Below are 867,893 nucleotides of genomic sequence, written 5' to 3'. Positions count from 1 at the left end.
CAGCCATCTCCTGAGAGTGATGAATGTGAACTCTTTTGTCACTGGGCAATGAACCTGTGGAGGGTGACGTTATGGAGCATCATCCTGGATGCTCCCAGACCAGCGCAGACTCCTGTCCTGGAGTGTACAGGAGGCTTAGAAATCCAGGACACTCAAAGAGCCACATGTCTGCTTGAATCTGAAGTCCCGAGGGAGCATGAAAGCAGTCCAGCCAGGGTCTGACCTGCTACGACTCCTGGGGTTGAAAACAAGCTGGAAAAGCCTGAAGTTGTCATCTCTTTTTTTTTTTTTTTTTTTAATAAAAAAACACACTGTGTAGGAATGAGAGCCTTGGCGGCCAGCAGGCCAGCTACAGCAGTAAGCACACGGCCATGGCTGGGTTCCTGGGAAAGCCTTCATTCTTCACTCTCAGGGTGTGCCGAGCTCAGGGCTTAGTCACACGAGGACCCACAGGAACAGTCTGTACAGGAACAGTAACTGGAGGGGCCCAGAAGGTGTACAATGTCACCCCTGTACCATGTCAGAGTTCTGACAGCACCCTAAGGGACAGAGTGGGTGGGAAGGTGGGCCCAGCCCACAGCACCTGCTCAGGGCTGTGTCCTAGTGGGTGCTGACAACTCTGTGGGAAAGCTGGGCGGTGGTGGCACACGCCTTAAATCCCAGCACTCGGGAGGCAGAGGCAGGTGGATCTTTGTGAGTTCGAGGCCAGCCTGGGCTACAGAGCGAGATCCAGGAAAAGGCGCAAAGCTACACAGAGAAACCCTGTCTCGAAAAACCAAAAAAGAAAAAAAAAAAAAACAAAACTCTGTGGGAAAGAAGGGAAAAAGAAAGGACGAGAGGGAGGAAGAAACAGAAGAAGATAGAAGGGTGGGAGAGGAGGGATAGAGAAGAGGAAAAGAGAGGACAGAAGATGCTGTAGGGCTTAATTGGCAAGAGGAGAACAGTGAGAAGTATTTGAAGATTTTTGTCCTCGGTTCTTTGGATTCCGAGTCCTGGCTTTTCACTTAGTGAAATTTCTCAGCAATAGACTTCTTATTCATGCATTCTGAAAACATTGTGTCATATTGCATCGTTACCAAGTGGTCGTTGCACTGAACAGGACAATGACGGCTCCGAGCCTTTAAGGAACCTTCCCATAGGGATGGTCAGGGCACAGATGGGAGAAGTCACCAAGGGCACTAAACAAATCGCCAGTGGATCTGTTAAGTGGGTCTGAGAAAAATTAGAGAGTTATAGCTCAAGAAATCTTCCCTAACTCCTGCTCAAGTCGGGGTGTGTGGGGGGGGTGGGGGAGGGGTGACTCCTCACTGTCCCTTGGTATCCCAGGAGAAAAAGGAAGTAGACACATTAGCAGGTTAGTGGAGGGTGGGGGTGGGGCTGAGCAGGTGCTCTCAGCCGAGGAAGCTGTGAGGTGTCACTCCTGTCTTGGTCTGTACCAGAACACCTTACATAGGATCATTTCTGAGCATCAGAAATCTGTTTCTCACAGTCTGGAAGCTGGAAAATTGAGGTCAAGGTAAGCTATCCTGTGTCTCTGTATTTCTTGTCATCTCCCCGTCTATATTTCTATCTAATACTTCCTCATTCCTCTCTCCTCCCCCCAGGAACCCTTTGACAGGTCGGAGCTGGACTCCTACGAAGATTCCCCATGGGAGAGGGGTCAGCAAGCTCCCTCGGGCTCTCTTTTATGAGAGCACTTATCCCATTCATGAAGATGTGCTCCTAATAGGATTTAAGCCCCATCCCCCCAAATAAAGTTGTATTTTGTTGTCATTGTGTTTTGTTTTGTGCTGAGGATGGGACCCAGGCTTCTCCCTCCATCCAAGGGCAGGGCATGTTGCAATGTATCTAAGGGGTTGGGAGAAAGGCAGGAGGATGCTTCAGGCCTTAGGTTTCCCTGGAGAGTATGAAAAGGGCATGTTTCCTGCCCACAGGCTCGCCCACTGGAAAGAACCCATACTGGAATCTTAGGTCTTGGGGTCTCCATAATGGCAGCTTGTATCCTCCAGCATCCCTTTACAGAAGGATATCCGGATATTAGAGGCCGGGGCACTGGGCAGGGAGGTAGCTGGCAGAGGTTCTGTTGCAGACTTGCTAGCAATTGGCTGGCGTGACCCAGTAACTCACTTTGTCTGCCCTAACTTTCCTTTTGGTGAAGCCGGAGAGGAAGAGGGGCTTACTTTCATTGGGGAGTTTTGACAGTGAAATGAGACAAAATAGAAAGCACTCTAAAAAAAGCCGGAGAGAGCTCCGTGTGTTCCATGCTAATTTTGATACCGAACCTTAACTCCGTGGAATTATTTTTATTACTGCATTATACAAGAAATAAGAAAACCCGATGGAAGTCCAGAACATTTAAAAAGTTTTGAAACTTTGAAAGTTTAGTATTTGAAGTTTAAAATTTGACCATCCTTCTGAAGTTACCATGTGCTCACTTTCCCTGCAGAATTAAAAAAAAAGATATCTTTAAAACATTGCACACAATTACTTATTTTATATCCAGGTTTTTCACATAATAGGATTTAATTTTCTTTTCAATGTCCATCAACTATTGAAAATAACGTTTCATAATTGAATGACTCCAGGAGCAATTGACAGCTGAGCTACATTTAAGCTTTCATTACAGTAAGTGATGGTGTGATTAACACGGTTTTTGTTGTAAAATTGACCTGTGTGTAGTGCTTTGTCTAATTGTGCTACTGAGAGACGCCATACTGAAAATATGGAGATCTGCTTTCTGAGAGCGAGACAGAGACAGAGAGAATCTCTTGCAGTTTAGGGTGGTTTCAAACTCACAGTGTAATCGAGGAACTCCTGCTGCTCCTGCCTCTGCTTCCAGCGTGCTGGGAATACAGGCACGGACCACCAGACCCAGCTCCATTCTCTTTCCCTGTGTGTACAGGGGCTCCTGTGTTTGTGCATACATACACATCACCGGCCTGATGGTGCATATGCAATGTATACTGTGATTTAAAATTGTTTTATCTATTTTACACACTACTATTGTGGTAAACAGTTAAGAGCATGAGGGTTAGAAGGTTGGAGCCTAGACTAATATGAACTTAATTCAAATCCAGCCCAGACGCTTTACCCTTTGGATTGTAAGCATTGCAGCTCGGATAGGAAAGATCCTGGCAGGCAGGAGACAAGGACTAATACAAAGCCCTCCTAAACGTAGCAGGTTTCCCCAATGTAACAACTCTGCCCCGGGAGGGAAGGGTTTCCCCAGCGAAGTTGTTACAGTTCTGCTCAGGTCCTCAGAGGGTAACAACTCCGAGCGGAAAGATTCCCCAGGGAAGGTGTTCCAGTCCTGCTCTGCTCTTCTCTGCCCAGCCTCCTTCTCTGCTCCGGCAAAAGAAAGTCATCCCCCAAACCTTATGCAAGAGATTTATTGGGCGGGAAGAAGCCAGCCACGCAGCTGACTCTGCCATGGTGGAAAAAGGCAGCAGTAATTAAATAAGTGCAGGGCTTAGATAGGGCTTCATAGGGGCGGAGTTTTTCCAGGCTGGAGAATTTCAGGGTAGGAATTGGTCAGATTTCAGTCCCTGAGCTTGGACAAGCTCAGAAGATTGGCTAGATTTTGTGCTCAGGGATTGGTTGGTTTTTGTGCTGAGCTGGTCAGTAGCAGAGTGTGTTTCTTTGGCTCTGGTTTCAGGGTCAGGGTGTGTTTCTTTGGCTCTGGTTTCAGGGTCAGGGTGTGTTTCTTTGGCTCTGGTTTCAGGGTCAGGGTGTGTTTCGTTGGCTCTGGTTTCAGGGCCAAAGTCTGTTTCTTTCTTTTCACTGTCTCCGGTTTCAGGGCCAGGGTGTTGTTTCTTTGGCTGGCCTTTTTACCATACACGGATAAGCTCTAAGTCTCTGTATTCATACATTAGCAATCTAGTTAACCCTGGGCAGCCTCCTTCTCCCAATCACACTTTCAGAGGGGTAATTATAGTACTTGCCTCTTCAAGGTTTAAGAATCATTCCATGGAAAGCCTTCATCAGAACTGGCTTACAATAAATGTTCCATAAATACTAGCCATTGCAGTTTTTTTTCCATGCATGTTCCAAGTTGTGAAGCATTCTTGAAGATAATTTTTTGTTGTTTTACTTTTTGTCTTATGTGTTTGAGTGTTTTGCCTGCATGTATGTATGTGGACTCTGTGGGTGTCTGATACTCCCAGATGCCAGAAGAGAGCGTAAGATCCTCTGGAACTGGAATCACAGTGGTCAGCTGTCATGGGTGCTGAGAATCAAGTCAGGGTCCACTGGAAGAGCACCCAAAGCTCTTAACTGTTAAGCCATTATTCCAGTCCTGAGTTCATCATTTCCAGTGACTTCCTGGTACTATGTTGTTTTATATACCTTAATTTACCCAGTGACACCCTATATTTTGTTTATCTTAATAATAAGGCAGTGATTTGGGGGTACCTAAAATTCTGCCCCAGTGTGAATTATTTCCACCCTAGACTTGTGTTAAATGAGTTAAAGATTTTTTTTTCCCCCACAGAGGGTTTCTCTGTAGCCTTGGCTGTCCTGGAACTTGCTTTGTAACCCAGGCTGGACTTGAACTTGTAGAGACCAGATTACCTCTGCCTCCAGAATTCTGGTACCACTGCCTGGATAAGAGCATCATAATTTTTTAAATAATTTATTTGTTTTATTTTCTGTGCATTGGTGTTTCAAATGCAGGTATCAATGTCTGTGTAGGGGTGTCAGATCTTGGAGTCTATGTCTGTGTGGGGGTGTCAGATCTTGGAGTTACAGATTGTTGTGAGCTGCCATGTAGGTGCTGGGGAATTGAACTCAGGTCCCCTGGAAGAACAGTCAGTGCTCTTAACCGCTGAGCCATCTCTGCAGCCTTGAGAATCCTAATTTTTAAGAGACTCCTAAAGCACATGCTAAATTGTTTCAACAGAAGGGATTTTAAGATCAGGGCTCAAGCGTGGTTTTCAAGCTGCAATAGCAGGAACTACAATCTTGGATCTTTCCATCCTTCCCTCGCCTCCTTTTTTGAAATTGTCCCGCTGGAAGGCATACACTTCAGATTCCTGCACTTTTGAGACGGTCCCTTGGTTATGAAAGGGGCCAGGGTGTGTGAGGGAGGAGGAGGCAGGAGCAGGTTTGAATGTCATAAACGCCCTGACTGACTGTCTTAGTAATTGTATCACGGTTGACAGATGCAGCAGCGGTCACGTGGCGTGAGCATGACCTCATAGCTCCCGGCTTGTGCCAGGCCCAGCAGCTGTGGGAGGAGGGGCGGGAAGCTCGCTGCATCACCCCAAGTTGGCAAGTTACTTAAAGGAGACTTGCCGGCCTGGAAACTCTTCTTGGTCCCCTAAGTGCAGAGGGTGGAGCTGTTCCGACTTTTCTGATGGACTGGAAAGGATAATTCTCTGCTTCATTAGCAACTATTTGCTGCGTGCAGCTGGATGCCCAGCTCCGACTGCAGGCCAACCTCTGTGCCAGGAGATCTGCCCATTTCCTCCCCCTGCACTCTGATTATCCACATCTTATTGCCCAGGAAATAGGCTTGGAAGCAGAAGGAGAAAACTTTAGGTTCCAGCCAAGAAAGTGAGGACAGGACAGGCAGCTTTAGAGACCCCCACCCGCACCCTGACCTTTGAGGCCGGGGCCCCCTGGGGTGCGGGAACTTCCTGAGAGAAAGAAAGGGCAGATGCAGGATGGGACGCTGCAGAACAGCAGAGCAGAATTACCCGGATATGCCGGGCAGAAAGGGCATTTCTCAGAGAAACACCAATATAAACAACTCAAAAGACCAAAGGACAATATTCCTAAAGTGAAAGAGCGCTCCCTGGCCACCTACCCAGAGCCTATGACAGTTCCACTTCCCTCTAGAGTGCCTGTGACAGTTTGGCAAAGACCCAGGGACATTTACAGCCCTAGATTTGCATGCATCCTAGACACCTTCCTGTTGCATGCAAATGCCAATCCCATCGCAGGCAAGTGTGCCTTCCAAAGCCCCTCTACCCTTCCCCCCCCCACACACACACAGAGACAGAGACAAGAGACAGAGACAGAGACAGAGAGTGAGCACTAACATTTTTCTTAAGACTTCATACAAAATAAACTCGTGTAGCTTCTGGTACATTTTTAGGTTCACACATTCAAATATTTTTCCTAAGTTTAAATAGTTACATGGAATACACTTTCTGGTATATTGCAAATATTGACATTTTAAAATAAAATGGTTACAGTACTCTGAAAGATGTTTCTAAATGCAATACCACAGTGGTGGGCTACCCACCACCATCCCTTTTTAAAAATACATGAACCAGTTGGAACCATTTCATTTTTTTTTCTCCTTCAACATACATTTTCATTCTACTTTTCATTTTTAGCCTACATTTTTATGAATGGAAGTCTCATACATCCCCTACCAAAGCCTTCTCTCTCCAGCAAAGCTATTTTTGTATACCTGTGTATGTATTCATAGGAAATGAGTTTGTTTAAAACACTCTTTTTTGTCATTTTAAAAATGATTTTTATAATACATTTTTGACAATTTTAGATTTGATCATATATATCCCCAGCACCCTCTCTAATCCCATTGAACCATTGAACCCCTTTTCCCCACAAGTTCCCTCCTATTTCTGTGTGTGTGTGTGTGTGTGTGTGTGTGTGTGTGTGTGTCGGGTTGTTTGGACGAGCACAGACAGCAAGCTAATCAGTGGCTACATTACTGATGAAAATGATTCCGTCTCCTACCCATAGACTCTTGTTAACATTTGGTCTGATTTCATATCATAATAACTCGCTCACAATCAAAGCAAGTGCTATTTCAAACTCATAGCTAGTAAGTGAGTAAAAACATAGTCTAATTGGAAACTCATGTATAAGTAGATGGAGCTTTCTTCCACTTCAATTAGTTCATATATCCGTAAATGGATATTACTTTTTTTTAAAAAGATTTTTAATTATGTGTACATGTGTTAGGGTGTATATGCAGGTGAGTAGGGATACTCCGGGAACTCCGAATTGCCCCATCTGCTGGAGCTGGTATCACCTGTGCTGACACAGGTGCTGGGAATTGAACTCTGGGCTGGGGTGGGGTGGGGTGAGGTGGGGGTGGGTGGGTGGGAAGCAGTCATTGAACTCTTTTGTTTTTTCATGGTCAATTGTGTTTATTCCTAGAGCACACCACTGATTTACTATACGAAAATTATAAAACTTAATATACCACATTATGAAAATGAAGGGGAAAATTCCACATGGTTACTTTTTTTTTAAACTGTGTGTATTGATACATGTCTGTAATCTTTTTTTATTTTATTTTTTTAATTTTATAATTTAATTTAATTTTACATATCAGCCACGGATTCCCTTGTTCTCCCCCCTCCCGCCCCCCCCATCTCCCCCCAGCCCACCCTCCATTCCCATCTTCTCCAGGGCAAAGACACCCCTGAGGATTGAGTTCAACCTGGTAGATTCAGTCCAGGCAGGTCCAGTCCCCTCCTCCCAGGCTGAGCCAAGTCATTGAACTCTTAACCACTAACCACTGAGCCACATCTCCAGGCCCCTTACTTGGTTTTTTGTTTTTTTTTTTTCTGTGTAGCTTTGTGCCTTTCCTGGATCTCACTCTGTAGACCAGGCTGGCCTCAAACTCACAAAGATCTGCCTGACTCTGCCTCCCGAGTGCTGGGATTTAAGGCATGCGCCACCACCGCCCTGGCTTCCCTTACTCGGTATTAAAAGAAGTTGAGTCATCATTAACTGTATTACTGTAGATTTTTAAAAACTGGTAACAAGAGTTGAGCTAGAAACGTTTTCTAAATAACTGCAAAGAAATGCAAGGACTTTTGTGACGTCTCTCGCTTAATTTTCTAAACTCTGAGTTATTTCACAAAAATGATTAAAACCTGTCAGCTGACCAATTGGAACAGATTCTTCCGCCTTCTATGAGACCGGTGAACCAGGGATGACTGGAGTTGCCCAGTCCTGTCCGCTCCTCCTTTTCTCAGCACACACCCCAGGACTGAGATTGTCACTGTGTTAGTCCAGCTGTTTCCCCCTAAATTGATGCATGAGGCTATAATTTAGGATGAGCAGTGTGTTTAGGAGCTAGGGGAAGGGGGTCATAAAAGGGAGACAGGAAGAAGAGCAGTGTCCTCCTCTACTCACATGGTCTCAGACAGGTCACCAGTACAGAAGGCTCTTGTGGAGGCTGAGGACTTTTCATGTGAGTCTCTTTAAATGATGCAGATCCAAACGTGTACCCTGTGTATCGCCAAGCACTTCGGTACCTTAGTTTGTAGGGACCCATTGCTGGGCTGGCAGACAAAGGAAGGAAGCATGATGGCTGAGGGGTTCTCATAGGTTCTGAAAGTCTGTATGTGGGAGTGGGGGTGCCCTCTTTCTGGAGGGAAGGTGGTCTTACCTTTGTAAGACCTCTGTAAGATCTTCTTTTCATAGGGGGATAGAAAAGCATTCTGAACCCCAGGTGTCCTGGCTGCTGGTGTCAGTGTGGGGGACCTGCCCCCACTTTACCCTGAGTACTCTTGAGGAGAGAGGGATAAGAAAATACCAGGTAGAATGATAGGCCTAGCCAATGAGAAGACAGACAGAAACATAGGCGAGCTTTAGGAGGATCTGGGTCAGTCCCCAAAGGCCCAGAACTTTGTTCAAGAGGGCTTTTTATAACAATGCCAAGGGGCAAGGCAAAAGCGCCCCCCCTTGCTAGATACAGCCAAGTGCAGACCCTTCCAAACACCTGGTAACCATACCCGTGGTCAAATCATCCTCTTAAGAAACCCTGCTGGGTAAAGCAAGCTCAGATTCTCTGACCTTGAGTAATTTGGGTGTCCACATGTCCGTCCTAGGTGTCTGTCCTCTCCAGACCCATCAGACTTCTGGTTGACTCTCACAGCTCTTGAAGTACTCTTTCTCATCATTCCATGCAAAACAGCTTTAGGGACAGGGTGGGGTGTGTATATGTCTTAGGGTTTCTGTTGCTGTGAAAAGACACCATGACCATGGCAACTCTTATAAAGAAAACACTGGAGGGGGCAGACTGAACTTCTGAAACTGTAAGTGAGCCTAGGGCAGGGTGTGGGGACAGTTGAGTTGTCCCAGTTGAGGCCAAGGAGCTGGCTACTGGCATCTAGTAGTAGAAAGAGGTCAGCAATCCTACAGACAACCAAAGCACAGGAGGGCCCTCTGCCCCTCCACCAACATGCTCAGCAAAACGTCATCAGCCTCACATGTCTGTCATACATGGGTGGGAAACTGCACCAAATGAGCTCGTGTGTGTGTGTGTGTGTGTGTGTGTGTGTGTGTGTGTGTGTGTGTGTGTGTGTATTGATGCTTTTAAACACATTTTATGACTTCGATATCAGTGTGAAGTCCTCGAGCAGATGGTGATTTAGCGGCCAGAGCATGTATCTGCCACGTCTCTATCCCTGATAGCACCAGCCTTAAAGCCCTCTGGGTTTATGGACACAGAAATTGACTTAAGAAAAAGTGATGAGCTGGTACTCTGTGGCCTGCCCAAGCCTTGTTCTTAGAGGTCCCTAGCCATCTTATGCTGTCAGGTAGACTCTATTGTTACATCTTAAAAAGGAAAAGTCAAGAAAGCCGGACAGACATGGGATTTCTTAGTCCAGCTCGTAGACCTCCTATCAGCTGGCATCTCACATTCCCAAATCTCTCAGCTCTGCTGAGACCAGTTGAGAGAAATCATTAAACTTCAAGGTTGCAGGCAGCTTTCTGTTTAGCCTGGAGCAAGAAATCTATGAACTGTGTTTTTGAAATCTGTAATCACAGCCTGGGAAACCTCACACCCTGATTCACTGGGAAGACTAGCTGGGATAGATTTCTCTCTCAAATGTGGCACTTTTTAGGATCGTGGCTCTTTACATTTATAGCCACACAGCAGAAGCTGACGAATGGAGTGCCACAAAACAGTTCAGCTGCAACTACGAAGTGGATGAACACACGGTCCAGTGTTCTAGCCTCTTATCCTGGTGAATCACACTTCGTAATGACCTGGAAGGTCAAGTTTATATTTGGAATCCGCATACTGCTCAGATGGCTTCATGAGAGCGAGGTGGCTGTGGGGAGAGCTGGCTCCGGCTGGAAGCAGCTCACGGTCCCCTCCTCAGCTGCGCCCCCAGCCCGTGGGTGGCTCTTCTTTCAACCCCAGCTCTGCCTCAGGCTTTAGAACTTGCTACATCCTGTCCACATGGAGAGTGGACCGGGAAGTACCTACAGATTCTGAAAACAGGTTCTAGGCCTTTGGGGTGGGAACTCCGGGGTTCCCTAAGGAATGGTCCAGGGTTCCGAGAAAGCTTGAGGGCGGTTGCATATGTCGCGTGGATAAGGTAGATCCCGTAAGGCTGCGCGTGGTGTGGTTTGTTCACATGTCAGTCTACAGTAAAGTCTCCGCGGTTTAGGACTGAGAGGCAGTCCACAGTGGTGGCAGCCACTTGATGTGCCCCGAGGTTTTCTGAGGCCACTCCCTGCCCCCACCCTACCACTCATAGACTGGGAACCTCCACAGCCTTGCCTTTTTGTTTTTCCTTTGGCAACAGTTTTATTAAGAAATGATTCACATAACATGCATTTTACCCGTTTTTAAAATGTGTGATTGAGATCCTTTTAGTACATTCACAAGGCTGTCTAACCAATTACCACCAGTCAGTTTCAGAACATTTCATCACCCCAAGGGAAGCCCTATACTCTTTAGCCATCACCCCACAGTTTCCCTGTTCCTGTAATCCTAGGCGACTACAAATACATTTCCTGTGTCTAGTGTCTCCTACTGTGGCTATTTCATATCAACAGAATTAGACAACATGCAGTCTTTTGTGTCAGGGTTTGACTTAGCGTAGGATTAAGTATTTTCTTTTTATTGTGGAATAGCATATCAATGGCCCACATTTTACTACCCCTCTACCATGTGATGGACGTGTAGGTTGCACAATGCACTGTATATCGGCAGCATCTGCTGTCCGCTGGGTTGCACAGGGGACTTGCCTTCCCAGCCAGGCCCCGCTGCAATTCCCTTGGCACCGTTACCAGCGCCCCCTCTTTCCATGCTAGTGCAGGGCTGTTTATACGAAAGAACAGAGGAGACGGCTGTCCCTTGCGGAAGGACACATGCTCTCACAGGTACCCAGGAGCTCTCCTTTTTGTGACTTGGAAACTCCCTTGTCTGGGCTCCTCTCTCCTCTTTCTCCATAGACGAGCTGGGGAAAGAGGCTACAATAATACCCCCTCTGTGCTGTTGTGGAGCCCAGGTGGCATCCTGGACGCCGAGATTCTGCCCTCCTGTGACTCAGAGTTCCTCCTTACAAGCGACGACGGAAATGCTGCTCAAACCAAACTCTGGGAAAGTGGAATGCTCAGGGATGTCTCTTAACTTCCAGAGGACCCAGTGCCTGAAGCATTCCCGGGAGGACCCACATTCTTCCTCCTCTGCCTCCTGTGTCTTCTCTCCTCTCCTGTAGCTTCTCCTCTCTCTGTTTCGCTTTTCTTTGTGTGGGCTCCATTTTCAGGTAGCTTTCCCCAAGGTGAGACAAGACAGCTGCCAGCAGTTCTGCACATTCCTTCTCCCAGCTCAGTACGATTCCTCAGTCAGAGAGTGAGAGGGGAATGCTGCCGCCCAGGAGACCACCTCAGTGTCCTCTTTTTTCATTCAGCCCGGGACCCCAGCTCATGAGTGACCCACGTGCAGGGTGGGGTTTCCCTCCTCATATAAGCCAATCTGGAAACTCCCTCAAAGGCACACTCAGAGGCGAGTCTCCTAGGTGAAAGGACCAAGCAGACGCCATAACAGGCTGCTCAGTCTTCTCTCAGAGATCAGGCCTCAATTTCAGTTTCCTGAGACTGAGCAAGCAGTCTCTGGGAGGGCCGTGAACAAAAGACATAGTCCTTGCAGTAGCTCCCTTTCTGCATGTACTCTGACTGCTCAAGGTTCAGTTAGTTGTTTACTGTCTGGGACCCCTCACCAACTTAGAGTTATGTGCATGAGTCAAGGACCGAGCCTGGACCACTGACCAGCCCCCACAGTCAGTACGTGCTAGGCCAGCCAGCCCCCATGGCGGCTCAAGGACAAAGCCTGGGACTTGTGCTGGACTGCCCCAAAAGTGATAATTGTAACCACCAACCAGTAAATTCAAAGGTTACATACCCTCACCCAATTAAAAGAGAACAGAGATAAAATAAACCAATCCGAGTTACACCCGTGCAAACCCTCCCAACCCCCCTGAAGGGCTTGTGGATTTTGCCTTTAAAAAGCTAGCCACACAAAGAAAGAGCAACTCCTGCCTGCCTCACTGTATTGGATGTAGGAATGAGTTCCCTACCTAGACTTGTATCTACAATAATAGATACAACTTGCTGCTGCATTCTGGACATCCAAGGTCTTCGGTGGTCTCTTTGGGGTCGCAATCTGGGCATACCGTTAGGTAGTTCAAATCCAGTCATGGTGACAGTGAGGATTAATTGCTATCCCCAGACCATTCCGGCCAGTCTGCCTTGATGGACCGTATCCTCTGAACTGTGAGCTGAAATGACCCGTCCTCCCTAAATGCCTTCTGTCACTTGGTTACAGACACAAGACAGGTAATTAACACAAGTCAGCTCACCTGACCCTCACAGAGAAAGAGGAAGCCCCCCCAAAGAAAGTCAGAGGGGATACATTTTGGGTCAACGCATAGCGATTGTCAGCACAGGAGCCATGCTAGAAGATGGCCTATCTGGAGTCGGCCTGCTAGTGGATCTTACACATTCAGAATTCTGGCGCGGGCATTCCTAGACTGAAACTGAGGTCCTTGCTGCACACAATGACAGCCTCCTTCTGAGAGCCTGAAAATTGATTACCAAGATATTCAACATTCTAATGAAGATTTACAATGGAACATAATGACTTAAGAATCCAAGAAATGCTGCTCCGTGGACTCATAGGCTTCGTGGCGGGACGGTACTGAAAACATTTTGAATCCAGGGGGTCTTTTGGAGACCCAGAGATTCACCACGTAGGTGCCCACTTACTTTATCCATGTTTAATATTGTTTTTCACTTAATTTCACAGTAACGGATTTATACGAGGGATGAGCAGAATCAGACAGGGCGTGGGGTCGTCAGCAAATTGAGGAGACTATTGTAGGCAGCAGCAAGATGCAGCTCTTCCTCCAGATTCCCCTCATTTTTTTCCCTTCCCCTTTCCTTCTTCCTTCATTACCATGGCAACTAATGATGCTTCTTCCTCTTCTCCTCCTCTCCGGCTCTCTCTAGTCCCCAGACCCCTCCTGTCTTTGTCTCACCAACATCAAAGAGCAGTTACCAGCATCTCCCATGTCACCGACCCCACAGCCAGGGCCCCCAGCCTCTGCCATGTCACAGCCAGGGTCCCCAGCTTCTCCCCGGCCTCCAAATCCAGCCTTCCTTAGTCTTGATCTAGGCTTTAGTTAAATTCCCGTCTATAAGAAGTTGTATGAAAATTAGATTTTTGCCACTCTAACCTGATTTGAAATGCATTAAGAGATCTGCCTCTTGGAACACCTCAAGGTGAGGCGGCTTGGGAAGGGAGGAAGAGTCCCCTTGCCGCCGCTCTGAGCTTAAACATCCTTAAACATCATTAGGGAGTGAGTCACACTCTATTTCTGTACCAGGAGTGCTTCTGTTTGAAGAAATTCCCCCAGCAGGTCTCTGAGGGAGACAGAATTTACCCTAAAAGAAACAGCGTCGAGTTCGGGACGATGAGCTGCTGGCCCCGCAGACTCCGCCAGGGCCCAGAGTGACTAAAGGAAATGTGAAAGCCAGCAGGTTCTCGCATGCATGTTGGAGCTGGCTGCCCTGGACTGAGGCGTAGTGTGCACACCTCCACACAGTGGGGGTGGGTAGGAGGTGAGTAGAGTTCCCTGTTTCCTGCTCTGCTCACTACACCTGGCCAACACCCCTCATGTACCTGAGGAACCCGGGTTTCCCAGGCATCCAAGTGTCTGAATGCTCACCCTGGGTTCTGCTTTAATAATCGGAACTCTACTGCAATGTGTGTGTGTGTGACATGTGTTCTGTATATGTTGTGTTTTTGTGGTGTATGTGTGCTATATATGTGTAGTGTGTTTGTGTGGCACAAGTGTGAGATATGTGTGGTACTGTGGTGTGTGTATGTGTGATGAGTTTGTGGTAGTATGTATGTAGCAGTGTGTGGTATAGTGTGTTTAATATGTATGTGTATTTGAGGTGTGTGTGTGTGTGTGTGTGTGGTATATGTGTATATGATGTGTATCTTGTGTGTTTGTATGGTATAAATGTGTATGGTACTGTGTGATATGGGTGATATGTGTATGTGGTCTGTGTAGTATGTATGTGGTCTACGTGTAGTAGTGTGTGCAATGTGTGATATATATGAGGTGTATGGTATATGTATATTGTGGTATGTGGCATGTATAGTGTATGTGTGGGTAGTGTGTGATATGTGCAGTATTTGTGTGGTATGTGTACTTGGGGTATATTGTGGTAGTATGTATGTGGTGTGTATAGTGTATGTTTGAGTACTGTGTGATATGCATGGTACATGTGAGGTGTGTGTGATGTGTGTGGTCTGTATGTGTGTGTATGTTAGTATGTAGTAGTAGTATATGGTATATGTATAGTGTATACATATATATATGGCATGTGTGGTCTGTGTAGCATGTATAATGCATAATGTACGTGAGGTGTGCATATGATGTGCAGTGTGTATGTGTGTGTAGTATGCCAATGTAGTATAGGGGTATGTGTGTATATGTATAATGTGTATGTGAAATGTTTGTGTGGTATATGTATGATATGTCTCTGTGTGTATGGTAGTGTGTGATAGTGTGTGACCTATATACATGTGTGTTATGTGTATATGTATGTGGTGCGTGTATTGAGTGGTGTGTATGTATGATGCATGTCTGAATGTTTGATGTATGTTTGTGTGTGTAGCATATGTCTAAATGATATGTATGTGGTATATGTCTACATGTGTGGTGTATGTATGTGTGTAGCATGTGCTGGGTATGTGTGGTGAGTAGTGTATATGTGTAATATGTTTTTAACCTCCTTGGTGCTGGGATTATAAGCATGTGTCACCATGTCTGGCTTTTTTATGACTGTGCTCTGGGTACTGAACTCGGGTCCTTTTACTTGCAAGGCGAGTGTTTCACGGACTGAGCCTGGAGTTAGGGCTTTTAAAGAAGTGATTAAGATGCAGCCTCAGTCCAGTCTTAATGGTGTCCTTGTACTCTCCTCCAGGCTGCACATAGCAATCACCGTGTAAGGCACAGCACTTTGGAGGACTCACACACGCCCTCTACAAGATCACACCTATTAGCACCCGGTGATGGAGGAGGCAGGAGGCTCCCAAGGCCTTCATCTTCAGCAGCTCTGCCCCACCCTAAGACTATGTGAGACGTGAGCTGTTGACTGAGGTGCGACTTCTGGGGGGGGGTTACTGCCTATAAATCACCCGGGGAACGTCTGAAGGGGCTGTGTAGCTGACTTTGGGGTACCCCCGCCTCTGCAAGCAATCCTAATAAATTCATTAGTTCACCAGGCTGAACTTCAGTGGAATTCTTTTCTTGGTCTCCAGGAGCCTATTTGGGATGATCAGACATGTCTTCATGTCTTTCCAGGAAAAGCCATGCAACAGGGATTTTTGGGCACACCGAGGGACATGTGAGATTTGTCTGCATAGAGGAAGGCCGTGTGCAAGCCCGGGGTGGGGGTTGGGGGCAGCACCTTGATTTTAGGCTTCCAATCTCCAGACCTGGATGAAATTCCTGTGGTTTAAGCCATCTGTGCCATTAACTGTGGCCGCGAAAACAGCCTAAGGCCATGGGGTGACCAGCCCAACGGAGGGCACTGGACAGAGAGACCACACAGAAAGAGTTTGTCAAGGTGCCCCCTTGTGAGACGCCATCCCACAGCCCGAGGTCCTTGTTACCTTTGCTCCTGTGGAATGGCCGCTGGGCCAGCCATTGGGTGGCTGTGTGCAGTCACACTAGTCACCGCTCTGGCACCTGCAGAATCCAAAGCTCAGAGTCTCCAAACCTTCTTGGGGGGAGGGGGAAGTCCTGACACCCCCCCACACACCCCCACACACACTTCTTCGGCAAGGTCTCCTTGCTCAGCTTCCTGGTGGCTGTCGTCCAAGGTCTTCCTTCTGTCCCAGGACGGAACAAAGGCCCCTTTGATGAAAAGTTTGAGCCCAAGTGACTGTCATCTGATACAAGAGGCTCGAGAGGATGAAAAGGGCAGCTTTCTTCTATTTTGGGGTTTTTCTAACCTGGAGAAGGAGTCAGCTAAATAGGGTACAAGGCAGGCGGAAGGCAGGAGGGAAAAGAGATGTCCCCCAAGGTGGCGACTGTGAGGTCTCTGTGAACCCGGTGAGGATGAGTGGCTAGGGACCTGCAATGTGACATGCTCGCTGACAGATGCCTCCCTCGTGCCCAGAGTCTGCTCCCAGAGCTGGATGTGCAGGTAAATGCTGGCCTCGAATGCCCAGAGCTGGGCATGCTCCAATGACACATTGCAGGATGGGAGCAGAGCCCAACACTTGCTTCAGTGCTCGCTGTCAGCATCAGGAATTATCCTATTACTATTGTTGTATGTGTGAGGGTGTGTGTGTGTGTGCGTGCGTGTGTGTGTGTGTGTGTGTGTGTGTGTGTGTGTGTGTGTGTGCTTGCACTAGTGCGAGAGTGTGCATATTTCAGAGGATAACCTCAGACATTGTCCCTCAGGTGCTGTCCACTTTATGGTTTTTCCTTCCTTTCTTTCTTTTTTTTTTTTTTTTTTGAGACAGGGTCTTTCACGAACTGGGAACTCATCAGGGAGACTTAGGCCAGCCGGCCAGAGCCCCAGGGATCGGCCTTGCTCCCCTATTTTACCTTCCTTCCCTGCCAGCTGAGCCTGGCTTCTTTATGTGGGTCCTAAGAAATGAACTCACTTTACCGGCTGAGCTGTCTCCCCGGCCCTTGGAATTGTTTTTGAATAAGGGACCCAGTGCTGTCCTGGCCCACTGAGCCCACAAATTCAGGAGCCCCCTCCTGCCTGCCACCCGCAGGTCTTACATTCAGGTGGGTAACCCCCTGCCCCCCATCTCCTGCTGATTACCCCTCACCTGCTCAACTCTGTTCTCCCCACCCCAGGCTTTTACCTCACGATCCTATCAATCACAACCCGGAGAGGGGCTGACATCTCTGAAGGGCCATCGTGGGGACCTGCCCAATGAGACCTTTTGATGTCACCATTTTGCTTTCAGAGGAACAAAAATACCTTTCCCTCTGACACCATCTCACACAGTGTGAGGAACTTGCAAGTCGGAGCCAATCCCCTGCCTTAATCTCTGATCCCGCAAAGTTTAGGCCGTACTGATAATGAATCTGCAGCTGTGCCCCTCTGGCTAATTAAATCCAAGCAAGTCACAGACATTAAATTATGTAACAGGGGTTGGCCAAAACGGCTTCAGAATGTGGGAGCCCCTGCTGTTTTGCTGTGCCCTGTGGGGGGAGAAATCCCATCTTTTAATCATGCTTAACCTTCCTGAAGGAACAGTGGCAAGCTTTAAATAATGAATGGATGGATCTGAGCAAGATTTCCCCAAAGCCACACATGGGAGACATTAAAATAAATAAATAAATAAATAAATAAATAAAGGAGGGGCAGACACAGGCCTGGGAGGATTCCAGAACTTTCTGGTGATTTCTGGAGTGCTGGATGAAATCAGTCGGCAGAGGGGGAGGAACAGATGTGCAGCTTCTAACCCGGGCGTCCTGTGGTCGGTCATGCTGCCAGCTCCTGCTAGCCCTTGCCTGTGCAGGGTATAGATGGAGGCCCTCACAGCACTTCTGGGACCACGCTCAGGTCTTCTTCTCACCTCATTTTCTCCCTTGTCCTTTTATCCCTTGGGAACATCGTCCTCAAGGCCAAGAACAAGGCCTTCCGATCAGAGAGAAGAATGGCGTCTCAGTCCGGGCCACAGGATCCTAGCCGGGGTGGTGCCCGTCACAATGTTCCTAACTCAGTGGGCTTGGCATCCAGGAAGCCACATTTTGTAAGGTGGCTCCCAGGCATCGCCGATGCTGCTGGTTCACAGGTGCTGGCTGCATGCTAGAATCAGCTGTGGGCACATTATAGAAGGTCACCTCCGGATACAATCGCAGCTTCCCTGTGTCTGATATGAGAGCTTTAAGCCTTTATGTTTCTCTCTGAGTTTCTAGGTCATTTCCAGGTCACTTAAATGAAGCCCAAGAGACTCAAAGGACTTGTAGTCATCTGTTCAACAGGGGTGGCAACAGAAAAGGTGGGGGAAGTAGCCTTTAGAAAAAATGCCTGCCGTCCTTCCCCTGCAGTAAATGACAGTGGTCTCTTAACTCTAGCTTAACCTTGGACTTGGGGTTGGCAATCTATGGTATTCTATTTAGGGAGCAGGCAAACTTTGGTGTCTTGCCCCTCCCCCACATACCGACTTGAAATGTGACTAGGGCTTCATTATCTGGGCTAAAGCAGAGTATACCTCGGGAATAAGTAAATCTTTAGCAGCTGGGTGTAGGACCGTGGAGTCGATTCCCTGGCTGGTGGTGGGCTGTGTTCTGTGGGACGTGAGATCAGAAAGGGGAGAGACGCTAGCCTTGGATGCAACTCTTGCATCTTTGGAGGATGTCTGACACTGATCTGTGTACCCTTCTAAGTCCCCAGGCTGGGCCACTGCCCTGGTGATGGAGGCCAGAGCAGTTCTAGGCACATATGCATCCAGGTGAAACCAAGACCTTCTCACTGTAGTATGCAGCTGTGGCCTGTTGTGCTCTTCCTCAAGTGGACACAGCATGGATTCAGGCCCAGATTGGCTGCTGCCAGGCTCCCCCTGCCTGTCTCAACCAATCAAGGCTTCTGACTCAGTAACTCATGCCTTCCAAAGCAGGAACGGTGGGCAGCTAGTTTCTTATTCAGTTACTAACTCTTGCCTTTGTCTTATTGGAATCCTACTTTTGTTTCAGGATGCAAAAGTGCTCAGGTAAAAACTGTGACAGGGCAAGACAGAGCAGAGGTTCCTCCAACTTGTATTCTTGCTGAGGCCATTTCAGTTTTAACTAGAATTTGATCTCCCTGATAGAGAATCACATAGAAAATTATCCAGCTCTATTCTAAGAACCCGAGGTCAAGATACCCCAGCTAACTTAACTTCTCTTTAACTGCCTGCTTGTGCAAACCTCCCCCTCTAGCTAACAGCTTATCTTAGCTTCTGTTCAACTGCCTGCTTGTGCAATCCTCCCCTTCTAGCTAACAGCTTATCTTAGCTTCTGTTTAACTGCTTGCTTGTGCAAACCGCTGAGTGAGATACCAGGATGTGCTTTTTGCCTTTAAAAGACCCTTGGTCTAAATGCTCAGGACTACACTTGGGTCCCTGAATACTTGAGTGTGGTCCCAGTTGGCTGGAGTAAAGACTTTGAATTGGCTGTAGACTGTGTCTGAGTGGTCACCTCTGGTGGGCTCCCCATACAAAACATCAGATGTCCTGTAGCTAGAAGTAGCCTCATGACTGTGTTTGATCAATGAGATATAATCAGAAATCTGTGCTTGGGGCTTCTTGGAAAGTCTTTTTGTTTCTTTGTTTGTTTTGGGGGGCGTTTTTAAAAAAGACATTGAGACAAGTTCTATATAGACCAGGCTGGCCTTGAACTCACAGAGCTCTGCCTGCCTCTGCCTCCTGAGTGGTGGCATGCTCCAGCACTCCCAGTTAGGAAAACTTTTAGAAAGTGGTCCTTCCTCCCCACCTGCTCTTGACCTGCAGACTTGGTGCCTGGAGCTGTGGTAGCACTGCAAGAGGATGAGGCTGAAGCCATCGGGGAGAATGAAAGCTGTTGTTAGAGGCAGTGGAGCAGCAGGAGCGAGAGTCCTCTACCGTTTCCATAGCACCTTCACCAGCCTCGGGCTGAGCCCCTGGAACTTCTCCGTTTGCACAAACCTAAAGCCTTGTTAAGCCGCAGTCTCTGTGTTTTGTTTTTGTTGTTGTTTTATAGTTGAGTGTTATACTCAGACTCTGGACCTCTAAAAGAATGTTTCTAGGCTAGCAATGGGAAAAGAGCGTGAAGGTAAGCGCAGTTTCCAGACTTTTTTGAGGGGTGGGGAGGCTTTTCTCTTGCCTCTTTTGTGTTGCTATTATTCTCTCCGAGCTCCAGGATGCCCAGTTTCCCAAAGGATTAAGTTCATATTCCTGAGACCAATATCCGAGATTCGACTAGGCTGGAGCAGTTGCCAACCTATTAGCCTTTACACCACTCATCTGAGCAAGAACATTCCATGCCTTCTGCATAGAGGATACACCTCCATGCTGACCTTGTGTGAGTCCTTCTTCCTCCTCCCCACATACCTTTTCCAGGTTTATCAAGCCCCTCCTGGCCAGGTGGGGGCTGCTCTTCTCTTACAAGAAGCCTTCACTGGCTCCAACCAACTCCCCTTCATCCCTGAGGTCTCTATGCTGTAAGCTACCTTAAGTGGTCTTGTGTTAAATCTGCATCACCAGGCAGGATTATGGGAACTTGGGAAGAGTTTGTGCTTCAGAGGAAGACTCTCTGAACCCTAGAATTCTCTTTGAGCTGGTTTTAGTACATGTCTCTGCCTCCCCGGGGTTTTGGCAAGCTGGCCTCCTTAAGCATTGAGCTGGGTACTTGGCACTGGAGGCACTCAGGAGCTGCTAATGTGTTGACTTGTTGCTAGGTTGGTGGCCATTTAGCTGTGTCTCTTTCCTGTCCTTTGTGGCTGATTTTCCGCCTTGCATTTCAACAAGGAGACTTGTCCTAACTTGGAGGGCGGCCAGGCAGAGTTGCATCTTCCTAAACTCACGTTCTAGACTGCCATCAGTCTTCAAACACTGTATCGGGGCAGAGGGCAAGAGAGAGTTTGTATCTCTAACCCAGGGTGTGCCATGCTAATTTAATGGCTTAAGAGAGTTTATCTTTCTCTTAGGAAAAGCAAAAGCATTTAGGTCCAGTGTTGCCAGGCGACAGGAGTGACAGGATGGCCTTAAGACATTTAGTTTTTACCCTGTGTGCACCTCTGTCTGTGACAGGTGAATAGGCAGGCCTGCAACTCTTTGCTATCCTAATCTCCTTGCCTCAGACTCATGCCAGAAACCCGGATCAAGTAAGTGATCTTGAGAATTGACCCATAGGAGGCATTCCCATCACTGAAACTTTAATGAGAAATGCCAGTCTTACCATTTGCAAATTCTAAGTGCCTATCACACACAGGCGTAAGTGGGGATGGATGCATTGAACTGGGCGGAAAATGAGAAGTCACTGTGGACATAAACAGCATGCTAATATATCCTGACAGTGTGGTCCCAAGACGATTTTCTCCGTTTGACTGAGCGTCACTCACGGTACCCAGCCAGCCGAAACGTATCTCCATCCCTCTTAAGGCAAAGCCCTGTGGCAGGAAGAGAACTGGGTTGAGACTCGCTGCGTGCACAGCTGCATCCAGCCTCTGCCACTTTGTGCCCTCATGTGGCTCTCAGTGCCAGAGCTGGCTGTCCTGCCGCTTGGGCTGGCAGGAGCAGACCAGTTGAGAGTCTATAAAGAGAGGTGTGTTGGGACCAGCAAGGGGGAGTTGCTGGGGGAGGCCAACTGTTCTTTGTTTTGCACACCTTGCAATTTTGCCTCTGGGCTCCTGATGAGACCTCTTCTGTTTACTCTGGAGATGGTGAACAGGCCTGCTACAGGAAATGATTTACTTTGATCTTGTTGGTGTGTTTGCATCTACATTTTTGAGAGTCTGTGTGCCTCTGTGTGTGTTATGTTGGTGTATGTGTGTGTGTGTTTATGTTATTGGGTTGTGTGTGTGTTATGTTGGGTTGTGTGTGTGTGTTACGTGGGGTTGTGTGTGTTATATTGGATTGTGTGTGTGTTATGTGGGGTTGTGTGTGATATGTTGGGTTGTTTGTGTGTTATGTGGGGTTGTGTGTGATATGTTGGGTTGTGTGTGTGTTATGTTGGGTTGTGTGTGTGTGTTACGTGGGGTTGTGTGTGTTATATTGGATTGTGTGTGTTATGTGGGGTTGTGTGTGATATGTTGGGTTGTGTGTGTGTTATGTTGGGTTGTGTGTGTGTTATGTTGGGTTGTATGTGTGTGTGTTATGTTGGGTTGTGTGTGTGTTATGTTGGGTTGTGTGTGTGTTATGTTGGATTGTGTGAGTGTTATGTTGGGTTGTGTGTGTGTTATGTGGGGTTGTGTGTGTGTTATATGGGGTTGTGTGTGTTATGTTGGGTTGTGTGAGTGTTATGTGGGGTTGTGTGTGTGTTATGTTGGGGTGTGTGTGTGTCATGTTGGGTTGTGTGTGTTATGTTGGATTGTGTGTGTTATGTGGGGTTGTGTGTGTTATGTTGGTGTGTATGTGTCATGTTGGGTTGTATGTGTGTTATGTTGGGTTGTGTGTGTTATGTTGGGTTGTGTGTGTCATGTTGGGTTGTATGTGTGTTATGTTGGGTTGTGTGTGTTATGTTGGATTGTGCGTGTGTTATGTGGGGTTGTGTGTGTGGTATTTTTAGTTCCTCCCATTTTCTCATAAAGTAGCAATGATGACCTCCTCCAGGCTCTCCTCCTTTCTGGGTCTTGGGGGTGTGGCTGTATTTTCCTGCCTATCTTACCAAGGGACACTCTGGCTGCTTTAGGGTCCCCTTTCCCACAGTTCTTACAAACCTATTCCAAGTCCCCTGGTGTATGTGTGGGGACATGTCAGTGTGTCCCCTTTTAATCGGTTGTCTGAAGGCTCTGGCCAAATGCAGAATGGATCTTGACAGCAGCGTGGTGTTGCCACCCTGACGTGCTGGCATGTCTGGAAGGGTCCAGGAGTCTTGGCTCCTATGAGGTTCCCTGCAGACTGGAACAAATTGCCATAGGTTTGGTGGTTAAAATAAAAAGACTTTTTTTCTTTACTATTCTAGAGTTCAAAAGTCTAACGTGGACTGGCAGGGCTGCTTCTTTCTGGAGGCTCCAGGGAGAATTCATACTCTGGATGTTTCTAGCCTCTAGAAACGGCCCACATTTGGGGCTGGGGGTGGGGAAAGAAACTGCCCACATTCTTTTTTTTTTAACCTTTTTTAAAAAAAAATTTTATGTGCATTGGTGTTTTGCCTACATGTATGTCTGTGTGGGGGTGTCGAATTCCCTGGAACTGAGTCACAGACAGTTGTGAGCTGCCATGTGGGTGCTGGGAATTGAACCTGGGTCCTCTAGAAGAGGAGCCAGTGAGTGCTCTTAACTACTGAGCCATCTCTCCGGCCCTCACACACACCCCTCACCCCCGTGTTCCCTGAAGTGTGGCCTTGCGTCACTCTGACCCTGGAGGATGGCTCCCCACACCTGTGATGATATTGGGCCCGACTGGATGATCCAGGCTCAGTTCCCACGTCAAGGTTCTTAGCATGTCTCAGAGTTGTATCTGTGGGCAGGAATGCAGACGTTCTAAACTAGGGTATGTGTGCTATCTCTCTCCTTTGGCCAGCAGACTACAGAAACAATAGACCAATTGCAATGTCCCCAGGAGTCTCATATTGGGAGAAGAAAGCTGAAGCCTGGAGATCATCACAGGAGAGCTTGTCTGGAAGGAGATTTCATATAGTTCTGACCATTTCCAGACCTTTCAGAGGATGTTGGCTAAGACAAAGATGGGCAGGGCCACACCCAGACCGCTTAATTATGCATACCTCTGGCTCCCCATTTGAATCTAAGCTTTGTGTTAAGACCCCCAAGATGCACCTCTTCATTTGTTCCTCTTTCTAATGTGGCCACATTGAATAAATCTCCATTTTCTGCTTTTCATCACTGTCTAATTGGCCTGTAGAGGACGCGTGGTGAAATCCAGTTTGTGAAGGCTTCCGGGACTCAGGCTCTGAACTAACAGCCTTAGTAACATTCTCAAGATTCTGGGGATTGGGACAAGAACATTTTTGTGGGGGGAGGGGCTCACTTTAACCTTGAACATGAGTAGATGTGGTGGGACCCAAGCCAGCTTGGTCACTAATTGATTCTATGATTCTAGAAAGGTTTTCCAGGCCCTCCTTGAAGATCCCCACTGCCACAACCCTCCACCCCCACCCCACCCCTGACTTCCCCACCTCCCCACCCCTCTACTCTCTCTACCCCTGCCTGCCCTGGGGAGGAGGCCTGGTCATCCCAGTGAGAAGCAGGCTGGAGGCAGGCTCAAGGCCTAGTGTCTTCACACTTAGGTGTCAGCAGCTGGCAGCTGTGCCATTGAGCCACGTTGCCATGGGAAGGGGGGAGTCTGGGGATGCATGGACGGACAGATGGACGGATGACATTGCGGTGATGAAGAAGCAAAGGCACTTGGAAGTAGGACCACAGGGTTTTAATCAAGCACAGCAAGATGGCCGCAAGGCAGAACAGGTAATGCTTGGAGAAGAGAAAGAAGACCATCTCCTTGGCAACGTAGATGATGTGGATGAAGATGAAACAGTACAGGAACATGGCGAACTGGTTCTGGGGGAGCAGGAGGTCCTGGAGGCCTCCTGAGAACTGTGGGGAAAGAAGACGGCGTGGGTGGGTAGGTGGGAACACCAGATCTGATTCAGTCCTGCCCTGGCCCTGAAGGTGACCTCAAGGAGGTCACTGAGTTGTAATAGCCCCCTCCCAAAATCACGAGGAAGAAGGAGAAGAAAAATGAAAAAAAAATCCTAGTGAGTGTTGTAGACTATCATTTTAAGGTGTGTTACTTTTGTTTATATTGCATTTGTTTAGCTCTGTGAAGCTGTGTTATTGTGCCTGTCTGAAACGCCTGATGGTCTGATAAAGAACCGAACGGCCAATAGCAAAGCAGGAGAAAGGATAGGCCAGGCTGGCAGGTAGAAAGAATATATAGAAGAAGAAATCTGGGAGGAGAGAAGTAGCCAGAGAAGGAGGAGGGCTCCAGGGGCCAGCCACCCAGCTACACAGACAGCCACGGAGTAAGAGTGAAAGTAAGATATACAGAAGTAAGAAAAGGAAAAGCCCGGATGCAAAAGATAGACAGGATAATTTAAAGTTAAGAAAAGCTGGCTAGAAATAAGCCAAGCTAAGGTGGGGCATTTATAATTAAGAACGAGCCTCCATTTGTGATTTATTTGGGAGCTGAGTGGTGAACCCCTAAAATAGCAAAAACAAGTGAGGTCACCATCACATAGAGGGATCTCGTTCATTGTGTATCTTGAGATAGCCTTCTCTCTCCTGACCCTGAGCACTAGGCCAATTCTGTCCTTTCTCTCTCTGTCCCATCTTGCCCATGTGAGCAAGTTCTCTAGGACCCCAAGGTTCCCAGATCTAGACTCTGGTTCTTAGAAGTATTCTTTGGATATTGTCTCCCGATAGACTAGATGTCTGCACAGTGATGCTCAAGGTGCATCCCTTGAGCTCAAGTGAGTGTCTCAGACTCCCTGTGTCTCGGCATATGTCCGGTGGTTAGTGTGTGGTCCTCCACCCCAGGGTTTGCTCTTTCCTGGGGCAGGTGGTTACAGTTATAGGCTCCCTGACCCTGCAGGGAATTGGGTTTTTGGATGGGTCTGACTATGAGCTGCTCTTTTCTGAAGTTGATAACTAGGCTTAGACTGACCCTGTTCTAGCTGTCATCAGCGTGTGAGGCAAAACATTTTGGTCTGAGCTAAAGAATTTTCCATGGTTTCTGCTCCACAATATTTTTTAAGATGTCATATTTTAACAGCTAAGTGGCAAAGACGGAGATGCCCTAAACTAGTGAGAAATATTAGTTTAGATATATTCAGTATAGTTCAATTTATCTATCCATTCATTCATCCTGCCTTTGGTTTTCTCTTTCCTTCCAACCACTTAGAAAAAGAGAACTATGGAAGGCTCTGTCGTCAAGCCAAGCTCCCTCAAGCCCCTGCCCCCCCCTTTTTTTTTTTTAGTAAATGCACCAGAAGTAAAACATTTCTGTAAAGGATTCCCACGGGCCCAGAACAGCTACAGAAAAGGCATCTGTATCAAGACATAAAACTAAAGGGATCGGAAATGATTCCAGCTACGTTGCCTCCTAGGTGAACAGTAAAGAAGGCAGGAGACCAGAGGAAGAAAGTCCACGCTTTCTAGACAGGGCAGCGCGCTGTCCTCTGGGGTTCTATGCCACGACTTCCGCCACACTCTGCAACCTGCATGCTGTTAGCCTGAAGTGAGGGGAGGAAGGAAGCTATGGTGTGTGTGTGTGTGTGTGTGTGTGTGTGTGTGTGTGTGTGTGTGTGTGTGTGTGATATGAGTTTATATATATATATATATATATAATCACATATATATAATATGCCAGTACAGTGACCTCTGTCTTGTTCATATTCTCTGTACATGAACACACACATATGTACATATACATATATACAAACATATACCATGCCCTTTAGACTTTTCAAAACACTACCCATGGTCTATCTTTTAAGAAGCAGAGGACTTGGGGGCTGGAGAGATGGCTCAGAGGTTAAGAGCACTGGTTGTTCTTCCAGAGGTCCTGAGTTCGATTCCCAGCACCCACATGGTGGTTCACAACCATCTGTAGTGAGATCTGATGTCCTCTTCTAGATAAATAAATAATCTTTTTTTTTAAAAGCAGAGGAATTTATAATAGGGACTTTTATATCATCCAGCAAGGAGAAACATTTTTCAAATTAAAAAGAGAGAAATAAATGTGGTTAGAAGACAGTGACCTACAAGACTGTGATCGCTTATTTCCCCAGTCACCTTGACAGGGCCTAGAATCCCCTAGAGCTGTGCCTTTAGACATTCCTGTGAGGTTATCTAGGTTAGGTTAACAGAGATGGGACTTCCCACCTAACTGTGGGTGGGCTGCATCCTGTGGGTTGGAGTCCTGGACTGAGTCAAAAGGTTATCAGAGCTCCAGTCCTGACAGAAGCAGTGGGATCAGCCTCCTCGGGCTCCTCCCTTGAGCTGTGAGCCAACAACTGACCCTCCCTTCCTTCTGTGTTTGTCGGGGGATCTGCCACAGCAGTCAGACAAGAAATAGTACAAATAGCATGTCTGATTTAAATAGTTTCTGGCTCAACTTTGCAAGAGTTTCCATCCTTGGACACTGAAAAAAAAAATCTAAGAACATACGAGAATCGGAAAATATCATGGAATGTGTGGGAATTCTAGAGAAAAGCAAATGTTTTCTAGATATTAGGAGAGGAAAATGTATTCCAGATGTCCCATTCAATAAGCTTGGCTTGGCTCAGTAATGTCATTTAATGTATAATTAAGCATGTAGCTTGTGAGCAAGAAAAAATAATTAGGAAGCCAGCATGTGTTCACTGAGAACAAGTCATGTAAAATAAACCCATTTTGATCTCTAAAGAATTGACCAGTCAATTGGACAAATGATTCAGGTAACGTAATGCCTGATTCCGGGAAGCCTTTTGACACTGGGCTCAGGGCAAGCTGCAGAAATGTGAGCTGGGGAAAATGTAACAGCACCGTGTTGATTGATGGAACCCCGGTAACCTGTAGCGGGGTCTGGGATTTACTTTGGGTCAGATCCTTCTCAACAATTATAGCAACAGCTCAGCTAAGGACAAACTTCTCAGAACCCTGGATGACTCAGAGCTGGGAAGCATAGCTAATACATCACCTCCCAATAAAACGGAGAAGTGATGAATGTAAGTTGCTGTGTGCGGGTCAAGAAGTGAATTACATGAGTTCATAAAAATGGTAATAGCTAACAATTACTGAGCACTTACCTAATGTGCTGGTTCATTGCAAAGCGGCTTGCATGCATTCTCTCTCTTCTTTACAAAGACCCCAGGAGATAGGTTTGACTTTGGTGATGAGCAAATTACGGCCCCAGGGGGATTAGGAGTGTGTTCAAGGTTAAGCGGTCTACAAAAGTGGTGGAGCCAGGGTTCCCCCCTTCCCCTGGAACCTATGGCTTTAGAGAGCAGGAGGCACCACTTTTAAGGGGTGACATCTTTCGTCATGAAGTGCTTATAATGGTCTGGTCACAGTGATAAGGACCTCACATGGCATTTCATCTCAACTTTTCTTTTGAAACAGGGTCTCATATAGCCCAGGCTAGCCTCAAACTTACTATGTCACCTTGAGTGGATCATTCTGCCTCCATCTCCTGAGTCCTGGAATCCTGGAGACCCCACCTAGGGTTTATTTGGTGCTGGAGACCGAACCCAGGGCTTCAGGTATGCTTGTCAAGCACTCTACCAGCTGAGCTAGATCCCCGTCCCGCAGATGAGCGTTTTTGTCCCCATTTAGTATGGTAGGGCTTGAGTTCACATTTCTCATAAAAACAACGTTGCGCTAGTTGGTTATAAGGCAGTGTGTTCAACAGAGAAAAACTCAGCCCTGAAAGGGAGGCCATGGTTCTGTTGACATCCAGTGGTCAGATGACAGGGACCGCTGGGTCTACTAACTAGCTAGCACATCTTAAGAGAAACAAACAGAGTGGAAAATCTGTTGTGGGGTGAGTATTGAAGACTCAGACTATCAAAAGGGGTGCTGGGCGGTGGTGGTGCACGCCTTTAATCCCAGCACTCAGGAGGCAGAGGCAGGCGGATCTCTGTGAGTTTGAGGCCAGCCTGGTCTAAAGAGTGAGATCCAAGAGAGACATCAAAACTACACAGAAAAGCTCTGTCTTGAAAAACCAAAAAAAAGGGGAGGGGGCTGCTGGGTAGAGGATGTGGTTTCAGGGTACCACCTCCTCTCAACTCTCTTTGGAGACTTGAATCTCATTGAACATGGAAATACAGTCAACCACACGGGCCAGTGGTCCCAGACCACCTTGCAAACTGACTGAAGGCACCAGGGGCTAGAGGCAGCTAGCGACATGGATGCTCATCACCTCTCAGCCAGACCTGGGACTGGCAGGTGAAATGCAAAGCCAGGCAGGTACAGCGAACTCTGTCTTGCCAGGGTCCCACAAGGATGGCCCTCAGCCCTTCTTAGCACGACTCCACTACCTGCCGAGGCAAGGCCTGCTGCTGCTGCTGCTGCAGCTGCTCCATCACCTCCTCATGCTGCCGCTGCCGCTCATTCTCCTGGTGCAGATACTTGAGGCGGGTCAGCTCAAACTCCATGCGCACCTTCTCCAGCTCCATCGCATTGTGGTGTTCTGTCTCCAGGGTTGGGGGCAGCTCCGAGGGTTCTGCTCCAGGCCCGTCGCCAGCCTGACCCTTGGTGGTAGGGCCAGACTTTGGGGACAGTGACTTAGGGGGCCCTGGGCAATCTCTGTCCTCACAGATTCCATTCTCTTCCAGGGTGGGCTGTTCTAGCTTTGGGGGTTCTGCATTCTGGGGTGAGGAAGAAGAGGTGGGATGATGGTGGAGTTAGTGTGGGGATCCCTACAACCACTCCCTCAGGACCAAGCCTCAGTAGCCTGGGGCATGTTGCAAAGAGTATCCAGGCCAGGCGGTGGTGGTGCACATCTTTAATCCCAGCACTCAGGAGGCAGAAGTAGGAAGATCTCTGTGAGTTTGAGGCCAGCCTGGTCTACATAGTGAGTTCCAGGACAGCCAGGGCTGTTAGACAAAGAAACCTTGTCTAGAAAAAAATAAGAAAAAAAAAAGCCCAAAAGCAAAGAGTGTGCAGATGGGGTTCCCGTTAGAAATACACTTAGAGATTCCAGAACAGGAGAAAGCAAACCGCTGTGAAGGTGTGGTGCCCAAAAGTTGTAAGGGAGGCATCATTGGTAAGTGAGGTAGGCATCCGCTTAGGTAACGGTTCTTATCACCGGGGAGGTCACTTTCCCATTCCCCACATTTTACCTGTGAGACAACAGGTCTTCCAGGGACCCCAGAGTGAGGAAGAAGCCTATAGGGTCTGTGTTGAGAACCAGTCAACATGTGTATATGCATGTGTGTGTGTGTGTGTGTGTGTGTGTGTGTGTGTGTGTGTGTGTGTGTGTGTCCTATTCACAGAGAGATGAAAGGTCCTCCCTCAGATGAAGAGAGACAGTTTTGTGTAACATTACAATCCCATGAAGGGTGGCTGGGTCCTGGTGGCAGCTGGGTACCTGTTGTGGGTACCCGTTATAGGGATGGGACATAGTCTTGCTCTTCTTGGTGGCGTCTGAATCTCATAGCACATACCCTTGGATGCTGGAGCTTAGAGTGCTCCCCCCGCCCCCAGCGGAATGGCTAGGGCAATCAGGAGAGGAATCCTCTTACCAAAGGAGCCTTTGACTTCCCCTCAGGTGTATTTTCACCAGGTGCCACCTTGGAGAGGGTGGGGCAACTTTCTCCTGCCCCTCGGGCTTCCATCGCCTCTCTGTCCTCCGTCGCCATCCAGATAACCACAGCGCTGCCGACTAGGGCCAGAGGACATATTTTGAGACTATAACATTTGGCTCTACTAGGTTCTGGCCACCATCATAATCCCCTATCCTCATAATAGCCACATTCTACCAGTTGCTAGGGCACTTTTGGTGAGAGGCTGTGACACCTTGGAGGAGTCATTGGTAAGAACTGCAAGTTAGGGGCAGCAAGACAGTCCAGCTAGAAGAGTTCCCTGCTGGCAAGCCCAATAACCTGACTTTGATCCCTGAGACCCATATGGTTAAAAAAAAAGAGAGAGAACTGACGCCCCATGTGTATGCTGTGGCATATGTGTACATCATATAACCCCAAATGAATATATGTAATAAAAAATTAAAAAAATAAAACTCAGCGAAGATTGAGCCTTTCTCACCCCTCAGGGCTGCTTTGAAAAACTGGAATGCCACTTATTGGTGCCAGAAGCCTACCGTATGAGATCCAATCCCTTAGGTTTGCCTTTTCAATACAGATTATATTGGGATGCTCGGTTTCCTCCTCCCCCAATCCTAGGCTGAATGCTCCCCAGTACCTTAGACTGTGACTTTATTTGGAGATGAGATCTTCATAGAAATTACTGCCTTGAGATGATGTCATTGCAATGGATCCTAGTGCAGTGTGACTAATGTCTTCAGAAGATAAGTACACCGATAAGTACTTCCATCTACCGAGGGAAGATGATCTGGGCACACAGCAAGAGAGAAGCCTTGTGTTGGGCTCCCCCAGAGGAACAGAACCAATAGGCGACAGAGGAAAAGAAACTTGAGAATTGACTCACGAAATTGTAGAGGTCGAAAAGTTTGTAGTCTCCCGTCTGCAAACTGAAAACAGGACCAAAGGGCTGGTCCTGCTAACTGTCACTGCTAGTCTGAGTCCAGAGACCTGAGAACGATGATGCAGGCCCTAGTCCAAGGGCAGAAGACCCAGGAATCCACTGATGTAGTCAGCCCCATTCAACTGCCCGTTTTGTTTTATTGAAGACCTCGGTGGATTAGATGAGGCTCACTCACACTGGGGGTGGGTAGTCTGCTTTTCTTACTCCATTTCCTTAAAGGTTAGTGTCTTCTGAAAACACCTGCAAGGACATGCCAGTAAACAATGCCTAACGAGATACTAGGCATCCCAGGGCCTGGTCAAGTTGACGCATAAAATGAACAATTATTGGCTTGGATCAGAGCCTTGTGTCCAGCATTTTGGGAAAAACCAAGCCTGCTGAGGCTTAGACTCCAATGTCTAGCTTTCAGAACACTGAGAGTATAAGGGTCAGCTGACTGAGGCGCCCAGTCCATTAGACCCTGTTGCAGAATCACCAGGAAATGAATACAGCTTGAACTAGAATACGTCCCGACGAGGGGAATGGATAGTGGAGGAGGGGGTGAGGACTCTGGAGGGCTGGGAAACACATCTTTTTCATCTTCGGTTTTATAAACACTTTAACGAAACACTTTCATTAGGTGGAGTCAGGGTCACATTACAGAAGGAGGAAGTGCTACATTTGAACTCCAGCTTCGTTCTGTGTGACAGCGGGTAATCATGGGTATCTGGTGTTCAGTGGCTTTGTTTATGAATGGGGAAATAAATGTGACAGCGCCTCCTTGCTACAGTACAGCAGTAATAGGAAAATGGGATGGTGTATTCCATAAGGGACTGAGCAGGTGATTGCCACCGTGATTATTGTGATAATAATAATAATAAGTGATTTTTCTACAGTGAAATAAGAGAAGTAAAATTGACCTTTTTGGAACTGGAGAGGTGGCTCAGTGGTTAAGGTTGCTTCCTGCTTATGCAGAGGACCTGAATTTTCTTCCCGGCATTCATATCAGGCAGCTCACAAGTGCGTGTAACTCCAGCTCCAGAGGATCTGATGCCCCCTTCCTACCTCCACAGGCACCAGCCCACCCACAGACACATGGGTGTGTAAATTAAAATCTTTAAAGATTTACCTTTTTGTGTATGCATATGTGAATAGTATGATATGTGTTCACATGCGTGTGGATGCATGTGTGTGTAGCAGCCTGAGTTGACAGTGGGTATCTTCCTGGATCACTCTTACATTCTGATGCAGGGTCTCTAACTGAACCAGGGGTTTGCAGTTTTGCCAAGTTTGGCTAGCTAGATTGCTTCTGCCATGCATGCTGGGATTACAGACTGGCTGCTGCTACCCATCTTTTACATGGGTGCTAGAGATCCTTTCAGGCAAACTCTTTATCCAAAGATCCATCTCCCCAAGATTTCCCCTTTGTCCTTACAGTTTAATTGAGCCATTGCTTTCCCTGACATGGGGAGCTACTTCAGAGCTACAGTGTGGGGTGCTTATTCTACTGTATAGGAGTAGGATTGCCAGATACATACAGGGTGCTCAGAGGAATTGAATTTTAGGTAAATAATTTTAGCATAAATATGCTCTAGGAATGGCACAGGCTCCTTTCATTCTAAAACCATCCATTAGCCGGGCGGTGGTGGCGCATGCATTTAATCCCAGCACTCGGGAGGCAGAGGCAGGCGGATCTCTGTGAGTTCGAGGCCAGTCTGGTGTACGGAGTGAGATCCAGGACAGGCTCCAAAGCTACACAGAGAAAACAAAAAACAAACAAGCAGATAAACAAAAAACAAATAAAACCATCCATTGTTTATCAGAAATTCAAATTTAACTGGGCAGCCTGTATTCTTATGTGCTAACTCTAGACCTCTTAGGTAGAAAAGCCCTAACCAAAGAAACATTATATGACCAAATAATCTTTAGAAACCACCACAGAAATGTACAGGAGGTGTTAATGGTAGTTACCAGCCATATATGAAATAACTATAAAATCTCAATGGCAAACAATACAGACATCTAGAGGCTGCCTGGCTTAGGCATCTGAGGGCTCGGCTCAGTTTATCATATATGCATCTCCATCATCATCATCATCATCATCATCATCATCATCATCTTGTGATCAGTGGGCTAGGCTGGGAAAACTCTTCATGGCAAGGAAAGGAACACACAGGGCTTTTAGAATGGGCGCATCATCACTTCCTTCTCACACGACTGCCTCAAGCCAGGTTCAAGAGCGGGAGATGGATTGTTAGTTAGCGGAACTTTGAGGAAGGGGCAGGCTGTGAGCCTGGAGTATCGCGGGGCAGGCCGTGAGCCTGGAGCCCGGCAAGTATCTCGAAGGAGTCAGAGGGGAGTCATGGTGTGACCGGAAAAGCTGGGGGAGGCTTGGTAGAAGAGGAGACATGTCAGGTGGAATCTGAATAAGACGAAAGGATGGGCGTGGGCAAAATCCCACTGAGTAATCATCCATTTTCACCCCTGCCCTCCTGTTCTTACCGTAGAAGGTGGATATTCGTGGAACTGCATTAAATCATTAAGCGAAACAGAACCTGAGACCTTTATTTCCCCTCTGTCAAAATCTGTTGGTCACAGCCTATCCTGTATGGGCTGCCCCAACATTGGAGAGATGGGTCTCACAAGCTGTGGGTTGTTTTTGTGTTCTTGCTTTTTTACGCTCATGGTACTGTGGAAAGAGCCCCTGATCTCAGAGGAAGCGGGGCTCTCAGTAAAGTCCCACGAGAAAGGAGTCAACACCACATGGGGTTCAGCAGCAAGGGTTGGGGTGACCTGGCCTCATAGGGATAGTTATGGGTTCGAAGCAGTTCTGAGACACAGGACCCAGGGCTGGTGTTCTTTGGTCGGAGACCCTTGCTTGTGTTTCACTGTCTCTATGATCTTGGCTGATTTTGGGGTCTCTGCTACCGTGCGGTTTGTTTACCCTGATCTTGCCTCATTTAAAAAAAAAATTGCTTCAAAGCTTTAGGATGTGCGGGTATCCGCTCCTTCCTGATTTCGGCTTATTCATGACATCAACTGCTAGTGGTCCTTCAGGGTCCTGACCATGTGGCCACTCTCTCTGCCTTCTTGTTGGTCCTAAGTCTCTTCTGATTTGCCTAGTAAGTTGTTCCCAGGGTGAGGATCAGAATAACCTGGCTCATTGGTACAAATGCACAGCCTCTCACTGCAGTTTCTGGCCAGCCTTACAGAAGGTGTCCAGTTCCATCTGAGGTGTGGGAATGGAAGGATGCACAGAGCACATGTCTTCGGTTGCCAAGCAGCGGGAGTGACAGGTGGGCCAGTTGCTCTGTGAAGGGGTGGGGCACACAGGACGCTGAAGACGGAGGACACATCATAAAGCATGCATCCATTAGAGGTTTGGCCAAGAATGTGATGCGTGAGTACAGCACTCTTGAGCTTTCATGCACATTGGGTTCCCAGGATGCTCCCTGTGAGGCAGTGGGAAGCAGGTGCAATTATTACGGACTAATATGCAGGGAAGCTGGGCATGCAGAGCAGGGAGGTGATGTGAGGCTCACCCCTGTGTTTCGATACAAGCCCATAAAGGTACTTTAGCTCTAAGACACCAGACGTTTTGTGCATCGTAAAAAGAAAAAAAAAAAGCTGGTGGATCATAGAGGAGTTTTACAACCCTATTTGTCATAGCAAGTTTGGGAGCCACTTCAATTTCATCAGAAGGAGCTGATTAAATAATCGGTGTCAGAACTGCCCAGCAGAGCCAGGGGCGGTAGTGCCGGCCCGTAACCTTAGCAGTTCGGGGGCTGAAGCAAGATGACCGAGAATTCAGGACCAGCGTGGGCTACATAACGAGATGCCGTCTCAAGCAAAACAAAACAAGGCAGATATTTTAAAGAACGATATGAAAAAAAAGACGGTAGCTGCATTCACACCAGTATCTTGTCCTCGGAGGGAGAGATAATTTAGAAAAGAAAACCCGGCAACCCTCTGTGCCCTAAAATGTGAAAATACGTGGAGTTCCTCGTCCATGTCTAGCACGTGAATTGTACTTAAGTTTCAGAACAGCCCATAAGTTAGGACTATCACTGCTTCTCTAGAGGTAGAAACTGCATTGTGGGGCGGCTAAGCAACCTGGCCACAGAGACACAGCTGGGAAAGAAACCGGGGCTCACACGCCAGTGTCCCTGTATTAAATCTCTTCTGCCTTGACACACTTGGAGTGGTTTCTGTTTTCTTAATCCAACCCTGCTAATGCAAGGATATTCAAGAGAGGAAGTGACTAATGACGCTCCGAGGCTTTGTGGAGGAAGGCGCATTGAAGGGAAGGCAAGCGGCTGTCTGAAGCATCCCGGAGGCCTGTAGGCTGTGTGAGTGTTGTAACCATCACAGGCAGTTAGCAGACAGAACCCACACAGTGATTCCAACAGTGAAGGAAGGAGAGAAAAAGAATTACTAGTTACAGCAGGTTGAGAAACACAAGAAATGGAGAAGGTAGCGTCTGGAGAGATGGCTCAGTGATTAAGAGCACTTGCTAGTTTTTGTTGTTGTTTTTTCCAAGACAGGGTTTCTCTGTGTAGCCCTGGCTGTCCTGGAACTCACTCTGTAGCCCAGGCTGGCCTCGAACTCACAGAGATCCGCCTGCCTCTGCCTCTGGAGTGCTGGGACTAAAGGCATGCGCCACCACTGCCGGATGCACTTGCTGTTCTTACAAAGGACCCAGATTTGGTTCCTAGCACCCACACAGAGTCTCATAACCACCTGCAACTCCAATTCTAGAGGTACTGACATCCTTTACTGGCCTTCCTGGCACCAAGCACATACAAGGTACACATACATACATGGAGACACACAAGGGACACATATATACCTGCACACACAATGTACACACAGAGACATGCAGACACCCAAGTATACACATTAAAAAAAGACTTTGAAGTTAAGGAGATGGCTGGGACATGGTGGTGGTAAGGCGCTTGCTGTACACACACGAAGACCTGACTTTGGGTCCCCAGCACCCATGTAGAAGCCGGGTGTGGTGGTGCGGGCCTGTAATTCCAGCACTGGGAAGGTGGAGAGGGCTGGATCTCTGTGTCTCACTGGCCAGCCAGTCTAGCTGAGTCCATGAGTTCTAGGTCGAGGACGATTTCCCATCTCCAAAAGTGATTGAGAAAGACACGGAATATTAACCTCTGGTTTCTGTACAAATTACAAGGACCTGCATGCATGTACATACCACACACACACACCACATACCACACACAAAACACACAATCACACTCATACACCATACACATAACACACACCACACACACAAAACACATACAACCACACTCATACACCATACACATAACATAGGTCACACACCACACACACACCACACACATACCACACACACAAAACACACACAACCACACTCATACACCATACACATAACATATAACACACTCACACAATACACACACAGCCACATACAACACACACAACACACACACAACCACATTCAAACACCATACATATAACACAAAACACACACAACCACACACACACCTCACACAAACAATATGCACATACCATACATACACAACACACACACACACACTACAGAAAACAAACTATCATGAGAGGTGCTCCTAGAGGCTGAGATTTAAACTTTCCAGGAGAGGGTGTGGTCGAATCCCTGAGGTCAAGGTCAAGGGGGTCAAGACAGGCAAGCTTGCAGGAATGCGGACAGAACCCCCTGGGAAGTTGCCCAGGAAGTCACCGCAGAAAACCTCAGCCTGGGCAGCCACAGGCGCTGCTGAAGCTCTGCCCGCGGCCACGATGCTTGGCCCTGGGTTCATGCCCTGCAGCATTTTTCAAGAAAGGCGCCCCAGAAAACAGACACCGGTCCAGTGATGGCGCGACTCCACCCTCTGCAGACACGGCTTAGCATCACAGCAGCAGGCCACAGAAACGATCCGGGGATTGTCAGCTTCACCTGCATGGCAAGAGCGGGCGATGAAGGGTGAATCCCTTTCAACACACCTGCCTCACCGCCCTGTCTGAGAAGTCACGGAAAGCTTCCCCCCGACTCTGACCCAGTTAGCACGAAGCAGCACTAGGGAGCCGGCACTTCTTGGCTTCCTGCTCCCTAAACGCGCATGGACACATGGATGGATGGACGGCCTGCCTCCCCACCTGCACCCGCAGACACTGCTCAGCCTAGAAAGCCCTCTTGGGGTGTCTCTGGCTGCTCCTGATAAAATGATGGTTTCATTTCTCTAGCTGGAAAAGTTGCTGCTGTGGGCACAGCCTTGTTCATGGTAAATGCCAGGGAAGGGGCTGTTCAGCCAGTGACCCAGCTAGGACCCTGCCTCCCTTCTGACTAGTAATCGTGGCATGGGCAGGCAGACCACGGGGTCACGAGCCATACCCCCACCTTGGGTCTGGACACCCCAAGGAGAACCGGAGGTCCTGCTTCTTTTCCTTTCACGCCTCACCCTTCCGTGGGTAAGTCAGCAGCAGACAATCCCTTTTACAAGTTCAGTTCGATTTTAAAAGCTTGGGCAACAGTGATAGGTGTTTTTGCTATTTAAAGAAACTGCTTTTTGCTTGTATGGTGTGTGCATGTATATGTACGTGCGCGCGCGTGTGTGTGTGTGTGTGTGTGTGTGTGTGTGTGTATAGAGACCAGAGGTGGATTTGGAATGCCCTTTATCGAGTTCTACCTTTATTTTTTTTGACACAGGGTCTCTCTCTGAACCTAGAGCTCACTGATTCAGTAATTCTTGCTGGCCATCCAGGCTCAGAGATGCCCCTGTTCTCACTTCCCCGATACTGTAATTATGGGCACGAGATTCCTGGCTTGCATTTTACATGTGCTGGGCCAGGCAGGAGATTTGAACTCAGGACCTTATGCTTGCCCAACAACTACTTTATTGACTGAATCATTGTCCCAGCCCTACTTATATATGTTTTTGAAAGAGGGTATCACTGTATGATCAAGACTAGCCTCAAATGTATGATTCTCTTGCCTCATCTTCTTGAGCGCTGGGACTAAGATCCAGCTTGTTTAAAGGAACTTTGCATAGTTTTGTTGTTTTAAAGCTGTTTTATCCCAATACATATTTATAGGGCCCCCGTTACTCCTCATATATTGGGTTTATGATAGCAGAGCCTGTTTATGGGCTGATTGAAGGAGCCCCATGCTCTAGCCAGGTTGGTGCTTCTGAAGGAGGGAGACTGGATCCCTCGGAGAGTCATGCTCCAAGGAAGCACCAGCACCAGGCTGGAATCCTGGATCTCCACACTTAAAGATGGAAGGCCCGGATTCCTTCCAGCCGGAGTGCCCAGTAACTCTCATTTTTACTGTCCCTCTTACTTGCACACAGTGGGAGTCACTGTATACAGTGCAGCTCTGCCACCAGCCCTGCCACAAGCTTGGCAGGCAGGCCACGGAGCACCCTGGTAGCCACGTGGGCAATGCATTGAAGCCTCTTGCTGGTTCTTGTGGGCCCTGTTTCTACCCTGTCACATGTGAGCCAGACTGCAACTGTGGGCCCAGCTCTTCGTTGGCCTTTCAGAATGAGCTTTCTTGGTTCCAGGTGCCGACCCAGCTCAGCTTAGTAATGAAGAGGTCTCTCCCTAAAAAGCCTCTTTGATGGTTCATCCGGTGCCCCTTTTCAGCACCAAGAACTCCATTCTGTCTTTGCACACTAGCCTCTCCTTCTGCGGCAATGGAGGGTGAGCCCAGCTCTGCTATATGGTGGGCCAATTCTGCCCTCTTGTGGCCTGGCCTTGTGGAGCGGTAGGTAGCTTGGTTTTCCCAGGGATTCCTGTCTCTTGACAGGTCACCCCCAGAGAAGCTGAACCCACAGACCCTGGCTGGGAGGGTTTCAGCTCCAAAGAATGCCTGATGGCAATCCAAACCTGTGTCCCCAGATTTGTGGAGGTCTGTGCTTTAGGGAGAAGAACCCCAGGCTGCTGTCTGGAGTACCTGGGGACTTCACGGACAGGCTGAATCGGATGGAACCCTGGGCATTTGGTGTTAGGGACATCAGCAGGAAGCAACCAGCAGCAGCAGCAGCAGCAGCAGCAGCAGCAGGCTTGTGAAACACAGACCCTAGAGGCCCCTTCCAGCCTGCAGGAGATGTGTTGAGCGGAGGCAGTATGTGCCTGGCTTTGCTTTGGGGTTTGGGTAGAGAGGGATCTCCAGCCCTATGAGGAATGTAGGTCTAAGAGCTGGGGACTGGAATCGGCAGGGAAAATAGAAAATACGAGGCAGGAGATGGGAGATCAGGCTTAAGAGCTAAGGCAGGAGAAGCACACAGGCCTTGAAACTGGGGTAGCAAGTGTGTTAGAGATTGTAGCCCAAGGCCCACCTGTGCCCTTCAGTGCCTGCAGACGGCTTAGAGGGCCCTGGATGGGCTGGGGTCTCCAGAGGTTTAGCTGAACCCACAGAGAAAGATGGAGTGACGAGGGGTCATCATCCCAGGCCTTTTTCTAAGATTTGGAATTTTCTAAGATTCCATGGAGCCTGAGTTTGGCCAGCACATGTTTCTTCTCTGCCAGCTCTGGCCCTGTGCTGTCCTTTCGACCGCCCTACCCAGAAGCCCCAGCTCTGATGTCCTTGTTAGGAAATCAAGGAGATCCGGTGTATCTGAAACACGCAAGGTCGCGGAGACTGAGGACAGACGATAACTCAAACACGACCCTTCCCGTGGATGTTTGCATTTGCTCCAGAGTCAAGGCCTCTTCGCCAAATGACAGCATTTTTTAGCTGTAGAGGTAGAATTATGGGGGCAGGGGATGATGAGATGGCGTGTTGGAGCTAGAGGAATGCTTCCCAGATGGATGCTTGTGTCTACAAGTCCTGAACAGCCCGGGGGATGTTGTCTGTAGGCCGGTTTGTCACTGACTTTGCTTCCTGGTGGGATCCAAATGGCTTAGGCTAAGCCAGGCATGGTGGGGCGTGCTTGTGATCCCAGCACTTGAGGGGTAGGGTGGGCAGGGGCAAGAGAATGGGGAGTTCAAAGTCATCTTCGTCCGCATAGTGAGTTTGGGACCAGCCTGGACTACTCAAGACCCTGTCTCAAAGAAATAAGCAAAGGCTCACATTGACAAGGGTGAAATGAGTGCCTTGGCCTCCCCTGCATCCATAGGAGTTTCAGATTGCCTCTTCTTTCCGATATCAAGCCTAGGGCAGCATTTTCCAGAGGGCGTTTCTCAGGAAGCCTGTCCTTAAGGGATGCAGCCAGAGGCTTGGGTGTCTCTGATCACCTGTGTTTAGGAAGTTCCCTCCGGGATGCTGATTCTAGATAGTGCTCACATTTCACAGTGGTAGAAGGTGGACCTCCGGAACCTAGTACCAGGTTCTCAGCCACACTCCTGTTCAGTGATGAGGAAGGCAAGGGACCCTGGAGATGGTTTCTCACAAGAAGTGTGCCGTTGAACACGGCTTGGCTGTAGAAAACGAAGCTCACCGACTGCTCTCTTGGTATTCAGGAATAGCTTCCGATTTGCGCTAAGCCTCTTCCTTGATAGCATTATTGCCTCTGTCCAGAAGATGGCGAGCAAAACCAACAGGAAGGAGAAGGCAGGCCTGAGTGAGCAGGTAGCTCTTCTCATGGACGAGACAGGGAAGGAAAACTGTTTGCCAAAGCTTATAAATATGCACCAAGGAGGCAGGTTTTCTGGCTAACCTTCATGAAAGGGAGCAGTTTAGAAAGGGTGGCTGGAGTGGAAAGGTCACAGCAGGTTGTGACTGGGTCTTCCTTCAAGAGGTCTCTAATGCTCTCCACAATTTCACTGTATAGCCGAAATAGCCTCAGAGTCTCAGCAGGCTGGGATGCCATCCTCGTCTGAGGTCACTTTGGAAATCAGTTCTTGTTTGTGGCCTTGGTAACTCTCCGGTGTACTGGAAGCTTCCAGGGGCTTCCCATTCATCTTCGCACGGGTCTTTTTACTGAACAGAAATTGGGAAAGACGTGCTGATTCTAGCTGGCTAGAAAGAGGTAACAGCCTAGCAGAGTGGATAGGCTGGGGAGGTTCCAGTTGGGTGGGAATTTGCCAAATAGCTTTTTAAAGGAGGCTGAGGAGGCCAGCCAAGACTGTATCTTCAAAGTCGGTGTAATGCAAAAGTAAGGTCAGCCAGTCCCACTGAGAGCAAAGGTGTGACCCTGGGGAGAGGTGAAATGCCTCCCCAGTCTTTAGAGAGACAGATTTCTGAGGCTGTAGCTACCGCTGCTGCCATCTACCCATCCCCCCATTTCTCTTGTGACCTAAATCCTCCCCTGAAGCCGAGCTGGGCTCTAGGCCAGGGTGTCAGTCATGGACAAAGGCACCCTGTTTTAAAGGCCTGGCCACTGTGCTTGCCTGTAAGGTCTGGCAAATGGTGGAGGCCTCCCCCAGCTGATAACATAGAAATATACAAAGAAGGCAGCCCCTCCCAGGACACTAGCAACACTGCCCCCTCAGGTTTCCACTGCATGGTGACAGAGCTGTGTCCCCGAGGCCACTTGGTTCTGGCTGATTGTGTGGTGGGTGCTGACCCCATTCTGGCTTTGTTTTTCCTGGCTGATTGTAAAATCCCCTTTCCTCGGGGTCTTTGGACCAAGAGTGAATAATATCCCAATGTGGCCCTCTTTCTCTCTCTGGCTGCTTTCTCCTCTGGCTTCCCAGCACCCGGGTGCCTCTGTCATTGAGGGGGCAATGGCAGAAGACCCAGCTGGGCTGGGGGACCCACTGCTGTGCAGAAGGGAGACGGATCTTTTAGTTCTGTAGGACGTTTCTGCTCCTGTGGAATACTGTCATCTGCCTGTCATCTGGTCACCGTGAAGGCATGGACAGTGCAGATGACATGTGAGGTGTACATTCAAGGCAATCAGGCCTCTCTGTGGGCCTGGAAGGTCCAGAAAGAAAGAGGAAAGGGTGAAAAATAGGCTGGCCTTAGATGCCTTCACTGTATGTGGGAGGTATGTTGGGTGGGAAATGGGGGCCGGGCAGGGCACAATGGCAGGAGTCTGTGAGACATTTCTAGGTGTCAGTAGGTACATCCTTCTGACTTAAACAAGAGCTGTGTATGTACATGTGCAAGAGAATCCGTGAGGAGGGGCAAAACCAGGAAGCTGGTGTGAGGGTAGTTATAGGGGCCATGTCATGAGCCATTACTTCACAGGGCATTGCAACTACTTGGGCAAAGGCTGTGTAGAAATTAGCATTTGGAGAATTAATGTGAATATAATGGGGAGGATTGGAAAGGCCAGGGGGAAGGGACCATTTAGGGGTTGTGAGTTCTGGACTACAGTGGATGACACAGGGGACTAAAAAGGTACCGAGGGACAGACATCAACCACATCCTGCAGGAAAAATTGACACAGGCCTCTGAGAGACCAGAAGGACCATGGTATTGAGGAAGACACAGAGAATCATGCACAAAAGCCTGGTGTGGGTGGTACTGAGGAAAATACACAGGGTCATGGAAGAATGTCTGGTGTGGGCAGAAGGCTTAGCCTCTAAAGTGCCCTTAAAGGGACCTTGTTCATCTGACCACTTGTGTGAGGAGGAAAGCGGAGCCCACAGTCAGATAGGACTCTCCCGTGCCTTCCTCTCACATTCTGGGCTCCTCTTCCAGAAGGTTCTCCTTAGCCTGACTGCACACTTGGCTCAGCTTCTGGTGCCAGCTAGTTTAAGGAGTAGGACTCTCCCGGCCCAGGCTCTCTGCTGAGCTCTGACTACAGCTTAGAACAGAGCTCTCTGGCTTCTCTTGGCTGAGGGCAGGTGTTCTGTCCCTCAGTGCCAGGATTCAGCTGTCCTGGAGGTGGGGAGAAAATGTAGCCCTGTTTGGAAGGCTCTGTTTAGGAAGTGAGACCAGGAGTTCTGTCTGAGAAGGAGGGAGGGAGAGAGAGAGAGAGAGAGAGAGAGAGAGAGAGAGAGAGAGAGAGAGAGAGAGCAGAAATAGAAGAGAACTTTCTGGAAGTTAAAACAGGCAGCCCGAGTCGTCTCTTTCTTCGAGTCCAGGTCCCTTGAGACAGCTGCTTGTATGATTGATGGTGACATTTATTTGCTGCCATTTTCCTGGGATCACAGATCTCTAATAAATGCCCATTGCCCTGCAGGAGAACACTGCTGGCATTGTGAGGAGTACATTTTCATTCTGAGGGAGTTGCAGAGGCAGGGCAAGACATTGAGTCAACAGAGAACTGGCAGGAGACAGGTGTAAGAGCCACCAAGGAGTTGGGGGTGGAGTAAAGTCACCCCAGCCTGCTGCTCATTAGCCACCCTCTCTCTGCACCTGTTTTTTCTTTTCTCAACTGTGTGATGAGGTTGCCACACCAGAGCATCTCCATGCTCCTCTTAGTACGTTGACGTTCTGTGACGTATGCTGTGATCCCAACCTGGTGTGGAGTTCAGGCATCAGATGAAGGGAACAATGAAAACGGCCCTTTGGAGACATGGCAACCCCAGAACTGGCCATCCTCAGCCTCTCAAGGACTTGGATAGGATTCTGGACTTATAGGCCACTGTCAGCATAACTTCATGTTCTTTTCTGAATTTCTCTTACCAAATTAAGAAAAATACGTTGAAGAGAGGTCGTTCAGGGCAAACTTTCAAATATTTTAAAAAGCAATTGACCCCTTGAAAGGGTTCAAAGGACATTTTATGTGGAATTGAGATAACATAGTCAGAAGTTTTCCTGTGTCCTGCCTGGTCCTGCAGCCGCTCGGATCCAAGTAAACACACAGAGGCTTATTATGTTACTTACAGATTGTATGGCCTAATGGCTCAGGCTTTCACTAGTGAGCTCTTGAAACTGAACCCATTTCTATTAATCTATAAGTTGCCATGTGGCCACCGTGGCTTACCGGTACTTTCACACCTTGCTTCTCCTGGCGGTGGTGGCGTCTCCCGCTCCTCTCCTTTCTTCTCTCCTTATATCTGCTTGGATTTCCCACCTGCCTCTAAGCTGCCTTGCCATAGGCTAATGCAGCTTTATTTATCAACCAGTCAGAGCAACACATATTCACAGCATACAGAAAGACATCCCCCAGCAAGATAGGGCTGATAAAACTCACCTGTTTTGGTAGCAGGGTCTAGACCAATGGTTCTCAACTTTCCTAATGCTGTTTAATATGGTTCCTCATGTTGTAGTGACCCCCACCATAGAATTATTTTGCTGCTACTTCGTAACTTGGCTATTGTTGTGAATCATAACATAAATATCTGATATGTGGGATATCCGATATGCAACCAACCTCCAAAGGAGTTATGACCCACAGGTTGAAAACTACTGGTCTAGAGTCTACTCAGCAGACCCTCTTGATGACTGCCCAACTCCCAGGCTCCTCCACAGAATCCATAGACCAGTGGTTCTCAACCTTCCTAATGCTGTGACCCTTTAATACAGTTCCTCATGCTGTGGTGACTCCCAACCATAAAATGATTTTTGTTGCTATTTCATAACTGTAATATTGCTACTGTCATGAATCATAGTGTAAATATCTGTGTTCTCCAATAGTCTTAGGTGGCCTGTGTGAAGGGGTCATTCAATTCTCTCAGGGCTTTGAGAACCACTGCCATAGACTCTGAGCAGGGTAGTTTAACAATGGCCAACCTAACGGCCAGATGCGCTAAAGAGAGACATGGGGATAAGCAAGGTTCTAGATTCCATGTTCATGATATGCAATGTCCTCCCTACAAGGAGTAGTAAAGGGAGTCTGCTGTGTCTGTAATGAGATGCTCATTGAAGACAGCCAACACGTGTTCATTGAACATCGCAGAGTGACTGTTATGGGAAGGTCCTCTCCCTACCATCAGACATTTCTTTCAGCAGTTAAGATTTGCAAAAACTTAGTCTTATTCTAAGGAACTGAAATGTTTCTCAGCCTTTGTTCTAAAATATCAGCAAGCTAACTTTCTTCTCCACTTAAAGGGATGTTTCTAGAATGAGTTGCATATCACAGACTGGAGCTTCACATCCAGTTTGAATTCCTTCTGTGTGTCTTCCTGCTCCTAGGATGCTTCCTGCTCCTAGGATGCCGGACTAAAGATGCTATCTGAAGGTGTAAGTGGATGGGAAGTCCTCTGTGTGCTGGCTCTTTTAGGAGTACCTACTGTTCTGGGTGTCGATCTTTCTAGAACAGGGACTCCATGTCCAGCCTCTTGCTCCATGAATATCATAGCTCATCAGTGGGTTCTTGTGTCTCTTTGACTCTGGTATTGGAGAATTGGTAGTGGGCTCTAGATTTGAGTAATTCTGTGCGTCACACTGAATTCTCTGCCATTCTGATGACAAGATGGGAGGTCTGGTGGCAGGTGAGTTAGGACCTGAGGGTGACTTCTGATGGCCCAGTTATTGCACCCATCACTTGCCTTGTAAACACCTAACTGTAGGATAGTCTTTTGTATAAAGGCACAAACATTGATGTTTTTGGCCCAGGTCAGCACTCCTCAGTAAGCAGGATGCTTTGATCGTCTTTTTGTTTGTTATTGAAGAGACTAAGGTTACAGAGTTTCGGTTCCCATCTCTTCTGCAGCAATAACCTCAATGTCTCATCGTCATTTGGAGCCTTGAACGTCTGCATTGGTTCCTGTATTCTCAATGACTAATACCTATTTCAGGATTGGAAGTCCTTTCTCCATTTATCACTTTCTCCTCACAGTTGCCATGGGAAGTCATTAGGGAAAGTTCACTGTAATTGCAAGATCCCAAGGTCATGGGAGGCATGTGGGAATGTGATGAGCTCCTGGGTAGGGTAGGATGCTTCATGCATGAGGAAGGATGTAGCACCTGAGTTTTGCAGAATGGAATGTGTGGAGGCAGATGGGCAGTAGCAGTCTTTAACAGTGTGGCCCGTCAAGGGAACTGTATAGAATCACGACTGCTGGTGTGGGATATGGAAAGGGTTGCAGCTAGGGCTGAGGCAACTTATGGGCCTCTACAAAGGGCCTGGCACTCCTGCACAAGGGAAAGGTATTTTTTATATTTTTATTTATTTTCTTGTTTTGAAACTTTTTCATATAATATATTCTGATCATGCTTATCTCCTCACCCAACTGCTCACCCATGTTCCCCACATCCCTAACTCTACTCCCTTTCTTTATCTTTAGAAAACAAATAGGCAAACAATCAAACAAACAGCACACACACACACACACACACACACACACACACACACACACACACACACACACATTAAACTGGAAACAATAACATACAAGCAAAAAGACCAATAAGACAAAAAAATGCCCAAACAAAGCAATATGGGACAAAAGTCTATGAAAATACCACCGAGCTCATTTTGTGCTGTCCATCTGCTGCCAGACACAAGACCTGGCCTGAAGTGTGGTTAACATACCCAGCAAGACTCCATTGGCAAAAACCATGTTTTCCTTTGAAAGCAGATGTCAATTGCAGATAGCTACTTGGTTAGGGGTGGGAGCTCATGTCTACTTCCTCCAAGGGCGATTTATTTTCTTCATAGATATCATTTATATCTCTTCACAGATAGAGAGCTATCTGACTAAAGGACCACACTTTGACAGGCAAAAGGAGCGAGATTAGAAGCAGAATTGTCTTTTAGTGCAGCAGCGGGGTAGCCATGCCTGAGAAGATAGCTACTGGAATGGATTTTAAATGCTCCTCCTCAGAGGACAGTGCATTCCCAACTACCCGGACCTGACCATTATATGTTGGGTACATGCTGTATACATGTTATACTCTACTTCCAACACACATATAGTTATTATGTTAAAAGAAAGAAGCAAGAGAAGGCAGGAGGCTTGATGGCCGTTCAAGTATGAGCTGGCTAACAGATGACAGAGGGAGCCAAAGGGGCTAGAGCATCCAACCAAAATGGAGGCTCATGGGAGGAGCAACCTAGGACCTTGACTAGTTGGGCCAATGGCACTCACTGAAAAAGGCAACTCTAGAAAAGGAGGATGTTTGGTTACACTGGTTCTGAGGTTACCTGGCAACCAGCTGGTTCATTGGTCTGGAACTTGAGGTCTGTTTGAAGGTGTACACTTGAGAACTGCTCTAGATTCTTAAACAGTAGTCAACACCCTGGGTGTGGATGGCTGAGGGGAACAAGGTTCTGGTGAGGAGGTAGGGTGGAGTGTTGAGATAGAGGAGGGAAATGAAAGAGAAGCCTAGGGAAAGCACAGTAGTCCACAGTGTAATGTGAGGCCTAGAAAGTTCGCTTTGCATTTGGAGGCCACTGGTAAAGAGGCAATTAATTTTCCACAAATGTATCGAGTGCTGACAGTAGACCAGGTACTGTTCCTAGACTCAGGCACCGGAGAATAATTCATCCTAGTGACAGAAGACTGCCAACAAAGAGCAGACTCAACCAATGAGCTCTCACATAGCGCCTGAGAAGGTGGCATCAGCCACACTCGAAGAAAAGATGCAGACCATATCAAGGGGTGCTTGAGAGCAGGAGGCCGGGGTTGAGGTTTCAAAGTTCCACATGAGCCAAGGCTTGGAAGTAGTCAACAGCTGTCTGTGTGACAAGGTAGCAATGTGGGGGTTGGGGGCTTACAGGGGGATGTACAAAATGTGCTGAACATTCCAGTATGGCTAGAGGAGAGGAGGTGGAGCTGGAAGGAGGTAAAGAAAGAGGCAGGACAGAGGCAATTCTGCTAGGCCCTGGTTGGTGGCTGCGGAGGTGGCTGCTGCTGCTGCTGCTGCTGCTGCTGCTGCTGCTGCTGCTGCTGCTGTTGCTGCTGTTGCTGCTGTTGCTGCTGCTGCTGCTGCAAGGGGTTTCCTTCCAGGAGTCCCTGGAAGGTTTTTAGCCAGTGAATAACATGGTCTAGCTTATGCTTTGAAAACGCTGGCTGCTGCATTCCTAACGACCACCAGACAGCAGCAGTGACTGTTGTGGTGATTGGTACTAAAGACGTGGGTGCCTTGGAGCGGGGTTATCACAGTTGAAATGGTCAGATGAGGTAAATGTTGAGGTATATTTGGAAGGCAGAGCCCTAAGAATCCCTGATGGATTGGCAAGTGGGATATGAGATGAGAAATGGATCAACCTGAACTTGTTAATATGAGCAACCGGAGGATGGCATTGCCCTCCAATAAAGTAGACTGTGGGTCAAGTTTGGGTTTGCGGGGCATGGCAGTGCACTTGGGAGGCAGAGGCAGGTGGATCTCTGTGAGTTTAAGGCCAGCCTGGTCTACAGAGTGAGTTCTAGGCCAACTAGAGCTATACAACCAAACCCCATCTCAAAACAACGACAATAACAAAAAAAACCCAAAAACAAATGAACAAAAAACCAACCAACCAAATAACCAAACAAACAAATCCCACAAAAGTTTGTGTGCAAAGACCAGTTTGGCTTTGGACGGATTGAGTTTTATCTTTCCAGTAGACACTATGTACCATTGTGGGACAGTGTTGTGGGGTATTTGTTCACACTGACACTCCCAGATTGCTAATAAAGTTTACCTTGAATTAGAGGGTGGAGTCAACAAGTGGCTGACCGGAATTAGCCATAGAGATTTTGGAGGACCCAGATAGGGGGGCACAAGGAGATACAGGGAGGGCCTTAGAAAGATTCTCGGAATCATGGAGAGTCAGGGTCAGCTGCTCTGCCACTCTTTGGATCTATCAGGTTTTTACCTCAATATCTGACTCCTGAGTTTTTATTAATAATAGAACAATATAAGTAAACGCTTCAGGATGAGGGTGTGGAAACTGGATTACCCTTGCTGGGGAAGCAATTGGAGGTGTAAAAGTGGAGACTAAGGTTGTGGGCTATGTGAAGATTATAAATGTGTGGCCATAAAAGAAAGATGTGCTGTAGGATGAAGTAGCAGCTGGCGACGATGGACCAAACAAGACTCAGGTATGAGCTCGTTTTCCAGGGGGAAGGAATGACCCCAGCGGGAACCCAGCAGCTGGCAGTCACAGAGGAGAACATGCTGCTGGGGGAGCCAGTCTCTGAGGATGTCAGTTACAGGGATGCACCCAGGGTACACCTCCTCTGAGGAGGACTGAGATCGAGGGCAGCCCAAGTGGACTTCTAGGTGATGACCGAGAGGGTTGGGAAATGGAGAGATTTTTATTCAAACTTCCGTAAAATAAGAAATGTGGTAAGTGATGCTGATGTGGTGGTGCACAACTATAATCTCAGCACTTGGAAGCAGGAGACATGAGAGTCATGGGTTTGAGGCCATCCTAGACTAATAAAAGAAGTTCAAGGCCAGCCTGAGCTACAGGAGCCCCAGCTTCAGGAACAAACAACAACAAAATATGTCAAACGAGAGAAAGAAGAGACTTCATCTGAGAACTTAGAGAAGACCATATCAGTTCAGAAGTGACCCTAAAGAGTGCTGAGCTGGTGCCACAAACATGGTGGTGACATTTTCTCCAGCAGCCCCAACCTCCTGGCTCAGGAAGTTAGTATTTAGATCATCCCTAGGGGTAGACGTGATGGCGAGAGAATGGTGATCCAGTTGAGGTGGTTGACAAGAAAACGGTTGACACAAACCCTCCATCCACAAACCCTGGATGCCAAGAGACTAGAGAGCCAGGCGGAGCACGGGGCTCAGGGGTCAAGGTGAGGTCAGAGTAGGTGCCGTGGGAGGTTCGAGAGCACAAGAGGACCAACATGTTGGGATATGGAGTGGCACAGAGGATAAGCCAGGAGCCATGGGTAGTTCTGGGTGGTGGTAAGAGAGAAGGCATGGGTGGGGCGTGGATGCCTCAATATGGAAGGCACTGAGGTAGAGAAGGTCCAAGGGCTCCAGACTGGAATGTGGTTATCATCCCCTTGGAAGCCGAGTTCTCTTGTGATGGAAGGAGGGAGTGGAGTATAAGTGGAAGTCAGTGAGATGAAAAGTGCCTCACTCAGAGATGTAGAGAGCCTGTGTAGTCTCTAAGGAGCTGGGAATGGAGACAGGAGGTTGAAGAGAATGGGAGATTGAACTTGACCACCATGTCAGCAGAGAGAAGTGGGGGCGGGGCTGAGGGGTCGCTCTAAAGCCAAAGAGGGACGGCCTGGTGACTTCGTGCCTCTTTCTGAAGGCCTGCATGTTTTTATGACTCGATTTTCTTTGGCCTTCTACTTCTGACTTTTCACAGGGCTCTTTCTTCTAACAGCTATGTAAGGTTTAATTTTTTGCACTTATCTTTATTTATTATGTGTGTGCACATGAAGGTGGAGAGAGTCAGTTCTCTCCTTCCAGCATGTGTGCTCCAGGGACTGATAGCAGATTGTTGAGCTTAAGTTCCCTTAACCGCTGAGCCTTCTTGCTCTGGATACATGCACGCACGCGCACACACACACGCGCACACACACACACACACACACACACACACACACAGAAAGAGAGAGAGAGAGAGAGAGAGAGAGAGAGAGAGAGAGAGAGAGAGAGATGCATACATTTCAATCTCTCTGTGCATGTATAAGAGATAGAGTATAGGTACACATTTGCTGTAGTGTATGTATGTACAGAGGTCAGATGACAACTTTGGGAGTTGGTCATGCCTTCTGTGTATTGAGGTAAGGTCTCTCTTGTTTCTGCCACTTTGTCATGCACTTTGGACTGGCTGGCCTGTGGGCTTCCAGGCAGTTTTCCTATCCACCATGGAGGTGCTGGAGTTCCAGACGCACACTCTTGCACCTGGCTTTTTAACATGAGTTCTAGGACTCTGAACTCAAGTTGACAGGCTGATACTGCCTACTGAGCCATACCCCTGACCCTCTTCTACAGCACTGTTAGATCCTTGAGAGCAATTATAACACACTCACACTATAGGTGAGTAAAGTCAACTTGCTAAAAAGCTAAAACTTTTTCTTAATAAACCCCATACCACTTCAAAGAAATTGGGAGGCTTGGTTAGCTTGTAGCTTGACATTGGGTCATTGCCTGAAACCAACTGAGGAGCACTTTCTTTAACTCCCAGCAGTTGGCATTTTTGACAGAAATGCCCCATTCCCAAAGTTTGAGGTCTGAGGATTGTTGAGCTTCCATGGAAAATAAGAGAGAGGCTAGTGTTCCTTGTGTGTTTCTCCGGAGACCCTGAGATCTAGAAATGTTGGTGAAATCGGAGTTTTCATATAATCTTAGAGCTCTCCAAACAAAAGGGGGCAGAAAGGATGCCAAGCCCTGCAGAATCTAACTTGCAGGATTACGTGTACAATAAACAGCAAACTGTAGGCCAAGGCGAATATTTAATTTGAGGTGGAGTTTTATTTCCCTCTCTCAGAATAACAGAACGCTTGGATCAAAGCCTCTGGGACTAATGACCAAAAAAATTAAATTATGTGTCATTATATGCCTCTCAAAGCCTCCTGGGAAGCCATCCCAACATGCAAGGGTCCTTTGTGAAAGCTGGACTTGGTTCTTCTAGATCGAGAGAGGAAAACTGAGGAGGAGGTGGGTGGAGGCGAGTAATTCTATTTGATAAACTCAATTAAAACTTCTTAGCAACTGTAATGGGTTCTGCTCTAGCAATGGAAAATTATCAGTGCAACTCCTTTGATGATTCAAACGAACAAAATAAAGATTAACCAAGTTTCTAGGGCCCGATAACTTCAAGGCAAGACCAGATCCTAAATTATGGAAGCTACTTCAGGACTCATTAATACACACTGGGCCGAGCCATTTAGCTTGTTGATGGGTCACGGGTATCCGAAATGCAGGGGACAGAAGTGTGGTCACCCTTGATTTTGATATCCCTCTGCGGTTGGCATAGGCGCTGTCCATGGTTGGCTTGGGGAATGTTCCATTTTGCTCGCTGAGTAAGGAGAATGCTGTCTTGGTCTTCCTCTAGCTATGTTCGAAGCTGCCTGTGTGAAGTTCTCATTGTGGAGGGGGTAAAAGACTGCTCTAGTTTACACACTGATTTGGTTTTGGCTTTGGCTTTAGAGACTTAGATCACTTAAAAAAAAAACACCAACAAAAGCCTGGATTAAGTTCTTTTAGCATAGGGGATTCAAGCCAAGAACGAGTTGTAACTTGATTGGTTAGCACCGTGACTGTAACAAGGGTTTTGCCTCCCTTGCCTTAATTCCTGTTTCTGTTCTGACATTCAGAGCTCAGGAATAGCCATTCACTGGCCTTTCATGGTCACTTCCTTCCCATTCTTCCTCTCTGAAACCTCCTCCTTCTTGCCACTTATTCCCTGAAGTCTTCCGTGGAAACTGACAACCAGGAATCTCATTTCTCTCTGTGTGTAAACAGTGGCTGCTTCCCGAGTGGCCCATCCCCATCCTCCTGTCATCTTTGTCCAACTCCAGTGGCGCAGACATTGTTTCTTGTCCATCCCCTGCCTGGGGACAGTCAGTCTCTGGTTGGCCTCCCTGACTCCACCTTTTGCCAACTGTCCTCTGTGTTGTCACTGGAAAAGTCTGAAAATAAAACAATGCTCATGGAGTGGGCATTGGTACCCAGCTCGGGTGTGAAGGGTTGTTGGGTTCTACTTCATCCTGGATGTGATTCTCAGTTATTTCACTGGTAAAATGAGGACTGAAAGTACTTTCCACTCTGGAGGTGTTTGCAAGGCTTCAGGGAATGGCCTTGCAGAGCATGCTTGGCCCAAGGGGTCAGCACTTGAGCACTGTGAGGACCTACCAGCAAGCAATATAGTTCCTAGCAATCCATCTCACAGGGCGCTCTGGGATGTCCCACATGTTGAACATGCTGAGGAAAGACCCGTGAGAGATCATTCATACTTACATCTCAACTTTTGTATTAACATTTTAAAATGAAAACTGAGTCTCTCATCCAAATTTTAAGTTTATGAAAATTCTATTTGACAATACAGGAAATACTTAGAGTTATATGACAAGGGCCCATATAATTTCCCACAAAGTACTTAAACTCTCTTAAAAATATTTATGTGCATGGGTGTTTTGTCTGTCTGTGTGTGTATCTATGCACCATGTGTGTGCCTGGTGCCTGTGAGGCCAGAGGAGGGTGTCAGGTCCTCTGGAACTGGAGTTATAGATGAGTACCAGCTGTCATGTCGGTGCTGGATATTGAACCCAAGTCCTTTGGAAGAGTGATAAGTTCTCTTAACCACTGAGCCATCTCCTCAGCCCCCACCATAAAATTGCATGCACTCTAATTTTTCAGTGTTTCATGTGTTTGACTGGCCAACATTGTCTTCTGAGATATCTCCTCTTTCCCCCAACTGTACTGAATACCTGAATATGTTAACTGTGTGTATTTTTTTTTTATAAATTTAAGAAAGCAGTTTTCTATTTAAATCTCTAGGTCTACAAGTAATATGTATTTTAAATCGAAAGCACAACTCTAACATATTAAGATATTCTAACATAGAAACTCTCCTAAACATGGTACAGAGTTGAGTGTTATATATCGTGTTCCTAAATTTTAATGTCTTACTTTTAGGAGCCTTAGTCATGTCTATACTTAAATTTAAACTGCCTGGGGTTAGAAAGTCAGGGACACAATAAGGAAAGAGTGGTATCATTTAAGTCAAGTGGCTGATGGCTTTGAATACTATGTTCCAAGTGTTTTAGTTGTGAGGTCAGAGCCCAGGCAGGGCACAGAGCTTGAGTCATGGCCAGGACACAGGAGCAGGGTTCTGGTCCCCAAGAGCCAGGGGGTCATAAGCCCCTTTCTCTGCAGTCACCATCAAGTTACACAGGGTCTAATATTTGGTGACTCTGCAACTCACACAGAATACAAGAAACCATCTCCTCTGCTAAAGTTGACATTTCTCTGGGTGTATTGAGGAGTCTACATGCATTTGCTTCTGATTCTACCCCTGCAGAACAGTTTTATTACCTTTCTTTTCTTAAGATTTATTTTGATTAATTATGTGCATGTGTGCCTGTGTGGGGATCTATGCGTGTGAGTGCAGGTGTCCACAGAGGTCAGAGGTATCAATCCCAATGAAGTTACAGACAGCCGTGAGCCACCCTTGGAACTGAACTGGAGGTATCGGTGCTTGTGAGCTTCCTGACTGCGTGCTAGGGACCAAACCTCAGTTCTCTGCTAGGGCAGTATGTGCTCTTAAGCATCTCTGTACACCCCATCTCCATTTTTTATCATTTCATGAACCTTATCATTGAATTTATGATGGATCATGTCTCATCTCCCCTGGCCCTCTGACCTCATATTTTTCGTTTGGGGATGGCTACTACTGTCCTAGATATCAAAATGACACTCACAGTTCACACTTATGCTTTTGTCTAATACAGTTTGACAGGGACTAAACTGACTTTCTTACCTGAAACTGCAACAACAAATTCTAAGAGACTCTATGAAGTAATGGCTCTCGAGACTTTGGATATTAGGTAGCAAAGGACAGTAATTACAGAGAGCCCTGCCACTCCCTGTCCCAAATAATCAAGATGGCTCCTGCAGTTTTCATAGCTGATGCACGGAGAGAGACCTGTAGCTGTGAGTTGGGGAGGGTGATTAGGAGCCATACACGGGTCAATCTCCTTAAGTTCCTGGAGCTACGGTAAAGAAGTCAAGATGTCCATCACAGGACAGAGAACAGAAAGGGGAGGATCACATTAGTCCCCGGATGAGAGCACTTTTCTCCAGTGGTCTGCTGAGTACCAATCAGTGCTGGCTCATGGGGAAAGCGCCTGACATTGATTAAGGCTACCTGAGTGAAAAAGAAGGACTCCGGGGGCTCCTTCCAGGGAAGCAGCTAGGCTGCCTGAAGGCCTCCACCCTTCCCTCAGTTCCTCTGAATCCAATCCCCCAGTCTCACCCCCAGCCCTGCAGCAGAACACCTGCATCCCCAATACCCCATCTTCAGACACTCATCTTAGGATCACATAGATCTTCTCTTCCCAACCCCCCCTCCACTTCTTGCTCTATCTCAGCCCCTTTCCTGGGAACCCACAGGCCACTCCAGTCATGGAATCAGGTAGGCTAATTGCAGATCTTTCTTCTCCACCCCTCCAAGTCCAATCCCCAGTCTCATCCTTAGCTCTGCAGCAGACCTTCTATTATGTCCTCTCTTCACTCTCTGCTCCAGTTCCCAGGGGACAAAGTAGACCTGGTGGAACATCTGCTTTCCTCCCTTTTGTGGACCCCCCTCAGCACCCCTCTTCTAGCCTATCCCTATTCCTAAGTCTCAGCTCCCAATACCTAGAAATACATTTTACCCGGAACCCCCCATGGCCACACCTATTAGAATCCCAGAAGAATTCCTCCAGCACGCAGCCATCACACTCTCCTCAGAACCAGAGAGGGCAACAGAAACCACGGAACAAAATATCCACCAATGAAGATAGGACCAGATATCAGCACCTGGAATCACAATCTTCCCAAACCCATATCTCTAGAGAACAATGTAAAAGCATGCTAATAGGCATCTCCACTAGAGCCCAGCAGCCCTACCACAGCAGGCCCTGAGGATTGCAACATAGCCAAAACACAAGAAAAGGACCTTAAAACAGTCTTTATGAATATGATAGAGGCCCTTAAAGAGGAAATGGATAGATCCCTTAAAGAGATCCATGAAAACACAAACAGTGGAAGGAAATGAATAAAATAGTTCAAGATCTGAAAGGGGAAATAGAATCAACAAAGAAAACCCAAGCTGAGGGAAATCTGGAAATGAACAAGTTTAGAAACTTGAACCGGAGCCCCAGAAGCCAGCCTCACTAACAGAATACAAGAGATGAGCACAAAACATTCAGGAAATCTGGGACACTGTGAAAAAACTAAATCCAAGAATAATAGGAATAAGTCAGGTGGTAGTGGTGCACACCTTTAATCCCAGCGCTTGTGAGGCAGAGGCAGGTGGATCTCTGTGAGTTTGAGGTCAGCCTGACCTACCAGGACAGCCAGGACTGTTACACAGAGAAACCCTGTCTCGAAAAACTGAATAATGATGATGATGATGATGATGGTGATGATAATGATAATAATAATAATAATAATAATGATAATAGGAAAAGAGGAAGGAGAAGAAGCCCAAGTCAAAGGTACAGGAAATATTTTGAACAAAATTATGGAAGAAAATGTCCCTAATCTAAAGAAAGAGATTTCTATACAGGTACAAGAAGCATACAGAACACCAAATAGAACAGAAAAGAAAGTCCCTCTGGCACATAATAATCAAAACACTAAATGTACAGAAGAAAGAAAGAATGTTAAAAGCTGCAAGGGAAAAAGAACAAGTAACATATAAAGGCAGATCTATTCAAATTAGAATAACATCTGACTTCTCAATGGAGAGTCTAAAAGCTGGAAGGGCCTGGATAGATGTTCTATCAACTCTAAGAGAGCAAAGATGCCAGCCCATATTACTATGCCCAGCAAAACTTTCAATCAAAATAGAGGGAGAACATAAGACATTCCAGGATAAAACCAAATTGAAGCAGTATCTGTTTACAAGCCCAGCTCTACAGAATGCACCACAAGGAAAATTCCAACCTAAAGAGGTTAACCACACCCAAGAAAACACAGTGAATAAATAATCTGAGACCAGCAAATAAAACAAGGGGAACACACACACACCACCACCACCACCACCACCACCACCACCACCACCACCACCATCACCACCACCAACAACAACAAAATAACAGGAAGCAACAAACACTGCTCATTGATATCTCTCAACGTCAATGGTCTCAGTTCCTCAATAAGAAGACAGACCAGCAGAATGGATGTGAAAACAGAATCCATCCTTCTGCTGCATCCAAGAAACACACCTTAGCATCAGGGATAGACATCACCTCAGGATAAAAGGATGGAACAAAATATTCCAAGCAAATGGAATCCGAGAAGCAAGCTGGTGTAGCCATTTTCATACCTAACAAAATAGACACTTCAAACTAAAACTAATGAGAAGAGGTGGGAAAGGACACTGTGTATACTCATCAAAGGAAAGACCCAATGAGAAGACTTAGCATCTGTGCCCCAAACACAAGAGCCCCTACATTCATAAAGGAAACACTACTACAGCTTCAATCTCATCTTGACCTCACACACTGATGGTGAGAGACTTCAATATCCCACTCTGGCCAATAGACAGGTCATCCAAACAAAAACTAAACAGAAAATGCTGGAGCTACCTGACATTATAAGCCAGTGGGTCTAACAGATATTTATAGAACATTTTACCCAAACACAAAAGAATATATCTTCTTCTCAGACCTCATAGGACTTTCTCCAAAACTGATTACATACTCAGACACCAAGCAAATCTCAACAGATACAAGAAAATTGAAATAATTCCCTGCATCTGATCAGACCATCACAGATCAAAGCTGGATTTCAACAAGAGAAACAACAGTTTACAAACCCATGGGAACTGAACAACTCATTACTGAATGAAAGATGATTCAAGGCAAAAAATAAGAAAGAAATTAAAGATTTTCTAGAATTGAATGAAAATAAATTCATGACATATGAAACTTATGGGACACAAGGCTGTTCTGAGAGGCAAGTTCATAGCATTAAGTGCCTACATAAAAAAACAAAAAACTGGAAGATGTCATACTAGTAACAGCACACTTGAAATCTGTGGAATAAAAAGAAGAAATGGCAAGAAATAATCAAATTCAGGGTTGAAATCAATAAAATATAAACAAAAAATACAAAGAAATCTTAATACAAGGAGTTGGTTTTTTGAGAAAATAAATAAAATTGACAATCACTTACTCAAATTGGCTGAAAGGCAGAGAGAGAACATTAGACACAGAGGGAATCCAGGGGGTCATAAAGATATCCTTTAAAAACCTGTACCCCACCAAATTGAAAATCTAAAAGAAATGGATAAATTTTCTTGATACATACCACTTACCAAAGTTAAATCAAGATCAGGTAAGCAATTAACAAACATATAACCCCTAAAGAAATAGAAGCAGCCACTAAGTGTCCCCTCCCACCTCAAAAGCTCAGGGCCAGATGGTTTTAGCAAAGAATTCTACCAGGATTTCAAAGAAGAGTTAATGGCAAAACTCCTCAAATTATTCGCCAAAGAAGGGACATTACCCAATTTGCTTTATGAAACCACTATTACCCTGATACCCAAACCACATAAAAAAATCCAACAAAGAAAATTATGAACCATTTCCCTTTATGAACATAGATGCAAAAATTATCAATACAGTACTTGCAAACTAAATCAAGAGCACGTTAAAAATGTTATCCACTGTGATCAAATAGGCTTCATCCCAGAGGTGCAGGGATGGTTCAACATATGCAAATCAATAAATGTAATACAGCACATAAGCAAATTGAAAGACAAAAACTACATGGTCATCTCATTAGATGCAGAAAAGGTCTTTGATAACATTCATGATAGAATTCCTTGAGAGATTAGGGAAACAAGGGACATACCCCAACGTAAGAAAGGCAGTTTACAGCAAGCCCATAGCCAACATCAAATTAAATGAAGAGAAACTCAAAGCAGTTCAACTAAAATCAGGAACAAGAAATGATTGTCCACTCTCTCCATACCTATTCAATATAGGACTTGAAGTTCTAACTAAAGCAATAAGACAACTGAAGGAGACCAAGGGTATACAAATTGGAAAGGAAAAAGTCAAAGTGTCCTTATTTGCAGATGTGATAGTATATGTACGTGAGTCAAAAAACTCCATCAGGAAATTCCTACAGCTGATAAACACTTTCAGCAAAGCAGTTGGATACAAAATTAACTCACAAAACTCAGTATCTCTCCTATATACAGATGGCAAATGGACTGAGGAAGAAATCAGAGAACCACCTTTCACTATAGCCTCAAATAATAAAATATCTTGTGGGTAACTCTAACCAAGCAAGTGAAAGACTTATATGATAAAAACTTCAAGTCTTTGAAGTAAGAAATTGAAGAAGATATCAGAAGATGGAAAGATCTCCCATGCTCATGGATCAGTAGAATTTATATAGTAAAACTGGCTATCTATCAGAAGTAATCTATGGGTTCGATGCAATCCCCATTCAAATTCCAACACAATTCTTCACAGATTTTGGAAGGTCAATTTTCAGCTTCATGTGGAAATACAACTAACTCAGAACAGCTAAAACAATCCTGAATAATAAAAGAAATGTGGGAGATATCACTATTCCTGATTTCAAGTTGTACTGCAGAGCCATAGCCATAGACACAGCATGGTATTGGCACAAACAAAGACATGTCAATCAATGGAATCAAATTGAAGACCCAGACATAAAATCACACACCCTTGGACACCTGATTTTTTTCTTAAATAAACAATTCAGAAATACACACTGGAAAAAAGATAGCATGCTCAACAAATGGTGCTGATCAACCTTGATGGCTACATGTAGAAGGATCCAAATAGAGCCGTACTTATCACCCTATACAAAATTCAATTCCAAATGTATCAGAGACCTCAATATAAAACTAGACACACTGAATCTGATAGAAGAGGCATTGGGGAATAGCTTTTAACTCATTGGTACAGAAAAGACTTTTGAAAAGAACACCATTAGCACAGGCACTGAGATCAATAATTAATAGATGGGACCTCATGAAACTGAGAAGATTCTGTATGGCAAAGGACACTGTCATTCAGATAAAGTGGTAGCCTATGGAATAGGAATTTTTTTTTTTTTTTACCAACTACTCATCTGATAGAGGACTAGTATCCAAAATACAAAAAGAACTCAAACTAGATATCAAGGAAACAAATAATCTGTTGTAAAATATTATTTTAAGGTGTGTTACTTTTGTTTATCTTGCATTTGTTTAACTCTGTGAAGTTGTGTTACTTTGCCTGTATAAAACACCTGATGGTCTGATAAAGAGCTGAACGGCCAATAGTGAGGCAGGAGAAAGGATAGGCAGGGTTGGCAGGCAAAGAGAATAGATAGAAGGAGAAATCTGAGAGGAAAAGGAAGAAGAAAGAGCAAGAGAACAAGGAGAGGAAGATGCTAGGGGCCAGCCAACCAGCCACACAACCAGCCACAGAGTAAGAGTGAAAGTAAGATACACAGAAGAAAAGGAAAAAGCCCAGAGGCAAAAGGTAGATGGGGTAATTAAGAAAAGCTGGCAAGAAAAAAGCCAAGCTAAGACCGGGCATTTATAATTAAGAATTAGCCTCCGTGTGTGACTTATTTGGGATTTGTGTAGCAGGCCCTTCAAAAGAGTAAGGAGCAAAAACAACCAACTACTATAACCCAATTTTAAAATGGGGGGTACCAGTATAAACAGAGATTTCCCAAAGGGGAAACTCAAATGGCCAAGAAACACTTAAAGAAATGTTCAACATCCTTAGCCATCAGGGAAATGCAAATCAAAACTACTTTGAGATTTCATCTTATACCCATCAGAATGGCTAATGTTAATAAAATTCCCATGCTGGGGAGCATATGGAGTAAGGAGAACACTCATTCATAGCTGATAGGACTACTAACTTGTACCATCACTATGGGAATCAGTGTGACAGTTCCTCAGGAAGGGGGGAATTGATGTACCTCATCATCCAGCTATACCACTCTTGCACATATACTGAAAGGATGCTTCATCCTACCACAGAGACACTTGGTCAATCATGTTCATTTACTGCTCTACTCATAATAGCCAGAAATTGGAAACAACCTAGTTGTCCCTCAACAGAAGAATGGGTAAAGAAAAAGTGGTACATTTACACCATGGAGTATTACTCAGCCATTGAAAAAATAAAATTTTGCAGGTAAATGTATGGAACTAGAAAAAAAAATCTTGAGTGAGGTATCCCAGACCCAGAAAGAAAGACAATATGGTGTGTATTCACTTACTTGTGGATATTAGCTGTTTAGTCAATGACAACCATGGCTACAATTTGTAGAAACAGAAAGGTTAGGTATAGACTAAAGGACTGGGGGTGGTGCAGATAGCTCTCATTAGGAAAGGGAAGTAGAACAGATAGTTATGGGTAAATTCCGGGGTCTGGAACAGGAAGAGCAGGTGGGGAGGGGGAAGGAGGAGGAGAATCAGGGAAGGATTATAGGAAGAGAGAAGAAAAATTTAGGGCCATTTGAGGGGTAGCATGAAAACCTAATACAGTAGAATCTTCCTAAAATATACACATACATGAAGGTGATCTAAATAAAACTGCCAAATAATGGGGAAACAGATCCCCAACTGGCCATCTCTCATCAACAAATGAAGCTTCCGTTACCAGAATTGGGTTACGTCTGAGTTGTTGGCCAAAGGGGTCCCATATGGGAACCCCCAAACAACACAGGCTGTTGCTGAGACTGTAGTTTGCTCTCCACAAACCAACAGCAAGGCCCCGTTGCTGAAGACAACACCTATACAACTCATTGAACACAGAGATGTGGAGCTGGTGCCTGCAGAGGGCCTTCACCCCCACGTTCTCGCCTCTTTGGTATAGGAATGTACTCTCCATGCTACCAAAAGAGTAATGTAGACACCAAGCCAGCTACAAACTCTTTGTTTTACAATGGTGTCCTACCTGCAAAATATGCTAGGGAAATGGGGGCACAAGGTTTGTGGGAGTAAATAACCAATATCTGGTTTGACTTAAGGTCCACTCCATGAGATGGAACCCATACCTGACTCTGCTTGGGGGACCAAGAACCTAAGACTAGATAGCCCAGGGACCTAGGGTAAAACCAAGCAGTACTGTTCTAAAAATAAATAGCAAAAAAAAAAAAAAAAAAAAAAAAAGACTCCTAATGACATTCTGCTAGACTCATAGATCAGTGCCGTGCCCAGCCATCATCAGAGAAGCTTCCTCCTGCAGCAGATGGGAACAACCGCATAGACCCACAGCCAGACATTATGTGGAGAGTGAGAGACCTTAGAACACTCAGCCCTAAACCGGATGTGTCCATCAAAGCCCTCCCTTCAAGGCGCAGGGATCCCCACTGAAGAGGAGGCAGAAAGAGTGTAAGAGCCGGAGGGGATGGAGGACCCCAAGAAAGTACAGAGACTGCGGCAGCCGCACAGGTCTGCACCAGGTCCTCTGCGTGTATGTTATGGTTCCCAGTTTAATGTTTTTATGGGACTCGTGAGTGTGTGAATGAGTGTGTCCCTGAGTGATTCTTGTGCCTCCTCTTGGGCTCTTTTCCTTCTGTTGGTTTGTTTTGTCCACTTCCGATGTTGTTTTTGATCTTATTATACTTTATTATCCCTTGGAAGCCTGTTTGTTTTCTAATGAGAGATTTAAAGAGAGTATGTCTGGATGGGAGGGAAGGGGGACTGGGAAGAGCAGAGGGAAGGGAAACCATAATATGGATATATTATGTAAGAAAAAAACTATTTTTAGTAAAAGGGGGTGGGCATGGCTCCAGGGAGCTGTAGCCAGAAATCACAGAGCGGAGAGATGTATTTAGTTGTAATTGCCAGACTGGAAACCTTTAAAACTCACGAGGTTGTATAGCTAACTTAGGAAAGAGTCTTTCTTTCTTTCTCTCCTTTATTCCAATTTAACTTTTTATTGATTCTTTGTGGATTTCACATCATGCATCTCGATCCCACTCATTTCCTTGTCCCTTCCCATCTGTTCTCTACCTTTGCAACCTCCTCCCGCCCCCAGGATAAACCAAAATCTCATAAATAAAAATCTCATCGTGGAAGCTGTAGTGTGACACAGTGTACCCTTTAGTCCATACATCTTTACTTGGAAGTGTTCATTGCAATGAGTCATTGGTCTGGTTTAAGGCCTCTGGTTTTTGCCACACTATTGATACTGGGCCCTCATTGGGGCTCCTCTTGGGTATTCTGTTGTTGCCTTGTGTCATGGAGATCCTGCAACTTGGGATCTGCAGGATCAGCCCCTTCACATGCTCCAGCAGATCATAAATTGGGTTGATGCAGGGATGGGCCAACTCAGCTCTGTTTCTGGGTCTGGTGGTTGCTGGGTTGGTCAGCCCACCAACTCCCTCCTCCACACCAGGGTGAGCTCTCCAGCATCATTTTCCTGCTCTCATGTCCTCAAGGCTGGCTTGTCCACACACACACACCACCAGGGCCAGTTCTACTGTGTTGCCTAGGTGAGGTATAGGGGCCACCATACAGCCGTAATGCTGCAGCTGGTAAGGGACAGGGCCAGCTCTCTCACTCTTGTGAACTCAGGGACAGCTTTCCCACTTACCACAGACCTCAAGGGACTCAAGGGCAGAGGGGGATTCTCTCCCTTGCCCATGCTACCTTATGGCAGATGAGGGGTGGGGACAGAACTTTCATGCTCACATTCTTGGGGCCAGCTCACCCTAAATCCTAAACTAAATGCTGGTCTGGTTTTTAGACCTGTACTCCAAAACAAAGCTTAAAAAGAATTCCAAGACTATAATATAGTGCACAACAAGACAAAACTCACAATGTCTAGCATCTAATAAAAATCCCATATATATATACATATAAATACATATGCATACATATTATATAGATGTATATTACAACCTTAATGGAGAGAAAGATCAGCCAATTGAAGCTGATCAAAAGTGATACAGATAACAAAATTAGGAGGCAGAAGTTAAGAGTTAGTTTGACTATATCCATCCTATGTGTTCAAAGGCAGAGAAGAAAAGATTGGATACATCATAGACTTGGAAGATAGTTTTTGAAGACCTAAACTGAATTTCCAGAGACTAAACTATGAGAAGATGAAAACACAACATACCAAGTAGAATTAAAGGTGACTTATGAAACGCACCAAAAAAATTAGTGAACTTGAAACGTAATAACCAATTCAAAATGAAACAAAGACAAAAGAAAGAATAAATATTAGTGAAGTGTTTAATTGCATGCGTTAACACCACAGAGGAGAGGAAAATTATGGCTTAAGATTTTCCAAGAAAAATGTGTGTGTGTGTGTGTGTGTGTGTGTGTGTGTGTGTGTGTGTGTGTGTGTCCCATAGTGTCCTTTCTGTTGTATGCTAAAACACTGATCAAAGGCAGCCTAGGGCAGGAAATGGCTTATTTCCATTTACAGCTCATCGTTACAGGAAGCTGAGGCAGGAGCCTGGAGGCAGAAACTGAATGAAGACCATGGAGGAATGCTGCTTGCTGACTTGCTCTTTGAGGTTTGTTCAGCCTGCTTTCTTACACACCCCAGGACTGCCTGCTCAGGAGTAGGACTGCCCATAGCCGGCTAGATCTTCCCACATCAATTATTAATCAGGATCATGTCCCATGGACTTGTCTATAGGCAATCTTACAGAGGCATTTTTTTTTTCAATTGAAGTTTCCCTTCCTCAATGACCCTAGATTGAATCAAGTTGAGAAAAACAAAAAGAAACAAAACCAACCAAACAAAGAACAAAATCCAACCGGCCAAAGGCTAAGGCCTACCCTGGGGATTGTCTTCAGGAGCTATGTACCTTGGTTGTGGAGATAATTTTGTGGGCCTGGAATTTATGGATTTGGTTAGCCCAAGATTTCCTAAACTTGATGAAGACTATCATCCATCCACAGAAACTCAGGAAAGCCAAGCGCTAGAAATCGAAGGGAACTGTAGAAAGGCGTGTAGAATGGTTTAGATTTGGGACGCAGACAAGCCAGTGAGGCACCCAGGAAAAGAAAAAGAAGCAACAATAAGAAAGACAACATTTCTTAGAAGTGATGGGAGGAAATATTGGGGCGGGGCCTTATCATTAAATCACTGAAACTTTTAAAGAGTTGACGCCGAGTTTCTTACCCAGTGATAAGATTCTGGGTAAGAAAACACATGAAGTATGTTTTCTGACCACAGTAGAATTGTTAGGGACCAATAAAGATACCTGGAATATATTTAATATTTGAAAGCTATGTAATGCACTTATAACTAATACCTGAGTTGAATAAGAAACCCCAAGAATATTAAAGTGTTTCAGACTAAATGGAATTGATATCAAGACTTTCCAATGCTGTGGTGTACAGCTAAAGCGGTAATTAAGAGGAAATTTATAGGCCTAAAATACTCATGTTAGGAAAGATTTCTAATCCATGATCTCAGCTTTTAGCACAAGAGAGAAGGAACTAGGGGTGAGGTGCAACTCCATGGTAGAGTACTCAGCTTGCTTGCATGAGGCTGCGAGTTCTAGCCCCTAGTGCGGAAGGATAACAGAGTAAGTGGTATAAAGAGAACCACGAAAATGTAAGCGCAAGAAAGGCAGCTGGAAAAACGGTGAGAGGTTCATGGAGACTGGGGCTTCACTGGATGAAGTGAAGACTAGGACCTGGGTTTGAATCTCCAGCACCCACACAGAAGCTGAGCATAGCAGTGTACTCCTGTAACCCTTGTGCTGGAGGTAGAGACATGAAGACTCCAGGCGTTTGCTTGTTGGTTGCTTAATGGAAACAGTAACCTCCAGGTTCAGGGAGAGACCCTGCCTCAAAAAGTAAGGTGGAGGTTAAAGAGGAAGACACTGGATGTCAACATCTGTCCTATACAGGGGTGCACCCTATAGTCATGTATGTAAGCATGTGTAACACACACACAAACACACACACACACACACACACACACACACACACACACACACACACACCACACAGCATCAATATACAGACCAAAGAAAATGCTAGTGCTGAGAGGTCAAGAAAAATGATAAACCCATCAACAAATTTACAGGAAAATAAAAACATAAATGACCAACATCAAGTATGAGAGAAATGATAACCCAAGAGTAGTAAGCTAAAATTAATTGCAATAAGGTATATTACAAATTTTATGTTAATGAAGTTTGGCAATTTAGACAGAATGGACACACATCTTGAAATAGTCCACCATTTTTTTTCCACTCAAGAAACGAAGGACAGCAGTGGAAGTGAAGGAGTCTGTATGTGCCTGAGCAGATCAGAATTGCACTTTTAGGGGATGGAGAAATGTTTCAGCAGTTGTGAGCTTTTGCTATTGGTTTGAAGGACCCCAGGCAGTTTCCAGCACCCAACCCCAGCAGATCACAACTGCTTGTAACTCCAGCTCCACAGAGCCATACCCTTTTCTGGAATGCTTAGGCATAAGCGCACATGTGACACACACACATGTGTACACAACCATTTGAAGAAATTCTTCGAAAAAAATTGCATTTTATAGAACAGGAAGATTTTCCCTGGGCTTGCCTTTTTCTATTTAAAGTAAGTGTGAAATTTTATGTGTCTTCGTGTGCATTTAAGTGCAAGAAATTTTGCATTTTTTTCCTAATTACAAAAAAGTTTCTGAACAGAGTCCTTTCTCATTCACGCCAAATCTTGAGGGGAAAGGTCTGTCATTCTGAGCTGACCTGTAGAAGGAGGCTTCCAAGGATGAGCCTCTGGAGATATGAAAACCTGACCCGCAAGATTCTTATTCAAGATGACATGCTTAGGGGGCTGGACACATGCCTTAGAGGTTAGGAGTGTGTACTGCTCTTCCAGATGACCAGAGTTCAGTTCCCTAAATGGTCTGCTTCCAGAATATCTGCAAGGACAGAGCATGTGTGGCCATTGCTTGCTCACTGTAAGGAGACCCCATCTCCCAAGGCAGAGAGAGGGGAGTGATTGCGTCCAAGTCTGCCCAGTGACCAGGGGACCCCTCGTTTCCTGGGTCAGTCCTGACTTCTCTCAGGAGAGTTTGAGAGGGGAAGCTAAGGCACTCGTATAATCTATGTGGGACACTTTCCTCCCAAATCTCAAACTATTTGAATTTAGGACATTTGGTTTCAGTGACGGGGAAGCAGCTAATGGGATTCTTCAGCTGTAGGTGAAGCCGGGACTCTCGCCTTGGATTACTCAGAAATGGTCAACAGAAAACACGAATGTAGTCGGAGGTAGATGCCCAAAGGCTGCTAAAGGAACAGAATAACGAGAAGGACTGAGATGGGGGTGTGTGGGAGTGGTCTCCAGGACATGTGTGCCTTGGGTTGTGAGGGTCTAGAAGGCAGGGAGGGCAGAGGCAGAACCAGCTGTGCCTTTGTGGATTCTTGGACATGAACATAGTTTTTTTCTGTTACTTAAACTCCTCTTCTGTGGTTAGAGCATATAGCCTGTATTTTAGATACACAGAGACCTGGCAGAGGGGACTACACCCACCAGCCTCAGCTCCAGTGCTACTGCCTGGGAGAATAGTGTGACAGGTAACTTGAATCTGTGCTACAGGTAAGCTTGTGGGTGACACTCTCATTGGATTCTTAAGGGCTACTCAGGGTGTATGGTAATGTCTCTGCTCCAGTTAAACTTCACGAGTGCCCAGAGAGTATATACCGCATGCTCCTATCCAGGGTTGGATTTCCTGGCTTGGACCCAGGTTTCCATAAAGGATTGATCTGAAGCAGGAAGATAGTTCTCATTGAAGTAAAATCAGAGTAGGTCAGATGATTGGCTCCGTGGGTTAAGGCTGACGACCTGAGTGATCTCTGAAACCAACATGGCGTTAGGAGAGGACAAACTCTCAACTCCAACCGACCTAGGTCCACTGTGGCATGCATACTCCCGCCAATAAATAAATAATGGAATTAAAATTATCTTTAAAAGAATTAAAGAGAGACAGCATTAACCCTTGTAGTGAAACCCATGCAGGAACCCATGCACAGGCAGGGCCTGTATGGGTTGGAATTTGGGGAAAAACCAATTTAGAGCTGAGTGGGACAAATGGTATGTTGGGCCAGCATGCTGTGACCTTCCTTCTGTTGTAAAATTTTCATTGACTCCAATAAAATGGATACGACTTGTGAACTCCACTGAAGAAACAGCAAAAGGTTTAGTAATTCAGACACTAGAAAAGTCTTGTATGGCTCTGTCTGGGAAGAGCCTTCAGGAACACCATGCACAGGTACCACTGGGTCCGGGGGAATGAACAGCCCAGGGAGCCTACACACGTATTCCTAGGCATAGTTTTCTCCAGAGAGATAGCACTGCTCAAGGCATATGGGCCTCCATCAACAACTTTGTTTCTAAGCAAAGTTCTTTAGATCTTCTTCATGGAGAGAGGGGTCCCTGAAGCTCTCACACTGCAGGGCACATTAGGGTGACAATAACTCGGGAACACTGAGGAAGAGGGGCTCTGTTTAAAAGGCTGCCCTGTGGTCTGGTTGAGTGCTTGTTTATAAGAGGTGAACACTGGCCCAGGCCATGGTGGTGCACACTTTTAAGCCCAGCACTCAAGAGGCAGAGGCAGGCAGATCTCTCTGAGTTCAAGGCCAGCCTGGTCTACAGAGTGAGTTCCAGGACAGCCAGGGCTGCACAGAGAAACCCTGTCTCGAAAAACAAAAACTACAACAACAAAAAAGTGAACACTGGAAGCTGAGGAGAGGGATGGAGACCTGGACCAAACACAGAGGATCCTGTTCTAGGGACTGAATTCAGGTTTGCATTTTGGGTACGAGCCCTGCTAAGGCTTAAACTGAACAAAAACCAAGGAATATACTACTTCCCCGAGAAAGGCTAGCAGACACCCAGAGCAGTATTCCCTGACATCTATATTTAAAAATCCTGTCAATTTCTAAAAGTTGTGTGTGTGGCAAATAGTAATTTAAGTATTAAGTTGAGACATTTGGCCAGTGGCTCTTTTAGTGCCCGAGCTCAGTCTGCCTTTGGAAAATTGTGCTTCCCTGACATAAGGGCTTTAGAACCTTTTCTTGGCTAAGAAAAACTGGGGCATCCACCTCACTGACATTATTGGCGGGAGTATGCATGCCACAGTGGACCTAGGTCGGTTGGAGTTGAGAGTTTGTCCTCTCCTAACGCCATGTTGGTTTCAGAGATCACTCAGGTCGTCAGCCTTAACCCACGGAGCCAATCATCTGACCTACTCTGATTTTACTTCAATGAGAACTATCTTCCTGCTTCAGATCAATCCTTTATGGAAACCTGGGTCCAAGCCAGGAAATCCAACCCTGGATAGGAGCATGCGGTATATACTCTCTGGGCACTCGTGAAGTTTAACTGGGTCTTATCTCATTCATAGAACCCTCAGTGGGCACTCTCTGAGGCTACTTCACACAGGAGTCAGATCAACCACACAAGCCCTTGTTGACACACGACTCTCTTTTCTGGGGAAGAAAACTGGCCTCTACGAGGTAGATACTGAAATGATCAAGTATTTGTATAAATTTCGACTTGCCATGCAAGCAATTTTGAGACACTGATGGAAAATTTAAGTACAGGTCTGGGTTGGGGGAAGGCAGGGGAACCTGCCCTTTCTTTAGCGGCTCCCTGACATCATTTCAACTCTTTGTCTCCGTTTTCTGTTCCTTTTATATCCACGTGCATTTGAGTGCGTGTTTTATAGAGCTGTCACCCTGTATGGTCACCTCCCCCCACTTTGTCCTGGCTTTTTGTTTGTTGGTTTGTTTTTCGAGACAGGGTTTCTCTGTGTAGTTTTGGTTCCGGTCCTGGATCTCACTCTGCAGACCAGGCTGGCCTCGAACTCACAGAGATCCGCCTGGCTCTGCCTCCCGAGTGCTGGGATTAAAGGTGTGCACCACCACCACCACCTGGCTGTTCTGGCTTTTCTACATAGATGTCTTGTGGATTTTAAATGTTCCTCATTTGAGGCTGTGTTGTAAGGCACCGGCCACTTACAGCAGGAGGAAACATCCTTCACACGAGGGAGAATTTGATTGTATGTTCTACTCGACACAGGATCGCCATCTCAAATTCAGTGGTTTCACAAGAAGGGCTGTTCTGAGTGCAAATCAGGGAGCAATTTGAGAAACGGAAGCCAAGCAAAGGACTCCAGTATAGGTGGGGAAACTTGAAACCTCCACTACCATGCTCCATTGTGGGCTGTTTCTTGCCGCCCTCGCTTGGCCCTTGAGGTGGAGTGATGTACTCCTGAACCCCTTGAAGTTTGTCCCTGGCTTGGGTAAGGTCCACCCAGGGTCTCTGAAAGAGAGAGTATTTCATTCTTCATCGCATACAAGAGAGAAGAGTTCTTGCCTAAGACGCTCTGACCCAAAAGCTACTTCTTCATTTTGCAGAGATAATTGGCTTATCCCAACTTGAAAGGAAAACGATCGCTATTGTATCTTATAAGATGCTCTGTCTACAAAGTGCTTCATGCCTGATCACAGTGGTGAGACTGGGTGAGGGAGCACATATCAGGGGAGCTTTCGGCCGAGGCATGGGCCTCTCTGCCCCACTTGAAGATCTATGGAAAAGTAGAAGCAAACCCTCACATATCACAGGCTCCAGATGACTACAACGTAGGCAGCTTACACACCCTGTAAAGTATGGGGGGCAGCACTGGCAGACTTTCAGAGTCACCATGGCAAGAGGGCTGTGGATCCCTTGTTTGGCTGACCACATTCTCTGGAGCCTCCTGGCAGATGACCATGAGGCCTGGTGGGTCAGAACCTTTTCAGAGTCAGGAGGGCCACTGCCCCCTTGAGCTGCCCTTGGAGGCTCTAATGTGGTAGTGCACTTGCTTTTTAGGTGCGTACTCCGGTAGGCCTGTAGAGTAATGCCAGACCTGTCTCCCCGTTCATCCTGCTGCTGTTACAGGACTATGCTCCCGTGTCTGGACCTTCCTATCCCACCGCATTCTTGTTTTTTTTTTTAGTCCTCATCAGACAAACTTGCCATTCTAGTTAGTCATTTCTAGGCAAAGTCCAGTTTGTTAACATCCCGTGACGACACTGCTAGGGTCAGACCTGGATGAAACATCCCATTCACAGCCTCGGCAGGCAGAGGAGGCCTCCTTCTAGTGCCTTTTTCTTCTTTGTGGAAATAAAAATACAATATACAAAAAATAAAATGAAATACAAATAAAGCCAAGAAATTGACACACTGAGTCAACACAACCCTAGTCACCCACTGGCTTTCTGATGACAGAGCCAGTTACTTGCCTGGTTCATTAGGGGACAGAGATGGAGACTGAATAAAGGGGATCAGAAAAGAAAGTTGGGCTCAGCTTGCTTTCCTCCAGCATAGAAAATAAGGCCTCCTTATTTGCAGTTCCGGAAGGCTGGAGCTGCAAGAGTCTTAGAAGTCACTTCTAGCATCCTCTGGAAATCTGGTACCCACACAGGTTACATGACTTGCCCCAGGTCAAACAGAGAGAGATTAAGGTCCTAAGCTAGAACCCCCAGCTTTAGGCTTCCTCTCCCCTTCTTCCTTCGTCTAGCCTCAGCCTGTCGCTCGGCACCTCCCCGGAGATCCAGTCTTTAGTGTCCCTGTTACCCCAGAGCTTCATTTTGAAAACACAAACATCAAATGGTGACAATGCTTGGCACTCCTTTTTTTTTTTTTTTCCCATGAGAATCTTCTGCCCTGCGGTTTGTGGAGGAAGCTGATGAGCAAGCTAGGTGACGTGGTGGTTATCAACAGAGAACAGTGGCCGTTAAGATAACACATGTGTCTAAATATGTCAGCAGGTGCAAATGGTGTGTTGTCCCACCGGGGGTACAGGAAATGTGTTCACCCAGAAGTGCAGGTCACAGATAGGTCATGGAGATAATATAGTGCCAGGGGTCAAAGCAGACACAGTGCGGTTTTTGTAGACAGATGTTTGTCACAGGTTAAGGGGTGTAAATGCCCATCTCTAGAAAATGCCTGAGTAGTCACATGGGTACCTCTAGGATGAATTACTCACTGAAACATCTCTGTAGCAATCAAGGGCTAGCTACTTGAATTTTATACTCAGATCTACTCACTGCTTCTAAATTATTTCTTAGGCATTTCAATTTATTCCCCCCCAAGCATTCATTCATTTATTCTGTGTGTGCATTCATTCATAAATTCATTCAACTAACTTTGAGTGACCCCTTTGGACTCTCAATGTTCTCTTCCCTTTCTGAATCCTCCTGGAAATTCTTCAAGAGCCTTCTGAGAGCCATGCATGCCATATGTGGGGTGCCTTTGCTCTCTACTCCACCCTGTAGAATTCCTCCGCCCCTGTCTGCATTGGGCACTTAAGGGAGTAAGCAATGGCAACTGACCTCACCAACTGGGTAAACAGACTAAACATTTTCAGGCAGTTAAGTTCACGTGTATGGTCTCACAGTAGCCAACAGGCATTGTTCCCATTCTCATTGTGGAGGTGAGGAAACAGGGCTCAGGGAGATTAGGAAACCTGCTTCTTAGAAGGGTGAGTGTGATGATGTAAGACTCACAACTTAGGCTTGTCTGTCTGACCCTACATCTGCTTTTTTTTTCTTTCATTATACTATTCCTGCCTATTCTTTTAATTCTCTGCTAGATCTCACATTATTGGCATGCAACTATAGACTGGTCTATTGAATTGTTCACAGCTACAGAGGGCATCTAGGAACCATGAAGAAAGTATGAACACATTGGGCTGAATTATGACCGTTTGAAAGAGCACATATTGTTTGGGCTGAGCCTAGAAGAGGAGAAAGAAGATGAAATAAATGTATTGTCATCTTAAAGTAGCTCATTAGTATTCAGCTACCACATTGTGCCCTTTCAGCCATACAACAGAGAAGTCAATGTCTGGACTAGCCTTGGGTAGAGGAGGCTGTAATGCAAATGGCCTAAACAGACAGGTCACCTTGGTAACTTGACATCTTATAGAGTCCTGCACCTTGCCTTTAAGTGTCTTGACATCCAGATCAACTTAGCTCAACCTTGCTGTTTACAGAGTTTAGCTATATCCTGGTCAGTTTATTTTTTATTTTATCATGCAGCCTCTGGTGGTCTGTACCATGAGCCTAATGAATTAGCTTTACTCTCTTGGTTCAGAATTATACCATTAAATTAATAAGGGTCTCTCCAATACCGGCTGTAGATTTTGTCTAATTGCATGGATAATCATGTTGTCTATGGAGAAAAATAGTTTCATTTTTTTTTCATTTCTTGTCTTATTGCAATGGCAAGTACTTTCAGTATGATACTAAAAAAGACTAGTAAGAGTGAATTGAGCATTATAATGTTGTTTCTAATCTCTTTCTCTGTGGAGCATCATTAAATGTGGTATTATCTATAGGGTTTTTGTTGATGTTCTCAATAAAGTTGATAAAGTTCCCTCTATTTTTTAGTTTACTGAGAGGTTTTGCTATGAATTGGTATTGGGTTTGTTAGTTGATTTTTCTGTACCAATTGATGTGGGCTTAAGACTTTTCTTCTTAGCTTCCTTTTTAGATTGTGTGTGTGTGTGTGTGTGTGTGTGTGTGTGTGTGTGTGTGTGTGTGTGTGTGTAGGGGGCAGTGTACAGGTGGATGTGAGCCGCCTAGTGTGAATGCTGGGAACCAAACTTGGGTCCTCTGGAAGAGCAGTAAGTGCTCTTAACTGTTGAGCTGTGTCTCCATCCCCTTCTTTAGCGTCTTGATGTGTTTTAGAGTATTTGCTTTTTCAAATGCTGAGCCCAGGATAAATCTCACTTAGTTATGGCGTATAAGTCTTTTTGTACATAATTGGATTCTATCTGATAATATCTTGGATTCAGACTGATCCATCTAGGGCAAAGACAGATATCAAGAGATGCAATAGTTCCCAAACACAGTAAACTAAAATGCAAACCTCTTAGTCATTCAAATCCTCCATATCTGGCCTCAATGTTTCTGGGCCTTTCTTCCTATGTTCGGGGAAGTACCATGGTTTCTCTAAGCCTCCTCTGTAGTTTTTGAATATCCTGTTTCCTCCATTTATAACTAGGCAAAACAACCAACTCTTTTCACCCCCATTTTCTGACCTCTGACTTTCCTTTGATACTGAGCTCTAATAGCGACCCCCTTCCACATCACCGATTATGTCCTTTTTTCATGTTTCTCCTGGAACATGATGCATCATCTATAAGGCTCTTTTGTGTTTTATTTTTGTTTTTCAAGACAGAGTTTCTCTGTATAGCAGCCCTGGAACTCACTCTGTAGACCAGGCTGGCATCAAACTCACCAGAGATCCACCTGCCTCTGCCTCCCGAGTGCTGGAATTAAAGACATGCACCACCATGCCTGGCTATGTATAAGGTTCTTAATGTACTTTTTTTTTTTTTTAAGAAAGGAACTTGAATTCAACTTTTGTCTCATTTCTTGGAATCTGTCTATTTTTTTAAATATTAGGTATTGAGATCATCTAATTTAACCTGTCATCCAGAGTAGTGGTTCCCCTATACTGACACAGACAGACTTGTTTCTGTCCTGAGGAATCCATTACCTCATGGTTCTACTGCTGGACTTTGTAATTATTATATGGCTTATGTGACATACTGAGTCAAAGTTAGCATGCCTGTGCCTTTCCCCATTGGTGTAACATTCAATGAGGGAACTTGCAGCTTTCTCGAAAAATTTGTGGTGAGGAAGCCTGGGGAATTGGAAAGAGTTTGAGTTTTAGCATTGGGCAGGCAGTGCTGGATCAAATCCTAGCCTCCTAGTGGCAAGCTGTGTCATCCTGGGTGAGTCTATACATTTTCCAGAGTCTCCATTTCCCCATCTTAAGAATGGGGATAGGACAATGTTCTAGGAGAATTTCTAGAATAAATGACAAAATGCATGCATGGAATAATTTTTGTGCAACATCAAATGCAACTCCTTGGATAAAGTAAGTGTTAAGTAAATGGCAGTCGCTCTGATTAAGTCCTATACTTACAACATTCCACTGAATTATAATGCTCTCCTATGTTACAGGAGGAGGGAGGGTGCTTTGGTGGGCCCTTCTCTCTTAACACCTTGAAGACTATTTGGAGTTGCTTCCCAAGTCCATTGATCTAGTTTGGAAAGATGGCGAGCTTTATTCTTGCACTTGGCCAAGGGATGAGTCCAGCTTGAAAAGCACATGTTGTGACTTCTGGTGGGATAGTATAACTTCTTGGAGTCGGAGGTGGCTTGCTAGAGTTAATTGATCTACAGTCAGTTGAGTTGAAATTGCTAGTGGTGGTTTGGGATGGCCAAACTCAGGGTGGTGCTTGGACAGGGAGGACAAATGGAGCAGGACTTTTAGGGTTTGTGGGGTGAGCCAAGTGAACTGTCTAGACAGTGAGATTGGAGGGAAAAAACACATGAGAATTCCTCAGAACTTTCTTTTCATGTCATCAAAAGACTTGTGGGTGCAAGTAGCTGTTTTCAAAGACATTTCAGAGTGTAGATAGGCAAGCCTTTTAAACATTATTCTACTCCCCTTTCTCATACCAGCGCTTCTGTTTTAGACCTTATAGAGATAACTGTACCCGGCCCATTGTGATGAGAACATGTGATTTTTTTTTTTTTAAAGCTGTGAACTAGTATTAGGATCCCAGTGTTCTGGATACTATAATAAGTGTTGGGGTCTTATGGAACAATTGGTAATGATTGCTCTGAACATTTTTTAAGCTACTGTGCTAGCAGAGAACTTCCAAACTCCAAAGCATGTGACTTTCAGAGCTTAGCCACACGCTGGAAGAGGTGTAGGACTAACTCCTTTGGGAAACTGCTGTTCATGTTAGCTCCCTTCTGGGTTTTGTGCTGATGATTCATGCCTGATTAGATTCTTTAACTTGGCAATGAGACCACTGCCCCCACTCTGTACTGGTTGATAATTCATGGCCTCTTTACTGGAAAAATGGATTATACAGACATCAAGCTTTTCTCTCAAAGTATTAGAACATTTAATGAGAGTTTTAATTAAAGATTTTCCTCAAAGCTTAAAACTCAGGGCTACTATTCTCTTCAGAAGATCATTTACAATTTTTTTTTAAGTTAAAAATGTTAGTGTGACTGGGTGGTGGTGGTGGTGGTGGCGGCGGCGGCGGCGGCAGCGGCGGCGCATGCCTTTAATCCTATCACTCAGGAGGCAGAGGCAGGCTGATCTATGAGTTCGAGGCCAGGTCTATAGAGTGAGTTTCAGGACAGCCAGGGCTACACAGAGAAACTCTGTCTTGAAAACAACAAAAATGTGTGTGTGTGTGTGTATGTGTGTGTGTGTGTGTGTGTGTATATGTGTGTGTGTGTGTGTATGTGTGTGTGTGTGTGTGTGTGTGTGTGTGTGTGTGTGTGTATTTAGGCATGTGCCTGTGAGGTGATTAGAGGATGAGCTGCAGGAATTGGCTCCCTTTTCTACTTTGTTGAGACATGATCTTCTTTATTTTGCTATGCTGTGTATTCCAGACTAGCTGGCCCACAGCCTTCTGGGTAATTCTCCTCTCTCTGTCTACCATCTCTCTGTAAGAGTGTGGGATTACAGATATCTGCCCTCAGATTCTGCTTTTTTATGTGGGTCCCAGGGATTGAACTCAGGTCCTCAGGCTTGTCCATAAGTGCTCTTCCTTGCTGAGTCATATTGCCAACACCAGAAGGTCATTTTAAAGAAAGACTCTTAGTGTCCGACCCAGGAATGACAGTTAGAATATAGACAATTAGATGTCTGTGGGCTGGGATGGCAGTACCTTAGACAACAGCCCCCTGGACAAGTTTAACTTTGACTGGTACCAAGAGTCGCCATCGAGGAATTTAAACATATTGTTGTATTCACTATGGACCTTTATTGAAGGCAGAACTCATTCCAGACCACGACACTGGGGCCAGGAGAAACTTCTTCCCAGCCCCAATGCTTCATGAAGGCTCATGTTTTAATCTTTTAGACACTGGGAAACTTGTAATCGACATGACCCTCTGTGGACTCTCCACAAGGACGTCCACCATCATATGTGGTCTCTCTCTTTCACATCCTGTCTTATTCCTTGACTCATCTCTGTTGTCTCTTTTTCCTTTGACCCATGTTTCTCACTGGAACACAACCTTAGCTGTACTGCCTGGGTGTCTGTAACTGCACCAATGTCTTTGAGAGCAAGTGGGGCGAGTGTCAGTTCGTTAAAAAGCCGGCTATCCTGGGGTGAAGGTCAGTACCATGTGTGGGAAAACTCCAGAGGAGAGGACAATGAGAAAATGGTCTCATCAGAGAACACAGGCCAGCACCTGCCTGCCTTTCCTGCAGATCCCATTTGGACCCTCACCGGTAACATATGGCATGTTCAGTCCAGGAGGTGGATTTTTCATAGTGCATCGTGGAAATGTTTCAGAAGTGGGCCTAGTTTCACCAGGAACCAGATCAGACTTTGTAGGTGGTTGGGGTCAACCACCAAACACATCTTGTCTCAAGACCCTGGAAGCACAGTCAACCTCACATCTGGAAGCAGCAGCAGCTTCTCTGGGCAGAACTCCTCTTTGAATGGCACAGTCTACGGAGTGCCAGACATATCTGTCACCTGGTTTCACTCTTAGATAGCTGATAAATTCATTTTATTTCACCACCCAAGAGACAGGAGAGCCTGGGAGTGTGGTATAGAAAGAGGTAGGTATTCGTGTGGTGTGTCTCACTGTTACTGAACTCAGGGTCATGGTCTGTACCCCAAGAAGCCAAATTTAGCTACCTGTCCTTGAGAAGCTAATGAAAACAGCCAAAATAATAGTAAAAAGCAGAAAAGGGGCATTTATTCAATGTGACCCCATGGGAAAGAGGGGCAAAGAGATCCAGTAGCCCTCTATACCCCCAAACTATCTTCAGGGTCCCTCAGTGAGATTAAAGTTTAAATGGAGGGCCAGGGATATGCACACTGAAGCAGTAATGATCAAGGGTGGTCTTGGCCACCACTGACCCATCACTGTCGGAGCTTCAGTCTCTGAAAGGTAGTGTGGCTAGTGAGGACTGTGTCAAATCTCCGAGAAAAAGGCCCCCTTTAGCTAAGGCCCTTTCCTTCTTCAAGAATGAAAATCACGGGAAAATTCCCACTTGGGAGTCAGTCTATTGTTTTAATAGTTTGACATCCATATTGAGAGACATGTATCTCTTTAGAATACCTTCATTTCTGCGAGGCCAATTACACCATGAGATGTCAATCTTCAAGGTGAGAAATGTATTCTTAGTTGGGGATTCTTTCCTTGTGATCTCCCCAAACTCAGCGTTCTTTCTCAGTCTACAGTGGTTCCACCCCTTTGAACAAGTGTGTCCATCCTTCATGGCCCCACACAGATCCTTCATAATTCTCTCCATAGTACTGACAGTTGTCCCTCCCCAGCCTGTGGTCTGGAACATGTTTGGCCCATGCATTCCTTGTCCCTGTGCCCAGACCATTTTATCTGACCATAGCACTGCCACTCCAATTAGATATTAAACTTATAGAGGAAAACATATGCATCTCGACTGTCACCTTGTATTTTTCGTAGACGTGATCATGATTCTATGTGTCAGTAGGAGAGCAGAAGATTAACCTTCCTCCCTCTCCTCTTGCCCTGCCATTCTGCGTGTCTCTTTCCGTGACTCTGGTGTGTTATTAGCTGTATGTGGGACTCTACAGTTTCTCCACTTGCAGGAGTAACAAGTCACCTCTGAGCATAAGCAGCTTAGAAGGCATAGGTTCGCTTCTATTTCATGAACATTCTGGATTAGCTGTGGCCCTATTCTATATGTCTTCTTTTTTTATTTTATTGGGGCCAAATATAGTTGAAAGGTTTCTCCAGTCCTGCCCAGCTCTGCGGTCCCTCAGTCATTTATAAAATAATCATTCAGAGGCTTAGTATTATTTATAACTGTTCAGCCATTAGCTCAGGCTTATTACTGATTAGCTCTTACACTTAAATTAACCCATAATTCTTATCCATATTTAGCCACATGGCTTGGTACCTTTTCTCAGTTCTGCCTTGTCGTCTTGCTTCCTCTGTGTCTGGCTGGTGACTCCTGACTCTGCTCTTACTCTTCCCAGCATTCCTTTAGTCTGCTCACCCCACCTATACTTCCTGCCTGGCTACTGGCCAATCAGCGTTTTCTTAAACCAGTGTACAAGAGCATTATCCCACAGCATTTCCCCTTTTCTTTTCTTTATTTTTTCTCATATTTACATCCCTACCTCAGTTTCCTCTCCCTCCCTTCCCTCCACTCAGCTCCTCCTCCTCCCTTCTCTCCTCCCACTCCTCCTCTGTTTCCCTTTAGAAGAGGGTGGACCTTCCAGAAATATCAACCAAACATGGCATATCAAGGTACAATAAAACTAGGCACATACCCTCATATCAACACTGAACAAGGTGACCCAGTAGGAGGAAAAGAGTCCTAAAAGGAGGCAAAAGAGTCAGAGGCAGCCCCCGCTCCCACTGTTAGGAGTCCCATAAGAAGACCAAGCTATACAACCATAACATATATGCAGAGGACCTAGCTCAGACCCATGGAGGCTCCATGATTGTTGTTTCGGTCTCTGTGAGTCCCTATGAGACCTGCTTAGTTGATTCTGTGGGCCGTGTTGTCCTCAACCCCTCCGTCTCCTACAATCTTTCCTCCCCTTCTTGTGCAGGATCCCCCAAGCTCTGCTTAAGTTTTGACTGTGGGTCTTTGCATGTACTCTAGTCAGCTTCAAGATAGAAACCCAGTACAATGGAAACTCCCAGGAATCTATGAGGGTAATCCTAGCCAAGACTCCTAGTGATGGGTTGTACAAAGCCTGAACCAACCATCTTCTGTATCCAGGCAAGGCTTCCAGTAGAGGGGTTGGGACACCAACCTAACCACAAAATCTTCGACCTACAATTAGTCCTGCCTGCAAGATGTACTGGGGTAAAGATGCCTCAGAAATTGTGGGAGTGGCCAACCAATGACTGGTCCAGCCTGAGACCCATGCCATGAGAAGGAGCCTATGCCCGACACTGCCTGGAGGGCCAGGACCCAGAGGCTGGACAGCTCAGAGCCTAGGATAGAACCAAACACAACTGGCCAATAACAACAAAAAGTCAAAGAAATGATTCGGATGACACTCTGCTATCCTCATAGACCGGAGCCTAGCCCGATTGACAACAAAGAGGCTTCATCCAGCAACTACATCTCATCGTAATAGAGATTCAGGATGAGGAAAATCTGTGGTAGGAGATGAGCCATGGCCAAGAGGAAGTGCAAACAACCAGGAACAAGCTCGCATCGTCTTGGAAACCCTTTTCATGGTCACTTCCATTTACCGCTCTATCAAGTCACACACTGAATCTGTCATGCACAGGGGAGGGTACCATGCCAGTAGGCGAGCATTCAGTTCAAAAGGTGGGAACTATGACCACATTCTAAGGAAGAGAGCCAAGAGATGGGAACAGTGCAACATTTTGCTGAAGTGTCTAGGTACCTTGGTTTGCCTGGTGCATTGGATATTGGATACTGAGGTTCAGATACTGTAGTCTTATGAAATATACCCATTTTAGTCCCGTTTCACCATAAGGAAAGCTTGGATAACTTCATCAGTCTTTAAATTGTGTATTTCAATTTCTCCTTCCTCCTGTGAAAACCTGCACCATCGTTTTCCCCTTTCCAGACAATACCACTCTTAGAATTTTCCACAAGGTCCTAGAGAATAATCAGTCTGAGTAGATCACCTCACACTAAGGGGCTTAAGTATTAAAGGGATCTAGGAATGTGCATGTGCTGAGTGGCAGAATGCTTGCCAGCATGCCAGCTTCCATTCCTAGCTCCACAGGACAGAATTATGTCTGGAGTAGCCTTCATTCCTGATGACAGTGGCACCCACATGTGCCTGGACACTGTACGTGTTCCCAGTCACTGGTCCAAATCATGACTGAGCCTTGTCTTGACATCAGTTCAGTGGGACGTGAAAAGTACTTTTTTCAATGAAATGGAATAGATTGGACAGCATCAGATTACACTGCGTGTGTGAGAGTTAAAAATTGTTTCACCAAGCCTGGATCTTGTATGTGTATATACAATGTAGATATGTTTGAAATGCACAGAAACCCGGAGTAAATTATTCTGCCTGGCAATACTAACACAACCAGCAGCATGGTTTCTGGAATAAAAAACAAACAAACAAACAACAAAAAAAACCAGACATGCACGCCAATGTCTCAGAATAGAAGACCCAGAAAAAAAAAAAAAAAAAAAAAACAGAAATAGTCGCCTTGCATTTGACAAATGGAGCAAAAATATACACTGGAGAAAAGACAGCCTCCTCAACAGGTGCTGCTGGGGAAAGTGGAAATCCACAAGAATAATGAAACTAGATCCCTATCTTTCACCCTGTACAGAACACAAACTGAAAAGAGACCAAAGACTTGGCTCTAAGACCCGAAATGTTGAAACTGCTAGGCAAGCATAGAGAAAACACAGAGGAGACCGTCTGAAAGGACAGGTAGCTCAGGGCAAGATGCAAGAATCAACCACGAGGGTTGCAGCAAATGACAGCGCTTTTGGACAGAAAAGGAGCCGATAACTCGAGTGTGGGCTGGGGGTGCAGAGGCAGGAAGACTGAGTTCAAGGTCAGCTGGACTACACAGTGAGACTTACCTCAAAAACGAACAAACAGGGAGCACTGAGGATGGACCGTGGAGAGTGTTAGCAGCACTGGTGGGGGGCATTGAGGGAAGATCGTGGGGGTCGAGGGCAGGAGGAAGGAGGATGGGAAGTATCTGGGGGCATCGAAACGTTTTGGAATTAAATAGATAGAGGTGGTGGTTGTACATCCTGTAAATGTACTAAACAGTATCCAGTTCAACACTTTCATGTGGTTGATTTTTTTAAATGAGTTTATTATTATTATTATTATTATTATTATTATTATTATTATTATTCCTGACTGGTTTCCCCTCTTTCCTCTCCTCCCAGTTCCCCTCCTCTCTCCTTCACCTACCCCATCCACTTTTCCTCTGTTTCTATTCAGAAAAGGGCAGGCTTCCCATGGATATCAACCAAACATGGCATATCAAGTTGCAGTAAGACTAGGCTCCTCCCCTCATAGTAAGGCAGGACAAGGCAACCAGTATGAGGAAAAGGATCCCAAAAGCTGGCAACAGAGTCAGAGATAACCCCTGCTCCCAGTGTTAGGAGTCCCAAAAGTAGACCAAGCTACACAAACATAACATACATGCAGGGTGCCTAGATCAGTCCTATTCAGGCTCCCTGGTTGTCGGTTCAGTCTCTGTGAGGTCCTGTGAGCCCATTGTTTATTCTGTGGGTTTTCTTGTGATGTCCTTGACTCCTCTGACTCCTTCAATCCTTCCTCCCCCTCTTTGGCAGGATTCTTCAGGCTCTACCTAATAATTGGCTGTGGGTCTCTGCATCTGTTTCATTCAGTTGGTGGATGAAGCCCCTCTAATGCCAATTGGGCTCAGCACCAACCTATGAGTATAGCAGAATATTGTTAGTCATCATTACTTTTTTTTTCTTTGCCAGTCATGTTTGGTTCTACTCTAGGTCTATGGGCTGCCCAGCCTCTCTCCTGGCACTCAGGCAGTGTCAGACGTGGACTCCCTCTCATGATAGGTCCCAAGCTGGACCAGTCATTGGCTGGCTATTCCCACAATTTATGCACAAGTTGTATCCCAGAACATCTTGTAGGTAGGATAAATTGTAGGTCAAAGGTTATGTGGCTGGGTTGATGTCCCAGTCCTCCACTGGAGGTCTTACCTGGTTACCTGGAGATGGCTAGTTCAGACTACATATTCCCTATTGCTAGGAGTCTAAGCTGGGGTCACCCTTGTAGATTCCTGGGAGTTTCTATTGCACTAGGTTTCTGCCTCACTCTAAAAGGCCCCCCTTTTCCATCCATCTTTTTCAGTTTTCTCTCCCTCCATCCCCCTGCCTGATCCCTCCTGTTCTCATCCCCACTTGCCCAAAGGCCACTCATGAAATCTATTTTATTTCCCCTTCCCAGGGAGATCCAAGTGTCCCCTCTTGAGCCCTTCTTGTTATTTAGCTTCTCTTGGTGTGTGGATTGTAGCATGGTTATCTTTTACTTTAGAGCTAATAAGTACTTATAGGTGAGTACATACCATGTTTGTCTTTCTGGTCCTGGGTTACCTCACTCAGGATGATTTTTTTCTAGTTACATCTATTTGCCTGCAAATTTCATGATGTCATTTTTTTCTAACTGCTGAGTAATACTTCATTGTGTAAATGTATCACATTTTCCCTGTCCATTCTTTGGTTAAGGGATATCTAGATTGATTCTAGTTTCTGGCTATTACAAATAATGCTACTATGAACATAGTTGAGCCAGTGTCCTTGTGGTATGAGTATATGCCCAAGAGTGGTATAGCTGGGTCTTGAAGTAGTTCAATTCCCAATTTTCTGGGAAACGATCATATTGATTTCTAAAGTGGCTGTATAAGTTTGCACTCCCACCAGCAGTGGAGGAGTGTTCCCCTTACTCCACATCCTTGCCAGTATGAGCTGTCACTTGTGTTATTGACCTTAGCCATTCTGAGAGGTGTAAGATGGAATCTCAGAGTTGTTTTGATTTGCATTTTCCTGGTGGCTAAGGATGTTGAACATTTCTCTGTTTCTAGGACATTTGAGATTCCTCTGTTGAGACTTCTCTATTTAGATCTGTACCCTGTTTTTTATTTGGATTATTTGTTGTTGCTGTTTTTTATGTCTAGTTTCCTGAGTTCTTTATGTATCTTGGAAATTAGTCCTCTGGCAGATGTGGGGATAGTAAAGATCTTTTCCCATTCTATAGGCTACCATTTTGTCCTATTGATTGTGTCCTTTTCCTTACAGAAGCTTTTTAGTTTCATGAGGTCCCATTTATTAATTGTTGATCTTAGTGCCTGCACTATTGGTGTTCTGTTAAGAAAGTTGTCTCCTGTGTCAATGCATTCAAGACTATTTCATACTTTCTCTTCTATCAGGTTCAGAGTAACTGGATTTATGTTGAGGTCTTTGGTCTACTTGGACTTGAGTTTTGTGCAGGGTGACAGATATGGATCTATTTGCATTCTTCTGCATATCAGCATCCAGTTAGACAAGCTCCATTTGTTGAAGATGCTTTCTTTTTTTCCATTGTATAATTTTGACTTCTTTGTCAAAAATCAGGTGTCCATAGGTGTGTGGATTTATGTCTGGGTCTTCAATCCAATTCCATTGATCCGCCTGTCTGTTTTTATGCCAATACCATGCAGTTTTTATTACTATAGCTCTGTAGTAGAGCTTGAGATGAGGAATTGTGATACCTCTGGAAGTTCTTTTATTGTACAGGATTGTTTTAGCTGTCCTGGTTTTTTTTTTTTCCATGTGAAGCTAAGTATTGTCCTTTCAAGGTCTGTAAAGAAGTGTGCTGTGGGATGGTCTGTATGTGCTCTGATTGGTCAATAAATAAAAAACTGATTGGCCAGTGGCCAGGCAGGAAGGTGGGACTAACAGAGAGGAGAATTGAGAGAAGAGGAAGGTGGAGGGAGACACTGCCAGCCACCGCCATGACAAGCAGCATGTGAAGATGCCGGTAAGCCACGAGCCATGTGGCAAGGTATAGATTCATAAAAATGGATTAATTTAAGATATAAGAACAGTTAGCAAGAAGCCTGGCATGGCCATACAGTTTGTAAGCAATATAAGTCTCTGTGTTTACTTGGTTGGGTCTGAGCGGCTGTGGGACTGGTGGGTGTCAGAGATTTGTCCTGACTGTGGGCCAGGAAGGAAAACTCTAGCTATAGAAGTGTGTTGGGATTTTAATGGGGATTGTGTTAAATCCATAGATTGCTTTTAGTAAGTGGCCATTTTTACTATGTTAATGCTACCAATCCATGAGCACGGGAGATCTTTCCATTTTCTAATAGCTTCTTCGATTTCTTTCTTCAGAGACTTGAAATTTTTATCATACAGGTCTTTCACTTGCTTGGTTAGAGTTACCCCAAGATATTTTATATTATTTGTGGCTATTGTGAAGGGTGTTATTTCCTTGACTTCTTTCTCAGCCCATCTATCATTTGAGTATAGGAGGGCTACTGATTTTTTTTAAGTTAATCTTGTATCCAGACACTTCGATGAAGGTGTTTATCAGCTGTAGGAGTCCCAAGGTAGAATTTTTGGTGTCACTTATGTATATTATCATATCATTTGCAAACAGCAATACTTTGACTTCTTCCTTTCCAATTTGTTTCCCCCTGATCTCCTTTAGTTGTCTTATTGATCTACATAGTTCAAGTACTATATTGAACAGATATGGAGAGAGTGGACACCATGTCTTGTTCCTGATCTTAGTGGAATTGCTTTGAGTTTCTCTCCATTTAACTTGATGTTGGCTATTGGCTTGCTGTATATTGCTTTTATTATGTTTAGGTATGTCCCTTGTATCCCTGATCTCTCCAGGACTTTTATCATGATGGGATGTTGGATTTTTCAAAGGCTTTTTCAGCACCTAATGAGATGATCATGCGGGTTTTTTTTTTAAGTTTGTTTATATGGTGGATTACACTGACATATTTTCATATGTTGAACTATCCCTTCTTCTCTGGAATGAAGCCTACTTGGTCATGGTGGATGATCTTTTTGATGTGATCTTGGATTCAGTTTGTGAGTATTTTATTGAGTATTTTTATTATGTATACAGTGTTCTGCCTACATACCAGAAGAGAGCATCAGATCTCATTATGGATGGTTGTGAGCCACCATGTGGTTGCTGGGAATTGAACTCAGGACCTCTGGAAGAGCAGCCAGTGCTCTTAACCTCTGAGCCACCTCTCCAGCCCCCTTTATTGAGTATTTTTGCATCATTGTTCTTGAAGGAAATTTATCTGTAATTCTCTTTCCTTGTTGAGTCTTTGTGGTCTCTTAAAATGAATTTGGCAGTGTTCATTCTGTTTCTATTTTGTGGAATAACTTGAAGAGTGTTGATATTAGTTCTTCTTTGAAAGTTTGGTAGAATTCTGAGCTAAAACTGCCTGGCCCTGGGATTTTTTTTTTTTGGTTTGGAGACTTTTAATGACTGCTTTTATTTCCTTAAGGGTTATAGGTCTATTTAAATTGTTTATCTGATCTTGATTTAACTTTGGTAAGTGATATCTATCAAGAAATTTGTCCATTTCTTTTAGATTTTCCAATTTTGTGGAGTACAGGTTTTTGAAGTATGACCTAACGATTCTCTGGATTTCTTCGGAGTCTGTTGTTATGTCCCCCTTTTGTTTCTGGTTTTGTTAATTTGGATATTCTCTCTCTGCCTTTTAGTTAGTTTGGATAACGGTTTTTCCAACTTAGTGATTTTCTCAAAGAATCAAACCTTTGTTTCATTGATTCTTTGTATTGTTCTTTTTGTTTCTATTTTACTGATTTCAGCCCTCAGTTTGATTGTTTCTTGCCATCTATCTCTTCCTCTTGAGTGTGTTTGATTCTTTTTGTTCTAGAGCTTTCAGGTGTGCTGATAAGGTTTTAGGATGAGCTCTCTCCAATTTCTTTATGGAGGCACTTATTGCTATGAGCTTTCCTCATCATTGCTTTCATTGTGTCCCATAAGTTTGGGTGTGTTGTGAGTTCATTTTCATTGAATTCTAGGAAGTCTTGCATTTCCGTCTTTATTTCTGCCTTGACCCAGTCATCATTCAGAACAGAGTTTCTCACTTTCCAAGAGTTTGTATGCTTTCTGTTGTTTCTGTCATTGTGATATCCAGCTTTAATCTTTGGTGGTCTGATAGGATGCAGGGGGTTATTTCAATTGTCTGGAATCTGTTAGGACCTGTTTTGTGACTGAGTATGAGGCCAATTTTGGAGAAGGTTTTATGATGTGCTGAGAAGAAGGTATATTCTTTTGTGTTTGGGTGAAATGTTCTGTAGCTATCTGTTGGGTCCATTTGGTTCATAGTGTCTGTGAACTCCATTATTTCTCTGTTTAGTTTATGTCTGGGTGACCTGTCCATTGGTAAGAGTGGGGTATTGAAGTCTTCCACTATCAATGTGTGAGAGTCAATATGTGATTTAAGCTTTAGTAATGTTCCTTTTACAAATGTGGGTGCCCTTGCATTTGGGACATAGATGTTGAGAATTGAAATGTCATCTTGATGAAATTTTCCTTGATGAGTATGAAGTAGCCTTTCCCATCTGTTTTGATTACTTTTTGTCTGAGGTCTATTGTTAGCTATTAGAATAGCTTTTAGGAGCCATTTGCTTGGAAAGCCTTTTTTCAAACCTTTTATTCTGAGGTAATGTCTACCTTTGATGTTGATGAGGTGTGTTTCTTGTATGCGACAGAGGGATGGATCCTGTTTTCACATCCATTCTATTAGTCTATGTCTCTTCATTGGGGAATTGAGTCCATTGGCATTGAGAGATATCAGTGGTCAATAATTGTTAATTCCTGTTATTTTGTTGTAGTTGTTGGTTTTGTGTGTGTGTTTTCCTACTTTGGGTTATGCTGATATGAGATTATTTATTGCCTGTGTTTTTATGGGTGTAGTTAGCCTCTTTGGGTTGGAGTTTTCCTTCTAGTATCTTCTGTTGGACTGGATTTGTGGATAAATGTTGTTTAAATTTGACCTTATCATGAAATATCTTATTTTCCTCTTCTATGGTGATTGAAAATTTTGCTGGGTATAGTTGTCTGGTCTAGCATCTGTGGTCTCTTAGAGTCTGCAGCATATCTGTCCAGGCCCTTCTGGGTTTTAGAGTCTCCATGGAAAAGTCAGGTTGTTGTTGTTGTTATTATTATTATTATTGACAGTGTTTCTCTGTGTAGACCTGCCTGTCCTACAACTCACTTGGTAGTCCAGGCTGGCCTCGAACTCACAGAGATCCGCCTGGCTCTGCCTCCTGAGTGCTGGGATTAAAGGCGTGTGCCACCACTGCCTGTTGAGAAGTCATTCTAACAGGTTCACTTTTATATATTTCTCGGCCTTCCTCTCTTGTGGATTTTAATATTTTTTCTTTGTTGTGGTATTTAGTGTTTTGATTATTATGTGGTGAGGGGACTTTCTTTTCTGGTCCAATCTATTTGACATTCTCTAAGCTTCTTGTACCTTGATAGGCATATTCTTCTTTAGGTTAAGAAAACTTTTTTCTATGATTTTGCTGACAATATTGTCTGGGCTTTGAGCCGGGATTCTTCTCCTTCTTTTATTCCTATTATTCTTAGGTTTGGTCTTTTCTTATTGTCCCAGATTTCCTGGATGTTTTGTGTCAGGAATTTTTTTGATTTAACATTTTCTTTGACTGATATGCATTTATTCTATCATGTCTTCAACACCCGAGATTCTCTCTTCCATCTTTTGTATTCTATTGGTGATGCCTGCAGCTGTAGTTACTGTTTGCTTACAGAGATCTTCCATTTCCAGAATTTCCTCAGTTTGTGTTTCCTTTATTGTTTCTATTTCAGGTCTTGAACAGTTTTATTTGCTTCCTTCAACTGTTTGTTTTTTCTTGGCTTTCTTGACATTCTTTAAGGGATTTATTGATTTCCTCCAATTTTTTTTTATTGTCTTTTCCTCGACTTCTCTAAGGGGTTTATTCATTTCCTCTTTAAGGACCTCTATCATCTTCATAAAACTGGTATTCATATGCTTCAGCTGTGTTGGGATATTCTTGCTGTAGCTGATGGCTGGGCTCTGGTGGGTAACAGAGTACCCTGATTGTTGTTGATTGTGTTCTTACACTGATGTTTAGGCATCTGAATTTAGAGTGATTATAGATCTAGGTGCTGATTTCTGGGTTTTCTTTGTTGGATGGGTGTTTTCTTCTTTGGTTTCTGTTTCCTCTCTGGTCTTCTGGCTGGAGTGGCCTGTGTTAAGTAGAGGATCTCCACTCGAATTGGAGGCTAGACTTCTGACATCCTGGACGACGACCTGTGGTCCAGCAGGGAGTTGCTGCCTAAGTTGGGAGTTGGAGTTCTGATAATGTGCATGGCCTCTGATCTGGCTGGGGGCCCTCTGGAGTTCAGGATGCTGGTCTGGACTCTGGTGGGTAGGAGGTGTGGGCTGGGATAGGGTGACAAGGAGAGGGGCTGGGGTTATGTTGGGCAGGCATGGGTGGGGTGGTGGGGCGGTCTTACTTGGGATGCTGGCCAGGCCTCTGGTCTGGTAGAAGGCTTCTACCAGAGGTGTGGGCCAGGATCATGTGGTAGATTTTTATGTTGTGTGCATTTTACCTCATCCAGGGACAGTCACACAACCTCAAAGGAAGACAGCCATATTGCTGCTTCTGAGAAATAGCCGGAAGCAGGGATTTGAAGGTCTTTCGGAGACAAGCTGATTCCTCTGCCTTCCTCATGTTATATCATGCTCCACGACTCTTCACAGAGTCTGGGGCAGCTGAGAGCTTCTGGGTGTGCAGCACATGACTGCCTCAGTCCCTGCTAAAGCGTGTCTGTATTGTCCCACTCTTCCATCATCTATGGATTAGATTTCCAAAAGAGAATAAAGAGGCCTCTGTACAGTAAGTCTCCTGGGCGAACTGTATACAACACACAAAGTAAAATTCACCTCTTTGGGGAGCATCTACCTCCTGGGTCTCCCCCTCCCCCAAAGTCAGCCTTGTGCATGGTAGACCCCTTACTAGAACGGGTCTGGAATTGCTGGAGATGCCAGGACTCTGAGGAGTTATCTTGTTCTTCATTCCCCGTACCTCCTCCATCAGTAAGTCTTGTCAGCCCTCTGCTCAACCCAGATCCCAATTCCCCCTAACTCTCCAAGAGGCCCTGAACCAACAAGCCCTTCTTTACAAAGCCTCAGACCTAGAGGTCAACTCGATCTGCTGTCAACTCCCCTGAACCCCTCAGCACCTTCCTATTGTAATTAGAATAATAAATAAATTATTAGAGCCTTTCAGTCACTCTGAGGTGCAGGGACCTTGGGTCAACTTCCACTGCCTCAGTCTTAAAACCACCTACATGCTTTCTAGAAACTCCCATGCCCTGCCTTCTCACAGATACTAAACCAGAGTCTGGGGTGGCTGGTGTTCTGTGCAGCTACTTCTGTGATGCCGTCAGCATTGAGAGGCACTGTCCCAGGGGCCTGGTGGCCATCTGCCTTTCTCAAGGCTCCTTTAGCACTGTTCCTGTCACTGCTCATCGCATGCCTGCTTCACAATGTCCAAGTCCAAACCAGCTCATCCAGACCCACAGCCTTTGCCCTGTCCTTCCCCTGGGCCTTGATCTGAGGTCTTCCATGGACCCGTCAATAACACTTTCTGATGGTGCTTAAATTGTGCCCTCTGATTCTGACCATTTGGTGTACAGTGGCTTCCACGGTTCTTTCCCCAACTGGACAGTAAGATACCCTGTATTTTTCTTGCTATGTGATGTGATGAAGATCCTTAACAAAAACAATTCAGGAAGGGGATGTCCGTCATGGCAGGAAGGACGTGGTGGAGAAGACATTCAATGCCACAGTGGGCCAGAATGTAGAGGGAAAAGGCTACACAGGAAGTAGCCAAGGTAAGATATACTCTCCAGGGACATGTCCTTCATCACTTACTTCCTCCAAGTAGGCCACACCTCCTGTCCCCATCATCTCCCAATAATGCTGCCATATTATGAATCCATTAATGAATTCATCTACTAGTCATGCCAAAGGCCCTGTGATTTAGTCACCTGACTAAAAGAGATGCCTCCGCAGACCCCCAGAGCTGTTTCTTAAGAAATCCAGTCAAGTTGCCCATCAAAATTAACCACTGCACTTGTTAGGAATAGTTTAGATCTCAAGTTGTGTGCTGAAATGGTAATCCTTTTATATATTGGGTTAGCCAAAGCATGTTATTAAAATTAGCCTTTGTTTCATTTTCCCCGTCTTGTTATGTGGATATTACATAATTTGAAATCATACACATGACTGCCATTCAGCTCCTGTTGGCAATGCTCTGTTGAGGGGGCTCCCCACCATCCCCTACAATTGCACAGTGCCTACACAGGGAGCTTCGCTCCAGGAAGACTGGTGACTGTACACTTCCTATGTCTACGGACAACTGATTGCAGAGTTGCCTGCCTAGAGGGCTTCATTAGTTTGGTTTGAGGCCTCTCCCACTTCTGTCTTCCCTCCCTTCTTCTCCACCGTTTCCTCGTTCTCTTCTTGAGTCTTTGTTCTAAACCAATTAGTAACCAACCCTTTCCGTCAACCACGGCTAACACGGCAGCAGCCCTTCCCATCCGAGGTTTTGCTTTCTTAGGTTCCAGTTATTCACAGAAACCATGGTCTGAAAATATTAAGTGGAAAATTCCAGAAATAAACAATTCATAAGCCTCAAGTTGCATGCTATTTCAGGTGGCATGGTGAAACCACTTGTCCTGCTTTCTCTCTCTTAGAACATTGGTTATTTGTGTATCCAGACTCTCCACACTGTGCAGGCCACCTGGCCTAAAGTCCCTTGGTACCTGTCAGTTATCAGCTCATTTGTTACTATGTCACAGTGCTTGTATTGAATCCTTCTTTTATTTAACAGTGACCCCAAGGCATGAGTAATAAATGATGCTGGCTGTTTGGATATGTCCAACAGATGCCATAAACACTTCTCTTGAAAGATGAAATATCTCAGTGAATATGTAGCGTTTGGTACTCTCTGGGGTCAGGTGTCCACTGTGACTCTTGGAACATATCCCTCTACAGATTATGGGGAAACTAATATATGCTGTTTGGAGGTCTTGCTTTTTCATTTTTGATTGTATCTTTCCTAAGAGATACAAAAAGAAAAATCATTAAAGACCATTAAAGAAAAATCAGAGTTATGAGAGCTGGAATTATGAGAGTTCTGAGACCAAACTCAAATGCAGACATTAATTGGGTATGTGAAATGTGACATATAAGCCACTCAAGTAGCCTATGACATGGTAGGTATCAAAGCATCAGCAGAACATGACAAACAATACATATGGTCAGGGATATGAGGGGAGGACCCTGGAGGCTGACATTGGTGTTGAAAGTGCACCTACAATAAAAAGGAGGCTTGGGTTTAGGAGATGGGAGCCTTCCAGGGATAGTAACTTCTTCAGGACTTTCTTAAGCCCTGTGGTGACCTGGGACCACAGGCATATTGGTTTTTCCAGATTTAGTCTTCAGAAGGAATTATTTTAGTAGCCAAGAGATTCCTGAGGATATGAGACACATGGTATTAAAATCCTTATTTTGAGGCAGGAGACATGGCTCAGTTGTGGAGCTCTGGTCTAGCATACATGAGTACAGTCCCAACACTGAAAAACATTCTTGTGTAAGTCAGTGGACCTCTAGGTGCATGAATAAATCCATTCACTTGTATAGGTATTTTCAGATGAGTGTTACTCATCTGTGAGTAACACAGGCTTGTATATTTCCTTACTTAAAATACTCTAAAGTTAAATTTTGATATTAAGGTCACATTGATCTTAGAAACTCTTTCAAAGCTTGTTTCTCTTTCAATACTATGGAAAATTTGTGTGAGGTTCCTAAATTATTTTAATTAAATATGGAGTATGATTCACTTGTAAGCATTTGAACCTAGAATTTTTTTTATTAGATTTATAAAGTTTCTTTAAGAGCATTTAACTTTTGATCTCTCTTCTATCAATTTTAACATATTTTATACTTTTACATATTTATTTTATTTGTGGTGCATCTTTGTGTGTGTATGTGCATATGTGTAGGTGTCCATGGAGATCAGAAAGTGTTGGATCCCTGGAGCTGTAGTTATAGGGAGCTGTGAGCATTCTGTTATAGGTACTGAGAATTGAGCTATGGTGCTCCGTAAAAACAGCAAGTGCTTTTAACTGCTGATTCATCACTCTAGCACATTTTTTTCTAGTAATTTGTCCATTTCTTTTATAATTTCAAGATTATTATTTTTTCTAATTAAAATATTTCTTTTGAGATATGACTGAGAGCATAGTCTGTAGGATCTGTAGTGATGTTCCTGTTTTCATTCTTAAAAGTAAGTACTTGAACAATCCAATCATGATTTATTAATTTCATTTGTATTTAAAAACAGTATTTGGTTATATTTATTCTCCCTATATGTAGAGGCCTACCCCAAGTTCTATGCCAAAAACATGAACTGATTGCATTTGTGTATATATAGTCGTAAGTCAAATTAAGAAACTGTTAAATAATGTGGTCTATTTTATCTCACAAGTAAAATATATATAACAAGAAGATAATATGTAAAACTGTAATTTTTATAGGTTAACATTATTAAAACATCATGGATTATTTATATTAGGCATGTCTGAGTATCCTACATATGGATCAATAATCTACTGAGGGGGAGCAGGTTGCTGAAAATAACCAATGTAATGTCTTAATGAAAACTTGCACTTTTGTGTTTTAAAGTTAATATGTTTTTAAAAATCAAGATTTGCAGAAGGGTTATATTTGATTGACATTAAAGTCAGCTTAGATGTCCCTTCCAGAGTCTAGGTAGTTCTCAATGTTGTTGTTGGAAACACCAGCTGCTGAGGTCATTGCAGTTGAATTGTCAGGGCGTTGCTTTGACCTGGTTGCAAACTTTACATACATGACACATAGGATAGAGTTGCATAATGCAAACTGTTTCTAAAGAAATGCACCACAGAATTTCATTAAAAAAAAACAAAACCTTATCAGTGTAAAACAGCATCTAGATCCCTATGGCTGTTGTTAAGGTCTGTTGTTTTCACACTTTACAATGCTTAGATACTATGATAAAGACGGTGCTGTGATCTGGAGCAGTCAGAGAACAGACTGTAAATGTTATTTTCCAGCCTCTTTGCTCTTGAATCCTCCTTCAGAAGCATGCACATAGTTTTCGGTCCTTGTTTCAAGCATGCTGTGGTGTATTGCAATGGCGTCCTTTGCATCTCTTCTTTCATTTCTTTTTTAAACTTTCGCCCGTGAGTTTGATGTGAGCTGGAGGGTTGCACTGTGTTGAGCAACATCCCTTCTGTACCTAGTTTGTTGAGACCTTTTTTGTCATGAACAGGTTATGAATATTGTCAAATTCTTCTTCTACACCATTGAGATCATCATTCATTTTTAGCTTTCATTTTGTTGATATAACATATCACATTTGTTGATTTATATACATGTCCCATCTTTACATCACATTGAGGGGTTAATTATACATGATTCTGATGAATAATATTTTACACGTTCAGTTGAATTTGGTTAGCTAACATTTTCTGGAGGATTTTTGCATGTATGTCCATCATGTTCTTTTTCTAATTTTTCTTTTTTTTTTTTAAAAAATCTTTATGTTTCTTTATTGAAGCAAGATTCCTGATGATACAGTGATGTATTTATTTATTAAACAAAGTTCTGTGCAGAAATCACACACTATCCATCTACACAGATTTTGGTTATATGTTGTCCATTGATGGAGTAGCTCCATTTATAAAGTTTCATATATCAAAAAGCTTTGAATTTTGACCAGGCTGTCCATTAATCATCTCTGAAAAAGTGACATTTAATTTTAGCTCTACTTTACAGCATTAGAAAGCTTATGCATCAGATAATGTCCCAAACATTATTCTTTGCCCAATGGCATTGAGCAGACAGAGCTCTTCACCCACTCAGATTCCCAGAGTCACATCTGAGAGCTTCTGCTGCAGACCCAGGACACAGCACTCCCGACCATCCCATGGACTGCTGACTCTGACAGCCCACTTTCTTGGCCAGTTCATGCTGCCAATGAAGACATGACAGCAGCTGTCTTTTGAATGGATGGCATTAGAGTAACAGGTCTGTGACAGGGTGGGAACAGGTGCTGTTGTGATATCCTGGTAACTAAAGGCCCATTTTAAAAAAGTGCCTAATTGAGATAAAAATCAAGGGTAAAAGTCCATGGCAGCAAACTGTACCCATATCTCTCAGTTATGGAGACATTAAGACACAATTCAAATCCCTTTAACTCCATCTGCATAGCCCTGAGGTCATCCTGCAAAGTGCCTATCAAAAACATATGAAGTTAGGGAGATGAAGTTTGACATGATGTCATTATGCAGGTCAAATGTAGAAGGTCATGTTGAGCATCTTCTCTGACAGAGAAGCATCCAGTCATTTGTGTACACACTGGTTTATTGTAACAAAGCAACTTGTACACTTCAACATTTAAAATGAGCAGCTTTTTCCTCCCAGTGAAAATAAAACAAAATAAAAATAAAAAAAATAAAGCTACAACATAGAAAGAATGTCAACTCCAAATAAAACCCTAGAGGAGCTGCTAATTCTCCCATTGAGTGGCAGGGCTCAGGTCATCATTAGGAGAGAAGTTTATTTTAAAAGTGTCAACTTAACCTGCAAGGATGTCCATTAAACATCACAATTAAACATGCCAAAGGAGAAGCCATGTTGTCAAAAATGTCCACTTAACACCCCCCCAGACACCTCACACTAACCCTTTGATGGCCTTCTATACCTCCTCCTTACCCTTTTTATTAAACGAGAGAAAGTAGACAGACACATGTTGGTAAATGCTAACTATATTCACATAGAGACACAGTGTAATCTCTGAGCCCATTATACAGAGAAAGGAAAAAGCTAGAATTCCATGCACTACCTCAGGGGCCTGGCACCCTCCACCCTCACACTCCAGCAGAGCCAAGGGAGCCTGAGAGCTTTTCTTCTTTCCAACAGAACATGGTGATGGTCTTGACTCCACAGTTTGATACAAGAAAAGGATAAAAATGAATTTAGAACAGAAAAGTGGAGATTCTTTTCCCCTTGTATCTTGCTCAAGGCATTTTCTCCAAAAATAAATTGAGAACCACGGTGCTGAGAAGAGAGAGACCTCAAAATCAGGGCAACTGAGCACAAGAGAGATTAGGAAGGGTGACTGCAATTTGCTCCCAGGGACTGGAGAAAATTAAAAAAGAGAAAATAAAAAAGAAGGCTGGAATCCATCAGTCTTCTGTGCTAGTCATCCTCATCTTCATCATCATCTGCATCTTCTTCACCTTCATCCTCATCCCCTTCTTCATCAATATCTTTCAATCCTTCCTCTTCTTTTTCACCACCACCACCACCACCACCACCACCACCACCACCACCACCACCACCATCATCATCATCATCATCTTCCATCTCTCCTTCATCATCCATATCAGGAACCAATAGTAAGAGATTTGGCCAAATACGATCTTTGATGTCCTCTCCTAACTCATCTGCACCTGCATCAGAATGGTCAATAAACCGGTAAAGAAGCTCTCTGGCTCTTCGTGCTGCTTCGTCCTGGGCCTTAATCTGCGTTTGACTTGAGTGTTTCATCAAATTCTTTCCAGATTTCCATTTGATTTCAGTGGATTTGAAGATGGGTCACCAGCTTCACTCAGATGAAATTCTTTGGAGGGAACTTTATTTTCAAAGTAAGGATTTCCATCAAAATAAAAATCTATTCTATGACCCGATTTAATGTCTTCCAATTCTGTCACTTCAGCTCTAATCAAATAATGGAGAGCCTCTTCGTCTTTCTTCCCAAAACATTAGTGACGGTCCCTGCTCCAACTGTTAGGAGTCCCACAAGTGGACCAAACTACACAACTGTCCTGTATATGTAGAAGGCCTAGGAACTCCCATGAAGGCTCCATGGTTGTCAGTTCAGTCTCTGTGAGGTCCTATGGTCCCAGGTTAGTTGATTCTGTGGGTTTTCTTGTGATGTCCTTGACCTCTCTGGCTTGTACAATCCTTCCCACCTCTCAGCAGGATTCTCTGAGCTCTGCCTAATGTGGGGATGATTTTTTCCTAGTTCCATCTATTTGCCTGCAAATTTCATGATGTCATTGTTTTTAATAGCTGAGTAATACTCTATTGTGTAAATGTACCACATTTTCTTTATCCATTCTCCAGTTGAGGAACATCTAGGTTGTTTCCAGGCTCTGGCTATTACAAATAAAGCCACTATGAACATAGTTGAGCAAGTGTCCTTGTGGTATGATTGAGCATCCTTTGAGTATATGCCCAATAGTAGAATATCTGGGTCTTGTGATAGATTGATTCCTATTTTTTTTTTGAGAAACCACTATATTGATTTCTAATGTAGTTGTACAAGTTTGCAACTGCCACCAGCAGTGGAGGAGTGTTCCCCTTGCTCCACATCCTCTCCAGCATGAGCTGTCACTTGTGTTATTGATCTTAGTCATTCTGACAGGTGTATGATGGAATCTCAGAGTTGTTTCCCTGATGGCCAAGAATGATGAACATTTCTTTAACTGTTTCTTGGCCATTTGAGATTCTTCTGTTGAGAATTCTCTGTTTAGATCTGAACCCCATTTTTTAATTGGATTATTTGGTTTTTTGATGCCTAGTTTCTTGAGTTCAATATATATTTTGGAAATTAGCCCTTTGTCAGATGTAAGGTTGGTGAAGTTCTTTTCCCATTCTGTAGGCTGCCATTTTGTCTTATTGACAATGTCCTTTGCCTTATAGAAGTTTTTCAGTTTCATGGGGTCCCGTTTATTAATTGTCAATCTTAGTGCCTGCACTACTGGTGTTCTGTTCAGGAAGTTGTCTCCTGTGCCAATGCATTAAGGCCATTTCACACTTTCTCTTCTATCAGGTTCAGTGTATCTGGATTTATGTTGAGGTTTTTGATCCACTTGGATCAAGGTGATATGTAGTGGGTAGCCATTCCAGCTTTAATCTGGAAGTTCCAACCCCCATTGAGGCTTCGGCAACTGTCACGCCTACAAGGAGGGGCCAAGAGAGGATTATTGTATATACTTGTAAACAAATTTAGTAAAATAGCAGCCTTAGATAATTTGCACTGTAATTTACACTGTTATGGATTCTTATATGTTGATACAAATGTAAACTATTTTTATATTCCTGTTTAAGATAATTTGTATATTGATACAAATACAGAACTATATTTATTATAATGTACATATATTTCTACTCTTATTTAAAATATTTGTATATTGATGCAAATGTAAATTTATATCTGTCATACTTTATGTATGTTCTACTTCTGTTTAGGATATTTGATATATTGATATATATTTAAGATTATTGTCATATTGCATATTACACTATATATTCCTACCTCTGTTATAAATATCTTGTGTATTGTCACAATTTTAAAGTCATCTTTCTTTACCATACATTTGCTTATAGACTGTTTACCTTGTTTACATGAAGCCTTAGTCCTTAGGTTATTTCGGTAGATAAGATTTATAGATTTATAGTCACCTATGCTTGTCATCTCTATAGTTGTAACATGCCATTTACCTATGCTCTGTACTTCTCTGGATTTTAGTATGTGTTTCTTGCTTGATATTGTTTGCATTGGTTGTAGTTCCATCTTATCTAGGTCATTATCCCTCATTATTCCTGGACAATATTTGACAACCATTCCTTTGTATATAGTCTTGTATTAGGTTAGAACCTTCTTATTTAGACAAAAAGGGGGAGATGTAGTGGGTAGCCTTTCCAGCTTTAATCCAGAAGTTCCAACCCCCATTGAGGCTTCGGCAACTGTCACGCCTATAAGGCAGGGCCAAGGGAGGACCCTGGAGACCCGAGATCGGGATGGGCCAGCTCTCTCTGTTCCTGGACCCTGGATGGTGGAGGTTGACCGAGAAAAGCTCCAGAGAACACTGCTGGACTGCAATACACCTTCCCCAGACCCTGCGACCTACCTATCCCTTCATTTGTAAGTTACCCACTAAATAAATCTTCCTTTTAACTATGTGGAGTGGCCTTAATAATTTCACCAATAGTGATAGATATGGATCTATTTGCATTCTTCTACATACTGACATCCAGTTATGACAGCACCATTTGTTGAAGATGTTTTCTATTTTCCGTTGTATAATTCTGACTTCTTTATCAAAAATCAGATGTCCGTAAGTATGTGGATTTACATCAGGGTCTTCAATTCAATTCTATTGATCCACCCATCTATTTTTATGCCAATACCATGTGGATTTTATTACTATAGCTCTATAGTAGAGCTTGAAATCAGGGATGGCTATACCTCTGGAAGTTCTTTTATTGTACAGGATTTTTTTTAGCTATCCTGAGTGTTTTGTTTTTCCATATGAAGTTGAGTATTGTTCTTTCTAGGTCTGTAAAGAATTTTCTTGGGATTTTAATGGGGATTGTGTTAAATCTGTGGATTGCTTTTGGTAAGATGGCCATTTTTACTTTGTTAATCCTACTGATCCATGAGCATGGAGGATCTTTCCATTTTCTTATATCTTCTCCAATTTACTTCTTCAAAGACTTGAAGTTCTTGTCATACAGAAAACATTTTAATTCTAAGATGACACTCTATCAGTGAAAATTACTGTGGTGTATATTTTCTCTGCCTTATTTTAAGACGTTTTCTTTGTTTCTGGTTTTATGTAAATTAGTCACTATCTGTTTTTTGGTGCCATTTGTTTTAGCCTATATATGTGTGTAGGGTGTGCGTGTATGTATGGGCATGGGCTTGTGTGTGTGCGCACACTTGTGTGTGTGTGTGTGTGTGTGTGTGTGTGTGTGTGTGTGTGTAGTTCAGAGGCTGATGTCAGGTGTTACTTCCATTTAGCATGCTGAGGCAAGGCCTTTCGCTCGAACCCAGAGCTCACAGAATTGGCCCATTCAGCCAGCCCACTTGCCCCAGGGATTCTGCCTCCCCACCCCTATGCCCTTGGATTACAGGCAGATGGCCACACCCACCAGGTATTCCTGTGTTGGTTGGGGATCTGAATTCTGGTCCTCACACTTGGGCTTGGCTAGTGCTTCTCCTGCTGAGTCCCCTCCCTTCTCTCTACTCATAATGTTTATTTTGCTTGGGCTTTGTTGAAACTCTGGTGTCTGTAGATTTACAGTTTGTATCATTTTGGGAATGTTTTGGCTACTACCTTCTCAATAGTATTTTTGTTCTCTTTCCTCCAAATAAATTTGCTTTGTTTACTTACTTTGCTGACATTTTTTTCTCCCATGGTCTTGAAAGATTTTTTTTAAAGCTTATGTCATTTTTTGTTTGTTTGTTTGGTCTACTTAACACAAGCTGGAGTCATCTGGGAAGAACTTGAACTGAGAAATTATCTCTATCACATTGACTGTAGGCAAGTCCCTTAGAGCAGTGGTTCTCAGCCTTCCTAATGCTATGACCCTTTAATACAGTTCTCATATTGTGGTGACCCTCAACCATGAAATTATTTCCTTGCTACTTTATAACCGTGATTTTGCTACTGTTATGAGTTGTAATGTAAATATATGTGTTTTCTGTTGGTCTTAGGCAACCCCTGTGAAAGGGCCATTCAACCCCAAAGAGGTTGTAATCCACAGGTTGACAATTACTGCTCCAGAGCATTTTCTTGATTTATTATTGATGTGGAAGGGAGGGAGGGCTCAGTCCATTGTGGGTGGAGCTACCCCTGAGCTGGTGGTCCTGGGTTCTATAAGAAAGCAAGCTGGACAAGCCATAAGAGCCAGCCAGTAAGCAGCACTCTTCCATGGTGTCTGCATCAGCTCCTGCCTCCAGGTTCCTGCCTTGAGTTCCTGCTCTGACTTCTCCTCCCGATGGACTGTAAGCTACAACAAGAAATATACCCCTTTCTTCCCAAATTGATTTTGTTCATGGAGTTTTATCACAATAATATAAAACCTAACAAGACAGCCTAAAACAGGTAATTGTTTTGTATATATGTATTTGCAGTGTGATATTTTGATCTAATCTGTGTGTCCATTATAGAAAAATTAGTCATGCTAGTTAGTATATCTATTACCTACACAGTTTGTCTTTCGGATATGTGGTGAGATTATTAGAAGTCAGTTTTAATGATGCTGAAATACTTGATTAACAGCTGTGGTCACCAGGTTGTGCAATAAATACTCTACTAAATTTGATTCTTCAGTCTTAACTACTTTGTGTCCCTTAATCCCTGTCTCCCATCTTTTCCATCTCATTTCAGACATTTCTGTGGCTTTGTCATCATTTCCGTTTGTGAAACTGTTTTCCTTTGGATTGAAACTCTTCCTCTTGGAGGGATGAGGGAGGGCCATCAGGGTCACAAAACTCACAAGAGACTCACAAGGCCTTTCCTCCAGGAGACTCTTGAATGGTACAACTGCCCGCAAGTTGCCCCAGCATCTCCAGGGATACAGGCTTCATGAGTCATCATTCCTCATTTTAGTATCCCCCCAACCACCACCCCTTCTCCTGCAAGTAAGCCCTCTCAGGCCATTCACCAAGCTAGATGTGGATGGAATTGTTTGTGTAGTCAATGTACTCTCTGGGATAAACGGAATTAGTCTCCCCAGAAGAAGTCTCACCACCTGTTTATCCTGTCTAGTGTTTATTTTTGGACACTGAGGTTTTTATGTTTAGAGTTTGACTTGAGTCTTTTCTACACTTTACTATCTCTTCTTAACATATTTGGCCTTCCTTTCAGCTTCTTGGGTGTATATGGTTATGTTCATTATTTTAATAGTTTTGCTTGCATTTTATGTATGTTTCTATTTAGTTTATTCCTCATTTTGTATTTTCCTCTTTTTTGCATGTAATCTTTAAAAACTTCAAACTCCAGACATTATGAATTTTATCTTTTTTAGGTGCTGTATACTTTTGTTTTTTCAAGACAGGGTTTCTCTGTGTAGCCCTGGCTGTCCTGGAACTCGCTCTGTGACCAGGCTAGCCTCCAAACTCAGAGATTGGCTTGCCTCTGCCTCCCAAGTGCTGGGATTAATGGAATGTGCCACCACCACCTGTTGTAGAATATTATTTTAACTATGTAAAGATGTGTTATATTTGTTTATGCTGTGGAATATTACTTTAATTGTGTAAAGGTGTGATACATTTGTTTATGCTGTGGAATATTACTTTAACTGTGTAAAGGTGTGTTACATTTGGTTATGCTGCATTTGTTTAACAATGTATTGATGTGTGTTTAATTATGTAAAGATGTGTTGCATTTGTTTCACCTTGCCTGCCTAAGGCACCTAATTGGTCTAAGAAAGAGCTGAATGGCCAATGGCTAGGCAGAGAAAGGATAGGCAGAGCTGGCGGTCAGAGGGAACAAATAGGAGAAAGAGGAGAAAAGAGAGAGAGAAGAGAATGAGAACGAGAGGGACACGGCCAGGGCAAGAAGCACTGAACCGTAAGATATACAGAAGGAAAGAAAAGTAAAAAGCCCTGAGGCAAAAGGTAGATAAAGAGAGACAGGTTAATTTAAGAGCTAGCCATGAATGAGAATAAGCTAGGCTGAGCATTCATAACTAATAAGAAGTCTGTGTCATGATTTGGGGCCTGGTTGGTGGTCCCCCACCACCAAAAGAAGAAAAAGCCTGGTACAACCACCCAGCTACTTTTGGATTCCTACAAATGTTCTGGAATTTTAGCCTAGGCTGTAATTAAATGACTTTAAAGTAGTCTGATAGTATCAAGGTTTCCTTTAGTTAGGAGAGAGCATGGGGCCTTTTGAGGACTGTCATAGGCAAAACCTCTTCCCAAGGTGAAACCCTCTATACTAACAAAAAACTAGGGAGCAATTAGAGTTCTGCATAATTTGCTGCAGTTGACCTCCATCTGGAAAACTGCCCAGGGCAGCACAGTTAGTAGGGGACGGAGCTGGGATGCAGATCCTGACTGTCCCAGAGTCTGAGTTAACCACTTTGTGGCAGGTAACTCAGATGGAATATGGTAAGTAGGTTTTTTGTGAACAAGCTTCTGCAAGCTCCGGTCCTCATTAACCTGCAGTTTTCCAGATGGAGGTCAACAGCCACAGCAATGCTCAGAATCTAATCTCCTCTTACCCTTATCCTCTTCACAGGCAGGGTCCAACCTCACTGCCTTGTGCCCTTTTGAAACTCTCTTGGGTCATCAACAAGTTTGACCCTTTGAGTGTTGCTTCTAAAATAGAAGTTGGTTTTTATGCAAGGCAGTTTCTGTGGAACAATCCTTCTGTAAACCGTGAATATATATTACTGTCATTGGTTAATAAGGAAGCCGACTGGCCAATAGCTGAACAGGATAAAGTTAGGTGGGAGGGCCAAACTGAGAGTGATGGGAAGAAGAAGGGCGGAGTCTGGAGTCGCCAGAGATGCAGAGAGAAACAAGATGGACATGCCGTACTGAGAAAAAGTACCAAGCCACATGGCAAAGCATAAATAAAAATATGGGTTAATTGAAAATGTAAGAGTTAGCTAGTAACAAGCCTGAGCTATTGCCCAGTCATTTGTAATTAATATAAGCCTGTGTATGTTTATTTGGGAGCTGCTGGTGGGACAGAAACTTCTGCCTACAGGCAGCCCTTCCTGGTCTAATGTTTTGTAGGAGGCTCAGGTAGGTTCGAGACTGAGCCTTTTCCATCCCAGACCACAGCCACTTCCAAGGAGAAACCAGGAAGGACTATCACAAATACAGTTCTCAACGTTGGGTCCTGAGCAGGAATCAATGATGGCCACAACCAAAGAATAGGGCTATTTAAATTATTTAGTTGAGGGCATGGTGGCATACATCTTTAATCCCAGCACTGGGAGGCACAGGCAGATGGATCTTTGTGAGTTCAAGGCCAGCATGGTCTACAAATTGGGTTCCAGAACAGCCAGTGCCCTATTTCAAAAAACAAAGACAGAACTCAAATTATTTAGCTGACAACTTTAAAACTATGCCTAAATATAGACATCTTCTTAGGAGATGAATTCAGTCAATGTTTTGTAGAATGCTAGGAAAATGTATCAGCCATATTATCTGGATTTATTTGACTGTATCATAGCCTTGTCTATTTATGCCAGCTATTATAGGACCTAAGCATAAATAACTTCTGTTAATTATAATTACATAGATACAAGTCTATAAAAAATACCAACACAACTGTCCACCACAATGAATTGAGGTGCTGATCTAATTAATTCATTTAATGGAATGTCAAAATAACTTTTGGTCTCAGAAAGTCATTCCAAATTTGCAGCTTTTATTTGAAAACTCATAATTTTAATGGCAGTATATGACCTAGAACAGCTTTTGGACAATATCCACAAGTCTTTTCCACCCAAGAGTAAGTATTTTAGCTCAAGTTGAAAAGGAACAGACAATATTTGGCTAGAGAGTAAGGGCTGGTCTATTTGTTATTTATACCACGGGTTTGTTTCTCTTGCTCGTATGTTTTAAATCAGGAATCTGAGAACTCCTGGCTTTGTTTTCTCTGGCATCGCAGGGCTATTCATCCTGGTGCTTGGCAGAGAAATGAGTTTGGAGAAATTCACTGCCCAAATTTCTTAGCCTTCTGGGGTTAGGCACAAAGCAGGTGCTCTTGGGATGTTTGTGGATTTTCCAGGGTACTTTTATAAGGAGGCAAGAATATGCCTACCCTGCCCATAGGGCTCATTTCCCAGGGTCTACCAGCACCAAACCTGTGTGTTACCCAGGTCTTTTCAGCCCTCCGGGACAGATGCTGACACTTGGCAATATGAAGGACCAACAGCTGGAGATTAGGAAGCCAGAGTCCAGGCTCTGGAGGGCAGGCTATGGGCCTCTACCTGATTCCCTGCTTTGCATATTAGAGGGGGTCTCTTTACCAGGTCCAGCTTTGCATCCTGGAGGATGGGCAGGTTCTCTCGCCTTTCAAGACTCTCGAGATTATACCTCCTTTGGTAGCTAATGTTTTAGCTGGGGGTGCCTTGCAAATGTGTTGGGAGTGTGAGAAGCAGCCACAGAACTTTGATCTGTGTAGGCGGAGGACCTGACTTCACCCTTTCCAATTCCTCTAGCACAGTGGTTCTCAAACGTCCTAATGCTGTGACCCTTTAATACAGTTCCTCACGTTGTGGGAACTCCCCTCCCCACAAAATTATTTCACTACTACTTCATAACTGTAATTTTGCCGCTGTTATGAATTGTAATGTAAATATCTGATAAGCAGGGTATCTGATATTCAACCCCCAAAGGAATCGCGACCCATGGGTTGAGAACCACTGGTCTAAAGTGTTGCCCATCTTGCTAGAGGAATGCAGCTGTGGATGTCAAGTAGTCTGCAGGAGCTTCAGAATCCTCGGACTCTCCAGTAATGAATGGCAGATACGTGGCTCCATAGTTCCACCTACCTGCTGGTCTCAGATTCAGGGCTATCAAACTGCAATTTATCTTATCTGATGATGTCAGCTCCCAGCCACGGAAGGCAGTCACCTTTCCCAAACACTTTACTATCTGAGCAGGGCCTCTGTCCCCTGCATGTTTTGGTGCAGGGCCTCTGTCACCTGCATGTTTTGGTGTGCTAACACTGCCCCCCCCCCCACCACTCCTTCTCCGCCCCCCATAACCGCCTCTCAGGCTGTGTCTCACCTTGAGGACTGTGGCATGTTAAATCCAGTCTCCTTAGCTGGTGATTGCACCCTGTTCTTCGGTCCCCAGGATAGCTCAGTTTTTTTTTCTTTTTTTTTTTATTTTGCAATACAATTCAGTTCTACATATCAGCCACGGATTCCCTTGTTCTCCCCCCTCCCACCCCCCTCACCTTCCCCCTAGCCCGCCCCCCATTCCCATCTCCTCCAGGGCAAAGCCTTCCCCGCAGACTGAGATCAACCTGGTAGACTCAATCCAGGTAGGTCCAGTCCCCTCCTCCCAGGCTGAGCCAAGTGATCCTGCATAGGCCCCAGGTTTCAAACAGCCGACTCATGCAATGAGCACAGGACCAGGTCCCACTGCCTGGATGCCTCCCAAACAGATCAAGCCAATCAACTGTCTCACCCACTCAGAGGGTCTGATCCAGTTGGTGACCCCTCAGCCATTGGTTCATAGTTCATGTGTTTCCGTTCATTTGGCTATTTGTCTCTGTGCTTTATCCAACCTTGGTCTCAACAATTCTCGCTCAAGAGACAGCCCGAACTGACCTACTCTGGTGATAGGATGGCCAAACACCCTAATTGTCGTGCTAGAAACCTCATCCAACTACTGAGGGATCTGGATGCAGAGATCCATGACTAGGCCCCGGGTGGATCTCTGGGAGTCCAATTATCGAGAATGAGGATAGCTCAGTTTTAATTAACAAATTCACTGTCAAGATAGCACCCCGCCATTGCCCTCCAAGTCATGCGGAGAGACAAAACAGGGCTTCTTTCTACACTGCTGACCCATCCTTCAGGTGAGTCAGCACTTGTCAGAGGAATCAAAACACTGAATCTGAGGCTCATCAGGCTTGTGCACTTGGACCGAGGATGTGAGCATGAATCTGAGTCTCTCTATCTGAGTCTCCTGGCTTCCCTTTGCGTGTCTGTTTTTGTTTTTTCAGAGCCTCGTGTATGCTAAGTCGGCTTCAGACTTGCAGTGTAGCTGAGAATGACATTGGGATTCTGGTCCTTCTGCCTCTACCTTCCAAGCGTGGAGATTACAGGGATGCACTACCATGCCTGGCTTTCAGGGTAGTAGGAATTGAACCCAGGGCTTCATGAATGCTAGGCAAACACCCGACCAACTGAACTACATCCCTATTCCCTTGGACATGCTACAGATTTTCTTTCTCTGCTGAATTCTTACGTTGTTATGACAACAAAGAGTGAAGAAAGCAGAGACTTCATACAGCAAAACCAAGCTCTTGGCGACCTAGAGGGACCTCAAGATAGATTGTCAATGAAAAGACTATGTCTCAGAGTTTTTAGGGCTTAAGTGAGGGAATGGATCTCATTGGTTTGTTTATGTGCAAATTAGGTGAGAAGGTAAGTACCAATGAGGAACAGGTTTGCCAAACAGAATAGAATTCTCAGTTAGGTCCCTGTGGCTCTTCCTTCTCCTTTTGTCTCTTGATGTTACAGTGGGTGTGGGGGAAGGGAGCTGAGAAAATGGGCCTTTCATTGTCTCAAGGCCTGGGAAGCAAGGGGAAATGAACTACTTATAACCATGGGTTTTTGTCAGGATCAGAGTCTCTGTGTTTGGTTCCTGACTGTAGAATGTTCCTGGTCCTTGGCTCATGTAATAGAAGGACACATTTCCATGGTAGCCATCACCCTTGTCCTTATCTGTCTTATTCTAAGGGTCTAACTACCTCTTACCTCTAACAGATGTGTGCTGTGGAGTAATCCTTTTGTACAGTCTGAAGATGTGTTACTCTCATTGGTGTAATAAAGAGCTAACTGGCCAATAGCTGGACAGAAAGAGGTTAGGCAGGAGAGCCAGACTGAGTGAATGCTGGGAAGAAGAAAGGCAGAGTCACCAGGGAGATGCAGAGGAAGCAGAAGATGAACATGCCATATTGAAAAAAGGTACCACTACCTGATGGAGTGTAGATAAGAAATATGGATTAATTTATGATGTAAGATCTAGTTAGTAACAACTCTAAGCTATCAGCTGAGCATTTCTAATTAGTAAGAAGTCTCTGTGTGGTTATTTGGGACTGGGCTGGCAGGACAGAAAACCCCACCTACAGATGTGGCTTCTGCTTCCCCACCCACCATTGGGAGCCGTGGAGCCGTGTGACTTGTCTGCTGCCCACATTCAGCATCTTTCTATTGTTCTACTAGCACTTTTGAGGATTTCCAAAGTTCTTCCTCTCTCTGTCCTTAGAATATTCCGTCTGTTCTCATACTGACTCTTCTCCTTCACTGGGCCATGCAGACACAGCTCCTGTTCAGCCTCTCACCCGGAAGTAAGATAAATCAGGTTTCATGAATGTAATATTCTGAAACAAACGTTCTGGCTTTGGCAATATTCTTTGCAACTCCATCCCTTTGGCAGGTGTAGAGCGGAAGCCTCCAATCCCTGTCATCGGAGGTCAGCTTCAGTTCTGAACCCTGGATTTCTATTAAACACACAGATTTCGTGAGTGAAAAATAAATAATAGTCAAACAACCAAAGGGACACAAGCCTCTCTTTAGAGCATGTCTTCTTCCTCTAAAACTTCAGCAAAGAATCATGGTTATCAAACCACATAAAAAGTAATGAAGAGTCCGAACCTAGAGCTGATGGCTGTCCTGTCCACTGAACCTATATACACAATACAGGAAGCACACCCAGGCAAGACATTTTGAAGATGCTACAATGTTCCCAAAGTATGCAGAACAGACACCTGTTGGTCTAACAGGCTGGCTTTGGGGTATCAGTAAAAATGACAATGGAGCACCTGTGAGGATATTTTATCCATGTCCCCCAATAAAGTTTATCTGAGGATCGGAGGAAAAAGCCAGCCACTATATTAAACATAGAAGTCAGGCAACAGTAGCACATGCCTTTAATCCTATTACTCGGGAGGCAGAGATCTATCAGTCTGGATCTCTGTGAGTTCAAGGCCACAATGGGAACAGAGCCAGGAGTGGTGGTACACAGCTTAAATTCCAACACTAGTTAGCCATAAAGTTCTAGAGGTCTGTACAGACAAACAGGAAGTGACAGAGCTGGGCAGGAAGAGGAAGTGATGTAGCTGGGCGAAAATGAGTTAGCAGAACAGAAAGGAATATAGGCATGGGTATACAGGAAGTAGCTCTCTTTGGTAGCGAGGTGTCGGTGAGGTGAGGTTGGCTGTGGCTTGTCCTGTTCCTCTGATCTCTCAGCTTTAATCCCAATTTCTGGCTCTGTGGTTTTTTTTTTTTATTAATAAGACTGTTTAAGCCGGGCGGTGGTGGCGCACGCCTTTAATCCCAGCACTCGGGAGGCAGAGCCAGGCGGATCTCTGTGAGTTCGAGGCCAGCCTGGGCTACCAAGTCAGTTCCAGGAAAGGCACAAAGCTACACAGAGAAACCCTGTCTCGAAAAACCAAAAAAAAAAAAAAAAAAAAAAAAAAAAAAAAGACTGTTTAGCAATTCATCTACAGAGTCCCTTCTTTGTGTCAGGCATGGGTTCAGGATCCCAGCAGGGCCCAAACTCTGGGAGTTGGGTTGCCATGTCTGTGATGCAGAGGAGGAAAGGAAGCCAGGAACTACTTTGTCCTCCAGACTCAGGGATTCTAATAACAAGGTTGGGGTTCTGTCCCACTGTGGCCCCCAGCATCTGCCTCCCAGCTCCCTGGAGGAAGTTAGTTGGAAATTAGCGGACATTAAGATCACTGAGGTTGGACACCCCTCCCCTCATCAGACTCAAGCCCCACCCTCTGCGTTCCTTGTAACACAGTGTTCTGCAAGTGCCGAATAGTGTGGTAGAGGGGAATGTCCTAATTGCTCCTGCTCAGAATTTGAGACGCCATGTGAAGAAGGGAGAAAGCATGAAATTTGTTCCCATTTAAAATGTGAAGGTACCATATTAAAGGACAGTTATCACTTAGACAAAAGGCAGAAGGCTTGGTTGAGGCCTGCCAGGGAAGGCTATTTGCCCCCATGAAGCATGACTATTCACAAACTCATCTTTTATTTTCTCTTTCTCTCTTTAAAATCTGCTTCGTTGCATGATATTTGGTGAAAGGAATGAGATCTGAATCCCTGGTCCTGGGTGGAGACATGGTTTTCTGAGTGGCTAGGGAAACTCTAAGATTGCTATTTAGCAAGAGGCTTTCTGGTAAGAACAAAGACATACCACTGTCCCTTAAGAGTTAATCCTAGGGCTAGAGATATGGCTCAGTGGTTAAGAGCACTGGCTGCTCTTCCAGAGGACCTGGGTTCAATTCCCAGTTCCCACATGGCAGTTCACAACTGTCTGTAACTCCAGCTCCAAGGGATCCAATATCTTCACACAGGCAAACCAATGTACATGAAATAAAAATAAATCACAAAAAAAAAAAAATGAGTTAATCCCAATGGGCCAGTTAGTAACCTGGACAGGAAATGCCTCAGGAAAACTCTTCTAGGGACTATAAGAAATAGTATAAAACTTGCCTAAGAATGCCAGTTAGTGCCAGGGTCCCCTTGGGCATTGCTCCTTCTCACTCCTTGGGTGTGTACTGCACAATGGTTTCTTCTGTCTTCTATGAGTCCATGAGAGCGTTTTCCTCTGCAGCAGTCCCTTAGCCCGTTGTGAGAACACCTTCACTCCTCTGCCATGATCCTGACCATCTTCTACACCACACTTGGTGCTTCTCATCTTAATCCTTTTGAGAGAGATCACAAGAGCTGGGGGAGCCAGGGAGAATCTAGGGACCTGGGCCCAGCAACAAGACCTGTGGCGTGTCTTACTCTCAGAGGCCCCCTGCAGCCTTTTGTCTATGCTTAGTGTGGGAGCTGAAGCTCAGAAAGGACTCTGGAATATTCTCTTAGACACCTAGGTCTGTCTGGTGTGGGTCAGTCAGAACAACCCTATACAAATTTGTTTGATCTCTTTAGGTTACTAAGGAATATGTCCCATGGGCCTCTGTAAGCCATCTTCCCTGATCTCGTTTGTCCCCCTTCCTAGTGACATATCCATCCCTGAGTTCTACAGATCTAGCTAGCTGTCATCTGCCTGTCTGTCTATCAATCTGGCATTTCAGTTAGTACAGATGTGACCAAATGGTCTTCTGGAAGTATTCACAATGTACACTTCCACCAACAACATAGAGTGCCTGTCTGCCTGTGTATCTGATTTCCCAGCTGATAAAATTTTATTGAGGTATAAAATTCTTGCACAAAAGCACCCAAATCAGAAGTTTTGGGGTAGGTGAATTTTCCCAACGTGCAACACAAAGCCGCTAATTCAAGTTACTGAGCATGAATGGTGTCTCAGGAGCTCTTTCCTGTCCCTCTTTGTTACCCATTACCCTTCTGCTCAAAGATGACTATGCACCGACTTTTAACACCGCTGGCTAAGGTTTCAGCTGCGCTAAACTTTTAGGTTTCATTCATATGACCTGTAGCGCTGAGCGGTTTGGAAATCATTGGTGTTCTTGCCGATGGCCTGCCGTTCATTCCCACTGCTGGGGCGCAGCCTGCTGTACACAGACAGGACAGCTCATCTTCGTGCTCTAGTGATAACCGTGCAGGTTGCTTTCAGTTTGGAGTCACTGGAAATAATGCTCCCATGAATGCCGTTTTTTGTTAACCAGTTTAAGTTAGGATCTGAAACACTGGGTTTCATCGTGATGTTTTCACCCAGGTGCATTGTTGGACTTTGCTGTGTTTGCCCCTCCACTGTCCTCTCTCTTCCTCTCTGCCGTTCCCCCCCACCCACGACAGTCCCTGAAGTCGGTCCCCTTCTGCTCCACGTCACCCAGATATGCACCTAGATGCCACACACGAGAGAAAGACGTGGTCCTTGTCTTTCTGCTCGTCCTCTGCCTGCCCTTGCTCTTTCCCCTTCCTGTTCATAGCCCTTTTGTCCCAAGTGCCCCCTTCTAATTTCATGTCATACATATGTGCTCGTGTACACACGTAGAATATTCCCTATTGTATGACATGAGAGAAAATGTAGGATTTACTGTCTTGAGTCAGATTTCTTTCGCTTGACAAGACAATCTCCTTTCATCCAGTTCCCTGCACATGACACAATTGTATTCTTCTTTAAGGTTGAATAATACCCCAGTGTGTGTGTTTGTGGTGTGTGTGTGTGTGTGTTTGTAGTGTGTGTGTGGTGTGTGTTTGTGGTCTGTGTGGTGTGACATTTTCTTCATTCCCCTGTTGAAAGTCATCTATCTTGGCTATTGTGTGTAGTACATGTGGATATGCATGTATCTCTGCGGTATGCTGATATATATGGGTGTACATATCAGCATATATACTCCATACTGGTTTCTATAGCATAGCCAATGCACACTCCCACCAGCAGTGATTTCCATCACTTAGTGTCACTTTTCTCTTGACAACCATCCTGACTGTGTATGATATAAGGCATTTTCTTAATTTTAGTGGTTGATGGGGGAGGGCCCAGTCCATTGTGGGTGGTGCCATCCTTGGGTTGGTGGTCCTGGGTTCTCTAAGAAAGCTGGCTGAGCAAGCCATGATGAGCAAGCCAGTAAACAGCAGCCTCTGTGGCCTCTGCATCAGCTCCTGCCTCCAGGTTCCTGCCCTGTTTGAGTTCCTGTCCTGACTTCCTTCAGTGATGGACAGTGATGTGGAAGTGTAAGCCAAACAAACCCTTTCCTCTCTGAGTATCTTTGGTCATGGTGTTTCATCACAGCAATAGTAACCTTCACTAAGACAAGTTGGTACCAGCATGGTGGGGTGTTGCTGTGACAGACCTGGCCATGTTTTGAGGAGGATTGTGAAAGGTCTTTGGAACTTTGGACTAGAAGAGCCACTGAGTATTGAGAGCTCAGTGGGATGTTTTGTTGCAGCTTTGAAGGTAAAAATGTTGACAGCAGTGTGGATGATGGAGGCCTGGCTTGTGAAGTTTCAGAGGGAAGCAAAGACTCTTCCAGGCCATTTGTGTGGAGAATCGGTGGTTCTGGTCAACTGGGGCTGAAGAATCAGCTGCGATTAACAAGAGACCAGAACCACTAACATAAAACTTTTATGTTACTGGGACAATTGATGCTGGTCAGCTGGAGCTGAGAAATTAGCAGTGATTAAGAAGAGACCAGCTTCACTGAGGTGAAGTCTTCTGGGAAGTGTTTCCTGAGAGTCAGCACATAGAAGCTGTGTGCCAGATGGCAGCCAAGGTTGTACCTCGTGTGGGTAGCAAAACTTGGCAAGTCATCCAGGTGGTACTGGTTTTGAAGGCATGAAGGAGTCATGGAGAGCAGCTGAGGCTTGGCACCAGGAGAGGCCATTGGTACAGGTGCAGCCTCAGTAGCAGTTGAAGACCCAGGATTGAAGGAAAGTTGAGGCTTAGCACCATGAAGAGAGCCTAGAAGAGCCTATTGGTGAAAGTGCAGCCCAGCTGCAGCATAGACCCAGCATTTTGGAGATGCCAGCACCATGCGATGACCACCAAGAACAGCAGCAGCAGTGAAGGGGGCCAGCTGGAGCCTAGAAGACAAGCTGTGTGTGCTGCAGAGGGCAGACCGGAGAAGTGACCCAAGCCCTCTGGAAGAGCCCAGAAGATGGTGAGTGAATCCCAGACATTGGACATTGCTTTGATCTGATTGTGACTGTGTCCTGGTATTTCCCTATTGATGTAAGGAAGTATTTAACTTATTTTTTACTTTACAAGAGTCCACAGATGAGGGACTGAATTTTAAAAGAGATTTGGGGTTTTAAAAGAGACTTTGGATTTTTAAAATAGATTGGCTATTTTAAAGGGTCTGAACTTTTAATGTCTTTGAATTGGTAAAGACTGTGGTACTTTTAAAGTTATTTAATGATTTTAATGGGAGATCTTGGGGACAGATAAGAAAGGAAGTGTTGTGGCTTAACAGTGATGTGTTTGTGTGTCAAGTTGACAAGGGGTCAGTTGTGCTGGTTAGTTTTAGGTCAACTTGACCCAAGCTGGAGTTATCTGAAAGGAAGGAACCTCAATTGAGAAAATGCCTCCATAAGATCCAGTTGAAGGGATTTTTTTCAATTAGTGATCATGGGGGAGGGCCCAGCTCATTGTGGGTGAGGCTATCCCTGGGCTGGTGGTCCTGGGTTCTCTAAGAAAGCAGGCTGAGCAAGCCAGTAAGCAGCACTCCTCCATGGCCTCTGCATCAGCTCCTGCCTCCAGGTTCCTGCCCTGCTTGAGTTCCTGTCCTGACTTCTTCAACAATGAACAGTGATATGGAAGTGTAAGCCAAACAAATCCTTTCCTCCCCCAGTTTCTTTGGTCATGGTGTTTCCTCACAGCAATATTCACCCTAAGACACTGACTGAAGTAGAATCTCAATGTAGTTTAATTTGCCTTTTTTCTGATAGCTAAGGAAGTTGAACCCTTTTTATATATTTATTGTTTGTTTATATTTCTTCTTTTAAGAACAGTCTGTGCAATTCATTTGCCCATATATTGATTGAATAAGTTCCTTTGGTGTTTAAGTTTTTGAGTTCTTTATAGATTCGAGGTATTAATCTCCCTCGGGTCTCAGTCGTCAAAGATTTTTCTCCCATTCTGTGGGCTGTCTTTTTATTGTGTTGATAATTTTCTTTGATGCGCAAAAACTTTTAAATTTTATGCAGTCCTGTTTGTCTGTCTGTCTGTCTGTCTCTCTCTCTCTCTCTCTCTCTCTCTCTCTCTCTCTCTCTCTCATCTAGCTATCAATCATCATCTATCTATTTAAGACAGAGTCTTACTATGTAGACCTGGCTGTCCTGGAACTCGCTCTGTAGTCCAGCCTGGCCTTGAACTCACGGAGCTCCACCTGCCTTTGTCTCCTGAATATTTGTCAGTTCTTTCACTAATTTCCTGAGCTATTGGAGTCCTACTCAGAAAATCTCCAGCTACTCACCTCTGTCTTGATGTGTTCCCCCTTTTCCTTTCTGCTATAGATGTTCCTAAGTCTTTTTTTACATGAACAATATAGCCATTTCTCATGCATATATCTAGAAGTATGAGAACCAGGTAAGAGCACCTGCTTGGGTCTACAGCCATAGCACCCAGATCATGCCTGATCTTGTCTGATCTCAGAAGGAGTCATGGCTGGGCCTGGTTAGTACTTGGATGGGAGAGACCATGCTTAGGGACTGGTAAGATGACTCTGTGGGTAAAATGCTTGCTGTACACACACAGAGAACTGGGTTCAGATCCCAAGCATCCATGCAAAAGACTGGCCATGGTGGCACGTGTCTGGAATCCCAGTGCTAAGAGAAAGAGACGGGGGAGGATCCCAGGGGCTCACTGGCCAGCCACCCTATCCTAATCAGTGAGCTCCAGGGTCAGTGAGAGACCTTGCCCCAAAATAAACAAGGTGCTAAAGAAAACCCCTGATACTGAGTTCTGATATCCAGAGGTGCATGCATGGGCATGTGCATACACACACACACACACACACACACACACACACACACACACACACACACACAGAGGTGGGGGACTAAATTAAATTAAGCTGCCTTAACTGGTCCCACCAATTGATCCCTTTACTGGTGATGAAGGGGAACTCCACTACATCTTCTGTAGGACTTGGTGCTGGTGACCATTTCCAGCTTCAGCCATCCTGGAAAGTGGTTTCTCATTCCGTTAGGATTACTGAGTTATACACTGAGCTTAAGCATCACTCTCTGCTCCAATTGTCCATAAAAACATTGTTGTTGTTGTTCTTTTTCAAGTCAGGGTCTAGCTATGTAGTTCTGGCTGTCCTGGAACTCTGTAGACCAGGCTGGCTTTGAACTCACAGAGATCTGACTGCCTCTGCTTCCCAAGTGCTGGGATTGAAGGCGAATGCTATTACTCCTGGCAGCTATAAAAAGTGTCGTGACACATTTAAGTCTTGTGCTTATTTTTCTGTTGGGTATTTTTTTTGATGGGCTGATATGAGGAATTACATATCCTGGGTGAAGCCTTTGTTGTATGTAAGTAAATACATGTCATGGCTCATCCTGGGGATGGTCTTTTCATGTCCAAGGAGCCTCATCTGCTTGCTGGTCCTGAACATATCATGCTCATCTTTTGGAAGCTGTATCTTTTACATTTTCCCCTCTGTGAATATGAATGTTTCATTTGTAGAGTGAAGAGCTAAGGCTGGTTTTCTGTATGGCAACCCTTTCCACATCACTCTACAGCATCACCCTTGTCGTAGAGAATGTCTGGATAGGAATAGGTCATTTTTGGACTGTTTTGTTCCATTCTATTGGCTCACTTTTTTTCCTTACACAATGCCATACTGTCAGAATTACTGTGATTTTTAAGTAGGTGTGTGTGTGTGTGTGTGTGTGTGTGTGTATGTGTGTGTGTGTGTGTGTATGTGTGTGTGTGTGTGTGTTATACAGTGTGTGCATATATGTGAGTTTGGCATGTATGAGAGGTGTCAGTTCTCACCTTCCACCTTATTTGAGGCAGAATGTCTTTGTTGTTCACGGCTGAGTTCGCCAGGCTCACAGCTGCTGGGGATTCTCCCACGTCTTCCGTTTCTCAGTATGAGCACGGGGATTGCCGATACATGCTGCTTTGTCTGGGTTTATATGGCTTCTGGGGATTCAAACTCAGGTCCTGAGCTTTCACATCAAGCAGTTTACCCACTGAGCAATCTCCTTAGCCCGAAGGGAAGCTTAACACACGGCACTATAAATTCAACAGTTTTGTTCCTCCTCAGTGTCCTTTCTGATGCTCTCTGCTGTATTTACACAAAATTCTTAGATCAAGTTTTTTTAGATTACTAACATGTGCTCGCACACACACACACACACACACACACACACACACACACACACACATGACTAAACTAGTGGTTTGAGTGAAGCTGTACTTAATGCCTGGATTTGAGGATAACTGACATCTCAAAATATGTTCGTCTATGAACATGGGAGAACTCTTTATTTTGGTATTTTGTTTTTCTTAGTATTTTTAAAGCTCTTTGTTTAGCTTATTGTAGAGCCTTTCACTGTTTTCTTGCTTTTTCATTGATTAGTGTATTATAACTCATTTAAAATGGAACTTTTCAATTACTAGTTGCTGTGTATAAAATGCAGTTAATTTTGTGTGTCATAGCTGAATCACTGATTTATCTAAATTTACTAATTAATCACAGTGATTGATCTGCAGGTCCTTTTGCATTTTGTATGTACACAATCATATAAGTTGTAAATAATGATATTTTTCCATTTATAATCTCCTGCATTTTTCTTTTACTATAGCATTGCTTAGATCCTTTACTATAATGTCTATAATATTATCAAATGTACAGTGAATCCTTATCCTCTTTTCTGTTTTTTTCGAGACAGGGTTTCTCTGTGTAGTTTTGGTGCCTGTCCTGGAACTCACTCTGTAGATCAGACTGGCCTCGAACTCACAGAGATCCGCCTGGTTCCACCTCCCAAGTGCTGGGATTAAAGGCGTGCGCCACCACCGCCCGGCCTTACAACCCTCTTTGCTAACAACTTGCAAAACCCTTGGAATTGTCAGAATGATGAGAAGCTAAGATGATTGGTTACCTGGAGGACCCTAGGTAATTTGAGGATTGGGATTGATCCCCAGAAAGACTAAGGCAGGATTAGTTAGTAAGGACAATCATCCCCTAAACTCTCGTGAAGGGAGGAACACAGAAGGTTGATGTTACGGTCAATAACTTAATAATGACAGAGTAATGAAGCTTCCACGAAGCTCCAAAAGCATAGGTTTCAGGGAGAGCTTCCAGACAGCTGAACATGTTCCAGGAACACGCTGAGGTCCCTAAAGGGGTGGGGAAGCTCTACCCCCTGCCTCGCTGTGCATCTGGCTGCTCACCCATAGCTTCTCTGACTTCTGTGGACTGTGCTAGCCATCTGGAAGTGGTTTCTGTGACTTGCTGCTGGCATCGGAAGCGGAGGCATTTCTTGTGGGACCGATAGGCGGGATCCGATGCTATCTCCAGCCCAGAGTGTCAGAAATGAATTGAGTGGTATCTTCCGGGGAATTGTTTGGTTGGTGTGTGGGGAAAACCCTTCCTGGAGTGTGTCAGAAGTGTGAGAGCAGGGCAGGAGAAAATGACCTTGGCTGTTCCTGTCTCACTTAAAGCTGAAGTGATATGGGTTAGTGTCTGTGTTTTGTTTCTCTGGGGAAAGTTTTCCATTTTGTTGATTTATTTTTCACAGTTAAATGTGAGCTTTGGTGCAAATTTTAATCAGATTGGAGAAGTGAGCCTCTAATTAAAAATAATGCATTCTAAGTTTACTAAACTTTTTCCCTATGCCTGTTGTCAAAAGTTTTCCCTCTGTTCTCTTAATACAGTAAACACATCGACCCATGGTTGTGTGGTAAATAACTTGGCATTCCTGTGATAACCCCAGCTTGTTCACAATGCACCGTCGCCATTTTATCGAAGATTCTTGAACTGATGTGGACGTGATACTGACGTCTGTAAGGTGTCTCTCCTGCTCTGTGCTTGATGAGCTCCGGCTCCTCAATGTCTCCAAGGCATTTCTCTCTTTTTATTCTCTAAGCGTATTTGAGATAGAGTGATGTCCCCCAAATAGCTGGGAGAACTCAATGCTGAAGACATTTGGAACTGAAGTTTTCCTCATGGGAAACTTTTATTTCAATTAAATTTGCTGGGACTGGAGATGTGGCTCAGTGGCTAAGAGCCCATAGTGTTCTTACAGAGGATCAGAACTCAGTTCCCAGCACCCACACAACGGAACTTACAACCACCCAATAATTCTAGTTGCAGGGATCTGATGCTCTCTGTGGCCTCAGTGGGCACCTGCTAACATGTGGTGCATATAAACTCATACACACACACACACACACACACACACACACACACACACACACACACACACAAATAAGTGAATAAACAAATAAATGGAGAATTCATGTACATTCTTCTTACTCTTGGTTAATTTGATTTTTTCAAAGAGTATATTTTACATAGTGTAGTGACCCAACGTTGATTATATTAACTTTACATTTTAATTTCTGTTATTAATTTGTACTGACTCTTTCTGATCAATCTTGCTAGCTGCTTACTATCTTCAAAGAACTAACTCTGACTTTGTTGATTTTCTTATTTCTTTTTTTTTTCCTGCTGTGTTTAAGTGCTATTTGCTTGTTAACTTTTGTTTTTATTTTGAGGCAGGGCTCTGCTGAGTAGCCCTGGCTGGCCTGGCAATTCATAGTGAACCACCTCCCTTAGCCTCCTGAGTGCTGAGATTATAATGCCAGGCTCAACTTTCCAACTTCTCGTTACCAATATGTATGTGATTGGTTTTCAGGCGGCCCTTAATTCTACCAGTCACATTGAAGGCTTTGGCTCTGTGTTTCTCTTTAAGGGTGGCTATACCTGGGTCCCAGAAGCTTCAATCCATTGTTTTCCAGTAATACTTAAGATATATTCCAGTTTTCTTTTGCTTTTCTTGAGATAGCCTTACTCCACAGGCCAGATTGGCCTGGTCCTCAGGGCACACTCTTCCTGCCTCAACCTCTACACAGTGCTGAGATGGCAGGTATGAGCTCTGTTTACTCACTTACCTGTTTTTATTTTCTGGTGGTGCTGAGGACTGAACCTCTAGACACCTGAGTATAGTGGGCAAGTACCCCACCATTCAGCTCCAGCTCCCAGTGGCTCCCCGATCTCCCTCTTCTCTCTCTCCCCCCCGTCTCTTCTTTCTTACGATCCATAGGTTACTTCAATACTTAGTGATTCTTAAACTTACATGTGGTTATTGATTTGTATCATAATTTCACTGTGGTCAGGAAATAGCTTCTGAGTAATTTTAAACTTTTGAGATGCGTTACAGCTTTCTTAGTGCTGGTATTGTGGCCATAGGAAATTACCATGTGCCCCTCAAAATGCCTATTGTAGTTGTTGGGCAAAGAATATTTCAAGTAGTTCTTGTTTCTTGTACTTTGACTTGTTATATTATTTGACTTTCATAGGGATAAAAATCCACATGCCACAATAGTTATCCTTTAAAATGTACATTTTAGTGGTTTTTAGTGTATTAACATAATTGTGAAACCATGCCTAATTCCACAACATTTCCAAAATTCCAAGGGGAAACCATCACCATGTCCCCTTCCTTTAGCCCTTGGGGGCCACGGATTTACTTTTTGTCTCTGTAGTTACTTATTCTGAACATTTCATCTGAGCACAGTCATGAAATACATGGCCCTCTGCTCAGCATCTCCCACTCAGCGTATTTTGAGGTTCTTCCGGGTCCCCCCATGCTTCAGCACCTCATTGCTTTTCTATAGTTGATAATATTCCCTGGTATGGATATACCCCATGCATCTTATTTTTTCATCAGCTGGTGGCTATCTTAGCCATTTCGACTTTGGACACTTATGAATAATGTAGCTACACACATTTGAGTTCAACGTTTCTGTGTGAAAATGTGTTTTAATTATCTTAGATTTGTGCCTTGGAGCAGAGCTGTAGGATTATATGGTGGCTCTGGTTAGAAGAGTTTCTAGAGGTTTCCAGCGGCCGGTACCATTTCATAGCCCACCCACAGCGTTATCCACTCGTCTTAGTGGTATGTGGCTGGTACCCCATTGTGGTTTTTATGTGTATTTCCTGACAATGACAGTGACTAGTGACTAAAGTTGGTTGATTCTGTGTCGATTCTCTTCAGAAAAATGTCTATTCAAGTCTCTTGACTGTTTTTTCAACTCAGCTATTTTCTTTCTAGTTGATGGTGTATAAGTATCCTTTATATATTCTGGAGAAGTGTCTAACAAGATCCTGGTTTTGAAAACAGTACCCCCATTTGTATGGATGTCTCCACTTTCTTGACCCTCATTTCTTTCCTGCTTTCTTGACCAGTCATGGAGAGACATGTGATATATAATCTATTGGGATCGAAGGTTTTCTATTTTTCTTAGTAGTTTATCAGGTACACATACATATAGTTTTATTAAGAGAAAGCATGTGTAGTATGTGCAAGGCCTTGAGTTTGAACCCACATCACTGCAAATAGAAAAATCAACAGGTAGGTGTAGCATGATTGCACCTTACTATTGAGAAAAATCAACAGGCCGATATGGCATGATTGCAACTTACTATTGCGTGGACCCTTTCATTGCTGTGAACCATTGGCTCATGTACATAGCTCTTGGTGTTTCTACTTTACTGTCTCCCTGCTAGGCACTGGTGTGGGTCTCAGGCACTGGTGTGGGTCCCAGGCACTGGTGTGTGGGTCCCAGGCACTAGTGTGCCCCTAGTGTAAACTCTTCTTGTTTTCTTAACTTGGTATGATGTGTGCCACTTAATGGTGATAGTTAGATTGCTTATGTTTTATGTAACTACTAATACATTAAATTGAATCTATCATCTTATCAGTTAGCTTCTATTTATCCCATTATCTCAGGTAGTTTTTCTCTTCCTATTCTTCTGAAAAAAAAAAATCATGTGTTTTTAAATATATAACTTAAATGTCCCTAGTTATCTTGTCATATATTACTTTAGAATTCTTCTGTGATTGCAACCAACGTGATTGCAATCTACACCCATCACCTTTGAAGGCCTGACACATGGGTATATTTACTACTTTCTAGATCATTCGAAGGCTGTACCCCACTTTATTCCACTTCTCTCCACCTTTGTGCTATGATTTTCTACATATCAGCCTTACATTTACTTTAAACTACAGGGTTATTGCTTTTTTAGATTTCTTTATTTAATGTTTACGTGTATACCGTGCCCACGTGTATGTATATGCACCACCTGTGTGCCTAGTGCCTGCAGAAATCAAAAGAAGGCACCAGATTCCCAGGACCAAGAATTACATATGGATATCAGCCACCAAGTGGGTGCTGGGACTCGAACCCTGGTCCTCTGCAAGAATAGCCAGTGCTCTTAACCACTGACCTATCTTTCCCCACAGTTTACTTCCACTTAGATGTGCTCACTTACATCCCCTCTTTGATGTAACTATTTTTGAATTAATATTGTTAACAGTTAATATTCACTTGGATTTGCTCATTTCATACTTATGCTTTGCATTCCTTCCTATATTTTTGTATATATATTTACCAGAGATCTTTTTTTGTTTTTGTTTTTTGAGACAGGGTTTCTCTGTGTAGTTTTGGTGCCTGTCCTGGAACTCGCTCTGTAGACCAGGCTGGCCTTGAACTCACAGAGATCTGCCTGGCTCTGCCTCCCGAGTGCTGGGATTAAAGGCCTGCGCCACCACCGCCCAGCTACCAGGGATCATTTTAAAAACAAATTTTTCTTTTGGACGAGTTCTTTGCAAAGATAACGATGAATGATTAGACTTGCCCGCAGCTCTTCCCCTCAACACTTTCATTACTAGGATACATTTAAAAAAAAACAAAACCAATGAACCAATTATTTGGAATGATATGACACGTTATTTGGAACAAAAGCCCTTACGTCATTCAGGTTTCCTCGGTTTCTCCAAATATCTTCGTTTCTGGTGTTGCATCCTAAGAAGCAACACTGTACTTGGTTGTCCTCTGGCTGTCCTTGGTAGAGACCATTTTCACATATTTGTTTTGGGAGAGACTGGCACTCTGAGAAACAGTGGTGAGGTTAGTCTGAAGAATTTCCCTCTTTGGGTTTTTTTGTTTTTTGTTTGTTTGTTTGTTTTTTGAGGCTTGTCCCACAGTTAGATCCAGTTAGAGAACTTTGAGTGGAAAACCCATTGAGGCATTTTGTCATTTTTTTGTCATGGAGGTACATGCTATTAACTGGCTCCTCAAGATCCAGACCTACCCCTGAATGTAGAAAGGACACGTACCCCGAGGATAACAAGAAGGGAGTGATGTGACTAATCAGACTTCTCTCACGGACTCTGTCACCTGCCCGCCTTCAGGAGGCATCTGCTGTGTCAACTGGACGTCTGCCAATGGTGCGCTTTCTTTACGTGTTAGCTCTTGATGTAAGTTAAATATTGCATCACATGCCTGTCCTAGGGAACTAGTCTGCTGACCTCAGAGGAGGGACCCACCAGGTGTGAGGTGGCGCTCCTCACGGCTCTCAGGGTCATTCTGACTTAATATGACTTGTTGTTTTAGTCACTGTATTGAAGTATAATTCCATAGTATCTCCACGGATTTGTTTTAAAAAACCACTTCTTAGAGAGCACACAGTCCAAATCCATAGTAATGAAGAAAAACACTTCAAAAATCTCTAATGAGCCGGGAGGTGGTGAGGCATGCCTTTGATCCCAGCACTCGGGAGGCAGAGGCAGGAAGACCTCTATGAGTTCGAGGCCAGCCTGGTCTACAGAGTGAGTTCCAGGACAGGCTCCAAAACTACACAGAGAAACCCTGTCTCAAAAAACAAAAACAACAAAAACAAAACAAAAAAAAAAAAAAAAAAGAAAAAGAAAAAAATCTCCAGTGAACATCCTTTTCAGAGTTTGTTCTGCTTCCACTTCCGGCGCAGGACCGTTCATTCCCCTCTTCCTTCTGGATCTCCAGAGCCAGCACATCTCTGAAGGCCAGCACAGCCTGCACAAAGACCCCAGGAGGGGTTGAAGGGACAGTTCTTAACCTTCCCCATCTCACGTCTCTGTAGGACATCCCGTTCTTCCTGTCTCTGCTGTACCTTCTCTGTCATACTAAGAAGAAACGAACACAAACGAGGTTCTGGACGCGGGGGCCCAGGCAGAGCCCTGCCCCTCATCTGGAGTGTCCATCCTGCGGAGTACCTGGAAGGACCTCATTTCCTGAGTCTCTCCAGGTGACTTCCTTGACTCTTAATTTCTCTGGAAAAACTTTCTCGTCTATTTTAATAAATTTTGGTGACATCGTTGGTGCCATTTGGGTCATCTTCCTTTGAACCAACCTCGTTTTTCTATAGCTCTGTTAAGGTATGGTGCCCAGAGAGGGATATGATGTGTAGGGGTGGCTACCTAGCTACCCATAATGCTGTAGGAGTGCCAGTTCCTTTTGGCTCAGTCCTGAGTTTTCATTAACGGCGAGCAGGGTCACGTTATTGTTATCTTATTAAATAAATGAGTCCTGCTCTCTTGCCAGCTTTGGTAACCCCCACCCCACCCCCACACTTAGCTCGGAAGTGCCCATCACTAGCCCCACCACCTGGACTCCTCCCAGAGTGGCTCTGAGTGTTCCATCAGAGTCCCCCTCAGCTGGAAGCCACCCTGGCCGGTGCAGCCAGTGCTCTGGGATTCGAGCAGCAGGAAGGGACACACAGATTCTGGCATTCCCAAACCTGCTCCTGCCAACCCACCCCAGTCTGAGTCATCCTCACCCTCCAGCGTTGAATGTTGGAGCCCTGCCTCGGCCCTTCATGAGGCTCCTGAACCATTGTCAATGTTCACGCTCAGCTGCCCTCGCCTCACCCAGGCTAATGAGGGTTGGGGAAGTGTCCTTTGTCTGGAGCCAAATGAGTCTCCCAGCTGCAAGTGTGTCCTTTTTCTCTGTGTCCACATACTGGCCCCCCTCCTAGGGGTTAAGCCCAGATCAGACAGAGAGGGGGCGAGCTACCTTGGCAACTCTTATACTTGCTTCTAGAAAACAAGGTAAACACAAACCCACGCGTGCAGAGTGCACATGTATGATGGCTCCTACATGCTATAGGACATGAAGGAGGCATGGAAATTTCCATAGATACCCAGGATCTGAAGGTTGACCTTTCAGGCTTCAGGAGAGGTCTGTCCCGGACTTGAGCCTCTGAGAGACCACCACAATGATTCACAATGTTCCTCAAGGATCTTTATCTCAGAAGTCAGTACAGACCAAGCCTTGCAGGCCACCGGCCACCACTTGGTCCATGTCCCCATGGTCCTACACGACTGCTACCCCCTCCCCCCCCCTCCCCCTGCCCTCCACTCTCCAGGTCCTTACACTTCTGTCTCCGGAGCTCCTCACTAGTGGTTTCTCCTCAGAGCAGCTAGCCCTGGCCTCCACCCTCCCTGGCTCCCACCTTTACTGTCCCCTGCACCTGGGCAAGCCTCCCTCAGATCTTCTCCTCCATTTATTTCAGCCACTTGGGAAACTTCAAATCTCGATCTCGGTTTTTTAAGTTCACACATTATAAAATCCCTTTCTGGTGTGTGTGTGTGTGTGTGTGTGTGTGTGTGTGTGTGTGTGTGTGCATAAATTCTCACAATCATCACAGATGTACATAGAATAATTCCAACGTATCAAAGAACTCTCTCATAGTGCCCCTTTAAGTTCAAACTGTTCCTTACCCCTGTGCTCTGGCAAAGACCTGGTCTCCATTTCAATTTTATTTTTATTTCTTTATTTAGCCGTTTAGAGTATGGCTGACATGGAATGTGGGTGAATGCACTGTTCCGGCCATCTTCTTTCCCTGTTCTTAACCCCTTTGGTGTCCCCATGCTGTTACTGGAGTCCAGCACGCTCCCCCTTAGTGCTCGGAGCATCCATTCCACTGTATGGCTGGTGCCACAACTGCTGTGATCTGCATGGACCCCTGTTAAAGTGCTGGCTTGTTTTACCTCTTGGAGATTATGAAAAATGCTGCTTAGACATCTGTGTGCAGAATTTGTATGAACTTGGCATTTCCACTTCTTTAGAATAAGTATCCTGTGGTTAATATGTGTGAAATCATCTTTCCTCTGCTTGATTCCCTCTCTCTGACTGTTAATTGACCCAAGAATTCTACAGTTTACTAATCCCACCATTGGTTTTCACTGGCCATCACCTCGTAATTGTTTTTTTTTGTTTGTTTGCCCGTCACACAACTTGGATTTCAGAGTCCATTGGAATACATTCTTATTGGAACATTCACTTGAAAAAAATTATTTATTTTGTGTGTGATGGGAAGGCAGGGGTTACCATGCTGTGGTGCACCTGTGGGGGTCAGAGGACAACTATAGAACTCACTTCTCTCCTCCCACCATGTGGGGCCTGAGGATCGACCTGGATCCCCAAGACAGAACTCTCTTAGGCTGCCAGGCCTGGCCACAAAGTGCCTTTTCCCACTGAGCCATCTCACAGGCCCTCTCTGCAACATTCTTAAGTCCCTCTCCTGCACCCTCCCGGCTGAGCCCTCACCCTGGCAGACTCGAGTCCTTGTCTGTTCTGTTTTCAGTAGAACAGGAAGGTGTACTTGGAGGAGGACACATTGACAGTGATAATAGGTCCATAGGTGGCCATGACACTGCATTACACTCCAGATGTTGGCCATCAACCCAAGCTTCTAATACGACTATCTCACACTTCTGTCTCTTCAAACCTGAGACTGCCTCACTCTCCCTCAGCTCCTGGTTTGCTCCCTGGAGGTAGAAGCAGCCAGACCCGAGCTAGCTCATCCTCTTCATGCTGTGGGATGTTCTGTATGGCAAATGTGTTGCTGATTAGTCAATAAATAAAACCCTGATTGGCCATTGGCTAGGCAGGAAGTGTAGGCAGGACAAGGAGGAGAATAAAGCTGGGAAGTGGAAGGCTGAGTCAGAGAGACACTGCCAGCCGCCACGATGACAAACAGCATGTGAAGATGCCGGTAAGCCATGAGCTACTTGGCAAGGTATAGATTAATGGAAATGGATTAATTTAAGCTGTAAGAACAGTTAGCAAGAAGCCTGCCACGGCCATATAGTTTGTAACCAATATAATAAGTCTCTGTGTTTACTTGGTTGGGTCTGAGCAGCCGTGGGACTGGCAGGTGAGAGAGATTTGTCCTGACTGTGGGCCAGGCAGGAAAACTCTACCTACATCTTCACATCCCTAATTCCGCCTGATTGTGTCCCCTTTCCATTCTCTGATGTCCCTCTGTCAGAGTGACGCGCTGCCCTGGCCTCTATCCAGAGCCCCCCCCCCCCCCCCCCCCCCCCCGCATCCCATGGTACACTGGCTTCTCTTTTCTGCCTTTATCAAGTGTCCCCTCCATCCCCACCATGTAAACATTTCCTAGTATAGATCATCAGCGCAACACCCCCAGAAAAAACCAACAAGTTTACTATTGGGAGAGCTAATGAACATGACCTCAGCTGAGGGGTTGAGGTTCACATCAGCTATGATAAGTCGTGGTGATGACATGGACCTTTGACACAAGGTGATAAGAATGGCACTTAGCCTCTGAGGTCCCCCTCCCGATGCCCACCACCAGAAGAACAAGAGAGAGATCTGAATTAAAGGATGTTCTGCAAAGCATGTGTCCCCAAAACCGCTAGGGTCACCAAAAACACAGCAAAGTTTATGAGAAGGTATAGGATACAGGCTTGCTCAATGGAATGTGCCTTGGATGGAATACTAAAACAGAAAAAAAGAAAAAAAAAAGAGGGAAGGGCAAGAAGAAGTTAGATTTAAAGCTAGAGAAATAAAAGTACAAACTTTACTGTCAATATTTTAAAATTGTATTTGCTTATTTTATGGGTATGAGTGTTTTGCCTGCATGTATGTATATGCACCACATGCGTGCCTAGTCCCTGTGGAAGCCAGAAGAGGGTGTCAGATCATATGGGGAAAGAGAGTTATAAGCCACCATGTAGGTGCTGGGAATTGAACCTGGGTCCTGTGAAAGAGCAGCCAGTGCTCTTAACTTCTTAGTCATCTCTCGCGTCCAAAAAGTGCAAACTTTAAATAATGTACCGATATTGGCTCATCAATTGTCACACACACACACACAAACACACACACACACACACACACACACACACACACACACACACACAATAGTAATGTTAACAAATGGGGAGCAGCGGGCAAGAAAATATAACACTCCTAGGACTTCTCTATAATGGTGAAACTCTAAGTTTATTTAATATTAAAAATGAAAGCCCACTCATTGCTGTGATGTACCTCTCCTTCCAGCCCCACTCTTTCCCTGCGTCCCTTCCCAAGAAGTCTCCCAGGGAACTCCTTGGGAGAGTTGTATAGTACTGCCAACCTTGCATCCCCACTCCAGCTTGCTCACTCAGCTGCTCTGTCCTCAGCTGCCCACCCAAACTGTTCCCTGAAGGTCAACAATGACCTGCATGGTAGCAAGTTCTAGAGGCCACTTGTTCTCCTTATCTTACCCCCATCATCCTGGTGTGAGGCCCACCCAGTTCAGTGTTCCCCTCTGGTGAAGCACCATTGTCTTGGCTTTTAGTATACTCATGGGCTGTTTCCTGTTCCCTGGTGGCTCCTGGGGAGTCTTGTTGCTCACTATTCCTTCTTAGTTCCACTCATTTCAGTGCCCTGGGCCCTGTCTGGAAGACTTCTACATTCCTTTGTCTACTCTCATAACCATTGTTCATCCCATCTCATGGACTTAAGCACCAACTACCTATTGTGTCCCCGAAGTGTATATCACCAGCCCTGGCCTGTGAGGCCAAAGGGGGTTCGGTCTGGAAGAGAAGGAACTGAGACTTCACTGAGGTTACAGAGAGGCCAAGCAGTTTCCTTAGGGGTCACTGGATTTGAAGGAGCATTTTGAAGAAGCAGAGTTGACATTTTGATCATTATAGAACTGGAAAGTACCCTTTGTAGATGAACAGGAAGACGCTGGAGACTTAGGAGACCATAATGGGGAATAGGTAATGCGTGGGAGGTCCTGTCTACAGGCTAAGAAAATTGGTCCTTGGCCCTATGATGCTAGCCTGGGCTCAGCTCTGCCTCTCAATCACTGTATGCCTGTAAGCAAGTCACTTACAGGCTTTGCTTCCCTGGGATTCAATCTTAACCTTAATATAGAATATATTAGTAATAAAATATAGAAGTTGATAACAGAGAATGCGGTTGGGTTCAAGCCTCTCTGGGCTCCTGTCAGCATCCACAGCCAATCTGGGTTAACACAGTCCCATCTCATGACCCTGCAGTACCCCGGCCTCAGGGTAGAAAGAACAGGTTAAGCTGACCACTCTTCTACAGCATGTACGTTCTTTTTTCACAAAAGCACAGGATGGGCAGGCAACGGGAAAAAGGCAGGAGGTGGTTGAAACTTAAACACCATAAAGGAAATGAGTCTACATCACATCTTCAGCCAAACCACAGGTCAGCATTTGACCAGTCTGTCCAGCATTGAAGGGGGTGGGGCTGGCCAAACTCTACAGGGCAAGTAGAATCTCTTGGTGCTCCAACCTAGGTCTGACTTTCCCTCCCAGAGAGAGTTCTAATCTGGAGGCTACCAGCTAGAGTGATGCCAAGATGGCATGTACCACTGAGAAAGAACACACCTACGTGCAGGAGGTACTCAAGGGACTCAACAGCTGTCACTTCTGTATAGGGGCCTGGTCCTGGGGCTGTGCGCATCACATGCAGGCATAGACCTGCTCCTAACCCACAATATGAAACCGGGAAGCGTCAAGCCAGTTTTTTTTTTTTTTTTTTTTTTGGTTTTTTTGAGACAGGGTTTCTCTGTATAGCTTTGAACCTTTCCTGGAACTCGCTTTGTAGACCAGGCTGGCCTCGAACTCACAGAGATTCGCCTGCCTTTGCCTCCTGAGTGCTGGGATTAAAGGCATGCGCCACTGCCTAAATTCCTACTGACCCACCAGAAACAATGACATCCTTTGCTTGCTTGCTGGAGTTGGAAGTCAGAGGTGTTGGACACTGTCCCCACTCTACCAGGGGCTGGAGGGTCAACCACAGCTTTGGGTGTATGGTTAAAGCCAAATGCTTTGCCCCAGAACAGCATTATAGGCCCCTCAGGCTCACTGAAGTCACTGGGGACCAGGAGAGTGCTCCTCCAGGCTTGAGTCCTGAATTTGCTCATGCTCTGAGTTGATCTGGTCCTCAAGGTGAAGTGCTTAGGAAAAGAAAAAGTGATGTTTGCAGGAAGCCTGAGATGGTGGATGAAGAGGAGGAAGAGCCTGGCAGGGTCCAGATAATCCAACTCAAGGTCCAGAAACCAAATCAGGATGAAAAGGGGACCAGAAGCAAAAAAAGACCCAGAAGCTCTAGAGTAAAACTAAGACTGACTGGGGTATCATTTATTTTTTAAAATTTCTTTTTAGATTTTTTATTATTTAATGTGGTATGTGGTTTGTGTGCATGTACTTATGTGTACCATGTGCATATCTGGTGCCTGTGGAGGTCGGAAGTGGGCATCAGATCCCCTGGGACTGGAATTACAGATAGTTGTGAGCCACCACGTGGATGTTGGGAATTCAACCCAGGACTTCCTGCAAGAGCAAGTGCTCTTAATCACTGAGCCAGCTCTCCCGCTCAGACAGGACTTTTCTATTTGAAAACGTAAATGGGCTCTAGCGTAAGATATATCTCATAGCCAGCTTTGGGGCACGAGAGGAGACCTGCACTAGACTTGAGCTGTATGTCTCCTAGAAATGAGCTGGGATATGTGAAAGTCTCTGAGTCCTGGTCTCATCCGCAAGATGCATATGCGCAGCATCCCTTAGGCTTTTGGAAGCTACCAAGGTAATAACGAACCCAAAACATCAGGTGTGCAAGGGGATGCTGGGACGGCTGGTCATAGGACTGTCTATAAAAACTGGGATGCTGCTGGCCTTCTCCCGTCCCTCCCCCACCACTCCAGAAAAATGCCTGTTGGATCACCAGAGGAGTGATTTTGACAGAAGTCACATTTGGAATAGGGAACCCATCAGGTCCATGCCTAGTGCTGGCCTTCTGCTGTGTTCTGTCTCTGGCTGAAGTCGTCTTTTTCTCTTTTATCCTACAATCTACCTAGGAAGACCTTGACCTCACGCTGAAGTGGAGTCCTCTCTGACCTTGGCCCAAGATGCCCTTCTCGGAACCTCTGCTGGATGTCCAGTGTGAAGCCACAAGAACCAGCACGCTCCTCAGTGCCTCCTGTGGATTTCTGAAGGTAGAGCCCCAGCTTCTTCCCTTCTTGTCTAGCCTACAGAGAAAAGGGCCCATAGGTCTCTGCAGAGACACACCAGTATCTGCAGACATGCAGATGACAGCGTATGACTTCTGGACTAGCCAGGTGCAAATGTTTCCCTTCGGTTATCAGACTTCCCATTGGCTGCTGTCAATCAACTGGTCCAGTTGGGTTCCAATGTTCATTTTCTGTGTGGCAGTGAGTAAGAGAGTCGTTTTAAATTGGCACAGCCCACGATAAATGCACAGGAAATGAGAGGGACCAGCAGGAATTGGATCAGAATACTTTAATAGATATCAGTGTCAAAATACATTTCCTTATAAAGTTAAGCTCCCGTACAGTTATAATGTCATCAGTAGGAATTTGACAATGCAATAATGTTCATGAAGTTGTTACATTGACAGGGAAGGTTAATATGAAGCTCGGAATATTTCTCAGAGTGTTTTTAGTTAAACTGCAAAGGGAAAATGCCCTTAATGCTGAGGCAACAACCCAAGAAATCAAATACCAGCAGTTACATGTCAATAACCCTTCAAGTTCCGTCACCGTGCGTCAGGCCACACCGTGCACCAACGTGCGACTTGGACAACACCATGCCTAGGTCATTTTAGGTAGATTGACTTTGAAAGTTAATTTTTGGTTTGGGCAGTAAGTCTCTTTAGGCTTACTATGTTCTGGCCTAATGGGCTTTGTGTGTATTTAAAGTTTTATTGTACCCAAGTGAACAACATCTTATGTTGATTGGTATCACACACCCCAAAGGTGGCCTCCCTCTTCCCCAGTGAGTTACAAAGTGCTCCGGGAATACTATTTTCAGTGCTTCCTACCTATTTACGTCACTTCACGTGACTGAGACCTCCGCTAGAGGCTGTCCCCAGAGGTCTGCCTGCTGCTTGCCCGCAGTGGGCCGCTACGCCTAGGCTTGGCAGGGCCATCTGCCCTGCAAGCTGCGGGTGTGGCGGGGTGCAGGGCTGGTCAGACGTGGCACCGGCTCCTAGTTTAGCTCCAAGGACTGGGTGGCTGCATTATTTGTGAATCCCCACTCAAACCATCTCATGGTAGCTGTGGAAATACCCAAATGTGCCGCATGAGGGAGACAGGTAGAGTCACATAGCTCAGTGTGCTTGAAGGGCTAGGAACACGACCTGAACAAAGGAAAAGCGCTTCCTTCCCATCCCCGACACGTGCCATTGAAGCAGCCCTCGTGGCAGCAGTCACACGCATACGTACAGAATACACAGAGAACGTGAGGAGAGAAGACAGCTTGCCATGCTCTGCCTTAATGACTCCACTCCCGGGATTGTTTGCCACACCCATGGCATATCACAGAAGCAAAAAGTCACCAGAGAGAGAGAGAGAGAGAGAGGAAAAAAAAGATCTGTAGCAGTGTTAGTACAGGCATGTGGGAGTACTGTACAGTTCTACAGTGTCCAGAACACTGAGAAAAATAAAACCAACAGCCCTAAAAAGATCTTAAAAGTGATTTTGTGAGCAGGATTCCATATCTAAGTTTTTAGATATTATAAAGTACCCCATATATATGATAAACACTAAACCCAGATATAAATTTTCCTTTAAAAAAAACCCCCTCAGTTTTGCTTTTGAGTAATAATAATAAAAAAATCCCCTGAACCTGGGGTGTGATGGGGGACGCCACCAAACGGTTCAGGAAAGCCACTGTGTGGCTTCACAGGTAACCCTGGAGTTTACCTTTCACATTGCTTATTTTTTTGCCCCATAAGTCATATCAAAATCAGAGCGAGGAGTTGGCTTTTTAAAAATCACACTGAATTTTACAATATGGTGATTAGGTATGTGTGTGAGAGGGAGACACAGAGATAGGGAAACAGAGAATCCACAGTAGAGCTTGGAAAGCAAAATCCTTTTCTCTTTGGCAACAACAACCACCAAACCACTTCAGTTGAACGAAGCCCAGGCTTCCCCTAAGGAGAGGCAACGTCCACCCATGCTTGTTAGTGCGGATACTGAATGTGAGAGAGAAACCTTGGGGGAATATAAATTAGAAATCATTCAAGGAAGGGAGGGGGGAAATCTTATCAAATTTCAGAACGTTTTCATCGACGGAAAAACGACTACGTATTTTGAAAACATGGATAATAAAGTGAGCATGTCAGGTAAAGGCCACTGCTTGGTGACCTGGGCAGATCGGCCAGGTCAGTACATCTCTTAAGAAGTGTGCTGGTGTTAGAGATACCTAATTGCAACACAGACAGAAGGTGGAGCTGGCAGACAAGACGGCAAGGCAGGAACGTGCCCAGCCAGAGGCCCTGGCTCAGGTGGCCTGGTCCAGAGCCCTGAGAAGATCTCTCCCTTGCAGGAGTGTGGAACTTCCCAGCACAGGGACATTCACCTCACAGTCATATCGGGTCAGTTCCGGCAACAGGTAAGGCTCGAAGGACGGCCCCAGCAGTCGACTGGCCATGCCTGCAAGAGGGGGTGAGGGTGGGGGAGGGGACTTTAAAAGCCTGACCCAAGCACTGGCACAGTACCTCCCCCACTGAAGACAATCAGGGAGAAGGGCCCGCATGGCAAGAACAGCGTCTCCATGCCAGGCCGGGAACATCAGGTACCAAGGCCATCTTGCCCTGGGCTGCACTCCCCATTCAGAGGACGGAGCCAGAAGAGAACATATCTCAGCGGTGCTGAGATCCAAAGTAGGTGCTAGCAGCGACAGGGGTCTCGTAGCTTTGGTACAGGGCAACATCCCGGTGGCCTCTCCCTCCTGGGGTCCACCTGCTTCCCGTTCTTGCCTGCATTCCTATGAACAGAGGCCTCACCCCCTGTTAATTTCACCTCTTCTTTCAGTCATGGTCAGAAAGTGATCTAAGTTGAAATTATTTTTGCTTTGGTTTCAACCGCCGGGGGGAACCTGTCATGTGCTGACTACTGCTGACCAGATGTGTACCAGGGGGTGAGTGACACATGGTTCTCTCCTTTCAACTTTTGGGCTTGCCTGCCCACCTGCTGGTAAACAGTGGGACTGGGATATCAAGCCCAGGGCATCTGGGGTTCCACAGACTGAGAACCCAACTATACGACTGTAGGCAAGGTTCTGGCATTCCCCACCCCCCACCCCAAAGCCACAAATTATAGATGCCAAGCAGGGGCCTCTGTGGGAGCGCATCTGGGTTTCAGTGGCAACAGCTGAACTTTTCGGATCACCAAGCTACCCTGCTGCCAGTGAGTCCCTGTGCATGCTTTCGGAGAGATGTTGTGTGTACACTTCAGCAATGAGGAGCTAAGGAAAAGACAGACGTACGCCAAGAGCCTGCAAGTGACCTGCTTATTGGAGGATTCCTTCTAAAGCCTTCCAGCCTGCCTTTCCATAGCAGCAAGCTTGTCTCTGCAGACCCCACTCCACATCAACTGTCTTCCTCAGAAGTCCATCACAGCCCTGGGCTCCTCACCGTCCCAGCCGCTTCCCTCTCCCGAAGCTTCCCTAGCCTGAGTTGGTCAGAAGTAACTGTAGCTCTGCCCTCTCTCTGGGGCCATGCACATCAAGAGAGCGATTTCTCCTTCCTCTCTCTCTCTCTCTCTCTCTCTCTCTCTCTCTCTCTCTCTCTCTCTCTCTCTCTCTCAGTTCAGATTCTCATTGAGGGGGGCCTTCAAGAGATTCTTTGAACAAGTCATTGTCAAACACTTCCTGGGCCTGGTACCACGCAGGTCCTGGCTAATCCATCCTCATACAGCCTGTCTGGATGCGCTGTAACTAGTTGCCTGAGGCCTGAGCAGAGGCTCCAAAGGCGACCTGTCATCCATGCAGAGCTGCTGTGAGTGGCCGCTTCCCAGCTTCCTGTCCAGTCAGGCCACCTGTGTGCATCAGACCCTGGGTATGGCACAAGCTCCCGAACACTCACCTGACCCCTTCTGGGCTCCTGGAGGACTGTAGTCCTGGAACTGGGAGGCATAGCACTGTGGCGGGAACCCACTCTTGACATTCTCCCCTGGGCTCACAGCAGATGGTGGCTGTGGGGGTGGCAGGTGTCTCAGTGGTTGGCCCAGGCCTCTCATGGAGTTTTGAGTGAATTCATCTGGAAGGATCCAAGCCAGAGAGTGAATATGGTGCCGTCTGATAGGACAGATGGTAGCTCTCAGCCTGCTTTTTCTTTTCAGGGGCCGTGTAGAGGCCGCAGAACCTGGAGCCCCCTCGTGGCATGGACATGGCCCGTTCTAACAAGGTTCAGGGAACGGGCCCTGAGCCTCCAACCCTCTAGACCCCCGTTTAGGCCTGCTTACCAGGGGCCATGCTTGCGCTGATGGTCTTGTCAGGCGTCAAAGGACAGGTCCCACCCATGAGGCTCTTCATACGTTTCCACATCAAATGTGAACTGCTGCTGGTGCCCGGAGGGTCCCCCTGCAGATGTGAGGTGTGGATGGAGGCAGAGGGCTAGGGGTGGGGTGTGGTGGGTGGGGGCACCCGACAGACCCAGCAGACGCAGACACAGGGAGATGCTCACCACTGGCATGAGCTCTTTGCATCTCTGCCCTAGCCTCGCTTCCCGCCGAGGAGGCGGCTTACCCCGCTCGCGTCTTGGAAGGCGTGCTCCTCGTGTTCCAGCTGGCGCTTCAGCTTCAGCTTGTTGGAGAGGGCTATCATGGCGGGGCTCATCATGTATGGGCCGCGAGCCCCGAAGTCCTTGGCCGACCTGCCAAGCCCAAGAAAAGAGGGCAGGTGTAAGGGAGTCTATGGCCTCCCACCTGGTGTCTTCACAGGACCGATACTCAGGACCAAGGCGATTTATGGACACAGAATATGGAGTGCCAAAGGGCCTGAACAGCTGTGGCTCTGCCTTCTGTTCCTCTACCTGGTGAGATGCCAAAGCATTCAGGCACCTGTGCCTCCCTTCACACACCTGTCTATTACCTCAGCTACTCTCGGGCAGTCCTGCCCTCATCGGTGACTGTCCCGCTAGATGACATCAGTCTCTACAAGGACTGCTGCTCAGTGCCTCCCACCCAGAGGACCATCTGGGTGCTTTACGAAGGGCACACACGACAGACGACACACCCCAGCTTCTGGGACTTAGACCAGTGAGCACCTGGTGTGGTGTGGTGAGATAGGAAATGTTGGGACCTGCATGTATCCCGCAGAGGCTCTCGGGTAGAAGCCTGGGTCGGCGGAAAGCACGGGATTATGGAGAGAATAGAGAAACTGTCACTCAAATACCTGTCTGTGCCCAAAGATGAACCCTAAGGTGAGTAAAGTACCCTTGGGGTGATCAAACGGTAGACACCAGGTTTGAGATACTCAGTGAGCCCTTCCTCCTGTAATCTGGGGGTTTGGCCTTCAAATATCAGTTCTCTAACTAGGTAGGTAGAGTGCCTGCTGCCTGCAGAGTGAGGGGATATGGTGGGGCGGGAAGCCTAGGTGGGGCTCCAGAGCACCCACTGGTGGGTGTGTACTTATACCTCCTCCCTGCCCAGTAAGACCCCTCCAGCCTGGCATCTGCCACTGACCTCATCTTGAACATGGAGACGTGAGGTGAGGTGTTGGGCGGCTCCACCTGTGATGGCCCCAGTGGCAGGGTCCCCAAGGATTCACTGTTCTGATCTCCAGCAGGCCACTTGGTGGGCCCGAAATGTAATGGTGGGTCTGGAGGCCACTGAGTGTTGGATCTGCCTCCCATCGAAGAGAGAGGAGTGCTGGCTTGGCCACAGCATGGAGGCAGGGACCCTTTGTTCCCAGCGTCAAAGAAGATGGAGGACATGGGCCAGTGCTCCGGCTCCGGCTTCCTGCTTTCCACCTGCTGGGGGTACTTGCCCAGGAAGAAGGGGCTGTGGGTGGCCCCCAGGGCTAGCGGCTGGAAGATGCTGGTCATGGTACTGAAGCAATGCTGGGCGTTGGGCTGGGGGCTCTCTGGCATGTGGGGCTCCTCCGGGCAGATGGGGCTTAGCTGGAAGTCCTCCCCATCCATCGGGATGTAGGGTGCTAGAGTCTCCAAGTCCAGCTCATTGAAATCCGTCTGAGGAGATACAGAGCAAAGCTGCATTGCCGTGGCTGGCCCAGCCCATGCCTTTCCCGGGCCTTTTCAAAGGGTCACGCCTCCATCCAAACACTTGTATTGGAAACTCTCGGATTTGCCATCGAGGGCACAAGACTTTCTGTCGATGCACTTATCCCTTCACTCCGTGCTCTAAGCTTCCACCCCTGACCTGCAATGCCCTCTTGCTCCATTCTTTTCCAGTCAGGCAAGCTCCATGCCTCCACGGCATAGGCTGCTCCTTCATCCTATTCTCGCTACCCTTGAGCTCCTGAGATGAAGGGCAGCTTCTCTTCCCCTCCCTCCCAGGCCCTGTAAAGGGACTGCCGTTCTCAGAGACCCGCATTGGGTTCCCATTGTCGTACTAGAACACTCATAAACAGAGACACAAGCTGTGGCTACAGTTAGTGACGGACCCCTCACTGCAGACAGACCTCTGTAATTAGTACCCAGAGAACGGTACTGAAGCAACACTGCTTGCTTGGGCTAAGGAATGCCACAGGTGCACCCAGGAAAAGGGAGATGCACAGAAACGATGAAAAAAATTTGCAGGCCAGGGCGACGGCACACACTGAGGAGCCAGGTAGAAGCCTGGATGGAGAACTCGGTCTGAGACAGACTGGGGTATGAGGATTGCCCCTGGGGCGCTGGCCGCCACCACATCCACCCACCTCATCCACTTACAATGTGTGTGCAAAAGCATGTGGCCCTGTGCAATAAATTGTCATTGAATATACAACTCAGGAGCATTTTTGTCAATCATTTAAAGTGAAATGACTTTTTAAAATGCATCGATTGAAGAATTTGGACGTGCCTCCGTAGAGGTTTGGTGGCGTGAAAAAGTGAGAGGAGGGCTGGTGGCAAGCTCCCTGTCCCCGAAGCTTTGCTCAGCACCCCGGGGACCTCTGACCAGGGACGCAGGAGCCTTCATCATCCACACGGGGCCTACCTGGGTGCTGCACTGGTCCTTCGCCTCCGTGTCCATGGCAAAGAGTTTCTCGATCACTTCAATCTTCAGGTGATCCTCCAGAGATGAGTAATAGTCTTCAGGGCTGCTGGGCTGGAGACCGAGAAGGAGAGGACCGAGTCAAGAACATGGTGCTTGTCTCCCCAGAAGTAAACGGACAAGTGTGTTTCCCGACTCATTCGGCTGCATTCCACAAGGAATGAAGGGGGCTACTATTTACAAGCTGTGTGAAGTAGATCCGTTCGTCAGCCTCTCTGAACCTTGGTCTCCCCGTAAGGAGACATTTGCCTTACTTCCTAGAGCAGGGGTTCTCAATCTTCCTAATAGATAAATAATAAAATTACTTTCGTGGCTACTTCATAACTTTTTGCTACTGTTCTGAATTGTTATGTAAGTATTTGTGTTTCCTGGTGGTGTTAGGTGGCGAGCCCTGTGAAAGGGTCACTCAACGCCAGGGGTCACGAACCACTGTCCTAGGGGTGTCTTGCCGTGCACGTTGGATAGAGGCTGTGGCCAACAGGGCTCTGTGACTGAAGCCTTCTGTCTGCACAGAGACCAAACTCGGTTCTCACTGCCATTCCAGGCATCGCTACTTCGACGGGGCTGGGGGGACAAGGACTAAGAGCCAGCGGTCAGCTCTATGGTCCCTGGAAGACTGGCCTCCCAGCATTCTTAGGGGGCACTGCAATAACTTCAGGGGGACAGTAAGTCTCAGAATGTCTTTTCAGGCATCTGGCAGCAGAGCACGAGGGGCCCGCCCGCTCTGTGTGCTCCCCCCGAGGGTGGGGCTCACCGTGGAGCAGCTACTGCTGCTTGTGGTCCTGGGGGTGGTGTTCCCTGGGGTGCCTGCCTGGGGCACAGTGAAGGCCGGCAGGCTCCCAGACTCACTCTGGGCACCGTGGCTCAGCTCTGCAGCCCAAGGCTGGCCTGGGGGCAGGGCGGCCTTGCTGTAGGCTGATGACTCATCAAAGTTCTGGTTTCCTGTAAAGACAAGACATGCTTGGTGAAGAGTCACGAGGTCTAGGCTCTTCCCAGGGAGGAAGAAGCCCAGAAGTTTCACAAAGGTCCTAAAAGGGTCCTGAAAGTGGGCCTGGGATGGACACCCTCAGTACCCTGGAGCCTAGCTAGGACCAAAGAGCCTTTGACCAGAGCTGCGATTCAATATGGGGACTCCTTATAATGAGACCAGTTCCCAACAGCGTTTGGCTTTCAGAGTCGACTAAACTTACTAGAAGCAGCTGATCCCTCAGAACACTCCAGAATGTAGATGAAGTTACCAGAGACTGACGGGGCCATTTGTCTTAGTACCATCATGAAGCTAGGGGCTGCAAGGTGTCTCATGCAAGGGCTCATTGACCTTTATCATTCTCTGAGACATCAATTTTCCTGTAGCCTCTGAATCGCACATATCACAGGAGACAAGAAACTGCAAAGACCAGCAGTCACGGTTGGGCTAGGGGCTGGGGGGAGACATGGGGTATGGTGTGACCTGGAAGAGGCCTTTCCATGTACACTCCAGGAAGTCAGAATAGCTGAGGACTCTGCCTGGACCACAGTGACTTCTCTTCCAGTGAGACAGGAGAACATTCTAATGCAGACAGCCTTGAGGACTTCATCCTGTGCCTGGATGTCCTCACTGGTGTTTTTTGGCTTTATTCCTTAGCCTTCCACTTAAATAAGGGCGTGTACTCTGAGATACGTGAGGGGATCTACCATCTCTCTAGACAGGCCCAGAAAAGCCTCTCTCCCTCAACTCAGACTCCCACAGCCAGGTGGAGAATGGACCCATCTCATTGTCCACCTCCTTTTACCCCTTCATGAGGGCATATAACTCAGTGGCCAGGGAGTTTGGGGTCCTTTTGTGCCTGGCAGAGCCTGACCGTGAACATGTGATTGGCACATGGGCAAGGGTCAGGTGTAGCTCTGGTTTAGAGAAGGTGTGTCTGCGGAGGCTTGTCCTAAGAAGAACTGTTCCCAGTCTCAGAGGGGTCAGGGTTCAGCTAGGGCTAGGAAGTGCTCACCAAAATCCAGAGAAATAATGGCATCTCCTGCAGTGGGGGCCAGCTGGGCAAGCTCCTCGGGCTCCTCCTTCAGCTTGGTGAACAGGTAGTTACTCTTCTCAGATGTGGCTACATCGTCACTGCTGTCAAAGATGCTGTTCATGGCCATCAGGTGGGGCTTGAACAGGGATTCAGTCTGGTCCATGGAGAACACCACATCGTTCTTCTCAATCTCACTAATGGCATGAGAGAGCTGTTCAGAGCCAAAGCCTTTGGCTCCCCCAGACACAGAAAGTCCGATAGGTAAACCTCTCAGACCAAAAGAGATGGGCAGGGATACTGGTGACATTTTGGAAAGGATCAAAGTCTGTGAGCCATGGAAGCAGAGACACGAGAGTAACCTCTGCCGATGGGCTGTTTCAGATGGCTACACTGTGCGTTGAGCTGCTGGTGTACAAGAGGCCGGGATGCTATGTCAATTTCCTTCATAATAGCTATGGCTGCCTGTCATGTTCTTCTGGGGGTGGGGGAGGGGTGGGACATAGCCTCCGAGCAGCTCTGGTTTCCCATTCACACGATACTATGCAACTGCTGTATACAATCTTCACCCCTTAACACAAGTCAGAAGCATGACACCATAACAGACAAGGCGAAAGGTAGATGAGAAACCTCTAGAACTCTGCTCCTCAGATCTCAACGAAAACCCCTCTCAGAACGATTCCCACCCATGGCCAACAGCTTTTGGAGGTAGTGCCCAGGGCACGGAGAGGCTGGGTGCCCCGCCCCCTCCCCTCCTTACCTCAGGACGTAGTTGATACACATGATACACTGAGGCTGCAGGTTGCGGGGGTTGTAGATGACTGTCCCCTGGGTCTCCAGCCACACGTATCCTCCATGCTTGGCTAGCATCCGGTACTGGCCAGACACCACCTGCCCCTTGGTGCACACTAGGGAAGAAAGGGGGCCGAGATGAGAGAGGTGGAGGAGCATGTGCAGCACACATTCAGACCCCACAGGAAGTATCACCTGTGGGGGGGGGGGGACGGGGAGTGCGGGACGGACAGAGCTGCCAGATAGACACCAGGCACTGGAAAGAGAGAGCTAGGAGGGAGGCCGGAGGTCATTTCAGCCAACTCTTCATTTTAAAAAGGGGAATAGGCGGTCTGAAGGAAAGCAGACCGTTGCCTGCCCAGTGCGGGAGTGACCTACTCTACAGCTCTGCCATGCCCCCTCAAAACCCTCGTTATCGGATTCCCAGGCAGCTCAGTGGGAACATAACCAAGAGCAGCATCCTGCTTCTTCACAGGCTTCAATCACCCTCTGCAGGCGGTAGCGGCTAGAATGCATCTTGGAGAAAGGTCCACTGCAGGGCTGCAGACCCGTCACCATTCCCCGACTGTGAAGGACAGCGAGCGGGTCTCACACACACACTAGGCAAGTGCTCTACCATGGAGTTACATCCCCAACTGTCCATTTTCATTTTGACTCAAGGTCTCTGTAATTGGTCAGGCTGGCCTCCAACTCACTCTGTAGCCCAGGCAGGCCTTAAACTTAGCATTTCTTTTGCCTTAGCCTCCAAAATAACTGGGACTCAGGGTTGTGCCATGAGACTCAGCTGAGGTCTGGCTTTTTTTTTAATTGTGACCTTTGAACTTTCAAGGTCATCTGTTAGGTCTGTCACTTAGGGGGCGGAGATAGTGTCAGCCGGGGTCAAGAAAGGCCTGTAACCCAGGACCAGTAGCCTCCTCACAGCCTCCTCAGCCACGAGAAGTTCTTTAAACTTGTCTCCCAACTACCCACCGAGACTGCTGGCTTGGAGTTCTTTCCTCTTCTAGATTATTCTAAGAGTTCATTTCACATGTGTTATCACTGTCTAAAAACACCCCAGACTGTCCTCTTCCCCATTTCCAAATGCATTTTCCATTTTTGTTAGAGAAAGAGAGAGAGAGAGAGAGAGAGAGAGAGAGAGAGAGAGAGAGAGAGAGAGATCAAAAGCTCCTGTCCCCTAGTGTCTGCTGACTTCAGAAATGTCTGTTAGCTTTTTAAACTATCTGCTCCGATCTTTTGGAAGTTCATTGTTGGGAGCTCAAGCCCAGGAGTGCACAGGTCACAGAGAACTGAGGAGAGGTCTGATGGAAGGATCAGGAAGTCTTGCTGGCATGGGGAGTTTGGGGAAGGAACAATCCTGGTGTGGTTTCCTCCTCTGCAAACTGTGGTATTGAGACTAGTAATGTCCATCATTGTCATTGCTACTGCTGTTGTGCTGAGGATCAAATGGACTTGCCCGCCTTGTCAGCTACACAGATGTTTCGAAGTCTCCTCGTCCCTTGGCTATTAATGTCCAGTGCATAGACACTGCCCCGGTTGTATTACTCAGAACTGTTTACAGGCACTGTCTTTGGAGGCTCTATGAGAAAACATCCAGGCTCCCTTAGACAGTCTCCCCGGGTTTCCTGGTCAGCTCATGGGCCATCTTCCTATCCATCAGTCCTGCATGGTAGAGGGACACGGCCTCGTGCATAGTCATGCTGATCATAATCTGTGTCTCGGCACTTCTCACCCTCTTGAAAATCTTAACCAGCACCAGTGAGGGGCAGGAATGGCTGAGAGTTACATGTATGCATTGCTCCGCAGAGCCCATAGCTGCCTCGTGAGATGAATTCAAGTCCTTGTGACAATGAGCTCTGGGCCCAGTACATAGTGCACCTGTGGAGATCAGTGTCATGGTCGCCTCCCTTGACAAGCGACAGCATGGGTTATCATTAACAGGTAAAACACCCATTTCACATCTGCAGCGACTGAAGCCCTCACAGATTTCCTTTCGCTAAACATTATTGCTGACTTGCACAAAAGTCTCAGACTCAAGAGTCTAAGTTAGAGTCTCATTGTCAACTTTATTTGCCTTTCCCTAACAAGCTTTACTGGATTTTCATTTACCTTCCATGGACATGTACCCATGTTAAGCATACAGTACAAATGTAAATACTATCACAATGTAGCTATCACCTCAGCAAAGGCACAAAGCACTTCATCTCCCCCAGCGCCAAGGCCCAGATGCCTAACTAATCCTAGTTCCAACCTCAGAGTCCAGACAACCACTGTAGACTTTTTATAGGGTCGTTCAAGTTTATTTCACGTGCCTGACTTCATTATACTTGATCAGTGGGTTCTTGAGGTTCCCATCGCTGCTGGTGTTTCTTGTGTCTCCTCCCCTTTTCATGGGGGAGTAGTATCTCACTGTATGGGCATACCACAACTAGTTCATCCCTTCGTCTGGACGTTTGAGTTTTCAGTTGTTGTGAATAATACTGCACATAGACCTCTGTGTCCGGATCTTTGTTTGGACTTAGTTTCATTTCTCACAGGAGTGTAGCTAGAAGTGAAACTTTTAGAGGAAATGCCATGACCAGGTTTTTATTATCAGAAGCAGCCAAATTATTTTTCAAAGTAAAGGTTGTGTCATCCTAATCTAATCTTTTCAATGGAATATTGTACCGTAGGGAGGAGCGACACCACCCTTTAACATGAGGAGACTCAGGCCAGGAAGGCTGTGACTCGATTCACACTGCACGGGACAATAGTAACAGCGTTTAGATAGTCGGTCTTTTGATTCCCGGGACAATCCACCCTCCCTGACTACGTATGTCGAGCCCAGAAACAAGTGAGAAGGCAAAATCTGCTACGGCCACTTTGTGAAACCATCATGGGCTCCTTGGGCCAAGAAGGAACTTTGGTCTTCTCTGCTGCCCCTTTCTCTGGAGACTACCTAGCTGCGGGGAAACGATTCTTGCACGGTTTCAAATCTGGAGTTAACTCATTTAGACAGTTCTTAATGCAAACCACATTCAAGGCTCTTAGTCTTTTTGATGAAACAGTTCACCAAGCAGAGGTTGTGACTGCACTCCTGGTAATTGCAGGCAGGGGCCTGCTCTATCAGTAGAATCTAATTCACACCAGCATTCTAATCATCTCATTAATGCCAGCCTTGGTGAGGGGCCTGCTACTTGGTAGGGAGATAGGCTTTTTATGGCCTTTAATCTTGTTTTCCTAAGAGCACAACAAAGAGAATCCACCCCCCCCCTCCTTTGAGAGTAACAGCGTATGAATTAGTAATCCATTTGGAAATGATGACTTTCAATTATCGAAATCTGGTTGAGGACTGAGCTTCTCCAGGCATTTTGATGGGAAACACGTACAGGCTGAGACACACAAGGGTGAATTGGAGACATGTAACTTCGATGCACTTCTAACCGGAGCCTCCACCTTGGCCTCGGGATGAGTGTCCATCTATAGTCCAACTGTATTTGCAGGGGGAGGTGGGGTGGAGACCCCTCTCACAACGGACACTGACCCTGTTTCCAGCCCAGGTAACCTTGGCTTGACGTACAACCATTGGCTGAGCAGAGGCCTCTGTGCTCAGGGCAGCTTTACTTAACGCCACCAGGAAGCAACAATAAAACCAACCAACCAACCAACCAACAAACCCCGAGTCTGTACTTTATATTTGAACTGTGAGTTTTCTTTAAGTGTGCTGGGGGATTAAATATACGGAGTAAGTAAAAACAACTCCAACCAAAAACTTTTTCCAACGTATTTCCCCCAGGAGTTAGCCTCAAAACTGATAGGGCCAACATTTTTGTTGTTAGCTCTTTTTATAGATCAAGGAGTTCTAAAGGGGGAGGAGCATTTCCATATGGCTGTTCCCACTGACTGTGCTTCTTCTGTTCACCCCTCCCCAGAAGACAAAGTGCGGTACTGTCCAATCCCAGAATTCCCAGATACTTAGAAGCCAGACCTCGAGGCACTAGCTGCTGAGCTAGGCCAGAGCTGGGCAGTACAGCTGTGTGTTTCTACCAACCTGCCATGGGAGTGGGGAACCCCTGGGAAACACAAAAGCATTGGACCCTCCAAGAGAAGGCTGCGATCTCTACCTGGGCCACAGTGATAGCATCCGGGAGCACCCTGGTCTCTCTCTGGGCCCTGAGTGGGGCTGGATCGAGGCTGTTGTCTTTGGGTATTTTTTTTTTTCCTGAGATCACAGTGGGAGACTTGTCTGTGGTACCATAATGGTCCCTGCTGTATTATTAGATCAGACGAAACTCAAAGGCCACAGGGAGGAGAGCATGCTGTACCCAGCTTGTGGAGTTGCTGCTCAGTTAGTGGATCTGAGCTCTAGCTGTCCCGACAGTGAGACAGAGGAACGGGAGACAGACTCGGGACTAGGAACTGAAAGCCACACTTCCGCTTCCTGTGCTGTCAGTATGGCTGCCAGGAAGCTTCTCGGGGTTTTGCCCATTTGACTCCTCCTATCCCACCCTCTTATCAACCCTGTCTGGACCAGTGGCAAGGCTGGATGCTCTCTCTCCCAAATACACTTCTGTCTATGAGATATTTTTCACTTGGTTATTGTAATGCCCTCTGACACTATGAGAGATGCTAAGGTTAAAATCACCCAGCTTCAGGGAGCTCAGCCTCCTTCTTCCTCCACAACAAGACCCCTTAGGGAAGAGATCAAGTCTACCAATCCCTAGTCCTCAGAGGGCCAAATACAGGTTCTTACATGGTGATGGGGTTTATGGATTCAGAGAAATTACCCTGGAGCATCTAGAAATGAGAAGACGACATCGGGAAGCTGGCCGAGGGACCACTACAGAACCACCCTGTCCAAGAAAGTGGTCACATGCCAAGTAAAGCTACTTAAATTCTTGAAAAATCAAACTTAGCAAAAGCATCTCCTTGCATCAGCTACATTTCAAGTACCACCTAGGTCATGTGTGGCCTATGAAGACACAGAATGTTTCCATGACAGAGGTTCGACTGGATGCCTCCATTCCAGAGTCCCTTCACCATGCAGGCTTTCCCTGCATGCTTACACTGCGCTGGCTGGACAGCCCTCTCCCTTAACACCTTCTCTGTTTAGCCCTCTCCTCCTCTGCTCTTGCAACGGATCCAGTGCAAGCCCACTTTCTTCTGAACTCTCCCAGACCCCTCTTCTCTGCTGAGGTACTTGCTGCTCTAGCCCGGGCCCAAGCTGGTTATACACTGACTTGTAGATAGATGTTCTTCAGGGCTGCCCCTTAGGGTCATACAGAATGCGGACTGCCTGAGAGGAGCCCGGAGTCTTTCCTTAATTTGCATAAAAGCGTTGACAGGCTGGTGGCAGCTGGGATTCTCAGACCATCTTGAAGGTATCTCCCTTATCTGCCACCCAAGATGGCGACTCTGGGAAGGAGGTAATCAAGGCTATGCCTTGCTAATCATACTCCTCAAGGGCAGATGACAAGGACACAGGGGTACTCTAGGAACTCACAGTTCTGGTGACTTTTGGTCATGTTCTCCGAGTCCAGGGCGTGATAGAACTCGTAGGCAGAGCGGCCAAGTAGCTCCTCAGGGTGGTAACCGATCAGTTCCATGATTCTGAATTAAAAAGAAACCAAGGTGAGGAGGAAAGACCAGATGAACTTGGAGAGCATGCAATCAGGGGCTCCAGACGCTCAACCGAGAAAGTCCTGGTCACACCATTTATTTATTCAAGCAAAACCCCATCACACTGGGCCTGCAACTGGGGGTCATCCCCACCCCACACCTCCTGCCCTTCCTGAAGTCCCAGCTCAGTGGACCCACTGCACACACATCCTACTATCTAAGAAGTCCTGGGGTCAGGAAGGGGCCACACAGCTCCACCTCCCGGTTCATGCAGATGAATGCGTGGAGATCCAGGAGGGTCCAGAGTTGGTTTGATCTCTGTGTAGGTTCCCAGGTCAGAACAAGAACAAGAGCTGAAGCCTCCTGACTCCCAGCTCGAGCACATTCTAGCAGAGGTTGGGGAGCATTTAAACGGGAATCCTGTGGTCCAGGTGGGGAGACAGCTTGGCAAGGATGAGCCGGGCAGGGAGAGTACCTGTGCTGTAGTGTCACCCCCTGATGCTTCTCAGGTGCCATCTGGGACCCTAGGTATGTCTCCAGTGGCTGCTCTGCTCATCTCTCCTCATCTCCAGGAGAGGAGAGGACAGAGGTTGCTAAGGGGAAGAAACATAAAACCAGTCCTCGCAGGTGAACAGGCAGCAAGGCCGGAACAGGGCAGGACTGCACCGAGCGGGGATGTGTTCATTCTGCATGGTGTCTGGTTTTGGTGGGAGCTGGCACATATGGAGAGCCATGGAGAAGCATTGAAGCCTTCTGTGTGGAGACAGTGAATGAACAAAAGCCTGCCCTAGAACCACTGTACTGGCAACTGTCTCTGTCACAGGTCATGCCTGTGCCCTATTTCTCCATCTTTGACACAGTATACGTTTTCTCTCATGAGTGCATTGTCCGGTTTACCCAGCATATTACAAGTCAGAGCTGATGATAGGGTCTCATTAAGATAATCCTACCTGGAAGCACATTCCTTAGGACACACTTGTGTTTGTGTCCCCTGGGTGTCCCCTGGCTAAGGACAAGGAGAGGAAAACAAAAGTGACATGTGCTCACTTTGCTGTTCCGTATTCTTTCCATCCACACGGGTAACATGCATGTGGCTCTCACACTCCATCCTTCTGAAGGGTCATTTCAGGCCTCCTACTCTCTGTGCTAGGGAAAACTGACCGGGTTCTGGGTGTCTCCAGAGTCCAGTCTTGGTTTCCAAGCAACTTTTCAGCTCACTTGCAGTGTGCCGTGTACCCTCTGTCCTGGCCTCCTCTCTTCCAACTGTCTGAAAGCCTTAACTCTTGCAGGGTCTGCCTGAGGCCTCTCTTTCTCCACAGAGCCTCCTCCAGTTCCTTTAGGCCCTGCAGAGTCCCAAAGACCATGTGCAGTGGCCCTAGGGAGGATGCATGTGTCTCCTACAGCCTGTGCTTTCTCCTCTTAGCACAAGGAGTGCTAAGTAAGCACTGAACTGATGGCCTCTTTGTAGCTAAGGTACCACTGAGGCCTGCCAGTCCAAGACCATTAAGGAACCTGGTCACTGTTACCTCCTTTCCTTCCTTAAGCATGACTGGCCACCTCATTGCACACATGTTTATATGTGTGTGCACATGCATGGACACACACAAGTACCTCTAGCAGCTCGCCATAATCTTCAGCCTATCCTTCCATTCTGCATGGTGCCTGCTATTGCGTGAGCAGAGAAGAGGTAAGTTGTCTGACTAGATACAATGCTGGAGGTCCAAGTTGTGTCAAACAAAGGTTAGCTCCACCGAGCAAAAGGCTCAAGTGCAGCTGGCTCAGCCCCGTGGTTTCCCTACGAGAGGCTGGCCGAATACGTGTGCCAGCTGCCATCTTCACAGCAGGATGATTCATCCCCGCTTGGTCTCCAGGCTCACTGACCATGGACATGTTACCAGTAGCCTCGACCCTGGAGTGGGCACCCAAAGGCACGTAAGCCCAGATGAAGTTGGGGGAGGGCGAGGAGAGAAGAGTGTTGTCTGTGAACCCCACCATATGGCATTCTGGGTAAGTCAAATACATTTCAAACTTTGCCTGGGAATCAGAACTGTAGTGACAACAGAGTGACCACTTATAGGGTCACTGATTGGCCAGTCCGACTGCGCAGATGTAGAATTTTCCAGAAACCCTTAACACTGAATCCACTGGCCTTCTAAGAAAGAGATAATTCTCTCTCCTGAAGGAATCCCATTTCCTTTCATGATTAGGATCTTTCCATCAAAAAGCTCCAAGTAAATATTATAATTAGCTTCATAATAAGACACTTTTATCTAATTACTGTATCATCCATTCAAAGGCACACAATGGGAAAGTTCTGGAAGACAAACAAACCTGGATTTCAGACTTGCCAGTTATCTTCCCACTAGCAGCTTTCATTTATCTTGTCAGCCAAAATAAATATTTAATATCCCTCTTCGTTCCTTTAAACAGACTACTGTAAAAACTGGGAAATAGACACAGCCCAAACACAATCACAGAACATTTGGGTCGTCAAGACTTCACAAAGCCAGGAAGCCCCAACTTGGAGCTAATGGCCATTTGCCCCCAAGCACAGGCACAGCGACGCCACAGAGAGGTTAAGGAACTGAACTTGTTTATAGGGTCGCTGGGACGGCCCCTGGGACCTTCCCAGCTCATTTCCCCGGCTGCACAAGAGCGGGGCCCGATAGATAAGAGTGGCATCTGCTCTCTCCATCAGGGCGGAGGAACCACTTCTTTCTTCCTAATTAGAGAGCCTTGACTCACTGGGAGAAGAATCAGTTGGGGTCACCCATGAACTTGAGAGTCAACTCAGGGCTGCTCTGAGAGGAGAGGGAAATGGGTAAAGACTGAATTCATCAGATCCCGAAGCTGAGGACAGAGTGTATTCTTTAACAATGAGCAGAAAAAGAAGTGGACCAAAGATGAAGGGAGCAGAGACAAGGCCAGGCAGCTACAAGGAGGCTGGAGAGGAAGGAAAAGAGGAAATAGACAATGCGTAGTGAAAAGGTTACTTGGTTCTGAAGTCAGTGTCACACCGAGAAAGTATGTGGACCATCGAGGGCTTCGACTTTCCAAGTGAGATGCGCCTGTAAAGTGTGCTATGACTTACTCAGGTCCCCAGCCCCTGTCTAAAAAGCTGTTACAAGGCAGAACAGGTCTGTAACCCTGGTGCTGGGGTAGGAGGTGGTGTGGTGGTAGAATAGGCAGATCCTGGCAGCTTACCGGCCAGACAGTCTAGCCAAAACCATAAGTCCTGGCTCACTGCGAGAGCATTTCAAAACCCAAGGTGGAGAATGAGAGAGAGAGAGAGAGAGAGAGAGAGAGAGAGAGAGAGAGAGAGAGAGAGAGAGAGAGAGAGAGACCCAATGTTGACCTCTGACCTTAGAAGCATGACCTCAGGCAAGCGAACCATACATACAAGTATACACAGACGCACACAAATAAGGCATGGTGTGTTAAAAATACATGTCTAGAAGTGCTGTAAAGAATGGCCTACCAGAACAAGGCTAGGAAGAGAATTACTTTCTGAGTGTCGTCCCCTCAAGAGGCAGGAGAAACCAGCCACATGCCTCACGGGCTCACTTTATTCGTCCTGGCTGTTAACCACCATAGGTTGTTCATGAGCGGGACAGAGCTCGCTGGTTTCAGATGCCACTGCCTGGAGACAAGGAAGACCTGGGTGCTATTTACCCCTGTTCCCTATAGAGGTAAAGGGTTTCCTAAGCAAATTAATCATGTAAACGAGATGTCTATGGAGTACTGGAACTCTTTATGATGATGAAATTCCTGAGCACCTTTGGACCACCTACTTGTTTTCCCAAGAATGCTCCCACTAATAAATGCTTCCACTCAAGTCTGCATTTTCCTTCCACGCTTTCACAACCCTGGAGACACTCATTTTACTTTCTGTATGTTTATAAGCATTGGCAATGCATTTCTTTAGTGATATCTAGATCATTCACTGCTCAGACTTCAAGACCTATTCATTCCAATACATTTTTATATAGATTGTATTTGTATATTGTATTGTATTTGCGTTAAGTAACAGCCCTTAAACCTTGCACGTCACTTAAAGTACTGCCCAGTTATATGAAGTCTATCCAGTGAGCTCTGTGGTTAATGGAAAATCTATTTCTCTTCTCTGTGTGAGATGTCTTGTCTGTTTGTAGGGTGAAGTTATATAGCGGAAGGTAGCGTGCTCTTTCTTCTAGACCAGTCCTGCCCTGCATGCAGGTTCAGTAGACAAAACCCTACAAACAGTACGAGAGAAATGTGAGAAGCAGATCATGGAATGGTTCGAGCTGTGAGATCTAGGAAACTCTGAGATAAACTCCAGAGAGAATTTGTAGACCATTTCCAGCAGTCTAGATGAGGCAGGATAACACATGAGTATTTTTACACATTCAAACACGGTTAGGGCTAATTCCAGAACACTGTCAGCTGAGCAGGTACAAGGACACAGAGCACATTAGAGCCTAACTTTAGATCTAAAGAAGCACATGATAACCCCTGAGAGGGACGGGCCTGCAAAAGTACTTAGAATCTATTATGTATACACCAGAATCCATGCACAGTCCTTGCAAAAGATAACCCTGAACTTAAGACAGTACCCTCCTATAGAAAAAGCAGCAACAAGTTTATCAAACATCGCCAATGTGCAATAAAGAACATAATATCTTACAATTAATTTGCTTGAAGCCAGTCTGTTTTATTCTTGAACTTAAAACACCTCGGGGCTGTCTTCACACATCCGTGTCTCACACCTTTTGATTCGTTATCATTTCCTCCTTAAAACTGCATTTATGTGTATGTATGTGTGTGCGTGTATGGGTGTGCATGCCATGGCATGTGTGTGGAGGCCAGAAGAGCACTTGTGAACGTTAATCTGTCCTTCCGCCATGTGGGTTATTCTGGGGGTCGAACTCGGGCTCTCTGGCTTGGCCGCAGGAGCCTCTCTCTGCTGAAACATCTCACCAGTTACTTTATGGGTATTCTTTTCATGAGCCTCAACTCTCCCCTCACTTTAGTCATCTTATTGTTCCTGGGCTCTTTGACTAAAATGAATTCACCATAAATCTTTCTTCCAAAGGTTTACTTTGTGTGTGTGTGTGTGTGTGTGTGTGTGTGTATACATGTGAATACAGATGCCAGAGGTTGGATTCCCCTGTAAGTAGAGTTACAAGTAGTTGTAATTATATGTATGTCGGGGTGGGGGTTGGGGGCCAGACGGACCCAATATTCAGTTTCTCTGCAAGAGCAGTATGTGCTCTTAACTGCTGAGCACATTGCTTCTTGAGTTGGCTTTCTTTGCTGTTCTTCTACTTGGCCGCTAGATGGCATCTCCACATGAATTTAAAATCCCAGCCCCTTTAAAAGATTTGCCAATGACTTTGGTCTTCCTTGGATGAATGGCATGTTCTGTTTTGTACTACAAATTCACTGTGGTTTTGTTAAGCTGCTTGTATCTCAAGCTCAGAACTCTTAGCCACCCTTTCTTCCTTCTCTGATATAATAGTTTCGATACATGGTATTTTAAGAAACAGACTAATAACTCCTATGTTTGAGTGCTCAGTAGAGAAGAGTATCCTTAGCACTCAGGATGCTGGGGCAGGAAGACTGTTGCAAATCGCTGGCCATCCTTGGGAGGGTGGGTGCTGGAGGGAAAGACTTTTTCCTCAACCTGGCTAAGCAACTTTACATGCCATTGTCCGGGCGACAGCTGTCAGTGGTAAACAGGCTGAGCACCCTTCATCTGAAAAGCGGATGCTCAAATGTGCTGGCATGGCATCTGAAAAGTTTCGGGTTCTAGAGCATTTTGGATTCTGAATTTCCAGGTTGACTTCGGAAAGTCTATATACAACATTTCTCCCAAATTCTCAAATTCTGAAACATGTTTAGTTCCAAGCTTTTCAGATAAGCAATAATGTCTGAGTCATGACTGTGCCCTGTACATAACTGGGAATGGAAGAAGTTATTGGAGAGTTTTTAAAGTATTTACTGTCTCAAATAACTTTTAGAGAACATCAGGCACCCTCTCTCCCCACTAAGGGACAGTAACTGCGTTTTGAACCACAAGTGCATCAGAAGCAGCTGTTTGAAATGGATTGATTGTGGAGATCTGGGAGCTCAACAGTGAACAGCAACTTCCTGGGCTGCCTTTCTCCTTCCTCTCTTCCCTTCCTATGCCCCCCCTTTTTCTTTTATTAGGTATATGAAGTCCATAGACACAAACAATCAAAGGAAAATAGTCAACTGCCTCCAATGTGACTGTGGATTCAAACTGCCTGCCTTTCTCCAGATCCTTTCTAGCTTTCCCGGGGAAAACCATCTCCTTTGTGCCAGATGTCACTAAACCAGGAGCATTCACTGGGTAAAATGGCGGAGCCCTGCCCTGCACTCGCCATCACATGTAGGTGCTGGGTTTGTAGCATATCTCTCAGAAGGGTATGGTAGTGTGTGTACGCACACCCACACACTGCTCCCCATCCCTACACAGTGAAAACAGAACTAGCCCCTCCCCCCAGCCCAAAGCAATCGAGAAATAACACTGAGGGATTAAACACTTAAAATAGTCCCTTCGTCAGCTGGCATGCCTGTCCCCTGGTTACCTAATCCGCTAATCGGTTAAACACCGTGTGGCACACACTGTGTGTGTGCATCCCTCTGCAATCGCCTCTCCAGCACGCCATCAGCTTCCTTGAAAGGCAAGGTTGTGCTGAAGATACAGTGTGTCCCTAGACGTCACAAGCAGCATCTCTCTCTACACGATGAGTCACAAAGTCCTAAATCACAGGATCCTTCAAGGGAGGATCCACTCTGCCTGTCAGTCCCGAGCCAAGCTGAAGAAGTCACCACGGTGCCCCTCCCCTTCTCTGTGTACAGAGTGTCTTCAGTCCCTTTGGGGACCTGTTTCTTGTACTTTCCCCTTTAACCCAAGGCTAGCGCTTTTGCCTAAACCCATTCAAACCACAACAATGACTGACCAGATTAACACTGAACTAACTTTCCAAGGGATAGATCCCTCACCTTAAAACTAATCCAAGTCTGAGGGTCCCTTTTTAAAACCTTTATTTTCTGTTATCTACAGATGGCAAGGGGTTTGAGGACAATGAGGGTTTCCTTGCTTATGAAGCCTGGGGATGGCTGAGATCTACTCAGAGGCACCCCCGACTTCCATCACCCACAGCGCTGGCCACTCCCAGGCGACTGGATAAGGGTCCCAAGTACCATTTCACCTCAAAGCTGGTGGCATGGATCAGACATTGGGATTTCCAAGGGTATCTCAGAAGACTGCTGAGAGCAAACACCATAGAGCTAGTGTCTTCTGCCTAGAGTGTTCATGTGGACACGAGAATCCTATGTGATGAACAACCTTCTGCTGAACGGGGATCCAAGGACCACCACCATAACAGCAGCGGCAAGACTAAAATGACTCTCAGAGCTGACTAATGAAGTTCAGGTTTCTCTCCCCACAAGGTTGCAGTGCTTTTCCTAATTACTTAATAATAAACTTACTTAATAAACACTACCTCCCACCGCCTTGAGTCCTAACTCTGATGTGGTCAGAACTAGGAGATAGGAATATGTCAAGGATTCTTTTACATAAGTTCCGAAACGGAGCCATAAGTGATGGCCAATCCCGAGATGAGGACATTAACTCACACCAGGTCCATTTAGACTCAGAGTGAAGAATTTGAGCTAATCTGGAAAGCAGAACTGCTTCCCTGTAAGAACCAGGTGCTGCTAGATGTCTGGATGGGAAAGAGAGGAGCTGGCCTGAGGCTGGCGGGAGCTTCTGTCTTGGGCCTTGGAGGCCTTCTGCTATTGGGGAACACCAGGCAGTTACTTGCTCATGTGGGCCACAGGCTTTCAGAAGTAAACTCATTTCCTTGAGCTCAGGAGGAAGATCTTTGCTTTGGGGAGACCAGGGACGGGTATGAGCTGAGACACAAAGCCTCCTCATTCTACGGAATGGCATTGTGCTTTTCCAAACACATTCACAGCTGTGACCTCTTCTCATAATGACCCTATGGAGTACATCAAGAACAAATCATTCCCGTCAGAAGGAGTGGCCCAGAGTTTCAGGTCGTATGGAGTTGACTTGGGACAGACACTGCAGAGTTGAGGTCACGCTGGGTAAGCTAGTTAGGCATGGTGGTGCCATCTACTCAGGCTAGGCATAACCCAGCCCAGTCCTCATGGGCTTTCCTTCCCCTGGTGCAAGCCACTGCCCATCACAATCTGTTCGGTCTTTCTCCCCCAGATCCCAGCAGCAGGACAGGAGGGGGTTAGGAACTGTGGTGTAGTCTACACACACCTTGCACCTAATGACAACCCCAATGATAAAGACAGCATACCTTCCTTGTGTTATCTTCTGTGTGCTCCCAACTTTCATAAAGGTGGGAACAAGAGCTTCCACTGACCATGTATGAAGACAACAGAGCCTAGGCTGTCTTGTCTATACTCTCGCTTCTGGGTCCCCCAAGAGAATGTCCAATTGCCTTGAAATTAGGGATCAGAGTCCAGTCTAGCTCACTTCAAAGTCTTCACAAGGAGGCTAGCTGCTTAGAATAAGTCTATACATAGCAGGGGCAAAGGCTGAGTGAAACCTTCCAGTCATGGAAAAGAACTGGAGAAAGCCAACTAGTGTAGGTCAGGATCCAGGCCAGAACCCTACTCTTCTGGCTAGTCTTTGAATCAGAATACTTATAAAATTTCTTCTAGACTCTTGTCATATGGGGCAAGAAACAGCCCTTGAAAATTTCTTCAGACCCTAGATACGTAAGTGAACAAATTGCACATACCATAATAATGACAATAATCACCCCAGAACAGCGCTGCAGACAGACCCAGAGGCTGTGTCAATGGGAGACTTCAAACTATGATGCTCTGGACCTGTGAGCAGGACTGGTAAAATGACGTAAGTCTAGAAACTTGCAACCAGCAATCCAACACTTAGGTCCCAGTCCCATCCCTGTACTGAAGGTACACTCTCATACACAGATACACTCAGGTTAAGACCCACCCTGGTCCTTGTTCATGCCACATATTGTCAACACTTCACCTGTCATCACAGTAGGTGAACTTCATGTCCATGCTGTGGCGGCTCAGGAACGTCTTGCTGTCCAAGGGGATGTCCATGTGGGATGGGTGCTGGATTGGCTCACACATGATGATGAGGCAGGACAGCAATGGCTCCTTGTAGCCACAGAGGCTGCTGTGAGGGGGGCAGTTGTTGTAGACCCTCACTTGACCAGTGCAGTGCAAAACCTGGGGACAAACGACAGCAGTCAGGAAAGTCCGAGAATGCCGAAAGCAGGGCCAGGGCTTTAGGTACCCCTGCTCCCACCTCACACGTGAGACTCGAACCCACAGCTAACAGCCTACCTTCCAGGTGGCTGACTTGAGGTTGACAGTCCGGCCTCTGTTGGTGACGGTGCACTTCATCCTCATGAAGAAGTCGCGCTCGGTAGACATATCTTTGCTTTTCTTCCCAAAACCAGAGCCTGAGTGGGCAAGGGTGTGGGAATCAGTTGAATTAGTCCAAATCACAATGTTTCTAGGCAACTTGTGTCTGTGTTTCCTAGCGGTTTGCCGTCTAGTGCTTGCAGTCTGCCATGGGCACAGAGTCCTTCAGCCTAAAGAGTAATGGTACCTCAGCTGCCGCATGCACCTTAAGCCCTGCCTCGCTTATGGTCAGAACTAAAAGACAGAAATATGTCAAGGAAGCGTTTTACAAAACTTCTAGTGACGGCCACTTCCACTCAGGGGCCATGGGCTAACAGCAGCTCTGTGGAGACGCAGAGTGGATAGAGGGGCAACTGGAAGGCAGAGCTGCTCTCCTGAAGAAACCAGATGCCCTTGATGCCCATCTTGGAGAGTCGCCGGGCCTGAGGAAGGCTGAGTAGAAGCTCCTGTGTTACTGAATCCCCAGAAGCACCAAGGTCCAAAGGCAGGGGTTGCACCATCATCTGGTACCCACTGCTCTTAGCAGGCAGTCCCTTAGTGCCCTCAGTGTTGTTACTTGAGAGCATCAAGCTCAGACCACACTTCTCAGCGGCCTCTCATGGGGCAGGCCGGGTCCTCCAGTGGGAAGTCTGAGGGAGACCATGGTTACTCCAAGGACATGAATCTGTCCAGTTAGAATATTCCTTCCAGTTAGACTTATCCTTGGACACTCCTGTGCTCTCTTTCTAACCCATCTCCCAGGAACATGGACCATCTATATCCTATCTGCATCCCGGAACCACTATGTTCTGGATAATGTACCATCAGTTTTCTCCTTAAGGTGTCATGTGTCAAGGAGGGATGGGGAGGGAGGTGAACACACACACACACACACACACACACACACACACACACACACACACACACACACACACACACCTTCTTTTAAATGGAACTGGGTGGACAAGTCTATCTTAAAGATGTTCTTGACAAAGATCAATTAGATCACCTTTCATCCAGGATTAAATAAATCACTGAGACAAAGAACATGCAGCGTACAAGTCTCCAATGCCTGCCCAGTTTTTCTGCTTCTTGTTCTACAGAGTGGTACATACAAGGCCAGGTGTGTCTAAATTGTGTCTTTACCTCCAGCTCCATTCTGGGCCTTCACAAGCCCAGCATCACAGAGCAATCTAGAGACTTCCTTCAAATAGCCACACTGCTCTTTCTAAGAGAAGCTGCCAACATCTGCACTCACACCTCTGAGGAACCTTGATTTCTTTGACTGACACAGTCTAGAAGAGCTGTGTAACCAAAGAATCAGGATCCTTGAACTGAATTTAAATATGTTTTGGGGAACCCACTAAGTGATAGACTGAATGTTGTTCTGATAAACCATTTCTCCCATAATTATGCTTCTTATAATTTTAGTTTTTAAGTGGGGTTTGTGTATGATGAATTGTAGCTGTACTGGGGGAGCCCCCGGAGTTAGGGATGAGGGGACCAGAGATTCATTTGCGGCTATTTGTCTGGGTTGCTATTGTGGGCTCCTAATTCTCTAACCTTCAGTGTCTCCCCATTCTGGTTTGATAGTTTAAGCCTCAGCTTAAACATTTTCAGTAGCTCCCAACTGTCTGCAGGGCAAACGGTTGAGGCCTTCGACCTCACCAGCAAAACATTCCACAGCCTGTCTCCCAGTCTTTCTTCCTCTAGGAATCTACCCTGACCCTTTGTTTTTAGACCATGAGTCGAGTCGATGCAGACTGAAACCTTCCGTGAGGATTTGTTGATTCACTGGGCTTGACTGGTCCCAACTTCCATTCATGAATCAAAAGACGTAAAATTCTACTCAGCTGAGCAGAGGGCACTTAGCTGTGAGCCAGCACATCTGGAAGCTAGAAAATGCTGGACTTGGCCTCATCTTTTGCCATGGATTTGAAAAGGTCATGGGCAGCACAGGAGTGAGATGCTTCGTTCAGCTCACAGAATCAAACAGATTTCAGTCAGTATTGAACTGAGGCCAAGAGCCCAGGGGCCAGTGAGTTCATTCGTAAGTGAAGAGACAGTAAGAGACATGTAACATGAATTGCTAAATGGTCTTTTAATAAAGACAACAACAACAACAAAAACAACAAAACAAACCCGGAGCCTGATATTAGGGTAAATGCTGATAGATCAGAAACAAAGGAACAAGTCACTGCCACAATCCCTCATCCTGAAAAGCCTTCAGTTCCTGTCTCCTCAAGCCTTATATACCTCTCTTCACCCAGCCATCACTTCCTTCCTAGTGCTGGGATTAATGGTGTGTGTGCTTCCCAAATACTGGGGTTAAAAGGTGCGAGATCTCAAGTGCTGGGATTAAAGGCGTGTGACTCCCAAGCATTGGAATTGAAGATATGTGCCACCACTGCCTGGCTCTGTTTCTCCCCTAGACTGAATCAATCTCATGCAGTCCAGGGTGACTCTGAACTCACAGAAATCCAGATGGATCTCTGCCTCCCCAGTTCTAGGATTAAAGGTGTGTGCCACCACTGCCTGGCATCTATGTTTAATCTAGTGGCTGGTTCTGTTCTCTGATCTTCAGGGAAATTTTATTAGGGTACACAATATATCGTCACAGAGACACCTCTTTAGAAAGTGCTTCTGAACGCTTGCAGGTGAAAATGAGTGGACTAAAGGGTAAACTGTGTGTCTCAATGGGCCACACTACAGCTTCCAGGACAAGATTCTTCTTCTTTTTGTTTTTGTTTGGTTTGGTTTGGGTTTTGGATTTTCTTTTAAATTTGGTTTTGATTTTGGGTGGAAGGGGGCAGTGATGGGGAGATACCAGAATGCATGATGTGAAATCCACAAAGAATCAATAAAAGGTTTTTTGTTTTTTTGTTTTTTTAAAAGTGCTCCTGAAACCCATGTGTGTTAGTGTATGTCTGTAATCCCAGGATTTGGGAGGGAGGATTACAAATTTTAGGCCAGCCTGGGCTACTCTGCAAGAGAAAGAGAAGGAGGGAGGGAGGGGAGGAGGGAGGGAAGGGGGGAAGAAAATGCCAGTATGGTAGCACCTTCACCATAGAGAACCAATCATTCTATATAGTCTAGAATTTCTCAGCAGCACAGACAAGACATTAAATAAACTCATGGTGGTCTCCAGCCTGTGTCCTCTGGGATCCAGTAGGGGAAGGCCTTCAGACAGAAAGCAATGATCCAGGTGAAAGGTCGGGGCAGCATTGGAAAGGGAGGTGGTTATAATTTTACAAAGCTTTGTAAGCCCAAGTGAGGATTGCAATACTCTGTACCAAGAGCGGAGGTAAGCCCATGAAACGTCAGCTTTTGCAGCGTGCATGTGATGAGAAAACCCTGAAGGTGTGGTACCTGCCTTTGTTATTCAGGTTGGATGAGCACACGCCCCATGGTAGTGACAGGTGAGAGATGAGAAGGGTGATATCTTGATGGGCAGTCTGTCCAGCCCAGTGATAGGTGCTCGGGTTCAGAGAGGATCTTGGGCAGTCACTGGGCGCTACTGCTGCCTACAGCTATGGCTCATTTTGTTTAGTTTTGAAAGATTGTACTGTATTTTTATCCATGTGTTTGTGTGCACATTTGTGCAAGTGCCCAACAGAGGCCAGAAGAGGGCGCTTGACCTCCTGGAACTGGAGTTCCAGGTGGTTGTGAGCTATGGGTTGTGGGAGCTGGGAGGCTTGCTCAGGTCCTCTGGAAGAGCAGTCTGTGCTCTTAACCACTGAGCCATCTCTCCAGCCCCAAAGTTTTAGTGCTTCTGAAGATCCCCATTCATGCCTTTTTGTTGAATGTTCTTAGAGATGAAGCCAAGTGCCTTCTGCCTTTGCAGACTCTCAGACCCACTGGCACTCACTGGCTAGATACCCATAGAGTTCAGTACAACAGAGGGTTTAAAACCTTCCCCATCAAACCTTTCTGTGCCATGTCTCATCACCATAGGCTCCATTCACTACATGACTCCTGTAAGAGCTAGTCTTCAGTGGTGATCCTAAGGGCCGTGCCTCCTGAGACACACCCAGCCAGGGTAGGCTTGAACCTTTCATCAACCAGCAAAATAGGAATAGAAGTGATGATGTCCCAGTTTCAGGACTCAGGTCTGGGAAGGTCTGTCTACTTCTACTGCTTCAGTTTACAGAGAGAAAAGATCTACATGGTCCTGAGCTGCCATATAAGATGGCTGTTCTGGAGTCCCCTTATGAAGAAGGCTACTATGAAGCTCTATAGTGTGAGCTGTGGTCACTTGTGTCCCAGCTACAAGCCACAGGTGAGCCATGTTGATCATGTCAGCCTAGTCCAGCCTCTGGTGACTGCAATCCAGCTGATGTCATATAAAGCAAGAGACCTGCCCACAGAACCCACAGGAACTTAGGAGATTGCTTAAGCCTGTGTTTTGGTTGGTTTGATATACAACAAAAGACATCCATAGCATTTCCCATAAATAATCTGGCATAGATGAAGTTATTGGTTTGGGTGGTGTCACTTGGCAGAGATAATTGATCTCAGGTGATGAAACCTCCTAGAGATGGCACCCTGACTTGAAGGAGTACCCTGGTAGTATGACATCAGCTGTCATGCATGGTCCCCGGGAGCTTTTCTGAGTCCTGGGTCATATAATCTCAACTCCAAGGCTGCATATCCACCCAAGAGCTAGTCCAACTGGAGCTTATGGAGGTCAGTTTTCCCAGCACCTACCATAATCCATCTGGCCTATATGAGTCGGCTTGGGGGAGGGGATCACAAGGAGAGTGGAAACACAGAAGAACACATTACCATTTTTGAGAGTCAGGTTCTCGCGGATCTCCTCATGGTCACAAGGATGCGTGAAGTCAAAGATGCTGTGTCCTGTTAGCTCCACCTGTTTTAGAAGCAAGGTTGGACTTCGTAACTCCTAACAATGACTCTAAGAGGGAACTAGGAGGACTTCTAGATTTGGAGACAGGGAGGAGAATGAATTGAGTGGTCACTGACAGTCTCTGGCCAATATCAGGTCCATGGGCTTACAGATGCAGCCGAGTGCTATTGATATCGACAGGGACTTGGTTCCCAAGGGCTGCCATGTTAATCTAGCTACAGGACCTGCTAGGATGGTCACCATGCCATCAGGAGCGTGTTCCTACGACTTGTGGCTCAAGGATTGTAATCATCAGGATGGGCACATGTAAGGAGTCATCAAGAGAGATGGTGGCCAGGACCCGCCCATTAGTTTCTATCCCCCAAATGAAGACATTTGTCCCTTCTGAAGGAGGCAGAGGAGGAGGTCACCTGGGTAAGTCCCATGAACTTGCTGATGTTTTCCGACAGAAAGATCATATCACCGTCTTGGGTCACCACGGCGATGAAACCCTCCAAGGCTTTCAGGTACAAGTTATCCATCTGCTGGTCAGCCTCAGCTTCGGATTCATTCTCAGAGCAGACTGGAAAGAGAGGGACAGACAACGTTTCATGAGTATGGTCTTAAAACAGACACCACTGAAGGGACAGAGGACTGCCAGGCATGGTTTTAGGGCACAAGGTGGACTTCTTGGGAAATGCATATTGCCAACTTAGTGTCTGCCACATGCCTGATGAGTGGACACTAGATGAAACACCCAGAACACACTGATGATGATTTGGGGATAGCATGGTTGTCATGGTAACAGTACTTACACTATCAGTAGTAATGGTGGTGGGAGAAACTAGAGACATTTTAGCTGCTAATATATGTGGAGCAACAACCACAGGCAGACACAGTACTAAACATAGGTTACAATGACTCACGAAGTAGGGACCATTCCTTAGTCTCGTTTTCCAGAGCTAGACTTACAAGAGTTAAGCCATTTGCCAAAGACTGTGAAGTCTAGAAAGTTAGCAAGCCCCGGGGGCTGGATGCAGTGGCCACATTCAGCCATCTTGCAGGCTTTGGAGTCAAATAGCGTATCTATTCCTAGCTCTGTCTCCTACTGGGCTATGACTCTGAGTAACATCTGTTTGAATATCAGCGTCCTCCTCAGCAAAGCCAGAAGAGTGATTTCCATCTCCTTGGTTTCAACAATTGTGACCTCTTTCCCCCATCTGCTCCCTCTAAGACATCGCCACTGTCCTCGAATTGTTCAGAGCCAAGGTGGAGAAGTCATAGCGCACACCTCACAAATCTAAATAAACACTCACACATACTACAGTGAGGCACCCAAGTGGGGGTACAGAGAGCAAGTGCTCCCGGAGTCAGAGGAGGAGAGTGAGTTGGCAGTGATGAGAGATGATTCTTTCCAAAGAAGCAGGATTGAGAAGACTCCTGAAACAGAGTTCACTGTAAGATACAAAGAGAAGCTTGTCAGTCGGGACAGGATTGGGCTGCCATTCCAAAACACATGGGGCAGGCTTCCTCCTCCCAGGACTGAGAAGAGCCCACCTGGATGAAGACGATCCATCTCCCACTATCAGAGACTGGACAAGAAAAGAAAGCCCAGTGTTCTGAAGGACCTCCTCTTCCAGCCCAAGGAGCAGAGGTGGCATCTTAAAGCACCATTGGGGGCATTAGTCTGGGAATAGCATACAGAGTCGTTTATAGAAAATGAAATTTAGAGGCACAAAACAGTGAGAGTGCAAGTGGCAGATTAAAGAGGCAGATGCTGGGGGTAACGTGGGGATAGACCTACCCTAAACCATGCACTCTGCATACCCTGGACTGCCAAGCACACCTTTGCTAGCTGCGAAATATAGGCTCTGCTCTTGTCCAGACAAAAAGAACTCTCAGGCCCCGGCCCTTGGCCGTTATCCTCAGAATACAGACTGTTCTAGTGCATTAGTTAATGCCAAATGTATGTGTGCTTTGAAAATCTGCATTCGACCAGGTTGTGGTAGCGCAGGCCTTGAATCCCAGCTCTCAGGAGGCAGAAGCAGGTGGATCTCTGAATCTGAGGCCATTCTGGTCTACATGGTGAGTTCAAGGCTAGCCGGAGCTACGTAATAAGACCTTGTCTCAAAAAATAGAAACAACAACAACAACAAAATATGTATTCATCTAACACACGCATCAGTTCAAGAGAGCCTGGCCTAACTTACAGAATGAGAGGTTTTGGGGCTAGGATACACTGACGTAAAAAGAACCTTTCAAATGGAGACTCCTCAGGGGAGCATAAAGTGCCATTAGATAGACTGGCCACTTGACAAGTGACATCACTTATGCTGTGCAGTCAAGATCAAAGACCCTCGCAAAAGCAAGGACACTGAGCTTGTTCAGTTCTCCTTTCTTCCTTTCTGTGAACCCTCAAACATGAGCATCAGCAGAACAGCCCCAGACGAGCAGACGCTCCCATGAAGGGTCTTTGGTGGGATTGCTGGGGACCAGCTACTTTGCAGGGCCCAGAATCAGAGACCGTGCAGGGAGTCCCGGACCCTGCCATTTCTGCAGAGGAATAGAATGGGACTAGTCTCCTGGTAACTTTCCTTTAGTTTACCAAAAGGATGAGGCACAAGGAAGGCAATGCCTTCTCTTCAAACCTAGTTCAAGCGGCTAGAGCTTTCTACCACCTACCTATGCCATGCCGGATACCCTCCTAGGGGCTCAGTCCGATGCTCTTTGGCAGCTAATCAGTCTTCTGGACTAATGAGGATGAGCTCATTATGGAGGAGGAAGCGAAGCAGCTGCCGATGTTGGCACTCCCGGGGAGCATCCATGCTTAAACAGGGGTGGTAGGAGGGAGGGCAAACTCGGTGGGTACGTCAGGACCCCGCAGAGGTTAAGAAAGAACTTCTGGGCCCAGGACTGCTATGCAATTTATGGCGTTTTGTGCAACGGAAAAATGTGGAAACTCTTGCTGAAAAATTAAGCCAAGCCCAAGACCCTTGCCAGTATGAGAAGAAGACTACACCCCATTCAGGATGGTGCTGGAGGGGTACACTTCCGGGCTTCCTTCATAATTCAGAGGAGCTAGAAGTGTGCTTTTCTCCTTCTCCTCCTCCTCCTCCTCTTCCTCCTCCTCCTCCTCCCTCTTCTTCCTCTTCTTCTCCTCCTCCCCCTCCTCCCCCTTCTCCCCCTCCTCCCCCTCCTCCCCCTCCTCCCCCTCCTCCCCCTCCTCCCCCTCCTCCTCCCCCTCCTCCTCCTTTCACCATGTTCAAAGGGTGTCAAAGCTGCTGCTCCAGGAACCACATGCTGCAGACTATCTCAACTTCAGGTTACATTACTAGCCCCTGTGTAGAGAACCAGTCTGGGCAGGGGTACCTGATCTAGGAAATGGGCAAGGAGAGGGTTTCAGCTGCATTTGGGTTACACTAACTAGATGGCCACTTTCTCCAGACAAGCAGAGACCAGCCCTGAAGCCTACTGAGAAGTTATTTTCTCCTCAGCTTCTTTGATCTCAGTGGTAACACTGACTTCAAAATCTGGAGTAATCCCAAGACAGTCTATTTGGGTTAACTAGGCCCAGGGAAAATAGTTCTGCTTGAAGTTGCCTGTTTCTAACAGGCCCAGCACAGCCAAGCGGCTTTCCACAGTGTCCAGTCTGCTTCCTTCCAGGAGGTGGCGAAATTGGCTCCAGCGGCGGGGTGACCAGCCTTTGGAGGCAAAGGAGGGAGAAGGGTGCTCTGGGGCCACGACGAGAAACAGAACATCTTGAGACTGAAGTCACAATGTCTACAGGGTCAAGGACACCAGCAGCCCTCCCCCCTCTTTCCCTGGGACCCTGGAGCAGCCAGGCTCAGGCGTGGCCTCTTCCTTCAATGGAACTATTTGCTCCTACAGCACCTGCTTATCCCCCTGAGAGTTTCCAAAGGAACTTAGCCAAGCCACTCCCAGCCTGGACGAGGGAGGCAGATGTCCCGGCTCCTGCACCCAGAGCTCTGAGCCTCATGTCACATCTCTGCTGAACACTGCTGTGCCTTACCGCTGTGTGCATCTGGCCTCCCGCTAGATATCAATATTTGACCCTGTACTGGGCGTGGGAAAAGAGGTGATCATTACAGTCACTAAGAGTTTACTTACTCTCTGTCTGTCTGTCCTGGGCTGGAGAAAAGTAATCGGCTCACCAATGCCACCCATGACACACTCAGTCCTGTCCTGCGGAGAACTGGGGATACTGAAGAATGAAAGCAATCCTACTCCCTCAGGGATCAAGACTTCCAGGGAAGCCATCGGCTGAGAGGAGTCTAGACTCTTCTTGAGGAGAATGAAGCAGGTGCTCACTAAGGTACTGGCTGGATCTTTTATTAGCTTGGGTTCGACATCCTGGTCACTTGCTTCCCAAGACCTGTCAGGGTTCAAATCTCCAAGAAGGACTGTGGTATATAGACCAGCCGCCTCTGATGAGAAGGGGCATGGTCAGCGAGGGAGCACAACATTCTTTAATGCTAAAAATAGCGCCAGTAAACAGGCTTTGATGACTCCCCACAGCCAGGATATGTGCAGCTGAGGAGGTTTGGGAGCACCTTTTCCGGAGCACCGCTCACATCCTTCAAGGCAGCACCACCCATGTTGGGTGGCACACCAGGATGGTAGGAGCCGGCTGTTTTTGGGTAAACTGGCAGGTGGCAGAGCAGGCAGCTTCTGACCGGGTCTCTGAGGTCCAGCTGTGCCAATGGTGAGGCTGGCCAGGAGGCTGGCTACAGTCTTACTCTACCAGGGTTATCCGTCTCAGCATTTCCTTCTTCAAGAAATTCTGGGACTGCTCGAGCAGTCCTAACAAGGTCAGATACAGGCTTCCTGCTGCTCCAGGGGTGCTTGGCGCTTAGTTATCTCTGCAGGGTCTTTCCTTTCAATAGCTCTGCTTAGGCAGTTCCTCCGCTCCCAGCACCGCCACAGACCTCATGCCCTCCAGGGACACTGACTGCAGACCGAGTTCCACACATGCCACAAGGACCTGAGTGTGAGCCACTTACTGTATGCACCTGATACCCCACTGTGGGCAGGCTTGGGCGATCTCACACTTTGGGCTGGGAATAGATTTCACCTGATTTCTTTATTTTTTTTCTTTTCTTTATTTTTTTCCCTTTCTTTTTCTTTATTCTTTTTTTTTTGTTCTTTCCATATCTGCTCATCCTATCTTCCTTCTCCATGCTAGCCTCCATAAAATGCCATGTGGGGCTACATTCAGTTGATATCTATTGACTGACTAGACCGTTCGCTTTAAGAAAATGTTGTGAACAAGGGTAGTATTTCTTGAAAGGGCTGCTGGCTCTCTCGACCATTAACATCCTGGCATGAATCATCTTACTGGCTTGCTTCCAAACAGGACAGAAAAAGGCCTTGATTTGGAGTATAGGTGGGGCGAGGGGGTGCAACAGCAAAACAAGTGGGATGGAAACCAGGGAAAATAGGTCTGACCATGAGGCATAAGCGGGTACAGAAACCACATCAGCTGCCATAAGTTTGGGCCCTTTGTCCTACTTTTCCTGGCGGAAAGGTCGTGGTGGAAACTTTAAAATAGCATTACCATCTTTCCCTGAGCAATCTGGGGGGATCGCGACACCATCATCTCCTGTGAAGACTCTGTGTCTTCACTACGCAAATGCCAGGAATCAAAAAATGAACCTGACACTAATCTCTAGAAACCTGGCTTTGTGTTCATGGCCAATGCTACAATAGAGAGAATTTGAATTTTACCAGGTATGAATCTGGGGAGGCCTCAGATCAGTTTTAGAGTGAAAAGCCCAATTTTGCACATTTACTGTTGACCTAAAACTCCTGGGATGCAGAAGTGACTCTCCTTCAGTCCCAGAGTGCTGGGCTCATCTTGGAAGAGAATTTAAGACAATCAAGCGATATTTGCACTCATGTTCCCGCCAGAATGTGTTCTGTCCCCAGCCCAGTGTGGAAGAGGGTATCATAAAGCCATTGTTCCAGTCGGCTTCCTGTGATACGAATCTCAACTGTGGCCCCGACTCACAGCCTGGATTTCTCAGTGTTGAAGCTTCCTCTCCAACATTCCCACACACAACAGCCTACTGTGAGAATCAAAGGGAAGTGTGGTACTAAGTAAAGAAGAAATCCTAAAGCCAAGCCTGGTATGTTTCAGCCGTTTGAACTCTGAGGCATACAACCTCAACTTACACAGAGAAGGAGTTTGCACTTTGTTTTGACTTGGGAAAGTGTGTGCTGTAACACGGAGACTGCTGAAGGGTGGGTCCAAGGACATTAGTTTCACCCTGGTTTTTCTTTTACATTTCTCCAATTTAGTGAAATTATTTCTAAACTATAACTTTCACAGCGGGCTAGTGACTAAGGTCTTTCATATCATCCAACACTGTTGCGGGTGAATATCATCATTCCCTCTGTGCTATAAAGAAACCAAGGCCGAGGCAGAGAAAGATGTGTACAAAGTTGCAGGGAGAGATGGCAGCCACACCAATACTCCAAATTGGGGAGGATATTGGCTCAAAGATCCTGTCATGTTTTAGTCATGTACAAAAACCAAAACAGAACAAAACATAAAAACTTAGGACTCAGGGTTGACAAGCTGGCTCTGCAGTGTGAGTTAGATCCCTAGAGTCCATGGTGGGGAGAGAGAACCAACTCCCAAAAGTTGACCTACACACACACACACACACACACACACACACACACACACACACACACACAAATAAGTAATATTTTAAAAACAATTATTTAGCTGGGCATGGGCAGCATATAACTTTGATCCCAGCACCTGGGAGACAGAGACAGTTCAAGGCCAGCCTGGTTCACAAAGCAAGTTCCAGAACAGCTAGAACTACACTGAGGAACCCTGTCTTAAATGATAAAAAACAAAAACAAAACAATGAATTAGAAGAAAAGAAAAAGAGGACCCCGGGGAAGCAGTTAAGTGCATAAAAACACTAGCTTTACAAGCATGAAGGGCTGAGTTTGAATCCCCAGTGTTCCTGGAGAAGCTGAGCTTGGCTGTGTGTGCCCAGGACCCCAGAGTTGAGGGGCAGAGGTGGGTAGCTCCTGGGAGTTTGCTGGCCTACCAGCCTAGCCAAAAGAGCAAGCTTTGGGTTGAATGAGAGACCCTGTCTCAAAGAAATGAGGTGGAAGCAGCCGAGCAAGGCCCCAACGTCCTCTTCTGTCTTCTGCAAGAGTGTGCATGCACACTCTACAACCAAAGGGAGGGCGGGGAGGAGAAAGGTTGGTTCTGAAAATTTCTACAACTGGTCCAGAGAATGCCTGGTAGGAGCCTCTGAGAAACGATAGAGAGAAAGGAGAACTAAGCCGTCACTTCCTTCCCTGGGGGGTGTATTTTATGAGACCTTCCCCTTCAAGGACACCAGGGCCAGATGACCAGAAGTAGAAACTTTTTTTAAATTATCATTTTCTGACTTTTCTTTCTTTGGGAAAGACAGCCCTAGAGCTGATGTGCCAAGGGCTCTGGCCTGTCCGTGCTTGGGCTGTCTAGAAGGTAGCAGTCCTTGTGGTCAACGCTCAGAGTTCCTGGGAGGTGTGATGTCTGGTCCTGGATCTATGACTTCATGCAGCATGCGGAGTGTGGGAGGGGTTGTACAAGATACGTGAAGACAGATATGCTCAGAAGACCCAACCCTACCCGAGACCTCAGCGAGTCAACCTCGCAACCACCAAGGAAGACACACAGTGTCTGTGTGGGCGTTCGCAGACAACGTGTTCCTGCTCCAAGAGCAGGACACAGCCCTGACTCTGAGAACCTCCTGTCCCCCCCATTGCTCGTGACTAGTCCTGGTCAGTCTCCAAGCTGCTTCCCTTGGACATTGGCTCACTGGCTCTTCTCAACATCTTCGCCTGGGCAGCTTCGCAGAATCCTACAAATCACCTACATCTGTCTTTCTCACTGCTCCAACGGGACAAACCTCTGTGTAAGAAGAAAGGCATGCATGTGACCTGGGATGGAGTCTCCAGCAGTCTGCCTTTTATTTGGCAATCCAAGCTTTATGGGGCCTTAACCCGTGCTTCTCTCTGCCATGTGCACCAGCAACTGAGTGCTTACTCTTGTCCCACGGCCTGTGCACCATCCCTGCCCTCGATCACCTCCAGTATCTGCTGTCTCTGCGACAGTGCAGTCGCCCGACCTCGAGGCACAGATTTAGCCTCCAGCCTCTGGGCCCCCGAGCAGTCATCCTCTCCTCCAAAGGTCTTTCCCGTGTATCCTTCCTGTGCACAGGGCCCAGAATAGCACTGGCCAGTCTGGCTTCCCTGCCTCACTCTGGATTCCCTCTGCCAGGGGGGCTCTTTCCTAAAATAGTTCTGTCGTTACAGGATGGCAGAAGGAGCCCGTCTACGGAGGCCACACTCACTTTGGAAAACTGAAAAGGAACTGCAGGATCTCTTTGTCTCCTTGACGGCCTCACTCGCTCGTGCCCTAAGACACTGCCCAACCATAGTGCCAGTCCGGCTGCTACACGCTGCCCAGTCTCCTTACAGAACGGATAAACTCAATAAGATTGCACAGAGGATCTGAAAGTGGAAATCCCAGGCTGCCTCTTCCTGGTGGGGGCCTAACAGGAAATAGGTTTTGAAGAATGTCACTCTGAGAAAGGAAAAAGAAATATATATATTTTTTTTTATGGACTGCTGTTGCAGAGACTCTAGGGAAAGGAGACGACACGGGCTGGCTGAGGCAGGTGATGCCTGAGGCTGTCATCCACCAAGGGGCTATCTCAGCAGGAATGGGCACAGCTAAGCCACTGTCTCCATTAATTCCTACAGCCCTCCCTGGGCAGTAAGCATGGATAATTCCAGCGTATAGGCAAGGAGACCAAGGTGCCTTCCGAGAGACCAAATGGCCTGCCTAACTGGTTAGTAGGAGGGGATAGATGGATGAGGCCCACCCCTGCCACCGATGTCCTAGAGATGTGTCAGGATGACGAGGATGACAGGCTTCCTGCAGAAGCAACATAGTGGGGAACAGGGCCCACAGCCAGATGTAGCAGAGCTGGGTTTCTAGCAGCTGTGGCCTGCTCTCCCGGCCCCTTTCCTCTCTTGCTTTGGGTGCTCATACTCTTCCCTCGGTCCTGCCCTTGACCTCTTCCCCTGGGTGTACTCATGATGAGACCATTGACAGAGAGGAGATGGCTAAAATGAAGGAACAGGGCCAGTGTGATGGCTCAGTGGGTAGAGGTGCTTGCTGCCAAGCCCGACACCCTGAGTTCAAGCCCCAGAACCCAGATGATGAAAGAAGAGAACAGAACGGACTCTCCAAAGGTGACCTCTGACCTCCACATGCACCCACATACATACGCTCACACACAAACACATGTAAAACTGAAGGGCCCTTGTTGGTCTTGTTGTGGGTGGATGTTTGTAGAGCACTAGGTCTGGGAGTGAGGCCTAGGGACATGCCAGCCCCAGACAGGACCCACCAGTCTTACCTGAAGACAGGAGCTTGTGTGTTCGCAGGAAGCTGATGGCTAGTCGCATGATGGAGGCTTTATCCAGGTGGGAGCTCACACTGTGAGGCAGGGGTAACTCATGAGCCAGTTCATAGAAGACCTCCGTCTCCTTGCTGCGCCGGCACCTTGCGGCATCTCGGGATTTCTCCTTCCTCAGCTCCGAGCTGCTCCTAAATGAAGAAACAAGGGGTCAGTGCCCGGAACATCCCTGTCATCCTCTCACACTCCTGGTAGACTCATGCTCGTGCCCCTATCCACGGTAATGTCAGTTCTCCCACTGAGCCAATCGGGGCTCAGCCCAGAGGAACCACGAGCAAGCTGCTTTTTGTTACTGGCTCTGCTTGTGTGTGTGTTGGTGTCTCCTCAAATGGCTTCCTTCCCCTACATCCCTGTGGGGGCCAGAACTGGGCTTCACGCAGGTAGAGTTTCAACGAAGACTTGATGATGAAATCAATTAACAGACCTTGGGCACAGGGGTCAAAATTCCAATGATGGAAAGGGAAGGATGTAGAAACTATGGTCAGTGGCACACATGGTGTTGTCCAAAGCCCTGGAGAACAAGGCTCTCCTTTTTCTAGGTAAGATGTACTCGGTGAAAACGAAGCCCAGTTCTGGACCCTGATCCTGATTCAGATGTGAGAGAGATGCCAGAGCAGAGACTGAAAACGCCAGCAAGACCCAAGGAGAGCACGAGGCAGACACGCCTCAGTTTGCACTCCCAATGTGTGTGCCTACAAGGGGTGAAAAAAGGCAGCGTGTACAAACCCCACTGGCCTGAGCCACCAGACCGACTCCTGCTCATTTTCCTCTTTGTTGCAGGACGGAAGAGGAATACCCACACCCACACTCAAATCCACCTCTCTCAGGAGGTCTAAAGATACTGGGATCATCTTACAAAACTCACGTCAAGCACTAACATGGGCGAGTCAGAACCCACGGGCCAGAAGTCTTAACTTCTCTGCTAGCTGACTCTGTAAGCTTCAAGGCACTTAGCATCCGCTCAGTGGTACCCACCTGACTGTTACTGTGAGGACTTAATATGATCATTTATGTGAAACCTTAGCTCCAGGCACATCCCACTATAAGCAATCAACATTAGCTTAATAGTATTTAAAAAAAAAAAAGACAATCTGTCCATGAGAACATGACCTATCATATCAACAGCATAGAGCGTGTCCTCAGAAAAATGCACGCACTACATGTAACATTTTTCTGTTATGTCATACAGCTAGAAATACAGTAAATAATAAACATTCTTACAACGGTCACGGTCTCACAATTACACTGTTTGATATAGATCAGCTACGATTTTAGACAGTACGGTGTTAGCCTCTTTAAATTTCACAGCTTGCTGCGAGAGTAGCAATTATTAGCATCCCTGATTTCCAGATGAGAAAACAGGCCCACAGAGGCTAAATAATTCACCTGTGGCTGCCTGCTGATAAGTGGAGAATTGAACTCTGCCCTGGGCAGGGCAATTCCAGAATCCAGGCACTTAGTCATTAATGACTGTTAAGAGCTGCAAAGTAATGGAGTTAGGGAGCCCCAACCCCCCATTACGCCCCCGGTCCCTGGCCTACTGAGTGATTATCTCTGTTTTCTTGTGTTTCTATAAATAACACATATTGTATAATAAAGAAATTGGTTTGTTTTTTGTTTCTGTAGATGTTCAATGTGTTTTGTGATTTTCAGGGCTTGATCTAATCAGCTCCAGCCTGGCTCAGTCTACCTTGCCTTCTGAGGTTGCCAAACCCAGGGGCTGCTTTCCTTTTGTTAGGCTTTGAGCCTCTTGTTATCTGGACAGAAAATCACTATTTGGGGATTCCTGGAATGCTGGCGTGCCTCCCACCCCCCTTGCGGATTTAAGGCAGAAGCCCTGGGTTGACTTCCCAGCACGCTTCGTTGGCGGACACAGCTCCCTGGATGGATGATGGACTACCCACTGGGTACCAGACTGCAGGGAGAACCGCACAGCACTCTGATGGTCGGCCTTGTGAGGAACTGTGAGATGAGGGACTTGGGGTTCCTTGTCCTCTCTCCCCTGTCTGTTTCCCTCATCTATCCCTCTCTTCCTCCACTCTCCCTGGCTTTCAGCTCTCAGGAATCCCACACCTCTGTACCCCATCCATCTCACCCGCCAGGAACCTGCCCTTTGGGAGATTTCGCATCTTCTACCAGACTTGACTGGTCCCCAGATTTTGCATCTTCATCCTGAGTTCACCGGGGTGGGATGTGTTGAGGGCTCACAGGCTTTTTGGTTTAGGAAAGGCAGGCAGGATGGGTACCTACACGGGATCACTACAGCTCTGGGTCATGAGATCCAGGCAGGAGATGCTGAATTTCACTCTTCAGCACCAGCCCTCACGCTTCCTGACAACAGCTGGGTCAACACATGACCTAGTCATTAGAAATATCTAAAGCAGCCATGCTGGGGGTGGAGCAATCATCATCACAGGCTATGGATTAGCAACAACACCTTCATGGACAAAGCCCCTCACCTTGTCCAGACTCCTACCTTAGAGAAGAAGAGCTCCAGGGCTGAGGAAGAGCTGTGGGGAAGAGGCTACCTAGAGACAGGGTTCTGCTTGGCATTAGGGATTTGAGTTGTACCACATTCCTTCAAAAACACACACACACACACACACACACACACACACACACACACACACACACACACACACTAATACGGCATGTGTTCAGCCACTGCACCAAGAACTGTACACACCACCCCATTGTAGTCTTCTTCATGACACAGCTCAGTAGACACTGTGCAATTTACAGACAGGTAAACTGAGGCTCAGAACATACTACACCATTTTCCCAAGGTCTTAAAGCCAGAACCTACATAAGCCCTTGGAGGGGTTCCAATTAGGGAGCAGGCAGGCTGCCTAATTTTTATCATTGCAACCATATGAGGAGAGCAGGCAGATGGTACTCATGCCCCCATTTCAGAGACCTGGAAACTGAGAACCAACCAAGTTAAGTTGCTTGCCTAGAGCTAGGGCTAAAATCTTACCCCCCCCCCACCCCTAGTACTCAGTGTTTATCTGCAGGAGAGCAGTACCCCTCCTTAGCAAGAAAGAGGAAACTTCCACATCTTAACCGTTTAGAAGAAGAAAGGCTGAGAACCTGTGGCAGACCCTTGGTTTAAAAGTTGTGCACTCCATTTTAGCTACCTTATTTTTACAGTTTCACTCTAGAACTAGCTTGATTTTAATTAGATCCCCTAGTTGACCTTGACATAGTCCAGAGATGTCTAATGTTGACTCTTAGAAAAATAGACAAAAATCTGTAACACTGAAATCATTTAATTAACAACCCTGAAGAACTGGAATAATTAACATGAAGGTACAGGTACCAGAAGCCCAAGCTTGTCCATTGGCCACAGTATACCCATCTAACTTTGGAGAAGAAAATACATTCTTTGGGCTCTGCTCCCCTCATCTGTAAAACAGGAAGAAGACTCCATGTCTTGTCAGGATAAAATGAGGTCAGTGTGGACGCTCTAGAAGGTTCTCTGGCAAAGAAAACTATCATGGCAGATTGAAGATTCATCTGACTACCATGAGCATCGGTTACATTTGGACTCTGCCATAACACCTGTCCTTTCTCACCTAGCAGGCTGCCTGGGGGTACATGGCTACATCATGCAAGCTGATCCTGGCCTGTCCTGCATGTCACATTTGGGCATCTTCCTAGGCTGACAAAGTGTTTCATTTTCTGAAATACTTTTCTTCCAAGATGGGCCCAACAATGATCGATCACAGTTTGTTTTTCTTTATTGAGTGACAATCTTGAAATTTACATGTTAGAATCCACTGTCTTCTCTGAAAAAGTTATCATACCCTGAATATTTAGATAATTAGAAATGACTTAAGAGTTTCTTACACCACATTGCTTTTTTTTTTCCTTCCATCCTTGGGGACTCTCCTGTTCCCACAAGGAGGTCCTGTACAGCATGCGGTGTATGACACACATTACCTAAATGCCCCTCTGCCTCCTGTCCTTACACACACCGAGATGTGCCTATTGGGCCCCGGGCTGGCTCCTGTGGTCACCAGAGAGTGAAGGAGCCCACAAGCCTCGCTCTCCAGGAGCAAACAGTCTAGTTAGGGGCAACAGCTACACTTGTCATCATTAACTAGAAAAATAAATAGGGGCAAACATGTTAACAGCAAGGACAGGGACTCAGAGAGGCAGGATTCCAGTTAATCTAGGATAATGACTACACCCTTACAACAACTTAGGAGTTTGGAAACTATTTTCTAAAAAAAATACATGTAATCTCCTTTGAGTTTCACAATAACCCTTAAAGACAGGAGCTAGAGAGACTAAATCATTTGTCTCCATCCTAGCCAACACCCCGGCCCCCCAATGTTTTCCCCTGGCAACAAGGGAACTATTGAACCATTCTGACATGCCCAGTGTTATTCCAGACTTTCCTACAAAGCAGATCCTCATCCACACTATGGGAAGAAGAGGGTTGAGACTTAAAAAAGACACAGTGGCAAAGACTCCGTGGAGCTCGGATAGCTCTGTCTTTGAATCAGCACCCAAGAACCTTAGGGAAATCCTGGAACCCTCGGAGGAGAACCAGTATTGCAGTTGAAGCTGGGGGGAGTAGGAAGGTGGAGCACAGGAGCCCCCATTGCTGGAGAGCTGGCTCACAATGAGGTGCTGTCTGACGGGAGTCCAGGGCTGCAGCAAGCAGCCCTGTACACTCCCTACCACACCGCAGCCAGGGGTGGGAGCCGCTTCTGATTTGCAGGAGCTTCTCTGCCCCTTCCACATTCATTTATAGTCAGTTGCTCTCCCGGGGGGGGGGGGGGGGGTGCGGGGGAGCACACATGATTCTGAAAGATTTAATCCCAAGTAAATGAAGTAAGCACTTCAGGACTAAGCAGCAGGCAAGAAGTAAAACATACTTGACTGTCCAGAAGCATTGATTGGTCAATAGATAGGTATAGGTGCAACTGTCCCTTTGCTAGTGGATGGCTGGCTTTGGGACCCCTCACAGACATCAAAGTCCTCAGACTGTGAACATTATGTTAAGTAGTTATTATACTGTATTATTTAGGGAATGATAATAAGAAAACAAAAAGACTATACATATTCAGCACATACATAATTTCTTTCCAAATATTCTAGATCTGGTTAGTTGAATCAGAGGATATGGAACCTCGGAATACCAAGTGATAAATGCAGACACTACCACTCAATCAGGCAAAAGAACCTTTAGTCAGAACACACGACGCTGTAAGTGTGGCAGGGGATGCCTGATGCATTCATCCACAGTGACCTACTCTTGGCCCAGATGAACCTTGTTTCTGACCTCCAAGTGACCAGAGCCTGAAGGGGAGCCTAGCTGTCTCCAACACCACCAGGAAGTTGGTTGCTCAGTTTGCTTTAGACTCCTAACTTTTACTGGGACTGGGGTCATCAGGTATCTAAGCCATATGTCCATTACCCTATAAGGTCAGGTAGCCGAGAAGTCAAGCGAATTTCAGTAGGTCAGAGAGAAGGACGAGGCTCATTAAACCAGCCTGGGTCAAAGTGTTACTTTGACCGAAAGTTCTAAACTAATGCTAAATCACAGTGGGATGTCAATGAAGGAAAAAGGGGTCAAATGAAACTGGGAAGGAGGTGGACTCTTCGATGAGTTTGTGAAGCTGCTGTACAAGAACTGCCTGGTGGGAGAAACACCAGGTTCGGGCTGGAGAGATGGCTCAGAGGTTAAGAGCACTGACTGCCCTTCTAAAGGACCCGGGTTCAATTCCCAGCACCCACATGGTGACTCACAACCATCTATAGCTCCAGTCCTAGAGGATCCGACACTTTCCTTTGTGGGCACTGCAATGTACATCGTACACAGTCATAGAGGCAGATGAAACATCCATACACATAAAAATAAATATTTTTTAAAAAGAAAATACCAAGTTCACAGGTCCTAGGGGGGATCAAGAGCCACTTGGACCTTGAGCTTAGCAGTTAATTACTTCACAGATGAAATCAGTACAGAAACAAAGCCTCTGGGGTTCTTTATCTTGGCTGTTCACTGGAAGAGCCTTAAAAATGAATCCTGGGGTCCTGGCTCCAGAGACTTGGATTTGATGTGTGTGAAGTACAAAAGGGGCATCGTGACCCCAGCTCCTTTCTGTTCTTATGTGGCAGGCACAAAAACCACTGTTAACAAAGTGGTCAGTGTTTAAAGGTCCCTTATGTTGATTTTTGTGTGTATTACATATGTTGGTCTGGAGTCATGGATGTCTTGGAAATGCAAACAATTTACCCTTTTTTCTCAAACATGTAGGAAGAAGAGAAAATGGTGTTTATGGAGCTGTGGAGTACAGTGCTTTTTCTAAATGATTTCATTTGATCACATTTACATTAGATTGTTGTTACTGATGTCAGTTTGGCAAAACAGTCATTTTCAATGTTAGCTTGTATCAGAATCACCTGGAGTTCTTATCGATACAGATATCTGGGTCCATTAGCATTCATCACAGGGGTCTTGAAGCCCAGGGCTACATCTGAGACCTAGCCACACCCTTCTCCTCTACCTTACATGGTGTTCATAATCATCGCATCTAGCAAATTTGAAGTCACTATCATAAGCTAAACAGATAATATCCAGGAGCTGATGGGGCCATCGATCTACTAGATGTTATAGCTATCGGAAGAGATCAAAATAATGATATAGAGATTTGCACTGTCATACCAAAAGGTGGTGACCATTACAAGAGTCGCTTCAGGAGAAGGCTCGGGCTTATTCTGGCGAGGTGGCCACTGCTTTAAGTATTTTGGAAGGTCATTTTGGAATTAATATTGGAGCCACACAAGAATATCAGTTACAACATTTAATAGTGTTGATGTCATTCTAAAGCCCTGACTATCTTCCCCAACTTATCCACCCTTTTAGTCACCAGACCAGGCTGTGGCCAGCTCATAGTTCTTGGAAAGAATAAAATGTGCTCTCAGCTGATAAGGTTTTGCCCAGCTGGAGGTACTCAAAAGAACAAGGCGACTCACAAAAATTTCTCGGAGGGTAATTCTAAAGGCTAGCGAGAATGTGTTCTATGGGGACAATGTTCTGATGGTCCACTTTCTGGGAGCATTCTGATATTTGTCCAAACAATGGCAATAGTGATCGGCATCTATTACAAAGAGAGGGAAAAGTTTGAGATGGAAAATACCGAGTTACGAACTCAGGAAGAACTGAGACCTGAACAAGACGAAGCCATATCAGTGCACTCAGACAAACAGACCTTCTGTAAAGAGGATGGTCTCTATTCTGGAAGACAAGACTAACAACACAGAGTGATTGCTGGGGTGGCTGAAGTGAGGGTGAAGCTTTCATGGCCCTGTCTTTTTCTGAAGGAAAAGTCTAGATAATTGTCTTTCAGTCCAACCTCCTCTCTCGTGGGGAGTTTAGCTCCCAGCTGCCTGACCCTCTCTGAGGGTCAGCGTCCCTGGAGCAGCAGGCCTGGACTGCATTCAGAGCTGACAGTAATGTCCAGAGCTCACCCCACTTGGCCCTCTAATGGTCAATTCCACACGGGGCGACTGGAGATGCTTATCACACAGTCTCCCCTGCCCCAGGCAGCCTTGCAGAAGACAGTAGCAGATTCAATTACTACGCAGCCCATCTGGGGACCCAGACACCCAGCTCCTTCCATCACCTTAGGTCATGTGGAGTCCCCAGCCCTTCTGGGAAAGCTGGACATGGACAGGAGTCCTGTGACAAACGGCTGTTGGGCTGGCCTCACTCTCCCAAGTGCCCTGATCCGAATTTTATGTCTCCAAAGTTCATGTCGAAATCCTTGCCTCCAATTTGAGGGTGGAGCCCTGAGGATGAGATTAATACCCTTATAAAACAGGTCCAAATGGCTCCCTGGAACCTTCCATGATGTAGCCACAAAGAAGGTGCCATTGTGTGAAGCAGAAAGTGGGTCCTCGGCAAACACAGGGTCTGCTCACACCTTGATCTTGGCTGCCCAGCTCCCAAGGAGCAATCAATCTCTGCTGTTTGAAAGTTCCCAATCTATGGTTTTTGTTTCAGCAATCTGAATAGCCGACGACACTAGGCAACCACTACATATCAGTGAACAATACCGCTTTACATTGGAATCACACAGGACAGCTTCTCCGGCACTTTATGCTGAATCTACAAGGAAGTAAATCTTACATTGTAGGCAAGAAGCCACTGCTCTCAGGACTTCCATTTTAGAGAGGAGGGACACTGAGGCTCAGAAGATGGAAATGGGCGGGAGTGGATGAACTAACTGCCTCAGATATATTTTCATGGACTCAGGAAGGGTCTGTCGCCAACCAGCTCTAGGCGTGCACCCCACGTGGAAGGAGAACTTCATCATGTGTTTCCTGTAACCTGGAGGTAAGGCCAGTGCATACTTGGTACAGGTAACTTGGAAAACACACAAATGTCTACAGTAAGGGCTCTCATTGGCTGTATGGATTTCCCCCCTGACCTTTTTACTTAACATTTTGTATAATGCTCAGAATTCTTTCCAAACATTCCTAAAAGCCAGCGCGAGCATACTGTGTGAGCAGAGATCCCAGTACTTTGCATGACTCCCTTCCTGTCGCTTAGGTAGGGGTCCCAACACTTAGGTATTATAAATAACACTATGACGTGTGCCTATGCACCAAGTATTGCTTTGTAATTTATTTTTTTATAATAAAAATGACAGGTATCCAACTCCCTGCCGACTCTATGTCCATAAGCCACCTCACAGCTAAGTAGATAGATGTGGCAACATCAGCTGCCTCAGGACTAAAGCCTTCATTCCTGAGTGGCTGCAGAGGAAGACAGCAACAGAAAACAACAACAGCAACAACTGTGCTTGCATCCCCCGCCCCCAGGCTCCCCATTCTCTTAGGCCTCCTCCTTTCCTTAGACCTAGGTTGAAAAGGCTGAAGAGATACGACCAATGGCACAGAAGTGGGAGGCTGCCTTAAATCCAGTCCTGAGACGATGGCCACCTTGAGGGGCAGCAACTCCTCTTCCCACTTCCCGCACAGTGAGGGCTGGAGAGGACTTTTAGAAGTTTACCCACGAGAGAACAGAGAGCGAGCAGCAGTGGGGCATTTATCTGTCCAGGCGTTGCTCTTGGTTGGCCTCCGATGCCCAGTACTGCCTGACCCCCGCCACTGTGCAGGCTCTAGCTACGGGATTAATCAGTATCCGCAGACTGATATGTTGCTGTAGGTGCAGCTAGCAAGTAACCGCAGGCCATATTTCCCACTTAATAACCATCACTCATCCTGCTGCCTCTGAGGTCATCCTCAAGTCTCACGAGGTGAGGATGGCCTCGGGTGACATGACATGAAGAAGCAGCCCCCAGAGATGGAGGCCAACATGCTCAGCACTCACCCTGTGTCAATGGGCCACCCATACCACCCTGGTTTGTAATTGGGCCATCCTCCCCAAATGCCAGTCAGCAGGCCCCTCTTGTAGCTCAGAAGGCTTTACTGAGCTGGGCACATGGAGGGTACAGCCCTCTAAGGATACTGAATTTGACGAGCCATTGAAAACATACCCTCTAGTTTAGGAAGCAGCAAAAGGGGACAACAGGGTCACCTCCTGCTCTAGGCCATCACTTCAAGGGGCAAACATGCCCTGGAGGGAAAGTTTATGTTTGTTTGGAGAGCTCTGTCTAAAGACAAAAAGATGAAGAGAAAAATGAAAGAGGAAGGAAGGAGAGGAGGAAAGGGGATGAGTAGAGACAGAGCGAGCGATGTGGGGACGGTGTTTAGCAGGTGCACGGGATGTCACTGGTAAGCACTTCTTTCTCCCTAGACTATTTGTTTCGGGCCTCTTCCCTAGGTCTGGGCATAAGCCCCACGCCCTAAGCTTGTTGCCAGAAGGGTTCCAGGGCTTTTCCTTGGGGCTTCTGTGTCCTCACAGCCTTCTTCTTTTGGATCCCACGAGCACCCAACAGTACAATTTGTGGTTTGGCTCAAACCACACCACATGGGCAGCCTGTTCCTACAGCTCTGCTTTCAGCTAGGAGAGCTGACAACACTGAACAGCAGAAGAGGCAAGGAAAGGGTGACCCGTGTGTAAAATGGACTCCCTACCATGAAGCAAGGCTCTGTGGCGTGGGGAACAGCTGACCAGCTCCCTATGACCCCTACAATTTAGCTGGAGCCACTGACACTGCCCACGGCCTTCCAGAATGTTTCCTCTTCCCTGTCTTAGTCTATCTATGCCGAGCTGCTCCTCGGTTCACTCCACAAGGAGTCCATTTTTTTTCCCCAAGAAGGCCCCGCCTACCCTGACCTCGCTACATCACCCTGCTCCGGAGATTCCACACTGCACAGTCAGCCCTGTACTGTTCTCCCTTTTATTTCAGCCCATGTAGACACGTTCTTCTGGGAAGGGCCCCCACCCTTGGTTCTCTCCGAGTCCTCTAAAGCACAAGCAGTACTAACTGAAGACATAAAAACCGCCTCAGTGATTCCTGCTGTGTAAATTCCTCAAAGTTGCTCACTGTTCTAAATCCTTCCTAAGAATCCTAATCCAGTACGTGATGAGAGCAAGAAGTTTCCACCCGGCAACAGTTAGTAGTGCGGAGATGTCAAAGGTAAAAGGGAGTGTGTGTGTGTGTGTGTGCATGCACGCGTGCACGTGCATGTGATCTATTCTCTCTGAAGAAATACTGGGGTGTGAACGAGAGATGCTGACATGGGCCTATGATGTCACCTACTCTGCACACACAGAACACTGGGGACCTGGATCCAGCCCACTGCTCAGTTCAGGCGGTCTGGGCCAGGGCATGAGGGGCTATGTTTCTAGCACCATCCTGGTTGATGCAGATGCTGCTCAATCTCACACACTTCCATAGAAAGACTCCCAGGACCCTTACCATCTTGAGGCCAAAGATACAGTGGAGTGTGTCTGCTGCCTGGATGCCGTCCTCGGCCAAGGGTACTTAGTATCTAATGGATTGGACCTTTGCTGTCAAGAGAGAATCCCATTCCCTTTGCACATTTCTTTACGAAGCGTCCCTAAGCTGGTTTGATGTCACTCCCCTCTGACTACCATTTCATCTCCGCTTTCTTAAAATTCCACGCCTTGTCTCCTCCAGCAGCGTCCTTGGTCCCAGCTCCCTCGGGTACTTGGTGCCCCCATTAGCGGATGCCCTGTCCTGCTGGCTTTTCTGTGCAAAGGCCCTGCGGCTGTTAAGGACTGTGGAGGCAGAGACACACCACCTTCTACTTCTCAATGGTCTCCGTAGGACCTTAGCTCTGGGCAAACCGGGTAAATATCTGCTAATTGATGTAAGGGCGGTTCAGACGTGCCCTTCACTCTCTCTTCCTTTCCACCTCCCCGAGGAAAGGGAAAGTGATCCCAGCTGTGTTGGCCTCCAGCCTTAGCCCCCAGCCACACTCCCTCCTCTCTCCCGGGGGAACTGCAGCTGGGCCTGCTAGGGTTTTCTTTTGCTCTCTGCAGCTCCCCTTCCCTGCAGGGAAGAGTTAAAGCCCTGGGAAGGCTGCTTCCCACTTGGAAATCTCCATTTCCTCCTGTAGCTTGAACAAGAGAACTCTATGGGCAGAGGCTGAGCAGGCCAACTGCACAGGGAGTGAACTCACTCTGAATGAGGCTGTTCTCAGGCCGCCAAGTCAAGTCATTAAGATGCCGGCCCTGAGGAGCAGCCCCCAGCGTCACCTCTGGAGAGCGGTATCCTCAAGGCCAGGCCCAGCGGTGGATGAATGGCCAGCACAGAGCCAGAGAAAGCAAGCGAGTTCTTTCATGAGCAGGCATGGAGAACCTCAGCTCTTTCTAGGGTGGGGGTAGGGTGCTGCAATGGTACAAAAGGAGAGAGACATCCCCCTCTCTCCCCACCCCGTCTTCACCACCGAACTAAAATTAACTCTCTGATTTTACATGGAATTGCCAAAAAACTGAGTGCTCCTCAAAAGGCAACGAGAAGGGTGGAGGAGGTAATAATAACATTAGAGAAGACATGTGCAATGCCAAAAATAATCACTGTGTCATGAGAAAACAGAGCTGGGTTGCCTCTGGGGCACGCAGTGGGTATATGCAGGAAGGAGGGGGCAGAAATCCCCCTCCGAGTGCTAGACATTTGAATGTTCTAAATGAAGAAGAAGGGGCGGGGCGTGGAAGGGGGAGGAGTCCTCAGTGGAATAGATGGCTGCTGGTGGCAACTCTTCTCAAACACAGATTATAATTACAGGGCTCGGTCAATCCTCTCTTTACTTCAGACACTTGAATTTTAAAAAGAAAAAACATCGGAGTGTTTGGCCTCTTCCTCAGGACTGACTCTTGGCCGCATGCTCATCCAACGCATATGCCAGAGCTTGTGGCACCTGAGGTGATTGGAAACAAGTGAAGACATGGAGACAGACCCTGCAGGATGTCCACTCTCCAGTCTACGTCTCCACTTCTCCACACACTATTAAAAATATCCAAAGGGCTGAGGATGTAGCTCAGTTGGTAGCGTGCTTGTCTAATGTACAAGGAGCCCTGAGTCAGATCCCCAGCACCATGTAAACGAGGCGTGGTAATGCATGTCTGTTATCCCAGCACTCAGCAGGTGGAGACAAGAGGATCAGGAGTTCAAGGCCATCCTCAATGATATACCAAATTCAAGGCTAACCTGGGCTACAGAAGAGCCTATTTTTAAAAAAAGAAAAGAAAGAGAATGAGCTGATGGAGAATCTGGTCCTATTGTAAAGAGCTCTGGTTTGTGGCCTATTTCCATGGTCACATGCCTGGCATTCTGGGTTTGATTCATGGCCACACTGCAGACACTTGTTTTCTCCCAAATTTGTCCCTTCTCGTTCCTATGAGAATTGACTAACTGTGCATATTTAGGAAGCTATACTCCATTCCTTTGCAAAGAAGTCATCCAAAGCCACGGGAAATGCCAAAAGGCTTCCCCTCAAGTGGTAACCCTGAGCAACCTGGGAAAGCAGGCTGTCTTCCCCAGGAGGGGTTTATCCCTCCACTCTTCCCACAGACTTGACTCCCTCCTCACAGGCTGGGTCTCGGAGCAATAGAGTGACACGTGGAGATGACTCCTCTGACATCGGGGAGCCTGCAGAGAAGTGAGGGGTTAGACTCCGGAGGGCTGGCTTACTCCTCAGTCAACACCAGTGGAGGGCGAGGGGAGAAAGTCGCAAAGGCTGGAGACAGAATTGGAAGGTGGAGCTGAGAGGGAAGGAAGACAGAAAAAAAAGGACACGGATACTGCTGAGAAAAGAGCAGCGGCCAGTGGCCAGGGGACAGGAAACTGGCAGGGGTAAGGTGGCCAGTCAGAGTGGCCACCGCACACTGACATGTACGGACATTGCCAAGCAACCAATCCGAGGCTGCTGTAAGAGGCGGCGGCAGCCCACTTCGATCCTGTTCATTTTGTTGATCGTGCTTTGGTCACATGGGACAGTACATACGAGACTCTCTCTTGACACCAAGGCCAGGAGAAATGAATCTTTGTTAGAAGATTTTGAAATTTTTTTTTTTTTTTAGAAGCAGTCATGGCTGGGCTGCCATGGGCTGGAATCTGGCTGGGTCCACAGAGACCGTGGCAAGGCATTCTTGCTGAATTAGAGAGGACATCGTGTCTGCTACCCATGGGATGGAACACACTATCTTACCCAGGCTATACCCCTGCGTGGTATGATTTCCACAGACATCTACCCCTGCCTTCCTGCCGTGTCTCTTTGGCCCTCACCTGTTTATTATGGATCAAGAAGAACGTAATTGCCATCAGACCTCAGAGAGCACAGCTCAGGAGCCTGGTGCCCTTTCTCCCAAGCCACTCCCCAAATGCTGTTTCCTTCATTAGGACAGGAAGAGGGTCACAACTGCCCTCATGGGGAACACACTCAGCATGCCCTTGGAGGCCTCCTAGCCCCAGCCTCATTCTCTAGACTCGGGTTCGCTCATCTGAGCCCCAGTGGCCTGTTCCAGCCAGACTGCAGTGAATCCCCCAAGTGCCACCCTCTTCGGCCATCAAGCCAGGTTCCCGGCTGTTCTGCTTCAGTTGAGAGGGTCTCCTTCCATCTGACCTTCCAAGCCCTCTGCTTTAAGGTCCAGCCAAGCCTGCTGCCCTGCAGAGGCTCTCTTGGCCCTCCACCCTGTCCACATGGATGCTTCCTCCCTTGCCCTGGCCTGAGTACTGAAGTCTGATGGTGTCACTTAACTGTGAGGTACTGGCCCTTTTGCTATTCCTTATCTCGCCCCCCCCCCCAGGGACAGGCAAAACAGCAAGCTTGTGAATCATATACCTCCTGACAACATTTAGCATCAGGTAGCTCTTTCAGATATGGTATGGTCAGCTGGTATGAGGTTGTAGACAAGCCATACTCCTCCAGTCATGGGAACAGTAAGGCAGAGTTTTAATGCTTTGGTACTTCCTGCCCGCCCCCCAAATGTATGGGTAAAGGGAAATAATGGTGGCTATATTCATGGCCAGGTTATTTAACACCCAAGGACTCACTGTCCCCAGGGAACTAACTGATTCACATATCCTGGGGATATCTTCACATAGAGGTGGTTGGTTGCCTGTGCCCGCTACCTACATCTGGGTGTTTCAGTGAGCCAACTGGCAATCAGCGCCCACTGGTGCAGGGCAACAAGCCCGGACAAGGGCTGCCCTCTCCCCAGCCCTTTCCTAAGAACCCAGTTCCTTGACATAACAGAGCAATCTATCACTCAGCATCGTCCGTTGTCCAGAGCCTTTATATCACATGTGTAGGTGCCCTCCCTCCTCAGAGTCATTTCTGGCAGGGAGGATGCTGGGGCTTGGCCAGAGTTCCCACCTTCTTTTAGTGATGTAACATGGAGGTGGGAAAAGAGGACAAGTCAACATCCCACAAGCGACTAAACACAACCCCCGACTCTAAGAAACACCACCAAAACAAGCACGTATAAAACTCAGTGACAGCCGGGCGTTGGTGGCGCCCGCCTCTAATCCCAGCACTCGGGAGGCAGAGGCAGGAGGATCTCTGTGAGTTCGAGGCCAGCCTGGTCTACAAGCGAGTTCCAGGAAAGGCGCAAAGCTACACAGAGAAACCCTGTCTCGGAAAAAAAAAAAAAAAAAAACCATAAAAAACAAACAACAACAACAAAAAAAAAAAAAAAAACCCTCAGTGACAACCTCAAAATCATTAAGTAGTTTTAAGGAATAGGCAACACTTAAAACAAATTCTCTCCATTAGCCTGACTCTCTCTCTATATATATACTCTCCACCCAGCCTTCAGTTCATACCAGACCTAGACACACGTGCCCCCGGGAGGAGGTGGTGCAGCCAGCTGCTTCCCTTATCTGTCTACCTGCTAATGCAAGTCTCTGCTACTGGGGTGGTCAACAACCTCTGCAAATCACGTTTATTAGGGATAATCTCATTTTGACATCATTATCTAGCCCAGCAGTCAAAAAGAAAACAAGTTGGTTTTTTTTTTTTTTTCTATGCAACACTGTTTGTGCCTATTAATGCTGACAGGTGACAGGCAACGGGCTTCCCATGAGATCTTGTCCCCAGGCCAAGCAGTTGGGGGGGGGGGGGGGGCCTGAACCTCTTCCCAGAGCTACCGAAGCAGGGGCAGATTTCTAGGCCTATAATCCTCCCTGCCTCAGGAAGAGACAGTAACGACACAGTGACCGGTCACTTGAACAATTCTACTGTGTGGGAAACAGCAGAGAGAGGCTGTAAAACCCACGGAGAACCTGCAGCCTCAGAGGCAGCGCTGTGTCCCACCAAACCATTTGGCAAATGACCCTGAGCGTGGGGAGGCCTGAGTGGAGGGGGGCTGTGTGACCCCAGAGGCTCGCCTGAGTTGTCACTTAGCTATGTCTATGACCTTCCAAGACCTGTTAATGGGTGGAAGGCAAGGCTCGCCCGCCTGGCACCACCGACGAAATCCTCTTTCCTGCTCTCCTGCTCGCTTCCCTTAATTATTTTTAAGATGTCAGATGAAGCTTTGACTTCATTGAAATAACTTCTAATGGCCCCCAATGTTCTGACAAAAACATTGTCCTTTCCGCCACGGCAGTCTGCCAAACCCCACAGCTCTGTCTACACTGCCCAGAAAAAGAGTTTTGAAGCAACCAGAGCCCTAAAGCACCATCCCTGGACCAGCGAGACAGCTCAGCAGGCAAAGGCACTAGCTACCAATCTGAAAGACTGGAGGAGTTTGTTCCCTGGGACCCACAGGATGGAAGAGAAAAATGACTCCTGTCGTCCTTGTCCTCTGACTTCCACGGATGTGCAGTGGTTCTCTCTCTCTCTCTCTCTCTCTCTCTCTCTCTCTCTCTCTCTCTCTCTCTCTCTCTCCCTCCCTCCCTCCCACAATGTAATTAAAAAATAAATAACAACAACAGATAAACATCACCCCGACTTTGCTACCATGAAAAGCTAAGGGCTCCTTTGCATTTCTGGGGCTTTGTAAACCGCATGGCTCTTTGGAATTTAAATCCCTCCAGGTGTTGGTGAGTGGTGAGCTTTGGCTTACTGAACATCTGCAAGTGCCCAACTACTAGGTGGTAACGTGGGCCTTTAAGAGGACAAAGCCTAGTGCGGGAGCCAGACAAGCGGACAGCGGACAGCAGACAGCGGGGCAGCCTGGGCCTGAGGGCCCTGGGCGCTTGCTCTGAACTAGGGCAAGTTACTTTAGCTTTCCTGACAGGCCTCTGCTCCATTGAGCGCTGGAGAGGAAGAAATGGCACAGACTTGTAACATTCTCAGAACAGTGTCTGATGCCTAGGGAGCACTCCAACGTGTTGGAGCTCCCGCGGCTCTCGCACAAGTCAGCAGCAAGTGCTCTGGGCACAAAAAGGGGGCATATAACCAGAAGGGGAAGTTGCTACAGGGGATTTTCTCTTTTGAGTTTCAAAGAACAAACAGGAGTTAGCCCGAGTACAGGGCACTGTCAGGCCTGGGGAGGCTCGGGTGGTAGGTGTGGGCTTACGTAGGAGCCCACACCTTATGAGTCAGACGATGTTCAGGGTGATGGGATTGAAGCTCTGAGGTGTCCCAAGGTGCCCTCAGCTGGGAGCAGAGTGGCTCACTGAGCCACGGGCAGCCCTATTGTGGCGGGCACATCTTCTGTTCCTGCATTCCTTGCGATTCGACAATGAGATGATTGTGTGGATATTACAAGAGGAGATTATCTCCATGGGCACTGAGCCCATTTTACTGCAAAGACCCAGCCTTGCCAGAGCCAAGATTTCTGAGCTCACAGCTAAGTTGCCAATTCTAGAGAACCCCCGGCAAACCTCTGATCCATCAGAGAAACTGCCCGCGGCAGGGATGCCTCGCTGTAGAGGCTGGGCTCTGCCGAACAGGTGCTTGGCAGGAGGAAGACTAGGTACGCATGGGATCGTTTCCATCCAGGAAGAAATCTATGCAGGCCTTACTTCATGTGTAAGCATTGAAGGAAGGAAACATTACAAATAAAGAGACAGCCCAGGCCATGAAGTGGTAAGTGCAGCTCAGCAAAGGCCATCATGTTCCTAGATTTTGGAAAGCCTTTTGATCTCTGCTCTCGTTCTCTAGGGGACTCCAGTCATGCTCAGGTCCTGGAGGACAGCAGGATGTGACGCAGCTTATTCGACTTAGGTGTGAGTAAAAAAAGCATTCAAATGAAAGCATGGAGGAAGATGCTAAGAAAAGGAAAGAACACTTCCCGCTACAGGGCATGAATGTTCGGAGACCTTAATCGGGATTTGCTGGAGTTATAGCGATACATCCTTAGTCAGATTCCAGTCATTCTGGGAATGATTTATGCCAATGGCTGGAAGTGAACTTCTTGTCTCTGAGGAGGAGGCTGGGGAAGACTCAGATGTGTAGTACTCCAGACAAGCAGGCAGAGGCAACCCAGGCTGAGGGTATGTCTCTCAGAACATGATTTCTGTTATTCGAAGAGGCGAGGTCTCTGGGCAAACGAGCTTGTCTGGGTGGGACAATCCTCAGTTGCTCCCCTTTAGCTGCGAGAATCCCGTAAGCATCATCCTGTTCCTTCCTAGGTCTCCCCGTCTCAGACTCCCCACAGGGACCATCAGAAAAGATTCTGAGTCCTTGGAAAGAAAGAACATTCTAGAAACAGGGCCTCCTACCCTATTGTTGCCTAGCACCCAGATAATAATCCCTAAACTAGGGTCAGTAACCAATCCTAGGTCTCTACTTTCGGACATGGCCTAATTATCCCGGACAGAGTTCTGGACCCGTCCTTATTAAGGAAAAGAAATGTAATACATAACCCAGCTTAAAAACCCAGGAAGTTCTAATGCTCTATCAAGTTCCTCCGACTTTTTCTTTCCTCCATAATCCTCAGCTGAGTTCAAAGGTGAGCACTTTCCCAGAGGCTCATTAGAAATAATGTTTATTTCATATATTTGGAGGTTGCTTATTTGGAAGAAAATAACTTTTTTATGAACAAAAAGGGGAGGGGACGGGAATGAGACAAGACTGACATTTGGGAGAGCAGTTCTTAAGGAGGCCTCCTGGAAGGCGGGTTTCTGTCCAGAACAGAGGGCTTCAGCAGCAAATCACTGTCCCTCTCTGAACCCCAAGACTCCCTCCACCCTGCCTACTGCTTTGGGCGCCTGCACGAAGGGGTATTCTCATGGCAAGGGTGGCATGTCCTTGTGCCACATCGCACCAGGATTTCTGGGGTCTCTACCAGGAAAGAGACTCAGTAGAAAGCTGTGGTCTGCTGAACTGAAGCATGGAGCAAGACCATCTCTGACTTCTCGGGCGATGAGCGGGAATTACCAGTGAGAGGGCAAGACCAAAGAGTTCACCCACCTCATCCGCTGTTTCCATCGCATTTCCCCCAGAATAAAACACCAGGTCCAAATGCATCGACTACTTTCTATGCTTGGCTAGTGGGGAGTAGTGTGTGTGTGTGTGTGTGTGTGTGTGTGTGTGTGTGTGTGTGTGTGTGTGTACGTGTTGGGAACAGGGGAGTGTGGCATGGGAGGTAGTTGAGGCCTCCACCTATCTATCTCCCAACATGGCCTCTTTTCACTCATCAAGACCTGCTCGTTTCTTGCTCACTCTTCCCAATTCTCTAACCGAGATGACCTGACCTATCTTTTATTCCACTGCTCTAGCCATTAGGAGTCTGCAAACGATCCATTCCCATGTTGCCCGGGTCAACCAATTTGCATATGAACTCTGAGGAACTATGGTTTGGTTTGTTATGAAACCAACTCGAGTGGGTTTCCTCAAACCGTAGATGTAGACACTGCAGGGGAGGGACTGTCTATACTCCCCTCCTCCAAGACAGGAAAAGCTTAGGCACTGGAAGAATTCATCTTAGAAAAATCTGGCCCAGGAAGCACAGGGCCAGAGGAAGCGCTTCTCCAAACTATGATGAGATGGGTATTGTCTGTGCACTGCCCTCTAGAGGTGGGGCTGAGAACACTACCTGTTGTTGAATCTGAAAAATGTAGAGCCCTGGATTTTCCCAAAGTGAATTCTTCTGTGCCTGCCTTGGGCCAGACACACTGTTCTATAGAATGAACATCCAAGAACATATAAGGAACCTGTTTGAACCACTTCATACTTTCAGTCTATACTGCTATTACAAAATTGGGTCTTTCTAGGTTCCAAATAGGTGGCTGTTTTTCCACAGTTTTGATATTAATGCCAAAGTTCTGAGTGTCAGAATTCTGGGCCGTGACACACAAGTTGGAGAGTTGCTGTCAAGTCTCCTCACTCTGAACTTTCTTACTGCAATAGTCTTCAGATTCATGCCTCAAGTATTTGGGTATTTTATTTACTTTTGTTTTATGTGTATTGATCTTTTTGCCTGCCTGTATGTATATGCACCACAAGCACACCTCGTGCTTATAGAGGCCAGCATCAGATCCCTCAAAACTGGACTTAAAGACAGCTGTGACTTAGCATGTGGGTGCTGGAAATCGAACTCCAGTCCTCTCAAAGAGCAGCCAGTGCTCTTGACAGCTGAATTGTTTATTCAGCTATGTCTCCAAGCTTTTAATTATTAATGTTCTCAAATGTTCTGTGTACTAGTGCCCTTTCCTCATGTAGACAAGATCTTAAGGACAGGGACCCCTATTGTCTACTTTTACTATTCAAGCATGCCCAGTTCAGTACTGGAACATACAACAGACACTTAATATTAATTCAACCATAGAATCGTCTCATTTTAGAGTAAATAAAATGTTACCATTTATCTGATCTTATCCCTTTACTGTATAGATGAGGAAACAGACCTGAAGACTGGTTAAGCCAAAAACTCAAGGTTAATACAGCTCTTCCTCTGGTGTCTTGGAGCTAGGACCAACCTTTATAATGACTAAGCCACTACCCTCTGATTCAAGTACAACAATGGCCTCCAGGTTGTAGTTTAAACACTACTTTCCCAAGACACCTCAGCTAAGAGGCAGACCCAAGACTTGAACCCAGGTACTCCATCTCTAAAACATGCAAGCCTAACACCACTCTGCCCTGTGACGCCTCTCCCGAAGTTCTAAAGCCATCTGTCCCATATCCATATGTTGGCATTGACTCTCTCCTACCTGGTCTCATTCTCCCCACCCTCCACTTCCCCACAACTGCCACAGGAAGGACAGGGGATGCCATCTTTAATCTTCTGAGGTCTTCAGCCCAATGCTCCCCCTATCACGGGTGCTTAGTAAATAAAACTCCACTGGTTTTTGAGAAGGCAATCCATGTTGTCGAAGATGTTGTACAGATCTCCTAATACTTGTTTATCCCCCATGGAGGAGATAGAAATCTATTAGGAGTGAAAACGCCTTTGCCAAGATCTCTCCACCCTGGCCAAATGTTGCCCAATTCTTGCACAACCATGAAGTCACGTGGGTGGCTCATCCCCCAGGCAGGTGATGCAGCCACTCCTTTCTGCACCCATTCACGGTCGGTCGGTCATACTGCAGACTCATCTCAGCCCTCAGACTCAAGCGGAGCTGCTCCCGGAAGCAATCACTCTCGATCATACACACCTGGGCCTGGAAGCCAACAAGGAAAAGCATCATTCTCACTTCCCCAGCTCCTCCTCGGAGTAAAAGTTGGTTCCCTGCTGGTGGACAACAAGACAAGATTCCAGTGGTTCCGAAATCCACCAAGGAGAGGAGACTGCTCTCAAGGGGGGGGGGGGTAGGGGGGATGCCTGGAGGAACTAGCCCTGCACAGGATCATTTCCTTTTCATCTTGATTATCCCTCTGTTGTCAGATAGCCAAAACAGCACCTATGTTAAGCCAGACTCTCCCTAGGGAAGAATAGCCAGTTTTCTCTGTAGGGACTAATCACAGTAGCCTGGGAGATTATCTCTTTAGGATTTAAATGATGTGCAGGGGGTGGCTTTCACTAACCTTAAACATCTTGGGTTTCTGCTTCTACCTCTTTGATCTCTGTTTTGAAAACAAAAAGATCTAGCGTGAATTCTGAAAAAAAATCACAGCGGTAGAATTTCAATTTTTTTTTTTCACTGAAATTTCCATGCACACACCAGACATGGATGGACATAAGGCACACTTGAAGTGGGAGTGCACAGCCCATTGGCGTAGCAAGCTGTCTTGTTGGACTATCTTTAGACCGCCAGCCTGCAAATGATGACCCGGAGACTTATTATTAATTATGAAAGCTTGGCTTTAGCTTAGGTTTTTTCCCAAGTAGCTCTTATAACATAATTAACTCATATTTTTTTAATCTATGTTTTGTCATGTGGCTCGGTTACTTCTTCTTAGTACAGCACATCTGACTTGCTCTGAGTCGGCTGGCTAAATCCACACACTTCCTCCTCCTCTTCCTCTCTTTCCCAGGAAATCTTGCCTATCCTCTTCTGCCTAGTTATTGGGCAGTCAGCTCTTTATTAAGCCAATCAGAAGGCACCTTAGGCCGAGACACATCTTTACAGTGTACATTAATATTAGCCAATACAATGGAGTTTTATATAACTTGGAAAGTATAGAGACAATGGCTTACGGAACTCATCCCCCGTCTGGTGCCACCAGCACCCAGGCCAGAGTCTTGCTGATGACCACTAGAAAGGCTGACCAGTCCCAGATAGCCTACCTCTTCTCATCTGACTTGCTATGCTCAGCTGAACCAAGAGGAAGTCAGCATGAAATGAGTCACGGCACCCTTCACCTGCCTACAGGATATTCTTAAACAGAGGCCAGTAGGCTTTTGCCATAAAGGAAGCACACCCTTGGTGCCTCTCCCTGTCCCTTGGCCCCAAGCGAACACCCACATCAGCAGAATTTGCTTTATGCTCTCCTCCCATCTCCAATGGACAACAAAATAGCTTTCCCTCCAAAGGTAATGACCTAAAAACCTCCACAGGATATTAACATTCTGATGTAACTCAGTAATGGTTTCCACAACCCCTATCTCTAAGTTTCCGACCTAAGCATACAGAACCATTGCCCAGCAGAGAGCACTGGATCTAATGGGTCTTAGGAGGCTTAGGTGGGCTTTTAAGTAGAAGGGGGCTCTGACAAAGACCTAACCTTAGGAAATCTCCCCGCTCAATTAGGAAAGTTTAGCCCACCCCAAATTATACCCTATTCCTCCTCTTTCAATGAGCCCCTGAACATACCTCCCTAATAAGGACCCTCTCTGCTTAATCCAACACTTTAGCAACGGCCTGTACCCGAAGGTACCCTATAGGAGGCAAAATAAGACCAGGGAATGTTGTGAGCCTGGCTTTAGCCCAACCCATTTGCAGCGTAAAGCAGAAATATTAATCGGCTTTAGGTTTCTGTAGTCTTGACATTTAACAAAACAGCTCTGAATTATGGACTGTGCCACTCTTGTGAAGTCTTTTACAAGCTGCAGCCAGATACCCACTTATGTAAGTGTTTTTAGTGTGTGACTTTAAAAACATATCGTGACGGGCAGATGGATGTCAGTGGAAAAAGACTTGCTTAGTATATGTGAAGCCCTACATTGGATCCCCAGCATACAAAACAATTTTTAAATATGAAATACAATTTGATGTGGAAAACCCATGGCATCTGGGAGTTGCCCAAGGATGTCCATTTTTCATTCTAACTAGTTTTTCTCATTCTTCTCCACCACAGGACATATAGCCAAAGTAGGGCATCTGTGCTCCTGAAAGCATTCTGGTTCACCTGCAATAGTCTATTTGCAGACACCTCTCCTCCCCAGTAGACATGGATGTTTTTATCTTTTCATAAATTAAATTTGCACTTAGAGATAATATTTCATATAGTGAATATTGACATATAATATTTACTATACTTGTGCCTCACTAAGTAAGTGATGCAGGGAGAGGAACACACACACACACACACACACACACAACCATCACCATCAAAAGCAGAGTTTATCTTGCCCTGCCTGGCTCCTTTCATCCTGACCCCATGCTAAAGATCAAACTCAGGGCCCTGTGCATGCTGAGCAAACACTCTCACCAAGCTATAACCCCTAGCCCTCCCCTTGCTTCTAAGCTACTTATAAACAGTTCCTGAGACAAGAGATCACCCCATATACACAATGGTCACAGACTAAATATTTGTTATTGGTGGTAATGAGGAACAGGCATCGTGTGTGTTGGCACAAATATCTGAAAGATGGCGTTAGGTTATTTCCAAAGCCAGAAGAATCACGGCTATTGCTTAGGAGACTCCTGAGGTACGCAAAACCCCCACTTTGGCTTCATCCTCTCCTTGTGGAAAACACGTAGTGAGCATCTTAGGGACAGAACAGTGGCAACGGCCACTACAATTCATGAATTTTTTAAAATGTCTTCTAAGATTTTTATTGTGTCTATTCGTATGCTTTGTGTGTATGTGTGTGTACATTCATTTTATTTTTTAGGAACACAGAAAAGACACAAACCCAAGGATGACTTTAGGGCCAAATGTGTCTCATAAATTCAAGGTGCTATCCTCTTATTTGATCTTGTTTATCCCTCCTGCTCTTTGGTTGAAGATTTCATCATATTTACACATAGTTGCCTCTGGCACCGACTATGTTTACCTTTCTTAGCAAGTATTTATTGAGCACGATTTTAATATCTGTCACTATATTGAGTGCCAAATAATGGAATGTTTGGAACATAGGAGACGTGAGTTAAGAAAAACAATTGAAAACATAAAAAACAAAGCAAAACAAACCACCACAACAAAACTGTCTTTAGTGACTTCATCTGTGTCTTCAACCTTGTGAGCGCCCTGTGTTGCCTGAGTCCCAGACTCTCGCTGTGGTCTGTTCAGGCCTAGCACAATTTGAGGATGCCATGTTCCTCACATTTCCAAGCTACCAAACACTTCCCTCCTAAGCAGCTCCGACTAGAGCCTAGATGAAGTCTTCTGTTCAGTCATCATTGGCTGTTGTAGCAAAAGGCAGCTCCAATGACGAGTGGGTATGGCTGTGAGCAGCAGGCCTCCGAGGTCACCTTTTGCTACGATAGGTTAATACCGTGTATACTTGGAATAGTGCCAGAGGGATGCTCCAGCAGGTGCTTTAGAGTCCCACCCATATCAAGTTCAAGTTCTATCCCCTATAGTGTTTAAGATGCCAGTCATCTGGCCTCTCTCTGTCTTGTTCCTCATTTCTCAGTGTCAATGTAAAGCATCAGTTCTCCAAGTCTGGACTGAGTACCAGCAATGTCAATGTCTCCTGGGAATTTGACAGAACGGCAAAAACCTCAGACTTCTTCAATAAGAAACTCCGAGGACATCCAGCACCCAGAGGTGTTTTGGAGTGTGTGTGTGTGTGTGTGTGTGTGTGTGTGTGTGTGTGTGTGTGTGCATGCGTACACGTGTGCATGTGAATGCACATGGGCCCTGATCTTTCTCTATCACTCTTCACTTTATGTTTTGAGACAGCACCTCTCAATGAATCTGAAGCTAGCCTTTTTGGCTAGGCCAACCGGCCAATGAACTCCCAGAATGTGCCAGTCTCTGCCTTCCCGTGCTTAGGGGTCACAGACATGCAGGGCCAAGCTTTTACATGGATGCTGGTGATTCAAACTCGGATCCTCTTGCTTTCACGAGTGCTCTTAACCACTAAGCCATCTCCCCAGCCTGCACTCTGAGTTTCGATGACCCCCGTACGGCTTGCATGTATGCTCCTGTGCTGGATTCTGTTTTAAGGAAGAGATCTTTAGTTAGAAGTCCTGTAGTACTTCCTCTAAGGACAGAGGCTAGGTTTCCATCCATTACAAATGGCTAGAAGTTCTTTCAGGTTCACAGCAGGTATCCCACAAGTTCTAAATCTAGGCTGCCAATTTAACATCCCAGGAGTGGGGAAGAGGAAAGACTTATATCTTGCTTCAAGTAGAAAAACTTGATAGCAGAATGGTTCAAAGTCCTAAGCAAGGGCTTGGCAAGATGTCTGGGTGATTTTTTTTTCCCCAAGAAGAGTAAAGAAAATGAGTCCAGGCTCCTATAACAGATGGTAACAACGCTTGTTCCCTGGGAAGAGGAATACTCACTCCTACCTGAAATGCTAAACCAGGAGGGATTACCAGGGTAAAGCCAGCCTACCGCATGCTTGCTTGAGTTAAAACTTATTCGGAGAGTGTCTGCCATGTAAGTCTCAAAGGCCTCAATTTCAAATCATTTCATCTGCCTCACCGTAGGTCCCCAGAGGTGCCTGAACCAGAGATGGAGGTCACATGGGCTCTCCTTCCCTCCTTACACCCTTCACTCCCCGCCCCCAACATTACCTTGAAAAGCCTCATTTGTCTCATAGGCATAAACAATGGGTCAGTGGTGTCCAGTCCCACCCAAGCCACATATGTAGGGGTGCCAGGGCCACACGTCTATAATGACAAATACATTGGTAATTATTAGGAAAAATGAGAAACCACTTTGCACTGACTAAAAACCAGAATTTAATTGGTGGGAAATACGAAGAAGCTAGAACCCTTGAGCATTGCTTGGAATGCAAGATAGTATAGTTGCTACAGAAGACAGTATGGTAGTGCCTCGAAGATTAAATAATTAAGTTGCTGTATGACCCAGCAGTTTCATTTCTAAGTTAATATGCCCTAAAAAACTAAAAACAGGGACTCAAGCAGAGGTTGGTAAACCCACACCCACAGAGCACTGCTCACAACTGCCTAAGAGGGAGACAACCAAAATGTCCCATTGATGATCAGTAGAAAAATACCACGCAGTACATACATACAATGTATTATCCAGTTTTAAAAGGAAATGAAGTTTTGATCATTGCTATAACATGGACAAAATGAAAAGTTGCTAAAGTTGTGAAAAAAAAAAAAGACCCAAAAGGATACTTTATATTTTCATTTATATGAGGTACCTTTGAACTGTCATAGCCACAGAGAAAGTAGAATGGTAGTTACCAAGGGCAGGTTTGAGCAGGAGTAGAGAATTACTGTTTAATGAATGCAGAGTTTCAACGTGGGATGAGGAAAGGGTCCTTGAGATGGACAGTGGTGATGGCAACATAGCAAAGTGTGTGTGGTTAATACCACTGAATTGTACAATTAAAAATGGCTGAAACCAGGAAAGGACGAAGCTAATTGATAGAGTGCCTGCCTAGTATGCAGGAAGCTCTGGATTCAGTCCCCTGTACCACACAAGCTAGGTACTATCATCCCAGCACTCTGGATTGGAGGCAGAAGGATCAGAAGTTCAAAGTCATCCTCAGCTGTATAGGGCACTTGAGGCCAGCCTGGGTTGCTCGAGACCCTGTGTCAACAAACAAACCAGAAACAAAAACAAACAAACAACCCCTCTCAGAATCCAAACAACCAACCAAAAACTCACCAACCAAACATGACTAAAATACGCCAGCCATGTCAGCCACTATAACGGCCCCTGCCCCATCACCACTAAGGCAAACGAAAACACAATGCAAAGATCTTACAGTTCCTTAAGATAAACTTCCACCCAAAGTCAACGTGTTGAACAAGAAGGACCCTGAAACCTCTCCATGCCTAAAACTGAAAATTAGGGCTGATGCCTAGGCAGCTAGCTTTCTACTGTACTTGGGTTTGCCACACTTGAAGCTCATCTCCCGTGAAAAGAGACACTTAGCTGAAAACGGAGACTTGGCTGTGGCGCTCCAGCTTCACCCAGTGGCTTCAAACTCCCCATCCTCCCTTCCATTAATGAGGCTTTGCTTCAACCTTTCCATTAGCCCACAAACTACTATTAAAAAAGCCATTTATCAAATTAACACGGAGGACTGCTAAAGTCATCTGCGAGCTCCGTGCACTTTGCCACGTAGGAGTTGCCATGCCAACAGCTGCCGCACGTTCATTGTACAGACCTATCAATTTTAACAAAGTCCTGTTTCATAATTCTGACTGCCGGTTCAGGCGTCGTGTCCCTCCCTGCCTCCCAAATGCGCAGGCGCGACCCGGAATCCAACAAAATCAGGTACTGACCGAGTAAAGAGAGCAAGCAGTCTCAAAACTCACTCACTAAATTAGTCCATGCCAAAGATTTTGAAAAGCAGACAAAGATCATTAATTCCTCTCTTTAACTCTTAGTCCCATCATTCCTCAGGAATACAGCATCAAGGAATTTGATGTAATAACAGTCTGGCCAGTAAATCTAGAATAGGGAGTGCAGGGTGAATAAGTTGAAGGAGAGACTGTAATTATGCAAATTGTTACAATAGATCATTTGCCGGCGACTATCAACAAAATGAGGTAAATCCTTGCAGTCTACCGCTGCCAAGTTTTGTAGCAAGTTTTTGTTTAAAAAGCTGCCTGAGAGGTTTAAAGTAAATGTGTTTAAGCTGAGAGACATTCTCCGGCTTTTTGATTTAGGTAAAAAGTTTAAGCCAGAGAGTTTAGGAAACAACTTGTCTTGACTCAAAAGCAAACCTTACAAGCAATTCCCAATGGCAAGTAATTAAGCCCAGTCTCAAACTGTAACGTTTAGCGCGCGCGCACACACACACACACACACACACACACACACACACACACACACACACACACACACACACAGGGCAGAGGATGTGGCTCAGTGGCAGGGCACTTTCCTAGCAGTTCGTGAGGCCCTGGGTGCAATCTCCAGTACCAATTTGGGAGATGTTAATCCAGGTTAAAGGACAATCCAAACAGGCAAATGCTATAGACACCCAAACCCAGTACCCAGACGTTCACTGCGCTGATGCTTACCGTGGATCTGTTACCCTTTCAGCATGTGGAGCGCAAATGCTCATCACCACCCTTAAGAAAGTACAGTTTTCTGAGGCAAGGTAGAAACCCTGTATCTACAGCTTGTTTTTGTTTTTAATAATCAAATGCTTCCATGTTCTCATACCATCATAACAACACTGGACAAGGAAAGGTCACTTCTTTAAAGACATGGATTGTGTTACAAATTTTCAGGAGGGTGACCGCCAAGGAAAATTTACAGGGAGCTTCTTTAAAATCTTGGGCACAGGGAAGCCACCAAAGCAAAACTTGTTCTTCCAGCTAGTGGGCTCCTTGCTTAACGCACACACGCGGTCCTACTGAAAGATCGCTTTCCCCAAAGTGAGACTTGGCCCAGCCCTTGGGGCTGCCATCGGGCACAGCCTCCTCCCGTGTGATCACGTGAGTTATTCTAAGCCTACAGAAAGGCCTACACAGGCTTGTACCCTTTTATTTTGCAGTTACTTCTGGGACAGCAGCATAGTGGTCAGAACTTCAGGAGGGACGTTGCTTTTCAGGTTTGAAAATAATTGTTGGGCTGGTTACTACTTGCTTTTTGAGCCTGGAAATGCACCAAATAGGAGTCTCATGAAGATGCACCTCTGAGCGGAACTTAATACAGCTAATAATACCGATGTCCCATAGCCCGTGTACCAGTCAGTGTTCCTGACATAGGAGAAGCTGTATTCTCTCTGTTAACGGAGCTTGTTATAGTGGGGTGGTAGAACTTTGGGGATTTTCACCTTAAGGCTTCTTGTATGGCTTGTATGGGAATAATTCATATTTTTTTATGATCAGAAGGAAATAATTTAACTACTTTAACAATTTTACAGGCGAGATGATTCATGAATATAAGACGGGGGTATGTGCATGTGCGAGAAAGGGTGTGTATACGTCTGCAGTGTTCCCCTGACTCCCTTCCTATTAAAAATCTTCCATCAAACAGTTTGAGGGGCTCTGTATCCGTGGCCCTCAACTAACAAGACCCAGAGCACCCATAGGTTAGATCCAGATACCACCCATCCGCCCTCCACATCTACTCTCCATCCAGCAGGGCCAGCGAGCTGCCCCCGCGCTGGGGCCAGCCATTCAAGAGGCAAGGAAATATTATGCAAGAACACAGGAAGTCAGAGGAGACAGGATTCTGGGCAGGCCTGGCAAGGAGTCTGTGTGAACTCCAGCGAGCAAGCGGACTTTGCTCAGCGGGGCTGAAGCCAGCAGAAAGCCTTCCCAGGGCAGCAAAGCAGAGCTGTCCACATCATGTCTCTGGCCAGTGGGTGGCCATCCAGAACTTGATGTACCTGATAGAAGGCAGATAAACTCAAGTCTCAATATTTCCACTTTTTTGGCCCAAGTTCAAGGTGACTCCCCAACACTCTTGCACTGTGACTCACCTCTGTCCTAGAGCGTGATTACCCCCTCCCCCAGCACAGCATGACTTCATTCAATAATTTAAGCCTCTTTCCCTCAAGGCCTCACTGGCTTTCTAGCTCACTTCCCCCTCGGTGCTTCAGGCTGATGGACACAGTATTTTCAGGCTGCTGGTGTCAATCAATTCATGTTGTCAGCAGGCCTGAGCACGCCATATATACTCACATATAGGAATCATAGTAGCGATGACCCCTTCCTTTGCAGCAGTTTATATTTTTAAAGCTCTGATCCAAACGGTTGGGAATAGGACAGTCGCATGACAGATGTGTAAACTGAGGCACAGAGGTAATGACCCACCACTGTAGAGTGATGGTGTCAGAGCACCCATTTTCCAATCTTAGTGTCCTCTCTCACCCCAGAAGCCTGGATCATCAGGAGATGGAGACATGGCCCCTACTGGTCACCCAGCTGTCCCCTTTTGGGGACCCTCTTTCATATCACAGTCAGCTTTTTTGGTAGGGTGTCAGTCCTGCTGGACTCACAGAGACGGGCTGAGCCAGACCCAACAACAACTCCTGATCAAATGGAATATTTTTTTGGAGAGAAAGAGTTATAAGAGATGGAAAGACTTCTTCAGCCCCTGCCCATAACCCTCAACTTCCCTGGAAACAGGAGGCCAGACCACTAGAAATCCCCTTCAGAGCGGAGCTAGAACCCTAGAGAACTATGAGGGTATCTGCTCTGGTTCCCATTTACTGTTTCATTTTGAAGGTGGAGAAATTGAGGCCAGGGATGGGCATCTAGCTGGCTAGTACCCATCTCTTCTCAGAAAACTCACTAAACACAGCACATCTCCTTCCTGGCGAAAGTCCATACTTCAATGTGAGTGGGAGGGCCACAGTGGGCATTCATGGGGCTGTGGTGCCACCCCCACCCCGTAGAATCGTAGAACCTGCTGCATAGGGGCAGCACACACCCCACTGCTGCTCCTGGCCTGACAATTTCTAATTGTGGTAAGAACGGCAGTGGCCATTCCCCTGGGACTCTGCTGTGCATTCCCAGACGCTACCAGCACACAATGGCCCCTACTTGTCCGGTGTAAACATTGCCAAATATGACAAACAATAACATCGCCACAACAGAAAACTAAGGTGCCAAGAGAGGCAGCATGGGTCTTTGCAAATAGTCTGGGACTAGGAATCTGTTCACACAGGTGCTGCCAGTTCCTACCATGGTCATTATTCTCTTGGGTCTCAATGACCTCATCTACATGCTAAAAGTGACAGTTCTTTAAGTTCACACCAAGAACTTTGGAAAGGGCCAAGTGTGGTAGCATCCGTGTAATCCCAGCACATGGGAAGCCAGCATGGGCTACACAGCAAGACCCCGCCTCAGAAAACAAAACAAAATCAACTTTAGGAAAACATTAAACACTAAACAACTGCAACGCTCCAGCAATATCAGAGCAGTTATTTCACTGAATGAATATTTAAGAAACACCGACATGCGCAGGCTCTGTCCTTAAACACTGAGGACTGAGGTATGTGTGGAGCCTGCTCCTTCACAGTTTAACCCCGGCAGGGGAAGGCCATGACAGATATAAGCAAATACGTAAATTACAACATGTGGGAAGTGTTCAAAAAAGAAATAGGACAGGGCTAGAGGTCAAGTGAAGGAGGTCAAGAAAGGCTTCCCTGAGGAGGCGATATTTAAGCTGAGACCTAAGGCTTGAAGTCCGCTGGCCAGTCTCCCGGGTGTGGCTGAAGGAAGAGCAAGTGCAGAGGTATGTGGTTCAGATGTGATACAGATGATGATGGGTCTGAAGCCAGAGCTGAGTGACCTGCCAAGTCTCATGGTCAGTGTGTGGCACAGTCAGGCCTCTGCATCCAAACCTTCCTGCTCACTTCTAGCAACTCAGGAGACCAAGGTCTCTTTCAATTACCCATACTCACTTCTGTTTCTAGATTGTCATTGACTCTCTTTGGCATAAAGCAACAAGAACTTGAGTGTCTATGGCACCAGCAGCCCTGGAGTCTACAGATTCGGTGTGCTGCATGGAAGGAACCCTCATCCTTGACAGGAACACTGGCCTGTGACCTCTCCTTTTCTGCAGCTGAGGGGAAACAAACCAGGCATGGAGGGGGTATGATCTGATACTTGCCAGGACTTTCTGCAGTCCCTTGGTATTAATCTGGTTTCCTCACTCTCAGGGTATGGACAAAAATATCACTGAACTCAATGTCATGATTGGCAACAGCCCACAGGCCCCAAAAGTCCAGACAGAGGGACACTCAGGGGCCTGGAAACCAGAGTTTCCATTTTAGACTCTTCTGAGGCTTCCTTCCAACTACAGTCCGTTCACTTTAAGAGGTAATAATATGCCTAATGATTATATTGCAGTGCTTTTTAATTACAATGCCTTGAAGGTTTGTACTTTATACTTTTCAAAGTTCTTTCCATTGAGATAATGCTTACAAAGTGAGCTTTTAAGTATACTTTTAAAATGTGTGGTCTTATTAAAACATTAACTGGTTTTAATCCCTTAATGGTATTCAGAAAGACCTGCACATACATCTAGTACTCATGGGAAACACCCAGAGGGGTGAAATCTCCATCCTAGGTCACGCAAAACCAGAAAGCAATACAGAGCAGTCTTTCAGACTCCTAAAGACTCCTGAAAGTGTCTTTGAACTTCCTGGGGAGGCAGGCTTTGCCAGGGACATAAAACAAGAGAAGGTGGCCCCAAGAGCATTTAGAATCTGTTTGGCAAAACAAAAACGAAGAAACACAGAATGCTTGTGGTCATTCGGACGCTATTTGGAGGCCAAGGAATTCAAGTGGGTGAAGCTTGTCACTCCCTAAAATAAACAAGGGCCCTAGAGACCTAACTCAAGGAGAATTAAGGTGAAGTCACCACCCTTGCTGTGATATTTGTACCCATACAAGGAACTACAGGTGGCTAGGGCCACAAGGCACCTGTTGAGCTAGACGGAACACAGTTTCTAATGTGCTTAAGTGATGGCTGAGGGTTGAAAGAGCCATGCTCAGTCACCCAGACAGCTGCCTGGCTCCTCTAGTCCTCTGGCTCTCCCCACAGCCTCAAGCTAGCTAGAGAACACGGGGACAACACTAGCTTGAGATATATATACCTAGACCCTAGCATTTCACTGACCAAGACCAGACAGAACCTGCTTTAAATTCAGGAGAAACAAAGATTTTTTTTTTTTAAGGATGTTTTACTTTGGAAGAGAAAATGAATATGGAGACTGGTGAGATGGCTTAGTAGTTAAGAGCACGTACTACTCTTGCAGAGGCCCAGTTCCCAGCACCAATGCCTGGTGGCTTGTAACCACTTGTACTTCCAGCTCCAGGGAATCCAACTCCCTCTTCTGGTCTTTGCAGGTACCTGCATGCATACAAACACTTGTGCACGCACATACATTTTTTTAAACATGAAAAAAAAACCACATTTAGAAAATAAACACAGATGAGTAGACATGGAGGCATTCACAGGTTGGCAGATGTCTAGTCACAGGTGAACCTGGCTAAGGCGGCTTCCTTTTTTCCTTCCTGCTGCCTGGAAGGAGCGATGGGAATGGAGTTGCTAGACTCACAAAGCGTGGCAAGATCTGAGCACATGCCACTCTATGGTCTTGGGGTTTCTTAGAGCTTCCCAGAGGCTTCCAGAGGAACGCCCAAGGTCTCGGTTAGCCTCTGGATAAGGACCAGTCTGTGCTGGGTTGCAAAGCTCCATTGCCTCCTGTCTCTTTCTGGTTCTGGCAAGGTGACTCAGGCTCCCTGGCTCCAGAAGACCCTTCTCTGGGCTCAGGTATGATGCTCATACAGCGGGCACAGTAAAGCAAACCACTGGCCTAACCAACCTGCCAGGACTGGGCAGCGGCTTCTCCATTCTGCAACCAATTACCAACCACAGGGGACAGAAAAGAACTGAGTTGAGACCTACGGTTGTCATTGTGAGGTTACATTTTAAGCTAAATGCATTCAGGATCTATAGCTTCCCTTGAAGCACCATTGGGCAGGGTAAGCTAATGTAACTAGGATCAGAGCTGCTGGCCTCTGCTGTCCCTAGAGTGGGACCTCATCCAGGGATTTGGGATCTTTGACTGACTCCTGGCCCACAAATGTTCAGCTGTGACCTTAAGTGCTTCTAAATTCCTCCAGGGAAAAGGTTACACCTGCTTGCGGAGAGAAAAGGGCTCTGACTGTCCTACCCAGGTGACTCCGAAAGACGATTCCTTTTTTCCCCCAACTCTTCTGGCACCAGCAGACCCAGAACATCAGAGCTGGGTTTTAGGGAGTGGTGTGGCTATGTAACAGACAAGGAGAAGGTCACAGAGCCACTTGGCCAGAGCACTCTGGGCAGGATGTGTGATGAAGAGCTACTAGTAGAGACTGACTTGGCCCTGGCTGTTGAACTCCCTCACGTGGTAGGTTCTGAAGGGATGTCTTATCTTTCTTTAACGAGACAGGGCAAGAAGGGATGGGATGAATGACCTCACCAAATCCCCCAAGGGGACAAAGGCTGTGGCATCAGAGCGAGAATATGAGGATGCAGGGCACTGCCGTTTTAGGGTCACAGCAAGCCATCCCCCTTCTGGTTCCCATTCTGAACTCTAGCACCCATTACTCCCAAGTAGCTGTGCAAGCAACAAAGGACCATGTACCTAAACGATAGCCAGTTTCGTAAGACCCGTGGGTGTGTGCTTCAGGCCACTGTTGTGGAGGACCACCAAGGCTGCCTTCGGTCACTCCTAGGGGCTCACACTCTAGCTAGGCTCCTGGGACAAGGAGAAGGACAGTGCTCTGAATAGCTACTGTCCCCAAAGAGGACGGGCAAAGATTCCATCCACTGACTTGAGAAGGCCTGTCCCCAAATTGCCCAGGTCCCGTCTCTTCTATCACGAGAGCTAGCATTCAGCACCGGAAGGGGCACTCGCCAGCCCTGGCCTGTGTACTTCTGCCTTGCCATCGGCTCCTTCCAAGTCCATCTCCATCGAAGCAGCCTATGGTCACTGCCTGTGCAAACCCGAATCCTAATCTTCAAGACTGAGGTCTTAATTAACGCTCTTCTCTCAGACCGTTGGGTCCTTTTTAACTTTGCACAACACAGAGCTCTCAGTTCCCATCCATCTTCTGCTTCTGGCTCAATGCTTCGTCTGGACCAGCTTTTTACCCCATAACTAGATGGCAACATCCTAAAGACGCAGCTAGGATACTCATCCATGTCAACTGCCACACAAGTCATTTGAAGAGGCCAGAGCCGGTCAAATGCCTCATTGTGATCTTTCTGTGCAGCACAGTCCCCAGATTAGTAGATAACCTGGAAACACATTGGCTCAGCACAAGGCCACCGTTACCACAAACCTCATCACTTGCATGATGATTATCAAATAAAGATGGGTTAAGCTGATCTGGGCCTGTGTTTTTCCATCTCTCTCCACGAAGGTCCCCATATTCCTGAATTCCCTCTACAAACAACTACAGATCACCTAAAATGGAGATAAGAAAGCAAGCTTTAAAATTATTATGCAAATTAAAAAATTCAGACTCAAGACCAAATTGATACAGGGCTACAGTGTGCTGCTGACTGGAGAAGGCTTTCCAGGGAAGAATCTCTCTGAGAGCTGGTATCTATCTGCACAACTTTTCATCCAGGCAACTGGTTAACTTCTGAGTTAGGCTGGGGAATTCTGCTATTTAGCTGGTATTTGCCTTAGAATATTGCACATCCTTGATGCGAGCCATTGACATACTTCCTGTCCGACTCTCGCATTTGATAGCTAATAATGTTCATCTGGTCCATGCGCACCCCCCATTATTTTCTTTTCTGTTCTTTCTAAGCAAAAACAGGTGAAGGAAAGTTGTGTGGATGGAGACAGCTGAGCCCAAGAAATGGACTTTGTAAGTAACCCAAGAGTCCATAACAAATCAATTCTGTAATTTTTTTAAAAAATGGAACACGATTTTAGAGAGAAAGGAAAAGGATCGAGGTTTTATAGGTCACATCAGAAAATCAGACATCCCTGCTCTTGAGCAATGGGTCATCTTCTTGGAAAGGCAAGAACAAATGAAATGTCATTAGATAACAAGGAAATATAATTGCCTCTTTGGCAAACATAAGTGCAAACGGAGGGGGAAGTGGCAGAGAGGAAATGACTATGGCATTCTATGAAAGGAAGAGAGCTTGGGTTCATGTTAGGAAAAATGTGAGCCATCTGGGAAGAAAGAGAGGAAAGCCAACCAGGAGTGGACTAATGTAAAGAATCAGGCAGAGATGAGTACGACCGCAATGCCTTTGTGGCAGAGGAAAGAGGCTTATGACTGGAACTCAGGAGGCATCACGGGTAATAGTGAGTGGAGCAAGCAGAAGACCTGGGGCGGGTTCCTCATTGTCAGCAAAGCCAACTGTCACATAGGTTCCCCTTGGAAAAGACTTTGGGTCAAGTTCCGACCTCTTCATTTAGGCTCTGGGTATCTAGTGAATCCTTGGAGAACACCCAAGTCTGCATAGAACTCCCTTGCCACAAGGAAAATTTGCTGTGCTCCCAGGACAACAGAACAGGGCAGTACTGGCACCATGTAAACTCGTCTTGAGAGCCTAGGAAAACCATGCGAGTGCCAGGGCCTTTCCTAAGTAAATGCATGGGTAACCAATTTCCATAGAATGCCAGATGATTCCAGAGTGGGGCCACAGAGTGTACCAGGATTCCCTCCTTGACCACCACAAAAGACTTCACCAAATGGGTGGGGCACATTGACTGAGCCAAAAAAGCATAGTGCCAGCAATAGAGCCAGAAAGAGAAGCTGAGAAGGGCCTTGGCTTCTCATGGTGCCCCACCCACCATTAATTCCCTTAAGTCCTGGGTATAGAATAAAAGAGACTCCTGCTACACGGTGATACGGTTACAATTATAGACGCTCCCTTGTCACCAGTGAAATGTGACCTTAATATTTTCCTTATCTTAATATCTAGGTAAACATTTGTTGGGCAAGTACACAAATAAAGGTTCTAAAGGTGAAATGTGGTGTGTCTGGTAACACCACACTGCTCTGAGCCCAGGACAAGAAAGCCTTTTGGCTCTGCACATGATTTCTCTCTCCCTTTACCCTAGACACCAAAATTAGCTCCATCGACCTTAGCCAGGGCTGGAGTGAAGGCTGCCATTCTAAAATAGCATCTGAGAACTCTTGGGCACACCAGAGAGAGACACAAGGGTACAGTGGCTCGCAGAAACTTGCTCAGAAAGCTATTTCACTGGACTCATTGTTTAAAAACTAAATATATAGGAAATGGGAATTATGAGAACTTCTGGAACTTAGGGAATTGCCCATGTGGCATATTTTATATATCTTGATTTACTCTATTAAGCCCTACTACTTTCATTCAGAAAGCACTGTGGGGCCATAGTTTCATTAAAAAAAAAATTGCAGAGGTTGCATGGTTATAAAAGTATTTATGTAATGGCTACGCTTCAACCCAAAGTTTTACTTTATAAACATGCACAGTCTTATTTCTAGGTTGCTCTACAAACATCACAGAATCTGCTTTTCTCATTCGTCTAGGAGTTGAGAATTGATTTTTAAAACTTTGTTTTGAAAAATGTAAGCTTCTCAGCTCCATGAGGTATAATGCTGTTATTCCCACGTAGAATTCATAAACAAAGCTAAGTGACTCTGTGTGTGTGTGTGTGTGTGTGTGTGTGTGTGTGTGTGTGTGTGTGTGTGTGTGTATGCTTAAAGGCACTCTTTTCCTGCAGCCATGTATGACGTATTTTCCAGAACAATCTTTCCCAACACTCCAAAGTGCTTCAGCAACAGGAAGTCGTAAAGGTAGGAAGGAGGCCTGTAAATATTTGCTGTAATTACTCATTAGTAATGAGAGGAGTTAGTGCAGCAGTTTGATTTGATCCTTTGAGTTCCTGACTAGCCCCCCCCTCACACACACACACATACACACAATGAAACAAAACCAAACCAGGAGCCCAGGTGGTATCCTGGGGCCAGCCTTGCCACACCTAGATCCACGGCTAGGTTTGGCTTCAGATGGCGTGGCTTTCCACAGCTCTATTTCCCAAATGCAAAAGGACAATAATGTGCTGTTCTCGCTCCTTCCCATCCCCTACAGGAGGCAGTCAGGACAAATCTCACACAGTGATGACAGTCTGGGAGTTTTTAATCATGAGTAAAGTATGTATATTTGTTAAGAGTAATAGGCCATCAAAAGACAGAACACTACATGGCTAGACACACAGCATAGTGGTTTAAATTATTACCAGTCCCAAATCATATACTGTAGCTGACGTATTTTAAAGGACTTATAAAACATTCTGAACTTTCTCAGATGGACTCTCTGTTTCCTCTTATTCTTAGCAAACTACTGACTTCCCACAGTTAGAGGCCAACTAACTATGCACTTCAAACCAACAGGAGACCAAAAGAGGCCATTGAAATTACTTATTTACATATGAGAGTGACAGTGGTCGTACCCGGGCATTTGGGGGTAGCCAACAGGGCAGTAAGGCTCAGTCTCTAAAATAGTGGTTCTCAACCTTCTAATGCTGTGCCCCTTTCATACAGTTCCGTAGGTTGTGGTGACCCCCCAACCATAAAATTATTTTTGTTGTTACTTCATAACTGTAATTTTGCTACTGTTATGAACTGCAGTGTAAATATCTATGTCTTCTGATGGTCTTAGGCGACCCTATGAAAAGGTCATTTGACACCCCCCCTGTGGGTTGAGACCCACAGGTTGAGAACCAGTGCTCATGAACATCATGGTCAATAGGGCGGCATGGTAGAACCCTGTTTGTGTCTACATGGGAACCACGAGTCTTCTGATCCTTTCGCACTTACCTATGACATTTAATTTTTTTTTTCAATTGCAAGTTGTCACTAGAAGAGTGACGGTGAGTGAAGAGTGCAGTGAGTCACTGGGGGGACAGGGGGAAGTTCTAACGGTTCATTTCCATGAATTTGTAGAATTAAGAAAATGATAGATGGATATATATATATATATATATATATATATATATATACACACACACACACATATATATCTATATATTGTTTTTAATTATGGTGGGGGGGAGAGTGTGCAGGTGACAGAAGTGACTGCATCTGGGTGTTAGATCCCCCAGGAGCTGGACTTAAGAGGCAGTTATGAGCACATAGGTGCTGGGAGCCAAAACCAGGTCTTCTGAAAGATCAGTAAGTGCTCTCAAGTGTTGAGCCAGCTCTCTAACATGCATGCATGTGTGTGCACAGGTGCACGCATGTGCATGCACACACATACACACACACACTTTAATGTGGTTGTTTTACTTACCAGCAAGCTATTCTTTCTGAAACCTCATTCTGTATGAGAAAGTGTCTGCTTCCTAGGATCTGGCGTACATATTACTTATAGCCTTAAAGAATTTTGTGCTCAGTGGTAGGTGACACTGTATTACAGGAGCCTTAAGGATGTAATGGTGGCCCCTGGAAACAGCCTGAGGCCATAAGCAAAGCAGTATTTCTTGAGTGATTAGGAAAAGAAAGGCCACTCAGACGCTCATAATAACATTCTGGTCACTGTCACACTTATCTCTTTGGTTTGGGGGATCTCAAAGGACCTCGACATTTTTCTCAATCGCATGCTTTCAGATCGGTTCTGTGTCTTTCAACTAACAAGACCAATGACATCAAATTGCACACTAACTCTACCTGAAAACTGCAAGTCTTGCCAGCTTCATATATCCACAGATGTCCCCCCAACCCCCCCCCCCCCCACACACACACCCTGACCCACAACTGCTAATACGGCGGTAGCTTCTCTTTCTGTTGTGATATGTTCTGATGCAATCATGGTTTGTGGCGAGGAAACTCCAAAAGACCTCAAGGTTCTTAGTTACAGGGGCTGGTGGTGCTTACCAGAGATAGGGTTCTATAAAAATACAAAATATGATCACAACATCATAACCATTCTTTATCCCCCCATCCATTCTTTCCTTCCTGTGCTTGCAATTTCAAAAGATCAAAGAGTCAGAGGAAGTCCTGTTCATCTTGATTTGTAGATGGTTCTTCAGAAGCCACAGAGGAAGAGGGCCTAACAGGTCCCCCTGCACAATGGAGTCCGAAGACTGAGGAGTTATTGAAGTCTTGCCACCAGCAAAGGGTGGGTGGAAAGCTTTGAACTTCTAGGGGCAGTGGAGAACTGTCTCCTGCTCGAGCTGAAGGGGGAAAAATATCTATAAAAAAAATAAGAAATTCCAGGAGTTCCAGGAATACCCTTTGGATCTTCAGTTCCTGCTTGTGTGTGAGGTTTGATACACAGGATGAGTCACAAGAGAGAAAGTCATTATAATAATTATAAACACAACAACAGAAGAAGTTATCATTTATAGAGTGCTTACCACATTCAGACATGGTATTAAGTGCTTTATAGGCCTCTTAGGCAAGGCCAGGAGGCATGGAACAATTGCTAAAACTGTGGACTCTGGAGACAGTTTGCCAAGCAGTCTCAGCTCTACTACACTGCCTGGGACGCTGGGCAGCAGCCTTGCTGTGCTTGAGTTCCCATCGGTGAGGTGGGGATAATGACAGGGCTTATCTCACAGGGTTGTTACCAGGATGAAGAAAGCTAATCCACGTAAAGTTCTGAGGCCAGCGCTGGCTCAGGGAGGCTCAGAGCTCAGCTTTTTGTCTGGTGTTCCTGCGTATATGGGTTCATTTCTCCTAAGATCACATCCATTTCTAGAGTACGAAAGAATCTCCAAAGAGCGGGGAGTAAGAGAAAATGTGAATGTCAGTTTCTTTCCATAGGTACTCCCCGGGATAAGGAAAGACACTGGCATGGAAATGTACCTAGGCAGTCTGAAGCTTCCACCAAAAGATCCTAAAACTCAGGGTAGCTCTAGGCTGCTAAACAAGACAGCCAGGAAGAAGGCCTTGCCTCTTCCTGATCACAGCACCTTTGAAAAGCTGCTAGGAGCCGAGCAAGGGATAGCGGTAGAGCTCAGTGGTAGAGAATGCTTGCCCAGCATGTACAAAGTTCTGGATTCAATCCTCACAGCGAGGGGAGATGGAGTTGCTTTTTTTTTTTTTTAATGCACTTAATAGAATTTTAGAGATTGACTACTACACTGGAGGCCAATTTACAAAGTGTAGGGAAAAGAGCCCACTTCCTTTCCAGCCTTCATGGAGTCACAGTCAACTCCACTGCTGTCCTCAATGGAAGCAGAAACCCCCAGTTGTCACTGTGGAGGCCTACAAGAGTTCTCCCTACATATCCTTCACCCAAAACAAGTGTGCACATGAGTTAAATTCAGTAGCCATTTTGTCTGTGGTACCAAAATTCATGATAGAGAACTCCCTTGAAGCCTCCATGTTTTACTTATATTATCCCCCCTGGACTATCTCTGGGATCTAGTTTACACTGGTGTCCAGCATCTATCCTTTATTATTTCAGGAACACTGGGAGCCAGCTTCCCCACTCACACCAATGCATCTAGACACCAATGTGTGTGGTTACCAAGTGAAATGCCACTCAAGAGCTTCTTTTCTTTAGTTTCAAATATTTGAATCCTACAAAAGAAAAATAATATGGGTGCTGCACCTAAGATTGCTTGGGTGGTTCTCTCACTCCTGCTCCCCCAGTACAGACCAAGCAATTGAAAGTACAGAACATATTCCCCATTTCTTAGTTTTCAGCATTTTTTTTAGACTAGGAGTGTTTTCTCTGTGCCCGTTGTTACCTTACTGGTTAATATCGTGTATGAATCATCATGAGAATCGACAACATGAGGCTGTAGTGGGAAATACAGGTAAAGGATAGTTAGGTCCTGGGAGAGAACGGTACTGACTCAGCATCAGGGTAAAAGTTCAGTAGGTATACACTACACAACTTTGCTTAGCTTGGTCAGGACTCAAAACTAAGTAAAGCTCCCTTGGGGTAAAATGAAAAGGGAAACTATTATATTGATATAGGGCAGAACTCGAGGAGATTAAAAAAAAAAAGCAAATAAATGCTGAATAGAAAAGATTTCCTCAAAAGAGGAAAAGCCTAAATGTTGAAAGAATTAATCACAACAACGACTTTCAAATGCATTGGTCTGAAGTCCAGGAGCATTAGGAATTACCTACTTGGTTCCTTCTATTTCTAAACACTTTATACCATAGATTCCTAGAGTACTGGGAATCACCATGCGTACACACACACACACACACACACACACACACACACACACACACACACACACATAGAGGCAGAGAGGCAGTGACTGACAGAGAAACTGATTTACAATGTAAATAAAGTAGACTGTGTTCATCTCCTGACTTTCATCCTGGGAAAACGCCTAATCTCACCATACAACAATCTGGTAGCTCTGGAATGTCCTCTACTTCACAAAGCAACTAGTGACATCCAGGAACTGAGGAGGGTCCTTGCATTAGTTTTGCTCAATGAGGTCTACCAGAGCAGTAGTTTTTGTTTTTGTTTATTGTTTGTTTTTTTTTGTTTTGGTTTTTTGTTTTGGTTTTTTTTTCCTTTCTACCTGTAACAAAGGAAAGCTACTCAAGCAATGGATTTACATTTCCCTAAGTTTGGAGACACAGAGACCAGTGCCGACTGACTGGTTGGCATCATTTCTGCCATGGCTGGAAGGCTCTTGCGATTATCTAGGAAAGTAAATCTCCCATTTTGAAGGTTCAGAGGTCTGGTGGTAGTGGTGGTGACCTGCACTAAGTCTTTGGAAACCCCCAGTGGCTAGAAGCATGTCAGGGCTGGGGGGCTCTGCTGGCCACAACTGACTGACTGTAAGGAACTAACGTTCTGCTTCTTATCAGCACTAATTTTCCTGGTGAGGAGAGGAGCCATTTTCCCTTCCCTGGGCCTTATCCAGAAAGAGAAAATATTTTTATGGCTTCCATGCGTGTTTATAAAATAATCTTAAAGTCCTCACAATAAAACAAAAAGCAAACAACAAAAACAAACCTGAAGTCATGACACCTTCTAAAAACTCTGTGAAAGCTGTATGAAGTACAGTTTAAGTGCCCAGACGGATAGTGTTCCCCACAAGTCTCTAGCATTCTACAGGTCTGGTAATTCAATGAAAAAATGCTGACAAGTGCTGAAGGAACTCTAATTAGAAAATAAGCTTCCACTTGAGAAAGCCATCCAGCACTGTTGCCTTGACTTGGAAAACTGATAGACTTTGGTTTCATTTTCCCACCAGCATGAGAAGCAAGCCGCAGTTTGGAACTGTCTCCAAGTCCTTGCGCACCCTTGCCCTGGCATCAAGCACCAGAAGAGCACGCCTGAAAGGTACTTGGACCAGAGTCTGGCTTAGGGCCTGGACTGGGATTCCTGACCATCCAAAGACCTCACTTGCATTTATCTTAATTTCTCTGCTCTGCAAATTTCCACTTGAGACCATCCACACTTGGCTCTTCCTAGAATCAGGAACCTTGGCAGATGGATGAGACCTCTGCTTCATCTAAACTCAAGATTGTTGAGCATGGTTCCCCCTAAAGCCTGTGAGCCAACCAACAATTAAAAGGCCAGCTCTTAATTATTATGGATTAATACATCCACCCACACAGGGATGTTTGGGAATAAAACAATCCTTCTGGCTTCTTGAGGGGCTGTTTCTAGAATGAAAAAATACAAATGTTCAATTATGTTCTGGAGAAGAAGCAGCTCTTAAACCAATAAAAATACAAATCTTTCAGAACCACTAGTGGGTGGAATCACTAATCCAGAAGCCCTGCAGCTCACATCAATTTCGTGAGGTGTTCTGGGAAGCTTGGGACAGCCACTTAAGAGATACCAGCTTTCAATGCCCCGCTTCACAATTTTTAACTACATCTCAATGCTCCAAGAAACCAGCCAACACAACCCAAGTCTCAAAACTATTAGCCTAACAGACTTTGGGCGGTGAGGGAATTCCACAAGGCTGGTCCTGCCTTTCCTTAACACACACACAAAATCCCTGCTGGACTACCACTAGGGCGCTGCACCACCCGCAGCTGGCCTCCTCAGGAGGTTCGCAGGCCAGGCGGTGTTTCACTGGTTCTTAAAGTGGCCGCTGTCATCGATAGTTTGTGGTATCATTACACAACTTCTTCCAGCTCCTACTGCGGCTCCCATACTCAGGACAGCCCTCTGCTAAGGAGGCTCTGTAAACCAGCTGGCTATGGAATCGCTTTCCCCTCTCTTCCCTGTTTCTCCCAACGATTGGTAGACCTAAGAGCAAGATGACACTTCACACTGATTACCATCAGGCCTCATCTCTGTAAATGCGACAGTCACCCATAGGCACCGCACTAATAAAACGTTGTACGGTCCCCTGGCGGCCCTGGGCTGTCTAACTTCGCGGGTTTGATTGTTTATGATTGCATTCTGATTGGCTTTACAGCTCGAGTCTTTCCCCCTTGCTTCTCTACCCTCAAAGGACACAGCACCCCAGAGCTGTTTGGTGGGTGACAATAGGGAATCTAGAACCGGACTCAATACCTTCCCCACCCCTAGAGATCCGCCAGCGCAGGGCGCGGGCTCCCGGCCAGGACGGGTGCGATTCGCTCGTGTTTATCAAATCCTTATCGGTGCCCTGAGGTGGGAGCCGTCGCTTTCGACCAGAGGATACACTGTTCCTGGCTCGGGTCCCTAAGTGGAAGTCCAAACAAAAGCCAATCTGCTCTGGGGCTGAGTCCTCAACGCAGTCCTTTCCAGCCTGACTGCGCGTCTCCCGCGGCTCGCACCACTCTGCCGTCCCGCGTTCGATTCCGGCCACCCTCGCTAAGTCGCTGCGGAGCGGAGCGCAGTGCCGGACGCTCTAGCCCAAGGCTCGCACCGATCGAAACAGGAGCAGAGGGCCAGGCGACCAGCCACAAACTTTTGCAGGAGGCGAGGGTGTACCCAGGTCTGCGAGGCCGCTTGGTGCGCTCCCACCCAGGCTCTGAGAGAGCCCAGTGCCGCCAGATCCGGCGGCGCAGATTGAAGGAGGCTCGCGGGCAGCGCGAGCTGGCCGGAGTTGCCTCTCACCCAGTGCCCACAGGTTCGCGAGGGCAGGCCTTCGTGGCTGCCCTTCTCTGTCTTCTTAAGAGTCAGACACTCGGAAAGGCCCGGTGTCGCCGTCGTCCTCTCCCTGCACACTAAGACACCTGCCCCCGCAGGGCAATCCAGGTCACTACCCACTCTCTGGCTGAGTCGCGGTGCAGGGCGAGGGAAGGGGGGGGGGGTTCTACAAACTTGAGTGCGGTCCGGAGCAGGACACTTGGCCATGTTCCGGCTCCTCGGGCCAGGGCGCGCCCCCGAGTTGCGCTTTGCCCTCCGTCCCGTGCTAGTTTGGGGCGCAGAGCTCGCCTGGGAGCGCTCTCGGAAAGACCTTGGAGGGGCGTAGGAAAAGAAAGGCGTGTCTGCTGCTCCAGCAGGTAAAGCCTGAGAAAGTCGAGGACATCAGCCCAAGAAACATTTCAAACCCCTGGCTGGGGAAGCCTGGTGCTCTGGGGACGACAGGCTTTGGAAGGCGCCACGGAAGCACCCCTGACCTCCAGGGCCATCTCTCTGGGTCTCAAGGTCTCGGAACTATGGGGTTCGCGACTCGATTGCGAAGCCGCAGCTCCGCGTCCCTAAAGCCCGCACCTGCTCGCTCACTCAACCCCCCCTACTCCTCCCCAAGAGCGGTCCTCCGGCCTCCGAGACCTCTCGCACCCCTCCAGCAACTGCCCGGGGTCGCGCCCGCCTCGCGCAGTTCCGCCACTGCCCGGGACCGAGTCGGTCGCCGGCTCGGACGCCCGCTTACCTTTTCTTCTCCTTGTCAGCTGTCATTGTCGCCGCGTCCCTCCGAGACCCGGAGCACCTGGGTTCTTTAGGGCGGCGGCGGTAGGGGCTGCAGCCGCTGCCTTCTGCTGCGGCCCTCGGCGGCTCTCTGTCGCCCCGGCAGGTGGGAGAGGTCTTTAGTGCTCGCAGGTCCGAGTGTCCCCGCACAATCAGGTGGAAGTTTGCGGACGGCTGGCTAGGTGCGGAGGAGGAGGAGGAGGGAGGAGAGGGGTGACGGGGAGGAACCTGCAGGAGGGGGCGGGGCCGGGGAAAAGGAATGGGAGGAGGTGGTAAGACGCCAAAAGGAGAGAGCAGCGACAAGGGACCAGAAGTTCCGTTTATCCCCGAAGCAGAGTCAGTTTTCTGGGATCTCACGAAACAAAACCAACCAAAAAACAAACAAACAAAAATAGTGGCTCGACCAGCGCCAGCTGGAAGGAATCCGGGGCCAGGCGAGCGCGGCCGCTGAGATGACCATACAGTCTCAGGACACTGCCGAGGATTGTACGGCCGCCTCAGGAGAGCTGGAGCGGAACGCTGGGGACTCCGAAGCTGTGCACCGGCCGCTCTCGAATGTCCGGCTCCCTCAGCTGCCAGCCCACTTTAAAAACTCGGACGGCCCGCCCGCGGGAGGGCGCGAGGGGCGCGGGAGTCCCACAGCGGGCCGGGGGCGGGCCGAGGGCGGGCCGGGGGCGGGCCGGGGGCGGGGCGACAGTCAAGCTCCGCCCCCGCCCGCTAGCGGCCTGTCTGGGCTTCCCACCGCGTCCGGGCCAATGGGGAGGCGCGGCCACAGGCTCTGCCTTGACCCCGGCCCGCCCCTTTCTCCCGGGCTGCGCTCCTGCGGCGCTCGCCCAGCCCTACCTTCTCCTTCCGCAGATCAGCGACTTGTTTTTATGGTCTGCTGGGTGGCGGGGAGCTAAGTGGGACTCGGAGCGCGGAGGCTCAGTTAGCGCCGGGCTGAGTAGTGACGGGGGTCTGCTACCCGAGCCGGAGTGTGCTTTCGATCCAACGTCCTCTCAGCGGCGCATTTCCCTGAGAACCAGGGCAGGACCGCGGGGTCACGGGTCCCACGCGCGGCTGGGGCGTGCAGCGCCACTCCCGGGTGCTGCAACGCGTCCCTGGCCCAGCTGCGTGGCTCCCTCCGGCCGGTGGGAATAATTCCCAGGACTCCGACCGCAGTGCTGCTTTGCCTGCCTTGCCGGTGCGCTTTTTTTTTTTTTTTTTGGCGAAGCGCAGCTGACCTTGACTTCTGAATCCAGAGAGGCAGCGGGGGACAAGCGTGGGAGAAAAATGTGACAAAAATGATCTAGGGTTGCTCCTGCCGGTGTCTTTTCCTCAACTGGTTTATGGGTTGTTTGAGGTGCTCGCGGTAGGCTGTTAGGTTACTACACAGGCCAGAGAGGAGGGTCTTGGAGCCCTCCTGCCTGCCGCTGCCAGCTCTCAATAAATACCCCAGCGTCACCGTGGGTTCCCTAGTGTGATCTTGGGGGTGAGAGTTGATAGCACATCCCTAAGTCACTGGATCGGCCCGCCTTCTAAGGCTCCAGGGTTATGGAACTGCGGGAAGTGGTGTTCTAAAGTCCCGCATCGTCAGGCAGAGAGCTCTTTGGCCTTTTCCACCTGTGAGATACCCCTGCCCTGACACATTCCATTTCCTACCTAGGTGATCCAGCAGGGAACAAGGGAAGCCATTGATTTTTGAAGACTTGGGGAAAGGCCCATGGGCTTCACATGTGTCAATTCCCAAGAAAGCAAGCACCTGCAAACTGAGCCGCCCTGGGACCCAAATCCTGCACTGGTCTTTCACCAACATTTCCTAGTAAAATTATAAGCAGAAACGGGGTGTATGTGTTGGGGCGGGGGCAGATCTTATGGGCATAGGCACACAGGAAGAGGGGCACTTTTCAGGAGTCTTGGGAAGGTGTCCGAAAGAATGGGGAGGGTAGAAAAATCAGAAATGAGAGACATTTTGCTTGAGAACTTGGAAATCAATGACACAACTGACTGTGATTTCAAAGACAATCTGTTTCACTCTATGAAGCTGGTGGGTGATTTCCTACAGCACTTCTCCATCCAGACAACTCTAGTGGACACATTTATTTGTCTTAATGAGAAATTCAAATCGATAGACATGGTCATAATAAACTATAAGCATATTTACTTCACTTGAGACTGAAATGGAGGAAGGGTGAAAAACCAAACATCAATTAAAAAAAAAAAAAAACTCTAGCACTTTGGCAGTATCGGGGGGCCTCTAACATTGTTTTCCACCAGAGCTCCCAAATCCTGAGCTGTGCTTGACAGGTGACTGAGCAATACCTCTAGCCCGCAGGGAACATTTCAGCAGGGCTGAGGTTATGAAATTTGTTTGGGAGATATTTGTTTTTAAGAGGAAAGGCAGGGCCCAGAGGTGCAAGCATGTGTCGGGCCCTGGGTTCAATTCCTAGGACACGAACACTCCAAAAGTAAGGGGTCACTCAAGAACACAGCAACCACATCAGTATAGCCCCTTCCCTATGGTAGCATCCCCTCTTTCTAACTGGGGTTTTAACCTGTAAATGAAATGTACCTGTGTGATTCATAGAAGGACCCAGACTTGCTTAGAGCAGAGTCATCTGGCCAACCTAAAGCCTCTTAAGATGTCTTCCAGAATTCAGTCAACTTCTGTAAGGAGCTGAGGGTGTAAGCTAGACACGGCATTCTTTGCAGTTTTAGTGTCCGTGGAAAACTAAAGTGCTGTAGATATCATTCTGTATAAATAAAACACTGATTGGCCAGTGGCCAGGCAGAAAGTATAGGCAGGACAAGGAGAGAGGAGAATTCTGGGAAGTGGAAGGCTGAGGGAGTCACTGCCAGCCACCGCCATGACAAGCAGCTTATGAAGATGCCGGTAAGCCACGAGCCACGTGACAAGCTATAGATTTGTAGAAATGGACTAATTTAAGATATAAGAACAGTTAGCAAGAAGCCTGCCATGGCCATACAGTTTGTAAGCAATATAAGTTTCTGTGTTTACTTGGTTGGGTCTGAGCGGCTGTGGGACGGACGAGTGACAGAGATTTGTCCTGACTGTGAGCCAGGCAGGAAAACTCTAGCTACACTAAAGGGGACAAGCTCTGAAATAGATGGTAGGTGTAGGGGAGTGGCTTTGGAGAAGTGTCTCTAGAGGCATTGATGTTAGGCCACAGAGCAGAAGACATCCTGAGGTAAAGCTCCCAAACTGCTTAAAAGGGACACAAATGGCCTGTCTCTTAGGAAGTACCCCCACCTGTCTCTTGGCTCCCTGATGCACTACTTGGAGTCAACAGCTATGGCATCAAGGGACTGTCTACTTGTTTTAATAAGGGATGAGACTGGGCCTTTGGTTCCCTCTCTCCTTCTGGAGTATCCCATTGGAAGGATGAGCTGTTGATCAGGGCTAACCTAGAAAGCAGGTATTTGGGATGTAGCAGGAAGGTGCGAGGATGCCTTGGCCATGATGTCAGAGTGACAGACTCCACCCAGGATACGGTTTGTAATCAGGTTGGAGTGGGTAGGACTTAGCAGAAGTGACCGTGGAAGGCTGGGCTATCGCTTTAGTGTTTGACAAACTTTCAGCTCCTTGTCACAAGGGGATCAAGAAGAGACGAGAGTGGCCCCTGGGACTCAGAAATTGAAGGAGACACTCGAAGTCACAAAACCCGGCACTTACCACTGTCCTGCGTGTAGCCTGTCTCATGTGACAGCCCTCTGATCGCAGGCTGACCACTTTGTTGGCTTGGAATTGTCAAGAACATGGGAGGTAGCAGAGAGGAAAGGAGCGGCTGTCCTCCTCCCGGAAAAACCTTTCTGACTCACCCCCAAGAGTTAATCTGCGGTTGTCAACTTGATTGGACTTAGAATTTCTTTGCCAACACAACTCTGGGCTTGTCTATGAGGGTGTTTCCAGACGCTATGAACTGGGATCCAAGACCGAGTGGAAAAGAGGAAGTGACCTGAACACCAGCATTCATCTCTCTCTGCTTCCTAGATGAAGATGGACACGATGTGACAAGCCGCCTCGTGAAGTCACACCTACAGCGATTCTCACCTCTACACTGTCCCCAACATGATGGCTGGTCCCCTCAAACTGTGAGTGGAAGGACACCCACCCTCTCTTAAATTGCTCTGGTCAGTTATCACGTCACAATAACAAGAAAAGTTTTTACTTTTACTCATATAGGCACACACAGCAAACAAAACAAGCTGGGTGGTACACCTCCATAACCCTAGTGCTGGAGTCGGGGGACATAGGAGGAGGGACCCCAGAGACTTGTTAGCCAGCTGGATTAGCCTAATCAGCAAACTCCGGGCTCAGAGAGAGTTCTCATCCCTACCCCCCCCCCCCCACCCGCCCCAAGGAGAGTAACTGAAAAAGGTATTTGATGTTGACCTCTGGCTTCCTCATGCTCACCCCCTCCCAGTACACACACACACACACACACACACACACACACACACACACACACACACACACACCTCCATTCCAAACAAAGCCAACCCGTTCTGTGACTTCACAGAACCTATTTTCTACATTCACACTCTAACCCTGAACTCTAGTACCAGAAAATCATCCTCCGGTGCATGGCTCCTGGCCAACATCCTGAGATGGTTTCATAGACACATGCTATTAAATATTCTGAGTTTTGGTCCGTATACTCAGGATTTGTTGTCTTTCTAAAGAGGTTCTGTGATTTTATTTTGAGGAAGGGGTCAAACAGTTTTTTTTTTCAACTCGACTGTCTAAGTGACTCCTGACAGAGCTGTTTGGTTACAACCAATCCCACTGAGGCGCCTTCACACCTGGATTGCCGGTGACTTAGAGGCCAGTGGCTTCTGCTGCCAGGTCTAGGAATAAGGTTGTAGCAGTAAGAGGTTGTATGTGTTTCTCCCTGCGTCATTTAGCCAATGAAGGAATCACTGATCCACGGCTACGAGGCTGTGCTACTCCATGGAAAACATAATTCGTCAGCCTCGGTCCCTCCCTTCCGGTGGACCCAGCCCATTTGTACAACACTGCCTGTCTCAGATTATGAATGTACATTGGCTCACCTTTTAAGACTTTTGAAGCCAGCAGACAACTTTTAAGTGATAATAATACTTTTTGCTTCCTCCAAATAGTTTTTAAATTGGTGAATGAATATAATTGTACTGGTTAGTTATTATTATTATTCTTATTATTTGTCAACTTGACACAAGCTAGAGTCATTTGGGAAGAGGAAAGCTCTGCTGAGAAAATGCCTCCATCAGAGTGCTCTTTAGGCAGGTCTGTAGAGGATTTTCTTAATTAATGATGATGAGGTAGCCTAGCCCACTGTGGGTGGTACTGTCCCTGAGCTGGTGGTGGTCCTGGGCTATATAAAAAAGTGAGATAAGCAATCCCTGGAGAGCAAGTCAGTAATCAGCATTCCTCCATGGTCTCTGCTTCATTTCCTGCCTCCAGGTTCCTGCCCTGATTGAATTCTCGCCTTGGCATCCCTCTGTGATGGGCTGTAATCTGGTTTACATAAAATCCAAATAAACCCTGTCCTCCAAAGTTGATTTTGGTCATGGTGTTTATCATGGCAAAAGAAGGCAGACTAGACCAATAATGAATATACTCTCAAGAGTCTCTTAAATATGAAAATTGAGCACAAACCATACCCTAACTCTCAGAACAATAGGTATGTAAGAATTTGGTTGTTGGAGGTGGGGTCGGGGGGGTGGGATGGGGGGGTGGGGGGTGGGTAGGTAGGGGTAGAGTGAATGAGAATGAAAGGCAGAAAAATCTAGAATCCAAGCTGTGTCCACTCCTAGGAACCAGAGACGCTTAGCCTGGACTGGCCAGGCAGCAGGCTGGTGGGTGTGCCATCTGAGGTGATAAAGTAACGCTCATGTGAGAAGAATGGCCAGTAGGAAAGAAATGCTAGCCCCACCTTGGAAAAAGCATGAACATAAATGAAACTTCTCTTGTCACTAAAAATGATGCTTCTGGGCCCAACCATCCCTGCCCTGGAGCCTGGATGACCCCAAATGGCACAGAGTAGGGGTTAGAATGACCCCTCAGCTAGTTAGAGTAGCCTTGACCTAGAACAGGATGTTAAAGCGAGCCTCTTTGATCTCTATTGAAACCAAGGTCCAAGACACTGGCTGCCCACTGCCCCCATTTCCAAAATGCAGAACACAAGAAAGCTTTGGAGAATGGTTTTGAGTGTTTTCCCCAGCCACTGTCCACCTCAAAGGAGTGTGTGATTTCCCATAAGGAAGACTAACAACTAGATTTCCAAGTGCAGTTGTAAGCAACATGGTCCACATGTTGAGAACATGTAAGAACATGGAGACCACATAGGGAGCTCATGGAAATTTCCGGAGCTTGGGGGATGCAGGGAGTGCAGAAAAGCTGGCTATATCCACATGTAGAAGTGATTTCCAGTTGCTTGTGTCACAACAACGGAACAGGTTGGGTTCCCTGGAATCTGTCTAAGGGGCAAGATGAGAGTTCATGGGAGGTCTATTTAGGGCATGCTCTTGCGTGACACTTTAGTGAGATAACAGAGGAAATAAGACTACACAGAGGGAGAAGTGGAGTTTCTAGGCAGCTTCAATAAAGGCCTCATTCAACTTTCTAGAAAGATCTGAAGCCGGATTGGTCCAACTGAGTAGTCCATGGCAATGTGAATAGGCCTTGTGACCCCCTGCATCGAGCAGTCGTTAGTGATGGATTTGAAGTGTATGATCTTTGGAGATAACATCTGGGTAAGTGGGTGGGTGCGTAAGTCTATCTTTTATTCTGGAGGAGAAGTCAGAGTAGCATTGGAAAAGGTCTCATATGAAGCATGATACTCAGGGCCAGATATGGAATTCACAAGATGAATTTCACCTGGAATATTTAATGAGAGGCTGTCTGCATGAATGTCCTTGAGAAGTTCTCAGAAGAAAAGACTGACTATGTGGAGGCAGAAGCTGAGGGAAGATCACCAGGGGCAGCTGAGGGAGAATCCCTTCTGGAACCACAAGAATTTCAGCAGGAAGGGACAAGTCCGGTGATTGCAAGGATAACATATGGGTACCAAAGAGAGACGCACCTGCTGTGGCCAGAGGAAACCAGAGAGAGAGAGAGAGAGAGAGAGAGAGAGAGAGAGAGAGAAAGAGAGAGATTGTATCTGTGCTCAAAAAGAAGGGCGTTGGGTAGAAAGGAAAGGAGGAGGGAGGGAGGAAGGGAGATCTTTCCTCCTTGCCCCCATTTCACCTCAGGGCTAGGGCAGGCTGAAACAGGGATAGAGACACTAGGTGGCAATGTATATTGGTATCTTCAATGGCCATCAGGGTACCTGGCACGAAATGAGCACATGATAAATGACATACAGAGTGAAAAATGTTTGCCCCTTCATGGTCTCCCGTGGCTTGCATAAGAGCCGCGGCATCGGCATCACAATGGGTACAGAAACCGGGCCTTGGTGTAGGGTGGAGGTGTCCTGTCTGAGGAAAAAGAAAAAGGGCAATTCCTGAAGCACACACAGCATGCTCCTAAAATCACTTGTATACACATGCTCACTCATGCTCAGGTACCTCTGCAGGTGCCACACCAAGAAATAAGCTCCCACACAAACGGAGTGCATACCTCTGTCTTTGCCCTTTGAAGAAAACCAGGAACACAATGTGGAGAATGCGTCTGTAAATACTTAAGATTTTCAACCCTGAGAATTTTCTCTTTGTCTCCTCAGAGGATTGAAGGTTCTAGTACATGAATCCTGGGGGAGCGGGAGGGGGGGCGCTAAGGCCAGCTATGCCCAATGTGCTCAGTGTCCTGTCTGAATGGGAGAATGGAGAGACGTGGATGTTTCAAAACCTTTAGATAATAGGGCATGCTCTGCGTTAATTGCTGATTTTACATCATTGTAGGTTAGTTCTAATTATTTCTATTTTTGCCAGACTCATGTGGGTCCTGCTTAGATAGTCATTTATGGAGGCAAGATGCTTTCTGGCCTAAAAACATGTTAGAGGTAACACTCAAAGCAGGTAACTCCAGGATAGACAGTCCAGAGTTCATGGTCTATCTATAGCTTGCAGAGTGAAACTTGTATGGCAAGGTTTTAAAGAATAATTAGAGCCATGATTGCAAAAGTATTGGGAAAATAACCCATAGGTGATTCAAGCTAATTATACCTATTAAGAATATACACTTCACTTAAAAATTAATAAAATGATAGTGTTGAAATAACACAGTATTCCAAGCTTCCCCCCTTAAATTCTGTTGAGGCAATATCCCATTTGACTGCATTTTTGTGACTTGGCTTAAGTAGTTTATCTCATCCACTCATTCTGTGTCAGCACCTGAGCGTTTAGCCCATGCTCATCACATGGTTGATATTCACCTCCGAGAGATGAACAACATGTGGTCCTACCTACTAAACCTCACAGTTTGCTATTGGAGAGGGATGTCCAGACAGGTGAAATACCACACCTCGGAGTTAAAAAGCCTGCTGTTCTAAGAGCTCAGGCTGGGAAACGAAATAGAAGAGGGAGAAACTAGGGAAAGTCTTTAGAAAAGGTAACATTGTGACTGGACCTTGAAGGGTGACCAGGAGTTTCCTAATAAGAGAAGCTGAAGCAGAGCATTCTGGGTAGCAGATAGCAACTGGGTCTTTTCTTCCAGACCCAAAGCCAAGGACCAGCCCTACAAAGGCCATCAAACCTTTGGCCGAGTGCTAGTTATCGGCCATCTTGGATTTCCAGTTTTTGCTGGTTTCTACAGTGCCGGGGACATTTAGGCCAGTGGCTACCAGATGTGTAGAGTGGGCTGTGGTTTCTCTTCTGCTCCATGTGAGCTGGTCAGGACCTTCACCTTTCAGACCTGGCATACCAGCTTTCCCATCTTGGATTCTGTTCCTGGTAATTTAGTGACCACTGAGGCAGGAATGACAGCTAAGCGTAGCAGTGACTGAGCATTCTTTCGGCAAGCAGCAGCTAGTCTGCAGGCGACCTTGGCCCACGCAGCTCCTTGCGCAGTTAACCAGGAACTTACTTCAAGTCCTTCAAGAGAAAAGTTTACATTAATTTTTTTGTTGTTGTTCAGCATAATTTTTACAAACCCCATTCTATTCTTTTTCCACTGGCATTTTGCACAATAGGCATTCACACCAGAGGGAAATTTCCATGAGCTCCAGACCCTCTGAGAGCCAAGTACTCTGAGCAAAGCACCACTTTCTGCCATCCAGGGTACATGTGGCGCTGAGGTCTAGGTACTTGACTGTACCGTCTTAGGGATGTTAAATGGGTCAAAGGCAAATCAAAGTGTCTCCAGGAGATTGTTTGTAGGTATGTATGGCAGAGGGAAGCTCAGGGCCTTGGAGAGGAGGTATCAGGGGAATCCTGGAACCTTATAAGTTTTAATTAAACATCCTATCTGGAATACACACCCCCTGACCTGTGCTCTCTGTGTGTCCCCCTCCCCACTTTCCTCTCCTCTCCCCTTTTAATTCTCTTTCCCTGTTCCTCCTTCCTAGTGAATATCTTTTTATCTCCAGAAGCTTCTACAGAGGTTAGAGGTGTCAGTGAGCACACTGGTTATAACCCTGCTGATCGCTTAGATAAGGAGGCATTGTCCAGTGCTATTTCCCTGTGGGAGACAGCAGGGTCCATGAGGCTCCCGTGTATGAAGAACAGGGAGCGGGGGGGAGGGGGGGAAGACAGCTAGGTGCCATGTTCTGAGCCAGCCTTTGTGGCCTTAAGTCACTTGGGCTAGCACCGATACCTTGGCTCTAGGTTGGACCTCAGGGCGGCTCTCCGGTGGGTGTGGTGTCAGGGGCTGCTGGAGAAATGTGGCAGAGAAGGAGCCGGGAGAGAGAGTCCCCTTCCCCTATTGTTCCTAAATCAGTTTTTCTGCTACAGCGAAGGAAGTCCCTCTTCCTTGCGCGGTGGAGGAGGAAATGACAGGCTGGAAAAAGCGGAGAGCACACGTTTGAGAGCTCAGACGGGAAGGATTCAAGTCTGCGAAGGTCAAGGCGCCGAGTGCTGCTGGGCTGGCCATGCAGCCAAAGGCAGTTTCCACACCCATCGTCCTGCTTTGGCCTAGAAGTTCAGGGGGCTTGCCGCTGGAAGCCTGCAGCCCAAGTTCTGGGCTCCACTTTTTAGGGTAGCTCAGGTTTAAGTTGCCACAACCATGTCCAAGCCCCAGCTTCCTCGTCTGAAAGAGAAGATTCTACCTCATGGACTTAGAGACACGGTCAAGTGTCATAGCCCAAAGGCACTTTAAAATATAACTCAAATATGGTTATGATGATCTATGTCCTAGCGCTTCTTACACCATAATATCCTTTTTCTTTTTCGAGACGGAGTCCTATAGTGTAGGCTCATCTTATGATGATCCTCCTGGTTCAACGTTCCCTCCCTTCTCCAGGTGGGGATTGCATTCTTCAGCTCCCATAATGAGTTTTCAAAGGCAGAGTATGAAGAAGATAAAGGACTCTGGGAGGGAACTGAAAAAAAGCCAGTCTGGTTTGGTTTGGTGTTTTTTTTTTTTTTTTTTTTTTTTTTTTTCTCTTCAAGACAGGGTTTCTCTGTGTAGCCCTGGCTGTCCTGGAACTTACTCTGTAAACCAGGCTGGCCTCAAACTCACAGAGATCTGCCTGCCTCTGCTCCCGAATTCTGGGATTAAAGGCATGTGCCACCACCACCACCCGGCCAAAAGCCAGTTTTATATACCGAAGTAACACAAGTTTAATACATTTAAAGACTTAGTTTGCAGGCCAGGCATGGTTGTGCAGGCCTTTAATCCCAGCACTTGGGAGGCTAAGGCAGATAGATGTCTGCGAGTTCTAGGCCAGCCTGGTTTACATAATGATTTCCTGGCCAGCAAAGGCTACATAATGAGACCCTATCTGAAAATAAGCAAACAAACAAAAATACCCAAGATAAGTAAATAAATAAAAATAAAATCTTAATTTTGGGGGCTGAGCACGTAGCTTGGGAGGTAGAGTACTGACCTACAATGCTCAAGGCCTTCAGTGTGATCTCCAGCATAAGATCAGGTGTGGCAGTGCACACCTGTAACCTCAGCACTAGGGAGGTGAAGGACAAAGTCATCAAACTATTTAGCAAGTTCAAGGCCAACCTGGGATACGAGAAACCATGTCTCAAAAAAACAAAAACAAAACAAACAAACAAAAGCCCAAACTTAGACTTCTTTTTTTTTTTAAGATAATTTAAAATCAGTTTTTATTAAAATTTAAAAGGATTTTCTAAGTACTGGGAAGGGCCTCCCTTCCCGGCTCTTTCATGGTAAGCCTCTGGTTATGTTTTTAAAGTAGAGTTGACAGGAGATGCAGGCAGATGGCTAACCTGACAGGAAGGGCAGGTTTTTCTGCTCTCTCTCCTTCCCTGCCTGCCCCACACCCAGCCACTCTATCACCCCAGTGGAACTGTTGGCCCAGCCCACCATAGTATATACCACAGCGTAGTATACTGTGCAATATTTCCACTATCTACGCTCCTATGGTTTTCTCTTCGCTGCAGGGACCTCTTCACACCTGGAAAGAAACCTCTACTGCGGACTCCGCTGTTTCCACCCAGGCCCTAGCCAGCCTCAGTCACTTTCCAAGCTTCAGCTCTGGAGAAGAAATGGACAGGGGGGCCTGTGGCTTGTGCCTCAATCGCCTGAACAGAACTGACCTCTTGGGGGCTTGTGTTGGGTACGTCCAGCAGCCCCAACCTCCACTTCTACCATGCTCCAGACGGATCAAGAGCCAGGAGACAAAGAAATCAGGCCACTTGGCTTCCAGGAGATGGCGACTGAATCAGTGGTACCATCCATCTACCCGCTGCACCCTACAGCCCTTGGCTCTGCCTCACTCAGTCAGGTCTTCTTCCTCTGTGACCATCCCCACCCTCTTATAGACCCATGCCTCCCTTGCTCCACCAGATCTCTCACACACAGGCCTTCAAGGCATCTTGGGCTGATTGCTCCTTTGTCTTCTGAAGGATAGAGTGGCCAATCAGTCCCAAGAGTTCAGTTTGTCCTCAGTTATCCCTGGCCTGAGAGGTTCCTAGGATGTGGGGAGCAATGGCCTTTGTAAAAAAGAGAGCTAGAGAGGTGTAGCAGATACTTTAGAACTGGAATCTGAGGACTGGAGAGCCATCTCAGAATTATACTGACTTGGGCTGACTAGGCCAACTTCTCTTAATAGCAATTTCCTTGTCCGTCAGCTGGAGATACAACTGAGGATGCTGTGAGAGTCCGCAGTGATTTGTTCAAAATAAACTACACCCCTACCTGAAGCATCCTTATAGAATACTTCTCGCTTTTTAAATTTTACTTTGTGGCACACAAGGCGAGTCTTCTACCATTGCCTCATGTCCTCATGTCAATGTCTGTTTTCTTATTTTTTTTTAAATGTCTGGTTATTTTGTATGTGTAGATATAGGTATATGTGTTTAAACAAAAATCTCTTTACTGAGATCTGGCCTGCAGGGCTGAGGTTGGGCACAGGTGATATTGCTGGAGGGTCACCACTAATTACTGTGGCCTTTCCTGACATGCTCCAGGCTTTATTTCTCAATCCTCTGACAGCAGGACTAGTTAGCCTTCAGCAAAAAACAATAACACTCCTGAGGGGTTTCTGATGACCCCGTACCCACTCCCGGCCCCCACTAATTGCTTCCGAGAAGAGAGGCAGTGGGGTAGCTTGAAGCAAATCTCTGGTGTCGGATACAGCCCTTGTTTCTTGACCTAGGGGTGGTGGTCTCCATGGTGAGGGACGGGGCGGGATTATCTCCATTCTTTCAGTGAGGTCACTGATGAGCAACAACACCCTATTCAAAGCCATGGTTGGTTTGGAAACTGAGGGGAGGAATCTGGTAGGTGCTGGGGTCTCATCGTTGAGTTTGGCCTCATTAACCAAATCAGTTAACTAACCACAGTGTGAGTGATGTCTGAAAAGCCACAGCGTTCACAGTGGGAATTCACTCACTTTATCTTACAGATCCTGGTTAGCCAATTGGATTAGCAAGTGTCCAGCATGTGGAGGAGGACAGATAAGCACAGCCCATTGCTCTTGTATGGCCCTTTGTTCTGCACAAGTAACTTTTTAAACATCCTATCACCGATTCCCACCGAGCCTCTATGTCATAAATAGTGTAGATATTTCCAATGGCCGTTTACAACCAGATAACCACACAGATAGATTAGACTAAGTGACTGACACATCTAAACATCTCAGTTCACAAAGTGTATTGAGGAATCCAGGGCTCTTATCTCTCATTGTTTTCTTCTATTTGCTTCTCTCTTGTTAGTGCTACAGGCTATTCTCCACAGTGCAAGCCTCCATTGGCTTCCCACCTGAGATACATCCAATCCAGGGGGCTTACCTGGCTCAGCCATCTGGCTCCTGTCCTATCCCCTCCCACACCATGCCCTTTCTCAAGCCTGCATTACCTAGGCTTTCCTTCCCACCGCTTGTTCTTCAACCCCTTCCTGCTCCTCAAACCCCAGACTTCCAGATCAGTCTTTCTCAGCTGCCCAGCTTTTGCTTTCTGAGACCACTTACTGGCTGAACACGAGTTGCCTGTCTTTAACTAGCAGATCATCAGCTCCTCATGGTCATGGAGATTGTTTTGTTCCTGCAGAATCCCTAGGATCTAGAATAGGAACTGCAGAGACGGGGTAAGCGGGGAGGGCTTTTTGAAGAAATGGATGTTACACAGCATTCTTCAGAGTAAGAGAGACAAAGTCCTGGAATTAGCCTGACCTTGGCCGGAGATGCGGGACAAAGAGGCTGGTTAGCAGTGGGAAGCACTGTGCCTAACTTAGGAGTTGAGTGGGCTCACTCTACAGAAGACAGAAGACTGCGTGGTGTTGTCGGCCCGTCCCTGTCCAATCGAAGACTCCTGAGCCTGCTCTCCTCCCTCCCTGGACACCGGACTGACAAGCCAAACCTTGCCATCTCTCCTGAAGCTGATTCTGTCTCCAGCTCAGCATCACCGTACGTTGGCCTGCCAGAACCAACATCTCTTTTGGCTTGAACCCTGAGTCTAACCATTCCTTTAACTTGATACTCTAGTCTGAATGGCCAACCTGAACCCCTAAGTACAGTCCCCTTTACTCGGAGGGCCAATCACAGAGCCAGACTTTATTTCTTTCCTTTTGGGACAATGTTATAATTAATAAATGGGATAATTTATTTTCTATTTATCCCATTGGGTCTCTGACCCCTTGTCTTGCCTTCTCTTGGTTCAATCAAGTTTTAGTTAGTAATTACTTTCTATATTCACCTTTTATCTAAATCTCTATTTTTTAAGTGTTTGTTCTTGGATCACAATATATAGCTTTAGTTTATTATTTATCTTGAATTTACTAAACCAGGGTAGAGTGGATAGGAGTGGTTGCTACACAAGTTTGAAGATCTTGTAGCACGAATCTTAGAGGTCTTATTAATAAAAGCAAAACTGGAGCCAGGTATTGGGGTGAACGCTGGAAGATCAGAGAGACAGAACAAGCCACAGCTAACCTCACCTCGCTAATTCCTCAGCTGATCCTGTTTCCTCAGACTGGAAGCCTCTGAGTCCTCATCTGAATAGATCTCAGCTGAACTGCTACTAAAAGCCTAAAAGCTTAACCAGGCTCTAGTTCCTGGTCCTCAGGCCTTATATACCTTTCTGCTTTCTGCCATCACTTCCTGGGATTAAAGGCATGAGTCACCATGCCAGGCTGTTTCCAGTGTGGCTTTGAACTCACAGAGATCCAGATGGAGCTCTGCCTCTGGAATACTAGGATTAAAGGCGTGTGCTACCACTGCCTAACCTCTAAGTTTAATATTATGGCTGTTCTGTTCTCTGACCCCCAGATAAGTTTATTGGGGTGCACAATATATCAACCACAAGATCTGAGTTCAGATCCCATTACCCATGTAAAAAGGTGGACAAAGCCATGTACATGTCTGCAACCCCGGGTCTGTCAGTGGTGGAGACAGGAGACTGGCTGGGACTGGCTGGCCATCAGACTAGCTCCATGTACACTGGGAGACCCTGTCTCAAAGGAATAAGGTGGAGCATGGTAGAGCAGGACACACAATGTCCTCCTCTGGCTTCCATGTCCACACAGGAAGGGTACATGTGCACACATGTGCAAACAGCAAACACCACACATCCACAAGAACCTAAGTAACACAATCCCCCTTTACCGGTCCAGTCCTTTATTCTACTGTTGCCAAATATGCCTTACAGGAGTGTAAACCCCGCCATTGTTTTTGTTATTGCTTAGAAAATTGTCTTTTCAAGTTATTAAGCCTTAAAAATATAACACTTTGAGCCAGGCAGGGGTGGCACATGCCTTTAATCCCAGCACTTGGGAGGCAGAGGATCTCTGTGAGTTCGAGGCCAGCCTGGTCTACAGAGTGAGCTCCTGGATAGCCAGGGCTACCCAGAGAAACCCTGTCTCAAAAAAACAAACAAACAACCCCCCCCACACACCAAAAAAACCCAAGAACAAAATCCCCAAACAAACAAAAAATATAACACTTTAAAAAATATCCTGCATATTTAAAGTTTCTGTTGCTTCTTCCTCTTTTCTGTCTTTACATTTTTAATTTTTATTTTTTATTACTGTGGCTGTGTGTGATGTGTATGTGTGCAGGGGCGTGTGCACCACAGCACATGTGTAGAGGTCAGAGGACAACTTTCAGGAGCCATTTTTTTCCTTCCAGCATGGGACCTGGGACTTGAACTCGGATTATTAGGCTTGTGCGGCAAGCGTTTTATGCATGTCGAGCCATCTTGCTAGCCCACTTCCTTCTTTCCCCTGAGTCGTTTCCATTTGATCTTTGGTCAAGTTTCCCTCTGTGCTGCAGAACCTCCCAGTTCTCTTCGTCCCTGTGACCTCTGCCGCCTCCTGAGGCTGTCAGCCTGGCTTCCACAGATCTGTACCTTCACCCGGTTTTAAACTCCCTGCAGCTAGATCCAGGTAGAGCTAGGAGAGAGAAAGAAGAAAGCAGAGGACAAGTGGCCCCTCTTCTTCCTCCTTCTGATCCTGGCTCTCCCAGCCTCTCTGACTCTAGAAAGTCAGGGGTGAGGGACTTCAGAGAGGTCAAGGAGCTTGTGGACTCATCAGGAGGCCCCATGTACCCATCCTGACGTCCGCAACCCAGTCTCTCTTCCCTTCTCTCTTCCTCTTATTTTCCTATCAGTCGGCAAAAATCAGTAGAACTTCAGGGAGGAATAAATGTGATTGGGTAAGGCAAGATGATCAAAGAAATCTGCAGGGCAGTGGTGGCACATATCTTTAATCCCAGCGCTCGGAAGGCAGAGGCAGGCGGATTTCTGAGTTCGAGGTCAGCCTGGTCTATAGAGTGAGTTCCAAGACATCCAGGGCTACACAGAGAAACCCTGTCTCAAAACAAACAAATGAACAAACAAACAAACAAACAACAAACAAGCAAAGAACCCAAACAAACAAAAAGAGAAATCCATAGAGTCTGCATTCAGTTGATGCTGCTGCCTCTGAAGCCCTGCCATTTCTAAAGAGGACACAAGAGCTAAGAAGGAGCCACTCAAAGATTTGGAAATCTACAACAGAGGGCAAATCAATGCTTGCCCTGCTGTGGGCACCACAGATTTGAAGAGCTTTCCAGCACGTGGCTGGAGGCCATTCTCTGAAGGGTCGCTGAAGGGAGAGGGTGCAAGGAAACCATTCCTGAGCCCAGAGGCAACAATTAGAAAGATACACAGCTGGCAAGGACCAGACTCCTTCCTGGCCCCTCTGTAACTTCTCCTCCGTAAGTGTCAATCCCTCTGACAGTTCACCTTTAGTGGTCCTACCAAACACACTCCCCATTAAGACTTCCACAGCTGCTATTGCTTACCTCTCCCTCCCTATCTTCTTTTTCTAATTAAGAGCTCTGGAACAAGTCATACTGAAGTTCAAATCCCAGCTAGACATTTGCCAGTTAACTGACTTTAAATAATCCATGTCCTGCATTAAGTTGGGGCTTCTTTGTCTATAAAAAAGAAGATTTCTCCTTCTTCCTCCTCTTTTGAGAGATCTTCTTCATTTGGAAAAATCCTCAAGAATGAATATAATTGGGATAGGACTGAAACACTTAAAATATACATAAAGAGGTAATCTAAAACAATGAGAATATTCTAAGACAAAAACAAGTAGTTAGGAGTCTATAACAGGTAATTCCCAAAGATAATAAAACAAGTAATTAGGGGGCTGGAGAAATGGCTCAGCAGTTAAGAACACTGGATGCTCTTCCAGAGGACCTGGGTTCAATTCCCAACACCCACATAGTGGGTCATGACTATATGTAGCTCCAGTCCCAGAGGATCCAGTGCCCTCTTCTTGCCTGCATGGGTACCAGGCATGTACATGGTGCACAGACATCCATACACACAAACATCCATACACATAAATTAATACAGAGTTATATTTTAAAAAAGAACAAGCAACCACATTTCAAATATGCTTAATGACAATAACAGTAGGTATGTATATACATAAAATGGCTAGAAGTATAACTCGGGGGCCAGGGATGTAGCTTAGTGATAGAATGTGTCCTTGGCATAAATGAGGCCCTGGGTTCAATTGGTGGCATCAGGACAAAAAGAAAACAAGCACATTTTGCCTATGCAACGCTAGAGCAGGTTTTTTTATTTTTCCGTTTTGTTTTGATTTTTGGGTTTTCAAGACAGGGTTTCTCTGTGTAGTTTTGGCTGCCCTGGAATTCACTATGTAGAATTTAATCCCTAGTGCTGGGATTAAAGGCATGTCCCACCACTGCCCAGCTGCTAGAACAGTTTTCAGTCTTTAATAATCAGGATCAGACAGGGTCTGGTTCCATCTTCCTCTGTCCTAGGAATGTTTCTGAGAACAAAGTTTGGCAATATGTACCAAGAGCTTTAACAATGCACATACACTTTGACCTAGTAATTTCACTTTTAAGGATCTGTTTGAAGGATGTAATCGGAGATGAGGTCAAAGATTAATATTCACAGATGTTCAGATGTTCATCATGGAGTTATTAATAGGAAATGTTTAGAAATGAAAATCTAATTGGTCATGAGTAAAAGAATGCTTAGCTTGTTAATAGTGCTTGACTTGAAATCACATAGCTATTAAGATATTTTCAAAGAAAATAAGGATATGATGGTTATAATACAATGCTTGCAGAAAAATGAGATGTTACATTGTAAATAACACAAGTTTCAATTTTGTACAGCTATAATTTTTATACTGGCATCCAGATGCCTTAGAGAAGAAAGTGAAGGGACTGGAGAGGTAGTTCAGTGTGGTAGACTGTTTTTTGTGCACAAAGCCCCCAGTTTGAATCCCAGCACTCACATCCAAAACTGAGCTGTGGGGGATGGAGACAGGAGGATCCCTAGGGCCAGCCTAGCTCCATGTGGGTTCCATGAGAGACCCTTCTCAAGGGAATAATGTGGAAAGTGATAAAGCAAGACATCCAACACCCTATTCTGGCTTCTGCTCATGCATGGATGGGTACATACAAATGCACGTATACCACACTCACACAGATACACACACACACACACACACACACACACACACACACACACACACACACACGCATACACATACAGTGAGAGACAGAGAGAGAGAGAGAGACAGAGAGAGAGAGACAGAGAGAGAGAGACAGAGAGAGAACTGAAAAATACTCCCATCCTAAACATTAATAATAGTAATTTGAGAAAGGATATGGTTTTCTCCTTATTCATATTTTTTAAAGTTTTCCACAATAAGTAAGTATTACTTTTAAAAATAGAAACAAACTATTTAAAATCAGAATTAGCCCAATTGACCCTGTAATCAGAAACTCAGCACAACTGCCCATATTGGTGGATATCCCTGTGTGCTTTAAACATATGTATAGGTTGTGTAATGCTCAAATCAGGGGAAGCATGTCCCCACAAACAATTGTCGCTTCTTTTGGGTGAGATCATCCAGAACCATTTCTTCTAGATTTTTCCATTTAATCTGAATCAGTAAGATGAAATACCATCTCTGTCCCCATCTGGCAGGTGAGAGCATGGGAGCTGTGATGGCCCATGCCTTGGGAAGGATTGAACCTCTGCCCTGATCTTCTGACCCCAGATCTTCCCTTGCCTCCAAGAACAGGAATCATTTGATCCGGGAAGCCTTGAAACAGAACATTTTCAAATAATCTCTCCTTCTTCCAAATCTTTTTGTTTTAAAGTTACATAAAAATTACTAAAAAAAGAAAAGAAATTTCGCAAAAGATATTGGTACAATGATGCTATTGAACTATTATTCATCATTTGGAGAGAAAGAAAAACAGATGTCCAGATGCTGGGGACTGATGTGGAAACTAGTTGTATTTACATAGGCTACTGGGAAGGCACAAAAGATGACTTTTGTAGAATTTTTAATGGCATGAAAACATTTTTGTTGTAAAGGCCACTGAGCAAGTACAACGTTCTGCACACCATGTGATGATACATATGTTTAAAATGAATGTCAAAACTTGGAATTTACAACACACTTGAGGGCTGCAGTGTTGTGCCATGACCACGGGGACTATATATGCTCTTTGTTTCCTTGCATAGACTTTTTATTATTTCCATATACTGTGCCTGTAATGACCACTGATAACTTTATGGCCAGAACTGCAAAAGAAAAAAAAAAGTGAAGTAAACTTCCGTGCTTGGGAATGTTGCCAGCCAGTAAAACTGACTCCCAGGATTGGTGGGACAATCAGATGATGTCATAGATGCAGATGTGCCTGGCCTGGTGCCTGGCACATAACAGCTGCTCAAGAAATGCAGCTTTATCCCATCTGCCTCCACACCTACTTTCTTTACTCAAAACTCACATCCCCTTGACAGTTTATCTCTACCTCAGTCTCCGGAGTAACATTTACCTCCCAGCAGGCATCTTGCCCCGAGAGACTGATGAGCTACTTCCATCAGAGCAAGGTAGCAGCACAAGCCCTGGGTAGCCTTGCTAATGAGAGCGACAGCTGCTTCCCTCCACCTGATAACTCATATATAGGTTTTCTTCTCAGGGCAACAGTCAAGGACGTGAGGTTTGCGTGGCCTTGGAAGAGAAAGCAGTAAGTTGTTTTTATTTTTGTGAATGGTTTCTTTCTCTTCTGGCTGTCCCCTAGTCTAAAACTGACAAGAATATACCCAGAGGAAGGCAAGGAGATGGTTCCTATACCAGCCATTCTTTCTCCACTGATAACTGACACCCTACTGTCTGGGCTCAATGGTGGTAAATGATCTTCCTTCTGGACACCTTTACAATGTTCTCCCTCTGGAGAACAAACCTATCAAGGCTCTGAGCTCTCGATTTGCACTTATTGGCCATCTCTCCTTCAAAAGGCAGGTTTTTGGAACACCAGGATATGGGAGCCAAATATGAAACAAGTGAGAAGAAATGGAGCCCAGCGGTGAGGATCTGGACTCTTTCCACTAGTAAACTAACTCGGGATAGGTAAGGCTCAGAACTGACCCATTGCTAGGAAGAGATTGGGGGCTAGAAAGAGATTGGCAACGGGGAGCAGGGAGACAGGAGACACATACACCAGGGATTTAGGGTCAGTTTGCAGAGAACCTGGAATTCCAGTCTTGAGTGTTTGGACCTTGTCCTTTGGGCAAGCCCTTACAGGTTTCTGAGTAAAGAGGTGACCTGAAACGGGAGCTTCAAAAAGTCACTCTAAGCCGTGAGTCAGGGACATTCCATTCCATCCAGGTGACATGTCAAGGTGACATGGATGAGGACTGTTCGGACAGGAATCAGAAGACAAGGACAGTGGCAAGGACCTTTCAAGGGAAGGCCAGGTGATGTTGGGTGGGGGAGGGGGTCAGCAAGTGGTAGCCAACCAGCCGGCCCAGCACATGTTTATAAGAATTTGGCCTCTGTTTCACAGGCGCCACAGCCCCAGGAGTGCTCAGGTCCCTAGGGGACCGAAAGGAAGCACATTGATGACCAGGGTTTCCAGGAGTTGTGTAGCCAGCCCAGACTGGCACCCAGGGCAGGGGTGGAGTCAGGGAGAGGGGTGGCTGTTCCTATTCTCTTGGACACAATGCCTCTTGAGCCAGCCATTTTCTCTAATGAAAATGAGACTCTTTCCCCAACACCAGCCCCTTGCTCACAGGAAGTCTGTATCCTAGGAGTCCACAGCTGTGAATAGAGTTTGTTAAATAGCTATAGAAGCATGGTAGATGCTGCCCATTGAAGGTTTCCAAAGCCCTCTCTGGGGACCAGAGAAGTCAAGCACCGCTCGCCCCATCATTCTGCTTTCCATTATTGAGATCTACTCTGTACCAGGCAGGGTACTGGCTACTGAGAACTCTTTGGGGCCGGGGGAGCATAGCCAGTCAGAGCCAATGGGGTCTGCCAATGCATCCTCTAGTATGGCCAGACACCAGTGGATTTCTGCACCAAATGTCATATCAGCAGAAGACAGCTAGAGTGGTCTGGGGGGGCGTGGCTAAAGGGAATGTGATGTGGTACAGAATATCAGAGGAAGAGTGAACTGGGGGTGGGGGTGGGGTCACATGTGGGATGAAGAGGTTTTGCACTCAGGAGATGACCTGGGTCTGAAGCACTGCGTATCTACTGAGCCCTGAGCCCACCTGCACCCTCACTCCCACCCCCAGTTGAGCTGCAGGCCCTAGAGGGGAACACAACTGAAGAGGTATATCGGGTCCAAGTGATGTGGATATCAGCAGGCATCACGAAGTGGATACAATGTATCCCGGCAATCACGAACCACTGGAAAACAGACATGGCTGTTCCCCATGACTGGGAGGGCAGGGGTTGGGGGGGGGGCGCTGTTGCACAGCTGTCCACTCACATCCTGCCAGGCAGGCTCCCCAAGCTGGGTGATGTCCCTTCTCCTTTCTCCACCTGGAATGCTTCTCCTAGAGAGTGGTCTGCTCCCCACTTACCCATCCCCAGGCACTGCTCATCACCTACTGTGTGCATGACCTCTATGGTTAACTAGTGGCTAGCCCCGCCCTCTGACTCCAAGAAAGCTTTATTTGTCTGAACACAAACAAAGTATCACACAACATTGTCCGCTAGTCTTTGTCAGTCTGTCTGCTACAATGGCAGCTTCAACAGAGCATGGATATATATATTCCTCATTCCCTACTCCCCAATCCTTGTTCGGTCCCCAACAGGCAGATGAAGCTCAGCAACTGTTTGTGGATAGAGTGAATGACTGAATGAATGAATGCAGTGATTATTTTTTTCTCAACACAGAGCCCTAAGAAGATGCATACAAGTGTCCTCACTTGTGGGAATCAAGGCAGTGAAAAAAATGCCCCAGCTCTCTCTAAGCCTTCAGGGTCTGTTTTGGGTCCCAGTGGTGGCACAGTCCCCTCCCCATGCCCAGCAGGGCACTTGGCATAGCCCAGGGCGACGTGCCACTCCTCGGCAAGCACTTCCTCCCTCAGTGGGCCCCGCCCTGCCAGGCTGCCTGCTCAGTGCCTCCCGGAAATGCCTCCCTGCAAGGCCGGCTGGCTTGGTCCTCCCAACGCGACAATGGCTTGCAGGAAGGGCCAGGCTGAGGAGGAAGCCTGGGCGGGGCTTTCTAGGAAGCGGCCTTTGCGGGCCTCCTCTTGTCCCACCCGAGGAGACCCAGATGGGGTCACTGGGGGCCCTTGACTGCTTTGTGCCAGCTGCAATACTCCCTGCCAAACCGTGTGCCCAGACACCGGAGATCTTCTGAGCAGGGCCCTTGACACTGGAAATATCCTGGTGTTCCTGCATTGATTCATAGTTTTAGGTTTAATTTATACTTAGATGAAGAAAAAAAAAAGTCACACCGGCCTGTTGGGATAGTTATAGGGGCGCAATAACAAAGGCACCAACCCGCCAGACTTTGTGTACAATAAAATGATAGGAGACAAAGTGAAATCTTGGCTGAAACTTTAGGTGGTAAAAAGTAAGGGTGTTCTTTAAATTATTTTTTCCACTTTCCTGTAACTTTAAAAGTACTTGAAGATGAAAAGTGAAATAAAAGGCTGGAGAAACGGCGCCGCTGTTCAGAACATATATTGCTCTGGTAGAAGACCTGAGTTCAGTTCCCAGCATGCCCTGGGCCGCTCCCAGCCTCTGGTTAGCTCCAGCTCCCGGGATCAGATGTGTCTGGCCTCTGCAGATAGCAAGACTCACACCCGAGACCCACAGGAACATTCTCATAATTAAAAAGAATCAATCTTTTAAAAAAGTGCAATGGAGAGTAGCCAGATTCAAATTTTCTTTTCCATGACGACTACTTGGAGGTTTGCTGACCTAACGTCCTGGATTTGAGCTTTTGGCAGCGTTCCTTAACCATCTGTGAGAGCAAGGTGCCATGCTATCTGCTGCGGGGAGCGGGGGAGCAATAGGGTTTTCTTCCTTCCCCCGCCCCCCCCCCCCCCCACTTTTATTTTAACCTGGGTTTAAAGGCATGCACTACGGCAACCAGCAAGAATCATTTGCGTTATTTTAAACTATGTGTATGTGAGCGTGTCTGTGTGGAGGTATGTGCACACACGTAAGTGCAGGTACCCACAGAAGCCAGAGGCATTTGCTCCCCTGGACATAGAGTTACAGACTTGGGTTCTGGGAACTGAATTTCGCTCTTCTACAATAGTCTAGGCTGTTAACCAATAAGCCCCCGAGGCATCTCACCAGCTCACGAAAGGAGTTTTCTAATGCCTCTGGAGACTCACCAACAGAAGTACTGCATGCTTTTCCATGCAAAGGGCCAGCCTTGGCTACTTGGCTCCCTGCGGAGTTTGTTTCATACCTCTGATCTGGACCTCTGATGTTGGCTCACGAAGGAGGCGGTAAAGAACAAGCCTGAAGCACTGTCTGACCATGGGGACCCAGCCAAGGTCCCTTCAGGGTTTCTCAGGTCTGTCCTGGGCAATCTCCAGTTAGTGGGGCTGGGGGCCTTCAAGAACATTCTCATGAACTCATGGATCCCCTCCATCCTCTTGTCTGGTTCCTTCCAGGTCTCAGGGAAACACAAATTTGCCAGATTCCCCTTTTCCTAGAGCCAATAAAAGCTATACATATTTTTCCCTGCTTTCGAGAAGTTAGGAGAGCAACGCTCTCTCTCTCTCTCTCTCTCTCTCTCTCACTCCTCTCATCCTCCTCCCTCCCCTCTCTCCCCTCCATCCCCCTCTCCTTTCTGCTTTCCTCTCCCCTCCCCTCACTTCCCCCCTTTTCTCCTTCCTGTCTGTTTCCTCTCTCTCCTTCCTTCTCTTTCTCACCCTCTCTCCCCACACCCCCCATCCCTCCCTTTCTTCATTTCTTTTTTTGTTAGTGTTTCTCTTAGCCAGGGCTGGTCTCAAACTTCCTGAGTAGCCAAGACGGGCTTTAAACCCTGGTCCTCCGGTCTGTACCTCTCAAGTGCTAGGGTGACAGGCGTGCCTCACCACACCCAGACCTCTCGTTCCTTTTACTGTACCCACAGCATCTCCTGCAAGGGCTACTGCAAGATGTTAGACCAGTGTAGACTCAGCTCCATCTCTTTAACTGCCATGCAATCGATGACTCTTAGATGGTGTCTACCTCAACTCAAGTTACTGTGACCAAAGTGCCACAGACTGATGGTATTATCTACACAATTTATGCTTCTCTTCTTTAAGGAGGGGGGGACATTAATCTCACCATGGCTACTCTACTCTCATGACCTCATTTTACTATACTAAACTGTACTATACTATATCCCAAAGCCCTGCCCCCTAGTGCCCTGAAATTGGAGGTTAGGACTTCAACATATAAGTTTGGAGGGAGCATACACTTTCAGTCTATCATAGGTTGGATTTTCTTGGGAACCAACCATCCAGAGTGACACAGGCAACTCTTCTGTGTCCCCTGACGATACATCTGCTGTCTTTCTTTGAATGTTTCCATGGCAGGAGCTCATCATACTGCCCTCCACCCCCACCCCTCCAAATCACTTCACACAGTTCTGCTGCCTGGGATGTGTTCAACATCTTTGTCCATTCCCATACCGAGAAGTCTTCTCTCCAGACCAGGTTCTTCCCATAAGTCCCCTTCTCTCTTACTGGACAGATCTAGCTAATGAGAATGAAAATCCTAAGTATATTTTTATACCTTAAAGAGAGTTGAAATAGATATTGAGGATGTAGCTCGGGTGATAGAGTGCTTCATAGTACACACACATCCCTGGGTTTGATGCTCACTGGGGTGTAATAGGTAGGGCATAGTGGTCCATGCCTGCAATCCTAGAGTTTAGGAGTAGGAAGAACAGAGTTCAAGCTTTAATTACACAGTGAGTTTGAGGCTACTTTGGATATAGAAAACCCTTATATAGAGGAGAGAGAGAGAGAGAGAGAGAGAGAGAGAGAGAGAGAGAGAGAGAGAGAGAGCCTGAACTCAATCCTTCTGCTACCTCAGAGAACTGAGACTTGGTTGGGATTGTTTTGGTTAAAGGACTATTCTATAAAGATTGGTAAATGATCAAACTCCTGTCTAGGGCAGTGACAGCTTATGGCCAGCTAAGTCATAAAAATCACCTGAACTAGGTACTTCCTGGTCAACTGGGGCCATAGAGTTTGTTGAAGATAGAGTGGCCTTCCAGAACGATTTAGTTGTAAGCTCATCTTAGGATCAAAATCCTAGAATTTCTTTACAGGAATAGCTCTCCGTGAAAACTGTCCCTGGTTGTCGCCTTTGGGCATTAGAAAGCTAAGAGCTTGGGGTATGGTTAAGAGGTAGAATACTTTCCTAGTTTATCCACCATGTGCAAGACCCTGAGTTTGAGTCTTATATTCCCATCACCAAAAGGGGGAGACGGATATATGCTAAAAAAAATCCTTTACAATTGGCTCAAAAGCCAGGCATGGTGGTGCAAGTTTATAATCCCAGCCCTCAGGAAGCTGAGGCAGGAGGATTGCTATGAGTTTGAGCCAACCTTGTGTTATAGAATTAGTTCCAGGTCATCCCGGGCTACAAAATGAGAGCCTGTCTCGAAACAAAATAGGAAATACATACATTAAACGTTTGGTTTGAGCCAAACCCTTCACATACATCTTCACATTCAGATGTCCCTCCACTGTGCAGCACTCTAGGGGGTAGCCTCGAACAGTATCTGTCTGTGGATACGCTGGGGTTATTTCATCACAGGAAAAGAATGAGCCCACCCAGAGCTAACCCAGGTCCTGAGGGTTCCTGCACACCTGCCACTCAGCCAGAATCTTCCTTCAGAGGCTGTGGGCACAGGAAGTGCAGTCTTGCCACTAACATGTTTCACTCTGGATTGCTTGCTGACTCATTTTGGCCCTGGGCAATTACATTGGGTCTTTCACAGTGGCAATTCCATACTATGTAACTCCCAGGGCCCAGCTCCAGCTCCTTACATGTCAAGAGGCCTTGGGGAGGCAGAGCCAGGACATTTAGAGACCTAGATGGCTGCAATGTAAAATATGGATCTGGGTCCTGGGAAAACAACCTACCATGTGCTTTTGGCCATAAGATAGTTCATACAATTGTTTTGTTTCCTAGTTTTCCCCATGTCTATCAGGAATTGAATCAATATATACTTCCTGTATTCGCCACCTGAGTTTTGAAATACAGAATCAACAAATGGAGTGAAAAATCAGCTCTCCTACGGGACAGAGCCCCTGAAAACAAAGGTGTTCTGCCGAGGTCCTTCTCCAGGGGAGCAACCTCAACAAACAGCCAGCCATAGGTCCCTCCGCTGGGTTAGGTCCTTTAGAGAGCCTGGCAGAGCCGCAAGGGTGCAAGCTGCTTGACAAATCCACTTGGCCCTATGCTGCCCCCGCTAACTGTTGGGTTAGACGATCCCCACAGTTCACCTGGGTGAGAGAGAAGTGATGAGGGACTAGGTGGCCAGCCAGGCGGACATAGAAGATTGCCTCTTCATGAAAGACAAAGAGACCACCCCTCTCTCTATAGTTGGTTTCGCAAATGGCATTGGTTGAAATGTGGGATAGAGAATTTGGGTTAGGCATCGGCTGAAGAGAGCTGGAAAGTGGTGATTCGAGCAGCTGTCAAGGGTCTCTGGTAGGCGGGGAGGAAGTTTTCAATTCAATTCCACAACGTGTTTTCAGGATCGGTTCCGTTACCCGTGCCAAGATAGTCTGGGAAATACAAGAACTGCAAGATCCCTGCCTTTGACCTTCTCAACTGCAGAAGCTCATAGTGTGCTGCCTAGAACTGAGAAACGAATAAAGTGCATACGGAGGGAGGAAGCAATATTTCTACAGGGAGACAGCTGAAGAGAGGGTGTTATAATAATGGCCCCGACAAGAGACGCTGCGTGCAGGAAAACAAAATTAAAGCCACCATCTACCTTAATGTCACCCTGTGCGGCAGTCACGGGGCACTGTGTTCGGTAGATCACATTTTCAAACCCCATCCTGTAAATGTGTTTGTGCTTATGGCAGTAATCCCGCCCCCACCCCCCGGAAAACAATAGTTCAACACAGGTCCCTCAATCAGCTCCTCTGCTGTGCCCAGGGACTCTGAAGGATTTGGAGGATGCTGGTACCCTACTTGTGTGTGCTTTCTCACTGGGGCCCCAGGTGGGTACAGCACAGGTTTTCTTGCTGAGGCTGTGGGGAGGCCTCAGATCCACTAACAGAGGAACTAGGGTCTTCACAACACGTTTGTGATACTGCTCTTCCGAAAAGGCCTAGAAACCAAACACATCAGGTTTAGAGAAGTGTGTTTCATTGGTATTCTCCCATTCCTGTTAGAATCATTTTCTCTTCGGGACCAACATGCCTTTGGACTCTAGAGAAGGCGCCAATTTTTCCCAGCAGGCATCCTTCACCATCACACTCCCACTTATTTGCCTGACTATGGGGCTGACCAGACCTCCCAGGTCCTGACAATGGCCCCAAGCTAACTGCTGCTACCACCACACCCAGGCAAACCAAGGTGTTGGCTTCTGTCCCCAGAACACAATTATGGCCAACCCTGGAAATCCATCATCTCCACCAGCACTCACATGCCAGTTAGGGTCCGCCCCGATTTAATAATATGGTAATGTTGAACAATAACAAAGGATTAACTTCTGCAAACAGAGAAATCTGAGCTGGGACGCTCTGTGCGCTGAACTGACTTGTCTCATTTGGGGCCACAACCTGTTCTTTGGCAAGGCTGGGTCTTGGGAAGTCATGGTTGGAAGTCACTCTTGTCTGTGGAGGGTGACATCAAGGGTGTACGGGTGAGACAAGGGGGGGCAGTTGTTCACAAGGCAAGGACAACCTAGGCAGCTTCCATTGCCCAGGAATTTGCCCAGTAGAGCAAATCTAGAGAGGACCTGAGAAAGTGAAAGCCGGGGCCTGAGATCTCCTTTCTCTGGGACTGGTTCCTCACCAGGTCTAGGGGCAGGAAGACATTTCTCCAGGGAGGATGCTTTGGGCAGGGTGTAATGAGTATTTCACTTCCCTTTCGTCTTCTACAGTATGCAGAAGGGTGCTCAGGGTTTACAAGCTACTTAACCAAATAAATATTTGTTGAACAAATGTATGAATTCATCTATTTCCTCCTAGCCAGAAACTCCCTAACCCCAAAGGGAAGCAAGTCTTGGGTGAGTCACAAGTAGTCCAATTGTTATATCCAAGACCCTCCATTTCCATATTGTCTACAGTTCTAGGAGTTTGCTGAGAAACCGTCACACAGCAAGACTTTGCTTTCTGCGGGAACAATGCTTCTGAGAAGTTGGGTGTAAGTCAGACTTTTATACAAACAATTTAGCCTTGTAAACACACAATGAGAATGGACTATTTTAAGAATGCTGTGAATCTGTGTAGAAAGAGAACAATTTGGTAAACTAGTAAAAGGGCCAGTGCAGTCAAATCTCAGGAGTTATGCACACCTGTGGACACCGGCTCGCTACCCTCTCCTACATCGTTCTTTAACTGTTGCTAAGAAACTGATTTTAAATAAAGATTTCACTACATTATTCAAAAAGTAAATCTTACTCCTGCTGTTACTCCCCTTCTCCCCAGCATGGGGATCGAACCTGGGGCTTCACGGATGCACATATCCCCAACCTCTATTTTACCTTTTGAGACAAGGTCTTCCTAATTTACCCAGGCAGACCTTGAACTTTCAATCCTTCTGCCTCAACTCCTTGATTAGCTGGGATTACAGGCCTGCTTCATCAGCTCCAGCTGGTGTTAAAAATCAAACAACTGTGTGTGTGGGGTGTGCACCTGTTAGGTCTGTGCATGTAAATGCACACATCAAAGGCAAAGGTTGATGCTGGGTGTCTTCCTCTATCATCTCCCTCACTGAACCTGGAGCTCATCAGTTTGGCTAGCCTGGCGAACACAAGACACTCCTCCTGTCTTTGACTCCCTGGCGCTGGGATTGTAGTCATGCACCACTGTGTCTCGCTTTTTGACATGGGTGCTGGGGATTCTAACTCGGGTCCTCATAGTTGTTCATCCTTATCAGCTGAGCTGTCTCCCCAGCCTCTGGTGCTTTTTTTTTTTTAAATGTGTAAACCATTCAGGCATTGTGGTTCTTGGCCCCCAATCTCAACACTCTGGGGCCAAGGCAGGAAGATTGCCACCAGTTGAGGCCAGCCTGGGTTATACACTGACTTTCCACATCACTGGGCTACAAAGTGGGACCCTGTCTCACCAAACCAAACCAAAACAGTACAACATGACACAATTAAAAAAAGCCGGGGGAGGAGCATAGAACGATAACCCAGTACTTTGGAGGTGGTGGAAAGATCAGGGGTTCAAGGCCAGTCACAGTTAGATACTAAGGCCAGCCTGGACTTCATGAGCTCCTGTCTCAGACAAACAAATAAAACTAAACAGCCAATCAACCACAAGCGAAACAGCAAAACGCCTGTTTCAAAAATGCCTGTTATTGATAATGTTTTCCTCATCTTCCAGGATTGCTGCTGCTGATTCCGAGTAGTGGTAGAGGGGAAACAGTCCAGGGATCATTCACCACCAGCTGTTGATTAGCTGCTGGGAAGCCAGTGAGTCACAGGGGCCCCAGCAGGCAGCCTGGATGCGTTCCTCACTTGGAGAAGGATGGATGTTAAGTGAGAAAATCCAGCCTGAAATGCACAGAGCAACAGGGAGACAAACAGACTCCAAGGTTGTAGGGAGACTTCTTCTTCTTCTTCTTCTTCTTCTTCTTCTTCTTCTTCTTCTTCTTCTTCTTCTTCTTCTTCTTCTTCTTCTTCTTCTTCTTCTTCTTCTTTTTTTGGTTTTTTGAGACAAGGTTTCTCTGTAGCTTTGGAGCCTGTCCTAGACTAGCTCTGTAGACCAGGCTGGCCTCAAACTCACAGAGATCCACCTGCTGGGATTACAGGCATGTGTCACCACCGCCCGGCGCAGGGAGACTTCTACACCCAGGCAAACTGCTCCCTGGTTTTGAGTCCTTACCTCCAGGCAGCAGAGGTTCTCCCAGTGGGAGAAGTATTCGTGTGTGTGTGTGTGTGTGTGTGTGTGTGTGTGTGTGTGTGTGTGTGTGTATGTGTGTGTGTGTGTGTTTGTGTGTGTTGGAGGAAGTGTCTGGGACTAGCTTATCCAGCCTCCAGTTTTACCTGCCTTCTGGGGACTGAATGCATGTGTGTGTGTGTGCAGGGGTGCGATGGGGGGACCTGGGGGTGTGGGGGGGAGTGTCCATGATGGCTGAGAGAGACAAGGAAATAGACTACCAGCGTTCACTGTTCACTAGTAATCAACAGCACTCACACTGCAGGAAGATCATGCAATCATCTCTTACTGTTCAAGGGGGATTGGCCACAGAATCCCTTTGGATACAAAGATCTAAGAATAATCAGTCCCTTATACAGAATGTCCCAGCATTTACATATAATCTATATTCACCATTCTTCCCCTTTACTTGAACTCATCTCTAGATTTCTTAAAATGTAATGCTATGGCAGTAGTTGATACTCTGTACTGTTTTATCATATGACAAGAAGTCTGCATAAGCTTAGAGTAGATGCAGCCCAGCCTACCTCCCCGCCTACTACAATACTCCCATTCCACATTTGGTTGAAATCCTGGAAATAGACCCAGGAACGTAAAGGGACAACGTAATTCCTCTCATGTTTTAAGTTACTCCTGGACATGTGACATGGCTCAGCCTCTGAGGTTTTAAGCCTTTGAAATGTGGGCCTGTAGACTGCCACACATAATCCTGTGTATGCAGACAGGTTAAGCTTAAACCCTACAGGAAGAGCTCACAGAGACAAGGGACACACTTTTTCAGGCTGGTTCCCTAGGCAGGCAGGGATGGCGAAGATCATCTATCTCCCTGGTTACTCCCCATCCTGAGTCACCAAGCCTCAAAGATCTGAAGGAAGTCTTGTCTGGTCTCTTGGAGATTAAGATAATCTTCAATGAAACCTGGCTACTAGCTTCTCTCAATGAACAAATGCATGTTTTCCTGATCCGAACCCTGACCTTTCTCATTGTGAATTGATCTCTATCTATGAATTGTGTTTAACCTGATACCCAGCCTGGTGCTGCCTTACAAAGTGAGGTATGACCCAGGCCTGACCACTTGCTTGGAAAAAGTTTAATCTGCAAGAAACTTGCCCAAGGAAGAGAGAACAGGCACGCACGTCAAATTCTGCAGCCCTTAAAAAGGGGGGGGGGTAAGATACTCATAACATGAAATACACTGTCTTAATCACACAGTTTGGGAGTACAATTCAGTGCTATTAACAACATCTGTGCTGCTCGGCAGTCCTCCCATCATCTATTCACAGCAACCAGCAGTCCTCCTGTCTCCCCCCACAGCATCGACGTTATAAGTGCTTGGGATCACTCCTGACTTTTTATGTGGGTTCTGGGAGTTTGAACTTGAATCCTTAGGCTTATGCAGTAAGTGCTCTTACCCACGGAACCAACCCTCCCTCATTTATTTGTTCAATTTTTTGACTGTATGTCTCCATCATAGGCAAAGAGATAAACACACGGATAGTCACACAGCTTAGTGTTAGTCTCAAAAACGAGCAAATTCTGATCACGTGATGACATGGATAAAACCAAAGAGTGACGTAAGCAAGCAAGGCACAGAAGAAAAACAATCTTGCAATTCCATTTACACGAAAAGACACAGTCACTATGCCACATCCAACCCTTCTGCCCAGCCAGATCGTACACACCCATTGCCAGGATCTAGCCAGGTGGAGACGGTTACAGAAAACCCCAAGAGATCAAATGCAAAGAACAAGAGATCTTGTGGTGCCTAGTCCCAACCGGTACATCTACAACGTATTTCCTACACTCAAGGCTCAGGGATCACTTCAGAAGAGGGAGAGGGACGATCCTGGAGAGCCAGAGGAACAGGAAGTTTGCTGTGTGATTGTGTGTCTAAAAATGTCAGAGAAGCTATAGAAGTCTCATCCACATGGCTGCCTACATGAGACCTGAACAAGGAAGCCACCAACAGACACGGCGACAGAGAAGTGGGTAGGTCAACGAGCATCAACCCTAGACAAGGAACTACAGGCCATTGGGGAATGCTGAGCGAGGGAGAAATGATCTTCCCAGAAAAGATCCTCCCTCCGACTAGTGATCCAATACCAAGTAGTCAGCACTGAGATTAAAATACAGATACCCAAATAACATTATACAGCCAAAACCAGTTGTATTTATGTATTTAGGAACACACACACACACACACACACACACACACACACACACACACACACACACACACTTGTAACCACCACTGAAGAAAAAGAGGACGTGAATTTGAGAGAATAAGGGGTTGGAGGGAGGAAAAAGAAGTAGGAAGATAATGTAATCATACTGTAATTTCAAAAAATATTTTAAAAAAATGACAAAAAGACAAAAAGTAGAATAGTGGTGAGTGAGTGTCAAGGAATAGGGAGTTACCGTTCCTTTGTTACAGAGTGTATTGGGGATGATGAAAAATTCTAGAAATGGTCGCATAACATTGTGAATGTGCTGAATAGGCTGAATGTTACTGAATTGTACAATTAAAAAGATTAAAATGATCAGCCTGACACTGTGCATTTTACCACAAACAAACATGACTTCATGCTGATACCTCCGGATCCCACACAATAGAGTCTATTCTGGTGCCCCTCTCCTCGCCGGTTACTCCTTCCTCGGAGAGCGAGAGACTGCCTCTCCCCGTCTACATTAACTTACTGTTCAATCGGGGTGTCCGTTTTCAGAACTGCCAACACCTGTATCTGTGAGACACAAATGTATTAACGACACTGTTTGTTCGCAGCCTGACTCCAGTTCCCTTCCCTGGCATAACACCAGAGCATAGGGATGGCATGTCTGGGGGGCTCTTTATTCACCACGCCCTTCCGTGCAGTGGTGACATTGCTTATTTATGATATAGTTGGGTTCGTTTGTTATAGTTTCTGTCCTGTTTTGAGTTTCAGCTCACATTCTAATTTTCTTTTTAAACTGACATCCTTTCATGTTTATTCTTTGGGTTTTAACCAACACCTGGAGCTTCTATCAGTCACTAGACATAGGGCGAGCAGTCTGTTCGCCCTTACGCTCGCTGCCTTTTGCTGATTGACTCCTCCCAATGCCTGGCACCCACTGACCTCTTCCCTGCTCCTCTGGATGTTCCTCTTCCAGAATGTCAAGTAAATGGACCCATATAATACAAGCCTCTTGGCTTCAGATGACCTCACTTGGAAAATACATTTAGGATTCACCCCGGCTGTTATTTTTGTCCCTTCTATGGCTGGGTAGTATTCCATCATCGGTCATACAGATTAGGACCTTTGTCTACTCAATGGACATGAGTAGACACGCATTTCTTCTAGTTTGGGCAATTATAAGTAAAGCTACCAAAAGCATTCAGACATAGTTTCTTTCTTTTTTTAAGATTTACTTTATTTTTTAATTATATGTTTTTGTGTGTGTCCATATAGTATGGGTATATGCACATGAGTGCTGGTGCCTTCAGAGTCCCAAAAAGGGAACTGAATCCCCTGGGGCTGGAACTACAGATGGTTGTGAACCACCAAACCTGGGTGCCAGGAACCAGACTCAGGACCCTGGCAGAGCAAACACACTCTTAACTGCTGAGTCATCATCTCTCCAGCCCTCGGACACAGGTTTTAATGTGGATATGAGTTTTAATCCCTCTAGGAACATACCCTCGAATAAGATCACCACATCCTATGATGAGTGCATGTTTGCATGAAACTTCAATACTAGAACGCAAAAGCTGTGCTGCCATTTGCATGCACGCAGGCTCACTGATAATACTGTTACAGGGCTATTTGCTGTTCCAAGCTTTGTGCCGCTTTAAGCTAGTCTAACGAGTATACAGTGGTGTCTCCTTGTGGTTCTAACATGTTACCAGTGACTAATGGTGTTGAAAATCTTGTCTCTGTATTTCACATTAATAATAAACATCATTAATAATAAATGAGGAAATCTTTAAGTATTTCTAGTTTTATTGCCTTGCCATACAAACTCCTGACGCTTTGGAGGCCATTGCTGTAGGGGTGACTAGGGAGGAACTTGGTCAGGGCTGAAGAGGTTGAGCATAAGCCTGGGCGATGTGCATCGAATGGTGTGGTGGCCCGAGCTGTTTAACAGTGGGGAGGACCCAGGCAGGCAGAGGCTAGCCCAGTCGGTGCATACAGAATCCCAGTTGCTGGCATACATGGTGGACTGGAAGTCCTTCGGATGGACCAAGAAATAAGCTCAGGGGCGCATGCTCATCATTCCTATCTCTGATGATTCCCAACCTGATCACATTACCTTGATAAGGGGGTTTGTACATTTTGCACACACAACCACCATTCTGCTTCAAAAAGGCACTTGGAACTGGTTGTTAAGCTCACTCCCATTTTACAGATAGGGGAAGCCGCTGGGAGAGGTTAAGTAACCGACACAAGATGACTCAGGAGAAGCCAGCTACTATAGGCAGCAGAGTGAGTGCTCCGATTCAGGCCACTTCTGGATCTGTGGGGTTGTTTTTTGGCCATCATCCTTGCGTGATAGTGTGTGCTGGAGGGAGGGGGAAGGCACACTATTGTCATCACAACAAAATAAATTCTGAGTTTATTTTTATAGCTATGTCTACATGCTCTATAAAGGTGAATGAGTCTCCATCAGTGTAAGCAAGCCCCTCCTGAGCTGTGTGGGACTTCAAAAACGAGTAAGACACTACGCTGACCTAGACAGACTTATGTGCAACTAGTATAAAATGGATGATTTTATATGATGACGGTGATGATTTATACTCCAATTGATAGCGTGGCCTTCTTCCCCAAATGCCTTGCTCAGACACAGCTGCCCACCCGACACCTCTACATGGATATGACTAAGAGATTTCTAAATTCAAAACCCCTCAAGCTGGTTTTCTGCTCTTTCCCAAATACCATTAGCACTTCTCAGCTTCCCCTCTGGCAGTGATGACCTGTCCAAAGCCTTGGGGTCATTCTGGGTCTCTTTCTTTCATATCCACATTCCACTCATTAGCATGACCTGTGGGCTCTGAGTTGAGACACAGCAGAAGCCACCCTTGTGTCACACCTATGTACACCCCAGCCACTCTGGCCCATCTGCTGCCATTTCTCCCTCTGCCCCATACAGTATCTCGTCAATGTACACAATCTGATGAAAGTGAGCTCAGACCATGTCATTCTCCCTATTGAAAACTGTGTCTATCTCATTTAAAACAGAGGCCAGTAGACTTTCAATGGCCCCTGAAATCCTGAAGCATGTCATTCTGATCTCCTCTCCTTCCACTCGGCCACATGGCCCCTGAGCTCCACTGGGACCTCTTGCTGTAGGGCTCTGATGATTCACAGTCTCTATTGTCTGGTCTACTCAGTCCAGAACTTCACGTGCCTGGCCTGCTCAGTCTTCTCAGGCAATCACTTCTCACCTCACGTTGCCTGATCTCTTCTATGTTGCTTTCTCTGTGGTTGGTGTATTGCAGCATCTGATGTTTATTCGAGATACAGCAAGTTTTATTTCTTTATGTGCGAAAAGCCCTCTAGGGCATTGTTTAATCTGCTTTGCTCTCTGTACGTCCATAACCCCTAGAACAGAACCCAGAGCACTCATTACATGCACCGAACAAGTCATTCTTGAGCGAAGGAAACGGCTAATAGAAGATGAACATGATCCACCACACAAGTTGGAGGTCAAAACAGATGCTTGGGAACTGTTAAGGGACAAGGGAACCTCCTGGGTCTTCATGAGGGAGGGACTGTAACAATGTGAGAAAGACGCCTTTCGTCATCCTGGGTGTTTACTGCTACACCTTGTATTGTTTCCACTGTATCTTTCCGACTCTTTCTTGTTTAGCATTCAGATCGGGATCACAGTGGTAATCTCTGAAATGTTTACTGTTCTTAGCACACACACACTCACGTGAAAATTGTTTTTAACAAAGTGGCTGATTTTCAGGTGCCCTTCCCTCTCCTGTGAGTGTCCTTCCAGTCAGGGGTGTCCCCATCCCAACTTCCTCCACGCCCAGGGCTGCCTCAGCCCCATGCTACTTCCCAGTTACTTGGCCATTTTCTCGCCACTTTGCTTGTTACTTTTTTGTTTTCTTTTAATTTCTACTTCCATCGCCTAATGCCGTACCTGGCCTTTTCTCAGTCTCTAGAACATTCATTTGGCTGTTCAGGATGGAGACTGCTGCATTTGGGGAGGTGGGCCACTTCCTTGTCATCCATCTGTGCTGCTCAAGCTGAATCTGGTTAGCTGATACTCTGTTCCAAAGCAGAGCACTGGGCCCCTCCTGCCCACATCATCCCCACACCAAAGAAACACAAAAGAGGCCCCCAAAGGGAAAGCAGGAAGTGTTGCAGTGTCCTTTTCTCATTTCACTTGGTGAAGCCAGGAGTAGTGGTTGTGGAGGCCCCTCTCATCAGACGGCAAGTCAAGTGTGGGGTTCATGCCTCAGTGGCTCTTAGATCTCTGGTGGTGGGTGAGGGGAAAACAGCACAAGCCAGGGCTCCTCCCCATCAGTCCCTGACCCAGGCCCTTCCTGCTCACTCCCGGGACCATCTTTCTCCACAGAATAACACAGCTCATACAGGTCTGGCCATCCACCAACACCAGACCCAGGGAAGAGCCTCCCAGTATCTTTCCAGGGCTATCGAGGGAATGCCCATTGTCCTGTTAGCTGCTTATCAACGTAACCAAAGCTGGAGTTATCTGGGAAGAGGAATTCCAACGGACAATTCTTACACAAGTCTGTAAGGCATTTTCTTGATTAAGAATTGGTGTGGGAGGGTCCATCTCGATCAGGGTAGTGCCACCCTTGGGCAGGTGATTCCGGGTGGTATAAGAAAACAGACTGAGCAAGTCATGGGGAGCTAGCCAGTAAGCAGCATTCCCTCGAGGTCTGTGCTTCAGTTCCTGCCTCGAGTTCCCTTCACGATGGACTATAAAGCGTCAGCTGAAATAAACCCCGTTCCTACCCGAGTTGCTTTTGCTTGTGGTGTTTATCACAGCATTAGAGGCCAAGCTAAGACACACATCCTTGGTCCTGTGGAAGTCTACAGCTCAAGTGCCAGGTCTCAGCCGTGGATGCGGTAAGGCAAGAGTCTCCTAGGTAAGCCGTTTTGGGAGCTCTAAAAACTGAATGAGGGGCAAGGAGAAGTCTGAAGGAAGGCAAGGTGACTGTGATAAATAGCAATAATTGACTAGATGACAGTAGTCTTTCAGTACTTCTTCATGTTTTCTAAGCCTCCCCACATATATCAACAACATCCTTATAAACTAGGTATGGCTGCAGACAATTATCCATAATTGATCAATGAGGTTCACATGGAATACGGGCCTCACCCAGCCTTGGAGACTGAGTCACGGCTAAAGCCACAACTAGAATTGGGGTTTTGTTTCTACACCAATGACAAAGACATTATCCTATTTACAATGATGTCATGTGAGGTGTGTCTGTGTCTCCTAGTTAGACTCATATGGGTCAAGTAAGTGTGAAGTGTTCCCTTGCCCTAGTCTGGAGAGAGATATGCGTAATTGGTTGGTCAAGATGATGAGTACCGTGGATTGGCCACAAGTATCTCACAGACTTCTGAGGCAAAAATTTTTTTTTAGGCATAGTTATTATGGTTGGTCATACATCAGTGTGGTCAAGATTACTAGAACGTTATTTGGATGCCTATTGTCAATGACACGCGTCTTGGCAAACACCATTCTCTGCAAAGAGCATAAGGCTTATATGCAGTCTGTGATCGCCAGAAGCCCCCCATCTGGTAAAGGCAGGACTAAGATGAGGTGCAGTCTGATTCTTTTTGTTTGTTTGTTTTGTTTTGTTTTCCCAGGGTTTCTCTGTGGAGCCCTAGCTGTCCTGGAACTTGCTCTGTAGACCAGGCTGGCCTCGAACTCACAAAGATCTGCCTGCCTCTGCCTCCTGAGTGCTGGGATTAAAGGCATGTGCCACCACCACACAGCAGAGCCCAACTCTTCTGACTCACCTGTGTGAAGGAGTAATGTGCTCCAATTATTTGGACACGTTGGCTAGCTGGCTGTGCAGATAACCCAGCCTAAGTTTCTGAGGAATTTTCATCCAGAACCTTCTACTCCCCATATGGAGTTTGAAGTAAAAGAAAGTCCTCCTGCATCAAGGCTTTCCTGGTTAGTTGCTCCCACATCCATGAGTGGGAAGACCTAAGCAATCATCCTGGGGGAGCACGGGGATCCCCTCCTAGACAGAATCCACACAGCACACCAAGTGCCACTGTGCCCAAAATCGTGGGTATCATGTGGCCCAGTCTGGTAGTTTTCTTTAAAAAGTTGAGAATTACATTTCTAAGTGAAAATTTCCCAATATTTCAATTCTGATTCAAAAAAAAAAAATCTAAACACTATAAAACTTAAGTGCTACATTTCTTTGGCCTACATGTAATTTACTTTTATTTTTCACAACGTTCAAAATTTTCAGACCTTGGAAAGTTGAAAAACTAGGGTGACTATCTCCACAACCTTTACCGACCCCACCTTTGGCTGGCGTTTTACATATTACCGGCCCCCCGCCCCTGCCCTGACACCCACACACCCACACATACACACTTACACTTTTTTTTTTTTGGTTAAATGGATTGAAAATAGCAACACCATGATCTTCCATCCCTCAGTACTGAAGCCTGTCATTTTGGAACAGGGATACACTTTTGCAAGACCACAGAAATCCTGTTTGAAAAACTAAACATGACAAGATGGTATTTAATATACAGGCAATACTCACACTTCCTCAGTTACACCTTTTCTCTGAAACTTTTTTAAAAGTATTTTTATTGTTTAATTACGTGTATGTGTGTGAGCCTGCATATGTACCCAGGCTCAAGTGTATGAGGAGGCCCATGCAGGCCAGAAGAGGATATTGGATTCCCTAGACCTGGAGTTACAGTAGGTTGTGAACAACCATGTGAGTGCTGGGAACCACCTTGGTCTTCTGCCAGAGTAGTAGGTACTCTTAACCAAAGAGCCACCTCTCCATGCCCGTACATTTCCTTCCTTTAATCCACAAATTAATCACGTATTATAATTAGCTGTCAAGCTCTCTAGCATCCTTCAAGAGCCGTGGGTCACCTACCTTCTTTATCTTTCACAAAGTCCACCGTTTAGAAGAATCTGGACTGAAGACGGAGTCTGGATTTTTCTGAGGATGTTTTTGGCACAAACACTGGAGAGCTGATGTCGTGCCCTTCGGTGCAGTACTGTGGGAGACAAACGTGATCAGTTTACTCAGTGATGGGTGAGGCCAAGTCAAGGTGGTTTCCACTGGCAATCTCCGTTGTCAAGTGACCCCGTTTCCCTTTGTAACCAAGAAGTAGTCCTCGGAGTGATGTTTTGAGACTGTCACCTCTGGTTTATTTGGCATCTTTGCAGGTGTTTTGAGAACACAAAAGTGACAGTGATATCAGAATAAGCAGTTGTCTAGGTTCCTAAGGCCAGATACACTGGAACTTGGGGTGCCTATACCTGCTGCTGGTCTCTGCACCTGGAGGCTATCATCTGTGACCATTGGAAGTGAGGACCGTATTTGTCACAGAAATCAGAGGATTGCCAATCCAAAGCATGTAGGCACACTAATTAACCATACACTCAAGTACGGTGGATTGCAGCTGTATAAGTTAGACATCTCAGATAACAGCAGCATACTTCCAACATGCATGTAAAAACAGAAGCTCAAATGTAGCTACAACAATGGCAGGACCCCACTTCTCATCCTGGACTTCAGTTTTCTCTTCTGTACAGTGGACTCATCCAAGTTATTCCCTAATGTCTGTTTCAGCGGCACCATGCTAAACTATTGAACACATTCTGTTTGCTGGACATGTTCCCATCGTGTAGCTCATTTAAACGGTCAAAAGCTCAGGTTTCGCACAGGAGTAATCTTATGTTGAAGTTTTACGAAACTTCCTGTAGCCACACACCTAGAATGCAGATGAAGCAGGATGTCCATCTTGGTGTGTCTTAGCACAAGAATGGTACACACCAAGTCCCAGAGGGGGAGAGCAGGAAGTGGTTAGTTTTGATATGGTCATATCTAACATATCTGGCATATCTACATGTGTTTTGAGAACACACAAGTCGGGTGGTGGTGGTGCACGCCTTTAATCCCAAGGCTTGGGAGGCAGAGGCAGGTGGATCTCCATGAGTTTGAGGCCAGCCTGGTCTACAGAGTGAGTTGCGGGACAGTCAGGACTGTTTCACAGAGTAACCCTGTCTCGGAAAAACAAACAAACAAAAAAACAAAAAAACAAAACAGAGAGAGAGAGAGAGAGAGAGAGAGAGAGAGAGAGAGAGAGAGAGAGAGAACTCAAATATATTTAATATCACATCTAGTCTTTCTAACATAATTAGAATATCATGGTCCTTGTTCTGAGGAGATAGGCTGAAGTACCAAGGAGTGGAAGATCATGGTGTTGATTTTTCAATCCATTTAACAAACAGAAAGTATGACTGTAGAGGGAGGGAGAAGAGAATGTATAAATCATATAAGAGAACATTCAAGAGACTATGTACATGTGTAAACTGCAGCCAACAGCGGGCGGAGTGAAGGAGCTAAGTGTATCCATCCTATTCTTTTTCAACCTTCCTAGGTTTGAAAGTCTTGAGCATAATAAAGTTATGGAAAATCAAAGTAAAGTGTGTGTTGGCCATAGAAATGTAACACACAAGCTTTAGAGTCTTAAAAAAAAAATGAGCCAATATTTAAAGGGTTGGAAGAAGGCTTGCTTTGGTTTGGTTATAACGTATCTGCCCAGATGATTTCTAGGACGTAATCAGACCCCGAGGACTCAGACCCAACCAAGGAATTACTCCTTTTGACGGATTCTTAATCCATAGTCACATGGCATTGTTAGCCATGGAAACTTCTAGAAGTGAGGCCTAGTTACCAGAAACATGCCACTAGGGACATGTCCCTGGGGACTTTATTTTGTCCTGGGCCCTCCTCTGTCTCTCTACTTTCCTCAGGCTATGAGGTGAGTTCTGCTCTATCACACACTCTGGGCCAGATGCAGGACCTCAGGCCCAAAACAATCAATCCCCGCTGATGTGGATTGAAACCTCTGAAACAATGAGTCGAAATCAATCTGTCCTCTTTTCCATTGTTTCTCCAAGGAATTTATTACAGAAAGGAAAAGTATTACCAGCGCCAGGGGAGGGATGGGGGCTGACTGCTTCCTGACTAGAGTTCCCCTTCCTGACAATGCCCAGACTCAAATGGCAGTGGTCTTTGAGAAACATCATGACTGTAATAAACATCACAAAGAACTTGAATCTAGGTGGTGGCAGCGGCAGCACAAGCCTTTAATCCCAGCACTCAGGAGGCAGAGCAAGGCTGGCAAGGCAGATTTGAGTTCGAGGCCAGCCTGGTCTACAGAGTGAGTTCCAGGACAGGCTCCAAAGCTACAGAGAAACCCTGTCTCAAAAAAACAAAAAACAAGCAAACAACAACAACAAAAAAAAACAAATTGAAAAAAATTTAAATGATAAATTTTACATTATATGAATTTTACCTTAACTTTTAAAAGCCACCAAAGCAAGCAAGCAAGCAAGCAAGCAAGCAGATAAACAAAACCAAGTCCACCTTTCTTTGTACTATATCAACTTCATAGATAAACTAAATTTTAATTACAAATATGAGAAGATTTGTGGACAAATTCTAGCCCCAATATTCTTCATAAAAATGGCAGTTTGGAAATAACCTAAATATCCAATAATAGAAAATGAATTACCTAAATTATGAGATTAAAAAAAAAAGAGACTATCATGGAGCCATTCCAAATCATGTTTTAAAAGAACTTTGATGGGGCTGGAAAGACGGATCAGTGATTAAGAGTATGTATTGCTCCTGCAGAGGAACTGAGTTCAGTTCCCGGCACCATGTCAGAGATCTCACAACCAACTGTAACTCCAGCTCCAGGGGATCTAACACCCTCTGCTAGCTCGGTGGGTATACCACTCCTGCGTGTACACACACACACACACACACACACACACACACACACACACACACACACTTAAAAATAATAAATATAGGCTAGAGAGATGGCTCAGTAGTTAAGAGCACTTGCTGCTCTTCCAGAGGACCAGGGTTCAATTCCCAGTACCCACTTGGCAGCTCATAACTGCCTGTTACTCCAGTTCCAGGGGATCCAACACCTTCACACAGATAGACATGCAGGCAAAACATGAATGCCCATGAAATAAAAATAAATTAATAATTTTTAAAAAATAGTAAATGTAAATAATCTTAGCACCCAGGAAGCAGATATAACCAAAACTTTGTGAGTTCAAGGCCAGCCTGATGTACGTAGTGAGCTCCAAGTCATCCAGGGCTTCCATAGTGAGACTCTGTCTCTCAAAATAAAAACAAACACACAAAACAACTGACTTTGAGTGACATGGGAATGTGCTTATAATAGACCATTCATGGAAAAGGCAGAGGATGCAGCACGGCCTATGATTATACAAATGCATGTGTACATGATTAGGAGATAGACATGAATTCATGGCAGCCTGTTAACACTAGGTGGTAGAAACACAGACAATTAATTTTCTTCTTTACACGTTTTGTGTAGTTCGAGTTTTCTCTAACAAACATTTGTCTCTTTTATCATAAGAAAAAAAAGAATACAGTAAAAGTTATTCAAACAAATTCAGCCTAGTTTTCCCTGTGCTTTCTCTGGCTCTGGGCATAGTTCCCAGGACCTCTTCTCCCTCCTCCTCCTCCTCCCCACCCTGCCCTGGTAAATAACAAGCAGATAAATATTTCAAAGGTCCTGCTCTCAGATGCTGCCCAACCCCATCAGCCAATTAAAGGGACACTGCCTTGCTCAGAAGCCAGATCTCGCTGTGGCCCTGGATCTCCCTGTCTTTCCCCTGGAAGCCCGAGAGTGCCTTGTAGGAATGGGACAGACCTTGGGATGTGGGGCATGGATGCAGAAGGCCCCTCGGCCCCTCCTGCTCAGGACTAGAGTGTCTCATTGGAAGGCTTATCTGTCATTTACACTTCAGTGTGACTTAGTTCATCCCTTTGCAGACGATGCATTGATTAGAATAGAGGCCATCACATTCCCAAGAACGACAAAAATCTTTCCTTTAGATTCTTGGATGCTGACTCGTAGGGAAATGACTTTTAATAGTATACACAGTTAGCAAAGATTGTTTCAGGGCTTTTTGGGGACAAGTTCTCTCTCCATACTACCTGAACGCTGGAAACTTGTCAACAGAATTGACTGATGCCCATCAGCACCCATAGAGATTTGGATATCATTGGCCTCAAGTTGAGCCAGATAAGATGTTTTTGAGACAGTATCTCATGTAGCCCAGGCTGGCCCCAAACTTGCCATGTAGCAGAGGATCTTAAACATCTGAGCCTCCTGCCTCTACCTCCCAAGTGCTGAGCTCACAGAGGTACACCATCATACCCATTTTATTCTGTGCTAAGATTGAACCCAGGGCTTCCCATACACTAGGCAAGAAGAACTCTACCAAATTAGCTACATGCTTGACCCTTAACCGTATTTTTCTTAACATGTCACTCCCAAGATTCCAGTCAGGATTGAGAGAAACTCTCTGCTGTTAAGAGTAATTAAACTGATAAATTAAGGCAGGCGTGGTGGTACACACCTTTAGTCCCAGCACAGAGACAAAGGCAGGCAGATCTCTGTGAGTTCCATACCAGACTGGTAAATAGAGCAAGTTCAAGGACATTTAGGGGCTACACAGTAAAACCCTGTCTGGAAAAACAAACAAACAAAAACCTGATTAACTAATGTGTGTGTGTGTGTGTGTGTGTGTGTGTGTGTGTGTGTGTGTGTATAGGGGTTAGTGTTTGTACCATGTTGTGTGTACAAATCTGAAAACAGCTTGCAGGAGTCAGTTCTCTGAGTCCTGGGGACTGAACTCAAGGCCTTAGGCTTGATGACAGGTGCCTTTTATCCAATGAGCCATCTTTACTTGCCCTTGTTAAGTGTAATTTAAAGAGTGCTACTAATAAAAACATCCAGACGCAATTAGCAGTAGGCAATCCTTTTTGTTCCGAGGACTAATTTAGTATGTCAAAGATAAGCTTTACACTTGTGCATACGCAGGGGCCGCAGCCAGGAACAGGACGGACAAAGTCAGCAGAGATATTATTTATAACAGCAAAGATCTGGAGACAACACTATCATGTGTTGGTTTTGAGTTTTCTGAAACCTGGGACAAGTTGAGATTGGTCAGGAAAACAAGCAGGCAAAAAATTATGAGCAACATGCTCCATTTTCAGTCTGGGGCCTGAGGATGGAAGGCTCTGTGTGTTGGTGCCTTCTCTTTGCAAACCTGAGAAGAGTTCTTTGGGTTAACTCCAGAATGAGGTTTTTGGGGAAGGACACAGAGACAGGAAGAACAGGAAACAACCTCAGATGCACTGAAGTGCGCATCTCAGGGAGGCTAAGCCACCAGCAGAAAATACTTCGTTTAGGAACAACACAGCTGTCAGGACATGGTATTTATGCATCCCCTTAGCAACAGACAGCGGTTCTTCTGTCACAGCCAGCTATCAGGGTGCCTGGGCCACCCTCCTTCCACTGTGTTGAACCTTTGGTCATTTTTTAAAATTCATTAAGTTAACAAATATTAACCAGGTACTGTTTAGGCACCAAAGACAGTGTATTAGGCCAGCTGTTCTCAACCTGTGGATCATGATCCCTTTGGGGTCAAATGATCCTTTCACAGGGGTCACTTATCAGACATCAGATCAATGCATATCAGATATTTACATTATGATTCATAGCAGTAGCAAAATTACAATTATGAAGTAGCAATAAAGTCATTCGCAGCATTAGGAAAGTTGAGAACCACGGCATTAGGCAACTAGGGTGTTCCTACTCTACCAGAGGAAGACATCACAATCAACAAAAAAAGCCACATGTAGAACAGAGGGAGGCAAGGAGACAGATTCAAGTCTCCCATGTTTACTGCGTAGACATCCACACTGCAAAGGCAGCCAATGTGCCTGAAACTGGAGTTTCCTGTAGGGAGTCAGGCGAGCAGGTGACCCTGTATAAGAAAGACGGGGACTCTGTACATGTCCGGGGAAAGAGATAGAGTGGCCAGCGTGGCTATGGTGGACAGGCAAAGCTGGTTCTCTAGAAGATACCCAAATCGCCAAGGCTATGCTGAGTTGTACGTTCATTGAGTCTACCAGTTGATGTGAAAGGAGGCTGCCATGAAAAGATGGAAGCACTCTGGACCAGAAGGGGATAGGACAACAGAGCCTAGGTGGTCCAGTTCTGAGCTTCAGTTATGTTTTTGTTGTTGTTATTTTGTTTTGTTTTTAAATTTGAGGGGAAATACAGTTACAGAAAAAAAATGACCCATAGATAGGAAAAGAAACACAGTGGTATTTAAACTTCCCAGAGAGAAGAGCATAGCATCAGAAAAGGAGAGATAGTGTGGTAGTTTGAAAGAAAATGGTCCCCAAGGGGAGCACCATTAGGAGGTGTGGCTTTGTTGGAGTAGGTGTAGCCTTGTTAGAGGAAGTGTGTCACTGTGGGGGCGGGCCTTGAAGTTTCTCTTTTGCTCAAGCTTCCCTCAGTGTGACACTGAGTCAACTTCCTGTTACCTGCAAGATGTAGGACTCTCAGCTACTTCTCCAGCACCATGTCTGCCTGAATGCCACCGTGCTCCCCACCATGATGATAAAATGGACTGAACCTCTGAAACTGTAAGGAAGCCCCAATTAAATGTTTTCCTTTATAAGAGTTGCCATGGTCATGGAGTATCTTCACATCAATAAAAACCCTAACTAAAACAGATGGTAACAGGTGGTACCATGTTTCATCGTGCGCAATGGACAAACTGGACTTCAGGTGAGAACTGAGGCAGCAGGAAGCAAACCAAGGAAACACTGAGGAGGAGCTTTCCAAACTACAGGAAGAGGAAACACAAAGTTCTGGGAGGGGGAAGCTGGGAATTTGCTTGTGTTGAGGCAGAGCAAAGACATGTAGCTGGTACACACAGGGCAGGGAGAGGCTGGGAGATGGGGTCCCAGGTGAGACTGGTGTCACCTGAGTTTAGAACAGAGGAGTGATAGAAATACCTTTGTTGTTAATTGTTTAACAGATGAATTTTACTGGTACAAGATTATACACAGTGATGAGTTTGATAAAGACAGCTTCTTTCAAGCATGTCCTGTACCTTGACTCTATTCACCCACACAACTTTTGTAGATGACATTTCAACAGCACAAAGGAAACAGAGAAAGCACTGGAAGTGGAGCCAGGCTACAAACACTCCAGGCCCACCCGCAGTGATGTACTTCCTCCAGTGAATTTCCACATCCTGAAGGTCCAATGACCCCCTCAAACAGTGCCATCCACTGGGACTTAGTGTTCAAGTACAGGAGCCTGTAGGAGACACCGCTCACTCAAACCGTGGCATCAGCTGAGGTCTACAGTTCATATTAGGGTTTTCACTTTGAGCTGAGTATTTTGTAGGCCTTGACCAATGGGCGGCACAATCTACTTTTATTTCAGGAAGACCCAGGCTGCTGGTGTGATGGGGGACAGGATCTGGACGGAACAGTGCATGGAGAGGCTGCTGATGGCCTCTGAGTATAATCCAGGTGATTTGGGAGTGGGCTGTGTGAGTTGACAAGAGTTGCTGATGATTACCAGGGCAGGGGGGATGAATTAAGGCATTAAGGATGACTACAAGATAACTTAAGAATGACAACAGGCTTTGCTTGAGTAATTGGAAAGGTTGCTAAAATGGGGAACTACAGGAGAGGAAGAAGCAGGAAATAGAGATTTTTTTTTTTTCCTTTTTGGATAAATTGAGTTGGAAATGCCATCCAAAGGGACATTTCAAGCAAGAGTTGAATTATGAGTGGCATTCAGGAGAAAGGCCTAGACTTACACAGACATTTGGGATCATCATCCTCTATGTAGCAAAAGCTGGGACTGGATAAGGTCTATCAGAGAGTGAGTGTGGATGAACAAGAGAAAGATCTACAGCTGAACCCTGGCATCCTCTAATATTCAAGGACCGAGAATATGAAGTAGAAGCTACAAGGGAGGCTTGAGAGAGTAGCCAGTGGAGCTGTAGGAGAAAGCAGGAGCGAGGCCCAGAACTCGGAGGAACTCTCTTGGGAGATCGACTGGGCCCTGTGTTTCGAGAAAGTAGAGTGGGTCTAGAATTGACCACATGCACCATTGGTGGCTCTGGCAAGAGGAAAAGCTGGGCCAGAGGACCCAACTAGGGCAGGTTTAAGAAACAAAGAGAGGAACCCCTCCATGCAGGAGCCAGAGTGGAGACAATAACTTCAAGGGATTTTGAAATAAAACAGGAGAATGAGGCCACTGCTGCACAGGGTGGTGGGAAAGGGTAGGAGACCCGGTGAGAAATCCTACACAGTTAGCATCCTGGGGCCAGAGATCTCACACCTGCTCCCTTGCTGGCCTGGAGTTACCCTTGTATGTCTCTTGCCCTTTTGTCTGTGGCTACATTAAATATTCTAGAGCCCTAATTGGATGCCCTAAGGAACTTCCCAAGGTGTGAGCACAGGCTGCATACAAGCTGTATGGCTAATCTAGGATGATCTTTTCTATTAAGTGAACGATATTTCTCTTTTCAAATCAGGATCTCACTCATTGTGCTCAGTCTAATCTTGAAATTGTGATCCTCCTGCATCATCCTCCCAAATGACATATTGTAAGATAAATCTAAGAAAGATACCTCTTCACCATAAAACATGTGCATGCTCCGGAGTCTCACAGCCTTGTCTTCACAGTGACAGAGCAACATCCACATGGGTCCCAATGCTTGTTCTGCAGGGGGACTTCATGCTCTTCCCACCCTACTCTGGGGTGTCCAGGAGGTGAGTGTGATTTCCACGGTGCTCCTCATTTTAAAGTTGAGGCTTCGGATGTTGGAGACCTGACCAAAGACAGACAGGAAGCTGGGATTAGGGTACAGGTATCCAGATGCAAGATCCATAATCACAATGGCAGCAGGCTACCTGGGTGGCCAGCAGGCTCTGAACTCTGAGTTAGTTATTAGCAGAAGATGTTTCATCTACACCGAGTTCAGGATGAAGTCATCCCTAAGAGCCCTACATGTGCTTTCCACATGGAAGCAAGACAGATCTCCTCAGAGGTCTGTCTAGAGAGCATCATCAGGAAACCCAGACCAGGCAAGGGATCTACTTGGTTTTCAAGGAGCTGAGAGAGTCATTATTGCTTAAGTGACCTCCAAGACATGAGAGTCGGATGACACTCAGCCTAGCATCTTGGGTTAGGCTTGCTGTTCCTCTTTCTTCACAGATTTTCTTCAATGGCCTACTCTGGGTTTCTCACTGCTTGTTTCTTGACAGCAAAGGTGATGGGACCATGGCCATTTTCAGCTCTGTAGGCCTTGCTGCCCTCTTAGACTTCTCTCCTTGGGAAAGTTTTCTCTTTCTCAGGGGCCCAGTGCCTTATTACTCTACCCTAGATGCAGCACAGCCTCTAATATTACCTGCACTTACCCTCTTTTCCAACCCTTCCACCTTCCTACCCAGACCTCTGAGGATTCCATCCCAACAGAGAGCAGTCACACTGCTGAGGGAATAGCCCAGAAAGGCATACATCTAGTGAGAGCATTGGTGGGACTCCCCAGAGCTCTCTGGAGAAGAGGGCCTTCACACTCAGCTCCATGGACTCTCAAGCCCCTGCCCTGGATACTGAGCTTTCCTTCCCAGTGATGAAGTCAGCCTTTCTTGGCCTTCTCCATCTCCTTCTCTCTCTCTTCCCTGGCTCATCACCCACCACCCTGACTGACTCACTCGGAAAATGTGAGAAATTACTTAATAAAGAACTGCCCTGAGGAAATGGACAGGTAACAGGCTTTAGAGAAATGATTTCATCTCATGCTTCATTTAGTAAGAACTATGCTCACAATCTTGCCATTGGTAAGCAAGATAGACAGCAGATAAGCAGGGGAGATGGACAGGCTGCCAGCAGAACTTTCTTGTAAAGTCAAGTTTCCCTTTCTGTGTGTGAGTGGAGCCGTGCCAAGGAAAGTCACTCTGCCTTGCTCTGTACGGTGAAGCAGGGCCTGGGACTCAGGCCAGCCTGATGGCAATCATGGAACTAACATGAGCTATGTGGCTTTGGGTAAATGACTCCATGCCTCAGTGTTCCATGCAGAGAAAGGGGGTGACAATAGACATTTAACTTTTGCACCATGTATGCATGTGTGTCTGTGTGTGTGCATGTGTGGGTGTGCGTGCATGTGTGTGTGAGTGTATACACATGTGTGCATGTTTGTATGTGCCAAGTGCCAAGCATTATGCTAAATGTGGTAGACAAGACTGAGCATTATTTAGGAACTCTACAGGCTGCAGGGGCAGAGCAAGAAGATGGAATAGGAGGGTGGGAGCCAGTTGACAAGGGGGCTGGTGAACCTTTATTGTCAAAGGTTAAGAAGTGCCATTAGTAATGGATGATGTGACTCCGGAATCCTGGAAGGATAGATTCCCGTCCTGCTGATAATTTCTGTCTGTCTTTCAGCCTCATAGAACAGGAGTCCAACAGGAATCAAAATTGCACCGACAAGTGCAGGCCTTGGGCAAAGGTGGGCTAAAGTATGATGTAGACTCCATGCACAATGAGGCTACCTACCCGTCCCTAGGTCTAGTCCGAGGCTTATGAGCACATCAGCTTCCGGCTGGAAAGAAACCAAGGGCAGAAAAGAGCCATACAAAAGGTCTGTAGAGTAAGATTGGTAACCCTTGCCCAGGGAGCTAGTCATAGAAAAACACAGCCCAACACTCCTGCCGACATTCCCATGAGACCAAATCAGTGATTATCATTACCCAACATTTAGGCTACCACTTCTCCTTAGGGGAGAGCTGGGAGGAGTGCAGGGGTAAAATTAATAATGGAGCAGAGATAAACACATGGTCCTTTCTCCTAAATGAGCCAAGTGAAGAATCTGGACACCTAAGGGGCAGGTCCAAAGGCTGTTGAGACAGGAATCACAAGGTGCGATTTGTATCTTTCTAGCCTTTTTCTCCCAAGACTGACCCAGGGGGAATCATGAGGTGAACAACTGTGAGGACGTCCCAAGCTGATAGGCATGACTTTTGCTTATGTGGGAAGTGGGACCATGGTCTGGAACTAAAATCACTCGAGCTTCCAGCCCCCAAGCATTCTGCTCTTGCTTTCCATGTCCATTTTCTTGCATCAGAGGGGACCTGGCCTCATATTTATGATGCATCAGAGGTATGGCTAAGCCAGTGTAGGTAAAATGGATGGGGATCAACTAACTACTTTTCTTTCCTACCTATTTCCTTCCGGCTTTGAAGGCTGAGGCATTCTCTTCTCAGGTGAGTGTCCAAATAGAGTTTCTCTCTCTGGGGCATCAAGGGAATGAAGACCAGACCCAAGGTGATGCCGTAGAGTAAGCAGTGACTGACTGCATTTTATGGATAGTATAGTACTTTCCTGGTCTTGTGCCCAAACTATTTTATGGCTGTGTTGATATGAAGATGACCATCATCTAGATTGGATTTGATATTACATATCTACTGCTATTATGTTAATTTCTTCCTTCTGATAGCAATTAGAAATGAAACATTTTTATGAGAATTTAAGAATAGCATGATGAGCTCAGCCTGGTGGCACAGTCCCGTAATCCTAGAGGATAGTAAATTCAAAAGCTGTCCATGCTGCATACCAAGGTGAGTTCAATTCAGTAAGATCCTTTCTAAAAATAAAAAAAAAACGAAGAAGGCTGGGGATATAGCTCAGTGGTAGAGCACTTGTCTACCACGTCCAAGGCTCTAAGTTTTATCCTAAGCACAAAATAAATAAATGATAAATAAATATTGAGGGTTCTAGGTATTGCTTGTGCTATGACTAAAAACTAAATTGTCCTTGGGTGGGGATTGTGGTTTTCAGGTACCTGGAGCCTGCTCCATTTAAGGTTTATTCATTCACCTGCAAGGTCAAGGTCTATGGTCTGGCTTCCTCACTCCAATTTTACTTCCCAACACAGCAGCCAACACCCTACCACCACCACCAAATATATAAGCCCTAGCTCAAATGGGAAGCCACTGGAAAACCTTAGAGAGGAGAAACCAAGAAAAAAAGTGTAGTTATATGCTTGTACTGTTTCTATTACTTTCGCAGGAGTTGGATAAGTAATAGAATGATACCAAGAAATGATAGACCAGAAGATGAAATTGAGAAACACTCAAGCAGAAAAAGGAATGAAAAATAGGAGATAAGGTTTTATATAAGAAATGCTAAATATCTGGATAACTGGAGTTATCAGAAGAGAAATCAAACTGGAAAAAAAATAAAGAAAACTTATAAAATAATACAGATAAGTTTCCTGAAAAAAAATTGAAGGATCAATCTCAGATAGAAAAAACTCAGGCTGAGACAGAGATTAGCGAAAACCAAATTCATCTACAATGGAGTGAAATTTTAAAGTATCAAATATTCTAAAAGCCTAGAAAGTTCATTAAATGCCTGGTTACAAAATTAGTGAGTGAAAATCAGTGATGCTTTTTCTGTTTGTTTTTTGAGACAAAGTCTTTCTACGCAACTCCGGCTGTCCTGGAACTCATTATATAGACTAGATTTGTCTCAAACTCACGGAGATCTGCCTGCACCTGCATCCATGGGATTAAAGGTGTTCAACGCCACACCCAGCCCAAGTGATGCTTCTTATACCAGCAGCAAATAACTGGAAAACTCATTTGAAGAGATCTCATTTACATATCATTAATGAGTATGCATCTGTAAGAATAAATCCAACAAAAGACACTAAAGAATGAGAATGTTACTAATCAATATTTTAAAATCATAACTAGAATCAGAGAAGCTGATTATCCTAGAGATAGCGAGTCTTTCCAGTCTGACCTATAAATTAAAGCAATATCAGGTTGGCAAGATGTCTCAGCAGGTAAGGGTGCCTACCACCAAGCCCTTTGACCTGATTCAATGCCCAGGTCATAGAAGGAGAGAACCGATTCCTCAAAATTGTCCTCTGACTTCTATACTCACACTCTAAATGCACACACACACACACACACACACACACACACACACACACACAGAGAGAGAGAGAGAGAGAGAGAGAGAGAGAGAGAGAGAGAGAGAGAGAGAGAAAACAAATAAAGTAAATACAATAATTAAAAAAAACCCTATAAGTAGCAAATGCACAGTCTAATTGAAAATGGGCAAAAAGAGAAAAAAATGTCAACAGATACCACTAAAGACAATTATATGGGTGCCCCATAAGCACATGAAAAGAAATTAAAGCCATTATTCATTAGTGAAAAGCAAATTAAAGCCACACTAAAGACCCATAGTGTGGGTTTTAATTTTAGTGTGTCTAAAATTAAAAACCGATGTGGCACGTGTTGGTGGGGAGGTGAGACAAGCAGATTGTCTTGGCTCCTGGAAGAACTGTAAACTAGAACAATTACTTTGCCAGAGAGTTTGGCAGTGAGTGTCCCAGAAGGCTGAACCGACCTTACCATATAAATCATCCCCTCCACTGCTAACCTCTTCACCACAGAGGAATGAAATCGTATGTGTGCACAAAGATGCTCACAGTGGCTACATTTGTAAGAGCCCCAACTGCCATCAACACCAGGTCTATCAAGAGAATAGATAATCAAATAGTCACACACATCTACAGTGGAATACCACCCAGTCATGAGACGTAAACACGACACTGGTGAACCTCAAAATAATGAAGCAAAGTAAGAGAATCCAGAAAAAAAAAAAAAAGAAAGGAAAAAAAAAAAAGAGTTCATACTACGACGGAAGATGGCTTATTGGGTTAGGCTGAGGATTTGAGTTCAATCCCTAGGAGGATACACTTTGTCTGACCACACACCACACACTCCCTGCCATGGTGCAGTATCTCTTTGTCATAGCTAAAGAAGGCTGACTAACACACTGTGGGAATACACTCAGTACTGCCCCTGTCAGCAGGGAATGTGCTAAAATCAGAACGAGACAGAAAAGATGAGACTGTGCGAGCATGACGTGATTGTGTGAAGCATTCTGGGTTTGAACAATGAAGACTGTGCTGAGACCCGAGTGTGTGGAGCTCACCTGCAGATCTAAGACAGTGCTGGCTATTCAGAGATGTGGGCACTTTTGAACTGGAGAAGACAAGGAAAGAAAGGGCCGGGAAGCCAGTTCTGAGTTGATTTGGTGATGACGACAAGAAGACCATGAGGTTATACTCACTTCAAACCCACAAAACATAAAGTTGGCCATTGTAGCCATCTCGTGTGTACAGCTCGGTAGACTGTATTCACGTTTTTGTCAACCATCCTCATAGCCACCTCTGTAGCCTCCCATCTTGTAAAAATGGAGACTCTGTACCCATGACTGATGCTTTGCAGCCTCCCCTCCCGCCTCACAGCCTAGGCATGGCATAGTGTCCAAAGCACCATCACCTTGAGCACCCGTGACTCTTTGAGGACCACCTTCTAGGTCCTCCAGCTTTGCTCGGCGTCTGCTCTGTCCTGTCTTCACATCCTGCTCTCTGTCCCGGCTAACCCCAGCACTGCCCCATCTGTGGGCCGAGAGTGATGTAGGGTCATGATTGATTTCCTCCTTGGCGCCTGTCCTTTGCCATGTCTTTGGCTATGTGCTGAACGAGAGAAAATAAGGTTCCCCAGCAGCTAACTCTAGGTCTCTCAAATGCTAGGCTTCTCAGAAGCCAGGCCTCAGGGCAGCTATTGTTAGGTGGGCTGACACATTACAGGCCAGACTCTAGGCTATGGTCATACACCTGGGGCCCCGGCTGCCCCATGGGGTTGGCTCCACCTACTCCAGGCCTCAGTGCGAATGGGATTTCTGGCTCTACTGGAAGGACTACATAGTTCTGTGGATAGCCTTAGAAAGAGGATGAATGGATGAGGCCCTCTCTCCTCCCTCCCACTTTCCTCTCTTCCCTGGCTAGCTAAGCCCAGGGCTCTGGAGGCAGAGGACTAGGGCTGGCTAGAATGCAGCTCCAGGAGAGGAATGAGTCACTGATTTATTGCTTTCACCCAGGGGATGTCCCCAGTCCAGCGAGGCCCCTTGGTACAGCTAGGCAATGGCTGCCCAGATCTACTGAAGCAGGTCACTTTCCTACCAAGGACAGCAAGAAGAAAGGCCCAGAAGGCCCAAAGTCAGAGACCCAGCACAAAGCGAACCTTAGATATGTACTCTACTGTCTACAAACTGCCATGAGAGCTCATTGGATATTTGATAGAATAAGGCACAGAAAGGAAGTAACCAGCCCAAAGTCACATGGCCACATAGATGTGCCCAGCAAGAGTAGAGAAGGCACTTGGAGACTCCATACTGCAAGCTGTGGATGAACTGAGTGCCAGGCTAAGATGCTGGCCTGTTCATACTGAGAATTGCTTTTGTGCCCTTTTGGCACCCTATCCACACTCCACAGCATAATCACTGTGCCTCCAGCCCGAAGGAAGGTAGAGCACCCTATTTCCACTTAACACAGTGGTTCTCAACCTTCCTAATGCTACATCCCTCTAATACAGTTCCTCATGTTGTGGTGACCCCCACCATAAAATTATTTTCTTTGCTACTTCATAACTGTAATTTTGCTACTGTTATGAATCATAATGTAAGTCTCTGTGTTTTCTGATCATCTTAGGCGACTCCTGTGAAAGGGTCATTCGAACCCCAAAGGGGTCGAAACCCAGAGGTTGAGAACCAGTGTCTTAACAGATACTCAGTCCTGCACAGGTGCTCAGGGCTGGACACAGACACCAAACTGCACATATGCCCATACAGTGGGACATGCAGACACACAACTATGTACAGAGCCGGATTGTTGAAGTGAGCTTCCCCTGCCATCACAGGGCTCCTCCCCCACTTGCATCCTACCTCACACACGTGTGTGCTGGCTAGTTTGATGTCAACTTAACCCAAGCTAGAGTCATTTGGGAAGAGAAAGCTCACTTGGAAATACTTCCATAAGACTGGTGAGTAGGCAAGTTTGTAGGTCAGCTTCTTGATGGATGATTGATGGGGGAGTGGGTGGGGCCACCCCTGGGCTGGTGGTCCTAGGTGTTATAAAAAAGCAGAGCGAGCAAGCCATAGAGAGCAAGCCCGTAAGCAGCACTCCTCCATGGTTTCTGCTTCAGCTCCTGCCTTGAGCTCCTGCCCTGACTTCCTTCAATGGTGGACTGTGATGTGAAAGTATAAGCAAAAAAAAAAAAAGTCCTTTGCTTCTCCAGCTTCTTTGGGTCATGGCTGCTACACGGCAATAGAAACCCCAAGTCAACACTGGGCAGGTGCAGAGGCCCTCCCAGGCTACCCATAGGCCCTCTGGTTTGGAGCTGAGGACTGGTTGTCTGTCTGTCAGTCTGCCCCTCGCTCTGCCACAGCAGCTGTCCATGAGAAGCCCACAACAGGAGTCAGCAAGCCAGGTCTTGAGCGCTTAGTGAGTTCACTTGGTGAGCGCCACTGTCCTTCGCCCTACCATGTGCCCCTCCAGCACTCTCCTGGCTGTTCTCAGCTTCCATCTTGCCAAGACCTTTCCCCCTCTTGGCACTATGGGAGCAGCTGAGCTGTGAGCTCCGAGGAGCTCACCCTGGGTGGCAGGTGCCATTATCTCTCTCAGTTGGCAGAATGGGGCGGTTGGGGGAGGGGAAGCCCTGGCCTAACCAAGGTCCAGCAGCCCTGAGCAGTAGACCTTGTGTCATGAAGGCCAGGCCTTTCTCCAGCTAACTGTGCAGGACTCTGCTCTCCTCTCTCTGTGTACTGTCCTTCCTGAGGCCTGCAGAGATACTGCAAAACGACATAGGCAAGTCCATGATGGGCAGAGGAGAAAGAAGCTGGACACAGGGGCCCATGCTGAAGCTGAGAGGGAAAGATAAAACTCATCAGATGTCTTCTTTCTTTTTTAAAGATTTTTTTTTTATTTATTATGTATACAGTGTTCTGCCTGCATGTCAGATCTCATTACAGATGGTTGTGAGCCACCATGTGGTTGCTGGGAATTGAACTCAGGACCTCTGGAATAGCAGCCAGTGCTCTTAACCACTGAGCTATCTCTCCAGCCCTATCAGATGTCTTCTTATACCTCCTTGTTGCTCCTTTCTGCATCCCCACCTCCAGAGCATGCATAAAACTTACAAGCTAGAGCTAGGTACTGTAGAGACAGCCCCCCCCACCAGGCCTTAAGACCTTAGAGGCCCTCTTAAAGCAGGATGCTGGTGAGCACCACGCAGATTATAGATCATCGTTTATATAAGGCTGGTGGTAAGCCAGGTGGTACCGACCTCAGACATCAAGATTTTCTCTCTCTGAAATTGCAAGGCAATAGTCTTGAATCCAAGGAAAGGCAGCCATCGTTCTGAAATATATTAGGCCATACTGGCTCGGGGCGGGGAGGGGGGCCTGTAAAGTTATACACACTTTCTTTGGCTCTCAAAACCAACCACTGTGCTTTGTTTTGAGGAAGGTTCTCACACAGTCTAGGTTGACCTCAAACTTACCATGCATGTTCCTATGTCTGCATCTGGGTCCTACCACTCTTCTCTCTCCCTCTCTTCCCCTCTCCCCTGCATTCCTCCTTCCTCCTGCACCCACCCCCTTCCTTTTCTCAGCACTGGAAACTGAGTGCATACATGTAGCACTCTATCCCTGAACTTCAGACCCAACTCCAGTCTCTCCCATCTTTAAGATTGAGGCAATGCTAGTGACCTCATCTGACTGTGGTAATTTTCAGATAAAGTCACATTCACAGGACCAGGGGTTAGGTATCCATCCTGGAACACAATTCAGTCCAAATATGGGACATTCTAAGGCAGCTAGGGAAGCAATGTGAATGGGGGCTATATAAGAGTATCTGTTTTACCTTTCTGGTACTGTAACAAAACACCTGAGGGGTGGACAACTTAAAAGAAGGAAGGTTTCTTTTGGCCCACGAATCATTGCTTTGATGAATGTTGAACATTGCTGCAGGATCAAGCCTTCCTTCCACACAGAGGTTTTTAGGGACATTATACATTAAACTGTAACAGGCTAAAGAGCCTGTTCTAAACAAAAAGGCCAGAGAGTAGGAAACAATGTCATAAATCCCAGCTCATGCCTAGGATCATCCCACAGACCCATCATGTCATGGGGTCCTCTCATCCCTCCAGCCCTTTTCCCAGGCCTCTGGACACCAATGGGGTCGTCCCTAAATTTAATCCAAGATGTAGAAAAATGGCAGATTCACCAGGGAAGTGCTCCTTCCGGACACAAAGGGCTGGTTTGCAGCATGCATAAGTGGTATGTGCACCTAAAGTCTGAAGACAGATCTTTGCTTCAACCTATGGCCAGAAAATAAAAAGTTTCCAATTATTAAACAATTAACAATTGTTTAATCAAACAATCCAACTAAGATGACTTTGCTTCTTCTTGGCATGCACAATTCAAATCACCTACTTAAAAAAAAAAAAAAAGACATAATTGGATTTATTTGTATTTGGCCCTGGCGCACACATGCCCCAATTTTCAGAGGTCAGAGGACATCTGGGAGTTGGTTCTCTCTGCCTACCATTTGGGTCCCATGATTCGATCTCAGGTCATAGAACCCCACTGTGTTCTCCCCCAAAAGCTTTGGCAAAGGACTTTTATCCAGAATAGAGAAAGAGTTATTACAACTCAGTGATAAAATAATCCAATAAAAATGGGCACAGTATTTAAGGAGCTGCTTTTCCAAATAAGATACCTGGAAAAGAAAACAAAAACCCAAGAAAAGATGCTTATATCATCACCCCCCAGAGAAAGGAAAGGAAAACACGAGGTACTGTGCATACCCATGTCTATCATGAAAGAGACAGACGGTATCACATGTCGACGTGAATGCAACTCACTTTTTTCACAGAACTAATTAAACAACCTCACAGCAAGAGCAGTGAATCCTAAGTGAATCTGTGTTTGTGGTGAGGCTGGGTAAGTGTGAAAGAAGTAAGGAGAGTGGGGACACACACACACACACACACACACACACACACACACACACACACACACACACACACGATGATCATACAGGAACACCAGATGGACGGATTGGTGGGGGGCTAGATAGAGAACTGGAATAAGAAGACAAAGGGCAGCCTGTATAGACCGCATGTACCTGGTCACCTGGTGAGGACAGTCACAGAAGGAAAGGGATCTCCTTCCAGTTAGTTCTCTAGAACGTTCTAACCCTAAGTCCAGAAGGGCAGATCTGAATGAAACCCCAGTTCAGGGAAGCAGCTGCCCTACCTCAAAATGTCTGTTCCACTACCTGTCAGGACCCTGACCTCTTCCACAAATTCAAAATGAGGGAGTGGTGGTGTCCCCCAAAGCCTTCCAATCCCCAAACCCATCCTCTCACATTCAGATAAGTTCACTCCCATCCGTTCTCCAGGGTTTTAGTGAAAGCCAATTTGAATGGGCATGCAAGCACACCACCAGGGTACATTCCTGGCTCTGCTACTGATTGGCTAGAGACTGTTTTCTTAGCCACAATATAAGGGGAAAAATATTTTTGTACAAAGAAAGAAAATGCTTGTTGTGGCTTGGTACTGGCTGGTGGCCATATAAAACACCCAGGAACATCCCCTAATGTCATCTCTGAATAAATCAAAAAACTTACTTAGTCTTGTGTATACCAGGATGCATGTCATCCCATGTATCTTGTACATATTGCTGGGAGGACAACTTGGGAATCTGGAGTTAATAACTCTCCACAAATGCTTTCTGGTAGGACAAGCAGATGAGAGGAAGTTTCTGATGCTCCACTCCCATGTGGCTCAGGTAAGGTTTGACGAAGGAAGACAGATGAGGAACTGATGACACTTTAAATTCAACCAAGAAATCTCTTAGTATTCCACATGGAAAAATTCTAGTAAGTTCGGTGAGGCAACACAAATGCCTCCTGTGGTGGTTTAAATAAGAATGGTCCCCATAGGCTCATATGTTTGAATGCGTAGTTATCAGGAAGTGGCACTACTCGGGAGGGATTAGGAGGCGTGGCCTTGTTGGAGGAAGTGTGCCACTGGGGATGGGCTTTGAGGCTTTAAGGACCCAAGCCAGACTCAGTGGCTTTCTCTCTTTTTATGGCCTATGGATCTGGATGTAGAACTCTCAGCTCCTTCTCCAGCATCATGTCTGCCTACATGCTGCCATGCTTTCTACCATGGGGATAATGGACTCTAAGCCTCTGAAGCTACAAGCCAGCCCTAATTAAATGCTTTCCTTTATGAGGGTTGCTGTGGTCATCACAGTGTCTCTTCACAGCAATAGAACACTGACTAAGACATCACCGTTTTTTATGATTCCTCTGAGTCTCAGCACTATTTGTCTATAGCAATTCTGTCATATCTCTCATGTTTGACTATACCTCTTTTGAGCTCCTGGAAGGAGAGACTGAGTGTCTTAGTCAGGGTTTCTGTTGCTGTGACAAAACACCTTGGCCAAAAGACAAATTGAGAAGGAAAGGCTTTATTTGGCTTACACTTCTATATCACTGTTCTTTATTGAAGAAAGGATAGGAACTCAAACAGGGCAGGAGCCTGGAGGCAGGAGCTGATGCAGAAGTCATAAAGGGATGCTACTTTCTGGCTTGCTTCTCATGGCTTGCTCAACCTGCTTTCTTATAGAACCCAGGACCACCAGCCCAGGGATGGCGCAATGGGCTGGGCCCTCCCCAACTGATCACTAATTAAGAAAATGACGTATAGCTGGATATTATGGAGACATTTTCTCAATTGAGATTGCCTCCTTTCAGAAAACTCTAGCTTGTGTCAAATTGACCAGCCAGCACACTGAGTCAGTGTGGGCCAGGAGCCCCTGGTACAATGCCTTGTCTAAAAAGGCACTGGAGGCTTTCTGGGGGAAATGTAGCTATGGAGACCAGAGGACCGAATGCTTCAACTTCTGGAAGGATCTTCCTTTGCAAAATGAAAGGCCTTTCATTGGCTGAGGCTTTCTACCACTGTTACCTCATTTGTCCTTGTGGTCCCCGTGGGATATGCAGGAGAGGTCTGTGCCCCAGTGGGATGACTAGGAGACAGTGTCAGAGAGTCTATGGGCTGAGTTCAAGGTCACCCGTCAGTGAGGAGCAGAGCCAGGACTGGCACCCGAGTACACTGACTCCTTAAAGGTCAGCTGATGCCTTCTTGGGTCAGGAAAGCACAGGACAGCTGGGGAAGGAAATGGAGGATATTATGTTCTAGATTATTTTTTTAAGCCAATGAATTATATAACTTTTAAAGAAAGCTTATTTAAAATTATTCAGTATGTAAAATCTACAAAACACATAAAGTAGACTCTTGTATTTATAACTTTTCTAAATCAAAGTCGATCACATGTAATCACGACTAAGTTGATCAATAGAAACAACAAAGCAATATGAAATCCAGATTCTAAACCACTGAGCTGAGCTTCCCTGCCCAGTGCATTTTATTAGTTTATATTTTGCTGTGAAACGTCACTGCTTGGCCTTACAGCTCCATAGGGAAGTTAGTTAAGACTTTCTATTGGCCACCAAGTAGGTGCCTGATTGTTATGGATGTCACTTGTCTCCACTGGCTGCACGGACAGTGTCATGTTATAAATACTGTCAGGATGAGCAAAACGCTTCCCACACAAGCATGAGGACAGGAGTTTGATCCCAGAATGCATGCAAAAAGCAAACAAAACAAGCTGGGTGGTACACCTCCATATCCCTAGTGCTGGAGTCGGGGGACAAAGGAGGAGGGACCCCAGAAACTTGTTAGCCAGCCAGTTTAGCCTAATCAGCAAACTCCGGGCTCAGGGAGAGTTCTCATCCCTGACCCTCCACCCCCACCCCCGGCCCAAAAGGAGAGTAACTGAAAAAGATATTTGATGTTGACCTCTGGCTTCCTCATGCTCACCCTCCCAGTACACACACACACACACACACACACACACACACACACACACACACACCTCAAAAACCTTTTTAAAAGGTAATTTCAGATATCTTGTCCTCTTCCCCATCTGAGGACTCAGATCTTGGCAGCACATGGAATTCCATTAGAAGGCAGCATCGTTAGCTAGTTTGGTACTGAGACATTTGTGTTATTTCCAAGGAGTGCCCTCGACATGGACAGACACTTTCATGAGTATACCGTTAGAATAAAGAAAGAGCAGCTTACACAGAAGGCAGGCACTCGGTGTGCCTTCATAGGCAGTCCAAGCTAGCCTTCAGTGTTTGCCTAATCCATGTGGTCATTGCCAAGTCTGAGCTTGCCAATATCCTCCAACGTTGTGTGTTTTTTTCAGTTGCCAATATATAGCCTTGGGACATTTCTTTAATTTGAATGTCTTTAGTTATTAAGGAAGTAGATCATCTTCCTGTGTCTATTGACGACTATATTCCTTCCCTATGGTGTCTATTATGGGTTGTCAAGTTTAATGAGCTATATGCTGGTTTCTTTCTTTTTCTCTTTGTGTGTGTGTGTGTGTGTGTGTGTGTGTGTGTGTGTGTGTGTGTGTGAGAGAGAGAGAGAGAGAGAGAGAGAGACAGAGACAGAGACAGAGAGAGAGAGAGACAGAGAGATAGACAGGTGTGGGAGAGGGAGAGAGAGAAGGGAGAGAGAGACCCTGGATGGAACCCAGAGTCTCACACATACTCACCACAGGTTCTACCACTGTGTGATATCTCCTACTCTGTTCTTATCTTTCTAAACTGTTTCTCAATGTCCAACACAATTGGCCACCCCCTACTCTATCCTTTTTCTTGGGTTTACGAGGTTTTAGCTTTATTTGCATGGAAATGTCTATGACTCTAAGGCGGAACAGTGAAGTTTCAGAAGGCTTACTACAAACGAGAGCGACACTTCTTTTGTGCCCTCCTCTGATTACTGCTTGGTAAAGGCGACCAGACGCAAAGACTTCAAGTTGCTCACAATGCTTTTTCCTTCACATCTCAACATGATATGATGATGTTTCTGCTCGTGGGCTTTCCTGTTGTAGATAATGTCCATTGACTTCCCAGTGTGGAAAGTGTAGATTACAGCTATCTTTTCATCACCGGCCTCGTCACGCAGGCACACACTTTTCGTTCCCCAGTCTTCCAGTCTTCCCGTAATGTAGCTAGATCAATAATAGTCTGGGATTTTGCGTGTGTGACTTTGTAAACACTGGTCCTGGTGGAGGTGTGTAGCAAGCTTTGATTGTTTTGTAGTTCCTCCAGTGTCGTTTTCCTTCTGGAACTGGTGCTCAGTTTATTTTTTTCCATTGTCTTATTTCTTGGAATGATATTGACAATGTATGAGGGGGTTTGTTTTGTTTTATTTTGTTTCTTTGCTGGGGCAGAGCATGCTGAGTAACTTGAGATAAACGTGAAGGTTTTCTTCCGCATTCCCTCATCCTCATGAAGACCAGGCTGCACATGGGAACACAACTGTCCTTCACCAGCAGCCTGAGGTGCTGTCATCTGTCTCAGAGAAGACAACCAAACGAGGAATCTAACCACACCTGGTGGAACCGCAAATAATTTCTCCCCCTGGAGCCCCATCAAATCCCAAGGAAATGGCAGAGCGGTTCACTCCTCTAGCAATCGTTCCCAAGCCCTGCAAACTCTCCACATTCTCTCACTCATCCACGGAAGAACAAAACTTGCCTGGACAACATTAAAGAGCAGCAGCTCATCACAGGAGTGGGATGCACGCTTTTTGCATCATCTAATTTTATATGTCATTCTCTCTAGTTAATCTTTGTCTCTTCGCTCCAGGGAATAAACTTCAGAGAGCAGAGAGGGAATCTCCCCTTACACTTACAGGAGAATTCGTCACTGATTCAATTTCAAATCCCAGCGTGGGTTGTGTAAAACTCCTCTGGATGTGTTCAGGTCCATCAGATGTTCTCTCCACGGAAGCTCTGCGTGGAGCAGCCTCCTGAGTCTCCCGACCTTGTCAAGTCCGTTCTGTTTGAACTCTACACTTGGCACATTGCTGTTGTCTTGGGCAACCCTGTCTTCATCGTTCTGGTGACCTTTTTCTCTTCCTTGTATTGAATTCCTTATTTCCTGGACCCCATTTCCCCAGGATTTCTGAGAAAGGAATTTTTAAACTTTGTTTTTTATTTTTTTTAACTAACATTTAATAAATGATTCTTCTTGGGGATAAAATTATAGGCTTAAATAATTTCTTTCTTTAGACTTTTTACTTTGTTATATTATATTATGTCCTCATCCGTTATACATGGCATTATATGTCATATAATCTTGCCATTAAGAGACAAAATGCCACAGTCATTCTACATGTTTGCATGTGACATCTTTTATGTTGCTTCTTAGAATCTTATGAAGTTTCCTTCTTAGTTTGAAATGTTCTGAAATTTTATACTGGATGAGGGTCTATTTTATCCACTGTGATTGAAACTTGAAGAACCCTTTAATCTGGAATCTAATAACTTCTCATCTAGGAAATTTTCTTCTATTATTTCTTTTACCTCTTACAGTAAGTGGTGGAAGTGATGGCGGATGACGTCATCAAGGGTATTTTAGGCTTTTGTTGCTATTCTCTTGATCCCTTGCTTTAGGGAAGGAGCCCCCTGTGTCATGAAGGTACTCAAGCCATTTCATAGCCCACATGGTAAGGAACGGAGGCCTTCTACTATCAACAAACAATCTGGCTAGTCCCGGGAGCTACTGGAAATGAATTCTCTAATGATAATCAAGTCTTAAAAAGACAAACTGTATATCTGTCCCATACCTAGTTGACCCTCATGAAGCATCTTGAATTAGAACTACTCAGCTAAGTCATTCCCTAACTCACAGCCACAGAAAGAATGGTGTGAATGTTTACTAGTGTTTTAAGCTTCTGAGTCTGGGCATAATTTGTTTTGTGTTAATTTGTTAAATAATGTATATTTTTTCTGTAGCCTCCAAATACTGGATGTTGGATCATCTGGCCCTGGTTCTTTAATTTTATAATCTTGGTGTTTCTATTCATCATCTCAGCATCTCTTCGTTCTGCTGTCCTGAAAGTTTCCTCATCCTTTTCTTTAATTGTTCTCTTTTAGATTATAAAGTAGGGGAGTGGAGAGAGGGCTCAGCAGTTAAAAGCACTGGCTGCTCTTCTAGAGGACCAGGGTTCGATTCTCAGCACCAGCATGGTGACTCACAAATGCTTTCAACTCCAGTTCCAGGAGATCCAACAAACTCTTCTGGACTCTTCAGGCAATTCACACATATAGTGCACAGACAAAAAAAATAAAGATAAAAAAGATTATGAAGTAGTATCAGACAGGACATGTACAATTTTGGGAGAAAAAAACGACTTTTTCTGTTTTAGTTTGGATACTAAATCGTGCAAGGATATAAATCTTAAGGAAAGGAAGCAGATGAATGTTTATCTGTTCATCCAGCATTGTTCTTGTAACAACCATGGATGCCTTCATAGAGCCAAGATACTTGTTGTAGGCCTGGACACCTGGAAATCTCACACCAGAAAAGTCTAAGAGGCTGTTTGAGTGGCCACTGATACAGGCCATCACCACATTGACTGTGCATACACCTTTTGGAAGGAGAATGAAGTTGGAGAGCCTGCCTTGAGAAGGTCCAGGGGAGGGTACAAAGAGGAAGAACCTCTTCACTGTCAGCAAGTTGTGCTACATCTTCTTTGAGAGAAAACCGCTGAAGGATGTCCATCTTAAGACCCCCAAGGATCTGAAACTGGACACTTACAGTCACTTGCCACAAAGATCTTAGCCTAAGGAGGACTTACTCCCCAAAGATGATAAAGACCAGGTCCTCACTGGTAGATTTAACATTTACAGATGCTGGGAAGGCCATGCAGGAGAGATAGTGGATGAGGAGCTGGGGAAGCCCTGTGTCTCCAACATCAGATCGAAAGGCTCGTGAGCAAGCCTGGACTAAAATACAACCAGTGACTAATCAGGTTGAGTGTCACCCATCTCTCGCCCCAGGACAAAAGAATCCAGTGCTGCTGTTCTAACGATGTCAATGTCACCGTCTATAGACTCTCGAGCTCTCTAGGTAGACATTACACCAACCCAGAGGACCTTTCAGTACTGGAGAACCCACGATGAGAAAGGGTGTTGCAAAGCTGAGGCTCTGATACAGTTCCGAATCCAGAGGAATTCGCAGAGATTTCTAAAGCTGTGACAACCGCACACACATAATTGAAACCCCTTGTGTCTTGATTTCAAACTGAGCGACAAGGAGCCAGCTACTCTCCTCAGCTTTAACAGAGGCTGGGGGGCCTGTGTCATGGCTGACACTGTCAATTTGGAGGATCATCCCTTCCCTGTAGACAATGAAGCTGGAATTGTCCAATGGGCTTACCTGATGGGGTCCCTCTTTTTGCTGGCATGGAACTCGCTCGCTCTCCCCTGTGACCTGTTTTAGTCAAGCTTATCTGACATCACACTGTGTCTACCTTGTTGTAGGGCCAGAATCTTTAATGCAATATAATCCTACATTTAATTCCATGTGTTTAATTAGGACCAGATTATCACAGGGAAGGATAATCCGGATGTACAGATGATAATTTCTATTATTTATTTGATCTAACAAAATGCTTGTTGAACACAGGGAAATCAGGTAGCACTGAAGATATAGAGGTAAAAAGAATTAAAGATAGTAATGATGGAAAATGAAGAAGACAGAAAAAAAAAGAGAAAAAAATTAAGACTCAGAGTTGTCCCAGAGGTTGATAAATATTTCTGTAAAGAATCAGGAAGTACATGTGGTGGTCTGAATAAAAATGGCTCCCATAGGCCCATAGGGAGTGGCAGTATTAGGAGGTGTGGCCTTGTTGGAGTAGGTGTGGCCTTGTTAGAGTAGGTGTGGCTTTGTTGGAGGCTTTCTTTACTTCCTGCTGCCTACTGATCCAGATGTAGAACTCTCAGCTCCTTCTCCACCACGATGTCTGCCTGTGTGCCACCATGCTTCCCGCCATGATGATAATGGACTAAATCTCTGAAACTGTAAGCCAGCCCCAATTAAATGCTTTTCTTTATAAGAGTTGCTGTAGTCATGGTGTCTCTTCACAGCAATAGAACCCTAACTAAGACAGTACATATTTGGAGTTTTGTATGGTTCTATGAAAATGATTAAACTCTGCCAATATGGCAGGCAAGCCCTAGGCATATGGAAATGAACACCATGGCTGTGCTCCAATATAGCTTTGTCTTAAGAGCAGACAGCAAGCCGGGCGGTGGTGGTGCACGCCTTTAATCCCAGCACTCAGGAGGCAGAGGCAGGCGGATCTCTGTGAGTTCAAGGCCAGCCTTGTCTACAGAGTGAGTTCCAGGACAGCCAGGACTGCTTCACAGAGAAACTCTGTCTTGAAAATCCCAAAGAGGAGGGGGGGGGGGCAGACAGTAATTCTGAATTATGGGCTGTAATTTGTTGCCCCCTGCTTTAGAGAAAACAACTCAGTCTCCAAACTATGTTTGCCATAAATTGCAGCCTTCAGTGAAGTGTTAGTAACCATTCAAGAAAATGAGGAAAAGAAGATACTGATCAGGAATTTTGAAAAAGGCAGTAAGTAGACCTAGGGAAGATGTAATCAATGGTGTGAGCAGACAAGAATTCCTAAATAAGTATGACTCATACAATATCAATACAGAGGGACAGTAGCTAGATGGTAAATGATGACAGGCATCAACAGAGAGTTAGGACAGCTAGAAAAAACAACCAGCATTCTAAAAGCTGCTTAATGTGTATCTGAAATTAATAACTGCCCGAAATGAAAACAGGAAGAAGCTGATGCTTAGGCAATTGCAAAGAGGTGAATGTGTGTGCTGCTCTTGGAGGATGCAGGATCTGAGAATGGGAGGGAAAGATATAAGACAGAAAAAAGAGAGAAAAAAATTAAGACTCAGAGTTGTCCCAGAGGTTGATAAATATTTCTGTAAAGAATCAGGAAGTACATGTGGTGGTCTGAATAAAAATGGCTCCCATAGGCCCATAGGGAGTGGCAGTATTAGGAGGTGTGGCCTTGTTGGAGTAGGTGTGGCCTTGTTAGAGTAGGTGTGGCCTTGTTGGAGTAGGTGTGGCTTTGTTGGAGGCTTTCTTTACTTCCTGCTGCCTACTGATCCAGATGCAGAACTCTCAGCTCCTTCTCCACCATGATGTCTGCCTGTGTGCCACCATGCTTCCTGCCATGATGATAATGGATTTTTATCTTTAGAGGTAGAAGTGTTTAGAAAATGATTGACTTTCGGCACTGAATCATGGATTCTTAAGTGAGTCTGATTGGTGGCCATTCAGAGGTATGGTTACTAAACTAAGTTGTAATCAATTAGGACAAATAACAGCTTTGGTGGCTGCCTGTTGAGGAAGAGATCAGTTCCTCATGAGGAAATATCAGTCTGTTCATTGTGAGGTTAAGCAACAGTAGACACAGACAAGACGAATTCAGGAAACCCAGTGATTATTGTTTTTTTAAACCTAAGCTGAAGTCCAGAAAGTAAGAGATGAATGGGGGAAAACAGAAACAAGTGTGAAAAAATAAGACACATTGACAAATATCCACCATACACACAAACAGGCTATCAGAAGAAAGGATGTGGAATAGATGAAAAGCAGGATTTGAAGAAATAGAGGTTTTTAAAGACATTCTTTTGCGCTTCTATGCTACTGGGTATTTATTTATTTATCCATTTATTTATTTCTTTGTTTATTTTGGTTTTCTGAGACAAGGTTTCTCTGTATAGTCCTGGCTGTCCTGGAACTCACTCTGCAGACCAGACTGGCCTCGAACTCAGAGATCTGCCTGCCTTTGCCTCCCGAGTGCTGGGATTAAAGACTGGCTTTGGTTCTTTATTTACTGCCCCTACTAGCCCCCCACAAGCTAGGCACTGTGGTACATGTCAGAAATTCCAGGACTTGGGACAGTAAAACAGGAGAATTGCTTAAGAGTTTGAAGCCACCCTAGTCTACATAGTGAACACCAGACCAGGCAGGGCTACATAGTAAAATACTGCCGCAGAAAAAAATATAAACCAAGTATTAAACCAGAGAGAGAGAGAGAGAGAGAGAGAGAACAAAATACTACATAGACTTCAAATATTCCTCTCCTTTGTAAAACAAAACAGAAGTTCCTAGACCCCTGCTTGTGCTTCTGAATCAGGCTCCTCTTGCCTCCCCCTCCTCTCCCCTGCCCCCCACCCTTATCACCCCCTCCCCCCCCCTCCCCCCCCCCTCCCCCCGGAGTGCTGGGAGGACAGACATGAGCCAGCAAGCAGGACTTGGTACTGCTAGTTTTGTTTTGTTAAGATTGCAAACTCTCTTATCTGAGAATATCGTACTCTCTGTTTTTTGACTTTCTCGTGTTTTCTTCTCATAGTCTCTTTGTATTTTTTTCCAAACTATGTTTTGTTTGTTTCTGTTTGTTTTCTAAGACGATCTGATAAATGCTTTGGAATAAGAACTTCAGGATGTTCAAGCAACTAAATGAGACATGGCTTTCATTAGTGACAAAAATTATAGACAAATATAAGCCAGTTGCGGGTAGCTATTAAAAAATAAAATGAGCTAGGCATGGTGGTACGAGCCTTTAATCCCAGCACTCAGGAGGCAGAATCCAGTGTATTTCTATGAGTCTGAGGCCAGCCTGGTCTACATAGTGAGTTCCATGATAGCCACGGCTACATAGTGAGACCCTGTCCCAAAAAAGGAAAGACATAGTAAGTATTTATAGCTCCACTCCAAGTTCTGAAACTCTAAAATTCCAAATACTAAAATTTTCTTTATAATTCGTTTGGTGGTGAAATATGATTTAAATTGAATTTATTTGGTGGTGGGAGGTGAAAAACTTGAACTAATATGAAACTATACATCCTGGTTTTAAATTTTATATTTTCACTGTAACCTCAGTCCATATAATCAAGATGTACCACTCCAGAACTTACTGTTTTATTTAATATGTGTTATATAATATGCACTGTTATTTTCCAAACAGGAAAAAGGCTCTGAAATATAGTAACCTAACTCCAAAAATTCAGATAAGCACTTGTCAATATTAGAAACATTAGAAATTATTAAAAATGTATAACAATCAAATTAAAAACACAGAAGGCCCACTTCAGAGGCAGATAAAGAGACAATTAGTGGACTATTGGAAAGTATTGTGAAAATTCACTTTGTGACACAAAAAAAGCAAAGAGTTAAAAAAAAGTTAAAGAGCAATAACTTCACGCAGTTACAGCTGAGCAGCTCACTTCTAATCCCAGCACATGGGAGGCAGAGGCAGGCAGATCTCTGCATTCAAGGCCAGCCTGGTCTACAGAAAGAGTTCCAGGTCGGCCAGGGTTACTAGGAGAAACCTTGTCTCAAAAAATAAAACAGCCGGGCGGTGGTGGCGCACGCCTTTAATCCCAGCACTCGGGAGGCAGAGCCAGGCGGATCTCTCTGAGTTCGAGGCCAGCCTGGGCTACCAAGTGAGTTCCAGGAAAAGGCGCAAAGCTACACAGAGAAACCCTGTCTCGAAAAAAACCAAAAAAAAAAAAAAAAAAAAACCAAAAAAAAAATAAAACAAAACAAAAAAAGATGAGTATAAATTGAGATTCACCTGAACAGTCCTAAAGGAATTTAGGTAAGGTAGAAAGGAGGGATAACGGAGAAATGGTATTTGAGAGATAATAGTTGAAAGGTTTTGAACAATGAAATGATGATCAAAATATTGGGCAGAAATACATCCTAAGTATAAGCTAGATAAAATAAAATGTTTCTGAGAAGACATACTAAAATTACGGGCTGTCATAAGTAAAGAGGAAGTTGGGGTAGTGGCACATGCCTGTAATCCAAGCACTCCAAATGAAGGCTGAGGCTGGAAGATTGCTGGCAGTTCAAGACCTACCTGGGCTACTTAGTGCATTCTGCTCCAGGCCACACTGGGTTCTCTAGCCCCAGTACTCTAGAGCAGTGGTTCCCAACCTTCCTGATGCTGCCACCCTTTAACACAGTTCCCCATGCTGTGCTGACCCCCAACCATACAATTATTTTCATTGCTACTATTTCATAACTGTAATTTTGCTACTGTTCTGAACCATAATCTAAATACCTGTGTTTTCTGATGATCTTAGGTGACCACCATGAAAGGGTCATTTGATAACCCCCCCCACCAGAGGGGTTGCGATCCGGAGGTTGAGAGCCACTGTTGGAGAGTCTTCTGATTGTCACATGCATGAGGCATACATGGTACACACATACACACGAAGGCAAACTACACGTAAAACAAAACAAAACACAATAAAAGCAACCTTAAAAAAAAAATCCCATTCTTTGCATAGAGAAAGGTCTCTGGAATTTGAAGAAAGCGGAGGCTGTGAGCAGGGAGCTCATGACAGAAAAGCATAACAGAGCATTGGGTAATAATGTCTGCAGTTCGGGGGCAGTGGCGCTCAGAGAATTCTGTCTGAGCACACACCCCTGCTGCTGAGTCCCACTCTGCAATGCCTAACACACATCCAGGCTCTGAAAAACACAGGGGAGAAATAAGACAGAAGTCCCGGGAAAGGAGGCGCTGGGTGGGGAGTGTAAAGCATGGAGGAAGAAAAACAAAGCAAAACAAAACAAAAAAGCAAGCAGAGAACCGAGAAAGAGCCTCCGGGTAGCAGAATGCAGAAAATATCAGTCAAAGTAACTCAGTGACTTGGTAAAGAGCTGGTCCAGGAATGTACTGGTCTGTAGAGGACAGCATTCCGGAGTGCTCACTCGGGCCATAAGGCCCAGGAAAAGATGCAGAGTCTAGGAAAGCGTATCGCTGCTTCTTAAAAATTAATACCCAACAAAGCAATCGTTTCTTTGACAAAAGACTACAAAGAAGCAGCAGCAGCATGCAGGGATGAAATGATAAGCCATCAAAAACGGATGGTGAGGTCATACAGGCAGTGAACTCGAACTGACACCATTTGGGAAAGAGAAGAGAGTACAGGAAAACACAGAGGGAATGGAGGAAGCCGAAACAGCCATGCCGGGAAATAATCCACGGGCTTCTAAGGAATTTTAAAAACGTGCCACAAAGTGAACCAAAGGCCTGGCAAGACGGCTCCGTGGGAATAGGCACTTGCCACCAAGCCTGATGGTGATCTGGGTTCAATCCCCAGGACCCCCATGATGGAAGGAGAGAACTGACTCCTGCAAGCTGATCTCACCCACCCCACCCCCACCCCACAGATACACACAAATAAATGAATGAATGGATGGGTGGATGAACGAATGAAGTAAGGCAGAAGTTGTTCAGGGAATTGCGGAGACCTTCAAAAGGCAAAGCAGGTTACTATGTGTACACTTTGAATTACCTGGGATTGAAAAGGAAAAAGGAAATGGAACAGATATATGAATGTCCTAGAGAGAGAGAGAGCGAGCACAGGATTCCCCTGACATGAAAGGCAGCTAAGGATGACGTCCAGAAGTGCTCTGCACGCCAGAGCAAACTAATTAACCCAGAATGGTCAACATGGAGACCTAAACATCAAGTCAACATTGGGACAATAAGAGACACCATCTTTGTGGTCAGCCACACAAACAGATTAAGTTGTTTCTTAAAGGGGGGAAAAAAAATCAGATTGGCTCAGATTTCGCTACATCTTTGGATGAGTTAACTGCTTCGATCTATGAATGTGCTGAATGTTTTCATTTTTGAATATTCTTTAGTGTCTCTTAATGTTTTATCATTTTCTTGGTATTGTATTTATTTATTCCTGTTTTCTGTAAAAGAATATTATTGTTGGTCGTAACTTTTTCATTCTTTTTTAACTCTTTTAAACAGCGGCTCACACTGCCGGGGCTGGCCTCTGTCAGGCTCACTTGGTGTCGTTTTTACCCATGGGTTGTTTCTGGAAGCTTGAAACTGGCCCGGGTCTATCTATAGTAAGGTGTCTTTGTCTAAGCCTCCTTCTTCGTCTTAGAGAATAGCGTGAGGGTCTCACATTCTTTTGTGTCTTCAGAAACCACTGCCTGGATCTTATTGTGCCACTATTAATACGGGGAGTTATACTGATTGACTGTAGAACGTTGTCTTGTCCAAAGGATCACTTGGCAATGTCTGCGGACAATGTCACTTGTCACAAATGCAGTCGAGAGAGCCAGTGCATGCGGGCTAGTGATGTCACTAAGCAGTCTATAATAAACAAACCAGTCCCCCACAGTCAGACTCATCCAGCCCCACGTGTAAATGTATCCCGGTTGAGAAACCTTATACTAATCAGACCTCTTCTTACTAACAGAATCCTAAACTGCTAACCCTTTTTAAGCAGGCATGGTGATGCACACTTATAATCCTAAACCATAAAGCTACTTCAGGGCCATCCTGGACTACTTGAGATCCTGTCACATAGCAAAATAAAACAAAAACTTAAATACAAGCCTGCAGACTCAGGTGTGATGGCCCACACCTTTAATTCCAGCACTCAAAAGGCAGAAGCAGCCGGGCGGTGGTGGCGCACGCCTTTAATCCCAGCACTCGGGAGGCAGAGGCAGGCAGATCTCCGTGAGTTCGAGGCCAGCCTGGTCTACAGAGCCAGATCCAGGAACGGCGCAAAGCTACACAGAGAAACCCTGTCTCGAAAAAAAAAAAAATTAAAAAAAAAAAAGGCAGAAGCAGAAGGATCATTAGTTTGAGACCAGCTTGTGCTCCATAACAGATCCTGTTTCAAAAACAAAACAAGATAAATGATCTATCTATTCATCCACACAATAACACAATCAGGTCTCTGTATATACGTATATCCATTTATGTATATATATGCATATATACCTGAATTCAATTTTTAAAAGTTTGTTTAGGAGTTTTGTATTTGTATTTCTTGAATGAAATGAACCTGTAATTTTCTTTTTCCATTCACTGAGGTTTTTGTTAGTTTCATAAATGAGATCATTTTATGTTCTTTTCGTTTTCTGTGAAAGTTTATGTAATAAGATTACATCAATTTGAGCTGGGTGGTGGTGGCACATACCTTTAACCCCAGCAGTTGGGAGGCAGAGGCTGCCTGATCTCTATGAGTTCAAGGCCAGCCTGGTCTACAAGAGTGAGTTCCAGGACAGCCAGGACTACACAGAGAAACCCTGTCTTCAAAACAAAACAAAACAAAACAAAACAGATTACATCCATTTAAGTTGGGCTCTGTGGTAAACAACTAGAGTCCAAGCTGCCAGGGAGGCTGAGTCAGGAGGATTTCCCAATTTAAAGACCAATTTAGGCAACAATCTGAGGCCACCATCTCAAAAAAAAAAAAGATTTCTGACAATTTATTCATTCGATGAAAGACAGAACTTAGTGCCACTCACAGGCCAGGGTTTCCTTTGTGGCAAGCTTTTTTTTTTTTTTAACATTTTTTAATTTATGCACTGTCATTGTGTGTATGTTTAATGTATTGCCCGAGTTACCCTTATGAAATAAGCTTTGGAGATATGCGAAATGAGAAATTCAGTCTTCATTTTTCTCAAGAAGCATGAGACAGGGTCATGAGTTAAAAGTGGGTGGGATCTGGGTGAGAAGCTGTCAGACTTTTGGCCAGAGGGTAAGGGACTGACTAATCCTGCTCTGGAGGAAGACAGGAAGCTGAAGACCATCCTGTGACTGCCAGGAAAAGTGAAGTTCTACTGTGTTTGGTGGCCATGAATATAAAGGAGAACCCTGTGACCCTGAATTTGACGAGCACTATCAAACTGTGCTTAAATCTTGTTTAGGATTTTGCTAGATGAGGAACCCTGAGTTGCAAGAGAGCTGAGCATGCTTGGAAGAGAGTTTTATGATGATGGTGGATTCTAAGCTGGCTTAAGAGGGAGATGGCACACCGAAAAATGATGGGGGCCCACACAATGGAAGCTGAGAACTGGGGTATACAAAAGTCACATGCTGGAAGACTCCAAGATTAAATAGGAATGGGGTGTGGGAACCCTGGAGGTAGAAGAAAAGTCAGAGGCATGGTGGGCAGGGACCTGGAAGACCAGTTAGGTGGGGTGGCCATGTGGGTGGTAGTCTCAATGGAGAGAATTCAGGGGAGAGAAGCAATAAGCTAAGGACCAGACAGGCAAGTGCTCAGAGGAAAAGAGGCGTAGAAAGTCCGAACCATACAGCAAAGTGGGTCGAGAGTCACAGGAGCTGGGATGTTAAAATGAACAGGGAAGGGAGGGTCCTGGAGGGTGAGGAGAACAGACGGAGACCCAGGGCCAACCTGCCTGTCACGGAAGGGCTGGTGGAAGCCACCAGGGAGCTTGCTGATGATGGGTTGAGGGACCCAGATGCCCAAAGGGGACTAAGTGCTCACCCTCACCCCAGTGAAAACCACAGTGGTAAGACCCAGGAAGACAAAAGTTTACAGTGAAGGAAGTGGAGTTTCTTGGGAGGAGCTCAGAGAAAATGTTTCAAATAACCACCTTAAATACTTTTCTTGGTGCTTCCGTGACAGCACAAGAAAACTTGTATCAACGTGAATGAAATGGCGGATGATGGCCTGGTCAGGAGGGTTCCTGCCTCCATTCTGGAGAGAAGTTTCCAGGTAGGGATGTTTCCAGACAAAGGCCAGTAGGGGAGGAAGGAAAAGACCCTGAAGGGGTATGTGAATCAATAAGCTTACAGTCCAAAATCTCATCCAGGTTGCAGAGGGTCAGAGGACCTCAGCCTGTGGGGCAAAGCTGTGTGCACAGGCTGGGTGTAAAGGTGTTAGGTAGAGATAAGGTTGAAGACATGGTCTTCTTCAACCCTTGAGTGGTGGCCTGAACTCTTGAACCTGCCCCTACCTTAACAATAGATTCCAAGAATGCTCCTTGTTTGGGCTGGGCCCAGAGAAGCAATCCCAATCACACAAACATTAATTTCAAGGAGCCCCTAGGGCTTGGGCTGAGAAAGGGGAATTTAGGGAAATGGCTGTGTCGGACTACATCTCCTCACTCCTGTAAATGGCCTAGTGGTTACTGACTCCTGTCCTGTGGTGATCCTCGGTCCTGTGCTCTCGCACTGAGTGTCCCTACGTCTCATTTAGTCCTTCAAATATTTATTGGACACCCACCATGTCAGTAACTCAGTTAAAACCTGGGGAACATCCTGCCCGTAGGAAGACACAGTCATATTTCTCCATCCAGAAATCACCTTTAAGCCTTGGTCCTGAGTCTGACCTCATCGGGCAAGGGGTGGAGCCAGAGTTCTTTTACACTTAGCCTTATTTGGAAATCATAATGCTACCTTACATTTGTACAAGGTTGGGGAGGGGAAGGGAAGGTCCCCCTTGGGCCACCAGCAGTTGGAGGGAAGGAACCTGCTTTCCTTTTCTGCTGGGCTCTCCTCTTTCATAGTATGGTAGAGTTCAGCCTTAAGCAAGACTGGAGTGAAGTTCCCTGGACTTGCTCTCCCCCAGGCTGCCTCAAACCCCACCTTCCAGGGTCGGTTGGGTGAAAGTTTGCGCTTCCTTATAGTGCAAAGGTCTCCCTGCTGGGCTGGGGAAGGATGCAGGAAAAGGGTGGTCAGCTCCTGACAGCTGGAGCTGCAACTGCTAAGAGGGAGTTATCTGGGTTGCACTGTTCTTGGTCCTAGTCCTACAGGTGAGACCAAGGGGAGAAGGAACAGGATCTGTCTTCTTGGAGCATCTGAAGACGTTGGGGAGAAGAAGGGGGTATATTCATGGCTCAGCAGGAGGGAGCCTGGAGCATGAAGGAAATAAAAAAAAAAAAAAGGCTTTACCACAGTCCCAGGATCTGAGAAGGACACAGACAGTACAGAGAAAGAGCCCATGAGGAGCTAAAGGGCATCAGGGGTAACAAGAAAGGCTCTACAGATCTTTAGTGACTTGAAAGAACAATAATGGATACATGGAGGGTGGATGGAAAAAGAGGAGACGAGCAGGAGGTGAGCAGGGAGCAGGCCCCAGATGAACTTCTATTTAGAGGAAAGGGTCTGCCTTGAGGGATGAAGCTGGGGCCATGCTGAGAATGCCTAGGGCTGGGCTGAGGCCGCTCTCTCCTGGGCAGAGGCCCTCCATGATCCCGGGAGAAATCTGCCCTGTCCCGAGGTGTCCTCTCTCCCCACACCTCCCATCAGCACACAGCAGGCAGGGACATTTGAAGGTGTTCAATGCCTATATTGCCCTTGGTTCCAGCCAGCAAGTTGATCCCATGTTTTCTTCTTTCTCCTTTTCTCAGAGGTAATTAGGAACCGCAGCGCCTCACTGGGCAAACTAAAAAGCAAAATAAAGAATTACATCCTTAAAAAAAAAAAAAAATCCAAGATCAACAGGAAGCCGAACAGGAAGTTCCCATAGAAGATGAAAATATCTGATATTTGTGCTGAGAGCAACCGGCTGAGGGGATCTTAAGGATACACAGTCACAGAGGTGTTTGTGGTCTGCACCAACGCTTTCCTTTCCCAGAACACCCCTAGACCTGCCAATCATTCCGGCCCACTCCCAGGGATTCCAGACGTACATGTGCCTAAAGAAGCACACACATGCATACATACAACACATCCATGAATGTACATGCACACTCCTGAATGTACCAACAGACATGCATGAGGATAAGCACATGAATACAGACAATACAAATCTGCTAAGAGATGCTGTGTGTGTGTGGGGGGGCGGGGAGTCAAGACAGCAAAAGCTGGAGTCTGGAACCTCCCCTCACTTGCTCTTAACCACTGAACCATCTCTCCAGCAGCCCCTTGTACAGCTCTATAAATCTCTTTAGAGAGCAGTTTAAGGAAGACAGCTAGGTTCACATATCTGCTTCTCCCCTAAAGTTTCAATGATGTACTTTGGCTGACATATTTAAAAAAAAAATCCAGTGTCATAGAGATGAGACAAAGTTGAGAAAGAGAGGCCCTCCCGGATTCCTTTTCCCGGATAATTTTCAAATTATCTCCCAGAAATTCCCTCCCCAAAGGTGGAGTGACCTACTTGATGGGATGTCAGTTTGAAGATTAAGTCACTCTCAGTGTGCCTTTTCTGCCCTTCAGCTCAGACTGGGCTAGCCTGTTCTAAGCAGCACTGTAGAGAAGCCCCGCGGAGGAGGATCCAAAGATGCCCCTGGCATGAACTGAGGCCTCTCTGGTCAGCTGACTCCAGCAAGAGGAGAACTGCGAGTTTGAACCCCCAGCACACACAGTAGCAGTCCTGGCTTTCCCCTCGTAGCACGTTCCACGAAGGACAGTGACTTGGGGACCACGTGTCATCTTTCCAGATCTTTCCCTGGCTGAGCTTTCTAATGATCCCAAAGCTCAGATGACAACTTGATCAGAGCCCATGAGAGACTTGTGACTTCCGCAAAGCCACAAAGTTACTGAGTTACTGGGATATTGTGGGACCCATAATTCTTGTTTGAAGATGGTACTTTTGGGGGGTGATTTCACAGTACTCTAGAAGGCATCTGAAGGATGCGAGGCGTCCTCCGATCTCACTTGGAGGGTTGTTCCTCTGGTTCTAACCTTACCTTCCTGAGTAGGTTTCATCCAATAGGCATCTGCTTCTTTCAGGTCCTCCCGTCAGGAGTTACAGGAAGGGAAGGTGAGCAGGGCAGGTAAAGGTGCACAGCCAGCATCTGGGCAGGACAAGGCCTGCTGCTCCCTCACGGCAGGGCTTGCAAGTCTTGTGCGGTTAATAAGCCAGTAAGCAGTGTCCAGGGGGATGCGTGCCTGGATCACGGCCTCTTCCCTCAGCTGATCCTCCCCCATCCCTGGTGTCAGTCAGGGAACTAACCTGCAAACCTGCAGCTCCTCTGCTTGGCCTCGGCTGGCCTTAATTGTGAATCTCATTCCTGCTACCTTTGCGGTGCCCACACAGCCAGAGTCTGACTTTGCTTTTCAGCCTGCATGTGTGTTCACAGTATGTCTGCCCTCCAAGGACCCTGAATTGCTGGTGCCCGCTCTTTTTTTCATGAGGCGGGATGAAGGATCAGTAGTACCACCCAGGGCCCCACAGTACATGGGAGAACCAGGGAAATGACTTTCAAATACGAGGGATTCCTTTAGCCCCATCTGCCATGCAGAAGATTGAGTTTCCCTTCTCCTAAGTCCTGCCAGTTCCAGCACCAAACGAAGCACCGCTACCTCTGCTTCTCCACTCCTGGTGTGTCCACTAAGGACAAGGACCGGCTGCGGTTGACAGTCAGTCAGCAGAGTTGACACTGTGCAGGGCCTCAGACTTCCCCCGCCTGCTGACCAACTCCCCTGGGCTGTGGGGGCTGTGAGGACTGCATTGGGCTCACACCCCTTGGTGCTCCGTAGAAGGACAGAGAACAGCTGAAGAGGCCATCAAGCCTCTGAGCTTTGGCCTCTGGCCAGTGTTAAGCTGCTAGAAAAGGTTAGTTTTCGACAAGGTCAAAAAGAGAGGGTCAATCTGCAGAGAGGAGAAGCCAACCACGGAAAGTGCTAGGGGTCAGCCTCTGCTGGGGGTCAGCCCGTCTTGGGTCCCCGTACAGAGCTCAGTCTGACCCAGTGAAGTTTGCATTCACACCAGTGTCTGGATTCTTGCAAAGCGGACTGGCTTATCTGGTGCTTTGTGTAGCATTTCTGGAACCCAGAGCAACCTCGCCCACTCCAGACTATCCAACATGCTGCGCGGGGTGATGATCAGACTCCGGAAGGACAGGGAACTCAAGAGTGATACCAAGGATCCCATACTCTCGGGGCTGGGGGTTGGGGTGGCTCTGCTTCCAGATTGTCTACAGCAGCTGGCTGGGGACACAGACCCTGCATGAAGGGCGCAGCCACTAAAAAGGCTTCAGACCTTCGGAGGCATTTCCTGTTTTCCAGTGAACTGGAAAGGGCTTCCTGCTTGGAATAGTCCATGGGGACGGTTTCTTTCTTTCTTTTTTCTTTTTTAGTGGTGGGCGTGGTGTCTGGGCAGAGGATGCAGGCTTTGTGGGACTTGAGGACCAGCTCTCAGGACCCTCCTCCGTGGTGGCATGGGAAGAAGGTTGGGAAAGGAGAGAGAAGAACCCTGGATGCCTTCCTTGTTTTCTGGCTCCGCTTCTGTGTGAGAGACCGCACAAGTCTAAGGCTCAACTTCATATAATTCACTGCGCTCCTCTGCAGAGATGAAGCAAAGCATCCGTAAGCTTGCATTGAGATTTGAACTAGGAACACATGGAAGAGGCTGCATCTTCAGCCCCAACCAGCCCCAGATTTAAGTGATTAAGTACACAGATCTGTGCCCCATTACCACCACACTGGGTGTGTTGCTTGGATAGTTTCTGCCCTCTCAGAGCCCACAAGGGGCGTCAGAAGAGGGTCTCTATCTCTTCCCAGATGAAACAGGAGCCAGCACCATAGGAGGGATGTAAAAGGATGTGTTTCCAAGCTCCCAGTGGGATCCCCAGCTGCCCAAATCAACACTCCTAGCTGGGGCGATTGACCCCCCACTGGGTCCTCCTGCCTACTTTCCCACCCCTGCAGCCTCATTGAGGCCTCCAGCTCTGCCCTCCACTCAGTACCAGCTCAGCTCTTGCCTCCGGGGGTCGTCAGCAGCGGAAAGCGGCGTCAGAGGGTGGAGCTTCCCTTTGGCCCCACCCACCTGCCTTCAGCCACCTTTGTCCTCCCCAGGCAATTCCTTGCCCCAGGCTCCCGCTGAGAACGCAGGTAAAACACTCAGGGAATGAGGGAGTGGAAAGCAAGGCTCAGGGACTTGAAGGGGGCATTGGCTGGTCAGACGAGGACTACTCCTAATCCTCGTGGCATAGCCCTGAGTTGAGAGGCACCAGCCTTGGCCAAGAGGGAAGGCCATGAAGGAGGCCGAGGAGGAAGCACCCGCTGAGCCTCTGCTGGGACTCCCCCTGCGCTCAGTGTCTGTTGTATCACTGACCTTGCCTCTCAGTGACAGCGCTCTGGTTGGCTTCTTATCCTTCCTTTGAAGAGGAACCTCCTCCGAGCTACCTAGCGGCTGCAGGGACTGGGTCAGTGACTTTGCTGAGGTCCTGGGCTCATCTGAGCAATCAACAGCCTACCTCTGGCCAGGGCTCTGCTCTCCTCATCTTTCACCTCCTTTGCAAGTCCTTCCTTCTCTCCAGCTCCCTCTTTTTTTTTTTTTTCTTTCAACCTCTCTTTCACAGAGAGCAATAAAATGAGAGCGAGCTTCCCCTGGTAAATCTGGAAACAATGTCAACATTTGATAGTGCCTATGTAGACACGGGCAGTGACATAGCTCGGCCGTGGCCCTGGATTAACATATGGTTGTAAGGAAGCTCCTTCAGAAAAACAGGCTGTAGGCTGGAAAAGCTGACTCAGTGGGTGAGAGCACTGACTACTTTTCCAGAGGACCCAGGTTCAATGCCTGGCATCCACACCATTGGCTCACAACTGTGATGCCAGTTCCAGGGAATTCAGCGCTCCTTTCTGGCTTCCACAGGTACCGACAGCGTGCGGTACACAGACATACAGTCAGGCATTCATAACATAAAATTAAATTAAAAAAAAAAAACTCAAATAAAGAAAAACAAGGTGGCTCAGAAAAGTAGAAAGGGGGAAAAAAAGAAACAATGAGGAAATCAATTCTAAAATTCATATGGAAGCATAAAAGAGGAATGTTTTAAAAGGTGTTATAATCATTAATTTCAAATTATGCTACAAAATCACGGACATAAAACCTGCATGGCACACGTGGAACAATGGCATAGAAAGACCCAGAAATGAATCCACACGGCTACAGCCACCTGATTGCTGGCAAAGGTTATCAAAAGGCACGTGCTGGAGAATGACAGCCACTTCAACAGATGGTCCTGGAAATACCCACTAGCCGCGGAGAAGAGCAGACCCAGACACCCACTCCAGACGAAAACCCACTCAAAATGAATGGAAGCCCTTACTCCAAAGCCTGACATATTGAAACTGCAGGAGGAAAAGCACTTTAAGGTATAGGCACATGCGAGGACTGTCTGCATAAAACTGAAATAACTCAGGAAGCAATGGCAAGAACTGAAAAGTGAGATTGCATGAAATACCAAGACTCTAATGCAGCAAAGGAAGCAGTCGCCGGAGCGAGGAGACAGTCTATAGAAGGGGAGAAAAGTCTCTGCCAACTGTATATTTGACAAAGGACAAGTATATATCATTTATGAAGGCCTTAAAAACTTAAACACCAAACAAACTAATGAACAGATGGATAAATGAACTGAATGGACATTTCTCAGAAGTACAAATGGGACTGGTGATATGGCTTAGTAGGTAAAGGAGCTTGCTGTCAAGCCTGATGAATCTCAGTTCAATACCCAGGCCCCACATGGTAGAAAGAGAACCAGTTTCTGAAAGTTGTTCACTGCCTTCCATACACATACTGTGGACAGACACAGACAGACAGACAGACACACACACTAATAAATAAATGGGAAAAAATACAAATGCTCAATAAATAGGGGAAAAAGTATATCCTCCTTAATTGTGAAGGAAATGCAAAGTAAAACTCCACTGCGTCGCCAGCTCGTCCTAATAAGAATGACTATCAACGGAAAACAAACAAGGAGGCAGCAGCAGGCAGCCCTAGGGAGGCTGAGGCAGGAAGCTACATAGCAAATCCAGCACCTCCCCCGTCCCTGCCTGCCCCCAAGAAAAAATCCAACCACAGGAAGCAAACACCAAATGCTGGCGTGATGAAGGAGAAGGAAACTTATCGACTGTGGGTGAGAATGTAAGTCAGTTCTCACAGGACATCAGCATGGAGGTCCCTAAAAGAAAAGGCAGCCTGGTCTATGCAGAGAGTTTCAGGACAGTCAAGGTCCCTAGAGAGATGCTGTCTCAAAAAAAAGGGTGTGTGTGTGTCTTTGTCAGGGTTACTATACTGTGATGAGACACCATGACTAAAAGCAGCATGGAGAGGAAAGGTTTATTTGGCTTACACTTTTACATCATGTCCATCATTGAAGGAAGTCAGGGCAGGAACCTGGAGGCAGGAGCTGATGTAGAGGCCATGGAGGGGTGCTGCTTATTGGCTTGCTGCCCATGGCTTGCTCAACCTGCTTTTTTATAGAACCCAGGACCGCCAGCCCAGGGATGGCACTACCCACCTGTAGTCAAAAGTTTTCTCTGGTCCCCTCTTGACCTGTGGTCCTGCAGCTGCTTATAAAATAATCACTCAGAGGCTTAATATTATTTACAAATTGTATGGCCTATGGCAGGCCTCTTGCTAGCTAGCTCTTATATCTTAAATTAACCCATTTCTATTAATCTATGTTTTGCCACGTGTTCTGTGGCTTTACCGATCTGCTGGCATGTTGCTCCTTGGGTGACAGTCTGGTGTTTCTCCAGACTCAATCTTTCTCTTTCCTGTCTCTCTCCTTGAATTTCCTACCTGCCTCTAAGCTGTCTTGCCATAGGTCAAAGCAGCTTATTTATTAACCAATGGGAACAACATATATTCACAGCATATAGAAAGACATCCCCCAGGACCCACCATGGACTGGGCCCTCCCCCATTAATCACTAGTTAAGGGAATGCCCTACAGGCTTGCCTATAGCCTGATGTTATGAAGGCATTTTCTCAGTTGAGGTTCCCTCTTCTCCAATGTCTCTAGTTTGTGTCAGGTTGATATAAAACTAGCAGCACACAGGAGAAAAGGAGAGATGCCATACACCATTTTTAATTATTTTTTTAAATTACATTGTAAAACTCCTGCATTATTTACCTGAAGGATCTAAGCATACAACAGAGATAGCTAAGGACACATGCTTATTACGGCATATTTCTAATAGCCAAGTTATTTATGGGGTCAGTCTAGACATTCATGAATAGCAAAAACTGAGGAAATATCAGCAGTCCCTAGTTCTTTGTCACACCTAAGGTGCTTTCACTGGCTGGGGAAAGCCTTTGGTTCCTTCATTCACTCATTCTCTTAAATACAAATGTAATCTCATATAGCCTTAGGCAAATGGCATCCACTTCATCCCACACCCAGGATCCTTCAGGCTTGACTTTCCTCTCTCCAAGCAGGCTGCTTTCTTCGTGTAGTCCTAGATAGTGGAGGAAGTGCTTGGACCAGGACATGAGGGTCCATGTTTTCAGGCCCCAGAGGCTGCTGTATTTGCCTCCATAGATTTTGCCTTTCTCAGGGTAATCCAACCCCCAGCCTCACACCTCTGACCAAGGGCTTAAATGGACACTGGATGTGGTGACTGCAGTATCTCAGTGTGTGAGTCATAGCTGGTGGTAGGAAGGAGGGACCTCTCGCCAAGGTCAGCTGCATCCCTGGGAACTGGTACTTACATGGATCTCGGTATGTATTCTAACTTCGAGTCTGGTATTCTAAGTTGTTATGAACGAGTATTTTTCAAGGGACAAAGCTAAGACACATTTTGTTTAACAAATAGTTTGATTTATAGCCTAAAAGTATTTAAGTGGGCTATTTATACTATTGTTTAAACATTAAGGACAGTTTGGATTTTCTAACATTACATCATTATTTATTTTTTATTTACATAATTTACTTAATGATCATGTTTATCACTTGATTTAGTCTGTTGTCACACCACCCCCCACGTAAGCCTGTAAGGGCAAAGATTGTCTCTAATACCCAGACCAGTGGTTCTCAACCTTCCTGATGCTGTGACCCTTTAATACAATTCCTCATGTTGTGGTGACCCCCAATCATAAAATTATTTTCATTGCTACTTCTTAACTGTAATTTTATTACTGTTATGGATTGTAATGTAAATATCTGTGTTTTCTGAATGTCTTCGGCAACCTCTGTGAAAGGGCCGTGTGGTGATATATTGTGTACCCTAATAAAATTTACCTGAAGATCAGAGAACAGGACAAGCCACTAGATTAAACATAGAAGCCAAGTAGTGGTGGCACACACCTTTAATCCTAGCACTTGGGAGGCAGAGATCTGTCTGGATCTCTGTGAGTTCAAAGCCACCCTGGACTACATGAGATTGACTCAGTCTAGGAGAAAAACAGAGCCAGACAGTGGTGGCACACACCTTTACTCCCAGCACTTGAGATCTCATGCCTTTGCTTGGGAAGCACACACGCCTTTAACCCCAGGAAGTGATGGCTGGGTGGAGAAAGGTATATATGGCGTTGAGGAGACAGGAACTAAAGGCTTTTTGGCTGAGGAACCCCTTTGGGCTAGAGGCCTTTTCAGGCTGAGGAACCCTAGAGGTAAGACGTGCCAGTGGCTTGTTCCTTTGTCTCTCTGCTCTTTCAACATTTTATTTTTTATTAGTAAGACCTTTTAGAATTTGAGCAACAGGGCCATTTGACCTCCAAAGGGGTCGTGAACCACAGGTTGAGAACCATTGACCTAGATTACTGGCTAACACAAAGTAGCTAGAAGTCCATGCAAGTTTGGAAGAGAATGAGCATGTAAATGAATGAATTGAAGTAATGAATTCAAAGAAAGATAGAGAAAATGAAAGAACATGGAAGGAGGAGGGGCCCCACCCTGGAGTCTGGTTAAATATCTTGCCAACAGAGAGTTAAAAATTCCACCACAATTACCAATGTTTTCTGTAAAGGTTGCTTATATAGAGACAATATTCCCTTTATGTAGAGATATTTCAAATAAATTGTGCTTAAGATGGCCTTACTCCAGTCTCAGATACTAACCTTCCATTTCCTGGGACTCTCATAAACAAAATAAAACTTCATTCATAGCGAAAATATGTCTCAGTCTTCTGGTGCAATCTTTGTGGTTTAGGGCTTTTTACACTATCAGCTGTAATCTCATTTTGTGGGGCCTCAGGAACGACCTCACTTAGCAAAGAAGAAAAAAAAGTCCTTTAGTAACCTTTTCGATTTAACTTCAGACACTGTGAGAGCCAAAGTTATGTTTTAAGTTTTAATTACTGTGCCTAAGAGAACCATAAAGCAAAAGCGCCTCTAACCTGCAAGCCCCTTGCCCAAGGACAGACGCTTTCTCGGCGATGTTAGAGGCTGTTATTTATGTAAAGCCACATGTTTTCGCTCCCCTAGACAAGTTTGTGTGACCCAACTACACCGGATGTGCTTGATCACATGTGGGCAGAGGTATTTGGGCAGGAAACAAATTGGGATGTACGCTTGCCCCTGATTGGACCTGATGGGAAATACACAGACTTGTGGGTAGACTTGCCTTTATACGCCTTGGCAAAATGTAACTCCCATTGCCATTTTCTGGGAACCCCGGAATGGTCCTGGCCAGAGTCCATCATCCTGGCCAGTATTAACTACAGCTTGCTCCAAATTTGGCTCAAGATTGTGGTAATGATCCAATTCTCACTCCGTGGCGTTAACAACACTACAGAAATCCTATCTGGGGCTCCCGTGGAACCACTTAACCGTGGTTATCATGAGAAACTCCATACGCACACTTGTACGTACTCCTCCACTAATGTTGAAACCTCTTCTTAATGAACCTCAACTCTGCTTCATACGGACTTATCCCCAACTTAGTTTCTGTGGCAAAGTCACAGATCTCAGTCTCATACAAACAGAAACGCGTCTCTGTAACAGCTCAGGCTCCAGCACGTGACAGTGTGGAGCGGTGTCTGACGCAAACTGGCCAAAGACAGAATAAGGAGATGGATAGTTTTGTGTGTAAATACATTCTATAAATATTCTCTCTCACTGAAAATAGATTCTTTTCTCACATCACATATCCTGATTATGGTTTCCCCTCCCTCTATTCCTCCCAGTTCTTCCCCACCTCCCCTTCTGTCTGGATTCACTCCCTTCTCTCTCTCTCTTTAGAAAACAAACAGGCTTCTAAGGGGTAAAAATATAATAAACATAATATAATAATATAAATATTGCTCTAGTTGAGACTTTAAGTAGTAATATTAAGTAAGTATGGAGAGAATGGACAACCTTGTTTTGTTCCTGATTTTAGTGAAATTGCTCCATTTACGCTGATGTTGGTATAGACTTACAAACTGTCTTTAGTACATTGACATATGTCTCTTGTATCCCTAATCTTTCCAGAATTTTTATCACCATGTGTGTTGGATTTTCTTCAAAGGTCTTTTCTGCATCTAATAAGATGACCATGTGGTTTCTGTCTTTTAGTTTATATGGTAAATTACATTTATTGATTTTTGTACGTTGAACCATCCCTGCATCTCTGAGATGAAGCCTACTTGATTGTGGTGGTTAATCTTTTTGATGTGTTCTTGGATTCAGTTTGCAAGTATTGCATTGAGATTTTTTTTTTACATCAATGTTCAAAATGGAAATTGGTCTTTAATTCTCTTTCTTTACTGGATCTCTACGTGGTTTTGAGTATTAGGGTAACTGTGGCCTTGTAAAATGAATTGGGTAATGTTCATTATGTTTCTATTTTGTGAAATAATCTGAGGAGTATTGGCATTGGAAATCTGATAGAGATTTATACTAAAACCATCTGGCCCTTGGCTGTTTTTGGTTTGGAGACCTCTAATGGCTGCTTCTCCTTCACAAGGGGTTATAGGTCAGTTTAAATTGCTTATCTGATCTTTTTTTTTTTAAAGATTTATTTATTTATTATGTATACATGTATGACTGCAGGCCAGGAGGGGGCACCAGATCTCATTACAGATGGTTGTGAGCCACCATGTGGTTGCTGGGAATTGAACTCAGGACCTCTGGAAGAGTACTGGAAGAGCAGTCAGGGCTCTTATCCTCTGAGCCATCTCTCCAGCCCGCTTATCTGATCTTTATTTAACTTTAGTACGTTGTATGTATCAAGAAAATTATCCATTTCCTTTAGATTTTCCAATTTGGTGAGGTTCGGGTTTTTAAAGTATATCCCTGTGATTCTCTGGATTTCCTCCGTGTCTGTTGTCATGTTCCCTTTTTTATTTCTAATTTTGTTAATTTGAATAGTCTCTCTCTGCCTTATTCAGATTAACTGCCTGAAATCACATAGTGACCCTCATAAGCTGACAGTGCGAGACTTCAGTACCCTACTCCAGACAGGTGATGTGAACAAAAACTAAACAGGAATGCTGGAGCTAACTGACTTTATAAACCAGTGGTTCCAACAGATACTTATAGAACACATCACCCAAACACAAAAGCATATACCTTCTTCTCAGGACCTCATGGGACTTTCTCCAAAACTGACCACAGATACCAAGAAAATCTCAACTGATACAAGAAAATAACTAGTTAAATTGCATAAGAGTTTGTCAATCACTCTGACTGATTTTCTCAAAGAACCAACTCTTCTTTGTCTTATTTTTTGGTTTGTTTCTGCTCTATTGATGTCAGCACTCAGTTTGATTACTTCTTGACATGCACTCTTTTTCCATGTGATTTCTGCTTTTTGTGCTGGAGCTTTCAGGAGTGCTGTTTAGTTACTGATATGACAGCTCATCTTTTTTAAAATGTAGACACTTGGTGCTGTGAACTTGCCTCTTGGAACTGCCTTGTGTCCTGTAAGTTTGGGGAGGTTGTGTATCCATTTTCATTCAATCCTAAAAAGTCTTGAATTTCTTTCTCATACCATTTTTCTATTCAGTGGAGAGCTGTTCAGTTTCCGTCATTCTGGCAGCTTCCTGCTGTTTCTATTGCTGATGTCCAGCTTTAATCTATGGTGGTCTCATAGGATGCAGGGGGTTACTTCAGTTTTCTTGTGTATGCTGACACTCGCTGTGTGTTCGAGTATGTGGTTAATTTTGGAGAAAGTCCCATGAGGTCTGGGAATAAGGTATATTCTTTTGTGTTTGGGTGAAATGTTCTACAAGTATCTCTTAAGTCTATTGGTTTATAACCTCAATTAGCTCTAGCATTTCTCTATTTAATTTTTGTCTAAATGTCCTGTCTGGAGTCGGGTATTGAATAGATGTTAAGAATTGCAATGTCCTCTTGGTGGATTTTTCCTTTGATGAGTATGTAGTGTCCTTCCCTATCTCTTCTGATGAATTTTGGTTTGGAGTCTATTTTGTCAGATATTAAAATGGCTACACCAGCTTGATTCTTAGATCCATTTGCTAGGAATATCTTTTTCCATTCTTTTACCCTGAGATGATGATGTCTATCCTTGTTATGTTTTTTGGATGCAGCAGAAGAATGGATCCGGTTTTCACATCTATTCTGTAAGTCTGCGTCTTTTTATTGGGGGAAATGAGACCAATGTTACTGAGAGATATCAATGAGTAGTGTCCATTGATTCTTATTATTTTGTTATGGTGTGCATGCTCACACATTTTCTCTCTTTTGATTTGCTGCTTTGGGATTATTTATTCCCAGTGTTTTCCTGGGTGTGGCAAACTTCTTTAGGGTTGAATTTTCCTTGTAGCACCTTCTGTAGGGCTGTAGTGATGGATTTATAGACAGATATTGCTTAAATTTGGTTTTTTCCATCTATTATGATTGACAGTTTTGTTGGGTACAGTAGTTTAGGCTGGCATCTGTGGTCTCTTAGAGTCTGTAGCAATCTGTCCAGGTCCTTCGGCTTTCAGAGTCTTTGTTGAGAAGTCGGCTATAATAGACCTGCCTTTAGATGTTACTTGTTCTTTTCCCCTGACAGCTTTTAATATTCTTTCTTGGTTCTGTATGTTTAGTGTTTTGATTATTATGTACTGAGGGGGGTTTTCTTTTCTGGCCCAGTGTGTTTGGTGTTTTGTAAGCTTCTTGTACCTTGGTAGGCATCTCCTTCTGGAGATGAGGAACGTTTTCTTCCAGGATTTTGTTGAAATATTTTGTGGGCCTTTGACCTGGGTTTCTTCTCCTTCCTGTATTTCCATCATTTCTTAGATTTGGTCTTTTCATAGTGTCTCAGATTTCCTGAATTTTTGTGCCAGGTTTTTTTTTTTTTTTTCAGTTTTAAGATTTTCTTTGACCAAGGTATCCATTTCTTCTATGGTGTCTTCAGCACCTGATATTCTCTCTTCCGTCTCTTGCATTCTGTTGGTGAGGCTTACCTTTGAGGCTCCTATCTGAGTTCCTAAATACTTCTAGATTTCCCTCAGTTTGGGTTTCTTTACTGATTCTATTTCCACTTTCAGGTCTTGGATCTTTGTTTTTTTTTTTTTTTTTCATTTTCTTCCACGGTTTGTTTGTGTTTTCATAGATTTATCTAAGAGATTCATTCATTTCCTCTTTCAGGACCTCCATCCTATTCATAAAGTCTATTTTAAGGTCATTGTCTTCCCTTCAGCTATGTTGTGATCCTCAGGGCCTGCTGTGGTGGAGCCGATGCTGGGCTCTAGTGGGGACGCATCGCTCTGTCTGTTATTGTGATTTTACTCTGGTGTCCAGGCTTCTGTGTTTGGAAAGGTTGTGATTCTAGGTGCTGATGTCGGGTCTTGTCTTTATTGGGCAGATGTTTTGTTCCTGGGTTTCTGTTTCCCTCTCTGGTTCCTAGGAGTGAGTGGTGGCTGGGTGTCTCCTGGCAGGACATTCTTCTGGGATCCTGACAGCCGTGGCCACTGGGGGTTCCAGGTAGAATGTGTTTCTAGGTATTGGGAGCTGACAGTTAGAAATGGGGTTGGGTTAGGAGAGGGAGTGAGGGGGGCCAGAGGAGGGAGGAAAGCAGGATGCTCCACCAGGATCTGCTTAGTCCCCTGGGAATGGGGCAGGGAGTGTAGAGAGGTCATAGCAGAAGGTCTGCTACAAAGATGGAGATGCGATTGGGGGGCTGGATTTGGAGGGGCAGGGGAAGAGGTAAAGATCTACAGTTAGCCTACAGGTTTTCCAGGTCAAAGTGGCTGGCGGGTTCCCAGGGAATGCCTTCTGGAGTTGGGGGTAAGCAGACGTTTCCTGACCACTCAAATAACCTACTCAGAGGCTGAGTATTGCTTTACATGCTCGGGCTTGTTACTAGCTAGCCCTTACACTTAAATGAACCCATATTTCTATTTATACTTTGCCATATGGCTCATGGCTTGTTACCCCATTTTCTACATGTCCTGCTTGCCCGGCGGCAGCTGGCTGGCATCTCCCTCAACTCTGCCCTCTTTCTTCCCATCATTCTCAGTTTGGCTTTCCCACTTAACTTCCTGCCCAACTATGGGCCTGTCAGCACTTTATTAACCAAAGAGAGTAATACATAGTCATAGTGTAGAAAAGGGTTGTTCCACAGCAGTTGAGGGCTAGGAAAAAGCATTGAGTTGGGTGAAGGGAGGTTAGGAGGGGCAGATCACTGTGATCCACTGGAGATGGGGGGCAGGGGGCTGCAGTAGGTGGTCTGCTACAGAGCTGGGGATAAGACTGGGGGATTGCTTTGGGGGTTGTTGAAGGGGAAGTGAAGATCTGCAGTTAGCCTACCTGCTTCCCTGGCCAGAATCCATTCTATACATTTTAAAATATATAATATTTTCATTAATTCTTTGAAGATTTTATACATGCATGCAATGTGTTTGGATCATATTTACCTCTCATTCTTCTCCCTATCACTTCCCAGATCTACCCCTATCTGCCTTGGTGTGGTTTTTGAAGTAAACTTGATGTGGCCTATCATTTGTTAGACACAGAGGCTGCCCCAGTGGAGAGATCAGCCCCACCTTACATCTTATCTAGTCCCTGCCCAAGCTGCTGAGTTCAGGGGCCCCTCCCCTCTAAAGTCTGTGATTGTGAGATATTTCCTTTGTCCTCCCCTCTCAGCCTTCCCTGTTATTAAACGACCCTATTACCCACAATCCACTTTGGCACATCTCACCAACGAATCTGAAGTCTTAAATTATTTAAAACATCACTAAATCTAAGAATTGGGAAGTTTCTGACCTGTAGACTATAACAACTTGGTGAATAGAGTTGTAAGGACTAAGCAAATTATGTAACCTATGAACCTCCATTTCCTGCTTTACATGATTTCTTTCTTTCTTTTTTTGCAGGGCATTGTTTCAAGTTAAGGTTCCTCTGTGTAGCCCTGGCTGTCCAGGAACTTGCTTTGTAGACAAGGTTGGCCTTGAACTCAGAGATCCACCAGCCTCTGCCTCCTGAGTGCTGGAATTAAAGGCATGTGCCACCACTGCCTGGCTTATTTCTTCCTTCCTTCCTTCCTTCCTTCCTTCCTTCCTTCCTTCCTTCCTTCCTCCCTCCCTCCCTCCCTCCCTCCCTCCCTCCCTTCCTTCCTTCCTTCCTCCCTCCCTTCTTTCCTTCTTTTATTTGGAACAGGATTCGTGTAGTTCAAGCTGGCCTCAAACTTTGTACGTATCTGAGCCTGACCTTGAACTCCTGAAACCCCTGCCTCTGCTTCCCTAGTCCCTCGATTATAAATGTATAACACCATGCCCAGATTTTCATGACGTTTTAAAGGGTTACTTTATGGCATGTATAGTATGTGGCAATTAATAAATGTTAACTAGGGCCGGGCGGTGGTGGCGCACGCCTTTAATCCCAGCACTCGGGAGGCAGAGCCAGGCGGATCTCTGTGAGTTCGAGGCCAGCCTGGGCTACCAAGTGAGTCCCAGGAAAGGTGCAAAGCTACACAGAGAAACCCTGTCTCGAAAAACCAAAAAAAAAAAAAAAAAATGTTAACTAAAGTTATTAATAATCTTGAAAAGAGGTTTTGATGTGGATTGTACAGAGCCCTTCAAAGCAGCCTGTTCCAGTGTGCAGAGGGCCTGAGAGCAGGCCTGTACAGATCCACTCCCCTCCTGGTCCTTGAACTGAGGCTGGGCATATCTCAACCCTCAGGGACTTTCCATCTCTCCACTTAAGGAGAGCAGAGAATGGACTGAATTCTCCAGATACACAGACTTCATTGAGGAGGTGGGTTGGGCACACTCAGAGATTGTCCCACTCACTGAAACAATCCTAGGGCTGAGGGAGGAAGCTGAGGAGAACCTTCCTGGAGCTCAGTTCCCACAAGCTCCCAACTCTCCTGGGCTATGTAATACTGAAACAACTCCCTATGAGGCCCTTCTCTGTCCGGCGCCTAACTATGCTTTTCCTCCTCTGCCTCCTCCAGAAAGCCCACCTTGATAAGTCAGTCTAGCCCTTTCTCTGCACTTCCCCTGTGTTAACAGCCTGCAGGAATTTCTTTGTCTTGCTTGTCTGCCTCAGGCCTTAAGCATCAGGCCCATCTTCTCTCCTGGACTAGTCAGTTTGCATCTACATGGGGGATGGAGGAAGAATTTGGGGGGAGCAGTTTCATAGCGCCCCACATCTGAGAGACTCCACCTAAGAAACACCCTTCCTGCATTAGAGAGGGGCCTTGGGATGGGTGGAGGGTTGGGAGTGTCTCTGGCAGTGGTGGATGGGCAGAGATCAGAAATGCCAATTAGAAGGTGAAGATAAACTGCCCTAGTTACACTAACCCATCTGACCCCTTGCTTAGCAAATGCTGATCAAGTGTCGGGGATGCTTATCTAGGAGAAATCTTAACCAAGGCGCTAGCCATTGTGCCTGCTGGCCTTTTCGCTCACTGGCATTTTACAGAAGATGCGAAGGGAAACCCGAATCAGGTCCCCGCCTCTCACTCTGTGGAAGAAATCAACTCAAAGTGGATCACAAAGCCTTTCCGTAAGACCATCAACTCTGAGAGTGCGCTAGGCAAACACTTGAAGATGAAGGCGGAAGCAGAGACGCTCTGAAGAGGGCTCCGGCAGCCCAGGAAGCAAGAGGAGGAAGTACCAAACGAGGCGGCATCTCACGGTTTCTGCACTGCAGAGCGCCGGTGGGACGGTGGCCCGTCCTTTCCAGGTGCTCACCTCCTGTCACCTCTGCCTCAGGGGAGATAGCTGAGGCCAAATCCCTAAGTCCATCTTATGACGCTTACTTTGGGATTTCCTGTCAAGACAGCATGAAGGGTCAGAGAGACGACTCAGTGGGTAAAGGTACTTGTCGCCAAGCCAGAAAACCTAAGTTCAATCTCTGGGATCCACATGGTAGAAGGAAACACTTGACTTCTGACCTCTAACCTCCATGTGTGGGCCACCGGCACACCTAACATATGCTCCCCTCCACAAAAAAATTAAGCACACCCCCACCCCCCAACCCCACACAGGGTTTCACTATGTAGTTTTAAGTCTCAAATTAGGGAAAATGGCTGAGGTGCCTATTTAACTTATCACATCGGACCTGGCCACCAGGTTCTCCCACCATCCCTCAGTCCCTACCTGTTACAGGATATGGCTGGCATATCTTGTCCTCTACCCTGATCTCTCCAGCCCAGGGGCTGGGCTGCCCTTCCCCCAGAGGCTCTTCCCTATATAATCCAGACATTTTGGTGACCTCCCCCTGTTTTGGACCTTTGGCCTCCTGGCTGCTGCACCTGGTCCCCCCTTTCCCTTCTACCTTCTCCCCCTTCTCACACGGCCCAGCTCAGGCTGGTTATGTCCACTCTGGTTTCTCCCAGATGTCCCTGCCTCTGACTATGCTGTCCCACATATCCATAATAAACTTTCTCCTCTACCATACCTAGGGGCAGTCATGGCCTTTCCTTTCCTTTTTATTTTTTTCATTCAGTAGCCTTGGCTGTCCTGGAACTCTCTTTTGTTTTTAATGTGGAGACTTGTTTTCAATATCTTTGCCAATCTACTTACTTCCAATACCATCAGTGTCGTCCTTCTTATGTCCTTTATGCTAACTCATGAGCCAACATTTCCCCTGAGGAAGTTGTCTCTAGCCCTGCCTCGTGCTGCTAGCTGAGCCTGGGCTATGTGAGCAGCATATCTGAAGCTACGTTTAGCTCACAGGACACTGGAGAACTCAACAGACTGGAGAGCTCAAAGGAAGATAAAGACACGAATGCACTCAAGACCCAGGTGTGATGGACCCCCCCCACTGGAGACCAACCTCTCCCACATCTGAGGCCTTTGCCCAGAGCTGGACTTCCCTCAAGCTGGTCGCCAGGACTCCACCCAGACTGGAGGCAGAGGAGACTCCTTTCCATCTCATCCTCCAAGTCTCCACGCTTGGGCTGCAAATGGGAATTGATTCCTGAAGTAGTTTCCAGCCTCCAGACAGATCTGGACACCCACTGCCTCCAGACACCTGCTGCACACTTGGCTGACCCATGGACAGAGAGACTGCAAGGGACTGTTCTTGCTTCTCAACCCTGTTGGCTTGAGTATCTAGCTGCCACCAAGACTTCAAGCCTGCCTTATTTAAATTGATGTGCTGATTTCTTTAAAGTGGTTGTATCCCATTACTCATAAATTACATCTTTTTTTATGCCCCATGCTGCTCTGCCCACTCCATCCTTGGTCCTCCAAGGGTAGAGCAAGAACCTACTTGGGGACAGGAGATGGTCTTTACCAACCAACATGAGCAGTTTTCTAATACGTATCCACCAAATTCCATGCCCTAGAGCAAGTCTCTAGATCTTAATCTGTTTTGAGAGTCTTGTTTCAGTCCTGGCTGGCCTTGAACTTGCTAAGTAGCTGAGAATGACCTAGAACCCCCAACCTTCCCATCTCTACCCATAGGTATATGTTATCATTTGTTTGTTGAGATAGAGTCTTAATCTGCATGCCAGGTTGGCCTCAAATTCACTGTAATGCCCCTGCTTCAGCATCCCTATTGCTGGGATTATGGACCTAGGCCACCACAATTGATTTACCTGAGACCTTAACTCACATCTCCTGGTTGTCCTTCCTTCACCTCCCAAGCTGGAGACAACCTCTGGTGTAAGAGTTGACTATTTCTCCTATTTTGTTTGTTTAAACTCATGATAAGATAGATATGTTGATTGCAAGCTTGCTTCCCCTTGGGTGGTCACTTACATGGAAACATTTGACTGAGTCAGAGAGGAAAATGAGGTGATAAGCAATCCCTTCTCCTGGGGTGGGTCTGAAGACCATACTCATACCTTTAGATAAGCAAACCGTGTTGTTGAGAGGAATAAACAGAGGGAAGGCCTTTTAGGATTACACACCGAAGTTCCTGGAGCTTTTTGGAAAGGTGATCTGGGGTTCATGGTAGAGTACTGTTAAGGTTCCTGGGCCCTTTCTCCAACCCTGCAAAATACAACATATCAAAGTATTTCATGGCCGGGTGGTGGTGGCATATGCCTTTTAATCCCAGCACTCCAGAGGCAGAGGCAGGTGGGTCTCTGTGAGTTCAAGGCCAGCCAAGGTTGTTACACAGAGAAACCCTGTCTTGAAAAATAAAAAGTGTTTTGTGGCCTGAAAGGGGGACAGATTGGCAACAAATGTTCTTCAGGGCTGGGATGTAGGTCAAGGTAGAATATTTGCTGAGCATGTGTGAGGGCCTAGATTCGACCCCTAGCACTACCAAACAAAGCTAACAACTACTTCCATTACCCCAAACCCCACTTTGTAGAGGCAGACCTATGGGCATGAAATGGTGGGGAAAGGTCTAAACAGAGAAGCGGGAATGCCTTGAGTCACTAGCACGGCCACAGACACATGTTGGCTTGGGGTGTAGATGGAAGCAAAGAGCCCCCTCAACTAGTCTATCTGTAGGTGAGCCCGAGTGATTTCCAGCTTATACGTAATGTCCTAGCCCTCAGGATTGGGAGCAGCAGCCAGAGGCAGAATTCTGAGGAGGTCTGCATGATCTTTGGTTGTAAGTCTCCGTCAGCTGATGTTCTGTTTGTTTGTTGTTTTTCTTTTCTTTCTTTCTTTTTTTTTTTTTTTTTGAGACAAGCACTCATGTAGTCCAAGTTGGCCTCAAAACTTGCTATATATAGCCAAGGATGACCTTGAACTTCTGGTCTTCTGTCTCCACCTCCAAAGTTCTAAGATTTTAGGTATGTGTCACCACACCCAGTTCATGGGCTCCTACTGACTGAACCCAAGGCTTCATGGAAGCTGGGTGAGCACGTCACCAACTGAGGTACATCCTTAGGCCCAGGAACTCAATCCTGGTGCCCATGGCTTCATTGCCAGCCTCCCAGAGCTTGAGTATGGGAAAGATGCCCACCCCAAGCCCAGGTACCAGGGACACATCTGATCAGCACAGGCCTTCTTTATCTTTTTGGTTAGAAGCAGGAGTGTGCCAGGAGAGTGAGCAAATAATCATTTGCAGCCTTTATGTACCTGCCAAGGAAAAAATCAAAAGCTGAAAACCATGTGGGTTTTAGACTTGAGGGGTTTTGTTTTAAACTTAAAAGGATTTTAGGGCAGGTGAGATAGCTCAAATGGTAAATTGCCTGCCACAGGTAAGCCCGATGAATTGAGCTCAAGTCCAAAACCCACATAAAGGTAGAAGAGAATTCACTCCACAAAGTCGGCCTCTAACCTCCACACACATGGCTTCTGTCCGCCCCCCCATACACCCCTAATAAAATAAAATTATCGTTGTATGTGATGTGTATGTGTGGTGGGCATGTATGTCAAGGCACACACGTGGAGGTCAGAAGGTGACCTGGGGAGTCATTTCTCTCCATGTTCACATGGGTTCCAGAGACGGAATTCAGGCCATCAGGCTTCTGTGGCGAGTGTCTTTACGCACTGAGCCACTGCGCTTACCTGTGCGATTGTTCTAGTTTTGAAAGTTTCCCTATGTAGTCCAGGCTGACCTTGAACTCATTATCCCCCTGCTTCTGCCTTCTTAGTGCTGGATTATAGCTGTGCCCCACAATACTGGGGTTGGTTAGATTCGAGAATTTTAGTTTGTTTTGAGCCAAGGTCTCTTGTAGCCTATCTAGCCTGGCCCTGATTCCATTATGTAGCCGAGGATGACCTTGGACTTCTGGTCACACTGCCTCTGCCACACAAGTGCTGAGGTTACAGGTGTGTGTCTCTGCACTGAGTTTTGTGGGTGCTGGGATTGAATGTAGGCCATTGTTCATGACAGGCATGCTCTCTAACAGCTGAGGAACAGCTAATCCCAGAAGCCTTGGTCTCTAATGTACAAGGAGAGAGACATCTTGTTGGGATGGAGAAGTAAGATTTAACGTCATCATATTTATTACGTTCTGGAACAACACACATTCACATCCTTTTGAATACAGTACATTTGGCACAATAATGTTTACAATGAAATTACACTAATGGATGGCAAGAGATTAAAATCACATCCAGAAAGGAAAAAAAAAAGTGTACAAAGAAAGCCTCACAATACAAAATAAAACCCCTAAAATTGAATACGTTTTCTATTTAGCCAGAATTATTTTGCACATAATTTAAAAAGAGGTAATTTTTTTTAGCCTTCTTTTATTTTTTAAAGCAAGAATGAATTGTGTTTTCACCTTTGGAGGAAAAAAAATATGTTTCTACTTCACAAAGTCCATAAAGGAGAGGAACGGAGGAAATACTATCCTTCATGTAGGCTTTTGGCATTTTTTTGCACTCTTTTTTTTTCTCTAAAAGAAAGAGAGTGAGAGTTGAAAAGATAAGGAACTGGCAGAAATGTATCAGTGTGGCCATCCTCAACCTTGCTCTGTGTGTGATACTGGAGCCTGAGCACAGGGCTCTACACCAACCAGGCAAGAGTTCTACCACCGAGCCACATTCCCTCCGCTAAGTCCTTGCTGAAAGGACTCAGTATACACCCAAGCAACACACACAAGTGTAAGGTCTCCATTGCATTCAAATCTGCCAGTGTGAGAACAGCATTGGCCAGAGGCATCCTAGGCAGCCGGCTATGGGCACCAAAAGGGAGCCAGGGGGCTGACTGCCTACTGCTTGCTGGTGGAGTGTATGGTTTGATTTCCCAGCCACAGTGCCAGTTGGCCGGGAAGAAGGGCCTAGCCCCCGCTGTCACGTGAATACCACCAAGCCCTGGAAAACAGCCACTTGATACTGGCTGTCCAACATTCACAACAGTAAAGGAAGCTGAGGAGAGAGAGAGAGAGAGAGAGAGAGAGAGAGAGAGAGAGAGAGAGAGAGAGAGAGAGAGAGAGATTGATTATATCTGAGTATGATGGGCGTATTATCATGTTTTTCTAAGCAATGAGATGATACCACCATGAAGATGTTTCTGTGCTTGTTAGCCACTCCAAAAGATAGTCTTCCCCCAGCATGTCAAGTCACTGAAGATAAATTAAATTAACCTAATGTTCTTCATCACTTCCCTGGTATGCCAAACATACAGATTGATACAGCATAGTATTTAATATTTGCAATCATCATAAGAACAGATCACAGTTACACCTGAGTTTTTCATTTAAAAAAAAAAAAAAAGCAAAAGAGAACTGAAGGTCATCATCAGTAACAAAGGCTGTGACCAGCCAGATGCAAATAGGGACACACTTAGTATGGGCTCAAAATAGTCACTGTCCAAGCTTGGCAACCACTATGGAGAACATTCCTCTCCATCGGCCATCTCTATCAGGACGTGAAGGAGCACAGGAGAACCTGCTGTGAATTTCATATAGCTCATCATATGGTTACATCTTCAACCCCAAAGGAAATAAACAATATAAAGGACCCCAGCCCTCCCTAGAAAGAAACATACCTCTCTCTCAGTAACTTGAACCAATAGCTGATAAGAGGATTGCACCTGGACATTATTATAGTTATTCTTTCATCGACTAAAGTTTTATAATATGCCTGAACATGCAGCAGTTGATACCTCTATATTCAATGAATTAATTCCACAGGCCTTGCAGCAAACACTATATACAAAAAAAAAGAAAAAAAAAACAAAAAAACAAAACAAAAAAAAAAACCAAACAAACTTCAAATGTACAAAAGGCCAAAAGCTTCGTTGGTGCCACTGAGCCACTCACAAGTATATATAATTAGGGGCAGCTGGGAAATCCACGTGCAACAGCTAGAATGGATTCCATTCCCTGCTAAATCAGTTCAATAAAATAGGTAATCAAATGACCTTCAGGGAACATATACACAAAGTCACAGAGAACCCTTGGGAGTCAAAGACTAACACTGTCAGCGTATCTACAGGAGGTAACATCAGTCCGTTAAATAGAGTCCACGTGAGTTGCCATCGCATGTCACCAAAACTCTGGCCACATCCCACTACCTTGTCAGTCTTCAAATCATCTGCTCATCAGTCTCCTGACACCTTCTTCCTGACCCAGGCTGAGTTTCCTTTCTTGCATTCCCGAGCAGATACTGAATGTCTCAAACCACAACACAGTGGCACTACCATTTTGTAGACATGCACAGAAAATAGAGTTTATGCTGGGAACTTGGGGGGAAAAAAAACTTGGAGAGAAACTTGGGAGTTGAGTTTTTCTGGAACCCCAGGGTCTTGGCTGTTGCTCTGGTGGCCTTTGTGCTCAGGGAGAATGGTTGTGATGAGAAGCCAGGGTTTCCTTTGCTCTCTTTGCAGTAGCCCTCATGTGTCACTAAAGCATCAATAACAAACTTTGGACGCCTGGATTCTCACTGTGTATTAGCCCTTTAATATCTACCTGCATTCACAATGGGATGTCTATCTTTTGGCCAATTAGAAAGTGAACCTGGTAACAGTTTCTTTGTTTTTTAAATGTTAAGCCTTCAAAATCAAAATGATTTCTTCCATGAGATACAAACGTACACAACTTTGGCATGCTCAAAAAAAGCTAAAACCAAAGCAAGCAGGAATGTGCAATTCCAGAGCAAACTGACACACACTCGGCCAGTCTGAGCATCCCCAGGCTCCTCTCATCAAGGGCGTGCCTCGGGGCACCTGCCCTCACAGGAAGAAGCACCAGTCTCTTGTCCTAGGTAGAAGGGCAGGGATGGCAGGCTGGGGAGCAGGAGGAATGAGAAAAGAGCGGAGTCAGGGTTCCATAGCCAGTGGCAGAGCCGGAGTCTTCGTGTTGGGTTTGTTTGATTCCTTTGTGATAAAAGAACTGAAGTTGCTTCAGCATTACCGATGGACGGACAAATCCAAATCCAGCACTGCGCACAGCTACCCACAGAGCAGACACAACTCAAATCATCTGTGTTCCTGGTTGAGTCTAGACCCAAGAGTGCCTTCTGGTCACTGGGAGGGTGGGGAAGGACATGGCCTGGGAGGAGGGATTGCAATAAATAGAGTGGACATGGGACTGGGGCTCTGGGAAGGAGGAAGAGTTCGAGACCTTCTGAGCCTCTGCAACACGGGATTTTCTCAGCACCCTCCTGCAGCGTCAGCTAACTCCACCGGAGGCAGCTTCTCAGGGCATCATGAGGTCTTCACCAAAGTAGGAGAAGCCTTTGAATTCCTCTTGGTTAATCTGCTTCACTATTGCGTCATCCACAAGTGTAAGTACCGGCTCTTCCCGGGTAAAGTCTTGGTCGAAATTATTGACGTCTCTTTTGGTTTTCTGTGGAGAGAAAAGAGAAGGTGCTGAGTTGAGGCTTGACTTCCCTTTTGAGGGGCCCCCTCTCCAGACCCTCCCACCTGGAGACTGGGCATTGAGGTGACCAGCCTCTCGCCAAAGCGAGCCTCTAACTACTGGGAGCAGATACAGGGCGGTTCTAATGAGGTACCAATGGATGGCCCCAGGACCCGGAGGTGAAGAGGAGGAGGAGAGCAAGAATGAGTTCAGGTGAGAAGGAAGAGGGTGCGTGAGTATGATGGAAAAGCAGGGAAGTGGGATTCCCACAGGCTGAGTGTGCATGTGTGTGTGCGTGTGCGTGTGTGTGTGCGTGTGCGTGTGTGTGTGTGTGTGTGTGTGTGGAGTGGGGTGCACAGCTTCCTTCTCATATCCCCTAGAGGCATCTGCCGTAACTGTCAATCTCCATGAAGACAGTCCTTGTTGTACCCAGAGGACAAACTTAAATCCATGTGCCCAAAGACTCCAGTACTTTTTCTTCCCTCAGAGATGGACCAGACAGTCCTGTCATCTCTGCGTCAGATGACCTCTCTGAGTAGAAGGATGGGCCACCAGCAGGACACAGGGACGCTCTCATTATTGCCTGACTTTATGATCCCCTGGCTTGGCCGTTATTACAATGTTGACTCAACACACAGGCTTGCTGTGTTTTTATACTTTTGTCTAAGCCAGTGGTCCTTAACCTGTGGGTCACGACATCTAGAGGGAGGTGGCACAACCCATTCATAGGGGTCACCTAAGACCATCGGGAAACACAGATATTTACATGAGGATTCATAACAGTAGCAACAAAATTTACTGTGATGAAGTAGCAACAAAAATAATGTTATGGTTGGAGGGGTCACCACCACATGAGGAACTGTATTAAAGGGTCGCAGCGCAGAAAGGTTGAGAACCACTGCTCTAGACCATAAGGACCTTCTTTTGGTCAACTTTAGGTTGATGGCAGTTCTGCCACAGTAAATAAGCATCTACAGAATTAAGTCAGAAAACCTACGATGACTGATTCCCCAGCTCACAAGGACAGGCCAGCTAGTCGTTCAAGTTCCCAGAGGAAACCTGTGTGTTCCTGGCTTCTAGGGCTTGGGTAGAGGGCAGCAATCAATGAAGCCACATATTCTGGTTGGGGGAGAGGATCAGGAAGTGTCAACTATACCCTACGTTAAAGGGCTTACAGATGAGTAAGAGGGCCAATGTGCCTGCCTGGGATGTGCTGTTTTAGCTGGAAAGAACTTCCACAGAGAAGTCAGGGTTTGGCTAAGACCTGAAGAATGGTTTAGAATGTGGTGGTATAGATGTGAGGAGAAGGTGGGATAAAGCAGGAATCAAGAACATACAACATGTATGCATAGGACAGTGGGTCTGCCAAGCTGCCTGGGCCAGAGCCCGGTGAGGGATGGTCCGGAGGTAAGGCTGGAGTCTGACCACAGAGGCCTTCAATGCCAATCCCACAGTACTGAGCAGAGTATGGGATACAGGGGAGGTTGGAGGCCCACTAACAGTGCCTTTTTGGACACTGGTTAACTGGTACACTGGTCAGTTGGTACACTGGTCAACTGGTTAGTGACCTAGATGATGAGATACACTTTACAGAAAGGTCAGAGTCATTATTTAAAGGAAGACTAATAATGAAATATGCTATTCTCAATGGAAACTTGTAACCTGAAAGGTAATAATAAGTAGTCTGTGAAAAGAAGTACCTTTGAGGCAAGGCTATATGTTGTGTTTGTTTTTGGACAGTTGCCATGCATGTGAACAAATTCAAATCTCTGGGAAATTCTAGAAGAAAGAAACCTGGTCCATTTTGCTTAGGCTTGACTTCCTCAAACTTGACATGAAACTTTCCGTCCCGAGCTCCTGAATAACGTATTCAAACCTTTCCCTAGAGGAAAATTCTACAGGGAAATTGGGAGAAACTATTCCAGAGCTTCTCAACAACATCTTCACATTCATTCACTCATTTGATCCTTGGACTAGGCGAGTATTTTGATTCCAGTTTTACAGCAGAGGAAACTGTGACTCAGAGAGGTTTGGTGGCTTGGCTGGGGTTCCCCAACTGGGAGAGAGCCAGACCCATATCCAGGTCTCAGCATGATGCCTCCTCCCCAAGTAGAACTTATGGAGATGTGAACCCTGTAGAAATGGGATGGCGTACATGACAAGGGTCAAGTCCAACCAGGAGACAGTTTTTAGAAGAATTCAATAGGCTTTTGAAAAAAAAAAAGTGGAAAGGGCCTGGCACAGGCAAATAAGGAGATTGGGAATCACAGTGAGAGGGTATAGAGCATGGGGAGGCTGGCAGAGGAGCCATCCCAATGACTAAGATTAAACAGAATGATGGGCAGGAAGGAGCAGGAATGAGCTACACTTCTCTGTCCTTAGTACAAGGAGTCCTGACTGATGCTGTCTCTTTGGCCTTGAGCTGCAGAGTTCGGGTCTCAGAGACTGTGAAGGAGGAAAGAGAAGACAAAGAGAATGCAAGAAATGTCCAGAAACAGGATCTGTCACTGGGGATGTCTCTGGTCCCTTCAGCAGGGGAACTCAGACACGGTGTGGTCTTCTCCAACAGGAAGGCTGGCCCGGGGCAGGACTGGCTGTTCTCCTTCCGGGGTAGCAGAGCCAGAGGAAAGGGAAGTCCTGAGCAAAGAACTGCTTCAGAGAGGGACAAGGGTGCTCCCGAGGGTGATGTAAACCGGCCGTGGGGCGGCGGCTGCGGCTGCGGAAAGAGTGTGGCAGCAGCTCTTTTGGGGACTCTCTGTGGAAGGAGGGAGGGGTTGTAGAGCTAAAGGATGGCGGGGGCTGTGCTGGGTGAAGGCTGGCCAGAGGGAGTTAGAGGTGGAGAGAAGAGAGTAGGAACAACTTGTAAAGCACCAGGCACTGTCCAAAGGGAAAACAAGCGGCACATACTCCGGGGCTGGAGTGAAAGGTTCCAGGGAGGGTGAAGGATCCATAGAATAGAACAGGAGGAAAGATCCATTTGGAACACAGTTAAGGATAAGCTAGGATTCAGGTCAGGGACACCTCCTTCCTGGTCCACCCTTTCAACTAGCCACCAAGGAGTGCAGGGTGCACATAAAGAACCTCAGAAATCCCTACACTCTTCGGCATTGGTTGTTCTTGTTGACTTAATTGCTCATATTTTGTCAGCCAGTCATTAGTGACAGATTAGCGCTCCTTAGTCATGGAAACTGGTTTGCTTTCTTGAGGTCAGCTGGGCACAGCAATGGAGCTACAGCCTACGATGTGTCCAAGCTTCACAGCTCATGGGTTCTGTGCTTGGAGAACGGGGCTCTGGGGCTATATCTAGAGATGACTGAATCACGAGCTGGCTTGGAGAGTAATTTAGCTCAGTTCTGGGTTTCTCAGGGGAATTCCAGAATCACACGAGTGCATTCCAGAGAGCACGCCATTTCCCCCTCCTACAAGTCATCTAGGAATACTGCTGGGTAACCCATGTCTTGCACAGGACAGGCAGGCATTCTGCTATCGAGTCACATCTCCGTGCCAGAGGATGCTGTTCTTGCTGACCTCTACAGACTGGTCACAGCTCCTTGAACAACTTGGCTCCTGGCCCTATTTCCCTTGGAGACATTTCAGGTGCACATTAGTTACCCATTTCCAATTTAAATAGCCCCAATGGGATGCCATTCCTGACTGTTGGAGATGGGAGGCTTGGGATGTTTTTCAAAGCACCCTCTCTTACTATCTATCATTGGTATACAGGCAGCATAGCATCCCCCAAATCAGAAAGGGCTGACACTGTCTCCTTCACTCACTAATTCTATTCTTTCCAATACTTCTGCTTGCTTCACAGTATACCCAAGACTCAACTCCAGTTCAAACTCAGACTTTCAGAGATATTGCCTACTCTGCCCTTGGTCAGTCCATACGCCTTCCCAGTGCTCATACTGTGCAGTCCCAGAAGTGACACTGGACACACAGAACATCATTCTGACTCCACAGACCTTCCTCTTCTATACAACCTTTCCTACGACCTCTGGATAACACTCAGGCAAAGAAGCATGGAGAAAAACAAAGGCCACTGTCCCTGATACTGTCCTTCCCTGCTTACAGGACATTGATGTTAAGCTCCGTGGGTACTGTCTTTCTGTCTGTGAAATTGTGGTGGTGACAATGCCCTATAGGCCGCCAGGTGTATTGAGTGGGCATCTGGTAACTGTGGGCACTGTGGGCCATGGCCCATATCACACACCTCTCAGGTGTGTCCATGCAGTATGTCACCAATGAGCGTCTTGGAAGCTAGGGGACAATCCTGCATTTCTCCCTATGCCTCCAAACCCTAAGCCAGTGCTACCTTGGGGCCTTCCAGCACTTTCTTTACTAATCTAGATTCTTCTATGGTGCCTCACTACTCTGAGAACCAAATCCCAAGTACCTATGCTTGCTCACTTCTAAGGTCTTTAGGATCCTGTCCCGGGCATCCTGATATCACCTCTGGACACTGCTGGCCCATAAGATGCTCCACACTCACAGGGCTTCTTCATGCCTCTGTCCTTTGCACAGCTTGCCTTCTGCCTGGTGTACACCTCTCTTCCTCGCTGTAGGTCGTCTTCTGTTTCTCTCTCCCATCTCAGTGTGAATGTCCTTCCTTCAGGAAGCCTTGCTTGTCCCCCTCGAGTGGTCTGAGCCTTTGGTGGACGCCCTACCACTTCCGCATTTTTACACACTGTGGGCCTCCCTATGAACCCTACTACAAGCAGGGATGGGCTTGAACTCACCATTCCATCCTCAGCACGATGCCTGCCATTGATTGACATCCATGGGCATCTGCTGGAAGAAATGAATGAGCCTCTCCTGCTGCTACTGCATCTAAACCAGCAAAGTGACCTGGATTTAGGGCCAGCAGCTGCCACTCTGCCAGAGGGGTTTGTCCATTGGGAAAGCGGAGGCGGGAGTGGGGTGGAAGCTAATGTCTGACTCATGAGGAGTGTGCAGTTGGATAGCCCAGACAAGGACCGAGCCCCAGGGTCCCATGAGTGGGAGTTAGGCCTAACTGATGGGTTCTCTAGTCCTAGTGCCCCAGGCACAGAGTTAGCTCTCTAATTGCTGCTGTAAGATAGGGATGGGAACCAGCTGGGGCTTGGGGAGATTCCATCAAGGCAAATGTGTTTAGGGCCTTGATGGGGATGGATGTTAGAGGTCAACACTAGGGGAAACAATTCCTACTTCCTCTGGCATTTCTTCAGGAATGGAAGCTGAGGCTCAGGAGAGCCAAACCTGACTCCAAGGAAGAGGCATGTTTCTGGCATCTACATGGGGGATGGAGGAAGAATTTGGGGGGAGCAGTTTCATAGCACCCCACATCTGAGAGACTCTACCCTAGAAACAAAGCCCCAGGAACCTGACTTATCCTTCAGGCCAGCAGGACCGTTGGGTAGCATGGTAGACCCCAGCCAGCACCAAGATGGGCTCCGGCTACTTTTTGTCTGGCAAGGGCGATTCTCTCAGAGCTCTCTCCCACTGAGCTCATAATGCCAGCTCTTGGAGGAGCTGTGCTGTTCACCTCTGGACATCTGCCTCCGTCCTACTCTGATGTCCAGATTAGCTGATGACTGTGTCATGGGGCTGGCCCTCAAGTGTCTGCCCTGCCGGTCCCTCTCATGCTCTTTTGCTTGGTGTGAGTGACAGCGACAACATAGCACAGTGGTGGAGCCAGGAAACTGCGCCTCACGTCTGTGACTAGAAATAAGGGTACACGATGCCGGTGATGGCCTCTGTTAGGTTCCTCAAGTCTCCCTCAACACCAGCATTTCTCACCTCCCTCTCTTCCCAAGTCCCCACGGGACTGCCTTTTGCAGGTGGCCTTGGTGTCATATGGGTTACATCCTTCTTTGACAGTCCTTGAAGAACCCACTGAAAAGTGGGTGACAGGGGAGACTTCATGTTTATAAAATAAATAATATTTGAAATAATTTTTATTTCATCTATCCAATCCCTCTGCTTTAAAAATGTCAATATTCTTAAGTTTCACTCTGCTTTCCCTTTCATAGAACGTTCCAAAGTAAAAAACAAACAAACAAACAGGAATTTCAATCAGGGAAGTGCTTTCTCAACATCTGTTAACTGGCTCTTTTGACACGCACGCTCATTATAAACACATGCCCACCAATAGGGCATCTGTAAACACGCTGGTATGTGAAATTAAGTGATTAGCTACTCAGAGCTTTGAGTAGCTAAAATGATGGTTGGAACAGAATTTCAAAGTCAACTCCCAAGTTAGAAATTTCTCTAAACAATCCTTTACGGCTTCTCCTTTATTTGTTTGTTTGTTTGTTTTTGAGGCAGGGTTTCTCTATGTAGCCCTGGCTGTCCTGGAACTCACTTTGTAGATCAAGGGTGACCTTCAACTCAGAGACCCGCCTGCCTCTACCTCCTGAGTGCTGGGACTAAAGGCATGTGCATCACCACTTCCGGCTTAGCATTCATTTCTAAAAATCTTGTCTACGAGGGTGATATTGGGACCTTGTTCAATGGAGGAATACACACACTTAGAGCAAGCACTTCTCCACATGCCTGACGTGAGCTGGCTCCATGTGACCTACTGTTCTCTCTCTAAACATCCACAAATGAATTCTCATGAAAACGTGTAGACCTGCTTTAAGAATACCCAGCTCAAGGCTGCTAAGGAGGATCAGTGGGTAGACACCTGCTGCCAAACCTGAAGCCCTGAGTTGGATCCCCAGGCCCCACATGGTGGAAAGAGAGGACCAGCTTCTGAAATTGTCCTCTGACCTCCAAGTGCATGCCCCCATACACATAAGCAATACATGTAAAATAGTAAAAGTCGCATCCATCTAGAAATAACCCCATGTTTTCCTAAATACTATTCCGGAATGTAGGGGACCCTGTGCCTGTCTCCGACTGTTTGGCTTTGCTGGTCTGTTTTTTTCATGTTCGCATCAGCACAAGCCGGGGCAGACACAGCAGAACCTTCAGCAACAGGGACTAGAGCAGCGGTTCAATTCCAGATCCACACAGGAATCACTGGGGAGGGCCTTAACCGATACAGTCCGTGCTTACACCCAGAGTCTGCTTGACTGGTCTGAGGTCTGGCCTGGGCATGAGCTACCGGAATGACTAATAGCTTCATGAAAACTAACTGACTCCTTTCTCTTGGCTTCAGTTCCCTCTAAGCGGTTCTTGCCCTAATCTCTGTATTTTGAATATGTTTCTCTTTGGGGGAAAATTCATTGCACGCATAATCATGGCCTTGCTTCATTTAGCTTTGTCCTTTGTGTGTGTGTGTGTGTGTGTGTGTGTGTGTGTGTGTGTGTGTGTGTGTGCTGAGTTTGCATCTGTGGTGCACATATGTGTGTGTTATGTGTGTGTGTGGTGTATGTGTGTAGGTGTGGTGAGTATGTGTGTGCTGAGTGTGTGTGTTGTATGTGTATGGTGTGTATGTAGTGTGTGTATGTGTAGTGTGTGATGTGTCTATGTGTGCGTGTGGTGTGTATGTGTTGTGTGCTGAGTGTGTATGTTGTGTGTGGTGTATGTATGTGGTGTGTGCAAGTGTGTTTTATGTGTTGTATGTGGGGTGAGTGTGTGGGGTGTGTGTATGTGCATGTGTGTATGTGTTGTGTGTGTGATGTATATGTGTAGGTGTGGTGTGTGTGTACTGAGTGTGTGTGTGTGGTCTATGTGTTGTATTTATATGTGTGTGTTTTGTGCGTGGTGTGTGTGTGTGTAGTGTATGTGTGTAGGTGTAGTGAGTATATGTGTGTGTGCTAAGTGTGTGTGTGTTGGGGGTGTGTGTGCTGAGTGTGGTTTGCATGTGTGTTGTATGTGTATATAGGAGGGTGCTGGGGATAGAACCCTTCACTTCACGCATGCTCAGCAAGTGTTCTACCACCCAGCTCCCACGCAGCCTGGTCACTGTTGAACAGAGGCTCGTGGTCTATCAAAAGCAAAGACAGCTGTATAGAAACCTAGGCCCTGCCCCAGACCGCGGGAACTCAGCTCTGCAGTGTGGAGATCGGCCTCTGCGCTTTGAAAGCTCTGAGCAATTCAGATGCACAGCCTGGTTGAGGCTACCTATGGAGAGGGAGGCCAGTTTCTTTTTCTTAGCAGTTTCAAAACAGACTTTTTGATATCGCAAAGCTTGTTTGGGAGTCTACAGTTCTGGATTTAGCTCCTTGAAGTTCATGCTAACTGTGGGCATTCTTTTCAGGTTCCTCCCTTCCATTCATACATGATATTCCTTTAAAATAAAATAAAATACGGTGGAGACATCTGAACGCTTACCAGTGAATCCCACTGGCTTCTTTCTAAGGCACTTTTGAGAGGCAGGGTCCTCAGTGGCTAGCCTTCACGCCCGCTGCCCAACCACCTACATCAGTGCTCTCAACCTGTGGGTCTCGACCCCCACAGGGTCGCATATCAGATCAATACGTTATGATTCCTAACAGTAGCAAAATTACAGCTATGAAGTAGCAACGAGATAAATTTATGGTTGGGGGTCACCACCACATGAGGAACTGCATTAAAGGGACAAAGGTTGAGAACCCCTAGTCTAGATTCTATCTGTATGGTTGTGAGTTGCCATGTGGGTGGCTGGGACTTGAACCTCTGGAAAAGCAGCCAGTGCTCTTAACTGCTGAGCCATCTAGCCCCCTAGATTTTATTCTGGATTCTCCAATTACCAACATGTCTAGGCTTGGGCCAATTATGTCATCTCTGTGTCCTCATTTGCTCACAAAACAGGGACATCAGCACTGCTCCCCACGCGTTTGCTATAAGGATCAAGAGACTGAACACACACACTCAAGTGGGAACACTCAATGCCACGGAACAAAGTAAATTATTAGCACGGTCCTTCTCAAACACAGGTCAACGCCGTCAGGATGGAACAAAAGGCATTATCCATCTGGTTATCCGGGGAGAGGCTTCTGTCTGGTGTCACTTCTTAGCAGCACTGTCCTTTCATCTCCCATGCCCACTAAATCTAGAAGTGACTTGCCTTCACTTACAGCAACGAGCCAAATGTGTGCCCACTCAAAAGAACCTTTAACCGGCTATATTTAGGAATATCTATGTATACACAAATACATATGTGCATGCAATAACAATTAATGACCAAATTTGAAGGAGAGTGGGGAGGGGTATATGGGAGGGTTTGGAGGGAGAAATATAAAGTTACAACCTCAAAAATAAGCAAACAGAAATGAGAAAAGAGAAAACAAGACAGGACCTTCCTTTTGTGCCTCACTCCCGGCCCCCACCATGTTCCCTGATATAAAATCCACAGTAGTGGTATGTCCACTCTACATGCTGGTGGGCCATCCTTACACTTTCTGAAACAAGGCACCATGGAGAAAAGCAAACGGCAGAAGCCAGATTTTGCTTTGAGCACTGCTTCCTGTGACACCGTAGTTGCTGCTTTCTATGAAGCGTGCGCGCGCGCGCACACACACACACACACACACACACACACACACACACACACACGGAATGCTGGGAGCTTGGGGCACTGAGAGTGGCAGAGCCAGACACACCGGGGACATGTGCCTCTGGTCCTGATGCCACCTGCCAGGGACGGAGACTCAGGTCCTGAGGTCGTTTCAATGCCCCACTGGCATTCTCCTCCTCTTTAATCTGATGTTCTGAATTAGCCAATTCAGTCTTCGACAGTGATCCAGTCTCCTAACCAAACGGGCCATCATCCTGGAGTTGTGACCGCTACTCTTATCTCAAAGTTGCTTGAACCTCGGACAGAGGAAAGCTAATACCAATTTCCCTTTAAAACATGAATGATGAGCTTTACAGCAGCTAAATTCAGAACCCTCACTCAGGTTCCTGGCCCCTCCCCGGTCTAAAGAGGGAAAAGGGGGCCTGGGGGAGGTGTTTGATGGAAACCACAAGAGCCAAAGATGGGGGACCCCATATGACCCACCACAATCTGGCAGCTCTACTCTCTACCTACTTCTGTGGGGGCATTTTGAGCATGTGTGCGTGCATTCTCTCTCTCTCTCTCTCTCTCTCTCTCTCTCTCTCTCTCTCTCTCTTTACACACCCACACACCCACACTTCCTTTTTGAGACAGGGTCTTACTCTATAGCCTGACTGGCCTAGAACTCAGTCATCCTCCGTCTCTTTAGCGTTAGGATTACAGGCATTCCCCACCATGCCTGGGGATATTCATATACATATATTTATTTATATGCAAGTATATAATAGATACACGTGTAGATATATGCATTTATATATAACACACGTGCATTACAGTTTTCTTTTTAATCTGGTATCTGTGTGTTCTCACACATGTGTGTGCACATAGGTGGAGGTCTGATGACAACTTCCTGGTGTAGGTCCTGGCCTTCTCCCTGGTGAGGCAGAGTCTCATTTCTGCCTCTGTGCTCTGCACTCCAGGCCGTTGGCCCCTGAGCTTCCGGCTGAGCCTCCTGCCCCCACCTCTCATCTCACTTTAGGGGTGCTGGGATTATAGGGGTGTGCCACCGCATTCAGCTTTTCACACGGGCTCATCATGCTTGTGGACTCCACACTTTCAGATGACGAGACATCTCCCAGCCCATTGTAATCAATCAACTAATTAATTAATTTTTACTTCTTTATTTTTGCAGACAGGGTCTTTGGTAGCCGAGGCTGGCCTTGGACTTCCGATCCTCCCTACCTCCACCTCCCAAGTGTTGGGATTACGGGTGGAAGTCACTACACCTGGCTACCAATGTCGTTTGAAAATGAACCAAATGGCCTCAGCCCGCCGGCCATTCTGAACAACTGAGCACAGCTGAGTTCTGTCAGGTCAGCTGTTGGATGGAATTCACTCCTCCCCCTCCCCGCCTCCTAGCTATTGCTTGCTAAATTGTTCATTTTTTTAAATAAAGAAATCCCATTTGCAGGGTTCCTTTAGAAAAAGAAGGAGCAAAGCAGCTCTAGAATCCCAGCATGACCCGCTCCTCTCCTCACACCTAACAACTGTTTCCAAAAGCAAGAGGGCTCAGCCAGTTACTATTTCTGCATTAGCTGGGCCTCGCAGACAACCATCGGCTGTTGTCACAGGAAGGGCAGGTGGTCACAGAACCTCAAATGCTTGTTGGCATGCTCTTTGAAAAAAAAAAAGACAAGAGACAAAACAAAACTATAGTGCTGGTTTGGAAGCTTCCAGAAGGAAGGGGGTGGGACCCAACGCACAACTCCCTGGTGGCTTCTGCTCCCACAGAAGCAGGGATCATGTTCCTTGTCATCTGCAACTGGTTAGATGAGGAGGTTGAAGGCTATTTTCCAAGTACTTTCACCGTCGTACACATTCTACGGCTTGATCGTCCTAAGCGAATGTAGAGTGTAAAATGGGGGCTTCTGAATCTGGGGTCCAGACTGGGACAGTCCTTTCTGTGCACGTCAGTGGACACTCGGAGGCCTCTGAGCATATCTGCGAGGGTGTTTGCCCAGAGAATGTTAACTGAGGAGGGAAGACCCACTCTGAACGTGGGTGGCACCATCTCTTGTGCTGGTGGCCCTGGTCTGAATAAAATGGGGAAAGGGAGGGAGCCAGGTAAGCATGCCCGTCATCTGTTCCCGTCACTGTGCCCCTCCCAGCCATGGTGGTGTGTGTCCTCTCTAATGGTGAGCCCAGGAAACCTTGTCTTTCTTAAGCTCTTAGGTCAGGCGTTTTGTCACAACAATACGTTGACAAGTTTTCTAAAAGGCCAGCCAGCTAAATAAACATGTGAGGCTCTGTGAGCCACATGGTCTCTGTCGCAACCATACCATGACTCCACTCCTGCAGCACAAAGGCATTATGGACATGATGCAACTGAATGACCCTGGGGAGCATCCCAATAAAACTTTATTCGGATTCCGACGTCAGAATCTCATACCTGGAGAGGTTGTTGATTTGAAGTGGGAATTCAGAGTCTCAGGAACATACAACATGATATAGCTGTGTCCTATGTAGTGGCAAATTTAGATTTTCCTGGTGAGAATGTACTGTGTTGGGTTTTTGATGGGGTGGTATACTGGTTTAGAGTTGAGGTACAGTTCAGAGGTAGAACACTTGTCTTACACGCAAGGTTCTGGGTTCATCCTCAGTACTGCCATGAGCATCACTGATTGAAGCATGCCCTTATAAGGGCTGACTTTCTGTGGTACCACAGCTCTCTCTGAATAACACACACAGGGAAAAGCCCTGAGAAGGTTCCCAGGACACGAGGATCCCCTCAGGCTTCAATGACTATATTATGCCCCATAGGGGAGGCTGTAAATAACAAGGGGGCCTCCTCCTGGAAAAAAGACCATGTGGAGCCAACGGAGACCATTAGCTCCAGGCACACCTTTTGCCTATTCTTGGAAAAGAGGCTTTGTGGGCAGTGCCCACAGCCTAGGCCTGCCCGATATCCACTTTGGCTTGGGCTGTTTGGCTATAGAACCTGGCAACAGAAGTATAAAGCCTACATTCCAGCTGAGAGTCATGCAGTGCCCCCTGAGTCCCACACTGCCCTACTAGAGTGCACACGAACACAGCTAGGTTTAGAATTCACAACTGGCCTGTGAGCCATGGTGCCCCAGAAAAGCTAACAGCACCCAGAGCTGTAAAAACTCCCCTCTGAATGAACTCTACAGAGCCCAGCAGAGAGCATCGGGCCCTTTTTTTCTGGTTGGAAGGCTGAACCACCCTTCAAGAGCAGAACTGAGGACAGAGAGGGTTAATCCCCTTTCACAGTGCTGTGTACCAGTCCAAAGTGCAGGGGCCTTTTGGTGCCCTGTGGGAAAGGAATGCCCTTTCTTGGGGAACCATCCCAACAGCCCACTGGTCCTGTCTCACACCCACCCCTCCCTTCCTCCCTGCCTGGAACTCCTCCTTCTTGGCACTTGGGGCTAACTGATGGCTCAGTCAGTGGCTGTCTTCCATAGCCTAGAGCTCCATGTCGGTTGGGTATCTGTCTAGTGTTTCTCTCTACCATGGTGCCCGGGACAGCCTCAGTTTCTTCAAGTAGGAAAAAAGGAACAAAGCGCAGAACTACAGACCTGGCTAGATGTGACCCCTGCATGGAGTAGCTTAGTGCCTGACACAGGAAGCCTGTACCCACTCTAAGGGGAGGTGAACGCTGCCATATCCTACTATGAAGATGGGAGCCAGGCTTGTAGGCATTAAGTGACTTGCTCACGGTGACCTCAGCAAGCAGTGAGTCAGGACTTGTGTTTAGCTTGTTCTGCTTGGGGTTGGGTTCCCTGGCATGAGCTATCCTGCCTCCTAGCAAGACCTGCCAGGAGGCATAGATGTGGTGATCTATGGATTGGCTAGAAGAGCTTTGCCTGGCTGAACCTACCAGCCCCATGATTTCTGCCTGTTGTGTGTGGTTGCATTAAAAAAAAAATGCATTCACCTCACATAGCTCAGTTCGTTCAACCCCCATAACTATTAAATTTGAGTCTTGGGGTTGGAGAGAAAGCTCAGTGATTAAGAGAACTTAATGCTCTTGCAGAGGATCTGGGTTTGGTTCCCAGCACCCACATGGCAACTCACAACCCTCTGGAACTCCAGTTCCATGAGGTCTGACCTCTGTGAGCTTTTGCATGCATGTGGTGTACATACATAGAGTTAGGCACACAGACACACACACAATAAAAAAAACATTTAAAAAAGATTTTGGGGTCATTTCTTACACTTTATGGGGGCAGTGTGCACCTAATTTATGGCCCTTAGAAATTTGGGGCTTTTTATATATATTCCAGTACATATCACTTCATGCTATCACTCTAAAATTCAGCAAACCATAGTTTACATGTACTATCTGTGATGTGTTCTCTATTCTATTCCAACGTTCTGTCCATTCTGTTCTTTTCTACCCCATTCTAACCTATGCCTTTTCAGATTTTTTTCCCCCTCAGAATTGATTTGACAGTGTACTACTGGGTGGATCTTGAAGTGTGGCAAGAAGGTCCTGGGCAGCCAAGAGACTGAGCATGGTATGGAAAACATAGACGAAAAGCTGTAGGAGGGGTTTCCACCCTGTCTGCTGCTGCTTCTTGGGCACAAGCCCACTGAGCAAGGCTCTGCAGTGTGTAGGCTGCACATGGCTGGGCACGCAGCAACAACATCTGAGGTGATGCATCAGAAGCCCGGGTCTCCAGCTGGAAGCAGGCAGCAAACCGTGGCAAACCTGAGCTAACTGTGGCGATTTTTGTTATTTACTATGGATGTTTCAATAGAATGTCGCTGCTAAGAGCTGAAGTCGTTAAGAGGGAAACTTTGCCGTCTGGTTCTGGCTAAGTCTGAGGTTCTCTACTCACCAGCCTCCGCCTTATTTATGAAAATGTGCTGGATGGAGATCAGTTCTCTTGGCCTCGGATTTATTATTGTGCTGCCTGCTGGCTTTGAAACAGGAACTGTAAACATTTGAATACGTCAAGGTGAGATCACCCACTTTCTCTCCTGATTCAACAGCAATTTTAGGTTTCCTAATATAGGTTCTAATTACTTTACACTTCCAGGCATAGACTGGCATGGGTCTTGGGCCATAAAAGGTGAGGAGAGAATTGAGATGAATCTGGGAGAGAAATACTATGTGGACAAGTACTGCAGAGATCTCTAGGATGTACAGGGTGCATTCACTCATCCCCAAACTGACCAACACGTGCTATACATCAGGAGGACCAAATACCAAATACCAAAGGACCAGACCAAATGCCGGCTATATTCAGGAGGCACCCTAAGTATAGGGGGTTGTGCCCCTGAACAAAGCAGTAAAACCCCCTCAATAGAAATAATTGTTGACCTTGGCTCACAGGTCTAAGGCGGTGCACTTGATCCTTGTCTCTACATTAGCGCACGATTGGAATTTTCCGTAATCAAAACTTAAAAATACGAGCCCTACCCTTAAAGGCATGGTGCCGAGAGAAAGATGCAACACAAAGAAGAAACAGACACACACTGTGTGGTGGCATTTGTGTGAAGCCTGAGAAAACAAGTTGAAACAGCAGTTACAAGAGGGAGATCAAGAGCCGAGGAGATGGGGACGGCTCAGTTGGTCAAACACGTGCTATGTGAGCACGACGACCCGAATTTGATCCCTGGAACTGGCACCAGAAAAAGCTGGGTATGGGCACGCTTGTAATCCAAGCACCGAGAAGGCAGAGGCAGGTAGATGGCACCGCCTCATTGTCCAACTGGTCCAGCTTAATCTGGGAGCTCCAGGTCAACAAAGCATCCTTGTATCAAAAAACTAGGTGGACAAGGCCTGAGGAATAACACTGGATGTCATTTCTGGCTGCGCGCATACACACACACACACCAGCCGCCACTGCACATAAACACTTGCTCTAAAAGAAAAGGATAGAATCTCTCTTTTAGAGAGAGTAAATCAAGATTTTTTTGGAGCTAAGGGAACCAGGTACTGGAGAGGATAGAGGTGTTCCTTGTACTCACAGTATGGGCAGATACATATGTGTACAGGTATTTTTAGAATTCATCAAAATAGTATAGTCCATGGACATTTTATTTTAGGATCTCACAGATTCCTTCCCTCATGAAGCATGCTGACATGGAGGTCTGCAAGGAACCTTGGGGATACTCAAACCCCTTATTTCACCGGAAGTGAGTAGAGAACCCCAGTAACTCATTCAGGGTGGTGCAGACAGCAAGGGCCAGCACCCAGGGGTCTAGTGTCTTCTCTTTAGTCCACTGCCTGTGATATAGAATGAGTGTGTAATTCTGGAGTCCCACATTTGGGGGTGACTCTATTCTGGATATTTGGGTCTAGCTCAGTACCTTGGACCCAAGTCTCTCATGCTTCTCTGGGGAGACTTCAAGCTCTGTTGTTGCCAAATGCTGGGGGAGATGACTGCCGTGGGGTGAGGAGTGAGCTGGCTACAGTCTCCAGGAAAGATGTAGCTCACTCTGCGGGTGGTCTCAGTTGACAAGCATGCTCTGTAGGGCTTGTCTCTACGCAAGGCAGAGGTTTCATGCTTCACTGGCCCAGCCATTAGCAACTCCGACTCATTGGGACTCACATGCCTAAAAGACACTCTGTGCTCCATGGAAACCCTTCAAGGTGGAGTATGTCTCCGAAATAAGAATCCAGAAAAACAAGCCTAGAAGATGGCTAGCATGCCTGTGGTCAAGCCCCTTCCCTTTGACGAGATAAAGGTTGATGTGAAGTCATCATAGACGACAAACCTGAGGTACATTGGTCAAATCCCAGAATTCTATAGTCATACTTGAATATTACTCCCCTCCTCCGCCCCCAGGGACATTGTTTCTCTGTGAAATAGCCCTGGCTCTTCTAGAACTCACTTCGCAGACCAGGCTGACCACGAACTCATAGAGATATGCCTGCCTCTGCCTCCCTGAGTGCTGGATCAAGGGTGTGCACCCACCACACCCAGCTAAATATTACCTTTAGGTTCCATCCAAGCCTGCCACTTGCTCCTTCTACATTCTCAGCACAAACAATAGGAGGAAACAGGGCATCCATACCCCAGAAACAACAGTAGGTTTGGGGGGCTTCTTTCTGTCATGACTGACAATTCTCTGGAGATTCGAGGCCTGAACTTTGAGGTTGGTGCAGGCAGCAGACCCCATGAGCATGCACAGTTTGCCTATACACCTGTACCCTGCAGAGAGCAAAGGCAGGCTGGCAGCCTTAAAGGCTGCAGGACTGAGCCCCTCCTTGAGAAGGACCGAGGCTGTTTCTTATTTTCCTTTGCCTGAGCCAGCCTCTATGCTTGTCTGTGCACTCCTGGTGACGGGACAACCCTTCAGAGCTCTCTGAAAGACAAAGGCAGGAGGACCCTGTTCCTTCAGCAAGGTGTCCGTGTCTGGAAGACAGAGGGAGGGCCATGGCCTGACAAGACTCTTGGGATCATGGAGGACCTGGATCCCAGCCTGTCTGCTGGGGGCCTCTCCTTTATCCCGTTTTTCTCTCCATCCTGTAACTGTGAACAGCAAGACATACAGCTCCTCTCCTCAGCTGGGTCAGTGAAGTCCTGGATCTTTTAATCACTATTCCAATCAGTTTCTTCCTGTACTCCATCTTTGTCTAGGTACTGCTCATAGAGGATTGGTAGAAAGGTTTTTACCTTGCTGTTGTCAATGTCCTCCTCCAGGACTAGAGAGAAAGGACCAAGTACAGGCTCCAGTCATCCTGTTGGTCAGAAGGGGTCGGAAGCAATCTTTTCACGGATGCTTCTCTCTCCTTCACCAACTTCATCCTTCTCTGCCCTTCTCTTCACCAGCCAGCTGACCCTAATTTCTCCCGCCTCTCTCCCCTTCCATCACATTTCGCCTCACAGAGCCTCCCATGCTCCCAACAGGTAGGTGTGGGGTGTATGTGTATGTTCAAGTGTTGATGGGGTAAGGAGGACATTAAATTCAATAAAAACTATGTCGATGAACTCATGAAGGTACAACCCAGCCCAACCGTCATCAAGCCATAAAGGAAAACCCATGAGCCTAGAGAAATGCCCAGTCGAGTCCAGAACTAACTAGACAGACTCTGACCCTTTCATGGGATGCTTATGAGGACTAATGTGAAGTACTGCCTAGTCTTCCACCACAATCCACAGGAATACTGCTGTAATCAGAATTCTCAGAAGGCAAAAATGGCTGGTCTGGGTTTCACCTCTACAACTGTTGGGCTCAGGGACATCTGGAGGGTGCCCTGGAATGGCGCCCATTGATGACAGCTACCATGCCAAAGCTAGGAGACTGGAAGTCACACAGTTGCATTCAGACAAAACATCACTGAGAATGAAGCAGAGCGAATCGATGTGGTGAGCAGTTCACAGAGCACAGAGAGGTGACTTGGGCCAGATGTGGTGGCACATGCCTCTAACCCTAGTACTTGGGAGGTTGAGGGAGGGGGATTAGGAGTTTGAAGACAGCCTAGGTTACTACTTCCAGCTCAGTCTGAGCCACATAGCTCTTTATTCTAAAAACAGAGTGACTGTACATGAAGGAACCTTTGGTACTATCGCAAGGGATTAAAAACTTGAGAATCCCCCATCTGGTGGGTCACCCTCTTGTAGCATCAATGACTGCACCAGAATGAAGCCCAGCAGGATCTGCATAGACTCCTGAGTGGTGTTTTTCCCAGTCCTCAGATATCATCTTGCTTTCTAATAGCTACTGCCCTGAGTGGGGATGCCGTCCCATAATCTGAGCTCTCTTGACTTCTGTGTGGCAGGAGTGTTATCCAGCTTCCCCCAGCCTTAGGCTCCTGGTCTCTCTCACTATCTTTTTTGCTGGGTAGCAGACAGTGCTCAGCATTCTAAGATCCCACAGGCCAAAGTGGAAGGCCATGGTTGTGTCTGATTTCCAAGCCCAAACATCATGTGACTTCTCGTAACCCTTAACTCTTGGATCCTGGAGCCTTGGTGAGAGAGGAAGAAGGCCTTCAGACTATGGGAAGGAGCCATGAAGGGAGAGAGAGGAACTAAACTTCCCAAGAAGCTAGGAGCACACAAAGCATCTTAGGCTTGCTACTGGTCCTGTTTTCAATTCTGTGAGAGAACTAGTCTCCGTTTTACAAATAAGAAGGTCTGAGGGTCAGGGTGAAGTGACTTCTCCATGATCCCAAGGCTATCCATGACAGCAATCATAGTCAACCCCAGTCTATGATCAAAGTCAGTCCCTTGTCCACTGTATGTGCTGTCACTTAAGCAAGCTACCCAAAACAGGGATGTGGACTTTTCCCATGGCCTCTAGACCTGGGCCAGAGCCACTGTGGCTCTTTGCAAGAATCAATAGCCTCTTAGGGGCCAAGGGATCTCACTCTGACATGGACCTTTTCTTGGAGGTGTCTTTAGTGAAGAACCATGCAAAGCTCTGGTCCTGATCCACTAGGATGGAGGATGATGATGGTGTCTCCTTGACCTCTCTGCATTATCGTCCATGCTATTGGGGTCCCTGGGCAGGTGGACTAGCATTAGGGTGAGGGGATGCCTGCCCAGCAGGGATCCTCCTGGGGCTGCTAAGTAAGTGAGGGTGTGAGTTCTTGAGCCCACTTCCCAGGTTTTCTCTCAGCACAGCCCAGTCATGCAGGAGCATGCAGGGGTGGGGGGGCTTCCATCGGGGTCCTGCCATGCAGCATGGATGGCTGAATGGAGACGGATCATGAGGTTGAAAGGGACCTCTATGTCATCGGGCCTGTGGGCTCACCTACCTGGAGAGACTCCCCACTCTGGAAGCCTTACCTGACAGAGGGACATTCACACTGAAGCAAACTTGAAAAGAGAGAACACGTACACAAAGAGAAGTTTACTCGGCCGGCATTTCTCTCCTTGCCTTCGGCATTCACGGAGGACAGCTAGGACTCCGGGGAGGCAGCTCTCTCCCTCTTAACTGGCTTGCTCCCATTCCAGTGCCAAAGCCCCGGGAGCCTGTGCTCTCAGAGTCTAATGCTTTGGGGTGCACCCAATGGGGACCAGAAGTGAGCTGACTAGCCCCACGACCTGCAATGTCAGCCATACCAAACACATCTCTTCCCCCGTCCAGCCCCCCCCAAACGATAAGCCTACCAGGAGCACAAAAGCTAAGTGAGAGAGACTTATTAGTGATTAGACAGGGCCCCCATCTTGGAAGGAAGCCTCCAAAGAGACAGAGTGTTCATGCTTGGCTATTATCACTAGTATAAGAAGCTTTGCTGGCTTTTTGTTGATTAGAGGACATGTCCACAGAGCTTTTCGGTTTGGTGTTGATGGCACATCGTTTGCATAAAATCAATTCGGTGTACGGGTGCATAGAGCAGGAACAGGAGGAACACAGAGGGGACAGGAGGAGGGAGGGTATATAACAGTTGAGAAGGCACACGAGGAGAAACTTTCCATGCGGAAGCGGAGGCCACTGAGTGGGGGCTGCCACAAAGGGGTGACACCCTGGAAGCTGGAAACCTGGTGACTCTCCTAACCTCTGGGGAATCAGAGCAAGGGTGACACAGGGAGGCGCAGGCGCCAGGGGCCCAGGAATCTCAGCTTAGCAAACACATCAGGAAGGCAGAGCCCGCGGGGTCAGCAGCCAGCGGAGGGATGTGATGGAAACTGACCAGAGGCCAAATTCCAGCCTCCAATCGCAACAATCTCTTTGGTGCTATCTTCTGAGGCAGGAGGCTTCCTGTGGAGGGGGTGGGAGGGGAGTGAGGTCGGAAGCGGTTCGGATGTATCCTCAGCCCCTGTGGGTGTGAGCAGGCCCCAGTCTCCAGGTGAGCCAGCCACGGCAGAGGCGGGTTTGCCTGGTATGATGGGTTTGAGGAGACTTTTAAGAGTTCTGGGGCCGGGCGGTGGTGGCGCACGCCTTTAATCCCAGCACTCGGGAGGCAGAGCCAAGCGGATCTCTGTGAGTTCGAGGCCAGCCTGGGCTACCGAGTGAGTTCCAGGAAAGGCACAAAGCTACACAGAGAAACCCTGTCTCGAAAAACCAAAAAAAAAAAAAAAAAAAAAAAAAAAAGAGTTCTGGGAACACCAAAGACTACACTGTGGCTCTTCTCAAACACTAGGCTGGATGCTATGGCCACTCTTGGGCCCAACGAAACTGATTCGTCCCTGAACCCACCAGGCAGGTCACCTGCCAGGTAACCCAGCTCTGGTGGCCAGTAAGGGAACTGAGGTAATGGCTACTGAGAAGGTTTCTAGGGAATGGTGGCGTTCTGGTATGAGGCCAACAGGGCATAGCTGGAGGATGAGTGGCGTTAGTTCCAAAGAGAAGAAATCCAGGCTCTTTCGTGCACCCCAGCACTTGACCACACTTCTCTTAAGGTGTCTAGTATGGGGGGCGGGGCGGGGGAGCGTCTCTGAACCTGTTTAAGCTTGTGCCCAATGTCTCTTTGTGCTCGCAAACACCCACAAGGCTGGTGCTGTCCGCTCACAGATTTTATCTTTTCCTTCACACGGTATCTATCCCTTCATGTGACATCTGTCTGTAAGCCAGGAGCCAAGACCTTCACAGCGTCCTGGCTGACAGTCCCTTGTATTCCTCGCTTCTTCTCAGTGTGGAACTGGCCTTCCTTCAGCTGTCAAAACCCTGCCTGCCTGAGCTCTCAAATGACACGTCCTCAACGTGGAAGACACCCAAGCCAAAGAAAGCCCGTCTTGTGCTGGAACCTCTGACCCACGAGTAGAAGGAGAACTCTGTGACAATGAGCGGCAGTAGCTCTCTTCCCAGTGACTTATGGGTGACCGCATTTGCCTAGGGCTGCGCTCGCACAAAGCTGCGCTCACAGCTGGCCTGCTCCCCGCTGCTGCCTGGTCTAGGCAGACACCCCTATGCTCGTCGGCTACACAAGGATGGTGGCTCATAAAAACCCCTTTGAGTTCCCACCCTGGGCCTGCGAGGTTTTCCCAGCTGATACATGGGATGGTTTTAATTTAATTCAGCATCTTCTTCTGCTAGGCTGGCGCCCACAGGCCGCACAGACTAACGCCGTTTTCCATGTCGCAGGAATGAGCTTTAGTGTCTCTCTTCCTCCCTCTCCTTTCTTTTCACTCATACATTTGATGCTTAGGAGAGATGCCTCAGATCTCAAGGAGAGAAACTTGATCAGATATTTAAACATCTCGATCAAGTTCCTGAATGCCTGGGACTGGTAACTCTGAACGATCCACAGGATTCTGCCAAAAAGTATAACCAGAAACACTTCTTGCACAATCTTATTTCCTCCCCATCTCCTTCATCCCTGATGTCCTGATTTTCTCATCTCAGGTAAAACAAACCAGCCTAAGGAACCTTCTTCCTTGGCTCTCCAGCATGGTAGTCTGGGTCACAGTGGGAACCCATACACAGACAGTTTCCATGGAAATGGTGAGACCAGCTTTAGGAAACTAAGATGGATGTTGGAAGTCCTACACGGCCCAGCCCTTTCTTTTGGACATACTCTCACAGGCAAAGAAAGCCACCAGGAGCCCATGTGAGTTCCCCAGCACAGGAATCAAGCAGGGCCCCGTTTCTAGTCCCAGGGGGAGGTTTCCCAGAGGCTGAAGTAAGGGAAGTCCTTGTCTCCTGTGCACTGGGGTTCAGGGGAATGTGGAATCCCATCTGATCCCAGACCCAGGGGAGTACTTCCTCTTTCTGGTTCCTGGGGACTCCTTACCTATGGGAACAGCTTCACACCTGTGTAGGGACAACCTGAAGGGGCTCTCTGCCTGCCTGAGCCCAGGTGAAACTGCTCATTGGTGGAGCGGGACACAGGGTAGCCTACCTCCATTTGTCCCCCACTCTTTCCCCTTTCCTTAGTATCTGGGTTCTGTCCGTTCTGTCCCAGATCCCCGGCCCACAGTCACCTCACACTGCTCTTCATGGCCCTCCTGTCATTCTGCTCTTGCCCTGGGGGTGGGGCAGCCACGGATCAAGGCGTGGTTCCTCTCGGAACGTCTTGTGATAGGACCCATGGAAGCCACGCAAGGACAAGAACACTGAGACCGCATCCCAGTCTAAAGACTGGAAACCCAGCACGGACGTCCTGGACTGATGGGGCTTTAAGAGCTGCTTTAGGAACTTGAATTCCTCACCACTGCTTAAAGCCCAGAGCCTCCCTCGGATTTGAGTAAAAAGTCCTAGGAAATGTCTGTGGTCACTTCTTTTCACCCCATCATCTACTAGACCCCAGGGAGAACCTAGTCTCAGTGGCTCCGTTCATGAAAACACCCTTTGTGAATTGCGGGTCGAGTTCTCCCTCTTTTTCCTCCTTCTAGGAGTTTCTCTGCAACACCAGCCTTTGCTCCCCTTCACAGGCCCAGGGGACTATGGACTCCTTTGGGGCCTCTTCACCATGCACTTGAGAGGCTGTGCCTGTTCCTCATCCTGCCTTTCTGGGTCTGGTGATCCTCCCTGAGTCTGGCTGGAAGTGGCTCACTGAGACTTAGTGTCTCAACATAAGTTCAAGCCATTTTTTTTTTTTTTTTGGTTTTTCGAGACAGGGTTTCTCTGTGTAGCTTTGCGCCTTTCCTGGAACTCACTTGGTAGTCCAGGCTGGCCTCGAACTCACAGAGATCCGCCTGGCTCTGCCTCCCGAGTGCTGGGATTAAAGGCGTGCGCCGCCGCCACCACCACCCGGCTAAGTTCAAGCCATTTTACGGATGGCAATGATGTCTGACTGGCCCCTGGTCCTCTCTGGGTTCTTGTTCACTGGGCCTGAACTGGTATAGTTCTGCTCCTCATTTCTCTAGGGATTAAGTTAGATTACATGGAAATTATAATTCACCCCTCAGGCTTGAGTCTTCGTTTCTTCTCAGCCTCTGGTGACCCGCTCCACACATTCTCTCAGGTATCCAGTTACTCTTTTCCTTTGGGACTACTTTTAGCGGCCCCTGGCGGAGCCGTCAGGTGGGCTGGCACATGCAGTGAGCTCTGTCAGCCCTAACAGCCAGAACCTCCAACCTTCCCTATCTACGAAACCCACAGCATGGGCTTGGCATGTGGTGGGCTGGGGTGGGGGGGCAAGCTGTGGTAAGATGGGATAAAGTGGAGGAGAGGTTCACAGTGAGAAGTGGACCCCAAACCTGGCCTGTCCCAAGCTGTGTGTCTCTCAAGAATCACACAGACCAAGGCAGAAAGCGAAGTAAGAATGGTAGCAAGCCTTAGCACTACGTCATAGCAGCCTGTCACTTTTGACCCTGTCTATGGTCTGGAGTATACGCATCACCTGGCAACCACCTTCCAGAATATTCTAAGATTAATTCCTCTCTGGGGACCCGCGGAACACTTGAGGGTCTTTTCTGTCCTTGTAGCTGGGGAAGACGGTCTCCTCTGACAGAACATGGTGACCCACGGCTGGTTGATGATCTCAGGTCTTCTTCCAGCCTCTCAGGACTAGGATCTTGTCTAAGAAAGCCTCCCGTTCAGCTCCCAGGTGCTTGAACCTGGCTGCCCAGATTCTCAGTCGGAAGGACTCACTACCTCGGGACATACTGGAACCAAGATACCTCTCCCTCGGGATTATGTTGCCTGCTCTTTGAACACTTCCATAGTAGGTCAGCCTGCAGGACATGGCCTGTGGTTCCCAGCCAAGCCTTTACTGTAGTCCTCTGTCCATCTTCTGAGTGTCACACCCCTTCGCTCTCTACCCCTCCCCTCTGCTTGGTCCTGCACATGGAGGGCAGCACATGCTATGCCTCGGAGCAGGTGGAGGGCAGGAACATATGAGAGATAGGACTGTGATGAACCCAGGACGTAGGCTACCCTCCCCGCGCGACTTTGGGTCAGCCTTTCTTGCAGCAGTCACCGAATCTCACTTCCCACTCGGCCACAGAAGGACCATAACAAGCATTTAAGCTAATATTTTCCTTTACATGGGTGCTTTCAAAGCACAACCCCATTTCTCTCTCAAAACACCCCATCATCTCTATGTCATGTGGAAAACTAGCATCATTATAACTGATCAAAATAAACAAACAAAGCTTGAGACAATGAGAGCAGGGGGCTGCAGGTGCCGTAGTTTTCACAGTCAATGTCTAGGGCCTCGGACTCTCTTTGGGGAGACCCCTCCCTGAGCTTTCAGCCATACCCCAGGCTGCTCTTGACCCACATGGACTGGTATACAAGTGCCGGCTGACCACGGAGGGGAAGGGCTGGGAGCCCCACTTACAATTCTTGGCTTGAAGGGGGGCTTGACTTTCTTCTGCTCCAGCAGGACCCAGTCAATCTCCTTGAAGAATGGGTGTTGCTTGATGGCGTCTTCCCCGTTCTGGGCTGCCACACAGCCCAGGCGCTTGTGGGGGTTCTTGGTCATGAACTGTGGGAGGAAGGCACGAAAGAATTACTGATGGAGGTTCCCGGGCATGGGTCATGAGGATCTGGGTTTGCACACTAGGGGCCTCACTCTCAGTGTGCTCTACTCTTGAATATGATGTAGCACGTGCCAGACAGCATTCTGAACATCGGACCGATATGGATTCATCTCCTCATGAGGTACTATGGCTATTTCTACTTTATAAGGGAGGAACTTAAGACACAGAGAGGTTAGTAAATTGGGCTAATGATGCACAGCTAGCAAGGTAGCAAGTTGAGATCAGGACCTAAGTCCTATTCTCGGATTGCATCAGATGCTCAAGTCTTTCAGCAGAGACTGAGATCTGGTAAGTCACTCACAGCAAGGAGGTAAGGAAAGATGACTAGGTATGCAAATGTATGCAAACATATGCAAATACAGGCAATGATCAAGGGTACCTCCCATCTCTTTCCTTTCCCAACCCTCCTCACGTGCTTTAGTTTGAATTTGCAATTGCCACACAAAAATGCCCATGTAGGGGCCAGCAAGATGGCCAGTGAATAAAGGTGCTTGCTTTTACCAAACCTGACAATCTGAGTTGGATCACTGGTGGACCCATGTGGTGTAGAGAGAAGCAAAGCCCGCAAATGGTTCTCTGACCTCTACATATACAGCATGGCGCACATGTACATGGGCCTGTACACACACACACACACACACACACACACACACACACACTTTTTAAAAATGCCCATGTAAGTTAAAGATAAAAATCATCACTTTTCAGTGTGCATAAGTAAGCGCACAGTGACAGGCTTCCATATTCTGCATGATGAGCTTATTTCTCCCAAACTAGTACATCCTGGGAATAAACATAACTTCAGCCAAATAGCTGAAAACCAGTATGAAATTCTTTCGTTGACAGGCACCAAAAATAAAGGTTGGGGTGTGTGTGTGTGTGTGTGTGAGTGTGAGTGTGTGAGTGTGTGTGTGTGTGTGTGTGTGTGTGTGTGTGTGTGTGTGTGTATGATGCGTGTGCTAGAGATCAAGAACAATGTTTTATAGGGCAAAGGTCAGTGACAGAAGAACCCGAGATGACAGACTATGGTGGAATTGCAAGGCTCACCAGCAAGAGAGAGCTTCTTAAATGGGAAAGGGCTAGGGCTAGAGGCTAGGGTCCTACCATGTCCCTCTGGTGACCTCGAACCCAAACCACATGGGCACACACTGAACTCTCTCAGATAGGAAGCCACAGAGAAGATGGGGAGAAGTGCTGAGAGGCCTCAACTCTGTGGAGGACTCATGGACTCTGTGGAGGACTCATGGACTCTGTGGAGGACTCATGAACTTCCTCTCCTTCACCTATGTGTCCAGAAAGTCACTCCTGCTCCCTCCGCTGTCCCACACTGGCCTATACTTTTGTTTGACACACCATGACATCTCAGCTGAGTCCTGCCTGCTCTCCAGTATCCCCCTGCAGTGCCTGAGCATTTCCTAAGACGCTACCAAGATGCCCATCCTTCTGCAGCTAGCCGGAGCACCACATTTCTTGTGGATCTAAATTATAAGCTGCCTAAAGGTCACTTTCCCTTAACGAGCTCTGTGACACATTCACCTAGTACACACTCCGTTCCCGCCTCCTACAGGGTGCTCAGTCAACTTTGAAGGTTGGGTAGGAGGCTGACGGCTGAGTCTTAGGGAATGGCGCAGGGTACAGGCCGTGTTAAGATGGCTACTTACTGTTGAACGGCTTGTTCTCCGCTTTGTGATACTAATGGCCTTCTCTAGATCCCGAACCACCTCCACATGGGTAACCTCCTTCAAAGACATAGCTCGAAGGACAGAGTCTTAGAAAATGTGGGCTAGAAACACTGAGTGACAATCTAAGGGGGTTGGGGTTCCCAAAGAAAAGTAGAGGACTCCTCTCTTTCATAGACTGCTCCACCTCCCTCTTCTGGCAGAGGAAAGATACACCTCAGGATGAGGCCCTGGGGTAACTCCTTGGGCCAGAGCTCTCCTGTCAGACATTAAGCAGTTAACACAGCATGACCTCAAACCCCTGAGTCTCTACAGGTCAAGGGTTTTCTTTTCTTTCTTTTTTTTTTTTCAAAATTTATTTTTTAACTTTTAAATTGTGTGTAGGTATATAAATTACATGTAGGTATATATGTGTGGGGATGTGCAGGTGTGAATGCAGCGTAGAAAGCTCAGAAGAAAGACTCAATCTCCTGGAGCTAGACTGGTGAACATCAACTGCACAACGTGGGTGCCCGGAATCAAACTGGGTCCTCTGTAATAGCAGTACGGGCTCTTAACCACCGAGCCACCTCTCCAGCCCCAAGTGTCAACAGTTTTCCTACTCAATGCTACTGACATTCTTGGCTGTGGGACTTTCCTGTGAACTGTAGGCTGTTCAGCAGCATCTCGGACACATCTCAGTCTGTCTTTACACATCAGCGCCCACCATGCTCCCCTGATTGTGTCAACTCCAGTATCTCCAGACATTGCTGGATATGTCTAGAGGGAGGGTGTCAAAACCATGGTGCTGTTTGGACCATCCATAGAGAGAGGGAGAGAGGAAGGGAGAGGGAGGGAGGGAGAGAGAGGGAGAGGGAGAGAGAGAGAGAGAGAGAGAGAGAGAGAGAGAGAGAGAGAGAGAGAGAGAGAGAAAATACACTTGGCTGCTATGTGGGCAGAGGACTCTCAGAAGAGAGTGTCTGCCAGGCACAGTCCTGCTCTCTCCAGGGCTGGAGATCAGCTGCCTGGGGCCAGGTGGGGATCTAAGAATTAGAACAGAAGACTCCCATCTCTACCCTAGCTAATCACTCCGGGATGGGCCTTGGTGGGGAACCCACTCAACAGCTGCCCCAAGGGCTCTTCTAAGTGCAGAGACAGGAAGACCTAGCATTCTGTGGAAGAAGCCATAGCCCCTTCTTCGAGAATGGGAAGATACATGTAGGGGCCTTCTAAGTTCTGTTCTGACAACGAAAGGTAAAGCAGTGAGAATCTGTGTCTATATCTTTCTGGTTTACACCTAGGGAAATTCTGGAAGGTTGTATAAAACTCTATTCCTGAGTCACCCACAAGGTACAGAGAGTAGGGAACAGGCGGATGGAAATGGGGACAAAATAAGGGCCACCGACAGCATCCCATGCTGCACTTTTGGCATTTTAAAGGACTCATTGTGTGTTTCAGTTATTCAAATAATTGAGAGCACAGGGCTGGGGAGGGACAGAGCAGAGACAGAGCCCAGGACTGGGTAGTGGCTTTATTCTACTCATAAAATAACCGAACAGGGGTCAGTGAGAACCCCAGCAAGGAAACATCAAGGGGATGGATCAAAGTGTGGTACCCAGGGGGGACCCTTATAGGCTTTGCTTTGGCCTACACCACCACCACCTTTCTTCTTCTTCTTCTTCTTCTTCTTCTTCTTCTTCTTCTTCTTCTTCTTCTTCTTCTTCTTCTTCTTCTTCTTCTTCTTCTTCTTCTTCTTTCTTCTTCTTTTTCTTTCTTCTTCTTTTTCTTTCTTCTTCTTCTTCTTCCTATTTCTCCTCCTCCCTCTCCTCCCTCCTTTTCTTCCTCCTCCTCCTCCTTCTTCTTTCTGAGACAAGGTTTCTCTATATAACAGTCCTGACTGTCCTGGAACTCACTCTGTAGACCAGGCTGACCTCGAACTCACAGAGATCTGCCTGCCTCCACCTCCCGAGTGCTGGGATTAAAGGCGTGCGCCACCACCACCCGGCTGCACATTCTTCTTAAGAGAAGGGGTTCAGATCAGTTCACATGGAGAGGGGTGCTACAAGCTGGCTTCTAGCTTCCTCTTGGAAAGGCAGGTCCGGTAAAGGAAGTCCTCGCTGCTAAGTACAGGCCTGTGCTCGGCTGGAGGCAGGGAGTGGACACTCCCCAGACAGGTGTGGCTCTCAAGCAAACTCCAAGTCACCTGCCACATCACCTTCTTGTATACCCAAGGCACTTCATCGTGTAAACTGGGGCAAAGAGAACAACACGGAGTTCTAGGAGCAGTCACCTTCCAGGTGGCAACAGACACTGCAGGCAGCACCTAGGATGCCCCAGGAGTTGCTTGCAGCTCCCAGGGGTGTCTGTGAGAGAAACTGACAACATCCCTGCCCTGCTGGAGGCTTTCCACTCTTGTGGGAGGAAACAGACTCCGGATGTATAATTTTTTTAATTAATTAATTTACTTCTGGGGTGGGGGGTGGTGAGTGCGGGCCCGTGAATGCTATGGTGTGCATGTGGAGGTCAGAGAACAACTTTCAGGAAGGAGTCAGCTCTTCCCTTCCACTGGGATGAAGCAGGATCTCTTGTTTGTGACATGCTGTGTGCTCCAGGCTGCAGCTTTCAGCTCACAGTGGCAATGTGGGGATGGTAGATTTGCATCACTGCATGGGGCTTTTTTACATGGCTTCCGTGGACTGAACTCACATCATCATCCTTGGACCCCAAGTGCTTTTACCTGCTAAATGCTCTCACTGATGCTGTGCGTTGTTTTTGAGACAAGGTCTCATGTAGTCCAGGCTGGCCTCCACCTCACTATGTAGCTGAAGAACGGCCTTGAATTCTTTCATTCTCCTCCCTCAACTTCCCCAGGGCAGGTATGACAAGCATGTGCTACTCTGACTAAATTATGCACTGCTGGGGGATTGAACCCAGGGCTTCATGCATGCTAGGCGAGCACTCTACAGCTGAGCCACATTCCCAAGTCCTCCACAGTTTATTGGAAGGCACAAAACGCTATGAGGATGAATGAAGGCGTTTTCAGGAAGTTTCCATTTTTTAAAGGTGTGAGGGTGGGGTAGAGCAAGCCTCCCACACAGCAGGGCACTTGTCCAGTGAGAGGCAGAAGAGGCAGCAAAGGGGACAGAGAAGAGAGGCTGCCCAGGGTAAATGCCACCGAGAAACCACAAAAGGGGCTTTAAGGAAGGGCTCAGCTAAGCAGCCAGTCTTCAAACATGGGAGCCATGGAAGGTAGAGGAACAGAGAGGAGTGAGGCGGGGGAAGGTGTGTGACTCCAGACTCCTGCAAAACGCTTGTAAGTCTAGACATGTCATGGCTTCTATTAGTGACGACCAGTGCTGCGAATTCCCTATCTGTCCTAGAGACAGCCAACCTTCTTCATCAAATCTAGAGAATAAAGTGAAGACCGTGAGTCCAGGGCCCACAGAACACGGCTGGTTTTGTGAACGTGGCTGTTCAACTTCTAAACTCTCAACTCTGGGGTGTTCTGAAGGGGAACAGAAGGCAGGACCGGAAGCCAAGGCTCCTGGGCTGTCACATGGCTCTGCCTTGGCTCAGTACTGTGATATTGGGCAAACTGACTGGTGAGCATATGCAGACACAGACACACCGACACAGACAGACACAGACAGACAGACAGACAGACACACACACACCCCAGAGGGGGCGGGAGAGGAAGAGGTGGGGAGAACACTTGTAGGGAGCAGAGCCACAGGTGAGAACAGTGGGTGACTCACAGCTTTCAGGATGCTGACGGCCTCCTTGCTGAGCCAGACAGGGTAGAGCACATCATCGTGAAGGATGGATTCAAACAAGTCGTCCTCATTGTCGGCTTCAAAGGGGGGCTGTCCAGCCATCATCTCATACATCAGCACCCCCAGGGCCCACCAATCCACCGAGGGACCGTACTCCAACTCCTGCAGGATCTGTTCAGGAAACAGGTAGTGTCAGTCAGGGTCATTTAAGAGCCTTACCCCAAGCAACACCCCTGCCACCAACTCTCACGGGAAGGTCTGCACCTCCGCATCCACACCTTCGCTTCCGACTTGTTCCACCATAGAGCAGAGCTGTGCTTTCTGAGAGGGAGGCCTACCTCAGCATCTCCAGGGAGGATTGAATGTGGGAAGCCAACAATCCCCTCTCCACAGTCAGCATCTACCATCTAACCTCTGGTGGAAACGAAAGTCAGTTCCTTTGTTTGAATGCCAGCTAAAGCTCCCGAGTTGCACTTAGGGCCACTTTCAAAAGGAGAGAACACAGTTTGACACTGAGCTCTGGGTTAGGGAGCAGGATGTGAACTTCAAAAGGCAATGCTGAGAGGGACATTCAGCAAGATCAGGTCCCCATTGTCACACACAGCTGGAGGGGAGGGCAGAGGCGGGTAGATGCTGACTGCCCAAATGGGAAGGAGTCCAGAATCTTTTTACTTTTTTTTTATTGTCCCTTGAGCTAGAGTCTTACTTTGTAGCCCTGGCTAGCCTGGAACTCACTCTGTACACCAGGCTGGCCTCAAACTCACAGAGATCTGCCTGCCTCTGCCTCTTGAGTGCTGGGATTAAAGGCGGGCACCACCATGCTTAGCTTGAACCAGAAAGCTGCTATTTCTTAAGTGGCGATAACACTAAGCTTATCGGAGCCTTGTACACCAGGGAAGGAAATAACAAAAAAGAAATCTCCTGCAGCCCACCCGTTCTACCCAGAAAGAACCACTAAGCTCTTGTCTAAGACCGTAAAGACCCGTTTCCATCATTTCTCCTGGTTCCCCGAGTCTCACCAATGAACTTCTCATTTAGTAGACCCTATAGATCCCAGGGCCTGTCCTTGGGCCAACCTCATGAACGAATGTTATCCCCATGGGCAAAGTCCACGTTCAATAAGTTCTATGACTGTCTTTGAATTTTATCTTTGACAATGGCCACCCAGCCTTAGCAATGCCCCCTCCTCCCAGCCACTGTTTATCTGGCCAAATGGGTAGAGTCAGAGAAGTCACTTAGGATGAACCCATGGAGGACATGCTAACCAGCTTTCTGGAGCAGTCCCAAATTAAACAGAAAGAATTCAGTAGATGCATCGAAGGACCCTGAGTCCACACATAGTCTAGGGATGAAGTCTTTGGGATGAAGATGACTGTGAGAAGCTGCAGCTACCTCAACAGTATTTTATCTGTTTCCTCAGCACGTAGAGTCTCTTGATTAAGTCATCAGGGCAGGCTATCTGTAAACTCAGAACTATAGGCTGCACTGGACCAGGGCCCCAGCCAAAGCGGGGTCTTCCCTCACCCTCCTAAGATCTAGTGGTCAGCCTGGCTTACCAAGTCTCAGTGGTGCCACTGGTTTCTTGTCCATCAAGGTCACACCTGTGCCATGTCTCCTCCAGAATGCCTTTTCAGATGTCCCTAGCATTCTCCTGTCCTCTCATATTCTAAGGCCTTGCCTGTTCCTAAGGTTTGTGGGCACTCCCCTTATAGTATTTCAGTTTTAGTCATTTTTTTTTCACAGCCAGCTTTCTCCCTGGAACATCTGGAAAGTACCAGAAAGTTATTCCCCACCATTTTCCAGAGTCTGCTCTTGTGGCCAGCCCATTCATACACTCAAGACACAGCTACCACTTCACACCTACACTCAAGACACATCTACCACTTCACACCTACACTCAAGACACAGCTACCACTTCACACCTACACTCAAGACACAGCTACCACTTCACACCTACACTCAAGACACAGCTACCACTTCACACCTACACTCAAGACACAGCTACCACTTCACACCTTCCACTGAGCCTGCTCCTATGGCCAGCCCATTCATACACTCAAGACACAGCTACCACTTCACACCTACACTCAAGACACAGCTACCACTTCACACCTACCACTGTACACTGTGTGCATCTTACCCAGTGTACCCTGTTAACTCTGAAACTCAGGGGCTCTAGCTGATAAAGTGACCACTTTAGCCATTTTGGGGTGGCTGGCTGGCTTCTGCACCTCTGTGGTTTGGTGGTTTGGCTATGCTCAGACTGGGCGATGCTGTGGAAATGGTAGGGTGGCCTTATTCAGCCTTCCCAGGTTCCCTTGGAGCCTTGTTTTTGGTAGAATCTTTTGCAAAACTCCTCTTAGGCTCAGCCCCAATTATCCTTGGCTTGATCATCTTGCCAGCAACAGAGCTGGGAAGGAGGCTAGAGCTTTGCACACCCACGGGAGGGTACCTGGTAAGGAAGCCAGCCCCTCGAGAGGGTCAAAGGTTAAGGCGAGAGAGAATAAGGCCTGATGGAACCAGATGGGATCCAGAGCTGACAGCCATTTCCTGAGGAGCAGGGGCCAGGTGTGGATAATGATGAGGGTTTGAAAGGTGCCAGAGGGGTGTGTGTTGGGGGTGTGGGGTGTGGGGAGAAAGGGTTTGGCAGAGCTGATCCCTTAGAAGGGAGTTCTGGTTTCAGAGCTAGCCTCTCCTACTTGAATAAAGGTGTATGCCTTCTGAAGCACTCCCACCTTTAATCCCATTAGAGTCTTAAAGCAGCCGGGTGAGATGGGCAAGGCAGGCATTAGGATTCCCATGGGAAAGACAGGAACCCAAGGTTTCAAAAGACTTCTCAAGGGTACGTGGGGACATCCTGGGCAGGTCTGGACTCAACTCTCTGGACTGTTTCTCATGCCCCATGATATAACCCAATGGTGAAGAGACCAAGGGAGGGTGCTACACTTGGCCAGGGAGCATAACTTCATTCCATCCTCCCACTAGCCCTTGTCAAGGCGGTCATACCTTCCTTTATCAGCTGTCATTTGCCTACCGGAAGACCAACATTTATGTGCTGTTTCCTATGCACTAACAATTCTGTACAATGGGCGCAAGGACAGAGTGGGCAGGAAGAGCTATGGAGTCTTGTGCTAAGCACACCCAAAAGTCCTGCTCGTGCACGACTTTACATGGAGGTTGACTGGCCTTCTCCTTCACTGTGAAGTATATCTTTTTCCTGGGCGGGATCCTTAACTATTGTCAACTCTTTGACCCTTGTGGCATTGGCTCACAGAGGAACAGGAATGGAAGCTTCTCAAGGCAAAGAATGAATGTAGAAGATGAGTTAGGGAGTCCCAGGGGAGACTCTCTCCTCACCTTTATTTCTCCTTGCTGCTATTCTTACTCAGGGAACACATTAACAGAGAGGCTGAAATCTCTGCTTTTAGAAGATCAAATCTCCTAGAAGCATCGAGATGCCGAACCCACAAGCCTCACTCCCGAGCTCTCCCTGGCCGTACTTGTGATGTCTGATCTGTGAACACATTGTTGACGGTCTGTCCCTTACCCTACCTGTTTATGTTCTTTGTTTTTTTTGCAGAAACTCTATCAATTCATACGGCATTGAGAATAAATTCTAAAACTAGAGGTTCAACACCAGCACAAGGAATCAAAGGCAGTGGCCGTTTTTCTTAAAGAAAAACCTCACCAGACATTCACTGGATGTATCGAGATGTAATCAAAGTATAAGTTGCTACATATATATATATAACCACAGGGTGAATCCTTTTTTGTACACTTAAAACATTTTTATATGAGTATTCGAAAGAGGAAGTATAAGAATTGCATATCAAAGACATATGGGTTCAAATTCCACGAGGCCATTAAAGCGGCTCCCACAACCCATGTGGATGCGTGAACCCTGCAGGTGTTCTATGTCCACAATTAGCGAGCGGGAGACTGTGAAGTGTTCTGGAAAGGCAGCGCTAACTCCAGGAGACACAGACAGGGAAACAATATCTAACAGTATCATTCTCAGGACCCAGAGAGAAATATGCCATGTAAACAGTTACATTCTCCAGCTGTCCCGTTCAAGTTCACTGAGATGGGAATCTTTTAAATATCTTGTGACACAGTGTCTCAGGAAGCTCAGGGTAGCCTCAGGCTTCCCATGCAGCTGAGGATGACCTTGAACCTCGGAGTCTCATGCTTCCACCTCCTGCGCGCAGGGACGGCTGTCTCGCACAGCACAGTCAGGATTGGTTTATGTGGTTGCTAGGCGTGCACTGTGAAGGATAGCTCAGCCTGTTGATGTGTACCTTGGTGGCCCACCTTCTTCCTGAGATGGATGTGAGGAAGTCTCTCCTCCAAGGGCACCCTTAGTTAGGAGGTTCATAGATCCTGTGGGATTGAGGTCATATTCTTGGCTCCTTTTATCCAATTTTGTTCATCATTACAAGCTCTAATAAGCCATTTGCTCTATCTATACTATTTTAAAATTTTTGTTATACTGATTAGAGCAGTGTGTGTGTGTGTGTGTGTGTGTGTGTGTGTGTGTGTGTGTGTGTGTGTAGAGGTCACACGTCATGGTGGAGGTCAGAGGATAATTTACAGTGGCTGCTTCTCCCAGTCTACCTTTCAGTGTGTTCTAGGGACTGAACTTGGACTACAAGTGATTTTTCTTGCTGAGTCACCTCACCAGCTCTCTAGTTATGCTACTTAAATCTCCTGAAAATGGTCAAGATGTTGTCATCCCTTGGCTTTTGCTCAGGCTGAATGTCGCATTCATTCATGCATGCATTCAAAAGACTATCGTTTAGAACCTGTGTGCAGGACCCTGAGAGTACCCGGACCCGGAGTGAAAACATAGGCCCTGCCTTGAGAGGATTCACAGCCTGGAGACGTGGCCCTTCCTTCTCTACATGGTTCCCACTCTGACCCTTCCTGCTGTTTCCATCAATGCTCTCCTCATCCCTATGGTTAAAGGAAACCTAAAATGTATTCTCTGCAAGTCAATTTCTCAATTTCAGATGCTCCATAAAGCCTTCTTGTATCCTCGAGGCGTTCTCTTGTTTTAGGTACCTTTGTTCTGATTACACATGTGTTGATTACACATGCGTCAGTCACTCTGTCTAGACTCTCCTTTAGAAGAGCAATCAGAGTCTCAGTCAACTCTCCATCCCCACATAGCCTTGTCTGGCAGATGCTCAAATAATGCCCAGTGGAAGGAAGCTTCCCCCACACAGAAAATGCTTAACGAGATTGGTACCTCTCTCCCATCTTAGGTGTCTCAAAACCATCAAATAGATTTAATTGTCTATGGGGCTATATGGCTAAGTATGAATCACCTCTGCTAAGTATCTCTCAGTTTGGGTCAGAGTGCTCTAGAAGGACACAAAGCAGTCACCTCATGGTGAGCACACTATTCCCTCAACTTTCACACGAGGTGCACACAAGGCAACCCCCTGGTGAGGCTCACAGTGGACATCTCTGACCTTTGCTCACACTGCCCTCTTGCTCCACACACGTACCTACTTGGTAGACTCGCTACCTCAGTGCAAACGGCAAAGCATTCCTGGCTTGGCTATGAATATTACACCCAGTGAAGCCACTTGCTGCCTTTTCAGTGAATTTCACTGTTCTGATTAGGAAGAAGTAAAAACTCTCTTGTAAGTCAACCAGCTTCTCTTAGTTCTCGCTCTGGTGGTAGTTCTGGACTAGGATGGATGCATGATGCTTAGCAAGGACTCATCCAAGCATGGGGACTAGCTTGTCATTCTCAATTCACCTATCTCGTCCTCGCTACATACCACCTCATCCTTCCAGAAAAATCACTAAACCAATTCCCTTCCTGTTTCTTACTCCTAGACTTTTTTGGAGTCTTCTCTTAGCACCCTTGGGCGACCCCCAGATGCATGGCATTGGATTGTTGCTTCAGCCCTGACACTGAGAGAGAAAAGCTAACTCCGCACACGAGGCTTACCTCGGGGGCTATATAGTCCGGAGTCCCACAGAAGGTGGTAGTTGTCACGCCGTTCAGAATCCCTTCCTTGCACATCCCAAAATCGGCCAGCTTGCAGTGACCTTCCGCATCTAGAAGGATGTTGTCCAGTTTCAAATCCCTGTAAGACAGGTCAAGGCCACATGGTTAGCCTCACACACACAACGGAGTCTTCTTGAGTTGGAGAGATGCACACACCCTAGGGAAATCGCCACTCAAGGGAGTCTTAGGGGAGGTTCTGACCTGCCTCAGACTAACCTTAGTCTAGGGGCATCTCCCAGTTAGTCAACCTTCAACAGTACTTACAACTCCTCCACAAAAGATAGATCCTCTATAGCCTCCTGGTTGCATTAAGGTTAAGACTCCTGTCATTTAGACCCTGCTGTGAGAAAGGAGTAGGACCCCTCTCCACATCCTTCACAAGTTAACTAGCTTGGGGAATACAGGGTGACATATACAATATCACTGAATCAGAGAAAACCACAAGAGTCTGAGCTGCTGGATTTCAGAGGGGGCAATGATGGGAGACTGGCATAGGCAATGAAAAGAGCCAGGCCAGCAGGCAGTGGTGCACGCCTTTAATCCCAGCACTTGGGAGGCAGAGCCAGGCGGGTTTCTGTGAGTTCAAGGCCAGCCTGGTTTACAGAGCGAGATCCAGGACAGGCACCAAAACTACACAGAGAAACCCTGTCTTAAAAAAAAAAAAAAAAAAAAAAAGAAAGAAAGAAAAAAAGAAAGAAAGAAAGGGAGGAAGGAAGGAAGGAAGGAAGGAAGGAAGGAAGGAAGGAAGGAAGGAAGGAAGAAAGAAAAGAACCAAGGAACAGTGGTCTTCAGGGGGTGGATGGAAGCTAGCTAGCATTTGGACAGACCACAAAGAGAGAAACCAAGGGAGGTAGAGGTAAATGTGGGGAGACCAGAGAGCAGGGTTCGTGAGAAGAACAAGATAAGACAGGTGTGTTAGAGCCAACCTCAGAGAGCCTGGGGTGTCAGAAAGAGGGATTTGAAATCCATGCTGAGGGGGATTGAGGCCTGCCTGCAGGAGCATAGTGCCTGAGCAAGACCAGTCCTCTGCGGGTTGCAGGCGAGGGAAATAACCTAGATCCAGATGTTTCTGTATAGGAGAGGTAAGAGTCATAGGAGCAGGCTGTCCTCAATCAGGATGTCTCCCTTGTGGCCCATTGTAACACTCCGGGGTTCTGAGATTTCTTATCTAAAACCGAGAGTCCTAGATAAGAATTTTCCCACCACCCCTGGTGTCGCGCCTCATAGAAGAATCTAAATATGCGGTTGGAGGTTCCCACTCTGTGTCTCTCTCAGCAGCTACTCTGGGCTGATGAGGTGGGCCATGAAAAGAAGGCCTCTTCCCCTACAAGCAGAGGTCAGGAAGGGCCATGCTCATGTGCCTGCTGGCATCTGAACTTGAGCTCCAGGCATCCCATGGGACCCAGACTGGAGTAGGGGTGGGGCAGGAAGTGCTTCTGGTCCTGCCTGTGTTGTTTCTGTGACCCCGTTTCTGCTTACAGCTGGGATTCCTTGAGAAAGTAGAAAGCACATAGAAAGTGCTTCTCTAAGCGAAAGCTCCCCAATTACTGAACAGTGAGCCTAACCAGCTGGGCCGCTGGGGCTGGGTCCTGACCCGGACCCTGGCACTGAGTGAGGGCTCAGCTCTGGCTGGGGTGGGAAGGCAGGGTTGAATGTCGGGCTGGGATCCAGGCAGCCAGGGTTTCATCACTGGCTGTGGCATAGCCCTGTTACAGTCCCCTTGCTGGACGGGTCCCCTATCTGTCCCGTTGGGACCACACACTGTTTGTATGCTTGTTTGAAGGACTAATGGGATGAAGTGTGTGACAGGTGAAAAGTTTTTATTTGATGAACTTCCTGCCTGGAGCATTCGAGTTGGAGGGACCGGGAAGGTCTTCCAGAAGTTTCATTATGTGGAATGTGGGGCCCCCGGAGGAGGCAAACATGCCTCCATGCTGTGGTACCCCCAGTTGCCTCTACAAGGTCTACCTGGATGCCACAAAGATCACGACAGCAAGGACTGTAAAACCAGTAAAAATAACGCTTCTGTTCGAGACTATGTTTACCCACCCACCTCTGGATTTCCAAGTCCAGCATTCTTGCTTGGAACACGAGTTCTGAAGAGCATGCTAAGCATTTTCTACCCTTGTAGAAGTACAAAACCAAAGGCGGGGCGGGGGGGGGGGGGGGGCGGCGGGTAAGTGATCTCTTTTAGGTGACCCGGGTCTCCCGCTCCAAAAGCTGCTCCCTTGGCTCTGTGCTACTCTCCTCTGGTCTTCCGGCCCTTTCAGGGCCAGCCACCACCTTAACTGGAAAACACCCCCCCGTCTTGCCCCCCCCCTGCCCCGTGCCTGCACTCAAAGCACCAGTTAAATAAAGCCTTTGTTGTGCTATAGAAGGGACTTATAATTCTTTTAACTACGCTTTTTTCATACAATATATTTTGATCATTTTTTTCCCTCCCTCGACCACTTCCACCTCCTTACCCACCCAACTGTACCATCTCTCACTTAAAAACAAAAACATGAAAATCCAAACCACCGAGCAAAACTACAGTAAGACAAAAAAACAAAACAAAACAAAAAACTAAAACAAAAAACAACAACGCACAAATAAAACAAAACAGAAATAGCATTAAATTCCTTTCATGTTGGCCAACTACTTCCGGGCACGGGGCCTGCCCTGGAGAAAGGTTGATATACCCAGCGACACTCGGGAGAGAAAACTGACTTTCCCTCTGCCGGGGGTATCCATTTCAGATAGCTTCTTGGTTGGGGGTGGGACCTTGAGTCCACTTCCTCCTCTCTGTGCTGGGACCTGTGCAGGTCCTGTGCATGCTGCCACAGTCTCTGTGACTCCATCTGGGCATCAGTCCTGATGTGTCCAGAAGACACTGTTATCTTGAAATAACCCATCACCTCCGGCTCTTACAATCTTTCCACCTTTTCCACTTGGAACCCTGAGGTCTGAGGGGTGGGGTGGGGGGCTGATGATAACATCTCACTTAGGACTGAGTGCTCCACCATCTCTTACTCTCTGAATATTGTCCAGTAGTGGGCCTCTGTGTTAATTCTTGTAGGCCTGGCTTTCCTGGAACTCCGAGATCCTCCTGCCTCTGCCCCTTGAGTGCTGGGATTGAAGGCGTGCGCCAATCACTGCCTGGCCTCTGCATTCATTCTTATCTGCAGGAAGCGAGGGAGGCGCTGGTCTACAGGCATAGCAGTGTGTCTGAAGGTTCCAAGCCAGCCTGAGTCTGGCTCTGATGTGCCTCAGGTTGCCATGTGGAACAATTTAGGTACCCACCAGGCCCCACCCTCCTCTCACGGATTTCCGGCTAGTTAGGGGCAGCCCCTCGTTTCTTCCCCGAAACCTGCTTTCCTTTCTCTAGTCCACTCCTCGCTGGCCTCTGCTTCCGGCCCTCTCTTCTCCCTGGGGAAGAAGTTGACCCAGCTGCTGTCGGATATGAGCAAGTCTTATGGGCGCCCTTGGCTATGACCTGAATTGGCCCTAGCCAAAACACTCCCACCCTGTAGCGACTGATGTTATGCATCCTACCTCTGGCCACTTCCTCCTACTCCTGTTCAGACATTTGAGTTTTTGAAGACTCTTGGTGACTTCTAGTCTTTCCTCTTGGGACAGAAGGTTTAGAAGACCCCCGGGAACCAGGCTGGCTGCTAACAGAACACCATTCCTCTGGAGGTCTTCAGTCTCATCACAAAGTGTTCATCCCTCTGGGGAAAGCTTGTCTGGTGCGGGGTTGTCAGGGGAAGCAGTGTGTGTGTGTGTGTGTGTGTGTGTGTGTGTGTGTGTGTGTGTGTGTGTGTGTTGGGGGTGGGGCTTTAGCAGATGGGATCCCCAGGGAAGCCAGGCCATGCCAGCTAAGGGAGGAAAGAAGATGTCCTTCCCCATGAGGAGGAAGGGAGATGGATGCTGGAAGGGAGCAGTGGAGGACAACATGGTCCCTGTTTCTTCCCTTCTCCTCTCCAGCAATGGCCGCCTCAGTGACTACTTTCTACTTCCCCAATCCTGCCCAGGAGCCTCTCACCTGCAGTTTTTAGTGCCGCTGACCCAACAGGAGTGGGAGGCCTCTCTAAGAGGAAGGATTGGGAAGAGTGGTGCCTAGCTCTGCCTTCTCAGAGGTCCAGCTGGAGGGCAGGGGAGGGGTTGGGGAGGCAATGGGGAGTCTTTCCTCCTGGAGAACTCCCAGGCACTCAGTACCTAGCCTAACATGGAGCAAGTGTTTAGCAAACATGACTGATAGCTTTGCAGAAAGACAGTTGCCCAGGTACTGACCCCATCTTAGTCCCCAAACACAAGGGCACATCCATAGTCTGGGACTTTTTCATTGGTCTTTTTTTTATTTTTAAAGGATTAAAGTCATTGTTTTAGAATAAAACATTTAGTACCACCCCTTTCCCTACAGATGAACCAATATGATAATCTTTACTTACTCAGTTTATTGCTAATCTAATTCATTTCATGTTTGCCTTTTTAGTAGATCATATACCATGTGTTCCAAAAAACAGAAACCTGAAATGTGATAGGGCAGACAGAAATAGTCCCTCTTTGGGCACAGACTCCCCAGTCACCCTTTCCTTCCTGACAGGTAATTAGTTTGTGTTCATTTCCTTCATACCCTGTTGGTCATGCTTTATACATAAATAAGAAAGTGTGAATACACGTTCATTTTGACCACTTTGAACAAAAGGGGCACTTTCCCAAAGAATATCTTCTTTAACTTGGCATGTACTAGAGATCTTTCCATTGGACTCATTAGAAAGCTTCTTCATTCTTTGTTTATGGCAGTATAGTGTTCTATCGTTTTTATCGAGGGACATTTAAGACACACCTAACATTATGCTAGTGCCCACAGTGTTGTTGGGAACAGTCTCATGCATGTGACATTTTACATCTATGTCAAGGAACTGTATGCACTTCCTAGGTGTTTCTCAATTTGAAGCAAGAATGTGGGTTTGGGCTGATATCACCAAGCTGCCCCATTAGAGGCCAAAACATCTAACCTCACATTGGCAATAGACGACAGTGCTTACCTCTCGACATTCTTACCAACTGTGCTTTGCTACCAAGCTGCAGTAGCATGCTAGGTTTAAATCGTATCTTACTACATTTAAACAGTATCTTACATTTCTGTAGAAGTTTGAGCATTTGCTTTCATATGTTTAAGAGGGAACTATAAGTGTGTGTGTGTGTGTGTGTGTGTGTGTGTGTGTGTGTGTGTGTGCGCACAGGCACATACTTTTTTTTTACTGTGGCATTTTTTTTGCTGATTCTCAGGAGCTATTTCCCATTAGGACACAGATGTGGTATAGAATACAATCTGCAAACACCTTTCCTCAGATTATTACTTGACTTTGGATGTGGCTCATGGAGTTTTTACTAATAGCATTTATTTTTTACATAACTGAGTGAATATTTAGTTTTATGAGTTTTGAATTCTGTGTCTTAATTTGAATGTTTTTCTTCCCTTTTTAAGTAATGTCTGTATTCTGTCAATGTTTCTCCTATTTATTTTGCTTTTCTTTTATAAACATAAATCTTGGGTGCACTTATTTATTCTGACAAAAGTCTGAGATACATCTCCAACTCTCCTTGTTTCTAGGAACCTGGAAGCAATCCCAATGTTTAACAGTCATCTTTCCCTCACTGAATGGAATACCACTCTTTGCAGATACTCATGGCCAATTACCACATGCAAATGGAGGTTTTGCCTCACTCTTCGCCCAGTAACATTTTTCTATAGCACACTTTTAATTACTCTAGATTTATTATATATTTAATACTCGGTGTGGCTGGTCTCCACTTTCAGAATTTCTTAGCTCTCAGAGTCTTGTTTGTTTTTCCATATGAACTTTAGAATTGTCTGTTTAGTTTTTTTTTTTAAAATCCTGGTTCTGTTTTTATTGGGAACATGTTCAAAGTTATAAATTAACTTGGGGAGAATTGATACTTTATGATGTTGGATCTTCCTGGCCAATACCTCTGTTTGTCTTTCCATTTGTTCAAGTCTTATTTGTGCCCTTTAGGAGGATTTTAGTGATTCTCTCATATAGATCTTGGGCATCTCTTGCTACATTTTATGGCAGGTTGCTAATTATCCCAATATACCCTTGCTTCCTTTGTAAGAGAATGTTGATTTTTTTTTAAAGCTATATAATTATAAGCTAGAATTCAAAGCCTCCCTTGGAGCTGGGCGTGGATAGGGGACTAAGTTCTAGCCAATCACATGTGCAGAACCTTTTCTCTACCCTTTCTCTTCAGGTCCTGCGGGAGGCTGTCCTGCATGGTGCTAGCAGCCACTTTTAACCATAAAGACAAGGATCAAGCCTTAGGAATGGTCGGTGACTCACCGACGACAAAGACGGAACCCTGGATCTGACGGAAAGCACTACTGTGTGGTGTTGCTATGCTAACTGTACCCCAAACTTACTCTAAAGAATGCATGCTATTGTTTCATATTCTCAGTCTTTCCACAGAGAGGCAACTCTGTCCCCTGCATCTCTCTGTCACATCCTGCCATTACACTGAGTTCTCTTAGTTTTTGTTAAGAAGTCTTCCAGCCCATTCTTCTGGACTTTTCAAATAGTTTACCATTAAGGATTAGGTCATCTCTTCCTTCTCAGTATTTAGGTTTTTGGTTCATATCTCTTGTCTGACTCGATATTGACTAGAATCCCAGGAAAAAAACACTAAATAATCTGAGTGATCCTAGGGCTGGAAAGATGGCTCAGCAGTTAAGAGTACTTGTTCCTTTGGAGGACTCAAGTTCAGATCCCACATCAGGCAGTCCCCAACTGCCCGTAAATCTTATCAAGCTCCAGGAAACCTGACTTCCACTTCTGGCTTTCTTGGGCATCTGGACACACATAACACATACATATTCAAAGTGAAAACAAATACTGTTGGTCCTGAGCACCTTCAGCATCTCTGATTCTAGGAGGGTCACTCTCAGAAGTGTCCCTTAGGCAGACTCCCTGAACATAGCCTTTGGCCCTCTAAGTGACTTTACTTTTCTCTACACTAGATTGAAGACCTATGAGAACTTCCCAGGAAGCACACTCCTTTCCCTAGCTGGTCAGAGAGCCATAAGGATATTGGCTGTGGACAAAAAAACAGTAAGAGCGGGACCTTGATCCCAATTCGGTCCAGGATTTCTCAGCCTTGGCACACGTTGGGGAGGACCTTCTCTGTTGTTCTGGCTATCCTGGGAGTTGCAGGATGTTAAGCACCATCTCTGGTCCTGTTGTTAGATGTTATTAGTAATTTTCTCTACCGAGCATAGCCAAAAATGTCTCCAGACATGCCAGATGTCCTGGGTAGGGCCTCTCACAACAGTCATCTAATGGGAGTCACAGTGATTATGATCAAGCCACGGCTTTGAGATGGCCGGGCTCAGCTCATTAATCCAAAGGGAAAGGGATGAGGTGGATTGGCCGGGAGTATCTGTTTTATTACTGGGACACAGGAATCCTAGCTGAAATAATCCCTAGTAATAGTTGGCATCATCAACCCACCTTTGAAAACAGATGGGGAAACTGAGGCTCAGAAAGGGGTAACTTGTCTGTGATCACCTTTACAGGGAGTGTAAGACAAGTTAGGTTTTCTGTATGATACTAAGAGCCAAATTCCTTTTGTCTTGGAAAAGGAGACTGTGGGGAAAAGTGAAGCACAGGGCCTGAGAGGTCACAGCCGCTATCAGGGACAGACTGAGTTAGGGGCAGGCTGGCAGAACCAAGGCTCCCCTGGGGCAGGAGCACAAACCTCTTCCAGAAAACCGAAGGATGTTGAGAAAGGCAATTCCCAAACTATGTACTGAAAAACCCTATAAAGCCCATCTGATGAGAAAAACAAAACAAAGTCTAGCAGTTAGTTTTGGGAGGGGTGTGGGGGAGGGAGGGGGAGGAGCTTGACTTCTAAAACTATGCTTGTTACTTTAGTAAGGTAGGAGAAAGGGGGAGGGGCCCCTCAAACAAGCTTGCTGTGAGGTAGATAAAGGCTGGTATGCCGAAAGTCAGTATATGAATCTCTTAGCATCAGGAATCTGTCCTGAGGGCTGGAGAGATGGCTCAGTGGACCCGGGTTCAATTCCCAGCACCCACATGGCAGCTCACACCTGTCTGTAACTCCAGCTCCAGGGGTTCTGACACCTCCACACGCACAGGCAAAACACCTACGCACATAAAATAAAAATAGATAATCAAAGAAAAGCATCTGCCTTGGTGATGAGACAAGCAAGGTCAAACTGTACCTTTAACAAAAATATGCTTTAGCCAGGTGCATGGTGGTGGCGCACGCCTTTAATCCCAACACTTTCGAGGCAGAGGCAGGCAGATCTCTGTGAGTTTGTGGCTAGCCTGATCTACATTATTGAATTTCATGCCAGCCAGGACTCATAATGAGACTGTCTAAAAAAAAAAATAGTATGTTTTAGAAATGTTTTTTAAAGGTTTTTGATTCTGTATATATGTGTATATCTCTGCGGGGTTTTCTGCATGTGAGTGTATGCCTGTAGAGCCAGAAAGAGGTATTTGGATCCACTAGAGTTGGAGATACGGTTGGCTGTGAGCCACCTGATGTGAGCACCAGGAATTGAAGTCGGCTCCTCTGCAAGAGGTGTGTGTGCTCTTCCTCACTGGGCCACCTGATAGCCCCATATGCTAGGGTTGTGTTTTGTTTTGATTCTTCTCCTCTGTGATGTTAGGAGCAGAACCTAGGACCCTCTGCGGGCTAAGCACTCTCCACCTGTGAGTTACAGCTGCAGGTGAGTGCTTTTCACATGACAAGAACCAGCTGCAAAGAGCATTAGTAATGCCTAGGATGATTTAAGGAAGACGTGTGACTTTACCTCCCCCAGGGTGTGGCTAGACAAGCATCCAATGCCTGTGTGATAGTTTATGAATAGAAGGTCTTCGTCCTCCATGCAGGGAGGTGAGATGCTGAGTGGGCCCGACCTCTCTGTTTCTGATGACGAAGTATGAAGGGAGACAGCTTTGGATGTGACTCCTAACGCTGCTGCTCCTTAACTAGCTAAGACGGATGCACAGCGACTTTTATTTTTGACAGAAAGTATTGATTCCATCCTATTTTGCATAAGTCACCAAGGTGAGGGGGGGTTTTCCCACCTAGCTCTGTGAGAACAATCCCAGCATGCCCCAGGGCCCCCCTGTCTCTGTGTCTGTTGGAAAGAGAGTAAACGTGTGGTGGGGTAGACCTGGGGGTGGAGCTGCCTGGGTGTTAATAACCAGGACTGACGAGAGTGAACTTCTCAGCCCAGGATTGTCTTTGGGAATGTCTACCACATGGTGTCACCTAGGAATCTCTAGGTCGTGGTGAGGGGTGGATGTAAGTCAAAGCTGAGAAGTGAGTTAGGTCCAGAGGTGCAGAGAGTCAGTGGAACCCCGGGTTTCTCTTCACAACGCGCCTAGGTTGTCACATTTCCCATTTGGCACACTGTTCTTCTAATCTGACGGTAACTTCCCCAAGCATAAAAGCTAGGCCATACTCCTTACATACATCACACTTAGTAAACGGTTAGCACGTGAGACTCAACAGGGCAGGAAACAAAATGGGGAAAACGTTTTTGCTTGACTTGAAATCCTGAAAGCGGAGAGCTGGAGGCGTTTGAATGCTCCAGTCCCCGAGAGTGTTCATTCCACAGATCTCGGGGCCCCAGTGCCACACAGATGACAGGGAATTCTTGCAATTACTTGAGATAAGAGATCAGAAAAAAATGACTTCAGGGATGCCAAGAATCTGGACCATCAGAGAGCAGACCCTAGAGGGGGCTGATGGAGAAGGTTCTTATTTTGGGCTGACTGTGGTTATTCAGATGGGAATGGAAACGCTTCTGGCACAAGTTAACCAACACCTTCATATTTCTGCAATACTCTCAAGAGAAAGGCAATCTTCTCTGGTACTGTCAAATGGCCCTTGGGTTAAATGCCCCTCGACTACTGTAGCAAACACTGATGGCTGGCTGGCACCCTCTGCCCTGCATCCTCTGAGGCACCCTCTCTTTCAAGAGCGATCAACCTCTCAAAGGCCACATGAGGCCAAGCAGGGAGGCAAGTAAGGTCTATCTATCACCATAAATAAAGGCATATTTCAGTATGAAGCCCGAGAAAAATGATTTAGTATTCCATCCCCAGCACCCACATGGCAGCGCGTCACTGTCTGTAACACCAGCTCCAGGAGTTCCGACACCTTCACACAGACACACATGCAGGCAAAACACTTATGCACATAAAATAAAAATAGATACTTTTTTATTTATGTTTATACCTTTTCATAGGAAAATTCAATCACTTAGAGTCTAAATAATTGCCTTGTGTGTGTGTGTGTGTGTGTGTGTTGGGGGGGTGCATGTGCACATGGGTGCTTATGAGTATAAAGGTTAGAGGTCAACATTGGGTTGCTTCTTCGATCACTTTTCACCTAATAACTTTGAGACAGGATCTCTCACTGTATTTAGAGTCAGCCAGCCACAGGGATCCTGTGGTCCTCGCAGTGACAGGGTTGTATGTCTTTGGCACCACACACCACTGTTTTACACGGATTATGGGAGTACCAAACTCACTTTACCAACTGAGCCATCCCTCCAGCCCCCACTGTTTTTTAAAAATAAGATTCATATTTTCTATGCTTGAGTGTTTTGCCTGCATGGATCTATGTATACCACATGTGTGCCTGGTGCTTACAGAGGCCAGAAGTGCACACTGGATCCTATGGAACTGGAGTTACAGATGGCCATGAGCTACTTTGCAGCTGCTGGGAAGCAAATCCTGATCTTCTGCAAGAGCAGCCAATGCTCTTAACCATTGAGCTATTTCCGGGCCCTGAGAACAGCCTTTTCAAGAGATTTTTCTCCAAATGCTTTTTATCTCATGCTCAATGTTAAGTCTTTAACATCTATTATTTCATTTATTCCCACCTTGTGAACCTGAAGGATTATTGCTTTTGTTGTTATTATTATTATTATTATTATTATTATTATTATTATTATTATTATTTTGATGTACTGCCCAGGCTCATCTCAGACTCCTGAGTTCTTCCTACCTCACCCTTCCCAGCGGCTGGGACTAGATGTGTGCACTACCATATCCTCCAGGAAGGACTATTTTCGGCATTTTAGTAGATGAGGGGAAAAAAAAAGGGTCTAAAGAGATTTTTTGAACTGATCCCTAATGCACAGGTGGCAGGAAATCACTTCCATGTGCTTAACCACTTAGCTATGTTGCCTGAGGAAAAGACAGCGTGTCCACACTTTGCCCTTTTGTGGGACAGAGAGTACCACCACTACCCCTGGGTGTCTGCTTCTGACTCATGGGAAACACATTTATAGGATGTAACTGATAGGCCAGACAAGGGCATTTTCACTGCATAGGCTTATCTGGAGAGAGCAGACCTTCAGCTACCATACTGACAGCTGAAATCCTAACTAAGGTGTCAAACAGTGTGCTGGTTTACAGCCAAGACAAATAACTTAGGGATGTATCTGGGAATGAAGGCCTGGAATCACTGTAGAGTAACTTATCTGATTGTGTGGTTAGCCAACTGCTTCTTAAAAATCGATAGCAAGGAGCCAGATGGCTCAGTGGGTAAGAGCCCATACTTCTCTTGTAGAGTACCCAAGTTGGAGTCTCAGAATTCACAGCAGGTGGCTCCCAACTGCCCATAACTTCAGTTCCAGAGGATCTGACCCCATCTTCTAGCCTCCTTGGACACCTGCACTCATGTGCGACTACACATACATATATATGCACATAAGCAAAAGTACATCTTTTTAAAAAGTTTATAGCAAGGAAAGCAAAGCTTCGCTTTCATCTTATTGGATACTGTACTGACCCTTGTTGATGGTAAATGTGTATTTGTGTCCCCTGGCATTGGGATAGACTCCAAGGCCCATCATAAGCACTTATCTAGTATCCCATCCCTCATCATTAATCACATCACTCATTATCTTAGTTAGGGTTTCTATTGCTGTGAAGAGATACCATGACTATGGCAACTCTTATAAAGGAAAGCATTTAATTGGGTGGCTTATAGCTCAGAGGTTTAGTCCATTATCATCATGGTGGGACACGGAGGCATACAGGCAGACATGGTGCTGGAGAGGTAGCTGAGAGCTCTACATCTTGTGCAGGCAACAGGAAGTGAACCAAGACACTGGGAGGTATCTTGAGCATAGGAGACCTCAAAGCCTGCCCCCACCATGACACACTTCCTTCCACAAGGCCACACCTCCCAATAGTGCACTCCCTATAAGCTTATGAGGGCCAATTCCATCCAAACTACCACACTCATCAAAATAACTACCTGGGGTTCAATGTATAGACCATATCCAAGGACGCAGGTGACTGCAAACAAGTTGCTTCCCTGTGTTACTGTTATCAAATATGAGATGAGATGAGATAGCTAGATGAGCTACACCCTGAAGACTCCTCCAGTCTATAATGTTAGGATGTGGCCGGAAGCTGGAGCCCCTGAGGCTTGAACTTTCAAATCTGATTGTTGCATACCAAATGCTGGAATCTCCACTTGGGAGCAAATCTTTGCCAGTACACATTTTTCTTTTTTATACAAAATGTAAATCAGATGAAGTCGTGTCCTGCTTGTTTTCTCCAGCAGTGTCCCAATGTAAATCAGATGAAGTCGTGTCCTGCTTGTTTTCTCCAGCAGTGTCCCAAGAACCCAGGGCACTGGGTGCTGTAAGGGACCCTCTGTCACCCTCATCAACCTGGTCCCCTGGCCTCACACTCTACCATGTCTCCTTGAGATCCAAACTGGAAATATCCCTGATATCCTAGCATTGGTCTTACTTTGTGTCTTTCATGCATAATGAACCACTCCACGGGGAAGGAGCCTCTGAGCTGCCACAGTGCCTGGTGCTTCCTAGCATCCTCCACAGTGGTAGGTCAAATGGAGACAGGAAGACATAAGTAAAGAGGAGATTTCTCAGATCACATCCATGGCAGCCATGTTTCTAAACAGCTCGCATAGCTGCTTAAACACATTATCATCGGGAACTATTAAAGTAAGGCCCAGACCACTGGAGGCAGCCCATCTGATGTTCTCCTGTATCCTCTACCCTATTCTTCCTCTTATACTCAGGAAGAGCTCTAGGCAACCAGGGCTCCTCTGGAAATGTCCAGCAGCCTCCAAGCACTATGGAATTCAAGCTCTTTACACCAGCTCTCTTTTTCTCCCTATTACTTGGTGCCATTTTCTAACCACGTGGGTCTTAAGACAGCTCCTCATTCTCAGCTGCTCTTCCCTGCCTTGGGGACCTTTGCCACATCAGCATTCCCTCTCCCCAGAGAAGAGGCTCTGTCTGGGCTCTTCTTTGCATAGATGCTGTTAGCTATTGCCTTCTTTTTCAACTGTCCCTGCCTCCCCAGGGCTCCCTACAGTTAGAGCCACAGCACCTTGGTTACTCCCTTCACAGAAATGGTCACAGTCCGTCACTCTTCGGCTTGCTTATATACTGGTTTCCCTCCTATGAACTCTGTGAGAACAAGGACCTCGTCTTTGTGGTCACAGCTCAGTCCCCAAAGCCTTGCAAAGTGTCTGGTACCTAATGTTCATTAAATATTGGCATGAAATTAAGGCCACTTCAGTAGCTAGCCAGTTAATGGTATAACTACAGTGAATACGCCATCCCTCACTGACCAGGCCCTGTATGAGTTCCATAATGTTTGCTGAGTTTCACTAGAGTCTGTCTTATGCTAGACACTGGACATACCAAGGGAGAAGACATAGTCTTGCCCTGAGGGTGGATCCTGGGATGTAGAGGGAGACCCGGAACCAAGGCAGAGTACTGAGGGTGACAAGTCCCACAGCAGAGGACAAGCAGGAGAGCCTACTGCCCTTAGAAGGAAGCAGCTTATAATTTTGCCTTTTTTAGGTCCCAGAGATGTGTAGTTCTTGGTCCAGCCAACACTCTGTCATCACAGAAAGACCCATGCCAGCAGAAGGACCGAGAGTAACCTTTCCAGGGCCATGCCTGGATTCTGAGGGAAGTGGTCTGCAGGACCCAGTGCAGGGCCAGCATTCCCAGACAGGAAAGCCAGAAAATGACCCTTCAAGGTCCTAGTGTCCATCTTCCATGTCCTGCCACATAAAGACCCACGTGCTAGGAGGATGGTCAGCACTTGCAGGTCACCCGACCTCCATAAAGAGCTGAGGAAACACAAATGTAAGTCTGCACAAGTTGGGGGTGGGTGTTGGGAAGGCACGTCCTCTTGCAAGCAAGAGGTCACCCAAGCTACTTGGAGGATATCAGAGGTCTCCTGAAAGGCCAGAGAGCTGAAAATGGACTGACCTCTGAGGGACAGAAAACAGATTTTATTATTCTTAAGGAAAGAAGGCTCGCATTTGTATTTGTTTAATTTGGCTTTGGGAGGTATTTGCCTTTGGACTGTGCATTGTGTTTCAGCTGATCAGAAGTTGTTTTTTTTTTTTTTTTTTTTTTTTTGTGTGTGTGTGTGTGTGTGTGTGTGTGTGTGTATGTGTGTGGTGTGCCAACAAGGAGGGGCACAGTGCTACTATCACACCCACACGTGGGCTAACGGAGGAGGATACATCTTGAGAGGATGAGGCAGGCTACGATTTCTTCTCTTCTTCATCAAGGATGCAATCTGAGGGAGTTAATCAAACTTGCAGCTGTTACATTTGACGACTTGACTTGGTGCTCATTGTGTGCCAGAGAGCTACAGGCTTCGCAGTGAGGTCAAGGGCAGACCAACAGTTCTACCTGTATCCCCAAGTCTCAAGGCACCTCAGACACTTCTTATAGGGTGTAGGATTCGCTGGCCACATGGGAAGGTTTGTAGGGAAGGTGAACTTGTGGGAGATTTAGGAGGAAGGTGAGCAGTTTGAGAAGAGGGCTGGAACAGATGTGGGAGGCACACACAGTACTGAGCCACTAGTGTCCGTGACAGAGCAGCAAGGGAGGGAGACTGTGTCACCAGGGAGTCCTGAGGCAGAAGAGTAACCAAGAGACATGGTCAGTGACAGCGTCCCTCAAGCTGGAGAGTCAGAGTCTCTGTAGCAAGCTGTGGTCCAGGGAGAAAAGACATTTGTCCTTAAAGCAGTGGTTCTCAACCTTCCTAATGCTGCGACCCTTTCATACAGTTCCTCATGGTGTACTGACCCCCAACCATACAATTATTTTCCATGCTACTTCATAGCTGTAATTTTGCTACTGTTATGAATCATAATGTAAACATTTTTGGAGATAGAGCTTTGCCAAAAGGGTCGTGACCCACAGGCTGAGAACTACTGCCTTAAAGTGATTTAATTTTTTTTCCACTTTCCAAGCCTTGAGAGTTCAAACTAGAAATAATAAATAAACTAGGGGTAAATCTCAGTAGCAGAATACTTGACTGCCTGCCTGAGGCCCCAAGTTCGATCCACAGCCCTTCAGACACAAAGCAAAATCCTGCAACTTAGTTCATGGTGGTAGAAGTTATATATTGAAGGAATGTCCTTCCAGACCAATAGAGATTTTATATACCAAGAATGGTGCGGGGCACAGCCTTAGGAAGAAAGGGAGTCGTGGACCTCAGAACATGAAAATGGGGGTGGGATTTCCAGAATTCCCCAGGGAAAAAGAAAGCAGTGACTGTAGGTGGCCCCAAGTGACTCCTGCATCTCTCATGCAAGGCGGCAGCGGCAGTACCAGCACCCTGAGGGACGACTCCTCATCCAGAGACTCCCCACTGGCTGTGTTCTCCATTCCCTGCTGGCTTTCCTCCACCACTATCTACTCCACCCTGAGAAGTTGTGCTCTGGGCCTCCTTCACCCAACCAAGACTCAGGCTTCCATCTGGCTGACCGCTCCCAGGGGGCATCTGAACACTGGGCCTTTGTTTTTTACTATCTTCTCATTAAAATCCATCCCTCTCCAAACCGTGGGCCCTTCTGGATGGCTCGTGTCAGTTCTGCAGAATTGGACTCAAGTGGACACACAGGACTTCAAATGTGACTTCCCCAGGTGCCCTGTGGAGCTGGAAGGAATCACGGAGCCTTGCTTCCTCAGGGCAGGTCTGGGGGCCACTGCGGTACCCGTATCTTACAGGCTACTACTCATGCCCACCCACCCCCCTTTTTAAAAAGCTCCATAGCCTCCTCAGAGCAGTGTTTGGATTTTCTCAGTACCCTTCAGCAGATATGGAGAAAAAAGCTGTGAGCAGTGAGAGCTGAATGGTCCTCACTCACACTACTAGGACAGGTATGTGTGAGATATTAGTGAGTTATGTTGCGTGGAGAAAAAGGGATTTCTCTCCTTTGGGAAAAACTGACCTCAAGTTTTTAAACAAGCATCCTTTAGGTCCTAGAAATGTGATGAGCGTGTGGTGTACTCAGAGACTACAAGACCCAATATTTATAAAGTATGGCTTCATCATTCTCAGGCAACTTGGAGGGTTGAGTACAAATCCTGTCTGCATGGAGTACATGATTCTGATTTTTTCAAAGGGTTTATTTTATTTTCTGTGTCTGAGTGTTTTGCTTGCATGTATGTCTGGGTACCACATGTGTGCCTGGTGCCTACAGAGGCAAGATGAGGGTGTTAGATCCCCTGGAACTAGAGTCACAGAGGGTTAGGAGCTGCCACATGGGTTCTAGGAACCCAACCCAGGTCCTCTGGAAGAGCAGTAAGTGTGCTTAACTATGGAACCATCTCTCTAGCTCTCAATTTTTTAAAATGAAGCTAGTGTGTAGGGGGTAAGTCAAAACAAATAGAGAAAAGTGGTAGGATTTGTGAAAAGGATATTTCTCAGCAAGAAAACCAAGTGACTTACGTGACTGTTGGTGGCTCAGAGCTTTGACAAGAAAGTCCTTTAACATTCTATCCTAAAATAAAAAAGTCCTGTGAAGTGTTATGGCCCAAAGGGACACTTCCCTGGAAACTAAGGAGGAGGTGAATGTGCTAAGGATGTGCCAGGCCACAGGTAGCTCTCTCAGCCCCTCTCTCGGTAGCTCTCTTTACAGCATATTAACCATTAGCGTGTGTGTTTGTAAAGTAAGGTTCACAGGAGTCTCTTATAAAGGTGACCAACTTTTGGCTTCTCTGGTCACACTGTCATCTACAAAGTTTATATTCAAGAACTGCACAATCAAATTAATAACAACAAAAAATATGCAATAAAAGTCTCAGTGTTTTAAGTTTCTGATTTTGTGTTAAGTTTTATATCTTAGGCTGTACTTGGCCCATGAGCTGCAGGCTGGACAGCCCAGACTATCCCCCATATTTACAGATCAAATCAAAAAGGTCCACATCACCAAATCATGACCTGGGGGTGGGGTGGAGGAGGGCGAGGGAGTGGGGGACGGTGAGGGAAGGGAGATTGATTATAGCCACACCCTTAAATAAGCCAGTCTTAGCTACTAAGGAAGTCCCCTCTGATTTAACCCTTACAAAATAGTGGCCTGATGCTAACCACTTCCCCACACCATCCTGTTTCCTAACACAGTCTGCCATTGCTCAGTGGGAACTCTTTCGGTTTAGATGAGTGAAGGCAGCTCCTAGTCATGAATCTTAAGTAACAGCAAGCTAGATCTTTAACTGAATGTTATAATGTAGCCTCTTGCCATATACATATATAATAGTAATTATTTATATAGCATGTTATACATATATAAATATGAGATATGTAATATATATAGTATGATTAATAAATGTCGAGGTACAGATCCAAGAGAGAGAGTGAGAGTTATATGTTACTTTTATACACAATAATTTATATCATTGTGCAATAAAGTGGGTATTTATGTGGTATGAGAATAAGCCTGGACAACACACAACTCTCAATCTCTCTGTCTCATTTATTAGTCATATATACAGTTATGTGTTGCTCAATGATGGAACATGTTTGGAGAAGTGTGTCATTAGGCAATTTCATTTTTGCGTAAACATCATTGATTGTACTTAATACAAACTAAGGTGGCTACCACATTAGTAGATGACACACTCCAATGGGTTTACCATTGTACGTACAGTCTGCAACTGAAACTTTATTGTGTAGGATATAGCTTCACTTTATTCTTTGTATAATAAGGCATACATAAAATAAAGTATATTTTCAATAAGATATACTGCTATTTTGTATAGCATATATATGTACAATAGATTAGGAGCTGTAAGTTCTCGTGTGTGTGTATATATATATATATTTATACAATAAATTATATGTGTAATATAGAGTACAATTAATATGTAACAATTATTCAAATTTATGTATTCTCATATGTATTCTACGTAATACATGTATATACAGTATACACATTATTTAAAAATTAACAAGTCTTTATCAGTGACTTATTATACTTCTTGTTGTTGGACCCTTCCCAGTTTTGCATTTTTTTAGCCAACCCAGTGGTTTATGGAAACAACAGCAAAAGCAATTACTCCTGAAAATTCAAAAGTAGACATACCAAAGTTTGTCTTCTCATCAGGCTGAAACAAATTCACCATTTTCACGCATTAACAGTCCATAACGAAGCTTACACAGGTAGACATTAATTTTCTAATCTGTGATGACTGGCATCGAAGGTGTATTGCCAGAGATTAGCTATTAAGATAAACACCCACAACCATACCTGCTCCTTTTAGAAACATAAATGTTCTGATTTAATGGAAAATCACTGCAGGCGCAAGTATGAACTGTAAAACAATTAAAATAATAAATCCAAAAGGCAGCAACTCCAGGTGAGTCTTACAACATCGAGCTCCACAGCTGCCAACCTGTGGAGTCTGCCCCAGGCTCTGGAGAGGCTGGGGCGAGGGGCAGGCATGGACTCGGGTGGTCTCTAAGAAGAAGCCGAGGCTGGCTGCAATCCCACTTCGGACAGAGCCAATAGGACTCAGGAGGTTTAGGACAGAGGCTGTCTCTGAGTGACAAGTTTGTCTGCTTCCTTTCATACAGAAGGAGCCCTTCAGTCATACAGTCAAGAATTTGCAGAGCAGCCACCATGTGACACAGACTTGCTCTTGGCCCTATGGAGAAAAGGTCTCTGTCCTCATGGCGTGAATGCATTAGGATGGAAAAGATCGCTGCTACAGTACATAATGTAATGTCAAGGAGTAGTGTCAAAAGGAGGAGAAAGCCACCGGACATGACGCTCAACGGTGGCATTTGCTGAGCATTTACTAGTGACCTCATTTAATTGACATGGGTCCTATCATCACTCGCATTTTAGAAGTAACTAACCAGACCTTACGAAGGTGGACACCATCCCCCAAAGTCCCCAAAGCTAACATAGGGGCCGGGACCCCCACATAATAAAGTGTAGAGCCCATCCTTCATGTGGGCCTGGGCTGGGTGGTGGAAGAGATCAAAGAGAGCTGCTCCTTGTGCTACAGTCCCTGTCCACTCCCCTGGTCCACGATGCCGGATTCCAGGAGCAGCTCCCGAGGCACTGATTGCTCAGTTGCTCTCCTGGTCGTCTCTGAAGCTTTTAGCTCAGAAGTGTGTGCTTCTCCAGTCCTGAATTTGCTACATTTACTCATATTCTTATTGTTTGTGCAAGCAGTGAGCACATGTCCCCCAGCATGCATAGGAGGCCAGAAGTCAACCTCAAGAGTTGGTCTTCTCCTTCTGCCACGTAGAGCCCAGGTATCGAACTCAGGTCAGCTTGGTGGCGTTTGACTATCTTGCTAGTGCTCAATCAGGATAGGGGGGTACCTAGATAACTGCCGCAGAGACCTGGGATGGGGGTGCCCCAGATGCCACTGAAGGGTTACAAAGCCAAAGCTGACCAAGACTGAGCAGGAGAACATTACACATCACAGAGCTGAGTTTGAAGATCGCTCAGATTCTGCCATTAATGACATACGGCAACAGTTACTTAATCTCACAGAGCCTCAGGTTCCTGATCTATGAAATGCGGATAACAATATTCACTTCAAAAGCTTCCTGTGATGCCCAAATGAGATAAGATGGGAAGGTTTGGAACCATTCCTGGCACAGAGTGGTGCTTGGCAAATATGAAGTTCAGTTCTCTTTCATAAGCAGTTTCCAAATAACATTCACGACGTCTGCTTTCTTGCTCTTCTCTAACACGTGAAAATACTGATTGTGTGTTACACAGGCAGACTTAAATGTCTGCCCATTTTGTAGACTAACTACATTACAAGTCAAGCAACAACCCCAAAACCAAAAGCCAAAACCCAAGCAAAGAATGGAAAGGAGGCATCAGCGGAGCAGGCTGGAAACTGTAGGATGATGGCTGTGCCTACTGACACGGTTTTGCCTTCATTTGCTACGTTAGCAGACTTTATCATAGGCTGGGGTTCACCTCTATGGGAGAGCCATGGAAGCAAAGGGCATGCTAGGGCTGGATCACTTTGATACTCTACGGTTTCTGAAGCCATGGTGTGAAGAAAGGTACAGAGGCAGCGGACTGCCCAGGCCATGATTCCCAAGTCCATGTCTAAGACATACGGCTGTGCTTAATCTCCTTGTTCTGACTCATTTCCCACTGATTTTCCAGCTTTCCTGATGTATCTTGAAGCTGCCTCATGGAAAAGCTCCAGAAAACTACTTTGCTATGCAAGTGAGTTATAATTATGCTTACTATGAGGAACCTGGCCAAATCCCTTGACTTGGGCCAATATGAAATCTCCTTGATTTCTATGCTAGTGTGCTGCCCATGATGGCTGCCTTACTACCCAAGGCTATAAAATAGGAACCATCTAAGGATCCAGAATCATGGATTTGAGATTGGAGAGGACCTGCTGGCCATCATTCCCACAGCACAGATAACTGTTAGTCTCCTGTGTGTTCGTGGCTCTATGTAAGGGCAGAGCCTAATATAAGCAGTCAATGGCCAACATGATCAACACTGCCAAAGCATTTTACTTCTCTACTGAGAGGAGGGAGGGATAAGTCATTCAACTTATAATAAACACCCACGAGAGTGTTTTCAACATGACCCCTTGTGCGTGTGTGTGTGTGTGTGTGTGTGTGTGTGTGTGTGTGTGTGTGTGTGTGTGTGTGGTGGGGAAGGGAGGGGAGGAATTGAATGACCCTTTCACAGGGGTTGCTCAAGATCACTAGAAAACACAGATATTTACATTACGATTCATAGCAGTAGCAAAATTATAGTCATGAAGTAGCAACAAAAATAATTTTGTGGTTGGAGGTCACCACAACGTGAGGAACTGTATTAAAGGGTCGCAGCATTCGGAAGGTTGAGAACCACTGCTCTAGAAACTGATAGGAATCAAGCTTAGGAAGAGGGCACAATGATGCTCACCTATATTTGTTTAAAAATTAGAATCTAAACAGTTGTTTCTTCTCCAACTTTAAAAAGAGAAAAGAAAATACTGAGTTTATTATTAAGATGCAGAGAAGTTGTCACGCAACAGGCTGTCTTAAAAAAGATTCTGAGAATCCCGGATTCCAGTCATCTGTGGACAAAACATCAAAGATGAATTGCTCAAGGGCAAAGATCAATGACGCCGAGACACATAAACCTGAAAGCTAAATAAAGAATTGAAATTGAAATAGCAGGAGATCCACAAAGGTCCAGGTCTGCAGGCTTTCTGACCCTTGAGATTTTCGTTTTCTATTTGCTCCTCAACTCTGAGGCTAAAGGTCTGGGAACTTAAAATAGCTCTGACTCTGACTCTAAATTTTGAGCTCAGCAACACCCGGAACAAGTGTGTCAAAAACCAAATCACTGCGGTGCTTCCTTATTGGTGGAGCCCTTCTTTGGGTACCCCGGCCTATGCTCTGTGGTGCCCCTTCTCTGCCTCCATGCCTCTGGTCTCCCAACACTCACTCCCAGGCATCTCTACCCTCCCTTATGAATGCTCATGGGAAGAGAGGCGGTCATTCTATTTTTTGTCACATACTTTCATCAGGCACATCTGCGCTATACCTTTGGAAGCAGAACACAAGAAAAATAAAGAAAGAAGCATTTCCAGGAGAAGTGCTTTATTAAATGAGACATATGGACTTGAATAAGTGTCAAAAGATACAAATGCAGGTGTTCATCACTTCCTACAGGAAGCATGTGTGGATTTCCCACAGTGAGGTCCAATGCTTCTCTGGTCCAATGGGTCCAAGTCACCTGACATGCCCTGCCATAGAGCTCATCACAGGGAAATGGGAAGGTCCTTACTAGGCACTGTGGCCCTCAAAAAAGGGGTAAGGGAACACAAGCTTACCATTCTGTCCCGAGAGCACCCCTCCACAGCACAGTAAGCTCTTAGTAAATATTTAGTCTCTAAGAATGAACAAGGACCTAGAAGAGACCCAGAGAGCTCTTCTGGGCAGAACAGGGTCCATTTCCAAGACAGCAGGCACTGTGGAGTATTTACTAAAGAAAGACCCATTGCGCAATTTCTCTTCTGGAAACTTAATGTTGCCTGTGCTCAAACTTCGATGCCAAGCTTACGAAGCAATACTGCCTGAACACACACGACAAGCACCAACCTGCTGGGTTAATAGTATTTAGCTTGGCAGTTCCAGGTCTGCTGCCTAAATCTGTCCAGATGAACTGTTTTGAGTCATTTCTAATCATTTAGAACAAGCTCTCCACTTACACACACAGTAAACACAACTGGATTTCAATCCCCTCCATTTCATGGTGGCAGCCATCACGTGGTGTAGAACGGACTCTGACTTTCATGCTTGTTTGATCCTAAAGTGAGTTATGAGTGACTCATGCCATAAGCTTAACAGTTGCTTTCCTGGAGTGTGTGTGTGTGGGGGGGGGGGGCGGTCATTACTCACATAATCATCTCTCTACTGTTAAAGGTTGGTTTGTTGGCAGTAATGGTTTCGGGGGAAAGAAATTACCCACGACACTGAAAATAGTCCTTAGATCAGTAGCATTCATCTTAATGAAGTAACTAATTTGTTTTCCTCCTATGACAGAGAGATAATCTTGGATCTTCCAGGGTGAGCCTCCTGCTCACCTCCTTCTCATGGTTTGTGTGCCACAGCCAAACTCTGGTTCCATAACCAGTCTCTCATCTAGAATGTCCATAGTCACTAGTATCAGCTTGTTTGAAAGAACCTTCTAGAGAAAAGTATATTAGACACCAAACTTAATCCCCTTTGCCAATCACATAACAGAGGCTATGCCTTTTTTCTAGCTGGTTTTGGATTGCTGAGTTCTACATACTGGATGAGCTGTCACAGGGGTCCCAAATACTCTTCCTAAAGAGATTTCTAAGGATATTTAGATAGATGCAATTGCAATCAGTGAAATTCATATTTTTGTAATTAAAAAATTATTTTATTATGTACATATTGGTGCTTTGCCTGTATGTCTATGCACCACTTGTATGCCTGGTACCCATGGAGGCCAGAAGAGGGCATTGGATCTCCTGAGACTGGAGCTACAGTGGGTTGTGAGCCACTGTTTGGGTGCTGGGAATCAAACCTGTATCCTCTGGAAGAACATCCAGGGCTCTTAACCATTAAGTCATCTATTACTCAAATTCCTATTATTTTAAAGTCTAGATACGGACATAAAACTAAGCAAGGCAGTGAAGATGAACCTGAGAAACTGCTACAGGGAGCAAGCCTTAGGCAATGAACTGGTTGTGTGTCAACTTGACACGAGCTGGAGTCATCAGAGAGGAAGGAGCCCCAGCTGAGGAAATGCCTCCATGAGATCCAGATCCAGAGGCATTTTCTCAATTAGTGATCAACAGGGGAGGGCCCAGGCCATGGTGGGTGGTGCCATCCCTGGGCTGGTGGTCCTGGGTTCTATAAGAAAGCAGGTTGAGCAAGCCATGGAAAGCAAGCCAGTAAGCAGCACCCCTCCATGGCCTCTGCATCAGCTCCTGCCTCCAGGCTCCTGCCCTGCTTGGGTTCCTGTCCTGACTTCCTTCAGTGATGAACAGCAATGCTGAAGTGTAAGCCAAAGAAACCCTGTCCTCCCCAGCTTGCTTTCGGTCATGGTGTTTTCTCAGCACTAAAACCCTGACCAAGGCAGTTAACGGCTGAAACAAACAAGACATGCACACAGACAGTTACCAAGGGTCTTTATTCACCATAGCCAACGAGGCATTCCTTTCTGCAGGTAAGCACAACCTTATACAAAGAAGCTAGCTTACATTTCCTATGCACTTATTTATTTGTGTATTGCGTGGGTGTGGGTGTGGAGGTCAGAGGACAACTTTCATAAGTTAGTTCTTTCCTTCTATTGGGTGGGTTTTTAGGGATTTGAACTCAGGTCTTTGGGCTTGGCAGCGAGTGTCTCTATCTGCTGAGCCCTCTTGCTGATCCCATACCAATTTCCTTATAAAATGCACCACATTCATCAATCAAGTGGAAGTTACTAATGGAAAGTATTTTCTTTTTTAAAAATTTCATTTGCAGCTGGGCCATGGTGGCGCCTGCCTTTAATTCCAGTACTCGGGAGGCGGAGGCAGGTGGATCTCTGTGAGTTTGTGGCCAGCCTGGGCTACAGAGCAAGTTCCAGGACAACCAGTGTTTTCATTTGCATATATCGATTATCCATGATAATGAGTTTCATTATGACGTTTTGATACATGCGAATAGTGTATTTTGATCATATTTGCTCTCCATCACTGTCTCCTGTCACTCCCACTGGGGCCTTTCTCTCTTCTCAACTGCTTTCATGTCTTTTATGTGTGTGTGTGTGAAAAATGAGTATATCTGGGGGTTGTTCATAGGCGCATAGATGAAGAACTATTTACAGGCGCATGGACACCTTCCAGTGGCTACATCACTGAGGAAAATGTCCATCCTCTCCTCAGCAACTGCTGATTGCCCAGAGTTCCTCAGGGAGGGGTGGGGCCTCACGAGCCTCTGCCCTCCACGGAGGAAACATTTCGATTGTGTAGGGTCATCCGGTAACCTGTGACCACAGTTCATCATCATCTACATTACGCCCTATGCTTGGGATTCTCAGAGTGGAACCTCCTAAAGTTCTGAAACACATCCCTAGCCTCTAAAGCAGCAGTTCTCAACCTGTGGGTCTTGACCCTTTGGTAGGTCACATATCAGATAGTTACATTATGATTCATAACAGTGGCAAAATTACAGCTATGAAGTAACAATGAAATAATTTTAGGGTTGGGGGGTCATCACCACATGAGGAACTGCATTAAAGGGTCGCAGCGTTAGGAAGGTTGAGAACCTGGAGAGTCTGTCAATGGAGATCCGTGGATAACGGGTTAGGAACAAGGGAGCCCCAACTCAAAAGGCCATGGATTTATGAGATCATTTTTCAACATAGATGCAGGTCTCTAATTCCAGAGAAGAAGCATAAAGTTATAGTGTGGAGCCCAGCAAACTGAGCAAGTGAGATTTCATGGGGGAAGAGTCTCAGTGTTTATCTAAATATCACTGACTATTCTTTAACAGGAGATCTCCAGGGTCTGGAGAAGTGACTCAGTGGTTAAGAACACATGTTGCTCTTGGTTCCCAGCACCCACACAGTGACTTAAACAAGCATCTGTCCATTTCTAGAGGATCCAACGCCATCTTTAGGCCTCCACAGATACTGAGCATGTATGGTGCACAGGCATACATGTAGGCAAAACACCCATACACATGAGAGAAAAAGAATGCTTTCTAAAAAGGAAATGCCTACAGATAATTTTCTGATGGTAGTCAATATGTCTCAAGACATGACACTTAAATGAAAATAACAATAGTGTCATCCATTCGACAATAGTGTCTTTTTATTAACAGACCAACAGTTTAACGTCACTGCTAAGGGCTGGGGTGCGGCTTAGTGTAGAGCACTTGAGCCTAGCATGTACAAGACTCCGGACTCAAACCTTAACATCCCACAAACAACACAGGACCAAAATAAACAAAGCGAAACACAGTTGGGTGGAGTTACTTAGTCCCGCTTTGGGTGTGTTTCCCTTCCATTAGTAATGTATATTATAAAGAGCTGGTTTTTTTTTTTTTTCATTAACTATCTGCAACTCAGGGTTTGGAAAGGCACACTCCTCTCTACTAAATACCTAAGCGTCTTGAAGAGTGACTAAGATAAATTAGAATCGATAAACCATCTGTTCACTGTTGATCTACGGGGTCCAGCAGCTATAAACAGATAAAAGCATCTGTCTGCTCAGCTCAGGCATTCCTCGATTTGGTGTACTGCTCGGGACACCCTTCCTCTACTCTTCCATCCTCATCTTCTCCTGGATCCTCATTTTGGCCTCAGCAATGCCAGTTACTGTTCCTCAGTTGGAGGCAGCAGCTTCAGACATGAAAGAGTGCAAGCTGCTTATCTTTTCTTGCTGTGTTTCCTTGAAGTCGTGTACAGACAGAAAAAAGAAAACAGAGCCTCAAGTGTTTTCCTTTGTAAAGCCTTCCCTTTCCTTCTCCTTTTTTTTTTTTTTTTTGCCTGTGAACTTGAGTCAACTTGCTTTTTTAAACTTTAAGTGTACAGGCCAGAGAGTGATTTAGGAACCACAACCACTGGGCAGCAGGACTGTTAGAATGACCAATGGCGAGGTAGTCTGGGGAAGTGTTCTAGATCCTTTCCTCAGATTTTACTAGGGAGGACAGAACCCAGTTTTCCATGAAGAATAATTGGTTTGGCAAGGATGCTTCTAGTTAGCAATGGAGGTAAGTTCTCGTTGGTGCAGGGCTAAAGAAAACACAATCAGCTACTGGAAAGATAGCTCAGCGGTTAAGAGCACTGGCTGCTCTTCCAGAGGACCCAGGTTCAATTCCCAGCACCCACATGGCAGCTCACAGCTGTCTGTAACTCCAGTTCTAGGACTTCTGACAGCCTCACACAGACATACATGCAGGCAAAACACCAATAAACATAAAATTTTTAAAAATTATATACTTGGCCGGGCGGTGGTGGCGGCGCACGCCTTTAATCCCAGCACTCGGGAGGCAGAGACAGGCGGATCTCTGTGAGTTCGAGGCCAGCCTGGTCTACAGCGCGAGATCCAGGAAAGTCGCAAAGCTACACAGAGAAACCCTGTCTTGAAAAACCAAAAAAAAAAAAAAAAAAAAAAAAAAAAAAATTATATACTTGGAAAAAAAATCACAGAATCAAGCTCCGATGCATCATCTGGAGATATATTTAGGTGTAGGAGCTCCTGAAGCTATGCATGCGATCTACTTTCATATCATATGTGTGTACTGACATGCTCTGAAGGTCTGCTGCTAAATGATTTTATTTTATTACAAATGGTGGGCTAGAGAGCTGGCTCAGTGGCTAAGAAAGACTGCCTGCTCATCCAGAGGACCCAAGTTCAATTCCCAGTACATGGTGGCAACTGTCTGGAACTCCAGTTCCAGGGGCTCCACCACCCTTTTATGGCCTCCTCAAGTGCCGCATGCATGTGGCGCACAGAAATATATGCCATATACACCCACATACATAAAATAAAAATACATACATCTCAGTTCTCTTAAACTAAAAACAAATGATGAAAACATGAGTGCCAGGCATGGTGGTACATGACTATCATATCAACACTGGGTGGCAGAGGTGGGCGGGTCTCTCTGAGTTACAGGCCAGTCAGAGTTACCTAGCAAGACCTGTCTCCATACATAAAAATATATATAAAAAAATGAATGAGAAATAGTAAGAATGAGCATCAATCCAGGATTTTCTATCAATCAATTGGCCAATGTGTTCTCAGACCTTCCCTTGTAAATCAAGACTCTACGAGGTCTTATAAATTCCCTGTGGGTACCTGTAACATTTCAGGCCTCCTGTGTGGGGCTGTAAACACCAGGCAGGAATTGGAAAGAATCTGCTGGTGGGTATCAAAGATTGGGAGGGATTGTTCTGGGTGGCCTGCTGTCAGAGGGGACAGAATGAAAGACTCCTGTCAGTGCAGGGTGGAGCCTGTTCCAGAGCATGGGGACAGTCTTCTTCAGACTGATCTTATGCCATAAATTGTTCAAGGCAGTCTGGCTCCAACAGGCCATAAACAACGCAATGTCTACAGTGAACACGCCAAGGTGAAAATGAAAGCTGTCTACCTGTGTATTCTTAATCCTTTAAACCCATGAACACGGAACCACTGACTGGTCTAAATGCCTCATAAAAGATGCTGAAAGGGTGGGGAAGATACTCTGGTTAAATCAAGTTTTGGAGATAAAATGACTTTAAAATACGTTTGTTTGTAGCAAACTTTATGTGGTGAGATGGTTTTCCTTTGTGGTAATGGATCCCAGTGGCTCCCAGTAACACTGGGCTGACTTAGATGGTAGCCTTTCATCTCTGGCTAAGTTGGGGGTTTAACTGTGTTCTGGACACAGAAGAAGCATCGCATAGTTACAGACTACAAGTGGTAGAAAACTGCTGTTGACATGCTAATATTAATATGCCAGTCAAGAACATCAGCTATTCTAGTTTTTACAGTCTAATTATTTTTCTTGACTTAGTATTTATGGGACAAAAGAGCCGTTTGGCTTTTCAAAGATGGTGGTATCCTTTGAAAGCAAGTTCAATACACTCAGAGAAACTAAATTATAAGAACTTGTCACCCGGAGAAAGGAGAGGAAATGACAGCTGGACGTTTCTGCCTTCTCTGACCTTAAAGGTTCAGAAAGCCTTCACCCGCCTGACTAGACCCTGAAGGATGCCAACTTACATATCTGCCTGTGTTCCACTGAAGGTCCATGGCAACAAAGAAGAGGCCTTTTAACACACTGGCTCCCAAAGCCTGGAACATCACATGGTCATAGAACTTGGGAGCTGGAGCAGGAGTTTTCTGCCTTGGTTCTACTTTCTGATAGCGAGTGTTGATAGCCCTCTGTTGCAGTGGCCATCCTGTGCACGGCAGAATAATCAGAAGCATCCTTGGCCTCCATCCTCTCCAGTGTGTGCATCCCCCTCTCTCATCTCTGCCAGGTTCCAATGACCCAAGTGTCTCCACACATTGCCAACTGTCATCCCTAATGCCTGAGCACCTCTCTGCTAGGGGACCTGCAAGGGTGACCTGTTCTTACCAAGAGGTGAAGAAACTAGCCAGTGAGGGTCTACAGTGAGTTTAGCGTATATTCTCCAAAGCAGGGCAGGTACTTCAGTCAATTCTGCTCTCTACCTGAGCTGGGGAATTGAGTTTCCTAAGTCTTTTGCTGTTCTGCCAGCATCTCTTGGAATTTCAAGAACCAAGGAGACTCAGGGCCTCACAGGTGGACCATAGCATCTCCTGTGGGGTGCCCCTGACCTGCAAATTCCCAGGGTACCCACCAAGTGGGAACCTGGAGAACCCAGTATGTCCAAATCAGACATTCTAAAAGATACATCATTATAGACATGGACAACTCTGTCTACATTACAGCAACAGAAACAGTCCTGAAGTCAACGTTAGGATGTGCTAAATAAGTGTTACCAACAGACCGGGCGATGTGTTCTCATCGATCCCTGCTGCTTCCCCTTTGGCGGGGAATCTAGCTCTTTTCTTCTCTTTTCTTCTTTCTCTTTCTTTCTCCCCCACCCCTTGACTCTTACACAGGGTGTTATAAGCCCAGGCTGTCCTTGGACTTCTTATGTATCCAAGGATGACCTAGAACTTGTGATTTTCCTGCCTCCACCTCTCAAGTGCTGGGATTACAAGATCATAAAAAAAACAGTGCTGGGGACCAAATGGCTTTGTGCTAGACAAGCACCCTACCACCCGAGCTACACCCCCCAGCCTGAATCAACCATTTTCTTCTGTGAGAACAATCAACGTGTTTTTCAGTCAGCTTTGAAAGGGCCTCTTCGCAGGTGTGGCTTCATTTGCTAAGCAATCCTGAGCAGCATTCCCTCTCCCAGCACTATGACATAAAGGAGGCACCATGCTAAAAACCCCGAACCTATCCCAGACAGATCAGAGATTGATAGACTTTGGATTTCATGAACCCCCAGGGCCGAGCAACCAAACTTTGAGCTAGTGGCTGTGTGTTACACTCACAGAAATTTTACTGATGAACATTTTAATGCCTTCCTTCCCTTTCTCATTTGTAGAGATTAAGTGACAACATGGAGCCAGAATAAAGAATGCCCTAAAAAGAACTAACAGTCCAACTTGTTTCTACAGCTTAGGGAGGGGTGGGGGCGGGGGCGGGGGCGGGGTGGGGGGTGAGCTTTGTTTTCCTTTCTTTTTTTTTTTTCCTCTACAAAAATAACAGAAGGAAAGCTGCTGCTGTAATCAACCACGATTGAAGGCATTTCCTGCATTTTTATATCAAGCTGGTTGTTTTTTTTCCATTACATACCCAGTGAACTCCAGTTAGGTCAAGCCTGGAGAAAAACAGGACCAATTATGCCTCTAAACCCACAAATCTGCCTACTTAGCTCTGCTAATTTTATCGTGTCGACTGCAGGGTTTCAAGCCAGAGACAGGAAAACCTTGGAGGGCTGCTTGCTCTCCTGGGAGAGCGGATCCGGTACTTCCTCCCCTGCTCCTATCCCATCTCATAGCCAGCATCCCAAGAAGGAGCATTTGCTCCATCTGCTGCAGGTTGTCTGAAGGAGAGGATCTTGGATCAAGTCCCACTACAGGAGAGGTTCCCAGGCCCCCGGGTCAGTGCCCGGGCTGATTCCTAAGCCTCAGATACCAGAGTTTTCATGCCTAGCTATCTGTCTCCCTAAGAAGGGCAAGGTGTTCTCCCCTGGGCCATCCCTTCTGTGTCTAGCTAATGCGATTTCTCTTGTTCTTTCTCCAGAGCCTCCTATTAGGAGTCTATTTGTTGAAGTCAGCTACTATGCAGGAAGCACCAAACACTAACTCACTGACCTTGCCTTTTGTTACTTTAAAGCTTTCCGCAAATTAGTCTCCCCCCCCCCCCCCCCCCCCCCCCGCCTCTCTCTCTCTCTGTCTTGTTATATACTCTTTTTCTTTAAAAAGATGTATTTACTTGGGGGCTGGAGAGATGGCGCCATGGTTACGAGCATGTACTGCTCTACTAGAGGACCAGAGTTTGGATCCCAGCACCAGCATAGGGTAACTCATAGAGACAGGGAACTCCAGCTCTCGGGGATCTGATGCCTTCTTCTGACCTCTTTGGGCACCTATGTGTACACACCACACACACACACACACACACACACACACACACACACACACACACACACACATGAGGGGAGTGTTCCAGAGTTAAGAGTGTGTACTTCTCTTTCACACACATCAGATGACTTACAACTACCTATAACTCTAACTCTAGGGGATCCAGCCTTTATAGACGCCTACATTCACATGCACATACCCCCCCCATACACATAATTAAAGATTAATCTTTTTTAAATTACTTATTTACATTTATTTCAGTGTGTGTAGAAGACATCTCTACCTGCTGAGTATCTCACAGGCTCCGTCTCTGCATTTTTACAGTAACATTCAACACTTTGCTTACAGTCCCAGATCGCACTGCATTTTAGCCAATGCTGTGGTCCCATTGCTCTGGGCTTTTCTGAGAAGCTATGAAAACCGTCTTTACTAATCTGAGGGCATTACATAAGGGTGAGCAGGTCTTTGGCCACTTCGGGAAGTCTCTTTCTCCACCTTAACCCACAACCACCCATATATGCATTCTCCTATGTGAACTCCTCTGAGCCATGCTTGCCTGCTTCACAGGAGCTGTTACTTTATCTTCTTAAATGACAGAACCACAGAGGAGCCTCCACGGGTGCTGACGACACAGAACTGTCCCCTCGGCTGATCCTCTGAGATGTCCCGGATCCCATAACTTATTCTTCAATTCTCCATGCTACTTACTAATATTTTCGTTCTGGGTGTTCACATTAATCCCCTTGTTCTGTGTAATTCAGCATCACAGTTTCACAGACCATTAGATTTGGCACTGACCTTAGAGGAGAGTGGACGCCAGCCAGCCTGGCATCGCTTTACAGGATCAAGAATTAGAAATGGTTTTTTTTTTTTTTTTTTTTTTTAGCCCTTCTGCAGTTACTTCAGGTGACGCTACTCTTCAAACACAGGTGAATGGACATCGAGCGCAAACCTGGCACCCTTGGCATCACCTTTAGAACCCTCAAGTGCCTATCTGTAACCTGACTCCATTCAAGGTGTTTAAAGGGATAATAATCACCGACCTCTATGTGTTTTTCCCAAGCATTCTTCTGTCAACAGTCACCGTGACCACAAAGCACAAAGGTATTGCTGCTATCCGAGTTTTTAAATTGTATTTTAACTTTGAATGATCTGTTATGTGTATGAGCATTTTGCCTGCATGCATGTCTATGTAGCACATGTGTGCTTGGTGTTAGAGGAGGGCAGAAGAGGGTATCAGATCCCCTGGAATTGATCTGTCATGTGAGTGCTGGAAACTGATACTGGGTCCTCAAAGAGCACCAAGTGCTCTTAATCGATGAACCATCTTGACACCCCCTGACCCCAGTTTTTAAGTGGGAAAATGGAAGGTCAGGAAGGAGAAAGAGCATGCTGCTGGGTGTGGATGCAGGGTGTGTATACTGGGTTTGTGTGTCAACCTGATACACACTAGAGTCATCAGAGAGGAAGGAGCTGCGTTTGAGGAAATGCCTCCATGAGACCCAGCCATAAGGCATTTTCTCAATTAGTGATCAATGGGGGAGGGCCCAGCCCATGGTGGTGGGGCCCTCCCTGGGCTGGTGGTCCTGGGTTCTATAAGAAAGCAGGCTGAGCAAGCCATAAGAAGCAAGCCAGTAAGCAATACTCTACTTTCTCATTTCAGAAATGTTCCAAGGTGCCAGCAGGACCAGGCTACCTCAGAGTCTCACCAAGATCTTTTTCATCTTCCTCAATCCTCCAGTTTTATTTGAAATTAGAATGAAAACAATCAGGTCATGGTTATCCAACAGCTCATTGGTCATAGTGATGCCGAAGATAATAATCCTGTGGATTAGAGTTGCTACAGTTTTTGCCTACCCGTGCGCACTACTCACAGAGAAGTTCCTCAAAGCATCTAGGATTGTCAGGTTGGTAATACGCATCGATGGTCCAAGTTACTCTGCACAGCCCTAAGCCAGGCACATCAGTGCACTTGAGAGAAGAATTCATGGTCCTTGATATCCAAGGATGGACAATTTAGCTGGAAACTCAACACATGAGGTGAAATATTTTGAGACCGAGCAAGCACTGGATCCCTACCCACACTGGGAAATCCCCAAAGCTACTAGGCATGGGTTCACTGACCTTTGGAGGAAATTGCATTCGGAGCCCCCTACTCTTGTGAAATTACAAAGCAAGTCCCTGTCCCTCTAAAGCTTTTGGCCTTGGGTTGACTCGGAGCCACAAGTTCTGAATGTTGAGGAATTTCGTTTGTTCTTTATGGAAAAGAAAACAAAGATGACGAAGTAAGGGATAAAAGAGAAGAAGGCAAGGTGTGGCAACATCCTCTGAGCTGAGTTCCGCAGAGCATCCTTCAGGATGGGCGCTGGCTACAGAGAGGCAAGCAGACTGGTCCGCTTCCAAAGAGGTTCTAATTAGAGCTGACTGCTGCTCCAATCTGTTTTATTGTTCAGCCGGGCACAGAGAACACGCCAGCTTTGGAGTGAGCAGCAATGCACAGAGATATTTCCTCAATCGATTGCCCTGCACGCAAGCGTCACTTAGACGATAAAGGGCTCCCTCCCGGGCTAGAGAATCCTGGGTAGCCTGCAGGAAAATGGGCTTTGGGGGCTTTGCATTCCTCAGTCAGGTCTTCCCCGCCGTGTGATTGGTAGGGTGTATAAATCTCAGGGCAACAGTGGCTGGGTAGAAATTTTCCACTGGGCTTTAAGGGATAAACATTTCTTTGTGTGAGAGTTGGCTTTTTGGACTCTCAGCCATGGTGACTACTTCTCAGGAGCCTGGCAGGAGGGGAAGCAGAGGCTAACAGATGGGGAGGCTCAGCGGACAGTGGGGCTCAGACAAATTTGTTGGGTTTTAATAGCTCAGCGCCAGGGATAACTCATCTCTCTTCTACTTTTTCCATGGAGAAGCTGCCAGTGCCTGGGACTGAAGCTGAACCGGCCTTCTCCGGGGAGGCAAATCAAGTGGAGAAAAGGCCCAGCAGCATGACCCCGGGAAGAGGACCACTAAGAGCAGACCAGAAGCCTTGGAGGGATTGCAGTCTAGTCAGGCCAGGGGTCCTGGGGATCCCCTGTGACACATGATCTTAGGAAATGGGATCTTGAAATTACATATATATATATATATATATATATATATATATATATATATATATATATATATATATATATGAGATATATATATGTGTGTGTGTATTCCTATATATATTGAAATACATATATATACATTGAAATACAAATATATACACACACACATACACACACACACACACACACACACACACATTCAAGCATTTTTCTCCAAAGTCTGCCTTCTAGGTTTTAGTAATCTAGCAAATTGTTACAATTCTCTCTATATATAAATACATATGTATGAAATATGTAAAATGCACATTGCCATCATTCTTTCTCCATATATATATATACATACATACATACATATAGCCCATATAATCCATATCCACATGCACACACGCATATTCTGAGCTGATAAAAGTATACTAGAACTCTCAGTGACTCATAAGGCATGACCATGGCACTCCTGGAAAGAACAGAACATTTTGATTCTCCCAGAAGCCTTGGCTTCCAGAAGGGCCATGTTTCTAACATGTTGGCTGAACAATGTCCAGTCGCTGGGAAAATCACAGCCTTGACTCAGAGAATTTACAACAAAGCCCCCGACCACAGGAAATTCGGACGCTTCCTCACAGGGTACCCACTGTTCCTGTGAACTGGAGCCAAATAGTTCCGGATTTTTCTGTCAGTGCCTTTTCCCTGCTCGTCTGGGTCCAAAGGCTCAGACTGGCAGTTGTTCTGACATAAAGAACATCTGCAGAAGAAAGACAACGCTTTCCTTCCATTAAGCCAAAGCTATAGATCCAGGAAATGGATCTAAGAGGGAAATAAACAAGTAAACGAAAAGGAGCAGTCTCTAGAATATTTCTGAGGTGAAAAAGACAGAAAACATGGTCATCCAGCTCGGGCATCCCTAACAGCCAAGGCTGAGATGGACAAGGTGTGGAGAGTGTTCTGGATCCACTGGTTTATAGCGGATAAGAAAGGACAATTACTGCCATGCCCCCCCCCCCCATTACCATTGTCACTCGGGGGAATTACTGTCCCCCACCCATGCTGGGAAGGAGCCTCCTACATGACCTATACCGGAATACAATGCCATCCTTTCCCATGCCCAAGTTTGTGGCTGGGAGACTTAACTGTAGAAATCTGCTGGTGTGGTTCAGGGCATTTTCTCTGCTCATGTTTAAGTCATTATATGTAGCCTCTTCATAAGGCCCAAAGTGTTCCTATAAGAAGCCTAGGAAGAAGAACTGAGTACAGGGAGCAATCTGCCTGGAGGGGGACATTGGATGACCAGTGGTAGCAATAAAATCCATGCCTCGAGCACCTACTGGATCCTGATCACATTCTATGAAAAAAGTGCCAGTATAAACATCTTACAGGTGAGGAACTCCAACTTAGAGAGACAAAGAGGCCTTCACAAGGTCAGTGAGTAACAGCCTGCTATTTGAACACAAAGGCTACTTGACTCCAGAGTCAAGTTTTGTATTTAATGACAGACTATAGGACAAACACAAAAAGAGAATGCTCATAGTGACTGCAAGAAGTCAGTTTACAACTATACTGCTATGCATTTAGGGTAATTACTCCCAACCTTTACGCAGAGATGGATGGAATGTGTAAGTCAGTTATGAGCTCCATGAAGATAGTAATCTTCATCGTGGCTAATTGCTGGTGCTTACTACCAAACCAAATAATGTACTAAGCATTTAAATGCGTTGTCTTCCTTAATCCTCAGAACCTCCTGGGGCCAGGGAGGAGCAGAGCGCTGATCATGTCACAGATTCTAGGACACAAGTTGTTTTCACATTTTAACAGATTTGAAATTACATGCATTTTACAATTATAAATGGTAGAGTCTCTCTCTCTCTCTCTCTCTCTCTCTCTCTCTCTGTAGTCTACAAGAAACCAATTTTAACATGAAGGTTCATATAAAAGGAAAGAGAAAAACAAACTAATAAAAAAGAAAGCCATATAATCTGTGGAAACTGGAAACTGCATTTTTTTTTTCCTGAAAGAAGACAGGGATACTGATCTTAAGCAGACTTAAGATATAACCTGGCCGGGCGGTGGTGGCACACGCCTTTAATCCCAGCACTCGGGAGGCAGAGCCAGGCGGATCGCTGTGAGTTCGAGGCCAGTCTGGGCTACCAAGTGAGTTCCAGGAAAGGCGCAAAGCTACACAGAGAAACCCTGTCTCGAAAAACAAAACAAAACAAAACAAAAAAAAAGATATAACCAGAGGACACTATGTCAAGGGAAGTAAGCCAGATAAAAAAGGGTTAGCAATGCCTGCTTTCTCTTCCACCTGGGAAATTTTTAAATTTAAAAACAGGAAGTTGAATGTAGAATAGTGGTACTGGCAAGCTGAGGAGAGAAGATAAAAGAAGGCTGGATTTGAGCAGCACATTCTCTTACATTTTTGGTTGTGAGCCTAGCCTTTAACGGCTGAGCCATCTCTCCAGCCCAGCACATTCTATATACATATATTAAAGTACCACATTGAATCCCATTAATGTATACATTAGTACATGTTAATAAAAAAAAAACAAGGGGTCAGGAAGAACATCATTGTGATTAATGAATTTAATCACATTAGGTTGTGATGGCTTTTCTTGGTTGTCAACTTGACAACATCTGGAATTAACTAAAGTCCAAGTGGCTGGGTATATCTGTGAGGAATTTTTCTTGGTTGAATCATTTGACGTGGGAAGACCCACCCTTAAATCTGGGCCACACCTTCTGGTGGCAGCCTACATAAAGGACAGGGAAGAAGGAAGCTTTTGCTTTTGGCCTGCTTGTTCTTGTTCTCGTTGGCAAGTCCATTCTTTTACTGGCATTAGAGCTTACTTCTTTGGAATTCTGGTATATACTGAAGCCCCATGGACTGAACAACTATTGGATTCTTGGACTTTTCCTAAGGAGACAGTCATTTTTGGAATAGTCAGACCACAGCCTGTAACCCACTCTAGTAAATCTCACTTATAGGTACATAGATTCTATTAGTTCTGTTTCTCTAGAGAACCTTGGCTAATACGGTGGTCAGTTCTTTCAAAAATGCTAAGCAGTTATGTATCCAACAACAGAGAGTCGAAACAGATAAAGGCCAACACTGGTAGAACTGGAAACCACAGTGGGACATATACAGCATCCACTTAATAAGCAGGATGGATGATGCTAAGTGTGGGTGCTAATCTGCAGGAACTAGATCCCTCGTTGTTGTTGGTAGACATCTAACATGGTACAGCTACTCAGGAAAATAGTCAAGCAATTTCTCAAACAAGTAAACATTTGACTTAGCAAGTCACTCATAGGTACACATCCAAGAGGAAGAAAAATGCACGTTTACTCAAAAATTGCACATTAATATTTATACTAGCGGTAGGAGTGATTCAAGTGATCATTAAGTAATTAATAAATAAAAAAGTATAGCATAGCCACACAGTGAAAGGATGGCCACAATATGGGATGCATTACTGATACATGCGACAAGATGGATTTTGAAGCACCAGGTTAATTAAGAGTCACTAAAGATGGCAGCTTGTATGATCCCATGAATATGAGATGTTCAGAATAGGAACATTTATAAAGAAAGTAGAGAAGTAGCTTCCAAGGTCATGGAAAGAATGGAGAATGGTGACTTAAAGGGATGGAATTTCCTTCATGGCTCTAATAAGCATGCTCTAAGGTAATTACAGTGATAATCACACAGCTTTCTGAATATACCAGAAACCGCTGTGTTAATGGATCGATCATAAAGTTCGTAAACGGCATCCCCATGAACTGCTAAGAAAAGCTGACTGAACTGAAAAAGTGAAAAAATAAATCCCCTCCTGTAGTGACAATTCATATCCACAGAAAACCAATACAGTTAGAGCTGGCTAGGATAGCTTTATAAATTTACTTGATCGAATTGATATTGATGAGTTATTCTATCTAACAACAGTGGACTATAAATCCTTAAGCGTGCATGGGACATTCATCACGCTATATCATTTTCTAGGCCACAGAGGCCTATATGTTATTTAAAAGCAATAAAATTAGTGAAGAATAAAATCATACTGGAATACAATTAAATATTAGTAACATAAATAGATGAAAAAAATCTAAGCAATACACTTACTTATAAAGTATACATGAGTCAAAATCTCAAGAAAAATTTTTTTTAAATTTTAACTAAATAAAAGTGAAAATTTAGCTAATCAAAATTGTCTGTTTAAAGAGAAATTTATATGTTATATAACTGGACATATTATAAAATAAGACTTAAAATGTATAAGCTAGGTCTTCAGAAAGAGAACAACATTTTTAAAGTTAAAGCAAACAGAAATAGACCAACAAAAATTAGGGCATCAATCATTGAAATTATGAACAGGAAAATACCAGAGAAAACCAGTAAGATCAGAACCTGCTTCTCAGAGACTGAGAGACTAGAGGGTGCTCAGCCCTAAAGGGAACACAGACTCCACCTCCCCAGGCCCAGGTTCAGGGATCATTGCGGACGAGGGGCCGGCCGGAAAGAGAGCTAGCGCCAGAGGCAGCAGACGACTAGGAGGGGAGGAGTATCTTCTGGATGCAGCAGGGCAGATGCATGGATCAGTTCACAAGCTGTGACAGCAAGCATGAGACCCGAACAAGCCTAACCCAGCCTGAGACCCGCACAAGCCTAACCCAGACCACGGAGAAGGCAGTTGGGCGCACAACCCTAGCTGTGGAGCAACTGACAAGGGTTAGCTGCTGGGAAAGAGAGAGAGTGTGTTCTCTCTGAGTGTAGTCCCTGGTCAGTTGACCGCTTTTCAGCGGAAGACCCCATTGGGACAGCACAAATCAGTCTTGAATGATGATGATAAAAAAAAAAAAAAGCAAAGTTTGGTGGGAAGGGAAGAGGGGGAGTAGATCTGAGAAGAGTTGTGTGGGGGTGAATGTGATCAAAATATGCTGTACAAAACTCTCAAAGAACTAATTAAAATGTCCATTTTATTTTAATATACCTCTAGTTGGCTAACCAAGAAAGAAAAAGAAAGAGAGAGAAAAGGCATAAATTATTAGTATTAGAAATAGAAAGGTGGCTCCTCCGAGGTCTAACAACCCCCTCCCCAGCCCCAAGATTACAGACATGACCCACCACACTGCTTGAGACAAACTTCTAAATTGCAGTGTTTAAGTTTTTCTAAAAACTAGGGAAATGCATTCATGGGGACTGGATGTATCCCCTTTGGGTCTGGATTGAGCACTTGACCGGTTGACTTGAAGGGCCACCATGGGACATCAGGAATACTCGTTCCTGGAGAGCTGAGCTTGCCTTAGGGCACAGCTTCTGCACTGGCCCCAGATTTGAGTGTGGAGGTGTATAAAGCTGACAAGAAACCCCAGCAGCTGCTCCATTTCCTTTGAAATCGGAAGCAGGAGAAACACGTGACCTTCTAGCAGCAGCATACTCATGGTGTACCACCGAAAGGTGCCGGAGGCTCTAGTGAAGAGTGTGAGGACCCTGTGCACTCAGGGTAAGATGAAGCCCAGTAAAATATTCATGGAGTTCCACAAGCTGCAGGCCAGGATCGTGGTATGCACTGATGTGATGGTCTAGGGAATTGATATTCCCGAAGTAAACTGAGTTTTGCTGGGTGACCCTCCAAGCAATGCCAGGCATGCAGGTAATTTTTTTTCTCTGTTTAGGGACTGAGCTGAGCAAGATAGGAATTTGGAGAGAGATGAACATGCACAGTGAAATTCTGAACATCATTTGAATGTAGTTAAAAAATTTTGAGACAAGAGTCCCATGTAGCCAAAGGTGATCTTGAACTTCTGATTGCGTGTGCTGAGGTGACAGGCATGTACCACCCCACTTGGTTCAAGTGTTGCTGGGAACTGAACTTGGGGTTTCACACATGCTAAGCAATCACTCTACCGACCGAATCACCACTCCAGCCCCTAAAGCATTAAATTGCAGAAGTAGGAAAATGGCTCAGTAGCTTTTGATGTGTTCATAATGGTGTGTTTTCTGGTAGTCACTTCCGGACAGTTGGAAGAGGTGGCTCAGACCTGTAGTCCCAATATTCGGGAGGCTGAGCTGAGGAGGGTCATTATGAGTTTGTTAGCATGGGTTGTTGAGACACTGTCTGCAAAAGGAGTGGGCAAAGGGGCAATGGAGGGATAAATAAATAAGGACAAGAAAATTCCCACTAAATGAAAGTTCTCGAACAAGTGTAGACTACAGAATGTCGGGATGGAAAAGAGCAAAACCACTCTTAGCAAACAGTACTATCCTTCTCACATGCTTTTAAATGTCAAAGTCTGAATTCAAACCCCAAGGGATGCTCTCACTGACACCTGTCATCCCAGGGTGCTTTCTCTTCTTTCTGCTTTTCATTGATTCTTCTGTGACCCTGCTGCGTGGCCTGATGAAGTCTAGCTTTGGCCAGGTGTTAGAGCCCACACACAGGCTACCCCTCACTGTCCTATCTGCAGGGTCTGTTTTATTGCAGCTCTCCTCAGCCCACTGACTGGTGGCCCAGTGATCTCTGAGCTGTGGGCCTGACTCTGTTTATCTATTGCTCCAGGGACACTGCCCCACCCTCTCTCCCTAGCATCTCTGCACATCACCGAAGCTGCACACATTGGCCACTGAGGCAGAGCTCTGGTGTTCCCACTGCCCGTGGAGGAGGCCTACATCAGCCCCCTGGCCATCAGCCAGAAACGCCCTCTACAGGAGATGAGCCTCCCAAGAAATACAGTAGACTTCTGCCGAGATTCCTGGCTGTGGCCCTGGCTGACAGAACAGAATCTGAGAGGGCATGAAAGCCTTCCAGGCTTACATAAGGCATGGGTGCAGACTCATCCTCAGGCCGAGGGAGGCTGACTTTGCTGGGATTGCTGGGAGTTTTGCCCTGCTATCAATGGCGAGGACACGGAGGACCTTTTTTAATGGCACACGGCTCTTGAAAAGGCTCAAGAAAGCCAAAATCGTGGAAGACGAATTTGAGAGGGGCTGTTGACTGACAAGCGGTAAAGGAACTGCCCAGTGGACAGGCTGGGAAGGGGGCAGCTGACCCCCGGGCCTCAGGTGAAGGTCCCTGTGCAGCTCGCCCCACACACCTGCCCTTACTGCAGAACCTCAGGAGACTTCTGGAAAACTGTCCCTTCTAGTGGAGGTGGGGTAATGAAGGGGTTGCACCCTTGTGAGTACAACCAGCCTACCAGAGTCTCACAGCAGAGTGAGTAGGTGTCTAGGTGTAAATAACAGCTATCGGTATTTGATTCAATTAATTGAGCTTATTTTCTCAGGTGATTTTTGTGCTTGATTACACTTAATTTCTTCTTCAAACATAAAGTACACTTGATTTTTAGGGAAAAAGAGAAATTAAAAAATGACACTACTATTGAGCACGTGAACACTCAAATAAAGGAACACTAGGGATAATTCCATGTTCACATTTTGCTCGTTTGATAATTCATGAAATGGGCTAATGTCTTGAAAGAAACAAAGTACTATGTCTTATGTAGGGAAAAACATTATGTGACTGGGCCTCTGTTTAAAATTTGTATTTTTATTTATTTGTTTTTGTTTTGTTTTGTGAGACAAAGTCTTGCAACGTAGTCAATGTAGTGCTGGCCGGCCTGATACTCACTCTGTAGCCCAGGCTTGTCTTGAACTCACAGGAAGTCTCCTTCCTCAGCCCTTTGAGGCTTATGCTACCATACTCAGCTGAATCAGTCATTTATAACCTTCCTAACTCATCTAGGATGCCAATGTGACTCTACTTTAGGACCAGACAAACACATTGCCCGAAGTAAAACCATGGTTAGCAAACACAGCAATGTACAAGAAGGAGCTAATACCACAAGCAAGAAGGATTTAGTTTAAGTATGCAAGGCTGGTTCAACCTCCAGAAATCACTGTATATCAATTGATAAGGTAAAAGCATCCAACAAAACTGAATACCTATTCATGATAAAAAATTAAAAAAACTCTCAGCAAACTAGAAATGGAAAAAAAAATGTCCTGAACTTGACAGAGAACAACTTCAAAAAATCTCCCTGTATATCTGCTTAATGGTAGAAACAACAACAACAAAAACTAGGCCGCTTTTCCACTAAAATCATGATGATTTTCTTTCCCATTATTGTACTGAAAACCCTTGTCATTGTGATAAAATTAGAAATGAAATTAAAAGTATACTGAGTGCAACCTGGCAGCAGCAGTGCACGCTTTTAATCCCAGCACTCGGGAGGCAGAAGCAGGCAGATCTCTATGAGTTCGAGGCCAGTCTGGTCTACAGAGTGAGTTCCAGGATAGGCACCAAAACTACACGGAGAACCCCTGTCTTGAAAAACAAAAACAAAAACAGAGAGAGAGAGAGAGAGAGAGAGAGAGAGAGAGAGAGAGAGAGAGAGAGAGAGAGAGAGAGAGAGAGAGAGAGAAAAAGTATACTGAGTGGAAAGGAATCAACAGAACTTGGAGATTATAGAGTTTAGAGTTATCTATATGGAAAATCTGAAATAATTGATCAAAACTTCCTGGAATTGATAAACCAGTAGAAGGTTAACATATAAAAGTCAACTGATTTCTTGTATACTTTCATATAAGAAGTACCATTTTAATAGCACATATAGATTAAATATTGAATGCCAACCTATCAAAATCTATGAATAGCTTCTGTACAAAAAACTACAGACCTCTGATGAAAGAAATCAAGGGCTATCTATGTGGACAGGTATTCCAAATTCATGGTTGTAAGGCACCATATTATGAGTCAATTCTCTCTAATTTAGTCTATAGACTCAACACAATTTGAACATAAATACCATAAATCTAATTAAGATATATCAGCAGATATATTCTGATATTTAAGAATTTTCCCGAAGTTTACGTTCACAGGCAAAAGACACAGAATTTCACAGTACCAATACTGAGCCTCAATGCACACAAATTTGAACTCATTGAGGAAGTTGGGGAATCCCAGGATGGAATACAAAGTGTGACAAAATAATCTGTATTGTAAATGCACACAGCAAATTCATCAAAGGTCACAAGGGAGGCAAGATATTAACTAAGTACAGGAAATTAATAGAATCTGTAAAACAATATAAAAATGAAGTATACATAAGCTCTGCACATGGTATCAGCTGAATCATGTCCCTAAAATACTTATTATCAGCTGAATCATGTCCCTAAAATTCATTCATGGAAGCCCTAACCCTTAGCATATCAGATTATGACTGCATTGGAAGACAAAGCCTTTAAAGAAATCATTTAATTAAATTACGGCCATCCAAGTGAACTTTAATCTGATTGTTTTCCTTCTAAAAACAGGACATGTGGACCATGATACTAAATATTTGTGTACACAGAAAGACAACCACAGGATTAAGCATGGGGGTGAGGGTGGGATGGGAAAGGGTTGGTTATCTCGTCCTTTTGGCCCTCAGGGAAAATCAACCTTGTCAGTCTCTTGATCTCAGAAAATATTAATTCCTGTGGTTTAAGTCACCTAGTCTGCGATATTCTGATCTAGTAGCACCAATTTAGTATGTAAGGAGAAAAAGCTGTTTCCCACATCCATTTGGGTTATCTGTTCTGGTATCACTATACATGTCATGGTTTTGAATCTGGAACGGCCCTGATAGGCTGTTTTGAGACCTTGGTCTTCAGTCTATGGTGCCATTATGAAGGTTATGGAGTCTTCAGGAGGTGGGGACCAGTTGGCTGAAGTAGGCCATTAGAAGTGGGCTTCAGAAGGTTATTCTGGTCCTGGCTCTAGCCCCAGTCTCCATTTCCTGTCCGCCTCCACGTGAACAGCCACCAGTACAAACTCCTGCCGCCATCCTTCTCTGCCATGGTGGGTTGAAATCCTTCAGAAACTGTGAACAAAAATGCAACTTCTCTCCCTGAAGTTGTCTCTGCCAGGCACTCGGTTACGGTGCTCAGAGTAACTAACACATTCAGATAAATACTGGGAATGAACAAGTAAATGGAAAGCAGATGGTGTGAACCAGTTTTACTCTTTTCTTAGCTTTAAACATTTTTCCCCTTTGAGAATTTTTGTGTTTTTTTAATTGTAGTCACCGTCCCTACTCCAGCTCTTTCCAGATCCACCTCTCTTTCCTCCCCATCTAACACTGTGTCCCCTCCCCCCATTTGTCCCTTCAATGTCACTTTGTGTTGCCCAGATATTCGTGGATGTGTAGCCTTCCACTGGAACACGGTCCTCTTACCAGCGGCTGTACTCCTAGAGGAAACTGACCCTTCCTTTCCTAGAAGCTACAAATTGCCACTAACTCCTTGGCTAGTGGTAGTAGTATGTGCCCGGCCTCCCTCTTCACACTGGGATTTGGTTTGGCTTGGGCTGCTAGAACCACTGTGAGGTACATGTGCAGCTTCCTTACTGAGTCCAGGAGAAATGGTGTAATTGTAATCAACTACAGCTTCTGACTCCACTCCCAACCCAACCCCACCTTCTGCAATGATCTCCCAGCCTTAGGTAGAGAGAATGCAGTATATATATGGGCCACTTAGACCTGGGCATTCTGCAATCTTTTCAGGTTTTATTATTTAACTGTCAGAGTGGGAGCTTGCAGATAAGGGGAGCTAGATAGAATGACCCAGGGGTAGTAGATTAGAACTGGAGACATTTGTATAAACTTATATTTAGCTTAATGCAGACAGACATTTTATACATAGAAATGTAGATACATTTATGTCTGCATATCGGTACCCATGTAATTCCTTGCTTTGTCATCTGAGGGAACCTGAAACAGGAAACCCCAATGGCTAAAAGCATACAAGCATCTAATAATCCAAGCATCCTTGGGAAAATGGCTGATTCTGGCATTGGTGCACAAAATATGGAAGAGGAGCCTGAAGCATATTATAGTACGAGAAGATAAGGAAGTGCGTGAAATAAACACACCACCTACAATCACACACACACACACACACACACACACACACACACACACACACACACAACATAGGAGTTTATGAAAACAGTTCCAAATGAAATCGTGAAAAGCTGAAAAATAAAATAGTATTGGACTATAGGCCAATACTATCTGTGGATCCATACGATATAAAATAGTGAGCAAAATACTGTATCCTCGTGGGAGAGAATTTTAAGTAATGTAGGTAACTACTCTGCACCCAATACAAGCCCCTACTCTTTAAGTCTGAACTTTGCAGCCCACCCTCCTTACAAAAATACAGAGTAAAAGGAAGAAAACAACATCTTCACAAGGGAGCATCTAGGCAGACACTCCGTCACTGGTGGTCACAGTCAACAGTAACTCAGGGACAGCAGGTTCCTTCACTAGAATGTGATGAAGACACTCTTTCCTCTGGGGTATTGCTCTCCAAAAGCTACAGTCACAGTCTACCTGTGAGAAAACCACCAGACAACTTCCAGCAGAGAGCCAGTGAACAGAATGCTGACCAGCATCCCCCATATTGTCGAGATTGTCACAAGAAAGAAGTCTGAAAACTGTCATAGTCAAGGAGCCTAAGAAGACAGCGCCCACTGAATGTCCTGTGATGTGCTACTCTGGATGGGATCCTGGGGGTGAGCAAACAGAAAGGCATTTTAGGTAAATGTGGGGATTTGAATAAAGTACCAGTACTGGCCTGTTAGTTATGACAAAATACCACACTACTTTAGATGTTGTCTTAAGGCTTTTTTGTTGCCTTGACAAACACCCATGAAAAAGCAGTTTCAGAGGAGGGATGATTTCAGGGACTTGGGCTCAGTGGTGGCTGGATTTGTTCCTTTGGACCTCAGGTGGGGTAGAATATCATGTGGCCGAGACTGCTCAGTTCCTGGTGGCCAGGAAGTAGAGAGAGAAAGATAGGGAAAGGGTCTGGGCCTCTTGGCATCCTTCAGAGAAATGCCCCCAATGACTTTGCTTTTCCAACCAGGCCTCACTTTCCATAGCTGTATCACCTTTCAAATGTCTATTCAAGTCTTCAATCCACCAAGGGGTTAAACTTCTGATTAGGTCACAGCCCTCATGGTCTAATCACCTCTGGAAATGCCCTCACAGACAAGCCAGGGGTCTGCTGCATTCATCTCTGAGGGTTCTCTCAATCCGATCAAACTGACATGGACGTGTGCGTGAGTTTAGAGCTTGAGACATCTACGTGTACACCAGCTCTGTTGATTTTTCTCAGGTGCCGCTTTTTCCTCCTCCCCATTGCCCGTTTTTGAGATGAGATTTCTCACTGACCTGAAACTCGCTGTGAGGCTAGAACAGCTGGCTATGCACCTGGGGATCTGCTTGTCTCTGCCTCTTCAGCGCCCGGGTTACAAGTACATGCTACCATGCCCAGCAGCTTCCTTTTTTAATGTAGGCTCTAAGGACCAACCCCAGGTCCTTGTGCTTGCAAAGAAGTCACACTACTGATGGAACCATCTCTCCAGCCAAAATTAAAAAGTTTAAAACAGTAATAAATAATAAAACACCAGTTACTCTTAAAATGAATGCTGTTCTAAATGTACTGAATACTCATGGTCTTGAAAATGAAGTCCAGAGCTGTGAGGTGACAATAAAGGACTGTCTGTTTTCTGGAGAAATTTCTTCCTATTGGCCAGTAGAAAAAGTACTCAAGTAGCATGCTAGTAAATGACTAAGGATGCCTGTGTGGTAGGTCAGGGAACTTCATCTGCAATGCTTCACTGACTGTTAGGATATAATTACTCTGTAATGGCTGACACTGAACTGGGGAGAGAGAGGTCACAGGATTGCTTCCTCCCCGGGTCCTGTGGTGGTGGCATGTATCAGTTCACTGGAGCATATTACAACATTTTTTTCAGGAATTTGGTGAGCTGGTTGTTAAAATACTTATGGTTGGAAACTGGCCCCGGGGAGAACAGATATTCCTCAGAAATAGGAAAATGCGGTAAATCTGGTTTGTTTTGTTTTGCTGGGAGCTAATGTATCAGCACACATCAGAACCCTGGAGTCCTGATGCAAAGCTCTAACTTTGTCACTAAGAGACAGAGTGGCCTTGGACAAATCTGAGTTTCAATTTGTTTATCTATAAAAATAACTGAAAGGGAGCAGCTGCCTCTCAATTTTTCTTCCATCTCTAAAATTCTAGGAAATAGCATGCCTATCATTTAGTTACCACATACAACACACCCCAAGATCATGCTGTGACCTTCATCCCAAAGCCCCTCCATCAAGAGTCCCTTGTTTCCCAGGTTTCACCTCACTCTTCACCAAGCTGCCTTTTGGGCTCTGAGTTCCAGTATATATTAGTTTTTTAGGCCCACGGGTCTGTTTGGGGGTCCTCCCATCCCTCCATATGAATCCTTTGTACACCCTGCCCTCTACCTTTCCACACCCTCCACATCCTTTTCCTCTGGCCACCTCCTGCCTACCCCCTTCAGGCCTCTCTGGGAGATGCTGCTTCTTCCCCAAAGCCTTGGCCGACTATCTCTCGGCCAGCCCAGGGACCTCACTGTGTTTCTCGGGCAGTCCTATGTATTTCCCCCTCATAACTCTTATCAGTTTTTATTGTTATGGCTTGTTTCATTGTCTGCTGTTCCCACCCACGGGCCAAGAGGGCAGAGACTGGATGTCTCCTGTCCTGAGCAGAGCATCCTGGAGCACACCTAGCATACCATAGTGCCTTAACAACCATTGTTAACCCGATGTCAGGACAACACAGGCATTTTTGTGGTGGCTTCTCAACCACCTTCTCCTTCAAGAGACCGCAGATGAGCATATTCCCAGCAGAGGGGCAAGTGGCATCCCTGCTTCCGACAGGCAGGTGTCTGTGAGGGGCTCAGCCCTAATAGGACCAACACTTCACCAGCATGCATCTCTGCCCTTGGCTAGACGTTCTTGCATACACGCCAGTTGTAGTTCCTTAAGGTAGTGTGCTCGTCACAGGAGTAAATACTTAAATGGCTACATCAGCGCCTTGAAAACTATTTGTTTTGTTAATAAGGGAGCACTGTGGACAAATTGGGTGTGTGTGTTTGTGTGTGAACCCATCACTGGTATCACCTGCCAATGAAGTGACATGTTCTAAGGAACTATAGGAATCATGGCTATGGTCTTTAAACTCTCCCAAGAGTTACCTTCGATACCAATACTTTCCAGGACCTCACAGAGATAATGAAGACAACTTTGTAATCTGCCTTTGGGTTACGGTCAAGACATTGTCAGTCTTTGGATCACAAAGCTAGCTCATCCTGTCTGTCCATCATTGTATGAGTAGGGAAACTGAGGCCCTTGGAAGGAAAGTCATTTGTTCAAGGCCGTCCAGCTGAGATGGAGCTTTACTAGCTTCCGGTCTGGGTTCTACCCTGGTGTTCTTTGTCCAGCAGCAATGCCTCAATTAGACACAGTGAGGGACAGAAGGACATGTGGCGCAGGGCTGTGCACTCTAAAAGAGTCCAGGGAAAGGTTGGTCCAGCAAGAAGCCATGGAAAATTTTATCCTATGGCCAAATAGGTTCAGTGAGGTCCCCCCATCCCATCTCCATCCTCCTTGAGGGTAGATGTCTTTGCTTTGTTTTCTTTTCGTAAATTAAATATATGCATTAAGAGATTGTGGTTCATTGAGGAGAAACCATCACTCTATTATAATCCACGGGATACCTATAGGTTCATTCAACCAAGAAATAGACAATTTAGTGGGAGACCCGCTTTCATATACTGTAGCAGATGCAAGGTAAAGAGAAGAAGAAGCAGTCAAGTGTGCTAGAAAAGGCCAGGGGAAATGCGCTACCATTTAGAGGATGAGAAGGAACCAGCTAAGTGAACAAAACCCACTATAGTCTTAAAGTTCTGATGTTCTTAAATAAAAGCTCAGAGGAAACCGGCTGTGTGGGGACGGTTACTGTTTGGGAAGGAGTAAGTGTGCGTCATGGCTGGTGGTGTCACAGGCCAGTCAAAAACATACTTGCTAAGCTCAAGAGGTGACTCAGACAGGAGGTCATTGGGAGAAGCAGCTAGGAAGACAGATAGGGATCATCTTGTGACAGAAAGAGACTTGTGTGCAAGTCCCAGCGGCCAAGAGTCTCAGTGACGAAGCCAACAGGAGCCCAGGGTTGTGGCTGCTACTGTGTGAGAGGCCCTAGAACCTCCAGACATTATCTTGAGACAACACAGTCCTTCTATGCTTCTCAATGACCAAGTGCCCCAGTTTCTGGCCTTATAAAGAGCAACTGGGCGGGGGGACAATAGAGGAGACTTGGAGGCAAAGGTCACAAGGTACACAAATGACAGCCCATGACCATAGAGAGAGGCCAAGCCAACTAGTGTGGCCCCTATGGTCTCTGCTCATTGTGGTGCCACTTCTGTTCCCTTCTCCACCCCTCCTGTGACCCAAGTCACCTCAAAACAAACACAGCCAATGGGGAGGGCCCCTGAACCACCTCTGACTTTTACACAAGACGTCGTCTACCAGGGCAAAGTGGCCGATTGTTTGCTAAGACAATTCCCATTTTTAGTAGCTCAATCATTAGCCAAGGGCCTTAAAGAAACAAAATCGTATGACTCAAGCTTGGAGAATCTTGCCTCCGCTTGAATCCACCGCGGTGACACTTTGTTCCAAGATTTCGGCTTCTATGGAGCCTTGTGTGCTCATAAAGAAACATGCAGCTATCCAATTCCCCTTCAGAGGACAGGTCCAACACCTCAGTGTCTCAGAGACGTCTTTGTTTGGAAGACTTAACCAGATGAGATGTTTCCGTCAGTCTGCCAACTGGCAGGCCACATCAATGGTGAAACTTTTGAGAACAATGTGAATTTTACTAACTAACTTAGTAAACATTATCATCCTGTCAGCCACTAACTTAGTGAGTGTGTGACGTTGCGTGCCAGACAGGATGATAATGTTTCACATGCATTAACTCATCTGATCCTCATGGTCTCTCTGTGGGGGAAGAGTTAACACCTTGACTTCACAGATGGAGAAACTGAAGGTTAAAGACGCAGAGTGTGTAGTGTGAGTTGTGTTCCTAACCCTGACACTGGGCTCTCCATTCTGCTAGGTACCAGGTCCCATGTACACGTAGGAATCCCTGACCATTCTGTCTCTGAACATACAGTCCTAGCTCAAACACTGACAAGACCACTGATGAGGAAATTCCCTCTGGTTCTACGCTTCCTGTTTGTTCTGAATCTCCGATGTCAACGAAATTCAGAATCCCACTTCTGATCTGATTAGCAGCATCCTGGCTTCCTCAGAGGAATGTAAATACGGCTTTGGTTCCAACCAACTGTCTGCTCCCCATCGTATCCCCCTGCCCCTCATGTCACAGTGACTTTGCCACATGCTATTACCAGTAGGAAACACTGATGAGAAATCAGTTCAGGGCAAAAGACGGCCTCACCCTCAAATAAATCTGGACCCATAAAAGCATAAGCTGTCTCTCTCTCAAGATTATGGGAGAATATTTAGCATGCCTTTATTAGGGGATGCGTTTTCAGTAGTCAGCCTGGCGGGGGGATTGCAGGGTCTCGCAACTAAAGTGCACATTGCTGAGGGTCTCAGGGATGGGTGTGCAGTTGTGGCTCATGAATGTGGCAAAGAGAGCCCAAGAGGAAACTGAGATGCCAACGGCAGACGCTGAGGTTTTCCCCATTAGCAGGCATTTTTGGCTATTCCCACTCTCTGCCTAGAGTCAGGGCAGAGATCAGCACAGTCAGCTTCCAAACATGTCCTCGACTCCGACATCCGTGGAAATGCCCAACCTCACAGGAAAACAGGTTTTAAAAACTGCATCTGCTCCAAACACACGCTTTTATTCTTGCTGTTCCCTAAACAGTGCACCATAACAACTATTCGCACAGCCCTGGTAGTGTTTTAGGTAGTAAGGAATGGTGGGGTTTACAGAGCAAGCATGCGAGTTATTTGCCAATAGACTCCATTTTGCATATGATGCTTGAGTTGCTCTGGATTTTAGTATCTGCAGTGATCCCAGAAGTATATCATGGTACATACTAAGTAATGACCGTACTTTTCTGTCTTGTGGCTCCAATACAGTGGTTCTAAACCTGTGGGTCATAACCCCTTATGGGGTCAAACAACCTTTTCACAGGAGTCACATGTCAGATATCCTGCATATCAGATATTTATGTTATGATTCACGACGGTAGCAAAATGACAGTTATGAAGTAGCAGTGAAACTGATTGTATGGTTGGGGGTCAGCACAACATGAGGAAATGTACTTAAAGGGTCATGGCATTAGGAAGATTGAGAACCATTGCTCTAATAGGAATGGATTATAATCAAATAAAGGCTCCTGTCTCTGAAATACCCATGGTGCTGAGTTTGAGGCTTTGCTCGGATGGGTCTTTAACCCAACAGAACTCACATGCCTACCAGCCCATTCACCCAACAGGGGCTTGTAACATTGCCTTCATCACAGACGGCTCATTGGCCAATCCCCCAAACCGCCTCCACAGGCACGTTTCTGTCCACGAGCTTATTAAACAACCCATGCCAATCCCACAGGTCTTGCCATCTTGCTCTTCTGATTTTACTATTAGCAATTTGACCTATGAGGCTGTGGCTCAGTTAGACGAGGCTGTACGTGAGTGGCGATCTAGGTTCTTGACCCCAGCTCCTCTGTATTTGTGAGAGTCGCCACAAACTGGACAACTTAAACGGCAGGAATTGATTTCTCTCAGCTGTGACAATTAGACATCCAAGGCGAAGATGCTGGCAGGTTGATTTCTTCTGAGGATGTTCTTCTTGGCTTGAAGATGGCCATCTTCTCCAGATGTCTTCTCATGGTCCTTTCTTTGGACTTTTCTAGGTCTTAATTCCCATTTCTTCTATAGGTCACAGTTGTCTTGCATTAGAATCCATCCTGACTTAACTGCAATTACCTTTTTTTAAGACTATTTTCAAATAGAGTCATATTCTGATGTGTTGGAGATTAAAACTTCAATATATGAAATTGGAATGGGGGGGGGAGAGGGGGTTGTCCCAGACACTCTCTTACTCTAAAACCCAGTATTCCCCATCTATCCAACCAATATTTACAGAACCTTCCAGGTGCCCGGGACTGCACACAGCCCTTCTGCGGATGTTTTCTCATGTCATTTTTAAAACAGCCCAAAATTGGTTTCTGCTATAATTCCCATGGCATGGTGAAAACAAAACAAAACAAAAACCCAGTCTGATTATTCTGGCTAGGAAGTCACAACAAAGATGAGGCTGACCCGGCCTTCAGCTCCAGTTCTCTGACCCCAAACTCAGTGTCGTCTCTAAAATAGAACTCTGCTTCCCATGTGAAACCGAGACAGGCTGTAGCGGGACAGGGTGACCTGACAGTAGCGGAGAAGGTGGTGGGATCTGGTAAGAGAGCTTTCTTAGGAAACATCACAAATATTGTGGAGAGTAACCATAGCAACCTTAGGGCATCCGTGGTGGTGCTGTGGTTATTATTGTTGTCATAGCTACCAACCTCTGGATAAAGATGGCAGATAGGGTACCTATTACTATTTTTCTATCTTTCCCCAAACTGTTCACACAGATGGGGGAAATAACAGAAGAAGCAATAACCATACACTATTGGAAGTGCAAAGCACACGGGAGTATGGGAATTGATTTATCTGGCCAAAAAAAAAAAAAAAATGCTGAGTCCTGAGTCAGCAATGAGGGAAAAATCAAGAAAAATTAAATTTATCCTGCAAAATTTCAACCCTCCTCCGGAGCTCAGGAATAAACAGTAAGTTGTTTCCAGGGAGATGGAGATGGAGAGATGAGAGTTAGTTGAGGTGTAGTTATGAACCCAGTTGGCCAGGCATGCCTGGCACTACCCCGTCACCTACACCCGAGACTTACTTTCTGGAGAAGGGAACCAGAGTGTTGCCAGACTCGGAGGATGGGTACTAAGACAGCGATGATGAGGGAACTAGACAGAGACCTGAAGCTGGTCTTCTAGCCCTGTCCCGTCACTTGGCTCTGACCAAGCAAGCTGCATCATTCAGTTCCAAAGGCTAGTCAAGTAGTCATAATGGGATATACATTGTATATTCACACTTCCCTATAGGGACAAGAGTCTTCTCAAGGCAATATGATCACAGGGGGAGGGGCTAAAAATATCTATAGGATTTTCCTGGGTAAGCAGTCATCCAGATTAGTCTACAGTGAGCCCAACTTGACTAGTCCCATAACACCAAAAGGTAATTTTAGAGAAAGATAACAGAAGGGAAGGAAGTCCTCAGAAGTAACACTGCAGCTTCCAGAACCTAAGGGTTTGATTTTCCAAACTGAAAAGATCTATCAGTGTCTTGCACAACAGATCAAAACAGACCTATACCATATCACTAGGTAATTCTGAAATAATGGAGGCAGAAAGACTTTAACACATCTCTGGGGGAAAAATTAGGTTCAAATGAGGATCGAAGAGTCAAGATGACACCACAGGTAACTGAATTAGCCAATACCAGAACAGTCTCTTCAATTTTGAGTGAAAACCGCTTTCAGCCTTCATCAGTTGAAGGTGAAGACAGGATGGTTTCAGGCATAAGGGGCGGGGGGTCTCAATGCTTCACTTCCCCTGTGATTAGCCTTGATTGGCAGTCTGACAAATTGTATAGTCATCTGAGAGGAGACACCTCAAGGGATTGAGTCAATCAGATTGACCTCTGGACACATCTGTGGGGACTTATCTTGATAACTAATTGATGCGGGTGGGCTCATCCCACTGTGCGCAGCACTATCCCTAGGCAGATGGTCTTAGCCTATAGGAGAAAGCCAGCTAAGCATGAGTCTATGAGAAAGCCGGAGAGGGAGCCAGGAAGTGGCATTTTTCCATGGGTCCTGACTTGAGTTTCTGTCCTGACTTCTCTTAATGATGGACTATATGCTGGAAGTATAAAGCAAAATAAACTCTTCCCTCCCCGAGCTATTTTTCACAGAAGCAGAAAGGAAACTAAAACAATATAGTTCGAGAAAACTACTCAATTTGGTGCTTCAATAAATGGTGGGAATCTATATTATATACATGTATGATATTTTCAAAGAATAAACAAAATATTTTTAAAAACAGAGAGAAAAAGATATGGGATATGGGAAAGAGAAGCCAGAAAAAGATGAATCAGATAACCGAGAACAGGGCTGGCAGCTCACAGCTGGCACAGTGGGCAGCTCTTCACGCTGGAGTAGTTTAGAAGGCAATGAGAGAAAGTCACCCAAGAATATGAAATAGGTAACACCAACTGCAAATGGATGTCTTACAGGATGATGTGGGCATTTGTGGAGAGTTTGGGGTTGAGTCAACAAGGTGTGCATAAAACACAAAGGCATAATTGTTAACTCCAGGGAAAGCAAACCCAAATTACATGCAGCAGAGGAAAAGTAATTCTAGTATACCACATGATTCAGTCCCAAAAGGCATTTCAACAGCCCTAACAAAGTATGTAATGTATAGTCACTTAATCACGATACGGTAAACTATAGTGAGAGGAGGCAGGGTTGGGAAAGGTGCATGCGGTGGAGCGGTCATCAGCGGTGGTCAATAAGGAAGACTAAAGTCTTCTTACATAGTGGCAAGTCAATAGATAATACCTAAAATACAGCCCAGGGACAAGAAAATAATCCCATCCAAAAGTACAGAGGAATGCAGTAAAAACTAAGGAAGTTGACAGTAGAAGCTATTTTAGAAGGAGAATAGAAAGAAACTTATTTGTCTAAACACCTTACAGAGCTGTCTGCTGCTTTATCTGTATTCATATCTGATTTAAAAAACATTTAAGTTTTACACTATCTCACTGTTTAAACCTGGTGAGTGCCCTGTGTCCCCTGGGGTAGAGAGCCTGTGTCTAAGAGGGACTAGAGGAAAAGGCAGCTGTGCCTATCAACTTGGGCTTTAAGTACTAGCCACTGGCTAGAGAAGTGACCCCTTCCCTTACTTACTGAATCCTAGCCGATTCGCTACTAATTAGTGTACATAAAAATTCCAGTGGGAAAGATGGAAAACCATCTTAACTTTAACAGTGAAATCCATGCAGCCTGGCCTTGCCTATCTGCCATAGAGACCCCTGTTTCCCACCACCATGATATCACCCACAGTACAACGGCTATTCAGCATCAGAACGGGCAGGAGCAAGGACGCACACTCACAGCCTCTCTGTGTCAACCTCAGACTCAAACCCTTGACAGCCGTTCTGCTGGCAGCTTGGGATGAAGGCAACATGGGGCATACCGATCCCCTGGTCCTCCTGAATCTGTACTATAAGACATAAAAAGGAATGAGGTGGCCTTCAGAGTAACAAAAAAAAAAAAAGTGTATGTCAGGAATGCTTCAAACAGAGACTTTCGGGAACTACAGCCTTATGGAGCAGCAAGTCCCAGACTGGATAGTTCTAGAACAGAACATGCCGGAGCAGAAAGCATGCATTGAATACCATCAATGAGAAGAGTGCTGTCCTGTGCCACCCCACATAAACACACTCTCGTGTGCACCTCCAAGAGACAGGGACAAGGTCAGCAGCACAGGGATCTGCCAAACACATCACTTGGAAAGATACTATCTTGTTTAGGAGAAGCATAAAACTGCAGCAGGCTGGAAGGGAGGATGGCTGCGTGAAGCTGGGGTACAGGTCATTATCCTGAAGGCAGAAGGGAATTTCTCTAGAGCTGTAGTTCCCACGTGTGCTGGTTTGGATGATAACAGCCCCCACAGGCTCATAAATTTGCGTGCTTAGTGTCCAGTTGGTGAAGTGTTGGGAAGGATTAGGAGGTGTGGCCTTGTTGGAGTAGGTGTGCCTTTGTCGGAGGAAGTGTTGCTGGTGAGGTATCAAACCCACCCCACCCCACCCCACCTAGTCTGTCTGTCTGTCTCTGTCTCTGTCTCTCTCTCTCTCTGCCTTCCTGCAGATGAGGATGTAAAGCTCTCAGCTACAGCTCCCATGCCATGTGTGCCACCATGCTCTCCCACCATGATGATAATGGACTAAGTCTCTGAAACTGTAAGCAAGACCCCGGTTACATGCTTTTCTTTGTAAGAGTTGCCATGGTCATGGTGCCTCTTCACAGCCACAGAACAGTGAAGAAGATAGTCAGTTACCCGAGGAACAGATTATAAATGTCAACGTGAGTATGAACTGTGCACAAGAACATATAGTGTAAGAATTTAAAAAGCACTACAGGTTTAAGACAAAAAAAAAAAATGGCCCTTAGAAGCGCTTGCACTTTAGTGAAGTGTCCACACAATGGTCTAAACCAGTGGTTCTCAACCTTCCTAATGCTGCAACCCTTTAGCAGAGTTCCCTATGTTGTGCTGACCCCCCAACCATAGAATCATTTTGTTGCTACTCCATAACTGTAATCTTGCTACTGTTATGAATTGTAAATATCTGATATACAGGATAGTTGACATGTGACCCCTGTGACCCACAAGTTGAGAACTACTAGTTTAAACCTTGTACACATGACCAGTGGTAGGTGCAGCCAACGGAACTGAAGGTGACCCCCAGGGAACCACATTCTGTATGTTCCCTTCCCTTCCCCCACCAAGCTGGTAAACTTGTGAGTTACTTCTAAACAACACAACAAAGACAATCTGATGTCACTGGTGATGACACACTGTGTGGCAGAGGCGTGGCATTGTTTTTTAAGAGGCTGTCCTGTCCAAGCTGTTCTAAAAATCTCGGGCTCATGTCCACCGATGTCCAAGGTAGACATAAAGATCTTATACTCAAACTTGCCTCTGAGTTTATCAAAGGGGTTGTCACCTTAGGTGGCCCACGAGCCTTTGAGAAGAGGCTCTAGTCCTTCTCTGAGGCTGGAGGGTCTGAGAAGGTAAACCCTTCTCTCCAGCTGGCCTCAAACAAGCCTCATCAACTCTAAAGTTTTGAGAACGAAATTCTGTCAATCAGCACATGATCTTAGAAGCACCCGGACTTCAGATGGGAAGTTGACTTAGCTGCCACCTCCACCACAGCATGGCGGCGAGACGCTGAGCAGCAGACATGATTGAGAATAATGAGTAGGGGATGTTCCTAGACTCCAAGGCTGTGTGGTATGGGCCAGACAGCAACACGAAACACAGACATGGATCCCCAGAGGACAGGCTATTCAGTGGTTCTCAACCTGTGGGCCACGGCTTCTTTGAGGGTGGGGTGGGCTTTGGATGACCCTTTCATAGGGGTCACATATCAGATATCCTGAATATCAGATATTTACATTACAATTCATAACAGTAGCAAAATTACAGTTATTTAAAAACAATGAAAATAATTGTATGGTTGGGGGGGGTCACCACAACATGAGGAACTGTATTAAAGGGTGGCAGCATTAGGAAGGTTGGGAACCACTGATCTAGAGTATGATCTGCAGGGAAGCACTGAGTACTCCCACCCTACCCCCATTCCCACCCCTATTCCCACCCCTATTCCCACCCCGGCTTTATGAAGCTGGAGAATGGCAGAAGGGAGGGAAGCCTGGGGTGAGCTTGACCAGAACCTTTCAGAGAACAGAGTGCAGCCATTGCTCCCAGAACAGGTCAGATATCCTGAGGGGAGAGCCTAACTCTGGCCTCAGCCAAAGCAGCTCCTCTACCACCCAAGATTTAGCAAGGGAGGAAGCAAAGACCGAGGAAAGAAATGGACAGTCACTGAAAAAAACATTCAGAACTTCAGTATCCTTGTTGCTAATTTTAAATATTTACTCCCCCCCCCAAGAATTCCTGACCTCACAGAAAAAGAGTTTTGCTTTTTTACTGGAAAACTTGTGTGTGTATGTGTGTGTGTGTGTGTGTGTATGTGTGTGTGTGTGTGTGTGTGTGTGGTATGCTGGAAGGGGACTGGGCTACCAGCAATAAATAAAGGACTGGACAATCTGAAAAAAGTCACTTCCTGTTGGATAATGTTTAGTTCCCACTCCCCACCCCTACCCCCGAGCATAAACCTCCAGCCCTCCACAGGACTCCTCCTTCCCAGAGTCTATGGACTGGAGACAGCTAAGCCAAACAAACTCAGGAAAGGCCGAGAGATCAGGAAGTGGGGGAAATTCGTGGCACAGGAGGAAGAAGACAAGAAGAGAATGCCCTGATGTTCGAGGAAGAGGGTGGAGGAGACCCGAGGGGTGAAGCTTGCCTCAAGATCAGAGTCAAGACTTGAAATGTCACGCTTGAGCATTAAATCAAAACGGGCACAAACAGTTGGTCAGATCTCCTGGGGCCTTTCAAATATTAACATTCATAGTGATAAGCAGCACCCCCACCCCCACCCCACCCTCCACCCCAGTCCTCTGCATGCAAACTGGAACTAACAGCTAAGCTAAAGCCAGCTGCTGGGACACCAGCTGGGCAAGGACCGGAGGGAGTGCAAGTGTCTAGAGAGTCTTTGCTTCTGTTCTTAGAAGGGGGAAGAGAGAAGAGGCTACCTATAGATCACACCGTGCTGGTGGAGGAACATGAGAGCAGACGTGACCTCTGCAGCATAGAACCGGGAACGGGGCTCGTCGAATTTTCGGGACCGCTGAATCTGGAACATGAGGTCTCCACCGTTGACGTACTCCATGACGAAGAAGAGGCGGTCCTAGAAGGAGACAAGAAAACTCCACTTAAGCCAGATCAGGGCAGCACCTAGATGGGACTAGCTATATCCTCTGGTGACCCCGACGGGTCACCAGGACTCAAGGGGGCAAACAAGGCCTTGTGGCAGGTGAAGGCTGATGGAGAGTTCCAGAGGCAGACCAAGGGAGGAAACGCTTGAGGCGGGGGTCAAGTGTCATGTAAAATTCTGTCTTTGGGGACGGGGACATGGCTCAGTTGGTACAGGGCTTGCCTAGCATCCAAGAAGCCCTGGGTCACATCCCCAGCAGCACATAAACTGCATGTATGGTGCAAGGCTGCAGTCTCAACTTTCAAGGCTGTAGGATCCGAGGTTCAAGTCCATCTGACTTTTCTCTCTCTCTCTCTCTCTCTCTCTCTCTCTCTCTCTCTCTCTCTCTCTCTCTCTCTCACACACACACACACACACACACACACACACACATATACACACACACCACTCCTATCTTTCTTTTGTGATATCAGCCTGAGATTGATTAAAAAAAAAAAAAGAGGCCGGGCGGTGGTGGCACACGCCTTTAGTCCCAGCACTCGGGAGGCAGAGCCAGGCGGATCTCTGTGAGTTCGAGGCCAGCCTGGTCTCCAAAGCGAGTTCCAGGAAAGGCGCAAAGCTACACAGAGAAACCCTGTCTCGAAAAACCAAAAAAAAAAGAGAGAGAGAGAGAACTGAATTTTTATTTTGACCATGCCAATGAGGTGTGGCCCTGGACAAGTCTCCCCTCTTTGGAAATACAAGGTATCGGGGTGTACAGGGTAGACTGAAGAATGATTCTCTCAGAGAAATCCTGATCCTACGCATGAAATGTGGGAATGGTGTTTTCTAGATACAGAAGGATTTTGCAGGTGGACTAAGGCAGCCATGGCTGTGCTGGATCAGCAGTGTGGCCTTCTTGGCAAACGGGTATCTCTACAGGAGGGAAGCAGGGAGAAATCTGAAAAGGGGGAGGAGGAGGTAGCAATCAGAGACACAGAGTGGAGTGGTAGAGCCACAAAACAAAGGCTGCAGAAAGCCCCTGCATCAGAGGTTCTCAACCTTCCTGAGGCTGAGACCCTTTAACACAGTTCCTCATGTTGTGGTGACCCCCAACCAGAAAACAATTTTGTTGCTACTTCATAGCTGTAACTTTGCTTTTGTTATGAATCGTAATGTAAAAATCTGTGTTTTCCAATAGTCTTAGGTGATCCCCGTGAAGGGGTTGCTCTACCCCAAAGGGGTTGCTACCCACAGGTTGAAAACCATTGCTCTAGGCTTCCTTCCCTCAAACACAACCCCCCGAGAGCCAAGCCACAGTTACCCACCACTCAGGGTAGCCCCTCCTTCTCTGTATCTATGATAACTTGAGGAGAAAGAAGCCTGAGTCCATTGACACAGTTCACCATGTCCTAAGCAGCTAGCATGTGGGATGTTGTTCAGGGCATCAGGGAAGCAGGTATAAGCTGTGGTGGCCTACTGGTGGCCTACAGTCAAGGGTGGAGATGGGACATGCATAGAATGGGGATAGAAAAAGCAAAGGGAATTGAGCAAGGTGACGATACAGGCTGCTATCCAGACCAGGAAGCCAGGGAGGAGTCTAGAAGGAGATAGACCTTCCTAGACCGAGTCAGGGACAGATACCTCACCATGGGAACAGAGTGAACATACTTAGGGACAGCCAGGTGACCAGACCAGAGGGAGAGCAAAGCCAATGGAGGGCCGAGAGGCCAAGAGACACAAGGCGTCTTGTTCTCCACAATAACCCTCCATCTTTCTCTTCTCTCATTCTCATGTTTCATGTAGCCCAGGCTGGACCAGAATTCACTATGTAGCCAAGAATGATCTTGAACTTAGATCCTCTTGTCTCCACCTCCTGATGCTGATTAGAGGTGTGTGTTGCCATGCTTCTTTTATGTTGTGCTTGGGATCAGTCTACCAGCTAAACTACTTCCTCAGCCCCCGGATTACATTCTTAGCATAGAAATGTATTCTAAAAGAAGCTCCCTAGAGAATATCATTTTCCCCTAAGACAGTAAAACCAACCACAAATAGCTCTTCATTCATGAAGCACAGCTACTTCACTCTTACCATTTCTTTGGTAGAAAGTGTACACTAATCTCTTCCATGGGCTGCTACTTTACCAGTATTCAAAGAGGACCCAAGATAGAATTTCTCTTCCATTTGTCTCAAAGTTCCTCTCTGTGGTGGTTTGAAAGAAAATGGTCCCCAAAGGGAGTGGCACTCTTAGGAGGTGTGGCCTTGTTGGAGGAAGTGTCACACTGTGAGTGTGGGGGTGGGCGTTGAGGTCTCTTTTGCTCAAGCTTCACTTGGTGTGACAGACAGTCCACTTCCTGTTGCCTTCTGATCAAGATGTGGCCAGCACCATGTCTTCCTGCATGCCATCATGCTCCCTGACATGATGATAATGGACTGAACCTCTGAACTGTAAGCTGCCACCTCAGTGAAACATTTATTATTTCCTTTATAAGAGTTGCCATGGTCACAGTGTCTCTTCACAGCAATAGAAACCCTAACTAAGACACCCTTCAAGGCCTTCCTTGTTTTTTTTTCCCCTAGAGCATCAACTTGTCCTCAGAAGTTCATGTTGCCTTGCTGATTGTTCATCTAAGCTAGTGATTCTCAACTTGTGGGTCACAACCCCTTCGGGGATCAAATGACCCTTTCATAGGGGTCACATAGCAGATGTTTATATTACAATTAGTAACAGTAGCAAAATTACAGTTATGAAATAGCAAAGAAATAATTTTATGGTTGGGGGGTCACCACCACAAAAGAACTGTATTAAAGGGTCATGGCGTTAGGAAGGTTGAGAACTACTGATCTAAGCATTCCTTCCCATTAATATCCTCAAGACCAATAGCGCCCAGGTCAAATCCCATCCAAAGGAGTCAGCAACTCTAAGGGTGGGACCAGACCAGTCCCTGTTAAATCCCCAGGTAATCCTGGTGTCTGCCCAGGATGGGGAACCACAGACTCTCACCCATCTGGTTTCTGTTAAGATATTTTTACAAGAGTAAGACTTAAGGATTCTAAATTAGTCCTCTTTTTTCTTCTTGAGGATTCCCTCTAAGATGTAAATTAAAACAACACTGAGATCCCACCTAACCCTGGTCAGAATGGCTGTCGTCAAGAGAGCAAACTGTACCCATCACCACAGCCGCTGGCACGGATGAGAGAATGGTGGGCACACTGCTGGTTGGGGATGCAAACCGGTGCAGCCACTGTGGAAGTCGGGAGGGAGGCTGTTCGAAGAACTGAGATTCGAACAACAGGAAGACCCAGCCAGATCACTCCAGGTGTGTTCCTGGAGGATGCTGTACCCACATACCAGAGAGAGCTGGCACATCCAGGTATATTCTTGCCCTGTTCGCTACAGCAAAGACTCAGAGGCAGCTTACGTGTCCATCAACAGCAGAATGAAGAAAATGGGGAGCATGCGCATGATTGTTTCAGCCTCAAAGGAGAATGAAATCATGTCATTTGGAGGAAAAGGGATGAAAAGGGCATATGGCACAGAAGCAGGAGAGGGACTCTGTGGGAGGAAGAAAGGATGCAAAGGAAGGTGGGGAGGTGCAAGAGAGAGTAATGGCTGGGTGTGAAGGTTAGCTTGCGTCAACATGGCGCCGTCTAGAATCACCTGGCAAGAGACACTCAATGAAGGACAGTCTAGATCAGGCTAACATGCGAGCACGTCTCTGGGGAGCTGTCCTGATGGCCTTAAGCGATGTGGGAAGACTGGGTAGGGTCCGAGAAAACACTGAAGGAAGACCCCAGACTCAAATAGTATAAAAGCAAAGAGCGTTTGTTCTGTAGAAGCAGCCAGGATATGCGGAGTTGTTCACCTGTACAAAATGGCGACAACCATGAGGGGGTGGGGGCGTGCAAGCTCCTTTTAGTCACAGCTAGAGGAATTTCAGGAACAGCTAGGTCATCTTCAACATAATTGGTCAAGCAAGCAGCAGGCACATGAGTATAGTTTTAACTGGCTGTGGTTTTATCTTTGGACATACTTGGGTAAGTTTTAAGGGGGGTGAAGGAACTGTCCTTGCGACTTTGTGCGACTGACTTAGACCTTTTTCGTGCTCTCTCCCTCATCCCCGAATGTAATTTGTTGATAAATGACCCTTTGTTGGGAGAGACACCTGTTTGCCCCTCCCAGAGAACTGAAACCTAAATTCAGTTGTAAAAGTGGGAAAGTTTAAACCCTTCACTGATGGCCTGAAGAGATGTGGGAAGACTCAGACTGAGCATGCGCAGCACCATTCTCTGGTTTAGGGTCCTGGTCTGTAGAAGAGTAGAGAAGACAGGCTGAGCAGTAAGCCCACAAGTCTTTCTCTCTCTCTGCTCTTGAGTGTGGATGCCACTATGCATTCCCTGCTCTGAGGGATCATACTGTGGCCTTGGAAGCCAAATCAGCCTCTTTCTTCCCCAAGTTGCTTTTTCTTAGGATGTTTTATCGCAGCCACAGAAATAAAACTAAAACAGCAGGAGAAAAAAAGACAAATGTTAAATGTTCTTGCCTATATGTGGAATCTAGATTTAACTCTGTGTGTGTGCGCATGTGTGCATGCACACTCGTGTGTAAAATTAAAGCAAAAGATGGTCCAACAAGGGGAAGGAAAGGGATTAACAAGAGGGGATAATGGGAAATAAAGGCTAAATATGAGTAAAATACAATGATATATGTATGAAAATGCCTTCAGGAAGCCTATTACTTTGTACATTAAAACTTAATTTAAAGGAAAAAAAAAAGGGATTCCCCCAAGAACAAACCTCCTTAGCATCAAGATCACTCAGAGGCTCAGGAGAGCAGGGATCCTTGCAGCCCACACTGTTTCTGATTTGGAACCTGGACATGGACATCTCTAACAAGTTCTCAGGAGATGATGCTGGTCCAGGGACCCCACTTGGAGAACTTCCACCCTAGAGACCATGGGGCCAGTCTTTCCCCAGGCAAGCACAGACACACTGCTTGTTCATACTGTCTCATGAGCTGAACAAGTCCATCAGAAACAACGACCACAATGTCCAGTCCACAGTCACCAACCCTGAGCGTGGGCTGTGGTCACAGTGGAGGATTTGAAAAACCTAAATCTCTACAGGGAAAACTCGCCCACTCCTCTTGCAGTCTATCCTAACATTAGCCATGTAGTCCTCAGGACAGAGGCTGTCACATGACAAAGGGAAGTGCCCACCACAACTGTATCCCTCACTGGCCGCCTGACCTCAGCCAAAGAACGTCATCTCTCTGTGTTCAACTTTCTGACCTGCAACAATGAGGAGACAGGGACTACCTTAGAGAACTATGCTTTATATTTTGTTCTGCAGTACCTGGGGTTCAAACTCCAGAGTCTTGAGCACGCTAGGCAAGCTACATCTCTAACCCTCGATTACATGGTAAAATGCCCCGTTCCTAGTTGGTGATCCATGAGGATTAGCCAGGCCTATTGTTATTGGCAATACTAATCGCTGTTACTACTGCATATCTCTCTTCCATCATCTTCCCCGATCACCTTCTCTCCCAACAAATATTTCTTCCCTGGGTCCTCAGACTGGCCTCCTCCTGTGGAATCTACCTCCTTTCCTCTGTTCTCTCTGTTCCGTGTCTCTGCCTCTTCGTAGACGCCTTTCTACAACCATGAAGTGCTGAGCCCACACGGCTGGATGCTGGGCCTTCTGGTGGTGTGAGCTGATCTATGCACACCCACAGCTTCCATGGCTCTCTGCACGGAGGAGTCATATGCTCACCCCTCCTGCCCGGACGTCTTCTGTAAGCTCCAGACCCACCTATCTGCTTCTGATCCCCCTCCAGATGCCTTCCAGGCACTCAAAGCCAACATGTCAAAACGGACCCTATCATCTTCCTCGGCAAGCTGGTCCTCACACGGAGCTTCCTGTCTGAGGTCCAGTCTTCACCTTCAGCCAGTTTCTCAAGTTAGAACCGCAGCAGCAGTCATCTTTAACCCTCCCTCTCCCCCCTCCCTCTCACCCGCCACCCCCACCCCAGCCCTGTTGCTCTTCCTATTGAACCTTTACATTTCCCCCACCTGCCCACTGCTCTTTGGTCTTCACCACTGGCACGCCCACCTCTCTGACTCAAGCAGCTTTTTCTCTCTTGTCTAGAGTTCTGCTTTGTTAGGAATGTTGCCACATGTATTTCAGTTTCCCGTCCTGATGCTGGTCATTCTGTAGGGAGAGGGGCTCTGCTGAGATGGAAATCTGATGATACTCTTCCACATCCCTCCTCTCACCCTACCTAGTTGTTAATACATGTGTGTGTGTGTGTGTGTGTGTGTGTGTGTGTGTGTGTGCGCGCGTGCGTGTGGTGTTGTATGTATACTGTACATGCACATGAGTGTGTGGGTATGTGGAGCCATGCACACATGTATAGAGACCAGTGCAAGATATCAAGCATCCTCTTGTATCACTCTTATCTTCTTGCCTAGAGACTGTCTCTCACTGAACCGGAAGTCAGCTTGTCCTGGTTCAAGAGGCAAGCGAATCTGGCCAAGGCCGTGTCAGGAGCTGCCTGCCCCTCTCTGCCCACCAATACTAGAGTGACAGGAATGTGCAGACACGCCCAGAATTTTACATGGGTGTTGGGGATTCAAACTCGGACCCTTACGCTTGCACGGCCGAGTCCTTTTATCCACGGAGTAACCCGCCAAGCCGTCCTTAACGCTTTTAAAGGCTTGTGTTCCTCTTAGGACAGGTAAAAACACCTTACCACACTGTAGGACTCATATGATCTTCTGAGTCATACGCCTTCTGGCTCTCCCTTATTCCTTCTGCCCTAGAACCTCGATTCATGTTCTTGCTGTTTGGACAGTGTCCCCTTTCCCCCTCTCTCCCACAACGCGTTCCCCCTATCTCCTTATCACAAAGATTTCAGTGCAGCCATCTTCTCTTGGAGGAAGCTGTCCCTGACGTTCCTGACAAGACCTAGCCCCTCTGTCGTGGATCATGTCCCCTGGTCATAGCATTCAGCTCAGGGGACGCTGTATTTGTGTGACTATTATTTCCCCGGTATCTATGTGCTGCCTGAATTTATATCAACTTGACACAAGTGATTACATTTAAGAAGAGGGAACCTCAATTGAGAAAATGCCCTCACCATCGGCCTGTGGGCAAGCCTCTGGTACACGTTCTTCACTGATGATAGTTGGGGCGGCAGGCTACTCCAGCTCACTTCAGGCAGTGTACTAACCCTAGGCTGGCAGTCCCGGGTGCTGTAAGAAGCAGACCAGGAAATCCACAAGGAGCAAGCAGAAAGCAGAAACTCCTCCATGGTGTCTGCTTTAGTTCCTGCCTCTAGGTTCCTGCCTTAGCATCCCTCAGTGATGGACTTATCAGCTGTAAGTAAAAATAACCCTTTTCCCTCCCAAGTTGCTTTTGGTCATGTTTTATCACAATGATAGAAATCCTAATTAAGGCAGTCTTTGTGCTCCAGGAAGGTAGAGGCCGTGGGTAGTTCTGGACTGGTTCCTAGGAATTTTTTCTTTTTAAGGGAAAGAGAGGCCCCAAAGAGAAATTTTTGTAATTCTCTTAAAAAGAAAAAAAAAGTGCTATAGATCTAGGGATGTAGCTTAGTTGGTGGGGTGCTTGCTTAGCATGCAGGACACTCTGAGTTCTAGACCCAGTACTGCACAAGCAGCATTCAGGAGGCGCAGGCAGGAAGATCAGAAGTTCAATGCCATCCTAGCCTGAGTTTTGTTTCTTATTCTCTCCATCAACTGGGACTAAGTCTCACACATAGTAGGTTCCTAGTGCATCTACGCTGAGTGCTTGCTTTTTTTTTTTTTTTCAAGATAGGGTCCCTCTGTGTATTCCTGCCTATCCTGCAACTCACTCTGTAGACAGCCTCAAACTCACAGAGATCCATCCACCTGCTTCTGCCTCCTGAGTGCTGGGATGAAAGGCGTGTGCCGCCACCACTGCCCATTCTTGAGTGCCCACCATATGCCCTCATGGTTAGAAATTCCAAAGGAACCGGGTGTTCCCATGTTATTTCTGATCAGAATAGCTCAGAATACACCCTCCTTTGCATCTGCTTTCTTCCTCACCCAGCTCCTATGCACTCCCCCAAAGCATAACCACTGACCTTTTTACACATTAGGGATGCTTGAAAGCCAGGTAAGCTTTTTCTTCCCCACCCTCTATTCAGCCATGGATCGCTGCTGACCTCTGACACATTGGAGAAGGGTGTTTTGATGCAGATGCAGAACCTCAAGTCATTCTGGGAACTACTTAATTATATAAACTGAAATCAAAAGAAAAGCTGGCAAAGCCAACGGCTACTCATTAATCCCTTCTTGGCACCCATGGAAAACAAAACCAAAAACCAACTTCCTGGTAAAGTAAGCAAATATGTTTTCTGAGGTAATCAAAGGTTTGAAAAGCCTATTCTACACCACCTCCCTTAATCTCCCTCGACTCTCTAAAATGTTACGGTCTTGTGATAGCAAGTAAAATAATAAAAATTGCAAAGAGATTATGTGTCATGGCCATTTAGGGTAAGAACAGGGAAAGAATGACCAACCAGTTGGAAGGACCACATCATGGCTTTGAAATTCCCACTGGCCTCTTTTTTCCAACTCGCCCACCTTCTTGCCTTGGAAGGTAACCCCAGGCTCAAGGCCTGTGTACCCTTCAAGGTATGATAGATAAGACAGAGGCTTCCCCTCGACAGCACCCCGTGTCCTGCCAAGTGGGTTTGTTTGGACATACATCCTCCACCATTTGTTAGATGTTTATAAGGACAAAGATTCTATCTCTATGTTTTGATTGCACACGAAGGCACAACAGGAGACCAGACTTGGAACAGTCTGCCTTTGATGGACCTGGGATGACATAAATGATTTCTCCAGTGTACCCAAGGGTGTCACAGGTCCTCATCTTATAAGCACCCCCATCCAGTGCTGGGGATACAAACCATGGGTTTATGCATGCTGAGAGAGTGTTCTACTATTGAGTGTCACCCCAGCCCTTCATTCCATCTTTCCAAACATCTTCTCCCTACCCTCCTTCAAGTCCACATCATCTAAGACAGTTCTCTAACTGTGGGTCGTGACCCCTTGGGGGTCAACCAATCCTTTCTCAGGGGTCACCTAAAATCATTACAAAACACAGATATTTACATTATGATTCATAACAGTAGCAGAATTACAGTTATGAAGTAACAATGAAAATAACTTTATGTTTGGGGGTCAGCACATGAGGAACCATGTTAAAGGGTCACAGCATTAGGAAGGTTGAGAACCACTGACCTAAGGCATCAACTTGGAAGGTCTTTCTTGAGTACTCAGCCTGAAGTTAGGTGTCTGGGTGAACCAGGAAGTTACATAAGCTACGACTTTGGTATCTAGGAGCTAGGAATGCAATACGAGAAACCACAGAGGGCAGTCCCAGATACTGGATGACTCTGTACTGAATTCTCCAGGATCTGAGCAGGCTGTGAAAACTAGGGCTCTGGCCTGAATCTTCAGATACTTGTCATTCAGGCCTTACCATGTATAGGTCACTGTGGGAAACAGTCATGTGACAAGTTGGTCTACCTATTCTCCAAAACACAAGTGTACTGATGGAACTGGCCATTGCTATGGGATCTGGTTCAGAGTCACCTGACCTGGAGGAAAGATCAGTCCTGTCTTGAACAATGTGAGGCAGGAAATGAGAAAGCCTGGAGGTGAGAGGGCAGCCCTGAGGATGGAGGTGAGTAGAAACATGTGGGAACCAGAGGGTAGTACAAGCCTGCTATACAGTAAGAACCAAATCACCCCTAAACACCCAAGAAGCCTGCCTCCTAGGGAAACCGTGCGTAAATCCAGGACACCAAGGTAGAGACAGACTGCTGGTGGGGTAGGGGGAGGATTCTAAAACACAAGTGGGAAAATGGAAATTCTAAAAAGCTTTTAAGTTGTAAAGTTACATAATTATAGCTGATTTTTAAGGAAGGTCATCTTGGAAGCCGTGCATTAGAAGCTTAGAGTTGTTCTACCTTTAGGCAAGTTTCGTGATACACATCTGTGAGGTGGAGGCAGGGGGATCAGGGTTCAAATTAGCCTTGGCCACACTGGGAGTTTAAGCAAGTCTGAGCCACATGAGATCCCGTCTGTACAAAAGAGAATTACTCCATCTTTTTCCCACCTCTACTGTCTTAAATGTCATACTAACTTTAGTGTGAATGTGTGTATGTATGTGTGTGTGTGTGTGTGTGTGTGTGTGTGTGTGTGTGTGTATATATGTGTGTGTGTATATATATGTGTGTGTGTGTGTATGTGTATGTGTATATATGTGTGTGTGTGTGTGTGTGTGTGTGTGTGTGTGTGTGTGTGTGTGTATATATGTGTGTGTGTGTGTGTGTGTCTTTATGGTCTTTTTAAGTGTGTGTATGTCTGTCTTTATGGTCTTTTCATGTATGTGTGTGTGTGTGTGTGTGTGTGTGTGTGTGTGTGTGTGTGTGTGTGTGTGTAAGCACAGGAACCACTCTTTCCGGAAAATCTTAAGTGTCTAATACAGTATTTGTAGGGAACAGGCTATACAGAAAAACTCTGGGATGTAATCATCTTACATTGCTGAAACTAACTCCCGATTCTGTCTCTTCTGGTCCCTGGCATCCACCATCATTTTCTCCACTTTTATCATCCTGAATAGTTTGGATTTATCACCAAAGTGGTATCATTTAGTGTTTTTCTTCTATACTTACCTTATTAGACTTATCATAACTTCTCCCAATTTCATCCATGTTTTTGTAAATGCAAAGACTTCTTTTTTAAGGCAAATAGTATTTCCCTGGACACAGACAAGAAGACTGCTTCTCATCACAACCATCTGTATCAAAGAGAGTGGAACCAACCCTTCTTCCAGTAAAGAGGAGATCATTTTACAATTATCATTATTACTAACTTTCACTCTATTAGAGTTGGTTAAATGGCAAAAACTCACATTATAGTCTACCAGTTGAGAAGGTTCAAACATGATAGATATAATTGTTTGTTTCCAATTGTTTGAAGCTCTAATTATTTAACCTAAACAGGTTGGCTCAAGGTCAAGTTCAAAGGGACCTAGAGTTGGGTCAAATTGTTTCACCTAATAAAACTCAAACAAGCATTTCCTCCTTTGGATAGCACCACATTTAATTTCAGGATCAACCTCAAATCACTGTCCTCTACCCTCCCATGTTTCTATCTGGAGGTAGAAGGTGGGGAGAGGAGTGTGTTGCAGTGCTCCTCAGCAGAGGACTCTTTCCTTCACAGGGACTCAGCACCCATAGAAACAGTGCTTCTCAAGTCTATGACGGTACACATGAACCGGGCCCAACTACAAACACCTCAGCAGTGCGAGGCACTGGAGGGATCCCTTCCAGAAGCGAGGCTGCCACCATGGTCAGGCAGGAAGGGAGTGTCCTTGTCCCCAGCTTCCTCTTTGGACGACAGATAGAGGTTAGACAGAAACCCTTCCATCCATGAAGGACACTGTGGTGCTGATTCACGGAAGCGCTTTCTTTTCCTCCATTGTTTGGTGAGCATCATGCCCCAGCTGAACTGCCTCCTCCCAGCATCCTGGCTTCCTCCTGGTTCCACCCCACTGGAGGCCTTCTCCAGTAATTGGCACTTGTGAAGCATGGCATCAGGCCGACATCCTCTGTCTCCAGCTACCCACTTGGACTCCAGGAAAGCAGCGAGTTTGCCACACGCTCCTCCAGTCACGTCCCCAACGAGGAGACCTGGTCATCTTGCAGAAGTTTCATGCTTTGCAGTAAGACTGGAGCCCTAGAATCTGGTCTGTACATGCTGCACAAGATGGTGACAGAGACCAACTATTTCTTTGATGTCACCAAGCAATCATTTAAGCAGAAAAAGAGAAAAAGGGAGTAGTTGTACTGGAGCCCACTGGAGCCAGTCATCAACTGTTTGAAGTCGAAGTGAAGCAATTATGGGATGCTCTTAAGAAGGCTTCCTTAACATAAGAACAAAAACTTTCTAGCTTCATTTCCTCAGTCTAGCCGAGTTCCAACAACAGGCTTCTCCTTTACCAACACTCTGCCTATGAGCTTAGGCAATCTCCCAACAACCCTGCATCCAACTCATCTGTTCACCTATGCCTTCCTGTGTTCCAACAGGACATAAGTGACCAGAGCTGGTACTCATGGCACCCCCTCTTATGAATCTGTATCTGTAGAACCTCAAGGTTGTGTAGCGCAATACCAAAATACCACAGTATCGAATGAATGTCCCCAGCCTCAAGCTCAGTGATGTTGGAGATGCTCCCCACACAGAATTACCCCCTCTGATGAATCCGTATCTGTAGAACCTCAAGGTTGAGTAGTGCAATACCACAGTACCGAATGAGTGTCCCCAGCCTCAAGTGCAGTGATGCTGGAGATGCTCCCCACACGGAATTAGAGCTGGTCAGGAGGCTGATACTATAGTCCCAGAAACTCAGATGTATCTTATCTCTGTCACCAGCAGATGTAACTCTCAGAGAAGTCGCGCTGGAGTCCTAGGAGGCTTACCAGCTGAACACCACTGTCAATACAGCTGCAGCTTTGGGGCTGGATCAGTTCTGCCCCACTTTATTGCTATTGCCTATTATTATGGCTTTCTCTATCTTAATCCTTTGTCCTCCTGCTGGCTTGCTTATCTGTCTAGGATGAAATGCTGCTAGCTAGCCCAGAGATTTAGAAGACCCTGTATCTATGTTAAAGTGACCTATCTGCTCAGAGAAAGGCCACCAAAAAACCAAAAACCAACCAACCAAAAACACTTGCTATCTCTTGGTATAGAAGTACTGACCAGCCACCTGGGTAGTTGACCTCATAACCAGCCCTCAACACCCCAACAGTTCTTTCCTTTCCCTTTTCTTCCTAAGAATACAGAAGTTCTTGTGCCCATTTCCCCCTCTATAAAGTCTACACCTTTAAAATGAGCAGATACTAATTACATGTAATGGATTTGATTATGACATTTTCATACTTGCGGATAATGTATTTTAATCATATTCACTTCCCACTCCCCCCTCCCACTTTTACTGGTCCTCTTTCCTCTTCCCAGATAGTTCCCCTTTGTGCTGCCATTAGGGTCATTTACCAGAACTTGGGTGAGGGGTTACTTACAGGAATCTGGGCAACTTACCAATGGGTACGCCACTAAAAAAAATGTCTGTCTTCCTCACAAACCATGAACTGCCTAGAAATCCTTAAGGAGGGGCGTGGCATTGCAAGCTACTTCCCGCTCCTTGACAGGATGTTGATGAGACCAATCTTGTGCGGGTTAAGCAGAGCTGCTCAGAGTTCAAGGGGACAATGGCCAGATCAGACCCAGAAGACAGCATTCTGCCTTCTGTAATGCTCCCCCTTCCTCTCCATCTTAGGAAATTTTTCTGCCCTACTTTCCGAGATGTTCCCAGAGTCTTACAAGGGATGCCGGAGATGTCCTATTTAGAGCTTAGCATTCAGTGGTTTGCAGCTGCTTTCACAGACAGGCAAGGTTGGAAAGCGGACCCCAAATAAAGGCGGCACATCAATCTTTCCCTTCAGTTGTGGGGAGGGACTATGGCCGCTTGGGTGGTAGTAGGTGTGCTTAAGAGGAGCGGGAAAGCAGCCTCCTCACGTTTCCCTAGCTTAGTGTGACAGTCATCAGTGTGACAGGTTGTTTGTACCTATGAGAACAATGACACAGCAATTACCTGCTCATCTTAAAGGCCACACACACACACACACACACACACACACACACACACACACAGAGTGTGGTCCATACAGCTCTTATCTGAGTATTCTATAAAATGTTGTTTCTTGACTTAGAATGCCATACGGCAGATGTAGATGTCTCTCCCCTCTAACAGTATGCACTCCCCAGGCACTAGCTCACATCTGGTCAGTCGAACCACACCAACCCTTTCCCTCCCTGACCTGCCACAGAACATCCTGTCGTCAGCAGCTTGGCCTTTGAGGACTCTCAGAAGAGTCTCCACAGAAGCAGGTCACAGACAGGAAGGCAGACTCTTCCTGCTGGTCCTGTTGGATTCTGCTGCTCAGAGCAGGGGTCAGTGTGGTGTCCATTCTGGGTACCATGTCTGACCCTGACAGACTTGAGTTCATGCAGGGAAAGGCAAATGGGAGGGTGAAGAGAGGTCATGCCTTGCAAGGAGCAATGAGGTAAGGGTAAGCTCCATTGAGTTCTGTTTTAGAGGTTGACCGTCGGCACTGAATAAACACACGGACCATCAGACAAAAGGGCCCACTGAAGGGGAACTCTTAAATCACTGGAAAGACTTCGTGCTGCAAGGAGCCTCTGTCTGTGACTGAGCCATGCTGAGACCAATGAGCAGCCTCTTTTGTTACCACAGACCAAAGTCTCCTCACAGTGCCAACACTCTGTCCACCCCGAGTCCTACCGCTTTGTTCTGCACCCGAGCTCCTTCCAACAGAAAGGGTTCTGGCCTCAGCCGGATTGACCGGACTTCAGGGCTATTCACAGAGATACCCGCTGTTCATGGTGAGGCTGCACTAGACAATCTGGCTGAGAGTCAGAGTGCCTTGGAAGCATTTTCCAGTATACAGGTCACCAGACCAGACTTCTCCGAGTGCCCGACTCTGTGGTGGCCTCTGGAACATGCATTGATGCTCATTGCCCCCAGGTAGCTCCTTGTGAATAGCAATGGCTGGTAGTCAGTCGACTGAGCAGGTGCCAGGAAACCTTCTAACGTCAAGACTTGGCGATTCCACTTCATTTTATTCTGTTTTCTCTGATAATCTCATGTTATGGAATTCAACTAGAAGATAAAGTCTTAGACAGTGGTATGCAGTATTCTTCTAACCCAACACAGTGTCAGACAAGGCACCACCTCAAAGGGACAGTTTCTACAGTAAAGGCTGTCTCCTAGAATTGCCAGGGCTCTGTGGCCTGCACCCGGTTGTGTCCCATCCAGACACTTATGCCATCAGACAAGGAAACAGTAAACCCCCAAAATCCCATGCTGGGAAATTGTGAAAGGCTGAATGGGATTCCACACAAGTCTGACTACTTATCAGACCACCTTACAAGACAAACCAGAGCCAAGGCAATGGTGGGCAGGATCACACCTCCACCAGGACTGCCAACACATCCCTGCTGCCCTCTATCTAAACCTAAATCCCATGTCAGTACCCTTGAACACAGACTTAGGGGGGTCATGGACCCTTTATTTGTTCCTCTTGCCTCTGTAGCCATATTGAATATACCTCCTGATTCTGTTTTCTTATTGTAACATGTCTCTTTAATAGGTGTACTGGGGACCGGTGGCTGAACACCACTACCAGAGTCCAGGCTTTGACCCTGGAGCTCCGGTAACATCCCCCACGGTGCTTAACACTGTACTGGGCTCACCCAATCCACTCCAGCCTTAATAAAGCACTGACTGTGTAACTGATACCATTGTGTATTGTGTTTATACAACTAGGCAGTCATAAGAATCAAACTAAAGGCCCAAAGTTTCTCCCAGGGCTCGATAATTGTGGTTTGACGTTAACTGTTCTTCTCATCCTCCAGATCCTCCCTTTAGCACCACAGACAGCGTTGCTGGATTCATGTGCTTGGCTGCCTCAAGCCAAAGAAACCACTTCACTGAAGGCAAGAAACTGAACCTGACATCTCCACTCCGCTCAGTCCCCCTTCATGCTGTGTCTGCTCGAATGGAGATGAAATGAAAATGTGCTAATGCGAGGAATTGGCAGCTTGGACCTAACCCATGAATGTACACACACAGAACTCAAGCCTGAGGATTCCGAAGACTTCGTGGCATTGTTTTAGAACTCAAGGGGCAAGGCTGGTGTCTGTGTGCGTGCAGAAGAACATTTCCATAACATCTCGTTAATGTTTTCATTAGCTGGCTGGCAGAGCGTGAACTGGAGCTTTTCGGTGATGAAGGGCTTTGATCCGCTCATTTCCACTCAGGTTTGCTCTGAACAGTGAGCAACGCATTAAGACCAAGCTGTAAATATTTAGTGTCATAGCACAGGACTTCTGCAAAGAGTTGCGGATCCGTTCTTGTACTAGCGGAAAGAGGTACTGCATTCCCATATGTGTTTATTTGAAATATATGAGAATGGACTCCGGCGAGAGTCACGTGTCTGCATTACGCAGGCATGGGTGCTTGCAGACACAGAATAAAAACAGCCTGTGTTTAATTTGTTCACAGGCCTTTTGTTCTTGGCTATCTGGAGAGGGGTGGTGTAGACATAGCAGGTGAGTTTCAGGATGGGCATGGGAGTAAAGCTTTGATGTGGACTCCAGGCTGCCAATTCAGGTAGGACGGTGGCCTCTCTCAGTGTAGAAATCCATTCTCTAGCAGATTTATTTGTTAGCGCCATGAGTTTGGGGGAGGGAATGGAAACTTAAACTGACCAGCCTAGGATCTGACCATAATCCATACCTGTTGGTAGCCTTCTCCCCACTGGTGTCCACCATTTTTTTTTTAACCCCTGACAGTTTTCCCCCACCCTCACCTCTACCTATATGGTGCAGTGATCCAATCCACTTCCGGCTATGGACTGCTGGGGTTCAAGGCATACTTAGCTACATCCTGACTACATGATGAACTTGGCAGACCACAGTACTGATTTCCCCACCTGTGAAACAGAGATTCTGTACTGAACGAGGTACTGAACGAGAATATTAACATAGGTCATTTTTATGATAGGTGCCTGGCTCATTAAAAACAGAAAAAAAAAAAACCCAAAACACCGTGAGTTCAGAAATCTCACTGCCAATCTGTCATTCTGTAGTTGCTAGGAGATAGATAAAGTTCAAGTCAATTAGCTTGTATTTAAGGAGGGCTTTTACAAGGCTACTTGGAAGAATGAGAGGCTCCAGTAGAGTAAGAGTCCACACTAAAGACGATACTTTACTAGTTACTAGGAAAGACTCCAGAGGGGCGATGGGGCTTAAGAATGCAATGGAGTTAAAATGATTAGGTCTAGCAAGTCCATTTGCAGCAAATCACCAAGACACAGACATTCCCACATGTCATGAAGCTTGCCAACAAGGGAAAGACCTCCTTGTTTGGAACCAAGCCTTCTTAAAAACTTTTTTCCCCCCTACCTTAGAAATTCTAACCTAAAGCAAATGGGAAGATGGTTAATAAGATTAACATCTGCCAACCCTGAACTACTTTTCTAGAGATGTCAGACTGGAGCGAGCAGGTGCTAAGATCTACATTTTACCATTTTACCTCAAGAAAGGGAGGAGTTAGTGGATAGGCCTAAGGAAGCTGTTCAGCCAGAATTTGAGGGCAGGTCTCTCTGTTTCAAAGCCATAGCTCTTTCCCTCACACTGGGAGTCACCTTCAATGCCATTCAACAAGACTGTCAAGAAAGGTCACATTTAAATATCCAGAATTAACATGCCTGGGCTGAAGGGTCAAGAGTACGTGTCTAGGGCTCAACATTATTTTACTCTGCTTCTGTTATTTTTATAGAGGTATCATGGATGCCCAGAAAAGTCTAAATCTTATGGCAAATGTTAGATGGAGTGAAATGCTTCCAAAACATAAAAATAGATTTTAAGAGGCCATAAAATACATGAGTAAGTTTTATGGTTTGCATTATAAGCATCATAGTAGGGGTCCATTTTTGTTTGATTTCAATATTTTTCTCCCAAACACATACTAAACACAAAACAAAACAACAACAAAAACCCACACCCTCCTTGTGGAAGTGGCCCTTCCCAATCCACCCAGGGCCTCTGCTCAGCTTAGAGATCAGTTCTGTCAAAAGTTGAAGGGCTCCTTCCACAGTAGGTGATGGGCGGTATGGAGGACTCTCTTGCGACATGTGGTGACGAACAGGTGAATGGAAACGCAGACAGACGATCTCCCAAGGAGACTTCCCTGCAAGGTCGCCATCTCCATTGTCATTGAGAACAAAGCCCAATTTATCAACCTCGGTGCTTTCCAAACTCTAGTACGCAGAAAACGCAAATGGGAACTTTCCAGAACCAGATTCCTGGAAACTATATCCAAATCCCCAGTCTGTATGTCTAGACTGAACCCTAATATCCTTCCTCTCTAACCAGCTCCCAGCCAATGCAGTGTTCTCAAGCAAGGCTCCCACTTTAAATGGCATAGGTTAGTACCCGCCCTCCCCAAGTCTGACAGTAATCTAAACTGCAGTCTGGGGGAAGAGGCAAGGAGGGGAGAGCGGGGGAGGGGAATGAATAAAAACAGCATAATGATAGAAATATATAAAGATGCCATAATGTCATTCATTACTTTGTATGTCACCCTAAAAAAATTAATTTCAGATTTTCGTCTGATCCCTCAGAACTCCTGACTGGAACTGATACCCCACCCCATCACAACCTCTGCCTGCTGTGGGTGCTTCTAATGGCTCCCAGAAAGCGCTCCAAGCCCTCCCTTCCACAAGCCGGGTACTCGCCATCCTCCTTGGTGATGTCGGTTTCAGGCTGACAGCAGCCCTGACACAACTTCCACTTTTGTGAATTAATGGAGATCCCTTTAATAAGTTGACTGCCGATCTGACTCTGGAGTCCACCCTGCGCCTGCCAACCTGATGTCAGGCCTTATATTCTGATGTCAGGCGTGACTACTCAACCTGGTGGTTGTATTTTGCCCTTCCCAAGTGGGTTTTTCTCACTTCTTAAGTCCTTGCGTGTAATAATCAACCTATAAACAACTACCCATTAGAGTTACCAATGGACATGCTTACCATATCTTTACGATAGTATAGTAGCTGATACTGAGTTACCAATGTGAGTGAACACCATTTGCAAGACGCCCAGTGCAGCATCATTTCAAGATCTTGACTGAGAGCCCCCGATGTGACTTTCTGAAGCCTTTGCTAGCAGATCGGGCAGGCTTATAGTTTAAATGACTGATTCCTGAAGGGGTCACCCAAACAAATGACTTCTCTTCATTCTTGATTTGGACTAACTTTTATACTCTTGCATGACCCTTCTTTAAAAAAAAAAAATCCCAAATGGCCGATCCTGCCATGGTTAGTTTTACTATCAACTTGATACATGGGGGGAAGAGGGAACCTCAAAAGGAATTGCCCCATCAGACTGCCCTGTGGGCACATCTGGAGGGCCTTTTACTGATTGCCAATTGATGTAAGAGGGCCCAGCCCACCGGGAGTGCTACCATCCCTAGGAAGGCAGGCTTGGACTGTATATGAAAGGCCACGGAAGGAAGCATGCAAATAAGTGGCATTCTTCCGTGGTCTCTGCCCCATTCCCTATTTCTATGCTCTTCCTGTTCTGAGCTCCCGCCTTGGCTCCCTGAGTGAGGCCTGTCACCTATAACCTGAATTAAACCCTTTCCTCCCCAGCTGCTTTTCGTCCCAGCAACACACAGCAACACACAGCAACACACAGCAACACACAGCAACACAAAGCAACACACAGCAACACACAGCAACACAAAGCAACACACAGCAACACATAGCAACACACAGCAACACACTACCCACCCATCAATAGTGTAAAGGGGAAGGCAAACCACTACAGGCTTTTCGATTGTCAGCGGCATTTTTCATCAGTTGAGGATAGGTCCGTTAAGATGGTGTGGAAACTCTCCCCTCGAGCACGGGATTCCGTAAGAAGTGTGTGTGTTCTTTGGCAATACTGGCCTCGGAGCATTTAATGTCAGGAAACCAAGTAAGCGCATGAGAAGCTGACTTATTTCCAGGTGTGTGTGACTTTTACTGTTCCCTTTACCTGGAGTTACACTGGTGGTCGGCCATGTCAGGAGGACAGCTAAGTGATTATCAAGTTGACAGGTTGCTTAGAGATGAGCAATTCCTCTACCTTGGATCTCCAAGATCTGCTTTACACCAACTGGAAGTGCTGACAGAGGCTTGTGACTACCAATCAGGCTTCAGCAGGTATTGTGCGAGCATCTGCTAGGTGCTAAGATTATGCCTCCAAAGCACAGCCTGCCTCTTCCCCTTCTTCCTCTCAGAGCATCAAGGCATGTCTACCCTTCACATCCTCTATGTAGGCTGCACCCAATCTGAATACGCAGAACAAGCAGAATGGACAAACAAGATTGCCAGGCAGCAAGGCCCAGGCCAACACGCAAATCTCACTGCTGTGGGCTCGGTCTACCCTCAGTCTGGCAGGGAGGACTCTCTGATGCCACTTCAGGCTGTTTCTCTCCATTTTAAACTGGTGGTTTTTAATACCCCTCTTCTTCCACTACACCAAACCATGGGAACCGAATCGTTCTGATGGACAGAGACTCGGGACACAGTGCACACCAGTCAGTTGGCACTTATTCAAGTACGATACGATGGCATGCTCCTTTCATTCTCTCGTGTGTTATGGAGATTGAACATAGGCCTTCACTCGCAATACTTACACACCTTGCCACTGTGCTACACGCTGCCCCTCTTAATATGATGGTATTAAGGACCAACTGGAAAATTATCTTTCGAAAGAAATATATGCTTGGACAATTAATAGCCAATTCAAATGCATACATTTTAAAATAATTTAACATCCCACATTCTTGAGCACTTCAGTAATGCCCACCTATTTTGCAAGCAAGGTAATTAAAAAAAAAATTAGTCATCTTCTTTTTTATCATGTAGACTGTCTACCTGGCAGCAACGTATAGTCGTTCTAACTCCTGAAGCCATGCCATTTCTCTGAATGTTCACAGAACTCGAATCGACCATTAGGAGCTGTCTTCTGTCATATATCTCTGTTCAGATGAGATAAAACTTTGCCAACTTGGTCAAAATAGAAGCACCAACCAAAACAATAATCATCAGGCGCTTCCTGCTAACCCTGGGACAGAACTGGCCACAGAACTAACTATTCCACCCCGTCAATGAAGCCTGGGACGTGGTTCCCACGGGCTTATAACCAAAGGTCAGCCAGTGACAACAACAGCCTGCAGCTTACCAGCACAGAGAGAAACTTCTGCTGGGCTCTGGTCATCCAAATGGGGAATTTATTAGCGGGACAGACAGATGAGTTCATAAACGGCGCCCTGAGCACTGGAGATAATTTATTCTCACAGTCCATTTGAACAAAATGTAACGGGTAATATAAGGTTGCTGGATGGCGCGGTACGTCTAGCACTCTTAACTGAAGTCGACGGCTCCTTGGCTTCTTTCCCCTGTTAAAACTACATAGTCGAAGGGCAGTGCCTTAGCCAGTCCCACCCTCCCTTATCTATTCCCATCCGTAAATTGAGGAGAAAGAAAGGAAGGGAAAGAAAGGCATGGGATAGGTGGCTCCTAGTCCTTCGTTGTTGGAGGTGACTGTGCTGGGCTAAGCTGCCCTTCTCATGGGTGTGCTAGCAAAGGGAAAGAGATTCTTTAAGACAAAGGAAAGGAAGTCCACAGGTCCTTCACCGGATGCTAAAGGAGCTGTCACATCATCCCATAGCCCTGAAGCCCCTCCTCCCTTCTATGCGCTCCCTCTAGGTCACAGCCTGCTACCCCATTCTCTCTCAGAGAAAGGCCAAGGTCCAAACGGAACCTGGGCGTTCATCGTCTAGCCCTTTGGAGCTCTGTGCACCAGCCGACTCTGGAGGGACCCTGGACCTCTGCAGACAGGCGGGCAAGGAAGAAGGCAACAGTCTCGAAAGGCATACTCAGGGCCACCAGCTCCATCTGCATGAGGCAAGGGCAAGTAAGCTCTCGGGTCAGACAGACAGACAGACAGCAGGGCCAAAGCATCAATTAATTGGCCTGTTCTAGTTTCTAAACTTGGGAGACTGTTTTCCTGGAATCAGCAACAGGACTCAAAATGTCTATGATCACCTGTGGATTGGAAACACAATACAGCTATTTTATGATAACTTTCTTACTGGAAAGTAGTTTCTTTTCTCCTCTCCTCCCCTCCCCTCCCCTCCCCTTCCCTCCCTCTCCCTCTCTCCCTCCTTCCATCCCTCCCTCCCTTGCTCTCCCCCTTTCTAAAATGTTTCTGATCCCTTAAGGGCTGGAGAGATGGTTTAGGGGTTAAGAACACGTTGCCCACCCCCATCATGACAGCCCCAGCTCACTGGTTATCTCTTAGCTCTGTATCATTCAGGGTCCATATTACCATTCTCCTCCATTTTTAACCTATTTGAATAAGAACAGCTTGAAGAATTATTATCATATACCACCTAATTCCAGCTCTGAAGTTGGGCAGAATTTAGACAGAAAATGTGGAAAGGTCAAGAATGTCTAAGGGTCACATAACTTCAAGCACGGTCTTGCAAGTTTAGAAAGTAGCCATCATTTTTCCCTTCATATTCTGGTTTTAGAAATGAACTGTAGAGATGAAGGTCTCGGGAGCAACATCAATGCCCCGGCCCCAGCCCTTGTCCCCATAACCACGGGCAACGGCCACGTCCACAGTCCGTGCCATGAGAGAGACACACGTGAGGAAGAGCAGAAAATTGTATCACCGAGGAACCCACAGAAAGTGCCAGAATTAGTAGATTACAGTAACAAAAAAAGAGAGGAGGGGTTGGAGAGATTTCCCAGTGGTTAAGAGCACTTGTTACTCTTGCAGAGGACCTGGGTTCATTTCCCAGAACACACTTGGTGCTCCACAATCATCTGTAACTCCATTTCCAGGGGATTCCACCCCCTACTCTGACCTCTGCAGGCACCAGGCATACATGTAGCACACAGACATAGATGCAGGCAAAATAATCACACACGTAACATAAAATAAATAAATCTTTAAAAAGGAGAGGGGATACATTAAGTGCGGAGAGGAATTATTGGGGTGCTTGTGGGGAGTGGGAGGGAGACACTGGTGATAGAGATGATTAAGCTATTTTGTTTACTGTACGACATTATCAAATAATAAGTAAGAGATAACCTATGAAAATTATAAACATAGCTCTGCCTTCTGAACTAATTTATGTTACCAGTTTTAGGCCAACAATGTGGTGGCATTTTCTAGTTCTCACTGTTGGAACTGTCATCAAGACTGAGCATAAACACCGGGAGAAAATGTCTCCCTAATTCTTCTATCTAATCTAGAAAGGAGATAGCATTCAGGCGGATTCAGCTTCAGGTGTGGACGCTGATGCTAATCTGAATCCCTTGGGCTAGGTTTAAGCCTTTGTTTGCTAGGACTGCCCTTCTATATCACCAAATACCACAAATTAAAGAAAGCGCCAGCACAAAGAAATCTGATTAATTGGTGGCTACCATTGAGTAGCAAGGACTGCCTCGCTAAGGGAAGCCCATGCAACTGGATTCAGGCAGCTTCAGCTGCCGAGGGAATGAGACTGTGTATTTCAACGGCAGCTAAAGGTTTTCATGGACAATAAAACGCTATTAGCCAGTGGAGAAGTTGAGGACCCAAGCTCCGGACAGGTTATTCGTAGAGGGAGGGGCATTCTGTGGAGTCATTAAAAAGGAATGTCCCACCCTCCTCTTGGGTGAGGAGTTTGACAGGAAAATACTGCTCCCATTTTCGGCAAAACGAGGACCACCGAAGAAGGAAACAGAGTGGAACCAAACACTCACAGACAAGGCCTTTCCTGCCCTTGTCTCAGATGGTCACAGTGGCTGAGTTCTCGGTCGGTCCTGCGAGCATGCTTGACTTCTATTTAAAAGGACAAAAAAACCAAACACACTTGGCCTGTTTCACAGAGCCCCAGAGAGCTCTTTCCAATGATGAGCTATTTCCCCCACTAGGCAGGGTTTAGACAGCAGCCTCAGAGCCCAACCCAATTCAGAAATTATTTCACTTGTCTTCATTTTAGGTGTAAAAACAGACAATATCAAGTAGGAACAAACACATGCAGCCTTCCACGGATCTAGTTTTTAAAAGAGATAGCCCTACTCATGACTTTGTCTATTTTTTTTCCAGTCTAACTTTAGAGTTTTGTACATGAAAACAATTATTTTCCAATATTGGAAACCAGAAGCTCCAAAATTTCCTTCTAGAACAGCACAGGCTTGCTCACCTTGCAAAGTTAAACCATTTTAGGTTTCCTGGCTCCTCTTCCTGGCCTTGGAGGAGTCACACGGAACCGCTTGCCTTTCCAATTACGGTCGCCATCTAGTGGCCGAAATGGTTAACTGCAAGATACTTGGCAATGTCCATAGAGAAATGTTCACTTTCTCCACTGGGCATTCTTTTTTTTTTTTTTTGGTTTTTCGAGACAGGGTTTCTCTGTGTAGCTTTGCGCCTTTCCTGGAACTCACTTGGTAGTCCAGGCTGGCCTCGAACTCACAGAGATCCGCCTGGCTCTGCCTCCCGAGTGCTGGGATTAAAGGCGTGCGCCACCACCGCCCGGCCATTGGGCATTCTTAACGTGATGGCTAAGACTTTATTTAGTAAAATGGAGAAACTGCTTGAATATCTGTGTGTTTTTGTTTAAGTGCAGAAAATGTGCATTTTATCCTTTCTCTTTTAACTTAGCGAAAAGAATACAGGAAATGAAAGGAACCATAGTTGGGGATGGGAGGGGGAAAGCAATCTACCACTAACGAAAACAGATTGCTGTATGGATGTCTCAAAGAATTCCAGGCATCACCCTGTCCAGATTTCCCACTTACCCCTTAGTTCTCAGTTTGTGTCCAGTTCCTAATTCCCAGGCACAGTTTTAGGAACCCAGTGGGACACTCATGATACACAGCCTGCCACAGCTTGCCAAAGAGAACTCGTTTGCAGGAAGAGGCTTGACTGGATGAGGCAAGACCATCCCTGTGCCAGGAAATGCCCACAGGGGGACCACAACAGGCTCCCTGGCTCTTACACCCCGCCTTTCATCTTGTCCTCAGCAGGAGCCATTGTCTCGCTTACTCATCCTGCATCCCCAGCACTCAGCAGCACTTTACTCCTTAGCAGGACATCAAGGAACATTCAGCTGATGAATGGATGAAGGCAAGGTGCTTACAGGACACCTAGGAAAGCCAGTGCTGTGCTGAGATCCAGGAAACTGATGGTCAGTTCTCATTTTCCCCAACAACCGAAAGGATCTAAAAACTCTGCTTCATGAATCCTGATGGATGCCAAGGAGGCACCCTCAGGCCCAGCTACCTTTGGAAACAGAGGCATTCCTTTTCTTATTGTCAGATGTTGAGAATCTCATCAGCACTCCTATCTATCTATCTATCTATCTATCTATCTATCTATCTATCTATCTATCTATCTAGATCATACTGAGAATCAAACCCAGGCCCTCAGCCATGTTGGGCAAGTGATGTACCCCATCCCCAAAATTAATCCCCCTGGAAATCGAACCCAGGACCTTGCCCACACTAAGCATGTGCTCCACTACTGAGCTCCACTCCAGCTCTTTTGCAGGGACCATTTTAAGGAATGATTCCATTTCCATAAACTGACTGAAAACATGGCCCTAAGACACTGGGCTAACCACGGCGAACTGGTTTTCCATGGAATCAGAGATAATTTTAAATTAAAAAATAAAATAAAGAGGAGGAAATAATTACAGGGAAAAAACCCTTCAGTTTGACTACAAGATTGACAGGGCTACCCATACCTCCTTGGATCCCTGGGATGAACATGAATGCAGATACCAATGAGGAGGGTGGAGGGGAGTGTGATGGGTACAAGGGGTTCATCTGGTTCTTAATCCTCCGCCACACTGGCCTCCAGGGACATGGGCAGTGATGCCTCTTTGTGTGCCTAACATAAGTGGGTACCACTGACCTTCACTGGCTTTGCCCATCTCCCTCAAAATGTCACTATATCAGTGAGTGTGGGGTCACCTGGGGCATGTTAGTGAGTGTGTGGTCACTTGGAACATGTCAGTGAGTGTGTGGTGACCTGGGGCATGTCAGTGAGTGTGTGGTGACCTGGGGCATGTCAGTGAGTGTGTGGTCACTTGGGACATGTCTGTGAGTGTGTGGTCACCTGGAGCATGTCTGTGAGTGTGTGGTCATCTGGGACACGTCTGTGAGTGTGTGGTGACCTGGGGCATGTCAGTGAGTGTGTGGTGACCTGGGACATGTCTGTGAGTGTGTGGTCACCTGGGACATATCAGTGAGTGTATGGTCACCTGGGGCATGTCAGTGAGTGTGTGGTCACTTGGGACATGGCAAAGCTCATCCATATCAGGTGGCACCAAAGGTTGGGCAGCCATGATGTTCCAGTATAGCAATGCTCACGAAGGGCCGGCCTGCGTGACTTCACATGTCACGATCGTAGGTGAACTGGCTACCCCGGTCATCTATTTTCTTAATGTCAGTTCTGGGAGACTGAAAATGCATTTCTGTAATGAAAGACTATGTTTTCCAGAGAAAATATATATTAGACCAAATGGATCTTCCCTCAACTTCCAGTAATTCAGAGCCAAAGAAACGCTCTCATATTCCTTAATAAAATACAGAATAGGTTGGTCGGTAACAGCACAATACATTTAATCCCAGCACTCAGGAGGCAGAGGCAGAGGCAGGTTGATCTCTTATTAGTTCAAAGCCAGTCTGGTCTACACAGTGAGTTTCCAGCCATCCAGGGCTACAGAGCAAGACTCTCTCAAAACAAAAACAAAAGCCAGAGTAATTAACAAAGTAAACTCAGTTTATCCACTTTGAATGGCTGCCTCCTTTGTATGGTAATATTGCAAATATGTGGCCCTGAGCAGAAAGCAGTAAGGAAAATCACAGAGCAATCAGAAACACTCCTGCCTGTGCTCTGAATATTCAACAACTCTTGCATTTTTACTTTAAAAATAATTCAGATGTTGCCTTAAGGTAGTAAACACAAGCAGCGGGCAGGCAGCCCAGACCAAACACAGGTGTTTGAGAATGCCAAAAGGGATAGGCTTGGAGGTACATGGCCAAGGATGAACTGCCTCTCAGATTTGCTTGGGAACTTAACGAAATTGCTTATCTCTTCAAAGGCCCTATGAATCCTGACCTCCTGGAGTCCCAAATGGCCTTAAAGATGTATTTTCTCAACCAGACTGTGGGACACTCTCTGCTGTGTTGGCTTGTCATGTTGACACTGGTTCCTCAAATAAGGTGCATGACAAGGCTCATCCCTGGGTGACAATAAGTGCCCCAGGCTGAGGCCCCTGCTTCTGGGCAGGTGCAGAAGAACATTCTCCTGGCCACAAGAAAACAGAGTCTGCACTTGGAGAATAATACCTTATTTATGCCTATCATTTTAAGTGCCTGAAGGTTATTTGATGGGGGAATGTCTTTCTGTACGCTGTGAATATATGTTGCTCTGATTGGTTGATAAATAAAACCATTTGGCCTATGGCAAGGCAGCTTAGAGGCAGGCAGGAAATTCAAAGTGAGAGGCAGGAAGAAGGCGGAGAGAGACACCAGCGAGCCACATGTAATGGGACACAGGTAAAGCCACGGAACATGTGGCGATACATAGAAGATATAGAGCTATCTAGCTAAAAGCTTGAGCCATGGCCATGCAGTGGGAGAGATGTGTCCTGACCGCTGGCTGGCCAGGACACAGGAAAACTTCAGCTATAGTAATTCAGTGCGACCTAACCCACAGAATTAGGGGGGACATCTAGAAAACCAGACAAACTCAGTTGCCTTGGTGAGCAGTTTTTACGAACAGCTTTACTGATTTTCTTTTTTTTTTTTTTTTTTTTTCATTTGTAGTAATTCTCTCCATCCCTTCCCTACTACCTCTTGTCTCCAAGTTGGGTTTCTGGCATTTAAAATTCAGACCATCTGGCATTTTTGGTTGACGTTTGGTTTGACCAAACAAATAACTAGCTTCCTAAACAATGACACGGATCTTCTGGGAACCTTTCATTCCACTCCTACCCAGAGAGTGCCCAGATGGCCCCAGGTGTCTAAGGGCTGGCTGGCTGGCCGGTGGGGCCACTGAGTATCTCTTGTCTGATCTGCCATGAGCCACCACATCCTGGACATTTGTAACCTACCAGGAGAGAAGCCAGAAGCAGCCCACCCGGCCCTCCTGCCCGCCTTGTCTGCCTCCCTGTGGCTCCCTAAGGTTCCCTCCAGATCAATAAGCAAAGAGCCATTCACCTGCTCTTTCTCTGCTACAAATTGAGAAAAGGGACTTGGGTTGGGCCAGCGTCAACATTTTGCATTTCCTGTCACTGTTGCTGGGGCTCTTTTCCTGTGTCTGCATTTCAGTTAGTGCAAAAGGAACCACTGGACAATCCCAACTGTGGCACTTACGCTCTGATCTTTCCACGGGTGGCCGTGTATCAGATTCCCACAGAACCTTGGCAAGAGCGACAGGTGGCCATGTACCGGTTCTCGTTTTGTGGCAGAGCAAATGAAACTCCCGACAGCTTGAGTTTGAGGAAGAAACATAAACTCAAGCAGAACAAAATGCCAGATCATAGGGTCATGCAGCCAGCAAAGGCTTTAACGGGAGTCTTCATTTCCTTGTTCCAAGGCTTGCTCCGGTTTGCGGTGCCCTACAACAGTAATTTGAAACTACAATACAAGGAGCTTGGAATTTCGGGGGAACTTGGTGGGGAGAACACTGTTATGTCCCCAAGATAGCTGTAACAAATTTCCCATTTCATATGGCCCCAAATGAAGTGGATTTGTGGGGGGGGGGGGGCGCGGGGGACATAATGTCACTGTGACTTCTGTGTCTTGGTCCTCATAGGCAACACATGAAAGATGATGTACAGGGCTGGGGAGATGGCGCAGCAGTTAAGAGTTAACTAAAGAATACTTGTTCTTTCAGGAGACAGGAATTCAGTTCCTGGCTCCCTATAATGCTGGCGGCGGAGGGTGGGGGGTGGGGGGCGGGAGGTGGTTCTGATGATCTCTTCTGGCTTCTGTGGCACTCACATGAACATCCATTAACACAAACACACAAACACACAGACCCCGACACAGACACACATAAATAAACAATAAATCTTAAAAATAAAGAGATAAACATCTCTTCTTAAGGGGTGGGGATGCTGAGGCTCAGAGGCGGGGCCAGCTAAGACCCTGAACTGGGTGACGTAATTCCAAAGTCCGAGCTCTGAAGCCCCTGCACCCAGTGCCTGCCCCAGCATCCCTTCTTCAGAACTAGCCCCTCTCATCCTCCCACCCAGATCCCGTCCCCACTTCCTCCCTCCCCACTCTTCTCACTCCCCTTCATCATCCTTTTCCTGTTTTTAAGACAGTGACTCACTCTGTAGTTTAGGATGATGGAGAACTCATAGCAGTCCTCCTGCCTCAGGCTCCCAAGTGCTGGGATTATAGTTGGGAGGTACCGTGCCTGGCTAGAAGAAGGCTCTCAATGAATAGATTCAAGAAGTGATAAAAACAAAACCAAAAACCACCTACACTTAAACTCAGGAATTGCTGCCAATTTTTGTCTTAGCACAATACCTTTTGAGAGAGGAAGGAGGAAAGGGCCCAAGGACCACACAAACGCTGTGGATGACATATAGGAAGTCAAGATCTGAACGGAAAGTCTCTATAAGGAAGACATACATCCCACATAAAAGTCTGACCAGGAAGTGATGCAGTGGGGGAGAGAGAGCAAAGATGAAAGGCCAGGACCCAGGGATATTAATAGCAAGGATGGCCCAGGGCAACAGCCTGTGTAAGGATGACTTCCAAACACTGGTCCAGCACGCAGCAGGTTGGGCCTCTTGCTAACTCGGCATGCCTGGGTCACTTCTATAAATAGCTTATTTCCATTTTATAGATGAGCAAGCTAAGGCCTAAGAGTGCAAGTCACAGCAAAGCCAATCCTGAGGGATGCTCCAAAAGAATTTTCTATTTAGTAGCTGTGTAAAAGAAACGACAGCTCCAGGGAGTGACTGGGACCAGGGGAGGGATGGATCGTAGACCTCACACATGCAAGGCAAGTGTGTGAGCTGAATAAGCTAATATAACCACTGGGCTAAATACACCCCTAGCCCAGAATTTTAACTCTGATTGAAACTAAGCTGGCAGATTTCGGAGGGACATACTCAAACCCAGGATTCTGTGTGCATCTGAAATCACAGGGATTTTAAATTGGGGATGGGTTTCCCTAAGGATCGAAGACTTATTTTGTTCTCCATAATTGTCGTCTGCCTGCCACTTCTCACACAAGGGTACCCACTCTCAACTGGCAAAGGATGAGGCAGGTACATGAGGGAAAAAAACTCAAGAGATTCAAACTGTTATGCAGCCTTGAATGAACAGGTAATGTCGAGCCTCACCACTTGGTGAGACACTTGGTGAGAGAAAGCAGTAATGATTACACACAGCAAGCACTTACCCTGCAAGGGACAAGTACTATTACACACTTAGGAAGCCAATGAAGAACCCTGCATGGAAACAGGAAAGAAAGCTGAGAACCACAGGCCAGCTGGAAGTCCTTGCCAGGCAGGCCTACCTGCCTAATGAGGCTATCCAGGGCCTGGAATGGTGGCACAGGCCTTTAATCCCAGAAGGCAGAGGCAGGCAGATCTCTGTGAGTTCCAGGCCAGCCTGGTCTGTATAATGAGTGGCAGACCAGCCAGGGCTACGTGGTAAGACCCTGTCTTCAACAAAACAGCAACACCAGCTATCCAGGAGACAGCGGAAACTCCAAGGGAAGTGGTGCTCTTCACACACACCTGGCCATCACAGGACCAGAAGAGGGGAAGGTGGAGTGCAAGGTCTGAGGGAGCTACCCAGAGAGGACTTACAGTCTCCTGGAAGTCCCAAGGAGCAGCCGGAGTGTCTGAGCTTGGAGACCAGGTGGAAGAACTGGAGCAACCAAAGGAGAAGACTGAAGTAGTGAGAAGACAGTGGGGGGAGAGACGGACATATGTACCACCATGAAATCTATGAATAATAGATAGAGTGTATCTTACATAGCCATATAGTTAACTGAATATGGAAGCATAGGTAACATCCTTGTAAGAATCATAACAGAACATTTCCCAGAGTTAGAAAAAGAGATGCCATGCAGACAAGAGCAGAAGAGAATTCCCCTTCCCATATTATGATTATAACGCTAACTGTACAGAATGAAGGACAACGCTAACTGTACAGAATGAAGGACAACGCTAACTGTACAGAATGAAGGAAGTGTATTGAAAGCAGTAAGAGAGAAACACCAAGTCATATACAAAAGCAGGGCTATGCGAATAATAATAGATTATTCAACTGAAACTTTAAAAACCAGAAGAGCCTGGACAAATATATTTCCAGGTCAGAAAGACAGTTAATTACTAACCCAGGCTACTATACCCAGTAAAGATCTTGATGATAATTGAAGGAAAAATAAAAACTTTCTATGATAAAAATAGGTTTAAAAGAATTTGTGACGACTAAGCCAGCTGTATAGAAGATACATGAAGGAATCCTTCAGACTGAAGAGGAAAACAAATCCGCCCATGAGGCCACAGGTAATAATAAACCACACTAGAATAATAGCAAGAGAGGAAGAAGGGGGAAAAAACTCCAAACACTGCAAAGCCAACAAAATGGCAGGAATCAAATAAACAACTTCAATAATAGCTTAGAATATTGATGGTCTCATCCCCCAACCAAAAGACACAAACTACTAGGTTGGATTAAAAAAAAAAAGCAGGAATCCATTTGTTGCCTCCCAGAAACTCACCTCACCACAAAAGGCATACACTAACGACCTCAGATGATGATGTGGGAAGGTATTTTAAGCAAATGGACCTAGGAAATAAGCAGGTTTTGCTGCTCTGTTATCTGACAAAATAGTCATCAACCCAAAACTCGTGAGGAAAGAGCTAAAGGCTAATTGACACAGACTAGGGGAAGAATCCATCAAGAGGCCATTGCAATGCTAACTATATACAACCACAGCACAGTTGCAACTAATTTCATAAAAATAAGTACTATTAGATGTAAAGCCACAGATTAAGCCCAGCACAATAGCAGTGGGAGACTTCAATACGCCAGTCTCACTCCTTGACAGAGTGTCCCACAAGAGTTAGAAACATTAGAATGGCATCATGGATCAAATGGACTTAATAGATGCCCACAGAACATTCCTCCAAATGCTTCAGAGTGCAGAACACTCTTCTTGGCAGCCCATGAAGCTTTCTCTAAAATAGATTGTCATGTCAGGACACAAAGCAAGTCCCAACAAATACAGGAAAGATGAAGTGATTCGTTGCATCCCACCTGATCCCGGTGAAGTAAGATTACCGACCAATAGCAGAAGAGATTCTAGAACATACACAAACTCATGGAGATTGACCAGTAGACTAATGAATAAGGACTGGGTCCTTGAGGAAATCAAGAAGGAAATAAAAACAAATCCTAGGCACAAATGAAAATGAAAAGACATCATATCGAAACCTATGGGCTACATTGAAAGCAGTGCTGTGAGGAAGGGACATTAAGAAATCAGAGAGCACTGTAGTAGCCCAGTTGTCTTCCTAGCCTTGTTCTCTAAGATGCAGTCCAAACAGCTTCCTCTCTGAGGGATACTTTTCACATTTATACTTTACCCCTTGTCATGTCCATTTTTTCTCAATCACTGAGGTTCTTGACAAAAAGACAACCTTACACTTCTTATAGTGCTTGCAGCCTTCAATATTCTCCCCCTCGTTAACTAGGTTAGAAGTCATATGTAAGGCTCTTCCTTTTAGGTATATTGTCCATGGAGTTAATTTTGGGTTGTAGTGTAAAAGGAAAGAAAACATGACAGTCTCATGGCTTGTGGATGGTTTTGACACTAGGAGAAAATCAATCACAGCAAATCCAAGGGCTCAACTCTGTTCCATTGTTCCATGTAACCAGTCCTGACTTTACTACCACCTACCACACTATGTTTGTTACCATGGCTTTTTAGTACATTTTGAAATCAGGAAATATAAGTTCTACTTTGTTCTCTTTCCAGATTGTTTTGCCCCTTCTGAGTCCTTTCTGTTTCCATAAGAATTTTAAGAGCTGCCTGTCAATTTCTACAGAAAAACCCACTGAGATTTTTTTACCAGTGGGGATTGTGTTGTACAGATCAATTTGGGGAGAACTGCTAGAATCTTCAATTCTGTAAGTGTAGAGTATTTCTTTATTTAGTACTTTCTTAGTTTCCCTCAGGAATGCTTTTGCATTTTTTTGCATACCTGTCTTCCATTTCTTTCGGTAAATTTACTTCTAAGTGTTTTAAATCTTTTTGATGTCATTACAAATGTAATTTCTTTCTTAATTTGACTTCTGTATCACTCATTGCTTGTATATTGAAAGGGGATTAATTTTTGTATATTTCTCTTGTTTCTTGCGACCTTGCTCTATTCATTTATTAGTTCTAGGAGATTCCTGTTTTGATATTACCTGAGTATTTTCAGCATATAGGATCATGGAGTCTGACCACTTTAACATTTTGAAAATGATTTAAACAGGTAGGTTGAACCACTAGGAGAGGGGACTACATCCAAAACAATACAACATTGGATGACACTGAAACACACCACTCTTTGCTTCTCACTTGACTTCAGTAAAGTGGAGGCAAAGAGGGGTAAGGAGAAACAATGTGTGTTGAGTGAGAGAGTCCCCAGAGAAGTCAGCAGAACTCTTAAGAAATTGAAATGCTATGTGCCAGTTTCCTCCCCAAAGACCAGAACTGCCTGTCAACCAGCACCTGGAGGAAGCATGGTGGGGTGCAGCTTCACACCCAGGATCCTCCATGTCATCATGTACAGAACTCCTCAGGATCCCTCTGCCTCAGGTTATCCCATGGGTGTTCCCCACTTACCTGTAAGCCACATGCATTGCCCTTTTTGGGAAGGTCAACCTTGAGTATTAAATGACATGAAAGGAAAGTTGCAGGTGGCAGGACAATTATAGTTGCTGGGAATATTTAGTATCAGCTTAGCTCTTATGGAAGAATCTAGAAACTTATCAGTATTAACAGTGAGCTTGCCTAGCAGAGCTGGGTAGCCATGGAGAAAGTGAAATTCCCCACCCTTCAATGATACATAGATCATCCCTGCAAACTTCCCCTTCCCTATCCTGCTGGGCATGAGGTGGAGGTGAGAGGAAGTGGACCATGGATCAGGATGTCACAGATTCTTCAGATGAGGGCATGGATGCTTTTGCTCAGTGAACTTTGAAAAAGACCATGTTCATGTTTGCTTTTATGAAAGAGTAAGGCTTAGCACCAAGAAAGGAGTTGGAGATGTATCTAAATTTGTAAGGAGGGACATGACAGAGAAAGACGGAAGGAAGGAAGAAAGGAGGGAGGGAGGGAAGGAGGAAGGGAGAGAAGGAAGGAAGGAAGGAGGGAGGGACGGAGAGAAGGAAGGAAAGAAACAAAGAAAGAAAGAAACAAAGAAAGCCAGGCACAAGTAGTCACCTTTGGAACCAAAAGGGACAATGTGGGGAATGAGAAGGAAACAAGCCCTTTCTTCCCCCACCCTGGGGTCACACTTAACATTACATAATCTATCCAGCTCCCAGGGGAGGGGCAAGGAGAGAGCGCGCACAGGAAAGATAGGAAAAGAATCCAGAACACTAGACATAATGTTTCCCATACACTGCACCCCACAAGGTTTAAACTTATTCAACCCCAAGGTGATTGCCGAAATTGGACACCTCCTAATGAGCAGAACACTGGAGACTAGGTGTGCCAGGGCACAGGCATGCAGAGACGGCTCGGCAAATAAACCCTCGGCTGGCTTCTCACGGCTTGGGGATTAGAGAAGAGTGTTTACTTCAATTTCATAAACTCTACAATCACAAAGGGCCCAGAAGAAATTACCAGGGCTTGAGTCTTGGTGGTAGTGCCTCTGCCAAGCTTTCTTACGTTGGTTCTTTTCTTGTGAAAGGCAAACACGATTTAAGGGAAATGACTTTACAGATCTGGGGAGGAGCATGGCCTCGGTCACACCATGGACAGGGCCATGAGAGTGGAGTGAGAGGCCAATGGAGGACATGCCCCCAGTGCTGCATGGGCATCCAGTCTCCCCACTGGGCAGTAGGCAGTGGGATTTTCCTCCACCCTTCTGCATTGGCCATGATAATGGCTTCAGGCATTTCTCAGGGAACCTATGTAGACAGCACTGTGCTGGTTACTTAGAAAGACCAACCCTGGTCTTTGTCCCAAGAGTCATATAGTTATATGGGGAAATAGTGATCACATATAATCTATTGTAGACCTCGCTGCGTGTGGGGATACATGCCTTCTCTAATCCCAGAACTCAGGAAGATGAGACAGGAGGATTGCAGGTTCAAGGCCAGATTGGGCTGAGAAATCCTTTCTCAAAACAAAAAACAAAATCCTGTTGCAAATCTTAATATTGGATTTCATTAAAGGCTAATAAGAAGTATCAGACTAGGACTCTTATGTCTGCAACAGGTAGAACTCAGATGGTTTTACAGTGGGAAAACCGGGGGAAGTTCTGTACCCCTGGAACATGGACTCCTGTAAGAAGACCACTACCCTAGAACCATAACAACAACAGAAGGTCCCACGCAAGGTACTACAAGTCCCTGAACAGAGGTCCTTGCAGGAACAATTCAGACACAAGTCAGTTGGCTGCCTAAAAGCTGGACTCTGGTCTAGGCTCGCAGATGGCTGGGTAGCATGGATGTATGGCTTTGCATCAATCTGACACATGCTGCCCCATTTTCTGCTGCCCTACCTCAGGCCATTTAAGTGAATAGGGGCTTAAAGGATTTGTAGGCCTAAGAGACACAGGGTCTTGTGCCTTGTGGGACTAGAGAGAACCCAGTAGCATTCACCTAGAAGGGTGGGAGCCTTCTTTGCAACCTGTGGTATATAATGTTAGTGGGGTATCAGTAGACATGCCCAAGCCACTGAGATTACCAAATAGGGCAGGAGATGAAGTATGGGAAAGCCTAGGAAGGGTGAGTTTGGAAAATCTTGCCTCAAACAGTCCAGATGAGAAAAGGGGGGGGCCTTATGTCTTCCTCTGCCCTTCTAACTCCCAAGAAGAGACAACTAAACTCCAATTGACCCTTTATGGAACATCTCCTATGTAGGTGGGATATCAGCACAGGAGACTCACTGCAAGCAAGGTCTGGCCCGATTCTACACCCCAGGATTTGTGCCACAGGAAGGTTCAAGAGTAAAGAGTTCATTATCTCTGGAATGGAAAAAGAAAGAGCAAGCCCATTGTGGTACACATGGTAATACACATCTCCATCCTATTGGTCCATGGGGCACATCTTCAATTCTTAGTACCAGGAAGGCTGAGGCAGGAAGATCACATGATGAAGGCTAGCCTGGGCTACATAGAGAGACCTTGGGGAGGAGGGGAGAAGGAAAGAAGGAGAAAGGGAGGGAAGGAAAGGAAGATGGGGAGAAGAGAGGAGAGGTGAGAGAGACAGAGACACAAAGACGGAGACACAGAGACAGAGTGAGATGGGTCCTGTATGCACTTCCTCAGGTAGAGAAGTTTCTTGGTACACTGCTCAGGGTCTTTTATGCTAAAAGCGCAACATATTTCCCAAAGACAGAGGTCGTGTCACACGCCGGCTAGGTACTTTTCCTTGGCCAGATTGAGAGCTGACAGAACCCTCACACAGGGCTTATCACTGTTAGCCGTGATCTGCCCATCATCCGACTCCCCTCAGAGAAGGACCGCGTGTTAGGGCAACAAGTCATCGAGGCCAATGGGAAAGGCCTCAACCATGGCATACCTGCTTCTGTGCCGAGAAGCAGAGGTGGCGAAAGGAGGCGTATTAAAAGACATTGACTTGGAACCAGCGAGACGATTCAGTAGGGAAGGTGCTCGCTGTGCATGCATTTAGACCCCCAGCACCCACAGAGGAAGCTAGGCATGGCGGCATGCTGGGGAGACAGAGACAAGAGGATCCCAGGAGCTTCCTGGCCAGCCTGTCTTCCTGAAGCAATGAGTTCCAGGTTCAGTGAGAGACTTAACTGTTAAAACAAACAAACAACAACAACAACAACAAAACCAAGATGGAGAAAGATACCCAGCATTGAACTTTGACCTCTACACATATGTACGGACACAAACATGTACACAGGTGCATTACATACACATAAAAGAAAGAAGATAAAGACTTTAAGACTCTTGATGACAATTTGCATGTATGTTGCTTTTTTAATTCTCAAAGTATTTCTTTCATTTACTGGGCCAACCAGCTGGTTCTTATAAAGGCAAGAGAGAATTGTATTTGAAAGGTCAGCTTCCATTTTCCAAGGTCTTCTTGGTACCTGACAAAAAACTTCCTGTAGGTAGATCAATGGGTAGCCATTAATGGGACTACTTTGATGGAATATATTTCAGGCCAAGACACACCCTCCAGTGGAAAGAAAACGCCCCCGTATTGTTGCTTAGCATTCTCACTCAAAAACAAATTAGTTATCTCAGTACACAAGGGGAGGGCATAGGGAGCCACCTTGATTAGAACAGTCAACATTTCCCAGAGTCTGTCCTGGTTCAATTCAGGGTTGTGAAATACACAGCTTTTCAAACATTTAACATCCAGCATGTGACCCACGGCTCTGAATTTTAGCACGACCGACCTCTCACTGGCAAATCACACCGGACAAGCCGACATGCGCCCCTCTTGTCCACCACACGGCGCCATGAGCCCGGCAAGCCTGGCAGGCAGGCAGGCAGAGAGGAGGATTTCCCAGATAGTGTCTTCCGAGGCAAGCATCTCCCTTTCCTCCCTCCCAGCTCAAACAGCCACATCGCCAGCTATCAGCTGTGCTTATCAACCCTTAACAAGAGGTTCAAGTACCCCAGCATTTCCTTAGCCAAATGGAATTAAGAAGTCAGCTCTTTCCAACAGCTACTTGGAAGCAGCTTAGTGTTTAATGAGGAGGTTATGGGACAAAGTGGCCCACTTCTGTTGAACACTGTAGCCAGTCCCCATACCTGGCCCAGCCCGCTCCTAACCCTCTGCCTTGAAACTCCTCCAACTATGGGTAAAAATGGTTGGGAAGGATGGCTCCCTAAAGAAAAATGTCACAGGGGTCCTTCCTCAGCAGTTTTTGAGGATCAGCTCCGTCTCTCCTGGCCTAAAAAAAGAATTCGCCGTAGGGGAAGTGCAGGCAAAGCAGCCCAGAGCCCTTCCTCACACTGAGCTGAGGTGGTGAGCTCACAAGAGCTGTGTGAACTGGTCAGTTTTCAGAGAAAGCACCATTCAAGCCCCACGAAGCTGGTAGCAGGAAACAGAGGGTGGAGCAGGCTATTAAATCCCGTCCTAGGAATGCTGGTTATCAAAGTGTCCCAAGATGCTGTTCTTAAGAAGATTCCTAAAGGGGACTTGTCCACGGTGTCACCCCTCAGAGAAGTGCTGATGCCATTGGCTTGGCTGTCCCTCTTTCAAGCCAAAAGCAGCAGGGTCAATCCTAACAGGCAAAGGAACCCAAATTAACCATCTTTTTCTTTTTTAAAGTGTGTGGAAATGTGTGTGTGCATGGATGTGTTTGTGTGTGTGTGTGTGTGTGTGTGTGTGTGTGTGTGTGTACACACGTGCGAGCACACATGCATGTGTATGTGCATGCATGCATGCACCACACATGTGGAGGTCTGAGGATATCCTTGGGTGTTGTTTCTCATATTTTCTCTTGTTTGAAATAGTTTCTTTGTTGTCTGACACTACCCTACATATGCCAGGCTAGCTCGCCTGTGAGCTTTTGAAGGCTCCCATTTCTGCCTTCCATTTCACCATGTGGGTGTGGGATTATAGACATACAGCTTTAGAGGGATGCTAAGGCCCTCACACTTGCACAGCATACTCCTTAACCACTGAGCTATCTCTCCAGCACATAAGAATGCAAATGAAAAGATTGCTATAATCTTAGTATCTTTCTACTTTCCAAAGGTGATATCTATATTAAAGAAACCTGGAAGTTGAGAGTCTCAGCTTGAATATTCAGAAGAATGCTCCAAATCACCTGGGTCTCAGAGTTCTACTTGAGGGGATAATTTTAATGAAAATGTGTGCGCTCACTCTTACTCCACCAATTTTTTTTCTTCCAAAATGGGATCATGCTGTTTCCCAGGCTGGCTCTGAACCTAGTATTCAAGCAATTTTCCTGCCACACCCCCACGCTCCCAGGACTACAGAAGCATGCCACCACACCCAGCTAAGAGGCAAAGGTTCCAAGAGCCGTTCTTGGAGAATCGCTGTCCTGTGGAACCGGACATGTACGCCACATGCTGAGGGAAAGGACTTGTATCCGTGGGTCCAGAGCCTCCAGACACTCCAGAGCCCATGCTTGATGGCTGCAAAATGGCAGTTGGAAAAGAATGGCGACTGATCCTCTGGGAACTGGCTTGCCCTGTGAGCACTACCACCAGGATGAATCCCAGACACAACTTGCTCGGTAGGTGGTCAGGACACTGACCTCTCCATCAGAAGGGAGATTTCCTTCAACCCCAGATGCCATCATCCTTGGCAGCTGAGGATGTCTGCGGTGGTGACTCTGGCTTATTTCTAAGGCATTGTTTTTGCTTCCCATGGAGGCTCTCTTGCTGCTCAATACTCACGTTCTAACACACTACGCTGCACAGGGAGGAGAAGCTGACGTCCCTGGACACTAAGCACATCCCCAACCCCAGGATCACTTTCACTTCAAAGCAGATGGAAATCCAGTGCTTCTATCCTAGTTCATGGATTTGCTGACATTTAAAAAACAAATGAGCATAAATTGGGGCTGGTGAGATGGCTCAGTATGTAAAGGTCCTTGTTGTGAGCTCTACCCCTGAGACGCACAAGGTGGAAGGCAAGAATTCACCTCTGAAAGCTGTCCTCTGACCTCCGCATCTACGCTGTGGCATGTGCACCCACAGCCAAATCAACAAATGTCATAAAAGTATAAATTAGCATAAATCTTTGCTCGTGGTAACCTCACAGCATTCCTATTGGTACTGAGAGCTGTGGGCTCATCGAGTTCCTATTGGAGTTGTCCTTAGAACACTAAATGATACAAACACTGATAACATGCTCACTCAAAATCCAGAATATGAAAACACGGAACCGTATTAACACTAAATACAACAACATTCATTATATGAATGCCTCTAGTAGAAAAAGAAAAGAGAAACACTAATCGATCGTTTTAAAATCCAAATACCTAAAGCCCAAGTTCAGTTCCCTTAAGGCCACTGCTCATCTTTCCCGAGACCCCACAGAAGGTTCAATAATGAAGGCTGACTGGAAAACCCAATGGAGCCTCTGCCTGAGCACTGCGGAGGGAAAGGTCCTTGAAACTGCAGAGTGATGAGCCCACTCACTGTTGCCACACAGTCCAGAGTGCACGGCCTCAGGGCCATCAGCTACCTGAGACACGGAACTCTGGTGCCACTGACCGGTTTGGACTCGCTCACAAGACACAGGAATCGGGTAGCTCCAATACATGGGTGAGGTGGCCTTGTTTCACAACAGAATCCAGAACTTCTAATTATCTGGTCTCAAGCTGCCTCTAGAAGTGCTTGGGGTCAGGAGTGTGTCCTCACTTCCTTCTCTCATCCTGAAACTCCTCTACTCCCCCACCACTCCACCCCCATCCCCACCCTCCACCCCCACCCCTGCTTATATCTGACTTCAAGGTTTCATCCAGGCCTCCTGGACCACTCTACACTGACGACAGAAACTTTCACTATAAATCATACAGTGGAGACTTCAAGCACCCTTTAATCATTTCACGCACTTAATTCTTCCCCATTAAATAAGAAGACAAAGTTAAGGCCAGACTTCCTCAATTATTCATTCAACACTGTACTCACTTGGTACCAAGATATGTCTACATTCTTGGTCTTTCCACTAAGGTACTTTTTAGATTTAAAAGACAGTTATTTTATGCATTATGTATGTGCATGCCTGAGAGCATGTATGTACACCAGGTGCATGCAAGAGCCTGAGGCGGCCAGACGCGGCACAAGATTTGCAGGAACTGAAATTACAGATGGTTTTAAGGCATCATACGGGGGTGCTGGGAACCCAGCCTGGGTCCTCTGCGAAAGCAGTATGCCATCTTAAGAGCCTTTTCTCCAGCCCTGAGGTATAATGATTTATGGACATGGGGAAACTCATTTCTGAGTCTCTGCATTTGGAGCTCCATAGTGGAGATGGAGGGGCACAGTGAGAAACAACAGCTGCTTCTTCACTGTTCTTCTTCTGATATGTCATCTGAGTCACCCCAAACTCCACCACATCCCTGCCACATCGAAACACAATCCGACATGCTTTGCTTTTAATCAACAATGAAAAATCTTGCTGGGTATTTATTTCCCATAATACTTTATAGGCATCAGCTGACTTTTGACCAGTTTATCTCTAGGGCACACTATGTAACTGTCCTTTAAGGTTTTTGTTTTGTTTTATTGTAATGCAATATATTTTTAAAAACATCAATAGGGCATTTATAACATTAAAAAAACAAGCCCTTGGAATCATTACTGCATGTATGACTCTTACCCCCTTCAGTTGGCCTGAAAGTTGTTTTTCTTGCCATATAAGCATGCCTATAAGAAGTCCAGACAAGCTCTGAGTTATATAACATTTCACATTTTTAGGGGCTATAATTAGAGTGATAAGATTATGGCAATGGTCCTAGAACAGATTAAGGACATAATTCTGATGAAAGAGGGCTTTGGGTCAGTAAAAGTGCAGCTCCAACACTAATTGAACATGACCTTGGCAAAGCATCACTAATAATCCTATATTCACGCAACACCTTTGCAGAGCTGCTCCACGCAAGGTCCCAGAGTGTTCCCTGGGCAAGCGTTGAATTCGGATGTGACCATGTACTGAGAGTTTTAAGTGAAGTTAGAAGTCAGAGGTGTGGTGGTGGTGGTGGGGTGTCTCTCTGGAACCTGCCACAATTCACAGAGGCTTGCAAAGGCATGTACTGGGGAGAAGCCACCCCATTTCTGCAACTCTGTTGTTCTTCTAAAAGTACAGCAGAGAGCAGAGAGATGGCTTAGTCAGAAAGGTGCTTGTGCAAGCACCAGGAACTGAGTTCAACCTCTAGGACTCAGGTAAAAAAGATGGACAAGGTAACATGCTTGTCATCCCAGCACTGGGGAGGTGGACACAGGTAGATCCTGGGGCTCAGTGGCCAGCCGGCAAAGCCCACTTGGTGAGTTACATGTCTCAATTGTTTTTAAAAGTGATGGTGCCTGAGGAATGACACCCACAGTTGTCCTCTAGTGTCCCCATGCATACATGTACGTGCACAGGCACACACACACACACACACACACACACACACACACACACACACACACACACACAATTATACACAGAGGACAGAAGAAAAGGGCTGAAAGGGAGGCCTGAGAATCCAAGCACTAACCAGGCCAGGGTCTAGGGCAAGATGTCCACAAGGAAGCTCACAGTCAGGCTGAGGCACGTTGCTGGTCTGAAGGAGGAGAGGAGCTGGCTTGCAGAAACATGGCTCCACCATTTCTGGTAGCACTTAGTATACTTGGTGTAACCCTCCTGTGGAGAAGGTCCAGGTGAGATGTCTTCTCCCATTCTTTCTACTTAGCAGAATATTGCTCAGTCCCATGCCCTCCACTGAAATGAAACAGATTCCAAGACCTGCAGATGCAATAAATAAACAGGGCCCCTGACCAGAGACAAGGGGGACGCAGGGGACCATACACACCACTCAGGCCCAGCTAGTCAGTCTCCCCCATGGCTGGGCCCGTTTCAGAATCCCATACTCTGACCTGCTGTTGGTTTTTGTCAGTCTCCCTTCCTGCTGAGGTCTCTGTGTGATGATGCAGTAAACCGAACTTGGTAAGAATAAATGGTGATGGCCTAATGCTTTGGGGATGAGGACACTGGGGAGAAGGGGCACGAAGAGAGAACTCTCAGAGACAATATGAGTCAGCCATGGAGGTTCCCACCTTTATCAGAAGGGGGAAATCTATACACTACAGAAAACCAGCAACAGCCTGCATGCTGGCACATGCCCGTCGTCCCCAGGATGTGGGAGGCTGAGGGTAGAGGATCTCTTGAGTTGACAAGTTCAAGACCAGATGTGGCAACTTACAAGACCCTTTCAAAAGCTAACAGCCAGACCAACAAGTATTTAGTCTTTAATGAAATTGCAAATTTACTTTATTTTTTTAATTTTTATTAACCTACTATTTGCCTGCAATATTAACAGAAACTGTTTTTTCCCTGTAGTCAACTTTTAGAGTTTAACCATAGTCATATACTTTGCATATTTTAATTTTTTTTTTTTTTTTTTTTTTTTTACTTTTCACAAGCAGGGTCTCACTTTGCAGCTCAGGCTAGCTTAGAACTCGCTGTATAGCTCAGGCTGGACTTAAACTCATGGTAATCCTTCTGCCTCAGGTTCTTAAGTGCTGAGAACACAGGTATGAGCCACCAGGCCAGTATATAATCATGTATTTTTTAACGAAATAAAAAAAAAAAGCAGGCCTGGTGGTGTAGACCTGGATTCCAGCCCCCGGGGAAAGTGAAGGGGAGGATGCGAAGTTCGAGGCCAGCTTCATCTCACCCACTGTCTCAAAATTAAAACGTGGAAAGAGGGCTGGGGACATAGCTGTGATGGTGCCCATGCTGCCCAAGGCCCTAGTTTTAATATGCAGCACTAAATTAGAAAAATACAGAGAGGGTTCTTCAAAGGAGACTGCCACATCCAATGACATTAGAACCCGAGGTTCAGAGGGCATGTGTTTGGAAAACTACAAGAGAAACCACCGCAAAGAAACACTCACGTTATGCCTCATGTCTAGAAAAAGCAGACTACTCATGCAGAGACATCCAAACACAGGCTGGCTTTTTTTTTTTTTTTAAACATCAAATTATTGGTAGTACAGTGTAGTTCCATGGGGCGAATTTTTCCAGGTCACAGAATTTGACCTTTAAACAATGCACAGTCTATTACTCTACAGTGTATCAAGATGCAGATGGAAGAGTATCCAGGAGAAAACCCTTCAGTGCTGTTGGTTTCTAATAGTTTGTTTTCAAGCTTTTCTTTGTGACTTGGCAGTTAGTCTAAGGAATCAAAGTCTACGTCAATGCGTCTATGATGGTGTGGACCAATGACTGTGAAGCTTCTCCAGGACTATAGGCAGAGGTTCCCAAAGGTCCAGCAAAATACTAAAACTCCCTTCCTACACTAGAATGTTTCCCATCATTCTTCCAGAAGCCAGCATGGATGGAAGGTTAATTAGGTCAGGAAACATACATGTGTTTTTCTTTCTTTAAATCCCAAGGTAGGCCCGAGGGGGTACAAGTGGTTCTGAATGCCTGAATTAAGAGAGCAAAAGCAGCATGGATGGAAAGATCAATGAACTCAACTCTACGTGAAATAATTTTGTTTCAATACTGCTTTAACATTCTTTTTGCTTATTTGTTTATTTTTTTGTATTTTTTTTTTTGAGACAGAGTTTCTCTGTGTAGTCCTGGCTGTCCTGGAACTTTCTCTGTAGACCAGGCTGGCCTTGAACTCAGAGATCTGCCTGCTTCTGCCTCCAGAGTGTTGTGATTAAAGGCGCGCAGCCCCACAGCCTGGCTCGCCTTAACAATCTGAATGGTAAAGGCATATACTCAGTGCTTTGAGAGCAAGGCTAATTGCTGTTGCTTGTCTAAGTCCTCTGGCCTGCCAACTGGTATCAGTAGAAAAGCCGAGGCCACATTCCTGCTATGAACTTGAGGACCTATGGGACACAAACTACTTAGGAAATGAATATCTCCTACCCTTTGTTTGCAGACAGAAATCATTTTCACCAAGTCAGAATATGTCAGCTAAATGGAATGATTTGGTTTTGACTACTGGAAATAAACACCCCCAAGTAACTCCCAGTGCCTCAATTCCTGGTACACATACATGGTGGTTTTGGCTGTGAGTAGATATGGGGCAGGGTCTGAATTGAAATCAAGATTAGTCAATTTGCAAGCTTTTGGGAAATGAGCGGCTTTGTGAGTACAAAAGATATGGTTAGGAAATGTGGGAGGAGCGAAGTCTGAATAAGTCCTTCACACTGTCTGCCCAGTCTTTACTCCTCTTTGGCATGAAACAGATCTCCTTCCATTACTTTTACCCAACTCGTCTACATTCATTCTGAAATTCTGAACTGAAGTCCGGGGCATCATCCCCTTGGGAGTGTAACTTACAGTCAAAGGTGGCTTCAGGGTGGGCTCTCTGCTAAATGTCCCCTGAAGTCCTGACACAGGGGCTCCTGACACCTACGCAAGCAGGCTCGCCAGCCCCAGGCTCAGGGATACTGCTTTGCATGACTTTGAATATAGTATGAAGGAACCAGATCTTCAAACGAGCCGGGCGCGGTCTAATGGAGCTCAGACTAGACCACACTGTCCTAAGATATTCCAAGACGTCTGCCATCTGTCTGTCCTTCAATTACTCTTGTGTGTCATTAAACTGTAGCCTGATTGCTATTTACCCTTCCCAGTTCCTGACCCCACCCCCTTTCATGCTCACCCTCCCCCCAGGAATGCCTCTGGCTCTCCAGTTCCATCAGCTAAAGCCGTAGTTAACCATCAAGGCCCAGTTCAGTTCAGTGAACTAATTATTCCCCAGGCACCTATTGTGAGATCCTGCCTTCAAGGGTCTTCCGGTCACAGAGAACAGGTCTATATACTAGACTCAGATGTCAGAATTTTCTAAGACATTCACTCCACTCAAACATTTTCCCCTCCAAGATCTGCCCATAGGTGGGAAACACAACAACTCCTCTGAGTAGGGACTAAGTCTGAGGGATTCACCAGAAGTCCAGCAATGACAGAACGTGGTGTTAACCCAGTCATTCCCTGTGTGTCTGTGAAGAAAACAGCCATGGCGGGAACGGGAGGCCAAGTCCTGCATGCAGCTGAGCAGGCCTCAGAGGCACGGCCACCAGATCTCCATATTGTCTTCTCTATTTCTCAAAGAAACAACAGGCAAACCCTTGAAAGGACAACCCCAGAGGAGGCTCTGGAGGAGAAGGTCAAAGCCAATCTAGAACTCTCACTTAGACCCTGGCGATGAAGTAGGTTTGGGTTTTTTTTGTTTATTTGTCTGTTTGATGGCTTGGACCTATAAACAATCAGGGACAGCCCTAGGTTCAGCCTGATAGGAATTCCAACCATGCCCTATGGTAGCGCATGCCCGGGTAGACACTTAGATGACTCTGCCTAGTGACCCATGCTCCATGGTTACGAGCTCACAGAGTCGTGCGTGATCTCTGTGCGTGGGCCTGTGTGCGCAGGTGGAACCTGGCCTTTATAAGGCGGCGCCGTGTCCCCCTGGTCTCTTTCTCCCACGTGTCTTTCCACAGGCCTGATCACATCTATCCTTCTCTCTTTGTCTTGATAAAATTCTTGTTAGTGGATCCTGTCATGCGTTGTGACTTTTCCTTTGGGGCAAGAGTGCCGCACCAAAACCAACACAGCCCCAGGTATGTTTTCCAAAAGGTTCTGGAGTGCCAGTGTGGGGAGCTGAAATTCAGCTGGGCCAAGTGTCACAATGCAAAGAAAAAGGAAGAACTGTGAGCTGATCCTAAGTCCCTGGTACTGCCGCTTCGGCAGGAAGGGGTGAGACAGACAAGCTGGGAAGGAAGGAGGAGGAGCAGGAGGAAGCAGACACAAACGGGAATCCAAGGCGTGATGAATTACAAGTGTCAGGACGCCTAAGAGCTTCACACGGTAGCTACCTACTGAATCCCCCTAGATGACTAGAGGCCACCACTGTCTTCATTCTGGAGACAAAGAAGCTGAAATCCACACACGTTTATAGCTTGACCAACATGATACAGCCAGTTAAATCAGGGCTGGGTCGAAACCACGACAACCATTTGAAGGTACACTCTTCCCTCTACAACAGACTGCATCTCAGTGGGATTTTGGATGCCCAAGAAATTAGATATTGCACTCAGTGCACATTTCCTGGTAAGTACTAAAATCCAGAAACTGTGTAGGAACTTTCACACGATGCTTAGCAAGATCTGGCGCCCAACTTGAAGAGAGCCACGGCTTTCTGTTATGGCAGTAAGTCGTAATGGTCAAAGCAAACCAGCATCTAAAAATCTCAAGAGCTAGGCGGGGAGGCTCACGCATGTCCTCTCAGCTAGCTACTTGGATAGCTGAGGCAGGAGGATCACAAGTTCAAGGTTTGCTTGAGTTATACAACTAGTTCAGGGCCGGCCTGGAAACTCAGACAGATTCTGTTTAAAACACAAAGGAGGTAAAAAGGATGGGTGGATGGCAAAGGGTAGTGTTTGTGCCCCGTGTGTGTGAGGCCCTGGGGTTGAATCTCTAAAACAAACAACAAAAATGAAATAAATCACCGATTTCCGACATTCCCGTTTGACGCCGGTAGGGGAAATCTGTCTTATTATTAAGCCTGGAAGCTTGATGCAAACAACAAGGGTGTCAGAAGTAATATCTGGACACACACTAAGTGTGTGTGCATGCACGTGTGTGTGCCCGTGTGTGCACATGTGCGTGTAAGCTGGTGGAGGTGTCACTATGCTTCACTTCATCTCTCTAGATATTCCAAATCTTTTCACGCAGGACCCTAGCAAGGACAGGGGACTATTTCAGAGTCAAGACCTTTTGCCACTTGGTTTTCGGAGCCTCTTTTGAAACTAGTTCACTTTAAGTTCACACACCACTTGAGAGCGCACAGCAGTTTGAACTTTTGGCCCTGAGAGATATCCTTCCCACTGGTAAGTAAACATGTGGTGAGGACAAACAGTTTTTATACAAGTCTTCATTGTACAATGATAAGATCTGGAGAAACATTTTCCCCCCCTGGTTTAGATGTCTTTATTCAAATACCACACTCAGAAAATTCCCCTACCTACTGTGCCAAGACCCGACATTGGCTCTCTTGTCCGGGAACGTCAACAACTTGGCATTAGCCTCCACTTTTCTCTAAGAATTAGAAATTTCAATGCTATGCAACCATTTGGTTTTGTTCCCCTCCAGATTACACCAACAGCAGAAAAGGCTTATAGAGAGGATAAATACGAAGGGGCCCTGGCTGCCTCTGCCATATTCAATTGTTCTCTCTCTGCATTCCCGGCTGAGGTGAGGCAAGATTGGTGTGCAGCCATTACTCAGGGCCCCTGAGTACACTCCTGCATCCCACTTTAAAATAACCCTTTAAAAAGGTCATTCGCCCAACCCTCCCTCCACTTCCATGTTTTTTCATAACATTTCTTTATTTTTGTTTTAGGCGTGCGGGTGCTTTGCCGGCATGCATGTCTATGCGCCAAGTGCACCCACTCCCCACAGATGCAAGAAGAAGCGTCAGATCTCCCTGAACGGAAGTTTCAGCCAGTCCTCAGTGGCTATATATGAGGACTAGGAACTGCACCTGGGTCCTCTGCAGGAGCAGCAGGTGCTTTTAACTGCTGAGCTGTCTCTCCAGACCTTCCTTCGACAGGTCCCTGTGTTTGGCAGTGGGGCATACACACATATGTCTTTGTGGCCGGTGACCTTTTCCCTTTTCGGTTCAGGGGCCACGATCTTTATGGTCCTTTCTGTGACTCCCAAAGGCCTCCTCAGAGCTCCAGGAATCTAGACGTCACCTGGAGCAGTTTCTGTAGGCTAAATGGTGGCCTGGGAAGGAACAACAGACACACAAAATCCTGCCCTCTGAAGCCATATCTTTCTAAAGTGTGATTGCTGGCTTGATAATGACTCTTTTTTTTTTTTCCAAACAAGGTAGAAAAATACTCAAAAAACAAAAACATGGCAATTGAGTAAAACAATCCTAGCTATACTGTTACCAACCCAGGAACAGGAGCATTAGTCTAGGGGATATTCGACCCTTCCTGAGTATTTTATGTAACAATGCATCACTAAACCAAAACACATTAGCTGATAATCCCTTTCTGCCTTGTCATTGGGTAACAACACCTCCCTGCTATTCTCACACTCAGGTTAATGAGTGATGTAAGGAGAAAGCGAGACTCAGGGTTGCTTGCCCATGGGTCTGGCTTGGAGCCTGGGCTCTTTATCTTCAAGCCCTAGCTGCCTTCCCGGCTCAGAAACCCAGGCGCACTTCCCATTAGAAAAGGCGCCCCACCTCCCCATCCCCCACTCCCAGCTGAGGGGTCCCCGGCAAGTCCTGAGGAGGTTTCTTTCTGGGAGTGTGTCTGTGGCTTGGAGGGAACCTGGCTTGTGGCCCTGAAACAGTGGCACTCATCAAGGGAAGGAGTATGAGAAAGTCAGCAAGTGGAAGCATGGAGTCCAGGGCCTGGGCCTTGGCAGCACTGAAGCGGGGCAGCGGATTTCCCTTGACTTTGCGGAACTCTCTCTGTCTGTCCTTGAGACGGTCTAAACACTGCCCTGGCCTCTGTCTTTTCTTCTAGACGACAGCACAAACTCGCCTCCAGGCTTTGCGGCCATTTCTCCTGTCAGGGAAATCATAAAGCATCCACAGGGCCTCTTGTAGGAGACCTTCCACGACCACACCAGCCCGAAGAGAAATCCATCATGTCTTAATCCTTAATCCGACTGCGGGGGGTGCCTTCGCGTGGCACCTACCTGCCCTCCCAGTCACCTCAGTTTTCATTCAATTGTGTCATTTTCCAAAATAACCAGCCGAGGTGACCCTCCCTTAGCTCATTCTCTTTTCCAGCCACAATGGCCTCGGCACTGGACTGTACAGCCAGGAACGAGTCTGCTATGGACCTTTGCCCAGGCTGTGCACGCTTAGAACCCTCCTTCCCTCTAGGTGTCTGAATGGGTCACTCCTTGCACTTCCATCACGGGTCTGCTCATATGTTACTGTCAGCTATGAGACTTCTGTGCTTTCCTTAGGACACACACACACACACACACACACACACACCCCATCACCTTTCTCAGCACATTCCCTTTCCCATGCTTTGTGAGTCTCATTTGTTATCACACTTGATGCTATGGATTTTTGAAATCTGTTCAATGCCTTTCCGAGATTGCATGTGTGCTCTAAACGGGCAGTTTTCTGGTTATTTTTGTTCACTGCTGCATCCTAACAGAACAGTGTTTGCGTGTAGTAGACACATGGTAAGCATGTGCTGAATGAATATCTGCTATTAGGCCAGGCGGTGGTGGCTTGTGCCTTTAATCCCAGCACTCGGGAGGAAGAGCCAGGCAGATCTCTATGAGTTTGAAGCCAGCCTGGTCTACAGAGTGAGATCCAGGACAGGCACCAAAACTACACAGAGAAACCCTGTCTCGGAAAAAACAAGCAAAAAAATTTAAAAAAATGAATATTTGTTATTATAGTTCCTTTGTAGCAAACCACACAGTATTAGGATGAATACATCTACATGCATGTGTGCGCACATGTATGTGTGTGTAAGCATGAATGCTCACATATGTATCTCTGTGTATATATTTACATATGTTATGTCTAGCTCCTATACTAGAATCATCATCTGGGTTCTGTCCAGGGTGCTAGGCTTCCCCCTGAGAAGCCCTAGTGTGGGCTCTGAAAAAATAGTAGCAATGCCAGTATTTCTTGTGTTTCAGTGGAGAGGTGACCAGAAATCTATATACAATCTCACAATTGAGAGTCAGAATGTGAAGACAGTCTAAGAGAGAACACGATGTATGGTATGCAGTCCCCGAAGCACGCCGAAAGCCTCATCACTGCCATCACATACAGGCTGTTTACTACAGGCCTGATGCTGGTGGGGAAGTGCTGAACTCAAGCTACTTCATCTCATTCTCACTCCAACCCTACAGAGTAGGCAATACCTCCCATCTAAGGATCACATTGTGTGCACTTAGAGAAGCATTAAAGTATATATACCCAGAGTCTGCACTCATAGACTAGTTTTTATCTCAGGATGCTCAAGACACTAAGTTTTTTTTTTTCCTTCTTCTTCTTTTTTTTTTGGTTTTTCGAGACGGGGTTTCTCCGTGTAGCTTTGCGCCTTTCCTGGAACTCACTTGGTAGCCCAGGCTGGCCTCGAACTCACAGAGATCCGCCTGCCTCTGCCTCCCGAGTGCTGGGATTAAAGGTGTGTGCCACTACCGCCCGGCAAGTTTTTTTTTTTTTTTCAAAGTGAAATTTCTAAAAGCAGAAGTGTTGACTGTCATCTCCAGAATGGTTTGAACCAAGTCCTTACTTGCTGATGGGTTTGAACCATCTGTTGAGACTTGGTGGCCATTCTAGGCACGTTAATATGAGATTTTAGGGAGCCCTACACAACACCCTCTGAGGCTATGGCTCTCTCTAAATTGAAACAGTCTTTAGGCTGAGGAATTCCCAAGCTCAAGGCTGTCCTCACACTGGTGACTCCCCAGATGTCCTCTCAGGAGGGTTCCCTTTCCCTTCTGAGTCACAGGCAGGAATTCTATGGCTTTTCAGACTCCATCCAGCTCAGCTGAAGAGCCACCTCCTATGCCCAGGTGGCCCTGACTCACCAGACATCTTAGAATTCCAATAGCTTAGCAGCAGATCTTGCCATATCCTGTCCTGCCTACTGCCTTGATGTGTAAATCTCAGATCAGGGGAATACTCCCCTAGTCTTATCAAGCCAAAAGTAGAACCCAGGGCACTCACTCGCTGGTTCATCTTAAAGCTAACTCTCTTGAGGTGGGGAAAATGGCTCAGTCAACAAAGTATTGCCATGGAAGCATTAGGACCTGAGATCAATCCCCAGCAACCCGTGTAAACAATTAGGTGCCATGGCCTTTGCAATCCTGGTGCTGGGAAGCAAAGGCAGGTGGGTCCCTGGGGATTGATGGCTAGTCAGCCCACCAGTGAGCCTTGGGTCACAGTAAGAGACTGTCTCAGAAAGCAAGGTAGATGGCGCCTGAAGAATGACATGTGAGGTTGACCTCTGTCCTCCACATACACACCAGCCCCTGGCAGAGCTAACTTTGTCCAATAAGAAGGTGACTAACTACCATGAAGTACTTCTCAAGGCATGGCTAATCCCTCCCTCACATTTAAATATTGAAAGTTCTCCAGCCCCATTTAATCACTGTCTCTAAGAGTGCAACTTCTACTTTGCCGTGTAACCCATCTTCTCGGACAACTTTCTTTGGAGAATTCTGCCCTAAGGGCCGGCATGATTTTCATAGGTAACAAAAGCTACCCTCCATGGCTGTCAGACAGAGTGTGAGACTCTCTGGTAGAACATCCCCATCTTGGCGATCTTCTCACCACCACACCCCATGAGAAGGATAGAGACAGACCCCGAGTTTGCTCTCCAAGGAACCATCTGTGATGTGTTGTCATTACTGTTGATGAAAATGATAAGCCTAAGCCCAAGAAGAATGTCTGGTTCACCCTTCTCATGTCCCACCCTCCCAGAAATGGCCAATCTTTGTAAATCCTCCTTTGACCCCTTGGCTCCCTGATGGTCAAGGATGAGATGGTTCTGCCCCTTCTAAGAAGGTGGCTCCAGTTCTATAAATGAAGCCTTGGCCTTTGAAGTAGCACTAGTGAGTGACAGCTACTTCAGTCTACACTCTCTTGTTTCCAGTGCATGATGGATTCTTTGGCAAAGAGCTCTTTTCTCAAAGCTCCCAAACACTGGCGGGCTGCAGATGTGGACGCTAAGTTGGGAAATGTGAAATGTATGGTCTCCAAAAGCACACGCCTTGAAAGAGAAACTTTATCCATGACTAATTAAGAGTCATTCTTAATGAGCGAGGCTGTGGGAAGGATTAACATGCTTCGTTCCTTTCTCAGCTTCCTGATTAGGACCTTCTAGAGTTACGAGCCCTTTCATAAATCAGCCAATCCAACTTTCTTACTCCAGCCAATATGACTCCAACCATCAACACATCATCATTGCCTGAGTATTTTTTAGCTTAGCCAATAAAAATGCCCAAGTCATCTGGCAACTTTCTGAGGTGACTTGAGAGGCAAGAAAATAGATGGTTGTCTTCTGACAACATGTACTGCTGGAGGCAAGCAGGGAGGAAGGTTCTGGAAGGCAGGAGTGAAGAGCAAACCCATGCCATTTTAGGAAAGGGATGCTGGTTTTCTCAGGAAGTGGCAGGGAGCTGGAGAGCTCATTCCAGGGGTGCCCCTTTCTCTTTTCTCAAAATTAACAGTCTCAGGAAGAGGAGAGACACACATCTTGCTCAATGCACAGGTATTGTGGAGATGACGTGAGATGGTAACATGCAAAGAACTAGGGAACACACTTTGAAGGCTGCATGGGTGCTACATGCCAAGTTCTGTGTTAAAGATGACATGTGTTACCGTTGTTATCACCATCATCACTTGTAGACAGTGTTACTATTAACTCTGCTCTGTAGAGGGAGAAGCCAGGGTTCGTCGGTATTAATCTCTGCTGGAAGTTAAACACACTTGGGTTCTCTTCCATGTTCATCCCAATTCAGTAGGAGGGATGATGTCAGGATTCTACAATCATGTGCTGAGATGGGAGCCATACTTCAGGAAATTTTAATTCCAAAAAGGATTTCCAGTAGGTACGGCCGTCACTCACATTACTGCTGTGAGATGTGTACACCCTCACAGAGTAATGTGAGATGGTTAAGTGAGGTCCCTGTACACATAGGAGAAGAGTTTCTAAAAAATCTTATCTGCCTTTGGATGCTTAGAACTGAGCTGGGGGAGAGAGAGCTGCACACATAAATCTATTTATTTTGTTATTGTTGTTTTTAAACAGGGCCTTATTATGTAGCCATCGCTGTCCTGGAACTCACTATGTAGACTAGGCAGTCCTTGAACTCACAGAGATCTGCTTCCCGTCGTCTCCTGAATGTTGTGATTAAAGGCATGCATGCACTATCAAGCTCTGTTTGTGCACACAAATCTAAAAAGCCAGGTGCATGGCACATGCTGGGTACTAGTGAGAAGAGGAATATACAAACAGTAGAGTTGGGGATGGACGGGAGGGTCTGGATGGAAGAAGAGTGGGGGACACCAGCATAACGAGATAGACAGGGCTGGACCATTCGCACTAACAGGAATGGGCAGGAGTTTACAGGCTGGAATTTCCAGGAAGCAAAGACTGAGATTGCAGAGAGAGAGCAGGTTAAGATCCAGGCGAGACTGGCACCTTACTTTACAGGCTACGAGTGGTATTCCAACTTGCAGAACATGGTAGCCAAAGGAGGCAAACCATTTTGATCAGGTTTGAAAACTTCTTCCATGGATGGCGGATTTCAAGTGAAAATCTAAATGGCTGTCTCCTAAAATCTGCTGTTTCTGTTACTACCCAGAATGGGATTTGAGGAACGCCCATTTAAACACACATTCCCATTTGCATGGAGTTTGCGACCTCATTCACCCAGTGGTGCTTAAACTTAGGATGCACTCTGGGTAATTCAGTGCATTCTGGACTGTGCAAAGCAAACCCCCAAGTTAGCACCAATCAGAAGAGGGCATGCACATTGAAGACTGTTTTCAGAAAGAAAACTGTGCGATTTTGTGAAGGACAAAACCAACCAGGATAGCAAGGGAAAAAGTATTCTGCATCAGACGGGCAAGGAGAGGCAATGGACTCAGGAGGAAAGAGCCACGTTGTTTTGAGAGAGAATTCCTTTTGGTTGGGCATAATTATAATTTGCCCTGAGACAGTCTCATGGCAATGACCCCAGGGGATGTTAATTTCAGACCCGCAGTATAGCTGCTCCCATCTAATGCATCACACTCAGGGATGCAAGAGCTTTTTGGTAATACCAGCAATGGGAGAAGGGGCAGACCCGGGGAATTCCCACGGTTGGTGGTTGGAATATCCAACTCATTTTGAAAATCGTATCTTCTCCCCTCCCCCGCTCCCACAAACACTGTCAAATGCCACTGCCCTGAGGTATTCTGGGATGACAGGAAATGCTTAAGCCCAGCTAGAAAACCAGAAAAACCCTCTTGAGACTCCTGCTGTGGGCTTAAAGGACACAGGCTGTAGACAAGGTCAGCTGACGGCCTGGTGAGGGAATGAGCTGGATTTTCAGCAGGTCCCCCCCGGAAGCCTGGGTGTGTGTGCATCCTGAAGCTTATCCAGTGCTGTCTTCTCCATGTGCTAGGGATGTCTAGAATTCTGTCCTTCTTCTTAGAGGAGGAAGCCACCAGTGAGATCACTGTCACTCTAGGATGTAAGGCTCTTAGGAGGCAGTAGGCTAGGCCACCATCACAGTTTCGCACATGCAAACATTATTATTATTATTATTATTATTATTATTAGTTGTTTGAAACATGATTTCTCTGTGTGGCCCTGGCTGTCCTGGAACTCACTCTGTTGACCAGGCTAGCCTCCATGAAAGGCTAGCTGGGATTAAAGGCATGTGCCATCACCACTGGGCTACATGAACACATTTTCACAACTCCCAAAGCAGAAGCAGCTTAACAGGGTCACAGGATCTTCTAGTTTTACTTTGGGGGTGTACTTCCCTCTTTATGTCACAGGGAGGACATTTAGGAGAAGGTGCAGCATGGGAAATATTTACTCAGACATGTATCTTGGGAAGGGGGTCATTAGTTGCAAGGCCTTCTAATATAGGGACCCCAGAAAATTCCCTTAAACATCACTTCCTCCACTTACTTTTTTTTTTTAATGCTTCAGGATTTTGGTATTTTTTTGAAGCTTCCTTTTCCTGGCTCTGTACAGGATGATGTAGCTGTTTACTTGAAGGCTCAGGAGCCAGCCAGCATTGTAAGAAAAGCGCTCCCCCCCCAAACCCCCCCCCCCACACACACAAAGAATAAGCCACTCTTCCCATGACGTTTTTGCAATGAGTATACATGAGCAGGCTTGCTCCTGGGCAGTCTCAGCCCTGCTCCTGCCTCCTGTCACAGGGCCCACTCCTCTACCCTGGCATCCTGGCATTGGTGGGAAGGAAGGAAGGAGGCCCGGGTGGGAGAAGGAAGGATCAAGGTCAGTGAACACATGGGGTCTTCACTGGATGTCTCCAAGGCACTCTTATGGCTCCCTCTGTTATGGAGTCATGTTGAAATATCTACTCCTACCTCAGTGTAACTGTCCCCAAAAGGAGGGGAGATAGGACTGACTGTGAGGAAGAGATGCAATCATGCCTCTAAAGCCAAGAACGGATCAGCTGAGGCAGTGCCCTGGAATGGGAACAGCTGGGAAAATGGAGCAGAGACCACTTCGGCTCGAATCAGAGTTCTGTCCCTGGTTAGATGTCTGGTGTTTGAGGAGGAGTGGTTTAGGACACCTGTCTCCTACAGCCACTGGAAGGATTTGTCAATGGCTATAATGAACTTTGGAAAATGACAGACACATGGCAAGTATGGTAAAAATGTCAGCTCCTTGAAGTCACACATACACACACACACACACACACACATATACACACACATACACACATACATATATATATACATACATACACACACATACACACATACATATATATATACATACACACACACACACACACACACACACACACACACACACACACACTTTATATTAGCTACTTTGGAGACACCGGGGAAAGGAGATATTGTCAACCAGCAGCTGGGATGGAAGTGATGGAGTGGTACAACCTGGGGCATGTCCATAGAACACAGGCCAGCAATTGGAAGGGACACCCAACAATTACGGCTTTAAAGTCTATTTAACAATTCATGCTATAATTTACAGATGAAAATGCAAAGGTGCCTATAATGTTCACAATACAAACTGCTAAGTACATTGTTTGACTGTATCTTTCTGGCTCTAAAACAAGGCTTTTCAACCTAACCCTCCCTGCAAAAACACGGCTAGAATCCAGCGGGCTTCCGACTCCATGATGCTTGCCCACTGGTTATCTGACTTTCATACCAACCTTAGTGTCCTCGAAGTTCTGGGATTATCACTTTCTCATAGAGCCGAACAGACTCCATCCTTCCCGGATTACAGGTACACACCTATCAGTTTTTAAAATGCAAGCACCCCCTTGTCATCTTGAGTAAGGACAACTCTGCTTCCATCTCTGACATCCACAAGGGGCCTACTTCAGGGTTTACCCAAAGCCCAGGGTGCAGGCTCTCGCTGGTTCCCACGGCCCTGGGCTATTTTTATCCTTCAGATTTATGTGGTTTTCAAGCTGTACTTTAAAGAGCACTGGGGCAAGCAGGTGGACGGTAGGATCTGACCTACATGGAAATAGGCAGATCTGTTCACACCCGTTTTACTCTTTTCGTACAATGACACAGCACACCAAGTCTGTCTCCATTAAATGGGCTCTCAGCGCTGAGCTCTTGAGGGCTGGTGGCGGGGGGGAACCAAGGTTCTTAATCCTGTGGTAAGACGAAGTCCTTACACTGAAGGGACTGTGTCCCTGAGAGGTCAGTTTTCTCTGACTTGTAGGAATGTGCCTATGTCCTCTGCTTGCTCCTCTCTCTCTCTCTCTCTCTCTCTGATTTTCTAGGATGACTTCTATGGGGCTTGTTTTCAGCCAGGATGCCTTTCACTCTCTGGCTCACCCACATTACTGTTTCCTTCCTAGGTAGGCCAGAAACTCCTTGGACAAGAATTACATCTTTTTGTATCCCCAGATTATCCTGATACTGAGTCAAAGATTCAGCAGGTGTTAGGAAAAAAAATTAGCTGGTGTATACTGAAGCAGAACACTTCCTCTCTGGCATCTTTTAACACATCCGGTTTCAGTTAGTCCATTGAACACCTTTAAACCGTGTGAAGTTTTTTATGATGGGAATTGACTTTGGAAAAAAATGAACAATCCACTCCTAAGTTTATTAGTTTTTTTTACAAGTTCAGATTTGATTTTCAAGTTTTCTTCCAAGTGGGATGTTTAATCCCTAAACTTGGGAAGCTTGCAGCAGGAGAATCATGAATTCAAGGTCACTTTGGACTACATAGCGAGTTTGAGGCTAGTCTGGGCTACATAACAAGCATCTATTTTAATAAAACAAACCAACAGAAACACTGCAAACAAAACAACAGAAAAACTAAAACAAACAAACAAACAAAACCCCTAAACAAGAACAACTTTCCAACCAGAAGCACCTACCCAACACCTCCAAGAGTTTGGGAGGCTAATTGGTTCTAACTTTTACATCTACCAGGTACCAACTTCCTGTATTTACCCAGTGCCTACAGCATAGGCTTCATCTAGTTCCCATGATACTGGACTACTTTTTTTTCCCAGATTAATGTGGCTTCTGAGATCACTAATAAACTTCCTCAAAAGAATAAAACTGGATAAATATGATTATAGAAGTGTTCAACAATATACCAGTATTTCATTTGGTGGTGATAGTGATATGTTTTTAGTGATAACACTGGTTAGCCTAGAAAATCTGCATAAATTAGAGCATGATAAAAATAAATTGGATGTAAGCTGCTGCCCCCAAACAAAACAAAATTAGACTGGGCTACTTAAGTGGTGGTAGATCACCAAGAATAAAGATGCTCACACTCTTAGTGCACAGCACCTTCCACACTCCTTTTGGAGGGCAGGAGAGAACAGCAAACCTGTGAGGCTCAAATCCAGCCCCAAGCTAGCCCGACCAGCACTAACAGCCTATCAGGTAAGGAGCTTAGCTCTCTAGCAACCCCCACACAAATGTCCTAAAGTGGATTACACATTGCTGATGAATCCCACACAGATATAGTACTGACCCAGCAAAGGAATTCATTTTTACGTCCATCCAAACTAAGGGCCAATGGAGAAAATTCTTTTTCCCTGGGATCCAGCCTCGTGTTCCCCTTAGAACACCATGGTGAAAACAAAATGTTCCAGTGCGGGTGGGGGGGTGGGATGCAACTTCCTATTGGCTCTGCCAATGACATCCTCATTCCAGGAAGAGAGAGTCTGCTTATGCTCTTGCTTCCCAACTTCAACACTGATTGCCCAAGATACCAGCCCTGAAAAGTTATCCCAGAATTCCCTGGGCTACAGACATACGGAGTCTGGCCACCCCACTATAAATAAACCAGCTGCCATTTTAGTTCCTTATTGGCCTCTTGGGATTCTAGTTTCTGTTAATCCTCAGGACTCTAGCCTCTTCTGGGAGGTCAGACAAAATGAAGCTTCTGGAAGCCAACTAACTGGGTTTGAATTCAGGCTCTACCACTTTCTGCTGCATGGTATCTCGGGATAATAAGCCTACTTCACAGGGTGGGGGCTAAGACTAAGCTAGTAGTATTTAAATTGCTTGAAATTGACCCTGGCATTTCGGAGTACTCTGCGTGTTGTTGATTATACTATCATCACCGAGCCAAGGCTGGCCCTGCAGTGGAACAGGAAAGCTAGCCCGCCTAGAAGAACCCTCTCTCCTTTCAGTTAAGCTAATGGCCTTCAGTGAACAATTTGTCATGATATTCTTGACTAGAACCAGTAACCATCTATGACAAAATGCCCAAGAAAATCAACTCAAAGGAGGAAAGATTTCAGCCCATGCTCACCTGGCTCTATTGCTTCTGGGCCTGAGGTGTGTAGCATCCCTGTAAGTGCCGATGGCAGAGTGGAAGCTTACCTCATGCCAACGGCCTATCAAATTGCATCTGGAACCCTCAGGATCCATTCGCCTCCCCTCTGAACTTGATGCACTGAGGACTGATCCTTCAATATAGGAGCCTCTGGCAAAATACTTCATATCTCAATAATAATATTAACTAGTTCTGTATTGGTGAGATAGTCCCAAATGTGGCCTTCCTTGGGGATAGGAAACAGAGATGCTCCAGTGAGAATTTCCTGGGATCTGGGAAAAGGGCAAATGCTTTCAAAGGAGCTGTGAGAAGCCCCTGATCAGGTGACTTGGTTCAATGCAAACTATGGGCTGAAAAATCCAAAGGAAAGGTTCCTTAATTCCTAGGAGCATACAAGCAAATAAGTGACTTCCACACCAACTGGCTACAGTTCCCAATTTATAAGTAGAGCTTATGATTAAGAAACAAAAACGATGTGTCCTCTAACTGGATCAGCTTCGGGGAAGAAGTAGCTCGGTCATTTCTTGCTTGATGTCCTGCTCATCATGTGTTTGTTACAGGACAGGTAGGCTAGGGCCTGGGCCAAAGCTATTGTCAACAACAATGTGGGCTCAGGCTGGGAGATAAGGAGTCCATCTTCCCTCTTTAGGAAATTGGCATGCCCAGGGGTTAGGTCTTCTAACAGTCACTTCTCAGTTCTGCTTCATGAATGTTGGTCCGATGAAGACAAACACACCAAGGAGACGTATGGCAGTCAAACACACAGCAGAGTTCTGAGTCCACTTGGGATCAGTCTACACCAAGGACACTGGGACTCTTAACAGAAACCAGCAGATTTTTTTTTTTCACCCATTGCATGTTAGAAACCGTGCTATGCTTCAATTAAACAACTATAGTTCTCTGCCATACAGCTTCATACATAGGATTCTTAGTTGCTGAAGCATATTTGAGTTGGAACTGTGATTTTTTTTTTTTTAAAAAAATGGTCTTGTAGACAGACAGGCCTTCGCCAAGGTAGGATATTTTACTGAATGAATTGAGCTTTGAAAAAAAAAAAACAGTAAACAGAAGCCCTGTCCACTGATGATCTATCTTATCAATGTCTTCAGCCCATTCATGCCTTAGCAACCTGTAAGACTAGATAGAGCAGCCTTACTATGGGTTCCTGGTGATTTCACACTCATAAACCCTTGATGTCAGATTTGGATAGGATCTTACAATTCACATATTCCGAGCTCCCTTGTGTCTTTTGCCATCTGTGATTGTGAACGAGGAAATCAGTGGCCACAGAAGCGTCTCTGGGCAAGCCTCATAGGCAGAAGTCAGAGCAAGAATGGGCATTCATTTTTGATGTTGTTGTTTGAGACAGGGTTTCTGTGTGTAGACTTGGTTATCCTGGAACTCACTCTGTAGACAAGGCTGGCCTCGAACTCAGAGATTTGCCTGGCTCTGCCTACCAAAGGCTGGGATTAAAGGCATGTGCCACCACTGCCTTCTTGATACACAGTGCTCTCTTTCTGATATACCATAGTCCCTACAAATCAAGAGGGCACTATGAACTCAAATGGCCTAGTGGGCTGTACCAACCACCTGGCAAGATCTTCAAAGCTAGAGCAGGAAGGGCCCATGGGGTTATCTGAAATATCAGAGCCCACTGGAACAAAAAGTCCAGGTTATATGAGGAAAAGCCATTGCTTCAGCTGAGAAATTTCAATAGACGAGGCAGAAACTTCTCCATGGAATGGCTCAGGTGATTCTCTCTGTGGAAAACATCACACCACTATCAAAATTCAACACCAATCTAAAAATAGACACTCTAAAAAAAGAGGTAAATCCTGAAATCCAATCGATGGGGGTGCTGGGGAGAGATTGAGAGAGCTGACGTCAACCATGAGGAAACTGGCTTTGTTTACTGTCTAGTTTTAGATTTCTACATGAAACTTTTCATTTGGATTAGGAATTGAGCAACTGACCTCTTAGAAGTGTGCCCATCACTTACCACAACTGGAAGTAGCCTCCGTTCTCATCTCCCATTAGCTCAGAGCTCCCTGGTTAAAAGTTCTAGACTAGTCAGTAGAGTATTACACCTTACTCACAAGCAGGCTGACCTTCTAGATACAGGGGGAAATGGAATAGCCTAAGCCAATGCATCCTTCAAGACCTCTCATGGCCTCTGGTTTCCTGGGTTGTCAAACAGCCTCCTCTGCTGTCCCTGCCTTTCATTGTCTTCAATTCATGCTACACGGGATGTAGTTGCACGGGATGTGCTTTCCAAGTCACCATTCCCTGGAACATCTTGGAGGAGGTCTCCGCTAGCGTGAGTCTGGACCTTTGCCTGGCATTGTCAGCAGTTGTAGCTCTTAGCCAGAATCTCTCCCATGAAGTTGTCTTTCTCACAACTTCCCAGTACGAGTCTGCTATTCCTGCACATTGTGGCATTCAGGGTCTATTCCTGTAAAATCTCTTGCTCCGTAAAACTCTCTGTCTCTCCCTACCCCCACCAACCAGGCAGAGTCCATTCCTCCCCTAGCCTTCCCCACAAGGGCCCTCTTCTCCCCCAGGAGGCACTGTCATCTATGCAAAGTAGGTACTGTGACCTGAATCCCAGCTCTGTCTTGCTTGGAATGTTAATGTGTGAAGCAGGACAAAGTGGGGCTTCTCTGCCTCATGGAAAAAGTGGACTATAAAGGCCACCCTGCCACAACATGCATGGTGGCTGTATGAGCACACACATACCACCTCAACTGAGGCTCCTCTACAAAACCTAGTTTGAAAATTAGCATCATTAGAATAAACAAATAGCTTAGAAGAATGAGTAAGTATATCCCCTTGTAGCAGAAAACACACCAAACACACCCACTTAGGACACACACATATATATGTTAAAGGCATTTAACTCTTAGTCTGCATTATGTCAGTATCCATGGGTTATTTATAAGCTACCATCAAGATTACATCATAGAATGTGAGAAGTACAGAGCAGGTGGTTCTGTTTCTGAGAGGCCTGGGCCAGCCCTCACCAGGCAAAGATGATCAGTGCAGGATCTCTCACTGCAGGAGAGAGTCAGAATCTTCCCCCTAGGTTCTGATCATTGCTGCCAGAAGCTAAGCCTTTGTGGCCAACCTCCAATGCAAAATTTCTCTACTGGGGTCTTTATATAGTCTAGAAGCCTGGAAATTATCTAGAGGATTACTGAAAGCAAGGGGAGTAGGAATTCTGTATGACCGATGCCAATTTTAGGAATGTATGTATCAAGTATATGTTTCTTTTAAAAAAATCAGGAAACACACATAATCATTTTAGTAATAGTCATTTGAATTATTCTTTTTTGCCCTTTTTGAATTTTCCAAAATTTCTACAAAGAACAAATATTCTTGAGCTTGGCAGAGTGAGGCATGCCTTCAACCTCAGCACTCAGGAGACTGAGACAAGCGGATCTCTATAATTTTGAATATAACCTGGTCTATGTAGTGAGTTCGGGGCCACCCAGGGCTACATGGTAAGGTCCTATTTCAAAAACCAAAACCAAAACAAAGCCCTGTGTTTGGGAACTAGAATGAAGCCAGCACTTTCCACACTGTGGCACTGTGAGCATGCTCTCACGAGGTGAGACCATGACCTCCCCTGGCCACCACTGCATGCTGTGACAGGGAACATGGTGCCTCACGACATGGCACATAGTAGGTGCTAAATACACTATAACCGAATAGAAGAATGTGAAGCTCCCACCCTAGCCCATTCTGGATGAAGCAGAGACAGGCAAAGCCTACCTTGCTGGCCAGCTAGTCTAGCCAAACAACATGCTCCAGGTTCAGTGACCAAGACCTTGTTCCAAAAATGGAACATGATGCAACATACTTCAAGTTTATCTCTGGCTTTACGTGTTCACATGCAAGTGAGGACTCCCACACACAAGTGCAGAAAAGTGCATATCACCCTTTCCCCAAAGTTATTTGTTGATGTTTGGTTGGTTGGTTGGTTTGGGGGGTGGTAGTTTGTTTGTTTGATCTTTCTTTATTTGAGTCAATCTTGTTATATAGCAGAGGTTGGCCTCAAACTTTCTATCCTTTGCCTCAGCCTCTAAGTGTCAGGTTTATAGGTCTGTGCCAAAGATGATAAATTTTATGTTCATTTTATCACAATAAAGTATGGAAATAAAAAAGAAGGATGATTAAACTTACTTTACCATAACATATGAAGAAGATGCAAGATAAGTTAACTGGAAGCCTTTGAAGGCAACTCTTCAATTCAGATGTAAGACTTCCTTACATGCAAAGAAGTTACCTGATATAACAGCCTCTAGATTAAGAGGTAGAACTTCACCATGTCTGTCTGGGGTGGGGACACAGGAGCAAAGTGCATTCTATAACCTTGTGTTTCATCACAGAGTGAGCCCTTGCTTCAAGACCTGAGCAACAGCTTTCTTCACCAGGCTTTGTGGTGGCTTGAAAGAAAATGCCCCTCAATGGGAATGGCACTATTAGGAGATATGGCCTTGTTGGAGGAAGTGTGTCACTGTGGAGGTCAGCTTTGAGGTCTCTTGTATGCTCAAGCCACACCCAGTGAGACAGACCACTTCCTGGTGCCTGCAAGTCAAGATGTAGGACTCTCAGGTCCACTACCAGCACCATGTCTGCCTGTACACCACCATGCTGCACCATGATGATTATGGATTAAACCTTTGAAAATGTAAGCCACCCCAATTAAATGTGTTTCCTTTATAAGAATTGCCATGAACATGGTGTCTCTTCACAGTAATAGAAACCCTAAGACAGGCTTATTTGGTATGGAATTATGTTGTCCCGTCTACTTGCTGGAGCAGTCCCACTCCAGCCCTCCACAGACTCATCCCTCAGTGCTCCTCGGGGCAGCAGAGATTATCACTCAATGACCTTAAACACCGACCCTCCTATGAGAGTCCCCTTATGTCCTCAGTCCATTACAGGCCACAGGCCCCCTGAATGCGTGAACTGGCCAAGCAGGGGAAATGGCATGGCTGCCCAGTGCCATCAAGGGAGATGTGTTTCCTAGAGTTTTAATCACTTGGATGAACGGATTGTGTCACACAAAGCCCAAAGGAAGCATCCACACAGACTCACTTCACCTAAACCTGTTAAAGATTACCAACCTTATCACAACCTAGAGTCTTCTACTGGCAAGCCAACTGATTCCCTGAGGGTGCTAATCCAAAAACAACTCATGGTATTGAACAGTCTCGGGCTTTTTTTTTTTTTTTTCTTCCCAGAGACAGCCACCAAAGGGGTCAAAACCCCTCCAGCTCCTCCTAGGCCCTCCCTGCCACCTCCCACGTCATGTGGTCTCACAGGACCGGGGGCCACACTTTCTCAGCTCTCTTAGGTTTGTCTATTTATTAGATTTGCCATCTCTTTTCAAGACTCTGCCAACCGTCTTGTATGCCTTTCACCTTTTTTTTTTTTCTTTAGGGTTTGCTATTCTGTAAAAAGTCAAAGCAAACATTAGAGTTCCTTGAAACTACAAATTCTCTCCTCTGTTGTCAACACTTGCTCTGGGTAGCTCTCCCCATGCCCACAGAGATGATTAAAGCACACTTGAAAAACATCTCCAGTTGCTTTTTAAGGATTTTCCATGCTGCACATTCCCCAGGGCTGGAGGGAGGCTGGCCAACAGAGATCCTGTAGGAGCTCAGCCCTGTTTCCTTCACGGCAAAGTCCTCCAGGATTTGCCTTCCCAGGCCTGGCAGGAAATGCCAGAGGGTGGGGGACGGGTACAGTGTGCAGGGCTGCAAGCCTTAAAGAGGCAAGACCATGGGTGAAGTTGTCCCAGTCAGGTTTCGTGGGAGCCAATTGCAAAGGGTGGTTTGGCAATGTCGAGCATGAAATAGAAACATACAGAATCTAAAAGGGCCTGGGAATTTTCATTTTCTGTTAACCACAAAATCAAAACCAATCTCTCTTAGGGTTCTCTGAGCCCTAGCCGCCAATGGGACAGGCAATTTCTGAAAAAGCGGCTTCTCCATCAAGCTCTAACCTGGAGCAGGCCATGTCTTTAGCGCCTAGGAGGACACCTCAGGCCCCTAAAGAAGGCTCACAGCACTGCTGTCTCTTTCTCTTCGGCCTCTGACTTTGCAAGAATTTATTTTCCTTATTTTCTCAGTATACACCTGACCCCCCAACTTCACCTCTTTCCCTGGGCCTCCTTTTCCATAAAGAAGCAGGGACACAGGAGCTGTGAAGTCCAGTGTGGGGAAAATGTCAAAATGACATCTAGAAAGAACTTTGAGGCCATCTCCTGGCACCTTTCATCTTCTAGATGTTAGCCCTATTTCAAGGTTCAGGTTTGTAGCCTCCCTAGAAACCCAAAAGGTACACAATATAGCAGAAGCTCAAGTCTAACACAAGGTCTGAATTTGATGGAAATGTAACTCGTAGCCTTACTGACTAGCCTATCTGCCCATCCTCACTAGCCCTGGAATGCTGGAGTCACTTGCTTCTTAGCTTCCAAAGCCTATGGAAGACAGCTGCAGTACGCTTACCGAGAACAGAGTGGCTTAGTATAGAAAAATCTCAAGTCACTATTTGAATTCAGTGTGGTCATTCAGTGGGCTGCAGCCGCCAGACTTGACTGAACCATTACGGTTAATGCCAATGGATCTGCACAGCCATCATCCCTGGTTGCCAAAAAAGACACAGGCCCTTACTCTACACTCTTCCAAGTCAGCCAGCCAACCTGTACACAGCACACAGCTTAAAGCCGTGCATCATCTACCAGGAAGTTCTCAAAGCCGTTTCCAGGAGAACCTTGTCTTCCTCTATACTAAACCCTGAATCTGTTAGTGAATTTTCTATCGCTGTGATAAAACACCATGACCAAGGCAGCCCGAGAACAAAGAGTTTATTTGCACTATGGTTCCAGAAGGTTAAATTCCATGATGGCTGAGCAAAGACATGGTGGCAGGGGCAGCAAGCTGAGGGATCAGATCTTGAACTGCAAGCCAGAAGCAGAGAGAGCATATGGCGAGAGGCTTCTAAACCCCAAAGCCCGCCTCCAGTGACACAGTCTCCCCAACAAAGCCACACCTCTCACACCCCCTAAGCTTCCTCAAATAGTGCCACTAACTTGAGACCAAGCATTCAAATGTCTGAGCCTGGAGGGATCATTCTTATTCAGCTCCCCACACTGAGGCTCACCTAGGGGCCGAGGAACTGGACGTTTTCAGGAAAAACAACATGCAAGCAAGATTGGAAACTGACCATGGATCATGGCTGCCCTTTCAGCTCCCTGCCCTGCCCAAGTCTCACTCTTCAAAAGCACCTCTTCTCCATTAGACCCTGAAGAACAGCAGCTCTGAGTCCTCTTGGTTTGAGTGTCCACCCCGAACAGGATTACTTAGTGCTAATTTACTGTAGAAGCTGGTATAAGTCCTCGTTCCTGGACCCAGTCACCCTTCCTCATGAGAATCTGTGTTCCCGTCTACTTCAATCAGGAGGTTAACAGCCATTCTTTAAAACCATGACTATTGGTTGGTAAAGAAGAAGTCAGGGTTTTGTTTTGTTTTTTAAAAATTTATGTATGAGTGCTCTGTCTGCACGTATGCCTGCAGGGGGCATCAGATCCCATTATAGATGGCTGTGAGCCACCTTGGGGTTGCTGGGAATTGATCCCAGGTCCTCTGGAAGAGCAGCCAGTGCTCTTAACCACGGAGTCATCTCTCCAGCCTGCAAGTCAGTTTTTCAAAGTAAAATTTGGGGTCTGTAGAGGTCTGAATGAAAATAGCCCCCATAGACTCACTGGAGGTGTGGCTCTGTTGGAGGAGGTGTGGCCTTGTTGGAGGAAGTGTGTCACCGGGGAGTGGGCTTTGAGGTTTCAGAAGTTCAAGCCAAGCCTAGCGGTTCACTGACTCTTCCTGCTGCCTACAGATCCAGATGCAGAACTCTCAGCTTCCAGCACCATGTCTGCCTGTGTGCTGCCGTGCTTCCTACCATGACGACAATGGATTACACTCTGAATTATAAGCCAGCCCCAATGAAAAGTTTTCCTTTATAAGAGTTGCCATGGTCATGGTGTTTCTTCACAGCAATAGAACTCTACTAAGACAGGGTCTATAAAATGATGCTTCATAAAGTTCCTTCGATTAGTAAATCAATGTCCTGTAGGAAGAGTAAATTATAATTTATTAAGAAAGATAAACTACAGACATGCTGTTTAAAAGAGGTGCCAGCTTGTTCCTGTGACTACCTGACATTGGCCTGGGGATTAGTGTATCTCTGACATGCAGAGGAAGTCTTTTCTCTCTGCCACCTAGACCCTCAAAACCATGTTAGTTCATTTCTTCTGCCATAAGTAGAAGTCGTGGTATTCTTCAATGCCAGTTTGTATTCCAAAGAGAAACCTTGGCTTTGGCAATCTTCAGTGTGAGTTTTTTGTAGTATATAGTGGCACTGAAGATGTCATCACCCTTTCTCATTTACCTATCAAGAGGCCCCCAACTGTGGTTCTCCAAGAATCACCATATACAGGAGCCCCACAGAGCCTTCATGGCTAGACCCAGCTCTTTTAGGCACCTGGACCTTTTGAGTTCATAGAAAGAGAGGTAATGTGGCTCCCTCCCTACACAGCCACCTCAGTCAGACATGAGCCTGTAGAGATTGGTGGGGCACTCAGCTGGCAGAGGCAGTCACATCAGATCAAGGCCTCACCGGAGTAGCAATCCCAGAGGCCAGATGAGGTGCCAGGTTTGACTGCCAACATGTACTGCCTGTGGAAAGTAAAATCTCTTATTCATATCCCAGAGGCAGGGTTCTTGCATAACATGCATGAGACTCTAAGTTCAATTCCTACTACCCCACCTCCAAATACATTAAAAAAAAAAAAAGACTATTGTTCTCTGAAACAATTTTCTCAGTGGTACAAAGAGAAAAGTAGACTAAGTGGGTTTTACTGTCATTATTGTTTTTAAGACAAAACTCAAAAAACTTTCAAGTATCTGATTGTGACAGTAGCACATATTGGATGTGAGCCCATGTAGTATAAGTACCATGGACAATAAAGACATATGGGACCTGATACACTTCTCTTGAATCTTGAATGAAGTTCTAAAAGGAGTCAGACATGGAGGCTCGTGCCTGGAATGCCGCTGTTTAAGAGGTGGAAACAGGATCATCACAAGTTTTGGGCCTGTGTGAACTCAGGTACCATCTCAAAACCAAAAACAACAGCTAAGTTCTAGTGGAAAAAAAAAAAAAAGCAAGGTGGCCCCATCTCTGGGCTTCTTACGTCCCAATGGACTCTGCATTTGTAAACACACAGGAACTCACACCAGCCCGTTTGGAATTGCACAATATGCATTTAAGAGAAAAGTGGGGCTTAGCCAGCCATTCCTAGGCTTGCTCAGGAAAGGAACCGAGTCTTACGAAATGGGGCTCTCTGAAGACAGCTTCCCAGAGAAAACAATCCTGGTGTCCCTGAAGGAGAAGCCACAGGATGGCTGGGCATTTTCAGGTGTTTCTCATTTCTGAAGAGATCAGAGGAGAGGGAAATTCCCCCTAGATCAGCGTTGCTCAACGTGGACTAGGTGTGGCATGCGGGGTGGTGGGGACCAGATAAGTTGAGCTACAGTGGATGAAACTGAGGCCTTTTTCCACTGCAGGACTCTTCGGGGACTCTGATAAATGTGTACTAAGACTGCTGAACAGAAGCAGGGGCCACAGAGTCCTTCATTCTTAAAGCTCCCGAGATAAGCAGGGCTCTCAGAACCAGCCTTGGGGGAACTGAACCAAAGAGACCAGGTTTCTGAGAAATGGAATCTGGCTCATCAGGACCTAGCATATAGGAAACACTCAATATAGTTGGAATAAAAGGTTCCTGAGTGACAAGATGAGGAATTCGCTTCATTCTAAGCAGGGAGAATGACACTCAGCCCAAAATGGTGGAGAGTATGCCCAAGAGCCAGACACCTCACATGTGTGCAAGCGCATGCACGCACACACAAACACACACACACACACACACACACACACACACACACACACACACACGTACAAATGCACACACAGCTCCAGCACCCCGGTGCTCATCCAGAATGCAACTGTTTACTATCTAGGCTCCAGGCAGGAACAGATAGGGGTCTAGATTCAAGCTTTCTTTGTCTTTTAAAGACAAACACTACAAATCTATAATGCATCCTAGAAGACTTTCTCCCACACATGCCCCCCCCAAAGAAAAATAAAGTAAGAATTTTATGAAGAAAATGTGCTTTTCCCCCATCTAAGAATAATACCACATCAGATGAGGGGGCCTCCAAGGATGCTCTTACAGATCCTTGTCCCTTTACCGCCACCTGCTGGTGGTCAGGCACCTATGCGGTAAATTTCAAAACGCTTGAATTTCACTGTGGAATTCCAAGCATGTTTAGATTTTGCATCTCTTATGACATCACACAAGTTAGAAGAATTAGGGTAGCTTTTGCTCATTTTCTTTTGAGCTGGAAACAACCTAGAAGTGATTTGACTGTTGATAAAAGTTAGGAGCCGGAGCAGAGTATACACCACTATTTTGCTTTGTGTAGCTACAATTTGCAAAGTACACCATTGCTCTGCTCATCCCTGTACAAGGGCACTCTCAAAGAAGATCGTGTCCCTATTTCCGCAAAGATAAACTCTACTCTGCCTTATAGAGAAGCATGTAGAAGGTCAAAAATTGGTATCCGACAAGGTCGAGAGACTATGTGTTACATTCCACAATACTACCCGAGATCAGCCCCCTTCGCAAGCATACCTTGGTCTGGAAGCAGCAATAGAGTTGGGTTAGGTAAGGGTGTTTGCGTGCCAGAGCCAAAATCCTCTTCTCCGTCATCGTGCAGTCCACGTCGTCATCCTGGAGGATGACGTCCTTCTTTAAGACCTTCACAGCGTACACTTCATCTTTGCCCTTGAGTTCCGCCAGCATGACCTGCAATCAGTTTGAACCATCTGGTCAGTCTACGCACACACGGACTCAAACAATGTCAAACACCTACATGCTGCTTGCGTTTTTCCTTTCATTTTGAATGAGGATGTTTCGGAAATTAACGTTTGAAATGTTTAGGGAATCTACCCTGCCTAAGTCAGCTGCTAAAGTTTTTCTTTTCTTCTTTTTAATCTCTGGCATGGTGCTCAGGTTACATCATTACTCGTATCTTCATCTGCATTAGTGATGCTGTAATTACCAGAGAACAAATGTATCTCTTTCTCCCCTCTATCCCTCTCCTCTCACTTTTTTTTTCTTTTTCAATTTCTTCCTTTTTTTGACAGTCCACACTACATAGCCTGGGCTGGTCTTGAACTCATGACACTTCTGCTTCAGTCTCCCAAGTGTTGATACTATAGGTGTACCCTACCATGCTACAAATGAATACAGGGCTTTCAGAAGAAGCAATATTTTCTATGTATTTTCCTATAAGGTCACTATCATTATCCTGATTGCTGATAAAGTAAAAACACTATAATTTATTCCAATATCTCCCTCCTATTGGAAATTTAAGTTATACCAAATTAAATTCTATATAAGTTGCACTGAGTGCTTTTGGACACAATTTAAATTTTTCCTTGGCCTTATATCCTTGAAATAGAAATTCTCATTAAACATTTAACACATTTCCTGACTTTCAAGGGGGCTGTGTTCATACACACAGAATATCATTTTAGTGTGTAACATAGATTTAGTATGAGCACAGGCCACATTAACTTACAACTTTTTTTGTTTGTTTGCTTTTTCTTACTTAACAAGTGGGAGATATAATTTTGATTCCATTTTCAACTTTCAGCTGAACTTTCTGGAATATTTATTTTCTAATTGAGTTGCTTTGGGAGAGAATTGCTTTTCCTTTTGCTTAGTTACTCACTGGCTTGTGTTATTTCTCCTAAGTCGGTACATATATGATACATAAAGACAAACCTCTAGCTTTCTGCACAGGCCTCCATGCCTCCTTCATGGCAGTCTGTTATTTTTGTTCCTGAACATTTGTGTACTTAAACCTGCCCTGTTATGGTGATATTTTATTTGTGCTGAAATGTGATTTTATTTGTATGTTAATAAAGTTGCCCAGAGATCAGAGCTTAAGAGCAAGTCATTAAGCAGAAGTCTGGTAGTGGTAGCACACGCCCTTAATCCGATCACATGGCAGGCAGAATCTCTGTGTGTTCAAGGACACAGCCAGCATGGTGACACACACCTTTAATCTCAGTACCAACCATAGAGACCTGGAGATCTGTACAGACAGGCAGTGATGAGGAAGTCATGTGGTTGGGTTTAGAACCAATGAGAAGGCAGAACAGAAAGGCAATAAAAAGACAGGACACAGGAAGAAGGTCTCTCTCAGGGGAAGGACAGCAGCGAATGGTAAGATAAGGTGGTCTCAGCTCTTGGCTACTGCTCCATCTCTGGGCTTTTAACTCTTTATTTGGCTCTGAGTTTCTTATTTAATACGACCGTTTAGAATTACATCTACACCCTGTGTTTGCCATTATGGTGTCTTTCCATAGCTCTGCAAGTGAAAACACAATTTCTTCCCCTGACAGATGACGGCCAGGTCTATGTTCTTGACCTTTGCCTTTAAGTGGGTATTTTCATTTACCTACCCCAGTCATGGGTCTTTTCTCCTTTTGGATGACTCTGAAGTGTACTATTCCAGTATTGTTGTCAAAGGGAAATGACCACAACCCAAGGAACCTGAGAGGTTCAAGATTCTGTTACCCACAAAATACAGCCTGTAAAACTGACTCAAACCTTACTGTAATGGCTGTGAGTTTGCCTAAGAAACTACTAGCTAAGTGATCAGAACTCCTACGTCACTAAGTGGGAAGCTCTGAGCATGCTCTTTTCCCTAGAATCTTGCTCAAACTCAAACCCAGCCCTGCTCACAGCCTAAGCCAGAGTCGTGCCTAAACCAGAGGCCTGGGGTCTGTTTTTTATTTAGCTATTTTTAAAGAATGCAATTGCTTCAGCAGTTGCCCTCTGAGTCAGTTCCAGGTACCTCCCTGCCAGGAGATCTCAGGACAGATAGGGGCAGGTGAGGGCCTGCAGAGCAGGCCCTGTGCCTGGGGGCTTCACAGAGCCTTCCCTCAGAACTGCTCTGGAATGGTGGACTAGGCCTTCAGCTCAGCCAGCAGACTGACTCATGGGCACAGCTTCCCAGAGCCCAGGACATATGAGAGCACATGACTCCTAGAGCTGCTTGGTCCCCAAATAGGGTCTCTGTTTCATGAGGTCCCCAAAAGGCAATTCCCATGAACCCCAAGGCACAGCTTGAAGAAGGAGGACAAGAGGCAGACAGAAGTCTGACATGATCCCCCAGTTTCCTGGGCTCTTTGTCTTTTTGTCCCTCTAAAATCAAATCTTTGCATCTCCTCAAACTCATCGCTGAGCTCACTGAAGGGCACAGCCCCCACCTGGTGTTTATGCAGTCGAGAGCAGGGGAAAATGTCCTCAAGACAGGGGCCCCAGATCCACTACAGGATTATCCAGCTCTTCTGTCACAGAGAGGAAGAGCAGCACCAGGAAAGTCAGCTAAAGGACATTCAGCTTCCAAAGTCCTACATGGTAAGGTTTGCTCTGAACCTAAAGTTCACGGAGGACAAGGGCTCAGAGTTCACGCATGCTCACAGACTTCCTCCTGAGGAGAGCAGAATTTCAGACGGCTCTCTGCACAAGGAAGAAACCTGCAGAGGGGTTTGATTGACAGTGTGCTCCCTCCTCCGCTCCACTCCTCTCCCCATTGGACAAATGAGAACAACTGAATTCCCACAACCAACCGAAGAGCAGAACTGGGACCCCCATCCGCCAGGCATGAGCCCGTTTTCACCCCATAAGGAAGGAAAAGGTGACCAGAACAGGCCAGACTGCCCAAAGGAAACCAGCACCAGTCCACCTGTGTGCCACCGACCTTGCCAAAGCTGCCTTTGCCCAACACCTTGATGAAGTTGAACTCATCCAGGCCCAAGCGCTTGGCCTGGCCTTGCCGGACTTCACCGTTCTCGCCGGAGCTGGCCAGCTGGCCATCGGTAGATGATGATGCTCTGTGCTCCTCTCCTCGGTTGTCAAACGACAAGGCCTTCCGGATGTTGTTTTCAAGTTCTTTTAGTTCTAGGGCCAAGAAGAAAAAGATGCTAGATTAGAAGGCCCCTCATGCGCCCTTTACCTTAAGACTCCATATTCAGAATCCATGAGCTTTCAGCCCTCCTCAGCTGTTCATAGCGGCAGATCTAGGGACATCCTTCTGTAGGCTGCTTTATCTGTCCAACACACTTCCTCTGGTGCCTAATGCACAAGACATCAGTCTGTAGTGAGGAGGGAGGAAGACATAGTTCCTGAACTGGCAGGGTTCACTGCCACCAAAGGCCTCTGAAGGCCTCCTGGCAACCTTGACCATGATTCGAGGTGTGGTGAGAATTCATGTCTTCCCCGGAACTCTGCAGACTCAGAGGCGACAGGCTCCCTTCCCTTCAAGTTTCCTTTGAAGATTAGAACAAACACTTAGAAGCCACGCTCACAGTCATCACTGGTGACAGAATCATTCACTCACAGGGACTAGGAAGCCTTTGTCTTCTAAAGGTCTTTACTTGGCCTGGATGCTGGCTTTACTCTGAGTACTTATCCCACACAAAGCTACCTCATAGAGTGAGCCACAGGCTTATCATTAACAAAAGAAGAGCTTCCCACCATGACATGTCACTAATTTATCTTTGACGGGGAGGAATTCTACAGTCCATTTTCATAACTATGAGATGGTCTTGCAGCCTTCTGGGGTATGCGACCTAAATTACCTGGGGATGACAGTGTTGGGCGGCCCTTTGACCTTTTCTGTTTGAAGAAGACCTATTATAGTCAGACATTCATTCACCAAAGCGAGCACTCATCTGTGCAGAATGGGGATCTTGACATGACGCTACCGCAAAAGATTCTCATGAGTAACAGGGGTTACAGACGGGAGCAGAGAGTTTATCCCTTGGGATGGAGACAGATGAGTGAGCAGCACCCTGGATAGGAAGCTCTTTGCCTCCTGTCCAGAAGGACTTTCGCCACAAGGGCCCATGCAGGGGATCTGGAGTGAACTCATACTGGGGTGGAAAGGACACCATCCAAGTCTGCAGATAACCTTATCATGACAGACTTCAGCAGCTGCCTACCGACCTACCTCTCTACTCCAAAGTATGACTTTTTGTCGCATCGGGCCTCAGTTGCTAAGAGCATCTTGAAAGGCAGAACCCAGATGACCTAAGACCCGCCCCCCCCCCAAAAGCTTGAGGAAAACATCTTACAATGGAGGAGAGACAGCGCCTGACTCAGCTCTGTTTTGTGGTAGCTATATTACTAAGAACGTTTCCCATCCATTAGTTCTCATATCGGGCTGAGAAACATGGTACCTGCCTGGCCTGGTCTGTCTACCTGAATAAAAGCCCCAGGAGGTGCAGAAAGACAGCACAAGGCAAGAGACAGACCTGGAAGTCACAGGTGAGTGTGAGGCTGCAGGGAACAGCGGTGACCAGCACTTCCAGCTAGTGCCCTCAAGAAAGCCTTGTAGCATGCAAAAGCAACTACCATATAACATGGAAGCAATGTGCGCGGATCTCGTAGGCCACTGGCTGTGTTGATTAACAGGCCACAGAGACAAGAGGTAAAGGGCAAATCTGAGAGTCTCACCCTGGTCACAAGGGGAGGTGGGCGCTGACTTGGATCGATCATCTGCAGACGGAGAGTTTCCAGAAGCCGGCTGAGGCGATTCAGCACCAGCAACGAGCTAGAAAGGACAGAAGATGGGAGAGTCATCAGAAAGGAGGCTAGTGATGTCAAACGCATGGAGGCACCGGTGATACAGAGAACCGTAAAGAGGAACACAGCAACATCCATCAAACTGAGAGCAGGTGCTTAAGTTTTCATGGGCCAATTCAACGGGAAACAAAACACGAAAGATTTCTACTGTGTCAATATTTATCCTCTCCAAAGACAGGCAACCTTTTAAAGCAAAGCCCTGCTCCATTCTTTCAGTTACAACCCCCTCCCCCCGAACTCCCCATCCCCAACTCCCCATCCCTACCTCACAACTATCTATACAACTCAAGTTATCTCACCAATGCAATGGGATACTGACTGGCTCTACCACCTGTTTGATGTTTATTCACGATCTTATTCAGCATGACGTCAATAACAGCATCTGAGGTGCAGACTGTGTATGTAGGGTTCTCTACTCAGACAGACTTTCCAAGACTCTCACTGCCCCTAGTGGCCGGCATGAAGTAATACACATGACAGATGCTCGGTGTAAATACTCTCAGGTGTAGTCAAGCCTGTTGGCACATTTTAGTGGAAGGTAACCAGTGACATTTGTTTCCTGGAATAGTGCTGGCATGTCCAACTTAAGTGCCCATCTGGACTTGTAGATCACAGGGGGCTCTGATACCTCTTCTCTTGGTCTTCTCAAGGATCCTTTTTAGCAAAAGATCTGAGACTCCTGCAAAGATCGTTCAGCTCCTGACCAAGAATACATCTCCCTTATCCGTCATACATCTTAAATTACCAGTTGGCTCCTTCAGCTTTGTATCAGGACTGTCACCTCAGTGACTATAGCTGGATGACAGTCCCTTGGCCTTCTCTCTGCCCGATCCTACATTTTTCCATGCTGGCCCTTTTCATCAGGAGTCCATGAACTCAATTCTGCAAATGCAAGGCAGTAGACGGCATCTCGTCACCCCCACAGTCTGTGTGAATGCAGGAAAGAACAGGGCACAGCATTTCCCTTTAAACCTCTCTTGACAGTGAAAGACAGCCGTACTTCCAGCAGGGGAAAGCCAATCTCCTGATGTCTCTCTGGTGCTAATCAATGGGGCATTGGCACCACAGTCCCTTCTCAGCCTGCCTCTTCAGGAGGCCCTGGTATTGTTGGCTAGTGTTACTTTGCTTTGCAAATCTAGTGCCTTGGGGCACCAAACAAAGTCTTATTTTGTTTTTCCCAACACAACTCATAGAACCTAAAGAAGTCACCCAATGTATAAGGCCCCACGGTTAACAGGGACAGGATAGTGTTTGCAGGGTTTACAAAACAGCTTTGCTTGTTGGGAAGAGATAGTTAAAAACATGCAAGTTGTCTGGTCCTTCTCATCAGTGGGAACAGGCTCTTCTGGGGGCACCAAGGAAAAGACACGGGCAGGTTTGACAACAAGAAGAGCGGGACGTGTAGGCTCCTTGGAAGGTACTTCAGGCCACGTGTAGAGAGAACACAGGAATGAAGGGTGTGAGGCCCCTACAGAAAGACTTGCTCTTCTAGAAAAGGGCTTGGAGACGTTCAACACCTGGCAGCTGGGGCCCCACCCAACCCACCCACATCAGCATCAACTGGATGGATACCGTGGCTCTGCTTCTCTTAGAACCAATTTTCCAAAGGCCCTTAGGTTTTCTAGACCAGGCGTCATTGCTGAAGCAGAGCCCACTAGAGATGCCTTTAGCTCTGTTTACCTCCACAGGCCCTGATTTGCCAAAACAACACAGTAGAACATGCAACTACTCCAAGTGACACGTGGAATGCCATCTGGATATATAGGGCTTTGGTGGCTAAGGAAAGGCCAAGTGTCCTTAAGTATTTCCCAGTCAGCTCAGTGCAAGGGCTGGCTCAAACCATGGCTTGCTGTCTGAAGGAACTGGCCCTGGGTGGGGTGGGGTGGGGGCATAAAACAACCCTTTCACAGGGGTCTCCTAAGACCATCAGAAAACACAGATACATTCCGATTCACAACAATAGCAATGTTACAATTATAGAGTAGCACTGAAAATAATTTTATGGTGGGGGGGTCACCACAACACGAGGAATGTGTTAAAGGGTCGCAGCACCGGGAAAGTTGAGAACTGCTGGTCTACAGTGTCATGCTTTTTCTAGAAGGGACTTCAAGGTCCTCAGCTCAAAGCTTGTTTTCTCTGGTGAACTTTTTATTCCGTTGTGTTACTGAGAATTGAACCCAGGGTTTCATGGATATGAAGAAAACCAAATTACTGCTAAGCTTCCCCTAACCTGCACCTAACTCTTAAGGCTTGCTCTGTTGCCCCCTTCTTCCCACTGGGAGGCATAAAGAGACTTCCATGTTACCTGGCCTCTTTATTTTTGTCCACAAACACGTGCTATTATGATTATTTAAGTAAGAAGACTAAACTTAGAAATCTCTCACCCTCCTTCTAGAATACTCTCAGAAGCAGGCCCAGAGAAAGCTCCAGAAACAGTGGTCCCTTACCTTTTTCCTCCTCTGGCCGCTGTTGGTGATTTTGTCTGGAGTAACACCGAGGTCAGCCAGCACTTTGGCAATCCCTCTGGCATCCACCCCACAGTTGGGAGCCACGTTGGTCTCACATCGACGGTGAACATTCATTTTGCAGACTGTGAGGGAAAAAGAAGGACAGACATCTAATACTCATGCCTAAAATGGGACCCTAACCCAATGACCATCATCAAATGGGATGCATGTTCATCTGACAGAGGTTAGAAAATGAAGAAAAATAAAAATAGATAAATAAAAACCATCTCCCATCCCAATACAGAGAACTACAATCACCTATCAGCCACCTTGCAGAGAATGTCTGGAAGATGTTTCTAGTTGCCCCGCCCCCTTCTTCCTACATACATGAAATAAGAGCAAGCAGAGGTCACATTTACATTTCCTTCTGGGGAATAGGATACCGCCTCTGTAAAAGCCAACTTGTTTTCACTGACCTAAGCTTGATTCTAGGCCAAAATGGATGCCACATATGTGGTCTCCACACTGCTCTGTTATGGGTCACATGATACAGGGAGCTCCCTGGTAATCATAGGAGACACTCAGCCAACTTCCAACAGGGCCAGAGGCAAACAAACAAGCCTGAAGCAGGCCAGATTATTTCTGCTTGTCTTACCCAGGCCTGCCGCGAGAAGAAACATCTTGTTTGAGCTTTATTGCTGGGTTTTATCAGATCCTCATTAACCTTGGGGAAACATTAAGTCCAGACCACTCTAGCCATCCCTCTGAGGCCAAAGGAGCCTGGGAGCACTGGGGGTTTGCACTCCACAGGTACCGGCTATCTATAAGACACTATGTTGTGGAGCATTTGCTGCCTCTCCTTTGACCGAGGATATAATATCTGGTTATCAAGAAAAAAATTATAAGACATAATAAAACATGTAAAATAGTTGGAAGAGATGGAACAACAGATCTAGATTCTTGACATGGCAAGGATGTTGGAATTACCAAACCAGTGAACTACAGCTAATAAGCTTTAAGAGAAGCTGAGGGTATAGCCCAAAGGTAGAATGGTTACCTACTAACCCATGCATAGAGCGCTGGTTCCATCTTGGATGGAGGGAGAGGGGAGCAGTTTAAGGAGACATGTCTCCTAAAGGTTTCCTCTACCTTCCAGACCAAACTGTGGCCCAAGCCTGACACATGGGCCTTGGGGAGATGCTTAAAATCCAAACTATCACACGGCGTATAACAGCACTTATTTTACCCAACGATGCCCCCAAACTGCAAAGGAAGTGACGCTGTCACTTGACAGCTCACTGTGACAAGGGTTCTGTTCTACTACTGGTCATTGTTATTAACCTTGATTGTGCCCAATTTATACATGGAACTCTGTCATAGGTTCACTATGGGAAGAACACAGCATATATAGATCCGAGCACTATTTGCAGTTCCCAGCATCCATGGGGGCTCTTGGTCATATCTCCTGCCATTTCCAGGAGGGATTTGGAGCCGATATGCTTCCTTGTACCACAGTGCATTAACTTCAGGTACAGACATTACTTGGAACAAGGAAAGCCGTTGTAGTAAATGAGGGGCAGTGCACAGTGACTCAATGAGTCAGCTCACCAAGTAGATAGAATAATCCCTAACATGTATGCACCTAGCAAGAGAATATCAAAATAGAGCCAGTAAATGAAATGAATAATTGATGCTCCTGCTATTAGATCTGGAGACTTCAATACTCTGCTTCCAGAGAGGAGCAGGCTTGAAGACAGAATCTCATCAAGGACATAGCTGAATGCTGCAAAGACACCAAATCACCTGGATATAATCGATTCCATTGACTATTTCACCCATCAGAAAGACACACACTCTTCAAGCACACATGAGTGTTCAGTTTACACACTGCATGCTCGACCATAAAATGCCTTAAAACAAACTGTTTTGGAAGATGTGACTCTGCATCCCGGCATGCAACAGACTAGCAGATGAGGTATATGTGGTTGCAGTTGGGTCCAGGAGCTCTGGCATGGTAGCTAGTCAGAGACGTTCATCACTGTACTCCAGCTCTGGGACTGCAAGCATGCTGTATGCCAGGCCAGTGAAGTCAGGAATGGTCCAGCATTGCCAGATGGACAGCAGGCTTTAGGGCCAGGGCTAGACCATGTCTACAATGGGTCTGAGGCTAGAGTTGAAGTGTTTGGAGTTTGGAGTTTAGAGCCATGGAAGTTGGAACCATGGCCCAGCTATCTACCCTGTTCCTGCTAAATCACCTGTCTCTGCACTACCACGTCAAGAACCCGAAACAGCTGTACTACAAAAATCAGGGCTTCTGATGAGGTCCAGGACAAGGGTGAGCATCACAACAAACTACAGCCTTAAGAATGGGAAAGCAGCCGGGCGGTGGCGGCGCATGCCTTTAATCCCAGCACTCGGGAGGCAGAGGCAGGTGGATCTCTGTGAGTTCGAGGCCAGCCTGGTCTACAGAGCGAGTTCCAGGAAAGGTGCAAAGCTACACAGAGAAACCCTGTCTCGAAAAACCAAAAAAAAAAAAAAAAAAAAAAAAAAAGACTGGGAAAGCAGGCCAGAGGGATGGTTCTGCCATTAAAGGCTAGGCTCACCACAAAAATGTCAATAAAAGAAGAACTGTGTCATCAGAGCAGTGCACACACACTGTTACCTTGCCGTGGAGGAAAATGAGAGGTCCCTGACTTCTATACAGAAGCTGAAATTCTAAGGGAGTAAAACCATCAAGAAAACACAATACTGGGTTGGACTGGGGGCAATCTTGGTCAGGATCGGAGTTCACATTGCAGGATGGTTAAGGTATACTTTTAAATTTTATTCCAAAAATCTTTATAGCGTTTATACAATGTCTGATTTTAGACCACAGTGGAGTGGAACCAGAAGTCAGTTACAGAAAGAGAACTGGAGAATCACAAGCAACACACTGCCAACTAATGCGGAAGACTACCAAGAGAGAACTGATTGAAGTGGAAAGTACAGCTCATCAGAATGAATGAGATGCGGCCAAAGCAGTGCTTACAGGGAAATTAATAGCACCAACTGCATATGTATTAGAAAAGAAAAAGACCCTAAAACCAGTCATCTAAGCTTTTGTTTAAGAAACTAGAAAAAAATACAAATAAAATCCAGACTAAGGAGAAGATAAAAATTAGATGAAAATCAATTGAATTGAAAATGCAAAGTCAACTGAGAAAAAGTGGTTTCTTGTAGAAAATCCTTGAGCCTCTCTCCAGGGAGGAGGGAAGAGAGAAGAAAAAAAACATAATTGTTGTTGTTGGACTCTTTGCATTATAGGCAAGTGCTCTGTCACTGAGCTATACCTCCAGCCCCCACAAACCTTAATACATCTGAAATGAAAACTAGCAGACTGAAACACATGATCCACCGAAGCACTGGGCCCAAATGGACTCACTGGTCAAGGAAGTGACCTTTTTAAGGAAGAAAATCCAGTTCTCCAAAGTCTCTTTTAGAAAACAGAGGCAGAGGAGATCTGTCCTAACTCATCTTGGAGCCCTAATAGCAAAACAAGAAAAGGCAGTGGGAAAAGTACAAAGCAAGATCTTCCATGCAAACACTCTCAAAATTTAAATAAATAAATAAATAATTGACAATAACCCTTGACAAAACAATAGTAAAATTAATCTAACAATGAATTGCGTCTAGCAGAATTAAATGCCATGATCTTGTGGGATTATTCCAGGTATGCAAAGCAGGTCCAACATCTGGAACAAGACCTCTTCTTTCTAACCCATGCCAACGTTCTTCTGGATTCTACCTAACTGAGAGAGTAGGACAAACACGGGGCACAAAAGGCATGCACATCAAAGAGAGGAAACCAAACTCCTGTCTGCAGATGCAAATGTGTCTGTAGAAGACATGAAAGACTAGAAACTGGTGGAGAGAGAAGAGAAAAGAGGTGGGGAGAGCAGGAAGAACGCAAAAGGGGAGAGGAGGGAGAGTGGAAGAAAGGAAGAAAGAGATATGCAGACAAAACTCTCCTTCAGCCACTAATTGGTTATAATAAGGTCCAGGATACAGTGTTAATACAAAAAAGGTAATCAATTCTCTATCTACCAACAATGAATAAATGGATTTTAAAACTAAAACCATTGCTACTCAAAACTAGCACTCCCAAATGAAATACTTATATGAAAATCTAACAAAATACATAAGGTTCATCTGAGGAAAACTATGAAATTAGGATTAAAAAAAAACCAAAAAGATTAAATTTCTAGAGATTCATTCCATGTTTATGGATTGGAATCATTGGTGGTGTGAATGAGAATGTCCCTCATAGGCTCACGTTTAAATACTTGGGTCTCCAGTTAGTGGAACTGTTTGGGAAGGACTGGCCTTGTTGAAGAAGGTGTGTCACTGGGGGTGGGCTTTGAGGTTTGAAAAGACATTCCCAGTGTTCCCTCTGCTTCCTGTTTATGGATCAAAATGTGAGCTCTCAGCTGTTTCTGCCACCATGCCTTCACTCTGCCATCATGGACTCTAACCCTTTGTGACCATGAGCCCAATTAAATGCATTCTTTTATCAGTGACCTTGGTTACCATGTCTCATCACAGCCATAGGAAAGGTAACCTCAGCTTTTCTGAACTTGGCTTATAAACTCGATGCAGTTCCAACAAACTGATTCTAGAAAGGCAAAAGAGCCCAAAGCAGTCACCCTAATGCTGGCCAAGAACAAAGTCAGAGGACAGATACTAATTCTAAGGCTTATTATAAAGCTATTGTAACCAGGACTGTATGGAATTAACCAACGAAGAAAGTGGTCATGAGAACAGAACCGAGAAAGGGGCCCACAAAAATACAACAATTCAATAGCTGACCAAGGAACAAAGGCAAAATAAAGGAGGAAAGATAGCTCTTTCCACAAATGGTGCTGGGACAGATAGCATGTACATGCAAAAAGAAAATAAATAAATAAAACCTTCCATTCAGCCACAGAGCTTACACTCTTCGGAAGAGTGAGCTCAACATGGATCATAGGCCAAAATAGAAGATACAAAACTATGTAGCTCCCAGAAAATAAAAGGGGAGGAGCATCTGGGTGGCCTTGGGTCTGGGCTTATTCTTTTTGGATATGATGTCAAAGATCTGATCTATCAAAGAAACTAGTGATAATCTAGACTTCCTTAAAATCCAAGACCTCTGCTCTATAAAAGACACCATCAAGTGAAGGAGAAGATAAGCCACAGATTGGAGAAACGTATTTGCAAGTTATGTACCTCATTAAGGACTAGGATCCAAAATAGCCAACACCCAAAACCCAACAACTCAATTAAAAAATGGGCAAAATATGTGAGCAGAAACCTTACCCAAGATATTGAGATGGCAAATGTATGAGGATATTGTACATGCTGTGTATCATTAGGGAATCACTAATTCACTTAGAGGGTGCCCTAGTTAGATTTCTATTACTGTGATAACCCACCATGACCAAAGCAACTCAGACAGGAAGGGTTTATTTGGCTTACATTTCCACATCACAGTTCATCATGGAAGGAAGTCAGGATAGGAACTCATGTAGGGCAGAAGCTGGGAGGCAGAAACTGATGCAGAGGCCGTGGAGGGGTGCTGCTTACTGGCTTGTTCATCATGGCTTGCTCAGTCTGCTTTCTTATAGAACTCAGGACCACCAGCCCAGCCTGGCCTTACCCACAATGGGCTGAGCCCTCCCACATCAATCACTAATTAAGAAAATGCCCTCCAGGCTCGCCTTGAGCCAGATCTGATGGAGGCATTTTCTCAATTGACGCTCCCTCTTCTCTGATGACTCTGCCATGTATCAAGTTGACATAAAACTAGCATCACAGATGGGATGGACTTTCTCTCCAAACATGCAGATCTGAGTTCAAGTCCTAGCCACCAAGTAAAAATATGGGCATGGCTGCATTTTCCAGTACACTCAGCATTGAGGACCAGAGACTAGTGGATCCTGAGAGCCTGTTTAGACAGAATGGTGAGCTTCCAGTTCAGAGAGAGACCCTATCTCCCTATCTCAAGGCAACTCAGTGGCAAGTGATAAAGGAAGATGCCTGAAGTTCTGTTTTCACTCCCATATGTGTGCATAGGCATGCATACCCACATACTCATGTGCATGCAACACACACACACACACACACACACACACACACACACACACACACACACACAAAATTAGATACCACTATGCCATCCTATTAATATTAAGATGGACAAAATCCAAAATACTGACAACCTCAAATACTGGTGAGATATGAGAAGATGTGAGATATGAAAGCACCCATTCATTGGTTGTTGAGGGGTGGGAAGAGGATGGCATAGCCATTTCAGTTATTTAGACAGCTCAGCAGGGTTTTACCATATAATCTATCAACAACACATCTGTCACTCATTATACCAAAATGAGTTGAAAATTTATATTCACATCAAAAACCTGCTCATGTGTTGTAGAGTAATCTTTTCATACACTATAAAGATGGGCCTTTGCCAAGGTGCCTTCTTATTGGTTTAATAAAAAGCTGAACAGCCAATAGCTAGGCAGAATTTTCCAGGCACAGAGGATGCTGGGAAGAAGGAGGGCGGGATCTCTAGGAGACACCAGAACTCAGAGGAAGCAGCATGGGCAGTACAGAGTAAAGGTAATAAAGCCATGAAGCAGAAAGTTAATTAACAGAAATGGGTTGATTTGTTAACCTAAGAAAGATAGTTAGAAAAAAGCCTAAACTATTGGCCGAGCTTCCATAATTAGTAAGAAGTCTCCATGTGGGTTATTTGGGACCTGGCAGGCAAGACAGAAAAATCCACCTAGACTCATGGGTGTTTTTGGCAGCTGTACTTCTAATCTTCCAAATGTGTATGCCTTCGAGAGGTGCTTCTGAAGGTGGACAAACAGCCTTTGGTATATTCAGACACTCGACTACTGACTGGCCCTAAAAAGAAAGATTTCAAACCATGGACTAACATGGAAGAATATTAAACACATGTTATAAATGAAAGCATGGAGTTCAAAGGCTGCACTGCACCACTCCAGTCGTACGGCACTCTGCAAAAGGCAAAACTACAGCGGTAACATAAGGGTTAACAGGGAAGGGAGAGTGGGCAGGACACAGGGGACAGTGATGCCCTTCTCTTACCTCCCAGGCTACCATGTTGGACGCATGTCACGTTATGTTTGTCCAGTCTCACAGATCTCCCGATGCCCACCATAAGCCCTGATGTAAACTGTGCACTTTACATGATAATGGCATGTTGGTGTAGGCTCACTAGTTTTAACTAATGGATCATTCTGGTGTGGAGCACTCTCCGCGGGCCTATGCATGTGTGGGGACAAGGCTCTATGAGGAATCTTTACACTTCTGCCCAGGTTGGCTATGAAACTCAAACTTCCCTAAAAATCTAAGGTCTGTAAAGCAATTAAAAATAAAGAAACTCTTTCTAGAATGAAGTCAAGCAGGTGGGGCTGGGCCTCCTGCTTGCCCAACAGCACGTGATCATTGGCCTGGTGTGGGCAGAGCACAGAACCTCCAGCTGAACGGATGTCCCAGGATGAAGGCAATGTGGGGACAAGGTGGTGGTGGAGGTGATGGTGGAGGAAGAGAAGCCTACCATAGCCCTTTGGTTTGGACCAGACAGCACTAAGGAGGCCTGAGCATCCTCAGGTGGATCACCCAGTCCAGGCCATAACACTGCTCTGCCTGGCTTTCCACCCCTCGCCCCTCAGCAACATTTACCTTTCCTGTCCTACCCAACAACCCTGGACAGCATTCCCTTGACCAAAAGCAATGAACTTGTTCAGCACAGTTTAACCACTGGCGCCCTCTGGTGTTGAAATGCCAGATCAGTCCTTCCCTGGGATGAATTTGGGTTGCCAGGTTAGTGAACTGGAGTCTGTAAAGAAGACTCTGCTTTTCTTTTGACAAAATCACAGGTCAGTTAACTCAGACAATTTGAGGAAGTGGAAGAGAAAGGGCTTTGAAAAGCCTAGTGCCTGGAACAAAGCTGCTTAGGCACAGGGACAGTGGGTGACTGAGGTATCCACAGTGGGAACACCAGCTCCTGGAGGCTGGGATGACACCAGGAGGCAGCAGACCAAAAAGTGACCTGGATGTGCCAGCTTGGAACAAAAGAAACCTGAGCTACATTCACACAAAGTGGTCTAATGAGCCATCTACATCACACACACACACACACACACACACACACACACGGGTTGGGGGGCACTATGAGGAAATACCAGACAATGCCATAGCCCTGAACTCCTCCTGACTCATAGCTCTGAACTGCCTGGTAACATTCACTTGTACTGGCTTCTTGGAGATGAAAATGTGCCAAAGAGAAATAGAGTCACTTTGCCCAGGTAGAGTATTTATTTATTTTAAAGAGCCATTCCTGTTCTGTTCCTTAGCTTTCATCCCTGGTGAGTTGAGCACCTACTCTGTGCAGATGGGGTCACAGCAGCAAGGCCATCTTAGACTAGCCTGGGATTTGGGCACATGGAGCCTGCATCCTCTGTATTATGCTTTGCAATTGGGGGCATTTTCTTTCTGTTTTCAACTTTTCCTGGGCTGATATTAGAGCTAGGCTCACAATAAGAAGGGATAGGCCAGTTAATATCCTTTTAGAGCAAGTTGACCTTCTGGGGGTTTGTGCCAGAGCCACAGCCCAGGAGGTAACTGGGCCTGTGTGGGCTGCAAAAGTGCTTTCTGTTGGGGTGAGTTGGCTCTAGCCGGTGAGCACAAATTCACATAGAAAGGCTTGGGAAGGCCTAAAGCAAATGTTTGAATAGCAGTAAAGTCTCAGGTGGAAGTCTAAAGACAACAGAAAGCACACTATTTTATATACACACATTTCCTCTTAAGTCTTGCGTGAATTGTTCAGAGTGAGGATGTATCTTTATATTACCGGTGTGCATTTAATTCTAAAAACAAAAATGAAAAAAGGCTATGACAAGGGGTCCAATTGTTAAAAAAAATAACAAAGGCCTGAATTTTGAAACTGATGAGGGTGAAAGTTCTTTTATGCTTTAAATATCCGAAGTGCTTTTGTACAAAAGGAAAGCAGAGGTAGGCACGGTGGCACATGCCTGTAATCCCAACACTCAGGAGCGGAGGTAGGAGGATTGCAAGTTCCAGGCTAGACTGAGCTACTACTGAGACCTTGTCTCAGAAAAAGATGGAGGAGGAGGGGGAGGAGGAAGAGGGGGGAGGAGAGAGAAGGAGAGAAGGGAGAAGGACATGAGGGGGAGGGGAAGGGAGGAGGGGTGACCTGTCTATCTGTGTGGCTCTGCACAGCCGTCCTCTGAGGCATGCGGCTGCATTTACTCTTTCTATTACCTTCAGAAGGCAGAAGGACAGATGGTGACCTGCATGTGGTCCCCCAACCAGGCAGCAACCAACCAGGACCATGAGGGCCTCTCCCAACCCACAGCCTGCAGTCTCTACCAACCATAGCTTCCCCCAAATTCTGCTAATCTCTATCATCCTTCTGCAGACACCATATGCCTTAATCCAGGCAAACAGCCTGGGACCACAGCAGTTACCAAGATGGATCTCAGAGAGGGAGGCTGTGGCCAGGGAAGAATCTCAAAGCCAGGCCTTCCCAAAGTACACATTCCTCTTGCCTTGGTGCACAGCTGGGATATAGTGAGGGGACCCTCGAAGCCATGATGAAGCACAGGGCTTTGGCAGAGCCCTACAAGCCAGACTGCAGCCTGTGAAGGAGGTCTGGCTTCCCCAGTAAACTGTCTCTTGACATCTTCTGACTTCGGGGTGGCTGTACTGAAGTGGGGGTACTTAGGCAGAAGGGGATTGGGGAATGGAAGGGTTTAAGTGGCCTAAAGATGAGTGGGACACATCAGGTGACACACGAGTAGTTACCTGAACCTCAGTGGCCCACTCCTAGGCTGCTGATGGCTGCTGTGCTCTATGGAGCAAGAGTGAGAGCCAAGGGCCTCAGACTGTGCTCAGCCTGGAGTGGTAAGCCAAGAAAGGAATGAAACCTTCCATCTGCCTGCTTAGAGTCAGCATTTTCCTGTCCTCACTTGAGGGGCTCAACTGCCCAGTAGTTGTGTGAGCCTGGTCCCTCTGTGGTAAGAGCAGGGAAAAGACAGTCCAAAGGCCAGAGGCCAACCCCTGACAGGTTCTTGGCTGTAAGCCCTGGTGTTCACTGCCCAAATCAGTTCTCCGCTCCTCTGCCATTCAACAGAAGCCCAGTTACATAGGGCATAACATTCCCTTCACTGTTTGAACACACACAACATAGACAATGGTGATCCTGGAAGGTGACATCACTTAGGTGCATTATAACCATTGCAGTCTGCCAGCATATGCAGGGATGCTTGCACAGCAGCAACACGGCCTCTTAATAGCATTTCTTAGCCAAATCCCTGTCACTTAAGTGATGCAAGATGTAACTGTACTCTCCTCCCAGCCCAAACAGACAAAGGGATGGTCCCTAAAAGAGCAAATGGACAATGCTTGCACTCATGTGGTTCAGATAGTCTCAAGTTACAGGCGCAGTGTGACCAGGACAATGACATGGGTCTGTCCGTTTAGACATATTCTTAACAACCCTGTTTTACTGAAAACACTGGAACCTATTCCCAAGAATGGAAATGGCACCAGAGCTGAGTCTACAGAGCTGCAGATGGACCATATGGGGCAGAGGAGCTGAGCTCTAGCCTAGGATAGCCCACCAGCATGCCTACAATGGTGAAAACCTGGTGGAGCCTGCTGAGAAGGCGAGCAGGGCAAAGCCATGACTAGAGCAAGAAGCAGGACCAGGCTGTCGTGGAATATTAGTTTAACTATGTAAAGATGTGTTGCATTTGTTTACGGACTATTTGTTTAACTATGTAAAGATGTGTTGCATTTGTTTACCTTGCCTGCCTAAGGCATCTGATTGGTCTAATAAAAAGTTAACATCCAATAGCTAGGCAGGCAGTATAGGTGGGGCTTCCAGGCAGAAAGAAGTAGGAGGAATCTAAGCTCAACAGAGGCAGAGGGAGACAGAGGGAGAGAGGGAGAGCCAAGGGCCAGCCAGACCGACAGACACAGAGGAAATAGGAAAGCAGGACACACAGAATGAGAGAAAGGTAAAAAGCCCCGAGGCAAAATATAGATGAAGAGAAACAGGTTAAATTGAGTTATAAGAGCTAAAGGCTGAGCTTTCATAGCTAATAATAAGTCTCTGTGTCTTTATTTGGGAGCTGGTTGGCGACCCAAAGAAAATTCCAACTACACCAGGCTCCATGGGGGCCCACATGGCTTTACTGAAAGTCTCCTCTCTTTTCTGTCTCCTCAAGCTCTCGGTGGGTGTAAGCCATTCTGAAAACATTGGCCCTATGCTCTCCCTTTGGCCCATTGCACTTGAGGTACCAATCCACTGTCCCTCCTGTGGTGGGCAAGAGCCTTCTCATTAGGAGCTCATGTTTCATGTCTGACCTTAGATACAATCTTGAGGACATTCATTTTCATTCTCCCAGCTTTCTCCTAGTGTGTGTGGGGCGGGGGGCTGTGTGCGTCTCCCTCCAAACTTTGCTACTTTCCCTCCAATCTTTGCGGTCCTTCCTTCCTGTTGCCTTTGCAGGCTTCTGCTAGAATCCACCGCCCCAGGCCCTGGAAGGTCCATCCTTGACTCCTCTCCTCACACCTGAGGTCCTTAGCCAGAGGATGACATCAGCTCTATAGCTACTCCTACTGATCACTGGAAATGCTAAGCCAACCCCCATCCACTTACTGGGTTTCAACGATAATGGCCAGCAATGAGGTAGCTCCGCGTTCCAGGGCCCTGCTCCTCAAGGACAACCCAGGCCCAGCTCAAATTGATCATTTTGTCCCCAGCCCTGACCCCTTTCCCATAGCTCCCATTCTAGAGACTGTTCCCTTATTCTCCCAGCTGTTCTGGTCACTCTAGACAACCAATTAGTCCTTAATGTCTTGTTCTTCTCTTCTTTAGTTCCACTGCAACCATGATTTACAATGTCCATAATGTCTCAGTGAAATCCCTTCAATGATCAGTGTGTCCATACTCTATTTCTTTATACTCTTTTTTTTTTTAAAAAAAATGGTTATTATTTATTAATATAATCAAGACAAAAATAAAATGTAATTTAAAAATACTCTCCGTGAAAATGGCTTGCTTTGTTCATGGTTGTTTAGCACTGTGGGTACACCAGACCATATACAACTAGACTTTGAATATGTTCCCACTTCTCACACTCATGTGTTATCACTGGGGCCACCCAGCACACTCAATGGAACAAAGAGTTTTCAGTTGGCATAGCAGGAACAGAGAGAGGAATCTGAGATGCAAAGGTCAAGGTTCCACTTCTTTTAATAAGCTGTGGGCTGTGTACAGGTTACTTCATTTCTGAGCCTCGGTTTCTGCCATGCAGATGTGGCCATCTGTGTACAACCCATAGATGATCAGTCAGTCATCTTAGGTGACAATGACCTAGTATGATTTTCTCTAAGTCAGTCATCTTAGGTGACAATGACCTAGCATGATTTTCTCTAAGAGTCAATACGGAACAAAGGCTGGAGAGAGAAAACCAATTTATACCGGTTCCTTCAAGAACCCAACTCTAAAAATATGCCCTCCCTTCTGGTCCACTGCCTCTTTTCTTTAAATCTTCCATTTTGTTTTTCCCAGGTTGCTAGCCACTTTACGAGGCCCAGTCACATCTCCCTTGTCATGTTTCCTCCACATTTATGGCCCCTCTCTTCAAAGAGTGGTCTTAAAGGGGACACAGCCAGGGGACAATGGCTTATCAAGGGTTAACGCTACAGTCAAATCTGGAACCCGCTTTAGAAAGTAATGCTATACGGACACAATGTTTCTACAAAAAGGAAAATAAAGGGGCCACATGGGTTCTGGGCTGGGGGTCAGGAAGAGACTCACCTTTACACTGCAGGCCCTGCCGCAAGAGGCCCCAGAGCAGGGACCCACAGTGGTCACAGAATGTGGGGACCTTGTAGTTGTGGATCCCGAACTTGTGGGGCATGTTAACACTGAACCGTTGGGAGCCCACCTGCAGGGATAGGAAGACACAGCATCAGCACTCAGGAAGACACAGCATCAGTGCCCAGGAAGACACAAACAGCATCAGCCCCCAGGAAGACATAGCATCAGCATCCTTAAAGACACAGCATCAGCACCAGGAAGACGCAGCATCAGCACCAGGAAGACGCAGCATCAGCATGCAGCTCCTCAAGGAAGCTCGCTGCTCCCTGGATTCCTAGATGGATTCTTAGAGAATCCTATTCTCTGAAGGCACATGTCATTGCAGGCCCCTGAAGGGAACCTCTCCTCCAGCCCAGCTTTCACTTTCAAAGTTGTCCTAATTCACAGGCAAGAGGAGACTGCTTCCCACGCATGCCCCTCCAAGACATCAGCCCTCTATACAACCACAACACACATTTTGCAGTGAGCACCTCACACTGAAGTTACTCACAAGACGTCATTGTGTGCTGTCAGCACTGCTTTGTGCACAGAGGTCTAGCTGGGGAGAGAGAAGCCTCCAGTAGCTGAGCATCCCATAAAGTAACTCGTGACTGCAGCATGGTATGGAAGATGAAGATGCCTGATAGAGCGGTGGCCACAGGTGGCCACCATTGCCTTCAACTCTACCACCACCATACGGAGTGGGCTACGTTTCCTCACCTTCACTGACTAGGAAATGAAAGCAGTGTGGGATTCAGGAACACGCCTATAAGTCCAACAGATGCAAAGGCAGGCTTCTGTCCCCACAGCTCGGGGCTCTAATCTACCCTGCTGCTACTTGGCCATTAGTGAGAGGGGAAGGTCAGGATAGACATGGAGAATGTGGGCAGAAACTGAGGTGTTGGGTATGTGGGCTGAGCTCCACCAACAAGCCTCTACTGAGGCCTCACTCAGGTTTCCCGGGACCTCAGATTTCTCATCTGGAAAATAAAGCCATTCTCCCTGCCCCACCTGTCGTAGGAGGGAGGGGTCAGTGAAATAATGGAGGAGAAGAGATGGGGACATGAAGGGTTCTACACAGCCAAGAGTCACCAATCGGCATAGTCTACTTTCCTGGGTCTTCTCAGAACCTTCTAGAGCTATTCCTTGCCTGCCTGGGGAAGCAGCCACATGAACTGGCCCTCCCAGACAGAGCAGGAAACTGTGAGAAGGAAGATGCTGCTCCGACTCTAAGAATCAGGGAGGGGACAGTGTGTAGTGTACCTTGGATCATCACCTGAATGTGGAGCGGAAAGGTCCCCTTGGAGGCCTCAGGAGTAATGACAGCTGGGTACAGACACCGATTAGGGTGTGAATTGCAAGCCATGCCTGTGGAATTCACTGTTACTCAACTCCCAGAAATGGCCAGTCCTCCCATGGAGCCAGAATGCTACTAATATCTCCTTCCTACATGGGCCATCCACTAAAGTCCTGTCAGAGTACAAGTTCTCTAGGTTTATTGAGAACAACTGTGCCCACTCACCTTACAGTTATCAGAGTGTCATGTGTCAACCAGACACTTCCCTTTCTGACTCCTAAGGAGGGATGAGGTCACTGTGCCCACTCTATTCCTACAGCTCTGAAAACACAGTGGACACATAATGAGAAAAGAAGCAACCCACCAGGAATAACTGAATAAAGACATGAATGACAGACTAAGGCGAAGAGGTAGGGAAGCTGGGCCCAGGTGATCAGGAGGCCATTATGGCCTTGGAGACAGCTGTAGGAATCTCAGTTGGGATTAACAAAGACTCCAAGGTACAGAGAGCAGTGAGAAGATGATGAGAGACACATGCAAGATCACACCAGAAGAGAAAACACAAAGACAACACACACACACACACACACACACACACTCCTACTGTGGAGTACACATGAGCAGGATTCTCAGAGAAAACAGAGGAGGAACAGAGCAGAGAGAGAATTGCAAGATTAAAGGAAATGGAAGGAAGGTGGACACAAAGACAGGGTATTCTTGTTTACCACAACAAGGGGCATGCGGACTGTTAGACATGAGACAAGCAGCTGCTCATGGTGGGAAAGAAAAGGTCCAAGAAGTCCATCATCAGAGCCGTTTGTTTTGGTTTGAGACGGAGTCTTCCTATGTGGCCCAAGCTGGCTTCCAGCTTGCTATTAACATAGAGCGTGTTTTAGCAAAGGACACTGGAACTGCAGCGTTTGGGGCTGCAAGTGTTAGTGTGGTGAGCATGCAGATGTGTGCATGCACATTCCTTACACTAAAGAGAGAGACTCAGAGGGATGGACTCAAAGACTAATCGCCCAACAGAGAGAGGTACTCAATGGCCCCAAGAGGATGTTGGCCTCAAGATGCACGAGGCAGTGATGGGGACACCAGGATGAGCAATCCACTCCACCATACTAAGAAACCCCATTCTTGGACCCTGGCCATTCATCTCTGGGGACATAGGCCACATTCAAGAGCATGCCTCATTGGAGACATCACTACTCAATCTGTCAGCAAAGATAGAAGGAAGCATCATGTCCCAGATTACATGGGAACTGTGTGCTTCCAATCTCAGCTCGCTACTCTGCAAAGCCCAGAGTCTTATGGGACATTTCCCTTCCAGGAAGTGAGGGAAGGCTTCAGAAACCTGAGGTTCCCAGATGATGAGACCTGTGAGAACCATGAGGTCTGGATTTATATGCTCTTTGCTTCCACTGGTCGGGGCACAATGCCTGCCACAAAGGAAGTGCCCAGTAAATAGTGAATGGAATGTCCTCAGGAAGGAAGTCGAGCAGAAAATGTACTATCTCCCTCTCCATCATCTTGTGAAAGTAAGGGCAGTGACAATGTCCTGTAGGTTATTATCCTAGGTCAAGGGTCAGGAGAGCCAGCTGCTGGGTTGGACTTTATTTTTCCTTCCTTAGAACAGGGTCTCACGTATCTCAGGCTGGCCTTGAACTCACCATGCAGCCAAGAAGGACCCTGAACTTCTGTCCTCCTGACTGCCTCTTCCTAGTGCTGGGATTACAGGTGCACACCATGTTTGGTAGATGTGACGCCGGGGATTGAACCTGGGGCCTTCTGCATGCTAGACCAACACTCTACCAACTAAGCTATAGTCCAGTCCCTGGTCCCCGATTTGTCACATTCAACTAGGACAGCAGACCTCCTGCAAACAGCTGTGGGGATTTGGTCTCAGTTTATCCTCGGGAGCGGAGACGGCTCCGTTTAAGTCCTGCTCCTTGCTGCTTGCAGAGAGAGGCAAGCCGAAAAGCAAGAGCAGGCACAGAGCTGAGAAGTGCCCCAGATGCGGAACTCCTTCTTTGGCTGACAATTTTTAGGAAGTGGATAGAAGGACTCTGTAAGTCACTTTGGGGAACTCAGATTATAAGATTACTTCATTTTAAACTGGGGTGCCCAGTCCTCCCAGGGTTCCTCTGGCCTGATTCTAGTGACTTGTGGTTATGCAGTACTTACTGCACCTGAATTGAAAGCATACCTTTGAAACTCACTGTCCAGGCACGGACCACCTCTGTTCTTACCATCACACCTGCCATCTCCCTCAGAAAGGTCTTCAACTATCCCGGTTCTTAGAGGAAAACTGGCTCCCTTGTGGAATTTCACATTCCCATAGCACTAGGGGAAAAAGCCAGTCTGACACTGATTTCTAAGCTTAAGAGACAGGGAGTCAAGGCTCACACTCTAAGACAGACCACCTGGGCTAGAACACGGCTCTTTCTCATAGTAGCTAAGTGTCTTGGCTAGGTTTTGTGGCCACTTTGGTGCTCCTAGTCTCTCTGTGCTAAGATGAAGACTTCCTTAAAGTTGCTATGGGGTTAAATAATGTATGTTAAAGTGCTTCTGAGTGAGGGTGTGGTAGGGACGCAGTGACATTATTCCATTCTCTCTCCTAAGTACTTCTTGGGCTGTTCATTCCACTCTGTTTCCGACTGATTACCTCCTTAAGGTACAGCTCCTACTATGTGTTGCGTCTCTTTATTACCTGCACCTGGACACATCACTGCGCCATTGCTGTGTCCCAATGACGTAATGAAACAAGACTCCACATTTCAAAGCCAGGAATAGTAGCATATGCCTTCAACCCCAGCACTCTGGAGGCCGAGGCAGGCAGATTTCTGTGAGTTCAAGACCAGCCTAGTCTACATGGTGAGTTCAAGGACAGCCGGAGATACATAGTAAGACCCTGTCTTGAAAATACATTAATAAATAAATAAGTAAATTTCCACATTTCCCTCATGATCTTAGGCTCTGGGCTCCTACTTCACTCTGGTAAAATCGACTTAGAGTTGTGTTTATTCAATAGATGGTGTTTCAAGCCGGCAGGCAGTGGCCACCCTTCAGTTTTGCTCAGTACAATGAAGACGACCGCAGGAGCTCACAGTGATAAGGTTTCCTTGGGACCACATCAAGGGCAGAGAAGGGAGAGGCTGGTAAGGAAGAAAGCGCAGAATCCCAGTGTTGTAAATATTTACCTCGTCAGGGATTTCCTGTTTCTTTAGCCCGGCACACTTCGTAATAATGAGCTCATGACATCGCTTGTGGACGACGCAAGTGCAAACTGCAAATGATAAAGACATGGGAAGCCCGAGTGAGGAAGCAAGACTGCACCCGAGATTTAATCAGGTCTCGGTGGAGACAATGTCCTAACCTAATCTAACCCTCTCGTCAAGCCTATAATACAGAGTTTCCAAACACTCCCCAACAGGACCACGGGGCTTCCTCAATGCCCCAAAGAAGGAATGGAAGCGATGTTCAAAGGGTGCTGGGAGCTTGGAGAAGGCTGCTCAGCTTTCCAGCTGTTATCCGCCAAGGTCAGGGACCACCCTTCGGCCCAGCTCTCCATGGAGCCCTCTCTATTAAAGGTTCTGTACTGCCCCCCATTTTCCACTCAGGACCATGTCACAATGACTATTTATTTGGGGTCAGGACTGGAGCATATCATACGGGAGTTCTTAGGCTTAAAAAATGTCCGCTTTATGATCACCAAGTGCCAAACTTAAAAATTTCCATGGAATTTAGTAAGTCCACAAAATGTGGCCCTTAGTTCTAACTGCAAGGTCATGGGGCAGTGTTAAGGAGGTAACGGGTCAGCAGTAGTTAAGGGGGTAACTGTCTGCACACATACTGTCCCAAATCATAGCAACCATTAGCAGAACCACCCCCAAGGTCTGCTTGAAGTTAGCCTCTTAAGGGAGACAGCATAGCCTCCCAACTCTTATAAGAGGGAACTCTGGAAATGACCACGTTTCACCTCCGTCTACCAGTATAACCTGACACTGCGCTTGTAGCCAATTAACTAGAGAAATGCAATTGTCAACACCTCAAGTGAGCTGTAAGGGTTTAATAATGACTCCAGAGTCGAAATCACACAAAGAGGATCAGCAAGAGCCACACGGGGCTAGTAAAAAGCCAGTGAGAGAGTGCCTACGGAGAGCCTGAGAAGAGGGAACAGGGAGAACACTCAGACCCAAGCAAGACAGCAGAGTCCAGCGAGCCTCTAATTGAAGTGTTACATCTACTAGGAAAAAAAAAAATCAAAGCATTATCATCTTCTCCTACTGCAGCCAAAATGCTGGGGGGGGGGGGCACTCACTGGGGTGCCAGGAGATGCAGCGCTTCTGTGGTACATATCATACATGTATGTAGGAGTGATGGCTGGGCAGTGACAAAGTAGAGGGGTCACACTTGTTGGAGAGGGAGAACAATGGAACTGTCCAAAGACTCGGCCTAACCTAGCAAGAACCTTCTAGAAGGGGTTATAATCTTACTCTAATCACAGGTTCCAAAAGCTAAGTTCATAAAATGCCACTTACCTTGACACTGGTATCCCTGTTTTCCTATGACACCCCTGAAAGGAAGAAGATGGAATTTTACTAGGTCAGAGAATAAACAGATAAAGCCACCCAGTTCTGGGCACTATCCATGTTGTACTGAGTCCTGTGGAGTCTGCTGAGCGGTGTGACTTCACTGCCACTTGGAGGGGTAAAAATGCCTTCCAGAAGGCCACAGGGACAGCCTCACTTGTGGGGCAGGGACAAGGCCTGCCTGCACTGGGATTTGGTTTCTTGTACAAACACTCATACCAGTGGGGGTAGCAGTGTTCTAGAAATCTACAAATGAGCCTGCTTGCTCTGGACAGAGGCCAGTCAATTAAAACATTTCCCTCCTTGTGGGCATGCCCAGCGAGGGCTCTGTGATGGTAGATAAGGCCTGCCATTGACTGGCATATACCCTGGGCATCCCAAAGCCTGTCAAGAATTATGGGCAGTCTACAGTTAGGACTGAGGACTCCAAATGGTTCAGTTAGTCATTAGTCAGAGGTTCCTTCCACGGCCACAGTAAGGTTCCCCTGGCAAGGTTAGTTAGCTTGGAACTCAGCCAGCCATGTTCCTGTCCTCAGTGTACCTGGAACTCACAGGTGTGCTGGCTAGGTTCACACTGAGACTCCTGCTTGGATATACGGACATGTTACCGAGTGCCCTACAGTCCTCGGGCCTGAAGAAGGAGCCACAAGTCATTTGGGCCATTCCCGGGAACTAGAGCTTGGGGTATTCCCAACAGGCCAAGAGGACGATTCAGCCAGTAAGACCAGGCACTCACCTCATAACCCAAACAGAAACGACAGAGCTGAGACACGGCAAGAAGCCATCTGGGGTGGCTTACCAGATGAAATCTCAGCAGGACAACTGCTTCTGCTTCAGGTGGATTTGTCTAAGCTACGTCACTGCAAGTGGCCATGCCAACCTCAGTGACTTGCTTTGTAACGAAGAGTAACCCCAATGCCTTCTAGAACCCAAGAGTCCCTCAGAAGCCTGATGCAGATGTTCATACGGGAACTTGGCCCCATTGGCTCTCCTCACTGCATCCAAGTGTACTGATTTCTATTCCAGCTTCAAAGACCTCAGAGAATATGCCAGAAAGTCTGCTTCTTCTTATTCTTTAAGATACACAGTGAAATTCATTTTTTTTAGTCAGAATCTAACTTCTGTGAAACACTTAAACCTCAGACCCTCATGCCAGCTGCTTTATTAAGGAAACCTTTACTGTTATTGTCAAATTCTTCAAGGCTGATGATGTCAGCTTCACACTGGGATAAGACTCAAGGAAAGCAATACTCTTTCCTTGCTGAGCTCTGTCTTTTAAACTTTAAAATCAGAGTTCTAAAAAAAGATGGCAAAATTACTACAGATGGGGCGCCTAAGACTAATAATACACAGCACACTTGGACTTTTATTATAGGAATTTCTTCTTTGTTTCAAATTGAAATACAATGCTTCTGTCTCGAAGAACATTACTTCATTCATTATTTGCTTTCATGGGAAAAATCTCTCTCCTCTCTCCCTTTTCTCTCTCCTTTCCTTCCTCTCTTTCTTCTTCCCCCCTCTCCCCCTCTCCCTATTTCCCTCTGGTCACACTGCGTAGCTCTCTATGACCTGGAACTGCTAATGTAGACCAGGCTGGTCCAGAGTTCATAGATTCCTCTGGTCACACTGCGTAGCTCTCTATGACCTGGAACTGCTAATGTAGACCAAGCTGGTCCAGAGTTCATAGATTCCTCTGGTCACACTGCGTAGCTCTCTATGACCTGGAACTGCTAATGTAGACCAAGCTGGTCCAGAGTTCATAGATTCCTCTGGTCACACTGCGTAGCTCTCTATGACCTGGAACTGCTAATGTAGACCAAGCTGGTCCAGAGTTCATAGATTCCTCTGGTCACACTGCGTAGCTCTCTATGACCTGGAACTGCTAATGTAGACCAGGCTGGTCCAGAGTTCATAGATTCCTCTGGTCACACTGCGTAGCTCTCTATGACCTGGAACTGCTAATGTAGACCAGGCTGGTCCAGAGTTCATAGATTCCTCTGGTCACACTGCGTAGCTCTCTATGACCTGGAACTGCTAATGTAGACCAAGCTGGTCCAGAGTTCATAGATTCCTCTGGTTACACTGCATAGCTCTCTATGACCTGGAACTGCTAATGTAGACCAGGCTGGTCCAGAGTTCATAGATTCCTCTGGTCACACTGCGTAGCTCTCCATGAACTGGAACTGTTAATGTAGACCAGGCTGGTCCAGAGTTCATGGATTCCTCTGGTCACACTGTGTAGCTCTCCATGACCTGGAACTGTTAATGTAGACCAGGCTGGTCCAGAGTTCATGGATTCCTCTGGTCACACTGCGTAGCTCTCCATGACCTGGAACTGCTAATGTAGACCAGGCTGGTCCAGAGTTCATAGATCCGCCTGTTTCTGCTTCTCGAGTGCTGGGATCAGAGCCGTGCACCACCATGCCCAGAAGAAAACCTCTTTCATTCACATCAGCACTTTTGATTGAGGTTTATCGTCTCCCACCCCACGCCTAGTCCTTCTCACCACAGAGAAGCTATAATCAGAGGTTTCGGGTGGAGGAACTTACCAGATGAAATCTCGGCAGTGGGAGCAGTAGGTGGGCTGCCGAAGGTAGGTGGCCATGAACTTGTGGCCATTGACCTGATGGACCCTGCGTCTGACAGCCCCTTGCCGCTTCCTTGGCCGCATACGCTCCCTGAACACTCGTTCTTCATTGTCTTTAGGGGCTGCAGAAAGACACAAGCAGAAAGGAGACCACGTGGGTTAGTGCACCTCAACACTGACCTTCAGGTAGGGGTGAGTTGGGTGGGAGGCAGAAGGGCTGAGGGTTCTGAGGCGTTTCAGTGCTTAGCTGGAAGAAGTGAACATCCGGGGGGCTGGGGGGACAGATCTGTACATCTTCTCATGTCTGCCTGCATCCTCAGAGTCCGTCCCAATCCAGACTCTTTTCCCATCTGTCCCATTCCTTTGACCCCCATGCCCTCTTTGCCCAAAAAACACATTTTGAGGATCAAGGGGGTCAAAGTGTTTCATGTTCAAATCTTAGCAAACTTTCAGGTGGTTGTGAACTTGGACAGATAAGAGTCAGATCTATTGCCACAGGTCTCTGCAGGCACCTCTTTCAATAAATGGGGCCACACCGCTGAGCACATGGGGTGGATGGAAGGCTGGTGCTGGGAAGCCCTAGTCACTGCCTGGCTCTGAGTCATAGCTGTCTAATAAACCTAACTTGTTCCTTCTCCCTCATCCTCAGATGAGACCAATCGCTCCTTCTCAAAGGCCAAAAGGAGGAGTAACACTGTGAAAGCAGAGGGCTTCTCCAAAGCTCAGGAGCACCAACAGAAGAGCATCTAGTTGGGCCACTGAAGACAGAGGAGAGAAATGATCATCCTGGAGAACAACACCCAGGTGTGCTGAGGGAGCTGCAGCACCCAGGCGACCCTGGCTGCTGCTTACTGGGAGCCTGTTTTAAGACTCCCAGGCTGCAGAACTAACACATCCCTAGATGATGAAGATGGAGGTCTGCCTGTCACACTTCTACCTCCTGCTCTTCAACTTCCCTGGGATTCCTTGCTAACTAGTGACTATTGCTTCAAAATGTCCCCGATGACACCAACTCCCTCCTGAGTATAGAGAGACTGTCATTTCCCACCCTGCCACATGCAGGATCCTTAGCCCACTGACCAAATCTCACAGCAACAACCCTGGTGACTTAACACAGAGATCTCTGTGCACATGTGCATGCATGAGCATGTACACACATGTGCATGCATAGTCACAGTGTACATGTGGAGATCAGAGGGTAACTTTCAGGAGTTGGTTCTCTCCTTCCACCACACGGGGCCTGGGGCTAGAACTCTTGGCATCAGGCTCCTTTACTCATGGAGGCATCTCACTAGCCCCGAGCATCCCTTAGTTTTTTATAAGAAGAAAGGAAATAACTAAAAATCCAATCTATGTGGCAGGGATTACTTGTTACAAACCTGATCTACATAACCTAACCCCACTCCTGCATCACAGGATGGAGACTATTTCTACTAAAACAAAACAAACAACAAAACAAACAACCCACAACTCTTCCCTTTCATAAAACTGGCCCCAGAATACACTAAAGTCGTAAAATCAGCTCCTAATACATTTAAGATGCAACCAGATTTGCAAGTCTGCAGTTGTTTGCATCCAGGAGAACTCGGTTTTTCAGTTAAAATGGTGAGAAGTCCAATCTCATTTTCTCAAAGAAACTCCCCTAACTGTGACAGACTATCCCTGCGAGCTTTACCACTCAGCTTCCGGCAGGGATGATCGGTAGTTCGACCAAATGTCCCAAACTGTGTTTGCTCTGATTCAGAGGGGGCAAGATGGCAACCAACGAAGTCAATTGTGTTTATTTTCAGATACCCCCTGGGAGGGGTCATGGATGCTGGTAGGATGTTATAGTCATGCAGAGACACCTCCCTTCTACTTAACCTGCAGGTCAGGATGACAGCCAAGGGTCACCCCTGAACACTGGGGTCTGTCTGAATGGAACTTGCTCAAATATTTCTATTACTTCAGCCTCTGAGCACATCTGCCTTGCCTTTTAAGCTAGGTTTTATGTCAATGCATGGGGAGATAACAGGCCTGGGAGGCTCATGCCTGTAATCCTACCACCCAGGAGGCTGAGGCAAGAGATTGATATAAGTCCAAGGCCAGCCTGGGCTACAAAGTGAGACCCTGTTCAACCTGGAGTACCTGTAGAAATCAGGAAACTAGAAAGATGCCGTTGCAGATGGGGGATGCCCTCCGGGAGGAGGGTCGGTAGAACATGGGCTATATTAAAGCAAAGGGGGCAAAGTGAGGGGAGAAGCTTAAGCTGAGAGTCAAGTGTGAGGGTGGGGGCCAGGGAAGAGGGTCCAAGAGTTAACCAGCATGAAGGATGTACGACAAAGCCATGTGAAAACCTACTATTCTGTAAGCCAATTAAAAAAGTTGACACTAGGGGTGGGGGGCATGTGTTATGAATGGCTAAACAAGGCGCTTCCTAAAACTACGGGTTATTAAACAAAAATTCCAGTATCAGAGAGTTTATGAGTTCAAGAGTTGTTGGTCTGGGAGGTCAGAGGCTGTGGCTTTTCTTCTTGGTTGCTCATGTGTTGATAGGACTCTCTGGCTGAAGACATTGTATACCTTCCTTGCAAGATATCAAGCTAGAGCCAAGCTGGAGGCTTCCTCCTAGAACTAAGCTGATGGCTAACTTTTGTGTTGTCTGAAGTAGTAAGGAAATCCCCCCAAAACCTTAAAAAGAGAACTGCTGGATGACCCAGCACCCCCAGCTCTGGATCTACACCCCGGAGAACTGAAGTCAGGATTTTGAAGCGATGTCTGCTATCCCAGGTTTGCTGTAGAACTGCCTACAATAGCCAAGACTCAGGCTTGACCTACATGTCCATTGATTGAGCAACTGAAGAGTCATGTGGTAAATACATGAACATAGCTTGATCACGTCACACAGAGAAGGAAACACTGTCAGTGGCATGCTCAGCCTTAGATGGGACATCTGTATTACTCTCCCCTCAAAGCTCAGTGAGCCATTGCAGAAGAAGGGACAGAAAGACTACTGTAAGAGCCCGAGGTTGGGGATAACAAGAGACAACAGTGTCTTCTGGGCATGACAGAACTGTGGCACTCAAACTCAGGGCAGCTGTGGTTGTTTGCATCAGAGCTGCACAAGATCAAGCCACTACATATTCTAGCATGGAGAAGGAAGAGGGCAAAGAGCCCTTACTCCTAGCTTTAGATCTATGGACAGTTGATGGTTTCTGGGGGAGTGGTGCAGTTTTATTTGAGGGTGTGGACCTGGTAGGTTAACCATACTCCAGTGGATGGCCTCACACTCAGAAGTATATGGACAGCATAAATTGGACTTGATGAGCTATTAAAACAAAACAGAGAACACAAAATTGGGGGTGTCGGTGAGGAGGGGGTAGATCTGGAAGAAGTTAAGGGGGAGGGGGAGGAGTGAATATGACCAAAATGCATTATATGAAATTTCTAAGGAATTAATACAAATATAGAAAACATGAGGGAAAGCTTTTTAGCATTTGATCTGGGCAGCGATTTCTTGGCTATGACACCAAAAAGCCAACAAGAGAAAAAAATAGACAATTGGGGCTATATGATACTAGAAAACCTCACAGAAAAAGAAACCATCAGCTGAATGAAAAGGTAACCTGCAGAACAGGGAAAAAAATAACCACAAAATACAGACCTGATAAACTACGAATGTCCAAATTCTAGAAGGAACGCCTACAACTCAGTAGCAAAAGCCAAATAACTCAGTCTAAAACCAGGCAGGGGAACTGCACAAACTGTTCCCCAAAGAAGTCATACAACTGCCCAGTAGCTATACAAAATAAGAAATCTATTATCACCAAATATCAGAGCCATGCATGTTAAAACCACAGTTATATAAGATGGTTACAAACAAACAAACAAATTAAAAAATTCCCAATCAATAGTGTTGGCAAGGTCACAGAAGAAGGAAAAGAAACTCTCTGCACTCCTGGTAGGGCTCTAAATTGGGGCAGCAACTACAGAAAACAGTAAGGAAATTCCTCCAGAACTTGAAAACAACTGCTGGCTGACCCAGTACCCCCAGCTCTGGATCTACACCCCAGAGAACTGAAATCAGGATTTGGAAGCAATGTCTGCTCTCTCAGGTTTGATGTAAGCATTGTCTGTAATAGCCAAGACAAGATGCAACCTACATGTCCACTGATGATTGAGCAGCTATGGATAAATGTGGTAAACCCATAAAGGCAAGTTTATAGGATCATGCAGAGAAGGAAACTTTGCCATTCGAGACAAAAGGCACAGAGGAGACCACGCTAAGTGAAACAAGCCAATCACAGAACACATACTCCATGACACCACAAACACAAGGGCTCATCAGTAGTCAAACTTAGAGAATCAGAGAGTAGAAATGGGGGTTTCCTGAGCCTGGAAGGAAGCAGAATCAGAGCGGTTCTAGTGCTACCAAGGTTCAAGGCATGTTAAGTTCTCGATGTCTGCTCAACAGCACGGTCCTCTTGTTCACAATATTGTATTATATACGGAAACACTTGCCAAGAGTGTGGATCTTATATTAAGGGTTATCACAAAAATAAATAAAAAATAAACTATAGCTCCCATGGTAGAGGTGGTGCTATTGTGTATCAATTTTCTCTGAGAGAAACCTTCTATTTGGAAGGGAAGCCCATTGAGATGCAGGATGTTTAGCCAGATGTGTTTGCCCATTCACTTAGGAGGCTGAGGCAGGAGGATCTTTATGAGTTCAAGGCCAGCCTGGTCTATATAGCTAAACAATGAACTTCTGACAAGCCAAGGCTACATAGTGAGATATTCTCTCTCTCTCTCTCTCTCTCTCTCTCTCTCTCTCTCTCTCTCTCTCTCTCTCTCTCACACACACACACACACACACACACACACACACACACACACACACCATGCAGGATGTTCTAAGGGGAGGTGAAACATTCCATCCTGCAGGGAAGCTTGTTAAGGAAATAAACAATTCAAAAGCTTCAGAAAGTTCCTGAAACTGAGCAAATACACTAAGGTCATCCTTCCCCAAGCTTATGGAAGTGAGAGATGTCTTCATACCAGACCAGCTGCCTGAAAGGATTTTCAGACCAACTGAGCTGCCTGCAAAAGGCACTCTCTAACTTCCCAGGCTGCCTGTAAGTTATGAGGTGAGTTTCAGGGTTCCAGTTTTTGTGAGCCATGACCTATGCTGTGGTGGGCTTTGGTGATGGAACTGTTTCTGATTTCTACTCTTGTAAACAGCCCATCACCATACTCCATTAAGCACTCCTTACTTTGGTCTGTGGTTGGATCTCTATCTGGGGTGAACAGATGTTTGTTTATGCCTCTCCAGGAAAAGTCTCATAAAACAGATGTGTTTTGTATATGTGTGTCTGTATGTGTGTGATATATGTCAGGTATATAAGAGAAGTATACACATGCATTTGTATATACGATATTAATATTACATCTTACAGTGTACATAATTAACATAGTGGTGTACTATGATATACAGCACCCATAATCCGCTGAACCATTTAGAAGTCGTAAACACAGTGACACTTCATTCCTAAATATGTCAGCCTTTATTTCCCAAAGGGAAAGAAAAGACATTTTCCCTTTTTTTTGTTTTTGTTTTTTGAGACAGTGAGTCTGCTGTGAGACAGTGTCTCCAACACATTATAGGCAGCTGCACACATGGAATCACAGCAAGGTGGTCAATCTAGTCATCTAAACAAGACCTGTACAACGACAACACCAGCTGACGTTCTAACACGGACGAGGGAAATCTCACAAGGCCTCACCCCGAGATGGAGAGCTGCCGGCAATAATGGCTGCTATGTGATGGAGAATCAGTCTGCTCCAGGGACAAGCTCCTTGAAAGGTTATCCAACCCCACGGGGTCGGCTCTAATACTATACACACATCTGGTGTGTGGTATTAATAATTGAAGAAGAAGAGTTTGCAGCCTTGAGAGGGGAACGTGAGAGGAGCCAGAGTGGGAAGAAGGAGGGCTGGAGATGATGTTAATCCAGAATTCCCGTGCGAAATTTTCAAAATGTAAACGTAAAACATTTGCAGGAGAAACAAAACACATACTTTTATTAGGAATTTTTAAAATGCAAAACAGAATGTTATTGCTATACCACAGATATATCATTTCATGCCTAATAAAGCAAACAACTTTATTTCAAAATGCTATTATTTGTTACCGGCAAGCTAGGAGGAAACTGATTTATGCATTTACAGCTAGAGGAAACGGCAGATGACATACGTTTTCAGAAAGCAATATTAGGATATACAAAAACAGATCCACAAAGAGATTTGACCTGGCAGTTCCCTGGGAATTAGCTCTGAAGTAAATGACTGAATACTAACAAAAGCTATCTAATCATGGACTACAGATGTCCCCCACCACATGGTGACATTGGTCAACAAGGAGAAATAACTGGATGATATTTTTAAAAAATTGTTCTCTGGTACCCCTTCAAAGTTTTTTTTTTCTATGCCTAAATCACCAGGTAATGCAATGGTTCCCTAGTGCTCCTCAGCCTCCCTTACATGAACAGAAGGAAGGGACGTGGAGAGAGAGTAGGGGAGAGAGCAAATTTCATATCCATCCATTTATCCATCCTTTGCTCCATCCACTCACTAACTCATAGGGGGGGTCTTGCTATGCAGCTCATGGCAGTTCTGGAATTTGCTCTGTAGTCCAGGGTGGCTTTGAATACACAATCCTTCAGCCTTCACTTCCAGAGTAGATCACAGGTGTGCACTACTAAACCTGGCCACAAGAGGGCAAAGTCAAACAGGAAGTCGGCTTTCTTCTGGTAACAGTTCCATACCTGTTCAGTTACCAGCCACAGTCACAGTGGAATTTCTGGTATCCAGGAAAAGTCAATATGCTCAGGAGTGACACACAGAATAAAAACATCCCCAGGCTTCTAGCCTGGGAAACTGACAAGTTACACAAGGTGTCCCTTAACACCTTTAGCTCTCTGGACGATGTTCACTGTTGTCTCTGGATACACTGTGCCATACTCAGCTGGTGTGACTGTCCCTAGAGGACACAGGCAGTATCAGATGTCTCATTTATGACTATATATGCCACACAGCAGAAAGGTGTTGTAGAACAGAATTTAAAGGTGTGTTACTTTTGTTCATGTTGCATTTGTTTAACTCTGTGAAGCTGTGTTACTGTGCTGCCTAAAACACCTGATGGTCTAATAAAGAGCTGAACGGCCAATAGCAAGGCAGGAGAAAGGATAGGCAGGGATAGCAGGCAGAATAAATAGAAGGAGAAATCTGGGAGGAGAGAAGTAGCCAGAGAAGGAGGAGGAGGACATCAGGGGCCCGCCACCCAGCTATACAGCCAAACATGGAGTAAGAAGGAAAGAAAGGGTATACAGGAGTAGAGAAAAATAAAAGCTCCAAGGCCAAAGACAGTTGGGATAATTTGAAGTTAAGAAAAGCTTTCAAGAAACAAACCAAGCTAAGGCTAGACATTTATAATTAAGAATAAACTTCTGTATGTGATTTATTTGGGAGCTGGGTGGCAGGCCCCCACAAGAGAAAAAAAACAAACAACAATAGAAAGGGTCCTCAAAAATTAGGGGAAAGCTAGCACTTAACAAGACTGTTTTGTGAAACTGTCTGTGGAAGTAGAGAACCAGACTGGCGTGATAAAACAAGAGCCCACAAAAGGCACAAGCTGAGCAGTGATGAGATCTGCAAGAACCCCAAACCTCAGTACATTCCAGGCTTGTTTTACGTCCTCCAATTAGTCCATAAATTTCAAACTCCTGGAACCTTTTACACCAGCAAATAATATGTAGCCCCAACATGAAGAACCATCTATAAGAGACTGCAAGCAGGTGATACCAAGAACTAAAAAGGATTATGCACTGTGCAGCTATTACTCTGTGCAAATAAATTTACTTGGTTCCTTTTCCTTGGTGAGAGGGATGATCTTTCCTCCAAGATAAGACTTTAAGAATACTTGGAGACGCATGAAGAGGCAGTCATGCCACCAAACACTATACTGTTCTTTGAGGCAGGCGGGTCATTGAAGGATTCACTTCTCCATTGTCCTCTCACTAACCAGCCACATCTCTTTCCACACAGAAGCAGACAGAACTGAATAGTGCCTCTCAGGTTAGGTCATGGCATCCTCAACATTGGTCTTCTAGAGATGTTTTTCACTTTGTGAAACCCCAGCAGGAAATTCACTGTGTCAGGCTATGGATTCCAGGGTGCTTCCAGGCTGTGTGTGGGAGGGACTGCCCAATTCAAGGGTCGACTCTTGGCCAAATCAACAACACAGGGCACTGCTGCTATTGCTCACTACAGGATTATCCCTGAGGCACACAGGGGCCATTCTTCAAGCAAGTCCCTTCCTGAATTCTCTCCATTGACTCCCCTCTTGCAGTATAACTAAAGTAGATTTCAGGGGATAGGCCAGATTCTTGTCTTTGTTGCAAACTTGAAATTTCTATACAAATCATGACTCTTTTTAGGTTTCCTTTTTTTTTTTTTTTTTACCTACCAAGAGAGGGAGACACCACCACCAGCTCAGACACTGGGCTGGAAGGAGCAGGGCTGTGATGCTTCATCTCATCAACCTCATTGGATCTGGAGTCACCTGGGAGACACATCTCTAGATGTATCTGTGAGGGTATCTCCAGTGAGGTTTACCTGAGGGGGGATGACCCACCCTGAATCTAGATGATGCCATCCCATAGGCTGGGGTCCAAGATTAAATAAAAAGAAAAACATGAGCTGAGCACAGGCATTCAGCTGATTCTTAAGTGTGGATGTGACGTAATCATCTCACATTTCCAACTGTCATGCCTTCCCACCACAACGGCTGTTTCTCTTTTAAACTTTGAGCTAAACAAAACTTCACTAAGTTGTCCTTGTCAGATGTCAAGGAATGGGTACCAAGTCATGCTGGGATCTGAGGAATGCCAGAGCTCAACCTCTAGGGGAGTTCATTTGTCTTTCAGTAGTTCCCTGGTTTGGGGTATACGGACTTGCTAGGCTAAAACAAAACTCCAACATCACTCTGATGAAAAAAAATACAGAACAAAATGAAGCCCTGAAGCACGAGAGCAGTGGTACCTCTTGTTTTCCATGAGGAAAATGGATGATGCTCTTTTCATGTGAACAAATGCTTCATGACAGTGAGTTTTAAATATTAAGTAAATATTTATGGGATGCCAAAGACTGTGCCCTACATATTGTACTCACACAATACATTTAAAAAAAAAAAAAGCCTTCATGTTCAAAACAGGAAAGAGGAAGCAGTGGTTGATTTCTTGGGAGAGACAGCTCTGTGTGTCCTCCCAGTCTACAGCATTCATCGGAAGGGCTGCAAGTGATGGCTGGGGACGCTCTGCCTGTTTCATTGGGAGTGGAATCTAATCAGAAGAGCGAGCGCTGGTGGCATTCCAAGAGCAGCGTCTCGAATTCAACCCAAACCCTTTTCTTTTTCCTTTCTGAATGACCTTTGCTATGTTCACAGCAGAGTTTAAGTTCCATCCAGCCATGGAAAGAGAGCTGTAGCTGGTGCATGCTCTCCATGGGGGTCAAACCCAATGCATGAAGACACTGAACGTTGACGAAGCAGAAGGGACAGCAGGTGTAAACTGTTGGACAGTGGGGAAATGACGTACCCCAGCCCTACAGGCCTATGGTTGCTATGTGTTGCTATGCGCACTGTGAACAGTGCCGAGAGAGAGAGAGAGAGAGAGAGAGAGAGAGAGAGAGAGAGAGAGAGAGAGAGAGAGAGATCACTTAAGCAGGACGTTGGTTTGCCCCCTGTTTGTATTCCTTCTTTTACCTGTTCAGTTGCAAGCCGGAGTCATAGTGGAACTTCTGGTATCCAAGAAAAGTCATTATCCCCAGGAAGGACACAAAGAATCAAAACATCCCCAGGCTCCCAGCCTGGGAAGTTGACCAAGTTGGACATCTGCCAAGGGAGGGGCCCCAGTCCCTGCTGTGCCAGTGAGGTCCAGGATGAGTCACAGGGAATTCATCCAAGGCTGCATACTTGAGCACTCTGGAGGTTATGCCACAGGGTCGGGTCCTGCCTGTTAGTCACGCTCATAAAATGTGGTGTTAAAACCCACCTGAGGGACGCAGTGCCAGAAGTCTTAGCTGGAGTCTACTTGTCCCCAGGGGTTAGTTGGCAGTTGTGGAAGAGACAACTTCCTCAGATGTCCCCTTCCTCAACTCCTAAGCCTTTCAGAGTCATGGGTACTACAACAGTTACTTATGGAGAAGCTCCCACCCCCCAGCACGGTTAATGCCCGCCATTCCAAGGATCCAGTTGCAACACGCACAGTTCAGAGAAAGCTGAAGTAGAGTGAACTAAAACTCACTCCCTCTCACATCCAGGTAGACCCTCCTTGCCCTCCTGTGGGTCCGCAGAACTTTTTAAAAATTAAGGACTGGCCCCAACTCCCCAAAGCACAAGGAATTAACTTTTTGGTTTTCCTTGAGTTACTTCTTTGCTGAGACAATTTTGAACTTTCACTAATTTTAAAATTAAAAAAAAATCATAGTTGGGCATAATGGCATGTGAGCTGAGACAGGGGAATCACTGTGAGCTCTCAAGGCTAGCCTGAGATAAACAGTGAGGTTGTCTTCCCTGAACTCCCACCCCATTCCCACCCCACCCCCAATTAAAAAAAGAAAAGTGTGGCTTCTTCAAAATTGGTGTGGAGGCAGGGCAGGGTTCCCAGGAAGCAGACAGGGTGGGGTTTATTGGCCAACCTAAGAAGGAAGTGTAATCTTAGAAGCCAGAGGAATAAAGGAAGAAAATAAAAGGTAATAGAAGAATGGTAAGGTAAGGAGTTGGAGGAAGAGAAGTGAAGAGGAGAGAGAAGGTAACTGTTGAGTCACGGAGCAAGCCTGAGATGCCTCTGAGCAAATGTGCCCATGCCTTCCAGCAGAGTCTCGCACAGTGAACCCAGCTCAAGACTACACAAACAGCCATGGTGGCATGCCAGGCTGGCAGATGACAGGGGAGTCATGAGGAGAGTCTGTTCCCTTCTCCAGGACAGCCAGCCCTCAGTCCTGAGGCTCCGAGGATTGAAGTTACTGTTTCTGTTGCACAGGACACACAGTGTCCTCTGCAGCTAACGTGCCAAGCTCAGATCAAATCCTATGACTGCAACATTAGACCTGAGGGGTTAAAACAGCAGGAGCTCATGTGGGCGACACCCTTTGGTCCTTTCTAACACCTGAAAAAACAAGGTGGTGGCATCATGGCTCCCCCTCCATGCTGGAGCTGCCGTGGTCTCTGGCAAGCAGCCCAGTTAAGGATATGTTCGAAGAAACTTCTTTAGCTCCTTGCTGCCCGTCCAGAAGTGCAGGGTGACCCTCTTCCTCCTGCACCAAGGATCTTGGTGCCTTTAAAAACTCAAAATCTGTTTCCATTATCTGTGGTCAAGGAGAACTCTGGTTAATTTCCACACAGAGCTACTAAAATTTGACATGTCTTGACCAGAAGTTCTAGGGGGATGATTCTCAACCTCTTCTTGCTGGTCAGGATACAAAATGCGTCTTTTCACTTTGGAAAGTATCTCCTAAAATCCAATAAGCAATCTTACTTCTGCACATTTATTCAAATAACACGAGAAGTTGCCTTCACCCCCCAAGTCTATATGCAGATGTTTGCAGCAGCTCCATCTACAATCACTGAGAAAGGAAAGGCCAGCAATCCCTCACTGAAGGGCTGATGCACATTCATGCATTGGAATTCAACCCAGAAGCAGAAAGGAACAAATTAGGAGCAGATAGGGAAGTGTGGATGGATCGCCAATGCTAATGTGGGGAGTCAAAAGGTACACACACACTTCTGAGTCCATTTAAGTGCTAGTCTGGAGAAAGTAAAGTTACGGCCATTGATAAGCCTACCAGGAGCTGATGGCGGGCAGAGGGTTTGACTATGAAACAGAAAAGACAAAAGGATAATTGGGGGGGAGGGGTGCTCAAAGTATTCCATGTTTTGACTGTAGCTTGCATGACTGCACATGTTTGTCAAAACACAGAACTCATTTGCCAGAAAGGGTGAATTTCACTGTATGCCAATTAAACGGTCCATTTTGAAAGAAGGAAGAAAAGAGAAAACAAGGAAGGAAGGAGGGCCCACTTCCATTTTCAGTCCTGTCTGAGTCGGGAGCTGCTCCTGATGGGAAGAGCTGCTGGGGGACGGTATGAAAGGAACATCTGAAGCATTGAAACAGACTGTCGCTGCTGCTGAGGACTCGGCTCAGCAGACTAGACTGTCCTCAGGAGCAGCGGGAGCTTGTCTACTTCCCTCCCTAACTGACTTTTCCTCCGGCAGTTCCTGCTCATCCCTCACTCACACATGTCTCCCTCAGTACCATCTTTGGAAGCCTTGGTGCTCCATGCCCCCCTCCCAGTCTCTCATCACAGTGTGCTTCCTCCCTCTCTACACAGGGCTCTCTCTCTCTCTCTTCCCCATTTGAAATTGTTCCCATCCTTTAATGGATCTCTCTTGCATGAGAATTTTTCTCATCAGAGCGGACCACAGGGATCCTCTCTTCTTCGTACTTGCGTAGTGCCAGGAGTCTTTACTGTTCATTTTGACATTCACCCATTAAACATTTAATGAGCTACATCAAATGCTTGCTGTTCTTTGCTCAGAGAGACAGCTAGTTACTTCAGGAAAAGAACTCTTAAGACTTCTTTTGCATCCTTTTCCCCTAGCCTCACCCCAATGCCCTCATTCATATCAGTAGTTCTAATCATTATTAATTGAATAAAACACCCAAGTATTGACAACAATAGGTAAGAGAACATTGCAATCTGTCTACTTATAGCACAAAATTACTATGTGTTTTTGCCTTCCATTCAATGTGATTGAAATGGCTTTTCACAAAATAAAAGCCATCCATGGTTCTAAGGAACTTAATAATCCACGAAGGACCCACAATAGCGCAGTAAGTGCATACGCTTCCTGACATTGGACTGTTTCCAAGTGTAAGAGCTCTTTCATGTCACAGCACATTGAGATGTTACCACTCCCTGTTAGTTTTTAATCCTACTCAAATTTTGTGCATTTCCTTTCTTTTCTACAAGTCTGGGTCACGTGTCTCGAGCTAATATTCACCCTTTATGGGTATTTCCTATTTTCGTGCATGCTTATGCTTAAACTAGAGAGGCCAGACTATTCAGTCTAATCCCGAAGAGCAGAGCTGCATGAGAGAAGTCATCTGAACTAACATCACTGTGTGCAGGCTCATGCTACATCTCATTACATGTGTTTTGGTTATGTTCACAATAAAGACTAAATGGACAAGTCAATGTTGACAAAGCATTGCTTGGCTGCCAGGGAATTATCTTTTCTTCAGAAATGTCTAACAGCATAGAAAGGCCTTTGGCCTCAGTACTGAGTTTTCAGTGTCGGGAAACCATTAGTTCAGGTCTGCTCTGCATGTACAGCACCCCCTCATCCCCCACCTCCCATCCCCCCACCCCGCTTTGGTGACATCATGGAGGTATGTCAGGAAATGAGTTGGAGAACTGTTTGTTTCTCAGCCCAGAAGCACTGGAGATGCCCAAACACTGTGTGCTCCATAACTCTTCTCATGTGGGAGAGGAGCACTGACAAGCTGTGGAAGGCTGAGATCATTGTCTCAATTGGTATTTTCACTCAAGACTCTCTAGTTAGAATGAAATGTGTGTCTCAACAGACAAAGGATATATGACAGACACCCAAATATGATTGGAGAAGTCACACACACACACACACACACACACACACACACACACACACACACACACCCCACATACATCCCACTAGGTCTCTGGTTCTGGAACTTGAGTATTGCAGGCCTATCAAAGCAGATGGGTGCTCCACCTCAGGGTTTCTGTTCAGCAGGTCTAGTTTAGAGTCCGAGAATCTGTAATCCCAACAAGCTCTTAGGACCTGTGGACAGGCCCAGAACTGAGCAGAGTTTAGGGGCCTCTGCCTTGGGTTGTGCATGGTCTCCTGGATCACTGGAATCATTGGAAATTTCCTTGCTAAAAAATGTGAAATCATCCCAGAGTTCCACAGTCAAGGTAGCTAAGGGCATCTCCAGGGAGACAGCTTCCTGAGAATTTCAAGTAAAATGTCTCTAGGTGTTGCAAGGAATCCCTGAGGTCAGCTTCTTGCATCTATCTGCTAAGGAGCTGAGCTCCAGGGTGAGCAGGTGACAAACAGAATGTAGCAAATGGTTGACTGAAAAACACACACAAAGGGGAAACAGTGCCAGTGAACAGAACACCCAGATTCTACATCCGCCCCCAGAGCACCTGCTGTGTGCCAGGGATGCAGCCAACCACTGACTCCTCGCTTGGGCTTGCAGATGGCCAGAGGAGCACTAAACGTAGGCTGAGGCCTGGCCATCCCTGCTTTCACCTGGTATCTGGTCTCCTTTACTGTCTTAAGCTTTGGGTCACACTCCTGCTCTGCTCTCCATGTAGACAAGTTAATCACTTAAAGAGAGGCTGTCTAAAAGCAGCTGATACAAGGTGGCTTAGCCCTAAATATGCTTAACCTCTCTTCTCTTCTTCAAAGACTGAAGGCATCAAAATAGGAGTCACTAAGATTCCCAGAACAGGAAGCCTTGTAGCCCTATCACTTCGCAATGAGACTACCCTCCTCAGATCTACTGAATGGAACCAGTTTCCCCAAGACGGTAACTGAGCAACCTCTTTGAGCCAGAACGGTCCCCTTGTGGTGGGAGCCAGAAGGCCACCTCTAGTGATGATGACTGGAACTTGTAGAGGCTCACAAAACCAGACGAGACAAGCCTCGAAGAGACCAGTTTGACCAACACCGCTTGACTATGCCCCTTGACCTTACACCCTTATGTGTGTGTGTGTGTGGGGGGGATGGTCAGAGGACAACCTTGGGCATTGGTCCTCGCCGCTACCTTGTTTGAGATGGCCTATTGGTCACTACGGTTATCTGTCAAGTTAGCTGTATAGGATTCTCCTATACTCTCTGCACCCACCCCGCTGTCGGAGAGCTGGGTTACAGATTACATGCCACTGTATCCAGCTGTGACTGGGCTCCAGGAACACACATTCAGACCTTCACGCTGCATGGAAAGTCCACCACACCCTTTGAGTCTTCTCCTCCACTCCAATTGTGCATAGGTCATGCCCTTCGCTTTATTGCTTCATTGTTTTTCAGGAAGCTCTTGGCTGTACCCCTAAACCTCCCCAGTGGGCCTGTACCACATGAATAATTCCCTTTCTTCGTTCACTAGTTTTCTTGCTTTTTTCTTGGAGCAAAAGGCTAGAACGGGCCTCTCAGAACTCTCTGAGGTCATTACCTCTCTGTCAACACCAACTTATCAGTAACAAGTTGTATCTCTCCAACCTTGGGACACTGAGGCAAAGCCCTTGTTGGAGTTCTTTCTAGGTCTCGGTAGTGAGACACTTGGGAGCCTTTCTTACCATAAAACAGTGACATTCTATTACTGCCTTGGGCCTGTCTTCAGAGAGTTCTATCTCAGTGGTCCTGGAAACATCTTTGGTCCTCACACAGCATCTTAATACTTCCCCTGGGATTTAACTCAAGAATCAAATTGGAACTCATGGAGGGATTTCTGGGCTTCTTGGGCTCAAGGGAATCTGTGATGTCACTGCTTATATTCCTTGCCCTTCACCTAGGATAAGAAAGTATTTCATGGCAAGTACATTTATTTCATTCCAAGAGTCAAGAGTGATGTATAAAAATGATGTTTAGACATGTTTCCTTAAATGTAATAGGCAATCCTGGGGTGGAGACAGGCACTGGGATTGGGTTAAAACTCTCCAGAGGACTTTAATGTACAGCCCTTGTTGAGGGGCCATTCCTGTCAGCAGAGATCAGGAGAGATATTTGGGGATAGAGGTATTGATCAAGCCAATACACCCTGGCCTGGCAACTGCCTGTTACACAGAGCAAATGTTTTGGTTTAATGTTTTTCTCCTCCTTCCTTCCTTCCTTCCTTCCTTCCTTCCTTCCTTCCTTCCTTCCTTCTCCCTCTCCATTCCTCTCTCTTCCCCTTTCTCTTCCTCTTCTTCTCCTTCCTTCTTCTCTTTCCTTCCTCTCCTCCTCCTCCTCCTCCTCCTCCTCCTCCTCCTTCTTCAGGGGTATGGCTCAGTTGGAGATTCTAGGTGGTATCTACAGTGTGGGAGTTAAGTATGTCCAACCTTTCGACATCGTGGTATGATGTCATCTACAAAGTTCACACTCAAGAATCGAGCAATAGTTTTAAAATTTGCAAAAAAAAAAAAAACTCATAATGTTTTTTAAGTAAACCTACAATTTTGTGTTTGGTCTCATTTGTAGCTATTCTGGGGCACACATGGCTGGCAGGCCATGGGCTAGACACATCTGGTAGCTATTCAGGTAGAGGGAGAGGGATGGGAAAAGGGAAGGAGAAAATGAGGGAAGAAAGAGAGCATGTGTTAGGGGGACATTTGATTGCACTGACACTCACTCTGAGACTGTTAATAAAGTTAAACCTTGAATCAAGGGGCGGAGTCCATGACTAGCTGACCGGAATTAGTCACATAGAGAGGCACAGGAGGAAACAGGGAGGGGCTTGGAGAGATTCCCAACCTTTTGGATCTGGGAAGGTGGAGAGGGAGTCAGCTAGTTGTTTCCCTGCTGCTTTCTTACTCTATCAGGGTTGGACCCCAATATCTGACTTCTGAGATTCTATTAATAATAGAACAATATAGGCAAACGTTTCAAGCATGGTCTATTCAAATTCACTGAAGTGTCTGCACCTGGCCATGGCACTGACCAGATCCCTGTGTGGGTTCTAAGTGGGCCATTACTCGTACCTTGACCTCACCCTCCACAGTATAAAATGTTATGGGATGGTTCTGTGCTGTCCCGGTTGGTTCTGGGATTTGCCTGCTGTGTCCTGTCCAAATCACCATTACGGGGCTAGAGAGACGGCTTGGCATGTTAGAGGACCTGAGTTCAGCACATAAAAGCCGGACATAGTGCTGTATACCTCTAACCGCAGAGCCAGGGGATGGGGAGACAAGTGGCTGGGAGCTTGCTGGCTAGCAAGCCTAGCCAAAATAGCAACCTGTAGGTTCGGTGAGGGACCATCTCAAACATGAAAGCAATAGGGAAGACACCCAAGTCAACCTCCGACTTTCATGTGCATGCATGCATGCATGCACACCCATAGGCAAGCATATCTGTATATACACACACACACCACCACCACCACCACCACCACCACCACCACCACCACCACCACCACCATCACCACCACCACCAGAATGTTAAATGCTCATTTGCATAGACCTTATATATAAGGTTTATACCTAACAGTGAGGAAGAGGCTTCAGAGTTGAGACTCTCTTAAAAATCTAACTCAAATGCTGACATTTGAGAGCAGCTGGTTTAGGGCCAGTACAGAGCAGTCTGGGGAATGTCACCCCAAACAATGCTCAGGAAAGTCAGAAGAGCAAAGGGTTCCGACGCTCTTGTCCGTGAAACAAGGGAAAGACAGCTGCCTACCACATCAAAGACCGTCTCCTGCTGTAGCTTACAGTTTTCTTTGGCTTGCTGGGTTCCACCCAGGTGTTTTCTGAGCTCCATGCAAATAGAACATGGTTGTCTAATAGGATCTTGGTGTTTTGTGGCACAATATCAGTCACACCAAGCACTTTTTGGGTTTCTTTCTCTACAAAAGCTGTGTTCCCAGAGAGCTGAGTGTCGATGGGCTTTCTGTCAATCACGCCTTCCTTTGAATGTACATTCAGTGCTATAGGACGGTGTCCTGTGGTGTGTGCTTTCCAAGAGTGACTAAACGGTTGGGTAATGCTAATAATTATACCTTAATTCAACTATTTAGTAAACCTAAACTTTAACATAGCAATTTCAGGGTAAAATAGGGGTTCTTTGGGTTGCCTTAATTTTTGAACTCTTACCAAGGGAGTCTGGGGCCCTCATAACACATTTCATGAGCAGTTCAAGCTCCTCCAGCGTGCTTGTTTTCAGCCAAGGAAGGGGGTGATTTGTTAGTTTCAGCTTTAGGGAGCTTTCTCGTGTGGAGGCAGTAAGAAAGAGAGAGAGAGAGTGGGAACAGCACAGTAGTGCTGTAACTTGCGCACAGAGGTGAAGGCCAAGGTCAGCAGGTTGAGACCAAATGAACATTGTGAGCTGAGGACCCACACCCCTTGCTCGCTCTGTGCCCCTGGCTGAATTTCTTCCCTCCTCCCTCTAGACTTCATTTGGCTCATCTGGGTCTAAGAAATACCAGAGTAAGCAATTTCTAATCTCTTTTCCGCTCTTATGTCTAGCATTTTAGGATTATTTGGAGAGTCTGGATCATCTGAGGTTGTCAAACATTACAGTTCTAGGAATCAGTCTATCAGTGTGTTGGTCCAGCTTGGCACAAACTCAGAGGCGGTATGGGAAAACTAAAATTCCTATGTACAACTGCATAGGCTGTGCACCTCACAAAGGTGACACTCACCTCCTGCACAGAGCTCCACTGTCTAGATTAGGACCCCAGCTTTCTGAGTTTCTGCATGGCCTGGCCTGGCCCTATTGAGAGGCACCAAAGCACAAACCAGTGATCAACACTTAAAGGCAGCTCCATGCCCCAAGGCTTTCCTCTGGGCCCAGACAGCCTTGCAGCAGGTGTCAAGACCATGGGGCTATAACATCACTTAGTTTCAGTGAAGAAATCAAGGATAAAGTATCAGCTCAAAGATTTGCAAGAACAGGGACAGTATCTGGAAACACCAATTTTGGGATGTTATTTTTAGAACTACTGCCTAGAGCAACCTGTCCCTTTTGGGGCCTTGGGTTAAAGTTGACTATTACAGTAGTCCCTAGTCTCAGTCACTTATCAGAATCCCCTGGGAAGCTGGAGTGACCCGATGCCAGGGCCTCATCCCAGGTGAGGCTTAACTCTGCTATTCTATTCAGCTCCCCAGAAAATCCATCGCAGGTAACATGGCTGCTTTTGAAGGACACAGGTTCAAAGCCACAGTCCGGACCCTAAAAATGTTAGAAGTGTAATTCACAGCCACAAAGCCAGGGATACACAACACAACAGGATCTGAAGCAATTCTACTTGAGGCTGTCAAGGCAGCTGTACAAGTTCCTGCTCTCATTGCTGTAACCAAGTACCTAAAAGAAGCACTTTATGGAGGAAGGTTTTGGCTCACAATTTGAGAGGGTTATAGCCCGTCGTGGTGGGGAAGGCTCACTGTGTGGCAATGTGTGGCTGGCTCAGCAGAAAGCCAAGAGAAAAGCTAGAATCGAGCCAGGCCATAACCCTCAATGCTCGCCTGTTAGCAACCCATATCTTCCAGTTAGACCCCCACCTCCTAAGGTTTCTCCAGCTTCCCCAGCTACCACCACCAACTGGAGATGACATGTTTAAACACTTGAGCCTCTGAAGAACAGGTCACATCCCAATGACAGCCGTGGTCAAGGGAATATGGCCTCAGGCAGAAAACCTTAGCCATATCTAGCCAACAAAGAAAGGCTGAAGACCAAGCCTGTGAGTTCAAATGCCACCGACATTTACTGAGAGGACCGGGTTCTCAGAAGCTCTTGAGTGATGTCAATCCTCAGGCTTATCCACCAGCCACTGCTCCCAGTCCCCAAACACATCTTACCCCAAGTCAAGGGAAGCTTGAACAAAAGATCCTGGGCAGACCCAAGGTTGATCTGCATCCTATACGCCTCCCCCCCTCAACCATCCTTCTGCTCCACGTGTTGGAACTGGCTTGTTAAACACTTGGCCTGGGGCGTCATGAAGCAAGGGATCTGGTGATTCCTGGGGAAACTGGAGCAGAGTCAAGAATAAACTCTGGCAATGACCTTGACAGCTGCTCTCCTCCGCCAGCCAGAGCGCCTCATGCAAATGTGACGTCTTTATCAACAACCCTCAAAATTAGAATGTGAGAAGCAGAAATAAATGAGCTCTCAGCAAGTGCAACTCAAAGTAGTCTGCCAGCAATTTTGAGATCCGCTCTTCATACTCAAATAACGCGCAGCAAATGCACTTGCCCAAAGACCAGACGCTGGCTGGTATTCGCCGTGGAACAATAACTGAATGCCTCGTCTGTCACTCACTGACCTTCCCTTTTTACTTCTCATTTTAAACTTAAGCATTCACTTTTGGTTAATATACTAATCCCACTAGAGGGGCGGGGGGGGCGGGCTGCAAACGCTTGCAGTCTCTGGTCAAATTCATTCTTATAAACCAGGCCTGGTGGCACGCACACCTGTCATCGAGCAGTTGGGCCTCAGCCAGCAGTGTTGAGAATTTGACATCATCCCGAGGTATAAAGGGAGACTCAGCCTTAAACACAAAATAAGTAGAAAAGTACCTGGTTAGGATTCCCCGCCTTCAGCCAGAGGCATATTCCCTAAGGATTTCTTACCTCAAGTGTTTTATTTCATAAAACTCTGGAAGAGATTTCAAACAAACAAACAAACAAAAACCCTGAATACATCTATAATCACTTTTTTTAAAAGTCATTAAAATAAAATCACTGCATTTCCAATCCAAAATTCAATAGATTCCTTGCAGAGTTAGAAAAGCTCATTTTAAAACCCATAGAAATAAATGACCAAAAAAAACCCCAAACCAAACAAACAAAAAACCCCAAAAACTGTTGACAAAGAGGAATAACGGGGACGTGCTCCACCAGGAACACTCATTTCATAGCTAATGCAATTACAGCAGTGTGAACTGGCTCAAGGACCTTGACCGAGAAAAGGAATTATTAACAGGTCAGAGGAGGCGGCACCATGGGGACAACTTGAACTGGTCCTAACAGGAGCCCAGGTCCACAGGTTGTCACATCACAGGAAAATTCAAGTCAAGTGTAAGAAGAGAACCATTATGACTTGTATTCTGGGGCTGGAGAGAGAGCTCAGTCTACATACTCTACCAGAGGACCCAGGTTCCGTTCCCAGCACCCACGTGGCAACTCACAACTGTCTGTAACTCTAGCGCCAAGGTATTTGACACCCTCCCACAGACACATATAGCCAAAATACCAATGAACATAAAGAAAAAAATAAATCATTTAAAAAAAAAAGGACTTTCAAAATTAAGATGCTACTTAAAATGAACTAACACTCTCTAGTCAAGCATGTAGCAAATACTCTTACATTTCAGTAAAATAAAGGCTGGAGACAGAAAAACAAAAATAAACAGAGAATACGCACAGTTTCTTCTTGGGGAATATAAAGTTATTAGTGATCCTAACATGAACTTCCATCTTACGAGTAATCCAAAAAAACACAAATTCAAACTATGAGATGTCCTGTTATGCCCTCTCAGGGGGGCAGCAAAAACTGAATCACCCCCCTTCACCCCTTCACCCCCACCACCACCCCCGTCTTTACTGAGTGTTGCAAGGGATATAAGCATCGTTTTGTAGACTGCTAGTGGGGCTATGGGCCATCACCCCCTAGCCGAGGGCAATCTGGCAACAACTGGCTATGCTAACATTCATTCTCTACAGATAAGCACTTTCTAAGTACACACCTGCAGGGAATGGTATGCACTTAGACTCTGAACAGTAAAAAGCTTAGAACAATGTAGGCGTCCATCAACAAGTGAATGGATTAAAAATACATGCTAGTGTCCTAGAGGGGATATCGGATAGCAGCCAACACGAATGGACTAGCTTGATAGCACTACAGACAAATCTTTAAACACACGGTTGCCTTTAACAAGCAAGTTTCCAAAGGATAATACAGTACACCATTTCCCACCCATTTACAGATAGATTACGCAGGTTATTCTGGAAACCACATAGCTGTGAATCAGAAAACAACAACAACAAAAACCAAAACCACCAACGTCAGCCTCATTGCCACCATTAGCAGAAAGGCAGAGCTGTCTCCACAGGCATTGGGAGAGGTCAGCTCTGTCCAATATTTCATCTCAACAAAGCAAATGAAAGAGGCCCAAAGCAAACACTGCTTCCCATGTGTCAACTCTGAGTCAGGGGCGGTTAGCTTGTCGCTAAATCATTCCTGCCTTTTCACCTGTGTTTGAACGATTTCCAACATGCATAAAAGTTCTGAGTGTCCACATGCCACATCCATGTGCTGCATATGCGCCACTCACCCTAATATGTGATTGCTTTGCATAGTAAGCCTTGAAAGCAGGCATGATTTACAGGCTTACTTGTTGCTGCTTTGAGCTGGAGTGCCTGACACTTACATGTATGGTGTCTACAGACGTGAGCAATGCCTGAGCATGTGTGTGCATGCTGGGATACTGAAGGGAGTTTTATGACTGCAGAAAGATGGGTTAACATACACACATAATACCTCCTGCATTCCGTTTACCTTTCACCTCCCAACTGTTATTAGAAGAAACAGGTTAGCAAAGGAATGTAAATGATAGTCTGGCTTCCAAGAAACCTTCCCTGATTTTTCACTCTCTAGAAACACCATCACGGCACGCCGGGAAACTTCAATGCCTCATTTGGAAAGGAATTAGGCCAGGCAGCAAACTAGTAGAGTATAAAAGATGATGATAAGGGCCACGTGACAAAACAGACCTGACAAAGAAAACCTTCAGAAGCATGCAGCGATGGCGTACACATCAAGAGGCAGGCAAGGATCAGATGCATGAAAACAAAAACAATTGTGTTAGCATGAGGTTACGAACACTTCCATTTTCTCTTTAACATTCTGAACCTTCAGGTTTGCAGCATTGCCTCCTTTCTCTGTCTTTCTCTCTTTTCTTTCTCCAAGACAGGGGCAGCATTTCTTTCTAAGTGTCTGTCTTCAGTAGGTAGGTAGGTCAGAACATTGGAAGTACGCCATTGACAGAGTTGTGCAACCACTCTGACTAACAATTTCACAACACTTTTTTTTTTCACTTTGTGGTAGTGAACCCCTGTCAGGCTCCTTCCGCTTCCTCCAAGCCCTTGTCCCCAGCAATCTCTAGTTGACTGTCTCTTTGGACATGCCAATGCTATAGAAATGTCTCTGGGAACTGGCTTCTTTCGCCTGGCACAGTGTCTTCAAAGTTTGTCCACACTGGCAGCATCCAAGACGACTTCATCTCTCCTTGCTGAATGCCATTCCCTCTATGTTCAGACCACACTTCTCATTTTTACAGTACAAATAAATATACTAAGTGACGGAGAGTGTTTCAGAGTTTTCTGTCTACCCGATCGTGATCGGAGGTGGTTTCGGTGGTTGGAAGCCCCTTATAGAGCCGGCCATCTCAAAGCCTGGGGCCCACGAAGTTGCCGAACATTCATATCAGACAGAGGTTCTTGTTATTCTTGGCTGCTGAAAGCACCTGAAGACCACACCACACACCTCTGGCATACAGGAGTTGAGCCTCCTCTGAGGGGCAGCAATATCTGAGGCATGTGGGGATGGAGCACCTTGAATTGTTCCAGGGGTAAGAACACACTCACGTGTATTCACATTCTTTGCACAGAAGCCCCACGAAGCAGAGGGGAAGCATCAGCCCAGCAAATCGTCTTGGTACCTTTATCATCTCTTCCTCCACAGCAGTCCAACAAGTATGGCTCCTTCCCAGGGCTCCATCGTGACCCTCACTAAGACCAGGGGCTGGTGTGACGGCTCTTACTATCTTTGACCTTCTTTGAAGAGCTGGAGGACCAATGTCCTTGGGGTTGGAGGGCTCTGTCTCCTAACCCTCCCTTTCTCTCCCTTCAAATGGGTAGACATTTCAGCTATCCCAGCATTCCCTACCAAACCCAGGAATTGCTGAGCCAGCACATTCCAATGTTCTGACTTGGGTCACTCGGAACTCAAATTATTCCCATACAACTTTATTAGATTCAAGAAGGTGAGCCAGAAAACAGGCAGGAAAGCAAGTAGGCCATTTGGCATGGTTAGTTATAGCTGGCTGAGTGTGACTCACAGCCACAACGATCTTATCAAGGATCCTACAATCCTGCAGTGAGTGGTACCAGATTGTGGTAGCAGGTTGAGACCTTTGAGATGCGGTAGTCACTCAAGTCCTACACACAGAAAAACATAAGTATATGGGATCCTTTTTCTCTAGAATGGTGTTACACTCTAGTCACCTTGGCTGTGATTTAGTTGGCTATTTATACCCCATGAGGCCTCTGTGGGGCTCAGAGTCACTCTGGTCCTTGCAGAAGGGAAATTAGTGTCACTAATAAACCCAGAGTAACTTGTACATACAGGGCATCTATAAGTGGTCATTTATTTGGTATCAGTTTAGGTCACGAAGAAGTCCTTTACCAAATAGTCTTCCTCAGCCAGGGACACCACTCAAGATGAATTTTTTTCCAATTAAGGAACAGAGGCCTTATTAAAGGCGTTCCAATAGAGATAGAGTCCAATAAAACCGAGCCCTCTCACAGGTAATGTGAGGCCCGAATATAACTCACAGAAAGCACTTACCATAACATCTGGCACATAGAAGATACCAGTGGTGGCTGGGGTTACTGTGTAGTGTCACCCCCCTTAGGTCCGACTGGAAGACTGAAAGCCTCCAAGAACACACACTAGTCAGTGCATTGGGGTGGCAGGCATTTTCCTGCCTAAAGGAAGGATCCAGTGGCCAGTGAAGCTACAGGTGCGTCTGTATGCAGCTCTTATTGTGACCCCTGCTCTCTCACTGGCTCTAAGATGGCTCTGTACCCAGGAAGTACAAAATCTTTCTTTTAATGGAGGAATAAACGAATGGATGTCAGTTTGGCTTAGGGTTTGTTTGTATTGACTGGGGAATCTAACCCAGGGTCCCATGCAGGCCAGACAGGCATGCTTTAGGGAAAGTTTAATTTTGTCCTTCAGCCACAGGAAAGTCCCAGGCAAGAGCGAGGATTTGAGGAGGAGGAGGAGCAGGAAGTTCTCTTCCATCCACAGATAGAAAAGGGACTCTGAAGAAGCAGCTTGGGGGCATGGAAACAAGTGTCACCACTACACTATGGGATACTTCTGTCAACATCATGTGACCATCAGACTGAAAAGTCACCTAAATGTCCAAGGATTCATACGTGAGGTCACTTGCATGAAGTCTTTTGTTTAACGTCAGGATGAACTTGCATAAGGCAGAAGGCACAGATCTCAATTTTGTGAGTAGATGACTCTTGACAGCTGCATACAGCAGAGCTACTGCCTCTCTGACTTGAGCTGCCGTTCATGTACGCACTCAAAGGTCAAACGTCAGTGACACCAGCTGAGGAGAGTGGACAGACCCTCTCTCTACAGTCCTGGCACCCTGAGACCACGTGCAGCACCAAAAACTCCACAGTCAAGGCTAGAAAAGATGATCCAATAATTAAGAGCACTTACTGCTCTTGCAGAGGACACAGGTTCAACTCCCAGCACCGACGTGCAGCCCCTGACCATCTATAACTCCAGTTTCTGGGGATCTAACACCCTCTTCTGGTCTCTGTGGGCACTTGCACACATGTGGTACACAAACATATACATAAATAAGAAAGCAAATAATAAATAAATAAGTAAATATTAGAGAACTATGATAACCAGGTATGGTAGTACATACCCTGGAGGCTAAGGCAGAATGTTTTTGAGTTTGAGGCCAGCCTGGGCTAAAGTATGAGACTCTCCCTCAAACAAACAATCACCAAGTCCCAATGCAGTAAATGGATCTGCAGTACCTAAGCAGAATAAAGGGTAGAACTGAGTCATTCACTAAGTGATTCACCCTGCAAAGCTTTGCCGTTAATGGATCCAGGCACACACAAGCATGTGATATAGCCTCTAGGGATATCAGGGTGAGTGAGCACCAGAATCCAGACCCAGAATGCCTCGACCCTTTCCATGCCCAATGCAGCCAACATCCTGGTCTTTGTGTTTGAATACACCACGGCACAGTTCGGGACCTGCATTCCCGAAACCTATCAACAGTGGGAGCCGAAGGAGCTGCGTTTGCACTCTGGCTCTGACACCTCCATCTCCAGGACAGAATCACTGCACGGTGGCTCCAGAACACCCTCTGTTTACCGCACACAGCTTCTCCACGGCTGCCCCAAGGGCTCTGCAAACCTGGAGCTATGATGATGAGGGCAGAGACGCAAGAGCTCAGGGAAAGGACTCTAAAATAGCGCAGTGACAGGTTCTAAAACCCTGGCATCTTCTGAGAAATTGAGGTTCCTGTGTCCTCCTCAAAGTCATCTTGGATAGTGGAATAAAAAACATTTAAAGGGGAAAAGAAGTTTCTGGGAAGAAGAAATCCTGGTCTGCAATGTCAACAATTCTGGGCCTTTGTAAGAAACCCAGTTTTATCCTATGTGTCCAAATTCTGATTAATCCGCAAGACTGAAGTTGAGGTGGTACACTTCCCCAAACCCCTTTGGAACCCTTCCTAAGCCTCCGGCTAGAATGCCTGTGGTCCTCTTGGTACATGTACCCTACAGGTTTATCTGCATACAGCTCTTGCTATGGACCTTTGCTCTCCCACTGGCTGACTGAGGTCTCTGTACACAGGACACACAAACTATTTTTAAATGGAGGAATAGATGAATAAATGTTACTTTGGTTTAGTGTTTTACTGGAGCAGTTGTTGCGGGGCGGGGAGGGGGGAGGGGAGGTTTCTGAACCCAAGGTCATATGAATGCTAGGTTGGTATGGTTTAGGGTAAATTTAATTGTACCCTTTAGTCGTGGAAATTCCCTCCTACAACGTTTAAAAGTAGTAAGATACCTATAACAGTTTCTGAAAACCAGCCAGGTCTCCACTTCAGAGTCCACGTTCCAAGATGCAATTGCTCTCTCTGGCTAAGATGATTTACCAACTTAGAACATGCCAGAAAAGTTGAAACAGCTAAAAAATATAATAAGCCAAACCACATGTATTTGTTTAGTATGTTTAAATACAAAAATAAAAGATCAGCAACAGATCACTTCTGGGGAGTGGGTATAGGAGGTTGGGGGCTCTAGGCTGTACTTATATCTTAAAGCACTCTCAACTACTGTGAAATGTCTTATCCAAAGCATATATGATTTCTATTATTTAAGTAATGTTTAAGAATATGGGGTTTCCAGTTTATACATATACTCACTGATTTAATTGTAGGCTATAATAGGTATAATGCATTATAACACATCTCACTGTTGAAAAAAAAAAGGAGTTTCAAGATTAAGTGACTTTCTCAAGAAGCAATTGCCATACCAGAAAAGAGTATGTCATTTAACAAAGCATGGAAGAGAGTGGGTTTGTAATCAAGCTCTAATTCTCCTTTGCCATCATCAATCTACCAGTAATTTATTAAGTGCGTATCCTGGACCAGCCCAGGCTTTTCACATCACAAGGGCTCATCACAGGGTTCCTCATACATGACATGCTACATGAAATCCATCAATACTACTCAATAATGAAATATATCAGAAGCTTCCTAATTTTAATTCATCTAAGTGGATTCTAGGGAGAAACAGGTTTCTTAGAATTAGCACATTTCCCTCATTTGCCCCAGTTAGAAATCAAACCAAATGACAGTATGATGTTAATGTTTTACTCCACCTGTGATTTTCTAAGGCATCACAGGAACACCCAGATAGATAAGTACTGTCTTTGGCCAAAAAATAATTATTCCGTTTTTTTTTAACTTACTTAGCACAATGATTCATTTCTATAAACGAGAGAGAGAGAGAGAGAGAGAGAGAGAGAGAGAGAGAGAGAGAGAGAGAGAGAGAGAGAGAGAGAATGTCTTATAGGGACTTAGATGAGTAGGAAAAGTTAAAGATTGCCTGATCCCTATACATCTTTCTCTAAGCTGGAGTGTTCACGTTCTTGGACTATGCTAAGTGCACTTAGGTCTGTTTTCCAAGAGCTTGCTTTGACAGCTCTTTGGAAAGATGGGATCAACTTAGATGAAATTTCAGCTACCTGTAGCAGCCTCTTGCCTGGCTCTCCTGCTAATAAGACAACACACACACACACACACACACACACACACACACACACACACACACACACACCCCTCTGGTGGCAAGAGCCTTTCAGCCCATCAAACAAGCTGCCTACACTCAGTTAACTTATTGCCTCCCAGCAAATGCCAGCCAGAGCAGGCCGTCAGGCCAGCTTCAAGTCCCAGGGCTCAAGTGGACCTTCCCCGTTGTCGAGTCAATAACCTTCTGTCCCCTGGAGTCCCTCTGTGGAGATGCTCCTCTGTGTGCTTACATAGGATGAGTGACTTGAGCTCCAAAAGCTCTCATTCTCTCTCTCAAGAGAGGGAACTCTGCTGGCTAAATGCCCCCCTTCCCACTCTCTTTAATTCAGCTGTCCGTCGCTTACGGCTCAGCTAAAGTCCTGGCGCCTCCCCCCAAAGTCTACAGTTACCTGCCATTCATGTCTCTCCTCCCTCTCAGCCGCCCAGCTGCCCAGCGTTTTTGCACAAGTTTCACGTGGGGCTTTGTCATCTTTCAATCCCGTCAATGGATTTCCAAGGCTGGGCACATCTTTCCCCGCCATTTGCCCTAAGATCACCTTGTACCGTGGAGTAGACTAGTTAGTGATGGTACCCATCCAGTGGGTGAGTAAGTATATAGAGAAAGTCTTGACACAGCACTCTTGACTTCTCAAGGCTCATCTGACCCCGGCTATGAAGCCTGGACAAGCCAGCTTCCAAGTAGCTACTCCAGGCTTTGCTGAGGGATTAACTACGCAACTATGTCTCTTTCCCTTCACAGGAGCATGTGTCTCCGCTTTGGGTGAATCTGCAAGTCATTTGTTCAGCTAGGAACTGGTGTCTGTTAAGTTTCCGGTCACCATAGTTTATTCAGTGAAGGTGTGGATGCTCCAGAGTATGAGGTGCGTATGAGGGCTGTGTCCATGCTTGTTTGCGTGATGTGCGTATGGTATGTGAGTGTGGGCTATTACACTCATCTCAGTCTTCATGAGTGCCTGTGAATATGCAACCGTGTGCTGTACCTAACGTGTGCAGGTGCATGGCTTTATATGCACGGATATGTAGACATGCTCCTGGACATAAACTGTCATCTTTGCTCTCTGGCTGGTCCAGGCTATTCTCTCTCTTCTTTTCCATCCTACCTAGACAGAGATCTCTAAATATTTCAAATACCAGCAAGACATTTTTTCTTATAAATTGGAAGCATGCATTCCCAGCAATCTACACATTAAATATTAAAACCGAGTCACTGTTTTGTCTTCGTGTTTCTGAGGTAAGAACAAATACAGGCAGAAGACCTGTCATTTCTTTCTCCACTCTCAGGAGCCTGACTTCCATGTGCTGCATACAAACTCTGCTTTGCAGACTGCTCTCTTTAAGCCCCAACTTCCCCTAAGCTGCTCTCTCTTCTGACTACTGCTGAGGGTTAGCCTCGGCTTACTTGAAGCAAAGGCCAGGCAATGAACTGGAAGTAAGGCCTGTCTTCTGCACAAGAGAGCAGCCCTCATTTGTGTTGGTGCCACCAATTTCTAGGGGCCAGAAAGTTCTGGAGGAGAAGATGATGGCAGTGGATGCTGAAGTGAGCTCTAAAACATTAGGCCAACTGAATAAGATGCCTCTGGGAGGTCAGATGTGGGGCAGAACAGAACATGCCTTTGTTTTGTATTGTTTGCTGGCAGTCCATTGGCAGGCCCGCTTGGTAAGGGGCTGGACTATAGCCACACCTCAGAAACAGCAGCAGCAGATGCCTACAGCAATGGCTAGCAAACCTGCCTTTAGAAAACGCCGTCACTGCGCTCGCTTAAGCAAAACACTGTTTAAATTCATTGTATTTTCTCTTCATGACACAGACTTGGAAACGGGTCTGAAAGTCTTAGAAAGCTGGTCAAGGCAGGTGTCTGGATACCCCTTTTCAGAACACAGCATGAAATAAATGGAAGCCAAGAAGATGACCTAAGATCAGTGCTCAGCCCCGGCTGCACATCAGCACAGCTACAGGGCAATGAAGCCGGAGGAAGACAGACACACCTGTCTTCTTGTCTGCCACCACTAAAGAGTCACCCAATGACATTTCACACTTGTGTCAACTGTCTTTGCTAAAGCCCACTCTGCCCATCACCTGAGGGTAGCCCCAAGGGACCAGATGAGCAGACTCAGAGGGGTTAATGTCTGAGGTCTGGATCCCGCAGCTTCGGGTTTTTGCTTTTGCATTTCTTTCTAGAAGAAACCACAGGGAAGTGCTTCGGTCTGGCAGTTCCTCCTCCTGCCATGTGAGCTCTAGGCGAGATCTCACCAGGGCAGTGGGGTTGGATGAGGTCAGAGCTGGAACACAGGGAGTCTGTGGTGCCAGAGTCCAGAGGGTGGATCCAGCCATACAAGCCCACTAGGGCACAGTGCTCGGTGAGTGACCACAGAGGGGCCTGCCAGACCCAACTGAGTGAAAAGACCTGGCTTGTGCCCTCAGGGGTTCACAATCTAGAACTTCAGGGACCAGGCCAATGTTTTAGACACTTGTAAACCAGCAAGAGAAAGCTGGTTGAGGAAATACAAGCGTCTTCAATGTAAGCCCATCTGCATATTTGTGCATTTTGTCTTGAAAGCTGCCAAGTGAGGCATGGTAGTGAGTTTGTGGTTCCAGCCAGCCAGGAAAGGGCAGCCTGGGTGAAGAAGACAGATTCAGGAACCCCCACATTAGGAAGGAATGTAAATCAGAGTCAGATCAAGTTTACAACATTTGCTGCTACGATTGGTGGGTAACAAATGACATGTCCCAAAAAGTCAGTCACAGAAACAAGGGAGGAAACTCCAGAGGCAGTTACGGAGTGAATACAAGACAGGTTCCCATTCACCTGACATACATGGCTTCTGCACGCTTCCTCAGTCCTTCGGCAGGCCCCTTTCACTGTGAACCAACTACACAGTCATCCTTGGTCTCAGAATCCCACAAGATCCACTGAACTGAGAGACAGAACCCTCCCACCAGGCTGTCCAGTGTTCGTTCCTCCATTTATACAACCTCTACCAGAGGCTGAGTCTTTCCCCGGCAGTTCTGTCCTAGGCAGTACACACTCCTGTCCTCCTCAGAGCCCAAGGTTAGGCGTAGACTGGGACAGTCATGCCTCATTCCTAGGATGTCTGAGAAGGGGTGGAAGTGGAGAGAGGCTGGGGCCCTCTGAGTTCCATTCCTGGTGAGTCAAGTGATGTCTTTGCGGCAGAAGGGATGCTTCCCATAGAATCTGTGTGCTCCTCCCAGATTCGCTTTCTGAACTTCAGTCTCTGGTGTCTAGAAAAAGACAGCGTCTACCCTCCAGGGTCAGGGTACTACTCTCCTTAGAAGCTCACAGAGAGAACTCGGCGACATGCACCTCAGAAGAATAAAACAAAACTACCAAAAACGTGGAGCCTATCAGGTTTTAGCCCCTACCCATAACATGCAGCGTGACTTGAACTTCAAGAAACAGGAGGCAATGAGTGTACTGTACTATGCAAGGGACTTCTGTGGAGAGCCAACAGTCACTGCTATGGCTGGGACATCCACAGGATTTGCTCTAACACCTGAACGTGTGTTTTCATTTAAGTCCAATTACAGAACTTCATCCAAAGTCAGGTTGGGTGATGAGTGTCTATAATCCTGGTACTTGGGAGGCTGAGGCAGGAGGATGGCTTTGAGTTCAAGACCAGCCTGAGTTACATGGTGAGTTCCAGGACAGCCTAGGCTATAGGATGAGATTCTATCTTAAACAAACAAACAAAAAACTCACAAACACACATAAAAAAAAACAGATAATAAATTAAAGTGAAATGTTTGAAAGGAGTATGCAGACAAGTGAAATCTTTTCTTCCCAGCCAATGTGGACAGCTTTTTATTTTTTTTTTAATGTGAATTTTGTTTTTATGGTCATTGCCAAAGACTCCCATATAAGAAGGCCCAAGTATCTGTGGAATTCCAAATGTCGGTGTCTGACTCCGGATTCAGTGTGGAGATTCCACGTTACAACTCGGAAGGTGTTTGGTAGACGCCTGTTACAGCATGAATGTGTGACATCAGCAGAACTTGTGGGCTTGGTCCCTGCCCTGCTGGATAAGAATGGGCTGTGGTTTGGAGGAAGTCTGTCAGAACTGGGGGAAGGCATTCCCAATCCCAGTGGAAAACATCTGCAACTCCTCCCCCACCGGGTTGTACGTGGCTGTGGGATGTTTAGCTGTTAAGAAATCATAACAAGGCATGCAAAGTGGTACGTGCCCCTCATCCCAGCTATTGGGAGGCTGAGACAGGAAGACTCTAGCGTGATGTCAACCTGGGCCACATAGTTAATGAAAACTTTCCATAAGAAGGAAGGAAAGAAAAGCTGGTCGGGGGCGGGGAAGGGATAGAGGGGAGGAAGGGAGAAGACACAAAATCCAAAGACCATGCAAAAAGAGGAAAAGAGGTGAGTTCCTGGGCCATTGGGTGGTATTCTCCACGTGGTGGTGAGGTTACAAACCTGGCTGCATTTCTGAAACTGGCCACAAGGGGGCATGAGAGCTAACATCTTGGCTTTGAGTTTTCCGCTCTGGTTTCTCTCCGACAGGAAACAAGTTGGAGGAAGACAGAGAGGAGGGCAGGGGCACTACTGGATGAGTCCTTGCCTGGCTCACTGCCTCCAAGGCAGTGAGTGACTCAGACAGTTCATCCTCGGGCGTTTCAAAACTGGGTGAGAGCCGGCCCAAAGGTTTCCCCTCGCTTTCTAAGCACATTCCTGCTCTGCCTGGGGCACAGTGACTGAACTATTGTACAGGGGGAGGGGAGGAGAGCAGAAAAAGCAAACACCATTGTCAATAAAACAACATCTAAAGCTGACACTAGAAGAGCAAATGAATAACCCCAAAGGAGGCCCGTAGTGGGTATGGAGCAAGTGTCCACTCTTCAGTGGGTCACTAAGGTGTCCTTGGCATAATGGCTTGCTCTCAGGGTCTTCCTTCTCAAGTGAGAACCAAACCTCACATACAGGACTGTAGGCTGGCTGGCAAACTGTTGTTATCAGCTCACCAACAGAGAGACCCTTCTACATCGCGCACGAACCTTATCAGCAACACATATGGAGCCCCCTAGGACTATACCAGGACTCAGATCCCGGGCAGGACCAGGCACCAAAGCACAGGTAAGGCAGGATCATCTTAAGTCTCCCGAGGCTTCCAACTGCACAATGACCCAGCAGGTGAATAGAGCTATTATTTCAAACTCAGTTACAGCCTGACTTTATTGAAAGATTTGGGGTGGAGATTACTATTTTATGTATAAACTTGGAGTAGTATATGAATTTTGAAGTATTAATAGTTTTGTTTGACTTTTAGATGAAACAGTACTTCAAAGACATTCATATCTCAAAGGCCCCTCCAGGGGGAAGGGGCTCCCTTCCCTCGACCTCTCTCATGTGTAGTATGTGGAACAGTGTTAGGTTAATAAAATGCCAATTCATCCAAAGAATCAAGGAAAATAAGCATTTTAAATATTTTACTGACAACATACATTCAAGCTCACAACATTGATCTGAAAACAAAAGCCTATGTGTACACTCATTTGGTAATAGCACACAGCCAAGGTCTTCAAGGCCTGGTCTCCGTTTTTGAGCTCAGCATTGTCTCTCATCGACAACAGACCATTTATGATCTTCAATGTTCGCATCTCTGCAGCAGAGCGAAACCTTGGTGACGCTCACAAGGCAACATGAATTCAGACTTGTTCGCACATTGTCATCAGTGCTTCTAGTACTGCATTGTTCTCTCGCTCAGAATTCAACAGTTTGATTAGCGAGTTTTTTTTTTTTTTTTTTTTTTTTTTTTTTTTTTTTTTTTTTTTTTGCTCTCTCCCTCAGACAAAACTTCATTTTCATGGAAACATTTTTCACACTCAGAGTTTATTACATAAGGTTAAATCAAAATGTGATTATAGTGAGAGCAACAAACCTAAGGGGCGTTTGACAAATACCCAACCAGGATGATGGAAGGAGAGCGTGCAGGCGGCTCCACTACAGCCTAGGGCTGGCAAGGGCTCCCCGAGGATCCTAGAGGGAACAGGGTACAATGTGGCCCAAGTGTTATGCCCGTGGTATAAACAGCCCAGTCACCCTGGGGGTCAAAAGTCTACTTCCAACTGAACAGACAAGTTAGGGGGAAGGACAGTAGCATCACTCGAAAGACATTTTTAAAAAAGAAAACCTGGGCGAATATCCTTATGGCCTTCAGGCACCAGACGATGTTATTTTAATTGTAACATTAAAAAGTCCAAACAGCAGAGGAAAAGGACCAATTCAACTACATTAGCTGAAAACTTTTGCTCATCAAAAAATATATCCTAATGAAGTGAAAAGGTAAGCCAATCCCTATGTTCAATGAAGACCCATATGTAGACTCTATGAAGGCTTCCTGTGCATCAACAGGAAGAAGACAAGACAGACCCATAGAACAAGGGCTACAAGACTTGAGCAGACACTTCCAAAGGGACAGCCCAATGACAGACACATGACAGGAAGCACACAGGAGAAATGTAAAGCTGTCAGGGGAACACAGGTTGAGGCCCGGATGAAGTTCCAGATGAGTAGATAAGAGAAAGCAGATGCCGGGATGGTGGCACACCTGCACTCTCAGTACTTAGGAAGCTGAGGCAGGAGGATGACAAGTTCCAGCCAGACTGGGCTACATAATGAACTCAAGGCCAGTGAAGATTCAAAACCTTTTAAAAATGAAAAAAAAATCACAATAGAGGGGAAAAAAACCCCAGCAGGCTACACACACACACACACACACACACACACACACACACACAATGAAAGATCTGAAAATAGGAACTTAGATGCTGTACCACAATACTCAAGTCAGCATCGACCTCAGTAATCTAAAGGAAGAAACAACCAAAGGACTATCAGTAGATGAACAAAAAGTGGTCTGTGCATGATGGAATATTACTCAGCCCTAAAAAGTAGGAAATGCTGAAACACATTAGAACACGCAAGAACCCTAAGGCTACCACACAACGTGAAACAACCTAATTACAATGAGACCAGCACCATGACTCTACCTGGTCTGATCCAATCCACAAAAGCAGATGATGGCTGCCAGGGGCTGGAGAGATGGGGAAAAAGCAGAGTGTAAGTGTTTGAAGCCGGAGGTGTTTCTGTCTGGAGAGACAGTCGGGATGGATGGTAATGATGACTGTTCCCCAAAAGGAATGTTTAAACATCACTACACTTAAATGGTTCAAATGGTAAATGTAATATCTATTTTTACCACAATTAGTAGTAATAATAATAATAATAATAATAATAATAATAATAATGTGAAATAAATGAATCAGAACAACTAAAAACAGGAAAGAGATGAGCAACACCAGTTTGGCAAAGGGTGTGTGGCAGCTGCAGGTCTCAGATACCAGGTAGTGGGAGTGTGAGCCATCAGTCACTTGGAACAGAGCATTTACCAAGGCCATGACCTTGCGACTCAGCAATCCTGTTCCTAGGTACACACTCAACAGCAGTGTGCACATTAGCACACTGACACCACACACTACAATAGTCACCATGGCATTACATTTTGCACTGCCCACTAAACCGACAACCACGACAGCCCCACTGAGAGTGGAACGGACGGATACAGTCTAACACTAGACTACTCAACAATAGAAATGAACAAGCCACACAGCACACACCAGGACCAGAAGCATCATGTTGAGTGAAAGATGTGAAAGACAGTGTGCCACATGAACCCACGTGTTTCAAGTTTGAAAGGAAGTCAAGCAGGCACAGGTGGGAGGGTGCAGGGCTGTGAGGGAGCATCCCGGGGACCGGTCCTGTCCGGTTTCTCCATCTGGAGGCTCAGCATGTGGCACCCTCACTCTGTGAGGATGTGGCAAGTTGCACACTTAGGGGCATTTTCCTGTCGGGGCTACTTGGATGAAAACTTAGCAGAGTTGGTCCCCTGCATACGATGACGTAAGTATTCACTGCAGAATCTTTTGGGGCGCAGAGTGTGGGGGAACTTTAGACCCTGATGGAACATGGTGATACAGAACACTGAATGAAGTTCCCAGCAGAGTAGAAGGTGCCGACAGGCAGCTACTTACTAAGGCCAAATTTAGGTCAGTGAGCTGATGCTACTTACATGGGGTTTTAGTGCGTTTTCTTCATCTCATTATTCCGGCGTCTAGTCACATTTCGAATGTTTGACTGTATTCACCTGAACTCTAAGCCCCTGGAAGTCAGATACTCTGCAGTGATTTCTCTAGTACAGATCACAGGACAAAGCCAGGCATGTCATAAATAGCAAAGCCACTTGTTTGGTGACAATAAGAGTTCAGGGAGTCACAAAACAGTGAAAATCCCAAACTAGCAAGTACAGTGCCTACAAGAGGACTACCCGAGCCCAGGAGTTTGAGGCCAGCCTGACGTACAGGAGCCTATCTAAAGAAAATAAAGACCAATCAATCAAAGCAGAGCTGAAGAGATGAGTCAGCACTGAAGGGTCCATGCTGTTCTTCCAGAGGACACAAGTGTGGCTCCCAGGACCTATGCTGGGCAGCTCACAAGCACCTGTAACTACGACTTCAGGCGATCCAACTCCCTCTTCTGGCCGCTGTGGTTACACACACACACACACACACACACACACACACACACACACACACACACACAAAACTGTAAAACAAACAGAAAAGCTTAAAGCATGCTTCATCTTAGGCAAGCTGTATAATGTCCTAGCTGTAGCTCTGCAATCCCCACCTGGGGACTGTGGAAATCTCAGAGTTGATGCGAAAGTCAGCTGGTTAATAAGAAGACAGGTAATCAGGAACATACCTGTGCCTAGGGACATCTGAACAAGCATGGTGCTGGCCTTCTGCTAAACCCGTAGGCAATGTGACCCAGAGCAGAGCAGTGGACAGGAGAAATATAGACACCTCCCCTTGCCTCAGCTCCTCAAATATCCCCTCTAGCCACCTCCCGATGAACCACCCATTAGGCGGCTCTGCTCGTTCACCTGCAATCTCTTTTGTAGCCACAGATTTTTGAGTCCCACAAAGCCAACTAACTGTATAATAGCTGCATTAAGTGGATTCCAAGTGCAGTGAGTTAGCTGCGGTTGGTGGTGGTCTCCTCCCAGTCAATCACGAGGTAGCAGAGTCATGAGCCCCTGCAACTGTGAGACCCTCTTCAGACCCTGTAACAGGCATTTACACTGGAAGGTGGAGCCCCCCACCCCACCCCAGCCCCGTTGGAGTTGCCTGAGTGTGGCGGTACCATCTGGCTTCATGGAGCAATGCATGGCAGGAAGGACTGGATTCCAGAGTCATCCCCTATGACTGTGACATTTATTGCATGTCCATAGTGAATCACCAGACCCTATTCTGGATCTGTCACTAACCACCTCATTTTGGTCACATTTTCTAAATACACTTAGCTTCATCTTTAAACTGATAGGCAGTAGCCGGGCATCTCCATGCTTATTATCACCATGTGATTCTCTAACGTGTGTGTTTTGCCAGCACCAAAGTCAACCCATTTAAACTCGCCCCCATGGCATCCTGTTCTGCTATCTTTAGACTCCACGGGTCCTCCACTTGTGGGGTGTCACCCAGCACAGTCATCAGGTGACTGATGAGCTGAACTGGGAGTGTCACCCATCCGCCAAAGGATACTAATAGACTTTCCTCACATTGTATTTTTTCAGAAATGACAGTGTTCAACCTTTGGTTTGTCCATTGATTTTCTGAATGGTTCATATATCCAACAGCAAAGTACTTAGAGCCATCTTAGTCTAGACACTATGCTGGGCATCCAGGAGCACATTGCATGAAAGCCAGACCACATCTTCAGCAAGTGCATGTTCTATGGAGACCTAGCAACTGAATGCAATTAATATACAATGTAACACTATCAGGAGGAACCGAGCATGTGGAAGGCCGAGGGAAGGCACCAGGAGAAAAAGATGAAAGATACAGGAGGAGAGGAGATGCTTGGTGGAGTAAGACTAGGGGTGGGGGGCATGTAGACATGGAACTAAAAGACAGCGTTTCACGCAATTCTCAATGTTACCAATGTCCAGAGCCAAAAGAAGCATTTGAGAACCCACGTTTTCTAAGTGCCGGGCTTTGGAAGGAGTAGTGTACCACCGAGTCACCCACCTAGACACGCCACTCCCAACATCTTTTCTTAGTCCTGGTTCCTGCTGCCCAAACTTGGTCCCTGGGGTGGGGGTGTGGGACTAAGTGGGAACTGAGCACGGTTACAAACCCACAAAATGGAGAGGATGCACAAGAGTAAAATTATTTATATGCGGGCCTCTTGACTGGGAGGAATTGCTTCTCGGCTGTTCCTTGGTGTCTCAGACTAAGGCGCGACTCATTTTTTTCACTTTTCCAGTCCAATTAGCTGCATATTTTTAGCACGTGTTATATAAGGCTCATCTGCCCAAATCCGTTGGCTTGGGGCCTTTCTTCCCTTTCGTTTCACTGGTGGACTGACCCGCGTGGTAGGATGACGAGCAGATCATGACAAGTCTGTAAATAGCCTGCCCAAGGAGGGGTGGACAGAAAGAGCCCTGGAGATGAAGGGAAGGCTTGTATTTGGCGTGCCAGGGCTAAATCTATCCCTTCTAAAAGGGGAAAGTACAAAGAACACACAATTCTAAACTGAACTGTAGCGTGTTAGGAAAAGGCTGCTCCGTCGACAGTGAGGACCACGGACCAGACGCGTAACTGAGACAGGCGCAGTTGGGCGCTGCTGGAGAAGCCCCCCCCCCCCCCCCCCCGGTGGCCACTGTGGTGGCCAGGGGTCCTGTCGGCTGCAGCAGAGTTTAGTTGCTGGTAGAGCATGACGTCTTTTCTCTTCCACAGAAAACACTTCGCCTTTCTCAGGGTCAGCAGCCATGCGTTAGAGCCGCCTGTCATTACTTCCATACATTGCATGCTTCAGGGACTAATAAGGGACTAATATGGGCGGGTCCAGAAAAACTTAACATTCTGTCTCAGCCTAAATCACCAAGGTTAGGAATCTCCACTGTGCCCATGACCAGACCACATACCCCAAGTTCACTGTGCAGAGATCACTGTTTAAGCTATCGTACTTTGACCAAGTCTAGAACAGTGGTTTGCATAACCCAATCCCACCCCACCCCACCCCCGACAAACCTCTATCTCCAAAAATATTTACATTAAGATTCATAACAGTAGCAAAATTAAAGTTGACATAGCAACAAAAATAATTGTATGGTTGGGGGTCACCACAACATGAGGAGCAGTATGAAAGGGTCGCAGCATTAGGAAGGTTGAGAACCACTGCTCTAGGACTTGTTACTTACAGAACCAGAGCCAGAAAGGCTTTTAGGGATGAAAGAGAGGACCCTTAGAAGTCAAAGAATTAATAGCTAGGGGTAATGCCTTACAGCCCTTCAAATGACATTTAGAAGTGGACAGCCTTCCCCACGTTCTGGGCACCAGTCTGAGTACACTGGAGCCCATCAATTAACACCATCCAGGCAGCCCTGCACCCTCTCTGTCCCCCCATCCTGAAGGTGACACAGTGGACACCAGCTCCTGTAGTGGGTAGCTGTTTCAGCTTTGACCTGGAAGTACTACCCCCAGTGAGGCTTCTGGTAACTGTCACGCCTACCTATGACTGGCCCCTGAGGTGGGGCCGAGATAGGAGCCCTTAAGACCGGAGATAGAGGTGTGGCAGCTCTCTTGGTTCCTGGTGATCCTGGATGCTGGATGGTAGACTGAGCGGAGTTCTCCAGAGAACCCAGCTGGACTGCGCTTCACTTCTCCCAGATCCTGTAACCAACCCCTTTACTGGCTGTAAGTTACCCCCCAAAATAAACCTCCTTTTTAACTACATGGAGTTGCCTTAATAAATCCTCCAATAAGCTCCCTCAGAAGGCAGGCACCCGTGTAAAGTCCTAGATATTCAAAGGCCATCTGAAGTCATTCTACATCTAATGGAAAAACAAAGTGGTACCTTTCCCCTGGCATCCACCAGCAGTTAGCAATTATGTGCTTCCCTATTTAATGAGATGACCAACATTCAAGTCTACCGCAGGCAGGAGAACTAGATCTCCCCAAGAGACTGCCTTGCTGCTGACGCACAGTTCTGAAGGTGAACTTCCTTCTCCAGCACCCTCTCTCCTCATCTGAAGAGACAGGACAGGTGCCATACCCTTGGGCCAACATTACAGACGGGTGCTGCCACCTATGGACAGGAGGGCTACGTTCTGCGTTGGATGTTCAAAACAGTCACAGCTGTTCGGATTAGATAGACCTGGACGTTCATCTCTCTGCTATGCAACCTTGAGGGAGATAGTTCTGCTTAGGCAATAGTTTCTGACTGTATAAAGCAGGGGTCCTAACTCCTGTTCCCCAGGGAAGCTGGAGGATTCAACCAGGTGATGCACACGGAAATGATCAGCAGAGTCTGGCCCAACACCGTAATGTGCAGAGGTAGGTGTGTGTGTGTGTGTGTGTGTGTGTGTGTGTGTGTGTGTGTGTGTGTGTGTGTGTGTGTGTGAATATCAGCCCTTGTTAGGACTTCAATGTAAAATGTTCCTCTACAAGCTTGTGTGTTTGAAAACTTGGTTCCCAGTTGTTAACTATTTAGGGAGGTTGCAGAACCTTGGGTAGAGCTGAACCTACTTAGTGGAAGTGGATCATTGAGCTCAGACCTTTGAGAGCTATAACCTGGCTTTGCTTCTGGTCCCCACTCTTTGTTTCCTGTTTTGGTCACCACAAGAGAAGTCCCACCACAGGCTTCTGTCACCATGTACCTGCTCTGTCATGCCTTCCCTGCCATGATGACCCAGCTCTTAAGTAGCTTCTGTCCAGTGTCTTGTTACAGCAATGAGAAGGGTAACTGACATTTTCTGGCCTCCAATGCCAAGAGACACCCATCTAAACACATTAACTCACAAATGATCTCTTACCTCCCTTTAGTCCCACACCCTTGCCCTGTGAACAGACACACTCTATGTCCATCTCTGTCCTGTGCTCTACTTTTCAGCCCAAGAGCTCATACCCAAATTCTCCTTAGAGAATTATTTTTGGGTCCAAGGGAGCCCTTCTCATCTGAACATTTGTAGCCATATCCACCTATGTCACTCAGTGAGAAGAGGCACAGTGGTAAAAAGGAGAGAAAAAGTACCAATGCATAAATACTTCTAGATCTTAGCCTGTCTTTCAACTGGAGACAATTAGGATCACACATGACTATCTGCACGGGAGCACTACTAGATTTTTGGTAGCATTTAAGCACAGGTCTCTTTCTGTTCTTTACCACCACCACCATCACCACTACAATGACTACCATGACTATATCACTACAAAGACCACCATCACCACAAAGATTATCATCACCACAAAGACCACCATCACCACAAAGACCACCATCACCACAAAGATTATCATCACCACAAAGACCACCATCACCACAAAGACCACCATCACTACCAAAGATTATCATCACCACAAAGACCACCATTACTACAAAGAACACCATCACCACAAAGATTATGATCACCACAAAGAGCACCATCACCACAAAGATTATCATCATCACAAAGACCACCATCACCACAAAGACCACCATCACTACCAAAGATTATCATCACCACAAAGGCCACCGTTACTACAAAGATTATCATCACCACAAAGACCACCATCACCACAAAGACCACCATCACCACAAAGACCACCATCACCACAAAGATTATCATCACCACAAAGACCACCATCACCACAAAGACCACTATCACTACCAAAGACCATCATCACCACAAAGACCACCAACACCACAAAGACCACCATCACCACAAAGATTATCATTACTATATTTTACAAAAACCACCATCACTACAAAGACCACCATCACTACAAAGACCACCATCACTACCAGCATCATTGTAATTCCCACCACGACTGTTAATATTACCACAATGATTTCCACTATTACTACCACCACACCTACATCACTTCCTCCACCACCACCATTACAAAGACTGCCATCATCAAAGTTCCTCCACCACCACCATTACAAAGACTGCCATCATCAAAGTTCCTCCACCACCATTACAAAGACTGCCATCATCAAAGTTCCTCCACCACCATTACAAAGACTGCCATCATCAAAGTTCCTTGCAATGGCACCATCACTGTCATAGCAAAGGACCCTTAAAAGATGAGTATGCACACAACTCAGACTTTTCTAGCTCCTTCCTTTCTGTAATTAAAACTCACAGTGGCCTTGTTTGACTTGGGTGGTGCTGTATAGTAGCAGCCCTGAAACATTATGGATTCCTTCTCATTTCCCTGACCCTATCATCCTGGCTTGGGCCCTAGAGGAAGGAAAATTCAAAATTAGCTAGCCAAGTTTCCATGCATATCATTGCAAGCCCTAGCAGTCAGCTACTGAGCAGCAGACAGAAAACTCATGCCTGCCAACCTTGTCATTTTTCAGAATTTTTGAGTTATTTATACCACACAAGCCTGTGAGATATAAAGTCCCCAGTTTCCTTGGATGTAGAATAAACTGGCACAATATTCCTTTAGAAAACTCCCATCCTAAAGTGGATGGCAGTAATATTCTACGCTACAGGATTCTCTCAGCTTGATTGTAGCCACCTAAGTTCGTTCTGCCCTCCCCCGACTGAAGCCCTATCCTGACAGTCTCCCTAACTGGGGCAGCAAAGACTATCTCAGCCTCCAGTTGTTCTAGCAAAACCTCCAAGTCCTAGTTCAGGTGGCGCCCACTGCTGGGAACCTGCTCAGGATTGACAGCTCCTGAAGGCCTTGACAGCAGCAAGTCCACAGGATTAACTCTGAAGTTCAACTTCCTGGCCCAGCCTGTGAGCTGCCTGCGAGAGTTAATATGGGTTATCCACTCGACAGGCTCCGAGCCACGCCTATTAGGGATTATCTTGGTTACATCCATGGAGGAGGGAAGATCCATTCCTCAGGCATGAGGTGGTACCTTCCTGGGTTTGGGTCCTAGACGACATGAGAAGGAAAAAGTCAGCTGAGTACCAGCAATCGTGTTCCCTGCTTCCTGACTGAGGGCACAAGGTGACCAGCTGCCTCACGCTCCTGCTACCAGGCTTCCCTACCCTGAACTGTGAAGAGCCAGAGTTAGCCCTTTCTCCCTTAAGTTGTTTTTGTCAGGGTTATTATTATTATTATTATTTTTAATCACATCATCAGAAAGTCACTACTGTATCGCCTGAGTTCAAACTGTACAAACTGTCCCTTGGGCTCAGGTGGGCGGCTCTCAATAGATAGTAAAGACTTGCTGGTAATAATCTGTGATCAAAATGCAAGCTGCTTGAAGAGAACAGGTGAAGTGTCAGGACGATGTGTTTGCTCGTAGAGCCCCCTTAGAAGGAAAAGGGCTAAAGCTCATAAATAAGAAACTTGACATCTTAAAAGCAGCCTTCTGCCTGGGCTGCCGCAAACCACGCTCCAGATATTCATTTCTACTTCAAGGGCTTAGCCAGCTTACTCTGGAAGCAATCTGGGTACCATTAAACTTGCAGCCCACTCTGTCAATCACTCTCTATCCTGACCCTTTTCAGCATCCTCAGTTTTTACCTTGGAGTCCGTCTATGCACCCCGGCTACTCAGCCAAGGCTTCCACACACCTCAGATGGACTCCCCCATCCTCTACACTCAAGGGCCACCCCTGTCCCTGTGGGTTGATAAGCCTGGAGTCCCTCCAGAGAGTTGACAGTTTCTGCACAGCCCAGCCTGGCTTTGGAAGCTCAGGCACGCCCACCCGCTGCCACATCTGATTTCATCCAATCTCTGCATACAGTCTCCTGTCTGTCTCCCATGGACCCGTTCCGGTAGAACTCTGCTAACAGCAGGGCACATGAAAGTACTCAGTAACATGGAGGGCGGGTGCAACAGCAGTGGCTCCAGCATTTATTGAGGACATGTGTTGTGCTAAACAACTGTCCACACACTTTATACGTGTTCACCCCGTGACACTTCACAGCAACCCGATGGGGCGGCAAGGTGGATCTTACTATTCTCTTTGGTAAGTTCATAACGACTCTACGACCCCAGGGTAGGAAAGTGGGAGATCCAGGATTGCCTGTCATGGAGTCTACATTTCTAATCTCTGAGCTATCCTGCTTCCATAGGACACCCACACTGGAGGCAGGACAGCTCAGTGGATCAGGGGACTCCTCTGTCTTCCACCCTTTACCTCCCTACTCCAAACAGCTGGTCTGGTAAGTAAGGTTTTTTATTTGGTACAAGGTGGTCTTTTTTTTTTCTAGCCATGGCTGTATTTGCTTTATCTCTTCCCAAACCAAAACACAAAACTCCCCTCTTCTAAGAAAGACCAAGAAACAAATTACTTAGTAAGTACATGGCCAGGGTGGGTATGAGCAGCCAATTCCATGACCCATTCACCACCTACAAAGGGGGTTTTGTTGTTGTTTCCTTGTTTTGTGGTTTTAGGGTGGGTTTTTTTTGTGGGGCGGGGGGTGTTTGTTTATTGTGTAGCTCTGGCTAGCCTGGAGCTCGATATGTAGATCAGGCTGGCCTGGAACTCACAGAGATCTGCCTGCCTCTGCCTCCGGAGTGCTGGGATTAAAAGCGTGGACCACGACACCTGGCTGTGTAAAAGTTCTGGCCACACTTAAGTCATGGGGAGAGGAAAGTGGAGGGGATGCATGCAGCTTAAGAGCATTGGGTCCATTTGTTTTGGAAACCAGAGTCCAGGGAGGGAGTACCAACCACCTCTGTCTCTCTCAGCATCTCTGAGGAGCCTAGAATCCAAACAAAGTCAAGTGTAAACGTTGTTTTAGTCCCATCTTCTCAAACTTCCAATAAGGACCTCTCTTCTGCTGTTACACCCAAGGGCAATACAGCTCAGCTCCCCTCATTCCTGATATGTCCCATGCCCCCCCCCCACCTGTGCTTTCTAGGCCCTCTCTGGCAAGAACTTCCCCCTACCTCCTCAGCTCATACTTATCCATCCTCAAGGCCAAGGTCCGTCCCACCTCCTCACAGAGGCTTCCCAGCCCTTGAAGTGTGAGGGTAGCTTCCCGCTCTGCCCCACCCCCAACATTGGTGTCACAGAAGACAGTATTGAGTCATACACTCCCACACACTCTTTCACCAGCATGGCCTCAACTTCTCTTGTAGCAGAATTCATACCTCTCATACTCCTGTGTCCACCACATCCGAGAGGGCTAAGAACACAGCAAGGTCACGAACATACATGCTAGATTGACAGAAGTATCCCTGGCTACTGTTCTACCACCAGGGAAAGACAACTGCATGACGAGTCACAGATCTCATCTCCCTTAGTTGCTGTGACGAGACACATCTCTCCCTCAGGCCTCACTCCGTGAGCTTCAGAGAACTGGACTACAGGCTTCTCCATGGGCACACACATCTGCGCACACACACACACACACCCCTGTGGGCCATATAGCCGGTTAGAGTCTCCAAATTATCCTGAACCCCTATGACCAGTTCTAAAAGTTGTCAAACATCAAGAAGGGCTAAGGGTACCAGGGACTCTTAACTTTTACATTTTCTACAATATGGACAGTGCCACAGTCTCTCCCACATGATCTCTATGTCACGTTCTTCACTCAGTGAGACCCACTGCTCTATTTCTCCAAGACAAACAGCCATTCTAAGGGAATTTAAAACCAACATTTTCTCCTTCCATCCAAGCACGAGACTGTTTCTGTTCCTTTGCTTTAGATGGCTTTACTGAAGGGCTGTGGTATTTTCTCCCCTCTTATAAACCCCAAAGAAAGAATCGCACACCCCCATAATGGGGGGGAAACGACACCGGAACATGGTCCTTTGTGCATTTGTTATTTCTAATAAATAATACATAAAGGATAGACCCTCAAGCTAGAAGGTTAACAGAACACTGGGGCCTCCAGAGAAAGGTCTGGAGGTGCTTAGGCTTTCAAGCACATCCGTGCACGGCTGAGATTCACACACACACTCGCCAGCATGTTGTCTCAACTCCATGATAATCTCCAAGCAACAGAGAGTCAGCTGCTTAGCAACACCAGCCGGAGGATCAGCACGGAGGTCTCTATTAGAGATCTGTTCCTGCCTCCTGGTGAGAGCCCACGAGCCAGGCACCCTGGGAGCCACTACCAGGCAGAGACCAAGCCCCCACCTCCCGGAGCCACCCAGGAGGCAGGGTTCAAGGATAAGGGCCAGTGGGAAGGTGGATGGCAGGCTATCCAGGAATTCAAAATGGGGACTCAGAGGCCTTGCTTCTCACTCCTGCTACTTTTGAAGCTTTGCCCCGTAGGCATAAGGGAGTTTTGCTTTAGACAACACAAGGTTGGTGTCTCAGGCAATTGAGTTGGCTCTCTAACCCAAGTTTCCATCCACATCCATAGAGTCAACTGTAATAAAAATATCCTTTAAATTTTCCATCTGTGGTCAATATGCAGATTTCTTTTCTTGCCATTATTCCTTAAACAATATGGCATTGCAACTGTTTATATTGCCTTTTAAATTTGTTAGATATTATAAGTACTGTGAAAATCATTGGGGGGGGTATTATATACATATGTTAGGTGAAAATGTCACATCATTTTATCCACACATATTGATGTATCTAAAGATGTGGGCATCAAGATAACGGGAAGGCTAACAGGAGATTTTGAAACCATTATTCAATGGACTTTTTTGGTACTCAGAAGCTCTGAAAGGATGATGTAGGCTGTAGGCTGCTTGAATGGGCCACTACCCAGTTCCAGAGCCTAAAAAAGAGGACTTTGTTTAAAAGGATGGCCAGGATACCTGTCCCTTCCAGGTTCTTGTGTGCATCAAATGGGGAAATGTGTGTCTGGAGCAAGTTTTGTCGCTGTAGCTGGTGTTGACTGTGATAAACGATGGTCCCTCCCTGAAGGAGTCAGCAGCAGAGAAGCACCAGTAAGTGAGATCACCCGAGGCACTCAAGAGTGGCAGGGCAAAGGCTTCCCAACCTGCATAAAACTGGATCCATCAACTAGTCTGTTGTTCACGCCAGGTACTGACCTCTTGTCTGAAAGCTGGTTAGAGCGAAGGGTAGATAGGAAAAACCGTTCTCAGCAAGTGAGGGGGCCACCAGAGACAGCACAGCACCTCACAGCAGCTCCCAAGGGCTGTCTGTCTTGAGCCAATTTTATTGATTTTTAATTTTAATTTTATTTTTTTAATAAACTCACGTGTGTATGTGCATGTGTGTATGTGTGTGTGTGTCTGTGTATATGTAAGTTGTGTGAGAGTGTGTGTATGTGTGTGTGTGTCTGTGTGTGTGACAGTGTGTGTGAGTGTGTTTCTGAGTGTGTGTGTGTGTGTCTGTGTAAGTGTGTGTGTATGTGTGTGTGTATGTGTGTATGTGTGTGTGTGTGTGTGTGTGTGTGTGTGTGTGCGTGTGCAGGTGCCTATGGAGGCTGGAAGAAAGCACTACATCCCCCAGACCTGGAGTTAGAAGTGACTGTTAGCCAGTCAATATTGGTGCTTAGGACTGAACTCAGGTCCCCCTGCAAGAGTGATACAGACTCTTCACTGCTAAGTTAGCTCTCCAGTTCCAACTTCTATAGATCTGAATTAGCCAGGCTATAGAAATTCTCTGGAGTCAGAGACAACCTCAAATTGATGTCAACACTCATGCCTCCCCACCTTAATCTTCCAACTTGTCCTCCCAGGGGAACCTTAGCTCATTAGCAGTCATATTCACACCATGAGGTGCCCTAGAGGAAATACAGTCCCATGGAGGAAGGACTCTCCTGGGCAGAGAGGGCCTGTTCTTGAGATCAAAGATCTCTGCTCATATGTAATATCATTTGGATTTCAGTTCATCTCCTCCAGGTAAGGGAGCATCTGGATATTTATTACTTATGATTAGAATCCAATCCTACCAGTAAACTAACTGTCAAAGCAATCTAGAAACTACTTAACTGCCTTTGTGTATTATACATTCAAATTAATTCAGCCCAAAGTAATATATATATATATATATATATATATATATATATATATATATATATAGAGAGAGAGAGAGAGAGAGAGAGAGAGAGAGCCCATTTTGTAAATTAGCAGGCATCACACCAGGAAGAAACACCAATACGAAGCCAATAATATGTCTCCTTTCCAAACTGCACAGGAGGGTGACAACCCAGTCTTCCCTGCCTGTGCTCTATAATGATACATGTAGAAAAATCTTAGTGTGTCAGGGTTAACCAGTCTAGGGTTCTGGTTTCTGGGTACCACACTCCATCACTTAGCAACTCTGTGGCTTTGGGCAGGTAATACGTCTGCTCAGTGACTATGTTTCCTAATCCAGCAGGATGATGCCAGGCATGGTGGTCCACACCTGTTAACCCAGTACCTGGGATGAAGTAGCTATGTGAGACTCCGTCTCAAAATGAAAAATAAAAAGCAAAGCAAAGAAAAAGAATATAGGGTGACAGTGATAAGTAATTTTCTAGGATGTTGTATGAAATACCTGGCACATTTAGCATCCCTTTAAAAAAATAGTGTATGGGTGCTTTGCCTGCATGTCCGTGTACCACTTGTGTGCCTGGTACCTGAGGAGACTGGAAGAGAGTGTTGAGCTCCTGGGACTGGCATTACAGATAACTGTAAGTTGCCATGTGGGTACTGGGAAAGGAACCCCAGTCCTGTGGAAGGGCAGCTCTAACCTACAGAGCTATCTCCCTAACCCCTAATAACTTTTGTTTTTTAAACATAAGGTCTCACTGTATATCCCTGGATGGCCTGGAACTCACCATGGAGACCAGGCCTTGAATTCCCAAGAGACTGCTTGTCTCTGCTTCCCCAGTACTAAGATTAAAGGTGCGCACCAGACCCAGCCCATTTATGTATCCTGGCCCATTGCATCCCTCTCAGAAGCCACAGGAGTTCAGCTGCCCCCACTTCTCCCACAATCCCTGGGCCAGGTCCCTCTTCATAGGCACCTCAAGAGTTCCACCAGAGCCTTGCTCTAGAGAACATAACCTCCCTCACAGCTCCGTGTGGCCCAGATCCATCCATCTCCTTGGGTTCACAAGGCCAACCATCTGAGCAGTTTTTCTGCTTTTTGTGAACAGTTTGCAGGTGACAATCTCCAGACTTTCTCCGAGTTTGCTGAGTGACACACCCATGTGTCTCATCACATCCTCACACTGAGGGGAAAACTCAGAAGGCCCAATCAGTTCTCAATGCCAAGGCTATGGGCGTGCCGGAGTGGTGGAGGAGAGGAATAGGGATGATGACTTGGTTGACTTTTTTTCTTAAACAGTTTTGAAAAATAAATCATATATTATAAATTCACCCACTAAAAATAAATGTATAGTTCATTTTTTATATCCACAGATAAAGACAATCCAAACTCAGGATTGAAACATCTTTACTATCTCAAGAACAAAAAAACACCCTACCCTATTATTCCAGTATCCTGTGTGTCCCAGAACTGTGCACTTGATGTGGCTATGGACTGCCTAGGGTGAGAAGAATGACTTACGTTAGGGTTTGTGTCTGACATCATTTACTTAACGCTTTCACCCATGTCAGCATCTCCTTCCTTATGACTCAGCTGTATCCCTTGTATTAACAGTCCACATTTTATCCACCCACTTAAAAGGCGACTGGCATTTTGATTGCCTCTGCCTTTTGGCTAGAATGAATAATGCTTCCACAAACCCTCATGTACGGTTTCTGTGTGGACATGTATTTTCATTACCCTTGGGATTCCACCTGGGAGTGGAATTTCTGGGTCATCTGGTAACTGTGCTTCATCATTTGAGGAAGCACCAGCCTGGTTTCCCAGGCAGCTGGGCCATTTCCATTCCCACGTTCAGACAACCATCAAGAAGGAAGTTAAGAGGCCCCAGGGTGCACGTCATCCATCTTCCCAATTTCTCCCCTCAAGCAGATGCCTCGGTTTCCCCTGTGAGACCTTCAGATACTCTTAAGCAGCACTTTACCAGGGAGGTGGCTCAGCTCTTGCCTACACACTGCAAGGGAAGTCTGGGTTCACACTTGAGGGTGAAGCTCGGAGCTCTAAGATCCGGGAGGGTCTGTCTGAACAGGCTGGGGCCACGTGTGTCAGCGGAATAGGACCTCAGGAGCTTTGCAAGATCAGTCAGAAACAGGCAGGGACGGGAGGGCAGAAGCCACCTGCCAGGTCTTGGGATGGTTAATGCTGCTTGACGACTTGACAAGACCCAGAAGCACCTAGGAGACAGCTTTCTGGTCATGTCTGTGAGGGAGTTTCTAGACTTGTTTTCAAGGGGAGACCTACCCCTACAAGTGAGTAGCACTGTCCCATGGGCTGGAATCCAGGACTGAATAAAAGACAAAAAACTAGGCATCAGCACCCACCTACCCCTACAGATATAATGTGACCGGCATCTCTAGTTCCTATTGCTCCCTGCCCGCCTATGACAGACTTCATCTTCAACTGTGATCCCAGAGAAACTGGTCCCTCCTTCCTCCCCTTGCCAGACATTGGGCTGCAGCAATGAGAAAAGTAATTAATACAGATCCCAAGCCAATTACTTCCTCTGTATCTAGCTTCTCCTCACCCTTCCCATGGTTAAGGAAGGCTGGCAGAGTGCCCCCCCTTGGTGCTAAAGAAGGGTGTACACTTCCCCTGCAGAGACCCCCACATTGTCTTCTCCAGCATTAAGGGTCAGGGGGACCCTGTTCCCACAGGTGGCAGGTGTCTCAAGGCTGTCCCTCTACTTCCCCCCAGCCTTCACCGTACCATCTCAGAAACCTCGGACTTTTGAAAGGCACCGTGTGACAATGAGCTGCGACCTCACGGGCTACTTCCCTTGGCTTCTTTGGGGGCTTTGTCTCGTGGCAGCGGACCCTAGGGCACATGTTCAGTGCTCTCCAAGCGCCAGGAGAAACTGAGGTATGAATGTGAACGGCTGTGGGTGCGCCTGTGCAGGGTGAAGGCTTACACCTTTAGCGACATTGGCTTTCTCGGGTCTCAGGTCATTGGCCAGGACAAGCTCTGGGAAGGAAGCGACCTTTGAAGCTTGGCCAGTCACTGGGTCCCTCCAGCCTACCCACCCGTGTCCCCCGAGTTTGAAGCCGACGCTCCCAGTTCAGCTACTGCCTCAGAGACTGGCTGAACCGCATCATCCAGAGTCCAAGTCATCCCTCTTGACTTTGTCCAATTCTACCTCGTCTCTCCACCCTAATCTCTTTTCAGTGTAGCTAAGATGAAAGCAGCCCCCTGTCTCTACACGGCAACCGATTGACATAAACTTCATCAAGCCCACATGGGCTAGGCCCCTGTTCTGACTGCCAGACACCTTCTCAGAGAGGGTAGCCATTCAGTTTGGGCCACCATGGCCACTGTTATCTTGGCCATGCTGAGTACCCTGCTGCCTCTGAAGCAATGTGTACATTCTGCCCTCTCCCATCCCTGGCCAGTCCCAGCTCTCCTGCGGCCCAGTCTGAATCACCAGGCAGAAGCCTTCCCCAGGCTTGGGTTCACCATGATCCATCCCACTCATGGGTGACACCATTCTCTCTCCTCGGCCTTCATCTGCCTAAGGGCCTGTGATGTCTCCTGATGTTACATATCATATCAAATCATTTTCATCGGAGGCACTATGCAAGGTCACTAAAGAAATCTGGCCAGTTAAACAGGAATATAGAAAATATAATTCAAAACTCTACCATCTAAACACTATTAGGGTTTTAAGCTTTCTTCTCAGGTAGCGTGTGTGTGTGTGTGTGTGTGTGTGTGTGTGTGTGTGTGTGTCTGTGAGTGTGCACGCATCAAAGGCACTGCCTTGCCAGCTTTTCAGCTCTGTTGTTCCTTTTGAAAAAAAGAAAGCTCTTTGAGACAGCTGAAACTTTGCAACTTCTGCCATAGTTAGAGCATGACTGCTCCTGTGCAGTCCTCCAGCCCCTTTCCCATGAACTGCAGACTCTCTTCTGGGCCTCTGCAGGACACAGAGCATCCTGAACACCTGACCCACAACCTCACTGGACCACCACGGAGGCCTCCGGTCTGCAGTCCTTCCATGTGTCTTTTGTCCTGAGCTGGTGGGCAGATTCCTTTACTATGTACAGACCATGAAAGCTTTGGGGATTTGGGATGAATTTGAATCATCTGGCTTTAAAGTAACTATAGAAACCTAAAAATGATTTATATGGTGATTTTTCTCCTCCAATTTCATTTATTGTCTGAACCATTTTCTGGTTCTTAATCCTACATAATCTGTCACAGTTGTCAGCTGAACGTGCGGGTTTGCACATGTTGGCCTCAAGAACTCTGGGGCAGCAGCTTCCTCCACTCTGGCTCCTTAACACATCCTGGTGCTTCGTAATTCTGCTTCTGCTGTCCCCTAAGGTCCTTGCAAAATGTGAGGTGACTCATACAGGCTACATATCAAATAAACTGTTGGTATAGTAACACTGTTTCATACAGTCAGCAGAGTTTAGCAAAAGGGAACCGAGTTACAGTTCTGTAGAGGGTGTAAAGCTTCTACACACTCTCCAAGAGAAAGCTGAAGCCGAGATGTACAGGCTCTTCTTGTGTTAGGGGAAGAAGAGTGCCCCCTAGCCCTTCTTTAGGGTCACAGAGTATTCCACCTGGCACACTGAGCACCTCCATTTGGGGGCTTTACTGTGTTTAGACAACATGGTCTTTTAGAAACTTAGCCTGGAAAGATAGGAGTTCTCAATTCGGTTGAAGAAATTCTCAATTGAGAATACATAGGAAATGTCCCAGACAAACACTGACAGTATGCACTGCCCAGTCATGAATTTATCAGTGTACACAGGACAAGCCCCCTTCCTGTTATAATCAGAACACTATATCATAAACCTGAAAAGAAAAACAAGTAGCAATGGAGAAAATCAACACAAACCCCCTCATCCCAGACCCTGATCAGCCTTCTGTGTCTAAAGAGCTCCATCCTGGCCTGGCCATCTTGATGCAAGCCTTAGTGATCCATCGGTCTGTATCCCCAGCAGTAGGATTGTAGATGAGTTCTACCACACCTAGCTTCTGTGTGAGTTCTGGGGACCAAAGCCAGGCCTTCTTGCTTACGTGGCAAGCACTATCCTGACTGAGTCATCTCCTCAGGGCCTTTCTCTGGTTTCTTTAATCTACCTGTGTCTTCTAGAACAGAAGGCAAGTGGAAGTAAGGCATCCCCAGAACCAAGGCATGACTGCACCCCTCTATAGGGCTGAGCAGAAAATGTGGAGAGGGCAGGCCTGTGATGGCTGCAACCCCAGGGAGACCTTGTACCCTCAGTAGCTACAGACAAGCCTTTCATTTGTCCTGTCTTGGCTCTTCAGGTAGAAAAAGGTTTGCATGTAGATGGCTCAAGGTACTCCAAAACTAACGAAGAGGGGCTAAGTTCTTTAGGGTTCACTGGAGCGTTAGAAATTCTGAAATGCTCATACCAAACAGCTGATTCCCAATCTTATTAATATTTAAACTCTTTCTTCTTGCAAATTCATGCCGTGGATCTTAAGATGTGCTTGGAGGCTAACTGTGGATGTGCTGGCTGAACACTTTAAAAAATCTATTTATTCCTACAAAAAAACAAACCAATAAATAAAGATTCCCAGGGCTGAAGGAACAGTGTGCCCTCCTCCTCCATTATTTTATATTATTTTGCACAGAATTTCAGGTGTGGGAGAAGAACAGAAATCCCCTCAGTCTAAGATACACTATGATAAATCCACCAAAGAGCACTTTCTTCAGTGGCTGAGGAGTAGAAAGCATGAAATTTGGAAAGGGGAGACCAACAAAGAGTTTCTGATTGGGCAACCATGTATGACCCTGCAAAGCTGGGTGCTCCCAGATAGTGCTCCACACTGCTCTTCATTGCTTCCTATGTATGTCAGGTCAAAGGGCAGCACTTGATTCATCGACCAGCTTAGCCAGAGCCTGTGGACTCTTGAACATGCCTAATCTGATCATGTTCAATGGCTTGAACAGGAAAATGAGGGGTATCATTTGCTCTTGAAAGTCATATACTCACATCTCAGGGAGTAAAACCCCAGCCTGGATCACTGCACCAAGCTGCCTCACGGTTCCAATTGAGGCAGCCAAGGCCCAAAGTTAAAGTATGTTCATAATGCCACACACCCTGAACTTGGCACACTGGGTTCTCTCCTCGACTAAAGGGCAACTCAACGATGGGAAGGAAGGATCCTGCTACAATAACCTACATGGGCAGTTTAGGATGCAGGACAACCTGGCTATGGCGGGTGGGGGGGGGGGGGGGAGCGGCGGGGGGGAAGAGAGCTTTAGGGAAAAGAGCCATCCTGCTCCTTCTCTGATTCCTATCAGAGTGGAAGTCATGAGAGATGTATTTGCAGAGTTCCAGGAGACAGAGCAGAGCCTGCAAGGGTGAGGGTTCCAGTCCAGGGTGGAACAGTCAGCAGAAATGTCTAAGAAGATGATACATGCCACGGGCAATGGGTTACAGGAGGCACCGGGAGGATGGGAGATCCCAAACCAGCTCTTTGGACATAGGACACTCTGGTGTGAATAGGGGCAGAGTGCTGGCACCCAAAGGTTTAGCACCTGTCAGAAACAGTGTCACAGTCTCTCTCTTTGGGGTGGGAGTCTGACCACACCAGTAGATCTTAATTGTGGTTGATGGTTGGTATCTTTGGAAATGTTTTCAAATACAGACCATTGATAACAGTGGGTAGAAATTCATCGGGAAACAGGCAGGAGGAGAAGGAGAAGAGGAAGAAGAGGAGGAGGAGGAAGAGAAGGAGGAAGAGGAGAAGGAAGAGGAGGAGAGGAAGAAGAGGAGGGGGAGGAAGAGGAGGGGGAGGAGGAGGAGAGGAAGAAGAGGAGGGGGAGGAAGAGGAGGGGGAGGAAGAGGAGGGGGAGGAAGAGGAGGGGGAGGAAGAGGAGGGGAGGAAGAGGAGGGGGGGAGGAGGAAAAGAAGGAGAAGGAGGAGGAGAAGGAGAAGGAAAAGCAGCAGCAGAACTCTGCATTATTCCAATGATCAGAAAAATAGCACTGAAAATGAACATTAATTTTCATGACCCCAACTCATAGCATATCAAACACAGCATAAAACTCAAGATGCACATGTATTTCTATATCTAAAACCATAGGTCCACTAAGCAATTGCTGTTCCCAATACATGATGCACTTGTACAATTTCTGTTTTTTATGTTAAATTGTTTTACATTTATTTCTCTTCAGTGTGTCTGTGTGTACACCACTTATATGTGGAGGTCAGAGGACAACTTTCAGGATTTGCTTCTCTCTCCTTCCACCATGGGTTCCAGGAACTGACCTTGGCTCAGGCATGTGCAAGCACCTTGACTTGCTAAGTCATCTTGTCAAGCTCCTGACTCACTTTTTTTTTTCCTTCTTCACATTTTAACAATTGACTGAACTCACTAAAATCCATTTCACACCCCACTGTCACTTTGGGAACTACTGAGCTACACCACCTCCAAAAAAGCCAGCAAACAGAAAACAGAGGCAGAGAATGTGCCTACAGGGTGTGTTCTAGGGGCTTGGCCATCTTAGGTACAGAGACGTGGTCCTCATTTCCCCAGAACTTTGAAAGGGGATGAAACCTCATCCAGAAAACAAGTATTCCGAGAGCCGGCGGCCATAATTAAAAACCAACATGAGTAGGCAGCCAGGCAATCCTTCAGAAGCAAAACATTGGAGAAAAACCTCCATGTACATGAATTATCTTCCCTTGGAGAGCTCTGGAGAGGCAGAGAGATCAGGCTAATCTCGGTAGTCTAATTATGCTAGCAATTGAAAGGGTGTTTTCTTCCTTTGCATCTGCATTATTATTTGAAGAAAATGGCTGTTAATTAAAAATGCAGTGAAACTTGCCCGGAGCTCAGTGTGCCCTGGCATTCTATGGTGCGGGAGGACCCTGTTCCTCAGGCTTGGCTGGAGAGCATAGGGACGGTCACTGCCAGCCAAGGTGGGCTTGGGAAGGCAGCTGGAGACATGAGGGTGTCTCACCCCACAGGCAGGTTGGTGTCGACATGGCAAGCGTGGGGTTCTCTGTTCAGTTTCTAAGAGCAAAGTCAAAAGGAACCCCCAAACTCTGGCCCTCTCCTCACATTGTATGGTATCACACCTCTCCCACACTTCTCCTGACCCTCCACAATTCCTTCTTTCCAGGCAATGCAGTCACGTGATCTCCCCGCCTGCTCCCAGGGCACCCAGAGGGCACCAGCCATGCTCCTCACTTTCTCTTCTCATTCTGCTCAGTTATTCTTCCACCCTCAAGACGCTCTTCAGGCTGAAGGTCAGTTCCCACCTCTACGTTTTCCTTCCTCTTCCTCCTGTTAATTCACCTCCGTCACTTTGTAAGCTAGTGAAGCGGTTAAGAGCACTGACTGATGTTCTAGAGAACCTGGGTTCAATTCCCAGGCCGTCAAGTGTCCAATCACACCAGGATTTAAAAAAAAAAAAATAAAGAAAGAACAAAAGGAGTCAAATTTGAATTGTACTTAGCTACACAAACAAGGAAAGCTGCATCCGCTAACAGCTCTTAGCACTGTTAATGGTGCCCACCCAGGGAAAAAAGTATGAGGCTCCATTAGATAAATAGACCACAGATTAAATCTCAATACATTCTGCATGAAGAAGGAAGGGGAAAAAAGTGGGGGTGGGGGGCTTTGTCTTTCTAGCACCAGAGGAATAGACATTAATGTTTTGGCTGGCTAGGTCACACACGTTCTAGATCTGCGGAGAAGAAAGGTTAATTCTGTGCTGTGTCTATTGACACAGCTGCCTCCTTTCCCCAAGCACACATCAACACCTGGATGGCAGGGACAATGGCTGCAGGCTATTTCCTCCCCAGCAGGCTGGATTGGGTTCAGCAATGAATGCAGGGGCAGCTGGACCACAAAACTGTCTACCGAGGCCGAAGTAGGTCTTCTAGTTGGAACTGAGAACTGGGGCTGGAGAGAGCAGGCCAAACTAGAGGCGGCAAAGTGAGAGATGCCCCACTGAAGGGATCCCAGAATTCCACTGAGCAGGGATAGCCAGATACAGAGTATGTATGAGACTAGAATTCCCGTTCGGCTGCACGAAAGGAAGAGTTTCTGAGAAACATTGCCTCGTCGCCTGCCTGCACCTCCTCCTACGCAACCTTCAAGGTGACAGCACCCTTCCTATAGATCTGGAAGAGGAGGCATACGTGCAGGTGGTCCTTGTCAAGCTCTCTGAGTTGAGTGGCCCCTGAGCACCAGTCCCAAATGCCTTTCTACTCTCCCGAGTGGCCCAGTAAAATGTGGACTTGGACTCTTCCTGGCTATTCCTTCTGGGATCTGGTATGGGCCAGAGCGAACTGTCCAAGAGACCTGCAGGCAGCAGATGGGAAATGTGTATATAGAGAGAGCCCCTTGCCACACTGGAACCTTCCCCCTTGTCACGTCCAGGACTCCTGATTCAAGGCCTTTCCTTATTCCAAGCTCGGTCTTCGAAACCTCGAGAAGCTTCCCACTTCTCCTCAGCTGAAGCCAGATGTCAAGAACAAGTCCCTTCATTTCAGGGACACTTTCAAGGATGCAGCTCACTTCCAGCTCCCTGCCACTGCATGCCACCTGCAAAGTCTGTCACCCACTGTCTCCGGAGAGGCTCCTGACAGTCTCCTGAACTCTTATCTACTGCCAGGAGCTGTCAGAAGCCTGCCTCTCTGACAACGGCTGGGTCAAGAGTCTCAACCCACTGCAATCAGGGCCCTTCAGCATCTGGCAGAACACCCCAGCTTCTCATCCCTTGGCAGGGAACGCCCCTCCTCCACTCACAACTACAAGGAGTGACCTCGTGATTTTTCAACCCCCCTTTTACTCTCTTACCCAGCTTGTACCTGGAGTGCATTCCCTGTCCCTACAGGGGGACACTTCCTGGAGGAGGACGATCACAATCTATTACTTATTAGCCACATGGCCCCAACCAGAGCACCCAAACCCTCGACCTCACCTATCACACCCGCAGACACCCTCTCTGCTTATGTTTCCCAGCGTTGGAAGGACCCAGCGAGATTAGGAAAACACTCTCAAAGGGCTCACCACCATTACTGGCATTATTCTGATTGCTGAGACTACCGTGGCCCACTAGTGGAACAGACGGAAAGGGGACACCCCAAAACACATCCACTGCCTTAAGCCCAGTCATCACAGCTGGAAAACATCCTCCCAGGCCTGAGGCAAACTGGAAGTCCTCTAGTTTCTTGACTCTGGGGTTTTCGTTTGTTTTGCAACTCTGGGGATTGAATGTAGGGCTTCATATACATGCTAGGCAAGTACTCCACTACTGGGCTGTACCCCCACCCCAGTCTTCTAGTTTCTTGGCCACTCTAAAGTTAAACCACCACCCTTGGCAGGTGGTGGTGGGGGCAATAGCAGCTCCATGGCAGCACCTCTTCTCTGAAGACTTACCAGAGACCAGGGCACACACTATTCCTATGAAGCCTTATTACCACCATCCTAACTGGGTAGGTACAGAAATATGAATGGGAATTCTAAGGAATTACTATTGGTTCTGCACATTCTTTAATGTAGAGCTGGAAATTGAACTCAGCGATTCACACATGCCAGTCAAGTGCTGGACCACAGAGGCACGCCCCGGCCATATCACTGCCACTTGTGTTTGAGAGAGGAAGTTAGAAGTTAAGATGTAAAAGTAATGAGGCATCACAGGACCAGTCATCCGCTGCTCTGCCTGCATCATGATGCTCCCACCTTCCTCCAGGCCAACTAACATTAGCAACCCAGTTACCGACGGGCCTAGCGGATGTTAGGGCCCCAGAGAGCGAAGAAGCCAAAGTAGGCTATTTACTCATGGCAGGTAGGATTAAGAAAGACTCCTCGTTACAAATGGTTTCTCATGTGGCTTCCAGGGTTTGGAGGGAAGAGGGGACCACATGCGGTCCAGCGGCATGGCCTCCAGGGAATGCTACAAACCACTTGAGAGTTGATGACCCACTTTCCCAAGAGGTCCATCATGGTTCTGCAAGCATCAGGCATGCTTCTGAGCAGGTCAATTGCTCATGGAGCTTTACGGTGGCACTCTGCTTCATGACTCATGTCTTCAATGAATTCCCCTAGTCCCAGTGGAATGGTGCCAAGGCTGTATGAAGGGGTGAGGCTGGGCAAGGTGCTTATGAGAAAGAGGTGGGGTTTTTCTTTATTTTTTTTAAAGAGAAATTATTCACCTCTTCCTAATGTTGATGGGTAAGTTCCTTCCCTGAATTCCAGTTTTATGGAACCTTTTAAAGGAAGCCCATTGGGGCTGTCAAAGCTGATGGGCAGTGAATCTCTCCATTCCTTCACCATTTTCTCAGGGCTGAACATGTGCCTTCACGCAGAAACCATTCACTGAGGCCACCCCAGTTCTCCTACCCTGGAAAAGCATGGCACTACCATTCTACTTTTGACCCACCCCCTTCCACATACCACAGACACCCCATAGCACTTCCCCCGGGGCCTTCATCTTGCAGTCTGTTGTGTGATAGAACCAGTGCGGGGATACATCCCACACACTCCGTGCAGAGCAGCCAGGCTTTGAGATCTTGGAAAGCCTACTGACAGAACCCAAGCTTACAGCCCAATGAAGCAGAATTTGCACCCTGGCCTACCCGTGGAAGCTGTTCCCTTCTTACTGCTGTGCGGGTTGCGCTCCAATGCACCCACAGAGACAAAGAAGGCGTATTTGTACACATGGATCTCCCCATTGGGTAGCATCTTTTGGTGCAGGAGGCCCCTGCCTTGGCACTCCAGTTGCTCCATCACTGCATGCCACCCTGATTACTTCTAGTGTGGGATTCTTCACAAAGCCAGGGCAATGACCTCAAAGACACTTGATGGTAAGCTTCCAGTTAGTTGTACATGACAATCTCTTAAGAACAATTTAGCAATGATATCCCCAGAATCACCAAGACAAGAAACACACTTCTTGTTTTGCTTCGGTTCTAGCCACAAGGTGAGAGTTTCGGTGCCCTCCTCCAGACATTCCTGGTCACTCAGCTGGGGCCAAGTTTACTGGAAAGGGCCTTTTACAGAAATGCCAGCCTGTCACCCCTACCTCGTACATAGGCAGAAGTGTGATTCTGATTTCTATTTCAGGGAAAGAGCAGCAGACTGTCTCCATGGCAACCCCAAGCTGCATGTAGAATTAGAGCCTAGATCAGGTTTGGGGGGAATTAAGTTGTGGTTGGTTATGTGTCTGTCTTACCTTGTCACAGGTAGCAGCTTGTGAAGCTGCTCCAAAGGAGGGAGACAGGTAGAGAGCCCTAGAGATGACACTCACAGAGCAAGTCCAACAAACACTGCCAGAGGAAGTCCTCCATGGATGGCTTAGCTCAGCACAGAAAGTGAACCTTACCGGAAAACCTGAGCATGGCGTGTGTGTGTGTGTGTGTGTGTGTGTGTGTGTGTGTGTGTGTGTGTGTGTGACAGAGAGAGAGACAGAGAGAGACAGAGACAGAGAGAGAGACAGAGAGAGACGGAGGGAGGGAGGGAAGGAGGGAGGGAGGGAGGGAGGGAGGGAGGCTGAATAAAGCATTTTCTAGCTCATTTCCCTAGATTGGTTCTTGCTGATTTTCATTGGTTTTGCTATTTTAACCTCATTTTAAACTTTGAAGCACTCTCAGCCATACACTTAGGAGCAAGAGAACAATCCTCAAAATTATCTTGGTCATGACACCCAGCTATCGACTGGCCACACCTAAAGAATCTCATTCATATTAAATCATAATGACTAGAACCAGGCAAATATTGCTGCATTGTGGACAAGCCCATCAAGCTGTCAATATTAACTCTAGGAAGAAAAACAGAGCAAGAAAGAAAGAAAGAAAAGAAAGAAAGAGAGAAAAGAAAGAAAGAAAGAAAGGAAGGAAGGAAGGAAGAAAGGAAGGAAAGAAGGAAAGGAAGGAAGGAAGGAAGGAAGAAAGAAAGAAAAAAAGAAAGAAAGAAAGAAAGAAAGAAAGAAAGAAAGAAAGAAAGAAAGAAGAAAAAGAAAACAGAGCAAGCACCCCGGGTCTCTTGCCCGCTACCTTGTACTCTCTGGCTATCGCACAAACCAACCTCAGCCTCAGTTTCCTGGGAACAGTTATCTTTTATCTCAAGAATTGTATTTTGAGGATCGAATAAGATAATGACTGTGGAAGTGCTTTGTAAAACATCAGATAACCCAGGAACGATGGGAGGGGCACTGTTGTATTATTAATAAGTGCAGGATTTAATACAAAGAAGTAGGTTCCTAACGATAACATTACCCAAGCAGTTTTTCACCCACCGACCTTTTTTCTGAGTTCAAAAAGACAAGTGAGAGACAGAAGTTTCCATGGCTTGTTGGCTTCAAGGTCAAGGCTCAGTCATGCATGTTTACATGGCACAGAGAGTAGCCAATCGATTGGACACAGAAATCACAGCCTAAGTAGATGCTGCCTGAGCAGATGAGAGGGAGCAGAGAGGAATCATCCTGCCACACAGCCCACCTGCTCTCTTCTTGCTCTGTTTCTGCCTGCCCTGGGGGCTAATTCTCCCCACACCGAGAAAATGAAGCAATGTTGTCCCAGTGAGACCTTAGCTTCACCCTGCCTTTCCCCCCACGTGGCTGGTGCCGAGTGACCTGGGAGCTTGATAAAGAAAGCAGAGACAACCCACAGGAGAGTCGTCACCCTTAGTGGGAAAGATAGATTGTCCATTCCAATTTGTCCCCCTAGACCTTGGAGAATTGGGCCAGGCTCACGGACAGCAGCATCAGCAACAACAGAAGCTGGTTACAGCAGCTGAGCGCTCGCTCACACAGAATCAGAATCTGAACGTATCATCCTGAAGGTCACATGGATGCACATCTCAGCTGGAGAAGCAGTGATGCTCTGGTAGCCCAGAGCTAGGGAGAGGGGATGGAGTTCATGGTGACTCTCCTCCCATCTGCCTTGGCTCTGATGAGCCATGACAACTCTGCTCCTGGGTCATGTCACAAAGTGCCATTCCCGGTACATCGAGGGGAGGGGGAGAGGGAGGACGAGTCACTTCATGCAATACCTGGCTCCCAGAACGCTCTTCCTCCACACAGCCCTGGACCTGGCTGCCTCTTTGGCACCTACTTCTTCTCAGCACTGAGGCGTTATTTTATTCATTTTTTCCCTTCCATCATCCAGGACCCAGGAAGCAGACCCGTTAGTGTGAGACTAGGAAACTGAGGGAGCCGGAACATGAATGGAGACATAGCAAGTTCCTTCCTTTCTGCACGAGGCATGGCCGAGTGCTCAGACATCCTGATTTCTACCTCTGACCATCCTGCACTTGAAAAATCTCGGGTTTCCTGTTATCTTCGCCCCTTCAGAGTTGGAAAGGGTAAACTGAGGCAGAATCATAGGATAAGGAAAATGGGCAGGCAGGAAAGATGACTGTAGACAAATATTTTGCTTATTAATATACATGTTAGATATAGTTCTCAGTACTTAACAGACATGAGCCCGTTGAGCTGGCTCTGGGCTGTGCATGGTGGTGCCCATTTCTGTGTGAAACAACGCAGACCCAGAGACTGAGGAGGTTTGCTCAAGGCCATTCTATCAGAAGGCAACAACTCTCTTGGACCTTAGAAGGAGCACACAGAACATCAGCACTGTGTCCTTCTTTGCCCTGGACAAAACAGAGCAATGGGAAAGAGCTTTGTGGGAACCCCAGGCAGCTGATGGGGAAGATGGAATTAGCCACACCTTCAGGCCACCTCTAGCGCAAAGGAAAAGGGGTGTCAGAGGAAGCCCTCAGAAATGTGCTCTGTCAGTTTCTTCCCTCTCAGAGACAAAGTCAGTGAGCCCAATATTCTCCCAATTCCATGGGAGACTTATCACCAGAAGCTCTTCAGAGAGCATAGTGGAGGGCCTCAGGGACACTCTTGGCCTCCAAACACCATCGGGTCCATTCAAATGCTCTTCCAATCTCCAATTTGCCTGCCTCTAATTCCCAGAGAGTCACTCAATAGGGGGCCGATGTGTCTCTCCTCTGCCAACAGTCAGTCCACTTATACCCTCTTATTCTCAGTCAGATGGTCTGTGACATCTGAGGCTCACTTCTCCCTTTCCATCAGGATCTCCCCTCCACTTATCTAATTCTGCTGGAGGTTGGACCCTTTCAGCTCTGCTCTTCAGCAATCCAATGTACGGGGCATCTCCCCTCACCTTTCCAGGTTCACAACACGTGCAGCCCCACTGCCCTCCTTCGAAGTCAAGCAGGTTCTATGGGAGACACTGTCTAGACCCTCACTCAGTGTAACTAACTCACCCCTTTCCCTAGACCGACCCTATCAAGTGGAAACTCAATTGTAGCTCCCTAGGGAAGGATGGCAGGCACAGGCCCTGCAAAATACTCTCCCAGCCGCATGGAGGGTGTGACCCGTCTTTAGAGAGTTTCTGGGAACAAAACATATGTTCCGGTTAGTGCTGGCCCCAGGCCTCTGCAGGGAGGGCTGTCACACATAGCCAGATAGCTGAGAAGCTACCGGAATATCAAAGCCCAGTACTGCTACAGGACAGAGGCCGGGGTGGCAGCTCCAGGTCAAGACCTTTGCTCCACACTCCTCTTCCCCAACCAACTTAACCCCGTAGAAGATAAAACGGAGTCACAGTAGCCAGAGGCGTGTTCAGAGGACAGATTTTTCAGGAGCAATACAGGAAGCCCTCACCATCCATCTGCCCCAAATTCCACTGAGTTCCACACAGCACCACACGGGGAAATGGGGCTCGCCTTGCTTTAACTGCGAAAGCCTTGGTTTTATTTAGTAAATGTGCAGTTTTAAATCTTCAGAGTCTCTTAGAGCAATTATAAACCCGGAAATCTGTAGCTGCTTAATTAGCCCAACTGCCTCTAACTCCCTGTCTTTAGGAACCTGTTCTTCCCATGGGGTAGTGTCTTGTCCCACAAAGGACTGCCTGTGCCTTGTAACAGGGGGCTTTCCATACTCAGCATCTCCATGCTTATCAATGGCCCAAATAAGGTGCCCAGCAGTCCAGCTAGCTGGGCATCACACGTCTACATGGTCTTAGCTATCGGCTAGAAGAGTCGTTCTCAACCTGTGGGTCTTGTCCCCTTAGAGAGGTTGCATATTGGATATTCACATTACGGTTCATAACAGCAGCAAAATTACAGTTATGAAGTAGCAAGCAAATAATTTTATGGTTGGGAGTCACCACAACATGAGGAACTGTATTAAAGGGTTACAGCATTAGCCAGGTTGAAAACCACTGTTCTAGAGGATTCCTCCCCGGCTTGAGCCACAGGAGAAACAGCAGGGAGGAGCCCAAAGGGCAGTCAGCAGGGGGTCCAGCTGATTCAGAATTATACTAGGCTTGGACAGACTATACCACGCCAGTCAGACTCCTTACCTGGGACACGCAGGTGGCAGAGGCATAGGTCATCAAAGTGCATCGTCACTGAAAACATTGCCCCTCCCCCCGGCCCTACTGTATACCATGACCTTCCTGTATTATGAACACACGCTTCCCCTCAGCCAGCCTCTTAGACGAAAGTTCATCCCCCAGATGATGTCCCACTCTGGAAGCCACAATGTATCCACTGTGTAAGTCCTGAAAACAGAGCTAGGTAAACGGTTGGAGTACACATGTATGCTCCTAGATCAGGGGCAAGACCCACTCCCCACCTGCCCTCCCGTAGGCCCCCTGTCCTCAGACATGTTGCAGAGTCTCCTTCCCTCTCTGTCTCCCTCTGCGCACATCCTAGCAGCCATAGAGGCTTCGCCCAGGGCCCTGGCCAGTGGCCCACCTACCCTCCAAGCACTGTGGGGGCCAATGGGTGTCCTGCTCTGCTCAGCTTATAGGAAAGCAGGCAAAAAACACGAGATTGCCTGCGCGTACACTGTGCTTTACCAAACAGCAGGATGTTTGCAGCTGATTATTAAAGCCACAGTCCACTATGCCCCATCAACAACCAATTTGGCCTAGTAAAAGAGATTCCAATTCCCTCAGCCCGAGTCTCCTAGCAATCAGCTCATCAATATACATAATGTTTAGAAGCTGGATATCGATTGCGGAATCTAATGGACTCCTCATTCAGGGTGCAGCTTGACCTCTTGAAAAGCATTTATGAGCACATATCCCCACCCCCTCAGTGCCAGACTCCATGACTGGGTTCGGGCGGTATGTGTTAGAGAGAAATGAGGGGGATCCTGGAACCTGGGCCTAAATCAGGAGCATACACAATTCAGGATTTATCCCAGCCAGGGTGAGACAGGCTGCATGCAGCACTGCCCACCCCCAGCATCACTTTGAGTTGACAAGGATCTGTTGTTGCCATGGGATACAGTAGGTAAGCACCAAAGGTGTAATTAACATTGGCCACAGCCAGCAGGGCCTGGGTGTTCCCAGGCTTGCCAAAGTAACACACACCCCACTGCCAGTATATGCATAATAGTTTAAAAAAAATTAAAAAGCTACAGGGTCTCCTTGTACTCACTCTCCAGGCCTCATATACAGGCCCCCAAAACCTACTTCTCCAGAGGAGTGCTCCCCAAAGGCTTGCCAACACATACTTATAGTCCAGGGCCACCCTCAAAGGTCCTTGCTGTTCAGGTGACCTGGGCTGCCTATGCAGCCACCCAGCAGGCCACATTCCTAGAAAGAGGCCCACTGAGTCCGTTCTACCCTGGTAAGATGTCTGAGAAAAGAGAATTTACAGCAAGGCCCTGGCCACTGGGTAATCCTCATTAAACCCTGACAGTAAACGCAGGCCGAAGACATTTCACTTCCTGAGAGAGCCTCCAATGGGCCCTGCCATTCACATGCCTTCCTTTTCAAAATGCTTATCTCCTCCAGAGCTGGCAAGGAGACACTCGGGCTTTTCAACCAGTCTGACTTGTGAGAGAATTTTGAAATGATCTCTATTTTGGAATGATCCCTAGTTAACCTCCAAAGCGGGTAGAGGAGGAAGAGTTAAGAAACCACACCTTCTCTCCTTCCCCACTGACAGCTGCCCTCTGTGGACACATACACATCCTCACGGTGGTCATCACAGGCAAGGAGCTCGACGTCTTTGGGTAGCCAGACTCCTAGGCTTATCCACCACTGGCCTTTTCCCATGAAACAGACTTTGCATTTTCAAGAGACTTAAAAAAAAAAAAAGAAAAAGAAAAAAGAAAAGCTTTTTTGGTAGAACTTTGGCTCTTACTTTTGGGCCTTGTTTTATGCGAATCGCACCAAACATTAGCCAGGCTACACCTTCCATAACCCCTAGACTATGAAGTAGGTTAGGACAAAGGTGAGTAGCGGTGGGGAGAAGGCACTTGAGGATATTTCAACCCATCCTTCAAAGGGGGAGGGTCTGGACTCTCCAGGACTTGGAACAACTGTGCTATTTTACCTTCTCTGTGTGTCTAGGCTCTCCTAAACAACTTGCAACAGATTGCCAAAGAGAGTAAAGGAAAATACAAGAGGCCCAGTTAGACTGCAATACCAGAATACAAAACAAAACGGTGCCTAGATTTTTGCGTGTCAACAGGTTCCACGTGGGATTGGAGGCATGGCTGTGCTGTAACATACCGTGAGGGCGTGGTCTGTGACACAGAGCTAATGGACGTCCTATTCTTTATCGGCAGCTGGGTTTTTTGAGCTTGCCCAGCACCACAGGCCCAGGTGAGGCCATCCAGGGCTCTGTTCCAGCAGGATGACAAGGTCATATCTCTAGAGAAGATATGGGATGACAACAAAGAGTTTGTTCCTTTTTTTAAAGCCAAGGTTTGGTGTCTATTAATACAGCAAGAGTAATTTCTAAACTGAGCGGCCCTGGGGTATTTTATTTCAGGTTGGGTTTCCCCAGAGGGGAAACTTGTTCACTGGTTTCTTCAAAGGAAGTTCCTCTTGGGTCCTTTCAGTCAGTTCCTTTGGGGGTTCAGACACTGAAAACATGACGATCGACAGTAACTTGCACAAAACAAAAAACAAAACAAAACAAAAAAAAACCCCAACAACACACACTGAAATAAATCATTTTGGCTAGCATTTTTTTCTATGCAGTTATTTGGAACTCTATTCCTTCTGGAACCTTCTGGAAAATAGCACCGTGATTGGATGGAATACACAGGAAACTGCAGGCTGTGTGTGTCCATCTGGTAAAAATCACTGTGAACGTCACCATATGCAAGGCCCAGGGAGTCTGGAGATGTGAAAGCTCTGAGTTACTTGTCCCAGCACCAGCCATACCTACTTGTCATGGAGCCCACGGGCCTCTCCCGCTTCTCACACCCATCAGTCCTACAGAGGACACAGTGGACGTTGAGAATGGTATGAGGACCTCTTACACATGGCCAACCCTGGATTAGTACTTCTTTCTATCATCTACCTTAAGTCAGGTGAAGTATCCAGAAGGTTCCCTAGGCCAGACACAGGCTCATTCAGTTATGGGTAGTCCTATAAGACCAGATCCAAGAATGACATCCTCCAAGAGCCCATTACCTCTCCAGCCCACAATGACCACTTCCTTCCTGGTTTCTCTGACTTTCTCCATTTAACCACTCTCATGCCCTCAGGACATTAACTCAAATATCCTGATCTGACTTGTTTGCACTTGTCTGATTATTTCATTTCTCCACATTTTGGCTCCTCGTGCAAAACTGAAGCTACTTGGGGCAATGTTCTCCAGCTAGACCACAGCCCCTTAGCACAGGACGAGCTAAGCATCCAGCAGGACTTGGGTAAGTGCTTCCAGATGGAATATAATTCCTGCACCTGTGCACGACGCATTATAGGTATAGAGCCAAGGGTAGAATTTTTAATAGATCCCATGAGCTGGCTTCTCTTGTGTACTAGAAAAGAAGAAAGGTCAACCCTGTAGTCTTCCAGGACCACAATGCCTACCTTGGTTATTATGCCACTGGGGAAACTCTCCATTCCAAAGGTGGAAAGACCTGAGAAAGTCAGAGACTTAAACAAGAGTAAAATGGTTTTCTAGTTTGTATTCAAACTTCTCAAACATCATGGAATCTACAACCAAGAAACTCAAATGCTCCCTTTTGTCTTGGCCAACACTTGAGTGTCATAATGCAAAGACGGCCAGGTACTCTAATAAATCATGCTATGAAATGACCCATTCCAACTCTGAAGTCACTGTATTCTTCTGAGATGTGCCTGGCTGGACTTCAGGGTTTTTATAGACAGTGCTGTGAGCATCACTGCGAACCAAGGCCAGTGTAATATGGACTTCTAGCAATCAAATGCATTTCCAAATTCTCCAGGGAGTTCTCATTTTTCACTCCAAGACTGGCTTTAAAAGGAAAATCTGAGCAACAACGGGGACTGTCTACAACACACAATGTGACCTCTAAACACAAAGCAACTCTGTACACACATCATTGTCACAAAAGCATATTTTTTTCTGTCTCAAGTCAGGTATAATAGAACCTTCCGACTCCATATTGAGAGCTTTGAATAAATAGCCTGAGTATCTCAGGAAAAACAGACTGATCTTATAAATGAAAAAAATCAGCACTCACTCAACTTATTTTTATAACCATTTTCCAAAATGCATACAAAGTCTTTCCAAGAAAGCCTATGGCAAACATTATCATATTTAGTCCCTGAAAAAGTTAAATGAGAAACATACTAACTGGCTAATATACTTTGTGGGTGAAATCACTGCCAGGCCTAAGCAGGACTTGGTAACCAGTGAGACACAATTAAGCATTCAAAAGATCAATATGTCTTGTGCTCATCTCAATCCTAAGCCGCCAATTTAGAATACTCAGGATGGTCACTGCTGTTCTGCAAAGCATGATCCATATACTAAGTTCTAGGTCTTATAGCCATTTTAATGTAGTGCATAAATCTCGATGATATTCAAATATATGCAAATAATTCCTACTCACTCAGGGCTTAGCCCTTGTCTCAGTTTGTCAAAATCCTTTCCTGGCCACCCTAGCTCGTGGATCCTAGCCTCTCACAGATACCCCATGATTCTCCTACAATGGTAGCTATCCTACAATGGTAGTTATTCAATTTTATCATTTTCAAAGCCCCTGTGCAATCCTTGTATTGTCTCAGTCATTTGTTAAATGTTTATTTCTTCTGTCAATTGTTGGTAGAAAAGAATAGAAATTGCTTTGCATTCAGGCTGTCAGTTGACATTAATGCTGTATCTCAATGCTAGACCATGGCCCAATTATCAATACATTATTTTATTATGCTAGAATAGAAATCATACAAAGCTCAGTACTCACATTTTTAAGTATACTGTACAGTACCTTTAGAACTATCTACATTTTCAGACTCTGGCCATCCTGTCCATCTTTCCAAACTCAAGCTCAAACCGGCTAAATGGTACCTCCACCTTCTCCACACTGCACCACACCTGGCAGCCATTTTTGTTTCTATGACTTTGACTTCTCTAGGACCTCACATAAGTAGATCCACACAGGGTTACTTGTTTTGGGACTGGTACTGGTCATTTTGTGACCGGCTTATTTCACTTAGCAGCATGTCTTCAAGGTTCAAACGTATCGAAGCTTGTGACAGGATCCCTTCCCTCTGGAAGCTGGATCTTCCACCATATATACATATCACACAATCTATTCATCTGCTTAATGACCACATGAGTTATTTTAACTTTTGGTTACTGAGAATATCACCAAGAGCAGTGTACAAATATCTCCTTGAATCTCTGCTCTCAGTTCTTGGAGGAATATACCCAGTAGTGGCCTTGCTGACACAAATTTTAATTTTTTAAAAATTATATATCAAGAAAACATCAGCAGCTACGGCATTTCCAATGCCTGCTAGCTATACACAAAGTTCTACTTTCCCTTTCTCTACATCCTTGCAAACACTTGTTATTTTCTGGTGGGTTTTGTTTTGGGTTTGGGGTGCAGTGTTTTATGTGAAGAACACAGCTCCTATTTAGGTCAGTGGATCTGATAAGAAAGTGAACTGATTCGGTTACTGCATAGAGAGAGGTCACCGTTAAGTAAATAATTTAGCTCTCACAGCCAGTCTGGCTTAAGGGCACAAGAACTGCTTCTGAACATTTCCAGCTGCTTCGCATTGGAAACATAAGCGAAGGAAGCTAAGAAGAAATCCATCGGGCAGCATCCTTACAATACCAGCATCAGCCGTTTCTGCAAGTGGCCCGCCCAGTCGCCAGGAAGTGGCACCCCCCAGCAGAGGCTGCTCTGTGCACCCCTAACTTCAGGCCCTTCTGCTTCTGGAAGTGCATGAAAGGGCCTATGGAAACTGTGGCATGGGCCATTAAGAGTTGGAAGGAAGGGGGAGTGGAAATTACAGCCATCTGAATGCAATTGCCTAGCTTTATCTTTGCCCAACACTCCAAGAGCCTATAAACATCAGTGGAGGGAAAAGGATTTAATTTCCAGAGACATAAAATTTTCAGAGCTTTGTGACCTCTGAGAGAATAAGGCCAGCTGAGAAAACGATTTCCTGAAGCTCAAACCCAGGCTCAGGAACGAGGCCACCAGAATACTTGCGAGTCAGCCTGTCCTGCTGGGCTCCTTGGGAGGAGTAGTCTAATCCACTTAACTGTCTCCCCAGGCCTAGAGTGGGGCCTGCGTGGAGCTAGGAGAGGACACTTCTCCTCTGAACCAGTATTATCTGCCTGGTTCTTGTCGCCCTGACTTGTTTTACTGTCTGGGTTTTAGTACTCTAAGGAAGATGCAGGGCGCATGGTGACTCTGCACAGAAATCTGGTATTGTCATGGATCCGGGTCAGTTTATGGTGAAGATTGGATTCTCCACTCCCGTGTCAGAATCAGACTCAGAAAACACTAACCGGCCTATCATAGGCTTCAACTCCCTCTTTGTGTCTGTGGCCCACTCCTCCCCCATCTACACCGTGCTCCCAAGAGTAGGGACAGCGGTGACGACAGCAGCAAGCAGCTTCCTCTGCGGCTCTGCCATTGACATTGCATTATCAATGCATTTATTTGATCCTCTACATAACCTGGTAGGTAAACAAACCAAACAGACCTATATGAGCAAAACATAGGAAAATCAAGCCTCAGTGCTCCAAAGATCTGTCTTCGTTCTACTGGTGGCTTCCCATTCCTCTACGTCAGCCAAGCACATGCTAATGTCACAATCAAAACTCTTATCCTAAAGGACCGTTCCCAATTACCTGCTAAGAAAGATGGAGCCCAGAGGCTAGATCTGGACCATAGGTGCTGTGACTGAATATGGATTTCATGTGTTTATGACTCCTTCAAAATATGTCTGACAATTCTTTCCTGCCCTTCTCCTTTTAGCGGTAGACTAGTCTACCTGTCTCCTCAGTCGAGCCTGAAGTTGATAACTTGCCCACCATGAGTAGACTGATGGTGTATGATTTCAGAAGCTAGCCCCATGACTCCATCCAGGCTCTGTAGAGGCCAGTATCTACATGTGAGAACAGTCAAGCAGCCACATGCAGGCTCACAGGACACCAACTCCTGCCCTCAACCAAGTGAGACTTGGGAAGTCTCCAGTTCCCCAGAGCCAGTCACATCTTACCATCTAGAAGATTGACTTCACCCCCAGCGAGCCCCAAGCTTGAGCCAGCAGCTCCTGAGCTCCTAACCATAGAACCCGTGAGGGAAGGGAGGTTTCTTGTTTAAAATGACGGGGTTTCAGGGTGACCTGCCATGTAGCAATGGCAAACACTGACACTGGAAGAGAGGGGACCTTTGCACACGCCTTTTCTACCAGCATTTGGGAGACAGACGCAGGTGGATCTCTGTGAGTTTGAAGCCAGCCTGGTCTACACAGTGAGTTCCAGACCAGCCAAAGCCACAGAGCAAGTGCCTGTCTGAAAGAAAAAGGGAAGAAGGGAGGGAGGAAGGGAGGGAGGGAGGAAGGGAGGGAGAGGTAACCTTTGAAAATTTATTATTTATCCAGATACCACTAATGTATGCTTCTTTTATTATAAGTATAGATAAGAATAAAAGACAAACTTAAGAGTTACTCATATTCTCATCCAGAAATAATCATTTGAACATAACTTCCTGCTTTCTATTTGTGCACTTATTTTACAGAAATGAGCTCATGCTATTTGGAATCTATTCCTTGTCATTTGGTGATGTTACATGCCATTTTAGGGTTCAGAGTGCCTTCTTTGGAGGCTATTTCAAATCCCCAGGTATAGGGGCTGGAGAGATGGCTCATCCGTTAAGATCAGGGCACTTCTCTTGTGGAGGACGCAGGCTTGGTTCTCCCTCCCAGCATCCATGCCAGGCAGCTTGCAACCCTAACTCTAGGGGATCTGATGTCCAGTTCTGGAGTATCATGCTCTCTCTCTCTCTCTCTCTCTCTCTCTCTCTCTCTCTCTCTCTCTCTCTCTCTCTCTCACACACACACACACACACACACACACTCCCTCTCTCTCACACATACACACTTAGAAAATAAATCTTCAAATTACTCAATGTACATCTACAACAATGTTTAGGATAGCTGTGGAATATTTTACTGCTTAAATGTACCTAATTATACTTAGCCAAACTCTTTTTTTTTTTTTTTTTTTTTGGTTTTTTCGAGACAGGGTTTCTCTGTGTAGCTTTGCGCCTTTCCTGGGACTCACTTGGTAGCCCAGGCTGGCCTCGAACTCACAGAGATCTGCCTGCCTCTGCCTCCCGAGTGCTGGAATTAAAGGCGTGCGCCACCACCGCCCGGCAAGACATGTATGAAACTCTTTTTTTTATTAAAAAGAGATCTAAGCTGTTATCCATCACTTCTCATTTCTGGGCTACGGTAGAAAACTCCACACTTCTTTTATATACATGCCTAGTTATGTCCTTTGCATAAATTGCATTTGCATAAATCGCATGTAAATGCCAGATAAGATTGGTAAATGCTAGGTCAGAAATGGCTGTCAGACACACTGAAAGACGACAGAGATTGGGCCAAGATACATCCTAAAAACAGTTCGCCTTGGTGTGCCTCTCATCACACCCTGCCCAGCGGTGGGGATTAGTGATGGAAGCCAGTTCTTAGCCACAGCGCCGAATCTCTCAGGATGGAGTTTCAAACCAACCAAGGTGAAGTTATTCTGGTGGCCAAGGAAACAGTCCTGTGAAATCATACACCTCCTTGCACTGTTCCTTCCAATTCTGTCACCCTGACCTGACATTGACTCCTCTTAGCTCATCCGAGGACTGCGGGGCTGGAGGCAGAGGCCATCTTTGCAGTGGAATGTAGTTGTGGGAAAGTGTGGCAACACCCCTCATGGGCTTCCGGACATTCGGCAAGTATCTTGAGCAATGGTGCCTGGCTTCCCATAAACATCCCTACTCTGCGTCATTCTGTAACCATGGCCATTCATCTCTTTGACCTATACAACTTCCTAGCGCCACACTGATCAGACAGGACCAGTTACCACCTGTGCTCCTCCGAAGTCTGAAAGAACGGATCACCATCTACAAGTATCAGACAGGGGACTGCCGGCCAGGATAACACAGATCAACAGACAATGAGCCAGTAAAACAGCTGCAGATTTCTACACTTCCTCCTTAGGGGACAGAATTCTAGATTGGGGCATATATCTCATACCACGTTAGATGTTTCTTTTCTATTGATGTGTATGTGTATATGTATGGTGTGATGTGCGTGAGAGTTTGTGTATGCATGTGGTAGTGTAGGTCCACTTAATGCCACAGTGTGTGAGTGAAGGTCTGAGGGCAATTTTTTGGAGGTAGTTCAATAGTTACCTTGCTTGAGGCAGGGTCTCTTTTGTTATTTCTGCTGTTGCAATGTGTACTGCAGGCCAGCTGGCCAGTAAGCCTCAGGATCATTGTCCTGTCTCTACCTCCTATCTCTCTATAAGAGTGCTGGGATTAGATACATGGTACTGTCCCAAACTCAGGCTGGCAGGCTGGCACAGCTTTACTCACTGGGCCCTCACCCTACCTCAATGTTTTCCTTTGTAAGAGTTGCCATGGCCATGGTGTCTCTTAACAATAAAACCCTGACATGGTTTTGAATGACTGTCTGCCCTGTATGCTCTTCCTATGAACACTGACCAAGCAGGCCCAAACCCATGTAGGGTCTCTCTAATCACTTATGACACTCAGATTTTGTACACATCCTGAGTCTTGGCCAATCGCAGACTTTTACTCTGTAATTTGCTCATATCAAAGTATTTGTGTTCTTCATTAAGAGGTAAATATGACGACTTAAAATTTCCCATTTTCACAAGGAAAATATTCACATTGTGCTATTTGTCTGAAAAGAGCCAATTACTTGATTCTAATATGTAAGTATAATTTATCAAAAACTGTGAAGGAAGAGTCCAGAAAGAACTCAGGAGACAAAAGTATGCACATGCTGAGGACAATTCTTTGGAACTCAGAGACAATGCTGTCAGGGAGACAGGGTGGAGTCACAACGTTCCAGAATGCCTTCCCAACCATAGCCACTTCAGGTCCATGACTTCGAAACGTCTTCCCTTAGACAACCTCTAGACATAGTAAGGACAACTAGTCAACCATGACTGACACACACCTCAAACAAAGCTAAGTGACTTGGAAATGGCCACACAGCCAGGTTCAGTGTGGGAACTGGGACGTTGGTCTCTTCACACTGCAACGGAGCAGCACCAAGGTCAGCACGAGTTCACTCATGGGTGACTTTCCCAGGTTGTGCACATCACGACAGCCATCAGGGCCGGCACCCTACTGAAGCACCCTTCCCTATGGAGGCAGAGCCACACACTGAACTTGAGCTAGAGCTCAAATGCCAGCCCCTTCGAGTCCTTTGTCCATATTCTCTACCTTCAACATCCCAGCTCCAGCTTCTGTGGGCACCATAGTATTCCCTCTACATCCATGTGGATTTAGCTGTCTAAGAAGATGCTTGATTTCCAGTGCCTGGGCGAGGAGCCAGGACTTCTTCCACGGGGTTTCCCCAGTGCCAAGCAGAGGATAAGAGTCCAGTAACATTTGCTCCAGCTGAGACAGAAAAGCTGACATCATTCACCTCACATGCCATAAGAATGACTTCTACCAAACGATGAATAAAACATGATTGTTTTACATAAACTCGGCACTCACTTCTTTCCCCTACCGAACTGTAGTAGTCAAGAATTGACTAGGCTTTTCCTGGTGTCTTACAGTACAAAAAGGATTGAAAACTCTGAATATAATCTTAGATTCCCTTTTCAATCACCACATGGCTAGCTTGCCTTGGTCACCTATACCATTTATTCCCACCATCTTGGGGCGAGCCGGATGACATCAGGGTGCACAGAGGCAGCCAAGCCTTCCTACTCTACAGTACCGGCTTTGTTGAAGACAAAGTCTCATTCGATTTGATCTCTGAAATACTCCAGCCAATATTATTAGCATCTGGCTCAACACTCAAGGGAAACCACCATTGCTGTAGCTTCCTGTACCCAAAGTGACAGCAATGAGTACCAGGAACCAGAGACAAATGAAACAGAACCCACTCCGCAAACACATGCTCTCATCACTTTATTTCTCAAGGGACACCTATATGCCTCTCCCTTTCCCTTAAGGTACAGTCCAACACACACCCTCAGCAACACACACCCTCAGCAACACACACCCTCCCGAAGCAACTGTCACATGACACTCCAAGGATTAACCAGGTAGAGTCTAATGCTTTGATGGCACAGATGAACTCATTTCTATTTTTTTTATTTTTGTAAGTATGTAGTATGTTTATTGCATGTGGTGTGTGGTGCACGTACTTGTTCCTGTGGATGTGTATATACATGGAGGCCAGAGGGCTGACACTGGGTGTCTTAACTGCTCTCTATCTTTAGTTTCTTTTCTTTTTTTTTTTTTTTCAGAGCTGAGGACCGAACCCAGGGCCTTGCACTTGCTAGGCAAGTGCTCTACCACTGAGCTAAAGCCCCAACCCCTTTAGTTTCTTTAGACCAACGGTCTCACTGAACCTGAAACTCACCGACTTGGCTAACTGGCTGGCCATCGAGCTCCAGGGATCTGCTTGTCTCTACTGCACCGCCAGGATCACAGATGCACGCAACGTCATACAGCTTTCTCTGTGAGTGCTGGGGATCTGAACTCACGTCCCCATGTTTGCATGGGGCAGGCTCTTAGCAAAATAAGCTACCTCCCCAGCCTCTGATGAGCCCAGTTTTAAGGTAAATATTTGTTGCTGCTTCCAAGGGATATGCGGAGGAAGTACTCTGTGCTGGGCAAAGTTGAGTTCCATATACACCATCGAGCCCCTTTCTCACAGGGACACCACACAATGGCATCACTACCCACACCTTAAAGCTAAGTGGAGGGACTTACTAAAAGCCATTACCTGAACCTGGTGCTATGCAGGTTGCTCCACGGTAGACTCTTCACTCTTGATGTAACAAGAATCCCCAGAGCTTTCAATCTATTTCTTCCATCTCAAATTTATCCCGCTAATTTTATTGGACTTTTAACTTCTCCTCCTTGGCATTCACTACTTAGCAGAGCAAGCCATTTCCTTAATCTTGCTTTATCCAACTTCTTTATTCACTAGGAATGAGGCAGATTCTAAGCTCTTTCATCAATCCTGGTACCTAGTGTTTGTTGGCTAAAATCAGAGTTCTGAATGGGACCTACAAAAGCTGATGCCACAGTTCATCTCCATGAGCTACTAGGCATGCATTTGCAATATGTATTATGTATCTATCCTGTGTGATGATGACTGTGGGCTAGAGAGTGTTGGAAGGATAGTGTTTATTGCACACATGCTAGGTCCAGAGAAACACACATGTGCATGTATTAGCTCTAGGTCTGAAGTATATTTATGTCCATTTTCCCTTTGAGTAAAGTGAGACTTGTAGAGGTTAGAAGCCCCTTGGCTGGAAGCAGAGAAGCATGGATGATAGACCAGAGCCCACTCTTTATAGGGCATCTTACCTTATACTTGCCATCATGTTAAAGAGTCTCTGGACACACAAAGAACAGACTGGGCCCCAGCCTAGTGATAAGCCTGGCTGGTCACTAAAAACAGAACCTACAATTCAAAGGAGTGGACACGGGAATCAGTGGGCATCTCAATAAGGGGCACCCATGTGACGAGAAGAGGAAGTGCTAGGGAAGGTCTGAAGTAGAAGGACATGTGTCAGGCTGGGACAAGAAAGACAGAGGATGATTATGAAAGGCCACCTCTACCAATCAGCTCCCATCACACTGACCCCACTGGACAGCTGCCATTTTCATAGCCAAGTCTCCAGACACTCCGACGGAGCAAGGCACCTCTTTGTGTTTACTGCTCAGCTGAATACTTTGTCATCTGACCCTTCCAGCCCTCTCTTCTCATTGTTCCATACTTGAACTTTACTGTAGACATAGTCTTCCCAGTTCTACGAGGACCGTGAAGAACCCAATTTGAGCCTTTCAACACTTCTCTAAAGAGCAGCATGAGCAGATCTGAGACAGGGCAGGAGACCCAGGCCGACCTTCCCAGTGAACTGGCTAAGCCACTGCCCTTGAGAAGTTACCCATCAACATCAATCCCAAGGGTCCCATGGCTGACTGCTACAGGTTCCTCACTCTTCATGCAAAGAATGCAATGACACAGATCTACGTCCCATCCTGGTGCAAGCCATGGGGATGATCCAGTTGCAATCCATGAGTGTTGGTAAGCTCATAGCCCATCCAGGAGCCGATGTTGCTTAAGTTCATGCTGTACCTACTCTGATTATATAGCCAAGAGTGTCAGTCTTCAGAAAGTCAAGATCTTCAGTACCGGGCTACTCAAGGGGATCCATTAAGCTACCCAGCCTTTCAAAATCCCCCTGGGAAGCAGACAAAGTTTGCTTTTGGTTTGTATCATTAAAATAGAAAAAGAAAAAAACAAAACAAAACATCACATCCATTCTTCCCGGCTTCCTTGCTGCTCCAGCTTGCCTGGTCTCCACTGATGATTCTACACTACAGCCCTGTAAAATTTCCCTCTTCCTAATTGTTCATCTCCTTTCTCTTATGAAAAAGAAAGCACCAGGTTATCTCTCATGTGTCCAGTACTGCAGTTGTGAATAAGAGAAATACAAAGAATGGCAGCATGCTGTCCATTGAGTGCATCCAGCAAAACAAAGAGGCACCGGACATAAATGGGCCTGGGGATCAATGCACACAAGTGCCACCAGGCCTCAAAGGAAGTGGCTCTGTCTCTGAAGGGGTCAGCCAAACTTCAGAGGAGCAGAGGTTTGATGAGGCCAAGAGCTCAGGGAAGGCATTAGAGACAACAGAACTAGCAAAGAGAAAGACATACGTGGAGAGGTGCAGAGTATGTTTGTGAGCCCGTGTAACTAGGGAGAGAGTTTTGGGAGTGAGTGGTAAGGTTAAAAATGTGCTGGGCAGGGCCAAGAAAGGGCATAGGCTTGATGCTCTGGGAGAATATCAAAGATGTGAGCCACCACAATGCTTTGGTTTAGGTTAAGGCAGCGGCGGCAGCAGCGGCAGCAGCAACGGTTGGACAGAAAGGACTGGAATTAGGAACTACTAGAAGCAGGAAACCTGTACACAAGATTCTGAGGCACCTGACAGTGAAGAGCACCTGAGCTCCTGCAGTTGCCATGGTGATAGAAAATCAGAGCAACATATGCAAATGGCATTGTCATGGAAAGCAGAGGCCCTGTGACTGTGATAGCCAAGGAGGCAGCCCAAGATGATAGTGGTCTTCAGAGGGGACACTCACTTTTTCAGGATCTTGGTATCAAGATCCCCTTTTCTCTCTAGGAGAACCCCTGCTCCAGGGCTCTTGAGAGCCAGGGTTGCTACAGAAGCTGGAGACGTTAATACACCTTCTCCTACTTGGAGTCTTTGCTCAGGTGTGGGACCTCCTGCAGTCAGAGGGTCCCAGAGGGATGGTTCTAGAATTTAGTCCCATAGGAAGCAGCCCATGGTGAATGAGTATAATTTGGACTCATCTTCCCATAGACCCACAGAGGCCAGCCAGTGCTCCAGACTGATTAAGTCTTCTGTTAGGCAATGCGTTTCCAGTATGTACCTTTAGTCCAAATCTCTTTCCATTACCTGAGGGTATCAGACTGGTACCAATGCCAAACTCAACCTATGCTGCTCCCAATCTCCTTCCCCAATTCCCCAGACAACAGAGCCTCTTGCTCTCCTGAGCAACTGGAGCCTGCATGAACACAAACACTGGTGAAGTACTAGCCTAGACTCTTAGGCAACAGTTCCAAGGATCCATTGATCTGTATGGGATTCCAGGACTGGAGCTGACATCACCCAAATCTTCTGCTATCCCCTGCCTCTTCCACGCCTTGCCCCCAACACAGAGCTGGTAAAGTGTGCTGGGGAGGTATTCTGCATATTGAACACTGACCTGAATCTATTTCTTCTGTGGAAATTCCCAAAATCCCTCCCTCAAAAGTCCTCATCTCTTCGGTGCCTAGGAAACTTAGTAAAAATACTGACAAGATATATAACTATATCTTGATAATTTTTGCCTCAGAGTCATCCACGGGGAAGGAAAATAATAAGGACTTTTGTGTCTTTGGGTTCTGACACCCAAATCCAAACTATTGCAAATCAAAAACACTGCCGAGGTGGGGGTGGGGTGGGGGTGGGGGTGGGGGCGTCTACAAAGATTGCTTGGCAGGTAAAAGCATTAGTTATGTAAACCTAGTGAGTTGAGTCCCCAGATCCCACAGTGCAAGGAGAGAATCGAAGCCCCCAAATTGTCCTCTAACCCAGACACATGCCATAGCACATGCACACCTGCACTCTTTCACACATGCACACACACACATAATATTTCTTAAATGTTCCAAAAATTATACTATACAGAAAACGTACAGGCTCTGCCACTATTTCCCAATGAACATGTTATAGCCGTGTATAATATTACCATGTAAATATATAACCATCTACAACATAGCCATCTGACACTGCTGTCATTTACATGCCATTTATACTGCACTGGATTTAAGTGATCTAGGGATTTAAAACACACAGGAGGAAGCGGGGGCTGCACGCAAACAACCTCCCATTTTACAAACGGAATAGGAACAGTCACAGGTTTTGGTGTCATGCTGGTAGGTGGGGCCGAGAGTCAATACTGCACAGAAAACCAAGACAGTTCTATAGATGTTGTAACTCACCCAAAGCCGATACTAGAGTTTGGATCCTGAATGTCTCCCAAAGACCCGTGTGTTGCAAGCTTAGCCCCTAACCCATGACACCACTGTGAGGTGCAGAGCCTTTAGGAAGCAGGGAACAGAGGAAGAATGTTAGGTTATTGAGTCATTTCCATGCAGAAGATTTGAGGCCTGGACCAACCCTCTCCTCTTCCTCTTTTTTTGCTCTCAGCCACCATGAGGTAAGCAGCTGTCTTGGCTATACCCTCGATACCACAATGCTCTGCCTCATCTCAGGCCCAAAGGCAATGTGGTCAACCGACCACGGACCAAAACCTCCAAAGCTGTGAGTCAAATTAACCTTTCCTCTTGTTAAGTTGAATTAGCTCAGGTATTTGTTCCAGTCTCAGAAGTCTGACTAAGATAGTAGATAACTCTTTAATCTAGGCATGGGCAGATATGATTACGTAATTCTTTCTACTATTGATACAGAGCTTCCCTATTAAAAACTTAGAGATTAAACCCTCACTATCAAAATGAAATGATTATCCTTTAGAGTCCTAGTACACATGTGAGGTGGAATCACATTTCGGGTGATTGTGATAAGTAATCACTCCGGGACAGATCAGCAAGTACCCGGCTCCATGTTATTAGGAAAAGCCGGGATTTAGTAGTAATGCTAGCCCTCTACTTACTAAAGTGCTTACAGAGAACAAGAGGCCTCTAGTAAGGGCATCTGTGCTGAGGGATTTGATCCTAGAGAGCACAAAATCGGGGAAAGGCAGTGACTATCCACTGCCCAGCTCAGGCAGTCCTTTGCATATCCGATGTTCATGAAAAGTAGGACGCCAAGCAGTAGACATATGTATACACAGGAAGCTACTATCCATCCCATGACTTCAAGTTCAGTCAAAACATATAAACATGGGAAGGGCTAGAAACATCCTGAAGGCTATGGATATGCCAAGTCTACCTTCCAGAAAGTCTGCTCAATTCTGAAACCCCCAGTTGCCCGTTAGTGAGAAAGTAAGTCCCCGAATGGTATGGCTGACTTCTGAGAACCCAGGGTAAGGGAGGAAGCCTGTGAGCATAGAGCTCAGAGCCTTTCCCATAGCTGCTGCCCTGTCTCATGCTTACACTGTGACCCAACAAAACACTTTAGAATCACACACGCCACACACTCAGGTATTTACAGCAGAAAACTCAAAGCCATGGGAGATGCGCTACAGAGCCGACTGTGGGTCTAGAGTGTCCTCTCTTGTTCTCCTTCACATTGTCTGATTTCCAAAGGCTGCCTGCCGCCTACCTTCACTCTTGGTCTGGCTCTCACTGCCCACAGGGCTTTGCTGACCCAGCTGCAAGTCCTTAGGAAATGCAGCCAGGCTTTCCCACCTGCCCTGCTCCTGGGCAGATGCCACACATATTTGCATCTGAAATACTCCTTTTTTCCTTCAAGACACTCACTAGCGACCACAAGCTCCCTACTCCACCACTCTTCTTTTCCACGAGCAATATTACCTGCTTCTGTGAGAAATCAATACAAATGAGACATGATCTACAATCAACACCCTGTGATTGCTCCAGTTTCCAATAGTGATCACAGGCACCTCCAGGGAGCCCTTGGGGGTGACTCATGGGCCAGACTGGATTCCTGTGAGACTCTTCTTGTCTGCCAGCTCAGGGGCTCCATGCCTTGGCTTCTCTATGAGAGGAAGATGCCACATGCACTCCAGGAAAGCCCAATGCTGTGCTAGTAAAGGCTCCGGACAGAGGCTGGGTCGAAGGGCAGTTCCCTATAGGAATGGGAACCTCTTCCCCGCAGTACCAGCCACTTGTTCTTCAAAGAAGCATTTCTCATTGCTGGGAAACACCACTTCTGCATTTTTTTAGGCAGTGGCACTTTCCTGTGGTCAAGCAAGTTTGGTAGAAAGCTGTATCCCATCTAGAAGTTTACAACATTGGCATGCTACGCAATAGGAACATTTTAATGTACGATTTCCCTTCATAGCAGCCAGTGAGACTAGGGTTCTAGGTTCTCCAGTTTAGCAGTTGCAGAGCAGCTAAGAGGAAGCCAAGTTATAGACCTATAGCCTTCTGCTACCCATTAATGGCAATGTTCACACAAGTCACAAAAGGTGCACAATTATTTTATAATCCAGCTAACTTCAATTCTGGCCTCCTCTGCCAAACCTGGAAACAAGGGTCTACTTCTTCTGATCACAAATACAAGGGATAACCCTGAATTTTACCTACCCTCTACCAACGTTTTATATGCACACTAGCCCTAAACAGGATGGAAAGCCAGAACCCCATCCCTCAGAGCCCTTGTCGCCAAACTTCCAGAAATGATTTCAGTCTGACCGATGAGACTCGTGTTTGCAAAATTCAGAAAACTGAGGAGGGAGAGCACACTCCAGTAGGAGCTGCTATTTGCTCCAGGAGCAAAGCCCAGAGGACCTGGCTTTTGTAGAATGGTTTTCTTAGCCACTGTTCCCGGCCTTAGGGACCAGCTTTCATGGGTGCCAGGAGGCCAGACTGAGACATTGGTTTGCAGGATTGGCTCTGGTAGCGAGGGCACAGTCTGGGCTAGTCATGGCTACCTGACCATCTTAATTACCGCAGTTGCAAAATGGCTCTGGAAAAGCAGCTTCAGAGAAAGCGGCTTCATGTTGGAAACAGGTGCCTCAGTGGTCCAGTTCTTTAATATGGTTCGAGGATGATTGCTCCTGAGATCTCTACCCAGAGAAAGGTTCAGAACACCTCATCATCTCTCAAGACATCCTGTCTCCTACACTAAGTTCCTTTCTTCTCAAACTTTCTAGAATAGGCTCTTTTTTCTCTATACCTGATCCTGGAACCACAGCCCAACCCAAGCTGTGCTCAGGCAAGGAGGATCATACTTCCCAGACTTGCCTTTATGGCTGCTGCCGGATTCCAAATGCGGACTACCACTCTGTTCTATTCAGATGAGAAGCCACCTGTACGGCTGGCTGGGGCCAAAATGCTCACGTACGACCTGCCAAGCTGACAACTGTACATGCATGCTGGGTCAGGTCAGCCAGCTGTCTGCCTCCTGAGCAGTAATGAACTTGAAACTCCTTGGAGAATAGGACTTTGTGCCCTACCACAGTGTGAACCCCAATCAGCACCAGACATCGGAAGCTACAGCTAAGAGCAACACACCCGAGTTCTAGTCCCAACCCATGTAAAAGGCTTCATTCCACTTCCTCTCCTGCCTTAAGGAGAGAGTGACGTTATCTGTCTCATAGGAAGACAGAAGAACAGGCCTGGAAGGTCTTTGCAAAGGATACCATTTATTACTACTAATATTATTACTGGTGTCCAGAATCACAAGGAGGGGGGAATCCCTTTTCTACCCACTTAAGGGTACCTGGTAAATCTTTAATACGCATAACTTCAGCACATTGGCATTTAGAGACAAAGTTTTATAAGCATCATAAAAACCCCTGATGCTCAAAGTGCAACGCTTCCTTTAGATTATAGCCATGCACAGGAGAGGTGTTAAGAAGAAAAACCTTTTTCTTCTCTGGTGCTGTCAAGACTCATTTCCAGACTGGCATCACCTTCAAAGCTTTGTGTGCACTCTTCAAGACGGGAGCGTGGCTCTTGAATGCCAGCTTGTGTAGGATTGGGGTTCTGAGGCTGGTTTTGTTTTGAAGCATCTGTCTTGTTTCTCTAGTGTTTGATATGCAGAGATGAGAAGTTCACGCCCTACTCGGCACGTCCCTGAGTCCTGTTCACTAACAGTGCACTCTGAGACAGCAGACAGCTGTGAAGCAAATGGGTCTTCAGGAGAGTCTGGAAGAGATCCAGCCCTAGGTGGGGAAGAACTGAGGTACTCGGGGCTCCAGTACCTGAGGAACTCAGGTACTCACTGCATAGAGGGACGCTAGGAACTTGGACAGGGAAAGGCAGAGAAGGGTCTCCGTCAGCAAACGTTGTGGGGGCTCAGGAGAGGAATTACCTCACTGAACATCCCAGGGTCCATCAGGAGGATTATGCCCCAGGGGTACCCTAAAGCCCACGCAGGATATGTCAGGACTACACATGCCAGAAGAGCTATGTTAACACACACACAAACACAGTCTCTGTGATAACAACATATACAGGATCTTTACAGGATCCTCAGAGCATATAGAATAACACTTTTTAAAAAAACTGTCTTATTCATGACACTATAGTAAAATATCTACATTAAACACACACACACACACACACACACACACACACACACCAAGCCACACAAACGTGTGTATTTAAAAAATAAATAAACCATAAGCAAAGTCATTTCACTCTGTAACACAAAATGATAAAAGTCGTTCTGACCCAAAAATATTCATTTTAAGATATCTGAAGCATCTTCTTTCTCTGGAGAACTAAATCCCATCTGTTATCAATGACGGTAAAGAAAGCTGGGTAGAAAATGACAATACAGTGCTTTGACAGCCAGCTGGACCAAATGCAATCCAACAGACCCACAGATTCATGTAGGTGACCCGACTCTACAAGATGAAGGCGGCCCAGCTTGACGTGTGAATAGGAAGATGTGCTCTATAATGTACCCAGCCACGCTCCGCAACCCGATTAAGAGCAGCTGCTTCCCCCAAGGACACTGGAGAAGGAGCTGTAAACATAAATGTCATAGGCAGGGGGGCTCTGAAAGCATAGCCTTCCCAGGAGCATCGCTGTATTCTTGAGGATTTAAAAAAAAGGGGGGAGCTTCGTCAGGTCCCTTTTGTGCACGCGCGCGTGCACACATGCGTGCAAGTCCATGCATGTGCACACACACACACACACACACACACACACCATTCTATGTGGAAGTCACATGGCATGATTAAATTTAACTGGGTGGACCTGTAGAAAACCACAGTATTAACAACCTAATTCTGAGGAGAGGTTCATCCTGCAAAGTGCAAGAGATAATCCTGAAAGCTTTGGACCCGTAGGCACCGCTTTCAACATCAGATTTACATCCCTGAGTACCGAGGATGAAAGGAAGGATCTCGCTGCGCAGTGTGGCTCAATACCCCGCAAGCTACCGTAGATCTTCACCGTTTGGGCTCTTAGTGAAAAAGTATAGCCCGTATAAACAGGTCATATGCAGCTTATATAAGTAGCAGTGTGGGTTTCTGTGTGGCCATGCGGATGTACCCAGGCACACAGATGTTTCTGGAAAGTCGAGAGGTTAACGAGTCACCTTTGGGCAGTGTGCCTCACCTGCCACCCTGTCAACTTTTACTGTATGTGTTACTTTCAACCTGGAAAACCCAGCCACAATTTTGTTTAATCACTGCAAGAGCCCACAGGCCCATAGCTCTGACGGTGCACTGCCAGCTTGTCCAGTCGCCAACAGGCTCTAAGGAAAGATGCTTCATAGCTACAGAACCCAATACAGCATCGGGTCTATGCTCTCTTTAGTCTCGTCATAGGAACTGAGGCAGGATCCTCCCTCTGACAGCTACTGTTCTCATTCTACTATACAAAAACAGAGGTCCCAGAGGGCAAGCAACCCGCCTAGGACCACAGGCCTAGAAGCAGAAGATACCAAACCCGATTCAGGATTCCTTCTTGATAGCCTTCCTGCCTTTACACAGTGGGCCTCGGGAGGGTCACTGCTGGGATCAATTTATCCAACAGAAAGATGGGGCTGTTCTTTCAATCATTCCCCCAGCAAGTGAGCTCACTAGAAGTGGCACGCATCCCTTTTCCAAAGCCACAGTAAGCGCCGGATAACAGAGGTGGGAACTGGGTTTATGACAATTTGCATAAGCAAATGTTCTCGAACCTGATGCAAGGAGAACAGCCCGGTGGCGGGACATAAGGCCACCCACTCTGGAGATGATTGCTAGAACAATAGGGACAAGTCTTAGAAGGCCAAGAGCAGCTTTATATAGACCTGAGCTGCGTTTTCAAAACAGAGTTCGTGTGTGTGCGCGCGCACGCGCGCGCGCCACTCCCCTCTCTCCCCCAGCTCTGTAGAGAACTGGAAGAGGGGAAGCAACCTCCCAGGGAAAGATTCCCAGACCCCAAGCACATCACCCAGGCCGGAGAGGCTAGCTGGGAGTCTTCTGTGCACTCTGCCTGGGCCTTGACCACACACCTTGTTCTCACAATGGCTGTGCCGAAGGCTGGACAGCCCGACCCAGCTTCTCCTTCAAGCATGACCTGACAGGGATGGAAGGAAATCTTCCAAGATGGAGAGAGAGGGGAGGGGCCTTGCTGTCTTCCACACGCACTTTCAGCCACAAGTGAGACGGGCTAGAAAGGCAAAAACCTCTTCTCACTTCACCTCACAAAACCCCACCCAAACACGTGAGGAAGAGGAAGTCAATCATGAGGGCCTGGCCCTTGCAGGATGGGGCACTCTAGACTTCACAGTTGGCTCCTGCAAGAGCAATGGCCCCATAGCTGAGCCAGCGGTGGGGCCTGTAACACTGGGATACTCACCCACACCCAGGGGCAGCCAAGAGTCAACCCTATAGAATCCTCCAGGAGCCTCAGAATCCTCTCCCAACTGCTTTGTAGCATGCCAGCTTTCAATCAATGCAAATACAATGGCCAGTTAATCTCAACAAAAATCCAAATCCATACTTGGCTCTATTCATGAGCAATCTGTTTAGGGAAGTCCCCAAATGGTAGGGTTGGAATGCAGTAAACACACACATGTACACCCAAGACGCTGAGTGGAGGAGGCTTTCAGTTTGCAAAATGCATTCAAATAGGAATTAAATGAAGGATTTTTCTTCCACTTTTTTTTCAACCCAACTAAGCCCAAAGAGCCTCATACTTGAGCCATGATGCCTCGTCACCACACATTGCTGTGAAGTCTTGTTAAGTCTAAGTTGATACTTCATGAATGGTAGCCAGCTTTCTCCACTACTGCCCAGTCCTTGTGAATGGAGCTTGCTTGCCCCCGCAGAAGCTTGTCCTGCCAAAGGTGATGACAGAGGCCAGAGCTGTCCTGGAATCAGCTGCTTGAGTAGTGCCATGGTGAGCTTTTAAAATGAAAAGCTCAGTTCTGGCCAAGAGCAGTGAGTGGAGTCATGAATTCCAGCTGGTAGGGTGGGGTTAATTCTTTACCCAGTGCTGCCTGTATGTAGACTTCCCAGGTGTGAAGGCTTAGCTTGGTTGTCAACTTGATCCACCTGGGAAGAGGAAGCCTCAATGGAAGAACTGCCTCCTCCATCAGATTGACCTGTGGGCATGTCTATGGGGCATCTTCTTGACAGCTAATTGATGTAGGAGGATCCAGCCCACTGTGGGTGGTACCATCCTTAGGTAGATGAGTCTAGGCTCTATGAAGTGGTAAGCTTGGGACCAAGCCAGCAAGCAGCATTCCTCTATTGCCTCACTAGAGAAATTTCTGTCCTGATAAAGTATCCGACTTCGCTCAGGGATGGACTGGCATCCATAAACTGAAATAGACCCTTTCCTCCCCATGCTGCTTTTGGTTGTGGTGTTTATCACATCAACAGAAAGCAAACCGGGGGACAGGGAGTCCTCACCAATTGAACCAACTCGCTAGGGAATTCAGGAAAGAAAAATGTCCAAGTGTTTTGCATTCATAATTTTCCAACATTATTTCCCTCTGGAGTAGTCTCTGTGATCTCTCTCGATTTGCTCCTCAACCCCGCCGTTGTCAAGAGGGGCCAACACCACAGAGCAACCCTCTAGTGAAGCATACCCCAAGGTGATGGCCTCGGGCCACTGTGTGGTCCAGAGCAAGGAGGTTGTGTTACTCCACAGCAATATTTGCTTACAAAAAAAAGGGAGTAACAAGAAAAGAAAAAAAAAGATAAAAAGATCTATGATTAAAAATATTTCCAAGTAAGTGAAGTCTTTTCTATCAGCTCATTTCAGTAAGAAATCTCGAATGGGTGGACTTTAAGAAGGAAATGGCTACAAGTGGACAGTCTGAAGTGTAAGGAGAAAAAGAGTGTTAAGTACATAAATATAACCACACAAACATCCTTGCATACAATGGCTATTTGTAAGGCTTTCCTTAATACAATTGTAATTTTCATCAACAGAACGAACATGGTGAAAATAAATGGAAATTATTTGAAGGTCCTTGTATTATCCAGGAAAGAGGGTAAGAATTCTGATTAACTTTAAAACTTGGCATGTAGGAACAGACATAATTAAGTGGAAACTTGCAAGGTAGTTACTAGAAAAGTAGAATTCCCATTTTCCAAACCAGTAAATGGAGAAAAACATGTTAATTTAGCTCAAAAGTTACAGGAGGAAAAACAAAACAAAACAAAAAACTAAAGATAGGTCAAGGCCTACGAATGCTAAATTTAGCCCCAAATGTAGTTAGTGATTACATTAAACATAAAGAGTCTAGAAAGTCTAGTTAAATGACAGAGATTAGAGGTGGGGAGAAAGCACAGTTGCTGAAGTGCCTGTCGCACAACACTCACTTAAAAAGCTGAGCACTGTCACACATGTCTGTAACCCTAGTGCAGGGGTGAAGATGCGGGGCATGTAAATCAAGAGAGTTCAGGGACTAGCAGCCAGCCTAACCAATCAGCGAGTCAGTGAGTATCACCTCCAGTAAGGAAGCTACCTGATGTTGACTTCTGCCCCCCTACACACACACACACACACACACACACACACACACACACACACACACGGGGGGGGGGGAGAGACAGACAGACAGACACACAGGCACAGAGAGAGACAGACAGAGTGAGACAGAGAGACAGACACAGACACACACAGAGACTGAGAAGACAGAGTGACACACAGAGAGAAACAGAGACACAGACACACACACAGAGACAGACAGACACAGTCACACACACACACACACACACACACACACACACACACACGGTCAGAATTGGTTTTCCAGCATCCAATAATACACTGTTTACCAGAGAAGGTAAACTATAAAGAATGAGAGACTGTTGATTCATGCAAAAGTAACTATCTAGGCAGATATATAGCTTCTGCCCAGGCAGGCCTAGCACTGGAAAAGCTAGGGATTGGTCAGTGTGGTGAGAAGAAGAAGAGTAAAGTGAACTGTAGCTTAAATTAAGCCTGGACCAGCCCATCTAGGAAATGGCCAAAGGGGCATCCATAGTCTATCCCCAGTGGTTCGAAAGCACTCCAGAAGAAAGAAGACATCATCGTGTCCATAAAGGTGCAGGGCAACGGGCGTGGGCCAGTCCTTTCAAACACACAAGTGAACAACGTGACTCATTTGGGCAGTGACGAGGCTAGAATGTCAACTGTGAGGTTAAGGAGAAGTTAGAGACGACCTGGAAAAACACTGCCTGGGTCAGACGGCAGCTTGAATTTGGATCAAGTCATTTAGACTGATGTTTCTGCGGATGAGGAAATGCTGAATGATTTAAAACCCGGGAGTAATCTGCTGAGCCGTGCACTTCCAGCCACTCAAGGAAGATGGTGGGAAATGAAATAAAAGGAAACGAGAGGCGTGGGTGGGTTATCAGACCACAGTTGGTTTCAGCATTTCCTGATGCATGCAGGTACTCAGAGATGGCGGATGGAGTGAGGAGTCTCAGTTCCCACATGGGAAGCCACAACCTGGAGAATAGATGGGGAGTTTTGGCATTTACAGAAACCGATTCCCAGGGCTGTTACCAGATGCCAGAAGCTACTTGGTTTAGAATTATAAAAACCTGCCTGTTACACTAACAAATAAACACTTGTTTATTTGTTAACATCTACCCAGCACTATGGGAAATACAAAAGACTCAGAGCTTTCTGCGGGAAGATACGCCATTCATTATCAACCACCATGACACTTTCACCTCTTTTTGGCTGAAAGTTGGCTGCATGAACATGTCCGGGGCTTGGAGTTCAGACCTTGTAAGGCAGCAGTTCAGCTGTAGACACTTAAGCTTCCATCTTCTCCCACCACTCTGTTCTGGCTGAGGAAGAATAAAATTAACCCCTTTTCTCTCTCTCTCTCTCTCTCTCTCTCTCTCTCTCTCTCTCTCTCTCTCTCTCTCTCTCTGTGTGTGTGTGTGTGTGTGTGTGTGTGTGGTATGCATGCACGTCTGTATGCATATTTGCATGCATAGACACATGTGTATAAGTGAGGATGTGTGAACATGTGGGTAGAAGCCAGAGATTGATGTCAGGTACCTTCTTCCATTTTTCTACTTATATATTGAGATAGTCTGTCACTCGAATATGTAGCTCATCATCGATTGGCTAGTCTAGCTAGCCAGCTTGCTTGGGAGATCGCTTGCCTCTGCATCCTGAGTGTGATGATTACAGGCAGGCCACGGCTTGCCTGCATTTACGCAAGTGCTGGGGATCCAAACTCTGCTACTCTGATACAGGAAGTACTTTCCCCACTGAGCCATCTCTCCAATCCCGACTGGACCTTTTTTCTACCTAACTCCTCTTCCCAGAAATGCAAATCACTGTCACGAGGACTTGAGATACAAGTTGTCTGGTGTGAGCTCTCCTCAACAGGAGGCTCCAGACCACACCTCTCTAGTCCCTGGGTTTCAAGGTCATCATCCTCCATCGGCAGCATCAGAACTATTCCTCAATTAGAAGAGTTCAGAATGGTTGTGAATGTTGAATCAGCAGGCTTTGCGTTGTAATAACTTGATTCAATCAATACATTAAATTGAAGACAGATTAGATAAGCTATAGAGTTCTATGGTGTTGATGTTGAATCTTGAACTCAACAGTAAAATTGCCTCTCCGAGTGGGAAAGAAGTCTGTATTTGATTCTCTTTCCACACTCTGCCCTACTATTTCCAGTCCCGGGCTCAGCTGGAGGAACCACCTAAAATGCCCACCACTTCCCAGGGCCCACATCATCCTCACTGTCACTCCTGTAGCAGTTGAGGGGACCTAAGGAGACCAGGTGCACCCACTTGAAGATCTGTGCGCATGTATACAGTATGTGGCAGTTATACACAAACAAATATACTCCCTTCATAGTTAAAATAGTGTTCTCCATCTGAAACAAGACAGGATATGCTAACCTGATATCAACGTAGGCTAAATGGACATCAGCTATACCCTCCAAACCAAAATAAGCCAGAACCAAACAGAATGAGGCATTTCACTCCTGAGTACCTCCGCCCACCATCTGTTTAGTGGCATATTTTGAAATTTGAGACCCCATGCCAGCAGCAGGCAGAGAGCAAGAATCCTCTCTGTAAACACTGGTATGCATCTTGCTGGAACTACAAGCCACCAGCTGCAGTTAATCAGCAGGAATTTAGAACCTGAAGGCGGGGTTAAGATGGCATTTTAATTAAAAAAAAAAAAAAACCTAGTGCTCCACCTGAGTCAAATGTTTGACTCACCCTATAGCTACACCTTCCTCATTCCCCGCCCCATGTTATTTTTCCTAAAACTAAAGCCAGAGAGAGAGAGAGACAGAGGAAAAAGAGAGAGAGAGAGACAGAGGAGAGAGAGAGAGAGAGAGAGAGAGAGAGAGAGAGAGAGAGAGAGAGAGAGAGAGAGAGAGGGAGGGGGTGGGAAGGAAGCAGGGAGCCTGGCCAGAGTGGCAACTGGCAACCTACTAAGATACAAGTGACAAGTCGGGCAAACAAAGCATGGCCCAAATGTCAGGAGGACGTACTTGGGAACTGGCTGCTCTCTCCAGCTGTGCTGCTGCCATCATTTGGCCCTGTGGATGGTAGGGTGGGAGGTTAGAAGACAGGCAAGTTCAGGGCACACCAAATAGTTACAGAAGACCCTGGGGCTGCTGCTTCTCACCATCAACAGGAATGGAGCCTTCCAGAGAGGTCAGTGGAAACTCGGGCAGTGGCTCCAGCAATCTGGGATCCAGCTTGTTGACTAAGGGATGGCAGACCCAAGACTACTTCAAAATCTCTCAAGGAGTTGAAAGTTACAGGATTGGAGCAAGTCTGGGCTCCAAAGTGGAAGGCACCTGCATGGTGTGACTTTGCAGAACTGTGTTGAGCAGGCTTCCACACCCAGTCGTCTATTGGATACTCATCGCCATTCACCCAACAATACCATGAACTGGGAACTGTGGCCCCAATGCACAGAGAAGACTGACAAGGAGGAGGAGGACGAGGTTTGTCCAACATCTTTACCCCTCTGGAATTCCCTTCTAGGACAGCTATGTCCAGGTGAAAGAAAATGTATCTCCTCACTGGCCCACAAGGCCAGGATGAGAGACTCACCTGTTCCAGGAGTCACCTGTTCAACACTTCTAGTCCATACACTTCATTTTTCCCTTATTTCTACTTTTTTTTTAAATTTTATTTTTTGATCACCACCAGGAATTGATTCTAGAACCTTGTACATGTCAGTCAAGGGCTCTGCCATTGAGCCACACCCCCATAGGCACCATACTTTAAGACAGTCTGGATTGATTGGGAGAATAATTCTCAGAGAGGAAGTGAGGGGTGTCTCACGTGAGGCAGAAGGATGCCCCAGCCTCCTGATGGAAGGAGGAAGGAAGACTGACCCTCGGGCAGGGGGAGTAACTGCTGATACCATTTAGCAAAGAGAAAGACCCCAGCCTTCGGAGGAAACAAGTGTTTCCCAAAGGCTAACCTCAGAAGGCATCACACTGGGCAGAGCCTCTCCAGCCAGCTATTGTAGGGGACCCGTGTTTATCATTTGTGACCTACTACACCTTCCATGAATCTCACACCATAGATGGGCCGCCTATGAGATCGCCATCATCTGCTTTTTATCTTACATTGCTCATCAAGATGAAGCTACCATTGTTGCCCTTGGGTACTGTGGCTGTGGCAAATGGCCACCAACCATTCAAATGCTTCATCTCAAATTTTTGTCTTATCTCTTCACTAGCTAGTAGCAGACTGTCTAATGTCCACACCATTCTTGAACGGCATTTGGGAATGGAGTTAGAAAGCTAGGTAGTGAGTACAGTATATTAAGGCAGTTGAATGTATGTGTGAGTCCCAGAGAACTCTCCCCATTTCACAGCTATTATAAAACTATAATGAAGGATGTCTCGTGATTGTAATGCTAGCATTCTACAGAAGATAGCAGTTTCAAGGCCAGCCTGGGCTACAGGAAAGACCTTGTCTTGTTAAGAAACAATGAAACAAAAGCAGATGTCTGGGTGAGCACTGGCAGAGCTGGGTTCTAATCCAACTAACTTAAGAAACTAGCCCTCACTTCATATGCTCCAGTTTCCCCGAGAAGAAGACAGGCTAACAGGATGCAGTCACTAAGAACACCTTCAGGTCCCAAGCAACATGCTCTCCCCTCCAGACTCGAAGCTCCATAGACTACCTGTGAGCTTATGAATCCTCAATAGTTCCACCATGAACCACCTGCTCAAGTCCAGAACATGCTCAATAGCACCCAGACATCAAGTCAGACACGTCCTAAATGGAACTCAAATTAGATACCATGCTCTTGAAGTCTCTTCCCTCTGTCAATCACAACTCCATTCTTCCAGGTGCTCAGAAGCAACCCCGTGGAGACGTCCTTCACTTCTCTCTAAATCTCCCAGTCCACTTCGAGCATGTCAACACAATCCAACTGTATGTGGTTGAAAGATGTCCAAAATACACTTCCTCCCCGACCCTGATTCTGCTGCTGTCGTCACTGGACTAGATCAGAGCAGTGGTTCCTCGTTCCTCCACTGCTCCCTCCACTGTCTCTTATTACCCACTCTTAAGAAGCCAGAAGGGTCCCATCAAACCTCAGATCAGGCCACACCTCTGCCCAGAGCCCAACAGTGGCTCCCACCTTCCTTTGGAGCCAAGGCCAGTTCCTAAGTGTGATGTTACAAGGCCCACTGAGCTGGCTCTCGGCTCCCTCCCTAGACTTCCTTTCTGCCCTGGGACTCCCAGATCTCTCTCTTCTCTGCCCACACTGGCTTTCTTACATGCAGGGCCTTTGCATCCCCTGTCTTCTCTGTCCTGGCTGCCTTTCATCCCTGCAGGATTATAACTCCCCCCACACCCCAGTTTTCCTAACTCCTGGGCCCCTCCCCCACCACCTAGTTCACTCATATTCTGCCCCACCTTTCTTTTTTCCCCTTTGTTTTTCCTCCTCAGAATTTATATTTTCCTAACCAAGTACAATTTGTCTTTAGTATTTCTCAGGGGTAGAGGTTTGTCTGTGTCGTTCATATTATATCCTTGCTGTCTGCAAAGTCAGAGGGGAGGAGGTGCTTGCTCTGGGTGGTCTACGGCCCTCAGGTTGCCTGGGGCGATGCAGTAGGTGGGAAAAAGGCCTGGTTCTATCTCTGAGCTCCCTCTCAGTACCAGCTCAGGCTCCTGCTCTGGCTCTGGGGGAGTCCTCTCTTAATCCCTTAAATCCTTGCCACTGACCTGGCTTGGAGAGTGGGAGTTGCTTCTGCTCCCTCATCTCTGTGCAGGAGAATTACCCCCCTCCCCAGGATGGTGTTTTTAAAGCTTAATCCCATGTAAACCTTCAGCTGTTTACCTGAATCCTATTTAATCTCCCATAGAGAGCGGCTTCTAAATCATCTCCTCTGGAAGAGGCACACAGGCCCCGGCTCCTCCTCTAAGATGTTTTTATTGCTTTTGCTGCTGAGAAGCAAGCTTTCATTCCCATCAAGAGAAGCCGCACAGAACAACGGAGCAATTATTTATAGTGTTTTTCCTCGGTGCTAGATTATCTAACCACAGGCTTCCCAGGGCATTTAATCTCCAACAGGTAAAAGGCTTTATCCATTCAAACGCCATTTCGGATAAGCAGCCCGGGCAGCAGCTGCACACGCATGTGTGAGTTCGCTTGCCCTTAGATTTGTCCCCAGCAGGGAATGCCCCTAAAGCGATGGCCACACACATGTGAGTGGCTCTTGGAAGAGGACAGAGCCTGCAGGCCAGGCCCAGGCTTCCTACTGAGGAGGTCTCCCACGGTAGGCTAACTCGGCCACTCGCTTTAGTCTTCCTGAAGAAACCACAGGACCTGAGAGGATCCTTCAAGGTATGGATCATTTGCAGCCCTGACTTTGACAAGTGTCTTTTACGAACAGCCCTGAGACCCAGCCCTACTGTGTGCCCAAAGGCTCGCTTCTAAGTGTTGCTGGTCCTAGTCTCTTCAAAAACCCAGGGTCCATGTCACACCAAGGACCAGGCACCCAAACTCTGCTCCCTTCACTGACCACTACAAGCCAATGAGAGGCGAGCACATTACTGCCAGTTTTGAACAGCTCAAGAAGCCTACCAAAGTGACAGGGCCAGAGGGTGGGTGCGTCCAGAAGCTACACACCAGGCATATCCATGCCTGCTCTGTGTCACAGCTGCTTCCATGATGCTAAACACAGGAGCAGGAAGGAACTTTGAGCTGCATGTTCAATAAAGAGAAATAAAGATACCACCCTACCCCTCAAGATGGCATGTGTAATGTTTTCCTATTAAAGAGAAATTTACATGCCTGAGCCAAAGAGTTGATGTTGAAATGTGTCAATAAGAGAAGAGGAAGTAGTTTATTCAATTATATTTTTAAGACAGTGCCATCTTAGGGGAGCCCTGACATACCAGTGTGTGACACTCATGGCTGACTGGAATCTCATAGGACTTTTCTTCTTGAAACAAGGATCAGACCCTATCCTGGGGGTCATTTCCCTCCCTTCCCCCCAGTGCTTTCCAGTTGCTTTTCTAGAAGCCTGGCTAACTAAACATCCAGCCCCTGGCTATCCATCCAACTCTAAGGCCTAATTTCCAAGTACAGTAGAATGGAGTAAGCCTCTAATACTCTCATAAGAAAAATCTTAGGTAGGTAGAGAGTCCTTCTGAAGGAGGTACCATGGGCCTGAAGTACATACACAGTAGATCCAAATACCTGGCCTCCTGGGTAAGGATGCTAAAAGCTGCAGAGCCTACCAGAGAAGACCACCATGGACCACTGAGAGACTGCCTACATGCAGAACAAAGCAAGGCTACTAAGCATGCTCCTGAAGAGTGCCTCAACCTCTCTTCACTTGGGACAACTGAAGTGTAAAATGTCCCTACCTTACATGGAGTGATTATGAAAGGGCCCGGCCCAGTGTCTGGTACAAAGAAAGTGTTTAACACATGGTAAATCAGGAGAAGGAAGGTGTTAAGTCATCACTAGCAGCACTGTGTGGCTTTTATAGTTATTAGCAGCAATTAGCAGTATTACACACAGAAGCTCAAAATGGACCACAGAACTCCATGTGTTTGACTCCCTCAGCTAATCCTCTGCTCCCTAAGGATATGGTTGGCATTCTCTGTAACTTGATCACAATGACAAGAACGGTACTTAACATTCGGTACCTAACATTCAGTACCAGCTACACCGGGCTAGAGCTATTCGTGAACTGGAGTTACTGTTGATTGACTTTTACAGTTGAAGTAGTTAGTCAAATATTCTAGAAAGAGGAGGGCAAAGAGTTCTGTCAGCTTAGACTCAGTTGTAAAACTTGGGTCACCTACCATGAAAACCTTCCTTCTACCCTTGACCACAGACACAAACCCACACAGCTCAAAATCCTACCATTTATTTAAAAGGTAACAGTTCAGGAAGACCAGGGTGGGATAGAGAGACAGGACATTACATCAGCAACTGGGCCCACTTCTCGTAAAATTTACTTCGTCAGACAGATCACTGGGGCACCCAAGACCAACTAACTCATTGAGGAAGCCTTGTGTCTCCACAGGAAAGGGAATGCTGGTGTTTGAGACCCAAGGACAGGCGCTCTGCAGCCAAGCTGGGCTGAGAATTTTGAAAACTATGAGAGCTCCCGACAAGCGCTCCTAATAGGCATGAACATTTACAATTTCCCTTTAGCACTACAGACAGTTTCAACATGAAGCTTGGACTGAGAAGCACCTCTCCAGGTGGAACATGGGAACTTGAGAGCAGTTAAAGCTGCCACGTGGGTCCACAGCACACTTGATCTAAGTGAGATCTGAAGATGGTGTGCACATAGGTAGGGCATACATTGTGTACGGAGATATACTATATTGATAGATACATCCTATAGGATATATCCCCCCTTTAACTGGGGGGGGCATCAAGAGCCCCCAGAAACAACAGCAAACTGGGGACATGTTGACATGTTGAAGGGAAGTCTACCCCTTCAAAAGAGGGCAGACAGGACAGTGTGATGGTCCCCATAGTCAACTTCAGGAGATGGAGAAAGGCTTAGGCGACTGTAGAGTTCACCCTGGGTGTGTCTGTGAGGCCATTTCCAGAGAGGACCAGATCCTGAGGGCTCTGGTCTAGTCAGTGGTTTAACCCCCCGATGGAGGCAGCATCTGCATAGACACTCAGGAGGCGGGGGAAGCACCACTGGGGTCTGGTTGGAGGAAGGTCACTGGGGAGCTCGATGGGGGCATTTGTATGTTTTACTCTGGCCTATTGCTGATGGTGTTCTGCTCCGTTTTCATCTACCATGATGTGTGCATCTCTGCCATGCCCTTCCTCTGGTATGACAGAGTGCAGTTCCTGAAACCCAGCAAAAATCAGTATTTTCCCCCTTTCAAGTTCTTATGGCGGGTGTTTGGTTAGGTCTCTAAGGCTCACAGGTGTAAAAGCCCCTCACTAGAAGGTTCCAACACTGGGCTTCCTTTATTATTATACTCCTTCCCTGTCAAGGGTAAGATAAAGAGCCCATTGCTTGCTTAGAAGACAAAACACTAGCAAGGAACTGGTACACAACTGTCTTACCCAACACACGCGCGCGCGCGCACACACACACACACACACACACGCGCGCGCATGTGCACCCCCAAAGCCCTCAGTTGTAAATCTAACGACAAAGTATACAAGGAAAACTATAGCCCTTAGATATGGAAGTCAGCTCCAAATGAGCTTCCATGAAGTTCTAAAGGGACATGCCAATCCTCTCTGTGGAGGTGGTATCCTTCACAGCACTGGCTAATGGAGAAACTCACCCCAACACAGCAGCCCTGGAGATCTATAGCAAAGAACAAGAAGCCCAGAGAAAAGGCTCCAACACAGAGCTGCCAGAGAAAATACAAATAATTTTTACTGTATGTCTCAGATATTGCTTAGAACATACTTACATGAAAAATTATTCATCTTCTGCCGAAAATTCCAATTTAATGGGGCCTCCTGGATTTTTATTAGCTGTATCTGGCAACTGGGCTTCGAGCCCTCATGGAAGCCAGACCTTAGAAAGAGAAAGAGTAACAAACCCCTTGCGTATGTAGCGTGCTGGGTGTTTTTCAGAGTTCTATCTACTGTCTTCTCTCTGGGTTTTTTTCTGATGCACGGGAGAAACAGGGCAGGCGCCTTCACCCTCATCAGCCATGCCAGAGAAAGCCAAGCCCAGGCCACAGAGTGACGGGCACACAGCAAGGCACAACCCTGTGTGCCCGTGCTCGACACCTGAGGCATGCCCAGACAACATCAGGCCTCCTTCCCACCCTAAAGGATTTTGTTTTAGTTGGAGTCCTGAGTATCTTTTTTTTTTTTTAATGATGGAAACTTTTAAAAATATACAAAAATCTATAAAATAAGGAAGGACTGGGGACCCATCTCCTCATGGCTAGTCTCATTTCAGGCTCCAGGGCTGTCTAATGGTTTTCAGCCAGTGTCAGAAATGCGCTCTATCCACACTGTGAGCCACACGCAAACAAGCACTTGGAATGTAGCTGGTACCATGGAGGAACTTGGTTTTCCATTAAACTCTTTTACAGTCAAACTTAAATCGCCACAGGTGGCTAGTGGCATGCACTTTGGACAGCACAGCCCAAGACCAGTGCTTTCCCAGTTACCCCATCTAGATACTTGGGGGGAAAGATATAATTTTTTTTGTTTGGGTGTGCCAGGGATCGAACCCAGGTCCGTGAGCATGATAGGTAAGGGCTCTATTAGTAAGCTACACCGCAGCCCATAACCAATTATTATGCAGGAATTACACACACACACACACACACACACACACACACACACACACACACACACACACCCTTACCTCTTAAAGCTTTTCAGATGGTTCAAATGCAAAAACATGGTTGGACATCAACGATTAGTTGTCTTAGTCCGTTGATGCTGTTATAACAAAACCCTCGAGATTTAGTGACTTTTTAAAGTCTTTTCTTACGATTCTAGAAGCTAGGAAGTCCAAGACCAGGGGCCAATTGGGTTCAGTGGTTGGGAGAATAGTACTTCCTGCTTCAGAGGGGGCACCGTGGTGATTGATGTACCACAGAGCATCCCAGAAGAGGCAAGCCAACCCAACGCTCTCTGGCGCCTTTTTTAGAAAGACCTTAATTGCTGTGGATGAGCAAGGAGTCCTCACAGCCTTTTAAAGGCTTCACCTTTGGGGCTATCAGTTGGTAGCAGCTGAATTTCGGAGGGGCCGTTTTCAACCACAGCACCAATCAATCAAATATGCAAACTCCCAATTTTGAGAACAGGATTCTCAACCCAGACTGCCTGTGCAGAGCTCCGCCTACTTCCAGGCTCTACCCTAAGAAGTTCCATGCGTTTATTTGGCGGTAAGGCTCATTCTTCTCTTCCTCTCCATTTCTCCACCAAGATCTTGAATCTGCTATGTAGACAGCATTTGAACCACTGCTTTGAAGTCTTTCTACATGAAACATTCTCTCCAGTGCCCAGCGGACTTAGAATCCCCTGGAAGCTGGTTAGACCGGCAGCATCACAGGGCCCCTCCTAGGCTTAGATTCCAGACCTGCATTTTAACAACATGCTCCAGGATCCACTTCCTGGTTGGTCATGAAGTGAAAAGCACTATTCCACACCATGCTCTTGCCAGCATGATGTTTTACCCAAGCTATGGGGCTAAGCAGCTATGAACCAAGCCCTCTGAAACTGTAAGCAAAATGTACTCAATGATGTTAATACATGTCAAACTGGACACCCTACATCACCTACACTCCTTTACAAATTTCCCCAGATAATAAGTTAGTTTCTGTGTGCGTATGCACATGCGTACATGCATGCGTGCGCGTGTGCATGTGTGCGTGTGTGTGTGTGTGTGTGTGTGTAGACAACTGAAACATTAGTTTCAGAAATGTTCCTGTCTACCAGTGTTCATCAAAGTTGGTTCCCCTGTCCTGAGGTCTCAGATTGCCTGAGCTTGTGAGGACTGAGAAGTCTGCTCTTCTCTCAAGGCCCCAGAACCACAAAGTCTGTTCTGGGTGGGTCCCAGCAGGCTGCATTTTACCACCCTTCCAGGTGATCCTGCTGGCTGCTGGAGTTGGAGACCCACTGCCCTGGGGCCCAGAACATAGTTTTGCATGTGAGAGCACCCAGCAGTGATTACAAAGACAGGCACTTTCTTTCCAAAGAGAAGCTGAAGGCATCCCCAAGCTGCCACACAATTAGAGAGCTATTGGTGGGGAGGAATAGAAGAAAACAACTTGGGGTCCTGGGGTTCAGCTACAGACAACACACCCTTCACTTTACAAGAATGCCAGACAGTAACTGATGACCATAAAAATGACCAAAATATTCAATGCTTAAGTTGTGTTCAGCACATTCTCTTTTTAAAAGGCAACTAAGTTTACACTTTGGAAATATTTCTCCTGCAAGGTTTTACATTTCTTTCAATAATTGCCTATTGTGACAGGCATTTCATTCTGAAAACTGTGGGGGCCAGAAAAGAACAAGAAGAAAAGTTACACCCGGGTGGCGCCTAAGCCTCCTCCAAGGTAGCTCTTCTTGGGCTGTGGGGATCCTGACTTGTTCTGAGGGCTGCAGAAAGACTATGGACTTATTCATTTAAGTTGTGTTATCATGATATACAGAACCCTTTGTGGGCAATGTCAGAGAGTTCGGCCCATTAGGTCAACCAGTCAGATAGGGAAGGGCCCCCCTTCTAAGGTCTTGGAAAGCAAGAACCGAGAAGAGAATGGGGCTTGGTCAGGGGAGAACCATGCTCACCAGGCCTCCTTCCAGCCAACTGCACCAGGGCCTTGGATCCCTCTTTGACCTAAAACTGGCTGTTTTATGGCTGCCACTGAAGGAATCCAGGAAGTGCCACCTCAAAACAGGCCACCCTGGACTTCAGATTCAGGATATTGGAGGAAGAGATGTACGGGGAGGAGATTCCCAGAGTTCAACGTGTATTTCAGGTGAAGGACAGGCCCTCCAGAAGAAACCCAACTGCCACATCTCTGTCTTCAGGAGCCTCACCCACCAGGGCAGGCTAAACTAGAGTTAAAGGAGGATGCAGGAGACACCAGGCCCCAGCAAGCACGTAATCTGTCACCTGCCCTTGTCAGGGCCCATTCGTCGCTCCCCCAAATCCTTTACTGTTTCCTAAGTTCATCTGATGTCCAGGCACACAATAATATGTGCACCATTTCTCCTTGATGCCCCCTCACTTCGAGACTCAGTGACTGAACCTGCAGATAATGGGAGAAATTGTTTTCCTCTCCCCCACACGACTCTACAATGTTTGGAAAAATGAGAGGCCAGTCTAAATGGGCCATTGCAAAGGTCAAACTTCAGGCCTTTGCAGCTTTTTTAAATGGTTCAGCCATTGCCCAGCAGGAGGCCTCTTTGGCCCTGCCAGGTACACAGCTCCTCTCTGCCACTTAAGCTGGCCCCAAAACCTGGCTCCTACACATCCAGATAAAGTCATGCCTGTGACCGCATACTCTTCCCCATTGGGAAAGGTCTTCAGCCTGAATCCCTTCTTCTAGGCCTTATTGATTCACAGCTAGAGTGGCCAGTGCATCCTTTGAGCGTGCAGGAATTGTGATTGGTGAGCATCTAACTGCATCTACTGTCCACATGCCCTGCTACAATCGAAGTGTGAGCTCCTACAGAGCAGGAACACTGGGACTTATCTCAGTAGCCCAGCCCTACTGAGTTAAGCTCAGCCCTGAAGGGCACAGCAAATGGGATAAAGGGAATGGAGGGGGGCAGGCACCATCCAGCTTTCAGACTCCTCTCTAGGGTCCTGATTCATAATGGAGTAGTCACTGGGCCTTTGTTAACCAGCTAGTATGTTTTCAGGCCATTCTGTCTCCCAAGCCTTTTGAAGTTGCTGGTGACTTTCCCTCTTTGCGCATCAAGGGCCGCATTCTATAGACAAAATGGTGGCCCCAAGACACCACCCCCTTTCTTGAAAAGCTATAATCCTCCAGCTAAAATAATTTAGAATCTAGACAGTAGAGTCAGGGCTAACTGCTAATAAGATTATTAGGATCTTTCCTCTGCATACCCATCTTCTACATGTCCCAAACACACAGTATCAGGACATTATGGGGCCAACTCCCTATTCTCCTAGGCTCTCACGCCCCTAAATCACTTGCTCTCTCCTCCAAGTGTGTGGCTCCAACAGAGGGGCCAGTGCCTCTGAACACGGAGAGGAGGATAGAGAACCAGTAAGGCTGATTCTCAAAATGACCCTCAGTCAGAACAGACAGGAGGGTCTCGGAGTTTTCACTGTGAATGCTGCCTGTTTCAGCCAAGCTTTGAGGCCCCACACATGATACTGCACATATTGGCATACGTGCCGTATGTATGCAACCCACCCCTCCTGACACACACAGGCACACACATTACACAACCATTACCCCCCCTCCCCCTGCTCACACTTAGACACACACAACCTTAGGGTAGAATGGAGCCGATTTTTGGAAATAGCTACCTGTGCTAGGTCCTAACAGTCCCCATAGCCCTGAGCTTTGCAACCTGTTCTCAATGTCTCTAGGCTGACCTGTTCAAGGCTCACATCACTGGGGGCCTTGGGTATGGGGCAGTCCAGAGGACAGAAGACCAAATCCCAAAGACCTCCGGCCATCAGGCTGTTCAGAGGAGGGAAATGTCTGACGTCCCCTGGTACCCTGTAACACTCCTGACAGCTGCTAGGACAGCTAACAGAGCTGTGTCACAGAACCACCTCAGACGGGCCTCATGCATGAGAGGAGGTGTCACCGAAAGCTATGAGGTTCTACGTGGACCTATAAGGAAGCCAGACTACCCTGGAGAGAGACCAGAAGGCGACTGTGGGGAGAAGACGGAATGATCGTGGTAGACTAAAGAGTTAACATGAAGAATTTAGAGTATCAAATTCTAACTATGCACAGAACCAAGGTGATAATACTCATGAGTTTTAAAGATGTAGGAGGAAGAGGGAGCCGGAGCAATCGCTCAGAAGTTAAGAGCACTTGCTGCTCTTGCAGAGGACCCAAGCTCAGTTCCTAGGACCCGCACCAGGAAGCTTACAACCACCTGTAACTCTCGCTCCAAGGGATCTGGTGCCCTCTTCTGGACTCTTCAAGCACCTGCACTCATATGCACATACCCACCCACAGAAACACATTCATACACATAATTAAAAATAAAACAAATACTCTAAAAAAGATACAGGGAAAACAAAAGCTCCTGGTCCCCTTCTCACTATTCTAAGGTAAATTATGCACACGATTATATATTATATACATATGTGTGTGTATGTATACACATTGCTTTTTATCTTTTTATGCAAGTGGTCATATATCATTCTTTCTTTACTTAACTATTTATTTTTAACATCTACCCTCATTAATATATACAAATACTAGAACTTTACAGTGATCTCCTACCACTCAGTTATAGAATGGCATGAAATATCCCCCGCTACAGGCACGTAGCTAGTCTCCAGTATCCTGTTGTTCTGAACCTGGCCATTTCCTTCATACTACCTGGGTAGGTTCACCACGGGCCAAACACAAACTAGAATGTCTACAAAAGGGAGAAACTATAATTTCATATTTGCCAACAGTTCAAATGTCCTACAGTGTACAAGGAAGAGGTCCGCCGACAAAAAGACAGGTTATTTTCATGACACTGGAAATAAGTTGCTCTTAGGGGTCTGAGCCCAAGTGCAAGGAGGCCATTTATTATTAAGAGGTGGGCTGAGGGCATGTCTACACTGTATTTTTCCATTTTGTTGTGCGTGTATGTACGTGCATGTGTTATGATGAATGCTAACCGTGCATCCTATAAAACTGAACTCCAGAACAGGTCATTACATGGCACATTCGCTCCCAATCGATTACACAGCACAAGCTCTCCTCACTGTCTTCAGCGTACCCAGGGTGCTATAAATCCTGCCCATTAAAATAGTCACCGTGTACCTTCTCAGAACAATCTCTCAGAGGTTGCCAGGGGTGCCTTCAGAGGTGAGGCCCAAATTAGTCTGTGGGCTCAAGCGCACCCAGGCCTCCCATGTCAAGCTCAGCTTACAGTAGCATTGGCAGCTCAGCCGGCTGTTTGTCCTCCCAGGGAAGAGGAAGAAGTGAGACTCCCCATTTCAGTTCTGGTTTCCTGAAAAGCCGACTTCTCACTGCTCTCCAAGCCCTCTTCTGTCCCTACCCTTTAATCAGAAGTGAAAGTGTGACAGTAGCATCACACTGAGCTTTGGCACTGAGGACCAGCCTTCCGGGTTCCCAGAGAAACACTTGTCTGGGACACAGGTTAAGGAGCAGCCAAGCAGAGGTCACTGATCCCTGTCTCTAGGGCCCAGAGGCTTTGGCACGGGGAGGGGCCAGAGCTTCCAGATGTTCAACTAATGGGTTTGATGCGTACCAGGGAGCCCCACAGCTCCAAAAGTGTGCTGCTTCAGAAGTGTGCACCATGCCTAACCACAGCTCTCTGGAGAGAGAGCCCTCAAGAGGGCAGGGCCTCTAGAAGCACTTCCGGGGAGTGACCATCTTCAGCTGTTCCCACCCACAGCCAACAACTCCACAACACCCTCTTCCCCCAGGACTCACAAACATACACATCTCCCCCCAACTACCAGCTCCAGTTCCTATAGCAACAAAGCAAAAGCCAACAGGGTCTGTAGAAGCTGCAATCTTGACAGCGACCGCAGAGAAGGGCAAAGAAAATAGCCTGGGAAATGCTGGTGTCACCCTGGAAATCTGTCCTCAGAGGAGTGCCAGCCCATCAGGGGGCCCTAGCTACAAGTCTAAAAACTGAGCACTCTGCTCCCAAGGGTGCAATTCTCCTCCACTCTGGAAGAGAAAGGGCCAGAGACACACTGACTGACATACTACATAAGTCTGCAAGTTAGCTGAATGGGGAGCAACCGTTAGAGACAGCATTTGCATGATTTCAGAGGACTAACACGCCCACTACTAACACAACGGATTCCATTACTCACCACACAAGCACTGGCTGAGTACCTACTGTGTGCCAGGTTTCTAGGAAACACTGATCAAGTCAGATAAAATGCTTGTCTTTGAGAGCTTGCATTCTAGGGGGAGAATGATTTCATAAAGCACCAAGTAAAACATAAAATCCACAGCTCCAATGACTAACTACTATTCCCAGAGGGAGTTCGGTATAAGAATGGAGTCAGTGTGGCGATGCGGGAAGAAAGCTAGTCTCCCTCTCACACGTGTGTGTGGTGCTGCTCTACTTTCAAACAAGCTGTCTTGCACATCTGTTCATTGTGCCGTCACGGGCAGCTGAGTGGTAATACATCCACGGACTCATCTACCCAGGCAGAACCACGTATGGAAGCCCAAGCATGTGAAATGTTTTGTTTAAGATCCCCCAAGCCTCATACTTTGAACGTCTGTGTATCAGATGATATTTTAAGACCATTTAGGATTCGTGCAACACACAACTAACTGTCTGTAGCTCTAGGCCCCGAAGACCCAATGCCCTCTCCTGGCCTCCACAGGCACCAGGTATGAACATGGAACACAGACATATATGCAGGCAAAATACTCATACACACAAAAGAAATAAGTATTTTTAATCAGATAATTAATTATTAAGAAAATATAAGGCAGGTAGATACTGTAAATCCATCTGTCAGTAGTGTCAATTGGTATAAAAACAATTTATCATAGCACACAGCCATCTACTAAACCATCAATCAATTCAGCCCCTTGGTAAATAACCTAAAGAAACTGCAGATGGATTCAAGCGTACCCAAATATAGTGTAGTCCTTAACAGGAAAAACCTAAGGTGTCCACAGAAAGAAGAATGTGTGAATGAGTTTGACACAGTCATATCATATGATAATACACAGAAACAAATAAATCAATGATAGTCCCACACTCCAATGAGGATGAGCCTGAGAGGCATCACGTTAAGTGAGTCACAAAGTATTTAAATAAAGGCCAAAATAAACAACTTATTGTTTAAGAACATATGTGTCTAGGCAGGTAAATCATAAATAACTGCAAGAAAATAATTAACACAACATTCAGGGTCATAATCAGGGACGAAAGGTTCAAGCAAGATCAGCCCAGGGACACGACACAGTGGGCTGTGGAATATTCCTTAAACTCGGTCTTCTACACGTACAACGCACAGGACAATGTAATTTTAGAATTAAGATACCAGAAGGAAAGGAGGGCAGGACTGACTTCAGTTACGGACAAACTGACAGAAAAGCAACAAATTGTGAAGGGATTTTTTTTTTCTCCTTAAGTCAAATTGAAAAAATCCTTTTTTTAAAAAAAATTTTGTTTTCTACAGCAAAGAGGCCTGTGAGCTACAGGAAGGGAACGTTAGATTTAAAGGGCCCTGGTTTGATTTGAATTTCTAAAGATTCAAAATTAAAAAAATAAAACCTGGTAAGATTCCTCTGAAAGCAGGCCTAGGTGCTTCTGGTTAACCTGCCAGTGGAGTGGCTTCACGAGCTGTAATTACAGGCAGGCGGAGGTCAAGAAGCTGGAAGGACATCTATAATTAAGCAGGTGAAGTCTGTCTTCTAAGTCTCAGTGGCTGTGGCAGCAACCCCAGTGACCCCCAAACCCACTGCTTACAGGCAATTCTTGACTCCATTCCATTTAGCCTTCAAATAGCACACGGGCCAAATGTACACTCAGTCATCAGCAGGCAGAGACATTTCATGAAGGGCTTTTACCTGCCAAGCATCTGCAACCCCTCCACAGCCTTTTACCATCTCACTTGGACCACAGCCATCCCTTAATCCACGTAACCAATGTCTCCTAAGCATGGCTGGATCCTGCACTGCCTGAGACCATGCAGGCATGGCAGAGTCAACACAGACAGGCTTAGTGTGGCTTAGCCAACAATGTTTGTGCACTTACTGAAATACTACATTGCTTTCTACCCTTTTTGTTCTAAAAAAAATAAAAACAGTGAGAAAAAAAGTGACTGTTACTCTCACAATGAAAGATGGATATATTGTATTTTGGAAAATTGAGGCCAGTAGGAACTAACCAACTTGTGGTCCCAGCTGGACCCTCCCAGCACCTAAACAGGTTAACATGCTCCCCAAGATGATTAAGTAAATATATATATATATATATATATATATATATATATATATATGCATTTTTAAAAGCACAAAATGTTGGAAATATTACCAAAGAGTGTGTCCAAACAATGAGACATAATGAGAGGACTTTAATGCGTTTTAGCTCTCTGGTAATGAAATCCTGCATCACAGCATTTAACTCAATTATTCAACTTCCATTCCTCTGGCTTTCAGATGTATTTTTAGAAGCATCATGTGCAGACTTGGAGCACTGCCTCCTACAAAGCCGCTGTGGGCTCCTTGTGCCCAAGGAGGTTTCAGCAAGGCGGAGTCCAGCTGCCTGCCAGGCTCGGCCTGTTGGTTGGTGTTGCATGAACTTTTCCTAAGGAGATTCAAACAAGCTGACTACTCACCCTGGATAGGGTACCCATGACAGATCAGAGCCTGATTCCATCACAGTCCAATCTGGTGAATCAAGGAGTTCATTGGCTTATCTAGAGAACATGGGTGAGAAGTGGCTTACAGAAGCATAAGCAACTCATCATAGCCACACCACTGAACAGTCTCACCCCAGCATAGAGGCCCCTGTCAATGAAGCTTCTACTGTATACTCTAGCTTCTGAAATATACTATATATATATTTACGTATGTATGTATGTATGTATATGTATATACACTCTATATAGAATATATACAACACACAGTATATAGGGCAGAATTACATACAGATGGGATGCAGGAGGACATTGCTTAGCTCTCAGGTGAGGGTCTAATAGCCCTTCCTTAGTCCTCCTTCTACGAGGTGATATCAATAGGCTCCGCCCCAAGGGTCAGTCCTAAGCAGTCACAGCTGCTTCTGATGAAGTTGATAACGGCTGTTCTGCTTGAAGGACAAGGCTCTATCTACCAGCAGTTGCTCCTTGGGGTTTAGGTTTTTCATGTGCGCAAAGAGCTGTGTATCCTACCTCCTATAGGCACCCTGTGTTTAGTCCATCTGGGGCAATACATCACCACCTACTGAGAATCTTGCTCCCCAAAATGTAACATATTCTTGAGAAAACTCAGGTTTCCTCTCACTTGCATGGCATCGAGGCAAGAGTTTCCTAAGCTTGAGAGGAAAACTCCTTACTGCGTGGAGCACATGAATAAGTAGGACAGATGGCTAGTTCCCTGAAAGAGGGCGTTGGCTGTCATTTCCCTTCTCACAGAGGTGCTGTGGATATCGCTCTGGTATGCTGTGAATGTGTTGCTCTGATTGGTTAATAAATAAAATGCTGATTGGCCAGTAGCCAGGCAGGAAGTATAGGTGGGACAAGATGTAAGATCTAGCTAGCAAGAATGGCCTGAGCCATTAGGCCATACAGTTTTAATTAATATAAACCTCTGTGTGTTTATTTGGATCTGAGTGGCTGTGGGCCTGGGTGGGACTAAAGAAAACTCCAGCTACACAGAGGGGTCTGTACATCCTTGCACACCCAGGACCACTCTTCAGCAAGATCCATATCATATTCATGTGACAGAGTTTTAGGAGCAAACAGTGACACCTCAAAAGACCTTTATTTCACTCATGAAATCTTCCTAGGAGGGGTTCATATAATTTAGAGGTATTCAAAGACCTTTGGTGGTGCTTTAAGATTGATATTCAGATCTTTGTTTATTTGTTGCTTTTGAGGTGGCAGTTCCCTGAAGAGCCCAGACTCACCTCGGATTTACAATCCTCAGTAGCTGAGATTGTAGGCACATGTCACCCACACCTGGCTTCAAGATTCAGGTTTTAACAATTCCTCTTTTGCTTACATTTTCAGGAGACAAAACTACTCCGTGTTCCCCTTTTCCTGTTCTTTTGCCTACTCATTTTCTCTACCCTTGAGAAGACTGGCATAGGGTGTGTGGCTGTGGCTTACAGGCCAGGCAGGGCCTCACCTGAACTCTCCTTCTAAGACATTAAAAAAATACACATACAATGTAAAGAATACCTGGGACAAATACATAGTTAAAGACCAGCAGGCACACGTGGGATGGGCCAGCGTGGGAAGGCTCCCAGGAGGAGGCAAACTTTCAATCTCATTGGTGCTTAGAAACACAGAGAAGTAACTGAATAGACAGGGAGGGACGGGGTATCATAATTGGGGACTTGGTGTATGAGGAGGCAATGAGGTAGCCTCTAGACCCCCTAATAAGTATGTGGCACAGAAAGGAAGCTTAAACACTCAGGCCCACACCCACCCATGAAACCAATTGTACAACGGAATATGAAACAACTGATTATTGAAAGCCAAGTCAGGCAAACACCTTATTTATCTCAATAGTTCCCTTTATAAAGTTACACGTTTGCCTGTTCCTTTCATGTAGTCACACATCCATCTAGTGAACAAGGAAAAATTATGCCCCTACTGTGTACCCAGCCCTTAACCCAGAACTCTCTCCTACCATGAAAAACAGTACAGCCTGCTATCAGAGGAGGGGCAGCTAGAGGTAAGTTCCAGCAAGGTCCCTGGGCGACTTTCTTTAATTAAAGCCGCAGGAACCGGGAGGAAATTAGCACAGTGGGATCAAATTCAAGCACCACTCGATACTTTGGGGTATTTATAGAAAAACAAACACGAAAACAAAACAAAAAAAAAATCCAATATCCCGACGAGTGGTTTCCAGAAGGCTCCTCCGGGCTTTGTTTTCTCGCTACGAACCGGTGCTTGTCCTTGCCCTGCAGAACACTACTCTTCTGCAAAGCTACTAAAGTCAGGCTAAAAAGCAAGGCCAGGGCACTGCCTAGCCTGCTGGCGGATCCTGAGCACCTTCTGAGCCCCCTCCCCAGAAGAAAGGGGAAACAGACTAGAAAAGGAGGCACAGAGGTTGGCTTCAAGGCGAACTATTGGAAGCTGGGTGGAAAGGAACTGGGAAATTTCCAGTAAGGACGGCTGCCTGCTAAGCATGGTTTGGAGGGGACCCCAGGACTACTATCTCTTGCTAGTCCAAGTTTGGTCTGGCTGCAGCAGCATGGGCATCTTCTGGAGATGGTCAACCACACGCAATCCCCAGCCCCATCCCAGGCCCACTGAGTCAGAATCTACATTTTCATAGCATCTCTCACTGATTCAGTCTTAAACCCCATAAGCCTCATTTCCCCCAGATGTAAAGCAGGGATGAGAAAACCCACACGGCAGATCCATTTGGATCACCATCTCCATATAGCACTCCGCCTTGAACATTTTCTTTCTCTTGCAGTCCCACTTTGCTTAGCAAAGGCTAACAAAAGCTGTGTCCACCGAGCTCCCATATGATGTACAGGCTGCTCCTGAAGTAGGAGAGTCTTCTCTGCCCAGCCATTGTTGCTGCTTACATAACACTGGGGAGAAGCCTTGTGACCTTTATAAGTTTTGAAAGCTCTCTGAGCCTGATTAAGTTTTGTTTACTTCCTGGATTTTGTGTGTTTCCTTTACTTTCAGAATCATATTAACCTCCTTCCTCCAGGAAGGTGTGCTTAAATATACAGGAAATAGGTGCACAGCACATCCTCACCCTGTGTACAGAGACCACCTGGCCTACAAAGGGTACATGGCTTGTTGTCAGACATTCCCCAGGCCTCTACCTTTTTATTGTCTTGTAGCCCTTACCTTGGTACCTAGCAGACAATGGACTCTGAGTATACAACTGTTTTGTTTTGTTTGAGACAAGGTTTCAATATGTAGGCATGACTGGCCTGAAACTTGCTCTGTAGACCAGGCTGGCCTTGAACTCACAGTCATCTGTCTGCCTCTGCCTCTCCAGCACTAGGATTAAAGGTACCAACCATTAGACCCAGCTCAATAGACATTTGCTTTATGTATTGGTAAACCATGCAATTAGCTCGCTGTAAAGCAGGAAATAAAATGAAGATTTCAATAACACACACACACATACACACACACACACACACACACACACACATACACACACACACTTTTGTGCAAACCCTAAAAGTGAAGATAATTTCCCTTGAACTCACTCTTCCTCACAGTTTCAAAGGAATTCACCAGTGGGGGCCATGGACTTCTGGAGCAGGGAAGACACCCCCGCCTCCCCTACCCCTGCACTACATATCTCCATTACTGTTAGCGTCAGGAGGCACACAGACTGGAAGGCTGGGGACGTAGGTCTGACCCACTGGCAGCCACTAGCTCTGTGCTGGTTCTGTGCAGTTCCCACGCACAATTGAGAATGCACATCTCTTCCCTGTTCTATTTCCCTCATCCTCAGTTTCCTTCACTGGAAGAAAGCATCATCGACTTTCTTCTCTTGGGTATCTAAGGTTCTAGGAATGCGGAGGTAAGGAGCATCTCCCTACCGTCAGGAGCTCCTGTTCTTCTCATAGAAAGAGGCAAAGAATAGGCCAAGAAGCACAATAGTAAGTTTGCAGCTGTTGGTAGCAAAGGGTACAGTGAGGCCACCAGTAAGACTCTCTCCCACCACGGAAGGCTCTCCCTTGAGCAGATAGTCAAGAAATGGCAGCCACTAGAGCTGATCTCAGATGATCTCCTTCAATCCGCATGGCTAGCCTAAAATGAAAGTAGTAAGGGCTACGATATTCTCTTTCCTTCACTGGGGGAACAGAGCTACTGCCCAAAGGTGATCCGCTAGGGCTTGATTCATCAAAATTTTCAATATCAAGAATATGTCTGATTTATACAGACGTGTAGATGTGCATTGTATACCAGTTACTCAGTCCAGAGGCACAGAGGTAAGCAATGCAAACAGAAATCCCTTAAAGATTACCGTGTGTGTGTGTGTGTGTGTGTGTGTGTGTGTGTGTGTGTGTGTGTGTACAGAATGTCTCTGCAATGATACACTGGGAACAGGGATCGTCTCTGGGGAAGGGACAAGGAAATTTGGAAAGAAAGGAAAATTTTCTTCTCTAGTTTATAATTTATGTGCATGAGCTATTTAAAAATTATTTAGAAATAATAAAAAAGGAATTAGGTGGAAATGTGACTGCTCCCTTATATAGAGGGACAGTGACTTGTCTCTGGCTAGGGATTACAATAGGCTCCAGAAATCCCTATCAGAGAGAGAGAGAGATGACCCACTGAATCCACACAGATCACAGACGTAGGCACAAAGAGCCCCAGATCAATGTTGTCTACACAGTTACTGCTCAAGAGAGCCCTCCAATAGGCAATGGGATACATTAAAATTAGAGGTTCCTTAGACTGGGCCTTCAGCGGGGACTCAGTACTCCTCATGCAGAGAGGCAGGTGGGCCCAGTAGCCCACACCCATAGAGCAGGCAGTGAAAGACACCCTCGGCACTTTGATTCCATGGAGTCACTGCTTTTCCTTGCAGCATTCCTGCTGTGGCGTTTCTGGTGTTCACTTAGTGCCCATGACTTCTTGTCTCAAGCTTCATATCCATAGACTGGTGGTTTCACTAGCTTTGGAAACCTCTGCCCTGCTGGAATCAACATAGAGCAAGTGGTTGCCTGTGGGTCAGACCTACTCCCCAGGCCTTCCCGTCTGTCTAGCTCCTGACACTGATCATAATGGTGATGTGTAGTGCAAAAGGAGATGTCTTCTCTGATACAGACAGCCTTGGCCTCCACTAAATGATCTCTTTTAAAACTACCAGGAAGACTGAGTTCAAGAGAGATGGTGTGTGTGTGTGTGTGTGTGTGTGTGTGTGTGTGTGTGTGTGTGTGTGTGTGTGTGTTCGTGGCTCCTTGGTCTACACAAGCCCACACCAAAGGTTAACAATAAGAGAGAAAGATAAAAGCCTTGGCATTATACCTAGATTAATGATGGCAAATGTGTTTGATTGTGAGAATGTGAGTGTTTCAACAAAGCTAGGTAATAAGGAACATCAATAAAACTGTCAGCACTGGCCAGTTTCAAGTAGATAAAAGAACAGAATAATTGGTACAGAAAGACAACTCTCTAAATTAGGTTAGATGAATGGAAATACCCTTTTCTTTTAAGCCAAGTCATGAGGACATTAACAACAGTAAATGATTCAATTATGGGTCATTTCAACCAAATATGATCTGAGCTGCAAACATGATTTCCCCCAAACTCTCTTTTATAAGATGCAGACATGATACATATCAACAGAGACAGGATGAGAGGACATGGGAGAAAATAGGGGGCCCACATCTTTACTAAGGACCTATCATAAACCCACTGTTTCTGTACATGTATTTCTTCCACATGACTATCCCTTCTGCAATGAAATAAGTAGTCAAACAAGCACACAGTCAAGGGAACGTACATATCCACACCCACATAATGGCAGGCAGGAAGGAGGCTTCAGTGAGTGGCCCTCCAGTCTCTCCGGGTTCAATCCTGTTTTTCGTCTGCTCGTGGCTGGCATTTGGTGCTGTTAACTGTGGATGATTCATTTCAGAGGAACTGCTGTGCTCCTACAGACCATTTAAAAGGAAATGGGGGGTTTCTTGGCTTATTTCTCATGGAGCATTTCAGCAAAGGCTCTTTGGGATAGAAGAACTTCTTGATGGGGGCGGGGCTCATTGCTTCCAGCTGAGTCCTCAACCCATGCAGATTATCACTTCTAGGAATAAACATTGACTCCATTAGGGCAAAGATGAACCTCCAAATCTGGACAGCAAAGAATCGGTGTGTTTGGGTGTCACAAGTCGCAGGTAGCTATACCAGGTTGAGAGTCGGGAGTAACGAGCACAGATTTTAAGATCAATGTTTTTGAACATCTGAATGCTGTTACTCTTCATTTTCTGGACTCAGTGCACTTGTGGAAAATCTGACACATCCACAGATGTCTAGGGAGCACTCGGGGTGAACATGACCGGAATCCTATTGCCTAAGGGATATCCCACAGAGATGGGTCAGCACCTTGCAGCTGGGTGTGGCTTTGGGAGGACAAAAGCTCCCATTAACATCCTAAGTGGTGTTTCATGCTCTAAACTGAACATGGGAATGTCTAGACTTAATTTGGGGCACCTCAGAAAGGCTGTGGACATAGCTCAGTGGTGGAACACTTGTCCAGCATGCATGAGACCCAGGAATTTATTTTCCAGATCTGAAAAAGAGGAGGAAGGGGAGGAGGAGGAGGAGGAGGAGGGGCGGGGGAGGAGGAGGAGGCTGACAGCCTGAAGATGCTCGAGTGATTAGCATAGGACTTTAACAGGTAGCTAAGTGGGGAAAGAGAGAATTTGAAAAGGCCACAGAAGGATGCCTTTCCTCAGACTTGCTCTTTTAAATACCTCAGTGATGTAGTTATAATAGACCCCAATCCAATGTTCTGGATGTGATTAAATTTGACGTGGAACACTCCTTTCCTCTTTGGGGATCTAAGAGAGAAAGAGGCCTTGACCATGAAGTTAAGCCTAGAACAACCACCTTCAACTTTCAAACATGGGTTAATCATTTATGACATTCCATTTTTCTTGCTTGCATAGCATGACAATTTCTGCCTGCAATACTGAGAACTACCTTTTCGTTTGGATGTTCCCAGAGAGTACACACCCTGTCTACTTAATTTATCTTATCTATCCTGCCATTCCTAAATATTCAACGCCTTTAAGCTGTCTTGGACAATGATAACAGGATCCCCTCTGTTGTGGAATATTAATTTAAGATGTGTTACATTTGTTTATGCTGTGGAATATTTGTTTGATGATGCAAAGATGTGTTGCACTCTTTTATGTTATATTTGTTTAACTCTGTGAAGCTGTGTTACTTTGCCTGCCTAAAACACCTGATTGGTCTAATAAAGAGCTGAATGGCCAATAGCTAGGCAGGAGAAAGGATGGGTGGGGCTGGCAGGAAGAGAGAATAAATAGGAGGACTCAGTGGAGAGATCGAGGAGCAGGAAGAGGAGGAAGACTCCAGGGGCCAGCCACCCAGCTACACAACCAGTCATGGAATAAGAAGTTAAGAAAGGTATACAGGAATAGAAAAAGGTAAAGGCTCAGGGGCAAAAGATAGACAGGATAATTTAAGAAAAGTTGGCTAGAAATAAGCCAAGCTAAGGCTGGGCATTCGTAAGTATGACTAAGCCTCGCTGTGATTTATTTGGGAGCTGGGTGGTGGGCCCCCAGAAGAGTAAGAAAAACAACCAACTATACCCCTCTGCTCACAGGAACCTCTTCCCTCCTTCCCTGAAGTGCAGTCCAGCCCTCCTTTCCAGTACAAGCCCCGGCGTTCCCTGGAAGCTTTGCATGCTCTTCCCGGTCCAGTTTCCTCCCTGGCCACACCCAGTTCTGAACTCAATGTGAATGTGCCATTCTTTGATGCCTTCTTCCAGCAAGATGTGCATTCCCAATGGAAAGCAATGTTCCAATTCTTGTGAACATCGTTTTCCATTTTCGACTTCCCAGCCCCCTAATCTAGCAATGTGCCAACCTGGGCACATTTGTTGAGAAGCATTGGTGGGTGTCGTTCACTTGAGTAAGCGAATCCCATGTAACAACATGACAACCATGCTTGATTAAATAATATGGAATTTAGAAAAGGCTAAATCTTCAGTTAGGACTTTGGATGCTGGAGATGCTACCCTCTGGCAGAGCCAAAGTTCCATCTAAAGGCTTGAATGCCTGCCATGAACATAAGGCTTCAGTGTCTCCAAGAAAAAGAGCAGGGCAGTAGGAAAGATCATTGTCCTGCTTGGCTTATGTTAGCTCTGGTTTCAAACCAGGACTTGCTTACGGGTCCACATTACAGACAGCTGGTGAGGGCTCCAGCCATTCCTGAAACAGGGATCAGGGGCTTTCTAAGAGAATGAAAAAATAGATCTGTGTATTTATGAAAGGGACTCTGGGGTCACCTTTGGACTAAAAGCTGGGAACTCTGGCTTTATGTTCCTATTAAAAGCTTTCTGAAGAAATGAATGAACAAAAATAATAACAACATCAGGAGGTCATTTCCACGTTGAAAACTCTTTATCGGGGCTCTAACAGAGCAAAGGCTGGAGGGGAGCTTGGAGTGCGGTCTGAAGTGTATCACGTGCCCTCTCAGCACCCACTTCCATGTGAAGGTGAAGGCGTCAAGCACTCAGTGAAGTGAAAATCCCATACACGTGCTGTCTTTCCAGAGCCAAGCGAAGCTGGCTTCATCACATCTGTCTCCTTGAGCAGCCAGAGGAAAACCCAGCAGGAAGCTGCAAAGAGCAGCAAGATTTCAAAAACATACCTGCAGAAAGGCTAAAGGATTTGATGGATTCTGCCGCGAAGAAGAGAGATTTACTAACTGTCTTCAAACAGATGAAGGGCTTTACCCAGGGCCAGCGAGAGCCTGGAGGCCATGTGTTCTCACTCTGTGCCCAATGGTGATGGGAGGAGTCAGGCTCCAACAAGAGACGCGGTTAACCTTGACACACTCAGGACACAAAGCAGTGGCTGTGGGATGCTCCGGAGTGTCTGGCTGGGGACTGCTTCATTTGTGGGAGGGGAAGGAAGGAAGAGGAAGGAGTAAACTACATCTGGGTCTTAATGCTACAGGAAGTAATCTCTTAGACCTGGCACACATCCTCATGTTCCGTTGGTCGTCTCCTTCACTGGCTCTGCTCTTGGTCCCGGCGAAACCTGCCCTCCCATTGTCCCTCTGAAGAGCCTGTCTGCTGCTCTCAAGTGACTCTGATGAACTACACCCACCTCCCTGCTCTTTGGTCTCCAGGCTCTGAATATTTACTGAGCGTCTTTGTATACATGAACGCTGTCCCAAGGCTGTGTTCTGATCGCGATCCTTCCATAGCACTTTCCCCAGGTTGCTTCAGTTTGGATTAGGTTTACACCGAGTGACAAGAATGGAATCTCCAAAACTATGTCCAAATACAATTCCCTAGTGCATGGCCCCCACCCCCACCTTCTGGGTAAGGAATCTGAAACTAAGCTAGTTCTGACTCCTAGGGCCATGCGCTTTCCCACAGAAGACACCAGGCACTTTCAGCATCATGTGACTGTAGAAAGGAGGGGTGGGTAAGCCCTCAACTTATATTGTAGATTCTGTACACTTCTCAGCTTCCACTTCCACAACACACAATTCCATCAGGACCAGTTTCAACTGTGTATGCTGTTTGTAGGGGGGAAAAAGTCCCTCAACTTATATTGTAGATTTTGTACATTTTTGCAGACACAGGTTTGTAACCCCAACATCCAATGGGGCCTACTCCTTACAATTTCTGTTGCAGCTTAGACTCTGAACAATCTGAGATGAACACTGCCCCTGGATGAAAAACAGAGGAAGAAGACCCCACAGGTCAGGCCCTAACCATCTCCCATCCAGAGGGCCTGTAAATAAGGAAGCATTGCCATATTATTATAATGAATAAACCACATGCCGATGACAGCAAAGGCAGAAATGGTAACTTTTGATCATAATAAGAAACAATTTTTTACACATTTGAGAGTTAATTTGCTGTTCATATGTCTGTTCCCTGAGCTAATTATACTTTGACCTAATTACCAGGTGAGCCAATAGTGCCAGGCTTACCAGGGAGCCAAATGGTTGCTATTCATGATGAAAGTCAAAGTAAGGGATGCCTCAGGCTGGGGCTCACACAAAAATTCGGTGTGATATTAGTGAAACATCTATGACAACACATGCCCCCAAAAGTCCATTTCCTTCAGCTCCTTCTATCAGCTGCAGATATTACCCATTCTTGGCCATGAGCTCCGACGGATGTCTATTATACTGAAGAATAACATCACATGACCGGAAATGACCTTCAGGCCATCTGGCCTGACCCCTTACATCTGGGGTCAGATTCCCTGGTTTAGCCAAAGCACACACTAGTCAAATCCCATTATGGTGACCTGCACAGGATGTGCAAGTAGTGGAATTTTATTAGACAGTTAGAAATCACATTATATCCTGCTCCAGCGGATGTAAACACCCAAGCTTCCTAACAGCATGTTAGCAAGAAAAAGAACCTTTGGAACACCCTAGAAGAATGGGGTGTATTTATACTGTCACCCCCACACCTTTCTAGATACTCTTTGGAATCTGCGTGTGTTGTAAGATGTGTACCACATGTATGGATTTGTTCTCCCCGTTGATGGGGCTGGAGCATGGAGACAGGGTTGCTGAAATGGTGCTGGGGTAGAGTAATAGAGCAGTGAACCCTCAGTTAGGCCTGGTTACTCTCCTCTCACCGTTTCACAGAACACAATTAGCTTTTGCACCCAAGAAAGGGAGGGGACAAGGACCTGAGAGTACAATTCGTCGTCTGCGGCGCAATAGGGTAGTTTGACAATTGATTCTCTGGGACTTCTCTCTTGCAGACTAGCTGTGGTTTAGTCTCCTCTGAGTCTTTCTTTCACCCTCACAACCAAAACTACCTCCAGACCGAGAGCCCTTTCAGCCCAGGGCACAGGACTGGAGAACAGATGACTATAGTACAAACGGAGCATAGCACGAGATTACGGAGCGTCCACCCACCTCTCACAGAAGGGAATCCCAAGTCCAGAACAGCAAAGGGAAAATAGAGTCCGCTTTGCTTTAGAGCAACACATGCTAGTACTTTACAGATCCTGGCATGTGTCAGCGTTTCTAAAGTAAACTCTGTTTTCTTTAGATGAAAGAGATTTTTTTAAAAAATGGACTCAGAATTTAACCCGATGAAAATTGCTTCGGGTATTCGCGTACAATAAAGCATAGAAGCAAAATGAAAAAAAAAGTCAATTGCTTCTGATTTATTTATTCATTCATTCATTGTCCATCTCCTTTCTCTCTAATGTAAAAAAAAAATGTTGTTTATAATTTTGCAGGCCGTTAATCTTTTTGAGGAGAAAGAAAATAATTCAAGCCTGCCATTGGTTACCCAGCATCTTGGCACAGGAAATGCATGTATAATTAAGGTTAGGGGAAGAACAGGAAAAAAAGGAATTGATTTTTGTTTATCAAACATTTTTTCCAACATCTACAATCAGGACACTGTTGTAAACTCTCAAGTCTGATAAGCTGGGCTCACATACTATGCCAACAATGTTTAAGGCAACTACAAGCCTTCACTCTTTTGTTCGTTTTATTATTTTTTCTTATTTTTCAAGCTGGCCTGAATGTGCAGGCCTCTTGGGTTCAAGGCGTCTTCCTGCCTCAGCCCCCAGAGTAGGTGAGACCTCGGGTAATTACCACCTGTGCTGGGATAAGCTGCTTTTCTTAACCTGGCTGGTTTATTTTCCTTTACTTCTGTAGGTTCTAACTATTTCATACTACACATTGTTAAATCCTCAACTCTTCAACAGCATATTCTATTCTTGGCTGACAACAGAGAAGGGAAGTTGGGCATGCCAAACATAATTGCAATAAAGAGCAGAATATGTAAGAAACCAATTTTGAAAGGATGCTTAAAGCTTTTAACCTATGCCAAATCATCAAAATCTGTTAAAAGAGGACCCAGCTCTAGCGTGGTCTCCATATGCACATGATTATGGAAATATTCTGAATACCTGCCGAGACTGACAATGAATAAGCCAGATGAAAGTTATCAGGTACCACTATCACACGTCAACCTAGAGCAGCGGTCCTCAACCGTCCTGAGGCTGAGACCCTTTGATACAGTTCCTCGTGTTGTGGTGATGCCCCAGCCATAAAATTATTTCATTGCTTCTTTGTGGTGATATTGTGTTCCCCAAAATATTGTGCACCCTAATAAATTTATCTGGGGTCAGAGAACAGAACAGCTACAATATTCAACATAGAGGTCAGGCAGTGGTAGCACATGTACTTAATCCGATCACATGTTAGGCAGAGTCTCTGTGTGTTCAAGGACACAGCCAAGCGGTGACCCGAACCTTTAATCTCAGTACCTACCATAGAGACCTGGAGGTCTGTATAGACAGGCGGTGACGAGGAAGTCATATGGTTGGGTTTACAGCCAATGAGAAGGCGGGACAGAAAGGCAATAAAAAGACAGGACACAGGAAGAGGGTCTCTCTCAAGGGAAGGATGGCAGCGAGTGGTAAGATAAGGTGGTCTTAGCTCTTGGCTACTGCTCCATCTCTGGGCATTTAACTCTTTATTTGGCTCTGAGTTTCTTATTTAATAAGACCATTTAGAATTACATCTACACTTCTTCATGACTGTCATTTTGCTGCTGCTACAAATCATAATGTAAATATCGGATATGCAGGGTATCTGATATGTGAACGCAATGGGCTGTGACCCACAGGTTGAGAACCACTGGCTTACAGCCTTTGACCTTACATAAGTTTCCTCCCATCACAACATTAACCTAGAGACTGTATGTGTGTGTGATTGTGAGTCTGTGAAATAGCCAAGTTTTCCAGCTGGGAGAGCTGAAGGACAGGAACGTCCATCTACCTCTCACTTGGGGATAAGACCCCAAACACCATTTCTTTCCCTCATCTCTAAGGGGAAGCAGTTACTGTCTCCCGTTCTCTCTGCCAGGCCACTGCCACCAACTGTTCTGTCTCGCCGCCCACAGACAGAGGAGAAGGGGAGGAAAGACGAGGCCAGTCAACGCACTCAGTCCTGTTTACTCACTACCCTGTCTAGGGCTTAAGTCCGCCATAACTGCCTTGCACCTGTCCGGACAAAGCTGCATTTCCTTGTCTTCTCTTCCGCCCTGGCTGCTCAGTCTCCCCCACACTTCAAATTCTGCACTTAAAAGATATTAAGTGAGCAAAGGGGGCGGGGGGAATCAAAAGAAGAGGATGCAAAAGGGAGAAAGAAGAAAAATATAAATATCAGAGAAAACCTATGTTGTCTCATCTCATTGGCTTCATTTGCCTTTTAAATAACTAGTAAAATGAACCTGTAAATGATCCAAAAATATGAGATTCTAAAGTCTGCCACTCTCTTTGTTTCATTTCTGAATACCGTTAGACCAACTGGTTTTACTTCCTTCTCAACATACACAACACAAAGCCCACAGAAGCCTCCTGGGAGAGGGTGCCACTCCGCCGACACCTGTCCTGCCTGCACACGCTGTTTGGAAATGCCTGTGCTATTGGCCTCTCAGCAAGTCTGAAATTTCCTTCTGCTCCACCAGTAACAGATGGCTGGCTCCTTTTGGTACACGGGCACAGCATCTTCAAAATAACCTTCTCCTGCTAAAGCATGCCAACTAATTAAATGTCACTGTGCTAATGTCCTGTCCACAACAGGAAGGGGGAGACCCAGAAGACCAAGGCTTGACACACAGGACAAGGGTAAGAGGTCATGCTCTCCTACCTTCACCTGATGACCCCGAGAGATCGATGATCACATACACTTTTCCTTCTGGCTCCAGATCAATCTGCAAGTAAGAAGACGACAGTGGGTCTGTTAGTACACGGCTGGGCAGTGTGAGGGTTCCACATTCCCACCCTGAACTGTTGTAACAAAGAGTCGCAGCTCCATGCATTCATCAGCCCACAGTGTGCCAAGAGCGAGGTGAATTAGGAATGAAAGAGCATCCGACGATGACAGAACATCTACCATGCTGTACTGGGAGGTCCGAAGCACACCCAGAAGGGAGCATCCATCAGCGGTCTTAAACTGGGAGGGATCTTGCTTCCCAATGGACACTTGATGACTTTCTAGAGGCATGACTGTCTAGACATGACTGGCAGAGAGAATGCCATAACTGGCATCTGAAGGTAGAGATGCCAGGGAAGCCACAGGGTATAAGACAGTCTCCACAGCTGAGAATCGCCCAGCCTACCAGGTCAACTGCATGGAGGCTGGAAGGCTTTGTGTCATCGCCTTCTACAGATAAGGAAACTGCTCCAAGGTCTAAGCTAAGTGGCAGTGCTGGGATTCGATGCCGAGATCACCCACGGGAACTTGTGTCCTTTATTCTATATAACTGCTTCTCGGGAGAGCAAGAGACATGTTAGATGCCACTCCTGTTCTCAGTGATTCCAATCTCACTATAATGTTAAGAAAACAGAACAGCGATGAGCCGGGCTAATAAGAGGGAGAAAATAAACGATGAGCAAACATCGAAGGATCCTGAGAGCGATAGAGAAGAGCAGTTTGAGAAGAAACAAGGAAAACAAAGGCTCAGAAAGTGCACCTCACTTTACCCTGACCCCCTCAGACTTAGGTCATGAGTTGGCTATATGGGTGTTTTGTGATCCGCAGATGCCAGCTGGCTTATAAGGAGAACCGGTACTTCTAAGTCCTTACCAATGGTGTCTCTTTCCATGCCCAACTTGCTCCCACCCCTACTGGAGCTCAGCTAACTCCTATACAGAACCAGGTCGATGAAACCAGGCAGGGGGATGGGAACCAGCAGACTGGACCTCTTAAGACATCACTGCAAGGCAGGAACTCTTCCTGCAGAAAGTGTGCTTTCCATATGGGAGAGTAGTAACTCGGGAAGCCTTGGATCTCCAAGTCCACACCATGACGCTCTCCCACCCCCACCGTCCATCTGTATACACAGAGTTCCAATGGGCTCGGCAGTGCCAGGCTCACTCCCCAACAAGTTGTGCATTTCCTAAGGACAGGAACCACCAGCCCTTCCTGTCATTTTTCCACCGTTCCCAGCAAAGAGCAGTGCATGCTTAGCGAGTAATTCTTAGGAGAAGGCAGCTCGGTGGACGTCTTCTGATCCTTCGAGGTCAAGGACAATGAATGCCTCCTCTCTGAAGCTTTTCCAGATACTCCCATCAGGCTGCATTCCTCCCTCCTCCGGGTTCCCACAGCACACCAGACGCATCCTAATCACAGTTTTTATTAAACTGTCGCACAGTGTCCATGCAGTTATCTTCCCTGCCACATTTCCAACCTCGACTCACTTCTCTTGGCCAGAAAACGCCCAATACCCATTTGTGGAGGTGGGAAACAGCTCTAGATTCTAAAGCATGTTCTGTATCCTTCACCCCTTCAAGCCTTCATGCCCAAGGAGGAAAACAGACTTGTGATTTGTACGAAGTAGCGATTGCACAAGACTGGAAGAGGAAGGCCGAGGTGGCCACACAGTGAACATCTAATATGAGCACCTGCGTGAGGCAAAGAAAATCAAGTTGAATGGGTGCTCTCTCCAGGTCACCCATACCCTTTCCAGAGTCAAGGTTTCCCTGCTGCACAGCCAGACTTAGCACCTCATGGCTGAGAATGCTGACTACCTGGTTCACATTTTCATTTGCATCAAGCGATCTCCCATGAATGAGGTAACTGGAGGAAGTTCATGCACTCCGGTCAGAGAGTGAAGAAGGGCAGTGAGCAGATTTGGGCCACATTTGGGGACACCACAGGATCCACTTGTCTGAGTCTGGGCTCCAGATGAGAGCCACATCCCCAACTGGGGATCCCACATGATGTTTTTTCACATCATTCCACCTCAAGAGTTCATGATTTTAAATGTGTGCATAAAGCAAAGTTTCCCCAGAGCTCTCAAACACTCATATGACCCCATCATAAACATACTCCATCCCTGGCACGGAATTACAAACAGAAAAACCAGTCGTGGGCCCTGCTGAACAGCGCTAAACCAGAATTCTGTCCCTGACAAAGTTCAAAATGATCAGGAGCCCTTTTGACCCTCGAGAACGGAATTCAAATAATGTCTGCCTTTTGGAGATTAGATCATCTCCACTAACCCCCAAACAAAACGAAACACTTTCTCATATCCTCCAAGTCAAAGATTTCCCACGACTGCTGACTGTATTGGTGAGGCACAATGCTATCTGTGAAAGGCAGGGAGGAGGGCAGCAAGGGAATGAGATGGGCAGCGAGGCCTATCCAAAGGCGGGCATGGAGCCTATCTCTGCAGAAGGGGAGTGAGGACTCATAGCAGGGAGGACAGGTCATCGACCGTAAACTGTATTAGGATATTAACATTCAAGATAGCTATCAGAAGCCCTTTCAGCACCCACTGCTCCCTCCCTCAATGCTAGCGAACTGCATTTCCCAACCGAAACATAGAAATGAAGCCGTTAAACACGCCAAAAGCAACAAAGCTTTGCACAATGAGCAGATGGCTGCAAAGCTCCGGCCAAGCCCCAGTCAGCCACATGAGGAGGCTTTGAGATTCCATCCAGGGTGGCAGGACTTCAGTGTCGATGACTGGAGGGGTGGCCTAGTACAAAGGGTGGTAGAGAGTGGTCTGGCTTCACGGCCAAATTCATTTCATCACGATTCTGCCCATGGTTGCACTGCCCAGATAACGAAGCAATGTGAGCTCCCAGGCCTGTGCAACTTGCAGTCTGTCAGAGGGCATCAGTACCAGTACCAGGCAGCTGGAACAACTCTGCTTGCTCCAGATGTAGCCTTATTTATAAAATCTTTTTAGACTTCTTACCTCTCCCCGACAGACCTCCTAGCCACTTTCCTTTTCTCGTAGACTATGATCTTCCTTCAAGCTAAATCACCATTGGCTTCCCCTCTAGCCAGGGCCAGAAGCCAAGGAAGCAGTGGGGGAGATGACCACAGCCCTTGGCTTCATTCCAGGCCCGAATCCCAGTTTTGTCTCTTATCCGCTGAGTGACCTCAGACAATTATTTCCTCTCCATAAGCCTTGGCTTCATCTGTGAAATGGGTTGTCATGGAAATTCCATGAGACAGAAATGCAAAACACTTGGCACTCAGAAAACTCTCAGTGTGTGGAGAAGAGAGAATTGAGTGGCTAGATGGCCCAAAACAAGCAGGGTCTACAAGATGGCTCATTGGGCAGAGGGACTTGCCGCTAAGTCTGATGATCTGAGTGTCATCCCCAGATGGTGGGAGGACAGAACCAACTCCTACAAGCTTTCCTCTGACCTCTCTCTATATTAGTGTCATGCCACACATGAGTACAATACATAAGACACAGACACAGACACACACACACACACACACACACACACACACACACACACACACACACACACACACATCTTCAAGTCTCTCCTTTTGAGTTCAAAATTCTTCCTACTCTAAGAACCCCCTAAATAAATAGAAGACATTTTGTGTTCCCCGGTATTACTATATATGATTACAGGATATCAGATGACATCTTAGTGGTACTGTGACTATCAAAAAAGGTTAAGTCTTGTTCCTATCCTAGGGGAAATCCAGGGGCAGGCAAGGCCATCCCCTAGGCATCAGAAGGTCCATGGTACCATGAGAGATAGGGAGAAGAGATGATCACAGGAGTCCTGGGCATGCTTCAGATGACTTCACATGCCTCGGCTTACTGAGGCTCTTGCTAAGTCAATGACAGTCTCAGTTCCAGATAGGAAAGGTGGGTACAGTATGCTTTCTGTAGTGGTGCCCCCCCAACACTACCTAATTATGGAAGGATTTGATTCTTCTTCAACTCCAAGGTCAGACTTGTGGCCCTGCTACCCCTAGCCCACAGAGGCTTCTCTGATACCTGTCCAGGGTATTCTCCTCCCAGCCCCATCCAATGTCCTCATTATCCTTTTCCGTGGCCATTGGCTTCCCAGGCCCAACCTTCCCAAGGCACATTCTCAGCACTGTACTGAGCCCAGGGGAAGGTCTATGTGAAGATGCCATTCATTCCAATGAAGGAAAATGCCCACAGAGATAGAACAAACCACCCAGAAACTCCTGAAGCAGCAGGACCTCAAAAGCAAAGACTTACATGGACTTCTGGGTGGTGCCTGCCTATTTCTAATGGCCTTCATAGGTCAATTTTATTTAGTCTTCATAATTTACCTGTACAGTAACAGGTACTGCGTTGGTCTATGAATAACAACCAGATATGGTAGCACACGCTTGCAATCTCAATTCTCCCAAAGCAGAGACAGGAAGGTTATGAGTTCAAGACAACCCTGAGAAACATAACAAAACTCTGTCTCAGAAAAGTTCAGTAGTAGAGTGCTTGCTTAGGTTCACAAGGGGCTGGGTTCAATCTCTTGCACCGCAAATAAACAAATACTTTAAAAGCTGAGGTTATAAAGAGGAGGAGTGGCCAGTGTAGCCACAGTATGCCAATGAGGGCACATCTGCTTCACGACATCAGGGCCTTCATATATCCCTTGTCTCTGGGAACGTAGCCCTATAACTATTATAGGTAACTAAAAAAGAGCTTGCCTCCCTCAGCTCCTAACTCCTAGGCCAAGGATCTTTCTAGCACCCCACACCCACCCATCAGGAACTCTCGGCCAATTAGTTTTGAATCAGAACTCCACTGGTAAGTAGCCAACAACTTCCTTACCTGCAAAGTATATGTCAGGCTTCAGTGACCCAGGTTATCTATGAGTGTGTCTAGAGGGCCAAGGGCTTCAGTGACCCAGGTATCTGTGCCTGTGTCTAGGGTGCCAAGGGCTTTAGTGACCCAGGTATCTGTACCTGTGTCTAGGGGACCAAGGATTTCAGTGACCCAGGTATCTGTGCCTGTATCTAGGGTGCCAAGGATTTCAGTGACCCAGGTATCTCTGCCTGTGTCTAGGAGGCCAAGGGTTTTAGTGACCCACAGGTATCTCTGCCTGTGTCTAGGAGGCCAAGGGTTTTAGTGACCCACAGGTATCTCTGCCTGTGTCTAGGAGGCCAAGGGTTTTAGTGACCCACAGGTATCTGTGCCTGTGTCTAGGGGGCCAAATGGTTTCAAGAGCTAGGCAGCCTGAAATTCAGCCAAACTTCCTCCCAAGCACAGACCAACTTTCACCTGAGACCTCTAGATAAACTTCCCCCTGCCTGGCTCAGGCCACCTGAGTTTCACTTCCTTTTCTAACCATCCCCAGGCACCAAGCTTGGAGGGAAGGAGAGATGGGGAGAGAGGCTCTGAGGGGCCTCGTACCACCTACTGGGATTCACGTAATTCAATGTTTATTTCTCTTTCTTCCTTGCTTGGAAAAGGTTGAGGATAACGTAGGAGGTAGGAGAACCACCCGAAAAGGAAGCTGAGTCTAGTGGCTGTGGTCTGTAATCTCAGCACTTAGGCGGCTGAGGCAGAAGGCCATAACATAAATCCAGCGCCTGCCTAGGCCACCACTGGTTGAAGGAGCACACTGGCACCTTTGCAGGAGGACCCTGACTCCAAATCAAAAGGAAAAACGGGGAGATGGTTCAGTCACTAACATGCTTGCTACGTCAGCGTGAGGACATGAGGTTAGATCCCAGCAGCCATGTAGGGGCCATGTAGGAGCCATGTAGGGGCCATGTAGGAGCCATGTGCACTGCAGTCCCAGTGCTAGGGGCTGCAGAGACAGGGGCTATCTGGAGCTCATTGACTAGCCAGCCAATTGGGGGGGGTCTCTCCAGGTTGAGTGAGGGGCCCACCTCAAAAAATTAAGGTGAAAAATGATTGAGGAAGGAAGACACATGGCAACAAACTCTCTCTCCTCCGTGTGTGTGTGTGTGTGTGTGTGTGTGTGTGTGTGTGTGTGTGTGTGTGTGCGTGCATGCGCTCATGCATGTGCACATGCATACTTGCATACATGAAAACAACATACACACACCAAAGTAAAAAAAAGAAGATATAACTCAGGGGTCAGATGCTTGCTTAACATTCATGAGGGCCTAGATTTAATCCCTAATACCAGAGAAAGAGAGAGAAAATAGAAGGAAGAGGTCTATACCCTTCGGTTTGGGCCACTCTCCCACACTCAGGTACACCACAGCCTCAGGGCTTCCTGGCATGGAGGAGACCAGGCAGAGCAGGGTCATTCCGGCCGCCAGCATTTTATAGAAGGTACAAAGCACCAAGACATGGCAGGAGAGTGAAGGGGAATTAGGGTGGGAGTGAATCTGACCCTAGTACATTGTGGACAAATAGTATGATATGGAAAAAAATTCAAACCTAAAAATTAAAGTCACCAAAACACTGCAGTGGGCAATGTGGAAGCCACTCCAACGTGCTGGTGTGGTGTCTAGCAGCTAACTCTGGGGAGGAATCTGGTACCCATTCTAATAGCAGCACACACTGACTGGTCAAGAGGCTGTGGGATACATGGAATGAAATGGTTTTCATGGTCCCACTCTGATAACGGGCTTCCATAGCAACTGCTTCCATAAAATAATGGGCAGGGGTTGTTTTTTGTTTTTGTTTTTTCTCAAATGACTCTCGCTGCGGTGTGAAGATATTATACAGGGGGCAGGAGATGGCTTAGTGGGTAAGAGCGTTTGTCATGAAAGCATGAGAACCTGGGTTCAAATCCCCAGCACCCGTGTGAAAAAACTGAGCATAGCCACGCATGCCTATAACTCTTGTATGGGAGGACAGAGGCAGGCAAATCCCTGGAGTCACAGGCTAGCTAGCTTAACCCAAACCATAAGCTTCAGGTTCAGTGGGAGACCCTGTTTCCAAATTAAAACGAAGGACGATCAAGGAGACAGCTGACATCCTCCTCTGGCTTCCATAGGTGCACCTGAGTGCACACACCCCACCCTGTTCCCACACACAGATATTATATAGGTTTTTGTGTACATCTCTGCTAGGCAGAGTCTTTCTAATCAGCATTTGTTTGTGCGGTGCTTGGGATTGAACTCAGGGCCTCAGGTATGCTGGGCAAGTGCTCTTCAGCTGAGCTACAGCCCCAGAACTAACAGATATTTGCACATGTTGCCTCAACAAAAGCATGTCCTATTAAGTTACTTCAACATGCACCAACACTGGATCTCCACAGGTGATGGAGGTGACTTGATTTTGAAGACATCAATCCGCACACCAATGTCCACAGCAGTCCCACGACCTAAGAGCTCCAAACCGGAAGCAACTCCATGCTCCCCAGCAGGTATGAGGACAAGCAACCCGTGCTACATCCACACAATGGAATTTTGCTTAGCAATACAAGTGAATAAATTAGCAATACTCATACGATGAATGCTGTGCCAAAGACACCAAAGACCATATGGTTCCTTCCATTTATATGAGGTCCTGAAACAAGCAACACTAATTTACAGTGACAAGAACCACAAGGGTGACTACATCCTGGAGGTAGAGGTGACCAACAACGGCCTTTGGAAAGATGGAAATTTCCTCCATGTTAAATGTAGTGGTGAAGGGGTGAGTACATACATTTGAGGAAATGCGTCAAGCTCGGCACTCAAAATGGCCGTCCTTAGCTGGAGGAGAGTTGATTCTCAATGAAGCTGTTCTTTATAAAGGAGAAGGAGGGGAGAAAAAAAAAGTCTTCACATAAGGATTCCTCCACAAGCTTCCTTTAAATAATAAATCATCTTTCCGCCCTCGGAGCGTTTAAAATTTCATGTTTCATTTTTAAAAATAAAAAGACTCATTCAGAGTTTTTTCACGAGCACATCTGTCACACAACATAATGTACACCTACCCGCGTGGGTGCACACATTCACACACCACCCACGCCTGCGAACACATTCACAGGCACACAGCTGAGCCACCCTCTCCTGTCGGCTGTGATCAAAATATAATAATAGCAAGAAAAAAAAAACACATCCAACATGTAGGTTCGAGAGTCTACCGGATTATTTAAACCTCTTTCTCTGTGTGTGGATCTCCATTTCCTCACAGATAAGATGAGATGACTTTGCCCAAATGCTCTGGGCCGATTTTTGGTCACCTGAATGACCTAAATATACACAAAAAAGGCTAAATAAATCAACAGATAAACATCATTTGATATATCACTCTACAAGTAAAAAAAAAAAAAAACAAAGTAAGAAAAAGATCTAAATGTGTGAGATCTAGGATTCAGAAGTGGAAGTGACAAGACACAGTGTGTTTATGTGCTAAGTTATCGTGCAAAACAAGGGTGTTCATGTGTGGGTGTGCACACACACTCCAGATTTAGAGCCTTTCTGGGGGGGGGATTCTTGTTTTCGATGTTTTTCTTAAGTTTTTTTTTTCAATTTATTTTTAAGCCTCTTCATATCTATGAGTGTATAAGTATAGGCACATACATGTTTAAAATACATATGGTTGCTGTGGGATGGTCTGTATGTTAAATTGCTTTGATTGGTCAATAAATAAAACACTGATTGGCCAGTGGCCAGGCAGGAAGTATAGGTGGGACTAACAGAGAGGAGAATTGGAACAGCAAGGCAGAGAGAGACACTGCCAGCTGCCACGATGACAAATAGCATGTGAAGATGCCGGTAAGCCACAAGCCATGTGGCAAGGTATAGATTAATAGAAACGGATTAATTTAAGCTATAAGAACAGTTAGCAAGAAGCCTGCCACGGCCATACAGTTTGTAAGCAATATAAGTCTCTGTGTTTACTTGGTTGGGTCTGAGCGGCTGTGGGACTGGCGGATGACAGAGATTTGTCCTGACTGTGGGCCAGGTAGGAAAACTCTACATATGGTGTTGGTTGGTCTCCTCCTTCTACCTTGTTCAAGACAGGATGTCTTGGTGTTTGCAGCTGCATACACCAGGCTAAATGGCCCACAAGCTCCCTTAGATTCTCCAGTTGCAGTCTCTGATCTCACTGTAGGAACAATGGACTTACAGAATGTACTGTCTTGCCTGGCTGTACGTGGATTCTGGGGATCCGAACTCAGGGTCTCACACTTAGGAGGCAAGGACTTTACCCACTGAGCCATCTTCCCACCTACTAGCAGGACATTTGGTCAACGGGAAGTTGAAGCCTCCTCATGAGATGTCACCACGGGATATGGAAACCAGAATCGGGTCGTCTTCTCCATTCCTAAGCCTTTTGTTTTTAAAATTCCATCCAGGATCATTTGTTATAAAGTTTTAAGTCAGCGCCTTTTTAAAAAATAAAATGTCCTTTTAGCTGCATCGGCTGCTCTAACCTTTTATCCTCAGGGTGCAGCTGGCTTTTGTTACTAGACACACTTTAATAAGTGTCCCTCAAATCTGGTTGGCACCCTGCTTTTCCCCTCGCTCACAGCCAGGTCACGGGAACCAACTGAAATGCAGCCCACCCTTGTGAATCTCATATTGTCTAGACCAGAAGCCTTTATGACACATCTTAGCCCTCGATATGCCACACATGCGGTAAACACAAGTTAACATCTGCTTCCTCTTTCCAGTGGCCTAGAGATGGTCCCCCGAGCTAGCCGCTTCTTCTGGTAACAGAGGTGGCTGAAAACAAATAAGGCTATGGGCCCAAAAAAGGCTGTCCAAGACCAGCAAACATCCAAAGGTGCCACCAAGCTTAAGAGGGAGTACGTGCAATGACGTACATGCTCATGATACAGTGTTTCCGTCTTGGAAGAAAGTGGCAATACACAGCTCTATGCCCTAACAGAACGTGGTAAGCACAAACAGAACAAAGAGCAGAAAATGTCATCCCTGCCCCTGGTTACTCTGAAGTGAAAAGCTCCTTGCTATGAGCCTGCATTTTGTTTGGGAATGGTCTCTCTCCCTGGGTGCATTTATGTTGCGGAATAATCTTTTTGTACACTGTGAAGAAGTGCCACTCTGATTGGTTTAATAAAAAGTTGAATGGCCAATAGCTACTAGGCAGGATTTCCAGGCACGGAGGATGCTGGGTGGAAGAAGGGCGGAGACTCAAGGAGACAGGGAGGAAGCAGGAAATCAGGACGGATTGTACGCAGATGAGGTAAAGGAGCCTTGGGCAGCACACAGATGAACAGAAATGGGTTCATTTAAGTTATGAGGGCTAACTAAAAACAAGCCTAAGCTACAAGCTGAGCTTTCATAATCAATAAGTCTCCATGTTGTTACTGGGGAGCCAATAGTCTCGACTAAAAAGTCTGACTACACATTTAGATGTCTGCTTACTTTATTTTCCTGTTTCTCACATTACGGCAGTATGGCTTAGTGATGGAGTATACAGACACCGACACTAGCCTGCCTGGGTTCAAATCCTAACCCCGCCTGTTAGAAGCTGTGTGGCACTTGCTTTGATCTCTTCATCCCTTGAGCCCAGGCTTTATAGCTAACAAAAAAAAAAAAAAAAAAAAAAAAACAAAACAAAACAACAACAACAAAAAAACAGTGAGACTTCTTGGACACCACAATGAAAGCAAAGGCCCTGAATTGTCTTCTTGGAAAACCTGGGTTCAAAGCACACGAAACTGCAGCCGAGCAGCCGGGCAGCCGAGACAGTGAGCACAAACAGGATGCAGGCTACCAACAGCAGCCGGCAACTGGTGCCCCTGGGTACATTCCCGTCTGATAATATTCTGGAGAGCAAGTCTGATTTGTTACTGCTTTCCCTCATAGATTTGGAACCTATGAGTCCTCTGAGCAAAAGAACGGTTTTGTAAAGATTGTGGCAGCGTGAAATGTAAGAGTCGGAAATACTTAGAAATGACTTGGTTCAAAAACACAAAGTAACATAAAACAAGGGTAAGGTCTTTTTCCTTTTGTTTGCCAAATTGGCCATTCTGTTTTCTCTTGAGCTATGTATGTCTGGGTTATTTAGAACTAAAATATAACCCAAGCTGACTGTGATGATGTGTTTGCTTTTCAGAAATCAAGATTCACTTGCCTGCTTGAGATGAGAAGTCTGTTTTCTGCCCCATCACCCCCAAGAGGGTTTGAGTTTTTAACAATCCCGACTGAAGTTTTTCTCTTGGCCACCGCCATGCCTCTAAATGACTCATGCCTCAGTTCCCTGGTTTCTTACCCCAGGTGTTTTCTCTGCCTTGCAGCTGTGATAGATGAGGACGAGGTTCAGCATCCCCTTCCTCCTCAGTCCCTTTCCACAGAACATTCTATGCCCTAATTCTCAGTTCTTAGGCAGTTGATCAAGCTCAACTTTGGTTATATGGTAGAAGCTCACTTCGCATATATGGAGTTCTTAATTTGATCCTCAGGCGCAACAACAACAACAACACACACACACACACACACACACACACACACACACACACACACACACACACACCCCTCACTTGCTCCTCTTTTTCTCTATGATTGGGAAAAGACTATCTAAAATGCTAGTTTCTCATCACATCAACCCCAGACTATCCCTTGACCCTGTTCATTGTAACCAGAAAACATCAGTGCTTCTGGCCCTCCCCATCCTCCCTGTCCCTACACCTTGGTAATTATACCTATAATTTATACCTATACAGCTGGACCCTCAAGGCTGTTGGCGCAGACATTCTGTTCTCTAGCCACAGTTAAGTTCTGTGCTTTGTTATACAGTGGTTCTAAAATCTGAAAACTAATATCGTTTACATATGATGGCCTGATAAACCGCTCATCTATAGACTTACATATTTGTGTCTATATTCATATACTATCCACGTACAAAAGTGGCAACTCCCGTGCTACTCAGCAGACAGCATACTTATCATCAAATGCAAACGGGGTCATCATTTTCCATTTCACTGGTTGCTTTTCTACGATCCCCAACGTTTCCCAGGATCCTTTTCTTTGGGATCTGCCCAGCGTGACTTCCCTCCCTCATCTGGCTGAATGGCCGGCTCTGTCGGCTGGAGCTCGATGATGGTGCTTCCCATCCCCTCAGGCAGCCACTGTTGCCAGGGTCCAGCCTCTCTTGTTCTGGGTTTTTGCTAGGAAAGTGTCTTCTGACTGCAATGCTGATTAGCAGTGGGTATGAAGCCAGGGTCCTAAGGCTCGGCATGCCTGCCCCCACAAGTGAATGATGGTTTGACTAGATATACAGTTCTAGGTTTAAAACAGCCATAATCTATCAGAACTTCCTTTTAACATCAATACGGCCAGTGGACTCTGATGTCAGCCTGACTGCCGTGGCTCAGCACAAGGCACTGTTTGCTTGTTTGGTTTCTAGCCTGGAAGTCTGGAGCCCTTTTGCATTCTCACTGTTGTTAAATTTCACAATGGCGTGTCTCAGGGAGGCATTTTTTTTTTTTTATCATTGTGCCAAAACTGAACTTGTGGAAATCGCTCTTCCATTTATTTTTTAATTCTTTGTCCTGGGCTCTTTCTCATTTTCATTCTCTTTTTCTTTTTTTTTTTTTTTTTGTTTGTTTGTTTTTCGAGACAGGATTTCTCTGTGTAGTTTTGGTGCCTGTCCTGGATCTCACTCTGTAAGACTAGGCTGGTCTTGAACTCACCTGGCTCTGCCTCCCGAGTGCTGGGATTAAAGACATGCACCACCACTGTCCAGCTCATTCTCTTTCTAAAACACCTACTACTTGGATGTTGGGCCAGTAGAACTGATCTTTAGGTGTCTGACCATGTAAATATGCTTTTATTCCATAGTCTAGATTGCCTTGACTTTATCTTATAATCCTTTCATTGAACTTACTTCTAATAATACAAGAGTTTATGCATATGCCTTACTGTTTCCGTGTGGCTCTCTTTTCTTCTTCTGGTACATACATACGGCACATTTCAAAGAATACCATTCCCATCTGCCCTTAGGATTAGATAGGGGAGTCCCCCCTTAGAGCAGGGAGCTCTGAGAATCTCCTTTATGCTTAGGAAGTGGCCCATCTCCCCCTTGGTTAACCGACAATTGTATAAGGCCCTAACTTGTCCTGAAAGCCCGGGTGGTCCTCTTTCATCTCCTCTCCTGTGCTCTCGGCCACAGTCTATGGAACAGCAGAGAATTGGTTTCTTCAGGAAAGAAGGTAACGTCTGCACCATTTTTCTAGCTCTTCCCCAAACATTCTACCATTTCTTTTGCACAAAGCCTTTCAATTTTTCACCCCAGGAGTCTGAAGCCTGGCTCCAGCTCCTTCTGCATTGAGATCAAAGGACGCACATCTCTACAGCTAGGTCTTTCAGTCCTTGCTTGCTTTTACTCCTGCCCTTGGGGTAAGCATTCTGTAGCCTGGAGTCCTTTAGAACAACATAGAGGAGCGGTCTCCATGCTAGGCTGCAGAACCTTTTCTAGCCAGTGGTTTTCAACCTTCTTAATGCTGCGAGCCTTTAATGCAGTTCCTCGTGTCGTGGAGACCCCCCCACCACCACCACAAAATTATTTCATTGCTACTTCATAACTGTAAATTTGTACTATTATGAATTGTAATGTAAATATTGGATATGCAGGATATCTGATGCGACCCCTGTGGGGGTCGAAACCCTGATCTATACTGTTTTGAACCGAGGCTCCTCAGTACCTCTAGTCTGCTCCACTGGGTGGCATCCCGAGGTCTCCTTGCCCAGAGACTTAGAATAAGTGTGGTGGTGTGTTCCTTCTGCTCACATGGCTGTTACAGATTCCTCTACTCTTTCCCTTTTTCTACTGTGTGCATGAAATCTTGAGTGGGCAAAGGAACAAACACACTTGCTTCTAGAAAACCTTGAATGGAAATTTCCAAAACATGTCACCTGCAATGATGTTATGCAGAGCTGCTAAGAATGAAGGAGAAAGAGACACTCGTGTAAAAGTGTGCCCACGGAGTGTAAACTGCTGCAAAATTTGTAAAGAATATTTTGGCATTACATAACAACAGCAAAACAGAACAGAACAAAACAAAAAGCTCTTGACCTTGCAATTCTGCTTTTGGGAATTTATCCCAACCACACATGTGCAAAAAGATTTAACTACAAAGATGATCATTACAGCATTTTTAAGAACATAAAATTAAAAAGCAATGATTTAGCTAATAGCTAACTATCTAAATAGATGGTAGACTATTCAAATCATTACATACCATGCAAAAATATTTAAGATTATATTTAATAACATAGAAAAATATTCACAATGTGGTATTAAATGTTAAAATTAGCTTATAAAGGAATATATGTCCTGCGATCCAATCTTGTGAAGACCAGTATGTAAGGGATGTACTTATAATCACAATTTAAAAAAGGATCTATGGGCCGGGCGGTGGTGGCGCACGCCTTTAATTCCAGCACTCGGGAGGCAGAGCCAGGCGGATCTCTGTGAGTTCGAGGCCAGCCTGGGCTACCAAGTGAGTCCCAGGAAAGGCGCAAAGCTACACAGAGAAACCCTGTCTCGAAAAACCAAAAAAAAAAAAAAAAAAAAAAAAAAAAGGATCTATGGAGAAGTAGGGTAAGATGTGATTTTTTTTGTGTGTGTGTGTTCATGAATAGTTTGTAAACCTTCTACCTTTCTCCTAGTTTCTACCACACTTCTTGGTTAAAATAAATGCACTATTCTTTTAAGAATAGTATAAATAAACCCCCTTATTCACAAACAAGGAAACTAAGGTACAAAGAGGTTACAAAATCTGCTCAAGCCTGGAAGCAAACCGCTCAAAGCTAACAAGCAGAAACTCGGCATTCTTAATCTCTTTAATTTGGGGACACAAGTTAAAAGTGGGGCATGATTTTAAAATGGCACATCTCCACAAAAGTTTGAATTTCAGGTCAGTGGTAACAGCACTGCTCACTCCTAACCAGTGGGAGAGAGGCCAGCGTGCTCCTCAGCTGGACCTGGTCTAAACACACCAAGGAAAAGACTCGGAAGGTAAGGTGGTTGGGGCTAGGGACGGGGCTCAGTGGTGAAGAGCAGTGTCTGTCCTTCTAGAGGACCCACACCTGGTTCCCAGAACCCACACTGCGAGACTCACACCCACCTGTAACTCCAGTTCTAGGGGAGCTAATGCCCACTTCTGCAGGCACCAGACATACACGACACAAACTTATACATAAATAAAAATAGGTCTTTAAGAAGTGAGCCAAACTTAAAATCCTTTGTTTGGATCACAAACCCGTCTCTGTATGGTGAGGTTGTTCTGTGTGTGTGTGTGTGTGTGTGTGTGTGTGTGTGTGTGTGTGTGTGTGCACATGTACTCGCACACGTGCTGGGTAGGGCATGGAGGTGGGGGTAATGCAGTCCCTTGTTTCTGTATTTTATACCTTTCATGTAACAAACTGTCCTAGCCAGTAAACCTCACTAATCAGATGATGAACACACATCCTTGTTACAATGTGGCCATCCAGTCCCTCTCAGGAGGCAGTCAAAGCCGCCATCTTCATTTCTACAACCATACATTGTGATACTTTTTTCCTATTAACTGTCTTGGATGCACAATAAAACAGGAAAAAGGCTCTAAGAAAACCAAGCACGGGTCTCAGACCTGCATCAGGTAAAGTGGAATTTATTAGGCAAGTCAAAATCAATGGCGCTTTACCCTCAGTCAGATATTTATCACTTGACTCTGTGATATGATACTAGCCAATTTTTAAAACCCTTTTTCGTTTATGTGAAAACTGTGGGATGATATAAATAAGAAAGCGCAGTACAGGTTTCCATTTTCTGAGGCAGAACCTATCTTTACCCATAATGACATGTTGGGATGTTCAGCTGGCTTTCTCTATAACTAAGGGAACTCATACGATTTCAGGTACAAATTATATATGAAAGCAGGACTATCTGTTTTCTGAAGATGAACAACTCTTGTTATCCAGCTGGGTCTTGTTTGATATACCGTTATAAAGACTGGGACTTTTCAGATGAATGGGTGAACACAGCTAGACACACAACTTGTTCATCTTTCTCTGAAGCTCACACCAGCAAGCCAGCTAAAGGGGAAAACCAAGTGCAGACAACATAAATGGGTTGTGAAATTTGCATGTTCAAGCTCTGTTTGTCAGTATACTTCTCCAGGGGTCTCTCTCTGGGCTGGCTCTCGGATTTCCACAGGCCATCGGGACCAACATAGATAAGACTGCTATTCCATAGACCGTGGCCCAAGAGCACATGAGAAGAGCTATAAAAAAAAAAAATCACACCCAGGCTTTCAGGACAAGTTAGGGTCACAGAAAATTGCCAATTAACTAAGGGGTGGGGAGCACACTTGCCAAGCATAAAGGAGATTCTCAAGCTTTCAAAGACATCCAAGGAAAATAACAATTTTAAACATGAAGTCCATCTCATTCTAGCCAATGCCCATTACAGACGCTGAACCTTTAGGTGGCTCTCACTTCCAGTATGTTATACTTTATTTGCAAAAAGGCAAGTTCAGAGTTTGAGTCTGGAGACAGTTAATTACCCAAGGTCTCAGAGGAAAGCCTTCCTAATCACTGAAAACGTCAGCCTGTGCACATCTTGGGAGAGAGAGAGAGGTGCCCATGCAAAAGCTCAGAGGTGAGGGAAGACTTGACCTTTGCCCTCAGGAAGATAATTTATCTATGGGGAACAGCAGGAACTGAGGTCGGAGAGGGTGTGTGCCATGTGTTCTTGGGCACTGGGGAGCCAGAGCTGAGTTTGTGTGGAGCAGTGGCATGCTGGGACTCCTACTTTAAAATACCTTGTCTTTATGCTGTGTGGTGAGAATGAGGGTGGACCTTGGGCAGCAAGGTGGCCATGTTGGTAGGCCTTACAATAATCCAAGCAAGAGGAAGTGGTGGTCGGGAAGGCCAGGATGGGATAGATGTGATGGGAAGTCGTCAGGGCATGCCTATGTGTTGAAGGATTAGTGTGGTGTGAGACCTCCAGCCTGAGCAAGACACGGAAGAGCCCTTTCCTGAACGGAGGCCTGGGGACAGGGCAGCATGGGTGTGGACACCGAGGCCAGCATTTCCACAGTGGAAGGCCACAGTGTTGAGGACAGCTGACCACACAAATATGAAGGTCAGGTGAAAGGGCGACACTTAAGAGCTCAGTTTGGAACACAGGTATGCTGGTGTGCACCTGGAGCCTTAGCACCTGGCAGGCGGAGGCAGGAAGATCAGGAGTTCAAGGCTAGCCTTAGCTACAGACTCACACTTCCTGAAGGCCAAAAAGCCTCAAGTTTTTGTTGTTTTGTTTTGTTTTTTTAATTCGAATCAAAATAATTTGGCAACAAAACCTGAGCCAAACTGACACAAGGTTATTTATTTTTAATTTTTAATTTACTTTGTGTGTGTGTGTGTGTGTGTGTGTGTGTGTGTGTGTGTGTGTGTATGTATGTGTGTCAGAGAGAGAAAGAGAATATACATGTTCCCATATGCCATGGTACAAGTGTAAAGGTCATAGAACAACTTCCAGGAACCAGCTCTTTCTTTCCATCGCGAGGGAACAGAACTCAAGGGATCAGGCCTAGCAAATGCCTTTCCCCACTGAGCCTTCTCACCAGCCCACAAGACTATTTCTTATCTACATCTATTTCATTGGATGTAAATAGTTACATATTTGTGCAATTAAATCAATGTTCGTTTGCACGATCATGAATAGGACCTATTGGGGTTTGGGAGTAACATATACAACACATACAAAATTAATCTAAAAACTCAATAAAGTCTGGCTTCTTTACAACTCGGGCCCTACAGGTTTTGGATGAAGTATGTGCATCTGAATTTTGAGCCATGAAGCTAGAAGAATGGGGACTGGTCCTGGGGACCTCAGACACACAGAGATCAGGAAGGCAAACATCTGCCCTCCATTTACAGGGCTGACCTCTGCCGCTGCGGGTGGAGACTACTCCACCTTGCCGTCCTTCCTCCTCTGCGACCACTGCCAAACATACACAGTCTGATATATTCCACTAAAGCTTTCTTGCTGTTAGCTTACTCTACCTTTCAAAGAGATGGGTTAAAAAAAAAATCTGAACACACACACACACACACACACACACACACACACACACACGCTCTGCAGGTGTCAGTCTTAACACTGACCTCATGCACCACTGAACTCACTCTAGGCCCTCTGTGCAAGGTGGAGTCTGTGTGGTGATAAAGAAAATGCCGAAACTGAACTAAGCTTTGAAGTTAGCATGCAGATATTTCCTGCTAAGGAGAGACTGTCTTAACACATTTGCACATCCCATCCCCCTCCACTCAAACCCCCAACCTTCTGCCAGAGGGAACCAGAAGGCTGCTGCAAGGGCTCCCCATCCCAGGCCTGCTGTAAGAAAACACTGGTTATTTTCTGATTGCCTTTTGAGTATGCTTGAAATCTTCCATAAACTATAAAGAGGAAGATGGGGAGAGAGTGGGAAAGGTACGCGGGAGAGAGGAAATTATCTATTTAAAGAACCGCCACTGGTCTGTGCTCCAAAGATGTGCCCCAAGTTTTTCTAAAGACCTCAATTGAAGAGTAGAGTCCTTTCCAACAATCCAACACGAAGCTGCCTCACGGAGACAGAGGGACAAATAACCCCAGCCATCGCGGTCCATTCTGGGCATCCCCATATTCTCTGAGGAGATGAGTGACCCTCTGCCCCCAAGGCCTGGCCCTGGTCCTCTCAGGCCAATGCAGAAGGGGACAAGTATCTTAATGTCCTTTCAGGATTTATGGTTGGTAAGTGCTTTGGAGGGAAGAATTGTCCTTCACCCCTTCAGGAAGATGCTTTTCCACCACAGAGACTATTCACCTCACACAGTTGGGAAGGGTGAAAGGAACCGAGGCTGTTAGCAGAACTGTCTTGATGAAGCTGAAAGTGATCTCAGACCCCTCTGACGGCCTCAAGAGCACCTCGCCATCTCCATGTGTCCCACTAGGCTCCGCCCAGCACAACGCCAGGTATGCAGGCTCAGCCGTGAGCTAGGCAGAGGCTCGGCAGCTTCCAGGGCATCACGGGAGCCACCCACTGGGCACAGTGCCAAGGTAAATCCAATGACACAAGAAGCGTGTTCTGCAAGGGCAAAGCTCACCCCACTCACTCCAGGGACTGTGACCCCGGGCATGGCATTTGCTGAGTACAGTCTTTACCAGGGTGGGGACGGAGGCAACTTCCAGAGCTTCATGCCTCTTCTGCTGCCAGCTGCAGAGGTGGGCACGCCCTCAAACATGGAACCAGGAGGCCTGGGGACACCTGGGGACTAACAAAATGCTGAAGGAAAGGGCTATGCTACATTTGAAGAGCTCCATTCCAGCAAGTGAAAACTGCTCTCCCAGGAAGACTGAGGGCGTCATTTAAGCGGCCAGGGCTGCCTGCCACTTTCTGCCCCTTTCCCTAGATTTATGACTATCGGGTGATTTTTTTTTTCCAGAGGGTAACATACACCCTGGTACTCAATTGATTAAATGCGAGAAAGTCTACTACTCTACTTGATGACCTAGTTATTCTCTGACGGTGTGTGTATGTGTTTGTGGGTCTATACATATGTGTATGAAGGCTAGAGATAGGTGTTGGGTATCTTTATCACTTCCCACCTTTTACTTACTTATTTATTTATTTATTGACAGGGTCTCTCACTGAACCCAGAGCTTGGGTCAGCTAGACTAGATCTTCCTTTCTCCACCCCAGTGTCAGGATTACAGGTGTTCACCTCTATGTTCAGCTTTTTTACATGAGTGTTGGGAACCTAAATGCAGGTCCTCGTGCTTAAGTCATGACGAGCAGTTTACCAAATGAGTCCTCTTCCCCACACTGACTCTCCGCCCATTTAGTTCACTAACCGATCGATGGATGGCGGCTTTCCTGGCTTGAAGACATCCAACAGTCTCAAGGACTCATCTGAGAAAGTAAACTCATCGGCTCTGCCATTCGGTGTGAAATATTTTTCAACCCATCCCAGTTTGCTTTTATTTAGAAAGAGTAGAGGATCGGAGTGACTGATGATAAACACCATGGGTCCAGGTGTGTCGCTTGAGGCCACGAGAAGGATGTGTTTGCCAAGGGCAACCTTCTCAAACCCTAAGAATCAGGGCCCTGAGAATCTATCTACCCAAATGCTCAGAGCCATAGCTGAGGCCACTTCCTTCTTTGCCAAGTTGCTTAGGGCATAATGTCGCATATCAAAGAAAGAGTTCAGAGAGAACCTGGGCTCCTCAGGGACAGGGTCCCATTCAACTTAATCTCCAGCTTCAAGAGCCTGAAATTAGGGATGGGGTAACAGTCACCGAGAACTGAGTAGCACAACCCAAGAAGACAATCACTTATCTGTAACTATGTTTTATTTTGGCCGTTACCTATCAATCACAGGTCCGTTCGTGAGAGATAAGGGTAATTATTAATGTCAGTTTAAATTTTGCATAGGGGAGTTATTACGAAAATAAGGAGTTAAGAGACAACCCTCTTAATGAGAAAGATGGAGAGGCAAGCACTTCTAACTAAGGCAAAAAAAAGATGAAGCCTCTGATTATGTAACACGCTCAGGGAGCGACAGAGATTCATACCTCTTGCCCCACGGCATCCCCACATGCACCCCTACCACCACCCACACGGACAAGTCATGTCGGTTAACCAGGTTGCAGATCCCACAGCACAAAGCTCGCTGCCATCCAGAGTCATCCCAGGGCAAGCAAACCCAGATGAAGAGAATAAAGCCTCCATGTTGTGTTGGAGATCCTGGCAGCTGTGCGCCACATCCCACAGCCAGTTCATCCACGGACAGCTCCGACCCTACAGAGGGCTTGGCGCTTCCAGGTCCCCAGTCCTTACCTGCTGCCGCTCTCTGCAGGCAGACAGTTGGGACGACTTCCTAATTTTCCCACAAGCCCACAGCACTTCCGAAGTCAGGTCACGTTTCACTCTCTGGAAACCCGCTACTCTGAAAATGCCATGGCCTTCCCCAAACTCTGAGATCCTATTTCTCCCCTCTGGAGATGACGGGCACACTTAGTGTCCTCAGATCTATGGGCCTTTGTTTACGCACAGATTTGATCTATACAACCATTGATAATAGAATCCTGAAGACATATACATGGAACTCAGGAAGAACACCGGACAAAGGCCAGAGCGTTCTATAGCCTAACCTCCCACGTCCTTCATTTAGAGCCATCTACGGTTTCTCCCACTCTACCTCTTCTGTCCCCCCAATCACTAAGCCCTCACACCCCCTCTTCATAGGCTATCATGCCAGCTTGGACTCTATGCACCCCCAGCATCATTCCTCACAGCCTTGGTCTCACAGGTCCTAACTGGACCCTTATTGTCTCAATACAAATCCACCCAGGGTACAGAAACACACCCCACCCATCTACAGTATACCTAACCCATTCACTTCCCTCAAATGTACCACAGGTAACATTCAGTTCCTTGACACGATGTTGTAGCCCATTTCCTTTGCATTGTGCCCTGTGCTCATCAAACGTCTAGTTCTTAATCAAGCTTACCCACCCTCTCATACCAGTGTCCAACTCAGTCTTCCACTCGGGATCCAAGTGTGTTCCTTCCTGGGGCCCATTCTGACAATGCCCGCCTCCTCCATCATTCTCATCTAAACCACATCAGGGACTTTCAGGTCACTAGTATCAATGATCCAAAGGCAGGCTCCGTAGACAGCATTTGGTGGGGGCAGGGTAGAGGGACTAACCAACCCTACTGCTCCCCTAGCCACTCTACAGTTCCTGAGGCCTACAAAGGATGAAGTGCCCCAGTGCTGTTTAGTAAACATTTATCACTTACTTCCATACCAGGATGCTATACTCTTATGGCTCCCTTTAGCATCTGGGACTTGGGGGATCATCACTGCAACTTCTAAGTGTTCCATGCTAAGGAATAGAATGTTGGAATAGATGTAAATAACATTTAAAGTGGTGTACCTCCTTTCCACAATCAACAATTTCTAAACACTACAAAATGATGTTTTGCCTGCACCCTATGAGATTATCACAGATGCAGGGGGAAGGGAGGTGCTGCAGGGTGAGTTACCCAGACTCTCCTTAGATGCCTCTTCCACCTCCCCCACCCCAAGCATGATCCACTCACCTCTTCACATTTAAATATGCTGGCTCCATAATGGCTTTGATGTGTGCACGTGTTTGTGCTATTTGTATGCACACGTATGCACGCGGGAGCATGTGAACCTATGTACGTAGGTCAAAGATTGACACTGGGTGTCTTTATCTCTTACTCTCCATATTATATTTTGAGACGGGGTCTCTCATTGAACCTGGTGCTCACTGATTGGCTAGACTGTGTGGCAGCCAGCTTTGGGGACCTGCCAGTACCCTCCCTTTGCTAGGGTTGGAGACATACATGTGGACCCTGGGGAGAAAACACAGCAGGCACTGACCAGGCCATCTCCCGAGTTCATTGGCTCTGTGACCTCTGAAGAGGGTCTGGCATGAGGCCTAACAGGCTTTCTAGGGGTGAAAGAGCCTACAAAGACTTGAGCTTGCTGCCACAGGGAAAGAGCCAGAAGGCCAGGTTTTCTGTCTTGCTTTAGCCAACTACGGTCCATGGGACCCACTGGAATCTCCCAAGCACTTGGATTGCCTCAGATGTGAACTCTTGCAGGGGCAGTGAGAAGATCTACACCAATCCCGTGTCAAACAGACCGCTCCAGGACAGTCAACAACTCAGACAGATGAAGAGACACAACTGTCAGTTTGAGAAAGCACAGCGCTGTTTGGGTCCTGATAGGTTCAGGGGCGACATGCCTCTTTAGGGCCTCACTCCAGGCAACAAAATCCAAGTCTCAGCTCCATCACTCCTCCTGCCACAGTAACATCACTGACTGGCATTTAACGTCCTTCCAAAGAGCAGCCCCACACGGAAACTTCCAGCTCTCCCATCCCCGTCTGCTCCAGCCAGATTGCCATCAGACCAGGCCAGGCCTCTGTCACTGCACCCTTCCTGAACACAGTTTGTTTCTCACAAAATCTCCACTCGAAGAAGTCCACATCAAACTCTCCGGCCCACTTCCCTCAGGGACCTGCTTCCCTTACGAATTAGGGTCCTTCGTGGGCAGAGCCTTAGCTAAAGCCCACCCCTCCCCACGCACTTTTTTTTTTTTTCTGGGACCGGGAGATACTCCATTTCCTACCAAGCGCATGTGGAATACTTCTCGTTATTTAAAAAGTTGTCAACGAATGCCCATTCATTAATTAATGTAATAGCAAGACTATCCAAAGTTCTATTACAGTCAGCTGGGGCACTACTAAAGATTCACCCCTTCCCTGCCTAATACCCTTCTTTACCGCCGAGCTCATCTCAACCCGTGAAAGGACTGCATCCAAGCTTCCCTCTGCACCCCTAAACCATGCATCACTTTCAACCCCCACGACTCTCACTAGAACTCTGCACAGAAACACCCCACCTTCCAGACCCATGCAGTTACATGGAGGCTGTACGAGGACACGGCCCAACCCCATCCTGAGCAATTGCTTCCTCCTGTTCCCGTCTCCCCGTAGTCTTACCATTGTTCCTTATTTAATCCAGAGAGCTATTCTGAAGCTTCCTAGGGAAACTGAATTATGAGATGCCTTCCATCCCACATCTCCACAGCTTTCAAAGCTTTAGTCGGCGGCTCTCAAGGCTCTGAGTCAAACAGTTTCACAGCCCGGCTTGCGATGGAGTGCCGTTCAGATCCCACCTCAGTCCTTTAACCTCCCACATCCCGTCTGTACCACAGGTGGGCTACCTTCTCGTCACCTGGACACTTGTCCCAGGCCCAGGAACATGAAAAGCCATGCTATCAACTAGCCAGCGTGGCAGAGAGAGAGAGAGAGAGAGAGAGAGAGAGAGAGAGAGAGAGGGAGAGGGAGAGGGAGAGGGAGAGGGAGAGAGGGAGAGAGAGAGAGAGAGAGAGAGAGAGAGAGAGAGAGAGAGAGAGAGAGAGAGAGAGAAGAAGAGAACTATCCCTGAAACCACAGGCTTGGAGGAACACACTGGCCACTCAGCTTTGTGCCTAGAGTCACTGAGGACAATGTGTCCTCTTGGATCCATGCTACAGACTTGACTCATAAAAGTGGTGTTCACCAGAACCCACCAGGCGTGGGGGTGGGGAGACGGTTCTCTGAGCCAGGTGAATTCTCAAGGCAAGGAGAACAGACATACCCATAACATAACAGCATGGACTTGGGAGCAGAGGGGCTATAGGCTCAAGCCCCACTTAGCTGTGACCTTAAACAAGTCAATTATTGTTCCCATGCCTTTTTCTCTATCTGTAAATACACACCTCATAGGCATTGTTGCCGGGTTCTGAGGAGTCGGCTTCCATAAAGTGCATAGGTTTATGTATCCTAGAGTGCAGCTCACTCTGGTTATTATGACATGCCCCTCCCCCTTTGCTTTGATTGGGCAGGAGCAGCTTCACTCTCGATACAGACCTCCATGAAATCGCCCGGCCTCGCTACCCCCCACCTAGCGCCTTCAGCATCTCAGTCATCCAATGCCCGGTCCAGTATTCAAGCCATGGCCACCAACTGGCCTGATGTGATCTCTTCCTCAGCAGTCAGCCTGGCTTCTCCCAAGCTACTGGATATACTTGGTAGCCAAGGCAAGAATGTTGACACAGGTTTTTATCATTAGGCATGTTTTGGAAACATGTGTGGTGAGTGCTGAACCCAAGCAAAGGAGAAAACAGTGCATTAAAAAGATCAAAACCAGGTCTCCACCTCCTCGTATTAAAATTATAGCGGTCATTCTTCACCGGAGCCAGCAGCTTTATTGGGAGGCTTTACTGTTCTGAATTCAAACTGTCAGCTCCAAATGCTGGCCTGGGAACCAGATAAGGCAGATGGGAAGAATTGAGGAAGAAAGGAAGGCAGAGGGCTCACTCCTCAAGCCTCAGACGAACCCTTTGGATAGTCTCGTTTAACGACAGCTTTGGAGAGATGCGCTCAACAGAGGCCTGGCCCTTCCTAAGCTACATCTGGAACGACTGAGTCCTCAAATCATTTATCCTTTCCTTTCAAAATCTTCCGGTGGGGTATTAATATCATACATGTTATCCTTATGGCTCAGATGAAAGTCAACTTTCAAATCCAGGGTGGGGGTAGGGGTGTGGGGGGTGGACATTCCATCCACCCTCTGCAGTCAAAATGAAAGAAATCTCCAAAGTGGCAAGATACTGATTTTCATTTACAGCTTTAATCACAAATGTTTGGAAGGAACATTTCGACATAACAAAACATGTACTGTTAATAAAAAAAAGAAAGAAAGAGAGAGAGAAAGTAAGAAAGAAAGTAAGAAAGGAAGGAAGGAAGGAAGGAAGAAGGAAGAAAGAAAGAAAGAAAGAAAGAAAGAAAGAAAGAAAGAAAGAAAGAAAGAAAGAAAGAAAAAACAAAAGCAGAATTAAAATTTCTCTGTGGTACAAGACAAATCACCCACAGGACAGGTGATTATGCAAAGTGATCCTAAAACTCTTACTGCAGGGGAGGAAGAAAGCCACAGGATCCCAAGCACACCATCTTTTTTCTCCTGTAACATTCTGAAGACCAAGCTGTTTAAACTCTGCCCAGCTTCAGGGCTTCGAAAGAAATTCCAGAAAGCCTAAGGATGGATGGAGACACCTTGCCTCTAACATGCCTGGACCTCAAAGAGCAGGCAAGAGACATCTTTCTGGGTTCTCTGCTCAGGAGGGCAGGTAGAGGGAACACCAGGCTTGCCTTAAAAGGCAGGGTTATATTCCCAGCTTCTCCTGCGTTCACAAAAATGACATCAGACAGGCCGTAAAAACCGGGTGAGCCTCCATGTCGGCAGAGCTTGAAAGTTATCGGAGGATTTGAAATTTGGCAGTCAGCAAACTGTAAAGCTCCATTACATCCACATAAACTGTAAAGCCCATTGAGAGGTTATCTACTGCTGCTGTAACAGACTATAGGGTTGTGAGTAGGAATGTAGAGGGGTGCCAGTCTCCCTCTATGGGGGCGTGCCCCTGAATTAGCACTCTGCATATTTCCTATCACTTGAGTCTTATATGTGTGCTATATGTGTATATGTGTATGGGTGTGTCGTGTACACATATGCTCACACATGACATGCATGTGGAGGCCAGAAGTTGATGTTTAGTGGCTTCTTTAATCACACTCTACCTTATTTTTTATTTTTTTATTTTTTATATTTTGGTTTTTTTGAGACAGGGTTTCTCTGTGTAGCTTTGCGCCTTTCCTGGAACTCACTTGGTAGCCCAGGCTGGCCTCGAACTCACAGAGATCCGCCTGGCTCTGCCTCCCGAGTGCTGGGATTAAAGGCGTGTGCCACCACCACCCGGCTCTACCTTATTGTTTGAGACAGAGTTTCTCATTGAACCCAGAGCTCACCCACTGGCTGGCCAGTGAACTTCAGAGACCCACCCGTCTCTCCCTCCTCAGCACCAGGATCTGAGACATGCGGCTGTGTCTGACTTTTTACAGGAGTGATGGGGATCGGGACTGGTGTTCTCAGATTTGCAGAGCAAATGCTTAACTGAATGAGCTGTCTCCCACTTGAGACTTTTGGGTTTGTTTTGTTTTGTTTTGTTTTTGATTTTTGTGACATGTAAGCACTCTACCCAACACTCTTTTCATTTTTATTTATTTTTTTTAAATTTCAAGACAGATTCTCACTAAGTTGCACCCATGGTAGCTTTGAAGTCATTCTGTAAATCAGGCAGACTCTGACCTTGCAATCCTCTCAACTTAGTCTCCTAAGTATCCAGGCTTGAGTCATTTCTTTACAGGGAAAAAAAATGCTCCAACTTTCTATGGCTTTTCAGAAATACTGTCTCAAAAGTTCAAAAAGATGATTGCAAGAACTGCCCCCCTACCCTGTGGAATCTCACACTACTCCTCCATAGAGAGTCATCTTTTCAGAAAGAATCTCTGGAAGGGATTAAACCCACCGTTCACTCATGCCTGGGGTTGGCTCGGCCTCTCTGGATCAGGGAAATGGGGTTTTGTTGGAAATATTTTGTAGAGAAGACGGACATTGGGAGACAGGAAGGGACCATCTGGCTGACATTCCAGCTAGGGAAGAGTGCTAGGTTGGGGACAAGGAGTGGGGATGTTGGGGAGAATCACAGAAAGCAAATGGACCAAAGACAAGGGTCTGGCACCTGGGAAGTAATTAGAGTCCAAGTATGGTGGGAATGCAAAGATAGGGAAGGAAAGAATAATTGAAACAAGACCAGAAGTGTGGAGTCCAGACAGCACAAGACTGCTGCCATCTCATCATGAGACACAGAGAGGCAAGGATGCCTCTGACCATCAGGTGACCCACATGGAGACCCGGAGGAAGGCCATGTGCTCTCAACCCCAAAGAGAGGCATCCATCAACTTCCCAAGGACCAGAGCATCAGGACAGTTCCAAATCCTTAAACCTGACTGTCCTCCAGGATATGGTGCAGAAATAGAGTTCAGCTTGGTCATTTAAAGCAACCATCCTTCCACACTCAGAGTTGGTTTGGGGCTCAGAGCAAAGGTAAACAGCACCCCAAAGCAGAATCCTCAAGTGGCACTCACCAGGAAGGGCCTCAATCAAGCCTCTCTATTATGCAGTGTCAGCCCACCGTAACAGCAGCACACGAACGAATAAAGACCAACAGAAGGGAAGAGCAAATGGGCAGATGAGAGGCTCTGAGATGAGCTTTGCCTCAGTTCTCAGGCATGGGCAGCTCTAACCCCAGAGGGACTGTGTATCAGAGAGGTGGTCCCTGGAAACTGAGACCTGATGGTTGACCAAAGCCCACCTACACAGGAACTGGCAGGAGCAGTGCCAGACACGATTGCACAAAGCATTTGGGGATTACACAAACACACACACACACACACACACACACACACACACACACACACACACACACAAATACACACACACACATACATACACACACACACACACACACACACACACACACACACACACACACACACACACGGAGGAGGAGTGGGGAGGAGGAGGAAAAGTGAACAGCAATGACTACCAGGATTGAGGAGATGGCCCAGTTGGTACAGTACTTGCCATGAGAGCAGCATCAGGACCTGAGTTCAGATACCCACCACCCTACATAAAGAGCCAGGACCGGCAGTGCACACCCACAACCCCAGCACTCCAGAGGCAGGAACCACTAGCTCTTTACAGTTTCCTGGTCAGCCAGGCCAGCGGAACCAGTGAGCTCCCTGGAAGGTCAATGAGAGACTCTACGAAATATGGTAGACAGCATTGGAAGAGATGTGAACCTTTGGCTTCCACTGACACACACACACATGCTCACATCCACACAGGAACACATAGGCACACATGCATGAACAGACATGCAAACATGCACATGTGCACTACGAAGATGAGTCAAGTAAGAGGATGGCAGGGCCGGCCACACCAGAGCCACAGAGGAGAATGGAAGATTCAGAACATCCTAGAGCCTCAGCCAAACTGCCATGGTCATAGCTCAAAGAGCATGCTGCTTTCTAGGACCAGCATTTTGCCAAATGCGTTCATTGGTAAACACTATAAAAATCATGTTATTGACCCTGAACCACTAAGGAGAAACCAAAGTGGGTATCAGATTTCCTACATAATCCTCTTATAAAATTAGTACCTTCTTAAATGGCAATGAACTTCTGGATAGGGGACCAAATCATACCAGAGGGTAATTCTCCCATGGTGAAGACATGAGAGACAGGGTGGGCACAATCCTCAGACTTGCTCAGAACCAGCATAGCTGGAGCCATATCATACTGAACATATGGAGCTTTACAGCCTGACAGACCTAAGAGGATACCCTAAGCAATGCCCCATTGCTTTGCTTTGGGAGACATCCCATCACCCCAGCCTCACAAACCTGGGCAGGTGTGCCATCCCGAGATACCTTGTTGGGCCTCTTTTCTTAAAAGCCCACTGGGATCATAGTAGCCCGTAATGAAAGTGTTATACAGAGGTTCCCCTCCCTCTACCCTCATCCCAGTAGAGGAGAAAGTGCTCGTCAGGGTTAGGACATTCCAGCGACCCCACAGCATCAACCATTCTTGCCTCCTAAGCCACCTCCCAAACACACCTGGGGGCTGAAGGAATCAACATGCCTGGCTCGCACCCACAAGCAACTCTGCCCAGAACTGGAGCTTGTCATTCCCTCCCAGACCAGTGGTAACAAGCTAATGGTCATCCCTCCTCTTCTACATGGAAGCACACAGAGTGTCTTGAGCATTCTACTTGCCTTCTCCATGTCCAGCACAAAAGATTCCTAAAATCCCCCTGGAGGAACAGAGCAGTCAGCCCCTAGAAGTGGTACCTGGAATAACGCGGATCTGGACTGATGCAGCATTCTGACCTCTAGTCCTAGGAGGAAATGGCAGGTTGCTGTGTCATGGGGAAGCACTTCCTGGGTGTCCCCCGACAGTGGTGGCCCCAACAGGCCCTCATCGAGCAGTGAGTGTAAATCATTCCAAAACAAGGCCACAGCCCTCTAGGAAAATGACTCCTTAATCCCCTCAGAGTGAGTGAGTGTGTGTGTGTGTGTGTGTGTGTGTGTGTGTGTGTGTGTGTGTGTAGGGGGTGGGCAGTCTGGAGATTCTTCCTCACTGGGCCCCACAGTCTTTCTAGGGTCCCAGCTGAGGCTGGAGGTGGTTGCCCTCTAGGCCACTCTAACTTGAAATCTACCCCCCCACCCCCTTTCCTTTACTCATCCTCACTCCAAGCTGTCTCTGATCACCCTGCCCCAGGCTCTGTTGCCTGATAAAAGTCAATTTATTTATGACTCATGTTGGACACACACACAGACTCTCCTTGCTTTTTTTTTTTGTTTGTTTTGTTTTGTTTTAACTTACTCTCCATGTTCTTGGAGGTTTCGATGTTACAAACACTCAGCCCATCTGAGCTGTGTTTGCATTGATGCCGTCAACCCACACAGGCATTCTAGAACACCGTGGTCTTGGGTGCTTTTATGTTCTATCAGTGGGTCCTGATAAATGGCCCATAGGTTATTTCTATTCTGGAGAGGAGAATGGGGATAGGCCATGATGGAGTGCCTATTAGGCCTATATTCTTCTCCCAGCTGTCATATGTGACAATTAGGATCGGAGCTTGAGTCTCAGGGTCACCTCTTTGACCCTCAGCGGACCTCTATCTTCTCTTTGTGTGAAGGAGAGCTGGCCCTGGGGTTTCGTCCAGCTGTATATTCTCAGGGACCATATAGTATCTAGAAAGGGGCTGGGCACAGGGCTAGAAAGCAAGGAGAAAGCAGAAAGAATCTCTCTATGTCACGGCTGCTCAGAGATATGACCCTTCATTAGCATCTGCATCTGCTTCTTACCAGAAAATTTCGAGAGAGAGCCATCTGCCCGAAGCCATTAACCCCGGCCTGCCCTCCCCTGCTAATGCACTCACTCAGTCACTTTAAGGTCCTAAAAAATAAAACAATCACAAAAACAAGACTATAAACCTTGGCCAAGAGAAGCCAGTGAGCCCATCCCTGGCCCTTGGAGAGTCCAGTTAGGTAAGCACAGAAGGAAGGTGTACGGCTTCCTGGCTGGTGGTCAATGCAGTGGTGAGGTCCTGCAGCATTCCCTGGAGTTTTCAATCCTGGAACTCAATTATAAACACATATTAACCCCAACGCAAACAGGGCTCATTCCCAGGCTGACGGCAGAGCCAGGAAATCCTAGAAATGGAATTTCAGTGGCCATTTCCTTCCAGTCTTGTCTTGTCTGTATTTTCATTTTTATTTTTTTAATCACGCTTAAAAACTTCTCACACTAACAAGGCTCCCTAACTCTAATATATCCACTCGATGTTGAAGCATTCGATCAGGACACTATGGCTCACTAGAGCATGTGGCTTCCCAGGGCTCTCCCCTCCACTAAACTGCAGGTTAAACAAGAACAGAGCAAAATGCCATTAACAATTCTACATGGACTCCCATGACACCACCTACCTGGGTGGCAGTTCCCACGCTGGGTGCTTTAAAGGTCAATGGCACCTTTAACTTCCACAACCTACTGATTAGACACCATTACTATAACTTCCTGGCAGCGCCTCCAGGCCAGGCGCTGCTCTTGTGAATGTTTTACATCCACTAACGCACTGAATCCTCACAACACCACTAACGCTGCCCACGTGGTCCAGGAGCAGACTCCAGGCACACAGGGGTGCGGTCATGCCTGAGGTCCCCCTGGAGGTGAAAGGGCAGTCACAACCACAGGCCTTAGCTCTTTGCTATCACAGACTTTGGCCTCCTGTATGGTCCACCATATCCAATGCTCCCTACATCATGTTTTCATCAGTTCACAGGTCAACATCAACAATTCCAATTTCTTCTTTACATTTCAAACTGCCCTTCTGCTGGCCAGGAGAGAGTTTCCCAAACCAGGGCCTCCTTTCTCTCTGGGAGTGGAAACAACCCTTTGTAACTTGAATGATGCTTTGCATCTTTTAGGAAGCCCTGGCAGTACTTCTCCACCCTGAGAATGCTGCTGTAGGGCATGTAGGACAAGTGCTGTTAACCTCATTTACAAATGCAGACTCCTCACTCAGTGGCGGCAGGACACAGTAACAGTCACTGCTGCTTGGGGTGGAGGCCAAGACCAAAGCCCGGTCAGTCGGTCTGCTGGCCCTTTTTCTTCCCACTCTAAGATGAAATGACTACAAATTGGTTTAAGATTTTTCCCTACGGCTGAATCACCAGATGGGAACCAATGAAGGGCCGAATGAAGGAATGAATGGGTAAATAAATAAATAAACAGAAGGAGGCTCCATGTGTGGAGGCGTGAATTTATCTGTAACAGTCACCATCAGGATTAACTTTGTATTTAATGTTTAAAGGTATTATTAAGGAGTTTGTAGAAATGGTATGGTAGGTAAAGGCTTGTTGCACACGGATGAGGATATGAGTTCACATGAAAGTGAACTGCGTATGATGGCACACATCTGCAATCTCAACACAGAGAGAGAGGCAGAGCCAGAAGGATGCTTGGGGCTTCCTGATCAGCTGGGTTCACCGAGAGACCCTGTCTCAAAAAACAAAGTGGAGAGCACTTGAAAAAGACACTCAACACCAACCTTTGGCCTTGATGTGTGCACACACAAACACACACACATGCCTATACATACACACACACACACACACACACACACACACACACACAGAGTAATAAAATTAAAATGATATCATTAAGTGTTTAAAACACGTCAATATATGTGGTTTGAAATTCAGGAATCACAGAAGAGTTCAGGGAATTCAGGGAAATAATTCCCTCCCATATGTTGTTATTGTAAGAATCCACACTCCTCTCCCCCACAATTGGGCAATCTGTTTTCAACAATTTAGAACCTGTACCTCCTCTCCAGACTCAGGCCAATTCCGAGTTTCCTTAGTCACACAGCGATGGTGACTTTTATTTCATTTTATTTTGTTTGATCAACAACTGAGAACACATGAGCATGATCACAATTCAAGGAGAACATAAAACAAATTTACTGCAAGGTTAGATAATCTCCCTCCCTTCTCTGGACCTCAGTTACCCAGAGACTACTATTCCTTCTTTTTTCCTTTTCAGTGGCAATCTACACATTAATAAGCATATTCACCTTTTTATCAAACCTAAATAGCTTTCTATACACACTCTGTGTGTGAGAGTTCTGGTGCATACTGATCTTGGACAGCCTTCTGTCAGTACATACACCCTTGCTTCATGTTAAGGGCTATGTCATATTCCACTGTATAGATCTTCTTCGGGTCACCTGGCATACTCTAGTTATCTCTCATTGTCTTTAACCCAAAACACGGCTGCATCAACCACAGAAGACTGAGGCAGAGGCTACTGATGCTCTCAATGTCAATGGTCCCCTACAGAACAGAACACATGCACGCCATATTTCCTAACTGCCCTCACAACCTAGGATGGCCATGTGACTAACTTCTGGCCATAGGGTCTAAGCAAGTGCATCCATGACGACTGTTAGGGGCTTTCCTTAAGAGCAAGCAGTTGTATTCTCTTCGTGCATCTTCAACTGCATCTTATCACACACACAAAAATTACGAGACTTGGAAATGGACAAAAATGTTAACGGCGTTCCATCCAACGCAAACCTCTGTGTTATCCCACGCAAACCTCTGTGTTATCCCACGCTTGCTTTCTTTGGGTCATTTTATAGCTCTGCGAGGAAAAGAATGCTGTAAACAAGGCCAAATCCAGATTCTAGAAGCACAAACCACGGCCAACGGAGAAGAAGTTTGTGGATATTGACCAATTCTGCATCTAATTGTTGACTTGCTTCCACAGTCCTGATGGCCTGCCTATGTACATTCAGTTCTTCCTAGAGCCAGGTCCCCCATTCATAAATGAACTAATGAAATCTTAACCGTGCATTTATTTTCCGTATTTGGCAGTCACTGTACTACTTTTAAAATGCCCTTTAATAATACGTTTCTCAGAGAGCATCTTCGATAAATGGTGCTGGTCAAATTGCAGTTGCATGTAGAAGATTGAAATTCAATTATTATCCCTCACCCTGAACATAACTCTAAATGGACCAGGGATCTCAATGTAAGAGCCGATAACCTGACTCTGTTAGAGGATGAAACAGGGAATATGATTCAACTTATAAACACAGGAAAGAACTTTCTGGACAGGACCCTGTAGCATTAAGATCAACAATGGACAAATGGGACCTCTTGAAATAAAAAAAGCTTCCATACAGCAAAGGACACTATCATTCAAGTGAAGAGGCGGTCTACAGAATGGAAAAAATCTTTACCAGCTACACCTCTGAGAGAGGGTTGGTGTCTCAACTATGGAAAGAACTGAAACAACTAACACCGTGAAAAAAAAAAAAATCCAAAAACTGGGGCATGAAACTAAACAGAGTTCTCACAAGATTAACTGCAAATGGCCAAGCATGTTTTTTTTTTTTTTCAAATGTTCAACATCTTTAGCCATCAGGGAAATGCAAATTAAAACTACTTTGAGATTTCATCTCACCCCAGTCAGAATGGCAAAGGTCAGGCAAACAAAGGACAGCAAGTGCTGGCATGGATAGAGAGAAAGGGGAACACTTAAGTCACTGCTGGTAGGAGTGCCAACTGGTGCGGCCACTGGGGAAATCAGTGTGGAGGTTCCTCAAGAAGCTAGAAATAGACTTACCATATGATCCAGCAATACCACTCCTGGGCATAGTCCCAAGGACTCTGTATCCTACTACTGAGATACTTGCTCATCCATATTCATTGCTCTTCTATTCACAGTAGCCATTGGATGGAAACAACCAAGATGTCCATCCATTGAAGAATGGATAATGAAAATATGATTCAGCTACACAATGGAATGTTATTCAGTTGTAAAAAAAAAAAATGAACTCATGAAATTCCCAGGTAAATGAATTGAGTAGAATACTCATTCTGAATGAGGTAACCCAGATCCAGAAGGACAAATGTTGCATGTTTTTTCTCATATGTAGATGCTAGCTTTGAAGCTTTAAATATGTGCTTTCAAACTGGAGTGCCCACAAAGGGCAGGAACCTGGTAAGAGTGTCAGGGTTCAAAGGAAAGAGGAAAGAACACAAGTGGTATAGAGGGGGGAAATGGAATAGGAAGGATAAGGCAGAGAAGAGAGTACAGGGCAGGATAACCAATACTAAAGACCTTTGAACATGACATAGGGAAACCTACTACTATATGACCTTCCTAAAATACACACACACACACACACACACACACACACACACACACACACACACACACCACACACCTCACAACAATAATAAATAAATAAAATAATTCTTTTCTAGGTGATTGCGAGATTGCTCAGGGGTTGAGGGTGCTTACACTCTTCCAGAGGACCTGGATTCAGTTCCCAGGCTCACATGGTGGATCACAACACCTATAATGTCAGTGCCAGGGGATCCAACACCCTCTTCTGACCTCTGTGATTTGCATGCATGTTGTTCATACATGTACACTCAGGCACACACACACACATAAAACGAAAGACATATTTGCTAATCCTTTCATCCAGCCCGCTTCCCGGGACAGAGATGCCTCTATCTTGGACAGTGAGACTCAGACCAAAGACTCAGGCCGCCACTGGTCTGACGATCTCAGTCCATCTGGGCTCCTACACAGACTTTTATCTTCTTCAAGATGCTGTTCTTTGGGGTTTTTCCATTTCCCCCAAACCTAACAATGGAATGCCTTCAGAAGGAAATTGTTGCTCACAGACTTTGTGGCGAGTCCATCTGTGCAGAGCTGCGACTCTAGTGTTCCTGGAAGACATCATCAGTCAGTCACGGTGCCTTCCTCCCCACAGAGCCTTTGCTCACAACGCTTCTCAAGGTCACATTCTAGGTGGCCATTCGTATCAAAAACAGTTCTGAATGGCACCTAATTACCAGTAGTCCTGCTTCAGGATGACAAAGCAGGACAGGTCACTCAACTGGCCAGCTAAAATAAATGTGTGGACTCACACACTTCCTGATCCCAGGAGACCTGGGTAAATGCCTCTAGAGTTTCCAGATTAGGATGAAGGTCCCTGTCCTTCCTGTTAGTCCTAGATGCAATCTAGCCCAAATCCTTTCCCCTCCAGAAGCTTATTGAGCCCCATGCCCGCACACATCACAAAGAGAACAATTAAGGACTGCCAAGTACTAGCTTGTGGGAAGACTGAAACAAGCAGAGGACTCACTTAGGAGAACTGGTCTGGCATGAGGAGGGGGATATGACAAAGATCATCTAAATGACCATTCAACTCATGCCATCCAGGCCTATGTAGGAATAAACATGAAGCTAAGAACAAGGGAGTCAGGATCTCATCCAAGCCTTGCTTGTAATTAGTGATGGATGAAAGATGCTTCCCCTCAGATGGCTCATCCCAAAATGAGCTCCACAGCTTCCAGCCCTAAAATTACACTTTTCTATCTAACACAAAAGCAACCTTGGCAGCCCTGAGGACCTCTTTGTCTGGGCAGGGTAGGTACATCTACAGTCCTCACTGCTTCCCACCACACACACACACACACACACACACACACACACACACACACACACACACACACACCCCGTGAGAGAGCTCCCATCCAGCATCTCCCTGGCAGCTGGCTCAGGGAAGGAGGGAGGGAGGGCGGGCTGCCTGCATTTGGAGACCTCCCCTTCTCCAGACGGTAAGCAAACAGGAAGCCAGGGAGGAGTGATAATTGCTAAACTGACACTCTGACAGCACCTGTTGAGTTTCCTCTAATGATGTGAAAAGTCGGACACCCAGGGAGTAACAGTTCCTTACGGTTGTTAGTGTTGGTCGTGATGTTCCATCAGAGATGACAGGAACAGAATCCCCCTAATGATTTGTAACTGTTCTGTTTCTCTGGCCTCCAAGCTTACAAATATCAGCAAACCAGGTACATAAGCTATGCCTGCCATGTGCCCTTCCCTGGCACTGGTCAAAGACACATTGAATGCCATAGTAGAGAAAGAACTGGAGACTCGCTCCTTACTAGCCAGATATCTATCATGTTTACTTGGGGTACCAGGCTAGCTTCTTGGCCATTGAGCAGCAGTAAGAAGTCCATCATAAGATCAGAGAGGGAGCAAGCATGAGGGGCTGGCCTGACTAGGAGCATCCTAAGTGAGGAGACCTGAGATCAGCCTTGGAAGATGTGTGGCTTCTAAGAACAACCCAACTGCCCTGAGCAACGGAGCATGTCTTCTATGTCCACAGCCAAACTGCAGCAGGAAGTGAAAGTGAAGGTGAGCTTGGGCTGACAATGGAGGAGAACAGTACTGTTCTTTAGGTTCTTGCTCATAAGATCTCTCAAATACATGATCTCACTAAGCTGGGGCAGGAGCCACAGAGCCAAACTCTCCTAGAGCTCCTTCTTCAAGGATGTGCATATGGCTTTGCAGGCTGGCATAAGTATCCCAGTCTCACCTCCATGGAACCCAAAATGCTTGCATCTCAAGTCAATAAGCATCTTCTCATTAGAGCAGAGTTCAGGTGCACAGACAAAGACCCATCAGATGGCTGTGAAACCTTAGGCAAGCTCTCCAATGGTCCTTTCTTTCTTTGTACTTCAGCAGAGTTGTGACGGGGATCAGTAAGGTCACACACACACACACACACACACACACACACACACACACACACACACACACACACACACACACACACCCCTGCTTCCCAACAGCTCTCTTTGAGCATCTTTCATTGACAGGTCAGGTCCTGTGTTCCAGGACTTTCTCTTATTCTCCAGAAGTCATGGTCCCAGGAAACAGAAAAGTCAAGAGTTGGCACAAGTAAATAACATCACTGCACATTTTGTGAGTGGGGATGAAGGGACACAGACCTTGATGAAGAAGGGCAGACGCATCTCTGATTGTGTAACTAGCTCTCACCAGACTTAAAGTTTCATAGCAGGCCTCATGCATAGCATCAGAGAACAGAAACACAATGCCACCCTGCCTTGGAATCCAGCTGGGTGATGTTGGGCAAGTTACTTACTCTTGGTACATCTCTACCTTCTGTCTAAAAATTAACGATCATAATCATGTCTAATGCATAGAGTTTTGGGAAGATTAGATAAATTAGTGTTCAGAACAGTATCTAAAAAGAACAAGAACAAGATATTTTTGGCTCAGCTATTCCAAGTACTGGGCCTCTGACTTGGGTTGGTGCACTGTGTGTGTGTGGGGGGGGGGGGTTGTGGGTGTGTGTGGGTATTTTTCTTTGTTTCCACACATACAGCCTCATTCTAGAAAGAGTTCCTAGAATTGTCATTCTCTTCTCAGTAAAGCAGGACACACAGTGGATGCTCAAAAACAGTTGATAAACGTACATGAATGGTCTTTAAAAGGCTTCAAATTTGTTTGCCTGAAGGAAATGAACAGATAAAGCTTTTTAAATATTCCAGTTGGGTTCTTGGTTAGCCTTCCTGTACCTCCAATTTCCATATAAATATTGTGAAGCCCAAATCCACAGATTTGAGCCCCTCAGCCTCTATATTTCCTGGTACTTAGGAAGACTAAAAGTGAGATCTCTCTTCCTCCCTCCCTCTCTCTCTCCTCTCTCTCTCCCTATCCTCGCTCTCCCTCCCCACTCTGCCTCTCTGCCCACCTCCTCTCCTGATACAAGGATACAAGGAGAGCCATGTTCCCTTCCCCTCCCACCTACTCTAAAACCCAGCAGTCATGGGTTTCTAGGAGCAACCTGCAGGGGCTTCCCCAGGGCTCAGGCCTATTCCTAACCACCCCAGGCAACAACACAATGTAGGAGGGGCCTGTCCTGAACAGGACAAGCTTTTTCCGGCTTGCCTTGCCCCATGACGCTATGGGCTCTCACCCTAGAAGGCTTTTAGAATAGCCAACAGCCGTGTTTAGTAGCTGATACCAGGTTAGGGTTGGGGTGCTCCTCTAACACCCCACTAGCTCTTGGCTTTGGCGTATCAAACTGTTTGCTCCAAGAGGGGCCGCATTTACACAGAGCACTCCCCAGAGTCAGGCATGGAGCCACTAGACAGGACAGTGACCTAGGTGCTACAGGACAGGGGACACAGAAGGATCAGCCACTGACAGACTAGGCAGCTAGACATCGCATACAGAAAGGGGAGAAACCCGGTGTTACAAAACAGTACATCTGAGGCTCGGTCCAACACTGGCCAAAGACAAGGATGTCTAAATCCTAGCTTTGCCCATAAAACAAGTCTCTAGAATCTTGGCCGGTTTAGACAGGCTATTTCATTGGACCCTCCACCTAAAAATATATTTTATAAAATTAACTAAATTTACAGTGTACACAATACTTTGGTAGGATAAACTCTGTTATTAAAACATTTCAGGAACAATTTACTAAACATTTGTTTCATTGACCTAAATAGACCATAAGCCACAACAAGGGAGCCAGCCCTCCTTATGGCTCTAAGTACACTTGCTGGCCACTTCCAACCCATCAATAAATATTAGCAGCCAATTACAGGACCAGGGAGGGATTAAAGTTCAAAGCATGCTAAGACTGCTCTCTTAAGCCATACATGATGAACAGGGCCAAAGGGATGCTAGCTGCCCCTCTCCACCATCTGTGTCAATACCAGCGGGAAAAGCATGTCACAGGCTCCCTTCTAATGGGGACCCATGCCCAAGAGGAGCTCAAACTGTCCACATGGCAAAATTCCAGTGGGAAATGGACACAGGAAACTCAGCTTCAGCTGTACTTAGGGACAATGCCAGGTCCTGTAATGCTAAGCAGAAACCAAAGCATGTATCCAACATTTGTATCCCAGGACTCAATTTCCATGTGTGATTTTGCAGTGCAATGTGGCCAACGTTAAATGAGAAGAGCATCTTACTCAATTCAAACCCTGGGCATATAGACCACACCTTGCTGTCTTGTGTCTACACACTCACACTTCTCTTCAGGGATCATGCTGTTTATCAAAAATGGTTCCTCCAAGATCACCATGGTCTAGCCCATTTTAAACTTTGAATTTCTGTTGAAATCATCTTGGGACACTGTTGGGAATTCTAACACCACCTCTCAAGACGTATTTTATTGAACTTAGATGTTCAAAATAAGCATTATGTGCACAGCTACCACTTCTAATATCACTCAAACCATTACCCATCTGGTCCCGATCTAGGTTCCTCACAGATGTCACATGCAAGGCTTCCTCGGTCAACAGGTGATGAGACAACAGCATCACCTTCTATCCAAATAGAGATGTACTCTCCAACCTGTGATTAAAACTGTTGTGTAATAGGCAAGATGATCCTAGGAAAAAAATCTGCCGGAGTCCGGAGGACAGAACCTAGACCAACCCAACCCTAGAAAAATAATGGCGTGTTCTAGTATCTACGGTGTACATGCGTCTAGCTCTATGTCCATTGATGTCTGGATCCCATGGAGGAAACGAAGGGAGGCCTGTGTGCATTCAACCCTTTCTGCTTCTAAAGATCTGTCAAGTCCCTGGCCGTGAATGGGGGTTGAGTGGAGCATTCTGAAGTAATTTGAATTCCCTGGAGGGTTCAGGCCATTTGCTTTTCGAATTGTGCCATAATACATTTTAATTTGTTTGTTGTGGTGAGGATTCTGTCAGAAGACAAAGCCTCGCCCTCGGCGGGAGGCAAGCAGTCACAGGCCTTGTAATGGTCCACTCTGTTGAGACTAGCAAAACATACTCATGTTAATTACAGTTGGTTCACCCAACCCCATCACTGTAAGGTGGACTACTACTTCGTGTATTACTAAGACAGAAAGAAAAAATGCTGCCATTAAGTATACCAGGCTTCCTTTGTAAGATGCGTCTTAGAGGCTGGAGGTGAAAACATGGCTTAGGTTCGAGAAAAGGATATTCGCTTTTACTCTCAGCCTGGGTGCAATATAATTAACCCTATCATCCTGGAAGGGGAAGAAGAGGTACAGGAGAGGCCCCACCCAAGGGCCAACCTAAGCTGCAGGCTTGGGACTTAGGTTTCTAAACCAGCTCTTGGCCTCGCCCTCAGACTTCACAGCCTCCCTCAGGCTAAGCAACTCACCCACTGGTGCCGGCCAGGAGACACGTGGGACAGAGAGATGTTCTCCCTTGGACTTTCCTTCCTGTTCCAGGAAACCTCACACCCTGTCTTGTGCCTCTCAGGCTGCAGAAACTGCATGTTCTGCCCAGCTCTGAAACTGTAGGTTCATCTCTCTCCATGCTCCCATGCTCTCATCTGGAACCTCACCCCAGCTGGAAACCTGGGAAGCATTCTCCATCCACCCCCAACCCCACTCCTCCTAGCCCCCCACCCCCCACTCCTGCACTCCCACAGACCCAGCACGCCTCCATCCTGGAGTGTCTATGGGGCCGGGGTGTCGGGGAATAGAGTTCAGTCCCTTCTGCCTAGACTCCGGAGCAGCTAGTCAATAATTTCTCTTTCTGTAGTTTTTTTTTTTTCCCAAATCCATCTCTGAGATCATCTTCACACCTAATCTCCAATGAAACACTGAAAGTGGCCATTGTAAAATAATCCAAATTGTCCTAGCTACTCTTTGGTTTCAGGCTTTTTCCATCATTGCCTAGGCATCTCTTAAGCCTTGCATGCCAGGACACCATTCTCCATAAAACTCTAGGCAGCTCATGAATTCCAGAACACCAGTGTTAGAATCAGGGCTCAGCTGCTACTCACTCAGTTTGATTTTACTCATGCTGTTCCATCAGCCTGGGATGACACTCCAAAGCTAATGCTTACCCAGCTTCTAAAACTGGTTCAGATATCTTTCTTTTTTTTTTAAAAAAAAAAAAAAGATTTATTTATATTTATTGTATGTGTATTGTGTGTCTGCATGTCTGTATGTGTGCTACCTGTATGCCCGGGCCCAAGACAGCTAGAAGACGGCATCAGATGCCCTGGAACTGGAGTTCTCAGTGGTTGTTGGTTGGCCCATGTGGGTGTGAGAACGAAATCCTTGTCCTCTGCAAGAACAGCAAGTGCTCTTGCTCACTGAACCATCTCTCCAGCCCCACAAGACCTTGTCTGAGCTAGAGATCATGACATTTGTTTTGTTATTTAACATGTGCGTGCATGTCTGTCTGGGCACATACTGTGTATGTGTGTGCTCATGTTCATGTGCGAATGCGTGCGGGTATGCATGCATGTGGGGGCCACAGGTTAATTTCTGGTCTCGTCCTCAGAAATATCATCTATCTCATCTGAGACAAGGTCTCTTATTAGCCTGGGGGTTACCTACTGGACTAGACTGGTTGGCCTCTGATCTCCAGGGATCCCCCTGTCTTCAGCCCGCTCCCAGCTCTGGGGTTATAAGCATGTGTTACTATGCCCAGCTTCTTACGTGGATGCTGGAGCTCCAACTCAAGCCCTTGTGCTTGCAAAGCAAGTGCTTTGCCAAGCAAACAGCCTCCCCAGCCCCCCCCCCAACCTCATTTTTGATTGCCTTAAGCGCTAACATACTACAATGATCTTCTCTTCTTTCTGCACGTGGTGAATTCAGCCTGTGTGTTGAGGTGGGGGTGGGGGTGGTGGCTGCAGCTGTCCCTCATTCCCACCTGGAAATGCCTGGAAGAGTGTCGATGCAGGGGAGCCAGTCAATTTAGACTGACAGAAGGGAAAAAAAAAGCCAGCCTTAATGCTAGTTCAATTGCAAGTCCCTCCCCACAACTTAAATGTTAAGGCTTCCTTGTGCTCCTCTGACTTGAGCCCCCAGGTTAAAATTCCCCACAGGGCTTCCAGCAGGTCTTGACTCCTGCCCATCAGACAGAGTGTGACTCCTTCCTGTTCTCTCTGTCCTTACTTCTGAGGAATGAAAGTTGCCCTCGAACCCCCAGTCCAGGCGTGGCTCTTACCACCTGAGCTCCATCCAGTACCCAATGCCTATTAAAACCTTCCTCGGTACCTGCCAGGTGCTACGGGTCTGGCTGAGCTCCAGCCATTCCGGCCTGGCCTGGGACCACCATCAATAATAAAGCAATCTGAGCTCTCTGGAGTCAGAGCCTTGACTCTGGGGATTTTAGGAAGTGCTTTCTCTGCCTGGGCACCAAGAGCTGGGCTGCAATTCCTGGACCCTTAGTGTTTCCATCCCTCTTGCTCTGTTCTTTCTTGTCTCTCGGAAACACCCAGAGCACCTCCTCTCTGGCTCTACTTTATCACACTGTCCTATTCCAAGCAGCCTGATGCTCCCATACCACCCTGCCTCATCCCACCCCACCCCAGCAGCCACATTTTCACCTATTCTGTGCTGGGCAGCCTGGACGATTATAGGAAAATACTACTCAGCTTGGCCACCTTGAAGGCTATCACTATCACCACACAGCCTGCTCTTCTTATGTTTCCCTGCCTTGTGACCAAGAAGCATGGACACACAAGTACTAAAGGCTTACAATAGTCTTACTGGGCTGCAGCCTGCTGGTAACAGACCCAGTTTATTAATTATGTGCATATGTGTGTGCATGTGTATGCACATATGTGTGCATGCATGTGTTCACGTGTAGGTGCCTGCAGGGACCAGAGAAGGTGGATCCCTCTGGAGGTAAGGTTACACACAGTGTGAACTACCTAATACGGGTTCTGGGAAGCAAACTTGGGTCCTCTGGAAGAACTCTTAAGCACTGAACCATCCCTCTAGTCCTAACAATATACTTTATATAATTTGAATATACCTATATTTCATAAGGTGATTCTTTAACTTACTGATAATGAATATAAGTTGAATCATGACAGAGCCCAGAAAAGAAAAAATTTAGGGCACAGTGTGGTGGTACATTACTGTATTCCCATCACTTAGGAGGCACAGAAGGACAGTCATGAGTTCAAGGCTACCCTGGGCTATATAGCGAGACCTTGTCTCAAAAACAAAAACCAACCAACCAACCGGAATTGAAAATGAAGAAAGAGAAAAATCAATAATAAATAAAAATGCTTACATTTTTAAAGAACTGAAAAAAATATATGAGGAGTGTGATCTAGATGTAGAGAGCCTGCCTAACACCCAGTGTGCTCCAAGCATTGCGTTCCCATCCCCAGAGCTCACACTTGCTCCCCCCCCCCTCTCTCTCTCTCACACACACACACACACACACACACACACACACACACACACACACACACTAGGAAACATACATGAAAGAAGGAAGCCTTCTGCCAAGCTTGACTTACACATAACTTGAAACAATATTACAAATTCTTGACTTAATAAACTCAAGACTCAAGTACAGATTAAAACAACAAAAGCTAGCCAAAAAAATCTATTCCCATCAAATGTGCAACTAGAATTTAATATTTCGCTATTTGGTGGACTTCCAACCACCAAAGTCCCAGGTTTACACTTTTTTTATTGTATCCTCCTAAAGGTGGAGCTGTCGAGCAAGGAGGCTCACACAGGTTGGAACAGTCTGTTTCCTTGACTTAGAACCTTTCAGTATCTGGACCTACGGTACAGGGATCTTCATGGATGCTACAAGTGCAGGGGGCGTGGGTGGGAGGCGAAGCAGAAGGCAGTGCTAAGTTTCTCAGTTCAAATCACAGCTCTGCTACTTATGAAGCAGATGACAATTTGGGGGAGCCTCAGTTGTCACATCTATAAAATGGACATAGCAAAATCTAGTTCATATTATATGATCTATACATGTAAATTCCCCTTTTTAAGAAAATTTTCTACAGCTACTTTTTACTGTTACCATCTGCTTTCTGTAACCTCACCCAGCCTGACCTCACTGGACCCCACTGTGTGCTTCAGGGGCACGGGTGACCTCGCTCTTTGAAATCAGCGCAAGAGAAGGCACGCTCAGTAAGTCGGCCCTCCCTACTGAGGAGTCCAAGCACCTCCCCTCCCGTCCATCACATTATGCATCCTGCAAAGTCCTCTCAGGAGTGCTGGATAAAATGTAGACCAGAGTGAGCCTCTGTCCCCTGCAAGCCAGGAGACTCAGTGAGGCCAGCACTCGCCATTCACCCTCTCCCTGCGGCGAACGTCCAGCTAATGCTATAACTGCGACAGACCTGGTAGAGCTCCCAGGAGAAGAGGGGCATGGATGCAGAAAGCACCAGAGGCCCCCCACCGTGGAACCTTTGTGAGAAGGAAGGGGCATCGGCTGAACCAGAGCTCTGAAGTGCCACCCCATCCCTGAAATGATGCACACTGCAGTCGGCCATGCCAAACAGCTGCCCACCCAAACAATGACCCCTGTCATTTTGTTAGTCTACGGGAGGACAAGAAGTCAGAAGCTGGCACTGGTTGGGGACCCAGAGAAAACATCAAAGAAATAACTAGACTAGAACCCAGCAAGTAGAGCGCTGTACACGGAAGGCACAGCACAGGCAAAGACAGATAACTAATGGCTGTTCTCAGAGAGATGCAAGCAGGCCTAGAGTGAAACGGGTGCAGGGTGAGCAGTGTTTGCTTTTCCATTATTTTCAATTGCTCCATATGCTTGAGGTTGTAAACGCACAAACAGATGTTCAGCATCCTTTTTGGTACTGCTTACCTCCACTCTGCTCTCAGCCACCTGGGAAAGAACCAGCAGAGAGTGAGAAGAGAAGGGACAGAGGTCCCTAAGGAATGACACAGGGCCCAGGCAGGCACGGTGCGTGTTATAAAGTAGCTGACTATGTAACGTCTGGGCCAGGGAGAGACGCCAACACGGGCGTGCAGCAAGCAGCGTGCAGGGCAAACGGTTCACATGCTTCAGACTTGAGGGTGAGCATCGTAAGGACGTGGAGGAGGAGGAGAGGAAGGTGGAAGGGAAGAGTGGTGTAGTCCGGAGCATGAGCCGAGATGCTGCAAGAGCAGAGACTCCAAGGGGAAGATGCACTCCCTGGCAACGGACATCGTAGCTAAGGAGGACCAGAGCCCACTCAACAGGACCCAGTCCACTCATCAGCTGAGGTCTCAGGAATTCCCAGTGGAGGATCTTGAAAACCAGGACAAGGTGATGGCCTCACCTCCTCAGGAAGACAGAGACAGATTTGTCTATCAGACTGTCTTTGACTGAGAAGCCAAGACAGTGCAACACCAAGTAGGTAGAGGTGGGTAGAACAGAGATTAAAGGTAGGAGCTTAGAAACAATAAACCAACAACAACAATCTTGAGGTTTCTACTTCAAGGTTCTCTGTTGGAAAAATAGTAGGGAAGGATGAAGGAAAAGGGAAGGGAAGAAGGGAGGGAGGGAGGGGCAGGGGAAGAAGGCAGTAATGCACAGCATACTGTAGGTGATCAATAAATGGTGGCTATAGTTATAGATAATATTTCAAATAATTAGAAATGGAGGGGGGCTAGTATTGTCCCAGTCTAAAACTGGCACTGGGAGTGAACGGAGGAAGTTGGACCTTCAGAAGGAAAAGAACAGAGAACGTTCAGAGACCATCCCCGGTCTTCCTTCAGGGACCAGGCTGTCAGGCAAGATTCATGTTCTTCCTGGGATTTCCAGCGACAGCGACGACGTGCAGTTTCTTCCCCGGGTACCATGAGCCGCCGAGAAGGTGTGCATTGGAATAAGCGTGTGAGTGGGAAGGAGCAAGCACCGTGCTTCATCCCAGCTGGTGAGATCCTCCCGAGAAGAAACTCGGCCCCAGAATGCAGTTCCTTCCGCTGGGTCTTGGCACTACACTCACCATTTCCAAACCCAGAAATCACTCCCTGCATAATTCATTATTCAAAGGAAATGCCAGCCCAGAGTGCTCCACTCCATTTATTCTGGCAGAAGAGTTAATATCGTGCCGTGTGTGTGTGTGTGTGTGTGTGTGTGTGTGTGTGTGTGTGTGTGTGTGGTTTCTGAAAGAGACCCACATGAGAAATCACTTTTTAAAACGTCGATATCTAAGAAAGCAAGCAGAGAGTTTAAAAGGGCCATAATTCATAAATCAATGATGCTATACTCTTGAGGAAGCACTTTGCATTGACTGCTCACCAATTCCATTTGCAGCAAGCTGAAACATCTGTGTCTCTCTGTGTCTCCAGCAGTACCCTCAGCTGCCACTCACAGCCACAGGAGGCAAGCTCTCAGTAAGACCAGAATCCTGGCCTGGGTAGGTGGGTTTGCTGTGGATTTGCTCTACACTCATTTCTCCGAGTGTCTAAATAACCCAGAACCAATCCCTGAAACAGGCTCCCAAACCAATCTGCACATTCATGACTTCTAATCCCTCCTGCTCGGCAGGCATTCCAGTCAGACAGCTAACCAGTTAGCAGGAGACCTTGCCCTTGTCCTTGACAACCTGCACAGGTTCCAGCTGAGCCCAGATACTGGTTCCAAATCTATCAGTGAGGAAATGTAAACAATCACTGATGATGTTGATGGCTGCTAGCGGCATCCATCAGGACAGAGTGCTGGGCTTTGATCGAGGAGGTGGAACCAGGAACTGGCTAACAGCCTGCCACCAGCTCGTGCAGAGGTAAAAGTGAACACGTAGGAGAGGAATGAGGAAGTGGAGGCCAGAGCTCACAGCTGTCTTACTGACACCAGTCTAGTGGACGGACCAAAGCTTGGGTTGCTTGGGAATTCTCACAGCAAGGAAATGTGATCACCTGGACCCCAGGTCAGCTCTCAGGTTTCCCAAGGGTAGAGTTGGGGGGAAGGATAGGCATTTTTTTCTTCTTCCTTACTCAGCCTGTTCCCCTCCCCCTGGGATATCTTAAGCAAATGCAGAAACCATACCCCCTGCTTTTTAATCAATGCTATGCCAGGAGGAGTGTGTTTATAAAAAACATTCTCTCATTGAATTCTAAAAACAAACACGGATAAAGGAACTATTCTTATCCTTCATTTTACAAAGAAAGAAACCAAGCACAGAGCGGTTAAAAAGCGAATCACCCCAAGTTTCACAGTTGGTAAGTGGCCAAAGTGGGGCATGAACTCCAGCTTGGTGCTGGAAGCCACACTCAGGCACTGTAGACCCTTGTGTGATCCTGCCAGGTGAAGTGTAAAAAGGGGGAGGGGCAATCTCCCTTGTGTTTAGTCCAATGATGAGAAACGGCCAGTAACTAGTGATAATAACATTTATTGAGCACCAAGTTTCAGCAAAGCACCTATGTACATGTAGCCACTTACAGATCCCAACCCCCATGGACTCGGCTTCGGATCTTAGTGATGACAGAACAGAGATCCTTCTGGGGTCTCATCGTCTGTACTTGGTAAAGCAGGACTCTCATCCAGTGCCGGGTCTCAAGCTCCGAGAGCGACAGTTGGCTGCCAGGGAGAGCAAGGCAGACTGAATGCATTAAGCTAGAATCTGGAAACGGCCACTTTTAAGGAAAATGCAACCCTTTACGATTCTGGGGTCAGATAAACTCTCACGATCGAATTCAGCAAGTATTAAGTCAGGCTCATTAAGTTTAGAACTCTGGATCAATCAGATGATCCCATGCCTCAAGAAAAGAAGGTGGAGGGAGGGTATGAAAAGAGAGAAATGCTGATCCCATTGGGTGAGGGGTGCCTAAAGCTGGAAGGGAGCATAACTCCACTGGTGCAGAGCTGGAACTTGCCACCCCCACTGGAAGGCAGTGTTCTGTTATTAGCTTTCACTCTTGGGCAGAGGGACTTTATTACACTTTCTGGACCACCTTGGATATTAAAAGGACACATGGGAACTGTGTGGCTAAGTCAGACGAAACAGAAGGCAAGCCACTCTTCCTACTCCTTGGGGCTCATGACTCATCAGAGGTATGGCTACAAGCCTTTTCAGAAACTGCCACTCTAGGCCTTCCCTTTATCACCAAAGTGAGAGGAGAGGCCATGTGTGGGGGTTAGAGGGACTCTGACAGACACTGGCTTTGTCTCCTTTGCAAAGGAGGTACTGGCCTCAGGCCTTTCCATGAGTTACGGGCCTCAGATCTCTCCAGAGCTACGCCACCACATCCCCCATTCCACCACCACCACCACCGGGACCATGAAATCAGGCTGCCAGCTGCTTGGCTAGAGAGGCACCATCCTTGAAAATACCCGTGGAAGATACTGGAGCACAGTGCGCACATACATTCAAAAAATCAGCTTCCAAGAGTTTCACGTGTCACTCAAGAGTCCCGCAGCAAGTCTACCCAAGATGAAAGCCAGCAGCCACCGCAGAGGGTTACCCGAGGTTGTAAGCACAATGGTCAGGACCCGGGCAATCCTAGAGGGCCCTGGGCCACGATGGAGGCCCTGATAGGGTGGCCACTTCCTGCAGCCCTACTTCCCCTCATTGTAGTTTGGTGGAACAAAAATGTTCCAGTGAGCCGGGCGGTGGTGGCGCACGCCTTTAATCCCAGCACTCAGGAGGCAGAGCCAGGCGGATCTCTGTGAGTTCGAGGCCAGCCTGGTCTCCAAAGCGAGTTCCAGGAAAGGCGCAAAGCTACACAGAGAAACCCTGTCTCGAAAAACCAAAAAAAAAAAAAAAAAAATGTTCCAGTGAGCAGCCATTGGGTCACATAGGACACTGGAATGGATACGTCCTACAACCCTTGAAAACCTGCTCTGTGCCCTGATAACAAGGCTAAAAATACCACAAGCCCTAGTAGTAAATTTGAGATTCCAAATCAGAGGCAGGAACGTGTGTGTGTGTGTGTGTGTGTGTGTGTGTGTGTGTGTGTGTGTGTGTGTGTTTGCTGCACATCCTGAAGACTTCCTTATGTGTCTCCCTCCCCTCCCCCACCCCACCACTGCAACCCTGAGAAATTCTGATCCTGGTTTATTTCTACCACATCCCTCATTCAGCGGCCTATTGAAGAATGCTCTCCTATGCAGCTATCTGGTTAGCTGGTCCTCCTGTAAGTCCCATGAAACACCCGAGTAGGAAACCACATGACCCTATAGCTCGTGCTGAACTTGACCTCTCAGGCCTAATAGGCTCTGGCCCACTATCTGGCCGACCTTGCCCAGCACTATGCCTGGCCTGGAGTCTTCAGCGGACACTCTGCTTGGCTCTCTCCCCTCTCTGCCTCTCATGATGTTTTCATTCCCCCGGTCACTCTATTTCTTCTCCGAGTTCATTCCAGCAACAGTCTGGGTGCAATCACCAAGCCGTGCCCAGAACTGCATTTGGCTAAGCCCTTCAGCCCGGGCTGTGGTCCAGGCTCATGAGCTCATGGCAGAGGCTCAGTGCTCCCCAGCAGGACTTTAATAGAAGTCCTGCTTCTCCCAGTCTGGGGCACAGCACCTCACTTTATGGCCTAGTGCAGCTGTTCCTATGGCTGCCAGCAGGAAAATGTCCCTCCGAGTCTCTGCTCCATGGGCAGTTCCCAAACCTAAGGTTCTTCCGGTCAGGTGGTAACACCTGTGAAATCTAGACTCGGCAGCGGGGTGGGGGGGTTGGAGGTGAGGGGGTAGCTCCTGCTGCTCCTCCCAACTCAGTCTCCTGAGTCTGGGATTTACAGTGTGAGCCACTGCACTCAGTTGGAAATCTGGACTTGAACCAAAGTCTTGTGTGACTCACTGGGCGAGTTTGAGAAATACTAGCTTCATGGCAAATGGTCGTCTCCGGAACCAGGCTGGCCCGGGTTCGACTCCTAACTGTCCTAGTTCTGTGTGATTTTACACAAGCTATAGCATGTCAACAGTCTCCCCGGTCTGTAAAACAGGACTACCGATGGTGGCTACCTTGAGTTGGAACTGTAGGTCCGGGGCAAGGTACTTGCCAAGCACGCACAAGGCCCTGGCTTCATTCTCGGTTCTGCAAACTCACTAACTAGCTAGCTAACTAGGTAAATTACCATTAATTAAAAATAGTGGCTTCATCTATAGGTTGTCTAGAGGACTAAGCACCTCGAGAACACAAACAGCGTGCAGGGCCACTCACTCTACAGCGAACCCCCAGGAAGGCTATTTCCTAACACACTTGGACACCCGCCACCTCACTCCACCTCTTCCCACACAGGCTAGCCTCTTTCCCAACTGAACCTCGGGGCTGTCGCCTGTCCCCCACATCTCAGAAATGGAGCCTGGGCTGCTCCAGGTCTGCCTGTCTGATTGCAGTGAGTTAGGCAGTGTGCAGATGGAGTCTAAAGATAAAATGGCTGAAAGCAGACACCAGAAAAGGAGTGGGCAGGCCCAGAAACGGAAGTTGGGGTAGAGAATACAAACTTCACTGATGTCACAGTTTTCTTGGAACCCGGTGGCGGAGGCTGCTAAATAGCAACTGTCACTTGAACTGTTTCGTTACTGTAACTCCTCCTGGAGTCTTGGGGCACATTCTCCTGGGTGACCTCACTAGGCATAACAGGAAATGCTAGACAGCGCAGAAGGCAAAGAGGAACACAGTACATACAAAAAAACCATCAGAAGACTGCAATCGAGGCCCCTGCGACATTACCGACTCCATACAAAGATCTCAGAGTGTGTCTGTGCAAGGCACAGATACCTGGGAACAAGGAGATGTCTAGCCATCCCTCAGTGACCAGGAGAGCTGGGAGATGCATGTTCCTCAAGCTTGGCTGTTACCTGTCACCGGCAGCTCCCTAGAAGGTATTGGGATCACTACCACAAATGATCAAGGGACCGGGTTCAAGGCTGCCTCCTGATCCTTTGTCTCTACCTCACTCCAGCAGGCACCACTGGCTGCCTCCCAGCTGTCCATGGCTACATGGAAGGCAGAGGTCAGAGCTTGGTTTCCTCGTGGAAGCACGCATCTGCTCCATTTCCTGGAATGGACTGATTGAGCTCTAGGCCACCACAGATCTCACCACAGGTCCCCGACCTCTGACCCTGTCACTTAATGCACTGACTCTGAGAAGACTCATCCTCATGAGTTTGGGAAATGAAACCAAGAAGAACTTCACATAATGTCCAGACAACTTTGAGTGAGCCATGTGTGAGTTCTACAGACCTTCCTTAAAGTATTTTTCACTCTACCAGCTTTTCTCAAATCTTGGCCAGTATATGCCCGTGGCTTACATTTCTTCTTTCTTAAATAGTGGTAAATTTTGTTGTTTTATCGTTTTGATATAAGGTCTCACTGGGCATCCTGGTTGACCTAGAACCATGTAGACCAGACTGACCTTGAGCTCATACAGACCCACCCTGCCCCTGCCTCTGGAGTGTTGGGATTAAAGGTGTACATCACTGTACCTAGATAGTGTTATTTGAAAGGAAGTGCATTACTACTTAGGGAAACTAGTATTATTAGCCATAAATATTTTTGATACAATAAAAACAAAATATTATTATTCGGGGGCTCTCCGCTTTTGTTGAAAAGGGGAATGAGCAGGTCTTAGAGGTTAATGGTACCTGAGCCCCAAGCTGAGCATTTCTCCCTGATGTTACCCGGAAGACTGGGAGAAAAAGAGGGAGAGAACTTCATCTTGGAGGCATAATCACATGCAATACAATACCCAAAACCTAAACACAGTTCTCCGAGTGTGGCAAATGCATGCACCTATATAACCCAAACCTCAGTAAATATCGTCATTCCAGAACATTCTCCAGGGTCCCTTCCTGTGTCTATGCACGCTCTCTCCCAGTGAAGAGCAGCCGCCATTTTGAATGCTAGTCACACCCATCAGGTTTGATCTGCTCTTGAACTTCCTGTTCGACTCACAGAATGTTTTGTTCCCTCGTTGACAAATCAAAGTTCTGGTCATGTAACACTTTGGTATTTGAAATTTTATAATGGGAAGGTATTATTTCTAAATAGCCAGGCATGGTGGCGCATAGTTTTAATCCCAGCTGGAGGCTAAGGCATATGGATCTCTGTGAGTTTGAGGCCAGCCTGGTCTACATAGCAAGTTTCAGGCCACCCAGGAATTACATCTTACAGAGAGCCTATCTGTCCTACTTTTCAATGGCTGTGATAAAACACCGTGACATAGGCAACTTATAAAAGAAAGCATTTAACCGGGCTCCTGGTGTCAGAGGGTTGAAGTCCATGACAGCAGCAGGGCAAAGGCAGCAGGAAAAGCTGAGAGCTTACTCCTTGATCTGTCAGCAGGAGGCAGAGAGACAGACACATTGGGAACGCTCAAATTCTTTGGAAACCACAAATCCCATCCCTAGCGACACACCTCCTCCAACAAGGACACACCTCTTAATCCTTCCCACACAGTTCTACCAACTCGGGAACAAATACTCCAACATACGAGCCTATGGGGGCCATTCTCATTCAATCCACCACACTGTCTGTCCCATTGGGAAGCTGGGTTTGGATGGAAAAAAAATCCCAACAGGATGCTCATTTACCGATTTTCTTCTCACTAAAGCCCAATTAATCTGATTATCGTTTAATCTCCTCCAAAGGAAATCTGGAGTAATAGTCCTTCATAACCAGCCCAATCCTTCCTTTTTCCTTGGCTAGTCGCTGTGTTCCTGGACAGACCCTGGACTCCCCACAGAGACTGCTTTCTCATCTGCCTCCAGCCTTGCCACTTTCTGGTTCTGGAACCTACCCAATGCCAGAAGCCCCGACTCCTCCAAACCAAGTTTATGCTTTACGTTTGCGCATGGACTTCCTCGCTTTGTGCCCGTTCTTTCTTTTACTATAAGTACACCTTATCTCCTTGTCAAGTAGAGCCTTGGGTCCTTGAGGGCAAGCAAAACATTATCCTGATGTGGAGGACAAGATTTCGAGAGCAGGACAACAGCTGGTGAACAGATATTTGAGCAAAAGAAAATGAAAACTGCTTCCTGATTGGATCCTCACACAGTTCAAAGTCATAGCCTGAAAAGCAAGCTAGACATGAATACAGTAGCAGCAGTAACTTCCATTATTGTTTTGATTGGTATTTTTTTGATACAAGGTTACACTCTGTGGCCCAAGCTAGTCTGAAACTTACTTTCTAGCCCAAACTGGTCTCAATATCATAGTGATCCTCCTGCCTCTGCCTCCTGAGTGCTGATTCAATATTCCCAGCTACAGGATGACATTTCATCTGCAGACCCATGCTGTTTCTGCAACTCTGCTCTCAGATTCCTAGGCCCATTTGTAGCAATTGAGCCCTCGCGAGTCTGGAGTAGGACTCAAAAGCTTGCGCAACCCCTACTCCTGAAAAACACTAATACTTGTAGCTCATCACCCACACCAAGGGAAATGCATGACGAGAACATTTGTAAAAAGTGGGATGTTGAGCATCTTCACATCTAAAAGACTAAGACAAAAACCATGATCCTGACTAGCATGAAGCCTAAATTGCATTCTAGTTTATTGTACTTCCACCACTGGAGGTAGCATTAAATAAGAAAACCACCTCCCTGCAGTCAGAGGTGAACAGTGTAGTTTAAAAGTAGAGCGTGCTGCCGATTCTGTGTGAGGTCATAATCAGGGTAGAGCAAAGCAAGCCACGGTTACTGACCTAGGCCTGGTTCTGCTTTCCCAATAGCACTACCCAGCAGTGCTCTCTGGTCCTAGAAGTAGAATCAACAGCAAAGGAATATGCTGAAGCCTTGGGAGGGAGGGTGTATGTGAATGCATGCACATATATGTGAGTGTGTGTGTGTGAATATATGTGTGTGTTTGTGTGTATGTGTGTATGTGTATGTGTATGTGGGTGTGGGTGTGAATATGTGTATATGTGTTTGTGTCTGTATGTATGTCTGTGTGTATGTGTGTGTGTGTGTGTGTGTGTGTGTGTGTGTGTGTGTGTGTGGACACAGCGTCACAAGAACACGGCTGTTCGTGAAATTTTACATTAAAAGACTAACCATGGGGTAGCAGCTCCGGACTATGCCTCCGAGGGAACTGGCATTCTTACCACAGCTAATGAAAACCTCAAGCATTTGTCCTTTGCCACCAGAGAACAAAGGGGGTTTTGAGATGGCTGTGTGTAAGGGAGGTGGAAGTCATTCCAGCACTCAGAGCTTCCACTGAAACCAAGCAAACAGCCCCAGCCCAACTAGGGTGGGTGGGTGGGGAAACCAGGGCTGCCAAGCACTGGCCTTCGAGAGCATGCTGCCCAGTGGGCCAGCAACACGGCTATTTATATTTGTAATCCGATTTGGATGGGGAAGGCATATGAGAATAAATTGATTATCTTGCAACCGTAAGAGCGAAATTCGCCAAGACAAAAAGTAATGACATAATAAAGAGGAAGTACCTGCACGGGTCATCTGAGGGGATGCTTCTCATGAACCATTGGGCACCCACTCTGCTTTCTTGACTCAGACAGGAGGAAACTATGGCTGCTTGAAGGCTTGCCAGAAATCAAATGCCAGCTGAGGTTTGCAGAGTTTCTTCCCCTTTGCTAGGTGCAGAAGTACATGTGTGCATGCACATACACACATATGTACATATCCATGTATGTATAACACAGTGGACCGAAAACACACTCAAAGGATTCTACGACAGAGAGTTGGTTATCTCAAAGCTGTTTATAGCTTCTGAAAAAGAAAAATCAATACTTCATGAAAAACAACCATCTTTCTCTACTCTATGGGTCAAACAAAAGCATGCATTATCCTGCAAACACTGGCCTTCTATCCTAAATCTCACTCATCCCCTCTTCCATGGAGACCAGATTCAACACTGTCTTCCCCAAAACACAATGGCCACCATTGATTAAACATGCCATGCATGCCACAGGCTAGAGTTGCACCATTGAGAATAACCAAGCGGGTTCTGGGTAGGGGCTGTCAGCCCATTTACAAGATAAAGAACCAGAGGCCCAGGGTCCCAGCATCACACTGCGATCGGGTTGGGATCTGAACCCAAGTCCGTCTGGCATTTGTTTCATTATATTTCACTGCCTCTAAGAAAGACCTTAAGTACAGTCTCCAAGATCAATGCTGCTGCCAGGAAGTGGCCAGCTAAGCCTGTGACTTCTCGATGGGCTAGTGTCAGGGGATGTAGCTAAGAGGACAAGAGGAGGCTGGGTGAAGCTGAGTCAAGACATTATCCCTCCCACAGCTCAGTTCAAAACACTACAAGAAGGCAAATTTAAGGGACGAGCTACCTGCCACCTCACTGGCTGCCTATAGGAAGATACTATACTATACTACCACGCTCTGTTGTGTCCTTCTCTCTGTGGGGTCCTCATATGGAATGTAAGAACAGATATGACCAAAGACTGGGCTCCAGCCTCACTTCCACTCACTGCTGATTCAGAGAAAGGATATCATCCATCTAGGTCTGAGAACATTGTCTTTAAGCAAGGGGATTTGAGGGAGGGGTGTTAAAAACTTGTGATCCTTTCCAACAATGAGATTGACACATCTAATAAAAATACACCTGGCCCTGTGGTACTCTAGCCTCCAATGAGCTCAGGAAAGTGATGAGGAAGAACCATGTTTAATATTCCCGAAAGTCCAAAGAAAATCACATGTTCACCTGAGCTGGGACGTTGGAGAATATCCAGTCCTAATTGTTTTATTATCATGTCAGTGCAGAAGTTATGTATGGGCTAGTGATGAGCAGCCCTAGGCATGAGTGTTGGATCAATAGAAAACAGCAAGCACATTATTTCCATTTTAAGGTGGAAGGAGGCTAATCAAAGACACAGATAAACTCAGTATGATCTCTCAGGGGAAACACAGCTGGAGCTGGGCTCCCAGGGTCCCCATGGGGTGCTGAATGCCAGGTCAGAGATTGGATTTTTAAATTAATTCATCTTCCACTGGAGTTAGGGTGAAAGGTTGTCACGTGCTCTGGCCATTCCTGTAAACTGACATGAGACAGCTAAGTTGTCCTCAGGGGCCCAGCAGTGTCCATAGCTGAACGGGCATAGAAGTAGGAAGAACAGCTTTCTGGTGATACCTTTCCTGACTGCCCTGTCCTGCCCTGACTCAAGGAGGCCCAGCCTTTCAGTTAAAACATCAAGACTGACTAGCACCAGTCCTGACACTAACTACTGCTATATAAGACACACAGGGGCAGAGAAATAGGTTCAGAGACACCATGAGGTTGTAATCAGCAAAATGAAAAATGTGGGGATCCTTACAAATGACTAGCTTCTTCAACGGAAGGAAAAGAAAGGAGAAACCAAAGGAATGGGAAGAAGTAGAAACGGATGGGTAAAATGAGACTCGGAGAATACAATCCAATGTAACACGAAGAATCATCATTTAAGCACAATAGATGTTCAAAGTTTTTAAGACAATTGGGAAAGTTTGACCACATATTAAAGACTGAAGATACAAAGGAAATCATGCTTTATAAAGTGTGATGATGCCATAATGGCTTTATGTAACTTTTTTGGACACATCCTTATCTTTTGAGGTAGATCCAGATATATTTACAGAAGCAATGTGAGCTGCTTAGAACTTCACTTAAAATAATCCATTTGGGAGAATCAATGGCAGGAAATAAACATAAAATAAGATCACACACATATTGAAAAGTGCTGAAGCCTGAGGAAACGGATTTATTATACTTTTCTGTTTGTATATATTCAAAATAGTCCATAGTAAGGCAGGCATGGTGGTGCATGCCTGTGGTGGTATCATGTTCCCCAATATATTGTGCACTCTAATAAACTTTATCTGGGGTCAGAGAACAGAACAGCCACTAGACAGACATAGAGGCCAGAAAATGGTGCCACACACACCTTTAATCCTAGTCTTCTGGAGGCAGAGATCCATCCGGATCTCTGTGAGTTCAAAGCCACACTGGAAACAGACAGGCATGGTGACACACGCCTTTAATCCCAGGAAGTGATGGCAGAAAGCAGAAAGGTATATAAGGCATGAAAACCAGGAACTAGAGTCTGTTAAACTTTTAGGCTTTTGAGCAGCAGTTCAGCTGAGATCCATTCCGATAAGGACACAGAGGCTTCCAGTTTGAGGAAACAAGATTAGCTGAGGAACTGGTGAGGTGAGGTTAGCTGTGTCTCTGATCTTTCAGCGTTTACCCCAATACCTGGCTCCAGGTTTGTTTTTATTAATAAGACCTTCTAATAATTCATGCTACACATGCCTGTAATTCCAGTATTCAGAAGTTGGTGGCAGGAAAACTGACTGTGAAGCCAGCTTGGGTTACATGCCAAAACCTGTCTCAAAAAAAAAACAAAAACAAAAAAAACAAAACAAACAAAAAAAAAAAAAAACAAAAAAAAACGAGGGCTAGGGATGTAGCTCAGTGGTAGAGTTTTTGCCTAGCAGGTGAAAAGTCCTGGGTTTGAGTCCAAGAAGAAGAAGAAAAAAAAAAAAGTCCATAGTAAAGTATTTTTTAAGCTAAAAGAGGATTGAGATTTGACTTTTTATAACAAATTATAAGAGAGTTAAAAAAAATCCTGTTCAAAATAAATCACATAAAAACAAACAAACAAACAAAACCAAAATGTGTAGGGCCGGGCGGTGGTGGCGCACGCCTTTAATCCCAGCACTCGGGAGGCAGAGCCAGGAGGATCTCTGTGAGTTCGAGGCCAGCCTGGGCTACCAAGTGAGTTCCAGGAAAGGCGCAAAGCTACACAGAGAAACCCTGTCTCGAAAAACCAAAAAAAAAAAAAACAAAAAAAAAAATAAATAAATAAATCACATATGTGTTGACTTATATCATTAATTACTAACTTAGATTCTCGGTCCCTGCCTCACTGGACTGCTGTGAGACATCATTAAGGAAAAGTCAGCAGACTCTGAACTTGTTTCTAAGATTCTGTCAGGTGTACATGAAATTTTCCCTCAGAGACATGTAGCCGTAAGTTTTAAGAGACTTTAAGAAGACATCAAAATCCATAATGTATATTATACACCTACCATGTAAACACACACACACACACACACACACACACACACACACACAAAGTAGGTATGTGTAACTATATAGCTTTACCAGTGTAGGGAAACTTCTGGAGCATTTACAGCGCTCTCTGACTTATCATAGAGTTATATCCCACCCCAAGTTGAATATCATAAGTCAAAAAATACTTGCTTTCCCTAAGCTGCCCAGCATCACAGCTTAGCCACACGAGACACTGAATATTGGCTGTTTCCTGTCATGACTGTGAGACTGACCGGGAGCTCTGACTGCTGCCCCTGACTCGCCCTGTGAGACAGGATCATCGGAGATAATGCTGGCCCAGGAGAAGATCAAAGTTCAAAATTCAAACTAGGTCTTCTACCAAATGTACATCACTTTCATATCATCATAACGTTGAAAAATCTGAGGTTAGGGGCTATCAATATCCCAAAGTTTTAACCATCCATCCTGCTTTCTGGTGAAGGGTGGAACCGGAGGAAATTTTTCTTCCCTTCCTTCCTTCCTTCCTTCCTTCCTTCCTTCCTTCCTTCCTTCCTTCCTTCCTTCCTTCCTTCCTTCCTTCCTTCTTCCCTCCCTCCCTCCCTCCTTCCCTCTTTCCTTCCTTCCTTCCTTCTTCCCTCTTTCCTTCCTTCCTTTTTCCTTCCCCCCCTTCCTCCCTCCCTCCCTCCTTCCCTCCTTCACTGGCTCGCTTTTTCATCAATTTTGCACCCTCTAAATTTCAAGCACATCTTCCTCCTCTATCTACCAATGGATCCCAGGAACGGTCACAATAACCCCCCTCGAGTTCCACAGCTAGCTTTCAGGAGAGTTGGCCATGACCTGATAATGTTCTGTCATCGGATCAGGGTAATCCTCATAGCACTCAGGGAGCCCAGAATGCAGGATACGTGTTAGGTCTCCATGACATTCTAGTTACTTAACCCTGAGCCTTGGCTCTCCCACTGGTAAAGTGGGGATGCAGGTCCCTACATCGCATGACTGATGTAAGGCATTGTCAAGGAAGCGGAAGTAGATTCTCTGAACCTGTTTCCAAAATTCAGGCACATGCACATGAAATAGCCCCTCAGACGCATAAGGTAGCGCTCAGCACTATCCATTTGTTGAGACAAGTATGTACTGAGGTCAGGAGGAGGAGCACCCAAGGTCACATTTTGAACTCCCACTAGGTGGCAGTATTGTTTTCTTGCCATTATGCAAATAGAGGGGAAGGCCACTGAGAGGGCAAACAAACATCTCTCTGAAATAGATGACACATTAGCATCCCCGTAATAGTGGGATGGAGGTTAGCCTGGGGCATTGTCCCAACAGGACAGCCACAGTGCTGAGGATGGAGTCCTATGGAGATCCTTGGTCTCTCTGAAGTGGGTGGGGTTGGATTCTGAACACCAAAGGAGGAGAGGAGAAGGACCACCGGATGGAAGTGGAGGTCCTGACTCAAAGAAGAAACAGCCAGAAGTGAGAGCTCTCTAGAAGCCTGAACCATGGCTCAACTTCCCACATCGGAAAAGCAACCTTCATCTGACCACTGGAAATGGAGCTCTTGGGAGGGACTCTTTTAAACTCCGGGAACCTACTCTCTGCCAGGCACATCCTTTGGGGAGGTCACTCTTCAAAGAAACATGACAAGTGGGGTCAGGCTCAACCTCTCTAGAGCAATACTTTTTTCTTCATGTCCTTCTCTCAAAAGCCCCTTCCCAGCTCCCCAATGCCTCAAGACCAGAGCTGCATTTCTTCCTACCTGCCATGGGCCTCAGAAAACACTGCACAAGACACCCCTCCCTCTCCTGTCCTGACCCGTCGTCCCCCAGTGTTGCCAGTGAAGAGGATGAAGCATAAAGGCTACCCGATTCACTATTTATATCCAAAACCACCTTCCACATCTCTCCCCTATCCATACAGCGTAAATGAACACACCTGCTTGCCTGTCTCAGAGCCCAAGGGCTTGAACTCTGCCCCGTGTCCAGCACCTTTAGTTTGATACCTGTGTTGGGTTGTTGTTATCATTTCTCCCCAAATTTCCCACAGCTCTGTGAGGCAAGGGCAATGTTCAGCGGAACTTCTGTAGAACGAAGGGCACCATCATGGTGAGAGGCACGCAGAGCTCTGCTATGAGCCTGCGTGCCAGTCTTAAGTCTATATGAGCTTAATGGGGTTACTTAACATCTCCAGGACTCAGTTTCTCTATCTGAAAAACCAAGTACTTACTGCGGGGAGTTGTTAGTGATTAGATATCATGCATGCAGGGCCCCAGGATATATCGGGCATGCAATGGGCACATTACGGGCATGCATTCTGGCCTCAGTTCTGCCACTCGTCAGATGGGTCCTTGTGCAAGTCACATCATCTCTTGGGATTTGCTGTTTTTAGTGGCAACGTGGAGGAAGAGTGAGGTAGGCAAAGGGGGCTATCCAGAGTTTCTCTGAGACTTTGGAATCATACACTTCCCTGCAACATTCTTCAGACATTTCCTCCAGGGCTTACTTAATCATAAGAGGGGAGAAATTGAGGGACTGGCGACACCCACGTGACATCTGACCTCCTCAGGGAGGTTTGTCCTAATGCCCCCATTCCTGCCTCATCCATTTTCAATGTAGTCAAGGGCCTCTGTGTTGGCGGGCTCACAACCATATACCTTGAAATACACACTCCGAATCTCAGCTCAGTTGCTAACTCTGTGTGGCAATCCCATTTCCCAGATAAGCAGGGTAAGGTTCCGAGAGCTTTGACTCCTCCTTCAGAAGCCATAGCACTAGTAAAATGGGAAAGCGACTCTAAGCCCTGTTCTCTTTTGACCACAGATCCTTCAGGAACTCCCATGTATGCCTTCATATAGCTTAATATTAAACAGTTGACGCGTACAAAAGGATATTTGTAAAACATATGTGAGTTATGAAGCGTAACAGGAAGAATTCCAAGGAGCTGGGCACCCAACCAAAACCCTAGAAGGCAGTGTTGAAGAACCCACCCTGCTTCTCTGGTGCTGTCCTTAGTCTGCCCTGCCCCGGGCAAGCAGTTCCCTGAATCTGCACTTACTCTCTCATGGATTTTCTCTTTTCACTTTGGACTAGAGCAGAATATGCCCACAGAAAATGGCGCCTGTGTGGCCAGTACCATGATCGGGAAACAGAATACACATCCCCCAGAAGTTCCCGGTACCCATCCAGTCCATAGACCCTGAATTCTCCCCACTAAGACACACTGTCCCGAGGCCTCTTTGATCCTATCTAACACACGGAGAATTTTCACATGAATGCAGAGGACATTCACATCAGAAGGAAAGTTAACATTGAGAGGGAAGAGTTTTCTTGGAGAATTCTGGTTCAAAAGTGATGTATAACAAAAGACTGTGAAGTTGGCCTCCTCTGGAAGCTCCTCCCCAGCCCTCAATTCACAGATGGGCTTCTTTAAATAGAACCAGAATAAGATGGGAGAAGAATCGAGAGGAGGATCAGGGGGCTGAATGTCATCATTGAAGCCTTGTGTGTGGCTTTGATTAAGTCATCTGAGTTAATATTTCTCACAGGCAGGTCTTGATTAACAGCAAAAAGTTGGCAAGCAGACCACCTACAGCAAATCCTGAGTTCAAGAATGAAGCCCTTTGAGAAGAAGCTTATTCGGTGGTATGAGTGAGAGTCTACGCAGTCTGTTTACCTGTTTGGGAAGTCACCCTAGGGAAGTCACACGCATAGGATTGGAAAATACTGTGCAGTTTGTCAAAGGAGAGAAGCAATGGACAGTCCCCCCCTAGCTGTGAAGCCTACAAACCACAACAGTGACTAGGCAGTAAGATGTCATCAAGAATGTGACAGTGACATTTTTATCTTGGGGGGAACCAACAGCTGTCCAGGGGACCAAAGGCATGCTCAATAGGAGGGAATTCTTAACTGGTACTGCAAACTCAGTCAACGACCCATGGCTAGTCCATGCAGCCTAGAGGAGAACCTACTATGGTCACTTTCCTAAACCAGTAGAATTTCCAACTTCCTTTTTAATATTTATCCACATGCCCACAGATAAGTATAGCTCTCATTCCTTATCAAAGGAGCTTCTTTATGCAACAGGGACACAGGTTGAAATGCAGAGGGTAAGTAACTATGGGGTGCCTAGCCCCAAATAATACATCAACAATGCAACCCCTACAAGCTAAGGCTCAGAGGACATGCAGGAGGCAGAAAGATTGCAAGAGCCAGGGGACCAGAACCCTTACCTGCTAGATAGCATCCTCTAGACATGGTAGGTAGGCTACACCCATGAAGTCTCAACAATATGGCTACCTAAGCAAGAGCTTCATGGTGACACCGCCAGCTGATATGCCAGGGTGGAAGTGGAAATTTCACAAGGCTCCGCCCCTAAATGAAGAGCGACAGGCAGCCAATAGCTGCTGAAGAGAGGGAGAATCACTTATGTCCATAGGCTATCCCTGATAAGACATCCTATCCCAAGTGGTCAGCTCTAAACTCATCTACACACCAGCAACACCAAATGGGCTCAGTAGGTTATGTGTATGTATTCAAATGTGTTTATATATATATATATATATATATATATACACACATACACACACACACACATATATAATTAACAAATAAATTATTAATTTGAGAGGTAATTTGAGGGTGAGGGGGACTAAGGAATAGAAAAGATGTAAATATAGTATTTGTGTATAAAATTTAAATTTTTTAATTAAAAAAAAATCTTCCTCACCCCTTAATGTGCATGTTCCTGGTCACCCACTCTGTCCAGTGGGAAATGGCAATTTCAGCCCTCCTAGGTCAACAAGCATGCAGAATTCATGAAGGACACACGCTAAAGCACAGAAGGCTTCGAACAGTGCCTCACCCCTAACCTCAGGGAGAATGCCCGAAGAATGGTTCAAAAGAGATGAAGAGTTTAAGCAGGGTTCCGGCAGATTGTCCTGTCTCAAGACGTTCTCTCAGGCCCGTTATATGTGGAATTCACTGTTTAATTAATCCTGGAAAGCTAAATTATAAATCTGTAAAACTCCATTGGTTAGTAAAATCCTAGCCCTGGGGGAGAGTGTTTTCAGCAGCTCTTCTTTTTAATGTGTACCAGCTCCTCGCTACTGACTCAACTTGGGTTCCATGAGAAACCCAACGTTGTAGAGGGAAGAGACTCTGGGTCCCTCAGCACCTGAGATGGGCAGGGATATGACATATTCCCGAAGGAACACAGGAGGCAGAAGGGCTAACTTTGTCCCTACGGAAATCTCCAGAACCCAAGTGTCTTTGGAACCCAGTGTTCTAAGAGGCATGCTTGATGGTCAGCACTAAGCCACCAAATGGACTCAGGAGGTTTATTTTGTGGGATAACTTACAGGTAAAGGGATAGGTTACAGGGTCCGGGAGAGGTGAAGTGCAGTCCAGCGGTGTTCTTTGGAGAACTCTGCTTGGTCTACATCCAGCATCCAGGATCCAGGAACCAAGACAGCCTGCACATCCAGATCTCAGGTCTTAAGGGCTCCTGTCTCGGCTCTGCCTTGTAGGCATGATAGTTACGGGAAGCCTCAATGAGGGTAGTACTTCCAAGTCAAAGTTTGAACAGCTACCCACTACATCTGCCTGCCAGCCCTGCCTATCCTTTCTCCTGCCTTGCTATTGGCCAGTTCTTTATTAGACCATCAGGTGTTTTTAGACAGACACAGTAACACAGCCTCACAGAGTTAAACAAATGCAACATAAACAAAAGTAACACACCTTAAAACAATATTCTACAACAGACTCTGGAACTCAGTAGCGGGCAAGTGCACACACCCACCCACTCCCACCCTACCCCCACCCCCGCCAATCCCCCAGCGGCTAGTTAAACTCTGCCATTGCTTAAGCTGAAGCTTAGGAAATGGCAGGGATGTGACTAAGAAGGAAAAGACCAGGTAGATGCTGTCATGATCACCCAAACCTCCCAGGAAAGAAAGAACAGACCCGGGACCCAGCTCACCTGGTACTGTGGCAGAGGGACAAGGCTGAAAACTTGAGCTGAACATCACCACCTGGATTCCACACAGCTGGCGCGGTGGCAGGGGACAAACACCTGAATTAGCAGCTCTTTTCATCCCCAGGGAGGTACAATTATTGGCTTTAAGAACAGATTTGAGATTAACCCAGCTCCGTCACTGAATGGCTGGGGCCATTGTTACGTCTTCTCCGAGGCTGCCTTTTCCCCAGGGAAGGAGGATGGACAGACTAAGTGTCATGCCCAATACATGACCGTCCTCCTGCTTCCCACATCCATGTCAACCCTTGATTTTACTTGAAAGGCAAGACTGAAACCCTGGGGCTTGCGTTCTGACCTCCTCTTGGATATAGGTGATTTCACTCATTTATTGATAATGTTTGAAATGTCTGCTATGTGCCAGATCCTTTCTGTATAGGCTACACTGGAGGGCAAGGATGAGAGAGGTCACTGTCCTTGGAGAGCCTGCATGCCAGCCATAAATAAACAAATTACAAGATATCTTAGAAGGTCCTCAATGTTCCTAACACTGTAACCATTTAACACAGTTCCTCATGTCGTGGTGACCCCCTTCAATCATAAAATTATTTCTGTTGCAACTTCATAACTGTAATTTCAATTCTGTTATGAATCATAATGTAAATATTTTTGAAGACAGAGGGTTGCCAAAGGGGTCACGACCCACAGGTAGAGAAGTGCGGTTTTAGACTGTGCTAAGTACTGGGGGGAGGAGGACCACAATGAGAGAAGAACACTGTGGTTTTTAGGAGAGTTTTCAGGGTGTGGCTTACGGTGGGGAGAGTGGCACAAAGCCTTGGAGGGAGGAGTCAGAGTAGGAGGGACCCTGGGAGAGAGGAGAGCTACCGCAAAATCAGGAACCTGCCTAGAACAAGAATTCAGTAGAACAGTTTTGGAAGACAAAACTACAAGATGAAACTATAGGGTTGGGGAGTGGCCCCCAACCCTCGGCCCAGCTGGGCCCAGCTTTAGAAGCTGTTGTAAAGGTTCTGTTTTGTTACTCTCAATGAAGGCACACCATAGGAACCCAGGCTGATAAATAATGTAACCTAAGATCATGGCAGCTGGGGCCACAGGGAGAAGCAGAGACCAATTAGGAGGTCACAGCATTATCCATGAAGGTGAGAGAACTGGCTGAAGTCGTGGAAATAGGGAGAAGGGGTCAGACTCTGGATTCAAATCTTCCTTCGACGTTCTGCATCCCAAACTGGAATCATTTCAATCCTTCCTTTCCACCTTCCAAGGAGATGTGGAAATAACGATCACAGAGAGATTCGGGGACACACACACACACACACACACACACACACACACACACACACACACACACACAGACAAAGACAGAGAGACAGAGATAGGAGGAGGAGGAGGCAGGAAGATCTGGCATTCCCAGCCAGCCTTAGCTCCATAGTCTCATGAAGTCAGCATAGGCTACATGAGATCCTGTCTCAAAAACAAAACTAAACAAAGAAACATACACAGAATGCTCACACACACTTGGGGGGGGGGATATATGAAAAGACTCTGGCTCTTAGGGGAATTTCATTAGCCTCAAACGCTGTGAACATCTGCACGGAATCCATGTCTACACATCTGTCCTATGTGGGGACACACACACACACACACACACACACACACACACACACACACATATACACACACACACACACACACACACACACACACACACACACACGTGCACACACAGAGAGAGACAGGCAGGCAGAAACAGAGAGAGACAAAGAGAGACAGAGATAGAGACAGACAGACAGACAGACATGTACATACCCACAGAGTCACCTCTGTAGCAAGACACACCCCCAGCAGCCTGATTAGCATACTTCTTTACCACAGGACCACAAGTGACTTAAGCCTTTGTTCCTCATGTGTGAATAGGGGTTATAAATTCCAATTATGAGAATCAAAGGACAGCCATATGAAGAAATAGTGGGTAAAGTGACTGCCCCATAGGACAGTTTGAAAACATCATTTGCTCTCCAGTGCTGAGCTCCTGGAACTCGCTGCCACCAGACGGTGCAGACTTCAGAGGGATCCACTTGTGGATAACCGTGAAGTGTCCCCATTCCCATTGTTGCTTTTACTATCCTGTTTACCGTTAGGAAAAACAACTTCCCTTACCACACCCTGCTGGGACCATGTCACTGTGCTTCCTCTGGTCAACGTGATACCCTGGACTTGGAGACAGCTTCAGGAATGGGAGGAGCTGGGCCAGGGCCCAGAGGCCCATGGGAAAGGGTGTGCTGGCTCTAGGGGCTGTGTAACCTGGGAGAAGCCCTCTGGGAGGGAGTCAGAGTCAGGGTGACCAGGAATCCTGGCTGGATTCATTGATCGGGAGGCAGAGCTGGAGGTCAGATGGTTCCAGAAGCCAAGGCCTGACTGTCTCCCTGGGCCTGGGACTGGGAAACATGGCCTTGGCTGGGTGCCATTCCTCATACTGCCTGCTCTGTAAGGTCACACAGAGGGCCAGGCTTGACTCCTAACACTCAGCTTTCTCCAGATCAGAGAGAGCCACGTGAGTGGAAGAGAGAAGGGGTGCTTTGGCACAAGAGATAAAGCGCAGGGGAGAAGGGAAGAGAGCAGATGACAGAAAAGTTAGGAACGCAGTCACCGAGGCCATGCTAAAGCTCGCCTTCACCCTCCCCGCCCTTCTCCCATGGGATTCTGCACGGTCTTGTGTTCAAAACCTAACGTATGTTTATGAAACACCTCCGAAGGGGAAGCTTAGAAGCTACATAGCCATGATAATGCCACCCTTCATCATGGCCAGGACAACTCCAACTCATCTTCCATGAGGCTTCAAAGCACAGGAGCCAATCAAAACCCCAACCAAGGAAAGGGTACTCACTGAAATACATCCCAGGCAAGGACCCTACCCTACCCCCTGGACTGCCCAGGCAGACAAAATGCTGTTACTTCTAGCCCTGGGTCTTTCTAAGAGGGCTCCATCCTCGAAAGCAGTACAGACAGGTCCCCTGGATGAGCAGCACGAGCAATCCGCCAGTTGTCTTGGGGTACCATCAACAATGTAAGGAGAGTGCCCGAACAGCAGAGCCGGCAGGCTGCTGTAGAGCACACAGGAGTGAAATCACTTAGGTCTTCTCCCCAGCATTTCTGAAACATCGCCATCTCCAACACCAAAGCCCACTTGGGACTAGTCCTTCTCCAGACTTCTAGGACTGTATTAAGGAGCACCCAAGCTATCAATTCATTTAAGTCCTGATCTTCCAGGTGAGAAGAGGGAAGAGGCATGGGGGTGTGACAACTAGTTTTTGTCAATGTGACACAAACTTCAACATCGTGGGGGGAATCCCAATAAAGGAACTGCCTCCATCAGATTGGCCTGTGAGTATGCCTGTGAGACAGCTTCTTCTTGATTGCTAATTAATGTAGGAGAACCCATCCTCCTAGGTGGTGCCATCCCTAGGCAGGTAGGTCTGAGCTGTCTCAGGAAGGTAGCAGAGCAAGCCAGAGGAAGTCAGTTAGTAACCAGCATTCCTCCGTGAAGTCGGCTTCATTTCCTGCCTCCTGAGTTGTCATGGCTTCCCTTGATGATGGACTAGAAGCTACAAGCCAAACAAACCTTTTTCTCTCCCAAATTTCTTTTGGTCAGTGCTTTATCGCAGCGGAGGAGCAAACTAGGACAGAGAAGCTAGCTCCTGGGGAGGCAACAGAGCATGCTCCATTTGCTACAAGGCTTTTGCAATGAGGGAGAGTAGGCTGTGGTCCATTCCTGGCGCTTCATGACTGCCCATGCCGGATGTTCATCGACAAAGGGAGACAGTTTTTTCTCCTGGGACCAGGGGCATCAATACCTGCTTTGGAGAGGCTGAGCAGAAGGTCAAGCTTAATGGGCAGTGATTCTTGCAACCTTGACTCCATCTTCACCCAAAGTCACGTGACCGCCCAAGAGGAACAAGCATGGATGATATCTCAATTCCCACTCTCACAAAGCTTCACCCTTAGCAGCTGGGCAGTCCTTCTGGGGACAGTGACACAGCCTCCAGCTGGCCCCAGCTATCAGAGAGCATAGTTGGAGAGCTGAAGGCCCTGGGGGCCAGGGCAGATCTTCTTGAGATCATGGCCTTCAAAGGTTTACTTGAGAGATCTTCTGGGGCTGTGCAGCCTCCTGTGGCCTGCACAAGGAAGCCTGAACACGGAGGGCGTGGATCTAAAGCAGAGCTAGCCTGCAAAGCTCTGGCCTTCCAGGAAAGAACACTGCACCTATCCCAGAAAGCCTTTCTGGTTTTCGGCCTGGATACTGCCACAGCCGCCAGCTGTTAGCACTCCACGCAGATGTGTCAGACTCTGAACACCTAACAAGGAAGCGCTCATTCCAAGCCTTGGAGCAACTATGTTCACTGTAATTCTCCAGTTCAAGGTGGGGTAGGGGAGAGTTGGGGGGACACGGGGAGTCAGGGGTCGAGATACTTATCTTCTTCAGCTCCATCCTTATTTTCCAGACTGCTACCCCCAAAGCCCCACCACGGCCTTCTCCTCCCAAAGCCCATTCTGGGGAAGCCACAGATTGTTCCTACGGAACGTGAGTACGTGACAGATGCTCAACTCATGTGCCAGTAAGAGAACTGTCTGCTGCCACTTAACTGTTCCAAGCACAGTCATCAGGCGGTGGCTGCAGACTTGCTGGGGAAGAGCCTGCATCAAGCAGAGAGCCCAGAATAAGGTCAACCTACTAGGAGGCCATTTGAGAAAGGTAAGGAGGGGGTCATAAAATCTGCCTTTGGTAGGAAATGCATTCCCGCCTTTCTTGCTCATGGTGACTCTTGGGCATCCCTCTACAACTGCCACCCCAGTTCCACTACTTGTTTCTTTCTTGTCCAATACTTCCTGCCCGCCCCCCCCCCCCCACCTTTGGTATTTCTAGTGTGTTCTCTGGCTTTGTGGAGAAGAAACACTGAATTAGGTACCAGGTCTCTGGATGCTAGCCTGATTCTGCCACCCAATAACTGCTTCTCTTGGCTTAAACAAGCCACTCAGCCTCTCCTGTGCTCAGTTGGCCCTGTTGTTGAATGGGGACAATCATACCCCCAACAGCTCTTAAGAGAATGAAATGCTGAGGGGTGGCTGCCCTTCCTTCACCCCACCCCACTGGCCGCTGGTGTGCATTCAGAATTGGGGACTACAGTTTGACCCTCAGGGCAGTGACCAAGCAAGTCACCCAGGAAGCTGAGGCAGCTACACACACGGCAGTTCCCTCTTCAACACTCCAAGCAGGCTGTGCAAGACTCGGGACCTTAGGGAAATCTGTCTAGCTAGGGAGTCTGGAGAGGACAAGCGAGGCACAGGCTATCAGCCACTGGTGGCAGGTACTCCGTCCTCACACACCACACACACACACAAACAGGCAGACAGACAGACAGAAAGACACACACACACACACACACACACACACACACACACACACACACACGAGTATGTCATAACGTCACTCATCCTCCCTTGTGTCTTAGGCAAGTGAGAAACCGGAACAAAAGTTCTAAGAAAAGACACCGGAGAAGGAAGGGCAAGATGGCCAGGATTCAGTCCCCATCACAAGGAGCGGCGTTGTGCTTGCGTCTCACAGACACGTGCATGGGACCCTGGTGAGAGAGAGGTCAACCTGTGGCCAACAGGTTCCCTGTCCCCACCCACTGGGGAGGGAAATGGCAGTGCCAAGTCAGAGGAACCTCTCATTAGCTGTCTGAGAGGCTCTTCCCCAGCAGACAGCCAGCAGCCTCTGCCAGAACAAGGATGTACCTAAAGCCGGCCCCTCGCAGCCCAAGTAAACACATCCCGCCTGCTCCTTCCCGCTGCCCTGCCTTCCTCCAGAGCCCTCCCTTCTGTTTTCCTGCAGTTTCCAAACCACCTAGGTCATCACCATCTGGGCCAACACAGGAAAGGAAGACAGCTTGGCAGGGGAAGCGTGAACTCATCAAACCCCCCACCCCATGTTCATCGTTCACTGGGGATACCCCAAACACACACCCAGCATCGTTGCTCAACCTAGAGGTCACCCGATGTAAGTACCCCAGAGCTAAAAAGGACACTTGGAAGGGACATTTCAAGCCGGTTCCCAATGCAATCACACTAGCCAGCTTAAACAATGGCCAAACTTAAATATTTTCCACCCACATTAATCAGCTCAATGATTCCTTAATGACTTCCTAAGAAATGTGTAAAAAGAAAGCCTGGGTTTGTTTTGATTCAGCTGGTCTTTTTCACCCTTGGTTAAGGACCTCATTGTCTCCCAATGGCAGCAGCAGCCTGGAGCTTTAGGAAGGAGGAAGTAATACGCTATGGATGGAACTGGTGGCTTACAGGTCAAGAGCACTGGTGGCCCTGTCTCAATTTCATCATCCACCTAAGATGGAGAGATAACCTTAATTGCTGCCTGCCTAAATCACAGGGTGTTTGTGTGGTTTTGGGGGTTGGCACCGCCCTGTGCCCTGCCTGGTCCTCCTTGGAAGGTATAAAACCCCAGTGATCTTCATGCAGCTGGGAAAACAGGGGTCTCTCTCAAGCCCCGGCAACCCAATAAAAGGAACGGCATGCATCTGAATTCGCCAAACTGAGCCCCAGCACTATAATCTTACTTGAGTGTGAAAAGGCAGGCAAAATCTGTCTTTCTGAAACAAAATAGCAACATCACACCCCTAAAATAGAAAAAGCCACATCCAATGCTGCGTTTCAGACACAGGAAGCCTGGCTCCCCCACTTGCCCCATGAATCCAGATAGTCATTCTTGGCTGTTCCTTGCTGCTGTGCCTGAGGTCAGGGAAGAGAGGCAACTCCATGAAGGAGGGGACAACAGAACATGACTCACCCAGCTGTAGTCCTGGAGAGAGGATTGGGGTGCACGCTGCTCTGATAGCACCCACTCCTCCAGAAACCCCTAAGCGACGAGATATATACGAGGCAGGAGGGCTTTCACACAGGGCGTGCACACAGTGTTAGGAGGCGCTTCTCAGCCCTTCCCGCCTTTGCACGGCGTGCACGTCACCTGGGCATCCAAGAGAACAGACGTGAGTGATTGACAACCCGAGTCGAGTGTCTCAGGTTGGAGTGATCTGTTCTCGAAAGTCCCCCACCCCCACCCCGGGGCCCCACACCACCACCCCTCTCCTAGCCACAGAGCTGGAACTGGAGGACTTAGAGACCAGTATGCACTTAGCAAGTTCTAAAAATGGCCAAGTTAATCGGCATCTGGGCCCGGCCCCTGCACTGTAACCCTAAGATGCAAAGCCCAGCAAACTACGCATGTACATTAGACAAATCTCAGGCTGAAGGCAAACTAGCAAAAGCCCATGGCTAGGGTCTGAATGGGAAATGGCCCTCAGAGGGATGGGGCCATTGGGAGATGGTGAAATCTTTGGGCTGGGGAGCCTCCTGTGAAGTATTTGGGTCACTGAAAGTGTGCCTCTGAAGTAGACTGGGGGGCCCCAGCCCCTTCTTCATCCTCTCTTGCTTCCTGGCCATGAGATAAGCATTCTCTGGTGCATACTCTCACCCTTGCTATCCAGCACCTACACCAGAGACCCAGAGGCAATGGGAGATCGGCCTCATCATCGACGGGAACCCCCAAACCACCTGCCAAAACAAACCTTTCTCTCCAAGGTTAATTATCTTGAGCAATTCATTATAGTGCCAGCAACCTGATAAACACACATTTTAAAAAAGAAAATAACCACATCATGGGGCAAACAAACATAATGTCAGTGAGGGGCAAACTGCTGGATTGAAAGAGATTTTGCTGAACCCCAGTCAGACGTGGGGCCATCCCTCACAGACTACTCACCAGCAACTGTTCATGGGTACAGACATGCACAACCAGTCATGCATACACACACACACACGGGTCTGCATATGGGTGTGTGCGTACACATTATAGATCTAAGCACAGGCACACATGCTCACACACACTCTCCTCCCAACTCTGCCACAGGGCGAGACAGTCTGACTGTGAAGCCTTAACAGCTAACAGAAAAGGCAGAGAGACACAAGAGGGACAGGAAAGTTCCCAGGGGAAGAAGGAGAAGGGACTCCCTGGGGTGAGCTGGGCTTAGGGCAGAGATGGGCAAAAATAAAAAGACCCTCCGCAGTGATCGAAGGAAGTCAGTGTAACCAGTGGCTGGGCCCTGCTGGCTCCCATACAGACAAAATGCAGCCAGTCTCCAGCTGGGTAAAAATGGGCTAATCTGATTAGAGAATTTTAGATTTGGATTCACTGCCCAGTTCACTAATACATGGGACAAAAAAAACCAAAAACTTAAATCTTGTCCTCACAGCTCCCTTGCCAAAGTGGCCCAGAATCTCCCAAGCACTAAAATGAGGTTCTGATGAGAGGAATGTGTCCGTGGGAGACTGATCAGATGATCAATAAATACCTGGAACTAAGCTCCACCCTGGAGACATGGAAATAGAAGGAAGTCTGGTCCAATCTGGACATCGAATAGCCTCGGTGAAGACACAGTATTTAGGTTTGCGAAACAGCAACGGATAACCAGGAGTGGAGTTCGTATTAAGCTGCTTGGTCAATACTGTGACTGGTGTAGATATTCAGAAAAGGGATTGATCGCTAGAGGTAGAGCTAGGATGCCCTTCATCTGGCATACGAAGGAAACAAGACTTGGATAAACACAAAGAAAAGCATCACGTAATGGCTCAACGCCTATTCTCTTATCCATCTGTTTGGCCCATTATCCAGATGGGGCTCTGGATGAGGAAAAAAAAAAGAACTATTTCATGTCACTTCCCAGGCTGACGCCCCCTGCTAATTTTCTTATCCTCTTTACCCCATAGCCAACTATCAGTTACTTAGGCTTCTGTGAAAGAAAAGAGGGGGGAGGGAGGGAAGGAGAGAGAGAGAGAGAGAGAGAGAGAACACTCATATTTCTGAACTGATTTGGATAGTACCATGAAAGCCCTACTCATGAAATGTGATATGTTCTCCGCTGACCCTTCCCAAACCATCCCCCATGGGACACACACAGACCATGTCATTTGGAGTCAGTCAGATGTCACCGGAGATAATTAGAGTCAGACCAGGCTAGGGCACAGGAAGAAAGCCTTCCCGAAGTGCAGAGTTAGGGATGCAGCAGCTTGCCGAGGAGGCCCTTTTGTTGTGTTCGCTTCCTTCCACTACCAGAATTGTCAAATTGACTGTGAGGTCACGTCCACCCACTGGGAAACATCTGGCTGAGGAAGGTGTGGAAAGCTGGGCCTCCTCCAAGTTCCTTCTCCGTGATCTTGGGCATCTGGGTTTGGGTAACTGTCCACAAGGCCTGGCCAAAAATTTCGCCGCTCACCAGGGCACTGGCAGTATTGCCAACAAACAGTTCCTCTCCAGAACCTTCCTGGGACCCAGCTCTTGCCGTGTTAACTTCTCTGCTTGGAATCAGGCTCTTTGGATCTATGCTTGCCACAGAAGCTCCCTATGGCACGATGCGCTAGTTCATCATGAGCTGGTGATACTTCATCCTATGACGTTTGAAGAGTGAGGAAGGTCTTTGGCTGGGCATGAAGGCACATGCCTGGAACCCCAGCACTTGGGAGGCACAGGCAGGAGGACTGTTGAAAGTTCCAGACTAGTCTGGGCTACAGAGCAAAACAATCAACCAATCAAAAATTGCACATCAAAATCCCTCCTAAAGCCGGCGGTGGTGGCACACGCCTTTAATCCCAGCACTGGGGAGGCAGAGGCAGGCAGATCTCTGTGAGTTCGAGGCCAGCTTGGGCTACAGAGTGAGTTCCAGGAAAGGCTCCAAAGCTACACAGAGAAACCCTATCTCAAAAACAAAACAAAACATCCCTCCTAAAAATAAAGCCTTAAGTCTTCTGCCAGTAAAACTGTCTGTTGAAGGAATCTACACGTGGACCCACATGCCACAATAACAACAAAGCCGCAGACACCCTGATGAGGGTGAAGACAAATGCTTTGTAAGCCCAGTCCTCTGACCCTCAATTAAATTTTGATATGACTAGAGGGGGGAAAGTGCCCCTGTAGCGCATTTCTGGATATCAATTCTGTATGGAATAGAGTTCAATATTATAAGAGCTACACCAGCAGTTAAGTTCTTTCTGCAGCAGGAGTCGGGTTGACTGCATGTTCTTGTCCTACATTAAACACCCTGAGGATGAATGAAAAGAAAGCCAAAGTTTTGAATAAGCAAAATAAGGATGCTGAGACAATGCATTTTGCTAAAATACACACTCTTCTGAATTCTGAAAGTGCTGGAAATTGCTCAGTAAGGGATTAACTAAAGGGAGACAGTGCTGTGTAGATTTTTCACTTGTGTAAAATAGCTACAAAGCACATGGGTGCCTCCAGCTAGGGACCTGGGCCTATCCTCACTGCCTTCCTTCCAGAAAGAGAGGATGACTTGAGAAAACTGTTATCTATCTCCATCTTATTTCGGTAATTATTCATGCAGCTCCTTTTAAATTGAAAAGCACATGTGCATGGGAAGCAAATCCAAAGACCAAAGTAAACACGGTCATGCACTTCCCACAGGTCCTGTGGCTTCGTCTTCCGTGACACTGTCATGATGTGAGTCGAAGTGGGAAAGACACCTACAATGTGGGACTCAAAAAGCCCAAGGTAAGTTGTTCACTCCAACCAAAAAGTACCCTGACCCATTCGGCTACTCAAGGGTCTGAGATTACATATTGTCTAATATGTAAGTCTAACGTTGGGGTTGTGCCATGCTGCTGCTGGCTCGCTCTTTATGGCACTGTGATTTGCAATAGATTTCCCTCTCTGTCTCTCTCTGGGTCTCTGTTAATGCTCTAGAACCATTCCAAGACCCTACACAAAGTAGAGCATTAGGAAAGGAGGCCAGAAGGAAGAATGGGACCAACTTGAAAATGCATTTTGATCTCTTAGCTCCAAGGAGACAGTCCCAGGGTGGCTCCTTGCTCAAGTCTTCATTCAGAATTGATGGTGTTCTGCCCAGGCCTCAGAACGAGACTGGAATCAGAACATGTGTTTTTCAGCTAGCAAACAACCTATGCTTTTCTTCTTCTGGCTGATTATCCTGGCCTGTGAGTGGGGGGAACACTTGGGGGTCTTAACTGGCAACGGTCTACAGACCTCGCTTCTATCTGTTGCAGCTCAAGGCTTCAAATCCCTATAAACATGGGTTCAGTTGGGGCACAGCCAGCACCACAAGGAAACTGCTGTGTTTGCCAGAGTATCTCCCCAATCTCCTGTACTTAACTTTCCCAGTTGCTGCCTGGAGGTAGGTGGGGGGGCTCAGGTTGGAAGCAACCCCTGGAACTGCAAATTCATTGCAATAAGGTTCTTAGCTCTTTCAGCAACTTCCAATTAACCAATGTCATTCCATTTCCCAAACTTGAGTAGAGCCTTCTGGAAGAAGACAGGAGGTGTCCAGAAGAGGGGAAAATCCCCTTCTGTGCATTAATGTTTTAAAAGGCAAACTTCGCCAAGAGCCGGGTTCTGGGAAAGAGCTGTATGGGAGCCCAGGATCCTGTTGGGTGGCCTCATCTTTGAGAGTGGGATGTGGGGGTCAATGGTCCAAAGCTGTATTTCCAGCATCATCAGAACTTCAGCCAAGATACTTGACCTTTTTCGTAAACCCTTCCCCTGCCCCCTAATAAAAGGGAAAGGGAAGAGGGAGAAAGAAGTGAGCGAGAATGTCAGTTTCTTGCAGAGAACTCTGTTTACTGAAGGAAGACCTTTGGAAGCAGACCGTGTGAGAGGTGTTGCCGCACCACATACCAGCCTTCTGGGGAGAAGAAAGAATTGGAGAAAGAGGCTAGTTCAAAGGTAGTGACCCTCAGCTCTGCTGCATCAGGAGGTCCAAATGAAGCATCCCCTGAGGTCCACCACACCTCATGTCTATAACCCAACATGCATACTCTCTAGCCGCACCTTTCAATAGGCATTACGATTTTTTTTTTGTCAAGAAAATCTCTTCAGGAACCCTGCTTTCTAGACTTACTCATCCTGCAGCACCCCTCTTTAAAAAATAAAAACGAAAGCAAACAAAACAGTGAAGAATTAAGTAAAAACTTAATTAGAAACATGTGGGTGGATTTCTCGTCACATTTCCCACTGCTCCAGAATCAATGAAGAGTAAGGCATTTGTCCCATCCAGGCTTGAAGAAAACAAGCACCGTGAGCAATGGACTTCAGGGACAGGCCCTTGGGATGGCCCAAGGCCAGAGCCACAGGGAAGAAGGGTGTGGCTCCAGTGGGGTCCAGGATCCTCATCATGTCTGCTCCTATGGCTACAGACATCTGAGAGATGCCAGAGGTTCCTTCATCTCCAAGGCATTCAAGACAGATCACGAGGCAAGAAATCACAAACAATCTAAAGGGAGAAATTGTAAGTGTTTATCTAAGTGTTGATCTTGACATTGATTTAAAAAAAAGTAGCCTCATTTATTCCAACACACTGAATACTACCTTCCACTCCTAAGACAATCTTGACCCTTACATTAAGCTTCTGGCATAGAAGTAATTATTTAACCTTACTTCTGGATTGCTTACTCACCAGTGAAATTTTCTCAACTTTGTAAAAGAGAGGGGGAAAAAAAATCAGAGAAACTTACAGAGCTGAGATTTGCTGTCACCCTAGCACTTTCACGCTGTCACACCCTGGGACTTTCTCGCTGGCATTAAGAGATCAAAGGGCATTTTCAGGCTGGCCCCACTCCTCCTTCTAGCCTCCGCTCCTACGGCTTTCCTCCGTACATCAGAGATGTAGATACAAGCTTTCATGCGATTGTATACACGTGGGCCATGCTCAAAGACTGAACTCTGGTTGCAACAGAAACCAGTTAGAAGATTAATTAGGTAACTGCTTAATCAATGTATCCTTAATTAAGGTCCTACCTTGGCCTTAATTGTCTGCCGTAAGCACGTCTTCCTTGGAACTCAAATCTTCTGCCTTCATTTAGGGGCTTTTAGTAAAACATGTGTTTGGATGTCTTCAGATAAGTTAGGGTTTCACCCATCTTGTATCACATGAATGGAACTTAAGTGCAGCCAATATTTTCCCTGTTCCAGTCAGATTCTGAGAGTCTCCTAACAGCCTGTGCGCTAAAGGCTTGGTCCTCTGTGTGCCACCACTAGGAATGAGAAAGGTTGAGTGTGGGGACACTGGGAGGTCACCGGGGGGCGTTCCCTTGAACGGGATTGTGGGAGCCTAGATCCCTCCTTGCTCATGTGTGCAGGCCACAGGACCACCTCCCGTGTTGCTCCTGCAATGCTGTGCACCATTTTTTTTTTTTTTGAGACAGGGTCTCTCACTGCTTGGAACTCAACACATAGGGTAGGTTGGCTGGCCAGTGAGCCCAGGAATCCTCCTGTCTCCACCTCCCAAAGGCTGGGATTGCAAGCAAGCATCACCATGTCCTATTTGGATTTTTTTTTTTAAACTTTAGTTCTGAGTATCACACTCGGTCCCTCATCACTTAAAAGGGAAGTGCTCTATTAAGCTATCTGCCCAGACCCAGCTTGAGACTCTTTCAACGGGTATGCAAAGTTTTCTCTGTATTATGAATGAGATCCAAGACCTGCTCTTCACTCCCCAACTGAATTAAACTACATCTTTCCCCCGGATCCTTCCTGACTCCAAGACTCACTGAGTCTGAGCAGAAAGGAAGAGAAAGAAAGGAGGACCTTGGTACCAGAAGCCCAGGGGAGGTATTCTACCAGGGGCAGCTGGAAAACCAACTTCGAGCTAGTTATTACAGCATCCCATGCTGAGAACTTTTAAGAGGAGAAATCAGCAAGGACTGAAGTTGTTTAGAGAAAAGTTCTCGGGAGAGAGAGTTATGGGCTAACAAAGCCTACACATTTCCCGAACTCTGCTGGACAGCAACAGGTCTGGGTTTGGCTGGTGCGGATGAGGAATGTTATGAAGTCATTTCAGCCCTTTCCCTTCAGTATAAACTTGGCCTCAGTTATCCAATGGAGAGGTCCCTGCAAAGATTTTGCCGAACGGCACAAGGCAAAGCGTTTAAGATCTACTCTGGCTAAAAAAAAAAAAAAATAATAATGTCCATTCAAAGAGACCAAGACCACTCTGGCATTATAGCCTGGGAGCCCCCAACAGTACAGGGGATCCCCAATATAGTCTAGCCACTTTCTCTTGTGTAAATTGGACTGATAGGTGTCTTGTAGGCTGCTGGGTAGATTAAATAAGCAGACCTGCTTAATAATTGCCCAACACAGCACCTGGCATCAAATGAGGGCTCCACGGTGACATCTATTAGGTAGACAGAAGAGACAATCCATGCAGGCGTGCTAGCTAAAGGCACAGCCACACACACTGAATCTCCGAGACTGACCCCTCCTTCCCTTTGCAGGTCAGCCCTAAGATACAGCCAGGACTCAAGGGGGAGCCTTCAAAAGCAACAGAGGATAAAAGAAAGCCCTGGTGTATGAGAGGGGAATTCCCTCCAAGGCCATGGGAATGCAACTTTGAAGCTGCTCCGATCACCCAACCCTATTCCCCAGTGACAAAGATCAGCTGGAAGCAAAACAGCTAGACTGACAAAGGCAGGAATTGGGGTGTAAATCCAAACCTCATTCAACTGGTCACCAGCTTTTCCAACACAGTGGGACCAATTTGGCAGTACCCCCAGATTACACAATCTCTCCCAAGAGAAATAAACGTAGGCTGAGCCTAGTGGCCAAAGGTGACAAGAGTCTCAAATCCTTCCGAGTCATCCTCCTCCTCTTCTTCTTCTTCTTTTCCTCCATTAATGAGACTTCAGACCTCAACATATTTTTATAGTATTTTTGATATGGCAAAACACAATAGAATCTGGCAGCTACTCCCCAGGAGTGTAACTGTGGGGAGCACACACTAATCTGCGGAGCCAGGTGAGAGGTCAGCTAACACGCTGGAAGCCCAGCTAACATTGACCCTCCCAGATGCCTGATGTGCAGGTCTCCCAGATGAGGAACAGGAACTCGCTGGGTGGTCCTGAAGGGAAAACAGGCTTTAAAAACAGGGAGACCTGGACTCGGCTTTTATGATTCTTGGAAAGGACTTATGGGTTGTAGACAGCCCTAGCTGTCTGCAGGAGGAAGGGTACAAAAACCATGACCCTGGGACAGAACATGGCAGCCTGAAGCCCAGCAGGAAAGGTCTGAAATCAGACAGGGAGGTACTTATCTCATACACGAGTCCAGGAGCTTGCTGGAGGCCTAGAGAGGTTTGGACCATCATCCCAACCACCATGGAGAGTGACAGAAGAGAGGGACAGGACCCAAGAGGAGAGACGCCTTGCTAGATTCTCCCTTGGGCTGGGGCTTCAGAGTGTATCTACACCCCCTCCCCATCCCTGTGAAGAAATACAGAGAACAAGCACATGCTTCTGGAAGCTGTATGAACAACATAGCCATCCCACTGATGAAGTGCTTGGGAACGGGGTAAATGCTGTCAGTTCTGTGAATGACAGCTATTGGTACGAGGAATCGCTGCAAAGCCCCTTGCTGGTGTGGAATCCTTTCTGTATTTTGATCACTCTTTTTGCAAGCTTAGACTTCAAATTGCTTTCAAAGTTGTTAGGGACAAGGGCAGGTGCTTTAGTGTCTCAATTAACACGGGTCAAAGATTTACACTCTACACAGCACTGGTGACAGAGACAAAGCCAGCTATGAACTCTGGCATCTGACAGGTGTTTCTTTCTTTGCCTTTGAATATCAAGATACTCGGCATCCCACACCCAACATCCAGACATGGGAATTACACAGTACAAAGCAGGGAACCACATCCTTTACCTAGGTATAATGTCACTGTGGTCACATATCCACGGAGATACCCTCTCCTTACTGGTCTGTTCCTGACAGGAATGTGTCCCCTGTGCACTCTTCTAGAAAATTCTTCTGATTCATTTTTCCATCAAGCCAGAGCCCCCAGATTCCAGACCTCGCCAGCTTAGCAACCATCTGAATTGGCTTCCGTGTGTCGCTCCTCCGTGTCTGAGCCTCTATGCTTCTAAGGGCTTTGGTTGCCGATGCGTCTTTTATGGCCAATACATCCTTTAAGTCAATTCGCACGCAAGAAAATGATGGTAGAAAAAAAAATCATTTTGACTTTCTTTAGGAGTAGAGTTTCCCCTTATAAGGTGATCTGTGAAATAAACTTGGAATCCATTTCATCCCTGCTGCCAACACACGGAGACAAAATCCAGTGTTGAATGAGGCCAGTGGAATTAGCTGCTTTTTCTCATTCTTTCTTTCATCCATTTTTTTTATAGGCTCAATTTTTTATGTAGGTATGCTGGCTTTAACGTACAAAGTGGCTTGCAGCAAGGTGTCCCCAACCTTAGACAGAAGGAAGCCATGGTCCACATGAAAGCGAAACATTCTACTTCCCAGTGTATTTACCTTCCACATGCTGCCTCCTCCAAGAAACCTCCCCAGATCACCCCTCCCTCCTGGATACCAGCCGCTGCAGCTCATCTCTACACAGCTATTGCTCCTCCTAAGGTGCTGCAGGGGTGCTTCCGGGCGTCGGTACCTCCAAAAGATCTAAAGAGTCCCACTGTAGAGACTCAAAGAGTAGCAGCCACTTGCTAGGTGGCCTTGGACAGGAACTATGAGGATGCCTAACCCAGAATTTCCTAAAGAAATCCTTCCCTTCCTCTTCAAAGCGGTGCAGGAGCATGGGCTCAGACTCTCAAGGAAGCTCCTCACAGAAGCCCGCCACCATTATTCGCCAGCCCAACTAGCTATTTCTGTCTTACTCCTGAGATCATAACCAAGGCACCTCTATGTTTGAATCAAAGGAGGCGGGCGCCTTGGTTCTGGAATTGAATAACTGGCATTTTACATGAAAAGGAAGAGCCCTGCAGAGGTGGTACTGCTTGCGAAACGGGGGGACCACCAACCCTTCCCAGTTCCTCTTGCCCTGGTTCCCTCAGTAGCTCAAGGGGAGGGCCTATTAAGTGTCCCCAAGGACTAGGCAGTCCAGGAAGCCTCATGGTGCAAAGCAGCCACCCAGCCCTGCTCTGGCATGGCTAAATCAGAGCCATGTGGCTGGCTCCTTTTCTGACACACGTGTCAGCTCCTCTCTTGGGCTCCCCGCCCCCTCAGCCTAATATGCTCCTTCTGCACAGAACCTGGGGCCGGCCGCCCTTCACCGTGGAACTGCTCTCGGCATATTAAATGACAGACGCCACACACATCCCACTCATTTGCCACAGATCAACACGGTCTTGCCCCGGTGTGTCTCCTTCCCCACGTGCCTGTAGAACAGAGATTCAAAATGTGGGACAGGGGCACGGAGAAAGTGCAGGGCCCCGGGGCTGAGAGGAGATCTTGGAAAGTCCTGCTCAGAGATACCTTCAACTAGAGAATGCACTGCTTTCTCATGTCGGCAGCGTGTGGGAGGCACGGCGTGTGTTACCTCTCAAAAGGTATGCGCTATGAAGGACAAAGACTTACATGTGGACATTCCTAGCGGGCTTCTCCAAAACAGCGTGAGAAAATAATTACCCAGAGGCTAATGAACCGATCACTGGAGCACACTATTTTCACTGCAGCAGGATAAGGCACCGCCACTATAAGGACTTGCGCTCTCCTGACCACAATACGACAACATACTAAGCAAAAGAAGCCGGATAGGATTTCATTTCTGTAGGAAGTTGGGCCAGTGGATGGCCAGGGGTGGGGAGAGATGGACGATGAAGGATTGCTACTGGGTGTGGGCTCCTCCTTGAAGCGATAAACAAGTCCTACGCATGGGAGTGACAGGTGCATGACTGTGACGACATTTAAAGCCACCAAACGACACACTTTAAACGGGTGAATTCTACATTATGTGACTTGTCCCTCAATAAAGCTGTTGTGTGTGTGCTGTATCGTCGAGGATGGGGGGAGGGGGATGCCGGGCGGTGGTGGCACATGCCTTTGATCCCAGCACTCGGGAGGCAGAGGCAGGCGGATCTCCGTGAGTTCGAGGCCAGCCTGGGCTACAGAGTGAGTACCAGGACAGGCACCAAGACTATACAGAGAAACCTTGTCTTAAAAAATTTAAAAAGAAATGGGGGTTGGGGGGGTGACCAGTAGAACAACGGCAGCTGTGTTGGTAACCTTGCCTGAGTTGGTAACCTTGCCTGAGTTGGTAACCTCGCCTGCGATGGTAACCTCGCCAATGTATTAACACTGGAATCCCCAAGCGTGCTGATGGTTTCCGGGCATGGGATCTTAGGGGTGTAGCTGGGAATAGATGAGGGCTGACCCCTATATCGGCATTAACGTCTTTCACAGAAGAGGGAAAGGGGCCACTTGCTGTCTTGCCGCCTCTCCCCACGAAGTCCTTGCCATGCTTAACAGGCAGCCAGCGAGCAGGCCCTCACCAGAGGCTGAGCGTGTGGTCATGCTCTTGGACTTGCAGGTCTCCACACTCTGAGCTAGATGATCTTCTATCCTTTGCACATGATCTAACCTCAGATGTTCTGTTATGGAAACAGAAAACGGACTAACACAAGAAGATCTTGAACGAACTAGACTGTATACAGAATTCATCCACTGTCATCTGCTGCCACATCTCCTGAGGTTCCACTAGGCACAGCCACAGCCCCCTCTCTTTTTCTTGGAAACTCTCACACACCTATCTTGTGAGATCTAATACCAACCCCCACCCCCACCCCACCCCACCCCACCCCTTGGCTTGTTTCATCATGTCACTCCCTGACGCCCCACAAAAGCCTCAGGGCCTTCAGGTACATGACTCCATGACGTACAGAGGAGAAGATTGAGGTCCAAGAACCGACGTCGCATGGCTCACCACAGGCATGGCAAAATGTCTTAAGCATCCATGAGAATCCACAAAGTGTTCCGGACTAAACAAAGCCCCTATCAGCATGGAGTCTCCAAAGCTAATGATATTCTAGCAGGAAGAAGTCGGGGAACCCCACACAAATAAAGGGATGCACATTGTTGCTATGTGGTAGCAGGTGAGTGGACCTCTGTTCTCAATTTGGTGGTCAACAAAGGCTTTCCACAATTGGGGTATCATTTGAACAGAGCTCTGAAAAGCCAATGGACAGCTTAAGAAAGATTGCTCCAGGTTGTGTGGTGATGAATTCACAGGCCCTGAGGTAGGGCCAAGCAAGGAACTTGCTCACTGTATGGCTATGAAGATGCCATAGTTATCATTCCTATTTTATAGGTGGAAAAAAAAAAAAAGAGAAACACAGAAACATTAGGTGATCTACCCCAAAGTTCCCCGATGCCTATGTGCAGCAGTCAGGACATAGTCAGGCAGCCCGTTCTCCTGACCATAGCCTGTCCAGACTCCGGTCTTGTTTCTCTCTGGTCCATTTGCACTCATGACCCTCTCCACACCGGCCTCCTCTCTGTCCGCTGACACTGCTCAGTGGGTCTGTCTTTCCCCTTCCTTCCTCTTCTCTGCTCACTGAAGCCCACCTCTCACCCTTCACCTTGCTGCTCCTCCAACTGGTCCCTCCGAGGAGGCACCTCCTCCAGTTCCTTCAGCTCCACCTCCATCCAGTCTCCTTCCTTCAGCAAGCTTAGATTTAATGCTGTCCTTTCCTGCCGTCCCTAGTTCCAGGAAGTTATTTGATTTTTTTCCCCCCTCTCTTCTCATTTCCACTGAAATAAATGAATTATACTTTAGGAGTAGGAATGTGGAGTCAGTGTGTTTCCTTTAGGTTCCATGCTGGCAAATTCAGCCAACCACAGCTCAAAATTATTCTTAAAATGTTTTTCATCCATACTATGTCAGCCAGGTTTTCATCACTGTGATGGAACACCTGGCATTAACATCTTAAAGAGCAGGCAAGATCTATCCGGGCTCACAGTTTCAAAGGTTCCAGTCCATGGTCAGTTGATTCCACTGCTTCTGACGCAAGGTGAGGCAGAATATGTGGCAGAAAGGACATGATTTTAAATATACGGGAAGATAAACACTTGTTTTAGGCAAACACTGCTCCGTGTCATGCAAGAGACTTGTGCATTCTTAGATTCTGGTACCCTCAGGGGTCATGGAACCAAGGCCCTGGGGTCGTCAAAGGGGGGCTGCAAGGAGCTTCCAGAAAAGGGCTGGTTTGTTTTGTTTTTAATTGAGCTGCACTGAATCTCCTAACTACCACTTTTATTGTTAGCCGTTTTGAAATGCACCAGAGTCGGGATGAATTGAATGCATCTAAACGGTAATCCCAGTAAGTTTTAGCATATGCTCACCTCCCCACCCCACGTCATACTCAAGGCTGTGAACGCCCTTTCAGCCCCAAGGGTCATGGTCACCTCTCCCCTGTCACTACTCCCGTCTCACAGCTACCACTGCTTTACTTGTCGTCCCTACAGATTAGTTCGTGTTTCCAGAATAGTTTGTTAATGGAATCATAAAGTATGTCTTGTTTATTTTGGGGGGACGGGGGTCTGGCTTCTTTCATTTACCACACCTATTTTGATACATTCATTTTTTTTCTTTATATGGCTAATCCGTTTTTATTGTATGGACAGACTAGTTTGTTCACCCATTCTCTCCCGATGAGTGTTGGTCATGTCCAGTTTGGGTCACTACAAGTAAAGCTGCTATGGACAGTCCTGTACAAGACTCTGAAGGGCAACCCTAGAGACTGAGTAATTGTGCACATGAGTTAGTTTTCTGGTTTGGAGGACTCTGAGGACCTTACAGTCAGGATAGCGCTGGCGTGATGGGATTTTAAGAAAAGCTTGTTCCCACCTTTGGTTTATCTTGAGTCAACAGCTAGGAACAGAGTAACTGGATGAGATGGGCAGTTGAAGGCTAGCTTCTTAGGACGCTATCAAAATACTTTCTAAAGAGGTTGTACAGCCATTACTATCCAAATCTAAAATCTTGGACTTTCCCATCCTTTTGAATCCACCCCAGTATTTCCTGTTCTGCTAGACCACTAACAGCCTGAAGGCATCAGTCACTTCAACCTCTCCTGCCTTTCTGCTTTATCACTTGGTGCCTGGAGTCTTGAGCTTCTAAAGTCCGAGAGCCTCGACAGAAAGATGGATCTCCCTTTGATAAGCAAAAGTTTATCTTCCTTAGTTTGACTCACTTCCGTCAGTTTCATTCACCAAGACCACAGTCAGCATGATGTTTGAAGGACTCTGTTGCCACCTTCTCCTGTGGCCGGTCTCCACAGTCCTGGCAGCTCCAAACGTCTAGTACGCAACTAGAAGTCAGTAGTTGCAAACCGCTCAGCCTCGCCGCTTCCTGGTTCTCAGCACCGAGTCTCCTCTGACCTTCTCTAGGTGAAACCTGCTTTCCAGCCCCCTCCCCATCCATCCTCCACCCTTCCTTGTGATCCCAGAGTCAACCAGCCATTCCTACCACCTTGAGGAAAACGGTCCCAATAAATGCAGCACCAAAGCGCTCCCTCCATTGAACCCAAAGGGAACCATTCTGAGCCTTTTCTGAAGTATCACCAAGCACAGGATGAGCAGTTCTGAGCATCCATTAGAATGTATAAACCCCAGTGTCGGGAAGATGGGAAGAGAACATCAGCAAATGCTGTACTTATATGGCTCAAGGTCCCGATCAGCAGTTAAGATGTGTTTACAATAGAAATATCATGAGGTAACCTAATAAGGACCATAAGAAATTTGAGCTAATGCTAATGGTCGGAGGAGTTGGCATTCGGGCAAGGAACTATGAGGAACATGATACTGATAAGTGATTGTCTCTCAATGGAACAGCAGCCATCGGTGGCACGGTCAGGAAGCACCATTTGAACGGGTCGGATGTACTGCGGCACTCGGGACTGCCTCAGATTTATCTTTTTATTATACGTGTAACCTAGTGCGCTGAAAACACACTCCCTTGCCCTCACCTTTCTGAATTTCAGGAATATATTTGCATTTATTGGGGGCCAGTGTATCCCCGATTTGCAAGATGATCAGCATCACCATCCCTGAAGATCTTCCAATCCAAAGGAGGTAATGACAGAGAAACAGCACGGTAAGCTGGCACTCTCGGGACATTGGAGGACCCCAAATGAAAGTGCAAGGGGACTATTCAGCCAGCCCTTAGTGCTTGGAAGACAGCGCCTGAACCCCGCCCCCCCACCTTGCTGCCAAGGCCCCTACCATACCACTTAGAGCATCTCCACCCAGAGTCCTCCTCTGTCTCCACTTTGAACCTGTGGTTAAAAAAAAAAAAAAAAAAAAAAAAAAAAAAGCCCCTTGAACCCCACCCTAGCAACCAGGACCCTGTCCAGAAAAGTCCTGGCAGCTTTGTGCCTTAATCCTCAGCCCAGCTTACCCTTGGCAGCACCACACAGTACCATGTCGTAGGCCATATGGTGGTGCAGCTGACGCTGTGTGACGCAGGACAGCTTCTCTTGCCAATCCGAGTCAGCTCCAGCCACGGGTACACCATGGCATTTAGACGGCAGCAAGAGACCTTTGATTTGGAGTGGGAGGCTACCAGGGAGTCTGTAACATGTTCAAAACACCTACGTGAAGGATGAGCAGCAGGGCAGGGCCTGGAGGCGGGCACAGCCATCACTACTTATTTATCATCCTTTCTGGAGAAAAACCAGGCCACCCAAGTGGACTAGGTGAGTGCGTGCTCTCAGAGCCTGAAACCCAAGACAGCACTTTCATCAAGATCTGGGTTTTTAATGGAAGGAGAACAGAAACTGGGGCGGGGTGTGGGGGGAGAGAAAGCCGTGATAGCTATGGCCAAGGGTTCAGGGGCTGAGATCTCCCCTCCTCCAGGCAATACAGCCACTCTACAAATACATTCTAACACATCCGTTCTTACATAGGAGAGCTGCTCTTTGATGGAAAAGTCACATGCCCAGCCCCTTTGCCTTTCCAATCAGCTCAAGCACCTGCCCCAGAATTATCCAATCCCACAGCTGCTGTTCCTAGATCAGAGGCACTTCATTGGCTCTGGGTAACTAGCAATGTCTATTCCCAATATTGCAGACCCCACTCCTACCCTTGAAGGCAAAGTTTCCAAAGGAAAAACACCTAGGCGATGTGCATGTACGTACGTCTTGCTCCCAACTCAACTGGAATTGCTTTTTTTTTTTTTAATTTAAACTGAGGAGATGTGAGTATGGATTGAATAGTAAATATTCAAATAACACTTAGACACTCTTGTTGGATTTGTTAGTTGTGGTCATGGCTTTGTGGTTATGCAAAAAAGTGTCCCATGTTGTGGGAAATACTTGGGAGGGGAGTATCAAGATGTCTGGAAATGGCTGTGGTACATTTATGCAAGAATATAGAAACAGCCATGTTAAAAATCCAGTTGATGGGAATATTGCGTTTATGGCTCTATTCTCCTTATTTTGATAGGTATACACATTTTAATAAGAAAGTGGATTAGTAGTGAAGAGGACTGGCTGTTTTTCAAGAGGACCCAAGTTTAAGTCCCAGCACCCTAGGACTGGCTGTAACTGGATTCACTGCCCTCTTCTAGCCTCTGTGAGCACTGCACGAACATGGTATATGGATACACATACAGCCCAAACAGCCAGACACATAAATAAAAATAAAGGTTGTCATTGAAGCTCTAGGCAGGGAAGGGTGCTAGCAAGCTGCCACCAAGTGGGGAGGGGGGCGGGGGGACTGTGAAGGAAAAGCCTGTGAATGTAAAGTGCACAACAAATCAATCAGATTGGCTCAACCTTAAGGTGGTCTGAGGGCATCCCAAATCATAGCCAACCACAATTACAACAAACAGCCATGATTATGACCATATATAGAAAAGACATACAACTATTCCTTCAGTTTATTGGGATACCAGTAAATAGATTCCGTCTAAAAACATGGCCAGAAACGTTTCCACGTAGTCTCAGTTCAGTGACGTAGAGGGGATGAATGGAGCTCTGTAGAACTTCTCTAACACCCTGGCTGTCCAAATGTGATCATTCCTAGGCCTGTGCTTCCAAATCTCTAGGGAGCTTGTTAGATATGTAAATATCAAGCTCTGACCCAAACCTGAGTCAGAAACTCTGGGGTGGCTAGAGCCCAGAAGTCTGTCTTAATTAACTTTCCTGTGATTTGGGGCTCACAGCCCCCTGGTGCCAGGTGACCCAGACATTACTCAGTGCCTGACATACAAATGGCACATCCCATATGGGCTCAGATTAACTCAGCCCTACACTCATTGCCTTAGCCAGGAAAGCTGGCGGAGGAAGAAGGGGAAAAGATACGGCCTTGGTTAAATGTGTATGCTCTTGGGAGCATCCATCCATAAACCTTCGGGACCCTCTCCTTGAACCTCCGCTTGAGGAAGCCCTGTAAACAAGAGGGGCCCCCACCTGCAGCTCAAAGGATACAAACACTATTAAAGTTGATGGATCATAAATGGCTTACCTAACCCACTAAGGCCTTGCTTCTCAGTACACCCCACTAGGCCTCTCCCTCAGCCGGCTGGCAGCCTCCACAGGCACACTGAGGTGGGGGTGGGGAGGTTCCTGGGTCAGGGTGACTTGACCGCCTTGCCTGCACACTAGGAAAAATAATATGCCTGCAGGTGCGGGAAGGGAGAAGGGCCTGCAGAAAAGCCAGCCCTCGCTTTCCTGTTAAAAATCACAGAATGTACTGGATGAATAATGGAGATCACTGAAACCGGCTCTTAGATTCACAGATGGAAAAAAAAAAAAAAAATATATATATATATATATATATATATATATATATATATATATATAGCCTCAAAGAGGTGAGGCGACTGTCCGAAGTTGAAATTGTCCTAAGGTGCAAGAAATCCCAGCTCCCCTGGGTCCCCATGTTGTGGGTGGGCCATGAACCATGGAGGGAGGTAAAGGTGGGTTGTCTCTGTGGACATGGGAAAGAAGACAATGGGAACGCCACCGAACACAGAGTTAAGACCCTTCAGCTGGGAGATGCTCTAATTACAAGCCTCGTGGCTTTGGATGAATTAACTTTTCCATGCCTCGGTTTCCTGTTTTATAACATAGGGACAATACCATCGGCTTCACAACAGGAATGGAGTAGAATCTGAGTGAAATCGGGCTAACAGCACACAACAGTCACTCAATAAACGCTCGTTATTGACAAAGGAGAAACGTGTTTTAATGCTCGCCATGGTCTGGAGGGAAGAGCAAAGAGGACTTCCGGAGGTTAATAACAAGAGATTTTCACTCCTTTGTATTGTCAAAACATTGTTTTGGTAAATTTTCAAGTCAATTACATTCATCAGGGAGGAATTAATCAAATTCTGTCTCCCCAACCTAGTGTTAAGTGCTATGGAAGAGCCTCCTTCAGAGAGCTGTCGCCTTTGATTTGATTAAAGGAACCAGTGCTGCACACAGCAATTGTTTAGAAACCCAGTTAGTACCTGATGGCAAGTAAAGGTTTTATATATGGTATCAACATATGTAAGTGAAATAAAAAAGTACAATGGAATCTAATAATATATATATTATATTCACATACTTAGCATGCTGGGTTAATGGTGGATAGCATTTTATTTTAATTTCATAAATAACAGGAAAACTTTACCCAGGTAGGGTGTTAAGCTAGACATAAATGGGACTCTATAGAGGTTAAAAAGGCATGGGATGCCCTCAAGGAATTTGCAGTCTAGTTAGAAAAGCAGATGTGTATAAATGGTCCTGATATGATATGAGGGCAATAACACACTGAACAGTTACCAGACATCACCCACATACATCAGCTCAGTTAATATTATTATGGATGAGGTATCGTCTCCAGCATGTATTTTATAAGTCTCGGAAAGACCTTATGATTTTCATACTGTTATGACAGGTGAAAGACTCAGGGAAGGGAAGGAGCAGAGCTGTGCCTGGTGCTGCTGAGTGGGGAGTCCGTTCCCAACAGAAAGCAGCATGTGAGCAAAGACAGGGAGACAGGAAGGCAGGAGAGCTGAACAGGACAGGGACTTCGCACACTCAGAGCAGGATGGGAAATGGAAGAGGAACCAGAAAGGAAGGCAGAAGGCAAGAGAGGCGTACAGCACCTCAATGTTAAGCTAAGGAGTCAGCGCTCTCTACTCTAGGTATGGAGAGTCACAGATCTTTCTAGAAGTAAGGAGTGGTTTCATCAGCACAGATCTGGTGGCAATATTCAAGCCTACTCTGATGGAAGATGGGAAGGAGAAAGACCACTGAAGGGCCTCCATGAACCCCAAAATTCAATGGTGGCACATAATTTTCCCAGGTAATTAATTGCCCAGCTCACTGTCTCTGACCTTAAAGGTGGATTCGTCTTGGGACTCAGCTTCCAAGACTGTAGTACTGCCCCCATCCCAGTTTAAAACAACAACAACAACAACAAGAAACTTGGGAAAGAGAAACCAGGGGTAGTTAAATGAATGGCACATGAGGCTATAGATTATATACATCTACAGAAAACTAAGACTCCATAAACAGAAACCAGGACAGAAAACGGATTACACTTTTCAGAACCTGGGCATGGGACAGACGGGAGTGGCTGCTTAAGAACTGCAAGGTTTCCTTTTGGGGTGATGAAAATATTCTGGGGCCAGACAAGAGTGAGATTTATAAAATATCTCTAGTGTGTGCCTGACAACCCTTAGGCGTAGAGGCGAAGGAGTCATTGAAAGTAATATATATCATGTGTTCTTGGGAGCCTAGAAAAGTCAGCCATGCTAGGAGGAGGATTCAGGCTATGGAAGTACAACTTCCTGTAACATGGAAGATCCGTTGTTCCCAGAAAGGGTCTTACGCTACCGCACAAGTCTTGACCTCTGGGAATGTCTATGGGAGGATGCTCGGGGGGAGCTGGTAAAAGCATCTCTTCTGATGTCCTTGATGAACCTGTGTCCTGTTTTCTAATGAAGAGGAGGCCCAGGGCAGCATGGGAGAGCAAAGGTGGGGTAGCGCGGCAGCACATTGAGTCTTGGACCCCATAACTCTCTAAGTCTGAGACTCGGGGGGAACCTGCTTTGCCTCACCACCCATGACACCTCCCACCTTGTGGCATTCTCACACACACACACACACACACACACACACACACACACACACACACACACACAATGTAAGTAAATGAAAGTGTTCAAAAGCTACTCATTATTTAGTGATCATTATGCTCACTATAACTTTTAAAATAGGCAATTCACAGTGTTCGAATGTCCACGCCTAGTGGAATCTCTCTTCAAAGCAAATAAGAGCCCCTTAGTTCATGCCAGGCATCCATCCAAGTAGTTGGGCCATGTCTTGTATCAGAAGGCATCCATGCTGTGCCAAGCCATATGCCACAGATGATCATTCAATTCCCCAGTAAATGGAGGTACAGGGGCTAGGACAACTCATGGCCCAAAGATCACTGTAAGATTCACAGCCTATTTCTTTCATAAATATGTTTTGCTCATCAAGGACTGCCTCCCCTCCTCTTGTCCAACATGAAGGCTGGCCTGCCCCGACTTCTGTTGAATCAAGTTGACTAATGTGGATGTGCTTCTCTGGGAAGGCCTGATCTAGAGGCAGGAGAGCAGAGAGCATGAGAATGAAGACACCAGCGCCTTCAGCCTTCCCTGTGAAGCTGAATAAAGCCCCTCGGGTACCCTAGTCATGCCGAGATCCACCCTTAGAAAAGGGCATGTTGTAGTCAAGGATGCTGCCACAGCTGTTAACCAGGCCAAGGCATTTCTTTAAGGAAATCCAGACAAGAAGAGTAAGGAATACCACACGTGTGAAGATCCTCCGCACCCTCGAATGCAGCCTGCAGGTCCAGCAGGCAGTGGGGAGAGGCAGAGAACAGTCTCACACACCTGAGCTCTGCCCCTTGCTAGGGTTCTGGGAACCTCAAGTAGACCACTTGCTTTCTCTGAGCCCACATCTCTCACCCATAAAACAGAAGCGATTCCACATACCTTACGGGGTTGTTGTGAAGTCTGCAGGATACTAGGGATGGGAAATACCCTGACACCTCTCCACAGATTTAAAAACAAAACAACCCTTTCAGATGGCTGGCCAGCTGGCACCTTCAGCACTAGCTGCCATTGCAACACTCCGTCAATAGTTAGTAATGAACTCCACACAAAGGTTGTTGCAAACCACCTTTCTGCTCAAGTGTTAATATCTAGGCTATATAAAGAGTACCTACAACACCATAACAAAAATAACAAGGCCTAATTTAGAAAGCAAAGAATATTTTTCATTTTTTAGTATTTGGGGTGTGTGTGTGTGTGTGTGTGTGTGTGTGTGTGTGTGTGTGTGTGTGTGTCCACAGCAGGCATGGGGATAAGAAGACAGCTTGTCCTTTCTCCTTCCACTATGTAGGTCTCGGAGATTGGTGGCAAGCACCTTTTCCCCACTGAGCCATCTCCCAGACCACAAAGGATTTGAACAGACATTTCTCCAAAGGAGAAATACAAATGGCTAGTAGGCACATGAAGGGATGCCCAACACCACTAATCACTAGCGAGATGCAAATGATAACTACTATTTAAAAAAGAGAGAGAGTCTGAAGAAAGGGCTCAATGAGTAAAATCCTTCCACACAAGCAGGAGGACCCTAAGAATTCACATAAAACAGCCAGGGACAGCAGCACACCCCTGGAACCCCAATGCCAGGGAGGCCGAGTAAGATCGCGGCTCTATGGGATTTGCTGGCCAGCCAGCTCAATCAGTGAGTTCCAGATACAGTGAGAGCCTGTCTCAAAGGAGGTGAAGAACACCCACATGTATTCTCTCTCTTTCTCTTCCTGTCTCTGTCCCTCTTTCTCTCTGTCTCCCTCATCACCATGGTGAGATTTTGACTGTGTGTATCTTATCACAATTGTTTTAAAATGAGAGAGAGAGAGAGAGAGAGAGAGAGAGAGAGAGAGAGAGAGAGAGAGAGAGAGAGAGAGAGAGAACAGTTACCCGGCTGCTTCCTGCTTTGTGCTATGAAGATGTAAGAGAATAAGAAACTAATGTCTTGGCCTCCAGAGGTTCCAGTCTCAGAGGAAATGAGATGAGTTCATGCAAAATGAGGCAGGGTCAGATCCACTATGGGTCCGCACTAGAGGCATCAGAGAAGCATGTAGTTGGTGAGCTGCAAGGCGGGAGACTTCAGGAGGCAGCAGGAGAAGCATGGGATGGTAGGAAGAATGTGGAAGAGCTCGGGCAGGGATAGAGGGGAGCAGTCCAGGCCTTGGACCAGGAGAGGAAGCTTAAGGGAAGGAATTTGATGACATGTTCCTGAGACAATGAGGAAGTCTTTCTCCTCCTCGGGGAGAAGAGGCATGTGAAGCAATCACTGAAAGGGACTGGAGAGGAAGCCCAGTGGTTAAAAGCACTGGCTGTTCTTCCAGAGGACTCAGGTCCTATTCCCAGCACCCACATGGCAACTCACAACCATCGGTAACTCCAATCCCAGGGGATCTGGCGCCCTCTTTTGGCCTCGACAGGTACCAGTTATATATTGGGCACAAGCAGGCAGGCCAAACACTCTCTCTCTCTCTCTCTCTCTCTCTCTCACACACACACACACACACACACACACACACACACACACACACACAAAAATAAAAATAAAACATTTTAATTTCAAAAGAAATCGCTGGGGGAGGCAGGAAAGAGTGACTAGTGAGAGCTGGGTGAACTGTCTCTATAATGCTACAAGAAAGAGGGCACCGAATGCCATGGAGAAGGTGTGTGGATAGAGCTCAATTCGCTATGCTCAGACACGAGCCACAAAAGTGGGTTCGGGTTTCTCCATCTCACTGCTGTTCAGACGTTGGGGAAGCTTGAGGCTGGGCAGCACGTGTTATCTGTGTCCATGGAGACACACACAAAAGGTGGGTCATGCCCAACTCTCTGCCCCCTTGGCATCCCACCGGCTGCCAGAGACCAAACAGCCTGACGTTATGAGCGAAACGAGGCCATTTTCAGTATCCTGCCCAGCTCCATTCGAGGGCAGAGAGGAGCGCACATCACAAGCACAGAGAAGCGGCCCCTTCTCATCTTCCCATTCTCAACAACAAAGCAGCCTAAATCACAGCCAGGTGCAGAGCTCAGATCTCTACAGGGCTGGTAGTGACGCCTGCGGGGTGCAAGAGAAGAAAGACCGGTTAGAGCTGGAATGAGAAGAGAAAGGAACACGGAGCAGATGGAGAGAGAGAGCTCCACGGGACTGTCAGAGCAGAGGGACAGCCCATCCATCCTGTGGGCCTCCTTCCCAGGGCCTTCTGCCTGCCCTGCTGCAGGAAGGAGGACATGCAGGATGCAGTGCTTTCTAAGATGGCTGTGACAGGAACTACGGTGAGATACCACCAAGCTCAAGTTCCCAGAAAACGAGCCTCCTGCCCTGCAAGCCTGGCTTGCCTCGCCCCTCCACGGCACCGCGCACTGCGGCCTGAAACTCAGATCAATAGGACTCATTCCTCTGAGTTAAACCAGAGGGCAATCTCCTGGAGCTCTCGGAGAAACAGATTCTGCAGCGTGGCCCAAAAAGAGAAATGCCAGGATGAAAGAACCAGGCCAGTCAGTGTCCAAGCCCTTCACGTGACTCTGATATGTGGCCAGAATCGAAAGGAAAACGTTGCCTTCTCTAGGGAAGGTTTTTGGAAAACAATCCTTGTAGACTGTTCACGAGAGAATCCCAATAACAATCACTACCATTGTCTGAGAGCCCACCTAGGGTCCTGGTCCTGAGCTTGAACTCAGTGAATATAATGTCTGGCCCTTCTCATAACCCGCACAGTGATATCATTATCCCCTCGCACAGACAAACAATCTAATCTCAGAAACATCAAGCAGTCCCCCAAGGTTGCTTGGAGAGGAGCTCTTCCATATGGCTCAGGATTTGAACCCAGGGCCATCTGCTTCTTCTCCCTATGTCATTTTTATTGCACTCACTATCTAAAAACAATAACAGCCAAATCCACAATCCACTCAGCTCCCAGGGTCAGGCTTCTTCCTGTACATTCAGGTCTCTGCGCCCTTTACCAGGCCCAGGGATGAGGTCATTGTAGCCAAGCCAGTTTTCTACGTCTATGGCTCACAAGCTGACAAAACATCTGTTCGACCAGAGCCGGAATCAGGCTCTATGGATGTGTTGGCTCAAACTACTTGGACTAAACACAGTCTAAAAAGCCTCCTGCTTGGGGGCAAAGTTTTGAAAGAAGCAGTTGGAGCAGGGAGGAGGTACCCACGCCCACAACACGGATGTGAGGAATAAATAAATGTATACAGATGTGGCCAGGCCGGGCGGGAGCTGAAAGATAAAGCAGAGTTGGCTGGGTGGGAAGGGATGAGCTAACTTCCTTCATCGGCTCCTCCTGGTTCCCTTCTCCTTAGCAACTTCAAAGACGGCAAAGCACCAGCATGACCTTGAAGGCTCTCAGATCTGTGTGTGTGTGTGTGTGTGTGTGTGTGTGTGTGTGTGTGTGTGTGTGTGTGTGTGTGAAGGATGGGCAGACAGCAAGGAGAAGGACTTCCACCAAACTGTCCCTTTCAACCTCACAGACGCATGACGGACAGGTGCAGCATGATATATTCTGGGCGGATATACACTAAGATGTCTTAAAATACACACACCTACCAGGGTGTGGTGGTGCACACCTTTGATCCCAGCCTTTGGGAGGCAGAGGCAGGCAGATCTCTGTGAGTTCGAGGCCAGCCTGGTCTACAGAGTGAGTTCCAGGATAGCCAGGGCTGTTACACAGAGAAACCCTGTCTTGAAAAAACAAAACAAACAAACAAACAAACAAAACACCTTAGACATGGTCACCTCCAATAAGCTGCTAACAACCCTGCTGGACCTTGCTCCCTTCTTGCAGTCAGAATTCTTAAAGTGTGTTCTCTCAGCAAGTTTCAAACATGCTATACACTGTTTTTGGATATAACTGCCATGCTGTTTACTAGGTCTCCAGAATTCACTCATTTTATGATCACAGGTTCTCAAGGAACTTCTCTCATCCTCAACTCCCTGAGCCCCAAGAACTACCACTCCACTCAGTGTCTTCAAGTTTGTTGTTTTTCTGTTCTTCACGCGAGAGATTGTGCAGAATTAATTTCCCAGTGATTAGCTTCTTTTACTTAGCCTAATGACCTCCAGGTCTGTCCCTTTTGCCACAAATGGCAGGATTTCCTTTCTAAAGCTGAATAGCACTCTATGGCACATATGTACCACATTTTCTTCATGCATCAACACTCGGGGTGTCTCCACACAATAGTGCAGATGCCTCTTGGAAGTAGTGATTTTCATCTCGTGAGGCTGCATACTCAGAAGTGAGATTACTGGATCACATGGACAGTCTATTTTAAACTTTTGGAGGAACTTCCATTCTATTGGAATGGCTCTGGCAAGTACCTTCCCACCAACACTCCTGAAAGGCTTCCTTTTCTCCGCATCTCAGCCAGCACATGTCATATTTCGCTAACAGCATCCCAACAGGTGTGATGGGATAACACACCATAATTTTAATTTGCATTTTCCTGATGATTAGTGAAACTAAAAATCTTCACTTCAGATACCTGTTAACCCTTTCTTTAGCTTCTTTGGAGAAATGTCTTTTCAGGTCCTTTGTCCTTTTATGCATGTATGTATGTATGTATGTATGTATGTATGTATGTATGTATGTGTTTGACAGACTTACTCCATTTTGATTCTCTGGTATAAAAAAACTCTATGTGGGAGCCACAGCTAGAGCATGGATCCTCTGAATGGAAACTCTGGTGTGGGGTTGCACAAGATGATCAATGAACTCCTGTTAGAAAGATTTGGTGAACACAGCCTCCTTTCAGGGGTCAAAGGTCAGGGGTCGGGGGTCATGTAGCTCTAAGGTTTGCCCTTATTTGTTTTTTTAAGGATTTATTTATTTTTATGTGCACGGGTGTTTTGCCTGAATGTATATTTGTGTATTTCATGCATGCAGTGCCTGTGAAGGCCAGAAGAGGGCATCAGATTCCCCCCAGAACTGGAATTACAAACCATGTGGGTGCTAGGAATCAAACCTTGGTCCTCCGGAAGAGCAGCCAGTGTTCTTAACTGCTGAGGCATCTTTCTAGCCCACGGATTTACGATTTTTAGGATGAGTTTTGTTTGTCTGCTTGTTTTATTATTAGTGGGATGCATAAATTCCTTGAATCTTTTTGTATTAGTTCCTTATTGTGTATTCTGAGAAAGCTTTTTGGTTTGATGTGGTCTCGTTTGTACATTCTTGTTTTTCTTGTTTGAGCTTTTTGGTATCATGACCGAAACTCCCTGAGAAGGAGGCACCTGGAGTCAGGAAAGAAGAAAGTCCTGCACATTCTCACCACTGCACATCTTTCCAACATCCTTCGGAGCACAAGACGACATTCAAGCGTTCGCAGTGGTTTGAGCAGACAGCAAACATTCTCGGGGAGCTTGGAGCTCAACACTCTTTAAATAGGAGACCCTCTGCAGGCCCAGAGGGAGGATGGTTGCTGGGGCAGCGAAGCCCTGTGCAGTTTCTTGGTCATGGCTGCCTGCCCAGGAATCCAGCACATGCTACATTAGCATGGAGCCACCTCCTGAACCTGCCCTTGTGAGACCACAGCCCACAGCCTGTCGGCAGCACTGGCCAAGCCTGGGCACAAACCCAAAATGTGCACATGCCATCTGCATCTGCTGGGCTGCGCTGGCAAGGTCTCCCAGCTGATCGGTGGGGTCTGGCTGGGGACCCAGCGAAAGCTGGAGAGCAGACGGCACTCAAGCAGGTCCTTGCTAGCTTTGCTCAGGGCCTCCTCCTCTGCCTGACTGTCATAGCCAGGCCCCAGTCTTTCAGCACTGAGTTGAAGAAAGTTGTCCTCAGGTGGCTTGAGACCCTGTCTCACTTCCTACAACTGATGGGGCGTTGTGTGCAGCTTTAAAGCCAAGAAGTGTCAGATCTGTGTATGCTGGAAGCCAACTATAAACAAGAGTTCGGAAATGTTTCTCAGGAGTTGTACGTAGCTAGGGTGTTGGCCCTCCGCCAGAATAGGCTGCTCCATCTGAGTTCCCAGCTCAAAGAAAACCTCCAGTCCTTGCTGCATGACTAAAAGCCTTCCCTGTCTCTTAAGTCTCACCTGCAATTCAGCAGGAACCTGCTCGCCTCCATCAGCGACTCCCTACTGTCATACTCAGAAGCCATATCTGGTATCCCCGAGACAGGCTTCCCAGCATCTTAATTCTACCCCAGCACTTTCCCTGTTTCCTTGGAATAATTGGTAAACAATGCCTTTTTTTTTAAAGCCTATTTCAGAAAGAATAAAACTGTTTGCAATTCCTATATTTTTAATCAGGTGTCTTAAATCAGAAAATGCCACGCGCACAACTGAAAGCATCCACTAGTTCTGTGGCGGTGAAGACGGGCATTGAGCAAACCAGCATTGCAGAAACTGCTATGTAATGTGTGTGTTACATGGCATCTTCTTGTTCTGCTGCTGGTTCGCTTTCTTGTGGAGCAGCTGTGTCAGAGATGACACCAGGTAGCAGCAGAGTCAGACAGGAAGCAATTGGAGCATTTGGGGGTGCGGGAGTGAATGACTGGATCTCCATGCTAAAGCCTGATTCCCAGATTGGAATGAGCTGGAAGGGACTGGGAGTGGGAGAGAATGGGAAATACAAAGACCAGCGCGAGAAAGATGGGAAGGAGTCCCCAAAGAGACTTCGGGGGCGGGGGGGGGGGGGGCAGGACAATGGGTGGAAGGGAACACCTAAGTTTGTCCTAATATGTACAAGATGGCCTGGTGGAGGAATAAGCAGGGGACAGAATGACAAAGGGGGATGTTGTGTTCCACATATGCCAGACTTTTCCAGACTCCTCCCATCCTCTCAGCTGGCTGGGAAGTACTGACTGCACAGCATTATGGGAGTGGAGGCTATACAGCTTCCTCCAGGATCTTTTATTTCTCTGAGCTCCGCCATCTCGTTCTGTGCCTGAGTCCTCTGCCTCCATCCATTCCAGCTGCTACATTTCCCAGGGAGTCCAGCATAAGGAGAGGGGGTTGTGGTACAGTGTCCTGGCTCTGGCGGGACGGTGGTGGCAGTGATAGGGCTGCCCATGTATTCATATCCAGGATGACTTCATCACTTTCCAGGGAAAGGCAATCCATTCTTGAATGGCTCTAATACTCTGCGGCTTCTTATTTTTAATATTAGATCACAGTGGCTTCTCCAAGCCCTAGCTCATCACAGCCTACAGTTTTGGTATTCATTAAGCTGTCAACCCCACTGTCATTCAGGCCTGAGCAGGAGCTAAGCATGTGGGTAGTTAGCATTAGGTATGAATTGCACACTATAAAATGGACCCATTTGAGAGTACAGTTCCAAAGATTTTGATAAATATGAATAGTCTATAATGACTACCACAATCAAGATAGAAAAGAAAAGCTTATCTCAAAAGATTCCCCCATGTTCTTTTGATCTCAGGCCCAACCCCATCCAGCAGACATGTCTTCAACACTAGAATTCTGTCTTTTCACAAACATGGGATCTGAGAGCTTGCAGCCTTTAAGGGTAGCTTCTTTCACTTCACATAGTACTTTTGAGATCCATATCAAGTTTTTAAAGAAGATGAAAAGAAACAGAATTTAAAGGGACTTGGTATTGAGTCTTCAGGCCATTAAAAGGGATCAGGGAGAGGAAAAAAAGAACACAGAAATGTCCTTTGCAACCTTTGCAATGGGACCAAGAGCTGTCGCTACATTATAAACAGGTTCGTTACTTAGATACAAAAAGACACCGACTGTCCAAAACAACAACGTAGAGTAATCCAAATAGCATGAACTTTGGTCTGCTGTAAGATCTTGGATATCTACTCAGCTCTTCTGGGTCTATAGCCCTCTCCTCTGTTAAATGAGGGCCATACTCAGCTCCAGAGCACCAGGCATCCTGGGTACCACAGTGATTGAAGAGGTGGCTATTCCCACTGACTTCTGCTGGCTATCAGGAAAACAGCCTCCCCCATTATTCTGTGTTCCTAAGCTATTAATAGTTAAGTGTAAGGGCGGAGCTGTGACAGTCATTTCTGTTTGCACCTGGGTCAGTCTCACCTGAGGATATAACCAATCAAAACTCAATAGTCTAGGCCAAGACAGCAACATGACATCACATGAACGTGTTGATCCAACTCCACCTCCATCTGTCCCTGGTCCATTACATGACTGATTAAGTCCCTTAATTTGATTCATAAAAACAATACATAAGCAATTTATTACTCAGAGGTGCTGTAAGGGTCATAAAATAACAGTTGTATTAAAACCATATAAGTGATGCACAGGCATGAAACTAAATGTTCACCTCTTTAAGTCTCTAGAAACATGGTCCCCAGCCCTGAAGCTTTAGGAGCTGCCATGCATTGCTGCTGCTGCAGCTGGAGCTGCTGTTATTGTTGAGACAAGGTCTTGCTCTGTTGTTGTCCAGACTAGCCTCAAACTTGTGGTCTCCCTCCTCCTCCTCCCAAACAGTTGGGGAAAGGGGCATGCACCATCACCCACAGCCTCCCTGCCTGCACTCTTCTCCCATGATACCCAGGGCCTTGCATATGCCGGGAAGGGTGAGAGGTGCCATATCTTTATTACAGTATCTCCTAAGTCAAAGGCAAGTACACATGACACACAGGCCTCATGTAATAACCAGCCATCTCAGATTCATTAGTATCAGCTTAGGCTTTCATAAAACCTCACCTCGACACTTGCCAAGATCCAGTATAATTTCAAGAGGTCCAAGGCAGAACGATAGTTATAAAGGGGTTAAAATATTGTCTTCCTTATCAAGGCAATCGAAAACAAAGAAAAAGAGTCCTCGAAGACATGCCTCTGAGGAAGGCTTGGACTGCATAGAATTCAGAGCAAAAGGAACATTTAGGAGAAGCCCAGAAGGCTTACATGGGAAACAGCAAATAAGCAATTCTGGCCAAGGTGTATTTTGTCTATAGGTTATTGAATGAGAATGGCTGAGCAAATTCCATCAGGGACAATCTTGCAGATTTGAGCGAGAGAAAAAAAATCACAGTTAAAACTGCACTAATTAATGGTTTTAACTGACATAATTTAGACTGTAAACCTTGTAACAGTTATAGAATGAGCTGGAGGTGGGGTAGATGGGTGGTCCCAAGGCCAGTTAGGAGGAAATGCTTGAAAGTTTAAGGAAGGGGTTCCAGGACCCTGCAGGAGGACTATGACCAGGAGGCTCTGAGGCTTCTGGGAAAGCAGGGAGGGGCCAAGGAATGTTGCAGGAGTCCAAACAGCAGAGGCTAGACGAACAGAGGGGTGTCGGGAGACCGGAGGGGAGTTCGAGTCAGCAGCGGCCTAACACAGTTCGTTCACAGACTTGTTGAACTTGGGGTGCTGGGATGATGTCCACAGAGCGTTTGGAAACACACACGGTTTAGCAGATGGTGAGACTGTTGGGGCCCAGAAAGAAGGGAGGCAGATCCGAGAGGCGAAAGGATCTTTAAAAAGGAAGCAAGGAGAGTGCTCCTCGGGCAGGTTGGAGGAGAGCTGGGGGGGAGGGGGATGAGGGTGAACCTCATATTCTGAGTCCTGCATTTATACACGTGAAGGCTGCAGGGCGGGAGAAGGCCCAGGGGTGACAGATCTCAGGGGACATCTGCACATCAGAGGGAAAGGGAGAGATGCCCAGGAAAGACACAGAAGAGCTGAGAGTCCTCTGCTAGGCAACTAGCTGGAGAAGCCCAGCCTCCGAGACAAAGCCACCCCCATGCTGGGTCTCCTGTCATGTGAATGGAGACACTGCTTACCACCCTGTCTCCCTGGGCTGCCCACGTGGAACTTGGACAGGTGATGCATGTGTGAGTGCTGATGAGAAGCACAGAGCATTCTGGGCCTGGCAGGCATTCATTCCGCCAGGCGCGGGCCAGGTGGGGAGGGCAGGATGATTCCATGAGGAGTGTTCCGAGTTCCTGATTTCTCCAAGAGATGAAGGCAAAGCTGGAGCAGGCAGGCAGCCTGTACGCCAGCCAAGACGTGGGCCATGGGTAATTCATTCTCCCTCGCTCGCTCGCTGGCTCACCCACCTCCCCGGCAGGATTTCATGTGGAAGACAGCTGTGTGGGAGGAACGTTTGGTCTTGAGTTGGCAGGGCTGGCAGAACCATGCTCTTGGGGAACTGTCCAGGCCCCCACAGTGTACCGGTAGAGTCTCATGACCAGGTTAGACCCCTGACGGCACGCAGAAGCGGTAAATGAATGACCACCATCCATCCCCTAAAAAGGTGGCTATCTGCTTTCCGAATAACCATGCTTCTTCTTGGAGCTCCACCATCCCTTTCCTGCACCAGCTACTTTCACTCTCCAAGACCCAAGTGTGGGTCTCCCCTCCCCCACGCAGCACCCCTCCCACCACCCAGCTGACCCTATCCCCATGGATTTCAGCCGCACCGCACCGGAGGCAACATGCTCTGATCTCTCCACCTTCTAATTCTCCCTGGCTCATTCTTTCCTCCCACCTCGACATGGAGGGCAATGTACAAGGCAATGAGAAGGAAGGGCTTTGGCCTTCTGTGTTCTGTGGGAGCTTGACTGTGTGACGGGAAAGAGGATGCCCCCCTGAAGCAACCACAACACCTGGTACTTGTTCATGAGGCACTGACACTCCCCGAGGACTCAACAGAGCCAAAGGTGAGCCCACATGAAGGAGAACAATGCTCTGGCTGCGGGGAGGTAGGGAAACAGGAAGCCATGTCACAGAAATGGTGAACCGCACAGAGTGTTGCAATTGTATGGTGGCCCAGGCTCCACGAATATGGCCATGTCACCGGCACTTTCTAACAGATGCTGACCTGGACTGGTGACTGATGGAGATCGGCACAAAGGGTTTCTTGAGTACTGCCCCAGGAGCAGCCCCTGTGGAAGGAATGATGGAAGCAGGAACAGGAGAGAGAGAGAGAGAGACATCATCGCGATGGTCTCAGCCAAGCCAAGGTGTGCCCCGTGGCAAGGCTGGCCTTGCAGGATTGCCTCAGACGGTATGAACGGGGTCAACTTTTTGACCCCGGTAAAGTCATCTTCCAGCATTGACTGCTCTCAGACGGGACAACGCCTGGGGCTCTTTTCATCTGAGTCTAACAGTTCAGGGAAGGAGGGGTCGGTGGTGTACTCCGAGTAGAGCATACGCTCCCAGCCACTGGAGTATGAGTCCTCCAGGCCTACAGGGGGAGGTAGGTGGTTTACCGAGAATCTAATACATAGGCTTCAGGGTGATCTTGACACATGCTAGTCCAGGCACAAAGGCTTGCTGTTCCAAAAAGGCAGGCAGGGCACCATGCCCTGAGCACCTGTCTTCCCTTAGGCTTGTCTCAAGCCCAATCTGCACCACAAAGCCGACTCTTCTCCTCGGTCACTGGCTGACTGCCACCACTCCAACCACTTGACATGAGGAACACACTTCCTTTCTAGACTCTCCTTCAATGAGCCTGGACTAGAGCCGAATGCTTAACAACCTGAAGATACATTTTTTATCCACTTCATAGTCACTCAGCTTCAATCATCCATCCCGCACTGTGCCACCTAACCAGGGTACACAGAAACCATGGGGTTGTCCCTGCCCTCCGGGAAGTCTGCCCAAGCGGCCCTCAGGAAACCTCTGCCTCCCAAACGCCCTGTGGTGGGCTCCGGGGAAATCACTGTTCTGGAAAGGAAGAGTCAGCAGGTCCTGGTGGCCTTGTGACTCAGCAGAGCAGAAGGAAAGCCAAGCTCTCCAGGCAGAGCTTCTCTAAGTCCGGAGCAACTCCTCCCAGCTACTTAGCTGGACAGAAAGTCTTCTCTGAGACGTGTAGCTGCTGAGCTGAAGAACGTCTCAGGTCAGCTACTTGGCTGACCTCATCACCTCCGTCAGCTCCTTGTTCATACCTGACCCTCTCAATGAGGCCGATGCTAACCAGCCTGGATTAAAGTGCCTGCCCATCTCATACCACCCCAGAGAGTACCAACACACTTCATTACACTCAGTAGTTGTTCTTTGCCCATAACCTTTATCATGGAATCTCATACAACCATATCGGTTATTATCTTATCAATTATTATGACTTAGTAGTTACCATCTGCCTTCCTTTGCTCAAATGTAAGTTTTACATTTGATTCTCCCTATTTTTGCTCTTATGAATCCCCAAGTACCTAGAATGGCTGCCAGAACAGACAGGCCCTCAATAAGCACTTGCTGAGTAGTGAGTGAATAAACAAACAGCTAGTGTTTGTTGATCACCTACTAAGCCAGCCACCAGGGCAAAGGTGTAAGCAAGTCAGACGTTCTGTCGTGATGGAACTCCTAGCCAGCCAGTCCAGCCCATCCTCAGAAAGGTTCTGGAGGCAGAGGGCTCCCTAAAAGCTAAGCTACAGGGAACAGTGAGAATGACCCCGGAGCCAACCCCCCTCACCCCCGCCACTGCCTGTTTCAGAAAAATAAATTCATGTGCTTTTACCGTCCGCGGCTGCCTTCATGCTATGTGGTAAAACTGAAGAACCTTCAAATCGTTACCTTCTGACTCTAAGAAGGTAGTCATGCCTGATTCAGGATGTCCACGGATGAGACTGAATTAGCTCCCGCCCTCTTCACCTACACTGTATATAACATACCAGCGTTGAGCATGTTGTTGTTATTGTTCTGTGGTCCAGAACAACAACCATAAAGAATCCTGTTTGAGACCGACAATGAAAGAGACAAATAGGCAAATAAAGAGGAAAATACCAAATCTGTTGCTAGAGCTGTCTCTTCCAGGAATTCCAGAAGTAGAAGAAAGTGACATCTAAGATATTAATGTTGTTACAAGCACTACCATTGTCCCAAACAAGCCGTCTGGGACAAATATACATCATACAGACTGGCTGACTTGAAACCTTTTTTTCAAAGAAGTAGATACCAATGAACTCCGAAAGCTTAAGTAACAGGTGAAATAGACAATAACATTCTATTCAGACATGTAGCAGTGCTCTGCTTGTGAGACAGGAACTCCAAAGCATAAAGTGGCTTGCGAGTTGCTACCAATCCATGAAGAGCCTCAACACATCCAAACACCTTCCCATCAGCTTGGCTAGATGTATTTACAAGGGCTTTTGGGTCCCACTGATAGGAAACTCAAGTCCTTGAGAGACACCTGTCCTCAGCATGCGCACATAATAGCCTTTGCCTGCACTGGGGTGCACTGGAACCCCTAAATTCTCTCCTCCCCGCCAATAATAGTCTGTCTAGGATAAAGCTAGCTAGCATCAGGTTCATGGATGCTGCTCTTCAAATGACTGGTAAGATATGTCGCTCTTCTCTGAGACACGTGTCATTAAGCTTCACCATATAACAAGATCTGAATTCCGGGAAAGGCCTCTTAAGGGTGGAATTTCAAAGACTGTGATGACAGGCTGCTGGGAAAAGCATCCATGTTGAGTGGGAGGTCATTACCAAAGCCTCATTTGCATCACATACGGCAGTCCCCAGTCGTAGTAAAAAGAAAAAAAAAAAATGCAGGAGTTCAAAGACCCTCGCTTGTTAGGCCCAGGCCTCCTGTGTAGTGTTGCTATATTCATGACCAAAACACTTAGTGTCTCTAAATCTTTCTGTCATCCTTAAAACAAGTGTAAGCACTAAAAAAACTTAACTTTCTGTTTCCAAAAGAGCTATAGTAAACAAAATCTTTCCAGACAAATGTGTGTAACTCATTTTACTCTACCCTCTCACGCCTTTGGGCAACTCCCCAGGCCCCACATTTGTGCATGAACCCTGCAAAGATCACAGAAGTGAAGGTCCTAAACCACTGATGGGAAAGCCACGGGAAACTGGCTTTTTGAATTGAATTCTCTTGGTCCAGGAAGTGAACTTCAAAAGGTAGGCAATATCTTCAACACGTGATTGCCATCCTAACAGGATAAGGAAACACCAAGTGTCGATACGGGCGAAACTGTCCTGCATCCTTCGTTAAGCCACACCTCAGTCTCTTGATACCGTTAGAAATAGCATCCCCCTCTCTAAAACACAAGGCAAGTGCTAACTACTCACAGAAATCAATGAGCCCAAACTCTCTCTCTTACCTGTCTCCACCGTATTCTCCCCACAGAAAACCCACAGCAATTCTCTGAGGGTCCTTCCTGGTAAAAAAAAGCACCCAAGATTCCGAGGCAGGCAAACATAGGGATTAATTTAGCAACTTGGACTCCCCCTGACTTGGGCTATGCACACAACCTCTCCGAACAATGTACCTAGCAACCTGTTGGCAACATAGGCTCTCCCCTGCACTGCATTAGGCTATCTGCATACTCCACTCCAAATACTGGAATACATTTCTCTTTCCCTTAATAATAATAATCTCAGGCGAATTCTATTCAGTCATACTCTCCTGATGTCCAGGTACAATATCAGAAAGGGCAATCCAGCCTGAGCTGGTTTGGAGCACATGTGCAATAAGGAAAAACTGTGTCTTCAAGTCAATAGAGAGATCCCCCCATTTGCCATCTTATACTTATGCATAATTGGGAATGCACATGATTAAAATCAGATGCATTATGCACAGTGGAGAAATGAGTCTATAACCTGATATGTCTATATTGATTCAAATAGAGAATCACCCAAGCTGCTCTCTTCCCTTTCCTCCATAAAGAGAGACCCCAGGTAGTCTTCTGGGGTCCTAAAGTATGTTCCTTCATGTGGACTGCTGTCATTCTTGACAGTGTCTTCCTTATACTAGTTAATACTGCTTTGATTGAAATCAAGTTTCCTCACTACCTTGTAATCCGTGTGGGCTTTCATTTCACTCTTGAATAAGATGTCAAACATCTGGAAACACCTGGCCCAGACTCTGATCACTGGTAACACCACTAGTCTTTCCACATCCCTGTTTCTTCCACCTCAAAAACTTCTCATTGATCACCACACAATCTTTCATACCCGTGAAATTGGGTTTCCAAACTCTATGTTCCATGAATGCAAACATTTATTTCCACTTTACAGGGTTGGAAAGATGGCTTCACGGGTAAAATGCGTGCTGCCTAAGCGCAAGGGCCTGAGTTCAAATCTCCAGCACTCCTGTGAAAGCCAGCCTGGCAGTATGTGTTTGGAACTCCAGCACCGAGAAGGGAGAAGCAGGTGTATCCTGGAGGCCTACTCACTGGGGAGTCTAGCTGAAACAGCAAGATCTTGTCTCAAACAAATAAGTAATAGATAGATGATAGAGAGATAGGTGGATAGATAGATAGATGATGGATGGATAGATGATGGATGGATGGATGGATGGATAGATAGATAGACAGATAGATAGATGAAGTGATTAATGAAGACATCCTAGTATCAACCTTTGGCCTCTGCACATGCCTAAATGGGCTAGTTCACTTAAACACATAACTCTACGGGGACACACACACACACACACACGCACACACACACACACACACACACACACACACACACACACACACACACTACAAATAATAGCTCTCTCTCATCCATTGCTTGTTGAACGGACACATGATATTTTTACTGTTATTTCTGTTTCTATGGAAACGCTCTTAGCAGGAATGTCACATCAAGAAACACAAGTGGCACAGCCTTTGACAGTCAAGCCACTGATGCTCTTAAGTCCCAGCAACTCCTCTGGCCTGGCACCCTCAGCACCATGACTGTTCTTCTCACGTGTGCCTCCCATCTGTCCTCGTCCGTCCTAATTCAGGATTGACCAATGGACTCACCAGCAGCCGTTCCTGTCAGTAACACTGAACAGTAAGATTATGACTTCACATGAAAAACTCTCCCGTGACCCCCAGATCTCCTCCATATTGACCTATGCTTTTCATAAAACCCCAAATGAGTCTAGAGCTTGGACCCTGCATAGATTTCAAGCCATTGCCAAACTGAGCCCTTGGGTGAGATGTTGAGAACATACTTCCTCTTGTAGAGGGGTAGCAACAGCAACTCCCCAGGCCCACCCTGGCCTGTTCAGAGTCAGCACGCAGGTCAGTCAAGGAGATGACTGAGGAACCTTGGAATATTTCCTGCTGAGACTTGACAACTCAGCTCCCATGAAGGGTGAAAGCCGATAATCAAAAGCAGATGCATTCCATAGTAGGCAGGTACTATATAAAACTGTCTGTGATCACAGCACCCTGAGGCCTAAGTAGGATTCTCCAGCTACTGCTACGAGGAGGGAAGAATGAAAACAGTCTGAAAGGGAGACATTGCACACAACAGAAACAGATGGCCGGAGCCCCTTGGTGTGGTATCACGTCTGCAGGAGCTATCCTATCTCGTGGGCTTCCACTCTTCAGTAACTGACTTCTGGGGAGAGGATATATGCTTGAGTTGGGGGTGGGTTTCACTGATCTTTCCTTCCATCTATGCTCTCTTCACTCTGTTGCTTAGAGTGAAGTCAATTCAAAGACAGACTGCACTGGACCTCCCCCTGCCCCAACTGTCTGAATTAACCAGCCATGGGCTCCTGAGTGAGTGATGTGGCCTCAGCTCTGTGGGTCCCCAGATAAGGACCAAGAACCATAGTACAAGTCTTTCCTGCACTTTCTATAGACTCCAGAGCCTGGAGTCACCTTGGCAGCCACCATTAAAATCCTACCTTTGCAAGGAGAACGTCAGGGCCCTGGAAGGAAAGGAGAAAAGAGATACAGGCAGAAGTTGAAGAGGAAATGGGAACAGCACAGCAGCCTGGGAGTCCCGCTCTGGAGCCACTGCATCCTGAATCCACACCTTCACACAATTACCTCTTAATATCCAAACACTACTCAACTTCATCCACTGTAAGGAAGAGGTGATGGTCTTCTCACACGGTTGTTCTGAACAATAAACAGTACGATGCATGAGAAGCATCCAGCACAAAGCCTCAAGAAGGAGTAGCTGAGAAAACCCAACTTGAGACTCTGAAGAGTTACGTGACCCACTAAAGGGAAGCTGGACTTTGCAACCTCGCTTTCAGTTCCCTATTTGTGAGACATTCATAATGAGGATTTCCTCAAAGCTCAAACACTCTAGAAGCCTGGGAATGGGGATTCCAAGATTCAAACGTGATGTGGCCATCACAGGCGTAATGTAAAATGTCATCCTGCAGCACGTCCACCCTTGCGAAAGGAAGCGACAGGCTGGAGGGCTTAGGTGACGGGTGTGGGAGGGCTTTGATGTGGGAGTGCTGGGAAGGGGGTGGTTAACCACAGATGTTACTGCTTACATTGCTTTGCTTTGCTACACCAGCCCCTGGGAAGGTTTCTGGCCATCGAAATATGGGGTAGACAATTAAAGTCTTATTTTTAAAAGCCCCCTAAAATTGAGAGAGAGAGAGAGAGAGAGAGAGAGAGAGAGAGAGAGAATGCTCATCTCCCCTCTCTCACCTTGACCTCTGTTCTTGAAGTTAAAACTGATAGTACCTTTCAGCCATATAGAATAGCTTTCTTATGGGTTGTATAGAACAATATGAAATCATTTTTCTCCAAATGTATCTAAACAGAGAGAGCACGGCATGGTGTTTAGACAGGATACCACTTTCTCCAGCCAAAACTAAAGCAGCTTCCTTCCTTCCTACTTCCCCAGACTTCCGGTACCCTATGGAAATGCATGCCCAAATGTGGAGCCAGGAAGCAGAAACCAATGCAAAGCCAAGCAATCAGAGTCAACCGGGCTCATGACAGCCAGTACATCTGGGTAGAATGGCAGATGTTATATCAAAGCTTAGTCAAAGCCTCTAAGCTGCCTAGAATTCCGGTCCAAATCCTCTGACCTTTCAAGGCAGAGTTCAAAACCCCATCGTCCCAGCAGCTTCCCCTGATAAAACAGCTTCAGATTGAGGTGAGGTGCTCCCTGCCATGTGCCCTGGCTGGACAAACAGAGTATTCTGCCATGGTGTGTCTCTACCCTCAATTCACAGCTCATTTCCATGAGACTTCCAAGGTGGCTGGCCACCTCTCTCAAAGCACCTTGACGTGGCTCATGTTGAGTAAGTAGCTGTAAGCTAAATAGGGTAAGTAACCATTCTTGGACTCACAGTTTTCCTCCCAGAAGACAAATGCCCTATTTGCCTAATCAAGTTATATGCCTGGCCATTAAAAAAACAAATAAACAAACAAAAAAACACTTCACTTAGGCAGACGAGGGACTGTATGTGAACACTCATAAATTTAGTCAGCAAACGGCACATGGACTAGGAAGAACACTCAGGCCCAATCTGTAACCAAGTAGACTTTGACTTAGTCTTGACTTGTGTTCCTAATCCCATTTCCCAAAAGAAAAGTCAGGTCAAGAAAGGTTAAGTGGCTTGCAGAAGGTCACCCAGCTAGCAAGCAGCAAAGTCAGATCTAGAATTGATTCTAATCCCTTCGTATCTCCCACAACCAGCCTAAAGAGCGCTCTTGATATCTAGACGAATAAGGCAATAACGTCAGAGGCCAAAGGCACCCAGGTTGTATCTGACTCTCTAAAGCAGCAATATTTATATTAGAAAAAAAAATGTATCAAGAATCAAAACTCTTAGAGCTAGGGTGCCAGCACTGTCCAGCATCAGAAGCCAGGCAGAGGCAACAGAAGATTCCAGAATGCTTAAACTTCTGGAAAACAAGAACTATAAGAAGGAGCCCCTCAAGGAACAGGCCATGTCACCACAACATGAAAAAAAATTAAAAGTACATGTGTTGGAATGTTAAACACAAAACCAGTGAGCTGTCCTGTGTAGCAGAGAAGCCACAGTGGGCAGAAGCGAGCGGTGAGTCATGGCCATTAAGAGGGCAAACTGGTTAGGAAATGGAGAATACCACCCCCATGAACAGCCCTAAGCAGGACTCACTTGCCCAAGTCCCCTGAAGCCCAGAAGCACATCTGGGCTGAAAATTAACACTTCAACCTCAGGTCCTGAAAGACAGGCACCCTCTAATTACTGTCCTGCAAACACAGGAGAACTGGATTCTGGCTCTCACAGGGACCTCACTTCCAATGTTGCATTTTTTTTTTTTTTTTTTTAAACGGAGGATTCCCAGCATCTTCTACTGCGAATCCCCAGGGCCAGAGAAACCACACATGGAAGCCATGTGGACTGGGCTCAAAGAGAGCGGACAGTGCCTCTCAAATGTTTCCCACCATCAGGAGAGAGAGAGAGAGAGAGAGAGAGAGAGAGAGAGAGAGAGAAGAGAGACTCTTCACTTAGTGCCGCAATGCATGGTGGGTCTTGAAGAAGACAGTCCTGAGGTGCCTTTGTTACATACATGAGCCAGGATTAGACCTCTAACCGGAAGTAGCCACATCTGTCACTGGGTGTCAGTACACTCAACTCTAAGACTCCCAAGAGACAAGGCCAGGAAGAGGAACGATTGTGGCCTGTTTTCTGTCTTCTTCCCTATCCCGAGGGAGAGCCATCAAGACCCAACTTCCCACCCAACTTCAACACCCTCTTGGGCCTTGGTTAAAAATTAAGCACCCTGTGTGGGTGGAGGGAATCCCTGAGAGCTTTTCAAAGATCCGTGAGGTTAAAATCATCCTCCCAATAGTTCCAATAGATTTCTTTCTGTCTCTTTTACTATCAGGACACCATGGGCTACAAGAATGGTGATAGATCACAACAGTCCAAATGCACAAGTCATCTTATGCATCCATCTGACTTAATAAGCCAGATGTTAGAGGGGTTTTCAAAAATAAAAAACAATGCCATGCTTCTGTGAACTTTGCTTGAAAAAAAATTATGTTTCCTGAAAATACACTCTCTATGTTAACATACAATGGGCTTATTTTTCATTAATTTTTAAAATGTATCTATTTCCATTTTATGTGTAAATATTGGCAGCCACATCACCCACAAAAGCAGACTCGCTGAAGCTGTCAACTCTGGTGTCTTCAATAATGCTGAAATGTTGACACTTAAATAATTTAAATTTTGGTCATAAGACCCAAGATTTTGAGAACCATCAGTTCATAAAAATGAAAGATGCTCTCGCATCCCATCTGTGTTTCTTGAGAAGCTAAATCTGAGCCACCCACCATTTTGTGTCCATTATCTACAGTCTGGTCCAACTGGGCCCACAGCAATTCCTTGAAGGCCCAGCATTTTACCTTCTGAACTCCCCGACAGCTCTTTCTCTATGGCAGCTAGCATGTCACTGCACAAATGTCTGCGATGTCGGTGACATTCTCCACACTATTATCCTGGGTTACATAACCTCTGCTGTTATTTAACTGCTCCATGAGGGTGTGCCATGCTTCCCCGGGGGCAATTCAGGGCTGCGAAAATGCCTCTGTCTCTGAACAACGATTGACCTTTGACAACTTATAAAGCCTCGGTCTCCTTGTTTCCAAAAAAGGTCGGGCAGGGCAGGCCGACTTCCTGAGAAACCCAGGCAATTACCTGTTCTTCCAATACCACTCAGCTCAGGATTTTTTTGGGAATGAACTGTGATGACAGTTTTGAACAGTAAATTCGGGGCTATGGCATATAGAAAGATAACTAATTTTCTTCCCCATGGCATAGCCACCATAGCCAGGAATGATTAAGGGCATGAATGAATGATGCATGGATCAGTAAATCAAGTTTCAACAAATGAAATGGTGCTCTCCTATGGGGACAGTTAGAAAAAACATGGGCAACTTGACTAAATGGCTTTAAATGATCAGTGACCATTAGTATTTATAAACTAGAGGGGCATCTTAATGTTAGGGCATTTGCCTGCCATGCACAAAACCTGAATTCAATCCCAGCTCTACCATGACAGGGGTTGGTGCTTAAAGAAAACAAAAAACAAAAAAACAAAAATTATTGAGATTTGGTGTGTAGGGACACATCTAAGAGACCACGTGGCCAAATACCACAGGTTTCTGTCTCTGATATTTTATCATCTTTACGATCTCAAGATCCTAATTCCTCTTCTTTTTCTTACCCATAGGGGGGAAAAAAAGGTGGGGAGGTTTTCCAATGCTGCTTCCCAAACCATTACCAAGGGCAATGCTAACTCCTCCAACCCCCCACACAGCTCTCTTACCAGTCAACAGGTGAAAACAATAATGGCGCCCCTCATTTGACACAGCTCCCTTGCTCTGGCCACTCCCAGGCTTGAGGCCATATTCCTTTACCTGGGTCACCTTGATATAATTCTTTACACCTCTCCAGCCTCTCTATCTCTCTGGCAAGCAGCCCATTAAAGCCATCGATGAAGGCAGAAAGGAGGCAAAGAATGCACTTTCTGTGTGGATTCCATGATCCCCGGAAAGGGACTCCAGCAAACAAGCCATGGATGGGTTTCCTATAGGCAATCTGGGCATTTTAATTGTCTTGGGGTAGAGGGAAATCATGGTTTTATTTAATCTAGTTTGCAAAAGGGGGTAGATAAAACTTTACAAATCATGCGCATCTGACATCTGTAGTCTGTGGCACACACATGTGGCTCAGAAATATCCTTCCTACTCTGAGATGCTACTTAGAATCCCAACTCTATCTTCCAAATGTGGCTTATCACCTCTCCATCCATGCTGGGTCCAGGCTTACCAAGAGCCCATTGCTCACCATTGCCTCCCATGAAAATGAATGAGCTGGAGACAATCCTTACCATGGTCCTCAAGACACCTTGGGGATATAGGCTGAAAGGGTATCTCTGGGCCTCTCTCTACTGCTATTTCTATTAAACTTTAAAATCAGACTTGTAGTTGGCCCTCTGGGAACCAAACTATAAAGTGAACATAATGAGTTAGTGGCCAGATAAGCAAAATCAATCACTTACACTAGATTCCAATCAGATTAAACACTTTAATATATAATCACAGTGAAGCTTGAGGCTGGGATAGGGTTCAATAGGAGAGGACAAGACAATTAGCTAAGTCAAGAAATTCTCAAGCATCCAGTGGCATTGTTCTAACACTACCTATAGGCCAGAGTATCCTAGGGTGAGGATGCCCCAGGCTTTCTTAGCCTGTTAATAAAATAGTTGTTGCAAAATGGTATCAAGAGACATCCCACAAGTTAGAGTAACCAACACTAAATATCAATTCTGTAGAAGCCTTGTAAGCCACATTAGCATACCAAGGATCCCAGTAAGTTTCAAAATAAAGAAGTTGGTTTGACTTCAAACTCACTGTTCGTAAACTCATTGGAGCACAGAACTTTCATTACATAACAACCATGAACAGTCCCCGGGACTTACATTTCTTAGAACGCTACGGAATCACTGAACTTATCTCCTTAAGTCTGATTCTGGCATTAGAGGCAGGCTTTCTGCACAGCCTGCTTCCAAAGTGGATTAGTGAACAGCTTCTGCAATCCAGATGGTCTAATTTGAACTGATATATTGACTTCATAAAATGACAGGCAAGCACTTAGTGGCCATTACCCACCCACTCTCAAAAGACTGGAGCCTCTCTCGTATGCTAACCAAGGGGACCTAAACTGAGAAGTCTTGTCGGGGCTACAGTCACTCAGAAAGGTCTGGAGATACTATTGGTTATAACTAGGCGGGGGAGAGCTCCGGCATCTCACGGGTAGAGGACGTTACTCAACACACTGCAGGGTAGCCCCACAATCGCTACCTGGCCCAAACATCAGCTTTGCTGAGGCTGCAAACGTGGCAATCCCGTCATCTTGGTGTGCAAGGTTGATGATCCTTGAAGACAAAGGCAGTGAGGCCTAAAGGGATTCTGGGAAAGCAGTTATTGGTTTCTTGGGGTGGTGGAGGAGTATATACCGATATCTGTGCATATCTTTTAATCAAGAGATGCCCCCTGGATCTGGGGCATAAATGTGTCCCCAGAGAATGAACAAGGCCTCGTATTCTGGACTGGGCATCCTCTGTGCAGCCTCTACCCACAGTTCACAACCACATAATGCCATCCCTGCTGCTTGGCTCTCATGTGTTTAAATGAGTGATAATGAGCTTGAGGAAGTGGCCAGGCCAGTGGGAAGTGGAAGCCTCAGCTATCTCCTTGACATCGGGAATCCCCAAGCACAGAAGCAGAAGCCAGGTGTGATCACCGCACACAGCCCCTTCCATGACTTCAATGTCATTATCCCCAGTGAAGACACAAACCTCGGGATTTCCTCTGCACAGTCAAAGAAGCCGACACGAGGGATACAGGATGCCCCACGGGCTCCACGGATGCGCACTAAGTCTGGAAATGTGTTTTAGGAGGAACTCAATGGCAGCTTTCCCAGTGCAAACAAAACTCTCCAACACACGTGTCTGTTCTCAGGCACATTTGCCCACTGGTAGGCAAGCAGAAAGAAAAGATGGATGAAACACGGATTGATCTGTAATTGAGAGGGAGAGGGTAAAACATGGCTATGTCTTGCTCCTTCACTCCCAGGGCCAACTCTCCCTGCTACTCAGTGTGAGATGACACACAGACCTGGACACCGTGAAAAGAAGTCCACAGGGGCAATAGTAAACGTCTTCTCCTTCCCAGCAGTCACATGATGCTGGGCTGGGCAAGCCTGTCCCAAGACAAACACAGTAGGATTTATGTCCTTCGCATCCAATCGCTCTGGACAGGTTCAGGACAGCATGGTTCGTCCCCATGGTACCAGCCTTGACCTTTGAAAGGGAGAGAGCGCCCTTGCCAAGGGTCCTAGTGCTGTTGGCTGCGGTTCAACAGACGGTGAGAGACAGTTCAGAAAGCTGCGGAAGAACCGAAGGAGTCCCGAGTCCCTTCAGAAGTTCAAACCCGGCACGGTGGCTTAAGACCTAGGCTCAGCTGGGAGCTTTCGGCACAGCACTGGAAACAAAGACCTCTGAGTGCCCAGCTGGGAGGGAATGCCCAGGGTGTTAGGGGACGAGAGGCACCATGGGAGTGTGAAGAAGAGGAGGAGGGGTTCGGCAATGAGGGACCTTACAAACTTAGGGTTGTCTCTAGCTAACACTATTCCACTTGTCCCGAAGGGTAGGAGTCCCATCCTGTCCCCAGACAGGAAAAGGAAGACACAACAAATGAATCGGCCAAGAAGACAGTCAAGGTTGTATGAAACACGGCATTGATGCAAGAACAGTTGGAATAGCAGTCAGGAGGCAGACAAGGCGGGAGAAGCAAGGTGACATGGGCCACAGCGGGAAGCAAACAGCTGGAGCCCTCCAGCCTGCCATTCATCAGGAGCCAGGGCGAGCATTTGCCACAACACAGAGAGTGAAGTACTGTGGTGCCGAAGGGTTGGTTCCAACTCTGGGGTCCAAAAGGCCCTGAATGGGGGTGGGGGAGGATGCTCAGCTCACAGAGTGCTTACAGCACACACTCGAGAGAACTTGAGTTCATTCCCCAGAACCCACACTTCAAACAAGACAGGTCTGGTGGTAGGCACTGGGAACACCAGTGCTGGGAGGCAGGCATAAGACGATCCCTGAGGTTTGCTGGTCAGCCAGGCTCTCCTAAGAGGTGAGCTGTCAGGTCCCACTGAGAGACGTTAGCTCAAGAAACAAGACAGACAGCTCCTGAGGAAAGACACCCAAGGCTGTCCTCCTGCCTCCACATGCAAAGACATACAAGTGCACACATTCACACACACACGCACACACACACACACACACACACACACACACACACACACACACGTACCACACATGTGTATGCACACACACCACACATGTGCGCGCACACACACACACACACACACACACACACACACACACACAGACTTAATTAAGCCCGAGCTTTATCAATAAGAAGCCAAGCGACCCTGGTAAGGTGCCCAAGACGCCATAAGATGGTGACATGTGAGGCCTGAGGTGGTGGTACAAGGAAATCCAAATGCTCCCAGCATCCTCCCGTCCACAGGCCTCCCTTTCCCAGCTCACCTCCTCTTCGTCTCCTCACCCCTCAGGTTTTATTTCTGACAAGATTCAACTCTTGAGAATACACTAGACTGTTTCTATGGAAACCGCACTTGTAGAAAAACCCTAGAACAGAAGCCAAGTTTTGGGGAGGGGTGGGTAGGGGGCAAGCAGGAGCCTTTCAGAAGACAATGAAGAACAGTCATACATGAAAGGGAGGCTGGAGGGATTCCACCCCAGAGGAAGAGCCAAGATGCACCAGGGAAAACAGCATGCCATTAAAGACTGAGCTCCCCCGAGACTCCAAAAGCCAGCAGCGAGTGACAAGAGTCAGGTCCATCAGCACCTGCCAGGGGTGTCACGGCATCAGAAGGGCAGGAGAAGAGAAATGCCCTCCCAACAAGAGGTTAAGCCTGGCACCAGCGACACGGCAGGAGTAAGAAGACCAAACACGTGAAGAGAAGCCAGAGCAGATGACATCTGAGTCCACACCAGATCGGAATGGTGGTCTGCAGAAGGATGCCTGCAGAACACGGTGAAGCTCTTGATTCCGGCCCCGATACTGCAAAAGATGATGATGATGATGGTGGTGGTGGTGGTGGTGATGATGATGATGATGATGATGATGATGATGATGGTGGTGGTGATGGTGGTGGTGGTGGTGATGGTGGTGGTGATGATGATGATGATGATGATGACAACAATAGTAATGAATACTTCTAAGTGAGTGAGTTCTTTGTTCAGCTTGCACTCTTGAGTTGTCACTTTTGGCAAAGCTCTGTGAGGCCCAGCCTCATTTTGTATCAGGAAGAAGTTCCCGATCACCGAGAGAAAAGAGCAAAGGCCAGAGAGAGGTGAACTACAGGTGCTGGGAGCCCAGAAACTGAGAGGTGAGAGGCCAATGGCTAGCTGCTGACCCAAATGCCCACACGGCCAGCGATGCCTCCTCTGCCTTATTCACACGTGAAAGTCAATGGCGCCCTCAGGTCAGTGGCTACTGCCTCGGGTCCACCTTGGTGCTGAGAGAAACAGAAATTAGACTCCAAGAATGCCAGAGAGATTCCAAGATGGGCCGGACAGGCTCGTGGCCCACTGTCCCTAAGCCTAGAAGGCATTCATTGAAAGCGAGCTGGAACCTCGTATTCTCACACCATCATGCCCTTCCGATGTACAGGACAGTGCCTCTTGAGCCAAGAAAGCCTATTACTGAGTCACAACAAAATAGAGGTGGGAAAGATGAGGAAAGAGGTCAAAAGATAAACATTAGTCTAAGTGTGCATAAAACCGAGGGTGCAGGTTCCTTCCCACCTCAGAACCCTTGCACACACATCTTTCTGCCTGAACACTGTCCATCTCCAGCTCCTCCTGCTTCTTCAGTTCACTGTGCCTTTCCAGGACAGCCAAGCCACTAGGAGTCACACCTCCTCTTCACACTTGGATTTGAGCTCCTTGCTTTCCTAAGGAGCTCTTTATACATGTGCAGGGATCAGGCCTGCCCTGCCCGCCATTAACCAGCCACTTAGCATAGTACTGGGGCACACCGGCTCTCAGCGAAGGAATATTCAATGATTGAAGTAAATGTTCCATTTGCTCATGAAATAATAATGGACGTAAATTTGTTTCTCTACTTCTTCCTTGGCAACGTAAGAAGAATGCAGCTCTAGGCCACCGCCACCCCCTCTTTTCTCAACCTGGGAGTGCAGGGATAGCAAGCAAGAGACATTTTCCTCCTTCAAGAGATCCAAGTTTACAACCCATGCTGTAGAGAATTAAAGTCCTTTTGTGTAAACGAAGATCCCTCTGGAGTTCCTCCGTTAAAACCACAAACCTGCTCCGGAAACAGTTACTGGCAAGTGGGGGTCAGCAGACCCTCACCTAGTCCCAAGGAATCTGGCTTCTCCAGGAATGTTCTAGCTTCGTGTCTCATTGTTGTCAGAAGACTCCATACCAAGGCTTTAGGCTTGTCTGCCTTCCCCTTTTCTGGCCTGTCAAGCTCTTGCTTATGGAAGTTTTCATCTGTCCATCTCTAAATATTCATGAGTTCCTGTTTAAAGAATGAAGACCCAGTTGGGGTTTTAGTCACAAGCCTGTGCTGTGGCACTGGTCTGTCCTCAGGCTGCAGTCTCCTACAGCAGGATCACCTGTTTCGCACTGGCTAGCTCTCAGTGAGCCCAGAGCCCAATTAGGAACACAGGAGGAGAACCCACAATCCCCACGGCTAACAAGACACAGGAGTCTTTATGGCTGTTCGTTACCACATTGCCAAGCCATGCCAGGCACGGGGACATGTATGCTCTTAGCCTCCCTCAGGCTATAAGCTCCCCTTATGGCTATTCCCACTTGGCAATGTGATAGGCTGATGAATCTAAGGGCAAGATGTGCAGAAACAGTGGTACCCACCACACGTCCGGAGATCCATTCCAAACCCGTTCTTACAGCAATGTTCATGTCAACTTTCCAAGACACTGGTGGAAAAGGGTCACTTTAGATCACTACAAATGGGGAACCAGAGGTATGGGGCCATGAGATCGGGTATGAGAGGGAATGCTACAAGCAAGCTACGAGACCAGGCCCAGGATGCATATCAAGAGTGAGAGGGCTTTGAAATCATGACAAAAATGACAGGCGAGGTGATAGTGATGTCATTAGCATGACTCTCCATCCATGCAAAGTCTGCGAGCATCTGTCATATGCCAAATGTACTTCCAGGCTCAGGGAGGGAGATGCATAGAGTGATACAAAGATAAAAGATGCAGTACCCATGCCCATCAAGCAAAGAGAAGTGCCTTGGACATGTTAAAAATCTCCCAATAAACCAGGACCCTACCACAAATATAGAGCCAAGTAGATACGAGTAAAAAGTGGACAGCACAGCTGGGTATAAGGGCAGAGCTGGCTTTCCAGACAGAGTAGAAGCAAACCGCATTGCCAAGTAGTGGGAACAACGTGTCTCTGGAGGCATGACAGGTCATGAATGAATGCAAACGGGTAGAAATGGCCAGGGCACTGGGCCACAGGCTCCACAGGTCCTGCTAAGGAGGAGAGGCACCCATAAAATAGACCTCCACTGGGGGAGGGTCTTTAATAGCAGAACAATGGTCTTGGGAGCAGATGGCTTAGTCAGTACAGTGCTTCTGGGTAAGTGTGAAGACCCTCATGCAGATCCTTGGCATCCACAGGAAAGCTGAGCACAGCGGTGTAGCTCTGTAATCCTCGCACTGGGGACGTGGAGAGAGGAAGACCCTAAGGGCTTGCTTGCCAACCAGTCTAGCTAATAAATGAATTTCAAATTCAGTGAGAGACCCTGACTCAAAAACCTAGGTAGAGCTGTGGTGGTTTGAATGAGAATGGCCTCCATAGGCCCATATACTTGAAAGCTCCATCCCCATTTGGTAGGACTGTTTGGGAAGGATTAGGAGGTGTGGCCTTGTTGAAGGGGATGTCTCACTAGGGGTGGGCTTTGATGTTTCAAAAGCTCCAGCCATTCCCAGTTAGCTCCCTCCGCCTCATGCTTGTAGATCAAATATAAGCTCTGAGCTCTGCTCCAGCACCATGCCTGCCTGCCTGCCTGCACCCATGAGTTGATGGTCATGGACTCTAACCCTCTGGAAATGTGAACAACCAAATTGAATGCTTTCTTGTATTAGTGGCCTTGATCATGGTGTTTTGTCACAGCAGCAGAAAGGTAACTAAGACAGTGAGAGAGGCAGAGACCCATATTGATCTCTGTCCTACACACACACACACACACACGCACGCACGCACGCACGCACGCACGCACGCACGCACGCATGCACGCACGCACACACACACACACAGAGCAATTCATAATATTATTCAGGCATCGGGATATACACACAGCACTACCCTACAGGGCACAGAGACGAGTATGAAGATGTCAGTACCCAGACATGTAACACGGAGTTAAACTGGAGATTTTCCCATTCTTTAACTTTCCACCTGCCCAGTGAAACAACAGTGTTTGTTCTGCAGCTATTATAAAGTTATTAATGACGGAATGATGATTGAAATGAGAGCCAATATGCATTAATCACTCATGTATTTTTTTTTAAACAAGTACGGAGGCACCATTGCTTCAAGGCCTTCACAAATCTGATCTAAATATCATGAGCCTATGACTCAAGGACTTTGAGTCCATTTATTTTACATATAAGGGGGCTGGGACACGGAGATGTCAAGAAACTTACCCCAGGAGTAAGCAGGAGAGCTATGCTTTATGGTCAGGAAGTCTGGCCTGAGTCCCCGTTCTGAGACACTAAATCTGTGGCCCCTTGTTTGTGTTATGCCAGTACTGTGGTAACTTTGGTCCTCACAGTACTTCCTCGAGGCAGACACTCTTTTCATTTTTTTTTTAATCTGTGTTTTATAGACGAGGAAGCAGACAGAGCGGAGGGGTAGCCTGCCCAAAGCTGCACAGTGAGGGAACTGCTAATTGGTCTGTGTGGCTCCAGAATGAATGTGTGCTGCTGCTGCCTGCCCTCCCCACTCTTTTTATTCATGGAAACCGTGAGGAGGACCAGGGAGCAAGGAGAATGTTAGGGAACAGGGGGGCTATCAGACTGGATGCTTCCCAGCCAGACTTCCTCACCTGGTGTGAAGCAGAGAGAAAAGAACCATGCTCCCAAGCCAGCTCCAGGCTCTGAAACCCCTGATCCCTGGCAGGTGAGGTTCTGCAGGCCTTGAAACAGGAAGGGAGGAGCTGGGCAGCAGGGCTATCTCAGTCAGGCCCTGATATTCTCATAGGTCCTGGCAAGAGGAGGTGTCAGTTAACACTGCTGTAAATCCTCTTGACAGCAGCTCTGTGGGCTCGGACAGACTCTGGGCCATGCTGGAGCCACACTGTCCAGAGCCTTCTGTTGCCACTTCTTGGGACTAGGAGTGTTGGCATGGAGCCTGGCAGCAGGATCATTAATCTATGGGCAGGCTTCTTACAGAGGAAAACATGAGAAACAGCTTTTAAAAGAATCACCAGGGCTCAGCTGGCACAGGCTGTCTAGAGTGCGAGTCTGAAGAGACAGAATTCCACAGCAAAATCCGCTAGATGTTTACGAGGCTGTGGGGATTTTGAAGGGACCCAGAGGACAGGCCCTGTATTCCTGTGGCTCAAGGCATGGGCTCTAAAGCTGAGCTTTCAGGGGTCAAATCCCAGCTTGGCGTCTTGGTTGGAAGACTGAGGCCTTCCTCTGCCATCCCTTCAGGCTGTTTTCTCACCTGGCACATGAGTGTGCAGACAGCAGCTACGTCATCAAGTTGATACAGGGAATGATAGGTCAATATCCAGACAGAAGGCCCAGGACCCAGGCGGGGCCCTGAATGTATTTATTAAATAATATACATGGGCTCAGTGGACAAATGTACCATCTCTTCCCACTGGAGGAAGTCAAAATATCCCAGTTAATAAAGCCAGAAACTGCTTGTGAGATGTTTTTTTATGTTGCGTGGGTGTGTAAAGATACTCATGTACATGTATGTGTATATATGTGTTCATGTGTACACATGTGGGTAGGCATGAACTTGCATAAGGGCATCAGAGGCTGATGTTGGATAACTTCATCAATCACTTTCCACCCCACCTAACTTTACATTTTGGACTTATTCACTTTATTTCATGTGTATGAATGTTTTGTCTGTATGTATGTGCACACACTACATGCCTGTCTGGTAAACATGGAGGTCAAAGAGGAGGGTCAGATCCCCAGGAACAGGAGTTACAGGTGTTTGTGAGCCAGCATGTGGATGCTGGGAATCGAACCCAGGTCCTCTGCAAGGGCAAAAAGTGCTCTAAACCACTGAGGCATCTCTCCAGCCCTCAATTTGTTTTTTGAGACAGGGTCTCTCATTAAGCCTGAAGCTCAACAATTCAGCCAAGTTCAGGAATCTCCCTCCCACCTCCTCTCCAACGCTGGGATTACAGGCATATGCCAGGCTTTTACGTGGGTGTTGGGGATTAAGTTCAGGTCCCCATGCTTGTGTGGCAAATACTTCACCAACAGAAGCACCTTCTACTTCCAAGACACTATTTCTTTGAGAGAGTTGAGGCTTGAAAGTCATGGACTTGGAGTTTTGGGGACATGGAAATGCTCATCAGCCACAGGGTCCAGCGGCCATCCTCAGGCAGAGCCCCAGCCTGGGAATCTGGGGTAAAGTAGGGGTGCCTCAGGAGCTACAGAAATTGTCAGGCACAGTGTGCTAGTCTGTGTTAATGCTTTCAAAACTCGTGCTCACAAATATCAAAGGTTACCTAGTCCCTACCCTGCAAGGGAGGCAAGGAACCACGCTAAGGGCCAGAGAGGGACCTTGTCCAAGATCATCAGCTGGTGGATATGAGTAATGCAGCAAGAACCAAGATCTTCGAGAACTCGGGCATGGTCCAACACATCAGCCTCCTGGCTTTAACTTTAGAACTAAGACCAAGAGCCCAGTGTGTGAGACTTGGCCTGGTCAAACACAGCTGCCACCCTGACAGCCTAGTGTGCTGGTGCCAGTCCATAGCCACCCAGCCCTGGCAGACCTTAGAGAACTCAGTACGATTTCCTTCCAGAAGTGAGGGACCACAGTCCTTGCCTCATCCCTTATACTTTTAACACCCAGAAGGGGCTCCAGGCAAGGGCCCTGAGCCAGAAGACCCAGCTCAAGAAGGTATCCAAACTCCACCCTGACGGCACGTTTCTGGCTCAAGCCAGCATCTCTGTCCCTGAAACTATTGGAGTAATGGACACAGGCTTTTCCCATCGTGGGAAAGGCTCTCCATTCGAGCAGAGACTTGGAGACCCAGACTCACCCCTGCTGTGACTTTGCCACCTTCAGCCCATGTCCAAGACCACTCTGACAGCTGACTCAAGCCAATTGAAGGGGAGGGCACCCGGGACGCCAGCCCAGTAAGATTCTGTAGCCTGGCTAAGAGGGAGGGTCCTTTCATCCGCTTTGCACTAGTCAGAAACTAGCCATGTGGTCATGCATTGGGCATGCGGCCCAGGGAGGTATTGTCTAAGCCAGGTCATGTGCCTAAAACCCCATCACTAGAAGTCTGGGCAGGAGAATGGAAAGTTTGAAGACAACCTGGACTTATGGGAGTGAGAGGAAGAAGAAGGATGGGAAGGGAAGGAAGGGGAGGGAGGAGAGGGAAGGGGAGGGGAGGGGAGAGAAAAATGGTATGTTCTAACTCCCTTTTCAAGATGTAGATAGGCTTCAGTGGATACACATGCTCCCTTTGCTGTCAAAGACAGTGACTTTGCTCTATGCCATTGATGGTCCTAGACTGGCGCCCCACACATAAGTCAGCAACCAGCTCCTCCCAGGAAAATATCAAAGGGAGTCTAACAGCCCTCCACGTCATGTCCAGTATCTGGTTTGTGGGGAGGGTGGCAGAGACGCTCTTTGAAACACGCTGCAAGTTGGACCCAGGCCCCTGTCGCACAGTTGGCACTCTTAGACGCTGCTTGCCACAGACAAGGCCCACTGTGTTTGCTGAATTGGAGAACAGGCTCAAAGGCAACCTACAGGCCACTAGGCTTGACCACTGCTGCAGGATACTGGCTGGAGCCGGGCTCACTGGAGCATCAGGCCTGGGGTTCTAGGTCTGCTCCCCAGCTTGGCAGCCATAAAACAAGGAAAAGGGGGGAGTCAGAGCCACCTCCCCAACCCCACTAGCTCTCACGTCAGAGGCAGACTTTCAGCTCGCCTGTGTGGGAAGGAAGCAAGGGCTGTTTCCATTTTCTTTCACTGTCGTCACGAACTGTGGCCCACAGGCAGGAGAAGCCAGAAAGGCAATGTCCACCCTCCCCCTTCTAAGCTCCTGAAAAGCAGAGGCTAAGAGGGGGTGGGGGGGACACCTTTGAACAGACATAGCCTCCCCCTGAAGAAGAGGCCAGCAGTCAGGAAAGAAGAAGAACCGAGAACTTGCTACCGATTTACTCTGTGACCTTGGGTAAGTGACACATTCTCTCTCTGCCAACCTCCCCCCTCCACATCTGTCAAATGGAGATAATAAAAGCTGTTCTGAAGTTAGAATGAGATAATCAATGCTTAAATGGTTCTGGAAAGCATAAAGCTTTCTATGGGGATATAAGGTGTCATTATCTACTCACCCTTCCTGCCTCTCCAGCGAGTTCAGATGTTTGCTAACAATTACATTCTTGGCTGGGACTCAGTCTTGATGAGAGGAAGAGGAAGACACAGCAGCCCTCCACATTTCAGAGATGGTTCTCTAGCCTGGCTCTTAACTGCCCTCCAAAAGCCCACAAGAGATGGTATTGGGAACGATGTGGCCTTGAAGACCGAGTGGGAGGTGGGCAGGTCACTGAGGGCAGGTTCTTGATGGGGATTGTGGAACCCTGGAATCCTCTTTTTTTCTTTTGCTTCCCAACCATAATGTGATCAGATTTTCCTGCCTTGTACTCTGGCAAAGATAACCTAACTCTGAGCAACAGAGCCAACTGGTCATGGACTCATGCCTCTACAACTGTGAACCAGAATGACCCTTCCTCTTTGTACAGCAATGAGCAGGTATTTGCAACCACACTTAACAAGTGGGCACTGGGACACAGGCCTGTGCTATCCACAGGCCTGGCAAGTGCCGGGACCCATGGTCCAGGCAGACACTATGAGCCTGTGAAATAACGAACTGTGGCCCATAGGGCCATCACAAGCCAGACTAATACTCACGGATGTGGATATGGAATGCAAGGAGTACAATTACAAAGACACAGAATTCTGCTGTCTGGGTCCCCTGTCCCTAGAAAAGAGTTCTAGTTTCCAAGTATAAGTAGGAAATGGACTCCATTTCCCACTGGCCCGGGAAAGGTTTGCCTGGTTAATGCACATCATTATTTACTCTGTTGAGGGTCATGAACCAAATACTTAACCAGTTCCTGCCCCAAATTCTTCCTCATAGGCATAAGAAACGAGAAAGCAGCTTGGTAACTGAAAGACACAGTTCCAATAGAGCTCCTTTCTGCTGGTGATCACTCCCTGTGGCAGTCTCAAACGTCCTTACATATAGAAGGCAGTTTCCCATTTTCCTTCTGCTGGGATTTAATTTGTTGTGGGCCAGTTGGTCACAGAGCCGACCTCAACTTCCTCTTCAAAACCAACAAGGGGAAGGATACTGCTGGGATGGCACAGGAGAGGTCGTGACAGGTGCATACTCTGAATTAATGAAAAGCAGAACCAAGAGAGCTAACGGCCATTCTGGATCTGTCTGTGTCCTGCGAGGCCAGAGCCCATGTAGCCAGGCCTCTCTCAATGAAGGCTGCTTGACACACCCTGCTAGAAGACCCCTGAACATGAATGATGATGAGCAGAACTTCAGAGTGAGGCTAGAAATACAGGTGGGGGGAGGGGCTCCTATGTGGCTGAAGAGAAGCAGGCCCTCTCTTCACCAACCATGTGCATTCGCTTCCTCTGTTGGAAGGAAGGAGGTTCTCCACGGAGAGTCTGAGGCCATCCCCTGTAACACTTTATCTCGCTGGCTAGAATAGCAGCTGGGAGGCACTATCTCCCAACTAGGCTGTGGCCTTTCTACTCCAGCTTCCATACTTTCCCATCATCCCACCTAAGCTCTTAGCTTTCACCCCAACATGTTTCTGCAGGTGAAATCCTAAAAGACACACTTTATAGTCCTCAAACCCTATCAAGTTCAAGGACCAACTTGGAAGACCAAAGATCCTTTCATGTGCCACAATGACCTCTGGGACAGAGTGAATGGGGACAGAGAGCCAGGCACAGACATCTAACCTGCGGCATCTGAGAGCTGGTATAAAAGGCTAGCTCAGTACCCAGGCTCAGAACCATCTTCAAAAAAGCCCCGAGTCCTGGCAGCCACAGAGCTGGACAAATTTCATTCTCCTGAGCTCCAAAGCAAGACAGAGGCTTAATCAGGTCAGAGGCTTTGATCTGAAAATAAGTACCTTCTTGACACTCTGTGGATTATAGGAATTACTCCTGGGAATGCTACCTACACCGGCATGGTGTTGGGATATTCAGGGATATTTGGCTGAGGGAAATGATTCCATAGCCAGATGCCATCAATCCAAAACACTAAAGCAAGCCCACCCATCACTCCAGAAGCCAAAGATTTGAGGTTTATCTGACAGTGGGAATAAAACAGCCAAACCTCAAGATTTTTCATGCCTCCCACTTACTGGGCTTTTGCCTATGAACAAAAAGGGCCGGGATGGTCCAGTGGGGTTGCGTCCAGCCTTCTCTGATGGGCACCGAAACCCATACCCAGTCATTTCTGTCTTTTCTGACAAAGTATCACTTTCGGCTAAAATTTTCCACTCCTGGACTCAGCCCAAAGGTAAATTTGTTTTGGAAAGTCTCAGCCAGATTCTTCTGCTACCAGAGTCTTAAGCAGGTAAAATACAGGCTATTGCTTCTCTTGACATAAAATTATGATCTGAGAGTACAGTGATTGCTCAGGCCCCTAGTGTTACCTGGAGCTAAGCTCCACAGATCCAGGGGTAAGAATGTTAATTATTAAACGTGTTGTACTAAAGACAAACCTACAAAATGGTCTCGAGGGAGAAACTGAAGGGTTAGTTTTTGACATTTCCAAATGGGGATGATAGTAAGTCTCTGGCAATTTTAAGATTTAGACATCGCAAAATACTTCATCCCTCTTATCTCATCCGTACTTCAACAGCTGCCTGGGGGGGGGGGGGGCGGGGGGTGTGGGGGGGAGAAGTGACCAAGCAGGCTTCAGTCTGACAGATGGTAAATTAGGAGCAAAAGACAGGCTGAGAATTATGATAGTTACATAAGGTAGCACTCTAAGCCTACTGGCAAGGTCAAGACCACTGTTTAGATGTCTAGTAGTGCTAAGGCAAATCTGATAGCCTTTTAATTAAGCACAAGAATTAAACTGAATCTTCAGATATGGTATCACAACAGATCATTTGTCAGCAAACAGAAGACTTGAGGCTGGGTATTTTACAAAGCTCACGGTTTTGTTAGCTGGGTGGCCTTGTTTCTTCAGCCTCTAGTGAGAGAAGCTGGCGGCATGAGGAAGGAAACAGCCATACGGAAAAGGGGCCAAGTTCATGGGACAACTCCATTTCCCAAGAACCCCCTCTCTGAAGAAATAACCCCAAGATCACAGCCTTAATCCCTTCAAAGGACAACACACCCAATCACCTAAACATTTCTCACCATGTTGCCCTCTTCAAGGTCCTACCACCTCTCACTCAGCCATACTGGGGACTCCTTACACATGGGGCACAGATCCAATCCACAGCACGCACTCAACTGTCCCAGGCATCACACGGAGGTGAGGCCGACTGCCTGTTACTTTGAAAAGAAACGGGGAAGGTAGAAAGTGACACTAACAGGGCGCCCACCCATCAGGCGCCACACCAAGCATTTCTTCCTTATAAAAACTCTACATGACTGATACATCACATTCACTTTTCAGATAGGAGATAAGAGACCCAGGAAGTCACTAGCAGTTAACACCAGGATTCAAGTGAACCTGCTGATACAGGCCACATCACCCCGTCATAATACTAGGCAATGTGAGCTCTCCACACTGCCGTGTTGCATTTCATACAGAAATGCCACTTTAGGATGTGAGCTCTGAACTACGCTTTAACCAGAATGGCTGACAAAACACAACAGCAGTCCTGCCCATCCTTCTCCAACTGCCCAGTCACTGCAGAGGGAGGGTTGCAGAGTTACTGAATACTAGCTATGAGTGGTGGCGGCCCATGGGAGGAGGAGGCAGAAGGAGCAGGAGGTCAAGGTCACCTTTGACTACATAGAAAATTCAAAGCCAGGCTGAGTCGCACATGACTCCTTACTCAAGAAGAAAGTAAGGGAGGGAGGGAGGAAGGAAGGAAGGAGGAAGAAAAGAGAAGATAAACTATGAAAACCAGATAATCTACAAACCAAAAAGTCCAACTCCTACAAATTAAGCTGATAGCTGCATTGAGATATAATATACTTAAGAGGTACAAATATGTTTTCTTCTATATTTAGTCATAAAAGCAATAAAAGAGCCAGGTGGTGGTGGCCCACGCCTTTAATCCCAGCACTTGGGAGGCAGAGGCAGCTTGATCTCTGTGAGTTCAAGGTCAGCCTGGTCTACAAAGTGAGTTCCAGGAAAGGCGCAAAACTACACAGAGAAACCCTGTCTCAAAAAACAAAAACAAAAACAAAAACAAAAACAAAACAAAACAAAAAAAACAATAAAAGATGGATATGGTGGCACACCTCTGTAATCTAAGCACTTGGGAAGCTGAAGCAGGAGAATTAAAAAGTTTCAGACCAGGCAAGGCAGTCGAGGTGCACACCTTTAATCCCAGCATTTGGGAAACAGAGGCAGGAGGATCTCTGTGAGTTTGAGGCCAGCTTGGTCTACAAAGTGAGTTCCAGGGTAGCCAGGGTTACACAGAGAAACTCTATCTTAAAAAACAAAACACAGAAAAATGAAACAAAACAAAAAGTTTCAGACCTACCAGAACAAAAGAAAAGAGAAGAGGACTATGTGGGGGCATACCAGTCAGTAAAGTGCTTGCCTTACAACTCTCTGAACCTGAGTTCAATTCCCCAGAATGCACATTAAGAAAACCTTAACAACACAGAGAGCCACAGTGTTGGATACTTTTAACATCAGTACTGAGGAAGCAGACAAGTGGGTCTCTGGTGCTTACTGGCAGCACGGACTTCTTGGTGAACTCAATCCAGTAGGAGACCCTGCCTCAAGGGTCAAGGTTGAAAGCTTCGAGGTTCCCTACCAGGACTTCCCTGACCTTCATCTATGTGGGTGTATCCTACCCATATGTCTCAAGACCTTGCACTAAGTAAATGATGGACCGGTGGGTGGGTGGGTGGGTAGATGGAAGGATAGATGGGTGGGTGGGTGGATGGATGGATGGATGGATGGATGGATGGATGGATGGATGGGTGGGTGGACGGGTGGGTGGACGGGTGGGTGGACGGGTAGATGGATGGGTGGATGGGTAGATGGATGGAAGGATGTGTGGATGGATGGATGGATGGATGGATGGATGGATGGATGGATGGACGGATGGGTGGACAGATGGGTGGATGGGTGGGTGGATGGGTGGGTGGATGGGTGGGTGGATGGGTGGGTGGATGGGTGGGTGGATGGGTGGATGGATGGATGGATGGATGGATGGATGGTTGTTAAAATAATATTCTCCAAAATAATTCCCCCTCTCCAAGTGAAATTCAAATCTATACTGCTCTCTATTTGATATTTGAACACACATTTGTCATTTTAACACCAGCAATACACAACAAATTGTTTGGGCTTACCTTCTGCGAGCATATGGAAAAAAGAAAACGAATACTTTTTGCTGGTGGAGAATGAGCAGGCTGCATAGCTCAGATAGTTTCCACAGGAATGTAACAGAAGCCCAATTATCGTTTTCAAATAAGACACAAAATAAATGTTCCAAGAAAGAATTTTCATTAAAAAAAAAAATGAAGATTTCTATGTAGGTCAATAAAAGAAAGTCTAAAGAAGAAGCTGGCCCAGGGACAGAAGGAGCCATGTGTCCTTCCCAGGGGAGCTTTTCTGAGGTTCCACACAGGGCCCCTGCCTTCAGAAAGCTTCTTAGCCTCTTGTTCATTTGTACATTAGACACTCAAATGCGGTAGAAACCACCGCACCCCCAACTTGGATTGATAAGACAGAATAACCATTATCAGAAACAACCAAGCCAAAACCACAGAAATTCAGGCCCAGAAATTCCACCTTTGATGCTTCCGAATAGAACTTGGGGCACAGCAGAGGCCCTTGTCCACCGAGTTTACTGTCGCCCACAGTGGATCTGAGGAGCCCTGGCGCTCAGAAGTCCTTCTGCAGAGCAATCCCCTTCTCTCGAACGTCGGTTCTCAGCAATGTTTGGTCTTTCTGCAGCAAACATAAGGTATTCAAACGGCTCCTTTTGGGACATCATCTGAGGGAAAAGGAAGCGGGACAGAGACAGGTGGTCCTCGCCCTACAATCAACAACAGACGCTCATCTCTGATTTACAAGACACTGCCCCTCTCTGGAGTTTCATGGGGGGGGGGGAGCTCTACTGACAGAAATAATTGTAATTTGGATACCAACACGGCTAAATCTTGTCCAATTGCTATTAAACAAATCTGTATGGAAGCAGGTGTGGAAGCAGGTGCAAACCCAGACACTTTAATTAACCTCAGAAGCCAGCCTTCAGTGAGTGTGAAGCCTTGAAGGCTCAGGACAGACACATCCATGAGTTTGGCTCTTCTGGGCAAAGCCTCTACTATGGACCACATAACCACCTGAGCAGGTTACAGACCCTGTCTCATCCAGTCATGACTACATGGAAGAACTCTCTGTCACCCCTATTTTATAGATGAAAACTCAGCACCGAGAGAAAGACAAGTGACTATACCCAAGGGCCAGAACTAATAGTAGGCAAGGCTAGCAGGCACTAAAGCCTCCTTGCTAGCTCCTGAGACCGGGCTAGTCTCCACAACCCTACATTCACCCCTCAGTGTCTGGCACATCCCCACATGCCTCAGCAGGCTGGTACATCCCCACATCCTCAGCAGGTGATGCCCATTCCAAGTGTATCCTTTGTCTCCACATTTGCCTGATGATGATGAGTCCAAAATTTAATAGACTGGGAGAAGAAAGGAAACAGGCTTGACTTACCAATGTCTCTGAGTATTCAGGTGAAAGGTGAGCCCTCACTAGTCCATCACTTAAGTGGACCATATGGAAAACCTGCTTTCATCTGGATCTATACCTAAGGGAACTGAGGAAGGAACCAACCTGCTTTCTCCACTGTGTTGCCCCTTCTCAAAGGCCCCTCTGTACTCAGGCCTGTACTAACCTGCTAGGGTCTCAGCTAACCCTTCCAGACATCAAAACTACCCCTGAAGAGGGATCTGGCATCAGTCACCCACCAGTTAGTGTATCTTCAGGTTTCTATGACATATCTGCATTTTTTTAAAATTGGGAGTGTGTGTGTGTGTGTGTGTGTGTGTGTGTGTGTGTGTGTCCAATGTAACCTTTGAGTATTTCCAGGTTTTCCAAAAATAAACACAAAAACAAACCCAACGCCACACAAAAACAGGACCTGCCCTGTTTTCTCCTCCCATGAGACAATAGTTACTATTAATAGAGTGACCATTGCGACCCAGGCCTTGTCCTGAGTATAAATATCTTCATTTGGTCTTCAACACAACTATTTGCTTATCCCTTCAGCGGTGTCTGGGTACCTTAGGTTCTCCATCATAAAGAACCAGTGACTAGGTGGCTCAAAACAATAGGAATGTGTCCTCTGAAAGTTCCAGAGGCAAGAAGCCCAAAGCCAAGGGCCCTGCTCTCCCTCAGGAGCCTCTGAAGGAGTTTCTTACTTGCTTCTGGGACACCTAGGTATCTGACAGCTCACGGCAGCATCAGTCCCGCCTCCATGCCATAGAGCATCCTCTCCCTGTGTCTGTCTGTCTGTCCACACTTCACTTTTCACTTCCTAAAGAAGATGTTGATCATATTGCATTCGTGCTTACACTAATAGAACCTCCTTTTGACTCTCACTGCAGAGATCCTACTTTCAAATACAGTCCCTGTATTAAGAAACCAAGGAGGTTCGGACTTCAATGTAACATTTGAGGGGGGTGGACAGAAGTCAACATCCATTTATGGAATAATCTTTGTTCCAAGTCATAGAAGATCAGGGCATGCTGGCTCAAACCTGTAATCCCAACACTAAGAAGACTAAGGCAGGTGGATCACCTGGAATTTGAGGCCAGCCTGGGCTACCTATGAGTTCAAAGTCAGCCTGGGCAATATATGAGACCCTGTCTTTAAAAAAAAAAAAAAGACATTGAAGATCATAGAGCAAACTTCAGCGTCCTCTACATGATCCTCAGCACCCAAAGAAACCGGTCACATGAAAGGAGACTAGTGTCCCACTCTTCCTGCTGTTTCCTCTGCCTTAGACACCTCTTCTTCACTGAGCTGACCCCATTGTCTCCCTCATACCTCAGCTTACGCATCCTGGATAAAGCTCTCCTAGACATCCCAGGCCGGGTCAGAGCTCTGCTACAGGATCTCTGCGCACTGCCTCTCTTCTCCGGTACCCTCCATCACCATGATTGCAGTTTTCCATTCCCCGGGGATTCTCTTCTGTGTGGTTGATCTTGGGTCGGGGTTTGTTATTTCTTTGTTGGTCTTGGTTTTGCTGCTGCTGGTGTGTTGCAACAGGATCTTACTAGGAGCCCAAACTACCCTCAAATGTTAGATTCTCCTGCCTCAACTTTCCAAGTGTGAGGATTACAGGTGTGTGTCATCACACATGGCTGCTTGGGGATAGATGTCCCGTCACCATCAGACATAGACATTACAGGGACCCTTAGATCCCGGCTCTGGGAAGGACACAGAGGCATGTGCTGTTCAAAAGACAAATTCCATACCATAGCCCGCCTCAATATGACTAGTTAATGGCAGATATCCACTTAATTTTTTTAAAAAAGATTTATTTAATGTATATGTGTGAGTGCCTGCATGTAAGTATGTATACTGTGTGCTTGCCTGGAGCCTGTGGGGGACCAGAAGAAAATGTCAGATCTCCTAGAACTACTGGAGTTACAGATGGTTGTGAGCTGCCATGTGGGTACTGGGAACTGAAGCCCGGTTCTTCTACAAGAGCAACAAGTGTTCCATTACCTGCTGAGCCATCTCTCCAGCACTGCTACAGGTATCCACTTTATGTCCTGTGCCTAACCACTTCAAAAGGCTCAACCTGACCACTGCCTTCCCTACCCGACAGGGATAGGACAGCCAGAGAGCTAGCTACCTCCTGCCTCCATCCCTCATCAGGGGGATCTCCACTCCCACTCCAGATCCAAGGACAGGTAGCCACACTAGTACTTCCACGCCGCTGAGATGGTATCCTTCCCACCCTCCACATTCAACCAACAGTAACAACAGTCGGCCCTAAGCCCCTGCTTCCTGAAGGTTCCGGGTCAGACCTGTAACACCTTCAGCAGCCCCGGTGTTGTGTAACAGTTTCCTCGAAGACTGAAACATTCCTTCCTACGGGAAGCTCCTTAAACCAGAAGGCAAACAACTAAAAATAGCTTCCGGAAGTTCCTGAAACTGACCAGATTCTCTAGGCCCTTCCGTGCCAGAGGAAGAAAGAAAGAGGCTGAGAATCCCTCACTAACCAGCGAAGCCAAGCTGCAAAGGCTCTGAAATCAGAGCAGCTACCTAAAAGAAGCAGAAACCAGCTGAGCTGCCTGGAAGAGACTTAGACCAATGGACACTCTCCCATCTGTGGAGCTGCCTGTAGGCTGTGCGGTGAGCTCCAGGTTCCCAACTTTGTGAGCTGTTTCCGGTGCTGGGGTGGGCCTTGGTGATGGAGCCGTCTTTGAGTCCTTTCTGCTCCTCATCCACACTCCTCTATGCAACCCCAATAACACTGGTTCACCAAAGTGGACTTTGGTGGTTATCCATACTTCAGTATGTCATAGTTCCCTCTCTGGGGTGAGTAGATATGTGTGTTTTGCCTCCCCAGAAAAAGTTTTGTCACACAACACCACACTATACACACACTCACACGTGCCTAATTGTGCTAAATATCCTTCAGGGCCATAAAGCACATGCCTTGGGTCAGCTGTAAGTAATTTCCACATACGGCTAACACAGGCTTGGCCCGTGTACAAAGACAGTCTATCGAGCCATGACTATGGGCTAGGTCCTGTTGGGAAAACTCACCAGTATGTCACTCTCATGATAGTCCCTCGGACACACAAAGGGACCCTGTGTAGCTGAAGAGAAAAAGGCCACCTGGCCATTCCTCCTCCCTTCGCTTAATAACTCACTGTGACTCCTTCACCCTCCTTGTCAGGCAACGTTTCCTGAGTTCTGATACTGTCGCCACAACAAATGGGGACACTGGACAGAAGAAAAAGAGGCCCCTTTTGGCCCAAAGGAATTTGCCAGCATCCGAATCCTGAAGAGAGACAGGCAAGAAAGCAATCTTATAGAATACATGGTGGCATATCACTGTAACCCCAGCACTCGGGAGGCAAAGGGTTATGAATTTGAGGCCAACCTAGGCTACTTGGAAAATCCCAGGTCAGCCTAGGCTGTAGGTGAGACCCTGTCCCAAAAAAGTTTTTTTAAAGGACGAGACGGTGAACCAAGGCTCTCAAGAAAGATAAATGCAAAGGGCTGCTGTGCCCCCCAGAGGTGTCCTTCCTGAGGAGGAGAGCTTGTGAGGAGGGGCCAGGAAGGCTGCGAAGGGAGGGAGGGAGTTGAGTGGCTTGAGTCAGAGCTTCTAAGGGAAAGGGAGAGACGTTGTGGGAACAGCAGACCACGCCACCTGTCTTGAGTTGTAGGCTGTCTATTACAAGTAAGAATAGATGGAGGCCAGCTTATAAAAAGTGAGGTCATTAGCTGGCAAGGTGTGACTCGCTGCCCTCTCTTAGTACGTGAATTGAACCCTCTGTTACAGCTGCCTCTCTAAGATCCCAAGTGAGGATTCCTGCCAAGGGGAAGCCGCCACACAGTCCTTCTATACCCTCCATGCTGGAGCTGCAACCAAACCCTATGCACACAACCAAACCCTAAGAGAGCCAGGCTCCTGGGACCATGTCTATGCTTGTCTCAGATGGTCTTCTTGTCCAGATGGGCTCCTAAAATGTATTTGTGGCCATACCCAGATCTGAGAATCTGGATTCAAAACCCGAATCTCACCCCTGTGGCTTCTTGCTCATATAACTGGCACCCTCCCGGGTGTCCCTTCTCTCCCCTCTTCCTTTCTATTTTTTTTTTTTTGTCCTGGGCTCACTGCTGTTTGCAGCAGCTGCTGGATTTCAGATATCTGGGAAGTCCATTAACTTGCTGTTGATTCACATCATTAGTGGAGCTGTTGGGCAAACTCAAGCCTGTCACCCCAGCTCCGCCCCCCAGGGAGAAGCATCCTCTCTGGCTACAAGCATACTATCCCCACCCACCCACCAAGTCCTTTCTGTTTGCTTACTCCCCCAACTGGAGATTCCTATTTTGTACCAAGTCAGGCTGTTGATTTTGCCAAAATAAAACTCTAAATAGGATGGGATTCTGGAAGAAAACAATCCCACCAATTCACCTGATCTGGGTACTGTGCTCTCCCCCCCCCCCCCCGACTCCCGTGAGATTGTATTTTAATTACAACATTTCTCCCTGCTCTTTTCTCCCTCAAAGCCCTTCCATATACTCCTCTCCTCATCTGGGTACTTCTGCATAAATCTATAGTTGTAAGTCACACAGCTTAGCCCTGCTTAGCCACTTTTCCAGAAGCTTGCCCACAAAATGAGCACAGGTTACCCAAGCTGCAGTCAAACACTACGTTTGCATGTGGCACCCAACGGAGCATTTGTGGAAAGGCAAGCCAGCACCAAGTGATGTCTGCTCCAGCCAGAGCTGCCTGGAAATTGAAAGGAAATCTCCAGGGAGGGGACAGGAGCTCAGCCACTCAATGGGAAGCTCTCTCTCCCTCTCTCCCCTTTCTCTCCTGTCAAATGGCTACTTTCCACTCGCTCTGCCTGGAATGGATGTGCACATGAGTTTTAATATGCTCAGTTTCTCTAGATATAAAAGAAAAATGCATGCAGGTTAAGAATCCCTACTCTGAAAACCCAAAACACTCTGAAATTCGTCTTTTTTTTCTTTCCGTATCAGCATAACTCAGAACATTTTGGGAGTTGGGGTGTTTCGTTTCATTTTTGTTTTTCGAAACAGGGTTTCTCTGTGAAACAGTCCTGGCTGTCCTGGAACTCGCTCTGTAGACCAGGCTGGCCTCAGACTCACAGAAATCCACCTGCCTCTGCCTCTGAGTGCTGGAATCAAATGCATGTGCCACCACCACCTGGCCAGGGTTTGGGGTTTTTAATTAGGGATGTTTAACCTTGTACAGCCCACACAAAGATTCCAATCTAACAAGCTCCAGAATTGGAAACATTTCCGGGTCCCAAACATTTTAGATGAGAAATACTCAACCTGTATACAATGGAAGGATTGAGGGACAAATTCCAGCTCCCTGAAGGGACATCTGGGTGCTGATTCAGCAATAAAAGCTTTCTAGGAACTGGGTGGTCAATGGAGCTGGTGTAGACCATTCACTCTTGAAATCGGATGCTCAAGGGAAGGGATTGATCTGAAACAAGGATCAACTACCAGTCAGCTCCTGAGAACGGAAGCCGGTGAACTCCTAGGACATCCAGGTAAAGATAGCATCTATGAGGAAAGTTGCCTAAAGAGTGAGGTCATCATCATGCTGGAGCAGTGGTTCTCAACCTTCCTGACACTGCATGTGACCCTTTAATACAGTTCTTCATGGTGTGGTGACCCCAGTCATAAAATTATTTCATTGCTACTTCGTAACTCTAAGTGCTACTGTTATGAATCACAATGTAAATATCTGTGTTTTCTGATGGTCTCTTTGGGGAGTGAGAACCGCTGTGGTTAAAGTAAAGGAAAGAAGCAGAGATGCAACCTCCATGGTGCCTTGCGGTCCATAGTGAGTGAAGAGCACCAGCTGGATTCCACCCTCCACATCTTCCCTCTTAGGGAGAGGTTCTGGTCAACATCTTTTACTCTGGCTTTTATCTGTGTTGTGTTGGTTTTTAGTCCTTATTTATTTTGGTTACATGAATGATATAGTTTTCACCAACATTTTGGCCAAGAATCAGACAGAGTGAAAAACCCATTTCAGGAGGTCGATAGTACAGTGCTGTCTGAGGGGCCAGAGCTCTTTAGTGCTCCAGGAAGAAGAGCAAACAAGACCAGGGCGGCCAGGAGGACAGGGTAAGGCCAACAGGGGGCACTCTCCTCCTTACTGCTGCAGGTGCACACAGGTGGGGCACTAGCTCTTGGTAAGGAGAAGGTAATCACTGCCGGAATATCAGAGTGGTCCGTTTTATTGGCGGCTTCTTGCTCAGCAACATCCACTTGTAATACTGGGATAAATTCAATCTCAGGGATAGATAACGCCCAGTATTACTACGGTCATTCATGGAAGAGTGGTCATGAAGGAATTGCCTTTCACTTTGCACCAAAGATAGGCCTTGCACCAAAGATAGGCCTTGCACCAAAGATAGGTACAAAACAAATCCAAGGCAGGGAAGGAAGCTGGAAACACAAAGGAAATGGGGGACGGGTAGAGAGATCGTTTAGTGGTCCAGTGTCTGCCATGTAAGCATAAGGGCCTGACTTCAATCCCCAGCACCCACTGAAAAAAAGTGGGTAGGGTAGCGCATGCTCATAATCCCAGTGCTGGGGAGGCAGAGGCTGGGGAATCCCTTGGGGCTGGCTGTCCAGTCATTCTAGCTTAAATTTAGAGCTCCAGGTCTCAGGGAAAGACCTTGTCTCAAAAACCAAGAATGATGGATGGTGACTGAGAAATGACACCCATAGTTGGTTGACCTTTGTCCGAGAGAGAGGGAGGGAGGGAGGGAGGCGAGGGGAGGGGGGGGGAGAGATCTCACCCAGGAAAAGAGCAAGAGTTCTGTGGTGGGAGCTAGGAATCACATGACCAGCTCTAGCATCCTAAGCACTCACCTCCTGGTCCTCAACTGCCAGGTTAAGGCCATTAGCGCTTCTATGCTAACATTAGAAGGTTATACTCTAATACGCTGGTTATCGTTGATGCTATTGGAATATTATATGATTCTAATTATTCTGAATATTCTGCTAATAGTCTGATATTGGAAGAAGCCACATGGTGGCCAGACTTCGCTGTGCAGAACAATCCGGGAAGCAACTCCCTCTGCTTCCCATGAGATTTCCAGCTGGATGAAAAATGGAGAGTCGGGTTCTCAGGCCCCCACTCGCCCCCACAGGCTCCTGTCATGTCTCCTGCTTATTAAGAAAGGCCTGCGTGTTTCAAAGCAAATGAAAAGATGATGCCTGTCGACTGGTTTCTTCGCCCACCACACAGCCCCGAGGAAAGGAGAATACCAAAATGAAGATGTGAAATGGAGAAATCGGAGCAAAGGCACGGAGCGCCTCGACAGAAATGCCGTACAAGGGCAAGGAGAAACGTGTGTACCTCCACCGCTTCCTGCCAAAACCTTCACGGGGATTTGGAAAAACAAGGTGTCTCTGTCAAGGCCCCAGCAAATCCAGTGTAAAGAACTGTGGCTGGTATTTAACAGGGCCCCAGAAAGCCTTTTTTTTAAAAAATCATTTTTTAAAAGGTAATTATTTTAACTGCTGATGTGTATAATAAACTCTTGTCAGCCTGACATTAAAATTTGTTTCTTTTCTTTGCTCCCCACCTCTTCCCCGGGAGCCCTTACATCCCACAAGCATGGCACATGTTCTATTCTTGTTATTTCGGGGTTTCTACACGGAGCTCCTTGGTGGGCAGTTATTCTGCGAAACCGTGATGTGTTTGCTTCACACAAGACACCATTTCCCTGCAGGGATGGGAAGGGGGACGGTGATGTAGGCGGCCCTCACGCTGCAGTACAAGACTGGGTCCTTTCTGGGGGTGGTGAGGGCTTCATTACAGGCATTGTGGGAACAGAGAGAAATGCAAAAGGGAACATTACCGAGATCGTTAGAGGCTCACGGCGGGAGAACACTGTTGCAGAGAGAAAAATGAGGAGGACTGAGAAATCTTTGGGCTCTGTGATAACCTGAATTGGGCATGGCTCGAAGAATAGATCTTGGCTCCTGGGGGAAGTCCCCTGACTTTTCAAGATGGACAAACTCTTATAAGAAAGAATTCCTCATCTCTTCCGTGAGTTCCAACAGGGCAGAGAACATGGTCAGAGCACAGGGCTTATTAGCACTTCACAGGCACACTGAAGGCCTACAAAGGCTATTCTCTTCCCAAAGTGACAACCTTCACCTATGATCCTAGCTCTCTTTCAAGAAAAAAAAAATCCTCACAATCCAGCCTGATGGTCAAATCTCTGAACAGTTCAGGAACCTCACCTGGTCACAGACCCCCACCACCACCACCAAAATATAATCCCCCTGAACCTGGCCAGTCTGGTTGTCTCAAGAACATGGCACATTGCTTGCACATCCTCCACCTACCTGCCATACCATTTCTTTTATTTCTCTCTCATTTTAAATCTGTCTTAACAAATTTTACACAATGTGTTTATATCATATTCACCCTTTCCCCCAATTCACTCCTCCCAGATCCATACCCCCCTTTCCCTACTCATCCAACTTTATGTGTCCCCCCCCACCCCCCCTTCTCTCCATCAAGTCCAACTTGTTGCGGATATATTCCTGGATGTGTGTCCATCCGCTTGAGCATGGTCTATCTACCAGGGGCTACATCCTTCAGAAAACTGACTCTCCCTTTCCTAGCAGTTATTCATTGCCAAGAGCTCTTCATCTCAGGGTGGGACTTTGTGCCCACCTCCCCCTCAATGCTGGGCTTTCGTCTGAGTTGAGCCTGTATGGATTTTATGCATGTTGTCACAACCATTGTGTAACTCCCATCCTGTGTCTGGAAGATACTGGGCTTGGTTTTTTGTTTTTGTTTGTTTGGTTTTTTGTAGTCATCCACTATCTTTGGCTCTTAGAATCTTTCTGCTCCCTCTTCTTCAATGATTCCTGTGCCTCGGGAGGAGGGGGTATAATATCAATGTTCCCTGGTACCATTTCTTAATCACTTGTCCTAATAGCCCATTGAAACCCACCCATACCATCCATGAACCTTTTCTACCACTGTTACCAAAATGACTTGAATCTTCTTTTAAGAAATAGACAAATAGATAAATATATATACATACGTGTGTGTGTGTGTGTGTGTGTGTGTGTGTGTGTGTGTGTGTGTGTGTGTCTTAGAGAACTCTCCTCTCCTCTACTAGGTCAAATCAAGCTGTGCGTCCCATGAAGCAGAAACTCCACTCCTCTTTTTATCTACCAGATACAAAATAGAGCTGGACTGACATTATGCTTTGGGACCCTAGAGCACAGAGTGAGATTGAGGTGGTCCACCCCAACACTCCTGAACTCACCCTCATGCTCCTGCCCCCACACTTTATACACAGGGCAGCAAAGGCAAGGGGACAGTATGGTGCTGCCCTGAATGGTGATACAGGAAACCAGGGGCAGCCTCCTCCAGGTTGTCTGTCTCCAAGATGACACATTCCTTGAGACTCTAGTACTTGGGCTACAGAAATCCTACCCAGGAAGCAGAGTCCTAGACACACTCCTGAGTCCTAGACACACCCAAGTTTCTGTGAAATCTTCTGGAGCTGGAGAGTGAGCCTCAGTCCCCATGTCTGCTCCATGGGTAAACAAGTCCATTCCTCAGTCTTCTGGAATAGCAGAGAACTATCGGCAGGACATTGTTTTGGATTAAAATCTCCACCCTTCAGACGTCTTTCACACAATGACCCGTATCTAGTATCCCTATAATTCCCTTGGAAATCTCCATTAAATTCTCTCGATGCTATCAGTCCCACATGCCATCTTTCCTAGAAGTTACCTCATCAATTAATTACCCTCTTTTCTGTCTATCTGACTTATGGATTTCATCTCTTTTCCCTGATTCCTGTTCCTTCTTGCTTCTCGACGTGATATTTCTCAAGAGTAAATCAGTACTGACTACCTTCATCCCACCTCCCCTTAACATCTTCCACTGGACAAGTTTTCTCAAGGTGGGCCTCTCAGACAGCTCTGACGGCCTTCTCACTTCCCATCCTTCTCAGCTGGAATGAGGCAGGCTACCTGTTCCTCTCCCCTCCATCCCGTCTGTCCAGCCTGCACTATCTCCTACGCCTGTCCACCTGGCTGAATTTCCCCAGGCTTAGGCCTTGCCTACCCTCTCTCCTGCCTCTGTCCACTTTCTCTCTAGGTCACCTCGGCCACTCCTGATGTCTCAGGTGTCACGCTGGCAGCCGTTCCAATAGCCTTGGCCTCTCCTCCAGAATGCCAAGCTCAGGTTTCTAACTTGGTACTGGGCACCTCTACCTGGGGCTGTAATGATCCCAACACATTTGCAAGCACACTGAATGTCTTCCCTTCCGGACTCACCCTCCGTCTAAGCTCCTCATCCCAGGTGAAGGACCCAGCTTCCTTCCAGGAAGCCCTGCCACAGATAAGGGTGAGTTGTCCTCTGACCAGCTCTCACCTAGTGAAGCACTGTTGTCTTACATCAACCTCACCCTGCAACGCGCACACACACACACACACACACACACACACACACACACACTCCCCTCCCCCACCTCTCCATGCTCCATCTCCAACTTCTCAGCCCCCCACCGTCCTTGAGTTCAGGCTGTCCAGAGCTACTCAGGCCTCATGAAGAATTACACTAGTCTCTAGTCCTCCCCCGACACACCCTATTTCTTCTAAAAGCATCTTGATTTCCAGGCCTGACCATAGATAGTGCTTTTGCGACTGTGCACATAATCAACTTAAAAAGCCCTTCATTGCTCTCTTCTCTATAGCCCAAATTCTACCCATGCTTCAAGGCCACAAGCCAGGGATAACTCAACAGAAACTCCATAACGTAACAACTCTGCAGCACACCACAGACGCGTGCTTGGTGCTGATGTGTCGTCTGTTGACACACGTGTATGTGAAACGCTCCCTTGGACTCTTGCCGCAGTACAGTGTTTGTCCCTGGGCTTCTTTAAAAACGATCCGTCTTTTTGCATCAATTTCTCTACTAACATGGAAGTAAGTATTCTGGGATACATTTTGTATTGCACCCTCCTCAAAAAACGCTTCACAGAAGCCCTCAATTCCAGTGCTTGTGACCCCATTTGGAAACAAGGCCTTTGCAGATATAATAAAGTGAAGATGAGGCCATTAGGGTAAGCCCAAGATCCAATGACTAGCTATCCCATCCTTAGAAGAAGAGCCAGTCAGGGGGAGGGGAGACGGCCATGCAAAGACAGAACCAGAGGTGAGGTGGGCTAACACATGTCACGGAAAGCCAGGGCTACCGGGGGCGACCATCAACAAGGAAGGATTCCCTTCCGGGTTTCAGAGGGACACAGACCTCCCCATACCTCCACTCCAAACTTGTAGCTTCCCAGAATGCATTTCCATTCCTGGGAACAGCCTGGTTTGTGACACTTTGGATGGCCGCCCTGGGGAACAGAAGCAGGTAGGAACTTGCTCACATTTGCTTTGTGACCCCTCCGTGTCCACAGAGTCCTTGAAACTCTCAGTGAATTAACTTCTCAGTGCATTTGTAAACAAAATGAGTCAGGAGCACCAAGAGACTTTTGTCATGAGTGCAGATTTTATAAAAACTATCCCTTCAACATGTCATTCATATTTAAATGATCCTTTGTATGTCCCAGTGTGGATATTGGGGATTGAACCCAGGGCCTCACACAGTCACACAGATGTGGCAAACACTCTACCTCCCAACCTTCCTCTTACTTTGGTTGGTTGGTTGGTTTTTGGTTTTTTGGAAACAAAGTTTCTTTGTGTAGCCCTGGCTGTCCAAGAACTGCTCTGGATCAGGCTGGCCCGGAACTCACAGAGATTCTCCTCCCTTGGCCTCCCAAGTGCTAGGATTAAAGGCGTGTGCCAGCCGGGCGGTGGTGGCGCACGCCTTTAATCCCAGCACTCGGGAGGCAGAGCCAGGCGGATCTCTGTGAGTTCGAGGCCAGCCTGGGCTACCAAGTGAGTTCCAGGAAAGGCGCAAAGCTACACAGAGAAACCCTGTCTCGAAAAACCAAAAAAAAAAAAAAAAAAAAAGGCGTGTGCCACTGCCTAGCTTCCTTTCCCTTTTTATTTTGTGTCTCAGCTGTCTAGGTTGGCCTTAAATTCAGTCCATAGCCCAGGGAGATCATAAACATACACAAGGAGACCCAACTAAGCCATCTTTAAAAAAAAAAAGTCATCATGTGAGTGAGTGCATGCATGCCTGTGTGTGTGTGTGTGTGTGTGTGTGTGTGTGTGTGTGTGTGTGTGTGTGTGTGCACCATGGTGTGCATGTAGAGGTCAAGGACAAGGAAGTTTTGAAAATCACTTTTCTCTTTCCACCATATGGGCTCTGGAGATTAAACTCAGACTGTCCGGCTTGGCAACAAGTACCCTTACCCAGTGAAGCTTCGTCTTAAAATACGCCTTTTTAAAGGCATGACTACTGATACACAATTGACAGAACCTCAGAGCTAGTCTTTGTATCCGGGAAAAGTGGACTTGAACCGCTTTTGAGTCACCTGTCCCCACCTCTCTCACCTGGCCTCCGAACAGCTCATGAAACAGTGGCACATAGCAGGTGGCTGGCCTGCAAAACTGTGACCTTGTCCCCATCAGTCTAAGACTGCTTCACGCAGCTTAATGACTTCAATATCAGCCAGCAGAAGGTAGATCCCCTGGAAGGGGAAAGAAGAGGGACAGCTGATGCAGGGTTTCTTTGCATGCCAAAGGAAGGGCACACAGATGCCACCCCAAGATGCCAGAGCGGACACGGAACTGGTTTCAAGTCAACCAAGAGAACATTTGAACCAAAAGCCTGGGTAAGAAAGACAGCTGTAGAGGAGGCTGGGAAGAGCATGCATTCTTCTCTCATTCACATGCTGAAAACCAGCTTGTGGGGAACATTCCAGAAAACCCTTTGATGGACAGAGAGGAAACACTTCTAAGCCTGGGTCAATCTGTCTGTTGGTCTCCACCAGTGCGGTGGCCATAAATAATACGTCTGAGTCACAGCAAAAATCCACAGTCTCTCTGGGGACACAGCCAGCCGGCAACAGGTGCACCAAGCCTGCGCCTGTGAGGAAACAGAGCCGGAGGGTGGCAAAAAGACTGTCCCTGCTACAAAAAATGCAAATGGGGCATTCTTCTCCACAGGGTAAAAACATAGAACCACGAGGCCTGGCCAGTAATGGACAAAGTCCCTGATTCCCCAAAGCCCCCTGCAAGCTCTCGATGTCTCTTTCATCTGTTAGCCCTGAAACATGATGCTACCTATGCAGTTAATTTTAATGGAGTATAGACATGATCTCTGATACCACAGTCTTCATGAGAGTAATCTTAAATAAAACTAATGCTAGGCCACAGGGAAGAAAGTTCCACACAGTTCAGGCTTTTCTCGGGACGACTGTCTTGAAGTTTGTTTGTAATTATTAAACATAAAGCACTTTCCAAAATAAGTTTGAAGTGTCCTGACTGGGTACCCTTGGGGTAAATCCAGTGTGGTCTGTGCCAAGCTGGTCCCAAACCCTGGGAACAGCATGATGTTCTGGTGGCCTTCCGATGTCCTACCTCACATCCCCCAAGTATCCCAGTCTCTCTACTTGAACCCTTTGAGCTCAGAGGAGCAATCACCCTCGGCCGTCCTAATCCCAATGTTCTCTCCTTTCTAACTCCTTACTCAATCTTTTCTTTAAGGGCTAATCTGTAACCCATGGGGTTTTTTAAAACTACATTAAAAAAGGAAAGTCTTTTCACCATGGAGTTTTCATCTACATTTTGACCGAGCCCTTTAAGCAGGGACCTATCATTCTCAGGAACCACAGGTTCCCCTGCATAAAATCAGCAGACCGAAAGCACTCATTCTCACATCCCCACCATGAGGGAAGATGTGTGTGTCCTCCAGCAGCCGTCTGCTGACAGAGGGTGGCTTGCATTAGCCTTGCCTCGCTCCTCACCTAAGTGTGGTCAGGAACTGATAACATCTGGGTCTGTGTCTCTCCAGAGGAGCTATAGATCTGGCTTCTGACAACCATTTCTTCTCACTCAGTCATCTCTGGCATCTTTCTAAATTAACTGTGGAAGTCATAGAAGTCATAGAGATGAAGAGCTGTAGGGAAGTCAAGGAAAGATCTATGCAAACAAACAAAACATTCATGAAGACACCAGTTAAAACACTTACTGAAGTTCCCTGGGTAGAATCACCACAGGGAAGAAAGTTAACCAAGATGAGTGTAGTAACAATTTGTAGAACCTACAGATAACAGAAGAAGCAAAGATGCACTTGTACTCTGCTGAGAATATTTCTGGAGAGATATAGAAGGCGCCAGCCTCTTGGGACAGAAGAAGAGTCTGAGATAAGGGGACTAACCTCCAACCACTTGCCTGTTCACAATTGAATTCTTTACTGTGTTCATTTATTAATTTTTTTAAATACTAAAAATACAAATATAATTAAGAAATTGCAAAGTTGATGATACATTCAACAATATAAATCCTAATTGAAAATCTATTACATTACCCAGACATGGTGATTTATGTCTGCAACCCCAGCATTTGAGAGGCGAAGGCAAGAAGTTCAAGATCTCACTCAACTACAGAGTGAGAGTGAGTCAGTCTGGGATACGTGTGTGTATATGTATATGATGTATATGTTATGATCCTGTCTCAGAAGACAAAAACAAAACAAAAAATCATACTACAAACTTTTTAATTAATTCATTCTGTGACAATTCCTTTCATATATACAATACATTCTGGTCATACTCAGCCCTGGACCCTCTCTTCTCCTCCTATCCTTACCAATGCCCCTTCCTCCCACCAAGTCCCCACCCCACTTTCATGTCTACTTATCATTGTTTTGTGACCCTTGGGTTTAACCAGAGCCGCTGGCTTGGTCACGGGTTCAGCACTACCTCCCAAAGCACGGTTAACAAGGAGACAGGCCCTGACTCTCCAATGCCTTCTATTCACCATAAGGACACCAAAGAGAACAAGTGGCCGAGGGTTGCTGAAGGCAGACCTGCTGGCCCTTCCTTCCCTTCAGTTCCTCTCTCCCTCCACAACATTCTCATATGCATACCCACTCTCTAGATGACGCCTGGTGGTCTCTGTTTCATTTACATGGCATGCGTTCGCTTGACATCTAAGTGATCTCTCTCTTTGTGACTTAATCTCTGTTCCCAATGGGCCATGGGCTGTGCTTCCAACACTTGATTCTTGTAAAACAAGAAAGCGGCCTCCAGCTTCCTCGGCTTCTCTAACCCATTTCTTTTATGAGGTTTCCCTGAGACAAAGAATACCCATGGCTCATTCATTGGTTCCTGCAAGGACGCCATGTTCTTTCTTCCTTGCGTTCTTAGGTTTTGCCCACACCATTCCATCTGCTTTGAAATGTGAGCTCTCAAAAGGCAGTGACTCTCATGAATCGTGCCTGCACAGGCCATTCAGACACCTTCTGACACAGCAGTCCTTTTAGCTACGACACATTGGCTCGGGGATCAAGGAGCATCGGCCACGAGTAAAGTTATAAACTTACCACAACAAACAATGAGAAAGTGAGCTCCTCCACCTCCTTTGGAAGCTTTCTTTTCGCCTGTTCTCCGCTCCCTGCTCTTCCTGACTTCCTAGCAATGCAATCGCTGCACTGTTACATAAGCCAGGGAGTGTCTAAATACTTGGTCTCTTTCAAGAAACCCACAAAATCAACACAATCGTTCGGTGGTTTCGGCACTGGCCATCAACAAAGCCCAGACCGATGCTCTATTTGTTCTGTGTAAGATATTTATCCCAGCTAAATTCTCTTCATTTTGCTAAATTCTATCCTTGACTGTTCATAAACTAGTTATTTTATTTGACCTGATTTTGGGGTTGAGTGGGGAAGTAGAAGTAAAACCTAATCGTACTCTAAAATAATATTTTGAAGGAGAAAAGCGCTTAGAAACCAAAGTTTGAACATCAAACTTACTTTCTTCTCTTCTGGAGAGAAAGCAACTCTGACATTTCACTCTGGAGAATTTTTTTTTTAATTTTAATGTATATTAAAACTTTTTAACCTGCCCACTCATTAATTAATTGAAAATATTTCCTTCTGGCCTCTAACTGCTCAGGGACCTCTCTGAGCAATTTCCTCACCTATAATTATGTGGATGGGCTGAGTAACAGGCTGCATTATTATCCAAGTCAAATTGAGGTTGGTGTGAATGTAATGCTGCCCAATCAGAGGGCTTCTCGCCTGCTGGGACCCAGATGACAGAGATGGTTTTCCCCGAAGGCATTCCCATAAGGAGAGAGCTAGAGTCCCCCAAATTGGTGGGGAGAGGGGGAAGGGAGGGGTACATATCATCTGGGTGTTAGCATTCCATCTCCAAGGGGCGGGGCTGTAATGGCTGCCAGCAACCCCTTCACCCAGTTTCCAAGCAGGGCACTGGACGCCAGGACAAAGATGTACACGCAGAATTACCACGATCTGACTGCCCCTATCATGATACATCTTGTAGTCTCTCTCTCTCTCCCTCCCTCCCTCCCTCCCTCCCTCCCTCCCTCCCTCCCTCCCTCCCTCTCTCTCTCTCTCTCTCTCTCTCTCTCTCTCTCTCTCTCTCTCTCTCTCTCTTTCTTTTTTGGTGGTGCTTGGAATCAAACCCAGGACTGACCACATGCTAAGCCAATACTCTCTCAGTGAAGTGTAACTAACTCTAGGCTTTTCACCCTAGCATGTCTCAAGGCACAGGGTAATTTCCTGGAATTGAGGATTCTTCCCTTTCCTGAAATACTAGGACATTGTCCTAAAGTGAGGGTGCCTTTCATGTTTCAGGCAGTCTGGCTCGCATCTGAGCTGCCCAAGTGTCTAGAAACTAGAACCTTTTCTTCCAGCTCCCAAATGAACAGTACGACCCAGAGCAACAAGGTCCCTTCAGACACCTGCTAACACCCTCACACGTATTTTTGTAGAGCATTTTGGAGGTGGGATTGCAAGAAACGGGCATACGTGTTTTCACGTCAATCACTGTTGGGACACAGCTCGGTGGGAGAGCCTGTGGTTAGAGTGGCCTAGACTGAGTCCCAGAGACCAAACTCAGGTCATCAGGCTTACCCAGCAAGTGCCTCCAGATGCTGGGCCATCTCAGAGTCCCTTTTGTTCGCTTATTGATTGTTGTTGCTGCTGTTTGTGTCACAGGGTGTCACGTGATCCCAGCTGGCCTCAAACTCCCTACAGATCTGCAGAAGGTCTTGATCTTAAAACTCCCAATCTTCCGGGCTCCACCTCCCCTCTCCAAGTGCTGGGCTTACACGTGGTACCACCACACCCAGTCTATGAATTACTAGGGGTCATCCAGCCTAGGATTCATCACACTACAACAGCCCTCTACCGACGAAGCTAGATCCCCAGCCCCAAGAACTGCGGCTGGAAGCAATGATAGCATGTCTCCTTGTCTGTGGCGACACACCCTTAAGCCTCACATCATCTTGCTGCCTCTGTGTTCTACAAACCCTGAGGAGAGGAGAGAAAGGAGGAAATCCAGGTGTTGATGTCTGCTCTGGAGCCCAGGTATAGTGGTACTCAAGCAGGAAAATCACAAAACAGTACGGGTTCCTCTCTCTGCACTGCCCCCCATGCTTTCTCTGGGTTCTACTAACCTCCTTTTCCTCTCACAGGTGGGGACTGGGGGGGGAGGGGTGGCGGGCAGCACACGCCTTTAATTCCAGCACTCGGGAGGCAGAGCCAGGCGGATCTCTGTGAGTTCAAGGCCAGCCTGGGCTACAGAGCAAGCTCCAGGACAGGCACCAAAACTATATAGAGAAACCTTGGCTGGAAAAACAAAAACAAAACAAAAAACAAAAACAAACAAACAAAAAAGCTTACCACACATTACATGGACAGGCATATGCTTTGTGGATGTCAAATACAAAACAATTACTTTTTTGAAAAAAAGGCTAAGAGTGCATTCTGAAGACTTCCTGTGTGACTCTCTCCGTTTTTCCTGCCAAATTCCCTGTACTTAATTTTTTAAATAATAATAATGGCCAAAACCTAGTGAACTATAACTTGCCCCTTGGGACTCCCGGGTAGTCAGGGTTCTTCCTGTAGGTAGGAGGTAACCAAGCTGCCAGGTCTGTCCTGAACAGGCTCTCTTACAGGCATATGCACCACAGCACAGGGGTCCTGTCTGCACTGTACAGGTTTCAGGCAGTCCAGGAAGGCCCAAGCCACGTTCCACACTCCTACAGAGCCTTCCCACAGCAGGGCACCAAACATGTGGCAAATGACTACTAGTCATCCACCAAAGCTTCGATCGCCCCTCCCCTTTTTATGACTGATAACTGTGATAACTATGCCCATAAATATCTAGAATAAATACCATATTTCCAAACCTTCCATTAAAGCAAGTCCAAAGGGCGGGAAGATGGCTCAGTGAAGTACTTGCGATGCCTGCAGGGGGTCCTGAGTTCAAATCCCTAGCGCCCTTGTAAAAAGCTGGGCAGGGTGGTGGCACCTGTATCCCTAGAACTGGGAAGGCAGAAACGGGGATTCCTAGATCTCACTAGCCAGAGGGACCACAGCATCAGTGAGTTCCAGTTCCAGTTCTCTCCATAAGAGACCTATGCCTGAACAATAAGATGGTACAATAGAGGAAGACACCTGAACTAACCTCTGGCTTCCATATGCATGTACATGTGTTTGTGCTGGAAGTACTGCCAGGGGCATTGGCGTGTATGCATGTACACACACATACACAAACACATACACACATACCACACACATACACACATACCACACACATACACATATATCACACACACATACACACATACCACACACACATACACACATATACATAGACCACACACACATGCACACATACCACACACACATACACACATACTACACACACATACACACATATGCATACACCACACACACATACACACACATACATACACCAAACACATATATACACACATATACACACATACCACACACACATGCATACACCACACACACAAACACACATACACATACACCACATACATACAAACACCACACACACACACGAATACACATACACACATACATACATGCACATACATACACACATACCACATACACACCATACACACATATATACGCCCCCCACACACATATACACACCACACACACACACACACACACACACCACACCACATACACACACACACACACACACACACACCACACCACATACACACACACATACACACATCACACACACACACACCCCACACACATACACACATCACACACAAATGCACACACCACACACCACATACACACATATATATACCACACACATACACACACACACACACACACCACCACCACCACCACCATCACCATTCACATTTAAAAAAAAAGCAAAAGCAAGCATGAATGCCTTCCTCTCTGCTCTCTTACAAGAAGACTATGTGATGGCTGGAGTTTCTGGCAGCCTTCTTGAACCCTGTGGATGAAGGCCACACCCCAGAGATGATGGAATACAAACCATGGCGCCAAATGCCCAATGTAGTCACAGAACACCATATAAATCCCACCTACTCGCCATCAGTGAGAAATGTGAGGGGCTGGCAGCATGCTGGCGGGAGGTAGAGTCACAGGCAGCCAGGAGGATGCGGGCACATGGCTCAGGTACCGCTTCCAGCATCTCGTCCTCATTCCCCTTAGTTCCCTCTCCCCACGCGTTCGGTCTGAAATTTTGCCAGCAGTGGGCACACAGCACCGTTAACTTTCTGCTGTTTGGATCTTCTGCTTTAGGCGGGTACCCTAATCTCTAACTGGTACGTAGTAAGCGGCACCCTACCCGGTCACCACAGAGGTAGGTTTGGGACTTGTTCTTACGTGTGCACATCAGCTTTCCTTTCTCAGCTCTGCCCCACCCCGAGGATCTGTCCACCCCACTCCATCCCTGGTGCCAAATCAGTATCTAGGGTCACGATGGAAATTTAACAGATATTTGCTAATGACAAACTTGGAGGGACACAAAAGAAATGCTTGCGCTTTGCAGGGTGTTATCAGGAGCGTGAGAGGGAAAGAAAACTATTTTTCTTGCCCTAGGAAACCTGGCAGATGTTCTGTTTGCTTTAATTAACTCCCTGGCACTCCCTCCTGGCACAATGGCCATTGTTTGAATCACAGCAGTCTTGTCCTCTCAGCCTTCAGGAATTATATGCTGAGGAATGGGCTAGAAGAAAAGTCAGGGGGTTCCAGGGAGGGTACCCATGCACAGGAGCCAGTTTAGAGCAAGGGGGACCCCAGGGCCTTGAGCATGCTAGGCAAGCACTCTACCACCAGACCACATTTCCTACCCCTACTCCTTTTATTTTTCCTGTTTGTTTGTTTGCTTGTTTGTTTGTTTTTGAGAGAGAGTCTAGTTGTGTAGCCCAAGTGGGACTGGAACTCATGGTAACCCTCCTGCCTCAGCTTCTCAAGTGCTGGGATGATGAGCATGTGTCACCTTAAACAACCCAGGATCTGACTGGGTCCCGGGCATAGCTGTTGGTCACTTTTGTAACAATAATTTCCATTTCCAACACAGAACTGATCCCCTTTATTCTGCACACAGAAAAAAGAAGCCCAGCTCTTCCCTTTAGCCAAATGTGAGTTACCTATGAGTCCCCGGCAGGGTTGGGGTCACCTGGGCCTCTGCTTCTCACCTCAGTTCAGCAGCTTCCCCACTGCTGACCCACTTTCCCACCGCAAGAGCAGGGTGGGGAGGGGGACTGAAGAGGAGCCAGGACTAGTTTCTGGAAGCAGCACCTGAGCCAGGCAGGCAGCTGGCCTCCTGGCCTCTCTCTCACCTGGGACTCCACCTTCTGTCGCTCTGCATGGCGTACTGCAGGCATGCTGCCAGCCCCACACATCCTATCCTCACGACAGAAGGGCTTGCAGGGCACACAGGTCCTGTGCCTCCTCCTCTCGGACACACGGGCCTCCCTGCATGCATTGCCAAGTGCACTATCTGAATGAAGTGTCCCCAACTGGAAAGAAAAGAGAGCCAAGGTGCAAGCCCACGCCCCGACCCCCGACCCCCCACCACACGCTCAGGTGTGAGAAATCCTAAGCCTCGGCTTGGCTGGGGCCATCCATCACCTGTCACTCCTGGGTGGTGACAATGACTGAGGAGGGCCAAGCAGTAACACTTTAGTAAAATAATAGGTTATTAACACAGATCAGACGCCTCACATGGAGAAGGGTAGCCAGGGTCCAGGCCAGCTTCCTAAAGCCCGGCCTCCAGCCTGTCCGGGTGCTGGAGTAAGCGCACACATAGGCAGACATCCCCCAGTCCACTCTCACAATGCCTTTCCCCTCCCATCTTTCCTTTTCTTCACCAGGGACCACGACCTTCCTATTCACTACAATCAAAAAGGCAGAAGTTCTGAAAAGGGACCCACTGACTGGTGCTCATACACTCACATGTGGCCCCTGTGGATGTTCCCGAGAGCACGTTCCTCAGGCAGACAGAGACCACCCGTCACTAAACAGATAGCAGGGAACAAAGAGGTCACCCCTTCTCGTCATCCTCTGTCCCACTCCCATCCCCCGAGCTACTGCTCTCTGGCTGCAGGCTAATTATGCCCTGGTGGAGTGTGCATTTGGCATCCTACATTCTTTCAATCCCTGCCACAAATGACCAAGAACCAGCTACCAGTGGAAAAAAATGTGTGTCCAGACAAGGGATGGAAACTCAGGAACATCCCACTAAAGGAAGACAGTGGATCTGGGAGTGTGACTGAGGGGACACCCAAGACTGTCAGGGGATGACCGTTCACTGAGACAGCATTTGCTTGGCATCAGGATACAATCTTAGGCCTAATAACTCATTCAAGGTAAAAAGGATGCTTTCTAAGATAGCCATAAATATTACTTCCAAGAAACAAAACTTTAACCAGGAATGGGAGCATATTCCCATAATCCCTTCACTGGAGAGCCTGGGTAAAGGATAGAAAACCCCAAGCCAATCACATCTAGTGAGTTCTGGGCTATCAGAAGACCCTACCTCAAAACTCTCAATCAAGCAAAAATATGGGCTGGGGATGTAGCTCTGTGGGTAGAATATTTAGTCAGCATACAAGAAGCCCTTGGGTTCAATCTCTGGCATCGAATCAACCAGGTTTGCAGTAATCCAGCATTTGGGAGGTGGAGAAAGGAGGATCAGAAGTTCAAGGTCATTCTTGGCTACACAGTAAATTCACAGTCGGTCTTGGATACATGGAATCCCCGTCTCAAAAGGGAGGAAAAGAAAAGATATGCAATGGCTTGGTTACATTCCACATCTCATTATTTCCAACTAGAGACTCAAGTCTATGAGAGCAAAGACCATGGCATCCTTTCCCTGCACTCCTAGGCCCTCAGTGGGATCGAGGATGCTGGTGGCCTGACACCTTCCCCAGGTTGATTTTTTTTTTTTTAATCTCACTGTCTCCCTGTTTCGGAGGAAGGCAAGACCTTCAGAGACAGAATCTGGAAACAGTTTCACCCTTTTGGTGAGTCCAAAGGAAGACATCGCCGGGCGGTGGTGGCGCACGCCTTTAATCCCAGCACTCGGGAGGCAGAGCCAGGCGGATCTCTGTGAGTTCGAGGCCAGCCTGGGCTACCAAGTGAGTCCCAGGAAAGGCGCAAAACTGCACAGAGAAACCCTGTCTCGAAAAACCAAAAAAAAAAAAAAAAAAAAAAAAAACCAAAGGAAGACATCGCACATTTCCTAAAGCCACTTGGCGGATGGCTTGGGGAAAAATGGTTCCAGTCCACAGGGGTGATAATTAGAATCAATTAAAACTCTGCTGGGCTGCCCTGGCACTCTGCTACCTTGTAGGACTTGCTCAGCCCTGTGAAAATCAAAGAGGACTCCGGAGAGAAAGAGATCCTGTTGTGATAGAGTCTGCAGTAATTGGCTCATGAACTCACTTACCCTGACAAGCCTCTTGACCCCACCCCAAGCCAGCCAACACCCCCAGGAAGTCAAATCTTGGCTGTGTTTGTCAAGAGGATCAAGGGCCTACAGTTGCTGACACCATGATGAACTCTCCCCCATTTAAAAAAAAAATCTAAGAAATAAAGAGGTCTGGGAATACAGCTCAGTGTTAGAGTATTTGCCCAGCATGAGGGAGGTCCAAGGTTCAAGTCCCAGCACTACTAGATAAATAGATGGATGGATGGATGGATGGGTGGGTGGGTTGGTGGGTGGGTGGGTGGATGGATGGATAGATAGACAGACAGACAGATATCCATAAATACTTCATGGTTTTGTACATGTGTCTACCAATGAACAGTCATTATTGCATGCTAGAACAACCATCTCACCCCAGAAGAAACCAAGAATTGGGTTGCCATCTGAAAGTCAAGGTATGCCCCACCTATAACCCAAGTAACAGGCTATCTAACTGTGAGACAGGCAATGCACATGACCACTGAACCTATTGTGGTGGGGTCGGGTGGAGTGAATTTCTCCGTCAAGTTATCGAGTTCAAACTTAAAAATTGTGACTAAACATATGGTTTGTTGTATGCCAGTGATGACTTCACAGAGCCATTTTAAATTCAGCACATCAATTCATTCATTTTTTCGAATTAAAAAAGAAACACGCCTATATTTTAATAAGGCCCTCATCCACATTTTGTAAACACAAACGAAACCCTAGTTTGCTCCCCATGAAGAACTTCTGGGAGGGATGACTCTGTGTCCACACTGCTAAGGCAGGGAAGCTGGGAAGAGAAGCCAGTGTATGCGAAGGCCACCAATAGCCTAAGACAGGATGCCATCAGGGAGAAATGAATGACTCAGACACTGTGTCTCTCAAGAGTAGGGACTGCTGACTATGCACACAGGCACATCAACCATGCTGATCCTGGGGTCCAGACAGCACAGACCTCCCAAGTCTTAGTGCTTGGGGTCCTGCTCTCAGTATCCCTTTGTGTCCTCTCATGTGGCCCTGGCTAGTATGACACCAAGAAATAACCTGCGTTCTGATCCTCACCTCAGACTAAGGAGGTAACTAGCAGAGCCAGATGGACTCTGGAATACTCTCCCAGATATGATCGCTCTAGCAATCTGGTGGGGCCTTTCCTCACCAGCATAAACACTAAAACCAAAATAGACACGATGCACCTCTGTTTATGAACATCATGAATTCCTGCTTGTGTGCTCTGGAGACGTCAGAACTATTTATAGACACGTCTAGGAAGACCATTTTCCAAATGGCCATTTCCAAAGCATCTGGTGAGAGCCCAGGGTAGCTCCCCCGCCTTTGCCATGACAGCACGGTTGCTTCCCAGGGATAGGCAAATGGAGAGGAGAAAAGGTTCTGTCTGGAACGGACACTTAAGAGTCTGCAATACCGAAGTCATTATAGCTTTAACAGCCAACACCGGGCCTAGAACACAGTCAATAAATGTCTGCTGAAGAAAGAGCCCGTGCGCTGCCTGCAGAAGAACTTTCGAGGATCTATGGCCCCTCTAATTGCTGGATGGGCTAGCCTGCTTTTCATCCTAAGTACCTTGGGACAAACCATGCCTTCCTCCTATCCACAGGCTGAGCTAAAGAAGGTGCTGGGGCGCGATTACATTATCCGCACTTGTCAGCTCTCAACGCTCTCCTCAAAAGCATTCGCCAGCAAGATGCCTCCAATCTGCAAGTCTGCATGTGCCTGCAAGCGTGTGAGGGCCAAGCTCAGCTGTGCTCTCTCGGGCTGCCTTGATCTTTCCTTCCCAAGTTTGGCTTGCCATGTTCCGGCCATGTAAACAGTCCAACTTTAATGTTTAACTCTGAGGACCATAAAAACATCAGTCAGAGGCACAGACTGGAGCCTAAAGGACAAGAGTCAGCATCCCACCCCAGGTTAGCTCCTATGCGAGATACCAGGAGCGTGACCCTGTTTTTCCATCCTAGATCCCAGTGGAGGCCAGAGGAACATATGGAGCAGCATCCTGTCACCTCTGACACACTAGATCTCCTAACTTGGAGGGAACAGCCCTTAGTGCTGGCTCCCCTATGACTGCTGATCTAAGTATCCAAACCCCATAAAGTTGCATAGCACGAACAGCAAAGCAATCCCCATGCTTTGCCTGGTGACTTTTATTATTGTAAGAGAAATAAGTACTGGTCTGTGGGTGACAGCCCCAGACTCATGTCCTAACCTTTCGTGCAAGCACACCCATGTTTATCTGAATCTCTCTTTCCTCCACTCTCTCAAAGTTATTAATCTCTCTCAAAGTGTTCTCCTTATACAGGAGATGCCTCATGAAATAAAGGTCTAAAACAGGCTGAGCCTAGATTTGGAAAAGAAACTCCTCGTGTCCTTTGCTCTACTAGGACTTCACCTTCATACCACATAGTCCTTTGGTCACACTTGGAAGAGCTGAGCTGAGCCAGCCCTCTCTGTCCCAGCTAGAGGGAAACTAGATAAAGAAAAATCAAAGTGCCTACAGAGGTCAATTCAAACACCCACAGAAGGGTCTAACGTGTATCTGCGATCCAAGGCCCTGTACTCTTAGAAGCACCCTCTATGCAGGTAAGCAATACACCTATACCGCTTCCATGAACTATTCTAGCCCATTCCATTATTCCAGCTCAACTACTGCAAGAAGACTTCCTAAACCATCACATCCACAGACCTACAAACTCAACCTCCTTAGGTCAGGACTGCTGCCTATCTGCACCATCTACTTGACCCTTAAACAGACTCAGATTTGCACACACATGTCCCCTTCTCCCACTTGCCTGTAAACCAAATGCAGGGTACTCCCTTGCAACCCCACCGTTCTCAGAGTAGGCATGCTATATAAACGTTTGTGAATGCATGTGGAAGAAAGGTCAAGTATTAATACTAGATCTCAAACCTCCAGCCCCGTGGAAATAAATAAGGCTTCCAATGCCTTATTTTTCTTTTGGAAAGGACAGGTGTGCGTGGTGTTTGGCTTCGGCAGAGTAGGATGGGCTACAGAAGGCCATGGGCAGATTTTATCACTGCCACGTTGCCATTTGCTGCTGCTCACATATTTGTGAAAAATTATCCTTTCGGGATAAAATTTTCCACAACTGCTTCAGATCCAAAATAAGTCATACTCCATCTCTGTCTCTCTGTCTCTGTCTCTCTCTCTCTCTCTCTGAAAATTTGAACAATAGCCAGTCAGCCATGGAGAAGTCAGGCATCAGTAAAACAAAAACAAAACAAACAAACAAAAACAGAATGACACGGTTTCGTCTTTCAAAATCAATGCAAGCCTTTCTTCTAAAATGAACTTCAAGACTCGGGAACTTTCCATTTGTTATGGATGTGCCTTGTTGATAACGTGAGATCACAGGATGGGGACAGAGCACAAACAAGAGGCATGTGTATTTCTTCATTGTACTGGCTTCAAGTTTCACACATTCCCAAAGTCGTGTTCCTCTTCCCCTATCTTCTAGAACATAAAAATGTGCTGTACTTGCAAAACTCCCAGAGTTCACTGGGCCTGAGCTAAAGCTCAGGGAGATGGGGGTAAAGGGTATAGATAACCCAGGGAACTTCCTGGCAGCTCTCGCAGTCAGCCATTTGCAAAGGAAGATTGTCTACAACTGCTGCTGACAATGGACTCTTCGGCCGTTTTAGCTCTCGCCTAGAAAACAACATGCAGGCATAATATTTGTTTTAAGACTCTTGACTCACATATGTATATTCTGATGCCCATAAAACAGGACAAAAGTTGGGAACTCTCTGGTCACCTTAGCTAGCAAATGCGTCTTTCATTTGGCCCTATCAGTTCCAAAACATCTGCAGTCTGCAGAACACTACAACATTGGGGAAAGTCCTAACCCTGACCCCTTAGTGATGTTAGCAAAACCCTATATCACAACCAGGGACCACTGCCAAAATAAAATCTGTCTGTCTTAACTTTGTGTTATTCTATTACTACCGCTTTTTAAGAGACCCTTTAAGAATATCCGAGGGGCTGAGGATGTAGCTCAGCTATAAAGTACTGTTGAGCTTGAGGAAGGACCTAGGCAGTGTGGAAAGAAAGAAAGAAAGAAAGAAAGAAAGAAAGAAAGAGAGAGAGAGAGAGAGAGAGAGAGAGAGAGAGAGAGAGAGAGAGAGAAAGAAAGAAAGAAAGAAAGAAAGAAAGAAAGAAAGAAAGAAAAGAAAAAATTGTCATGTAGTAATTCATACAAATTGCATGATATGTTCTGAATACATTTGAACACAGATACACTATTAGTCTTTCCTGCAGATTTTAAAAGAAAGCCTTAAGTTTTGACATGACACATACATATAGCTCAAACTCCAAAAGAGAATAGGTAAAAAGGGGAGAAATCGGTATAATTCCTTGCAATAGGGCAAAAGAATGGAGCTCCCCTGCTGATGAGCAGACAGACCAGCAACTTGTTGGGGTGAGTTCTTAAAGACTCCCGGGCTTCTCACAACAGAAAGCTGGCATTGACCTTGTAGAAGCAGAGAAGAGAACAGAAAAGCTGCCAACGGACTTCTACCAGGTCCCAAACCTCCTCACACCTCCCATCCCTTCTCTCATGTTCCAGTTGTCTCCTTTGCTGCCTCTTAACCAGCCATGTCTCTGACAGACTGTCCCAACCGTGTCTAAAGCACTGACCAGAGAAACCAGCGCCCTTCCAGAAGCCAGGTCCCCAGTCAGTAGAATTAGACTGTGCCTTCAGTAGTGAGAGAGAGAGAGAGAGAGAGAGAGAGAGAGAGAGAGAGAGAGAGAGAGAGAGACAGAGAGAGAGACAGAGAGAGACAGAGACAGAGAGAGAGATAGACAGAGAGAGAGAGACAGAGAGAGAGAGAGAGAGAGACAGAGAGACAGAGAGAGACAGAGAGAGACAGAGGCAGGGAGAAGGGGGAGAGGGAGTGAGAGAGACTGACTGTGTGCATGTATTTGGAGACAGGGTTTAATGTAGTCCACGCTGGCCACAAGCTACTATATGGCCTAGGATGACTTTGAAATCTTGATTATTTTGCTTCCTCCTTTCAAAGTGCTGAAATTATACCAACATCTCCAGCTACACCACAGTATTAATAACTAACTAAAGAGTCACAACTTATATATTAAAAAAAAAAAATTCTATCGCTAGTCCAGTCTCCAAGGAAATTAATAAAATCTGGAGCTAATCAGGCTGTTCCTTGGCTTTAAAATCCTTCCCTGGCTCCTCTATATTACTCTCAGTATGAAGCCGACACTCCCCAACTGCGGTTTACCTGAAGCGGCCCCTGTGATTCCACAGTTAAGTCAGAAAGGAGAGGGAGGAGCATAGATTCTAGGTGACAAAATCTGACTTGTCCTCATGCTTCCAACTCACTCCCGACCCCCACGCTTCAGGGCAGTCCCATTTCTTTTCCCATCAGATCTGTGCTTAAAACTGTCTCCTCCAAAAGCCGCCCCCCACAAGACCAGCCTGGTGCCCCTTGGGGTGCTCTGATGACATCATGGGGTGCCTTCCATGCTGTATGATATGTCCCTTCGTTTATCTGTTCCCTGATTTAAACATAAATGCACAAAGCCCATATCGAGCCTGTCCCCAAGGACTTAGCATGACCATAGCCCATGGTGGGTGTTCCAGAATGATAAGTTGAATGAAGGCATGATCTAGAAAGTAGGAAGAAACAAGAAGAGCTGAGTATGCTCGATTCCTTCCCTCAGTAACGGCGACTGACCCCAGAAGGGCGTGCTGCCTGGATTTGTCACTGAAGGGCGTGCTGCCTGGATTTGTCACCCGTGCGGACTCTGGACTCAGCTGTCCACAGCCCTTTGCATTGTAACAACCTTTCGTCACAATGTAGCAATAAATGTGTCTCATTAACAGTGAATAAAAGGGAAAGGGAATGAATCGGATCAAGCACATCACATACATGTATTAAAATGTCACAACGGAACTCACTGATTTGTGTAATTGATACATGTTTATAAAAATAGCAAAAAAGAGCTGGGGAGACGGCTTAGTTGGGGAAAGTGTGTGTTGCCCGGTAAGCAACAAGGGCCTGAGTTCGATTCTCCAGGACCCGTATTGAAAATATTAAAAAGCCAGGAGTGGTAGTGCCCGTCTGTCATCCCAGGCTTGAAGAGGAAGAAACGGGAGGATACCTTAGGGCTTGCGGGTCAGTTAGTCTAGCTGAATCTGCATGTTCTAGGTTCAGAGTGAGAACCTGTCTCAAAGGTAGAGAGCAACTGCAAAAGGCACTTCAAGGTGATGTCTGGCACGCTTCTGGCTTTTCCTCTGGGTGTGGATCAGAATTTGCATCACAGGAGAACCCCCATACTCTCTGTCTATGCTCTAGCCTCAGGTCCAGCTTTCCTCCTCAAACTGATGTATTCTGAGCTGCGTATGATCAGAGGGGACCAGGCTCACATGCTTTGAAGGTATTATTAAAATATCTCAGGTTGTTCGGCTGTACTTGTCTTGATTTTTTTTTTAAATGTCTTTGTAGGCAAGCAACAGACTGCTGTAGATTAATAGAGGTGACCCACCAAAGGTCCATGGGTTCTTTATAGAGAACCAACCAAGGGTTCATCCTGCGCCTGGGGGAACCTGGAGACAAGGCTTCTACTGACAATGATTAGGTAGGTTGACTGAAGCCATCTTGGGGCTCACAGAACTTCTCGGGTCTAAGAAGATCCTCCTACTGTGATGCTCCAGCTTCTCCCAAACAAAACACCCGATGTCCGTTCACCACCGCCTTGATGTTGACACCAGGCAGAGAGTTGTCATAGCAGAAGCTCAGCATGAAGCGACTGCCAGAGACAGAACGATCTCCAGCCTGAAGGAGAAGGAGCAACTGACGGCAGAGGGACAGGGTTGAGCTACTTCCATCCCAAGAGCCTGCGCCTCCCCAGCCCGCCCATGCTGCAAGCCTGGAGGCTTCCTGGTGGAGGGTTGCATCCTACCCAATTCTTGACCCATCTGTGAGCTACAGTTCAGCCCTCCAAACACCTCAGGTAATTCCTAGTGCAGGCAGGTGATAAGGACAGGCCTGAACTCTTGGTGCGCGCATAACCTTCAGCCCAGCCAGGACCCATCCTCCCCTCTGCCCCACCTTTGATGATTAGTGATAACCATGCCCAGTAGACCGGCAGCTGGGAAGGAGCAAGGTTAGATGGCGTAAATGGCAACCCAACCTGGATATGCACCACTGAGTTTTCCCCAAAACGGACTTTGAAACTTGTCAGACCGGTTTAAAATTAGCTAATGCCCAGGAGAATCATTTATTAAATGCATCTGGGATGATTCATTTAGATCCACTCCAGTTCTGAAATGATAAACGGCAGTGAAAATGACTGTATTTATCTCCCGAAAGAGGACACAAATGCTCTTACCGCCCTCGTGTAAAAGACGGGATAAAGAAAGCAAGTAAAGACTTAAAACCAGCATATTATCCACGGGAAGGAAAAGAGGGCTAAGAAGAACTAAGGCACAGGCTGAGATGCCAAGCGACTCCCGGAGTTTCCTGGCCCAAGGAAACATCTGCTAGCAAGGAGACTGCTTAATGTATGCTCATCCCAGCCCTGATTTGTTTTGCAACTTGTAATGTTTTGGACTGCACTGTGTATTTGTAATTGACGGTGGAGTCCAGTCCCCAGGATTTGCCTGCCTTCCCTGGGCTTGGCCAACCTCAGGAACTCCCATCATAACTCCTTCCTTTTTCCTTCTCTGACATAAAGCACTAGGCTAAAAATCAGGTATGTAGATGACCGAAGGCAAGTGGAAATCGAAATACTAGACAGGTGAATCATGGGTAACGCACTGCGCAAGCATGAGGACCTGAGTTCGGATCTCCACTCCCACATAGAAAAGCCAGATATGGCAGTGCACGCTTGTAACCCCAGCACTGAATAGAGCAGAGACAAGTGGATCCTGGGCATCCACTGGCCAGACAATCTAGGTGGAAAAGGGAGCTCTGGATCAGTGACAGACCCCATTTAAGATAATAAGGTGGAAAATGATAAAGGTGCCTGAAGGTGACCTCTGACCTCCACACACATGTGCAGAGGTGTGTGCACCTGCACGTACACACAAACATGCACTGGTGGTGGTAGTGGGGGCACTGAATTGATAAAAGTCATAATCTAACACACATACAAAAAAAAATCTTATTACCAAAGATAATAGCTTCTCTCACTCATTTCCCAGACTGAAAGTCCAGTGTTAGATTTATTTTGACCTTTGAGGTCGTCAGGAAGACCTAGCCAACTACCTGTGCCTGTTGAAGTTAAGGACCGTCGATGGGAACCTACTACTGCCATTTCCCTAAAGCCATAGAATTTCTGAATACTTACCCTGACACCCACAGATTTATGCACTGCCCTTGACCAGAGGCCCTTATTTTTGCAGCAGAGGCCACTACAGAAAGCTCCAACTGGTCAACCGCAGAGAACAACTAACCATGAGGTGTCCAGCCCCAGCTGATCCATCAACAACCCAACTCTTACACCTACTGCTCAGGCAACACTGTGGAATAGGGATGCACAGAATTCAAGAGGCTGAGGGCCAAGACATCTGCTGTAAGATAGTGTCTTCCACATATTACGGCGACGCTGCACCCATGACATCTCAACAATACAGTCATCTAAACATGACTTGCACAATGACAACACCTGTTGACATGCCAACATGCGTGGGAGGAAATCTCACAAGGCCCCATCCTTAGGTGAAGAGCTACAGGCTACTAATATCTGCTGACAGAGAATCAGTCTTCTCTGAGGACAAGTCCCTGCCTGATAAATTATCCAATCTCAAGAAACCAGCCCTAAAAACACATAAGAGCAACATGAGATGAGATCAGCAGGCGCTGTGTGTATATATATATATATACACATATATAGATGTAATAATAATTGAATAAGAGGTCATGAACTGGGGAGGGGCATGGGAGGAGCTGGAGAGGGAATGGAAATGATATACAGTACTCATGTATGAAATTTTCAAAAGAAAGAAAAAAATGAGGCTTGAAATAAAGTCAAAGGTCAAAGAAAGAAAAGAAGGGAAGGAGATGGGGAGAGACAGGGGTAGGGGAGAGGCAGAGGGGGGAGGGACCCTGAATTGTCAAGGCCAGCAGAGCCGGCACTGCTGTGGACTCTCTCCTCCTCCAGCTTCAACAGCTGTTTTCTCTTTTCCATTTGATTTTCCATCAGGAAGCTAGAGTTTTCTTTTTCCTTGGCTTCCAATCTGAGCTCTGGGCAGAGCCATAAAATTCCTCAGTCATTTACGGCCTGTTTTTCCTTTATAGTAGAAAAAGCACTAATCCCTCAGATTGCAATGTGATGTAATCAAGAAATGTGTCCATAAAGCAGTTAGCTGGAGCCTGACCCAGCACTCATAGTTAATGTAAAGACCCTCCAGCACTTGATAGAATGTGGTCTCAGTCAGAGCCCTGTCACGGGTGAGGACCTGGTTCAAGAGTCTTCTGAACAATCTTTACCTGTCACTGATATGTAACAACAATACTCTCTGGGAGAAAGAATACATGCTCTGCAAAACACTTCTAAAACACCAGCCTCAGGGACTGGAGAGATGGCTCAGCAGTTAAGAGCACTGGCTGCTCTTCCAGAGGATCCATGTTCAATTCCCAGCACCTACACAGTGGCTCATAACCATCTGTACCTCTAATTCCAGGGGATGTGACACCTCCATAAGACCAGGCATTCATGTGATGAACAGATATCCACACAGGCAAAACGCCCATACACACATAATGTCAATGTCAGCCTGAGACAGAGCCATGCCCCTCACTGTGAGTCAATGTCCCAGCCACAAGGAAGGAGGGACTCCCAGGTGAGCCCTAGGAAACGACAAAGCACCAAAACCTAAAGTTAGTCTCCAAGTCAGTCCCAAGGACCATGTCCACATCTCTGCAACCAAATGCTGAGATCCACCTTCGCAGCAGACCTTGAACGATGCCTGGCTTGGCCCATGTCATTCTATATGAACAGTCTCCAGAAGGGCAGAACTGGCTTTGCTTTCTAAATGTCACTGCCCATAGACACAGCAAAGAATGAACTCCTGGAATATCATTAAGTCCTGCTGGTCAGGACTCTGACCACACTATTTTCATATATAAACAATTATACAATCTAATCTTCTTTCTTTTCCTTAGGCTCAGGTGCCTGCAACAGGACATGGGAGTCCTCTTTTCTTCTTCTTCTTCTTCTTCTTCTTCTTCTTCTTCTTCTTCTTCTTCTTCTTCTTCTTCTTCCTCTTCCTCTTCCTCTTCCTCTTCCTCTTCTTCTTCTTCTGAGACAGGGTCTCACTATGAAGTCTTGGCTAGTCTGGATCATGTTATGTAGACCAGGATGGCCTTGAATTCAACAGAGATCAGCCTGCCTCTGCCTCTTGAGTGCTGGCACTAAAGGCAACCACCACCACACACTCTACTTTAAAAAACAAAACAGGACAGGCAGTGGTGGCACAAGCCTTTAGTCCCAGCACTAGAGAGGCAGAGGCAGGTAGATTTCTGAGTTCAAGGTCAGCCTGGTTTATAGAGTGAGTTCCAGGATAGCCAGAACTACACAGAAAAACCCTGTCTTGAAAAAACAAACAAAACAAAAACAAACAAACAAAAGAACAAGCATTAGCCTTTATGATAAAAAGGAGGGGAGGGAACCGCTAGCAGAAAAGAATACTGAGTCTTTCTTGCTCAGCACATTGGCCTCCCCCACAGCGCTGGACATGGACTGTTTGCATTTAGTGACAGGAGGAAGACTGTGAGGAAGTGTTTCCAGACGACATCTAGAGTTCTAAGTGCTGTCCCCGAGCAGTGCTGCATGATGAAGTGAGTTGGGAAACATTGCTCACATCCCGGTCATCTGTGGAAGGCAGAAATCAGAGGCAGGCTGTGCAAAGTCCTGCAGAGTGCTGAGCTTCTCAACCCACCACCTTCCCGTCTAACTTGAGTGTACCCTGAGCATTAACCGTGTCTGTCGCATCAACCCCTTTGACTATGTGGGACACGATCTGGGGACCCTGATCCAGGGGAACTGTTGCAACTCAGACCAAGGAAATCAAGCCAAGACCAAGCATGGTAGCATATGCCTTTAATCCCAGCACTTGGGAGGTAAGTGTAGGTCTTTGGGTTCAAGGCCAGCCTGATCTACATAGTGAGTTCCAGGACAGTCAGGGACCCTGTCTAAAAAAAACAAACAAGGAACAACAAAAAAGAATCAAGTCATTCCAACAGGCTGATGGAATCACAAAAACGAACATACCCTGGTACTTCACAGAGGACAAAAGAGACACAACCAAAGAAAAGCCGACCTAAGAAAGTCAAACAACACCGAACCCAAATCCTCTCCTAGCTAGCTTTAACCACCCTTCTCACATAGAGAGACCAACCACTCATGGGCAGGCAAAGTGGTTACTGCAACCAAAAAGACAAGTTTCAAGTTCGGTCAGTGCAGAGGGTAGTCACTCAGGCCAGCCTCAGCCAAGGCTGAGCAACAGACAGAAAGAACAAGTGAAAGTCCTAGGGTACTACACCTTCTGGAAAAGGTCAGCGGCATTAACGCACCACCAATCAACTTGGGTGGATGGAAGGACGAATGGTGGATAAGGACGGACGGATGGGTGATGGATACAGTGGGTCATAACATGACAATCACCCCACTAGGGATCAGGAAACCTGTTCTTTCACATCTACGTTTACTAGATCCTTTTTTTTTTTACTTTGATCAAACCACTTAACTTCCAAGCTATTTGTTTCATTTATAAATGAGTAGTTAATGAATATCTGATATTAGACAGTGGAGTTCTTTTTCATTTTCAGTTGGAAGGAAAATGATGTATGGGAATTTCCCACACATGGCTGTCCATAAGAGAAATAAGAGGGATAATGAAGAAGGGAAAGAGAAAGTAAGGAGAGAAGACTTTGTGACCACTAGATTGCCTTTTGAATACAGCTTCCACGTATAACTGAATAATGATAATCCATGCACAACAGCTCTGATATCAGTAGCTCTGGAGCCAGGTCCTGACTACCTGGGCATGTGCAGCCAATAGCCCCTATTAACTACATATTATTATCCTAAAATCCAAAAGATCTGGGTGCTGGTCATCTGCCTCAGCCACCAAGTCATCCCATCACTTCCTTGGGTCTTGTTCTCAAGTGTCAAACTAGGAATGTAGATTTATTACTGTGGTGGTTCGAAAAAGAATGGCCCATATATCTGACTGCTTAGTCACCAGGGACTGGAACTCTTTGACAGGATTAGAAGGATTAGGAGGTGTGGCCTTGTTGTAGGAAATGTGTCACTGGGAGTGGGCTTTGAGGTTTTCATAAGCCCACACCCAGGCTAGTGTTTCTCTCTTTCTATCTCTCTGTCTCTCAATAAGGGTGTAGCTCTTAGCTCCTTCTCCAGCACTGTGCATGTCTGCCTGTTACCATGCTTCCTGCCATGATGATAATGGACTAAATCTCTGAAGCTGTAAGACAGCCCCCAGTAAATGCTTTCCTTTGTAAGAGTTGCTGTGGTCATGGTGTCTCTTCACAGCCACAGAATAATGACTAAGACAACTACCCCACTAGTTTGAAGGGAAAAAAAATAAGAAAAGAACATGCATATTGTTAAACAAATGCATAAACATTGTGTAGTCTCACGATGGATGAGGCAAAAAACACCGCATTCTCTGAAGTCTCTGTACAATAATCAGAAGAAGCGGAGCTGTCCTGGGCTGGCTGGTATGCAGCCAGAGCTGGGGAAACCCACCATCTACTACGGGGCATGAACACACTAAACTCTCTAACACCTTGGAAGCCAATGGCTCCACTAGGAACCCGGAGGCACCACTATCTGATGTTGAATGCCACTTGCAAGGACTTCAAGAGATGGGGGCTCTTGGAAAACAGAAGATTTCGGTTCACTGGGGGCATGTCTGCATCCTTAGCTGTTAACAGATCCAGTCCTGAAGAGCAGGCAGGCAAAGGAGCGTAAGGGTCCATACATGCACATCTGATCCATCCCCACACGATCTTTAGGACCAAGGTCGATGTCAACCCCTCTGGGAAGTCTTTCTCTGTCTCTCCCTGGACAATCTTAACATGTCAGCCTTTATAGAACTGTTTGAGCTGCAAAATGGAGGTGCTGAGAGCAGGGACCCCCTCTTCTTTATTTTCTCACCTCTACCTCACTCACCTTAAAGTAGGCTGGGTGAGAAAGTCTTCTAGGACACGTTCTTTTTTTTTTTTTTTTTTTCTAAATTGGAACCAACAATAAGAAAACAGAAGCTGGGGAGATGCCTTGCTGGGTAATGTACTTGTGCAAGTATAAGGACCAGACTTCGAATCCCCAGAGTCTGCGTGCATGTCAGCCAGGTATGGTGGCTGCCTGTAATCCCAGCACCTAGGAGGCAGAAACGAAGGATCTCCAGAGCAAGGTGGCTAGCTAGACTAGCTGAGTAGGTGAACTCCAGGTTCAAGTGAGAGAAGAACTCTTCTTCAACACAGAAGGTGGGGGAAGACTAAGGATGACGTCTGGCATTGACCTCTGGTCTCCACACACATTTGCATGAACATGTACACCAGCCCCTCATACACATGCATCCTACATATGTGAATACATACACACATACACATGCAAAAAAAAAAACCCCCAAAACCCCACAGGGTTTAGAAATCAATACTTACCTGCCTACAAGGCATTGTGATAATGACTATAGCATTCTATTTTCATATTTAAAATTGCCATTTGAGATCTATTTAAATTTGAGCTGGAATGTCAGGAAACCTACTTAGCATGTGCATGATCCTAGGTTCAATCCCCAGGAGAGAGTAACAGCAAGAGAATGAGGAGAAAGACTACATTTGGAAAGGAATAAATAAATGATGCTGAGTTCCCTAAAACCCAGATCCCATTAAAGAGGCACATACGTTGTCAACCTTTCTGTGAAGAAGGCTACCTCGCCAGCAAAGACAAATGGGATCTGGATAGCTTACAGAGTATTAGTATAACATAAACAAGCAAGTGTGCACACGCACTCGTGTGTGCGTGCACACACACACACACACACACACACACACATGCACAAACATACTAGTACACATGCACCCCGATACTTAAAGATGGACTTGGTAGTGTCTATTACAAGCATCTTAAGTTTTGAAGCTACTACTTGACATCTTGCTCTCCCTGTGACCGATGATGTCTTTTCAAATGTGGACCCCATAATCCCTTGTGGGGGTCCCCTCTGTGCCATCCCTGTAACAGAACAGAGCAAGACCCAGCCCTCTTGCACTACAGAGAACAGAGCCCTGAGATGAGGCCAGAGCACCAGGCAGGGCTCAAGGGCACCCATCTGAGCTATAAATCTTCTTCATGGGGGCCTAACTTGCTCTCTAGGCACAGAGGCTTCCTCAGCCCAAGCTGCAAATCCCCCCACCAAGGGACAGACATGTGACTCCACCCCCACCCCCCACCCCTGCTTGTTTCGGAATCTTATCTGTCTTCCTCCCTTCTTCCCCTGAAATAGTCGGGCTGTACGGGCGCCTGCACACAGTCATGATAAGCAGTGATAAAGAGAAACTCTTAAAGAGCCATGTAGGGATAAGGAGGCTGAAACCATGTTCTCCTGCAGGGGTGAGGAGGGTGCCTTCTACAACACCAGCATCCTAGAAGTACATTTTAAATCTTCACCCCCACCAATGTTATGCATGATGCGGACAATCAGGCTAAGAAACCAAAATGCTGATGAACCGGGGAAGTCTCTTGCCTCCACGCCTTCACTTACATACTTTGGATGAAGATGTATCACTTCTCTCTCCAAGTCCCAAAGTGCCCCTCATTAGAATTTAGATGTGTGTGACACATTTTCTTTTTTTAAGGCTCTACAACCCAGGGATGTGAGTAGACCCAATGTAGCTGTCCCACTTCACAACGGAGGAACTCGACGCTCGGAGAGGTTAAGTCTCTTCCCGGAGGTCACAGAGCTCATTAGCAGCAAAGTCAGGCTGGCGAAAATAAACAAGCGAGCTGTGAACGCCGCACTCTGTGACTATATACTGGCCTATAAATGCTTGAAAGCGGGCAGCGAAGGCAAACTTGGCAAACCACAGCCGTGTGCCATGCAACTCATTTTAACGAGAGCTACCATCTGTCTAAGAAGTAGCCCTCAGATGAAAGGCACCCCCTAAACCCACGCGATAGTCAGACACACAGAAATTCAGTCAAATGGCCTCCTTAACAACATAATCAGTCTCAAACCACAGAAGTCAAAATTTACATTTCACAATAGAGTCCTAATAACCAACATTTTTGTGTGCTTATCATCCGACGAGCATTTTCTAAGTACTTTGTATACACTACGCTATTTATTCCAAACAACACACTTAGATATCACAGGCTTTGTGCTACAGATGAAGAAATAAAAGAGGTTACGCAATTGGTCCATAGGTCATGTCGCTGGTTCAGCGGCCAGGGAAGAAGGCAGAGATTAGAACTCCAATCCTTCTAATACAAACCTTGGCACTATGGTAACCATGGAGATACCTGCTTCAGCATTTGGCACTCAGCTGAGGCCTTCTCAACTTCTAAGTTTAAAAAATATAGACACCTTAATAATTACAGTAGAGGAAAGTGTGCAGAGTGAAGTGGCACTCTGCGCCTTCTGCTCCAGTTTTTAATAAACCAAATATGGCTTTAAGAAGGAGAATGAGGGCTGGTGGTCCAAGCACGTGCCTAGCATCCACAAGGCCTTGGGTTCTAGCCTCAGCACTGCCAACAGTAATGTTATTATTATAGTTGCAGCTTTAAGGGTGATGCTAGATTGTAAATAAATGATTGAAATCACCCTTGCCTTTTCAAATTTTAAGGTGTGTGTATGCTCACAAGCATCCAAATGTAATTTTAATACCACATTCTAATTTCTTAGGAAAGGAAGGAAAACACTTCAGCACGAATAACTAAAGAGCATATAACTTAAGCAGCTGCACAAAAGGTTTATCTAACCAATCCAACATCTGTGCACAAGGCGGTACACCAAGTGATGGCACCAGGCAGCAGGACTCTTCCTGTCAGAAATCTTCCCTGCCTCTCCTGGAGAGCAGGCAGGAAGCGCCCCACTGTAAACTGCCAGACATGAAGACTTCCAAACAGAGGCACAGACAGTGGATAGACACTACCGTGATTCAAAAGAGCTGCAGCCAGGAGCTGTCCAGAAAAAGGGAGATGGGGGGGTACTCTAGGAATGGGGGTGTAGAAAGCAGAGCAAAAAGGAGGACATGAAAGACCAGGCTTCAGCAGGGAAGTTCCTGCTGGGAAGTCAGGGTGGCCAGGTAAGGAGAATGGGGTCTGTTACACAGGCTGTGATGAGGACAACCCCTTGCGCTGAGTGGGAAGGTCTATGCTACCACAATCCTACACAGATCTCACACAAGTCCCCTGGGCTCCTTAGAAGTAAACTAACAAATACACAATAACTAATCTCCAAAGCTTCTCCATGACTTAGTTCTCAGTCACCTGAACTCCAATAAAGTATTCTTTCTAAACTGACAACCAGTAGGGTCACCATGACCAGGCGTTGCACACCACTGGGGACTGTCAGTGTGGAAGGAGAGGTGCAGGGTCCCATGGCACATGACAGGATAATTCACGAATTGATGCTCCTCCCCCTTGGTGATGGTTGATATCTGTTATCAAATTGATAGGATCTAGAGTCATCCAGGAAAGAGAGTGTCAATGTGGGCTCATCTATGGTAATTATCTTAATTATGTCCCTGGAGGTAGGAAGACCTTGAGTGTGGGCTGCACCATTTCATAGGCTAGGCCAGGACTTGAAAAGCAGAAAGAGAGCTGAATACAGGCATTAATCAGAGAATTAATGAAAGGCCTCTGCTCTTGATGGTGGATACATTGTAACTAGCTGCCTCCAATGGCAATAGTCTTGACACCCCGGCCCCTTGCCCCTTCTGAGGACTTGACTGTAACCTGAAACTGTGAACCACATAAACCCTTTCTCCTTTAAGTTGCGTTTGTCGGGGGATTTTTTTTTAACACAGCAATAGGAAATGAAACCAAGACAGTTGCTCTTGTCATAACCACAAGAAAAGTAACCAATACACATCTGATGGCAGAGATGACCGCTGTGATTTTATGGACTATGGAAGGGAGCTGCCTATCAAAAACATCTCTTCATTTTGATTACTGCTAGAATTATTTTAACAAAAAGCTAACGTCCCTCCTTTGTCCTCAGAGGAACAAGATGCCAAGCATGACAATCCATTCCTGCTCATGGCCATGCTTAAGTAGTTGCCAGGACTGTAGGGAACAGATAGACTCAGGACATTGCTATAAAAATAGAAGGCCCTGGCTACATTTTATTTCCAGGTGAACACGGATACTTTTTTAATATAAGTATGCCACCCGCAATATTTAGGACATATCTTTGGTTTAAAAAAAATGATTCGCTGTTTATCTGAAATTCATATTAACTGAGTATCCTGTATTTCATCTGGAATCTGGGTTCAGGGTGGCTGCAAGAAAAAAAGATGGGTATTTCAGGGCAGCCAAAGGAGACAAAGAAAGGAGCTCATGGCTGCCAGAGAATACCAGAGAAAAACACCTTAAGGAAGGAAGGGTTTGCTTTGGCTCACAGTTGGAGGAAACCGTCATCGTGGCAGAGAAGCTGTGGTATCTGGAACCTGAGGCAACCAGCCACCTGGCATTTATAGTGAGGAGGCATGGAGTAAGGCTGGTGGTGCTGCTGACATTCAGGGGCGGATCTCTTTACCTCTTTACCTTTCTCAGGTAGAAACTCGCTCGCAGTTATGTCCAGAAGTTTGTGTCCCACGTGATTCCAGACCCTGTCAGGCTGACCACATTAACCATCGCAGACTGTTTTAATCTGCTCCTAGATGTGGCGCTGGGGATGCAGCTCGGTGGTAGAGTGCTAGCTTAATACTTATGAGGCAAAGGATGGGCTGTCCTCAGGGACTCATCGGCAGGGCAGGCGCAGAGATATTTCTTAAATGCCCAAGTATGGTCATGTAACTTTATCTAATTTAACTCTTATTACAACAACAGTAGCTAAGAAGACAATTATTAACCCTTCTATAAATTAACAAGTTTCAAAAAGTTAAGACTTTCTCCATCTCACAAAAACAGATGAGCCAGGCTTCTTATTCCAGTTCTCCTACCTCCGCCCTCCTACCCCAGCCCTCCTACCCCCCTCTCCTACCCCAGCCTTCCTACCCCAGACCTCCTACCCCAGCCCTTCTACCCCCCCTCTCCTACCCCAGCCTTCCTACCCCAGACCTCCTACCGCTGCCCTCCTACCCCGGCCCTCCTCCAACCCTATGACTCTAGCCTTCCTTCTCCAGCCTCCTATTCCCAGCCTCTTAGTCCTGATAAACCCTGAACACTTGGAAGGTAGGAAAGAACTTCACATAGTTGAAAAAGAGAAGAAATATGGATGTCTAAGAACAATCACTAATGACAGTCAGAAGAGCAACTTGCCTTGTTGATTTCCGTCACTTACAGGCAATTATCTAAAATGAAGTCCGAGCTTAAAGATCAAGCATCATAACAGCTAACTAAAAGTAAATGTCTAGTTCTTCAGAGGCGTATGGCCTGGCTATTGGATGTTTTGGTGTTGTTTATTTATTTGTTTTGTATTTTAACTCTTTAGCTTAGCATTTAAGTAATAGGTTTCACCACAGTGTTTTGTTTCATTTTATTTTATTTTATTTGCTGAGTTCTTTATTGAGACAACTCACACTGAAGCCTGGACTGGTTTGGAACTTGCAGCAACATTCCTACCTCATCTTCCTAAGTGCTGAGGTCAGAAGCACGTACCATCACCCTCTCAAGTGTTTACTCCTTAGGAAGTCCAGCACTGGGGTCTAAAACCAAGTTTTGCTTTCCAAATGAAGCATCGTGTGTGCTGCCCGAATTTAGGCCAGAAGAACAGAACCATCACTGTGTACTGTCCTAGAGGTTGGGTTTCTATAAGGAACCCAGAGAAGGAAGATGAAGGCAGATGTTTCACACCTGAGAAATGAAACAAACATCTAGACGACAACAGAGTGTGAGGGGCAGAGCCTCAAACCTCAATGAGCACACTAGGCCCACCAGCTATGGCAGGTGATGTAGGTCAGAATGTAACCCTGTGAGAGAAATGTTACCCATGTTCTGCCTCTCTCTGCTTTTTCTAGTCTCTATGTATCTGAAGTGAACTGGTGATAGGGACTGGGTTTGCCGGGTTCCAAATGTGCACAAATCCAGGACTGGCTGATACAAAAGGCCATAATCCATTCTTTAGACCCATTAGCTTGAACCAGCCAACTTTTAGTTTTATGAAAGATGTGCCATTGATAGAAAATTGTCCTCCATCCCCATCAAGTTATCAATAAGTTAAAAAAAAAAAAAGCTGAGAACAACGTAGGGGATGGAGGTTAGCCCTCACACTAGATTTCCTTAATAGCTAAGAGTTTGACGTATAGTGAGTGACTCGCTTCAACCTCTCGCCCCTAGAAAAGTTCCCAGAACACAGAAGGCACATAGAACGTATTTATTGAATAGCTGCCTGGATAGATGGATAGATAAATAGATGAATACTCATTCTACTTACTGTTTCAACTTGGTTTTGCCCATGTATGTGGGTTTTTATGTTTTAATTACCGATTGGATTTTTTTTTCCATCGAAATCCTACTTTAATCCCAACTACCCTGCCCTTGCTCAAAATACTAAAACCTACTTGTCTTCTGGCCCCACTTCCCTATCTGTCTAGATCCCATTTTCCTCAAGGCCTGGATTAAACGCTTCCCAGAAGCCTCTGCCAATCAGCAGAACCCATACCATTCTCCTTGAGATCCCACCGTTGTTCAAACTCATTGTTTCACAAAGGGACGTTGATCTTCACTTCCCTAGAGGTCCACTTGAATATGGTTCACTTTTTCCTAATTATGGATATATGCATATATATATCATAAAGCGTGCTAGTTATTGATGTCTCACAAATACTAGTGTTTATGATAAAAATACATCTGGGAAAATGTCTGGCTATGCAGAAGTAAACAATTCCCTTTGCTTTGGGTCCTCGTCTGTGTGTGTGTGTGTGTGTGTGTGTGTGTGTGTGTGTGTGTGGTGTGTCCATGCACGTATTCACAGGTACACACACATACATGTTACATGTGTGTAGGCCAGAGGTTGATGCCAAGTGTCTTCCTCAATTGCTCTGCACCTTATTGTTCGAGACAGGGTCTTTCACTGAACCTGGAACTCACCCATTAGGCTAGACTGGCAGGCCATCAGGTCCTAGGGACTTTGTGTCTCTCCCTCTCCAGCACTGGGCCTTCAGGCATGCACTGCCAGGCCCAGCATTTGACATTGGTGCTAGTGGAGCCAATCAGCTTCTAATGCCTTCCCAGCAAGCACTTCCCTGAGCTATCTCACCTCCCCAGCCCTGTTGGGGCCCTAAAGTCTCTGACACATTAAGGTGCATCTGACTTTGTAACATTTCCCAGCCTCTTTGATCACTGAGACCTGAAAACATCACAAGCTCCTACTCCTTAAAAGACAGTCTGACAAACACCGGTTGATGCTATGTTCCATCTCTAATGACTGATGGCTGAGTCTCTCGGCTCCCTGAAATAACCATCAATGCAGAAGGCAATGGCATAGAATCCTAGATCTTACATTCTAGAAGGTCTGCTTGCTTCCTGGTTTGCTTTTAGAATATCCCCGATGGTTCTACGGCTTGATAATACACAAAGAGAGATCATTTTACATTTACTTTTTGTGGTCCTTGGACTCTAGGTAGAGAAGCAAGCTATGAAAAGTAGCTTAGTGGTCTTACAACAATGGAGAAGGATAGAAGGGGAAAAAAACTGGGCAGTTTCCAGAGTAAGCAAAACAACTTTGGGGAAATGAAAGAGACAAAATATTATCAAGAGGCAGGCTGAGCAAAGTCATAGCCCAAAATGCAGTCAAGACCATTGTTAGCAGGGGCCCAGAGAGCATCTGGCCATGCTAACCCCTGACTTCACACATGTAGAATGTAAGCACAGTGCTACTGACGGACAGGCATCATCTGACTCCTCAGCCAATAAGTTCCCGTGAGAAAGAAAATGTCAGCCCATCTAGCCCTGCAGAGGTAGGTCTAGGTGTTGCCGCACTCTCAAAGATCGCACTAAGCACTTCCTCTCAGTTGTGAGTTTACACACCAGTGTATTTCTGATATTCCTTGATAAATATGGTGTCTCCTATGAGGCTATCTGCTCACACGATGTGGTGCCCAGCACAGAAGGCATTCAATAAACATTCGCCCAGTGGATGAAAGGAAAAGCCAGAAAAATAAATGACTACTCCACTCTGGCCATTGCTCAGCATCTTCTTTGTGGCCCACTGTCTTAGTTAAGGTTTCTATTGCTGTGGAGAGACACCATGACCATGGCAACTCTTACAAAGGAAAACATTTAACTGAGGTGGTGGCTTACAGTTTCAGAGGTTGAATTCATTATCATCATGGTGGGACATGGTGGCATGCAGGCAAACGTGGTGCTGGAGACGTAGCTGAGAGTTTAACATCTTGCAGGCAACAGGAAGTGAACTGTGACACGATACAGTATCTTGAGCATATATGAGACCTCAAAGCCTGTCTCCACAATAGCACACTTCCTCCAACAAGACCACACCCACTCCAACAAGGCCACACCTCCTAAGAGTGCCGCTCACTCCCTTTGGGGGCCATTTTCTTTCAAACCACCCCACCCACCATCTTCCTTTTCTGCTCAGCTGGTGAGTTTCTAAGAGTGCATCACGAGTCAACTGGATTACAGGATGGGCAGATGGGCGCTCCTACAAGACAGGCCTGGAAGAGGGAGCTTCCAGAGAGTCCATTTGACTAACTGGTGAGTGGGTTCCTCAGACTTCCTGAACAGCTCACACTCTGGGGAGCCATCAATGGGCGAGAAAGGACACTTCTTATTCACAAGACGCTTCTATCCGCCTGGGAAGGAGACTGGCACTAAGGGATGCTAGCCTCTGAGAAGCAAACCAACAGCTCTACTCAAGGTGGATGTAGGTAACATCAAAGCATACTCCCTCCTCCCCACCCCCGCCCCCATAATAAATTCTAGATTCACCCACCATTTTTTTCTTTCCAAACTCTTCTTGAGTTGATTACATTTCTGGCCTTAAATACTTCCCAGGTGGCAAACTCAGTGTGTGTTTGCTATGCTACCAAATGAAAGAGTCTCCTCCTTCCCCCACCTCCCAAATGCTGGCTGGGGTTACAGGCACACAGCCCACTGCTGGCTTAAAGGTGACCTCCGCGGAGAGGGAGATAGGATGGGAAGATGGGAGGCAGGAGGTCATTGTGGCACCGGGGTTTGGTGGCAGGCTTGAGTTTCTCTTCTGGGCAGGGTATTATAGAGTCCAAACCTGTTCCCTCTGGAGTTTCTATTTTGTTTGGATATGGGTGAGTGACAATGACACAGTACGTCCCTGTCCTCACGATTCTCTCAGCCCAGCAGAGGCTTTGGGCCATTTTCCATGGTTTCTGTCAGAAAACTAAATTTCAACCAGGTGCAGCCCTGCTGATTAACATTATAATAGATCTTAATTACTTAACAAGCCCATATATACCCAGAGGAACTTGGAGAGAAATGTGTTTTGCCAAGTGAAGCTTTTATTTATGTAAAACAGTGCAGGCCTGCTCTGGAGCTCTTTGGGCCTGCGTGAAGCCCCTGGAAGCTGCAGGTACATAGCTTCAGTGAGCTCCATGAGTTCTGGGGCTGGGGTCTCAAATTTCATGTCTTGCCACGGCCAACTGCAAGGGTTTTTGGTTTTTTGTTTTGTTTTGTTTTGTTTGTGGATAACACCCCGGTAAGAATCTAAAGTTGATTTTAAACTCTGCAAATAAGGACAAGTGGGCTTTCTGTGTTTCCTCTTACCACAGCACTTTGTACAGGCCCTGGGTACCCAGAGGGTACACAGCCCCTGCTTTTAGAAGCTTCAGACTTCATGAAAAGTCTTTGATATAGTGCAAATTGACCTGTGGAAGTAACAGCGCATTCTCCTGTCAGAACGTCTGCAAAGACTTCCATAGAATTCTTCCTCCTCTCTTTCAGCTGTACAAAGGGATTGTTTGTACAAACCCAGAAGCTAGTGCATCTCTCAACCCTCACCAGAGAACCTTCTTTCTGCGGTAGAGGGAGATCAATACAGAGATCCACAGTAGGACTACTACATGCAGATAATGTGAGACTGTGGAAAACTCGGCTCTTAATGGGCCGGCTGCATCACGCCCTCTCCCTACAAGGCTCAAGGACCATTCTGGAAGAGAGGAAGGAATGATTACTAATACTTAAATGGAGTAGACGCCTACAGCGGAACAGTGGCTGTGACTATGTGTATGGGACCTGTAGATGGTCAAGCAAGACAAAAGCCTGGCATAGAAGGGGAGGACCTGATAATGGGGCAGACCTGATAATGGGGAGGACCTGATGAAGGCCCACTCCTAGCTGAGCAATTGATGGCAGCTGGGGAGGGAAAGTCAGTTTTCCTGAGGGATGCAGCCACTAAAAGGTTGTCTATACGCTAATAGAGGGCTCTATACCCATGAACAGACAGCACTAAGTGGACTGAGTAAGTTTATAAACAGAATAAACGTGAAATTGGGAAAGGGACAGGAACGTGGTGGGGTGGGTGGGAGAATCATTGGAGGGGAGGGAATTAGAGATGAATTTGATAAAAAAAAAAAAACCACATTATAGGCATTATGAAATTCTCAAACAATGAAAAAGGATATGAAAAAAGAAATCCTCTCAAATGCTTGCCCTTCTGGTCTTCTCGAGCACATGTCAAGCTCTCAGGCTCCCCAGAGGCAGAAACGGTGCCACACACACCTTCCTTCCACCTGACCAGCACCCCACTATCTACCACTGTGCCGAGCCAGGCATGGTAGGTGAACGTATTTCTCTATTGGCGTTCACCAATACACTAGGCCCTGACTGGGTTGCTGAAAGACAGAAATGAATAAAAACTTCTGTATTAATAGAACTTCTGTCTTAATGCTAGACAAGATAAATAAGAAAAATTCGAAGCATAGGAGACATAGGAGATAAGGAAAAAAGAAACCATGTAAAGGGGTGTATAAAATGGAAATGGGGAGAGAAATACAATCAAAGTACAACACCACACACACACACACATATATATATGTATATATATATATATATAGGTCATGATGAAACCCATTATTTTGTGTGCTGCCTTAAAGATTAATAAGCCTTTAAAACTAAAACAGTAAAATGTCCAGGAAAGCCAGGCATGGCGACTGTTATCCCCATACTTGGAAGGTTAAAGGCAAAGAATTGAGGGCCTGTGACATAGTAAAGCTCTGTCTCAAAAAAATAATCCAATGTTAAAGCAAAATCGTAAACCCTGAAGGAGAGTGAAGTTAGAAAAAGCTTTACTGGGAAAGTTACATTTGAATACATGTTTGATCCAGGAGGCTTTCTGTAGAAGAAACACTTTAGAAACATGAGAGAGAAATGAAGGAAGACTGGGGCGGGGTCACGGTGAGTATGTCTAAGGTGACCCTGGGCCCTTGTGACAGCGACTCACAAGCAAGGTGAAGAGCAGTAGGCAACAGGCCTGGCTGGGTTGTCTTACAGGAAGGAACTGGGTTTTTTTTTTCCCCCTGAGGGATTTTTTGACAAAGTTCAGGCAAGGGGGAACCAATTAGGGGACTGTTGAGATAATCCAGACACAACGTAAGTGACTCGGGCCCAGGAGAGACATGGAAAACGGTAACACTTGAGATCTAGTCTCACGGTAGACATGGCAGATGCTGCTGCCGTAGACTGGACACAGGGTGGAGGCGAAAATGAGAGGCATCAAGACAGCACCTCCTGGTTGCTGGCCTGGGTCTACAAAGGTAGAGTTGACATTACTTGATCTGAAAAAAGCTACCTTAGATTGGGGGCGGGGATTAGGCATACAATACCATATGCACTGATTTTTAGATGTGCCATGCACAATCAAATGTCACTGAAGATAAGAAAAGCCTACACAGAAATCATGGAGTTGCAAGTTCGGTATGATCTAGAGACAGGATCTAAAGTTAATAGTGTTGAAAATGTGTCTAAATCCTCAAACTAAATAAGGCTGGTACAGTCAAACCAACACCAGCTCGTAAATGCTCCTATTTCTGATCACTAATCATCCTCCGTAAGGAATGAAACTTTGTCCACAACAGCCATACACTTCCTAGGTCTTTCCAAATCAATCTGATCACAAGTAATTAAACTGCTTTCAAAAGCTGAGGAGCAATTGGCAATTGATAGCTGCTGAGGGAAGGAGAATCAGGTTTTTTTTTTTAAGAGTCTGTCCGCTGGCTGGTCCACCATGCTCCAATGGACCCCCACACACCGAGAATCAGGTTTTTTTTTTTAAGAGTCTGTCCGCTGGCTGGTCCACCATGCTCCAATGGATCCCCACACACCTAAGAGTAGGTAGGCAGCACAGACTGGAGTTGATGAGTTTTGAAAAATGAGGACACAAAGTTGGGTGGCTAAGAAAGGGGGCTGGATCTGGGAGGAGTTGTGGAGATGAATATAATCAAAATACGTTGGTTATATAATTCTCAAAAAAATTAATAAAAGAAAAAATTTGTTAAGTATAAGTAAATTAAATCCATTTCTAGACTATCTAAGACTTTTCATGAAAACACATTCAAAGAGCAAAGAAAAAAATATCCTTCACTGGGCCATATGTTCATCTTAATATGTTCATCTAAATCTATGACCATAATTCTTCAGATATTAACAAAATTGCTGAAGCACAATGTGGCCAGATCTTTCTCTGCGAGCCTCATGTAACTTCCTTACTTCATTCACACAACAACCTTAAGAGGTGAGAATTATCATTTTCCCATTTTACAAACCAAGAAACAGGCGTTCAGGGCTTAAGTCACATGTTCAAAGTCATAACCAGTAAGTGTCTGGGAAATACAGTGAGAACTCAATGACTCAGTGGCAACTGACCTGGGAAGCAAGAGAGTCTCAGTTATTCACTACAGTGGCTGGGTGTTGAAGATGAGAGAGAGAGAGACAGAGAGAGAGAGAGAGAGAGAGAGAGAGAGAGAGAGAGAGAGAGAGAGAGAGAACTAGTGCTTGACTGCCATGAAGCAGGAGTCTGGATGTGCTAGCCCTAGACCAAGAACTAACTGTTAAAATAGTTATACAATACCCTATATGCCAAGGGAAGCCATATTGAATTAGATGGATGGAAAGTATCATAGGAATAGGGAAAGCATATACAAAGGGATCCTGGATGGACAGTTCCCAGCCTAGCCATGCCCCCATTATCGAGCCTTTCCACTGAAAATTGTCAGAAATTCCGTAAGAGGATAGAGATACGTCCTTGTGCAGTGTACAAGGACCCCATCAGGAGGTCTGTTTAACAGGGCCATGCCCCGGAATCCACAAGGTTAGCAGAATCAGAACAGCTAGGGGCTGGCCCCTGGTACCAGTGCTGTCAGAACCTCCCCGAAGTGATTCTTGTTGACCAAGGGCAGAGCCAGTCCGCTAGCCTACCCTGTCGGGTGCTGGGGGATTCAACAGGGCAATTATTAAATGTTCTTTGAGTAGATAACTAAGGGCCAGGCATTGGTCCAAGCACACTGTGTGTATAAACTCAGTTCCCCCACAACCACCATTTCAGGCAGATGATTTTACCATCATCCATTTAAAAAAAAAAAAAAAAAAAACCAGAGGAAGAAACCAAATTTCAGAAAGGTTAAATGGCTTGCTAAAGGTCATGGAAGAATTAGGTCATGGGGAAAGGTGGCCTTAAAACCCAAGCAGTCTAGCCCCTGCATGAACCCTTCACAGCTGTCCCAGTGAGCTTCAGCTGTCACTTTGACATATCCGGGAAGAAGGAACCTCCTCTCCATCAGATTGGCCTGTGGCATGTCTTCGGTGTATCTCCATGATCGCTAATTGAAACAGGAGGACCCAGCCCACTGTGAGAGGTGCCACTCCTGGGCAGGTGGTCCTGAGTTAGATGAGAAAGTTAGCTGGGTACAAGCTGGAGGAAGCCAGCCAGTGACCAGTGTTCCTCCATGTTTCTGCTTTGGTTCCCACCTGGGGCTCCTTCCCTCGCTGATGGACTGCAAATAAACCCTTTCCTCTCCAAATTGGTTTTGGTCAGAATGGCTTATCCCAGCAACAGAAGGCAAACCAGGACAGGCACTCTGGAGAACTGCCTCCCTCTCAAAGGCTGATGACGTTCAGACATAGCCGCTCTATTATAAATGCATCTGTGCCAGGCGTGGTGGTACACACCTTTAATCCCCACACTCGAGAGAGGCAGAGGCAGGTGGGCGGACCTCTGAGTTGGAGGCCAGCCTGGTCTACAGAGCGAGTTCCAGGACAGCCAGGGCTACACAGAGAAACCCTGTCTCTAAAAACCAATAAATAGATCATAAATAAATAAATGCACTTGTGACAAGATAAATCAAGGAAGTGGCCCAAGCCAAAGATGTCTGCCAGCCTAGCACAGCTGGTCAAAGAGAGAGCCGAGCTCAGTTTGTACATGATTGAAGCAATAAGTGAGGAAACCCAGAGAGCAAAGGGGCCAGCAGCTGTCACTTACAGGCTGCCCTCAACGCCTTCTCCCTAGCTTTGGTCCCCTAAGCCAAAGCCACCACATTTAGCCCTCATCCAACCTCTGTCTCAAACATGAATCCCAATATGTAGAGTTGACACAATTATCCTTACAAGTCTTGTTTTAAGAAATATGGGGCCAGGAGATGACTTAGCCAGTACGGGGCTTGTTGCGCAACCCTGAGGACCCATGCACAAGTCAGGTTCTGCCTCAGGGGTCTGTAACCCCAGCACTAGGAGGCAGAACACGTGGATCCCAGCGACCGGGCTAGCTAACCAGACCAGTGGAAACAAACTTTCAGTTTAGTGAGGAGACTTTGTTTCAAAAGATAAAGTAGGGTCAAGGGAGATGGCTCAGCTGCGAGAGGTGCCTGCTGCCGAACCTGACTGTAAGTGTGATCCCTGGAACTTACAGGGTGGAAGAAGAGCACAGCTCCTGCAGTTTGTCCTCTGACCTCCATACATACATCCATAAACACATGCGCACACACACACACACACACACACACACACACACACACACACACACACACACAATCTGGAGCCCTTCTTCTGTTCACAATTCCTACTCTACTCCAGCTATATTTCTCAAAGCAAGCAACTCAAAAGACAGACTACTAAAAATGCAGAACTCAAGCCACGGAATCAGGAGCTGGGGGAGGGGGCAAGGCAGAGAATCTACCTTCCTGGTACCTCTCCCTAGTGACTCCTGTGCGCACCTGAGTCAGTAGCATTTCATCCAGTTCGTCAAAAACTTAGCTCAGATCTGCCCTTCCCTTTGCCTCGAGCCGTGTCGACAGCAGCCCCCTTTGTCATCATAACCTGGAGTGTCTGTCCTCTTCGCTGTCTGGAGGAGAGTTCCCTGCGCCTGGGCTTTTCACATTCTAAGATTCATCCCAGTCTTCTAAACCTTCCTCTGCTCTGGAGTTTCAGTGTTCAGCCCCACATCCCTAATGATGTCAAAAGGCACTGGGATGAGCTTCCTTTCTTTATATTTCACATCCATATTTATCTGAATGTCAACAAAGAAAACTGAACAAACTGCAACCATCAAATCCAAACCTGGGATTCTATAAGGCGAAGTGGGGCTTGGGAAAAGATTAGCACAAGGAAAAGAATCAGTTTGAGGTTTTTATTGTTTGAGGCTTGTTTTTTTTTAATATTAAATTATAGTTCAGGTGGTAGTCAAATGAAAAGACTTGAACTGGGCAAATTTTGCTCTGCCTTGTCCTCAGCTCAGCTGCACTTACGCATTCCACAGCCCTAAACATCGGCACTCTCCATGCCTTTCTGCCAGTGGTGCCCAAGCTTGGCACACTGTGTCCTCTGCAGGTATGTCTTTGAACATGACCTACACTTTTACACTCAATGTGCATGCTGCCTCCTTCCAGGAGCCTTCCTGGATTCTCCCAACCCTCCTAGCACACCCTGGTTTTGAACTTCCAACCTACTTAAGTACCACTCATTTGGAACCAAATGACCACTTAAGTGTCTCTATGCCGCGGTTTAGTGTCCTTTCCCTAGAGAAATGCAAGCCCCTTGAGTGTAACCTGTGGCCTCTTCTTTATCCCTGGGTTACTTAAAATGGTTAAGAGTAGCTAGCAGGATTTGATCACATAAGAGGAACTCAGTGGACAGGTGAGTACAGAGCCAGCTGAGATAGTCCACAGTAAAGAGAGGAGCAGCCGCTTTGTGCTCTCCAGATGTTCTGCACATCCGATTACTTCAGGCCGGGTTTCAGAGCCATACCTACAAATGGGCATGTCTCTTCATTTCTTCCAGGAGGGGAGCACAAATGTTTGAGCCCAGGAAATTCTCCCTACGGCTGTGATGCTGTGGGTGTACTTGGGTGACAGACATGGGAAAGGTGGCCCTTTTGCACCTGTCTCTGTTTCCAGGCTGGTTAACCGTGTTGCTGGGATCCCCATATTCATCTCAGAGAGCAGCCACAGCATCCCTGAGTCAGAACCAGCTCCACGGTTTGATTCATTCGTTGGGCTGCTCTCGGTCTTGTTTCTAATCTGTCCAATGCCTGTCATATCCAATTCACACTTGCTACAAGGCAGAAGAGATAATGATTTTGAAAGCACTTTACGTTATCGCACACAATAAAAATGTCAGGGCCACAGCATATGAATCTGCAGGGCTAATAAATAGCCTGGGAGGCCAGACAGGCTGTTCCCCACTGGGTAAACAGTGAGCAATAGGAGGTGAGAGCTCAACCTCCAACCCACCTGTGCTTGCCATTCGACCTTGGGTACCCACTTAGCTTCTCTGGAACTCAATGTCCTTGTCTGGAAATTTTGCCTGTGCACTAGAAGATCTGGTCTAGAGCCAAATCCAGCATAAATGTAAGAACCTTGGAGAATGGCTATCAAGCAACGAGCTAGACTGCACACTTCCCTAGAAGAGCTGAGGAGAGAGGGTAGCATCCTGGTCTGCCCTGTGTCTGGAGTAGACCCCAGTTCAGTGTTTCCAGAGACACTCTGAAGCAGCCTTCCATCTGGAACATGCATGTGGAAAACACGGACCTGCTGTTCACCTCCACTGCTCTCAGCCCACTTTTTATCCCCGCTTAGCGCCTCCTGCAAAAAAAACGCCCCACCTTCCTGCTACTGGAGTCAAAGTGTTCTTCCCCTTTTTATGCGAAACCACAGATGCTTAACACTCAAGTCTGTTTCTGAAGTTAGTGATCCCTCCATGCCCCTTTGGGCATCACCATGGATAACAGTAAAATGACAGGGGGCCAGAAGGGAAGGAAAGCTGAGTTCAGGATCCTACGGTTTGTCTGCTCTCTAAAGAGGAAGCCACGGATCTCTTAGAGCTCCTCAACTCATGTGGTTTACTAGGGTTGCCCTAAAAGCCCCTTTAGTAACCATGGTTCCCAGAAGGCTCTATCACAGTCAGGAGTATGAAAAGAGCAGTTTTTCCCCTATTTCCCCCTAAAATTCCCTGTCCTTGAAAAATATGTTTAAAAATATGCTGTAAAGGGATATGCCAAGGACATGTGCACCCTCTGACCCCTAAGATATTCATGAAGTTATCTGTGTTTCCAGCAGAAAGCGATTCTTCTGCAACTCTTCAGGAGGCAGCACAGACAGCTCTGTGCAAACCAAAGAATCTTGAAAATATATTCATCCCATAGCAACACTTGCTCCAGATAGAAACACGCAACAAATCTGAAGACAGAGCTATTCGTTTCCTAATTTAACACTGTTCCTCCAAGAAGAGAGGGGGTGGGGGAGGACTGGTTTCTCCAACTGTCCAAGTGCCAAGGTTGAATGCATTTGGTTTAAGGTATATTGGCAAGGCCTTTTTTCCAAATTCCTAATACTTGACAGTGTAATCAGTTAACAATTAACTCAATTTCAGAAATAGTGTTTGATCCTACAGTGTTTTGGCAATCAAACCATGGAAGCATGTCATCTTAAGATTCAGAGTCCTGACTTCCTACAACCACTAACAGAACCCTTTTTTAAAATACAGCATTCTAAAGAGATGGGCAAAACAAGCTGGCCTGATGTTTCTGGGACTCACACCTTGTACGTCAGCAGATGAACTAACCAGTGATTTAGGAACAAGGATGCTTTCCACCGGAGGAATCTCTAAAGCTACTCCCTGGGCTACCCAGAACAACGCCAGGATGCACAAGAAACCTCCAGTCTGAGCTCCACGTGTCTCTCCAAGGACGGAGAGACTCACCCACACACAATCACTCAGCCAGCCCACCAGGCACTTGCAGAAGGTAGCAGGTGCCCTCCGCCAAGCTATGCACCTGCATTCTGGGGTTCTCCCAACTTGCAAGCCCCCTGTACTGCCCATTTTCCGGAGGGCACAGAGGGGCCAAGGGACAGTTCCCACCTGCCACATCTCGTATTTCTTATCCTAATGTGTATGTCTCTCCAGCTACGAAATGAAACGTGCCTCTTCAAGGAAACTCACACACACACACACACACACACACACACACACACACACACACACACACACACATCCTTGAGCCCCATGACCAATCCTGAGGCAGCAAGTCTTTCCCTGGGGCCCCGGGCTCCTGGACGTGGAGGGGCTGAACTCACCCAGTCCTCGAAGTGATGGCTCCCGTTCTGCAGCAACTCCTCGAATTGGATGGTGCAGTTGGCCACGAAGTCGTCGTAGCCTATAGGAGCATCGTGAAAGACAGCCAGCTCGATCTTGCGCCCATTGCACACATCAGTGACGAACTCATCATGCCAGGCCGGGCTGTTGGTCTTCTGCTTGGTGGCAGTTTGGCCGATGCGCGAGTCGTCCACGTTGAGAGCAATGTAGGGGTCCAGAAGGAAAGTCTGTGGCCGGGGTCCCACTGCATGGCGTAGCGACCAGGCTGTGGGCTTCAAGCTCACGGCCTCGCAGATTTTGATCTTAAGAAGGCCATTGAACACTACCATGGTCGGGGCAGGGAACTGGAGCCGGGGTCACTCTGTCCGCCCCGAGGGCAGGAATGAAGAGCAGGCAGCAGGAGCGCTGGGAGCCTGGGGGACTCCTGGGTCCCCTCTCGCCCCACCCCACTCTCTCGCTACACCTTGTGACGCTGCGCCCTGGCGCCGGCGATTCTCAGTGAGTGCATGTATTTCCTCGCCGGATTCCTAACGGAAAACAGGGAGGGGGGAGAGCTGGAGACGTCCGTTTTTGGAGCAAGTCTCTCCCCCCACCACCGGCGACACCTCCACGGGAGGAGACGAGCTGTCTCCTCCGCTGCAAGTCGCGGGGGCTGCCTCGCTGGTTCTCCGGGTCCGTGTGCGGAGAAGCAGGCGCCGCGCCCGGCGCTCACCTACCTTTCCGAAACATAATCCCCAGGCAATTTCGAGTCCCGGAGGGGGAGGGGGCGGCGGGACGGGGCGGGGACGAGAACCGGGGGCGCAGATTTCAACCCGGATCCTCTTCGCCCACCCAGCGCCTGCCTCGGACAGCGCGGGGCGGAGGGTGGACTGAAGGATGTGCAGTCTATCCGGAGGGATGCATGTCGAGAGGAAATGGTCCTCCCCGGAGCCAAATTTTTAAAAAATCCACAAGCCTCACAGTCAGCCCGGCCGCCGCCTCCGGGGCCAAGCAGTGGAGCACCTCAGCCGGCGATCGGGAGGCGCCCGGCTCCCGGGATCTCACATCCGCGCGGGCTCGGGAGGTAGAGGTGGCCGCCACTCGGGCTCGGGGCGCAGGCCGGCACCCGGCGGTGCGCAGCGCGGCGGCGGGGCAGGGACTGCGACTCGGCGCGGCCCCTCCTCCCGGCCGCCGGCGCCCGCCCGCCCGCCCGCCGCGCTCCCCGCGTCCGCGCTCTCGGCTGCCGCCGGCTCGCCGCCCGCCAGAGCGCTCAGCCCGCGATCTCCTTCCCTCGATCGCCGTGCGAGCGATTCTCCCTCCCTCTAATGCAGGAAATGCGCAAAAGACGTCAGTCTGTGTGAGTGTGTGTGTGTGTGTGTGTGTGTGTGTGTGTGTGTGTGTGTGTGTGCACGCGCGCGCGCGCGCGCGACAGTGTTTGGGGAAATAGAAAGTTTTGCCGGTTGGGGGAGCAATACGGGAAAAGTGAGCTGAGCAGAAAACAGCAGCGAGCCGGCCAGCCCGGTCCGGTGGCGGCGACGCGCGAGGGAGCTGAGGGAGGACTCCGCGAGGGTCCCAGGAAGGTGGCGGCGCTGGGATGCGGGGGCGAGTGTCGCAGGCCGAATCTGTGCGCCTCTGGTCCGCACTGGGAGAGCCGGATCGGCACCCAGAGAGCGGGGAGGCCGCGCATTTCTCGCGCACTCTGCTGCCAACACTATCTTTTAGAGCCGGGGCTGGAGGAATGGAGGGGGTCGCAATGTCCCAGAAGACACAGCACCTTTCCCCACTCTGCCTGGACCGCGGCGGTCACCAGCCGCCCGCGGTAGAGCTGGCCTGTCTGTCACTCTGTCCCGGGATTCTCTACTGTGCCGCGGTGGGGGAGGGGGGGACCCGGACTGTTGAGCTCTTTTGCTGGGTGTGAGTTTTGAAACCTAATTTGCCTCTTCCTTTTCCTTGGGGAGATTCTCCCCTCTGGGGATCTGTCCCGGACTTGCTCCGATTGCGAGAACTTGTTGACAAGTGGAAGCCTGGTAGAACCCCGGCCCGGCTCGGTTCGAGTGTCTGTTTATTTCTCAAAGTGACTCCTCCTACACATGCGGGACCTCGCGTGTGCCCCTGAAGGGGACGAGGCTCGGATCCACGAGCTGACAGCGGGCGTCCGGGCTGCGGGAAAGCCGGCTGCGCCCTCCTGGGGGCCGGTGGCTGTATCCATGCTAATTTCCTCCGTAACCTTTAAACTCTCTCTGGAAGCGGCGGCGGCGGCGCCTGGTCACGTGAGGCGAGCCCTAGGCTGCTAGGGAAGAATTTCCTCCGCCCGGGATCGGGACCCGGGAAGGCGGCGGGCGGGAGACAGCCCTGAGCCGAGGGGACTGGGAACCTAGGAGGGCCGGGCGGAGTGCGCCAGGCCCCGGGAGCCGAACAGCGGGAACTTCCAGCCTGCGCCCGGGAAGGGGCTGGTCCAGCAGCTCCGGGCTGTGTGAGTGGAAAAAGAAAACCTCCGCCCTCACTCGTGTGCCAAGGCAAGTCCGGCTGTGTGTAGGGATCGTGAAAAGCTGGGTGTTTATCTGGCAACTCTGATAAGTGTAGACCAAAATGTACAAACTGCATCCCGTCCACTTTTTCCTCTGTGAAAAAGGGTTATCATTCCCTGTGGCTTAAAGACGAGGCAAGAGGCAGTCTCCAGGAACGCCATATCAAGTGCAGTACAATCCCCGCCTCCCCCGCCCCCCCCCCATACACACACAAAAAGAGCTCAGGAGTTTCACTGGCATCCAGCAGATCTCCTCCCAAAGTCGAAACGTGCAGTCACGCCCCCCCCCCCCCCATTTACTGATATTAGTTGGAGACGGTCCTGTTGCATGGGATAACTTGGTGTACAGATGGTGCTAAAAATGCAGCCTTGGGGACGATTATGGTCTTAAGATCATTAACAATAATAATAATAATTTAAAAACTTCCTTTCAGGACATGCAGTATTTAAAAAAAAAGGTAATGGAGCCGGGCGGTGGTAGCGCACGCCTTTAATCCCAGCACTCGGGAGGCAGAGCCAGGCGGATCTTTGTGAGTTCAAGGCCAGCCTGGTCTACAGAGCGAGATCCAGGAAAGGCGCAAAGCTACACAGAGAAACCCTGTCTCGAAAAACCAAAAAAAAAAAAAAAAGGTAATGGTAAATGAGACTTTATCTTCATAATGTCTGTTTAGGAAGCAGGCCCGGTGCTAAAAAAAACAAAAACAAAAATAACAACAACAAAACGATTCTAAGTTTAAAGAATACCAAAAACCTCATTAAACAAAAGAGTATTTAAGTCATTTTTTTCAAAGTAAAAGGTAATATGAATTTCCAGGATGAACAGAATATGCCATTTTTAGATCATTTTTAAATAGTTCAAAACGTACAGTTTGCTTTACTTAGTTTATTGCCACCCATTAAACTTTTTACCTAAATGGAATGTTTCATTTGCCCTACCCTAGTCCTGGGCCTGCTAGGCAGTCAGCAAGTCAAGGATTTCTTAAACTTAGAGATCCTGGCTTAACTAGTTAGTTGGTGTTTCTGATTTAACTAGTTGGTGTTTCCCACTGTCTTGCTAATTTTATTCATCAGACCCTATCTGACAAGCAAATAGAATTGGCCTAAATCCCTTCTTTTGGGCATATTAAACAAGAAATAAGTTTGGAATTAAAGAAGCACTGACTCTGAACGTTTGGTATAACTCACCCCCTCCCCTTCTCTCCTCCCACACCCTGCTTCCTGCAGGCGAACATATTAAAGACTTAAAATATAGGAGTCTTTTGCCATCTCTATGATTACCTTAAAGCAGATAAGCCGCATGCTGCCAATACTGTTACCCTGCATCCTGGTTAAGATTATAGGAGAAAAAAAAGTGCCTGTCTCTTAAGAGACTATCCGTGTACACGATCAGACTGCCATTCTCCGTTCTCAAGGGTAAACAGTATTAGTCTGCTTTCAATTACAGGTCTTTTGCATGGGGAATACAAAACACTTGGCCAAAAAGAAAAAAAAAAAAAAAGAAAGAAAGAAAGAAAATGCCAGTAGTATGTTGGATGAAGCTTTATATTAAAAGGGAGAATGTCGGTGCTCTTCATGAAAGCGGTTGCTCTCATTACATCCTTATTCTTAAACAAATCTCCCAACTTCCCACTCTCCAGCTTAGCCACAGGAAGATTCCCCAGGGGCATTATGAATATGTGAGACAGCAGCTTGTCAAAGCAACCCTCCCCACCTTCCCCCCCCCCACCCTGATTTCAAAACAGGATCTCACTTTGTAGCTCTGGCTGGCCTGGCACTCTGGCTGGCCTGGAACTCCCAGAGATCTTCCTGCCTCTGCCTCCTAAGCGCTGCCATCAAAGGCACGCGCCACCACAATATAAGGGAGCATTATTAAATTTACCTGGAGGGGAGATTCATCTAAAATAACCCACTTCAGACTCCAGATGAAAAGGAAAACAGGCCCTTGCCAGCTAGGGCTTAGAATGTAAACTTCTGATCATAATTACTGCCTGGTTCATCCTTCTCTTGGCTCTGTATACAAATGTAAAGGACAGGGAGGCAACTGTATATATATAGTGAGTAAAATGCCCTTTTAGATTGTAACAATAGTCTCGTTATTTCATAATCTTTGAGAGAGGGCAGAAGAGAGGAAGAACAGTGATGTAAGAATGTAACAAAGACGATCAAGCTGGGGGCATGGAGGAAGGACTCATAGTACAGTGTGGCGAGCCTGCCCAGGGCGGCACAGTCCATGTCGTAACAACAGTTCCAGGAATAGGAGCAGCATCCCTTGCCTGGGGGGAGCTGAGGGAAACATCACTACCAGGCCCTTTGAGCCAGAATTCCGTCAGCAGTAGACAGGGAAAGACATGGGAGGCAAGGAGAACAGACCATGAAGCATGCGGGAAGGAGCATCTAGCATGGCTTGTTCAGGTAGGAACAGGAGGCAAGGTGGGTAGGAACAGTTCCTAGGGCACGCAGATGGCTTTGAACTTCTTCCTAGAGAGACACTGAACATTCTAGTGGTTGGGAAGTGTTGCTAGAATAAATTCTTTTAAAACACAGTTTAATATAACTCGGGGTATAACTCTAGTGTGTTTCAGGGGGTCCCTGGGTTCACTCCCTAGAACTCCGGTGGGGAGGCGCAGAGAGGAGAGCAAATCGATGTTTTCCTCTTCTGTAACTTTGCCCCAGCAGACTCACCTCAAAACAGGGTACCAGAGATTCACAACTGAAGATGATTTGCACTCGGCTCAAGAACGAAACCTTCTGTGGGTGTTGTTTAGATCTGCTAAAGGCAGCAGGCAAGGAGGGGCCAGAACCTTAGAGGCATGTGTTAATATCTGTGTCCCTGCTGCTGGCCAAGTCTTGCCATTTAAAGGCACTTAATGGGCCTCGAAAAGATCACCATGATCAGGGTATATCGTCCATCCCTCGCAGGCTCCACTGAAAAGAATTCAACCACCTGAGCCTGGGGAGATGGCATACTCACTAGCAGAGTAACAGAAGCCTTTCCTGGCCTTGCCAACCCAGCTCCATCCCAGCTCCTGCACACTCCCAACTCCGTCCTAGGCTCTCTGTGGGCTGGCTTTTACCTGGCCTACCATGGCTAATTTTGGCCCTGGCTCTACTCTGAACTCCGTTGCTGTAACTCAGAGGCCAACTTTCCCTTGAACCTGCAAGGAGATGGTCACCCCATAAAGATTAATGGTCACCCCCATAAAGATTAAAAAATGGATGCAGGGAAGTGATAGCCTGACACCTGCTTCCCATCGTTCCCTGGAATGACAGCCCACCATCTAGGACACCACATGGAGATAATATCCTGTATATCTACTCTTAGGTTGTGCTGTGTCTAGAACCTTTAAATACCCATGAATCCAAAGGTCTTTACTAACTACATGCTATGTAATAGATTCAGGGATGGAGGGCTGGGTATGTGACTCAGTTGCAGAGTACTGGTCTTGCATGTGGGAAGCCCTGGGTTCAGTCCTCAAGAACACACACACACACACACACACACACACACACACACACACACACACCCCTCTTCTAGATTGGGTGCTCTGGAGAAAAGAGTTGTTGACTAATTCCTCCTCAGCCAAGGAGATGACTAGATCATTTAATTGTTTATTAGTCAGGGTGGAGCTGTCACGGGTTTAGATGAACTCAGATGTGCTGCTGGCTGCCACGACATGATCAGCAATCCCCAGGTGGCAAGACATGTGGCATGTTGGTGGGACCTCTGCCCAACTAGCATCAATCACTCTTGTCCCTGTGTCCAAGCTCACTGAACATCACTGGTGACAGGCACAGAGCAAGGGCCGTCTGGAGGGTCTTCCATAGGCAAAGAGTGCTGGGAAACAACTGAGTCTCTGCTACTCACCAGCTGATAGCTAAAACCAGTAACATAATGTGACCCCTCTCACCTGACTGCAAGGGGGCTGGGCAGTTCTACCATCTGCACAGGCGAGGCTCTGGAGTATTGAGTGAGTAGCCCTGGACACTGCTGTCGATATTACTCTCAAATATTCGGTACAGTAAGTCTGTATCCACCATGGTAGATAAAGAGCTCAGCTGGTAAGTGCCATAAAGGGGGTGGAGCATGGTCCCAGCCATGATCACAGCAAGTTTGGGACTGTCTGGTCCCCAGTGGACCTGAGCCACCACATAGAGAAGACATGGGTGACATAGTGAACCAATGTCCCCCCATCATGCTCCCTTCTTTCCTTCATAGGTCACTCTCCAGGACCCAAAGACCCTTAATGCCACACTGGAACCAAGACAAACTAAGGAGACAGCCACAGAGCTGAAGGGACTTGTTTGCTTCTCTGCAGGATGTGACAGAGAACTTTATCTATCTTTATTGTTAGGAATCTGGGACTAGAGGAATCTAAGACTTGCCAAAAAAAAAAAAAAAAAGACAACAACAAAAGAAAAACACTAACTAGAGGTCTGGATCCAAGTACTAAACCTCCTAGTTAAATTTCCTGCTAAATAAATAAATAAATAAACATTGTCATGCTGGAACCAGTACAGCATCGTTTAATTATGACAATGTCAGTTAATTTCATTCCTTAGTAGCGATATTTCTGCATACCCAAGGTCTGGGCTTATCTTAATTTATTGATTCTAAATCAAACTGACCTTATACTAGTATAACATAATTCTTGTAACAAAGTACTTAATATATTATGATAACGATATACTTATGCCCAAAGGGACAATAGAGTGCTTGTGTTGTTTGGGTGATTAAAAGGCCTAAAACCAAGCCAGGTAGTGGTGGCACACACCTTTAATTTCAGCACTCGGGAAGCAGGGGCAGTTGGATCTCTGTGAGTTTGAGACAAGCCTAGTCTCAGTGAGTTCCAGGGCTACATGGAGAAAAATCTTGTCTTGAAAAACTGGAAGAGGGGGACTTAACCCAAAATCTATCTCTCTCTCTCTCTCTCTCTCTCTCTCTCTCTCTCTCTCTCTCTCTCGTTCAAGACAGAGTCTCACTGTGCTCTGGCTGGTCTGGAACTCACAGAGTTCCTCCAACTCCTGACTCCTAACGCTGGGAGCCAAGGCATGCACCGCCCTGCCTGGCATAGCCTTGTTATAGTCGTGCATCTCGACTCCTAGCGCTTCTAGATACATCGATGTCGGCATATGGCTTCTGACACCTGGACAACTGTAACAGACGCTCCCGCTGGCTTCCCTGTCTCAAGCACACTCTGGACATCTAGCCGACCCATTTCTACTTTCTCACCTACCTTTCGGGCTCAACAAGGGCTCCAGGGCAGGGACTATTGCTGCTTATCACTGATGAGAATCAGGCACAGTGAAATGTAGTACCAGAACCTGTTACATCTACTCATTCTGTTGGTAAAGGCCCTGGTCCTCCGTGGACAGGGCATCCCTGTCCAAGCTGAAGCTGGAGCCCCCTTCTGGAACTCTCTACCACTTTCACCTTTCCCTCTTTATTCACGATAGAGTTATTTGATGCTTGTCTTAATCTGCGACCCCCCCCCCAAAAAAAAAAGGTTTAAAAGTTCAGAAACTCAAGCATGACTCGTTTTGGAACTCCCAAGTATCCTAATGATTCTTCTGTAATAATGCTACTGATAGGGTTCTTAGGGTGTCAAGAGTCAAACAAAAGGACTTCTTTGTATTTCAAACAAAAGGACATTTTTGTACTGATAATGTTTGCTCTAGAAACATTTAAAGAAAAAAAAAGGGGTGTTATCAATGGCTTTCTTGTAGGTTCGCCGTTCTTTCTCCAAATGCCTGTTCGGCAGCAATGGGATCAGAGAGGGCCTGGGCAGCACCTCCGGCCAGCGCCCGCCCGCATGCCATGCCCGGCTCTGCGAGCCCACGGCGCCCTCTGGTGGACGCTGGCAGTCGCTGCTGTGAGTTGAGCTGAGGAAGAGGACCATTCCTTTTTGCCCTGGTTTGCTCTGGCTTCTCTCTCTGTTAGATGCAGTCCAAACCAGCGATGAATGGATCGGGGAATGGAGTCTAAGGAGGGTTCCAGAGGCTCTGTCATCTCGTGCTGAGCATCTGCAAAGTAGTTGGGCAAGGGAAAGAGTTCTTCTTATCTCTACCAGGGCTTTTGGAAGAGGCACCTAACCCAGGAGAGGGTGCAATGGGCACCACGTAGTCCTAGGAGAATTCTGCTCTCATGCCACGTATACGCCATTACCCTCTCTTTTCCCCATTAGTCACCATCTCAAAAATATGCTGTTGTTCTGAGATGCGGTCTCATTTTGTTAGAGAGGCTGCCTTGACTCAGTTTTCCAGGCTGGCTGATCGAACTTCTGATTTTCCTCTTGCTGTGCCTCCAAAATGCCCGGATTGGATATACACCATCATGCCCATTTTTCGCCTACTTTGGATACAATATTTTTAACCCTTCATTTCACATTTCTCTCCTGCCACTGCTCAGCCTCGGTCCTTCCTCCTCCCATTCCTTAAGTTCCTTATTTTCGAGGTCTCCATTTCTGCAGTCTGCCCTCAGCCCACCCACGGTGCTTACTGGACCCATCTCCCATTTCCACCATCCTCAGCCCTGGTTTGTAGTCTGCACCTGACAGAGCGGTGCTCTGCAGTAGACGATGTAGGGTCCCCTCCCTCCCTGGTTTCCATGACATCTGAGCCCTCCACGCTTTCCCCCACCTCCTGGCTTCTCCTCTCCAGTTTCTTTTGTTTTCTCTTTTGGCCTTCCTCTTACGTGCATCATTATTCGGCAGGCATGATGCTGAATGCCGAGATAAAGGCCCTCTGGAAGAGGACAGGTGGAAAACGGGCCTGGGATGGGAGGATGGACAAACGGCCCATTAACTGCGCAGAGAACTAAAAATGTGAGTTAACCCAGTGGGGTGTGTGTGTGTGTGTGTGTGTGTGTGTGTGTGTGTGTGTGTGTGAGAGAGAGAGAGAGAGAGAGAGAGAGAGAGAGAGAGAGAGACAGAGACAGAGACAGAGACAGAGACAGAGAGAGATCTACAAGGGGGCTCATGAGAAGGGAGGAAGAGATCTTCTGAGAGGTGAGAAATAGGGTTGTGGGTGGCATGAAACAGGAAAGCTGACAGGGAAGTGACCACAGGAAGGAGGGAATTAGAAGGGGAAGGGGCACAAATGTAAACAGGGAATATTGAGTGTCACATGCATATGAAGGTGGCAGGATAAACCTATTACTGTGCATTCTAACATAAAAAGTTAATTTTTCTTTTAAAAAATTGTTGTGGCATTTATTTCATGTTGGAGTCAGAGGGCAACTTTCACTAGCCACTTCCTTCCTTCGACCACATGAGTCTCAACACTCCAACTCTTGTCATCGGGATTGGGGACAGCTTGCCGGTCCTGAAAAGTTAATTTAAAAAATTTAAAAGAAAAAAAAAGGCTTAATCCAATGTGCTGGCTAGGTTTTTTGTTTGTTTGTTTTGTTTTTTCCCCCTGTAAACTTGACACAAGTTAGAGCCATCAAGGAAGGGTAGCCCTGACGGTGTTAACCAGTAGAAGGATGACAGCAGTAAGAACACCTAATGTCTTTGCAGAGAGCTGGCATCACCCATGTCCAGGTGAGTGAGAGTCCTAGACCTCCAGACACTTGAGGCCTCTCTCTCTCTCTCGGACCAGGTTTGTCTACTTCATCTAAGCAACAACCAGAGGCTCCCGGGACATCTTACTGCCCTGAAGGTGAGAACTGACGCTGGGTCCCTTGCTGGGGTCTTCTCTTTACTTTCCATTGCAACCTGGCCTATAGATGCTGGAGCTAAACTGCAGCCAGTTCTGTCGTGCCTCACCACCCAGGCACTGGGTCTCCCTTGAAGATTCCATTGATCCCCACTCGCTGCAGCTCTGGAGCCTCAGGTTGCCATGGCTGGTGTACCTGTTGCCATGGCTGGTGTACCGGTTGCCATGGCTGGTGTACCTGTTGCCATGGCTGGTGTACCTGTTGCCATGGCTGGTGTACCGGTTGCCATGGCTGGTGTACCGGTTGCCATGGCTGGTGTACCGATTGCCATGGCTGGTGTACTGGTTGCCATGGCTGGTGTACTAGTTTGCTTTGCCCTAGAACAGTATTTTAGCAGCACTAACATGGCTGAAGTTTCACTGCCCTCACGAGCGTACTCTTGCGGAGGAGCATACTCTTGCCAAGGGCTGGCTTCCGGTTTGCTGCTTTGTTTATGCCTTCTGTCCTTTGCTTCCTCTCCCCCTTCTTCCCTCCCTTCTTTTCTGTGGCAACAGGATTTTACTATGTAGCCCAGGCTGGCCTTCCACTTGAGATCCTCCTGCCTCAGCCTCCCAAGTGCTGATTGATGGAATTAAAAGCCTGGCGGTGGTGACGCACGCCTTTAATCCCAGCACTCGGGAGGCAGAGGCAGGAGGATCTCTGTGAGTTCGAGGCCAGCCTGGTCTACAAAGTGAGTTCCAGGAGAGGCGCAAAGCTACACAGAGAAACCCTGTCTCGAAAAACCAAAAAAAAAAAAAAGCATGTATCACCAAGTCAACAGCTTTTTCCTTTCCTTTCCCTCTCTCTCCCTTCCTCCCCCTCCCTCCTCCTTCTCTACCTTCCTTCCTTTCCGAACATCCTAAACATGTACTCTACCACTGACTTACAGACTCATCCTCCATTCCTAATTTTTACCCCTCCTGTATTCACCTTCCCAAAAGGGCTATTAAAAGTGTTTAAGCTTTAGCTCCCATGAAACCTGGGTCCACCATGGCCTTTCTCTTATTCCCGCTTAAATATGGTTGGTCCCTTCCAAAACTCACACGGGAGTTTGTGATGGTTATTCTTGATCGTCAACTTTACTGACCTCGGAATCACCATGGAAACATACCTCTAACTATATGGTATGAGAGGTTTTTCCCCAAAGGATTTGACTAAGTAGGAGGGCCCCACCATGAATGTGGGCCACATCATTCCATGAGGCCAGTCTCGAACTAAAGAAAAAGGCTAAAGTGAGCGAGCATCAGAATCCCTCTCTCTGCTTCTTGAATGTGGACATGATGTGAGGAGCTGCCTTATATGCCTGCTGCCGTGAGGGACTGTATCCCTATCATAAGATAAGGAGTTGCTTTGGCCAGGCATTTTGCCCAGCAACGTTGCTAGTAAAGAGTTGAATCCCCATTGTGAGGGATTAGCCAGGTGAGAGAAACTTGATTCAGCACTGCTATTTAGAAATGGAAACTTAGGGAGGTGGTTGGGATTAGACAAGGTGTCAGGGTAGATTCCCCAATTAGATACTGGTGTCTTAAATTTTTCACTTTCTTGTGTGTGCGCGCGCGCGCGCGCGCGCGCGCGCGCGTGTGTGTGTGTGTGTGTGTGTGTGTGTGTGTGTGTATACATAAGGACGCCAGAGGTTAACATCAGATATTTTTCTCAACCTCTATTTTATTTATTTTCTCTCACTAAACCTGGAGCCCACTGCCACACTAGACTTTATGTGGGTGCTAGGGATCTGAATTCAAGTTCTCATGCTTCTACAGCAAACATTTTACCCACTGCCGCTACCTTAGTACTGTTGTCTTTATAAGAGGACACGCACGCACACACGCACGCACGCACGCACGCACAGGTTTGATCTGTCTCTTGTCAAGTGAAGTTCTGTATCACCTCCAGCCTTGATTCAGCCAATCAAGAAGCCCATTCTCCTGATGCTGGAGTAGAACTCTGAGACCAAATAAGCCTCTTTGCTCTACCACTTCCCAGCCTGTGACAGTCCTTTACAAGCAACAGAAAACAGAAATGCTATGCCATGGCTGGCAAGCCCCCTGAATCGGGGACCGTGTGTCAGATTCCTTGGGACATTGCTAGTGTCTTCAGCACACACTAGGCTCCCAATAAACATTGGACAGATGAAAGATGAAGAGAGAGGGTCCTTAGTGTCCACTTAGCTGATGTCTCTCACAGAGAGTCCTCAGCACTGTCACCTGGGCAATCCAATGGCTGGCCTGAAGTGCCTGTCCCTCCAACATAACCCAGTTGGATGCTTAGGGACTTTGTTCTGGGACCCATCACTTCATGGGCCTCAGTATAGTCAAGTGTAGACTGTACAGAATGACCAGCATGTGGAATTAGGGATAGGAACAAGTAACTCTTAGGAAATGCCCTCCCTGGGGAACATTTTGTTTTTAATCCTTTTATCACCAGCTGCCAGCAACTTCTTCCCCTAAGGTGACTCATGGAACACAAAGGGATTTTCCTTGGGCCCAGCATCCTACTAAGGACAGACACAAGCCCAGGTCTTCGTAGCCCCCACCCCCTGCTCTGCTTGTCCCTGAAGTAAGACACGAAGCTGCAAGGGGAAAAATTCAAGGAGCCTATGTAATAACGAAAATTAAAACATGAGAACCAACATGGCTTGCCAGCTTCCCTATGCAGCTGAGGTCAAATTCCCCCATCATCTTACCTAACAGAAACCCCTACTTATGTGGGTCCCTAGCATGGCTACCAAGGAGCGGTTATTTACCTGTCTCGCACAGGACAGACCACAGCAGAAGTGAACTGAGTCACGGGCTTCAGGTGCCAGAGCTGACAAGCGGTAATACCAGAACTGTAGCCCAAGTCCGTGTCCTCCCTGGGCATGACCTCGCACCCCTAAGCTTCCACCCAGGCTGGTGACATGTGCCCCTCACTTATCTGGTCAGAACCAGAGTGCAGCCTTGTAAGAATGAAGCCCGATGCCACACAACTTACCTTGTGGCTATGGGTTGTCTCTAAGAACAGAAAAACAATGCACGCTTCTCTCCCTCTCCTCTGTGTCTGCACATGCCACTTAAATATCAACAGCAAGGCTGTACTTTCAGGAGGGGAGGCTAAAATCGTCTTAGATTATGGATTAGCCTATAGAAGAATGTCTGTCGTAAATCAAACAGTGAAGGGGAAGATGAACAGGAATCTCACTTACACAACTTAAGTAAAACATAGCTCTCTGAACAGATGCAGATAGGTTTCTTCTGTATCCCAGAATCTAATCAATGTTTATATGTATAATTCAGCTATCATTTGGCTTAAAAGGGCTTATTGGGAAATGTTATCATTTTTACTATTTTCTACAGAGAAAATATTTTCCTGCTTAAAATAACCCTGGACTTTTGAATTATAACCTGTTTTTATGTTCAAGCTATCTGTGTATTATTTCTCCTGCAGTTGTACATAAAATGTTTTTACATTTAAAAAAGGGACAAATACTATAGAATTGTATTATAAGAAATATATAGAACATATAAATTCATAGAGACAGAAAGATTAGACATCTCAAGATGGAGAAAAAAGGAATATAGAGCAATGATTTCCTAAGTACAGATTTTCTGTTTTGTGTGATGGTAAAGCCTCACAAATGGACAGTAGTATCAGGATATAATATCATGAGTGTAATAAATCATATCATAAATATAGTTATTGAATGAAGACTGCAAATGTAATCAATAAATACCACAAATGTAATTAATATCATGAGTGTAATTAATGAATATCATGAGTGTATTTAATATCTTGGATGTAATTCATACCACTGAATTGTGAACTTAAAAATGGTTACAATTGCAAATATTATGTTCATTTAAAAAAATTAAGCAGAATGTAATCACCATACATTATATGTGTGTATGAAACTGAAGACAGCGATGTTCTAAAATAGAAAGTGGTGATGGTGTCCTGGGCCTATGAGGATGCTGGACTAAAGTCTATCAAATTGTGCAAACGGGCAAATTGTATACTGTGTGAATTACTTGTCAATAAAGATTTTATAAAACCTTAAAAAAGAAAAGAAAAAAGTCACCAGCAAATTCATTAGGGCACATAGATGGGGGATGGGGTGGAGGAGCAAGCACTTCACATTCATTTCAATACAGGTTTCACTCCTTCTTTCACGGCAGTGATAGCTAACCACTATTGGCTGAGACCTGGGTAGACTCCTCATCAAAACAGATTTTTTAAATCACATGTTAACATTTTATAATCCGTCATTTTTTTAAAAAAAAATGAACTGTTATAATTGCCGAGGTTTTAAGATTTTAAAAATTGATTATGTACTTGTATGTGTATTATGTGTCTGTACATGAGTGGAGGAAACCAGAGGTGTCAGATTCCCCCCGGACCTGAAGCTGGAGCTACAAAGCGGTTGTGAGCCACCAGATGTAGGTGCCTAAAATTGAACTCCTGTCCCTTGCAAGAGCAGTATATGCTCTTAACCTCTGAGCCATCTCTCCAGCCTGCAACCAGTGGTACCCCTGACCTCCCCAACCAACAATTCCCCTGCTCTGCCCCCCCACTACCCCCTTTCACACACAGATGCCCTTACTCTGTATCCCCAACTTACCTGGAACTCTATTTCCAGAATAGAGTCCACTTGGTAATAAGATACTGATTTTTATATATTTCTGTATCCAATTTACCCAGTATTTTGTTGGAGATTTTTGCATAAATACTCTTGAATGATACTGATCTAGTTTTTTCCCCCCTATTCTTATTTCCAAATGTAAACATCTAGTGGTTGAAGTGTCCCTCTGAGGGCTGCTTTACTTACGTAATTTTCATTTAGTTCTATAATATTTTTAAATGTCCACTGACATATTTTTCTCCAGTCCATGGATTATTAACAAATAATAGAGAGCTCCAGTTTGGAGGGAAAGCGTCGCAGATATCTTTCTGTTACGAGCATCCTGGTCATATAATGTATTATTTTGAATATAAATTGAGGTTTACTTTATGATCTAGGATATAGTTTGTTTTAGTGATGGTTCAAGAGCTCTTGAAAACACTGTAGGTTGAGCTATTGGGATGACTCAGTTGATAAGGGTGCTTGCTGCCTGACCTGATGGTCAGAATTTGTCCTGGGAACCCACGTGGTAGAAGAGAACTGACTCCCACGAGTTTTTAATCATCACTGGTATTTTGTCACACCCACAGGGAGGTTATGGATATGAGTCCCCTGCTCCAAGCTTCCGGGTTTCCATAGGAAGAAGAACACATTTGGCAGATTCATCCCCTTGACTGAACCTGCCTGGGTGACCCAAGTAGCTGGAAAATCTGGAAGAGGTGAGAAAGGAAGCTGGGGACAGAGAATTGATGTCTTTTTTTACAAGTAGCTCATGATTAACTGGGCCCCACATTAACTGAATAAGAAAAATCTCACTTGAATCCCATAGGGATCACCTAAAATAAGTAGTAATTGTGTACATGGAAACAAAGGCTCATGGAGGGGGGGGGATTACACACATAATCACACAGTTCCGAAGCGTGAGAAACAGAGTCAAGGCAGTCTATCTGAGTCCATGTTTTCTAGATTAGGGATTGCTACCTTCTGTTGGAATTCTGAAAAGTCTCTAGAATGAGGTCAAAGGTGGCTGAGGACAGCAGCAATGACACCAGCCTTCACATGCCTCACTGGCAGCTTTAGCCGCTCCAGTCCCTCTGGGATTTCTGGTCGCTCTGTTCTGGGTTTGTTGCTGCCCAGGTCTGGTGACTGGCACAGGTATGAGCCAAAGTTACCTTGCAGAGGTTCTTGCTTTTGACCCTTTGTGGCCTACATCCCCCAGGCCCCAGCCCACACCCTCTGGTCCAGAAAACAGAATATCCCAGAAAAGGCACATCCATCATGTTTGTGCTGGGCCAGGAGGTCTCAGGGGTAGATTAACTGGGAACAAGCCCGAGTCCCCCTTCCCTCAGCCCTTCTGAACAAAAAAAAAATTTTTTAATGAGCAACAGTTAACCTTTAAAGGGAAAAAGTTAAGCAAACAGAATATTACCATAGAAACACAATGTCTAAATCCCTAAATTTCCTAGTTACACCTATTTCTCTCTTATATCCCACAGTTTAGGAAGATTATGCTTCCTTCCAACTCTCTCCCATCTTTTTTAGACAATAATTGTCCTTTACCCAGGAAAGGAAACTGTCCAACTATTCAGTTCTCAGATCAAGCAAACACACACTTGTTCCTTGAGTTACTAAGCATGGTTGAGAAGAGGCAGGTGGAGAGCTCTGTTTGGGAAAGGATTCTGGAGATGCACGTTAAGGCTGGTTTCCTCTTCAGTGGGTTGTTTGCTCTAGTTAGCTTTGAAGTCTATCAAAGGCTCCTCTGGTTGCCTCCCACACCCATCTACTCACCTACAGCTCAATTTCCCTATGACATTTCTCTTAGAACAGGGAGAAGATCCAAGTTTCCAGGTCCCTGTCTGACGAGTTACCAGCTGCGTGAACTGGAGCGAACCCCTTAATGTCTCTGAGTGCCAGTGTTTCCGTCCTCCAAAGGAAGCCAGTCATCTCTGCTTCCTACTCACACTGCAGCTCACAGCCCGGAGGAGGCTTGTGAAAGCATAGAAAACTCCAGAGGCCAGTGCAGATGTAAATAACAGCTTTGTGAAAAAAAAAAAATGTTGTTCCTCCAAGATGACAGCTGTCATTTCATTGTTCAGAACTCAATATTGGACAGAAATCCTAAATGTCAGTAGTTTGTAGTTTAGTGTAGAGAGAACATTTCTTTACATTTCAGGTAAGAGCTCGTCTATGATCCACTCCAAAATGTAGGTGTGTCCTAAAACTGCATCCCAAACAGGAAAAAATGCCTCCGGATGCCCTGAAGGAGCTAGCTTTTCTTTCTCCACACAGACTTCCTAGAACAACACTTGCGAGCACCATGGAGCCTCCCTCCTTCAGGACCCATCTGTCAGCTCTCCCTAAGGATGCCCTTCTCATGTGAGTCAGTTATGATTGTTAGAAAATGACTCTGAAATGAGAGTCTGAACGTGCTTCCACCTAGCATTTTGCCTGCCCTTCATAGCCTACAAGTCTCTCTCGCACACAAACTGGGACCTTGTTGGACTTCCTCATCCTAGACAAGACACCTGGAGTGCACTCCTCACCATCTTAATTAGCTTTCTGCTGCTGTGACCAAGGCAACATATAGAAGAATTTATTCTGGACTTCCAGATTTAGGGGGTTAGAGTCCATGACCAACACGGCAGCAGGCAGGCAGACATGGCCCTGGAGCCGTAGCTGAGAGCTTACGTCTCTTCCCATAAGTATCAGACAGAGAGAGCTAACTGGGAATGGTGGGAGCTTTTGAAGCCTCAAAGCCCATCCCCAGTGACATACTTCCTCCAACAAGGCCACACCTCCTAATCCTTTCCAAATAGTTTCACCAGCTGGGGATTAACCATTCAAATGTATGAGCCTATGGGAGCTGTTCTCATTCAAACCACCACACCCACACAACAGGGCTTCCAATCCCATTGCCCACCTGATGATGGTCCTTGGGACACACTGAGGTTGTCAAGGTCCCTTCAAGTGTTCCTGGGTTAGTCTCCTGTTGCTGTGAAATAAATTGCCCTAAACCCTCATGACCTAAGCATGTATCCTATTGTTCTCGGACTCAGGAATCCAGAGATGGTTTAGCTGGGGATTTTTACTCTGGCTCCATCATGAGGGCCCGAATGTCATCCGATCTGGAATGCATGGAACCTAAACCACATTTCATCACTTCTGCCAATATATCATCGCCAACACTAACAAACTCAATATCTTCCAGATTCAACTTGGCCTGTCAAATCAGAGTCAAATGTAGCTGGTAGAAAATTACTTACGAATCAATATATAGTTGGGTGTGGTAGTTGAGACTCTGACTAATAAACTCTCCTATAGGAGATCTGACTGAAATTTGACCAAATTGAAAAAAAAAAAAAAAGATGGCCTCTAAGCCAGAGATTGAAAATGTGGTGTCTGGTAAATGGGCCACATCACAGTCATTGGAATCTGATTAAAAGGCATATTCCCTGAGTAGCAGGGGTACAGCTCCACATTAGAAAGCTTGTCTGCCCTATGTGAGCCCTTGAGCCCTGGATTCAAGTACCTTTATGGAAAGGATCTGGAATTCAGGCAGGATGGTTGGTGTGGGGGTGAGTGGGTGGGGTTGAAGCAGATGTCAGTATGCTTGGAAAGCCGTGCAGCCTACATCTGGACAGATCAAGCAGAGGAACTTGTCATAAGAGAACAGTATTTTAAATATTCTGCTAATAAAACTAAAGGTTTTTATTTTCCCCAAACCAAGGAACTGGAACATTATTCCAATTTCCCACAGGGATGCTAACAAATCTCATCAGGAAGCCAGACCTACAACTCAGAAAACTCATGCAAGATAATGGCTAGCATGGATTTGTCTGCCAGTGACTAAGGGGCCTTCTCTCTGGAAAAGAAGTCCTTTAAAACTATGACATGAATCTCAGAGGTCAACAGTACAAACACAAACTGTTTCAGATGGAAAAATGATTATAAGAAAATTTCGCTGCCGATGCCAATAGCTAGGAAAACAAACAAATAAAAATCAAATGATAAACTGGGGAAAAGATTTATAATCCATATAAAAGGGCCTTTGAATGATCCTTTCTGGTGACTTCTCTTTCCATTCTACAGGGTTTTGAGGGAGGTTTGCTGACTTTTTTTACACTTCACTGTTGCTGGAAGTGTTGCTGAGTCCTTAAAACACAATCACACGAACAAAACCTCAGCTGTTTTTGTACAAAGCATCCAACAGCTACCATGGGTTAACCAGCTTTCTGTCAGTGTAAGTGAAATGACTGAAGTCACGCCATCTTGTCCTGATCTTACCCTAGCTTTACTTTATGTCTGCTTGGGTGCTTTTTAGTCCCTGACCCTGAACAGTCACACTTTGGCAACCCATTAGGAACTTTCCATGATCCTGACCATGGTCCAAACGCATGACCAAAATATCTGCTTAACGTATAGCACACACAAATGTCACCAGGTTCCCCTGAGCTACACCTGACAATAATGTCACTGTGCGTTTTGGCTTTAAAAATTCTGTACCCCTGAACTTTGTGCCAAGAGTTTTTCTGAGGCACTAGTCTGCTCCAGTTTAAGCAAAGATAGATAGATAGATAGATGATAGATATACAGAGAGAGAGACAGAAATACACACAGAGAGAGAGAGAATTGGGATTGTTATGGGCTTTTGAAACCTCAAAGCCCACCCTAATGACACACCTTCTCCAACAAGGTCACACTTCTTAATCCTTCCCAAACAGTTCTACCAACTGGGAACCAAGCATTCAAATATATGAGTCTATGGGGGTCATTCTCATTCTTAATTCTTATTTTTTTCCAGAGCTGAGGACTGAACCCAGGGCCTTGCGCTTGCTAGGCAAGCGCTCTACCACTGAGCTAAATCCCCAACCCTCATTCTTAATTCTTATGCACTGCCAGTGGGAATGAAAAACATTGCAGTTACCATGCTAAACAATTTAGTAGTTTCATATAGAATTAAGCACATATACCACATACTCAGAAATCCTGTTTTTAGATATTTATTTACTCAAGAGAAATGAATACATATGTCCACACAGACACATGCACATGGATGCTCAAGTAGCATTATTTATAATGGTCATGAAGTGGAAACAATTTAAATGTCCATCTGATGAATGGATAAACTACAGTGATCTACAAAGCAGGATACAACTGATTATCAAAGGAAATGAACTACTGATACATGCAGTGAAATGCATTAATCCCAAAGGCATTATACACCCTGAAAGAAAACAGCCTGAAATGATTAGCCTATGAGATTCTAATTCTATGGCACTCTGGAAAAGGCAAATGATCAAGAATAGAGAGCAGATCACTGATCACTGGCTGGAGGGCCCCAATTACAAAAGAGTAGTGTGTGTGTGTGTGTGTGTGTGTGTGTGTGTGTGTGTGTGTGTGTGTGTGTATGTAAGGGTATGATGGTAGTGTCTCATAACTTGACCAAGGATGCTGTTCATTATACTGTTGTGTGATATTTTATTTGTGCTCTGACAAATAAAGCTTGCCTGGAGATCAGAGGGCAGAGCTAACCACTAGCTAACTATAGAGGCCAGGCAGCAGTGGCACACACCTTTAATCCCGGCATGTGGGAGGAGGAAGCAGGAAGATCATGAGTCAAGGCCACTCTGGGCTATACAGTTGAAAAAAGAAACAAAGTCAGGCAATGGAGACTCACATCTTTGATCCCAGCACCAGGGAGGTGGAGACAGGAATATAAGGCAGGTAGAGACAAGATCACCACCATTCAGTATGGAGATTCATAGAGACAGGATCCCCCTTAGTCGGTCTGAGATTTGTAGAGGTAAGAAGTCTCTGATGGCTGGCAATTCCTGACTCTGCCCTTCCTCTTCCCAGCATTTTTAGTTTGGTTGCTCCACCTATATTTCCTGCCTGGCTATGGGCCAATCAGCATTTTATTAAACCAATTCCAGTGACAAATCTTTACAGTGTACAAAAGGATTATTCTACAGCATTTCCCCCCTTTTTGTCTAATTAAAAAGGAAGGTTTCAACTTCAACATAGTAAGATTATATATAACAAAAGTAGTTATTTTTTTGAAAAAAAAGGTTTATTTATTTATCATGTATACAAAAGAGGGAGCCAGATCTCATTACAGATGGTTGTGAGCCACCATGCGGGTGCTGGGAATTGAACTCAGGACCTCTGGAAGAACAGTCAGTGCTCTTAACCTCTGAGCCATCTCTCCAGCCCACAAAAATAGTTATTAAGTAAGAATTACAGTAACACTATCTAATCCATTTGTATTTGGCAAAATTAGAGAAAATACTTAATTATCTATCTTATGGTGAGTCTAAAGTTTTGTATCTAATTTGCTCTCTATTATAACTAAGGAAAACTATAATTATACAACTGTATGTGTTTGTTAGAATAAAAAAGTTGAATTTTAGCCTGGCATGATAATGTACTTCTGTTTAGCACTCAGAAAACACTGAGGTAGAGAGATCACAAGTTTAAATCCAGACTGGGCTACAGAGAAAGACTCTGTATCTAAGAACAAGTTGAGATTTACTTTATGTAAATTATAACTTAATGAATTTGGCTTAATAAGTGCACAATTACTTAGACATAGACTGATTTGATAAACAATGCTTTTCTGAATTGAAATTCTAGTTACTTTATGACGACTTTAGTATTAAAATTTTTACTATAAGAATTCCTTTTAATTTTTCAAATAACCTTTTAAATACGATTTGTTATTTTTACGTATGTATCTGTGTGTGTGTGTGTCCCTGTGTATGTATATGCAGACATGTGCAAGTTCCAACAGAGACCAGGAAAGGGCATCAGACACCCCTGGAGTTGGAGTTACAGGTCGTTGTGAGCTGCTCAACAGTAGGTGCAGGGAACCAAACTCAGGTCCTTGGTGAGCATAGCAAGGGTCTTAACCATTGAACCATCTCTCTAGTCCCTTCAGTAAATGTTTTTCAGAATGATTTACTAAGTTTACTAAGCTGGAATTTGGGCCCAAACTACTAGATATATCTAAAAATCCAGTTCAGATATATAGAAAGCCCAGATGTGTCCCCTTATGGTTAGTCTAAACAAAACTAACGTAAGTCAAGCCCCATTCACTATGCTATACCATTCACCTATTCTCTGCCACTCAACCAGCCGTGACAGCATTAGGATCTGAATGAGCCCTCTTGGGCTTCCATGCTTCATTCTCAGACTGTTTAGAGGATTTAGGCCTTTGAGGTAGTCCCTAATGAGAAATTTGCCAGGAGGAACTTGTACAATATGTCTAATTGCAACCAACCAAATGTCTCCTACCATGTGAATTTGCCAGACAAGTGGTGAGTGGAACAGTGGAGCCCACAGTAGGTACAGTAATTTATCTATTGTTTATGCTTTTTTTTTTTTTTTTTTTTTTGGTTTTTCAAGACAGGGTTTCTCTGTGTTGCTTTGCGCCTTTCCTGGAACTCACTTGGTAGCCCAGGCTGGCCTCGAACTCACAGAGATCCGCCTGGCTCTGCCTCCCGAGTGCTGGGGTTAAAGGCGTGCGCCACCACCGCCCGGCAGTTTATGCTTTTTATTGAGCATTAGCCCACGGAGATCAGAAGAGACGTTGGGTCTCCTAGAACAGGAATTACAGACGGTTTGTGAGCTGCCAGGTGGATGCTAGGAACTGAACCCAGGCCCTCTGGAAGAGCAGTAAGTAAGCTCCTATGAGCTGAGCTATCTCCACAGCCTTGGTGAGTGTTAATTTGTTTCTAATTGTATCCAGTACGAAATACTTTGGCATATAAAAAAAAATGAAGTGGGATAACACATTGCAAATTCCAAGTTTTCGGCTCAAAATAGAAATTACATTCTATAATATAATTCAATGTGTAGGTCTCATCACTCAGTTCATGTGAAAAATTTAAACATATGTAATCCCTTTGATCCCAGTTCCTTGAAAAAGCTGTACAATTAACTTCCTTAGGTTTAATTTATACCTCCTCCACATCTGTTTAATATTTAAATCAAGGCTCAGGATTTTGATCCCTTGAATCTTTCTTCTTTTCTAAGGGAGACTAACACCCTTTCACAGGTTAAAAATTGGTCTTGACGTTAGGCTATCACTTTTGGATTACACTGATGCTTCTGGTCTGATTGAAAGAGTAACATGGCAGGTCACAGGCCAAGTTTGAGAACTCCATCTCTCAGTCCGGTTTACTTAACAAGACTTTAAAAAGGTGTACCAAGAAACTCCTTTCTCATTTGTGAGACAGAGGACAGTCCCATTTTGTGTACCAATCTCTTAGATTTTTTTTCAATAAATCTCTAAATCACTGGCTGAATTATTCAAAGAAGTTCACTGGGCCAATTTATTTTACTGTCTGGGACTGAGAGCTCCTGATGAAATGGGAACTAATATGCACATTCATGAAATAAGACCCATTTCAATTTGTGTATTGTATAACTTGAAACATTCTCCCATTATGATAATTTATAGTTGCCAGGTCTCTCCGGAGAAACAGAGCCTAAATGACTGATATAGAGAAGATATATAAATAGGTAGGTAGATAGACAGACAGGGGATTTATTAGAGGAACTGGTTCATGCAATTATGGAGGCTGTCCTGAAATATTTGATCTATAATCCAGACAATCAGGGAAGCTGGAAGTATGGCTCACTCTAAATCCAAAGGCCTCAGAATCTAACCTGAGAAGCTGGTGAGCAAAAGGATGTAAGTCCTACAATTCCAAGGACATAGACTGGAGTATAGCATCCTAGGGCAGGATAAAAGGGATGTTCCAGCTACAGGAAGCAGAGCTTTTCTTTCTTTCTTTCTTTCTTTCTTTCTTTCTTTCTTTCTTTCTTTCTTTCTTTCTTTCTTTCTTTCTTCCTTTCTTTCCTTTCTTTCTTTGGTTTTTTTCGAGACATGGTTTCTCTGTGTAGTTTTGGTGCTTGTCCTGGATCTCGCTCTGTAGACCAGGCTGGCCTTGAAATTACAGAGATCCGCCTGGCTCTGCCTCCCGAGTGCTGGGATTAAAGCCATGTGCCACCGCTGCCTGGCTCAGAGCATTTCTTTTTCCTTCACCTTTTTGTTCTGTTTTGACCCCCAGACAATTAGGCAGGGCTCACCCACATCATATGGAGGACCTCTTTTGTCGGCTAAGTTCAAGTATCACTGTCCTTGGGAAGCACTCTGACAGGCACACACAGAAATAACTCCTTTCCATCTAGTGGGTGTCTGTTAATTGAGTCAGGTGGATATGCAAGATCAGTCATCATACTAAGTGACTGACTCTAAGGACAAAATTGTTTACATTTCACAAGTACAGTATGTTTTAAATGATAGTCCTACTTTTTGTGCAGCAGGAGTTTCAACCATGTTTCTAGTGTGGGGGAAGGTTTCCTTTATTCTGATCTAGGGTTTGGTCTATTATTTTACTGAGAATTATTTATCAAACATTATTTGTTACCATACAGGTAGGAAATGGGTCAGGTGTTAAAAAAAAATCAAGGCCTAGTTTTTAGATCCATGTATCTTAGAATTCAGTTGGTGGACTGGCTGTGCTTAAATTAAGACTTTGTGTTTGGTTGGAGAGATGGCTTAGAGATTAAAAGCACTGGTTGCTCTTTCAGAGGTCATGAGAGCAACCACATGGTGGCTCTCAACCATCTATAATGAGGTCTGGTGCTCTCTTCAGGCATGCAGTCATACATGCATGTGGAACACTGTATACATACCAAATAAATAAATAAAAGAATTTGTGTTCACATGAAGCCAATAGAGAACACAATTTTATTACATTTCAAATGGATAGATAGGACCTATTTAGTGGTTCAATATTTATAGAGCAACTACTAGATATATCTAAATTCTAGTTCAGATATATAGGAAACCCAAGTATGTTCCCTTATGGTTAGTCTAGATCAAACTTAAGTCAAACCCCATTCACTATTCTGCCATTCACCTATTCCCTGCAACTCAACCAGCCAGGGCAGCATCAGGATCTGAATGAGGTCTTTTGGGTTCCCATACTTGGTTTTCAGACTCTTTAGCGAATTTAGAACTTTGAGATAGTCCCTAACGAGAAATTTTCCAGGAGAAACTTGTATAAAGGTTCAAAGTATTGTAGGGGCTCCCAGAGTGGAGACATAAAAGACCTTTGCTTTAGGCTGGTGGCATATGGATTTCTTATGAAGCAAAGTAGATGAATGAGTTTGAATCCCAGGTCTACAACTTAGTATCAAAATGTGAACTGAGATGAATTATCTTGCCTTCTTTAGTTTGTCTTTTTTCTCTTGTATAAAAGTGGGATTACAAAATCTCATCTAATTCCTATGTGAATTAAACACACAGGGACATGCAAAAAGAGTTAGTTCTATGCATAAAGTGGGTAGTCAATAATGATACATTGTTATTATTTTATGTTCTCCCCAGAGATATCAAACCCAGAGAAAGATTTGCCAAACAACACAACACACAAATGGTAACAAACCAGTGAGGACCATGGGATGGTGAGCTGTGTGTTTTGGGATAATAAAATAAGTAACGTTCAGATAAATCAGCCAAAAAGTTCTAATTACTTCAGAACTTTATTGCATAGTCTCAGGTGGGTATCCAAAGTATCCCAGGCTGTGAGTCTAAACCAATGAATTTCTTGGAATTCAGTACTTAAGATCCAAAGGTAAACAAGAGATTGGGCAAGAAAAACATTTAATGGTGGGGCCTGGTTTGTACTTAAGTGATTACAAATTCCCCTTGACAGTTTGTGGTGGGAGTGGCTCCCTTGCAAAATTCCAAGGGAAATGTCCTTTGGATAGTCTTACTTGCCTTTGGAGTAAGCCACCTCAGACATATTTTAGTTTTAGATGATTCTTCCCCAATTTTTATTCTTCCCAGATGTCTGATGTCTAAAACCTTACCAGTTTTATTGCTTGAGTAATTTTTTTTCTTTATCCCATGTGGAAGGCAAATAATCCTGTTGTTGGTCGAGGTTCAACAATGTGCTGGTCAACACCCACTCTCCTCCTCATTGTGTAGTGTGGCTATTATTACCTGCTTACCTCAAGCCACGAATCTAGCTGGCTTGCTTGGGTTGTATCAAGTTTCTAGAATTGTTGTCAAATTTCTTCAGGGAATGAATCATGTAGAAATACTTTGTAGAGCCATGCCTTTAATTCCAACACTTGGGAGGCAGAGGCAGGTGGATCTCTGAGTTCAAGGCCAGCCTGGTTCTGGTCTACAAAGTAAGTTCCAGGACAGCCAGGGATATACAGAGAAATCCTGTGTCAAAAAACAAACAAGCAAACAGAAGAAAGAGACGTACTTTGTATAACAGTCATTCACCTGGACGCTTACTATCTTCTCTACCTTAAATGTGTCTGGCACATTGCAAAACCAAAAGAAACTGAATACTAAATAGTACATTTAGGACTTTATTACCTGCATTTTCTTCCTGTAATAGTGTGTTCTCCGGCAATCTTGCAGGTCTGTGAACTGAGGAGCAGACTGAGATTTCAGCAGTTTTGGACCTTCTAAAACTAATTGCAACAGGCAACATAAAACTGGAAGTTAAGGAAAAAAAATGTTCCAAAGAAATCTCAGGAACTTATCGCTGGTGGCCAATGGTTTAACACAATTTGGTTTGCTGAGTTTAAAAAGAGCCTTGCTGTTCTTCCTATCACAAAAATTATCTATCAAAACATATGCTCTTAGGATGGATCTGCAGCAAGACCCACTCCCGGATCATTTCAATACCTTGCATTTCATTACCAAAGTCCCTGGTAATGAGAGCTAAGTAGAAGAAAGCTATTTTCTAGACTCTTATAAAACAAATCCATCTTAAATTCTTTTTAAATTGTATTTTACTCACTTATATATTTTTATGCGTCTGTTTGGGTGCACACATGTGGAAGTCAGAGGACAACTTGATGAGGCTGGTTCTCTTCTCACTGAGTGGAGTCTGGGGATCATTAGGGTTAGTGGCAAGCACCTTTACTCACTGAGCTGTCTTGTCAGCCCACCCATTTTTTTCCCCCTGAGACAGGGTTTCTCTGTGTAGTTTTGGTGCCTGTCCTGGATCTCGCTCTATAGACCAGGCTGGCCTCGAACTCACAGAGATCCGCCTGGCTCTGCCTCCCGAGTGCTGGGATTAAAGGTATATGCCACCACCGCCCAGCCTACCCATAGGTTTTTGATCTGTGAAATTATTATTTGAGACAGAATCTTCTGTAGCCCAGGCTGGCCTCCAACTATGTAGCTGAGGATGATCCTCCTATCTTTACCTCTCAAATGCTGGGATTCCAGGCCATGCTCTGCTTGATGAATGAAATCCTAATCTAGACTAACAACAGTCTCATTTCTCTAATTTAGAACTTGATTTCTTATGTTGTTTCTGTGAGTTTAGAGTTTAGTGGGGCTGGTAAAAATGATGGCACTGAAAAAATGTGTCATTTTTAATTTCCTCTGGGAACTGACTTTGAGATGTATTCAAGGTAGGCAGGAAGAATTGCTGGAGAATTCTTATAAATGACTTAAAAAAAAAAGGTGGGATTTAGGATATCACGGTGGGTTTAAGATTAGTCTCCTTCCTAACCCAGAGAGCAGCATAGGAACTTTCTGTGGTTTAGGGTGTAGCTTCTGCTAGTCTATTCACTTGGGGACTATGCAACAGCCTCTGCATTTGATGTGACCAAAACGGACAACAAAACAAAAACCTGCCTCCTTGTGGACAAAAAGTTATTTAAACCTAATTTAATTAAAAGGCAGAAGCTGTTTTTGTGTCAGAGGACAGCTTTGTGTTGTTGGTTCTCTCTTTACATGGGTTCCAGGAATCCATCCTGGCTTATCAGGTTTACTTGGCAAGCAAATTTATCTGTCACCTGAGCTCAATCACTGGCTCTATTTTTGTATTCTGAGCAAGGAAAACAGGGATATTGAATGTAAAGGAAAAGGTGCCGAGGCTAGTTCATCAGGATTGTGGTCACTGCATTTTTCACGGGACTCTGAGTGTGAAATAGGGCAGAGTTTCCCACTCTCTGAGAACGATCTGTGTTGGTCTCAAGTTAACAATCCAGAGACTATTATTTCCATGTGCTGGGTTATCTTAACAGGTTGGATAGAGATAGGAGCTAGGGAAACAGGTCCAGAGGCAAAGTGCAATTTGTACAAATCTTCTAGGAAGTTTCTCAGAGGGCTCGGCTTCCAAATGGATGTACTTGGCAGTATACCAAACTGCCTGAGACCGGAGTAAGATGCAGATGACTCTCCAGCTAAAGTCTCTCATTGAGTAAGGTTCCCCATGGGGTGAATGAGGACTTACCAAAGGCAGAAAAATGCAGACATTTCATAGCGTGGTGCAAAATCTATTATTTCACAGTTTAGAAAATAATGAAATACGCTATAAACATCCTTGTGGACGTCATTTAACGTTTTAAAGTGACAACAGAGCCTTTAACTCCTTTTCTTTTTTTTTTTTTTCTTTTTTGAGACAAAGTTTCTCTAACTCCTTTTCATTTCCCACTACAAATGAATGATGCAATTAAACCAACCATTCCTGATTTAAAAAAAAAAAAAAAGATGAGTCGGGCTTTGCGGCTGAGACAATACGACTCCCTCCGGCGTGTTCGAGGCCAGCAGGGGCAACGTGGTGGGAGAGCTCCAGACAGAACTGGGCTCTAAGAGTGAGATTCTGCCTCAATACAACAACAACAAAAAACCCCCAAAAGCAAAAGTTAAGGATGGGTGAAAAGAGCATAATGCAGTCCAAGAGAGCCCAGAAAAAGGAAAACAAAGAAGCAGGCACACGTTTGCCAAATCTTTACCCCGTCCCCGGGGGCAAGGGCGTACCCGAATTCCCTGCAGACTCAAGTTGCGCCCCGTCCCGTCCCATCCCGTCCTGCCCCGCCCCGTCCCATCCCGTCCTGCCCCGCCCCGTCCCATCCCGTCCTGCCCCGCCCCGTCCCATCCCGTCCTGCCCCGCCCCGGTAGTCCGCTCTGGGAAAGCAAGGCGGGACTTCCGGCATTTGAAAAACTTCCGGCGGGAACCGGAAGATTCTGCGACAGAACTCCAGTCTACTGACTCGCCAGGCCGGAAGGTGAGCTTTGTGTCTGCCCGGGCGGCAATGCTTCGGTCTCCCTCGAATCTGTGTCCGGGCCCTGGTATTTTAGGGGCTACTTAAACGTTATGAGTGGTCGTTTGGGAAGGAACAAATTTTTTTTTTTTTTTTTTTTTTTTGGTTTTTCGAGACAGGGTTTCTCTGTGTAGCTTTGCGCCTCTCCTGGGACTCACTTGGTAGCCCAGGCTGGCCTCGAACTCACAGAGATCCGCCTGGCTCTGCCTCCCGAGTGCTGGGATTAAAGGCGTGCGCCACCACCGCCCGGCGGAACAATTTTTTAAAACGAAGTTTTGCTACCTTTTAGTATCAGCGGTCTGTCTCAGAATCTACACCTGGGAAATCTGTCACCTGGCGCGTCCTTTCGTTGCACAAGCTGTTAGAGCATGGCAGGCGTGAGAAAGCCAGGGCGAACTTTTTTCTTTACCCCATGGAGTCGGAGGTGAGGGAGGAGCCCTGTCAGATCGCGGTGCTCGGAATCACATCTTCAGAAGTGCCCTGGGCACCTCGGAGGCGCTCCAGCAAGTTGAGGATGAATGAGATGTCTAGGCAGCTTGCCTCTGTCGTCTCACATGGCAGCTTGTCTTTAATATGCCATGAGAAACGAGGATAGTGTTGGTACTTGCGGCTCTGAGTTCTAGGACCATTTTATCCCATTGGGTCTCAAGATTCTCATTCATAAAAGAATACAGCAGGGGTTTCTCGTCGCTGCAACTCTCCTGCTAGGTTTTTGGTTGTTGGCTTTTTTTTTTTTTTCTTTTTTTAATCACTTGAGGATCTCTGCTAATATCTGAAGCACTTCTGTTAGTTCCCTCAGGGAAACATTTAGATGCCTCTTGAGTTCTCACGCTTTTCTCTTAGAAGTTTACATGCTGTTTTCCCTTTTTAAATATTTGTGTGTGTGTGTGTGTGTGTGTGTGTGTGTGTGAGAATGTGAGTGTGAATGGTCTTTTCTAACTATTTTCACTTTCCAGAGTTTATAGTTCCTCCTCAGTGACCTCACAACAACCCCTAACTTGGAATGTGCTCATCCCTGCAGAGATAAAATAATTCAGAAGAAGGAATATTCCTAATCACTAAAGAATGGGGCCCTTCTTAATGTGTCATCACCTTTTCCAAATAGCGGTGAATGTTATGCATGACACTGCCTAAGAGTGGTAGAAAATGTGTTTATTTTCTCTACAGAGACCATATTTGTACATATATTTATTCAGTAAAAACTTACAGATCAGTTATTAAGTTCTGGGCCCTCGGGTACTGAAGTAAAGCAAGCATTTTCTTTTCCCCTGAATTTATTAAATTGAGAGGATCAGACAGAAAACAGAATATTGTACTTTTAGCCCGTTTTATATACTACTACATACAGGATAGAAGGGGGGAAGCAGGATAGAAAAACCCATTTTAGGTTTTTAGAAGAAATGCAGGGTGAGAAGTAGCCAGATGTTTGGTATGAATAGGATTAGAGTATTTCAGGTGGAGTGGACCTTATGTGGTAAAGATTCATGCTTGTACTGGGACTGAAAGAAGGTGATTAGAAGCAAGCAAGTAGATGAAGGAGTAGATGAGGTTAGGAATGGAATGTGTCAGCCCTGAAGAACGTCTTAGTTTTGATTCTGCGGAAGCACAAGATGGAAAGTCACTGAGTGTTTTCAGAGCATTTTAGGAATGATCTCAGGGAGATTGGGAGGTAGGGGCAGGAGTGGAAGAGCTTGAGGGCCGCTGAGGTTACTGCAGCAGTCTAGGTAAGAGCTAGAGACTGCTGTGGGCTGTGTCCCGTGTCACCTCCAAATTCATAGATTGGGAGGTAGAACCTTTGCAGGGTGATTTGGATTAGATGAGGTCATAAGGGTGGGCTGCCATGATGACACCAGCATAAAAAAACAGAGGCAGAGAAAGCTCAGCCATGTGATGCCTTCCGTTTTGGGATACTGCAGAAAGAAGGCCTGTTTCCCAGTCTCTGGAATTGTGAGAAGGAAACTTGTTTTAATTAATTACCCAGTCTCATCCTCTGCTATAGCAATAGAAGACAGACAGAGATCAGGGGCTCACTCGAGATGCCGATGAAATAAGATCTATTTTGGAGGAAGAATTCATGTTATTTACTAATAGACTATATATTGGAGATGGAGAAAAAAAAAAAGATTCTCCATTTTGGCTTTTCAAGTGACTCTTTGGTGAACGATGGGTATACTCATCTTGATTGTGAAATGTGTGTACATATGTCACAATTTAGCAGATTTGAACATTTTAACCATGGGCAGGGTATTTTATGTTAGCTTCCTTGGGGAAGCTGTTAAAAAAGTCTCCAGAATTTTAGCTTAACAAATGGATAGATACTGAGATTGGAAAGAAGGGAAAGAACAGGTTTTAGAAGGGGAACAATTGTCAAGAGTCCCTCCCTTTATGGATGTGTCAAATTTGGGAAACTATGAGACCTCTAAATAGTTTCAGAGGCAGTCTGTGGTAAAAATCTGAATCATTTTATATATGTATGTGCTGTACATATGCATGTGCGGGTGCCTGTGCTCAAGGCAGCCAGAGGGCAAAGTAGGATGTCTTCATTTAATCACCTTACTGTAGGAGGCAAGTTCTCTCATTGAAGCTGGAGCCTAGACTGATTTTCCAGCAACCCCTGTGAGCAGTCCTCTTGCCTGTCTCCCCAAACCCATGTAAATCTGAACCTTAAACTCTGGACAGAGGAATTAGGATTTTTAATAATTAGGTGCTATAGGTACAGTCTAGTACTAATTAATGATGTTTGGATGGATGCCAGCAGAGCACACACAGCTACAGAAAGTGCTTCTAGACTGTCTCACTTATATAGCTGTCTTAGTTAAGTACACTGTAATGCTCAGGTGACAGAGTTGCCCAATGATGTGTTTCTCAGAATGTGTCCGTTAGGTGACGCGTTATCTGTGCTTCAGACAGGTCAGTCATTGAGATTTTGGTTATCTCAACCAGTTTTATAGACATGGGAGGTGGAGAAACAGGCCTTTAAAGTGGAGTATACAAATTTCTGAGAGGATACTTGATATAGGTAGTTGTATACAAATAATAATTTCTCGTTTCTGCATACACTCTTTCTAGAGTAGATCTGCCTGAAATTAGCCTGTGTTTATATATTTTCCTTTCTCATCTCTATATTTTCTGTTTGTAAATAGGTACTTGTGTCTTATCTAATTTTCCATGTTCCATTAACTCTATTAGTACTCATTAAAGAGGTAGTTCAGACTATATGTGCTTAGGGAAAAGTTTAAAGGCCCATGGTTAATCTAAATATTAACTATGATGGTTAATCTTGGTTGCCAATTTGACAGACCTGGGAAGAAGGAGCCTCAGTTGAGTAATTGCTTCCATCTAATTGCCCAAAGGCATGTCTGTGGAAGAGAGCCATCCCACTATGGGCAATGCCATCCCTTATACAAGCAATGTATCCCTTGTACAAGCAATGGCAAGGTAGTGGAGTGAAAGTCTGGGGGCAAGCCAGTAAGTAGTGTTCCTCTGTGGTTTCAGCCTCCAGCTCCTGCCTTGAGTTTTTGCCTTGGCTTCCCTTGATGGACTGACTATAACCTGTAAGAGGAAATTTTTTCGACACCAAGTTTCTTTGGTCATGGTATTTATCACAGCCACAGACAACCAACTAGGACATTAACCTACCAAGGATTTGCCTTTCCTAATTTAAACACCTTCCTGTTAAGGCTGAAGTGTAGCAACAGACTTGGCATATAATTATGTGTTTTGAATTAAGATATAATAGTTCTCAAGACCCCCCCAGTGGAAGTCTGAAATGTTTAGTAGTACCAAACCCTACATACACCACGTTTCTTCCCACATATACATACCTGTGGTAAAGCTTAATTTATACATTAGGTACATTAAGAGATGAACAACTACTAACAAGATAAAATAGTTTTAACTATATTGTAATAAAAGTGTTAGCATTGCTATTCATGTTTTGGGGCCACACTTAAGTATACAGATTACTTGAACTCAAGCACTGTGATAATGTGACAGTTGAGGTGACTGCTAAGTGACTGACTGCTGGGCAGAGGGGCTAGCTAATTCGTGCTCTTGGCTGGATAAAATAGGATGGAGTTTTTTTTTGTTGTTTTTTTTTTTTTTTTTTTTTCTTTCTCGTTTTTCGAGACAGGGTTTCTCTGTGTAGACCAGGTTGGCCTCGAACTCCCAGAGATTCTCCTGGCTCTGCCTCCCAAGTGCTGGGATTAAAGGCGTGTGCCACCGCTGCCCAGCTGGATGGAGATTTTTATCCTGCTGCTTTAGAATAGTGTGCAATTGAAACCTATTGATTATTTATGTTTGGAATTTTCTGTTTAATGTTTATGGACTTGAGTTGACTGAGATAACTCAAACTGTACAAAGCCAAATTTTATATAGAGGTGGTCTGATATTACTATGTGGTGTAGATTGGGATGATCAGAATAGTTGTTAGGTGACTGGAGTGTGGGAGGGATGCTTGATGGGGAGCTTGGCATGTTTAGATTGTTTTTCCATTGTTTTCTTTTGAAGCAGGATCTCATGTAGCACAGGCTGATCTTGACCTCTGATTTTCTTGCCTCTTCTTTCCAGCACCTTTAGATTTTTATGCAGGGACCAGATTCTCCAGGGAAGCATCTTTCATTGTCTTTCATGGAGGACAAGGATCTAGCTGGTGGCTTTTTGTTTGTTTGTTTTTGAGACAGGGTCTCTTGTATCCCAGGCTCATTTTGAACTTACTATGTAGCTGAGCACAGCTTTAAGCTCCCTATCCCTCTGCCTCCACCTCCCAAGAGCTGCCCTGTCATGTCTGGTTTATAAGGTGCTAGAGATTGAACCCAGGACTTCATGCATGCCCAGCTAGCACTCTCCCAACTGACCTATATCCATCCCTATCACTCGCTGGTGACTTGGGGGTTTTAGCATTCAATTTGAATGGTTTGTATGTAAATAGTTGCATTCGTTGTCTTCTAGTTTACGACTGTGTTCTGGAAAATAAACTTCTAGACTTTTTTTTTGTGGGTCAGTTGCCTAGTAACATGTGGGCTAGGGCACCTAGGAAGATCCTTTTGTCAAACAGAGATATCCAGCCCCAGATCTCTCACCCTTGGTCCTAACAATTTCAGCAATCATTTCTGTTGTCTGTTTGTTGTTCCTATCTTCCTTTGTTCCTGCCTTCTTAACTTTTTCTTTTGGTTTTTCGAGACAGGGTTTCTCTGTGTAGCTTTAGAGCCTGTCCTGGATCTCACTCTGTAAACCAGGCTGGCCTCGAACTCACAGAGATCCACTGGCTCTGCCTCCCAAGTGCTGGGATTAAAGGCGTGTGCCACCACCATCTGGCTCTTTCCTAACTTTTTAAAAAGTTAAAAAAATTTCTTTTTTAAAGGTGAGACTAAAGGCTAAATTGGTTTGGTTCTAAAATGCCCCAATTACTGGCTTGGGATTTTAATTTTTATCTAGTAAAATCTGTGAAATCTTTTTGGCTATGAGTTTTGAGATATGTCTGCGCCATTTGCATTTTCTCATCCTATCCAATGTTCTAAAGAGTTACCTTTGCGCCGGGCGGTGGTAGCGCACGCCTTTAATCCCAGCACTCAGGAGGCAGAGCCAGGCGGATCTCTGTGAGTTCGAGGCCAGCCTGGTCTCCAAAGCAAGTTCCAGGAAAGGCACAAAGCTACACAGAGAAACCCTGTCTCAAAAAAAAAAAAACCAAACCCCCCCCCCCCAAAAAAAAGAGTTACCTTTGCTTTTTGTAGAACTTTTAAAGCTTTGTTTCATGTGATTTAAATCATTTGACATCTTTGCTCCCGAGGAGGGTGTGGAAGTTAAATACTTGCTTTCCTTCAGAGGAGCAGCTTGTTGTCTTGTTCCCATTTACAGAGTGAATGAATGAATGCATGTTCTTCCCTGGCCTGGGGTGAATTGGCACTCTTGTCAGCCATCAACTTCCTCTTATTTATTCTTATTTATTCATTGATGGGATCTTAGTGTGTAGCCCTGGCTAGCCTGAAACTCTCTATGTAGACCAGGCTGACCTGGGACTCTAAGAGATCCTCCTGCCTCTGCTTCCTTAGTGCTAGGATTAAAGGTGTACCACATTCCTGTTCAGTTCTCTTTTTACATTTTATTTTTATTGTGGTAAATTGTCCATAAGAAATCCTATTTGCGTGTTCCCTTGTGATAATAGCTAGAACTACTTATGTGAGGTAGGATGACCCCATAACCGTAGAAATTCCTAACAGTGAGCAAAGGACGAGAGGCGAGAGTGTCCTGTCTGCAGCTAGGAGACTGTTTTCCCTCTGTCCTAATTCTGCACTCACTGGATGGAGCTGCTGGGAAATCATGTTCCTCTTTGTGACAACTAGTTTAGTATTTGTCTGTGGTATTACTTCTTATGAGTGGTGTTAGAACCAGAGACTTACAGTATTCCACTGGTCCAGGGACTTGTCTCAGAGATGCCAAACATGCCAGTCTAATGCAGTTTTTATGGCGTGACAAATATTTTTGGAGGTAATAAATGTTATCAGTTTAAGTAAATGTATTTGCTAATTGTATTCTGTGATATCTCTTGTCATTTGTCTTAATTTTTTTGTGTGTGCTGAGCCTTTGAATATGGTAATATTTTTGGTGGCATAGTGGTTAATCATTTATATTGCAAGAGGATGTTTGTTTTGTTTTAGGAATAACTTTGTTGTTTACTCAGTTAATTGGCATCATTTAACTCCTAACTTTATGAAGATACTTCTGCTATAATGTCATCAGAAGATACAGAAGAGAAAAAATATTTCTTATATTTGACAAATACTTTAATAGATGACTTATAATTTTTTGACTGGTAGTGTCAACATAAAATTGATACTTGTGAAATACTCATTTAATTCTAAAATAAACTTATTACCCCGTAGAATCTTGTCTTTTTTTAAAAAGATGACCCCATACTCCTAAGGTATTTGAGGCCATTGGAAGGCTGCTGAGTCCTCTCCTGCTCAGCAGGCTACATCCTATGGGAAGCCAGTGTTTGGGTTTGTGAATAAACCTTATGCTTTTCTCCCCTCCATGGCATTTCTAATAGCAAAGCTTTTGGTGTGTTAGTTTTGAATGGAGAATCCTTTTGTTGCCCAACGAAGTGATAAAACTATGCATGTCACGCTGACTTCATGTTCTATTTCTTCCAGATGTCCTCATTGCCAAGAAGAGCAAAAAAACAGGCGCAGAATGTGGAATCCAAAGATGAATTTTCTTTCTTCTCTGAGTTGTAAGCATATTAGTGTAATATGTTGTCACGGGAATTGTGACTATTCTGTCACTTAGAAACTTAAGTCATGTGGGTTGAAGAAATGTGTGTCCTTGTCATTTATCCATACAGCAGCTATTTGAACTCCTGCTGTGATCCAGGAGAGAAAATAGCTAACTAAACACATTACATAATATTTACCCTGGAACCAGGCTGAAGGAGGGCATGCTGTTGTTTACATTGCTTTAGAAAAGTGCTCATAATTTTTACAGTATTGCCACTGTGTGTAGGGTCACTTTTTATTGTGGGGGCTACCTGATGCTTTGTAGGATGCTTAGTGGCATCTGTGGCCTCTTACCAAATAGGTGCGATAATCAAAAATGTCTTTAGATAATGCCAAATGTCCCAAGGGCTCCAAATCATCCTCTCTTGAGAATCTTTGCTATAGAGTGCATTTCCTATCCTGACTGCCCAGCCTCAGATAACTTACTCAGAGGCTGAATATGAATTATAAATCCTTGGCCAATAGCTCAGGCTTGTTACTAGCTAACTCTTACATTTAAATTAACCCATATTTCTACTTAGGCTTTGCCATGTGGCTCATGGCTTATTACCTCATTTTCTACACATCCTGCTTGCTCGCTGATTGGCTGGCTGGCTGGCATTTTCCTTCCCATCGTCCTTAGTTTGGTTGCCCTGCCTATACTTCCTTCCCAGCTACTGGCCAATTAGCCTTTTATTAAACCAATTTGTGTAGCTGGAGAATTTTTCTCCAGCTCCCACCGCCAAGTCCCGCCAGACCCGGAGCCCACTTATAAAATAAACACACAGACTCTTACATTATTTAAACTGCTTGGCCATTAGCTCAGGCCTATCATTGTCTAGCTCTCACTCTTATAGTCAACCCATTTCTATTAATCTTTACTTTGCCACATGGCTTGTGGCTTACCGGTACTTTACATCTTCCTTGTCCTGGCGGTGGCTCCAGCCGGTCTCCCTTTCCTTCCTCCTTCCTCAATTCTCCTCTCTCCTTGTCCTGCCTATATATACTTCCTGCCTGGTCACTGGCCAATCAGTGCTTTATTTATATAAAGCAATATCCATAGCACTTCCCCTTTTTTTCTTTTTCAAAAAGGAAGGTTTTAACTTGAACATAGTAATATTACATATAACAAAATAATTATCGAGTAAGAATTATAGTTATAAAAGAAGATATTTATCTTATATTTGTGAGTTTAAGGTTTTATATCTAACTTATCTTTTATCATAACTAAGGAAAATTGTAAGTATCTAGTCTTTAACCACATCAAAGACCTCAGAAGGATATAATACTACCTGAGAAATGGGAGAAGAATGCAAGCAACTTTTGGGAGTCTTGTAGGGTAGACAGAGACAGCTGACAGCCTGGACAGTCATTTAAAGTTCTCTTGTAAAGTTGGGGCATTAGTCTTTAGCCCGAAGGCCTAGAGTCTCTCATTCACTTTTTTTTGTGTCCTGTAGAATGTCTTGTAGTTTTTTTCTGTAAATCAGGAACCTGAAGGACCATTTTGTCAAGCAAAGTTCAGTGGTTACCTTTCTATGGGTCCTGTATGTCAAGTTGATCAAGAAGTCCAGGCAAGAACAGTTTGTTGTCCAAATGGCTATTTTTGTCAAGGTGAAGATAAACTCCAAATGGAATGTCTTTGATGCCCATACTCTTCTCTGAAGTAAATTGGTGCTGCCAGGAGCAGACATGTCTCACTGTCCAGAAAGTCTAAATTTTTTTTTTTTTTTTTTTTTTTTGGTTTTTCGAGACAGGGTTTCTCTGTGTAGCTTTGCGCCTTTCCTGGGACTCACTTGGTAGCCCAGGCTGGCCTCGAACTCACAGAGATCCGCCGGCCTCTGCCTCCCGAGTGCTGGGATTAAAGGCGTGCGCCACCACTGCCCGGCCAGAAAGTCTAAATTTTTAAAACATTTTAAATGCCATATTTTGTAGGTCTTTGAAGTGTTTGAAGACTACCTATCTACCTGAAATATATCTATGTATACCTAGAAGACTTAACTAACATGGCTACAAATATGATTATCATAGATGACTAATTATTAATCTATTTTTCAATTATCCATTACAATTTTAAATGAGTTACATAGACATAATACCTCACACAAGAACAGAAATATATATACAGTATAACAAAATTAAGTTTAAATTTTTATCAATAAACTAAAATCTATAGCAATGTAAAACATTTTAAACAAGTTGTTACTCTTTAAAAGTAGGTTCATTAATCTACCCTTTTATTCTATCATATCTAACCTATCCCCCTTTTTTTTTCTGAAAGAGATTGTATTTATAATCAACCTGTTTTAAATAAAAATTGTGGTTTTTCTCTGTCCCACACCAGAGGGCTCTTCTGATTTGGGACACAAGAATCTCTTAACCATTTTTTTTAAGCAATATGTCTGGCTTTAGAGAGGGAGTGAGCCAATTTCATCTCTAAAGCCAGCTTGGTATATTTGGGAATTTGGGCGTAGCTTTTCTTACTACTTCCTGCTGGAGGGGGGCGCTGTATCTTATGGGGACATAAAGAAAATTTTAGGATTATGGGGTAGTCCATGAGGGTGTATCATCTGAGCCAGTTGCCTTCAAACCATTCTGGCTGTTGGATCATCTGGGCCTTGGTGTCACTGGAGACCTTTCAGGGGGTCTTGGCTGGTCAAACCTGATGCATCTTAATCTGAAACAAATCCATAGCCTCTGGCTTTCTGTGGAAACAAAAGCAGAACCTCTTTTTCAAAGTAACAAATCCTTATATCTAAATTTTGAAGTCAAGGTACCTTTAAATTTTACATTTTGGCATAACTGAACAGCTTTTACAATCAAATATTTTTCTTCAGTTACGAATATCAAAGACAACATAATCCAGATTCTCTGTGTGATAGCCATCTTTACGTGCCTTATTACCTTTATTGTTTCTTTAAAGACTTTACTTTTAAAAAACTTATATAACTGTATATATTCCTTTTTATCTCTTTTTGAAGCCTACGTACATTTTTATATACATTGGAAACTATTTCATCTGAATCAGTCTTATTGTGAACCTGTTGCTTTAAACTGCAGCCTATCTGGACTATCTGACAGAACACAGGTTTTCAAATGACAGTTCCCCTTGACTCTACTGTTCAAGGGATTTTATTTTTTGTTTTGCTTAGTCTCAGGCTGCTTACCGACCTCTGAAAAGAACTCTTTGATGATGCCAGTGCTTTGGCCTGCCATCATTACGTTATCTTGGAACATAATTTAGGTGAGAATTCATCCAGTGAGGTTCTTGCCTCTAGGCAGAACTGAGACCATTCAGGAACTCAGACAGCCTCATTGATTAATCTCAGGTCATTCTTCCCACCTATACTGACCCCTCTAGGGGAGAAATAGAGTGAACCAGATGGGCGGAGGGCTGTGCTTTCTCTGCTCCTGATGTGGGTTTGATTCTTGTTAGACAAGCAGTGTGGCTGCCCCTGACCCAGTCTATTCAGGGCACAAATCTATTCTGTGAAAGGAAAAAGGGTCAATAAAATAGTTAGCTGAAGGTCTTAGTGATGGCTTTTTATGCAGTTTAGGGTGTTTTAAAAGCTATTTCTCAGTCCTTTCATTGGGTTGAATAACTTAGTACATTTTAAATGGATTTGATTGGCATTTAGGAACCTAAGTGCTTTTTACTGTTAAGATTGAAAGGCTCACATTGACAATGGTGCGACATGACCCAGTAAGTGCCTTGAGGTAATGGTTGATTTTTTGTGTCATGATGGTGTGTGTGTACTTATCAGGGGGGGAAGGAGAGTGGAGAGACTCGTGGTAGTGTGTGGTAGGGAGAGGGCGTTGATCACTGTTAACTTCTTAGCAATAATTGGGCACAGTCTGTGCCCATATCACTCCATTTTCTTTCACACACTTTTAATTATCATTTATGAAACATATGCCTCTTTTGACCTTTGTCACTTGGTTCCATTTTTCCTGGAAGTTCTCCTGTCAATTGACTTGTAGGTCATCTGACTCTGAAGAAGATGACAAGGAAGACAGTATCTGGGAACCTCAGAAGAAAGTCTCCAGAAACCGTAAGCAGCCTGCTTCCAAGGAATCCAACCGTAAGCAAAGGCCACGGGTGAAGAAGAACACCCCTCAGATGGATGATGTATCAAAAGACGTGGCTGTTAAGGAGGAGTTGGTAGGTGATGTTGCTAGATGTGGGGAAGGCTACTGTATTTTCCAGATGGGGAGGTACTGTTCCTTTTTCTTTACACAGAGGAGGAGGGCAGAGCATGTAAGTGACAAAAACTTCAGGGCAGTGGTATTCCCTGTCACAGTCTCAGGAATACTTACCTTTCCAGCAACTGTTTCCTCAGCTACTTCCACTCATGGCTAGGTGTGGAAGTGCTGGTTTGGATCGTGATGTCAGCAAATATCTGTGCATACTGTTAGCCAGGCAGCATGCTCAGCGTTTCACTCTGAAGATCTTGCTTGATCCTTACAACCGTTGGGAATGGCTGTGGTAACTATCCTGATTTTATAGAAAAGAAATCTGAGGCAAGAAATGTTAAGTGACTTACTCATAGAACACAGCTAGTGAATGATGCAACTTGGTTTCTAAGTCAGCAGTTCAAAGCTGATATGCCTCTCAGGGGAACTTTTATATCAGCCGTGGCTGCAAGAGTGATGTATATAAACGGAGTGCTGGTTTAATAATTAATACTTAGAATAATCATCAGAAGTGCTTGAAGCTCTTACAGGCAGTGCTTTTCTTCTTGGAGGCTGAAGGAGGGAATTCAATAGTTAGAAACGTGCTTGATGAGCATGGACCGGGAAGAGGGCCTAGACAAGTCCATTTCAGTTTATTGATTGCCTCTGTGGTCGGGCTCTGGTCATCACAGTCACTCTCGCAGGTCCTAATTGTGTGGAGTTAAGGTGTCTGAAGCAGCCGTCCGTCTCACAGCAGGCTGAAACACTCAGGATCTGTTGGTTGACTTTGCTTTGCTTTATTATAGATAGAAGAAAGCTGATCGTACCGGGTTTTTTGTAGGTTTTTTTTTCCCTGTTTCTTTGATGACTTCCTTTATGATAGATGCATTCTTTAGTTATGCCAACTCATATGACTTGTAGACTCAGTCATTTTATCTTCTTATCTCTGCTTGGATCCATTATGTTTTGAGTGCAGGTGTAGTGCTCAGAAAACTGTGCGTTTTCAAGTATACAGGTGCTGGTTGGCCTTGGGTAGAAGGGTCCTTACTGTGGTTCTCAGTACTTACTGTCAGTAATTCTGGAAAAGTCCTTGATAGAAGTTTAATCTTGAGTGAAATGTTCTTGTGGGTTGTGTGTGTGCCGTCTGTGTCGCTTGACTGATGGACAGGCCAGCCCGTGACTGTAAGCTCCTTGGGGGCAGCCCTTGCATTATTGCCGCCACCCCCAGTGCTGAGATGGCTGTCAGGTAATGTGGCACATCGACAGGGAGCAGTGGTGGCACAGATTGCTTCCTGGGCATCTGTGCAGGCTGCTGGGCAGCCTCCTGTCAAAGAAAAAGGATGCTGGCCATGGTGCTGTACACCTGTTATCCTAGCACTTGGGAAGCCGAGGCAAGAGAATTGTTCTGAGTTCAAAGTTAGTGTGGGCTCCATAATGAGTTCTAGGCAGCCAGGGCTGTAGTGTGAGACCCCCATCTCAAACAATATACAAAACAAAAGGAGAAGAAAACTTCCTGCCTTTGGCTGCTGCTGCTCTGTTTCCGGTCTCCCGTTTTCTGTCTGAGCAGGTGGCAGGTGTAGTCTACTGAATTTCGCAAGCATGTGGATGCTATTCTCCCTCTAGATGGTTGACTTTGATTGTATTTGTTTGTTTATTTGTCAGTTTCTGGATTTATTTAAACAAGTCAATTTATTTATTTATTTATCTATCTATCTATCTATCTATCTATCTATCTATCTATTTATTTATTTTGGAGCTGAGGATTGAACCCAGGGCCTTGTGCTTGCTAGGCAAGCGCTCTACCACTGAGCTAAATCCCCAACCCTATTTATTTATTTTTAAGTCAGGTCTCATGTAGCCCAGGCCGGCCATATAACTGAGGATGACCGTGAGCTTCTATTCTTCTTGCCTCACCTCCTAAGCTCTGGGATGACAAGCATGGGCTGCCATGTCTGGTTTTTATGAGGCGCTGGAGCTCAAACAGGGCTTTGCTTATGTTGGGCATGCATGCTAGGCAGGCTCACACTCGGGACTGAGCTGCATCTCTAACCCATGGTTATAACTTAGTCTTGTTTCTCTGGCACATGTAGACCTATCATTTACTTGTTTTGTGAAATTCAACTTTATTTGTAAATCATCCACATGCTATTATGAGAAACAATAGAGAGGGATTCCATATACCCTTTATCTAGTTTTCCCCAATGGTAAAATTTTTGTGTCTTATGTTAGTATAGTAAAGTATAATGACCAGGATATTAACATTGGTAAAATTCACTGTTTATTTAGTGTTCTCTGGTTTTCTATGTGTTTATTTCTCTGTGGGTATTTGGATTTAGCACTGTACAGTTTTATTACATGTGTGGGTTTGTATAACAATTGAAAAGATCTCTCATATTGCCCTTTCTTTTCTTTTTCTTTCCTGAGATAGGGTTTCTCTGTGTAGCCCTGGCTGTCCTGGATCTCGCTCTGTAGACCAAGCTGGCCTCGAGCTCACAGAGATCCGCCTGCCTCTGTCTCCCGGGTGTTGGGATCAAAGGTGTATACCACCACCACCCCCAGACTTCATGTTGCCCTTTAGTGTCCACATCACTGCTCTCCTTCCACCCGCTCATCTCTGACTCCTGACGAGCTCTGCTCTGCTTTGGAAGTTATATAAATGCACTCATTTGTTTGTAACTTTGGGATGGGCTTTTCCCAACTCAACATAGGTCCCTTGAGATTCCTTGTAGTTGTTTTTATATGTATTGATAATTTGTTCCTTTTCCCTTCTGAGAATATTCCAGGGCAGTTGATTTCTAATCTTGTAATTCTCATGCTTTCTTTTTGTGATTTCTTAGAATAGCCCTGTACCTATTGTTGGTGCCGATTTGGAAGAGAAAAATCACAAATTGCATACGACAAAGGCTCTGAAAACTGCAGCAAAAAAACAAAAAAACTCAGGTCAGAGGGCCAGAAAAAAGTTGAAAGTTGATGAGGAGACCAGCCAACCCAGCCCCTTGGAAGGTGGAGATAGCAATATGGAGACACCATCAACAAGCACCACATGTGAAGATGTGTGCAAGAAGGAAGAGAGTGAGGACGACTTCACATTTGGTCAGTCCCCTCGAAAGAGGATGAAGACCGAAGTGTGTCCTCAGGGGAGGCCTGTCAAGTTCCCTGAAGGTGCCAGCAGCATTAAAGAGGAGGTGGAAATGAACTGGGACGTAGTGCAGGTAAGTGTAGCCTTGCATCACTTGTGTGCTGGGAGTCCTGGACTGGCACACAGACTGTGCTCACTAAGGGAAGTGCTGGCGTTTGAAATTCACTTTTTCAGTAGTTTGCCAGTGATTTCTGGAATCAAGCTTTGGCCGCTGTTTCTATTCTTGGCTGTGCTGCTGTGTAATCTGGTTTATCAGCAGCAGCTCTTTGCTAAGAACTGTGACTTCAGTCAAGAAAGGCCGTTGCCGTGGTATGTTCTTGCACATCATGGTGTAGGTATTTCACACCAACAGAATGTAAAGCTGTAAATTTCGGTGATGACTGGACTCTTGTGACAATTTATACACACACACACACACACACACACACATACACACACACACACACACCCTGTTGTAATCTCAAGTGTTTGCTTACAGGTCTATAATTGCTGATAGGTAATAAGGTTTGCCATTTATTTATAATTGACTTCATGAGCTAGGCTCCATACCATGCACGTTATTATATATTTTTGTTATCATAGTGCATTAGAAGAAATAAATGGGTAATCTAAAAAATCAGTTATAGTCAGGAGAATAGTGAGGAGAATTCTTGTTTGTATAGTAGAAGCTAAAGAGAACCCATCTGGAAGTTACAAATTACTGACAGCTAATGTAGTGTGGGAGTTCATAGGTTGTATCCTTTTTCTAACAGATATCACTAAAGTTGATTCCAGATTTTGAGAGATTTTGTTCTGAAATGTGTTAATGTGAACTTTTAATTCTTTTAATTTTAAATCCGTTTTTGTTTCTTTGAGGCAGGGTTTCACTCCGTAGCCCAGGCTGGCCTGGAACTCAACTAGGTAGCCCTGGTCCCAAATTACTGATGCTGGGATTATAGGTGGCAGCCACCATGAGCACCAGCTTTATATTTTCTGTTAGCAGTGGTTACTTGAGTTTGCTAATGAATTCTATAATGCTGGTGAGAGTGCAGTAAACAAGGCATTTTGTAGTATAAGCTCTCTGCTGGAGAGAAGGGCGGGCTGAACTGCTGAGAGTGAGGAGGGAAAGCATGATGCGGAGCAGGTACCTGGTTGCCAGTGTGAGGGGCAGAAGCAAAGCAGCAGGAAGGGCTCTTCCTCACACGCCAGAGCAGCAGCATCCACTGTTCATCCCAGTATCAGCTGGAAACTTAGCCACTCGTTTTAAGACCATAGGATCATTTCACGGCCATGGCCTACTTGGAGGATATAGATATACTAGTTTTTCCTTTACATTCCAAGCAGTTTTCCCTCCTGTTAAGTGGAAATGATTTTACTTTTAGTTGAAAACAAATTTTAAATATAATACTTTCTGATCTCTCTTTTCTCTTCCCTACAACTTCTCCCAGATCCTCTCAACTCACCCTTTCTCTCTCTCTTTTTTTTTTTTTGGTTTTTCGAGACAGGGTTTCTCTGTGTAGCTTTGCGCCTTTCCTGGAACTCACTTGGTAGTCCAGGCTGGCCTCGAACTCACAAAGATCCACCTGCCTCTGCCTCCCGAGTGCTGGGATTAAAGGCGTGCGCCACCACCGCCCGGCTCCTTTCTCTCTCTTTAAAAAACAAACAAACAAGAAATGCATCCCCAACACAAGACCACAAAAACAGAAACCAAAATCTACATGCATGAGACCAATAAAAAAAATGCCCAAAACAAAATGGGACAGAAAGTCTACAAAAATACCATTGAATTAGTTTTGTGATGGCCAACTACTCCTCTTGGGCATGAGGCCTACCCTGCAATGTAGTTAATATACCAAGTGAGACTCTGTTGGAGAAAACGAATTTTTCCTTTGCTAGTTGTTATCAATTGCAGATAGCTTCTTGGTTGGGGTGGAGCCCATGTCCACTTCTAGCTGAAGGCCTGTTCTCAGGGAATCTCAGCTCCATGTCTGTGATTTTGGAGGGTGCTGTTAGAGCTGGCTCACCTCTGCTGAGTAGCCTGTTGGCAGTGTTGTTAGTCATATTTCGGGTAGAGAAATTACCTGGGAAACCAAGTGGGAATTTATATGCTTATTTCTTTTAGTTTAACCTAACGAACCCTTCCCTAACTTTAACGCTCCAGGCAGTTCTTATTTTCTATGCTGACTTCCTTTTCTTTGCTTTGTAAATCTCAGCTCCCCACACTAAAAACAAACAAACAAAAAAACCTTGGTGAGACAGGAAATAGTTTTGTCTTAAAACTGTATTGCAGCTTCCCAGTGTGGCTGAGAATAGTGCAGGTGTTGCAGAACATGGAAGTGGGGAGAGTCGGTGATACAAGTCAGAATCAGCTATCCCAAGTCAGTCAGCTATGTGTGCATTAGGGGTCGGGTGCCTGGAATAGTTACATAAAGATCAGACCGAAAGAAATGTCTTTAATGTGCACACCTTCTTCCACAAAATAAATACCCAGGTTTCGGGGCCGAGCCTAGGCAGGTGCAGCAGCTCTGTGGCCCGTAGTGACATTCGCTCAATTAGGGGGAAAGCAAGCAGACCCTTTTCGTAGCTCTTTTCCCTTTGTTTGAAGAGATAGTAAGAGATGAAGTGTGCGTAGACAAGACAAAAGTAGGACAGGAAGTGGCGTGGAAAGGGACCAGTGTCCCAGCTGGCGACCTCACTGCCATTCTGCATTTGTGTAGGTGCAGTAGTGCTGGTGGATGGAGCCCATTTGCTCGGGAGAGGTTAAGATAGTGTTATTATTATAGTCTACTTGGTGGCATTTGTTTTAGGCTTTAACATGAACAAACCTGGATGTATTCCATACACATATGAGGTTGTCTAGGATGTTCAAAAGTCTAACATGCTACTTCCAGACTGTAAACAACAGAATCCCTCTTCATATGCTTTTTCAACCCCCGCCCCCCGTAACCTCTCTTCTGATTTCTGGCAGTGTTTATTAGATGTTCCCACTCTCGTCCTTACATAGCATTCGTGACATAGTGACATAATGAACTCTCTGGGTCAGGTGGTGAGCAGTAGGAATCAGCGGCTTTTCAGAAGGGAGCTGTTCAAGTTGCTGGCTTGGGAATGATTCTGAATAGAAAATTCTCTCCCTTTTACTCGTTAGTGAGCCATTGAATTTGATGTTAACTCTTTTAAAGTGCAGATGTTGCTGGGTGATTAAAGCTGTAGTGGATTTGCTGAAGCCCAAATGTTCTCTTTTTAACTGAGGAGATGGGCATTTCCCCTTTAGCGCTCTTGGGACACTTGGGGAAAAGGCATCTTTCTGGATGTTTCCGACAGCTAGAGGGCAGTGTAGAGGCATTCTGTCTTACCTGCTGCAGTGCTCAGGAGAGCAGAGACAATTTAGTCCTTTGTACTTTTGCCTGATAAATCCTTTGCTTTGCATACAAATTGAATTTTTGAAGAGGAATATGGCTAGTGAGACTTGGGGCAATTTACTTCTTGGGCTCAAGTTTTTGTGTGTATAAAATGAGAATAATATTGTTCTATCTCATATACTTTAAGTGAGTTAATGCTGAGTGTGTAAGCATTTAGAACATAGTAAGCCTTATACAGGTATCAGCATAAAGCAGCAGCACAAGCAAAAGTCAATATTAAAGTAGTTAGGGTATTCCTCCATGGCCCCCCCCTGCAGTTCTTTCTCACTGTTCCTTAATAAACGCATACCTGCTTTACTTACGTAAACAAGTGAATACGTAAGTAAATACGTAATTAATGTGAGTACTTTCAAAGTGAAGACTACAGTCCCTGCCCTGCTCTCCACACCCTGCAGGCTTGCTCTCTGCTTTCTGTTGGTGTTTGCCTCATTTTTTTAGGGCTTACCCTAGAGTTTCTGACTCAGTGTATTTTAGGTGGGACCCAATAGCTTTCATTTCAGCAAGGTTGTAGATGCTGCTTATGCTGTTCCCTTGGGGACTACAGACTGAACTACAGCTGTAGTCCACAGAGCTCATGGGTTCCCAAGTGTAGCAGGTACAAGTTGACTCAGCAGCTGACCTGGAGCCATGAGAGATCAGATGTTGACTGACTTCTTTCCCAGTTAACTTTTTGGAAAGAGGATTGGTTTTTATTTTTATTTTTTTTGCAATGCTGAGAATTACACCCAGGGCCTTATGTATACTAGGCAGGCACTTTACCACTGAGCTGTATTTAGTCCTGAGTATAGCAGGTCTTTCTTGTCAGACTTTCTTTGGACTGACAGCCCCCAAATAATGACATGGGGACTTCTTATTAATTATGAAAGCTTGACCTTAGCTCAGGCTTGTTCCCAACTAGCTCTTATAACTTAAATTAACTCGTCTCTGTTAATATATGTTTTGCCATGTGGCTCTACCTCTCCTCCATTTTGTATGACCAACTCCCTTGTCTGACGGGCAAAATCCTCATGACTAGATTCACCCCCTGAGTTTCTCTCTCTGCCTGGAAGTCCCACCTTGTCTCTCCTGCCTAGCTATTGTTCATTCAGCTTTTTGTTAAACCAATCAGGTGCCTTAGGCAGGTGAGGCAAAACATAGACACATCTTTGCCCAGTGTAAACAAATATCCAGCAACACCTGGGATTTTTTTTTTTTAATGTCTTGACTATCACCGGATTAGTATGGCCTAAGATGCTTTTGAGTTAGAGTCTAAGAAAACCATCATGTTCAACAATGAAGGTTGGCAAGCAGCTCATGGCTAAAGGATGTGGTGAACCTCAGAGAGTAAGTGAGAAAGCTCAGCATATCAAGGAAACATACTTTGGCTTAAGTTTTCTGAAAAAGACATAGAAATGCTTTTTACAACTCAAAAAATGATAAACAGTGAAATTCTGGAAGTTAGTACATCAGGATAGGAGCTTTTTGTTTGTTGTTGTTGTTGTTTTTGTTTTGTATTTTTTGTTTTGTTTTGTTTTTTGAGACAGGGTTTCTCTGTGTAGTTTTGGTGCCTGTCCTGGGTCTCGTTCTGTAGACCAGGGTGGCCTTGAACTCACAGAGATCTGCCTGGCTCTGCCTCCCGAGTGCTAAAATTAAAGGTGCAAGCCACTGTGTCTGGTAGGATAGGGGCTTTTGAGAAGGGTAAATATATTATCTTATCAAGGAAATAATTATTCCCTCCACCTCTTTCCATGTTTTCAGGTAAATCAGCTTTTCTGGGGTTTGGGGGGTAGATTCCTGCCAGGTGAGTGATAGGGCCAGCTGAAATTAACTTCTCACGGAAGAAACAATAGAATGCAACAATCTCTGTATCAGATCAGAATATCATATCTCCCAGGGCCAGAGGCATTCCATTCTTTTGGCCAGGACACCTAAAGAGGGAAAGTGGTGGTTACCAGGTAAGCAGGAGGTGGGTCCAAAGCCAACCATGAGGGAAGGGTCTGCCCTCGGTAGCTTCCAAAGCTACTAATTCCTGTTTAACTGTCTAACAGTAGAGTGGATTCCAGATGCTTTGGGACATCAGTGATGGTTTTGACCAGTTAAATGACATGATCTAGTATACATTTTGAGAGGAGTGTTCCCCGTGCTCCTTGTGGAAATGGGAATAGATGAGACTGGAGTGCCTGCAGGGAGAGAGGTTAAAGGCTGTCTCAGTGACATAGGCTGAAATGAGACTATGCTGTGGGGTGGGAGAAGGGAAGAGAATAAAGAAATGTTGTGTAATTGGAGTTGACTGGTTCTTACATGAGTCAGACTTACGGTTTGGATGTGAATGCCTTTTCTAGTTTGACTTAGTGTTTGAGTAGCTAGCATGTGAGGAATAGTGGGGGGGGTGTCAGTTTGAGAGGAGGGTCACTTTACAAATACAGGGTTGACATACCCATTAGGTTTCTGGGAGACTGTCTTAAATAACTGGCTCTGGGTCTGGTGGTAATGTGGAGAAGAGCTGAGCCTGGACATATGAATTTGATATCCTCACCAGAGATTTGATATCATCCCTTAGAATGACTGCTAAGATTTAGGATCAGTTTTTTTTTTTTTTTGGTTTTTCGAGACAGGGTTTCTCTGTGTAGCTTTGTGCCTTTCCTGGAACTCACTTGGTAGCCCAGGCTGGCCTCGAACTCACAGAGATCCGCCTGGCTCTGCCTCCCGAGTGCTGGGATTAAAGGCGTGCGCCACCACCGCCCGGCTTAGGATCAGTTTTTAAGATGCCTAGAAGGTGAGACATCTTCATCGTCTCTGGGGTTCAGCCATTTACTGCATCTGTTGTTTTGAAAACAGTTCTGTCATACATTTTGGCAGGAGTTTGTTCATCAGATGATGATGATGATGATGATGATGATGATGATGATGATGATGATTTTGGATAGGGTCTTACTTCATAGCCCAGGCTGGCTTCAAACTCCTGGTAGTCCTCCTGTCTCAGCCTTCCAAGTATTGGGATACAGGCCTCACTGTTTATCTTTCTTTGCAGGTTTTATCTGAGAGAACTAATATTGAACCTTGGGTTTGTGCCAACATCATACGCCTTTTTAATGATGACAACACAATTCCCTTCATTGTACGCTATCGAAAAGAGCTCATTAATAACCTTGATGCCGATTCCTTGAGAGAAGTTCGCCAAACCCTAGAAGAGCTACGGTGAGAAACCCAAGGGAGGGAGGGAGGGATGGGTGGATCTCGTGGAGACAGAGACTTGAGCACATGAGGGGAAACGAGAGGAAGTGAGTTACTATTGCATGGGCCCAGTGCTCTGTTTTTATTAATTGCTGTCATTTAAATGCAGTCCTCTTTTGCCAGATCAAGTCAGGTCTGTCTTCTTAGTTAGGCCATGGAATCCCTACGCTACATGCTTAGCTTGGGCGTATAATCTATGGGAGTTATCGGCATCTTTTGTCATTGAAATGATTGGCTATAATGGCAGAATCAGGACTGCTAACAGGAAGCTAAACATGTTATTCTAAGTCTTCAACAGCTCGCATAGCACTGTCCTCTTACCACTCCAGAATCCCCGAATGGAGAGTTCTTGCCAGTATAGTTAGTCTTTAACCTACAATAGAGTGACTTAATTTTGCAACTTCATGATCATCAAAACCATAAGCATTCAATAGAAATTCTACTTTGAATATTTTGAATTTTTTTTTTTTTTTAATCCTGGGCTGGCAAGATGCTCTAGTGACTTTTAATATGTTGCTCCCAGTCAGCCATGTGATCATGAAAGAAAATGATACTCTACGGTACTGCCAGTGATTTTTTTAGGAATAGGTATTGCCTTAGTTTCTTCTATTGCTATGATAAATACCCCAACAAAAGCAACTTCAGGGAGAAAAGGCTTATTTTGTTCTCAGTTCCAGGTTTTACATCACTGTAACCCATCACTGTAGGGAAATCAAGGCAGCAGGAGCTTGAAGTCAAGAGCCTTGGGTTAATATATGAATGTTGATACTTAGCTCCTTCATGCTACCAATGCCACCGCTAGGTAGATTTTGTAAATCAGAACAGGTAATGAAGTAAGATTGTGAGTATGACATACACAGCAGGATTGCACGTTCACAGTGGAAAAAAAAATAGTGAAAATAGAGGAACTGCTGGGCCTGCCCTTCCCCTTGCCTCGTCTGTGTATTGATTCCTAGAATCAGCTCTTCTCCATGGAATCCAGTTCTTTGCCAGTGGAGAACAGCATTTAGAAATCAGTTCTGTGTGCTAAGTGTGCCCGTCCTGAGCACCATTGCTCCAGTAGCAGTGAGCATACCTAATAGTCAAAAGAGCCAGATGTCTAAGTGACATTCTTAGGATTTCAGTGCTTAGGAGGGAAAAAGAAAAGATGAGCTGGGGCTAGCTTGTGGTAGAGAGTAAAGAAGTACCCAGCGAGTAAGAGGGGCAAATAAAAGCATATACCAGTTAGCTTGACTTTGAGCAGTAAATATATCACAATGGTGAGTTATAACCACTAAATAAAAAATAAGAAACCAAAAGTCTGTAGTGATATAAATAAATCAGTGAACACATCAGAAGTTTAGTGAGAAATAAGATGGCCTCAGAGTGTCCCTACACAAAACACGTATTGGTTACAGAGGGAAAAGGAGAATGCTTATATCAGAAACCACAAGTGTCATCTTCTTCGTTAGTAATAGGCTACACTGAAATCTTTTGTCTCTCAATGAGATGTAGTAAGAAGAACAGTCTCACTTGTATGCTATTCCTGCCAGGAGCCCTCAGAGTTAAACTGTAAGGTGACATCCCAGGAGCCCAGACTTGACGACACTACAAAGTAATGGGTAGGAAGCATTTTAAAGTCGGAGATTTTGAAATCCAGGAGAGCCTGGAACATTGATTGCTTCAACTCAGAGACTGCACCTGACAGCTACCTATACTCTAGTGAGAATCTCCAGAATCTCCAGACCTTCCCCAGCACTGTTGCTGAAACCTTAAAAGGCCTCAGGTCTGCGAGGGAGAGCATAGTGGTAGACCAGGGTTAACTGCCTGACACTGATGGGTTTATTGTGATTTACACATTATTCTTTCTTAGAAATGCATCCTCAAGTATTTGGGGGTGAAGTTACTGTCAACTGCGTCAAAGAGAAAGCAGTGTTGTATTATTTATTTACTTTCCCTGCACCTTTTCTGTAATGTGACATAGCCTTGGGAAGAAAGACTGGACATGTAGGTCGCATATACTATGTAAGTTTTTAATTCCAGGGCGGTTGCAAAGAAGGTTCATAGTACAATCCAGAAAATTAAGAAGGAGGGGAAGCTGTCTGAGTGCTTGCTAAAAGCCTTGTTGAACTGTAAAACATTTGAAGAGCTAGAGCACGTGGTAAGGAACTTTATCTTTTAATGTAACATCTCTTAATGCCTGAATGTTTATGATTTGGGATCTTTTTGTCACTAAGAAAGAGCACACTGTAAAAAGCTAAAGCCATCGGCCACTGGGATTTAATTCATCAGCGTTTTTTATCTTTAGTCAGTACATATTTACTGAATGCCCTTTTGTGTGTGCCTCAGGAACTTGGGTTTACACATACGGTAGTAAGTAGTTCTTGCCCTCAAGGAATTTCTAGTCACGTGAGGAAGGAGAGTCGATTGTACAAGCGTGGAATGAAAAGGGGATGGCGCCGCTGGAGACCAAGCCATGAATTCTGTAGCCTGTAGCTGGCACAGCTGCCATGTGGTTGCTTGCTGGTTTTACACCTGTGTGCTTAGTCAACCACAGGTGGAAAATATTTGAAGAAAATTGTCTGTATTGAACAGATACATACTTTTAAAAATTACCCTCCCCTAAATAATGTAGTCTGACCAGTATTTCCATAGCACTTACATTG

The 867,893-nt window shown here is 46.3% G+C and overlaps 4 protein-coding genes, 2 long non-coding RNA genes and 1 pseudogene across 10 annotated transcripts in view; 3 read left to right on the top strand and 4 right to left on the bottom strand.

Annotated features, from left to right (window-relative positions):
• The first annotated feature begins 13,301 nt into the window (after positions 1 to 13,301).
• On the top strand, positions 13,302 to 15,532 carry LOC128115187 (uncharacterized). The gene is made up of 2 exons (XR_008220035.1): positions 13,302 to 13,848; positions 15,226 to 15,532. It is a non-coding gene; the product is annotated as an uncharacterized LOC128115187 (long non-coding RNA).
• Positions 15,533 to 24,171: 8,639 nt separating this feature from the next.
• Positions 24,172 to 33,064, bottom strand: Tmem247 (transmembrane protein 247). Its single transcript, XM_052747345.1, has 4 exons — positions 30,811 to 33,064; positions 30,135 to 30,274; positions 28,926 to 29,258; positions 24,172 to 24,504 (listed from the first exon to the last, which is right to left on the bottom strand). The coding sequence occupies exons 2-4, from the start codon at positions 30,249 to 30,251 to the stop codon at positions 24,172 to 24,174; spliced, it is 783 nt and encodes a 260-aa protein (XP_052603305.1). The 5' UTR covers positions 30,252 to 30,274; positions 30,811 to 33,064.
• A 61,261-nt stretch (positions 33,065 to 94,325) lies between these two features.
• On the bottom strand, positions 94,326 to 122,964 carry LOC128116069 (protein SET-like; annotated as a pseudogene).
• Positions 122,965 to 129,682: 6,718 nt separating this feature from the next.
• Epas1 (endothelial PAS domain protein 1) lies at positions 129,683 to 214,460 on the bottom strand. Of its 2 annotated transcripts, none has more exons than XM_052746474.1 (16): positions 213,865 to 214,460; positions 168,540 to 168,730; positions 159,513 to 159,664; positions 159,021 to 159,105; positions 154,176 to 154,294; positions 153,853 to 154,058; positions 144,691 to 144,797; positions 139,180 to 139,327; positions 138,402 to 138,616; positions 137,174 to 137,361; positions 136,363 to 136,473; positions 134,890 to 135,395; positions 133,952 to 134,078; positions 133,669 to 133,786; positions 133,290 to 133,463; positions 129,683 to 131,856 (listed from the first exon to the last, which is right to left on the bottom strand). In XM_052746474.1, the coding sequence occupies exons 1-16, from the start codon at positions 213,888 to 213,890 to the stop codon at positions 131,705 to 131,707; spliced, it is 2,625 nt and encodes an 874-aa protein (XP_052602434.1). In that variant the 5' UTR covers positions 213,891 to 214,460; the 3' UTR covers positions 129,683 to 131,704. The 2 variants fall into 2 exon arrangements, with proteins under 2 accessions (XP_052602434.1, XP_052602432.1); XM_052746472.1 differs by lacking the exon at positions 213,865 to 214,460 and adding an exon at positions 195,580 to 195,653.
• Positions 214,461 to 311,013: 96,553 nt separating this feature from the next.
• Prkce (protein kinase C epsilon) lies at positions 311,014 to 816,360 on the bottom strand. 3 transcript variants are annotated; one of them, XM_052746469.1, is made up of 15 exons: positions 815,170 to 816,360; positions 629,135 to 629,198; positions 507,901 to 508,060; positions 505,301 to 505,335; positions 503,960 to 504,045; positions 499,421 to 499,550; positions 486,520 to 486,662; positions 483,944 to 484,040; positions 482,187 to 482,386; positions 479,042 to 479,215; positions 408,944 to 409,098; positions 350,485 to 350,623; positions 344,505 to 344,693; positions 338,890 to 339,036; positions 311,014 to 314,326 (listed from the first exon to the last, which is right to left on the bottom strand). In XM_052746469.1, exons 1-15 carry the CDS (start codon positions 815,515 to 815,517, stop codon positions 314,177 to 314,179), a joined length of 2,217 nt encoding a protein of 738 aa, XP_052602429.1. In that variant the 5' UTR covers positions 815,518 to 816,360; the 3' UTR covers positions 311,014 to 314,176. The 3 variants fall into 3 exon arrangements, with proteins under 3 accessions (XP_052602429.1, XP_052602431.1, XP_052602430.1); XM_052746471.1 differs by lacking the exon at positions 815,170 to 816,360 and adding an exon at positions 759,578 to 759,615; XM_052746470.1 differs by lacking the exon at positions 311,014 to 314,326 and adding an exon at positions 333,509 to 333,538.
• Positions 816,361 to 822,140: 5,780 nt separating this feature from the next.
• LOC128115603 (uncharacterized) lies at positions 822,141 to 834,532 on the top strand. 2 transcript variants are annotated; one of them, XR_008220223.1, is made up of 4 exons: positions 822,141 to 824,515; positions 825,291 to 825,350; positions 830,572 to 830,700; positions 831,804 to 834,532. It is a non-coding gene; the product is annotated as an uncharacterized LOC128115603 (long non-coding RNA). The 2 variants fall into 2 exon arrangements; XR_008220222.1 differs by having other exon boundaries at positions 825,209 to 825,350.
• A 9,458-nt stretch (positions 834,533 to 843,990) lies between these two features.
• Srbd1 (S1 RNA binding domain 1) overlaps positions 843,991 to 867,893 on the top strand; it is a 184,798-nt gene continuing 160,895 nt past the window's right edge. Inside the window, exons 1-6 of the mRNA XM_052746467.1 lie at positions 843,991 to 844,039; positions 851,227 to 851,306; positions 855,307 to 855,487; positions 858,336 to 858,710; positions 865,046 to 865,212; positions 867,271 to 867,388. Of these exons, the coding sequence (XP_052602427.1) occupies positions 851,227 to 851,306; positions 855,307 to 855,487; positions 858,336 to 858,710; positions 865,046 to 865,212; positions 867,271 to 867,388 (921 nt within the window). The 5' untranslated portion in view covers positions 843,991 to 844,039. The remainder of the gene's footprint in view (positions 844,040 to 851,226; positions 851,307 to 855,306; positions 855,488 to 858,335; positions 858,711 to 865,045; positions 865,213 to 867,270; positions 867,389 to 867,893) is intronic.

Source organism: Peromyscus californicus, unplaced genomic scaffold, assembly GCF_007827085.1.
Source record: "Peromyscus californicus insignis strain IS unplaced genomic scaffold, ASM782708v3 Scaffold_1__1_contigs__length_55948999, whole genome shotgun sequence".
NCBI classification, from domain to species: Eukaryota; Metazoa; Chordata; class Mammalia; order Rodentia; family Cricetidae; genus Peromyscus; species Peromyscus californicus.
The sequence above is the reverse complement of the archived record's forward strand: the minus strand, read 5'-3'. Positions and strand labels throughout refer to the sequence as shown.

Bases quoted from the DNA above. Each gene is read 5' to 3' on its own strand.
- Tmem247 (XM_052747345.1), bottom strand. From the start codon at position 30,251: ATGGCGACGGAGGACAGAGAGGCGATGGAAGCCCGAGGGGCAGGAGAA. The intron at 29,259-30,134 runs GTAAGAGGATTC...TCCTCACCCCAG, and splicing joins GGAAGTCAAAGGCTCCTTTG to AATGCAGAACCCCCAAAGCT. The intron at 24,505-28,925 runs GTGGAGTCGTGC...CTTTCCCCACAG, and splicing joins AGGCCTTGCCTCGGCAGGTA to TTCTCAGGAGGCCTCCAGGA.
- Epas1 (XM_052746472.1), bottom strand. From the start codon at position 195,650: ATGGAAGGGAGGATGGGGAGTTTGAAGCCACTGGGTGAAGCTGGAGCG. The intron at 159,665-168,539 runs GTAAGACTGGTG...CTCTCTTTCCAG, and splicing joins ACACAAGCTCCTGTCTTCAG to TCTGCTCTGAGAATGAATCC. The intron at 131,857-133,289 runs GTGAGTGTTCGG...CCCCTCTTGCAG, and splicing joins AGGAGCCCAGAAGGGGTCAG to GCATGGCCAGTCGACTGCTG.
- Prkce (XM_052746469.1), bottom strand. From the start codon at position 815,517: ATGGTAGTGTTCAATGGCCTTCTTAAGATCAAAATCTGCGAGGCCGTG. The intron at 508,061-629,134 runs GTAGGAGAGCAT...GTCTTTCTGCAG, and splicing joins CTCGGGGTCATCAGGTGAAG to CCCCTAAAGACAATGAAGAA. The intron at 350,624-408,943 runs GTAGCCTCTTCT...CCTGTCTTACAG, and splicing joins CAGCACGGTGTGATCTATAG to GGATTTGAAACTGGACAACA.